Consider the following 1153433-nt stretch of genomic DNA (forward strand, 5'->3'; position numbering starts at 1 on the left):
AAGGAAACATAAGTGGAAATAGAAAACATAAAGTACAACCAGTCAAAAATGAAGAATTAAATAATTGAAATGAAGAACACATTAAAGGGATTCCACAGTAGATTAGATGGAGCAGAGGGTTGAATCAGCAATTTGGAATACAAGGTAGCAGAAAACATTCAATCACAACAGAGAAAAGAAAACAGAATCCAAAAAATGAGGACAGTTTAAGAAGTTTCTGAGACAACGTCAAGTGAATCATCACCTACATTATAGAGTTTGAAAACCTGTTTTAAGACATAAAAGGTCTGTACTTGAAAACTGTAGAAACTGAAGAAAGAAATTAAGGAAGATACAAATAAGTGGTAGCATATACCATGTTCATGGATTGGAAGAATTAGCATCACTAAAATGTCCATATTACTCAAAGCAATCTGTAGATTCAATGCAATTTCTAGTAAAATACCAACGGCATATTTCACTGATCTAGAACATATATTTCAAAAATGTATATGGAACCTAAAAAGGTCTTGAATAACCTCAGCAATCTTGAGAAAGAAGAACAAAGTTGGAGGGATCATAATATCTGATATCAAACTATACAACAAGGCCACTGTTATCAAACCAGTCTGGTACTGGCATAAAAACAGACACATAGATCAATGGAACAAAATAGAGAGCCCAGAAATGAACGCATGTCTTTATGGTCAATTAATATTTGACAAAGGAAGCAAGAGTGTACAATGGAATAAAGACAGTCTCTTCAATTAATGGTGTTGGGAGGACTGGAATGGTACATGAAAAAAAAGAAAACAAAACAAAAGAAAAGATAGAAATGAAACCATACTACCATTTCACACCATACACCAGAATAAACTCAGAAAGATAAAAGACTTAAGTATAAGTTGTGATACCATAATATCCTAGAGGAAAACATAAGCAGTAAAACTTCAGTAATGTCATGTAGAGATATTTTTGCTGATATATCTCCTAAGGCAAGGGAAATAAAGGAAAAAATATACAAATGGGACTACATCAAATTACAAAGTTTCTGCACAGCTAAAGAAACCATCAGCTAAATGAAAAGGGAACCCACTGTATGGGAGACCATATTTGCCAATGATACATCAAATAAGAGTTTAACCTCCAAAATATATGAAGAACTCATATAACTCAACACCAGGAAGACAAATATTCCAATTAAAAAATGAGCAAAGGCCCTGAATAGATACTTTTCCAAGGAGGACATACAGATGGCCCTTAGACATATGAAAAAATGCTCAACATCACTAGCCATCAAAGTGATGTGAGTTAAAACCACAATTACATATCACCTCACACCTGCTAAAATGACAAGCATTAACAAATCAACAAACAAGTGCTGGTGAGGACATAGAGAAAAAGAGACCTTAGTGCACTGTTGGTGGGAATGCAGACTGGTAGCCACTGTGGAACACAGTATGGAACTTCCTCACAAAATTAAAAATGGAACTGCCTTTAGACCCAGAGATTCTACTGCTGGGAATATATCCAAAGAAACCAGAAACACCAATTCAAAAGAATATACGCACACCTATGCTGATAGCAGTATTATTTGCAATAGCTAAGATTTATAAATAGCCTAAGTGCCCATTAATAGATGAATGGATAAATACAATGTGATACATTTTCACAATGTAATACTACACAGCACTGAAAAAGGAATTCTTATCCTTTGAGACAGCAGGGATGGAACTGGAGACTATTATCCTAAGTGAAATAAGCCAGTCAATGAAAGACAAATACCATATGATCTCACTTATAACTGAAATCTAAGGAATAAAATAAACTAATGGGCAAAATAGAATTAGAGGTGTGGGTACATGGAACAGACTGATAGCTATAAGAGAGGAGAGGAGAGGTTGGGACTGCTTGAAACAAGGTGAAAGGAGTAGACAAAGAACATACATGCATCACCCATGGACATGGACTATGGTGTGGGGATTCACTGTTGGAGGAAGGTGCTAGGGAGGAGGAGGGGGAAGACTGGGGCAACTATGATAACATAAGCAATTAAAAGAAAAGAAACAATGACTGAAAACTTCCCTATGAAAGAATGAAGGAAATAGACATACAAGCCCAGGAAGCACACAGAATTCCAAATAAGATGAACCCAAAGAGGCCCGCACCAAGACATCTCATAATTAAAATGTCAAAGATTAAAGACAAAGGAAGAATCTTAAAAGCAGCAAGAGAAGAACAGTTAGTGACCTACAAGGAAGCTCCCATAAGACTCAGCTGATTTCTCAACAGAAACTTTTCACACCAGAGGGATTGGCACAAAATATTCAAAATGATAAAAAGCAAGAGCCTACAAACAAGATTGCTCTATCATTTATAATCAAAGCAAATAGAAAGGGCTTCCTAGACAAGAAAAAGCTAAATGAGTTCATAATCAAGCCAATATTACAAAAAATGTTAAAGAGACTTCTCTAAGAATAAAAAAATAAATAAAATATATGAATAATTGAACGACAATAATTACATACTAATCAATAATTACTTTAAAAGTGAGTATATTAATTGACCCAATTAAAAGATATAGGATTGCTGAACAGATAACCAACCAAACTCTTACTTATGCTGTCTAGAAGAGATGCACTTCAGATTGAAAGGCATACACAGACTAAAATAAAGAGACGGAAAAAGAGATGCAAATTGAAATGAAAAAAAAAAACCTGGAATATTTATATTCCAGCAATATTTATATCAGACAAAATAGACTTTAAAACAAAAGCTATAACAAGAGACAAAATAAAAGGACCCAGCAATTTTGCCCCTGGGTATTTATCTGAAGGAACGCAAAACATTAATTTGAAAATTCACCTGCCTCTGTATGTTCATTGTAGCATTATTTACAATAGCCATGATAAGGAATCAGGCTAAGTGTTCATTGATGGATTGATAGATAAAGAAGCTGGGGCACATGTACACAATGGAATATGACTTGGTTACAAAAAATAATGTTTGTCACTTGTAACAAAATGAATGGACCTAGAGGGTATTGTGTTGAGTGAGATAAATCAGACAGAGAGAGACAAATGCCATATGTCCTTCAGTTACATGTGGAAACTAAAAAACAAAATAAAAGAACAGACGCATAAATACAGAGAAGAGTTTGATGGGTATCAGGAAGCAGGGGGTTGGGGGACTGGGTGAAAAACGGGAAGGGATTAAGATGCGCAAGTTGCCAGTTTTAAAAGGCATGTGGATGTAATGTATAGCATAGGAAATATAGTCAATAACATTGTAATAACGTGTATTGTGTCAGATGCGTACTAGACGTACCAGGGTGATCACTTCATAAATTATATAAGCATCTAACTATTGTGCTGTATGCCTGAAACTAATATACTATTGTATGTCAACTGTAAGTGAAAAATAAAAAAAATATATTTTTAAAAAGAGAGAAAAAGAAATTCAGCACTTAAAAAGCAAATATTTTATGGGTAAATCAAGAAGAGAATAGTTTCGAAAAAGGAGAGAAGTTCTGGATAAAGGATGTCTTTACTCAGAGGTCACCTTTGTTTTATTAAAATTATTAGGAAGTGCTCTATTTTATGTAGAAAACCTATTTTACAGATGAAAATCCCTATCTTTCCTTGATGTGCTTTTTAAGCAATGCTTAGCTTCATTTTGAAATGGTCACTACAGAATCTAATCCCCTGAAACTTGTTATCTATTGTTTTACAGGTTTCCCACCAATCCACTGAATCCCCAAGAAGGTCAAGTGGACACACATTTTCATGAGACGCCAAACCCTTGACGGATCATGAAACCAGGCTCCTGCAGAGGCCATGACATCATTTTCTCCATGCCCCCTGCCCCGGTTTCACAGTTGGCCCTTGTCTTGTTTCTCCTGCGTCTTTCTTCCCTGTCATGCTGCATCCGCGCCTGTTGGGGACCTCCGTGTGCTTTTGCGCCCACTGGGCTCCCGAGACCATCCTGTGGAGAAAGACGTGCATCTGCAGCTTCAGTAGGACCAACGTGTCCACGTGGCATTGGGGCTGCGCTCCTTCTGGAAGCTGTAAGTGACAAGACATTGCCTTGCCTTTTTCAGCTATTAGCAGCTCCACATGCTCTTGGTTTGTGTCCCTTCTTCCACTGTCACAGCTAACAGAGTGGCATCTTCAGTTTCTCACTGGCCCTCCCATCTCCCTCTGTGACTTAGGAGGATCTTTGTGATTGCACTCATGTGATTTTCTTCCCATGGCAGGATCTCTAAGAATCACATCTGCAAAGTGCTTTTGCCATGCGAGGTCACAGTTTAATAGATGGGCATATCTGGGGACATTATTCTGCTTGCACATGGAATCCCAGGTGGAGAGTCTAGGAATCTGCATCCCCATCAGCTGCCAGGTGAGCCTGAGCAAGTAAGGAGGCCTTAGAGGTGGAGAGATGGCATGCTTGTGGTCTCTTTGGCAATAAAATTCCTCCTAAAGTGTAGCAGGTTTCCTAACTACGTGCTTCCATTCAGCTTGGTGAGCCATGATCTATGATCGAACTCCCTTTCCAGAAATATCAATAGACATCACATTTCCATTACTATTCTTGTTCCTTTCCCTATCTCTACCTCTCTAGCTGACCCAGATAATCTGCGACAAAACCCCTGTCCCAAAAGTCTTATGTTAATTACAAAATCACAGACTTTTTTCCAAAAAGAAAAAAAAAAGGTATGGGCTCCAAGGATTTGGACCTGATGCTCGGGAGACCACTTTTCAGCCTACGACAGCATCCGTTTCCCATGAAAATGCACTCCCCTCGTCCCCACATCCCCCAAAGTCTCAACCCATTACATTATCACCTCAGGCCAAGATCACGTCTCCTCACCTTCAGCTCCAGAGTCTCAAAATCACCTAAATCATTGAGTGCAGTACAGGTGAGGCTCTGGGTATGAGCCATTAGACAAGAGGGTCCCCCTCGATCATTTGTCTCTTTCCCTGGTTTTTGCTTCGGTGCGTCTGTGACTCACGTGCCTACTCTCTCCACCTCTGTAAAAGACTGGCCTCCAGAGCACCCACCCTCCCAGCGTGTCTCCTAATTTTAGCATCTTCTGCAATCTGCGTTGGTTTACAATTTCCAATATCATTGAATTATGGTTACTTTTTACTTTACAGCTCCTTTCTCCACTTGCCACTCCCCTCTCACATTTCACCATAAGCACCAGGAAGAAACCCAATGCAGCTGCAAGGCTTTGCGGAAGGTCCCAACAGCCAAACTGCCACGCTCATCACCTACCAGTTCTGCTTCCCACACAACTGCAGGCTCATTCAGGCCAGGACTTTTTTTTCTACAATGCAACAGAGACCTCCTTCCCTTTGGTTTCCAACACCATTTTCCTCATTTCCACCTGCTGCCTGGATAACAGCACCATGAATGTTTGTCTTTCCACTGACATTCTTTTTGTGGTGATGTATGTATTTTGAAAGATAGCACAGCCTTTCTGGACTCTCTTCTTCACTTCCTCCCTCACTACAAAATCCATGTTCCTACCAATAATCTATTCCGGGTATCTAGATATTCCAGCTGGGTCTATCATTTCCGTTTCTTTTTCTACCACCTCTGTCATCTGCCCACGGCCCATTCTGAAGCCTCCACTTTGCATCTTACATATTTGACACAGCCGCATCTCCCTCCCCAGAACCAAAATAGTTTAGTCTCCTTGGGCTGCTACCACATCACCACAGACTCGCTGGCTTCAAACCACAGAGTGTTTCCTCTCTCATCCTGGGGACTAGAAGCCCGAGATGAGTGTCACGGAGCTGACACTGAGGGGTCGGTGAGGCCGCACTTCCTTTGGAGGGACCAGCCCTTGGAGTGTGGCATTTCTTGACTGTGTCCCTTCACTCAGGTGCAGCCTCTCTTCTCATGGCCTTTTCTTCTTCTGCCTGTAAATATAGCTGCCTGCCACCCAGGGACACGCTCAGGACACCTCCAGGTGATAACGTGATTTTATCAACTCTCTAAACCAGAGGTTTGCCTTATGTATTTGACAATTCATAATTTTTTCACAATAGATTTCTAATATTTTAAATACTATTCATACATTTTAACATGAGCTGACAAAATAACAGTAAAATAATAATATTTAAGCTGAGTCCAAAAGTTTGAAATTGTGCCTGTTGTCTTCTGCACCTAATTATTATTTTTAGTGTTTGTCACCTAAAGGAGTATTTGTTAGTTTTTCTCCAATCATTTCTACTGCCCTTGCATTCTCTCACCAAATTCACAAATACTTTTTATCACATATAAGATAACATGATCTTCTTAGAAAGTGGAAACAGTTCGAGAGACTGGCTGGTAGGAGCTGGAAAAGGGCAAAGTGACGAATGTCTAGAAATGATCATCTCAGCTCCAAGACGCATCTGGAATATCCTATCCAGGCACAGCTCAGAGAGCACTGTGTTTCCAGACTCAGGGGCCTTGTGGATTATTACCTGGAGACTCGTCCCCCACATTCCCCGGGTACTGCTGTACCTCTGACTGCTGCGCCTCTGGGGGCTTTTAGTCCTGGGCAGGGAGGAAACATGACAATTATTGTTCATAAACATCAGTGCAAAGTTAGAAAATCTAAGGAATGGTTCTACTCATTGATCTGTAACATTTCTCAAAATAAACTACTTGGAATAAATGCTTGTCTTTCAGTCTGAAACTAGATGTCCACACAAAATAGATCTCTCACCACACTGGGGTACCTTGTGAGCAGAGAGCCATCTGAACTGTGCTGCATCAAAACTTATTGCAGAAACTCTTAAGTGAGTCTTATTTACAAATGTCTATGAAGAAGTACTTTCCACAAAAGCATAGTTTTAATTCTTATAAATCATATTTCTATTCTAAAATTTTGTGACTGCTAATTAAATACACTAAACAGACATTGATTAAAGTTACCTATAAATGGTCTTTATAAAGAAGATGATTTTCATCTACATATCTTATAATTTAATATTTTCAAGTTACATACAGTTCTCAAATTATTTAGTTTTGACTTTGCATATCTTAAGGCTTATTTAATAGATTACAAATCTTAGAAAATAAATCATAGAACTTACTTGTTTAATTATATGGGGGACTCCGGCCCACAAAGTCCCCCGATTCACCACGGATGAAAGAGTCGTTCTAGACACTGTTTGCCTGTTGAGGAAAGGGGAAAGCGAGTCCTTCCAGTGGGGAAGCCCCGAGCCCCCCAATGCTCAATGGCTTTTATTGAGAAGATTACAAGCAGGGGACAGGCAGCAGGAATGTATAGGTGCTCTAATTACATCAGTATCTTAGGTTTACAGAGAACACGTGATGTTTAAAGAAGACAAAGGCAGGAACACACCAAATTGCTTGGGTCTGTGATGAGCAAACATGGTGCCAGGTGGGATTTGGGTCAGGGTCCAGGAATTCTGTAAATTTCTTTCCCAGCCTTGAGCTGGTTATCTGGTATAGGATTAACAGAGCTTGAGGGAGAGACAAAGCCTGCTTCAAGGAGTGTAATTTACTTCCAGACCTGATTTTCCCAAAGGGCCCTCAGAGTTATTACCGGGTCCTGCCTATCGACCGCATTACCCGTGTTCCCGCCAAGTCTTATGGGGCCTCTCCCAGGCCCCAGCTTGCGCGGGACTGCAGTCCCCGATACCACTCAAAGCGGCCCCCTACAAATTAATATCTTTCAGAAGATTTTTATGTATTGAAATAAATAAGTAAAAATCCAGAAGAAAAACAAATGCTAAGGAATAATTTCTATTCAAAAATTTCAAAATTGCATTACATGGAAATAGAATTAGTTCTGAAAAATAGCAGATGAGCAAAATAAAGCTAGAAATTTAAAGGCAAAAATGACTTAAAGGAAAACACAAGTTTTCTCTTATGATTTTTAAGATGATTTGAGAGAAAACAGCTGTTAAGAAACACAAAATGTTAATTATAATGTTTAGTTAAGAAAAACAATTATGAACACAAAAACGGGGGGTAAGATTATAACAGTGTAAATGGAATCATGTGATGTTGGCGTTCAGCAGAACCCATTCTGTCTCACTCAGAGCAATCAGAGGTAAACAGCAACAACTTTCTTCAGAACTTGCAAACATGCAGAATTACAAAACAACGCTGCCCGAGCGCGCCGCTTGCACGGAGGTGGAGGCAGAGGCGCGAGGACAGCCGCGGCTCGGCCGCCCGTCCGCGCTCTTCTTTAGGGTTCCGGAGGCACGAGCCAGCACATCGGGAGACTTCACCAAATGCCACGCGAATTAGCCCATGAAACACGTGAATCCGGCTACGTATTGCCCATGTGGCCCCCGAGTTCCCAAGGAGAAGACAGCATTTCACTTAGGGTGGTAGACGCACCGCTAGCCCGGATCTCCCTAAACCGTAAAGCAACGGCTGCAGGCTGGTGAAGGTCGCAGGGCAAGGAGGTCGCATCCTCCACCCTCCGAACCGCATTTATTTACAGGAAGAGGAGAGTGTCCCCACACAGCACCTCGATTCACCATTGGGCCCTAACTCTCAGAACAGAAGAAGGGGTGCCCATCCCAGCCCTCCTTCCACAGTTTGGAAGACTTGAGAGTTTTTCGTCAAAATACACTAATATAAAGAAGTTAAGGATATTCTTTACCTAACCCTGGTATGTTTTTCGTCACCCTTCCATGTTTTTTAAAAAAGCAAAATAGATGGGGGACACGAGGCGGCATCACCTGCCAAACCTGGGCCGCTCGTTAACGCCGCGCTCCGTCCGTGCTGCGGGCGCCCCTCGCGGCGGCCGCGCGCAGCCCCGTCCAGGTCACAGGGCCTGTCCAGGCAGATGCGCGGCCTCAAGTGCGGAGGACGTTCGAGGGGTTCCCCTGAGCATCCCCTCACCAGAATCTCCTGTTTCAAACGCATCTACTCTCCTCCCTGAGGGGTCATCCCATAAATCAGCAACACATCCAATAAAACAGTTTCCTTTACTTCTAAACGAAACCATACCGTACTGCATTTAATTCCACTAACTGAATTCTCCCGTGCGGCCAGCGAGGAACTAATGCTCTGGGCATAAAAGACTGGGAACGCAGGGCCCGGGCCCCACGGATTTTGTCGTGTGTGGAGCGCATGGATGTGAGAGCAGCTGCCATTGACTCAACACGCGCGGACCTGGCTCCAGCGGTCTGGGGGCCCCGCAGTGCCCCTATCGTGTCCCCAAGTCAAAGGCGAGGTCGCTGAGGAACAGAACCCTTGAACAACTTTTGCAGGGTCATACAGGTAGCGAGCAGCGGAACAGCGTATCAAGCCTACATCGTGCTGCCGCAATGTGCTCTACACAACAGTGTCTGGCGCCTGCTTGTCACTAAATCACTGCCTTTGTTGAAGTTAAAAAAATCTTAGATGCCTTACCAATTCTCCTCCTTCACGGATAGTGTCGGCAGCCTCGTGTCCATTCATTCAACAATGCCTGTATGATGGGTAACACCGAGGGGGACCGAGTGGCCGAGAGCTGTCCATCACTGCGTGGCGCCCCACACTTGAGCAGGAAACAGAGAAAAGCATCCTGGGTCCTGGGAAAATGTGAGTCCTCCTCTGCCCCTGGCGCATCGTCAGGCTCCTGCAGCTGACGCCTCAGAAAAGCACTCAGAGAGGAAGGACTGGGGGACAAAGACGAGCATGTGAAGACATTGGAGATACTGCTGGAAAACGGCATTTTGTTCAGAGAGTGGCTGTGCTTGACATGAGCACAGATGCGTGAGCACCGACAGTGACAAATGGTCCTCCGTGTTAGTTCAGGCAATGAAGCCAACAGGAAAACTCGGAACATTAGGCAAAACTGACTTAACTGAAGCACGTTAATACCCCACCAGGCATGGGCCGACATGCACCACAGCATCAGTTAGCCCCTGGCTTTGCCTGAAATTTTCCTTTCTACCCACTCTTAAGATCCTTTGACATATGGGCCATAAAATTAGAGTAAAATTGGTCTTGACACCCTTGAGGGAGCATGTTTGCCAGCCTGCTGCTTCACTCCTCAGTCCTCCATGGAGAATCCACAAAGACCATGGGAGGCGATGATGATGAAATGTGCAAACCTGGGCTCCTTTCTCTCATCTGCACAACTGGACATTCTTTCCAAGGAAACTTGCAAAGTATATCCACATTTATCTGCCAAGATGGAATTCAAAAGTATTTATTTGTTTATCTCAGTACTTAGCAGTGTGTCTGATACTCAATAAGCTTTGCTAAACAAATGAACCTCCCAAAATACTAATTTTTATTGCTCTATAAAAGAACAATATTTTATTTTAACTTTTCAACCTATTTACAGTGAAACTTAACATAAATTCAGAAAATGAATATTATCTTTATGATGACCCTAAAAAATCCTATGTTTTCTGATTCTTTCAACAAATGTTATATTTTACTTAAAATAACTTCAGTTTTGAGTGCATTTTATGATATTCTAATGTGCTAAAAACCGTAAAAGTCTGGTCCCTCTCATGTAGCCAGAAAGCGAGCGCCCCTTTGTGTCCAGGTGTCCTGTGACCACTGTAGCATATGACCACACATCTGGTGACTTAGAACAATAGAAATTAATTTCTCACAGTTCTAGAGGCTCCAAGTTAAAAATCGAGGTGTCAGCAGGGTCTTGCTCCCTCTGGAGTCTCTGGAGAACCTTGTCTTAAGCTGATTACATCTGCAAAGGCCCCGTTTTCAATGAGGTCCCATTCGCAAGTTCTGAGTGGACATTGGACATCAGCATGAATTTAGGGGGACACCTCTTCAAGCCAGGACACCAGGTAAAGAGAAGGTTTGTGCTTTCAGGTGAGTATTATCATTGTAAGGTCAACAAAGGAGGATCATTTATGGATCATTTTATTTACTTACTAGTAATGAATTTCTTTGCTAACACAGAGAATATACCTGAGCTGGAGAAATTAGATAGGTATAACAGTCTATAGAATAGGCAACAATGGCATTTGATGATAGCTCAGGCTTTATCAAAGGAATGTGTGCATAGCATTGATTTTCAATCAATCACAGCTTTCATTCTATTATATACAACCACTCAATCAAAACTCTACTGCCTGAATAACGCCCAGTGATAACCTTTCTTCAGCAGAATTTGCAGGTGAGCACACCGATCACTAACCATCTCCTCCTGTGATGACTTGCTGTGCCCTTTCTGGTGGGCACACAGCTGTCCCTGCCCAATTCCTCCTCCTGTTTCTCATGCTGCCATTTGGCCTTCTTCCTCCTTTGCCTTCCTTCCAAAGAATCAGATGCATCAGGGGAGAAACAATTTGGGTTATAAGAAGAAAACTTTCCCTTCATATTGTTCTTTGTTTTCACACTCACTACTTTCCTTACACTGGCAATTTCCTGCCTGAGGTGCATTTTCCCCCATGTGTAGAAGGCCCATTTTCTTATTTCATTCTGGCCTCTTCGGGAATATGCGTTGCTCCCCCGGGCCTGTCTGCCCGCGCCAGGAGAGAGTCCTGTCCACCACACTCCGTGCCTTGCTCCTCTTCATTTCTTCCTTCACATCATTAATCCCAACCCAATAACAGAGCTTATTTATAGGCTTATTTGTTTATTGCGCAGAACATAAACTCTGTAAAGGCCATGACTTTGTGTACACAGCTTAGTTGCGTTCCTTGCACCGACAATAACAACAGTGGCCTTGCCCCACAGCACATGCTTAAATTAATGTTTGTTGAGTGATTGAAGGCATAGTATATCTCTGAAAATCCCTTCCTATGCTATCAAATGGCCTAAAAAATTAACATGAAGAAATGCGTGACTTACCATAATGCTCATTCCCTGATGTGTGTCTGATTCCCATAGGTTGCCCAGGATATATTTGCAAGTGACAAGGGCTGTTTTCCTCATGGTGAGTCCAACAGTGCTCACAGATACAATCCATAATATTACTTATTAAGAATCATCCTACAGTCTACTGACAAATTATTTTTAATTTTAGCACATAATCTAACCAAGAAAATACATTTTAGTAATGGTAACCAATTATAATAACTTATCATAATAATTATAATAGCTTTTTAATGCCCTCACATGAATACACAATACCTATGTACACACTTGATGTACTTTTTTCCCATGGCAAAATTTAGCTGAACATGGATTTTAGGGCATCAGTTCATCACACATGTCTGCTATCTCTGAAAATGGAGCCAACTGAGAAAAGACACAAGGAGACATGTGGAGACCAAAATGTCAATCTTGTTCCTGATCAGCTGGTTAGAAAGCATGGGTTTAGATCGACAATCAAATAATTTCTAATACCTCACCCCAGAAGCAAACTGTGTTGTCATCTGTGTCTGTGCTGGCTTTCTGCCGCCCGAAGCCAGCCCACGGGGCTAGGACGAAGGATGGCTCTCTGGTGTGGCGTCTGCTGGACATCTCCAATCTGGCTGATGCCATCCAAAATAAAATGAAATGAAGGAGAAAAGGGAAAGTCGGTATTTTTCACAGTAATAAGATAACACTGCTAAGTCCTTTATGTTCTCATGAACTGTTTTGATGCCTTTTTGTCAAGTAAACACAGTCCTGTTTGCTTTTCTATTTCCTTTTTATTTCTCAGAATGGTGCTTTCCCAACAAACACAGTAATTTCATTTGAAAGGTTTCAGTTTGTGTTTTAATTACTTAAGACCACAAAATGGACTATTGCACATCTAGAAATGGTATAATTTCTCCTTTTAAATTCTTCAAGGCTGTGGTTACTGAACTGGAACATCAAGCTTGGGATGTACCCCAACGCCAAGCACACAGGCCGCTTCTCACAGTAAGTTACATTAGTTCTTCAACTTGATGAAATCATTTGGGAGGGTCTATTTTTTATAGATTTACTTGAAAAAAGCTGCTCTCTAATTAGGTGTTGTTGTTACTGTCACCAATCATAGGGAAATAATTAAGGATTTTTTTCAAGTGGAAAAGAAAATTGTTGGATAAAATAAAAATAAAGCAGCATACATTTTAAGGGAATACGATAACAGTGAACACTGGTCAGGGCCTTCAGACAGAAAAATAAACTTTTATAAGAAAAATGTTAACATCATTATTAACATATTAGAAATATAAAATATAATTTTTACATTTTATAATAAAGATAGTTTGCCATAGTACAAAGTTTTATTATTATTAAGACGTAAGTCCTTTAGAAGACTGGCCTCTACATTTTTTTCATCATATAACTATGATATAAAAATTAATTACATCCCTCTCTATATGTAAGTATTCATATTCTATATCTATATAATGTTATGTATCTAACAAATTATGCAAAAATGGAAATGAAAAAACACAGTCTAAAATAAACACGAGTAGACTTCCAACACTCGGGCTCCGCACCCGTGATAACTCTGCTCAACCCACACGCGCAGCGCCACGGGGCAGCCCGCAGAGGACGCGCCCCCCGCGCACCGAAGCCTCTGCAGGCCGCCCAGCCCTCCACGCTCGCCTTGCGAAAGTGTCGCGTTGCGAGACGGAATCACCTCTCCCTTCCGTCCTCGCACCGGCCCGGAGGGGGCGGATCCTTGACAAACTCTCCGAAGGACCCGAGCCCCCCACCTCAGGCGGGGGCCCGGGGGCTTTTTCCCTCTTGGGACTGAACACGCAGGCCAGGCAGTCGTTGCCACTCCCCGCTTCCCAGCGGCGCCTCGGGCCTTTCCTGCCCTCCCCGGCCGGGGCCTCGGGCCGCCGCGGTCTTCAGGAAGGCGGCGTCCACCGCGTTTTTCCGGGGCTGCGGCAGCCCCTCTGCACCGAGCCCTGCCCCGCGCAGCTGCTCGGAGGGCCGGGTGCCTGCTCGCGCAGGCATCGGGACTGAGGGGCAGGAGCTCAGGCTCAGTCGGTCTGTCTGTCCGCCTTCGACAAATTCTTACTGTGGACCTGGTGCGTGGGAGGGGCCAGGCCGCATCACGAACTGACGACTAAGGCGTGGATGCTGCTCCCCCGAAGAACCACCTCACAGCTGGGGACCCGGCGCCCCGCAGCTGCACGAGGCTCTGACTGGGATGCGGACGGGGGGCCACGGGCAGAGCGGGCACGAGCCCGGCGGGCGGCCGGAGGCGGCGTACCGAGGGCGCCCGTGCAAAGGCCGAGGCTTAAACCGCCGGCCTTTGGAGCTGCGACCTCGCGGGCGCTGGAGGCAGGGAGGCCGGGCTGCGCGCCGCCAGGCCGGCACGGAACCGCGGCTTCTGCTGGACGGAGTTGCGGTGCCGGGAGTGAGGCTGGAGACCAAGGAGTCTGAATGTTGCTTCACATGTCATTTCTTTTCAGTCCTCCTTGTCCACTGTGAAAGCGTAGCCCGTCTGCGGCGAACCTGCTAACGGCACTGCAAGCTCGTGCGCTCGGCCTGCACCGCCACCGCGACTGCCTGTCCCACAAGGGAAGCCGCCGGCCGCGGAGAGCGAGGCCGCGGCCGTGCTGGCAGCTTAAAGCGGAGTTGGAAGAGCACTCGCTCCACGACTGCGGAGCCTTTGGTCCATACTTAGCAGCGCGAGGACGGCTCGAGCCTGAGGAAGAACAGTGAACGCGGGCGCGGTGGGAGGACGCGGTGCGAGGACGCGGTGCGACCGCAGGCCCGGGCGGCCGCGGGGTCCGCCGCCCGCGTGTCCGCTCCCAACGCCGGCACCCCAGGCGGTCTAGCGCTGCTCACACTTGATCACAGAGCAACGCATCCCAAACGGGACTTTTTTGGATCTTTTCCTTTCCTGTCCCCTCTTCTTTAACAGCGCAGACTTAAACATATGCCCCAATTGATTGCCTCTCCTGTCCGTGCCGCCTCAGCGGCGGCCCCGGCCGGCTGGCTGCTCCGAGGCCGTCCCGGGAGCGGCGGCGCCTGCTTAGCTTTCTCGCGGCCAAGGTTTTGCACTTACAAAGCAGTTGTGTTTTCAAATTGGAAAGCCCGTTGATAACTAAAGTTCTATGATTGCAGGAAAAAAGAAGAGAGAGAAGAGCACAAAAAAATCAAACCATGATTTCCACCTCCTGTAACCTCTTCATCTTGGGCCAGAGAACCGTTCTACCAAAAGGCTTTGCAGGCGTCCTCCCGAGACGAGCTGAAGTGCGGATGTGCGCCAGGTAATTACTTTTCCGCACCTGCTTCCTCAGTCTGATTCAGACACCTGCACATGTTTTTATGGAAAATGAAAATTTATGCAGACACAGGGACATGTAAACATCCTCATTCCCAATGAAGGACTTGAACTGAGAAATAAAGCCATTTAATTGTCCTTGGAGATGCCAGGTTCCTGGTCCCCTAAAAGGGGGATGATTCCTCCACGAGGGGGCCCAGTCCCTTCAGAGGGCACCGGAGCCGTGAAAGACCACGAGACACTAGCCCGGGACAGCCTTACACGGAGCAGCCTTGCTGAGCAGTGGTCCCTCCAACCCTCTGCCTGCGGCCCAGGAGAGCGCCCCAGGCTGCGCCAAGCCTCCCAGGAGGGCCCGGGCGGCGGCTTCCTGGGACCCTCCACACACGCTGCTCCTCACTCTGACTCTCCAGCTCTCGGCAAACTCTTCCGACGCCAGGTGGTGCCCACAGAACTGAGGCAGAGATGATTCAGCTCCTCTGAATATTTTCACTCTGGCCCTGAGACACCTGCGATGACCTTCTGAAACCCCAAGGTCGCTGGGCCTTATCCCTAGCTCACAAGGTCATACAGACTTCATTTTCCCTTTCTGTCTCTGAGCCCCTCTCCTACTGGGGGGCCTCTGACTCTCTCCTGCATGTGGGGCTCCTGTGAGCCCAAAATTAGATTTGATTTTGTCTTGTCTATCTGTCTCATGTTGATTTGATTACTGTACCAGTAATCCAGTAGAAGAACCACAAAACCTAGCTTCCTACTGCAAAGGAGGTGAGGTGGCCATGTCCAACCCCTGCCACATCAGAGCAGCTGGCTCCAGGAGAGGTTTCAGCATCTCCTGGTCTGGAAGAGGTTGGGAGGGAAAGGCTCTCCTGGCACCTCTGTATCACCTTGGCCTTCAGGGGTGTCTTGTGTGTTGGTTTTTGCCTTCTGTTAATAGTCTCAATCTAGTAGTTCACACTAAAATATTCTTTTATTTTCTAAAATGAATCTACTGGATTCAAGTCGAAGGGTAAGGAAAGAAGATGCAGAGTCCACATCTTCAGGGACCTTCGAGTCTAGTAGACAGGCTGGCATGAGAGGTGTGGGTCCTGAGTTGGTTAACCTCACTCGTAGGTGAAGTTTTGATTACGAATGTGCCTTTCACCGCGCAGCTAACTGTACCCTCCTGGAGATCAGGACCACAGCCGCGGTCCGGCGCTGCCCTCCCCCCTAGAGCGGCGACTGCCCTCATCATCTTGCCTGCACCCCAAGCCACACCCCCGAGAGCACACGGCCTCTAAGTAGTTCCAGTTATCTCTTTTTTTAAATTGGTTTCAGACAGAGCACGAGAGAGAGAGAGAAATATCAACTTTGTTGCCCTACTTATTGATGCTTTCGTTAGTTGATTCCTGTGTGTGCCCTGACCAGGGATGGAGCCTGCGTCCTTGGCGTAGGGGGATGATGCTCCAACCAACTGTGCTACCTGCCAGGGCTGCTGTTTGTTCTTGGACAAGGCCAGGCAAGTGGCACCCAATCATGCACAGTTCAAAATCTGAGTAAAATGTAAGACGGCCCTCCACATCCGTGAAGTCCCGACAGAGAATAAAAAATATTGTTTCCGTCGGCCAGGCTGGTTGAATCCTCTGACGCAAAACCCCGGTTAGGGTGGGCGACTATATGTTTATATGAAAATGCCACATATAAGTTCAAACTGGTGGTATTTAAGGGTCAACTGGATACTTTTCATCTGAGAAAACAGTAACCTTAGAGAGAAAACCTGAACCGAGTTTGAGTTCATTGCCGGTCAGAGGTACACTCCGGTGCTCAGGGCGGGATCCTTCTGCGGAGGCTGCGGGGGACAGCCCTGAAGTCTCGCGCCCAGGCCCGGCCTCCTTTCTTTGGCCCCCCTGTTTTGTTTCACTTTCTAAACATACCTGTAACTGGTAAATAAAAATGTGTATTTGCATACTAAACCTAGATGCAGCATTGCATTTTAATTCTACTGAGTAATTTTTTTTTTGATAAAGGTAATGGTAAGGGTTTGAGATATTTAATTCAGATATTAAAGGAAAACCACACTATTGTGAGCTGAAAAACATCTAAAAATGTCAGTTTAAAGAACACGTCTTCTAAAGTATATATCCTGAGACCTATTTTCCCAGGGTATCAACAACGCTTTACCAGCGTTGCCTCCACACAGCCTGACAGCACCTCTGCCGATGTGGCGGCGCGCCCGTTTGAACGCGGTGGAAAGAGTTCGGCTGAAAATAACAGTGAGTCCAAGATCACAGCTTCTGTGCCTGGAAAATAAAACCTTTAAAGTCAGGCATTTGGGAGGCTTTCTTTTTCCCAAATGACAAGACCTAGTCATGCAAGTGACACCTTGGGAACACTGTCGGCTGTGAGTGTCCCTCCCGGCGCCCCCGGAGCCGTCTGCACGGCCTCCCACGCAGAGCTCCGCGCCGTAGCTGTCAGTGGACTCCCTCCGCATTCGTCACGCATTTGCACTTCACAGAGCGGTGCTGTCCTGCTGATCATCTTGATTTTCCCTCTGTATCTCCTTCATGTTTGGTAAATACCATTCCTGCTGTAAGCCCACTACTGCTGGCGGCAGCCCTCAGAAGTGAGAGGGAGAGAAAATCCTGCCCTTTCCTTGTTCATGTTTTATCTTCCAAATTAAAGAACATGCTCCTCACTGCTGGTTACGGCTAAGAAGGCAGTCAGCAAATTCTCTCCCCAGAGAACAACTATAAAACTGAGAAAAATTAACAACAATCACCATTCCACTGTGTGGGAATTGACCAAAACATGGGCAGTGGCCTGAAAAGATCTCATGCCTGAGGGACCGCTGGGCCTCATGCGCACAGTAGGGGCTGTGGCATCTCCCCCAGGCAGTCAGCTCGGGGGCTCTGCTGCTGCAGGGGCCACTCGGCTCAGAAAGGGGACAAGGCCTACCTACGCCCAGGGTCACCGTTGGTGACAGTGACAGTCTTCACAATGGGCGAGACAAGGGGCCGATGACTGGATTGTCCTGATACTTGGGTCATAGTTGGGGGCAGCCCTGTTCCTGGATGGGGCGGCCGGCACAGCAGAGACCGGCCTGCGCACGTGCGTCTGGCCTCCCCTGGGACTGTGCACGCACACAGAGGAGACAGGACAGAGCCTGGGGGAGGGCAAGAGCTGGGCATGCTGGGAACAGACTGACCTTGGAACGTGCCCCTTGGCTCACGCACGTACCCACTAGCAGAGGACAGACGCCTTACCGGCTGGAGGCTTTTGAGCTCAGCCTCTGTCCAACCACTGGCTGACAACCAGATGTACAGACATGGGCCACCCCTAGGAGCCAGAATCTAAAATAAGTAGAACAACCTGGCAGAAAAACAGCACAGACTTAGATGGTAAATAAGATAACTGTCAGATACAGAACACTTAACCCAATGACTACAGAATAGAAGTTTTTAAGGGCATATGGGACTTTGTTCAGAATTGACTGTATCCTAGACTTCAAGACATGTCTCAATGCATTTCAAAGAATTAAAATTATATAAAGTATGTTTTCCAACACAACAAAACTAAGTTAGAACTAACAATAGTATGAAACCAAGAAACTCCAAATGTTTGGAATATAAACAGCACTCTTCTAAATAACCCACAGTTCAGAAAAGAAACCACAAAGAAATTAAAAAGCATGGTAAACTAAATTACAATAAAAACACAATAAAAAATTATAAATGAAGATAAACCAGTGATCAAATGAAAATTTAGAATTTTAAAAGCCAGTATCAGAAAATAGAGAAGTTTTCAATAAAGGTAAGATTGCACCTTAAGAAACTAAGAAAAGAGGAGCACTAATAGGAAATAATAAGGAGCAGAAATCAACGAAATAGAACAGAAATAAAATAAGAGACATATAAGTGAAACTACAGGTTGGCTCTATAAAAAGATTTTTAAAAATTGATGAACCATAGTCAAATTGATGAAGAAAAAATAGAGATAAGATGCAAATTTCTGAAGTCAAGTATAAAAGAGGGGCCTCATTGCTGGCCTTACAGAAATTAAAAGGATTTACGGACATATTGAAGCAACTTTATGCAAACAAATGGACAATTTAAAAAAATGGAAAAAGTATTAGAAAGATACAAATGACCACAATTAACTCAAGAAGAAACAGATTATGTATAGACCTATAACAAGTAAAAGAAGTAAAAAACAAGTAAAGGGCCTGATACAGCCAAAACAATTTTGAAAAACAGAACAAAATTGGAGCACTTAACCCAATGTCAAAGCCAGCTAGACGGCTACAGCATAATCAAGACAGTGTGCTGAGTGTGAGGACAGGCGCAGGCGACTGAATCGACCGTCCTCTACATCCACGGTCCATTTACAAGCGACAAAGCCATCGAGGTGCTGCAATGCGGAAAAGAGCTGTCTTTTCAACAAATAGTGTTGAGATAATCAAACATCATATGGAAAAATACTTAACTTTGAACTTCACTTAAAAAAAAACCCCTCTAAATGGATTACAGACATAATGTAAAATGAAACCACACAAGTTCTGGACTAAAACATAAAGAAAATCTCTATAATCTTGAATTAGGCAAAGATAAAGCACTAAGTATAACATATACAATTCTGATAAATTGGAGTTTGTCAAAATTAAATCCTACTTCACTTCAAAAGCCATCATTAAGAAAATGGAAATATAAGCCAAACCCTGGAAAAAATTTTGCAAATCATATATTGATTAATAAGGGACATGTATCCAGAATATATAAAGAACTCTTAGAACAAAATAATAAAACAACCAAATTTAAAATGAGCAAAATCTTTGAATAATTATTTCACAAAGAACATATACAAATGGTGAATAAGCAAATAAAGATGCTCAACATTATTAGTCAACAGGGAAATGCAAATTTTACCCCAGCACATCTATCAGAATGGCAATGATATAAAACTAGACAACACAAAATGTGGGCAAAGATGTGGATAAACTAGAGTCCTCAGGTACTGAGGGTGGCAGTGTAAAATGGTACAATGGCTTTTGGAAACAGTTTGGCAGTTTTTTAAATAGTGAAAATTTGCCATGACCCCCAGGCATGTTACTCCTAAGAATTCACCCATGAGAAACAGAAACATATGTCCACACACAGCTGAGCAAATGAGCGTTCATAGCAGCATTAGTTATTATAGGCCCAAATGTAAACAATCCGAATGTCAATCAACTGACACAAAATGTGATATATTTGTGCAAAGGAACATCGCTCAGCAATAAAAAGAAATTAATTAGTGATACATGTTACATAAGGATGAATTTTGAAAACATTCTGCCAAGTGAAAGGAGCCAGATGCAAACACTAAATATCTTATGTGCCCAGTTATGTAAAATATTGAAGAACTGCAAATTTATAGAGGAAGAGAGATGCGGTGAGATGTGGGGAAGCAGGGACTTACTGCGAATGGCAGGAGAAGAAATTTGTGGGCCGGGGGTAGAAATGTTCTAAAACTGGATTGTTATAATTATTACCCTATAAATTTACCAAAAATAAAAAAGAATATTCTGATAGTATATGCAAATGTGAAAAAGGTGAGTTAGAACATGAATCAATTTAAACCAAAGTCAGTAACAGCAAGAAGTGTTTAGAAAAAGAGTTTGCTTTCACTCTCTCTGTGTTCATCTTGACAAGTTCAAAATGTGGTCCAGAAGCTTTCAACTTCCTTCAATATGCAATTATGGATTTATCAACCATAAACTTACCTAAAACCAAATTGATCCAATTATATTTATGTAAATTAAAAATGTGCTGCTTCTGATAACTGAATCAAAAGTATAGATTCAAAGAACTAATAAACAATGTTCTTGTCTTTTTGGTAATTTACTGATTTCTTTTTTTGGAAACAATGTAGAATATCAAGCCAAACTTTAGTTAGAAATAAAGCTAGCTTACAGACAAGTTCACTGTTCCTTGGATTTTATCTATCCATGCTCTGCATCTCCATGGTACCGAGAACTAGTTGCTGGTTAAAACACACACACACGCACTCACACATGTACAAAAACTAGCATACTGACATCAATCCATTTCCTCACATTGGTAGCAGTCCAGATATTTGATAGATTTTATTCATTTTATGGGATGAATAAAAAAATATAAGTTATTTGAATTGCAATTCAAAGAGACAGACAAAACATAAAATGAATATTTTTTTATTATTAGATCATCAGGATGGGTATGGAAGTGAGTTTTTGTTGTTAAACTTCTAAGTAACCACTCATTTTAAAATAATCTTTGGGAAGCTTACTTGTACACTCAAAAATAGCTCTGTGTTTTGAAAAAAAAAAGTTCTTTTCGCCCAGGTGGAAGGCTCATGGCAATTTAAATTGTGCTAAAATTAACTGGGAATTTTAATACATCTACAGTTGATTTTTTTTATATCTAGTTAGAAAGCCAGTGTTTCTCTAAAATTTATCAAAAGCCTGTCCCAAACCATAGTTAATTATTTTGGAATAATAAGCTTGTCAAGCTGCAGATGGAATAAGTATGAAAATTCAGAATGATTATACAACAGACTAAAAAAGAAACTAAATTTAAAAATATATACCACAGAACCATCACAAAGAGTATTTGAGGACATGAACGTTGGGAAATGCCCTGTCTGGTTTCAGGAACTGTAGCCCAGCCAATAGGTGAGAGGGCCCCAAGGCTGGAACTAATCAAGGAGGCCTTGGGAAAACAGGCCACTGACGGGACAAAACCTGTCTCCCTGGCAGCGGTACAGCCCCTGCTTCCCTCACATCACCCTGCTTGGCCCTGGAGGATGGCTGGTTAGTCAATGACAAGTAAGACCTCTTGACGGAAGGGGCAACCTAAGACAGGCACAGCCACAATGAGCATCAGGGCAAAACTTAGGGGACACAGAGAAAGGGCAAAAAGACCCTCACCCCTCAGCTTTGATATGGCCTGGGCCCTCATTTAATCTGAAAGAAGTCTCCTTTTTTCCTGGCTGCCTTGCCCTCCCCTCACCAGGATCAGGTTTGAAACAATACTGGAGACAGCCCTAAACTAGATCTGGTGGTTCCCAGGGGAAATCAGGCCCAGAAGTAAATTCCTTTAAGTATGTTTTGTTTTCCCCTCAAAAGCTATGATAACCAGCTCATGCTGGGAAGGAAATTTACATTTTTTACAGACCCTGACCCTAAACCCTTTGGCGCTCTTATGTTTACGCTCTCATGTTTACTCGTCTCCTCTTGGACCTATGTAAATGGGTGGGTTCCTGCCATTTGTTTTCCTCAAAACAAATTTATTCTCTGTGAACATTAACATACTGATGTAATGCGATCACATGTACATTCCTATTACCTAGCCCCATTGATAACCCTTTCAATAAAATCCTTTGGACAAAGGGGCTCAGGGCCTTCTCTACTAAAAAGGGAAGAGCCGTCCCCTCTCCTGGAAGACAGAGAAGTGTCTGGTATGATTCAGTTTACTTTCCCCATCTGTGACAACCCCTGGGACCAGCTCTGAGGGATTCAGAGTCCACGCTCCCTCCCTTAGCTGGCCTCCAGACAAGGACCCTCTGATCCAGTGTCCGGCACTCCCACCTCACATGAAGAGATCAGAAGTGAAGTATTCAAAAGACGGATGTGGAGTCCAAGGAAATGAGATGTAAATACTGAGTATGTTTTACTGAGCAAAAGTTCAACATGAACCACAGTTCCAGGGATGCCCGTTTCTTTGACTCATCATAGCAAATTGCAACAGGATGGCTGGTGGCTGCAGTGTCACCTGCACAGCCCAATGCCAGAGACTTAAGCAAAATGAATCATTTATGTTTCATTTCTCTGGCAGATAAATGAATTGTCACCAAATTTACCAGTAATCTGATCAAGAGCCGTAGGGTACATCTATGTGTGTTGCAACATCATTAAGCAGGGAATCCGCTTGTTCTCAGTCACTTGCTGAGGCACTAGAAACATTTAGTAAGAATGCCTTCAAAATGACTTCTTTATCCTTAAAATTAACACAAAACACAAAATGAAACACAAGTAGCACATACTTAATGCCACTGAACTGTACGACTAAAAATGGTTAAAACTGTAAATTACGTGTTTTGTATACTTTGACACGATTTTAGCAATGAAGCAGATGCAGCATCCTGGTGTGCTCTTCACTGAAAAGGAAAGCAGTGCAGAGCCAGCACATGAGGGTTCCCATCAGGCCATCAGGGACACAAGCAGGAGAGGGCCCTTGTCCTGGGGAGTGATTTCAAGTCAGTAGTGTGAAGGTTATTAGAAAGATAGAGGCCCAGGGAGCTAAAACCACTCTGTGGGGAAAGGACATGCTCTTTAATCTATGGTGTTGGAAAAATTGAATATCCATATACAAAAGAATGAAGTTGGACCCTTATCATACACCACATGTGAAAATTATCTCATAGTGGAAGAAAGACTAAGACACAAGATCCAAAACTATAAAAATGTTCAAAGAAAACATAATCAGAAAGCTTAATGAAATTGGATTTGGTGATGATTTCTTGGATGTGACACTGAAAACACAAACAACAATAGACAAATAGACTAGAGAAAGAGCAAAAATAGACAAATATGACTACAAACTTTTAAAAAATTGAACATAAAATAGGAAAGATACAGACTAGGAAAAAAATATTTGCAAATCATAGACCTGTTAAGGAGTTAATATAAAAAAAAACTATGAATATAAGAAACTCCTATAACTTGACAAAAAATCAAGTAACCTGATTTTAAAATGGGCAAGGGACTTGCATTGAAATTTCTCCAAAAATGATATACAAATGGCTAATAAGCATATAAAAAGATGCTTATCATCACTAATCATCAGAAAAATGCAAATCAAAACCACAATGAGATATCACTTCATACCTGTTAAGATGTCCACTATCAAAAAATCAGAAAATTGCAAGTGTTGACGAGGATGTAGAACAATTAGAACACTTGCACACTGTTGGCAAGACTGAAAATTGTGTAGCATTGTAGAAAGCAGTAGGGAAGTTCATCACAATACCAGAGGTAGAACTGCCATGTGATCTGATCCAGCAATCCCCCCGTGGGTATGTGTACAAAAGAATTGGAAGCAGGATCTTGAAGAAATAAACTCTATAACTTTCAGTGTGGTACCTGACACACGAATGCTCATTCATTTCTCCATTCTCCTATGTAACAAACATTCATTCATTCCCTTGATACCTCTGAGCTCCGACAGCATGTCATCTGCGCTCTGGGTTCTGGGCATGGGGAGCCCTGAACCATGTTCATAGAAGAAACAAAGCCTCCCCTCTCCATTTAGCTGCCATGGAGCTGAGGGGGGCCACTCCCCACAGCCACAGGGGTGGGAAGTGATCCAGGTGAGCCAAGCATAATACCCCCTTTGCTAGTGATTGACCTAAGAGAGTGGAGAGGTGACCCAGTTAGGACCAATAATTCCTGGAAATGATAGATCAAGTTTCATAAAAAGATTTCCATTTTCACCAGATTTCCTGAGCTGACGCTGCTAGTGAACATCTTGGCCACCTGAAAAAAGGCCCTATGACGTGTGAGAGAATGAGTCCTACAGAAAGCAGTAACCCATGCCCAGAGGTGTGTCAAGAGACAGGACGTTAGTGATGCCATTCAAGCCATCGAGCCAGTAGAGCCAACTGTAACTGAAGTGCGGTCAAGGCCCGCCTTCCTAATTAAGCGGGGCGATGTATCCTTTAGCTGAAGTTCTTTTCCTCAGGTCACACCACTTGCACCTGGTCCCCAGCCCCCAAAGCCCTCTTTCCTTTGAAGCCTTCAGTCTATGGAAAGGCAGAGGTCACCAAAGGGATTCCACTCTTTTTAACAGATCTCTCAAGGGCTAATATGAGCTCTGGGCACTTTAACATGTGGATCGTCTATTAAAAAACTAATGAATAGCTAATCATTCAAAAACACCACTTGAGTGTGTACAGTGGGCAAGGAGCCAATGTCCAGGTCATACAGCAGAGTGCACCTCCACATCTGGAAAATTTACATTAGCAGGGTAAAAAGAATCAATAGTCTTAGAAGGCCAGCACGAATGGGTGCTAAGAAGCTTGAGAACCCAGCCTCTTTGTTACTATAGGTCTTTCCTTTGAGGATGGAGTTTGTAGTCATGAAATGACTACAGCCGCCTTAAAAACCACTTAGTGATGACCTACAGGCACTGAGGGGCAAACTGGGCAACTCGCAGCCCAGAAGTACACAAGCATATGTGGGTGTTGGGAAACACCGTGTCTGGTTTCAGGAACTGTAACCTCGCTGACAGGCAAGAGGGCCCCAAGGCTGGAACTAATCAAGGAGGCTTTGGGAAAGCTGGCCTCTGAGGAGATGAAACTTGTCCCCCCGACAGGGACACAGCCCCTGCCTGCCTCACATCACCCTGCTGGGTCCTATGATGGTCGCTTGTTGATGACAGGTAAGTTATCTCATGAGGAGAAACAACCTAAGACAGGCATTGGCCAGTATGGGCAGCAGAGAAGGACTTGGGGGACACAGAGAAAGGGCAGAAAGGCCTGTACCCCTCAGCTTGGCTCGGCTTGGACATGGCCGAGTCCTCATTCTATCTGAAATAAGTCTCCTTGTCTTTTGGTGGCCCCCTCTCCCCACCTAGCTCAGGCTCGAAACAATACTGGAGACATCCCTAAACTAGATCTGGTGGTTCCCAGGGAAAATAAGGCCTAATAGTAAATTCTTTAAAGTGTGCTTGTTTTTTTCCCTCAAAAGCTATAGCCATCTCATGCTGGGAAGAAAATTTACATTATTCACAGACCCTGACCCTAAACCCTTTGGTGCTCTTACGTTCACTACACTCTCATGTTTACTAGTCTCCTCTTGGACCCATGTAAATGGGTGAGTTCCCGCCATTTGTTTTCTTCAAAGCATCATCTATTCTCTGTAAACATTAACATACGAATGTAATGAGATACCCTGTGCATTTCTGTTACCTGGCCCCACTGACAACCTTTTCAATGAAAGCCTTTGAACAAAGGGGCTCAGGGCCTCCCCACTGGAGGGAAGAGCCAAGTTCCCTCTCCTGGCAAAGAGAGAAGTGTTTGGGGCAATTCCTGTTTATTCCCCTGTCCGTGACGCCCCTGGGACCTGTTCTGCGGGATTCAGAGTCCCCCGTCCCGTCTCAGCCGGCCCCGGAGAGCAACCCTCAGATCCCGGAGCACTGTGCACCCCGCGCCCCGCAGCGCACTCGTCCTCAAGGCAGTTGTCACCCAGAACAGGGATGAGCAGCGACCTGTGCTGCCCTCCCCCACGCAACAGGAGGGCAAAATCATATTCTATGAAGTACAATCCTTGGAATACAAAAAACCTACCTGGTGTTATAAAAACAATGTACCTCCAATGATTGACTAAACACACACACATCTTCAGAGACTGTACTTCTAAAAGGCTATCAAACATGCAATAAGAAAGGTCTCTTTTTCTTCAGAAAATATTTATTTTTCATTTATTCTTAATGTAAATAATGCAAATACATTGTGGAAAAGCTGTAAAAGATAAACATTGTAAAGACAGTGTGTGGTCACACAAACGAGCTGGGTAGCTGCTGCTCCTGTTCTGGTGACAGTGCTGGGGGGTGGGCAGTTGCAGTAAATGGAACAGCAGGGTCGGCCTGTGTGACCTACACTGACCACCAATGCACCGTAAACATCTGCTGACCTCGGCGTGCAAAGGCGAAGACTCAGGAAGTTATTTAAATAACTCTACAGTATCCCAATCTAAAATATCTAGTGTCCCAACATACAAATGTTTTATAATTTACTTAGCCTATTCCTACTATTATACATTTTATTTTTCCAAATTAAGGTATTACTGAACTGAAAGTGTTTGGTATTTTTTGAGCTTGATTTTATCAAATTGTCCTCCAGAAAAACTGGAACATTTTACACTCCCACCCAGCAGTGAACAGGAAGACTTGCTTCCTCATACCTCTACCAGTATGATTATTTAAAAACCTATTATGAGTAACTTAGGACTAAAAATGATACAAAATAAACATGCCAGTGAATATATATAAATAGTATAAAGTTAATTTTCTTTTTTTAATTTTATTTTAAATCATGTTTATTCTATTACACTTCTCTCAATTTTTCCCCCTTTGCCCTTCTCCGCCCTTCTCACCCAGCCCCCCGCTCCCACAGTCAATTCCCACTCTGTTGTCCATGTCCACGGGTCATTCATACATGTTCTTTATCTAGTCCTTTCTCCTTCTCTCCACCATTGTCCTCCTTCCCCATCCCCTCTAGTCACTTTCAGTCTGCTCCATGTTTCCATGCCTGTGCTTTATTTTATTCATTAGTTTATTTTGTTGAATAGATTGCACTTACAGGTGAGATCATATGGTATTTTTCTTCCACCGACTAGCTTATTTCACTAAACATAATATTCTCCAGTTCCATCCATGTTGTCACAAAAGGTAGGAGTTCCTTCTTTCTTTCTTTTTTAAAATGCAGATTGATTTTATTTATTTTTCTTAAATGTCAAGATCCATTATATAATATTAAAATTTTTAAATCCATTATAAAGTCTCAGCAATTAAAACAACATGACACCACCACAGAAATAATCAAGTAGATCAATGAAATGAAACGAGCATTCTAGAAAGAAATGCAATATATGATTAAATTGATATTTCAAAACAAGGGGTAAAATAAGGCTTATTCAACAAAAAAGATTCATCGCTCACTATTACTTGAAATAAAACAAATATAGAGCCTTATTTCATACATTATACAAAAAATATTCAGGTGAGTTAAAAATCAATATGTAAAATCTAAGGAGTTTTAGGAGAAAATACAAAATAATAGTTTTCTTACCCTGAAGTAACATATTCAAACCCAAAAGCTATAAAGTAAAATATTGATGATATGACTATATATTAAACATTTAAGACTATACAGTAATATACATATACAAAAAGTTAAAGGACAAGGAATAGAATAGGAAAGTATTTGCAACACATCTAAAAAAGGGCTAACAGTTTTGGGGGGGGGTATAGGGCAAAAATTCTACAAACATTTAATCACAAAATGGATAAAGTACACCAAAAAGTCATTTAAAGCTTTTTAAAAATAATAGAAATAGGCAAGAAATATACAATAACAGGTTTAGTTTCAACAAATAATAAAGGAACAATTAAAAATAACACATCATTGTCACAGAGTAATAAGTATTAAAAAATATTGGTAACATCAAGTATTGGTGACTATGAAAAGAACTGCATATTCATAGACTCTTTTTCTTCATCTTAAAGCAGTCTCTTTAGCATATTTTGCAATGCTGGTTTGGTGGAGGTATAGTCTTTTAGCCTTCTTTTCCTGGGAAATGCCTTATTTCGCCTTCCATTTTAATTGAGAGCCTCACTGGGTAGAGAAGTCTTGGTTGCAGGCCTTTGCTTTGCCTTTGCTTTTCATGACTTGCAATATTTCTTGCCATTCCCTTCTGGCTTATAGTGTTTCTGTGCAGAAGTCAGCTGCTAGCCATATTGGGGCTCCCTTATTATGTTACTACCTCTTACTCCCTTGCTTCCTTTAGGATTCTCTGTTTGTCTTTGATATTTGCCATTTTAATGATGATGTGTCTTGGAGTAGACCTCACTGGGTTCCTCTTGAATGGGACCCTCTGTGCTTCCTGGACTTGTGTGACTTTTTCTCCCCTCAAAATAGGGAAGTTTTCCGTCATGACTTTTTCAAACAGGTTCTCTATCCCTTGTTCCTCTTCTCCTTCTGGTATCCCAATTATACGGATATTACTATGTTTCAGCTTGTCCTGCATTTCCCTCAACACCTTTTCATTATTTCTGAGTCTTTTTTCATTTTCTTGCTCTTCCTGGGAGGTTTTTTCTACCTTGTCCTCCAGCTCGCTAATTCAATCCTCTGCATCATCTAGCCTGCTTTTGATACCTTCTACCGTGTTCTTCAATTCAGAAATTGTATTCTTCATTTACTCTTGTCTCTTACTGATAGTTTCTATGTCCTCTTTCATGCTGACATAGTTTGCAGTAAGTTCCTCATAGTTTCCCTGTAATTTTTTGTAATTCCCTCTGAGCTCACTGAGCTCATTGAGCTTCTGTAGAACCATTGTTTTGAAATCAATATATGATAGTTTATTTGCCTCTATTTCATTTTGTTCTCTTTCTGAGGTTCCTCCTTTCCCTTTGACAAGGGTGGGGGGGGTGTTTCTTTGTCTTCCTATTATTTCTGAGGTTCCTCTCTTTTGCTTCTGCTTCTTAAATTGATCTTGATTTCCTGATTTCATGGTGTAAACTTCTATAGTAGAAGACCGCTGTTTTTCTTTCTGGATCTGCCTCTGATGATGTCAGCTGTTGACCATATCTGACCTTAGGCAGTCTGTTCAAGACTTCCAGGAATCTACTGTCTGTAGCTGTCTCCTTCAGTTGTTAATCTAGTCACTCTGCACTAAACTGGCTGGCTTAGACAGCTCCTGGGTAGGGCAGAGTCCCTCCTGGGGAAGGAGTTACTGGGTCCTTTCATGCTGCTTTTTTAGGGAAGTGGTCTGCCTGAGCAAGATGGCTGCTGCCTTTTGGGGGAGGAGTCAGCACCTGGATCCCACTAGCTACTATCTCAGTTCTCTCCCCAAAGCTTCCATCCCCAGTCTCTCTTCAAGTGTCTCTAGACCACTCTGCACCCCCTTAGCGAGGGATCTACTATCTGTGGCTGCCACTCTGCACTCAGCAGGCAGCTTAGAGACACCACAGGGTGGGGCCAAGGTCCTCCTGGAGGCGGGGTTATTGGGTCCTCTCATGCTGCTGCTGCTCAGGGGAGTGGTCTGCCTGAGCAAGATGGCTGTTGTCATCCAGGAGAAGAGTCAGCACCAGGATCCCACCAGCTACTCTCTCTGTTCTCTCCCCAATGTCTCCATCTCCAGTCTCCCCTCAGGCGTCTCTAGCCCACTCGGCCCCTGCCTTTGCCAGAGACCAGGGTAAGTGGCTGCAAATAAATATTTATGCGTTGGCCCTCTAAACTGCTCTTTGCCTCTCCAGCCATCTGTCTCTGGCAGAGAGCAGCCCTGCCACTTTTTGAAGTTGGCTGTTATCTGTGTACTTTTGGGGCTGGTGCTGTATATGGGGGATCCCCGCTTATGGTTTAGACCCCACTCTTCTTAGGGGTATCCAACTGGCTGTTTAAATATTCCTCTGGCGCTGCTGCCTGTGGGCACCCCACCCGCCTTCTCTGGTCTCTACCACACTCTCTACCAGTTAGGTTGTGCTAAAGCTGATTCTTCTGTCTGTCAGAGGTTATAAGGCTCCTTTCTCGCTATTGTTCAGTTATTTGTTCCAGGTGATTTCTCCACACTTTAGTTGTAATTCCAGGTATGTCCTAGGAGGAGGTCAGTGTGACTTACACTCACTCCTCTGCCATCTCGATTCCCTAAAATGTTAATTTTCTATAGAAATAGAATTGAGTTGATTATAAGGTAATAGTTAAATTAATTTTACAGTGATTTATATCCATGTAATTTATTGTTCTAGGAGTAATATCGACTTTCCCCCAAGATTATGTCAAATAAGCCTGCTTTCCATGAATCACAACTGAACACACAATTGTTTACAAGATTAAAGTTTCTCACATATACTATTAGAACATCAATCAGGACTCGTAGATTTTAATGGCTGAAGACTACTTTTTTATTTTTAGAACATAGAAGTTTTATAGAGTTGCCCAAATAAATCAATCTGCAACTTTATGAGCAAAATTCATAGTTAGTTTTAATAGTAGTGGTTTGACATGAAAATGTATAAAGCCTGTTAAAATATAGTACAGTAGAATGAGAAAATCTTCCACACAGTGTGACTCAAGTTTAGTAATGTTGGCGCTCACTTTTAAAAAATTATTTTACATTAACTTTTATTATTTAATTGTAGTAATCTAATCACATTGGACACATGTTTTAATAGAAGTTTATGGATTTAAAAATAAATTATAATATTTATGGACTGTATATTGATTATGGCAGCACTTCCAAAATATGCTTTCTATTGTACAAGATACTCCATTAATTTTTTGTACTTTTGATTAATAACTTCTTTATTCTGAAAAGCAAATGAAAGCCATATTCATACAAACACTGACATTACAAAGTACAGGGAAAAGGAGAAGGGCGAAGGAAGCAAAAACGTTTACAAGTCTTCCTAATACTGTCTCACCAAACAAATCATACCGCTCTGCCCGCATTCAATCACTTACACAATAAACCATGAATAAACTCTTTTCCGGAGGCACGTCACTTTGAGACGTTAAGAGCCAAAAGTAGATTTGGGCGGCTTCACTCTTTTGGCAGGTCCTCTCCGTCATTATAGGCAGTGCTGTTAATAAAAACATATGCTTGTCTGTATAGCATTTTCCAAAACGCAGGGCTGAGCTGGCGGAGGCTGCGGCGCAAGAACCCGCCGCAGCCCCGCGTGCAGCCCCGACTCCCCGCCGCGGGGCCGCGGCTGCCTTCCGGGTCGGGGCCGCTCCTGGGGCGCCTCCGCGGTGAGAGCTGCCCTGCCGGGGCTGTGTCTTCCCGGCCGAATCCTGCCCCCGCCCCCGCGGCCCGCGGCGGGGCCATCCGCGCCCCAGCGGCTGGGCTGTGGCCCCTACACGCGGGTGAAACCATCAGCGATCTGCAGCACCGCCCCCCGCCCCCCTTCTTTGTCCACTTCTCTTACCAGGTCCCGGGGGTTCCCCTCGGTCACTACTGACTGTTTTCAGGGCCGAGGCGGCCTCCTGCCCCAGGGGCGCAGCTGTCTGCCATCGCGGCAGTGCCTGGCGAGCCTCGGGTTGAAGGGTGAGACATGGGACACACGGACTGGGGCTGAGGCGCCAAAGGGGTTCCCCATGCGCTGCGCTTTGGACTTGAGCGCGTGGAGCTGAGATGCCGTTTCTGGTTGAAGGCGGGAGGTCCGCGGCCACCGCGCGGGACACAGCCCCATGAGGCCATCGTCTCGGCAGCCAGGCCAACGCATAAGATGCTCCATGTAACAAGGCTTCTGTGGTCAACTATGGTCAAAACACAGTGTTTATGCGCTCCTTGTTTTAGAGAGAGACGACGTTAGTAAATTAAAAGTTCTGAGAAGTACAAACAAGCATCCTATTTTACCTCATTTTAGTGTATTCCACGCTTTTCAGCTAGAGTGTGTATCGTGTCCCCTCCCCACATCAGGGGTGCTCTCTGTGACGGATGTCACAGATGACAGGCGCTCCGTTCTCTGCCCCCCGCCCCGCCCCGCCCGCCCTGTCCTCGCAGCTGGTGCGCGGCCTACGCCTGCACTGGCCGCGTGGCCGCCCCCAGGACGCGCGCACCCGGCGCTGAGAGCCGCGGGACGAGCGCTGCGGGCGGCGCAGGGTCCGGGTCGCCTCTGCGGCCTCGGGGACACATCCTGTCCTCCCTCAGTTGTCGGCGACGCCGGCAATGGCCTCGTTCTCCATCCTTCCCCACTCCCCATCCGGGTTTTCCGAGCTACTTATTTCTGTTCCTTTTCTGACTTCCGTTTCCTTGGGGAATTGCAGTGATACTAAGAGAAGACCGCCCAGAAACTGCCCGAAGCCTTGAAGAGAACAGAGCCAGTCTTTGCTCAGCTACTCAGCTCACTCATTGTGAAAACAAGGGGTGCTCGCTGTGCGTCGGGACCTGATCTAAATATGGACACATTTGCTCTCCAACAACCTACAGAGCCGTGTGCTCACCCCCTCGGCAGCGCCGACAAGGGCAGCAACTCACCGCTTGCCGCTAGCGGCAGCCCTGGCCTCAGCCACCAGCTCCGGCACCTCCCGTGGGCCCCTTAACCGGTTTGCTCCCCTGCGGCGCTCCAGGGAATGAGCCTGCTCTGAGCGCCCGGGTCGCCAGCTTCACCTGCCCTGGGTGTTCCCCAGGGGCTCGCCTCGCTCGCCGACTCCGCCGTCCAGCCTGGCAAGTCTGGCAACAATCGCAGGCAAGGCTGACGGGTCCTTACGGCAGCTGACAGGTGCCTCGCGCTTAGCTGAGCGTTTACGGGAGGGTCGGAGACAGGAAAGGCACGTGGTGACGGGGCGGCGCCGGCCACGAGGCCAGTGGCTGAGCGCTGGGCGCAGCGTGGATGTTCAGCCGTGTCTGCGCAGGCGGGGAGGAGCGCCAGGAGGAAGGCCAGCGACGGAACTGCAAACCATGGCGCGTCAGGAAGGACAGATGGCCGGCGCTGGCGTGCCATTTAGGAAATGATCTCCCAGTAGGAGAGTAAAATTTAGTTATTGAGAGGATCTGTGGGCTTAATTAGAGTCTCCCGCACGCATGGGGACACCCTGGATCGTCCACCCTTTCATCACAGGGCCACTCACACCCCCAAACAGGGACAATTTAGACTCATTAGCCATTTCACCCACCTGCACAGCCCTGCGTTGGGCCGGGGCAGGCAGGGGCCCCCGGAGACACCCAGACAGACACAGGGAGAAAGTGCTGCGCCACGAGGCAGTGGCCCCCGCTGGGAATCTGATTTTTTCTCATCATCATTATAACAAAACAGTGAGTTAAACTATATTATTTCAAGTAGCTGCTGTGTTCATAATTTTCAACAGTGTTTTTTCAACAGTGTTTTTGAATGACAGTTTCATCAGATTTTAAAATTAGAATTGTATTAGCTTAATAAAAAGGATTGGAAATATTTCTTTTTCCAACCTCTAAAGTAATTATACAGCATGAGAATTATCTTAAAATTTTCAAAAAGAAATTCTAATAAAGTCATCTGGTGCCATGGCTTTTTTTTTTTTTAATCAGTTTAATTTTTTTTCTATAGTAATTTTATTTCAAGAAATTCATGAATCTCTCTTTCCCTCCTTCAGAACCCTATGAAGACTATTTCCTTTTCCTCTGGTATCTAATGTTAAAAAGAAAAACTTAGAAGACAACCTGACAGTACTGTGGCAGGTAGCAGGCCTTTCTTCGTATGCGTTTATCTTCCTGTTTTCCTTATAATGAAAAACTGTTGCTGGACGGTATGGTTTTTTCATTGATTCTATCTTATATACAATATAATGTTTAAAATTCAGAATATACTACAAATATTTCAGCTCTCTACTTGTATTTTTGTTGTTTTGAGAAATGGGAACCTCATTTTTGGAGCCACAGGAAAGAAGTCTTACTCATAACTGTTGTTAAAAACAAGACAACAGGTCAAATATGAAGTCATTTATGGGACACAATTCACAGTAAATTTTACACCAATTAATCAGGGATCACCTGATCAATATTGATGCAGAGGCATCGGGTGAAGATGACTCGGGCCACTGGGGAGAAGTCGGGAGGGGCCCAGGGGGGTGTGCCCAGGAGGCTGTGGGCAGCCGAGGACGGGTCGGCGGAGAAGCTGACGCCTCCAGAGCACATGGGGACAGAGGGGGCCTGGCTCGCGGGCTGGTTCCCGCTCTCTGGCTGCTGAGCTGCCTCTCTCAGGCCCTGGCCCTGGCCCTCAGGCCCTTCTCCCGCGAGGATGCCTGGAGATCGTGCTGCAGCGGCCTGCGCTTCCCAACAGACGGCGCTTTGGATGGGAAGGGACTTGGGGCACAGCCTAGGATGGGCTGGCCTGGCAGAGGGTGGCAGGTTCCTTGGGTGTCCTAGAGGGAACAGGCTCTGAGACAAAAGGCTGCCATTCTTCCCAAAGGGTGTAGCTTTTGTGTCTTACAAGATAACTATAGAAACTAACAGGAAACAGCTAGCACTCAGGTGTTAGAGTTTAGCTTTAATTAATAGGCCTAAGTGAGTAAAGCTGTGACCTGAGAGGCTTAAGTAACTGCTTTTGAATAAAGACCCTTTCCTTTATCACCAAACCTTTGCCTCTGGAATTTTTGCCCAGAGGGCAGCAGCTGCAGGCAGCATGACCCCCAGTGCTGTTCCCTTGCAATACCCTTGAGGTGATCTGCTGTCCCCTCAAGGAAAGTGGCCCTGCCAGAACCAGGCTGATCTTCCATCTGCCTATGACAGTCTTTCACCTGTGTGGCTCCGCAGAGCTCCTAGCTGCTACACTGGATGCTGCTGGACTCATGAGTCATTCAATACAGCCGGTAAGTTCCTTAAACTTCACTCAGTTAAATTTTAATACTAGGCAATTTTTTCAAAGAAAGAAGTTGTTGGAGATCCCACTTATGATTTCTCCTGGGACTAAAGTAACTGCCCATGCCAAGTGTTTGCCTTGTGGGAGGGGCGCGCTGCCTCCCCACACGGACATGCGCACGGTCCCGAGGCGGCGGCAGGCAGTGTGAGCGGTGAGTGAGGGTCATGGCCGGGAGCAGTGGGACCCACGCTGCCCGTCTGGTGAAACTCTTACGGCGCTTTCGAAGGGAGACCTCATGCCATCTTTCCTACTCCGCTCTGTTTAAGTTTGGCCATTATGAGAAAAATATAATGTCAGGCAAGGATTAGACAATTTACACATAAAAACAAAAAGGAGTAAGAGTACACAACTGAAACGGGTTGAAAAATCCAACTGTTTCTGAATTTCAAGTAGTGAGGGAAGGGATTTAAAAATATTTTCAGCCCTGACTGGCGTGGCTCAGTGGACTGAGCACTGGCCTGCAAACCAAAGGGTCGCTGGTCTGATTGCCAGGCAGGGCACAGGCCGGGGTTGCAGGCCAGGTCCCCAGCAGGGGGTGCGTGAGAGGCAACCATGCGTGGATGTTTCTCTCCCTTTCTTCTTCCCTTCCCCTCTCTCTAAAAATAAATAAATAGAATCTTTGAAACAATATTTTTAGAAACAAAGACACAGTAAAGTGTCTCTTTTGATTCAAGGAGAGGTTAGATTAAGGGAGCAGACCTCCTGCTCAGGCCTGAGAGCCACGAGGTAGCCACTGTTAGTCTTACAGAACGAAGGATGAGGCAACAAAACAGACCGCAAGGGGACAGACCGGCGGGAGCGGAGTGGAGGGAACGGCAGAGGAGGGCCGATCAGAGAACATCATCAGCTCAGCTCACTGGGAATGTAACCTGCTGGAAGCAAAAAAATGTAACCAGAAGCCTCCTCAGTTTTCTCAGGGAGTTATATTTTAAAAGAAACCTGGATGCTGGACAGGAAAAAAAAATCTTAAGACTAATGATGAGTTGAAACAACTCTTGGGCTCCAACCTGCGCAAGCCGGGAAAAAAGCTCCGAAACCCACACCGCCCGCAAGGGGACAGACGCAGCAGCGCTGTCTTCTTCGCACGTGGCCCGTCGGCCGCGAACAGGTTGACAGCCTGACTCCAGCCCTCCGACGCAGAGGTGGGGCCTTGGCAGAGCAAATCAAGAAATAAAAACAACAAAAATCAGTGAAAGAAAGAAACAAAGAAAACAAGGCGGTTTCTCCCAGAGAACTGAACAGACGTCCCATCGGAAGACGTTCGCTCCCAGCGCCAGGGCCCGGTGCCGTGGCCGCGCAGGGGACCAGGGCGCCCTTGGAACAGGCTTGGCACTGCAGTCACCCCACGCCTGCTCGGCCCCTGTGCAGGGGAGGTGACCTGCAGGGAGAGGACCCCGACGCCCTGACTCTGCTTTTAACCGCTCGCCAAGGCGAGAGAGGTCCCCGCAGCTCGCGGGCTCGGTCGGGTCGAGAAGGGGGGCGACGGCGTGGCCGGTTTCCCTCGAGGGAAGCTGGCTGAGCCCCCCGTGTGGGGAGAGGGATGAAGGGCCTTCCATGATGAGAAGAGCGGCCGCCGGCAGCACCTGGTTAAATGTGTCACACGGCCCTGCTCCAGCCACAGTTCTGTCACGATGCCACCTTGTCAGCTCTACTTGCGGAGAGGACAGAACGCGAGCAGATGCGATGTGGGCACGTCCAGGGTCAGTGCGCCCAGCCCTCCGCTGCCCACGCTCCTCCCCGGCGGCGACGGCGAGGCCACGTGGCTGGGACACAGGTGTCGCAAGGCAGAGGGAACCTCCCCTGAAGCAGCAAAGAGCAGGGCCCTCCACCCCTTTGCACAGACTGCAACGTGAGGGAACGAAGTGCGCTTTTCATTGCTAAACCTCTGAGATTTGTGAGTTGTTTGTCGCTGCGCTGAGCCCACCTGCACTAGTGTAGAAATTTGTCAGAAGTTCGTGTTCAGAATCCCAAGCAGGCATTCTGTTCCCTTTGTACTAAGAAATGCACTTATTTTTCGGGGAAAGCTACACACAGATCTTAAAATCAATTACGTAAGAACAAGAGACCACACAGTAACAATTCGCTGGTAGCATATGTTTTCTGCCCCCAAAAGGGTGTGAGGGTCACGAGCAGGAACTGCACTGGGGTCCTCCCAGGACACTGTCTGCTGGCAGGATTACACCGCGACGCAGGGGCCAACTGCTGCTCCTCGCGATCCCAAGGACGGAGCCCCGGGAGGGGCGCAGGGGCGCCGCCGCCGCGCACTCAGCAGCAGCCCGCCCGCCGCGGGCGTGGGTGGGCCGCCGGCCCCTGACCGGCCGCGCGTGGAGCGGACCTGCGCGCGCCGCGGACACTCGCTGCTCTGCGCGAGGTTCCGCCTCAGGCCTCCTGGACGGCTTCCTTCTCTGAGGTTTGACAGGTATCTGATCGTTTTTCTCTAATAAGAGATGTATTGTTATGTAAAACTAATACTTTTATATTAACTATATTGTTATGTTTACTTCAAAATAGTCTATTTTAAACACGGGGGAAATTTTTTTCTGAAAGGGCCATTTAAGAAATTTTTAACAGAGAAGATAAGTGCAAAGAAAAAAATCTCATTTCCACAGAAAAGATCAGATCATTTATATAGAAAATGAATATAGTAAGTGGCATCGATAATGTCTGTTAATCAAAATGGCATGCATGTAGAATAAAAATAATGCAAACTTAGCTAATAAAAAGCTATCTGTTTAAAGATAAATAATGTCGAGATTAAACTTAAGCACCAGTCATTATCTAGTGAATTTTTAATAATTTGTTGCTTGCTGTTGCCATGTAGACAAAAGCAATTGGAAGAAGGCTGAATTTTCATGTGGATGCTGTGATTCCAGCCTGGTATGCCAGCGCTCAGTACCATCCCTCATCCTTCAAATGTAAGCACTATTCTAAGAGAATAATATGTATCTTAATTTAGATGAGTAATATTTATAGATATAATAAATTAATAATCTTACTATGAATGATTTACTCCAGAAAACTCAGATATTCAAAGAATACTTCAAACCCGGGCATATTTTATACAGTTTTTCAACCCTAGAAATCTACATACATTACTTTTTCAAGGGTACACTTTCCAGAAAGTCTCACATGAACATGAGCAGTGGAGGCTGATTTCATGTCTACATTCACACCTTGCACCTGGCTGCACTCTGGTTCCGCTTCCTGATAGCTGCCATGTGGCAATATCTTTCCCCGATTCTGACAATGCTGTGGTATTTGGGGCATGGTGCTTAGGCAGGATTAAGTGAAGATAATTATTCTATCTCCATGAATTTACAGCTTAGCATTCCAAGTTGATATGTTAGAGCAGCAATTTTCAATGGGTGCACCACAAGAATTGTTATCACATGTAATATCTGACTATTTAGTCAGGGGCACTGACCTATTTTTCCTCAGCTGTCAAGTGAAAAAAAATGACAACAGCCAATACAACAATAGCTGTCCAGTGTGAATGAGTCAAAATTATACCTATTTTTTTGTCAGACTGGCAAAAAAATATATTTTTTGTTGTGTCACAGAATTTTAGTAGTTTATGGGTGCCATGCCATGAAAAAGGTGAAAAATTACTGTTAGTATATAATCCTCTAAGTTTAATTACATCAATAGTTCCACAATCAAAATTCTTTTATCAAAAGCTAAACTTTTCAATTTTTAAAATATCTTAACTACGTTTTTGTTTTTACATCTTGTACCTCTTCAATTAAAGTTTAAATAAGGGTTTAAACATTATCCTTGGATATTCACTCACAAAATTGAACTGATTATCTGAGGGCAAACAATGGGCAAGTCTCTTATTAGTGCACAGAAATAAAAAAGACCAAGAAGCCCCATTTTCCAACTTAAACATTTGTTGGTGGAATCTTCCATATAAAGCCATAGTTTTTATTTTGGTTATCATGTGGTTTCTTTTACATCTGATTGTCCTGGGTGGTATAAAAGAGCGCATATGAATAACTTCTAAAAAGAAAGAACTTTTGTTCTTTCTTTTGGTTTATTTTTGCTAAATTAACATATTTTAGTAATTTCTTGGTTGAAATTTAAAACGTTCTGTATCTAAATCTTTTGAGAATTCTACTGAGACCTATGTATTCTGTGTAAAGCAAATAATCACAAAGCAGAACTGAAAAATGGATGCAGAGAATGTGATATTTTAACACCATGGTTTTGAAACAGTTACAGACAACGTTGAAGTGGATAAAATGTGCCAGGTCTTAGTAACTAATGTTAACAGTCAAGAGCTCTAAGCTTATTTTATTCACTCCCCCCTGATTTTGAGACTCTGAAGTACTTTAATATCCAATGACCTGATTAGCAGTCCAAGACCGCACAGCTGCTGCTGAAATTCACACGCTAGCTCAGAACCGTGCGTGTCCTGATGTCACGAGCAGAGTCCCCAGGAACATGGTCAAAGCTCTCAAAAGCCAGGTGAGTCTCCCAGAAATGAGTGATGGTCTGGCTGTCCTTAGCCGCCAGCATTCATTAGGTGGTATTAAGCCGAGCACATTTAGTATGTGTGGAAAGAGCCTCTGTTACACAAACACACAATCATTTTCAAGGCACCATTTTACCAATAAAAAGAAAGGGGCATCCATGACGGCCACACTGCCTCAGTGCGAGTAAGCGCGTGCAAGCGCATGCAGCAGGCGGCACAAGGCTCCCAGTCCATTTCGCTCAAGACGACACTGTGACTAGGTTACTCAGATTTAAGAAATCCCCCTGTTAAATATTGGTTTGCCTTTCTGCCTCCCTTCCTCCCCCTCCCCATCCTTCTCCTCCTCCTTCTCCTTTTTGTTAGCAGGCAAAACAAGCACTGGTTGCTTTTGTTTTAACAGTGGCTGTTCAGGAAGCGAGAACAGTTTTTCACCACGAGCAGCAAGCGTAAGCACATTACCTTCCTTTCTGTTTCCTCCTTTCTCAGAGTCCAGCTACCAGCTGTTGCGATGGCCCAAGGGGGGCGGTGAGAGGCCCACCAGGGAGGGCGCACATGTTCAGCTCTGAAAAATCAACTCATCCTTCATTTGAGGAGGAAGGGGAGGGCCCAGGCAAAGGCAGGAAGTCTAAGCCAGGCTATAGTACATGTATTTCCTTCCAGACAGAAAGGTGACTTTATGTCTATACACTTTGCAGTAGCTGGAAATAGTAAAATACCACCTATGGTCTAGGGAACTAACTAATGAAATAAATGGGACTTTTTCTTGAAGAAAAACCTCAGTGCCTATTTAGGCTGGTGTATCCCTGGCCACTCCTGTGAGCCCTGTGAGCCCTGTCCAGGACAGGCATGCCTGGACATCTGAGCAGCGTCAGTCCCAGTCAGGCCACAGGCCGAGTCCTGACCGGCAGCCTCACCGGACCAGCTGCGGGCCGAGGGCACGGCGCACAGCACCTCCTCCAGGCAGCGTGCTTGCCTGCGACATGCGCCTGCTCCCCCCTCTCTCCGTGCAACGGGTGAGGGTAAAGTAAACTAGCGGGAGTGGAAGTATTCTGAAAAGGACAAATCACACGCAAAAAATGCAAGCTTTTAATGCACTTTGTTTTCCCCTACATAAAGAACGAGTCCATTTAGAACCCTATTTAAACACTATCTAGAAATGTGCCTGTTAAGCAGGAGATTCCTAAATACATATTTACATTTCTCCTTGCTACAGCCCTTGCATACATAGGACTATCTGATTTTGTGCGTCTCACACACACTGTGTAATACATGTCTAGATGGCACCAAATCCCTGAATTTTGTTCAGGTGTATGCGTCTGCTTCTAATCATCACGGAGCATTTGATCCAGGAATTTCCAAACTTCGGAACAGATACAGGAGAAACGTGACCGGCACCCAGAGCACCAAGTGCGCTTCCTGCATGGATGCAAAAAAACACACCGGCCAATAGAGTTAAGGTAATTTTTAGGCAGGTGGTTAAAATAAATTAACAAATTTTATATTTACAATAGGAGATAATGCGTAGGAAATCAGGTTTAAGAATTGAAACAACTCTCAAAATTCTACATTTGAACAAATGAAGGTAAGAGTTTAAGATCAACATTGTAAACCCATATAAGTTAAGTGTAGAAGGTGTTGATTTGATACACACATGTCTTGCAACATGATTACCACCATAGCCTTAGCCAGCACCCCCATCATGTCACATAATTACCATTTTTTTGTGTGTGATGAGAATTTAGATCTCCTTGCTCAGCAACTTTCAAGGATATGATACAGTACTGCTGACTGTAATCACCATGCTCTCCGTTAAATCTCCAGAACTTACTCATCTAATGACAAGTTTGTGTCCTTTAACTACCATCTCCTACTTAGAGACATGTCACCTGTTGTGTCCAGGAAAAGTAGCTGACCCGCTAGGGTCCCTGGTGGCATGTGTGTGAGGTTCGGTTATGTGCAATGAGCACTCAAATGATAAATAGAAAAGCAAGTTTTAGAACACTGGTCAAAGCTGAGTCCGCGGAGCCTCGCAGGGGGCGTGAAGCAGCCCCTTGCCCGTGGTGTCGGGAGGAGCCATGGAAGTTATTAGCTCCAGCGTTTCATGTCACTCGGGGCTCAGGCTGTTCCTGACACCTCGCCGCATTATCAGAGTCCAACCTGGGACAGAAATGGATATTTCTTTTTTGAAACACATTGACTTAAAATGTTTGGCCTTAAAAGAATCATCAGGTCCAGTATTTTCCCCTTTAAGAATAGACCAGCAGTATAGCACGTTTGTTAAATGAGGGCAAGTTGACACCGTTGATGGATTTTCTAGCAGGATGCCAATGTGTCATCGTTAGTCACCAGTGTGTGAAGTAAACTTAAAAATAAAAGTATAGATTTATTCACTCACTCTCACATCCATCTTTATGGATTTTTTTTCCCCAAAAAGCTGCCTGAGACGTTCTGGGTAAGCCTTTCTGCTCAAAAATATCACCCCCAATCCTATATTTGTCCATCATGAAACTCTTTTTTAAAAAAATAAAAACAGTGCTGGTCCATCTTTTTTGCTGCCACAGGGAGCCTGCAGAACATACTGGTAGACTGTTCATACTGTGACAGAATTTTAAAGAGTGACAGAGAAGAGAGCAGCTTCCACAGCCCCTGAAACAACACCATTCAATTTCTTTGCCTGGGTTTGGAAGAAGCTTGCTAAAATGCAGCTTTTCCAGGTGGGTAAAACCATTTCTACTAACTCTACGTGATTAGGCAGGAAAGAATAAGGTGTGTAAAATAGCAGCCCAGGAAATAGCCCAGGAAATCGGACCTTGAGAAGCCAGAGGACGCCCGAGGGGTGATTCAGAGGGGAAACAGAAGGCACAACAGCATTAAAAACAACGTTCTTCATTGTTGTGCGTGACGCTGTGGGTTCCCAAGTGGGCGAGCTGGTGATCTGATGCCTTCCATGCTCGGGGGGCAAAGGGAGGCGGGAGGACAGGCACCCTGCACAGTGCGGGTGCAGGGTTACAGCGAGGGGACCTGCGTGGGAGGCTGGCCCTGGGCACCCGCGGCAGGAGCGCATGTCCAAACCTGCCCGCCAGGACCTCGTGCGCCCTCATGGGGCTCGGTCCAGGTGGTCTCAACGTTACCACCTTATCGCCAGGCCCCTGGACGGGCTGCTACTGTGGGTGCGTTTCCCAGACGGGAGGCGGCGAGGGCTTTGCATGGCCCTGGGGCAGCTCGCGGTCAAACTGTGGCCTTGATCTCTTGATTACCTTCTCCAACAAAAGTGAAAGTGAACATTCATCGGCAGCATCAACTGGAACGGTGACTGAGTACCTATTCAGTGCACGGCGCAATAAAGAGAGTAGACAGATAGTCATCAATTTTAAAAATATTATCTCCTGGTATTTTAACCCCACTGATGAAAAATGAAATTAGTGACATTAAAACAGTGAGATGACAACTGCTAACAGCTAGTCTTTAGGGAAAAAAATGTGAGATTAAATAAAATGGTCTTTTCTGAAGACTGAGTTAATTCTGAAATGTTTAAAAGCATCATTCCTGTTATTTCTCACTTAAGCTATTACTCATGCCTGGATCTTTGCAGAGTGGGCAAAAAAATGTAAATTTAGACTTATTTCCTGAAGGGAGCAGAGCATACCACCCTAAGAGATGCCTTTTCGGCATATTGATTATTTTGAGTTGAAATTACTTGAGAAACAGCAGGTTCAAGGAAGACACAGATCCTTCTTTGTCACCTGAAAGCAGGAAAACCCTCCCACAGGAAGGCGCCTCCCTGTGCCGGGAGGAGAGGGGGCGTCCTGGCCGCCAGAGGCGGCAGATGCTGGGCCAGGCAGCCGAGCACACAGCACTTGCTCCTCCCGTGCTAATTGCTGGCCAGGCCCGAGCCCTTTTGTCTTGTCAATTCTTTACATATTTATTGTTTCTTCATCTAAAAGGTAAAAAAGCTGCTTGCTTGGGCAACTTCTTTGACTCTCGTATTCCTGTGGGACTCCTGTAAATACTCGTACAAAATTAAATTTGTTTTTCTCCTGTTAAGCTGTTTTATGAGAATTTAATTTTTTTTCCAGACAAAGAATATGGAAGGGAAGAAGGGGAAATTTTTACACCCTTACATCCCATTTAATTTTGGCAAGTGACTTTTAAAAATCTTAAGAAGGGATCTTGAACTGGACTGGAAATTACTTCATTTTTAAAAAGAAAATGTTTTGTATTAATTAAAGTTCAATATCCAATAGAAGTTCACTTTATTTTGTAGTATTTCTAGATAAAATTTTAGTAGATTACTATCTCTGATAAGGTGTGTTTTTGTCATAGATAAAGAGTGGGGTCATGTGATCGCTATTCCCTTCCGTTCTTCGCCCACGTGCTTTCAGTGCTGGGAAACTCCTCTCTGTCTCCCTGTTTGTTTTCCAGTCCTTCCACGCTTACCCTCACCTGAGACCTGGCCCTAAGCCGGAAATGAAACTTGTCAAAGAAGCTGGTACTCCAGTCCCCTGCGGTCTTCACACAGCTGAGCCTCATGGTAGGGCACTTGGAACTCACGTTTTATCAATTATTGAGTGCAAACATGCTCCTAGGGGATTGAAAAGGCCGCGTTTCTCTTCCTGAGTTGGACTTATTTTCAGACAGCTTCATGTATTGATGCAAAAGGACTTCTCCCTCATTCACTCAGCAACTATTTGTTGAAGTCCTGTTGAGTGTGAGGAACATAAGGCAGAGAAAACTCACGCGTGGTCCCTCCTGCCATCACGGAGCCAAAAGGATCATCTTACCAAGTCCAGCTCCTGATGCATCTCCTCCCCCTCCATCCCCCCCCTGGAGTCCCACTCGGGCTTTGCTGAAACAATCCCCCCAGGCTGACTTGGAAGGGCTCTAAGTCAGAACAACTTCCTTTGATGATTTCTTGCCTCTTTTTTAGACTTTCTGAATTTCAAGACGCACATCTATGAATTGAATTAACACGCTCATGAACCCCCATTTCCCCGGTATGACCAGAGACAGCATTATGTCCCGAGCATGAGGAGTGCGGTGTGACGCTGTGGTTGATACCGCCTGTCTCTCCTTTTGTTGCAGAAGAAAATCTCATTTCTCAGGTCCCTTAGGAGGCTTTCAATTTTCATTTCATGAGAAATTATTATGAAGTATCTTTCAGTTTTTCAAGATGAACTTCAGTTTTCAAATTAACAATTTCCCTTAGAACACTGTGGCTTTGTTAAGATTTTAGGCTGGTTACTTTAAAATAGACCTACTGCTGTCAAAACGCTGCGGTTGGAGGCGAGGAACAGCCTTGAAGTGGGAAGCGTGCATGCTACGGTGACAGCTCCGCAGTTCTTCAATGTTTTTGCTGTAATAATTAAATTGAGACTCAAGCCTACTCTAATCAAGGCATATTTTTATATAACTCACTCAATTGCCTGGGTCCCCAAGGCCTGATTCCAGGGAAGTGAGTGCCTCCTAAGGTGCGATTTAGACAGAAAGCAGGAGTCTCCACTGCACTGCTAATAAATGAAAAGCTTGTCAACTCTCTCCTACATCAAGGCAAAAACACTAGAGAATGGGTCTTAAGCAGTCGGTCCATTAGAACACCTACGCAATGCGCTGGAGAGGAGGCCGGGCCCGGAGCTGGAGCCTTGGGCACGGTGCCGCTCTGCTGGGGGCAGGTCTGCCACCTTAGGTCCGTGCTGGGCCTCACTGAGCGCTGAGTCCTGAATCCATAGAAACAGGCAAGCCATGCCTCTTGTGGATTCTTAAAGTGTAAGCATGAGATAAAAAATGTAAGAACAAAGCAGAATGCCATCCAGTGGTCGGCCCTCAATTATATTTGTTTCTTCACTCCCTCCCTTCCTTGCTGGGGAACCCCGTGTCAGACAACATAGAGCCTGCCCGCCTTGGTCACACCAGGGAGCCATTGTCTCTTCATGAATTAACAAGTGCTGTATGGTGTGGGGGGGCCATTTCCTTTTGGGGTGACCGCCCAAACATCCACTGTGAGTCAATGAGCACTTCACCGTGTGTTGTTGTGCCGCAGTAACTGCGACATTACGCTGCGGTTGTGTATTAGATGGTGGCACTGAATGCTTTAACCCAGTGTGAGATTTACCATCGTTCTCTCTGAGCTGAATTTCCTTATTCCCGCTTCTTCTGCTCTCAGAAACTGCCTCTGGCTTCCCTCAGGTGCCCCATGCAGGCCCCGCCCCCTGCTCTTCATTTCTAAATGCTGGAGTGACCCAGGGCTCGATCTGGGCTCCACTCTCAGCATCGAAATTCAGGACATCTCCTCCTTCTGGACTTGAACTTCCAGGTACATCCCAATAACTCGCACAGATGCTTCCTGCATGCACCTGCTTAGGTGTGTGGAGGAGGAAAGTAATTTTTCCTCTACTGTTCTGAGTCCTTGGCTGAGATCCTTTTAATGAAAATAAATTAATAAGAGAAGAACAAACAGAAGCTTATTAACATGTATACCTTATGAATACATGGGAGAAACCCAGGGAAAAATGTGTACCTCTGGAGGTGGCTTAGATTTTCAGGTTATTTAGTGTCTTCAACAAAGAACAGTAGCTTTGTGGAGAAGTGGCAGGACAAAGGAAAGCAGCCTTAGGGTTCCCAGGGAGGAGACAAAGGCAGGCAGGTACAGTCGGTTACACAGATTCCCCTGGTGACTTCTCGAGGCTGAGAAGGACCTGGAGTTGCCTTGGGAACAACTCTGCCCCCCGACCCCCGGCAGCGAGGAGAGAAGAAACTCCCTTGTGAACGTGTGTCCTACTTTTAGGAAACTAAGATGAGGCCGGAGAGCTTTTCTCACAGCTGCCGCTTCTCAGTTGACTTCTGCTCAAAATAATCCTTACACCAAAGTACCATATTGTGGGGTGGCATAGTTGTCAACTGTTTGGAAAGTCCTACAAAAGAATCCTTGATTTCTCCCCCAAAACTATTCCCTCAGCTCGATGAATAGCTCTACTATTGCTCACTTACTTGGATCAAAAATCTAAAAGCCATCGGGCTTCACTCAGCCTCTCCTTTTTGGCTGCCCCGTCTCCCCACATCCAATCCACTGTTAAAGAACAAAAAGTCAGTGGGCAGCAGAAGGTGGGGGTCTTGTCAGAAAGACGCCTCTGCTTCTCGTAGGGCGCGGAGAGCGCCCATGTGACCGGTTGCCTGTTTGTACTTGCCAAGAAATTGCAGACGGACAGACTGAGATCGCAGTCCTAAAGGAAGCCAGGGATTACGTCTTAGTTCAGTGTCCTGGGCTTCCGCACAAGTGACTCCATTTTGTGGTTTTCTCTTTAACGCTGCCAGCCAGTTCTACCAGGTCCCCTTTCAAAGTGCACCCCACATGTCACACTTCCCAGCACCTGCCTGAACCACACTCCTCTCCACGATCGTCTCTTACGTGGTCCCCGTGCTGGTACCCACCCTCGGGCAGCCCCGACCCAAGCAGCCAGGGCGATCCTTCTGCAGCATGAGCCAGGCCACGCCGCGCTGCTGCCCAGGCTCCGAGGCCCTGCATGGCCTGCCCCTGCCTCTCTAACATCAGGTGCCCCCATCTGAAATTGTTTTATGTGTCTGTTGATCTGAATTTCACACTGGAGGGGAAACTCCTCGAGGCAGAGAGCTCATCTCTCGTTCTCCTCCCTGTCTCCCACTTGGCATATAGTCAGCGCTCAAAAATAGTGCGTTTAGTTAATAAATCCACTCACTCAGTCACCTGAGCTGTAAAACTCCTAGTGATTGTGGACCAAAAAAAAGAGGGCACTATAATAAATCTAAAGGAGCCCTTGCTCATTCTAAAATGCATCTCTACATTTGTCTTTCTCCCTTTGTCCCAAAGGTAACTTTGCGGTCCAGTCTCCCATCTCCTCTCATCTGAGCCATAATCTTCCCATTGATTTTCCCAGTTCGGCTTTTCCCTGTCCCTTGGGGCATGTGTCCTTTTAAAAAAATGTATTTGTTGACAATCTATTAAAGTTCTTAGTTCCTGCTCACAGGGGCGATTTAGTCTAGAAGACTAGAACTGTCTTTGAAACGAAAGGTTTCTTGGATTTGAAATCTAGCCCCCCATACCCACACACACACACTTACTTTTTGTGTCACTTTAGGGAAATAATCTGAAATCTTTGACTCTCAGCTTCATACCTGTATGATAGAGGGGACACCTGTCCTATAGGGTGGTTATGAAGATAAAAATGAGTTGCCATGAGGATCAAAGAAGTTGCTTTCATCATTCAGCATCAACGCAGTGCAAAGCCAACACGCAGTAACATTAGCTATTTTCTTACAGCTGCTGCCACGCGACGTACTTGCATGTTTCCATGATGTCAGTAGTGGCCCTAACTTGCCACGACCACAATGTCGGTCTTAGTGTTCAAGGCTTCTGCCTCTGACTCCTATTTCTTACTCAAATTCTCCTGCAGGGCATCCTTGGTCCTCATCATCCTTGGTTCAGTCCGCCAAGGCCAGGGAAGAGAAAGGTCACCTGCACTGTCCCGTGTTCCCAAGCCTACCCCTGCAGCAGGGGTCGGGGAACCCCTCGGAAGTAGCAGGCATGGGCTGGCAAGAAACTGACGCATCTATTTCACTAGGTAAGGAGCCTGGCAAATTACATCAGGCCTTTGGAAATACAGTATAATTATCTCAGTATAACAATCTTATTTTGAGAAAATGACTATTTGAATTCTGGTAACAGCTTCTCCAATTATTTGTTGCGGCTGTTTTCCCTTATCATTTACTGATGATGCGTTTTGGGAAATGTTGGCTTACCGCCTAGTTTGCTAAACGAGAGCCGGGAGGGTGGTTTAGAACAGGCAGCGTGACCCTGGGCCTGGGTGAGCCGGACGGGGAAGCGTAATGAGAGAGCCCGGTTCCAGGTCACCTCTGGGCTTCCCTGGCACCTCTTTGTCTCCCTAAATATTGCCCCTAAGAATGCCATCTCTACTAAAATTTCAAAAGCTGTGGAATTTCCTTAAAGGGAGACATTCTCGATACTCTCTGCCCCCAGATATTTTCCCCTCCTCCCAACTCCTGTCCCTTGATAAATTTTAAAAAATTCCAGTACTAATCACACGTAAGGACGTAGAATCCATGGTTAGTATGTAAGTTGGTTAATTGGGAGGAATGAGTCCTTGGTACTAGCACCTATTAACCCCCAATGCTCATGGGCTTGTCAGATTTGCCAACAGAAAGCGATGTTCCCTGGAAACCAGGTGGGGGCGGGGGGGGCAGGGTGGCACGTGCGTTTGGTGGTGGGAAGGGGTGGCGGCTCCCAGCGCCCGCAGCACGGAGCCCGTGGAAGCTGTTTCGTGTCCACTGGGTTCCATGAGAAAGACCAGAGAGGGGGAACTAAGGAGAAAAAAGGGAAGACAAGCCTTGGTTCTCAGGTTTAGTTCACTGCAGAAGACTTTTTGAGAAGTGATTTTTTCAAACACCAAATCTCCTTTGTTTGTCACCTAAGAGATGTGTGACTGATCGTATAGGTATCAACATGAAAGGGTTGCCAGGCCGAGAACCAAAGTTTTGTTCCTCAACCAAGACATTTTTTCTGTGAACAATTTGGTGGAGAACCTAATTGTTTGAAATGGGAGACATTCAAGAACCAAGGTTTGACCATAAAAGGAGATAAGAGGGACACACCTGGAACATTTTCAAATGTTTGCGAGCAACCCCTTAACGGTAAAGTCTAAATTACCCCAGATCCCATGAGGGCCGTGCCCTGCGTGGAGCTCAGGGCGGCCTGGCAGATGGTTCATCTCGTCTTCTCCAGACAGTTGGAGTCAGCAATGGCCCAAGCCCCCTCCAGCTCACGGGGCACAACACTTTTATTGTCAACACTTCTTTGTTTTTGCATTTTGAGCTTTTTGTCAAAATTGTAAGAAATTTGCAAATGTGAAAAAAGCCTGCTGGGTTAAAATCAGTACATCTGCTAGCTCCCAGCAGTGAGGTATCTTTGGTGAGCATGACACACACACACCTGGGCCGGGACCCCAAGGAAGCTGGGGCCCGGGGCGGGCACTGAGGAATGCTGGAGCAGCTGGCCGCAGGCAGGGCACCACCCCTCCACGCCCTTCTCAAAAACACAGCAGCAGCTCATTCAATCTCCCTTCCCACCGTCTGCTTCCCGGCAGGTGTTGGAAGGACTGATCTGCAGGTGCAGTCGATCAAGGTCTGACCTCCATACGACCTTCCTGGGATGGTGCTAATCCGCCATCTTGGCCCTCACAGCACAGTTGCACAGAGAGTTACTAAGCAACCGGCAAAAGGAGGAACCGGGTGGCCCTGACCCCCCACCAGCCCGCTCTGTCCCGAGCAGGTGGAAGCTGCCGAGCAGAGCAGCCCCCAAGCCTTCCTTTCCTCTGCGCTGCCTCCTTGTGCTCAAGCGTAAGCTTCACAAACTCTGCCTGGACATTTCTCTGCAGTCCCTTCCGGTTTTCACCATTTCTACGTCGAGGTACCCAAGAACCCCAGTGCCGGCGACGGTTTGCCGCGGCTCTGGCGGCCCTGTGCGTCCCTGCCGCAGAAGGCCGAGCCGGAGGAGCCGAGGCCCAGGGCGCTCCTGGCTGCTGGCGCGGCCCCGCCGGCGCTGTGATCCCACGTCAGCGCGACTGCAGCCTGCCTCTGGCGCCCAGCCCTCTCCTGCGCGCGCAGGTTTTGTTTCCCGGCCAGTGGGTCTTTTTTCTCCAGTGTGGTGGTTTTTCTGGTCTGTGTGGCCCTGAAAGGGTCGCGTCCCCCCCGCGGAAGTTTTCTGCCATTGCTTTGGGGGGGGGGGTGTGCTTCCAGTTGACAGGACTGGTTTCCTGACATTCTGGCTACGGGTCGGACCACGATCTTCAACACTAAAGTAATTAAAAATTCGTTTTCTTACATAATGTGGCCTAACCCAGCATTCTCTTGGGGATCAAGAAAAAAGGCGACTTCGCCCCGCGAGGGCCTCCGGCCCAGCCGCCCGGGCCGCCGCTCCGCTCCGCTCCGCTCCGCTCCGCTCGGGGAGGCCTGCGGGCCGGCGGCGCTCGCGCTCGCCCTCGCGGGAACTCGGTGACGGGTTACCGGGGCTGTGGGTTATGTTTCCTGGGTCTCAACCGGGGTCTGCAACTATGTTTTCAACTCAGAACTGGTACTGAATTTGGCCTAGAGCTGGAGAATGAAATCTGAAAGCTGAATGTTTGGGGGTTTTTGGGGGGCGGGGGGGGAATATATGAATGTGTGTACGTGACACAGGCTTGCTGACGTTATTGTTTCAAATGATTTGACTGTTAGGACCTAGGCGTCTCGGAGACCAGTGAACGTCCAGGGAGCAGAGCGCAGGCCCGGCCGCGCTCTCCGCGCCCCCTCCCCAGAGCGAGGAAGCCCCTCCCTCCGCGGGTCTCTGGCCTGAAGGCCAAGGGCAGGGGAGACCTCGACCAGCAGCTGCCCCGCCCCCTCGTCGCGGCCTCCCGTCAGGTGGCTCCGCCCAGCGCCGCCGCGGCGGGGAGTCCGCGCCTCCGACTCGGGCGCTCCGAGGCCTCTGACTCAGCTCTGCCGGCTCGCGACCCTCGCGTCCGTCCTGGGCGCCCCTCTCCGCTTTCTGCTGTTCGTCAGGCCTCTCAGAGACCGTGGAGTGCCTTCGATGATTGATTATCATTTCACAATGGCTTTGGTGGAATTCTTACAGCGTGCAAAGCTGTGGTCATCTAAGCAAAATCTTAACCTAGTAACAGGCTACCCCAAGTACTTGTCGGAATCCCATGATTCGGGCAGCTTTGAGGGCGTGTGGTTAGATGGCGCGTTGCGAGGGTTCAGGGCCCGACAGGCCCACGGGATTCGTGCAGACGGAAGAATATTCACCGAGCCGTGCGGATGGATGTCTGACCTGCCGTTATTCAAGGGTGGGCGACCCACCCATGCTACAGGCTTCACGTCCCACTGCATGTCACCTGTCCCCTCTGGGTGGCATCCAGGGTGGGCCCTTGCTTTCCCTTGCGGGTCTATGTCTGCGCCCCCCGTGGAAAGCCCCGCCTTCTTAAGTGTTAGAAGGAGCAAAGCCGGCTAGAGGCCAAATTATCAGGGACACAGCATGAGCTGCGCGTGCGAGCGAGTCCCCGTTGTGGGAACCCGTTAATGGACCCAGACTCGGGGCTGTGAGCCCCGGGCCCAAGGCTGCGAGAGCACTGCTTTACCGGCCCGCTCCAGGGCTGCGAGAGGCTGCTTCCCCTGGTTACCCGGACGCCTGGGTGAGGGAGCCGGACCGCCTCCGCTTGCCCTACGAATAGGTACACCTTTAAAATTATCAGCACTAAGCAATTCTTTTGTTCTGAGTTTATTAGTTAAATAAGTTTCTGTTACCCATGTTGCAAAATTGTCAGCAAGAAAAATAACTTGGTATGCTACAATTTTCACAAATAATCTAAAAAGGAACAAGTAAAATAAATGTAAATGAGATTTTAAAAAGTTTCTGGTAGGTTAACTCTTTATCAATAATTATATTGTATGTATAATTAAATGGTTTAATAAATGTCTTTGCTCACTCAAAACTTTAAAAGTTTTGCTAGCTAACTTAAATGATAACCATTCATCGAAAGTCCAGAGCATTTCCAAATAAGATAAAATAATGAGGTATTAATATGGAATATATGTTTATCCTTCTGCTTATTATAGAGAAACTAAAGATATTTAGGTCCAGTAGTAAGCATGTCTTATCCCACATTAAAAAATGTACTATGAGAAATATATTTTTAGAAAATTATTAAATGTATTCATAAATGTATCAATCTGAAGAATAATAATTGCTTACTATTTAGTTCTGACTAGAAATTGAGGTTTCTAAGGATTAAGATTTTTAATTACAATGAAAAGAAACTATATTTTTGGTAATAAAATGTTGAAGGAATGAAGATACATTGGAAGAAAACAAAAGAAAAGTAGTTTTGTCCTGAAGTGGTGATTTCTGAATTAGTGAAGAGGTCAACTAAGAGAAACTAGGAAAGTCATAGGTTTGTGGAAAAGGAATCCTGAGAAAGGAAATTTTATGTAGAGTTTAGTTCTTTTTCACTCTGTTAAAGAGAAAAAGTTGTTTTTCTTTCCTGTGTTTATTCTACTCCAGATAAGCGATTACAGGAAATTTTCTGCCTAGAAAGAACAGATGCTATGTTTTATTAAAATAGTTTTCAGTCATATTGTTTTAATCAGAAGTCTGATGAATTAAAAAAACAATCTAATGAATCTTAAGAACTAAAGTCTTGCTAAACTGTATTTTTATTCGATACCTTTTTATTTTCACTGTAGATAAATAATTTAATGTTTCATAATGATATATGACCTTTTTGGTTAAGTGTTTTTAAAAAATCCCCAGGGTTCAAATTTTCACAGGAGACCTTTTTCTTAACCTGAAAATGGCTTCGGGATGTTTCGAAGGGCCCCTGAAACACCTCAAAAGATCTGATTTCTCTCTTTACAAGGGAGACATTTTGAACTTATTAGGCATATTTGACATGCTTGAATTGCACTGGAAGCTCTGTCAACTAAGAAATTGATGTGTTGTATTTGTATGTATATATTCTTAATATTAAATGAATATAATATATTGTAGATTATATAAAAATTTCCAGGAGTCTACAAAGTTCTGATACAATACTCATTTGTAATTCTTGTTAATGTAAAAGGTTATGTTACAGAAGAGCAAAGTGCTTTGTCAATTGCATTATGATCATATTTATAACCACATCATTTTAGGTTTTGCCATTTACAGACAGTCATTGTTTTACTCTGATGCTTTTTCAAATATGTTTCATCTCCATGGAGAGGATCCATGGAGAGGACTCTGACCTATTTTAAAATACAGGATCCTGAGAATATTCAAATCAAACCTTTAAACTAGATGAAGATTTACAAAACCCCGAGGAATAACTGGATTCATGAACTGCTGGCAAAGAATCAAGACAGACAATATTTAATTAAAGGAGGCGGAATGAACTTGGGATGATTATCATTTTTATAATTTTCTTTGAAATATTGCTAATGTTTAAAATCTTTCTTGTTTTCCAGACATAAGGACTCGTTTTTTCTTAAACTACCTGTGACTTAGAAATGTTTGGTAAATTATACCTTCCTAAGCAACACGGAACCATTTACATTTCTCTCCCTACCTGATTCTTCCAGACATTTATAGACTCTGAATGAGAATTATTATTTCTATGGCAATATGGTTGTTTAAAATCAGTAGAAATCTGTCCTCTTTATAACAGGACACAACTGGGAACTCTGGATGAGGCTTTGACTGCAATGCCCTGTTTGTGGGAGACGTGCCCAGACGCCGGAGGTTGCCAGAGGAAGCGAGATTGACTTTGGCAGCTGATAAATCCTCTTGGAGAAGTGACCCAGGGCCTTCCTTACAGGGCTCACGGCAGCCTTTCCAGGTAAGGAATGGAGGCTGCTTTCCTGGGAGAGAGTAAAGGGAGGGCCTCAAGAACCTGAGGGATTCACCCAATCTGAGAGGCATCACACACAAATGCTGATGGCAGCTACAGGCTGGACTTCTTAGCCTGGGAGGCTAAAGTTCAACGTGGAGACTCCTTATGAGATTCCAACAAAGCAGATTTTAAAAGAGCCTATACGATCAACTGCAGTTCGTGTTGTACTTGTGCAAGTAATGGGCCAATTTATTGAAGCCAGACCTATACAATGAATTAGTCTTAACTTGGCTATTTTTGGTAAAATGGGGGTGATTTTAGAGAGAAAAAGTATATTTTCAATAGAAATTATATACTTGTGGATATAAGATTCCAGTCTTTTGAGTTTTGTTTTGTTTTCTGCTTATAAACTGGACTAGATCCTAAATTCTCCTAGTTTCCTCCAATGTCTGCCTCTGACTCTCCAAACTGTCTCTAATTTTTTTCCCATCCTTAGAATCATTGAGAACTAAAACTGTTTTGCTTTGTTTTTGTTTTTTTGAGCCTTGCAATTATAGACAGCAGCTAGACGACATAATGTAGACTTTGGAGAAAGCATCACAACAGGCTACTTGGTGGAAAGGACTATGATCTGGTGAAACAAGTAGCATCTGGGAACCCACTAAAGGTTACTGTCCTCACTCACCGCCTCCCTACCTTCCAGGGACCCTTAATGGCCTGTCTGCTTCTATGACTTGGTTCTTCCTCTTTAATCTCGTGCACTTTGTCACTTCCAGACTACACTAGTTCCATGTCAGGCTGATGGTCATACAAGGCTGGAAGCCCATCCTGGACAAGGAAGACCCAGGCCGTTACTGCTCTGTGGATCAGAGGGTGAAAGGATTCTATCCCTCCCAAGTATAGGGGAAACATCCCTATCCAGCAGGAAGTAGTCAAGAAGGAGAGACCTCTGACCCTAGTCATTTAAGGATAAGGAGGAGAAAATCTCTCAGGAGGGAAATAAGACGGCGTAGGGACCGCATCCCAGGACGCCAAGGAAGCCAGGGGGGCAGAGGACTGCTGGAGAAGCTGGCCGCAGGCAGGGCACCACCCCTCCACGCTCTTCTCAAAAACACAGCAGCAGCTCATTCAGTCTCCCTTCCAACCGCCTGCTTTCTTGCAGATGTTGAAAGGACCGATCTGCACATGCAGTTGATCAATGTCTGACCTCCATGCGACCTTCCTGGGATGGTGCTAATCCCCCATCTTGGCCCTCACAGCACAGGTGCAGAGAGTTACTAAGCAACCGACGAAAGGAGGAAGCAGGTAGCCCTGACCCCCCACAAGCCCACTTTGTTTCCAGCTCATAAAAGCAGACCAGTCCCGGAGTCTGTTCAGAGGACCTTCCTTTCCTCTGTGCAGGCTCCCTTGTGCTCAAGCATAAGTTTAACAAAGTCTGTCTGGAAATTCCTTTGGGGTTTCCTCTTGATTTCTATCTTGGGGGACCCAAGACTCCTGACACCAGCAGTAAGTATGCGAGCTACATACTTGACTCTGGATGTAGAGTAAAGCTTTGAGCCTTCGTGCGCAAGCCCTGGAAGGTGACACTAGCAAACGCTGAGAACAAGGCTGGTTCTGATCTAATCAGGGTTAGTGGGCCTCCGAGAACACCAGAGCCAAGTGAGCCTTCGTGGACAAAGAGTGAAGCGTGGCTTGCTCGGCTGTAACCACTTACAGGGTAAACAGAACCACTTCAGCGGAGCTGCCTGTGTTGCCCCCAGCTGAGAGCAGGACAGGGCTCTGTGTGCCCCCACGTCCTTCTGTGGGAGTCTAGGGCTGCTGTATCTTTGCTCTTACTTAAAATGGTCAGAGAGACCCTCTGGCCTGAAGTACCGAAGTTTTAATGTCAATATTTACATTTTTTTGCCGCAGAGCAGGATGTAACAGTTCTAACACTCTCAAGGCTCGAAGCACAGTTACACTGAGTGCATAGTGGTTAAAATCCCAGATTCTACAGTTGGATGTGCATGCTCAAGCCCCTGCCCTGCCCCCGAGCTGGGCGACCCCATCTCCACGGACCTCCATTGTGGCGGCCTCTGCCAAGCCCTTTGGTGCGCTTTTGTGTGATGCACCCCGAGCGCAGCAATTGGCTCTTGTTGCCAGCACATGTTACACACACATTATTCTTCACGACTCTTAAGGCTCACAACCAACCTTTTTAGATAGTTACCAGTAAATGCCCTTCTTACAGGAGACACGAGGCGAGAGAAGGTTAAGCTGTTTTTCCGTGGTCACAGCGCTGGAAGGAGGCAGGGGTGGAATCAACCCTGGGTCAGTCTGACTCCTCATAAGACACAAGCCGGCTGGGCTGTAACCCATGTAGTGAGTGGGAGCCACTCAGATGGGTGCTAGGCATTTCAGCAGGGTTTCTGGGAAACTGATTGTCAACAGAGACACCTGGACCACAGAGAACAGAAGAAAACCCAACAAACAAAGCAATTGAAGCCTTGACATACTTTATTAACGTGGGGGTGGGAATAGGCCCCTCAAAGCCTTCAAGTCCACCCACATGCAAGCAGAAGCCCACCCACAGGACCCAGGGGGTGCCTGCGATGGGGATAGACCTGTCACTGCCCTTTAGTAGATGGTGACCTGGCAGCACAGATTAACCCCCATGTCATACATGCAGAGCGGTCACCAGTGGGGTACACACACCATGGTCAGCCTAACACAGGTTAACCAAGCAAGAATTTCACAGCAAGCATTGACCACGGGCTCCTCAAAATACTGAAGTGAATTCATTGGCTCGATACCAAATTCCATAGAAGTTTTGAGTTTGGGGAGATGATGACATTATTGCAGGGCTCAGGTTTTCAGTTGTTGTTTTTTTTTTTAATTAATGTGTGGTTACCTCTTGTGCACCCTCCCTATTGTGGTGGGGGAGCCTGACCCACAACTGACATATATGCCCTGACTGGGAATTGAACCAGCGACCATGTGGGTTCAGGTTTTAAGTCTTGAAAGAAGGAAAAGATTTGGATAAATGGGCAGGAGACTGAAAGGCATCCCAGGAAAAGGGAAGCATGCTGAGGCCCTGGGGGCAGGAAAAAGTGTAACATTCCTAGGGTATGGGAACACAGGAAATAGGAAAAGAAAAAATATTTGAGCAAGTAAGACATACAGTTGCAGAGTGACTCATTTTACAGAGAGCTTTCACAAATGGTCAGTCACTTCTGGACTCTGCAGAGCTCATAGGTGTCAGTATTTCCATTCACAGAGTAAGCTGAGCATTTGAGTAACAGGCACATGGGTGTGTCTGTGCTGTGCTAGCATTAAAAACAGTATTTTAGATTTGTGCATCATGGCTTAAACTGAAAGTTGAAATTCAGCTTAACAGTTACCATTTCCTGGGGAGCATCATGTGCAGGACCTTCTTTGTTACGAATTTGTAATTGATGAGGCTGTTGGGCGTTAAGTCAGGCTAAGCCAGGATTCTGTAATATGATATTAATGGTGACAGTAATTGTTTTTTATTGACATAGTATGTAAGACTGTGCTAAGTGCTTTATAGACATTATTTTCTGTTCACAGGTCCCTGTGTGGCAAGGTTTTTTTCTGGCTTGGGGACAGTAAGCACCATGCCCAAGACCATACAAAATACGAAGTGCCCGAATGAAGGGTCCACCACGAATGCCTCCAAAACCTAAAATCTGAGACTCACACCGTTTATGTTCCAGAGCTCTGCATCCCCTACTCGAGGGGCTCTGTAAGCACCCCCAGCCCTGCTCATTGAATATCGTATCAGTGGTTGCATAAGACATGCTTGCTTCTCTGAATAAGATGCCGTAGTAGCAGAAAAGGGGACTCAGTCAGAGATTAATTTCTAGGGCAAATTGAAGGGCCTGAGTCTCACTTGAAAGCAGATCTAGTTCGGGAAGCGGTGCGGGGGGTCGGGGTCGGGGTGTCAGGTGGTCTTGAGCAAGTCACAAAGGCCTGGAAGGACCGTGCCCAGGGAGGGCCTTTCCAGCACATGGGTGACAGCGCCGGACCGGAGGCGTGAAGGGCAGGGTCCTGAAGAGAGAACTGAAGAGAAGGCCCGGGAGCCTGTGCGGGAGGACAGCGCGGCCAGGCCTTTCCCCACCGAGGGTGCGTGAAAGGAGCAGGGAGCAGGCGAGAGGCGGGAGGCTGGATGCGCTCAGGGGCCGAGAGGAAAAGCAACGGGGAGCAAGGCGACCCTGAGACGTGCTGCCCGCTCGTAGCCGCAGCGCCCGCATGCGACGTGGGGGCCACGGGGAGCACGGCTGCGGTGGGGCGGGCTGGCGGCTGGGAGCCCGGGGAGCGTCACACCCAGCTGTGCCTCTCGTGGGCTGCCTCGTGGCTAATCCCCACTTCCCCGCACTCAGAGCCTGCACGATACTGCAGCACAGCAGCCGGGTTCTTGTGGGGTAGGTGACACGCAGTGTGGACCGTCCGCTCAGTGTAGGGCTCAGAGGAAGTGCCCAAGAAAATATTAACATGATACGAAAATATTTAGAGTCTAATAAGAAGACCGTTTTCGGGGCTTATAGTTTCATGTGGTAATAATTTATCTTAAAATGTAAATTTCTCTGAGCAAGAAGAAAACCACCGGAAATAAAGCAGAGAAGCAAAAAGGCTGCAATCAATATAACATGCTCTCCTCCTCTCAATATTACTAAAATCTCTCTAACCTAGGACTTATGCAGAAACAGCAAATCTCCATGAAGCAGGAGGGCACAAATCGATCCAGAGTGAGGTGGTGCGGCAATGGAAGTGTGGTGATGTGGTGGGGCAGCGTGGTGGTGCAGTGGTGCAGTGGTGCAGTGGTGCGGTGTGACGGTGCAGTGTGACGGTGCAGTGGTGCGGTGTGATGGCGCAGTGATGGAGGTGTGGTGATGCAGTAGTGCAGTGCGGTGGTGCACTGGTGCAGTGTAGTGATGCAGTGGTGCAGTGTGATGGCGCAGTGGTGCAGCTGATGCAGTGCAGTGATGCAGTGTGATAGTGCAGTGATGCAGTGATGGAGGTGCAGTGATGCAGTGATGCAGTGTGATGGTGCGGTGGTGCGGTGGTGCAGGGATAGAAAGTGCGGCGATGCGGCAATGGAGTGTGGTGGTGCAGTGCGGTGATGTGGTGCAGTGTGCTGATGCAGTGACAGTGAGTCATGCAGTTGCGCGGTGAGGACATGCGGCGGTGCAGCAATGCAGTGATTCAGCAAGGTGGGGATGCAATGCAGGAAAGGATACTGAGGTTCTGTGATCACATCTGTCTCCTTCCACTGCATCCTACAGATGCAAACATGTGCAATTTCATTAAAAGTAATCACTGACGTCACTTCAGACGTGTGCAACTTTTAGTGTTACCTCAGGAGACTCTTACCCTGAGTCCCATGCCAGCCACTCAGGTTCTCAGATCCCCTGTCCCTTTAGGATGGGAACTCAAAGAAGAGGCTACTCAGCCCCGGGCTTTTGTTCCATTTCACTCTTCTGGGGCCCCTGCGCATTCCCACGCCACCCCACACGCCGCCCTTGCCTCTCCCCGTCTGCTCCTTGGTGTCAGCCGCAGGTGCCTCTCCGCCACGGGGCCTTGACGCTTTCAGCCCAGTGTCCCTGTGTCCTGGTTCTGCGCCACTGTTGGGTGCCGCAAACGCAGCCCCCCGGGGGAAGGCGCCCGTGGCTGGGAAGCCCGGAGTCGGGGGGGCCTCGCAGGCCGTTCCTGTGCACCCCTCCAGGCAGCGGGACAGCAGTGGTCCTGCTGTTACCCTTTACTCACCCTTCGAGGCTTTTCTCTTCCAGTGGTTCCACAGAATGGAAACAAGAGAAATTCCCAGGAAAAGTCTACTTCACGTCATAGTTACCTTGTGTCGGTCGCCGCCCAGAACACCTCCCTGCCCATCGACTCGCTCACCCCCATGCTTCACAGCCCGGGCTCGCCGGAGCCGGGACTAAATCCCCTCTCCACGCTCCATTTGTTCTGGCTGCGTCCTCACCTTGCCACACATATTCTCCACACTCATAGTCTCCTTTTAGGGCATGTGTCCCATGTCACGACTGGGAATGTCCATTGTTTGAAAATGCACAGGTTGCTTCGGCCGGAGTTCGGGCTCTCTGGACTCCTGTCTGCCGCTCTGCAGCAGGCTCCCCAGCACCAGGTCTGTTTTCATCTTTATTCAGGGGTCTGGGAGGAAGTAGAAAATACCTCACTCTGGACACTGCATGAATGAGCCAGGAGATGAGCTCCTTGGGTGCGTCGCTGTCAGGGAGCCGAGCAGCCCGCTCTCCCGCAGCCCCCGCGCCACTGGGGGCGCTCTGAGGGCATGCCCTGCGGTCAGCGCTGTTCCCAGGGCTCGGCCGCAGTCAGAGGCCTAATCCCCAGAGCGTCCAAGCCGAAGACAGTAGCTGTCTTTGGAGATGGCCTTGGACACTTGACCAGGCAGCAGCTGGTCCTTCCTGACTATAAAGCAACTTTTCTGCAAAAGCAGAAAGAACCAGGCCCATAAGCTGAGCCTGCGGCCACTTTAGCAAAAACCATAACGAACGCATCCCTACATTCACTGCAGTGTTATGTACAACAGCCGAGATATGGAAGCAGCCCAAGTGCCCATCAGTAGACATTGGATAAAGAAGAGGTGATGCCCAGATACAATGAAATATTACTTGCCATAAGATTTCAACTGTGATTGAATATTTTTAAAAACATGGTAACAGTCATCTGTCTAAGAATTTAAGGATTGCTGTCAAGGTTTCTACCTTTTCCCAACATTAGGGTTTCTCCCCAGTGGCTGTGACCGCTGAGGTCGTCAGGGGGACAGAAGCCAGTCAGGTTAGCTCGAACCTGGACACCTAACTAATGACGCCAGCATGTGAGGCAAAGGAAGTAAGCAAGTCCCATTAACACGTGTGTTCAGGCCTCAGCTCAGATTTCTGTGACCTCTCTTGAACACAGACTGAATGCAGATTCTCTAAGTGACCGGGAGTGGCTGATAAGGGGGAGGGTTGTGGGTCTTAGACAAGGAGACGATCCTCTCAGCTGATACCTGATTAGTGTCGAATGGTATCAAGGACCCACTTCACGTCCTTCCCCACCTCCCCACTCCTCCAAAACATTAAGTCCCCTGAAACTTAAAATTCAACTTAGAACTCAAATCTACTGAGATTAAAGTCAGCCATCTGGGCTGAATGGGGGTCTCAAAGACCAAGTTGAATATTAAAATAGAAACATCTAAAGAATTCCTGAGTTTTAAGACTTGATAGAATGAATTATTTGCACTTGACAAAGAGCACCCACCTCTCAGCTTGCCTCTCTAAAAACGGATATTTTAATGGCCTGAGAGATTTTACCGAAATATAAGCTAGATGTAAGTAGGATCAAAGAATCTCTCCCCTCAGAAGGTTAATGTTCTGCTGAAATTAGGTCTAAATTAAGAATTAAACCTAAAACAAGAAAACAACACATATCAAAACATGTCTATCCTGACAACAACTGAAAAATGATAGAGATATGTTCACATTCACACGGGCTCATTCAAAGCACAAAAAACCCTGCGAGCCAGTTTCACGGCCGGAAGGGCGCTGCTGGCAGGCCTTCCATTTCTGAGGCCCAGTGAGCCACAGGCAGCTTCCTGCGAATGGAATTCCTGTCTTCTCTGCATCTTACACGATTCTGGAGGCCACACAATTTCCTGTGAGACCATGTGAACCCTTTGTGCTGGACCCCGCTGCTGTCCCCCTCCCTGTGCCCAGGGTCCCGCCCCCGTCCCCCACCCCCCGGCCTCCACTGGGGAAAAGGAATGCTTGACAGATGCAAAGCAGTCACTCTGTGCACCCTCCAGTGGCACTAGTGGGTGCCCTGAGGGACACCCTGGGAGTCCCTCACTGCGGCTGCTGTTCCCCCATGGCCACAAAATTGCTAATTGTCCCATCTCCATGAAAGCCGATGCGTCCAAACTGCAACTATCCTGATTATAATGAGAATCTTCTTTTAGTGTTTTACAGCTTAGTGTTTTACATTTCTATACAAAATCTAATTTCAAACTTACACTTTAGTGTCCTCGTTACAAAATAAATGGGCTAAAATCCATGGATAGTTACTGTAGAGAGAAACTCAAGTTTGACTTTCTCATGCCCTGTCTGGTATTTTTCCACCTCAACCTAAATTTAAACACATGGGTGATGGTTAATTTTATGTGTCAACTTGGCTGGGTCACAGGGTGCCCAGATATTTGGTCAAACATTATGCTGAGTGTGTCTGTGAGGGTATTTTAGAATGAGATTAACTTCTGAGCAGACCAAGTAAAGCAAATTACTTCCCTTCCATGTGGGTGGGTCCCATCCAAACAGTTGAAGGCTTGAATTGAACATAAAGACTGACCCTCCCCCAAGCAAAGAGAAATCTCTCCTACCAGACTACCTTTGAGCTGGGTCATTGGGTTTCTCCTGCCTTTTGACTCAGCTGAAACATTAGCTCATCCTGGGTCTGTTTGCTGGCCTTTGGCCTTGACCTATACCATTGACTCCTGGTCTTCAAGCCTTCAGACGTGGACAGGAATATACACCATCAGCTCGCCCGGGTCTCCAGCCTGCCATCTCAAGCTGCAGATCTTGGGACTTGTCAGCCTCCATGGTACGTGAGCCAATTTCTTATAATCTCTCTCTCTTTCTCTCTCTCCCTCTCTCTCTCTGTATTTCTCTCTCTCTCTCTCCCCCATCTATCTACCTCCCTGCCTACCTATCTCCTTCCTCTGGAGAATCCAATACACATGGGAGCTCAGTTTGGAAAGTTTTAACCAGTTTAACAAATAAGGATCCCTTTTTTTTTTTTTTTGGAAGCTGCAACCGCTTATCTATGACCTCTCTACTCTGTGATGTGAGGAACTCGTAGCCCGCTGTCTCTAGCCAATGAAGGGAGGTCCCTGTGCATTGTGTCAGGTTCTGGAAGCACAGGCTTGCCTCTAATGCCTTGGGCTATGCACTTGTGGCAGCCCAGCAGAGCTCATGTCTGTTGGTGGAGGTCATCCAGAGGATGTGGCCACTGGCTGACCCGTGGGCTTGGCCAGGGAAGTCAGGGGCTCCTTGCCCCTCCTCTGTCTGTGGAAAGTCCTCTCCGCCCACCGTTCCTGGAGCTGGGGCTGTTTCAAGGACACAGCCTTGAGAGACCACTGGGACTTGTAGCAGAGACCACTGGGACTATACACGTCCCTAAGCCCTGTTAAGGCTGCTATATAACTTGCAAGATTCTGGGGGTGGGAGCAGATTTTGCCTCTTGTGGTGCCCACACAAGCCTCCCCTGCAGGTTCCCTGCGCATCACGCCGGCTGCCTGCCCGTCTGGAGTGGACCGTCTCCCTCTCCCATCTCCCCCTGCCGTCTGTGTGCAGGGGCCGGTTCGTAAACCCCAGTCACCCTGTAAACTTACTTGATTTTACACATTAATGTTCCTCTTAGGACGGGAAGAGCCATCACACCACAGGCTGGTGACGAGAGCTGCAGGGCCTGAGTGTCACGTCAGCTGCCCCCGCTGACCAGCCCTGAGGACTTGGTAAGCCACTGCGCCCGAGCCCCATCTCCTCGCCTGGATGGCAGCGTCCGGAGCCGCCTCCTTCAGAGAATCGGTGTGACGATCCGGTGGCATAGCTCACATAAGAAGCCTGGCCTACAAAAGGAGCAAGAGGAACGTTGGTTCTCTCCTTTCTCCTCAGCACTTTTGGCCAAGCTTGACATAGCTTCCTTGCCTCTAGAGATATTTAATTCATACTTACAGTTATTTTCTAATTAACTTTTAAGAGCATCTTAAGTTTAAAAATTTTAACAAAAGGAAATTTGGCTCATAGGTCGATTTTACAAATGTGATTGTTGTCTCTTGTCAAACAGCACTTCGGTACTAGATACAGATCGGAAAGAACAATGTTGTTTTCTCTTATTCTCTACTTGTCATTAAGAGACATTATGTTTATTGTCCCGATGTGATGCCGATTTCAGTCCGGCACCAAGTTCAGTGCAGACTGTTATAATTTCCTTCATATATAAAGCAATGTGTTGTTAATTACCTGTGTCTTCTCCTTCACCCCTGCTCAGACTTTGTTTGGAATCAGTGTGAATATATTTTCAAAGAGATTACACCTTATGAGGAAAAGGTATAAAAAGAGTTCGTTAAATAGTAAACGTGGGGGACATGACTTTGTAGTCGAGTTTTTGTGCCGCGGGATGGGACCATCGGGGTGCACACCCCCCAGCCACACATATTACAGATTTCTTCTTTTCTCATTTAATGAAATATAACTGTTTTCCTCACAAAATCTAGTAAAGCGATGCTTTACTGTTTCCATCACCATCACGTATTTGATCGGCGCGCACAGCCGCGCCGTCCCCCACGCCTCTCCAGGGGGTGCCGTAGGGTCTCCTCGCCTCTCTGAAGATGGGCCAGACCCGGAGTGCCTATTTTCATTGCTAAAATTCCAACGTTTGCATCCAGGCGTAGGAGGTGGCATTTGGCCCCCCCGCCCCTGGTTGGGGGTAGTAGGCTCTCTGAGCAGGGAGGCCTGTGGCAGAGCCGTCCCGGTCCTTGATAAGTGAGTCACATGCGTAAGCACTGTCCATGGGCGACTCCCAAGCACCTGTGAATTAATCCAAATGCAAATGTTCTGACTTAAACAGAAGTATTCTGATTAATGATGCAAAATTATGTAAATGACCCAATAAGTGCTAGGATGGATTTCTGCAGAAAATGTATTTGTATGGTAAAGTGCTTTCTGTCTGTTTCCATTCATGAGCGAGAGAAGGGGGGGAAATGGGAGGGGTTTCTCTGAATGGTAGTAGCTCCCAACAACTGGTGACAAGGAGGGGGCAAGAGGCATGGCTGTCAGACGTTAGCGGTGTCTGAGGCCGACAGAGCAATTCTCTCATTAATCACACATTTAATTCTCTAAAGCTATTCAGTTTGGTGCAGCCTGCCTTGGACTAGCCCTATGTCCAATAAATGGAAAGAACCTCTGATCTCGATCCTGAAGTGGAGACAACGGAGACGAAGCAAAGCGATTCGAAGCACAGAAGCTCCCTCTTTCACATGAGAAGGAGCCGTGGGTCACACTGGTTGAGCGGACAGCTCCCATGCCGTCTGGGGCTGTGGCTCCTCCTTCTTTCTGTTCTGCCGTCCCGGCCCCATGACCCCAGGAAGGCTGCTGAGGCTCCAGGCATCACCTTTGCATTCCAAGTAAGAAGAGGAAGACTTCCAGGTAAGTCGCCTTTGTGAGCCTCCCCACCAGCCCCACCCACAAACGTCTCACTTATATCCCATCCACCGCTGCTAGGGAGGGCGTGGGAGAGCTAAGAAATGTCAAGTTTTAGTTGTATATATTGTTTTCCCAAATAAAGTAGCTTTCTGTTAGACAGAAGGAAGGAGGAGGGATGCTGGGGAGGTACCTGTCTCTCCCCAGCCTGTGTCCACGCCTCCAGCGTGGAGGACGCAGACAGAAGCTGCAGACAGTGGTGGAGCTCACGGAACAAAGGATGGGGTGTTTCCCGGGGACTCGGGAGGCCGCGGGCTTTCGCCGCTGCTCAGGCGACAGCAGAAGAAATGAGGGCAGGAGAGCTGGCAGGCGCCCCCTTTTCTCAGCCGGAGCGGCGCCCGAGCACCGCGCGCCCGCTCTGCGGGGGGTGCACATTGGCTGCCAGTGTTGGTGTTTTAGGTGCAGCTCACATACACCACCGCATCGTTCAAGTGCACAACACAGTGACTGGGCATTTGTACACCAAGGCAGTCACCCCAATAAGTCCAGTGACCATCTGTCCCCGCGCAGAGTTAGCGCTCTATTACTGACTGTCTTCTGTGGTTGACATGGCATTCCCGTGACTTATTACTTTATAACTGAAAATTTTACTTCTTATTCCTTCTCCTCTTTTACTCTCGCCACACCCCCTCCCTCCTGGCAACCAGCAGCTGGTTCTCCATATCTGGGAGTCTGTTTCTGTTTTGTTTTGTTGTTCATTTGCCTTGTTTATGGATCCCACATATAAGTGAAATCATAGTATTCCTCCTACTCTGTCTCATAATACTTTCTAGGCATATTCACGTTGTCACAAATGATAAGATTTCATTATTTTTATGACTGAGTAATATTCCATTATATACAGGGTGAGGGAAAAGTAGATTTACTGTTGTTTGTATGGAAAATAACACAATAATTCATAAATAATAATGCAGGAACAAACTGTGTTTTGCACACTCACAGCTGTAGACCTACGTTGCCCTGCGTCGCATGCGCTGCATGTTTTCACTCCTCTACGGACAGACACGAAATTGTTCGGCTCTGACACCTGCTAAGCACCATTTCTGGGCAGGGTCAAGGTCGCTGTCCTGCATGACTGGGCCCCCGCTCTGGTTCTGGGCTGCATTTAATCTGCGGCTCAGACAACGCCACAGCCTGGCATTTCAGAAACGCGCCACATCCACCACGTGGCACGGACGGCTCACATCTCAGCCGAGAATTCCGCCGCGCAGGGACCTCGGCCTCCTCTCCTTCGTTTCTCAGCAAGTCCCTTCTGTCAAGGGGACAAACGCGACTGCGTCGCTGCGTGCACTCCCTTCCGCAGTGAGCCTCCTGACTGACGGGGAGACGCTGGGCCCTGGGGAGTCATGGGGAGTCACGAGGAGTCATGGGGAGTCATAGGGAGTGGGCAAGTGCCGTGCTCAAGGAACCAGAGGTGCTGAGAAGACAGAGGGGCAGCCCCTCGCCCTCCCTTGGGTGAACAGGGAGGCTCCCTTTTATATTTAAAAGTGTTACTTTAATACTTAATCTCTGATATCCCCTTTCCCTATAAATACTTGAATCTATGATATGAGAATCCTCAGTGCATGAGTATTTTAGAAATGTGAATCCGGAGGTTATTTTTCCCTCTCCACTTGAGCAGCTCTTCTCAGTTGAGTGGCATGACCCAAGGGAAGGCTCTCTCTCTGTCTGTGGGCTCTGCCACAACGTGTCCCCAAGCCCTGATCTGGGTCCCAAAGACAAGCTTTGGCTTATAGGGGGTCTTTTATAAACACAGCTGCAGCAACGTCTTGCATTTATTTGGTGTTTTTTTCTTTTAGTCGTGACATCTAAGACCTCACTCTATTCATTCGAAAACAGCACCCTGACTCCATTTCGCAACCCTGCTAAATGCAACAAATGCAGGTTGATCAAGTCATTTATTGAAGGTCAAAAATATATAGCTTATAGGATATTCAGATTACCAAGTTTTAAAATAAAGTCAAGGAGCTACAGCAATGTATTACGGTGACACAGTGCAGTAGTCGTGGGCAAGTGCCCTCGAGCCAGATGCCCAGGGGTCATGGGCCAGCTGTGTGACCTGTGCAAGCTACTGCCCTGTCTGCGGCGAGTTTTTCTCTGGAAAATCAGGATGATGATGCACCTTCCTCACTGGGCTTTGCTATCAGGATTCAGTAAATTTATGTGTAGAAGAGTGCCACATTTGCTATTTATTATTAATTTCCACGGAAGACAACAGAGCTCACCGATTTTACTTTTTGCCCCATGTCCCTCTAGAGGTATGGTAGGAAGCAGTGGGTTATAAACTGTGTGGCTTCTTTGGTTGGTCAGCCTTTCAGATTCTGAGGCCTGGGCTCGCCCAGGACCCGCGCAGTGACATGGTCTTCCTCCGTGAACACTCCGGAGGTGAGGAGGCCTCGGAGGCGGGGCTGCTTGGTGGTGAGCAGGCAGGAGAGCCGTGTGGGACAGGGAGGCACCAGCAGGCCACGACCCGCCAATTCTACCCATCATCTCCTGTCCTGCTGTCCTGCAGCTCCTGCGGCTTCAGTGTCACTTCTGATGGCCACACGCTTCTGGGTCTCATGTTTCGTGTGCCAGTGGGCAGAGACCTGACTTGGCACATCAGCACTGTCTGGCAGAGAACCTTCTGTGGGCAGCTCTCAAGCCAGACATCCTTCCGGTTCGCATGCCTGCGCCGCAACAGGTGCAGGTGCCCATCCAGCCGCGGTGGTCAAGGTCCCCAGGCCGTGCCACAGAGGGCGGACGAGAAGAAACCTGTGTATCTGGCAGGTGTCCTGGGATGTCCTTGCTCCCGTATACTGTTAGTAAAAGTTGTTCCTGTTTGTTTTGTTGCCAGTGTGCTTTTTTTCAGCTATTTGCCAATCTGTTCTAATTAAGTTATCTCACTGGGTCAAAACATGAAAGACCCCAGGAGCTGCCATTCTGAAAGGGCTTAATTGGCCTTGAAACGAAGCATAATGTTGATGAAAAGAGGAGCAGCATCAGGAGAGCCTTCCGCTGGACCCTAATTCTGTTAAGAACCCCGGGTGGCTTGCTCAGTCTTCACACCCAGCATCTGAAGGCACAAAATAGACAGTCTAGCCTCTTGGAAATTCATTTTACAATATCTTAACTTGTGCTGCATCCTTAGAAACCAAACCCACAGAGACTGACCCCTCACTGTCCATGCTGCCCTTTGCCAGAGACCGAAAGGACCTCCCCTAGCACGAGGGAGGACACCATGGGTTTGGATGTGTGGCCACAGGAGAACCAAATGAGGAAAGTTTAGATTTTCCAAGGACAGCCAGTCACGGTACAAAAGAGAGGGAGCTCAGCTCCACAGTTCACTGAGCTAAGGAGGGTTTGCCTCCAAATTAGTCAAGATGTAGAGCCACAAGTGCCCGAAACAAATCTGCTTAAAACACAGCTTAAGCAAAATGAGGAATCTAATGGAAGGAAATAGGGTCATCTCATTATAACCAAAGAAACACTTTAGCCACTAAATGAGATGTCCCTGGGAAGCTGGAACCTGGACTTGCAGGCCACCAGGGCATTGAGGTCTGTTTCCTGTCTCTGCTTCTCTTGGCTGCTGGCTCTGCTCTCGCCCTCTGCACGGGGGGAGACGAGGTATCGACCACATCACACAGGCCCCCCTCCACCAGCCCATGCCCGAAACCCACAGAGAGATTCCTGGTTCTGTTGTTCCCCACCAGTCAATGAGCTATAGGCAAATGGCGGCAGGCACTCCTGTCTGGAGCACGGCTCCGTGGTTGGGGAGTTAGAGCTGGAAGAACGTGGCGACCCCCAAGAGGTGGGAGAGAGAAGGCCTGTCCCAGAGAAGGCAGGTGACCTGGTGAAGAGGGCACACTAAGCAGATGAACCACATGTGTGCCCCCAAGTCCAAAAGGAAGGACCGACGTGTCCATGTGAGAACGGCCTGAGTCTGGGTGGGGACAGCGGACTAAGGGAGTAGAAGAATTTGCTCTCTCCTTGCTGCTACACAAACATTTCTTCTTTGAGTTGCCAAGAATGAAAAGATATCACCAACAAAACAATCATGAGAAGTTAATATTAGCAAAAAAATTTTAGTATTTTCCTCTAATCAAATAAAAAAATATTATACTGATACCTATAAACATTCTCATATTACTGTCATTTTAAAATACCAACAAAATATTCAAATCCATACACAACATCGGTCCCTTGCATTTCCCTGGAACCCCTGCCCGGTTACCTGTGAACGCCAGACGCCTGAGCTCATCGCTGTGGCCCCGTCTGAGCAGGGCCTGGCCCCATCTCACCCCGGCCTGGCCCGTCCCAGCCCAGCCCGGCGCCCCTCCTCCAGGGTGAGAATCAGGGAGTGCTTCTTGGTGCGTTTCCTTCTTTGCAAGAAACACAATAGGCCAGTTTAGTCTTTTCTCCAAAGCTTTTTAAAATTTTGGATAGGATTTAATCTTTAAATAAAGTATAGCATAACATTGAAAGAGAAATTGATCTCCAATTTTGAAAAAGATACAGAAAATTCAGATTTTCCATAGTGACCAGTACGTTATAAGCCTAAACAGACAAAAATCCCCGTCTCTTGCATTTTAAATAGGTTTAATCTAACTCAGTTCTCATAAATAGCTGCATTGTTTTTGTTGTTTGGGAACAGGCACAGAGAAAAGAGAAAGAAACATTTTTTTATTATGGTAAAATATACATAACAAAATTTACCATTTTAGCTATTTTAAAGTGCACAGTTAGTTCAGTGGAATTCAGTCTTCATAGTGTGCAACCATCCCACCATCCCTCTCCAGAAAGGGAAAGAAATCTTACATTTAACAAAATCCTATCCTTTACCAAAAGATATCTTTCTAGTACTGCAGTTATTGAGAGGAAATAACAGGTTCCACACCGCCCCCCGCCCTCCCCCCCCCCCATCCTAAGGCCAGCTCCAGCGAGAGCGCCCCCTACTCTTTCCAAAGGGACATTTGGACCAGAGACTGACGTCCTGCTTTTGTTATTTTCAGAAAAGGGGCAGCTGAGGCTATAGAGCTTCAACTTCAAGGTGAACTTGGGGAAACAGTAGGAAATCATTCACAGGGCAGTGCACAGACTCCCCCAGGAATGCAGCACCCCCAAACACACACACACACCAACACCGAAATACCGTTTTTTGTTGACACCTTGGGAGTTTCCTCTAGTGCTTGTTTCTGCAGCTAGACGCGTTCCCCGAGTTCACAAGGGAGCCCCCTTCTCTCCGCCCACCATGGCCCCTTGGCTCTCAGCAGTGACTTAGCTGGGTGGGGCTGAGGTTCCTTGTCCGGTGGGCCGGCCACAGCTTCACTCCTGAAGGGCCAGAGTCCTTGTTGAGTGTGGGCGACACAGACAAGGGAGAACTCGGAGGTGTCCCAATGGGCTCCTGCCCCTCAGAGATTCCGCCCTGCCCCCACGGGGCTGGCAGTGATGACTGGTCGCCTCTCAACACCTACGGCTTCTGTGGGAAGACCAATTCAGTCCTGCATTCTTTCCACAGATTGATTATCTCTTCTACCGATAACCTGGCATGGTTCTATTTTCGCCATGGTGTGTTTGAAAAGTTAATGCTTTCAATATGGAACTGAAACATCCATAATCATGTACTGTTTCCTGAGTATGTTCCAGGATTTTTAGGTTATATCTTTTTTACATCAACTGGGCCATAAATTCCTTAAGGTCTTCTGCCTCTTTATCACCGGGAGAGAGACTTTCATTAACGAATTCTCCTGAGAAGTAGGAAAATCGATGGAATTCTCTTCTGGAATGTAGTGCGTTCAAAGTGCACAATTTTAGGAAGAAAACCCGATACAAATATTTCAACCTCAATTACCTTTGAATTATTCATGCTCGAAACACAGTTTGCTCCCTGGAAGATTTTGCCTGTGTCTTAGCAACCTAAACTGATGGGACCTACTGAATGCAAAGTAATGAAAAAGCACATTATGGCTGGCAAAAATAAATAAATGCTAGATTACCCACTCCAGGTAATAAAAGTTTAGTATTGTCTTCCCCACTGATCCTGCAGCAGGCAGGCAGGCATGAGCAGCGCGGGAACAATGGGCCGGGTGCAGAGCGTCACCAGGGTGGGGGTTTCAGGCGCCTAGCAACGGGCAGAACTACAAGCCCTTGCTTGGCTACTCCCATTTCTTTCTTTTTCTTTTTCTTTCTTTCTTTCTTTCTTTCTTTCTTTCTTTCTTTCTTTCTTTCTTTTTTTTTTTGTCATTTTGACTCAGTTTTTAATTAAATTCATTGGGGTGACATTGGTTAATAAAATTATATAGGTTTCAGGCATACAATTCTGAATATTATATACCTGAAACTCATCTGTATATTGCATTGTGTGTTCACCACCCCAGGTCAAGTCTCCTACCGTCACCATTTACCCCCCTTTACTTTCTTCGCCCTCCCCGACCCCCTGTCCCCTGGCAAGCAGCATGCTGCTGTCTTGTCCACAGTCTTTGTTTTTGGAGAGGACATCCAGGCCCCGGCTGTGTTGCAGCTCCAGGCCCAGAAGAGCAGCGAGGCCAGGCTGAGCGTGCCCACGGCTGACCTCAGGACCCTGCATTGACTCAGGACCCCTGCCTGGCACTAGCCACCAGTCAGTAGAGACCATGACCTTGAGGAAACACACCGGGAAAGCTGATGAATAGTCTGCTGAGGTCGTCCCCTGGGTCCTCAGATAAGAAGAACCCTCAGGATGGAGGACCCAGGCAGCTGTCTCTCAGGAGCACAGCCTCGCCCTTTCCCACCAGGGCCAGGTGGGTGTCTTTCTCCCCCCCACCATCTCTCTGTTTCTCTGTCTGTCTGTTTCTCTCTGTCTCTCTCTCTCTTTCTCTCTCATTCCAAGAATTCCAGGCCAGGTGCCACGTCATTCCAGTGTCTGTGACCACATGCTTATTTGTTCTGGCACCGAGTGGGGACTCGTTATTGTCTCTTCGTTATGATTGTGAGTATGACTGTTTTACACAGGAATGCCAGTGGCGGCAGTGTTGCTAACAGGATGTCACAAAACCTCAAATATGTCTTTGTTTTCATGGGGAAACCGCTTCATTGCTGTCCCCGTGAGTTCTGGGGAAGCTGGCCCCGAGGCACAGGCGGGTGCAGGAGCCGCAATGGGGCAGGTACTGTGCGGGGCGGGGGGCGGGGCTTCTGAACTGCGTGCAGGGGCGACACAGGCCTCACAGACCCCGCAGCGAGCTCCGGGCTGGGAGACCCTCAGAGGGGGTCTGCCCTGAGGCCTGGGGGCCGGCCCTCGCGGCATGGGGCGGGGCACCCCGGCAAGGACGGGAGAGGAGCCAGCGTCTTTGCCCGGAAGGGAGCCGAAGACCGGGCACTGCACCCTCCAGCGCGTTTTCCATTTGAATTTTCCAATTTCCTCAAGTGTGTTTCAGTTTGTGCGGTTGGAGCTCGAAGTATATAGTTTGTATGTTTAATTTTTCTAAGTGAGCTGGTGCCTATTCCTCAGTCGCTTTAATTTGGAGCTGTACAGAGGCATGATCTGTCAGGGCAAACACGCTCTTCGAATGCTACAAATGGCAAATCGCTAAACCGAGTTTTCTGGTGACCTGGACAAGGTAGCAGCGCCTGGAGGACGTCGGCCGGCCGGCAAGCCCCTCCAAGGGTCAACGCTGACTCAGGCGCCCCCTGCACTCGTCCCTCCCCCGGGAGGACACAGGAAGGGCACCGGCAGGTACTTTCCGGTGCAGGAGACAGGCAGACGGGGTAGCAGCGGACCGGTCAGGAAACGGCGCGATTGCACGGGCGCTCGGCGCCTTTTAACACACCCTCCTCTGCAGACGGAGGCTCCATCCCCGTGAAACTGCCAACGGACTTCCTCTCCTCCTCCCTCCTCTTCCTTCCCCTCTGTCTTTCCCCTTTCTGTTCTTTCCTTTCACTTCAGACGCAGACTTTGGAATAAATCTTACTCCTCAGTTTGTGGCAGATAATCATCATTCATTCATGCAAGATACACTTCTTGCCTTAGAAATATTTATTTACTTGTTCATTAATTTTTCATTTATTCAACTCTCCAAAACCCTGCAGACAAGCAAACGCCTAATATGTTTCAAATTCACATCGCATTTGTAGAATATGTCGTTTGCATATCTGTTTGGTTTATGTGAATTTTACCGCAGATCTCATTCTGTTTGTCCAGTTTGGGGCTCACTCAGGGCGGTTTCCCGGGATCTGGCCTCTGCGCCCCCACGCCCTGTCGCAGGGCCTGTGAAGTGCGTTGCAGACGTGCGAGCAGCGTCTCCGGTGACGCAGCCCGAGGCGCCGATGGGCGCGGCACCCGTGCTCCCAACCGGACCGTCCCGCCCACTTCCGGGCTGTGCCGCAGGCTTTTCATTTACCACGTGGGTCACAGCGTGCACCCAAGGCGAGCAAGGAATGCCTTCCAAAAATGGCGATGCCGTTGCACATCAGCCCGATATTTTCAGAGAAAGTTAGCTTTAGTTCTTTTTTAAAACATAACTCTACTTTTGTTAAAAGGAGAAGATTTTTCCCTGTAGAGTGAATTCAGTTTTCACTTAAATCGATGTTAATTCAAATTCACTTTAAATACCTTCCCCTCTTGCGCACGGTTGGGCAGGCCAGAAGCCTCCTCCCCCGAGCAGAAAGCTCTGCCGTCACCCCACACTCAGCAACTCGCCCCCCTTCGCAGCCGCCCCGTCCCTCCGGGCCCTCCGGGCAGCTCCCCCGTTGTGCTTCCCTCCTGGCTCCGAGCTGCGGCCTGTCCCCCACCCCTCCACTCCTGGAAGCCCAGACACCTGATTCGAAGTAGGCGCTTTCCAGAAATTGTCTTCCTTAAACCTCTTTCTCCTCCCAAAAGGCCACTGCCGCACTGATTCCTCAGCAGGGCTGTGCCGCGTCCCTTGCGGTGCGGCCACCGGCCACTGCTGACGCAGGAGTGGGATTCTTGAGCCCGGGACTGAGCTTGGCCAGGTTCTCCCACCTGCTAAAACGGGAAGCTCAGACTAGAAAACACCAAGGGAGAGCCCCACTCAAAAACCCTACACTTTGATTCATTTTAAAATAATGAGTGCCTTCTCTCTATTAAGTCAGTAGTTGTGTTACAAAGGTGTGATGGTTTTTAACTGTCTCCAGTGACTGTCCTCGTCTATGGAGGAAGAAGCATGTGGAGAGCTTAACAGTCTTAAGTTTCCTTAGGGTGCAGCCTTGCGGTTCTCATATTTGGGATCTATCTGGGTCGGATGCTTTGCAGGGATATAAATTATTTCTTATGAAAGATATAAATACCCACATGCTGAACCCTGGGTTCTGTTATAGCAAAGAATAAACAAAAGCATAGAGTGACTGGTGCATTTTTTTCTTCTTACTGTGACCAGAACTCCACTATGAACTAGAGATACATCTTGGTTTACAATTAATGCCCACTGATAGATCGAAGGGGCCATTTTTCCTTCAATGGTTGTCACTTATAAAGACAGAACAAGCCTTCCAAGTGAGGCGGAGTGGGGGACACCCCATGGGCCGTGGAGCAAGGAGGTAAGTGGGGGAGACTGCCTGCCGGGACCACTTCTGTTCTTGCCAAGGAGTGTAAACCAAAGTGTTGAAGCCAGGAACTTGTGCTCTGATGTTGGAAAGAGGCGTGGTTAGGGCCACGCCCCAGGGAGGCCACTGACAACGGCGGGTCTTCGCCCTGAATACTGAATAAGGTGTTCACTGTGATTTTAATAATAAAAACATTTCAGTCTACACTGCCATCACCACAGCCTAGGGCGCAGGGCAGAGACAAGCTGGTTTCCACTGGCCGAGGGCCCTGCGGAGCTGAGCTGCAGCCGGCAGACCCTGGCTTACAGCCCTGCAGGCCCCAGCAAGCCACTCACTTGCAAAGGGGCTGAGAGGCTGCCACTGAGAAACTTCGTGCTCAGTGCTTTGGGGACATGAAGAACCCAGGACTTTTCATTTCCTTAGAATGTTTCTAATCATTTGGGGGTGGGGGGAATAAGTAGAAAAAAGTTAAGTGACAAAATGCATTTAAACATCACAAGAGGAAAATGCATGAACTGTTATAGGTCAACCTAGACATAGAAACATCATCACCTAACACTAATTTTTCCAACACACATGCACATTCATATATGTGCCAGGTTCTCTAAAATGTTCTTTAACACTGAATTATTTTAAGTAGAGTGTAAAATTGCCTTACAGGAAAGTTTGCAATAATGTTGAACAGCAGGAAATCCCAAATGACGTGCCGCCCAGGGGACTCGCTGGGCTGGACTGTGGACATGGTGGGGCCCTTCCCCTCACCTGGCCGGTCTTCCCTGCGCCCCACCCCCCGCCACATCATCCCCGCTCTCCCTCCAGAGGGCTCGCTTGGCTTGGAGGACAGAGGGTGGTCTTCGGGAAGGAATGGGAAGAACAAGCTTTATGTGATATCCCAATGATGACGAAGCATGATGTACAGGCTGCAGCTACTGAGCCGAGTCACCTGGGGCCATCAGGGGACCCCGACCTTTACGCGCCGTAAGAGCAGGAACTCTGGGCGTGCCCTTGGGACCCAGCACCTGCAGGTCACCTGCCACGTGGAAGCCTGGCCCAGTCACCAATACAGTCATTGCTACGGCATCCGTGCGTCTCTATTCTGGAGCTGCCAGAATTACTGTAGTTTCTTACTAGCAGTGTTAGGGATTCTAACTCACATTTGCATAATTAAAATAAAAATTAAAAGACAGACTAGTGCCCTAGCTGAATGAGCGCTGGCCTGCTAAGCAAAGGGTCGCCAGGTTGATTCGCAGTCAGGGCACATGCCTGGGTTGCGGGCCAGGTCCCCAGCAGGGGGCGTGTGAGAGGCAACCACACATTGATACTTCTCTCCCTCTTTCTCCCTCCCTTCCCCTCTCTAAAAATAAATAAATAAAATCTTAAAAAGAAAAAATGAGAGACTAGTTTATCTTTTTTTAATTCATGGGGCATTCTAATATCTCTAATACTAAGATTAGATCCTATTTTATAATTCACACAAAATCATCGCAGAAATGAAGAAAATATACACAAAACTGACTTTTGTTCTCTGTATAAAGTAGTCCACTGGAAGAAAAAATAAATTAAGGGTTACATACATTTCACTAATAACCTAATATTTTTCAATGATAGAGTCACTGAACTTTTCATTACCAAAATAATAAAGGTCATATTGTTGAAATGAATTTCCCAGGAAAGTCTAACTCATGAACAATCCCTTGTTAATATAGAACAGTTATTAAGTGACATTATAGGATTTCTCCATTTTACATGGATATTGGTTTAAATCATATATATAATACTTTTTCAGGAAGGGGGCCTATAGAATTCATTAAGTAATCTTCACAGAATTTTCAAATAGATGTATGATATTTTCTGAAAAGTGTATAGGGATCCACTGTTTTCTTCTCTCAGAAAGGAAACAAAACATACAGAAAGCTGTTTAGAATTCTTCAGTCTGTATTCATTATTTCATGGTTTTGGTTAATTCTTATACTTTCTATTTGAATAAGGATTTATCTTTCAAATTACTTTCACAATAAGCTCCCGAGCAAAGGACTCGAGAGTGTTTTGTTCACTGTCGTGAACGTGAACAGGGAGCAGGGACCCTCGGGAGGGCATTATGGAATTTTGTGCTGTTTTGGTTTTCATTGTTAACTGCATTTGCTTAGCACACACAGAGGTTATCGCCCTATTCTTATAACACTGGTTGTATGATTCTCTGCACACGGAATTCCCTGCTGAATTTGGACAGCAGACAGATCTCAGGTGAGCTCACTTTTGTCCCACGTGCCCTTAAGTGGCAGCATGTTAGGGAGGAGCACGTGAGCGGAGCACAGCTCGTCGCGGGGGGCGGCGAGGCTCCTCGGCCGCTTGGAGCCGGTCCAGGCTCCGTCCTACCAGCCTCGCCGTCGGTTCTGTCAGCGTGGCCCGGGCCCGTGGAACACAGCGACGGGGAAAGGCAAGGCGCAGAGCCACAGGGCCGGTCTAAGCGCTGGTTTTCGTGACTCTCCCAGTGCTGCTGCAACAAACTACCGCACGTGGGTCACAAATTTCTTGTCAGCAGCTCTGGGGGCCAAAGTTCAAAACCAAGATGAGGGCAGGACCGTTTTCCCTCCGAACCTGCGGAGGAGGATCCCCGCCTTGCCTCTTATAGATTCTGATGTTTGCGGCCAACTCTTGACAGAGACGTCACCTCCGCCTCTGACCCTGTCATCTCATGGCCACCTGCTCCCTGGGTGGCTCTCCTCTCCTTATAAGGACACCAGCCATACTGGACTAAGGGCCCACCCTACTCCAGCATGATCTCAACTAATTACATCTACAATGGTCTTTCCACATAAGGTCACGTTATGAAGTACTAGGAGTTAGAATTCCAATATATCTCCCAAGGGGACGTAATTCTACCCATAACACTCATTGGGCTGATTTCCTCTCCTTTCTCCCACAGGGACACGGGAGTTTCCAGCCTCCGTAGCAGAGAGGTGCATCGGACGAAGGCATCCTGGCTGGTAGCATAGGAGCCGAAATTGTTTCTGATGCCTCTGGGCTGGGCATAAAATTCTTAGGTGGTCCCACGAGCCCAGCAGTGGGCTCACCGACGGCAACCAAAGCACCATTCCAGGGGGGACATCCACCGTGGGACGGCTGTGCGTGTGGCGAGCAGGGGGACAGGGACGTTTGGAGGAGACCAGAAGGCTGTTTGGGGTGGAGCCCAGAAAGCGGTATGTTTTTAAGTTTCCCAATGGTTCTCACGTGGCTCATGATCCAGACCGGTCAGTCTAAACCTCCCCTCTCCATCGCTGCCTCTGTAAAGCCCCAGTGACTACATGCCCACAGTCTAGATTTGTGTTGCCTCCTCCATGATTGGTTTCTGGTTTCTTTTTATTCTCCTGCTTCTTCCAAACTGCTACCAAAGGAATCTCTAAAAAAAAAAAAAAAAAAGGGAAGTCATCCCACTTCATTTGTTCCAGGCTCCAGGAGCTCCCTCTTTCACACACAACAGCACTCGCTGCCTTGTAAGGCTTTTTCAAAGGCAGTGTTTTCCCCTCCGCTCCACAGCTCCTCAGCCTTTTGTCTGTAGCTCTTTGCATCACCATGTTTCACTTCATGTTCAACCTTAAGGGAAGAGTTGTTTTTCCTGAACGTAATGAGCTCTCTCATGTCCTTGTGCCTTCTCAAGTGAGGTTTGTTAGATGTGACCTTGGATGGTTTCAGATGGTGGCAGAGCCAAGAATTCCAGCGAGACTCAGCACCCCATTGAATGGCCTTGCCATTCTTTTCTGTGATTCCTGAGAGAACGATGAACATGAGGTTTCAAGGTATGAATTTATTACTTGCTACAGAAAACCCCAGCAGTCAAACCTGGGGCTGCCCTAATGAACAGCGCTAGGGTGTGCCGCTGCGTGCGAGCGTGAGCAGAGCCTCCTCTTTCCCTCAAAGTCCTGAGTCTTGACCCCCGAGAGCTGCCATGTCCAGAGCGCTCCTTTGTGAAAAGAGGACAGTAAACATTAACAAGCGAGTCTGAGTGTTTGTAAAGTGATCAGGAAGAGCGAGGGCTCACACACTCTGAGTTTTCTGTTTCTGTCGCAGCCCACAGGCCGGTGGAGGTCTGTCCCGGCAGCCGGGGCGGCCGCTCCCATCTTTCTGCCTCAGCGTCCTGAGCACGTGGCTTTGATCTCCCTGAGCATCTCAGGGGGACATGGCCGGCAGGTCTGCATCCACACAGGAGGGAGGAGAGGGGAAAGACAGACAGTCGGGAGGAGCTGACTCTGCCCTGAGTGAGCTCAGCTGGGCACCAAGAGCAATGATTTCTGCTTACATCTCACAGGCCACCACATCTGCAGGGGAGTCTGTGAAAAACCTCCCAGAACCATTTCAGCCACTAAGATGGCGCAACCATCTACTGGATGGACAATGGCAAGTGTCTGCCACAGGCAGGCAAGCGGCCGGGACTCAGGGCTCCTCGGGTCACCGCCACAGTCAGACCACACAGAGCAGGCCGGCATGCACAGAGGCACGGGTCCCAGTAACTCCGCCGTCCGCAGCCGGGCAATGCTGGCTCCACGAAGGCCTGTGGCAACGTCCGGAGACGTGTTTGCTTGTCATGACTGGGAGGGGTGCTACCAAGTATCCTAAAATTCACAGGACAGCGCCCACAACAAAGAGTTTTCTGGTCCAAAATGTCAGCAGCGCTAAGGTGAATCCACCATTGCAAACATGGCTCAGCACCTGATTAATCTTATTAGCAAGTCGGCTGTTTTTGAGAAGGAAGCAGTCGAGCAAGAAGGTCAAGAGCAGAAGTACAGAAAGGAGAACCTCTCCTGAGGTTAGAACCATGTCTCAGAATGCATGAGTGTCAGCCCTCAGCCACCCCAGCCCGCTGCCCCTCTAGCCTGGCGCAGGGAGCCCCGCCCACCCTGCGCTGCCTCCGGGAGGCACACCGGGGGTGCACCCCCAGGGCCAGAAGACTGGAGTTCGGTGTCGGTCTGTGAAGTTTTCATATGTGCTAAGGGAAGAGAGTAAGTTAATCTGAAGGCTACAGTATCATAAATTATCAATGTTTCATAAATTCAATTGGTAATGCAGTCCCTTCTTAAAGCATACCTAGCTCTGTTGTCCAGAGTAATTCACTAAAAATGACCATAAATACAAGAAAACCCAAGCATTGTTTTTCCCAAATCAGAAAAAATATCAATGCCTGACATTAAATTCCTACACAAAAAATAAAAATTCCAGAAACAGAAGCCCCATTTTCTTTTTACAAAATTGAGGGGGAAACTCCCTAAGTAAAATAATCCTTCACGGAGGAGTTAAATCCCCAGAGGCTTTAGTTAGGCTGCCGTCAGGCCCTTTCCCCATCCGGGTCTCCTCCGCACCCCCTACCCCCACCCCCACCCCCACCCCCACTCTCCCGTCTTCTGCTGAGCGGGCAGAGCCCTTTGAAACCCCAGGCCCGAGTCTCTCGCGCATCCTAAGTTTCGGATCCTCAGGCTCCAGTCGCCCGGGCCCGCAGTGCGAGCTCCGCGGCTCAGCCTCCGGGGACGCCGGCGATCCCCCCGCGGCAGCGGCCTGCTCCGCAGCTCGCAACTCCTTCCTCCGCCCGGCCCGACCCTGGCAGCTGCCCCGGCGTCTCTGTAGAGCCCGGAACCGGGGGAGGGGGAGCGGATTGGGGGGCAGTCCCGCCGGCAGGCCTCCCCCGACTCCGCCGCACAGCGGACGCCGAGGCCGCCGGGCCGACCCCGGGGACCACCAGTGGCATCGCTGCCGGTCTGTCGGGCACGGTTCGTTCAGAGGAGCTTCGCAGGATCCGCGTGTTCTGATAGGGACTCAGCCGCCCCAATTCTAGGAGAAGCTGGGGAAATGAACGTCGGGGACGGTGCGGTGAAGGGATCCTCGACGTGGGGAGCCAAAGACCAGGACGCGGGGCGGGGGAGGTCCGCGGGCCGCCGCAGGTTAGCTCGGCGGGCGTTCGGAGGGCAGGCTGAGGGCGGCGGAGCACGAGGGGACGGAGAGGAGCCCAGGAAGCCCGCGGAGGTCCGCGTGGATCCCTCACACACGCAGGCTGGGCGCTGGGGGCCACCTGCAGCCCGAGCGGGTGCCCTTCACCCGCGGCGCACGCCCCCCGGCCCCAGGCCTCGGCCCAGCCCGGAGCCTAGGGCGGCCCTGCGTCCTGCAGCCTGGGCCTCCTGTCCCGCCGCTCTGGCAGCCCAGGGATCCTGCCTCCTTCGGGATTTTCTCCCGTCCCGTGGCCCATCCGCTGAGACACCGCCGCAGCCACGGAGCCCCACGGCGGGCGTCCGGATTCGGCAGCGGTCCCTGCGGGGAGAGCCGGCCGGGCTGCCCTCGGCCGCGCGCTCGCCTGGCTTCCCTTCGCCTGCGCAGTGTCCGGGCCTCGGAACCCGAGCCGTTTCGACGGCAGCAGACACCCACGTCTACGGCCGTCCTCGTCTCGGCGACGCCTCCGGTGTTTGATTTGCCTCTGTCTCCCCGGAGGCTCGTCCAGAGAGCCAGGCTGCCCCGCCCCCACCCCGCTCTCCCGCAGGACAAGCACGTCTGCTGCCCTTGGTGGCTTGTCGCCCTTGCCTGCCTGTCTCCCACCGTTCCTGTTGTCTGCGAGCGTAGGCACCCTTTCTTCCTGACTGTGTTTGCTTCTAAAACCCTCTTCTTATGTCAAACTCTGAAGCTTTCTTCTCAGCTTCTTATAGTAAAATTTTCCTCTGCCTAAAAGCGAATCTGATTTTGAGGGCCAGACTGACCTACCCACACAGCTTTTTACCAAATAACTTTAATGAGATTTTCCCAAGAAGATGAAAAACGTCCTGTGGGATTAAGGCCATCATTTTTATTATCTGTGCGTTGGTAAAACACTTTACACCACAGCAATGAACTTGACCTATGACTCCAAGTTCCAAAGCACAATTAAAATGTAACCCAAGTTCAAAATGAGGAGGGGCAGGGCGGCCCTGAGCTTGGGTGCCACTCACAACAGGTAAGCAGGAGCCCGCACTGGCTCGACCCGCTTGCTGGAACCTGCCCGTGCTTGGCGTCCCGAGGCTCTTTGTACTCCCTGTTCTGAGGGAGGGAGGTTTCCTTAGCCCTAAGGAGGCCAGCTGCCCTTCCCACGTGAAATTCTGCCAACACAAAATACACTGCAGTGCGATCAGAGGCCTCTAGCACAGCTTCCCGAATTGCAGGGAGAAAGATGTCCTCAGCCAGCACCACAAGCCTGATCACACCTAAGGCTTCAGGCAGCTTGCCGGGACACCAGGCAGCCCTCTCTGCTCGTCCCGCCTCGGGCACGCGGGTCAGAGATGAAAACGTGGGGGCCCCACCATTCGCCCAGGAGCAGCGGCCTCTGCCCGTGGGAAGGTCTCCCCCGAACGCCACGGCGTCCCAGTGTGTTAACCCGCCCTGCGGCCGTGCTGAGCGGGACCTTGCGGACACCTGTGTGACTCACGGTGCTCCCCCAAGCTGAAGGGTAATGTGGGTTTAGTGGTTCCCTGCCCCACCCATGGGTCCCTCCACTACAGACAACATCGACTCCTTTTCACCCGGGAAATGCCTGCTGGGCCAGACTCCAGGCCTTCATCGGCTGGTGTCAGATAGGGACCCCAGAGCTCAGCCTGCCCCTGGGAGGCCCCCTCTCCACTGCCTTGACACTTAGAGCCTCTCCCCTGTTTGTTTTTAAATTTTAGGATTATTGGGACTAATCTCCTAGTGCCATTTTTTCCCTATCCCTGTCAATCACCATAGAAAGAATCAGCTTTCAGAATGGGGGAGTGAGGACCTCCATGGACCACTCTCTGGCAAAACAACTAAAATTAACAGAAACCTGAAAATTAAAGCCATTGAACAAACTGAAAATTATCTGTGCGAGAGGAACCACTGAACCTCAGTCAGAGAGCGGGGTCTGGGACGTTTTACCCATGTCTGCTTCCATCAGCTCCCCCCACCACCCCAGCTCCGCAGGCTCCCCGACCACGCGGGTGGAATACTCTCGGAGCCCAAAGAAAAGCCTCATTCCCATGGCGTGGCCCAGACGCTGTCCAAACTTCCAGGCACCTCGAAAGTCGCTTTCCCGGGTATGGTGGCTGTTTGACGGAACTCAGAACCCAGCACAGCAGGGAGAGGGACCTACTGGGGACCCTGCAGGTGGCTTAGGCTGAGACAGCAGTTGAGACCAACCTGAGTGTGGCCATGAACTTAAAAGGAGTACAGGGCACTGCAAGAAGCGCAACACACTCCTGGGACCAGAAAGGTGGTCTGCATCGCGCGCCATGTGCAACCGAGGCAGAGGCATCGGGTGAAGATGACTCGGGCCACTGGGGAGAAGTCGGAAGGGGCCCAGGGGGGTGTGCCCAGGAGGCCGTGGGCAGCCGAGGACGGGTCGGCGGAGAAGCTGACGCCTCCAGAGCACATGGGGACAGAGGGGGCCTGGCTCGCGGGCTGGTTCCCGCTCTCTGGCTGCTGAGCTGCCTCTCTCAGGCCCTGGCCCTGGCCCTCAGGCTCTTCTCCTGTGAGGATGCCTGGAGATCGTGCTGCAGCGGCCTGCGCTTCCCAACAGACGGCGCTTTGGATGGGAAGGGACTCGGGGCACAGCCTAGGATGGGCTGGCCTGGCAGAGGGTGGCAGGTTCCTTGGGTGTCATAGAGGGAACAGGCTCTGAGGCAGAAGCCTGCCATTCTTCCCAAAGGGTGTAGTTTTTGTGTCTTCTGTTGTTTTTGTTTGTAAACTAACCCTATAGAAACAAGCTAACTATAGAAACTAACAGGGAAAAGCTAGCACTCAGGTGTCAGAGTTTAGCCTTCGTTGAGAGACCTAAGTGAGTAAAGCTGTGACCTGAGAGGCTTAAGTGACTGCTTTTGAATGAAGACCCTTTCCTTTATCACCAAACCTTTGCCTCTGGAATTTTTGCCCAGAGGGCGGCGGCTGCAGGCAGCGGGACCCCCGGTGCTGTTTGGTGACACAAAGTTGGAAGGAAGGGCTGCTCCCCTGAGGGATTTGCTTTCTCCCCGGGGCAACTTGAGAGGGGAGGGGGCACAGGAGCAAGGCGCTTAAGGAAACTTAAGGGTCCCTTAGGGAGCCAGGCATGAAAATAAATGCAAGAATTTTTTAAAATGTAGCAGAAAGCGCATGCTCTACATCTCAGGGACCGCAGGAGGCACAGGACTGGTTCAGAAAAGTCCATAAACTATAAGCAGCAAGAATGAAACTGAGAACAACAAACAGCCAGCAGTGAAGACTAGCTTTGGGGCAGGGGGTAAGCTGATGCCAGAGTTATCATCATTGATCTAAAATGGCCAGGTTTCAACAAAAAATTCTGAGATGCATAGAGCTCTGGAATTTAATGCACAAGAACTAAAATACAAATTCATCAGGCATTAAAGGGAGCAGAATGGGAGAGACCGCTGATGGGACGGGCTTGTTCTGGGGGTGACGGATGCCCTGAAATTAGCTGATATCAGGCTGCCCCACTGTGACTGTAACAGATAATGACCGCAGAACTGTATATTTTCAGTGGATTAACGTTATAATGATAATATGTGACTTATATCTCAATAAAGGTATTTGAGAACCACCATGGGGAGCCCAGCACCCCGAATCCAACCCACGACTCTACTCGCGCCTTATTTTCCCCCACAGCCCTTCTCTGCCCTCACCGGCAATTCCTCCACTGGCCTCAGGAACTCAAGGCAAGTCCTGAGAAAAGCCTGCTCTACCCCATCCTCTCTCCCGCCTTCACCCCCTGGCCCTGGACCCGCTGTCCCCGAGCACCCGGCCGTCCCCAGGCCCCCTCCCTGCCTCCCGTTCAAGTGCTTGCTGCTTTAACTTACACGTCTCAGGCTTCAGGACATGGAGGTATTTTATGTTACCAATTTTCTTAAGTACTAGACTAAAGGATCTGTAAGCACAGCGTTCACAAGCCTGAAGGCACAACCCACACGCGCGGGGGCCCCACCCAAGCCCCGCTCCATGCGCGTCTCCGCTCAGCCAGCCTCGCGGCGAGGCGCTCTCCCCGATGGCCCACGCGGGACCAGGCTCACCGGCCCGGAGAGGGACTCAGGGCTCACGGGCATGGCACGGCGGTGTCCGCGCGCCTCATGTGCAGTCCAGAGGGCCTCGTCCTGAGCAGCGGCCTCTCAGCCCCAAGGAATCCGAGCGCATGGGGAAGGGCCGGCTCTGAGTGGATGTGGGAATGAAAACAGGGTCCGCTTGTCTGTGTCTCATACTGTCATTGCACCATCTCACTCACAAAATGTGTCTACGCCCTAAAAACTCACTGCTAACTGACGCTTCAGATGGCCTGTTTCCAGAGTGAAACTTCCTTCACCTTCACAATTGTGCCCGCGCGTCCTGGTGGACAGTGCCTGAGGAAGCTCCCGCTCAGAGTCGGGGTGCTCTGGGGGCCTGCCCGGCCGGTGTGCCCCCGCCCCCCGGAAATACACATGGGCGAAGTGACTCGTGGCCGTGTCCTCTGTAAGGGCAAAATACTAGAGGCAGCCTAAATCCACACACGGGAGAGCAATTAAATCAATGATAGTACATCCACATAATGTGATGGAGAGGATCTGATTTCTGTGACATGCTAGTAGGCGGAAAAGCCAACTGCGAAATATTTCCTGTAATAGGCTACCTGTCACATAGGAAAGTGAAGTAAGGAAACACACATGCACCTGTCAAAGGAGCTGAAGAGAGAGGTTCCTGCAGAGCCCGAAAGTTAAGGGTGGAAAAAAGGGAGGCATAGGAATGGGTGTTGATGATTCTCAGAAAACACCTTTGTATGTAGCTGTGCCCCTGAGAACTCTAGCAAGGCTTCGCGCACCACCAAACGTGTAAGGGCTTGTGAACAATTAAAGTCTACGAGGATGGAAGACGGTGAGGGGATTAAGCCGTGTGTGTGTGTGTGTGTGTGTGTGTGTGTGTGTGTGTACACAGACCCAGGCAACCGTGTGGTGACAGTCCTCGGCGGTAGGTGGAGAGGGCAAAGGGGGAAAATGGGGACTAAGAGGCTTTGGGGCCATGTGTGCCCACTGCAGTGGTAGATGCTGTTATATTGAGTTGTACACTTGAAACCTGTGTGGTTTTGTGAACCGATGTCACCCCAATAAATTCAATAAAAAATAAAATAAAGAGTAACAAACCTAAATAAATGAATATCTTAATCACACTGGAGGGGGTGAGAAAGGAAAGAACTAACATAAGAAACTTTGGAAAACAGTATTTCGAGTAGATATGTAAGGCTGTAGACAAAAAGAAGTCTATGCAAGAATTGTGATCTAATTAGTGCTTTTGTTTCTCCCAGCGGTATCCGTTGGCAATTCTGAAACCACTTTGTGTATATACTAGGGTTTAACAAATACATAAGTGTGTGAAATAATGAGAGGCAGGTTCCTCACGGCGGGGGAGCACAGCTGGGGAGCGTGCTCCTCACAAATGAGGCGCAGGATGAAGCCTGGGGGTGGGGCTGGAGCCGGGGGGATCAGCAGGAGGAACGGAACCTCTGCATAGTCTCAAAGGGCTTCCCCCAAGATACTTCTTAATTGCAAAGAAAACTAAGAACTTTACAGTAAAGGAATCTAGCGGACACCACTGTAAACAAGTGAGCAAGGTAGCCATCGAGAAGAAACGCAGATGTTGGGTGCCCCGGGGGTGAGGTGCCGTATTTTATTTTGCTGTGTACAATGCACACCCATGTTTTTGGCCCACGCTTGCAGGAAAATATATTTTGTTTTAATTTTTTAATTCAATTATTTATTTATTTATATCTAGGTACTTGTTTTATGTATTATAAAGGAATTACAGCATTTATTTGTGAACATATTATCGTACAAGGAATTTTATGTAACAGATAATTACACAAGAACAGATACAAGGTACAAGAAATTTTATGTATGTTAACAAATCAGTACCACCCATGTATAATGCACACACTTACTTTTCACTCAATAATTTGGGCAAAAACTGCACATTATACATCACAAAATATGATACTAAGAGTACAGCATCGTTTTTGTGATATTCTTGGCCAAAACTGCCAACCCCAATATAATTAGGAAAAAAACACCAGACAAGCCCAATTTGAGAAACATTCTACAAAACAACTGCCCAATACTCTTCAGAAGTGTCAAGGTCATGAAGGAGAGGAAGGACGGAGCAGCTGCTGAGGAGACCGCAGACCAACGACAGCCAAGCGCCCTGTGTGGCCCGTGCGGGGACTGGGAGAGGGGCTGTGTGGGCCGGCGGTGAGACCGAAGGGGGCCCGCGGCTGTGTGTCTGCCCTGGGCCCGCGGCAGTTTCCCGGTGTGGCTCATTGTGCTTGGGTGACGTGAGGCGTAAACATGAGGGAGTTTGGGGAAGGATAAATAGGAACTTTTATGTAAATAAATGCTTATTTTAAAGTAAATAGTTTAAAAATAATTGCTATTTTTGAAACTTTTTTTCCTTGGGCATCTGTAGGCTAGTTTATCAGTTTTAAAAGCTAATCTCTTCTCTTACATTTTGATTGACATCTGAGCTTAGGAGATTGGGAAATGTAGCTCACCGCCCTGGAAGTGTCCCCTAATTCTATGGGCCGGGGAGGGGTAAGTTGCCTACTGCAGTTAGCAGGGTGCCAGGCCCACCCACTGAGCCCAGACTGTACTAAAACAGTCACGGAACTGGAGAAATTTTGCGAAGAAGAGTCTGGGCACATCCCAGTGTGGACTTGCAGCCACTATCTAAGAAGACACTAGGAAATATGGACAAGAACCTCATACAGGAAGAACTTGGTACAAAGCTTTGGAAATGAATTCCCTACATTCTATCCGCAAAAAATAACTAAGTCAGTTAACTGCGCAAGTCCTTCTCGTTCTAGTCAGAATTACCTGTAAAAACATACAAAATAAAATGCCTTGTGTGCTGGTCCTTATTGCCGCCACCAGCCAACACTCTCTGAAGGCTTAGAGCCGCCGGCTGCAGGGCGGCGGCCGAGAGGACTCGCGCCCCAGGCCGCCGAGGCTGCCCCCTGAGCTCACCGTCTCATGGCGGGCAGAGCGGGGAGGCTGGGAAGCGGAGCGCAAGCTCTCCTCCCAGCGCGGCTGGAAATCCTCCCACTCAGGAGTTTTCATAACCAGCAGTCCGGTTCCCTTTATTATCAGCCCACTTCAATTTCCATCATCCTTTTATCTTTCCATGTAATTATTTTATCTATGAATATTTGATGACAGTCTGCAAGAAATCCATTTTCAAAAGCTCTTTTCAGAATGTGCCTCTGAGTTTAATAATCTGAATGGGCTAAACTTATTTTTAAACTGAGTAGCTCAAAGCCTTGTTATCAGGGATGCTTATTTATTTATTTAGAATCACAGTTTCAGCAAGAAGTCTTTTAAAAGCCCTTCTTCTTTTTTCTGGGCTATAGTAATTGCCCAGAAAAATATCTCTGATTAAATTTGAAAACTAAATTCAAGTTTTAAATAATTTTGGAACTGTATCTTTATTCCTGGCACACATTTTTATTTCATATTTTTATAAAGAATAATCATAAATGCTATATCCTTATGCAGATATAGAGTTTTTTTAGATATAACATTGCTATTGGGTTTGAAAGAGCTTATGTCTACAAAATAAAGAAATTTGGGGAGGGTAAATTTTTCTTTTCATTTCTTTTTATTTTTTTATCCTCACCTGAGGACATTTGTCATTGTTTCTAGGGAGAGAGTAGGGGTAGGGGGAGAGAAATATAGATTTGCTCCTTCTCATATGCGCCCGGACTGGGAATTGAACTTGTGACCTTTATGTCTACCGGATGACCCTCCAACCAACTGAGCCACACCGACCAGGTTTAAATTGTTGTTTTAATAACGTGACATAATGTGACAGTTTTTTTAGGAGACAGTTAGTGAGATAGAGTCAATTGAATTGAGTACGGAGTCCACACTGTAACAAATTCTGAGGCAGGGAAGGGGTAAGGATCATGGGTGGGGATGGGAAGGTGGGGGGTGGAGAAAATTGGGGGCAGGGTCTGAAATCAAAGGCCAATCAGGCTGACTCCTGGGAGCTCTCAGATAACTGGGAAACGCACACAGACCCCTGCGGTAAGAGGCGAACTCCGTGGGTAGGACGGGGACACGGGCATTGCAGCGGATCCCAGTGTCCCTGCGTGCTCCAAGCGGCCTTTCCCTCTTCTTCTCACTGTGTCTGTTGTGAGGCTCCTGAGCCACCACAACTTTCTTACTTCTCCCTCAGGGTCCCACGCCCACGCGCCCCCTCGTTCCAGCTGCACTTCTCTAGGTAATTGCCCATTTTATAGCCCACATCCCACATCAGGCCTTTGTACTTATTTGTTAGCTGTGAGTTGGGAGCTTTACCACATATCCTTACAAAGGATTGCAGAACTACAGGAAAAAGTGAATAAGAAAAAAGAGGACAAAGCAGGAAACAAGAGCAGCATCGTGGGGTCATGTTGAGGAAGTAAATGCTGATGGAGAAGACACAGCTGAGACCGTGGGACCTGAGGGAAGGTCCCCACCATGGGCTGAGAGCTCAGTCACCTGGGGTCACGTTTCTTTCTCTGTGGTCCCAATCTCATCACCTAGCTTTGCAATAAGACATATTTACATCGTCTTAAAACTCTAAGTGCTATTAGATTGGGTTTAACATTTTAGAATTAACTGGTAGACAATCTTCTCAATATTCCATCACGGTCATGTGTCAGGCAGGTGGGGGAGGGGTGGTCACCGGCAAGCTGGGGCTCTGTGGCCACGGGGGGCAATCCATCCCTCAGGACAAGCTCAGTCCTGCTTGCAAGGCCTTCCAGATGAATGAGCGCGGCTCAGATTACCCAGAATCACCTCCTTTAAGTAGAGATCATAGACCTTCATTATAGCTGCAAGATCGCACCTACAACAAAATCCAGGTAGGACTGCAGCCTGGCTCAGGTGGCACATAAGAAATCATCACAGTCCAGCTGTGGCCAGCTTGGCACTGTCCTCGCGCTCCACGCTGATCCGGCCCCGCCCACACCGCCCTCAGCCCTCCCTTCACCGGACGTTGGTCCCCAATGATCCGGAGGCGTGGGGACAGGGTGGGGGGACCCTTAAGCACCTGGAAACCCTCAGACCCCAGGCAGTATCTTCCGTTTTCTCAGACCAAGGAGAGTCAGCCCCACAGTCCATACAGGAGAGGCAGTGGAGATTTAAGCAAAGAAAAGGAGACATTTATTCTACAACCAGATGCATATCCCTGAGGCACGTCCACGCGCACGAGAGGCAGGCCTGCCAGCAAGTCAGAGACACGTTCTCCGCTGAGGCCACAAAGTGGCAGCTGGGCAGCCCCCCGCAGGTGGGGCAGGGAGGCGGACGCAGGGCTGTGCCGTGTGCCTGGCCCGTGGGAGCAGCGTCACCGCATGTTCCATCCAGCCAGCCCTGCACGCAGAGCTGGAGTGAGCGAGCGTGGCCCCTCGGAGCCAGGCCCTGGGCTCGGCCGGAGCGGGTGGGCCGCCGGCAGCTGGGCCTGCAGCAGGGGCAGAGGCCTGGGGCGCCGCCCTGAGAGCTCTGGCTCCCAGAGGACACCCCCGCAGCAGGGAGCCAGGCACTGCCTCCGTCTCGCTGTCGCCCGTGCCCACAGTGGACCCTGGCATTGGTGCCCTCAGAAGGGCACACGCAGAGAGCGGTCACGTGAATGACAGGGCTTGCTCCCTGCAGGTGACAAAGGCCGCCTCCTCCTCGCCCCTGGAAGCCAGCCTTTGACTCCGGCCCGCGTCCTGGCGCTGGAGCTTCAGCCGGCCCGGCTCTGCTCCCAGCCTCAGCCTCCACCGTTCACTCAGGCCTTTTGCACATTTGGTAAAGCGGCGGCACAGGTGGGCCTCCTTCACCTTCACTCAGTCAGCACTCCTGGCTCACCTGCTTCTAGAGATGGGCAGCTTAGCGAGGACACCAGGTCCCTTAGTGCAGGCCAAGTCCCTTCAGCAGGGCCATCGGGGGCCGGAGCCCTGACGACAGGCCACCCAGGCCTGAAACCAGCCGCCGGAGCGAGCTGGGGCGGGCCCAGGGGCAGAGGGGCCCCGCTGGGTTGCGATGGGGGGTCTGTCTGCGTGGGCAGGCCCAGCCTCTCAGGATGCCCAGAGACAACAGCAGCACCACAGCCGAGGCGGCGCACGGGCGGGACCCGCTCCCACAGACAGCCACAGCGGCCCTGGTCCCAGCCCCCAGCCCACTCGGCTCGAGTGCCACCCCAAGGCACTTCCTACTCGCCGAATCGCCCACATCCCCCAACTGCCCAAAGCTGTCATCACCAGCAGCCGACAGAAATGGGAGCCCTCCCTGAGAGGTCAACGCTGCTCCACACACTGCCCTTCTGCCCCGCCTGCTCCATCCCTCCCTGCCCCACGCACTTACAGGAGGGTTTCCATAGGCCGCCCCTGAGCCGCTGCGTCCACTGAACCTGCTCCATAACGAGGAGGACAGGGTCTCTCCCCATTGTTTTAGTTCTTCCATGATCCCCACATAAACCACGAGGGCCTGGGCCAGCTCGTCGGCCCCAGAGCACCAGGGCCCACGTCAGACCAGGCGGGCGATGTGCGCCAGGACGAAGAGGTGCGGTGAATCCACTCTGCCCCCGGCACCCCCCTCGTTCCTCTCGGGCCCATAGTCAGAGCGGGCGGTTCCGGCAGCCCACATGGAATGGGGGCTCCTCCAGCGGCCAGGAGCCCGGGACTCCAGGCTCAGCGAGCCCACACTATTGTAAACTTGGGTGGGAGGGACGGCGGGTCAGCCCCTCCGGAGTCCTTCCCCGGGCGGGGCAGAAGGAGGTTCTCAGTAGTGAGTACCCAAAAGAGCTTACTCTAGCATTATTATTTGTTAACTACTGTATTCTTTTCCACAGGAACAACCATAAACCTGCTTTTGCCCATCATGTATGACCATAAAAGGCATTTCTAGCTGCATCTCAGTTATAAAAACCTCGTGTCCCCTGAACTGTATCTTTTGCTGTCCTTGGCCCACCTAAGACTCAGTGCGGCAGGACAGTCTCTGGCCCACTTCAGCGAGCGAGCGATCCTTTGTCTGTTACTTTTCTATACGTATGACTCTTTTTAATGAAAAGAAAAAGCCACATAGTGAAAAAATAAGTCATTACTTAAATGTTAGTCTTGAGGAACAGAAGGGAACTTTCCAGAATGATAGAACTGTGAGCATCCTGATAGCGATGCTGCCCTCACGAACACCGGCGTTTTCCAGAACCTGCATACACGTCAGACCTGAGCGCTCCCAGCACCGTAAGCGCTTAGCGCTACAGAGCTGCATGCTTACAAATGGTTCACATGACGGATTTTAGCGTATGTTATGTATGTGCAATCCAATTTTAGAAAGATCTGGGCATTTCACTGTATGTAAATGACTTAAAAGATGGATATTTTAAAGTTCCATCCCTGTGTTAATGGACCACCCGCAGAGCGTAAGGAATTCCATTTTAAACGTGCTTCCTCCAAACCATGAGGTCTAAGCTCAGCTTGGGGTTCGGGACTTTCATGCTTTTGGGGTGCACTGTTTCCCCAGCTCCTTCCCTGGGGCACGCCCCGAGGCCCTGGCGTGTGTGCAGTGAGGTGGAGCTTCAGGGAGAGACCCTCGAAGCTGCTGTCACCACTTCTAAGGACGGTGGTGGAGCTGCGGGAGCCCACAGCCATCTCTGCAGGGCCCCCCTCCAGTGATGCTGACGTGAAGGGATGGCCCCCCGCAGGCTGCAGACTGGGCCTGAGAGAAGGGACTGTGGAGCTCTAGACTGACAGGTGCCCGGTGACTGACCACGACTCACTGGAGAGCCTGCTCTCAGAAGGCTCCCCAGAGCAAGGCAGGGGCTGGTGGAGACTTCGAGTTTTTTATTTATCATCTTTAGAGAAAAAAATCCATCTTATTTTTAAAAATCTGTCCAGTGACCATAGAAATGCCTTTGTCCGATGAGCTTGCATCTGAAGGCAATTCTGAGCAGAGCTGAGCTAGATTCGGTCTCCAGGGAGCAGAAGAAAAGGAGAGGGACCCCAGGGTAAACACCTGGCTCTTTGCTTTCTTTGCATTCAGAGCCCCGACGTGTGTTCCAGCGAAGCGTGGATTTCTGCAAGACGTCATTTCTGAGGCCATGTAGCTCACCATCTTTGCCAGTGGTGGTCGCAGCTTAGAGCGGCTCTCTTCTTCTGCCTGCGCGTGGTCACTCAGGCCACTGAAATAGTCCTGGGTGTGCGGTCTGGCCCCGCCCCTGGTCTGTGTGTCCTAAAACTGGCATTCTTCGCTGCTGTTGCATAAAAAGAAAAAAGAAAGAAAATTACTACTGTGGAAGTGTGAACTTGTTCACTAAAAACACAGCAAACATCATCCCTCCCATCTCTTCTGATATGATAGTTTAAATTCACTGGCAAACGTAAGCTCTCAGAAAAATGCAAATTCGAGCAGGACTAAATGTTCAATAGTAAACTATAGAACAACAGGTTTAGATTCAGCATTTAGGACACCTAAAATCAATAAGAGAAAGAACAGGAGAGAACAAAAGTGTCTTAGCAAAACTATATTTGAAAGGAAAGACTGAGTTTTTAATTGACTATGAGTTAATATGATTACATAGTATTACATTTATTTATAACAGCTTTTTCTGTGCAAATTATACAAAATAATCTGGTGTTACAGATGCATTACTTTGCATAATTTACAAGGAAGTTCCTTGTCACACTTCCCTCTGGTTAGATGACAGTTGGAGAATGACATCTATTTTTGGCATTAAATTTATTTTATAAGGAATATAAACAAATAAAAATGCATTCAGAGAGGAACTAGGAACTGAAGTGCCTAAAACCAGGTCACTTAAGGAACTATTACAGGCACGGGCTTCTATGCTGGAACAGAAAAAGACTCTCAGCGATTATGAGAGGACAAATTAGAATCAGTTAACACTGTATTAAGATAAGAGTCAATATGTGGAGATTAAAAGACAAATGTCTGATACGAAAGGTTGCTCAGAGGCAAGAAAGTCCCCTTTAGAGAAGGCATTTAGATGTGCAGAAGACAGTTAAATTATGCTGTCAGAAGGCTATTTTTCCCTTGATATAGAATTTTTATTTTAGGGGTGTAATTTGTTTCCTCACTGATACTGTTTCTCATTACATATCAGCCACTATTCTTTTTACTGTTTTGCTCTATGGAATGCCTTTTTTATCTATATAATTTTAAGATTTTCTCTTCATTTCAGTTTTAATAAACTTGACTATCACGTACCAAAGTGTGTTTTTATTTGTATTCACCCTGATTGGTGTTAATTGAATTTCTTCAGTATGTAATTTTATAGTTTTCATCAAATTAAAAAAAATTTCAGACATTATATAGTCAAATACTTTTTCTGCTGCAATGTCTTCTCATCTCTTTACTCTTCTGAAACTTTAATAACGTGTATGTTATTTCACCACTAGTCATTGAATCTTTGTTGGTTTTCCCACAATATTTTTTTCCTCTCTGGATCCAGCTTCCATGGCTTTCTAATGTCTTGCATTCATGTTAAACTATCTTTATTCCTGTCACATCAGATCGGCACTAAGCCCATCTAGTAAATTTTTTAAATCCTAGGATTTTCTTTTGGTTGCCTTTTATAGTTTTCATCTTTCAGCTGGGGGTCCCTGTACTATTACTCATTGTGCCTATATTTTCCTTTAAATCCTTGAATATATTTGCAATAGCCATTTTAAAGTCCTTTATTTTGAATTCCAAACTCTCTCTCTTTCCTGGGTCTATCCAACTGATTGCTCTGTCTCTTAATTATGGATGCTATTTTCTTGTTTCTGTCATACATAATATTTTTATGTTGAAAGTCTAGATTTTCTTTATTTTAAAGAGTGTTGTGTTTTCTTCTGGAAGGCAGTTCATTAATGGTAGAGCATCTTATTCCTTTTAAGGCTTAGTTTCACACGTTGATGAGGCAGGTGATGAAGTGAGCCGTCGCTCTACTTCGATGCTATTCAATTAAAAATTTCCATAATGATGAAAATTTTTCTATATTTAGTCTTTAATACCATAACCACTAGTCATATGTGGCAATTAAGCATTTAACATTTGGCTAGTGTAACTGAATAACTATTTTCATTTCATCTTAATTAATTGAAATTTGAATAATCACCTGTAGCTATAGACCAGCCTTTTGGAAAGGACGGCTCTGAGGCCTGAGCTGCTCTCCCCGTCAGGCCCAACCTCCCTGTGATCTCAGGTAAGCACCCGGGGGTCGGCCCGAGCTCCTCGCTTGGACTACCCTCAAGCCTCGTGCCTCGTAGCGCAGCAGCGCGTGAGCTCTTCTTCCCTGTTCCACTCCGGGAGCTGCCGTCGGACCAGCCCTTTGGATCTCATGCTACTCACGAACAATTCAGCCAAAGACTGAAGGAGACCCCTATGCAGATTTTTGGAGCTTGTTTTTTGCATAGCTCTCTTCTGTAACCTGTCCCAAAGATTCTAGCTGCCTGAGAATTCCTGAGCTCCAACTTATTTTCTCCTTACTCAGGGACAACCGCTGATCCGCATTTAGGTCCCAGTTCCCAGTGTTGGGCAATGGAATCACTCCAGGTAGAAAGCTGGTGAACATGGGTCTCATCCTGTGTGTCCCCTCACCTTTTGGGACCACAGCCTTACCCTGTCTGTCCTTACGTACCTGCAAACAGTTGCTTCATACATTTTTCTCTATTTTATGATTGTTTACATTGTGAGAATAAGTACTAAATCCATTAGTTCTTCATGATCTGATCCAGAAATAAAAAGGATTCCTTTTTTTCATTTAAATTTGATCTTTTAAATTACATAAACTTTTCAACGATTTTAAAGTTAAAATTATATAACCAGGTACATGCACATAAATGTCACGCAAAATGTCATGCACAAAACAGCAAAGAAAAACAACCTAAATTTCTAGCTATTTTAGTGTCTTTGAGCAATTAAAATTTTAAAATCTGTTTAAAGGATTTCTTTAGAAACATGTTCACTGATATGAAAAATGTTCATGATGTGATATGTGATTTGGTGAATAAAATGGATTACAAAACAGCACATAAAACATGACAGAATTTTGTAAACATATCTGTACCTAGGCATAGAAAAAGTCTTCTAAATATATACATAGGATTACATCTAGAAATTTATACTCTGAAATGTTATCAGTTATTCTTGTTAGAATTATAGGGGCCGGTCTGGTAAGCCCCTTTACTGCACAGCTGAGTGACTCATTCTGAAACACATGTTGTTGCGGGATTTCGTCCTTGTGTGTTCATCGCAGCATGCACTTACCAAAACCCAGATGGCGCTGCTGCACGCCTGAGCCACACAGCACAGCCTAGTGCCCCCTGGGCTGCAAGGCTGCATGGCAGGTCACTGTCCAAAACACCCTGAAATCGAATCGGCACAAGAGAAAATGGCGCCATCGAGAGGCGGTGACGACGAGGTGCATGAGGCAGCTGCCAGAGGGACAGATGCGCTGTTTCACAGCAAGCTTTTCTTCTAAGTAGAAAGAGTGCTTTTTGAAATATTGGGTTGGCCAAAAAGTGCATTTGGTTTTTTCCCAAGATGGCTCTAGTAGCGCTTAGTTGTCTTCAACTTCATTTGAAACAATTTGGTTAGACTGTATTGTGACAGCTGTCATATCAGCATGCGTTTAAAAAAACCTTATCAAAATTAGTGAACTTTTGTGTAGCCATTTTAATATTGAAGATGGAAGAATAAGCAACATTTTTGGCATATTATGTTTTATTATTTCAAGAAAGGTTAAAAACACAACTGAAACACACCAAAAAAGATTTGTGCAGTGTATGGAGAAGGTGCTGTGACTGATTGATTAGTGTACTAAGTGTTCTGTGAAGTTTAGTGCTGGAGATTTCTCACTGGATGATGCCCCACGGTCGGGTAGACCAGCTGAAGTCGACAGTGATCCAATCCAGACATTAACTGAGAACAATGTTCTACCATGCAGGAGATAGCAGACATGCTCAAAATATCCAAATCAATAAAGTTACTGGTGACAATTAAAAAACATGTCTTTCATTTTACAGAAAAAACTAAGTGGACTTTTTGGCCAACAACAAAATGGGTAGCATAGTGAATACATAAAGGAGTAACATAGTCATTCATTATCACTAAGTATCGCGTGCCGTACCTAACTGCAGGCACCGCACCTCTACGCCTGGCAGGCAGTAGGCTTGTTTGCACCAGCATCACCTCACACGCATGCAGAATGTGTTGCACTATGAGGTTACCAGGCTATGACGTCACTGGGTGATAGGCATTCTCAGCTACATTGTAACCTTATGGGACTGCTGTTGTATGTGCGTCCAGCACCGACCAAAGGGTGGTTCTGTGGCACGTGGCTGTAGTCTGTAACGGCTGTCTTTGTGTTCACAGAATTATTTAGACTGTTAGAAGCAAATCTATGGAAACTTTTTCTTAGGAGTTTGTTCTGTGGAAATTGAAACTCTAACTGCTGGGCTCATATTGACCTTGTCCCTGTGAGCTTCCCAGTGCCACACAGACACTTGGCAAGAGTATCACCAGGTTCGGGCAGAAACCGGCTGCTGCTGTCACTCAGGTGGAAGCGGCCTACATGACTGACAGTGGGGGACGAGGTGGAGATGCCACCTCAGACCCCACACTGCTGCACCCTCTTGACTCTCAACTTAAAGCTGAACAGAGGAACTTAACAAGCTCCAAAGAACTACAATCAAAAGAGTCCCTCCTGTGAGTTGAAAAATAAACTGTAATTGCTGTTTACTTTATACAGTACTGAACAGTACATGGAAAGTGTTTGTAAAAATGATAATGTAAATTTCCTCTCATCTAATTCTTTTGGTTGCTGCTGTATTATTTAAAAGAATTCATCATAAATTTCTGCATCACTTAACATCCATTGGTATTGCAGCTTTTATTTAACATCCAACCGTTTTATTGCAAAACTTATGATTGTAACTTAAAAACACAGGTGACAACATGTCCCCTATAAGTAGGAGGAAAAGACATCATTTTGATTATTAGTCACTTGGCAATCTATTCCCACCAGATTCTATGCAGCAAAAAAGAAAATTCACTCATTTTTTCTGTCCACTTTGATGTGATCATTTCCCCAAGCGTTTGCTAAGATGGCTTTAACATCTTTAAAACAGACATTACAATTCTTTGCCTTCTTCCCCAGGCCCCTACTTCCTCCCTACACACACCCACAGCGTGTCTTCCTCTCCCCGCTCCATTGTTTTGGGGTAAATAGTATAATTTGTCTGCAGCTCTTCCCTCCCCGCCCCTGCCACTGCCGGCTCTCCTGGAAAGCGATCAACACCCCGCCCCCCTTACTGAGCGGCGCTTTCCCGGGGCAGCTGACCCGCTCCCGCCGCCCGCCGCCCCCCGCCCCCGCTCCGCCCCGCCTTCCCCAGAAGAGAGGGGGGCGCAGGTTAAGTCCAGACAAAACAGAGGTGCTGCATGGGCCTTTGGGCATGAAGCAAGTAATCTTTTCAATAAACTACTGAGTTATAAAGTGGTTTGTTATGCAGCAAATCTAATCTCTAACAACATCTATTCCTAGGAAGGTATGAGAGGCTACTTAGCCAAAGGATTTCTGAGTAGAGGAAGACAATCACACTGAGCTGTATATCCCTGCGGTTTTGGGTTTTTTTTTTCCTTTTCTTCCCCTGGGGAGTTGCTCTTTTTTGATGTTGGGCTGCTCTCCCCTAATCTCACTGTCTAACAAACAAAACCAAATGATGACCTTCTCCCTTTAGGTTCAAAGGGGACCCCTGTTTAATTCCCACTCGGCTCCTGCACCGCACTCATCCCCCCGGCAGCGGGGCAGATCCCTCCTCCCCACCCCCACCCACCCACTGTGGAGCGCGCCAACCCCACGCAGCGAGCAGCCCCTCCGCCGCCGCACGCGTTCCTGGCACCCCCGGCGCCTGGTGCCCCGCCTGCCAGGCTGGGACCCTCCCACACCCTCACCCTCCTCGCTGACCCTGTGGGTAATCAGTGCCAGCACGTGGCTTAATCAACGCTGAGCAGTTGGTGAGCGGGATGCAGTGCGTTTTCTGGCATGAACAGTACGTTTTGTTTGGTCATTCCATAGCTCTTGTATGAAATGAATATCTAGTCCCTGAAGTCTGTAGTTACAAGCATACAAAATAAAAACAGAGATAAGCAAGAACGGACATAAATGGAGGAGGAAAATTCCAACATTTTGGCAAAGAGAACCACCGGTTTTATGTAAACATCTGAGTGTCCTTTATTTATAGATAAAGATCCAATACATCGATGGATAAGAAGATGATTGGCCAAGAAGAGTTTACGTTTGTGGTCGTCCCCGAACTGTGTCGCCTCCCGTCCCCTTCACTGGACTGTGAGCTCCGGGACAGCCTGGGGTCTCCCACTCAATGCTGTGTGTAGCTACAGTTCCTGCTCATCGGAGTTCCATGACTTGTTTTCCAGGGACCTTTCTAAATGTCATTTAAATTGTGATGTTAATCATATAGTATCATAACTGAACCTTTTTCATCTTCTTTTATCCTCTGATAAAAAATGTTATCACTTATATTAACTGGCTTTGAAATGTAGTGAGAAGGAGGGCAGGACCAACAGAAAAGGCTACAAATTAGGCAAGTAAGAAACAGTTCAAGCACATAATGTTTTAATTCTCTGTGGCCCTTGGTCCCGTGTTCTGTTCTTTCTTTACCCACCTCCAGGTTATTCTGGAGCATTGAATGAAACTTACGTACTTGAGAGAGGGAAAAATTGATAAAATATTGGAAATCAGTGATACAAGTGAAAAACTCAAAGTGCGAAATCTCAGTCAATGAAGAGAGAAACGAAGAATCCTAACATCTCCAAATAATCACAGAACAAGCCTGATGGCCGTGTTCCGTACCCTTGATGATGCAGGGAAAGCCAAACTCACGTTACTCCAGAGGAAGCAGATGGGAGACAGCTGACTGCTCGTCCTGAAGGAGACCTGGTGACTCCTCGGACAGCCTCCGAGGAGAGGTGGGTCCCCAGAGGGGGAGACACCTTTGTCACCATTCCTCGTCAGTTCACCCGCCAAGTTTGAATGAGAAGAATGCGGTGGGCCTCAGGCAGGACTCTCCTTTTTGGAGTTCTTGCCGAGGATGACATGCATGATGGTGTTGGTAACTCTATCAGGTCGGGTCAGTAAGTGTGGAGCCCATTAGGCTATCAGTGTGGCCTGGATGTGCTACCCAACGGAAACACATATTTGTATCCTTATTCATATATAATAAAACCCACCCTAAAGAGTATAGATTTTTAATAAGCCATAAGAAGTGTTTTTATGATCCTTTAAGGATGAGAGTGGTTGTAATTTTCCGTTAGTAGTAATTTTTCAGAAACCATTGGCAAATGGACAGTTTCTGCTCTTTTCGAAAAAGACAAAAAACGCTGCCTGACATAAATCTTATGCTCATAAAGGGAACTTGGGTGGCAAGAAAGGTCACAGCAGCAAGTGGTTTTTCTTCTGTCACCTCCAGGCCACCTCCCCCACTCTGAAGCAAGTGTAGGCGGCAGCTCCTAGAGATCTGGAACCCAGACAGAGGAAGAGGACCTGTGGGGAGGGGCAGAGCTGGTCCGGTTTCGTGGATCTCTAGGTCGTCTACAGATGGGCCACGGGAGTCTCTGGGTCCCGCTGTAAGAAGGCGTCTGTGGATTTACGTGTCCACATTTCCAGGGAGGGCAGCCGTCCGATGAAATCACCAGAGTCTGAAAGAAGTCTCTGACCTTCAGAGAAGTTTAAGAACCCTTGGCATCGGACTTCCCAATACGGGTGATACAATTAGAAGTAAGTGTATTAAATATCCAATTGATTGGGAGACAATGAAGAGAGACTAAATATATCAGAACATGTTAAACTATCCAGAGGAAAGAGCCGGGGTGACAGACAGCTGGCCACCGGCGCCGGGGCCGCCCCGACCCGAGTCGCTCAGGAGCCTGAGCCAGGCCTGCCGTAGCCTTGGGCTGCCGTGAGGGCGTCTGAGGCAGGGACCTCACGAACACCTGTCACAGGCACCATGTCATGTGACTTCTGGAGGCTGCTCTGGATGTGGCCCAGACGCAGCTGGGTCTTCTGTGGGCACAGGGTGTCAGAGCACATCTCAGGGGACCCGACAGAGGCCCAGCTGTCGGTGTGCCTGCCTGTGGGACGAAGGAAACCTGCACTTCAGCCTCTTTCTTCTGTACACGACGCAACCACACTGCTAGCTGAACCCCACCAATGGCTTATCCTTGGGGGCTGCCTAACATTGGCCCACTATTGTCCTAAGTGGGTTACTAATTTGTGATTCATATCAGTCTAAGATGATTACCTGAAGAGATGACTCAGCGGTATTCCCGAGGCTGATTTAAGTGACAGTTTTTTTTTAATTTATTTTTTTGTTCAAATACATTTGTCTCCACCTTCCCACCACCACTTTCCCCTGTCCCCCTCCCCGATCTCCCTCCCTCAATCCTTGCCACTTCAGCTTTGTCCATGAGTCCTTGCTATATGTTCCTTGACTTGACCCTTAACTTCCTTTTCCTCGCCCATCCCTCCCTCCTTCCCTCTTGACTCTGTAGGATTCTTTTTTCTTTCAGTGTTGCTGGTCTTATTTTCCTTGCATCTTTGTTTTGCTCGTTAGGTTCCACTTATAGGTGAGATCAATGGTATTTGTCTTTCGCCCCCTGGCTTATTCCACTTAGCATAATGCTCTCTAGTTCCATCCATGCTGTTGTGAAGTGTAGTAGTTCTTTTTTTCTTTCTGCTGCATAGTATTCCATTGTGTAAATGTATTATAATTTTTTGATCCAATCATCTACTGATGGGCATTTAGGTTGCTTCCAACACTTGGCTATTGTAAATTGTGCTGCTGTGAACATTGGGGTGTATAGGTTCTTTTGAATTGGTGTTTTGGGATTCTTAGGGTATAGTCCCAGCAGGCAAATCACTGGATCAAAAGGCAGTTCCATTGTCAGCTTTTTGAGGAAATTCCACACTGTTTTCCACAGTGGCTGCACCAGTCTGCATTCCCACCAACAGTGTACTAGGGTTCCCTTTTCTCCACAGCCTTGCCAGCACCTGTTGTTGATCTGTTTATGATGGCCATTCTGACCAGTGTGATGTGGTATCTCATTGTGGTTTTAATTTGCATTTCTCTGATGGCTAGTGATGCTGAGCATCCTTTCAAATGTCTCCGGGCCCTCTGTATCTCCTCCTTGGAGAAGTGTCTACCCAGGTCCTTTGCCCATTTTTTGATTGGATCGTTTGTCTTCTTGGAGTGGAGTCGTGTGAGTTCTTTATATATTTTGGAGATCAAACCTCTATCTGATGTATCATTGGCAAATATATTTTCCCACACGGTTGGCTCCCATTTCATTTTGCTGATGTTTTCTTTAGCCGTGCAGAAGCTTCTTATTTTGAGGAGGTCCCACTTGTTTATTCTTTCCTTTATGTCCCTTGCTTTAGGAGATATATCAGTGAAAATGTTGCTGCATGGGTTATCTGAGAGTTTCCTGCCAATGTTCTCCTCTAGGATTTTGATGGTGTTGCAACTTCTTTTTAAGTCCTTTATCCATCTTGAGTTTATTTTTGTGTGTGGTGCAAGTGACAGTTCTGAGCAACAGGATTTTGGTAGCCTGTCCGTGGTGACCCTCTCAAGCCTGTCACCCCTCTCACAAGTGCAAGCTGGAGAGGATGCAAGAGTTCAGTTCACTGAGGAGGACCGGGCAGGACACGCTGTCTTTCCTTTGTCTCATTTCCTCACTTTTAAAATGAGGGTAATTTCAGTAAATACTTCGTAAAGCTATATTATGAGAGACGGTTTTCCATAAACACCCACTTTGTTGGCGAGAGTGGCGTGGCATTTCTCCTACTGCCAGGAGACTGTGACCGCCACCGCCGCCCTACCGTGCCCCTGGGCTGAGCCCGGGTCGAGCCAGCTCCCACAGGGGCGTCACCTCGGGCAGGCGGCAGACAGGTGCCGAGCCAATTCCGGAGCAGATGCTCTAATAAAATGTCTGCCCCGGGTTCCAGAGAGACACCAGGGAAGAAAGCCAAGTTCAGACTTGGAGCTCAAAGCAGCCAGTGACATTCGAGAATGTTTGGTGCAGTGATGGGACAGAAGATGGCACTGGGCCCAATCACAGCGTGTTGGCAGCACCATGTTTGGAAGAAAACGGTCAACATCTCTGCCTTTTGGACAACTTCTCTGTCTTTATGGCAGCCTCTTGTGGCATTGAGTCCATTTTAAAGAGAAGAAATTGAGACATGGGAGCTGTGAAGTTACACGCCGAGAGTTACCAAGCGGGTGAAGCGTGTGCTGGAGCGGAGTCAGAGACTCCTTTCCCTCTCTTTCTCTCTCTCTCTTCTCTCCCTCCCTCTCTCTCTCTCTCTCTCTCTGCTTCTGAGAAACCTGATAGAGGTCACGGGCTCACAGCTGTGTTTGCCGGTGGGCGGTGTTGGGCAGAGGTCACGGGCTCATACTGGCCCTCAGAGCATCTCTGTGGAGAATGGCCTGGGGTGTTACTGGATTCTTGTTGTTATAAGAACAGCCAATGACAGTCACAAGGGGCACTTGACTTATATCACTTCATAAGATATTGAAATGTCTAATTATCATGTTGTACACCTGAAACTAATATAATATTGTATGTCAACTGTCATCGAAAAATAAAGTTTAAAAAATGGTACAACCAAAGAAAACAATATGGCAGAGAATTCCTAGAGTTTTCCTTCCCATCTCCCCCTGGGTTTCAGGGTCATTTAGGGCTATCTGAGCGCAGACTCCAGCAGGCACATTCATGCCTCTGCCCTGCTACACAGCAGCTCTGACCATTCCTGCACCTGTGCCCTCCTCCAGTCTGTTCCCCGAGGCCTGAGCGCATCTTCCTGCCACGCTAGGAAATGCTGGGTTGCCATGGGAAACCCCAAACCAGGGGCTGACAACTCCTCCTGGGGGGAAAACTCAAACAACAATTTCTTCTGTTCTGAGCTTGGGCCAAAGGTCTCCAACCATCACCCAGTGCCCATTTGGTCCTAAGAAAAGAAGGGAATCAAATTGGAATTATTTGGCAGTTTGTCTACTTCTCTGAAGTTTGGGGAAAATGCAAAACAGCTGGCCCTGGAACTTGCTCCCCCAACACTTGCAATTTACTTAGTATTTAGCAGGACTGCCTGAGTTTAGCTTAAAAATTACAATAGGCTGATTTTTCTCACTTCACAAATATATACTCTTTGCCACACCTCTCCTTCTCTCAGTTGTCATGTAAATAAGATTTTATTTTTTCCCCCTAATACAGGTGGTCCTCAATCCATAAGTTGGCTGAGTTTCCCAAGTTTAATTGTAAGTGAGCTGCTGGGAACTCAGAAAACATTGTCTCAAACAGCAATTGAGATAAATGTCAATTAAGTGTCAGGCCAGCAAGATTTAACCCAGAGTGTGACTGTCTGGTCCCTCTTAACATTTCGTGCCACAAAACGGCCCTTCACTTATAATCCCACTTCCTTTGGGAGACGGATCCTCTTTTCCTGGAACATAGGCCTCTCTGGCTTGAGGAAGTGTCAGACAACACTGGGCATCATCATTTGTTATTGTGCACCTTGTGCAAAAATAAATTTCTTTCTGTGTCTATTTAAGGAACAGTACCTCTCCACTTCTGTACAGATTCACCTAAGAGAAAGCCCTGCTTTATGTCAAACAACATTGACACTGGTTTTCAGAATTTATTATCCATTTAACTTACTCCTGAAGACTCTAATTTGGTCTATCCAGAGTGGGATCTGAGAACCTCTTACTATAAACAAACTCTCCAATGAAGTCATTTATTTTAAATAGAGGTATAATTTACAAAGAGGAATAGAATGCACAGATAGTAAGCGTGCGTTTCACACCTACGATCTATGGTTTGACAGTGATGTAACCAACTGCAAACAAGGGACAGAATGTTTCAACTGCTCAGACAGTCCCTGACGCCTTCTCCATTCCCACAGCAGGCGGAGTGGAAGCATGCTCTGATTTCCATCAGCATGCGTTAGTTTTTACTGCTTCAGAACTTCATTCACATAAATACAATACTCCTCTGTGTCACAGTGTTTCTGAGATGCACGTTGTGGCCTCCCCCACTGGTTGTTTCTTTTCTAGCTGAGCAGCATTGTCGCAGGAAAGTATAATAGTGAGTCCTGACTTACTGTCAGTAGGGTCTGCGATTTTAAGTGTAACAACAGTAGGAAACCAGCTTACCACAGGCGAACTGACACAAGCGAGAGTGGTTTGCATAGCACCTCACCAACAGCATAACCAAACTGCGCTCTTTGAGGACCTGCCATCCTACCAACGATGTCATTCTCCAGTTCACGGATGTTTCCAATGTGAGGCTATTATGGATCGGACTACTACGAACATTGGTATCAAGTCTTTTGAGGACTTACATTTTCATTGATCTTGGTTTTTATCCATCAGAGTGAAAGTGACGAGTCATAGATAGATGTGTACCTTTATGTGATCAGCAAGTTCACCAGAACAGCTGCACATAATATGTGTAATGATTCCTTATTGTGGTTTAATTTGCATTTCTGACTAACTTTTTGTGTATTGAATGAATTAGAATTTAATATTCATTTTTTCATATGTATGTCCTGTCTTAGTACCACTCATTAATATATTTTCTTTTCTTTATTGAGTTGATTTAATAGCTTTATTGACATTCAATTGAAGATATAGGTACATGTCCACACCTGGCCCCTTTATTCTGTTCTATTAAACTATTAAAATTTCATACCATGTTGATTACTACAGCTTCATATTAAGTTGTGTAACTGTCATCTTCCAAGACATTTTCAAGATATTTTGGCTACTTTAGATCCTTGTCATTTTCATATAAATTTTGGAATTAACTTGTCTCTATTCTAAAAGTTGTTTTGCTCAGAATTTGATTAGATTGCATTTAATCTATGCTTTGAGCATAGATACCATGTATTAATAATATCACATAATACAACTCATGAATATGATGTATCTTTCTATTTACTTAGGTAACCTTAATTATTCTCAACAATATTTTGTAGTTTTCACCATAAAGGTCTTGAATATGTTGTTAGCTTTATTACTATATATATTATTTTTATGTTACTGGAAGTGATATTTTTCTTTTATTTTCAAATTATTTATTGCTAGTATTTGGAAATATGATTTTGTATTTCAGTCTTGTGCCCCATGACCTTACTCAATATGGTTACTTTAAGTAGGTGTTTTATAAAGTCTATAGCTGTAGGAGGCTGAAGAATGGCCCAAAGATCTCCAGTCATAATCCTCAGAGCCTGTGGATGGTACTTTACACAGTGAAGAGGGAAAGAGACATGACAAATGTAATTAAAGTGGTTCTCCTGGATTATCTAGTCAGGCAATATATACAATCACATGCACCCTTACAGACAGAGGCAGAGGGAAATCACACGGACACGGGGGAGAAGGAATACGAAGGCGGAGCAGAAATTAACATGCAGGTCTTGGAAATGAAGACAAGAGTGATGCAGCCAGAAGCCAAGAAAGGTTGGCAGCTACCAGGAGCCAGAACAGTACGGGCTCCACCCCCCGGGGTGGCCTTGCTGAATCCGACTTCGGCCCAGGCTTCTGCCTGCAGACCTGGGACACAACACATTTCTGTTGTCTTGAGCCATCAAACAGGGGCAATGCGTGACAGCAGGCACAGGACAGAGATTTTTCGTTAGCTCTACTTCTAGATATTGGGTCTTTTATACCATTATAAATGGCATTTTTAATTTCATTTCATTCAAAGTGGTTGTTGACATTGCTGAGAAATATAACTGATATTCTGACTTGTATTTCTTGACTGTGATAAATACTTATTACTTGTAGTAGTTTGTGTATTTTTATAGTTGGTTCTATAGGGTTTTATAAGTACACAAAATATAATCTGAAAATTGGAGTTTTGTTTTTTTTTCCTTTCCAAACTCTGTGCCATTTGTTTTTATTTCTTTTTTCTTTCTTTCTACTTTTTTCTTTTTTTTTTTTTTTTTGATGTGAGGGGGTGGCTACTATTCAGGGCTTCCAGCATAGTGTTTAATAGAAGGAGTGAGAGCAGCTGTCTTTGTCTTGCTCCTGATATTAGGAGGAAAGAGTTTAACGTGTCATCATTCAGTAAAACATTGGCTATCGCTTTTGGTCAGTGACCCTTGTTGGATTGCGGGAGCTCCTTTCAACCTCTAGTAGACTGATAGGTTATTTTTCTTTTTCTTTCATAAATGGACTTGAATTTTGTCAAATTCTTCTTCCACCATTGACAGAATCATATACATTTTCTCCATTGTGTTCAAACAGTGAATTTTGCTGTTTGATCTTTGATTGGCAAACCGAGCTTGCACTGTGGGGATGAATTCCCCTTGATCTTGCTGCACTACATATTGCTAGTTTTAACTCACTAACTTATTAAGGATTTTGCATATATATTCAGCCAGGTGCTGGTCTATCATTTTCTTTCCTTTAATATCTGTGTCGTGTTTTAGCATCGAGGTCCTCAGGAAACACATGGAGATGTATTTCATCCTATTCCATTTTCAGAAAGGATTTATGAAATATTGGTAACATTTCCTCCACCACTGAAGCCATCTGGGTCTGGAGTTTGTTTTAAGAAGATTTTTATTGTAATTATAAGAGATATATAGAGCTATTTATTAGATTTGATATTTTGTTTCCTGTTCATTTGATAGTGTTTTGTTTTTTTTCAAAGACTTGGCCGATTTCATCTAATTTGTTGAATTATTGCATAAAGTTGTTCATGACCTTCTCTTATTGTCCCTTCTGTGTCTACAGTGTGAGCCCCAAGATCACTTCAAGGGCTGCACCTCAGCATTCCTGCCTGTTCCCCGCTTGCAGCGTCTACCCCAGTCTGTGAGGGACAACGGGACACAGAGCAGGTGTGCGCAGGCTCTCTTTGTGGCTGGACTCCCTTAGTATTCTAGTACCCTAATACATCAACCCAGCTGTAGCCATTACAAACGTGTTAAAAGTTCTGCTAGTTTCTTCTGTGGAGCCCCTAATCCCTGTCTTTGGCTGACTTCTCCCCACTGCCCAGATGAGGAAATAATGCGTCCTTGCTCCAAGGAAGGACTTGTCGCTTCCTAGATTTGAATTTATTTAACTCTATTTCTGTCCTCAGCACTCTGATGGGTTTCTTAATCTTTGATTTTGTAGTGTGCAGCTTATTATTAGGGTAGAAGCAATAGTGTCTTGTAACTTTCTACATCCCAACCAGAAAGGAAGTCTCCCCACCTCCTACCCACCCCCACCCCGTCCCACCCCGACCTTGTCCCACCGATTCTGATGTAAGTGCTCAGGATCAGCACTGGGAAAGGCCTTTCCTGGCTGTTCCCAGCAGGGACATAAAGCAACACTGGTCTCCTCTGTGAATTCTTGGCTCCATGCATATTCATACATCTCTTCAGGGAGTGCTTCTTGCTTAGAAAGTTTCAACAAATGCAGGTTGTACTTTCACTACAAAGTAAAATGGGATATTAGGAAGTTTATACCAAAGTCTTCAAATACCAGACTTGAAAAGAACTGCTTTATGGAAATCTTAAGCCCTCATTTCCTCTTTCCCTTGAGAACGAAACTTTAAAATTAGCACTCTTTAGTCTAACTCCTCAGCCATAAAAAGCCTTTCTTTTACTCCATACCAGAACGAACTTTATTCCAGATGGTAATGCCTAAGCCAAGGAAACAGTACTGTTAATGAATTTTAAAATTAAACCAGAGATGTGCTTTGACAGTTGGAACAGGAGAATATAATTCTAGATATGTACTTTTATGGAAGTTTTATTACTTATTTATAACTAGTACTTACTGTGTCAGACTTTTCCATTCTCTAAAGAGAAAAGGAACGCTTTTCTCGATCTTTTTGTGTCCGTGCTGTCTGAACTCTGACAATCTCTGAAGAATTCACATGTTTAATGCCATCTAAAAGATCTTTAATGACATAGCAACATTTTACATTATGGCCACTGTAGTTTAAAATAAGGGCTCAATCCTTTGAGGTCATAATTCACGTCTCTGTTTGAGACACCCAAATTTATATTTTCACTCCCCTTTGTGAGGCGTCCCCTGACGTGCAGGGGGTCCCAGAGGTAGGGGTGAGGCCACCCCGGGGGCCGTGTGTTGGGGCGGCGCACGCCCGTCCTGGTGCCCCTCACACCGGCTCACTGCACTGGGTTTCCTGATTGTGCCGCAGGCACTTGGTAACTAAGATCGAAGTGCTCCCATGAACCAAATATGCCCCAAATGGTGCCAGAGTAAAACGTCCGCCAATACCAGACTTAGCACACTTTCACGACCAGAGTGCCTCAGTTCCCACATAGGACACCCTATCCTCATGAAACCAAGGCACCTAAAACCTGGATGGTCCTCATAACCCAGCCCTATGACCCTGATATTCTAACATCAGAGGTAAAATGGTGTGGAAGCTGTTTCACCTGAGCTCTGGGAAAGCACAACCACATTCGGATCCCTCGCTCGGACTCCGCAGAGGAGGCAGAGGGAGCACCCTCTGCACAGGTGCACTCCCTCTTAGAATGTGCTTTCACCTTTGCTCCCAACTCGATACCATGGATACACGGATCACATTCCTTGTGACTATGATTTTTCTTTTTCTTAGATGTGTTATTATCACTAATGAACTACAGTTAAGGTTACTTTCTTGAGCCTAGGAAACCTTTTGTGTATATCTTTTATGACTATTTATGGTTAAAATAAAAATAATTTGCCCTGGCTGGTGTGGCTCAGTGGATCACTCAGTGGACCACAGGGTTGCTGGTTCGATTCCCAGTGAGGGCACATGCCCAGGTTGCAGGCTGGGTCCCAGGTGGGGGGCATGCAAGAGGCAACCACACATTGATGTTTTTCTCCCTCTCCTTCTCCCTCCCTTCGCTCTTCTCTAAAAATAAATAAAATCTTTTTTTAAAAAAGCATTCAATTAAAATAGATTAAAACAGCAGTTTGAAAAGAAAAGCATCTCACCACTTAGCCAGAGCTGGAGTCTGGCCAGGATCCCACTGTCCATTTTTGAGGTCAATGTCATTGCTTTTGGGTCTCATCTGAAGCAGACTCTTCCCTCCTGATCCCAGAGCAGCTGACTATTATCCTTGGGGCAAGGGTTCCTCATTCCTATCGGCTGGGAAAAGGAAAGGCTCTTGTGATCAATTCCACAGGAAAACAAGGGGTGCCCAGGTGCTGTGTCTTCAAATCTCATTGGCTCTGAGTGAACCACATGCCTGTCCCCAGACCAGCTACTCTGCTCAGAGGATTGGGGTATCCCAGTTTACTGAAGCTAATCAAGCCCCAGCCTAGAGCTTAAAGTGGAGTCAGAGCCACAAACCCCGCGGCCAATGGGAGTGAGTGAAGTCCTCAGGAGAAATCAGGAAGATGAAAGGCAGACAACCCCCAACACCCACTGTGGGCTCCTTGAAGAATGAGTCTACCAGATCACTGAAGCCTCGCCATTTCTGGTGTCTCCATTCCAGCAAACCAAAGGAATCACCAGCAACTTCCCAGGGGAGGGCGGAGAGGCAGGACAGTGGGCAGGAAGCGGCTCAACCCAAAGGCCGTGCTGGGAGGTGGGCAGCGAATCCCTCCTTTCACATCCCATGAACTTATGCTTGATCATCAAGATTTCTTCTACTTAGTCAAAGCGGGATGAAAACAAGAAATGGAAACCTACAAAAGTTTTATATATGATACAGTAAGTCTTCACTCAATGTCATTAATAGGTTCTAAGACTTCAAGCAAAAGGAGGCATAACAAAACGAATGTTACCACAGGCCAGCTGATGTGAACAAGACCTGAGGCCTACAGCATCTTGTCAATGATGTGGTTCGAGGGCCTGCTGTGCTCCTTGAGTCTACACAGCAGTCACTGTCCCAGAGTCATGCCCAAGGCGACCAGGCCCACTCAGGAGGTTCTAGTGGCAGGTCACTCAGTGACGAGCCAGAGCTCACATAGGACAGCCGGGGCCCTGGGTCAAGGCATGTGACAAATACAGCTGTCCCCTCTGCCTACCCTCTCCATCTCTAGTGGAGTTTGTATTCCAAAAGTTACTTTTCTTCTCTTCCAACATGCATTTTGGGATGGAGCCATTTCAGTTTATTCAACATGTTGCAAAATTTTGACACTCAAAGAGTTGAATACCACCTTTCCCAGAAGACCCCCAGCTCCTGCTACTGATCACCCACCCTTTCCCCAGAAGTGCTGGGCTCCACTCACCACCAGGACTAAAGCGGTGTGGCCTCCTGGACACTGGTGCAAACCTGTGTGGTTATGTGGTTTGATCAGGACCTTCAACCATGCTTATTGCAGCTCAGCCATCCAGCTTCTTCAGTGAGGAGTACGTTTACCCACTTGACACTCAGTCAGGAGACTCCGGGCCCCATCGCAGGTACAGCACTGTGGGGGGGTTGGGGACAAGGGAAGTGGCGCACGAAGAGACACGATCCTTACGTCAGGTTACCAAGAGGCCAAGATCTTATACCTACATTAAAATACGATCTCAGAAATATAAAATAAAATCTCAGAAATATAAGATATGGACCTCTGGTCAAGATGGAGGCATAGGTAAGCACAGCTCATCTCCTGGCACAACTACAACAAAAATGACAACTAAAGCACAAAACAACCACACTCAGAATCATCAGAAAATTGAGCTATATGGAAGTCCGACAACCAAGGAATTAAAGAAGTCACATCCACCCAGGCAGGTAGGGGGAAAGAGACGCAGAGATGCGAAGAGGTATCCAGAGACGCGTGGAGACAAGGAGACGTGGAACGGGAGGTCCCCCACCCAGGTGTGGTGGGAAATAAAGCAGAAGGGACACCTCAGGAGTGAGGGATCCCAGCCTCACACCAGACCACCCAGCCCCGGGTTCTAGTGCCAGGAAGGTAAGTCCCCATAACTTCTGGCTGTGAAAAGCAACGGCGGTAGGGGTGGCAGATGAATCTGTGGGACTCTCAGGAGTCTCCACTTAAAAGGCCCACAACAGATTTAAGAATTATGCAGACTCACTCCTCCTGGGTCGAACACCAGGGCAGAAGCTGGAAGGGCTCCAACGGCATACAGGGAGAATCTGAAGTGCCTGCCATCAGGGCGACAAAGCTCCAGAGGCCAGGCAGCAGCACTGTCCTCTTTCTGAGGCCTCTCCCACATAGCTCTACAGAGCAGCAACGCCATATCGGAGACTCCATCAGCCTGGTTCACATGGGCTGCCCGCCCTGGTGATCACATCAGCCTCCGCCCCATCCAACTTACCAGTGCACTTTTCTACAATAGACCACACTGCAAAGACAGGGAGTCAACGCAGCTCTACCTAATACACAGAAACAAACACAAGGAGCCGCCAAAATGAGAAGACAATAAAATATGGCCCTAAGGAAAGAACAGAACAAAACTGTAGAAAAAGAGCTAAACAAACAAAATGGAGATAAGCAATTTATCAGATGTACAGTTCAAAACACTGATGACTGGGATGCTTGGGGAACTCACTGGGTACTTCAATAGTATAAAAAAGACCCAGGCAGAAATGAAGGTTACTAAGTGAAATAAAGAAACATTTACAGGGAACCAACAGTGGACTAGATGAAGCCCAGAATCAAATCAATGACCTGGAACATAAGGAAGAAAAAAAAACATTTGATCAGAACAGCAAGAAGAAAAAAGAATAAAAAGAAAAAAACACGGGTACACTAAGAAGCCTCTGGTACAACTTCAAACGTACAAACATTTGAATCATAGGGGTGCTGGAAAGAGACAAGAAAGAGCAAGAAATTGAAAACTTATTTGAAAAAATAATAAAAGAAAACTTCCTTAATTAGGTGAAGGAAATAGATATACAAGTAGAGGAAACACAGGGAGTCCCAAACAAGATGGACACAAAGATGACCACACCAAGACACATTATAATTAAAATGCCAAAGTTTAAAGATAAAGAGGGAATCTTAAAGCAGCAGGAGAAAAGCAGATAGTTACCCAAAAAGGAATCTCCATAAGACTATCAGCTGATTTCTCAAAAGAAATTTTGCAGGGAAGAAGAGACCGGCAAGAAGTATTCAAAGTGATGAAAAGCAAGGACCTACAACCAAGAGTACTTTATCCAGCAAAGCTATAATTTAGAATTGAAGGAAAAATAAAGTGCTCTCCAGACAAGGTAAAGCTATAAGAGTTCATCATCACCAAGCCATTATCTGAAATGTTAAAGAGACTTATTTAAGAAAAAGAAGATCAAAACTATGAACATTAATTAAAATAGCAATAAATTTGCAACTATCAACAATTGAATCTAAAAAACAAAAAAAAACATATGGGACAGAAACAGAATCATAGATATGGAGCTCATTTGGAGAGATATCAGCTGGGAGGAGGAAGGGGGAGGATGGGGGAATAGGTACAGGGATTAGGAAGTACAAATTGGTAAGTACAGAATAGACAGGGGGATGTTAAGAATCGTATAGAAAATGGAGAAGCCAAAAAACTTACATGCATAACCCATGGCCATGGATGAAGGGGTGGGGACTGCCAGAGGGAATGGAGGTACTGGATGCAAGGGAACAAAATGGGGAAAATTGGGTCAACTTTAATGGCATTAAAGTTGAAAAATAAAAATAAAGTTGAAAAATATATTTTAAAAAATACAAGATATAGTACAATCATAACACATATCAGCATGCATACATACACATTGTGTGGATATATTAAAACCAAGATAATAATCTTTGGTTTTATATACCTAAATGTGATCTAAACAAAATAAAAATCGGATGTGATACAAACTGTCATTGTCTGCAAGTTTCATAACCGTGTATGTATGGAAGCTTCACACTTCGAGATAACTTCTATTTTCAGAATTCATTACATTTCACCTCAAGAACTGTCCATGTCAGACAGTGGACAAGCTTGACAGGCTAAAGTGGGGCCCTAAAGACGAAAACAAAGGAACATCAAGACCTTGACCGTGTGTCTTCCCTGGACGGAGAGGCCGGAGGATACCCGGGGAGTCATTAGGCGGAGCCAAATATGCCCGGAAGGATATGGCATTGGCAATGCGCCAGTATCGGATACGTGGACGTTGCCCTCGTTTCTTTTATAGGATAAAAAACAAACGAACAAAAAAAGAAAAAAAAACACATTCTAATTTGGAAGTTCTGTGGATGTGTAGTGGAAGCTTCCGCGTTAACTTGACAGCCTCTTTGTCTCTCTGCCCTGGAACGTACACGGATCCAGGTGCTCGGCCGAGCGCCACAGGCCGGCCGCACCAGGCCCGCGCCCCGCCCCGCCGCGCTCGTCCCCCGCCGCCCACCCCTCCTGCTCTCAGGGTAACCATGGCAGTAGCTCAAGCACCAGCAACTCGGTAATTTAGGAAAAAATCCAAAACCACGGAAAAGTGGAAAATAATAAAATAAGCCTTCTTATACCCATCACATAAACTCGGCTATGTTTATCATTTTGCAGTATTGACTCTCTCTTGCTCTCTCCCCTCAGTATATACTTTTGATAGTATTCACTTTTTTAAATTATTATTCCATTACGATTGTCCTAATGTTTCCCCTTTTCCCTCCTCCACATACTTTCACCTATTAGATTTTATTTCACTAAATTACTAAAAATTAAAAAGGATCAGAGATTTAATTTTTACTCTTCTCCTTCTTTCGATTCACCCCCGTGACTACGAGCGGCCCTTTTCCCGGAGCAGACCCAGCGCCCGCGCCCTGGCCCGGCCCAGCCCTCGGCCCCTCCGCTGCTCGCGGCCGGGCTGCGGCCTGGCCTTCCTGCGCCCACGTGTCTCGCCGCGGCTCTGCCTTGTGCTGGCCGCGCTCGCCTACCTCCCGGTACAGACTGTGGCCGCGCTCGTTGGACGTCTTGTCCCGGGCTCTGCTGTCCCCTGCCCCTCACCCGGCCCGCGGCGCCTTGCCCCCTTTCAGCCACAGCAGCCCTGTGCCATCTTCCAGGGGACTGTCCACGTCAGACGCCCGCGCCTTGGGCCTGCGGGTAAACTCACACGCAGCAGGTTCAAAACCCTGCTCTGTGAGGCCTCCTGCCTGCGCCAGGCTGCGGTCCCTCCCGGGTTCCCTAAGCGCTCTGACTCGCGCCGGGGGTGGGGGGGGGCGGGGGGGCACTGTGACCGGTGCTTGTCCCACCTGCCCCCTCCATGCCACTATATCCCCCCACTTCGCTGTAGCTGCTGCTCCTACCTATAAATGGAGCACTTAATATTTTCAAATCATCTGACTTCTAACAATTTATGAGAAGTGGAGAGGAAAAAAATGAACACTTCAAAGAAAACACATTAGACCTTATTTCCATTAGTTTTCAGTTTCCCCAGGCGCTCTAATACTGTTTGCTACTCCAGCTTCTGAGAATCTCAAAGCTATTTTCTAAAGTTTTCTGCCGCCTGTAGTGATGGACTTTGACCAACAGCTAATACCAGTGAGTACGGTTTGTGTTGGTAACAAGGAAGATCCCAAAACAAGTCACTAATACGTAATGTCTGATCATTAAATCTCAGCCCAAAGTGAAAAAAGTGAAGTTTAAGGAATAGAAAGCATAGAGCCTGCCAAGTGGGGCCAGCGCGGTGTTTGTTGTTCACACCCTGAAGGTACGTGACACCTTCCTGTAGGTCTGGCCCCAGTCAGCACAGTCTTCTCTTTATCTGAGCTTCTGTTGCTTCCCCTTCAGCCTCCCAGCTTCCGCCCCCAAGAGGCTTAAATCCAGGGCCACCCATGGAAACAGAGTGTAGACACATATTAGCAGAATGGTGTTATCTAGAAAACTATGAAGAATAGCTTCCTTCTGAGGTTTTGTAGCCAATATTTTTTCTACATTTTTTCTGCACATCTACAGGGCATTTCCCCCATTCCCTGTTCTCTAGCCCACAGGTTTGGCTTCTATCCTCCTTCTTATTTCCACATGCTCCTGGGCCATGCCTGTGGAGGTCAAGCCACCACAGCACCCAGCAAGTAACCATGTGGGTACCGCCACACAGTGGGTCTCAGACACTTTCCTATAAGTAAAAACTTTGAGGAGGCATATTCTTTGGCCCAGACACAGCCATCCCTCCCTATCACTGTTCCTCTAGAAACAGCTAATTATTAAACATTTACCCGCTTTCCTGAGCACACACACACCCCTTAATGCCATAGAAGCTCAAGGAATTGCTGATCATGCTCCTTACGGCTCACTGACCCACCTTAAGGCCTCAACGTGCACTCTTGCTGTGCAGGAAGTCACCATGGGCTGTCACGCCCAACCCCGGGGCGCTCTGCCTATGGAGAAGTCTCAGCTGCTCAGTCTGGAGCTGACAGGTGGGCACCGTGATGGGCCTTGACCTTGCCTAGGAAGTGTGTGCCTCTCTCTCTCTGGCAGATTGCCACCCAATAACTGTGTTCCTTAGACATTCTTCACTATGCTGGGAGGCATTGTGATGGGAGCGTCTGGTTCCAGGGCTTGAATTTGCTATGTGTAGGGTCCCAGAACACCTTTTGGGGAGATAGGTTGCCTGACAGCAGCAGCGATCACCAGCCAGCCCCCAAATTCTCACGAGGAAAACGGCTGTACCAGCCCCAGGACTCAGTAAAGGTCAGAGTGTGAGGGAGCCCTATGTTTCTTGTGGTAAACAAAGTCACTGCTCCTTGCCATCAAATTCCAGAAGAGTCCCGAGTGGGCTTGCCCAATCTGCCCCACAATATAGTCAAAGTGCCCCCATAACTGTGTTAGAAATAAAAACAACTAAAGATCCCAGCAGCCCATCCCACCTCAAGCCACACCCTGGAAATTGGGGGCTCAACTAACATTATCAGCACTATGATCATGTTGCAACTTGTGGCTTTGAAAGTACAGTTTCACATTTGCATGGAGAAAAAAAGAGAGAGAACTGTTACAAAATGAAGTCACGCCACTTAACTACCATATGAGAAGGCAATAAATCCATCTCCGAGCACTGCCCTGAGCCGCGGCCCGCATTCAGATTTTGTCTCCCTCAAACCCCAATACTTACTGCCTATTTCCCTTTCATCGCTGTGAGCCATTTGCATTCAAGATGCTGAATCAAGAACCGGGAACATTGGAAAACAGCATTTCGGGTTAACTCAATTAGATTTCACTGGGGAGAAATTGTATCTTGCCCATTGGGTTGAGAGATATTTGGGTTTAATGATTGGTGTCCCTTTATATTTTACACCGAAAGTGTTTAGAGTGAATAACCAGGTGGTTTATTAACAATCTTCAAAGTTTGAAAAATCACATCTAGGCAAGGAGAACAACGTCTTCCTTACTGTGAAGCACCCGTGCCGCATCCTGACTGCTCGTGGTCACTGACCGTGATGACACGCCCTGTCTGTCCGACCGATGTGAGCTGTGGGCTTTCCCTGCATGACTGGGCCGCTTCACTTCTGAGTTCTACACCAGCAAAATTTAGTGTGCTGGGCCAGAAAAGATGCTCTCATTGATTCTGGTGTTAAAGCGAAATAAAATGAGTCCTGTGAGGCAGTAACTTAAAAGATAAAAAGTTTGGATTCTTAAGAATTACAATGAGGAAAAGATGAAACCCCACTACCTCCTAGCTAGCACAAGCCAGAAAACAGGAAGGGGGTTATGCAGTTCTAAAAAGACAGCTGTTCGTAAACCTCAGTCTAACCATGAGATAGGCGTCACACATCAGTGTGAGGTACTCTTCCAACCGTCCAGGTCAGGAAAGATAAAGGAAGACTGAGAGATTGTCACAGACTGGAGGAGACTAAAGAACTAGGGGCAGAAAGAGGGCAGAAGTGGAAAAAAGGAGAAGCTGAGGAGAGTTGAGTTTTGGTTGGTAACACTGCACCATTGCCAAGTTCTCTGTGTTAAGTGACCACGGGTACATGAGGTGCTACCGAGAGCAAGCTGGTGAAGGGTGCTTGAGAACACTCTGTACCATCTCTGCAAGTCTTTTGTAAATATAATGTTATTTTAAAGTACAAAGTTTAAGAAAAAAATATAACCGTTAAGACCTGCCAACACGTTCTCCCAGCAGCTGCAATATTTTGTAAGGCCGCTGAGTTTATTGAAGCTGACACCAACACAGCTGATCCATATTTATGAGGTATTTGTTCCCCCAAGTTAGTCTGCACACTGACGCATACCCAAGGCAGTGATTTTAATTGAATTATGTTTTTAATATCCTTTGTGGACTCCTTACTTAAAACTGTCCATCCTTTTCAGTTTGTCTTATCTAAATCTAATCACATACCACTTCCCGGCCACATTTCTGTATCTATTTCCTGGTGAGGAGCGTTTCCTTCTCCACAAGGTCTCCTTTAAAAGTTGATAGGTACCCCTCTGAGTCACTGGGACCTCAGTCTTACCTAGGCTTCTTGCAAATTTTGAGCATGAATGACACTTGGCGGAAGCTGTGACAGACAGGTGTCCTCTGCCGCCTCTTTGGAGACCAGCCCCTCTCACCCTGCTCCGGGCCGCTGGGAAGAGGCAAGGCTGGGAAGTCTCCCCAAAGCCCTCTCAGGCCTGTTTCCCTGCCCTGGCATGATGTGCTGTGTACAGGAAGCAAAGTAAGTCCAGCGCAACTTCTTAGCCGCGGTTCAACTGCAGCAAGGAATGGCAAAAGAGAAAGCAACGAAAGAGTAGAAGGAAGTTGAGCACGGATCTATCTCAGCCCAATTTTTGAGCCACCAGTGAACTGACTGGGTAGGTTTAGTTTAAGCTTGTGATACCTACTATAAGACCTCAGAATGTTGAGTCTGAACTAGGATCAGAAACATGAGAAATTGAGCAGAGCATCATGACATCTGTACTTTCTAAGGACATCTCCCACAATACCCTTTCCAATGCAAAATGGCCAACACCCAGGCTGAGGGAGTGAGTGGGCCGTGTGTGCGGCTGCGGCTGCAGCTGGGCGCCCCTCGGGCCGGGATGCCTGTCGCCTGGTCTTCCTCAGGCAAGTCCTGCCATGTTCTTCATTTGTCTGCAAAAATTACCCCAAAGAAAATTATTATTATGCTGCAGTGCATTCTCTCTCTTTCTAAGTATATATATTTTTAAAATAGCAAAATGGCTCAACTTATACTCAAAAGCCTCACTTGATTTCTTACAATATCTTTCTTTCTTTCCCATAGTCCCATTTTGCCATCTACTTTTTATTCCCCCCATGACACCCTTCAGTGATTTTAAAAGAATATTTTTTCAGCACTTGTCTCCAAACTGGGAATAATAAACCTACCCAATAAAGTTTGTACGGTACATAGCCAAACTAAATGCAAGTTAGTGGTTATCATTACTGGTGCAAATGGTTTAATTGAATTCCAAACATTTAATTAAAAGAACTCAAACCTGATTTTTCTCTTCCAATTAAGTAGATGTCAGTCTCCAATTGAGAATATTCAGAGCCCAACATCTACTTTGCTTCCCACCATGAATCCCAGGATGTAATTGCAAATTTATTTTTTAGAAGAATAAATGCATGCTAAAAAACAACAAACTAATTCATTAAAAAAAAAAAAAGTAATTTGTAGAAATTGCCATGATGCGGAAAGCAAGTGAGAGCTGACTGTTAAACACAGAAGACACCACAGTCCTGACTGACACAAGAGGAGATCTCCCAGCGAGCACGATCCCAGAGGAGCTGTAGTTCAGGTAAGTGGCCACAGACACCACGGCGGGACCTGAGACAAAGTCAGGAAACCTCTTCATGAACTCTAATTGGAGAAGGAGTGCAGCCTCGCTCTGCCCCTCCCCTGTCCTGAATGACAGGTGGCAGTAGGACCCCCCACGCACAGTTCGACCACCCCCAGGACTGCTCTGTAGGAAGACTTCAGTCCACCTGGAGAAGCAGTGGCCTCAGCGTCGGGACTAGATGGAGAAGCAAAGGAGTCTCCTGGGTGACTCGGGGCAAAGTAAGGTCCTCTGAAGCCGTGGTCCTGCTGCAGGGGAGTCACCTGGTGTGTCCTGGGGCCAGAGGATGGATGAGGCTGGGGATACCCTATAACCCCATCTTGGAGGGCACAGCCTCGGCCTCCTCCACAGCTAAGTACAAGAGGGAGGCTCCTGTCATCAGCACCTACGCTCGGGGACAAGGAGACAGGGCTGCCCGGAAGAAACAGAAGCAGTCAGCCCAGTGCCCAACTATTTGAGGAAAACCACACGTGCAGGGGAGGCCCCAGAGCCAATGAGAAGGAGAACTAAAGGCTGAAGAGCCAGAGTTAATAGAGTAACAGAAGGAAGTATCAAAATGCAATTGATTTGTGTCCTCTGAGAGAGTCAAGACAAATCTCCTTCAAAATCAGAGGGAGAGGCAATAGAAAAATAAGGATTTTTGAAAATTAAATATATGATGGTTGAAATTTTTAAAAATGCAACAGACCAACTGAATAGCAGAACTGACCTAGAGAAAGTTTAAATAGTGAGCTGGAAGATTCTTCTAGAATGCATGCAAAATATGGATAGTATGCATGGGTATTCACATACTCTGTCTTATATATCTACAGAAGAGAGTCAAAAGATACCAAAAATTTCAAAAAAAAAATTACAGAATTTAATTTAATTTTACAATGTAATGGGAAAATCTGGAGATTACAAAACATACCATTTTTTTGCCCCCACCCCAAATAATTTGGATTTGTTTTTAGAAAATGGTATTTCAAGTAGCTTCAGAAAAGCAGACTGTTAAATAGAATCCCATCCAGGTTATAATCTGTCTTTATGTTGAACATAATAAAACATACATCCAATTCTAGCAGCCTTGAAGTAAAATACACACAGAATTAACTAGGGAAAAGGTGTGTGCCTAGTTGGAGCCCAAGGTCTAGGTTTCCTTCTAAATTTGCAGACTATGGCACAAGGTCCAATAGTATCTCTGGAGATCAAAACGTAGACTTTTATCTTCAGTGGATATTAATTGTGAGCCCCTATGTCATGGCCCCACCACTCCAGTGGCAGTGTGTCTCCTCCTCCTGACACCTAAGAACACCTTACCTGCACCTGTTCCCACCCCACTTCTCCTCTTCCCCCTAACTTGTCAAAACCTAACCTTCTGCTTTGACGCCCTTGACTATTCCCTCCATCCCAGGCTTCCCCGACACCAGCCCTAGTTTTCCTCCACTTTGATGGCTACTCTCAACCTTTTCCCAGGATCCTCTTCTTCTGCTTTTCTTTTCTCAATGGTTAGGAAATGCCCGGAGTTCAATCCTCAGTTCTAATCCCTCCAGCCCAGATACTCCCCTGCATCAACTAACACTTCTAGACACGTGACTGCTAAACCTGTGTGAACACAAACACCCAACCACCAGCAACATCATATAGAGACACGTGGTCCTATGGGAAACCGGGGTTGTCTGTTTTCCTTGATAACGTATCTGGAAAAGGTTGACATACAAAGGGGCAAAGTTTGATAAGAGTTTGATCATCTTATCATGATAATCCAAATATTAGGTAGCAAAGAATTTCCTAAAACTCCTGTTGTCATTACTGTTTTACAAAACTTCAGGTAGTTTAGTCTATTAGCACATTGTTTTCCAACACCCTACCCATGTACATCAGTCTATTTTATATTCTGCTTGATAATCTGTATTTTATTCTTTTTTAGAAAGCCAGCAAATATAGACTTGGGATATTATCACAGACTAACATTTTATTAGTATTAGTATTCAAATCACTTGATGAGAAATCAAGTGACTGCAACTATAAGTACTTTGTTATGCAGAACCGGTCCATCTTGGGTTTTATAAACAAAAATAGTATTTAAAAGTAAAATTAAAGCATAACTCAAAAACATAGACTCCAAATCACATGACCATTGGCAGTTACAACACTCAGCACATTAGAATCTCATTCTCAGATCTCTGCCTATCTTTGTGTATTTACCAAATTGTTTTGAAGTTATGTGTCATCCTTGTTCTTTTATAGTTACAACTGTTTCTAATGTATCTTTACCTGCCAGCACCTAGAACAGTCACATAAATACAGTAAATGACACCTCACATGTCATAGAAACATAAATGTTTGTGAAAGAAAACTGAAATGAAAGGCACCAAGCACTTAGCAAAACAACACAGAGTAGTCTGTGAATTCAGATCTACATTGGATCCACTCTGCATTTTCCACTTATGAGAACTGGGGCAAATTATTGTTTTATCAACTAAAAAAATTATGGTGGCAATATGTATATCCTAGAGTTATCATGAACATTAAATAACATGAAATTAGGTAGCATAAAGCCAAATGAAGTAGCATATCATAAACCCAATATTATATGATTTTTTTCTCGGGATAAAATGATCGATGAAACCATAAGCAATGATTTTCAATAATAAATGATGAGGTGAGGAATCTTCCATTTCTTGAAATGTGGTAGAATAGAAACTCTAATAAAATTTCCTGCTACAAAACATCAGGAGGATGGATATATTTTGACAAATATCTTTTTAGAACATATTTGAGCTTCTAAGAATCTAAGAAGACAAAACTGGAGTCAAAATGAAGAGAAAGCCGAATAGAGCGGTGAGTTAGCTCTAAAGCTTTGTCTCCTGGGACACATGACAATAGCAGAAGTGTCAGGTTCAAGTGTTTATTGCCACACAACCACTTAGAGAGAGGCAGACAAAATTTCAGGCACTCAGAATGTTAGGGGCTGGAGATCAGATCTCTACCTAAGTCTCAAGCTCACAATTTCTAGACCTTTCAGGAAAAAAGTGTGTTGCCTGCCAAATGACAGGAAGCTGCTTTCAACATAAGCTCAGGACTGAAGAAATATATCAAAAACCATCTCCACAGTTAATTTAATAATGTTTTAGGACACAAAACAAGTCTCAACAAATTTCTTAAAATTATTTTGTTTGATCAAATGCAGTTAATTTTGCAGTTTGCAACATGAAGAAAAAACAAAAGCTTTTAAAAATCAAAAAATGCATGTGAATAACGTATGGGTCAAAGAAGAAATTAGAATGACAATCAAAATACACCTTTTTTGCTCATATATATCTTGTAAATTAACGTTCTAATTTGCGGCCTCTTTGATCTTATGGTAATATAGAACCTTTAAGATAAACTTATGATATACATTATAGTATATGGCTTCTTTTTTAGTTAGGACTTTATTCATACACATGCCTTTTATGAGAGTAAAAATAAAATAAGTCCTTGGTAAACACAGCTTGCATCCTCACAAAACTACATCAAAATAACAACTAAAATATAGAAAAAAATATTACTGAGAACCATCAGAAATCGAGCAAATGGAAGTCTGACTAGTGCAGAATTAAGGAAACCCCATGTACCCAGACTGGTAGGGTGGTCAGAGACGCGAAATGGGCTGGCCCCACAGGAGGGAAATCTCCTGGAGCAAGGGGTCTCAGCCACACACCAGGCCCCCCAGCCCAGGGTTCCAGTGCCAGGAAGATAAGTCCCCAAAACCTCTGGCTTTAAAAACCAGTGGGGATTGAGTTGGTGGAAGAAACTTCTGGAGCCCCAAGCAGTTCCTCTTAAAGAGCCCACACACAGCCTTAGATTTACTCCCTCTGAGCTTCAGCACCAGGGTAGCAGCTTGAAAGTCACCAGTGGCATACAAGGAAAAACTGAAGTGTCTGGCATCAAGACAAGAGCTGGGGGACGGAAGGGCATACAGAGGCCATTGTCCCTTTTCTGAGCCCTCTCCCCACAGAGCAACAGAGTTGAAGGCTGGTGCCACATCTGAGACTCCATCAACCTGGCTAACACTGTTTGTCTTGCCCTGGAGGTCCCCTGAGACTCTGTCCTACCCAGCCTACAGGCCCATCCAAGCTGTTTTTCCATATGAGTGTCTGGTCTTGGCTCATGTTTCATGGATTCCTAACTCCTCTCAAACACACAACAGCCAGCATGAGTGAGCACCCAGCCCCTTTACCTCTTGCTAAGTAGCCCCAGGCCTGGCACTAGCAGCAACCAGCCTAGATTCACAGCTTGGCTTTGCCTGGGAGTCTCCAAGCTCAGCACAAGTAGCAGGCATCTCAGATTGCTTCATAACTCATGCAGGGTGGCCCTGGGCAGAAAACAGGGTCGGGCTGACCTTGGCCTGCACCACTGTAGAAACCCCAGAGACAGTGCACCCAGTTATACAGACCACAGCAGAATACCACCACCCTGCCCCTACATAGCTGATCCTCCATGGAAGGCGGAGGATGGGACCAGTGGTCAAAGTCAGTCCATACAGCTGACTGGCCCAGATAAATCTTTCCCATTTACCTGCCAACAGCAATCAAGGCTCAACTACAAGAGGAGGGTGTACACAGCCTACATGGAGGGCACACCTCAAGTACCCAGCTTGAGTGATGGGAGGCTGTGCCACTGGACCCTACAGGACACCTGCTACATTAGGCTACACTACCAAAAGAGGGTGTCATAGCAGCTCTGCCTAATACATAGAAACAAACACAGGGAGGCTGCCAAAATGAGGAGACAAAGAAATGTGGCCTAAATGATAGAACAGATCAAAACTCCAGAAACAGAACTAAACAAAATGGAGAAAAGCAATCTATCAGATGCAGAGTTCAAGACACCGGTTATAAGGATACTCAGGGAACTTAGTGAGGACCTCAACAGCATAAAAAAATCCAGACCAGAAATGAAGGATACACTAATTAAAATAAAGAATAACTTACAGGGAAACAACAGTAGAGTGGAAGAAGCTAAGGATTAAATCAGTGATTTGGAACATGAGGAAGCAAAAAACAACCAATCAGAACAATAGGAAGAAAAAACAATCCAAAAAAAAAAAAATGAGAATGGCATAAGCAACCTCTGGGACAACTTCAAGTGTTCCAACATTCACATCATAGGGGTGCTGAAAGGAAAGATAAAGAGCTAGAAATTGGAAAGCTATTTGAAAAAATAATGAAAGAAAACTTTCCTATTTTGGTGAAGGAAATAGACACACAAATCCAGGAAGTACAGAGAGTCCCAAACAAGATGGATGCAAAGAGGCCCACTCCAAGACACATCATAATTAAAATGCTAAAGGTTAAAGATAAAAAGAGATTCTTAAAAGCAACAAGAGAAAAGCAGTAGTTACCTACAAAGGAATTCCCATAAGACTATCAGCTGATTTCTCAAAAGAAACTTTGCAGGCTAGAAGTGATTGGCAAGAAATATTCAAAGTCATGAAAAATAGGGACGTACAGCCAAGATTGCTCTACCCAGCAAAGCTATCATTTAGAATGGAAAGGCAGAAAAAGAGCTTCCCAGACAAGAAAAAGCTAAAGGAGTTCATCATCACCAAACCATTATTAAATTAAATATTAAAGGCACTTATGTAAGAAAAAAAAAACTCAAAACTATGAACAATAATATGGCAATAAATACATAATCTATTAACAACTGAATCTAAAAAACAAACTAAGCAAACAAGAACAGAGAAAGAATCATGAACATGGAGAGCATCTTGCTGGTTACCAGATGGGAGGAGTTGTGGGGGAACAGGGAGTAGAGGTGAGGGGATTAAGAAGTGAAAATAGGTAGTTACAGAATAGCCATGGGGCTGTCAAGTACAGTACAGGAAACGGAGTAGTCAAAGAACTTACACATGACCCAGGGACATGGACAATGGTGTAGGGATTGCCTGAGGGAATGGGGGTACCACGTGGAGAGGGGCAAAGGGGGAAAATTGGGACAACTGTAATAGTATAATCAATAAAATATGATAAAAAATAAAAGAAATAAAACAAGTGAATCTAAAAGATTATTTAAAACATAATACAAATTTCACTTTCCACATGTATAAAGTCCCAGGTACAAAGTAGGTATTCAACAATTGTTAAGTATTTTCATAACAGGTGATGCAATATCATGGCAGAGTAAACTTTACCCTCATTTTTAATCCTTTTATCAAGAATAATACCTTGAAACTAGCATTCTCCATAGCAACCTAAAAACCACCTTTAATTTTTCCTTTGAAAGGTAAAAGAGTCCCTCAGAGAAGGAACAGAAAGATCTGATGCTGTGCTCCAGGTCAAGCCAGTGGAAGCGTCACTGGTGATGCTGAGCGGTCATGGGCCAGTTCATGTCTCCTTCCGAAAATGAAGAAACTATGCAGAACTGCTTGTATGGACTTCAGACATGGCTCCTGCCACTGGGCAAAACAGGATGGTGGTTCCTCAAGAAATTAAAAAGAGATTTGCCATGTAAAGCAGCAAGGCCACATCTGGGACTGTGCAGGGACTCAGGCTGACATCTGCACAGCCGCATATGTTCAGAGCGGCATTATTCACAATAGCCAGGGGGTGGAATCAGCCCAAACACCCATCGCTGGATAAATAAATAAGCACAGTGTGGTTCTTACATACAATGAATATTATTCAGTCTTAAAATGGACGGAAGTTCTGATACCTGCTACAACACATATGTACCTTGAAGTCATCGTGGTCAGTGAAAGGAGCCAGCCCAAATGGGCACGCATTGCTCCATCCCACTTACATGAGTGCTCTTAGGGAGTCAAACCAGTGGAGGCAGCAAGTGGCATGGCAGGAGCCAGGGGCTGGAAAGAGAAGGAAGTGGGAAATGGTTGTGTAATCAGCAGTTTCCACTTTGCCAAATGAAAAGGTTCTGGAGATGGATGGTGACGCTGTTTGCACAACAACGTGAATATACTTAATGCCAATGAGCTATGCCTTTGAGTGGCTAAGATAATACATTTTGTATTATGTATCTTTTATTAAATTTTTTAAAAACAGCTCTTCCCCCTTTAAACCATTCAATCTGCCCAGCCTTGGCTGGTGTCTAGTAGTGTTAGCTCCAGGCTAAGGGAAGATGAGGCTCCTTATTGCCCTAAGAGCTGTTTCCTGTCCCTGCACCCTGGGCTCTGTGAAAACAAGCATATGCATTCCTTTCTAAATACAGCTTAAAGACAGGCCAGTCTGCACCAGGAGTAACAGTGAGCATTCAGATGTCGTGTGCTCCTTCTGCCAAGTAAGGTCTCGTTACATCACAATAGGTTTTCACGACATCATGGCAGAAGCCTTCCTAACAAACTGCGCACTCACTGCATCGATGGCCATTTGTAGAGCAAAGTGTGATCACTCCATGTGTAAGTTCATGGTTTCCTATGAGAAGGGAAATTGTTTTACCCAACATAACTGCCTACAGGGCAATATCACTGTCTATGTGAATGAAATTCACATAGGAAAGGAAATTTTGTTACTCGTGTTATCTTTCCTAACGTTGATTCTTATTTTTTAATTTAACAAGATTTGAAAACATGCTTATGAACGAGTGGGGCCTACTTGAGCCTCTCTAGCTAATACACCCCAACAGCATTTCCAGTCGGTCTCGGGGTAAGCAGGGTGGGTGCTGCTGAGTTGAGGGGTGACAGGTGCTGGGGTGCTTGTCCATGGGAGAGCCAAGGGCACAACACAACTGTACCACTATCTTAAATCATGGACACATGTTTTAAAAATTTTAATTACAGTTTACATTGAATATTATTCTGTATTAGTTTCCATTGTACAGCACAGTGGTTAGAAAACCGTACACTTAACAAAGTGGTTCCCCACCCCAATATTTTGAGTACCTGCCTGGCCTCACACATAGTTATTGCAGTATTATTAACTATATTCCTCATGCACATTTTTCAAAAGCAATCCACCGTTAGCCATTCCAGTTCCTACAAAGAACAAGGGTAGCTTCCCTGAGTAGCAGTAGCGAAGAGCTACATGTCACTGAGCCCTTCCTTCCTGCACAGCACATAGTTCAGTGTTCACCAATTAACTCAAGTGCTCAAATATTTATTGGATAATCAGTATACTCCAGACACTATTCCAGGCACTGGAGAGCAAAGTGTGAATAAAACAAAGTCTTGCTTTCTTGGCAAGTGCATTCTAATCTTGAACATGACATGTGCTTAATAAACTCAGTTTTATAAAAACAAGAAAATTTTAATGGTCCTTCCTCTCTTTGAGAAATCCAGGATCACCTAAATAGAACTCCAGTTATGAGGTATCCCCTTCTCTACACAGCATTCTTTTCCTTTAAAAAAAAAAAAAAAAAAGATTTATTTTCTTTAGAGAGAGGGGAAGTAAGGGAGAAATAGAGGAAGAGAAACACCCATCGCCTGCCTCTCACGCACCCCTGACTGGGGACCTGGCCAGCAGCCCAGGCCCCTGGCCTGACTGGGAAAGGAACGGGAGATCCCTTGGGTCGCAGGCCAGTGCTCAGTCCACCGAGCCACACCAGCCAGGGCTCTACGAAGCATTCTTTACACACACCACAGAACTTGTTTTTTCACTCTATGGTCTCTTTAAGTAGGACGCTATGAAAACGAATGCAATCTCTGTCTCTGTCGATGCATTTCTGACTCCTGCCCAGGAAGACCGCACTCGCGGAGGGCTCTCAGCTGCTGTTCGAGCAGTGCACTTGCTCCCGGGAGCCCCTTTCACCTGTGAACTAACTCAGCCCATGTTCTCCAGGCATGGCATTAAGGGTCTGTCTGCCCAAATGTCCCCAATGTAGGGACTCTTCTGATGAGCCCTAAGCAGCTCTCCTCCACTGGGGCACCACTGACGCTGCTTTATACACTTTTACTTTTTAATATTTCACATTCTAAGTTTTCCTCAAGGGTTTCTTGGGAGATACTGGGGATGGGGGGACATTTTCTGTGACTTTTAAATGCATACCATGAGGGAGAGAGTCTGAGTTTTCTAGCAGTCATTCAGAACTAGTACTGCATCGCTTTACGGTGACAATTCGCGTGGGCTGCTCTCGGGGACATGCTGAAGGCACGTGCACTTGTAAAGGCCTCTTGCTGGATGTGAGCTCCCTGAGCGACCGCTTTCCCTCTTCCAGACCTTTCTTCCCTGTAATTGAAAAAGCATGTTTGAGATTAAAAACATGAAGAGATTTCCAAGATCCTGTGTGCTTTTCAAATTCCACGTAACATAATGCCCTAGGGGGTGATTTTGTGGTGCAGCTCATCTCCCCTCACGACCGAGGCCCGCGTTCCTGCGGAGGCTGCGCTCTCCGGCAGCGCGCGCAGCCACGCAGCCCTGAGGCCGTCGCAGCCGCCTCTCCACCGGCCGCGTCAGGCCCGCGGCGTCGCCCTGTCCGCCGGGCCCGAGGGGGCACCGCGGCCGCAGACCCGAGCAGGGCCGGACTGCTGAGGGTCCGGCGAGGCACCGGAAGGCGGGATTCACACGTAGGCTTCCGTTTCCTTCAAATTTCAAAGAGGAAGTGATGAACTCTGGACGTGAGATCCACAGATCCCAGCGGAGGTGGGCTTCTGGGCTGAAAGACCAGGGCCTCCGCCCGAAGAAGTGAGAAGAAGATGGAGCCGTTTCCGCAGAGGATGAGCGGCCGACCGACCACATCCCAATTCCCTGAGACATTTTTAAAAAGTCAGATTCTTGGGCCTCACTCACTTCTAAACCGAGACTACGAGCCCCCAGCTCTCGCCGAGGCTCCGCATTTCCGGCAGCGGCGCAGGTGAAGCAAACTGCATTTGAGGCCCCGACGCACTGGAGACGAGGGTGAGAAAGACAAGAATCGGACCCTGGCACGTACACGTCCTCGTCCACTTTCCAGCCAATACAAAGCCACCGCGGCTCAAACTTGCGAGTCTCCGGCTCCGTTCGCTGCAGGCAGGGACTGCGAGCCTTGAGCCGGCAAGGGTGGGGGAGGGGATGAATGCGTCACCGGAAACAGCTCGCAGCCCCGCGCGGGGGCGGACCCCGGGTTCACTGCTCTCGTTCTTTGGACGTTGCTTTTAAACAGAATTAAGTCACATCGAGTCACTGGGAAGGAAAAGCTTAGTTTGACATTCAAATCAATAACACTGGAATCTCTAATTAATACGTGTTTAGCACCTGATTCTTTGAGATGCTTCTGCCCACAGGCCGACCCACCCATGGGCCAACCAAATGCATCTAATGGACAAGGTGGAGTGCGTGGACACAGACACATAGGGACACCGAGTTAGCGAGAGCGCCAAAGTGACAGCGAAGGTGAGTTCTGCTGCAGACAGATTTAGGAGAGCAACTGTGGGCTGCTGGTGACAAGATGGCATTGGAAAAACATCGGAGACCTGATGGAGGCCTCTTAGCAGGAGTGGGATTATTGCAGGCAGAAACACCGGGAGAGGCACGCTGCCGGGGCGGGCGGCGGCTGCCGTGCCCCGCAGCTCCGGCCGCGTCCCCGCAGGCGGTGAGCTGTCGGCTCATGTTAAAAGTGTCAGTAGACCAAGTTTCTTACTTCACCTCAAAACAGCGATTCTGTAATATCTCTTCTCAGGAGAAAAAGTATTCATTTTCTCCTTTTTTACCTTCTGTCCACTGTTCTAGGTTATAGCCTCTTTTTTTTTTTTTTTTTTTTTTTTTTACAAAATTTAAGTAATGTCCAGATGGATATTGCAGTTTGAGACATCCGGGAAGGATGAATCACCCACCTGACACAGGCGCCGACTTCTCACAGACGAATCAACCGTACAGCTCACGCCCTGCTCACACGTCCGGACACCCTTTCTCCAGACCCAAAGGACATCCTAAACTCACCCCTTAGTTCTCAGTTCAGACTTTGCCTCCTCTGCGAATCTTCCATCAGCATCGGCTGCCAAAGCACATTCTTTCTACCCTTTGTACAGACACGATCACACTGCTTTGTGATCGTTTTTCTGTCCATTTTTCCACTGAAGTCTAATGGCTAAGGTATGAACTTCTACGGAATTGAGATCTTGACATTAAGAAAAAAATGTGTGCCTAAAATGGCATATGACAGGTATGTAATAACTGCTTGATGAATGAATGAATGAATGAATGAGTGACACCAGAGAGGCTCTGCTGGGCCCGGCTGAGTGGACAGCAGGCTCTTGGCTGCCTCTTCTGTGACCCCCAGTCCCCCTGCCCCGTTCACGTCTGTCTCTCGTTTCAGGCCTAACTCCCTCCAGGCCGTCACCCCTCTGCCCGTAAGTCCTCTCAAGTCTCTCCAATGTTTAAAAACTTGAAATTACAAATGTTCCTGCTTGTGCACCCACTTCCTGAGCCCCCCATTCATGGTTCTTTCCACCTTCTGACAGACCGCATGCCCGTGACATCCTACTTGTCAAATTGTTGCATGAATTTTTTCTTGGCTTCTCTGTTCTAAACGAATGAAACTTTCTTCTAAAAAGCCTCTCCTCCCTGTGCACCTGTGACACTCACCTTGGGCTTCACCGTGGACATGGGCCCCTCACTGCCACCCACCCATTCCCATGTCCCTCAGGACGTCCGGTGCAGCTCAGAGCGCCCTGCTGTGTGCTCCCCGAGTGACAGCCTCTGCCATGGTGATGGGTGCTGCTGACACCCAAATAACCACCCTGCCCCTCAGGTTTAGAGGTGTTTATGTCTGTGCCTATCCATCTGCGTCCTGCCTCCGGTCTTGTACAAGGGGCCACTGAGGGAGCTGGGACACTAAGCTCCTGAGCTATCGCCCAGGTTAAGAGAAAGCGCTGGCGTAGCCTCAGGCCCATGTGCAAATGTAAAATACTGACATGTACAACTCTGAAAGTGTTACCACCTCATTTTGGTTGGGTTCTGTGTGGAGTTGAGAGTCTGAACTAGGAAAAGAGCTCTGTGGGGAGGTCACTTTTGGAAACACTGAGGCAGACTGCTGTCCTTGGTTACTGCCCCGCGATCAGGGTCCTGTGCTCTCAGCAGCTCAGTGGGGACAGGACAGACAGAGAAGGGGCCCTCAGTTTTCTACAGTCTAAACCCTCGTAAGGGATGCAAGCATAGAAAATAGATTTAGGAGACTATCTGAGAGTCAGGGAAGAGCTTCCGGCCACACACAAGATCGAGTCCCCCCTCGGGGCTGGGAAGCAAGGACAGCTTGGACCCTGGGCTTTCAGAAGGGGCCCTACAGCTGTTTCTGGAAAGCGAGGTCAGACAGAGGCCCAGAAAGCTCTAAGCGACCCATGAGCTTATTCCCAAGCGAAGTGCCTGGAGGAGACACAGCCTGTGAAGAGCGGAGCACATGGGCCTCAGAGGCAATCAGGCCCCCATGCCCGTGTGCACATGGGGACGCAGCGTGAGGTCATCTGGGTGCCCCGGGTGGGGGGGCCCTTTAGTAGCGGAGGGTCAGGAAGTGGGGATGACACAGCTGCGGGCTGGAGAAGGGCAGACTGGACCAACGAGGACAGGACCCGGCACCCACCAAGCTCAGGTCTCAGAGCAGCCCCGGGAGGAAGGATCTGCCACCCACAACATGGGAGCACATGAGTAAAATGAAGCTGATTTCTAAAACCAAGGAAGTGCTGGTCTTATACAGACGAGGCCATACACTGAGATAAGCAACTAGCAGCTGATCTCCTCTGAAAGCGCAGTGTGGCCGGGAAGAGAGTATTTTAGGGCACCGTGCTGTCCTTGGGTGTGTACGACAGCTCTGCACTGGGCAGAGCACAGGAGGCGGTCAGCCTGCCTGCATGTGTGTGTGAGAGGCGTGCGTGATGTCTGTGCGGGGCGCGCAGTAGGTGTGTGATGAGGGGTGGGTATGCTGCTTGTACGTGTGTGAGAGGGGTTTGGGGTCTGTGATCGGGGGCAGTCTGTGGGTGTGCTGTGAAGGTGTGTGTGTGAGGGGTGTGTTGTCTGGTGTGAGAGGTGTGTATGGTGTGTGTATGTGAGTGTGAGTGTGCTGGGCTATGTGAAGAGCAAGTGCTTTTGGGCAACTTATTCAAAAGGACAGGTTCAAAGCCTTACCTAAAATTACCTGTCTGTAACAAAACTTTTTTCTGAGGTCCTCAGAACTGATCGTGTGTGAGTATTAGCGTTAGATACAAAACTTGCTCCAGGAACCATTATAATTCAGCAATTTTAAATGAAATACAGCAGTATTTGCAACAGAGGTGTAGAGGAAGCATTTTGCCACATATTTAGAAAGGACCAGCTAATTCATTTTCCCAGAGCAGCCTGCCCAGACGTCCCTCACCTTCAGGAAGACTCCAGACCTGCTCCAAGGATGGAGAACCAGCCTGGGCCCTGCTGCCCCCTCCACCAGGCCGGAAGGCCTGGGCTCCCTGCAGCCTCGCCAGCCGTGTTGTCACTTTCTGTGACATTGCAGAGGGCTGCAGCCTGCCGGGGGAGGTGACAGCTTGACATTTCATTCTCCTTAACTAAGAACCCTCCTCTTCTCTCCCTCCCAGATGTCAGAGCACAGGCGGCAGCATCAAAGCGACTTCTGAGTGTGCGAGTTTTTGGGAAGGTCCTGTCGCCTCAGTGGGGAAAAACCTGCTTGGAAACAGAAAGTCAGGCTTCAACTCACAGGAGCTGAGCTGCAGCCAACCCGCAGGATTTTCGGCGGCTTAGCATCCCCTGAGTCCCCGCCCAGCTCCAGCATTTCAATCCCCACTAAGGGGCAGCCTTAGGGTCGGGTCCGGAGCAAAAGAGGGACTGTGCATGGGGCCGGAACTCGGTTCTGGGCCTCATCCGCTCTCTCCGCTCCTGCACACCCGCCGGGCCATACCGCAGAGCAGGGCCACACCCAGCGGCCCAAGCCCCCCAGGAAGGCTTTCTCTTGCTCCCACCTTTTGCGATTTTAGGAAAAAGCCAGATTCTTTTTATTTTATTTTCTTGAGGATAGGAAAGACTTTACTAACACAATCAAGTTAACCTGACATTTTATAAAACATTACGGCCAACAAGGGTATGAAATACACCTATTTCAAGTACAAATAAAAATATTCTCTAATAAACTACATGGTGGGCCATAAAACAGTAATTTTAAAAGAACAAATCATGGAGCATAATTAATTACACAACAGAACTTTTCAAAGTCATTAACAGAAAGCTATTTGGAAGATCTCCAAATATTTGGTGATTAAACATATTTCCAAAGAGCCCCCATGCTAAAGAACAGGCCCCTGACCAGCATCATTCAGCACCAGGAGAAAATGCCACAACATTGTCAGTAATGAGGTGGAGGAACAACATCCACCTCATGAACTGATGCCCTGAGAAGGACAAACATAAGTTTTGTGGTATTGTCAAAACTTAGGACATCAACTAACCGTAAGAATATATCAGATAAACCCAAACTGAGAAACAGCTACGAAGTAAGAAACCGACTAGTGAAGTGCGTAGGAAAGGCTCAGAACACAGTATACTCTCAATAAATGTTTAAAAATAAAAAAACATTTTTTGTTGGGTGTGAAACATTCCTTTTTAAATCTAGATAGCGTATGGAGTTCCCAGACTCATCTGGGTGCTGTACACATCTGAGCTAGAATGCTGTACATGGCACTTGACAATTTTGTACTCACCTTTGGTTTCAAAGCTCGGGAAAGAGAAGTGAGTGAAAGAACCCTCCACGCAGCCAGACAGAGGCCGGGCCTCCTTTACTGGGGGGTCTGGAGAAATCTTAGTGTCCCTTCTTAATCCTTGTCAGCCTGCACTCAATGTTCTTTGTAAAGGATGAGCGCTGCCCTGGCTGGGCGGCTTGCTGGTTGGAGCATCGTCCCATACACCACAGAGTGTGCATCCTCAGTTCCTGCTCAGGGCACATACCTAGGCTGTAGGTTCAATCCCCTTGTCAGGGCATGTGCGGGAGACAGCAGATTGATGTTTCTCTCTCTCTCTTTCTCTCTAATCGATGGATATGTCCTCAGGTGAGGATTAAATAGAATAAAAGAACAGTGTTCTCCATGTAAGCTTCAATGACACCAAACTTGTCACACTCCACTCTGGGCTGCAGTCTACACACCGGGGTCCCTGGGAGGCATTCCCTGTCTCTCGCTTATTGGGCCACACTCCTCTGCAGTTCTGAAGCCTGATCGTGAACAGCCTTTACAAAGCTGCTGCTTCCAACCCAGAGTCAAGATGTGCAGCCATTCCACTCCCGCCTCTAGACAATGTCATGTGGAAAACATGGCTGAACTCATATGACTTGTCAGAACACAATGCATTCAAATCAGATATTTTGACGTTGGTTTAATCACAGGACTATTTACAAGGGAGGAAGCTGAGTTTAGGAAAGGCAGCAAGGCATGGTACAGACTGGAGCTTAGAACCAGAAGCCTGCCCCAGCCTGGGCCTGCGGGGAAAGGGGTCATCGTGGTCACCTGCCCCAAAGGGGCTGCTGGGGAAGGCCGCCTGTGAGGGGCTACAGTCTTCAGCAGAGACCCGCAGCCAGTATGGCAGGGAGGGACTTGAAGGAATACATGGTCACACTCCTCCCAGCCAACTTTGTTGGTGGCCCCATGACCTAAATAGAACCACAAGCCAGAGGGCCACCCATGTGAGTAAGCCTGCTGGTCATAAGGCAGGGCGCAGAGCTGTGGAGAGCAGAATGCAGACTCGGGTGGAAAGTGACAGCTAGGTTATAAATAGCAGGAAAGGCATAGGCACACTGGCTTGGCTGGGAAGCCTTCGGTTCTGAAGTTTTCAGCATGTAATTGCATCAGCCCTTCTGCCTTTAACCAGGAAGCAGTGTGTATGTGTGCCACCCATTGCTGCGTGACAAATTACCGCTCTCGTCAGCTGCAACAACACTGTCCCTGGGAGTCGGCAGCCTGGGGCAGCCTAGCTGGGTTCTCCGCGAGGCTGCCATCAGGGCGGCGGTCTCACCCGCTGGCGCAGGTCGGGGGGCTGTTGGTGGATTTGCTTCCTTGAAGCTGAAGGACCAAGGGCAGTGGCTCACTGCTGGCTGCACTGGAGATGCTGCAGCTCCCAGAGGTGCCCACAGCTCCTGGCCACGCGGGACCCCAACACCGCCGATCACTTCATCAAGGCTGGAAGCGAGACAGAGTCGCTGAGTGGGCCTGCTATGCAGACAAACTCTTAAACAACACAACGTTAGCAAAGGGGATATCCTTGTGCCTTCCCCACAGTCTCTTGGTTAGGTGGCCAGGAACACCAGGAAGTAGGGATCAGAGAGCGTCACGTGATCTGTCCACTGCACAAAACCCCTCTTTGAGCACATCGGACTGGCGTTTAGTCCTCATTTGCAGGTGGTCTGCCCATCTGTCCTCATGCGGACAGGCCGCCTGGCTCCAAGCCTAACCACACCTGTGGCCCTCGCCCGGGCGCTCTTTGGAAGTGCCTGGGACCCCGGTCTGGCCCCGACCCAAACAGGGCGGTCACCGAGCCTGCCGCCTGTGCGGCCAGTCTTTAAAATGTGATTGTGGCTCTTCACCGTCCCCTGACGGGAAGAGGGGGATAGGAAACAGAGATTTAAACACTAGAAAAGTTGTTTCTAGGCAGTGGGAACAAAGGTTCAGGGGCCGGCTGAGCCCGGAGTAAGCCAAACGCCTTTGGGCGGCAGTCGTCAGGAAGCACAGAGATGGGAGGCGGGAACAGAACGGACACGCGAGGGAGACAGGCGGCCGTGGGGAAGGGCCGGCCCCTGGGGCTGCCTCCGGCCCTGAGCGGTCCGGGTCCGGGCTGCGCGTGTCTTGGCCAGAAGCACTTAATCCTTTCTAGTAAATCTGAGCAAGTTTCTTTTCCTTTACAAGAACAATTTCCAGCATCCCTTCTTTTCTTAGGCTTGATTTTCTTGGTTCTCCCATTTGTCTAACAATTCTACCTACCTGCTTGATTTGATTGTATTTCTAGGTCTTCAACAGCAGAGTTGTTACATTTTGCGTCATACAAACGAAAAAGATTTGGTTCCACATTTTTTGTTGTTTTAGGCCAAATCAGAAAATTATGTAACATGAGCTTGAACTGATGACTGGCTAAGCCCTAGAAACTAGGAGGTAATTGCCTCACTTAGTGAAAGGCTTTACCAAAAATCTCACATCCCTGGATATTGATTTGGTCATGACCTGTAATGCCTTTTGGTGCCCTGAAGTCAGATTTAATATTTAGAAGTTCAGTGCATTGACCACAGAAGAATTAAACACATACAAGTTCATTGATTTATTTCCTATCTCTTCCACCTATTTGTTAAGCATTTCATCATGAAATCATATTCAGGAGATTATGAATGCTCATTCTGTTTATGCTATGTACTATAAATACCTTTATATGATACAACCAATGTCATGCCCTTCATACTAAAAGATAAAACATTACAAAATCCATTTCATATTGCTTCAGACACTGCTCAAAATCAGTCTGCAAGCTGTTGTTAGTGTTTTTCCTCTCTAATTTTCAAGGCATGTTATTCTTTTTTTTTTTAAGATTGATTTTATTTATTTAGTTAGTTATAGACAGAGGGGAAGAGAGGGAGAGAGACATCGATGCACAGTTGCCTGTCACGCTCTCCCTACTGACAACCCAGGCACGTGCCCTGACTGGCAATGGAAGCTGTGACCCTTTGATTTGCAGAGCGGTGCTCCATCCATCGAGCCACACCAGCCAGGGCTCGAGGCATGTAATTATTTTTGCTATTAATTCTTGGGTTTTGTTTACCCATATTACACACCACAGACTGTTTGCCACTCATGTTTCTCCTGGGCTTATTTCCTGCTTTTCATTGAAGGTATAAAGGGACAGATTTGCAACTGTAATAAATGCCATTCAAAATCTACATGGACTAAACACAAGGAAAGGTTTCAGTGTGATGCTACATTAAAATTACAAAAGCTCTAGTTGAAACCTACTATCTTAACTACATGGAATATAGTTAAGAATGGATGCAAATATAACAAAATATAAAAGTTGTTTCTAGGTATACAATCATACATATTATTTTTCCTTCTCTCTGCATTTCCCAATTTTTTATAGTGAGAATGAGTTGTGTTTTATTTCAAAAGATAAGCTTTATTAAACAAGTACAACACATTTATGTGGAGCTGATGAAATTATTATCTCTGCTAGATGGTGTATAAACAGTAGTTTTTGGTAATCAATTGCCATTGAGAGTGCAGATAAAGCACCCTTACGGAATTTGTTATTGTGGGACAAAGTCTTAAAGCAACACAAATTTCCAGTGCGATTTAGTTCAGTTTTTGTCATTGATATCATTGTATCAGTGTTGTCACAGAAGTCCCAACACGCGATGATAACATATTCATAATAATTGTCATAAGACTTAGTTGATTCAAAAGGAAAAGGAATTTTAAGAAATCTTTTATTATACAAACACAGCTCTCATATTAGCAGGCTTAAATAATATAAGAATTTAGTATTAAAAGCTTAATACCTCCCCTGGGTCCCACAGATGAGGAGCGTGGCACATGGGGCTGTCCAGGGACACCTGGCTGTGCTCTCTGGATAGATGAGGTCCCACAGCAGCCCAGTCCCCAGCCAGCACAGCCCTGCAGGCCAAGGGCTCCAGCTCAGGACCGGGAGCAGGGAGAGCTGGCAGAGAGGGAACGGACTGTCCACATTTGGTGTTTTGAGCACCTGGCACGTACTAAGCTTTCCTTGACCCAGAAGAAAATCCTAAATCTAGTTCGTGCCGATTCTCTTCAGACATGGACCTAACCTGAACCTCTTCTATGGTTAGAGTCCATTCTATACCTTTTATAATTCATTGTGTAAAAATTATGTAATTTGCTACTACAGGATTTGAGTCAGCCATTTACATTAAATCATATTATAACATTCATAACATCTCAAGTTAAAGAACATCTTATAAATAATGTTATAAAAATATCAATGCCTGAGTTCAGTAATTCCACTATATTACAACCACCAAGGTGAGCAGCATCCTGGGATAATTCTGCCTTCATTAGGCTTTTTTCTGGCTGAGCTTCACTGCATCAATAGTTTCAATAAACCCAAAAGCTCAACAGGACTAAATGATATTGAGTGTTTTGGACATGTATCACAGGTAAGTTATTGAAAACAAATAGCCAGCCTTAAACCATGAAATTAAGTTCACTCTTCCTTACCCTTTATCATTCAATGCTTTACTCATTGTTACTAGGTGTGATGTGATCATATTAAATCACTTTAATTGTTCACAGAGAAAGGGCCATTAAGATTCTCAATGTGTTTTCTCAAGAGCAAACTCAAGCAGTAGAAAGAGACAAAGCACATCACTGCCGATTCTGCAGTATAAAGTTACTGCCTTCCCTTTGCATAATATGTAAATGATAAAAGATGTTTATTGACTAATAAAAATTTAAAATAAAGGGGATTAATCAAATAAAAATGCCTGCTGCACACTGGGAAATCAATTAGTATTTGCTAAAAAATAAAAGAAGAATGAATAAAATTTCAAGAAGATTATTTCTGGGAGCAAAACGACAGGAGTATTTCAGATATTACGTTCAAAGAAGTTCAAATTTAAGTCATAAAAATGAGCATTTTAAAAGTCTAAATAGTTTCTACCTCCAGCAGTTATTATATTTTTCCCTTTCCAATGTGTTTTATTACTTCTCCTCCACATTAGCTATTAAAATGGTCCATATATGATATTTACTTAAGCATTTTTTTGTCTGGCTCCTCATTAGAATATAAATTTCATGAAGCCACAGAAGTTGCAAGTCTGTTTCACTGATATTTCTCCAGCACCTAGAAAAAATCATAAGTAATCAATAAATATTTGTTTTCTCCTTTTCCTTCTTATCTATCTATCTATCTATCTATCTATATATATGTTTATATATATATACATGTGGCAGATTCCACGGTGCCTCAATCTACTTAGGTTATAATATTATGTGATTCTCAGTTTTGTCATTGAGATTTGACTATTTAAGACTTACTTCATTCACATAGCAAAATGTAAGTTGGAATTTCTCTCTACCCCCTTTTTGCCTGGTAGTAAGTCTCTTGTAATGTTTCCAGACAAGATGAGAGATATATGACTGTGTAATTAGGTAGATACAAGATAATTATCTTATTTGAAGTTTATGCCCACAAAGGCCTGAGTAATCATTTAGTTTCAACTTGGAGAAGGAATTCTAGAATGATAAATTCCAAACCTGCACATGCATGAGAATTAACTGAGGGAGGTTTATGTAAAAACAAAAACAGTGGGGACGAATAATAAGTCATATAAATAATATGTTATATGATAAAAAGAAATAAAGAAACTAAAAAATGGAGGAAAAGAAGCAGGAAAGATGAACTTGAACATTGCTTCTTGTATAGGCCAGGTGTAGGAATTTAAATGTGCTACTAAAGACTTACAAACAAGATAGTAGACTGTTGAACTAAAAACATGGGACCAGGGGCACTAGAAGGAGATAAACATAAAGTTAACCATTAAAAAAAAAAAACCTCCTAAATACCTTAAGTTTAAAAAAAAAGATAAAAATACATTATACAAAGAAACACAGCCAATATACCTTATAAGAAAATATGTGACAGTGTCACTTGTAAAGTGTCTCTTTTCCATGAAATGCTATCTATGCAATGTCATGCCAGCAGCATGACCCTCCCTCACACACATTTGTGTCCAATAACATCACACCAAGGACAAATTATCTTGAATAAATGGCTGATTTCATGACTAAGGCAAGGAAGGCCAAAGATGGGCTTAGGACATCGTAAGGGGTCGAAAAGCAAACAAACTTTTAATGCCATGTCAAAGGGCATAGTGGCTCGTTTGAAGGGGCTCCCGGTGGCTGAAATAATGACAATTAAAACATGAAAAAGGAGAGCAGAGTGTAACACTCACCCATTGGCCACACATGAGTCCATAGCAACACTCACAAAAGCCAGAAAACTCCCAGTGTTTTCACCATTCTGGAGGCTGTCAAACCAATTCCTCAAGTTGAAAATTGGTAATTAATGGGAAAGCAGAAAGCAGTTACTGCGAACTGAATGTCAGGATAACCAGGTGCCCCTGTTAGCAAGGAAAGTCTATTTAGACGAATTCTAGTTAATAAATGTATAAGAAATTGCATCTTTTTTTGAAAATTCTAATGAAATTAATATTAAGAAGAAAATTGATGTTAAAGCCGTTAGGTGATTGGGTGACAGGAAGTAAGTACAGAGCTTGATTCTACAAGGAGTAAAACAAGAAAAAAAAGAGAAACTGAATTCAGCTACTATTTCTAAAGTTAACCCTAATGATAAGCTAGTATAGATACTCTATCAGCATTGCTTGAAATGAAAAACTGGTAGCTTTTAGATTTTCCTAATTAGTGTTGTATCTCCTTTTGTAAATTAAATTAATACGATGTTCTCTTCTGTGATCAGGAACCAAGTAAAATCCCCCATGTACTGTCTTGTTTGGGGGCCACAGCTCATACTTTCCCTATGAAAGCCCAACAGTGAAACGTTGTCTTCAATCTTCTTCACCTTGACAACGGACAAAACTCAGCGCCGGGGCGTGTAGAAAACCTCTACAATTTTTGTAGGCATCAGTTGACGCCGCTTATTGCTTTGTGTAGCAAAGCGCTGTAGCCAATGAACAACCGCTGCGCTTTGCCCGCCAGCAGGGACTGCTTTCCGCTGACGTCTCGAGGGAGGTACAGCCACTTCGTGGCACAAATGCAGTGGGGTAAGAAATTGCCGCCGCACGCAGCCCTGACGGAGGCCCCGCAGAGCAGGCTCCCGCGGCCGGGCTGGGAGAGGGTGACGCGGGATTGAAGACGTTTGGAAAACCAGTTCCCCGGAACGCCTGCCCCCAGCCTCAGTCCAGAGAGCCGCCAGGCGAGTGCGCTCAGACCACCGCGACAAACCTGCGCGCTGGCCCCCGGCCGCGAGCCGCTGGGCCTTCTGATTCACGCTGACACTCCTCTCACGGCCTTCTTTCCGAATTTAGGCTATTGTATGAATTTCCTATACTCTTAAATTAAGTTTGTATTTCTTAGTTCTTCAATTTTAGACAGTCCTGCTCGTCCCCATTAGGTTGCCATGCCAACTGCCTCCCCTTCCTCCTTCCATCTTCCGTCACCTAGATATTAAATCCTATGCTGTCGAGTTTGACATTTATTCCTTCTCTTTACCATACCTAAATCTTTCCTGTTTGATCTATAGGTTTGCAGCAGTCAATTTTATCTGTCACTTTGGCTAGGCCTCATGCGCAGATATTTGATCAAATGCCAGTTTGGATGTCACTGTGAAGGTTTTCTCTACAGAAAAGAGACATTTAAATCAGTAGACTTTGAGTGAAGCAGGTCACTTTCCATAATGTTGGTGGGTCTCACCCAATCAGCAGGAGAGAAAAGAAGGAGGTCCTGCAGGGAAGGGAGTCCGGGACTCCTTGGCCTCACTCCAACCTTGGCTCTTCCCTGGTCTCTCGCTTCCCTGCCTCCCCTGCATACGTGCGACTTGCCAGCCCAGTAGTCATGTGGGCCAGTTCCTTAGAGTCAATATCAGTCTCTCCCTCCCCCCACGTCTTCCTCTCCCTCTGTCGCCCATATTTTATTCAAATTTAGTGTAACTGACCAGTAAGCATGGCAATATTTTTGATACATGGTCTAAGCACAAAGCACATTAAATCAGGCAGAAGAACATCAGTTATCGCTAACACTGGGCCCATTTAAGTCATATTTTTTAGTAAAACATAACCCAAAATAGCAATAAATACAAAGCTTTCAAGAAAATTTCAGGAGTGTGTAAATCACATGTCTACAGTCCAAGTGAAATATAACTGATATCCTGCATCTCCTGTCATGATTCAAGGTCATCGTAACTCCTTCCATATGACAACTGAATGCCTCATTTCACAGTATCATAATAATTCTTCATAATCTGGTTTAATTCCCTCCCCCATTAGCGCTCTTCATAAGCACGAGAACTCCCGTTTGGACTTTATTCAGTAGCTGGTACTGTCGGCGTCCCATTGAGAGAACACCACACGATGAAGGGAGGCCACTTGGGGACCCTGTCCTCTCCACCCTTCCCGCTGCCGCCACAAGAAAGCCGCAGAGGCTCCGGCCAAGGCGGGCCTCGGTCCAGCAGCCCATTCCACTCCGGTCCTGTGCCACATCTGGGGGCGACAGACTAAGGCCCCAAGCACAAGCCCTCTGGAAGGCAGAGTGGGGACGATGATCCAGGGACAAAGACGTTTGGAAAGTCAGGTCTCCAAACAGTGCCCAGCCTTACATTCTTACATTTGCAGCAGTTTTATCTGTTTGGCTAGGCCACATGCGCAGATATTTGGTCAAATACCGGTTTGGATGTCACTGTGAAGGTTTTCCCTACAGAAAAGAAACATTTAAATCAGTAGACTTAGACTGAAGCAGGTAAGAGTGGAGTTTTCATGGTTTCATGAGACAAAGATGAGATGAGTGGCCCAGGGATGGGGAAGGGGGTGACCCAGAAAATCCTCCTGGCCCAGAGAACCCTGGAGAACCAGGGTCCTTGAAGAGACAACAGAGCCCAGGTGCCCATCAGCCACTCAAAGCGACCTTTGCCCTGCATGTGATATTGACTGGCAAGGCAAGCTGGCCTGTGACGCTGGGGCAGATGTAAATGGAACACTTTCTGGTTTGATTTCCCTCTGTCAACAAACAGGCGGCTTTTCCTGCCCCATTAGACAGCTACTGAGAGGAAGTAACAGGCGTCCACAGAGCCTGGGAGCAGACAACTGGCTCGCCCTCTTCTCCAAGTGCGCACAGCAGCACATCTCAGCTCAGGGTCCAGCTCTCAGCACATGGCCCCGCTCTCCACGGACCGCACCATTGTCAAAACCCCGTGAGAGTGAGCCCTGGTGTCCATGGTGAGGGACGGGCTACAGGATGAGGCCTAAGAGCCTATTCAATGTAGCATCTGCACACGGTGTCACCAGAGATGCACTGACTGAGGAGGGAGTGAGAGTGGAAAGAAATCGTCTTTCCCCAGCCAAGGGCCCACACCTTAAAGGTTTAGATAGTCTCCTTTATTTCAGGCGATAAAATTACAGTTTAGAGAGATCAAGAGACATGCAGGTGGTCATACAGAGGCTGGTAGACCTGGCCATCAAACTTTGATCTGTCTGGATTCAAAACCATACTCTCCTCTTACAAAACAGTGTCTCACAAAGCTGCCAGTACCAACTCGTTATTGTTTCAAGTGTTGGAAGGTCTAAGAATTTTAGTCCTCCCTGTGTTCAAAACCCGGAATGCAACCTAGAAAGCAGCAGGAACGACCCGGCATGTGCGGGGACTCAGGCACGGACAGAGGGTCCAACACTGAGGATTAGGGAGGACACGTGCGAGCAGGAGGCGGGTGGGAAGGGGAGGGCGTGACAGGGATTGGTAAGAATGGGCTGGATTATGCTGAGTAACAAATATCCCCCAAACACACAGCCTTGATGCCACTCAGATCTATTTCCTTTCCACACTACAGGTCACCATGAGTCAGTTTGGGTCCCGCTGGCTTCCCAGAAACCAAGTTGATCCAGCAGCCATGACCTTGAAGTATTCAGATCTCCAAGACCAGGGTCACAGGCTCGGCTCCCACAGCCGTTTAAGGATGACCACGCATGCCTAACAGCACATTAAAGTCCTGCAGACACCCCTGACTCCAAGTGTGGGAGGGAGGGGGTGTTGTCCTACTATGTGCCTGCTAGGAGAACCCCTCATGTGTGAAGTGTGTACTGACAGACAATGTAGTCGGTGGTGTGGCTGGTGCCGGGGAACCTCTCTAATCAGCAAGGAGGAGACAGAGCTGAAATCATTCTGTGAACCTGCAGTGCACTCCCTTCCCCACGCAGTGAGCACCTGCTCTCATCTGCACCCAATTCCCTTGTAACAACCAGCACAGCACCTTCAGAGTGAACGAACTCAGCTGTCCCTCTAATTGCTCAGTTAATTACCCTTATCTTTTCTATAAAAGGTAGGGAAATGGAAGAAGGCATGCTTTCAGCCCTGGGTAATTTAGTCTCCAGTCTCCTTACCACAGTTTTCAGCAAACCAAAACTATGATTCCACCTTCTTCTCCGTCAGCCTTGGGGGGAGGTGGTCTTGTTGTACCTAGGTGCTGTTAGCATAGCCACACAGGTGACTGTGCTCGGAGAGGGGAACAGCACCGGGAAGGGGAAGCCTGGCCTCCCTCATGGGCTGGTCTCCCTCACAGGCTGGTCTCACAGACCTAAGGCTCCCCACTGATCCCATGGGGAGATCCTCCAGGTGCACCTCGAAAATGGGAGAGGACCCACTTCAAACCCTAGAGAAGCCCTTTTGAGCTTCAGAACTACGTTCTCCTTCTGCTCGGGGAAGTTCGCCTCTCTCATTGTGTTCCTTTCTCTTCGCACGAAAACCCTACTCTTCACATTTCTTCCAAAAGATGATGTAAAGAAGCCTGATGCATTTGAATCACATACCAGCTCAGTCTCCTTCAACACTATGCAACCGGGGCAACGCTACAGGAGCGGGGATGAAGTCTAGGGAAAATCTTGCCACAGGCCCAGCATATCCCCAAGAAAATAAAGCCATTCGTGAGCCCTATACCAATGGACCATTCCGGGAATGAGGCTCGATGAGTACAGGTGAAGAAACGATGCTACACCTTTCCCTTTCCCTCCACGTGACCACCTCTTTCACCAATTTTGAACACCCACAAACCCTAGGGGCCATCTATGACCCCTGCACACACTTTCTCCTTCTGGGAGAGCTCTTCCTGCCGACCTCTCGTCCGAGACAGCCCGGGGCTGTCTGACCCGTGTTCTGACCGGTTCTGACCCGCAGCCACATCCGTTGTGTCCTGACCCACATCGGGCCCCTCTAGCACCTTCCTGTCTTGGCCATTGTTTATTGGTCTAGCGTTGGACACCTTGCCAAGCTGGACTCATGAAATTGTTCCCCTGGGACCTAGCAATGTAGGGTCCCCTTCTCTGGTGCTGGGAACCACAAGAGGTGACTCTCAGAAGTCATTGCTGCCGTGTTCCCCACCACAGCTGCAAAGCGGGCTTGGTGGGTGAGAACTGAGCAAATCGAGAGGAACGGAAGCCCATGTTGGTGCCAGGACTACTCTGGCGGGGTTCACGCCCCTGATTTCAGATACTCGGAATGTCCAGCTATATTTCAACTCCTCATACAAATATATGAAATAACCACAGGTGCTTATAGCAAATTCATCCATTTGTTTTCAAAGCTTGAGTTGAAATTTAGCATTTGTAACCAAAATGGTTATAACTGTACAAAGACTAAAATGTTAATGTTCCAATGGCCCCACAATACACAATAGTTTGTATGTTTGTGATAAACTTTTAATTGACAGCATACTTTTATAACCGTTCGGCTCTAAGCAAGATGTATGACCATCAAGAAAGAAGTCCTTTCTAGAAAAATGACCTATACAATCTTTTTTCTACATAAACCCTTCACGAGGTAAAAATGATACTGTCACAAATGTTATTGGTGTGACCCTCAGAAAGCTGGAAACTGAGATACTCCAAACTAAATTCTTAAGTTATGCTTTTTTTTTTTTACCCAAAGTTTCTTCTTACCCACTAATTTGTTTCTAAGATGTGCTCTCCTTGTTGGAGGAGCCATACACACACACACACACACACACACACACACACTCTACAGTCACTGCAAAATTGTTTCCAGAAAACAATTTTGCAACTGGTCTGGCCTGTGTAAAATTTGGCTGGGGCTTGTTTCACCCCTGAAAATCTCGTGGGAGAATGTTCTTCAAGGGCAACAGTGGGTGAAGGTGGTACTGGTCCCCGTGAACCACAGGTCATGTATCTGGCCTGGGTGTCCATCAGGAAAGGGCCAGACAGACGGCCATCCTGGCACCAGCCCACGCATGTGACAGCCGCGGAGGCCTGTCACCGCTGCCCACACAGAGGCTTGTGGGTCCTGTCAGGAAGTCCTGCTGCCACAAAAAGTGTGCTTGGTGGTGTTCATAGCTGGGCATCCACCCCCTGTGGCAGGCTATCTGCCCTCCCTGCTCCCCGCATTCTCCGTGAGACCGGCCGCCTTAAAGACAAGCGGAAGCAGAAGCAGGGGTCACTGGGGTGAGTGAGGCTGAGGGGCTTTGATGCAGGTGAAAGGGAGCTGGAATTGTTTCACCTGAATGGAGAGAAAACCTAAGCAGCATAACGCCGCCACCGACAGTGCTCGCGGGGCCGCCAGGTGTGGGTGGCAGGCTCTGGCCGCGCCCGCCGGCTCTGGCTTCGGGTGAGAGTACCCACTGGTCTGAATTGAAGTGACAGACACATCCCCGAGGAACCGACTCAAAGACATTTTATTTAATACAAGCTACTGCATTTTTCTAACCTGACAAAAGTTTTTTCAGGGGGAAAGGAAAGCCAAGTTAAATCAGGCACTGACGTTAGAATGGATTTTCTCCAAAGCAATCTCTCAAACAATTAGGCATATGGAGTGAGACACGGCACTTGGCCTTCTGGCTGGTAGCAGGTAGGACTCGGGTGGAACAGAAGGTTAATGACTTGCATTTTATCGACTTTAGCGAGCAAGGCTTCTCATAATGTTATTGAATGCAAATGAAAATTGGTGCTGTTATAAATCCCTCAGTAGTATGGACGCCTAGGGAATGGAGAGAAGAAAGCATTCCTGTGCACACTTACACACACACACGCACACACACACACACACCCCACTGAACGACAGTTCACAGCTCTGAACAAAGATCATGCTGCTCAGGGCATCCTTACCGATCTGTTCACACTGCACAGGTATCCCAAGTCCCCCATCTCCTGAGGCAGATGGGAGTTGTGTACATTGGGAGTTTGTTTGCTATCCCCAGTGCAATGAACAAAGCATCCCTCACAGCCAGTTGCCTCAAATAACAATTTGGGGAAAGGAAATGATGTTTCAAAAAATACATAGCCTTCCTACAGTGCGCCCCCAGGTGGGGGTGTCCTGAGCATTTAGTCAGACCGAGGGGCTAAGCCCTGACTCAGCTCTTCATCCCTTAAAGAACCTTGGTCTTCTTCTTATGCCTCCTCCCTCCCACCCCAGCAGCATCCAAACTTCCCCCGCTCCAGAAGTTTCCTTCACTTTCCTCCTAGATGTGGTCTCGCACAGCTTACGCACCCTTGACCCGCCCTTGACCCGCTTCTCCCCTGCCTGCCTTTCAAACGGCTCGCAGGTGCATCAGCCCTCCGTTCAGACCCGCGGTTAGCCTCCTCCCACGCTCTGCTCGCATCTCCCACCTGCCCTTCACACACACGCTTTTTATAAGGGTGCAAGGAAAAGACTCAGATATACAGACATCAAAGTTTAAAAACTTACATTTATAAAATAACTAAGTCACAGGGCTGTAATGTCCAGCACAGGGGACACAGTCAACAATATTGTCATAATTTGTATGGTGACAGAACGTAACTACATTTACTGTCGTGATCATTTGTAATGTTTAAAAATACAGAATCATTATGTTGGACACCTAAACTAATATAATATTGTTTGTCAACTATAATTCAATTAAAAATACAAAATACTGGTGAAAGAAACAATATCTTGTTTTATGCTCCAGCATCTAGAACCACCTCCTAATGAAAGTAAGTGGTCAATAATATAAGATGACTTTATCAACGGGTGTCTTGTTCCGGGAATGGTCACATGAAGAAGGGACCCAGGACAGGTCTTGTCACATCTGTTATCCAACAGGGTATGAAGAGTATCCCCTCTCACCCAGAAATGAGCAGCGCCTTCTTTGCCACAGGTCAAAGCAGTAAGTTATATGATCGCCCTACCTGCTTATGAGGATATAATACATAGTCCCAAACAGGATTGAAAATCTTCAGAGAGGGGTATAGTTTAATTTCTGCATTAATTATGAGAAGGAGAGTAAAAGCATGTATAGCTATAAAGCAAATTAAGGAGAAATGGAATAAATTAAAAACAATTGATTAACCTAAAGTCAAGAAATAAAAGAAAAAAGAGCAAAGAACAGATAGAACAAATAGAAAAGAAATAGTAATACATTAGGTAAAAACTCAAATATGTTAGTATTTTATTATATGTAAGTGCTTTACATACTCCAATTAAAAGACTATTAAAAGTGTTTTAACACTATATGCTACTTAAAAGAGAGACACAGAAAATTTGAAAGTAAAAAAACAAACCAGAGATACATTATATAAACACTAACCCCAAAAAGCTGATCTGGACCTAGTAGAATTTAAGAGAAGAAACATTGCTAGATTTGGAACAGAACATTCTCTAAAGACAAAGGGTCAATTCTAAACAAAAATGTACTAATCTGAAATTTATTCACCTAATCCCATGGCCTGACATACATACAAATTCAAACAATAAAACCACAGGAAGTAGAAAAATCCACATTTATAGAGATTTTAACATGAGTCCCTTGATAATTGATTTAAAAAAACAGAATAAATCAGAAGAGACACAGAAATAACCCATGGATCAAAGGAAATTTAGAAAATATTTTGAACTAATGCTAATATAAATAAGTCATAGCAACTGTGGGCTGCAGCTAAGTCCACAGAGATGTTGTGACCTTGAATAAATATTAGCAAAGAGGAAAGACTAAAAATCCCAATGCACTAAAAATTTAACTGAAAAAGCTACAAAATGAATAGCAAATAAAAACAAAGAAGGTACACAAACTGAACTGAATGGAAGTCCTACCACTGCAGAATTAAAGAAGAAACCACATTGAGACTGGTAGAAAGGGCAGAGACACTGAACAGGCTGGTTCCACACCCACATGTGGTAGATAAAAATCAGGAAAGATATCTCAGGAATGAGGGGTACATACCAGGACCCCCCAGCCTCGGGTCTCAGAGCCAAGAAGAAAAGTCTCCATAACTTTGGACTATGAAAACCAGCAGCAACTGAGGCCATGGAAGAAAGAAACTGCTGGACTCCCTGGCAGTTCCTTTCAAAGGGCCTACACACAAACATACTCGGACTCAGTCCGTCTGAGCTCCAGCACTGGGGCAGCAGATCGACAGGCACCAGAGTCATATGGGAAGGAACTGACTTGTGCAGCATAAGGATGGGAGCTGGTGAGCTTTCTCTCTGACAGATGAGCTGGCAGAGGCCATTGTTTCTTTTCTGAGTCCTCCAGCCACAGAGATAGCAGGCAGGTGTCATATCTGAGAGTCCATTAACCTAGTTCACACTATTTGCCCCACCCTGGTGATTCCTTGAGGCACTGCCCCACCCAACTTTCAAGCCCACCCAAGATGTTTCCATGGCTTTACCATGTGACTTGTCTTAGCCCATGCTTCAGATGTTCCTAAATTCTCTCAGACAAGCAGCATCTGTCTTCATACCTCTTGCTAAGTTGCTATAGGCCTGAAACTATTAGCAGATGGCCTTGGTTCACAGCTTGGCCTCTCCTGGGCACCTCCAAGACCAGCACAAGTAGCATCCATTACAGATTGCTTTGTAGCCAATGCTTTGTGACCCGGGACAGAACACAGGTGATGGCTGACCTTAAACATGCCAACAGCAACCAAGGCTCAACTACAACAGGAGGCTGTACTCAGCCCACACAGAAGTCACTTCTTGGGGACCCAGCTTGGGTCATAGAGGAGGCCATACCACTGGACCCTATAGGACACCTATTAAATTAAGCTGCTCTATCAAGCCTGGGAGTCAAAGCAGCTCTATCTAATACATAGAAACACACACAGGGAGGCTGCCAAAATGAGAAGACAAAGAAACACGGCCCAAATGAAGAACAGAACAAAACTTCAGAAAAACAACTAAACAAAATGGAGAAAAGCAATCTATCAGATGCAGAGTTCGAAACACTGGTTATAAGGATGTTCAAGGAACTTAGTGAGGACTTCAACAGCATAAAAAAGATGCAGTTAGAAATGAAGGATACATTAATAAAATAAAGGACGATTTACAGGGAATCAACAGTAGAATAGTTGAAGCCAAGAATCAAATCAGTGATTTGAAACACAATGAAGCAAAAAGCAAGTGATCAGAACAGCATGAAAAAAACAGAATCCAAAAAAATGAGGATAATGTAAGGAGCCTCTAGGATAACTTCAAGAATACCAACATATGCATCACAAGGATGTTGGAAGAAAAAAAAGAGCAAGAAATTGGAAACCTATTTGAAAAAGTAATCAAAGAAAACTTCTTTAACTTGGTGAAGGAAATAGGAATCACAGAGAGTCCCAAACAAGTTGGACCCAAAGAGGCCCTCACCAGGACACATCATGATGAAAATGCCAAAGGTTAAATACAAAGAGAGAATCCTAAAAGCTGGGAGAGAAAAGCAGCTGGTTACCTACAAGGGATCCACCATGAGACTTGACTGATTTCTCAAGAGAAACTTTACAGGCTAGAAGGGATGGCCAAGAAACATTCACAGCGATGAAAAGCAAGGACCTACAACCAAGATTACTCCACTCGGCAAAACTATCATTAAGAATCAAAGGACAGGTACAAAGCTTTCCAGAAAAGAAAAAGTTGGAGTTCCTCACCACCAAACCAGTATTATATGAAATGTTAAAGGGTCTTTTTTGAAAATAATAAGAAGGAGATCAAAAATAAGAACAATAAAATTGCGACAAATACACATCTATCAACAATTGAATCTAAAAAATAAAATAAACTGACAAGCAGCACAGAAACTGAATCATAGATACAAAGTACATTTTTATGGTTGCCAGATAGGAGGTGGGTTGGGGGGATGAGTGAAAAAGGTGAAGGGATTAAGAAGTACAAATTGGTAATTACAGAATAGCCATGGGGATGTAAAGTACAGCACAGGGAATAGAGTAGCCAAAGCACACATATGCCTGACCCACGGACATGGACAATGGCTGGGGACTGCCGGAGGGAGTGGGGAGTCTGGGTGGAGGGGGGCAAAAGGGGAAAATTGGGACAACTGTAAGAACATAAACAATAAAATATAATTTTTAAAAAGAGAAAAGAAGTAAAAGAAAAGCAAATTATACAACAGAGAAAAATGTAAAAGTAATTTTCTTAAAACTAAAAGTGGTTTGAAAAGATTTATAAAATTTTATAAATCCAAGTAAGACTAATCAAGAAAAAAGAGAGGAAACACAAATAATCAATATCAGGAATGAAAATGCTAATCACCAGAGACATATAAGATGTAGGGAGAACATGGTGAGCTCTCCCTTCCAGAATACGGCCACACAACACATGAGACCAGCCCCTACAGGGGATCCTCATTCCCCGGCTCTTTAGCGCAAGCAGGGCTTAATGGCTCATGGACTCAGTTCCAACAGGCAGACTATGGGAAGGGAAAAAGACATCCTACAGTGGAGAAGGCTGGGAGACACCAGTAATTAGTCCGAAATTACAGAAACAGATAATGGATTAACACAGGCCTGTTACTTAACAGAGCTGAGATTCTGAAATCATGCCTATTTATGGAAAACTTTTTTTATTTGTTTGTTTTTCAGATAAATTTGCATTCTACAAAAAAAATCATTTTCTTTGTTTTAATATTTCTACTACTTTGTTCTTCTTTCTCCCCCATTCCCTTATAACCCTACAGAGCTGACATGTACACGATGTCTACAACATTGTGATGGTAGATTAATCACAAAAGGTGCCCCACAAGTGTCCCTGCCATATGCTCACTTCTTTGCAATGCGATTTTTACAGTTTCACCCATCTAGGGCGGGGCTCCATGTATCTTTCTTTTGAGTCTAGACTTGGCCATTACATTGCCTTGGCCAATGGGGCAAAAAGCAAATGCAAGGAGAGACTTGGAACTTTGAGAACGCCACGTAAAAAGTGCCAGCTAGCCTGCTCAAAGGCGGGCGACCACAGGGAGCCGTCTCAGCTGAGACATCCTCTCCCAGACCCACCACCCTCCCAGCCGCCAGGCACGTGGGTGATGCCACCATAGGCCGTCCAGCCCCAGCGTCACCAGCCCAGACTAGCAGAACCGTGGGGCAAGTCCACAGAATCCTGGGAAGTTCAAGTGTTTGTTCTCTTACACCACTCACTTTTGGGATGGATTGTCATGCAACAAAAACTAACTCATATACTCATCTTTTCTGCTAGTCACTCCAAAAAAAAAAATTAATGCTCAGATACCCACTGCCATCACACTTCCAACTCCATAGCAAGAGGTTCCTCACTGCACATCTGCAAGTGGAGTGTACCCAGACTCGGGTCCAGCTGTGACCCTCCGTGCTGACATCGGTCCTCGGGCAGCCCGCGCCTGCCCAGCACTGAGCCCGGCTTCCGCGGGTCTCCCCTGGTCCAGAACCTCTGCTTCTTAGCTTCCAGTTTGTGCCTTTGACTCAGTGCATGACTTAATCCATTTCATTGAATTTTCTAAATATAGCCAGCCCTCCTCCAAGTTCAAAGGTTTGTATCCATGGATTCAACCAACCACGGAGCGGGAATATTTTGGGGGGATGGTATGTTTTTGCTCACCTGTACTACGTCATCAGCCTCCGACGGTTGTGTCTGCACTGAACATGCAGAGGCTTTTTTTCTTGTTGTTATTCCCTAAACAATAGAGTGTAACAACTATTCACACAGTATTTACATTGCATTAGGTATCATAAGGAACCTAGAGATGATCTCACATGTATGGGAAGATGTGCATCGATTGTACACAAATATTATACTACTTCATATAAGGGACCTGGTTTTATAAAACGGTACTGGACGTGGGCATCCACGGGGGGCCTGGCACTGATCCCCATGGATGCCACGGGACAGCTATACCTTCCTGCGCTGAGACTCTGCCGGGGGAAGGACACCAAGAGGAATAAGGTGCAGGTGGTTCGTGAGAAGGCGCAGAATGCAGGGGAGACAAGCACGCCAAGGGGCAAAATCAAGGACGTCTTGCGCCACAGAAAGCGATGGTTAACGGGTCCCTCGGCTCCTCACTGACACGGCCGCCTGGTCGTCTGCGGCTCCCTGGCACCCCAGACACGGGGCCGCTGTTGCTGTGACGCCGCACTTTTGCTTTCTCATCTGCTATGTGTCTCCTGAGCCTCCACCGGTCACTTTCTCCTTGAATCATTAGAGCCACAGACCTGCCTCGGTCCCTGTGTGGACAGAGGCCCGGGGTCTGAGGCTGGTCTGGTCCATGGGCTGGTGTCAGTCAGTCACGGTCCTCCACCCCTCAGCCTCCGTCTGGATTAAGTCAGGTCCTCCCGCCCCTGCCCCAGCCCCCGCCCCTGCCCCCGCCCCTGCCCCAGCCCCCGACCCCGACCCCGCCCCGACCCCGCCCCTGCCCCCGCCCCCGCCCCCGCCCCCGCCCCCGACCCCGACCCTGCCCCTCCTCTGTGGCTGCCCCCACCCAGTGCTGACCCGGCACCACCCATCTGCCTGCAGACCCGGCTCCCTCCGTTCCCGACAGCAGCCCTCTCCCATCAGGTCTCCTCTTGGCTCCACCTGTCACATGGGCTTTGGACCTTGTGTGGCACCCCGCTTGGTGCTCTTGCTAATTTATTCCTCTTTTCCCCGCGTCTGCAGCCTTCCCACTGCTTCCCCTGCGCCCAGTGCCATCACCTGGCTCACCGCTACCCTCCCCGCCACCCACCTGGCTCACCGCTACCCTCGCCGCCACCCACCTGGCTCACCGCCACCCACCTGGCTCACCGCTACCCTCACCGCCACCCACCTGGCTCACCGCTACCCTCACTGTTGAAAGTGTCCAAACCAGAAAACACAAGCCCAAGGGGAGTCAGGACAGGGTAACTGAACCTGTCTGTGTTGGTCAAAATCATGCCCTAGGCTGTGTTTATCAGACCCCACATAATTTTAACTCGTAGGAGAACATTGTGGAGCTTTCTAAACAGTGAGAGGCTGAGCGAGGGCTGTCAACACCCCGATGAACAGTTCCTCCGGAAACATTTGAAGGCGCTCTGGCCTGAGGGAGACCAGGGGCCTGGCTCCCCGCCCCACCGCCGCTGCCCCAGCACCACGGCCCGGCCCTCCTCGGCAGCCCGGTTACGACAGAGGCAGGGAACACGCCGGGACAGCCAACAACCCCCAGCCCGAGCGTGGAAACAACAGAGACCCAGCATCTGATGAAAACCAGGGCTGAGGACTCACAAACAACCTGGGGGGCAGTGAGCCCCTGGGAGACTCCTGCGGCGGCTCCTGTGCCCTGCAAACCCGTCATCGGTCATGCCGCCTCCCTGCAGCCTGGTGAAACCACGCAGTGTGTGCACACACAACAGAGCCGTCCCTGGAGGCGAAACTAATGGCTGCTCCTTACAACGAGAATGTCTGTCCAACAAACGGCAGACAGGGCACCGCAATTCTCCATGAATCACTAGCTAGGGTGCTAGTAAGATCATTACTGGGCTGTATTTAAGGACTCTAATTGTTAAATGTAGTCCAGCTTCCCCTGAAGGCAATTCAGAGCGGCAAGGAAAAAAACGTCAGGGTTAGAAATGACTGATTCGTGCACATTATGAAAAACTTCTGCTGATAGCTGCATACCAGTTTTTCCAGGGCTTTGGTACTGACTACATATGAGGCAACGAGGGGAAAAATGAAATACTGGTAGTGCCGCTGGCAGGCGTGGGGGCTGGGCTGGCCCGCGACGAGGGGTTCGGTGTGAGGCATTCCCCGCAGAGGCCTGGCCTGCCTTCCGGGTCCTGGGCGGCGACTGTCGGCGGCCCCAGGAGTTCCACGAGTCCCTCCGCCTCGTCCCTCTCGGGCCACACACATCTGGTGCTGGCCGAACCTCCTCCGGCTCCACAAGAAACGCTTTGGACGGGCTGACGATGTGGGACTCACAGGGAGGGACAAGCCAGCCCCTCTGTGGCTCCGGACCCGCCACGTCCTCCCCTCTCTGACCGCCCATCCTTCCTTTCTGCAGCGTCGGAGGGGCTGCCTCCCGTTACCATGTGCCGATCCACACCAGACGCACCGGGCGCCCCACCTTTTACCCCAAGGACTCATTAGGGAGATTCCACTGCATAGCACAGGTGACCTGTGAACAATGTCATGGGCAGGGGCACTCACCTGCTGTGGAGTCAGAAATCTGAGTGTAGCTTCTGACTTTCCCGGAACTTAAATAACAGCCTACTGTTGACAGCCCGTCTTAGCCATAGTCAATTAACACATGTTTTGCTTGTTATATGTATTATATACTATATTTTTATACTAAGTAGACAAGAGAAAAAAATGTTAAGAAAATCATAAAGAGAAAATATATTTGCAGTTCTGTATTGTGTTATCAATACTGTAAGTTTAGTCTGTTTAGTATAATACACAGTATTGAAATGAAATGCCTCCTTATATAAAGATTAAAAAAATTTTCACATGTAAGTGGACCTGCGTAGTTCACAGCCGTGTCGTTCAAGGGTTAACTATAGTTTCTCCCTAAAATGACTACTGGTGATATTTTTTATTTCATGGAATCACATATAGTTTCATCTTCTGAGTGTGCTGAAATTCCATTTATATTCTAGATTTTTTTTCTGTTTACCATTGCTGTTACTGCAGTCGGTAGCAACACTCTACTGTCCAAATCAGTTAACATTATTGGCTGACACATAAAGAACGGGATATATTCAGTGTGTACGGCTTGATGAGTTTGGACTCACAGGCAAACGCCCGTGACACCATCAGCACCACCCAGGGGTGGACACTTCCATCACCCTGAATGTTTCCTTGCGTCCCTTTGTTTTCCTTTGCTTGTCTGTTCATTTTGTGATAAGATCACCTAACATGAGATCCATCTCCCTACCACATTTTTAAGGGCACAGTGCAGCAATGCTAGCTGTGGGCACCGTGTGGCCCCGCAGGAACCTAGAACGTGTTCGCCCCGTGCTGGACAGCAGCTCCCCACTCCCCAGCCCAGCAGCCACTATCAGCTTCTGGGCTCCCAGCAGCTGATTACTCCCTCCACCTCGGGTAAGTGGAAGCAGGCGGTGTCTGCCCTCGTTTCTCTCAGCATCACGTCCTCCAGGTTCCTGCTGTTGTCACAAACAGTGGTGTTGTCAGGGGAATGCGAATCGGAACCACAGGGAGGCGTCGCCTCGCACCTGTTAGCACGGCTGCAATAAAAAAACACCACAAAACACTGTTGGCTGGGATGAGACGAAGGTAAAACCCTTGTGCACTGTGGGTAGGACTGTAAATTGGTGCAGCCACTCTGGAAACCAGCATGAAAACTTCTCAGAAAATTAAACTAGAGCTTCCATATATAATCCAGCACTTCCACTTTGGGGCATTATTCAAAAGAACTGAAATTAAGGGCTCGGTGAGTTGGATGCACCCCCATGGTTCCTGCAGCATCATTCACAGTAGCCATGGCATTGAAACAACCTAAATGCACGTCCACAGATGAATGAGTAAAGAAAATGTGATACATTGCACAATGAAGTATTTTTCAGCCTTAAAAAACAAGGAAATCCATTAACATTTGAGCGAACTTTTTGGCCCACATCGTACACACTTTCCACATGCTTTGTCATATTTGCTGTTCGCAAGACTGTGGGACATTACAGGGCCCTGACAACAAACCATATGAATTGGAGCTTTAGAATTTGCAGAATGTTGGAATAAGGTGACACAAGGTGACAAAATGTGAGGAGCAGCATGGAACCGGGAAATCTCATGTCATCGTTCTGTGGCTGTCCCGCTTGGAGGGAGCACAAGGAATGTTGAGAGGTGGGGGACGTGCTGAGGCTGCACAGCGGCCTGAAGGGTCGGCGTGGCGGGCTCTGGGAACACACAGAGGGGAAGCTTAACCCAGGGGTTAAGAGGCGCCGCATACCCTGCCGCGTTAGGCATTTGTTTGAACAGCACATGGATTTATAAAAGTCTCCCAGCCTCACAGGAGCCTACTTGGTTGGAGTCACTATGATCAGTCGGCCTCCCCACGGGGCCAAAATTACTTAGCACAAAATTAGTTTCTCTAGTGAGGCGCTTCAAATCTGAAAACATAGGTGTCAGATCTTCTTTGCTGTGCAGGGAAGACGGATAGTGACCAGAACGGCTGTTGTTCGAACAGCAGCGGCAGCGGCAGCGGGAGAGGTGCAACGTGCTCACAGGCCATGTCAGCTGTTTGCCTTTAGTATAAATGCCCTCCCTTCAAACCGCCCTCACCAGGAGAAATCCTCTTAGAATTTAAATTGCTTTCTCTTGCCAAATATATAACTTCTCTCCTTCTCTCAACAAAAATGATGTGTTTTCCTAGATTGCAAAGCATTCTATTATCTTAGGGGGAAAACGTCTTTGAAAGGAGCAGAGCGAAGATGCCATCACGCATCAGTGAGGAAAGAGTTCCCGGCTTGGGGCTTTGAGGCACATGTGGCAGGACAGCCGCAGGGGAAGGGGAAACAGCATATTCTGGGGGGCAGGGGGCTAAGCTAGAAACTAGAAACGGGTAAGCATTTTTCTGGGCTCAAAAGTGGTTACAGATTCTTGGACTCCTCATCCTCCCTCTTTAGTACACTCATTGACAATAGGATGGGCGCTGCACTAGAGCCAGGTTACGGTCCCACCCAAGCAGGCCACCTTGACAGTAGAAGCTTCCTCTTCATCGGTGGCATACTTCTGGGGGGAGGGGGGATGTTGATTCTTGTACTCTGTTTCAGAAAGTTATAATATGAGTAAAGCTCTTTCCAACATTGATGATTTATCTGAGAGCTTCTGAACTCCAAATTCTAGAGGCCTTTTTCTTTCTTTTTAATTTGTTTTGAGATACCAGATGTTTGTGCATTACCACAATTAAAATTCAAATCATCTTCATTAGTTTCCATTGACATTTCAAAGTTCTCGTTCTCGGGTGCAACTCTTGAGTGTTTTTATAATTTTCTCATTTCAAATGCAAGTAATAGGAATTGAGTTTAACACTTGAAAATGGAAACATGTTACCTGTGAGCTTTCTTTAAAGAATAAAACTACAGCCCTGGTCAATGTGGCTCAGCTGGTTGGAGTGTTGTCCTGTAACCGAAATGTTGTGGGTTCAGTTCTTGGTGAGCGCACACACTCAGGTTGTGGGTTCAGTGTCCAGTCTGGGCACGTGCAATGACCCATCTGGATGCATATGGGAGGCAACCAATCGATGCTTCTCTCTCGCATTGATGTTTCTTTCTCTTCCTTCTTCTCTCTGAAAAGCAATGAAATAAAAGTCCTTGGGTGAGGAAACAAAATAAAAAAAGAATAAAACTATATATATAGAACTGCAGTCTTTGAAAATAATGTGCTCTCTTGTTCTTGGAACATACATGATTGATTTGAAGTTAGATACCTAAAGAGACACATGTAGACTAAAGGGAGATACTAAGGTCTAAATTAATGTTCTTCCAGCTGGATCTAGATGCTTATTGGGGAGACATTTGCACAAAACTCATGCCATTTTAAATTGATAGAATTTGTGAGAGCCCAAGCCACTCATGATTACTATTTCCGTATCTCACACTTCTCACCGGATGTTTGCAGTTTCAGGACATTAAGCCGCCTCTAAGACAAGATAACGGAAACTCAGTCCTTATGCAGGCCCGCAAGTGATTAAACTGAACCAGTAACTGGACTTTTGTCTTAATCGGCTGGCATGACCCAGCCGCCTCGTCGCCCCGAGCCTCCCAGGTGGCTCCCTGGGGAGTCAGTGCCGTTTCTCCCCCTGTGACAGTGGAAGCCTCCCTTGTTCTGCTGTCTTTAGCCACAGCTACAGAGATGGAGTGCGGGCCTCACCAAAGGGAGGGGGCTTAGTGGGCAGATGCAGCTCCGGAAGCCGGGGAAGTAGCATGTATTAACTAGGGCCAGTTACTTGGAATATGACACCAAGCCACAGTTCCTTTGAGAATAGAAACCACAACTCACTTTGGTTTCATACCCACTGCATGTAAGTATTCAAAGCCTGTTTACAGAATTGAGTGAACAAATGAATGACTAAACAGATGAACAAATGAATTAATCAATTACTTTCCCTTAACATTGGCGAATTACCCTGAGCCTTCAAAGGGGAAGGGATAAGACAGGCTAGGAAGGCTGGGAACCTGTTCTGTATTGGACATTAACTACATGCTCATTCACATACATTACTTCATAAGGTTCAAAGATGTCCCGTGACAGTGACCAAGGGCACAGGGCTAGTACATGGTGCAGTTGCATTTTTCATTCTATCTTGCATGAAAGCCTATGATCTTACCCACATCCCAACACCTCCTGCTCCATACCCAGCTTACAATGCATGGGAACGAGGAGAAAACAGGAGCTGGAAGTCTCTTTCCTCTGCCGAACCCAGGCTTGTCTCTCATCCTAAACTTGGGAGGTTGCATTTAGGAGGACACAGGATTAAACACTTTTAATACGACTTGGGGAAGTCCATAATCATGGGGGAGGAAGGGCAGGCTCACGGTGTTCTAAGGGATGGGGGAGAACGACCACAACACTCGGTAAGTATTCAGTCCTGCAGGACTGTTCTGCACCTTTGTGGCTCATAGTGCAGCAACGCTGCCTGCATTCAGCGAGTCAGTCAGCAAGGCCAGCAGTCAAGGCCTGAGCCAAATTCAGGAAATGACCCTTATTCACCTTGGACCTGGGTCCGGTCACTGTATGTACTCCTTAGCATGAAAGTCACACCCTTGTTAGCACCAGAGCCTCGCGTCCTGATCACTGTGACATGTCTCCTCCTCATGTCAGCTAATAATCTACAAACAAAAGAGAGTCTTAAATGAGAGTCTTAGGGCAGGCTAGTGCCCCTTGGCTTGCCTGTGCTTGCACTTCGGAGAATCCTAGGAGACCTCAAATTGTAGGCAACAGTTATGCATGGGGTGGGGTCGAGAGCGGGATTGGTTTTGTTTTGTCTTGTTTTGTTTTTTGGCCTTTTTGGCAAACACTTCTCCAACAATTATTAGTTTCTAAAATGGATCAAAACTGGAAAGGTTAGAGTTTCCTGGGAGAAAAAAATATTCCTTGCAGTTTTAGATTTCTACTCTATCTTATATTTCTCTTCCTCTGATGGTACCATTTGTGTTCCTGTTTATATGTTATGATTGGATAAAGTATAGCTTTGCTATGAACTCCCAACAGTGCGGATGCAGATCAGTAAATCAATGTGTTCAAGTCGAAGCAGTAGAGACACTGCCAGGGGCCGAGTGGGGATGCTGGCGGCTCTCACCACCCTGCTCACACAGAGGACAAAGGGACGCCAACCGCTTCTTAAAGGAAGGCCGAGTCTATGCAAGGCAGGCCACCCTGAAGGTGCCAAGGTCACTGTTGTTGAGGAAGCCGTTCCTATCTTGGTGCAAACACAAGGAGAGCAGCGGTACATGACAACGGCACAGAGCATATGGCACAGCCCTGCAGCCACGTGACAGCGGGGGAACACGCGGAGGTCATCTTCCTTCCGCACACACTTCCCCCAAGCACATCCTTTCACACATCAACTACCTGCACTCGGCGACGTCCCTGGGAATCATTAGTACTTGTTATTACTCTGCTCACATGGACTAGTGTGTTATGTGATTCCTATATGCAAATTGGCACAATAGACTCTGCTATACCCATGAACTCAACATGGCACATTGCTTCAAGAGCATAGCCTACAAGATTCCCAGGATAGACACTGAGTCACAGTCTAAGAGTTTCAACAGGGGCATTAACTTGTGTTGTGTCAAACAGCTGAATGTTAATGATGCCCGAGGTAGATAGGGACATGACAAGCATGGATTAGCAGTTGCTCACCCTGCCAGGCATCTGAAGCTAATGTTATATATGTTGCATACACAAACTACAGGGAAAATAGACAAGGTTTGTTAAAATTCCACTAAGCCTAGATTGTGGATCTTCACAACCTTGTCAAACCCTTGGGTATTCTCAACTGAGTGGTCCCATTGCACAACCTTCCTAGATTCTAATGCTAAAGTGAACAAGAATTAAAATTAGTGACCTGTGCTACTTTGTACACAGAGCTGTCACTACTCACTCATAAATCACAGATGAGCTATAAAATCCATTAATTATTCAAGATGCTAATGAGGCAAGAAGGAGATTTGACCCTACATGTACCACTTAGTTTTACCTAAGTTTGTGGCTAGAGATTCAGCCCTGGGCAGCCATGGGTGACCTTTATGCTGGTGCACACCTGGGGCCTGGGCAGGAAAGAGCTAATATCTCATTCCAATAAGCCATGTCAGGGTAGGGTAACAGCTGTATTTTACACAATTCACAGTCAGTCATATTTAGAACCAGGCCTCAAATTTGGTTCTCCTCACTAGAACGTCCTGCCTTCTCTGTTAAAGGCAGAACAAAAACACCATCAAGACAATTTAGGCCTCTTTTGTCTACCCCACAGAATGTCGCATGGTGTTAAGGGCTTGGTACTAGTTTGCAGAGTTAGAGTAATACATAAATATCTTTATTTTTGATAATAAATAGTTTTTAATAGCCTCAGCAATCTTGAGAAAAAAGAAAAATGTGGAGATCATGCTACAAGATATCCAACTAACTACAAAGCTACAATAATCAAAACCCTATAGCACTGGCATAAGAACAGACACATAGATCAATGAAAGAGAATAGAAATAAACCATGCTTATATAATCAATTAATCTAAGACAAGGAGGTAAGAACACACAATAGGGTAAAGGCAGTCTATTCAATAAGTGGTGCTCGAAAACTGGACAGATACCTGCAAAAATGAAACTAGACCACCTTCTTACACTATATACAAGAATAAACTCAAGATGGGTTAAAGACTTAAATGCAAGGCCCAAAATCATAAAACCCCTAAAAGAAAATATAATCAGTAAACTCTCTAATATTGCTTTTAGTAATATTTCTTTCTAATATATTTCCTTGGGCAAGGGACACAAAAGAAAATATAAACAAATGGGACTACATCAAACTAAAAAGGTTTTATAAGCAAAAGAAGCCACCAACAAAATGAAAAGACAACCTACTGAATGAGAGAAGATGTTCACTAATGATGCATACAATAAGGAGTTAATACCCAAAATTTGTAAGAACTCATACAACTTAACACCAAAAACCCCCCAAACAATTCAATTAAAAAATAGGCAGAGGACCTGAATAGACAGTTCTTCAAAGAGGACATATAGAAGTCAGGTAGACATATGAAAAGATGCTGAACATCACTAATCATCAGAGAAATGTGAACTAAAACCACAGTGAGATACCACCTCACACCTGTAAGAATGACTATTATCAGTAAATCAACGAACAACAACTGTTGGTGAGGTTGTGGAGAAGAGGCAAAACTTGTGCACTGTTGGTAGGAATGCAGACTAGTGCAGCCACTGTGCAAAACAGTGTGGAGGTTCCTCAAAAAATTAGGAGCTGCCTTAAGACCCAGCAATACAACTTGTGGGGATCTACTGGAGAAACCCAAAACACTAATTTTGAAGAGAGATATGCACCCCTTTGTTCAAAGCAGCATTATTTACAATAGCCAAGACACAGAAGCAATCCAACTGCCCATCAATAGACTAGTGGATAAAGAAGAGGTTACATATACATACACACATATACCTACATACACAGTGGAATATTACTTGGCCATTAAATATGAAATCTTGCCATTTACAACAGTAAGGAGGGACCTAGTGGGTATTATGCTAAGTGAAATAAGTCAGAGAAATACAAATACTATATGATTTCACTTATATGTGGAACCTAAAGAACAAAAATGAATAAGCAAAACAGAAAAGCTCATGGACACAGAGATCGGTCTGATGATTACCTGATGAGAGGCGGGGCATGAGGATGAGTGAAAGAGAAAAAGGGTTTAAGTAAAAATTGGCAGTTATAAAACAGTAATGGGGATGTAGGATGCAGAATAGGGACTGTCGTTAATAATTTGTAATAACAATGTATGGTATCAACTGGGATATCAGGGGGAATATCAGGGGGAATATTTTCTAAATTAAGCGATTGTCTAACCACTATACTGTATACCTGAAATTTGTATAAAATTATATTAAATGTCAACTATAATTAAAAATGAAAATATTGGTTTGTATCAGTAGAAAAAATAAGGCAATAATAAAATCTATATACCATGATACATACAAATGTTTACACACACATATATACATAAAAAACATTCTATGCATGTATAAACATACATATACATACGAGGTCTGTCCAGAGGTATCCAGCCATGTAACATGAGAAATCAAGACATTTATAGACAAAGATACAGGATACAAGAAACATTGTACATAGGACAATGATACCTCAGTCCCCTTCAGCGTAGGCATCTTGGAACCACACATGGTTCTTCCAGTTGCCAGCAGTTGCCCCATCATATTTTCCTGAATCTCATTGAGGGTCTGAAATCTCTTCCTTTTCAAAGGTGATTTTAGTTTTGGGCTGTAGGAGGGCTGAGTCACCTGGGTGATATGATATTTTGCCAAAAAACTCTTCATGAGACGTGATGCCTGAGCAGGTGTGTTGTTGTGATAAACCTGACAGTCACCAGTTGCCCAGAGCAACAGACTTTTGAATCATCCAAATAGTTTCTGTGAAGGTATGTTCAAGCTTAATGCAAAATTTGACACATATTTATTGTTCCATTCACTCACTCATTTCTAATGTAATGGCCACATAGTACACACGCTAACCCAATGCTCCCCCTGACTAGTACAGTGAAGTCTTCCTTGTTCTCATACGCACATTTCAGTCCACTCTCCTTGGCTGCCAGAATTCAACAATGTCATGCAAACCATTCTTGTTATATTAACAATGGCTGGACTTTTTCTGGATAGACCTCATATATAGACACATATATTTATTTTTCACAAGAGAAGATACATTATAAATACTATCTTAGGTGATTTTTTCCTTTAGTGATATCATAAAAATCAGCTAGTTTAAGAAATATATTTATTAAACATACTTACTAATATGTTGCATGAAATAATATGAAACAGATTTCTTCAGCGGGAATTCTTCCTGACCTTTAGAAAACCGAAGTCTCCAGCATGACCAGAGGTGGGCGCTGTGGGCCAAGCGACCACTCCCACCGTGATCCCCGCCCCCACTCCTGCCTGGGACGGCAGGACCCTACGACCACCCTTGGCTGCCCACTAGTGGTCAGCTTCAGCTGGAGGCCAAGGTTTCTCCTGAGTAAAACAAGGACACATCCTTGAAAACCTTCTAGATGGAACCTGAGAGCCGTTCAAAGCAGCATCTTCAGGCTGCGGGCCACAACCATTTAGCAGATTGTGAAATCAGTTTCCATTTTAAATGAATATAGTAGAAGAGAAAGAAATAGAAAAACACCAAGTAAAGGCAGGTATTGGATTATGAAACTCTGCTTTCAGTTATGTGTCTACATGTTTGCTTAGATTACAAAGTAAAATAAATGCAAATTTTAAAAACTGAGAACTGATAGGAGGGTTTAGAACAGCAGAATTCCGAAGTTCCCCTGGAATCCCCTTGAAGAAGGAGAAAAAGAAGGCAGTGGAGAAGGAGGAAGAGGAAGAGGAAGAGAAGAAGAAGAGGAGAAGGAAGGAAAGGAAAGGAAAAGGAAGAGGGGGGGAAAAAGGAAGTGGGAGTTTAGCACACCCCACCCCACCCCCAGAGTCCATGGTCCCTCTGACAGTGCAGGGCTCCAACCAGTGCGACAGGAACCTGTCCCCACCCCCCGGGTCTTCTTACTCTATGGTTCTGTTTGCCTGCTGCCAACTAAGAACTGTGGTGCTCAATGCCAAAGTTCATTAAAAAGGAAAGGAATGATTTATTCAAAAGTTATACAGGTTTAGAGTAATGGGGGTATGTCGCTGTTAAATCGCAAAGTCCCCTTAAAACATCCACAAACACACACACACACAGTCCTGCCTCCCGTTGCCAAACCAGGCCAGTGAGGATGCTATCTCAGCAAAAGAAAACAGGAGCCCGTAGCTCAGCTAGACTCCTGTTCTTAGTCCAAAACCGCATCCCCACGGTGGGCCGGGGATCCTTGTGCATCTTTTCAAACCGCTGGCCAAGAGAGAGCTCTGCCCAGCTGCTGCAACCGCTCTCCTGCGTCTTTCTGAGCCGCATGGTCAAGGGAGGCCTCCCTCGGCCCCAGCTGTGCAGTTAAGCCCCAGCATGTCTGCCGTGCCAGGTTTCAATCCCTGCACAGATCTCCCTCCGTAGCCCCACTCTGGTTTCTTACGCCTTTCTCGGCTGCCATTGTTAGCCCAGACAAGGGGTCCCACGATGCAGAAGCCACCCTCGCAGGCACAGGAAGCCCCTCTGGCTACATGGCCCAGGGGTCGGAGTCCTGCCCACTTCCCTGGCTCCCAGCGTATGCCCACCTTTTCATGTTATTAAAACGCTGGCCCAGTTCTTCGGATATGCAAATCAGCTCTCACAGGCCTGCTCTGCTTCCCTGGACCCCCAGCGAGAGCTATGGGGCTCTCCCATTCTGGGGCCTCTCCAGCTCAGCTCCCTGTTACAGTAGCTGCCCCGCACTGTTAGAGCAGCAAGCCTCAGACATTCTTCACTGCCTGCTGCTGGGTTCTTACGGGAAAAATGAAATGTGTGCAGCCTGACTTATTTTAATCATAAAACTGGGCATGTTTCTGGAATAATGAATCTTCTGATTAAAGACTGCAAAGTTCAAAGGCTCATCTGGCTGCAGGAAATAAAACAATTTGGAATTAAAGATGACAGAGCTGAAGCAGCTGAAACGTGACATGACAAACTGCCGTGCCAGCACCAGCCTCTCACCTCCCGGGGAGGTGGCTACCGGCCGGCCCGCCCGGTGTGGGAGCCACTACCCTGCCCTCGCCCAGTGTCCGCAAATTCAGGACACAGTAAAGTTTCTGTGTGCCTTTTTTGACAGTTAACAACTTCACTGAACAAGGCGCAATGATGTCCAGAGCCAACTGGAAGCAAATGAACTCCTCTCGCTCACTAACATAAGCCGCCTTCGTCAGCGTGGCCACAAACAGGTAGGTTTGATTTGTTGGCTGGAAAGTTCACTTTGGGAATTAATATGAGAGCTCTAAGTATACGTCCTTCAAAATGGTCCATTTCTTGTGAATATCATGAAAAATTATGTGTCTGTTTAACTTAAGATCTATCTCTTTTGCAAAGCCTCCCTTTTATTTCCAAGAGTAATAACACATATTCTAAACCATAATGAGGCATGTAAATGTACATTACACTGGACTGTTCGTTATTGAATATGTGACAATTTTTTTGACCTGGCTCATTATGCATAAGGACAGTGTTTTTGAATCATAATCCCCCGACTATAGAGGGTAATACTGAGCACAAACTGGTCTCTCAACAAATGTCGACGGAACAGTAAAGCAGAAGGAAACCAACACACATCGAATGATAATTACGTGCAGAACCTCGACACGCATGGTATCATGTGAGGCCCATAGATGCCATGATAGCAGGGACAACTGTTCTTATTTACAAATGAAGAAACTGAGCTCAGGAATATCCAATGATTCGTTGAAGCATCCTCCTAGGTCTCCAGAATGTGGAGACCTCTTCACTGCATCACAGTGCCAGATGTGAGCCTCTTCCCTGGCAGATAACCACAGTGCACTTTGCTCCTGAGCCAAGGGAGAACCTCAGAATTCTCAACACAGGGCTCAGCAGCTTCAACCGGTTGATCAACAGATGGATCGCTGTTCATTCAGGAGAAGCTGAAAACAGATTGCAATCTATGCAGGTCAGCAAAGAGTCTCCATGAAGCTTTCCAAGTCAGACATTATACTTCCTACCCATTCCCTTTAAGGAGTCTTAGTATAATAAAACTTTTTAGAATGAAACTTTCAAATAAATTTAAAACAGTTTTATTATTTTTTACTATAATAAATTAGAAAAGGCAAAATGCTAGTTGAAGAAGGAAGCTTCAAGCTGTCATGTTACCGAAAGAGTCCAGAGCCAGAGGTGCTGTCCCCACCCCCTGTCCCCACTCCCTCACCCCGCCGCCCCCCCAGGCTGCTCTCCTCAACTGTCTCTGCTCCACGGTCTTCTCTGGCTTTACCGTGGAGCTGTCCTGTCTCACATGGCAGCACAGTCCGCACCTGGGTCTTGAGCACGTGAAGGTTTGGCTCATTCCAGCTGCCATGTGCTGTGAGTATAAAGCACTCTCCGGATTTTGAAGATGTAGCATGAAGAAGAGAGGGTGAAGTATCTCGTTAATAATGCTTTATGTTGCTCTCATGTTGACACTATATTTTGGATATAATTAAGTTAGATAAAATATAGTGTTAAATTAGTTTCATCTCTTTCTTTTTACTTTTTTGCAATGTTACTAGAAAATTTAAACACACATGTAGCTCATGTCTGAAGATTGGTTATGTAGTTCTATTGGACGGCGCCGCAGCTTTGGTTTCCCTGCTCGCCTCACGCAGGGGCTTCCCTCTCCATTTTCAAGGCTGAGCTGCTCATCTTCCTTAGCGCCGACCCCCGGCCGCAGCCTTGCCTCTGCCTTCATGGTGGGGCAGCTTTGCCTTCGCCCTCAGTCCACTGCAGCCTCCCCTGCAACAGCTCTGCTGCGCCTGCTGTTGCCAGGAAACCACAGAGCTCTCTCAGCTGGATTTCAGTTCTAGCCAAACCCATCAAATTCCAGCAGGATTAGTTCCTTAAGACTTCTTTTAGAGATGCAAGCAAGTGATTGAATTTAGAGTGGGAAAGTGGGAAGATAAAGCCTTTCTCCTTTGACTTGGGGCGCACCTTCTGTGGCAGGGCATTCAGGCGGCTCCGAGAATTTTACCAGTTGCTGATTGACAAAGTGTAGGTGACCCTTACTGACAACAGCTTGTCAAGTGTCACAGCGTGAGCAGGGGCAGCAGAGTGGAGCGGCTGAGGCCTCCAGGCCCTGTGCTTGCTGTTCCCCGAGCCTGCGATGCTTTTTCCCCGCCTCACTCCCGCACTTCCCTCTGCTCCTCAGGGCCAGCCCTTCTGCCTTGCCCCCGGCAGACCTTCTGAGGTTAAAGCAGACATGCAGTCCCAGGAGATGACCACGGGCCACATGGGGCACCCATTCCCTTAGAGGACTAGACTGAGCCTGCCACACCACGGCCTCAGGCGTGGCTGTCCTGCAGAGGGTCGGTTGCCTGAAGCAACTCAGATGTTCATCTGGCCGTGAAAGAGCTGCCCAGGCTTAAAGATGCCCGCCCTACAGGAGCCAACAGCACTTGCAATACCTTCTTTGGGGTACTTTGCTGAGCCCCCAAAACCAACACACCAGTTAAGCCTCACGGACTCAGAGAAGCCCAGAGCATGGCACCTCCACTGGACTCGGAGAGTCTGTCTGCAGAACCTCCTAGTTCAGATGCAATTTACCAAGGCGATATCTTTTGTATCATAAGCAAGCTGCTGAATAACGTAGTAGGTGTTTTTAGCACGTCAGTTCACCGAAGAAACAGACCTGACAGTGAGGCTGAAGCGCAGGCTCTGCCCGAGCAGGAGGTCAGGCCAGTCCCCACCATCCGCTGCACCGCGGGTCAGCCACTCGCCCCTCGGCCCCCTCGCCCCGCTTTACTTCTGCGCACAGCACGCTCCTCGTGTGCTGACTGGTGAGTTTGTTTGCTGCTTGGCGTCCCCCAACATTAGCTCCATTGCAGCAGGGAAGTCACCTGGTGTTTCCCTGCAGTACCCAGCATCTAGAGGAACATCTGCACTCAAGAAACATTTGTCAAACGAATACATAACATCCGTACCCACAATTCCGTGCAGGGAAGAAACCCAGGCTATTATCGGCAGTCCCACTGACAGGCAATGGGCAGGTGCGTCAGCGATCTGCCAGCACACCCCGCAGCTCCTTGGAGACCCCATCCCCAAACACCAGGGTCTACAGAAAGGAATCCAGCTTTTCAGGGGATCTGGGCAGCAGTCGGGGCTTGGTTACAGAGCAGGGATTAGTGGCCTAGCTTCTACACTTCAAACGGGAAACTAACATCAGCACGCGAAAACAGCTTAAAGTAGGGACCTAGCTCCGGGGACCCAAGACTAGCAGCCTCCAACGGGCATGTGGCCAAGACAGCCTCATCGCTGGATGGCTGAACCCCTGCCAGAGGCCTCGGCACAACCGGACCGCCGCACCTCCACCGGCATTGCCCCAGCAGTCCCGAAAGCTGCTCACAGACATTATTTAGAAAAGGGTTATTGCTTGGGAAATCCCAGGCTAAACACCTTTGTTCATTAAAAGGCATTACTGAGAACTAGCCTTGTAGATATGAGAGAGAGAACACAAAACACAGCGCTTTTCAAACTTCTCGAGCAGTAGAACCCAGCCTTTACCGAGCACCTCACTGTATGTTGGAACACTTTCCATAAACTCACTTCATACTATTTGGCAGAAAGTTGCATATGCTACTCCCCAAATGAAGGAACAGGAACTAAGAGCTGAGAGCAAAATTAATATACTCAATGCGATTTTGAGTGTATAGCTATAAAAATATATTGTTTTAGTTTTAAAAGTCTTTTTCTCACATAGACAGACAGTTTGTGTTTTTAAACATCTAACTAGCAGACCCTGTGTCCAAGCCCTGGTCGTGGCCACAGAAATGAGCCTTGTAAGTAAGTCTTCAAATGCCAAGGAGCACAAATACTCATAAAACAGAAGCTACTTACACATCTTCAAACACTAACAACTAGCCTAACCCACCTCTGATAATAGACAATCTAAGAAGGTAGCAATTTTATGTTTGTTCAGGTACCCAATGGAACCTTCTTTTCCTCAAGTGTAGCAAAAACAAAGAGACAAAAAACAAATTTGGCGATCACTCCGACTGTGACCCAGACTATGACCCAGATTGGCACTGGCTTGCGGAGGAGCAGCCGGGCCGCCAACGGCCACTTGCGCTGGCACCTCCTGGCCCTGGCCTGACACACCACGGGCCTGTGCTGGGGGTCTGCTTTGAACCTCCGACACCTGGGAACCTTGCAGACTCTTTCTAGGGCTCCCACACGAAGGGAGAAGCTCGCAGCGGCGTCTAGATCGACCCAAGTAATGCTGCCCTATCACTGTGGCCGCGCACGCTGCTGTCCAACAGCCAAATGAAGCCAAAGACCATCCTTCTAAATAGAGAGAAAGAACTCTTCATCACTTGCCACATAAGCTATGCTAATAGCAAGTCAAGAATCTCACATTTTGACTAACTGTGTGAACAAAAGGTTGTGTCCAACATTAATATTCATCTCTGCGAAATACTGACATGTTTATGCTTCCTGTAGTTCTTTACTCTTCATGACAAGCAATTTATTATGCACAAAAGAATTTTAAATGTGTACTTCTGGAAGGATAGTCATCCATTTTTTACAATGAATGACCAAGGAAGCATCTGAATTCCAATTGTCCTTTCAACAAGCTTCTCTGCCCAGCCCCTGGCTACAGACTCCGGTGCCAACAGAATCTCCTCCCACCCCCAGGTCTGGAGGTGAGGGGGGTACTTAAAAACTTGGCTTGCCCTGCAGCTTTTTGACAGCCAGATTACATCTTAGGCTCAACATGAATCGTAAAACATTTTAAATCCTCTGTCTCAAAGTTGCCTTTTAAAAAAATAATAAATCATGGATTGATTGATAGAAAGCAGAGAACATGGTTGAAGTCATTCTAAAAGCAGAAATATTTTGCTTCTCTTATAAGCTGCCATCTCATTCTTAAGTTTACAAAAGTGAAGCCCTCAGGATCCAGAAGTAGTGTTTTCAATGTGCATGTGTGGTAACAACAGGAGAAACAAATGCCCGGGCCGACCTGAGTCGGCAGTGTCGCTGGCACCCCGACTCCCAGGGACGCCATCGCTGTGCTGCTGCCTGGCTACCCTGCCCCGGAAGTGTGTGCTCTCCCACCTCCAGTTTTGTATTTGTCACAATGAAACATCAGGCCCTTTCATCGAGACGGCCCCCCATTTAGCAGCCTGTGCTGTGGAAGGAGGTGTGAAATGCTGAGAAACACTCCACCAGGTGCCAGCGCCTGATGCTCCGCGGTGATCCCAGAGGTTCCATAGTGACACCCAAGGCTCCCCGGTGACCTGATGCTGGTAGGGAGGGAAAGGGATCCTGGGTGTGCGTGTGACCTGGATCAGGTGCCCCACACCTGGGAGGCTCTGCGTGCCCACAGTCCTGGTCCCCCATGCCAGGTGCTCAGACTGCCCCATTCCAGAAGAACCATAATAGAGTGTACGTTCTTTGTAAAGACCATTCGGAATTAAGTGAAACCAGCTCGAGGTAGCTTAAGTCATAAAGGTTTTGTGATGAGAAAAGGTGGGCATTTCACAGAACTGTTAGGCAAGACAGGTGGTAAACCAAGGCAGGGAGGAGGAGGGAGACATGTCTCACCCGTTGACTCAGCAATCCCGAGCTGGGTCCATCAGAGTGGCGGGTGTCCCAACGTCCCAAGCAGGGACAGTGCAGGAGGAGCGGGGTCCCAAAACTCTTCTGGGAAAGGGAGCTTCTGTAGCAATTTCACTAAGACAAAGAGCCTTTATTAGCTGCAAAAGAAAGCCTTTGTGGCTGTACATTATTCCCAAGGTTTAGAAGGGGAGAAGGAGGGACACCCAGAAGTTGACTAAAGTATATAATCCCTGAACCCCAATAGTCAGTGCAGTTGGATTAGCCTGGTGCCCACCTGTAGCCTCAACTGAAGTGCAAAGAACAAACGTACCAACAATTTTCTTTCCTCCGTACGTGGGGCACTCAGACCCGCCAGGTGGCTGCTTGCAGCCTTGTGTTCATGTGTGTTTCATAGATAAACTTGTTTTCTCATTCCCACTATACATGTGCTCTCTCTTGAATTCATCTATGCGAGCAAGACAAGAACCGAGGCAGGGAGCCCCCTGACTCGGGTCTCCCCAGTAACAGAACCCCAGAGGAGAACTGCTGCTGGTCCTCAGGAAGGTGCTGGAACCGGAGCCAGAACCAGCCATGCTCTGAGGCCTGTGTCTGGGTTGCCGGCCCGTTGCTTTGCTGCCTGTGTTGGTAGCTGAGGCTCTTCTGCTTCACCGCAGTCCCTGGGGTGCAGCGGTCACCCCACGTCTCTGTAGAAGTGGACTCGATGGCCCTCATTCCAGGTTCCAAATTCTGAGAAAGAACTGAAGTGACTCACCCAGGACCCAAACTGCATCCGGGGAACTGGGCCAGGAGACGCAGGAAAGCTCCCGGAGCCGGTCCTGCGCGTCGGGGAACACGGGCACTGTCCCCAGAAGGCGGGCGGCCCCCCGTCCCGGGCTCCACCAGCCATCACGGAGTGATCACTTAAACACAGTTTTGGCGTCAGCTGTATTAATTCAAAGAATCTTCTATTATCTTGAGAAATATGCCTACTCTAAAACACCATCATTTAATTTACACTGTGCACATGCCACTGACACAAAGGCTATTTACTATTTGTCACACTTTTTAGGAGAGAAACGCAGTAGAAGGTCGACGGGAAAACTGGCTTCATTAAGTGTCTGCACACGCTCACGCCCACAAGCACACGCTGTTGCCCAGGGTGCGGGCCACGCTCCTGGAGGCCACGGCGGCCCCCACAGGTGGGACACGGGTGTCCAGGGGCGAAGGGGAAGAAGGGGCCCTGCTTAGATTGTTCCCAGGGACCCACTTACGGAATTGGCACCTCCCATCCCCGCAAATCGGTCTCTGGGTTTAGAGGCCCTGCTTCTGAAAGGGGGCACTTCTGCAGGGGACCCAGCCCGCGCTCCGTGAGCTGTCACCTATGGCTGCCCCCCCCCAGGCACTTTGGGTCCCTGGTGCTGGGGGAGAGCAGCAGGCAGGGGCAGGTGCAGGGCAGGGCCGCCGCTGTGCCACCAGACAGGGGACAGACAGGTCCACGCCCAGCACCCACGTGGGCTCCTCTAGGCTCTCTCTTGCCTCATTTTGGGAGTAAATAGAAGAGACCAAGACCCTGAGACCAAGCATAGCGGCCCGTGCCCCAGATACTCTTCTCCGGGGCTTTGGCTGGAGGCCGCGGGTCCCTGGGGAGCTGCTACCGCGTTCACATGGAGAAGGGGTTCTGGGCCGCGCCAGGGGGACCCTGCTGGGCTCTGGACTGAAATTCTGTCCTTCCCGTCACTCCGGCCAAACGTGGGCGTTTTCCCTCGTTATTTTTATTCTGCCACACCACGACATCACACCTGTCAGCACCATGTTCACACGTGGGAAATCCAGCCCCTGGCAGAGCCTCCTCTGCCGAGGCCGTTCCCCGCCTGGACGCCTGCAGCGCCGGCGCTGCCCTTCTGCTCAGCGCCCTGCCTTCGGCGATGGCGCGGACGCAGGGCCCAGGTCCCCCTTCGGAGCAGGACCTCGCTCCCTGCCCGCGGCGGCGCTGCCAGGACTGCCCCCGCCCCAGGCTCCCGTCCCTCCGGTTCTCCCGACGACGGAGGGGGTGCGGACCCAGGCCTCGCCCCGGCGCCCAGCCGCTCCGAAGGGAACTGCGCACGGCCCGAGGCCTCCCTGTGGGCTCTGGGGCAGCCTCGTGCCCACTGCTGTCCGGCGCTCCCCGCCCCTCCCGTCCCCTCGCGTCCACCCCTGACCTGACGCCCTGCCCCCGCCTCTCTCTGAGCCTGATCCCGGCCCGGCGGCCCGAAGCGCCCCTGCCCTGCGCCAGCCGAGCGCGCCCCAGGCGGGCAGGACCCTGCGCCTAGGTGTCCGCGGCCCAGGCGCACCTGCCCGTCCGGCGTCCCAGGGGAACCGGGGACACCGTCCGAGCTCCCCCTTTGCCTCTGGGGTGGTGACATGAGTCTGGGGAGCCGAGAAGTGACTGGACGGGAGGAGAGCGGAAGATACTCAAGCGCGGGAGAGGCCGGCAGACCCAGGCCTTAGGAAAGCTGGCTTTGGCCCGAGCAGATCGGCTCCCTGGACGCAACCAGCAGCGGGACGTGCGCAGGGCTTTCCGCCACGGCGCGGGCGGAGCCGGCTTCTCCCAGGGCCCGCGGCCTCGAGCCAGCCCCGCTCCCAAACCGGCGCCTGGGCCCTTAGCGACCTGGCAGGGACTCCGGTCATTCATTTTTGCACCTACCACTTCTGTTCCGTTACTTGACATTTTCTTAGTTGGGGTTGAGTTTATTTTTTGTTTTTTGTTTTCTTATTTTGTTTTTTTTTTTAACAGAAAAACTCCCATTAAGAATGAGCAAAACAAGGTAGAAATTTGTTTCTCTCTCCCATGGAAAGCGTCCTGAGGGAGGCCCCGGGCTGGTGCGGCAGCCCCGCGAGGCCACCAGCGGCTGCGCGCCCCAGCCGGCCCCGGCCCCGGCCCCACGCCCGCGCATGTCCGCCCGCCATCCTCCGGAGCGCTCTGCGGTCCAGGACCATAGGTGGCCCTCCTGCCATCGCGGGCCCCTCGAAGCCAACAGAAGGAGGTGACAACACACGTGGGTCTGCCTCCTGACAGGAGTCCCCGTCTTCTGCTCCCACCGCGCCAGACAGAACCCAGGCCGCTGCCACACTGCCCAGCGGGGGTGGCAGTAGAGCGTCTTTGCCAGCTGGGCCTGCCCCGGGGAAGCCAGGCTTGAGCTGCGCTGCAGGACAGGAGCAGTGGGCGCCGGGCAGAAAGTCACCAATCGCCACCACAGGGACCTGCCCAGAGCACTCTCCTCTGGACGCAGCCCCAGACTCCTGGCGGCCGGCTTCTGTTGCTGCTCACCAGCTGTCCTGACATGAATTAACCCCGCACGCCTTATCCACGTGCAAAGGAAGATCAGACCAGGCCATTCAGCCCCCACCTGCTGATCTCCTTAAATTCCCTTCACTCCTCAGAACTGATTTCCAAAATCCACCCTCCGCACACTTTACACACGCAGCTCTCCGAAGACCTCGCTCCCCGGCCACAGGTGCACCTCCTGTGCCCACCTTCCCGGTCCCCACTTGCCTCAAGGCGGGGATCCCGCCGAGTCCCTCACGCACTGTCCTCTGAGGGCAGCTCGTGCTTCCCACCCTGAGATTTCTTTCTTTGCCACTGACCAAGAACTCATTCATTCTTGTTCCATCCCTTCTCTCTCTCCTCTCTCTCTCTCTCTGCGATTCTAATCAAACGTTTACATCCTTAGAAAGCCGGGTGAAGCCCCACCATCTCAGGGGTGCACAGCCTGGAATTCGTCCCCCCGACCAGCTGTGATTCATCGGAAGGTGCAGCCTCCTTGTTTCTCACAGTGAGTTAATGCTCATCCTTTACCTGCTCAGGTCTTCTCTCTCCTCTAATGAGGCCATCCTGACGTGGTGCTTAGCCTTTCCATTCCTTAGGGTTCCCGTGAAGCTGAAAGGGTATGTTGAAGCCCCGCGCTGCCCCTTCCATGTCCCCTGCATCCTTCAGAGCACCCCAGGGCACGGCCAATCTTGGCGGCCTCCCCAAGGCTCCCAGGCTACTCAGAGTACACATGTGATGACCACGCTGGCCGGGTCGCCTCTGACCAAGTCTTACTTTGCACGCCCTTAAACTTTACTTACAATGTCATTCCGTTCTCCCCAAAATGCTGTGAGGCATGAAAATCTGGCAGTATCCTTTTCTGGGTGACATGGGGTAGCCAGGTTTTTAGTATTTTAACTTCTTTTTTCATACCATTTCAGTATCTTTTGTGCCAAAGCAGAAAATAGTCTCATGCGAGGCATATAACTTTCATGGCTATAAAAATTGTCAAAGTACTTTCCAGGCAGGACCTTCTGCTGTACATGTATCTCTCCATTGTGATGCTTAGCCCAGAAGTCTCTTGGGGCAAGAAGAGGAGATATGATGTTTGATGCCAGCAGCTCCAAAGACACTTCCACGGATGCAGGACCTTAAACTGATGCCCTTGGAAATGTCCACCAGACAAAGCAGAGTGAGGAGCCAGAGCGCAGTCAGTTCTGGGCACATCTGCAGTACCAGCGTCCTCCAAGGCGTCCGGCTGCTCCCCTGGACCCTGCTCACGCAGCCTCTGCAGTGGGGCTGGGGGGTACTCGGGATTAGACCAGGCAGTTCGGGTCCAGTCTTCATCCCTAAACTCACTTCACGCAGCTCCTGAGAGGTGCTATCCAAAACGGTCCCCTGGCGCTTCCTGTACAAGTACAGATGGTTTTGACCACAATTCCTTTGCAGGATTCACCTTCCCTTGGCTTAAATTACTTATCTACAAATGATTGAGCTTGTCATAGCTCTTCCTGAGCCTGAGCAAGGGGAGGAAAATTTACCAAGTGTTTCAGCTCCACAATCTCAGTTTAAAAAATATATATTTTGTGTGCCACTCTTTACTTACATTGTGTGAATCTGAAAATATTTTATTTCCTTCAAATGAGGAGAAAGAATATGAAACTAATTTTCTAGATATTGTATCCTTCATTTAAAAAAAAAAAGATGAGCCTCTAGAAATGGCTGATAAAAGATGATGCTCTAACAGCTTGAATTGTCTGGATGATTTGGCAAATGTCACAGAAAGTAATAGGCAACTTTGGAATAAGGTAACAAATTGATGATCCCTGTCAGATTAGAGAACAGATCTTTATCAATAAGTAAATGCCAAAGCATTTCAATGAACGCGTTTTATAAACAGTGATGGAGCGAGCTGTAGCCCTGACCCCACACTCACAGGCGGACCTGGAGAGACGACACTTTCTATCAGTTGGAGCAGGAACAAAAATCGAGTCGTGCTGATGTACTGGGAATAAAACCCATGTCACTGGTAAACACTACTGTTTACTAGAGCTTGTGAAACAGGTGCCGGAGGCCGGGAAAGCCGCCTCCCCCATCTCCAGGGGAGGACACCAAGGAGAGGGACATGGACTAAGAGCTGCTCTGGGGCTGACACACCGTGTGGGCATCACAGCAGGACTGAGCCTGCCACCTGGCTCCTGGCCAGGCTGCTGTCCTGGGAAGGGCGTGGCCCTGCATGTGCCAGGCCAGGACACTCACCCGCTGCACTGTCAGAAACGCACCTGGCCCGGCGCCCTGTCTCACCTACCGGACGATGGACAGAAAGCTGTGGGGACAATGTAGTCGAAAGCTGCAGGACAGTTATGCTTTTCTAGTTTTCACACACACGTGAAAGCAGTGTAAGAGCCTGCCGTGTGGCACTTACAAGCAGGAAGTCTCTAGAAACCGGTCCTCCTGGCCCCCCTGGGGCAAGGCTAGGCCCCGGAGCCGGCACAGACGTGCCCCCGCCTCCGCAGGCACCGCCCGGTTGCTCAGCAGGCGATGTCCTCAGACAGCCGTTGCCTGCGTTCTGCTCGGTGTCCTTGCGCAGGGCCGCTGATTCGGCCGTACAGCACCTTCTATTTCCTATTCATCTCGTAAAGGACAATGTATGCCGTAAAGGAATGGTCTCTGAGCCAATATTATTTCTTTGCAAAGAGAATAAAATTCAAATAAAACATTTATGATAGTTTTTAAAAGTATGTGTCCATTGGATGTTTGTGAAGATATCCAAGTCAATGTGAAAGCATATGGAATTACACATATGTAATGACAAAGCAAAAGTTCAAGTAACAGAATATGAAGGATAAGCTTAATTTTAAAAGTAGTTTTAACACTGAATTTTCACATTTAAAAATGTGTGTGGTAACTCTACTTCTCTAAGAAAAGGCTCTTTGCTCTTTTAACGAACAAATATTTAGCATTAAGCTAGCTGTTTTTATTACTATTAAAATCGCCCAGCAAGTATTGACTTAACCAGAGGCTAGACTTCTCTTGTATCATCTTCCAAAGGTCCCACCTTTGGCAAGTACCACAGTGGACCCCACAAAAGTAACAAGTGTCAGCTCGATGAGCCCCTGGAGATGGCTGATAAAAGGCGCTGCTCTAACAGCTTGAATTGTCTGAATGATTGGGCAAATGTCACAGAAACTAACAGGCAACTTTGGAATGAGGTAACAAATGGATGATTGCTGTCAGATTAGAGCACAGATCTTTAACAGTTTCAAAGGATTTGCTGAAGCTGTCAGAGCCTAACCACTATAAATAATAGATCTAATCAATTCATACCTTATTTGACAAAATTAAAGCTTCTTGAGAAGTTCAAAACATTTTCTGTTTGAGAAATCTTATTTCAGAGTTTCTCATTTATAAGGGAAAGTTGAAGAGGCCCTCTCAGGAAATCATCACTGGGGTATTTAACATGGTCGGCATTAGCATCACAAACCGTACATGGTCAAAGTTATGACTTCCAATTAGTGACTGTGAGGCCGAGGGCATTGCTCATTCTCTCTAGGTCTAATCTCATCGTCTGTTCAAGGCTGCACACTCCCCAAGGCTGCCCAAATTCGGAGTGAACAAACTGGAAAGTGCATAGCGTGTGGCATGGGGTGCGGATCTCGATATACAGGCCTCCCTTGCTGTCAAGCTCCTAATAGCATGAAGGCAGCTCAGGGGGTTCAGAGCCATGGACTGGCTGGTTCATGATGCTTCTAAAGGAGCGTCTGGCATGCTGGGAGTGCTCAGCAAATGTTTGCTTATAGTAGGACTGATTTTTGAGGGAAAGCAGTTACTCAAGTCTATGGTTTTTACATCCTAATATGTTTTCTCTCCTATTAAACATAGAAGGGGCCACCACTACTGGTCCCATGAACATTTAAAAAGTAATAAAGAAATATTATGAACAACTGTATACTCACAAGTGTGATAGCCTCATTAAAATGGATCAATTCCTTGAAAGATGCAATCTTCCAAAACTCACACAGGAGAAATAGATAACGTAAGTTTGACCTATAGCTGTTAAAGAAATTGAGTTGATAATTAGAAAGCTTCCAGAAAAGAAAGCATCAGGCCCAGATAGTTTCCCTGGTGATTTCTACCAAATATTCTAGGAAACAATAACAATTCTCTACAATCTCTTTCAGAAAACAAAAGCAGAAGGAACACATTTTATATTCATTCTATGAGACCAGCATCACCCTGATATCAAAACCAGGTAAGGACATTACAGGAAAGTAAAAAAACAAATTAATATCTCTCATGAACATAGATGCAAATTCCCTCAACAAAATATTAGCAAAATGAATCCAACAATGTATAAAAAGACTGTGACCAAGTGGTAGTTATTCTGGTATGTAAGTCTGGTTCAACATTTAAATATCAATTAATCAATCATATCAACTGGCTAAAGAAGAAAATTTATATTAACATGATATTAAAAACAGAAAAAGCATTTGGCAAAACTCAACACTAATCTATGCTAAAAACTCTCAGAGAACTAGGAATAGAGGTGAATTTTCCCAACTTGATAAAGATAAAGCATATCTCCAAAAACCTACAGCTAACGTCATACTTAATGCAGAGAAACTAGATATTTTCCCCTAAGATCAGGAACAAGGCATCAATTCCCCTTCTCACTACTTCTATTCAAATTGTACTGTAAGACCTAACTAATGGAATAAGGAAAATAAATAAAACATGTACAGATTAGGAAGACATGATACTGTCATTGTTTCCAGATGATACAGTTGTCTGTGTAGAAAAATCCAAAAGAATCAATAACAACAAAAAAAATTCCTGTAACAAGTAAGTGATTATAATGAGGTTGCAGAATACAAAATTAAAATACAAAAATAAACCACCTTTTATGTATTGGCAATGAAAAATTGGTTTCAAAATTACAAATAAAAATGCCACTTATGTCAGCACCAAAGAAATGAAATATTTAGGCATAAATATAGCAAAATATATATAAGATCTATATAAAGAGCAGATAACTTAAATACAGGGAGGACCTTTGAAAAATTTTCCTGAATTTTTAGGGGCTGTTATCCTTACATCCACTTTTTAGAGCCCCATCCATGCAAGTCTGTATCTTTAAGGACATCACTCTCTGTTAATAATGACATTGTGACTATCTTTTAAGGACAGATCCATGAACACTGAGGAGATAGTGTCATACTTCTTATGGGAATCCTAGATTATCCACATGTAAAATATTCTCCGCAGGTGCTGTCATTGTTCTCTCTGGGGAGCGCCCTCATTTGCCCGTTTGTCTGTTCCTGCAGCCAGTCTCCAAGCCATGGGACTTGAGACAAACGGGTTGACCTCCCTGAGCCTGGTTGCCTTTATTCAATGGGGATATTAGTTATACCTATCTCACTGATTTATACTGAGACTTAAATAAGATAATCAATCTGAAGCTCTCAACTTAGTACCTTGCACATTATAAACATTAGCTGTTCTTGTTTTGTTTTTCTACCTAATTTTCAAAGCAAAAAGGGAGAAAGGAAAAGAGAAAAGAAAGACAGACTGTCATCCACTTATCCCAGTCTGCTGTCACATGGAAGTCCCTGGCAGAGCTCCCTCTCCGCAGCTGGACTGACATACATCCATGCTACCCGAAGGACCATCGGCCAAGATGAAGTCTAGAAAAACAAACATTGAAGGTGAAAGTAAACAGAAGTCAGACAAAGTGCATGGGCCTTGTCAAAATTACATTTAATTGGTACTTGCCAGGGCAGGTAAACCAAAAGAAGTCGAAGGAGAAAGGAAGAAGAACAAAGAAGGAAAGAAGGAACATTCAAACTCAAAAGTAAGAAGTAAATGACAGATAACATCTTGAATACAGATAATTCTAAAGAATACACTTTAAAAAACTGTTAAACCAGTTCAGAAAGATTGCAGAATGTAAGATCAATATACAAAAATCAATTCTATTTATATACAACAGCATTAAAGACCAAAAAATGAAATTAAGGAAAAGTCCATTTACGATAGTATTTAAAAGAATAAAATATTGAGAAACAAAAAGAAATACAAGACTTTTATACTGGAAGCTACAAAACATCAGTGATAGGATTTAAAGTAGACCCAAGTGCTGGCCAGGTAGCTCAGCTGGTTAGAGCACTGTCCCAACACACCAAGGTTTTGGGTTCAATCCTCTGTCAGGCACATAAGCATAAATAAGTGGAGCCCTGTCCAGGTGGCTCTGTTGGTTGAAACATTGTCCTCCTCACTGAAAGGTTACGGGTTCAGATCCCTGTCAGGCACATATGGGAGGTAATCAATTGATGTTCCTCTCTCTCCCCATCTCTCAATTCAGTAAACATATCCTCAGCTGACGATTAAAAAAAAAAAGAGTGTAACAGCAAATCAATGTTTCTCTCTCTCGCTCTCAAATTAATACATATTTTTTTAATGTAAAGAAAGAATTTAAAGTAGACCTAAATAAATGAAATTCTATATTCATAGATTGGGAGATTTAACATTTTAAAAATACTCTTTAAACTGATCTACAGATTTAATACAACCCCTGTCAAAAGTTCAGCTTGCTTTTTTGCATAAATTGACAAACTGATCCTAAAGTCATCTCAATATGCAAAGTACTTCAGTATCCAAAACAATCTTGAAAAAGAATAAAGTGGGAAGACTCACATTTCCTGATCCCAAACCTGACTGCAAGGCCACGTGGTGCTGGCGTAAGGGCCAATGTATTCTATTCTATAGGATAGAACAGAGGCCAAAAATACTGACCTTTGGCAAGGGTGCCAGGACACTTTAATGGGGGAAATCACACTTTTCAACAAATGATACTGGGATATATACATGCAAAAGAATGAAGTGGACTCCTACTACATACCATATACAAAAACTAACTCAAAACATGTATATGTACATGAAAAACTAGACCTACAAAACCCTTAAAAAAGAACATAGGCATAAATCTTCGTGACTGTGGATTAAGCACTGATTTCCTAGATATGACATCCAGAGCACAAGTGACAAAAAAAGATAAATTGGACAGTGTCAAAAAAAATTTGTTTGCTTTAAATGATACCACCGTGAAAAAAAGTGAAAATGCAATGGACAGAATGAGATATTTTCAAATCTTTTATCAGATAAGGAGCTTGTATCCACACTTTATTTTTTTAGAAAGACAAAAACTTGTAACTCAATCATAAAAAGACAAATGATCCAATTTTAAAGTGGGCAAAGGACTTGAATAGATATTTCTCTAAAGAAGACATACAAATGACCAATAAGCACATGAAAAATGCTCAACATCTTTGGCTATTAAGGAAATGCAAATAGAAACTATAATGAGATAACACTTCACACCCACAAGGAGAGTTTTAATCAAAAAGACCAATAATAAGCAATGTTGGGAAGGATGTGGAGAAATTGGAACCCTCACGCATGCTTGTGGGTTATAAAATTATAAAATTAGACAGTTACTCAAAGCACAGAATTATCATGTGATCAGCAATTCAACTCTGTAGTGGCTACTCTGAAGCAAATGACCCAAGACCCCCATCTTTGAGAATACGTCTCAAATCAAAGGAATGATTGTGAATTCTGCCACTGAAATGCCACAGGGTGCTTTTACACACATGAGCACATCACACCTGACAAAGTCCTTCTAGGTTCTACAGAGGCAAACCCTCCTTTAAATCCTTATCAATGTTACCACCGGCATTAGTTCTAGGTGGTGCTGGTGGTGTTTGCCTGCTCAGTACATTGAAATACTTTATGCCCTCTTATAGAATCAGTGTAAACTCATGCTCATGGAACAAGATTTGATGTTGAATTTTGGCATTTTAAATAATCATAGGTTTACTTTGGTAGTATTGCCTTGGTCTGGCACACGGCTTTCCAACATTGAAGTTGAATCCCGGCATAGGCACAACCTTAGTGAGTCCACTGAAGGGGGTCTCTGAGCTTGGACCCACGCTACCCTGCTGCACCATCCACCCCCACCCCCTGCCCCGTCTAACTTCCGACATATTTGCTGGACTCCATTCTGGGTAGTTCCCTCTGCCTGTTCCCTGCCCTTCCCTTCTCACCTCTCCCCTCCCCTCCCTTCCCTTCCCTTCTCTTTCTCTCTTTGCAGCCCTCTTCTTACTCTAATCAAAATCCTACCCTGATGCTACAGATTGCCCCATTTAATCTTCCCAATTGCCCATGTAATGAAGGTTTTATAATCCCAGGGAAACAAGGGGCAGAAATACCAGGCAGATACAAGTCGTAACAGGTAGAGCTGGGACTCAGACCGAGGACTGCAGAGCCAGCTCTGTACCTGATCCCACAGGCCAGAGTCCTGCCTCTGTTAAGGTCACTAGTTTCTGGACCTGCTCTTCTAATTTGACTGGGAATCTGGGGGCAGTGGGTGGGGTGGATAGAGCATCGCCCTATTGTTCCCTGTACCTTGACAGTCCTTGGTGCGGTGTCTGGCACACGGCAGTGCTCAGCTCACATTCCTGGGATTAAATGATAATAGCGTCCATATGGGAATTACAACCAGCTTTAGGATGATGCTTCACATCTGTCCAGAAATGTCTTGTGGCAAAAAGACTAGGCTGCAACAATGTGCTATTCACCTGCTCCTTATTACCTGGAACCATCTGCCATATTACAATCAGCCATTCCTGTCCCTCACACACCTGTGGAAAGAAGCTATAGCTCAGTCTGATCATTGGATAAAGATAGCGTGATCATTATAGTAATTTGTATCATTATCATCATTATAAATATCTATATTCTAAATGTTTTATACATAGTTTCATACGTACAACAAAGCTATTCAGTATGTGCTATTATCTGCATTTTAAAGATAAGAGAAAACCTGTCCCAAGTCACAGAGCCTGGAGGAGGACCCAATCCATCCCAGCTGTCTCAGCATCGCCCATGATTCTGCCCCTGGAACCAGGTTTGGCGCCTCCCTTGGGACAGAAGGTGAGCAGGTCCAGCAAATGCCCCCTCTCTCCCTGAGATCTCCTCAAGGTCTGAGGAGAAACCCCCCAGAGCTCCTCAGCCCCCAAAACGCTCTGTATGAACAACCATTATTTCTCTGTAAACAGAAAATATTTTGTTTTCTTAGTGCTTTTCCCTTTCGTGGCTGTCCTTGACACGTCCATAAAACTGCTAGCAGCACGCCGATCAGATCGATTCCACTTGCAAGCGCGGACTCACAGCTGCTTTTCTGTACTGTGAACCCGAAGCGCAGGCCGCCTGCTGGTCGCGGGTGGGCTGTGGACTCGGCAGTCGGCGGCCGGGGCTGGATTCATTGGCCTCTCCGCCCTAAGGAGTTCATCGCGTAGTGTCCTGTTGGGCAGCTGTCATGTCTCCTTGTCTTGTGTCATCCAAACAGTAAAAGCGTCTATTTACTGGTGACGAGAAACGTCCCTGGGTCATTCCGAAGTCCTCATCGGCAATTCCCCTTACAACGCTGAGAATCGTCGGGTGTCAATGTCAGCAAAAACATAACAACCCTGCGCCGTTTGAGGCCCACCCAGTGCCTCGCCTCTTTCTTCCCTCTCTCCTCCCGCTTATCCTCCGTGTTCGCCCGCCCAGAGCGGCGCGGCCTCGTCCCACCTTAGCGCGCAGCCTGCCAGGCTCCCCGCCCGCTGGGGAGGAGCTGGAGGCGGCTCTCGGGGGCGCTGCTTCTGCGTTTTCCCACCAGGATTGAAAGGACAGACTCCACGGATGTGAAAGGAAAGCATTTTGCGAAGAACATCTAATAGGTGTATTTACAAAGTAGTTCCCAGGATGACCCTTAGAGGGGAGATAGTCCCAGGCGTTACATCTGCAATGTGAATCCTCTGGCCTTTTCATTAATGTCTTTAATAAATAGTCTGACTTAATTTTTGCTGCTTAATTAAGTGGAAAAACGTTCTGTCCATTCTAAGCTTTGCCTAATCAATTTTAAGTAATGTTTATGTAAATTGGAAAATCTTATTTAAGCAATCAATATTATAACAAGGATGATTCTTAAAGGAAGGGGGAAAGAGCCCAGGAGCATGGCCGGTGCTTTTTTGTCAGTTTCTCTGTTTCTTTCAGGATTCTGCAAGGGAGCATCGTTTGTATTTTTGGCCCAGCTTGCATTTCCTTGGTAACGAGGATCCTGCACACAGAAGACCGCGGCTCGTTAAGGCTTGGGAACCGCAGGCTGCTGGCGCAGCCTCCGCGAGTGTGCCTGAATGCTGTCCTCCCTGATAAGGAAACACAGGAAACAAGGAGTGATTGCCAGGAACCGTGTTCGCCATTGATGTCCTGTCCTTCTGAATTTTCAGTGTTCCCCTTCACTCTCTGTTCCAAATATTTCAGTCATTTCTGACTAAAGGCAATAAACCTAAATAAACAGGTGAGTGTGGGACACGGCAGAAGCCCAGTATCCAGAGAGAGCTGCTGCTCCGTTTATTTTCAGCCTGCAAACTCGGGGGATGGTCTCCTCCAAGACTAGGCTAAGGTGGAGGTGCAGCCCCTGCTTGGCCCGAGCCTCCTCACGTCACAGCTGCGCTCAACGCCCTGGCTCCGCACTCTGGTCCGGGACCACCTACCTCCGACTGACAGCCATTCATTCACACCCTCGGGCCACTGGCAGGTTGGACCCTGCAGAGCTAACCGAGCAGGTGCGTCTAGGCCAAGGTTTTACAGGCTGGTGTTTACAGGGGAAGTTAGTCTTTAACCCTGGAGCACAAAGCAACCGATGACGTGCCATCCCAAAGGTGGCATTTCCGCCATGAATAATAATAATAACTCACATTTATCTGATTTTCAAAGCCATATGAATATATATATATATCATACTCATGCATATATAGAAAATATTTGAGGTCTGTCCAGAAGGTATCCAGCCATGCAATATGAAAAACAGAGACATTTATTGAAGAAGATATAAGATACAAGAAACATTGTACATAGGACAATGACGCCTCAGTCCCCTTCAAAGCAGGTGTCTTGGGACCTCGCACAGTTCTCCCAACTGCAGTATGATGTTCCTTCTGTTTTGGTAGCAGAAGCCACTGAACAAATTTTACCACAACATGTTTCATGCCAAGATCCTGCACCAAATCTCAGACACAGTAGTTTTTGGAATCCCCAGATCAGCCGCCAGTCCTCGCGCTGCCAGTCGCTGCTCTTTGTTGGTGGCAGCCTGTACACAGTCAGCGTCCTCGGGGTTCTGCTTGTTGCAGGCCTCCCAGAACGTTATTTGCGCTGCACTCGTTGCATTGTCCCCAGAAGCCTTCGGAATCATCCGGAGAGCTTCCACGGAGCAATGTTTAAGGTTAATACACACTTTGATGCAGATTCGTTGTTCTACTTGCTCGTCCATTTTGAATGTGACAGCCACACAGTGCGCATGCTCACTCAATAGTGTCTACTGCCCCCACCAACTAGTACAGTGAAGTCGTCATTGTTCATGCATGTGCATTCCAGTCCCTTCTCCTTGGCTGTCGGGTTATGTCACTGTTGTGCAAACCATTCTTGTTAACAGTGGCTGGACTTTTTCCAGACTATATATGTACTCGTGTGTGTGTACATATACATAAATAAATACACACACACACACACACACACACACACACACACATATATATAATCTTATCTCATTGCAGTGCAAAATGATGGTAATAGTAATAGAGCAGTTGCAGTCCCGTTTTAACTAAGGGCAATACTGAGGTTTTCTTGAGGGAGGTCAACCACATTTTCCAGGACATGGGACTGACACTTTGGCCAACCAGGCCCAGGTCAGTGCCGTCCCCATTCCCCCAGCAATGAAGCCGCCCGTGCCCCCAGTGCCTCCCGGACCTCCCGAGCCGCAGCAGCTCAGTGTGCCCGTCACCCAGGACGCCCGCAGTCCTGGCAGCCGAGCAGGAGGCGGGGCGCTGAGCCTGCCGCGCCGGGGGTGTCCACACCTCCCGGGACCCAGCCCCGGAGGAGGAGCAACTTCTCTGATGTTCCATTGACATCCCTCAATTAAATCCCCTACTCTGAGCATTTTTCACCAAATTTCTTAAGGAGGTAGATTCTTAAGGTTTCAAAATGTTACATTCTAAACGTCCATTTAATTCATATCATCCTTTAACATTACAGTGAGAAGCGCGGTATGAGAAATGAAGCAGTTACTTACCACCTCTCCCAGCCAACGGAGGGGACCGCAGAGCCCGGGGAGAACCAGGAGGGAACCCCGACTTACACCTCACAATCCCACAGGCGAGGGTCAAAGAGGCAAGAAATCACAATCGAAGTCCCTAAACCTCCAAGGAAACAAATTTGATGGTGAAACAACTGATAGTAAATGTGTAGCCCCTACCACCACTGTTAACAGAATTATTGGATACAAAATAGAAAATGATGTGTGAAAAATAATTAAAATAAAAATGGAAAAATGAACAAGGGAGGCTATCAAAAATAAGTAAGCAGATATAAAAATAATTAAACATAACTACTGGAAATAAAAAATATAACCTTAGAAATTAAAGTCTCAGTGGATGGGCTAAAAAGTATGTTAGGCACAGACAAAGAAAGAATGAGGAACTAGTGGATGAGAAGGTAGACCTGAAATAATTACTTAAATTGAAGATTGGAGAGACAGTAGACAGGCAAGGTGCAAGGACAGAGCAGTAGCCCCTGATGAGACACAGGAGCAGAACCAAGGCCTGGACAAGCGATTGACCTGAGGGAGCAGTGGGTGACTAAGCACGGATGGAGGTGGTCCCATGTGGAAGGCGCCTCAGCTCCCGGCCAGGGGGGCTTTCCAGAGCGGTGAGGACCAAGGAAAACGCAAAAGGTGAGGAAGAGGACTGAGCAGACTCCGGCAAAGGGACACAGAGGAAATTTCCATATCTCCTGAGTGTCTCTCGCTAGGCAACTTGCTTAGCATGCATTGCACTGACATCCCTTTCTCCTCTGTCCCCTCAAATGCTCAGGATCAGACAAGCTGTCTGTTCTCCCAAACCACCTGTTGGTTGTTCCAGCTTCTTGAGGGTAAAATGCACGTTCATCTCTTGTCTGCTTGGCCACGGGACAGTGCCCAGAATTCTCTAGGTCCCCAGCAAACACTGCCTTGATAAGTCCACGCGCCCCACAGGCTACAGTTCCTGCATTTGGATGGGCCCTGCATGCTCAGGTAAGTACCCCAGCAGTGTCGTGCTCAGCGTCTTTCCGATGCCATCACCTTGTTTGATGTAGCCCAAACTGCGAAGATGGTTACTTGTTTCTCCTCAGTAAGAAGAGCCTCCCGGGACCTGATCCATACAAGTTCACATACATGCCTGACTGACAGCCTCTAATAAAAGCCTGTGAAAATAGGCTTCAGAAGCTTGGCGAAAACAAGCTCGCAGACCTCAGCCAACTAGCTGAAAGGCGGTACGGAATTGCTTTATTGTTTTACTGTCCAAGGAGTCCTGTGTTGACGTGAATTCGGACAAGGTTAACAAAAGACTCATCGGCCCCTCAATAACTCAGGAGTCGTCATTCAGACAAATGTGCAATGGTAGCTTTAAAGTTTTAAAATGTGTGTACGTATATTCTACATAAATTTCAAATTGTTAAGTGAGAGAAAATACTCTGATGTAATTCCCGTTCCATTTAATTCAGAGTCCAAGAAAAATTAACCTTTCTGAGATGTTTTATTCTTACTCAGCCAGTAGCCCAACCTTCACTTTTCCCTCGAAGATTGGCCTTTAGTTATTTTCCTTTGTACTTTTAAAAGACAGAGTTTAAAGGAAAAAAAAAAAACTCTAAGTGGGTTATATTTTGTTAATTCATTTACATTGATCATTTATATTCTTAACATCGCATATGTCATCATAAAGCTAATTTCCACTTTGGTGTTTCCAGAAAAAGAGTTTTGTTGTTGATAATAACTGCTAATCATCTTTAATCATAGAAATGAAGCACAGACAGACATATTTAGACAATTATTACATTACATAGTAGAAATAAGTTTTCAAGTCTAATTATTTAGCTTTGTGACAAAATTAATTACACTTGAGGGGAATTCCAGCTTTTCTGTATGTGATAGATCGCTTGCAGGAATGCACCATTACAGGCTCAAACATATTGGGAGTGATAAAACACTGATGGTGTCCACATCAGCAAGTTTTCAGAAGAAGCATTACAGCTGCCTGTTCAAATCAATCACCCAGCAAAGGCTCGCTCCCGGCCCGGCCTGCACTTCCGGCGGGAGGCGCCCGCTGGGGCTCTGGAGCAAACAGCCTCCCATCATTCACTCTGTGAAAGGCCTCACCTTCTGCAGCACAAGGACAGGCTCCGTCAGGATCTCAACTTGCTACTATCTGACCTATACACTTTTTGGAGGTGAACTGAGTCTGTTTCTTCCTCTAACTCTGGAGAAAACAACCCTTCTGTCTGGTCAGACTTGCAGTGTGTGTGGGCCCTGAGTTCTCACTTCCCTACCAGGGACCTCTCCATTTCCTCTATTTTTTCTTCTCTCTAGAGATTGATTTCACTCCACCAGATTTAAACATCGCAAGTTACCTTCGTCCTAAAGCAAATTCCCTTCTGTCTTGACCACTTACTCTTCCAGCTGCTGCCGTCTCATCTCTTTGAGACAGAATCACTGTTGTGTCTGTTTTCAACACTCTATCTTCATTTGCTCATCTCCCCAAATTCACCCTCTTCCATCTGTCTGCCCCCGTCCCGACAAATAAATTCCAGTCCCCTCTCCTTGGGTATTGCCCTTAGTTATTCCTGACAAACAAATAAAATCTTAAAAAAGAAAAAAACGAACAATGCCAGATAAAATATAGAACACACACTTAAGTTTGAATTTCAGATAAACAACAAATTTTAGTGTATGTTGGCACAATGTTTAGATATATTTACACTAAGAATTTAAAATTACTGTGTGTGCTGTATTTATTTGTCGAAATTGATAACCCTAACTAAAGTCCATTGACTGACTCATTCATTCATTCATTCATAAATGTATTTGAGTGCAAACTTTGGGCCACTCTCTGTTCCAGCCACTAGGGCTCAACAGGTAACACAGCATGACCCCTCACCCAGCTCTCAGTCCCTATAAAAACAAACCGAGGGGCCTGTGGACTCTGGCGACTGCACTGCCTGAGGAGTGGTCCCCACACACCGCTCTGCACATATGTCCCCCGTCAAATGCAGGGATGAAAAGGAGCCACATAATGAGCGGACAAGCTCAGGGGTGGCCTATGAGGCAGACTTACAAACTCAGAGACCAGAGTAACCACACAGGAGGGTCTGAGATTAAAACTTTCTAACCAAAAGCAAGTCCTGGCCTGTAGTTGTGTCCTCGGTCAGTGTCTTCCCTGACAAAGGCCAATCTTTACCTTAACTGAGCTTGTCCAAGGTCTTTTTGCATCTACGATAACACGCCTTGGGAATGTCAAGGTAACTTCCCTTTTTCCAGACCCCTCTGGGCACAAACTGAGACCACAAATCCTCATTGTTGTTGTTATCGTGTTAATTGTTGACTGTTAACTATACTTTACCCACAAACGTGAAAGAAGTACAGGTCTCCACTTCACTCTTACCCAGTCGCAGAGGTTTCCCCGCTCTGCCCCCTCCCATCTCCCTAATCTATCCCCAGTGAGTTTCCTGTAACCCCCTCATGTCTCCTCCTTTGATTCTAATGTATAAAATAAGGTGCAAAATTGCCATTTTCCAGAGTATTTTCTCAAGCCATTGAGGTTTTTGCTTCCCAGCAATTGCTATCAGTTTGGAGAAAATAAACCCATAAAAATTCTTACAGGTTTGGGTGTTTCTTATTTTTGACAAATGGTATACAGTTGGTCAGCTCTGGAATAGTTGCTGTCTTCTTGTTAAAATATTCTTTTGTTAAGAGAACAAGATAGTCACACCAAAATGTTTACAGTGATTGTCATTGGGCTTAGGAGTTTGAATTATTTTTTCTACTTTTATATATTTTCCACATTTTCTAAATGAGTCCATATTACTTATAAACCAGTATGAATTGTTCCATAAACTCAAATTGTCAGTTACTTTTAAAATTAATTTTCAATTAATGATTCAAGCGTTGAACTGTAGCACCAGCAGGAAGCCCATGAGCTCCCTCTGAGATGCCCCTTCCTTCCAGAACTGCAGCGCTTCCCAGTCCCCAGGAAGGGGGAGGGGAACGTGGCGTTCCCATCCCCCAAGCGGGCCAGGCCCCGCCCCCGGGGTTTCCTCGCAGCCTCCCGAAGGCTCCTTCCCAGAATTCTGGGCGCAGGGCGGGATCCCAGCCGTGACTGGGCGGGGCCTGCACCTCCCCCCACGAGGCCCACCCACTCCTTTACTGTGAAAATGACCCGATGGACTCCCAGCTCAGCAGCACTTGGGGCTTCCCATTGCCACCCAGCCGCCTCCCAGGACCGTCTCCAGGGAGGTTTGAAATGGCCAGCGCTCCCACCCCCGAGGCGCCCACCAGGGACTCCTGGGGACCGACACCCACGCTGAGAACCGGCAGGTCCCTCCAGAGGCCCCCCAGGACTTTCCGGCTCTTTGTTCAGTGCGGGGGGTGGGGGGGGGGGTGCAAATTTAACTTTTAAAAGAGTATCCCACTTCATCTATAGAGGATACATAATAATAACAAAATGTGACCAAACAAATGGACTGGGGCGAGGGGGGGACCCAGATGCTGTTATTCCAAACAACAACCTCATCCCCCGGGTCCCTCGGTTGTGGGTCCTTTGCCCGCCGCCCTTGGAATTATGGCTCTGAATGGTAGAGTTTGGTGAAAAGGAAAGAAACTACTCAAAAGTTATACAGGTTTGATTAATGGCTAAATGTCGCTCTTAAACCTCAAAATCCCCTTAAAACAACCACCAGCTCACACACCATCCTGCCTTCCCCCCTTTGCCCAGTCAGGCCTGTCAGGGGGACCGTCCTTCCGAAGGAAAAGAACAGAGTCCGGGGCTCGGCGCGGCAGGCCTCTCGCGGGTCTCAGCACCCTCCGCTGCGCCGCCTCTATCTCCTGCTCTTGATCCATAACCATGTGGCACCTATCATGGCCCGCGAGCAAGAGTCCTCTCTCCTTCTTTCCTCCCAGGTGGTCTTCACACTGTTCCCCAGAGTCTGGGCCCCTTTGTCTCTCCTGCAGGCCCCCATCTCTCCTCTTCCCTGTTACATTCTGCATTAAGTCTTTCAAACCTTCCTGATTAGCCTTGGTGATGTGCAAAATAACCCTCTTTGCATAGGAGGAATGAAGCTGTCCTGGTATTGACATGCAAAATGACTCTCCAGGCTCCCATCCCCCCTAGCGGCCTGCCCTGGGGTGGGGAGAATATATTTTTCTTGCACACCCCAATCTCTGGATCCTGGCTGTGCCCTGTTAGAAAAACATGTAGGTCAGACCCAGACCCACCATTCACCGATGGACAGGACGCGGGTTTCACAAGCCTCGAGTCAGGTAAAGCCTGCCTTTTACTACCTTATCTTGTTAGGTGACTCATAGGGTGACATCACCCACCTGGGCTAACCTTAAAAATTAGAAATAAAGCTGAATGAACCAAGGTAATGTGTCATGACTCACACATTTTGCTGAAAACTTCTAATTTTTTAAATAATATTTTATTTCATAAAATATTGGTATTGATGTCATCTTTTTGCCTAAGCAATAACCATCTATATATGATTTTTAAAAATAGTGATTGCCTTAATCCGAATTTTCTTCATGAGCAAAACCAGTAAAAAGATTTTTCAATTCATATATCACAGTCCACAACTAACATTTGTACTCGAGTGTGTCAAAATGATAAAATAAGCTCAAACCTCACAGGGCCTAAGTCGCAGGATTTTAGTAAAAATAATCGATGAGGATACTTTCATTTCCCAATGGAGGGAAGTGAGACCCCCATGAGGCAAAGACACAAAATCCCGTGACCGGCTTGTCCTCCGGTCTCCCACACGCAGGCTGGTAGCTCCCCCTGCCAGACCCGGGCGCTCAACCCACAGCCAGGCGCCTCGCTCACAGGGGTCCCTGGAGCCAGGGGGGCCCCCCTCAACTCCCTGAAAGGCAGGCTGTCGGACACCCTGCTCCCTAGGGGACTGCGAAGTGGATGCCATGTACTCCGAGTGTCACTTACGATGGGGTCACTTACATACTAGTAGACTAACAACCTGTTTGAAAATAAGGAATTGGGAAATTAATTATTTCCAAAGTCATGCAGGTAGCTTTGAATCCAACAGAAATTATCAAATTCCCACAAGAGCGAATGCCTTCTCTTTCAGCGGAGCCGCTGCTAAATCCTGTGCCTCAGGGCATGAAAATACAGTGAACACATCAAAACACAAGGAAGGTTTTTATTCTATGTTGTTGCAGAAATGTGATTTTGCCACATCATTTAAAGGCAGAGGGGGAAAAAAAGCTGCCAAGGGGACAGGGAAAACCTTGGAATTTTCAACCAAAACGAATTCCTTGGGGCTGCAGGGAAAGGCGTGGGCGCGCGGACAAAACGCGAGGCCGGCCGGAGTGTCCCCACTTCCCGAGCCCCAGTTTCCATGGCCGTGTATTTACTCCCACTTCTCTCGCTGCCATGGACCCCCTCGGGCTTCCCGGACCACCATCGCCTTCGCCGCCCTCTTGGGTGGTCTTTATTCCGTAGTTTTCCCAGTTGGTGGACGGTTTCCCAGGCTGAGACGAAGTCCGCGCCCGTCCAGGCGGTCGGGAAGCTGAGCTGGCCTCCGCACCGAGAAAAGCCCGCCGCGCACCCCGGCACCCCGCGGGGCAGGAGCAGCGGGAGCCGCGGGCTCCCCGGGGCACGCCCCTCAGCTGGGCTCCGCCTACAGGTCTGACACCCGCCCGCCGCACCTCCGGGCTACTGGACCCCTCCAGCCCCGCACCCGAGAGGAGGGAAAGCCACGAGCCCTCCGAGCCTATCTGCCAGCCGAGGCCCCTTCTCTGCTGCTGAGGAGCCTCTCCCGCCCCCACCTACACCGGTCGATTCCCTGTTCTAAGTGTGTATCCGCCTCCTTGGTCACTTCAGTGTCATCAGTCCCTGTTGATGGACGTGGGCCAGGCTCGCTCCCGCGGTCCCAGCTCTCCGCCCAGCCACCCTCCGCGGAGCCCTGCCCGGCGCTGCGCGGAGCGGCCGCAGGGCCCCCGCCGCCTGCAGTCCTGGCCTTTCCGCAGGCGGCACATCGATTTCACTTGGTTATGTAACGTCTCCTATGAGAGCTTTGGAATTTTTGCTTCATTTATTAGCTGCTTCGCTGTGTTTTCTTCAGCTCCCGTTTCAGCCTCCAGCCCCTTCTCGAAATAGAAACTAGAGTCCTAGTTTCTTGTCTCAATTCTCAACTACTCTGAGTGAAACAATGATTTTCCATTTTCTCATATAAAAATAAGAGATACTTATGTTACCAAAGAAATGGGCCCGTGGGGGCGGGGGCCCAGATGCTATTACTGAAACGACCCCCGCCCCCATCCCCGGGTCCCTCCGTTGTGGGTCCTTTGCCCGCCGCCCTTGGAATTATGGCTCTGAATGGTAGAGTTTGGTGAAAAGGAAAGAAACTATTTACTCAAAAGTTATACAGGTTTGATTAATGGCTAAATGTCGCTCTTAAACCTCAAAATCCCCTTAAAACAACCACCAGCTCACACACAGTCCTGCCTTCCCCCCTTTGCCCAGTCAGGCCTGTCAGGGGGACCGTCCAGAAGGAAAAGAACAGAAGTCCGGGGCTCGGCGCGGCAGGCCTCTCGCGGGTCTCAGCACCCTCCGCTGCGCCGCCTCTATCTCCCACTCTTAATCCATAACCATGTGGCACCTATCATGGCCCGCGAGCAAGAGTCCTTTCTCCTTCTTTCTTCCCACGTGGTCTTCACACTGTTCCCCAGAGTCTGGGCCCCTTTGTCTCTCCTGCAGGCCCCCATCTCTCCTCTTCCCTGTTACATTCTGCATTAAGTCTTTCAAACCTTCCTGATTAGCCTTGGTGATGTGCAAAATAACCCTCTTTGCATAGGAGGAATGAAGCTGTCCTGGTATTGACATGCAAAATGACTCTCAAGGCTCCCATCCCCCCTGGTGGCCTGCCCTGGGGTGTGGAGAATATATTTTTCTTGGACACCCCAATCTCTGGACCCCATTACAAATACCCCTTGGGGGGGCCCTGGCTGTGCCCCGTTATGCTTAAAATTTCTTCCAGCTCTAACAGTCTATAGTTTTTTTACTCATTAAAAATAGTCTAAGGTTTTTTTACTCATTAAAAATTCGATGTGTTCTTTTGAGTTTTATTGTTGTTGACACCAGGTCAGGGAGGAAGCATAAATAAGTCAGAAGGTCCTTGAGACCCTTCCCCAACCTAGTCCATGGAAGGGGTCACTCCAGGAGGGGATCAAGGGGGTGTCGCTGGGATGGTCCCTCCGCTCCTGAGGCCTTTGCTGTTAAGCTGTGAGCATCAGTCTTTTTTCCCCTTCAGCGCTTGGGAGACAATGATATAAACACTGTCAGTACTTACTGGAAGCAAAGAGCTTCCTAAAAATCCATCTTCAAAGCTTACAATTTTCAAGCAATAAGAAGCAATTCCTTTACCTCCAAAGGGCATCAGTCTCCTGTCTTTTTAAATAACGGGAAAGGTGCAACCTGTCACATGGCAAGCCAGCAACCCGCCCCGATGAAGAAGAAAAATGAAATGGTCAACAGTTTCAGGTTGCAATTTGGAAAGAGAGGGAAGATCTGCTAACCCTGGCGTGTTCCTCATTTTCTGCTTGAGGGAAAAATAAAGGGTATTTATGAGAACTGTCCTCTGTTATTACAGTGCCATGACTGCCTCGGCCCTTCTGGAGTGTTTTATATGTTAACTTTTCCCTAATGCCATTTTCCTGCCTGCGCTCTGTGATAAATCCTCACCAGCGTCCTGCTCTCACAGCCTCGCGGAGCGGGCTGTTCTGGCCTTGACCCCGTCCCTCACCCGGATCGGGACACCCGTTACCCCACGCCAGGCCAATCGGCATTCCCCACCCACAAGCTATTACCTGTTTGTGTCCTCGCAACCACGCCTGTCTGTTTAGAGAATTCTGCGGGAGTCTACCTGCCAGGAGCTCCGGGGGCGGAGGTTAGGACTGCGGGCGGGGGTGGGGGGTTGCCTGGTGTCCGTCAGAGGAGTTCGATGAAGCCACGGTCGGCTCCAGGGGACTCGCAGGGCAGCCCCACGCGGCCTTTGGACCCGTGGCGCCCCGCACAGATGCCCGCTAAGCGCGGGTTGCGGGCCTGCTCCTGCTGGCTGTGGAGAAGCCCTGCTTCAGAGCCAGCCCGCGTCCAATGGCGGCGATACCTATGCAAACGAGGACTTCGGAGGGAAAAAAGTAAGCAGCCTGCATGGAGCCCCGGCTCTGCTTCTGGCCGGTCGCCCTCTGCCGCCTGAGGCGGGCGGGCAGGAGGAGAGTGAGCCGGCACGGCAGGGTTTCTCGGGACACCCGCCCCGTCGGAAGGGAGCCAGGCCCAGGCGCCCCGGAGCTCCAGCCGCTGCCGCCCCTCCTGCGAAATGCGCACGAACATTTGGAACTAGTTTTCCACGATGTGACACTCCCACGCATTCTCTCGTTCACACACCCCCTGCCAGGTGCTGGCTGAGGCTTGGGAAACACGTGTGATTAATCACTGCTCGGGGACCCGCCTACCCGGCAGCCCCGCGAGACCGCGTGCTTGCTACTCGCTGCCAGGTTCTGAGCTGCGCTTAGTCGGGGCAGGGACGTCCAGGGGAGGCAGACAGGACCGAGCGCGAGAGGCGGGCGGGCTGCGTCCGCCCCCACGCCCGGGGAACACGGGCGGAGTCGAGGCCGTGGGTGTTGGCTGTTGTTCACGCATGCGGTGGAATAACGTGGTTTACTCCCGCAGCCCTGACCGCCCTGTGTGCCTGGCGCTGCTTGTGTCCCAGTGGATAAAAGCGTCCTCACCGGAAGGTTTTACACTCCCGTGGATATTGGCTCAGAGGGCAGCCCAGGCAGCTGCTGGGCCCCACCCCCGTGGCGTGTGTCTGCGCAGGTGCGAAGCAAGGTTGTCCCGTGATCACAGACAAGGTTGGACAAGACAGGAGACACAGGAGTACGGAAGGCAGCCTGTCACACGACCTTGCTGAACACCTTGGCCAAGTCCTCTCGCTGGGTCTGCCGCAGGGAGGGCAGGCGAAGGTGCGAAAGCTCTGTTTGCCTGAACCCACAGGGGGACCCTAGTCACCAGACCGCAAGCGGGGCGCAGGGGTCTGCCACGGGATTCTTAGAGGCTGTGGAACCTGAGTTCCCAGAACATTATCCAAAGAGGCAAACCCTGTGCTTGAAGCCCCGGCGGTTGCAAAGGACCCAGGCAGAGAGAGTGACCATGAGCTGCACCATGAAGTGCCCAGAGGACACAGCCCCTGCCCGGCCTTAGTGGCCAGTGGCCTGAGAAGTGTTCCTGGGAGAGGTGATGCCTCAGACAGATTTTTTAGAAGAATAAAATGCAATGAATAAGTACAAAAAAGCCAAGCAAAAGCAAACAAGTAGAACCAGAGAGGGTGTCCCAGCCCACAGCCAGGGTAGGGGGTCAGCGGTGGGGGCAGGTCGGAGTCTGAGAAAGCTCAGAGGAGGTCTGATGACAGCCACCTGGAGGAAGGAGGCCACGCCAGACATGTGGGCAGGGCCCCTGGGCAGCCAGGCGGGCCCTGCAAGCCGGCTCCCTGCACAGCTCGAGGATGGTTTAAACAATGAGCTCGCTAAACTGCAACATGCGGCCTGAGCACAGGAGCACGGGAAACGGAAGGGCCTTCGGGCCTCATGATCCGGGAGGAAAGGCAGAGAACAGAATCGCGGCTCTCCCAGGAGGAACCCAGAGAGAGTGACAGCAAAGCACACTGTGCTGCCCCTGCGGCCACAGCGCCTGGGAACCGCCTCCTGGTGCCGGCCTCGGAAGCTCGGCCCTGAGGTGGCCGTTCGGAGGCCTGAGCGTGTGTCGAAATCACCTGGAAAATTGTTACGTTGCTGGCCCTACGCAGAGTTTCTGACTCATGAGGTCAGGAGTGAGGCCCCAAAATTTACACCTGGACTAAGCCCCAGGCAGCTCAGACACTGCTGGCCCGGGAACAGGACTTGGAGACCTTTGTCCCCAGGGAAGCGAGGACGTGGTCCAACAGAGACGGTGAGGCTGCGCTGCATGCACGGAAGAGCAGGAAACGGCGAACATCCTGGCCTGTGGCTGGAGGAGACAGGCTGTGTCCCGACCACGTGAGTGAGTGCAGAATGTAAGACACAGAGCAGGCGAGAGAGCCTCTGGCGCTGCCTTGGTGAATGATCACCCAGTCACCTCCAGTGTGGTCGCCAAGCCCAAGGCAGAGCCCTCTGGGCACGTGGCTCCCAGTGGCCTGCGCCTTTCCTCCCAATTCTCCATCCTGCCCCCTCCCTGCTCCGCAAACCATAACAGCCCTGAGGACCAACCAACCAGCCTTCCTGCTCAACGAAAAGGAATCTAAAAAGCCCTTCCGTGGAGCCAAAGCAAGGCTAGGAATTTTCAAGAGGGATTTTAACAAGGAAATAAAATTGTAAAAGTAAAGAAACAAAAGCATTCTCAAGCACACAGTTCTCATTTCATCTAAAAATAAAATTAAAAGGCCCAAACAAAGGTTAGCATGACCGGTACCGTGTTATACGGAGTGCAAGGTGTCCTCCGCTAAAGTGCATGCCTGCCCACAGAAACGACGGAAGCCCTGCACCCGCCGCTCAGAGCACAGCCTGATCTGGAAAGCGGGTCTTTCTAGCTGCAGTCCAGTTACGGTGAGGCCATTAGAGGGGGCCCCAACCTGCCGGGACTGGCAGCCCACCCTTAAGTAGATGCGCATACTAAGGAGGAGGCACACATTCCAACAGACACAGCCTATACGGGCCAGGGCACTCACATCAAATTTATTGGTAAATCCCTACCCAGAACTCCAACACTGTAGCCCCTGCTGGGGGTGGTCATGGCAGCAAAGGAAGGGCCGCACAAGAGGGTGGAAAACGTCTGAGCAGCAGGTGTGGGGCAGCCCGGGCCATGGGACTGGGAGGCGGGCCATGTGGCCCAGGACAGAGGGACCCGCTGGTGGTCTCACCCCGTCACCGCTGACTCAGCTCACACTCCATCCTTTCTGGTTGCAAAAGAAAACCTCGTGAGTTCTTAAAGGAAATTGTTGGCATCTTCCTTCAGGAGAGAAGTGTCCTGATTTCCATCCCACGCCCAGAGCGGCTGGGTGCCCACAGCGGCTCCGAGTCACTGATCCGCGCACCCCGTGGCCTCAGCATCCCTCCACAAGGGGGCGGTTTTGGCTTCTGCTTCTGCGCAAGGGAGGAGGGCTTCCTGGGGCTTCGTGTACCTGACCCCTCACTCTGCCGTCAGGGGACACACCGTAGTCACAGCATGGGGACCGCTGGCTGCCAAATCGTGGGGAGCAGGAGAACCCCAGCAGCTTGGGCACTGCCAGCCCCTAGCCCAGCCTCTAGAGTAACCAACAGCCGGGCGCGCCTGCGGTTGTCCCAGGAAAGGCACGTCAGTCCCCAGGTTAAACGGCAACAGTCAAATGCAACTCAAGAGAAAAATCCCCAGGCCAGTACTTTTGTGGTAATAGGGGTACGATAGCCTCATGGTGACCCCTGGGCTTCTCAGGTGGGCCCACTGTTGCCGGTGCTTTTTCTCTCCTGAAACTGAATGGTGTCGTTGAATGAGGGCCTCTCCAGGGGATTTGGCGCAGGTGTGAGCACGAAATCACCTCATCCTAGCCCTGCTGGCCTTATCTTAGGGTTCATCCCGACCCACTGTGGCATCAGGGTGACGATATGACCCCGGCAGGACTTCCGGATACCGCAGCACAGCTCCAGACGTAAGTGTGTCTCTTGGCTGTTAAAGTAAACCCAGTACCTCGCTTGGGACGCAGCCCCCCAGGTGGAGGCTGTCCCGCAGACGCCCCGCCCACCAGGGACGCCCAGAACGTGCACCCGCGCCTGTCCCCCTCCCTTTGTCTCCCAAGCGGGCAGGCTGGACTTGCTGATGTGAGTGACAACTTACCCAGTAATGACTGTGCAGCAAGCTTTGTAATAAGCACTGTCCACCCATTATCTTTCTGCATCTCACAACAACCTGGCCATTGTAAGAATACCTCTTGGGGCAGGTGGGTATTATTACCTCCACTTCACAGAGACAAGATGTGTAAACAGTGACTCATTGACTGAGGTCCCAGAGCTGGCAAGTGATGACTCAACCCCTGCGCAAGCGGCCTAACCGCTGCGCATTCTGCCCCCGACCACCAGCAGAACGGTGGCCTCCGTGGCTGCCAACCGCCTCAGCGAGCAGCCCCAGTGAGTCTGGTTGGGGGCTGGCCTTTAGCTGCTGGCACGGCCCCCACCAACCCACCCTCAGACGGTTTCACTTACAATCACATGTGTGGTTCCGGAAGGTTATGAGTTTAACCTCATCATTTAAATAAAATGAGGCGCCGGCGAGGTTTGGAAACCACATTTTCAACAGGGTCACCAGCCCAGGGACAGGCCACTAGTAAAAGCGCGCTCATGGATTCCTTCTTTCCTCGGGGACTGCGGGGCTCACACTGTCTCGGGCATCCGGGATCAGTAGAAGGAAAACACAGTCCGTCCCCAGGGCTCCTCATATGGACGCTGAGTGAGGAAGTGGTCCCCACAGGCCAGTGTGGCCAGCGCTGAGAGCAAGCAAACGGGATGCGACAGGCCAGTGGCCAAGCCCAGGCCCCGTGGAGAATGTCCGGAAGCCACGTCCCATCCGTGAGGGCAGAGGTCACAGTCCCTCCGCGTTGCATCGTCACGTGGCTAATGGGTCATGCAGTTTCCCAGAGAGGACAGGGCTCCCTTTCACTGCTTACAGAGAACTAGAGACACCCGGTTGTGGTTCTCAGGGCTTTGGCTGAGATTTTTGGCCAACTTGGGAAATTTTTTCATGTGATAGGCTTGGGGTAAATACACTCAGAAGACCCTTTGGGGGCACTGGTGGGAGTCATGCTGTCACCTCACCGGGAGGAGCTGGTCCCTCCATCCCCACGTCTCTCGGGATGCCTCTGCCCGCTGGCCAGCACCTTGATGACACTAACCCGTGGCCACAGCAAGGAGATCGTAGCTCACGAGGGGGATGGAAACGTGAGCAGGCGATCAGGAAATCTGTGTGTTCCTGAAAATGTAACTGAAATGTCTAAATGGCAGAGAAAGCCTTTGGGATTTTTGTCAGGGCCCCTCCGGTGGATTTGTCTCCCAGAACCAGGGAAAGGTTCCAAGCCAGGTTTTCTCAGGAACCGAGTTTACATTTTTCTGGGATTTCAGGCCAGGCTCCAGCTGTGCAGGGACTTCTCGTGAAAGCTTAGGGCCTGTGGGAGGACACAGGGTCCTGGCGGGCCCAGCGGCGTTGAGGAGCGCCGGCCAAGCGCAGCCCCAGGTGCGTGACCGAGACTACGTCACTGTATCCTCAGGCACACTCCGGCCGGGAGCCCATGCCCCCATTACAGGTAGGACACTGATGCCCCCATGGAGTGACTTGCTGAGCCCTATAGCTCACAAGTGGCAGAGCTGTGCCTTGCCCAAACATGGAAGTTTCCAGAGAAAGGCCTCCTGAGGCCAAAGCATCGTCAGCGCTGTGCTGGGCAGCCTGGAGGGAGCCTCCTTGAGCTAACACCCAGGCCTCCCCGGCTCTGCAGGCGCCAGGGGAGCTGCCCAAAGCGAGGCAGCTGCGGGCGAAGCCTGAAATGGAGGGAGCGGAGGACTTACCCTCCCCGGGCGTCCCACCTGCGGCAGCAGCTGCGCGCGCACCCAGCTCCCGTACACAAGGGACCCTTCAGCGCATAGCAGCCTGGCTCGGACCGACGGGAAGCTCAGGGCTGGTGGGCTCCTGGTGGCACCATGTGGCTGCGGTCCCTGCTGCTCTGCCTTCCCCTGGCTCTGGCCCTGGCCCTGAATGGCCCGCGGGAGCCCGAGGGACCCGAAGATGCTGGCGAGCTGCACTGTGGGCCCCGGGGCCTCCGCCTCACCACACCCCCCCCCCGGTCCGGGGACCCCTGCCGCCCCGCCGGCCTGGGGTAAGTCCGATGAGGCCCCCGCTGAACCGGCAGGGGCTCCTCGCTGCTGCCACCTAAAACCAGCCTCCAGCTTCCTGTCCTACCACTGCCCCCTGTTGGCAAACTGCAACTTCTCTATAGACCTGTCACTTGCCACCTCACTCCTGAACTGGGCTCCCTCTGGCTCCTCTCCCTCCTTGGCGGTTGCCCCTTGGGGTTGTCCTTTCCCTGCACCGTGGTGACCCTCCCCGCCCCCCAGATAAAGCCGGGCTGCTGCACAGGCTGCACAACGACTCTGGCTGCGGCGTCCGGGTGACAGAGGGTGCAGGCGGCTCCGTGGTGGCGGAGGCGTCCTACAGCGGCTGCTTCGTCACTGAGTGGGTGAGTACGACCCAGGCCCCAGGGACGCTGAGCCCCCCTGCCCTCCCAGGCTGACCCAGGGCCTGTCTCCCCAGGACTCCAACCACATCATGCTAGTCGGAGTCGAAGGCATGGCCGGAGCCGGGCACGGGACGGCGGTGGAGGCCAGGCTGCTCAAGTGTCCCACGGCTCACCCAGGTGCGTGCCAGTCGCTCCACGCGCTCTGTGCAGTGACACTGACAATGGATGGTCTGCCACCGCTCCCCGCACATGCGCCCTTAGGATAACGCCCACCTGAGCGAGCTCGGCGTGGGGCCCTCCCGAACCCTACCAGGGCCGGAGCGCTGCCGCTGCCCCTAGCAGTGAGCTTAGCCCAGGGCCAGGCCTCCTGGGGCTCGAAGAGGGTCAGGGAGGCACAGAGGCTCCCAGGAGGACTTGGCCTGGGGGGCCAGCTGAGTGCAGTCGCCCCTAGGGCGGGGGAGGGGGCGCTACTTGACCACCTGGCTGGGGAATCAGCCAGCACCCCAGCGTCCGCAGGCCTTGCCTCCAGACCTGGGAGCCCCAGTTAGAACAGACTCAGATATGTAATTCATTCTGCTCACGCCTCTTTGTTACTCAAAACATAGCTCAGGGGAAATGTGGGGACTGGGCCCCACTCCGAGCTGCTGTCCCAGAGACTGCGGGGGTCCCGCGGGCTGGTGGAGACTGCTGGGGGGGGCCTTCCCTGGGAAGAAAGCGAGGAGCCCTGCTTCTCCTGGCCTCGTTACAGTCTGTCTTTTCTTCAAAAAGGACTAATTTCAGGGGCTCCTACAAGGTGACTTAATTAATATTTGCTTAACTTCCTGGGACTTAATCTAGTGTATAATATGGACCTTTCTACTAATCTAGTGTATAATATGGACCTTTCTACTCCAACGGTCTAGATATTTATGGGACTTTTCATGCTTTGTAACGAAATCTCTTGTAAAGCCCAAGCTTTGTTACCTGAGTGGCTCTCCTCTTCAAACCCAGCCCCGAGTGCTCCAGGTGCTGACGTGTGTGACGCTGTCCCTGCGTGGGGCAGACTGCCGTGCGTGCCTTCACCCACCACCCAGGGGGGCTGCCAGCGGCTGGGCTGCTGCTACAGCTCCACTGGGAACTCCTGTTACTACGGAAACACAGGTGAGTGCGGCTTCCTTGATACCAGCTCAAGAAAAGTGCCCATTACCTGCCACTGAAGCTGGAGGAGGGCTAGTCACGCCCCAACCCGCCAACCGCAGAAGGCAGGTACTAAAGACGACCAATGGCCATGCCCCCTGGTGCCCCAGGCCCTTAGTGACAGAGCTTTCTACAGCTTCTACTGTCTGAGCTCCTAGAACATAGCTCCTAACATAGAGCTGTAACACTTCGTGGCCTCAGGAAGCTAAGTCCAGGTGCAAGACGCTACCTCCCACTCCAGCAGCATCCGGAGAGCCCTACTCCAAAGGCTGCATGCTCTCTCTCCCAAACCACGCTCTAAGGTTTTCTAATGCAAACAACCCTCGCTGAGTGACCACTGGCCGCTCTCGGTTCTAAGCTCTGAAAATACCTGATCAGTAACACCAAGCAGGTGCCGCTGCCCCCGTTGCAGATGAAGCTGCAGCCAGGAGGTCCCACACTTTCCTGAGGCCCCACAGTAAGTGACAGAGGCAAGAGTCAAACCTGGGGGCTGACCCAGGGTCCCACTAAAGCTCCGGGCAGCTGAACTGGCAGGGAGGTCGCAGCTGGGGACGCCCCCTTCTCGGGGTGGTCAGCACGGCTGAGTCACTAGGCTTCCATCTAGCTGCTCTGCAGCAGAGAGGGCCTGCCTCCAGCCCGCCCCTCCTGCCCCCCTCCAGGGGGAGGAGAACCGGAGGCAGGCTTCTCTTACCGCACTGCCCAGACCAAACAGGGCCCGCCTGAGAGGGGCCCCATTGGAAGACTCCAAGCCCCTTCCCATTCTTTGTCCTCAAGTAAGGTGACGCAACTACGCCCCAGTTGGCCAAGGGCCCCTGCCCCCGGCAATGACAGGGCAGCATTGCTGAGAGCTGGGTCAAAGCAGGCCCTGAGGGAAGTGGCTTGGGCCAGCAAGAGTGACAGGCCTCCTTTCCGTCCCGCCCCCCCCCAGATCGCCGGAGGCCAGGCACTGTATGAAAAACGAGCTGGTGGCAGCCAGGGACGTGAGGATGTGGAGCCAAGGTTGGATCACCCGTGACAGCACCTTCAGGTAAGGTTGTGCTAACCTGCCCCTGCCTGGCTAGATGGACATCTCTCCCTGCGCAGGGTAGTAGCCCGGAGGTCAGCCCCAGACCCGCAGGATGCTTCCTCGTCGCGAGATCCTGTCTGCCGCCTCCACCGTCCAGCCTTGCTGGCCACGGCTCCTGGGGTCTGCCTGTATCGCCGGCCCCAGCCTGGCCTGAGCCCCTAACCCACCTGTGTTCTTCCTCGCTTACTTCACTTTCTGACCTCTCTTCTACCTCCATTGTCCGTGCTGCAGCAAAAGGGGTCCCTTTAAAACCCCAGGCTGGTCAGTCTGCTGCAATGCAAGCTCGGGCTGACAACGAGGGAGCTTTAGCTTAACATCAGGGTGTGGCCTGTGGGACCCTTCCCCAGCCTGACCGCCTCCAACGTTCTGGGTCCCACCCTCTCCTCCAGCCTGGATCGCCCTTTCTGTAGTCTTCAGAGGACCTTGGGCTCCTCTGTGCGTCGCTCTGTGTCAGCTGCTCTGTCCCCCTGTGCCTCAGTCCTGGCACTTCATCTTCCTTCACGACCCATCCCCAGGAGACGGTCCCTGACAGCCTCCTGTACAAGAAAGCACCCGTTTCTCACAGGCCCATGTCTATCGGGTGTTTCTTATGCCTTCCACTCCTACCCACTGATCCCCTTTACCTGTTGGGTTCCCCAACTAAAGCAGAGCCAAGGCCGGGAAGCGTGCCCATGGTATTCACAAAGCTGTCCAGGCATGGCACCACATCGCCCCCCAGCACCCCCAGGACAGCAGCGTGGCCCGCCCACACGAGCTGGCCAGCGGCCTGGTTCTCTGCAGGGTCCGCGTCAGCTGCACCTACGCCGCGGGCAGCCACGCCCTCCCGCTTGCCGTGCAGGTGCTCCTCGTCCCGGCGCCCCGCCCTCAGACCCAGCCTGGACCCCTCACCCCGGAACTTCAGATTGCCAAAGGTAAGGCCCTCCGGGCCGGAGCGGCGGGCCCGCAGTCTGAGTCCGGCCGCTCCTCCGCACTCCGGGCCGGAAGGCCCTGCCTGGGTCACAAGGCACTTGCTGGAGGAGTCAGTGTGGGCGGTAGTCGGTCTCAGGCAACCTGGAGCCCCCAGCTCCGTGTCGTTTCAGCTCAGTTTGGCCCCTTGCAGATAAAAACTACAGCGCCTACTACGGCGCGGGACACTACCCCGTGCTGAAGTTCCTGCGGGAGCCCATTCCCGTGGAGGTCTCCATCCGCCACAGGACCGACGCCGACCTCGGGCTGCGGCTGCGCCAGCGCTGGGCCACGCCCAGCCCGGGCCCCCTGCGCCGGCCCCAGTGGGCCCTGCTCGTGGGCGGTGAGTGCTCCTCCGGGCTCTGGGGGCGGAGCCCCTCAGGGAAGCGCGCCTGACGGTGGTGTCTTTGCCAGACGCCCCTACGCTGGAGACGACTACCGGACCCAGCTGATCCCTGTGCAGGCAGCCGCGGGCCTGCCCTTCCCTGCCCACCACCAGCGCTTCAGCATCTCCACCTTCAGCTTCGTGGACTCGGGGGCCAGGCGCGCGCTCAGGGGACCGGTATGACGCCTCCTTCCGTGCTCTGCAGCAGGGCTGGGAGCCCCCCAGCTCATGTGTCTCCCCGTCAGGCCGCTCTCGGCCAAGGCTGGCCTTGAACGCTGGCTGTCGGGATTGCCTCAGCAACCCTGTTACCAGCGATGCGAGTGACGTTTGTGAACTAGACCTGGTTCTCCAGTGCCACAGTGACACAGGCTTGGGCTACTGAGACTTTCTGACTCGCTCTTGGCGCCTTCTTGTCGGGGATGTGGCGTGGTTTCAGCCTCTCCTCCCGATGAGGCGCTACAGCGGGACCTCGCCTCTCTTGCCTCCCAGGTGCACCTGCACTGCAGCGTGTCTGTCTGCCAGCCTGCGGGCGCGCCGTCCTGGGTGACCTGTCCCGTTGTCAGGAGTGAGTATCCGAGCTGTCTGCACGAGAGCCCCAGAGCTAACCCTGCACTCTGTGTGCAGAGGACTCAAACTAGAGACCAACGTATCGATGAGGCTTCACAAAGTGCTCACTTCATGATGCAGTAGAGCAGAAAGATGCTCTACTTTGGGGGCTCCAGAACCCCAAGCCTTTGAAATATAAGCTGGAAACCCTTGAGTAACTCTCAGCCATAGCTTTCTCCTGTGGATTTTAATTAAGTCAGGAGTCAGACTGGTTCATAGACTCCATATGGCCCAATTAAAAAAAAAAAAATCTGTCTGGCTAGCTCACAAACGTAGACTTCTCCAGCTGCTTGGAAGCAGGCCTGAGTGCGCCGCCTGAGGATCTGCAGGTGGACACGACTGAAGGCTTAGGCCGTGGGCTCCAGCTGGTGAGGCCCCTCCCACTTACCTGCCCACCCCCAAATTACTTAGATTCATGGCCCCTGAAGCTTTGAGTCCCTACTAGCACAAAAAGATTTTTAAAACTTAATGTAGTATTTTTCAAAACTATTATTACTATCAAGTATTGAACATTTAACTCCACTGATGTATAATCTGTATACTTCCAGAGAGCTAAACAAACTCAGGTTAACTTTTCCAAGGTCCTCTAACTGGCAAAAGACTTGGGATTCAAACAAAGCTCTACTGTTAACTGATTCCCAGTTTCCTTTCATCACAGGGAAGGGTCTCGGTATTAACCAGCTACTAAGTGCTGCTTAAGAAAGGACAGTAGTTCTAGGACAGTCCGCCCTCATGGTCTGTGTTTCCAAATGCTGGGGAAATGGAGGGAATGGCTCAGCAGGACAAATTTGAGCAAGATAGGCATTAACATACTAATATGAAGTTTAACACATACTAAGGTCTAACACACACATACAAGTTTTCTTAAGGTGATGTACACATTGAGGAACCTGGCCTTGTATTGGACCCTCACTTCCTAACCCTCATAACTCCATGAGCAAAAACCTAACCAACCCCTAGCTCTCATCTCTAACAGGAAGAAGAAGCTCTGACATCGACTTTCACAACAGTCCTGCCAGCATTTCTAGCAAGGGCCCCATGATTCTGCTCCAGGCCACTCAGGACACTTCAGAAAAGCTTCATAAGGACTCAGGTGAGTAGAAGACTTAATAGATACCTGAACCACTAGTCAAACCAAAATTCCTTTCTCACACCTGTTGCCTCTCCCTTACGTGATCAGTGTGCATCCCCAAAGAAGGGGACTGGCTCGTTTTTCTGACAGCTGAAGACTGCTGGTCTTTGCCAGGATGTGCTCATCATGCTAACCTCTCTCTCATCCACCAGGTTCTCCTGTAGCCTCCCGAGCTCTATGGGTGGCAGGCCTCTCTGGGACCTTAATTGTTGGAGTCCTGTTAGTGTCCTGCCTGGCTATCAAGAAATGGAGATGAGTTACTCAGACCAAATGTGTCAATAAAACTAGATGCCACTAGCAGCCTGTGCCCAACTCCTCATTTGAAAGGCTGGTAGCTTGAGGCTAGCTGTTTACCTTAGCTCTTTACCTGTCTGTCATTGACACCTTGTCTTTTCAACTTGTGGAAGGGAGCAATTTACCAAGAATAGAATAAAAACCATGATATCCTATTTTTGTGCTTCAGCCCTATCTTCTGATGTAACAACATTTCAGTAGAATTTCATAGTTAGTTGACAACTCAGGGTATAGAAGAACTAAATATCTCAGACCAAGCAGAGAATTTTATAAGTTCAATAGGTGTGTACACAGAAGTCTCCCACAAGATCAATCAGACTAATGCAGCACTAGTCTAGAGCCCAGGCTAAGCCTTCTAGGCCACCGTCTCTCCAACTTGGTGTGCGTCGGAATCGAGGGAGGGCGCATGGAAACCGGTGTCTGGCCTTGCCCTGGAGTTCCTGATTAGTGCAGCTGGGGTGAGGCTTAAGAACTTGCATTTCTAACCATTTCTCAGGTGATACTGATCTTCCTGCTCCAAAGTCACACTTTGAAAACCAGCGTCTCCAACATTGACTAAGAGGAGCTATTTGTTCTTGGGTTGGTTAACTGGAGGTGGCTTGATAAGAGGCTCAGGTCTGACCCAGAACCGAGGAACTTCCTAGTTTAGTAGTTCTTAAGCATAGAAGTATAGGGGGAGGCTTCTCACAGTGAGACTCCTGCCGCAGAACCACCTGGTAACCAATGCCGTGGGTCAGACCGAGGGTGATCTCTGCTGTCTCACCCAGGAGCTCTGCAAGCAGCCCTCGTAGACAGGGTCTCCCCACTCGTCTGCAGGAGGGAACCTTTGCTTGCTTGACATTTCAGCCAATTGTAAGGTGTTAGTCTTAGCTTTTACCTGGCTCCTTTGTGGTCAAGCCAACCCCACTTTAAACTGCTAAGCGGGACTAAGTATTAGCTTACTCGGCAGGGACACCACATGCTGCTTAGGGGACAAACTATCCCATGCTGAAACCCTTGTGTCGCATGAAGACCTAACAAGGTGGGTCCTCATCCCCAGTTTCTAGGATCCGAGGCAGGGGTCAAACTACTTACTCTCTCAAGCGAATCAAGGGCATCAGCCCTGCCCTTAAAACTGACGATGAGCCAGTGCCGCCTGGTGCGGTAACGGGGGCACTGGACCAGGAGCTCCTCGTCCAGAGCGCGGGCCTCCAAGTCCATGTTCTGCAGATGCTCTGCTCTTCAGGGGGCCGCTCTGCCGTGGTGCAGGTCCAGGCTGCCTGCCGCGTGGGGGCTGCAGCTGGGCTCGCTGTCTGGATGTGAAGGGCTGTCCCTGCCGACTGCCTTTGTCGGTGCTGAAGGGCAAGTGTTTCAAAGGGGAGGAGCAGTGGCTTTTGATTGCGGCAAAGGCAGTGGTTAACCTCGTCCTCTAGCAGCTTCGGCATAACATTGATTCACCTTAGCAATCCTGAACAGATAAAACATCTTAATATTTTAGATATGTTAGATTAAATACAATTTAATATAGCTGCTTTAGGTTTTTGGTTTGTTTTTTTTTTAATATCCAGTATGTATCAATGGCAAATCTCAATTTTCAGGTTAAATAGTAACTAGCAATACTACATCTTTAGGTTTTATAAGATTTGAAGTTGAAAAAGATTCACAAACCTGAATTTTTCCAAAGTTTTTTAGTAGCTAAGCCAAATACCTGTTTTAAAATTAGAATGTTTTGTGCTCGCCACATTTTAAGCATCTGTTGCCGCATCTGGCTGGAACGCACTCCAGCGTGACCGAAGTCGGTTAGTTCAAATATGCACTGGGCACGGCATGTGGCCAGGATTATATTGTGTACTGGGAGCAAAGCCCAGGAAAGCGGCCCCAGCCACTGAGGCAGGCAGATGTCAGGCCATGGACAGCAAGGGAACTGCCCAGTCACGTCGTCTCCTTTCTGTGAAAAACCAAGTGCACCTATCTGGTCACAAGCTCCAGGCTTACCCTCCAAACAAGCAAGTGTGCAGGGTCCTCTAAATGAAGCTGATCTGAAAACCCAGCTACCTTGGTTTCCCACAGACTAGGGCAGGCTGTTCCCGCAGAAGTCCAGCATTTAGGTGACTTGCTCAGTGGCACCTTGTCTATTTTTTTCTCCCAGGGGAGGGTGGTAACACCTGTACAAAATCTGGACCCAACTTAGGGGAAAAAATCCTAGTGCTTCAGCCTTGGTTTAGAACCTGCCGGGTTCTCTCTGGTGGGGCTTCTCAGGCTGATTATAGTCACGTCCTGTGAACCTCTGACGGGACCTAGAGACTTATTCCCCAAACGCATTTGACCACGGAACCCCTCTTCAGAGAGCCTTATGGGAGCAACGTTCTGCAGAACACGCCTCTGTAGCTGGAGCGTTCTGGAACCCCTGTTGGAACCTGGCCTGCTCGAGTAGGACGAAGGGCCACTTCAGGGAGGAGTCGTGGCGGTGCGCCCGCGAATCGAGGCTCCCGGCCGAAGCTGCCCCGTTGGAGTCAATCCCTGCTCTGACATGGAACATCGGCTGGGATCTCCAACTTGAGTAGCTCTCTGGAATGCCCGCCCACTTCGCTAGGCCGGAAACCTCGCTGTCACAGGGGCCCTGCCTCCAGCCACTCTCCTCCTTGGCGTTGGTCTGACTGGAGCCACGCCCCGAGAGCTGCTGCACATGACCCGCGTCGCCACCCAGCCCTTTCCTCCCTCCCCCGTGTCCTCCTAACTTAATGAAACTGATTGCTGCTTAACTCTACCCTTTGCCTAAAAGATTGTTTAAATCCAGTGGGAATAATATAATTCTTGCATGTGTTGGGGTTTTTGTGGATAAAATTGCTAATTTTATTTATTTGTGAGCCTGCACTCATTCATCTTGTGTTCATGGGGTACCATGGCCTCCTCCTCCAGCGTGGAGAAGAGCCCTCTAGGCTTCCTGCTGGCAGTGTGCAGCTTCCCTTCACATCTTCCCTTTCTCGGGGTGGACGCTAGGTCCTGTCTCTCGGGTCACGGGCCAGCTTGAGCAGCACGTACCGTTTTGTGTCACTTTGAGAAACAACGCATGCGCCTAACGTTGAGAGCTCGCATGTCTGAGCATCCTCCCCAACCCCCGCCGCCCACCTCAGCCAGTTGTTTACTCAGGAACAACCCAGAGGCGAGGAGAGCCTGCCCGCTGTCAAAGGGATTGCCCTGTTGACTGTGGTGTTCAGTGTTGGAGTTTGTCATTTGATTTCTGGTCCTTTGTCAAGTGTCTTGTCCTTGGATATTTTGTATCCTTTTGACTTAGAATATTCTCTATCACCATTCTAAGTATTCCCAGGGTTTTTATTTGTATGTGATTGATGGGAAAATCTTGGGAATCTATGGCTTTCAACTTGAGCAAAATTCTTATTTCTGGTTTACCCTCTTCCACCTTGTTTTCTGGAATTCTTCTTTGGCTGTTAAATGACCTAGTTAGTGCTTTTATTTTCACCTTTGTATATCTTTGTGTTTCTACTTTTTCAAAGTCTTGCTCTTTTTAAAAAAAATATTTCAATCATAATTTTAAATTTTGTTCTTTTTATATACTGTTATTTAGATGCACTGTCAGAAGGATGAGAATAACTAGAGTTTTCACTTCCTTATGGGGTTTATGTATGATGTACGTAAGACAAAATACATAAAATAGAACACAATGAAATGAACATGCAGACCTGCCTCCAGCCTAGAATTAAAGCATCACTAAAGCTCCCAGAGAACTTTTTGCTAACCCCTCCCCTGACTAATTTCCAGGTGAAATGATCTTAAATTGACTCTTTACTTCCTTGATTTTTCTTTAGTTTCAGCACATGACTTGCTGAGTCTTGTAGAAATATTGTATGACTTCTCATTGAAACGCAAATCTTGCTTATCCTGCATTTTCCTCTCAGACTTTTTTTCTTTATTGCTAGTATTCTTCAATTATCACTCCTGTCCATTCACAAGAGAGATAAAAAAGCCACTTGGAAGGAAGTTCTATGTGGATGTGGAACTCATCAGCTCTAATTTTGGACCATGAATTATCAATGTTCATATTTCTCCCCCATTTCAATGGAGCTACTTGTTCAAAGTAACACTGGAAGAGTATATGCCTAACACCAAATTCTGTCTTCTGAGGGGACCTAACACCCCTGAGTCCCAAGAATCTCTGGCCCCTGATCAGCCCATCCACTGCCAGAATGAAAGGGTAAACCTCCTGACCATCTGACAAAGTGATAAGGGCAAGATGACTTAAGAGGAGCAGCCTAGCCAGAGACCCTTCCCAGGTTAACTGTTAATCATTGCTTATCTGCTTCTGTAGCCCGTTTTCACATCCCTTCCCCCGCCTGGGGTAGCACATCAATCTCCCACCTGAATGCTAATCCCTTCCCCCACCTGGGAAGCCCATCCATTTCCCGCCGGGATGCTAGGGCTTATAAACCCCTGTCTAACCCCGATTCGGGGCTCAGAATTTGGAGACTGCCTCCTCTGAGCCCGCACGTGTGAATAAAGGCTTACTCCGTTCCCTGAATCGTGTCTTGAGTCTGGCTTTCCATAACAAAGGGAGTCAGATGTTTAACAACTTCAGATGGCTGTTTTATTGTGTTACTGAGTCAGCATATGAGGTATCCTGATGTGGTATGCACGTGCTGAATATACACATATTTAAATACTTGTCTAACCACCACCTTGATCAAAGATGGGACACGGGCAGCACCCCCAGAATCCCAGCCAGCAGTTCCACAAAGTGAGGCCCATTCTGAGTTCTGAAACTGTAGATCAGTTTTACTTGTTCTTGAACGTGTTTCAAATGGAATAATGCATACTCTACTGTGCTTGGACTCTTTGATCTAGTGTCTGAGATTTGTTCTTCCTGTTATGTTCTAAGTTACATTAAAAATATTAGTTTATCAGTTCTCATAGAGATGGGCACTTGAGTTTCCAGTTGAGGGCCATCAGTAACAAAGTTGCTACAAACACTGTAGCCAGCCTCCTTGCTAGCACACGCGCCCTGTGGAATCTCGCACTGAATAAGTCTGGCCCTGTGACAACAGAACACATCAAAAGTGGTGATGTGCCTGGGCCCACATACACAAGACTGCGCAGCAGCCGCCTCGGCCCTCAGGCCACTCGCTCCACAGAAGCCGCTGTTGTGCCACCATAAGAAGCTAAAGCCGCCCTGTGAAGACGGCCTGAGGCCCCGGACAGCAGCTGTGGGGCCTCCTTGGGGGCAGGCCCTCCAGTCCCAGCCCCCACCTCACTGCAGCCAGAGGAAAGGCCCTGCAGTAGCACCTGTTGAATTCCTGCTCTACCACAACCATGAGGAAAATGGGGATTGTTGCCATAAGCCACTACGTTTGGGATAATTTTTTAATTAAATATTAATATCTTAAATTATGTAGAAAACAAACAGTGGCATTAAAAACCATTGTTATAATAATGCTAGCTTTTATAACTTCCCATGCAATTCACCTTTATTGAGCTCTTTATTTTTCCATGTGGCTTTGAGTCACTGTCTAAAGTCCTTTCATTTCACCCTGCAGAATGCCCTGGAGCATATCTTGCAGATCTAATGGTAACAAACTCTCTCAGTTTTTGTTTATCTAGGAATGTCTAAATTTTTCCCTCACTTTTGAAGGACAGCGTTTTGCACTTTGAATGTATCTGGCCACTGCCTCCTGGCCTCTACAGTTTTGATGAGAAATCTGCTGATTATCTTAAGAATCCTTTATATGTGATGAGTTGCTTCTCTCTTGCTGCCTTCAATATCTCTTTGTCTCTGACTTTTGACAGTTTGATTATAATGTGTCTTAGTGTGAGTTTCTTTGATTCATTCTACTTAGAATTCATTGAGCTTCTTGGATGTTTATACCGATGTCTTTCATCAAATTTGAGAAGTTTTCAGCCAAATATTCTCTGCCCCTTTGTCTCACTCTTCTCCTTCTGGAATTCCCACAATGAGTATGTTGGTTCACTTGAATTCCCACAAGTCCCTCAGACTTTTTATTTTTCTTCATTCTTTTCTGTTCCTTATTTTCAATAATTATTGTCCTGTCTTTAGTTTTGTTTCTTCTTCTACCTGCTCTAATCTCCCCTAGAATTTCTTTTGTAATAAAAAGTGCCAGCCCCTGATAACCCCATCTTCACTGGAATATTCAGACCAGGACACTAGCCATGACTATTAGCAAAATATTTAATCTCTACAGACTCAACTTTATCACTTACTAATTAATAACTAAATTAAATTTATCTTTGTGTCTTTAAATTTTTGGCTCTTACATTCTTCTAGGTTTCTATCTCTTGATAATTCCATTTTGTTCATACAGGTTGCCTTGTGTCCCCTTGTTCCCATCTTACAGGCAAGTGGTAGGACCTGAATTCAGACCCAGGAGGTCTGGTTCAATCCCAAAGACTTAACCATTGCTCCTTCTTGCCCTGGCAATGGATTCCTCCTTAGTTCACCTCTGTGATACACGTCAACCTCTGACTTCCTGATTAGCTTGTTACCTAAGAGGATATAAGCCCCAGGGGGCAAGAGACCCAACCAGATGACAGGAGTTGAAGTGACATTAGGAAACCTGCAGACTTCAGATTTCTTATTAAAACACCTGCAAATCCTTTCTCCCCTTAGGTAAAAGTATTTGACAAAGTACTAGGCATAAAAATACCACAAAAGAAAAATCACTAGAATAATATTTTCAAAGCTCATTTGTGTCTTAGCAGTATCACTACCTCACCCGCTTTTATGGAAGAACACTGTTCCATTGTTCCAGTCTGTGTCTCCATTTACCAGTCGATGAGCACCTGAGTCACACACATCTTTTGTCTATTGAGAATAATGTCGCCACGTGCATTAGAGAGTATGATATTCTGTGGATGCGCTTTTATTTCTCATGGGTAAATATCTAGGAGTAGAATCGCTGGGTCATAAAGTAACTCTATGTTTAACATTTTGAGGAAATTTGTTACCATTTTCCAAAGCAGCAGCGCCATTTCACAACCCTATGAACAATGTCTGAGGGTCTCCGTTTCTCCATAGCTTCATGAAAACTTGCATAGTATTCTTATACGGTCCTTTGCATCTCTGTGGTGTCCACTGTAACTTCTCCTCTTTCATATCTGACTTTTTAAAATCTTTTCTCTTATTTTCTTAGTGATTCTAGCCTGAAGTTTGTCAATTTCATTAATCTTTTCAAAGAACCAGCTCTTTGTTGCATTAACTTTCTCTTTTGTCTTTGTATCTCTATTTTGTTTAATTCTCAAGTTTTTATTGTTTCTTTCCTTCTACTGACTTTGGGCTTCATTTATCCTTCTTTTGTTAATTCTTGAAGGTGAAATGTTAGGGTGTTTATTTGAGGTTTTTTCTTGTTTCTTGAAACAAGCTTGTAAACAACCTTATCACTGCTTCTGCTGCATCCCATGGATTTTGATATGTCATATTGTCGTTATTTGTTTCTCTGTATATTTTGATCTCTCCTGTTATTTCTTCTTTAAGCCAGTCATTCGCTAGTAGCATGTTGTTTAATCTCCATGTATTTGTGGGTTTTCCTGCCATCTTTTTGCAGGTGATTTCCAATTTTGAAGCACAGTAGTCAGAGAACATGCTTGGTATTATTACAGTCTTCTTAAATGTGCTGAGGCTAATTTGTATCCCAACACATAGACTATACTTGACAATATCCCATGCACCCTAGAAAAGAATGTATATAATCTGGTGTTCTGGGGTGAAAGTCTGTAAATGTAGATTATGTCCACTTGGTCTAATGTGTCATTTAAAGCCAATACTTCCTTATTGATTTTGTTTTGGTTATCTATCATTGCTGCCAATGGGGTATTTAGGTCTGCTACTGTAATTGTGTTTTTGTCATTTTCTCCCTTTAGTTCTGTTAGTAGGTACTGTGTACATTTTGGTGCACCCTGGCTGTGTGTATCTATATTGGTGAGTGTTACGTTTTCTTGATGTATTGTCCACTTTGTCGTTATAAAATGTTCATCTTTGTCTCTTGTTACCCTTTTATCTTGAAATCTGTTTGGTCAGATATAAGTATGGCTATTCTCATTTTTCTCTGGATGCCACTTTCCACGCCTTCACTTTGAGTCTAAGTTTCACTTTGTATTTTTGTCCCATATTGCAAAGTACCACTTATAAACAATTTTTAAATTAAAAAAATACAAGACAATAAAAGGGAACATAATCCTACCAATAAAAATGCTAAAGGATATGACCAAATTAGAAATAAGTATTCTAAGAATATAGGGGAAAAAAACGCAAAGTAAAAGAGGAGAGTTCCCATCCCCCATGCCAGTCCCTGCTCCTGCAGTAACTGAGCTCAAGAGCATATTGCACGTCAGTCCAGACACAAGCCAGCGTTGAGGTCCTTCTGGTTACACAAAAGTGACCCCCTCCTCAGCTCTCCTGTGCACCGTGTTGCTGCTGTATTCTTCCACATGGATATGTTGTCTGCCTCTCGTCCAGAGGCCTGTGTCTCCAAGGGACAAGGATGGGTCATCTCAGGATGATCAGAATGCCCATCCTTGCCCAGGCTGGTGTGGTTCAGTTGGTTGGGCATCATCCCCCAAAGCAAAAGATCACCAATTTGACTCCCAGTCAGGGCACATGCCTGGGTTGCAGGTTCAGTCCTGGTTGAGAGATGCATGAGAGGCAACCCATCTATGTCTCTCTCAAATGGATGCTCCTCTCCTTCTCTTTCTCCCTCCTTTGCCCTCTCTCTATAACTAAATGAAGTTTTAAGAACGCTCATCCTTAACATGAAATAAATATTAGAATCAAGAGCAGTTAATGTCTCCCTTTGTGTCCTCCCACGGGACCTACAGGAAAAATCATTTTTACAAGGTGACTTTCATTTGACCCTGGTGGGAAAAAGCAGCACCCGTCAGCTTTGGGGCAGAGCTCCCTGAGGCAGATCCTGGGGGTGGGGGGGCGCTGGGCGGGGTCCTGGTGCTCTGTGAGCCTGTGTCATGTCTGCGGAAGGCGCTGCATCGGGCTCCCTGCTGGTGGCGAAGCTCTGGCGCTGCGTCCTGTCTCCTTTGATGGTTCGTGCATGGGGGCTCGTCACCCAGGGTGCCACAGACAAGTGACAGGAAAGCTGAGAGCCCACCCGTAATGAAGGCTGGGGGAAGCCCTCTGCCAGAGGCACACTGGAATTCGATGAGTCAATCCTTTTGCAGTTACCCCGCAGACAAGGTTAACTCAACCCGTCGGAGTGGCCACGGACCCCGGAGCCCTGGGACACCGTCGGGTGACTCAGGGCCCTTGGTCTGGGGCCGTGGGCTCCATGTTCTGTGCTTCCTGTGAACGCGTCCTCCCCCTCACTCACCCTACTGTTTGCATTACAAGAATCCTAAACTGTCATTTTAGCCATTCACAAAAATCTCTGGTGCCTCAGGAACCGTCTTCTTTTGGCCACAAAAGAAAAAGAAAACACAGAAACTAACCATTGAAATACGACGGCACAACAAAATTGCTTTCCCACCGGAGGTCTGCTGGACAAGTACACTGGAATATATGAACGCAAGAGCGGACAGAGCACAAAGGCAGGGTTATTTAAATATTATGATTGCAATAAATATTCATTTCATGTTAATGATGCCCTGGATAAAATTTTTCAAAAAACACAATGAGATGCAGAATTAATTAGAGTCTATCCGGATGGACCAAGGGAAAAGTTATTCTATGAAACAGATGGTATGAAAAGGAAAAGATTAATGTGTGCATTTTAACCCTGGAAATAGATGTTTAGAAGGCATAAAAAATAGTTTCCATTTTTTAGCACAGACGGCATCCATTCACAGTGTAAGTTATTTGCATGGGCTGTTTTACTGCTCCCAATAACCTATAAAGTGGGTAATATTATTAACTGCATCTTAAAGATTTCTGAGTTTGGTAAAGTTGAGGTCCCATCGCAGAGCATGGTGTATACAGCAGCTTTGCCATAAATATTTCCTGAGTGGAAGTGGCTGCGTGTGGCGGCCCCACGCGCCGGGCGGCCGCGCGCCGCCCTCCGCTGGTCCTGAGTCCGGGAGGCACGGGGAGCAGGCGCACCCGGGGTCCGGGACACGCCCGCCCGGCCTGCAGAGCTCGCGGCTGGCGTTCTGCTCCGTGGCTGTGCAGCTTCTCCGGCGCCCGGAAGCGATCGGAGCGCCTGCGAATCCTCGGCACTCCAAGTTGGCCCGTTAATTTTTCTGATTTCAAAGATTTCCTGACCGCATGCCTTTCTCCCTGTGGCGCCCCCTCCACGCTTCCCCACCCGAGTGCCCCGCTTTATTTTCTCCACTTTACTCTGGAAATAGTGTCACAACGTGCCGTTTAACAGCCCTTGGCTCCAGGACTCTCTAGAACTAAACCTGCAACACCCACCCAAATAAGCAAAATACACAAGCTCTCCGGGGCGCCCTCCCACCCTCCTCCCGACAGAACCGTCTTTCATCAGGTATCAGGCCTGTGTGTTCAGGTGAGGCCCAGCCGGCCCGCTCCAGGAGGGGCCTCTTGGGTCTACGGGGAATCCCATCCCCTGCTCACAGCCGTTCTGCCCTGAAAGGTGTCCACCCCGCTCTGAGGCTGGAGAATTCCTGAAAGAATTTGGAACAGTCTCCTCACTCCTGAGGGGGCTGCAGGGGTTAGCCCTTCTTCCTCCAGGCGTTTTGTGTGTCTGTGACTTTGGATACCACAGGTGCCGTTTAAAGGTGGTACCTGTCCTGACAGAGTGAGAACTTGCAAAGCTTCTTGGATTCCTGTTGACGTCTTTGAGCCACCTGATCAACCCACCTCCGGACTTCTCGTCATGGGCAGTAATCAGCTCCCTTGTAATGTAAGCCAAGGACCCCGACAGATACCACAGCTCTTAAATATATAGACACAGAGACAAAACCGCAAAACTCGTTGAGTAGCATAGTATGCTGCCATCCCATAGATTAAAATAAGCATAGGAAAGCAAAGTCTTACTTGTCTCCCAAAGGTCTCTTCTGAGATTGTCATGGGGGCCGACTGAGGTTCGTTTGGTTTCACACCCACCAGGTGCTTTCCTTGACAACACTGATCGACACGTTCCCTCATGGAAGCAAAAGTGGCATTTATCATTCGAAGGCGTTTTCTCACACACCCTTGGTCTGGCCTGTGTGAGGGTGGCTCTGAGGGTTGGAACCCCCGGCCTGGGGAGCAGTTGCTGAGGTCACTGTGACACAGGGCAGAGGCGAGGAAGAGGGTCGATGATGCACCCGGCTGGGGGGGGGGCTTGGAAGGGCGGGAGAGGGCCGGAGCCTGGAGGGAAAGCGTGAACAAGGTCAGAGACACGCGACAAACGGCCAAGGTGTCCAGCACGTGCCAGGGCGCATGCTGAAGTCACCCGTCCATGTACAGGGAGGAAGTGGTGGAGCAGCGCAGAGTTGGAATAAAACCATTTATACCCATGAATTTATTAGGCAAAAAAAGGCAGAAATGATGATGGATTTCACTTTTCACTCTATATGTCAGTATAGTGTTTGAATTATTCATAGCACCTCCGTGCATTATTTATAATGTTTAATGAAAATAGAAATCATATTCTGCCTTCTATAACTATATAAAAGTAGACATTGAACATTTTAGAAAACACATGAAGTAATAAAATAACAAACATTAACCTTGCAAATGTGCTCTTCAAACTTCTTCAATATATGTTGCTCCTTTTACCAAAATAGAATTATACTTTTTGTCCTTGTGTTTCATTATTTATTTTTTGACAATTGTGTTGGTTTTAAAAATATTCTTGCAAGTTCTCTGACATCCCTGCCTTTAAGAGGCGGGGCCTGTTCCTCTCCCTGAATGTGGACGGGTCTTGGTGACCGGCCCCGTGTATCCCAGGGGTGACAGGATGCCCCGGCTGGTCCCCAGGGGGCATGAGAGAGTGAATGTGCCCCAGGGGACACCAGCCCTGCCTTACAGTCTTCTGGGGACACCCCAGATATTTGCGGAGCAAGGACATGCCATCTCTGTTGTGTTGTGCCTGAACCCCAACCTACAGGAACGGTGGCAGGTGACAAATGATTAACCTCTGTTTTAAGTGTCGGGGGAGGCTGTGCAGCAACAGATAGCAAATGCACCCATGTCACGGGCATCTTTCTGTGTATACGTCTGTGTGATCATTAAACAGTGTGGGAAGCCAACCTCAGCCACTGCGGCCAGGCATCAACTTGGGGTAATTAACGGTGGCCACAGGAAGGCCTGAGGCAACTGGGAGTTAGCTGCACCCCCAACAAATGAAAGCAGGACTCAGACCGGGCACACACACACACACACACACACACACGCTCACACATGCACACACACATGCCCATAAACACATTTATACACTCACACACATGCACTCATACCCACACACATTCACACACACATATAATGGGGTAAAAACTTTATACTATTCTGGCTTCCCATGAAATAGAATAAGAATAAGTTGTACTAACAAATGGATAAAAAGAACTCACACCTTGACAGTCTCTTTGTAAGCTGGTTCCTTCCTGCTTGTACGAGAAATGTCATGACCTCGCCTGCAGGTGACGCAGGTCACCAGTTGGCTGCGATGAGCGCCGGGACGCTCATATTGAAGACCCACGTGGGGCCAGCAAGGACGCTGCCTGCCAGTCCACAGCCCCTCCCCCTGGTCTCTTGGGTCTCCTTGTCCAGCCCCCTCCTTAGAAAGCCCCTTCCTCCACTAAGAGGGGGAGATGGGCTTTGAGACAAGCATCCTCATCTTCCAGGCAGCCAGCAGCTGGAAATAAACCACTTTCCTTTAAGTCAGCACCTGCCTCTTGAGTTTTGGCTTTGGAAGCAGCAGGCAGCCGGACCCGCTTTTGGTTACATACACACTCACACTCACTCACTCACACCCACACATTTGCACTCTCTCACACACGCACACACATAAACCCACTCACACTCACACTCATACCCACACATAGGAGAGCACAAAACCAGTCAGGCTGCGAGTGCTGTCAGCGAAGTGGAAACCCATTGTGTCTTTTACCATCCTGCACAAAAGCTTCAGCGAGGGAGCACAGAACATTCTAGAATCAGTTTGCTAGGGCAACCAGGCAACCAGTCAGATCCAGTAAGACACTGTTGAAAGACCAACTGAAGTCAGAATGGCCCCTGGATTTGGAGGATCAAGCCCCAGGGGTCACCTCTACAGGTATGGACCTCAGGCTTCACTAAATTCTCATATTTTCCTCAGGGCAAGTGAGGGGATATTTCCAATAGTTTATATGCAACCCACGATCTTAAGTCTCAGTGATTTCACCAATGGGGAGCCGCCCGGACAATCATTAAGAGTAGTTACGACGTCTGTGGTTTAGGAAGAGAAGGGGACTGACTAGAGGGAGGGCCAGGCATGGGGGTCCCCTCCACAGAGGCATTGGCCGCCCTCAGGCACGACTCCGGGAAGACAGTTCAGGTCCAGAAAAGAAAAATCCAGCTCCAGTTGTTGAACTGAGGAAGAAAATCAGACCCAAATGTGACCCATTTATCTTCTTTACAGGACTGAGACCAATTTACATAAATATTCCCCAGTTTAAAACAAAGGAACGACAAGGCAGCTTGCACCGCTGAGGAACAAAGGCCTGGGAAGGCACGTGGGTTCCGGCAGGTGGGCCTGGTGCTGGGAGATAAGTCCCGCCGGGCGCCCCAGCCCAGCCGAGTGCTGAGCGCTCGGGGGAAAGTGTGTCGTTCGTTGCCCTGTTTGCAACGGCTCCATGTTTAAACTCATATCTCCTGAGGACAGGAGAGAGCAAGAAGAATTCTATCAATGCCAAATGAGTGTTAGCCAGATGGACAGACAGACAGGGGCAGGGCCCACTTCCCTGGCTGTCTCAATGCGGGTTCGACCAGAGCTAGTAGCCACCAGACAGAGAAGGACCCAGCGGCTGCAGGCCACAAGCCTGTCACAGCGCGCTCACAGCCGGAGGTGAGCCCCGGTCTTCCGCCCCGGACGCCACGCCACGCCACCTGTCGCCCTGCTTCCTGCCTCCTCACCGGCGCAGCGCGGCCGCACACAGGGGCTCTGCGAGGAACGAGATGCTCGTCACACTGACTGGGCCCCCAGGGAGTCCTAGGGTGACACATAATTGAAATTATGTGTCACGTGTCTCAGCTCTCATACAAACTATAAGCCTGTCCCCTCCCCTCAGCAAATGGACAGGATGCAGCCTCTTCAGTTCATGTTGCCTGCGAAACCCCGGAGCCGCCTCAATGAGCCTCCTGACTTACTTGACAAATCCAGGCACAAATGTAGATAGATAGATAGATAGATAGATAGATAGATAGATAGATAGAAGCTTTATGTTAATCATGGGTGGGGGGATAATTCTGTCCAAAAGATAACTCATTTATTTATTTGGGGATTCACTTTGGGGCTGACTCATGAAGGTAAATCACTCCACTGCAGTCCTATTTAAAATTAGACTTTATACTGGCTTATGGTCCAGGATTGGGGACCTCATGATCAAAGGCTTTTCCCCAGAACCTTCTGGAAGAGCATAGGTGTCAGAAGGGCTGTCCATTCCTCCTCACCTTGTCAGTCTTGCTTTAGGGTTTTCTGCAATCCTCCGTGAGCATACAGGTGGCTTTAATGTTATTTTCCACTTGAGAATCATGCTCCGTAATTTTTTTTTAAACCAGGGCGACTTGCACACAGGCACTGTGACACCAACAGTCCATTTGGTCACCACAGGCTACTATGTAACTAACGGGACACTGTCTAGAGTGGGTGACAGGGACCAAGGACAAAGCGGCCTCGGCAATGTCATCACTGCTCAGAACTGCTATGTTTCAGGCTTATGAATTGTATATTTCCAGAACTTTCCAGTTAATATTTCTGGACTGTGGTTGACCAGATAACTGAAACCAGGGAACGTGAAACCGCAGAGAAGCAGGGACTATTGTATTTGGGTGGGAAGGTGACATTTAACAGGAAACAGCTGCCCCACGTTACTCATTTAGGGGCAAACAGCAGCAGACAGGGTTTACAGTAACCACTGGTGCAGCCCCAGCAAGTGAGCGGCCCCGGGAAAGTTCGATTAGGCTTGAAGCAGAAAACTAATTTAGTCAGAGGTTTATTTTTGCTCCCATTGAAAGTCAACAATGATAGGGTTTGTTTTGTTTATTTTTTTATAAAGTTCCAGAAAGGAAATTAACACATGAAATTTCCTCAGAAACCAGCTGTGTGACCTGAGACAGTAGCATTTCATGACTCTGTTTCCTCACCTTTAAAATGACAAGATAGAACTGTGCTTCCTGAATCTTCTCCCCGCCCAGGAATGCTGTCGTTACTTCTAGGGACACACGATGCTCGTCTCTGTAACATGTTTTACAGCTTGTGTTAAAGCTGCCCCGTTTTAGGAAGAGTGATTAGAGAGCAGGGGGCAGGGTCCCGCTCACTCTGGCTACATTAAGGGCTTTATTGCCAGGCATGGAGTAAGGAAAAGAATGTCCTGTGGATCCAGGAACAGGAGCTGAAATGCAAAATCCAACCAGGCCTCAGGCCCAGGTGCTCCCCTCCCTCCCCCTCCCCTTCCCTCCCTCTCCCCCCCACTCCCCTCCATCCTGCTGCCCCTCCCTCCTTCGCTCCCCCCTCCCACTCCCCTCCCTCCCTCCCTCCCCTCTCCCACTCCCCTTCCTCCTGCTGCCCCTCCTTCCCTGGCTGTGAGTAGCCACAGGACTTGGCTCTTCGGAGCAGGCCCACCCCACTCGCACTCCGTCCACTGTCAGCAGCTTGCATTCCCTGCTGACCCCTACCAGGACTCCTGTCCCCACATAGCCGCCGCCTGCACTTGGCTCCTAGTGGCCACATGGTCCATGAGTCGTGAATTCATGCTCCGCTCCCATAGCCAATGAGGGAGATAAATATGACCGCAGTCAGGCTTCACAAATCATTTGACCGGCTGTGCTTGGGGGCAGGTAATTCCCGCCCCTGGTCCAACCAGCTGTTGGTGAGCGGCAAGGCTGTACGAAGCAAGCCATGGCCACCTAAGTGTGGGCGGGCAGATGCCCCCAGCACGGGCCAGCCGTGGATTGTGTAACCCTGTCTTGTCTGGTAGAGTAGCTACTAGCCACATGCAGGATTTAAATTCAAAGTAACTGAAGTAAAATAAACTAAGAATTCCACCTCCACATTTACACTGGCTGCATTCCAGGGCCCAGGAGCCACGGGTGACAAGCAGCTGTCACATCTGACGGCACAGATAGAGGACAACCTGCCATCGCAGGCGTTTCTGTGGCCAGGCGTGGCCTCCACACACCAGGCCTCTCTTGTTACTAAGCAGAACAGGCAACGGCAACAATCCTTATAGCCTCAAAGTCTACCTGGTCCTTTAGGTGCCTAGAGTCTATGGAGAAATATGACAGGCAAAAATTTCCGAATTCCACACATACTGGTTAAGGGTCATGGGGCCCCAAAGGGACACACCATCAGCTGTCACCTTCTCAAACAGGCAGAGGCTATTTTCTTGTCAGTCATTTTAGATCAGCAAAAAGTTCTAAAGTACACAGAGGGGATTAGAATTTGTTTTTAATTAATTTGTCCCTATTACAGAACCCACAAGCAGAGTTAGGCTGTGAGTTTTGGTGCCTCTCCCCACAGGGGTCCCCTCATCTGCTGTGTCAGGGCAACTCTCAAAACGTCGTCTGGAAGCGCTGTGCACACCTTCAAAGCACGGTGTCTAGTCCTGGAAAAATGAGAAGCAGAACAGATTGGAGCCCTGTGCCCTCTCCTGTCAACGTAAGAAACGTTCAAACCTGCAGCTCATTTTTAGGAATTGATTGAGGCAAACTGATGGCATTTGCTGGGAATCAAAACCTCAAGGAGCTGAGAAAATGCTCCGGAAAATGGCAGTTTAGCAGCACCCTGCTTTATACAATACAATCAAGAGAAGACGCAAGTGACTACATTAACGATAGATTAGGGAGGCGGGAGGAAGCAAAGGGGAGACTTCTGGGTGGGGATATACAAGGTAAAATGGTGGACACACACTTCTTCTAAACAGGTGGGTACAGCACAGTTAACAGCCAACAGTCAACAATTAACAGGGTAGCCATGACAACGAGAGGGTTTGTCCCCTCCCCAGGCCCATGCCTGTGCTTTGAGGGGTCCGGGAGAGGCAATCTGACACTCCAAAGACATGTTATCGCAGACGCAAGAAGACAGTAGACAGGCTCCGTTCAGGTAAAGACTGACTTTTCCAGGGAAGATTCCGGCCTAGGACACGGCTGCCGCCACGACCTGCCTTTGGTTAGGAAGTTTTCCTCTCAGACCCTCCAAGTGGTCACTTCCAGTCTCAGAGTTTGTAAGGCCACCTCACAGGCCTCCCTGGGGCTCCTCAGGTTTAGTACGTGGACAACCTTTTTTGCCCACGTGTCTTTATTCTTATTTTATGGCCAAAAAAGAACCAGAGGTGCTATTACTGACCCTCCTCAGGAGGCAGCAGTGGCCAGGGAAGGGGCAGCGGGGCTTTCACCTGCCCCTCGCCCCGGGGCCGCCTCACCCGCCCGCCGCCCCCAGCTGCCGCCGCAGCCCCTACCCCAGGGTCCCTGCGTCCTGCTCCGACACTGGTTTGCTTCAGGCAGAATTGAGGCGGTGCCTGCAGTTTGCAGATCAGGGCTGTGGCTGAAACAACTTCGTTTCTCTCCTCTCAGCGGTGTGTTCATTCTGTGTGTTTGGTTTAGTTTGAGCAGTTTGTCTCCCTCTCTTTCTGCCGTAAGATATGTTTCAATCACTCCCTGCCACGCAGCCCCCAACCCCACCTCCAGCCGCCCCCCCCCCCGCCCCGTGCTTGGCAGGCAGCCTCAGGTAAAAAAAGTGGTCATAACTGCTGGACACAGGTGGTCTTGGGGTCGCCTCTTGACTCCAGAAGTGCAGGTGTCACTTTTCTGCGACTGATAGAGGGACACACAGTGAGCAGAAGGACAAGAGACCTGCTAGCCCAGACCTGCCCGAAGCCCTAGCCACCGGCCAGCATGGAGGACCTGCCGAAGGGCTGCGTGGCAGCTGTAGGCAGCAGACAGGGCGGGGGCCGGGGGGCTGGGACAGAGGAGGAGTGGGGAGAGGAGGAGGGTGGGGCAGGGCAGGGGGCGGGGAGAGGAAGGGGAGAGGGAAGTGAGGAGAGAGGCTCATTAAAGCGCCACCTCGGGAACTTCTGGGCTCATTTGTGCGTAATACCCTCCCTGGGAAACAGTCAATACACTTCCTTGTGCTTGAAGGAGTCTAATTTAGGTTTATTTCCCTCACAGCCAAAGGAATCTTCATTATGTCCACATCCTGAACCCAATTAATGGCAGGAAAGAAAATTGGCTGGTAATTTACTTTACACTAATTTGTAAGTCGCTCATGGCTTAGCATCCCATCCATTCACTTCAAGGGTGACTCGGGCTTCGAAAGGGCACTGCGGGTGGCTTGCCCTCTTCCTCTCATACTCCGTCTGCACTTCCTGCTTTTTTATTTTCCCCACTCTCTCTTTTTTATTAAGTTTATATTTTATAGCAGCAATGTTACTGTAGGTAGTTAACTAGTCATTAATAAAGAGGGAGGCACAGGGAATGAGACATGGAGCTTAATAAACCGGGGGCGTGAGCCTGTTCGCTTCCCCAGGAAGCACCAGCCTCACATCCCAGGGGGATTAACCACCCCCCTCCCCCAGTAAAAGATTATCTGAGGGACACAGGAGGAGGTGCTGGTCCCCGGAGGCCTGTCAGTCTAACTAGAGGATGAACCCATCAGAAAGCCTGCGAAGCTTGGGAAGTTGATTGGTTATGTTGAATATCTCCTGATTATAGCACCACGGGAACAAAGAAGCTCGCTCTTTCTCTCCCTCCCTTTCTCTCTCTCGACCACACTCGCCCACTGGTTCACAGGTTCTGTCACCTGGGAGCGCGGGGCCGTGCAGGTCCAGCAGCTCCGGGGGGGCTGGGCTGGCACCACAGGCTCCAGAAGAGTAAGACGTACTACGAAGCAGAAACTCTGGACGCCAGCTTTTGTTTCAACCTTGCTGAGGACATGGCTGGACCTTTCCCACGATGGGACAGCCACAGTTGGGCACTGGAAACCCAGGGGGCAGCTTCTGTTTCCCCCAGAATAACCCGGACACATCATGTCCCACGCAAGGGTCCTCGAAGTGCCTTCGTCGCCATCCCATGGAAGAGTCTGATTTCCACCGACAATGGTTTAATGTTTTGTAGAAAAATTGAGCAGAAAATACAGTTACCCTATTACAATTAGTGAGGGGGACCAAAGTGTACCACCCCAAAGCACGACTTTTGGAATATTGACTTTAAGCTGATCATTTAGAAACAAAATAGAAACAACCATTGACCCTCCCCCTGACCTGCCAAAAGGAATGCGGAGAGAAAACCCTGATTGAAGGAAGGCAGCGCCCGTGGCATTGACACGGAGAAGGCCTGTCTGCGCGGCTGGGCGGGGATGGCAGGGCAGGCGGCGCTGCTGAGGGCAGAGGAAGGCGGGGCCGTGGGGGGCGCTTAGGAACCACCCAGGGCCCTGGGAGGAGCTCCAGGTCTCGGGGGCGGGGCTGTGTTGCCCGGGTAACCACGCCTGTGCCTTGGGGATGCTTGTCCCCAGCGTGGAGGTCCTGCTCCTGGTGGCCGCTGTCCACCCCTCCTGCTGAGGGGCCATCTTTGGCGCCGCCTGAGAGGCCTGCGGGGTTTCCAGCGTCCCTTTTCACAGGATTTTGGTTCGGTTCCTTGTAGTCTGGCCCCGAGTGGGGGCAACTAGCTTCACATGGGGACTAGGGCATGGGAGGCGCAGTTGATGGAGGGACGTGGGAGTCTCCCCACCAGCCGCGATGGCGGCAGGCGGAGGCACGCGCAGGCTAGCAAGATAATTGGAGAGAGGCAGGAGCCTTCTGCTGACTTCTGGCACCAGATGAGGGTGGGACCCGGAGGAGGCAGGCACGCGAGCAGAAGTCAGAGGGTAATGGAGGTGGTGCTAGATCAAAAGAGGCCTGTCAGTCCAGTCTGGGGAGAGAAGGGATTGGTTGGGAGGTGGACCCACCCAAACCATGAGAAAGCACCTGGTCCGTCCCCACCTGAGAGGATATGGACCCCAGGGGACACAGAATCACGCTCTTGGCCACCTGGAGAAGGCCCGGGCCAGGGCATTCACAGGACCTTGCAACCCCAGAAGCCGTGTGGCCACTGGCAGTGGTGGCCCCACACGGGGGGACCGGAGGGAGCCTGACGCTGGACAGCAGCCACGAGCAAGCTAAGCTACCTGGATGCCCGCTCGGCAGCCGCCGGCGGGTCCCAAAGGCAGCCCTTTAAATAGGCAGGAGCTCTGGGTTCCGCGTTTTACATGGCTTGGCTGAGGACTGTGGGGCTGTACCCGGCTTCCCCGAAGAAACAGCGAGGACGCAGAGCCGTTTGTTCTCCCAGACCATGCAGTATCGGAACAGAACCCTCTTTCCTGCCTCCGCAGCCCGCGGCCTGCAAGTTCGCCTTTGGTGGTGGTGAGTGGTGACAACATCAAAACGTAAGCTGAGGGTTCAGACCAGGAGAAATCTAGCAGAGCTGTTTGTTGGACACCCTTGTGTCCCCTTGTTTGGGGGGGCGGGGGGGCGGCATCAAGAGTGTGTTTGCCACATGCTTGCTCCTTCGCGTCTACCTGTGAATTGCTGGCCTTCCCTTTGGAGTCCCGAGCCCTGCCCCCACCCTTAGTCCAGGATGGCTCCTAAGACTCAACTGTCCAGTGCGTCCTGGCGTCGCATCCTTGTGTCTCCCCAACATGTGCATCCATGATAAATTTTGGGCTGTTTCTCCTGTTAACCGATCTCATGATAATTTGATCATTAGCCTGTCCAGAAGAACTTGGAAATGTGGAGGGAAAGTCATTTTTGACCTCTACACCCCTGATATTAACATCTTGCATCACTGTGGTACATTTATTACAAGTGATGAGCCAGCAGGCACAGGCTATGGGTTTTGACAAATGCAAGCTGCTCCCCTCCGTCGTTACCGTATCGTGCGGAGTGATCGGTTCTGCTGGCCGGAGAATCCTGTGCTCTGTGTGTTCCTCTCTCCCACACCCAACTTCTGGCAACTAGTACTCTTTTTACCGTCTCCATAGTTTTGCCTTTTCTGTCATGGAGTGTGAATCATACAACATGTAGTCTTTTCCAACTGGCTTTTTTTCATGTAGTAATTTGCACTCAGGGCCCCTCCAGGCTTTCCCAGGCCTTGTAACAGAGCAAAGCGCCTGCTGTCTCTGGGGCCTTAGGCTGCCAGCTCCTGCTTCGGGCATGCTAATTAACTGGAGGAATTTTGCTGGAGGCTTGAGTTTTTGCAGAACAGCCTCTCGCCAGAGAGTGCTTCCCCCACCCCAAAGAGGTGGGAAATACGCACAAAACAATGACTGTTTATCAAAGATCGGCACTACAGGGGTCTCCAGACTAGGCATGGTCGGCAGGGCTCAGGGGTCAAAGGACCTCCTAAAAGGAAAGGGATTTAGAGTTTCTCATGTTTTCTTGGATCCCTTTTGAAGACCTGGGACCTGGCTGTCCACAGTCCCCGCCTGCCTCTTGCCTCCGCTCTCCTCGCTTCCCTTGGCACATAAGACCCCTGAGTTTTGAGCCTCCTTAAGGTGGGTTTGAGAATCGGTTCTCCGGCTACGGGGGCTTCTCGATCAATAACCCTTCCTTTCTCCATTCTCTGATCTATTGAATAAAGTCCTTTCTTTTGAACCATTGGGCACATGAATCATGTCCCTGGAACAGCTTGATGGCTCATTTCTTTTTAGCATTGAATAATATTCTATTGTCTGATATTCCAGTTTGTTTATCCATTCACCAACTGAAGGACGTCTTGGTAGCTTCCCATTATGGGTAAAACATCTATTGCTTGTATGACCTTTTCTGTTATGTCCTTCCAGTCCTATTGTGAAAGCCGTTTCTCATTTTCCAAAAGCCGTTCAGGTATCCTCTTCCTGATGACGCCTCCCAACACCCCCAGACGCCGTAAATCACCCCACACTTCTCTCCCAGCACCACCGCGTTGGCAGGTAGCTCCCTTCTCTCTGTAGCATTCACTGTGAGCTCTTCCAGGATGTCTCGCTTTCTACTGAGTTACTTACCCTCCCTTTGCCTCAGTTTCCTTGTCTGAAAAAGGAAATAATAGGATTATTGTGAGAATGAAATAAGAATGTACATAGTTAGAAATATTTATATTTAGAACAGTACCTGGCACACAGTATATACCATATACATTTTAGCTATTATTTTTTATTAACACCAATCTCTGTATCCAAAGCAACTAGCATGTAAATGTTACAAAACAAATAATTTTAAATCCATAATTTCCTCATGGTGTTGGTAGATATGTGACTGAATGTGATTTCAAATTAAAAATAACACTAACTCTCAGAATCTGAGCATCTATCATCGTGGGCTTTCTCCCGTTGCTGCTCACCCCGCCCAGCGACCCGCGGAAACCGAGCTGAGCTTCTGTGAGGCCTGGGAAGGTGGGGGGCCGGGCGGGGGCGGGGGAGGGGTGCTGACGAGGCCAAGCAGCCCACAGGGATTGGGCCTTTGCAACTTTCTAGGTCCTGCAACTGCACTTCCCACTCCTCGGACTCGATCCATCCCTGAGGAACTGACATAAACTCTAACCCACAAACTCTCAGGGCTCCCGCGAGTACCTAGAACATCAGCGTGTGAGTCTTCCACGAACTCTGATGGCCCAGGGGAGGAAGAGGGTCGAATCCCTTGACCAGCGGGGAAGATGACCGCGTCAGTTCCCCACACTCGCGCGGCCTGCGCCACTTGCGAAGGCAGCAGAGAGCGCCGGCGGCCCGGTGCCTCCTCCGCCCGTTCAGCAGGCCTCCCGCGCCTTCAGATAATCCCGCTGTCCCTCGTTTTCCTTTATGAAATGGGGATAGGGACACACCTCCTTCTCAGGGTGGTCGTGGGGTCAACAAGGAGGCGCTTGGCAGCAGCAGACAGCCTGTCCCCAGCTCCCTTGTCCAGGCCCGCGGCCCCGCAGGAGGGGCCTGAGGCCACGGGCCGGCTCCGCCGCGGAGCCCCCGCTGCCAAGGCCTCCTGGTTCCCATGGATCCGCCGCCTCGCTCACCGCCACCCCGCCTCCTGCTCACACATGACCAGCTTCTTAAACGTGGAGCCAAACATTAAAATGTTTTAAAAATGAAATTCCTTTGGGCCACAACAGCACTGAGACTTAACTACTTTATACATGACCTTTGATCCCTCAGTTGTGACTGTCCTTCCGCTACCCTCTCCCCAGATCAGAGGACTACGCTTAATTATCTCGTCTTGCTAAGCTATTAAATATGCATTTGCTAAAGTCATTTCCCTTCCCCTCTCACCTTTCCTGGAGATTGTGTCCTAATTGCTGATTTGCTCCCCTTCATCAGAGCGAGGTTAGCCTGCGAGCCTTGTGCTTTGCCCGCGCGCGCGCAGCCGGGGGCCCTGCGAGGACTGCGAGCCCGGGTGCCCGCCGCGCCCCGCCCCTCCCCCACAGCCGAGACCGGGCGGCAACCCAGGGCCAAGCTGTACCCTGGGTCCAAACAAGCCCCTTGGGAACTAAACAACCCGCGTCCTAGCCGGGCTCCCTGAAGGGGGAGACCCGGGTGAAGTCCGCCCGGGCCGCAGTTTGCAGGACGGCGGGACAGGCCGGCGCAGGGGCAGGGGCGAGGGCCCGAGGGCAGAAACAGGGAAGGAAAGAGAGGCAGCGCAGCGCGCGCTGCCGCGCCCGGTCCCTGGCCTCAGCGGGCGGGGGCCCCAGGCACAGCAGCAGTCCCGCCCTCGCAGGTGCTCTTCCCACACGGGTGCTCCATCCACGACGGCAGGTCCTCCGCGGACCGCGGGTGCTCCGTGCGCAGCAGGTGCTGCACCCACGCAGCTGCTTCACTCAGGGCAGGAGCACCTCCCATCACTCACGGAGGCGCTCCACCTGCCGCAGGTGGTCCGCCCACAGCAGGCGCTCCTTTTGCCTCCGTGCTCTGCCTACGCGGCCCGGGACCGTCAGGGCGCTGCCCCGAGGCAGCTGCTCCGCCTGCGACAGATTCTGAGGCACCTCCTGATACGCGGCCCTGACCTGGTCTCCCCAGGGGCAGTCCGAGCAGATTTGGCCCCGCGTGCCGGGTGCCTATCAATCAAGGGCGACCTTGCCGGACGGACGTGGAGCGCAAGGATCCCTGGGGTGTCCCTGCCATAAACTTGGCATGGGTACCCTCAGTCCTTTAATTTTCTACTTCCCATCTCATTTCACAAACCTCGCAACCCTCTCTCAAGTCCTACATGCGATGCTCCTGTTTCCAACCGAAGGGCGGACGGATAATTGAAGAGGTTCCCAGCGCCGCTTCTTGACGCTCCGGGGGCTGTCGCTTACGACAGAGGACGCCGCGCCGCTCTCCGCAGCGACCTGAAGCCGCGCCCGAAGCCAGCAGTGCGCGCCGAGGAGCGCCGAGTGCGGGGGCGCGGGCGCCCGGGGACGCGGCGGCGCGACGTCCCGGTCGCGAGGCCCGCAGGGTTCCCGGGAGCCACACCCGCCGCGGCGCAGTCGCGGGCGGCCGAGTGCGCCGCAGGGCGCTCCGCACAGGGCAGGGGGCTTCGCAAAAACCGTTCCTTCCGAAACAACCGTGCCCTGCCGGGATGTGACCCTTACGGAGCATCTGTGTCTCCTTCCAGCCCAGCAAGAGTCGAGTCAACACCTAAGTGTGCCAAGCCGCGGAGGGCGGGAGCGGACACGCACGCCTGCCGCGTGCAGCGAGCCGCGCGTTAAAGGGCAGGCGGGGTCACCCTCAGCAGGCGGGCAGCGCAGAGAGGCAGCGTGTCTTCGGGTTCGAAGGACCGAACTCGCTCAGGGTGGTCACAGCCAGACCTTGGCGGGAACCGGCTCTCGCCATCGGAGGTGAGAGAACAACGCCGCAGGCCCCTGACGGGGCGCAACCCCGACCACGGGAGCGCGGGCCCCTCGCTGCGGGCCCTGCAGGCGCCGGGCTCTGGGCCTTGTCCTTGGCGACGTCGCGTTCTCGGGTGTTTTCAGGAACAGAGCACGACGGGGAGGCACAGTCACCTGGAAAGAGTCCATCAAAGCCTTAAAAAACAAACCTTCATCATTTCTGAGGACAGGCCTTGTGATATTTTTCTGTGGCATTTCTAATGCAAAACAATGGAAATTTAGACATAGCTGATATCCCCGATGGCAAGGTGGAGAAGGACAGGACATGCCCACGAAGGGCACGTGGGGTCTGCAGTGTGCGCGGGAGACACGGTCCTGGGAGCAGACAGGGACCAGAATGGCGCTGGCGAGGCCAGTCTGCCTTAGGCGCATGGAAGGCAAAGACGAGACAGGCGCTGAGAGAGGAGCACACGCGGTCAAGGCATTAAGAGACAGAGGCGTCCTGGCCGGAAAGCTCAGCCGGTTAGAACATGTTCTGATTCAGCAAGGTTGTGGGTTTGATCCCGGGTCAGGGCACACACAAGAATCAAACAATGAATGCATAAATACCATATTTTGCCAAGTATAATGAGCCCTTTTTTGCCCAAATTTTTGAGGGAAAAATAAGGATGTGCATCATGCATAGGTATAATAATGGGTATAATAATCCCATGTATAATGCACACAAAAACATGGGTGCTTATACATGGCAAAATATGCGAGTGGAACAACAAATCAATCTTTCCACTTTCCTTCCTTCCTCCTTTGTTTTTCTTTCCTCTCTTTCTCTCTAATCAATAAATAAAATAATAAATTTAAAGAAACAAAGCCAATTTAGAGGCTACAGCACCACATTGACAAGAATATGCCGAAGGCACATCTGTAGCAGTGAGGGATTTAGCAGCAAGCTCTGGAGATATTTGGCTGCAGCTCAATAAAAATGATTAAAGAAAAGAAAAGAAAGTCATGATTTTACTCTCCTCCAATAATGACTGAGAAGTTAACCTTTGCCGTTCTGGAACTGAATACCTTGTTAGAAGTTCAGGCTGAGCTGGACAATAATAGGAAAAAAAGATTGGGGAGAGAGGTGGGGAAGAGAGGGACGGATGCTCTGGACAGCGTAGGTTCGCTGCCGCAGCTGAAACAATCTCAGCATGACTGAGTTCCACCAGAATTTGACCCAGGGTGCTCAGTTGTTGTGTCTTACAATAAAGAGCCCCCAAATCTTCAGCCTGCCAACATGCATAGGAAGTGACCCATTCCCTTCTCAAAGTTCACCAAGGGGATTAAAACAAATTTACAAGTAAGTAATATGCTTTGTCATTGACTTGGGAACAGGAGGTGGAAGGCAAATGCAAGTCCCATGGAAGACACATTCCAGCTGAGGAAAACAAGAAGATCTAGAAGTTATCAGCTTCCAGTAAGCTAATTAAAATTATAAATGAACAGAAAAGACTGTAAACTTGCTCTTAAGTGCTGAACAGAAGTGTGACCTTGAGGCATATGCAATTTATTACATTGCGAAGACTGCTGCAGGGAGATCGGAAACTCTCATTACAGTTAGACTGCAGCGTTTTCAACTGAAACAACTAAAGCACCACAGGGCATCCAACGCAGGGGATTCACCCCCTGCCTGGAGCATGGGCGCAGACTATTACAGGTGGGTACAGGCTAGTATTTGCTGAGCATTGTTCCAGAAGCAGAGCAATGCCGGGGGCTGTGTCATTTAATTGCCATGACATGCAATGCGGTTAGACACTGTGATCCTCATTTTACAGAAGAAGAAGTGGATTTCAGAGGGCTGGGAAATGTTTGTGCTCAGTTTTGTTCTCTTGGTGTGCGTGGTGTGGAGCCTGGTCTTGGGCTACCAAAGGCACCCCGTCCCTGTCTGCTGGCTGCAGGATGACGAGTGCGGTAGCAAGTAAGGTGGCGGCGCTTGGGCCCGCCGAGGCTGCCTGACGCCCACCCCTCAAGGGCTCTGCTCTGCTGCCGGTTGCCAACGGGACTGTGCGATACTGTTTGGAATGAGAGTTTCCTGACCCGCCCCTCCAGCAGCCGCCAAGAGAAGGAAGCGCAGGCACCAGTACCCTCATTGGTGTGCTGGTGGCCAGTCCAACGGGATGTCATTGGTGTGCTGGTGGCCAGTCCAACGGGATGTCTACCGGCACCATCCAAACACCGCGGAGAAAGTGGGTGGAACTGGCGTGTAGCCCTTCCCTCATTTCCCAAACCAAAAACTGGCCTCCATATTCAAGACAGGCTACAAAAATGATTAGGGAAAATGTACATTAACAAATTAGCTGCAAACAACCCATCCTTATGAATAAATTAAACTCCAAAGTATCCAACAACAAGACAGTCATGTAGTGTTTAAGGGCAAAAAAGAAAAGAAAAATAAATCATATTTATAGGACGCAGAAATGAAATCTCCTCAGAAAAGTTTCAAAATATAAACTGAGAAAAAATAAAATCGGCATTTTGCAACACAGGAGATGCTGCCGCAGTCACCAGCCCGGGGAAGCCCTCTCCCACTTCCTCTGGCATTGCTCCTTCCGTTCGGCGGTCACCTTCAGTCCCCTTGGTGTGACGGGATGGCACGGTGGTTCTGTTGGGAGCAGGACGAGCTGGTGCAAACTCGAGGCGGCATCAAACACAAAGGGCAGGAGCGAGAGAGAGAGTCCCTACTACTCTGCACTTACCTCCCCCCATCCCTGTCCTCCCTATCCTCCCCCTACCCCTCCTCCCCCCACCCCCCCAGCTCTTCCGCCATCAGGGGTCCCCAGGGAGGCGCCGCCCGCAGCCCAGGGCCAGCAGAAGCTTCCTATCCTAGGTAGGTTCGCCGCCGCGGCTGAAACAATCTCAGCATGACTGAGTTCCACCAGAATTCGACCCAGAGCGCACAGTTGTGTCTTACAATAAAATTCCCCCAAATCCACAGCCTGAGTCAGATTAAACCAAGACCCATCCAAGTGGATGCTGTGCAAGAAAGCCAGACAACCAAAGTCAACCGAAAAAACACCTCTCTGAGCAGACATTTACTGAACAGCGGCCACTTACTGAAGGTTTCTAGGCACTGCTGAGTAAGCGCAGAAGAAGGCAGCGCTGCCTTCATGGTTCTGCCACCTCATACAAATCAAACGCAGAGATTTGGGGTTTTTAATGTTTTGGGAAGGGATATTTTAAAATCCATGCAAACTGCAGTGAGGAGAAACTTCATTTTGGGTGATATGGTAGGTGAGCCATCCTGACCATCCTTCCAAGGAAAAAAAAGGAATAAAAATATGAAATAAAACATGAAAGTAAACTTCCCTTTAAATCAATATTTTTATTAAAGTGGCACAGGCCACTTTAATAAAAATGTGCCAACAATTAAATCATTGAATCAGCACAAAGTGAGCACATTTGCATGGCAACCACCCAGCTCAACAAAGGTGGCCCAGCTTGCATTTCAAGAGCCAGCAGTGTCCCCTCAGCGACCACCCCGCTTCCCTCAAGTAGGCCTGAGACCACCGGCTGCTACTCCTGCCTGACTGGGACCAGGCAGCATCCACCGCGTTGGGGTCTGGCTCCTTCCACTCAGTCACGGGGCTCATCCAGGTTGTTGCATGTGCAGTAGTCCATCCATTTTCGTTGTTGTTTATACTCTGTTGTGTGCCTATAAATATTTACTGAATGGTCAAAGGACATTTTCTTGCAGTGTTTAGCTATTATGGCTAATGCTTATATTATAAATATTATATATAAGTCATCTATATAACATGTATGGGGATCCCCAAAAACCCAGAGTTACCTTCTGGAGGGGAGGCTGCTCTTAGCAGGCTTCCCCACTAGGCAAGTGTTCTAGGAACCCATCTGTATCAGTGGACCAGCTGGTGTTGTTGTGAGAAGCTGCATTTGGCTGCAGTGATTTTTTTTTGAAGACTCTTTCATGATGGGTGATTTACAAGCACATCTACCTACACCATGCTGAGTGTTCCACAATTTTTGACCCAAAACAGCATGATCCCCGTGCCCCACCCTCCCTATTCACCCTTCTTGCCCAGGGTGACACTTTTTTTTTATTTCCCCAGATGAAAAAAGTCCTCAGAGGCAAATACTTTGCTGATGTGGGAGAGGTGTAACAAAAAACATCAGAAGCACCAAAGGCATCAAAATCAATGAGTTTAAAAACTGTTTTGAGCAGCAGAAAACATGTCTCAGTAGGTGTATTGCATCAAATAGAGACTCTTTGAAGGTCACTGAAGTTTAAATGTGTAAGAATACACAATTTTTAATAAATAAATCCTCTTTTTTGGGGACCTCCCTCGTGTGTGTGTGTAAAACTGGGTGCACACATGTGCAGTGGGCATATTCCTAATAATGGAATTTCTGGTTCAAAAGATTTGCATATAATTGCCTTGAGTAGATGTCACCACACAGAAAAATCAACTTGTAAAACACTCTTGATGATTTGGCAAGAAAGAAAGGAATAGTCGGGGAACAAAGAGACCTTCCTTCTTCCTTCCTCCTTCCTTCTTCCTTCCTCTTTCTCTCCATCCCATGTAACCTTCGTTCATAATTCAGCCTAACGCCCACCAGGCGGGCACCCTGGGGAGGAGGGGGCCGCAGTAGCACCCACTGTGCGTGTGGAAATCCCAGAGGCATGTAGAGGCCACGTCACGGGATAGGAGGGTGAACGGGGTGGCCCAGCCCAAAGATGGCTGCCGAGGAGTGAGGAAGGTGACCAGGCTGGTGGCCATAGCAACTAGACACGGAGTAGCTGCAGAGGCAGGAGTGGGGATGTTGGTGCCTGAGGAGGGCGACTGAGTGGAGGAAGCTGTGGCCACCAGAAACTGGTTGCAAAGAGGCAGCATTGATCCGATGGCTAAATTCATCCATGATAAAGGGATCTGGGATTCTACCTACTGGAGGAGGAATCACACACCGAGGGGGAGCCACTAGGATGAATGGTGTTGGACTGGAGCTGGAGACATGGGTGTGGATTCGTGGTTTTCAGCACATAGAAATAAATATAGACACAGGGGCATGCGTGTGTTTGTAAAATACATACACTCCCTGGGTTCCGCCACCGTGAGTGGGTGCACGGTCCTGCTTCTTCCTTTTCAACCTGGATGCCTTTTATTTCATTTTCTTGCTGAGCTTCCCTGGGTGTCTAATATAAAGTCAAATAGAATTGTAAAGAGCAGATATTTGGATTTGTTCTTGACATTGGGAAAAAGCATTTGTGTTTTCACCATTAGTTATGATGTTAGTTGGTTGGTTTTTTTTTTTAGAACTGTTGTCAGGTCGAGAAAATTTCTATTTGTTTGTTGAGGGTGTGTATGTTTTATCATGAAAGGGTATTGGGTTTTGTTAAATCCTTTTTCTGCTCTGTTGAGATGATCATGCACTTTTTGTGCTTTCCTTTTCAAATAAAGTCCCATTTTCAGTCTGTTTCCTCTCTGTGATTTATTTCAGTGGCTTTTGTTGCTATTTCTTAAAGTTCACATCTTTCTTATGCAGCCTCTCGGCCTCCCAGTCCCATCTCACACACTTGTCATCTCGGACACTGTTGTTAGATTATCGTGTCTCTGCTGCTCTTCGCTTTCTATTGCTATCACAGCGAATTACTGCAAAGTTGGCATCTTAAAACAACACTCATTTATTATCTCACAGCCCTGCACTCAGAAGCGGGGCCGTGTGGCAGCTCACTCCGTGTCTGTGCCTCACAAGGTTGAGCTCAAGGTTGGCAGGACTGCAGTCCCGTCCGGAGGCACTGGGGACAAGCTCATTCTGGTCTCTGGCAGAAGTCAGTCCCACGCAGCTGCAGGACAGAGGTCCCTGTCCTCTCAGGCTATCAGCCGGGGTCATTCTCAGCATCCAGAGGCACCTGCATTCTCTGTCCTCTCTCCTTTCCTCCATCTTCAAAGCCAGTAACAGGGGGTCGAGTTCTTGTCACAGTTTTACATCCTGAGGAAATTCCTTCACGTGCTCCTTTCCTGGACTCAGGCAGTTTCCCCGGGAGCTTGTCCGTCACCACCCAGCTCCAGACTGGAGGCGACCCTGCACATCCGCGGAGCCCTCCGGCTCGCTCCCGTCTCCAGCCTGCTCGCTGGCTCTCCGGTTTTCTTCCCACAGACGTTCGCTGCCGGGGCCTCCCCGGCTCCTGGCAATGTTCGGCCACTTAGGCAAGGTGGTCCTGATGTTGTTTCAAGCAAAAACAATCAACCAGAATGAACTTAAATAACTGATTTTATATAGTAAGGATTAAATATTAAAAATTTAAATTCTTACAGAGAATTCACTGACACCAAAGACTACATTCTTGAATATCAGTTTGAGAAATACCGATCTACTGGAAGAAATCCAGAATCATCACTCAGATTGACACCGTGTCCTGCCTACAGAAGCTATATTGGCACCATGGCCACCAGCAGCTTGAGATGGGTCCTCATTCGGAGACGAGGTCTTCACAGAGGAAATGGGATTAAAACGAGGTCACTAGGGTCGGCCTTGCTTAATTCCACACAACCACTGCCCTTATAGATGGGAGACATGTGGACAAACACACACACGGGGAAAACGCCATTGGAGTGGCGCTGTCACTGTGCAGGACACCAAGGGAGGGACAGCCATGGGCAGGTTCTCCCTCACCGCTCCAAGGAGAGATGTGATTCCATGCTCCTCACCTCTAGAAATGAAACAATGAGTTTCATTTTGTGGTACTTGGTCACCAAAAATAATATGGATAAACTAGGAATTCAACATGCTCCTAATTAACAAACCATAAAGATGTCAATTTTCTACAAATTAATTGCTAGTTAAAAAAATAACTAAAATCCCAATGGAAAATTTTGGAACTTGAGAAAATGATTTAAAGTGCTATCTGAAAAGATTTAAAGTACTAGAGAAGCTTAGAGTCTGGGGAAAAAAAGAATAAATAATGCCAGCAGCTTATTCTATTACATATCAAAGCATTTTAAACTTTGTGAGTAAAATATGGTTCCAAGGTAGGATTTGTTCAGACATTTCTCATTGTAACAGAAAACTGGTCCAGCCAGCCCAAACAGCAAGGAAGCGGTTATTGTTTTATGTAAATGAGAGAGGATGGCCAGCTTTGGTGACGGCGTGTCTGGAAGTTCGTGACGACGTCAGGACGACAGCTGTTTTCTCGGGGGCTCTCCGTCCGGCTCTACCGCTCCCTTAGCGTCTCTCACTGCAGCAAAATGACTATCCGAACCGCCAGCACTGAATGCTTGTCATTCACATCCAGCGAGACGAGGCGGTTTCGCATCACGTCCCATATCCATCAGAGAAGAGCCCCACGCTTGCTTCTGGTAGACCATGCTGTTGCCCACCTACCCCAGCAACCATCACAAGGTCAAGGACATGGTCATTTCATTGCTGACCTTTGAGCTACATAAAAGTGCTGTTCTTGTACAAGTATCATTGGAACCATAATGAAAGGAACTTGAAATAGTGGGGAAGAAAGAAAGTTTGATGGCATTTACCAGTAGAACGACCTTTAAAGAAACATTTTTGATAACAAATTAAATTACTTCAACAGATTGAGGACAACTCACATTTTTTTTTGTCCATCTTGTCAGCTGTGGTATGTGTTGCTCAAGAATCTGTCCATTTCTATTTATAAAAACTCTTCGTTGTCAAATTGATTGCCATATATTGTTCATTATCCTTTAAATATCTGTCATCTCTTTAATGGTAAGCCCTTATCTTCTTTTTAACTCCTGATATTCTTAAATCATGCTTTCTCTTTCTTTTTTTAGTGTTCAAACAGTATTGTTATGGATTTATCACCTTTTTTATTTCTCCCAAAAAACTATCTTTGGCTTTGACAATTTTATCTATTTTTAATTTGTCTGTTTTATTTTATTGATTTTAGCTCACATCTTTCTTCTTTCCTTGCTACTTGAGTTTAATGTCCATTTTATTAAAAAAAATTCTAATTTGTATATATAAAAACCTACACAATTGATTTTAAACCGTTTTGTTTTACTAATGCAAACATGGTAGGCTATAAATTTGCTTGTACATACTGCTTTAGCTATATCCCATAAATGTTGATATGTTGAATTTTAAGTATCATTTTGAAATATTTTCTATGTTTTTTTTCCTTTTAAAAGTTCTTATTTCAAGTGGCAAATGGTGGGGGTGGGGCAGGGTTAATGATAATAACAAACATAAGAATGTGGCAAAGTTCTTGTAATCCCAGATCCTGGTCTCTGGTTCCTAACTGGCTTTCGGTCTTTAAAGCTTATAGCAAGGAGGTTATCTACCCCATCTCCACGCCTTCCTTCCCATGCAGACCTTTAACCACGGCCTTGTCGCTTCCTTTTTTTCATAAGTCCCTTTATCTGATACTACAGCCAAAGGCAAAATGCAAAAGCAAGTGGTTGATAATTAAATTATTTGTGAAACTTGAACCTCAATGCCTCCCTTGCACTGGTAAGTTGATACTCCTTTCCATTTTTGGCACTGTCTCATAAAAGCCATGTGAAACTTGTAATAAACAAGCATGAAATTCCCATGGGCTATAAATATAAATTCTAAATATCCTCTTTTACAACCACACACAATAAAGTAGAAGCAAAATAAACTGTCAGATTTACCAAGAAAATAATTTGCTTAATGAAGCAATGATTCAGAAGTTAAGGCACTGAGTTTTATAAGTATAAATACAGTGAACTAAAAAAATATATTTTTCCTTTGTCCTAGAAAATCTTTAGGTTTTTAGAAATTCTGATTATCTCCTGCAAAATTTCATGTTGTTCCTTTGGGAATGTTATTAATATAAAGTCCCTTATGTTGAATGGCTTTCGAGTTCTTAACATTTGCATAAACTTTGATCCTCAGGAATTCTGCCTTTAGGTGTCAGATAAAGTAATCCAGTTGGGACCAGGTTAAATGAATTCATCAGAACAGGGTAAATAATTTACCAGCGGAGTGCTGCGGGGGTACCAGTGCTGGGGCTGAACCCCAGGCCGCCTGCGTCCCGGGCTAGTGCGCATCACTGTCAACAGTCACAGCTCTTAGGGCCTCAGGATCACCGGGGGTTTCCGTGAACTGTAGACTTCGAACCACTTCTCTCAAAATCCTGCGGGTATTGATTTAAAATGCAGCTTTCCTGGCATTATGGGACTTCCCGCAGTGGAATATTTGCGGTATGGCCGAGAAACCTGTGTTACTTACCCATTTCCAGATGATGTTATGCCCCTGTGCCGAGAACAGGTTTTCTGGGGATACCAGGAAACTGCGACAGCCTCTACTTAGATACTCCCAAAGGAAGCTCTTCGCCCACCAAGTTGCCCCGCCAACAGCAGGGCAGAAGTTTGAAAAGGCATTTGGAAAGCTGAGCAAAATCCCTCTTTTTCTGACTTCTAACAAGAGGTTCTAACTTCTTGGAACAAAACAGAAAATGTTTGTTTTTTTCTCCCCTGACATCTTTGGAACTTGTATTTTTTTAATTTGATGAGCAATCTACGCTTTCATTCAAGCAATTAATTACACCATTCTCCTTAGTGGAGAAAATGGAAGTGAATACTAAGAAAGTTTTGTTCTCCTTCTGTGACCTGTGGACAGTATGCTCTGTTCCCTAAGCTTTGAAGCTACTTTTTCGTTATCACTCATTTTTTATTGTTAAGTATTTCAGAGTATAAATAGCAAGCGAGAAACCACGCGATGACTCCTGTATCAGACCCAGGCCTCAGCGCCCCCTCCGCCGTCCCCCGCGCGGCCTGCAATCCCGGTGTCCAGCACCGGCCTGGGCCTCGCCCCTGCTCTGCCTGGCGGCAGGCCCTCGTGCTTCTGCTGCCCAGGGTGACCACGCCCTTGGCCTGGCACCTGAGCCATTCCCTCCTCCCCCGCCTGGTGCACCCAGGCTGCCCGGCAGCACCCGAAGGGTCCCGGCTCCTTGCCCAGCTTTCGGACGGGGTCCACCTGCCCACTGCGAGGTTTGGGTCTGGCGTCAGGGGAGGGGTGTCCTGCCGGGGGACCCCGATGGCTCAGTCCAGCAGGGGAGGCACACTCGATCTGACTCAGGGTGAACTCTGACCTGGGAAACAGGAGATGGCAGGGAAGGGATAGATTTGCCCGCTGTCCCATCTGCCTCCCCGGACGAGTTCTAGGCACCCTTCTCTCGCAGAACATCTTGAGAAGCCTGAGCGCACACGGGGGACTTCGCGCAGACAGCGCGCCCTGAGCGCGCCTCGCCCGTAGCCCTGGTCTCGGGCCGCTGCTCGCCGCTGGCCCCGCCTCGCCTCGGGCAGGGCCGGGAGGCCTGGCCGGTCCACAGGGAATCCTCCCTTCTACGTCCAGAATGCAATGCAAACCGTTTATTTTTGTGTGTGGAGCACTCTGCCTGAGCTCATGCTAAACTTAGCCTTCCTGACATTTTTATATGCAGTTTCATGCTTTATACTCTTCAAACAGACGGGTAAGAGTCTCTATCAGTGTCCCCACTGGTGAATATAACTGCTTAGGTCTTTGTTTTTCTTCTCTTTGTATATAAATAAAAGATGAATGAATTGACAATCATCTCCCATGGATTTTCAAAATATTTCATAATATCTTGCCAAGACTTCTGCTCTATTTAAATTTACTTTTTGTAGGAGGGAGGACTTTAGCTTGGTCATAATATTAAAAGCTTTAATAGATATCTCTAATTTTTCTCTATGCCAATAAAGTGTCACCATTTTAAGCCCATCTTTTACTTTGATTTTTGACATTATGTCGGCCTATATCTGTGTCTATATTTCTAAATTTATATATAAAATATTAGGCCTACCTAATTTTAATACATTTTGGACATTGAGTTCAAAATTGCAGGCAATTCAAATTACAGCATGCAATAACTTTCCGATTTAGTGCTTTTAAAACTTCATGAACTCTCCCGTTTCTGCCTCTGTGTTGGTACAGTACCGTTCTGTTAGGAGCCTTACACCTTGTAATACTTAGTGGTGTCAACCAGGTCTATAAAAAGGAAGTTCTTTCTCCACAAACCAATATTCAAAGGCCCATTTAGTGATGCTTAGTGCAAGTGGAGTGCACATACACTAAGTTCACAGATTTCTTGAAAGAAAATAAACAGGCTTGGTGCTGTGTGCAGAGGACTGGGACACATTACAGGTCTGTGGAAGTCGATGACAGGGAAGCCAGCTCAGTGCTCTCTGCCATGGAAACAGCACTAACACACGAAGGCGCAGGGTTCCGAGGCCCCGAAAACCTTCCCTCAGCTGACGGCGTCCAGAATCCTTGGGAAGAGAATACGAACCCAGTCACCCTAATCATGGCGACCACTCCAACGGGCACCGCACATTTGTGGGTGCAGTCAAGTAACCTATAAAGAATTATGAAAACCTATGAAATAGCCTGTAGAACTCCAGAAAGAAATAAGGCAGATACTAAAATGAAATGTCACGATGAACTTCCCCCGCTGCTTCGGACTAAAACTGGTGCTTGGCTTCGTTGATGCGAAGCGCGGTGCGTTCTGCAGGCCTCGTGGTGCCGGGATCGAGCCTGTCCCCCGCCCCATCGCAGAGGCGGAGCGTGGCTGAGCACCGACGGTGTCCAGCAGCGCTTCGCTAAGTAGCTGCTTTCCCGCGTCCCTCTGGCTAGATGAAAAAGAGCCTCCTCTCTGTCAAACCATTCTGGCCGTAATAGGAAAAAGATTTGAAAAGAGACCAGATTTCTCTCAGAAAGCTCCACTCTCGCGAGCCGGCGCCTGCCTTCTGCCCCACGCCCAGCCCGCCCAGCCCGGACCGCGCCGGCCTCGGCCTCCGCCGCCTCGGCCTCTCGGGGCCCAGAAGGCGGCGGTGCGGCCGCGCGGGGCGCGTGGGGCGTTGGTGCCGCTGCCCCGAGCGCCGCCGCCCCGAGCGCCGCGAGTTTGCAGGCCTAGGGCTCTCGGGGTGTGGGGCTGCGGTTCGGCCCTCCCGCAAGCCGCGGGCTTAAATACTGTAATTTGGATGGGACAGGTGAGAGCTCGTGCCCTTGACACACGCGGGCTCCCAGTATTTACGGAGACTCAACATCCCGGGTGCCACGCGCGCACTGGCGCGAGGGTCGCGCGCTCCTTACCCAGCTTCTGTCGCCCCTCCGCGCTCTGGGCACCAGGGAGCCCAGCCTCTGCCCGACGCAGCCGACGGGGATGAGCGAACCTGGCGAGTGGCGACCCCTCAGCCTTTTTCCTGTCAAGCTTCTGTGGACTCCATGTTTGGGTAAATGTAACAAGCACTTTTTTTTAAGATGTCATTTACTGTGTCTACAGGAGATGAGGCGTTTGCCACAGTGACAGCCCCCCAAAGACCTTTCCGACATGAGGGTCATATGGTAAAGTCACCCAGAAAACTGGAGCTGAAGAAATAGGAACATTTCCCAGTAAAGCAAAATAGTGAAAAATGTGTAATTTTCATAGCTGTGCTTTTATAATGAAGCAGAAAGTATTTTCATTACAATATAACTTTTAAGTGAGTTTTTTGTGGGGCTCAGAACAAGCTCCTCTGCGCATAAAGAAAAGAAAGACTCAGTGCAAAAGTGTGTGCCGTTTGGTGCATTTGGAGACCGTCAATGTCAGCTACGATTCTAATTTTACTTCATGCAGCAGGATCAAAAGATGTTTTGGGAGCAGGGTAGGGGGTGCAGAGATGAAGTGAAAACGGCAAAAAGTGCCTGTGTTGAAGCGGAAATATGGAAACAGTATAATATCTTTTGTAAATGTTTGACTACTTATATAATACATTTTAAAGAGGTCACATTATTTTTCAGGGAGATTACATTTCTTGAGTTTGAGCCACAATGTTTGAGGATCATGTGTGATTTTGTGGGATAATTATTGCGGTGGATACAAAGAAGCCCCTCCTCCCTTTACAGCCTTGAGAACAGAACCCCGCGGTGCCCCCTCCGACGGCCTGGCCGACGCGGCTCCGGGGACTGCCCTCCTGCTTCCTCCAACACTGACGCCCTGTCCGCGGGGCCAGGGAGTTCCCTCTCTTTCCCCCGGGCACTGTCACCTCCCAGGGCTCAAAGCCAGAGCCACCAGTCCAAAGAGGCTACAACTGCCTACAAAATCCAGGGGACAACTGGGAATTTCTTTGCTCACCTCTCAATTGTACTGTTTCCTGTCAACTCTGACCTTGGCATTATAAATTGAAGACCCAAATCTATCAGATTTTATGTCATAAAAAATTATCGATTCCTTTCCACTGTATGCTTCCTCTGCAGCGTCCCTTGACAAAGGGGAACGCGCTCTTTGATGTGTAATGGCACAGACCTGGTTTATTTTACTCGGCCTCCTCAGAATGTAAGATCACTTACCCGAGCAGGATCAGAAATTCCTGGGGTGGCCAAATTGCTTTCTTCTCCCCAATAAAAAAGATAGCAAACGATAAATGCAAAATCCAGGCACTAGCTCTGATGTTGTGCCAATTGGCTGAGAATTGACAGATGGCACCCAGCACAGTCCTTGGCACACAGCCCAGTCCTCGGCACACAGCAAACATCGAGCAGCACTTCAGTGTTCAATGTGCCGCTCACTAGCTATCTCGGAAAATGGACCCCTGTTCTTCCAGGAAAAGGAATTTTTCCTGAGCTCTCGAAACTGAGAGCTGTATAAATACTGAACAATTGGGGAAATAGTTAGTTTTCTGTCATTCACGGTTTTCAAGAACTCTGGATGACCCCAAACAGGGAGAGGACAGGGCAGGGGAGGTGATACCTGGTAACGCTGAGATCCCAACATCACGAATGCAGCGAGCCTGCCCGGGGGGTGGGGCAAGGAGCCTGACCAGGCCGACGGCTGGACAGGCCGGCTGGTCCTGATCCCCTCCCCATTAAATGCTCGCCGTTTTAGGATGCATCCCAGTCACAGAGAAAGAAAAGGGTGAGCAAGTTATTTAAATAGTTTAATCAGAGCAGTTTTACAATTCTAAAATTAACAAGCAGACTTGTAATAAAAGAGCTCCAACATTTGCAAAATGACTTTGCTCCCACTCTGAATCTGCCTTCCTATTTGTAAAGACAAGCATTACATTTAAAAGGACTCAAAATGGAGTGATTGATTTTATCATCTGTGTTTTCTGATGCAACTGATGAACTCCCTGAATGGATATTGCTTCAGCATCGGTATTAAAAAATGGCTGGACGAGAAGTCCTTACTCAACAGCTGGTCACACAGGTGGCAGAACAAAGAGAAAAGCCCAGGACGGCATCAGGCCCCCGTGGGCCAGGCTGTTGGTGGGCGGCGCTGGCTCCGGACCCATGTGGCACCCTGGTCAGCGCTTTGCCTACAGAAAGATCAGGATGGACATTCTCCCACGGGGACCGGCTTGCTTTGAAGGTTTCCTCTGTTTGCTTAAACTTGCATAATAGACATGCAATGAGTTATTTCTTTTGAAAGTGTTTTTTGCAGTCCTTTGTTTCATACAAAGATTTCATAGAGTTGCAGGGTTGCATCGGAGCGTCACCAAAATGAGCGCAGGAGCAGGTGGGGAGGGTGTGAGTGAATTCAGCGGATGAGAAGAGCCCCTCGTCCTGAGACAGGCCACCTGTCCCTTTAAAAAGTGCACAAACTGCTTTTCTTACCCCTCCCCCACCAAAGAAAAAGGTATGGGGAAAAAATTCACAAAATCAACCTAAGAAAAAAAAGTGGACCTAAAGAAAATAAAGGTGTTTTTCATGCACGCATCTTCTGCATAGCTCAACCCACACATAGTTAAGGCACTATTTCCCTTCAAAGCGGCGCCCGGCACTCGGCGGTGGACACGCGACCCCCGGAGTCCCTTCCAGGATGGAGAAATGCAGAGGCCGAAGGGCATGGCCGCTCCTCTGTGGCCCTCCCGCCTACCGAGACGCCGGGCATCTCAGAAGGACGTCCGTCCGACTTATGACTGAGTGTCCAGAATGGCTTTCCTTCCAGAGTTCCTATGTTGTCTGCATATGAGTTCAGATTACTCTTTAGTCTTTATTCTCAATGAAAACACACAAGGTGGGGGGAAGCCCAGTCGGTCTTCAGAAACACAGCTTCACTGCTCCCAGAAAGCATGACAGCTGGCATGTCGCACAATCAGCAGGATGTTTGTGAGAGACGGAGAGCATCAGAGAGACCAGAGAGGAATCAGAGAGTTGGAGAGGGAGGGCGCGACCGAGGAGCGGGTATTCGGGCTTCGGAGGTGACCTGGGTCTGAGTTAATTCAGCTGGTCTTCATACTGTTTCCGGAAGCAGTCCCCTGCTGGGAAAAACTCCCAGCATCTTTCTTGATACATCTTCCAGACATAAGATTCCTGTAAAAGTAAAGATAATGCATTAATTTCATGTGTTTCCCCAGAATCTGTGTGTTCCCACCAAATATAAGACAGGAACTCACACTGGTTATTACAGGTATCACATAGCCACACGCATGCACACAGGTGTCGCCGGAGAGGCCCAAGTTCACTTAGGTAGTTCCTAACTGTTCCAGACCTCACTTGCTTCTAGTAATAAGCAAATAATCTTCACCCTGTCCATAATGTAATAATGAAAACCCCATTTGTGGTACATGATCCCAACGGTTCTTTTAAAAATATATGAATCCTTCAAATCAAATCATTAACAAGTAGAAGTGAATTTTGTGGAGAATTTCAAATAGTACCCACATCAAAATCACAACTAAACTACAGAACCACCATCATTCAGGACTGCCTGACATCTAGCTGAAGGGAAGTCCTGCAACTGGGGGCTTAGAGATGAAGCCACAAGGAGACTGGTAGGAGGCGCAGAGAGCAGAACAGGCTGGTCCCACACCCACGTAGGGCAGATAAAAATCAAGAGGAATATCTGGGCTGCAGAGGTCCCCCTGCGGAGCAAGGGGTCCCAGACCCACACCAGACCCTCAGCCCGGGGTTCCAGTGCCAGGAAGAGGAGTCTCTACAACATCGAGCTATAAAAACCAGTGGGGATGGATCCTGACCCAGTACTCATCTGGTGAGAACATCATCCCGATGTGCCAAGGTTGTAGGATCGATCCTCAGTCAGGGCACATACAAGAAGCAACCAATGAATGCTTAAGTAGAATACAAATGATGTTTCTCACTTCCTCTCCCTCTCTCTAAAATCAGTTAAAACAAAACACAAAACAAAAAACAGTGTGGACTGAGGCTGAGGGAGAGGGAGGCTTCTGGAGTCCCAGGCAATTCCTCTTCAAGGGCCTGTGCACAGACTTAATGCAGACTCACTCCCTCCGAACTCCAGCGCTGCGGCAGCAGCTGCAAGGGCGCCAGAGACATGTGAGGGGGAACTGATGTGTCTGGCGCCAAGGCGAGAGCAGGAGGTAGCGTTCTCCCAGACAGAGTGCCGGCAGGGGCCATCGTTCCTTTGATGTTCACTCCCAGCCACAAAAGCCAGCAGGCGGTGCCATATCTGAGACTCCATCAACCAGGCTCACACTGTTTACCTCACCCTGGTGATTCCCTGAGACTGTGCCCCACCCAACTTTTGGTCCCACCCAAACTGTTTCCAGGGGCTTTCCATACAAATGGCTTGTCGCAGCTCATGCTTCAGATTTTCCAGAAATCTCCTGAACAAGCAGCATCTGGCCTCAGTGTGCCCTGTACTCTTCTTAGCGGCCTCAGGCCTGGTGCTAGCAGCAGCTGGCCTTGGTTCACTGCTTGGTCTCTCCTGGGCACCTCCATGACCAGTGAAAATAACAGCCACCTGCAGACCACACTGTAGTTCATGCCCAGCAGCCCCGAGCAGGGAACGGGGAGGCCCAGAGCCAGCATACCAGGTGGACAGCTTCAGACCACATCGAAGCACCACCTAACCACCTCCACAAGTTACACTCAAGGGCAGACTCAGCGGGCACCAGAGCCCCAGTGAAGTAACTCCTGCTCTGTGGGATCAGCGCCTGCTCAGCTGGTCCTCCACAGTGGCGGGAGGTCGGTGGACACAACCAGTCCTTGCAGCTAATTGGCCTGGGGGTAAATCCCTCCCATTGACCAACAGCAGTAAAGGTTAAACTATGAGAGGAGGGTGTAGAAAGCGCACATAGGGGGTGTGCACCTCCAGGGCCCAGCTTGGGTGATCAGGGAGACTGTATTACTGGACCCTACAGAACACATTACATAAGGCCACTCTACCAAGCCAGGGGGACATAGAAGCTCTACCCAATGCACAGAAACAAACACAGAGAGGTGGCCAAAATGAGGAGACAAAGAAACACATCCCGAATGAAAGAACACAACAAAACTACAGAAGAAGAACTAAACAAAAGGGAGACAAGCACTCTACTAGATGCAGAGTTCAAACCACTGGTTTAAGGATTCTCAGTGAACTTAGAGACCAGAGGAACTTAGAACTTCAACAAAGAGATAGGAAATATAAAAACAGAGATAAAAAACATAAAAAAGAGCCAGTCAGAAATTAAGAATACATGAACTGAAATGAAGAATACATTACAGGAAATCAACAGTAGAGCAGATGAAGCAGAGGATCAAATCAGAGATTTGGAAGATAAGGAAGCAGAAAACACCCAATCAGAACAGCAAAAAGAAAAAAGAATCAAAAAAAAAAAAAAAAGTGAGGATAGTGTAAGGAGTCTTTGGGACAACTTCAAGCATACCAACATTTGCATCATGGAGATGCCAGAAGCAGGAGAGAGCAAGAAATTGAAAACCTATTTGAAAAAATAATGACAGAAAACTTCCCTAACTTTGTGAAGTAAACAGGCAAGTCCAGGAAGCACAGAGTCCCAAATAAAATAAACCCAAAGAGGCCCACACCAAGACATAGCAAAGAGAGAATCTTAAAAGCAGCAAGAGAAAAGTAATTAGTTATCTACAGGGAGCTACTATAAAACTGTCAGCTAATTTCGTAACAGAAATTGGCAAGCCAGAAGGAATGGTAAGAAATACTCAAAATAATGAAAAACAGGGATGTGCATACAGCCAGGATTGCTCTACTCAGCAAAGCTATCATTTAGAATCACAGGACAGACAAAGAGCTTCCCAGACAAGAAGCAGCTAAATGAGTTCACCACTGCCAAACCAGTATTATACAAAATATTAAAGAGTCTTCTTTAAGACGGAAAAAAAGAAAATAAAAATATGAACAATAAAATGGCAATAAATGCAATTGAATCTAAAAAACAAAATGAACAAACAAGCAAAACAGAAACAGACTCCACAGATATAGAGAACATTTTGACAGTTGCCAGATGACAGGGGGCTGTGGGGCGTGGGTGAAAAAGGTGAAGGGATCAAGAAGTACCAACTGGTGGTTACAGAATCGCCAAGGGAATGCGAAGTGCAGCCTCGGCTATGCAGTAAATAAGATTCTAGTAACTATGGATGGTGTCCAATGGGGGTGAGACAAGGTATGCAATGTCTAACCTCTGGGGTGTACACCTGAAAATAATGTCATACTGTATGTCAACTACAATTGAAAAATTAAAATAAACCAAAAATAAAAGAATTTCAAAAAGGTTAAGGAATATATTACACATTTACTATGCAATTATTTTTAACTGACCATAACACTGTGGTTTGATGTTCAACTGAAATCATCTTTTATCGGATTAAGAAATCAAGGACAATATAATGATCAAAACCCAAACTTAACATTTTCAGCTAATAAAAGTTTATTTTTATGTGAACTTTTACTTTTCTACAATGATACGCTTTGCACACTCACCCAGGATAACAGGGATTTTATATTAAGATGTCATGACTAAAATCTGAAAGTAGTTCCCTGTCTTAATGTTTAATGGACTCATCTTGTTCCAAAGCGCAGGGCTTCCCTTTTCATCATTTCTTTCCAGATGTGCTCACAGTTTACCTACCTGTCCTGTGTGCTCGGTTTCATCTTTGTTTATGAGATACATCAGAAAAAACCTGCAGAGACAGAGAGGCCGATCAGAAGGGACTGCGTGGACCTACTGACGTAAACAGACCACCGTGGGCCGGCTGTTCACGCCGGCACGAGAGAAAGGAATGGGTCAAAAGTGCGAAATGAAAACATGCCATGAGGATACAGAGCTTGACCTTCTTTAAAAATATGTTTTCAAAGGAGCAACACTGTGTGCACAGAGACAGTCACACCCCGGGGGCCACCGGGCGGGCGGGTGGCCCAGCCCCCCTGAGCGTGTCCACGGGTACTCCCAGGGCAGGAACCACAACCCCATCTGCAAAACTGAGGGTTCAAAGTGTGAACAGAAGTGCCAGTGTCACACCACTGTGCCTTCCAGGGCCACTGTTTTGGCTACTCTGCCTCTCCTCTGCTTGATGTTAAAATTGGGTCAGATACTGACTAAAGGCAATATTTTACCAAATTTCAGTTAGAGCCAGCCCTGAGTAACAGCCCAGTTTCCACTTTTTTTTTTTTTTAAAGCAACATTCAATGTTTCTGATGGTGCGGAGGAGATCTGTGGGTGCTCAGAGAGAGGGAGGCCCCCTCTCTCAGAAGCAGCTGGTGGTTCCTATGGCAACGGGCAACAACAGGCAAAGGCTAGCTGCGGCTCTCCCGCTCTCCGGCTCTCCCAGGGCTCGGCTCTCCTCCTGCTCTTCCTGCCTGCCCTCCAGGCCCTGTTCTAGAAGGAAACATTCCCAGGACAGACTGCGGCTCCCTCCCCTCAGTGCACCTTCTCCTGAGGGAGGAGGGCCCTGCAGCAGGCAGGGGGGTCCAGGGGGCGTGGGGAGAGGCTGAGGGCTGGCGGGCACACTCACAGGTAATTGGCCAAGTTGTGCTCCTGTAAGGTGTGGGTTTCAAAGCCATGTGGCACCGTGTCGAAGTAATCATTGCCTATCCCGCAGATGAAGCATTTGGTCTAGAAGACAAGGAAATACGGAAATGTCAGTGTTCAGAAAGTAGAACAAGAGGACCCCACCCACCACCAGGGCAGCGGCTCTGTTCACTCCGCACATTCAAAGGTCCGCATGGCAGGAGCCAGGCGCGGGCCCATCACCCATCCACACCTCTGCGCCACATGGCACCTGGCCGTGGGCTTAGCCACACAGGTATGCAGGGGCCAGCAGCAGGCAGCGAGCGGGTGCGGGAGCGCACGGGCTGCTGGCCGAAGGGCAGTGCGCGCATTTCCTTATCATCTCCAGCCACGGTGGGAGCGCTGCATCCGGGAACACGCCTGCTCATGATGCTGAGACAGGTTAGCTGGGCAGGACTATATGTGTGCTCCTCCGAATGTGCGAACCTGGTACCCACCTGGACCACGTCTGATGACAGTGGGAAGGGACACACGACCTCCCTCGGGGACGGCGCCAGTCACTGACTCCGAGCAAACTGCCACGTGCCAGGCACTGTGCCGGGCGCACGGTTCACCAGCGGACACGCGTGAGGATACCTTCCAACGCCAGGAATGGGGCGCCCGCTCCTTCTGCCCCACCCCGTCCTAACCACGCCCCCGACACGTGGCCTGCAGAGTGGTGCTGGTGGGGCCTGCCCCTGCCGCCTTCCCCACAGAGCCCGAGGACAGTGGGCCTGGCGTCCAGGGGAGGGGGAGGGCCCTGCGCCAGCGCAGGGTGTTCTACGCCTTGTCCTCACGTGGCTGCAGAGACTCACGTCCCCTGCACCCTGGACACTCCTTCATGGCCCTGGAGGCCGAGCCAGGCCGCCCGGGACCGCAGGGCCTGTAACTGGAGACTAAGATCGCTTACGGAGTTCCCTGTGGCGGCCCGGCCTTCACCCCGCCAGGGGCCACGGTGCCGCTCTCCCCTGCCCTGCGCTGCTCTGTGTGGCCTCGCTCTTACTCGGTGTCCCTGAGCTGCACCCTCAGGGCTCATCCTGGGAACAAGGGCTCGCCCCTGCTTGCTCCACACTCTTCATCCTTTGCGCCTTGCCGGTCGCTACGGCTTCCCCCACCAGCTCCTTAGGGCACTTCTTAGCAGAAACCTCCCTTCCCCCACCTTGAAAATGCTGCTGACCGCTGTCCCACCCCTGGCCTTGCTGCTTGCCAGTTCACTCCCAGGGTTTTAGGCTGCAGCTACCTGTTAAAAGAGCATCAGCCCAACCACGGCACCGCCCTGCCGCACCCTCCCCTCCTCCCCACAGGGCAGTTCCATGGTGAACACCTCCGGGTCAGCGGGCCTCGCCCTCCCTGGCCCATCACCCAGTGTAATACTTCATCCAGAGCCACCTAAGCTTCCAAGAAAAAAGTCCTCACATCAACCTCCCTACCACCCGAGGCTTGGCACACACCCCCTCCGGTGGTGACATTCTCACAGACCCCCGCCCCCTCCCCTCCGTGGACGGGGCCCTGGTGATGTGCTCAGTGGCACAGCGGGGAGGGAGGCTGCCCAGGGGGCCTGCTCTCTCCCTCAGAGCCAGAGCTCTGCGACTTCGGAACTCGGCCTGGGGTCCCTTCCTGCCGGACCCCTCTGATCACCCGCGGGGGCGTGAGACCCCTGCTCTCAGGGCTTCCTCCCGCAAGGGTCCCCACGCCGCTGAGCGGTCCCGTCACTCTCTGTCAGTGAAGCCCACAGCTCTGAACGGACGGTCTTCCGCCCCGAGGGGTGGACGGCGCCCATGGTGTCGGCGTGGACCCAGGGCCCCGGCAGCAGCCCAGCACACCGCTCAGCCGGGTCTGCGGCCAGAGGACAGCAGCCCCAGGAGGCTGCACAGCTCTCCCTGCCCCCCCCCACCCCGCACTCGCGGAGGCCATGACAAATGCAGCGGGAACGGGCTGCTCACATCCCCAAGCAAGTCACAAACAGGGACTGACCTCCATGTCTTCTTTCACTTGCTCCTGTTGGTCTCTTAGTTCTCCAAACGCATCAATGATTAAACCTGGCGTTAAATGAAGAAACGATTTAATCTCTATCAACCAGATAATCATAATTACATTCACAAACCCTGCCAAGGAAGGGAAATGTGCAGCCACGCCAGGCAACGCTCAGAAGTTGGGGGCGCCGTGCGCACGCCCGTGCTCCCACCAGGCCCAGGCGCTCTCTGGAGCGGACATGCCTGCAGTTACGCCAGCCTTCCCTGAAAGGGGTTACAAATGAGGCCACAGGCAGGAGAAACCTTCAGCTACCTGGGCAAATGCAGATCGTGCTACAACCGAGTTCATGCTGAGAAATGGCGGCTGAGATTTGAGCTGGAAAGCAGAGAGCTCCACTAACATGATTTTCATGTGGGAATGTGGAAATCCAGCACAACCACATTAACTGGAGGAATTTGCCTCCGATCATTTTTTCCCGAGTGCCTGATAAACAAACCCTGCAGACCCCAGCCGCCTCTCCGGGGACGCTGGCTGCACATTTTCCTCCAAGTGTTTATGGCTTTGCCCTCAAATGCAGCAGATTATTGTTACACCCAGTACCAGCGTGAAGAGTGGATTATGAGTCCTTTAGGCCATTCAAGTACTTTACTAAAAAAAGTATCACTTTATGCCTGTAGAACTTAGAGATAATACCACATTTATCGACAACTAATTCAAGCCAGGATAAAGGAGTGAGCAGACAAAGGCGACAAGCGTTTTCTGAGAGAGAAAGCGCCCCGCTCTGTGGCACCTTGGGTCGGGTGGTTCTTGGTTGTTCGTGAGGGCTCTGGGCCCTGCGTCCCCTAACACCTCTCAGCTGGGCCAGGGGCCAGGCACTTAGGCCCGTTAGGGCTCATTTCCCTCGAATGTGAGTAACGCTGCCGCCCCCAGGGCTCCCCAAATGGACACCATTTTTTAAAAAGCTTTTCAACAGCCTGCAGTTCAGACATTGCTACAACTTTGTCTGATAGACCCCGCAGAGGTTAACCCCACCAGAGCTGCAACGCCATTGGCGTGGAAGCCACGTGTCACTGGGACCACCTTCCCCAGGACCCCGAGGGACCCCACGCTTCTGTTCCTTCCTCCACAGATGTCCGGGGAGAGATGCCGAGAGGAAAAGCTTTATTTGGCTCTCCCACAAAACACCTGACATTCTTACCCTCCCTTTGTGGTTGGGGAGGCTGTGTGGCTCAAATTCTAGCTCTTCTTGTGCCTGCGAGGAGCTGTTACCTTGTATTATGGCCAGGAGGATGACAATTACAAAGAAGAAGAAGGTGATGTCGAAGATGATCCGATAGATCTCATACTCATCGCCCGCCGGGTCTTCAATCTCGTCGCCGATGCCCCCTCCTGCTCGCACGCCAACGTACATGTGGAACATGTAGCACTGCGGAGAGAAACGTCACGTCCCGAGGAGCATGCCTCCCTTCCACACTCCTCAGCCTCGGGGATCTGTGGCTCCGGCCCCTCACTCCGGGGGCCGGGGGGCAGGCGGCGTCCGGCTCTGGCTCCCTGCTTGTGTCAGTGCCTGCAACCGTGATGTGAACGCTCTGCTCTCCTGGGAACAAACGCTGCTCGCCCCCGCCACACCCGCGGACCATGAGAAATGCCTCACTAGCATCCAGCACGAGGCGATCCTTTAACATCACATCAAGAAATGCAGAACTACATTTAATTGCACTGCTCAATCTTTCTGAGCATAACAGGCATAGCAAAGGGAACGTAGGAACCCAATATATAACAAGAAAAACTAGAAATAGCTAGAAAAACCAGACTCAAGAGCATGAACCCTCCCCTCATCTATCTTATATGAATATGCTGAAATACTTTTCTACCTTAGTACCTAGAATAAAGAGGACAGGCAGAGGAAGCAGCAGCTCACCGAGTGAGCCCTGACGCATGACAGCATCCCATGATAAGCAGGGGTGCAGGTGCCCACAGCTGGATAAAGGGGCCAGAAAGTGCTTTGGGGAGGGTTTCCCAGCCCTCCCCAAATACTGTCCGTATTTTGAGCTGGGAAATTCCACGCCGTGGGTTCTGTCCTGTGCACTGCGGAGCGTGTTGGAAGGCTCTCGGGACTCTTCCCCCCGGATGCCGACAGGACGGCACCCAGCAGCCAGCCGAAGCGAGGCCGGATACGGCCACGGGGTCCCCTGGGGCAAACCATGCTGGGCTGAGCGCGCTGGCTTGAGCGCCCCGTTTCTGCCGGCTCAGGACAAGCCCGCCCCCTCTGGCTCGGCTGCCCCGCAGCCACATGCCGCCGTCCGCACTCCCTGCTCCAGGATCCCAGCATCGCCGCCTGCTGGACCCTCGCCTCCCCGCGCTCCACGTCTTTCTGACTCCAGACCCTCACTGGCATGTTCCCCTCTGCCTGCAGTATCTTTATTGATTCTTATCCAACTCCTACTCGCCCTTTAGGCCCTCAATCGATAATCCTTCCATGAAGCCCCGAGACTGTTCCAGACACTGATTTACCCAACGATGCCGCCCACCTATTTTCAAGGGAGTGACCTGCTGTCACGGTGACCAAGGGGCGAAGGCCTGAAGCGGCTTCCCTGCTGAGAGCCGCCCCCATCCCCGGCCCCTTCTCTGTCTCTGGCCCTCCCGCCTCGGCCTCCGTGGCCCCGGCTCCTCGTGTGAACCCGGCCCCAGGACTGGGCTGTCTTGGTCTTTTTCCTTTTAGCACCTTCCACTGGGAAGTTTCCAGTTTCATGCTCAACTAACATTTCTGTGCCAATTGCTTAAAAAAGTTTTTCCTTCCACCTTGGTTTCTTTCCTGAATTCCAGACTTGTATGTCCCACTCACTTGTTTGACGCTTTTCTACCTCACGCCACTAGAACTGGCTCCTTTACAACACGAATGACTTTGGTTACCGCGGGAACGTCAGCGCCAAAGGCAGTGCACAGCATGTGACCGGCCCGCAGGGGCCACTGCAGGACGGAAACAGGGAACAGGCCTCGTGGGCTCGGGTGGCCTTAAAAAGCCAAATGTGGGCCAGAGTTGGCAGCAAGGGGACACCAAGATGCTCTGAGTTCAGCTACATAGTGACACGTGCGGAAAAGTCCAAGTGCCTGGGACTAATGAGCATAATCAATGAAGATTATGTCACTCAGAGAAGAGGCCTGTCAGTTAGGTACACAGCAAACAGTGAGAGTCGTGGGGCAGCTCTGCCCCTGCCCCCTGCCCCCCGCCCCCCGCCCCCTAAGCTGAGCTGGACAGGGTCCCTCCCACAGGGAGCCAGATGGCCGGCCCTCTGGAGACACCGGCGAGGCCGACGGTGCCTTGACCTGACTCCACAGCCGGGTCCCGTGGAGACCTGAACACCCAGATTCCCTGTAATGCCCACAGCGTCAGACTCTGGAAGTAGCCACCTTAAAAAGAACTAAGCATTAATTTATGAGACCTGCAGCTCTAAAACAGCGCTTGAAGCGATGAGCAGGGAGCCTGCTGGGGGAGGAGTCTCGCCCTCCTCACTGGACGCTCTTGTGCAGCGCTGAGGCTGCTGTCACCGGACATGCGTATTACTGAGGAAAATGGGGGTGGCGCACTTTCTTCAAACCCATCTTCAGAGGAATTAACTGGGGCCACAGGAGGCAGGCGGCATCGTTGTGGCGGCGGCCTGGCCTTTACTTCAGTGACTAACAGCGGCCGCTTTCCCAGCTGCCAGCTCTGCTGTGCTCACAGTCGCTCTTGGGCAGGGGACGCAGTTCGGGCAACCCGCCCGGCCCTGGCCTAGCCCAGCTCAAGCCCCACTGGGCTCCCAGGTCTCTGCATGGACGCCCACGGTGGCCTGGGACGTCCCAGCTTGCCAGGCCCTGACTGGCTGACGTGTGTGTGACTGAGACCATGCAGCTGATCCCTCCTGCTAATTCCTGACCAGGACCTGGGGTTATGATTTGGCTTCCCACGTGGAGCTCTTCCGTAGGGCGGAGGATGCGTGGGCCTGTGGCAGGGACTCTTAGCGAGCAGAGTGCTGGCATTCTGACGCCTGCGTCCAACTCTGAGGAGCCTGGTTAATGTGAGTCCATCCTCAAGAGAATGAGTCACTTTTTGTTTCTGATGTAGAAGTGAAGAAGAAACCAGGGGCTGAGGCTAAACTGCTAAAGCAAATGTGCGATCTTTGCAGATCTCTGTCTGCCCCTCGCCTCACCTGGCCACTGCCCATGCCCCTGCACACCTTCACCCTGTGGCGGTTCTAAGGGCTTCAAGGGAGGAACCTCACTGTGTTTCAGCAATAGGCTGATGGCCGGGCTGAAAAGCGAAGTACTGCCTCGTGGATTTGGTTACTGAGGCTCAATAAAACACTAGTGTTCAGGGAATGAATGCACAGCTCGCCTGGGGGTTCTGGGGCCGACACCCCGACCCGCTCTCTGCAGCCTGGGCCTCCCAGAGCTGCAGGGAGGAGGCTGCCTGGGGCGTGCGGCTGGGTGGGCAACGCCCCCACCCTCCCCCCATGGGGCTGCCGCCCCAGCCACCTGGTTAGCATTCAGGTCTGAAAATGGAAACTTCCAACCACCTTTCTCTTCCCAGAATCAATGTAAACCTGGTAAAAAAAAAAAAAGGGAAAAAAAGGCGGCGGGGAGGGGACCAGGGAGACGTAGTTCTGAGGAGCAGAAATGAACACCTTGTCCACAGAGTGCGGTAAAGAGGCAAAGAGGGGGCTAGTGCCACACAGACCGGGCAGCCGTTGTTCTTCGGGTTCACGGGCTCACAGCCTCCCCACGAAGCCCCTCCTGCGCTGCGGGGGTCGGGGTGTGGGGACTGATATCCCTGCTGCCTAGAGGGCACAGGAGGGCGGCCAGTGTCTGCTAACGGTCGGTGAAGATCTTTATAAGACCTTACACCTTAGGAAAAAAGAGAGAAGAGACACAGAGGCTGAGAGGGTAGGCGAGAATGAAGTGGAGAGACCGACCGTTTGCTGGACGGCAGCGTCAGCGAAGTGACTGCGAACAACTGCCCGGGGACCGTGCGTCCTGCCTCAGCCACCGGGAAGCTGCTCCCAAAACATGCAGGTCTGGGGGTCCTCCTGGCGGCGTCCGGTTCCGGGGGCGTGGGTGGACTTAAGCGCTGCCCTGGTGGCTCCTCTGGGCCTCCAGGGGGAGGCCCCCGCTTTCGAGGTGGACGCCCTCACCCAGGCCGACTCAGCCTTCCTGGCTCTCTAGCTACAATATACTTTTGCCTTAGGTTTTAGAACTTTAGATTATTTTTCACTCTCTTCTCCTACCATCCTCCAGATAGCTTTAAATTCCATCAGAATACTGTCGGTTTAATTAGATTCCCAGGCTCAAAACACCATGATCCTAAGTAACTAAATAAGTAAGGAAAGAAAGAAATGAAAATGTGAGTCACCGAGTCTGCAAAACTGGGGCGACTGCGCCACCTGCTGTAAGGCATGAAGCACTGCAGGGTCACTCCGTCCCTGCAGAAACCTGCAACGTCCCTTCAGACCCCGAGAACAGCCCAAAACAGCCACAATGGAAACTCAGGGTGCTGTGGATACAACGTGAAGTGAGTGAGGAGAGCCCAGCTCAGTGAGTGCTCCGGGCTTCACCTGCAAGAGACAATGCGAGGAGACCGGCTCAAAGCCAGGGTTTGCTTTTCCAGAACTGAATTAAAGAAATGACACCTGCCGCTGGCCTCCGATTTCTGAGCACAACCAAAAGCGACCCGTAATAGCTCAAACACGGCTGGCTTTTCAATACCTCACTGAACAGGCATTAGTAGGAGGCAAAATAAATACATAAATAAGTAGGGGATGCTGGATCAAGACTACTTTACCTGGCGAGCCTGGCATTTAAAATGGGTGGAAAAACAAAGAGCTTCCCAGAGAGGAAAAGCTACAGGAGTCCATCACTACCAAACCAGCCTTGCAAGAAATGTCAAATGGGCTTCTTTAAGAAGAAGAAAAAAAGAACAAAAAGGGAGCATCGATACGTAAAATAAAATGGCAATAAATAGGCATCTATCAATAATCACTTTATGTAAATGAATTAAAGACTCCAATCAAACAAGATGCAGATATAAGCCTACAAGAACATCACTTCAGAACAAAAGATACACACAGACTGAAAGTAAAGAGATGGAGAAAGATATTTCATGGAAATGGAAATTGGAAAAAAAAAGCTGGGTAGCAAACTTGTTTCAGACAAAATAGACTTTAAAACAAAGGCTATAATAAGAGACAAAGGAAGACATTTCGTAATGATAAGGGCTTCAATCCAACAAGAGGATATAACCCTTGGAAACACGGATGCACCCAACATAGGGGCACCTAAAGATAAAGCAAATAGCCCTGACCAGGTTGCTCAGTTGGTTGGAGTGTTACCCTGTACAACAAATGGTCGCAGGCTGGGTTCCCGGTCAGGGCAGATGCCTAGGCTACAGGTTCAATCCCCTACTGGGGAGCACACAGAAGGCAATGAATTGATGTTTCTCGCTCTCTCTCTTTCTTTTCCCCCACCCTTTCCTCTCTAAAAATCAATAAACATATCCTCGGGTGAGGATTAGAAAAAAGATATGAAGCAAACATCAATGGACATAAGGGAGAAATCGACAGTAGCAAGGAACTTTACCACCCCATTGACTTAAATGGACAGTCCTTCCAGACAGAACGTCAACAAGGAAAGAACAGCCTTTAAGGACCCACTAGATCAGATGGATTTAACTGTTATCTTCCGAGGATTTCAGCCCAAAGCAGCAGAATGTACATTCTTTTCAAGTGCACATGGAGTATTTTTCAAGATACGCCACATGTTAGGCCCAGAGCAAGTCTCAATGAGTGTAAGAATATTGAGATCACATCACTCAAGCATCTTTTCTGACCACATGATATGAAGCTAAAAATCAATTACAAGAAAGAAAACTGAAAAACACACAAATAACATAGGGGCTAAAAAATTTGTTACTAAACAATGAGGGGGTTAACAATGAGATCAAAGAAGAAATCAAAAGATAGCTCGAAATAAATGAAGATGAAACGTAACCACCTCAGATTTATGGGACACAACGAATGCATTCCTAATAGGAACATTCATAGCAATATGGGCCTACCTCAAGACGCAAGAAAACTCTGTGATAAACAGTATTACATTACACCTAAAGGGACTAGGAAAAAACAACAACAACAAAGCCCCCAGTGAAGAGAAGTAAGGAACAATACAGGTCGGAGTGGAAATAAACAAAAGAGAGTCTAAAAAAGCAATGCAAAAAAGATCAATAAAACCAAGAGCTGGCTCTTTGTAAAAAGAAGATGGATAAACCTTTAACCAGATTCATGAAGAAAGAGAGGGGGCCTAAATTAATAAAATCAGAAATGGAAAGAGAATAACTGACATCACAGAAATACAAAGAATTTTAAGAAAATACTATGAACAACTATATGCCAATAAATTGAACGATCGGGAAGAAATAAACAAATTCCTAGAAACATACAATCTTCCAAAACTGAATCAAGAATAAAACCCGAACAGACCAATCACAACCAAGGAAACCAAACCAGTAATAAAAAAAACTTCCAACGAAGAGTGTGGGACCAGATGGCTTCACAGATGAACTTTACCATTCAAAAAAGAACTATCTCCTATTCTTCTCAAACTATTCCAAAAAAGTTCAAGAGGAGGAAAGACTCCTAAACTCATTTTATGAAGCCAGCCTTATACTAATTCCCAAACCAGATAAAGACTTACAGAGACAGAAAATTATGGGCCAACATCCCTGATGAACATAGATGCCAAAATCCTCAACAACGTAATAGCAAACTGAATTCTGCAACACATTAAAAAGATCACACACCATGATCAAGTGGGATTTATTTCTAGGATGCAAGGATGGTACAATATCCACACATCAGTTAATGTATACTACACATAAACAATAAAATGAAGGATAAAAATCATATGATCATATCAACAGATGTAGTAAAAGCATTAAAAAAATACAGCACCCATTTGCGATAAAAATTCTCAGCAAAATAGGAATAGAAGGAGCACACCTCAACATAATAAAGGCATGGTACATCATATTCAATTAACTAATCTACCTCAACATAATACAGGCCTGGTACATCATACTCAATGAACTAATCCACAATGAACATCATATTCAACAGGAAAAAAAGAAAAAAAAGCGACCCCTTTAAGACCAGGAATAAGAAAGGGATGTCCACTCTCACCACTCTTATTCAACACAGTACTGGAAGTTCTAGTCATAGCAATCAGGCAAGAGGAAGAATAAAAGGCATCTGGATTGAAAAGGAAGAAGTGAAACTTCCATTATTTGCAGATGACATGATACTTTATACAGAGAACCCCAAAGATTACTCTAAAAAATACCAGAACTAATAAATGAATTCAGTAAAGTAGCAGGATACTAAACAAATATTTAGAAATTAGCTGCATTTTTCCACACCAATAATGAACTATCAGAAAGGGAAACTAAGAAAACAACCTCATTTATAATTGCATCTAAAAATAAAATAAAATACCTTGGAAATAACTTAATTAAGAATATAAAAGACCGGTACTCAAAAAATAAGACACTTAAGAAAGAAATTGGAGAAGATACAAATAAATGGAAGCATATATAATTCTCTTGGATAAGAATAAGTAACATTGTTAAAATGTCCATAACCCCCAAAGCAAGCTATAAATTCAATGCAATTTCTACTAAAATACCAACTGTGTTTTTTATAGAACTAAAACAAAAGTTCCAAAAATTTATATGGAACCTCAAAAGACACCAAACAGCCACCACAACCTTGAGAAAGAAGAACAAAGTGGGAGGTATCACACTACCTGATGTCAGACTATCCTATAAGGCCACTGAAATCAAAACAGCCGGGTACTGACATAAAAACAGACTCATAAATCAGTGGAACAGAATAGAGAGCCCAAGAATAAAGCCAAGCTTGTATGGTTGACTAATACATGGCATGGTTGGCAAGAATATATAATTGGATAAAGACAGCTTACTCAATAAATGATATTGGGAAAATTGGACAAATACATGCAGAAAATGGAACAAGACCACCTTCTTATACCATATACAAGAATTAAAAGTGGATTAAATACTTAAATGTAAGACTTGAAACCATAAAACTCATAGAAAAAAACATAGTCAATAAATTCTCTGAGATTACTCTTAGTAACTTTTTTTTTCTGATACATTCCCTTGGGCAAAGGGAAAAATAAGAAAAAATAAACAAACAGGAAAAAAATAAATGTATTTTGGGACTACAGCAAACTAAAAAGTTTTGCACTGCAAAGGAAACCATCAGCAACGAAAAGACAATCTACTGAACAGGAGATGTTCACCAGTGATACATCCAGTGATAAGGGTTTAGTATCCAAAATATACAAAGAACTTATACAACTCAACACCAAAATAACAAACAATCCAATTAAAAAATGGGCAAAGGACCTCCAAAGAGGACATATAGATCGCTAACAGACATATGAAAAGATGCTCAACATCACTAATCATCAGAGATGCAAATTAAAACCTCACACCTGTCAGAATAGCCATCATCAATAAATCAACGAACAACAAGTGCTGGCGAGGATGTGGAGAAAAGGGAAACCTGGTGCACCTTTGGTGGGAATGCGAACTGTGCAGTCGCTGTGGAAAATAGTGTGGAGTTTCCTCAAAAAATGGAACTGTCTTACGAGCCAGCAATTCCACTTTTGGGTAGTATCTGAAGAAACCCGGAACAGCAATCAGAAAGAACACATGCACCCTTAGTTCACTGCATTATTTGCAACAGCCAAGATATGGAAGCAACGCAAATGCCCAGCATTAGACAAGTAAAAAACAGGTAGTGGGTATGTATGTAATATATGTATATATACTATACACACACACACTGAAATATCATCATGGATGGGCCCAGAGAGAATTATGGTGAATGAAATAAGACAGAGGAAGACAAATGTCGTATAATTTCACTTACATATGGAATCTAAAGAGCAAATTAAAAGAACTAAAACAGAAACAGAGCTGTAGATACAGAGAACAGAGTGAGGGTTGCCAAGGGCAGAGGCGAGGGGGCCGCGGGACTGTGTGAAAAAGGTGAAGGGGTTAAGAAGTAAAACAGACAGTTACAGAACAGTCATGGGGATGTACCGTAGGCCGCAGGGGATGCAGTCAGTAATGTTGTGAGTGGCTGTGGGCCGCGTGGGTACTGAGAATACTGGGGAAACACTGTGAAGTACACGATCACCTACCTATCTAACCACTACGCGCAACGCCGGAAAGTAATACAAAGTAATACCGAAGATAAACTGTAATTGAAAAAAACCACCCAACAAAAACGGGGTGGTTGGACCTGCCCCTGCCAGGGTGAACCCAGGCCCTGCGGCCTCGGACGCCTCGCTCTGAGGACAGTCGGCTGCGTGCAGAGCGGTGACCTCCCAGTGCACAGCTGCAAAGAGCCAGCAGCTGCACTGCGGCTAACGCCTCGCGCCCGAGTTTTCTTGCTTTAGAGGGACATCTAAGCTGCACACTGACGATGCCTCCACAGCGTCTGTCGTGACTTGTGGCGGTGTCAACGCCCACACAGAGCTGGGGAGCAGCAGCTCGCCCCCAAAGACAGCCACCCTCCGACAGCATAAACGCTGGGCCCACGCTCCCCTGCCCTCTGCCGGGGCCCCGGGAGCCGTCCTCTCCCCGCCCTCATGCCGCAGGGCCCTGGCCCAGCCGGCCAGGGCAGGCGGCCGTCTTCCCGGCCCACCTCTGGCTCCCTAACACGTGCGTTCTCCCCACGACGAAATCAGTGGAAACCGAGGACAACACACGGACAACAGAGTCAGATACGACTGCCGACGTCGGGAAGGGACCTGGGTCCCACAGGCGTTGCCCCGTGGTGGGTGGGGCCGAAGGCCACAGACCGTGGCGACCGCCCCCCCCCCGCCCCCGCCACCGGCCCCCAGTGGAAGTCACCTTGACATCCTGCCTGCCTCGAGCAAGTCACCAAGCACCACCCAGTCCAGTGACCTCGGCACGACTTTCTGATCGAGGCTCGTAGCCGGTGAAGTTAGAGCCATTAGGTTCTCCTGCAGTTGCGTGGGGGCGAGGGCGGGGGGCGCTGCAGGCGCGACTGCGCGACAGCCTCGTTTGCTGCGCCGACTGTCCCCGCTGCCCCGCACCTTCGGGTCACGGTAGACCAACAGGGCGCAGTAAAGGCAGGTCATGAAAGGGAGATGAAGGGCCGGTCACCGTGCCGCACCCCCCCAACACACCGCCAGGGCCTGGACGGGGCGGGCAGGTTGGGGAAGACGCAGGGAGGGGTGGTGAGTGAGCAGGGGCTCCGGAAGAGGTCCCCACTAGGGAGACAAGCCGTCGCTCTCCCAGCTCCAGGGTCTCACCCCCGTAGGGACCCTTGTTAACAGTTTCTTATGTTTCCTTCCAGAAACACTGTATGCAATTTCAGCATATCCACTATACACACAGCATGCAGCCCGTGTGTGTCCATGACCTCACACAGGTAGGGTGCTACGCCACACTGTTCCCGGCCTGGCTTCTTTTCTCCCCACTCAAATATAATGTGCATGTTTGTCTTACTTTAAAATAGCCACATGCTCTTCCATTCTAGGGACGTGAAATGACTGAGTCAACCAGGAATCTATTATAATGTGTGACAGCCACTCCCATCCGTGAACACAGAGGTGTATTTGTGAATAAACATTTAGGTCAATTATGAGCAGTGGAGCTGACAGGTGAACAGGTTAAGTCCACCTAAAAATTTGATAGATGATGCAAGGTTTCTCTTAAAAATGTTCATTTAAATTCCCAACAAATATTCATGAAAGGGCTAGGTTCTTCCATCAATTCAACAACCCTGAGTATTAACAAACTTGAATATTTACAAACTTGACAGGTGAAAGTGGCGACTGTTTGGATTTTCATTTCTTTAATTGCTGCGAAGGCTGAGCACCTTTGCATAGTAATAAGCTGACTGAATTTACGTACTGTAAGTTGTCTAGTCATAGATTTTCTTCCTTTTTCAAATGGCTCATTCATTTCTCACTGATGGGACAGGAGCTCTGTAAATTGAGGACACCAGCCCTCTGCTCCAGTGTTGCCTATATTCTTCATAGTTTGCCATTTGTCTGAGATGTTGCTTACAGTTGTTCCTTTTGAAAGTAATTTCTGATACTTTCATGAGTCCTAAGGTTTTATGTCATGCTCCAAAAGGCCTTTCCCCATTTAAAAATTACTATTATTGTAATTATCTCAAAGGTCAAATTATGTTCTTTTATTGTTTCCTTTTTTTCTTTGCATTCTAGTGTTTCAGAATTTATTTTGATTTAAAGAGCTAAGTTGATCCATTTTTACCAATTTCCCCCAAGTGGTGTGTCTATGGTACCAATATGATTGGGTTATTTTTCATTTCACCATCATCTCTCTAATTTCCTTGTGTATCTGAATCTATTTCTAGACTCTGTTTTGTTCCATTGATCTGTGATTCTCTGGTACAAAAACTGTGTTAACGACTAGTCTTTATAATGTTAGTTCTCTCATTGCCCTTTTGGGATTTTTTTGTTTGTTTGTTTGTTTGTTGTAGAGGAACTTTAGCATCATTAAGTCAGTCTCGGCACTAGCAGCACCAACCCCGATTACGCAGGCTTCTCGCCTGGGAGCTCAGCGAAGGCATCTCCGCTCCCACCTGGAAGCGTGGACTCAGCCGAATTTGCCTCCCAATCTCAGATCTCACCTGCGGTCCGTTCTGACTTGCGAACATCAGAGCGGCAGATTAGACAACAGTGATAAAGCAACATGAAAACTTTAACATCTGCTGATTTTCAGACCGAGGCTGGGAAGGTAACTTAAGCCATGATACTGAATGTAAAAGCAAAAACTAATAGTTCTATTAAAATACATATTTTTGGACTTCACTAATGTCAGTTAAAGTTGGTAAGATGAACAAGTAACTAAAGCATCAAAATGTTCTCTTGGGAAATAACCTCACCTGCTGCCCTGGAACATACGAGCACAAGGGTCACATAGACCCTCCCCCACCCCGGCCGCCGCCATCACACTGCGCTCAGGAATCCACCGCCACCTGGCTGCACAGGCGGATGTGCAAAACCGGCAGAAACTGTCCTTCACGTTTCGTGAAAAGTAAAAATTGTGTATTTACTTTCGACCCTGACTGTTAAAGAAGAACTACACAGACTACTCAGACTGAGGACCTGGTGCACTTTTTTATCCTACGAGACCACACAGTACGAACTTACCGTGAGCATATCGTCACATTTCATGTCTGGTGTATCACCATCTTCACTTTTATTGTAGAATTTTCGGAAAAAATTGAATGCCACAACGGTGTACAGGTACACAACAACAGCTAACAAGCCGACGGTTAACACAAGCTGGAAAGCAACGGGACATTGGAAGCGCGTTAGAAACAGGACACACGCGACGCCTGCGTGGGAGGGGCGGCTCAGCCCAGACCTGGACTCCGACCAGAGGCGAGTGGGCCCAGGGGCGGAGCCTTTCCCGCCCCCGGGGGCTTGTTCTTATCAAGTTGTCAGGCTGTTTTATGTAAAGCTGGATGGCTGGGTTGGCTAATAAATACATGCTAACATGGAATAGAAGTAAACTCTGATACAATTCCCTATCTAAATTGATATTCAATAATATTAATAAGCAGTTAAAATGTTCATTTTTCTATCCTCTAAATATTTGACAGTAGATACTACATTAAGCTCTTTTTATAAGGTCTATTCCCTTTAAATAATTTACATTCCTAATTAAAACTATCTCATTTATTTCATGAAAGATGGATTAGAAATTTTTTTCTTTTAATTATATCCTAAAACTAAATAGAAATGTGAATTGCTTCTAACATCCGGAAACACACACTATTAATAATGTATAATATAAATATTAGAAAATAAAACTGGAAAGTCTTGCTTTAATATAAAGCAATACTCACAGTCAAAGACACTTTAATAGCTGATAAGCAGCACTACTATGAAGACAAATCTTCCCACTGGGTAATTAAATGTCACAGTTTAAAGTCTCCTTCCAACTCCATGTAATCTTTAATTCCACACTACACTCTTATAGAATAGGTGTGTGTTGAAAACGCGACTTTCACCAAGTTGTGAAAATGTACGTATGGGTGTATCAGAAATTCTAAACACAGTGAAGTGAATTATTTTTTATGTCTACTTCCTCAGATAGCAACACACCCTTGTGTTCCTAACTGTGGTGGCATTTATTAAGTCTTTTAAAAATCGAATCATAATTATCTGGATAAAACATATTATCTCAATAAGGGTTTAAGTTATACCTATAAATTAAGTACAAAGCCACTGTAAAATTTCTGCATATTTACCTGTAGGGACTATTAAGTTGTATATATTTCTGCAAATGAAAAATTGATTCTTCAAAAAATCAAGCAGTAGTCACAACAAAAGTTTAGAAATTAATTTGAAGTAGTGCCAGAACTTTGGGGCGACACACACCACAGATTCAGCATCTCTAGTTCTTCAAATACGCTAGAGCTCAAAATCAACTGACGGACTGACGAGTCAGCGTCGTGCTGTCTCTCACTGGCACCAGGTGCCACGCACGTCATACTCAGCGTCGGAAACTGAAGTAACAGATGTAGGAACAGTGGGCTGAAATTTAGGAAACTGGAGATCCTGATCATGTGAAGTTACCGTGGATACTCCAAGATTTTTGGAGGAGCACTGATTTAAAAATATGCTGGATTACAGTATTCTGGACAAGAAGGATTCAGTGAATCTAAGTAACACGGAATGTGTTACCTCCCAGTAGACACCTGATAAGTGGATAATGAATCAATAAATGCATGCTTCCACAATAAGTTAATTAATAATAAGTGTTAACATTACACTTGGGTTCCACTGGAACATAAGCTGGCTTTCTGGAAGTAAGCCACTTCCCCTCCAAGTAGTTTGACCTCGTCCAGTTTGAAACATTACTATTTTGTTGGGGTTTTTTTTGTCCAATTTAAAAGTGGAGAAAAGATCCCATGAGTATCTAGTTTTAATTAATGTAATTAAGTTAGGAATATAGCATCCGTGTTCCCTAACACAACCAGCGCATCAGGATACGGCACTGCATCTGGGAGCCCCACGTTATCATGGGAAAAACGCCTGATTAGGAACAAAGTAACTCTTCTGAGAGCTTAACATGTGCCAGAGTCTGTATTAGTACCTCCACATTCACGTTTTTAATTTTCAGAAAAACCCTGTAGGAGTCTTACCATGTTCATTTTACACAATAAGGGAGTTGAGATTAAAAATGTTAAATAAACCCTAGCTGGTGTGGCTCAGGGAGTTGAGTGCTGGCCTGTGAACCAAAGTGCTGCCGGTTCAATGCCCAGTCGGGGCACATGCCTCGGTTGCAGGCCAGGTTCCCAATAGGGGGCACACGAGAGGCAACCACACGTTGATGTTCCTCTCTCCCTCTCTTTCTCCCCCTTTCCCCTCTTTCTAAAAATAAATAAGTAAAATCTTTTTTAAAAAGTTAAATTTATTCAGAGTCACACAGCAAGTTGATCACTGAGACTCGAATGCAGGTCTAGGTGATGCCGAAACTATCAATCCTCCTGGTTTACAAAGGAAACAGTACAGAGCTTCCGTTCAAAATAATCTTTAAAACTATACATCATCAATTCCATGAGGTCTGGTTTTATTTTTGTTGGCATATTGTTGCCTTTCAGTTTTGCAGGATAAAAAAATTAAGTTCTTACCTGCTTGCCATTGTGAGTTACTGATGACAAGATGGTTCTCAATGTCTTGAACCCCATAGCAATGTCGAGAAGGTGAGCAGCAAAAAAAAAGTTGTTGTAGTGCCCAAGAATGGACATGGTCATGTACCAGGCAAGGTAGAGGAAGGACTGCGGAGACAAGACGGCACAAGAGCGTCAGAACGCAGAAGGCAGACAGCACCAAAGCTTCTGGAACTGCGTTCTGCCGCAATTGGCCTTCGCTTCGCCGTCTCCGACCACACACTTACAGAACCCTCATGATAGGGTCAGGCTCCCCTTTCACTCAGGGAACTGCTTCCACTATGAGAGAAGAAACCAGCTGCACGGCACCTCATTAACAGGTGGCAGTTCCTCGGGTTTGAGCTCTCAGGTCAGGTAAGATCCCCGGGCTCATGGCTCGGTGGGGGCCGGTGGAAGTGGGAGAAGTGGGGGGCGTCACAGATTTTAGGAGAACGGGACTCACATTCACTACACGAGTCAATGCTAAAAGGAGAGTGAGACTGGAAGACAAAAGCAGCTGTGCGAGGGAGAAAGCGGCAGGCAGAACACAGGAGGTGGGCACCCTCCTGATCCGCGGCGGCGGGGGGGGGGGCGCTGGTGAGGGAGCTGAGGGGGTCAGAGGAGGTGGCTGACACCTGAGGGCGAACATTCCTGGTTGACCTATTCAGCCAAATCTCACCATTCTCTCCAATGACCAGCCAGCAAATGGGGACAAGAAACTCATAGTATCAATGATTCAAACTGAAAATTCTAAGGGTCAAAACTGTAACAGTGCGTAACAAGCTAGCGCGGGGTTGGGTAGGCGGGGCATGGCCAGCAGCTTTTTCACTTTGCTCGCGTATGTACTTGGGCCCTATGTTTATTTCATAGGCTCTGAGGCTCTTTGATAAATGAAGGATCAACATACTTATTCAACTTGGGAGAAACTAAAATTTATCGCAATTAAAGTTTCTAAGTTTTTAATGTTTTTAGAACTTTTTTTTTCACATCTACAAAACGTGATGTATGCCATGGCCTACTGAAACCCAAGTGAAAAGACACATAAATCTGCAGCTCAGTTCTATTCTTGTATAAATATATCCTTGTTTTAATCTTTCAGCTACGGAAAGAAATGGAACAAGAGAAGGGCTTAGTCATGTATTTCCATGGTCTTTCCCAGCCAGGCTCTGTGTTAAACAAGCCAGTTTTGAACACCTTGAGTGAGTGACGTCTTCCCATCTGCAGGCGCCCGGCAGCCGCAGCAGTCAGGGCGCCTGTGCTTTGCGGGAGAGGGGCTTACGTTGTCAGTGAAGACGACCCCGAGCTTCCACATCTGATACTTCACGTCGATGGAGTTCAGCCTGGAACGAAAGAGGAGGAGAAGCTGCAGGAATGCACATGAAGCAGACCCCTGACCTGTGAGGAAGGGCGCCGTCCCAGGACAAGATTCCCTCCCACGTCTGGGGAGCGGGGAGCCCTGCAGACAGTGTGTCCCTGTGGGAGGGCTCTCCGAAAAGAAACAAAACATCGCCACCCCTGTCGTCTTTTATTTAAGAAACGTCCTTTTTCATCTTTTTATTTTCCTACATTAAATATAAGGTCAACTCACGTTGCACATGACAGTTACACCTGGAAACTGTCCTACGTTAGCTAGCGTGTGCATCCCAAGTTTCTTCACCGACTTGCATTCCAACAGACTTTTTACTTCAACTAATAAACAGCTGCACAAACATCCAGTTATTTTACAACTGTACTGATTTTGCCAGTGAAAGGGCCTTTTCATTTTGGTGTTGTTTCCTTTTGTGTTCAGAAACCTCACCTTCGCAGAGACTGCGCAGGAAGGAACTGACCTTTCCCCTCGTCCCTACAGCACCTCACTGTGTCCCCAGGGGTTTCCCACCTTCAGGGGGTGTGTGTATCTGCCTCTTTCACTAATCTGTGAGCTCCCCAATACCAAACACATCATTTCACACACTGAAAATCTCAATGAACACATGAAAGGAATAACTTTTAACATAATTATTCACGCCTTTTACAGATTAAAATGCACATATGAAAACATTTTAATTTTCATTTTTTTTAGAAGTTGCCAAATTGATTTACGGGCAGTATTCTAGGTAATACATATGATAGATGATACAATAGACTATAAAATAATATTGATATTATTTTTCTAAAGGGCTTCTCTAAACTGTTTTAGTCTTTACTTCTTTAATCATTTACTTTACTGAGGCTAATTTTAAATTGTAAGTGCTAGAATAATCAGTTGCTAATCACAGCTGACCCCTTAGGACTTTTCTCCCAATGGTTAAGGTTTAATTTACTTTAGCCTAAGATTTTTTATTGTAAGAAAAGTAACTTGTCATTGAACTATAATTAGTTTTATTATTAAATAACATTTTAAAATTTCCTTCAATATTTATAACGGGTTTTAATATAAGTACAGCTTTTACTAAGTTAAAAAGGAGGAGGTGATAAAAAAATAAACAGTAGGGCAATTAGCATGAGAACATGCCTATTCTCCGTGGAAGTGGCCTAAACCAAAGAAAGGTTTCTATCAGGATGTTTGAATTCCCTGTGGGAGATTTGTGCTTTAATTTAAAAACTATCCTTATGGTTAGTTATTGTCCGATCCGTACCATATATTAGGGTGACAAGTTTGCTCTCAACATCACTAAGCAGCATATTCTCTCCAAGGTGCACAGTGACACTGTGACACGGGTGTGGCTGTGGGGCTGTTTGGGTGGGAATGGGGTGGCCAAGCTGGGCCATCAGGGTACGGCTGTCCCTGGACCGCAGGGCAGGGTCTGGGAAAAGCTGTCAGCCAGAAGCTGAGGAGTTTTGCTAGATGGTTTTCAGACAGGAGCCCCCTCTCACTCCATGAAGACACAGAGTGCGGAGCCGGCCAGCTCTGTGGCAGCTGCAGCCACTCTACGTGCCAGAGGCGAGCTGGCCAGCTGCTCAGGTGTGTACACATCAAGCCCCACGATTCGCTTCATAAACGATGCACACACAAAGAGATACAGGGATCTTCCCATATCCAATCGTTCATGTTAAAATAATGTTCACATGGAACCAGATGATCTTTTAAAACTTGATCTTTTTAAACATTTTTATAAGAGAACAATACACATAAATATTTTCCTGGCAGTGTACATCATTCACTAGATCTTTATGCTTCTCATTTTATTATCTGTATGTAAAGGTGTTAATAAACACAATGTTAATTTCTTGGTTCTTTGCAAGGGTCAAACATTTGCTGTGTAAAACAGTGGAAAATCCCACTAATTTAGAATTACTTGTTCACAGTAAAAAACAATCTAAACTTTCCTTTGACTTTGTTTCCAAACTTATTTTCTAGAGTCACAAATATGACTATGGAAAACACATAATTCAGTAAAATTACTTAATTCTATGTTGCTTATGAGGGATCTACATGTTAGTAGGAAGGCCTACCTAGTCAAGGACTGCCACAGTTCCTGTTTTCGGTGACATTCTAACACAGAGGCCCTAGCTCCTAAGGACTGTCTCCTATTTCACCTCAGACACAGTGACAGTCTTTGAGTACTAGATTTGTTTTCTTTAAGTAAGTACCCAGGAAATATTTTGGATCTAAATTCAGTTTCTGTCAGATATTTGCCTGTCTAACTACTTTTTAACAGGGTGCACATTATTTGAATGACCCAAGTAGCTCTAACAACTTCCCAGAAAAATAAAAAAATATATGACCAATGAGATAGGTTGACCAAAACTTTTTTATATGCTAGCTAAGATATTTATCTAAGACAAAATAATATTGCTCTATACAACCCTAAATATCTATCCTTTCAAAATAATTATCGCATCCCCAACTAACTGAGACCATAAACACAGATAAGAAAGGCTCACATGGTTTTTAAGGGAAGGTGACTATGAGGATTCTCCTAAGTCATTAAGTGTTACAATAAGAAATTATATTTTTAAAAGCATGTATGCTTTACATTTATTCTAGTTGCTTAAATTAGCTACACACACACACACGCACACGCGCGCCTGTCTGGAAAAAGTCCAGGAAATGTTAATATAACGAGAACAGTTTGTGCAACATCATGTAACCTGGCAGCTAAGGAGAGTGGACTGGAATGTGCATGCGTGAACGATGACGACTTCACTGTACTGGTCTGTGGGGGTCGTAGACGCTGTTGAGTGAGCATGTGAACTGTGTGGCCAAAGCATTCAAAATGACTAGACAAGTAGAGTTACGAATATGCATCAAATTTTGCTTTAAGCTTGAACATTCCTCCACAGAAATTATTCAGATGATTCAGAAGGCTGCAGCTATGGGCAGCTATTGGTTGGCAGTTTCACCACAACATGCCCACTCATGCATCACGTCTCATGCAGTTTTTTTGCAAAACATCAAGTCACCCAGGTGACTCAGCCCCCCTGCAGCCCAGATTTGGTGCCTTCTTGGAGACTTCTGGCTTTCCCCAGAACTAAAATCACTTTCGAAAGGGAAGAGATTTCAGACTATTGATGAGATTCAGGAAAATATGACAGGGCAGCTGATGGTGATTGGGAAAACTTTGTGAGGTCCCACTGTGCCTACTTTGAAGGGGGCTGAGGTACCATTGTCCTATGTACACTGTTTCTTGTATATTGTAGCTTCAATAAACACCTCTATTTTTCATAGTACATGGATGGATACTCTCTGGACAGACCTCGTATATGTGTGTTTGTGTATAAATCAATCTCACGAGTTCAATTCAACAGGTTGACATCTTTCTAGTATATTATTATTTCATGCAAGCACTATATTGAAAGTCTCTAATTTTCAAGTAAACTTTCCAAATAATAATACAGCAGCGTATTTCTGACATACAAAGTCTTTGCTATTTAAATAAAATACAATAATAATAAAATGAACTTTGAACATTTCTATTAAAAGGGCTATATAGTTCTCTTTTTAAAATCTTATGAAAATTAACTTCTTTTCAAACAAGTATCAGCATATTTAGTTGTATATTGCATTTTTGCATACGTTTTACTTTAATTCAAGTGGCATTTAAGGATCGAAAAGGCAAATTCAATTAAAAACTTTTTTTTTTGGTTTATGTAAATAACAAAAAAGGCATCTCCAAAAATTCGTAGAAAAGAACCCAGTCATTCCACAGCTCAAAGCAGCCAGAGCGGACGGGCCCTATGTCCACCCCGCACGCCTTTCGCCTCTCCAATCCTCTGACCCTGAGAAGGAAACCAAGGCTCTGGCCAGTTCAGACTGCAGAGCGTTTCCCCTTCCGCTGGGGACCGAGCAGGGAGACACTCACACGGCCGACAGGGAGCTGTCTTTCTTCGGTTTCTTCTTCTCCCGGGCGTCACTGAAGTCCAGAGCCGCTTTGTCCATGCCGAGCAACTCACTGATCCTGTCCCTACCATAAAACTCTCCGTATTTATCCATCACCTAGGAGGCAGAAAGAAAGCAAGACTCAACCATTAAGGAAGCACATCTATGTCTGTGCATACAAACATCTAATTATTTTTTGGTTACTATATATTTGTCTTATTTTGAAGTCCGCTTAAAAATCTAGTTTATGGCTGTACCTACTGAGGAGGTAAGATCCACACAAGCATGACCTACGAAGAAAGAACATACCTGCTGAGAAGCGCTCCCGGTGGCTAACTGAGCTCAAAGTAAAAAACAGACACTGGCGGCCATTTCTGCACGGGAGCCTCTCGCGCAAACTGCACCTCAGGGAGAAAGATGCCTGCAACCGCCTCTGCACAGCGAGCCCGCCCGCCTGCACTGCGCTTCTGCCCGCGGAGCCAGCCCTTAGAGAGGGGCCCAGGGAATCTTGGTTCAATCAATAGAGCCGACTCTCCCCGTCCAATCGCAGCTGCGAAGCCATAACACCATCAGCTTAACTGACCCATCGGAGAGGCTCCATTCTGACCAATCAGGACAGTGCCTTTTGGGCCAATCAAACTGGGAGAATTTGGAGTCCTCATTTGCATGAAGACGGGCCAATCAGGGACCAGGAGTGGAGAGTTCTGTCGGTACACGCCAGCTCTCTTCTGGCTCAGAGGCCGTGTTTTCCCTTCCCACCGGAGGCTGAAGACCCTGTTTCGCCAGCTGGAGCTGAAACACCCAAGATGACACCTCGAAGGCACCTGTGCGGAGCAGAGCGCAGCAAAGCCTCTAGCAGGGGCGGGGCCTCGCCCGGGGATGCCTCCAGCCACAGCCCTGCAGTCCTCGCAGTCCCGCTGCATCACAGCTCAGTCTTTTGCCTTGAATGAGGTTGGCTCCTTCCCCGCACCCCAAAGCGAAGATCCCTGCCAGCGCCGAACTGGTGCCATAGACCCCCTGCTGGCGTGCGACCGCCCCCCTGCTCCAGGTCTCAGCGAACTCACAGCGTTGGGACTAAAACCTACCCGAAGAGCAAGTTTCCCACTCAGGGCGGAAGGCACGTGAGAGGACGAGGGTGGGCCGAAGTGAGTGGGCGAAGAAGCGGGAGAAATTTGGTAGAGACATCTACCAGATTTGTACCGCGCGCCAGGAGCTATGCTAAAAGCTTTGACATGCTTTCCCTCATGCGATTGCCACAATATGTAAATTTTGTGTTATCAGCATCCTATTCTGCCGATAAAGAAATGTATAACACACCAAAGGATGCCCAGCTTGGGACGAGGGGACATCAGGGAGCCCGGGGCAGAGCCAGGCTCCCAGAAGTGACCGCCCGCACAGACGGCGCTGGCTCCAGAGCGGGCGGCTCCAGTGCGGGCGCCACCCCGCTCCACTTCCCGTCCTCACACTGTGGGGCCGCAGCGGTTCTTCAGCAAGACCTGGCCATGGAGCCCCGTCATCGTCCTCTGGTCCTCAGTTTAATTCTCCCCTAGTGTAGATTCTGTGTGTGTCATTAGAATCAATTTGTAGCAACCTCTCGCTTCTCTGTCACGTTTGCCTGGCTTTACCTGTGTATCCTGTTTTCAGTTCAGCTCTTAGACATCCCAAACAGTGACAATGGGAGGAAGCAGGAAAAGTAACCAAGGGCAGGAGGAAAGAGAATTGGAAGCAAAAGTGGGCAGGAAAGAAGGAACAAGCATACAGGGAAACACAGCAAATGAGAACAAGGGCAAAGGGGAGGGGAATTAAGACTAGAGTGAATGAAAGAAAAATATGTAGATGAAAAGAAAGGATTAGCAGAAATAAAAATTGGCCTTTTCTGAATGTGCACAATGAGGTAAATGAGAAGAAAACATAAAAAGCCTAGGAGCATAGATTATTTAGGTTCATTGAAACAATGTGTTTTGCATTATTCTTATGGCACTAAACAGGCTGATCTGAGGGGGTCCTCTGTGGAATGTGTTGTCACCCTAGTCCCCGGGGCATACACTATGGACCATGGCAGGAATGCCATGAACAGTCTGAGCTGCAATTACAATTTATCCATTTATTTGACTCTAAATATATAGTTTCCTTCAGAGAAACTCTAATCATGTAGAAACTTCTGTTAACTAATTTTCTATTTACAGTTACTTTAAAATTATTCTTTCAAAGCCTAAGAAGTTGTTCAGTGTTACTCAGAATGCTAGGTAACAAGAGATAAAAACTTGTGCCAAAATAAAAACCAACAGACATACCTCTTCTTTCATGTAGAAAGTCTTGTTACTAAAATAAAAAGTCAATGTGCTCAATAATGTACTTGATTTACACTCAAGTGCAAGCTCTGTTTGTGGCCTCAGATTGGTTACAAAACGTATGTGGCTGCCTGTCACCGACCAATGCGTGAGTAGCACAGATCTGATCTGGTGGAATCAGAGGGGAGCCACTCTTTCCAACCGGTTCCTGTGGCCAGCCCCGCTGACTGTGCCCATGGAACTCAGCCCTCATGGCACCAGGGTGGGGGGGGTCGGTTTGGCTCAAGGGGAGTAGAGGCTTGAAAGCAGGGGGCCGCAGTCCTTTCTACTGTGCAGGCGCTGGTCCTCAACACCACTTCATTGAAGAGGTGATCTACATTAAAGTCCTGTGGTAGGAAGGGAGGGGACGACCCTTGACCCTAAAGGTCAGAGCTCTGAGCAATTGTGTTTGTTTTGTTGTTTTGTAATCCTCACCCCAGGCTATGTCTACTGATTTTTGAGAGAGAGGAAGGGTGGGGGGCAGGGCAGAGAAAGAAACATTGATGTGAGAGAGAAACATCAATCCGTTGCCTCCTGTACATCCCCAACCAAGGATCGATCTTGCAACGCAGGCATGCACCCTGACTGGAAATCAAGCCCACAGCCTTTAGGTGTACAGGACAACGCTCCAACCTACTGGCCCACCCAGCCAGGGCTGTCTCAGTGTCTTCCTAACACCCTGTGGAGCAGTGTGCATCAGAAGAATAAAACTTCACAAAAATGAGATCTTCAGCGTTCATATGCAGTTCCTTGTTGCCAGGCAACAACTTCTTCAGTGTAAAAGGGATTCTGCCTGGTGATTTATCAGCCGTCTTCATGCAAATGGCCTTCAGTTTGCTAGGTTCCCCAAGCTATCTCAGGAAAACTCCAACCAGTTTTTGTGGCTGTGGGTGCTGCGCACCGCTCAATTGCCTGAGTCGGAGCATAGGCAATGCAGCGAGCCTTATTTACTCTGTAGCTGTAGACTAGGGGATCCTTGTGTGCAAGTGCTTAACTTCTCATTCAACTCTCCTGCACTGTGAAATGACACTGACTGGCGGAAGGTGCACCCCAGGGTCTCATTCGGCGCATGAGCCGCATTAATTCAAATCAGCCTTGCACTTCAGGGGGAAAAAATAAACTTACTCCTTCTAAGAAGCATTACCTTTCTTTTAACAAATTTGTCCCAGTAGTTGTTGGGAAATGACCTAAAAGATATAAAGGCATAGATGTAAAGAGTATCATTTTAAGAAATGATAACATATTGTTTGGAATATACAACATATTTAACATAATATGAAAACACATTCTTCCTTTTACGAAAATTAGAATAAATTTGTTTTCCATCCACTTTATCCTGTAATTTTTCTACATCACTGGTGTATTGAATATCATTTTAAATAGTACTATATAAATACAGGGATGGGCAAAAGTAGGTTTACAGTTGTAATACAAATACATAATACAATAATAGAAATACAATAATAAATAATAATACAAGAATAAACTCTATTTTGTGTTCTCACAAGGGTACACCTACTTTTGCTCACCCTGTATGTACATGTAACTCACAAAAATGCTCTAGGCTAATATTTAACGGGAGAAGAACATGAATATATTTATTAATAAGCCAGTTTTGTTTTTTAAGTTACAATGTGTCAATTGTCAATATATAGACTGCTTTGTCAAGTGTCTTTAAAGTATCCAAAAATCTGTCATTGTTTTCCTATGAAGTGAAAAAAATCCCATTTGCACCAGTTGTCCTCAAGAAAACTTGGATCGTGGAACCATAGCCTGACGCTGGCACCCTGACTAATACAGAGCTTGCTGAAAGGGACAGACTTGATTTGATATAGTGTTAACAGCTAGTTGCTAAACAAACACGGAGCATTTAGAGCCAAAATTTACTCTATCATCCACAAACAAATCACCCCCATTTGAAAACCTGGAACTTACTGGAAACGATAACTTTTTAAAAATAAGCAAAACTAATCACAATAAAAAGAAGCTATTTCCCTCTTGAGTACTGTAAACTACTCCAAAAATACTGCACCATTAACACTTTTAATGGTGGGAAATTATACTTTGTGATGGATTCGTGCCTGGCACAGCAACCAGGAGCTTGGATTGTCATCTTCCAAGGCTAAATAATCAGTGCACAGAAGAGTGTGTTTCCTGTCTTCTGTTGTACACATCATAATGCTTAGCTAGTTTTGTGCCAGGTTGCTTGATGGCACCAACTGGAAGTTTATAATGTAGATACATTAAAAGTGTGAAATTCAATTTCTTTGCTTTTATTGCCACACCTCATACCCTAATGAATAATTTTTGCTTCTTCTGTGCTCCAGGAGGAAACAACTCTGCGCTACAGGCTCCGAGTCCCGGCTGCGCCCTGTGCCCTAGGCTGCGCCCTGTGCCCCAGGCTGCGCCCTGTGCCCCAGCTGCGCCCTGCTCTGAACACTGAGTGATGGAGGCAAAGTTGCACTGGGGCTGTGGGAACACACTCCAAGTCCCTTCTGATTAAGGGATTCAGAACACAGATGGCAAAAACTGATGGCCTCCATCAAGAGGCTGACAGCGCTGAGCGCTTTGATTTTCTTGGCTGAATATATACCCATTAATCAACCCTGCTAAATTTCCAACAGAGCCACAGGAAACTCCAGCCAAGTATTTCATGTTTTGGAATCTGTGAGCACTGCAATGTCTCATATATTCTTTACTTACTGTGTGTTGATTACGAGTCTATCCCACTGGCCTTTAATATCATCTTCTGAAGGCTGTTCTGTAATATACAGCCCATCAAATTCCAATTTTCGAGCTACTTCCTTTTCACGCTTAAAAATAACCAGCGGGACCTACATTTGAAAAATAAACATTAAGTCAGTTTAAATTTACTGGCATTGCCTGTGGTCACTACTGCTGCAAAAAAGCTTTTGGGAAGAAATACTTCCCATTTTACTTCCAGGGAAGTAAAAATTGAATGAAAATGCATTAGCTATATTTTAGGCAGAAAGAAGCATCTAGAGGTTTTGGAAAAACAGGAGTTAGAAGGAATATTATATATATGCATGTGATTTTACACACATAGTTCATAGGTAATTGCACTAATGAAGTCACTTTTAAATATTAAAGGGAAAAAGATTAGGCAAAACTGTTTTTCTTTGGCGTATTATCAATACATACAAGAGATTGCAGCAGAATTGAGTGCAATAAAATATAACAGTGTTACTAAGGTTCCAGAGTGCCTGCTTTTAAAAAATGCTGTTTCCTTTGAGGAATCTCTTTTATACGCCCTTGTTCAGCATGCCCACATGCTAATTTGAAATAAATTTTAATTTTAACATCAGGAAAAGTCTTTGTCTGTTTTTCAAGATGTCTCCAGAACATACTCCCTTTTCATATGTGCAGACTTTACACAAGAAAGATGCAGACATTCTGGAAGCACCCCAGAATATCCCCCATAAAACGAGGGGAGAAGAGAAGTAGAGAGGAGTTTCTGAAGAGACTTTATGGTCTGGTCTTCTACGCTGGGCCCTGGTTTTTCAGAAGTTCTAGAAGCTGCACAGCAGAGGCAGGGTCAGTGAAGAGAGGCACTGCAGTGAAGATGTGTCTGGCTATGAAAAGGTGAAGAGGTTCCAGAGGAAGCGGGCAACCCTGCGCCCTCAGACACCCTTCCGAGCACCATTCACCAAATGATATCGCCCCCTGGAGAGGTTCTGGGAGCAGCTGCATTGCTTTCTCGGGAAGTGAGACAAAATAGAAAGCGTTTCTGCCCAGGATGGCCCCGGATGCATCCCTAATATCAGAACAACCAATGTGACTGCTAGGTTTGAACGATGTATTTCTGTAGCTCCTAATACATGGGAGCACTGTGAGGAGACACAGTGAGTGGGCCACTCCTGTGGAGTCAAGTTGTAGGTAAACAATTACCAATGTAAGCTACAGTCACACCGCCCAAGGCCACCCCACTTCCCAAGGCGGCCCGCAGCCAGTGCCTGTCCGTGTGGAGTCCACAAAGCCAGGCCCCACTGTTGTCATGGCACCAGAGCGAAGCCTGTGCCTGCCCTGTGTGTCTGCCCTGTACCTCCGTTTCCCTCTGCGGCCCCCAGCTCCTTTCTGTTGTCCCCCAGGGGCTGATTTTTGGAACATTCCCAAAGAAACTCCGTGCATGTAAGTTCCACCTCAGAACCCGCTCCCCCAGAGGTCCAGCCTGCAGCAGACGTGCGCGCACAGACCGACCATGGGGCCGCCTCCTGCTGTCTTACTTTCAGGCAGTAGTAGCCGATGATGCAGAAAAAGGAGATGACGGTGTGCAGCACGGCCAGGATGCGCAGGGTGGGCTCCATGTAGCCGCTGCTCTCCTCCAGGACGTAGTGCACGGCTGCAGCGCTGTCTGGGCCGCCCTCAGGGCTGCCCTCAGGGCTGCTGTCCAGGACGCTGACTCTGGCGTTTTCACTTGCACTACGAGCGGGGAGCTCCTTTCCTTCAACCACAGAAGAAGTGGACACCTGATTCAAACCATTTAAAGTGCAGTCAGTTCGCTTCCTCTACAATAACAGTGCAAACAAGAAACAACGGAAACCCAGCCTTATCCGACTTAGCTGGACAGGAAGCCCTGGCACAACAAAGGTGCGGCTCTCCCATCCCAGTGGCAAATAACGGGCCCACCTGGGCCCTGCCTCTAACTGACCAAGAGTTAGGGAGATGGGCGCACGAGGGACAAATGAGGTGGCTGAGCCGCCTTCTCAGCGACCAAAGGAAGTGAATGTAGCACACTGAGCCAGATGGGTCAGGGCACTGCAGGCCACCCCTGCCCCTGGGACGCTCATGGGGTGGGGAGGGACGCACCTGCCCTGCTTCACGGTCAGGGGCAGGCCTGAGCTTTCGGTTCCTCTTCCATCAAAATACATTTTAGAATAGGTTTAGATGTGCCTGCTAGTGGGTCGTGAAATCTTTATATTCAATTTGGTAGCATCGTACTAGTCGTTAAAAGACTAAGATGTACGTACCTTATAAAAAAGCAAGATGAAATTGATTGCAAACGCGACAAATAAGGCTAACATTCTCATGTTGTAAAAGTTGCGAGCAAAATAGTTCTGAGGGTGAAAAAAATAAAAGGTCACTGAATCAAGAGCCTTGAAACTTGCAGACAATCAGACGAAGCATTCATTCATTACCCAAAACTACTTCCTGGGCATCTAGTGTGTATCGAGCACCATTCTTGACACTGTGAACGTAACACTGAATTAGAAAACCTGGGCCCCCACAGAGGAGACAAATGATAAAGAGGCACCCCCACAGATAAAACATAGCTCCAGGGAATGCTGAACGCCACGAGAAGAACCGCCAGGCCAGGGCTTGGGAGGCGTCCGACCCACACAGGTGGTCCGGGAAGGCTCATCTGTGGCAGCCCTTGAGCCGAGGCCTGAATGCCACAGGGCGCAAGTCAAGTGAACAATCGGGGAGGCGGGGCAGGCGGTGGGTCAGGGAGCACAAGCACGCAGGGCCAAGTCCTGCGCTCAGGGTGATCCTGGGTGCCTGCCTGCGAGGCAGGGGACTGTGGGCGAGGCCGGGGTCAGAGGGCGGCGAGGTGGAGCTTCGCGGGCCTCTGCTGGGGCCTGTGCCATCTGCGGCCTCGCGGGGGACTTGCAGGGGCCACTTAACCGCATTGTAGCACCTCCTCCCCGCCTGCGAAGTGCGGGTAGCGCACCTAGAGAGGAGCGGAGTCTGCGGAGGGGGCTGGGGGAGAGCGCAGTGTTTGTTCTCACAGCGAGTGGGATGTCCGCCGGGCACCCCACGCACGTGCCAGGGGCTCTGCGTCATCGGCCACAGCACAGGGACAACACCTCTCATGGCCTCTCCGGGCTCACATGCCATGTTGGTAGTGTCATTTCCCACACATGACAGCCTTTACTGCCACAGCTGACTGGACCAAGTGGGCCACCAACCCAAACTGGGTCAGTCACCTCAGTTCACCCTGGAAGGTGGAACTGGGCCAGAGAGGCTGAGTTAGTCACCTTGGTTGTCTGAGCTGGGAGGTGACAGAGTTCTGAGACACAGGGCCTGGGGAGGCCTGAGGTGACCGTGGCAAACTCGTGAGCAGAGAAAGTCACAGTGCAGAGAGCAAGCCTGCGACCCTTGAGGCAGAGAGACGCTTCCCACGCTGTGGCTGAGCACAGTCCTCGGGCAGCACGCAGCCCACGGAACCTCCTGGCGCACTCCGCCTGCCCTTGCCAGCGGCACGGCCGCCACCACAGCCCCGGCACCAGCAGTCACGCGGGGCTGCCTCGAGTGCGCCGGGCTCGGTGCCCTCTGCGTCCCCCCATACAGAGCAAGTGCAAGGCAGCTAAGAAAACCTAGTTAAAACTATCAATTAAATACATATAGCTGCATAAATTATATAAAATATGTCATATATGTGTATACATAAGCAGTTAAATATTTAATTGCTGGGTCGGTCCACTCCCCTCACAGGTGAAGTTCTAAAGTACAGTGAGTTTCTTAACTGTGTATTTTTTATTTCCAAAGGCTATAAAACACCAAATATGATTTAGCCTTTCCAATGGCTTTATCATAAGGAGGGCTGTTCTTAATTTCCAGGTCTGATTTTATTGGTCAGTACCTCTTGTAGGTTTATTCTACACACTTATCCAAAATTTCCTGCTCTAAAAATCATGTATAATACAGGGTGGGGCAAAAGTGGTTTATAGTTGTGAGTGGGCAAAACATGGAGTTTGTTCTTGTATTATTTATTAATTATTGTATTATCTTCCATACAAACTGCAAACCTACTTTGCTCTACTTTGAATTATACATATACACATACCAATGGCCTTTCAAATTAATTTTTTATGAATTCCATCCTCAATGAATATGAATAGAGATAGAATAGAGATAGAGAAGTACAACTTCTTTCTTTGTTTCTCAAATATAAGTGTATTTTATGAACTGGGGAGCATTTCTGAAAAATGTGTAGGACACTACAGAAAGACCTATCGTCTCTCTCTTCTCTCATTTTTTAAACTTATTTCTGTTTAAAGAATCATTTTGCCTAGACCTTCTCATTATCAGTGCAGAGTTGTCCCACTGCATTAATATTTTTATAACTGAACTTTTAATAAAAGGGCGATGTCCCGGAAATACTGAGTAGCCCACTCAGGAACAGCAGGCCGAACAGTTACGCCCTGAGGCCTCTGGGCCGTGCTGGACGGTGTGACGGAGCCTCCGCCGCCCTGCAGTGGGCCTCGCAGTGCGTGCCCAGGTTTGTCCTAAAGTCCCTGGCGGGCTCTGGATGCAGGCACTCAGCCAGGGGTTTCGGGCTACCTGACTGTGCACAGAGGCCGTGGGTTTGACCACAGCGAGCAAACTGAGCGAACTTGCTGGGCTGACTCGGTTCCCTGATTACCACTCAAGGGTAATGGATATTTGCTGAGCCTAAGTTATCCCATCCCACAGTGCATCATATTCATTCCAAAATGGCTTACTAGAAGCTTCTGTTGATAAGCTATGATTTTCTTCCAGAACGCCGACTCGGGAGCCTCTGGCTCTCCATATCTGTGTGTGTGGATCGACCGGAGCTTCTGCCTGCCCTTCTCGTCCTTTGCCTTTTCCTCTTTCTCTCCATCCTCTCCACTGTGAATACACAAATGACCATAAGCCATCCAGGAAGGAAAGGACAAACAGGTTGTGTGCCAAAACAGACAAAGGAACAATATTTAAATCATAGTGTCACTGTTGAAAACTTTCTCTTCCAATGAGCACTCGGAATTTCAGAATTGAGGGTTGGCCTCCTGCAGATGGATAATTCTGTGAAGTTCAAGTCTAAAGGGTATTTCAGAGGCTGGAAGTGTCTTTGTATCTAAACATAGCACATTTCCTTCCAATTGTGCTATAAAACATTGCACTGAAAAGACAATAGCAATGAAAACTTCCAACATACCTTACTTTTAAAATATGATTTTAATGGTCAACCTTTAAAACTGACTAGCCTTTAGGACTTAACATCGAAGACAGATGCATTTGGCTGTACACATGTATAAAGGGTGTTAGTATACTAATTATTCAGACAATAGTGAAATTAGACACACTAAAATTTGATACCCTAAACCCCTTTAGCTGCAAAATATCAGTCCTCCCTGAAAGTGTATTTATGTATATGTGTACTTGTGTATTCAAAACCCACGTATATATCATTCACACTTAACCACTTCTGTGTGTGGTTTATCTAACAGTGTTTTTAACATTAAATGATTGCACAGAAAATGACGGTTTGCCCTGTCACATGTCTGCATCCCGCAATGATCATCTACTTGGCTATGCTCACAGCTGGCCCAACAGTGCAGATCCGTGACAATAAGCAGTGCCGACTGCAAGACACGGACAGAGAAAACAGAGTGGGGAAAAAATAAAGCGCCGTGTGCACTTACTGGCACCATCAGGAACGGGGACAGGGCTGCTCGTGAGGCTGCTGCAGCCCGCTTTCAGGTTGTGAGGAATGAGTGTGCCCTGCCCGCCTTCTCTCTTCAGGTCCAAGCCAAATATGACTGAGATTACAAGTCGGATTTTCCCAATTTTTAAAACTGTGCATGTAAAATCATTTAAACTTGGGAGAAGGTGTATCAGCTGAAACAACCGGCTGCTGCTGGGAGGAAGGGGTCCCCCTCTGCCACTCCCCTCCAGCTCCCCGGGGCCTCTGGCTGTGCTCCCAGCTGTGCCCCAGGTGCTGATGGAAGGGAGGGTCCGGAGGCCCACGCCAGACCTCTGAGTCAGCATCTCTGCTGCAGGCCCAGGGATCGGTGGGTTTTGTGCATATGGCCCTGGGACTAGCTCTGAGGGACACACTCCCCAAGGACACTCAGCAACAGCCTTCAGAAAGTGTGTCTCTGCCTGCCTTTCTGAGGACAGAGTCACACGCACAGTAAGTGTTAAATGAGAACCGAGCCCCCCACAGCCGGCCGGCTGTGAGCATCGCAGGGAACCACTGCGGGACAGACACACGGTCGGATGGGACCGGAGGACAAGGCGGCCCAGAGCCCGCGCCAGCAGCGCCCACACTAATTCCTCCAGCACTGGAGTCCTCATGCTGAGCCTGTCCCCAGAGACAACAGAAGGCTTATAATCTGTCCCCCAAAGAGTGAGTACAAGGGACAAAAGAAAGTACCAGAAACCACACGTACTCAGCTTTTTCAGGTTCTGATTTGTTTTCTTCTTTTTCTTCCTTGTCCTCCTCTTTCACCTCCTGTTCCTTGAAAGTCAATGGGGAAAAGAAAACCAGGTCACACATCACCTGTGGACGTGTTTAGGGGTCCCCGTGCCCAGGTGCCCTCTATGTGGCCTAGCGCCCCAGGCTCCCCCTGAGCTACCTCCCACGGCAGTAGGTGCGACTCCCCAGGCGCCTTTGCCCTCCCACTCATTGAGGAAACGCTGCCCTCACCTCATTCACCTGCTCACATCTCACTCAACCCTTCAAGGCCACCTAAGCCCCACTTCTTGGGTCTCCTCTAACTGCTGCCCAAACTACACGGGCCTCCCATGCTCCACGAACATGACCTCTACTGTCTACGGCTTATGCCAGTTAACTTAATAGTTGTCTAGTTTCGTCATGTTTGCTTTCTCTAATAACGCTTTCGGGCATTTTGAAAGCACTGGACACAGCCTCCATTTCTCTTGGTTCCCTTGGGTACCCAGGGTCAGGCACGCAGCAAACACTCATAAAATGCCTGGGGGTGGGATGCCCATTTCCTTTCCCACTGTCACTTGGGTGAGGACCTGCCTTCACACTTAGTAGTTTAAGATAATTCAATAACTTGTAGAGAATCTTCAAAGGCTGGCCCTGCTGAAAAAAGCCAGGCAATCCTCTGTGGAGACTCAGGTCCCACGGGGAGCTTACCACATGGGCCCCAGGGCCAAGAGCCACTGTGGCTCTGAAGCAACTCACCTGAAGCTTTTCTGGCACCTCGGGAAGGGGCACAGGGTTGCTCATGAGGTCGCTGAGGCCCGCATTCGGATTGTGAGGAATGAGTTTGTACTGCCCTCCTTCTCTCTTCAGGTCCAAGCCAAATATGTCTGAGAGAAGGTCACTTTCCTCTGTCAGCTCCTTCAGGTCTGCAAGGTCCTCCGAAGGCAGGGCAGCCTCCAGGGGCCTCCTCTCGGCTTCTTCCCCGTCGCCCCTCACCTCGTCCTGCGTGGGGTCTGGCATGTTTGCTAGGAGCTCTGCCACTCGCATCTTCTTGGCCCCTTCCACCAGGCTGCCCCCCAGGAGCAGACTGCCCACAACGCGGGAGAAGCCGCGGAGCACGCTGGCCACGAAGTGGGCGAGGCTCGTCAGGACGCCCCAGTAGGAGGAGAAGAGGGCCGCGACCATGTCCCTCAGTGTCATCTTCTTCACCTTCTTCATCTGCTTCTTCAGGCTCTTCAGGCTGAGCATGCGCAGGAGGGTCAGGAGGTTGTACCTGAGGGCCAGCAGGGCTGCCTGGACGGTCAGGATGGAGAAGAAGCCCATCCCCGGGGCCTGCTCCTCCGGCCGCTCCTTCTCGCTCTCTTCTTTGCTGGCTGACCGCTCGTTCAGGTCCGACTCTGAGATCTGAGCCGCCAGCTGCATCTCAAATATGGTGTCCTCGCAGAAGTTCACGAAGAGCTCCATCTTCTCCTTCTCGCCACCCTCGTTGACCACGTCGAAAATGAACTGCCTTTTGGACTCCTTGACCTGGGGCTTCTCCCACTGAGTCCGGCTGGACTCGCTGATCTCGAAGTAAACCCTCTCGATGCGCTTGGCACTGCCCATGATCTCGATGCGGCCCAGGAAGGGCTGGAAGTAATTGAGCACGCTGTCCGCCAGTTCCAGGAAGGTCTGCAGCCGTGTGTCATTGGGCATGTGCTCTGAGAGGTTGGTCAGCAGGACGGCGACGTTGAAGCTGATGTCCTTCGCAGGTTCATGGAACCGTTTGACAAATTCCTCATAGTCCAGGGTTTCATTTTCATCTGTTTCCGCACAGGACAGAAGGAACTCGGTTTCTGATGGCGTGTAGTGCTTATGGCTTTCCATGGCTTTGTGGAAATCCCTCTTGGAAATGACCCCCTTGCCATCAGGGTCGTATTCCTTAAATGTATCAGAAGATGTCAGGTCCTTCAGTTTTAAGAACATGTTGAAGAATTTGAGAATCATCTCCACGTTGTTGGAAGACTCCACGAGCATGTCGACCATCTGCTTGCCGATGGTTCCGTTGACAACGTTACCTGGTGGCAGAGAATGGCACGTGATCAGAAGGAGCGCTCCTGGTAAAACCAGTGTTTGCAGCAAAAACAGCCACACAGGCCTATGTGACCCCTGATTCAAGGGCGGTGCCTGTTCATCTGCGTGAAGTCTCAGGGAAATTTAGGGAATTACTGTGATTGCGGAAACACATGCAAACCGTATTTACAAAGTAATTAGACTAACACACATAGAGTCTGTGAACCAAAGGTGGCTTTTACCCTCAAACTGGTCAAAAAAAAAAAACCCAGATGTTTTAGGATAAAGAAAATGAGCAAACATTTATATCCTAGCACCATACACCGAAATCCAGTCTCATGCTAATAATAAAAATGAGCATTTACACAGAACTTAAGGGCTGAAAAATTGTTTGTCATAGATGACACCTGGGTTAACATTCACGTGTCTATAAGGCAGGCACCTTTCATTCACTCTGATGTTACTATTGAGGCAACTGAGGCTTAGCACAGTAAATTAATGTCCCCAAACAGGTCCCCAGAGAGTAAGCTGCATGCCCCTCTGATGTGAGAGGCAAAGCCCCTGCCTGCACCTCTTCACGGCCCAGAACATCCACAGTGAGGAAGTGGCAGGTGGCTGGGAGGCTCCAGAAGGTTAGATCTTACCCTAAGTTACAGAGCCGTGGAACCAAGTGAGCCATGTAACACAGAAGACTACAGGAGAAGGCTGCGCAGCGAGAAGTCTCAGCGCCCCAGAGAGGGGCGACCACCGTGGCCTGCAAGCCGCACAGGGCAGCACCCAGGCCCGGCACCTGCCAGCCAGCCGCCCGGACGACCGCTTGGCCTCTCTCCCCTGCGGGTCCACCCTCGTGCAAAAGCAAGGCGGTGCTATCAGACCCAAAACCTGGTATTTAGGTGAAAAAAGCACTTAAACCAGGAGCTGGCACATTCTAAGAGGCTTACTTGAAGTTGTCGGGGCTACGGTTGCCGCTGCTGTCCTGGTTATTGTTCTTACTTGGACGGACATTTGAATGGAAGGGCGAGGGACCCTGTGCTGGGGCAGTAAGGCAGCCGCTGCCCACAGGGCTCGCGCGAGCGCTCCTCTGCGAGTCCGGGCCCAGCGCCGCCGCACAGGGCGGGGCTGCCCCCGCAGCCAGAGCCCCACGTTAGGGCAGGGCGGGCCACAGCAAGGCACACATCTTTTCAGTTGCTGTGGCCGTGTTCGTAAGCTCCCACTGAACCTCCACTTCAGTCTGCCTCACAGAGGAAACGGAACTGGGAGGAGGCCTCGGCCGAGGCTCTGGCGCCAGGCCGTGGGAGAGCAGGGAGGCGCGCGCGGTGCGGCAGCCGGGGCCAAGCCTGAGTCAGGGCCACTACTGCCTGATTCAGAGCGAAGTGCGGCAGCAAAGAAAAGAGGGAGAAAAACCGAGAGAGGCTTGCGGAGGGGAGGGCGGGGCTGCCCCCGTGGGCGCAGCGCCCTGGACCCGGGGACTCCCGCCCTCCGCTCAGCGCAGCAACCGCAGGCTGCAGTTCGCCCACGTGTCTGTCTGCACCGCACCCCCCGATGACGAACAGCACCTTTCCCTGCCTCCTGCGGAGCGCGGCCTCTTTAGGGTAGCACCCCGAAAAGAAAAGTGGTGCTGTGAATGCTACAGTTTTCATTCCAGATACTAAACTGGGACACATAGGGCATCCCTTTTCTAAAGACTAACTTGAGAAAAGATAATAAAGCCCCCAGTAAATCCAGGCAGCTGTCGCATCTCAGTGGGCAAGTTTGATTCTTTGCAGCCTGCTGACATGTGGATCCTTGAAAAAAATAAAGGCAACTTGGATATGTATAAATAAAGATTTACACATAAATGAAAATGGAAGTCAAAACTACCTTCTAACATGGACAGCAACATGACCACCATATCCTTCTGAAGGTCCATGAGTTCTTTCAAAAGCTCAATTTGACTGGAATCCTGAAAATATTAACATATCGCATTTGAGACAGAATGGGGAAACTCCGCGAACGTCAGCCTTCCCGTGGAGAGCACTGCTCTGCCGTAGTAGCCGCTCCGCAGCGACAGAGGAAAAGCCAGGTGTGAGCATGTCGCTTATTAAAAATATGACCTCAGCACTAGAGCATTTACAGGTGATGCCACCCCCGTCCACTGAAGTGGTCACGTGCCCAGCGGCAGGCCCCACAGGAGCGCGGGGGCGGGGCGGGGTGGGGCGGGCTGCGGCCGTGGCCGGCAGGACGCAGGGCGTCTCTCTGCACGTGAGACTCCTCTGTTACCTGGAAAGTCTGTACGGCCCTTGTTTTTTCTTCTTTCTAACGTGTTATACAAAGATGATGTATGTTTTGTAAAAGTTAATTTATCCAGGAAAAAAAGACATATAAAAGATATAAGATATGAGATAAACTTACATAGTCAAACCAAAAATGTACAAGTGATACCTACACTCATAGTGTACAATGTATCTTACTTATCAATTGTATTAAGCTTTCTGATACTTCTGTTAAAATGTTCTGGTTTTTTTCACCATGAATACATTACTTAACATAGATACGCCGCGTCTGAACACCACTGAGCTCGGATCCAGGGCCTGGAGGTGCGGGGCGCGCTTACATCTATGTTACAACCCCACAGGGTGTGCCGCCCAGGAAGCTACGTTTCTGTGTTGCTGGAAGAACAAGACGTTTTCCTTCTAAACAGCTGTGACCTTGACGATGTCCCCAAAACTGAGTGGCAGTGAGTGGGCACCAGATGTCAAAAAGCGTGGAAATGCATCTGAATGAGAACTGTCTTGTGAGCACAGAGCCGGACGGTGACAGGGTTCCCTCGGACCCGACTCCCGTGGGGCCTCTCCTCCAGGTCGGCCTCTAGAGGCGTGGGTAGCACTGACCCAGCGCCGCCAGCCTGAGGCCGCGCCCCGGGACGGCCGAGCCTGCTCCAAAGGCCTGTCAGAGAAAGCTCACGGCTGCCAAAAATCTGCTGCTTGTGCAGCCAGCACCAGAGAACAGGGCTGTCCCTCGGGCTCTGTGGCGGATGGGAACCCAGCTTCTGCAACTGCCGTCGAGGTGGCTCAGCTGGCCCAGCCCCACTCCCAGGGGCCGACCCTGGGAAACTTCACACTCCCTGCCGCACGGGCCCCTGCCCCCCCCCACTCTCCCCTTACTGTAAGTACACATCCCAGGGGAGCTGAGCTTACACGGGTTGTCCGTCCTGACCACTTCAATCAGCCCAGTTTGCTGGTCTCTGATGCTTTGCTCCTGCTGCAGGGCGGGTGCGGGTGTGAGGGGCCCCACTCAGCAGAGGAAAGGAGACTTGGCGTCGGGGGACACAGTGGGTGCGCCCACTCAGAGGACATGTGAGGGGCAATGTTCTCACTTTGGACCCAGCATTCTTCCCTCCACCTGACACCTGGCAGTGCCCATGCCCTGACCGATTCATCAGCTCTCAGGACACCCGGCAAAACTCACCGCTGCAAAGGAACACATTACTCAGGACTTACTGTAAGAATGTTTCTATTTGTGTGTCTCTTAGCTTCAAATGAAATAGATGCAGGGGTGAGAAAACCATGCTGATATTTTCAATATGCGTTCTCAAATTAACATTAAAATGCGGTGGACAATCTTATCTTTGTAGCGATTTTTTTCTCTTTGGCTTTCACGAAGTTAAATTTCCGACTAGTAAGTGAAAGCCATTGATTGAGAACAGCTGCTTATTTAGACCCTGAAAGAAAATCCTGCCCCTTCAACAAGGGACTTGCAGCACATCTAAAATCTTCCCCCCGCTCCTGTCGTCTGAAGGGAGGAGGGCCTTCCAGGAGTGATCACGGGGGAGCAAGTCTTATGAAGGGACTAAACGTAAAATGGGACTAAACTCCTTTATGTCCCTATATATTCAAGTCTCTAAGATCTTTTGTTCTCAAATTTGAATAACCTCTATACTCAGCTTGCATGAAATTATTTTAAGACATTTTCTGTAATGGAGAATGAAAAGTGTAGGGAAGCCATCTAAGAAAGGCTACATTCAAACAGAGGCAGCGTGCTTGGTTCGCCCAGGATCGCCGCGTCCGCGTCGTGGCTCAGGGCGGCGGAAGGCGGCGGCCCTACCTGCGACAGCTTCATCTGCATGTGGGCGAACACGTGGAGGAAGCCCACGACAGCGTCCCAGAGCCTGCTGTGGGCCAGGCTCTGCTGGTTGCCGGTGCAGGGGCCCTGCGGGGAAACACAGCGACAGCGTCACTCCTGAGAGCCCCGTGCTGACGGGGGCTTCCCAACACTAGGGGACAGCAGCGTATCTAATCACCAACAAGTCACCTGAAAAGAGAACCCGAAACGAGGGAAAGACGAGCAGTGAAAAGGGAACAGTTCCCTCAGGAGATACTCACACTCTCCTTCAAAATGTTTAATATAATAAATCCCAAAGAGTTTCTCAAGGATTTTCATGTTGTTTCAGTATAAATCATAAAACACTGACAAAAATGGTGAATGATTTCACTTTTGTCTGGCTCTGGGTTCTCCTATTTAGAGAAGGGGAGAGCTGCTCGGTCACGTCGGTCAGCGTGTGTCTCCTTGTCTGGGAAGAACCTGAGTCACGTGTGGAACGAGGTCAGCACTTCTCTCTATGGCACGGTGGCCCTTGCGAAGCTCAGGCACAGAGAGATGGTGCTCGTCAGTGCGTTCTTCGCGGCACAGCTGCTCTGCCAGCCACACGCCCATGGGCAGCCCAAAAGATTGACAGCTAGTATGGGTGGAAACAGGGGTTCTGTGACAAAGCTGACACCGTCAGCATCAGAAAGTAGCCTCACAGGGGATCCCATCGTAAATCTCTGACTGGGCAGGTCCTGGCGCGGAGTCACGCCCCAGGCCGGGGATTTCTTTGGTAAAAGGCTCCTCTTCCCCTCAGGCCAGCCCGTCCATTGTCCATTCTTGGGTCCAGGTGAACACACCTTTGAAAGGCCAGGAGGGGTCCTCTTTCCAGACGCCTCTGAGGCTCAACAGCCCAGAATCTTCGCTGCCCTGCAACCCAACCCCTGCCTCTCTTTCTCCCACCTCCATGCGCTCTTCCTCCCCTTCCCTCCTTAATTCCAAATGCATTAAAACCCCTGCAAAACCGGTATTCTCCAGAGCATGAGACCAAGCTCCTGAGCCGACGTCGTCTGTTTTCTTCAAATAAACTCATAAAATTTTCCTACAGGTTTGGATGTTTCTTACGTCAACATTAGTTATTAGCTTGACAAACCCAGAGCCTGAGACAATCCATGGGAACCTGACTGTGCCCTCCAGGCTTCCGCCCCCGCCCTGAGGTCACGAGCAGTGGAGGCCACGATGCAGTGGGCACAGGGTTTGCATGCAGACAACTTCTAGTTTTACTTTTCAAGAAAATTGTATACCTCTAAGTTTTGTAAACATATCCACATCAACCAGAAAAATAAGTAACAGGGATTTCATTTTTTTTAAAAAGCAGATATACAAGAGAGTTCTTAATTTTCAATTTATTCATTCCTTTATACAAATGACTCATATTAAGTTTGAATTAGAGAGAGCGTTAAGACTTCAGAGATTGCTCTAGAAACAGTGACTGGAAGAGGTGACAGCACGGCTGAGATGCTGACGTTGGAACCTGTTGGAACCTGGAACTCTGCCGCGGCCTGCAGCTGGGCCAAAGGGCCAGCAAATGGGGACCCAGCAGGTCCCCCTCCCCAAGGCTAGAGGGGCTGAGGCTGCCGGGGCAGAAGCTGGAGAGAGGCCTCGGGCAGGTCCCCCTCCCCGCCACCCCCTGCCCTGTAGGGGGCAGGCTGCTTCTCCGGACCCGGTCTGCGGACAGAGGAGGCTGCGCAAGACCAAGCTGGGTGTGTAAGGTCTGTTATGAGACTGTGTAAAAGACACAGTTACAAAAAAAAGATGTTTCTTTTCTGAGCTACCTGGAAAGGAGGGAGCAACCTGGCCCAAACATTGCCCCAGAGGACTGCCTGAAAGGATGATGCAATTCCAAGGCAGACTGGCACCAGATGCGGAGTCTGTGGAAAGATCTGAAACTGTGTCTGAAGAGAGGCATTTCCAGGCCCTGGACGCACTCAGGGGCAGGTCCGGGAGGTCCTGACTTTCAGGTCCCTGGAGAGAGACATCCCTTCCCACAGGTACCACCCAGGAAGCCTGAGGCTGACCCTGGGTCAGGGAGGAGGGGCAGCCCAGGTCACCCTGCTGCCCCCCACTCCCCAGGTCAGCCTGACCTCGGCGGGCTTCACAGTGGACAAGAGTAGAGTGACCGTGACACTGACTACCCCTGCAGTGAGACTCCGCTGGTGACAAAGTGACAGAGACTGGTAAAGACAGAGCCCGCAGGGCAATCTGAGGAGCGAGTGCTGAGGAGGAATCAGGCTGCTGGGACCTCAAGGGCGTGCACTCAGCCCACCCGGTGGGCCCGGCCGTGGTGCCTTCACCGTGACTGCTGGCCCATCTGGCTGTGAGGGAGGCTCTGGCTGCAGAGCCACGGACCTCCACAGCTTCCCTGTGGTTCACGGTCCAGGTGGCACCGGGTCACTGAGTGCAGTCCAGCGACCGGGTGCGTCTGGCTACACAGATGTTGGTGTTGGGGGAGCTGGGTGAATTGTATATGGAAGCTCTTTGTACTGTCTTTGCAACTTTTCTGGAGAGCCAAAATTATTCCAAAATAAGTTTTCATTAAAATATGTACTTCAGAAATGATTAATTTATATAAAATATCTTATAAACAAGGAATGAAAAGTTAAAAAATAAATGAGCCATAATAAGCCATATTCCTTTACCTGCTATCTCTTGCATGTTCATACAAACAAGTTAAAATAATTTTGCGTATAGTGAAACATTAATGGATGCTTGTAGTTTTATATAAATTCAGGAATCTGACTTATGTTAGGAATTAAGAAAGCCCACGCTTAATAGGCATTCAAGTCTCATTTATTATCTAGAAACCATTTTCCTGTTTCTGTAAAATTCGCTGACTTGATAGTGTCATCAGTTGATCTTACTAAATCAGGACAATTCACACTGAATGTGAATAATATGTTTCTAGACAGAGATGAGAATATTAAGGCAATAATGCACGCCAGGGGCGATAAGGAAACAGGAACAGGAGTGAACTGAAACTGATTTAAAATTCACTGTGATCTGGCCTAAAGAAAAATTATTAGAATTATCCTGTGTGGCTTTTCCGTCTTGTAATGCTGAAACTGGGATCCTGTTCTCTGCCCAGGGAGAGAACAGAACAAGCGAGCCGCCTGCGAGGCAGGACCACGGTCCACCTGCCCTCCCTCCCCGTGCGGAGCTCTTCCTCAGTCCGTCGCCCGGTAGTGCCCGAACCTGTGCCACCTCCAGGACACGGTCCGCTATTTTTACGTAACTCCCCCCAACAAGGTTATGTTTAGTCTAAGGAAGCAATCTGTAAACCGCGTCCTCCTGTTTAGGACTGGCACATGGCATTGCAACCCTGCGGCTCCCCGATCCAGAGTGCTACTGTCCGTGCAGACAGAAGACAGAAGGGAAAGAAGACGGGCTGGCCTTCCAGGAAACCGCAAAGTTCTGCTGCTTGGAAAAAAACACAATTTTATAAAATCTTTTCAAAATCTCTAGGTTAAGACAAATTTGGCCTGAAGAGAATATGAAATAAACCAATGTTTAAAATAGAATTTTCCCTCTAATATATCATACATGATTATGTTACATAATTACACACACATATATATACACACACACACTAAGGTGAGGTTATTAACTACTAGTCTCTTTGTCACAAAGTTTCTGTGAAAATTCCTCCCCGCTTTTACTGGAATACTATAAGGGTGGGACTAATGCCCGCCCACTCGCAACACTCGCTGAGAGTGCGCTGCACACAGCAGGCCCTGGGCAGGCCAGCACCCTCACTGTGGTTCCTGCCGCCAAGGAGTGAACGATGTCTCAGCCTGCCAAAGGGCAAAGCAAGTTCATACCGTATAAACTCACATCTCAGCCTAGTCTTGTTACTCAGCCTGATCTGGCTAAGCGTCTACAGACGAGGCCCATCAGAAATGGGACGGTGGCGGAGGAATACCTGCGGCATGCTGCAATTTTCCATGGAATTCCAGGCTAACCAGCTGACTCTTTTTCTTTCCTTCTCTCTTGAAATAGCAGAAATGTGTAAATGTTTACCTGAATATACTCGGTGAGCGTGTTAAAGACTTGTTTGGCCACTTGAATGGCTTTGGAGAAATTCCGCTGTCCTTGCTCGTCAATGACATCTTTCCCAGAATAATACCAGTAGAAATCACTGATAGACTCCTGCAAGAGAGAAGCAGAGGGTGAAGGCATGTCCTGAAGCCATCGCTGGCCTGTCTGGTTCGGGAATCTATAACAGGGAATCATTTCACAAAGCAATTTGGAAGTGAATAAAAACACCTGTGACATTTTCCTAAAAATGCAATATGGCAGTGTCCTCCCGAGATAGAGTTAACAACTGGAGAGGAGCAGCAGAAATCTTAGCTTTATGACCTTCTATCTCTGATGATCTTGAACTTCACAAACATAAGGACTCATAAGATTAATTCATATTTATCCCTTGAGCAGTTAGATGTTTACTACATCAGCACAGAAATTAGGCCGATCATGGAGTGATATTTTTTGGGTCACAGACTGGCTTCCTATCCCTCCAGCAAAGCTCCTGACATGTCCCTGGTGAGAACTCAGCATGTCTCGCGTCTGTAACCGCCCCTGGGCACACTGGCTGGACTGCTGGTAAATACTGACAACTGTAAGCAAACATCTAAGTAAGATCAGTCTCTCTAGGCAGGATATTTTCAAGAATAACTTATATTCGGAAGGAATGTTAGTTAGCTAAATGAATAACACAATTTAGCCTCGTGTGCAAACTACATTTGGGTTTTGAGACATGTAAAAAAATCACAAATATGTTTTTACCAACTCTTCTTAATGTACACATATGCTTCAAAAATAGATGCTTTCCCCCATTAAGCTTTAAGTAAAAAAGTGTTGTGCTTTTATACACTTAAAGGTTTAGGGAAAAACTGGAAGTCTGTGTGGATTTTCCAAGTATGATACTGACCTCTCCTGTAAATAAGATGAGAAGTAAAAGTTTCAATGCACAGGCTCTCCTCGTTGAGGAGGCTTCCACCTTCAGAACATGTAAATATGTTCTTATAAACATGTAAACAAGTCACTAAAATAGAGAGTTTTTTAACTGACTGAGTTTTAAGCTGAATTGTGAAATTAATTCAAATATTAGGACAGCTGAAGAGATCTAACATGAGGTTATTAAATGTAAGTATATACGTAGTTGGAAAACCTTTCTTTCCCATTCCTGAGAATGTTTTGAATATTCTTCCCCCTTTTATCTATCCACTACAGAAAAAGCACAGCATGTAAGTGCTTTACAAAATGAAAATAAAATTTTAAATGCCAACAAGCTACAATATGTAGAGGGAAAGATAGCACTTATAGACAGAAAATGATGAGCAAAGTAGAGCCAACATCAGAGACAGAGAGACAAAGGGCCCATTTCTCCTGAAGGCTGATCAAAGGCGAAACATCCAACTAGTCATAAACCAAAACACATCACGACATGTCACCTTAACGTATTAATCCACCATGTTATTTTGGCTAAGCAACCCCTTTAATTTGTCGCTTTCGCATGCGGCAGGATACCTGAACCCTCAGCAGGTAGTCCACGGTGGAGATGATGATGTTGACAGTGGTATTGTTGCCAGTCTGGGTTCTCAGATAATTCTGAAAATCTATATAAGACCAAAAGATACCATTAAAGCTCATTCCAAAGTTTAAAGTGACTTGTTATTTGAATAACTCTAAAAGCAAATGATGTCTCCAGCAAAATCATTGTGGCTAAGAGCAGTTTTAACATGAAATAGTTCGTGTTTTCCATAAAAAGTGAGTGGCCACCCCATAAGCGTGTCTGGGTGCCCACAGAGCAGACACTGTCACTTTTTGTCCGAGAGGTGGCTGACACGGTTCCTGACTCCTCCCTCTAGAGCCCTGGGCCGGGACTGGGAAAGGGCCCCCCTTGTAGCAGGCAACAACTACACTACTCCGTCACCCTTTCTTCCTCAGGACTGTGCTCAGTAACTCGGTAACTGAGTGGAACTCCCCACCTCGCTCCCACCCGCCTGGACGCAGCAGCCAGTGCAGAGCTGGGTCCATCAACAGTGGGCGGAAGCACTTATACGTGGGGATCCGTGGGTGCCTTCCCCAGGTACAGGGAAGGGGCACAAGGGGACAGAGCTATGTATTTCTCTACAGAGACCTCTCCAATCTGCATCTTTTTCACCTGCGACCCGTCTACTCCAACCTAGGAGCAACTGATGGGAGTTAGTGAAATGGCTACAAAGGGCTTTGAAGCAGCAGTGCAACATGTAAAATGTCACAGGGCCAGGGCCCGCACACACAGCGCGATGCTCAGGGGCTGGCCGCTGGTTCCGGGGAGGAGCCTGCCTGGGAACTGACCGGCCTCTGTCATCACTGGCTTCAAACATGTATTCCTGGTACCATCATCCAGCCTCAGGTCTCACAAACCTGAGTTGTGTCCCTCACAAAGCAGTTGCAGGAAGCGGAAGAGGTCACAGGTGAACTCGTCATCCTGAAGAACCTTTTCTCCTGCAGGAAAGTCCAGACGTTATCAACCACCTGAGCGAGTGTGCCCCGCCCTGGCCCCACCTCCACCACACTTGCAGGTGGGTCTAGCATCGTTCTGAACGGAAGCAGTCACAGGTCAGGGCCGCTCCTCTATCTGAAGCTCATATGACCATGCGCTTGGCAGATAGATGCACATTTTCTTTGTCAGAAAAGAATATTTGAATCTCAACACTCAGATTTCTCTCTGTCAAAAGTAGCAGCATGGGTTTGGCAACATTTTAGAAGCAACCTGAAGATTTAAACATTTTTCTTTCTTTCTTCTTTTTTAAAAATAGATGTGTACAGAAATGATTTCTGCGTCTAGCACATATGTTCACGTTAAAGCCGCGTACTCTGCAGCATTAAAGACTAAGTGTATTTGTGGGGCAAGGGACACCGCCGAAAGGCTCAGATATTCTGCCTCTGTTCCAACTTAAATGTATTTCTATCGCAAGCTACTCTGAAAGCAAAGACACAAAAAACAAACAAACAAAAACCAGCACCACACAAATGCAAGTTGATTTTAAAAACAAAAAGTGTCAGTGAAAAAAATGTTCAACATATGAGCATATGCTCTGGAATCTAAATTAGTTTAGAAAGCAAAATGACAAAAAAAATGTTGTTTGGCAAGTGAGTGAATGTACTTATGTATTTAAAAATAATAATATTAATAAATTCTCAGACTGGAAATACTTTGGGTTAAAAAAGAACATGATGCGATGACCACGTGTTCACTTCAACTGAAAGTGGGAACAACAGCAATGACAGAGCTGATGGACTTACCAGTCTGCAGTCTGTGACTTTCAAAGTGACAGGCTTCATGTAATGGAAGGGTTAGGAAGCAAAACCATTTTTGAAAACTAATATAAACATTTAAAAAAGTACATGATGTCACTGTACTGGTTTCCCTGTGAGCCTGTAAAATACAATCTTGGGTGACCAGACTAAAGTCACCAGGTCCACAGACCAGCCCTGTGGCAAGTCCACATGTTAAACGCACCATGTCTTGAATCTCATTACATGGCTGATAAGCCCATTCCTTGGTGTTTAGTTCATGATCGGATACGGAAAGGAGACCAGTCTGGGCCTATAAACTGAACTCTTCATCAATAATACTTAGCATCATTTCATGAGCTGTTTTAATCAGAAGAGTCTTTAAAATGATCCTTAAGTCAAAATATCAGTAGTTACTTACATGAGCTTTATTGATTCTCGTGAGCCCATCTAAAATGTTTTTCCCCCCAAAATCAAATCGATAAACCACGTACATATTTTCAATGTTCATATATTTCATGTGGAATGAGTAACCCTTGATAGAAAGTACTCAGAACAGTTACCACTGAAATAAAGACCACGAAGTCTACCTGTGGACCTGAAAATGCCCAGCACACTGCCCACTGATTTGTAACATAAGGTTTAGTCACTGCTGGCAGGCATAGTGTTTTCTCAACTGTGTACACACACCAGTGACCTCACTCTCATGAGGATGTGCTGCACGCAGCAGATGATCTGGGGCAGGAGGCGGAAGCCTCCATTCCAGCCAGGCGAACCAGGTGCAAAGGGGTATGACTGCGCAAGGCACACGTTTGCATCTGGTTAAAATGCTGCCACCGCCCATGCTGCAGGAAGGAGGGCAGCTGGAGAGGGATGACGGCTTTATGTCTGCAGGAGGCACAGGAGAGCAGCCCACGTGGTAACAGGTGCAACACAAAGTTCACTGGACAACGGAAACTGAGATTAACAACAAGTAATGAGACGGAGTAAAATGGACTTGAAAGTGCTCTTACTTTCTTAATTTGTGTGTGTGATAGCTGCATGAGTGCCAAAAGTAACTATTATGAAGAGCTTTCCTTTGCCTTTGTTTTAATTGCAAGGGGTTTAGAATTTCTAATACCATAATAAAGGGAGAGCTATTGCAGTGTCACTGCTGATGACGAGTTGGTTCTTTGTGCCTTAGTTTTCTCATCTACAAAATGAGGATATTGTGTACGGTCCACTTCACTGGCTCTCCATCACCTACGTGACCATTTTCACACATTGTGGGAAGCTCGGTATTAGTAACAGTGGCAGTAACACTACATAAAGGAACAGCATTCCTACATGATAAATATAGTTTCTTGAACATATTTAGTAAATGTGTTTGTATTTTCAAAAAGCCATCTTAATTTTACTGAACCAAGATAGTCTCAAAAATATAAATTTTCACTTTGAAATAATGTTAGGTAGACCTTATTTATTCAAGCTGCCACTAAATATTAATTCCTACTTTTGAGATCTAATAAAGTTAACATTTTTAAAAACCACTGTTCTATTCACAAATTGGTTTACTCCACTAAAAGTACACAATTATTTAGTTAGAATATTCACAGTCACAGATCAAAGTTTATGGCCTTATATCCAGACAAAGCTTGGTTTAATTGTTATTAACTGTTAAAAATTAATTACCAGTAGTTGTTAATAAAATAAATGCAGTAAGTAAAAAGACCACCTAGTGTGCCTATACATAGAATGAGGGCAAACAGAGTTGCGAGGAGTGCAGTCCTAGCAGCTACAGGTCCTTCCACGGCGATGTCTCCAGCACCGCAAAGCCGAACGCGAGGCTGCTCACATCAGGAACCCCTCACGGCCGTGGGGGAAAGAATTCTGGGGACTGACCTTTAGGAGACTGAACTATCTACTTTGTACCATGCAATACTGAAGAATCACCAAGAGCAAGAGTTTTCAATAGTGACAAGTCAGGTGTTCAATTCCATGTGGGTGGTTTCAATGTCACTGCTTAAATGGCTTACGCATGGCTGCTCAATGATGTCACGACTCATCTAACAAACAAGGGCTCGCAGCCAGCATGTAGGTAGTGGCTATGCTGTGCTAGGCACAGTGCTAGGTACATTTTCTCATCGTTTCATTTCAGGGGCACAATCATCCATAGGGATATGAATCCCATTTTGCGGTTTAGTAAACACCTGAGAAATTTAGGAGCTTGACTAATGTCCCACAGCTTTTAACCTTTGATCAAGCGTCTGAACCCAATAAACTTGAACAAACATTCATCAAGTGTCTCCTCTACGCTGAGTACCTGGTGAGGTGCTGGGGATGACCGACTAACGGACATCATCCCTAATCTCAAGAAGTCGCCAGTCTAAAGCGGGGATGAGCAGCAGCGGCCACTTAATATTGCAAAGTCTCCCAGAACCCACTAGGCCATAGTTTCTAAACTTCGCCAAGGTCTCCTCCTTCAGTAACCAGGGAGATCTTTGGCTAACGGCCTTTGACCACACACTGGATGCTACTTAACGAGTGAGTTTCTGCTTGCTTTCATCAATTTTAGGACCCAAGGAAAACATTTTCGCGAAGTGTGGCTTTGGAAACGTCAATGGACTGTTCTGAGCCTTTGTTTACCGTATGGGGATTAACAATCCTAACCTCCTTACTTGCAGGGCTGTTGGGAGAATCACATTGGTTCAAAAAAGCACAACTGCTTTGAAATATGCAAAGCTGAACAGGAATAAATGTAAGGTTCAAGAAAACTAGATTTCTAGATATAGCAGTTCCATGGGCTGTGGATATGATACATTATCCATACAGTCTACTAAGTGCAGATATATAAATTAAGGCAACAACCCAACACCAGTGCATGAAGCAAACCCCTATTTCGAATCCCAAGAAGTAAAAACAAAAGTGACCGCTTTGTGAAATAGATTAGGTGCGTCCCGTGGCTAAGATTCAAGTACAGGGTGGCTGTGGGGCGAATATCCCTTTGTTTTCAAATGCGACTTGCAGGTTCTTTTTCCTGTCACCTTCTCTTGCTGCCTCTCAGCGCTCGGGACTCCAGCTGAAACCCCGATTGTCCTCCCTGCGTCCCACACACCAGCCTCCCTGCTGGCCCGACCTTCAGACTCGGGCAGCGCCGCGCGGGCGCAGGGGGAGCAGCCCGCCGCCTGCCGCCGCCTGCCGACGCCTGCACCGGGCCCGCGGAAAGCACGCTCGCGGGAACCCCCTGCAGCCTGGCAGCCGCCTGACCTCGGCTACGCGCGGCCCCGAGGCAGCCACCGGCCCCTCACGGCAGGGCCCAGCTCGCGCGGGTCTCAAGCCTCGCGGAGAAGCCGGGAGCCTGCGGGGCGAGCAGCCACCCCCGCAGGCGCGCGCCGGACCCGGGCTGTCAGTCAGGAGCCGAATTCCCGGGCGCGCTCACCCCGCGCGCACGGCCGCCTCAGCGCGCCGTACGCTCGAACGGCCGCCCGCCGCTTCAGGAGGCGCGCGCAGATGCCCGGGGCACAGGAGGCCGTCGCGGCCTCCCACCGGCCACTCACCTGTTCCCGACCCCTGGGCACAGCCCTCCCTCTCCACCGGCCGCCTGGGCCCGTGTGAGCCGCCCCGCGCCCCAGCCGCCAGCCCGCGGCTCGGCTCCCGCGCACGCACACCGCGGGCGCCGCGCTGAGGCCGTTCGTCCCCAAGCCTGTCCACAAAGTCCTGCGCCCTGAGGAGCCCCCGCGCCCGGACGGCGCCGGGCGCATCGCGGCCACTCACACCGACGCGCGCTCGCGTTTCCTCCAGCAGACGGTCGCCCGCAGGAAGGGCAGGCGGCGGCGGCGGCGGCGGCGGCGAGGCCCCTGAGAGCCAGGCCACTAAGCGGGGCAGCCCCGGGACAGCGACAGCCTCGGCGGGCCGAGGCCCCTGAGAGCCAGGCCACTAAGCGGGCGGGGCAGCCCCGGGACAGCGACAGCCTCGGCGGGCCGGCCCCCACAGGCTGCCAGGCATCCTCGGGGGCGGGTCAGGGAAACCGAACGCCCTGTGCTTCAACTCTCCCTACAGACACACCAGGCAGAGCCGATGGAGGCTCGGGAGGGCTAACTGGTAGTTCATGTTTTCTGTCCACTTTATGTAAACCAAGCCATGTCTGAGGAATCAGGTCGGCCTCACAATTCAGTTTGCTCCGAAGGCCACGGCCGGGGCAAAGCGAGCGCCGCGAAGTGGGCCGCCTCCGTCGGCCGGAGCCTGGGAGGAGGCGGCGGCCGTTCGGCTCCTCCTGATTTACCGTAGCGAGGCGGTTAAGGGGCTCAGAGGAAAAACAAACTAAAACCCCAGGATGGAATGAAATTTTAACTATCCATACAGGGGTTTTTTTTTGCTTTGAATGTCATTATATGTTAAAAGAAAACACATATAACTAAAAAGCATACAGAGAAGACATGATCGCATCACAGGTCTACACATCCATGAAACACTTGCTGGAAAAAATGTGGGTGTCTGTTGTTGTTATTTAAAGACAAGTGGGTGTTCCAGGCTTCCGTAGAAATGTGGACATTTAGTTAAGGAGGGATGAGGACCCTGGGCCAACATGACAGTGACAGCAATAGAAAAAGGAATATATACCAACAGTCTGAAATCTTTGGGTACAAACCTGTAAGAAACAAATTTCCTACTGGAATCTCAATACCACATTAGGAATATTATTTGTCACCACAGAAAGTTCAACAGTGGTTTTAAAACTTCCACAATGACTGCAAGAACTGGCAACAGATTGGGGCCTTCGAAGGGAGCAATGGACAACAGGGAATGGGACAAAACAACGCCACCCAAACCAGAACACGGGGCAACGGGTGGGCAAGGGGCTTGGGCGGCAGGATGGGGAGGTACACGTGTGAGGCAGGACGCCCGCATTTCAGCCCCGGGCCTGCGGGGCCCGGGACAGGCCGTGGGACCTGTGTGCCTCCGTCTCATCCTCATCAGTAAAGAGGACGACACCTCACTGGAGGGGTGTGGGTGGGGACCGGGGAGTCTGTGTGCTTAAGTTAGGGTCCCTTTATCCTCACGAGGGAGACACCACCTCGTGGAGACAGATCAGACGGGAAGCTTCGGCTCTGAGAGTCTACGTTCTCAGCGGGGTGGGGCGGGGGGCTCGAGCTGGAGCGACCCCGTGGGCGCCAAGCTTGGACGTCCCAGGCTTTGCTGTGTATGATTCCAAAGCAAGGATTGACCTGCCCTCTCCAAGGGGGCTACAAGCATTCCTTAACCTTTGTAGTAGCTTTAAAAAATGGCTGTGTAACTCATTTTAAAAATATGCCAAAACACAGAGCCACTTTAGCTGTTCTTAATCAATCTGGAAACAGGTGTCACCTCTTCCCTTCTTTATTTCCATGTAAGTCTTTTAGAGAATATTTGAGATTTCAGTACCATCTTTGTTACTATATGAATTTGGAGACTACATATTCCTACCATTCTGGTGTTCTCTGAATTTGGTCTCAAGAATAAAAATTAGTTTTTATGTTAAGAATGTTTTTGACAAGTACTGTTCTCAAAAGACTAAAGAAAACCCGTCGCTCTCAGTGCGTGGAAGGGACCCAGCAGGGCCCCTGGGCAGCAGGGGGCTCTAGCCGAGCCCACCCTCGTGCCCGCTGATTTCCGGTGCTCCCGCAGACTAGCCATAAAGCCACAGTATGTCCCAGACAGAAACGCCACGGGAGTCACTGCGCACACCCAGGTTCACTCAGTTTCACAACAGTCGCGAACACTGGGTCTGCCAGGATCATTTAAACGAAGGAAACAGAACAGAACACATCCAAAAACATAATTTAAATGCTTGTTGCTCTTTCATGTCTAATATTTTAATAATTGAGTATCCTCATAGGAAAAGGAATAAAAAGAAAACCTTAGTACATACATTTAAAAAAATAACAGGATGCATAATGGTAGAAATTATATAATCTACTTGTTAAAATGGTCTATGAAAAGAAAAAGGCACAAAAACTATCACTACCAAGACTATACACAAAGCCAGCAACAAATCAAGAGCAAAGAAATAAAAGGCAGCTCATTTTTAATAGTTACCAGGCTCATGAGTGATGACTGAGGAAGGAAAGTACATTTATAGTAGTTGAAAGAAAAGGAAATGGGGAAAAAGAAAAGTTGAGATGTTGGTTTGGTTTTGCTGTTTGTAAGGAAATAAAATAGAAAACGTGTTAATCAGTTTGGGCAGTTATTCTGGGCGTGTGTTGAAACAACATGGACGAGTCAAAGCAGCCCCACATTGGGAGATGTAGGCATTCTCATGTCAGAGTGGCTGCTCCCACCCAGTTTCTGATCAGGGATCCCAAACGCTGTTCCCATCCAGCTCTGGCTGACAATGGATAGGAGACCCAGGAAATTAAGCCTGGGGGGCCACCAGTACCTCATGCGAGCTGATAGGAACAATGACTAAGGGTGATTCCTGAAACTGTGTTCAGAGCCTACAGAACATTAGGGAATAACTTCAAGGAAAATTGAAATATTTCTAATTCCAAAACAAGAAAGTCAGACTGCACAAGAATTCATTCATTTTTAGGCACTTTACACTGGAAAATGCCCCAGACCTCAGTGACAGAGGCAGGCCCTCAGGCCAGGCGTTGTGACTATTGTCACAAACACAAAGCAGTTTTTCCTTGGCACTCAAGAAACCTACGCAAGTTGCTGCTGGTGACTTTTCTTGAAGGTAGATAACACAATTAAGTTACAGTATGACTAATACTTGGTGATGAAACATACAGATTCAACTGCCAAGCAGAAAGTAAAATCAGACCAAGAACTATATAGTACCAGCAGCAGCTCTAGAATATGTCTAAATGAGAGTTTTTAAAATATAGTAAGAAATAGGCACTAATACTTTTTCCTATTATGAGAACAAAAATAGATTGGTTAATTATTATTTCAGGAAGGCAAGCAGACTACAAATGGCAGATGAGAGGAGATTTATTTTTTGCAGCAAGATTAGTATTATAGAAGACTCAGTGTATATATTGATAACTCCAAACCAGACCAAAGACAGATAAACACATAGAGCCTCACTAAAACTAATTAAAAAATAAAACACAAAAGATTAAAAACAAATTAAAAATAGTGATTTTTTTCTTAATAAATATTAAAATGAATGTACAACAATAGTTATTTTTGCTTTAACTACACTGTGTGCTAATTTTTCTGGTTTATACACACATCTAATTATAGAGGAAAAAAAACTCAAGAATACATGAGTCATTTCTGTGCACGTGTAAATTGTCTGAACAAATACTACTCTTGAGTGTCTTTCCTCAAAGAGCTGGGCCTGTGAAGATGGCTGGCTCCATGAGCTACAGGGTCACTGTGCTAAGGGACGGGGTGGCAGGGCTGGGGGTTGGGGTAGCGGCCCAGGCAGGAGAGCCTGTTTGTTGACGCCCATTCTCTAACCTGGAACAGCCATGCACTTCCTCATTTTGTGGGTAACTCTAATAAGGGTCTTTTTCTGCTCCCCAGCCAGGTGGAGGCCACGACGGGAGACAGGGAACAGTAAGAGGGGACGACCTTGTGGAAGGTTGGGTTGGGTGTGACCTGTGAGTGTCCAATTAGGGGCTTTAAACGAGTTACATAAGCACCCTGTCCACTAAAAGACAGCCTTGCACCTCTCTGTGCTGACAAGATGCTGGATGGCTGACCCATGTCAGGAAAGCAGGGACACAGGTAACCCTTTTAATTTAAGTAATCAATACCTGATCCTTCCTCTGTCACCATTCCAAGTCCTTCAGCTTTGTTCTGTCGCTCAAATGCATTTAGGTCGAGGACACTACAATAACAGGAAGAAACACACTCAGAGGATCCTAGAAAATCTTTCTTCACAAGAACCAATGTCTACAAACTGGGTATCTTGAAATGTAAACCAAATGTTAACGCATACTGGAAACATGCCCCGGTCCAGTGCCTACCAGCCAAGGTTCCTGGTGCCCTGGGGATTGGTCTCTCCCCAGGCCTAGGCTGACGTGACTCCCGTGAAAGTCAAGCATGAGCCACTGGTGGGCTCCTACTCTGGGCGCACATTAGGAAGGTGGCAGACATACTTAAATACAATTCTAATAACCTTGTTTTTCCAGGTGGAATAGGTTATTACGTTAAGTGTCTATCAGGTCCTTAGTCAACTGCTGTCTGAATGATTTTAAGTGCCATAAACATAGAAAGTAATTACCATAAATTAGTTGATTAAGGACCATTTATTTAGGAAAAATGAGAAATGGTCCACAAGCTCCCAAATAAAATTAAATAGAATTTCCTTTTTTCTCTTTTAAAAATCACACACCACTCATGTACAAATATGCAGAGTTCACATTAATTCTCCAAGGTCCCTATCTAAGCACAGGGGAGATTCTTCCAACACATTATCAACATTGAGTAATTTAGTAATTAAGATATTACTAATACCTAACAATAAGACAGGAAATAAGACAGTTAACTTTTGCCCCCCTTTAAAGTATGTTTAATCACTAAAAGTCCTTCTGTGTATAATTATTGTCCACAGTGTAAGACAAACACTGCGAAAGACAGCGCTGCGGAGCCAGTGCGGAAACTGCGCGCACTCACCTGCAGGACTGCATCAGGCCAGCGAGGCTCTGGAAGAAACCCACATCCTTCTTCTCCTTGAGGTAGTCGAGCATTTTCTGCAGCAAATAGAAACCACAAGGCCACTGAGTGCAACTCGTTATTGGTAAGTAGAGAAACAACAAAAACACATCTATTCTGAAATAAAGACAAACTAATATTCAATGCGTACACATTACCAATGTCATCTTTTTCCGTAAAACGGTGACAGCATATCCCAGCCAGAGAGTGGCCCAGGTCTACGTGCAGCACATGAACATGGCTTGGAACAGGGTGGTGCTCTACACAAACACCAGAAGCACCATAAATATCCGTGAGAATAACTCTTCATTCTCTTCTCATCACTATTTAAGTGTCTGAAGATTCAGGCACTTTTATTTCACTGGGAAGAAGGTCTGTCTGGTTGCTAGTCACAGATTCCATACAAAAGTGAGTTCCTTAAACCACGGCCATCCAAGGGCTGTAACTACCATGTGCTGATGGTACAGACAGAAGTTTGGTTTCTGTTAGCATAGTCTCTACCGAGGAGTTATTTGACTATTGTATTTTTCTCCTCTGTACTCAGAATGATGTCCAGGTTCTGTGGTTAAACATAAATGTAAAAAAAGCTAAAGGAATGCATGGAGTGAATATCGTTAGCTCATTTGATGCTCATTGTTGTGCATGAAAATGGAACAGCTTTTTTTAAATTTTTTTTAAAATTTATTTTTACAGAAGCGAAGGACGGGATAAAGAGAGGGAGAGAAACATCAATGTGTGGCTGCACCTTGTGTGCCCCCTACTGGGGACCTGACCTGCAACCCAGCCATGTGCCCTACACTGGGAATCGAACCAGCAACCCTTTTGATTAGCAAGCCAGCACTCAGTCCACTGAGCCACATCAACTAGGGCTGCAACAGCTTTTTAAAAGGTGGTGTAATGTGTTGGAGGTTTCAAATAAGTACATACACCATGAAAAGTTCACAGAAGGCATGCCAAGCTTCTAAAAAAATAAAGTACTGATCTCCAAATTTTGATTATGGAATAATTCCTATGATTAGGCTGTCTAAACAGGGCTCAGCTAAATAGTCACAATTTTGGTAATAAATATTCAAAATAGTCAAAAAATTTCTGAAAAATTTTTTTCAGAAATCAGACTCAAAGGTAATATAAAATTAAATGCGTTAAGGCTGCATACACACATACATATGAATATGTACACATTATCTACCTATACACATATATGTATATACACATATAACTATATATATGCGCATATACATATGCACACATAATATATACATACATATACACCTATACACACACACGTATATATACATATATAACTGCAGGCACACATGTATATAGACACATATATATGATATATGCATTATATATGTATATACATACACATATATACCTATATACACCTATATACACATGCACACATATATGTATATGTAATCATATGTACCTATTGTATACATATATATATGCATATATAGAAATATGCATATGCCTACCCATGTATATGTATACAAATACCCACAGAGATCCACAAAACACATAGCCATTTGGGGAAGGTGGTGATAAGTTACTGGTCTATTAAAACATGAAGCACTCATTAGTCATTGGTCTTTTAAAACAAAACAAATATGGCTTTGAGGGTCAAAGGGAGGTGACAGAATATCACCTTTTTTTTAGAGAAAAAGAGCAAAGATCTATGTAAACAATAAGTATATAGACTGCCAGAAGTAGGCTTACAGTTGTGAATATATGAAACACAGTTTATTTTTGTATTATTTAATTACTGTATTTTTTCCATATGATGTCTCAAGGTTCCTTTCAGCTGTAAGAATATCTGGATATGTGTATTATACAATTAAGTTATTTTCAAGTAAAACACAATGCAAGAGAAATTATTTGACAGATATTGTGAAGAGATTAGGTAGATTTTCTTTATTTTTCCTTTTTAAAAACTTATACAGGTTTTTACTATGGAAATAAAAAAAAAAAGGACATCTATAAATTAGATGGGGAAAAAAATCTTTGTTTTCCCTGCCTTCTAACTGAAACATCCCTTTCAACTAGTAACCTAAGCACTGCACAGGAGGGCCAGTGGCTACTGTCATGTCACTGACCTTTTGTACCAGGAAACTGTACCGAGCACGGTACAGTCACTACAGCTATTTGAAAATAGACTGATCACTTGTCCTCCATGTTTATTAGACCAAGGTCTAAATATTTTACTTAATGAACTCATAAAGAAACACACTGTTATCAAAAACCTGTTTTATAACATTTGATAACTGCATTTCAGTACATTTGGCTTCTGTAAGTCTGTGCAATTTGACTTTGTGCATTTACAAACATCGCACAGATGGAGTTTGGAGGCCTCACTGAAGTGGTAGAGGCATTAAAAAGAAAGGGCTGAGGGCTGGGGATGGGGTGACGTCTGTGTTCTCGCCTGGTCCTAAAATGCAATGATTACATTTACAGAGCAAAGTATACAATTTGAGAAAAACGTACAGATGAGTTTTTCAGCTATGCTGCATTGCTACTTAACCTGGTCCCAACTTCACCAAATTTTCTCTGCTTCACTTTTCTTAGGCTCCAGGATCTTCTAGCAGCACATTCAGGCCCTTTCCCATGGTAGCAATTCCGAGATTCGCAGCAACCCACAGTCAGCATGCTAAGGCTTCTGTTAGCCTTTCTTTCCTTCTACGGGGGGAGCCCTTTACCTGCCTCACAGAAATTTACCCAAAAAAGAGTGGTTCTTAGTTCCATGCTCATGAACCATTCTTTCTCATACAGAAGCCAAAATATGAAAGGGAGATTTTAGCTTTAGAATAACATGATCTGTTACTTAAACTATGTTGTTTTGCTGTTTTTCAATTGGCACAAGAATTTTTATCTGAGTTTAGGACTACACTGTAGCCACGTGGATGGCAGCCCCCAGGTGTGTGGCACACAACCTGAGACAGCCTGTTTCTGACAGTTGTTTTAAGTCACCCGAGTACTCTCATTTTACCAAACTCCCAGACCTTGGCCTTCAGACGGCATCCTTCGTCGCCCTGGTTGAAGTTATTAAAACCCCAGCCCAAACCTTTAAACAGAGCATAGTTCAAAACTTGGTTGCAAAGTTATTTTTCTCATTTCTTAGGAGACTAGAAGTATCTACAACTAATATAATTCTTGACAGTGCATTCTGCTTATGTGTTCACCTACAACAGGCTTCGTATCAATACATAATGAAGTCCAGAGGATCACCTGTCAGGAGCTGTAACCTGACCCACCACATGCCCCGCTAGGCCTGGGTAAGAATCGCCTTTTCACTAGGAAGCGCCCCAGCTGGCGGCTTTGGCAGGGTCCCTGGAGTGAGCATTGCGGGTGATGATGACATGCACGTGACTTAAGACTCTGAAGAGAGCTGGTGCCCAAGCGGGGCGTTTAGTGTGCCTAGAAGATATTTGGATGTGGGACAAGGTGATCATAAAGTAAAGACATATTTCACATAGAAAATGAGACAGCCTGCAATTAATAGTGCTTTTAGGATACTCAAGTAGCTCAACAGGAGGGCTACCTGCCCCATTGCTTGAAAAGTGCATTATACGAGTGGCTTAAAGACTTTACCTGCTGTACTGTGGAGTTGCCGCCATTCAGGATAGCAATTCCAAGTTTCAAAGTAGCAGCTACCATCGGTCCCGTTTCACCTTTAAAATACAAAAAACAGTGTTCCTTACATCATTTTACCTGCCACATTAGCCTCTTCTACCTCAAAATGTGCACTTTTAAAATTATTACCACCCCTACAAATCTCTATTTTGGTAGAGGGGGACAGACTTACATATCAAAAAATATTTTAAAGGTAATAATGCATATTTTGCCATCAATGTTTTACCAAATGTTGGGTAATATAGACAGAACTAAAACTATATGAGGACAAAAAATTATGAAAAAACAATTGATTTTGAAATACTGAGACCGAAAAATTATTAAAATTCGAAACTATGCTTATTGAAATTAATATAAGCCACTTAAAATTTTCCTTATGGAAAACTTCTCTCCTTGCTCCCTGAACATTATGTTTGAGCAACTTTCATTATTTTCATGTCCTCACTTTTACCTTAATATGTCGTAGCCTTGCTTTGTTAGGATGACTAGTCCCAATCTGAAGTTATTCAAATGATAATGGCAAAATTTTAAATCCAACTAGTTGACTATCATTTAGTGTATATTTTCTTTCATGTTATTCACCTATACTTATCTTAGAAAAATAGAAATAATCCCCATATTTACAGAGTGTGCCAGCATTAATTTCCCATTCTGTCACAAATTATAGCAAAAAGGTTTTCAAAAAGAAGATACTATTAATGTAAGAAAAACCATCCTGAAATGGCTAGCTACTGAAAAATGTATGTCAATATTACTTTAATTGTTAAAAAGGGCTCGCTTTAAAGGTCTACACATTTCTATCAAGGGTCTGCAAACCGTGGTCTGCAGGCCAAACCCAGCTTGTCATGGGTTTTCATAAAGTTTTATTAAAACACAGCCACTCCATCTGCTTCCACAGTGTCCGTAGCTGCCCACCCACTGCTGTGACAGAGGCCCCGCAGCCAGGAAGCTGAGAGCATTCCCCTGGCCTTTCCCAGGAAACGCCTGCGTACCTGGCTCACGCAAGCAGCTCGCTGGAGTTGGGTCACAATAGAATTTCCAACACTTCTTAAGCAGAAATAAAATAGATCTTTCAAAAAGACTGCAACAAGAGTCAAGGTTTCCCTGAGCAAAGGCAGGCTCGGGTCGGGTCCATCACTGACCTGGGCGTGACCCAGAAACGCGGGCACAGACGGGGTCAGTGGGCTCGACTGTGGGGTGCTGCGCAGGGAGGCGGTGCTGCCACACCGCCCGGGGGCTCACCTTTGCTGGCGCTGATGGTCTGCAGCACCATCTCGGCAGCGCCGCGCTCATGCAGCCGGGCCTGCTGGTATAGGAGCTTCTGCTTCTCCATCTCCTTCTCCTGAACACAAACCCCAACCATTTATGTTGTGGGCGTCGGTTAGCAAGTAGCTTCTCTAAACCACACTGTTAGTCATCTCCTCATGTACGGGCTCTATGGCAACATCATGGACCATTTCAACACCAACACTGCTATTACACAGATGTTCACATGTTCGACTCTTGGTTTTATGTCAACTGGTTTACCAGGAATGGATTGTCTCAATTTTAATGATTTGATCAGTCCAAAGCCTGTACCATAGTTTTGAAGTAGCTGTACTTCATCATTGAAACTTGCACTTTCTGAATTATACATTTGTGCATGTTTGTCACATTTTGAATAATCTCCCATGTCATGGCCATAACTTGATACTGCTCAGCAAATGGCTCGAGTTGCAAGGTATCACTGAGTGACAGAAAAATGTTAACTGAGACGTGTTGGAGTTTAAGCAAAATTGAAAGCTGATATGGGTAAAAAGTAGGCTTCAACAAAGCAGCAGACTTATGAGAGAGATCTCCCCGGTGCCCCCCAAAGAATAAAGAAGCCGTGTGCCTTTATATTTTGTATTCTCTGGTGGCAACAAACAATACTGCATGGTGCTGCTGGGCAATGGCTGGAGTTTGCTCTGTTCCACTCAAGCTACCACTGAAAACATAAAGAAGGAAATAAAGAGAAAATATAAAGGCACAGCGAGTGCAAGACCGGAAGGATCGTCACTTGAGCTGTCCAGCTCACTGGAGAACCGAGACGGGACTAAGCAGTACAAGTTGCAGAATGAGAGTTGCATAGAGCCCGGTAACAGCGAGCCCGTCGGTGGCGTGGTAGGGAAGCTTGGTCAATGGGACATGAAACGCTCAGTTAGTATCATGTCCGTCAACACAAAGGCCAAAACATGTGACCTCAGAGCAGGAGGAGCTGCAGCAGAGGGACCGCTTTGCTGCCATAAACTTTCCATCAAAGAACGGCAAAGAGACACTGGAAGATGGAAGAGGTTTAAAAAATGAAGGCTTGCTGGTTACAGAATATGAAAAATAAATAAACTCAAAGGAGGGGGAAAAAATGGGCTCAAACAAATGAAAAAAGAAACCTTTAAACCAAAAGCAACCGACACAGACATCAATGCTGTTACCAGAGAGTTCTCGCCGATGCTGGCAAAATTGTTTCTTAAATCTTTGATAATATCGTGCTGCGAAAACAAAATCGATCAGGGTTTTTTTCACACTATAGTTAGAGTTCCTGCGGTTAAATTTTTATTTTTTCTTAAATTATGTGATAGGCCTAAATGGAAGCAGAGAAAAGAAAAAAAAAGGAAGCTTTGCTTTGTGGTAGCCATGCTGACATCTAAAAGGTTTGCCTTCATGTTTAAACCTCTTCCTGTGAAGTCAAAAACAGAACAGAAACAAAACCACACAGACACACAAAACCATATTGTCATCGCAACACAGTTTCAGAAAAACTGAAAGAAGACCCTTCCGTCTGCCCTTGAGGGGTTGTTTAAAATCGGTGAGCAACATTTGATTCTTCCTTTTAGACCCAACAAACTTTCATTGTCTGCCCACTGCCAGAGCTAGTCACAGAATTTTGCTTTCCAGCTTCACCAGCTCCTTTGTGAGAGAGGGTCTCAGTGAGACAGTGATAAGAAATTATTGGCCCCGGAAGTGCCCTGTCATATCCATCAATGACAGAAGCAAGGGGGTAAGAAAGATCAATTCTTTCTAGACCCAAAAGAACATCAAGATAGTCATCAAGACATCCAAGGAAATGGCAGCACACCATATAGTCTTGAGGGGAAAAGGAACAAAAACCACAATAACCTTTGCCATTTCTGCTAAGTAGGAACAGCAGCTCAAAGACCTGCCGGAGCACTGCATGTGGTGCACTCTGAGGCCCCTGTGTCCTTTCAGTAATTTAAGTCACGTGGGGCGGATGGATGACAGGAGGATCAAGAAATAGACAGGATGTCAAACTGTCTTCTTTAAAAAATAAAATTTCCAGGGCAAAGAGCACTCTCATCTACAGCACCTAAACTTCTATAATAATTGTTTCAGAAATAATGGAGACATTCATTTGAAAGAAATGTTGAACCAAAAAAGATGCAGTGATCTAGAGTTAGGAAGGGCCGTCCGCTAGGAGGCGGTGTTGGGCCGGCCCCACGGAAGCCTGTCTGCAGCTGACTGGGCTGGGCCTCCCTCCCCAGGGTCCTCGCCGTCCCCCTTTCAGGTGCTTTGCCCTTTGAGGACTGCTTCTCAGGGTGTGATTTAACCTCATCCTCGGAAATTCTACCACGACATAAAAAAATGAAACCTTGGCAGCTGCTCCAGAAGTTTTCAGATAATAAACAGATGGATTAAGTGGAAAGAAAAAAAGCACTTTCATTTCAAATGTACCACAGACTTGCTTTTTTAAGCAGATTGAAACAGATCTTTTAAAACTATCTCACTAAAGGATATTGCACTTCAAAAAACCTTTTTAACAGTAAGGTTCCCCACTCCAGATTCTGTTTAAAACTGCCAAGGGGTCTTAAATTAACATTATTCCTTCAACCCATGTTTAGTCTTTGAGTTATTCCAAGGTTACAAAGAAAGGTTAGGGCGGGGAAGGAAAAGAGCAGCCCCACAGTCTGAATTTTCCTTTAGGCAAACAGCTCTGATTGCCCAGAGTCACCAAGAAGTATCACTGTTTTCCTAACAAGATTGCTGTGAGTCTTTTCAAGGTCAAGAGTAGTCATAAATCAGACCATGATCAAATCACAGGGGTTAAATGGAAGTATTCAACATCATGACGTGCCTTCAGTATAACTCAAGTTTCTCATAAAATTGCAAATGTTCTTACATATGGCCTAAACGTGCCTCACACTTTTAGCATTTGATGGAGGGGAAAGCTCAAAGGCCTAAAAAAAAATTCATTTGGTTCTTCAACAACTTGCCTTATATGAGAAAAAAATATTGAAACAAAAAGAATAAATTACATCTGTTCCCTGATACTTGGTGGAGAAAATAATTTACCCTCACAATGGAGATGAGCAGGCATTTTCACCAGGGCAGCCGGTGACGGCAAAACAATTCCCACTGCTCCCGAGGGACCCTCCTCATGCACGCGTGCACCAAGGCTGGGCCACAAATCAGACTCTGCCTCACGCTGCTTTTTTTTCTTTGCGTTTCCAATCGTACGGCAACTGCTGAAAACACTTCCACAATGTTTTCGTCTTAAACTGAATGTGGAAGTGAGTTATAACGTCGGTGAATTTCCTAGAGCTGAACTTGTTTTAAAAATATTTCCCATAATTTAACATTATAAATATTTCCCAATACTTAATGTTACAAGTCAACATTAAATATTCTTATCTGGCATCTTAACTCTAGTCATAACCTACAAGGTGATGTTGACCCTCAATATTATAAGGAAAAAAGACTGAAATATACGTGATTCCATTGGATAACTCTGAGGACAAAATGAAAGGCAGTGAGGTGGCACCAATACTTTGGTTTGTGACACAAATGGGCCAGCTATGACTAAGGAAAACAAACGTGTAGGTAAGAGGCGCATTCTGCACTTCAGTTCATTTTGTTCCTATCCCAGCTTCTGGAACTATAGGTTGGCTCCATTCATATAGAGTGCACTCACGGTGCTAACAAGACATTTCCAAAATTATAATGTTGTTTCATAATAAATGGTTCCCTAAGTTTTTACATTTTAAACTTAATTTTTTTTCAATTAAATGAACAAATCTGAAATGCCCTGGGCGTGAAGCAGCTGGGGGACAGTGGCCACAGCTGTTTTGTTTGTTGTTCATCTGTTTGTTTGTACCTCACCAGCACACACACACGGTACATCCAGCACAGGTCCCTGCACATGATAAATGTTCCCCCAAACGTAAATGAATGGCAGAACTAAATGATGTGGTATCATGTAGTATGCATAGTTAATCTGAAATTTTACAAATGTGAAAAATGTATCTAGTTTCATTTCAGTACATGGTCAAAGAGGTCTAGCATTATACACATAAAAACAAATAATTCTCAAATTGTAATTTTTAGATGATTTCATTTTTTCCTACACTTTTCATTATTACCTATTCTGTCTGTGACTGAAATATCAAATAGCATATCATCTTCCAGATTCTATTTCTCAATAGGATAAGCATAGTTGCTAATGTTCTTTTAAAGTAAAAAAAGAAAAAGTGTGGTTTTCACAAAGTTTGTTTAAAAGCCTATCAAAGTTTTACTAATATATGCCCAGAATCAACAATAACTCTAAATCAGAGAACTAACGTTCGATTAATGTTTCAATGTGCTGTGCACTGTGACTTCACAGCTTACTTTTCCCTGTATCATGTGTACTTGCCTTTTGGCTGGATTCGACATGTTTAAAACATTAATACTGTGCCAAAGCAGTAACACCCAGCTGAGTGGGAGCAATCTTCTGTTCCACGGTCCAGAGCGAATTCCTCCTACCTCTCAAGAAGCTCCATTAACAAACATTAACGTCAGAGGCTATCAAAACAGCAAAGTTAAATGGACTTGTCGTCAGAGGAAATGTGGTTCATTCTGAGCACAGCACTGACTGGAAGCCGCCTCTGCTTACCTGTCTGTTTTTTTGTGAGCTGTCAGAGCGCTGGAGACAGCCTTGAACACAGCCTTGAACACGGAAAGAAAGGGCTCTACAGTCCCACTCGTGTGTCCTAACAAAGGACAGTGTTGGGGAGGAAGGGGCCTGACAACCCTCAGCGTGTGGAAGGATGTTTCGGTCATGATGGTGCCAGAAAGAAGCGTGTGGGAAAGGAAAGGTTGGAATTAAGTTCACCAAAGATGAATCGTAACAGCTCATTGTTTGGGCTCTGAGGGCTCTCAACACGAGTAGTTCCAGTGTCTGTTATTCTAGTTTTCAAGAATGATTCTTAACCCTGCCCCAGATCCACCTGCGACACAGCTGAACTCCAGGCAGTGACAGTCTCAGATTCCCTGCCAGGGCCGCTGCCCAGCAAGGGAGGGGCTTCTCCAGAGACTGTCCTAAGGGTACGCAGTCCCTCCAGCCCCAGACCCTTGGCACTCGTCCAACACCAAGCCCTGCTCGGATGAACTTTACTATATAAATTCTCAAATAATTACTTTTCCTGAACGGCTAAGGACTTTTTCATTGTATCACACATTGTCCTCTTTGCAAAGATCTTCAAAAAAAGGCTTCAGGAATTTGTTTCTCCCAAACAAGGAGACTGTCTTTCTTTTACCAACATAGTGATCTGTTAAATGTCTGTGATTGTAAGTTGGCTCCTGAAATCCTGGAGGGAGCGAGTGGGGCGGCCGCCATGACCTGGCAGACAACAGCATGGTTTCTGGGTCAGGCTCATTCCCGCACGGCTCCGCTTCATGGCGCTAAACCCTCCGTTCCTTGACGATTGTGCCCCTTCATCTGACTGTATGATGTAGAATTGTGTGATAATTACAAATCCCAAATTAGGAAAAGGTAGAGATTCATATATATGTACAAATGATAGACCTCATTTTCCATCAAACATTTTTATTGTGACATTCCTATTCTACAAAAACATAGGATTTATTTTTCTTTCTTGCTGCTCCACCAAAGAACAGAAGAAAACTAATGGAAATGCATTTGCTTCTAGCGGTATTTATGCATTTAGAAAAATTATGAAATTTCTCTGAAAATGAAAAGAACTTACTTTTTAACAGCAAATCAGAACATTTTAAAGGCAGTTATGACCTCTGTTAATATCTAATTCAAAGCTTTTCATTCAAAGTAGAAAAGGTGAGGTACAGGGTACTTCAGTGTGACCTGCTGCTGAAGGTCACCGAGTCGCCCTCAGAGGAGAACGCAGCCTCCTGCCTGCGGGGTGCTGTGCTCACCACCCTGCGGATGTTTCTCTGCAACTTCAGTCCTTGTATGAAAGTGAAATTGATTGAATACAACAACAATGGCAGGTGTGTGTAGAGCTAGTTGTGCTAGGCCATGTTTTGAGTGCCTCATGTGCATTAAGTAATTTAACCCTTATTACAATCCTCTGAAGTATAATTAGCCCCATTTTACAGATAAGAAAATTGAGGCTTAAGATCTCATAGGTGGTGGAGTTGGGCTTCAACAACAGGTGGTCCATCTGCCTGTCCTCAGATGACCCTGCATCCCATTCACCGTACATACTATGGTCAAGCATGAGCTTCCATTAGGATTATTTTAAAAACAAAAGCACATTAAGTCAAATTATTGTGTATATCAAAAATGCACAATTGCATGTTTAAATGTATGTCTGCTACAGAGTTTGTATTTAGGTCCACAACACTCACATGCACAAATTATCATTATATTACAGAGGGCGTGCTTTCTGGGAACTTACCTTCTACCAGGACCTGTCCTCCAGCCCTCCCCCCGTCACCAAGCCTAGGCTGTGCCTTGCTTCTGAGCCAGACAGCCCTGGAAATGATTCAAAGCATCACCGTGGCTATGGAAGTTGGTTGCTACCACACTGCCACTTGCTAGGAAGCCCCTGTGCTGAGGCACATGGAGGGATGACAGTTCCCGGACACTCTGCAGGCTGGACCCAACCTAGGGCTTCCCCAGGGGTTGCATGGAAAGGCTGGTTACTATCAGCAGGAAGTGTGAAGACATTAACTCCCTGTGACCTGTGACAGACAAGAGGTGGGTCAGACCAGCAGACAAAGTGCTCAGCCTCTGTTCCCAGAAGGCACTGATCCAGGGGCACGTGGCCTCCCTGGGAACCGACACACCTGAGCCACTGCGGACCGCTGAGTGGCCTCCGGTTAGCTCAGGTGTGCGAGCTTGTGTCTGCTCTCTGTTGCCCTCCCTGTGCGGGTCTCTTCCTCTCGCTCACACTTCCCCGGGATGGTGCTGCCCCTGCCCCAGCAAAGTGCTAGCACACAGGCTCCCCACTCTGTTTCTGAGGGAACCTGGCTGTGACATGGGGGCTTGACTTGAGAGTGGCAATTCCACTATACAAAATCAACACATGGTGGTCAGACTGCAGCAACAGGCACGCGCATTCGAGAACACTGGCCACCAAAATGCCTGCCCCCTGTCCCCACAGAACTTCTGCAGTAGAGACTAAAAAACTGTAAATTCTCTTGAGAAAATAAATAATTTTTCAGTATTTTATGTACATACCTACATCTTTAATTTGTTTATATTCAAGGCTATCCTTTTCTAAGACTCGAGAAGCCTTCTAATTCAGATTGCTGTGTCCCATGAAAGGAACACTATAAACCCATTCCAGGATTGATTTATGTAGCTGTTAGAACTGGCTTACAGCCAGTTCATTCCTGCAGAATTTACAAAAAAAAAAAATCTTATTCAGAATTAGACAGATCATTGGCGGGGCCAGATGCAAGTGCTACTATCACTGGGAAGAGAGCTACAGAGTGTCGGTCCGTAAGAAGTCTGGACCTGCCTCGGTTCTTCCACCCTTAACAGTGCACACGCAGGAATGTGAGCTGGGTTCCTTGGCAGGAATGGTGTCATTTTAGTTCATGCTTGAGGCCCACTGGGGAGAGCACATAATTTAGCCTCCTAAGATGTCATCACTGAATGTCAACTCTGCCGCAGACATGTTTAGTATTTAAGACACAAGAAATGTCTTTAATCAATAGTACAGAGTAATAGGCCCCTAGGGACTCATCAAAAACTCCTCACTGATTAGAGATCGGGCATCTGCCAAAGATGTGGAACTGGCCTAACATTCGAGCAACATGTTCTCAAGGGCAAGTCCATTCCCTGTCCCTCTGGTTCACACAAGCTCCACTGTCATTAACTTCAGCTCTTCAGTAAGTAACAAATCTATCTTAATGTTTCACAGAAATGCTTTCCCTGCACTATCACTTAATTGCATTCACTCAGATCTTAGAGCAGAGCAGTAGAAGTAACCATCTGAAGGACGTTTCTGTATGTTTTGCAAAATCATAGTTTAAAAATATACCAAAGCTCTCAGATGATCTTGGTGAGCAAAACCCAACATGCCCAGAAGCATTAAGTTATTTGACTTGAATCGTTATTATTAGTATATTATTTATTATTATTTGCTTTGGTTAATAAAACATTCCAAGATAAAGCATTCAACTGCAGTAATTAACATTTCTGGTAATTGCCAAAATATTTCTTTCCTTTCAAATAATTTTGACCTCTTTATAGAATTTAACTGACTTTTTAAAATAATTTTAATATTGAAGTAGACTCAATTCTAAAAAGGTTATATATAATAATGAACTAAATATGCAATCAATTGTTAAATGAGTAGCTGCGGGAAAAGTATTGTAGATGAAGCAGGGGATGAAACCATCAAGTTCAATTGGGCAGGTTTAACAGGATCACACAAGTAAAGAGCACGTGACGGCAGAAGGTAAGAGCCAGTAAATCTTTGGCATTTTAGTCCCCACCCTGTCTTCTGTGTTTCTTGAGCTTTACTTTATTCTTCGTGGAATTTCCCTTATAATGACACATTTTTTAAATCTCAAATTATTTTTGTAATTCTAGCTCAAAATGTACTTTTAGCAAATTTTACAAGTGCTTAGCTAGCCAAAACATTAAGAGGTAGGAATAATCATCAAGATCTTCCCTAGAATGAAATCCTGAACTCAAGGTTGAAATTGTGGAATATGATCTCCAATTACTAGCTGTAGATATCACTAACACAGTGGAAGAGCAGACTTGTTTCCAATGTCACCAGGAATGCCACTTATCACGTCTGTTTTTCAAGTGACGAGGCTGGTATAAGAAAACATCGAGAGGCACAGGCCAGAGGCTGCCCTGCGAAGTCCCCAGGGAAGAGCTCACCGCCTGCAGGGCGGGACTCCTCCACCCAGCACGGTGTGCTACTCAATTCCAAATTATGAACTACTGAAACTGTAAGAAGAATAAGCCTGTGTTAAGGATAGGATACTGGAAAGACCAATTGTACTGGGGCTAGAAGCTTGTAGAAAGATCGCAAGACCTTATGTTACAAAAGAACCTGTGATGTTGGGTCTAACAAAAAGGTAAATGTCACAGAAACCGAAACTCAGACCCGGACAAATACACACACATGTACAGTTTACCTTGCTGCGCTGGGATCCTGTGGCCTTAGGAAGGATGAGGACAGAAGCAAAATAGCAATAAACAATTGCTCTGAAGACCACAAGTGGTTACACTTCAGAAACTATTATTTGCTGCTCACAGCTCATTCTAATTTACCTCAGTTTCTTATCAATAAAGATGGATTGAGAACAGAATACACATATATTAGACATGATTACAGTGCCACACAGGAAGTTACCCTGAGGGCATTTTTCACAGCCAGCAATAGTCATTGGTTTTTCTGAAATTCGTTAGTTTTCGTACTTCTCACACAGTGACTTCAGTGTAGCAGAGACGCCCATGTCAAACTGTCCCTGAAAGAGCCACTGTGCGTCTGATCCTCAACGACCCTGTTTTGCGGGCCCACTGCAGTTAGAGACTGACCGCTGGGTCCTAACGTGCTTCCAGACTTCTGGCTCGAAGTCCAGATGAGTTAACCAATAGCAAAAGTAAAAAGAATCTACTCTGTTCCCTTCCACATAATTTCTTTTTTTGAAACTCTAAAAACAAAAAATAAATAAGGAGAGTGGTAGTTAACAACACCTAGTTTTTCTCATTAAAAAGCAAAAGTCTAGTCTAAGAAAGGGGGGAAAATAACGTTTCCTTTCTTTCTGGCTAGATAACATTGAGCAATTCACATTATGCAGATATTTAAGGCTGAAAGGTTTGAGAACATAACCATAAGCTAGAAGGGGTCCTAGGAAGACCGTGCCCCCAGCTCATGCAAGCAGGCCGGCCATGCGCACCGGCCGCAGGTGTGCAGGGAATGAGTGACCTACTGGGCAGGAGTCACAGGAGGCCAAACATTTAAGATTCAATTCAGAAAAAATATCAAACGAAGACTTCAATTAAAAACTTGATGTCACGTTGCTCTTCAGTGAGTATTTTCCTCACGTGTCTATCGGAAAGTTTGGACACAGCCTCTCCCGACATGGGGCAATGTGAAGCCTTCCTGTCTCAGGGCTCCGCAGGGGCACTCATTCTGGACACACAGGCGCACTGGAGTGTTTAATTAGCCTGTCTTCCCTGGGGGTAACTGCAGCACAGGCCAGGGCTCAGGCCGGCCCCCAGCTTCTGACATGCAGTTCCTTGACACAACAAGCTGCGATTAAGCCATGAAGCAAGAAACATAAACGTCAGTTATGAGCTATGGAACAATGCTTCCAAGGAGAAAAAGGCAAATCTAGAAAGATCCATCTTACTTCAAAGCTCTTCACTTCCTCTTCACCATCATCATCTTCTTCATCATGACAACTCTGATGCATAGAGAAATTGAAAAAGTTAACAGGGTTAGAATGCGGTGAGGTACAAAGTACAAAAGAATTTAGCACAAAATACCAAAGCATTTGCATTAATTTGTCATCAGCATTGTTTATATATATGTAATATATTAGGTGCAGTAACCTTAGATTATATCGATGAGTTCACGACCTAAAAGAAAATTTTACCGGGCCTTTACAAAATTACAATGCTAACTATCAACTTCATACATCTTCTTATAGAGACACTTACAAGGCCAATATTATACTACACATACTGCTTATTCATGTGTTTGCCTTGCTCAAACCAAAATGCAAGTTTTAAAGATGAGCATCATTGTTTCTTCATGAACATGCTGCCATTACAATGCATAAGTACTCGCAATAACTATGAATGAAAACTAAGAGAAAGCAGTGTCCAATAATGAAAGTAAATCTTGTCATCACTTTTTAAGTTCATTCTTTATTATATTTTGTCCAAAGGAAAAAAGTGAAAATGTAACTGCTCATAATGGTCTTTTATACAAAAATCATATAACTGACTTTTATTATGTTATTTTTCCCAAAGTAAGGTGGGCGTTGTGCTCATCTGTGTGCATGTTTGTATCTATTTCCTGCAGCCACAGCAGTTTGGGGTGGAGCAGACTTCAGGGCACACGGCGCCTGGTTCAATTCATGCTGTCCCCAGACCTTAGCTGTTCAGCGCAGGGCACATTCCTGGTGTCCTCATGTTTAAGGGGGGGGAATAAGAAAAGAACACCCAAGTCTTGAGTGGATCATAGAATTAGTATATGTAAATTGTTGCCACTTCAGAGCAAGTGTCTGAAAAAATAATAAGCGTTTAATAAATCTCAACTACTACTATCAATGCGGTTTGGAATTAGAAGGATGATGTGACCAAAGGAAGCTGGTAGTTAACCAAGACCCATGGCAGGAAAACACCTGTAGTTCTTCAAAGTAGATCATTCCAGCTGCTCTAAGGATTTCTTATGGTTGGTAATCGCTCAGTGTGCCAGGGCAGTAACAGAGGCACAGGTGACATTTAAGTTACAAATCAGAAAAAGACTTTACTTCAATGATCCACAGTGCTTTGATTATGGGACAAAGCTGGGACGGGAAGGAAGGGACAGATGTGATCCCTCCACTCCTCACTGACAAAATCTAAAGGTCTGTCACGTTCATTCACTCAACCACTACATCCTGAGCATCACCCTTACACACAGAATAACATGAATGTGCACACAGTTTGCAAAGGGGAAACTAAAAGAGCATAGACCTGTGACAGTTACATTATGTGGAACGGTGTCAAATAGCAAGTTTCACAAGAAAGACCAGTGTTACTTATTTCTTCAGAGGACCAGAAAGTTTCCACTGTACATAAATGTCACGCTGCTCCCAAGTCATGCATTATCCAGGAATTTTGAAACCAAGAACCCATGAGAACTTTAGCACCACCTATCTGGAAGGCAAGCCTGTGGTCCTCCATAAATACTGTGCATCTGATGTGGAGAAAACGGTACTTGGGCTCATTTGGTCCTTAAAATGACCTTTGCCTTGCTTCCCTCCACCTGTGTTAGTAATCAGGAGTGAAAACATAGGCGCTTGATTGGGTAACAGGTGTGCTTACTTTTTAAGCAAGTGTTTAAGCAGGTTATACTACTACTATAAAATGTCTCTTTGGGATACAAAGTTTTAAATTTTCTCAAGTACATTATCTTCTATGTAAGTTTTATTACTTTCAGGGACACTGGGGAGGAACAAGGATTGAGATGAAGAATATATTCAGAAAAATCATGATTTGATATTCTTTTAAGCTATAAAATTAATATATGTTTGCTTTTGTATAAAGGAATTTAGAGCTCTAGCTGATATTTTTTACAAAGAGTTATTTCGAAACAAAATATTTTAAACTTAAAAGTAATTTCCTGAGAAAATTGAGATCTGCCTCTGATAAGGTTAAAATTTGTGATTTTTTAAAAAAACCTCGTCAAATTCATCAAACCCATGGAGTAACTTTTAGTGATTGGCAGGAGAGTGCTGGGACCACTCGAAAATTATAGCAGATCTCAAGCAAGATTTTAATGTGCTGGTCAGAAACAGAAGGATTTACAGGCAACGGCATAGGCATACACTTTTTAATAGCAAAGTGCATCCATATAATATATATGGTAATGCTAGGAGTTCTATCAGGCAGTTCTGACATACAGGATTTAGCTAACTGGGTTAAAATGATAAATTTTAGGCCAGGATAGAATGATTCTATATGCTGGTAGCAGGGATGGGGAGGGAAGTGAGTAAAACCCATACACATAGGGGCAGAATCATGGAATAGGGAATTTAGGAGGAAAAGCTAAGAGAAAACTAAAATAGAGGATACTTCAGACCATTCAAGTATCCAGATCAAAGTAGGGCAACCTGGTCAGAACCAATGTATTTCATGGATCCTTAAGTCGCCTTTCTGACCGTGTGACTCCTCAGGAGATGGACGAAGCAGAACCAGGAACTTTGAGTGTGGATTTCAATCTGCTAAGAGCTTATGGGTGGCAGAGGAGGGAATCTCAGAGGAAAGCAACCCTGGCCCTTTGTAATTTTAACCAACAAGGAATGAACCCCTGGGCATCAATGTGCATCTTAGATATTGTGACAGGTTAGTAAGAGGAGGAGGAGGAAGAGGAAAGATTTTCTCAGCCAGAAACTCATTGTGTGTTTAATTTATGATGGTGTCATTCTAGATCCTTCTACATGGCTATCTTGTTTAAATCGGTAAAACTATTACATTAGGATGAAACAGCTTCAACAACTGAGGAGGGATGAGGGGCAATATAGATTCACTCTGACAGCCACCAAAGAGAACACATGATTTTTTAAGTCCAAATGTTACCAAGCCAAGAGGAATGAAAATTAAGACTGCAATGATACCACTTTATACCCATTTGGTTGGCCAAAATTAATAAATTGTAAAATATCAAAGATTGGAGAAGATGGAGATCAACAGACCTCTGGCCATTGCTGGTAGAAAAGGAATTTAAGGCAATAACTTGGGAAAACAGCTTGGCATTTTTTCTGAGTTGAACATTCATTCGTCCTATGGGCTGTGACTGTGTAAAAATGGGAGACAGGAACAAGAATGGGCATTTCAAGCCGTCTGCATGTTAGCAAACACACAGATGTAGCAGAAAAGGTGGCCATCTGCGCAGATGCAGGCAGTCTGTGCAGCTGCACAGAATTGTCACAGGCGGCACAGGACGTCCACAGGACTCTCACCAAGCAACAGTAGGAGAGCCAGGAAATACTGGAAGATTACATACAGCATCTGCCCCTTTACGTGTTAAAAACAACTAAAATTATATATATATATATGTGTGTGTGTGTGTATATATATATATGCAGTATGTGTATATGTAATATATGTGTATTAATAAATACATACAGCAAATGAAAACTTTACCAAAGGAAAGCAAGGGCACCCGGAACCTAACATTCAGGATGATGGTTTCCCTGAGCAGGGACATAGGGGTTCATGAGGGAACCATAAGTTTACATGCAAGTCATTGTCAAGGTTTTTGCTTTTCTTGTCAATAGTGACTTCATGGGTATTTCGCAGAATGTCATGTAAAATAATGTATTATTTCTACCTTATTAAAAATGACTGAGAAAATAAAATGAGACCAATGATAGACCTGTGATGGGCGTATCATGAATTGGAGCCATGATCAACCTGACTCTGTGCTCCTCCACCTAAAACTGGAAGAGAAGCCTAACTGAAGTCAACAGTGGCTTCAAAGGTTCCACGATGCTGAAGGAGGACAGGAAGACAGAGGCTCTTGAACTGAGTTCAAGGTTCAAGACCCAATGCACAAATAATCATGCAAATACAACATGACTGTTGGTAAACTCTGAGAAACAACGCAGTCCATTGGCATCTCACATTGCTGGGCACTGATTTTCTAGATGAACACAGACGTCCAGACACTGCATTCTGAGTCCGACATTGACCACCAGGCCTGGCACCTTACAAAAACATGGGAAGCACACTCATCACATCTGCAGTTAGCATAAATGGGCAGAGGTATCCGACACTGGATGATGAAACTGACCTTAAAAATGTTCTGGCCTTGGGCAATGGTCTGACACTATTAAAGAAATGGTGTCATACACTTAAGTTAAAAAGTACATCAACTCTCAAAATACAGCTATACCCAGTGAAACTCACCAGAAATTCATAAATGACATAGATTGATAGGCAAGCACAAAAGGAAGAAATCTCACGATCTAGGTGACAAAAAGAAATTACTGAATTCTTATAATTTTACAATTGAATATAACGTATAGTATCCTAAGGCAGAACAGCGAGGACACAGTCTAACATGCATGTACAGGTAACTCACTGCCAGCATCCTGTGTTTATTCATTTGTGGATGGCACACGGCAGGGCAAGTGGAGGCAGTGTGGCTTCCTCACTCAGGTGTCTGGGTAATCAAGGGAAGCAGTTTCTCACAACCTTGAAGGAGCCTGATAAAATAGTGTTCTCACAGGCTTGGGACTGGGTCCAAGAATGGTTTCCATAACATGAAGTGGCCTCGCATTTGCAGAATCACACTATGTTAGGTAGTATTTTGGCCTTTTGTCAGCTTTGTCGCCAGTACTTAAAGAGGTAGGGGCTTCTCACTGGGTGCACAGGCACACAGCTTGCAGCTTGCAGCGTGCATGGCTCGTCCACCCGTGAATAAAGGCACGTCAAGCATCCCCATGCTCCACACATTTTCTTCCGTCTCCCCAAGTCCAGAGTGGACCTGCTAGGCCTTGACCAACTGCAACACAACTAGCGTAGTTGGCAGGATTCTTACAGTATGGATATGGAGGCGTCCCCGGGGTCTCCTACGGGAAGCCTTGATGGGTGGCCTGCCACTGGGAGGTAGCACCCAGTGGCAAGCCTCCTAGCATCATGGGCCCCACCCAGGAAGTGGCCCGATGTCAGTGGCACACCTGACACTGTGAAGAAAGCCCTACAGGAGGTTGGGGAGATGCTGGAGAGGCCCAGCACCTGTGCAGCCACGGGGGCTGTGGGCTGGGTGTTTCTTTCAGCTTTGTGAGCTGAGACAGGAACTGTGCTTCGTGATGTAATGAAACTATACAAACTCCAAGGATGAGAGGAAGCCCTAGAAGCCAGAATTGGTGCCCTGTGAGGGACAGAACAACGATGCCAAATCCAGTCTCCTGCCACAGCAAGTAAGCTGGAGTCAGAGGAAGATGACATTGTGCAGAACCACGTTCCTGGAAGGCCCGCCCCATAGTAGTACAGAAGATGAAGTCCCAACAATTTATGGTGCCTAGGGAACATCTCACAGGTCCTGTGCATACAGAAGAGTATACCACTTGCCGGCCCCACACACAGGCCAAAGTGATCAACCTTGCAAATCAGTTTCGCCAGTGACCTGGGGATTCCTTAGCTGCGTGGCTCTTGTGCCTGTGGGATTTAGGGGTGGACAGTATCATGTGTACTGATACTGAGATGGAAAAGTTAGTGTCCATCACAACACACCCCTCCCTGCACCAGCGGCTGCAGAATAGCCAGAGGCACGGTAGGGGGCAGGGCTCACATTCTTTGATGGAGTGGGTAATGGCGGCTATCCATACTCTCTGGGCAAATGCCGGTGATGTATCAAACATGGTGAGCAAATGGCAGTCCTTTACAGACAATGTGCAAATCCTACGGGAGTTGGACACGCTCCAGGCCATGTTCAATCTGTACACAGGGCCATGCTGATGAATGTTTCTCGGCTGGAATGCAGGATCTTGTGCTCCAGCATGCTCCCCTCACCCCCAACTCCTTGGCTCTCTGATGGCAATTCTCGCGCTGTATGTCGATCGTGGTATAAATGCCGTCATGACAATGGTGGCCGGTTTGGGAGAAGTGTGGAGTCTTGCCGCCAAGAAAATGCTGTTCATCTGGTTTCTCAGACTCCCACTGTTCCTTGGTTGAGCAGTGCCTTGTGCAGAGACCAGAACGCAGATATGGTCACATCTTTAAGGCGCTGGAGCTTATCGCACCAAGATTGACAGAAAGCTGAATATGTACCTGTTAGAGCTCTGGAAACAGTTGCAAGCTGGCCAACTACTTCCTGAGGCCCTAGAAGAAACTGGTGCGGAAATTTTGGGGGTGCACCCAGAGCGCTCCAAGAACCCCGTGCAGTCCAGCTGGAAGATCATCTGGCCACACCAACCCCCAGGGATACAGGAGGAGATATCCTTTGGACTTTTGGCTAGGGGAGAGGCCAATGGCCCCATCTGCAGGGGAAGGGCAGGACCAGAGGCCGCATGTTGAACTGTCTATTCACTGATTCCCTGCAAATGTTCAGCAAGTGTTGGCTATTGTGGACACAGGAGCCGGATGTACCCTCATACATGGAAACCCTGAGAAATGTCTCAGGTCTGAGGTCTCTGTTGATGGTTATGGGGGACAAAGTGTGAGGGTGAGGGTGAAGGTTGTACAGCTCTCTCTGGGTATCAGACATTTGCCCCCCTGTGAATACACAGTCTCTGTGTCCCCCATTCCTGAGTCTATCCTGGGTATTGACATACTCTGGGCCCATGGCTACACACGACTGCAGGAGAGTTTCACCTGCGGGTGCAAGTGGTGAAGGCCATTCTGCGGGGACACGCTGACCATCCCCTGTGCAGTCGCTGCTCCGACAGGTGATGCTGGTGAAGCAATACCAGTTGCCCAGGGCACATGAGGAAATTACTGCCACTATAGGAGACTTGGAGAAGGTGGAAGTAGGGCTGGTCACAGTCCTGTTAACTCTTCCATGTGGCCAGTAAAAAAGCCAGATGGCACATGGAAAATGAGAGTTGATTACCAGGAACTCAGTAAGGTCATTCCTCCACTGAATGTGCGGTCCCCTCTGTGATGGACTTGACAGACCAACTAGTGAGCTGGGAACTTACCACTTCGTAGCTGACTTAGCAAATGCCTTCTTCTCCATTGCCCTTGCTCCGGAGAACCAAGATCAGTTTGCCTTCACCTGGGACGGCCGACAGTGGACCTTTACAGGGCTCCCTCAAGGGTACTCACACAGCCTGACCGTCTGTCCCGGGCTTGTGGCAGAGGTCCTGGCAAGGTGGCCACGGCCTCCAGAAGTGCGCCTGTCCCATCGCATTGATGATGTTCTACTAACCAGCGATTCTCTTGCAGAACCAGAGAAAGCAGTGCCATACGTGCTGCCCCACCCAAAGTCACGTGGCTGGGCTGTCAGCGAACCCAAGCTGCATGGGCCTGGATTGCCTGTCGAATACTTGGGGGTTGTCTGGTCTGGTAAGGCAAAAGTCATCCCTGGTGACAGCAGTGACAGATAAAATTCAGGCATATCTGACCCCTACCGCTGTGAAACAGCTTGAGACATTTGGGGGCCTGTTGGGGTACTGGAGCGCCTTCGCGCCACATTTGGTCATCCATCCCTTGCATGCTCCGGTGAAAAAGGGAGAAAACTGAGACTAGACCCCCGACCTCAGAACAAGCGTTCCAAGGAGCAAAATGCATCGTTAAGAGCACCCAGGCCTTACATGCTCTGGATCCTGCTAGACCTCATTAGCTAGGTGTGCATGTGGCACAGGAAGGGTTTGGATGGGGTTTGTGGCAACGATCAGAAAGGCTACGTCAACCCTTGGGTGTCTGGTCCCAACTATGGAAGGGACAAAGGTATAGTCCTCCTTGATTGAAAAACAGCTGGCTGCAGTCTACACTGCCCTGTTGGCCATGGAGGCTATAACAGGAACTGCCCCCATGACAGGACCACATATCCTGTTGTAGGGTGGGTCCAGGACTGGGTGGCCAAGCCTTGTAGTGGGATGGCTCAGATGCCCATGTTGGCTAAGTGGAGGGCTTATCTGCAACAAAGGTGTACTCTGTCTACTAGCCCTTTACAGGCTGAGCTTTAGGAAGTGCTAGGTACAGTTACTTACGTAGATGAGTAATCTGTTCCTGTTCCTACAGAAGAAATGGAAACTAGCCCCTTCCATTAAAGGCAGGCACCTATTCCCTCAGATGCCTGATACACTGATGGGTCCAGTAGGGGTCAGCCTGCCATGTGGACAGCTGCAGCCATTCAATGAGACAGACATGATCTGGTTTGACACTGGCATGGGCCAGAGTAGCCAGTGGGCGGAGCTCCAAGCTGTGTGGCTTGTGGCTACTAACGAGGCACCACCCCTGACTATCTGCACAGAAGCTAATGCTATGGATTTCCACATGACATACAAACAACTGGATGGTTATGCACAGGCCACTGTGGGGACAGGCTTTGTGGCAAAGGTTATGGGAGTCAGGGCACCAGAAACAACTCACTGTATGTCATGTGACTGGGCATGCACTCTAGCTTCCCTTGGGAATGATGAAGCTGACACTATTCAAGGTCTAGTGGCTGGAAATGGTACCTGCCAGTCCCTCAGGAAAGGAAGTAGCTCATTGGCTGCACTGTCGCCTCTTACAGGTGGGACAGAAGACTATGTGATCTGCTCTCAAAACTTGAGGGTTACCTGTCACCTTAGCAGAGGTACAAGAAGCTTGTGAGGCCTGTGTTGTCTGCTCACGGGAGCATCCTGGAGGCCTGTGGTAACTGCTGGGCAGGTGGCGCGGGGACGGGTGCTGCTGACCCGGTGGCAGGTGGATGTCTTCGGGCCCCTCCCCAGTTCAGAGGGATGTAAGTGTGTTGGGCATGGCCACGGGACTCCCAGCTACCTATCCTGCACTGCACCCAGATCAGAAAGTGGTCATAGCTGCCCTTGAATGGTGATGTGCTGCTTATGGGTGGCCCTTAGTCATTGAAAGTGATCAGGGGACGCATTTTACTGGGGCTTTGGTACGACAATGGGCTTGTGACCTGCAGATTGACTGGAAATTTCAGGAGACCTATCATCCCTGAGCTGCTGGGATGAGTGAACAGTACAATGGTCTCTTAAAGCAGGGCCTGTGAGCTGCAGCTGCCACCCCCATTCTGAGGGGGTGGACAAAATTCTTATGGACCGTCCTCCAGACTCTAAATGAGAGGAGCTGGGGGAGGGGTGGCCAGCCCCAGTGGAAGCCCTGCTCCACTGGGCTGCAGCCCCCTTCAGCTGCAGATGCAGGCTGAGGATGCTCTGCTGAAACCAGGCATGGGGAAGCAGGGAAATACTCTCTTGCTACACCTGAAGGCCTGGAGTGAGGGCAAAGAGCCACTTGGACGTGGCCTTTGGAAATCAAAGCCCCCCACACGCATTGAGTGGCTCTTGTTGTCCCTTGGGGACAAAGGGTAGAGAGCAACTTGCAAATAGTGCCCCAGGTGATTGGGACCTGGCCCCCAATCTTGAAGGTGACATATCCAGGGCCAGCTGACCACGAAATGCTGCTCCATGGCCCCTTTGTGATTTCCCTCTGGCCTATCATGAGTCCTCCCATTATTGCATGCAGATGCTGAGCCCCGTGCTAAGGCACGGGAGGTGGTCTTCATGCCCAGGGAGGCCCACTCTGCCGGCCCGTTCTGTCAGCTGACCAGAGGTTCACCTACATATCACCTGAGGGCCATGACTTGCCCTTGCTGGTGCCTATAACTATCTGTCCACCCCTGGGGTGCAGAGCAGCACCTCAGTGGACTAGGTTCACGTCTCTGCCTCTGTGGCTGACCAGTTGGTGTGCAGGCCTGCGCCCAAATGCCCTGAGCATGTCCACCGGCCTCCCATGGCATGTCTCTCCAGCTTCTGTCTTAAGTCAGACTTGGTGCCAGAACCAGTGGAACAGCGGATATCCCTTGGGGAACGCCACCTGGACTGACATGTACACTGGGGCAGAGCAGCAGCATGACCGGCCCTGGCTGCTAAGTGGCTGCTCCATATGAGATGACTTGGGGCTGCTCACGGCTGAGGCCGTGGAGCTGGCTGGACCAGCTCCCTTCTACATTGAGAACCCAGAAGTACAAGCCTAGGTGGCTGGACTCCACCAGGCCTGTCAGACTCGGACTCTGAAGCATTTCTGGGAGGCATGGAATGGTGCATGGGCTGCAGTTCCCATGGGAGCCCTCTGGGAGTGCAGCTCACATGGGTGGCCTCACCTGCCCAGAAATTGGACTGGCCACTGCACCCGGGGATGGCCCCACTTGCCTGCTCAAGTTCAGAAAACTCTTGTAAGCCACCAACAAATTGGGAAGTGTTTAAAGCACGATACCAGGTAAAGCATACTGCCTGGTGGTTTTATCCATTTGCTGTTTTTTCTCTTCAAGCTGCTTCCACAGTCACTTAAACTGAGATAACTGCTTTGGCTTTGCACACTGCCCATGCGTTGAATGCAAGACCAGTCTGGCATTCCTTAAGCCTGTTACTTGAGGAAGTGTATCAACTGAGAAAAGTAGCCTTGCAAAATCGTATGGCCTTAGATATGCTCACTTCATCCCAAGGTGGAGTGTGTGCCTCAGTAGGAGCTGAATGCTGTGTACATGCTCCTGATGTCCACCACAATGTGAGTCAAGCTTTATAGGCCTTGGTCTCCGAAACCCATGACATTGAATGCCCGACAGGCAGTCCTTTGTGGGAATGGTGTGCATCCTTAACCACCAAATGGCAGTGGGGTTTGGCTGTCTTGGGCAGCAATGCCTGTGTCTTGCTTGCCTGTTGCTGTAGCCTGTATTGCTTTTGTGGGTTATGGGTGCAGCCTCTGCCCTTCTCGCCAAGGGACCGTCGCGGAAGACACCCTCACATAGATCGTGTGGTGAGGAACCCAGAAAGGGGGACTGTAGGGTAAATGGAGGCAGTCTGGCTTCCTCACTCAGGTATCTGAGTTACCAAGGGAAACAGTTTCTCACAACCTTGAAGGGGCCTGATAAAGTATTGTTCTCACAGCCTTGAGTCTGGGTCCAATAACGGTTCCCATAACAGGAAGTGGGCTCGCATGCACAGAATGATGCTTTGTTAGGTAATATTTTGGCCTTTTGTTGGCTTTGCTTGTCTCCAGTACCTAAGGAGGCAGGGGTTTCTCACTGGGCGCACAGGCACGCAGCTTGCAGCACGCGTGAATAAAGACATGTCAAGCATCCTCACAGCTCCACACATTTTCTTCTATTTCCCAGAGTCCAGTGTGGACCTGCCAGGCCTTGACCAGCTGCAACACGCACACATTGAGACATTCATTATGCACGTGCAGAGTAAAATGAACTAAGGATGAAAGCTTGGCATTCCTGGGACATATTTAACACTAAAATGAATAAGATTATTTAGAAAGTAAAAATAGCAGTCTCCAACCATAGACGTTCACACCACAAAGTCAGGAGATCAAGACAGATCAACTTAAGAATCACAAGCAAAAGAGAAGAGTCTCACAAATAATGGGAAGACAAAGAAATATGCCCCACTCGAAGGGAAAGGAGTAATCCCCACAAAGAGAACTAAATGAAATAGAGGCAACTAAACTATCAGATACTGAGTTCCAAACAACGGTTCTAAGGAAGCTCAATGAGCTCAGTGAGCTCAGAGAGAATTACAAAAAACTCCAGGGAAACGACGAGGAACTTACTGCAAACTCTATCAGCATGAAAAAGGACATAGAAACTATCACTAAGAGACAAGAGGAAATGAAGAATACAATTTCTGAATTGAAGAACACAGTATAAGGAATCAAAAGCAGGCTCGATGAAACAGAGGAACAGATCAGCGAGCTGGAGGACAAGGTAGAAAAAAGCTCCCAGAGAGAGCAAGAAAATGAAAAAAAGACTCAAAAAGAATGAAGAGGCATTAGGGAAATGCAGGACAACCTGAAATGTAATAATATCTGTATAATAGGGATACCAGAAGGAGAAGAGGATGAGAAAGGGACAGAGAACCTGTTTGAAAAAGTCATGATGGAAAACTTCCCTCATTGGAGATGAGAAAAACTCACACACGTCCAGGAAGCACAGAGGGTCCCAATCAAGAGGAACCCAATGAGGCCCACTCCAAGACACATCATCTTTAAAATGGCAAATATCAAAGACAAACAGAGAATCCTAAAGCAAGTAAGAGAGAAAGAGGTAGTAACATATAAGGGAGCCCCAACACAGCTAGCAGCTGATTTCTCAACAGAAACACTGCAAGCCAGAAGGGACTGGCAAGAAATATTTCAAGTCATGAGAAGCAAAGTCCTGCAGCCAAGACTGCTCTGCCCAGCAAGGCTCTCAATTAAAATGGAAGGTGAAATAAGGAGTTTCCCAGGCAAAAGAAGGCTAAAAGACTACACCTCCACCAAACCAGCACTGCAAAATATGCTAAAGGGACTGCTTTAAGATGAAGAAAAAGTTTCTATGAATACTAGTTCCTTTCAGAGTTGCCAATACTTGATATTACCAATATTTTTAATACATATTAATCTGATTGTGACAATGATGTTATTTTAATTGTTCTTTTACTATTTGTTGAAACTAAACCTGTTTTAGTATATTTCTTGCCTATTTCTATTATTTAAAAAAAGCTTTAAATGACTTTTTGGTATTCTTTATCCATTTATTGATTAAAGGTTTGTAGAACTTTTTTCCCTAAAAAAAAATAAACAGGAAAAAACCTATTAACCATGTTTTAGATGTGTCGCAAATACTCTTCTATTCTATTCCTTGTCATTTAACTTCTTTTACATGTATATTACTATAGAGTTAAATGTTTAATATAGTCATATTGTCAATACTTACTTTATAACTTCTGGGTTTGAATATTTTACTTCAGGTCATGAAAAATATTAGTTCTATTTTCTTCTAAAACTCCTTAGATTCTACATACTGATTTTTAACTCACCTGAATATTTCTTGTATAATATGTGAAATAGGGCTCTATAGTTGTTTTATTTCAAGTAATAGTGGTCCATGCACCTTATTTGTTGAATAAGCCTTATTTTCCCCATTGATTTGAAATATCAACTTAACCATATATTGTTAGACAGATATATACGTTTGTCTCTAGAATGCTCATTATATTTCATTGATCTACTTGATTATTTCTGTGCTGATGTCATGTTGGTTTAATTGCTGAGACTTTATAATGGTTTTAATTTTTTTTAATATTTTATAATTAACTCTGACATCTGAAAAATAAATAAAATCAATCTGCATTTAAAAAAGAAAGAGAGAGATGGAACTCCTTCCTTTTGTGACGACATGGATGGAACTGGAGAATATTATGCTAAGTGAAATAAGCCAGTTGATGAAAGACAAATACCATATGATCTCACCTATAAGTGGACTCTATTCAACAAAATAAACTAACAAACAAAATAAACTACAGGCACAGAAACAGGGAGCAGACTGAAAGTGACCAGAGGGGATGGAGAAAGAGGACAATGGTGGAAAGAAGGGGAAGGGACTAGACAATGAACATGTATGAATGACCTATAGACATGGACAACAGAGTGCAAACTGACTGTGGGAGCAGGGGGTGGGGGTGGGATGGGTTGAGGGAGGTAAAGGGGTATGGATTGAAACAACTGTAATAGAATAAACATTATTTATAAGTAAAAAAAAAATTTTTTTAATGATTATTTAACCATGAAGGGAAACATGATGGAAAAACAAGGGCCTCACCACATATTTGACTGCCTAGCAACAGAGATTAGATTCAGCTTTAGGGCCCAGCGGAGCAAACAGGGAGGCAGGCTGCTCTGCAGTGACAAAGCCGGTGAGCCCTTCAGTTCAGCCCACCACCAGGCCAAGGCATCTGCCCGTCTGCCATCTAGGACGCCTTGGTCGTCTCCCAACACAGCTCCCTCTTCCTGAGTCTTCATTTTTCTGGCTGCAGCCTGCGCTCCAGCCCCAGCCACGCCCCTCGGTTCTCTGCGGGACCCTGCCCAAGCCCTCTTCTGATGACAACCTCCGACCTTCTCTGATCTGCATCTGGTCCCGAGAGCTGCTGGGAAGACAGCACTGCTGCCTAAGCCCGCCTTCTGCATCGCTGGTGCCTGTTTTAGTACAGGGTCTGGCAGAAGTAATGCCTGCTTGAGTATGCTTGGTAGGGTAATAATATGGATGCAATAATATTTAGTTTTAATTTGAACATTTCACCTAAAATTTCACATGGTATGCTTGAGTGTGATATTGTTACATTACAGAATTACATGCTTATGATTTTGTAATAAAACATTTTGTAAGAAAAGACCCTGTAGCTTTTGGTCAGAACTCCATGCCAACCTCCTGCACAAGGAGGAAGCATCTTCCTCTTAATCTTTTAATCCAGTGTCATTTAAAACTATGGATTTCAACCCATTAATTGGCTGTAAAGTCTATTTAATAAGTTATGATCTCAAGCATTTTTAACAAATATTTTATTGGGAAGAGAGGGAGAATGGGAGAGAAACATCGATGTGTGAGAAAAACACCGATCAGTTGCCTCTCACACACCCCCGACCAGGGACTGGCCCACAACTAAGGCCATGTGCCCTGACCAGGAATCGAACCCATGAGCTTTCAGTTTGCAGGACAATGCCCAACCAACTGAGTAAGACCAGTCAGGGCTCACTCATTTTTAAAAATTTAAATAGAATAGAAAATATCAAACTGTACTACTCAGAGGAATGGTATAATTTCATGAACATTTTCTTTCCAAGTATTTTTATGTTTCTATAAAAATGATGGAAATGTATTTCTTACTATGGGTTATGGTTTAAAAGGGCAGTTTTCTACCAGTGAACCACAAGGATTTTTAAAACACAGAATACCTATTTAGTCAGGGACACTGACCTCTTTTCCCTTGGATTGTCAAATTAAAAAAAAAAAAAAACAAGACAACAGACCACAGAACAGCTGCCCTGTATAAGTGAATCAAAATTATACTTAGTTTTTTTTTTTTGTCATATCAACAAAAAATGTACTTTTGGTACGCTGCAGAATTTTGGCAATTAGTTTGTGTGTGCCATGAGATGAAAGAGATCGAAAATGCAGCTTTAAAATAACGCTGGACAACTGCCCGGGCCAACTCACACTCTGTAACCTGCCCCGCCCCCGCCCCACCCACTCGAAGCCACACTCCACAAGTTAGCCCCTCGCCCATTCTACTGGGTTCTTCCCACCAGGACAGAAGCAGGTTCGAATATCTCTTAAAAAAGTAAACAAATAGCAAACAAAATAATCTCCCTTCACCTCCCATTCTGTCTTTCTCCTCCTCCATTTTCTCAGGAATGTCTCTGCAAGTCCCTCCCATGTGAAACTGCATTTCCCCCCCGCCCCGCACACACACCAGTGTCCTCTCTAGTCCTGCCGCCTGTGCCTCCCGCAGTCATGTGGTGAACAGGTACTCGGCCCTCACTGTCCAGTGCTCAGAAGGCAACCACACTGACTGCACACGTGGCCACTGGCCCCTGCACATCCTCACACTACGGAGTCTCTCCTGTTTTTACGGGCTCCTCTCTCTCTCCACCCCTTAAGCACCACATCCTCAGAGGATGGGCCACCAGCTTCCTCTCTGCTTGTGCACCTGCTGCCACCATGACCATGGCGGCAGTTACCCCACAATGTGGATGGAGCCCAGGTGTGTACATGTCAGCCTTCCCTGAGATACTGAACGCCAGACATGAACATCGCATCGCATCTGCGACCTCTCCCCCCAGCCATTGCACACGACTACTGCGCGCACCACAGAACCTGTCATCCTTGCACTGCAGGCCTGCGCCCTCCCACTCCTCCCCACTCAGCGCGAGGCACCGCCAGCGCCCCAGCTGCCAGGCCCAAGGCCTGCAAGAACCGGCTCCTCCTCCAGACCCGTCCCCAAGGCCAGCTCCCACGCGAGGCTGGTGCCACACACACACACAGTGAGCACCAGCTGCCACCATTGCTGCCCGGTCAAGTCATCCTTCCCCATCGAGGGCTTTCTTAAACCTCAGGCTAAGCAGAGCTCTCTACAGGCTGTGCAACCTGTTCCTCCACCACCACACGCACCAGACCTTCTGTGATCATCTGTTCAAGTGTTCACTTTCCCATCAGACAATAAATTCCAAGAAGACAGGGTGTGTACCCTTCTTTCTTATTCACCATGTTATCTCCAGCACCTTGCTGCCCAGGGAACATTTGTTGAATGAATGGATGTTTGAAAAGTTAGTAAGCTCCCCATAAATGTTAAAAGAGGAAACAATGATCACCTGTCAAGGAAGGGAGAACAGACTTACGGGACAGGTGGAAAGTTGAGATGAACACACCTGAGGTGTCTGAGGTCCAGGGCATTTTGTTTTAATCCAGAAATGCATACATTCTTATCCTCTGTCAGATAAACTAATTTCACTTTATTAAACTTTAAAATTAAGACTCATATTTATTTACCTTTGCCATAATATCTGCATAAGCCATGTATAAAAAATCTTCCTCCAGTTTGCTAGGAAAAACAAGAAAAAAAACATTGTTTTTAAGTAGAAGACTGGTCATGTGCAAAATTACCATTACATAAAATATCCAATTTTTTTTAACAAGTATACCTTTTTAAAATGAAATGAACACAGAACTTAGGCAAAGTAACCATCTAACAATATTGTACGATTAGAAAGCAAAGATCTCAGACCTTAAACAGTGGCCCCACCTTACCTTCTAGAAGAGACCCGCGTGTCTCACAGAGAATGATTTACACACAAATGCAATAACTTTCATTTTCTTGAAACTACAAAACTTGAAACAAGCACATTTAAATGAGGTAGGGGTTTTTGACAGAAGTGACATTTGACCCTTGATGGAAAGACTCCCCAAATTATGCTATAAAATCGTAACTATTTTTAAAAATTAAGAAAAGTTTAAGTGTTTATTACCCTCTTTTTAAGAAGTATGGAAACCATTAAATTATGAAGAAAGGTTTCCATAAAAAAATAACTCATTGCAAAGTTATTTTAGCAGTTTTAAACTTCAGCCATCAGAAAAATCCACTTATGAGAAATAGCTCATTACCTGACAATGCCAGACAGAGTTGCTCTAGGCTTAGGGATGAGATGACTTTGTTAGTCAGGAAATAATGAGAGAGAGAAACCGTGAGAGAAGGAGGGGTCGCACTGGTCGGGGGAGAAACGCATGCCATCGTGGCATGTGCTGAGGCCAAAGGTCTGCTCGGAGCTCTGAGGAGACTCTGGAGACATGGGCTGATAACTAATCACCTCCCAGCTTCCGCAGAGAACGAGGGGCAGCCTGGGCAGGGAGGCTTTCCTCCCTGGGTGGGGAGGCAGAGGCAGGCTTCAGCTTCTGAAACATCTCGTCTGAGAGCCCGTCTACGCAGGGCCCTGCAGGAGCAGAGGTCGGCCCATTTTGGTTCCTGGGCCCCTGAGCGTGTTTCTCATGTAACCCACAGAGGTCTGGCCCTTGTGGCTTTGGTGAAGTCACGTGAACGAGACCGGAGAAGCCAAGGACAATGGAGGATGCCCTAAAACAGACCCCACAGAAGGAGCCTGTTTTAGGCTCCTTTGAGGAGACAGCCTCCCTGCTCCCGGAGGTTCCCTAAGACCTCCTGAACAGTGGCAACAATCCTTGGTCACTACCGGTATCCACACATGTTCAGTCCTAAAATTTGCTTTCAGCCCTTTGTTTTGTTTATAAAGGTTGTGATAAAGAGAAAAATCATTGTTAGAAGATTCAGAATCAAGTAATGAGCAAGTTACAAAACTGTTCAGAGAAACTGGAGTAGGTATTAAAGCTTGAAATAGAATGGACATGGGTCCCCAGGTGCATGCCAGACCCGTCCCATCTTTGGATGAGGCTCTCTCCTAACAAGACCAGATGGCACAGAGACACGAAGATGTGACACACAGACTCCCGCACGGCTCCTTCGCGCCTCTCCCCTGGATCACACGGACCCTCTTCCTGACCATACCATTTCTCAGTCAGGGCCGTGCGGCTGAACAGCAGGATCAGCTGATGCAGAGGGTCGACTCTCTTAGTCCCTTCCTCCTCCTCCGGAGGTTCCGCTCCGGGCTTCTGCAAGAGTCACATTCAAACACTCACATTTCAATGAAATGTCTCATCGAATCCAGGGCAAACAGGTCAGCAAGGAACAAGGAGTAAAAGAAACCTTTCTCTTCTTCTGAGGTAGTGTGTGTGCGCGTGCACACAGACGCATGACAGGGTATGTGGTGTCTGTGTGTGAATGTGTGCACGTGTGTATGAGCTTCTGAGTGCAATTGTGCATATGTCAATGTGTGTGCATGTGTGCACATGTGATATGTGAGTGTGCATGTGATTGTATGGCAGTGTGTGTTTGTGATAGTTACTTTTTTCTCACTTTGTTACTTTTAAGACTTAAAAAATAAGCTACTTTTAGGACTTAAAAAATGTGTACCATCAGGAAAATTATTAACCGTTTTCACTGACTGTTGGATTAATACTGACTTTTTGTTCAATGACAATGAATTTTACATCTTCATTAACTTATTCATATCATTTTGATTCTACGTAAGTTATGCTCTTTTCCAGCTTTAAGGTTCAGTGTTGCAGGAACTGGGTAAATTTCTACAATATATCCAATATTCTACAATTGTTTTTATTATTTTTTTTACTTTTTTTAATTATTTTTTGTTTTGTTTTGATTTGTTTTCTTTCTTTTTAAATACATTTGTCTCTGTCTATTGTTTATTTTTTATCGTATTTTTTCCATTAACATTTATCGCCTTACACCCTCTTCTACCTCCACCGCACCCCTCCTCCGCCAATCACCACACTGTGGTCCAGGCCCTGACTCTTTTTCTGTTTTGGTTGATCCTTCCACCCCCATCCCCCCACCAGGGCTGTCAGCCTGCCCTCTCTCTGAGTCTCTCTATTTTGCTTGTTAGTTCAGTTTGTTCATTAGATTCCACATATGAGTAAAGTCATGTGGTACTTGTCTTTCTCTGACTGGCTCCGTGACATTTAGCACAATGTTCTCCAGGTCCATCCAGTCGCAAAGGGTAAAAATTTCTTCTTTTTTACAACTGAGTAATATTCCATTGCATGTATATACTATATTTGTTTTATCTACTCATCTACTGATGGACACTAGGGTTGCTTCCAAATCTTGGCTATTGTAAATAATGCTGCAGTGAACATAGGCGTGGATATATTCTTTTAAATTAGCATTTTATGATTCTTCAGATAAATTCCCAAAAGTAGAATAGCTAGGTCAAAAGGCAAGTTCCATTTTTAATTTTTTTATGTGTCTCCATACTGCCTTCCACAGTGGCTGCACAGTCTGCATTCCCGCCAATGTGGAGGGTTCCTCTTTCTCCACATCCTCGTCAGCCCTTGCTATTTGTTGATTTATTGATGATGGCCATTCTGACAAATGTGAGGTGATATCTCATTGCGGTTTTAATCTGCAATTCTCTTGATGATTAGTGACACTGAGCATCTTTTCATATGTCTATTGGCCATCATATGTCCTCTTTGGAGAAGTATCTATTCAGGTCTTTCGGCAGTTTTTTAATTGGACCGTTTTTTCAGTGTTGAGTTTTCTAAGTTTTTTTTTCTTTATAAACGTTGGATATTAATCCCTTATCAGATGTATTGGTGAATATGTTCTCCCATTCAGTGCGTTGCCTTCATTTTGTTGATGGTGTCCTTTGCAAAAACTTTTTAGTTTAATGTAGCCCCATTTATTTTTTTCTTTTGTTTCCCTTGCCTGAGGAGATATATCAGAAAAAGTATTGCTATGAGAAATATCGAAGATTTTACTGCCTATGTTTTCTGCCAGGATTTTTATAGTTTTGAATCTAACCTTTAAGTCTGTAATCTACTCAAATTTATTTTTGCATGTGGTGGAAGAAGGTGGTCTAGTTTCATTTTTCTGCATGTGTATGTCCAATTTTCCCAACACCGTTTCTTGAATAAACTCTCTTTAGCCTGTTGTATGTGATTGCCTCCTCAATCAAATATTGACTATAAACGGGTGATTTTATTTCTGGGATACCTATTCTGTTACATTGATCTGTGTGTCTGTTTTTATGCCAGTACCACATTGTTTTGATTACTATGGCTTTTGCTTGTTGGAAGTTTTTAAATTACGACTTCAGTTTCACTAGGTACAATCTATCTATTCAGATTCCCTGATTCTTCCTGAGTTAGTTTTAGAAGATTGTGTGTTTCTGGGAATTTATCCATTTTGTTCAGGTTGTCCAATCTGTTGGCATGTAGTTGTTCATATTTTCTTACAATACTTTGTATTTCTTTGGGGTCAGATGTTACTTATCCTCTTCCCTTTCTGATTTTATTTGTTTGGGTCCTCTCTTTTTTTCTTGAAGAGTCTGGTTAATAGTTTGTCAATCTTGTTTATCTTTTCAAAGAACCACCTCTAGGATTCATTGATGTTTTGTATTGTTTTTTCAGACTCGATTTCTTTCTGCTCTAATCTTTATTTCCTTCCTTCTACTCTGGATTATGTTCTTCTTTTTCCAGTCTCTTTAAGTGTAAAGTTATATTGTTTATTTAAGAATTTTCCTCCTTCTTGAGATAGGCCTGTTAATACTATGAATTTCCCTCTTAGGATTGCTTTCCCTGTGTCCCGAAGATTTTGGATTATTGTGTTTTCATTTTCATTTACTTCACAGAATCTTTTGATTTCTTCCTTCTGATCTCATTGCTAATGCATTCATTTTTAAAAACAACATATTACTTAGCTTCCATGTCTTTTGTATTTTTCCATTTTCTTTTTGTAATTGATTTCTAGGTTCATAGCACTGTGGCAAGAGAAGACACTTGATATTATTTCAATCCTCTTAAACTTATTGAGACTTGTTTTGTGTCCCAACATGTGGTCTATCCTAGAAAATGTTCAGTGTGCACTTGAAAAGAATGTATATTCTGCTGCTTTGGGGTAAAATGCTCTGAAGATATGAATTAAATCCATTTGGTCTAGTGTGTCATTTAAGGCTGCAGTCTCTTTGCGGATTTTTTGTCTGGAAGATCCATCCATTGAACACAATGGGATGTTAAAATCCCCTACTCTGACTGTATTTCTGTCAGTTTGTCCCTTTATAACCATCAAAATTTGCTTCACATACTTAGGTGCTCCTATGTTGGGTGCATAAATGTTTACATAGGTCTTATCTTCCTGTTGGATTGATCCATTTAGCATAATATAGGGTCCCTTTCTGTCTCTTGCTATTGCCTTGGTTTTAAAGTCTATTTTGTCTGATATAAATATTGCTACCCCAACTTTACTTTTCTTTTGCATTTGTACGAAATAGGTTTTTCCATCTCCTTACTTTTAGTCTGTGTGTATCTTTCATTCTAAGGTGGGTCTCATGAAGACAGCACATATATAGGTCTTGTTTTCTTATCCATTCTACTACCCTATGTGTTTTGATTTGAGTATTTAATCCATTTTCATTTAAAGTGATTACTGATAGAAATGTATGTATTGCCATTTTACTTTTTAACTGTTTTTATTCTGGTTTATTTTTTTCCCCTTCTTGTTCTGAGAGGAAGTCTTTTAACATTTTTTGCCGTATTTGTTTGGTGGTAACAAATTCCTTTAATTTTTTTTTGTCTGGGAAGTTCTTTATTTCTCTCTTAATTTTCAGTGATGGCCTTGCTAGATAAAGTAGACTTGGCTGTAGACCATTACTCTTCATCACTTTGAATATTTCACACCACTCCCTTCTGGCCTGAAATGTTTCTGTTGCATAATCAGCTGACAGTCTTACAGGAGCTCCCTTGTAGGTAACTAATTGTTTTTGTCTTGCAAAATTGTTTTGTCTTGCTTTTAAGATTCTCTCCTTATCTTTAATTTTTGCCATTTTAATTATGATGTATCTTGGCATGGGCCTCTTTGGGTCCATCTTGTTTTGTATTCTCTGGGCTTCCTCTTTTTTGTCTCTTTTTCCTTCACCAGATTAGGGAAGTTTTCGTTCATTATTTATTCAAATAGGTTCTTGATCTCTTGCTCTTTCTTCTTCCAGTTTCCTATGATGCAGATATTGTTAAGCTTCATGTTGTCCCAAAGGTACCCTCATTTTTTAAAAATTTTTTCTTTTTGCTGCTCTGATTGCGTGTTTTTTCCTATCCTGTTTTCTAAGTCAAGGATTCAATCCTCTGCTTCATCCAACTTACTGTTTATCCTTCTACTGTATTATTTATCTCAGATATTGCATTCATTTCTCATTACTCTCTTTTTTTTGGTTTTTATGTCTTTTTCATGCTGTTGAGTATCCTTATAATCACTATTTTGAACTCTGTATCTGATAAATTGCTTGCCTCCATTTCATTTAGCTCTTCTTCTGGAGACTTGTTCTTCATTTGGGGCCTCTTTGTCCTCCCATTTTGGCTGCCTCTTTTGTTTGTTTCTATGTACTAGTTAGATCAAAAAAGACTCTGATAGAGACCTATGCCAAGCGCTGCCTGTGACTGGCCCTGGGCAACCTCTTTGAAGCTACCAATGATCCACAGCTTGTGGCTTCCTCTGCTGGGCCTGGATGTATGCAGACCGAATCCAGTGTGCACCAAGAACAGCTTTTCACCAGCATGGATCTGGGGGAGGATTAGAAAAAGTCTCAAAGCACCCAGAGATCTGCCTCTACCTGCAGGCTGTCTGTGAGGCTTAATCACTGAATTAGCCTCTGGCTGTACTCCTTGGCAAAGCTTCAGAGGGCGGGGCTATTGCTTACCCCTAGGCTCATGCCACATGGAGGGGAATGTTCTGCCTAAAAAAGATGGCTTCCGCAGTATGGGGAATGACTGAAAACAGGGATCCTGGCAGTTTACCCTTCAGCTCTCTCCCCAGAGCCACCATCCCCAGACTCTCTTCACAAGGCTCTAGTCCACTCTGCCCTCCCTCCACCAGAGCCCAGGGTAAGTGGCTGCAAATGGAGTTTTGTGTGTTGGCCCTTTAAGAGGGTATCGGTATCTCCGGGTGTCTCTCCCTGGACGGAAACCCCAGTGCTTTTCACAGCTGGGTGTTATCTGGGTTCCTTTCTAGGCTCTGGTGCTGTAGGCTGGGGAGCCCAACTTGGGGTTTAGACTCCACACTTCTCAGGGGGAACCCCCCAAGCCACTGAAATATCCCTCCAGCACTTCAGCTGCTGCCTGTGGGAGCCAGCCAGCCCTCTCACACCTCCTCTGGATGCATGATGTGTTTCTTCCATAAATCCTTGGTTATTAGGCTTCTCTCCAGCTAGTGTTCAGTTGGTTATTCAGGATAATATTTCTATCATTTAGCTGTAATTCTAGTTTGGTCCTGGGAGGAGATTAGTGTAGCTTCCACCAACTCGGCCACCATCTTTGATCTCCTACCATTGTTTTAATAATAAAGACACCTAAATTCAATTAAGATTTTAGGGGGCAATCAGGATTCAGCTTTTATGATTTGAATTAGTTTATCTATTATATTCTCCTAATAATTTATTACTTAAAGAAATAACTTTTAGGCAAGATGTCTTTAACCTGGGAATCGTGATGCCTCTAACTAGTCTGCAAAGTCCTGCAGGACGGCCTCCTTGTAACTTGTCCTGAGGAGACAGTTTTGATCAGATTTGTAAACAGGCCCACAACCTAGACAAAATTAAGACCCCCCAAAATCAGTGCTCCCCAAGCACCCACTCATTGTTGTGCCTGACAAAACCCTCCTTGTCTTTGATGGCATCGGCATGACTCCTGTCCTGCTTGTGCCAGTCTATCATTTTCAGCTCTGCCTAGCTTTGTAAAATAGCCACTTTTCATTTGCTTTCATTAACCTTCAACTTATTTTTGGTGAATAACTTCGTTTTGGTTCGGCCATTATAACTTTATCCTGGTTCTGAGGTGTTTAAAGGTGCTTTGAGGGTAACTTTAAGAGAATAACAAAATCAAAGTCTAATCAATAATTCATTTTAAATTCAAAATTCTCCCATAAACACTGAAAGCATCAACAATCAAGAATAAAGTTTCCTAAAACCAATCCACTGTGATGAGATTTTCTCTTCAATATTACATGTAATGGTTCACACCATTAGACCCAAAACACTTTCATTTTATAAGCCTATTAAAGACATACTGCTAAATCTTCTATTAGTTTATCTTCAAAGTAATGTTCTTCTGTTTCAATCCAGGACTTTTCGTATCCCTGAAGGAAGAGATTGACGGCCCGATGCCTAAAAGATAAGCACAATTTCAAACACACTGTTGGTTTTTTAAAATAAATTTAAAAAGTATTAAGTGATGCGTTAGCACTAAATTTCTGTGCACTAAAAATAAAAATAAACTTCCTACAGTTGATTGGAGAGGCATTCTTTGTAGGGGACAGAGTGAGGTTTCTGAGACCACACACTGATATAGGATTTAAATCCTGGCTTCACCACTTTCAAGCTTCGTAACATTGGTCAAGTTACCTAACTTTGCCAACTTTCATTTTTCTAGTTTATAAATCTAGGATAACCTCATATGCACTTGAGCTTTGTGGGACTTAAAACGAGATAAAAATATAAAGCACACTGGATAGATGCTCATGAAATGGTAGCTATTATGACATGAAGTGGCTTTGGGTAAACAAGGTAATAACTCTCAGCAGAACTACTCAGTACATGAGCCAACATCAGATACCAGTCTCGAGGATTACAAACTGGATGTGCCAGGGGAACTGCCTGTGGACGCCTATCCACAGGTTCAGTCCTGGAACAGCAATGAGAAACAGGTGCCCAAGAAATGGAATAGCAGAGACTAAAGCATCAGTAAACCCATCGCAAAGTTATGAAGAGATGTAGATAGGATTCCAATAAAAGAAAGAGAATAAGAATGGATGGAGTAAGGGAATCCCAAGGGAATATCGAAAGTGCTAGAATGAGACGATGCCATGGCAGGACGGGAAGCTGAGCTTCACGACCCAAGTGGCAGGCTGAGGGGCCCAGGGGCCGCAGTTAGGGCTCCGAAGGGCCTTGGGAAGGGGACAGGGGAACTGGCGCCGGAAGCCTCCATGAACTCTTGTAGCTGGGAGAGGCATGCGGAGGGGGCCCGACCTCACCGGCACATCAGAGCCACGGCGGGGCCTTCAAACAATGCCCCGTGCGGCCCTCCGAAGCCCCGATTCAGTGGCCAGGGCCCGGCTATTTCTCACAGGCAGGCTGGCGCCTTTGCTGCCTGCACTAGGTCTGAGAAGCACTGGAATAAGGGATGCCAGTTTGAAAATGGCATGTCAGAGAGGGTGGGACAGCTGACTCTGTGACAGCACAGAGGCCAGCTCAGAGCCCGCTGACACCAACCTGAGAGGAGGTGGTGAGAAGTGCGTGAGGAGGTGGCCTCGAAGGGAGGGTGAGGCAACCAGTTCAGGGAAACCATGATGAGACCTGGAGAACAGCTGCAATGGAGTCACCAGAGAAGAATGTCCCATGTGACTAAATGGTGACACAGTGTCTGAGGCAGAGAATTTAGGAGCAGCTCACAGTTTTACACTCAGTGTGAGGAGATGGAAAAGAGGCTGGGGGTCTTGGTGACAGGAAGGTGTGATGTTTTGTGTTTTTAAACTCCCTGCCTTATATCATTCATTCATTCACTTACTGAATGTCAGCATTCTAGGTGCTGAGGGTATAAAACTGGGCAAAACTCTAAAGACTCGCAAATCTGAGTGAGACAGACAAGCAGCTTCTGTACGTAAAAGTCACTTAACAGTTGCATCACTGAGAATAATAACCAAGAAAAACAGAGTCATTACACAGAAGAGCCAATACGTCTCCTTTATTCTTCTCCTGCACTATCGTACTTACATACCATCGCTTACTAGGAAACATAACTTCAACATGTTACAAGCATTAAACAGCTCTGACCTTGGCAGGTTGTAGAGAGGGGCCATCCGGAAGCAGGCCACCACCGCTCTCTTCCGCTGCTTCGAGAGCAGCTTGTGCCAAACGGCCTTCTTCGATCTCTGGGGGTGCTCCACCTGTGGGTCACAGACAGGCGTGTAAGCCCCAGACGCGCCGCCACAGCGTGAAGTGAACGGCTATGGCTTTTAGCTAAAAACTTTTGCAGTTTAAAGTCCAAAGCACCTTAAAACTATGGAAAAGCCCACGTCCTAAAAGTTACCTAATGCTAAATTTGAAATAATTTGAAATGTTACTTTTTTTTTAGCAAAAATATATTTTCCCAATAATGTGTACTAGAAGTGATGTCATCACTGAGATCAAGATACATAAAACCTTTCTATAAAAATATCAGTTTGCATCCTTTTCAGAATTTGGTTATGGTTCTAAAATGTATTTTCTGCCTATACAAAAAATTAACCCATTTTTATTTATGTACCGATTTTAACTAATTTTATAAGAGTCACAGTAATAACATACATAGAGGCAGTTGAAGAAAATTCTAATGAAAATTCTACGGTTCCTTAATATAATAAGGTAGCAATAAGATGACCAGGCTTCGTGAACACATTACTGGGAGTGAGTAAAAGGATGTAACTTTGCAAAAATGTTAAAATACATAACTATTTTGTTAGATAGGGACGAATACGAATTTAAAAGCTGTAGTAAATGATGCAAGCAAGCTATTTATTTAGCTAATGGTGTTTGGAACTCCAAGAGAAAAAAAGAGATTAATTATAAGTATTAAAGAGAAAAGTCCCAACATGTAATTCTAAATTAATTAGTAATTGCTAGGCAATTTAACACTTTACTTCCCAGACTGTAATATCTCCAACGCATGCACGTAGATTTCTGGAAGAAATAAAAATGTTATGTTAGCTGAAAAAAATTAAACTAAATTTATTATCCTTTGCAGTAAAGGGTCAAAACATGACTGTAATAATGCTTAAAGAAAATCTTAAGAATATTTGGACTCTAGTGGTTTAGGAATTTTAAGAAAGCAACATAAGTAATTTGACACCACTTGTTCCTGTGACCCTCTTCCTCCACAGCATCAATGAACACTTTTTGACAGTTATCCACTTCAATTTTCTTCTCAATGACCACACTAAGTGAAACAAAACATTGTTGAAACTTAGCAGAAAACCAAGGGTAGCGTTGTTCAACTAGACCTAACACATATCAATTTAAAATTCCATTTTGAAATCTAAGACTGTAAATGGTAACTTAGGAGACTATGGCATTCTACTCAACATGGGTGACAGTCAACAAACTTGATTAAAAGCTTCTGCATTGTAGGGAAAGTAGCTGCCCTGGCCAGGTAGCTCAGTTAGTTAGAGCATTGTCCCAATATGCCAAGGCTGGGGGTTCAATCCCTGGTCAGGGCACATACAAGAATCAACCAAAGAATTTATCAATGAGTGGAACAACAAATTGATGTTTCCCTCTCTCTCTCACATCAGTCAATAAAAATATATTTTAAAAGAAAATATAAAAATATATTTAAAAAAATACAGTAGTGAACATGATAGAAAAGGTCTCTGCCATCATGAAGTTTGCCACTTGGCGTAGTATTTTATTGCACAAGAAAAGACCTTAAATAGTGAGTTTTCCTATATATCAAGTAGTTAGGTGTCAGTAGAATCTGTGATCCAAAGACAGACACCGAATGCCTGGGTGTGCTGATGAGCCTGGCTAGAGTTTGCATTGGGAAGTTCTAAGCAGGCAGCTTACTCTTGTGAGTAGAATTACCAAATGCACGACACAAATACACATTCGCAAAGGGTGCTGACACTGAAGATACACTAAATCAAGTATTTCCTGTGCAGCCACTGTTCTTGCACTGAGTTCAGCAAGTGAAAGTACTCTTTGCAAACTCAGTCATAAGTTAACATTAGAATAGAGGGACTAAAGGCATGAAATCTCCACATAGGTAGCTTCTACTTTCCTGTCCTTTGAAAATTGATGATTTCTTTTTACTCTTAACATGTGAATAACACTGTCCTTGACTAAAACCTGACTCCCTTAGCTTCTTCTAGATAATTTCTACTTCTCCTTTGAGATTTACACGGGGATCACCTACCCCACAGCTAGATAAAGCCTAGGCCCTTTTGCATCCACTTTAGCACATTCTGTACCCGAGCATGCTGTCTCATCACACGTGTATCTACTGAGGTGTCCACGTTCTCTCCTATAGCTCCAGCGACTGAAGTACCGGGGCTGTGTCCAGCCCAGTGTCTGACGAGCGTGATGCCTCCGTGAGACAGTGCCCTCGAATGGGGCTGCGCCCTCCAGTGGGGCACATTCGCAGAATGAATGGCAGCACAATGAAATCAATCTCACTGCTTCACACATGGCATCGTTCATTATGATTGGATATATTTATGAAAATATAACATCCAAATAAAATAGAACAATTAGATCTCAATATGCTTCATTTAATGTATCTAAAATTCATTCAAGCAAATCCAGATGAGTGCGTGAAAACCAGGAGGAATCAAAAACATACGATAAAGCAATGATGCCAGAAGGGGGCCTCTGGCAGCTGTTTAATTAACATTTAATAATCTTCCTCAGTATGTACATGGCTCTAGAAATACAACTCGGACCTTACGTGCACTTCAAACTCTATTACCTCAGATCCTGCTGTCTGCTGATGGATGATAACTTGTATTTATTTGATGTTTCGAGAAAATATTATGAAGATAGGGAAATGTTAAATCTCCCATATTATATTTTTACATTATATTACTCATACTATGGTGTTACATAGTGAAAACATGTCCGTCATCATATGGTGTGTGAATCCCTGAGTTCTTTCTCACCCAGTGTGGTGACAAAGCGTATGGCATTGGAGTTACTCAGCTGGCTAGGACAGGGGCAAGAGATCATCAGAGAACACGTATCAGGAATCAAAGAAAAATGTGTACCATTGCAATGCTACTATGTTCTGCAAAGCATCAGGTGACAAAATTCCTGCGATGACAGGGCACTTTACTATTTTATGTGCCACGTCAGGCTATCACACAGCCTGTCACACAGGCCCAGTGACAGATGACACTGGTTCACTGCATGATTCTGTGGAATTGACCTCATGAGAAATAAATAAAGAGACTGTCTCTGTGTCACAAATATTTTACTTATACCACAGGGTCCCTTATACAAAAATATAAGTCACCAAGTGATAATGTTTAAGATACTAATGGTTTGGAATTCTTGAGCAAAGTTCATGAATGGGAAACTCAGACACACAGTGAGCCTTATAGTTCAAAACAGGATGCAGCTGAAAATTACATAAAAACACTACTCTCAGATGGTTTTAATATCAATGCATTGTTCTTTAAATGTAGTTTCTTGCTGATCTTGGAGAAAATTAGCTCAAAAAGATCTCTAATAAAAGGAAAAACTTAAACATGAGACAAAAATTTAAATATCAAACCAGTAAAAGATAGTATCTCAATGTTGTTATGAGTGGTAATGAAAAAATGACACAGCATAAAACATTTGAAATCAGGTGGAACTCCTGAAATTTTTGGTAGAATGACTTAAAATTAAGTATATAAAACTAGTTATCTGTATAATTTTGGAAATATTTTGAATAAAATAACAAAAGCCTTGATCTCTCCAAATATATTGTCTACATATTGGTACAAAAATTATAAGCTTAGAAATTGTACATAGTAGGTATTAAGTACTCCTGAGTCATCCATTCTTTATCATGAATATGCTGAACATGTAACTTTTTGGCCCATGGTTAACAATTCCACACATATCCTCTTTTAAAACACGTTTTTGCTGAGTTGGGCAAATATGGTTGAATCAACACAAAATCTAACCTGTTCGAGGTGGAAGAGCACGTTGGCTATGTCCAGGACTCTCTCCACTGTCTTCTCGGGGTCTGAGCTGTCTTCAGTCCTATTAGGTAAGTCTTTGTAAAGCGCCATCTGCCATCTAATAGCAGGGTCCTCCAGCTGCAGGACCAAAAAAAAAATTTCAGAAAAGACAAGGCTGCGATGTAAAGAGGGGAAGACCCGTCCTGGAGGAGGGCATCTGCGATTGCACCTGAGCGCAGCACAGCAGCAAAATGCTTTACAGAGATCAAGACAGAAGAGGGATTTGTACTCAGGAAATTCATCATCTAGTGTGAAGACCAACATTAAACAAATGCTTACAACTGGGATGAGGGCCACTGAAAAGAAACATAGGATATCACGAGGCTTAACCCGATCTCTTGGTGGTTGGGAAGATTTCCCCAAACAAGTGAAGTTTCAACTAGGATTTAAGGGTGAGTTGGAGATAGTCAGGAAAAGGAAAAACACAAAGTTCTTTCATTTTTCTCTCCTCCTTTCCCAGTCAAACCTTGAAAGATGTACAACATTTACTTTTATAGACAATGATACAGGATCACAATTATCTATAAATACAGGGACAAGGGAGCTCAGTCTCACTGAAACAAAAATATCAATTAATATAACCCATGGAGAGGTGTACAATCATATTCTTATAGTTTACACATTCTTTTTCTTCATACTGTCAAGTTCCCTGAGTGGAAGGTATAACTGAATCCTGTAAGTCTCTAACAAAGATTATCGTAAGTCGTAGAGCTGGCAAAAACAAGCATCTTTACAGGGATAAAGCACATCGCTCCAAAGAAATAACACAGAATAACTCCGCCATTAGGAACAGCAAAGCAATCCCTAGTCCCCCTCCCCTTTAGGGTCTCCATTAAAAATGGGAGCCTGAGGCGATGGAGCAGAAGTGAGTGGATAACATCGAACCCTCGCGGCTCCCACCTGGGACAGCCTAATCTGAAGTGTCAAAAAACAGCTGGCACCTGGCGACGCGTGCCGAAGCGGGGCTCCGAGCCCTGGACGACTTATAAATGCCATTTGTCCTACGGTGAGACAAAGTGTTTTTCTCCATGTGCTTTTTTCATCTGAGGACTGTACTGGTATATTTAGATTTTAGTAAGCACCCTTGCTCATATTTGGCAAAGTAAGTGCAGTCTTTATCTTCTCTAATATAAAATTATTCTCCCTGTCCCCAGAACTACCATTTCTACAATTTCAAGACAATGTAGTCAGAAAGGAGCTAGGAACAAAAGCTTCATTTTTTGTAAGTTTGTTTGTTTCCCTAATACGTGCCTAGCCCCCACTGTCAAAAAGCATACAATGAAATGTCAAAAATAATGTGGATACATTACCTCTTCATAGTCAGGTCTCATTCATTGGGAGGAGAACTATTAATTACAAACACATTTCCTTCCCTATTCTCCTCTCTTCCTGACCCCCAGCATACAGCACAGATTGTCTGAAGAACTCCTACCAGTAACCTCTAGAATATAACGGAAGGACCTCCTTCTGTGAACCCAAACATAACCTTTGTACGGGGCATTTCCTGAAAGCAGCATAAAGCCCGACATGCCGTGCCTATACTCGGCAGTGCTCGGCCTGAGCCACAGTCCTCAGAGTGTGGTCTCAAGTCCCTCAGGTCCTGAGGACCTTTCAGGGGAACGCGATCCCCTCTGACACTCATGTGTGTAACCTAAACTCAGCCTTTGAGGTTCGGCTGAAGGCTTCATGAACATCTTTCAAATGTTCAGACGCTTTTGGTGTCTGGAAAGAGGGCATGTTCTGGTGGGAGTTAATCTTCTAGTCTGGGCAGGTTCTCACCAAACACGTGCCTGAGCTCACATCCACATGCAGGTGAAATTTGCTCTAAATGAACATTTGTGGTTGTAAATATTCTAATGGTATGTCTCACCTTTATTGCATTATATTCCAAAGTGTTAAAAGTAAAAGAATATGACTTGAATCTTTGGAAAGAAATATTTTAATACCCAGAAAGACATACATTATATTGTAGTCACTACTTTATGATGTTTGGACACTTTCATAATCAAAAGGATTCCTCAGAAGGAGCACATGCATAGAAGCAAAGAGGCTGAGTGAAAAGGATAAACTGCTAGACTCCTTACATAGCAGGCTCTGTAAACACATGGATGATGTATCCATTAGGATCAAAAAATTTCCAAATAACAGTCCACGCTTACTTGAGTACAAAAACCACTTCCAACACTTTGGTTTTTAACCCACTTTAAAAAGTAGGTGTTACTGTGGTTTCCATTCATGTTTTCTTCTAAATGTACACTTGCTTTTCTAGGTAATTCAATTATCCCTATTATAGCAATTCTTAACATCTATGTACTAAGGACTCAAATACAGTACACATATGTAATTTCTGAGCCCTAGATGTCTAATTTCAAATTCTTATAGACACCTGTTTCCACCTCCCCAAGGTCCTCAAATTCAGTCAGGTGAAGGAAATTTCCAACCTTTCTGTCAACTAATGACATGTTATTTTCAAGGATTGACAGTCTCTGATGAGCTGCTTTAAAAACTCCTTTGTTACCTTGAGAGCCCTTAATACAAAAGGATTTTCAAGTAGGTTAATAACTGATTAAAATTTTATATTTCAGTACCTGAACTGTTAAATCAAGAGCACTGTTGTGAAGAGAGACTGACCAGCGCACAGAGGCTGCATGTGCTTTAGAGTGAGCGGGCTTACCTTGCCTTGTAAGTGGATATTGCTGCGGATTATGTCCCGGACTTCATCCTCGGTGTCTTTCTGTCAAGAAAGAAACATCACCCAGGGGCCTGACCGCGCATCGCCAGAAACCACGCAGGCCCCGTTCAAAATAGTGTGTCTAAACACTATCTCTAGGGATTCGAACGCATGCCACAAAGTTGGGGGTGTCTTTCAGGTTATTTCTTGCTACTGCCCTGCCTTGAAATAACCCACTTGAACTCCACAGCAAGTGTGTTAAGGCTCAGTGGAACTGCGTCTCCAGTTCACAGCAAGGGTTGGGTGGGGAGAAGCATGTTCCTTGGGGTTCAAACCGAACTCAGTCCCCCGGTGAAACGTCCGCAAAGTAATTTAGCACTTAAAACACGCCCTGCGTGCAGTGCCAAGGAGCAACCCTCCAAGTCAGGCGTCAGCCAGCAGGGCCGCGCCTCCGCAGCCGCCCACCAGCCTCCGCTCAGAAACAGAGGGCGCCGCGGGGCCCCGGGGCAGGGAGAGCGTGGCCCCCCACCGCCATAAACAGAGCACGGCCCCGCGCGTTTCTGAAAATTTGTGCCCTCATAAGCGCCACTACGAGGATACAGAGCAGGCCAAAAGAAACCCGGGGGACTTCACTCGGGGCGCTTGCAAAGAGGGGCTGCGGACCACCCCTCGCACGGGGACACCGCCCTCCCTAGCTCTGAGCGCTCCGCTCATCAGCGGAGTCTTTTCCGTTTTATGTGAGTCCTAGGGCCCGCGCAGGGCACACTTAGCAGAGCGTTTACGGCGGGGCGCTGGCACAGACACAGGCCTGCGCAAGCCCGGGGTCTGCGGCCGGGCCGCCCGCCCTGCGGGCGCACCTACCATGCTCAGCCGCGTCTTGGCCAGAGCGATGAGCTCCTGGTCGCCGGGCGCGCAGATGTTCAGCCCGACCGGCAGCAGCCGCTTCAGGGCAGCCACGATGAGCGAGGTCTGTACGGAGTAGCGGTCTCCCTTCCGCCGCATCTTCTTCCGCTCCTGGTCGGACACCGCGGCCTGCGGACGGGACAGGGTTGGGGTCTGCCTGCATCTCCCCCACAACTGTGAATGTTTCTAGTTTGACTGTGGTTTCGTCTTCCACATTCTCTGCTGGTCCCTGTTTCTGAAAATCCTACTGAAAACTCTTTTTCTCTTTCCTTTTTAGCAACTTTGCTGATTTTAAGTCCTATTCTCAGATTCCCAGTCACTACAATTCACTAGTGTGCATTTCTTTTTAATCTTAGAAGGAAAATACACATTGTTATTCTAGAGAAGCTTATGGATAAATGAAAACTCCATGGTAATTTTAGATAGTATATGTTTTATAATTCTCAATACTTAAGAAAAATTAAGAATGAGTGTATTTTTGTTCTGACAAATGCCTGCTTGGCTTGCACACACGTATCATACACGAAACTATTATAAACTATATTTCCCTTCTACGCAGTCCATAGGCCTGTCTCCTCAGGGCCCTAACCCTAACCTGGTGCAAACAGACAGGGGACACTGATCGGTGATGAGGAAACATCTGGGAATATCTCTGGGTGGCCTCTTCTCAACCGTGAAGAGCCATGCCTGCTCGGGGGCCTCTCACGCTTGTGTTGAAGGTTCTGTTCGTGCCACAGGGTCATCTCAAATGTCAGAGTCTAATCTTCACTGGGCAGTGAGTACTCTTCCCATTAAGGGGTTATGTTCTAATGTCAAAATTAAAATAATTGTCCCCTAGCCACTTCCTTGTGCATATCGAATTTCTTTGTAGCCATAAATCAAGCATTGAAGAAATTTTCATAGAATGACATTTAATAGTTTTGGGCTACTGAGAAAAAAGCTGAAGAGGATATAATATACAAATAGTTTGCTTTCTCTAAAAGAAAGGAAAATATATCACAACAGGATGTTGAAAGTTTCCCCCATAAATAGGGAAACAATGGAATCATCTTACAGTAATGGCGGCTTATATATTATGTTGTGTTAACTACATATTTCAATATATCATTACATATATAGTGTATACCCCCTTAGTAAAACAATGCAACAGCTTAGTGTATTTGACTCTACTCTGTGAACTAGAAACATTATTTCTGGGGGGAAAAAGGGTATTGCATTTATGTAATATAAAATTTCAAGAACATAAGCAGGCAAAATACAAAAAATAAATAAAAATAAGAGGCAAAGCATAACCACAAATTTCTAAGTTTTTCATCATTATCTGCTTTCCATTTTGTCTTGGAGTGTTAGCAGTCATAAAGTAAAAAGACTAAAAGGTGTGAGAATATTTGGGGAGAAAAACATTAAAATGGAGAGGCTCCCATTCACTACTTTGCTTCCCCCCCCCGAAAATAGGAGTAAACTTTACAATTAGCCGGTGTGTACAGATGCCCCCACAGAGCCCCCAGGGTGTGCAGTGCGCAAGCTTCGCTGGGAGCAGCAGCAGATGAGAGGGGGCAGGGGCAGAGGACTCAGTAGAACACACAGACGCCACCTCCCAAGATCTGTGATCCGTTCGTGAGTATGACAGTACCTTGTCATCCCCCAAAGCAAACTCCGGCCTCCCCTGCCCTCTCTGCAGGTCGCGTTACCGCTGGCCTGCACGGACACGGCGGGAAAAGCCACTGACAGCTTCCAGGTCAAACACTGTGAATGCGCAGCGTCCACACAGCGTCTCCTGGGGGCGCGTCTCCCCCATTGCAGCTCAGGCCGCTGGCCCCAGGGACAGAAAGTTACCCTCTTTCACAGGTGTTGCAGAGCACAGTCACATGAAGCAAGGAGAAACGTCCCAGGTGTGCAAAGCTTCACATCTGGTTACTGTGTCATTGTGTCAAACACATGGCATTTCAAGCTCCGAACAAGACTAGAGATGGAGAGGGGTGCCCGTGTACGGTGCTGGGGGTCGCCCACGAGGCTGCCCGATGGCAGGTCCCCCGGGGTTCAGTAAGGGGCCCCTCCCACACAGCTCTCTTCCCATCACTTGCAGAATTGAGGGGGCTGACTTCCTTGGCCAGAGGCCACATGATTGCACATCGTGGGCCATTTGGCGGCATACTTCCTGTGCTACCCACATGACATACTCATTTTTGTATTTAGCGATAATTCAGTAACAAAGGCATACATTTTAAAGTGTTCTGAGAGGAAGTTCCTCCCTTTCCCAATGCACGTGACGCAGAAAACACAAATCTAGGAGCCTGCTTCCCATCTTCTAGGTGGGAACCCAGAATTCAACCATGTGCTTCTTCAATGGTGCAGCCAGCTTTTGGGGGGCTATTTCACCCACATGATGCACATACGTTTACTCTTGATGAACACAGTGCCCCACCGCCAACCAGCGGTTTTGTTTTCCACAATGTCAGTTACCGGCAGTGAGCCATGGTCTAAAAATATTAAATAGAAAATTCTACAAATAAACAACTCAAGAGATATCTTGAGAGAGGGGGAGACGACCTCATTAACTTTTATTATGATATGCTCTTATAACTGTTCCGTTGTATTACTGTTGTTGTTAATCTTTACTGTGCCTAATTTATAAATTAAACTTTATCGTATGTTTGAACAGGGTCAGGCACTCTCCATGGTTTCAATCATCCACAGGGGTCTTGGAAGGCACCCCCTGCAGGTAAGGGGGGTGGCTGTATATGATATTGACTAGTCACATGTATAGTATCCTGATTGGCTATTTTGCAAGTGTGTGTATTAAGCAAGTCTTTCTATTCTGACACTTGACTCCCTGGGGCCTTGCTGGTCCTCACCTGCCCGTCCCAGGGCAGTCGGTTCCTACAGCTAGAAACTTACTTGCCTGCAAGCGTGCCTTTCATGTTCGAACCAACCAAGCCAGCGTCCATATCCCCCAGTCACTTCCTCGGCCTGGGCCTGACCTACCTGCCCTGAGGAACGGGGCCAGGTGCCAGCCAGCCAGCGTCAGCTGCTGTGAACCAGAGCCCTGAAAGCCCTGACGCGGCCTCACTCTGCCTCACCCTCACCCGGGCCTTCCCCAGAAACCACAGCAAAGGCTCTTGCGCAGGTTTCTCCTCCCCCACGCCCACACCGCTCCAGCCCGCCCCGGGCTTGCCCACACACCCCACCGCGCACTGACTGCTTCCAGGGCGCTGTGAGGACAGCCGTCCCCCGACAGTCGGTTCTGTGCGTGTCACACCACATGTGAATAGTTCGAGTCCTGGGCACCCTTGAAACTGTGTGTTCAGTAAACATTACCTGATCTATCAAATTCCAGTTATAAACCATCAACAACCTAAAGACCAGCTGATTCAAGTTGTGTTCAGATGATTTTTAGCACCGTGACAGTGTGTGTAAATACCTTTGACATCTTTGACTTGGTGTCAGTAATCAGGAAAGACATGTTGTTGATTTCATTCTGGACGACAAAGTTCTGCTCTTCTCTTTTGAAATTCTGAGGAGTTACAAAGGAAACTTCAGTTAAAAGCACATAACTAACAAGTCCATGTGATCAGAGGTGACGCAGGTCCCAGAGATGAATATTCATCTGCTATGTAAGGTTTACCAAGAAAGGGACCAAGGATTTGTTGAATATCCAATGGAGGCTGGACAGGGCCAGCAGTTCTGGGAACTTGATATAAATACACGTTTCAAAGGTAGGAAAACTAAGGTTCAGAAAAGGTTTGTAACACAGGCACACATCCACCACCGGTGGAATGAAAGCGTAAACCAGCGGAGCGGGGAAGTGCACAGCCCGCCTCCAGGGATGGGCGCGGGCCGCCGAGGGCCGTGCACTAGGACGGACCTTCCGTCCTGTTGCTGGTTTACTTGCTTTTTCAGTTCCATGACCTGCTCTCACTCCCTGTCAACCTAGGGACACAGGAACACTGGCAACGGGAAGTGCCAGGTCTGGCACAAATAGAGCCCCTTTTTATTAAAAACTCATAAGTATGTCATTCTGTAACAGGACAATGCCACACTCAAGCACAGCGTAGGGCATCTTATGTGAAATGTTCCAATTAAAGCTATAAATGACTACACCCATACTATTACCCTGCCCACCACACTCAAGCAGGCCCTGCTTCTGCGGGCCTCGCATTTGGGCGGTGGAAATGGAGGAAACACCAAACGAGGGCAGAAATAATCAGAGTTTTACAGAGAGGCCAACGATCTAACCAGAGGCCTTCCTTTATGAGGTGAGCAAAACTCACGTTAAAAATTCCATAGTGAGCATTTAAATATGTTAGTGAATGATGAGTAACAAAAGACTCTTTGTGGACAGCAGTGAAATGGGTAAGCCTTGATTTCCATTTGGGTATATATTCTGCTTTCACTATCAGCAATAATAGAGCTGCTCATATAGCCTCAGATTTAAATATCGGGGGATACATATACGTCCCATATTAAGTGGTTTGTGTTTAAATATACCCATAAGATTTAAAAGCACATATTCAAATTTTTTTCTTATTCTTGAAAGTATCCTTAGACAGTCATCTAAAAACCCACTGATCGCAATAAATTCTGTTGTTCCAAAACTTCGCCTTACATACAAACTTGAAGAAGTTTCTTTGGTTTGTGATTGATAAAGTTGAAAATTCTCAGTTCTTCAAGGAAAAATATGCAGCTTTCGGTTTTCTTAAGTGATTTATCCTGGGCTCTGGATTTCCAAACTTCCTCTAGAAGTTCCTGAATGGTCTAATGCATCTCCTTAACAGGAGTTACTTGGGGTAGGAAATCATTGACTTTGTTTAGAGGAACATAATTTCTTGTGACATCACAGACAATAAAGGTTCATGTGAAGATAAAAATTCACATGTTAATAAAGCTACTGTTTTCACATATTATTTCTGTGTGATGGTATTTTTAAAGTACATTTTTATACACATTTTGGTATTAAGTTTAACAGACTCCTCAAGGTAGTCAACAAATAATACTTATATACTAAATATTAAGTATAAAATTTTTTTTAAAAATAGTGCATTTGCAAAGTAATCTGATTTGTATAATAATCTGATTAAATATACTAGGAAGACACCTCAGAGGATGAAACTGAGGTTGCAGAGTTTATTTTTACTTTCTCAGAGTCTCCCATTTACAAAGTACTATAAAATTATAATTGATTCAAAATTGCACAAATTTTAAAATAATTTGGGACAATAATAAATGCTCACCCATATTCCGCTAGTTATTAAAAATTATAGAACAAGATAAAGTTTTTAGGGTTAAAATCATTTTCAGATTTGAACACAGATCATTCTACTTGCACCACACGAAGCAGCGAACATTCATTAACGATGCACTTTATATGTTCTACTACAGGGATCCCCAGCAAGAGTTTTATTTTATTCTAACACGTGAATAAAACAAAATTCCTACAAAAATGAAAGTGTGTGATGACAAAAGAAGTGTGAAGCCATGACGCAGTGTGTCCTGTGTAAACGCGAGTCTGTGCTGGCATCTCTGGAACCCAGGCCGGGCGTTCCCGGGGGAGACGCCCAGCGCTGGCGTCCCGGGTCCACATCGCCCCGAGATGCAAGGCAAACATGACCCGTGCATGGGCATAATTACAACTCCCTCTGATTTTTTGAAGATAAATGACAAAACTCAAAAGAAGTTTTATATTGCCTCAAACTCCCCTGGGGAACCTCCTATTGCCTCTCCACACCATTAAGTGACACCCGGAAGACAAATCTGAGAACACTAAGGGGTGGGACAATTGGCTAGTAATCTAGACAACTGGCTAATAAAATGTAGGCGCTGCCCACATTTTCCTACTCACGTGTGATTTTGACCAGTAGATAAACACTTCGGCCACCATGCGGAAAAGGTCCTCGGCTTCCGGGGTAGGCTCTTTGAGCCACTTCGCCCTGGACGACAAAATAAATACAGTGGTCGCTCAGTTACAACCTAAAGTAAAAAAAAAAAGAAGAAGGAAACAAAGAAAAAGACCCTCTCAAAGTTGAATCTGAAACCAGGGAGTGTAGGGTCGCAGCTTCCTACAGAGCACACGGGGCCTATGTCCACAGCTATAACATTTACAAGAATTTAAACAGCAGAACTGTCAAACTGCTGACTTTTACCTGCAAAACAAAGACTATTCCCAGATGTGTTTCTGACGGCAATTTAAGATGCTCCATGGGGGGAAGTGGGAACATATCTAGAAATGTTTGGTTATGTTATGGATGGCATCATGAACAAGCTCATCGCTAAGTAGTCAGTGAAGGAAGCCATTCATTCGGGACATGCAAACCCAACAAGGTCATGACGGGATTTGAGAAATTAATCACTTTCGAACGTTATACCTGTTATTGTCCACAAATCTAATCAGGAGAGGGTAGAAGGCATACAGGTCCCTGGCCAGCGTAGTGAATTCATCCAGGATAAGAAGTTCAGCCTCGGACATGTCCCCCCTGGCCTCGGCTTTCAGATGGTCTTCCTCAGAAACCACCATGGCTGCCTTTTTCTTCAGTTTCTCCATTAATGGCAAGAAATGAGTTTTCAGCAGCTGTGGTTTCACTTTATTTATTATAGGCTGGGAAAACACTGAAGAGAGATGTTACTGTTGCACTCTGTGTACACATTTTCAAGAGGGTAGAATGTAATTACGATCAATCGAAGCGCAACTGCAGCCTCACTCCCAGCCCCCCCGCCCCCCCCCGCGGTCCGCCCCCCCCACCGCCGCATAGCACAGCTGCCTCAGAGTGGCTCTTCCAAAAGTGGTTACTGAATTGAATGTGAAGTTCTTCCTTGTTTTTACAAAAGGGTAAATGGCTGATTTAGAATAGAAAAAAAAATATTAATTCCCTATGAAATCAATTCTTTTCACACACAAAAAGGAAAATCCCCCAAATGGAAAGGTTCCCTGGCCATTCCTTAAAGAGGTGCTCACCTCTCAGTAATCATTCCAGACTATGTACCATTCCCTCACTGAACGGCCCACCCCATCCCTGTGCGAGAGCTGGGTTACACGCGTCACTTACTGCTCATTTATTTAAGGGTAGGTGTACTTGTAAGCAAGCGTTTTAGACTTGCGTAGCAAGGGAACACATACATATTGTAAAAATGCATAAAAGAGAAATGTTAAAATTAATCATGATCATCCTACCTAAATTAGTAAGACATTCATGTATTTCTCTGGAGGTTTTATAAATAAATAATTTCACAAATATATATTTATATGCATTTTTAATTCATAAAGATACTCTTCTTTTCATCCTTCATGATATCGTGGGCATTTTCCAACTCACAAAACACTGTTGACACCTTACAGCTGAAAGCTATCCTGTGGTCTCCTATAGGATGTGTCCACTGAGTTAACCACGCTCCAGTGCTGGGCGTTTAATTGCTTCCATAAGTTCTTTATAAACATGGGATATTAACCCTTTAATATCATTAAACATTAGCAACTATGTTCTCCCATTCAGTGGGCTGACTTTCATTTTGTTGATGGTTTCCTTCGCTGTGCAAAAACTCTTTAGTTTGATGTAGTCCCATTTGTTTATTTTTTTCTTCTGTTTTCCTTGCCTGAGGAGATATTTCAGATAAAATATTGTTATGAGCAATATTCTAGATTTTACTGCCTATGTGTTCTTCTAGGATTTTTATGGTTTGGGGTCTAACATTTAAATCTTTAATCCATTTTGAATTTATTTGTATGTGTGGCATAAGAAAGTGATCTATTTCATTTTTCTGCATGTATCTGTATAATTTTCCCAACACAATTTACTGAATAAACTCTCTTTAGCTCATTGAATGTGCTTGCTTCCTCTGTTGAATACCAAAGGTATGGGTTTATTTCTGGGCTCTCTATTCTGTTCCATTGATCTATGTGTCTGTTTTTACGCCAGTACCATGCTGTTTTGATTACTAGGCCTTATACACCAAAAAACAAACAAACAAACAAAATCCAATTACAAAAATGGGCAAAGGACCTGAATAGACACTTCTCTAAGAGGACACACAGATGGCCAATAGACATATGAAAAGATGCTCAACATCACTAACCATGAGAGAGATGCAAATTAAAACCACCATGAGATATCACCTCACATGTTTCAGAATGGCTACCATCAATAAATCAACAAACTGCTGGTGAGGATGTGGAGAAAGTGGAACTTGGCACTCTTGGTGGGAAGGCAGACTGGTGCAGCCACTGTGGAAAGCAGTATGTAGATACCTCAAAAAATTAAAAATGGAACTGCCTTATGACCAATACCACTTCTGGGAAAATAAAGAAACTCAAAACATTAATGCAGAAGAACATAAGCACCCTATGTTCATTGCAGCATTATAAACAATTGTCAAAATACGGAAGCGGCCCAAGTGTCCATCAGTAGATGAGTAGATAAAACAACTATGAGACATTTACAGAATGGAATTCTGCTTGGCCATAAAAACGAAGAAAATTTTACCTTTGTGACAGTATGGATGGGCTGGAGAACATAACGCTAGGTGAAATAACCCAGTCAGGGGAAGACAAATGCCGTATGATTTCATTCATATGTGGACTCTAATGAGCAAACTGAACTAACAAGAAAAATACAGGCAGACTCGTAGACGGAGAGCAGGCTGACAGCCCTGGGGATGGGGAGATGGCGCAAAAAGGAAAAAGCACTCGTGGGCAGGGACAACGGTCTGGCCACTGTGGGGGAGGGGTTATTAGGGTGGTAAATGGTAATGGGAGAAACAATTAAAAAAACCTTAAGAAAAAGAAAAGAATCATGCATACAATGTCAGCACAAAAAACAAAAATAAACTCCTCTCACGTACTCCACATAAACAGGGCAACGGCACGCGGACGGCAAGGCGAGCGCCCCCCACCGCCCTCCCCACCCCGCGAGGTGAAAAGCTGCAGGTACGAGGCAAGGCACTCGACGTCTGACATGCGCCTCTTCAGGAACAGCACGGCAGAACCAGGAACACTTCTTAGCACAGAATAAAATATTAATAAAGACTAAGATAGAAAAAGTCTCGTCTTCTGTATTTCAAACCTCTCGGGGAACCAGGCAGCCCTCAGGGGACGCCCTCCTCACCTGCCAGCCGCTTCATCCAGGCGCCCTCGTCGATCCCCAGGTTGTTGTAGATGATCTTCAGTATGTTCCCCAGCAGCGTGTTCATGTGCTCCGCGTCCAGCGCCGTGCAGCAGGCCTCCGCCCGCCCCGGGTGGCTCTCGGGCCCGTGCTCCCACCAGCGCGACATGTAGCTGCACAGCAGGGGCAGGATGACTTCCATCACGTGCGGCATCTGCGTGTAGCGGATCCCAGACTCGGCCAGCTCCACGATCTCCTCCATGAGCTTCTCCAAAGACGGTATGTTTGGACAAACGTCTTCCACGCTCGCTGGCAAGTTGAGGGCTAGAGGGACACGCACGGAATAAATGGTGTTCACCGAAAGAAGAGGCACAGACAACCACTTCATGTGCCCACACGCCTCACCTGGGCCCTTGTCCTTTCTTGTACCTGCCGCGCCGACCTTCCCCTCTTTTTCCACGTTCCTACCCTACCCCCCATCCCTTAAGATCAGCAAATGACCACCCCCGTACCTCAGGGCAGACAAGAATCTCAGCGTCTCTGCCCACAAGCCCTCTGTCTGCTCCCACATTCACATCCTTTCAGAGGAAGCAGTTTGGGGGCCCCACGCGGGGTCCCAGCTGCGCTCCAGAGCCCCCGCCTGCCCTACAGTGGGGACTCGTGGGGCGCGTCACGCGCAGCCCTGCCCTCTGTCAGCTCCACCCGGCCCCCCGCCGCCCCCCGCCGATGACAAGCCCCCCGGCCGCCCCCCGCCGCATCTCTCCTGGGCCGTCCACTCTGCAGTCGCTCCTCCCACGGGGCCGCCGGCCCCCCGCGTACATTCCCAGGCGCTGGCCTCGCCCCCTCGCCCCAAACCCCTCTCTCCTCGCTCCCCCCCTTCGCTCTGTCACGACTCTTTGGAGCTGTTGACGCCCTTCACTCACTCTTTTCTCTCTGCCGAACTTCCACATGTGTTTTCCGTGGGACCTGTCTTTAGCTCTCCCCCTGTTGGGCTTATATGTGCACTGAGGCAACTGTGGCCGGTCCTAGGGACCCCCGCTGTGCGCTAGCAACCCCCAAAGCCAAGGTCCTGTGTGTGTGTGTGTGTGTGTGTGTCCGGTCCTAGGGACCCCCGCTGTGCGCTAGCAACCCCGAAAGCCACAGAGGGGGGGTGTGTGTGTGTGTGTGTGTGTGTGTGTGCGGTGTAGGGAGGTCGCTGTGCGGTAGCAAGCCCGGAAAGCGAGTGTGTGTGTGTGTGTGGGTGTGTGTGTGTGTGTGTGTGTGTGTGTGTGTGTCTGTCTAATACGAATGTCTCAAAAGCAGCTAGACCACTACGGCTCTAAGTGTACACTCGACTTCCTCCGCTCTGACCGGCTCTTGGGCGTGTACTCTGTGGGGGACGTTACCCAATCAGTCCCCCAGGGCGGAAGCCTGGAGAAAGTCTAGGCCGCGACCTCCGACGCCTCCGCAGAGCGGGCCGCCCCAGGGCCTCTCCTAAGCAGCTCGCTCCAGTCACGAGGCCCAGGGCCGTCTCTGCCGCTGCCGCGGAGCCGGCACCACACTTCCGACTCCGGCCGCGGAGGGTCCTCGCTCCGGTCGCACCCTGCGGAAAGCCGGCAAGCCCCACTCCTTCCCCAACCGGGGGCGCCCACCTCACTTCTGCCGGCTTTCCACTCTTGTCCCACCTCCTGCTCCTTTCCCTCCTGAAAGCGACCTCCACCTCCGAGAGCCAGAGGCCGCCCTTGCGGCGCCCGGTTCCGGTGCCCGGACTCCAGCGCCCCCTGTGGCAGCTCTGCGGCGCCTCTCCGGCGGCTCGGCCCGCGCTGCCTTGTGTGTCCCCGCACTGTTCACTCTGGATTCTGTCACCTGTATTCATTCGGCCTCCCTCCCTCCACTGCCCCTAAAAGTCCCCGAGGAAAAGAACCAAGTCTCAGGCATCTTTGTGTCATGTGTCTCCCATCTACCACAGCGTAAATCAAAATATTTGTGCAATGACTGAAAAAAGGAATAGAAGGGAATCATTAAATTCAATTCCTCTACTTGTTATGCAAATACCCTGTGATTCCTTATCTATAATGAATGTACAAATTGGCTTCATTTTTGATTCATAGCTAAACTATTAATGAATCAAAAATCGTAAATAAGACAACTTAGTAAGACATGTTTACACAGATGATTAATACAAAATCAACCAAAATTTACTATTTACGAATACATTGTGGAAATTTTGTAGAAAAACATTGCTAAATCACATTTAACATAGTTTTAACTTCCTATGTTATATGAAATTAGAATTATAAAATAGACAAATTAAATAATGAATATTCGCAGTTTTAGGAGTCTGTCTTTGATGAAATACACTATCCCATCTGTGTGGCCAGCCGCTGCCCGAAAATACAAGTTACACAGAGAGACCCTCTCAGCAGGCAGCTGCGTGAGTGCGACCGGCAGGAGGTTCTTGTCTTAGGAAGCCAACCGGCCCCCAAAAGAACTGGCCTAAGAGGGCACTTGTGTGATGGCCAGGTTTCGAAATGCGGGACACCCGTAACAGTGTCAACAATGAAAACTGTTTTAAGAAAAGGCTGATTAAAGGACTAATTTGCTTCTGCATTAATAACTACTTGTTATATAACTCAGTTCAAGTCCTAGTACATAACTCTAATAGGTTCCCAAAGGTTAATTCTTGAAATCACTGGTAATGGTTCTTGAAGCTTTTTGGCTAGAACAGTGAAAAAATTGGATGTATCTGCCTAGAAAATTATCAGATTTTCCAGGATGGAAAGTGATGTGATGCATATAGATAGGTACTATACACACAGACAAAAATATTGCAAGGATACACATACTAGGGTCAGGTGCAAATTAAAGTCAGTGATTAAATGTTTTAGATTTATGTTTTTAAGTTTTGTAAATGATAAAACTTGGAAAAATTATTAGGAAAAAATCTCACATAGAATAAAAGTCTCCCAATGTAGACATATCTGGGGAACAAAGAAAAGTGAAGAGTACAAATGCATAAGTGTAATAAATACGAATGTCATACCTTTACCTATGAGAGAGAACTGTATCAGAAATCCTATTGACCTACTATTTCATATCTGCTGATCATTTTTTCTTATCCTTAAGAGTGCTGATATGTCTGTGGCTCATTAAGTTAGAAGAAATTAAACTAATTTTCTTTCAGAAACACTACAGGAATAGTATACAGCACTCCAAAAATTCTAAATAACAGCACTTAAGAACAAAGCACATTGAGGGACCATCAACTGAAATGGCCCGTTAAAAACCACTGCAGGAAGAGGCACTGTTTGTCATGAGGCTTTAGCTGCGCATCCCAAACACTGCACACGTGTCTGCATACCTGCTCTTTCCCGTGAAGACTTGGTATTGTAGATGGAGTAGCTATTATGTTTGTCAAGATGAGTTTCCAGAAACGCCACAGGGAAGGCGCCCGCGAAGGCCGCCAGACACTCCCCCAGCGCAGAGCGCTGCCTGCAGGCAGAAGGTGATGGTGGTTTTCAGTCTCCCAAAAAGCCCAAAGTACATTAAAACTGGTGAGTTTAACCTCAGAGGGACAATAATAATGCAACTAATAGTATTAATCCCCAAACACAATTTCTTATTGTAAATCATCATGTATTTTCAACAGCAAAGTCCCTGCCATTCAAAAAAAGTTCAATTATCTCTTGGCTCAAACAAACAGTGCAAATCAAGATAACAAGAAAAACCCTGTAAATCCTCCACAAGCTTGGACACTTCTTTCTTTTTTCCCTTTCTCTTTAAACATAATGACTTAGGACGAATTCTTGCTATATGAATAAATAGATTAATAGAAATTTTAAAACAAAGTACAAAGTGATATAACTTTCTGAACATTTTACTGTATGTAATGAATATCAGGTACCTATGAAACATTAAGACATACAAACACTAAAGCTAATTATACTTGGAACTGATTCATTGTTCTCCAGGGCAGGAGGGGCCTGAGGAATCAGGCTGCGGCCGGGCCCCACCACCAGGGAACTCCCTCCCTCGGTCACCAGCCGAGCCCAGGGCCGCACTGGTGCGCAATGTGCTTATTAAACAGGGAACAGGATGAGCATCATGTAGTGTGGACTCCTTAAATGATTTTATATAAATATACTTTAAAGTCAATAAAATGAATATAATTAAGATTATATAGTTCTCTTGGGCAGTTTTAAATTTCTCACTGAAAAAATCTAATATTTAAATTAACAATGTTTGATTATCTGTTTTAATCTTTTTAAAAATTAGGTATTTAGTCAGCTAGGAGAAAATGTTCCTTCACAGAATGGCGCTGAGTAAAATAGAGTCCAAATCAAAGATTTAATAACACTGCATTATTAAAAATAATTTAGGAATCAAGGAATTACACAGATCATAGGTTTTGATTTGGAGAGACCTGAGACCCTATCTTATCCCTAGCACTCACACCACTGTAGAAAAATTGCTTACTTTTTCTAACTTTTGCTTTCGTTAACTAAAAATAGGGATGCAGAATGGCAAATTTTAAGAATTTAATAGGTGACAATGTTTTATGTATGATTTCAAGATCAGTAATTTAGTCCCTTACATCTGATTGGATTAGTCCATTCATTAACAATTCATGTCAATTAATTAACTTTAAATTTTTGAATCAATTAGTAATTCTCAGACTAACTCTGATCATTTGTGTTGGTAATCTAGAAATAGCAATTTTTTTTAGATGGCTTGTACTAAAATTACTTAATTTTTCTTAGCATAGTGTTACTTTTTCATTTTTTAAAAAATGAAAAAATGAAAATGAGATTGTACTCATCTCCAAAATTTTATTTTTATATTCTCCCCAGGTCATTTTATAATTGCAAGCTACACACACATTGGCAGATTCCTCCATAAGTCTCATAACACTCAAGTTTAAATTTTATATTATAATCTTCAGCATAATTGCTTTACATTTTTTCCCCATAGCTCAGCTGTTTTTTATTATATCAACTCAAATGTATCTTAAAGATTGTCTAACTAGTCCCAAAAAATTCAATACACTAATTTGGTTTAGTTAATAACTAAGGAAAATGTTATAAAGTGAAGACTCGTTATAACACCTGAAACAGCTATTAAGGCAACGTGAAATATAAAATCTTACCTTTCTACATAAATACTTTTGCTTGTCCCCAAAGCATACAAGCTGGCCAGAATTCTGTAACAGGACACCTGTACATCTTCCACTAAAGAGAGAGGGAATCTCACATGAAAAGAAACCTCTTGTTATTTATACATTGCCCTAAGAAAGTTTAGGTTAAAAACAAAATCCCATATTAAAGGCACACTAATATTTTAACATTTGAAAGAAGCAATGACAAACAATATGTAGAATGAAATGTAAAAAGTTTCCTTCAAACCAAGTTATTTTCTTTCAGGAGTTCAAAGTGTTCTAAAGACTTGTGCTGTGACTATGCAGAACATTATCAGGAAGAGTCCCTTTATAATTTTCCTCCAGGTATAAGAATAAAAGATTTCTTCAAGAAGAAATCACACACAAAAGTATCTGGGAGGACAGGGGATTTGACTCTCGTTCCAAAAGCACAAAGACGGTGTCTTTTCGGTGGAGCCCCAGGGGCCGAGCACGAGGAGCCAGAGCACAGGGTGCGTCAGCTATTCCCGAAGTGGCCCGATGTTCATGGGGTCAGTCCATCCCTTCGGTAGTTTTTGAAGCTCAAGAATCATACAATATCTGGTACATGATCTATGACCCGGTAAGAGCTGTTCAGGGGCACGGAACTCTAAGAACCTTGAATTTCTAATCCCAACTCTGCTACCAGTTCCTGGAGAAAACACCACAACTCAATGGGGAAACCATCAGTTTCTCCCCCAGACCCTCCTCCCTGTCCACGCTCACTGCGAGCCGCGTGCCTGCTGGCTCCGTCAAAGTGTGCAGCCAGTGCTGCGGCACCACCGAGGAACTCAGCCAGTGTTACCCACAGCCGCTGTCACCCAACCCCTCCAGCCGAGTCCCGGGGCTGGGTCCGCAGCCAGGACTGCCTGACAAGGACTCACATCCTCCCTCGAGTGAGGGCAGGCCCTGCGGTATTTTTTTTCACATAACTTTGGGCTTCCCGTGGATATTTTTAATAACTACAGCATTCCAGCCCAAAACAGCTGGTGAGGTCCCCAGGGAAAAGAGACTGACACCTATTTTCAGAGGCTGTCTGGGCCACCCGAGTCGGGCAGTGACTGGCATACACGCTGTGTCCCAGCAGCCTTCGCGTCCATGGGCGGTGCAGCCCGTGGGAGCTACTGCATCGACTCAGCGACGCTGAGAACATTGTACGCTGCCCATCCCATGGTCAAAGCGTGTTAGAAAGTGGCCATGAAAAAAACCCACAGAAATAGTCACCTTTGGACTTTGTGCTTGGACAGCGTGGAGGAGGCTGTCCAGGACTCAGTGACCCACCCCTGTAAGAACGGTCCCTGTAACTCACACATCAGCCTAGGACACTGTGCAAACCAGCACGTCAGTGTCTCAGCAGCATCTGAGTAGCCCAGACGTGGCTTCCACAGCGTCTGGTTGCGCCACTCGGGTACCAAGGCTGTAGGAGACAGACTCACGTACCTATCAGGTCTTCTCCAAACTGGTGCTGGCCAATGTGCTCAAACAGCGAGGACAGCACGGGCAGCAGCGCCACCGTGGTGTAGTTGATGATCTGGGTGACACCCCTGGGCTGGTGGCGGGTGTGGGTGAACTGGCCCTGCTTCAGGTTCTCGAGCGTCTGCTCCAGGTCCTCAGCAGCGCTGTCCAGGAACGCCCTGAGCGCGCTCTTCACGCTCTCCAGTCCCGTCTTCATGACCGTCCTGGGAGGAATGGGGCGCGGCGGCAGGTGAGCCACAGGCCGCGGCCACTTGGCTTCCTGCACAGCACCCACTCCGCCTGCCAGCTTTTAAATCCACTCTCAAATACTTTTTCAACGCACTGAGGGTTCGGCCATGCTGCTCTGTGAGTTCACGACTGCCCCTAAGTTCCTTCGCAGCCAACTCGACCAGAACCTGGGAGCAAAGGGCAGGGCCACCGCCTTCTGGGTCCCACCAGCAGAAACTTTGAGGGCACTTACTTTATAACTGGCCAAACCCAGCTTCTGAGGCAGTTACTGCAAACCCAGCAGAAATGGGAATGTTCCCCAAGGCAATGGCTGTGAAAGGAACATTTATTGGCAATGGGGTGCAGCTACCTTGAGCTTTGAGGGCAGCGATCGGCCTTTCCTTGATTGGCCTCTGAAGGCCGAACGTTAAACACTCTACTGCCACTGCTTCTGGCAAAAACTGAAGACATGTAATGCCATCTTCTTTCTTCGTTTATCATACCAAACACCACAAATAAAACTTTAAACACTAAAAATGGATAACCAAAAGTATTGTGGAACACTCTCTGTTACACAACATTCAGAAACTTTTATTTAGATTTATTCTTGGTAGTAATTGAATTTAATGCTGTGGCTTAGAGGCTGGATCGGTCATGCTCGGTGGACTGATTCTGCCTTCGGTGCACATATGGGATTTGCGGGTATGTTGCCCGTGGGGCGGAGCAGAAAGAGCTCAGACTTGGGGCTGCTCTACCTCCACACTCACTTGCAAACTTAAGCTTCATTTGACTCGTCTGTAAACTGGGAACAAACCCTCATGTTTCCTATAAAACTAAACATTATTGCAGGCACGGAGCCTGGCATCACACCGCGCACTAACGTGACCTCTAAGGCTGTAAATTTCTACCTCACAGGACGTGTTCCCAGGTAAGTCCCCACTTACATACCAAGCTGCTAGAGGAACTATTTGAAATTTAAGTAACAAAGGCTGTAAATTTCTACCTCACAGGACGTGTTCCCAGGTAAGTCCCCACTTACATACCAAGCTGCTAGAGGAACTATTTGAAATTTAAGTAACAACTTACATATGATCATAAAAATAATAAAATGTCATTGCATTAGTAATTTACAAAAGATTTTCTTTCCACCTAAAGCCCTTCTTACAACTCCAGAGTAGTCAAGACAGTAGGTCCATTTTAATATTCTCTGATGTCATTACTACACTCACTGATTTAGATAAAAATATATCCATGTACCTTGCATCCAAAGTCTGGCCCAAAATATGAAGACAGTTGACAATTGATGTTGCATCATTTCCTAGAGAGGAAAAAAAAATGTTGTGTAAATTGCCCTGAGAATGTGTCGATGTTCTTCTATTAATATCTGTGTTTCAAAAATTAGTCCACAGAACAAATGAGTAATACTAACTCAATTAAAAAGATGTTTGATAATCAAGTTTACAATCATGCAGTTTCCTGCTCTGGGTGGTTATGCGAATATACGCAGGGCAGCGGTGAAGCAGGCTGGGTCACGGAGCCGACACACTCAGGAAGCGTCCAAAGCAATGCACCGGGGCGAGAAGTTCAACCCAGCTCCTCTCGTGCACCCCTCCACATTCCAGCTCATCTTCGCTTTGAATCACGCTGCGTGGCAGCTTTCTAAGTCAGCTCACCGCCTTTATGGAAGCGGTGAGCTGGAAGTTTAACCAATTTAATTCCATTTTAATTACCCCAGTGTCTCTGCTTTCTAATTGCATTCAACTGCATTCAGATGAATTGATTTGCCTGAATGTTATTGGTTTTTGGTGAAAAAGCAGCACCGAGCAATCACATAAAAAAGCATCAGAAGCCAGAAAAGTTCATTTCTGCTCTCATGAGGTATTTAAAATGGGGCTGACTCTTCCTGAAAGTTGAAATTCACTCATTTTGATTGGCAGGAATATGAATTATACAATTACTATATATGATTTTTGATTGACAGAAATGTGAATTATATAGTTACTATATATATACAGAAAAGCAAGTTCCAAGTTACAAAATTATTGACTGCTCACCATGTAGTCTGACATTATGACTTCTTCAGTCTATATACAAGGTGTATGTGTGTGTGTGTGTGTGTGTGTGTGTGTGTTCATTATATAGCATCATCATTTCCTGGGGCCTAAGGTTAACAACTCCTACTTGAATGTACATTTTTAATACATTGGGATATGTTATATTCTTTACACAAAAAGTACCCTAATATGAATGAAACACACACGGACATTAATAATTGCTTTAGAGAGCCAGCAGGCCAGCTTTGTGACGTGATACGAATAAGGAAAACGGCAGTCGTTGCTGAGACCTCAAGTTCTCCCAGGACAGGCCCATCAGCTTGTGCTTTGCATCTCAGAATTCCCGGCGATAGTAAAGGCAAAGCCGGCAGAAGGGCAGGATTTGTTACGTCCCAGCTCTGGTGGTAATCACAGGGCTTGTACGGCAGTCCCTGAAAGCGTTACTCATTTAATTATCCATTCACTCGACAAACGTTAAATACCAGGCACTCTCAAACTTCAAGTAAAAAGCAAAAACAGTTCTTAAGCTACTTGCATTTTAATGAGGAATATGAGAGCAAACAATAAAAAACTAATATGTAGCATCAGGCCACAGTAAAAACATACGGCAGGAAATAGGGATTAGAGCAGCAGGAGAGTACAGGCGAGAGGTCAGGAGAGTGTCAGAGGAGCAGAGCTGTGAGCCTGAACGGGGGAGGGCCCCGCCACGCACGCAGCTGGGAGAGGGACCACGCACAGAGGCTCTGGCGCAGGAGGGGCGCCCGGGGCTCCAGGCGAAGGTGTCAACAAGGCAGCTGGCGTGAGGACTCAGGGAAGAGGTGACGCGCGAGGGGGCAGGTGGGAGGCCAGGCCCCAGAGCCTGACTACGAGGGCAACAACTCTGGGTAATTTTTTTTAGTGCAGCATAAAGACATTCTTAGCTTTTGAACAGACTGGCATCTGGCTGACACTGGATGACGTCCCAACGTGCAAAGCTGGAAGGGCAGGAGCGGACCTTAGTTAGGAAGCGGCTGAGGCGGGGTCAGAGGGCTGATGGAGGTGAACTTGGATCAGCCTGGCAGCAGGGAAGACATTAAGAGCAAGCTTTTCAGTGTTTCCTTATGGATTAAATGGGGGCGAGAGGGGCGGGAGACGAGAATAACGGCCGGCGGTTTCGGTGCGTAGCTGCGGGAATGGGGCTCAACAACGCGCAGAGGCCGGAGGGGAACAGCCTGGGAGGGGTGGGGTCGTGTCCTCTGCGGCCCATAGGTTATCTCCACGGAGACGTGAGGCAAGCGATCGATAGAAAAATCTGCAGTGCAGAGATCCGGTGGGAGCTGCAAACGTGGGCACCTTGCACATATAGATAGCTTTTAAAGTCATGGGCCTACATGAAATCGGCCAGTGTGAGCAAGTGTATATATAACCGAAAAGAGGCCCAGGGCCTGGGATGCCTGGAGGAGAAAAGGTGAGGATGGCGCACCACAGAAGAGGGGGAGGGAAGGCCCGTGAGGGAGGGTTCATGGGCATCGCGGCGGGGGAGGCTCGGGCAGCTGCCACTGACCGCCGGGCAGAGAGGGGCCCAGCGCCTCTGACTCGAGCTCCTGCCCCTGCTTTCCGCCAGGGCCCGTGGGGCGGGGCTTCTGTTTGCTCCGGTCCCCGAGGCGGCCCTGCACCTAGGAGGCTGCTGGGCGAACCTCAGGCACCAGATCAAACACAGGGGCAGACGAGATCTGTGCGTGGGATGAAAATGCGTCTGGTGAGCGTCAGGTTTCTGTGACAGTGGAAGCCCCACACTGTAGGCTCCGTGAACCCGCCCATCTCGGTGCCCTCCAAGCTGGACACCAAACACCTCTAAGTGGATCTCAGTGTCAATATGGCACACAAGGACGTTAAGGAACGCAGAAAAGACATTCATCGAATTTTCAGCCTTTTATGGTGCAGACCGAGTGCCAGTACCTATTGACTATGTAGACAGCTAAACAATGGTTAGTCTTGAAGAACTAAAGCACGTAGGGAGGCTTTTAAATGAAGAACCATCTCAATCCCACCCTTCTCGAGGCAACCCAGGTCACTGTAATCAGAAGCGTCATCAAGTAAGAGCAGGGAGAGTAGTGAAAAAGGGAAACAAAATGCTAAAATTTTGAAGTGACGGCTATATTTTAATGTATTAACTATATGTAATTGCTTAACTGCTCTAAGTAGTGTAAAAAAAAACCACACACACAAAGTTTGATAGTTTTAAACTCACACTTTCTCAAGGTCCAAACTATTAACTTCCCTTGTCTTCAAACACAGCTAAAGACCCAGGGAAATGGCGGCGGATCGAGCGCCCGTCTGACGTGGCGCCTGCGTTTGGCCTCGCGGGAGTGGCTGAGCGTGAGCGGCACTTCCAGTCGCCCCGCATCTCACCGCGCAGATGGCGCGCAGGGCACCGACGCTCATGAAACAGTGCCACTCTCGAAATAAAAGAAATGGCGTTAAAGCGGCCAGAGTATCCTTTTGCATTTTAATCCCAATTGGCTTGTGGTTCGCAGTGGCTTGAACACAAGGTCTCTGACACTCCGGGGTCTGCGCTGCCACCCAGCCCGGGCCGCCCAGTGCAGCGCGGTTCTGCCGCTGGCCCGCTGCAGTCGCCAGCGCGGCCCGCTCCCCAGGGAGGGCAGGCACAGGCCACGCCGACGTTCCGCCTTCTTCCCCACGTCTTCTGCGTGGCTCCGGGCACAGTATTTCACGACATTCTCTTCTCTGACTAATGATTAATCTTGGCAGAACCCCTATTAATAGCATAAAATAAAGTCGGGCTGGAATATTACTTCTCTCAAAATGATGCGGGCACTGAGAGACTTGACGTATGCCAGTGACTTTTTATCACCTCCAGACTCTGTGATATTGGTAGAAATAAAATTACCAATTCCCTAACTTTGGGAGATGTTTCGGTTAAACTGAAAACATATTTCTGATAATTACACATTTAATCATTGGCCCCAGTCAGGAAAGTCTATCATAGGAATACGTTCAAATGAAAGAAGTATCTGTATCGCTCTAATACTATCTTCGAACATTATTTTCATTACCGTGTCTGAATCTGATATTTCTGACCAAACCCACCTCTCCACAAGAAGTGGGTTACTTTTTATAAAGCATATGAAACAAGTCCAGGAAACTCTTCTCTTTGCCATGTATACTGTCACAAACTACAGAACGTCCGAGTTAAAGACCTCGGGGCCCTATCCCCCGGGGCCCCACAATGGTCCCAGCAGCAGATGCGCCCAATGGAACGTGGCATCCTCAGAAAGGGGGAAGCCACCGCACGTGTGCTCCGTCCCGAGGGCCTTCCTACTTTAATGGCTGTCCTTTCAGCCCACGTGCCCCACAACAGTAAACAACACTAGCACAGTGTGAGCATTTTTAGGGGAGATACAAGCGTACCCTGACTCTCCATCTCTCCTGACCTAAGATCGCGGTCCTCACGCAATGCGTGTGTGGGTTTTAGGAGCAGATACTGAAGGAGCAACATCCATTTAACCTGCTAATTTTTTAATCAAGGAGAGAGTCCAACTGGTAGAGGTCACTATATTACTTTATTTGCTGTTAAAACTCTTTCAAAAATAACATTAAGATTTATGTACCAGCTTAAGTTGTACATACTTAGGAGAAAGAAAAACAAATAGTTAACAAGAACTAGTGTTTCCTTTCAACACATAATTCTCATCTTGTTCAATATTCTGCAGCTAATTCTAGAGCTGAATTACTGACGTGACATGTTGACTTCTAGGGTCATTTTAGGTCAAATCAAAAGAAATACTGGAGCATTATACTTATTATATTACAAAATGCTTGCTTTTCTCCAGGCACTCCAAGAAGTCTCTGTTATTAAATTTGGAACTTCTCCAGTAACTCTGGGGACTGTCTGGACAATTTACTAATATGATTTAAAAAAAAAAAAAACTCACCTGAAGCTGGAAAGGTAGAAAAGGCCCCCAAATGGTAACTGTTCTCAGTGTCCGTCTTCTCACCTTTCTCCTCAGACGGAAAAGACCAGGGCTGCTGAGTCTAATTCCCTTGCTGGATTACTCGCTAATTACAGGCCATTCTGGGTCAATGAAAGGGCCCTGTTTGTTTTCACGGGCTACTTAAGGATCTTAAACATCATTCTCATAAATTGTAAGGTAAGTGGATATTATATTTTTCTTAATAATCACAAGCAAAAAAATGTTGAGTTCGGATTATTCATGAATGTAAGAAGATTTCACACTGGGAGCACATTTCTCCTTGTAGACACCTGCCCATTTGTCTGCGAGATAAGTGCAGGCTTCCTGAAGGCAGGCCCTGGCTGGGTCATTCATTCAGTCATCAGAGATTTGTAAAACGCCTACTATGTGTCAGACCCCCTGCTAGGCACTGAGGACACAGCAATGAGCCCTCAGAGGGCTGAGCGATCTGTGCCAGAGAGCGACCGCGCTCTGGCCGCAGCGTCAGGGACAGGACGGGCAGGGCAGGGGTGCTGAGCGTCCTGACAGCAGGACCAACGTCGGGGGCATGGGAGGTGACCCAAGAGAGGAGTGTGTACGTTGAACCCTGAAGGGAGAGCAGTGCCCTCCGTGGTGAGGGTGAGGGGTTGGCAAGGGGACCGCGCCTGCAGGGTCCCTGCGGCAGTGGCAGTGGCAGTGTGTGCAGGGGCCCGGGGCAGGGAGGGAATCACCTCGGCCCAGGAGCAGAGAGAGGCCCCCGCGGCGAGCCCAGTGAGCAAGAACTGCCTCGGAAATGCGGGTGGAGGCCCCCAGGGGACAGGCCGTGAAACGCTCCTGCCGCGGACGGAGAACTCTGATCTCCATCCTAAAGCAATGGGAAGCCACTGACCACTGACCATGCAGGACGCGACGTGAGCCTGTGCCCTGGGGAAGACAGGGCCGGGCGGGGCCCGTGCAGAAAGCTCGGCCAGGGCGCTCAGGGCGCAGGCGGGGCGGCCGAGGCTGGCCTGGCGGGGGCGGGGCAGCGCTCCGACCAGGAAAGCCTTCCTCCGTCCCCACCGCCTGCGAGAGCGCCTTGCACGGGGCGGACGTGCACTGAAGCCTCGCTGCGTGAGCGCACAGAGCGAAGGTCAGCGAGGCCTCGGATGTGGTTTCATAGGTGAAACCACGCGCTTAAGAAGCGCGGCCCTGCATACGCCGTGCCCCTGGCACTGCCCCTGCGCGGCCTCCCGACCCCCGACGCTGCCGCCTCTGAGGATGATGAAGGGAAAGGCTCCACGGCTGGCATACGAGGGTTTGTGTAGGTCCTCGCTGCCTTGAAGCCAGGAATCGGAGCTCCACTTGGCGAGGGTGGGGGGCGTGGGGAGTTGAAAGCCCTGGTTCCTCAGTGGACAATGGGACCTGGAAGCGGGAGACCGGCGTCCCTCCTGCTGGGCCCTGCCTGGTCCGGACTGACTCCCCACAGGCCAAGAGCGCGGGGGCTGACAATCACTAGCGGGCACTTCAGAGTTCAGGAGACAAGCCTATATATAAACTAAATGCTGTTTTCTCCATTATTTTTCCCATCAAGTATTTTAATGGAAATACAAGAACTACACATATATGGCTTGTCCCTTTTTAAACTTTACTTTTTTCTAATATCAAAGAATTGGATTAAACACCTCAAAAGGACTATCTGAGGCACAGGAACACTACAAATCCCTTCAATTATCAGAGAATGTGCTTCAAAGGCCAGGAAATATTTAGATAACTTACACGCACAAATGGATTAAGTCCAAGTTTTGAGATTCCTCACTTTATCGATGAGAAACATCTTCCAACTACAGGTGAGGCTTGGAGATATAACTACAATTTGGCATCCAACTTGGACAAACAGTCCAACTAGCTCACCACCGCAGGCCCCACCCGGACAAGGGCTCTACTCCCTGGTGTGTTATAAAGCTCCTCTTGGTCGCATGGCACTTTCCTAATACGTCTCAGGTCACTGTCCCTCTTTCTCCCCTTTACCTTTGCCCGCGGACTCCAAGCCGGAGGATTTCTTTGCTCACCTCCCTTTCCGTCGTCTAGGAACACCTGACAGGTGACGGCTCACATGGCACTTTAACGTACACTGCCCAACATTAGACTGAAACACGCAATAGAGCTCTAAGATTAATGGACGTTATTTTAACCCAGTTCAAAAATTAAAATAAAAAAGGTTCAGAGACTTAAGTCCCTTGTCCACACCATTCAATCGGTTTAGTTATACCTGTAGGACTTGGCGTCCAGGATCTCCGATTCAAGGCCACACCCTTCTCTCCAGAACACCAGGCGAGTGTCTGAAGCCAGGTTATAACTGCATCATCTCAAGTTCACGTGTCTTAGATGTAAAGATTCTGATAATTGGACATGTCCGTATTAGAGTATGTTTGATTAATAAAGGCCTCTTGAAATGTTATTTTACAGGAAAATCCCAAAGCAAATTTGAAATAATAGTAACAGACACTAGAATAATATAAAGAATTCACAAAAATATGATGTTGAAGAAAAGGTAGATGATAGCTCTCCATTAAGTTCCTGTTAAATGTTTTAAAAATAGTATTTAAATGCTAAAGGATTTAAAAGGCAATGCCTAAAAGGAATATCAAAATTACAGAGATGGAATGAATGTTAAAGCCTAATTCTCTCTCCAGATAGGTATCACGAGTTATATATTCACAAGGAGAAAAAAAGAAAGTTAAAGAACAGTCAGAATTAATCCATGGCAATGGACGTCTCCATAGAGTTCCTTTTTTGAGGGTTATAAAATGAGGAAAGGTACAAGGGAGGCCTCGGGAATCCTAGAAGCAGCCTCTGTCTTGGCCTGAGCAAATGGGTATCGACAGGTGTAGCGTTTCCTCGTGCTATGGCACCAGACTGCCCTTTAGATTTGTGCATTTTGCTGCATGTATGGAATACCTCAAACTCTATTAAAAGGAAATTATAGAGAGATATAAAACAGGAAACCAAGAGTTTCCAATAGGTAAGAAGTTAGGAGCAGCACAAAAGAAGTATTACACCCATTAATAAGAATGCAGAAAGTGTAGCTGAGAAACAGGGTCCTGTTGAGCAGCACGTGAGGCCACACTCTCTATGGACCAGCGGAGACGCTGGGACCCACTGTTGTGATGAGAAGGCTGAGACTCTTCCTGACCACTCTGCCCCAACCTTTTCATAGAGATTTTCTATATTGAAGAGAAGTGGACAAAAGTCAGTGAACTCTAAATTATTCAGAAGATAATTTCCAGCCATGACCAGTTTGTCTTAGCTGGGCTCGGTATCGTCCCACAAACTGAAAGGTCGCTGGTTTGATTCCCGGTCAGGGCTCAGGCGTGGTACCCAGGTACCCAGGTCCCCGGTGGGGGCCACGTGACAGACAGCTGATCCATGTTTCTCTCCCTCTCTTTCCCTCCCTTCACCTCTCTCTAAAAAGAAATAAAATCTTTAAAAAAGAAAACAATTTCCACATTGATTTTTGATAACTGAAACATTAATGCAAAAACTCAGTTTATAGGAAATGTAACATTTAATTACTAAACTTAAGAGCACCAAATATTGGATATAATAATATTGGAAACCAAATACATCAATTATATTTAGACACTATCATTTCTCAAAAAAATGTACCGTTGAGAACTTACAGGTTATTTGTTCTGTGTGTGTGCACATGCGTATTTGTACGGATATATATGTGAACAGATATGGATACACACACACACACACACACACACATATTCCTTGCTTCACTCATTGTGCTTGCATAGAACTGACTTCACCCTTAGTTTTTCCTGTAAATGGAATTAAACTTACAACATCTTTTTTGGTACACCCAATGTTTTCCTACTGGAATTACTGTAACACTGTCTCCAAACCTACCGAGTACAGGGCTAACGCCTGCTCTGTCAGCTCTAACAGCGGACGCAGGAGGGTCCCACATGCCCTGCCGGGGGCTGCAGAGTCCCACAGCCCCCGGCAGGGCTGGCCACCCATGGCCCACAGGAGCAGGCGCTCAGGGCGTGGCTTCAGCCACATGAATGCAGATGCCAACACACAATGGCTATGGGTGAGCGGTTCTGGGGTCACTTTTGTAGCTGAAGTCCTCGGCCTCACTGTCTCTACTTGGAAGCTCCAAAATCTGAAATGCAGCCGACGTGCAAATCCGCGGTCAAGGGCATTCACTGCAAGCGCAGTCACATGTTTCCATTTGTAAAAGCTTGGCGTTTAATCTATCAGGGATAACCCAACACAAATTCCAGGTCCCCGTTTGCCTGTGCCCTTGGAAATAAAATACAGCAGAAGCTGCCTTTTCCAATCATTTGCTCTTCGATAGTGCAATGTTTGGATTTCCAAAGGTGCTTTGGACGAACATAAAAAGGTCCCGTCCTTAGTTTCACCACAGGTACAGCTGCTTACACACCAGTGGGGGGACCTGTGTCGGCCAAGGACGGGCACATGCAATGGCACACGGGCGCTCATGCAACGACACACGTGCGCTCATGCAATGGCACACGACACAGTGCAAACGGCAAAGGAAACCAGGTGGGGCCATGCCGGGGTCTGTTCAAAGGTCTCCTTACCAAACAGTGAAATCCTATGCCTGACAAGAACTCCAAGTTTGCAGAACAGGCTGAAGACATAAGAAAAACAAAAGAGGAAGGGGGAAGGGAAAGGGAAGGTAGAAAAGACAGGGAAATTAAAATAAAATAAAAAAAGAAGAAGAAAAAAGAAAAATAAACAGCTGATATATGAGCCGGAAAAAGCAACATGATGTCACGCAGAAAGTATCAATTCTCTGAGCAGAATGTGAAGTAAAGGTACTAAAGAAAGAGTCTTTCAGTGCATATCTTTAACAAACATGGTTAAAAAGCACATATTATAAGTAAAGAAACCAAAAAAAAAGAAACAACTGAAAGCAAAGCTAATATAAAAGCAATCTCTATGAACCCCATGAGAATACATTCAATAGCTGTAACTACTGAAAAACCACAAAGAAAAGATTTAATTCTATTTGTCCAAATATACTACTGAAATTCTAGAATTTGTTGTTTTTATGGACATCATTTAACGATAGAAATATGGTGCTTCGGGCATGAAATGTTACATTGGGTTTTAATGCTTCAGCATTTGAAATTTCCTTCCTCCCACCCCGGCCGGTGCCCCTGACACAGCCATGGCTGGGGCCCTGGAGCCTGCGGGGTGGGGCCAGGACCGAGTGCCTGGCCACGCTCGGAGGACAGTGGCACGGGGGGCTCTCAGCGCTACGGCGTGAGTGGAGCACGTCAACCTCTCACCTTCCGTCGCGCCCTTCCTGGGCCCTCATGTCCTCTCTTGGGTCCACAACGGGAGGACACAAACAGGGTGGCCTCCATTCGACAAGATGGCACTGAGGCACCGTGGCTCTCAGGCCAGACCCCAGAGCCTGGGCAATGTCCTGTCTCGTTACCCGGGGCGCAGTCTGGAGGGTTCCTCACAGGCCCCTCTTCTCAGGAGCACCCCGCGCTCCCTTCCGCGCCACACTGCCTCCGGCCGGCCCCTCGGCACTCAGCTCAGGACACGTGTGTGCCAGGAAGCCCTTGCGAACATCACCCCCAGAGCTCCCCTGTCATTCCCAAACCAGGCTGAAAGAGGTCCTGCCCAGCCTCTGCCGAGCCTCTGCCATCACCTGCACCCTCCCACATCACAGTTGGCATTACCTTCCCATCTACCTACACCGTGTGGACTCTCAGAGAGCATCGTCTCTGCACAGCCGGGCGGGCCCAAGCGCCCACCTCGAACGTGGGCCTGAGCGGCACGCCCCCACTCCGCCTGACTGCCCAGGCACACAGGACAGACAGACTGTGCCCCGGGACACGGGAAGGCCACCGCTTGTGATAGGATGGCCGAAAGGAGACGGAGAAAGCCCTCTTTGCAATGCTGACCTCTTCTACGGAAGTTCTGGCCATCCTCTCTCACGTCAATAACAATGTGCAAAAAGGCGCTGATGGAAACGAGTCACACAGGGCGCGGTGCAGCTCTTCCAAGAACAGCTCACCGACACGTGTCTGAGTGCAGGTGAGGTCTTGGGGAATCTCCTCAGTGCTTCAGGTTTTTAAAACGACCATCTACTCTACTAGGCAAATGATTATAATGACATTAGCCCCCCTGAGCCGCATCACTTGAACAAAAAAGACAGTAAAACAAGAGCACCTTCCTGCGGGTGCCCTCACCCACCGAGCTCCACGCGGACCGACCCCACCAGGGTCCGCCCTGGTGGCAGGGACCGCATGCCTCCTAGAAGCGCACCTGTTGGGGTCCCTGCGTTCCAGCCTGCCTGTGGGGGGCCTTTACCTCTCGCCAGTAGGCACTGCCTGGCATCGAGGTGAAACCGTCGGAGATGAAGCTGAATTCACGGGGCAGGCACTGCGTTTCACCCCATTAACCGCGCGGAGGCTACAGTCTGTGTGTGAACAGAGCTGCTCCATGGTTACATTTAACGTCCGAGCGCCTGTCAGAGAAAAGCGACTTCCACAACATCAGCTGTTGCTAAGAGTAACCGATGGGCCACCGGCTAGAGAGACCAGCGTTGGGAAGGCTGGATCCTGCTGCGCTGTCCGCCTTCCAAGCCTGAGCTCGTACAGGCTGCACGGTTCGACATCAGGGGCTCGGGCCCATGGTTTCTTCAGAACTACGTCTGTGACGCTGTGGTCCCTTTCCACACATCCCCGTGACCAGCGTGCCGACGGTTCGCAGGCCGGGATGCTTCTGTGGCACCAGCGCCGGCTCCGCGCCATGCGCGGCCTCCTCACTGCCCCCCCGTGGGCAGCCCCCTCCGAGCTCTCCGGACCCCAACAGGCAAGTCCCGTGCGCCCCTCCTGGAGAGCGCGCCACAGCGCCATCACTGCATCTCAACCCTGCGGCACCCTGGCTTCCGTCCCCTCCTCCCCGCTGTCCTCCGCGCTCTTCAGAGCCCCGCTTCCCCACCCCCCACCCCGGAGTAATTCTGCGCATTTGGAAATTAAAACCTTTTTGCTTCTCCCTCCATTTTCCTTCAGTTTCATCTGCTCTCAGAGCCTCGAGCATTTCATGGGTAAAGATAATCCCCGAATAAGTCATTTCTCGCCCTGCTCTCTCCACAGCACCAAGCGCGCAGCCCCCGCCTCCTGCGGGACAGCCTCAGCGGGCCACCGTCCGGCCAGCAAGCCCCACCCCGTTCAGCCTCTCCTTCTCGAAAGGGGCTCTTCTGAAACTTCCTGGGGGAGCCAGTGACACAGGAGTGTCCAGCAGCCCAGCCTCGGGACTGAGGCTTGCCAGGCCCCGCTGGTCCTTCTCCGGGTCCCCACCTCCAGCCTCCCTCACCTGCACGGCCCCTCCACACCCAGCACCTGATAAGTCCCACTTTCTGTCCTCACACCTACACACTGAGCACCACGTGGATGCAGCCGGTCCCCCGTACTTCTGGGGTCACTACCGTTAGGGACCGTGCGGTCGCACATCCCAGAGCGAGGACGGCATCTGACCCCCGGCAGGCACTCAGGAGCATCTGTGCACTGAGGCCGAGGGGCGCCCGCACCCCAGCACCCCTCCTGCCGATCCCACTGTTCTACCAGCAGCACTTTCTGATCATTCTCCTCAGTGAAAAGTGTCAGTGGCTTCTTAGTACTAATGAATGAAGTGAAGAAATTAATTAAAAAATTAAAAAGGAGAAGGAAGATGCCTTATTCCGGCAGTTAATATCAGCGACAAACATTCCGTAATGAATCTACAGAAACTGTATTTCCCCCAAATCACCACAGCTGTGCTGCTGTTGGAATTTATTCTGTGAGGGGTCCGGTCAGTGATGGAAGGTGAGTCAGGCCGAAAATTAAATGGAGCAACAAAACACGATACAGCAGGTGGGAGAGGTGCAACGTGTACGATTCTCATTGTGTTTTTTCTATGCCTTCTGACTGTATTTTCTCTTCATTTATGTCACTGAGTGGCATCTCAATGACCGATGCCCTCTGGGGACAAACTTCCTGTCACAAAGGCTGATGGGCCCAGGGAGGACAGGGACGCTCGGTGGTGGCCCTGGTGCCTGAGGTCGGTGGGAAGTGGGTGCCCTGGGCACTCTCTCCACCCCCCAGCACCCACCCAGGGAGCGCCGGCCCCGGGCTGGAGGGGGGCCCTTTGAGGTGAGCGAGACGCCCTTCGGATGGTTCCCCGTTATTGTAACTACAACGAGTTCTACCAGCTTCACAGGAAGGTTATTATTTGATGAAGTTTGGGGACGTTTTAATGTTGCTGCAATCCTGTATCACATGACCAGCCACATATTAGTTGGAAGATAGACCATGTATCTGAGTAAAGAGATGAGGTTAAAATTCCACTCCAGTCCTCATTCCCAATGTCATGTAGGCAGGAATCTTGTTTTTCACCCTCTGGTGTTTGGCCCCACCTCACTTGTCCAATAGGCTGACACCACCCTGCCCTCAGCATATCGTCAATGTCCAGGCTGGGAAAGCCCAGGTCTGGTTTATGTAGGTGACTCGCTTTCACAGAAAAGTTTTTCAGGTGCGAGCTGAGAGCCCGGCACGGACCCGCACATGTAGCGGTGCTGAGGGAGGCCTGTCCCATCACTGATTCTCTCGTGTACAAGCTCTGGTAGAATTCTGAGGAATCAGGCTTCAAATCGCCAGGAGAACCACAAGCAAACCTAGGAAGGACACTTAGACCTAACTGGAAATGAGAACACGTTGCTAACGCTAACACGCCATCTTGTGTATGGGGGAGGGGAATTTTTACTTCAATGTCTTCCAAGAGTGGAAATTATTTGTTTTAAATATTTAAAATTATAATTTCTGTAAATGGGATTTCACCCTCCTCAAAATCAAGGCTGGCAAAAATATGAGATTCGACAGGATTTTAATAAATCAATGTGAGAAGCACCGTCTCTCACACATCCCAACACAGGGCCCCTCACCAGCCTCCACCTGTGAATTTGTGTTGGGGGTTTTATTCCTTCCACTCCTCAAAGATAAGGAATCTCAGCAGCAAAAGTAAGGAACCTCAGTGCCTAGATCGCGTAGGTCAACCTGCGATTGGTCCTCGTCAGAGCCTGGTTCCGAGAGGGCGGCCAGGGCGGCGGCGGCCCCAGCGCAGCCCCGCCAGGCCCCCAGGGCCCCTCCCCAGGGCAAGTGCGCACAGACAGCAGCCTTCGCGTTGCAGCCATTTACCTTGTCACCATTTCTTTCTCCTTGTTTGAGGCGTGTCCTCCGGAGCAGAGTGGTCTGCTCGCTGCAGACAGGAAGTACAAACGATGGTTTTTGAAATACTGATCAATTAAAGGCAGAACCACCTGTGAGGAAGGAAAAGCAGACAGGTGTGCACAGTGGAATTTTGGGGGATGAGCGAGCGCGGAGGCTCCGGGGCAGGCAGAGGCCTGTCCGCATGCAGCAGGGCCCCGGTGCCCACAGCCGAGCTGGACCATCCCCGAGGCTGGCTCGCAAACCTTGCCCTGCTACTGCCGCTCCCTGTGCTCTATGTGTGGGGGGGGCGGGGGAGGGATTGCGGGATGTAATTATGGGGGAAACACTAAATTTTTAGCTGTTTGAAATTATTTTTAATATTTTATCAAAATGAGAAAGTCTTAATAATTTCATACACTGCAGTTCAGTGTGAGGACAGCAACTGACCTCTGTCATGTAATTCACCCTGTAAGGACTCTCTGTACAGTAGGTGCCACCACCCCTTCTCTGCAGGTGGAAAACTGAGATGTAAAACTGAGATGTAAAAACACGTGACTTACTCAGAGGTCGCACAGCCGCTCGCCCAGCTCCACCGTGCCCTTACTGGGCCGCCCTCAAAGCCCACGTGCCATTTCCCACGCGGGCTCTGCGGGCCTTTGGGTGAACCCCCCGCCCACTCGCACCACCAGGCCGTGCCCACGCCACTCCCTCTGGCTGCAAGGCCCTCCCCACGCGCCCATGGCAGGCCGCCCCCTGCCCCCCCGCCCCCCGCAGACCTCACTCCAGGGTCTCCAGCGTCAGACGTGCCTTTGCTCACTCCTCCACTGACAGCCTCCCTACCCTCTCTCTCGTAACACCATCTGCTGCTTTACACTTTCCCTGAGCGACTTGGGATTAGTTCTCTCCCTAAGAGTCCACAAGGTACGAGAGAACCAGAACCGTCTCCTCGTCCTTCTCCCACGGCAGCCCTCTCTGGCCTCTGGGGCACCCACTGCCGGTCACCAGTGCCGTGGGCCTTGCTGGGCACACAGCAACCAGTAGACAAACAGTGGTTGAACGAGCAAACAAAAAAAGTAGGAATAATTGGTGTTACCAGTATCTAGACTCAAGTCTATCCAACTGCATTTTTCCCCACAATGTAGTACAGCATATTTATCTATTAAAGGAATGTGTAAGTTTTGGGATCTTCCTACGAAGTCATGACATTGTCTGAACGTAGTGACTGGCACATCATGGGCACTCAGTAACTATGTGAATGAATGAATCACAGACTTAGTGGAAATGAAGCCACATTAGGCGTCTGCAAACAAAATCACTAGGGTGCTGCGCACGTGGGCAATGTGATACCAGGATGTATTTTTAGATGTGATTAGAGGCCATGAGTTCAGCATTCCTGGCACCTGGGTATCCAGTCCCCATGGAAACAGTGACTGGGCATGCACGGCTCAGAATAAAGTTAAGATGCTTCCCACGGACTTTGAGTGCTACACTGAGTGCAAGAAAAGACCAGAGAAATCTCCCTCACAGTAAGGGCCACAATTCTAACAACATAGACCAGAAGCCAAATATAAGTCAATCAAAATAATAAACCATTTTTCAAATGATTTCTAATAAGTACTTTGCAAAGTACTTTGAAAGTAAATTGGCAGAAATCATGAGGTCTTTAGGTTAATGCAACAACACACTGTCCAAAGGAAAGCATCTAAGGCCCTCTGTGGTGGGGACAGGGACACCCCAGGACACCATCTGACGCCTTGCAGCCCAGGCATGGTATGAACTCTAGGTCAACAAACCAAAAGGCAAGTTTGCAACCAACCTGGCACCCGCCCCAGCCAGCTGAGAGAGCCACCCGTGCTCCGGGCAGGTGGCAAACTCCTGTTGAACTGCACTCAACGGGACGGATGCCGGTGAGGGACGCACTCCACGTCCCAGCACCTGGCTGCCTCCGCACCTCAGCGTGCCTGCCACAGGGCGAGGGGGACCAGGCCCCATGGCAAAGGCGCTTCTGCAAAGGCCCTTATATCGTGCACCCATTCAGCAATTAGCTAGTGTTTTTCCTCTTCACGAAAGAGATGCTCATCTAAAAATCTTAGTCACAACAACATTCAGCTATTAAGAAATAGCTATTTTCCTTCCGTTACATGATACAGTCAGGAAAAGGGGACACTGAGCCGGGCCTCCTGCAGAGCCACGTCACCTGCAGGCCGAGGCAGGGAGGGCAGGGCGAGCTGCGGGGGCAAACCACCCACAGGGGTCATGCAGCAGCCGGTGCCCCCAAGGCCAGCGCGGGAGAAGCCACACAGACAGACAAGCGCGTTCCGACAGCAGGCAGAGAGCTGTGGGGTGTTCTGCAAGCAAACGCTGGAGCAAAAACAAGAAGGGCTGTATACTGTACTTTAGCGAAGAACTTGATTTCTTGTTCATAAGGGAAATGCTGTCCTTTGCTTCTGCTGCCGCCATCTGCAGACAGGAGAGAGTTTTCAGGAACACATTGCACTTCAGAATTAGCAGATACTCACCTCGCATGGGAAGTTAAGAACACACGGCTCAGTGTGCCACCCCACCAAGCTGAACGTGAACAGCCAACCAAAAACACAGAGGCTAACTTGGGCAGTGAAATAAATGAAAAAGGATTTCACCAATAGCCAAATTCGAGTTAAGGAGCTGCTGCACGGAGCCCAGGTGCGAGGTTATGAGCACTCACACTCACTCCCTGGCTCAGCTCCAGGTCTCACTGGCACACGGCTGTGGGGGCGGGGGATGAAGGGGGCGGGAACCGAATTCAGGGAAAATGCCCGACTCAGCAGGACAGCCCGCAGCGGGGCTGACGGCAGCCAGTGGGAGCTGAGCTGCTTTCTTCAGCAAAGCAAAACGCCCAAGTTCTCCGCAGGGTTCGGAAACAACTGCGAGATTCAGAGCAGTTGGCCTCGGCGCGGCATCTGGCTTAGAAGGCGGCCTTCCCCCTCCTTCGTGCGCGCAGGGGAGGCCTTGCACGCACACACACGAGAGGTAACGCTAGGCCGTGACAACCCCGAGGACGGGCAGCGCGCACTGGGAGCTACGCAGCCCGAGTCAAGGCTCCAGTGAAATCTGTGAGCAAGGCTCCGTAGTTTCAAGAATCAACCCGACTTTCTGAAAAAAGTTCTTTTACAAATAGAAATCAAACAATTAGAGATGCACATTATTAAATCTTAGATGTACATTCAGGATAATTTTTAGGGAATTTTGATAATATTTGTAACATCACAACAATGTTCTTCCCATGAATACGTTTTTTAAAAAACAATGGCTTTTAAGGCTTGCTAATTCCATTTTTGTTGTCACTTTTGCACTAAATATCTCTCAAGCATGTCACACAAAATGGCTGGATCCATATAAGGGACTCTCTCATACAACATCTGTCAAGACAGAATTTTGTACCTAGTTAAATATGCTACTATTTCAATGAATTAAATAGGAAATATCTTTCTTTCATTATACATTTTAGCAAAAATGCACATGTGCAAATGTGAAAAAGATCTGGAGAGAACGTGATCTCTGATAAAATACAAAAATCAGGAGGCCGCATGCGCACATTGCTCCTGTCGCCACCAGCCTGTGTGTAAGGACGAGTACACCACAGCTGCGTGGCGCGGCGGGGACCACACAGTGACAGAGAGGGAAGGCGCTGCGCAAGTTCTACCTGCAGTAACAAGGGAAAACGGAAACCAGGGAAGGTGCGGCCGCCCGGGCCCCACCGCTCCTCAGACAGTTCTCTCTCGGCGCCGCGCGGCACGGTTTCCCCGGCACGGCCTCCGGAAAAGGTCCATGGAACGTCAGCGCTGGGCAAAGCTTGTTTTGTTTTCTTCATGAGTCTAGCCTCACCTTCTCCCCGTGGAGGGAAAGCAGTGTGCAGAGCGGGCGAACCTGCTGTGTCACGTGCTGCTCACCACTCTCCACCCCACCCAAACGCCGTCCTGGTCGCTTACTCAGACGCTTGTGTACAACGACAGTAAGACAAAACACAGTCCCCCTTCAGCCTTCCGTATCTGCTCTCCATGCAGGGAGAGGTAAAGAACCACCACCAACTCTCCAAAGGCTCACTGCCCTGCCCCTGCTCCCTCACTTGACAAAGACTGGCTCTCAGGGCGGCTATGACATCAGATACTTTTAAATGTGGAGGAGGCATTTTAATACTTAACTTTGTGCAAAGCAGCTTCAAACATTCACCACAGCCTCCTTTGTGTTCTTTGGTTAAATTTCATTAACTCAGACTGGTTTGGCTACTAGTCAGAATGACTCATATTTTTTTTTAAAAAAAAATCATTGTTTAAATTACAAAGAGATTACATACTATAATTCAGCTTCAATAAATAACTTGTTTGAAAAATGGTTAATAAGAAAAATACAACCTTTGGACTATAGATAGGTTGAAAGACAGGGAGGTTCTTGAATAGAATAATCAAAAAAGGTGAAGAGATTAATAAGCATAAATTATCCGTCTTAGGAATCGCCGCAGGGATGCAGAGCTCGGCCCAGGGACTGCAGTCGGTGGTGCACCGCAGTGACCACGCTGCACCGGGTGCCAGGCGGGCCCTGGACTTCTCAGGGGATCACTTCACAAGTTACCCAAGTGTCTAACCACTGTGGTGTCCTCCTGGGACAGAATGTGGTATGCCAGCTGCATCAAATATTTTAATATTTTTAAAAAATAATTTAAAAAAGAGACTAATGATCAACTGGAAAACCTGTAGTCACACTTAGAATACGGGAGGCCGGAAACAAGAAAACAGCAGAGCACACGTCTGTACGATCGCTAATCTGACGCTGAGCCCCAAACCATGGCTGCTCCGGACACAGGGCCAGTGTCCCGGTGAGGAGGGGCTGACGGCGTGCTTGTTGCTGGGGATCTAGGGCTGTGGGTGCTGAGGAAACGTGTTGAAAACAGGAAGAATGAGGGTGAAAAAACAGAAACAAAACCTCAGGAGTGGAAAAGAAAACTTAAAAATCACTGGTAGAAGAGCACCCATTTTCCAGAAGGACCGAGTCCCTTCACAGCCGCAGCCGCAGGTGGCCTGGTGGGAGAGGACCAAGGACTAGGGCCGTAACCCCACTGCGTGCTGACGGGAGTCAGGGAACGAGAGGAGTGAGTGGCAGCTGCTGGTGAAATGTTCTGAATCTAAGATTTAAAATGAGGATTTCTTCTGAACGCAGGTGTCGCGAGGCCAGATGGACAGAAGTGCTTCGTTCATCCGGGAGGGTAACACACTGGCCTGCGCTGCAGGGCCTCTGCTGCAGACACGCGTGCCCACCCCGGCTGCACCTCGCAAGGCCCTGGCGCTGTCTAGGAATCGCAGGAATCCACTGAGTTTTTGGTTTGCTTTAAGGGCAGGACACTTGATTTCATAAGGAAAGGTGTAACTGTACCTTAAGCTATGATGTCTGTCCAGCATATCTTTCAAAGTGAAAAATCAATGCCAACCAAGTTTACAATAGAATTATGTCAGATTTTTTAGGCTCTCAAATACAGCCATCCCTCCAACACGTCTGCCCACTGAATGCTGGGCCGGGGTCGGCACCAGGCTGGGTGGAAAGCATTCACGCCACCTGCGCACAGGCCGCAGCGGGGCCGCGCTGCCTTGCACCTGACATGGGAACACTAATAGTGGCCGGGCTGAGGTGGCCTAAGGCACCCACCAAACTCCAGGATGTACTGATGGGCCTCGTCCACGTAGCGGATGAGCTGCTGCAGGAAGCTGTAGGCGAAGCGCTTCTCGATGGACGGCGTGTCCAAGTCCAGGTCCTTGAAGCCCCTGGAAGAGTGAACGCGCTGTGGCAAGGACTGCCTACGAGGGCTGTTAGGAGGGGTGTGTGTGTGTGTGTGTGTGTGTGTGTGTGTGTGTACATATAGCCAGCAAAATTTTATATGTGTTACATACACAAAGTTAGGAGATTATCTTGTGTTCTGTACCTAAAGGCAAAAATGAGATTTACCTTAGAAGGAACATTGAATACTTTGCTATAAAACTGTACCTAATAATTCTATTACTATGCCGTAAAATGCTGCCTTTTCAAAACTAGAGTGCTGCTGTTGCCTGGATTTTGCCTGGATGGTGGGTAGGGATTTAACACAGGCAGTACTCCAACCTGCTTTCAGGATCTTGGCAAACAGCTGAGGGTGCTGTGCTTCTGACGCGTGTGACTGCGCGCAGCAAACAGCCGCCCTCCCCGGGGTGCCCCACCCATGGCCCACGGGCTACATGCGGCTCAGGATGGCTATGAACACAGCCCGACACAAAATCGTAAATTTACTTAAAACTTCACGAGATTTTTTTGTGTGTGATTACATGTCAAATGTATTTAATAGATGGCCCAAGACAACTCTTCTACCTGTGTGGCCCAGAGACGCCAAAAGTTTGGACACCACTTTAGACGGCCACCTGCCTCAGGTTGCCATGTTTTCGGCCTTCCGGAACCTAGGGGGTGTTTAAATACTGAGTCTGGGGGAAGAACGCGCCACTGCAGCAGGGGCGCTCCTACCTGGACACGGCGTAGCCGTTGATCTGCAGAAACTTGAGGATGTCCTGAGCCTTCTCCCTGTCCTTAGCTTTCTCCTTGGCCGTCAGCGTGTCGTAAGGCACCAGCAGGGGGTGGTTGCCCCCTCCTAAGAGGATGTCCAGACGAGATCTCACGATAGCATAACAGGACGAGGCCACACAGCTTGGGGAGCTGCTTATTGCTCAGGCCTCTTCCCACTCCATGCCACTACGCCCCAGGAGGGCTGTGCACATGCCTTCGAGGGGGCTGTCAGGCCCTGAGCACGCAGGCACCCGTGAGAGCCAGTGCCTGATGCATCCACAGACACACAGGGAGGCGAGGCCGGGCTGGCCCACGCAAACGGCAGCTGAGTGTGGTGCTGGCAAAAAGCCACTAAGCCACGCCCTGCTGGCCCCTACAATCGTGGCAGGCTTCCACGGACGTGCTTCGTTCCCACCCCATGCAGAGAATACAAAATCGAGTCTCACATAGTTTTAGAAAATAGTACCTTTGGACTCCAGTTCCATTTTCTTTTTCTTTGCCCATATATTATGGTAGTTTTCAGCCATCATTTCTGCCATAGCCTTAAATGAACAAATTATTTAGCAACTAAGTTACGCCTTAATAAGTAGAAAAGGGGACCTTTGTTTTCCAATATGTAATATAAAAACACGCTTTATGTTAATACATCATGGACTGTCAGTGCTAAAATACAGCCAGAACATAATCAAACGCAATGGGTGCACTCGGCATCTGCGCCCCAGAAACTGCAGCACTCGTGAAGTGACGCAGGAGGCAGCGCAGGTGACTTGATGGGGACGGTTGTCATTATTTATGTTTAACGGCACATGTTTTATTAATTTAATAATGAAACCAAATGAGCTACAGACTTCAACCAAAAAAAATATTTACAAGTTATTATTTTAATTCCCAAAGCTTTAAAAGGTCACCTAAACCTTATTAACACTGACGGCAAAAAACATCAGATGAATCTAGATCCGTGATGTTAACCCTTTGTCATCTCATGCACACATAAACTAATCACTAAAACTCTGTGGCACACGAAAAAATACATTTTTTGCCTATCTGAACACAAAAAAAAAATAGGTATAATTTTGATTAATTCACAATTGTTTTGTTGGTTATTGTCATTTTTTTATTTGACAATCTAAGGAAAAGAGGTCAGTGCCCCTGACTTCAAAGTCATGTACTGCACGTTTTAAACATTCTTGCGGCAGACCAGTTAAAGATTGCTTGTCTAGACGGCCATCTGTCCCAAAGTAGGTGAGACGGTGGACGAGCCACATGAACCTTTCTGTGGACCTTTGAGTTTTGAGAAGGTGACTTCTAAGATCTTTTCCACCTTTGATTTTAAAGTTTACTTGGTCATTTTAATACATTCATAGGGGAGCAACTTAACAATGTATAGATATTTTTCTTGGTAGTACTTATTTCTCATGATAATACTAACAATTCTAATACAGTTATTTGATCGTTGTATTGGCCTACTAACTTATGTTCCATGGCAAAAAATTTTTTCTTTCACTCGAATCAGCCATTTCACAGCCATTCCTCAGTGACATGGGAGAGAGAAAACCATGGACAGAGCAACTGTTAATTTTTTGAGGAAACTCCCCACTGTTTTCCACAGTGGCTGCACAGTCTGCATTCCCACCGATAGTGCGACAGGGTTCCCTTTCCCCCACCTCCTCACCAGCACTTGTTGTTTGGGGATTTATTGATGATGGCCATTCTGACAGGTGTGAGGTGATATCTCACTGTGATTTTCATTTGCATCTCTCTGATGATTAGTGACACTGAGCATCTTTTCATAAGTCTAATCAGTAATATAGTAATAACTATGTATGGTAATAGGTAGGTACTAGAAATTTGGGGCAATCATTTTGTAAAGTATATAATTGTCTAACCACTATGCTGTATACCTGAAATTAATGCAAAATAATACTGAATGTAAATTATAATTTAAAAATAAAATTTAAAATAATAATTTTAAAAAAAGCACGCATGAAGCAAGCACAATGCCATCAGTTTCCATGGATAAACAACTAGGAACTCATATTCTTTAATGAGCACCAAGATTTTCCCTGAGTGGTGCATCATTAGTGACCAATTTATCTTCTTCTCATTTAATGATATGAAAATATTAAAGAGCTTTAATTTCATGGATAGTATCTTCAAAGAAAATACGTTAGCTGGAAGAAACATCGTAGAAAAAGTTGTGTCAATTTTTACAGCATGAAAAAGCTGGGATACGTAATCTATAAATTCCACGCACCCAGCGAATGACGACCACACTCAAACAATTCATGCTGCAAAATGTGTGCAGGGAGTGCCACAGTGCGCTTTTAAAAAAAGGAACTTGCGGGATGTTTTAAAGAGCTGCCAGCACTTACATGCAGGTCTCGGGACAGCGTGACGTTGCTCATGTCGATGGCCCGGGGGCTGTACCCGTGGGCAGCGTCTATGGAAACCTAGACAATCGGGGGAGCGGCACCTCGTTAAACTCCTGTGGGAAGAGATCTTAGAGACATTGCAGGGATGCAAGGCAAACGCACCTCCAGCCACACACCTCCTCAGGCAGAGCTGGCGAGCAACTGCGCCAACTGATTTCACAGCCTATGTGGCAGATTAAATTATATTGAGTGTCTGACAAGTATTTACAACTGCTAGTAAATACTTGCAAGTAATGATTCCCAACATCTCAGGGGCTGCCAACCCCAAAGGCTAATAACCAGAATTCAACAAATTGTGCAATGATTCTAAGATTCTACAACACTTCCTTAATCAATAATTCATTGTATTCTTGAGTTTCTTAAAAATTCTAATTGGCTGCAATGAGCTTACTCTTCCTCACATTAACAGTAATTAGTCAAAGAGGTCAATATTTACAAGTGTCTTTATGGGCTAAATGTTAAGCTAAAATATAACCAACGTTTTCCTTTTGAAAGTGTAACATATAGTACTTTTCTTAGGTGTCCACATCCATATCTACTTTAAATATCTAACTTATCAACCATTTCTTAATAAACCAGAAACCAGCTGACCTAGCCTAACACTGCCCTTCTGCACTCGACTCACATCTTCAGCTCTTCACTGCCATCTCCATTGGGTGTCCATTCTATAGCTGTATTAATTTTCTATTGTCACTGTAAGAGGTCACAGCAAATTTAGTGGATTAAAGCATCACACGGTTGTTAGACGTTTGGCACAGGCCTCCACAGGCTAAAATCAAGGCGTCGGCAGGCTGTGCTCCCCTCCAGAGGTTTGATGGAGGAAGGCTCTCCCTCCCTGCCTTCCCCGCCGTGGAAAGGTCGCCCGTGCATCTCGACTCTACTGCCTGAGCTCTCGCTGCTCCCTGAGAGCCAACCTTCAGCTCTCCCTGCAAAGGATGAGGAAACCCTAAGATAGCTGGCGGGGAGGCCGTGGACACGCCCCACAGCCTTCATTGGGGGCCGTCCAGACTCGGCCCGGGCCCCTCTTCACGGCCTGGCCGCACGGGAACCGCACAGCCTGATGGTCACCCAGTGCCTCCACCGAGGCTCACTGGGGCTTTTACAGAAGAAACAAACATGGCTTTCCCCCTCTAAACTTCATATTACTCTTCAGATTTTTCAAATTGTTTTAAAAAACCCAGTAATTCAATAAAAGGTCAAAATGACCTCACAGCAACGCGTGCAGCGGCGTCCCCGCCGCCGGGCCTCACCTGGCTGGTCTGGGAGACGCGCCGCGTGCGACTGTGCAGCGCCATGCTGTCGCCCTCCCGCGTCCGCTCGATCCGCCAGCCCCAGGCCAGCATCGTCTTCAAGGACTCTTTGATTGGCCAGCGGTAGATTTCTTTTTCCTGGAGACCCAAAGGAGGAGAAGACAACAGGGGTGGAAAATACTAGGAATCCAAATGAAAATAAATAATACAGGGTCTGGCAGAAGTAACACCTGCTTGCATGTGGTTGGTAAGGTAATGATATGGGTACAATCATTTATAGCTTTCACTTGAACATTTTGCTGAAAATGTCCTATGGTGTGCTTGACTGTGATATCGTTATGCTGCAGAATGACATACTTATGATTTTGTAATAGAAGATTTTGTAATAAAAAGACGCATTACTGGTGCCAGACCCTGTATTTAATGCTTCGCTGTGAAATAGACTACCTTCATTTTTTTAAAAAATTCACTTACAGGTTCATTCATAAAAGAGGGAAGTAAAAATTCTGAAAAGCAGAGCGTGAGCCGAGCCCCATTTGACAGACACGGCTCACAGGGATCCCTGCTTATTATGGCCTGGAGGCGAATGTCCTTTCGTCGCCCAGCTCCTGGCACTGTAGGCGGAAACCGGAAGGAGGGACACGCTTGGGGAAAAGTGCGAAATCACAGCAGGTGAGCGAAGGCTCTTGTACCATCGGAATAAAGAGAGACGCAACTCCCCTCCTCCAGCACCAAGCTTCCAGCACCAAGCTCAAAATCCTTTCATTCCATTTCTCAAGACACTGACTTCTCTCAAAACGAAGGTATAGGAAAACTTATAAATAGTAATATTAAAATATTACTTCACTGTCCCTCATAAAGGAACTCTTAAAAATAATAAGAATATTTTCTACAGTCCTTAAAAATACAGGAGAGAAATCAAAATTTAAAAAGAACCAAAAATATTAAGTAGAGGAGAAAAAAACCAATTAAATACAAATAGAAAATTGGAATATAGACAAAAAGGAACCTTTGAATAAAGGTTAAAAATAGCATACATAAAGTAAAAAAGAGATTTTAATAAGAAATTACATAACAAAGAAAAAAGTGAAAAAGTTATAACTATATAAACTTAAAACTCTCACCTTTTCAGATAATAGTTTATATGGCTTCATTAATGGTTGAACTTTAGATGAGTCTGAATATGTTTCCCCATAAATCCATCCATTGGCCAACTAAAAAAAAAAACAAACATGAAAGTTGTTTTGTATGTGTTAATGTCAGAGAGTGTTGGTGTGCATGTGTTTATGGGCTAAATGTTAAGCTAAAATATAACCAACTTTTTGCTTTTAAAAGTATAACATATAGTATTTTAAGAGTGTGCTTGATAAAATAAATCTAAAATGAACCAAGATAAAGATTAAGGTTTGACTTTTATCCAGGGTAAGTTAATAAACAAATCTCCTAGCCAACACTAGTTTGAGTAATCATCACCTGGAACAAGTCTTTTTATCCAGAGAGTAGAAGCACCCAGTTGTCCTTAAACCGACGGATCTGAGGCTGAGTCAGGGAGGGGCGGCCCAGGTTGCATGGCCCCCCTGACCCTCCCCTGACTCCTCCTGGGCGGGACCCCAGCTCCGGCATGTGTGGGAGAGAGGGCCACAGGAGCGGTGTTTCATTTGAAGCGTCCTGAATAACGCTACCTGTTTTGCCCACTGCTATATCCACACCGCTTGACACATTTGCTCCCCACGACTTTGTCCAATTTCGCCTCTGCCTGTGGCACCCGGGTGACTGGCGGGCACAACCCGGTAGGGCCTCTGTCACCCTGGTCGCCACTCCCCCTCGACTAACTCACTAGCTAGAAGAGTGTGTAAAACAGACACTTAACTCTTACCGCCTTCCCTAGTAAGTCATTAAATTACTCCGTGAAGAGCCACGGGTTTATAAAACAGAAAGGGGGCTGTTAGGGGCGGAGGACAGGGCGGCGGGGGCCAGGGCGGGATCTGAGGACAGCGGGCGCCGCCGAGCCGCTGGGTAACAAACGTCCTCTGGCACGTCCGCCACTGGACTGTCACCTCTCCCCACCACTACACGCTCATTTTAGCCTCTGCGCCCCCTCGGCTCAGCTTCCCATCCCAGCCAGCGCCTCTCAGGTGCAACGAGGCTCAACTTGAGTGTGACTATTCGGCACAGCGTTTCCTTCAGAAAAGTCTCATCATGTCCCAGGTCGCACCTGCTGGGTCCTCTCATCCAGGCTGGCTTTTGGGGTTTTTTGACAACACAAAGCAAGCATGTCATCCTGCCATGTAATCTAGTCTCAGTGACCAGCATATCTATTTGGTAATAAGAAATGCAACAAAAGAGTTAAGGGCGTGAACGATCACTAAAGTCCTATTAGTAAATTTCAAAATTTTATCTAATATAAAATTACACATAAAGTTAAAGGTTCTTTAAAAGATTTCTGGACCCAGATTCACTACTTTTTTCCTGAAGCCCCCGATGATTATTATTTTTTATTCCCACAAACAATGTGTGTTTAGAAATTCTATCTATGACAACAAATTTTTTAAAATTTAAAACTGCACTTTTTATGAATATTTGTGTTCGTGTGTGTATCATATGTGTACCAGTGGCAGAGCTAGCTAAATGTCACATTAGCAAGTCATAATTAGATGTTCTTCCCTCATCTAAATAAAGCTCTCACTTCAACAGAGAAAACTGCCCTGGTCAGAACTGCCAGGCAGTGGGCACCAGCCTCCCTTGGGGCCGACTCAGGTGGCCCTGGCGTTACCTTGTCCATGGACCATCTGTCATGGGAGTGTTCAGCATATTTGTTAATGAAGTATTCCAGCTTCTCAGGAATTGTGATACTGTGAGAGAAAGAGAGAGAAAAGGCTTGGTTTTCACAGGACTACAGAAACACGCACATTAATAATTTACTTACAGCTTCTGATTTCTTAAATCTCATTCAATGCATAGCTGTTAAAAAACTGTTTTAACAAAGTATTACTTTCCCATATGATAGGAACAATATAAGAAAAGTCAAGCAGGTGAGGTTCTATCTGCTTATTATATGCTAATTTGTACTTTATAATGTCTTATCATGAGTTATATAAAATAAAATTATACATGGTATAAATAAAAATAATTAAAATGTATTGGAAGATGAGGACAATCAAGACATGGTTAAAGATCTGCTTCTCCCCCACACTCATTTTTTGAAGTCATTTTTCTTTTTTGACTTAAGTCTCTTCTGCAACAACTCTACATGCTGAAATCTGACCTGTTACATTATTTAAGTGTACTAAAATTTTAACTTAATTTTATACAACTGGTAATGTGTTAATGGTTTTAATTATTAATGGTCTATACATGCTGTTCTAATTGTTACTAATATAGACTATAGGCAAAGGTAACTAACTCATGCTTCATAATTTTATAACATTTATTCTTGATTCCTTTTATGTTTAAATAAGTATTTAATCTCCTGAATAGATGCTGAGTGTATACAATTGATGACCAATTCTGATGGTAATTGTAAGACTTGCAAATATCAAATATATCTATGAGTGAACAATATATAGAATTTCATTCTTTACCAAATATGATCTATTAATGCAATTAATTTGAGAATAGAATTCGAACTAAAATCTAGTAATGAGATGGTTCACTGTTCTTTTCCACAAATGTTATCAGTCAGTAACTGAACTAGAGGATATATATATATACCTAAGAAACAATATAGAAAAATCACAGAAACATAGGAAGTATTGAGTTTACTGTTAAAAGCTAGTCTATTAAGAGTCCCCAAAGGAGAAGCCTAAGTAAATTAATACACATGCTCAACACCTAATTAGATTTAATTAATCAAAACTGTGATATTGTCCTGATGTTATTTTAAAATCCTGGATTATATTGTATGTTAGTGAACCACAAACTTACCCATGTAGGAATGTGAACATGTGGTTTTGGTTTCCTTACTTGGGAAGAACTACAAAGGAATAAGCACCTAAGCCCAGCACTGGGGTGGAGCCTTTCCTCATGGGACTGTCCTCAAACACCAAACACGCAAATTTAAGGCATCATCAAGCTGATGGAACACCACTGGGTTGGAAGTGACCTGGGTGTGGGGGCTAAATCAGCTGGTGGGCGGCCCTGACACCTGACCTTTAAACCCCAAAGCAAGTTCAAAGGGTGACTATGAAGGGAGGACCCTGTTGGTACTAATCTCACCGAGTGACCACAGCATCGATAAGGTTAACGTGGCCTGAAGAGGCAGCTTTCCTTGCAAACAGGAAACCATGGTCCCACTTAAAGACAGTAACAGCCACAAAAGTGCTGCGACCCCACACACCTGAGGAACCCAGGCATCCTATCTGCTGAACAATGTACGCAACTGAGCATGCAGACGACGGTTCCCCACGTTAAGTGACCTTTCCTCGGCAGTGAGGGTTGTCACACTGCATTCCAACTGCACACTAACTTTCCCACGGGTGTTCTCATTTGATACTCCCGTGACCTCAAGCCGGGCCTTGCACGCCGACCATCAGGGGCAGCCCTAGGCCTCGCTGCGTGAAGGGATGCAAAGCGACAGCTCACAGGGGATGCGCTGCGCTGCGCTCCTGCCCGGGGCCCCCGCGTCCAAGGTGCTACGCAGAAGCAGGCTGAAATTGCAATGGACATTTCAGGTCAATTTTCAACTAACAATATGACTGATGTCATGTTCTTTCTTGATTCTCATTACTAGGGCTTTCCCCTGTGGTGTTAAACAGAGAACCCTGATTCTACTAAGCATGTCCAAAAGGCACATCTCTTCCATTTCTGATAATCAGGATGTTCGTCATTGTCACTACCATTTCATCAAGGAAAGGGATCCCCAGTGAAAGATACCAATTCAAAGGGGGCACGGGTGAGAGAAAGTTCACTTTAGTACCTTAGTCAATTTCAGACTTCACACATCATTTACAATAAAAAGCTGCTGCAATAGAAAGAGTCCATACTTTGAGGTTTCAACAGGCTGCGGGTTAAAGTTGCCTTCGGCGTCCATGGAGGACTGCTTTTCCATCATGCTGACGTAGTTTGACTCCATGTAGTCTGGAGGCAAAGCCCCGGCCACAGCACTCAGGCAAGGCAGGGCCAGTTTGAAAAGTTCTTGCTCATATTTCTGGGAAGAAGTGGAGGACCAAAAGACAAAGGTATGTCACTATTTAGTCAAAGCTGTCGACATGATCTCTGTGGTGGATAAAATATCGCAGGGAAAAGTCTGAATCCCTCTGCCCACCGCACCCTCCCCACCCAGTAGCTGAACTCGTGGCAGATCCTGCCTCCGGAAAATGGAACATTCAGCTTGAAACCCCACAGACACAGAAGAAGCTGACAGTTTCATGCTGTAGCTGCAGACCAAGAAGGAACAAATCTGTGCTTCTCTCAAAACTTATTTTTCAATATTTGAGATGATGTAGCCTGGGATATTCTAAGTGTGTTACAAAGTGTGTAACATGGTGGTACAACATGACCATAATGTCCGCCAACGGGGACTGTACTTCCTAGTTATGGGTTACTTATTGTTGCATCACGTTGTGAATACCATCGTGAAAACACCTGTAGGGAAACATTCCGGGAGTGAGAAGCTGAACTGTCCTGTGTTACAAAGCATAACAATGAAATTCTGAGCTGGGAAGGCAGTGTTACAGAAAATGTGCATAATCAAAATTTCTGGGAAGAGGCATTCGTATATTAATCACATCATTCCTTAAATTTGTATTTAGAGATTTTTTTAATCAAAAATAATCATCTAAAATTCAATTAACCATTCAATTTTAAATTAATGTTGTAAATTCTTTTAAAAATATCTTCTACATATGATTTTTAAAATTACTCTGTCTACCAAAGACAATTCAGCAAGAAAAAGTATCATGAAGTCACTATTAAATGAAGGCACAGATGAACTATCCCCTAGTCGGAAGCGAACTCCGGTTACCCAGCCCCGGTCATCCAGTAACGTCTATGCGGGAAGTCCAAAGGACCGTGATTAACAATCTAAGCACAATCGCACGCAGCATGATGTCCTCATCTTGTCCGACGTGCAACCACGCAGTCACTGAAAGGGCGTGGACTCTTGCTTGTAAATACAGGCCCTGGGAACACGGGAAGCGGCGCTGGGTGGAGGGGCTCACATCTCCCCAGCAGCGAAGCGGGCAAGTCAGTGAGCCCCCGGACAGTACCCGTGGGAGACTTAGCATGTTATATTTTCATACTTGATATGGTTTGTTCAGGTTTTGTAAGACTGGGGAGGTGACTAGGGGGAGTTTAGAAACAAAATAAGTCCAAATACATCAGAAACTTATCGACCTATGTGCGTAATTTTCTAAAATGCTTAGTCGCCTTAAATTCAGAAAGTGTTATGATCACCAGAAACATGTTACCACAGCCATTATGAAAAAAGTCAATATGAACTGCATTGTCAACATTTGCTATAAATGCAGAAAAGAAAAATTATTAGAAAATAAAATTATGAGTTTTAATAAGTCTTATCAAGAACTTACGCCTTTAATTATTTTTTATCATACAAATAAACCCACAAAATATTAAATTACCTTTTGAGACAAAGCATCAAAAATTCCCCAGAACAATTTTCTTGATAAATGAAGTTCTTCTTCTGAGGCAGCTCCAAAGTTTCCCCACCCTCCAGGCAGACAGTAGTATTTCCAGCACCTTTCATAGTGATTTGTCAGCAGCTATGTGGGAAAACAATTACAAAAGCAATAAGCTAAAGCACCTTTTACTTTTCCATTTCTTCCCATGTGGCATTCTACTACTATTTAATAAGGTGAACTGAAACGGAACTGCTCGATGCACATGGATTCTTTGGGAGAAAGCTCCTACCACACGTTTCACATCTCTTTGAAACTTAACACTGATCACAGTCTGAAAATCGGATGCCCCATTTTACAAATAACTTACCTTGCACAATCTTCACGAGTCTGTTTGGTTTTCAGCGTGTCTCTGTGTTTTACTTTAGTGGCTCTCACCCAGTTTTATGAACTGTTACCCCCTGAACTCCATGCACATGATGAAGGGCTTAATGCCAGGGTGACCTGAAGCACAAGCGTCCCCAGGACATGGGACCTAAAATGTACCCTCTAAAGGAACTATACCCCTGGACATTTGAGCTTCCTCTCTGCCGACCCTAATCACACACTTTATGATTTGACATCTCAGTAAACTCCCAAAGCTGCCCAGTTCAATAGTTTCTTCATCTAAATATATTTCTTTGGTGGTTACAGATGCAATTTGTAATCCTACTGAGTGTCTGTTTTCCTATAATTTTTTTGTTTAAAACTAAACTGGAAATTCAAAGACAAGATACTGAATCTTTCAATTATTTGGTAGCTCTTGGGATAATTTATTCTTGATCTGTAAACTAACAAATATTCACAACTAGTTGCCAAGTTAATAAAATAATGTTTATGAATCAACTACAGGTTTTTGGATTCTCCTTTCTATATCTAAGGAGGGAAATAAATTAGTAAGGATTACTTGTTAAAAAGATAACTACATCTCTTGGAAAAGAAATATTTCTTTTAGTTTGGTTTCTCAGTTACAAAACACACAAATTTAGAACTCTCAAATGATAAAACACTGAGATCTAATTTCCTTAGATTGTAAAGAGGTATAATGTGAAAGAGTTTTATCACATAAAGTGATACCGTATCTTTTTTTCAGGGATCTTCTAGCTCATTGATATCAAGAAAATTTTGCAGGACAAGAGCAACCCTAGATTAAAAAAAACAAGATTAAAATGGGATTTCAGCAAGGATATAATTTACTTTACATAATTTGTCCATCTATCTAAATTTATTAAACCAAAATCAATTTTCATAGGGGTTGTTTTTGCTAAATATCTAAGCATGCTCAGCATAACAGCAGCTCAAAAACTGGGCACATTTGTATCTCAAAGCTCATTTTTGCAGCACGTTACTGGGTGTCCAGAGGAAGATGAAGTTCACTAGACAGCAGTGCTGTGCTGTGCTGTGTGGTCACCTGTGAAGTGACCGCACACAGCCATGGCCTCCACTCATAGACCACGCCATCAGTCTGCATCTGGTGTCTGAATCCTGAGTCTGGACTCGGCTGTTGGACAACAGGAGGTACCCCCGGGGCAGTAGGACAGCATGACACATGGTCACTCAGGAGCAGAGTGACAAAGCAGAGAGAATGTCAGCGAATTCCCCCCTACCCCTCGAGGCAACTGGAACTGCATGTACAGAAAGGCTACCTTTGAGCTTTATCAGATCATATTTGGAAACTGTTGTTAGATCGCTAACTTAGGAAACGCTGTTTTTAGAGCCTGCTCCTCATCCCTTGAGGTTGCTAATTGTCGAGGCCAGGCCTGTCACCATGTTTTCCAGCCTGAGAATTTCTTGGCTTTTCTTTTTCTTGTGGCCCATTTGTTCCCACTGATTCCCATTTTGACTGACTTACAGAAAATCAATCTTAGAATTTCTATGGTTTATTATTGTCTATTTATTTTAGGTTGATGCACACATACCTATACTTACACACCCATTTCAACAACTGGAAGAAATTTGCCAACATCAAACATCAAACATGATGTATCTGAGAGATGTACATGTTGTAACAGGAAACAAAGTCAGAAGACCCAGTAATCAAATAGCTACAAACGCCTCCTATCCTTACCTTAAGAGGCATCTTTGCGTGTTCATTTAATAACGGGACGTCAAACACTAATCTTCTGAGCAAGTGCTGCATCATGGAAGGTCTCAGTTGGCTGGTGGAACAAAACTGATTTCAATAATGGAGTTAACATGTCTAAACTAAGTGGACAATTCATTGGACTAAGTTGAATACGCCAAGAACTGTACGTATCTCTCTCTTCAGAGAACGTTAATTTCAGGTGTTCATCCAAAGATTAACCAACAGTCACACAATTCTATCAGGGGCTCCATTTGCCCCTCATCTCCACCCCTGGATCAGAAGACCTGTCTTTATTTGCTACAGGAGATGTGTCTCTTCCGCTCACTCCCTTCTTAACACACACGACCCGGAGCTCACGGTCTCCATTAACTCGGCAAATGCATCTTCCCTCACTCCTGTGGGTGGGAGGGTCTCCAGTGACAAGACTGGAAGCAGAGAGTGAAGGGGAAGATGACTAACACACAGGGCACATCCCGTGTCCAGCAACACTGATGCCTTCACCCCATTCAGTATGTAGAAAAATATCTGTGAGATAACATTTTGATTCCATTTTACAGAATTTTGGGGTCAGGGAGTGACAGTACTTATCTCCTAGTCTCTCACCTCCTTCAGCCCCATCTGGCTGTGAGGGAAATCCTTCCCTTCACCATACACTCCTGGGCAGCAAGCCTTCCCTCCCACAGCTCCTGTCCAGTCAGAAAGGAGCTCCGTCCTCACTAGGGCCCCCAGAGAGTGTCCCTTTCACGGTCAGCATGTCAGAGGGAGGAAATGTGTTCCTGGTTCTCTCAGGAAGACACATGAAGACGTCAACCTACAGAAAGCGGTTTCCCCAGCTGGCGGAAAGAGTCGGCCTTCATCACTGCCACACAGAAGTAACGCTTCCACATTATACTGTATTATTACTTATATTTAATAGGATCTCTTCTTTTTCTATCCTGGAGGAGGATTTTAAACCTCATACAGTCAAAAGGGGAGGATCCATTAATCTGACACTGAAGTGGCCAGGGATGCCTCTCAGTCACCTCACCCACCAACACCCAGGAGAGCACAGTTGGTCCAGCGCCACATCCGGGGGCTGGGGGGACACTCCTGAGCTGACTCACACGTCAGTACAGAGGACTTCCTAAAAGAAATTAAGTTTTGTATGGAAATTGTTTCCAAAATTCCTAACAATCTGTCAAGGGCCACAAAGAAATCCTCTTCCTTAAACAGGAGGAGGCTTGGGGTAGGGTTGGCGCCCACTCACCCGCAAATTGACAGCAAGCAAACTTCAATGGAGTCCCGCTGGGCCCTGGTCAGCGAGCAGCCCTTAGACAGCCTGTACACAGTGTGGAGCAGCGAGTCGATGAGCGAAGCATGGTGCTCGGTGCCAGCGAAGAGCGGGGCGCACCTCCTCAGCAAAGGCAGCACGGCTGTGCAGAGGTAGCGGTTCAGGGCCAAGGCCATGTCCGTAGCACTCAAGGCAGCCTGGGAGGCAGTTGGAGAGAAACAACAGAAAGTCGTTTGCCTTTGGGGAGCAACATCTTTGACATGTTCTATTTCACCATCTAGAAAATGACAAAAATATGAAACATGGAAATCTATTCTTCAGTTGTACCTTTAAATGTGGTTCACGTATTTTTACCAATAAAAGCAGTCAACTTTCAACTGCTTATCAGTAATAAAAATAAAGTGATTATTTCCTCAAAGAGCACAAGAGCCAAGAGGTGCTTATTCTACAACAAAATATAAATAGTAGGAGAAATGAAAGATAAAGACAGTAATGATATCAAAGGATATGAATACTCTACTAGAGGAAGAAAAGAGTTTATCCTCAGAATGTACCTCATATTAATAAACTCTGAAGTCTATTTATGAATACTATTGATATTGATATTTCTGCTCATGTCTGTCAGCATCATTAATCAAGGGCTCTTTGTCTACTGTTATTATCTCTATTATTTAGGTCCAGAATTTCATGGGAACATACCCAAAGAAAAAATTTAAGTTTCATGTTTATGACTAGTCTCATCTCATGGTTTTAACAAAAGAGCTATTGCCAACTAAAAACCTATTTCCCCCTGCAATCAAAAAGACTCATTTAGCTGAGAACAAAATAAGGTACTATTAAGACTACTAGACAATATTTAGAGCTACAACTTATTCCATAGTCTTTCAAACAAAACATTCACACTGATAATGGCAGATTCTCGATGTGGGCCACTGGGTACTCAGGACAGATTTTAATCCATCTGTACTTAACATTCATTTGTTAATGAATGCTACTGTAATGAAATACAGAAGAATGCTACTGTAATTACATCACTCAATGTCTGTCAAACCTTAATACTCTAACTGCTTTATTGAGAAGAATAGTTGTTTAGGTCAACCCAGAGGTTATCAGGAGCCATTGGGGCCTCCCAAATCAGGTTTATGTGAATTTCTTCCTGTATTCCATTGCACCTGATCAGAATTCTTATCTCATTCTTCAGGCTGTAGTCTCCTCCACTGGTCAACGAATTCCTTGAGGAAAGAGTCTATTTTATTTTCTGTTTACCCATTGTTTGCCTAAAAATGTAATAGGTATTCAATAAACATTTGGTGACAATAAATAAATGAATAAATACATCTATGAAAAAAGTATCACAAGCCAGAAACTGAAGAGTCAAAAGTCAAGGAAGCCAGCAGCTCACATCATTACCGTGTCTAAGGAAGCGGCGGCCCGGAGATCTGGCAGAAAGCCAACCTCTAGGAGATGGAGGAGAAAATCTTGAACCTCAATTCCATAGACCCTGTCAAGGAACAAAACCATGGCTGCCTTGTGATCTGGGCAAAACCCCGCAGACATGTCAGGCTCCACCACATTCCCATCTAAAAGAGAGAAGGCGACACGCTGCAGTCAGTGGCCCTGCCATCCCGGAGGCAGTTACCGACAGCTGCTTTCCAGCCTCCCCGCATTTTCAGTCAAGCTCTCTGTCGGATGGTTTTCTGTTATTCTACTGAACAAGCAAATGCTGCGAACTTGCTGAGGACATGTGATGGTGCAATTTAAATCCGAGGTCATTTAAACACGATTTGCATGTCCATTTGTTAACTACATATGTGATAAGGACATAGCATTATGCTAGATACTGAGAAGGGAACAAAAGGTATTCTAAATCCACATTGTGAAGTTAGGAGTTAAATCTATGAAAAGTTAAAATGTAAAGTAAGGTTTTGACTCTTTTCAAGAATAGGAGCATCTTTTATACATTAATAAAACTCATAATCCACTATGTGATAATCATGGCAAATTTACATATTTATAGGATAATTACAAAATGATGAAACAACTCTATGAAACCAGTTTGACTTTCAAATGAATTTTGTTTCATGGCCATAATTATAGTAGAATCAACAACATTTAAAACATGTTTGAGCCCTGACTGGTGTGGCTCAGTGGATTGAATGCCAGCCTGTGAACCGAAAGGTTGCCGGTTCGATTCCCAGTAGGGGCATGTGCCTGGGTTTCCTGCTAGGTCCCCAGCTGGGGGCGTGTGAGAGGCAATCGATCGATGTATCTGTCACACATCAATGTTTCTTTCTCTCTTCCTCTCTCCTTTCCTCTTTCTCTAAAAATAAATCAATAAAATCTTTTTTTAAAAAAAACATATTTGAGAGCCATATTATTTTCTCTATCAACAACCAGTGTTGATGCCTATATAAATTACTATACCCCTTATTACAAGTCCATAGATTCATAAGTTGGGGACCATTCATATGAGGAATTATGGGACTGTGCGTCAATTTAAGTATTGGGACAGTGTGTTTCCTGTTTGGCCATGTGATAATTATGCCAAATGCTGCTCGTAACTCTCCAGAGGTTCCACAAAGAACACCACAGACTCTTTACTAATGACGCAACCTTGAACAAAGAAGGACTCAAATAAAGGTGATACATGACCATAATCATTCCAAAACAAACTTTTTGTTTTCATTCATAGTCAATGAATGAATTTGATATTTTCATCATGAAAATAAGCAAATAACAATGTTTTAAAGGAAATGAGATTAAAAATTAAAAACTAATGTTTTTCACCTATTAATTGGCAAATTTAAATGTAAACCAACTAAAATTGGATTTAAAATCCAAACAAAACTGATTCAACCTAGTGTTAAATCAGTGCACTAAAATTTTCTCTTGTATTTATTGATTTGAGAGAGAGACGGGGGGAGAGAGAGAGAAAAACAACGATTTGTTGTTCGACTTATTCATACATTCATTGGTTGATTCTTGTATGTGCCCTGACCCAGGATCAAACCCACAACCTTGGCGCATCAGGACGACACTCTAACCAACTGAGCTACCCAGCCAGGACTTAAAATTTTCCATTAAAAGCCTATATGAAATTCTAGCTCAAGTCTCCTAAAAATCGACACAAAATTTAAATGTATCAGATTCTATTATTTTAACATATAGCTGAGCTTAAGAAAATGGTGAGCAACTCACTGACCCTAAGGTAAGTTTGTGTTTTAAACACTCATCCTTTTAAGGAATGTGATGACTGCATCCACCTGGGACCCTGAACTCCCTGATGTGCTACAGAGGCTGCAGTCTATTCGCCATCTCCTCAAGCCCCTGAAGACAACAAAGCCCACAGACGGCCTCCTCTCAGACATCTCGTCTGTGAACTGGACTGAGGACGCCAGGGCACTGGCTTTACCCTTGGGGTCTGCAGGGTTCTTGTGTCAGAATTAACTGCCTCGGACTTTGTCTGACCTGCCTGCACCCAGAACTGTGGGAGCGAAGTCTCCTGTGTGCTCCTGAGACAGCTGCTTGCCTTCAAGGTTTCTGAACCCCTCCCTCTTCCACTGTTACTCTGGGCCACACTCCTGTTCTAGAAGTGTGATAAAATGTTTGAGGAAGGCCCTTAGCTAATATCAAGTAGAGGTACTGATCTTTAGATAGGAGGCTGACTTTATTAAACATGCTTTTGAGTTAAAGTTGGAAAACTAATCCCAAGCAGTTTCCACACCAAAAAAATGGCATGTTGGATAAGGACAATAAGCATTGGGGTCAAGCAGAAGAAAATTATTTTAAAAACATTTTCTCCTCGGTCTTGAAAAAAGAACTTCTTTCAACATACTGGCAATTTTTAAATCTCTAAGCCCAAAGCTATGATCGCCATTTTGGGGGTGGGGCAGGGAACAATAAAAAAGTGACTATGAAAACTATCAGACAGAATGAGTTAAGGAATTGTGGTCAAGAAAGACAGGCAACTCTGGGCCCAAAGAATAGCAGCAGGGAAATCAGGTGCAACAGCTGAAGGGCTTCTTTCCTAATTGGAAATACAGCTGTTTAAATGCAATGAGACTAGGAAATATTTTACAAAATTATGCACTTTATGGTTCTTTTCTTGTTTTAAAGAAAGTTAAGTAGTGTCCCCAGGCAGCAGGGAGGGAGATTCTGAGCACCGGTGACATATGTCATCCAACATCCTACTGACCTACAAAGAGCAGGCCTCACCTTTGGCTACTGTGGGCATCGGGAAGGCGATGCTGATCACTCCTACCAAGTCGCCCAATGGGATGAGGGATCTCAAAATGGATCTGATCCTGATGGCTTCTCCCTTACCAGCATGAATCAACTACAGGAAGAAAAACAAAGGAACATTAGAATCACTTCGCAAAATGAATGTTAGAGTTCTATCTACAAGTTGAAGCTTGGGTATCTGAGTCTAAAATGATTTTCTGTTAAGCAAATATATAAAGGTAGATAGACCTCGCTCAAAAACTGTTTTCAGGCTTACAGACAGATATTTACTTGCCTACACACTTTTCATTGACATCAACATACACTGAGTTACATACTATGGTCTAGGTCAGCTGGTCGACCCGTCAAAATAGTAGTTTCTATCCTCTTTGAGGTACTGAAAAAATATTGAGATTCTAAAAAGTCTATTAATGCTTATCTCACCAAAATTACATGCAGATACCTATCCACAACATGAGTAATAATGCAAAGGAATTCATTATCTTTAGGCCATGGACATATACTAATATTTATGATTGATTTAGCTTTTCTTGCTTTGTAATGAAAATATAATTGCATATCCATCTATAAGCCCACCCTGATTTCTCCCAAGGATGGGTTCACAATATGGAGGTAAATGGAGATCATGAATCTAACAGGTCTTTGAGACCATCACTGGCTAATGAAATACCTATGAAGACACAGCTCTGAGAGAGCAAAGGACCTGGGCCAGCCCCCAGGACAGACCACAGGCCTCAGAGCCAGGCAGGTGTCTGTGTCCCTCAGCACAGGGTGTGAAACACAAGCACAAGTTCTGACACACAGGGGTCCTCAGATGACAGCTACTAAGACTAATAAACATCAGAAGTGCCAAGGTGAGTCCCTTGTTAAGTCACTTAGATCTCTCCGCCATAATATGACAAGACAAGAGACTTCCATTTGTTAGCGTACTTCCTTCCTTGGTTCCTTTGATCTTTTACTTACAGGGGTGTCCAACCTTTTGGCGTCTCTGGGCCACACTGGAAGAAGAAGAGTTGTTTTGGGCCATACATTAAATATACAAACACTAACAAAAACTGATGAGCACAAAAAAAAAAAAAAAAAGGTTTTTCTTAAATTTACAATTTTGTGTCGGGCCACATTCACAGCTATTCTGGGCCCCGGGTTGGACACCCTGCCAGGCAAAGAACAAATATTGTGATGATAAAGGTATTTCTCTATAATCACTTCCAGAATAAAGATTTTTGAAAGTCTATTTATATGATTAAAATCACATCAACAGCAAGTGAAGTTTTTATAAAAATCAGGAATTAGGTTTTCTAATATTCTGACATTTCTCCATCCTGTGATTCCTCTCCATTCACAACAACAAATTATATCCAGAAAGCAGGAAAGTTTTAACCAATGGGTGTGAGAGACACTGCCCCCGCTCAGGAAAATCCCAGAAAACAAAAATCCCACAGATGCTCAGGGTGGGAGACAGTGTGACCTGTAAACGCCAGCCGCCCACTCACTGCGTGGACCAGCCTGGAAGTGAGTTCATCTTCCGCCCCACGTAACCAAACCCCACCTCGCTTCCCACGAGCAGGCAACGAGGCTAATGCTACGGGCCCTGGCAAGCATTTTTTAAATGAATATAATAGAATGAAACAGCATAGATGGAAAAATAAAGATGACAATGTCAGGACGTATTTCAGAGTAAAAGTTAAGTATTGATTCATGAAACTTTAATTTCATCTTGGTCAGAAAGGCCAGAAAACACTAATTGATCTAGGCTGAATAGCTCTCTCCCCCGCAACCCACCCGACGCACTTCCCCACACTAGGGCCCCGCACAGAGCAGCTCCCTCATGCGGACTAAATGCTGTACAGCAAGAAAAGGATTCAACAGAAGCGGCCTTTTCTGCGTATGCTGAAATAGGAGAGGGCGATAGGTAGAGAAAACGCGTTCTCTTCTTCTCCCAGGGCCGGAGGCCAGTCGAGCTCCAGAGAGCGGTCGGGAACTGACCGTTCTACTGACGGCCTGCGCTCAAATCCCACTGCTAATTTTTACAACCAGCAAGACCTTTCCAGCTACACTCACTCTCATTCGGCAATTAGGCTGCCCTGTGACCTTTCAAGAGCACGAAGAGCCATGCCTGGCGCTGCGGGGACCCCTCTCCCTCTGCTGTCTCCCCACAGAGGAGCAGGGGGCTGCTTGGCCCTGGGCACTTACGTGCATTTCAGGGGCACAGCGCCCCAGCAGGTCAATCAAGGCCGCGTAAAAGGTCATGATGGCATTCCCCATGTGGACAGTGTCGTCCTCCTCTTCTGTGTCACTTTCGCGGATCATCCCAAAGAAACAGAAGGCAAATCAAACAGGGATAACAGAACCATGCTCCTGGTTTACCGCGTATCCTCAGGGGACAGGACCACCAGGTAATTCACTCTGATGCTTTTCGTGTGTGTGTTTAATTTACAGCTGGACGTTTTAAAGCAAAATGACAGTTTGTTGAAGACCCAATTTGAGATTCTATCAACAAGAACACACTTGTGGGAACCTGAATACGAAGGTCCTTTCAAAAGGGAAAAAGAGGAATTGCCAATGTGATGAGTGTGCTCATTTGTAGCAGCAGCTTATTAACAAAGAAAATAGTTGACGGAAGGATTTGGTAAGTTTGGAACACTTTTGTGAACAGATACATTTAGAGAAAAGGTGACAAAAGTCTGTCCTAGAAGGTCACATATGAAAGGCATCCAGTGCAGTGTTTTCCCCAGAGCAAGCCCTGCACAAATGTGACTCCACTCACTCGGCTCTTACCCACCAACCCACTCCCAGCAGCCCTCCCAGTCTGGAGCCCTGGACTGGAGTGGACAGAACACCTGGGTCCAGGCTACACGTCAGCAGGGTTCGCAGGGCCACTTGGAAGTTTGGAACTTTGCCTCCAATAGGCCCTGTTATTTCTCTACCAATAGTGCCAGCAGTGGGGATATATGACTCCCTAGCAGGATGGTCACCTCCCAGGTTTAAAAAGTAGGAGCAACATGCCTGGAACGACCTATGTCCATGGATGAAACAAAGCACTAACAACCCACACTGTGGACACACGTAAGGGGTTATCGTCTCCCCTCTGTCACCAAGGCTTGAGCCGAGTGTTTCACTCCGAACACCAGGCCACGCCCATCCCTGGACTAAGGCCCCCAACTCTCCTGCTGGCGGTCTCTTCCTCTTTTATGACTGTCTGAACGCATTCTAACTGGCCTCCCGTGAAGCCCTACTGCCATCACCTGGAAGAACCAGATTTTTCAGAGTCCCAGGGAAAAGTCACTAAGTACAATTAGGTCCCACAACCTAATTCCTCTACTAAAGCCAGCCTCCCGCAGGTCCCCTCTGTGCACCCAGCCTGTTCCAGCAGCAAATCCCACCCACTCTTCCACATCCAATATCCTTGACTTTCAAGGGGAGATATCATGAGTTATGTTGCAATTAACGGAATGCAAATTCCATGTTGTACAGTTTCAAGTCAAGCAGCACAATTTACTCCCAAGAGTGTGTGTATTAGACCTACGGGGCTCTGCTGGACCCGCTGGTTGGTGACGGGCCATCTCGAGAAGGGTCCTCAGCTATTTTGATGGCCTCTTCCACGGCCGCCAGAAGACCGTTCCCGCCCTCCCCCCGCAGAGCGGGGCCGAAGCACTCGGGCCTCCGGATGAGCAGCCGCACCACGACATTCGCGTTCTCCTCCACGCTCTCCCCTGGGTAAGCACACACCGTGGGCCACACGGACGTCATGTTAATTCATTTACATTTAGAGAAAAATAACTAAAACCAATGAGCACGGTGGTAAAGCCAAAACTAAACTCAGGTTACCAGTTTTTCATGCACAAGACAGTCATTTTCTGTTCTTGCACTTAAAATTTTCAAAGCAAAGTATTATTCGAAGCCATAGTCCTAGGCATTATTAGAATCCAATTACAAAAATGTATCTGAATATACGTTCCAAACTTTTTTATTCTAATAATGATGTATAGCATCACTATCAAAACAAATATTGTAAAATAAACTGTTAACTGTAAAAAATGATTATAAAATACTCAATTTCTTTCCTAATATTTACTTCTTCCTTCATGACAGTACCGGGTTAGATCATTATTTTGATAACTATTTTTATGCAGTTGTACCAATGACCGAAGAGGACCCCACGGCAGCCAGTCCTACCGTTACAGAAGACAGCGAATCGGAGGAAGTCCAGGTACCGCTCCCCTTCGACGGGGTTCCACCCAATGTCCGGGTACCCCCTGGACACCAGCATCTGGCAGCTCTGCAGTCCACAGCCTGCCAGGTATCGCACGACCTACGGGCAGGGCGAGGAGCAGAAGCGTGACCCCTCGGGTGACAAGTCAGAAGCTTATGCTAGACGTGGCAAGTGGTGCCGCCCAAGGGTGGTTTGTAACAAATACAGCTTTGAAAGTTCTTTTTACTCGCATGACAAGCCACATGAACTCCCTTTAGAAAAAACTTACATTTAGAAATATTCAAAAACCGTAACAAAGTGCTACCCTAAAAATATGTATGAATAAACTTCATGAAAGAAAAATATTCCTAAATTTTTATCATTTAATTTGTGAATTTTACCTACAAAAATAAATCACAATATTTGATAAGTTTCTGAAATGTCTAATGATATGTAGCCCATCCGAGATAGTAAAGATCTAAGACACAAAGAATGTTTAAAGCGAATTACATCCAAAATGACATATCAGTTTAATGGGAAAGACAGGAGTGTGTGAGAAGAGCCACAGAGAGACAGAAAACTCGGCTGGAGTCCAGCGGCCTCGGGTTCACATCTGACCTGCGTCATTTACTGCACTGTTCTGAGCAAGTTCCTTAACTTTTTAAGATAGTTTTGCTGTCTATAAAATGTGTGATAATACCACCTACTTTCAGTATTGTTGAATTGAACACATCAAAATTTCTGCTTAGCTTTGCCTTTTTAAAAATTTTAATTCTATTTTTTCCCATTACCACTTACACGCCCCCACCCACCACAACCACCACGTTGCTGTCCATGTCCATGAGTCAGCTTTCTGTTTTTGCTTAATTGTTTTTGTATGAATGTTGATGCTTGACAATATTTCATAACTGATCCAGTTTTAAAAGAAACCCCTAAAGTAGGCATTATCAATGGGAGTAGATTGTTAGATCAACTTATTAAAGAAATTAAGTTACACGTGGCTCAAGCTAAAGCCATTTTGAAAAGAAGTAACACAGCTAAAAATGTCTTATATCATTTCTCTCAAGGTATAATTCATGCGCAATAAACTCATCCATTTGAAGTGTCAGCTCAACGAGCATTGAGGGGCCCACACATCCGTGCCCGTCACCGCCCTCCTGACACGGCTCAGCCTGGACAGCCTGCCTCTGGTCACAGCGCACTGGCTGGCACATTGCACAACACATAGGCACGCAGCCATCCAGCAGGTGCTTGCTGCACCTGGCTGTTTTCATGCAGACTGAGGGCCCTGAGAGCCAGCTGTGTCGCGGCACAGGTCGGCCCCTCGCTCCTGGTTACCGCCCTGCAGCGCCCCCTACCTGTGACACACCCAGGTTTCACCACCCGCCCATCGGCTGACGGGCATTTGCGTAGTCTCTAGTATGGGGCTAGGAAGCAAAGCTGTCCTCAAGCGTCACAAACACATCTGCACGTGCACACGTGCCTGCAAACACCTAGGAGCGGAACAAGGCCTCTGCCTTTTCTCCTCCCCACAGCTGCAGACGATGCTCCAGTTGCTCTACATCCTCCGCAGCATTTGCTCCATCACCTTTTCAATATTAGCCATGGTAAGCAGGGTGTGGATAAAAGGATTCTAAATTACACATCAGAGAGAATTCCTCTGAGGTTGGTGGGAGTGGCGCATCAGGAGGGTCTGAGAGATTCACCTTTTCACGCCTCCGATCGCTGTGCACTGAGCACCCACCCAGGGCCAACGCTGTCCTCACAGATGGGGACAGAGCAGGGGACGGCACAGAAGGAAAGCCCCAACTCACAGCTGGCTGAACTTACGGTGGAAAATGTTTTTTTAACTACATAAATACATAGATTTTAGTAAACTAAATTTATTTTAAAATGTAAATATAATTTTAAACTATATTGTTTTAAGTATAAATGAAATGAAAACATATTTTGTGTATATGATGGAAAACATATGCTTCTGACCATAGATCATAAAGCCGTAAAGAGGACAGGAAGAGCTTAAGGAAACGGAAGAGGTTTCAGTTCACAATAAACAGCGTGAACACGAAAAAGCTGAGGGGAGGTGATGACTGGAAGGCCGTCTGCAGGAAGCCACGGGGACCACTGGCAGTGGAGGGAGCAGCGAGCACCAAGGGCCTGAGGCAGGAGCTGCCTGGCACCTTCCCCGACAGCAGCGGTCGGTGTGCTGGGGCAGAAAGAGAGAGGTCAGCAGCTGGGGGTGAAGCAAGGCCAGTGCGCAGGTTTGCTCACTGGCGGCCGCTGCAGGGCCTTTCGTTTTTGCTGAAAAGTGAAGCAGAAAGTCTTAGAAGAGCTCTTCTGGGCAGGAGAGTAATATGGCTCTGTAAGAGTATCTGGCTGCCACTTGGGGAGCAAAGGAGGACCTGGGCCTGGAAGACGACTTTGAGTGCACCTGCAATTAAAATATGGGGGAAATGTATCTACTTTCTGGCAACACGTATGTGGCTTTCGTATGCTTAAGAGTGCATGGCTTTAGTATATCACTGATGCCTTAAACTGTAATATATAAACTCCTGTATAATATAAAGTGTATGTATAATAAAATGTATGTATGATAAAAATGACATTTTACTTTTGCTTTATATATGTATTTTTAACTTTATTTTCCACTTACAGTTTGCATTCAACACCCTTTTGTATTAGTTTCAATTGTACAGCTTAGCAGATAGACACCCATACAGGTTACAAAGTGTCCCTCAGGTAATTCAAGTGCCCACCTGGCACCATGGACAGGCATCACGGTGTTGTTAACTACGTTTCCAATGCTTCACCTCACAGCCCTTGACTGTTTTGTCGCTATCAATTAGTACTTAGTCCTATAACCTTTGTTTATCTGCCCTCCAACCCGCCCCCTGTCATCTCTCTTTGGCCTCCATCAGTCTGTTGTAGCTATAAGGCTGTTTCTGTTTTATTTATTCACTTATTTTTTGTTCTTCAGAGTCCACACAGAAGTGAAATCACATGGTTTGTCTTTCTCTGTCTGGCTTATTTCACTTAGCGTAATACCCTCTCGGACCATCAATGTTATCACAAATGATGAGATTTTATTCCTTTTATAGCAAAATAACATTCCATTGTATATATGTACCACTGCTTTTTTTATACACTTGTATGTTGATGGACATCTGGGTTGTTCCCATATTTTGGCTTTTGTAAATAATGCTGCAGTGAACATGGGGTGGATATATTTTTTTGAATTAGTGTTTTGGGTTTCTTTGCATATATACCCAGTTCAGAAACACTTGGTCTTAAGGCAGTTCCATTTTTAATTTTTTAAGGACTCTTCCATACTGTTCTCCGTACTGTTCTCCACAGTGGCCGCACCAGGGTACATTCCCACCAACAGCACACTAGGGTTCCCTTTTCTCCACATCCTCGCCAGTACTTGTTGTTTAATTTATCAATGATAGCTTTTCTGAAAGGTATGAGGTAATATCTAATTGTGATTTCGATTTACATTCCTTTGATGATTAGTTATGTTGAGCATCTTTGTATATGTCTACTGGCCAACTGTATGTCCTTTTTGGAGAAGAGTCTCATCTCTTCAGGTCTTCTGCCCACTTTTTAATTGGATTGTTTGTTTTGCTGATGTCGCACTGCCTGAGTTCTTTATAAATTTTGGATATTAACCAAAACATCTGATGGGATGCTTCAATGACAGATACCTTCTATCTGCTGATTCTGTTGACTGTTTTCCTTGCTGTGGAAAAGCTTTTTAGTTTGATGTAGTCCAATTTGTTTATTTTTTTTATTTTGTTTACCTTACCCGAGGAAAGATGTCAAAAATATTAAGAGAAATGTCCAAATAAAATACTGCCTAGGTTTTCTTCGAATAGTTTTATGAATTCAAGGCTTATATTTAAGTCTAAATCGATTTTAAGTTTCTTTTTTTTTTTTTTAGGTAGTTGGAAATTCTGTGATCCTCGCTTTCTCATTCTTTTTCTTCATCTTCTTAAAGCAGTCCCTTTAACATATCTTATAGTGCTGGTTTGGTGGAGGTGTATTCTTTAAGATTCCTTTGTCTGGGAAACTATTTACTTCGCTTTCCATTTTAATTGAGAGCCTTGCTGAGTAGAGTAGTCTTGGCTATAGAACCTTTCTTTTCAGTACTTGGGATATTTCTTACCATTCCCTTCTGGCTTGTAGTGTTTCTGTTGAGAAGTCAGCTGCTAGCCATATCGGGGCTCCCTTGTAATGTTACTACCTGTTTCTCCCTTGCTGCCTTTAGGATTCTCTCTTTGTCTTTGATGTTTGTCATTTTAATGATGATGTGTCTTGGAGTGGGCTTCATTGGGTTCCTCTTGAATGGGACCCTCTTTGCTTCCTGGACTTGTGCGACTTTTTTCCTCCTCCAATTAGGGAAGTTTTCCATCATGACCTTTTCACACAGGTTCTCTATCCCTTGTTCCTCTTCTCCTTCCTGGTATACCTATTATACGGATGTTATTACATTTCACGTTGTCCTGCATTTCTCTTAATGCCTCTTCATTTTTTTTTTTTTAGTCTTTTTTCATTTTCTTGCTCTTTCTGGGAGCTTTTTTCTACCTTGTCTTCCAACTCACTGATTCAGTCCTCTGCCTCATCTAGCCTGCTTTTGATTCCTTCTACTGTGTTTTTCAATTCAGAAATTGTATTCTTCACTTCCTCTTGTCTCTTAGTGATAGTTTCTATGTCTTTTTTCATGCTGATATAGTTTGCAATAAGTTCCTCATAGTTTCCCTGTAACTTTTGGTAATTCACTTTGAGCTCAGTGAGCTCACTGAGCTTCCTTAGGATCATTGTTTAGAACTCAATATCTGATAGTTTACATGCCTCTATTTCATTTAGTTCTACTTCTGGGGATTCCTCCTTTCCCTTTGCTGGGGGAGGTGGTGTTTCTTTTTCTTCCCATTATTTGTGAGACTCTTCTTCTTTGCTTCTCCTTCTTAAATTGATCTGTCTCAACTTCCTGACTTTGTGGTGTGAACTTCTCTCGTAGGAGACCGCTTTTTTTCTTTCTTTCTTTCTTTCTGGATCTGCCTCTGATGATGTCAGCTGTTGACCCCTTCTGACCTTAGGCAGTCTTTAAGGGACTTCCAGGAATCTACTGTCTGTGTCTGTCTCCTCCAGTTGTTAATCTAGTCACCCTGCCCTCAGCAGTCATGGTGGGGCAGAGTCCCTCCTGTGGGTGGGGCTATTGTGTCCTTTCACGCTGCTGCCACTCAGGGGAGTAGTCTTCCTGAGCAAGATGACTGCTGCCATATAGAGGAGGAGTCAGCACCAGGGTCCCCCCAGACACTCCCTCAGTTCTCTCCCTAACACCTCCATCGCTAGACTTGCATAAAGCATCCCTAGACCGTTCTGTGTCCCCTTTAGCCAGGGATCGACTATCTGTGACTACCGCTCTGTACTCAGCACCTGGGCCTGCACACTACCGGGCCAGACTGAGCCTCCTGGGGGCGGGGTTATTGTGCCCCTTCACGCTGCTGCAGCTTTGGGGGAGTGGTCTCTGTCTGAGCAAGATGGCAGCTGCAGAATGGGGCGTGAGTCAGCACCCGGACCCCGCCGTCCACTTTCTCAGTTCTTTTCCCCAAGGGTCCTTCTCCAGTCTCTCCTCATGCAGCTCCAGCCCAGGAGCTGCCCCTGCCTCCACCAGAGCCCACGGTAAGTGGCTGCCACTACAAATTTTTGCGCTGGCCCTTTAAATGGCTCTTTGCGTCTCCAGCTGCCTGTCTCAGGTAGAGAGCACACTGAAGCTTTTCACAGCTGGCTGTTATCTGTGTACATTTTGGGGTCCGGTGCTACAGGCTGGAGATCCCTGCTTACGGTTTAGACCCCGCTCTTCTGAGGGTGATCCAACTGGCTGCTTCAATATACCTCTTGCATTGCCGCCTGTGGGCGCCCCACCTGCCTTCTTGAGCCTCTACTATGCTTCTTACCAGTTAGGTTGTGCTAAAGCTGATTCCTCAGCTTTAACATCAATGTCTGTCTGAGGTTTTAAGGCTCCTCTCTTGCTATTGTTCAGTTGTTTTCCAGGTGATTTCTCCACAGTTTAGTTGTAATTCCAGATTGGTCCTAGGACTTCCACTCACTTCTCCGCCATTTTGAAGTCTCCTCCTTAAGTTTATTCTTGTATGTGGTGTAAGAAGGGGGCCTAGTTTCATTTTTTTGCATGTTATCTGTCCAATTTTCCCAACAACACTATTGAATAGACTGTCTTTACCCCACTGTATGCTCATGCCTCCTTTGTCATAATGTTAACTGATCATGTAGGCATAGATTTATTTCTAGGCTCTCTACTCTGTTTCATTGATTTGTCTGTTTTTATGCTGGTACCATGCTATCTTGATTATAATAGCCTTGTAGTACAATTTTATATCAGGTAGTGTGATACCTCCAACTTTGTTCTTCTTTCTCAAGATTGCTATGGCTATTTGGGGTCTTTTGTTTCCATACATATTTTTGGATTATTTGTTCTAGTTCTGCGAAAAATGCCATTGGTATTTTGATAGGAATTATGCTGGATTGGTTTGAGTATATGGACATTTTAATGAGGTTAATTATTCCTATCATAAATATGTAGTATGAAATTGCGTTTACTGGTATCTCCTTTGATTTCTTTCTTCAATGTCTTACAATTTTCCAAGTACAGGCCTTTTTCTTCCTTGGGTTAAATTTATTCTGAGGTATTTTATTGTTTTCATACAATGGCAAATGGGACTGTTTTTTTAGTTTCCCTTTCTGATAGTTCATTACTAGTGTATAAAAATGCAATTGATTTCTGAGCATTGATTTTGTATTCTGCTACTTTACTGCATTCATTCATTAGGTTTAAAAGTTTTTTGGTGGAATCTTTAAGGTTTCCTAAGTATGATATCATGTCATCTGTGGATAATGACAGTTTTACTTCCTCCTTTCCAATTTGGATGCATTTTCTTCTTCTTCCTGTCTAATTGCTGTGGCTACAACTTTCAGTACTGTGTTGAATACGACTGGTGAAATTGGACATCCCTGTCTTGTTCCTGATCTTAGGGGAACTGCTTTTAGTTTTGCCCTGTTGATTATAATGTTAGCTATAGGTCTGTCATACATGGGCTTTATTATGTTGTGGTTTGTGCCCTCTATTTCCACTTTGCTGAAAGTTTTTATCATAACTTGGTGCTAGATTTTGTCAAATGCTTTTCCTGCACCTATTAATATGATCACATGATTTTAATCCTTTATTTTGTTTATGTGGTATATTAGTTGATTTATGGACATTGTGCCAACCTTGCATTCCAGGACTAAACTCACTTGACCATGGTGTATGATCTTTTTAATGTATTACTGGATCCAGTTTGCTAACATTTCGTTGACAATTTTTACATCTATATTCATCAGGGTACTGGCCTATAATTTTCTCTCTTTGTAGTGTTTTTGTCTGGTTTTGGAATCAGGATAATGTTGGCCTCATAAAATGAGCTTAGGAGTCTTCCTTCCTCTTGAATTTTTTGGAAAAGTTTGAAAAGACTAGGTATTAGTTCTTCTTTGAATGTTTGGTAAAACTCACCTATGAAGCCATCCAGTCTTGGGTTATTCTTGACAGCTTTTTTTATTACTGCTTCAATTCTGTTGGTTGTATATGATCTATTCAGATTTTGTTTTTCTTGATTCAGTCATAGGAGCTTATATGTTTCTCGAAGTTTATCCATTTCTTACAGGTCGTCCAATTTGCTGATATGTAATTGTTTGTAGTATTTTCTTAAAATCTTTTGTATTTCTGTAGTGTCGGTTGTTACTTATTCTACTTCACATCTGACTTTACTTATTTGGGCTCTCTCTCTCTTTTCCTTGATGAGTCTAGTTAAAGGTTTATCAATCTTACCTTTCCAGAGAACCAGCTCTAGGTTTCATTGATCTTTTGTATTTTTTAGACTCTATTTTGTTTATTTCTGCTCTAACCTTTGGGCTTCTACTCACTTTGGGCTTGCTCATTGTTTTTTTACTAGTTGCTTTAGGTGTAAGATAAGATTGTTTACTTGATATTTTTCTTGTTTCTTGAGATAGGCTTGTATTGTTATGAATTTCCCTTTTAAAACTGCTTTGGCTGTGTACCATAGATTTGCTGGATTTTTGTGTTTTCATTTTCATTTGTCTCAAGGTATCTTTTGATGTCTTCCTTGATCTCAATTTTAACCTATTTAATAAAATGTTGTCTAGCCTCCATGTATTTGAGTGTTTTTCTGTTTTATTTCTGTAATTGATTTCTAGTTTCATACCACTATGGTCAAAAAAGATGCCTGAAATGATTCCAAACTCCATAAATTTACTGAGGTTTGTTTTATGATTTAACATGTGGTATATCCTGGAAAATACTCCATGTGTCCATAATAAAATTGTATATCCTGCAGTTTTAGAGTGTAAGGCTCTTAAAATATCAATTAACACCAACTAGTCTAATATGTCATTTAAGGCCATTGTTTCCTTGTTGATTTTTTTTCTGGAAGATCTATCCATTGATGTCAAAAGGTTGTTAAAGTCCCCTACTGTGTCTTTATTACTATTGGTCTCTCCTTTTGTGTCCATCAAGATTTGCTTTATATATTATGTTTATGTGCTCCTATGTTGGGTGCATAAATGTTTACGAGGGTTATTTCCTCTTGTTGAATTGATCCCTTTATCATTATGTAATATCCTTCTTTGTTTCTTATTATAGCCTTTGTTTTAAAGTCTATTTTGTACAGTACAAGTATTGCTACCCTGGCTTTTTTGTTTTGTTTCCATTTGCATGAAATAATTTTTCCCACCTCTTAACTTTCAGTCTGTGTGTATCTTTTGTTCTGAGGTGGATCTCTTGTAGACAGCATGTATACAGGTCTTGTCTTATTAACCATTAGCTACCCTATGTATTCTGACTGGAACATTTAATCCATCTACATTTAAAGTGATTATTGATAGTTATGTATTTATTAACACTTTATTCTTTATGTTCCTCTTTTTTCTTTCTTCTTAAAGAAGTCCATTTCCTGTAATACCTGTTTGTTGGTGAAAAACTCTTCTAGCTTTTTCTTGTCTCAGGAGTTATTTCTCCTTTACTTCTCAGTTATAGTTTTGCTTGGTGGAGTAGTCTTGGTTGTAGGTCTTTGCTTTTTATCACTTTGAATATTTTGGGTTTATCTCTTCTGGCCTAAAATGTTTCTTCTGAGAAATTAGATTACAGTCTTATGGGAACTCTCTTGTAAGGTAACTGTCTTTTTCTTGCTGTACTTGCGATTCTCTCTTTGTCTTTAACCTTCACCATTCTAATTATGATGGCTCCTGGTTTGGACCCCTTTGAGTTCATTTTATTTGGGACTCTCTGCACTTCCTGGGCTTGCCTGCCTTTTTCCTTCATCAGGTTAGGGAAGTTTTCAGTCATTATTTCTTCAAATAGGTTCTTGATCACTCAGGCAGTCTCCCCCTCTTCCGGTACCCCTATGGAGCAGAGGCTATTACACCTGATGTTGTCCCAGAGGGCCCTAGACTACCCTCATTTTTAAAAATGCTTTCTTTTTGCTGCTCTACTTGGGTGTCTTCTGCTACCTTTTTCTCGAAACTGCTGATTCAATCCTCTACTTCAACAAACCTGCTGTTTATTCTTCCTAGTGTATTCTTCATTTCAGTTATTGTAGTCTTCATTTCTGATTGATTCCTTTTTGTGGTTTCTATACCCTTTAATATGCTTACTCTCTCTTTAACTTCTCACTGAGCATATCCATTCTTTCCTTAAATTCCTTGAGCATCCTTATAACCACTGTTTTAAACTCTGACAGTTCGCTCGCCACTATTGCATTTAGCTTTTTCTGGGGATTTCTCCTGTTCTTTCTTTTGGGGCTTGTTTCTTTGTCTCCCCATTTGAGCAGCCTCTCTGTATTTATTTCTCTGTATAAGGCAGATCTGTATTCTCCCAGTTTTGGTATGGTGGCCTCAAGCAGTAGGTCTCTTGTGGGGCTCAGTGACATAGTCTCTGGTCACTAGAGCCATGTGCTCCAGGGTGTCCCTTGTGTGGGTGATGTGAGGCCTCCTACTGCAGTTGAGTCTTAATCGCTGTTGTCCTGTCCATGGGAGGGGGCTGACCCTCAGGCTGGCTGACAATGAGGGTGGATCCTGACCACAGTGAACAAGCTGTTACATGGGCAATGACCCCATGAAACAAAGACTGTCCCAGCAGAGTCTGGTGACTTCCGGGATCTTTCTTTGCGTGTTCCACTTGTGGAGCTAAGTGAGTCGTGCTCTGGTGTAGTCACAACCCCACAACCAGGTGTGTTGGTTCCAGGGCCTCTTGGGAGAGACTGGTACACATCAATGTCAGACGCTGCCTGTAACCAACCAAGTGATCCAGTTTGTGGCTACCTCTGCTGGGCCTGGGTGTGTGTGGGAAGGTCCAAGATGCACACCAAGGCCAGCTTCCACCAGCACCAAGCCCAGCTACAGGTCAGCAAAAGGCCGAGGCACCCCAAGATTCACCTCAGCCTGCCTTCCCCCATCAGCTGTTAGGCTCAGTCACTGAAAGAGCTTCTGGCAGTAGGCAGATGGCATGAGGTAGGCTCTCCATGGGTCATCAGGTAGGGGTGCGTGGTGTTCGGCAGGTTGATAAGAGATTCAAATTTGGCACCAGTGCTGGGTCCGAGGCTGCTCAGCAAGTCTCAGGGTGCACCAAGGCCAGCTGCGACCTGCCTGGGACCCGTGGACCCATGGTGGGGCAGAGTCTCAGGGCATCGTCAGGATGTGGTCAGCAGAGTTCATCAGGCCAAAAGAGACCAGGTTTTAGCCGTGTGGAGGGCGAGTGTCACACAGGAAAGCAGGTGCAGCTACAGTGCACCGGGCGAAATGGCCCTTCCCCTCCAGCCCCATGCCTCGGCCTCGGAGAGCGTAAAAAACTGGAAACTGCGTAACTGCAGCAAGGGTGACAGAAGGTACCATGGAAGGACAAAACCACACAGAAATACAGTAAAGTTGATGAACTTTTCAGAGAAAAATGCATGTGGTTAAGAGGAAATAACTTACCTCAAATTTCTTCTTTATAACTAATAATATATGTTGCACTTATATATAATTAGAGTAACATAATTACAACAATAAAGTTATATTTACGTAATCCTGAGAAACAGCGTGAGCAAGCACGCCTCACAGCAGCGCCGCGGCAGGGAGGTGCCTTACCTTTTCCAGGTCTGGCTCGCGAAGCGCCAGGGCCAGTTCATTGTTGTCCATCACCGAGGCTGCGGCCACGTCCAGCGGGGTCGACCCTCTCATAGCCGGTGAGGCTGTTAACCCAGACGAAGGGGGAACAAAACCTGGATCATACTGCAACCACGCACTTCGTGCAAAACACGCTTTCACTTAAAACTTAATTTCTAGTGCAGCACACATTGCACTCTACTCTGAGTCAATTTACATTATACTGCAACACATATATTCTTTTTACCACAGAAATTAAATGAAAATCAAACATTTACTTACCTAGACCAACACTGCTATTTTCCAGTAAGTAACTGAGATGGTCAAACATAGCTTTCTGATTCTGCCGACTTATACGACAGAAGTAACAGAGGAAACGGCAACAGTTGGCCACCATCTTGGGAAAAGTGATCTCCTAGGTAAAGAGCATTGAATTAGCTGTGAAAGCAAACCGTCTGCATCGAATGCAGTTCAGAAGCCCAGGTCCCAGTCACGCTGCCAACCGTGTGCCCCCATCTGCAGGGCCTCAGACACCGAAGAGCTGCACGTTCCCTTGCCTGGGGCTCTTCCACGGTTTATACGTCCCACCGCCAAGACCTCAAGCCACAAAAATCAAGCTGGCATTAATTCCAAAACCTCATTACCGTCAGTGGCTTGATCTGGAATCAATCTATAGCCCTGAACTGAAGGAGGCATGAGCCTGGCTCGGGGGCCAGGTGGAGTCACCGCGATTCCTGACTGAGCTGCGCCTCCTTGTGAGCTCACGCAGTCTCCCCCACTCCCGTTGTGTAGAACTGGAGTGAGACAGGCAGCAACACTCCACTTTACGTAAGAAAAGGGTCTGTCACTGCGACAGTCTGTGAAAAACACCCAGGGTGATGCTGGGGCCATAGCTTCTCATCCCCGGTGCTGCTTCTGCTGCTGCGGCCTTTACCGTCCTAGGTGCTCCCAGCCTCCCTGACTTGCTTGCGACTTCTCCGCTCTAAGGGGCACCCTGCCCAGAAGCCTGGCCCTGTCTCAGACGTGTCCCCGAGAGCCAGACCTTGTTCCAGGATCCCCAGACAATGCCAGGAGTCCTTCTTTAACGAGTGTTTAAGAAATACATTTCTTAGTTTGTCTAACTGGTAGATTGAACATAAGAATTATAGACTCATTTCTATATTTTGAAAAATACATTGTAAAATTTTTAAAAATACTGAGATGTGTTTTGCAAATCAGAGGTTATGAAATTATACCAACTTCAATGAAGGTATCTGTTATATTTCTCTATTCATTTGGTTTTAAAGAGCTTCATTTTAAATTTTAATCCCTTAATAGTTCACAGTCTTTCAACAAATACGCCAGAGGATCACCCTCAAGTCTCAGCCTGGATCGGGACTTTAGCGAGACCACCTGCCACCAAGGGGAGCGGCTGGGTCTGAAGGACATGTCTGTGTGGTGGATGATTTATAATTCCAAATTTTAAAAAAGCAGTACAGTATTAACTTTCCAACTTTCTAAACATCCCCAAATGACAATAGGTTAGGACACAACAAATTGCCCAGCTTAGGATAAAAATTGTTGCAGATATTAAAGGAAAAAATGCTGGCAGCATATCCAACTCTCACTCTGTAAGGTTTTGTTTGTTTTTCAAAAGGTGTCTCTCCAAACATTCCTCCTGGGAGGATTTAAGAAACGCAGGTCGCGAAGCGGCTGTAATAGCGGCGCCCCGGGAACCGGAGGCCCCCTCACCTTGGACTCCCCACCGCCCAGGACGTTCACCATGACCTCCATCACCGTCTCGTGCATCCCCAGCGCCCTCATGAGGTTCGGGTGCTGGTAAAACACTTTATTATTCATGATGTCCCTGCAAAGAAACACAGGTATGGAGGGAAGCACAGGTCAGAGCACAATTTCGATGACAATTAACCTGATCAGCGGGTTAGAAATAATGACTGGCATACATGGAAAAGTAAGAGCAGTCACAGTTAGGCCACGAAAGCTAGTAAGTACAATTCATTGAGTTGTCCTCAAAAATATTGGTAGCCTACCAAAAAGAGTATGTAAGTTGCATAAGCTTCTTGTTTACATGAAATGCACTACATGCAGTTTTGGACACATAGCTCCTAATTTAATATATATCCAAGCATGTTCAACCTTCTTTTGCATAAAAATGAATCAGTTTTCACATTCACAGGAATATTCCTATATAAGTTATTGATAAATAAGAATATTTGCTTTTCCTACATGCTATGTTGGTGCTGTGTTCAGTATTTGTATGTTTAATGATAGTAGCATTCTTTCCTGTTACATTTATGTTATTCTGGTGAAATGTTTTTAAAAGATACACATTCTCCAAGGGAAACTGAATACACATGAAGCCCAGGCACAAGCCGTCTACCTCATGAAACCAGACGTTCAGTCTAAAGCAACAGCAGCAGTGGGGCCTGGGCTGTTTCTTCTCAGTATCACTGCCTTGCCTCATGTTACAGTATGCGTTTAAAGGGACGCGTAAGGATCTTAATGTTTATCACTGCACATGAAGAGCTATTAATTTTTAACATGAATAAAATCAAAGCTAGAGCTTTTTCTTTCCTGTCAGAACTCGAGCCCAGAAACGAGGTGCTGTTGCGGGAAAACGTAACCTGTGCCTACGACTCGGGTCCCACGTTGGGGTTACCCATTCAGTGAGTCAGGCGCCAACGTTTTGTAACTCAGGCTGCACGGAGGACAGAGAATCACAGAATTCTCCTATGATTTTTTTCTCTTCCATTATTTTTTAGTTTTAGTTTTTCTCTTTTAATTTAGTTGTCTTGGTTTCATAGAGAGAGCCTTAAGACAGCACAACTCAGAAAAACGAGCGCTCAGGACTAGCTCAGGCCTGGTCAGCTTCACACAACGGCAAATGTGGCCATGACAGGGCCCACCCCTCCTGTCTCAGCACGTGTTCAACCAGAGGCCTCGGCTCTCACACCCCCGGCACAGCTGCGGCTCCGTCCTCGTCAATTCAAACCCTTCGCACGACCTAACTTTGAAAGATACTTCACTGAGAATCTCGTTCACCTTTGTTTTAGGTAAATTAAATGGATGTATAATTCTACCACCCAGCACACAGGCAGTCACTTATAAAAAGTGCCCTTTTGGGGGATATTTCTAATTTCACAAAAAGAAGCATTTTATGTTCATTTAAGAATGAGAGTGCTTTCCAGTTCCTCAAATTCCTCCTTTCCATTGGCTAATTAAGATTACTTATTATGAGAAACCTCCTCAGGTTTGACATGAGGCATTAAAAGAAAAAGACTGATGCTCATACAACCATAAATTAAGACTGTAAAATCCGCCTCTGTTGTTCAGGCTTTTCTGTGCTCCCTCTTTGTCCAGTTAGTATATTTATTTTTTGTGTACAAACATTATAACCACTTTGGAATATAATCTTCCATTTTATTTTCATGATTTCAAATAGTCAATAGATCCACAGGCAATATATAGCATTGTTTTATGAAAATTTAAAATGTACATAAATGATATCATACAATCCAAATCTTTCTGTACTTTCTCTTCCTCACAATTATTTTTTTTATTTTTGTCAAAGAAAAAAAAACTATTCTCTATTTTTAGGGTTTTTTTTTTTTTAAAGAATCAACCGGAGGTTTCTTTAATCCTTTTCATTATTTTTTCCTTCTATTTTATCCATGTCGGTAGTCATCCTCATTATCTCCTCTCCTCTTTTATCGGATATTTATAGAGCTAGAGCAGCTTTTCTTGGTCTAAATATTTGTCTCCTGCATCACTTGTCAACATTTTACATTGAAGATTTCTTTTTTTAAAAAAAATGTTATTTACTTACTTTTAAAGAGAGAATAAGGGAGGAAGAAAGAGAGGGAGAGGAACATCGACGTGTGGGAGAAACGTCAACTGCTTGCCTCTCACAGGTGCACCAACCAGGACTGAGCCCGCAACCCAGGCCTGCGCCCTGACCAGGGGTCAAAATGGTGACCTTTTGCTTTGTGGGACGACATTCAACCAACTGAGCCACACTGGTCAGGGCTACATTCCAGATTTTTACATGCTTCCGTTTAAGTGAGTTTCTTGGGAACATCATATAGCTTAATTTAAGGTTTCATTTTTATCTGGTATGTTAGTTCCCTCCTATTTTCATATCCCCAAGTTATGCAAATGGTCGATTGCTCAGATGTCTGCATGTACGCACCAGTAACATACTCTCTAAAACTGTCTCCCATTCTTTCTCTCTGAATTCCATTTTTTCTTCAATATACAGCCATTAAAGGTCTTTCAATGAGGGGTAGCAAGTAAACATTCTGAAATATCTTTGTTTCTCTCTCGATCCTAAATGTGGGGTATGCACTGTAATCTCCAAATCTGCACAAAGTGCAGGCTCACTGTGTTGGCTTCCCAGCTGGGTAACCATCATATACTGAGTCATGTTGTCCAGCTCTGCCTTGGAGAGCTCTGAATATTGTTTCTTTGTAAGCATTCTGGCTTTCCCCTCAATTTTCTTCTAAAATAGTCGATTTAATGTTGGTTTTATGCTACATTATATCCAGCTGTGGACGTGGAACTATTGGTGCTTCAGGAACCTGTGAATGCCCATCCTTCATCAATTCTGAAAAACTCAAGCCAGAGGCTCTTCAAACACTCCCCTACGTGGCTCGCGATTGTCTGTTTCCTAGTCTCCCCACGAGCACAGGCGGGCCCCCCTCCAGCCATCCTGCGCATCTCGTCTTTCCATCTCCCAGTGCTGCATGACTAATTTCCTCAGAGCTGTGATCTAATTTATTCATTTTCTCTTCTGCTACATCTTATCTGTAATTAACTGTTTTTTGATGTCAGTTATCACATTTTTCATAAGTTCTATTTAGATTTTTTCCAAATGTTCCTGGACTTTCTACACATCTTACTGTCAGAGATTCCACTTATTCTTTTGTGTCCAGCATCTTTAAGCTCTGCTTCCAGCAGGCTATTATCAGAAGTTCTTGGGGGAGGTGCTCTGACTCCACAGCTCACTGTATCTGCAGACTCTTATTTACAGTGAATTGCTTCCTACATGCTTTGCAGGCTTTGGTTGTGGGCTAATCTTTTGTAGTATTTAGGTTTTTCTTGCAAGGTGTCAGAGTAACTTGAGCTGAGAAAGCATAGCACCAGGCCACTTTTTATGTTAACTTCCCAGCTTGGGGATCCTCAGACTATGCATAAGGCATAAACATTAGCCCACAAATGCACTGGAAGCACAGCCTTTGATGCTGAATTCCCCAGTTCCTCGCTCTCTTCTAAGGGCCCAGTGGACACAGAGAAACCTTATTAATTTCTGCTGGTGAGTATGTGTCTCCCCATGGATTTTAATGTGCTTTTATTCACCTGTACTTTTGTATATGATCACACATTACTGAGTAATTAACGAAGAAACACAGTCTAAGATGTTGGCTGTGTATCGTAGCCATCTTAGCACCTAGTTGTAACATTAGACATGTTTCATTAGTGAGCAACTTCCCTACTTAGTGTCAAGACATAATCCCTAGAAAAACCACAATCTAATTTAATGACCATGCAAGCTAAAAAATCTATTTTTATTCATGTGCCTATTGTTCTAGTATTGGGATAAACAATGAGAAAGAACAGACATGCAAGACAAAAGGTTGTAACAATTAAATTTACCCCAGTCCCCGAATCATAAGCTTCTCTTCCTCCCTGCCCATCCTCACGCTCAGCAGCGAGCGGATCTGCCCGAGCGAGGCCAGCAGGCTGATGGTGTCCTCCACCGACACTGCGCTGATGGTGTAGGTCTTGGGCAGGGCCCGCGCCAGCCCCCCGACGCCGTCGTATTGCCGGTGCAGCAGCACGAACATGGCCCGCACCAGCTCGGGGTCCTCGATGACGGACTCCTGAGCCCACCGCACCATGGTCTCAGAAATCAGCTGCTGGAGAGTAGCTGCGGCGCCACGGCCGGTGGTTTTCAGAAACAAAAATAACGAGAGAAGACTAGTTAGTTGGGCATCCCAGCTGCACATCTCGCAGTCCCAACTCGTATTTATATTTGCACCAGAAAGTTTAGGGGTACTATGAAGAAAATAAACTTCATGTAAACATTTATAAATATTGATGTGTGTGTGTATATATCAATAAAGATGAGTTATAGAGATGAGAGAATAAAATACACAAACTAGTCTTATTATTAATGGATTTTAGTTATTCCAACATTGCAGCCACTTATTCAAAACTACTGTTGGCAATCCATACAATGATCGATATGAGCTATCCTATTTTACTTTTATTTTATTCATGCCATTATTTTCCTCCCAGAAGATCTGATATCACATACCCTTATGAAGGTCAGTCATGGGCCTTCAAGGAGCCATTTACCCAACTGTCTCCTCATTCAAGTCATTTTCAGTAGTGACCTCATGTGACTTTATTTACATTTAAATTTGGATCCCCAATAGTCACTTAAAACATCTTCAAAAGGATTTGACTGTAAAACTGTACTAAAGTGCAAAGTCATTTCATATATAGAAGATTACTTGCTAGGTAGTGTGTAATGTAGTACACTTAAAACAACAGGTTCATTTTCCACACCTGGTAAAATAAATACTACAATTACCAAAGCTAAGTAGGGTTGAAATAAGCAATTTAAACATAATGAGGTACTTCCTTCCTATCATTAATAATGCACTGGCTGATTTTCAAAATCAAAAGCTGTTCAACCTGCTTAAACCTAGTTAAGAAAATAGATTTAAGGAAAAACAAAAACTAACAACTTTAACCACTTATAAAATGCAGATAAATTACTAATACACTTCCACATTTCTCAAAACCATGCTGTCATTTTAATAGCTCAAGATCATAAACTTAATAACAACAAAGTGATTATAAGAAATGCTGAACCCTGGTTTTGAAGAAGACCTGACTCAAATTTGGTGGTGACACTAAAGGACAAATTTAGCAGTAATGGTATAAATAAAACACTTCCTCAGTAAGTTAGAAAAAGCCCCACAGTCTCAGGAGTTCACTTTCTTCCTTTCAGCACAGCCTCTGAAAGGGAGTCTCCGGGCGGTGAGGATGGCGCGTCCAGTGAAAGGAACACGCCCCAGCCAGGAAAGCATCCACTTCAGAAAAGACCTCAGAACCAGCACATAGTTACGGATGATATCTATGTGCACTTCAAGAAAAGGTTTAAGGTGATGTAAGAATACTTGTAAATCAACTGCAGAGTATTCAGATACGAAGACTAAACTACCCCGCTTGGCTTTCTCCTAATAATCTCCCACCAAACACCTGAAGTCCCCCTGCTGGGCAGCCCGTCCACCCTCACAAAGCTGCTTTCTCTCCAGGTTCCCGGCAACCCCCTCGGACGCTGCTGCACACTCCCTGCGCCACCGGCGCCCGCTCGGGAACCAGGCTCCGGGAGGCTGCAAATCAGCCCCTCACTGGCTCGTCACGCAGGACCCAACAGGCCACAGGACAAGCAAGGCCGGCGGCGGAGGCCCTGCCAGTGGCCCTTCGCATGCTTACAGGACTTGTCGGGGTCGCTCGCCGCCGGCTTCTCAGCCTGCCTCTTCTTCAGGTATGTCACCTTCTCCACCAGCGACAGCAGGCGCCCTCTGATGGTTAAGTCGCCGTTCCCATCTGGAGAGCCATCGTCATCCAGCTCAATTCCTAGGAGGAGAGAAAAAAGGAAAGGAAAAAATATTGAAAAAGAACATGTAGAAGACATGGGTCTCAGGCTTTGCCACCTTCTCCACTCACAGGTGAAGCGACGCCTCTTCTGTGACCTTGGAGGACACTGAGCGAGAGCTCAAGGGGGCGCCCTCAGTGACAGGCACACGCTGCTGTGCCTGCTCCCTCCTCCTCCTTCCCTGCTCCTGTGGGCTTGGGGCCAGGGGTGGCCGGTCCAAACTACAAACCGAGCAGAGGACAGAAGCTCTGTCTCTGGAGACAAGGTCCCTTCCGCTCCTTGTGCCCACGCGGGCCAGTGTCTCTGACCTCGGGCGCTGTCTGCCTACACCTGAGGCTCTGCCTCCATAAGTGTCAGCATTTGTCAAGCTGAGGTGCAGGGAGGGAGAACAAGCCAAATCAGGTGCCCTAGAGCAGGGGACGCTTTATGTCTGAAGCAATAGTTCTGCCATTTTACAGCACCCCGTTATCCACACGATTTACGGCTGAACTTTATGGCGGTCATTCAGTGGTTCTTCATTCATGAGCTGAATTAATGTGGAAGGCAGTGCTTTTACTCTCTTTTAAAATAAAACTAATACCATGGATGCTGCATGTATCAGTTAAGAAGTGGTTAGCTCATTTTCGCCCACTGGGACACAGACGTTATCCGCACTCTGCGTACAGAGAGAAGGGACATACACCCAGAACACCCAGTCAACTCCACTTTTAAAGTTCTCCAAATGAAAGGGGTGGAGGATTCCCTTAATAGACTTGGGCTACTAACATATAATTCATGTAGGATTTCCTTAGACATTAAGTTCATGAGACACGCTGGCTGTCCTTGGCCAGTTCTAAAAAGTGGCTCTGTGGTCTGTTTAAAGACAGCTGCTTGTGAACAAATTTCTTGAGACTCAGTCAGCCTAACACTTGGCTCTCTGTCCAAAGCACCTGGTGACAATTCCTCACCATGCCCACCCCCGAAGCCCCACCACTGAGGGAAAGAGGGGAGAGAAAGAGAGAATTTGTCATCATCTGCTCCGTCTGATAGCCTTTCTCTCCTCTCTATCCCTCCTGACTTCCCACATAGGGTCCCTTAACGATTTTACTGTAAAAAGTATTCTTAGAGGACCCATAACAGGCATCATGCATCTTTGTGAACCTTTCACATACAGATTCACGTCTGCACCAGGACGTGTGCAGAGCTGTAAGTCACAAAGACCTTACCACAATGCGCCATCAGGTCTTCATGGAAATCCAAGAGCTGGTCTCGGATTTCCGCGGGACACGGGCATTCACTTTTGTCATCCTTAAAATGAAGGAGCATATTGATCTGAAAGTTTAGAACCAGGAAGAGAAGGAACAAGTATGAGAGAACAGTGGATTCAGGAATGACCCAGCAAAGATCGTGAAAACCAAAAACGTTCAAGACCTATTTTGGAGTATTCCTATATTGTTGCCCAACAGATGAAAAATCATTATCTATCACTCAGATCAAAAAACGCCACAAAATAAATCAAGCCATTCAAAGCTTAATGTGCTGCAAAATAGTCACATAATTTCCTTCTCCTCACCACTCCACAATGTCTTAAACCCTTGTATACTGAGAGTTCTTAAATCAACTAAGAGCTAAATGTTATTTAAAATATTTTATTCTGCATCTCCTACATTTCCATTTCTCTACTTCATTTATACACTTTATTGAATATTTATAAGAACTTTTTTTGAAAAAGATACAGCAGTAAAGAAGAAGGGAAAACCTAATCATAATAAAAAAATATTACAATAGATAACTAGGCATTTGTTCACAATTCACTTAAAAAAACTGCAAGAAACTTTCTTCCATTTTTTAAAATTTTAGACACAATATTAAATTTATCAATGAAGAAAATAAAGGTATGTTGATATTCTGTAATTTTCCTGTAGAAAACAATTGTATGTTTTCTTTTTAGAGTCTTTCATGTGAATTTTTCTATACTTTTATTTTGAGATAACTGTAGGTTCAACTGTAGGTATTGTAAGAAACAATAGGAAGAGATCCCATGTACCATTTGCCCAGTTTGCCCGAGCAATGGCAGCGTCTTGAGAAACAGCAACACAGTGTCACAAACAGGGTATCACAGTGACACAGTCAACACGCAGAACAAGCCCATCACCTCCAGGGACCCCCCGCTCCCCTGTTGTATCTGCTCCGTCTCTCCTGTGCGCTCCTCGCCCAGTTCCTGCCAACCTCTAGCCTGCTCTCCATTTCTGTATTGTTGCCCTGTCAAGCATGTTACAAAAATGGAAACATCGCAAGCATGTACGTATTCCCGTGTGACCCTCCGCATGTCTTCAGGGTCTAGAGTGATGTCGCATCCCTGATATTGGTAATCCGTGTCTTCCTCTCTCTTTTCCTTTGTCAGTCTTGTTAGAGGTTTGTTGTTGTTGTTGTTGTTTACAACATTTTAAGTAATCAGCTTTAGGATTCATTGATTTTTTTCAATTGTCCTGTTTTGAGTTTTGTTAATTTCTTCTTTCTTATTACCTTCCTTATGGTTGCTTTGGGTTGATTTTGCTCTTCTAAATTCTTGAGATGGCAGCTTAGATTACGGATTTGAATGTTTTCCTCTTTTTAAGTGCACTTTCTCTCTCAGCACTACTTTAGCCTTTTTCACAAATTTTGATATGTGGTATTTTCATTTACTTTTAGTTCAATGTAGTTTTTAATTTCCCTTGAGATTTCCTCCTTGAACAATGGAAATTTTAGAAATGTTGTTTAGTTTCCAAGTTTTTAGAGATTTTACCTGTTATCTCTGCTACTGATTTCTAATTTGATTTCACTGTAGTAAGAAAAAACATTCTGTATGAAAAAGATCCTAATTTAAATTTGTTGAGGTGGTTTTATGGCCTTGGATATAGTCCATCTTTGTGTTTCATGGGTGTTTGAAAAAAATGTGTATTCTGTTGTTGGGTAGAGTATTTCACAATATTCAAAGATCCTGTTAGCTGATCATAGCACTGCATTCTGCATGTTCTTGCTTATTTCTGTCTAGTTTTATCAATTATTATGAGAGGGGTGTTGAAGTCTCTGACCGTAACTGTGTATTTGTCTATTTCTCCTTTCAGTCCTATGTTGACCTCACATGTTTTCCATCTCTGTTGTTTAGTGCATATACATTATCATTGTGTAATGTTTCATCTGTCTCTGGTGATTTTCTTTGCTCTGCTATAGACAATCTTACTTCCTTCTGACTAATTTTTCATACTATTATCTTTCTTCATCCTTTGACTTTCAACCTATCTCATTATGTTTGAAGTGAGTTTCTTATAGACAGCATAGAGTTAGGCCAAGCTTTTAAAATTCACTCTGCCAATCTCTTTTAATTGGTACATTTGATTATTTGTATTCATGGATCTATTAATAACTGAAGTCTCCTACTTTAGCTGTTTCATGTGTGTTCTAATTTATTTTTTCTCAATTTGCTGTGGGTTCTGGGACAAATTTTAGGATCCCATTCTGAATTATCCGTGGTATTTTTTCATGTATTTCTTTTCAGAACTTCTTTAGTGATGGCTCTGGAAGTTACATTATACACACATGATCTACGACAGTCTGCTGGTATCAACATGTCACCAGTTTGGTGAAGTGCGGAAACCTTACCTCCTTTATGTTCCTTATTCCACTTCATTTAAAATACAATTGACTTAAAATAATTGGCCCTTGAATGATGTGGGGATCAGTGGTACCAACCCCTCTCACAGCTGAAAACCCATGTGCAACTCACATCAACCCTCCGCACACGTGGGTTCCCAACTGCAGACTGAAAGTACAGGAGACCCCAGAACAACATGGGTTTGAACTGCACAGATCCACTTACACACGAATTTTTTTTTTAGAGACACAAAGGAGAAGGATAATGCATTGTATTTACTTGTATCTTAACCCTGTTTGTTGTTTTTTTTTCTTTCTGCCAAAATTTCATTCTTTTGCCTTTAAATTCTTTCTGTTTAAAGAACACCCTTTAGGCATTCTTTCAGGGTGGTCAGCTACAGTCAAATTTTCACAGGGTTCCTGCCTCCATTTGACAAGGTCTTGATTTCTTTCCCTGTCATTTCTGGGGATATTTCTCTGGGCATAGAATTCTGGGCTGACAGTTTGTTTTCTTTCAGCTCTTGAAAAATACGCCCCTTTCTTCTGGCCTCCACGTTTTCTAAGCAGAGATCCAGCCACTCAAATTACTTTTCTCCTAAAGGTATCATTTCTTTCTCACTACTTTCAAGATTTTTTCCTTTGTCTCTGGTTTTCAGAAGTTTCACTACGATATGCCTTGGTTTAGATTTCTGTGGGTCTCCTGTTTGGAGTTTACCCAGCTTCTTGAATCTCTTTCTGTATATCTTTTGTCACATTTGAGAAGTTTTCAACCGTGAGTTTTCCAAGCATTTCTTCAGCTCACCCTTTGTCTCTCAGCCCTGGGACTTCAGGCCTCCCTGTTACGTTGATGTTGCTCCCTGAGGCATCTTTGATTTCTTTCAGTCCATTTTCTTCTTTTCAGGACCATAATTTCTTCTGTTCTTTCTTCAATTCAATGATTCTTTCCTCTGTCTCCCCATTTGCTGTGAAGTCCATCTACTGAGGGTTTTTAAGTTCTGATATTACTTTCATTTCTAAAATTTCCATTTGGTTCTTTCTAGCCTCTATTTATTTGCAGAGACTTCTTTTCATTTTGAAGCAGTTTTATAATGGCTGCTTTAAATGGTTTGTGAGATAATTTTAACATCTTTGTCATCTCAGAGTTGAGGTCTATTACTTATAGTTTTCATTCAAGTTTTTTCTGGTTCTTGGTATGATGAGTGATCTTCAGGGGAAACCTGGACATTCTGGCACTGTGTTATGGGACTTTGGGCCTTATTTAAACATCCTGAGATTATGTGGCTCAAGAAGAGCGTTGGGTGCTTCGTCACTGCCAGGTGGGAGTGGAAGCCCATCCCCCACTTGGCCTGCCTGGACCCACGAAGGAGGGGGGACCTGCGCCCACGGCAAGGCTGGGTGTCCCAGTGCCTCTCACGCACTCACGCAGCCCTGGCTGGTGCCTCTGCTTCTGGGGCCTCTGCTGACACCGTGGGGGGCCTTGGGACGGAGCACCTGTCCCCCTCCCCCAGGAGAGGCTGGAAGGCTGGGACCCTCACGCCACAATGCTGCTGGGGTGGGGGCTGGGCTCCAGGGCTTGCTGTGGCATTCGGCTGGAGGCATGCAGTTAACAGCTAAGCGTTTTCTGTCTTCCTAGAAACAGTTTCCCTGGTTTCACGCCACACAGAAGGCTTTCTTGGGGGGCTTTCCTTGTCTAGGCTACCGGCATTCTGGGTGCCTGGCTTCTTAGCGCCAAGTGTGGGACAGTCTAAGGCAAAACGAAAGCCCAGGAGCTCTCCGCCAGGTTGTTCCTCCAGTTCTGAGCCCTGTACCCAGTCCCCTTTCCTCCCTCTGTCTTTCAGAGGCCTGCCGTGCTCTCTGTAACCCCGGGGTGACGGCTGTCCTGCGCAGGCAGAACAGCGAAGGCACACCTACCGCACCCCTCCAGAGGCAGCAGCCTCACACGCGGAGTGGCCGGGGAGCAGCTGGGCTTGTCCTCTGCTCAGCAAATGGTGTTTACAGCATAAGCCACACTCTGTCCCTCCCCTCAAAGAAATTACATTTTGCTGAGAAAAGTAAATTCTGCAGCTAGTCCCTAAACACTGGCATCTTGAATCTGGGGGGAAACGGTAAGAGTAAGATACTGAAGACACCATTGAACTTCTCACACTATGAGTCCCCTTCTGAGGAAGATTCCAGAAAACCCAGGTCCCCAGACTCGCTCACTGTTTGGTTCAGGTACATGTCTGTGGTTCTGCTGTACCCTCGGGAGACCTGTGTTTGGAGCTAAACAGGAGGAAAAACCACAAACGGGGGAGCAATCATCCAGCAAGAATGGTGGCCGTGACATTTGGTTCTTCTTCCAGGGATGGACCAAAGAGAAGGTGTCTTCTTTGTAAAGTATAAAAATGTCTAACCACTATGCTATACACCTGAAACTAATGTAAAATAATATTGAATGTCAGCTGTAAATGAACAGTAAGGAAATAAACACATATTTAAAATAAGGAGTGTTGAGCACTGCATCCTAGGAGTCAAGGGTCCCTGTCGGCAGTGGGACTGGGCCGGCCACGGCCACCCACCGGCGGCTGCACACCATGCCGTCGGCAGACCCCAGGACGCAGCGCACTGGCCTCCTCGGCGAGGCCACTGTACACCTCACTGCGTCTAGTAAGTCCCTTACTTGTTCAAACTAGCCAAGTGGATTCACTGGTGAAACTAAGAACACTGACTACGCCAACCTGGCCAGTTTAAAGAGAACAGGGGAAAATGCACTGCGACTTATAATTGTGCAGCGCATGCATCCTGAATGAGCGACAAGCCAAAGCGAAAAGGAAGAATTTTCCACTCATCCTTGTACCTGTTCCTGAGGTGGGGACCTGAATTCCTTTGTCTTCCTGGCTGTGAGCGCGGCCGACATGTTTAAGGCTTGCATAACTTCATTATAGCGGAAGCGCTGGTTGTCTTGCAGCTTAGCGACAAAGTCATCCGAAAAGGCCACAATGGCTTCTATCCGGTGTCGGACCTGGCAGTCGCAGAGGTACTGAAGGAGCAGGCACATCTAAGAAGACAATTAAAAAGACACGAAATCTGAATCTTGAAATAGTTTATGGGTAGCTAATCAAAATCCGGGCCGAGGTGCCCAGCTGCCAACTCTGCTCCCTTACAAACAGAAGCCTGGTTTGGGGCAGCAGGTCCCTTGGAACGAGACGGAACCCACCTAGGCCACAATGGCAAAGGCAGGCCCCGGTGGGGGGCACTCCCCGGGCTGGCCCCTCCGCAGCCATCGTGCTGAGGTTAGTGAGGGAGGTAAGAAGTCCGCCTGTGGTCTCCTGGGAAAGACTCTCCATCATTAACGACAGGCTGGAACACTCTGTTCTCAAAGTGAGAGTTACCGGGTCACGGCGCACTCACTGGAGAAAGAGGGGTTACACCCTTAGGATGAAAACCACGGACTAGGCAGCACAGTAGGACCCTGCGTTCTGGGTTCGAATGGCACCATTGAGTTCTACCAGTTCTAGGGCTGTCTACCTCTGGACTTTGCACATAGTTAATTTAGTGGTTTTATGGCATAGTCCCTAAATGGCTAACTGGATATTCTCTTACAGGAAGCTGAAAGGGTTTTTACCTGTATAGTAAGGCCTTAGAGACATGCCAACCAGAAAATGTTATGCCCGAGTTTAGGAAAACATTTAAATACACTAATACCAATTGTGATTCAATACAAGGCACTATTAAAAAAGCCTTTAAAACGCTTGATGTCACCATTCATGAAAGCCATTTCTGTCAATGGTGGCTCTAAAGTAGCCCTGCTCTATGCCCCCTCCTTGGTATGAGTGCCAGCCCTCGGCCTGGGCCTGCGTGACAGCCTCCTGACCCCGTCTGCCCTGGACCAGCCGGTCTCTCCCTCTTCCCTGTTTTACTCATGGCTGCTGCACTGTGATTTCAGGATGAAATTTTCTTCCTGAAACTCTTCATAGGTTTTAATTGCACTTAGACTAAAATTCATAATCCATCACGTGGCTCCCATCAATGTGACCCGCCCTCGGCCTGTCCCACCCTCTCTCCTCGGCCACGGCTGAAGCCACACGGCCTCTTCCTGCTCAGGGCTTGCGGTGCCGCAGGCTCTGCGTGCAGAGCTCCTTGCCCACACACACACACACTAGTTGGACCTCAGCCAGAGGCCTCCCCTGTCTCTCTCACAGCCTCCTATTAACCCTTCCTACCCTTCTCGTCACCCATCCTATTCCCTCAGGCCGGGTCACTAGCATAGGCAGCAGCAAGGTATTTGACAGAAGTGCGTCAGCAAGTGTCTGGTTCCCTGCAGGACCACGCTTCTGGAAGGCGGGGCTCCCCTCTGCCTCCCCCAGCACAAGCACCTGGCTCAGCGGGAGGCCTGCCTGCGGGATGGAGAGGGAAGCAGCGCGCCAGCGACGCACACGCCCAGGTGGTCCCAGTAGACCAAAGGGGCTGAAGAAAGGTGCTCAGACAGCTTGAGCACAAAGACAGGCCATGCCTGCGCTTCCTCAGGAACACACACAGAAAGTGACACCTGGCTGCAGGACAAGTGCCCTGAGGTTGGCAAGATGCGGGAGGGGTAGGAAAGGGTCCAAATCCCTTGGATTTCAGGCATTCCAACAACACATGGGGAGATGCATGTGCAGAAACCAAAGGAGAGGCACGCGGAATGGGGACGGGCCTGGAGCAAGGAGAAGAGCTGGCAGACAGAAGCCCGTGTCCTTGGCCTTCAGACAGACACATGCATACACTCAGACACACAACTGTATGCACACAGAAATATACACACACGTGCATGCATGTGCGCATAAACACACATGCACAAAATATACTCACATAAACATACACAACCACACATATCCATACACACATGCACACAATACAGACACAAATATGTGTATACATACCCCATACACAACTATACACACACAGAAATGTACATGTACACACATACACATAACTATCCACACAAATACATATACACAAATGGACACACACATACACATACATAACACAACTGCAGACACATGCAAAGATATACACACACAAATATACAGATACACAATGCACAACTATACACATACACCCAAAATATACATATACACACAACTATACAGATACACATACACACATAAACACATCTGTACAAATATACATACACACAGTGATAGGCCAGACTATCAGACATGTATAGCAGACAGGTCTGTATCTGGCCAAGAAAACCACTTTGGTAAATATACTACATTTATCTTTTATTACCTATAATAAATTGACTCAATTGGAAAGTTCATTAAATCCATTCCAAATAATAAGAAAATCAGATTCATGGGTCCCAAAACACAACTGGACATCAGTTAGCTTTCCAGTCAACTACACGACACAGGAACACACACACAAAGAACGGCCTCGGTGCCGCGGCCTTCTGCAGCCCTGCGCCCCCCGCCCCTCCCCGCGCCGCTCGCCCGCGGCTCCCCCCTCACCTGCAGCTTCACGGGCTCAGGCAGCTTCATCTGCAGCAGCCCCTCTGCTGCATCTCCACGTGCACCCTCGAGCCTGGCGTCATCGGTGCGGGGCTCCACGGGTGGCGCCTGCTGCTCTTCCTCCGGGACGGCCTCCTTGAACACCCGGGGCTCTATCAGTTGCAGGATGTGCTTCAGGTCCTCGCCTTGGAAGATACCCATGGTGAGCAGCGTGTAGAAGAGCTTGATAAGTGGCACGAAGAGGAACTCGGTGGTGCCTCCTACAGGGTCCCGCGCCCGCAGCCCGCCCTCCCGCACAGCCTCAGTCAGCATCTGCATCGTCTTGGCCTTGAGTGTGTCCAGTGGGAACTCGGGGCTGTCCTGGTAGCAGTCGTGGTTGAGGCTCACGAAGCTGGGCGAGGAGAAGCGCATGCGCGGCCGCAGCGAGGTGCTGAGGCCAATGCCGGGCAGCCCGTGTTCCTTGTGCTCGTCCGGAAAGAGCGTGATGCTCTTGGTCTCGTCGGTCATAGGCACGATGAACTCGTTGTTCATCATGAGCCGGGCGGTGGCATAGGCGCTCAGGTGGATGTCGATGAGCAGGTCGTAGTAGCCAGTGCGCAGCAGGCCGGGCATGTACTTGCTCTCAATGGCGTAGAGCAGCTGCGCCTCGTCCACGTGGCTGCAGAGCGCATGCGCCACGCGGTGGTTGCCCAGGGCGCACACAGCCGAGTAGAGCCGCAGGGTGTGCGAGTGGAAGCGCAGCAGCTCCTCCTGCTCCGTCAGCTCCAGGATGTCCACGGACCTGCGGGGAGGGGCACCCTCAGTCACGGGGGAGCCTGGGAGCTCACGCACACACGCTCTCTCCGGCTCCCCGCCCTCTCCCGTGGCGTGCGAATGGCAGCATAGATCGCTTAATAAGCAGTGCTACGCGTTTTACGAGAGTTCTTCTATACAGAATTTTATGTTGAAAATTTCCACCCACTCCTGCCTGTACCCTCGTCATCGTCCATGCTCCCGAGGTCGGGGCACCTCTCAGATACTTGGGTCTCAGCCTGCACCTGGGGACCCCCTCCGTTCAGAATGTGAGCACTCCTTGAAAACCCCAAGTCTCATTTCCAACTGGCTCACTGGTTTCCAGCACCCAGAAAACTCGGCCTTAGATTCAGGAGTCTGCACCCTTTTCTCAGGCCTGTGAGCTATCCGCCTAAGCAGCCAGAGCAGGAAACTGGACTGATTCCCCGGACACAGCCTCCCTTCGGCCGACCTCCCTCACAGACCGCACGCATGCCGCCTGCTCTCCACCAGGTGTGCCGCCCCCGGCCCCGGAAACACACACTACAGTGACATTGTCACTGAGGAAAGCTCCTGCTGGGAAACGGAGTTCACACCCGCTCCTAATTCAGGTCATTTTGCTTCTGCCACAAACCATGACCTTTCAACACATAAAACATCAAAAATAGGGCCAGAATATGCCTAAAGTCTTTCCTTTGAGAATAGAGTCCATTTTAAGAACTCCTTTAGAGGAGCCACGGCTCCTTTAGAAAGGGGTCCTTGGCGAGGCTGCCACAGAAGCTCATCAGAATGGGGCTGCCACACACTCGTTCACCAACATCAGCTCGTTCCCAGAACCCAGCCGGGGACTCAGGAGGTACCGAGCAGTCACCATTTGGTGCTCGGCTTTGTCAGACCCCAGCCACTCCATTATCCTGCCCATACCCAGCCACTGTGTTGGGGTGCCTGGGTCACAGGCATTAACATGAAAAGCCACCGTGGCTCTATGGTGCAGTTGGTCCAGACGCCACCTCCCAACTCTCAGAATTGGAAGCTTCCTGCACTAAAATCTGAAAGCAAACGATTACCCACCACACAACCGCGGGACCCGCTGCCAGCACCCGATTCTTGGAGAGGTACCGATGAGCAGCCCCGCCTGCAAAGCATGGTGGACAACGACCTCCAGGTCTTAGCCGGACTTCGACCCCCGGGGAGACAGTCCCCCGCCTTGCAGCCGGGAGGAAGGTCAAATGCACAGATGTGTTCACTGCAGCAACACCGACTGCCTGCACTGCAGGCTCTTCCTGAAGGACACGGTGTCTCCCTCACGACACGCCAGAAACGTGGAAGGACTACAAGTCTCCCTGTTGCTGCCGCTCCTGACCCATGCCCCACCCATTTCTCGCACGGCGATTCCCTTTGAACACACCTCTTCCTTCCAGACCACACTCTAAGGGGAGGGTCAGGTCTGCTGCTCACCCCGTGTTGTATCCAGGGCAGGAACACCACGGGCACTCACGCACGTGTGTGCAATGCAGGAGAGAATTCTGCAGGATTTGTAGTCTGCATCTCATAATTTCAACTCACAACAGGGCAAACCAAGGCACACACCTCAACTAATTTCGTTTGTCTTCCCTTGTAGTAATATTCATACTTTAATGGATTATGGCTTTAAGTGGAGGACCGCAAAAGAAATGACGCGTTATGTTATCTGCTGTGAGGACGATGGCACACACATAATGCAGCACCTGCTTAGGCCAGGCTGTGGGTTACGCTGCCGTCGGTGGACACTCCCCGCCCGCTTCCCTGAGGCTGGGTAACCCTATCTGCTCCACTTCCTTGGGGCCTGACTAAATGACCGGCTGTGCCCACAAAACCCAAGCGGACCCAACGCCTGCAGCGGGCGCCGAGAAAACTCTTAGAGGCCTGCAGTGTCTGCTGGTCCTCCTGGACAGCCACCCTCGGCCATGCAAATGACCCGTCCCGGATCGGGGCTGCCCGCCAGCTGGCTCTCAGGGTCAGAAGTAGCCAGGGCCACGCTACAGTCCACCCCCAGTCTGGGCAGAGCTGCAGGGGACCCAGGACCCGTGCAACACGAGCAAGGGATGCTTATTTGCAGCCACTGAGGTTTAGGGGTGATCACTGCATAAAAGCTGACTGATGCAACTTCCTGTACTCCTTCAAGTCCCCAGGGGATGACTCAGTATCACTCTTCTTCACTCAGTACTACAGCGTGTCAGTTACACACCAAGCACCGTGCACGGGTGACAGCAGGTGGCCCAAACAGACACGACTCCTGTCCGCAGGGGGCTTGCTGTCCGGCGGAGACGTGAAAACAGAGGGCTCACGCACATCTCCTGTGACCCCAAATTCTAAAATGGTAACTACTTGCCATGCTACAATTGTTTGGGGTATGAGAAAAAGATTCTGCGCACAGCTAGTTGGCATTTATTTCCCTTTTGGAATTTGAATTTGAAACTCATCAGATCTTCCTTTGGCTTCCAGGAAGCCCGAGGCCAGCGTGGAACCGGACCCGACCAGCCACACAGAGCAGTGTTTAGTGACTGCCTGCCGAGCCCCGGCTTTGCCGCTCCCGCTTTGTTCTCTGCAACCTCATCCCCGGGGCACTTTCTTAGGCATTTGCATTGTATACATTTTAGGAAACTGACTCAAATGCTTTGGGCGTAGGAAGAGTTTAAATTATCCATTCCCTTGTCACCAGTAATTAATATAAATCATCCACAAATTTGTCACAGGTAATTCATATGAATTCTAAGTTACTCCGACAGGAGCATATGTTGGGTGTCTGACTGTGGCATGCCCACATATTAATTAGTATCCTAAAATTCTCCGCTTAGTAGAGAGATAATATTTCCCCTCACAAAGAAAAATTCCTTCCCAAATGTTATCTTTCTTTTGGTTGCCGAGTAATTCTTTTTAAACCAGATGCTAATTTCCAATAAACGTTTTCTTGCATAAAATAAGAATGAAATTAAAATAAAATTCAGTCATCTAAAGAGAACATTGTAAATGACACATATTTCTAACTATTTCACTTAAAATAGGTAAATATTTAACATACACATACATCTACCTGCCTAGATTTTCCTTTGGGTTTCTTTTAAAATATCTTTGATATAATTTACATATGATAAAATTTATGTATATACAATATATAATTCCCCGGTTTTAGTATATTCACGGATTTGTGCCACCAGAACCACAGCCTGTGTTCCAAGCACTGTCCTCGCCCCACGAGAAATGCGGCGCCCGCGGGCGGCCAGCCCCAGGCCCCCAGCCCTGAGCAGCCATCACTCTTCCTTCCGGCCACAGAGCCGCAGTCATGGCTTTTCAATGAAATGGAATCCTGCAAATATGCAGCCTTAGTGAATGGCTTCTTTAATTTGATAAAATATTTTAAGCTTCGCCTATTTTAGAGCATGTATTACTTCATCCCCTTGTATTTTTGCCGAATAGCACCGTCTGGAGAGACCACACTGTACTTCCTGATGCCCCCGTTGCCGGGCGTTTGGGCTGCCCCCCTCTTCGGCTGCTGTGACTCAGGCTGCTCTGAATGTGGGCGCACGGCCTTTGGTGCCGTGCGGCCGTATCTTCATTTCTCCAGGGTACATACTCGTTGTGAGTGAAACGGATGGGTCATATGGCACGTCGACATTTAACTTTTTGAGAAACTGACAAGCTGTTTCCCAAGACACACACTGAATTTTAAAGCTATTAAAATTTCTTTTAAATGCCAAGCATGTCTAAATATGCACAATGGGCCTATCTCCTGCCGCTGTTCTAAGAGTGAAGACTTCAAATACAAGAACAGCAAATGTTCATCTTTGCATTTTCCATGCAGTGTTTCCACTCTGTGACTGCACTTTTTGACGGTATTTTGGGAGGCCAGTCTTGGCCCAAAACGCAGCACCTTCTTATCACGAGGCTGCTGAAATGAACCCTCGCAGCCTCAAGGGCTATCGCACAGGAAGCTGCGACTCACGAAGCCGCCGGTGCGTGCAGGCCGCGCTCCGTGTCACCACAATCGCTGTCTAGAGCGCAGGTCCACCTGCTCCCAAAGCTCTCAGCCTATTTTCAGTTTTCTTTCATTCATGTCACACCGTCAAACAGAGGGTTAAACTGCCTTCTGTGATTCCGTCTCTAACACCCTGCAGTTGTACGACACCGTTTCACTCCCGAAGCCCCGAGTCAGCCTGCGGGGCGCCCCCAAGACCTTCCTTGCTGCTGCCATGAAAAAGCAAGGGAGCAGAAAGGAACAGTGCCCTCCCAGGCTGCCTCTTCTACAGCGGCATCATCGCTATTTCAGGAACATGGTTGGGAAAATGATGGAAACTTGGAACATGTAAAATAATGCCTCTGTTGGACACAAGAAATAAGGTCTTTTTAAACCTCACTGTGTGTCCCCGGCGCCCCCCCCCCCCCCCGGAGCCCCTGGGACGGTGCCAGAGCACCGGCGGACCTGTTCTCCTCGGGGATGTGCAGGGACATGAACTGCAGCGGGTCCACGCACTGCACCAGCCAGCCCTGGCGCTCGCTGATCCGGGACACGTCCACCTTCAGGAACTGGTTGGGCATTCGGCTCCACAGGACGTGCGACAGGAACTGCACGTGGAGGCGCGGGGGGCACTGAGGCACAGGGTTTCTGTGCTCGCTCTTGAAGAGTCCCGCCGAGAGGGGCATCACGTTCTAGGACAGGAAGCAGACGAAGGCCGTTAGGACACTCCCTGAGGTACCGGCGACTAGAATTCTGCAGAACAGGCCATACACTTAGGACCTGCTGCATGTCGGCTGAAGTCAATACAAGAAACACAGGAAATAAGTCTGAAACTCCTGAAAGGAGAAAATATGAGGGACAGAAATGCCTCGCAGTCCAGGGCAGACACCGGTGTGGGGAGGTGACTGCCACACCCTCGCTGGCCCTGGAGAAGGCGGGTGCAGCCAAGGGCCCCCACACCGCTCAGACTGGCCCCCCAGGCTGCTGGCAGTGCCACCTTCCTGGAACCAGGTCTCCTGCTTGTGGCTGCATTAGCATCTGTTCCGTGTACGCACTAAGCATTTCTGTTAACCCTTGATTCTTCCTTCGCCGAGAGTCCCTGACTCCAATTCATCAACAAGTGTCAGTTCAATTCTCTGTCAAATTCTGTTAACTTCTCCTCTCGAACACCCTCCCCTCTATCACTGCGCCCCCCCCACCCCCGTCCTCTCCCGCGTACACGGCATCACGTTGTTGACCTGCGCTGCTACCGCCGGCCCTCCCGCTGGGAGCGCCGAGGCCTCTCCCCGGTCAGCACTGACGTTCTTCCCCCAACGCTTGATCACGCTCAGTCTCCCGCCTCACATTTCTGGGGGGCGGCCCTGCACGTAACAGGAGCCGGTTTCGCAGCACGGCCTGCCCACGCGGCCTGGGGCGCTCCTGTGCGCGCTCACCCCCAGCCACATCAGAAGGCGCCTCTGGCACGGCGCACTGCGTGCCTCAGCGCGGCACTTTCACGCGTGCGTATCTCTGCCTTCTGTCGCCCCGCCCCCTGTCAGTGTCCCCAGGTCTCCTGTGCAGCAGTTAAGGACCAACCAAACGTCCCCTCTTCCTGAAGCTTTTCCTGACCCACCCCACGCAACGTAGCTGTTCTTTCACTGATGTCCCCAGAGAACCCGTCCACACCTGCGCCCCGCGCATCCCCAAGGAAGCCCCGCCTCAGCTCTGTGAGCCCGGCCGCCAGCTCGCCTGCAGTTCCATGATTACCAAGCTGTATGTAATTTTGCATTTGTGTTCTGTATAAGCCAAGTTTTACTGACAATTATATTTATGATGAATGAAGAGGATGAATTTTTAATTACATTCTCCTAATGACCTGAAATAGACTATAGAATTTTTAAACATGGCTAACTTTCTTTTACAAAACAGTTTATAGGGTTAATAGCAGTACTAATAAAATACTGAATTCATTTAAGAAGTAAATGTTATTCCCTAACAGAACACAATCCACATATAATACCAAGAGTGAGTCTTTCTTACCTTTATCCTTCCCAACTCAAACTGAAAAACGTTGGGACTTGTAGCTTGTGCAAAAACCGCAGGGAACAACTTGGTACTTGGCTCCACCTTAAAGAAACCAATGAATTTAATAATAAATTCACTGTAAAGGAAGGAACAGAAAGAAAACGCTGTCTTCACAACAACTAAGGAATACTTCACAAAAGGGAACCGGAGATGTGTCCTTTCTCTCACGCGATACTGTCTTCCAATAGTTGCTAGGAGCCTTTCGCTTCTTTACTACACAAGCACTTACGGAGGGAAGGACTCGGCGCCCCAGAGGGCACACGGCACAGCTCATACTCAAGCAGAAGTAGAACACCTAATTAACTCGTTTCTGTTTTCATTTCTTTCTAGTTTATTTTTTGATCTTACAAAATGCATTCTCCTCTAATGGGTAGCAAGGCTTCCCTGCAGAGAGGCAGACCGCGCCCACCGGTACCTGGTAGTAGGTGCTCAGCTCCTTGCCGTTGGCCGTGAAGGTGAGCAGCCCGCTGGCGGCGTCCACCACGCAGCCGATCTCCAGCCCGTTGTTGTTGCGTCCCTGCCCGGGGCTCATGCTCTCGCCCGCACACACCATGTAGCAGTTGCTGCGTTTGATGCTGAATTTCAAAAAACATTTTGATCTTTGTACGACCACGTGGGTAACAGAAAGCATGTGTATCTTGCAAACTAAACCTAAATTATGCTGCGCAAGCAACAAGCTCATGCTGTGATGGGAGAGGTGCACATGGGCCCGAGTCTGTGACTCCGAGCAGAACTTCACCGGCGCCAGGGGGCGCTCTGAATCAGGTCTTACGCGTCCCTAAGTCCACGCCTAATGGAGACAGGTCAACAAGCTGGAACCAGGTAAGAACTGACCTGCACCTTCCCTCCAAAAACTCAAACCAAACTGGGCCTTTTTCTGAAGTTCAAAAAAGTTTATTTAATAATCATCCAAATTTGTAATTTTCGTTCTCACAGGTTTTGTTGTTTTTTAACCACTGTTCTGAGGTGAGAAGCATTCATTTTTAAACACTATCAGAGTCCTTAGGAAAATTCTGTCATGAGCCATCAGTCATTCAATATCTTTACAATTTGGCTGAAAACATATCCGTTCATGGACAATTCCCAGTGATCTCTTATGAGAGACAGACTGAGCTACAATATGCACAAAATCAGTAGTATTAAACACAAACCCCACCTGAGTTCTACCCTCACCAAAACCTTCACCAAAGATGGTAACAAAACTTAAGTTATTTGTGCTTTGTCTGCCACTATACAGTAGCTATATTAATGAGATCGGCAAAAAATAAAAAATAAAAAAAAATGTCAAAGGCAGGCAAAGAACAAGAAGATGAGATACTGTCAGTTTCTGAATAATCAAAAGTCAACTGTGTTTCTTTGCACCACTTACGTAAGAGTCAACAGCCCTCATCTAGACTGTTCCTACACCAAAATCATCTATTTGGTCGCTTGTCACTAGATGGAGTTATTTCCTTATGTTGTCGCCTTCTCCGGTTAGCAAACACATCCCCCCCAGGGCAGCCCTGGAGACAGGAGGCTCGGGGCCCCGCACTGCCGTGAAGCGCCCTCGCTGGACCTTTCTGCCAGGCCCACTGACTCAGGGTCTAAGCTCCAGTGTCTCAGGTGTCGAACCCTGAAGGCAGGAGAGCGAGCTTCTAGTCACCAAAAATGAGGAGCGGAGATAAAAGAAAAGCCACGTATGGAGGACTATTTCTACGAGACCTGTCACAGCGGATCAGAGAGGATGCACGGGCACAAAAGGTAGATGCAAGTGGTCAGATCTTCTCTTGGCTAGTTCTGCAAGGAAGATAGCCTTCTTCACTTTTTTGAAGGTTTGGTTTGAGTTTGTTTTACAAATGAGAAAGGATGGCACAGAAAGTGTAACTGACTTACCCAAAGCCACACAGCAAGTCAATGGCCAAGCTGAGGAAAGAACCCACTGCTCCTCAGTCCAAGTTCAAATGTGTCCACCTGGTCTACACCACGAGCCCCTCACATCTCCGACTGTCTCCCCACCACAAACCAGCTCCCACCATACGTATCGGACCATGTGCTAACTGCCTCATGTTCACCCGTCCACAGCCCCAGCCCGAAGGCTGAGGATCGTAACCCAGTGTTAGTCTCGTACAAGGCCACCTGAAGAACACAGGATTGTTACCCAGAAAGAAGCACTGCTCTCACTTTAGAATGGTTCTCACTTTAAATATACTCAGATTCCTCACTGGCTTGCATGAGCAACAGAAAGAGTGCTGATATTAAGGTTTTGATTATATTGCTCTTATAAGTAGAAATATTACCCTGGGCATGAAATCCAAGACAAAAAATTCCTGGGTGTATCAACATTTTCATCCGATGCCATTGGCAAGAAATGGAGAACAACCAACCTTTCGTGCACTTTTCCTTTTTCGTCTCCGAGAGTAACGGTTACTGTGCGAACTCGGTCCAAGTCGAAGCATGTGTCGTACTGGTGGAAGTCAGATGTGATCCAGCCCACCCAGACGCTGGCCGGTTCTTGTCCAGGGAAGATTCTCACTGAGTAATAGTACTGTCAAGACAGCAAAACTAGGCGTTGGCAAGGAAAATGAAATGAAACTTCAACCTGCAATGTCTTTGAATTGCCAAAGACTATATTTATTTTAAATCATCGAGCCTAATTAAAATGCTATTGGCACCAAGGACTAACACTGCAAAATAAGAGTTTTAAAACAGAGATCCTGAATTAAACTAGAAATAGTAGGAAAAAGAGAAAAGACTATGTGAGCAAACATGGTAAATGATTTGATACTTTTATAGTCCCAAGTGTGTATGCGTGTGTTGTGAGCACACATGTATCATGCATGCCATATGTGTGTGTACATATACAGTATAGCTATGTAATGAAATCACCAACTGTTAGGCAGGTACACTTCAAACTCTGCCAGTGTGCACAGCACGCTGATCTATGCCAGAGAGTCACACCTGCCATCTACCTGTGAATGCACTTCACCTATCCTGGCGCAAATGTGCAATATAGTCACATCTTAAAATCACCTTAACTATCTATTTTTTTTCCATTTCCCATTGCCACAAGTTGTTCTGAAAATTTCAAATGACAGGCAGCAAAATTTGATCTCTAAAAAAAATAAGTGATCTTCTTTTAGACATACTACAAAGATGAAAGAATTTATAGTACTTGGAAAAACGAAGTCACAAATTCAAATTTTGCCAAGAAACAAGATGGCAGAATCAGGACTGCAGGCATCAGCAAGGACGCTTCTCCTAAAACAGCTCCCTGACTGCACATACACACATTTTCCACCTTTTAGTCCCCCCAAATAAGCAATTATTTTGAAAACAAGCTTGCTAACTATGACGGCTCCCAGTGGGCTTTCTGAAACACAGGCACACCGAGAGACCAACGAAGCACAGGGCCCGGGCCGCGCCCTCGTACCGTGGACGTCTGCATCAGGTAGTCGTAGTCGTCCCGGTCATCCGCGAGGACGTCTTCAGTGAGCCGCGCGGAGTGGCTTGTGCTGTAATCTGGCTTTGTTTTCCTAAGCAGAAATCTGAAAATATTACAGGACTGAGAATCAGCAACAGTGAACGTTCTGCCCACTTCAAACATGAGCACACAGTCAGTTTAGTGGAGTGATTCTCAACCAGGGTGATTTTACTCCCCAGAGGACTCTGGCAACATCTGGACATATTTTTGGTTGTCACAACGTGGGGATGAGGCCCAAGTGAGTGCCACTGGCATCTAGTGGGGGAGGCCAGGGACGTTGCTAAACATCTTTGAAAGCAGATGGCAGGCTCTCACAACAAAGATTATCCAGCCCAGAGCACGCTGAGGTGGAGAAACCCAGATTCAGTGCAACAAAAAGTGATAGAACAATCTGCTTTCTTGTCTGCAGAAAATACTATTTACAGAGACTATTCTTAAGTTCAACAAGAATGTAAATATAGACATCTTAAAAACTAACTCTTGGGAGAAAATACTTGTCAACCACATATCTGATAAGGGATTAATATCCAGTATATATAAAGAACTCTTAAAACTCAACAACAAAAAACAAAAATGCCAACCCAAAAATGGGCCAAGAATTTGGAAAAAAAAATTTCTCCAAAGATGATCTACAAATGGCCAATAAGAATATGAAAAGATGTTCACTATCACTAATCATCAGGGAAATGCAAATCAAAACCATAATGAGACATCTCACTTCACACCTTATAACTCCTACAAAAAAAAAAAACGAAAGTAACAAGAGTTCACAACAATGTAAATAAATTTGGACCCTCGTACAGTGTGGTAAGATCATAAAATGGTACGACAGCTATGGAAAACAACATGAAGGTTCCTTACAAACTTAAAAATAGAATTACCGTTAATCCCACTTCCAGGTATATATCCAAAACAATTGAAAGTCGGGTCTTGACAAAGTATTTTTATACCCATGTTGATAACAGCACTGTTTGTAATAGCCAAGAGATGGAATCGAGCCAAATATCCATCTATCAATGAATGGATGAGTGGATAAAAAGAAGCGTCCTGTATATGCAATGGCATATGGCTCGGCTTTACAAAGAAAAGAAGTTCTGACACAAGCTGCAGCCTGGATGAACTGTGAGGACGTTGCGCTAAAGCTCATAAGCCAGTCGCAAAGACAAAGGCTGTATGACTCCACTTAAAAGAGGTGCCAGAGCAGGAAAGCTCACAGAGACCGAAAGCAGAGCAGTGGTCCCAAGAGCCTGCAGGGGCTGGAGAGAAGAGGATTTCAGTTTTGCAAGATGAAACTACCGCAAAGGTGTGTTTCACAACAAAGGGAACACGCTCAGGACTGCTGCTCACTTAACTGCGCTGCACACTCCAAGTTTTAAGTCCACTTACAAGTGGTGAAAATGATACATTTTCTTATGTGGGTGTTTTTTTTTACAGTAATGCATGGAAAAATGCATAAAAATGTAACTCGGGATATATTACATCTGTGGTAACAAATCAGATGACAGACAGGTTGCTTCACTGTCCCCAGTAGGGGACGTGTGTATGAAGAAGGGCAAAGGGAAAGGAAAGGCTGGGGTGGGAAATCCCAGACCCCCGCGGTCCCCCGCCCCACCCAACAGGCACACACGGAAACCACTGTGCACAGATCAGCAACCTTTGCTTCAGACGAGAGGGCTTCTCCTGCGCGTAATCTTTGTGGTTATTAAACTCTGGTTTTGGAGCTTCTTTGTCTTTGTCAGCGCGATCGGGTACCAGGTGGCCATGTGCTGTTTTCATCAGAACCTCAAAGTCGGAGTCCGCGTCGTAATCCTCCAAGTCGCTCTTGGGCCCGAAGAGGCCGGCCCCCGGCAGCGCCCCGGCCGCTGGCCTGGAGAAGACCTCCGCACACTCGATGGGCATGCTCAGGCGGTAGAACATGATGTCGGTGCTGCTGTTCTGGGCGCCAAATGACTTCTGCGTGACCTTTAGACACGGGGAGCTGTCCACGGTGCCGTCTATCCTGGTCACCTAGCAAACAAAGAAGTGATGGTTCAATTCCAGCCATCACTGCCGGCTCAGTGGTCCTAAAGACCACTCACGGCACATCTCAGTGCCCCAAACACAGCCAACGCAGCGGGATTTTGTCAGTGAGACAACTGCACAGGGTGAGCACTGTGTTAGACACACTCGTAGCTCTGCTTCTAACTCAGAAGACAGCCTGAGAAATTCATGTTATAACTGTACACATTCAAACAGAGCCTGACACCACCTACACAGAATGAGAATTAATAAGTAAGCATCAGTCTCATCAGCTACTCATCAAGTAGTTAAAATCAAGGCTGATGACCCAATTCTTAGATTCCACTACTATATAACACATCGGCGCCACCATTTTCAGTAAGTGACAATAATTGTTCAATACGAACGCCCATGTGCAAAGATATTGCACTCCTGGTTTTTGGCACTGGTCTGATATTTAATGAAAAAGCAAACCTCAATATGTTCATGGTTTGATGGAACTTGGAGAAACTGAGGAAGCCGCTTGCTTAGCCACATGGTAATGTCTCTGTTCGTATTAACGGCAAATGGTTCATAGCCCTCTTGTAAGCCACAGATGGTGAAATACTTCAAGGTGCTCACGTCCTTGCCGAAGTTCATCCTTCCCACCTGAGCCACCCCAAGGCTGCATACAGGTATGAATCCTAGAAGAAAGAAGAATCCAAATGTTCAGTATGTGACCCTGTCAGTACAGAATGACCAAAAGTATCACTGCAGAATTGCTATCATTTTGAGAGAGGTCCCTACAGTGAAGACAGCAACAGAGTAAAGAGAGAACCAACATTAAGTACTAGTTGTAAGGTCAGAAGAGCAGTATTTGATCTTAGCATCATAATTTACTAACTGCGACCCCCGGACAAGTCCCTCTTCAACCTGGACTTCTGTGAAAGGAGATAAATGCTAAGCAGCCCCACAGTCCTCCAGGACCCCAGGGGACACAGTCACAGAAGGAGCACCGCGTCCCGCAGCCCTGGCTCCGGGGCGCACAGCCCCACTGCAGAGGGGAAGTGAGAAACATAAGAGCCCACGCGGCGGCTCTCCCGTCCGGCTAACCTGAGCGACACAAACCCCCAACTCAGAATTCTTTACACAACACTCAAAGGAAAAAGGACTGGAAGAAACATTTGAAAGGTTTTCATCCACTCATAGCTGCTTTTGACTTTAGAAGAGAATTCTGCTCTTTATTAAAATTTATTTGTTTTTTATTTATTGATTTGAGAGAGAGAGAGGAAGGGGCAGGGGAGAGAGAAAAAAAAACAACACATGCATTTGTTGTTCCAGTTATTTTCACTGGTTGCTTCTTGCATGTGCCCTGACCAGGGATGGAACTTGCAACCTTGGCATGTAGGGATGATGCTCTACCCAACTGCACTGTGTGGCCAGGGCTGAGAATTCTACCCTTTTTTTCCTGGGCCATACTAGATCTAAGCATGGAAAAAAATATATACATAAATAATTATTTTGATAGAGTTGTTAAAATTCTACTGAAGCTAATCCATTTGTCTCTTTTCTTTCCATGTAGCAATCTTTGTAGCTTAATGCAGTCTGACCTAAACAAGACAGGAAATCAAAGAGTGAGTTAAAGGAAACAAGATACTAAATCAAAAGCAATAGCAAAAAAGCAATAGGGGAGAAACAAATAATACATTTCATAAGCTAATCTAATGTGTGACAGGGTTAGTAAATCTTTCCACTATTGAATAAGAGAGGAAAATTTACCAATTCTGTTCATTGTTTTGTTTCATTTTTAATCAACTGTCTTTGGCAAAAGAACAAGATGGTAATTTTGGTGGAGGGTGTTTATGTCCCCTTCATTTCTTTCTATAATATTTTATACAAAAGTTCAAGTGCTCAGCACAATAAACAAGGTCAGTATTGGAATGCAGGCTACAAATCTGAGAACCTAATGTGCAGATCAAAAAGCAGTGGCTGCTAAGAACAGGCTAACAATTTTCTACCATGGTGATTCTTACTCCTTCCCTTGTTGACATTAGTGGCAATAAAAGCAATATATAACCTTCAAAATAGCACAAGACAACAGAAATTACAGCTGAGAATTCATAATGATTTCGCCCGTTTTGTAATGTGAGTGGAAATAGACGGCTGCACAGCACTGCCGCCTCCAGGGCACAGGACGCAGGGCGCACCCAGTTCTGTTCCAGGAGGAGTGAACGATGAGCTTCTAGTTACGTTTTAGAAATGGCAGCTGTGTCTGCAGCTGTGCCAGCTCCTGAAGGGGTAACCAAGGAAAGTTGTTTTAAATACTTGCCCCCAAGGAGTCAGAGAAAAGGGCTGGATAAATATAATATGTATGTGTGTATATATTTTACATACAGAATTTCTTTCATCCATCTTACCACATGGCTCTTTAGCCTGCTTTAATAGACACATATGGCTGAGCTGTCTGTCTTTTTGGCAGTAAAAAGGAGTTATGAGCGTGATAAGGAACACAGGGCGCAGACAGAGAGACAGGTGTCAGAGCCATTTGAAAATAGAGCAATTGCAAAGCTTTTTTAGCATGTGGGCAATCACAAGATATCCCTGTGCCAGAAAATCTGCTGGTCCTAAACTGTGTATCTTCAAACTCGTTCCTGGCAGGCCCCCCACCGGAGTTGCGCCCAGGGAAGGCCCACCGAGTTTCTTCTTATTTAGGAAGCCGTGCAGGGTTACTGAGGGGGAAGGGAAAACCCACAGGCGTGGATCGGCTCCCCCCACGGCAGAACACGCACGACCATGACTGACCCTACAAAGTTAAAAGCTATGGCCAGGGCTCCATAAACCTGAGACCCTGCCTCACAGGCTGAGAGGCCACTTTCCCCACACGTCCAACAATGCGAACTACACAGCTTCCAGGCAAGTCACCAGAATGCTCTGCTAACTCTACAACAGACCTATCGGTACAAGTTTCAAGTCCTTTTTTAAATTTAATCATCATTTGATTTTACACTTAAAATCAAACAGAGTGGTGCGTGTGACTTTGTCACCAGACTCACCACAGAGCCCACGGGCGCGGTCACAGCCGCGGTGACTGGCCTGTGCGACGCGCTGCAGCGTGAGCATCGACCATGCACTGAGGGAGCACAGGGGGTGCTCCCCCCGCATCACTGTCACGTCCTCCTGAGAGGACCTGTGGTGTCAGCCAAACAACTCACCACGGCACCTCGAGATTTTCACTCCCAAAGAAGGAAAGCACGGTATGCAAACATTTTAAATAACAACCAGTTAAAAAAATAAAATCTCTGGCCATACCCATAATATGTGTATGACGGTGGAGAGACAGGTTAACACAGAAAAAGTCTCTCCCCCCACCCACGGCACTGCTCCTAAATACAACGCACCAGAGCACCGATTGAGGGGTGTCTTAAAATCCAAGACTGTATATATTCGAAGAATAGAATAAACCCAAAAGTCATTCTAAAAAAATGCTTTAGCTCATTTTGAAATAATAGTGATATAGTATTTTATTAAATAATCTTGCGTCTATGCTGTAAACAGCAATTTTCAACCTTTTTCATCTCCTGGCACACACAAACTAATTACTAAAATTCTGCGGCACAAGAAAAAATATATTTTTTTCCGATCTGACCAAAAAAAAAATAGGTACAATTTTGATTAATTCGCACCAGACGGCTATTGTTGTGTTGGCTGTTGTCATTTTTTAGTTTGACAATCTAAGGGAAAAGAGGTCAGCGCCCCTGACTAAAAAGTCAGGTGCTGCTTGTTGTAAAACTCCGTGTGGCAGGTCGGTTGAAAACCGCTGCTCTAGCCACACAGTCCAACAGAACCTCCCGGGAGGCCGTACGTGTGCTACACCTGTGCTGTCCACCAGGGGCACCACTAGCCAGAGCTCCCCACTGAGCCTTCCAAAACCCGCACGCAGCAAGCACCACTCAGAAAGTCAATTTTTAACTTCATTCGATTTAAATGAACGTAAATTAAAATGACCTCCTGTGGCCAGGGGCCCCTCTGGAAGCGTCTGCTTCACTAAGGGCCTGCAGCTGCACAGCCCTACCAGGCCCTCGCAGGTGCACGGGCAGCTGCCTGCTCCCAGCACTGTGCTCACGTCCACTTTCTGCACTTCTTTATTTTCGAACTTCTCCACTGATCAGAAGTTATACAAGTGCTGACGCCCCTGGGCTACCGAGTCCTGCATGAAGACAGGACAATGTTTTATTCACCTCTGTCATCTCAGCATCCAGCGGAGGGCCTGAACGAGGAGGTTCTCCTTATCTTCTTATGAAATGAATGAACAGAAAGAAGCTATGCTAGCTCAGAGGGAAGGTCTGAATAAAAATTTAACATTTGTGGAAAATGATGGTTTTCGCTGCCATTTACCTTCTTATTGACGTTCATAAAAGCCATCTCAGCCTTACTGAAACCCTGGCTAAGTAGTGTAGATGGTGCTTCTGCTAAAGTGACTTCAAGGGTGTGGCATCAAATAAGCCATGCAGGCAGTGTGGGACTCTCAGTGGCAGCCCCTCTACCCTCCCCTCATACAAAAGTAGCAGTCATATGGCATCAGAGCAAAGCGCCTCCCTGTGCCGCGAGCCTGAACGCGCTCACCGTCGCCGACGTCGAAGTCCTTGAACGCCAGTTCTGAGCCTGAGTCGTCGAGCAGGATTTCGCCGTTCAGCGTGAACATCATGGTGTGCTCCGTCATGTCGACCATACAGCCCACGACGTCGCCAGCTTGCCAGGGGCGCCCATAGTGCTCATTGCCCTGGTGCCACCGCTGGGCCTGGGACAGAAGGGTCATTTGCCACCCAGGAAGCCAGCAGGACAGACCCCGCCCACCACCTGCAGGACTCCCCGCAGCCCCTCCTCCCGGTAACGAGGGCGACAGCGGGGAGCCCCCCAGCCAGTGCATGTCCACTGCGGGGCCCTGGACACGGGGTGTCTGGGAATCCTGAGGCCCTAATAGCAACACTGTATGCACCGACTCGGGAAAAACCCAAATGCTATTTCATGATTTTGAGAGTCTGTCATTTTAAAAATCTACTCCACACACTTTCTATTAAAAGAAAAACTCTTTGACTTTAAAAATGTATTCATCTCCCTACTGTGAATGCTTCCCTGGACATGGGTGGTTTTTCTCTACTCCCCAAAATATGAAGAATTATGAGCAGAGAATCCAGCTGGGAATTTATCATTGAATGACATTCTAATTTTCATCCATTTCAAAATAAAACTGCACTCCTTGGAACCAATGGCACTGATACTTAACAAAACAGAAATTTAGAAGCATTTCAATATACAAGATGGGGCAAAAGTAGGTTTACAGTTGCAAAACAGAGTTTATTCTTGCATTATAATTTATTCATTATTGTATTATTTTCCATAGGAACTGTAAACCTACTGTTTCCCCAGCCTCTATGATAAAACAAAAGGTTCAAATCAAACCTAAAAATGTTCCTAATATGTTTGCTGAAATAGAAAGCTAAAGATTGAATATACATACTAATATTGTTAGATAAACACAGGTGAGATCTCATATACTTAAAACATAAAACATAAAACGGTTTGATAAATAATATTTCTACTGATCTATAGGTACAGAATTAGTTCTATTGATTCATTTCCCAGTGAAGTCTTTTAACCTTCCCCTTACGCATGAAGTTCACTGTGAGCTGATGCATAATGTAACACGGTCACCAAGCAAAACAATATGATTCATCTGGACTACACAGTAGTTTTTTAAAAATTTATTTAACCAAATTAGGTATTGAAAGGTGTTAAATTTTCCGACCTGAAATAAAAACCAGGGTTCAGGAAGCATGATGTTCCAGAACAAAGTGGGTGGGCTGTCCTGGAAGACACAATACTAACTTCTGGCCTGGAAATGCTTTCCCGCACAAGCGTACTGAACACCCACAGTCAAGTCTCCATGTGATGGCTTATTTATTCTAACTTCCTTTGTTCAATTAGATTTTCCCCCTCATATGAAAAGGAATACAAAGCCACAAAAGAAAAATCAAAGAATACAGATAAAAGAATAAAATATCTATAACTTTATCACCCAAAAAAAGACTATTACTATTCTATTGCAGCTATGTTCATATATATACACATTTTTAATGTTTAAATAATGTATACAAATAAAAATAATAAACATTTATATGATGTTTAAGTAAATGATAAAATAAGCACCTGACCAGCTTCCCCACAGCTTAAGGAATGAAAATCACTAACAATGTTGAAAATCAAAACTTTTTGTGATTGCAAACCACAATGCACTAGCTGTTCTTATAGTTATTAAGTGTGTCTACCATCACGAATTATCTGTCACTCAAGGATAAATTTCCTCCAGGGAACTACTGTGTCAAACTGTATGCATTTTTAATTAGCACATGTATTTGTAATACTTTTGATAGACATGGGTGATTCATGTTTTTGATAGTGATTTTACTGTATTTGTGGGGTAGAGAAAAATGTTTTTTAAACTACAAGGACAAAAAATTCCCTAGGAACTACGTTCCCAAGTTCGCGCTCCGGAGAGCGCTGCGGTCACTGTCCTACCAGGGAGATTCCGGGGAAAGCCCGCACGCGGCAGGAGGCCCCCCTCCACGCGGCCAGGGGCGGGCCGGCGGGCGCTCACCTTGAAGCCGTCGAAAGCAAAGGCGTGCTCGTCGGAGCCCAGCTCCTGGTCAGGCTGGCAGCCCGGCCGGCTCCAGCCAACTCGCATGTCCCCGGCCGTCACAGCCTCGAACTCGAAGTACCACCTCCCGGCCTTCACGGCGTAGGTCTTCTCGGCGCGGAAGATCCGGAACCGCTCGCCGGTGCCGCTGCACACTTCGGCCCGGCCCGCTGCGGGGAAGGGGCTCTGCTGACCACCGCGGGCGGGGGCCCGGCGCGCGGGGCGGGCGCCGTACCGGCCTCGGGGAATCCCACCCGCAGCGACGCCTAGCGGCTCCCTGGCTCCCAGAGGGGTCCCACTGCACAGGGCGGCTCACGGGCGCGGCCGGCCACTGCGGGCCAGCGCGCAGGGCACAGGGCTCGCGCGGGAGGCGGGGAAGGCGACGCCGCTGCCCTTCAGCAGGGAGCCCTCCTCCCGCAGGACAGACCCGCCCGCCCCTGGGCGGTGAAGGCGAGAGGGCAGGAGGCACAGACAGAGCCGCTGCAGGAGCGGCTGAAACTGCTCCGCGGAAGAAAGGAACGGGCACGTGTGGGTGCGAGAGAAAAGCGAAGACTTGCCAGGCAATGCGGGGCAGGGGAAGCTGCGAACAGCACAGAAGGGTCACCGTCGCAAACTCCCAACCGCCCATCTTCGCTATAATGTGCCACACACACACATTGTGTTTAAGATATTCGGGGAAAAAGTAAAAGGGCCAAGTCTAACATCAGAGTCAGTGTGATTGGTACAAAGGGAAAAAATATCTGTGACACGTGTGGATTGAGAGTGGACACTGGATTAAGGGTAAATACACAGGTATTGATTGGGGATGCACACGTATTGGGAGTGGACACACAGGGACTGAGAGTGGACGCGCAGGGACTGAGTGGGTGCACGTGGGTTGACAATGGACCCACGTGGGTTGAAAGTAAATGCATGTGAATCGATTGTGGAGGCACATGGACTGGTGCATGCGGACTGAGAGCGAACACAGGGGGACCGAGAGTAAACACAGGGGGACTGAGACTGGAAGCACTAGATTGAGAGCCAGGAAGGGGACACCTCAGGCCATGGAACCTGAAGCCAGGGTGGCCCTGAGCGTGGAAAGCCCTGGAAGTGACGGCATGGGGACAGGGTCCACTGAACTGACATCTCCAAGGATGCAGTCAGCTCAGCAAGGGTCTGGGTTAGATAAAGAGAAGGAAACTGAAGCGATTTAACCAAAGCCACACAGCTAACAAGTGGCAGAACCCGGGGGGCGACAGCCTGTGCCCTTCACACGCTGCCTCCGCAGCTGCACAGCGATGGGAGATGCTGGTTGAAGGTTAGCTCTCACCTACCAGCCTTTCCAGAGAATGACCTTATAAATAATAAAAGTTTAAAAACAGCTGAACCACTAGATGCATATGATCTAATCAGAACTACACAAAATCTAGATAAGCTCTGAAGGTCCGCAGTAAACACACAGCTAGGCCATCTTTAACAACTTAAGATTAGATTGAAGTGAAGACAATGGACTCAGAGGTCTAGCACATACTAGGAGCTACTATAGTGAAATGACCGATTATTGCTTTTTGATGACGTGTGGTGATTACAGGCTGCACAGTGGAGCTGTATCTGCTGATAAACCTTTCAACACCTGCGTTATGTTTCTGGGTAAGCGATGCATTGTTTTTCCACCTTTTCCCCACAACACATGTAAACACACACATACACGCAAACACCTGACCAGCCAGTGTACTCCAAGCTGCTCTCATTCAGCAGCAGCAATAGCGTCAAACTCAAAATGCCACCTACTGCACAGACACTTGGGAATTCCTTTTCAGAAAGGAAAAAAGCTTTTGTGTCATTACCTTTATGTCAACATTTGAAAATAAAATCATACACTATACTTTAATGTGAACTAACAGAAAAAAAACACCCCGTTTTCTCAGTGTGAACATTCCGGTTTTCAGGATTGTAAGGTGCTGAAACACTCACAGACGCATGCTCCCTTCTCACGTTTCCAGGGCATCGCCTCCACCCACAGGCACACGAGGCGCAGGGGCTCGAGGGAAGCCAGCGGCTCTCACACTGGCTTAAGTCTAACATGCTGGAAGGCCAACTCAGTATAAAAATATAACAATGTCTTTAAAAGCGCACTGCAAACTTCTCTTGGTAGTAAGAGTTACCACTAATGCTCTCCTCTACTACCAGCAATGAGGACGAGGGGGTTCCATGGGAAATGCGTGGCAACGAGAGGTAACAATGCAGAACGCCTTAGCCCCAGTGTTTCTTCCTGCCACTAGTGAGGCTCAGTCTGGACTTGGAATGGAAGTGTCTCCACAGCCTTCATTACACCTCTCTCCACGTCTGTGTGTCTTGTGGCTCATACCCTGCCTCTCCCATGTCTATTTAGGGGAGGTTACAGCCATGGTTTAAGAAGCAGCAGGTTACCATTCTGTTTCTTGATAAAATATTAATAATAAATGGAAACCTGGATCCAGAGAAGTTATAAGAACAGATCCAGATAATCTCAAACCAGTTTCTCAGAGTCCCCTGTAGCACTGAGCAGCGGGGCACAAAGCAGGTGCCGGCTGGATGGAAGAACAAAACCTGTCCCGAGCCCGGACGCAGGCGCTCAGGCACGCAGCTGATGGCGGCACCACCGTCCCCAAAGCGAGCAGCTCTTCAGCTTTGCTGGATGTTAAACACTCTACATCCATATATGTTTGGTAGGCAATTCTAGGTCATGTGTGTTACACAAATGATTTTGATCTTGTTATGAAGAATAGAATCAAAATTGACATTAAAAAAATGAAGTCAGATGCATTCCTAATGCATTTTATCAAGGCTGTTGCTACTCAAAGGAGAAGAAATTCAGGAATTATGTCTTCAACAAACTACCTCAAGATTAAGGATAAGGTATGAATAATGCTGGGTTCCCAGGTCCCCGGGGCGCTGGCACAGAGAGGGCGCCAACGACTGATCCCTTAGGGCCTACCTCCTATACAAGCACTGCGCTGAAAACCACACATTTAAAAGACACTGGCCACTAGAGGGCAGGCAAGATCTAATCATGCACTAAAATTTTAAATTATTTCTAGTAAGGTATGAAGGGAGGCTCTTCTCTTTAAAATTTCATACATATCCAAAATCCTTTAGGTGTATTTATAAAAGTAAAAATTATTGATATTAACCAGTCATGCTTTCAACCTCCTTGTATTATTTCTAATTAAGTAATTCCAACTTTGATAAAACCTTATAATGAAGAAAAATTATTTTCAAATGTTTAAAGTAGTATTCAGAACAAGACTTCAAAAATAGCACAATTCAAATACTGAGTTCATATTCATCTTGGCATAGGTAGCATTTTTCTAATAGAAAATAAATTATAACCTGGATTAATAACATAGAATTAGATTCAGTTGTAGGAAAAAAATTATGCTCTTAACTTTTTTAATGTCAGCAAAAGCAGTACAGTCAATTATAAGGTAATGTTTTTAATCTCATCCTAGTGATCACTAGACTTACTTTATTCGATAAAATCTCTCACATCTATCCTTAATTTCCATTTTCATCACCCTTACGAAAATCACAATTTTGCAACCCAAGCTTTTTTTCATTTCCATTTTCATGAAATAGCTTCTATCACTTTACTTTCAGTCTACATGTACCTTTCAATCTGAAGTGAGTCTCTTTTAGACAGCAGGTGTAAAGAAGTTGTTTTCTTCTTCATTCAGCCACCCTGTGTCTTTTGATAGAAGCATTTAATCCATTTACACTTAAATTGTTGACATATATTATTTATTGCCATTTTATTCATAATTTTGATATTTTTTTCTTTTTCTTCTTGAAGAAGTCCCTTTAACATTTCATGTAATACTGGTTTGGTGGTGATGAACACTTCTAGCTTTTTGTCTTGGAAGCTCTTTATCTGTCCTTTGATTCTAAATGATAGCCTTGATGGGTGGAGCAATCTTGGTTGCAGGTCCTTCCTTTACATCACTTTGAAAATTTCATGCCAGTCCCTTCTGGCCTGTTAAGTTCCTACTGAGAAACCATCTGACAGTCTTATGGGAGCTCCTTTGTAGATAACTGTCTTTCTCTTGCTGCTTTTAAGATTCTCTCTGTCTTTAACATTTGCCATTTTAACTATGGGACTCTCTGCACTTCCTCGGCTTCTCTATTTCCTTGGCCAAAAATACGGATGCTTTTTATCGTTTTTTCAAAAAGGTTTTCAATTCCTTGCTCTCTCTCTTCTCCTTCTGGCACCCCCATGATGCAAATGTTGTCATACTTGAAGTTGTCCCAGAGGCCACTTAAACTATCCTTTCTTTTTTGGGGGGGTGGTTCTTTTTGATGTTCTGACTGGGTATTTTCTGCTACCTTATCTTTTAAATCACTGATCTGATGCTCTGCTTCATCTTCTCTACTATTGATTCCTTCTAATGTATTCTTTATTTCTGACTGGTCCTTGGGAGGTTTTCTATCTCCATTTTTGGGTCCTTTCTCTTTGCTGGAGTTCTCGCAGAGTTCATCTATGCTTCCCCTAAGTTCATTGAGCATCCTTATAACCGGTGTTTTGAACTCTGCACCTAGTAGGTTGCTTGTCTCCATTTTGTTTAGATCTCTTTTTGGTGTTATGATCTGCTCTTTCATTTGGGACATGTTTCTTTGTTTCCTCATTTTGGCTGACTCCCTTTGTTCACTTCTATGTATTAGGTAGAGCTACTATGTCTTTTTGTCATGGTAGAGTGGCCTTATGTAGTAGGTTCCCTGTGGGGCCCAGTGGCACAGCCTCTCTGGTCACCTGTGCTGGGTGCTCCATGTGGGCTGTGTGAACCCCCCTGCTGTAGTTGGCCCTTGACTGCTGTTGGCATGTCAATGGGAGGGGCTCACCCCCAGGCCAATCAGCTGGAGGACTGGCCACAAGCATGGTGGCAGATCAGCTGTGTAGGGGCTGCACCCAGGGAGTAGAACTTACTTTAGCGGGGCTCAGGTACCTGCTGAGTCTTTCCCTTGAGTGTGTCACTCATGGAGGTGGTTGGGTGGTGCTTCAACATGGTCAGAGGCTGTCCACCAGGTGTGCTGTCTCTGGGGACTCCCAGAAGGTGCAGGCCATGTTCAGGTGCTGCTTGTGCCCTGCCTAGGACCACCGGTAGGAGCTACAAAGTGATCTGCAGATGGCTGCTGCTTGTCCTGGGTTTGGAGGTGCCCAGGAGAGGCCTAGCTGCAAATCGAGTCTGCCTGCCATGAGTGCCAGGCTGGGAGCTGCTTAGTAAGAGGTTCTGGGCACACTGAGGCAAGGTGCTGCTTCTTTGGGGTTTTTTAGTGTTTGAGAGATTTTAGGAAAGGCCACAGCATGAGCCAAGACAGGGTGTTTGTATGGAAAAGCCACTGTAACAATTGGGGTGGGCCTGCCAACTGGGTGGTGCATGGTCTCAGAATCACCAGGGTGGGTGAACAGCGTAGCCAGGCCGATAGAGATTCAGATATGGTCCTATAATGAAACACACAGTCTCTGCCAATTTTAAAATATGAATATTAATACTATAAAGATAATAAACAAAAACCTCATTTAAAATGGAGTTGGGAAGGCCTGTGGAGGGGTCACTCATGCCCTACCGGTCACCACCCAGCAGGAAGTCGTCTACCATCACCGACAGGGAAACATCCTTCTACCCTGCTACTCCAGCAGGAAAAAGGAGCCTCTTCTCACCTGACAACCACTCAGCCAGCGAAAAGGCACTACCCTTAGAACTTCCCAGTTTCCTCCAATGGTCTCCCTGTTCACAACCTCTGACTGCCCCCCTTTCTCTATAAAAGAACACCCTTCTCCCTTGCTCTTTGGATTTGTGGGTGGTTCATCATTAGACCACATGTCCTGAACTGCAACTCTTTGTCATTCCCAAACAAATCCTGGGAAATATCTGGTCTATTTGTTAAGGTCAACAACACCAGCTTATACTGCAGGAACAAAATATTAATAAGGTGATCGTTTTAAACCATATTCTTAAAAAGTATTATTAAAGGGAAATGTATTCTTCATAAAACCTTTCAAAGTCCATTTATTTAACATATATTTATTGAGTGCCTATTCTAATGTGTTTTCCTTAAAGCAAACTATTGTACTAATTAATATTACCTACATGAATGAGTGTAAATAGGGAAGGGTTACAAAACACCAGCTCCCACTACGATTTACTCCCACAAACAGCTAAAGCCAGCTCTTCTGAAGGACGTCAGGTGGACTGAGGGTAGGGGGCGAGGTCAGAATTAGAGAGTTAAAGGTGCACCTTAGACTCTTCCCCTGCAGGGTCACTGTGGGCCTGAGCCACTCTGCCAAGAGACGGGTCCGATCTTTCAGGAAAAAGTGCCCGGGCCCGCACACTGCATACAAAATCCCACTCAAAAGGACCCTGTCTGGTCCGCTCCCCCTTACTCATTTATTTGGCTTTGGAAACCATGCATGGTTCTGCAAGCAGAGGGGACACGTAGCAGCTGAAATACCGTGGTCCTGGTCCGGCGCCTCCAGGCTGTAGCCGTACCCCAGCAGCGTGCGCACGGCCTCGCGCAGACTGTCCTTGTTGGATTTCTTGGTTCTGTCGTCGAGAAGGGTGTAGGGCACAAGACGAGGGTTCCTTCTGTTCTTTACGTCCTATGGGAAGGAAAAAGGGGCGGTCACTGAGGTGACACCAACCATGTTTAGAAATGAGACAGTAACTACAACATAATTAACATCAATAAAAAATACATCCTTGGATGAGGAGTAAAAAAATACTACAAAATATAGAGCCCCTGAGGGTAAACACTGCCCCTTCCCCATTCCCATTGTCTTCTCAGGCTACAGAAGTTACTGAAACACTATCAATACAAAAGATTTAATCAAATGAATGGCTGCATCAGTTTAAAGCAAGGCCACTCCACAAGAACAAAAATGAAAAATAACTGTGGCAGTAACAAAAGCCAGCTTGAAGGATGTCTTTAACCATCTGCCAAATGCCATGGTCACAAACAATGGGCTAATGTAGAAAACATATGCTTTCCTTGCACAGTTGACTGACAAGCCTTGGTTTCAAGGAGAGACAAGTTAGTACCAGTCACAGCGATTTTGACTCGACAGTCGACATAGGGCTCCTGTCCCTTCTTAACAGAAAACACACTGTGTTACAGAAGGTCATTCTATGACTTCCACTGCCTTTGAAAATATGCACTAAGTTTACCCTATCAACCAGTGAAACTCGGTAACTCCAGAAGTATAGACTTAACTACAAAATTATTATAAAAGAGGCTGCCAGTTCAAAATGCGGTTAACGTGGCGTTAACAAGGACAGCAAGCAGACTGCCTCGCTGTCCGGGAAAAGGACACCTCTTCCTGAGCAAGGACGACGGATGCCTCTGCCCTCGGGCTGCAGGCCTTCAGGCCCTAGCGCTGAAGAAATAGCTTCTTTCCACTCACTCACTGCGGCTCTGTGCCACGTCCCAAATTGCCAGAAGCACACTCAGTTCCAATTTACCTGGGCATGGAGGGGACCGGGGAGGCCGGAGGGTTGGCAAACCTCCCCAACAAGACAAGCCACGCGGTGCAGAGGGTTTGCCCCGGTGGGCAGGAGTGAGGAGGGCTGCTCCCACTCTGCTTCCGGCTCTTCAGTGGCATGCGCTAAATACCTCGCCCCAACGCAGGAGCACCTGTAACACCCGGGCACACTGCTCCAAAGCCCCGCAGGATAAAGAAGCCGTGTAAGCACTTGCAGCTTCCAGACAGGACCCTGCACCCCTCCTTTTCAACACAGCTTCACCCCCACGCTTCTATACAGAAGCTTGGCAACCTGTCCTGACTTCTGCTCTGGCAGGTGGCGTTGGAGACCTGGCTGGTAATAGCCGCCCCCAGGGCCCCACACACGCGTGTGTCTGAGCTCAGCTGTGCTCTAGAGACAGAGAGGAGGTAGTAAGTCACCCGCTCTCGAGGAGTCACCATCTGAAGGAGGCCAAGTCAGTGAGAGGGTGACGCAAAAGCTGGCAGCACTGCAGGACCCCCCACAGCGTGTGCACAACCTGTGCCCAATGTGGAGGGTGACGGGGAGGGAGCTGGGAGAGGGGAGAAGAAAGCATGCAAGTGAGGGCTTGGGCCTCTCAGACAGAGTCTATGATTTTATAAGGCGGAGGGACCACATGTCCAGGAATGAGCACCTTGGGGCGGCGGCTACAGGGAGTCCTGGCCTGTGTGCGGAGCCGCGGGGTCATCAAGGCGGGTAGAGCCCCACTTGCTTATAAGGTCAGGTTCTCCCTGTCTCTCCTCTCTCTCATCTCTCTATCTCCCCCCTTCCCTCCCTCCCTCTCTCTCACACACACACATACACTCCCTGCTTATACTGACTCAGTGTTGACATTCTTATGAGATACAACTACTAATTCAACATGAAAATACCCTACCATTTCATGAAGTAAAACAAGGCTATTCGACTCCTCTTTAGCTCTCCAAGGGACAGATGTCAGTGGCTTAGAAGGATCAAAAGCACATTTCTGAAGTATCACTCAGACCGCATCCTGAACCACAGCCTAAGTGTATAAGAAGTAAAACCCACTCCATTCTGAAAAATCTTGGCCAAGGCCGCCTGCCACACCCTGGCCAGAGGCCCTGTCACACATGGAAGTGAGGGACGCTGGCTCTGGAGCCGCAGGCGGGCTCCCCACCTGCCCCGCACCTGCGGGCTCTGCAGCACTGGGGGACCTGCTCCCCCAGGCCCCCTGCACACCCGGTGCGTCCTGCGCACCCACCCTTCATGGGCTGCGGGAGTCACAGCAGAAAACACCTGTGGGCTTCAGGCACGGGCGCCTGATACTGAGAGAGGGCGGATGTATTGCATTTGTTAGGTGCCAGGCACTGTTGTGACTTAAATAATTGACTCAAGAGGAAAACAGAGACACAGGGAATTGAATTTAAATGGCCTGCCCAACAAAGGTCACACAGTTCCTCAGAGGCAAGGCTAAAATGTGCTCTTAACCTCCACTATCCGCCACCACGCACGCTCCACGCCAGCTAGCGACTCCCCAGTGTCCCCGGTCAGAGAGACCCATGACTGTGAAATCCAGAAACTTCTGAAACTCAGTTTTACCAAGTTTAACAAACACTCGTTTGGTGGCAAAACATGCTCTGAATGGATGCAAGGCTGCTTTCGTCGGTCTTGGCATTGTCCTGCCTGCGGGGGCGAACGGGTGAGCCCCTGGCCTGCTGACCTGCCAGGGAAGATGCGAGGCACCTCACGCCACGGCTCCAAGGGCGGGAACGCTGGACTCTGAAAGCCACGTGGCCTGGGGGCTGCCACTAGAGGGTCATGGACCTCTTCTACTATTAGTTTACTTCACTCTCTCCTATTCCAAAAGTTTCTCCTAAAATACAGTCTCAGTGAGAGACATGCCTCAAAGGCACATTATAAATCACTGTTCTGATAACAGCCACTGTGCACCTCACTTAATACGCAGGGTTGTGGTCATTGGACAACCTTGGGCCCAGCAGTAAATGGGCGCTTCAGTGTATCTGTGCACTAAGGTGTTTGTATGAATTTTAAACCATCATTACTTCATCTCTCCTGTCATAAATTATGCTACTTACCCCTCAGTGACCCTCAGCCCGCATCTGCAGCGCCAAGTCCCCACGCACCTGCTGGATGCCGTAGGTCCAGCCCTGCCGGATCCGGTCCCGGGCCCATACGTTATGAGCATTTTCTGCCAACTTGTCCACCATCGCTTCCTGAGACGGGGTGAGTTTGATGAAGCTCAGGTCCATTGGGGCAGGCTTGTATCCACTTGTCAGCTGGTAACTACGGAGAAAAGCAAAACTCATGTAACTGGCCTTTCCAGAAAAGTCAAGGTTTAAAGATCGCTGTAGTACCCTTTGCACGATCCCATCTATTTCCAGGTGTTCCATAAACCACAGGGGAAGCCCCTGGTAACACACCAATCGGCAGGCCTGGACCCCCCCACCCCCACACTTAATCCAACGACTCGTTAGGAGGAAAGAGCACACCTTCCTTCTGGTTTTATTTTTTCACCAATAAAACAGAAATAAGACAATTCACATATCTCTCAAAGCTGAGAAGAAATTATCATTGCTTGTGTTCCTAATAGCAGAGGTTTTTGTGTAGTATAAATCAAATTTTTGGTTATCTATCAGAACACTTGTTGGATTTCTCAACCAAAGTTCTCAAGTTTCAACTTTTAAATGTTATTTTAATGTCATGTGATTTAATAAAGCTGTGCATCCTTTCAGATACTAGCTACTCATTATCCTATAGGAAAATTCTAATGCATTTAAAGTTTACTTCCCTACTGTCCTTCCTATGTACATCATCGAGGAAGCCCTCAGGAAGAGAGACTACGAAATCCATAACCACCCAAAACGTCACAAAAGCCTAGGCTCTTCCGGGACTCTTACCAGAGGCAATTTCCACACTCTGAGCTAGAGAGAATAGGTAATAAATGAGTATAATTTTTAATCTTTCGGAACAAATATAAAACTGAAAGTGGAAAATTTTCAACACAGCACAACACTTGGGCAACAGCACTGCCCTGCTCCGCGCAGATTCACGGCTGTGCGCTGAGCTGCCCCTGAGGCTGGTGCACGGCCCACAGGCAGCCGCTCCCCCTCCTGCTCCATCACGCTGCCTCCCCTACAGGCACCTGGCCTTGAGGTCCCGATCTGTCCTGATCCTCTCTCCTAAGCGCCGTTGTACTGACATCTGCGTGTGGCACACAGCAGCTTTCAAGCTACAGTGTTTGAGAGAATTAACTCTGTTTACCAAGTTAAGATAGATACACACCTGCTCATCTCAAAGATTATCCTTTGGCACAAAAAGGCAATTCACCAGATAAGTGTGCTAAATTAAAAAAATAAACGGCCTGGCTCCGTCTGCTCCACGCAGTCCAGTCTTCAGCAGGAATCCTGCCGGGTCGCGTTTGTGACCCCCCACCTCCGACGTCGGAGCCTCCTGGTCCAGCCCTGGTTTTCTTTGACATAGTTCAGTCATGACAGCTAAGTCAGATGACAGTCCCCAAGGATCCAGTGTTCCCTCCCCATCAGGCAAGTGCCCCAAACATCCGTAGCACCCCAGGAGGAGGATGGGGTAAACCTTCAGTTCCAATCCAGCAGCAAATGCTCACTCAGCGGCAGGAGGTTTCAGACCCTGCCCTAGGAAGTAACTGTCAAATAACACAAACCCAACATCCACGTCTTTATAGAATTATGCTCTGATGGGGAAGCAGACAGTAAACAAAGTAAATGTAAAATAAAATGCTAGACGATGGAATTTCTATGGGGACAAATCAAGTAGAAACGGGGGCCAGGGAGGAAGCACACCTTTCGAGGGGAGTGGAGGAAGGCCACTTCGAGAAGACGACATTTGAATCAACACTAGAGGTAACATCAGACACAAAGCATTATTTTAATTGAGTTTGCACTGAATAGACTAGGGTTAAGTTTCTATGACCAAACTGCACTCTGGCTGCAAGGCTTGGGATTAAATATGCAACTGAGCCCCATCGGTGAAAATGAAGAACATGACATGTTAGCACACATTGAAACTTGTGATCTGTGAAAGTTACTCACCATACATAAAAAATGTATAAACTCGTTCTTTTTTCCTTCATAATGACAGCGCTTCATCATTACAGAAACAAACCCCACTGTATTTGTGACAGTGTTTTCACTTGGTGAGTATTTACAGAGCTGGACCTTGCACGTGTGTTTATGTCCATATAAACAGCCTCACGTTCAGCACCATCTCAGCATTTGTTTCAGAAAGTCATTCAAATGTAATGTACTTCTGTGCACCGTGAACGTCATTCCTAGCCTCTTCTCTGTCCCACTGTGCCTGAGAGCCCCTCAGCCCTCCGCTGCCAGTGCCCACCGGCGCGTCACAGCACCGGGGGAGACGGCGGGGTGAGGGGCCTCCGCGCAGCTGCGGACGCCCCTCTGACGGTGCTAACCGGCATTTTCATGGCTCGGCCTGGCCGCTTATTTCTCAGCAGTACACACAGCAACCAGTTTCTGACCCACTAGGTTCTGTGCTGACTTAATAATAGGTAAATGCTAAAGACAGACATTTCCTAGTGTTAACCCATCCTTTCATTACTGGAAAAAACTCAGCTTCATCATAATACAGTTCCTTAGAAAAGCTTTTTGGGGGTGGTGTGTGTTATGTACGTGTGTAGATATTAAACTATTAATTCAATTCCTTTAACAGTGCGCACTCTATTTTACATTTTCCTTCCTTCTTCTTGGGTCAGTTTTGATATTATACTAAACAGCTGTCCATATCATTTAACTTTAGAAAATTTTGGCATAAATTTATTGTATTTTTCTACCTCTCCTGAAAATGTTCCAAAACTGCTAGATGAAGTCTTGTCAGAGGTTTTTTTTCTTGCTTATTCCATGCTTTCTTCAAGTATTGCTTTATATATGCAACCCACATTTTCATATAAAGTCTATTTTCCATTTGTGTGTTTTTAAATTTTCATGATGATACATTCGACCCATAAGCTATTTAGAACTATGTTTTAAATTCCTAAATATGTCATGCTCTAAATGATTTTTTGATTTATGCTATTATTCCTTGTGATTCAGTGAATATGATTATTATGATATCGAAGTCCTCAAGTCCTAAAAAATGTTAAATTTTATAAATATTCTATGTGTGCAGTGTTCTATTTATGTCTAGCTTTTAATTTGTAGGGGTTTAAATTCTATTTATCTTTGTTAATATTTGTTACACATATCAGTTTCTGAGAGTTGTGTCATAAACTCACTAAAACTGTACATTTTTAATTTATTTTTAAAAGTATTAATATTTTGCTTTTTTGATTTCTGAAACTGTTTTTTGGTACACATATAAGTAGAGCATAATGCTTTCTTATCTTTATACAGTGTGATCTTCTTTTCTTAATTTTACTTTAAGAACTATTTTGCCTTTTGAAAAGGTTTCTCCCTGAGTAATATCGCTTGGTACCTCATGTTCTCATTATCCCAGCCTTTCTATGTTCTTAATTTGTGGATGCACCAGCTATAGCTGGGTTTTACCTCTGTGAGGTGTGTCCAACAGAAGTTATCTTTTTTAATCCAATCAGACAATCTCTGTATCTTACCTGAATAATTTAATCCATTTACATTTGTTGTGATTAATGATATATTTAGATTTACATATGTCAGGATATTTTTATTTTAAAAAACAGCTATTCTTGATACATACAAAAGACTATGCCTTAAAGCATAATAAAATGAACTCCATTCATCCATCACCACGTTGAGAATCAGAGAGCAGCTAACAGCACTGTATCGATCTGTGTGCTTTTCCACCTCATACCCCGTGGGATACGTTTTCATCCACCCTTGACATTATTTTAGGTTCATCTACGTTCTCATTTATAATAATAATTCATCACACCCAACTTAATTCATCTTCCTACTGAATAACATCCCTCTCACTCCCTCTGACCTCTCCCTTACTTTTATATTACTACAATAATATTGCTAGGAATAATAGCTTTCATGTTTGCTGGTATGGAATATCTCTAGGAGTAAAACTGCTGGGTAACAACGTAAAAATATTTAATTTCACACAATGAGGCCAAACTGTTTTAAAAATCGTTGTAAAATCACTCCACACTTTTAGGCTTGTGCTGATCTGCACTTATATTAATACTTTGAAATGTGAAGTTTTCATGGAAGATTTAGATATAGTATACGCTGTCAGCAGGTATGAGTAGTTCCCATTTAAAAGCCTCACCTTTCCCATTTTCCCCACCTATTCTCAAATAATGAACAGTTCTGAGAGTGACACAAAGAAAAAGGATCAGTAAACAAATAATGAAGAGACCTTAATTCCCCAATGAGGCTGGCTTACTGCAAACCCTGTGCCCCATCTATCGATCTGTCTCAGACTTAGAGGTCAGAATTGAGATAGTTGTCCTAGGGACATATATTAAACTATTTCAACAGGAAAAAAAAAGCCAGACTTTTTCTGACAAAGGATAATTCCGTTTGAGATGATTGTTTTGACAATACAAAATTGGTTTTATGGAAGATAAATGCTATAAATTGAGTAAGGTAAATTCTGACCCAAGAATTTTGTTTGTGATATTTTTAAATCATTTATTTTTAGAGCAGTTTTAAGTTAACAGTAAAATCAAGAGGAAGATACAGAGATATCTCACTACCTCCCCCTGCCTCCACATATACACTGCCCCCCTGTTATCAACATTCCCACCACAGCGGGGTGTCCATGTTACAACTGATGAGCCCATTGGATGACTGACACATATCATCCAAAGAAGATGGGTTTTTTTATGGCTCATTCTTAGTGTTGCACATTCCAGGGGTTTGGGCAAACATACTCAACATTGTAGTATCATACGAGGTATTTTCACTGCCCTGAAAACCCTCTGTTCCCCGCCCATTCATCCCTCTATTCCCGCAAATGGGCAACCAAAGCACTTTCTAACATCTCCATGGTTTTGCCTTCTCAGAATTTCATACAGTTGGATTTATACAGTATGTTACCTTTTCAGATTGTCTTCTTTGCCCCAAGATTTTGGTAGGAAACACACACACACACACACCACATGTTAAAAATAACTGATTATATATATTATGCTGGCAAAGCTAATTTGAAACTACCATTTCATTTTCTTTTCCCTATAGACATCATGTTAAACAAGGTATCTTTAAGTCAAAGAGTAATAGCTACAACTACCAGTTTTTTTCAACCTTAATAATGCCCGTATTATATACTTTCCAAAAAACTGAGTGAGTGACTTTAATGAGAAGATAAGGAATTCTTTTTCAGGTAAGGTACTAATTTTTTTGCCTTTTTATAACTAAACAAGACACTAGTGAGTTGTTACATGTAGATTGTAACACATGACTTTTGATGATAAACCACTATAAAATTTTGGTTCACTGAACTGAATTTTTTTAAACAACAAAATTATTTACATGAATAAAGAATGCAAATGACCTTGCAACTTTCCTTTCTATTAATAAATAATATTTATCCATAGATATACACTATAATTAAAAAAGAACAGCTGTACTCTAATATCTTTTAATACTGATTTTTATAAAAAAATTAAGTTATGTTTCTTTGAACACTTGTATACCAAAAGTAATTATAATAATTCAGAAGAAATTAATAAAAATTTAGTGACTATATCACAGAGAAAAAAATTGAAAAACAAAAAATTAAAAACTCAATTTAGATATATACTGCGTTACACAGAAGTATGATGAAGTAATCAGTCAAAATATATTTTAATCAGGTAATATTCCTGGGGTAAATAGATTAAAAATACAATTGAAAGACAAAGTGATATATAATCTTCTATTATTAACAGGCTTACATGTAGTTTTTAAATAGATAGTATCTATTCACTATGTATCTGCTTTCATTTGATACACTAAAATTAGCATAAAATGTCATGTAAAAATATAAATTGAGAACTATGTCATAAAATACCTTCCTCTAGAATTAATTAAGCAAAAAAAAAAAAATAGAACTTAAAAACGTGAAACTTTTTTTTCTACGATTTTTTTAGTGGGCACCTTAGTGAAAACGTGGGTGGAACTAGAGAAGCTGCTCGACGTGGCAGCGCAGAGGGGCTCGGCGGCGGGGCGCGAGGGGCGGGGCACGGGGAAGATCGCCCGCAGCCGGGCGCCTGAACCGGGTATCACGGGAGTATCCCCAACCCCCAGGCAAGGCGGTGGCAGTGGGAATAGCCCCCCTACTCCCTTCTGGTGCCTGACTGGGGGTGGGGCCAGGGGAAAGCAGGCACCTGCACCGCAGGGCAGGATGGCGGAGGGGTGGGGGCTGGACCAGAGAGGCCTGTCCGACTAACCCGTGGAAAAGACGGGTTGGAAGGAGGCGCACCCTCCCGGAATGCGTGGACGTTGGGGAAGTTAACTGGTCATCCTGAGAAAGCAGCTGGTCCACCCACACCCCGAACTAACACAAACCCAGGGGAAGGACGGACTGCGCCTTTGCCCACCTAGCGCCCTTGTGGCCCGAGACGCCGCACGGCCAGTGGCTGCGCCGGCTCCACACGCAGCCTCCAGGGGGGCGCCTGAGCCGGACAGCAGCTGGGAACAGCTAAGCTACCTCAGTCACCGCCTAGAAGCCACCTCGGGCTCCAAAGATGGCCCTTTAAAGATGGAGCAAGGATCCTGCGAGCTGCCTTTTGTTTTGCTCTTACTGGGGATGCCTGGGTTTTGTCTGGGTTTTGCAGAGGAAATGAGCTTTGAGACGGGGAGTCCCCATTGTTCCTGACTGTTCAGCATTCACATAAAAACCTCTTTCCTGTCTCACCAGCCTCTGCGTCCGGAGTTTGCCTTTTGGTGGGGCCGGGCAGCCGGACCCCACTTTGGTTCTGTAACATGGAAAACACGATTCGATTTTGATTTTATGTTTTTGGGGAGGAACTGGGTCAGTGACAGAGACTAACAGGTGGCTACTGTGTTTTTATCTCCATGATATCATTTAACACATTTCCAGGCCTGCTATATACAATGTATGAACCTCAGTAAAGTAGTTCCAATTCTTAAGTTAAAATAAAAAAAAAAAACAGGAACAGGAAACAGCTTTTATGTATTACATATATATTCATTTAGCACCTAAAACTCCTGTCTGAGGCAGGTATTTTTAGGGCCTGTGCACAGAGCGGAGAGCAAAGGCGTGCGGACATTGAACAGGCATTAAGAGGTGGCCCCGACTTCACAGCAGGCAAAGCCAACGCCACAGTGCTCACGGCCTCCGTCCTCACACGTCCAATGGGGGTAATGATACTGTGGACAGCCAGGGCCGTGCCAACGCCGACCAGCTCGGCGGGGGACGGGGGTGCTGCGTGGTGGCCTTACAAGTTCACAGGCCGCAGGTAAACACATAGGATGGTCTGAAGCTGAAATTTTCTAAGTAAAAGCAGGCCATGGCAGCTGTCACATCCTCAGCGGGTATTTCTCCCTGACAAAGGTCAGCCTGTACCTTAACGGAGCCCGTCTGTCGTCTTTCTGCGTCTAAGGCAACGTGCCTTTGGACTGTCAAGGTAACTCCCCCTCTTCCAGACCTCTCCCAACACGACCACCACACCAGAGCTGAGAGCACAAACCCCCTCATTCCCATTGTTACCACGTTAATTGTTGACTGTGAACTGTCCTCTACCCACCTGTATAAAAGTAGGTGTCTGTCATTTGACTTTTTGTCCAATCCCAGAAGTTCCCCACTTTGCTTCCTTCCGCCTCCCTAAACTATCACCAGTGATTTCATGTAACCCCCTTCACCTTCTCCTTTCATTGTAATGTATAAAATAAGGTGCAAAACTCCCATTTTTAGGAGCATTTCCCAATCTGTGTAGACCTTCCTTCCCAGCAACTGTCATCAGTTTGGCTCAAATAAATTCATAAAAATTCTCTCCAGGTTTAAATATTCCTTATGTTGACAATACCAAAAGCATAACTATTCCTAAAATACAGGGTCTGGTAGAAGGAAGGCCTGCTTTTGTGTGGTTCATAGGGTGAAAATATGGGTGTAATAATTTATAGTTTCAATTTGAACATTTCACCTAAAATGTCATATGGTGTGCTTCAGTGTGACGTTGTTATATTATAGAATGACATGCTTATGATTTTGTAGTAAAAGATTTTGTAACAAAAAGGGGTGTTATTTGCGCCAGACCCTGTATATTTTCTTTGCAAAACCAAATAAACTTATATTTTTGTAGAAAGTAGAAAAACACACCACATCAATTGGAAATAAGGCATGTGTATGTTTATCACACACACACAGGGAAAATAACAGCCTTTTCATAACACACTGCCACATACTTTCTGAGCTTCGCTTCCTGTCTGTCCACAACGCGGAGACATGATGGTGCTCCTCGTGTAGCACAGCACGTTTCTACTCTGAGCCCAAGAGTGTGGCTGAGTGTAAGCAACGCGCCTAGGCCTCCGTCACAAGTTACTTGGGCACGCTAAGTCGATGCATGGACTACTGAAGACCGTTAAATGTTCAACTTACTTCTTGGGGAGCTTCATCTTTTTCACCTTTTCTTCAGCATGTTCATCTGATATACCCACATGACATCCTAATGCCAACAGAGTCCTGGAAAACAAACCAGAGAAAAGCACAATTCCACCTTGTGTCCTGCCTAATCCAGCGCACAAGGGCGGGAGGAAATAAGAGATAACAGTCTACCCAAAAGCAGAGCACAGTTCTTTTGCATGTGTGCTTTTTTGAAGAACACTTCTTTATAAACTATTTACTTTTGAGTAATGAGTAAAACATTGGAAATTTAAATGTCACCAAAGGGAATGTACTGAAAAGCCCCCTCCGGTCCCTTCCCTCTAGCCTCGTCTCCCCCAAAAGCACTGACAGCTGCCACCAATTCTTCTGCTTAGCGCACGTGCACATACGAAGGGAGACGTGTGCGGGCGCGCGTGTGCATGCTGTTTATTTTTCCTTTTACACAACAGGTATGTGCAAGAGACAGTTCTCTGCAATCCGTTACCTTGACTTTACAATATAACTTTGACATACTGTCCTTTCCTATACAGCTGGTTTATTTTTCAACGGCGTGAGTGTTCCATTAGCTGGATGTGCCATGATGTTGTTACCCGATTCTCTGCTGTCAGTCTTTCGTTATTACAGACAATGCTGCCAGAAGTGGCCTCAGACATTTAATACGTGCACGGGGTCCTTCATCTGTAGGGCGCATTCCTAGACACAGTGTTGCTGGGTCACAAGGTACATGCACTTTAAAGTTTAACCAGTCCTGGAAAGTCTTGACAGAGATGACTGATGTTCCCACCAGCAACGTATGACATGCCCTTTGTCAATAGATTAAAAAGGTATCTCACCATAGTTTTAATTTGCATTTTTCCTAATGTTTGTGCATTTGAGCACCTTTCTCATGGGTTTAAAAGATATTCGTATTTTATTCTTCCCGTGAAAATACTTTTTGTTCACTTCTGTACTAGATTTCATTTTCATAATTGCTCTTCAAATGCCTGAGAAGTAACTTGCAACTATTTTTCTTTCCTCTGTCACTTGTCTTTTTACGGTTTCAGGCGGGGAACAAGGGCAGCCTAGGCTGAGGGGGTGCAGCCTGACACTCCTTACTCCTCACAAAACCGAAACACAAACAGGATAAAAGTATCATTTCAGACGTAACATGAGCACACATCAGGACAGCCGACCGGTCAGAACAAATCCAGTCCACAGGCCGTCATGGACAGACAGGACATATGAAATGTTACCGTCTTTCCACATACATTTTCTGAATTTTTCTATATTCATATTTAAAATTATTTTCCTCCCTTTAATTCACGCCAACTCACTCTCTCATCTGCAACAATAGCAGCAAACTTCAGGGGGATGGACGACAAACACACACCCCACAGTGGCTTTTCTCAAAGTGCCCCTCGGGCAGATGGCCCGGGTGCTCGCTGAACAGAAGACGCTGACTGGGGTTAACGGAGTTTGGGGAATAAATGGATTCCCTCGCATTTGAGAGAGTCACAGTACCCAAAACTCCAGTAGCAAAAATAACATCTTATTCAGTTATTTTAACTCAGTATCTCTTAAATATATGAGAACAGTGCTTCTCAAACTATAACAAAGGACCAATTTTATTTTTTAATTTCCAGTCCATCATGATCTGATTTTCTGATAAAATACAGTAAAATTGTTAGAGAAAATTAATCTTTCAAAATAAATAGGCCTTCATTTTGAAATACAAGCCTACATTTTATATGTTATTAGGTTCAATGGACATAAAGTCACTCCCTTAAGTTGGTATAACAGCTCCTAACACTTTTTAACCTCTTTAATTATGTCACCTCAAATCGGTAACAATTCGTGACTGAGCAGGTCCCAGCTCTGAGCGGCACTTTATCAAGTCACCAAACCCTCACATGCCACAGGGCGGAGCACATTCGTGGAACGCTCCCCAGAAAATGCCTGTGTGGAGCGTCAGACACAGCGGCGAGGCCGAAGTCTAATTCCCACCGCCCTGACCCTGTCCCCGCGCGCATCAGGGAAAGACTGAGCGCGACGAAAACCGCTCCGCCGCTGACCGAGGAAGCGCAGGCGCCTGACTCCTTTCAGGGCGCCAATGCGGGGCGCGGGGAGAAGTTCAGAAACTCACTTCAGGGTCTCCAGCGACATCTGTAGGTTGTAATTGCGTTCCTGCTCGGGCAGCTGGGAGAACTCCACCAGGCACGGGTGCTGCCTCTTGTTGTCGTCTCTGACCTGCAGCAGGGCGGAGAGCGGCACGGAGTCCGCAGGTCAGGCACGGGCAGAGGCCACCCCAGCACGCGGTGCGCAGTGGGGGCGGCGCCGCGCGGGCCGCCCGCTGCCCCAGCCCCCTGGCACAGCCCCGCCGGAGGTCGGCGCTAGAACCCCGGGCGCCACCTGGGCTCTTCGGGTGGCGCTGCTGCTGGCGCTGTGTCCGCCCTGCTCTGCCCTGACACCCACACGCTCGCGCCCTGAGCAACGGCCACAGTTTGCTGAAATTGTACCCTCGCTGGGTTGGTCCCCACCTGCTAAGGGACGGTCCTCGATCCTTCCGTATGCGACTGTCGTCCGTGCCCCTGCACGGACGGTAAAACCAGAGGACCGCGGGTTCGGCCTGTCCTGCTCTCGGAAGCAGCCCCAGCACTGAGCGCGCGCCCAGCACGCGGTTCACGCACAGCCCGTTCTCTGCGCCGACACAGAGTCTGTGTCGAAAGGGCTTAGCGACACACACTTTTAGGTGTTTAGAGTCGCACTGCTTCGGGCCCCGACGTGTCTCCTGGCCGCCCGGTCAGCAGTGAAGGCTCCGCGAGGCCTCCCGGCCCTTCCTTCCCCCGCCAGACGCTCCTCCCGGCTGGCACAGCCCCGCCTGCCTCAGCCAGGCTGGTTTGCACCCTGAGAGTTTTCATATTAACCCTTGAAAGTGTATGTTAGAAATCAGGCTAGATTCAAGATTTTCGCAGTGAACTCATGAGAAAGCTGCCCTGTGTCACTGCGCTAGTAACCAGACTTTCATCTTCTCAGAGACCCGAGTGGCCTCACAGCGGTGTGGCTCTTGGGTGGCAGGCGCATGCTGCCCGGGAATGAGCAGTCCGACTCCCTGGGGACAGTCGCCAGGTTCTATAAATGCCACAGGAAAGCATGCAAACACGGGCAAAACTTTTTAAAAGTCTTTGGGTTCCCCACGTTAAAAAGGACATATTTATTCTTTTCTTTCTGGTGACTGGTACAAATGAACAGGATTTACAGAAAGGATACATTATACACTTATTTAAATGTGTACCTCTGGACATGGAACCTAAAGTTACAAAATTTAACTCTGAATTCCAAACACGGATGTGAAAACGAACATGCCCCGGTCCTGAGATAATCCAGCCATTCAAGTGATTCCCACCCCGTCCCCCGCGTCCTCCCTGGAGTCCACGCCAGAGCCAGGGACCTGCCGGTCTCCTCCCTGCCTCCCCTCAGCCCCCACGGGAACACCCGCCGGCACCGCTCTCAGCCCCGGGGCAGGCACCCCCCCATCTCACCTGGGCCACCTTCGTCCCCACCCCACAGCTGAGCTCCTTTCCAATGCACAGAGGACGCACGCCATGCACGCCTCCTCCCCCTCCATTCTTCAGTGCTCCTCACCCCCTACAGACTGAACCCTGTCCTGCCACAAGCCCTTTGTGTACCTGGACAGACCTCTCACCTGCGTCCTCTGTCCCAGGAGCACCTCTGTTGTCTTCTGGCCGAGCTCCTGGGACGTCACCACAGTGCCCTAACCCCTGGCCAGTCACACATGCAAGTGCCCTGCTCCCTGACTGCAGAGAACTGATTGACTCATCCTGAGGGCCTCAGCAAAGATTCACCTCCTCCTGGAAGCCTTCTCTGACTTCCCAGGAGAGACCTAAGTATCTCCTCTCCACTTTGTCTGCATCCCTGCTAAGTACTCAGCCTGGGACTGTTTGCATGCCTATCATTCAACTAAACTAGAAGCTCCTACAAGGCAGACTGACTCAAAGTCAGGGGGTTTTGGAGGTGTTTTGGGGTTTTTTTTTTTTTGAGACTCCAGCACCAAACCAAGGCCAGGCAAACAGTAGGCATATAATCAATGTTAAAGGATGAGGGGAATGCCGGGCACGATCTGCCGCCGTGCCCCACAAACCAGAGCTCCAGCAGGATGCTCCTGGGAAGGAGGCCCACAGACATCAGAGGACAGGCGTCCTCCGCAAAAACAAAAGCAAAAACCAAAATATTCAGCTCACTGGGACATTTAAATTACTCCGAAGCTAATCATACTTGAGTCCTTCAGTTAAAATGTTACCAAATGCTCGGTATCAGCCTAAAAACAGGGTGTGTCTATGTTTAGAATCACAGAGGCCATGAGGGCAGGGCTCACGACCACTTCTCAGAAAGGAGTCTTCTGGAAGCCCATGAGGACGAGGGACACAGGGAAACTGTTAGATGAAAGGATACGGGCCCTCCTCACATGTGAACCTGAGAAGCTCTCAACTTTGGGATCTTGTGACGGGATCCCTGGGCTGGGCCTTCCCCCCACAGCCGCTGCAGCAGGGCGGGTGCCCCAGGCTCACAGACCGAGGCTGCTGTGATCTGCCTCAGGCCAGAGAAGGGACAGCTGGGGACAGCTGGGGACCGCTGTATCAAGGACAGCTCTGAGGAACTGTACCCCCTGCAGGATCAGAAACTGAGAGGTGGCTCTGAGCACAGCCGCGGGAGGAGGTGTGGGCGGAACTGAGGTTCACTGGAAGAACAGCCATTAGCGCTGGCCCAGTAGCTCACGTAGTTGGTCCACCGTCCAGATACCATGAGGTTGGGGGTTCGATCCCCAGTCAGGGCACATACAAGAACTGACCGATGAATGTGTAAATAAGTGGAACAACAAATCGTCTCTCTCCCTCTCTCTCAAATCTATAAAAAACCACTGTAAGAAATCATTATAAAAGAACAGACGCTTATGAGAACATGCATAAATTTCAAAACTATGTACCGGGCCATACTGCCAGCCAAGCTCAATTTTGTTCATAACCCAGAGCTCATGGATATTCTCTGCCAGCTTTTCTCGGATCCTCTCCAGGTGGGGAGGCAACACAATCTAAAATTGAAGAAAAGGAAAAGGAAAAGAAAGCACATAAGAAAAATATACAATAAAACATCACTAATTGCCCTCACTGTAACTGGACTACAACTGTCTCATACACCATTAAAATGTAATAATATAACTAGGTTCTAAACAATCTAGTATAACCTAGTTATAAAAATGTAACTAGTTATCTAAACATTCTTTATAGATAAATTTTGGGACCCTTTCTATGGGTGGGGTGGCAACTTAGGTTCCCAATGTATGAACCAAGGTTAAGCAGAAGGAAAGCAGAGCTTGGTGGGCCAGCCCCATCAAGAAGGGGTGGGCCGCCCACTGGCACGCGTGTTATTTAAGAGGAATCGTGCAAAGTCCTTGTTCCAACACGGCCACATCGCAGACCGGACCGGGGGCCCGGTCCACTCAGCAGACAGACACGACTCCCTGGCATGAGCATCTGATCAAGTGACTTCTATCTTCTCTTCACTCTGTTATTTTTAGTGGTTTCCAAACACAGTCCTCAAGGGGTAAAACTTACATGCTCCCATTATAAAGAGGAAGTTTAGTGACTTTTCCATAAGGAGCATAAAATGATTTTCAAGGTTAGGTGTTGCGTCACCCACAACTGCTCCCTCAACAAACAGCAGCGAGGGCCCAGGATGTGCATGGAGGGCGGATCCTGCGGGAGCGGGCTCTCCGACCGCCTCTCCCTGGCGCAGGCGGGGCTGCCCAGGCGTCAGGACATCCTCGGTGTGTGACCCTGATACCCACTTGTCCGTCCCAGCCCACGCTCCTCCTCCCACTCGGTCACCACTGAACTTTGGCAGCACCGCGTGTAGCCTGCCACCTCGCAGCAACACCACACAAACTGAATTTCAGCCACTAAAAAGGTTTGTGAGTTGTTTTAACACAGAATGTAAAAAGCCACTGAGAGAGACGAAAAAGAAAAAAGGATTCAAGGAGCTAAATGAGTGATTCCAAAAAGCTGAAGCTTCTGAGGTCTGGTATGAATTCTAGTTCATACTTTAAAAGCAATGCCTTTAATCTTGAAAAACTAATAAGCTTTGAATATCTAACCAACCCCCTCGAAGTTATTTTGCCATCAAAATAAAGCAACATTTAGTTTGCTGTCAATGTCAGGACTTTCTCACATCAATAAAGCAGAAAGGCAACAATAGTGGCTAACATTTCTATAACACAATAATGGCTAATGTTGTGCTAACAGGTTACTTACTAGCTTGATTAGACAGGCTCTTAGCATCCCCATCAGCCAAATGAGTAACTCACTCTGTGCCCCGAGGAGGCACCTGATCCCAGGCATTTTGACTGTAAGCCCATGAGCTCAGCTCTACCCAAGGTCAGGCTCACTTCAAAAACGTGAGTGCACGTAGCTGGGAGAAATGAAAGCTCCACGCCTACACCATGTAAAAAGCACTCTCTAGAGTTCTTACGTGTTCCCATTACTGTGTTAGGAAGCTGGCATAGTGCCTTAGGACCACTCACAGAGAATAAAACAGTAGAATAGAAAATAGGTAAGATGGCACGGCAAAGGGGAGTGTCCTTCTGGGAGACTTGTTCCAGTCACACCTATCGACTGCATCACAGAGGCGGCGGCCATACCTGGCTGGTGTCCACGGGGACCGGCGTGAAGGCAGCCTGCGTCAGGGGCACGGTGGGGCCCAGCAGGTCCCGCGTGTAAGTCCTCTCTTGCTTGTACTCTCGGCTGTGCTCCACTTTCAACTTCTCCTTCGGCAGGACGGCTTCGTAGCAAGGAGCGTAGCCAGGGGGAGGAAGGAATTTAAACTCTCCGTGTCTCCCCCCAAGCAGAAAGCGTACCCTGAAAAGGACATGTCGGTGTCAGTTAGGTCTCAGGGCGCACAGAAGATTCACAATCTACAAAGCACGAGGAACGAACTGTTAGCACAAAATTGACTTAATCTGAAGCCACGTTTTTTCCACTAAGTATCATCATCGTGCTGGCCCCTTCCAGTCCAAGAGCCTCTAATCATACGAGGCAAATGGGACCAAAGGAGAAAAGCTGACTGAACTGGGGCCACGGATCAGCAGGCGCACATCCCACACTGGAGCAGCAATGAAAGCACAGGCGTCACACCAAGTCCCCGGGGACGAAAGTCCTGTCCACAGGCCTCGGCCATGTGATGCCTCCGGGTGCCTGAATATCACCAGAGAAGGAGCAGACGTAGTCTAAGCCTCTGCACATCTCAGGCCTGGGCGAGGTCACATCCCAGGGTCCTGTCGCGCAGTGATTTGAAAGGGACTCAAATGGCATTTCCACTGCTGCAGAAAAAGGTAACCTTACTTCTTAAGCTTATTCATCCACCAAAACCTTACTAAAGTCTTTTATATATCATACTCATTTAATGAAAATAATTTAATCTGCGTCCTACTGAATAATCCTTTTTGAAACAGCTAAATGCTGATTTCTTGGGCTCTCAGCTTACAAAAATAAATCCAAATTTTCATCTTCTTTGTAATTCTTTTTCTAATTTGTGTTTCAGTTCCAGGCCAAAAAATACAGTCAAATAAATAAAATAAAAAGCAAAAAACAAAAAATGGGAAAAAGCAAAAACTTTAAACCACACCAGAAGCTTATAGAAAAAAACTTCTATAAACACACAAGAAAAGGTCACTGGTGTATGGATAGCTAATATTTTATCACCACTCTGTCCCTTCCGTATGGAGCTTCTGTAACTAGCGATTACTCCTCCGGGTAGAATCCAACAAAACGAGCAGCCAGAATAGATGGCTGGTCCATCATGGGAAGCGAGCGTCCTCGCTAAGCAGGTACAGACACACAGGTGTTAACACAATAGGTCACCGGGGCCCTTCCCACAGTGGACCAACGTCTGTAAAGTTCTCTCTGCAACACTCAGAAGAATTATCGTTTTAATTTCTCTTTCCATCTGATAATAGCAAAAAAGCGAAGGGTTAGGTGAAACCACTGAGTCGGCTGATCACAGGCAGGTAATTCACAGGTGTACCAGCTGGAGGTTAACACAGAGAGCAGCGGTCTTGACCAAAAACAAGACCACATTTAGTTTCTGTAGAAATGAGGGGCTTTGGGGTGTGGAAATGTGATGAAAAGGAAACTAATAAAACTAAACAGAAAAAAATAAGCAGTATCTTTTACAGAGTGTTGTTCATTTCCCCTTATTAAATAAAAAAGTGAACTTACATGAACTTGAGATATTTCAGGACACTGGGAGGAGGGGCGAGCGGGGGGATGGAAATGTGGACGAGGCCCCCAGCCTCCCGAGATCCCCCCTGGGGTGAACCCTGCCCCTGCCTGTAAGGAACAGGCAGGTGCCCTGGGGACAGCCGGGGGAGTGACAGGGAAGCAGGGTGATGGCAGTGCGGTGACCGGGGAGCACAGGCAAGACGGGGAACAGACCAAAAACACAGAAATACTAACTTTATTCCCGCAGAGAAACTGACGACGGGAAAGAAGAGGCCATCAATGTTGAAATTCTCAAACATGCCTTGAACAGGCTGTCCATTGATTCGGAATGAGATGCTTGGGGCGCTCAGGTCTAAACAGCAGCTGATGACATCATCCGTCCGCAGCAGGTGCTGGTTTGGGGAGCTCACCGTGCTCGCGATGCAACCTTCAGGAAAACACGAAGGAGGGAAGTTGTGTTTATCTTAGAGAACCATCCTCAGGTCTGAGCGGGCAGTGACCAATCCGTGCACAACACTAAAACAGAAGCTGGAATACATACGGATGTTTCAGGTTAAGTCCTTTGTCAAAAAGATGCCGCCTGCTTTTTCAGACGCCGTGCTTTATTATAAAATGGCCCTTCTGATATGCAGAAACTTCTGCACATAGACAGATGGCACTTTATGCAAAAATTATCTTAGAGCTCATAATACAGTGATGTCAGAGGGAAATCCAGGGGAAGACTGAGTTCAAACAGCTGCTTTACCAGCTACCCCTTGTGGGGCCGTCAGCACTGACTTAGCGTCGCTAAACCTGGTTTTCTCTGAACCAAAGGCCATCACCCTGTGGGGTCTTAGACACAGCAGGTGGTGCATGTCAGTCCTTTTTTAAACTACTAGATTTCCTCTGTTTCATAAAATAAAAATACACAAGAGTAATGAAAGCAGAAAACATGACTGTTCACTCATACGTTGTTTGCTAGACACAAATACATGCCAACTGGTTTGCTGTTTCACCATTTACTTCACGTAAGATCTTGGTCGGCTTCTCAAGCACAGCAGCACACGGCCTGAGGCATGAAAACGGTAGCTGGTCGGCACCGGCGGTGCTGCGCACCAGCCCAGCCCACTCCTGACGCCCTCGGAGCTGCTCTGCAGACGGGACCCCGGGTGCACGGGGAGCCCAGGAGGCGAGGCTCTCCCACACACTCGCCCACACACACACACAGAGCTTCTCCACTTGAGCAAAGACAAACATACATTTCATGATACAAGCCTTGCATTCCTAATGACACCCTTTAAACTTCTGGCATGTTTTACTCCCAGCATGTTTAAAATGCTAGCAATAGAGCAGGCCTAGTTTTAAAATGTGTGCATTTTTAGCTTACTGATATTCACACCTGCAAGCAATAAAATCGCCATCAAGTAATTCTTCCAGAATTCCCTGAATATCATAAAGACAACTTTTTAAAAAATTACATGAAAGCAATGCAGCTCTCAGAAAACAGTCCATATATACACATCTGTGTATGTGTGTATGTGCGTTTATGTACATATATACATATGACTCATTTTTTATACATACTCAACTATGAAAGCTGAGAGTTGGTAGCTGGTGAAATGAACTATACATTTACTTTTAAGCAGTTCCACATTTCTGAAACAAAGTGTCACATGACTATAGACGGATTCCTCACAATACAGGTTACAAATCACAGATTCTTGAGGTTGAATTATCTACCAGGAGGTGGAACTTAGTCTATTTTTTCCAATTATTTCCCAGGGACTGTATTTGATTCTTTTTCATGTGGGAAGCTAAAGCTCCACAAACACCAATTAAAGTAAGTCGGAAACAAGTTAAGTTTTTTGCAGTTGCTTCATAAATCAAAATGGCATTTTAAATACGAAAGTCCAGCCTTATCTAAAATTTTGCTTTCCATGGTTTCAGTTCAACATGGTCCACCAGGGTCTGAAAACAACAAATGGAAAATTCCAGAAGTAAACAATAAGTTTCAAACTGCATGCTGCTCTGAGCACCGTGATGGGATCCCGAGCTGCCCGCTCCCCCCACGGGACGGGAGTCGTCCCCCGTCCGCGGGTCCGGCTGCCCGCGCTCCCTGCCGGCGGACGCATGGCCGCCCTCGCGACGACTGTGGGGCCATCGCAGTGCTCGCCGGCTGGGTCAGGGCCCCGAGGCGCACGGGCGGCGGTGCTGGTGATCCGGACACGCCGAGGGAAGCCGTCACGGGCTTCCTTCAGGTGAAAAGGCTTGTTTGTATAGCAAAGGTTTTAGAACATACAGGCGTTTAGTACAATCCACACTTTCAGGCATCCACTGGGGGTCGTGGAACACATCCCCGGCAGATGGGGGGGGGGTTGCTGTACATTGTTCATAAGCAATGCAATCCTTTGAAAATGCACTATAACTTTTCTTTTTTCCCCCAGTGAAATTTTGCTTTTTACTTTACACTGTCATTCATCATTTCAACGTTCAAATTCTGAATAATAAATGTATCCGATATAAGCCGCATCAGCAGCTTTCAGAAACGGACAGCAAGGCAAAGCCTCCCTCCAAACGCGGGGAAAGAGAGGGGACAGCACTCACCTGCCCAGAGATGCAGACCATCAAAGCCGTAGGAAAAGAGGTCATCTCCCACGCCGTTGCCGCCCCACTCCTCGCCCCCGCCAGGGTAGGGCGAGTACCCCTCTGTGGAGGCCCAGCCCACGCGCAGGTGAGTGGCTTCGGCTGTCACGAAGGGCTCCGTGTGGTCCACCGTCAGCTCATAGTACCACTTCTTGTACTGGGCGGACCCTTCACTGATGCCCAGGAAAATGTTGGGCCTCATGCTTGAGAGAGACAGAAACGCACGTGAGGAAACCCGTGCAGGCTTCCCTCTGGTGAGTTCTGCACCTCACTCTTCTGAACATCAGTGCTGCTCTTCCGAGATACCAAAGGCGTGTTCCCTAAGCACGACACAGTGACCAAGACAGTCACGGGGATGCGGCATGGCAGCCGGCCACGCAGAGAACGCACAAGGAGCAGCCTCTGCTTCCTGGGTCCCTGGCCACGGCACTCAAGGGACTAATGCTATTTTTTCTCAATTGCCCTTGAGCATACTTCATTCCATTAACCCTGGTTATGGAGAGACACTCAGTATAGTCTGCCCTTAGAATCAATGGAGTTATTGATCCAGGACATGAAGATGTCTTTGTAAGCTAGGCTTCATGTCAGGGTATGAGGGCGAAGCAGGTCACGTTGTTACTGAAGGAGCAAGGCGACTGAGCGGCTGGTTGTTCTCCCTGCCTCCACATGAACACAGGCGTTTCTAGTTAGCTGTATGCAATTGGATTTCAGAAGGGGACTTGCACCTTGTGTCAACGCTAGGGATCACCAAGGTCTCAGGAAACTCCCCGCATGGACAGCAGCCCTGTTCTATAGAGCAGTGGCCCCCAACCTTTCCGGCATCAGGGGCCAGTTTTGTAGAAGGTGGGGGAAGGGAACAGGAGGCAGAGCTCAGGAGCTTGGCAGGCTCTGGTTCCTAACCGGTCCGCGGCCCGGGGGTTGGGGAGCCCAGCTGCAGAGAACCAGGAAGGACGTCTCCAATCAATCCTGTTTTAATAGCACAATATAAAAGTGCACACCAAATCCCCACATTTTTGTTTAAAACCATGAAGTAATCAGTATTCCCTGGACAGCCGCTAGGTGCAGGGCATCACAGGCATTACTGTATCACAGAGTGTTTTCTTCACTATGAGCTGTATTTTTATCATTATTACTATTATCATCTTGTACAAGGCAGGCAGCATGGCATGCACTCAGTCTCTGGAGCGAGACCCTGGGCTCTGGGCCCAGGTCCCAAACTTCAACCTGTAAAACGTGGAGAGCAGCACCCAGAGAAAACACGGGACAGGGCAGGGCGCCCGCAGAGCCTGCCACACGGGCTGCGCCCCGTCCTCCCTGTTTCCCACCTTGGAAGCTGGGTCCACCTGAAAATGTAGTTTCATTGGCTGGTTATTTGTGCAACTTACTATCTTTTGGACATTCTAATTCAATATTTTGATTATATGTGGAGAGCACTTCAAAGTTCTTATCAAAGGGCAGTGTTTTTAGTCACAGTTCAAGATGTAAAACAGAATTCTGTCCAACTAGATCTTCCATGGCTGTCCCTCTGCTCCTGAACATCAGTTAGAGTCCAGCTACACAACAATGTGAGACAGAAGCTCTGATGCATCTGCCTGGGACAAACGCATATTTGCTTGGTTCCTCTATTTTTAATAGAAAATAGAAAAAATTCTTCTTTGTAGAAAAAAGTTCTTATACTATTAACTAGGGGAATAGATTTTTAAAACACTGATAAAACAAATAGAGCACCCGATGTCTCCGCTACAGAACCAGCGTGTGAATTCCTCAGTCAGGCCACCCATCTGTGACACTGCCCCTCGGAACTGACCTGCTGACGTGGTTCACAAGGCGCGTCTGCAGCAGCAGGTCCCGTCCAGGAAGGAGGTTGTCGCAGATGAGGTGCTGGTTGGAGCGGACAGCCACCCCGTGGCAAACGCAGAGAGAACACAGAACGTCCAGGACCTGAGGGGAGAGATGACCGCCAGCTGAGTCCAGTTCGCCCTCCAGAGCCAAGGACCGGCAGCACCGGGCACAGACGCAAGTGCGCCCGCCAGTTCCCTCTGACGCAGCCCCTTCACCACGCAGCACCGCGGCCCCTTACTTAACAGCTGCCCTTCGCCCTCTAGCTGAGGACAGCCACTCTCCCACCGACACCAAGAACAAACACTAGGCGCTATCGCCTGATGACAATGAGGAGGAAGAGCTCTCATGAAACATCTGACGCACTTTTTAAAAGTTATCTCATTTTAAAAATACACTCAAAGTTACATCAGAATCCACTTACGGCATGACCAGGTTCACGCACCTTGTGATTTCTTCCGTGCTTGTCTAAAAGTGAAATGATGGATTTAATGTGCCCTTCTTTGATAATATTTAGAGCTTCTGGACTTTCTACTAACACGCAGTGCAAGACTTCCAGAATACCTAAACATTAAAAAGAGAGAGAAAGGGGGAGGGGAAATACGCGGTCAGCTTGTCTACAATGATCGATTGCCTTCCCTCTGCTCACATCTCTCAGTTTGAAGCACAAGGCCGGGTAAAAGCAGGTTTACAGTTGCGAGTGTGCAAAACAGAGAGTTTATCCTTGTATGATCATTTGTTAATTACTGTATTATTTGCAGTACGAACAACTGCAATCCTTCGTCTGCCCCACCCTGTCTAAATCCCCTGTGCTCCGCGTGCAGGTCACATGGCACTCTGACAGGGGCAGGCTGTGTCTGCGTGGGGGCTGATGACCGCAGACGAGGCAACCACGGTTGTCTGGTGAGGACAAGGCGAAGACACCACACAGCTCAGCCAGCAGGCAGTCCTGCCAGGGAAGGCAAGAGAGGGAGCAGCGCCCGGGGCGCCTCAGAGAGCAAGCTTGCAGCCCTCTCCCAAGTTCGGGGCTGAGTCGGGTCTTGGATGGAGGGCGCACCTGGTGTTCTCTGTACTGAGGAGTTGGGATGGTTTTTTGGTTTCTTTTTCTTTTTTTAGATTCCACGTGTAAGTAAGATCACATCTTTCTCTGGGATGAGGTTTACAGCAAGGTGACTATAGTTAATAATACTCGACTGTATATTTGAAAATTGCTGAGAGTAGATCTGAGAAGTTGTCATCACAAAGAAAAACTGTAATTGTGTGTGGTGCTGGATGTTAACCGGACCCACTGTGGTGCTCATTCCACAACAGACACAAATATCAAATTACATTGTGCACCTGACAGTAAACATAATGTTACATGTCAATTACATCAATTTAAAAAAGAAATGAGAATGGGAACATAACAATAAAAAGGAAATTCAACTAATTAAAAGATTATTTTGCTTCGATCTGTGCAAATAACTTTTTAAACCTGGAAAAAAGGAAACACTTTTAGAAACTCTCATCACAAAGCAGGATGCAATGTCTGTTTCTATTTACTCTGCATTAAATCTCAATACTTCATCAGTTCTTACACCCAGTCACGCCTCATAATGCCGACAGCAAATGAACACTCCCTACCTGTCTTCTATTGTGTGGACAATTCTGCATCAGCCTAATCTTACATCTTACATTCCACCTAAGTTACATGAACTTATTTTCATTTCACAAATTTGGAATAAACGTGAATGAAACCTAGCCCTTCCTCCACACGCGGCACACACATCGCGGCACTAAGCGCCTGGGCTGCCCGCCGCCTGGGGCTGGTCACTGAGCAGGCAACCTGCGCCTTGCTGAGGGGGAGGGGCAAGAACTGAGGCTGACACCTCCAGGCCAGTTTTAAATGGCACATCCGAACTGTTTTCCGGACACTCACCCAGAATGTCTCCAAGTACCTCTAACCTATTTCTCCAAAACTTAACACATAACCTTTTTCTGTACATATACACATAAAATGTTTTCTCTGGTCCATCATCCACCCACATCTTCAAGCTAAAAGCCTCAGGTTATCTTTGAATCCTCTTCCACGTTCTCATTTTCCCTAATCTCATCACTGAATTTCATTAAATCCGTGTCCTGATTCATTGGCTAAATTCATTTCATTGACTAGCCTGCGGTTCCTTCCTGACTCTTACCTCTCCTCCCTCCTAATCCATCCTCCAGGCTAGAGGCAGTTAATACTCTAACGGGGCAATTTTCAACCAGTGTGCCAGAAGAACTTTCAAAACTATTTACTCACGGCCCTGTCCTCTTTTCCCTTAGATTGTGAAATAAAAAAATGACAACAGCCAACACAACAATAGCCATCTGGTGTGAATTAATCAAAATTACACCTGTTTTTTTTCCTCAGAAAAAAAATTTTTTTGGCGTGCTGCAGAATTGTAATAACTACTTAATGTATGCCATGAGATGAAAAAGGTTTAAAACCTTTTCATCTGCCCTGAAAACATACATTTAATCGATGTCAATCCCTGGGTAAAATCTTCAGCAGCTTCCCTGACCTCTGACCCCTGGCAGGGCATCTCAGCCCCTCACTCCACGGTCTGACCTCAACAGCCTCGGCTCCGACCCCCTTGCCTGCCTGCCCCCCACCCCGCCCCGCACCCCGCCCAAGAGCCACTGATTGGTTCTTTCACTTAGAGGGGAACCGCGCACGTTCACCAAGCGCCAGCCAGGCCATTCCCGCCCGTGGTCTCCTTGCCGCCTCCCACCGCTGCACGGGCCACTGGCAACCTTAAACACACTCCCTCTTCTAACGCTGCAAACCTGGAGCACCTTTCAAAGGCAGGACGTCGCCTCATGGGTTCGTCTACACCAACGCCCTGGGATGAACTATTCCTTTTCTGTGGTATCTGTCACATTCTCTTAAAATCACTTACTTTCACTCAATCTCCCATTGGACTATGAGCCCCTGAAAGCAAGGACTTGTTTAATTTTAACTAATATAAAACTGAGTGTGCGGCATGTAATTCATGTGCTACTTAGCTCTTTGCCTAAAACTGTTATGGCTGTAACTCTGAATTATTTCTATCCTCAGGAGGAAGAAAAATCTCTGAGGATGTAACAAATGTCTGGAAATAATGTCACCGAGAGCGACCTAGGACTGCAATGGCCGAGAAGGCTCTGCACTGTGTTTTCTGCAATCAAGGGCAGTGGCCCAGTTGGCTTTCCATTGCTTTGTTTGCTACTTGGCTTCCGAAAGTGGGGCCGCCTCTGGGATCAAAGGTGACTGCTGTTTTCTCCTCGTGGTTCATGCACAGGGCAGTCCAAGGTTGGACAAAGTTGGCAGAGAGCTGGAAACAGGCCTCCCAGCAGAAGCACAATGTTTGGTCTGCCTTTGCCCACCCGAAGATTCCAGCCTAAGGACGCGGCCCCACACCCAGGGGGCACGAGGCCCCTGGCGGCTCTTGGGCGCTGGAGAGGAGGCGCAAGTACCATCTGGCCGGCGCCGCTCGGGCAGAGCCGGCCGAGTGGGGTGCGCACCCTGCCCCAGGATCTCGCAGGAAGCAAACACAATCACTGGCTTAGAAGGCACACAATTCAGACAAGCCCAGAACGCCAAGGTGGGTGTGGGTTTAGATGAAGCTACTCGCAGAGCATGGCGGGGGCGCGGGGGCATCCGGCTTCGACCCGATCGCCAGTGGGAGTACGGCCTCCGCGGACGCGTCACGTGGCAACCTGGGCCTAAGGTGTCCACCCAGGGGCTCCTGGGTGCGAACCAGAGCACCCCCGAGGGGCAGAACGCGGAACTGCCCATCACTGCAGGGTCACAGCGTTAAGTCAGAGAAGCCAGGAATTCCAATTACTCAAAACACAGGTTTCTTTTCACCCCTGCCTCGGAGTTAAAATTTGTCACTTTTTGGTCAGATCTTATTATTCGTATCCCCAAGGCTCATGGAAGGCAAATAGAGATACAATCTGTATTTAGCTCTGGGTAATTAAACCTAAACAAAGTGTCAGAAAGGTAACAAGACTGGGGAAATGCCTGGGAGTGGCAGAGAGAAACGAAAGCACAGGACACGAGAGAAGCCGCGGCTCCCGGGGCGTCAAGGCTGCAGCGCTGGGGCCGCCGGGGCGTGATCCCGCACACGGCTGTCGCACGCCTCGTCCTGCACGGGTTACGCGCGTGGACTCGAGCCCAGGAGGTGAGTCAGAGTCCGGGCAGGTTTCAGGCAAGTGCCCTGCCCTCCCCGCACTCCAGCGTCCCCGCTTCTGGAGTGAGGATGGAGCTGCGGGCACTGGGCTGCTGCAGAGCCACGTGCGTCAGCAGGGCGGGGCCGAGTAGCGCACATAGCACCTGCTGTTGCTTCGTGACTGTGACAAAATACAAAAGGCAAGTGAAGTGAAATAAAAAGGAGCAACAGGGAAACAGTAGCAATATGTTTATTTTTAAACACAAATTAAAAATTAAAAGAGAAGCTAGGAAAGCATGGAATACACATGACTGATCAGACAGAAAAATCAGAAAAAAATACTGATTCATCAGTATGAAAAACTGAATTCGAGGTTAGTTATAATAATTTGTTAAGTTGGTAAATGCAAGACAAAGTTGTCAGTCTGTTAGGCCTTGTGCTGGAAATGAGTGAAATGGTTAAAAGAGTAACTATGGAAAACAATTGTAAAATTAATCAAGTATATGTCACAAAGGACTAAGTAGGAGACCGTTGAATTTTTCATTTCAAGGACCACAGCCTGGAAGTGCGACTTGCCACTACCCCCACACTGGCTCTTAGACAAACCTTCTGGGAGAGAGTAACCCAGTAACTCTCTCCATTCGGAAAGGAAAGCTCTGTTTCCGCGGGCTTCCCTTGGGGGGACATGTTTTCCCACTTTCACGCTGCTGGAAGAACACATCAGAACACAGGGAGCCCTCCAAATGCAGACGCTCCCCCCACCGTCCTCTTTTCTTTCCTGCTACAACTTAATGCTTTGCTGAGACACAGAGGAGGGCTATGGAGCTAGGACGACTTTTCCAGCACCATTCAAAAATTAGTGATTTGGACAAAGGTCTTAACTATCCATTAAATCAGTAACCTTTACGTGCTAATGCATTATTTCAAACCTTTAGAGTGAACGTCTCTGAAAAATGTATTGCTTCCCTCTCTTCTTAATTGACCCATCAGCATTGAACATAATTTACATGACTCGGGGTCGCTGCTAAACGCCAGTCACGGGACTGCGTGGCAGATGAGGCTGCGGCGGGCATGGGTGGGCGGCCACGATGTGGGGTGACAGGGTCCAGCGGGTACGAACGCCAACAGCTCTCGTGAAGAAAGTCTCCTTAAAAGTCTGCAGAGCCGTGCTGACCCCGACCGGGTGCCCCTCCTGAGGCTGTGCAGCCGCCCCGGGCACGCTGTCGCTGGCCCCACAAAACTGAAAGCGTGGAATCAGCAGCTAAGTTGCCTTCTGCATGGGCATCTCCCAGGAAACTGTCTCCTTCCCTGTTGTCACTAGTGTTGCGTGAATTGCTGGTCCCTCAAAGAGGTCACTGAGGCTTCTGCATCGCTGGTGGTGGTTTTGTACAGGGACTGCGGGCTCTCAGACTCTGAGTCCATCACTCACAACTGAGCAGACGCAAAAGAGGAACTCCCTGCACGCAAGATCCCGGGACATGTTACCCCACAAGCTGCGAGCTCTTCCATTTGAAAAATGGTGAATTTACGCCCTGCCAGGTTTGGCGGCGAGGGCTTTGGAAGCACACCACGCTTCCAGGGGCCAAAAGCAGTACTGCACGTGGGCACAAAGCTTCGGCAGTTCAGGACCACCCTCAGACACCTTCTGCCGCTGCTCCCCAGAGGGAACGACATCCATGGCACCTACTGAGAGTGGGAGGAATTGGCAGGCACCCTGAAGAAGACCACTGCCATCATGAAAAACACTGGGGAGCACACTACACAAAAAAAAGACTCGAAAAGCCTGAGGCCCCTGACCGGCTGGCGGCCGAGTGGGCTGTCCCCGGGGAACACGCAGCCGGAGGGAGTCCTCGAGCCCCGTCACCCGTGTTTGCTCATGCAGACCTCCTGCCTCTTGCGTTAACTTCAGCCCAGAGGCAGCCACACATGCACCTGGGACTGTCTACCTCACCTTTTGCCCTCAAGAAATTCACTGTGGCTGTTCTTAGACCCCAATCAGGTCCTCTGCTAAAACTGTGCGCTCACTCGGGAACCTGGTCAACTTTGGGTGATGCAGAAAGTGGAAATCTGTCCCGCTGCCCTTTCTGAGCCTCTCTGTCACCTAACAAGACAAACAGCTGGGCAGCAGACCTGCCAGAGCCCGGCTCTGACTCGGATCCTCGCCACTAGGGGGCGCTGCCCAACTCCAACGTGTTCTGACCACAGTGGCACGGCAGCTGACCCCCTGCACACCGCTAGGACAGAGGCTGCGGACTACAGACACCTCAGTCCTTGCGCCAGGCCGATATGGCCAAGGCCTGTGCCCTGCGGTTCCCAGAATTCCCCGACGAACACAGGCTCGTTCCCCAGGGGGCGCCCACCTGCCTGCCGGCACGGCCTCCCGGGCCCTCACCTCCCAGATGAACTTGCGCTTTGGCGCTCTGCTCGGGTCCGCTCCTGGTGGAACCCTGATGAGGGTAAGCTGTTTCACAGACACATCCCTGTGCTGACCTTTGCAAGTCCTCATCAGACTTCTATTCAAGTTTGCACAAATTCAGTTTGATTTTTGTCCAATGACCTTTTCCGAAGGAAATTTAGAGCTCACCAAGTGCCCGGCTCTGCCCCGCTGCTCAGATGGAGACTCAGAGAGACCGTGACGTGGCCACAGACGGACACACCAAGAGAGGGCGCATCAGTCCCCGGGGAGACAGAAAAGGTGGCGCCCTCAGCAAACAGCTATTGCCACTGAAATAAATGTATGTGTGCATGTGGTAATCTACAAGTAATATAGGAATAGATTATGTATCGCATAATTTACAGGGTGGAGGAGAAGTAGGCTTATAGTTCATATGGAAAATAGTAATTAATAAATACAAGAATAAACTTCCACGTATGCACAACTGTAAACCTGCTCTTGACCCACCTTGTATATATAAATGTATATATTTATGCATATATGTGCATATCATTATTGTTACTCTCTCTAAAAAATAAACAGCATTCTTTTTCCTCTGGGAAAAAAGCAGCTAATATAATAACTACAGTAGAGAAAAATGTTTAGTGAAAAATATTTTTGCCTGACATAAGGGGCCTGGCTTTTCATCTTGGCTGTGACAAGTTCTAGCATCTCAATGCAGGCACTTAAACGTCCCATGCCTCGATTTCTGTCCACTGAGGTGAGAACGTCAGGCCAAGCACCCTCTGAGGCCTCCCCGCTCGACGCTTGCTGTTCTTCCTGAGGGAGCACAGGGACCCCTTCTCAAGCAGAAGTGTCTCCGACCAACGGCTGGACGGGGGAAGGATGACAGCAAACGGCGGCTGACGCCTCTGTGTGCAGCTGTGCCTGTAACTCCTGAACGCGAGGCTGTGGGCGCCGGGCCCCGCACAGCTGAGCTTAACGGCACACGGCTCTGCCCTCTCCTCCTCGCTGCCTTCTTTTCCTCTGAGCGTTTTTCTAAGTGAAGCTGCGGACAGGTCAGCATTAACACTCCTCCCTGAGGGTCTCTCTGCTCCTCCCTCCCTCCCTCCACACACCCCTGGGGTCAGGGAAAGGACCGGCACACTCCTCTGCATCAATTGGAGGTTGCCCGCAGTTCACATTTTGACCCAAGAGTGTATCCTCTTTTGCCGTCGCTGCCAAAACCATGTTGCCACTCACTTGATCACTTCTTCCAAGTAGTTACTCAGTTTTCTCCCCATTCAATATATTGTCGCCACATTCATAGTGTGATACCCTGGAAATCCTCATTTTATAAGCCTTGTATTTTTTTAATCAACAGTATCCTCCTCTACACTATTTCTGCCACCGCACAATCCAGCAACATCTTAGAACTCAGTTCCTCCTAAGTCTTAAAACTCTAACATTTCACTCTGTAACTTAAAATAACCCTCTTTACCACAACTATCAGTTCTTCTCTCTCTTCATTCAATTCCAACAAACCGGCCCCTAAGTGTGTCTCTATCATGCGAAAGTCATGAAATTACTTCTTTATTGATAAGCATTGTCTTAAGTGAATTCAAACATTCATTCATTTGTTCGTTCATTCATCCATTTCACAAATACGATAAGCACTTTCTAGCTGCCAGACGGTAGACAGAGAATACGAAGAAGAATGAAATCTTGCCCCTGTCTTCAAGTTCACTGTTAGTGTAGCCGATTAACAGAAAAACCGCCACCACAAGGGGCAGCGGCACTGCAGGAGGGCGGCTGATGAAACGCCCTGCGACCAGCAGAGGCGCAGCAGGTGTGGCCGAGCTGCCGCTGAGGCCGGGGCGGCAAGGCAGCAGGAGGCCCGGGAACGCCTGGGGGTCTCCACAGCGCCACAACAAGACGATGTGCCTGGCAGAGGCAGACGGTCAGATTTGTTGCCTGTGACCATTTTACTATGACACAGACTGTTTATTTAATTTATTGAATTCCTATAAAATAAAACACTGTGCTATATGATTTAGAAAATTAATTTTATCTAAATCTTTCTAAATAATCATTTGAACACAAGTTAAAAATGGGAATTCCAAATCAACCTTTTTGTTTGTACTTAGGAGTAATTGATTTGAGGAAGAGCAGGGATGTGGCCTTATGGGGCTTTCAGAACATCACTATTTTTATTTCCATTTTTTTAAAGATTCTTATTTATTATTTATTTTTTAGAGAGAGGGGAAGAGACAGAGAGAGGGAGAGAAACATCAATGTGTGGTTGCCTCTCATGCACCACCTAATGAGGACCTAGCCTGCAACCCAGGCCTGTGCCCCGACTGGGACTCGAACCGGTGACTCTTTGGTTCGCAGGCCAGCACTCAGTCCACTGAGCCACACCAACCAGGGCTGAACTTCACTCTTTTAAATGTAAATGAATGAGATACTGTCAGATTGTTTTTCAGAAATAACTAATAAAAATACAGGTATTATTATAAGTAAACTAACCTAGTAAAAGAAAAACATATTTCACTGAACCTCAGAATGTGTTTCAATGTCTTAAAGGACATAAAACAGAAGAAAACAGGAATTATGTAACATACAAGGAGATAACTGGAAAACGTACCCGAAGAAGCTTCTAGTCTTTCCAGTCGGCTGATCAGCCAGTCGAGGGAGCCAGAAAACTGTGCACAGTTTTTGCGATTTCCTCTAATGAGAGCCGCTGCAAAAGAAAAGACAGATTTCACATTTAGACGATTTTTCCAGTTCCAAACACAACAAGCTAATAGTAGCTCTAAAATGTTGGATCAAGAACAAAATGCCGCTACTTCATATCTAAAACATAAACAAATACACACACAAATTGGAGGCATTACAAAGAGAACTGCCGGGTATGAACAGGGAAGGAAACATCAAACCTGAGTGCTCACTGGAAGAGATTATTCAGAGGCGGTTGCAGTTCACAGCGGCAGTATAATGAGGGGAAAAGGAGAACCCAGTGTTCTGGGAGTTCCCTCGCCTGGGACCTCAAACTCACTGTTTTTAATTAGCCGTGAGACCTAATTGAAAGAGCTCAGCTCCTCGCCCACGTAATGGAGACGTTAAGGGCACCTCAGTTTTCCTGAAAACGAAACGCAGAACGCGGGGGAGACCTGCAGTGGTAGCAGGCGCACAGCGCCGAGTGGGGGGGAGCAGGGCGGGGCGACGGCAAGGGGACCGCACGGGGACACTCTGGGACAGGGCAGGAGGCTGCGCGCGGCAGCAGGTCTGGCAACCTTTGCTCCTGTGTCTCTCCTCCCCACGCAGAGGTTCCCCTGCACATCCTCTGCGAGCCGCAGCCACGCCACCTAGTCTAACTGCGGGCAACCTCCAGTCTTCTGTGCCTCTTTGACAAAGAACCCATTTTTTATGAAGTTATGTGACCTTGATGACCTCTTTCAATTCAACTTGTAGACTCAATGGAAAACTTTCAGTGTTTCAAATCATTCAATTCTTTCAAAATAAATCTAAATATTTTGCGTAAATTATACTCTTACACCCAGATGATCGTTCGTAAACATGCAGCCTGTTTTAAAGGGTGGGCGGTGCCATTTCCCGGGAGAAAAGGGGCGGCTGTAAGAACCGCCTCTCCTTAGCCCTGGCAAGCTCTGCAGCGGTCGGAGCTGACCTCGCACGGCCGGCCCGTTTGCCTCCTTGTTGGAGCCCAGCAAAGGAGACCCTGCAGTCCCGGGGTGCCCCTGGACCCCAGCACTCCCGCCCTTGCCTTTCCTCTTTCCCCCAGCAGCTGCTGTCTGCCTGGGAAGCAAACCTGGCAGGACAGGCAGAGGCAGCGCCCCCAACGAGAGCGGCGCCGGTGCCGGTGCGGGGACCCGTGTCCAGGGCGAGGCGTCCTGGAGCGGAAGGAGCCCTGTGTGCTCTGCGGGACCTGGGATCTGTAAGAATATCTGCTCCTGCCTTAGGACGGCAGCCTCTAGGGAACATGTATGGTGAAGTTTTTCAATCTTTATACAGTCTCTTTGGTTTAAAATTTAACTCTCCATTTTACCTCTGGTTTTTAAAATTAAAGATATTAAATATCTTCTAGATGTCAAATATTACCGATGAGTCAAATTTAAAAATGTAAGAATAAACCTTTTTAATAAACCATGGTGTATTTAAGAAAACAGTACGGTGAGCCACAGAGAAAACATGATTAAATACTGCACACAGAAATGACAGACCATGTCCTCTGAGAACAATGTAATGAAACTAAAAATTAGTAAAAATAATAGTAAAAAATTTAAAAAGCAGAAACAAAAATGAAATGAATACCACAATCATAGGCTGCCTCATAAATATCGAAAATAGGAATGCTACCTAAAATGCCAAAGACAGATAGTCAAACTATACTCAGGGAAAAATTAACTAAGCAATTTAACTGCTAAGTAACAGAGTGAAAAATGTTCACCCTGTTAAAAGGAAAAACATTCCTTTTAAAATATAGGAAATTACCAACAAATAAATATAAATAAAATAGGAAAAACAAAGCAATAAAAGTATAAATTAATGCATTAGAAACAGAAGTGATCTATGCATAAGAGTGGGATTGATCTGTATACCCAAGTACTTTTAAAAATATAAGCTAAATACCAATCAAGAAGAAAAGAGAAAAAGGACAAAGTTTATAAAAAAGAAATTATAAACATGGCCCCTTTATACATCTCTGTACTCAAAGTTTTGAACATTTAGGAGGAAAAAATGGCCTTCAAATATACAATATATATTTTTCCACCAAAACTGACCAAAATGAGACAATCTAAAAGATAATATACCATGAATAATATTGAGGAGTATGTCAAAGACCAAAAACTCTTCTCACAGGTCTGAGAAATAAGTGGTTTCTGAACTGAAGCCCTCCAGGGCAAAGAAGCTAGGGCGAGGCCCCCACTCTCTGCACCCAGCAGTGCAGCTGGGATAGGAATGCCTGGCACTTGTGCACAGAGGAAACCAGAGGAACACTTTCAAATATAAATCCAAAAATCATGCAAGATCAGTATTTACAAATCATATTCAGAGGCAGATTAGCAACATTAGGTCAAGCAGGGGTTTGTTCCTCCAATGAGACAGAAATGTATTAGGAAATCTGTTAATCTCTTGATGAACTCTAAAATGTACACAAGATCTGTCTGGAAAAAGTCCAGCCACTGTTAATGGAACAAGAACATTTGCGCAACATCCATGTAACCTGGCAGCCAAGGAGAACAGACTGGACTGCACATGCGTGAACAATGACAACTTCACTGTAGTAGTCAGTGGGGTCCGTAGACACCATTGAGTGAGCATGTGTATTGTGTGGCTGTCACATTCAAAATGACTGAATGAGTAGAGCTACAAATCTTCATCAAATTTTGCTTTAAGCGTGAATATTCCTCCGTGGAGACTATTTGGATGATCAGAAGGACACAGCTATGGGCAACTGGATTTTTGGCAGCTTCATCACAACAACATACCTGCTCATGCATCACCTCTTGTGCAGGGTTTTTTTTGTGAAACATTAAATCACCCAGGTGACTCAGCCCCGCCTCAGCCCAGATTTGGTGCCTTGTGACTTCTGGCTTTTCCCAAAAGTCAAATCACCTTTGAAAGGGAAGAAATTTCAGACCACCGATGAGATTCAGGGAAATATGACAGAGTAGCAATGGCAATTGGGAGAACTGTGTGAGGTTCCAACGCACCTACTCTGAAGGGGACTGAGGCATCATTGTCCTATGTACAATGTTTCTTGTATCTTTATCTTCTTCAATAAATGTCTGTTTTTGTATGGCATGGCTGGATATCTTATGGACAGAACTTGTATATTCATAACAAAAAATTAACTCCGTGAAACAGAACCCCTGCTGCAATCATGCAGGTACGTGCCTGTGGGCCTGCGCACAGGGCGCTTCACAGATAATGAGCTGCTGTGTGAGGACGACGCTTCAGCAAGTTAGTGAGAACCAATCCGTTCAGCGAGTGTCTAAGGTAATGGGAAGTATAACCAAAAAACAAGGCAGTTCATCACAACACTGTTTCTAACAGCAAAACGCTGGGACAACCTGAGTGGGGACCGGGGGAGTCCACAGCTGGGCGGCCACACCCACCAGACTGAGGGCCCCCAGACCCCACTGAGCACAGCCGGCCACAGTGGAGATGGTAGTGAACGCAGCACTGTGAATGAAAGCAGGCAGCGCAATTCCATTTTTGTGAAATAAGTGTATACGCTCAATAGAAGTATATGCAGAGCATGGAGAAATTGTTTTTTAGGACACTTCTCAGAGAATGTGAGCTGCCTTTGTGGAAATAAACCCCGTTAAGTGCCTGGGACAGAAACGACACTTTGAGGAACAGGGATGAGGGTGGGGCTGCTGTCCCTTTGGTGAAAGGGGAAACTTGTGCCCTGACCGGCATGGCTCAGAGTGCTGGGTCCTGCAGACCAGCAAAAGGTCGCCGGTTTAACTCCCAGGCAGGGCACAGGGCTAGGCAGCAGGCCAGGTCTTCAGTTGAGGACATGCAAGAGGCAAGCAATTGATGATTCTCTGGAACATCAATGTTCCTCTCCCTCTCTTTCTTCCTCCCTTCCCTTATCTCTAAAAATAAATAAAATCTTAAAAAAAAAAAAGAGGAATAAAGGGGAAATTTCTTATTCCAAACAGAGCTAGGAGGAAAAAAGGGTCATACACAATAAGAACATCAGTTCGCATGGACCTGTGATGAGGACATGTTCTGTGACCTCAGAGAAGCAGCGGAGGACAGTGAAAAGCTATGCGGGTGAGAGCAGGTAACCCCCAGAATGCACAGACCCCAGACCAACTGTGGTCAGAGGTCTCAGAGCGCCACTCATCCCCCGGGCACGCAAGACATTGCTGTGACGGCGCAAGGCACAGGACAAGCTCCGGATAAAAGTCCTTTCCTTCCTCAGCGCAGGGCCAGCATGCTAAACCCCAGAATACTCTTCAAGTGCTGGCTGACTGGCCTTAGAGATAGCTAAGAGCTGCCAGCCGCATGCCTCACCATGTGTCCTCATTGCGGAAATGCTGAGGCAAATGCAGGCGAGAGCTGCAGTCGCCTGTCACAGGCACAGGGACTTGCGTCCCTCTGGGGAAGGTCAGCTCTCAGCCACTGTCCAGCCCTCAGGGATGACAGCCCCCAGGCCCAGGGTGTGCGACCTTCTTTCCTCTCTGCCCACGGAGGAGGAGGAGGAGGATGAGGAGAAGGAGGAGGAGGAGTTAGGCAGAAACCATGGTGGTCCCTGTCACAGAGGGGAGACACTGGAGCTGGCACCTTGATTCCGCAGCCTGAGCCCAGGCCTGGAGCTTGGCCGCCCCATGCCCTCCTCCTGTGTGAGCCCCCCTCTCAGGGAGCTCAGAGGGTGGGCAGGGGTCCTGGTAGTGCAGAAGCAGATGAAGAAAGCAGCTGTCTCACAGACTGGTTATGAAATAAATCTCCATTAAAAAACATTAATGCCTTTGTCATTTCAAAGACAAGATTATTACCAAGGTGGAGGAAAAAATAACATGTCTTCTTTATAAAAATGCGCTTCCAGGATTTCCTGGTGAACAAGCCAGAAGATACCTGTGCATGCAAACACAGAACATCAGCTGATCCGAGCGTGTCCACAGCCAGTGCCCATCTCTGTCACCTCTGGACCTCACTGCCCCTCCCCATCCCTCCCCGCCCAGGCCTTCACGTCCAGGAAACCTGCCTGCTGATGACCTGGAACAGCTGGACACGCCAAACCCTCTGTGGCTCTCCCCCTGCTCAGTCTTCGAGGATGCGGTAACCGGGAACTTCTGGCACACTTAGACGGACAGCAATGTGCCCTGTTTGCGTTCCCACCCCAGTCCTCACACACCACGTGCTGCAGGCCATTGGCCAGGGCCTGCTCTGAGGCACCTTCGAGGGGCAGCCGGCCTGCAGCTCCTGCAGCTCCTTCAGCCACCGCAAGGCCTGGCTGCGGGGCGAGCTGCGCGGCGGTGGCCACGCCACCCTCCAGCCCCCAGCATGGGGTCGCAGCTCCTGCATCCTCCAGGGACGGCGCGCACATCCCAAATCCAAAGCACGCATCTGCCACTCTACCCGAGTGCACAGTAAGTGTGCTCCCATCCAACTTTACAACTGTGACAGATTATCACCCCCGCATCCTCCCTTTTCACCACACCAACTAAACCTGCAGAAAAAGAAAAAGAAGCTGCCTTGTCCACGCATCACCCCAGAGGTTGTCTCCCTGGCTGGAAGAATTGGCAGGAGGCTTTCCAAATTTGGCGTTAATGGTATTTGAACTGAGCTTTTGATGGATGGGTGAAGGACGGGGTGACAGAAACGCCTAATTGAACTCCAAATATTGATGTTTATCTGAGACTCCCAGACACAGCTGCCCTTCTTACTATTACACTGACTTCAATAACATCAGATGGTCCCTATGTCAACTAAAGAGGTCATTCATTTACCATTTTCTAATCATGAAATCAGTGTTCACTAAATAGAAAAGAAAATCAAGAGTACTCAAAAGAGCATTTAAACAACAAAATCTCTCACCATTCTCTTCACCAGAAACAACCACCATTAAAACTGCCCTGTGTGTCACGTGCACTGAATAGAAATAGTCTCTTTTTTCACTGCACTGGAATTAATGCATTAGCTTTCCTTTCATCATCACGGTCCATCACTACGTATGTATAACTACTTCTTTCAATTATAAAAGTTACACATGTAAATAAATTAACACAGAGAGAGCCAAAGACTGGTCTCTTAAGAAACAGACACCTAGAAATTGCCAATGAATATTCAAGAATGTACCTTTCTCTACATACTGGAATGGTATGCAGTTGGACTGTCCTCAGGGCTGGACAGTGAGCATACAGTGAGAAACTTGCTTCTTTTTCATTTAACACCACATCCTAGATTGTCATACCAAAAAATCGTCAAACCAGCCTGTTTCATACAACTTTCCAAATGATATATTCATCTCAATTTTCAGTGATAACACAGTATTACACCATATAGGTGTACTATTACTTATGTAACCAATCTCCTGCTGATAGAAAAAGTTTTCAATTTTTTATTCATAAACTATTTTACAGTAGATATCTTTGTCAGCCGTGCAATACATCTCTAGAATATGTTTCTTAAAGTGGAATTTCTGAGAGTAAAAGGACATATACATTTAAAGTTTCATGTGTATTGCCGACAGAGGGTTGTGTGTTTTTGTAATACAGCGATTCACACTCCTCCCGAGAGCGTATCACCCAGCATTTCCTCGGTGATGGGATATTATCAGTTTCATCTGTGCTAATGTAATAAGTAAAATAGGACTCTTGTTTAATTTGCATTTCTTTATTTTTGCCACATTGAGAACCTTTTCTTATTTTGTTTATTGTTCTTTGAACTGCTTATCTCCATGCTTTGCCTGTTTTCCTATTAGATGGTATTTCCTTTTCTTATGGATTTATGGAAACTCTGTTGTACAAAAACTGGGCTTTTATCTTTCATATAGATTGTCCATTTTACCAGGTTTCCATCTGTTTTTTATTTTGTAACGATGGCATTGTAAGTGTTCATTTCCTGTAGTCAAATTTATCTTCTGCTATTAATCACTTAGTAATGCAATTCAAGAATCACTTGCATCAAAATGGTGAGGCAGTGAAGTGTGTGCATGACACTGTGGCTGGCTCTTGTCACTGTGCCGTCTGTCACAGCCACGTGTCCCTTGCTGCACAGATTGGGGCATCTCCCAAGCTGCTCTCAGCCGGTTGGTGCTGAGAGGATGAAGTTTCCCTTCACACCTGGGTGCACTGGACACCAAATACATGTCCTCCCAACATACACAGTCTGTGACACGGGACGCACCGCGGGAGGCTGTGCGAGGAACAAAGAGGCAAGACACTTGGGAAAAACAGACAAAAGGGAGAAGGAAGCTTCCTGGAGAGATATTATAACTTACATATGGGGGATTAACAAAAACCTTCTCGGGAGGAGCCATGGGAAAATATAAGTATTAAGAGAGAGTGTGTGTGTTTGTGCAGTATGTCGTTTCATAAAACAGTTTAAAAGCTGCAAAGCAGTTGTGTGCCTGAAATCGCTGTGTTCTCAGTGACAAGCCTGGTCATTTTACTGTTACCTTCTTTAAACATGTATTAGAAGATTCTAATTATGTCAGCTTTATAATTTTTCTAATCTTCACCCGCAGATATGTGTATTGATTTTAGAGAGCGAGCAGTGGGGGTAAGTGGGGAGAGAGACAGAGAAACATCCATCAGTCACCTCCTGCACGTGTCCTGACCCGGGACCAGACCCGGGACCATTTGCTGTAAGGGACCACACTCCAATCAACGCAGTCACCCGGCCAAGGCTAATTGTGTCAATTTTAGGTAACAGCGCCCTCGAATCCTTTCTCAAACAAAAGGGATATAAATAATTAAGGGAAAATATGTATATTTAAGAAATATATACTTTGTATATTCGTACACTTTAATATAAACACGTGCACTCTACATTGAAGTGACCCGAGGGGCTCGAGGAGTCTGAACAGTCCTGGATCAGAGGAAAGGACGAGAAGGGCCCATGGAAAGGTGGGAGGCAGAGCAAGTGAGGCCACAGGTGAAGCAGCAGACCCAGACCAGGCGAGGGGCCGCAGGGTCCCAAGGCCAGGAAAAAAGGGCATGTGCCAGGTAGGCGTGCAACAGAGTCAACGAGAGTCTGCGCGGAAGTGAGGGAGGACCCCTGAAAGTCTGCAGTGAAGGCTGGTGGAGAGGAGTGGAGCTCAGGTCAGCCAGAAACCCAACAGCACCTGGCGATCAATGAGAGCTCCAGTGTTTGCAGGTCAAGTGTTTACCGCGCGGCGCCGGACGGGAAGGACACAGGTGTACAGAGAATGGGTGGGAGGATAGGACACTCCTGCCTGGGGGACTATGAAGTAAACCGCATTTCCTCCATTTGCCGCAGGAGCCACGAGCCAGCGATTACCTGCCATAATCGCAACACTAGGCTTCTACCTGCTCATGCAGAACATTTCTGGTTACATCCAACCTTTCCAAGAGGAGCTGCTTCCCTAAGACATATTTAAAAGACAAAAACAGCAAAAATAGAAGCTGGAGAAGAAGGTTGTATACTATGCTAAAGAGTAGGAGGTAACAAAGATATCCCCAAAATGGGCATAATGGTAAGAAACAGGCTTCGCTAAGCACCTGACATACATCACCACACTGAGGCCGCCCAGCAACCTTATGAGGAAGGTCACTATTCCCATTTTACAGAGAGTGCCTATGATAGTAACCGGTGTCACTCGCTGCGCGCGGGCGGTTGGACTCTAGGTCTTACACGAACTCCTGGAATCGCACTGGTATTTCCTCCAACTTGCAGATGAGGACCCTGAACACCGATTTAACCTCCTGTCAAAGTGAAACCCTGACTAGCAAGGAGAAGGATCGTTTTGTCAGAGGCTGTTGCCTGAGAATCAAAGATGAAACATGTTTTCAAAGAAAAGACAGAATGGCAGAGTGGCAGGTCCCCGCTGTGAGGGGACGTGACCGCGTGGCCGCGCCCCCTCTGCTACGGAAGTCTAACCTCGCTGGGAATCTCTTCCGCGTGGGAAGTGGGCCCCTCGGCCTGGGCTGCCTTCTCTGAGACTCGCACCCCGTTTCCGCAGCGGGTCAGAGCCGGCGACGCCGGTCTGAGAAGCCGCCAGCCTCCTGCCAGCAGGAGCGGCTCAGGAAGGACCCCGACACAGTCCCGGAGAGAGAGGGGGCAACAGCACGGCCCCTCCTAAGAGAGACTTCCCAGAAGCAGCCCTGTCACCCCTCCACGGCCGAGGACACCGCCAGCATGGGGAGCTGACGGCAGCCGCTCAGTCCATCCAGGGATGCCGGCGCTGGGCCGCGGACCCCTCAGAGGCCAGAGCAGACGGAGCCGGGTCTGGGAGCTGCGACGGACACTGCGTCCCACTCCCCGTCAGCGCCAACGTGCAAGCCACAGGCCCCTCTGCTGCCGGAAGCAGGAAGCAGGCCGAGAGCTGGAGGAGCGGCAGCCGAGAGTGGCCAAGCGCGGGAGCCGGCTGACGGGCCGAGCCCGGGCTGAGGGCCGAGTGAGGGCCGAGTGTGGCCGGAACAGGCCGAGTGTGGCCGAGTGAGGGCCGAGTGTGGCCGGAACAGGCCGAGTGCAGGTCGAGACAGCCCGAGAGAGGGGCGAGTGCGACCGACACAGAGCTGAGCGTGGGCTGACACCGGGCAGAGAGGACTGAGAGCAGGTATCCATCAGTGCACCTACAGCCACAGCCGTTTGAACAGGTAAGTCACTTAGGAGTCACATTCTAGCCATGTTTCCATCCACAATCAAACCAGAAAACAATTTATGAGAAGAACTGATGTGAAACAGAGATTAAATGCATACTATATACACGTATCTTCCACGACAGTGTTCTCTCTGCACAAACCCCTTTCTGCCCCCAAACACACGTGGAAGAGGCTCCTCTTTACCTAAAGCAAATAGTTTTTCACAAGAATCTGGGGTTGTGACAGCACGTGCAGCGGTTGGCTGTCCTTTTCACACTGTCCTGTGAGAACAGCAGCTCGTAGAATTGGTACCAAAACTGACAGAGCTCTGGCTATGTCCATTGCTGTGAGAAAGGAACTGTCCATCTTTATCCTAACTCCTGGCTAATTCTCTGGCTTGCAAGGGGTCCAATCTCGCAGCCACCACACTTCCTGACACAAGAGGGCAGAGGCCACAGCAAGCGTCCAGACCAAACAGGACGCAGACCCGCGGCTGCGCAGAGCCACCGGGAGTGCAGCGCCCACCACGGCCAGTGCCGCCGGGTGTCTGCCAAGCACGCCTAGGACTGCAAAGGCACATCCCGGACTGGCAGAGGGGCCAACTGGGAGGTCCCTGAAGAGGTGGGATGTGGGCGTCCCAGGGGCTTTGTGGGGCTCACTTCAGATTCAAAAGAACATTTAATGCTTCTCTCCCACCCTCCTGGCCCCTACAAACTCCACCCTGCCCTTTAGCCACAGGCAAAGCTGCAGCTCTGGCCACGATGGCACCCTGAGATGGACTGAAACGCTAAACACCACAGGACTCGGTGCAGCTGAGGTACCAACTGACAGTCTCAATGGAAAGCAAGTCACAAAAACGCTGGAAGGTTCTGTGATCAGCTGAAATCAACAAAGCAGTTGCCTTGAAACCCAGTCACCCTCCTTACCCAGCAATTCATACAGAGAATTAAGGATTGACTTCCAGGATGCGCCGGCTTCTCTCCCAGCGACGTCGGCAAAGTGGGCCGCGCTGCTGTAGACGTGCAGCCTGTCCACGCACTGCAGCACGAGGCTGATCACCCCCTGCGGGCCAGAATGCAGCATCGTCAGAGACAGTGGGTCTGCACACACAAACAAAAGGGCTGGCTGAAGGTACGACTCTCAATCATTAAGAAAATGAGATGGTTATTGGAAAACAAGAAGTAGCACACCTGCATGTGAAACAAAATGGTCCCACAGTAACTGAAGTAAATGGTTTCTAAGTTCTGACTGCTACTCTCAAACAGAAGCAGAAAACAATGTAAAAATACCGATTTCATACTCATATTTGCAAAATTTAATAAGAGACTAGTGACTCAGTCATAACAGCATTCCACTGTGAGTAAAGGGGTTCTCAGTATGCCACCCAAATCCAGCACTTTGGCATAGCATTAACTGGAGCCAAAGGCAACTAAGTAAAAAAAAGGCAGATACAAGAAAAATCCCCTGCACTTCCTTGTCCTTGTACCAGGACGGGCAGGCCAGCGCTTCATCTGAGAGACAAGGTCGACACCTCAGCCCTGACACTGCACAGTCATCGAACAGCCTTTACTCACTGCTCTTACCCTCCAATAGTTTCCCCCAGATAGTTACCTTCCCACAATGTGCTGCCCCTAGAAGCTCAATTCCCTTTCCTTTGTATTTGTGTGTCTTCTCTATTGGCTCACTTTTCTATGTGAGCCCAAGTTCTAATCACCCCTTTGCATTAGTCATCACTGGGGCCTGCAGGGGAGGGGGTGGCTGTGTGTGTGTCTGTCCTATGCTAATAAACTTCCATCTGTTCTCTAGTAAATCTGTCCTCAGTGCATCAATCTGCAGGACCCGAGCCACTGAACTCATGACTAGCAGAGGAAAATATTTTTCTCCCTCTCCTCTGTGAGCAGATCCTTACTCTCAGGAGTGGCATCGGCATCATCATCACCAATTTGATATAAAATTGAAGACCTTATAGTTAAAGGAAAGCTCATGAAAATCTATCTTCAAATCAAATAAAAATTTCACTAAGATCTGTCTAAATTTGAAATTATGTTTTTATTGCTAGATGAATATTGTGAAAATGAGGCAAAGCATATGAAAGGGAGAGCTATAAAAAAATGACTAATCAAATTAATTTATTTCACACCAAGAATTTAAGAGACACCATGGACCTAAGAATGTTTCTAGTCCCCATCCAGATTGTCTTATGTGAGAATTTTTTTTAAAAAAAGAAAAATTAATACAAATCAATCACTCAAATGTTCACACCCCAAGACTTCGTTTCGATTTGCTAGACGTCAAGTAGATGCAGTACACCCTAAGTATTTGGCGTACTCAGAGGGAAAAGATCCCAGTAAACCGCTGCCTGCTGTTGGTTTCGGTTCACGTTGACGTTTCCTGTGCTTTCAGGTCACCGTGGTCTCTGCATGGGCCAATTCTTTGTACACACTAAAAAGGCCTTAAAAATTAATGTCAGTTTCAGAGACTTCTCATGGAAACTTACAAACAGCTTTAAAACTAGAAGAACATAGACTTAGGGATCACAGGAACTCAGCAATGCCCTCTACCCTTTCTTAGATTTCTACTCAGAGAAATTCACTGGTCCACGTGCAGGGGCAGTAGAATGAAGGGGTGGCTGGCCCAGCTGGCGACTTCCCCTCAGCTCAGATGACCTCCCACTCAAACGCTGGAGCAGACCATCTGAAGGGTGACGCTGCCCTCAGGCCTATACCAAGCAGCCCTTCTGTTATCCTGCCGTAATGGACAGCACTTGAGCCCTTTGGGGCAGCAGATGTTTCGTGACATTAAACCAGGCACAGAAACTTAACCTAAGCAAAAGGAAGGAGTGGGGCCACTGTGTCCAGGCTGGGGCTCTGCCCCTGGGCAACCCCTCTCCCACGGCTTCCGTCCCCAACACTAGCTCCCGGTGCTCCCACAGCAACTCCGAGGAACCCAAAGGAGCTGCTGCACAGTTAGAACCCTCGCGCCTTCCAGACCTGCAGGCGCTTACCCGCGCAAGAGCCCGCTGCATGCGACGACTGGGAAGCAAGAACAGTGGGCACGTGCACACTCGGTGTGAAAGGAGGGCCGAGGGGACTGTGGAAGACCGTGTCCCCTGGGGGGCCTGGCATGCTCGCTACCTGCTGACGGGCACGGCAGAGCTGTAGGCTCTCCAGACCTGGGACCCAGGCCTGCTCTCCCAGGAGGCCACAGAGCCGTGAGGCGCTGTAGAAGCTCACCTCCTCCTGGAAGAGGTTCTGCCGGTTCTTCAAGGCCCTCAGTCTGTTCTGCTTGTCCTCGTGGTCCAGGTGCTCGTCAGGTGGGTGCAGGTAGCCGATCAGGTCCCGCAGGCTTAGGCTGACAGACTCGATGGGCAAGTCCCCGGGGGCAGCCCTCGCCTTCCTGCTGAGAGCGTCCAGGCCCCTGAAAGCAACAGCATCCGTCTCTCTAGGCAGAGACCCGCAAGCTCACGCACCACTGTAGGTGACAGACGGCTTAAAGCTTTGCTCCCTCCCGACACCACTGTGGAAGGGACACACAAGAGCAGTTCTGGATCCCCTCAAGCGACAATTTTTTCAAATGAGAAACCATGTATTCTTTTATGCATACACACTGTTATAGTAAAAACGCCAGAATCAAGAGGAATCTGTCTAGAGAAAAACCTGAAGGGCTCGGACAACCACTGCCTGCAAATCCAAGGGTCTAAATATTGAGAAACCATCCAATTTTCCTTATAAAACACTGCGTTCTTTACGGTTGAAGATGCAACTTCCCAGATTGATACTTCTGACATTTTCTTCTGTTTTGTTTTGTTTGGGGACAAGGAACTGTTAACTGTTCCGTTAATATTCACTGCCTTTCTTTTTAATTTCTGCCTGTTTAAAAACATTTTAATGATGTTCACTCACAAAATTCACTTATTAATCAGGAAACAATATAGTAAATGCTATTCTTTTACCTGAAAGAATTGTAACAGATAAATAACATGAACTTATTTTTATAAACACAGGCAAAACAAGCATGTATTTTATGTTAATAACTTTAAAAGACTTTAACCAGACTTAAAACACACACAAAAAAGAAATTATATCATGTTGCATTTTCTAACCTTTGAAGAAAAACATTAGTGGCATGTAAGTAAATGTGTTAATTTGTTGAGCTTTATAAGATTCTAAATTTTAAAATTCAAAGCTTTGAATGTTTCTGTAAAGAACTTCAATCATTTATAAATAAAAATTACTACAAAATAAAAAGTCTATTGAAAAATAATCGACACCAAAAAGAATGAGAGAATGTTTATATTATACTTGATATAGTAATACTTATATTAGTTATGACAAAAGGTAACACATAAAAATATACTTCCATTCCTGCTCTCTGTATCAGCAAAAATGTATGGCAATACTTTATTCCAAGGAAATGTCTCTGGCTGATTATCTGACTAGAATGGAAATCACATTTTAGAAAACAATAAAAGCCTTATAAATGAGAATTCACTCATCTTCAAACTCTACAATGCTAAAAATCATTATTTAAAATGTATCACTGTTTACACAAAGTTACTAATAATTTTGGAATATTTGACTTCAGCCTCATAAATAATACAAATAGTAAATGCATGATTATTCTAAAATTCCAAAGCATTTACATAAATGACATTCGCCTATTATTCCATACTGTTATCATGTCCCTATGAGTTTTCTATGCCCCAAAAGCAATGGAAATGACTTTGCAGAAGAAATTATATCTCTCCTTTTAAAATGAAAATTCATACACAACGAAAATAATTCTGTTCTAAACATTTTATTCTATTAACTCATAACTATATTTGAATCATAAATATATTTATGTATAACATAGCCAAACTCAAGTCTCATCATAATGAACTGAACGAACTCACAAGGGATTCAAATATAACATCTACACTTGCAGACCTAAAGAGAAACAACAGTAAATGCCAGTTTCTAAGTCATTATCTAGAGCCTCCCTGCTATTAGAGACATACCCACTCTGTTACTTTCTTGGAGAAGCCTCTTACCAGACAAATGCTATCTAAGCCTCCAAAATTATTAATCATGCTATGTTCTAGAACCTCTAAACAAAACGTGGGTTATTGAGGAAACTGTTATTAAAATAAGCAATTTAAAATTCTTTTCCAAACCAATAGATTAGGAAAATATTTGCAATTTATATATGATGACAGAATATTTAAGTCTAACAACACAAGCTCACAGTAACCTAATAAAGTATTAACAAATAATAGGGTAAATCACAAGAAAAATGAAAAAATTTAGTCAGCAAATATGGAATATACCCATTTTCGCAATTCTCACATAAATGCAAACTTAAACAACAGCTCTAAGTATAAATATATCTGTGTACACACACACACACACACACAAAATTTTCCATCAAACTGATGAAGTTTAAAGAGATACATGATATTCAGCACAGGCCACAGTTTATATTGGTATAACATTACCAGAAACACTTTGTCCACATGCGTGAGCTGGTTTGTAGATATGCAATTTTTCCATTATTAGGGGGGTAAACTTAGTCATTACAAGATTCACTGAGTGTTTCAATACAGTTCAAAAATCACAAAGTATTACCCTTAGGGCACAAGGCAAGTAAATAGGCCCAGCATAAGGGTGTGTCACAGAATGCTCCTGACCTTTAGCTCCTGACAACAAGTGGCAGTAGCAATTTCTAAAAGCTCATTTCTTTTTAGAAGTTCATTTCAAAGGAGGCATAAAGTCACCTAACTGGCACTTTCTAATGTGTTCTGCTGAACTTGCAAACTGTGTGAGACTTAATCACAAGAGTATATTTTAAAATTCTTTATTTGTAAATCCAATAATAAAACTGAGGTAGAATGTCAAACAGCCGCCAGAACAAAGGAAAACGCACCTTATAAACCTGCTGAAGAGGAAGCCCGAGCTGCGGATGACCCGTGCTGTCCGCGACTCCTCGTGCTGCGACCGGGACAGGCTGATGCCGTCATCCATGTGGCCCTCGTGGTGCATGATGGCCTGCGAGGAAGCAGGGGTGGCCCCGTCACACCCAGCATCTCCTCTCCAAACAGCGGAAGGAGATGCGCACTTCCAAGGTGACAGCAACAAACAGAAGCAAGACAGGGGAAGGGCACTGGAAAACTGTTGTGTATAAGGTTAAACGATTCGCGCAGGTCCCTCGACAACCTAGCCATTCAATATGTTCATTCGGTTACTGTTTTAAAGAATGGATCAGTTATTATACTGAGCTGATTAAAACAAACACCAGTGTTTTCAAATTTCATGTTCAGTAACTGACCCACATCTAATGAACTCTGATCGAAGCTATGAAGGAAATCATTCAGGGATACCACATACACAATAGTTTTGAACACAGACTAGCTAATTAGTAAGTGTTCAGCAATGTTTCCAAGGCAACTAAGTTCTTTTAAAAATGCATTTTTATTTTATTAGTTCTCTGTTAAGTATTTTGTTTTTAAACTTAGGAAAATATAACATGAGGAGAGATAATGTGCAAAAATCTCCAGTGAAGAGCTGAATGACTGTCACAAAGTGAACACTGTGGACACAACACTCAGAGCAAGGAAGAGAATGCTGCAGCACGTTCCACTCTCCCTAGAGCTCCCGGCTTCCTACCCCTCTCCTCGCAATGGCCCCCACTTTCTGACCTTTAGAAGCAACCGTCAGCATGCACCATACACTAGGCTCCGTTTGTGCCCAGCTTCCTTCACTCAACACTCACAGCAAGAGAGCTGAGACGTCTGACCAGGTGTGCTGAATTAAAATTAGGAAGGACTAAAATTACAGACTAGCTAGAAGGCAATACAACATGGGACGTCTCATACCTGAGCAGCGAGAGACAGAGAGAACTGTATTCAAAGGCAATTATGGAGCCTTAAATGCCTCAGTGGCAAAGGGGAAAAAAAATGACTAAAATGAAAAAAAACATATTCTTGATTTTAAGACTAAAAAAGAAAAAGTTGAAAAGGAAATTAATGAAGATAAAAATAGGATTTAATAAACTATAAATCAAATAAAATGTTAGAAAGGATTTTTAAAGCCCAAAATTTGATTCCTTAGGAAGAGAGCAACCTCTCACAAATCAGGCTAAAAATGAAAGAGAACAAAAGCAAAAACAGAGAATAAGATATAAAATACAAAAGACACTACTTTTATAAAATTATAATAAACACTGTGTGGACTTCCATGGGGACAAAATACAATAAAGAATAAAAATACATGTAACTGAGTGTCCCACAGAAATGAGATGGTTTCCTAGCAAATCAAGACTCATTGAAAGGAGTCCTCCCACCTAAGTAGAACATCTGATGAGACCAGTTTATTTGAAAGAGATTGCAAAGGAAATTGAAGATCTACTGTTTCAAGGACCCTAGGACTAGATGGTTTCACAAGTGAGTTCCAATAAACCTTGAAAGAGCAGAGATTTTGAATGGGTTTCTTAACCGGAAGTCAGCAAACTGTAACGTATTGCCTGTTTTTGTAAAGGCTGTAAGCTAAAAATGGTTTTTACATTTAAATGGTTGGAAAACCAAGAAAATGTCATGACACATGAAAATTGTATGAAATTCAAATTTCAGTATCAATAAACAAAGATTAATTTCACCTGTAAATATATGTAATCATTCTAAATAAAATATGAATAGAATCTAGTAATATTTCAAAAGAATAATAAACTATGGCCAGATAGGGTTTAGTCCATGAATTTAAGGATTCTTGAATATCATGATGTCTATTAACTTATTTATCAACAAATTAAAGGACACCAAAACATTTTAATCTCCCTTTAATTGATAAAATAAAGCACTAATTCCTAATTTTTAAAAAAATCTACATAAAGTAGGCATAGCAAGAAACTACTAAAATATATAAGCTTCCTCAGTTGTCCATAGGACACAAGGTTTGACTTCTATGAAACAGGTGAAAATCCACGAGGAAACACGCTGATATGAACAACCAGAATCAATGAAAAGACAGCAAGCTGAGATAAAAAGTAAGCTGGGGAGATCATGGAACACTACAAAAAAGCCCAGATTTCAAAGGTACTACACAAACTAAAAGCACAGAACAGTACCAACAGAAACAAAATGAGTAATTTGGCACACACTTGGGAAGCAAAACGCAGAGACAAGGAAAGAAAGATGAGAATTCTGAAAGGGAAGAAGACCAGCGTGGGGAAGGGGCACCCACCATGTTCTGAGGGAGAAACTAGCGGAAGGGAAAAAAAACAGACCAAAGATGTATTTGAACAATTCTCCTCTCAGTTTTCAAAAGACCTAAGTGTACTGATTAAAAACCTAGGGTGACACATGCATTTAAAATGTATCACAGTATAAAAGTTACATATTCTAAACCCCCCAGTATGTTCTATGCATCACTCTGCAAACAATAAATTTATATTTCTTGAGCAAAATATGAATATTCACATTAAGTGGGACATATAAGAGCTATGGATAGTGATTCAGGTATTTTTTTAACTAACCAAGTTTTTATTCATATGAAACGACAACAGAAAAATAGTTTCAAACATGTAAAGGTTGGCAGAGATAGCACCAACATGCTTTTCTTTTTATTTATTATCCTAAACCGAGGACATTTTCTCATTGTTGAAAGAGAGAGAGAGAGAAAGACATCGAAGTGAGAGAAAAACAAATCGGTTGCCTTCTTGAACACACTCTGACCTAGGATCAAACCCTCAACCTAGGTGTGTGCCCTGACAGGGAATTGAACCTGTGAACTTTCAATCTACAGGACGATGCTCCAACCAAGGGAGCCACACAGGCCAGGGCAACAGGCTTTCCTTGGAAATTCAATTATTTGAAGACCTTAGCTAACTGGGAGAGCTGGCTAATTAGGGATCTAGACTGGGAAGTTCCGGTACCTCAGGACTGCACTGAGGTCCCCCCACAAAGACTGAGTACGTAGACAGCTCTAGAAGTAGCTGAATACAGATCAATTTACAGGAAAGGCTTTAACTAGATTCTCTCTTCTACAGCCTAGAAAGTCTGTTTCCCATGTTCCTTCACCAACTTAAACAAGACTGCTCAGCCTCTCAGCACCCATGTGAAATTTTTCTAAAAGGCAAGCTCTCTGTCGGCCCACAATGGAGAAGGCAGGTCCCGTGGTGGCTTTGACCCACGGTTAAGGGAGAAACAGTGAGAAACAGTAAGAACCTGGCGTTGCTGCCACGGACTGAAGAGTGAGATGAGGAGAGGAATCTGGTCTGTGGGGGTCAGGAGACTGGGGACCACAGGACGTGACACTCAGCCACACAGGGTCCCCGTGGCTGGGACAAGGGAGACCGAGGTAGAGGGACCGGAGAAGAAGAGGCTGTGTGAGCCCTGCCCCGGGAGTACTGGCGGCTGACCCAGGCGGGGACCGGCGGGCACAGGGAACTGACGCGAGGTTCACTGGGAAGGTGGGACTGCCCAGGCTCGGGGCTTCATGCGATTCAGCAGAATGAAATGAGGGAATCGTGGGAGCCTGGTACTTAGTTTCCATGCAACATATTTAAAAGACATATTAGAGTTTGGTTTAAAATGTTCGTATTTACAGTAAAAAAAAAAAAAACATTTTATTTGCAACTATTTAAACGTATAATTAAAAGTATATTATAGGGTATGTGATTTTAAAAATTCATTAAAGGGGTACATGAGCAGAAAAAAGGTAAAAGATGATTAAGTCTTTTTTTTTTTTTTTTTTGCATTTAAGTATTGTTGAATGGGGAAATAATCCCTGAAGAGTATCTAGTGATTATTCTGACTGAAATTCATTTCTAGCTTTTAAAAAATGTGCCTACATGTTACCACTTATATCTGTATTTCTCCCATAACCATATATCATATTTCAAACCTTTAATAAAAGCTGTAAGGGAAATGTGATATTAGACAAGAGTGCTTAATAAAGTGATATCTGAGAAAAAACCTTTTCCTTTGTTTACTCTTTCAGTTCTTTATGATTTGTGAACTCTATTTTGAACACTTACCTTTCTGGTAAATATTAATGTTTAACAGCGTGGAATGCAGTACGGAAAATCCAATAAAATCACTGTCAATACAGTAAAATAAAAAGCCCAGCAACAGAACTCAGCTCCAGCCCCACCAGTGACAACAGCATTTGTCCTTGAGGGGCAGTGACCTGGGGGAGATGTGGGGGCAGAAGACATTTCCAAAATACGTAGCTTTGAATTTTCCAGAGCCCACAGAGCTCTGGAAAATTTTTAAAGCTTTACCTTTTTAAAAAAGGTAAAATTATTTTAAATAATATACTTGATTTGACCTAATATATCTAAAATATTATTATTTCAACATATAATAAATATACAGACTTGTTAATGGGATGCTTTAAATTCTCTTTTTTTTCATTCTTTGTCTTCAACATTAAGAGTGTATTTTATACTTACATTTTATCTTGTTTTGGATACCGATCTATCATTGAAAACACTTGTTTCAGAATTCATGTCATTTACATAGTTGGAAAAGCATCTTCACATGCCTAAGTTGTTCCAAATGTGCATAAAAGTTTTCTAATAACTTACTCAAGTATAAATTTTCAAATTTAAATTAATTAAAATTAAACAAAACTAAAAATTCAGTACCTGTAGTGTTAGCCACATTCAAGCACAAAATAGCCACATGTGGATAACAGCAACTGATTTACACAGCACAGCCCTGGACCTAATTCCAAGTTTATGGGAATCGTAAGGACCCTAGGCAATGGGGACAAAATGGGCAAACACACCTGGAACATGGAGCAGTCTGTCACTGGCCTGGACTCAGTGGCATGGGACAAACGAAGGGAGGAACTATTCTAGATTAAAAGAGACTGAGGAGGCATAAAAATAAATACATGTATAAACCTTGATTGGATCTTGATTTAAAATAAGCTAAAAAAGACATTCTTGGAACAACAGAAATACGAACATGAACAGGACATTAGGTGATGTAATAGAATTATCATTATTAAGTATACGAGTGGTATTGTAGGGGTGTGTGTAGATGTGTGCATACATATACATACAACATACACATACACATACAGAGAGAGAGAGAGAAAACGAAGGAGAGACAGGTGCAAGGAAAGAAAGTAACTACTGCAACTATTCATTGTTGAATCTAATTCAAGGATACATGGATGTCTACTGATTAGTCTTCCAATTTTTTGCATGTTTGAAATCTTTCAAAATAAAGTATTTAGAAAAAAGATAAACATCGGCTAAATCTGATAGAAGATCCATGGCCAAATACCATATCAAAATGAAAATTTGCTTGGAAGCCCAATCAGATTCTCTTGCCACAATTTGGACCCTAGCTATTCACCTTCCAGATGCTAATGCCACATGTGTGGTCCCAAACTCTGCAATGCCCACACAACTGGAGACCAAGCAAACAGGTGCAGGTGGGGCCTCATCCACTCAACTGTTGCTACACTCTTGAAAATACATGTTTTCATTCAAGAAATACTGACTGCTCATCCACTCTCGTCCAGAGGCTGTGCTAGATGTTGAGGACACAGAAATAAAAGCTGAGATTCATGTGCCCACAGTCTAGCAAGAGAGGCAGATTATAAGTAAGTCACGATTATATACCTTTGTCGTGCCTTTTCCTTTTTGTCCCTCCTCCTCGACAGTGAACTAACTGAACTTCCCTTAACTCTCAGCTCTCTGGTTCCTGAAGACCTTAAAAAACAGCTTCAGCTCTTCAGATCCCAACACGGAACAATAGGACAATAGTCAGAGACATTTTGCCGAGTGAAAGAAGTGACATACCAAAGGGAGTGTGTGCATGGTTTCATTTGCATGAAGTTCTCCATCAGGGGAAACTAACCTATGGTGGGAAACGTCAAGAAAACAGGTGGCCCTGTGGAAGAGAGGGCAGAGATAACCCGGGAAGGCATGCTGGGCAATTTTCTGGGCAATAAGGAAATGTTCCATGCTATGATGTGTACGGGTCACACAAATGTGTCCACTTGTCAAACTGCACAGTTAATTTTTTTTGCATTTCAGTACATGTAAATTTTACCTGTAAAATTTGACCACAAGTAATGGTAATAACCCAGTGGGATGGGGTCTGTGGGAGAGGTGTCCCAGGATCTGATCCAACACTCTGAGGATGCTGAGGGATGCATTTATGCCCAACCCTATCAGAGCAGAAGCAGCCTCGAGCTCCGTTAAAATCGGCACTGGTCGCTCCAAACAGATAGCTAACCCTGAACGGCCTACGCTGGAATCTGTGTATGTTATGAGTAATAAGTCTATTAAAAATAAGTTTTGGTCCCATTGCAGAATTCCTTTCCAAGGTCTCACAGGTGTAGAAATAACATTTGTCTTGTTATTTGGTTCTGTGCACTGTGTTACATGATGGTGTAAAAATATGAAATGTGAACAGTTTAGTACTATGTACTTCCCCCAAGGGAACTCACAAACTAGGAGACACAGACATGTAGTCTAATAAATAAAACAGCACAGAGACTGTATATAAAATTTAACGAGGTATATACAAATATTATGAGACCACAAAGGAAGGTAGGTATAGGGGATGAGCTGAGAGTCAGGGAGAACTTCTAGGATCAATTTTTAACTTCATCTCTGGAGGATAGATAGGAAGTGGGTGGAGAAAATAAAGTTTAAATGGTATTTGAAACAGAGAAAACAGTGTATGCACAGGCACAGATGTATAAAAGTTATGTTTTGTTTGTTTGTTTTTGAGAGACTGCAAGGGATGTGCTGAGTCATGCTAGAGAAACCGGAAGACACCTAAGAATTAGCCAAAGGGCAAAGAACAGGGCAGGGAGGAGGCGAGAGGCAGACTGGAACTGTCACATCACAACCAAAAACATGGCCTTACAGAAAACATTTATCTGTAAAGACGTATGCACCACTGTGTTCACTGCAGCATTATTCACGGTGGCCAAGACATGGAGGCAACTGAAGTGTCCTTCGATAGAGGACTGGATAAAGAAGAGGTGGTGCATAAATACTCTGGAATACTACTCAGCCATAAGAAAAGATGAAATACTGCCACTTGTGACAACATGGATGGGTCTTGAGAATATCATGCTAAGCAAAAAAAGACAGAAAAAGTCAAGAACCATATGATTTCAATCATATGTGAGTTATAAAACTAAAAACAACAAATGAACAAACAAGACAAACAAAAACTCAGACACAGACAACAGTATGGTGGTTACCAGAGAGAAGGGTGGTGAGGGGGTTGTGAAGGGTAAAGGATGTCAAATGTATGGTGACAGAAGGAGATCTGACTTTGGGTGGTGAACACACCATGCAATATATAGGACATGTATCATAGAATTGTATACCTGAAACCTATATGATCTTACTAACCCATGTCACCCCAATAAATTTAGTAAAAAAGGAAAAAAAGAATATGGAAAGTGTGGTATAAGTTGTCTATTTATAAACATCAAAAATGATTAATCATTGATTTAAATCTGAAGTATAACAGTTATTTGCAAAGCTAGGCTCAAATAAAATTTATTTAATAAAACTATTAATTTCTATCTCCAAGAAATATAGTGTGGCCCTGTACGCAAAGAAAAGTCAGCACAGGACTTGGAAGTGAGAAGGCATGTGAGATGTACATTCTAGCAACACAGTCCGGCCGCAGCACGGAGGACGCAGTGGAGGAGGGAGACTAAGCAGGAATCCAGAAAGAAGTGTATTTCTGCACTTCACGTCTAAGTCAGAGACGTGACGTCCAGCCACGCTCGCCTCACACAACCAGCGCTTATCGTGGTGGACCTGACGGTTGGCGTGTCAGTAAGGAGCCCAGCTGGCTACCTGCCTCTGCCCTGTGTTTGGGTTCTGCAGGCCTGCGAGGCTCCTGCCGCACAGGGCACTCCTCTGCCATCTCACCTTACGCTGCGTCGCCCCCATTCGCACAGACTTCACGTCCACGGCCTGGTAGGTCAGCCACAGACCCGTGTTCACGTGCTGTATGTAGCAGACCGAGTCTCCGTACTTTATCTCAGAGGTCCCCATGCCGTCAACTTCTTTTCTCACCCCTGCGTCCAACTTTTCCTAAGGAGAGAGGAAAAAGAGACACGCAAGACTTTTTAAGTCAGTATAAAGTACTGCTTTATACTGAAAGAACTTGGCCCTATTGTAAGTATGTTCCTTTAAAACTTCAGCCCTCTGAAGTCCCATGAAATAATGGTTGACTATTTTATTCTAGCAGTTCAACCTCTACTGAAGAGTCAAGTAGAAAACTGTAAGTAACATATCCTTGAACTATTCACTGATAAAAAATTATTTTGCCATAACATCAAATTTTACATTGCTCAATGGCAAACTCCAAACCAGAGATCTTAAAATGAGTAGTTCCAGCTTCATATTCTTCCCAGTTAATTTTTTTCTTTATTGGTATTTAAGAACATAGGTTTGTGGGACAGAAAATCCAAGTTTGAGTCCAATCTCTGCCTCTGTGACTTAGGACAAGTTAATTACAACTTTTTAAGCCTCTGTTTTCTCTCCTGTAAATAAAACCAACAAAAGTATCTCCCCCACAGTATAAGAAAAATGAGATAATCTGTGGAAAGTTTTCAGCACAGTGTCTGGGATAAAGTAAACACTTAATTTTTAATGATTTTGACCATGAAAATGATGGCAGTGATGATTATGTTAACAAGGATGTTAACTGTTGACAATGATTTCTTTAGAACTATTCAAGACTACTGTAACTCAGCTTCCAGTACAGCAATTCCAGCTCAGACTCGCTCCGAAAGAGCCACTGGGCTGAACTCCCTCTGCCATGAAGCAATCGATGTTCTGGTATCAGCTAAATGTTTCTTTCAGATTGCTATATTAAAAAAAAAAGTTATTCTCACCCAAGGACCCTTCCCATTGCTTTAGAGAGAAAGGAAGAGGGGGATGAAGGGAGGAAAAGAATGGGGGGGGGGGGATGACAGGGACATCGATTGGTTGTCTTCTTGTACTTCTTGTATGTGCCCTGACCGGGAATCAGACTCGCGACACTTCGGTCCATGGGCGATGCTACAACCCGCGGAGCCCCACCGGTCAGGGCTCACATCCCTGTATTTTAATGCTTCCTCATTCAACATGGTCCCTTTTAATTTCCCTCCTGTGCTTCATCCTGACCTTCAGCAATTCACTGTCTTGAAGTTCTACACAGTCCTTAAAATAACAGGGAAAAAAAAAATCCAATATTCTTTTTGTTGCAATACTTCTTTTAGTGGTTTCTTATTCTCCTTGGCCAAATTTTCCTTGTTAAATTTACTTTAAGTTTCTTCTATGACTTTGGTTATTTGACTGTTGTCTGAAATTAGTAGTAGTCATATAATATTTTAACTATTACTGATCCTGTATAAGCTATAGTACATAATACTGTAACTATACTAATTTTGTATTAGCTCTACTACATCTAAATTAGGGGACTTTAGGCATTACCTTTTAAATTTTATCTTTCTTTTCAGTAAAATTCATGTCTGTCATACAAAAAGGAAAATTTAAGTAAAAAATTCTGTCATTTGAACACGCTAGTAGTAATAACTCAATTATTATAACCTTTCATCAGCAACTGAAAATTAAAATGAGTGACAATTCTTAAGGTCAAGGCTGTATAAGAAAATGAATACAATTATAAATTAAGTTGATTTAACCATTATGCAAATAATTTGAAACACTATTTCAAGTATCTGCAACACAAAAGAGAATAAAGCATTCCAATTGCATTTTATCAAACAAGATGAACAATTAATCTATTTATATCAACCCCCATCAATAGGAAAATTAAATCCTGTGGGAAAATATAACAATGTCATCTCCTCAGATTCTAACTTTTCCCCCTCTTTATCCAAGGAAATCAGTTGTAGTCTGTTTACAGCTTGTGGATTGTGTGTTGAAGGGTCACAATTACTAACTGTAAAGTTATGCTTTATTTGTTGTTTACTGAAGTGGTTCACATCGCTGTGAATTAGAAGTTTTAATTGTGAAACTTGGTGAAGGCTGACTCTCGAGTCAGGAAAGAATTGCTAAAGCGACATTAAAGAAAAAGTACAGTTATTTGCTGTGTGAAGGACAAAAGCCACCTTTCTTTTATTGCTTGAAATTGTTTGTGGCTCAGGCTCAGGAGAAATTCAGGTGAAAATAACCCAGACCTCTGAACAAGCACAAGAACAAGTATAACATGAATCAGGAATGGGACGCTTGGCGAGACACCGAACAGAAGCTGCGTCGGAGTCACTAAAACTAAGTGTCCCAAATGGACAAGCCACGTCCTGACGCAAACTCTGCATCAGCTATACTATATCTAAACTAGGGGCCGACAATTTCGGAATCGCCTTTTTAATTTTCTTTCGAGAATCCTGGCTTCGGGAAATGATGTAATAGTTTAGCTGGATTAATCCCCATAGATAATTACAAATTAAAAAAAAAAAGAAAGAAACTCTTCAAATCTATCTGAAAGCCCTTGAGAGGGACACACTGGAGAGTGGTCCTCTCCCTAACGACCAACAGCACCCAGGATTCATGAAACACTGCCTTTGGCCTCAGGCCACCTGGCCAACGGCCACAGCCCAGGCAGAGGAAAGCTGTGCCTCACTGAACAAGAGAATCAGAGGACACACGGTCCCAGGCAGCCTGAACGTCAGATAAGCTAAGTCACAGAAGGAGCCACAGAACCTGCTTACAAAGGTCCCCCAATTCTTGTGGACCACTGACCCGCACGTCCTCAAGGGAGGGCCAGCACAAAGACAGAAGGGGAGAGCGCTGCGCAGAGGCGTAAGCAACGGCCACCGCAGGGGGAGGGCGCGGGGCTTCCCTGGCAGGGCTGCCTGCTGCCCACCCAAGTCGCCAGCCAGAAAGCAGCCTCACCACAGGCAGCCTCCACAGCACAGTGCTCCCAGCGTGCAGTGCACCGTCCAAACAAGAGGCAGTGAAGAAACAAGACCGATCTACACTAACCTTTAAACAAAGTGGCCTGTGCCAAAGAAAAAAATAAGCAATAGAAACTGACACAAAGAAGGCCCTCACAAGCAGTAGGCTAAGGCTTTAAAACAACTATTATAAATATAAAGTACGTACAGGGACATAAAGAAAAATACGCATAATGAATAAACATATGAGGAATCTCAGTTGACAAATATAAAAAGTGACATGTAATGAAAAAGTGAAAACATCAATTGAAACATAAAATTAATTAAATCAGTTGAATATCAGATTGCAATTATAGACTGGGTCGATCAAGTTGAAAGTAAATAAAGAGAAGTTTTCCAATCTCATTTTGCCATTAAATAGAAACTTCCCACAAGAAACTGTGTAAAATGTAATTCCTGTACCTCCTGCACTTAATCAAGGATATGTGGGGATCCTCTGTGTTACTGAGGGTTCGCTGACATGCATAATGTTTAACATTAATGCTCTAACTGTCCACCCTGTAATAATAATCATGAGAGCCACAAAAATCCTCAAAGAGAAAGTACATTTTTTTGACAGTCTACAGTTGTTAAAAAGACTTCAACTTTCATTGTTAAGAATCGTATTTAGGTATCTATTTTCTCTTTTGCTTCATGTATACTCACAGCAGGTTGTATTTCAACCACCAGAGAAATGCTGGCACTTTATTGAAATTGTTTTTCAAATGCCTGTTTCCTACCTGACTAGGAATCATACATTTGGTTGTCTTCAGCCCAGTGGGCTTAAACAGTACCTGAAAATACTAATTCTCAATAAAGATGTGTTAAATGAATGTTTGGAAAGAAATCACATACCCCTTCTAATTTTCCATTAAAAAAAAATGTTTATAAACTACCCAAGCACTCAAATAATTCTACTCATGAATGATTGGGAAATATAATCTTCAAGTGAATATCAAAATGGTGCCAAAAGTAAAAAAGATCAGTCTGAAATATATTAAGTGATATTTTGTCATTAGACATACCGAAACTGGTGCATTATAAGCCAAAACCACTTCTGAACTGTCCTTATTAAGAGACATAAAAGCTATTGGGTATACCAACCTAGATTCACTAATAAATTTAAACTAGTCTTGTAGGATTATGTTCTTATTCTGTGAACCGGAGAGTTCAAAGAGATTCTTCTAGCATTAATTGAAATCATCCTTAAATCTACTCAAATTATTCTGTCAAGTTGCTGATAGGATGGAAATAAAAAAGGCCTTTCTCCTTAGATGTTGGAATCTTTGTTTTTCTAATAGCCAGTTCTCCTTAAGACTAACAATGGTTCAAGTTAGAAAAGGTGAAGGTCAATGAAAAAGTTTTATTTTTCATTGGATGCCACACTGAAGCACAGAACAGTTGGTCACTGTGAAATATGCCACACGGTCAGAGAAATTACTTCCCATCCATGGAGGAGTTGCTAAATATATAAATACAGCTCTATCTCTGGCGTTCAGAAGTCTTCTAGGAAACTGATGGATGGGCCTGCGGAGAGAAGGAATTTGAAGGTTTCTTGTGCTGGGAGGGTCTTTGTAGCAGTGAAACGTGTCAAAGAGCTTCAGAGAAACCCCCCAGCACCCTACACAATCCTCCCTCTGAGTGTGGGCCGGGCCTGTGATTAGGTTACGTCATATGGCAAAGGAGAAGAAATCGCGCAGATGTAATTAAGGTTCCCAATCAGTGGCCTTTGAGCAAATCAAATGGGAGGTTATCCTGGGAGAGGGAGGCTCGGTGAGCCCTTTGGAGGTGGGGGGGTTTCCCCAGGGCTTGGGGACCACACACAGCCAGTGCCAGTGGCCCTCCATCCTGGCCCTGGTCTGCCTTTCCGCACCCCGCACCCTGCGCCTGACACCACAGGCTCGTGATCTCATAAAGCCAGGCCATGAGCGGGAGGGGGCGGGGGAGAGGGAGGCAGAGAGATTGGCTTGTTCTACTCACTTATGCACTCATCCATGGATTCTTGTGTGCACCCTGACTGGGGGTTGAATCCGCAACCATGGCAGATGACGTTCTAACCAACTGAGCTACCCGGCCCGAGGCCCCTTAGTATCTCTTAATACCTGGTATTGGCTCTGCTTCTCTTGTCGACCTCTGGCTGCTACACCTCATCTTCACCAATGGGGGTTTCCGTGAGCTCTCTTGTTTTCTGTCATTGGAAAGGTCGGCATGAAAACTACCACTGATTTTGCATTATCTTCTGTAAAACCACAGTTGGCTTCATTTTCTATCATGCTAGCAGCACTCCTTGAGAGTTACTGCAAAAAAATCTCTTTTGAATTTAATCCTGATTAAATAAAAATTCATCTCTAATGATAACTTTGTATAATTATTTTGGTAGAAAAAAATACATGCTCTTCATTTTGTTTTTATTTTTTAGATATTTAATTAATCACTAAACAACTCAAGCGGGTGCTCACCAGATCACAGGTATGCCACACATCTTTCCTATCTGCTGTTTTTATTGTAAAATCTTTAATTTTATTATTAAAGAGGGCTTCAGTTTTAGTACTTAGTTTCAAAGTCTGGGTCTTATCTTATCATACCTTATCTAACTCAGTTTCCTCATCTCCGCAGTTAAGATTAAAAATAGTATCTAAGCATCATAGGGTTGAACTAGAGTTAAATGAAATAATATAGGTAAGGTACTTATACATTATTTGGCCCATACGTTAACCATTACTCTTATTTTCATTGAATTTTGTAAAGCATCTAAAACATTTTTTGAATCAAGAATAAAAATCCCAAACAAAAATAACATACTAAAAACTATGTCCTAAAAATGGTTTTGTTCTTTCTATTTTTGCACTTGCTCCCTAACCTGTGATCTCATTGGCAGCCTTCCCTGAGCCTGGCGTTCCATCCTTCCAGCAGCAGCGGCTGCTTCCACGGTGCCGGGAGAGGGAGACCGGGAGGAAACCGCCCGGACGCGAGGGTTCCAGGGGCACTTTAAGCTAAAAAATTATATCTTGGAGGAAGTATAATACACATGTCACTGGCAAGATCTACCTTATGGTTAAAGCTGACATTTCAACACACTTGAAAGTGAGGGTTGAGAATTCTAGGAGCAGAGAAAGTGAAGAACAGCCTAAGAAAACCTACACAAATCAAGCTGAATTCTCCACTAAGTAAAATGTCTTCTTTGAGAGGGCAAATATAATAATTTTCAAATTATCGCCACTGCACACCTTAAAATTCCACAATGCTGTGCATCAATTAAATCTCAATAAAGCTGGAAAAATAAAGAGGACCGACATAGGTTATATTATAATCAATGTTCTTCTTTGCTCTGCTTATTCTGAATACATGTAGTTGTCAACAACTGTTGATTCTTCTGTCAAATCCTGAATTTCAGATGGGCTACTGAGAGCTTCTGTTGCTGTCTAAGACATCCCAGTGACAGCCGAGGGAGACGCTCCCACATCAACTAGTAGAATAGGTTTGTAAAGCCGTTCTCACTTATCATTTTAAATTTAAAAAATCACAATGATTTGTAAAATTTCAAAAATATACTAGCAAAGAATTCTCACACAGTTATAGGTAAAGGGAAACCCATGTAAATACAAGGGTTCACAATAGATGATTTTTCACTTCAGAATTTCCAAAACCATGTATCCATACACCCAAGATAAAAATTAGTATTTTCAACTGATGTAGAAAAGTGTAGTCTTTCATCAGTAATGAAAACTTGATTTGCAACACAGTAATTATGTCAATCAATAGTCATTTATTAATTGCATGCTGAATATCTACCTAAAATCAAAGAAATATGTTACACTGAAAAAGCCTTTGCCTTCCATCCCTGGCTGGTGTGGCTCAACGGACTAAGCACCAGCTTGTGAACCAAAGGGTCACTTATTCGAATCCCAGGCAGGGCACATGCCTGGGTTGCGGGCCAGGTCCCCGGTAGGGGGTGCACAAGAGGCAACCACACATGGATGTTTCTCCCCCTCTCTTTCCCCCTCCCCTCCCCTCTCTCTAAAAGTAAATAAAATCTTTTTAAAAAAGATACACAAATATTTCAAATAACCTGAAATACAGTATAAAGCACCTGGTGAAAGTCACATACAGGGGAGACATCTAAAGTCACTGCTTTGGGAGCAGAGTGTCAAGTGTAGGAACATATTGTTCACATTCATTTGCTTATATAAGCCACATGCATTCAGACAAATGACAAGAAGCAGTTTCTAGAAAGTGCTTATTGTGGTAATATTGGGTTGGCAAAATACGGTTTTCTTTATAAAAGACAATTTTCATTTTCACCAGTAACTTTACTGACTTGCCTATTTTGAGTATGTCAGCTATCTCTCGCCTGGTATAATGTTAATTATTCTCAATTAATGTCTCAATTTGATTGCTGTCAACTTCAACTGGTCTACCCGCCCGTGGAGCATCATCCGGCAAGAAATCTCCAGCATGAAGCTTCGCTAACCATTTTTGACACATCCCATCATTCACAGCACGTTCTCCATACACTGCACAAATCTTCTCTTCTTCTTTTTTTGTTTCAGTTGCATTTTTACCTTTCTTGAAATAATAAAGCATAATATGCTGAAAATGTTGTATATTTTCTTCCATCTTCAATATAAAAATGGCTACACAAAAATTCACCAATTTTAGTAAGTTTTTTTTTTAAATGCACACTGGTATGAAAGCTGTCACAATACAATCTAACAAAACTGTTTTAAATGAAGTTAAAGACAACAAAGCACTATTGGAGCTCTCTTATGGAAAAACCAAATGAAATTTTTGGCCCTCCCAGTAAGTTGCATTCACCAGCACACTATAAACATTGCAATATGCCTGGAAAACTAGGTCAGTTACCTTTACTAGGAAATTAACCTAAAACCCATAGTCTAGAAAATAAGATACAATTGCTTTTTATCTATCAAAATTAGCAAAGATTTTTAAGAATTATCTGTTGATGTAGGTAAAAAGAATCATAAGCTTTCACACACGGCTGCACAAAATGAAAACCGGCACCAAGTGCTGAAGGGCGCTTTGTCTGAGTGCGTCCGTTCGCTGGACCGTGACTGTCACCGACCAGGTGGCCCACGCCAGGCTGTGGCCTGCAGATGCTGCCACCTGCGAGCCTGTAGAATCAACACCTTATAAACCTCATATTTCTTAACCAAACTGTCCAACTTGTAAAAAGGAGGCATAAGCAATATACAGAAGTATGTGGAGACAAAAGTGTCCAATTTATGAGTATAAAATTCAAAACTCACTAAACAAACAGGAGTGGCTAAATAACTCGTGATAAATCTATATAACAGAATGTTGAATTACTGTCGAAATTCTATTAAACAAGGCATATAGTAGTATATTAAGTAAAAAGTATATACAACATAGTATATAATTTGCCCTATTTTATTTCATATCAAATCTGTAAATATTTGCTAAAAAGTAAAATACATACACACATTTAGAAACACAATTGTTTATAAATGATGGATTGTACATTATTTTAATTTCCTCTTACCACATTTTTGTATTCCTTTTTTATAATGTTCTATAGTGACTATGTGTTAAATATGTAATAAGCAAATAATTTTAGAAAGAAATTATAGAAAGATTTACTGTCTCTACCTCCTGGGAAAAACTTTAATTATATAACTGGCCACCATTTTAAAATTAGAATTCTACTGTGATTTTAAAGTTACAGTGTTTTCTTGGCCTTCAGCTGCACCTTGGCTTGTCTCACCACGGTACCACGTGCAGTTATGACTGGGAGTTAAATAAACAGGGTGCTCGGCAGTGAGCTGGTGACAACCCGTGCAGGACAGTTGTTCCTCAGACACGAGTGCCAGGCAGGGGCCGGCCACAGAGGGGCTGAAGGGCTCGTTAAAAGGGGGCGCCGGGAACCCGCTCTCGGTGCCCTGACATTACACAGTGGCCTGAGTCCAGCAACAGCCAAAGTTCTCCAAGTGCATTTGAGGAGAAGAATTTTTCAAAGGCTATTGTGTTGGGCAAGAACTTTCATTAACAGCTTTTGAAAATATTCATAGTTTTTTTGTGCTGGCTGGTGTGGCTCAGTGGACTGAGTGCCAGCCTATGAACTAAACGGTCGCTGGTTCAATTCCCAGCCAGGGCACAGGCCTGGGTTGCAGTCCAGGTCCCCAATGTAGGGGGAGGTGCAAGAGACAACCCACACATTGCTGTTTCCCTCCCTCTTTCCCCTTCCTTCCCCTCTCTAAAAATAATAAATAAAAAAATCTGAAAAAAATATTCATAGTTTTTTTTTTTAGTCAGTAGGTCCCGTTCTAGGAATCTACCCTTAAAAAATAAATTAAAAACATGCACAAAACTTATGTCCAAGAATGTCAGTGCAGTGGTTGTTTTTTCTTAATTGATTTTTTTACCAAAAAATATGGCTCTTTTAACAGGCAAATAATCCAGAGATTGACTTTTTTAATGTTAAGCAAGTATTTTCTCCGCACCTATATTCCCAAACACCTTCTATTTTGATCTTTCTGAAGTATTCAAAACAAAAAGGTAAGAGCAGTCTTTCCCTATCGATCATCTATCTAGTCATATACAAACACACACAGAGACTTACTTAAAACAATAACGTTCTGTAATTACAACTTGCTTTTTTTTACTCAACAGTATTCTGATGGGTATATTTCCAGATCAATATATTCTGATAGCTAATACCACTTAGCTATAAACTATATTTGTTAAATACTCAACTCTTTCCCATGGCAAACGATAAAGTTAACTTGCTCAGCCTTTATTTTATTTCTGTAAAATAGAAAAAATAGATTGCTAGATTAATGGTTGTATATACGGCAGAAAGTTTCAAAATCTGTCCACGTATTTTTCCTCTTCTGCATTTCCTTCTCCGTTGGAAAACCTCAGGCCCTTTTGGCCAGAGGCAGCCACTTTCTTCCTGGAGAGTTATAATTGTTACGGAAAAAAGGAAATAGAAAGAGGGTGTCAGTACTCAGCGTCCTCCGGCAAAATCAGGATTTTTGGAGACCAGGGGAATATGATCATTACAGAAATGATGAAAAAGAAAGGTGAACTCAGTATTCCCCTTCCCCGGCACTAGCAGGAAGTGGGGCCCACGGTTAGACAGCGGGACGGGCCTGTGGAGCCAGCGCAGGGTGGGGCGGCCCTTCAGCTGCGTGAGGCCTGGTGAGGCGCGGGGCGAACTGCGGCTCCGGCGGCCCCCGACGGCCTGGGCTCCCCGAGCCACAAGCCCACCCAGGATTCCGGCCGCACCTGCGTGTTTGAACCCAGAGCAGCCAGGTGGTTTGGGGCACAGACAAGCTTGTGTCCGCGGGCTATCCCAGCCCGGTGACTGAACAAAGGACTCGTCCTGCCCCGGCTTTCCCTCCGGGAAAGCGGGCCAGGAGCCTCAGCAGGATCCCTGACCGCAGCGCTCAGCTCTGCTGGCGGACCTCCCACACCACAGACTGGAAACCGCCACTGGCTCCAGAGAGCCAAGCCGTGGGTGGGGGAGGCGGGCCCCCCGCCTCCCAGTGGCCACGACCAGCCCCCTGCCCGGTCCTCTGCCCCCAGATTCCCCAGCGGGTGAGCGTCACTGAGCGGCAGGGCCCCAGCACCGCCCAGCTCTCCAGGCCCCCGATGGTGTGGAATATGCGCGTTGACGACAGGACCTGCCGCACGTTACTTTCATCTCCTACATGTTACCTTACGTATTGACTGTCTGTCGTGAACGGGAAAGACCTGACTGGTGTCCCCGACTCCTAGGCCTGCTGGTGTTTTTCTTCTTGCGCCTCCTGCAGGCTCTGCTGCGTGGACGTTAATACCCGTCACTGCATTTGGAGTGCAGCGCGCCCTGCAACGCCGAGGTGCCTTTTCTTTGTCTCACCTGATCCTGCCTTCCCAATAGTAAGATAAGACTGCTTTCTTCCTTTCTTTCCTTTTTTTTTTATTTTTATTTTTTTTCCTCACCGGAGGATATTTCCATTGATTTTAGAGAAAGAGTGGAACTGTAAGGGGAAGAGAAACATTGATTGGTGGCCTCCCATGTGCACCCCAACTGGGGACTGAACACAACGTAGGCATGTGCCTGAGCAGGAATCTAACGCACAACCTTGTGGTGTAGGGACAACACTCCAACCAGCTGAGCCACCCGGCCAAAGCCAGAGTCCTTTCTCTCTGTGTGTGCTGTCCTGCTACTGATCCGCGGTGTTTCACTTACGACCTCTACAAAGAAAGCTGTTCACGTGGGTCTCAGTGCCAGCATAGTTTATACTTCATGAGCCAACATGAAATTTTCATTGTAAATTGCAATTTTAGCCCATTTATATGCATTGATGGGGCAAATACACCGGACCTTCGCTCCGCCGGGATCTCGGTTTTCCCCAGCAGTTCCCTATGTGGGCCCTGTCTCCGCTGACCACAGCCTCCGGCCGCAGGTGTCCTGAACTCCTCACCAACCCTCGCCCCCTTCTCCTGAGGCTGGACAGCGTCCGATGGCACAGCAGTATTTTCCTCTTTCTCCCACCAACATCCACCTCTCCCGCCACCTTATTTTGGTAAAGTTTATTAGCCTTTAGGGTTTGCCTTTTCACTGGTAGATACCTTACGATTGCATTACTTGATTTTTCAGTTTTAAGAAAATAGTCTTTGCTTCTAGCAGTTTCACAGGGGCAATCGGAGCACTTACTATACCTGTCACTTCTTTCTCCTCCAATTTTTGATAGGAAGATTTTGCCTCTCATAATGCTGTGTCTTGAAAATCTTTCCTAGAGCCTTTACCTAATGTGCCTGTTCAGGGCTTGTGCTTCTGGGACGTGACTGTGAAAAACTGCATTTGCTAGGATGCCGATCATGTCCTCCAGTTGGGCTAATGTTCCACCATAAAGCTGTGTGTCACTTGAATAGGTACCTGTTTTCTACATGGAGAGAGCTTCCTCCATCAGACAACTGACTGCTCTGTGGTGGGCTGAACCCTGTTCCTTTGGAGCTACGGTGCTATCAGTGGGTAAACTCACAGGTCCCCACCCTTCAGCTTAGTTAGACCCCAATGACACCGAGTTTGTTGACAATGGTTCCTTCCAACTAGAGAGGAGAGGCAATTCCATCCCCAGCACGGCCCATCCGACGCCCACCCAGGTACGCTGCAGAGCAGCCCTGTGCTTCCCATGGCAAATACTGCATGCGGATCCTGTCTAAGACTTCCCACTGCAGTGGCCAGCTCTCTCTCTCTCTGTCACCATAGAAAACAGGGACCTACACTGGCTGTCTCTCCAAGAGATCCCTGCCATCTGTGTGTTCCAGAGCAGGAGCCCCGAGAGATGGCACCCCCGGTTCCCACAGCCCAGGTCTTTTCAGAGCTGCTCCGGCCTCCCCCAAAATTACCTTTACCTACAACAGGGGATAAAGCATAGTACCTCTGAGACCAAAGCTGACCCGTAAATGCCATTCCTGTCATAACGTCCAATCTCACTAGCTTCATTAAATTAAGGAGAGAAATATACAACTACGAGAATAAAATGAATGCAATCCACGCTTGGCATTTGTCAGCTGAACCTGTGACTTTCAGCTGTTGCTGACGCAGTGCACTGTCGTGAGAAGAGGGGTCCAGAGTGGACATGCACATGCGCCTTCAAGAGGAGGCCCCGCACGCACAACCACAGCAGCACGAGCTCTGTGCCCGTCGGCCCCGGCAGAGCCAGGTCACAGAAGGGAGCCGCACAGACTAGGCGAGACACCTGGGCAGGTGTCAGAGGTGGAGGAAGTGGGTTTTACCAGAGAGGAATGGATGGAGAGAGAAACTGGGAATTTAGAAATGCATGTCAACCACGCTCTCGTCAATCCTTTTTACACTTCTAACATCAAAGGAAACGGGTTAGGTTTATGTACAGGAAATCTGACATTACATTTCACATCTCACCTTGGAAGATCGGAAGGTAAATGCTGTTGACTTCACATCAGCTTTTTCTTTGTCCACCAGTAGAAGGTTTTTGTCTTCCATGAGGCTCAAGTACTTTCCCGTTGTGACATGGCGTAGTCGGAAAGGCTGGCCCCATCTTATGTGGCTTCCGCTCCACCTGGCAAAACAGGTCAGACTTGATCGCACGGCAGCCACAGAGCAGGTGAAATGCACGTGTCAGCAGCAAGCACAGGCGCTCTGCCTATGCCGCCTTATTTAATGTCCTCAAAAACCTTATGATGTTCGTGGTATTAATTCCAGTTCACAAGTAACAAGATGGTAATTCCAAATGACTACACAACGTTCAATGTTATGCAACGAACAGCAAATTGAAGTGAAATTTAACTCTGCATCCCCTGGCTTTAAATGCGATACCACCTGCACTCTACTCACTAGTGACAGACTCAGAAATTGTAAGTTTAAATGTGACTTTAGAATTTACTAGTTAAAAACTTCTGTTGGATTTGCACAGACTTGAAAAATAGTGGTATAGTCAATGCCTAATCATGATTAATTGGAATTCATATATTAGAATTCATATAAACTGAAGTTTATTTTTACTTGAAAAAATAAACAGATTCCTATGCTTTAAATTTAACACTGAAAAACAATTATCCATTAAAAACCAATGAACAGAAAAGACAAACCAAGAAAATGAGAACTATGAAAAGATCAAAAGGAAAAATATATAATAAACAGAAAATATAAACTAAGTTTACAGAAAAAAAGATAAAAGGCAAAGCTGTGATCATTATGATCCGCTTTTAAAAATAGTGGCTTTAAGATAGGGTGGAAAAGAAAAATCAAGTTATAAGCCACTCCCGCTTCACCCAGGGCTGTGTGGACCGGCAGCCGCACGAGTCTGGGCCACGGGCTTGCTGTGCAGCAGAGCGGAACAGCTTCTGACGCACAGGACTTTCAGGGAATGCAGTACCTTGCAAAGCAAGGACAGCCTCTTATCATTGATAAGAAACATGTTGACAATCAAATAATTTTTTAAAAAACTAAGAATAAGTGAGTAGAAAAAAATTACCATGCATATAAAATCACAGGAGACAGATGGCAATGTCAGTGTTAGACAGCTTGAGGCGAAGCATAAAGGAAATACTGCCAGGTGCTTTACAAAGAGGAAAGGTAAGTTCTAAAAGCAATGTGCGCAATGATCACTATATAATGCATCAAATAAATAAAAAGTAAAGATATGGAGGATTTCAATGTGATTTTATCAATTAATAAATTTGTTTTACTATAGAGTCATTAAAAACTACTGTAGTCTACAAATTGAGAGTTTGTTGGGTTTTTTTGTTTTTGTTGGGGTTTTTTTTTGCAAAACTTTCTATTTTAGTGAACTATAAGTCATTTTCATGCTGTGTTCCTAAACCAGTTTTTGAACTTGTGATACTAGCACTGAACATCGACAGTACCACAATATTGTAGTAAGTTCATCTGTACATGAATTTGTGCATAGAGACAATTACTTTGGACAAGTCCCCCAACTAAATTAGTAACCATGTACCAATACTGGTTAACCATGTACCAATGCAGGGCTGCAATAAACCCTGATAATAACTCCATGTGATCTTAAAAATAAAATTAAAGTTTGTTTTACCACAAGAGCTTGTTAAGGCATTTTGAGTCAGATAATAAATACGCTTTATTAATTCCCTTCTTCTAAAATGAAAGTGTGTTCTTTGCAAATGCTATGAAAAACATAATTATTTTTAATATTCATTTTCATGATTTGAAGAAGCATTTGAATACGTTTTTTCCAAACAATGGCCCAATCATCATAGCAAACAATGTCATTTTCAAAATAGTCAAAAATTTGAGCAAACCCAGGCTTTTCACCAGAATTTTAGAGGGCATTTTGCATACAGTGCTCAAAGCCATTTCACAGGCCTCTCGCAAGTCACTGGGGGAATCCTGTGAGAATAGAACGGGTTTGGCCACTTGCTGGCAAAACACTGTGAGGTTTAGGCACATTTTCTTCAGCTTATGGCACTCCGACTGCCTGGCCTCCTTTGCCCAGGGCCCAAAAGGAAAGAGGGCAAGCCCAGGAGAACTAAGCAGGAAGAAAATACTACTTAGTAAAAACTGAACATTGTAGCAGTAACGTAGTTATAAACAACAATTTCCTATGGTCACATAGAAAGCATAATTACTTCAAATCACCTCAAAGGAATGAGGGGCACCGGTCATTCTTTCTGATATGTCAACCTTTGATTTCGCTTATTCATAATGTAAGAAAGCAGAATTTGAAGTATACATAATGCATATTTTTAATTGCAATGATCATTCCCATTACAGAAACTAGTATATATCCTATTTACAAAGTTCTTACGACTTTGCATTGGGGTAAAATAGTAGACTAGGTCTCCTATTACATTTAACTCCTAATATTAAAACTTTATTAAAATGTTCATGATACTGACAAACTTTGGACAGCATTAAATTTATTTGTATAAGTGTGCAATTATAACAAATATATAGTTTAGGGCTTCATTAAAGAAAAAAATATAGACCATCCCAAATATTATAGCATAACTAATGACCTTTGGAAATCAAGTTCTATAATAAACATAAACAAGATTTTGACTATCATTTCCTAAGGATAAAAAAACTGAGGGGTTAAATTAAATACAATCTAATTTGTACATCTACAATAAACCCAAAGTAGTTAAAAGATTCAGCAGAATCTGAAAAAAAAAATCTTTAAAATATTGACACATTACCTGTGAGCCTCCTGCTTTCCCACTGTAGGCAGGAAGGCACAATGGCACCAACGGACCTCACAGCGTAGAACAGAAAGGCAGACTTTCACCTTTTAAATGGCTGCCAAGCCACCCGCTCTGCCTTCTGCCGCCACATCCCCTGCTGTCCCTGGTCACCTGGGTTCTGGGAGGCGGTCGGTGCGGACAGAAACTCTGTTGTGATGTACCCCACCACCCGGCTGGCCAGGAGGCCCTGGCCTGCCCTGTCTACGTAGCAGATGTTCCATTCAAAGCTCAAACCGACATCACTTTCTGTTTCCAACGTCACACATTAGGCCACAGATAAGAAATGGAGAGGTGCGCAGAATAATCAGATTTCTGTAATTACACTTCATCAACAATATTGTGAACAATAAAAGTGAAGACCTTCCAGGTGTTCAGGAGCCCTCATCCTTCCTTCTTTTTTTTTTTTAATCTAAAAACTGACAGATTTCTGATCAGGATGGCTGCATAGGTAAACACAGCTCCCCTCCTCACACGACCACACCAAAAATAGAACTAAATTATAGAACAACTATCACTCAGAACCATCAGAAGCTGAGTTGAATGGAAGTCTTGACAACTACACAATTAAAGAAACCACATCCATCCAGACTGGTAGGAGATGTGGAGATAGAGGACAGGCCAGTTCCACATCCACATGCAGTGGATAAAAATTCAGGAGGGATATCTTGGGACCAAGGAGTCCCAGCCCCATACCAGGCCCCCAGCCCAGGTTTTAGTGCCAGGAAGACAAGTCCTGGCTGCAAAAACCAGTGGGGACTGAGTTATGGAAGGAACTTCTGGAGCCCCAAGCAGTTCCTCTTAAAGAACCCACACATGGACTTGCTCCCTCTGAGCTCTAGCACCAGGGTGGCAGCTTGAAGGTCATCAGTAACATACAGGGAGGAACTGAAGTGTCTGGCATCAAGGCAAGAGCTGGGGACAGCTTTCCCTCTGACAGAAAGGTAGGCAGAGACAACTGTCCCTTTTCTGAACCCTCCCCCAAACAGAGCCACAGAGCTGGCAGTCGGTGCCATATCTGAGACTCCACCACATGGCGAACACTGTTTGCCCAGCCCTGGAGATCCCAAGTCCCCATCCCAGCCAACAATGACCCACACAAGCTGTTCACAGAAGCTTTTCCTTATGAATGGCTGCTCCTGACTCATGCTTCACAACTTACTAAATGCTCTCAAACAAGCAACAGCGGCCTCAGTGGGCCCCAGCCCTTATACCCCTTGCGAAGTGGCCCCAGCCCTGTCGCTAGCCGCGGCCAACCGAGGTTCCCAGCTTGGCTTCACCTGGGCACCTCCCAGCCCAGCACATGTAGCGGCCGTCTCAGATCGCTTCCTAGCCCAGGCAGGGTGGCCCAGACAAAACACAGGTTGGGGCTGACCGTGGTCTGTATCACCCAGGAAATCTCAGAGCCAGTTGTCCACTGGGTGCCCAGGAAACCTTGTCAGAGCACCACCATCCTGCCCCTGCACAGGTGATCCTCCATGGAGGGCTGAGGTTGGTGGTCAGTGGTCACCACCGGTCCTTGCAGCTGACTGGGCTGGGTAAATCCCTCCCATTGACCTTCCAACAGCAACCAAGCCCCAAATACATGAGGAGGGTGTACTCTGCCCACGCAAAGGGCACACCTCACATATCCAGCTTGAGTGATAGGGGAGACTGTGCCATTGGACCCTACAGGACACCTACTATATTAGGCCACACTATCAAGGCAGGGAGCCATAGCAGCTCTACCTAATACATAGAAACAAACACAAGGAGGCTGCCAAAATGATGATACAATGTAACATGGCCCAAATGAAAGAATGGATCAAAATGCCAGAAAAAGAACTAAACAAAAGGGATATAAGCAACCTATCAGTTGCAGAGTTCAAAACACTGGTTATAAGGATGCTCAAAGAACTTAGTAAAGACTTCAACAGCATAAAAAAGATCTACTCAGAAACAAAGTATTCACTAATTGAAATAAAGAACAATTTACAGGCAAACAACAGTAGAATGGATGAAGCCAAGAATCAAATAAAAGATTTGGAACATAAAGGAGCAAAATACAAGTAATCAGAACAACAAGAAGAAAAAAGAATCCAAAAAAACTAGGATTGTGTAAGCAGCCTCTGGGACAACTTCAAATATTCCAACATTCACATCATAGGGGTGCCAGAGGGAGAAGAGAAAGAGCAAGAAATCGGAAGTCTATTGGAAAAAATAATGAAAGAAAACTCCCTAATTTGGTGAAGGAAATAGACATGCAAGTCCAGGAGGCACAGAGAATCCCAAATAAGATGGATGCAAAGAGGCCCACTCCAAGATACATCATAATTAAAATGCCAAAGGTTAAAGACAAAGAGAGAATCTTCAAAGCAGAAAGAGAAAAGAAGTTAGTTACTTAAAGGGGAGTTCCCATAAGACTGTCAGCTGATTTCTAAAAGACATTTTGCAAGCTAGAAGGGATTGGCAAGAAACATTTATGGTCATGAAAAACAGGGACATGTAGCCAAGATTGTTCTACCCACCAAAGACATCATTTAGAATCAAAAGGCAGATAAAGAGCTTCCCAGATAAGAAAAAAATAAAGGAGTTCAGCATCACTACACCATTATTATATGAAATATCAAAGGGACTTATTTAAGAAAAAGATCAAAACTATCTTCAAAATAATAAAATGGCAGTAAATACATATCTATTAATAATTGAATCTAAAGAACAAACTAAGCAAACAAGAAGAACAGAGACAGAATCATAGACATGGAGAGCGTTTTGATGGTTGCCAGATGGAAGGGGAGTGTGGGGGATGGGTGAGGACGAGAGGGGAGTAAGAAGTACAACCAGGTAGAAACAGGACAGCCACGGGGAGGTAGTACAGCATGTGAAATGGAGCAGCCAAGGAACTTACTCACATGACCCAGGGACAGGAACAACGGTGGGGGGCTGCCTGAGGGGGCGGGGGCTTTTGGGTAGATGAGGGCAAAGGGGGAAAATTGGGACAACTATAATACCATAATCATTAAAATATAGTTAAAAACAAAAATAAGTAAAAACTGAGACAGATTCTGGACCTCATTTGCTCAAGAAAATTTCATTCCTTCAAGCACATGATCATGAACAGTGAGTGTATCTATAAATTTAAAAAATCTGGATTTTCTTCTTAAGGAAACAGACATCTAAACTTCACTTTTGTTGACTATGTCTTCTCTAATTATTGTAATGCACAAGGTATACATTTTTGTATACAAAATATACATTTTTATAATATACAAGGTAAAGGAAATGCATCTATATACTTACAACCCCTTTCCCTAAACTCTAAATTATGAAGCACATAAAAACTAGGAGTTTTTTTTCTTTCGCTTTATAAGTCCATCTCTTCTTTTCCATCTCATTAAGACATGTATTTCCAATAAAATTTTATCTTTAAGCTCAACATTTATCAGAAGTTTTAATATTAGGTGTATTTGATCAACTATTTATATAGGAGAAATGTTATGTCAATTAATAATTAACAGGGTTAAGATTGAAGAACTTTAAGTTATAAATATATGTCATAGGAAATATAAAAAATAAATTTAATTTATATACATATTTTTGTTACATAGAAGTATGAGTGAGCGGAAAAAGTTTTACAATAATAAGCATGACTGGTATAAAGTTATGTCATGAGAGACTGACATGAATATATTTTAATGAGAAAGAAGAGTAATATATAATATTTAATATTAAAGAAGACCACGCCAAAGTATTTTTAAATACATAAAATGGGATTAAATCACAGCAATACTTAGAGTCAGTGGTATGCTTTTAAAAGAATGATGTAACCATTTTAAAATGTCGCTACTTGTAATATATTGTAAGTTATATTCTGTGCATCTATTTAAAGTGATTCAAAAAGCCCTACATCAAACCTTACCATGTTCAAGGACATACAGTTATTCAAAATTATTGTCTGGGATTATAAGCAAAAACAACTGAAGAGCACTAAACTACATGAATCATCATTAAATAAGCATAAACCTCAAAATTACATCTACAAAGATAGCTATTCTATATTAAGATTTTTCCTTACACCCATCCATGGAGTCTATAATCCTAAGTCAATAATTTCTTTAAAGTATAATATAATGGAGAACAAATACATTGAAAACGGACTACTTTTTACATAAAGAACTGAACCTTATAATCATTTTAAAATCTATTTTAATTCTATTAAACATAGTTCAAAAGTGACACTTTTATTATCAATATTGCATTTATTTAAAGTAACTAAAAGTCAATCTCTGAACAGCTTTTTGAAATCACCAGATAAAAATACACACACATATATAAATTCCTATTTCTCCAATGAATACACCGTGACTTTGTATTACCACCCACATTGCTGACTCGGCTGTTATTTATAAGCAAGCACAGAAACTGCCAGTAATGATCCAGTGCTCTGGTTCATGTTCACCTTTCCTCCATTTTACATGTGCTTTTAGAGGTTCAATCCAGAGCCTGCCAGACCTGAAATGCACAACAGGCTTGTGTCTCCAAACCTCACGCCACTCTGTCGCAACAGCATTTTGTGTCTGGAGATGCGTTACAAAAACCAACAATGCTAAAGACAAAAGCAGGTTACCTACCACCTGGTGAACTGAGGTTCATAAAAGATGAATAACCGGGGTGGCGGGGAGAGGATCCCTCCACCCTCGGGCTCCCTCTGCTGGTCCATGGCGGCCGTGAGCATGGCCATCTCACACAGAGCCCAGTCAAAGGCGCTAGAAACGTCTCACACACTCAGGCTGCACTCAGACGCTCTACTCACGCGACTCGCAGCGTCTCTAGTCTCCACAGGGACCGTGCGTGCACGGACACGGCGCCGCCTTCGTAATGAACAGTCCTGCCAGAAAAAAAAAGGCCAACTTTAACATATGTCATTCTTGGACTCTACTTTTGAAGCTAATTAAAAAAAGAGATAAACAAATGGGGAGCCTCTGGATAAACACTTAAAAGTCATACTTTTTGGAGGAGACAATAGAGCAGAAAATAAAAATAACCCGAAACATTGAGAGTGGTCGACATAAGTCTGCCCTAAATAACCCTTTGACGTGAACATGTCCCCTGTCATTCTCTCCTCCAGCCCCATCCGTTCCCTCTCCAGCTCCCCCGCCCCCTCCGCCACACCCAGGGAAGAGCACACTCAGCTTCCTCACTCAAACCAAGTCCATAAAAGTACTCAGCTATGACTTTAGGTATAAAAATGTTATTATTTAAACACATTCATATAATTATTTGCAGGCCTAAATTTTGTTTTAGGTACTTAAAACATTTTAAAGAAATATGAGAAAGCATTTTTAATATTTTAATATAACAATCTGAAAAAATGATAAAAGATAGAAAAGTATAACCATCACCAGAAATATAAACAATCACACACACACAAAAAAACCTTTATTTGAATGTTCATCACACACATTTCAAATTCCAAAGCCCTCCTAATAGCCACTTGTTAGTGATGCAAAATAATTATTCACGTTATCCAAACCGACCTCGGTGCCAGCCATGGGGCGTCTAAGGAAACCAGAGCCTCTGCAGCCCTGTGTCCGCCGCGCGTCCTCACTGTCCACTGCTCTACCAGACCTCCCGCCTTCACGCAACCCTGTGCTGTCAACACAACTGGCCGGCTGTATCTTCCACTCCGGCTCCCCTCCTCTCAGAGCCCCAATCCCACCTACAGACTCACTGAAGCAGATGCCGCCAAGACCATCAGTGACCCTCATTCCCAAACCCAACGGGCCTTTGTGTTTTAACACTGGAAACCCCTCCTGTCATGACAGGTTTTCTAATACCAGTCCTGCCTGCTTCTCTTTTTACCTACTCAGAGGTTCCTTCTCATCCTGTTCTTATTGCGGAACTGCCCACGCATACAGCAAAGTAGAGAGAACATTACGATAACCCCCACATAGCTGGCACGTCACTTCAACAATGACCAACATAGGGCCAATCCTGTGTGACCCAGAACCTCTGGTGACCCCTCCCCATACAACCAGAAACTATGTATATAATTTGTTTTCATGAAATATCCATTCAGTGATCCAATTTTCCCAGTCATCTCAAAAATGTCTTCTTTTCTTTTGCTTTTTCAAATCGAGATTCAAACAAGATGCACAAATTGTTTAGATGTCATAAATTTCTTCTAGTCTAGAACAGTACTCACTTCCTTTCATTTTTCCTTCCTGAGATCAACTTGTTGAAAAAATTCAGTATCACCTATCCTGGAGCACTTTCTTCACTCTGGACTGTGCTGATGACCTGCTCGCAGGGCGTTCAACATGAACCTCTAAATTGGCGGTTGGATCTATAAGTCTAGAAGCTTGTTCAAGCTGAAGTCTGATTTTTGGACAAATTCAGAAATTGGTGACTGGTACTTCTTGTTCCTTCACCTCAGGAGGTAAAACGACTACTTGCCTACCTTTTTGTGTTAAAACTGATCAGGAGGTTCAGGAACTCCTGACCTGTCCCTTACAACCTGAGAGTTCTAGCTGTGCCGACGGCCAGTGTCTACAGCAGTGACTTGCAGCTGTGGCTGTGAGTACAGTCACGTAGACAGCTTTTAGAAATCCCCGTGCCATGCCCCCGTCATGACCAAGTCTGGGGTCAGGGCTGGTGACCGAGCGCCGGCGAGCTGGGGCGCAGAGCCGGGTGTGAAAACCGTGGTCTGTCGGGGTCTAGCACACCCGGTGCTGTTCTCTGCTGTGCACTGAAGGACAGTCACCACATCCCTGGTCTCCACCACCACATGCCAGCAGACGTCATCCCCCTCCCCCAGTCCAGTTGTGACAACCAAAAACATTTCCAGACATTACCAAATGTCTCCTGGGGGACAAAGTCACCCTCAGTGTCAAGTGCTGCTGTAGAGATTCTCGGTCTTCAGTGAGGGGAAGACTCACCCTGCAGTTTCCAGTTTAGTGGAACTGAGAGTGGCCCACACATTGGTATTTCTAGCAAGTTCCCCAGTGATGCTGACGCAGTGGTTACGCGGGGCTAGAACCACCATTTCATTAGGGTGGTGATTCTTGGCATTGGTTGCATGTTAGAATCAGCTGGAAAACCCTAACATCGCCAATGCACAGGCAATTCATCAACCAATTAAACCAGGATCTCTGGGTATATACTTGAAAAATAATGAATGACAAAGTATAGATGCGATCTTAGTACGTGTGTGTACATATAAAAATAGATATACACAAATATAGATTTTTAAGTCAATCAGAACTTTAATAAATATCTTGTCCTTGGCCATAAAGAAAACTTTATCAGATTATTTATTTATATATTTATTTAATTATCCTAACCTGAGGACATTTTTTCATCGATGTGAGGGAGAAGCATCGATTGGGAAGAGAGAGAAGTATCGATTTGTTGCCTCTCATATACCCCTAGACTAGGGCTCTAACCCACAACCTAGGTATGTTCCCTGACCAGGAATCAAACCCTCAACCCTCCGATTATGGGATGACATTCCAATCAAAAGAGCCACACCAGCCAGGGCTATCAGATTCTTTTAAAAGTAAGGATTTTGCCCTGGCTGGTGTGGCTCAGTGGACTGAGTTCCAGCCTATGAACTAAATGGTCGCTGGTTCGATTCCCAGTCAGGGCACATGCCTGGGTTATGGGCCAGGTCCCCGGTAGAGGGAGTGTGAGAGGCAACCACACACTGATGTTTACCTCTCTCCCCCCTTCTCTTCTCCTCTCTCTAAAAACAAACAAATAAAATCTTTTAAAAAAAGTAAAGATATTTACTCATCACATTTCCTGTTCATAATCAATAACATTTGGGAATACTAAAAAGATAAAAAAATAACTACTTGGAAAATTAAGAAACTCTCCTAAATGATTCATAGGTCAGAGAGGAAATAGAAATTAGACTCTGTGTAGAATACAATAAAGAGAAGAACACTTCATAACCATCCATGATTCACAGGGCAACTCTGAAAAGTTTTAGTCTGCAATCCCTTAATTATTAAAGAAGAAATAATGGAAACAGAGGAACTAAAGAACTGCCTAAAGAAATTAAATAGAGGACAAAATGCACCGAGAGAAAATAAAAAGATGAGATTCTCAGATGTGTTAAGTAAGATAAATAAGATACAGGAATGCAAATGACATATGCTTTTCTGTACAAAAATAAATCATTATAAATCTATCACATATATATGGGTGTGTATGTAGACATGCAGATATATCATATATATGAGGGTGGAGAAAGTTGTTGCATCAAGACCACCAAGCTATTAATATTTATTACATGGGGAAAGGTATGTATGGATTAAGCTTGAAAACAGAATAAAAAGGATCCTAAGATACAAAGAGCATAAACACATATTTATGTAAAATTGTATATATTATACATAATAAAGTATAAGGACAATTACTCAAATGTTTTACTCACTTTCATAACTTTTCCTTTATTGATTGAATCTAACAATGTTCTATTATTTATAAGTAGAAATTTAATAATATTTTTAATTTAGGAGGGAATATTTAAAACCAAAAATACAAAGGTAAAAGTTGGATCCCCCTTCCTACCTGAAATACTCTTGAATATTTGTCCCCAAAGGTACTTCTGCCTTTAATCATTTCTCTTGGCCATTTTTAAACTGCCTCCCTGGCAGGGGCAGGGTGCCCAATGACCAAGCACCACTCCCGTTGGGACAGGGGACCCTCTATCACGCAGGGTCCCCGAGCAAATCCGTGGCAACGCAGAGGGATGTCAACGGCCGACTCGTCGTGGCTTCACGGGCTACATCAGACTGGAAACGGGCCTCACAGGGTCACGATCCTGAGATACAACTCTTGGTCCATCCCCATGGCACGAAGGGCTTCCAGGCTCACGCAGGAATTGGCCCAGCTGGAGGGTACCCCTTTCCCAGGAAGGGACTGTCCGTTTTCCCTGCCTCCTGTCTCCAGTGTGAAATCAGAGTCCAGGAAAAACAACAGTTTAAAGACCAACTAGTTTACCAAATGGTCTTAGAAACCAAATTTAAACTCACACAACTAAACCATCATCTTCACTGTAAGTGCCCTTACGAACAGGACAACTAAGAAGGAAGACAGTGTCTCTAAGAAATTAGACAGACACTTGGCACCAGCGGCTCCAAGCTCATTATCCCCGGAGACTCAAACACAATTGGCAGAAAAGATGCCAAATTCAAGGGCAGGCCAGTGGATGTGAAGGCACACGGGCACCCACACCGCTCTCCATTTACTGGAGATTGTTTCTGACAAACCAGACAACAAGAAAAAGAAAATGTGCTAAAATAACTAGGCATTCATATTATTTGTAATAAAAAATTTGTAAAGTATCTCCTAGCTCATAAGTCAGAAAAAGTCTAAGTCACTGTAATTTCACCAAAAGGAGTTTTACAAAGATGCACACCTAAGAACCAACAGCACGTGCCTTGTTCAATGGCACCTTGACAATCCCAGGCTGGGGGCTCTAATTTACCTCCACGTAACACATCGTCCCCCATACAATATACCTCATTAAGGAGCTCCTATTTCAAGCTGATCACATAAAGCGGCCTGAAGAGGCCCCTTCCGGTTAGTCTTTTGACAAGTACAATTCTTCCTATTATGTCATCAACTCCACTCTTCATGAGTATTAACAGTATTGTCCATTGAAATAAAAGCAGTGAGTTATTTTTGTATTTTTGATCACAAAATACAATGTAAGTCTTATTCCAGTTGTCAAACCACTTATTTCTCAGTATAAAGAGGCCCCTTGACAGCCAGGACAGTTCATCCTCAGAACCTGCAGCCTAGAAAAAACCAGCATTAGCAGACTAATAAAAGCACAAGCCCTGACAAGTGCTTCACAGCCGACTGTTTGCCAGATATCGGCACAGATTTATGAGAGAAGTTGACACAATTCCAATCTGTGGACCTTAGCGCAGAATCATGAAACAAGGTATAATAAAAGATCCGATGCTGGAAAGGGTCCCTCTATCCACAGGGACCTCTCTACCTTGCATGTGAAGCCACAGGGCACCTTCGCTGGAGGACATCACAGGTGTGAGCCCGTATTTTGCAGGGACAGAAAAGGTACTAAGTCACTCTCACAGTTGATGGTCACTACTTTCCTGAAGACATCAGTCACTTCCTCATATGGGCTTGGGCAAAGTGACTTAACTTCTGCGCCCCTTGTTCCTCACAGGTGAATGAAGCCCATTTCCACTGGGTTCCGGTAAGGGAGGATGGAGGACGTAGCCCAGGGACCTCCTGGGAGAGCCTGACAGGGCAAATGTTGGCTCTGCAGGTCCATGATGATGATGGTGGGGGTGTTATGTTCCATCTTTCCAGACCAGAAGTTAAGGACAGATGTTGTTTGTTGAACTGAACTGTCAGTAGTATCATATACTCATTTATCATCAAAGGTACAATAAGTGGCAACATACAAAAATGCTTGGGACAACGAAATTAGGAAATGAAGCCATAAATGAGACCACCTCTTCGTGAGCCTCTTCTTAGGGTGCTGGCCCGGTGCCGGCATGTTGTCAGCCATGATTTGCACACTCCTTTTGCTTCTGGCAGTTCTATGTAACAAATCAAGTGATTATTTTCCTTATCTCTGTAGTCTTAAAGTTCACGTACAAATCATGCAATGACGGAGGCTGACAAGTCCCCATATCTGCAGGTGGCAAGCTCAAGGCCCAGGAGAACTGGCAGGGACAGGTGCAATCCAAAGAGTGACACCAGGTTCCAGACACAAAAAAGCCGACGTTTCAGTTCCAGTCCAAAGGCAACAACCAACGTCTTGGCACAAAGGCAGTGAGGTCGGAGGAGCCCCGTGTGATTCGCAGAAAAGTCAGCTGTTCGGTCCATCTGGCCTTCAACTGGTGAAACGAGGCCCACCCACATCAGGAAGGGCAACCGGCTCTACTCAGCCTATCAATGTCAATGACAAATATATCCAAAAACACCCTCACAAAAATACCCAAAATAATGTTTGATCAAGTATCTGGGTACCCCAAAATCCAAACAAGTTGACACACAAAATTAAACATTACAATAAGTAATCTTTAGGAAGTCCAATTTATCTAGCTTGAATCATATTTCTAAATATGGAATTATAGTCACATTGTTATTCATTATTTTTTTCCTCCCAAGATAATTATAGATATATTCAACATATTCAGAGCACTTAGCTCATCCCCAAAATACTTCAGTTTGATGAATGAAATATAAGAAACACAAACATTTTATATCTAAATTACAAAAAGAACTATAAGGCATTTTCAATCTGTGTTTCTTCAACATAAGGAAGCATAAAGGAGTATATGAGCTTGGACCCAAAAATTTCAGAATTATCTTCTGGGGGGCAGGCCCCTTGCAGTAAAGGCTTCCCTGCTAGCTGAGTGTGCTAGGAACCCATGTGTATCAGTGTACCAGCTGGTGTGGTTGTGAGAGGCTGCGTTTGGCTTCAGTGATTTTTTTTTTTTTTTTGAGGACTCTTTCAATGCATTTGCCCATTTCATGATGGGTGATTTACGAGCGCACCTGCCCACACTGTGCTGAGTGTTCAGCAGTTTTTGACCAAAAAGAGCATAATCCCCGTGCCCTACCCTCCCTATTTACCGAATCTTGCCCCAAGAGACTTTTTTTTGTTTGTTTGTTTCCCTGGATGAAGAAAGTCCTCAAAGGGAAACACTTTACTGCTGTGGAAGAGGTGAAACAAACAATGGCAGCACTAAAAGGCATCAAAATCGACAAGTTCAAAAACTGTTCTGAGCACTGGAAAAAGAGTCTTGATAGGTGTATTACGTCAAATGAAGAGCACTTCGAAGGTGACTAAAGTTTAAACATGTAAGAATAAACACCCAATTTTTTATAAATAAATTCCAGGCTTTTTGGGTCCCCCCCCCCATATTATTTTAAAACAGAACAGATGGTAGGCCGAGCACTGCCACAGTGCCGTGGACTCCACCTTTTCCCGTTTCCCATTTTCCATGCGACTTAATGCAACGAAGGGCACTGCGACCAGGGTCCAGCTTCTCCTGCATTTTTGTCCTGAGAGGGGCTAGAATATGTACCAAAAGCTGAACACCAAAATAGAGCACAACAATAAGAAAAGGTCTCTTAGCCAGTCACATCAAATTTTGATAACGAATCAATTATACAACTTGAAAATAGAAAGGAGTAGCTTACCAGCCTCTGAAGATTGCCTTGTTAATTCAAATGCTTGTGACATGTTAATGTAGAATTCAGGAGGGACAAAAGTAGCTTTATCATATTGCATTATTTTAGTTACTGTAATGCAGGGTTGTAACATAATATCAAAATCATTCATTTTTCCTAACTTAATGTTTAATGAGTACATCATGGATGACAGAATTCAACGCCCCTTTGAAAATGTTTTTAAACTTAAAATCAGTGTTTTTTGGAAATCTCAATGAAATAGATAATAAAAGCCATAATTGCTATCTGCAGAACTATCACTATTTTTTATCTCAAAAGAAATGTTTGGCTTCAATATATGTGGCACATGTGATTACTTTTCTTTTTTGTACATATAAGGTTATTAATTAAAATACCACTGAACATTCACAAAACCCATCACAGCAGCAGGCTAAAGAATAAAAACCATAATATCCTATCAGGAAATACAAAAGCATTCAATAACATCCGACATCCATCCGTGATAAAGTTAGTAAACTGGGAATGGAGGGAACTTCCTCAACTTGAGGGAGATTATCTACAGAAACGCTGCCGTTCACACAATCCTTCACAGTGAGAGCCTAGGGCTTCCCCTCTAAGACGGGCCGGTCCATTCCGGGCTCACCCCGCTTCAGGGGTCTCGAGCCCCCTCCTAACGTCCCTGTTCTCTGCTGGGTCCTGTACTGCCGTTTTGATCACGTCCATTGTGACCCCCAGTGCCTCTGCTCCCCTCCCCAGCCCCGCAGCCAGTGCCGTCCCCTGGACAGAAGGGGCTGGGGCTCCCGCGGGGGCTCAGGGGCCTCCCCCGGCTGCGGCCTGACGGCAGGGGCTCCCCGCAGAGAAGGCTCTTGGCCAGGGCCTGAGGCTCCCCTCCCAGCCCTTCTCTCCGCACGCCGGGGGGTCCGCTGATGCAGCCGGCCGTTCTCCGCCCTCAGGAGCCAGCAAAATGACGCACCCGGGGACCTCACGCCCTTCTGAGTCAGCCAGGGGGTCCTCAGTGCAGGGTCCCGCCTGGCCCGGCCCTGCTCGAAGGGCAGGAGGACACGCACGCTCCTACGACCTAACTTGTGAAAGGACGGTGATGGCGCTCCCAGATGAACACCCGCTTTTCCTGAACACGGTGCTACTGAGACCCAACTGACTGTCGGTCCTCCGTGGAGGGCTGCGCTCAGGGACTTCCAAACCGGGCGCTCGCCCACATCCCTCCAACACGCAAGGCCCCAGTGAGCCTCCGGGGAATCAAGTTCAAGGGGCCGAAACGCAGTCCCAGGGCTGGAGGGTCATTCAGGGTGCCATGCCGAGAGTTCCTGCCTACACACTTCACCGTAGAGTTTCTGCTCCTGCCACCGCCCTCCATGCCGGTGCCCAGCGGGGCCGCAGGCAGGGGCCCCAGCAGCCGCGGGAGCCTGCTGGTGTCGGACCCAGACCGGGACAGCCTGCCGAGCGGGGCAGCGCAGCGCTGCGCGCTCTCACGGGGCGGAGCTTGCGACCGCGTTGCTCTTGGAGTTGCCGCCCAGGCAAAGAGGTGTGTTTGGGGTGACACACCTGTATAAAATGCCAAGGAGCTGCCTGGATTAAAACCGTTAATGTCCTTCTATCCACTTGATATGAAGAGACTCATGTACACAGGACTAGGCAGAGAAGGCCACTTCCACTTTTCACTCCTTACACAATACGATACAACCACAGAGGCATTTGGAAATTAAAAATAAGAGAAAACTCTTATTTTTTTTTTCCAAAAGGAGTTGCTTATATCTAGGTTAAGTTAAATAACCTAAATGTGGACAAGTAGAAATGGTCTTGAATTTCACTGAGAATATGGAGAGATTTCTTTTATTAATGTCAATTTTAAATCCACTGTCTCTTTTTCAATGCACTCACTTTAAGTGCATCAAGTACCTCAGTTGTCTTTCATTTTTACTGAGATTCCTGTGAATATTTCCAATCCTTTGCCTTCAAACTTGCGGCGCATTCCAGCCCGGTCACCCCCGGAGAGTGTGGCACCCGGCCAAGTCCCACTGCCAGGAGGACGGCCGGAGCCAGGGCCAGGGCCTCTGCTCCGGGGGGAGGCAAGTGTGGGGAGGCGAGGGAATCTCCCTCAAGGCAGAAGAGGCAAAGAAGAGGAAATCGCTCTCCTTGACATCCAGTCGGCAAATCCATCCCACTCCCAGGCCCAGGCCGAAAGGCAGGAAGGGGCGCGGGCGGGCACCGGGCGGTCAAGGACGAAGAGAAGCCTGTGCGCTGAGGCCGCCCTGGGCCGCCCTGGCGCTTCCTCCTGGGCAGGGCCTGAGCGCACCCGGTCCCACAGGGCTGTCAGGCATCCACCCGGCCGCGTGCCCAGACACAGGCCATGCGCCTCCCTCAGCCGGGCTGAGACACTGAATTCATTAATCAAACCCATCTCATGCCTTATCAATTATTCACAAGTAAAGCTCATTAAATCATCATAATATTAAAAGGGGCACAGAGGCAAAATACATTTTCCTGCATCCATGTGGCAGGGCTCCTGCCTGCTGAGTCACATTCTCGAAAGCAATTGTAGCATTTATTCCCAGACTTTGCCGGAAACTGTGCCTTAACTGCCCTGCGTTTGAAAGTTACAAACAGAGCAAGTCCGTGCCTAGCGTAATGCCTGGAGAGCTGCGGAGGGGAACCAGCCCCCACTTCTGTCCCCCCACCCCCCACCGCTCGCCCTCTCTCAAACACACCTGCAGACGTGAACACTCTCCATTTCCTCCTCTCGTCACTTTTCTCTGTAGCTCTTACCAGCACCCACTGCATCTTGTCCGTATCACCTGTGTGCATTTATGAACAAGCACATTTGTGTTTGTGTTGTCGCCTGTCTCCTCTAGAATGTAAACTCCTCGAGGAGGGGAATCATCTTTGTATGTGCTACTATAACCCCTGAACCCAGAACAAGCTAGTCGTGTCGCCATTTTTTACTGAATGAACAAAACTACTTATGAGCTATATGGCAAAATCTGTTTTAACACAAATAATGCATCTCAAAAAATGTTCCCCTAATACTGGTTTCCGAATCACAGGTCTTGAATAGCAACTCTGAATAATATTCCCCTAATTTATTCATTTTAAAATTTATTAAAAGTATGGCATCCTTAATTCGGAGGGTGCATGTTTAATCCCTGAGCATGTGTGCACATTTCATTAGTCACATAACAATGGACGGAAATAATAAGACACAATCCAGAGACAGAATGTAGAACAGAATAGATTCCCATGTAAAATATTTCACCCTTGATGTAAAAACTGATAATCGAATCCCAAGTCTCCTGGATGAAAGCTTATTTATCTTTTTTCTTTTTCAATTACAGCCGACATACAATGCTATATTAGTGTCAGGTGTATAGCATAGTGATTAACAGCAATATCATTTAAGAAGTGATCTCCCTGATTATTCAAGTACCCACCTGGCACTGTCCATAGCTATTACAATATTATTGACTGTCTTTCTTTGCTGTACTTTACATCCCTGCGACTATTCTGTAACCATCAATTTGTGCTTCTTACTTCCTCCCCCTTTTCCGCCCCTTCCCCTCTGGCAGCCAACAGTTTGTCGGGTTATTTCTGAAGCAATAATGAACGCACTGCGTGGCCCCTGGCAGACCCCAGAACCCGCGTCTCCCTAACCTGCCCGCTCTCACTGCCCGAGGAGGGAAGGACTGAAAACCTGCAATTCGACAGCCAGCACCCGTCGCGTCTCTCCCTTCCGCCTCACTGCTCGCTTCTGCAGGTCACGTCTGCACTGCTTTTGCTGTTGTCTGGACAATTGTGCACCAGTAATGTTACAGCCATAGGTCTCCCTGGGGAAACCTCAAGAAACTTAAAACAAAACCAGTGCTGTATTTCAGGAGCATGTCAGAACTTAACCCATGAAAGGAACGTGAGCAGGGAGCGTAGGGAAAAATGCTATTTTGTAGGTGTCACTTTCCAATCTAATGCCATTTAATTAAATGACATATATGCTCTTCATTGTAACAGTGTTTACTGGTCTCATGACAAAGCAAAGGGAATCACGTACACACAGACCCAACGTGAAGAGGAAGTTGGAGACATCTGCCGGTACGGAACCTGCCGTCGAAGTGCAGCTTCAATTGCCACAATTATAACTGTGTATCTTCAATAACTGTCAGTGGAATGGGGCCCGGGCAGCTTGACGGACCATTTAGGAACACAGCAGTCATGGCAACGTGTCCCTAAAGGACTCAGGTGTCACTCTGGCTGTCTCCTTAACCAGTCCACCACTGCTTACAGCAAACCTGATTCGACTTCAGTATTTCACTTCAACAACAGGGCACATTCGCAAGGAGAGTCAGATCACATCACAGCAAGGAGCGATGAGGAAAAAGAAATTTTACACATTTCCGTGGAACTGGTCCAGCTCACAAAACACTGTCCAAAGTCAAATTGTTTGTTCTTTTTTAAAATAAATAGAACACATGTTTTAGTTTGGCTTCATGTCCCCACTGACAGGCTCCTATAACTTATCGGGCGGCACTGTCCCTCTCCCGCCAGTTCAAGGGCCACCGGTACATTGGGGTGAGGCCAGAGGGAGCCAGAGACATCTCCACGCGATGACAGTGACAAGATTTGAAATAATAAAGTGTTCTATAAATGTAAAAATAAAGGAGTTATTTTTATCATTATATGCAAATAATGGCTCGATCTCACCATGTAATCAAGACAAGTACAACTCCACTTTCTGAAGAACATCCGTGGGCGCCTGCTGCCCACTTCTGACATCTCCGCCTCCAGGCATGATCTGAGGGCCATGCTGGTCTAATTTCACCCGTGCAAACATGCTGTACAAAGGGGCACAGGGAGGGGTTCTTACTGATGCCACCACCCGGGATGAGCTGTGACACATCGACCTCAATGTGACACAGAAATTATCAACATCGAATCAAGAACAATATTGGGGAGACAGGCTTCAACGTGGATGTGATGGGAAAGTCGGTCCAGGACAATATTAAATGTCTGAAATCCCCCTGGTTTTCTCTGCAGTCACAGCCAGCTGTCTGCAGGGCAGGGGGGAGTGCGCGCGGGACAAGGCCGGTTCAGGGACATGCCTGGTGACACACGGACGCTCGGAGCCCCGGACAGGGGGACCGCTGCGGTCCCTGCCAGCAAGCTCAGGCGAGGAGTCTGGGATCTGATACCGAATATCCTGATTTGAAAATAAAAACATCCAACTATTAAAACAAAACTGCTCATCCGTCCCTGGCCCCAGCCCCGGAGCATGAATGAAGGGAGCCCTGGCTTGGCACAAAAGGACCCGAGGTCTGCTTGCACGTAGCCAGCGCCTCTCCCTCCGACTCTGCTCTCCGAGGTGGCCACCCGCATGCCCGGGGCCCCTGCAATTTTCCCACATCTCACTAAAGGCTGCTCTTATGTCTAAATAGTAACATCAACAATAAAAAAATGTGTTGGCCTTGTCATAAGCATCAAGCACGTTGCAGGCACGGTCTCACTGAATGTTCACAACACCCATGTGAAGCAGTGGCTGCTGTGTATCTGTCTGCTCTTTACAGAGAAGAAAAGGGTGCCGACGTAAGTTAAGTCACCCGCACACGTTGCACAAGTAGCCGTGGACTTCACTAGAAGCCTCCACGTGTCTGCAGAACAAGAGCAGGTCAGGACCATGCGGTCCACGGCCTCCCTGAGCAGGCCCCGGGCCGCGGCGCGGCCGCGCTGCCCTGTCTGCGCGCACCACCACGGCCTGTCCGGCACCGACGCCCGCCTCTGCCTCCGCCGACCACCGCCCGTCACTCGGAGCCCTGCTGACTTCTTGCCTCCCACGTCCTGCCATCAGCATCGTCCAAGACCCTTCCTTCACCATCCCCCCTCCGCTTGGACCACCCGAGGCTTTGCAGGCTTTTTAAAGTAGCACCAGATTGACACGCTCACCTCCCAAACTCAGCTCCTCCCTCCCATCCCCCACGCTCCCAGTGCACCTGAGATCAAGGCCCAGGCCCCGCTTTGTCTCAGTCCAAGGCTCAAACGTTCCTGCGCGACGCCCCACAGACCCTCTGCGCTCGCCACCGGCCACAGCGCCCTTCGTCCCCACCCCGCCCGCCTCTTCACTGTGTCATCGGCTGCACTGGACCTGGCGTGTCTCCCGCAGCCCGCACTTCGCGCATCCCCGCACCTGGCTGTCCACCGTCCCGCTCCAGGCTCCTCTGCTCCCGGGCCGCTCACGTGGATGACAGCACTGGCCCCCTCCCATCGGTCTCCCTGATTCAGAGCCTTCCCACCTCTGCCAGGAGCCCCTCGCGCCCCGAGGGCTGCGCTTTTAAACAGGGTCTGACCGCCCGGGGGCAGGGCAGATTGCGGAGTGGGGGGGTGGGGGGGCAGGGCTGTTCCCTGCCTGGCTCCTGCCTCCGGCCAGTCCTCCCCTCATTACGTGAGAACCACGGTGGTTCCCAGAACTTGGCCACCCCTTTCTTTGCGTCTTTGGCTCATTCTTCCGTCTGGAATCAGTTTCTCAAACCATCTGCCTTCTGAATTGTCAACACCATCGGCACTGGCTTCCTAACCTGCTAAAAGCAGCATTTTCAGTTCAGAGAATCTTCCAGACTCTGCGTTTCACGCTTCACTGGAAGCCTTGCCCATGTAGGGGCAAAGGTGAGACAAGCGTCCAGACCACAGAGACCTTTCCCAGGTGAGCAGCCAGGTAACGACTACTGGCTTCCTAAATGGTCCCTGTATGTTTCTTTAAATTACAAAAAGAAATATGTATGAAACAGTAGTTACCTAAACGTGTACGTTAACGCTTTGAGAAACATCCCCAAAACTTAAACACATGCAATGCATCGTCCACACAGTGCCTTGTCACAGCGACCTCTTATGTACGTGTTAAATCACCATGTTCATCCACAAGTTCACGAGGCAAAGCAGAGCATTCAAATCATCCGAAACACTTACCTGCTTTTGCATTAATTGTGCACTTTCCCCAATGACCCAGACTACATTGATCTTGGCCTAATGCCAAATACTAACATGAGAGAGGTGCTATAATCATGTAAAATATTAGGAAAGTGGTCAATTCTATTACCTTTGGCAGTAAGGTGGAGGTAAGAGAAAAAGGTCCTAAACTTCCGTACAATTTGAGAACTTGGATCTTGAATCTGAACACAAGGCTAAATGTTCTAGAAAGAGAATTAATCAGAACTAATGAACATCTACTGAAGCTTTAAGTATTTTGTTTAACGTGTTCACTTCTCCAGCTTGGTTTATTGAATTCCATGCTTCTTAGCATGTTTTAACTTTTTTCAGCAACTCTACTGATAGATAATAAAAAATTTAACGTGAGAAAGAAGTTCTAAGCTGGCCAACAGATGAGTCACTGCAGGGGACAGATGACATTAGTGGGCCACTTCCTATCATGCTAATGGCCTGAACAGACAAACCCGTGGTTTAGAAATGGTACCAAGGCGAGGAACGGCGAGGCCCGGCGGTGCCGGGCTCACCACCCACCTCCGCTGCTCTTCCCCGTGCTCTCCCGAGGGGACAGTGAGGCACTCGTCCATGTGTCCGTGCAGCAGCCTGAGGACGTCCCCACCGATCAGATAGCCTGTGAGGGTTGAAACGCAGTCACACGTGAACTGTCATGGTGGCCGGAGCCATCGCCAAGCCCCACCCTCCGTTTTCACGGACAGAGAGACAGGCGTCAGCGAGGCTTCAGGTCCTGGCCCAAGCTCAGGCGTGATGGGGGCGCCTGCCTGCGGCCTCTTGGCCCCGAGTCCCAGAGCCCCAGTCAGTGACATTCCCCCTGGAAAGACCACCTCGACCCCCTGAACCTACTCCCTCGGCAAGGCGCAGAGCCCAGCCGGCACAGGTGACCGTAATCGGAACAAACGCTGATGCAGGGGCACTGCTGCGACCCAGCTCCGAGCCACCTGGAAGGCGGGAAGTCTTTTTTTTAAATCTTCAATATACACTTTTATTTAATTAATTAATGTAGTGTATTGTTTGCTCTATTACCATTGTCCCAATTTCCTTTCCCCCCTCCCCCCAACCCGCCCCTCTCACCCAGGCAGCTCCCTCTCCCTGGTCCCTGGCCCTGAGTCATTCAGACGCGTGCTTTCATTAATCGGACCAATCCGTTACGTTTCCTTCCACCATTTCCTCCCCCCGCCCCCCCCCCCCCGACAGTTGTCAGTCTGTTCCCTGTTTCCATGTCTCTGGTGCTCTTTCTCTCATTAGTTTATTTTGTTCATTAGATTTCAGTTACAGGTGAGATCACACAGTATTTGTCTTTCGCCAACTGGCTTATTTCACTGAGCCTAATGGTCTCCAGGTCCCTCCAGCCGTGCAAAGGGCAGCAGGAGCGCCCCCTTCCCTCCAGCCGTGCAAAGGGCAGCGGGAGCGCCCCCTTCCCTCCAGCCGTGCAAAGGGCAGCGGGAGCGCCCCCTTCCCTCCAGCCGTGCAAAGGGCAGCGGGAGCGCCCCCTTCCCTCCAGCCGTGCAAAGGGCAGCGGGAGCGCCCCCATCCCTCCAGCCCTGCAAAGGGCAGCGGGAGCGCCCCCATCCCTCCAGCCCTGCAAAGGGCAGCGGGAGCGCCCCCTTCCCTCCAGCCCTGCAAAGGGCAGCGGGAGCGCCCCCATCCCTCCAGCCCTGCAAAGGGCAGCGGGAGCGCCCCCTTCCCTCCAGCCCTGCAAAGGGCAGCGGGAGCGCCCCCATCCCTCCAGCCCTGCAAAGGGCAGCAGGAGCGCCCCCTTCCTCCAGCTGCGCGGTAGCCGGCTGCGCGGGACATTCTGACTGGAGCCTCCCTGGCACCGCCCTGGGCCAAAACTTTGGAAGGGGTAACCCCTGGAAAGCTACATACAAAACACACCCCAATAAAGCTAACAGTAGCATAAAAATAAGGAAAGGTGAGTCTTAACAGAAACTTCCCTTTTAAATAGCAGTTGGCACGGGAGTCGGAAATGTCAGCACCCACGTTGGGAAAGCTCTCCCTCCCAGCGGCTCACTGCCGCACTCCGGGCAGGACCCTCAGCCCTGCGTCGGGACAGACCCGCCGAGCGGCGCGGAGGCCTTACCTTGGGCCGCCTCACTTCCCGAGCTGATCGGGGCCACGCTCCAGAGAGTCTGCTGGAAGGCCGCGTCCACGTGGAAGCTGCCGCCGCCGTAGGACAAGTGCTGCGCGGGAGGAAGCAAGCGAGACGTCACTGCGGCCCCGGGCGCTGTCCGCGCGCCTCCGCCCCCTCCAACCGGGGCAGGCGCCCGGAGCTGCGAGCCCCGACCGACCGCCGCCCAGAAACGAAGGGACCAGCAGAAAACAGCTGGAGTTTCTTTTTGACTTTGGGTGTTTTCTACCTTCATTCTAGGAGTTGTAACTTAAGCCACTGATTAGAAAACACACAAATGAATAAACTAAAATAAATCTATTCATTAAAAGAGACTATTTGGTTTTAAGGCTTACTGATGGGAAAAGCCGTACAGCTAGTGCGTACTTACCATTGAAATTATAAGTTTTTCTACGTATCACACTGTGCTTTCTTTTGACGGTGAAGTAGGGGAAATCTACAGGACCCATGTCCTAGTTTTACCGGGCCCTCTAAGAACTTTATCTGCAATTTGACACAATAGCCATTAGATGGCGATGTTTCCTAATAGGTACCTAAAACCTGACCATTTCACCAAAATTGATACATTACAAATTTCAGATTTTCCTCCTTAAAAATGAAAATGTATTAAAACAGCGCTTTTAATATCTTTGAGAGCCATAATATATGAGTGCTCAAATGATAAATAAAGAACAACAAAATTATGTAACCACTCTAGAACTTTGCAGCCAAATGCCTCAATTATTTTACTGATCTCCCCCAGGCTGCCTCTAGAAGTTCGGACAAACATGGAACAACCTGGGCTCTTGGGGTCCACTCAGAGAACACCCCCAATATTCCTGCCATGTATCTGTGGCGTTTTCCAATGCTGATCACAGCCGAAGCTTTCAAAGACTTGACTATCCCTGAACTTTTCCAGAAACCGGACCCCCAGTGGATGCAGAGCATCGCAGCCTGGTGCTGCGGAACCATGAACTCCGCGGGCCTCGCGATACCCCAGGGGCCTCTTCCACCTAAAGGTGCTATTCTCAAGTCACCAGCAAAACAGGTGTTGTACAATCTTTTTCTTCAAAAAAAAAAAAAAACCAAAAAATTTTTTGATATCCATGCTGTTATCTTACCAATAATTTTTCCAATCAATATGACTAAAGTTTACCTGCTGATTGAGCAGACTTAGCGATAACCTGCTTTGACCGACCCGCTCCTCTCAGCAGCTACCTGCCTTTTTGCCACCTCAGTCTGCCCTGTACAAGCCCAGCTGAGACTCCATGATTGTTCAAATTCTTTACTTACAAATAGATCCTATGCTTCTGCTTCCACAAACAAGAAGCTATCATCACATAATGTAATTTTTCTCTCTCAATCCTGTGAGCTGCCTGATACAGGCTCGCAGTCTAACGATGTTATTCAACAAACAAGGATGTAAAGAAACCAAAGCCTTTAAAGTTGAAGTAGCATAAACCTAAAGAAATATTTTACGTTGTTCCACAAATATACCTATTTTAATGACCTGAGCCAAAATAACTGTGCTCATGCATGCACACACACAGACACACACACACACAGACACACACAGAAAGAAAACTTTCTATAAAACCGTATGGCTCTCACCAGACCATGAGCAGGTGGTCCAAAACATCAACACCTAAATCTTTAGTTTTGAAATCAAGTGGAAGCTCATGCCATATTATGATAAATAAATCAATAAATGATAATTTGTTCATTTGTCATGGTTCATTGAACACAGTATGTACACAGCATTGGGCTAAATATCAATAGAACACCCTCCCCGCCCCAGGGGTGCTTGGAATCTAGAAGGGAAAGCAATATGCACAAAATGCTACAAGCCAGTACTAAAGAACAGCATGTGAATTGTAATCCAAGTTCTACAGGAATTGCAAAAAAAAAAAAACCACTTTAGCCAGCCTAACTGGGAGCGGCCCCGCGCTGGGGGTGGAGGGCAGGCAGCATTTCCACAGGTGAGATGGGAGTTCACGGGGCTGAGGCCCGGGGGGCTGGGGGCACCGACCCGGGCCGCACATTGACGTACTTAGATATGTTGTCTCCAAATATATCCATACATAGGTCGGATTTGGGTGTGTGTAGTAATAATGTTAACTTGCTAAGTGTAAATATTTAAAACATATCAAAATTGTTGTAAACCACTTTGCAGATTTGCATTTTCAGTTCACCAGAAACCTTGTCATTGGCAGTGGCCGGGGCCTCGCTGGCCCTCTGAGAGGCTCAGACAAGGGGACCAGTGTGACAAAGAGAAGGTGAACCCAAAGAGCAGAGATACAGGGACAACAGGGCAGCGGAGAGTGGCCGTGGGCTTATGGCAGGTGCTGACAGAAGGTGAGAGAGACGGCCTGCCAACAAGGTGGTGGCAGATCGAGGGCCCTACACTGTAGACAGAGAAAAAATGATAAATGTGAGAGAACCGTAAAATCGTGAATATTTCAGACTGTGGGAGAAAGTCCGAAAGTGTCCTTAAGAACGTATTACACCATAAAAATTCTAAACAATGTTGACTCTTCTCAAGAGAACATTCTCAAGAGGCATAGCGATTTGAAATGCTTCTATTTACGCTTAAACAGCAAAGGGAACTCTGAGTCAGACCAAGGTCATTAGGCCTGTAGTATTAAATATTCAAAATGCAGGCACGGGCAACAAAAGCAAAAATAAATAAATGGGATTACATCAAACTAAAAAGCTTTTGAACAGCAAAGGGAACCGTCAACAAAATGAAAAGCCAACCAACTGAACGGGAGAAGATATTTGCAAATCATACATTCCATAAGGGACTTGTATTCAAAAACATTAAAGCACTCCATACAACTCAATAGTAAAAATAGTAATAATAAAAATGATGATGATAATCCAATTAAAAATTGATTAAAAAACCACCTAAATACACATTTTTCAAAGAAGATATACAAATGGCCAACGAGTTACATGAAAAAATGTTCAACATCACTCATCATCAGGGAAATGCAAATCAAAACCATAATAGGATATCACCTCACATCTTTCAAAACTGCTATTATCAATAAATCAACACAAGTGTTGGCAAGGGTGTGGAGAAAAGGGAACCCCAGTGCACTGTTGGTGGGAAAACAGTATGGAGTTACCTCAAAAATTTAAAAACAGAGCTGCTGTAGGATCCAGCAATTCTACTTGTGGGTATTTATCCAAAGAAAACAAAAACACTAATTCAAAGAAATATGTGCACCACATACACTGCCTCCTTGTTTACAGAAAGCCGTTAAAGCAACAGCAAATGGCTCCAAAGGAATTATTTTTCCTCTTGGATACTGCTGAAAAGAGAATAAAGGCCTCATTTCATATTAGAATATGAAACGGTAAGATGAGAAAAGACATGACTTGGGTGAGTGGTTTGCACCCACCTCTGGTGAGAAGGCTCTCTCCTCCTGGGTAACTGGGTGCCCAGTCTGAGTGCAGACGCAGCAGAGGGCGCAGGAGCAGAGGCGCTGCCTGGGCCCGGCCCGCCCAGCCCCCCTCCCCTAGGCCCAGCGCCGCCCCCGGGCAGGGCCCCTTGCCAGGCCCTCCCAAAAGTCCAGTCTGCGCGGCACCCGACAGCCTGGTTCCCTGAGAGCAGCAAGATCGCACTTAGATCGTTGGACCATCACTGTCAGTGAAGGAAAACTAGATCAAAATTCAAGACAAACTAACAACCGAAAAGTTAAAAAATCAAAGGCTGAAAATGTTTGCTTTTAGTACTCAGTTTAAACTAATTTACTTATTTTTAACCACATCAGCACCTTCTCAGAGCACGAACCTCGCTTTCACCCGCAGACCTTCATTTAAAATCAGTTCCGGGGCTCTTCGCTCCTTCCTTCCCGACTCTGTTTTCTTTTGCCTGAATGTCTGCAGTTTCCTCAAACATTCTTAACGGGCATAAATCTCCCATGTAAATAATAACCACAACTCACTAAGCAATTATTAATACTTGCGCTGTTCACGGAGCTAAGCGTCTTCTTTGGTCTAAAGCATTTAATCCTCTTTACCTCCCTGGGAGCTAGGCCCGTGAGGACCCCCACGCAGATGAGAAGCCGAGGGTCCCAGCAGGTCCCGCCCAGGCCGGGCTCACCCGAGCCGGGGGGAGGGGGGTTGTGAGTGTGCGGGGTTCTGAGGGGTGGCAGGGGACACGGTGGACGAGCCCACCCGGCGCAACAGCACCACGCGCTGTTTCTGACATGTCTCGCTCACCACCCGCTGTGATGTCATGGAAATTTTACACACTTTTTTTTATGTGTTCACTTACTTTTCAACCTTAAAATAAAAATAACACTGTTAGTTCACTGCTGCTCGGCCCGCGGTGGCAGAGTAGTCTGAAGGCAGAGGGGCCTCGGGTCGCAGCCCCCACTGAAGGCCGCCTGCGCCCCACGGCTCGGGCCGCCAGATGCACTGCACCAACCACTGAGCTGTTCACCCACAAACTCTTAAACAACACGGAAGTAAGGCCGATGGAAAATAAGTAGTTTATAAATAATAGGAACGTGTTATGCTGGCATCTTTCACCCTTCCACTGATTTCAATCTGCAAACTGCTGCACACGATTCTTCTTTAGCAAAACCACAATTCACTAAATAGGTTTAATTAAGTATACACTGGCTTCACCACAAAATTAAAGGTACTTCCAATGATTAAACATAAACTTTCTTCACTCTCCCATTTCCAGCCCCTACCCTTTGAAACAAAGCAATGTCAATGGCTGACTTCCACTTTTTAAGACGTTGTCTATTTCTCCTTTCTTAACATGGCAAGTGTTTCTCACGTAAGACGGCTTTCGCCACTGTCCCCAATCAGCAATCACAGCCTCACTAACACAGCCCACACACCGGCTGCAGAACGGGGTCCGCGAATTCCCGGTTCCCGGCGAGCCTGCGTGGAGCGCTTCAAGGACACGGCTGCGAGCAGGCACCAGCCCTGTCAGGCAGCAGGGAGCACGCCGTCGAGGGCGCGCCGGACGCCAGTTTAAATGGGCCAGGTGAGCGGCACTTCCACGCGCCACCTGCCCGCCCTACGTGGGGAGTCGCTCTATCTCATCAAATGGAGACACACGCTTGTTTCCATGCAACATTCCTGGATAATCTGCAACCTAAACTTGAAAGAGGGAGTGTCACCGGCCTGTCATCTGTCTTCTCACCAAGTCCGCGCCCCTTCCCGCACTTACCAAGTACCTTTCAGAGGACACGCTCACTAGGATGAGGTCGTCACCAACGCGCACCTTCTCCCCTTCCGACCGCTGCTTGGAGGCGGGGTGGATGGTCCACCAGCAGGCCTCACCTGCGAGAGGGTGAGCAACACAGAGAGGTGCTGAGTTTAAGGCCCCTGCGCCTGGCTGGCGACTCCAAAATACAGAGGGAAATAAAGCAGGTCTGCAGAGCCAGCCTCCTTGAAAGAAGACTGTCCTGTCCGCACCACCTTCAGGAATTTGAAACTTAAGGCGACGCAATCTCTCAGATCATGAAAATCAAAGGAAGTCGGACAAATTAGATTAGGGTAAGATGTATGGAAATGCGAAGTGTGTCACAGAACTGGTTGTGGCATTTGGGGAAGACTGGTGCCCCCCCAGACCCCCAAGAATGGCTTTAAAATGATATTTATTTATGCTCACATAAGGCCAAATCCACCAGTCATGCCCACCTGACTTCATTTTTCACAAAGCCACATGTCAGTACACTGTTCGTGTTGCTCTGTAATGACATCTAGTTTTTGCCAGCTGATTTTCAAAAGGACTTGGGGTTTTGTGATGTGACGTGGTAGCAATTTGAAGAACTCAGTGCTTGCTGGGGGGGCTGATTTAAATGGGCCCAACTGTTACCATCTGCACTTTATCTCCTGTGCCTTATTTTATCTTGTTTTAAAATGTGTTTGTTTCTATTAATGTAAGGGTAAAAGAGAACCGCATTATAGACGGATACATGATAAAAATATGTGAGTATAATCAAGTACTTTCGTCTAGAACCAGCCTTGCATAAGCCTCATGAACCACACACCCATTCACCACCCTTCACTGCTATCACCTAAGACATAAATTAGCACACAACTCTTCAGTTTGTTCACAGTTCCTTCTAGAACACAAACATAAGTTCTATCCAAAAATGAGAATGTTTTCAGTGCTATGTTATCTAATAATTTGCATTCTCTCCCTTTGCCCGGCTTTATTATTTTTCCATACCCTGATTTTTTTCTTCTGATTCCCCAATGCCAGAGTGTAAGTCCACACTAGCAGGGGCCTTACATGTTTTGCTCACCGGGTCTTCAAACCCCAGATACTACCATTTTTGTTTTTAATGCTCTGGCCCTCGGTATAAATTCATTTTGCATAAATGAGTAAGTGAATCAGCAAACACTATTTCTTGGCATGCTCAGAGGTAATGTGCAAACTGTGGTCTCAGTTGCTCTTCTTACACAAACCCCAGTCTTACTTGGATATCACCTTGCAGATTCCTTATCCTCACTCACTCGCATTTTTAGAGTGTAGGGAGTTTTTCATTTGTTCACTCAAACAGTTACACAGCACCCCTTGCCCATCCATCACTGCCTTCGGAGCAGGGAGACACCAGCAAACAAGGAGGAAACTATCGCCTGCCTGCGAGTCGGGTCCCGGCCCGGCAAGCAGCAAACGTAGGTCCAATAAACAACCCCGCAGCCCAGAAGCAGCAGAGGGCTCGGGGAAAGGTGGCCCAAGGGGACTTGATGCAGGAGAGGCGCTGGGCTGCCCCGTTGTTTTGATACTTTGTAGTCACCTCAACGTGTGGGACAACTTTTGAAAGAGAGACCCAAAGGTTTCTTTTTCATGTAACTGTGTTCCACAGTAAATTAACTACAGTGAGAAGACTTCAAAAAGCTAGCAAAAATATAGAGAAATGACTGAGCCTACAAAAAAAGGAATAGAAATAATACTACATTTCTCTTTTTGGTGCCTGGGAATCTTGGAATTTCGTGTAAAAGGCAATGCGTTGGTCTACTAAAAAATTAAGTTGGCAAACACAGCTTCATTTTTATCCACCTGTAGTCTGAAGAATTTGGACAAGGGGAAAGTGTTTTAAAAAGAAGAGTGGGTGTGAGGGATGGCTGGGTCCTGCCCACATAACGGACAACTTAATAAGAGTTGGGCAATTTCCTTCCATTCGTTGTTCTCCTTGGACTTTTATTTATTTATAATTCTAAGAGTCATTCATGCTCATTGTAAAAGATAAAACATTGTAAAAGATTGTACAGAGCTGTATAAAGTGTAAAGTCAGAGCACTGAGAACAGAAACAAAGCTTATCTTTTCCTATCTTGATTCTCTAAGGAAAAAAAAGTGTTAATATATACATTGTTTTCAAAAGTATGTAAATTTTGTCACATCTGTTTGGATATAGCGCAAACAGCCTTGTGTTTGAATGCTGACGGTATGTCATATTCTCAGACTTAAAAATATTTTAAGATGGAAGTCGATAGATAAAGCTACGCAGCAATACTTCGTACACTAACAAGTGCGCATCAGTACAGCCGACAGCCCGTGAGGCAGGTAGTAAGTGCTGCTTTTTCTATCAAGTCCATCAGAAGACCCAGGTTTGAAGTTTGGTTTGAACACCCAGAGAATCCTGTGGAAACAGCTGAGCGAGGGGAACAGCACACATGTCCTCCCTGCGCCAAGCCTCCCCCAGACAATCAGCGTTGCTCTGACTCCATCCGCAAGGACAGCCACCGTGTCGCCTGACTTCCCACCCGGCTTGATCGCGGGCGTGGCTCACCTGTCGTGTCCTCCTGCAGGCCGACGTCAAAGGCCAGTTTGTCCCTGGAAGACCGGGAGGTGGACAGGCAGCACAGGTACTGAAGGACACAGAATCGGGGCATCACTACACACTCACGGTCCCACCTGGGTACTTCTGACAGACTCTGTACCAGCCTGTCTCTGCACGTCGGCCCCCCACCGCATCTGCGCGAAGCAGATTTTCGTGGGGCAGGGAGCACGCGCACTCCCGGGAGCCGTGGGGAGAGAGAACGCGCAGGAGGTGCGGGCACCTGCAGGCCCTCGCTCCAGGGACGCAAGCAGACGCAGGACTGGCCTGCCAGGAACTGGGGGCCTGTTCGCTCTGTCTCCCAGCCGCGCTCCCACCTGTGAAGCAGAAACGCCTGACACTCGCACGGCGCGGGCGCGGGCGCAGACGGGCGCTGCCTCCCTGGGGAGCTTCACCGTGGCCATGGCCTTTCCGGTACCTTCAATCCCAGAAGTCATCTGTGCAACATCATCAACTCCCTGAAGGTGTTCCTAACTGTATTCCTGAACATCCAGCTCAGGTGAGTTTCCAGGCCACCTCCTCTACCCCTGCCCTGGCCTCACAGGTCTTGTCAAGTGTGACAGTAATGAGGGGGCAGTGATGAGTGTGCAGGAGCCGAGGACACACCACTGTCTGCGCCCCACGCGTGCGCCAGCAGGGAGGGGCCCACAAGCTGAACGGAGCTGCGCGCACTCCCAGGCTCACCGGGCAGTTCCTCCTGCGCAAGAGGGCCGCTGCTCGGGGGTGGCGATGGGGTGGGGATGGGGGTGGGGTGGGAGGGGGTCTGCGAGTGAGACATGGCGGGGGTGGGTGCCCCAGGCTAAAGGGAAGCTGGCCTGATCCTGTCCCCCGGCTGTGAAGCACTGGCTCCCAGGGTCTAGAAGAGACAGCCCGGGCCCCACACACCCTCAGCCAGCAGAGGAGCGGGAGTCTGACTATGGGCTTTGAGCTAAACTACTGAATGTCTAAATTTATGTGAGACAAAGTAACGATTTTACAATAGTGGCTTCCCAGGCAGAAACACAAAGGGATCCCTGTGAAAGGCTTCTGTAACATTTCTCGGTCACATGACAGCCCTGGGCACTGTCACTATTAACGCACGTTCCCTCCGCCTCTACTGCCCACAGCCCCAGGGAGACAGACACTGTAATTACTCCACTACCTGTTGGTTTTGCTCCATGAGGGCAGGGGCTCGGGTCTAGTCCCTGCTACACCCAGCACCTAGGACAGCGCCCAGCACACAGCAGGTGCTAAGTGGCGCTTCCTCAGTGAATGGATGGAGTCTTCAGTTACAATTAGAGGCCTGAGGAGGGGTCAGCGGGCACCCAGGGCTGGACAGCCTGTGGGGAGTGAGCCTGAGCCCAGGCAGTTCGCGTCTGCTCAGAAAGTGAACACAGAGCACTTTCTGAAACAGACCCTCACACTCAGTATTTCATGCCGTTGGTGTTTCGATTCAGATGGAATTCTTTCCACAAGGTTCTAATGTGTAATTGCTATGTACAAGCAGGGTTTTTGTTATTTTCTTTTTGTTTGAGAGAAAGTGAGAGAGAGCGCGCAGCAGGGCGGAAGAGAGGAGAAAATAGCGTCTTTATTGTTTCACTTACTGATGCGCTCCTTGGTTGCATATTGTGCATGCCCTGACCGGGGATCAAACCCGCAGCCGCGGTGGATTGGGACAGTGCTCCAACCAACTGAGCTACCCAGCCAGGGCCACAAGCAATTTGCTTCTATCTGCTTCTCTTGTATCCAGCCATTTTATTAAAGCGTTTTCCTTTATTTTATTTCATGCCTTGCTATGTGCCAAGATTTCCACACTACGTGAGATATCCTATTCTTGTTCTTCTTCATTTGTTTTTATTTTCCCAAGAATGGCTTCAGTGTTTAGTATGATACTGGCTATTAATCTAGCAGTGATATTTCCTTTATCATTGAGGAAATAATGATCAGTGCTATTTTTCATTAGAAATGGATGTGAATTTTATTAAAACCTTTTCAGCACCTGTTAAGATGATCATATTTTTCCTTACTTGAGCTATTTATGTGATGTTGCACACTAAAAAAAAAAAAAATTCTAAGTCCTCATTAAATTCATATTTATACTTTTCCTGTACTTTTGTATTTTATTAACCAGGTATGTCACATCAATATTCATGTGGAGATGGACAGGTTCTGGGGGGGGGGGGGTTTGGTTTGTTTGTTTTTCTGATTATTGGAATTGAGGCTATGCTTAGTCTTCTGCTCTGAAATAGTTTAGATATTTTGAGAATTACCTTCTATTTAAAAGAATCAATTATATTATACTTCCAGATACTGGACTATCATGTAGTCACTAAAATCAGGTTGAGAGAGAATTTAAATAACATGGGTAATACTTGGGCTGAGATAATATATGTAAAAAAAAATCAGGATATAAATTTGGTTATGCAGTAAGATCTCAGTTATGTTAAAAAAATTAGGGACAGAAAGATTGAAAATTTTGAAAAGTCTTCAACTGTCTTATTAGTGTGATCATGAAAAATCATTTCCTCTGTAATTTCCAAATCTTATAGAATAAATATGTATTGTTTGTATAATTTTAAAAAGGTTTTAAAATGGAATGAAGCTGTTACATGGGTCACGTGCTTTGTAATACACGTACATGCAATACTAGGAGAGTGCAGCGGAGCCTGAGAGGTGCCGGCCCCCCCCACCAGCCCCGGGCGGCCCGGGGAAAGGCGGGGAGGGCAGGGCGGAGAACAGCAGGTCGGGAGGGACAGGAAGTTCGTGGGAAATTGACAGCGGCTCTCAGGGGCCGATTTTTAATATTATCTTTCAGTAAAAATACTTTAATTCTTTCATAAACAAGTTGTTTAAAACAATGTGAAAAATGAGACCTTCTTATTTCACTCTTCACCCTTCTCCGAAAACTATCAAAAGCGAGACACTAACAGCGGGGGCCACGCAGTGACGGGCTCAGCTAACTCGCACCTCCTCGCCAGAAGCTCCGCGGGCGCGGCACCTGGCCGGCCGGCCGGCCGCGCGCGCGCCCGCGCGCGCTCACCGTGCCGCGCGCGCGCCCCCGCCGCCGCGCCCCGCCCACCGCCCAGCGCGCGCCCCCGCCAGCCCGCGCGCGCCCCCGCCAGCCCGCGCGCGCGCGCGCTCACCATGCCGCTGTAGGAGTGCCGCAGCAGAATGGCGTGGCCGTACAGGAGCGTCCGGTGACCGCCGCCTTGAGCCGTCTGGGGAGGAAGGAGAAAGGGTCATCAGGAAAAGAAAAGCCAAAGCAGCAAACTTAACTAAGTCGACAAAAAGTCCCAAGGAGGCGTTCCGAGCGATCAGAGACAGCGAAGCGCTGTGTGAAGATCCCTGAAGCGACCCAGTCAAGCTGCGCGCGGGCGGCCTCGCTCTGGAAGGAGGAGCCGATTCCAGCACACACTCGGCGTGCCAGGGGCTCACCGAGTCCGGCCCTGGGCTGCCTGCACCCCGCCCTGCACGGTGGTCCGCACCGGGGGGGGGTCGCCGTCGCCGTGTGGAGAGCAGGAAGTCTCGACCCTCAGACCCTCCCGCGCGGGGCACTGACCGCACCCACCCTCTCGGCCCTGACGCGCCAGGGGCCTTCCTGCCGCTGTCTCAGGGCGCGAGGTCGCGCCCGGTGGTCTTTTCTACGTTACCACCTGCGCTTTAAAACGCAGGTTCCAGGCTACCTCCTGCAGAAAGCCGCCTCCGACCGCCCTCGGCGCCCACGGCGCCGGCCCGATCGCTTGGCACCATAAGCACCTTTCCGTTCCGGGCCAGACTGTGAGCTCCGGCACAGGCGCCCGGGCTCGCCGCTCAAAGCTCCACAGGCCTTGGGCGCCTGAGACACTGAGGTGCCCGCCGCCCAGGCCGGGGAGGCCTCTGCGCCACGGCGTCGTGGCTGCCAGGTCCAGGTGTTCGGAGAGAGGAAGGGACCTGGACGGCAGGGCGGGTCGCAGAACCCGAACACGATCCATAAACTGGGAACAGGTAGGAGCGCAGGAGGCGCAGAAAGGAGCCCGGGGAGCCTGCGCTTCCTTCCCAAGGGGGAGGGGGCCTCTAGGGTCTCCAGGAAGAGACCGGAGAGGCTGGCTCCTTCGCGGGCCTTAGGAAGTGCACGATCAGCACCAGCATGCCTGTTCCTACTAAAAATGTACCCCTCCCAACTGTTCCCAATAATTTCTTAAAATAACTTTGTTTCCATGTTATGCTTGAAAGACCTCAGAATCGTTCTTAAAAGAGATAGTAAAAGTTGTTAAAATGATAAGAAAACCATCTTTTAGAACAAAAGGAAAATCACTTTTTCATGTACTGAGAGAAAAGGGGGTAACTCTGCTTTCTGAAATCACACCCCTCCTCTAGTGGGGCCCTCTTAGGGGTGCCTTCATTTCCTGTGATACACCTGCGTCATCGCGGCCAAGAACAATGTTCTTTCCCTTCTCTGATTTACATACTTTGAGAGGAGCTTAACTTTTCCTATGAGAAAAAAGCTCCAAAACTATGAAACCCAGCTGAACTTTCCTACCATTTGACAGTCAGAGCAGTCAAAACAAGGTTTTTAAAATGAAGATTTAACCAAAAAAATTAAGCGCTCCTTTCACTCCAGAGTTTTGCCCACGCGCTTCATGTTTATATGAACATATGTATAAACATTAAAACGGGTTAAAGTAAGAGGAGATATTTTAGTGTATAAATTTTCTTCCAACTATAGATTTTACACAATTAGACAATTATAGATTTCAACTAGAGATTTCCTTACCACTTAAATGCTAATTATGCCAGATTTAGTTTTAATAGAACTCGTAAAACTATTCCACACTAAATTGCTACTAATTGTGTCACTGTTGCCACAAAGCGATGCAATCTCTGTCAGATGGGCTACGGCACTCTTCTAACTTGTCATTTAAATATTAATCTAATTAACTCTGTTTCCCAAAAAATAAAATGTGGAATTTCTGCTCTTGAGCTGGCTGGGTTAACACAATTCGTTCAATAAACATTTATCAAAAGAATTGTGTGGGGGGTTGAATCCAAAGGGGGTCCTTTCCTGTGTTTTTTGATTTCATACTGTGTCAATTTTCTTGTTACATGTGACCAGTCCTCACTGTAACTTAAGTGAAGAAATACAGGGTGGGGCAAAAGTATGAAACTCCCAGTTGATTCTTGTAGTATATTTATTAATTATTATATTACTTTCCATAAGAAAACTGTAAACCTACTCTTGCCGCACTCTGTGATGATGGGCTTCCTCTGATGCACGGAACTGCTAGCACTTTATGAGGACGGTTGCCACTTCTGGCGTGACTCCTTCAAGGTCCATGGCACCCTGTCTCAGGTGGGCCAGGGCCGCCCCCCCACGCGCCCTCAGCGAGGAGACACCCCCCGCTGCTGGGTGGCAGCCGCAGCCAAGGCAGGGCGATTCTATCCTCTGGAACAGGGCCCTTCTTCCCTGGAGCCGCCCGTGCCCAACCCTGTAAGCACGCGGTGGCGGGACCGCACTGGCCTTTGGGACACCAGCTGGGACTGACTAGGTAAGAGTTGGTCAGGCCAATGGGGCAGCAAGCCTAAGGCCAGCCTATCTTCCAGGTCACACTTGGGGAAAAAAGTCTTGGTGGTTTTGGAAGTGAACATGGTCACTGTTCCTTGGAATCTAAAACATGAGCAAAGTAAGCAGTGCTTTCAATTGCACCAATAAAAAGGAGAATTAGGAAATTGTTTTAAACAACACAAGTAAGCCTTCAGTTAACAGTAATGCCATCGGGACCTAAGTCCCTCTAACTCCGCAGTAAATATTACAAAAGAAATGCTCTTTCCTATTCATTCAGAAAAGATGGCTGCATCTCCTGCATGAGAGGATGGGACCTGAGGCTGAGAGTCTCGTGGATGATAAGCTCTCCGTCTGTCTCTTTGCCTCATTCATTCATTCAACAATTACATGCTGGATCCCATGTAATTTCATTCAAACTATTTGTGCACTATCAGCAAAGAAAATGAAAGTTTGAGCACTATTTCTTTATCTACTTCTAATGCCTCCAACCCTGTAATAGGTTATCAGGCCCTCTTAGTAGAAGTATTACCCATTTACACACCATTACGTTTAGACATGTGACTTGGTCCTACCTGCCCCTGAGAAGGCAACGTCAGTCCCCCAGCCCCAGCCGCCCTCCAGCAACCGGCTGAGCCTGTGGTGTCCTCAGGGGGCTGCCGCCAGTCCTGCAGGCCCGGCCGCAGAGCCAGGACCCCGATGTCGGCCTCGCTGGACTGCTGTGGTCCCGTACAGGGTGGACATCTACACTGGGGGTCTACGTTAAGGGGTCATTGCTCTCTTGGGGGGAAATGACATCATCTACCGTTTTCAAACTCCTCCCTCTAAATATTTCTGGTATTGCAGAGTCAAGCATCATTTAATAAAAGGTAAAATTTGACTTTTTGAAAATAGCAGTTAGAAATTGTTTTGAGATCTGTAGGTGGGTTTGGTCCCACTTGCAAGATGACTGAGAGGGTTAGTGTCATGCAATAGTCTAAAAAAAAAAAAAAAACAAACCCATGAACTGTAAGTGGATGTAAAAGTCCAGAATACAGTCAAACAAAACCTAAGCAACATGTCACCTGTATTCTAACCAACTTCGCCTCAAGTGTTCCACAAACCACTTCAATTCCAGTTCAGTGTTATCAGGCATCCCTCCGCCGCTAGCTGTCCAGGATGCAGCCAGAACAGCCCAGACAGTGGACCCATATTGTGAGAGCAGCGGTTGTGATGTAAACGCTTCTACGTTTGCGTTGATCCGGAATCATGCGCAGTCACAGGGCATAATTTACTCACGTCATCCTTCTCTATCGGGAGGGAGGTAAGTCGACCACTGCAGCTCCATTTAGACTTTACTCTCATAAGCTTAAAATGTAGTAGCCAAAGAATAATAACAAATAAAGCCAGAATAGTACTGACTAAAATCAACAGAAGAGGTTTATAAACACATGACAATTATGGTTCTGTATTTCTGTTGTCTTGAAGATTTTTTGGCTCTGTGCTTTTTAAATACATGTTTGTACTATATATTTGCATATTGACATCTCTAGTATCACATTAACTTTCTAGCTATAACATCCACATATTTTAAGGTTTTCTGTTTTTCTAATCCATTTTTTCTGTACAAAAATGCTGTGTTAATCAATGTAAGATATTTCTCATAATTCCAGGCCCTTATTATTAGAGAGATTTTTTTAAAAATCAATTAGACTCTACAGGCAAACTTCTCTGTGTCCTCCGACTGCTAGCACATAGCATGCCGTCTGAAAGGTGTAAGGATGAAGTCTTCCGAGGAGCTCACTACGCCCGGTAAAACTGAACTGCGTCGCCAAAACTGAAAACAACAGACAGCACGGAGGGGGTTGTCTCCGAGCACTGCTCTCGTGGCGCTCCGATCTGAAGTTTACCTTCAAATATCCGTGCTGAGTCACACTTGGGTAATGTTGGTTCAGGGAGAAAACAGAAAAGTATCTCCCTGTGTAAGTCTGCCTGCCCCCGGGAGAGACGTTCCCATGCAGACGCGAGTAGCGCGGCCCGTCAGGAGCGGCACCGGACTCCTGGGCCTGGCATTCGGGCCCCCTGGGTCCCTGACAGTGGGGACACTCCAAATGCCCGGCCACCTTTACCAGCGAATCACAGCAGATTCCCAGGATGAGTCTAATAATTAATGAGAAACCGGCCTTCAGGGCAAAGTAACGGTGTGCGACGAGCCAGCTGGACAGCCCCGGGGCCGGCAGCGCTTCCGCGGCCGCGCATCCTAAGCAGGTCTCCTGCGGGTGCCGGCCGGGCCTGGGCAGGACTGACAGCAGCGGGCCCGGGCTCGCGCCACAAGGGCGCGTCTGTCCAGTCCTAGCAGGCCAAACACCGCCTGTCCAGGTACGAAAGCCAAAGCAAATCATGACGGAAAGGAGAACGCTAAAGAAAATTTAGCATCCTTTTCCTTTTAAGTGGTTTAAATTCTTATAATTGAGTGCATAGACCCTCCACTTAGTCACACTCGAACCTTTCCAGAGGCTCCACGCAGGTGTGAATATCCACCATTAGCTCTGGCCTTGCAGTAAAAGGAACCAGAGCCTAATTACATTGTGCCAGGAATACGGCTGGTTTGAATGAAGTCTGTCTCGTCTCTCTGTCTCCTCCGCATTGATCTCTGTGTGAATCTGCTATCTTGAAAGAGCCTAAAATCTTTCCGGCTCTTGAAAGAGCCTGAAAATGTGTTTCCGGCAACTGCTGGTCCACCCTCCTCCCCGGGGTGAGGGATGGGGACAGGGCAAGACCCCTGAGCGAGGACAGTAAATGCAGACTTAGCACAAAGACTGAATTTTTTCAAACTCAATTCCATTAGTTATTTATCAGTACGTGCAAGAAGAGGACGTATTCATGTGTTGCTGCTGTTGGTAACAGTTTCCCAACTGAAATCCTTGTTTCACAGTATGTCTAAGCGTTATTGTCTGTTCCTCCCAATATAACAATAATATTTTCTGCTGAAGAATAATAGCTGGAGTCATTTGAAATTGGGAAAATGTTTTGTGTCCTTGTTGAGAGATGCTGCAAACCATGGCCCTGCCACCCTGTCCAAACCGCCTGCCCATCACTGTCAGAGCAGACGCCCAGCTGCCTGCGCCCTCGGGACTCCAACGGGGGAGTGACAGACCCCGCCCGGCAGCCCACGCCCACGGAAGCTACCGGCTTCCTTCTCTTCCAAGCAACCTCTTAACTCTACACCAGAATTTTTATTTAATACTCTTCAGTGTTGGTGTCTTTCGAAATTTTAAAAATTACATCAAGACTTTATTAACTGAATACATTTCTCTATACATTGTTTCTTGAATTTTAGGATCAAAAATTAAATGTTGTGAATGTTCTATGAGAAAAGTAGTAGGTACGTAAAACTGAAACAAAAACTTTCTTTTTTTTGTCCCAAATAATGACATCCTGCTCCTCCTCTTCCACTGTATTTCCTTCAATGACATGATCACATGTTTTACTCTTTTCTCCTGTCTCCTTTCTACTTTTCTAAGTGGTTGAAAATTAAAAAGGGGTTACAGTATTTTCACTTCTGCTGGAGTAAGTAATTCTCTAGTAGCTTCTTGGTTCCTCTTCTAATTTCCCAGGGTACAAACATTCTACTGTATTCACGCAAAGATGCTTCAACACAAGTCAATATAATCCCCATGGTAAAAATGCTAAATGGAGAGATATGAAGAAAAGTGTTTTCATGAGAAAATTCTTAACGTTGGCTACAGACACAGACGACAGTGTGGTGATGACCAGAGGGAAGGGGGGTTGGGGGAGGGGGGGGGGGGCAAAGGGGGGTTAATGGTGACGGAAGGAGACTTGCCCTGGGGGGGGGGTGAACTTACAGGACACCAAGCATGTATTACAGAATTGTATACCTGAAGCCTATATAATTTTATTAATGTCACCCCAATAAATTAAATAAAATTAAAAATACACTTAATATGTTACAATATGACACAAAGATGTCAAATGCTGTTTAAGTTGACAAATCTAAAAGTGCGGTTGATTCATTTAAATCTAAAAGTTCCGAAGTTTGCTTTAATTTCTAAAACTTTAAAATGTGAAGTGCCATGAATTCAAAAATTAAACCAAACTTAAAATGTACAAAGCATAACATATAGAGAGCTGATGATCCAATGTCTTACCTTCATCATGAATTTCTGTAGGGACATAGAAAAAGAGAGAAAATATTAAATACAGTGTATTTCAAAGACTTATTTTAAAATATCTCTTACTTATAAAGATTTCTAAATGGAGGTATGTGAACAATAAACATACAAAAACACGTTCACTGTGTTGTCACAACAAAACAATATCAACTACAGGCTAGTAAAAGCTGGAGCAAACACATATTACGTTTTACATGAGTTCTTCCTTTTTCTGTGAGAACATGCTGCTCTACTTTAATGCGTGATTCAATTTACAGCATATCTAAACACACAAAAAAACCCAAAGATAAAATCTTAAAATTATACTCTTAAAATTTTTTAAACTTTTCATTTAATCTTTTGCATAAAAATGGAGTAATAAAAACAGCAACACGACTTACTTTAGTAAAAGCGGTGGATTAAAAGCAAGGCAGATCATAACTAACGTGCCGTGATGAAAGGAACCTTGAGCAGTTCCCCTAGACACTACAGGTGCGGGACATGTGTTCAAAAAATATCACAGAAACTTTTCTCTTGAAATAACACAGCTTGTTCTCATGATTTATAATAGCTCTTTCTTCTTCTACAAAATATAACATGTGCATGTATATTCCTTCATTTTTCTTTAGGTCTGTAAAGTTTCTTTGACCTATCCCAAGAGACCTACACAGACGACAAAGGGCTAAGAAGAAAACACATCACTTTCCCAAACTTAGGACTAAGTTTAGTTGTCACAAGCATCTAAGTCCTAGAGAGAAAAGATGGAAGACACACGTGCCCACACCAGTTTTACAGAAAACAGCAAGTGTCCTGCCCTAGACATGGGTAAATGCCATAGCTGGTTCCCTGGAACCTAAACACACAGTGGTGTGTATGTGACTCAGTGGCAATTCTACTGTGACTGATTTTTTCATTTTTTATATTCTAATTTTAAGAAAAAATTGTAAATAACCATTTCATCTTAAGCTTAGAAAATACAGGCTGCTTAGTTACACACCTATAACTGATATCAGTGGTAAACGATGTCAGGGAGTTACTGTCCAAGTTGAAACTGAGCAACCACATGCCCATACATGATCGCTAGTGATGTAAATATTTCTAAATGAAGAATCAGGAAAAATCATTTTAGCCCTTAATGCAAAGAAAATCAGAACTCCAAAATTTTGCTACACAGCATGGTTTATAGCAGATGTTTTCTTCTTGAGATTAAACTGATCCAGGTTTTGGAGATTTTTTTTTTTTCAGAAATGTTCTCAGTCTGACTTTGCCTGTTATCCAGGCTGAATTACTTGAGAATTATACTAAGTAGAAAAAAGGATGTGGACTTGCTGAGAATGGGAAAGTCTAAGGCGTATGCGACTGTAGGCAGAGCACAGCATAGGTGACAGTAAAACAATGACTTAGAGAAATTAGCAAAGACTCAGATCTCCTTCTATGCAAGGAGATAAAATAGCAGATGTAAAAGACACACATTATTTCCAAAAGATAATCAAGAACATGAAAGGTTATTTGTGGCATTACTTTTTATATGAACTACCTATTAGCCTAAGTGCTAGGTATGAACAAAGTTCTAACATTGCGAGATTCTCAAAAGATGTCATTCAAGGGCAAGAAAGCAAGGTACATTGAAACTAAGAGGATAAATATATTATTTTAATCTCAATGTAAATAGTGTATGGGTATGATAAAAGGTAACAGAAAAAAAATCCTTTAAAAACTTGATGACATGATTTAAAAAAAAACAAAAAACCCATGCATAAAGTTCAATGTTGAAGAAAATAGCCTCTAGGCACAAAGAATATCATGTTTATGCTCACAGTAAGTGTAATAAAGGAATTAATTATTTTATTTCCCTCGTGAACATTTCATTAGATAAGAGCTAGCATTTCAGGGCCCAGACACAGAACGGATGACCCTGAAGACGCCAGAGACTGAAAAGACAGGCGGAGCCCAGGCCCGGAGCAGGCTCCGACGCCGCTGTCTGCCTCAGAAGAACTCGGAGAGGCTGACCCATTTACACAGAAACACAAAAGGGAACTTGCTTTTCAGGGGAAAACTGCAAATGGTAGTAACTCAGTGTCCCAGTTTAGTTGAGTCACTGAGGAAGCGACAGGTCAGATGAAGCCTTAGAAGTGACCCAGAGTTGCCGGCATAATCCCCAATAGGCAACATCAGCATGAAAACCAGAAAGAGGCGAGCTTCATGCCTTAACTCAAGCAAGGAGGCCCTGGGAGCCTGGTGAACGACAAAAAGACGCACGTGTCACGGGACCTGGTGGACCCAAAGGACCTCAGGCACCGCCTTAGTGCAGGCAGGTGACGATGAGTAGAAATATCAAAGAGCAATACTTTATTCTGAAACTTGTAACCAAATATTAGACATTAATGATATTCCACCTGCTACTGCCACAAAGAAAGAAACAGTGGCTCAGGTGTTGTGAAAAGCTCCTCCACTGTAATTATGCCTTTCAGTTCAATCCTGAAATTTTTTAACTGCTCCTTCAGTGCCGTGAAATGCCAAGTCATTAAAAACATTAATACTCTGTATATGGATTTGTCTTGGAAGAATTTTTATGGGTCAGTTTTAGGATAAAAATAAGCATAAGAGTTATGATGGTTAAGTCAGGGTCACACGCAGTGGGAACGTTAGCGCTGCGTTTAGAGTGAAGGTGTGATGTGAAATTAGAATGAAGGTCAGGGTGCGCTTGCGAGCGCAGGTGAAAGTGAGGGTGCGGATCAGGTGACTCTGAGAGCAGGACGCCAATTAGGGGCGGCGCGTCGCGGGGGAGGGAGGCCCACAGTCAGGTTCATTGTGAGGTTCAGAAACACACCCAGCAAAAAGGGGACACGTGGCCCAGCGGAGGGTTTGGTGAGGACACGGGTGTGGTTTGGAGAAGTGGTAAATGAACCTTTCCTGACACAGCTTCTCAAAAATTATTTTAAAAAAGAAATTAGCAACAAAGCAACAAAACATACATTTGGGGACCATGGGACACAGGGATCAAACATGACAACTGAAGAGGCTGCCTGGGCAAGGTCCCAGCTCAGGGGCCCTGGCACCGAACTCCCAACCTCGCACCCCAGAAGCCCGCCAACCTGCAGCCTCTTTTGTCATCTTTCTCTCCACGTACGACGATGCCAGCATTTCCCTTAATCTTCCCGCTGAGGGCCTCTCCTGGTAAGTGGGGACGCCTGTTAAACTTCATTATGTTGAGAAAAGGACCAAAGGCCTGTGTTTGTTGGTGGCTATTTTAAATTAACAGTGATTGATGATGCTCCCAACCAATTTTAGAGGACAAAAGAAATTTAAGACCAAGAATTTCAAGTTCCAAGCATGTATCAATGTATCCTATCCAACATATACCTGGATGTGCATTTGTGGAATGCCTCATCTATTTCTATTACGGTAAAAATACCCCAGGTACATGCTTAATTTTCTAGGGCTCCCCACTGAAAATATCCAAGACTGCACTGTAGACAGACATGTTGGTGGCAGCCCTGAGGCTTCTAGAAGGAGCTGGGCCAGAGGCCCCTGAGCAAGCACCCGCGCGTGTAATGACAGCCGCAGCAACGCCCCCCACCGCTCACACTCAACGACCAGCACCGCGCACGGGTAGTCTTTTTTGAGAAAAAAAGTCTAATTTGTTTTTTTAGAGACAGAGAGGAAAAACATTGATTTTTTTGTTGTTGTTGTTCCACTTACTGATGCATTCATTGGTTTCTTCTTGGATGTGCCCTGACTGGGGATCAAACCCACAACCTTGGTGTGTCAGGACAATGCTAAGCTCCCTGGCCAGGCCTAGAAAGAATTCACAATGTTTTGGGGCCAGATTGGTAGCAACTGTTGTCTTTTCTAAGCCGTCAACAACTCTAAGTAGACAGTGTTTAACTAGGCAGTCTTGTCTCTGGAGTGTAATAATTATCTGTGATTGATGATGCTCCCCTTTTTTTAAAGGATGATGCTCATCCTTTTTTAAAGGATGAAGGAAAAAGCATATCTGATAAGCTACTATAAATCCTCAGACTTATCCACGTGACACACGTTTATCAATCGCTGAGCTGCATAAATGTCTAAAAATATGAATAAGGGCACTCCCTAGGGTTTTCTTCTGTCCCCATTTTCTCTCAAGACAGAATTCCTCTAAATCAGAAAGAGCAAACTGACCCCTACAGAGGATATGTGGGTAATAGTGATCGGCGGATGCTCAGATCACCGCCTACATGTAAAAAAAAAGCCTCTGTATCAGGATATAGAAGATTCTAGTGTATATTTTTAAACCGTTTCAAACACGAATGAACCTTAATAACACAAAAGCACCTCACAGAACTCACATAATAGTTGCATGTGAAAATGGATTATTTTTTAAAATTACTTCTGAGTTACACACATTTGTAAGGATTTTGTATTTTAACAATTCCAACAGCAGCAACGTAATTTTAAAGAGAGTAAGTAAATGTGCGAGAGACATCATTCGGTCCATCGACAATGCTTCATGCACCACGATCTCATGTCCCTCGGCTGAGCCCAGCCCTCCCCTGACCTGCGAGCCCAGGCCCACGTTAGAAGCCAGCACCACAGGTCAGGTGAACCAAAGGGCTGCGGGCACCGGGACACGGAAACGACAGCTAACCGCCTCTGCATCCCCAACTCACGAATGGCATTCCCTCCAGGGGGTGAAGGGCAGCCTTTGATCACACAACAGGCTCCTGATTAAACACTGAGCCTCAAGGTGTTCGAAGAGACACGGGGCGGGGCCGGGGGGTGCAGAAAAAGAGAGAAAGGTTCATTAAGATGGATTGACTGAATGTTGATGAAGTTATCCAGAATTGTGCTATCAGAAAATTTATAAAGAAGCCATCTTAATTTCCATCGGTAGTTAGGTTGTGTAAGGCTCCTAAAAGTAATCATCTAGGGCTGTTAAATGCACTCTGGACAGCAAACGTAACAGGGTGTTAAAATAGGACCCTGTCTCAGATCCAAGGGATAGCGAATACTGTCACATCCCAAACCACACTGGGAGACCAGCCAAACAGGGAGCTGAGGGGCTGGCTGAGGAACCACCAGCCGCCCGGCCGCCCGGCCACCCCGCCGCCCCAGCTCCCGTGGTCCGAAGAGGTCAAGAGCAGAGAGGGTTTCCTACAGGCAGGTGTTGACAGGCCGTGCCCCGCTTCCTTCCCCAGCCTGCCGGCCCCTTCAGCCCCTCCAGACGAGCAAGCAGGCAGGGCTGGGAGAGATGGTGTCCCTGGGAGCTGGGACACCGCAACTGGTGTCCGTCACGCCTCAGACGGAGCAGCAGGACACCGGCTGCAGTGGCCCATGACGCAGGGTGGAGGGACCAGGCAGCGAGTGCGCAGAGCCCACCTGGCAGGTCCTCAGCGCCGCCTGGACACCAGGCACCAGCAAGTGGTCACCGTGGACCCTCGAGAGGGTGCGCTGGCTGCAGCAAGGCAACTGCAGGCCAAAGATTTCTGGTGCTGGGAGCTCACAAATGTCCTCACAAAACACCACACTGAGAAAGTCAGCTTTAAACACCTGACAAGCCAGGCAAGTGACACTCACGTCACTTCCCCTGCTCCCAAGGGCCCTGGGAGGGGCGCGGCTCGGGCAAGTAGCAGGGGTGCAGGGAGGGGGGCAGGGAAAGCCGCTCTGCACCCCCCGCCTGCAGGCCTCCTGCCTGGAGAGGCCTGGGCTACAGGACAAGTTAACCTGAGTTGAATTCAGGTTCTCCTGACGCACAGGGTTGGGCAATTTAATCACCGAGATGAGACCGTGACTGGAAATGACTGGCGGCATCTCGCTGCCTACAGGACAGACCACAGGACCCGCGCTGAGCAACCCAGGGGGCAGAGGAGCCCCCCAACCCCGCCCGCCCCGCCGCCACAACGGAGGGAAGTAGGCATGGGCACGCTGTTCCCTGTTCCCCTCCAGTGTAGAGACAGGTAACCAACGCCTCTGTCGCCCCCTCTCCTGGCTCCCGAGCAGAGGAAGCAGAGCACAGCAGCAGCCCAGCTTGACAACATCACGCAGTCTGTCCCCCCGCTGGTCCCCAAACCTAGCCTCCCAGTCTTTCCTTGTGATACGGATAACCTCCTTCCCTTCTCAAGATAGTACAAATACATACAGCAGCCTTTTTCTATTTTACGTGGAAAAACATAAGCGCTAAGGTTTTATGTTTTAATTTTCCCCAATTCAGATGAAACAAACCCAAAACATATAAGGTTCTAACTAGAGACCTATTTGTATTTCTTCATTACAACACAGAAGTTATTTTTAAAACTAATAGGACGAGCCACACCAGGAATCCACACAAAAAAATGAGAGGCAACAGCAGACGTGCACGCGTTTAGATCTCAATTTCTTTGAAAATCCATGGAAGCACATGCCCGTTTTTTCACATCAACTTTCTGTAGAAAGAAAAAAGCCAAAATAAACAACAAGCAGGCAAATATGGACAATGTTTCGGTTACTGTCCCTGGAACAAACTGAAAGCGTGGTCCCCGCTCCCAAATCCGCATCTGGTTCTAAAGGGTGAGGGACACTGTTCAAGCTTTTAATTAGTGATGTTTAATCTCCTGGGGAAAAAGTCTCAATTAATTAGTAATCAGAACTTCAAAAGGCATTAGGCTGGAAATGCACCAGGTGCAGGAAATAACAATAATCCAATATAGGCAAAAGCAAACGTGAATATTTATGTAATTCTCAAAGCTAACAGGCCTCCTGATTTAGGAACCACTATTTTCCTCTGAGAATCTATTTAATAAAAAGGCCAATTTAGAAATACAACATCTAACTACAAATTTCTTGTGAAATAAAAGTGACGTGTCCCTTGCCCCAGCCTTCATATTGTAGCACTCCGCACTCGAAGGCGCGTGGTGGCACGCAGCTACGGTCTCCGCCCCCGGCAAGTAAGCAACTAGGCATCAAATGCAACATGCAGAGTGACTGCTTTCAAAATGCTGTGAGATGATATAAAAATACCAACTGAAACATACAGCGGACTTGTACATCGGGTTCAGTGGGATTCTTAGAGCCATGGCTTCTTCAGTAATTATTTAGTCCTCAGAAAAATGTTCTACGTCTACCCCCAACCTTTGAATCTAAAAACACACAATTGTAATTTAAGAAAGAACACTTTACTAAATGGAAAAGCCTGGTTTTCTCTACACATTTTTAATATATTTAGCTGTTGTATAAAGTTCAAGTCCTTATTTTAAATACTGACCTAGTAGAGTGATGAATCTGTATCTTTAGATATTGGGGCAAAGCAAAGAAATTTAGAATTTAGTCATGCCTAATGGAGTGCAGTTATCATTCACTTTTTTACTTTCAAAAGGACAAATTCTTATATTTATTATTTACTCTCCCTCCAACCAAAAAAAAAAATCTCAAGGAAATATGAAATAATTTCCTTCTCATATGTATCAGGAAAACAGGATATGCCATGCTTTCAGAAATTTCAATGATGAACAAAGACATGGTACTATCCCATCATTTTTACTTCTAAATAGTAAACATTCACTCACACATACACACACACACTGCATCAGTGCAAAAATAAACACACACACAAACACACTGCATCAGTGCAAAAATAAAGTGTTGGGCGATTTTTCTAGAAGAAAGAGAACTTATAATCAAGACTCACTTTACTAATATTAGTAATAGACTCTAATGATCTGTATTACAAAAGACAAAACAATTTCTTAAATAGCAAGAAAGTAGCAATAATATAACAAACACAATATCCAAATGCCCCCAAAGAAGACTTAGGAACAGTATATACTGGGCAAATTCTGGGCTAAACAGGCCAGACAAAAAATGGTCCACAGAATGAGAAGACCAACTAACATGCAATGAAGCTGTAATTATGCATAAGTGATACTGAGTGATTTGATGACACATCTGTTATGAAAATGTTAACAAGAATCAGTGAATCAAATGCCTGCAAACAGCGAAAAGGATAATGATTTACATGGAGCTAATTGAGGAAGGGAAATACCATATAAAATCCACAATCAACTTGACCAATTTTAGAGTTCAAATAATTACCAAATCCATAAAGTATCTAATACAAATGCACATTTATTCCAATAATTTATTATCTGACTATGTGGGTTTTTAAAAATATTTTTTAAAAAATATGGGGGAAAAAGCCCACATAGTTAGATTCATCAGAGAAAATGTTTTAACATCTGTAGAAAATTTAAATATTTTATATTAGATTGAAAAAAGGGCAACATCATTTTTCAAAATAAAAATTCCATTAAGAAAAACAAATTAATATTCTTTTAAATCCTAATTTGATTTAGCACAGAAAACATAAGACTATAATACAAAAGTAAGTCTAAATTGTATCATCACATGAAAGGTGAAAGATTCATATGACACCTCTGTTTTTGTATTCATATTTTAATTAATGAATTTAGGGCACATAAACATGACGTGTTCCAGAACCTGAAAGAAAAAAAGAGTTTGGTTGCTGCTTCCAACTTGCCTATTAAAGCTACAGGACACGGAGTAAGTAGTTACTCCTTGCCAGGCGTAAGCGAAACACTTCCCGTGTCATCTCACTGTCTGAGTTTTACAAGTGAGGAAACAAATGACATGTAAAGACATTACAAATCTTTCACAACAAAAAGAAGGCTACACAGCTCCCAAATCATGGAGCTTGACCTTGATATTTGATCTCAAATTTCAAAGCCCCCTTCTCTCCCAAGCCACCTCTATGTATACAAAATCCAAGACACATCATCCCTTTTCTCTTTTGTTTCATATTTTTAGTCTACATTTAATTTGGTGTTGCTCAGCAGCCTATTTTATGGTAAGTGCCTCCTAATGCAATGTGTTATCATCAAAATAAGAGAATGGAAAATGCACCTAGGGACTCATAATACCAAAGATGTTATATTGCTTCACTGTTCAGAGAGCACGTCTAGTATTTCGCATAGATACATTTCCGCATAATTACATAACAACAATAAAACATCCATCATGAATATAAAGTTTTTAATATCAAGGCATACACAAGTAATTAAAATATTTAATGCATGCCTACCATCCAGTATCCTGCTGTTAAACTTTAAAAATAAATTAAAGAAAAAACACTCTATCCTATAAATAATTCTCCACTGCACATCTTTATAGCTTGCTAAAATTTTGCTAAGTAAACAAACTCAACAAATCAGCACTGGATCTGAAGGCTACCCTCATGCCCTCCGCCAAGGCAACCAGATCCATCACCATTAATTAGTTTTTCCTCCTTGGATTTTAGAAATATAAACTATACTCTCTTTTTATTAAGCTTCTTTACCTGACATCACATTTGTAAGATCCACTGTGTTCTCACACAGCACTAATTAATTCATCTTCCCTCCTTCTTCCATCATATAAGCATATTGCAATTCATTTATCCACTCAACAGGTGAGCATTTCAGTTGTTTCCTGCTTGGGACTATTACAAATAATTCCCTAGGGCACATTCTTGTACATATCCTTTGGAGGATACATAAATATATTTCTATTGGATGTATACCAGGAGTGGAATTACTTGGTAATGGATGTATAAATATTTAGCTACCGTAGATACGGCCGAAGGGATTTCCAAAGTGGCGGCATAAATTCATACTCCCATCAGCATCCTGCCTTCCTGGTGTTACTAACCTTTTTAGTTACAGCTCCTCTGGCGAGGGCGTGGTTCCCTACCACAGTCCTCCTGTGCACTTCTCTGACGAGTGCTAGGATAACACACCGTTTCGTACACTTTTAGCTACTTCAGTATCTGCTACTGTGAAGGATTTTGTTCAAGTCTTTAATCCAGTTTTTTCTATTAGGTTGCCTATCTTTTTTCTTACTGGTTTATTAGAATTGTTCCTATTTTTCAAGTATCCTACTCCCAATCTGTCTTTTCAGTCTCTTACTGGTAACTCCAATGAAAGACATTATTAATTATAGTACAATGTATCCATCTTTTCCTAAATACTTGGTGCTTTTTTCTCAGGAAGAGATGTTCCTACATGATTTTCTAGGAAATGTATTATCCCAGCATTCACCGGAGAGCCAGAACCTACGTGGTATTGACTCTTTCCTTCCTTGCATCTAGTGACTCAACCAACCTCGCAGCTTTACCCGGCGGTCCCTTCCCCGCTGGGCTGCGCGCCTCCTGCATCAGAAACCACCACGTCACCCATGTGTGGACCCACTTATGAACGCTAATCTATTCTGGCCTTTTTTTCTACATCTCTGCTAATACCTTACTCTCTTGATTATTATAACATCAAGATAAGTCTTGGAATCTGGTAGTCAAAGGCCTCAGCTGTGTTCTTTTCTTCAATATCATATTTGCTAACATTGACCCTCTTACTTTCCTATAATGTTTAGAATCAACTTACAAATTTTCATACCCAACACAAAGAACCCCTGCTGAGACTCTGACCGACTCCACACAGGCCTGCAGGTCAGTTTGCAGAGCAGCCACCCCATAACCCTCTGCCCTCCAATCTGGGAACAGGGCACGTTCCTCCTTTTTCTTTCTCGGTCTTCTTTGATTTTTGTTACACTAAGGTACCATTGTGCTAACATGAGTTCATTTAGAAATTTTTATTTTGTAATTGCTTTTTGCTTATGCACACAAGTATAACTGATAATTTGCATTGAGCAGCAATTTTGCTAAATTCACTTATTAATTCTGATACTGGTCACTTTCGCCACATTTATGGTCACTGAGCTGAAGTAATTCAGGATTTCAAAGATCAACTGTTGTTTCTATGAGATTAAAGAAGTTTCCTTGCATTACAAATGTATTAGTTTTATAATGTTTTATTTTTAAAAATGTTTTAAAGTATCTCTTAAAATACATCATTTCCCTTTTTTTCTCTTAATATAGTGAGAGACATTAATTGGCTTTGTAACTACATATTAAGGAGGTTTGAACCCCCAGTTGGTTGTAATGTTCTATGAGTCTGAATGTCCATAGGTTTGATCTGCTGGTGATTTGCAGAGGATTCTGCATCGATGACCCTGGTGGATATGAGTCTGTGACTTTTTTCTTGCAAAGTCTTTGTCATGGTTTAGGATCAGGGTTATGTTGGCCTCATAAAATTAGGTGAGAGTGTTCTGAAAGACTGGTATTATTGTTTCCTTAAGTAATTGGTTGAATTAATCAGTGAGGGTGTTTTTTTTTGTGATAATGATTTTACTTACCAATTCAACATCTCTAATAGATAATAAGACAGTTCGAATTTCCCACTTATTGTATGAGGGTTTGTAAATTATATTTTTCTAAAAATAATAAACTCCATATAATAACAAAGCTAAAATTGTATTGTCTAGGACATTTTAAATTCATTGGAATAAAGTTATTCAATATAGTCTCTATTTTCTAATTGTCTAAAAGTTCTTCAATGATTTCCTCTTTTTCACTCCTAATATAGTTTATTTTATATTCTCTCCTGTTCATCTTGTTCAGCCTTTTACAGGGTCATCAATTTTATTAGTCTTTTCAAAGAACCAACTATTAATGTCATTCAACAAGGAATTAAAAGAAATGCACATTATGCTCGTCTGTGGAACAGCGGCGCTGAGGTGCGCCAATCACACCGTAAGCAGCACGCGTGGAGCAGACGGCTTGGCGGGGCGGGCAGGGCCCGGCGTGCACCGGGGGCCCACGGCAGGGGCGCTGGGCCACACGACTCGCACGTGGGTTTTCCTTCTTTTTCTCTATTTCTATTTTCTCTTCATTTTATATATTTTAAAATTACAGAGTTAAGAATTCACTGGACCTCGAACTGACATATCTACCTAAATGCTTCCAGAAGGAAGTGATTTAAAAATGGAAAATACAGAGTATTAAATTAGGACAAACAGATGTTATTAATGTTGGGGAAATTATAGGTAAGAAAAAAAAGCACCTCTCTATGCAATAGAGAATGTGATTTGTACTTTAAAATACATGAGATCACAAAGGGTTTTTTGGGGGGGGCAGGGGGAACACCATAAATATAATTAAGTAAATGAAGTCATAAAAGTAAGTCTGGTAATTCACTGAATTACACCTTATTCCAGTTTCCTGGCTTTATTCTGAGTTTGGTATTAATCAGACAAAACCCTTACAGTTTTTGGATTTATCAAACAATGAAACTGAACTACACAATACCGTAAATTAATTAGGTACACCTCTCAGGGTAGGTGGATCAATATTAACCTAAAAATAAAGAGCCAAAGAAAGCTTGGCAATCTCCCACACTGACAGATGTGACTTAACTCAAGGAAAGCATTTAGAGTTTTCATTCAGGAGTTTAAATTTTTTTTTTTCAGTGTCACATTCTTTTTTTTATTTATTTATTTTTTCAGATACATTTGTCTCTGCCTACCCCCCACCATTTTCCTTGCCCCTCCCTCGCTCCCTCCCTCAACTCTTACCCTTTGGTTTTGTCCATGAGTCCTTGCTATATGTTCCTTGACTTTTAAATTTTTTCTTTTAAAATTTAAACTCGATAGTAGAAAAGTAAGATCTACTGTTTCCTAAATTATTCCTATTTTAAAATAGGAACAGTTCCTGTAACACTTTTTAAATTGCCCTCTGAATTTGTCCCAATCCTCAGGAACATACATACACTTTCTAACTTAAAATCACCAATACCTCCTTTCTCTAAGCAGTAACATGCCTAAATGGCTCCTGCACAAACTTCAGTGTCGATGAATTGAGATGGATGAGTAGTTAGCAAACAGCACAATGGTTCTCGTCCGCATAAGCTCCATCAGAATTCATGTTTGATTATGCACAACAAGTAAATTTACTTGGGGAAAAAAGTCAAAAAGAGAATGGGCAATTTGTGAGGGGAGAAAAAAGCAATGAGGTGGAACTAGTCCTATTAAATATTAAAACATTTCTAAAATACAGTGACTAATCAGTGCTATTCGGGCACAATCACAGATTGCACGTATGAAACTCTTTAGCTTTACCAGAGCAACATCTGGCAATGTCCACGCTATATGTATAGCTGGAGAGGCATGAGGGTAAGTAAGGCGGGAACCACCGCCATGGGTTGAGGTGGGGCTATGGCTTTGCTGTTGGAAAGAAATTGGCTCAAGTCTAATCTTAAATAAACTCTAGATGGACCTACAAGGAACAATAATAAACTCCATATAATAATAGGGTCAAATAAATTCCAGATCTATTTCCTATTATAAGTGATGGGTGAAAAGGGGAAGAATATAATCTTATTTTATTTTTATTTTTTATCATCACCTGAGGACATGCTTATTGATTTTAGAGAGAAAGGGAGGGAGAGAGAGAGGGAGAGAAACATTGATGTGAGAGAAACATGGATCAGGTGCCTCGACCGGGGACCGTCCTCCTTTGCTTCCCGCCTGGGGATAAACGCACAACCGAGGCACGTCCCTCAACCAGGAATCCAATGGGACAACACTCCAGCCTCCTGAGCCACTCCAGCCTCCTGAGCCACAACGGCCAGTGTAGGAGAGCAATTTTCACAGGACAGTCCCACACAATCCCAATCAAATCCCACAAGCTATCTCAAGGATATTGACAAAGTGCTTCTAACTTTACGCAGGAAGGCAGATGATCCAGAAAAGCCAGCACAGCGTGGATGGAGAGGAGGGAAGGGGGAGACCCACACCGCCCTCCATCATGACTCACTGCAAAGCTTCACAACCAAGACACTTAGCATCAGAGAAAAAAGAGACAACTAGGTCAATGGAGCAGAACAGAGCCCAGAAAAAGACACAAATGCAGCCAGCTGATCTCTGGCAAAGGAGTAAAAGCAACTCAATGGGAAAAATAGTTTTTGTCACCAAATGGTGCTGGAACTGAACCTCCGCATGCAAAGAATATGAATCTAGACACAGATCTCACCCCTTCCAAGAATTAACTCAAAATGGATTGATTACAGCTTAAAGGAACACACAAAAATATAAAACTCCTACAAGATAACACAGGGTAAAATCTAGGTGACCTTGGGTTGGTGATGACTTTTTAGATACAGTGCCAAAAGGATGATCCAGGAAAGAAAAATTAGTAAGTTAGGATTTATTAAAATCAACCCATCTGCTCTGTGAAAGGCGCCATTTGTCAGCGATAAGAGGAGACGCAACTGGGAGAAAAGCTTAGAGCGCACACACCAGATAAGGTGTAGGCGCCTGGGAAACCCAGGTGCTCTCAATACTCAGCAACAGGAAAATAGCCTGATTTAAAGCTCGGCAGCACACTGAAAAGGCACACGCCAAAGGAGATACGCAGATGGCAAATGAACATCTGGAAAGATGCTCCACAACATATGTCATCAGCGAAATGCAAAGTAAAACAACAGTAAGATGCCACCACGCCTCTATCAGAATGGCTAAATTCCAAAAGGTGACACCACCGAACACAGATGAGGGTACAGAACAACAGGGACTCTCACTCACTACTGAGGAGAACGTAACAGGGTGCAGCCACTTTGGAAGACAGTTTGGCAGCCCCACAAAAATAAACATCCTCTTAACAAATGACCCAGCAATCAACACTCTGGGGTGTTTACCCACAAGAGGCAAAAGCTTCTATCTTCATGAAAACCTGCCCACAAGTGTACAGCTGCTTAATTAATAACTGGCACAGCTTGGAAGCAACCAAGATGTCCTTCAGTAGGTGAATGGACAAACAAACTGCTGGCCATCCAGAAGATGGAATATTAGTAATAAAAAGAAATCAGCTATCAAGCTAGGAAAAGACATAGAGAAACCTTAAATACATACTGCCATTCGAGAGAAGCCAGTCTCAAAAGGCTATAGACTATGTGACTCTAACTGTACGACATTCTGGACCAAAAGCTATGGAAACAGTGGATGTTCAAAACTATTGCAATAGTAGCAGAAACAGGACTTTTAGAACCTTTTAGACCCTTCATTTTTGGTTTATAAACTCTATCTTACAGTCCCTCAGGCTGGCGAACATTTATTGGCTGTCCGCTCACACGCGCACACTGTCCTGGTGTCACTGGGCCAGCAAGTGACCCGGACTCAAAGTCCTGCCCTCATGCAGAGGACCCTCTCCTGGGACAGGCGGTCTATTAAGCACATAAGAATAAAAATAAAAACAGAAATGCATGTCAGAAGGTACTAAGTGCTTTGGAGAAAACTCAAGCATGGTAAGAAAGAGCTCTCGTGAGGGATAGGGAGTAGCACTTGAAAAAGGCGGGTAGAGAAGCATGCTCTCAGGTTAGACTGCAAGGTTTTAAGAAGATAAAGTTGAACTGTAAGAGAATAAAATTTAAAGATGGCTGTCTCAATAAATTATGAATCTCTATCACTGGTGCATTCAGGAATAGTTTGTCACATAAATCTACCATCTGACTCATTTACTTTCAGATATTTATACTTAAAAATATTAATTGTAAACACAAAAAATATCTGAAGATGTCTAAATTGAATGACACTAATCAAATAAAATAATCTATCCATTCAAGATTCATAATCTAAAACAGGCGTAACTGCGCCAGGTGATCAAATTACATTTGATTAAATTGGCCTCCTTATTGAGTTTCATGCTGGATTCTCTGGAAAACACAGCATTCGGACATACAGAAATGCATCGTACCACAGCTTCAGAGTAGAAAGTGGTCCTTTTAGAAACAGAAAGGCAGTAACTGGAAGATGGATATTTCAACCACAGATGAAGGTCCACATTCACGTACTGGTAGATGAATAGCGTTGCTCAGTGATTATTTTTAGCTACAAGCCCTGTAGGAGATTATCACCATATCTACCTTTTAAATCATGCACCAATTTCCCGACAAAGGGCAGGTACACAGTTCCATGCAGAGAGCCTTCGGCCCCGATGCTGACTAACGACCCTGTCAAGTTAGTAAATGTATTAACTGATCAGCAGCAGAGCCCCATTCCCAAAGCAGCGCTCCCGGTGTTCCAGCTCTGCAGGGGCGCTCCTGACCGCAGGAAGCCGGAGCAGCCTCGGCAGGAATGTTAAGCAACAACAGCTATTTGAGAATTGAGGCTTCAGTATGAATAACAAGTATCATCACAGTATCCACACATGAACACACTAACCTCTAACAGTCTGGACCCGCGGAGGACACCACCCTTCTGGGACGGGTTGTATACTTTTGTGGGGGGCGGAAGCTGGATGAGTAATTAGAGCTCCCTGCTCTGCACTCTCACTGAACTACCCAAGCACGTTTCACCCCCATTACAACTATTCACTCGCCTTTTCTGTTCACGATGACAGGGCTAGGCAAGGACGTGTTCTTATCCACCTCTGTGTCTCCAGCTCAGGATTCACTACAGAACACAGCCCCTGGTTAGCAATGCCACAGGCACACGCCAGGTGAGAGAAGAAGGGACAAGACTTTCCATTTCCCAGCTCTGGAGACACCTGAGCATAGACTCGGATGGCTTTCCCTAGATAAGGAGTTAGCTTGCTAGACCTAGATTGGCACAAGAACCTGGAGGATCCTAAATCTGAATAGATATTTTCACTAAGGCATAAGGATGTTAACTGTGTTTGCTTTGTATCACAGCAAACAGTGTTAGAAATTATCCAACATTCATTTACACATATGAACATCTTCTTCTTCTTCAAAAAAGAACCTGCTTTTGTGGAGGTGCCCTGTCCTCTCCCTCCCCAAGCTCTGCATCGGTGTGGGGACCCAGCTCCCACGCCAGGAAGCAACCCAGGCGTGGGTACGTGACGGTGCACACGCGGGGAAATCGACCAGGGGAATTCTGGAGAAGGCTCCTTTCTCTCAAAGACAAAAGGAAGACAGTCAGCTCCTTTTCATGCCTACGGATGGTATTAATTTGGATTTCGTCCCTGAAATGGCAGGAGCCACGTCGTCATATGAGTGAGAACCCAGCCAACAGTGAGGACAGCAGAGCAGAGGCGGAGAGGAGGGGGCCGCACACCAGTCACACTGGGGGCCGCGCCCTCTGGGCTTGCTGTGTCCTCGCTTGTTTAAGTCCTATGTGATTAAGTTGTGAAAGACGGCACAACAGTCTGTCATATGGTGCCATTGTGTAAAACGGAGACAGGATAGTAAGAAGCAAGGAAAATTCCTGGGCACGTGGGATGGGGAAACAGACAAGAAAACACTGAGACAAGAAAACTAAACAAGGCCATACAGCTTGAGCAACTTAGAGCCAGCAGGTGAATCACAGGACCTTATCTCCCCTAACACTTGAGAGCAAATGGTCGGTCCCTCTCCTCCCCAACCAGAGGGCGCAGACCTCCCTGGCCATGAACCACATGTGTCAGGGGACAAGAGGAATGTTAATGCCAATGGCCAACAGAGAGAGAGCCGCGGAACGAAGCGGGGCGCCTGGGAGAAGCTGCCTGACCCCCCGGGCAGCTCCCCCTCCGGAGAGAAGCAGCCCGTCTGCGCTCCCCCTGGGAAGGTCCCCTCCCAAGTTCCCACGTGTCCCCTCGAGCAGCCTGCTCCTGAAAGCCCAAGGGGAGGGGGATGTTAGGGTGTGAACCTGAGCCCCGCTCAGGCCGATGGCCTCTGAGAGTAATGGAAGCGCAATTATAATCCAGCCCCTGTCTCTGCTTTTTGGCTGAGGGGCAACAGGCAGCAGGAGGCCTGGACTCGGGGCCCTCCAGTTTCAAAACTCCTCTTATGGATAATGTTCTAGAAGAATACAAACCGATCTTTCAGCTGTGGCTATCACTGGAGAAAGGAAGATTATGAGGAAAGTATTTTCCATTTATGCTCTCCTATATTGTTGTTATGAGAACAAAAGGTTGAAATGGTTCTTGAATTTAAACTAAAATTTAAATACATTTTTATATTGGATGCATGGTAGTCACTACTTTTAACAATCTCATTAATCAAACAAATAAAGACTGAATAATTGATTGATTGACTGAAATAGAGCCCCTACATATCCCAGGCAGGCATATTGCTGAAACACCAGTGAAAACAGTGAGTGTGGTACTGTTTTTCTTCACTAAACAACAGCCCTTTCAGTCTTTGGTCTGGTCTTTTCAGAGGCAGATAATCTACTGCCCTGACGGCATTTCAAAGCGTAGTCATGATTTTACACACCAACTGCCTAACTCTGTATTTTATGGGAGACCTGGGGTGCGCAGAGCAGGAACATATTGAAAATAGATGAGCAACATCAGGCTTTTATTTAATACATGTCACTCTCCTCCGGTGACTCGTTCACCGCGGTCTCGGGGGCTTGCTTTCAATGACGTTCAGGACGGACACAATCTACTCACACAAACCCCGAACCAGGTCTGTCAGGCTTCCTCTTTCCGCCCCACTACCCAAGTTTGCTCCACTGAAGGGAAAACAAATGGAAAACAATCAATAGAAACTCAACCGGGGGATTCAACATTAGCTCTTCGAATTCTGGGTCCCGGGCCTGTCCGCCCAGGAGCTTGAACAAGTGAGTCTTTCAGATGCAGCACCCTGGACATACGCCAAAACACCAGAAAAATTAGGGTAGGACACAAACATTCAGGTCCACTTTTGGAACTACCAATAAATACTAAAAACTCTTCAGAAAATAGTCTTTCAAATGCAAAATGTGTGTGACTGTATAAATTGTATATAGAAGATAGGCTGAAATTAGTATCAATTAGTTTACAGAAAAACCAGGCTTCTGTCAAACCAAGTACACTTTTCAGTCGTTATTCAACTAGATTTCTCTGATTTTTATTGCACCTTTCAATAACATCTTACTGAAACTCTACTTCTACAAGTAATGAGCCAATTAGTGGCACCCAAAGCCGCGTGGTCCTGAGCCCTGAACCTGTACAATTGCCTGCCGCTGGTTTTCGAGATGGAGGACAGGCACGAGTCATGACTGTGACCTAGAAATGGCCAGGGGACCGGGCTCCCCAAGAGCCAGGAAGACACGCAGTTCTGCCGTGACCCTGATTCTGGCCCAGTGAGACTGATTTAGATTTCTGACTTCAAGACCTTGTAAGATAGTAAATTTTAAGCACTGCCCTGGCCAGTGTGGCTCAGTTGGTTGGAACGTCATCCTATAGATCCAAAAAGGCATGGGCTTGATTTCCAGTCAGGGCACACACCCAGGTTGCAGGTTCGATCCCCAATGGGGGCACATAGGAGAAGGAAACTGATCAATGTTTCTTTCACATCGATGTTTCTCTGTTTCTCTCTCTTGCTCTAAAATCAATGAAAAAAAAAATGTCCTTGGGTGAGCCAAAACTAAAATAAAATAAATTTCACGCAGGCAGCTTTCTGTGGCTATGTCCTCGGCCGTCTCCCCGGGCACCGCCCTGTCCTCCCGCAGACAAGTAAGTGTTGGTTTAATTTTAGGTGTTTTTCTTGCTTCAAGGTATAATACTCTAACAAGAGACAAAAGTCCAGTGGGCACAGGCCAAAGTTAAGAAGAACAGGCACTACAATTCTCTCAGAAACAACTAAAACAAAGACAGAAAGGATGGTCGATGCTATAATTTAAAATGAACTCTACCAAATAGAATATTCACATAAGCCACTCAATATACTCATGACACTACACAAAAGCAATGCCTTTTCAACAAAAAGTAATTATTAAAAGTACCATTTGAAAAGTAAGAAATTTCAATAAACTTCATGGACCCCGAAACCAAAGTTCTTTCCCCTCCCCTGTCACTTCATGCCTGCCCTCCGACGACGCGGACCCTGGAATCCTGAAATTACAGTAGACAGTCACAAAAATAAAGTGCAGGAAGTCTCCGCCGGAAACGGCTGTGAACTGAAATAAACAGCCAGGCGCGGTGTCACCTAAACTTTCGGAGGAGATCGCACGCAAATAAGCGAATGCTATCGTTCACTCCATGTTTTCACATCGTTCTGCCTCCGGTTAACCGGCGGAGCCTGGGCCGGAGCTGGGGGAGGACGGCCGGCCTGCCAAGGCCACCGGGACGGAGGCTGCCGAGGCCAGGGAGCGGGGGCGGAGCTGGGGACGGTCGGCCAGGGGACCATGCTGGGGACCATGCCAGTGCGTGGTACGGAAAGACGAGTGACACAACAAGAGCCCCTGTGAAATGTAGGCGACGTATCCCATATCCGCCATCATTTAATAATCACCAAACGCGCCAGTGAAGACGCACCTTCCCAACGCGCACGCGTGCAGAGCTGGTGTTTTGAAAACAGTTTACACCTCCGAGCCCTGCTGGGCAGCCCTGCGCTCCCTCTGCAGCGGGCAAGTAAATCTGAAGGGTGACACGAGACAGCAGAGGTGGATGCAGAAGCTGACAAGTCACCCAGAGCAACGTAAACCCCGGAGGACAGGAGGAGTAACAAGCACAAAAAGGTGCACGCAAAGAGGCCACGCGAGGAAGGCACGCGCGGCCCCAGCACCCCTTCCTCCCTCCCGCTGGGCGTGAGCCGCTGCCCAGGACCGCAAAGGCTCCAGGAGCAGCTGCGAAGGCGAAGATGCACAGGCCTTGGCCTATTCGACACTGAGGCGCTTTGAACAAGAATAAAAGCTAAACGGTGTTCAATGCAATTGTACATATCAGATCTGGATCTCTGTCTTAAAACACTTTCTCTTAAAGTTATTTTTGAAAAATCCTTTCAGATAAAATCCTTCAGAATGCTTTTTGTGCCACAAAATTTTAATTATTTTAGTAACAGTCACAAAAAGCAACTCTACGGGATTAAAATCATACATTAGATAATATTTTTCCTACTTCATCTTCCCATCTTCTTTTGTTCAATAATTTGTATCAATAATTTTCTTGATTGCTTTAGCACAAATGATGATGGGAATCTCCTGCTGGGTTTCCTGCAGCTTAATGAAAACCAAGCATTTATTCAGTGGGACCCGAGAATATGAGCAAAATGATACTTAACCACAAAAAGGCACGGTCTAGATAAAAATGTTGTCCTTATCATCGTCACATGTGTCCGTACTGCTGTGCGCACATGACAGCCTTCGGGATGGCACCAGTATCAGTGTTAATTTACTCAATTACAGTAGGAATTCAGAGAGATCTATTTTAAAAAACTAAAAAGGTTTCATAAACAAGCTGCTTATGAAAGAGCGAGGGAAGCAATTGTAATTTTTTCAATTACATTTGACATTCAATATTACATTAGTTGCGTTGTACTAGCATAGGGGTTAGACATGTACGTAAGTCAGTTCCCATCTGGCACCAGGCATGTTATTATAACATTACTGACTATGTTCTCTGTGTTGTACTTTACATCCCATCACTATTTTTAACAGCCGATTTGTACTTCTTAATCCCTTCACCTTTTCGCCGAGTCCCTTAGATGCCCTCCCATCTGGGAACCTGTAAGAATGTTTTGGATACACTGTTAACTTACAAGGAAAGAAACGATTTCATGAAAATTGGCATCACCCTGCTGACACATTTCATTCCAGTAAAAGCGGGTCTTTAAGCAAATCCACAGCGTACAATTCACTAACCTGGAGGTGGCTACTTAATTGAAAAAGGACTTGCCAGAGACTCCCGTCTGGAATTCGAAGGAGGGGCCCCAGAAGCAAGGGCACAGACACCTGCAGAGTCACAGACACGCTACACCCGCTGGCCACATGCCATCACACACGCTCTTCAGCCTTGTGCACTTTTCTAATTAAGATGGCTGCACGGGGACAAATATCCGTCACCCTGGTAAACAGCTGTGGCGCCCGCCCCTCTGCCTGGCCGCCCCGCCCCTTCGGGATGCCCCCCATCACTCAGGCAACCCTGAAATCTCTCTGGGACCGTGCATCTAGCACATTGCTGACTGAGATCCTCTCTCAACAATTGATGCTTGTGCCTATCTGTTAAATATTTTGAGTATCATTTCTGGGTGTAATCAAAATTTCTCTGCAGCCTAAAAGAGAGTCTCCCCCTAAAACCTACTATGCCTTTGAGCGATTTGACACTGGACCGTCCCTGAAGGTTAGCAGCCTGAAAGTGAAACTCAGCTCAATGAAATCCATTCTTTTTCTGTAGCCGCTTTCTCTCCATTTCCATTTTCCGATAGGTGTCTCGGGGGAGCTACGCTGGGGTCCCTAGAACGGCGCCCGCCTGTCACGGGCCGCACCGCCTTCCCTCTGACAGGTGGGCCACAGCGCCACATAAAGCTGTGTTAATAAAAATATGGGGGAGGGGCGCAGAAAGACTTACTAATATATTTACAGCATAAATTTTAAAACAATATTTCTGACACTTCTTATATAGACAGAAAATTCAGAGCTAATCCAACTCCACGACTTTGGGGAGATAAAACATCTTTTCAAAAGTTCAAATTTAGAAAAATCTGCTTAGCAATATCAAACTTAAATTTATAGCAATTTAGTCATAAGTTGGTATCTACAAAGATAAGTGAAATGACAATATACACTTCCCTAGCTGCTCTGCAAAAGAAAAATGATTTTTTTTTCGTAAAGACAGTTTTGACTATCAAAGCTAATATGCATGAGTCATGTTTAAAAAGCAGGACAGGTTATTCCAGGTAAAATCAAACAGTTGAATTGAGAAATATTTCACTCCTCTTTAAGCTTACACCAAAAGCTTTACATTAAAGATTAAATTTTTAAACTTTATATAGTTCAATATAGTAATTTCAAACTTTGTTCTAACCAAAATAAATTTGGAAAATTAAAATCCACATAACACAGTAGGATCTTTTGTAAAATAAGCTTTTAGTCTCATATTAAATGGAAATCACTAAGATTTCTCTTCCATAATAAGTAGTATACTATAAAATTTTTAAATTAGTTTAGAATTAATCCACAAATCAATTAAAGTCCTAAGCTGTATGACAATAAAATTTTTTTTACGTAGAAGACTAGAGAAAATACATTACGTCATAATCGCTCGTTTTGTGATGTAAAGTGTGCTAGTATTTTTAAATCTCTTCACTTATCAACATCTGAACAATGATTAACAACAACAGCAACACACAGACCAATCATAGCAAATAAAAAAAGTTCAGTTTCATGCCTGGAAATAGTATAATTTATTAAACCATACCCTGCAGTAACTATAGCTTCCCCCCCGAAAAAAGAAAAGGAAACAAAAGTCTGACCATTCATCCTTCTGCTTAATTTTAAACTTTAAAGAATCAGCTAAGAATGAGTAGTAACCCAGAAATTAGTCATAGCAAGCCACAGCATGGGAAATAGTTTAAGTTACTAAATTATCTTTCAAAGAACTTTGTCTGCACTAAGACACAGAATAAGAATTTCAATTTGCAGAAGAAAATAATGAGCTGTTTGGAAAATTACAGTAGACTAAAGCTGTATCATCATAATTTCATTACTTAAAATATATGACTGCCAGGCCCTGACCAGGTAGCTCAGCTGGTTAGAGCATCGTCCCGATGCACCAGGGCTGTGGGTTCAATCCATGGTCAGGGCACATACAAGACTCAACCAATGAATGCATAAATACGTGGAACAACAAACCAATGCCTGCCTGCCTGTCTGTCTGTCTGTCTCTCTGTCCCCTCTCTCTCTATAAAAAAATCAAACGATAAATACTTAACAAAATAAAAATAAAATAAAACATATGAGAGCCCTGAAATTTTAGATGCCATAAAGAAGATTAGAACATGTTACATGGTTAGAAGCTTTCGAGAATGAAATAAAGATTAAATACAAATAGCCATGCCTAAAGCAGTTAGTTAAGATAGTAACAATCACAGGTCTGAAGATATAAGCAATGCACAAAAGCTCAAAGAATAACACTGTTTTACACTAAAGAAAATAAGAATGCAGATAAATGACATGGATCCCCTTGAGGTTAGATTTTTAATCAAAGCTCTTTAAGACATCACAGGTCTGCTATATCAAGCAGAAAGTCAGACTCAAGAGAATCACAAGTAAAAGGCAAGACTTATTTCAGCAAAAAGAAAATCTTCAATATCTGTGAAATAAATCATTCATAGAGTAGCAGAGTTCTTTAAAATACTTCACAAATAAGTACATAAATTAAGTACTTGCCCCTTCTGACTTCTCCACCGTGTTCGCCAGCATCTCCTGCAGGGCTCGGACGGAGAGAGACTGTTCCAGCACAAAGGTGCAGATGGAGAGGTCGGGGGGGACATTCTGTGTGGAAAGAGGGAAAGCCACCATCATCATCACCATCATCACCAACACCACCATCGCCATCATCACAACCGCCACCACCATCACCGCCATCCCCAGCACCCCCAACAAGAACACTGTCACCACCATCACCACCACCATCCCCGCCATCCCCAGCACCCCCAACAAGAACACTGTCACCACCATCACCACCACCATCACCACCATCCCCAACACCCCCAACAAGAACACTGTCACCACCATCACCAACACCATCACCAATACCACCACCATCACCACCATCCCCAACACCCCCAACAAGAACGCTGTCACCACCATCACCAACACCATCACCACCACCACCACCATCACCACCATCCCCAACACCCCCAACAAGAACACTGTCACCATCATCAACACCATCCCCAATACCACACCCATTACCATCATCACCATCAAACCATTATCAACATCATCACCACCACAATCACCACCACCATCACTGACACCCTCAACACCACCATCACCACCACCACCATCTTCATCACCATCACCATCATCATCAAGCATCCAGACCCAATTTATCTTACGATATTTCAGTTTCTTTCATATAAAGAGTACTTGCAAATTCTCTAATATGAGCTCCCAAATCATCCCATATACATTGTCTATACTGCTCACACGTGATCCATTTTTAATTTATGCATAACAATAAGCTGCTGTTTTAGGGCTAATCTGGTAGACACTGCACTCAGAGCTTTAGCAATAACCCCTACGGTCACCCACGGTAAGGATTATCATCCTCATTGTGGGGACAAGAAAACAGAGAAGGTAGGTTACTTTTCCAAAGTCACAATTACGGAATTTTTCAAGCCAGGATTAAGTAACCACATTTCTCTACCTCTCAAGCATTCATTTCTCACCTTTGAACCAGTCAGCTGATAAAATATGAAAAAGGACAGAAAAGTGCTTGCCCCAAATTAATGTTGAAGTTAAATATAAAATTGAATTGATATAAAATACTCATTTACACGGGCTTTTCCTATCCACAAAGGTAAAAATTACTTCGCTTCACTCAAGTGAGATACATTTGGCCTCAAACTTGGGATGTGGTCATTTGGCTTCTGTTCTGTATGTTTGTGTTGCTTTACTTCCCCATTCCCTCTTCTTCCCTTACCTTTCCATCCCTTAAATCTCCACTCCCATCAGTAACTCCACAAATGCTGAAAATCCCAAAAGGTAAGTACCAAGGAGTGAAGGAGACCAGATGAGAATTAACTGGCAAGTTAGAGAGAACTCAGTCCATGGGGATCAAATACATCAGTCCTTGTATCTGCTTTGGCTTTGGATAAGCGGGACCTAGTAAGCAACCAACTGAGTAGGGAAGATGCTCAAAGGCATATTTGAATAGTAGAAGAACGTTATAAATATGCTAAACACAAAATTCAAGCAAGAGTGTGTCTTCATAAAAAAAGCATTAGGAGGATAAATTTGAGAACCTGATTCAATGCATCAAAATGATAATTTGTAATGTTTATGTATGTATTCAACTGAAACACTGCCATTAGAATGATTCTTATCTGCAAAAAATGATGCTTTACAGTTTCCAGGGAAGATTAAGTACCAGGGTTCCAATATTAAAATAAAAATTATGGATGAAAGAAGCTTATAATCAGGCTACTAAGCTTCCTCACCCCCTACACACCTTCCTGGAGCCCAAGTTCTGTTTAGTGTTGTGTTGTGTTGTTTTGCTTTGAATGAACTTCCCTCCTCTGGACTCCCGTGTCCTTCCACCACATCTTCTGGGCTCCCAGCCCGATCTCTCTCCATCTCTCCTCGGACGGTCTCATGAAAGGAGCCCCTCAAACCCAGGCACACCCGCTGCATCTACGCTCCGCAGCCAGCTCAGTCAGCCAGACTGAGAAGGGCTTTCCTTCCAAAATCCTCAGATAAATGAGTGGAAGGCAGGAAAGGGACTCTCTTCTATAATGAAATTTAGAATAAATTCCTTTGAATTTAATTTTCTCAGTTCTAACTACACTAATTATAATTTGTCAGATCAAGACAAATGCTCCTGGGGAAAAAATTGTTATGGATCTATTTATTTCATTCATTACCAAATTCTGTGAAGTCAACCAATTCTCTAAAAACAACGGCCTTGATTTGTGGCATTTGCCCATGTCTGTGGTATAAATACACCAATGATTGCTATTTTCAAAGTGTCCAAACCTGTAACAGTTGGCTCTTGGGAGTGCAGGGGAGCCGGGTCCAGCTCACCCCCGGGCTGATTTCAGACCAGCGCTCACTGATGCCTTGAGGATCAGCAGAGGGTACAGTGTGGCAGTCAGGAGCTTGGAGCCCACAAGCAGGTCTCCTAACAAAGAAGCCTGGCCTTACTACAACGAGGTGTTAACATTTCTAATCTTTGGTTTCCCTCCCTGAGAAAAGGAGATAACAATTATACCATCTTTCCAGGGTTGTTGTAAAAATAAAGGAGGTAATGTAACAGCTAATCAGTGTCCAGTATGTAACAAAGATGCAACACAAGTGAGCCACACTTATTAGCTGGTTTCGTGAGTCTCCATTTGTGGCATTTTTAAGGCACTACTCACTTCTCAGAATTGATTCTTAAGGAGATTCTCTGTTGGGAGAAACAGTGTTTGAGACCACAAATCACTAATTATGCACCTCTTCATAACACCCAAATGTTCTAGTATTTTCAAGAAAAGGCACTTTCTGGAAACATTTACAAGTTTACAGACTGGGCGCATTTATATTGTTTCATGCAAAACTTTGATCGAAAGATTAAAGTCAGGGTCTCTATAATTTCTTACATTTATTTTAAAGATCCCTGAAAACCGCGTTGATCTGAAATGAATCCTGCCAAGCTAATTTCATTTTGCCTGGGAGTGACATGCCTGTCACGGGTGTTTCCCCAGCCCGTGGGTTTAGCGGGAATAAAGGGGCAGAAAACACCAAAGGCAATTCTGCCTCTTAGAGGAACAGTTTGACCCCGCAACCCGTCTGCTCCTGACGCCTCTTCGTCACTCCGTCTCTCCGCTCCCGCAGGCCCTCAGAACACGCACGCCAGGGAAAAGCTGAGGCAGTAAGGCAATACCGCGTACTCCTTTCCGGAAAACTTGAAACAATACAGACTGAAATGCCTTACTGTTATCTGTTTGCTTTGCTCTAAGGAAAAACGGTCTGGTTACTTAAAGCAATAGAATCATTACTGTAAGTTGTTACCTTTTAAAGTCAACTACTAAAAGCATTCCTTAATTTAGGTGCATATTTCTTCAAATAGCTGTGAGGTTTTTATAGTACACCATACCACAGCATTTACGTGAAGTCTTTCTTTGTTACCACCTCCCCAAAATAAAGTTGAATCAGTGGAAAATAAAGGGTTGCATTCATTGATCAAAGAACAACTAAACGGCCCTGAAATGGAAACCAGAATGAGCCTAACACCAGGCACAACAGATAAGGAACAACATCCTGTAAACCTCTGTAGCGGGAGCTCAGTTTCAAAAGCATTTGCAATCATCATCTCTTCCTTCACCTTCATTTTTTTTACCCCTGTATTGCTACTGAGAACTCAATTTTTAGAGCTTCAGTTTGAAAGAGTCCCGCTTCCCCTCACAGAGAGTGTGCTCCCCACCACAGGGCCCCCCGTGTGGCCTGCTGTTCAGCAGGGGGATGTTCAACAGGCCGCGCCAGAACATCACACCGGGGGCCACACCACAGCATGACACGTGGCAGGGGACATCCATTTCTCACGCAGAATTAAATCACAGAAACCGCTCAGCCTACCTGAGCTGCTATCTGGGCTACCCAGAATATACCCAATGCGGCAGGCAGGTGTTAATACTCCTTTCTATATACGGTATCGATTTTATCAGAATCTATAATGTGATCTGTTACCCCAGGCAAAGGTATCAAACCTTAAGCTTTGTGTACCTTTTCTTCATTTTTAAAATGCAAACTGGTCACGGCCTCCTCTGCTTGACAACCGTGATCTGAGCACAAGGGGGGAAATCCTCATGAGTAACTGCAACGCAGCATCTGGCTTTGTGTCCACGGGAATGTAGGTCTGCAGCTGAGGTTTCCATCCAGCCATTTGGCTTGCACGGATGTATCAGCCTAACTCACTTAAAAACCTACCAAAAACTGCCATTACCCCACCACGTGGACGACACAGCCGCAGTGTGACACCTCTCCCGTCCCTATGCACCAACCGCAGGCAGAGGCTCCGGGCTCCCACGCGCCGCCACCGCGCCGCCACTTCCTCCTGCCCCGCATGCGCGCCTGCGGGTGGCAGCTCCGGGGACCGGCTCCTGTGCCCAAGCCACACATACATAAAAATCGTATGTGAAAACATTTTCCTTGTTGAAAATTCAAACAGTACTGAAAATTTGAAAATTCTCTTTCCAAACTAATTACATGTGAACCTTAACACGGCGGGGGGCGGGGGGGAAGGGGTCAAAAACCTGCACGTTAAGTTTGACTCCCCCAAAATTTAACTATGAATCACCTACTGCTTACTGAAGCCTCACGGTGATATAAAAGCCTCGTTATTAATACATTTTCTATGTTATCTGTATTATATACTGTATTCTCACAATAAAGTAAGCTAGAGAAAAGGCTGTTAACAATCATTAGGAACAGAAAATACATTCACAGTAAATACATTCATTGATACCGTAAGTTTACACCATCTGTTTACAATTGAAGAAAACCTGTGTGTAAGCGACCCCGGCCCCGGCCGTGCAGGGTCAGCTGTGCACTCGCTCCCCGCCACACCCCCTCACCCCCTGACCTCCGTCCGCATGGCCATCTGGCCGGCGATGAGCTTTGGGAGGTGCCTCCTTCAGGCCTCTTTCTCTGCATTCACAGACCTGTGGGCTCGTCCGGAAGGGTACCGATTGGACTGTCCCGTTAGTGGGCACACTTTGTACAAGGTGCAATTTTTTAAAATTTACTGACATGCGTTAGAGGTCATTGTCTGTTAGTAGATCTGTATCCTGTCCATCCTTCATGACCGCTGGAGAATCTAAATGTGCCACATCCCCCCTGAAAACTCTTCAAGTTTCCTGCCATGCAACTCTGTATTCTGCTAGACACCCCCCACAACTTCCAGCACCCTAACACAGCGACCTACAGAAGGAAGTGCTCCAGGTTTGAGGGGCTGACCTCAAACTATCATACCATCCACTTTGGGAAAATGAAGCAAATGTGCACATAGGGACAGAGGCAGTTTCAGCCCTAATGACAGATCTCTGTGTTTTTGCTTTAGTAACCTAGCTTTCTACTAAGAAGACAAGCTAATGTTCCCTTTTATACTGCCTTTTTTTTTTCAATTACTATTGATATACATTATATTAGTTCAGGTGTACAGCATAGTGATTAGACATTTATACAATTTACAAAGTGATCACCTTGAAAAGTCTAGTACCACCTGGCACCACACTTATTTCCGCGTTATCGACTGTTTCCCTGCGCTCTACCTGTCTCTCTGTGTGACTATCTTATAACTAGTAACGTGTAATTCTTAATCCTTTCAACTTTGCACCCATCCTTCAACCCCCTCCCTCTCATCTGGCAACCATCAATTTATCCTCTGTATTTACGAGTTTGTTTCTATTTCGTCTGTCCATTTATTTTATTTATCAGGTTCTATATATAAATGAAATCATATGGTATATGTCTTTCTCTGTTCCACTTCTGAGTATTCATCTGAAGAAATGTGCACCCCCGTGTTCACTGCCGCATTATGTACAACAGCCAAGGTACGGGAGCAGCCCAAGTGCCCATCAGTGGGTGAGTGGATAAAGAAGCTGCGGTGCATTTACACAATGGACTTCAACTTGGCCATGAAAAAGACTAATATCTTATTGTTTGGAACAACATGGATGGACCTCGAGGGTATTAGGCTGAGTGTGAAAAGTCAGACACCTTCCTATAGCGCTCCAAATAACCTTTGGGGTAATACAGAGATAGCTCAAAATAGTATTTTGAAAATTAACAAGGTATTGAGTCTGGATAGTTTGACCCCATACAGAAATGGGCAGGTCACTGTGCCAGAGGACATGGGACGCAGGCTCAGTGCACAACCAGCCAAGGGATCTCAGGTGAACCAGTCTGGGCTTCCCCATCTCTGAAATGGCAAAATACTTTATCACACTTTGAGGTTCAAATGAAAAAACAATGCCCTGTAAGCTGGGAAACACCATTAGCATATAATTTTGTCTGCCTAGTGTAAGACAAGCCTGCCTCAGGTGGGAAGCTCAGGGCCACAGAGACAAGCTGAGAGCAAAGCTGCTCCTCCATCAGGAACCGGGAAGATCGCACTTCAGAGGGCGCAGGCGGTCTCAGGTCAGGGCAGGCTCGTTTCTGCTCAGCCGCCCTCTGCTCCATGGCCTCCGGCACTGCACTGCGACCACAGAAGGTCAACTTCTCCTAAGGCACAGGAATACCAAATTGCATCTTCTCCAAAAGATCAAGGTGGCGTTGTTTTAAGCTGCCAACTAGAAACATGAACCAGGCAAAATTTTACCTACCAGACGGGAAATGTTTAGAGTGTTTACATATTCTCCCATCCCAATAAAATTATGGTGTATCCACTGACTTATATGGAATGCTACGGAGAGGCAATCTCAGGCAGGATATAAGGAAAATCTTAGTTCACTTTTTCCTCTTCATATTTCTTTGAATCTCCAGTGACTACAGTTCTCCATGGTCCCAGGCTGGAAGTGTGGCCGTTACCCCACCCTCACACTCTCCGTGGGGTGCACTGTGCTGGGTAGATTTTCTGCTCATGTACCTTTTCTCTTCACCTCACTCTGCACCAAAGGTCAACATGATACTGCCTTAGAGAATGAATGAATTCTTCCAGATCAACTTCATAGAAGACAAGCTAAATGCAATCACAACAGATGAAACTGGCACGTCTGCACTTCCCCAGGTGTAAAGCCTTTGAAGCTCGTGGGACAGTCTCCAGTCATTCTGCTTGGCATTCTGGACACGCAGGTCCAGGTGCAGCAGGCTATCTTAGCAGGTTTAAGTGGCTGGTAATTAGCAGTACGCCCCCACTACAAGTGGCCACAGCTGTGCCAATTTAGCAGTTAATTATGAAAACCCTAGTGAGTTAAAGTTTCACACAATTCCCTCAGTGTTTATTTTGCTATCGTCTGTAATACAATGTCCTTTCAACAAAACATTAAGTAGATCTAAAAGCTACCTAACTTTTTTACGATTATTTGCCCATTCAGGTGACTCGGACATGTCGGTACCAGTCTAGAGGTGCGACGGTCCGTCACCCCACCCGGTGTGGCATCTCCCGTTCTCAGGTCACAGCAGGAGTACCGTCCCAGGTCCAGTCTACTCACACCCATCTTGCCAACGAGCCATCGGCGGGGAGAACACAATTATGTAGTATTTTGAAAGCAAAACACTCAAAGAGAAACAAGAGAGACTTCTGCTATGAACTAAATGTCAAGATAGTATGCAGATATCTTTTTTTTTAATTTAATGTTGACACTATTACAGGTATCCCCATTTTCCCCCCCATGCCTGCCTCCACCCAGCCCCCCCCAACTTCCCTCTGGCCCTCACCACACTGTAGTCTGTGTCTATGGGTGATGCAAATATCGTTCTTTGGCCAATCCCTTCCCGTTCTTTCATCCAGCCCCTTGTCCTCCCGCCCCCCTCCCCTCTAACAGCTGTCAGTCTGTTCCATGTGTCCATGCTTCTGTTTCTATGTTGTTCATCAGTTTATTTTGTACCCTAAATTCCACCTGTAAGTTTAATCGTATGGTGTTTGTCTTTCTCTGACTGGCTAATATGCTGATATCTTAAAAGTAATACATGCTACCAATGGTTTATCGGATGTACCTCCTGCTTCTAAACACTGCTAAGTCAAACCCGTTGATCAGTCACAAGCTCAACCAAATCTTACCCAACCAACTCTCCAGAATCAAAGTAAGAGCCTGCTTAATTTATATGCAAAACACATAATGGCTAGCATATAAGTATATTGCAAAAATGTTCTAGGAAAATGAACTTCAAGTTCACATATCTACTGTTAAAAAGCTAGGGGGTCTACCATTAAATTCAGAGCCTAGAGCTCTCTGTGGAACCACACAGGTGAGCAGATAACCAAACCAGGTCAGATTATGTGGACGGAGATACTGGCACCGCTGCTGCAGAGCAGGAAAGCACAAAGCACTTTGAAGCAAAGTTTCACTCTGAAAGAGATTTCTTTAAGAGTTAGCAAAATCCATGTAAGTTCATTAGGTATATAGTAACAACACTGCCCTGATAGCAAGTGTACAATGACTCTAAGGCAACGGTAATGGCTGTCAGGGCACGTGGCATGCCAGCCTTTCCCCGCAGAGAGGCCGCGACCCACAGGCAGCAGCCGGCCCAGCAGAGCCTCCGGTGAACGCTCCTGAGGGTCGCCCACGCTGTCTCCGCGGCTCTTTGTGAAAAAAAGGTTTTACGTAGACTCTATTCATAGGTGCATTGCCTGGAAGCATTTGGTACAAAAATAATTTTTACAGTAACTGGGTCAACCTAATCACCTGCCACGTGACCTTCGCCACAATAACTATAGTCCCTTGTCTCGTATTCTGCTTAGAGAAGCAGGAACAATTCACACAAAGTTGTGGATGAGAGCAACCACCAGATTTGGACTTACCTAAAGCTCCACATAAAGTCAAAAGGAGAAGGAAAACGTGAAAACAAGAATTAAGGCTTTGGAATCAATTTATGTAGGCATTCAGATGATATCTTGAAACTCAATTATATAGAAGAGTGCAAATTTATTGAGGCAAAACCATACATAGACCAACAATATAACTATATAAGAGTTTCATCCTATGAAAATATGCTGATAATTTCATCTAAATTAATTTTTTAAATTTAGAGAAAGGGGAAGGAGGAGAGGAAGAGAGGGAAAGAAACACTGATGTGAGAGAGAAACATCAATCGGTTGCCTCTCGCAGCACCTCAACTGGGGACAAATCCCATACCCCAGGCACATGCCCTGACCTCAGTTGAGCTGCCATCTTTTAAATCTGTGGGGCAATGCCCAACCCACTGAGCCACATCAGTCAGGGCATTATCTAAATTAACTTAAAATGGCCAGAGCTAAATCACCTACTCAGTATCTCTCTGAAAAAAAATCACTGGAATAGAGTCAGCAGCGTCACCTGGGACTTCAAGTCTGGAATTCCAAGTAGACTCAGAGAGAGACATTCAACACCCTGGAATTCTTACCAAAAACTCTGCTAGAATGGAATTTCTACACAATTTCAAAAATGTAAAACAAAAAACATGCAACACAATTATGTAAATAATAATGGTTAAACCACTTTTTTCAAATATGTATTTATTTATTTACAGGGGATGGGAAGGGAAGGAGAAAGGGAAGAGAAACAGAGGTGAGAGAGAAACATCAACCAGTCACCCTTTGTATGCGCCCCGACCAGGGACTGCACCCACAACCTAGACATGTGCCCTGACCGGGAATCAAACCCATGACCTTTTGGTTTGCAGGACAACACCCAACCAACTGAGCCACATTGGCCAGGGCTATATGACTTTTTAAGTGCCCTCCATGAGCTATGTTCCAATTTTCATCAGCCCCCTACAAAATATCATCCCCACGTTAGAAATGGGTAAATGGCAAGTCGGAAAATTAAATAACTTGATCTAAACCAGAAACTATTAACAGGCACATCTGCTTAACCTAAAGCCATACCATATTGCCTCCCACTGCCTTTTCTTTCCTTTCGATTCCTAGTCCACTGGAGCTAATACTCATGACTGATAAGCTAAACCTAAATGAGAAGTGTACATGCTCTAAAACTGCTCACACAGAGAATCACAGAAATAAATCCCTCAAGTTCCATGACTTTGGCTTACGGGACATTTTAGAAGCTCATAACCTGGTATGAGTCCCTCTGGGTATCTGCTACCTGGAGCAGAAGTGTAATTAGACGCTGAAATAACCCTGCTACCTGTGGGGATGCTGGAATGTGGTCTTTCCCTTGCTGCCTACAGAGGAGAGTCACTACTTCAGCACAATGTTGGGAAACGTCCCGTCTGGTTTCAGGAACTGCAGCCTCGCCAACAGGCGAGAGGGTCCCAAGGCTGGAGCTAAGCAAGGAGGCCTTGGAAAAATAGGCCACCGAGGAGACAAAACCTGATCTCACATCACCCTGCTTGGCCCTGGAAGGTGGCTGGTTTGTCAATGACGGGTAAGATCCCTCGATGGCAGGAGCAACCTAAGACAGGCGCAGCCACCTGGGCATCAGGGAAGAACTTGGGGGACACGGAGAAAGGGCACAAAGACCCTCACCCCTTGGCTTTGATACGGCTGGAGTCCTCATTCTGTCTGCAAGAAGTCCCCTTATCCCTTGGCAGCTCTCATCCCCCACCTGGCTCAGGTGTGAAACAACACTGGAGACAGCCCTAAACTGGATCAGGCAATTCCCGGGGTAAATCAGGCCTAGAAGTAAATTATTTGAAGCACACTTTGTTTTTTCCTCAAAAGCTATGATAACCAGCTCATGCTGGGAAGGAAATTTACATTATTCACAGACCCTGACCCTAAACCCTTCGGTGCTCTTATGTTTACGCTCTCATGTTTACTCATCTCCTCTCGGACCCATGTAAATCGGTGCGTTCCTGCCATTTGTTTTCTTCAAAACATCATCTATTCTCTGTAAACATTAACATACTGATGTAATGAGATTACCTGTACATTCCTACTACCTAGCCCCACTGATAACCCTTTCAATAAAAGCCTTTGGACACTGGCTTGGGGCATTCTCCCCTAGAGGGAAGTGCTACCCCTGTCCCTGGCAGACAGAAGTGTCTGGAATGTGTTATTTTGTTTCCCCCACCCATGACGATCCCAGGACAGGTTCTGCGAGACCAGAGTCCAAGCTCCCTCCTCAGTGGAAGATGCAATAGCTTCTAGTTTAAGAATCTGGATGAGAGAGGTATATACGGAAATTAGAATACTAAGTCAGGGTAGGTACTTGAAATTGTGAGACCCAGAGAGGTAATATGGCACTGAAACTGAAGATACACTTGTGAGACTCACACTGATACAACAAGGGGTGGTCTGGGCCTGCTACAGAAGCCCGTTAATCCACAGCAGTGAAACACAGCTGAGTAACAGAGCACACGCCCAGCCTCGTTTAAAGAAAAGGCACACTCAGCTGGTGTTCTAGTAAAACATGCATTCAGTTTGTGTTATGACTAAACACACTACTCTGTGTTCTAACAGAGCAAGCACTGAGTCTTTAACACAACACACAATCAGCATGTGTTCTAAGAGCATACGCATTCAGTCTGCCTTCTAACAGAACACTCAGTCTGTGTTCTAACAGAAGACAGTCTGTATTCTAACAGAAGACACATACAATCTGTGTTCTATCGAAACATGCACTGAGCCTGTGTTCTGTCGGAACACACACGCTGTCTGTCTTCTTACAGAACAAGCACTCACTCTATGTCCTAAGAGAACTCACATTCAGTCTGTGTTCTAGCAGAACACACACTTAACCTGTGCTCTAACACAATGCACACTCAGTCTGTGTTCTAAGAGAACATGCACTAAGCTTGTGTTCTAACTAAACACACTACTCTGTGTTCTAACAGAGCAAGCACTAGTCTTCACTCTAACACAACACACAATCATTACTGTTGTGTTCTAAGAGCATACACACTCAGCCTGAGTTCTAACACAACACACACTCAGTCTGTGTTCTAGCAGAGAAAGCACTGAGCCTCTACTCTAACACAACACACAATCACGTGTTCTAACAGAGCACATACTCAGTCTGTCATCTAACAGAACACACTCTCAGCCTGTGTTCTTACAGAACACACATTTAGTCCGTGTTGTAACAGAACGCGTATTCAGCCTGTGTTCTAACAGAATGTACACCCAGTCCATGTTCTAAAAGAACGCGCGCTCAGTCTGCGTTCTAACAGAGCATGCGCTCAGCCTGTGTTCTAGCACAATTCCCACTCAGTCTGGTTCTAACACAGTGCACCCTCAGTCTGTTGTAACAGATATGCACACAGCCTGTTTCCAACGGAACATGCACTTGGTTTGTTTCTAAAGGAGCTCTCACTGACTCTTTGCTGCAACGTACACTTTGGCCCCGCAGGGGCTGTGGGTAACCGTAATCAAAGGGTATTTAGGGAGAGGACTGTCAGCTGGTTACATGATGAAGTCGAGCCACAGTGTGACACCTTTTATGTTCAAAGATCAATTCAGAAAAGAGGATAATATTTATGATCTATATTTTTAAAGGAAATTAGGGGACTTTCCCTTTTGTCCAAGGGAGGGGGTTGGCCAATACTCTAAGAAGCCAGCTGGATAAAATGGATTAAAAAAATAACCTTTTGGAGCTATGGGACCGAATCAAAGGCATTAAAAAGTATGACAAATATTAATGCCTGAAAACTGCTGAACCTCAGGAAGAACGGGGCGGGTGTGTGGCATCCTTCCCACGCTGCTGCCCCCTGCAGGGCGGCGGGCTGCGGGGGGGCGGGGGGGGGGTACCAGCTGTGCTGCCTCCCGGAAGGAGCAGGGCCCAGGCCAAGGCACTGTCCATGACAGTGGCACCTTCCAGGGAGTCCCAACGGCTCTCGTCGCCCGCCTGGGCACCTTCCCCAGGGAGGCCGACGCACACTGAGTCCTCCCTTCCTGCCCCATGCTCCGGGCGGGCCCTACGGCAGCGCGGACCAGGAGAGACACAGGCGACCCCGCGGCGGGACGGTGGGCAGGTTCCAAACGTCTGAGCTTCGCCTGCCTCCTCTGCCCCCACACAGGGCCTTCCACAGAGGGCAGGGCCCGCCGGCTCCGGCCACGAGCGCAGCCTCCGGGCGAGCGCGGCCTGCGCAGGAGCAGCGCAGAAACGGCCGCCGCTGGGGCGCCGCGGAAAATGAAAAACCTCAGGGCAGCCGCAGTCCCATCGGTGTCGGTGTCGGTGCCGCGCATCCCGGAGGAGAAGCTGCACAGATTTCGCCCCCGCAAGCCACCAGTCAAAGACAAAGCAAACAAAAACGGCAACAACAACCTTCAAGGGGAAATATCAGAAATCGGAGTTCCTACAATATTGTATCTAAAAAGTCTAGTTTTAACAAAAATTAAAGCACAGGCAAAAATGCAAGCAAAAACCAGGAAAGTGTAGCCAATACTAAGGGAAAATACTGTGGAGAAAAACTGTCCCTCGGTGTCTCAGGTGGTGGCGTCAGTAGACAAAGGCTTCCAAACAGCCTTTGAACATATAATATTGAGGATAAAGAACTAAAGGAAACCATGCTTTAAGAAATAAAGGAAAGTATGATAATGAATCAACAAATGGGAATTCTCAATAAGCATACATGAATTAAATAAAGAGAACCAAATGGAAATTCTGTATATTAGTACAGTAACTCAAATAATAAATATATTAGAGGGGCTCAGCAGAAGATTGGAGATGAAAAGGGGGAAGAAATCAGTGAACTTAAATGCCAATCAACAGAAATTGTTCCCTTTGACATACACAGAGAAAAATCATGGGAAAAAAATTAACAGACACTCAGAACCCTGTGGGACAACATCAAGTTTATACGTAACATGAATCCCAGAGAAAGAGAGAAGAACAAGGACAGAAAATATTGTTAAAAGAAATAATGGTTGATAACTCCCAAATTTTAATAAATAACATTAGTTTACACACCCAAGAAGCACAACAAGCCCCAAGTGGGATAAATAAAAAGAGGTGTCAAAATGACACGCTAACCGTTTTACTCAAAAGAAAAATAACAAAGGAACAACAAAAGCACATAACACACATAAAATGGTAACTGTAAGTCCACTGTTTCAAAAAGACAATGTCATTCAGAGAGGGGAGAATATCAGCCTTAAAAAAGGAAAGAAACTTTACTATTAGTGACATCAATGAACTTGGCATATATTAAGTGAAATATGTTGCACTAAGACAAATACGGTGTGATCTCACATACATGTGGAAGCTAAAACAGTCAGACTCACAGAGGCAGAGAGGAGAGTGGTTGTTGCCAGGGCTCGGGGAAGGGAAACGGGGAAGGGAAACAGGGAAAAGCTGATCCAGGGATACACAATTTCAGTTATGCAAAACACATAACTCTGCAAGTTCTAGTGTACAGCATAGTAGTTATAGTTAATAATTCTGCACTGTATACTTGAAATGTGCTGAGAGAACTGATCTTCAGTGTTCTCACCATAGAAAAGTAACCGAGCAACTATGGGAAGCGATGGCTATGTTAATTAGCTTGATTGCGGTCATTTTACAACAAATACATATACCAAACAATCACACTTTGTACCTTAAATTCACAGAATTTTTATTTTTCAATTATAACCTAAATAAAGCTGAAAGGAAAACCGTTGTCTAAAAAAAATGAAGGCCAAGCCCTGGGCCAGTGTGGTTCAGTTGGTTGGGCATCATCCCAAAAACGGGAAGGTCGCAGATTCGATTCCCGGTCAGGGCACATGCCTGGGCTGCGGGTTCAGTCCCCTGTCGGGACACATGCAGGAGGCAACCGATCCCCATTTCTCTCTCACATCAATGCTTCTCTCCTTCTTTCTCCCTCCCTTCCCCTCTCTCTGGATGTAGGGTAAATGGAGGCAATCTGGCTTCTTCACCCAGGTGTCTGAGGAACTAAGATGAGCAGTATTCTCATAGCCTTGAGACTGGGCTCAGTAAGTATTCCCATAGCCTTGCGTGGGCTCGCGTGCGAAGAATCTCACTGTGTTATACAACCTTCTGGCCCTCCTGCCGGCTTTGTCCATTTTTCCAGTATACAAGGGAGATGATTTTTCCCCCTATTTTTCCATTATTTCAAGATCCTCCACTGCAAAAAATTAAACACACTCGTACACACCCATTCCATTCACCTATAGGTCCACCATAACTTTATAGAAGTTATTTGATGATAAATTACTTCTATTTGATGTTATTTGAAGTTATTTGATGATAAAGCTTCTATTTGGCAAATACTGCAGTATAAGTCAACGTCTGATGACAGTTTGATTCTAATAGAGATACTTAATAATGAAATCACCCATGAAAATAACCGCCCATGTACTTCCCACAAGCTAACCTGAGCTTCCATCAGCTTCACCCCCATGAAGCACAGCTGGCGTTCACCCCAATGGGGCTAAGAGAACGGAGGCTTCAGGGAGTCTCTGCTGCCCACGGAGTGGCATCCGGTTAGGCTGGCCTCGCCTGCTCCACTTCCCCTGCGAGCACCAGGCAATGAAGACAAGCGGGCAGCACGCAGTGGACTGCACCGGGGACCTCAGCAAAGCCTCCTCCTCTGCCCCACGCACCTGGTCTTAAAGCACCAAACTGCTCCAACTTCTTTCAGTTCACGCTATACCCGTTGCATCATCCATCTTAAGCGGCTCACACGAAATTGACATATGCTCATTAAAATGAACAATGTATATGGCATAGTATACTCAATATGGTTTTCTAGTATTATTTTAGCTAGTTCGGTGATGATAAGAATAAATTTTTTCTCAAAGAAATATGACATTTGGTGTTCTACTATGAAAGAAGGCAGAGTAAGAAGCTTCTAAATATTTTTCAGGGACATTGCAAATCATGATATTCACACTGCATGTTCTTAAGTGTCGTGTAAACTGTATTTAGTTTTGAGAGTAACAGTTCTCAGGATCTGTATAAACATGCAGGAACAGGATGGACTCCAGGATTAAAGTCCTAAGTGTTTCAGGAACCCTGATGCTGACAAAATGCTAACAAATATGGCAAACAGGGGCGAAATCCAAAAGAGCTTAATAAATAAGATAAATGACTAAGTTCAAAAGGGAAAAAAAAATGTACAAAAGGCCTGTCCAGAAAGTATCCATCCATGTAATATAAAAAATAGAGACATTTATTGAGCAAGATACAAGAAACACTGTACATAGGATAAGGATGCCTCAGTCCCCTTCAAAGTAGGCACCCTGGGACCTCACAGTTTAAATCACCCTCAGCTGCCCTGCCATATTTTCCTGAATCTCATGGACAGTCTGAAATCTCTTCCCTTTCAAAGGTGATTTTAATGTTGGGGAAATCCAGTAGTCACAGGGCACCGAATCTGGGCTGAAGAGGGGCTGAGTCACCTGGATGATCTCATGTTTTGCCAAAAAACTCTGCATGAGACATGATGCACGAGCGGGCACACGGTCCCAATGAAGCTGCCAATCACCACTTTCCCACAGCCGCGGCCGTTTTCGTTGTATCGTATCTCTCAACCAACGAAGTACATTGAGGTAGTATCACTTATTAATTGTTTGGCCTGGAGGGGCACAGTCATGATGGACAACACCTTCCCAATCAAAAAACACAGTTAAGATTGTCTTGATCTTGCTGCAACTTTGCCACACCTTCTTCAGGCGTGGAGAACCAGGCGACTTCCACTGGGATGACGGCCTTCACTTTCGGCCATAGCTATAGAACCACAGTTCATCTCCGGTTACGACCTTCTTTTTTTTTTTATTTTAATTTTTATTTTTTTAAATCATGTTTGTTCTATTACAGTTGTCTCAATTTTTCCTCCCTTTGCCCTCCTCCACCCATCCCATCCCTCCCCCAGAGTCAATTCCCACTCTGTTGTTCATGTCCATAGGTCATTCATACACATTCTTTGTTTAGTCCCTTCCCCATCCCCTCTGGTCACTTTCAGTCTGCTCCATGTTTCCATGCCTATGGTTTATTTTGTTCATTAATTTATTTTGTTGAATAGATTCCACTTACAGGTGAGATCATAGGGTATTCGTCTTTCACCGACTGGCTTATTTCACTTAGCATAATATTCTCCAGTTCCATACATGTTGTCGCAAAATGTAGAATTTCCTTCTTTATTTCTTCCTTTCTTCCTTTCTTTTTAATGCAGATTGATTTTATTTTTTAATGTCAAAGTCGATTATAAAACAATAAAAAATTTAAATCCATTATACAGTCTCAGCATGACACCAGCACAGAAATAATCAAGTAGATCAATGAAATAAAATGAGCATTCTAGAAACAGATGTATATATCTGTCTAAAAATGTATATATATTATTAAATTGATATTTCAAATCAATGGGGAAAATAAGGCTTATTCAACAAATAAGGTGCATGGACCACTATTACTTGAAATAAAACAAATATAAATCCCTATTTCACACATCATACAAGAAATATTCAGGTAAGTTAAAAATCAATATGTAAAATCTAAGGAGTTTTAGGAGAAAATACAAAATAATATTTTTCTTACCCTGAAGTAAAATATTAAAAACCAGAAGCTATAAAGTAAAATATTGACAATACAACTATATTAAACATTTAGGACTATATAGTAATATATATATTAAGAAAGTTAAACAACAAGTAATAGAATAGGAAAGTATTTGCAACACATCTAAAAAAAGGTTAATAGGGAGCTTTTTTGGATTTTTTTTTAAGGGAAATACTTCTACAAACATTTAGTCAAAAAATTGACAAAGAATACCAAAAAGTCATTTAAAGCATTTTAAAAATAATAGAAATAGGCAAGAAATATGCAGAAACAGGTTTAGTTTCAACAAATAATAAGGTAACAATTAAAATAACACATCATTGTCACGATCAGATTAATAAGTATTAAAAATATTGGTAATATCAAGTATTGGTGACTGTGAAAGGAACTAGGTATTCATAGAAACTTTTTCTTCATCTTAAAGCATTCCTTTTAGCATATCTTGTAATGCTGGTTTGGTGGAGGTGTATTCTTTCAGCCTTCTTTTGTCTGGGAAACTCCTTACTTTGCCTTCCATTTTAATTGAGAGCCTTGCTGGGCAGAGCAGTCTTGGCTACAGGACTTTGCTTTTCATGATTTGGAATATTTCTTGCCATTCCCTTCTGGCTTGTAGTGTTTCTGTGGAGAAGTGAGCTGCTAGCCTTACCAGGGTTCCCTTATATGTTACTACCTCTTTCTCCCTTGATTCCTTTAGGATTCTGTGTTTGTCTTTGGTATTTCCATTTTAATTATGATGTGTCTTGGAGTGGGCCTCATTGGGTTCCTCTTGAATAGGACCCTCTGTGCTTCCTGGACTTGCGTGACTTTTTTTCTCCTCCAATTAGGGACGTTTTCCATCATGACTTTTCAAAAAAGGTTCTCTATCCCTTCCTCCTCTTCTTCTCCTTCTGGTACCCCTAGTATATGGATATTATTATGTTTCAGGTTGTCCTGCATTTCCCTAAATGTCTCTTCATTCTTTCTGAGTCTTTTTTCATTTTGTTGCTCTTTCTGGGAGCTTTTATCTACCTTATTTTCCAGCTCACTGATTTGATCCTCTGCTTCATCTAGCCTGCTTTTGATTCCTTCTACTGTATTCTTCAATTCAGAGACTGTATTCTTCATTTCCTCTTGTCTCTTATTGATAGTTTCTAAGTCCTTTTTTATGCTGACATAGTTTGCAATAAGTTCCTCATAGTTTCCCTGTAGTTTTTGGTAATTCTCTCTGAGCTCACTGAGCTCATTGAACTTCCTTAGAACTGTTGTTTTGAACTCAATATCTAATAGTTTACTTGCCTCTATTTCATTTAGTTCTCTTTCTGGGGGTTCCTCCTTTCCCTTTCATTGGAGGGCATTTCTTTGTCTTCCCATCATTTATGAGACTCTTCTTTTTTGCTTCTGCTTCTTAAGTTGATCTGTCTTGATTTCCTGACTTTGTGGTGTGAACTTCTATGGTAGGAGACCACTGCTTTTTCTTTCTGGATCTGCCTCTGATGATGTCAGATGTTGACCCCGTCTGACCTTAGGCAGTCTGTTTGAGACCTCCAGGAATCTACTGCCTGTGGCTGTTTCCGTCAGTTGTTAATCTAGTCACTCTGCACTCAGCAGTCAGGCTTAGACACCATAGGGCGGGGACGAGTCCATGCTGGGGGCAGGGTTGTTGGGTCATCTAATGCTGCTGTTGCTCAGGGGAGTGGTCTGCCTGAGCAAGATGGCTGTTGCTGTATGGGGGAGGAGTCAGCACCAGGATCCCATTGGCTACTGTCTCAGTTCTCTCCCCAAAGCCTCCTTCTCCAGTCTCTCCTCAGGTGCCTCCAACCCACTCTACCCTCACCTTTGCCAGAGGCCAGGGTAAGTGACTTCAAAAAAAAAATTTATGCGTTGGCCCTTTAAATGGCTCTTTGCATCTCCAGCCACCTGTCTCTGGCAGAGAGCAACCCTGCCGCTTTTCACAGCTGGCTGTTATCTGTATGCTTTTTGGGCTGGTGCTGTAGGCTGGAGATCCCTGCTTATGGTTTAGAGCCCGCTATTCTCAGGGGGATCCAGCTGGCCGTTTAAATATCCCTCTGGCACTGCCGCCCGTGGGCGCCCCACCTGCCTTCTCAAGTCTCTACTGCACTCCTTACCAGTGAGGTTGTGCTAAAGCTGATTCTTCTGTCTGTCCAAGGTTATAAGGCTCCTCTTTCACTACTGTTCAGTTGTTTGTTCCAGGTGATTTCTCCACAATTTATTTGTAATTCCAGATTGGTCCTGGGAGGAGGTGAGTATGACTTCCATTCACTCCTCTGCCATCTTGGTCCTCTCTGGTTATGACCTTCTTGAGGATATCTGGTCCATTGGTAGTAGTTGGAATCAAGTCATTAGCAACTGCAACATGATATTCCATCTGCTCAGGTAGCAGAAGCCATGGAACCAATTTTGCCATGACACATTTCACGCCAAGATTCTGCGTCAAAATCTCGGACACAGTAGTTTTTGGAATCCCCAGATCAGCTTCTAGTTTTCACACTGTCAGTCATTGACTTTGTTGATTGCAGCCTGTACATGTTCAACATTCTCAGGTTCTCTGCTTGTTGCATGCCTTCCAGAATGTGGATCACTTTCAACAGATTCTCGACCATCTTCAAAGTGTGTGTGGCACACTTTTATTTACACTGCACTCATTGCATCGTCCCTGAAGGCCTCCTAAATCATCCAAATAGTTTCTGTGAAGGAACATTCAAGCTTTCACAACACAAAATTTGACGTAGATTCATTGTTCTACACACTCAGTAATTCTGATGCGATGGTCACATAATACACATGCTCACTCAGCGACATCTACTGCCCCCACTGACTAGTACAGGGAAATCGTCATTGTGCACACATGCACATTCCAGTCCTCTCTCCGTGGCTGCCTGGTTACATCAAGGTCGGTGCAAACTGTTCTCGTTATATTAACAATGGCTGGAATTTTTCTGGACAGACCTCAATAGAGGCTAAAATTGTACTAATCATATTCATAATAGTAAATTCAGAATTATTATGGAAGTTCTACTTCTGTTCCATGTGACTTTCTCACCTTGAGACTATGAAAATCCAGACCAGCATTCCTTGCTGCTTTTCAGATTAACACCTGTAAAGTCATTACTGAGTCAACGGCTTCCTCCAAGCTCAGGGTAGTTTATCATGTTGCAGTTAAAAAGAACTGGGTTAGAATTCTGCCCCTGTTATGCAATTGCTGTGTGGTCTTGGATAAATCACCTAAAGTCTCTAATTTTCAGCTTCTTCCTAATGATGTAAAGAATAAGTGAAAGAATGTACACATGATAGCTAGCCATCTCCACAACACTTGTGCCTATATAAAGCAGTAATGTGGTCATTCTGAAGCTTTTAAGGTAGAAAAAATATTGGCTAGATTCCACTAAAGTAGACAAACTATTATAATATCTTATGTAGGGAACATATAATACGGAAAATAAATGGACTATGACTCATCAAGGTATTGCTGTTTTCTTAGGTACAAAAGTTACTCAAATGCTGAGGTATAAGCATGCATCTTGTAATGGTTAAAATTATCTTTCAACTGATTATTTGTATCATAATGAGTCATCACATTAAGGCAGAATGGATAGAGGAGAAATGACGTTCTAGAACTTGGCCCAAATTTTAGTCTTGATTTTACCACTTAAGGGCTAACTTTTAAGTTACATAACTTCAATGCCCTAATTACCTCAAGAAGAGACACTCAGAGGGATAAAATCATTTCTAACATAGATTCAAGTTCATTTGCTAAACAACATCTGTCATGACCACCCTGCGTGGTCAGGCCACAAGCTGCTAATGCAGTTTTTATAACAAAAACAATTTAAATCATGGAAACAAAAACACACTCAAAAAAGTCAAAGCATTGGGGGAAGACTGTTTATCTCACTAAAGGCTGAATAATTATTTTAAGTGTTAATTGTATAAAGTGTAACTAAGAGAACAGTGTTGAATAATTATTCTCCATTTTCATTAACTTTAAGAAATCTATTTAAATGTCTTCAAATGTTTGGATGCACATAAAGAAACTTGGTTTTATAAAAAAGTTAAATAATGGGATATTTAATAGACTCTTCATGCACGAATATTTTAAAATAACATTAGATTACTATCATTGTTAAGTCATTGACTATTCTAAGGGTTAAAAATCATAGAATCATGGGATGTATGCATAACAGGTGCACGAATTACACTCACTACCTTTAGCTCACACAAAGTATAATTAAAATTTTCTAATAGGACATAACACTTCATTGAGCTGATTTTTAGCACAGTAAACAGATGATCAGATAATTATTAAAGTGGCATGAATCCTATCAGCTACTGTATGATTACTCAACGGCCCAGTCTTAGTAAATACTTTCTCTTCTCAGTTTAATTGTGAGTATAGTCTCCTTACCTACATGCTTGCTCTTTTGCATATTTGTGCAGCATCAGTAAAACAGCTGCTAAGAGAAAAATTGTCATGTATTGCTCACATTTTCTCTAGATTATGGCCTAAATTTGCAGATTAGACCCCAACCAACATTTTTTAGGCCATTACAGTTTTACTGAAAAAGTATCATATATTCAAAAGAATGTATGTAAAGAAATGCATATTTTAAATAAAATGAACACTCACAAATCCACCAAGCAGGTAAAAAATTACATTATAAGTAATTCTGAAAGCCCCTGTGTTCTTCCACCATATAACATTCCTTCTTTTTCTTTATACATTTATCACAAATTTCTGTATATCTATATAGTACCATTTAAATGTGCTGGGTTTTGCCCTTTATATGATTATAAACATAAAGTCTTTAATTTCTTTTTTGTGGTACAATACTGCATTTTTGAAATTCATCTGTGTTAATCTGAATGCCTATATTTCATTCATTTTTATCACTATAGAGCGGCTATTTTCAACTGGGGTGCTGCAAGAATGTTCAAAACATGCCACTATTTAGTCAGGGGCACTGACCTCTTTTCCCTTAGATTGTCAAATAAAAAAATGACAACAGCCAACATGACAATAGCTGTCTGGAGCCAATGCCCTGTCTTGAACCATAAATATATAGATCATATAATTATTAGGGCTCCATCTTATTGGTCCCATCACTTAATAAAGTTGCATCTGATTGGTTAATTCTTGGTATCAGAAATCCTTATATACAAGTATAGGCATCTGATTTTTAAAAGTCACTTTGGAGCAAAAAGGGTACGTAATTATTGTTTTTATTTTTTGTAAATTAATCAAAATTATACCTTTTTTTGGTCAGATCAACAAAAAATATATTTTTGTTGTGCCACAGCACTTCAGCAATTAGTTTATGTGTGCCATAAGATGAAAATGGTTGAAAATCACTGCTACTGAGTCATTTAGGATAACTGTAATTCAGTGCATTTAGGTAGTCTGTTACTGTTTTGATTTTTTCTTATTAATAATATGACAACAAATATTCTTATACATGTTTCCTTGTCCCAAAAACTCACTAAGATATGTACCTAAGAGTGAAAACCCTATGTTATGCATATTTTCAAGTTTACTAAATAATTACTATTTTCCAGTATACACTCCTCCATATTCTCACCAACAATACTGTCAAACTGTTGAATACTTTACCGTGCCTTTAATTTTTATTTTCCCAATTAATAATGAGGCTCACAGTGTTTTCCTGTTACAATGGTCCATTTGTATTTCCTCTTTTGTGAACTGTTGATTCGTGTGTACCCCTCATTTCTTCTCTTTGGTTGTTTGTCATTCTTATATTGGTAGACAAGGTACACTCCATATTGGAGGCTTTTAGGTCTTAAATTTTATGATTTGGTATGCAACAAGGCAAATAATAAAATTCGGTTTTCCTTTGACAGTATATACTTTTTGCATGTTGGTAAAATCCATTTTCATAAAGTACATGGCCCTGTAATGGTTATATCTATCTATAAGAATAATATGCATACAAATAAATACCAAGAGAAAACATTCATCCCTTTGATTTTGAACACTTGACCCAACTTCCGACATCTGGAAATGAAAGAGGCATAAGGAAGCGGCCCAGGAGCTTGGCGCACAGGCCCACCTACTCGCAGGCGGCCTCTGACCCAGCAGCCCCCGGGGCCAAGCTCACACCCCTCTGGGCCCTGGGCTTACAGAGGAATCAGAGTGGGGTCTCTCCGTCCCTAACAGCAGCTCACATCTGTGTTGCCTTCTCTGTATTTTCAGTGGACTTCGCAAGGCTTAATATGATGCTCAAAACAACCCTAATGGGTGGGGGAAGGGAACAATTACTGCCACTTCAGAACTAAGGAAGCAAGGAGATGAAGGGCCTTGCCCAAAACAGGACAAGCGTGGCAGCGACTCCAGGGTCCTGCCCGTGGTGCGGGATGCTTCTCAGTATCACGCTGCCTTCCAAGTAAGGAATAAAGGCTGCCAAGGTTTTTAAAGTCTGACTCATCCACGCAGTCAGCCTGTACCTGCTGCTTATAAAGGGATTACGCTGTGCTCAGAAGGAATTCTGGCGTGGAGCGAGGCCCGTGGCAGGCGCTGGGGCGGAATCAGAGCCAGGCACCCATCCGCTCCTGCTAAGTCACGGCTTTCTCTAAACAGCTCTCTCACCCTCCGCAGGAGCTTCTCACAAACTACGGCTGTGGTGGTGGGACTGTTGAATTACCCAATAACCAGCAATACAGGGTTGGACAAAAGAAGTGTGGATCTGGCCTGTGAGTCCGCATTCTCCAGCCACACGGGAACCCTGTACAGCAGAGCATGTTCTGCACGCACAACACTCGAGCCCCACCTCACCTCCTGAGAACCGGAGGAAAGCTCCCGATCTGGTCTGATTGCAAAGACTATTTTAATTTATGTGATTGGCAGGAAAAGGTAAGGAACAGGTACATGTGCACATTTAATATCACAAATGCTTAAAACAGTCAGCTTTTCTTTTAAAATGAAATTTAAATGGAAAACCACAGAACCACTTTCATAAGATTACATATACAGTTTTTAATTATTAATGAATTAAACTCTTTAGAACTTTCATACAGTGATACTGACATTAATTAGGGGTACAAAGGAGATTCACACTGTAGCTTTGAATTTTGTACCAGTAAATATATCACCTATTTAAAAAATACAATTCAAAACTCCTATGCCTTATATCATATTTAATTCTATAAAGATTAAAAACGTAAGATTTTATGGCAGTACTAGAAGAAAACACTGTCATATATTTTTTTAATTATGGGGTATGAGAGACCTTTCTGAAGACCTCTCTAAAGGTAGAAATATGAAAAACAAAATTGATAGATTTTATTAAATACATTTTTAAAACTTGAATATAACAAAAACACTATAACTAAAGTAATATGTTAACAGGAAAACTGGAAATTTTTATACACATATAACAATGTGTGTGCGTGTGTGTATATAAATGGTCAGCCTTATCAGTAATCAAAGGAGTACAGTTTTTCCAAAAACAGAGACCTCTGGCCTTTCAAATTAGCAGGCTTCTTCTTATTTAAAATCAAAATGCAGCGGTGAGTAGGAAATGGAAACACGAATGCTCATAAACCCAGCTCACAGGACTGCCTGCTACCTGCAGGGGACGCGGCAGCAAGTGCCAGAAGCCCTGAAAAGTGTGTACCTTATTCTAACCATCCACTCCAAGGAAATGACTGAAGAGTGCCCGGAGATAGCTGTATGTGGACGCTCACTGCAGCGGTGTTTATGAGAGCAAACACAAAAAAAACAGCCAAACAAACAAACAAAAAACCCTGAAAACACACACCTAAATTGCCTAAATGATGGAGCTGGGATGTTAGCTACCGGCCTTCTGCCCGCAAAGCCTGGGCCCGGCTCGGTTTCCACCCCGTCTGCCGGCCTGGCAGCCCGGCTCTCCTGCCCCTCCTGCCCCTCCCGCGGCCGCCACCGCTGCAGGGCGAGGGTGGGGGCGGGGCGGGGGGGGCGGGGCGTTCGGAGGGAGACCCCTGGCTGACCGACCGATCCCTGGAAGCGGGAACACTGGTTGGCAGGACAACCAATCCACCCTCGCGAGGCCGGTGAGACCTGCGTTCTCGGCCTCCCCGGGGCCTTCACTGAACGGAGGCGCTGGGCCCAAGGCTCGGGCCAAGGCTCGGGCCGCTCCCCGGCTCCCCGGCCGCGCTCTGGGCCGCAGCGGCGGGCTCCCACGTCACCGGAAAACGGCAGGTTAGGCAAGGGACGGCGAGCCTATCCAAGTTTCTGATTTTTTTTTAACTGGTTTGTATTAGTCTGACAGCTGGTAGCTTATGAATGAGTAAAATAACAGAAAATCTTCCGAATGGAAGCTTGAGGCTTAATAGTTTCAAAGACGCACAAATGCTCCTCCGCTTACGATGAGGTTGCAGCCCCAAGAAACCCACCAAGAGCTGAAAATACCGTTAAGTCAAAAATACAGTTAATACCCCTGAGCCAGCGGACATCCTGGCGCGGCTAAGCCCACCTTACGCTTTCTCAGAACACAATATCCAAAAAACGCTGGCCCGCCACACCCGGTAGAGTCCCCCTGGTGACCCGGGAGACGGCGTGGCTGCGGGGAGCAGGCGCTCGCCCCGCCGACGGGCATCGCGAGAAAGTATCGACCGGCCAGTCCCTGACGCAGGAAAGACCAAAATCCAAACTCCCCTCCGCTGAATGTGTCCCGCTTGTGCACCCCTGGAAAGGAGAAAAATCTGAAGTCGAACCATTTTTAAGTAGAGAACCATCTGTATTATCAATTATCGTATCACTAAGAATTTCACACATTAAATAAAACATATTGCAATAACATATTTACCACATTCACGTTCCAACTAAATTAGGTCTTTGTTAGAATGGCAGGAGCCAGTTTGCTGTTTGTTCCGCAAGAGCCGCTTCGAAGGCTGTGAGAGCAGTGCCGCCACCAGGCAACCGACTCCAGTCTGGAGACGGCTGGGCCGTGCAGGCGGGGCCGCCGGTCCTCGCGGGTGCATTTTACCTCTTGGCAAACTATCTCTCCGAAGTAGTAACTAGGCTGCTTTTGTCCTTTGTCACTGAGAAGTTACAAAAGCCATCAGACTCTGCTGTTTAATAAAGCCCAGGGGAAATCCTAAATAAGAGAAATTTTAGTTGTAACAGGAAGCCCTCTTTTTAATAAAGAGACAACTTAACTTTTTAAACACATACCAATTATTTGGAAAGCTCTGGAATTATTAGGATTACACATTCTTTCAAACGTTAAATGTTGACATCCTCTCTACCATCCATATTCAATGGAGTTCCTTCAATATGCTCATCACAGCTTTTCCGCCTTCGATACTTTAACAAATAGTAGCCAAAACAATATGGGTAACTCTCATGAAAACTGAAGATGCTACACGTTCTAATAATAAATATTTGCAACATGAAGTTCTACAGAGAAGAGAAGAGTATATCCAACTGATGAAGATCTCAGGTACAAATAAGGTAGAGAACAGCACAGGTATCTTTTTCAGTCTCTGAGTAGAATTTTAAGTATGTGATTATAATTTTTTTAAACCTGTTAATTATGTGATCCAGTTTCTTAGTGTTTAAAGAGTATACGGCAACTGGTCACTACGAAGGGAACATACAGTGAAATCAAAGCCATGTGCCACAAACACATTTCCTGTCTCATCGGCAGCACACCCACTCCCTCCCCTTGGAGAACAGAAGTGCTTGTGCGTTCAGCCCTGCGACCACTGCGCCAGGTCTACTTCTCCACCGAACCCACGTCAATTACACTAAGACACTTACAGTGCCTCGCTCACCCCTCAGGCTGACTGGCAGGAATGCGACAGGGCCCCCGCCGCCCCGACGCTCTCAGCAGCGAGGGGGCCAGCTGGGGCGATGGGACGCCTGCAGGCATCGTTGACTCTCCACTGTCCTCGTCCCCATAAACAACGCTCTGATGACAGCTGCAGGGTGCCACCAGGGAAAGCAGGAGAGAAGCGCTCTGCCTGCCTCGGCACTGGGACCTCACTTCGTTTTGTGAATTGCCAGCAAGTCGTGACAGTCAGCAAACATACATGATCCCTGGAAAGTGCAGGGAACAGGGCTTTACCAAACACTTGAGGAACAAGGGTGCTCCCCATCTTTAGAATTAGGAGTTCAGGCAAACACCAAAAGTAGCACACACCTACATGTCAATTGGACCTCAAACAGCCATGTGAATAGACTTTGGTTTTCAACCATTTCATCTCATGGCACACATAAAATAATACTCAAATTCTGCGTCACACTATAAAATAAACTTTTGGCCAAACTGACAAAAAAGTAGCTAAAATTTTGATTCATTCACACTGAATGGCCATTGTTGTGTTGGCTGCTGTCATTGTTTTATTTGACAGTCTAATGGAAAAGAGGTCAGTGTCCCTGACTAAATAATCAGGTATTGCATGCTGTAAAACTTCTTGCAGCATACTGGTTGAAAGTGGCTGGCATAGACTAATGAACTGCAAAAAATCAGATGACTATAACAGTAATCAAAGAGGAAAGCCCAGGCCAGTGTGGCTCAGTTGGTTGGAGCATCATCCCATTGGACCAAAAAGTTGCAGGTTTGATCCCTGGTGAGGGGACACACCCAGGTTGCAGATTCAATTCCCAGTCAGGGCATGTACAGGAGACAACCAGTCAATGTCTGTCTGTCTACCTGTCTGTCTTTCTCTCCTTTCCTCTCTAAGAACAATAAAAAATGTCCTCAGGTGAGGGAGAAAAAAAGGAAAAACATTAACAAATTAACCAGATTCCCAGCCAGGCAGAGAACTCCACTAGGAGTTCCTAACTCTGTTATTTACAACTTAAACCCCCTTAACCAAAACAACAGGGACGAGATCTCTCAAACGTTCCCTGTCCTCTATCACCTGTTGCATCTGCGCAGTAAGCCTCCCATCATAGTCTGTCCCTGTGTCGTAGCCACGGCAAGGGAAGTGCCACTGTGAGTGAGGATGCTGGCCTTCACGTGGGTCCCCAGAGTCTGGAGCAGCACTGCCTCTCCTCCACCGGGCAGGGGGACACGTGGGCCAGCCACGTTCTTCAAAGTGAGAAACAGAACCAAGGGGCGGCATCTCTGGTAAAATGATCTTCCAAACATCCTTCCAGCTGAAACCCCGCCTGAGCCCTCCATCCCAGCAACGGGACACGCCCTTGACCCAGGGCCCAGAGCCCCTGGCGCAATAAAAACCCCTGAGTTGGGTTCACAGTGTAATGGCACCACATGTGCTGTGAAAACATTCAGGCCCTTGCGGGACCTAAAACATTCACGGCCCATGATGAAAACTGGAACACAGGTCAAAGTATAACCCTTTTTCCTGGTAAACAGCGTGACTGCAGTCAGGGAGGCCCTCCTTCAGTCCAACCAGCCCTGTGTTTGACTTTGAACTAATGGGGTGAGACAGTGTCCCAGGGCCCAGAAGGGACACAGCACAAGGTCGTCACAGTGCTGACAATTTCTCCTGAGAGAAGGTGTGTGTTCAAAGACCCCCATGCTAATTGTCGTATTTTGTATCATTCCTTTGCTTTATTATTAACCCTCTATAACTCAAATCTTATGACTTTTTTCATCTATACTCAAGTACAGCAAGTTCCATCGCTAGCTCCTTTCTCTCCCGCAGGTGGTCACCTTCTGGGAGCCACGGTGGGGTATAAACTCTCCAATCAATAGTAAGTCTTAATTCCACCAGTAGAATAAAGAGGAGGAAATAGAGAAACCCATAGCCTTTTAAATATTTAAGCTAAGGCTGCGTTTAGAGCAAAACCTATGTAGATATATGCATTAAAAACAGAACTCCAAAAATTGTACTAAGTGTTCATGATTTTAACCAAGAAAAAATACTTTGAGAACATTTATATAAATGTTGACTTGCTTATCAGAGTCACATATGACACAAAAACAAGATAGTAATTAATCTTGCAAAAACATAGAAAACTAAACCCCATTCTGCCCATCATGTTGTGGCCGTGTCTCTGGGGGCAAGTGGGAGCCCCAGAGCAAACAGAATCCAGGGAACGAAGCCAAGATTAGGAATGCTGGTTAACCAAAACGAGCAGAAGACCCTGAAGACAAAACCAAAAATGACAGTGTCTTCCAGTCACATGCCACATCTCTAAAGCCTAGAGCAACGGTTCTTGATTTTGCGGGGAGAAGTGGGGGCTTCTTTTGGTCACAGAACATTGTTAATCTGATGAGAAAGGCATATATTCCCAATCGTCAATGTCACCTCAAAGGATTGTGGGTCCTCACAGGCCATCCTTGGATGATCAGAGTCCCCACAGGAAACCACACACCCCTGACAACAGAAGCCCCGTCAACCTCGTCTTCTTGTCTTCCCAGGCCAGCTCCATGCACTGTCTTGCATCTGGATGTGGCAGAGCTGATCAATGAGAATGTGCGCAGGGTCAAGTGATGAACGAACAATCAGCGTACAGAATAACTAGGCTGGTTAAGGAAATGGTGCCACTTGCTCCTGAAGGTAGTAATGACTCAAATTCATCAGTGTTTTCCTCCTAATATATAAAAAATATATAAAGAGCCCAGGCCATTTGCTCAGTTGGTTGGAGTGTCGTCCCACACACCAAAAGGTTGAGGGTTTGATTCCTGGTTGCAGCACATATGGGAGGCAACAGATTGATCTCTCTCTCAAAAAAAAAAAAAAAAAACAAACAATAAATATATCCTTGGATGAGGATTAAAAAAATACATACATATACATAAAAAGCTTAAAGTTCTATAAGCAGCCAATTACTAAAGCTATACTTGAATGATCCCCTTATATTATGAATACTCCTTCAAAGTGAAATTCTCAGTGTGAACTCCGAAACACTATTTAAAAACTTAGAAACTTCCAAATTTTAGATATTGTGGATATTTAAGGGTGGCTACATTGCTTCAAACTTATTCTGAATCAAGCCATCACTTTATACTCCTAATTGATGTGATTCTACTGAAAATACTTTTAAACCGTTTGAAATAGTTATTCTTCCTGAGTTTTAGAAGTGTGCCAAGTCTTTAAGTCTAACACCCATCATTACCTACCTTTTGTAGGAAGGCAATTATACAAATGGCAGGAGGTGATTTTAACTTCCGTGGAAGTCATTACTCTGTGTCAAACACGCGGAAGAACTTAGGCTGTATCAGTCCCCGCAGTTTGTTGGGGTAGAGAACAGAGATTACCCCCAGGCCCTCCAACTATTTAAATCTATGGATTAGCCTGAGGGCTTTCTCTTCTTTTATTCTCATCCCTCTTTTTCTTTACAAATCAATCATCTCCCTTTCAAAGAGTTTCTTTTTCTGGGATAGAGTTTTCTATTAATTTCATTTTTCTTTCTTCTCCCACATAGGCAACATGATTATAATTATATCTTTGCTTTCACCATTTATATTTTTGACAACTGTTTCATTTCTTTTACATTCCTGACTTTTTCCAAATACATTCATCTGTTAAATAATTTCCAAAAGTATTATTTTTTGTATTCTTCATGTACTTTCCAACTTCTGCAGAGACACAATATAGTTACCATTAAATTCAACTGTACACAGTGTTTACATTTTAGTCCCCTGTGGCTTTTTACATTATTCAACTCACAGGGCATTTGTCCAGTATATTAGATAATAAGGATTCGGAGAGAGCTGTTGATATTCTTAGAAGCTTAAAAAAAAAAAAAGGCAAAGCTGCCTTCCTTGCTGAGTCATTCTCCTCTGATTTAGCTCTGAATGTTTCAAGAGCTTGACCTGGGCCCTTTTCTCCCACTACAGAACCTGCCAGGTGACTCTCGGAATCCATGCTCTTGGGCAGCAGCATCGTTTAACCCAGCGGCTCTGTCTTCATCCTCAAGAATGAAAGGCCCAGGGGCTGATGAACTCTGTGGCAATCACGGCCCTAACCCCATGGCTCTGGACATTGCGTAGCACATAGCAGGTACTCAATAAAGCGTTTATTGAGAGAATGAATATAAAGAATCTACTTAAACATAAACTAAACTCTATGAACTACATGGCATTTTTTCCCCTTGTTAAAGAAAGTTATCATATACTAAAAGAGCTCAATCAAACTTATTAATTTTAGACAATTTTTGTTAGAATTTTAGCCAGTAAGGAAAATTAAAATATTACATTGCATTGTTTAAAATTTCTAGAAGTTACATTGCATCCAAATCTTACATGATATTCATTATACCTTCTAAACTGTTGTAGTTTCAATAATTACTGGCCATGCAGATACCCCACACCTCAGTGTCTCCACGTCACCTCAAACAGCGTAGTTCACACTCTGCCGCAGCCCACTATGGCTTTCTCTCCAAATGTTCTGGACTCCTTCTCTTTTGCACCAGCACAGATCAGACTTTTCATCACATTATACTTAAGATGACAGTGAGCCCTGCACACTGTGGCTCAGTGGATTGAGTGCCAGCCTGAAAACCAAAGGGTCACCAGTTCAGTTCCCAGTCAGGATACATGCCTGGGTTATGGGCCAGGCCCCCAGTAGGGGGCGCATGAGAGACAACCACACATTGATGTTTCTCTTCCTCTCTTCCTTCTCCCCTCTAAAAATAAACAAAACATTTAAAAAATAAATCATCAAAAATTGGTGAATTAAAAAAAAAAAGATGACAATGACACTCAACTTTCTCCTGGCTTTTTCACTCTGATTTGGTTCCAAACTCTGTAAGTCTAGTTTCTAAAACAACATTTTATTTAGGGCCCTCCCCTGTGCAAAAAAAAAAACAAAACCCTCAATAATAATTCACTATCTCATCTCACAAAGACTTCGTGCTCCAGGTTAAACAATGCTTCCTGAAATTTCCAACACATAACTCAATGGTTTCAACCTGCGGGTTGGGGTCTAGGGGTTATAAGGAGGAAGCCATGGAAGGACCATACATTCCAGAAGCACTGAGTAATGTGTCTACCTTGAAAATGTATGTATGTGTATGCATGTGTGTGTATATACCCACAAACACATCTATGTATAATTGCATATACTATTTTAAATTAATCAAAATATTGTATTTAAATATGTAGTAATGTTTCTGAATTCACAGTAGTCATGTTCCATTTTTTCAATAGATACCAAATATATAACGACTATAATGCTTAAGTCTTATAAGTTTTTGATGTTAAAAGGGCCTCCGCATCTTAAGCAGCTCTATTTCATTAATGAATTTATAATACAGAGTCTCTGTTGCCATGCCATGTGCATCCCACTCCAAGCAACACCAACGCACGCTGCCTTTAGGAAGCTCACTTAAAAAAGTAGGCTTTTCTGATCATCAATCCATTATACACTTTAAACATCAACAGCCCATCAATTTTATCAAACTAAGGTAAATAATTTTTATATTTTAACACAATTCACTCTTCTCTTTCCTCACAAAATGTTAAGACAGTATTAAAGATATTCCTAAAAGTCTCTGTGCTTTTTACTCTGACAGGTCTGTAAATTGCTAATACTATTCTTATTAGCACTGATGGAAAATTACTTGAGAGTATCTCTAAACCAAAAACGGACAAAAGCTTTTAAACATGAAATGCAAACTTTAGTGGGCAAGGCTCATCATTCCTCGTGATTAGATACGCAAAGGGAGCCATCATCACACCATGTGTCAACATTGATTTGAACCTATGTAACTTACTGTTTATCAATTTACTACTAACTTCATGCTATTCATTTCAATAACAATGGGAGACACTGAATGCAAGCAGTCAACTCCTGGAGTAGGTAATACAAAAATATAATATATTCAACAGGTATAAAAAGTCAATATTTTTAAAAACATATCTCAAAAGCTGATTCCATTCAAAACCCTTTGAAAAGTGTTTAACTATCCTTAGAAAAGTGACTTAAATAAACTTTAAAAATGCATCTCACATAGCAGGTGAGCTCTGCATTTGTGAGAAGTGAGCCTATTACTAGATTTCTGTGTCTGCCCAAAGAGAACTCACATCCACTGCGGCTCTGTCCCTTCTGCAGGGCTGGCCTACCCACTGCGTGGCTGTAACAAATGTGCTTTCTGTAGAGCCGTGGTTACTAAACTCCCCAAAACAACCCCACTTATTTTCTGGATTCGACTTAGGCATCACTTTCCCCAAAACCCTACAGTGGAGTGAGGGGATCTCCCTGTAGGTCCCCTCAGCCTCTTGCACTGGGCCCTAGATGCACTCCTGACGCGTAAATAAATGGTTACTTCCTGTCTCCTCACCACACATGAAAACTCAACAGCAGGGGTCATGTACTCATCACCCCTTCACCCTAGAGGCTAAAACTTACTAAATGCTCAATAAATATTTGATGAATTAATTAAGTCACACCTCAAAAATTCACAGAACACAAATTAAGGGTGGGGGGGATCTTCTTTCTAACGAAAACCAGAACATTTTCAAACTATCCCAGACAAGCATTGTTACCTCTGAAACTGTAGTATCTACAACACCATTTATAGGTTATCTTGACTCCTAATTAGCTTAAAGAGAAACTCTTTTGTAGATCCATTCAATATTTTTTTAGAAATCTATTCACATTTAATTTTCTGTGACAGTGAAAAACAACTGATCAACATCCTAAATGATAATAAAAGAAATAATAATAAACAGTAAAAAACACTGGTTGCCTTTACAAAGGACACTGCTCAAAGCACTGTCTACTTATTTCATGTAATCACTGGGATGCTGCCGGTCCATAAGGACAGTGACCTCCCCCACGCCGTAGCTGGAAACACTGAGAAACGGGCACTATGCTAATAATGGGGCATGGCCATGTATCTTCCAAGTGTCACATGAGTGTGCATGCCATTTCGGTATTTTTAATGCTAGTACGTTGATTCTCTTTGCCAAACAAGGCAAATGCAAAAATGTAGTCTGTTTTTATGGGATCTATTTATAGAATCTATTTTCTATTATCTTTAGCCTTTTATTGTCCTCTAAAAATTTTTTTGATAGATATAATGTCAGCAAACGGAGACGACACACAAAAGATTACACAGTTCTGAAACATTATGTTCCGGTTAACACATCCTAAAATGTGGTCTCCCTTTTCAAAATATCAGCCTAACACTGACAATGCACACTCAGTAATGAGGGTACCATTCTGTACAAATCACCAACAGCTTTTGCATATGTTTGTGTACAACCAGTTTGTCACAATTTCTGTTATTATATATGTATTTGCCCAAAGGATATACAGTTTTTTTTTTTAAAGGTTTTATTTTATTTATTTTTTAGAGTGAGGGGAAGTGAGGGAGAAAGAGAGGGAAAGAAACATCAGTGCGTGGTTGCCTCTCATGCACCCCCTACTGGGAACCTGGCCTGCAACCCAGGCATGTGCCCTGACTGGGAATCAAACCGGCGACCCTTTGGTTCACAGGCCAGCACTCAATCCACTGTGCCACAGCAGTGAGGTCAAGAATACACTCTTTTTGATTCTGCTTCTCCCTCTTGTCTATCAATACAACTGACATTTTCACCAAAGGTCTTGTACATCCTTTGTTACCTTTGGTTCCATACGTCTTATTGTTTCTGGTGTTATTGTGAATAATGTTTTTCTAATAAAGTTTCATTGCAAGAATACAGGAATGTTATGTATATTAATCCTATCATCCCAGCAAATTTGCTGAATGACCTTCTCAGTCCCAGCACTTAACCTGCAGATTCCCATGGACGCTCTCAGTAGACCATTGTCCACACGCATGGACAGGGTGTGATCTTTCACAGCCTAGCCCCAGCATTGCCACAAACCACCTCTACGACTCTGAGCAAGTCACTAGGATTCACTTTGTTCCTTTTCTGTTCTGTCCTGCCCTTGACTCAGTGCAGTTCCTTTGCTTGTGCCCTTCTAAATGGCAGTTTCAGCCCACGTCACAGAAGCACACACTAAGGACATGACAGATCTACCAGCTCCCTGTAGTCAGATCGGACCGTTAGCTCTGAGCAAGTGGCTGTAAGAGAGATGGCACCTGCCTCCCTGGGACCAAAGCATCAAAAATGGAAGCTAGTTCTTCGAACTCTTTTCTTCCCCGGCCACAGTCATGAAAGCCACTCCGGGCGTGGAGCATCAGTCCAGGAGTTGCTGAGTGACCGACCGGAGCACAGCCCCCAACCAGCGCTGGGCCTGTTGCACATACGTGAATATAGAAAGCCGCTGAGATGGCGGGGGGGGTTCAGATTTCCTCTTGTAAAAGCATAACTTTGCCTATCCTGATGAACCCAGGATGGCAAATCAGTTTCACTCCAGGTGCAACTGATTGGTAGCAGCTACCTGGAGCAGTGTATTTTAAAATATTGAGAGGCTAAGTCTGGGAAAATTAGAAAGGAATGCCAAGCACACTCAACACCTCCGTAAGTATGGGAGACAGGCTGTATCCTGATCATACATCTTACGCAGATTGAGAATCATGAACCAAAAGGTGGGTTGTGGACGTGTGTTCCTAGTGGCTTGAATGGTGACGGCAAACTGTAGCCGGTCCTGCTCCCAGCTGCCCTCTCGTCCTTGACCACCCTGCCTTCCTCTCACTCCTGTGTTCCTGTGCACGAAGCTGACCTTCTTGTCCCAGCACCACACCCTGAATGATAATAATTTCCAATAAAGCAACTTCCACTGCAGGCTTTTAAGGCATAACCTTGAAAAATGTAAATCTAAGATGATAAAAAATTATTATTCACAACATCAAAACTCCCCAGATTAATTCCTTGAGTGTTTACTGTTTGTTTTAAAAACAAACAAATTTCTGGCTACAAATCAAGCATCATTTTCCATAGCTATATTCTAATGAGAAACCTAGAAATACAAAATAGTATGAAAGTACTGCAATAAACAGCCATGTTTCAACACCCATCTAAAACATAAATTACTGCGCACACGGTGAAGCCAACTAGGTATCCAGGCCGACTCCATTCTGCACGTTCCCCTGGAGAATTAGTCACCGTTCTGCTGAACTTAGTGCTTTACTATTCAAGTGCATTTTTTCAGAATATTACTACCTATTTCTATATTCTAATATCAATCCCACAAGTGTTCATACTGTAATATGATATAAATGGCATCATACTGTGTATGTCCATCTGTATTTTGATTTATTTTTGCTCAATATTACATTCTTAGAATGTATTCTTTTTGATATGTGTGGTTATAATTTTGCTGTGTGCAGTATAACATTGTTGGAATGTATTACAATTATCAATTTTCCCACTGAAAATATTTAAGATCTTTAGTTTGTATGTTTCTAAAATAGACTTTATTTTTTAGAACAGTTTTAGGTTCATAGCAAAATGGAGCCAAAAGTATAGAGAGTTTCTGAATATCCACCCCCTAACCACCGCCCCCCCGCGACACACACACACACACACACATAGCATCCTCACACCAGCTGGGACACGTGTCACAGTCAGTGAACCTACACTGACACATTCAATCACCCAAAGCCCATCCTTCACATTAGATCCCCCAGCCTTGCCCATTCTGGGAGCTCTGACAAGCCTATTACAGGTACCCTCCATTCCAGAGCCACAGAGTATTTTCACCACCTTAAAAGTCCTCTGTGCTCTACCTGTACATCCCTCCCTCCCCCCAAACCCCGGAAACCACTGATCCTTTTACTGTCTCCACAGTTTTGCCTTTTCCAAAATGTCCTATAGTTAAAATCATATACTATGGAACCTTTTCAGGTTGGTTTCTTTCTCTTAGTACTGCATTTAAGCTTCCCTCATGCCTTTTGGGGGCTTAGTAGTGCATTTCTTTTTAGCGCTGCATAATATCCCACGGCCTGGAGGAACCTGGGTCTATTCATCCATCACCTGCTGAAGGGCACCTTGGCTGCTTCCAGGTTTGCGGGACTATCAGTAAAGCTGCCGTGAACATCTGCACGCATTTTGCATGCATCTGAATTAAATACTTGGTTCCCACCGACAAAGCTCTCCTCGCTGGCCCTTCTGATTCTGAACGAGCCTGGCCTCGCCCTAGCACCATCCTTGTTCTCACCTTCGGCCCATCCTGGCCGCCTTTGAGTTCGGGGGGTGGCCCTCTCGCTACTCTCCCGTCTGGCACGGCACCCGAGCACACTCCCCACAGCCCAGCCTCCACACTGGCTTCAGGGCCCAGCCCTGGCCCAGCTCCTCTCTGAAAGCCCTCCGGCCGCCCACCTCCGAGGGGACGTGCCCTCCCCTTCCTTTGAGGCAGACCTTCCTGTGAGCACTGAATGATCTACTGCTGGGTTTGATTACGTCACATCGTGTACTGTCCTCTGGCTGTTTCATGTTCCTCTCCACTGTCAGCTTTTTTTTAACTTTTCAAGAAAGATTTTTAGTAGTAAAATCCATGTTAAACACTTTATAAGGAATGCTGCCTGATCAATAATTTAATTTAAATAAAATAGGAATATAAAGTTCTTTATTATTTAACTGTAAAACAATATTTCTGTAAGAATAGGGTTAAGGTGGCAAAAATGTGAGCATTTTATTCTGCATCAACTTTGTCAACAGTTATTTATAGATTTAAATTATTTTTCAGTAAAGCATGTGAGCCTTTCAATTATGTATGCACATACTAACCAAAATTTTTCCTTTACATAAAGTAGTAAATTGATTATAACTGAAAATGCAGTTTACCAAGACTGTTTTCAATCTATACAGGATTAATATAGTCACAAATGTGAATTTTATTCCAGTAACAAGAAAGTCATTAAATTAATTCCTTGAAGCACAAATACTGTACAGTGTTTAGAAAGTAAAATGAGACTTTAAAAAAGCCAAATGAATTGGTTAACTGTCAAACTAGATACATCAATATTAATTACGTAATGTCCAAAGAAGGAAAATCAGTTAAAATCAACCAACATTTATTGACCATCTACTTCCTTCAAAAACATCATGCACCTGAGATGCACGATGGACGTGACACTGTCTCTGCCTGCAGGTGGTTCCATGACATTATTTCACTATAAGAGCAAAAACTAAGCATAAAGGGACACATGATTCTGCACCAAGAAGTGCTGTGTAGAAGTTCATTTTGCTCAACAGAGAAATGGAGGGAAGGAGAGAGAGGGAGGGTAGGGGGGAGGAGTAAGGGAGGGGAAGCAAAAGCTGGGGAGGCGCAGCCGCTTTTGCAGGGAGGAGGGGGACGCAAAGAAATGCAGAGGGTGAGCAGAGGGCCTTCATCCAGAGGCGCAGGGACAGCTGCCTCAAGCGCGAGCCAGCCTTCCTCAGGGAAGGCGGCGCAAGGTGCTCCGGAGGAGAGAACAGAGCGCACCCAGCGCGTGTGTCTTGCAGTGAAGCCAAGCAGCTGGACCGTTCACACCTCCAGGGAAGCTTCCTCCTGTCCTAATGTACAGTCAGTAAGTGATGACAAAGGTCTGCTTCTCGCCCAAGCTCCAGGCAGGCACCCCTGAACCCTCTTCTTGACTAGGCCTCCACCTCAGTTTGTAAAAGTTACAGACTCAACACCCATGCCTTTGGCCGTCCTCTCCCCGTCACATTAGGAGACACGAACAACCACGCACAGAGTTCCTAACAGTTCGAGGCCACATCCCTGGGGTGACCCCAGGCCCCCAGGAGTGCCCGTCTGGGAAAGCTGGAGGCCACCGGGGAACTGAGTGTCCACCCAGCACCGGTGACCGGCCCCTGGCCACCCTTTCTTAGATCATTTCCTAAAGAGACCTTACAATCGCGAATCCTTATCTGTCCCTTTGAGACGTGCCTGTGCCTCCCACAACTCAGGAGTGTCTTTCTCAAGGACTTGAAATCCATCTTTTGAAATGTCATCAGGAAGGGTGGGACCTCTGTCCTTCAGCATCGTGAGAGGATAAGTCCTAAGTTCTGTGGCTGCCACTGGCCTAGCCCCACTCACAGGGCCCGACCCTGGCTAACCTCGCACTCCCCGGCACTGCGGGGCCCCTGCTCCCCCCAGCCCCTCGCTCCACCTGTAACACCCAGTCACCTGAGTACAAATCACACTGGAGTTCACGTCACTCTGGACTCTCTTCCCCGCTGCAGATGAAAATCTGTCCTGGACACTTTAATCAGCGTTCAGCTTTGTTTGTCTTTGTGAGCAGAACACGAAACAATGCCACCCACTGCTCCCCGGCTTTCAGCAGCTCTCTGTCCCTTCCTAGTTCACCTGTGCTGGTTCCCCTGCAGGGGAGGGCCCGCCCCGCCCCGCCCCGCCCCGCCCCGCCCCGCCCGTGGCGGGACGCCTGGGTTTCCCCATTGACAGGCAAGTGCTTGTCCAGGTCCTTTGTTCCCCTCCTCCTTACAAAACGCTTCCATCCCCATCACAATCTTGTTTATCCCTGCGATTTTATTCATTTTTTCTCCCAAACACATTCATTGGCTTATTAATGACCACCTGTTGAGGGGGCTCCCGCCCTCCAGCCCACAGGCAGGCCTGCTGGGGCTGCCCGGCTTCTCCTTTAGGAATGTAACATTTCCACGCGTTCCGCACGGACAGACACACTCTGCCGCCTGGCCCACTGCCCGATTCTGCACAGCCCACCAGCTAGATGTGGCTGTTAGACTTTAATGGGTAAAGAAAAATCAAATGAAAAAATAAAATTTTATGACACATAAAGCCACAAATTCAAAGTTCAGTGTCCATAAATACCATTTTGGGGAACACAGCCATGCTCACTGGTCTGCCTACTGTCTGGCTGTTTTCACAGCGATGTCAACATCAGATTTGAATAGTTATAACAGAAAACATATGTCCCAGAGAGCCTGAAGTATTTGCTGTTTGGCTCTTTACAGGAGGAGTGTGCCCACCCTGTGCAGGCTACTCTGTGCTGTGGCAGCGGCAGCGTGCACTTCAGCGATGGTTAATCCCGCCCTCAGCTTGGGAAGCAAGGGGGGCGGGGGGCAGGTAGCCCCACCACACTGCTCGGGGACCAGGCACCACTCGGGGACCAGGCACCACTCGGTTCAGTCTGAGCACCGGTCTGGCGGTGTCTCCTCCCCATGCGCCTGGCCCTGGACCTGCTCTCTACTGTCACAGTAAATACCCCAGAGTCAAAGTCACAACTGCTCTTCCGCCAACGCCCTCCCCGCTGCCTGTGCCTTCAGGACTTACCCGTGAGGACTACCTCTCCCAGAACGCAGCGGGCCCTCACCGGCCAAGCCTCGGGACCCCCAGGCCACTGACGACAGGGGCCCTCTGAGGGGCTGGGACAGAGCGGCGGGAAGTACCCGGACACCTGTGGCTCACTGTGCCTGCCAGAGGAAGGCCGGTGACGTGGATTCGCACATCTGCCAGCCCTTCCATGGTGTGTCAGGGAAACCTGGTGAATTCCAGGCAGATCTTTCTCCCTCTGGCTCCATCTACCTGACAATCAGATTTCAGGTCACATTGTTTTTTAGTCTTCAATTCCAGTGTTTTAAGTTTTCACTTCATGTCAAGGAACTATAATGGGAAATCCAAAGCTCATCTTTCACAACAATGAGAATTCTTTTAATCTTTAAAACAGTCCAAGAACGAGTCTTCAGCACACACGACAATGGACCGAAGCTGTTTCATGCTGGTACTCCACAACACACTCTCTACTTGGGAGATTTCCATTGTGCCATCCTTGCCCTATTGTATCACCACCCTGTCCTGACCACAGAGCAGCATCAGTCAGGTTTAAACTCTGAGAAGAGTTATTTCCACACAACATAGAAAGTACAATTTAACAACACAGTTCCACTCTGGCCAGTAGTGGAACAATCCTGTCAAGAATCGTTAGACGTCTTCTTATGATGCTTGTCTTCGACCAGAGGGTTAGGCATGCAATCACTGACTCTTCACCCACTGCGGACTCACTCATCGTTGGGGCATTTCCTTTCTGCCACACCTAGCACCCACTTTCTCTTCAAACTTTGGCAAAGAAGTAATTACAGTAACTAAAGCACAAGGATCTGGGGAAACAAATATGGCTATTGATCATTAATGGGGGGTTTTCCCAGTCACATTGGTCTTTCCTTTTCCTCCCTATTGCTCCCAGCAAAAATTCTTTAAAAGTCACAATAAAGTAACCAAAACAGCAAAAACAGTAATATTTATGTTTTATTACGTAAATTAATTTTTAGGGGAAACATACTGAGAAACAAGTATCTGCTGCTTAAAATGTTTCATAAAACGTATTATAAAAGTGGCTCTTATCACCCAGCATTTATCTTACACTGACGTTATTATTATTCAAGAATTCTCACTTGAGTAAGAAGGGCAGTTCATCTGGAATGTCACAACTATTATGCATCATTAATATCCTAATGCATTATTTACAGTGGTGAATAATGCCCTGCAATGAGAAGTCACCGGAGATGAAATATTGCTCTATCATGTTCCATTATGGGAGAAAATACTTTTAATTAAAGTTATGCCACAGAAGCTGGAGAAACGGGAAGAGCTGAGACGCTGCTCTGGCCTGGGCTCCCCTTCCTGCTGGGAAGCCTGACGAAACCAAGCCTTGGTTCGCACACGCGGTGGACAGCGACTGTCCTGGACATACGGACTCACTGCAGCATTGGGCTGAAACGAATCCGAAGACCCTCCCACTTGCCCTGCCCTGTGTGTGCAAAGAGTTACACCAGAGAAGTATTCTTGCAGCATTTGGGTCATTCAACAAGAGTCCTCTTGTTTTCAACGAATTGTTCTTTTCAAGGAAACCACATTATGATGATTGGCAAATGATCTGCCTATGACTCACTGGTCCCCTTCTAACTTAATGCAGGCTTGACTGTGAGTGTGTGTACGTGCACTGGGTGTCATTCCATATGTGTGCGTGTTCCCACTGAGCTACATGCATGAAGGCTGCTCATACTCTGACCCTACAACCAGATTTCTCTCGTAAATCCATTTTTTGCAGGAATTTTTCCATGGACTCTTGGGATTCTTAAACATATAATCAAATCACCTGCAACTGGGGATAGTTTACCTCTTCATATTCAAACTAAGTCTCCACATCTAATTACATCTGCTCTGACCTCCAACACATCCGTGAACGGTAGAGACACCCAATACCCTTGGTTAAGTGATGTCTAATTCTAACCAGTCATGTTCCCTATAAATATGTGCTGAGTTTTGAACTAACATGTATGTGTGTGTGTGTGCACGCACATAAAATAATGTTAAAAAACTAACCTTCAATTCCTATTTTATTATTTGTTTGAAACAAAGACATTTGGAATTTTGTCAGGTGACTTGTCTTTGTCATCAGGGGTGTCCAAATCATTTTTCCTCCTTAGCTCTATTAATGTGAAACAATGTATCAGTGGAGTTTTTGATATTGAGCCACTCTTGGACTTCTGAAATAAACCACACTTAGTCATCATGTATGTTTTATGTTTTAATGCAACATTGGCTTTCAGATTTCTGTACCAATAGTCTTAAGTGAAATTGATCTATAATTTTCCAAAGTAATTTTTTAATATTTTGTAATCCATTTTATACTCATTTGATGAAATTAAATTTGAGAGTTCTCTTCTTTTGCTATTCTTTGATATAATTAGAGTAGCCTTGTTAACTAGGAGTTATCTAACTCTTCTCAAGAAATTCTTTTACTACTTTATTTATTTTCTGATAATCACTCTATTTAGACTTTCTGCAGTAAACTTATTTTCTCTGAAAAGTGATTCATTTCATGAAGATTTTCAAATCCACTTGCATGTAATTGAGCAAAAGTTCCCTTAAAATTTAATTTCCTCTGTTTTGATCATTATCCCTCTCCTGCCTTTATATAAATTCAAATATTTGAATATTTGTCTTTTCTCCCTTTTTTTTTGATTAATTAGTGGCTTGACTATTGATTTTTTCCCAAAGAAAAAATTTAATTAATTTATTTCATTTTTATCTTTATTAATTCCATACTGATGCTTTTTTTTGTTTCCTTTTTGTTCTTTTTCTAGTTTTTTACCTGGCTGTTTAATTAATTTCTTTTTATTTTTATCTTCACCCAAGAACATGCTTATTGACTTCAGATAGAGGGGTAGAGAGGGAAAGAGAGAGAATGAGAAACATTGATTGTTTGCCTCCCTCATGCGCCCTGACTCGGGACTGAACCCACAGCCCACGCATGTGCCCTGATGGGGAATCAAACCGGCGACCTTTCGGTTTACAGGATGACGCTCCAACTGACTGAGCCACACCGGCCAGGGCTAATTAATTTCTTTTTAAATTTTTATTAACATATCCATTTAATGAAAAAAATTTTACTCTGAAAACTTCCTTAGTTATATCCCACATATTCTAGAAGATTAGGTATTCAGTTTAACTATGTTCAAGAAATTCTTCAATTTTATTTGATATTTCTCATTTAATCCAACATTTATGTAAAAGTGTTTTTTCTTTTTTTTATTTCAGCTAGAAGAAACTCTTGTGTCTGTCGGGCCTTTTTTTGAAAAACTGATTTCTAGTTTTAGTCCATTATAGTCGGGTATGTAGTATTGCTTCTCTCTGGAATTTCCTGAGGTTTTCTTTGTGGCCTAAAATGTGGTCAACATTATTTAATGTTGTCTATGAAGCTTTGAAAATGTACAGCTTCCTTCAGGTTTTAACAGAGGTCCACCTCATCGACCTTTTATGCTAAATATTCCCCTTATTTTTTCCAGTTGAAATGCATTATTTCTCCTATTACGAATGTAAGGCACACATGAGAGAGAGAGCTGAGTAAGGGCAGGACTTCGTTAATGGGCAGCGACAGCACCCTTGTGAGTGGGGCGGCGGGGGCGTGGTCCCCGCCCTCAGGCCAGGACAGCGGTCAGTGCTGCTTCTGTAGCTGTTCCCCTGGTGTTTGTTTAGATCTACCAGCTCCACCTGCCCCCAGCTGGGCCCTGACCCTTCTCCATCCCTCACCCCACCAGCCCTGCTCAGTCTGAACCTGATCCCCAGCCACCGCTCCACAGGCAGGGCTTTGTCTAGAGGAAGCCTCACTTGGTTACTTACGACAGCCCACAGGCAAGGCTGCTCCAGGAACAGCCATCGCACCGCGCTCCCCGGCCTCCCCGATATTTCTGGCTGCTCTTTTATGTTGGCCCCACACGCTTCAGTGAGTACTTGCTACTGGGGTTCTTCTCTCCACTTCCTCCTTGACACGTGCTAATACCATACATGGGCTCTCTTATCACCTAGTTGGTTTCATGTACTATATTTCTGTGAGTTTGGGGTTTGTCATCCTTATAGCTCTGTTTTTATGTGGAGATTCAGAGATTAAAAACTATCCCACCCTAACAACTTCTTGTTTCTCCTTAAACTCTGAATGGTAATAAGGTGGGTCAGAGCTTCCAGTCACAGAGGCAGAGGAGGTAAACTCCGTGCTCACCTCCCCCCACAATCACATCAGAATTACAGCTGAACTACAGAACTCTGAGGACCCCCTGAATTCTAGCTGGACAGAGTCCTACAGCTCAGGATGTACAGAAGCCACGTCAAGATTGGCAGGAGGGGCAGACACATGAACCGGGCTGGTCCCACGCCCACGTGAGGCAGTTAAAAATTGGGAGGGATAACTTGACTACAAAGGTGCCCCCTGAGGAGTGAGGGGTCCCAGCCCAACACCAGGCTCCCCAGCTCAGAGCACCAGTGCCGGGAAGAGCCCCCACATCTGGCTGTGAAAACCGCTGGGGTTCCGTCCCACCGGGAGAGAGGAGGGCTGCGGGAATCCCGGGCGCTTCTCCTAAAGGGCCAACACACACACACTTGCTGATGGCACTCACCTAGGGCTCCCGCAGAGGACAGCAACTGGGGGTGTCAGAGACCTGCCGGGGGGTGTGTGGCTTCAGAGCAAAGGCTAAAGGGACAGCAGCCACCATCCCTGGGTTGAGCCACCCCTCACATGGCCAAATCAGAATCTGCAGTAGCCTGTGAGCACTACTCAGTCTGCCCTGGCAATTCCCTGAGACCCTGCCTCGTCCAGCTCACAAACAGCTCAGGGCTCTTTTGGTGGCGGAGCCGTACAGACGCTGGCCAACAGTGGTAGGCCTCAAGGCCTACCTTTCCCTAAGTGGTCACAGGCCTGGTACTGGTGACAGCCGGCTTCGGTTCACAGCACCGCCCCGCTCGCATACCTCCAGGTCTAACGCAGGCAGCTGTAAACTGCAGATCACTCTGTAGGTCCTACCAGGTAGCCCTGGGCTGGGCACGGGCAGTGGCTGATTTTGGCCTGCAGGGCAGCCCCTCCAAAGAGGCTCCAGAATCAGGAGACCCAGTGGCTGGCTTCAGACCACAGCAGAGAACCACACAATTAGCTCCTCAAGTGGCACATCCAAAGGACAGTCCTGGCAGGCACCAGAGACCACAGGGTCAAAAATTTGCTCCATGTGGTCACCCCTGTAGAGCAGATTGTATGTTGTCATTGCGACCAGTTACTATCCCACCCGTTGTTGAGCCAACAACAGTCAAGGTTCAACGACAGCAGGAAGGCTCACACACCCAACAAAAGGGACACCCCTGGAGCACCTGACTCAGATGACCAGGGAGGCTGTGCCACTAGACCCCGCAGGACACCTACTACGTAAGGTGACCCTACCAGGACTGGAAGATGTAGCAGCTCTGCCTAATGCATAGAAACAAGCACAGGGAGGCAGCCAAAATAAGGAGACAAAGAAACATTTCCCAAATAAAAGAACAGGAGAAATCTCCAGAAAAAGAGCTAAATGAAATGGAGGCAAGAAATTTATCAGGTGCAGGTTCAATACAATGGCTATAAGGATATTCAAGGAACTTAGGAGAAGAATAGGTGAACTCAGTGAGAACTTAAACAGAAAGACAGTAAGTATTAAAAAAGGACACAGAAATCATAAAAAGAAAATTCCTAAATGAAGAATATACTAGAAGGAATCAATAGCAGATTAAAAGAAACAGAGAACTGAATCAGTGATTTTGGAAGACAAGGTAGTAGAAAACACCCAATCAGAACAGCAAAAAGATAAAAGAATTTTAAAAAATGAAGATAGTTTAGGGATCTTCTGGGACAACATGAAGTATACCAACATTCACATCACTGGGGTTCCAAAAGGAGAAAAGAGAGAGCAAGGGATTGGGAACCTAGTTGAAAAAACAATGACAGAAAACTTCACTAATTTGATGAAGGAAAAACAAATACAAATCCAGGAAGTACAGGGAATCCCAAACAAGAAAAACACAAAGAGGCCCTCACCAAGACATAGCATAATTAAAATGGCAAATGTTAAAGAATCTTAAAAGCAGCAAAAGAAAAGTAGTTAGTTACCTACAGGGGAGCTCCTATAAGACTGTAAGCTAATTTTTCAATGGAAACTTTGCAATCCAGAAGAGATTGGCAAGAAATAGTCAAAGTGATAAAAACCAATGACTTACAACCAAGATTACTCTACCCAGCAAGCCTATCATTAAAGATTGAAGGAGGGATAAAAGAGTTTCCCAGAGAAGAAAAAACTAAAGGAATTCATCACCACCAAATTAGTATTACAAGAAATGCTACAGGGGCTTCTTTCAGAAAAAGAAAAAAATATATATAAATATGAATAATAAAATGACAATAACGATGTGCCTATCAGTAATGACTTTTAATGTAAATGGACTGAATGCTTCAATCAAGAGACATAGAGTGTCTGAATGGATAAGAAAATAAGACCCATACATACGTTATCTAAAAGAGACTCACTTTAGATCAAAAGACTGAAAGCGAAGGAATAAAAAAAGCTATTTCACACAAATGGAAATGGGAGGAAAAAAAAAACTGGAGTAGCATCAATTTTATCAGACAAAACAGACTTTAAAACAAAGGCTGTGAAAAGAGACAAAAAAAAAAAAAAAGGACACTACATAACAGTAAAGAGAGCAATCCAACCTGAGAATACAACCCTTGTAAATGTTTCTGCACCCAACACAGGAGCACCTAAGTGTGTCAAGCAAATATCCATGACCATCAAAGAAGAGATTGACAGTAATACAGTCATAGTCATTTAACACACAATTGACGTAAACGGATAGATCTTCCAGGCAGAAAGTCAACGAGAAAAACAGCAGCCTTAAATGATACACTAGACCAGATAGGTCTGATTGATATTTTCCGAACACTTCACTCCAAAGCAGTAGAATATACACCCCTTTCAAGTGCACATAGAACCTGTATTATTTACAATAGCCAAGATAAGGAGGCAACCTAAGTGGTCATCAATGGATGATTGAATAAAGAAGATGTGATGAATATATGCAATGGAATATTACTCAGCCTTAAAAAAGGGTGAAATACTACCATCTGTGACAGCATGAATGGACCTAGAGGGTATTGTGCTAAGTGAAATAAGCCAGTCAGAGAAAGACAAATACCACAGATTTTACTTATATGTGGAATTTAAAGAATAAAATAAACAAACAAAATGGAAACACTCATAGATGCAGAGAAAAAAAACTGATGGCTGCTAGATAAGAAGGGGTTTAGGGGCTGGGTGAAAACGGTGAATGGATTAAGTACAGATTAGTAGTCACAGAATAGTCCCAGGGATATACAGTACATCACAGGGAATACAGTAAGTAATACTGTAACGATATGTATGGTACTGGGTGGGCACTGAACTTACTAAGGGAGTTGCTTCATGAATTATATAAATGCTAACCATTATGCTATATACCTGTAGCTAATACAAAATACTAAGTATTAACTATGATTGAAAAAATTTTAAATAATAAAAGAAATACCGAAGGTAGGTCTGTCTGATCCTGACTGCTTCCTAAGAGCAAAAGCCCAACTTCTCAATTCTAAAATACAGAAACAAAAAAGAAAGCCCATTCATATAAAGAGCACACAATAGATATGTGTAAGGATGAATTATGAGTTGCAGAATATCTATGTTGGAATTTTGAACCATTCTCTTTCAGACTGAAATCAGCCTGAATAAATAACCTTGGAGCATGAGTGAGCCTTCTGAAAAGTCCTGCTTCTGATTAAAGATTCTTTAGCTTGAGGTGTTCCTGGGACCATTTCCAGGAACACATACATAATTTACAGGGACTGACTACTCACTGCCAACAATAATTCTCTTCTCCCAACCTTTACAATAAATGCAGTAGGTGCCAAATTGAGGGAGAAAAGGGATATCTCTGATTTTTCTCCCAATAAAAGTCAAATCCAGGCTTATGTATTTTAAACATGAACTGAAATCTAGGATTACTCCTTGTTATTATACAAAATTAAGTCTATCTTATAACTGGCCTAAGATAGTGGTTCCCTTTCAAGCTTAACAATCTACTAAATTTTAAATTACTAGTTCAAAGCACTCTGCTTCGTTCTGAAAAACAAGAAAATAAATGAGCTATGCTCTGGTCCTTGGAATTCAGAAGCCAGTTTATGCATCTGAGAGTACGCACACACATTTTTCTGGAAGAGTAGGCGGAGTGGCTATTATACAGAATTAAGCCCACTGGCAATACAGTAGAAGTGTACACAAAGCCCTACAAACACCGAGAGAACTCAGGGCATTTGAGTAACAGCAACCCAGAAGAGGGACTGTGTGAGACAGGCTTTAAGGGACAAAAGCAGTTGAGCAGCAGAGGCCAGGATGCACATGCGCCAGGGAGAACAGAGGCAAATGGAGATGTGGGAAAAACTGACACCTTCAGGGAATCTGAGGAGGACAGGAAAGGGCACTTACATTGTAAAAACTTCAAATAAACAATTCAGATAGTTTAACTGAACGTCAATTGCTCAGCAATTTCTATACTTCATCCTACACGCACATTTTCAGATAAACCAGAAAAGAATAAGATAGGATGACAACAACGAAAATGGTTAAAATGGTCAGTTCATGCGCGTCATCGGCATCACTAGACAGTCAACCACCGCGAGAGAGTCCGCTGGCCCTGCCAGGAGCTGAGCAGCTGACACGCTTCCTGCCCGGCTTCGGCGTCCTGACCACCACAGGACGGCGCGTGTTCGTCCTCCGCAGTGGAAACCAGCTGTCAGGTCATGGGAGCAAGGGGCAGCCACTGGGGCAGAGTTCAATGTCATGTGGAAACTAAAACCAGCTAAGGGGCCTGCCTAGTTCCAGCCAGTGTAGAATATCACCCACCATGGGGAAGAGTCAAATAGTAAAGCACTCAACATTTTCTTTTCAAGAATATTTTTTTTACCTATATGCTCCTCAAGGAAAAGTTCACTGATAGGCCATGGAATAAGAAGAATATTTTCACAACTGACACTTATCACAGCAGTTTTTGCAAGAAGAATGCTCAGCACTTATCAAATTAAACATAAATCTAATCAGGGCTACAAAACACATCATGTTTTCCCACCCACTATTACACTACAGTAAGGTTACTTTGCATGAAATTATGACGACGAATACACCGTGTGTACCCGTTGCTCAGTACTATGTCACAGAATGAGCAAAGCAGGTGTGGCAGGAAGAAAAGGCTCAGGGACTAGGCTCCGTGGGAGGAGCCGCTGCTCACCAGGCTGCTCCCAGTCACAGGAGGCGTCTCCAGCTGCACACCCGCCCTCTCCTCGTGTTCTGTCTCCCGTCTGGGCAGAGGACACGGCAGCCATAGCTACGCGCACACTCCCGGGGACAGGTAAATGAGATCGTGCATGCCACAGGACTTTAAACAAGAAAGTGCGGCACAGAAGATTAAACTGACTGTTTCCCGGTTGATTTCCTGTCCCCCCCCACCTCTGTGCCCTCTTGTTCTCTCCCAGGGGTGTCCAACCAGCGGCCCGCGGGCCGCATGCAGCCCAGGGTAGCTGTGAGGGCAGCCCAACAAAAAATCGTAAATTTACTTAAAACATTATGAGGATTTTTTGTGACTATGTGTTGCGATGTATTTAGTGTGTGGCCTGAGACAACACCTCTTCCAGCGTGGCCCAGAGACGCCAAAAGGTCGGACTCCCCTGTAACACAACCTGACCTGTCAGCACCTCTGAGGCCCCAAAGCGCGCCCCATGCACCCATTCCCCACCAGCCTTGCCTCTGGCCTGAGGGCCTGCACTGCTGCAGGCGCCGCCCCGCTGGCCTCGCTGCCCCTGGGGCTCTCGGCCCCTCCCGACCGCACGACAGCCGCAGCAACCAGGGCACATTCAACCCAAACACACCACTCCTGCTTCCAATAGCCTCCCTTCCTTCGAGGGAGACATTCGCCTCCACCCCTGCCAGGCAGGCCCTCCGTGGCAGGCCGCGTCGAGACCGCCCCTGCCAGGCAGCTGCGCCTTGAGCCCTGGGCAAGCACAGTCCTAACTGGGGGCCCTTCGATCACCTGGTTCCTCTTTCCAGAACGGTCAAGAACTTAGTGCTGCTCTCTCCCTTGTTTCATTCCTTTCTGTCCCACCGCCACCCGCGGGCCTTCCTGTCACCCCCTCTGTGACGGGGTGCATCCTGGCCTCAGCACTCGCACCCTGTTACTCTGCTTTCCTTGGGGCCCTTAGTTCCAAAATCACATCAGTTATTTACTTGTTTACTTGTCTGCTGGAATATAACATCCCGGGGCAAGGACTTTTCCATTCTCGTGAGCAATTACATCTGCGTTACCAGCAAAGAGCAGGGGCTCAATTAAAATCTGCCTGAGGAATAGAAAACACATCTGTCAAGCCCACTTCAGTGTACGTGTCCCCAGAAAACAGCAGCGTGCCCATCAGGAACTCCAGCACCACGAGCAACTCGGAGTGTGGGGACGGCCGCAAAGGCTCGACGCACCTTGGAATTGGAGGTGGACTCCAGGAAACAGAGTCTGTTGCCAAATCCTTCAGCTGCCAGACACAGCTTCTGCTGCTCCTTGTGGGCGGCCGCCGTGCATTGCAGCACCACCTCGTCGTCCTGCGGGGACAAGAGGGGACACCGTGAGATTGACAGACAGGACCAAGTCTGAACCAGATCTACAAGACACACTGGTGCATTTCAAAATGTAAAAGAGAAAAATGTAAGCACAATCGCACCCCCCCTCGGCCCCCCCGCGAAAAAGCACTACAGAATCGAGTCCTAGAGCGCTTTTCCTTGTAAAAAAGAAAAGCAACCGGGGGCCAGGGGAGCAGCTGCTGCCATCCGAGGCAACCAGCCGCTTTCTCACCATCCAGGCTGATCCCCAGGGGCAGCCTGCGCGTGAAATACAGACTTCCACATCACCACCCTTCACAGTCTCAACCAGCAAAGCACCAAGGAATTCTCTCACGTACTCCTAGGACATTAAGAATCATCAAGAATGGAACAGTACATAGGCAGTACATAGGTCATTCCAGAAGTAACACAGGAACACAGGTCAGTAACAGGCCTTCTGGGTTTGAAGGGGCCAGAAAAGTCATCTTTGCTACCACAGTGGCACTGATCGTAACTGAAAGGATCCTGGTTGCTAACAGATGTACAGAGGGCACTGGCCAGGTGGCACAGTGGGTTGGAGCATCATCCCTACACCAAAAGGTTGAGGGTTCAATCCTGGCCAGAGCACAGATCTAGTCTGTAGGTTCGATCCCCAGTCAGGACATGTATGGGAGGCAACCCATCAATGCTGCTCTCTCACATCCATGTTTCTCTGTCTCTTCCTCTCTCTCTAAAATCAATATACATATCCTCGGGTGAGGATTAAAAAAATTTACAGAGTGATGATGTGTTAGCTCAGTCCTCTGAAATCTGATTTCCGATCAGTTACTTAATTCTGCAGGATTACAGGAAAACCTTAGCGGGCTAGACAGTGAGTGGTGGCAGTACTGGCAGCCAGACCCAGAGAAGGGACGCTGGGGTCGGCAGCAGCCCGACTCCCATCCTCAGGTCTGCCATGAGCAGGCCAGGCGGCCCAGCCAGCAGAGAACCTCCACACCGTGAGGTGACACAATGCACCCTACACAGCGACTGACGTGCCCAGAACACTCAGCGGACAGGTGATTCCACTATCATTTTTTTTAACAAAGCGTCTCGGTTTAACAGATTCTAAGTTGCAAAATCCTAAAAAGTCTAATGATTTCTATTTTGACATTTCAACTATATTTTCAATTTCAAGAAGCAGGACACTTAACAGAGTAGAAAAAGGACAACTCTATTCACTGAGCCTTTGATTAGAATCAGGGGAAGGGCACGTGTAAGGGCACCCCAGACGCCCTCACCGAGGCTGCAGAACGGAGGTACGCAGCTGTGATAAGTACTTGCAAGCAGAAAGCAAGCCTCTTGGTTAACCCAAAGAATATATCAATTGGAAAAGTGCAGCTCTGATTTGCATTTAAAACCCCTATCGTGCATTTGCTTTATTTCCGGCCGTACCTGACAGCGAGCTTACAGCACCAGTCACAGGCGAAGACCAATCTCTCCGTAATTACCTCCCAACTCTCCCGCCAGGTGCTCAGTCATTTCCAGTGAACATTCCATTGTTGTTTAAAAAGCCATTTACTTTAAAAATTGCATTATTTTCATATGATCAGTACATCTGAATATTATTTCATGTTCAGCGTGGATGTAATAAAAAGTAACGAGGTCGTCTGTCGCCGCTGGAAACAGAGCTGATTGCGCCGCCAGCCAGGGCCTCACCAGGGCCCCGCCTCCTCCCCGTCTCACTTATTGGGAACCAAGTGCACACACTACACTCCCGGGTAACACGGTGCCTTTGGATGCTGGAGGCTAGCTAAATGCATTTAGTAAATACTTACATTAATGTACTAATTAAAGACATTGTGAGAATGAGAATAAGAGACTACAGCAAGGTACAGGGATGAGGAGTCAGCGCTGCTCAGGAAGCCTGGAGCACAGCGACGGCGCCATATCCACCCCGAAACGGCGTGTAGGCCAGTCCTGCATTAGTTCACGCAGGCCTCACCCAGCCCTGGAACACAGAGATCGCCCCACCTGCAGGTGAGGAACTGGCCACTCACAGGAGGCAGCCCACATTTCCTTCCAGGCACTGACCATCAACCCAGTTACCCATTGGGTTGGCAAAAAAATTTGGTGGTGTGTTTTTTTTTGGTTTTTGCCTAAGACGGTTGTAGTAGCACTTAGTTGTCTTTAACTTCATTCAAAACAATTTGGTTAGAGCCCCGGCTGCTGTGGCTCACTGGATTGAGTGCTGGCCTGTGAACCAAAGGGTCACAAGTTTGATTTCTAGTCAGAGCACATGCCTGGGTTGCAGGCCAGGTCCCCAGTAGGGGGTGCACAAGAGGCAACCACACATTGATGTTTCTCTCCCTCCCTTTCCCTTCCCCTCTCTCTAAAAACAAATAAATAAAATTCTCTAAACTAAAAAAGAACAATTTTGTTAGATTGTTTTGTGACAGCTGTCATAGCAGCATACATTTAAAAAAGTTATCAAATTGGTGAATTTTTGTGTAGCCATTTTAATATTAAAGATGGAAGAAAATACACACTTTTGGCATATTACACTTTATTATTTCAAGAAAGGTAAAAACACAACTGAAACACAAAAAAAGATTTGGACAGTGTATGTAGAAGGTGTTGTGACTGCTTGAACGTGTCAAAAGTGGTTCGCAAAGTTTTATGCTGGAGATTTCTCACTGGACGATGCTCCATGGACAGTTAGACTAGCTGAAGTAGATAGTGATCAAATCGAGATATTAATTGCAAACAATCAGCATGCTGCCACACGAGCGACAGCTGACATGCTCAAAATATCCAAATCAATGAAATTATTGGTGAAAATGAAAAATGTGTCTTACATTTTACAGAAAAACACATACTGACTTATTGACCAACCCAACAGATCTAAAAGTCCTCAGCCCTGTGCTGCTTTGAGAGACAGGCTGGGAGGGTTTTTACTGCATCTGTCACCTGGAAAACCACTTCTCCATCGTTAACATGCATCCCACCACCTGGGTTTGTGTTGAAATGCAGATCCGGACTCTGTGGGTCCTGGGTGGGGTGATTCTGCACTTCCAACAGGTGCTCAGTATGAGGGAGCAGGACAGGGCCAGAGAGCATGGGGACCCTAGGCGAGGTGACAATCATCTTTATGAGAGTTTGGAGCAAATAACGGAGTGAGACTTGAAATAAGCCTGTGGACCTCAGACAGAACCAGCAACGAGAGCATGTGGAGATGCTCAGATACCGGTGCACACCAACCATGTGAGGGAAAGAACAAGTGAGATAACATGCTGAACTCCCCTACTCAGTGAATAAACCAACTCCCTCATGCGACGTTTCCCTCAGCCTGTGCCTCGGTGCTGTGACAGGTGCCTGGCCGGGGTTCCAGGGAGAGAGGCCATGGCCTCCACTTGATCATAATTTCCTGATGGAACCCAGCCTGGCGTCCTTACAGGGTCTCCCAGCTTATCTGGGAGCTGTTTATACTGAACTTCCAGTGAGCAAAGGGTTCTTTTTTCACAGAAAGGAAAACATACTGACCATCGATGGACCAAACCCCCATTCACAAAAACCTGCCCATTCCTTTCATTAACTCCCCGTTCATCTCACAGCACAATTCTTCTCCAGAACCACGGTGTCTGAGAGCCTTCGGACCATGTATTTGAGAACTTTTGATAAGTAGCTTTACTTCTTATTCTAACCCATGTGTAGTAAACCTGGTATTGTCAGCATACACAAGTGAGCATAAGGGTATAAACTCGATAAACACAGACACAAAGACACACGGGCACACATGCAGAACCTGTCCTCCGTTCCAAGAACAAGAACAAAGGCTAAACGCTGCCAATGCTGATGGGCCCAGCGGCCAGCAGGACGCAGCAAGGGCACAGGCCAAGTTTGCCTTCTTGGGTCGTGAGGTCTCCTCTGAATTAGTCTTTGCTACCTGGCCCTGAGGCCCAGACTCCTCTCATTTCTTGTCTTCGCATTTCAGTGGCGTGTGCCCTGGCTGTGCCCAAAGGCATGAATGCACCTGATGAGCATCCTAACTGTCCTACCCACAAACACCAAAGTGCGTTTACATACTGATCCTTTCGTACACTTTGCTTTTGAGTTTCTAGTTCCCCATGTTCTAGTACCAACAACAACAAATTTTGATTCAACTCACAAGAAATTATATTCCATAACCAAAATGGTAAAAATGAATTTTGCTTATGTTCTATTATTTTTTAAAATCTCCAAGGCTGTTAACTAACTAACCATGAATGGCTAGCACCGGGGTGTCCAACCCGCAGCCTGTAGGCCGCACACCGCCCAGGGTAGCTATGAATGTGGCCCAATGCAAAATTGTAAATTTATTTAAAACCTTTTTTTGCTCATCAGTTGTCATTAGTGTTTGTGTATTTAATGTGTGGCCCAAGACAACTCTTCTTGCAGTATGGCCCAGAGATGCTAAAAGTATAGCATCTTGCTGTTCCTAGAAACACTTGAACCATTCCCTATTTTAAAAAATAGAGAAACAATAAAATAAAATTTGAAGAAACAAAATCACTAAACTTTCTTCATGCAAATTCTGAACAAATCAATACATTATGAAAAAGAAGTATTTTAGGAGAAACTTCATGAGCCATTAGCTCAACGGCAGCACAGAAACAGGAGCGACACGCAGCTCGCGCTCACCGAGGCCTCCAGACTCTGCCCCATCGACGCCTTTCACAGCGACCACCCTCACCATCCACCGCCCCCATCTCTCACCGGACATCTTCCCAACCACAGAGGAGTTCCTGCGCCACATGCCCCTCCCAGTGGCCCTGCACCTGAGGCTGCACCGTCAACCCGACTGTACTGCTTCCAGGCTTACAACTTTTTAATGGCTTCTCACTGCTCTAAGGAAAAAGACCCCAAAAACCCTTTAGCCTGCAAGGCCCTGCACCGCATGGTTGGGTGTCGGCCAGCCTCCCCTCGGTCCCCTGCTCCTCCGGGCCTGCTGCCCCTGCCACCGGACCCGCTCCCTCCGATTAGGACACAGCCACCTTTCACATGCCCACTCAAGCATCCTCTCCAAAGGGGAGCCCTCTCGATCCGCCAGGCTACCTCAGTGCATTTGCTTTGTGCTCCGCAGTGCACTCAGTAAATGATTATTCCTAACCCACTTTACACTCGCTCATAAATCTGAGCTGCCCTGCTGAGAAACGGAGCCACTCTTTAGAACTGTCAAGGTAAGAGCCCATTTACTTCATGATCAAAGCTGCTCCTGTGGGATCCCATTGAGGGATTTCTTGGTTACACGCAGCCAGGACACAGGGGAACGTGGGGAGAAAGTGACTGGCCCTGTCTAGTGCACTGACGACAGGTTTTGATGCATCATAAGTGTCCGTAGCATCAACATAAAGCTCAACTGAGCCCCTGGGAGAAAGGCAGTCCAGTCCCTTGTTTCTTCCCATTTCCACATAAACATAACAAAACTCCAATTACATGTCTTTCCATATACAAGCTAAGCAAACTGTACCCTTGAGAAGTCAAGAAATGCTTTTAGTAACTCTGGTCATTAAAAAGTCCCTCACATCACACCAGGCACTTCACTCAGACTTTGTCTTATGCTTGTCTTTAAAAACGTTTGTCCAGGTTTGGACTTTACGCAACGGGTCGGGTCCCCCAGTCGTGTCCTGATCACTTTTCCACTTTGGCCCCGACTCAAAAGTCCACCATATGTACTGTATCCTACGGCTGTCTGTTGAGCAGATCAGATTAAACTCTATGGAAACCAGATGTGTAAAGAATATAAATGCTATAGTTAAAACCTCAGGCAATCACATCACCAGCCCATCTGGACCACTGCAGGTAGAAAATGCTCCGTAAATATATGTTGGGTTGAATTCCTTTTGTTTAATGCTCCTGTATTCTCCGGGTGGCCAGACAACCCTTTAGAGCAGGTGCCTATTATTTAGGGGTCGGGGGAGGGGAGGCCGCGCACGCACTGCATTTCAGGCAGCCCTGCAGCAAGCAGGTAAGAGGGGACTTCCGTAGCAACAGTGCCAGGCCTGCTGCAATAGGGAGACGTGGAATGTAACTATCAAACAACAACCTCAACAGCTTCTTTCACACATTCATCATTTAAGAAATATGTACTGAGGATATCATACATGCTAGGAAACCTTCTCAGCATCAGAGATAAATCACTGAATAAATCAAAGGTCCTGAACTCACTACTAGGCTTACACTCTGGAACAAAAAACATGATAAATTAGTAAATTATGTTAGGACTGGAAAGTTCTATGAAGAAAAATGGAACCACATGAGAAGGGTCAGGAGTGCCGCTGGGGTGCCGAGGCTGAAGTTCTGGACAGTTGGCCCACGGAGGGGAGACATCTGAGCAAAGACCTGAGGCAGGGAGGGGCCCGCCATGTGGCTGTCTGCGGGGGGAGGGCGGTTGGCAAAGGAGGTGGGAGGAGACCCGGCCTATTCAAGAAATGCAGGCCGTCACCGCAGCTGGAGCAGAGGTGGCCAGGGGTGTGCAGGCCAGCAGGCTGGAGACCACGAGGCGCAGTATTGTGAGGGGCCTTGAGCCCAGGGCAAGAACTTGGGTCTCCTTGAGGGATCAGGGAGCCACCAGGTCCTGTACAAACGCAGCCCACAGGGAGCTGAGGAAGAAACAGGAAAGCCTCGTGGGGGCGGCCACAGCCCTTCGGGGGATATGATGCCGACTAGGGCCAGGGTGGGGGCCGTGGGGAGAAGTGATCAAGCTCTGGATGTTTTGCATTTATTGAGTCCTCCTATGTTCCAGGGACTGTGATAAGGGGTCAAAATATCTCATGTAGTCCATCATCGCTTCTAACTTCTTGGCCATATGGCCAAATAAAATGTTATCTATATGATTTGTTTTTTCTTACAGCAAATATGTAGTATCAGAGCAAACAAGTTGAGACAATTAAAAAAAAAGAAGCCCTTATTTTCATTCTTGTATGAAGTCTGTATTTATTCACTTAAAAAACATAGGCAGCTCTCAATTTGCACACTAGGATGGGACCATACAAATGACTGTGCAAAGCAAACTTTGAGAAAATTGTGTTTGATTGTTCTGTGACCTTCAAAACTTTCTGTCCAAACATTTAAAAATTTTGCTTAGTGTTGGTCATAAAAATACAGAAGACATGAAAAAACATTTCTCCAAAGAAGACTTATAGATGGCCAATACATATATGAAAAGATGACCAACATCGCTAGTCATCAGGGAAATGCAAATCAAAACCACAATGAGGTATCACCTCACACCTGTCAGAATGGCTATCATCAATAAGTCAACAAATGACAGGTGCTAGCAAGGATGTGGAGAAAGGGGACCCTCGTGCACTGTTAGTGGGAATGCAGACTGTGCAGGCACTGTGGAAAGCAGTACAGGGGTTCCTCAAAAAACTAAAAATAGATAAACCACATGACCCAGCAATTTCACTTTTGGCTATTTATCCAAAGAAAACAAAAACTAATTCAAAAAGACGTATGCGCCCCTATGTTCATTGCAGCATTATTTACAATAACCAAAATATGGAGGCAACCTAGGTGTCCACTGACAGACAGATAAAGAAAATGTGGTACATATATGTAATGGAGTATTACACAGCATTGAAAAAAAATGAAATTCTGCCATTTGCGACAGCACAGATGGACCTCGAGGGTATTATGCTAAGTGAAATAAAGACAGAGAAAGACAGATATCATATCATCTCAGTTATATGTGAAATCTAAAAAATATCAAAATGAACAAACAAAACAAAAACAGACTCAGAACAGACACCGAAGGGATAGTTACCAGAGGAAGGGAGTGGGGGGAAGGGAGAAAAAGAAAGGGGAAACATAGTCAATAATATTGTGATAAGTTGGTATGGTAACAGATGATTACTAGAATTAGTAGAGTGATCAGATTTTCAGGTATTAAAATGTTGAATTCATTTATTTTATACCTGAAACTAATATGACTAACATAATATTATACATACAAACTCTACTTAAGATAAAACAAATTTTAAGTAAACAGAAACAAAAAAAGGAAAAGATTTGTTTCATATGCTATAATGCAAAACATTAGAAATGTTGAGAATTTTATAAAAGAATTTGACAATGAAGTTGAAAATACCCATGCCCTGCAACCTGACAATTCCATTCCTAAATAAATCTAGCAAGGAAAATCTTTTTTATTCGCATAAGAAAGTGCGTCACAGCATCAAAGTTGTGAGTGAGAAAATGGCGCCAATCATGGCATCCAGCAAAGGAGGCCCAAAGATTAAAACAATCGGCAGCAAGACTGATGAGCAAGGTGTTCAACTGCAAGGACTGACCGACACGGCCCTTCAGGACTCACAGTGCCCAGTCACCACAAGCAGAAGAGCTCTCCTTGTGAGCCACCCCCAGGATCCAAGCAGAGCTGGACACCAGTAAAAATGGTCACAAGTTTTGGAAAAAGGAACCATGACATCAAATTCTACTAAAGTCATCAAGTGGCTGGTTAGGGTCTCTTGGCTCTAAGATCCATTAGGCTTTGCAATAAAACCAAAGGCTCTAGAAAAATAAGGACTCTAGTTTCTCACACTTAGAACAAGCAGGTATGTGGCAGACGCAGGAGCAGGGGAGGGACCGGTGAACCAACACTGCAGAAGCTCCGGGAAATCTACTCTTCGTAATATTTTTATTTGCAGTGATACGATCCTGTTTAGACTGGAGCCTGACTGCCCATCCCTGAGCTCCTCACCAATAAATGGATCACATGTCCTTCAAGGTCCCTTCTTGTGCTCACATTTTGTGCTTCTGTGGAAGTGGCAGAGAGATGGGGAGAGACAGAAACGCATTCCTGTCTTGCAGAATTTGAAAGAGAAATCAGTGTATTTTACCTTTTACGGTTTTACTAAGCCTATTGCTGCCCTTTTTTTTAAAAGAGAAAACTAGATATTTCGTTAGTATCCTTGACTATTCATACTATGTATGTGGTTTTATCCAAGTTGATACTAATACTTTTTTTTCTTATAAAATAATACAATTACAGAAGTAATCTGTTGCTCTTGCTGTGACCATTAAGCAAAAATATAAATATGCAACAGCACGTGAGAGTCCGTGGGCTGCAAGGACACGGCACCAGGGTGTCCCGGTTATGTCGGCTGGAGGCCCCCCTGGGCAGAAACGCCCCAACATCAGGGACCAAGACGGCGCCCTGGCGCCTCACTGCCAAGCCGCAGTGGCTCTCGAAACGCGGGCAGAGGCCGGGCGTCCCTTCCACTGCGCCCGCACACCCGCAAACACTTCCCCAGTGCCTGCCATCTCCAGTTTAGGAGAAATACACCTTCTGTCAGAAGGAACTCCACCCTTTCCATCTTTAGTACACGAACCCAGGAAGCCCGTCAGTGCGGCCCGAGTTCCCCCACGGCGAGCTCCACCCAAACCCTCGGGCGTTGGCGACGTCTCTCCGCCGCCACCCGCAGGCCGCACTCCAGCTCACAGGAGGCGCCACCGCTCTGACTTCACTGTTCAGCTTCCTGCCGACTGTGACTTAGCGAAAATTAGAGCTGGAAACGTCTGCCGAGGCCTCCGTGCCTTCTTCCTTAACGCCACAGAAACGAGCAGGAACCTAAAACGCGGTACAGGCAAGCCTTTACCTTATAAATAGCCACTAGCAATTACCACATTTTAATAGGTCGATATGCGCCTCGGGATTCATGCCAAACGTGAATCTTTCATCACCGGCCCCCAATGCTGCCATCCCCATTCTGCCTCATCTCCGTAAGCGCTGCCGGTCAAGTCATTAAAACCAGGCGTGCAGTGGTCACCACGTCCTTCTGCGAACCACGCGCGCGCCTGCCTGCCGCGGCCCTCCCCGGCCACCCCGGCCCCGGGCCTCGGGCCCTGCGCGACCTCCTTTCTCTACCGACACCAGCCCCGCTCTCGTCCCTCCCCGCCCTGCCCTTCCGGCCACACGCGTGCCCTTTCCACTCGTGGAAGGCAGGGAGCCCTCTCTGCCTTCAGGCCTTTGCTGACTTTTCCCTTGGCCGGAATGCTCCCCCTCAGACGGCGGCTGAGCCGGCTCCTCCCCTTTGTGAGGCTCCCGTCAGCTGAGTCACCGTCACCGTCACCGAGCACCGTGTATGGCGCAGAGCGCGGGACGCGGCCGGACAGGCGCGGAGCTGTGGGCAAGGATGGGCCCTGCACTCGGAGAGTGAGCTGCACTGCTGTCCTGGACGCCTTCCGGGAGAAGAAGGAGGCCTTGTGAGAGCTGGGTCCCGGGGGGGGGCGGAGGGGGCGTGTCTAGGGGGGTAACCTGGTAAGTGGGGGGGCGGCGCCCGCCCTCAGCGCCGCGCCGTCCCGCACGGGCCAAGGCCGCGGACCAGGGCCCGGCTGCAGAGGCGCGACCCTCCCCGACGCTGACTCGGAAACCCTGAGGCTTCTCTCGTCAAACTGGTTCAGTGGAGTGGCTGCAGGTAAAGTGCACGCAGTTACCGGCAGCTGATGGAACTGCGTGAAGAAAAACAAAACCGAACAAAAACCAACCATCGAACATAAGAAAATGTGTTTGAATGGAGGAGCAGCCGGCAGTGCGAGGTGAGAAAGAAGGTTGGATGTATTATTAGTAAGTCATTAACATTTACTCAGCAGTTAAAAAGGGGGGCATCTAAAGGAGGCTGCTGGGGGGACTCCAGAGGGAAGGCAGGGAGGCCGAGACCAGCGCGGACGGAGGGGGCCTGGCTGACTTCCACTTCCCAGGTTCACCAGCACTAGCATAAACCTGCGTTTCAGAGCTACTGTAGGAATAAGGAATGTCTTCCCATCCTCCACATTCTCTGGAACTCTTTAAAATGCTCGAGAAAAACAAAGCTGTCGGCCTAGAAGTATGCAGAGCCCCTTCCCCTTGATCAGCGCCTCCCATGGTTCCACGATACCCTGACACCCAGGAGGGCTAGTGAGCAGGGGCAGAGGGGCCGCAAGACTGGGGGGTCAGGGCTCAGTCAGTCCAGGGGGCAGGCAGGGCGGAGCGGCCTTGCCAGAAATCCCGCCGACGCTGGCCTGCTGCCACATCCACCACACAGGGGGCTCCCCTAAAAAGCCGGCCGCCACCTACCAGAGCTGCTGAATCACTAAAGGAAAGCTGGAGACATGCACCACACACGCTGGCGGATAGAGGGACAGCACAGGCCGTCGAACACCGGAAATAACCGATGGCAGACAACCCTGTGACGGGCCCAGACGAAGGCACCCACGAAATCCATGTCAGAGTCATAACAGGACCCATCCCACCCGTTCACTAGGGAAATTTCACTTAAAAATGTGTGAAATCAGCTACAACTTAGCAATGGAAACTATATTTTATCATAAACCATAAACAAAGAAATTGGGTTTCCTAGAAACCATGAGGTAAAGAAAATTTCTTTGTTCATAGGTTATAAATCCTTGACAGTATATTTCAGAAATATTTTAACAGCTGTGATTTTAAAAAGTTGGAATTAAAAAAAAAAAAGAAATCAAAGAGCCTAAAATGGCTTGGATAATATATATGAGGTAATAAATATATGAAAATTACACATTTAATTTGACCTTTCTCATAAGAAAATTGGCATGCAAGAAAATTTTCTTTCTCATAAGAAAATTCAGACATTCCTACTCAGTGTTTGTTTCATGTAAGAGAGCAACTAAGGTTGACAGACACATTCGCCAACAGTGACATCAACAGAAATGAACCTGCGTCTCTTCCACTTAGAAAACAGCATGCTTAAAATCCACACCTCTGCTCCCAGCTGGAAGTGATGTGAGTTTCCTGACAGGCACTGAAGATAGCCTCACCTATAAAGATTTCTGTTAAAATTCACCTTATATACATGCTGAATGTAAGAATGTTACTCTGACTTGCTCACATCCACATGTCAAATACAACCAAAGAAACAATTACTAAGGAAAATGAGTGCCCCTTTTTGCACAGAAAGCACTGAAATCAAAAATGGAGCTACATGGAGCGATTTAGCTCTCCATGTGTCCCTGTCACCTGGCTGAGGCTCAGGTGGAAAGCGTTAAGACACCAAAGAACTGTCAGGTGGGCAGACACCCTAGAAATGATTCTGCAATTTCACCAGAGTGGAACCTATTGTACAAACTGTATTTGAGATAGTATCTGCCTACAAGAAATTAAATATATTTATTTAACTACTCTGAAATAGTATCTCTGCAGAGCAGATGAGACCCATATATAAGCATAAATATAATACATATTTTGCATAATATATTGGTTGTGAATGATGCGTATTTTAGAATTTCTAAGCCCTCCTCCTCCTCTCGGAAGAATGGAGAAAACCACAGTGAGCGAGCGGTGGGGCTTCTCGAAGCTCCACACCAGCCTCGGAGTGTGTAAGCCACATCAAAGCCATGAAGAGAACACAACCGATCATCCGAGCATTTAAGGAAGGACATGGAAAGACTATGTTTTAAGGAAGAATACTGAAAAGAAAAGATAAAGAAGGAATTTTAGAGGCAATTTTCAGGAGCTGAATCTGTAAATCCAAAACCCTTAATTTCAGACACTTGAGGACACTAGGCTTTCTTGTATTTTATACATTTCTCTCTCTCTCTCTCTCTCTCTCTCTCTCACACACACACACACACACACATACTCTCTCACTATTTTTTTAGGTGCTACATTTACAATTCTATGACCTCTAGTAAGTGTGTGTGTGTGTGTGTGTGTGTGTGTGTTTTCTGTATTGCACAACACAAAGACAAATTTCTAAGACTAATTAAAAAAAAAATAACAGGCAGATGTACAGTGCATACCACCCATAGGAGAATAAACACCAAAGAGTTTTCAGCACAACACAGAGCATGGAATAATAATATTATTCATGGAAGCAATTTTAATCTTGATTCTGTTTTGATATGTATCTCCCTACCTGCATGTTTATGCAAAGGTTTCCTAGCTCAAGACATGTAAACATAACACTTATCTATGGATTAATAGATTTGCTTTTGAAAAACATGGTGAAATGCTGGTTTGCAATTTCGGCCTCCAATTTATTCCTGTAATTGGCAAACCTAGCAAACTCTGGTTTTGCTCATTTTAAATGCAATTCTTTAATTAAAATGGAGATTACCATTCAGAGTCCCAGGCACCAAAATTTCCATATTTTTATAGGCTTTCAGTAAATCACCTCACTTTTCTTGCAAACAGGAAACATTTCAGCTGCAGGCTTTCCTCTGACCTGCAGTGAATCAATGAACCAGCAGTTTATACCTGAGTGTCAAACTATTTCCTAGAAGAGTCAGGTTGTGCATTTGCACTCTAGAAAGTGAATACAAGCAAATAGCAAAGTTCAGATCTGTTATTTTCTCTCAGATTACAAGAATATTATGAAGACCAACAAAAGGTTAACTTGTACATGAAACAAAATCATAATAACAAGTTTCAGGAACAGGTTCTGAAAAGCTTAGTGTTTAACTCACGAGGGCCAGTTTACGAGGGGTCAAATGTAACCAGTGGGCAACATAAAAGCGGGACACACAGCACCTGGAACAGAAATTGTGTGGCTGTGCATAAAGGAGCCCCCTGGAGCCCAGACGGAAACCCCTGTGGGAAACCCCAATTAAGTGGAAAAAGCACTAGTGTTGGACCAGACTCACTGTTTGAATCGAGCTCTCCTTTTACTGGTCCCAGAGATTGTAGGTATTTTCATCTATGAAGTGAAGGAAACAGCTACCCTTTAGGGTTGTCGTGAGGGATTCCTCAAGAATGCAGTGTTTACAAAGTGCCCAGGAAAGGGTGCCCAGAACCTAAAAGACTATAATAGCTGTGATGCATCATTGCTATTTTTGTAAGGATTAAATCCATTCATTCAAGATCTAGGGCCATTAACAGGACAGAGAGGTCCTCACGCTCAGGAAAGAGACAGATAAGAAGCAAATGAATAGCTATCAAAGCTCCCATCACACAGCGATGAGTCAGGAATACAGAAGAGGGTTGAAGCACAGGGCGTCATGAAGGGGCTACAGCTCAGGGAGGTCACAGTCTGCCCGAGGAGGGCACACTGAGAGAGGCCGAGGAAGGAGGGAGTGAGCGCGTCCTGGGCGGAGGGTAGGCAGGGCCGTGCGGAAGGGACAGCAGCGCTGGGCCCGGAGGCCTTGAGGGCTCCGAGAGGGACTCCAGGACTCTGTGCAAGAGTTACGGGGCACGAGGGTTTGAGCAGAAGGGCGGCAGGACTCGCTTCTGCTCTGGCTGCCAGGCTGGGAGCGCAAATACTACGGGAGAGGCTATTGCGGCAGCCGAGGCAAAGACGCCGGCTGTGGCTTCCGTTAGGGTGCTCGCTGCCCGTGGAAGTGTTGGGAGGTGGTCAGACTCTGGATATAGTTTAAAGGAAGCGTGGGCAGGATTTGCTGGGGTGGGTGGAGACAAAGAAGGAAGAAGAATGATTCCAAGGTTTTAGGTCCGAACACGGGGGCACCGTGTACTGAAATGGGGAACACTGCGGGGAGCAGTGTGTGTTGGGGGAGGGTGGTCAAGCTCAGACATCAGGTTTGTGATGGCGTCATCCAAATGAGATGTCAAGTAGCAGCTGGAAACGAGAGTCGAATTCAGGGAGATGGCACGGCGGCGCTAGCCAGCGGCCCCCAGCAGTGCACCGACGAGGGCACGATGACAGGAAGGGGCCGGAGGGCTTTCAGACGAGAGGGGGGCTCCGGAAGCAAACCCTGGACCCTGGCGCAGTGAAGTGGTGACAAAGGAGAAACCAGGCCCCGCTGAGGGACGAGAGGCCTAGAAGCACCACCACACTTGGCAACTCGGTGTTCGCTGGGGCCTCTTCAGGCGTCGCGCCAGGGGAGTGGTGGAGGCGGCCGCGGCGGAGGGGACTTGAGAAAGCCCCCGCGGAGAGGAAGGGCGGGGCCACGGACAAGGGAAGCCAGCAGCTGGAGGGGGCGGGGCGGGGGGCGGCCGAAGAGCCTGGGGCTTCCGAGATGCGACAGGCCCGGTTCGGGGCAGTACGGGGAGGCGATTGGACAGTCAAAACTCCCCTCGCAGGGAGGCGGGTGGGGGGGGCGGTTAATGGGACAGATGGAGACAGATAGGCACAGATATAGATACAGATTTATAAGACCGATACCGTTGGAGAAATGGTATGAACAAAGCTGTCTGGGGCACAGAATGATGGGACTTGGTATTTGAAATGGCTACCCAGGGAAGCCGCTCTGATAAGATGACATCTGTCTGAATAAAGTGAGGGAGCAAGGCATGAAGATGTGTGGGAAGAGGCTTCATAAAGATATTCTTGTTAAGTATGAGAAATGTATTATCCCATGGCTATATGCTGATGGCAATAATTCCGCAAAGGCCCAGTAAGGGGAAAAGGCTTGTGGTGCAGGGAGAGATGGGGTAGGTCCAGCTCCACCTGCGGCCTGGGGAGGGGCGCAAAGGTGGGGCTCCTGGGAGGCGGGCTGATTCAGCGGGAGGGGGAGGCGGGTTCTCTTCCAACTGCTCGTGTTCTGGGCGGGGGGCGGGGGGGGGGGCGCGGGTGTGGGGGAGCAGCAGCAAGGTTGCCCACTGGGAGTCTACGAGGAAAAGGGCGTGTGGGGAACACGAAGCAGCAAGCTGCCTAAGCAATGGAGGGGGGCTGGGAGCCAGCACCCACCTGAGGGGAGACGTCCGAGACATCAGGTAATACACTTTCAAATGAGAGAATAGCATCCAGAGGGGAAAGGGCCGTGCTGGCTGATTGCAATGGAGTGTTTATGCAGAGCAGCTCTCTGGCGGGGGGATCGGGGTGCTGAGGGAGCAGGGAGAATTCTGGGGGAGCAGGCCACACAGGGAGGGGCGTCCCTAACTGTGCTTTGTCTCTCCACCCTTTCAGGTAACAGACTCCTGTGGAGCACTTCCCCATCTGCTGTCCAGTTTAACTCATCCCAGAACTACTGAGGCAAAATGATCTTCCACACCAAGTATACATTTCTCTGTGATCTCGAGGTGGACGGGTGCTCTGCTGGTGGACGGGTGATCCACGAGAGTGGGTCAAGTCTTGCTCTGCTGCACCTGTGCCTAGCTGAGCACCAAACCTGAAAGGAATAGATGTTTGACAGATGTTTGCTTGATGAGTGGGTTAACTAATTAATAAAAAGGTGCAAATAAAAGTCAATAAACTCCTGCCCTCACTCAGTGGCTCAACTGGCTCGAGCTTCGTCCCAGTTCACCAATACTCGGTTACAGGTTCAATCCCTGATCAAGGCACATATAGGAGGCAGCCAATCAATGTTTCTTTCTCACATAGATGTTTCTCTCTCTCTCTCTCCCCTCCAAAAGCAGTAAGTATATCCTCAGGTGAGAATTTTAAAAAATTAATAAAACTCTAACCGACATGAGATAAAATAATAAGCCTCTCACTTTCTAGCTGGTTAATTTTGGAATAATCCACTTCAATGACACTCAATTATCTCATTCATTAAAGAGAAAAAAACAAAAACAAAAAAACCTGCCCTTGTCCAGGCGGGACAACTCAGTTGGTTAGACTGCTGTTCCAATACACTAAGGTTGTGGGTTCAACCCCCTTTCGGGGCCCATCAAGAATCAACCAATGAATGCATAAATAAGTGGAACAACAAATTGATGTTTCTCCCTCTCTCTAATCAATAAAATATATATATATATATATAACTACCCTTCTTATAAGATCTAGTTAAATAAAATACATGAAGCCGTTTGTAAAGTGAAGTACCATGTGCATGTTGATTATTACTAACATCCACGTGACTGGTAGCTTGAACTAGCAATAGAGGTCATGAGCAAGGTCATGGCAGTTTCAGCACCATGGCAACCTGAACAACGGTGACAGCTGGTCATCCATGAACACCTGCACTGGGTAAATACTATCCATGAGAGACAGACAGTGGCATTAAGCAAAAGCAAGCTTACAGGAAAATGGAAAAAGGCATTCGCTATGAGTAATGCAAAAACCACATTTGGTTTGGACAAAAAAATTACTAGCCATTCAGAAGTACTAATTCAAATTTCATCTAGATCAGCGATTTTCAACCTTTTTCATCTCACAGCACACATTAACTAATTACTAAAATTCTACAGCACACCAAAATATATATTTTTTTGCCTATCTGACAATAAAAAATAGGTATAATTTTGACTTATTCATGCTGGACAGCTATTGTTGTGTTGCTGTTGTCATTTTTTTATTTGACCATCTAAGGGAAAAGAGGCCAGTGCCCCTGACTGAATAGTCAGGTATTGCATGTTTTAAACATTCTTGCAGCACGCCCGTTGCAAATCACTGATCTAGATGGAAACTGCACTGGAAACTCCACTGGTTCCTAATAGTCTATCAAGTTGCTCAATTTATCAACTTTTTTAATCTTTAGATTTAAAAATTCATGTAAGAGGACATTCAACATCTAGCTAATTTGTATATCTTTAAAAATCCAAACTGAATTTTTAAAAAATCTCTCAGCCCTATTTTCTTAGTCTCTTTATCAAGAAAGCGGGTTCATTTCTTCATTGTGTTATTTGCCTCTCAGAGCCAATGTACATTTACACCGAAACATTCTCTTCTAGCAATCGGAGGGTATGGGGTATACAGTACAATTAAAAGCTAAATGCCCTACGAACAAAGAGAAAAGTAATTTCCCACCTGAGACTCAGGACAATTACTTATGAAGGAAAACAAAAACCAAGAAAATATACCCACAGTTCATTTGAAGAGGTTAGCAAAAAAAAAAAAAAAGGTTTCAAATACTTGCTGAAACACAACCCAAAGTGGTATCTCCCTGTTGAAGTAAATGGATTTTCCCAAACTTTGTATTTCTTAATGACTCTGCAGAAGCCCACAAGCATCATGTTTTATTCCTGAGATTTCACATTAGGGAAACCTCCGCCTCTCCATATTGTTAGTTACAGTAAACTTTTCAACGTGGAGACCCAGCTAAGACAGCCCTCTGAGTTTCCAGGTTTTCTTCCAGCAAAACAAGCAGCAGGTCTCTTGTCAAAACAAGCCCCTCCTGTCCCCTGCCAGAGCTTCTATCCACCTTCCTCCAGGGACCTGACCACCCTGTGGTGGGGCCTTTGTTCTACAAAATGTCCCTGACTTGCCTACAGTGGCCAGCGAGGGGCCCCTATTACGTGTTGCCTGCGCCGCCTACCCAATCAGCTTTGGAAAGAGGAATGACACTTCGACCCACCAGCTCCTTGTGGGTCCACCCCACCGGGTGGGCTTCTGTTCCAATGTTCCCTTCACCCTGGGGCTACCTTCACCACCTGCTCTGTTAGAAGTGACCGCGACAGGAGGCTTTGCAGTGACCAGGCAGGAGCGAGGAGGGGGCACACCCAAAACGAAAGTCTGTGCCATTTAAAGTAAAGGAAATGACAGGAAAAGTGGAGCTGTAGCTGAAAGGCTGATTTTAAAGAAACAATTTTTTTCAGGATCTCAAATGCTTCCTCTTCCTGGACTTATTTAATAGTCTGGAGGGCTGTTTTCCCTTTTTCTAAAGCAATCTCAGAAAAACTAGGAAAGAAAATTGTTCTTAAACTATTTATGATAAACTATGAATTATTTAAAGATTTTGTTTTATATAAAGTGTGTCCCCGGGGGGTTAAAGCGAAGCTCCTCTGGGCCCTGGGCCATCACTTACGCTCAGACAGAACTGGACGTTCTGCTCTGACTGGCAGACAACACACTGCACCTACAGCGAGTATTAACGGATGAGAGTCATTTAAATTGAAGCTTGGACCTGAAGAACTTCCTAACAAGTTACGTTAAAAAGTGATGTTACTCCTAAGGAACACATACATTTAAAATAAAGTACAGCATAAGACCACCCAGCTAGGAATAACAAGACTAATGGTGACTGGTGTGTGCAGACACTAAGTCCTACCATGTGACAGGCACAGAAACAAGTGAGCATTAGCCAGAAATCCACCTAATGGAAACCCTATAGAAAATCACCTGAAGAGGGTCCATCAATAGCTAACAAAGAATTACTGAAGGAGATGAGAGAAAAATAAAAGGCCATCTAAATGCCAAAAATGATCATTTACATCAAACTTCTCTTCCCGAAAGAACAAAAAATTCTGTTCAGCTGATGGAGTTTTAGCTTGTACAAGGAGGAATTCTGAGAAGGATAAAGCAATCCATGAACCTCTAAGAACAGCCTGAATTCCAATTTGGCAACGTGTTCTCACAGTAAAATTAAACCTTTGGGGGATGAAGACAAATTGGAGCCCGGCAGCAAACACCAACTTGCAGCGTTGCTGGGAAACAGGAATCGTCTCTGGCACTGTGTCTAGGCCACGCGCCCCTAACTGCAAGGTGGCGCCTCATCAGCCTCCCCTCTCCTTTCCCAGCGGCTTCCCGCCCTCCTCCATCAAGGACCTATCCTACCGACCACGCTGTTATAAGGATCAGTTCCGCACCGCTTACCCCAAACACCCTGTGGATGACGCAGTAAATGGAAGTGTGTTCAGTGTTGAAGCATCACTTCCTGTTACCCCAGCACTCAAAACTTTCTCTCCCCATCCACATTTTCTCATGTGCTATGGTCTGAATGTTTGTGTCCCCAAAATTCACCTGTGCATGCTCAAGGCAATGGCGTCAGGAGGGAGAGGCTCAGCAAGGCAATTAGTCATGAAGGTGGAGGCCCCAAGAACGGGATTAGTCCTTAATGAAAGAGGTTACACAGAGGTCAGAGCTAGCCCCTTCATCCAGAAGAAGAAACCACAGGAAGTCTGTGTCCCAGGAAAGGGCCCTCACCCTACTTTGCCCGCACCCTGATCTCTGACTCCTAGCGTCCAGAACACCGAGAAGTAAATGTCTTTGGCGTGTACGTCAGTCTGCAGTACTGCATGTTACAGCAACCCGGACAGAGTGAGACAGCACGGAGGGCACAGAAGCTGCTCCTAACATCAGTGGATGAGAAACCGGCTGCAAGGCGGGCGGGAGGGCCTGGGGAGGAGAAAGGCTGGTCCACGCGCGCCTGCCTGCCCAGGCCACGGCTGCCAGCACAAGCCTCGCAGCCGGTCAGGCCCACGGCTGGCTGTGGGTCCCTCTGACGCCACACACACACGTCCCTCCACTGGGGAACCTGAGAAAGCATTTGCCGTCTCCTTAACACTGCGCTGGGCTACGCGCTGGGCTACGGAGAGATTAATAAGTTTCAGCCTCAGGGGGATCCAAGTGCAGGAAAGGCAGGACACTTGTTTCCTCAGGCCGGCCCCACCCGGGTGCTGATGCTGGGCTCCACACGGCGGATTCCTCTACAGCCGGCAACCTCTCACTGAGTTTGCTGAGAGTGCTTTACAAAGCATTTACTGCTTCAGCCACCTCTGTTCAGCAACACATTCAACTAGCTTAAAAAACAAACAGGGAAAAACAGATACCAAAAAGTGACAAAAATGTATAGTTCTTTGATTTTCTTTTTACATAAGGCTGCTTAGAAACAAAGTAATTCAATCAGCAACATAACAAATCTCATAATCCTCACTCATCATGCTAAAACCATCCTTTTCTTAAAAATATCACAGATTTAACTTTATACAAGGAAAAGCAAGTAAACTTCAAAGTACAACTAGTTGTAATTTTAGGAGCTCATTTAAAAAAATAAAAACATCCCAGTGTACAGGTGACTTCTACAAAGCAACTACGAGAGGCAAGACTAAACCAACATTTGATAAAAAGTTAAACTTATTTTTTTTTAAACTGGACACCTCTCTCCTTCCAATGACAATTCCTTAAAACATCTCCATTTGGAAAAAATTAATATAATTTTGAGACGTGATTATTTGTTTCAAGTGATTATTGAGGGTTGCTTTTGCCTTTTTTTCTAAAGCTGTTTGCTGTAAAATGATTTGATGATGAGTCTAAAACTAGTACAATTGTGATATGAAGAGAGATTTAAGTCAGCTTTCTCTTTTAAATAAATCAAATACCATAGATAACAGCAGAAACATTCATTTTGAAATAAATTCAACCTATCACTAAGGTTACATTTTCACCCTCTTCACTGATACTAGCCAAAACTAAGGTTTGGTTTTTTATAATTCAGTTTTTTCCAGAATAAATACAATACAGTTGTTTTCCATGATTAATCTTAGCTATTTTTTCAGGGCAATGAAATAGTTCCACGCTGTGTTCACGTTAAAACGAAGAGCACACACGCTGACGGCGAGCGAGGCGCAGCGGCGCCAGGAGGCTGCGGGCAGCGCTCGGGGGGGCAGGGCGGCGAGGCCGGGCTCCTGCGCGAAGCCAGCGCTGCGGGGCCGGTGTCTGCGGGGAGGCGGCGTGGGAGGGCCCCGGTGGGAGGGCTCCTGCGCCTGCCACCCGCTCCAGCCCCGCTGGGGCGCAGGGCAAAGTCAGCACGAAGCCCTTGAGTTCTATCATTTCACTGTGTTCTGAGCAGCCCACGGCTCCGAAGGCGCTCGCTAACCGGCTTAAATGCCCCCTGCCCGCCGCAGGCAGCCATCGAGGCCCACGTGGCTGGGGCGCCAGGACGAGCTGATTCCACGCCCTCAGGAAGCCCTGGGGCCCGCGTCCACTCGGCACCTGGCACACAGGCCTCCATCCGAAGCCGTCCCGCGGGGGCCGTTAGCAGACGGACCTCACTGCGCTGCGCAGCGACCGCCCACCTCCCTCAGGCGTAAACGTCCGTCACGAACGCGTCCGTTATTTTCTATTTATTAATAGATGGGCACTTAAGGAGTTTCCATCTCTACTCCCTCAACAGACTAAGTAAACAAAGCATCACTGTCCTCCGTCTAGGATTGTGCAACCCCAGCGCGTGTCAGCTGAGTGGGGTTCACAGCTGTGTCACCCGGGAAGGCCGCCACTGAGACCCCACTCCACTCTGCAGACAGTGCATTTGTCAGGGAAGTGAAGGAAGTGACGATTCCAGTGGTTGGCACGGCTCCTGGACACTGGCAAAAGGGACACGTGTTCGCTACCGCTATGCTCTTCTTCTATTTCCTCCAGGTCACCGAAGGCTTCCAGCTCAGGCCCTGCACCAAACCGCATTCGCCCAGCACACCATGCGGCATGCATCGCCCCCCCCCCCCCTTCCAGGCGCCAACTCCAGATGCAGGAATCCCAGCCTCCTGCACGGTCCTGTCACTTTAAGGAGCACACATTTCAGTCATCGCTTCTTGTCTACACTGCAAAGTAGCGATTCAGGTTTAAACACTCTTAAGTGGCTATCACAATGGGACGCAAGTTGGAGTGTAAAGATTCAGCAAGTTACCTCTCGAAGTGTAGACCCAGACACTGCTGTCTGAGCGAAGCTGCTGAGGCCCAAGGTGTTTTTCTAAATCAACAGAATTACATCACAGTCAAGAAGACAATGTCTTCAAAAGCACAATGGGTGGCCACACCATCTGTGATAAAAGATATGTAAGCAATGCCACTGAAAAAACAGAGAAAAGGCTTAAGGGACGTAGGAAGGAAACAAAAGCACCCGGGCCCAGTGGGTCACATTTTTATTTTATTTTTTGAATCCTCCCCTGAGGACATGTTTATTGATTTTAGAGAGAGAGGAAGGGAGAGGGAGAAACATCGATTGGTTGCCTCCCTACACACTCCCCGATCAGGGACCAAACCTGCAACCTGGGTATGCACCCTGAGTGGGGAGCAAATCCGCCACCTTTAGTTTGCGGAACGACAGTCCAAAGAACTGGGCCACTCAGCCAGGGCCAAGGTCACGCTTTTAAATTCCAGAAATCAGTGACAGGTAAGACACGTGGCAATTTATCACAAACTCCAAAGATTTCAGCCTTGTTTCCACCAATGTGCAGTGTCCCCACCAAACCACAGAACTATTCCTGAAATCCAGCAATCCCCGTGTCCTCATCCTAAGGGAATAACGTTTTGTTAGATTCCAGACACCGTTGACACCAGAAGGGAGCCCTTTCTCCACTCCTGGTTTCCATTAGGAAGAGTCCCCAACCCTGACCCCTTTCTGTCCCTCTACCCCCCCCCACCCCAGGAGGTGGCAGGACCTAACCGACTGGAAAACTTGGGCACAGGTCAGCCCACCTGGCTCAGCTCTGCCCTTCCTTCCCCTTAGGAACCGACTGCCCCCAGGGAGTGCGGGTCACTGTACTGTAGCAAGTATGACGTCTCCTCGCTCATCTGCTGTGCTCTTTTGTTCCCCAAGTTCTTCAGAACCTAGACAAGAAATCGGATGCTGCGGACCGGGTCTGCTCAGAGAGACCAAAACACCAACACTACGCGAGAAGATGCAAAATCTAAGCCTCCTGGTTAAATAACAGAACAAACGCACGTCCTGAAATAATTAGGACCTTTGGAAACACAGCATAGTGGTTAAAGGTGAAAAATCTAAAACTAGGACACAACGTTTGAATCCTTCCAAGACAACCATGAAACTGTTGGCAGGTTTCTTAGCCTCCCTATGCCTCAGTTTCCTCACCTGTAAAATGAGGTTAACAACAATAACTTACGATTAGTGACATATGTAAAAACCTTAGAACAATACCTGGATATACTAAGCTAAATATATGTTAGCTATTACAAATACTACCATTTCTCTTCTTCTTAGTATCACTATTTTGCTCCACACAAGAGAAGACTTTAAAAACATACCCATCCATGGTAGGTTAGATTCCACCTTACAAGTTCAGCTCTGCAATGGGACCTCAAGAATAACAAACTGACTATACTGAAAATATTTTAGGAAAATGAATCAAGTTAGCCCACAGTGGACACTATCACCCGAAAAGACAGTTTTGCCTCACAACAAAGAAGAGGAAATTCTGTAATGCACACCATTCGGCAAACATGGGCTCACACACACAGGCACTCACAGGAACACACAAGCACATGCGTGCACACACAAGACCGCTGTGCTGCTGCCTTTCCTTCCCACGTCACTAACTGCTCCCTGCCAGCTCCAAGCCTGATGAGCCTGTCTGCCAATGAACTGACGGCGGCACAGGGCCGCATCCTTCGTAGACAGCAGAAGAGAAGCCATGTGGCCTTGGCTCCGGGCTTCCCGTGGCCCAGGGGACGTTATGTCTCTCCCTCTATCATTTACCTTAAAAGAACCAGGAGGAGAAAAGCAGGTTTTGGTTGGACTCACGAGGCTACATTTTAACTGACCAAATATGCTGACAGCTAAAGCACCAACTCCAGGAATAAAGCCAGCTTGTCAGAGACCCTCCATCTTTTTGGTGACTACAGCTGGCTTTCTGCCTCCACCCAGCGTTTTCCAGGAACACAGTGCCTCTGTGCTTATTGCAGAGCCCAGCACAGGATGGTGGCTGGCTTGGGTGAACTGCCAGCTCTAGTTTTGGGGGCATATGTTGTCCTTAGGGGTCAACGTGCTCTGGCAGCAAGACCAGGCCCACTGCCCAGATGGCAGCTCAGTTTTGGAAAAGCACCGTGTGCGCAGGGCAGCTCAGGACCAGCCTACTCTCGGGCTTACCCTTAAAACGACGACAGGAAGAAGAAACACAAGTTTGAAGTGGAATGTGCAGTTGCTACTGGACTTCTGGGAAAATTTCCCCAAATCTAAAAGCAGAGTTCATGTCCACTACACCACAGGTGTGGTCAGAGACTCACTGGGGACTGAGCACCTGGAGGAAGAAGAAAGACACTCCTGTCCAGATAATGAAACCCGAGGGAAGAGACAGCAAGAAGGTCCACCCCAGCTGCCAAAGAGAAGGGGTTCAGGGCACGTCTGAAGGGCCTCCCCCATGTCAGGGCCTTCTCAGGCCTGTTTCTTATGCACCGACACACCCACTGGCCCAAGCCTCCGTGGGGATGCGTTCTGAGAGATGCCGCAGCAGGCCACAGTGACACAAATGCAGAGTCCCCAGGAGAGAGCAGGGACTGGCCTCCTGGAGCATCTCCTCTCCATAGGACCAGCCCACGGACACTCGCAAGCACTCTAGTCTGCTCTGGAGGAAGCTCCTCCTCACATTTGAAACATTTGTCTTACTTAAAAAGAGAGATAGAGAGAGAGAGAGAGAGCAGGGTCCATTGCACATTATAAAATGGAAAATGCCAATACCACAGTCCCTGAGGGACCAGGCTGAAAGGGCTGGGGCTGACCTCTGAGGTGCACGAGGAGAACCCTGTCCACACTGACCTCCACCAGAGAAAGGTCACTTCACGAAGCCACCTGACCCAGAGACGGAGCATCTGCTTCTTCTTAAGTCACAAAGATGCTTTATCTGTGCTTGAACCAAGAAATAGGGAAGCAACCAGCTACTAATTCTACTTCTGAATATAGTGGCAATAAAGCAAACACTAAAGAACGTTCTTCATGGAAAATCAGTAGTATATACATACAACTACATCAAATACAGTTGTTATTAGCAAAATGGTTGAGAAGTCCTGAAAATCATTCTCCTTCTTACACACTTCAGAAACTAAAGGTCTAAACAAGCAGAATGAGGCTGCCCTGGCTGACGTGACTCGGTGGGCTGCGCGCCAGCCTGCACGCGACCTCGATTCCCAGTCCGGGCACGCACCTGGGCTGTGGGCCAGGTCCCCAGCTGGGGGTGTGCGAGAAGCAACACATTAGTGTTGCACACTGATGTTTCTCTCCCTCTCTTTCTCCCTCCTTCGCCCTCTCTAAAAATAAATAAATAAAATCTTTAAAAATAAAAATAAGCAGAATGAGGTTTACCTGTTATGGGGTTTCTTCAAATCAATGTCTTTGTTTGTCTTTCACTAATCAAAGTAACAGATAACATATCAACATTTTCCAGAAAACAATGGACTTTGAAGGTCAATGTGTGAGATACTTTAGCTACCGACTTGCAAGGCAAGCAGACGTGTCTCTCGTGTTAATATGAAAGAGCCACACAGCTTTGACTCGCTGGACTCCACAAAACAGAGAGACAGCTCTGTCCTCCGAAGGGGTTCCCAGACACTCCTTGATGATGTTCGCCTGACTGCGCCTCAGCTGGGAAGAGTCTACTCTGAGAAGCTACCGTGGGGATCAAAGATAAAGGCACAAAGGGCCTCACACAGTGTGGGACACAGGAGGTATTCAACAATCTATACATAATCAATCACACACACTGTGAAGGCAACACATGAGCACAGTTGCTGCGACCTGTGCACCGACGGGCAGCAGCCCTGCCCCTGCGCCCGAGCACAGTGCCCGCTACGCGACACGCTCTCAGAAGACAGCTGTTGAGTAAATGAGAAAAGGAGGCTCCGCGGTTGCTTAAGTTTGTACAGCTGTAGGTAATGGAACCTAAGTGGCAGCTGGACCTGTCACCCTGTCCTCAGATTGATGGCAATCCCCTGCTCTGATGCTAGTCTTTGGTGACATCTGGTGTGACAACCATGGAGGGAGGTGTTACCCTCCCATTTATACATGAGGACACCGAGGCTGAGAGATGACATTAAGGTCCTATTCTGGCCCCACATAGCCATGTGCCTTGAGGGAGACAGCCCACTCCAAGGTTTTACTGTGTTAGCAATTATTCCAAGAATGGTTATCTGCGCAAACTCTGGTCAGCCAGACATCAGAGGTGTGCTTTGAGGAAACGGGTCAAGGAGCAATGTTCCTTTCAACTAGGAAAGAGCCACAAGAAGAAACGGTCTTTTCTCCTTCTCTGGACACTGTCATGGGTGGCGTGACACCTGGGAGCTCGGTCCTGAGTTCAAGGATGGAACAACACTGCGTGCACGGAGCAGGGAGACGGACAGGCCGAACCAGCCATCTCTGGAGCTCCAGCTCTGACTTGAGCTGACAAACTCCCTTTGGCACAAGGTTTTTGGAAAGAAGAGTCATTTACTTGCAGCCCAAAGCACTGAGCACGGTCTCCTTCCTGAAGTTGGAGCAAAGCACCTCCAGGCTCAGGCCTGTGCGCGCCCGGCCTGCGCTCCTGGCCACGGCCTCCACGGGGCCTGGCGAGACCAGCCGGAGCCCAGCCACAGCCGGGGGGTGGGGGGGATGCGGGGGCCAGGAGAGAGCACGGCCGGGACAGCCCCTCTGAGAGTGTGCGTCACGTAGTGTCATCCTCAGACTCGACCACTCAGGTGCCAAATTCCCTGGTGAGCTGCCTCCCACAAAAGGCTAGCCTTTAGAGAAGCTGAAAACAGTTTTTTAAACAAGTAGTCAATTGTATCAAAGCCTTGATTGGCAGAGTCTGGCAGAAAGAAAATGAGAAGCTGAAGCCTGGGACGTCTTGGGTCAGTGAGTGGCTCTCCTCCCCTAGCCCGCATTTCCTCAGCACAGAACACCTATTCTGAGAAGCTAACGTGAGAGAGCAGGCATTCAATAATCGATACGTAATTACAGTCAGTGACACGCTGACTCTCACACTAGCACTAGGGGAGAGTCTGTGAGCACAGAGACGGTTGCGTGGTTTCCCGTAAATCTGCGGTCGTCATCGCAGGTCTGCAAGGCCCTCCTCATGTTTAGCCACCATCAACGTGAAAAATAGTCTTAATAATCTACAATCTTACTTATCCTCCCAGAAATGACAGGGAATTATTAAACCCTATTGACATTTCCTAAATGGAAGTGGCAAAGATGAAAAATGAACGTGCAACAAAAGCATCCAGCCGATTTTTACGCAGCTTAGAAACGTTCATAGGGCCGCTGCCCTGCACATCAAGATGCAGACTGCACGGACCACGATGTTATTAGTCACTAAGTGATTTTAAATTTTGCCATCAATCGCCTTGTGCCCGTTACCCATTATGTCACATCTGAAAGCCACAGCGGTGAGCCCTGTGAAACAAAGGCGGCAGCAGGGCCTCCCCATGCAGACACCAAGTCCTCAGCACTAGGCTCTGCCCCTCCCGGCAGACGCAGAGGCCTCTGGAGGGGAGGGAACTGGCAGGCCCTGTCCCTGAAAGCGCAGGACACTGCCACCTGCTCTGCGCTGTGCTACCTGGCACCTCAGAGGGGCGCACCCCTCAGAGGGGCACACATAGCCTCGCAGCAGCCACCCTGCAGGCGCCGCGTGGGCTCTTACCAGCTGCAGGCAGGCCGGCAGCTCTCTGCGGTCCTGAGACCCGTGAGCGGCTGTTGCCCCACCTGACAGAGGAGGAAACGGAGGCACAGGGGGTGACCGCCCAGGGCTGGGCGGCCGGTACGCGGTGTGCAGCCAGGGTGCAAAGTCAGGTTGACCGTCGGTCACCAGGACCTCCACTCTTAACCACCACCCCTCACCCTTGGTAAGAACTAGCTGACACCCAAAATCAGATGTTCCCAAGTGTTCCCATGGTTACTTCCCATCCCTTTTCTTAAAAAGTAAGTAAATAAGTCTTTTAGACTCAACAGCAAGACAACAAGTAGATCAACTAGTCCCCCAAAGCCTGAGTCACCAAGAGGGAAAAGGTTATGACAATAATGTCACCAGGAACAAGCTCTGCACAGAGCCCAAGGGCCTGAAAGGAAGCCAAGTAAATGTCCGTGTCAGAGCTGTGACTAATGCAGGAGCCACCCGGCTCCCTTCTGGGGGCCGTTCTCTGCCCCGATGCTCAGGGAGACCCTGGGGACGCCACCCCAGAGAAGGCACTGCCTTGGGCAGAGGCCCCAGCAGCCGTGCTCCCTCAGCCCTGCACCCACTGTGTGCGACCCCGCGTCCCAGGAGAGACTGCGTCCAGGGCTGGGGCTTCAGGGCCCCTGGAGGAGCCGGAGGGAGATGGGGCGCGGGGCCGGGGGCAGCTTCGCCCTCACCGGCAGCGATTACACTTGTGTGCAGGCACAGGTCGCACCATCCGCTGAGCACGGGCTACCCAGGCCCTAGAGCTAATGCTCCAAACTGCACTATCTACACAACGTATTGAATACGTTCAATTTTTGAAAGATACAATCAATTGAATACCCAACATGAGGCTTAGCATCTTCATTTCCCTAGTTTTATCTTAGGTTCCCGAAATATTTTATTTTTATTGATCTTTTTGAAATAAAAGCAGAGAAGTTTTTGTTTTAAAAATGCATATTCAAGACTAAGTATTGAAAACAACATACTACTAAAACAGGTATGAAGGCAGAGATTGAATCCATAGAGATTCAGATGTTATTTGGAACCTAAACTTAATCTATGACCAGAAGGAGTCTTCAAAAATCAGAACTGAAGTCAAGTTGAAGGGCAAGAGTTCCTAATACATGATCTTATTTTTTCATTTCCTATGTTGTCACAGGATTTACATTTAGAAAAATATAACATGTTCTTCCCTTAAACACTTTTAATTTGTATTTCTCTGAACTGCAAAAGTTGACTTAGGAGCTTGCACGGACGAGTGCGGGTGCCAGCGTGACCGCGCGCCGCGCGAGTGCCCCCACCGGCTGGGACTCCTCCGACCCTGTGACCCAACGCAGCCTTTGCAACGTGGTACGGGAATAAAACAGAACATGTTTTTAAAACGTTCCACAAACAATCTGTAAAATTCAGTCTATATTTCTACTAAAATGTGACTCCATTAAAGTATAAAATCTTGGCCACATGGGACTATGGTAAACAGCATCAACCACCCACCCATCCTGTTTGTTGTTAGAAACTAACGGGGGAGCTCTTCAGTCCCCGCGGGGCGCACCTGTGCTGACGCACGAGCTGAGCTGAACGGCTTACCCATGTCATCCTCCGTGAGACCCGTGTTAAAGATGGGGATACAGTAATTTCCCACAGTTGCAGGACTGGGAGACCCATATCTACTGGTCTTCAAAACCTGGTTTGTTTTCCTTCTTCATTTGTGTGTGAATACAGTAAAAGTGTTTCACTAGGTTTATAATGATTACTATAGAACCAAAACACCCAGTTAGAAGAATACAGAGAAATCAATTCAGTAATAAGGGGAATTATAGAGGCATAAATACATAAGAAAAATATTTCATAGACCTCAGAAGTACAAATAAATAAGAATTCTCACTTAGAGCATCCAGATATGTTTTAGGAAAGAATGATGATAATATGCCCCTGAAAACAAGGTGTAATAACTAGAGTCAGCACAGTGCTAACTAGTACTTAAGGGGATTAGAACATGCAAATTAACATACGAGACTGTGAAATACATGTTGGTTCTCTGTACCGAATTTCCTTCTGACTCGCAGGCTTACAGATCACCAAAATTAACTATGGGGTTGGGGTGACCTAGGCCTTGGCTATGTCATTTTCCAAATAGGGAATCTAGCATATATTCTCTATTGGCTTTTGATTTAATCACCTGAAAAGGATTTAAAATGACAACAACATGGAAATTTCAAAGAAAAAAGAAGGTCAGTACCACATGCTGTTTGTCTAATCTTCTAACTCCTAGTTAAATTTTTACATAATAAATGCAAAAAGAACTGGAGGATATTGTAAAACTTACATAGATATATTTATCTATATAAATCTTTGTGTGCATGTGTGTGTGCACGCATACCTTAATCATTCTAGGAGAGAGCAACTAAAAAGCAGTAAAGGGTTCACAAATACAGGATTAACGACTCGACACACAGTGGAACCTAAAACGAGGTTAAGGAAGGTGCGTTGGGAAGAGCCAGCTGGATGGTAAGAGACGAGACGCTCGCTGCATTTTAATTACAACACCGCGCTGTCAGAGAGATGCAGCACTGACTTGTGCCTGACTAGCACACCAGTCGCACCCCAGACGCTGAAGGTTGGTGAACGGGAGGCATTACCCTTTCATGTGCACTTTTACAAGGAGAAAGCAGTATTTCATTGAGATCTTGCTAATGTTACAGATATTCCTCCTGGAAAATTTTTTCAAATAATTCTGGGGGAAAAAAAATTTCAAGGCTGCTTTACCCTAGGATTCCTGACTCAATTTTTGGGCCAAATGAAGGCAAAACAAGTGTCAGAATTCAGTTGCCCAGCCCGGTTCACAGCCCAGAGCAAAGCTGACCCACGTCTCCTGCCCTGCCTGCCTGGCTCCCTCTCATGGAGGAACAGGCCTTGGGCCACTTCCTTCTTCTGCTCAGGAACTGCAAACCCTTGTAAAATTTCTAATGTCCATCTCACATAATGTCTGATGCATATGTGCTTCAAGATGGAAACATCTCACATTCCTAGATGCATATGTGCTTCAAGATGGAAACTCTCACATAGATTGTATAAACATAATCAATGAACATTTTTATATTTTAAATTCATCTGGAAGGACAAATTAATGAGAAAGCAAAAAAGATACTGGGAAAAGTACTAAAGTTATGCTACTGTATATTAAAATGTAATATAAAGTTATAGAAATTAAATAAATATTAAAAGCTTATAATTTTGTGCATATACATTAAAGCAGCTAAAATCAATGAGCTAAAAACGGTTGGAATGACTGGCTAACCAACAACTTGGAAAAAATAAAGCTGTACCCATGATTTGCCAGAATAAATTTCAGACAGATTAAAGATTTAAGTCCTAAAAATGGGGAAAACATATTTTTGATAGATAGGAAGATGTAAATATACATGACTACACAGAAATATAGAAGTTCTGCACCATATATCCAGTTAAAGGTGAACTGCAGCCGTGGCCGGGTTGCTCAGCTGGTTGGAGCGTCATCCTGTACACCAAAAAGGTTGCAGGTTCGATCCCTGGTCAGGGCACATACAGTAGACAACCGATGAATGTTTCTCTTTCTCTCCTTTCCTCTATCTCTAAAATCAATAAATATATCCTCAGGTGAGGATTAAAACGTATCTGTAATTAAAAAATAAAATTAAAAAAGATTTTTTTACATGAACTGTAGCCCTGGCTGGGTAGCTCAGTTGGTTGGAGCATTAGCCTGATAACACCAAGGTCACAGGTTCAATCCCCGGTCAGGGTGCATACAAGAGTCTGCCAATGAATGCATAAATGAGTGGAACAACAAACTGATATTTCTCTTTCTCTCTCACATCAATAATTTTTTAAAAATTTACTTTCAAAAAAGATGAGCTGCAAACTGGGAAAAGCAGCCACATACAATCACTGAGGGTAAATGCCGCTCTCACAAAACAGCTCTCACACACGGAGCAGAGGCGGCGCCGCCCACGGCGGCCCGTGGCTCAGCCAAGGACAGAGCTCAGTGTCACCATTAAAATACAAAGCTGCCCAAATAAGCAAGGAAGTTTCTGTTTCTGTTCTTACCCATCAGGCTGCCCAGCAAAAAGGTTCTCCCGAGCAGCAGGGGCCGACGCCTCACTGAGCCCGGATGGGCACGCGCAGCAGCGCTGCCTTTCTGGCAAAATGTCTCAAAAGACTTTAAAATGTGCACCTTTGGTCCAGCAATGCTATTTCTAGGAATGTTTCTTAAGAAAATAATTTAATAAGTTCATAAAAGTACATGTAAAAGAATATTCCCTATAACATTATTTATAATGGTTTGTAGTGTATAAACACGCTGGGAACAATCAAATGTTCATTAATAGGAAGGTGAATACAATAAAATAGCATATAGCTTTAAAATGCTGGTGGATAACTGGTTTTATTAATGTCCAGAAAACGGTTCACAGTGCTGTATGTAGAGAATAAAAATAAGCACAGCAGTATTTATCTGTGGATTATGGGATAGGAGTTGTTAACTTCTTCTGAATGTATTGTCAATTAGTATTTTCTGAATGTTTTTTCAAAGAGCATTCTTTGTAAACAACAAAACTAACAAAAACACAACAAGAAACAGTCAAAAAGGACCAGGTCTGTAGGTTTTTTAATGCTAAGTCACCTGCCAAACAGATTTAAGATGGCATTACCATAAAATTTACAGATATCTTTATTGCTCTGCAAATCTGACTTCAAATATCTTGTTTCCCTATTTAGTTGCCCTCATCTAGTTAACTTGGTTTGTTTCAATCACCCATTTTTTACCAAGTATTTAAAGGTGACACTTCCTTCAAGTGGGTACCCTATTTAACAACTGTCCTCATGAGTAATAAATCATGCTGGTTGGAGAGAAACTAGAGGGTATGTGTTGCTAAGAATAATCCCTAAACACACACTGCGGTTACTCACTACACACTGAAAGCACTTTGGTATTCAAAGAAATCAAGTCTGGCATTGCTGATGTTCCTTCACAGCAGGGCAACCACGGTTCAGAAGCCTGTCTAATAGGTGAGTGATAGAGTAGTGATTCAGTGCTGGTTTAAGAACTGGTTGGGGGTGGCAGGGGGAGAAAGTCCTGGACTTGGCGTGGGGAGTTTTCATCCCAGCTGGACCACGTACCAGCAAACCTATCTCTCGGCTTCATGTCCTCCCCTGAAAAAAAAATTAACTCTGAAAAATGTCAGAGCAGAGTTCAAGGTGTAAATGCAAAACTGCCCCGCTAAAAAGGATGCGTCAAAAAGTGTAACTAGTTCCTACAAGCCTTAGCCCCTCGACCACCAGAGTGAATTCACTAGTTGTACACACAGTCAGATACGGGCGCTGGCACTGCCCTCAAGACCGGGGCCATGAGGAGCCTAGAACTGGGCGTCTCTGGGCCCGTTCCTACACCCTGTTCCAACAGGGAAGAAGTGTGCACATCTGTCCCAATCGGTCTCCATCTGGGGACGCCATCCGATGGCTTCAGCCACCCCCAGGGCCACAGCTGCCAGTGAATGGAGGGCTGACCAGGCCAGGCCCAGCAGTGGGTAGACTTCGCGCTGGAATGACAGTGCACTCACTCATCCCCATCTGCCCTCCTGTAATTTCCAACAGAAATATCCATGACAACACAAAAAGGCTGCAGATGCATAACAGCTGGAAATAAAGAAAACCAATTAAGCAGTTTTTAGCCTCTGAGGAATTATCCCCAACTCTGACCCTCAGGGCCCAGTGCAGGACTGCTGACCCCAGGAGCCTGCTTGGGAAGCGGGGGGGCGGTTCCCTCCACCCACACACCACCCTGTGGAGACGCCCACCGACTGCTGCACCCAGGACCACAGGCTGTCGGGGGCTGACAGGCCTCAGGACACAGAGTCAGCAGAAGACAGTGGTGGAGACACAAAACAGACAGGAGAGGCAACAGAAAACGCTGGCTCAACCCACGATCCTCCCCAGAGCCACACGTGTCAGACACTAGGAGCGAGTTGGCGAATTGCCGGGAGTGGGCACAGTGTCTGACTGCTGACCTGGGGCGGCGTTTCAGGAGCATCAGGAGCTACGAGACCATGGGCAAAAGGTGACCCTTTATTTCAGGGGTGGGCACACAGGGGCCATGGTACCTAAGAAAAGTCTCTGACCTGACACAGCGAATCCCCAGAATTTCAGAAGGAAAATGTACTCTCTGAAATGTGATGCAGCCGTGTTAAAAATCGCCGTTACAAAGAGGTTATTCATAGAGAAACACCAATGATAAAAGTGAAGAAAAGCAAGACATGCATGATGGAAGATGATTTCACACTTATTTTTAAAAATAAAAGGAAAAAAGAACAGACACATGACTGACACACAGAAGAAGAATGAAATAAAGCATATTCAATATTAACAGCGGTTTACCTCTGGGTAGCAAGATTACAAGTAGTTTCTATTTTCTCCTGTACTTATTTTTGTGTTTTCCCAATCTGCTACATGTTACATTTCTAATACAAAATATCATTCTGAATGAAGATAAAGAGAAGTACAATCTTCCTTAAATCTTAAGGATGTATCAGGCATGTTTGATTCACTAGGACTCATACTCCCCAAAGGGAAAAAATATATAAGCTGATTTTACACTATAGCAAAATTAGAGTATCAGCACGAAGCTTGAATATATTACAAACATGTATGCATATATAATATGTAATTTCTAAAGATTTGTCATTTATCATATAAAATAACATTTTAAGATGACAGCATTTTCAAAAATCATGTCCATCCATCAAAACGCTCCACGTATCTAAGGCGTCACAGGAAGCACGTCTCGTCAGCACGTCTGCTTCAGCCACGCATCCCTCAAGGGTCTTCCCAAGGAGTCCCATCACGTAGGCACCTCTGCTCCCTCTCTGACGCGGCGGCGCACGGAGCGCTTCGGCGGAGGACCACACGCCACACCTGCCGGAACAGAAGGACGCCCCTCGGCGGCTGGTGTGCGGACACGTGAAACTGACGCTCCACGCACCGTGGCCGCCCCATAAAGGCGCCACCTGCTCCTGTCGTGGGCTCGGCGGTCGCCAGAGATAACTCAGAAATGACCAGCTTCTCCACACACGCCTTGACCCGCCGAGACGAAGCTCACCCCCAAAGGCCCGCTGGCTGCGACCGGGAGGACGGACCCACACGTGTGGGCGTCGCCCGCAACTTTTGTGCCCGCCCGCCCCGCCCCGCCGCCGCGAACCTCAGAGCCGCCCGGCTCCGCCGCCGCCGCCGCTGCGCAGCAGCCCCACGCGCGGGCCCTGCCTGACCGAGTGCTCCCAGATATAAACTGTTCCCAGACTGGCCCATAATTTCAGTGCCATTCTAATTAAAATTCTAACGGTGTATTTCATGGACCCTCATGAGCTGATTCTATGACAATGAAAGGTACCCATAACAGTAACATGTTACAAGTAAAGAGCGAGGGAGAGGACTTATTATGAAGACTTGTTATAAAGCCACTGTGCCGATGAGGTAATGGCACAGCATCGGAACACCCTGGAAGGATCCGACGAGGCCCATACGTGTACGGAACCTTGAAGTACGTCAGAGCTGACAAATAACTGAGGTAAAAATACACAATAAATCATTATTAATATGGAAAAAAAAAACTTCCAAAGGGAATTCCCCATGAACTCAATAACTGTGAAAAGCAAAACCTAGAAACTTTTGAAAAAAAGACAGTAGAAAAATTTGATGTTATGACCACAGGATAAAAAGCACTTCTTAAATAAAAGAGCACAAACCATAAAATAGGCTAGAAATTCTGACTTTATTTATAAATCCAGTTTATCAAAAGACACCATAATGTTAAAAGTCATGCCAAAGACTGGGAGAAAACATTTAGCATACAGAAGAAAAATCTTTATATCCTCTGTATAAAATGAACCAAGGACAACAACCCAGCGGTAAGTGGGCAAAGAATATAAATAGGATATTCTCAGAAGCAGGAATCCAAATGTTCAATAAATATACAAAATACTAATAATCAGCAAAGTAAAAATTTAAAACTTTGAGATAATGTTGTTGCACCACTCTGACTGGCCAAAACAATAAATGAATGAACTGGCTCTGATGATACCAACCACTGGCAAAGATGTGGAGAGTCGAGGCCTCCCTGCTCTGCGAGGGGGGAATAACTCGCACAGCCCTCGGGACAGCAGTTTGTCACCAACTGCAAAAGCTGGGCCCGCACGTGGCGATGCCCAGGGCGGGCTTACGGCTGAGCGGACCTCGGCACACGTGCCCAGGGAGAGTGAACCGGAATGCTCACCGGGGCGGGGCCTCAAGTTGGGGGCAAAATACCACCCTGAAAACAGTATAAACGTCCAAATACAGAGAACAGACAAGGTGTCTGCAGTATGTGGATGCCTGGACGGCTGAGAAAAATGCCTGCGGGTGGAGGCGTTAGGTGGAGGAAGGGGGGGAGGCGTTAGGTGGAGGAGGGGGGGAGAGGAGGAAAGGAGAAGGGGGAGGAGGGGGGGGGAGTGGAGGGGAGGGGGAGGGGAGTGGGGGAGGAGGAGGAGGGGGCGTGGAGGAGGTGGAGGGGCTCCTTCCGTGAGGCCTGCGGCTGCAGAGCAGGGAGGGGAACGGCGTTTTGCGCTTTATGTCCTTTCTCAATCAAAGCTTTAGAACAAAGATGAATCTGAAGACAGAAAACGTGAGTTTGCACCTCAGTAAAGAAAATTTTCACCAAGAAAACCGATCTTCACCCGGACCTTAAAAAGGAACAGATATAATTTGCTCAAAGTGAGAGGAAGGGACGCATGGCCCAGATTCTGCCAAAGGCTGACACCCGCCCCCCACCCGGCCGCGACCCTAGAGGACAGCATCAGGTCCCTGAGGGCAGAGGAGGGTGTGCTGTCCTTTCTCACGGACACTGCTACCCACGTGCTGCCGAGTTCCCTTAAGACCGGTTCACTGTGGAAAGGACGAGCTCTTTGACACACAAAACATTACCAGCATGACTGTCAGACAATCAGAAATTAGATTCCTCAAAACATCATTATCCAGCTTTCCTTTTTTCCCCCAAAGATTTCATCTCTCTTCTAATGCATTGTATTTGCCACTGCCATCATTTTAGCTTTGTCACATCATCTGTGATCTGACCTGGAATGTTCTAGCATCTCTGCAGATACTGCAACAATTTAAATATGTTTCTTGAATGAAGTATATAAATTCAGTCTCTAGTAATCACAAGAAATGTTTTTAAAAAATGTGATATTTACCAAGGACCCCCATTATTCAACCCATTTCTATATAAAATGTAAAAAATACATAATAGAGTATTAGTAAATGTTTAGCTCAATGCTAAAGGCCCTTTTCCAGTAACACACAGGAATGAAACTACTGGGACACTGCTCGAGTGCAGATGTTTGAGCCGCAGTTTCGAACCATGGGAGTTTGGATTAAGTAACTACTAAATTCTGTTATCACACTAAAATTCTGATTTCATAAAATATCACTATCCTTGTCCTAGTAGAAAGGACTATAGAGGAGTAGTTAGAGGGCAGAGTCTGAAGCTCTGCCACTTACCAGCGAGGGGCTGGCCTTGGCCGTGTCCCTTCCCTCTCCACGGCTCAGCGTCCTCATCTGTCAGACCAGGACACTAAGACAGTGCACTGGGTATTACTGTTTCTATTATAGTCAACAAGCCTACAGAGTTTTCATGAACAGTCACACAAGATGCAAAGTTGGCAGACACTTTCATGAAAATCTTTGCAACCCCTAGAAATGTTTCCCTTATTCATTCATTTTAGCACTCTCCAAATGGAAAAGGTTTAAAAATTATTTCCAATTAAAAATATCTTTAATTTATTTACGACACAAACTTGAGTTGCCTGCTCCTACAAACGTCTGAATTTCTGCGGAACGTTCTGGGCCCCACAGGCTTCCACAGCAGTTCTCCACCGGGGCACCCACCCCTTGCAGCTGGAGGTGGAGGCAGCTATGGACGTTCAGCAGGAAGAGGACAGCGTCCCACCATGGACGTGAGAAACCCCAACAGCAAACTGTCAGACCCAGAATGTCATGAGCACCAAAGTGGAGAAACCCTGATATCACCCACTTACGATCTTCCCTCTCCACTACCGGTAAAAATATTGTTGAAATTAAATTTTCACAGCTTTATAAGGGGCACAAGAAACCACTTTGGAGGTGGTGTAAATGTTCTATAAACTGCTTATGGTGATAGACCATGGTATAAAAATTTGTCAAAACTTATAGAACTGTACATTTCAAATGGATGCATTTAATTGTACATAATATATACCTCAATAAAGTTCTCAAATAAAGGAAAAGAAGTAACAACCTGTACTTAAGGAACTGTTATATAAAATTTGATCCAAATATTTGAGGTAACCTAAGGGAGATATGGGTAAAATATTTTAAAACAGTAAAAACAATGAATAATTTTTAATAGTAAGCAAGAGCTCATGTAAAAGTCTAGAAGTGATATTAATAAATTAAATTTATCTAAATACTTTAAGCTTAGAAGGCTTTTTACTAATTTTCTTACTATCACAATATCAAAAATATTAATTTGTTTTTAAAGCCAAAATATTTTTCTCCATATACTCAAACCCGAGGAGACAAATCATGAACTGTAACCTGGATGCCACATGTAATGGATTCACTACTGGGTTAGAGAGAATAATGGTTCTAATCTAACTAGTAATCAGAATTTTGTAGAAAATCTATTAAATTATTAGTGTATATGAAAAATTTTGAAAGGCACAAAGTATATTATAAAAATATAAGGAGGAAATATTAGAAATTATAAACAAAGATAAGCACAATTCCATGTGTAATTTCACTCAGGTTACCCAACTCAAAATTTTTTTTTTACTTTGCCTTGTCTGGATATATTTATTTAATATGGTTAAAATACAAGTAAAAATGATTTTTTTTTTATTTAAAAGCCTACCAAAAGTACATTTCACTAAGCATCTTAGATGGTGGCATCTTCAGTTCTTCCTTCAAGCTGCCATTTGGACGCCTGTCGCTAACACTGTTCAGCATCCGACCTTCACATGTGAAAAAGGATGGCACAGCTACGCTGCGTTCAAGGTCAGCCTGAAAGTGGACAACGCACAGACTCCCTTCTGTAGCCAAGGCTTTAAACACCTGCCAGATGAGAGGCACTGTTCAACGATTGGCTATTTGAAGACTGAAATTACGTTTTATAACCCTGTTCCCAAAGGGCTGCTTTTGTTTCCTCATTCTCAGTCTTGACCCAACGGTAAGCAGTACAGCAAGCAGCAGCCGGGTGCCCGCACTGTCCCCATGCTACACCAGCCCCTAATGTGCCTTCTCTCATGTGTCCTCACGTCCACACGAGGAGTGGGCACTGTAGCGTCCTTTTACTGGTGAGGGGACACATGTAAAGAAGTCAAATAGCTAACTGAAGACGAGGTAATTACTGACGCAGGCTTGGGACCGGAACGCAGTTCCTGTCTGGTGCCAAATCTAGCGTTGGTGATCAATGTCCCGCACAGTGTTACCAAACAAACGCACGTGTGCACAGGGCAGACAAGCGCCTCCTCCCCTGGGGGCGCAGAGGAAGCCCCGAAGGAGTCTTCCCAAGTTCTCACACTGATTCTGAGGGCCAGAATGATTTCATTTTTATTTTAAATTAAATTAGTTTTACTAATTGAAAAGTTTTTTTGTATTTTCCAAATTTAACACAATGAGCATGTTCAACTTTTATAGTAAAAGTAAACTTACTGGAAAAATAATAAAATGTGTTTATGCGCATGAACTGAACTGCCGGAGCAGGGAGGAACTGCAGCCGAACTACTCCCGCCCAGCCTCAGACGCATCCCTGTTAGTCAGGAAAAGCTTCACCTGGGGACAAGGTGATGTGTGGGAACTGGCAGCTAAAACTGCTTCAGACTCCTGCCTCTGCTTGTCAGACTCCGGAGGAACAGGGTGCTCAGTCACCCTGCTCTCCAGCAAGCCAGTTCTGTGGTCGGTTCGCTGTCCCCGAGTCAGCACAGAAGTCGCCTGTGGGCAGGGTCAGGCCTGACGTCTTCACTCCCGCCTCGCAGCTGCCTGCCTGAGGCCACCGGCCCTGCTGGTGCCTTTCTAGCTGGGCCAACCATGTCATTCTCCCGACTTGCTGTCAGCACCAGCTGTTCGGAGCCCCTCTCCTGCACAGCAAGTAACTCAGGGGCTGGACCAGTAGCACCTGGAGGGCTGTGTCCCGTTCTTGGAGAGCACCCAATGGGTTCAACCAGGGGCTCAGGGGTAACTCAGTCGTGAATGACCTTGACTCTGCGTCTGGTGAACTGTGACAGCCACCACACCACTTTGCTTGTGCATATTCCCAATCCAGGGCCCTCCTACCCACGCCTGCCCGTGTCCAGGATAAGAAAAAGAAAAAGGGATCAGTAATAATAAAATCATATCTGTAGGCTGCTAGCAATTAAATCAGGTCAAGAAAAGAAGAAATTAAATGCATTATGCAAAGGAATTATTTGAGAATGCAGAAGAAACACGTTTCCAAGCACAATTTCTTTTCAAGTGCTCCAATCAATGGCAAGTGCTCAGAAGGATCCAAATGGCTCTGCGTCCTCAAAGTTATGAAGAGGCAGCATTAAAGGTGGAATGGCAGTTGTGAGACAGAGTTTGACTCAAGACAAAGACAACCTTCTCTACATGAGAAGTTTTTACTAAACGACTACAAATGCAGTGAGAACAAAATGACAGATGTATGTTTTTGTTGACTTTGGTCAAAGTCCTGATGTGTATGATTTTTTAGTGTTTTATAATATATTTATACTTCTTTGTAAGGACTTGTCAGCTTCGACATTGGTAGAAAACATGCATCTTGCTTGCAGGAAGTTCTCAGAGATTTTGAAAAATAACAAATGTGAGTTATGTAAAAATGAGATTCAACTACATCTGCAATTTACAACAGCTTCATCCTGAAAAAGCAATACTCAGTGTCTAGAGCTGGAGAGCAAGGGCACTGATCCACAGAGGACACACAACTCTCTGAATTAATCATGTTATTCAGTTAACATCATCGTTGGGACAAATTAGAAGTCACTCAAAAACATTCAAAATATTTTTAAAAAGCAGAGAAAGGTAATTCTCAGAAAAAGTCCAAACAGGTATCATCTTACAGATTTTGGATTTAGCAAAATACTGAACAATGTTTGATTTATCTATGCCATTTGTTTGCGTTCTAAATAACACCAAATAATTTAACTATAATATCCACAATACTATTATAGAAAGGACATTTAAGTTGAGTAAAATAAAAGTCAAAAAATGGCTTTTAGTAAGTTATATTTTCAATTACAAGTCTCCACCTTCCTCCCTTGAATTTGAGGATGCCTGATTCTCCCATGGTCTTTGGCTCCAGATGAAGGCACCGTCTAAAGGCTAATTGATCAGCCTGCTATTTGAATGTGCAATTTGTTGTATTAGTGAGCTCAGAAAATTTAAAATTTACTAGCAAATGCATTAAATGCCCTCTGACGTGGTTGTGTTGAGCACAGAGCATGGGCTTAAGTCTTAGCTCTGCCCCTCAGAGCCACCAGGCCTGGGACAAGTGACCACTCCTCCGAGCTTCACCTCTTCGTGCTAAACAATTTCCAGAAACTCCCATTCTGCCTATTTCCCTGCAGTGTTGGGAAGAGGCTGTGGTTAATCAGGAACTTACACACACAACACCCGTTACTCTCACTTACTGGCGCCGACCCAAACAGGTAGCAAATATTGCTCAGGAAGTAACGATAACAAGGGCAAAGACAGAAACGCCTGTCACCTACTTCTTTGTCAAAATTGCTCACTAGTCACCCTGGCTGGTGTGGCTCAGTGGATTGAGCACCGGCCTGTGAACCACACATCACTGGTTTGATTCCCAGTGTGGCATACATGCCTGAGTTGCAGGCCAGGTCCCTAGCAGGGGGCGAATGAGATGCAACCATGAGTTGATGTTTCTCTCTCTCTCTTCCCCTTTCTAAAAATAAGTAAATAAAATCTTTTCATAAAAGCTCACTAGTCATTTAATTTAAATTGAGATTTTTTTTTCACATAAAACGGTATTTGTCAGCAGGAATAATAAATGCTCATTGTTTGTCAAAAATCAAAAATTTTTTAAATTTTCTCTTCATCATTTAGAGCTGATTTGTCTCCAGGCTGCACTGCGGCCCCTTCTCCAGCCCAATCAGAACACAAACTGGTGACACGGGCCACCCTACGGCAAAAAAATGTTTCACAGCCAATGTCCCTTTTCGTGTTAAGACCAGTGAACAGCTCCATTCCATAAAATCTCAGGCAGTCAAGGTTCAAGGCAATCCCTATGAAAATCCTATTGGTATCCTTCGCAGAAAGAATTCATATGGAATCTCAAGGGACCCCCCAACAGCCAAAACAATCCTGAAAAGTAACACCAAAGTTGGAAGCCTTACACTTCCAGATTTCAGAACATAAAACAATGCAAAGCAATCAAGATGGTGTGGTCCTGGCATAAAGATGGGTATATAAAGGCCAACTGAACAGAAGAGAGTCCAGGAAAAGCCTCTGAGCACATGGCCAAATCACTGTCAACAAGAGTGTCCCACGTTCACCACAGGGAACGGACAGTCTCTTCACAAACAGCCCTGCGAAAACTGAACATCCACGTGCAAAAGAACAAAGTTGAACCCTTACCCTATACCACATACAAAATTAACAAAATGGATTAAAGATCTACACCTAAGACCTAAAACTAAAAACAACTCCTAGAAGAAAACACAAAAGGAAAGTTTCAAGACACGGGATTTGGCAATGATTCTTGGATATGACACCAAAAGACAGGCAACAGAATTAAAAACAGGTACACTGGATTATATCAAACTTGTGCACATCAAAGGAAACAATCAACAGAGTGAAAGGCAACCTTTTCAAATAAATCATATGCCAGTTCAGGGGTTAATATCAGACTATATAAGAAACTTCTAAAAATCAACAACATAAAAAAAATTACCCAATTTAAAAATGGGCAAAGGACTTGAATAGACAACGCTCAAAAGAAGACCTGAAAATTGTCCACAAGCATAGGAAAAAATGTGCAACATCACTAATCACAAGAGAAATGCAAATCCACACCGCGGTGCACCACCACCGTTCGCTCGACCTCCATGGAAAGAACACACGGGGACAGCTGCTCCTGAGGCCAGAGCGGGATGGGCCCCCTCGCGCTCAGTCGCTGGGAGTGGCCCGTTGTACAGCCACTACAGAAAACAGTGCAGAGGCTCTTCAGCAAGACAAAAATGGAACTTGCATATGATCCAGCAATCCCACTTCTGGGTCTTCATCCAAAAGAATTCAAGAGGCTTTTGAAGAGGTATTTGCAGCATTAGTCACAACACACAAGGAGGAAGCAACCTGGGTGTTCATCAGCAGATGAATGACTAAAGGAAACGTGATATGTACATAAAATAAGAAATTATGCAGCTTGAAAAAAGATGATCCTGTCACAGGAGGGCATTATGGTAAGTGAAGTGAGCCCGTCACAAAATGACAAATACTGGGTGATTCCACTTACATGAGATATCTAACGTCCTCAAAACCACAGAAACAGAGAGTAGGTGGTGCTTGCCGAGGGCCAGAGGGAGGGAGGAGGGAGAGTTAGTGTTTACGGGTAGAGAGTTGCAGTTTGGCATTTGAGAAAGTCCTGCACACTTGTTGGGCACCAATGTGAATACAGTGAGCACTGCTGAACTGTACACTTAGAAATGATAACGGTGAAAATGCTCATGTTATGTTTATCATAATAAAAAAGAAAAAGAAAACAAGACAAATTAAAAACCCTGTTTTAAAAAATCTCAGGCAGTCAATAGTGACACTACAAGATAACGCTCCGACACAAGTCTCCCCAGATAAAGCCACCGAAGACTCCATTTTACATGATACAGTGACACATGCTAACATTTACTGAACATACATAAACGGCCCTGTGCTAGGACCTTTGCGTGCATTTTCTCACTTAACCACCCAATCGCTGGGTCAGAACTAGGGCCTTCCTTTCACGCAGGACCCTGAGACCCGGGGAGGTCCCACAGGAGCTCGGTGCCCGCGGTAGGAGGAGGGAACCCGCTGACTGAACAGCAGCACACAGCCCGACAGCAGCGCGGAGCTTCAGAAAAGGACCGAGGAGCGTTCCCGCCGGTTTCCCACTTTGGTGCCAGGGAGCCTGTCATACCCGACCCAGAGGCGGGGCCCCTCACTCCTCTTCCTTCCTTTCTGGCCCCCATTTATAAATAAATGCTCGGAAACCGCCCTGGGCAGGCCTATCTGCAGCAGACACACTCGGTCACCGACCTCGCGCCCGGGAATTACAGCGGGCGGGTCGGCGCCACTAGCAGCCGCAGCCAAGCGCTCCGTGCCCGCGCTGCTGTGCAGGGCCTGGGTGGTGCCAGGTGTCCTCAGGGATGTGGGCAAAGGGCAGCGTCAGTGATGGGAGTGGCCGGGTGGGGGCCTCGGTTCTGGAGCTGACCCCAGGCCTACGGGCCCTCGGCAGGCTGCGCGTGCTAGGCCCTTCTATCCCAGGAGCAATCCCGCCAGGAGGAGCGCGTGGCGTTGGTTCCTGCACGGGGCTGCACGCGCTGCTGCAACTCCGACCCGCATGGGAGAGAGGCGGGAAAGGACCCAGGCTTGCCGGTTGAACTCGGCCGGGCAGGTGGCCCGAAGGCCACAGTGAGAGATGGTCTTAGGAGGGAGGACCCTGACCCGCCTTTCAGGGTCCCGCTCCCTCGCGGGTCCCGGACACGCCGCAGCGGGGCGGGGGTGGGGGGCGGCGCTGTCCCAGCTGGGTCCCCGGAGCCTCCGTGGGGTGCGCGCCACAGCCTGTGAGCTCTGCCGCCATTTGAAACAAATACGTCCAGATGCTGAACGCTCACTGCAGGCTTCAGTGACACCACCACAGAGTAAAGCAAGTAATTATTTTTTGAAAAGCTTTCCTTCTGTTTCCAACAGCAAATCAAGAAGATGGGATTTCTGGGGACACGAGGGAAAGAAAAGGCTGTACTTCACGCACAGAGATGTGGCCTGTTCTGCAAAAGGGTCTTAGCTGTGCCTGCTGCCACATGAAAAGGAACAGCCAGCATGATCCCCCAGAATCCATCTTTCAATCTTGGTAACCAAAGTTGAAAAGAGGCCCACGTAGATCAAAGCATCTAGCCGAAAACGAGGGTTGCTGACACCGTAAAAGTCAAAAACGCAAAGCAACTCCAATACTCAGGTCCACATGTTGGACATGGTCCAGTTAAATGGAAACCAGATGCCACAGTCCGACGTGGAGACCAGACTTCTCACCGTTATACAAAGGATCCCGTAGGGCCATGTGTTTGTTCTTACAGCACAACCGTTTGTTATCAAAGAGGCAAACGTAACCACAATGCCGGGCTAAAGCACTGCTAAATACCCGATCGGTGCCAATGGGGAGACCTTGCCAAGAAACTGCACACAGAGAAAAAGAGATGTTTTCCTAATTCACAACCACAAACCTGCAAGACAGGATCCCACCTCTCATGAATTAGGATGATCCTTTACCCCCGAGAGGGCTTTGATTTGAAGGGGGAAGCACCTCCCAGGGCGTTGGTCCGAGAAGTGTTGGAGCTGCGACCCTCAGGCCCCTGAAACCTGAGGCCAGAGACAGGCTGTGTCAGTGCGATCCTGGCAGTGAAACACCCTTTCACCAGGCGCCCAAGGGTTTCCAAGTGCAGAAACTCAGTTGCTGTCAGGAGACAGCAACAGAGCTGCCCGGAGCTGCCTTCTGGCTGCGGGGCCAGAGCAGCAGAGGCGGCGGTGGGAGGCTCTGCTCCCTTGGTTCGCAGGAGCCTTGGAGTCCCATGTTGTCTACGCAAGTCTGGCCGCCCCAGAGGGACACCCCAGAGCGGCTGGGAACTCCCACTCGCTTCCCGCTGAGCGTCCGCAGCCATGCCATCCCCTGCCCTCCCACCCAGGCAGGAGGTGCTGGCGGAAGGTGTCTCATCGTCCGTGGAGCTGCACCCTCACTGCGCATGGCAGACAGAGATGCAGGACTTTGCTTCTGGTCCCTGCGCTGACAGCAGGAGGGCAGAGAAGGTGACCCCTCTCTCAGGCCCGAGGGGCGCACCTGCACTGCCGGGGCTATAAGAGGGCTCTGCAGGAAGGAGCGCATGAGTCTGCGTGGGCGCTGCCCCAAGTCCCACAGGCCAGCAGGCCAGGGGACGGCCCTCCTCCGAGTGGCAGGTGGCTCACCCGCAAGCAAGCCCTCGGATGTGTCAAGGCACTGATCCCATTCATGACCTCATCACCTTCCAACACCTGCCTCCTGACACTGTCACAGTGGGGTCAGGGGTCAACATAAGAACATACACGCTTTGTGGACACGGTCTACCACAGAGCAGAAAACCCAAATAAATTTGGAAAAGCATGTCAAAATCTAAATACGTTCTGCTGATCACACCTGTAGTATAACAGCGATGCTCTGGGTTATTTGTATAGACTTCTTCAGGTGCACTCAGACTGCAGAAGGTTCTCTACACTTCTAACAAAAAGATATAAAGACTGAAAAACGACAAAGAAATCTATCATACTAGAAAAATAGAAGCATTATCATATAGTAAACATTAATAATGTCCAAAAACAAGGCTGATCATCCCACATCATTATAGACCACCATTGTACCTCAAATGGCACTTCAGTAATAGATGAATTGTTATCTAATTTTTAAATTAAAGCAGACTATGTGTTATTTTTGTCGAAGTCTATACACTCTGCCAAGAACCTTCAAGTCATATAGCTATGCCTATTATTTAACAGAAAATAAATTATCTAAGCTTCTGAAGAAAAAAAAAATTCTTGATTAAACTAATGGTTCCTGAAAAGAAGACCTTTTATTTTAAATTATATTCCTTAATTTGAGAAAATTTGAATCATCCAGAGTGGGTAAGGCTGGGTCAGCATCTTCCCATCTCAACTGGGAGTGAAGGCAGGAGCCACGTGGCTCCCCGAGGCTGCGGAGATGAACCTCTCCTCAGTCGTCCCCTCCCTCCCCATTTGTAGCCAACGTCCCTCCTCACAGCCGACTCTGGGAACATGGGCCTTTCTGAGAAAGGAGGGGACCCCCAGAGGCCCTGATGCTCTGCCACCCGACTCCCAGCACATCCCTTCAAAGGACAAGACACAAGAACAAGAACTCCCAGAGGGGACAGTCACAGAGGCAGACTGCTCCAGCAACAAATGACGTGGAAAGCACTGTGTCATAAATCCTGATCAATGCAATGTCAAGACCTTACAGTGTTTGGAACCTCCTTCCCTAAGTAGCTGGGGTTTCCAAGTTCTAGTCACTGGCTCACCCAGAAACTGATATGCAACCTGCAGCTACGCCTTCCAGTGTCAGATAAACTCAAACGGAGTGTGGAGAACCTGACTCCTGCCGGCCGCCCGCATTTACGGAAAAGCCACTCCCATCCCTTCCACCGTCTCAGATCAGTGGCGTTATAGCAAAGGTAAGTCTCTAAATGGAGCAAAGGATGAGACATGGTACCATGTTAAGGTTTGGAAAGGGCACTGAGAAGTCACCAAGTCACCGCGTTTCTCCATTAGCCTAAATCCGAACTGTAGCATTTCACCTTCTTTCTAAGAGTCCTCACAACCGATTTCTGCGTACTGTCTTTATCTTTACTATCTGGAAACTCTCTCCTCCTGACCTGAATGTGTCACACTGACATCTGAAGGCACCTTCCTTCATTGTTACTCAGTGGCATCCATACCCACATCTCCCCTCACCGGCCACAGCGAGGTCGTGCTGGTTTCCCGACCAGGGCCCCCAGAGGACTGCGGTTCTCCGCCCAGCTCACCTCTGGTGCCGCCGGCCCCGCAAAGCGCACGCCTCTCCGCCACCCCCTTTCCTGCTTCCCGTCCTCCTCCTCAAACTCGTCCTGGCTTGGGTCCTTTTCAGAGCCTCCTCTTCCTCCTCCACAGAACTCTGAGCCGGGCTCACTCTCAGGTTCCACTAACAAATGCGGCAAATGGATGCAAAGACAGTTCTGTGTGCAGGGGATTAAGAAGCTGGGGTGACACCGTTTTGAAAAACAGAAGGATTATTGGTGACAAAGTTGTCGTCAAATCTGTAATTCCTGCAACAGCCGACATGCTACGTGGTGACTGGTCCAGGAGGACTAGACGAGGATCTTGCCAGCAAAGAGCAGCCACCGCGTCCCCAGAGCAGGCGCAGGTGGGTGGACGGCGGCCTGGTTGACCCACTAATGTCTTCACTCTCCTTCTACACCAGTTAAAGGGGAGATCCGGAAAGACAAAGGTGAGCTAATTCGCTGCAAACTCCACCACATCAGATCCCTTCTGAGGACCCTGTGGCGGAGTCTCACTGGATTTAGAGTAAAATCCACAGCCCACTGGCTGGTCTGCAAGGCCTACCCGTTTGGTCCCTGCCTCCCTTTCAAATCATCCTGGGTCCACCCTGGCCAGTGTGGCACAGTTGGTTGGAATGCTGTCCTCAGTCGAAAAGCTGCAGGTTCCATTCCCCGTTGGGGCACATGCCTGGGTTGCAGGTTCCATCCCTGGTCCAGGTGTGTGAGATCTGCATCATTGTTTCTCTTTCTTTCCCTCCCTTCTTCTCTCTCTAAAAGCAATGAAAAGATGTCCTCAGGTGAGGATAAAAAAAATTTTTTTAATTTAAATCTTCCTGGATCTAACCTCTGGGTTTTTTGAAATTGCCTATGTCCCCACAGCAGAGGAGTATACATCAAATCACGGAAGAACATATACAAAGGAGAGAGTGAGAAAAGGGAACCGGACACGGCAGTTTCCAGGGGAGGGGGGAGGGGTCACAGGGTCAGGAAGATGCCCAGGGCGCTGCGTTTCGATCACGCATGTAACCTACAAGAATGTGGGTTCTTTTGTATGAACAAAATGTTTCCTGATTAATGAGAAATGTCAGACCCAGGGTGCAGTGCCACAGTGCGGCTGCCTGAGGCGGGACAGCCGCCCACCCACCCGCTCCCGCTCTGGGGACGGCGGTGGCTGCTCTTTGCTGGCAAGATCCTGGTCTAGTCCTCCTGGACCAGTCACCACGTTAGCAAGTCAGCTGTTACAGGAATTACAGATTTGAGTGCAACTATGTCACCACGAATTCTCCTCTATTTCAAAAGGAATTCATCTTGTTTCTTAGCCGTTTGCACACATACCCTCCTTGCATTCAAGAGCATTTATCCGATTTGCAGCTCCCTCCAGCAGCCACTGTGCGGCGCTCATGGTCCGAGGACACTGAGGGCAGTGGGTTTGAGAGACAGACTGCGGCAGCGCGCGGGGGCGGGGGCGGGGGTTTAAGAGGGGCCACCAGGGAGAGGAAAATAAGCTACAGGAATGAAACAGGGAGCCCCTCTGCAGAAAGCCACGCCCCTCAGGGCGCTGAGGGCGGGGCGTGCAGCCAGACAGCACCTTCCTGCGAACTACCCAGGCCCAGGGCAAGGACGCTGAATTTCACAGCACTCCCATGGGACCGTGATGCCCGCCGAACTGAGCTCGCGCCTTGTGGACACTCCACCACCAGAGTGGGGGTGCTGCCCCTGGCCACCCTCGGGGGCTGCCTGAGAGTCCAGTGCAGTTTCCAGGGTCCCTTTACTTAGTTTTGGTTCAGTCACTCTCCGCCTGTGGGCCCCGAGTGTGGGCAACTCACTTCATAGAGGGACTAGGACATAGGAGGCGCAGAGCCCACCATAGGACCATGGAAGTCCCCTCTCCTGAAACCAGATGGAAGCGGGGAAGTTCTTACACTGAGCACTCGGCAAGACTAGCAAGATAGTTGGAGAGAAGGAAAGAGCCCTCCTACCCCCTTCCAGTACCAGAGTGGGGTGGGACTAGGCGGAGGCAGGCACGTGCACAATGGAAGTTAAAATCGCACAGGGGGAGGTACTGAACCAAAGAGGCCTGCCAGTCTAGCATGGGGAGAGAGGGGATGGGTTGGGAGAGGAACCCAAGGAAAGTGCATGCAAAGTTTAGGAAGTTGATTGGTCATTCTGAGAAAGTGCCTGGTCCATCACACACCCCAAATTAATAAACCCGGGGAACAAAGAAATCACTTCCTCTGGCTCGCAGCTGGGAACCTGCACTTGGATGGTGTACTGGCCTGTCCTGTCCATAAGCCACGTGACTTTAGCAGTCAGGTGGCCCATGGCCTCCAGGAGGGAGTCTCTCGCTCTTGCCAACGTGGTGGAGCATTCGCCAGTGCATCTGTGTGCTCTCCAGCCAGGGCACGCGGGACCTTGTGGCCATAGTAGCTGCGTGGCCAATGGCAGCTCCAGCTCCACACACAGCCCCCAGGAGGGAGCCTGAAGCTGCAAAGCAGCTGGGAACAAGCTAAGGTACCTGGATGGCCACTTAGTAGCTGCATCAAGCTCCAAAGGATGGTAATTTAAAATGGAGCAGAAATTCTGGGCACTGCCTTTTGTTTTGGTTTTGCTGAGGGCAGCTGGGTTCTGCAGAAATGAGCTTTGAGACAGGGAGCTCCTCGTTCTCCCAGATCGTTCAGCATCCAAATACAAACTGCTTTCCTTTCTCACCAGCCTCTGCCTCTAGAGTTTGCCTTTTGTTGGCGGTGGGCAGCTGAACCCCATTTTTGTTTGGTAACAGGCTGGCAGGGCTTGAATGCTTTGTACCACAGAGTTTCCAGCTGAGGAGTACCAGAGCCAGCCATGGGAACGTGTCCTGCTGTCCCCAGCCTGCCACATCACCCCAACCAGACATCTGACATGCCCTGGGCAGTTCTGGCAGCTGCTGTCTGTCTCTCGGGCGAGGCCAGATGTCCAGAGCTCCGGGGCTCCCAGCCGGAGTTCACATCTTGGCTCCGCAGCTTGCCAACAAGCCTGACCTTGAGTAAAGGACTTAAGTGGGAACAACCACTGGAAGCTCTGGGGGCTGCTGTGAGGATGAGATGGGACAATGCCTGCGAGCACCTAGAGCAGGGGCTGCAGCTGCTCAGTGAGGCGGCAGTAGCCATGGCTGTTACTGCTGTTGAGATTATCTGGGCTGACCAGAAAGACAAAACAAACAAAGAGGAGCTGCTCTGACCAATCAAACGTCAAGAAAGTCTCAGAGGGACACAAAGACAGTGTGTATTACAGACCAAGGACCCGGAGGGTCTGCGCCACAGAGCAATCTAAAGGGAAGCCAAGGCCAAACGAGAGGACACTGAACTGGAGGCCACACCGAGCAGCCACCCGGAACCGCTGAAAGGAGCAGCCGAACGGACAAAGGCTAGCCCGTGAGTCCTCCGCCACCACGGGTCCCTGGGCGGAGCGCACCCCTCCTCCTCGCCCCCAGCCCCACAAGAGCCTCACCGCGCAGACCTGAGGACTGAAAAGCAGCCCTCCCCCATCAGGCCATGGTCCCAGGCTCCCTCTCAACCAGCCCTCACCCCTAGGAATCCTGAACTGCCCTTACGTGTGACTGTGGCCCCTCACGGAAGGCAAGGATGTGGCTCAGTACATTGGATTCCCATAAACAACATGCCCAGGAGTCAAGGCCTATGGTCCACAGTGGTCAGAAAGCCAGTGCCACTTTGGCGCCTTGCTCTGTCCTCAGGTGCACAGAGGGCACGCTGCCCCTCTTCAGTCTTTGCTTCCTCTCAGCCACTGAAGCGGAGATCAGTCCCAGCGCAGAGCTCTGCAAGGACCCTGGGGACCGCGAGGCCCAGACTGTTCCCCATGTCCCTGCATCTAGTCCCAGAGCCCAGCCAGTGGCACACTGCTGAGTAGCAGGCATTCGGGTCCTGGGTCCATACACAGAATGGAGCCCTAATGACACAGCTGTGCAGATGGGACTTTCCCTGAGCGACCCCACCCCTTCCAGCCAGTGTTTTCACCTGCAGGACAAGAGGAATCATCCACCGCAGAGATAGAAATAAACGGTTTATTTGTAATAAACGGTGTGATGTCCCATCACACATGGACATCAGAAGACATATGCAAGACTGTTCATAGTAGCTACTGGTTTTAAAAGGAAGAAAAGAAACAATCAATGACCATCCATAATAGTTTGTATAAATAATTCAGAGCTGACCCTGAACAACACAGGTTTGAACTGCATCTGTCCACCTATGTGCAGATTTTTTTCAATAAATACTGTAAACGTATTTTCTCTGCCTTATGACTTTCTTAATAACATTTTCTTTTATCTGGCTTACTTTATTATAAGAATACAGTATGTAACATATAACATACAAAACTGACTGTTATCAGTAAGGCTTATGGTCAACAGAGTAGTTGGGATTCACCGTTTCCAATAAACATCAGCCGTTCCCCTCTGCTTCCTCCTCCTCCCGGTTTTGGGGGGCAATTCAAGGGCTGCTGAAGGCACTCCTGGTCTCCTGAACTTACAAAACTTCTGGAAGGCCACAGAATCTAATACCAGCTTCTCTATTTTATTCTAAATCTTCAAGCTTGCCTATAAAAAAATAATGAGAAAGGCTGAGTTAAACCAATATGATAACCTTATCGGGACAGAGCAGTTTTACTGAATCTTTGTCCCACAAGCTCTCTCAGTCAGTCTATTCAAAACATGTCTGAAGATGAGTGAAAGCAACCAGAAGTCCTCGTGCTATTTCTGTGCCTCTGTGACCTGTCACAGAGCAGACACTCTTGAAAAATAAGAACAAGGATTGCCCCAAAGGATACCAAACTTAATACGACTGTTATAGTTCAGGCAAAACAGGGACAGGCCAATTTAACAGAATAGGGTGCTCAGAAATGTACATATTGCACAGGTGGCAACGGGCAAAGACAACCCATTCAACAGGTGCTAGGAAATAGTTCATACATACCTTGAAAAGTAATGCTATATGTTTACCCACACAATATACTACACATTAGTGAAAACTGATGGCTATTAAGAACTTAAAGGCTGAAAAGTAAAACTTTGATATTTTTTGAGAAAAAAAAATTTAAATCTCTGATGATCTTGGAAGAGAGAAAACCAAACACAGAAAAGTCCTAACTACAAAGAAAAATAATAGACAAATTCTCCTACTATAAGAATCGAGACTGCCTGTTCACCATAGAAATCCACAGGAAGTGGAAAAGACAAGCCACTAATTAGAGGAAGAAAGATGTTCAAGGGGACATGTCACTGACAAAGAATTTGCATCTTGAATACACAAAGAAAATAAGAAAGATGACAACTGAAGAAACAAATGAGAAATATTTCCAGAAGAAGAAAGATAAATAGACAATAACCATATGAAAAGACACTGAAGACATTGGGAATCAGAGAAAAGCTAATTAAAACCACAGTGAGATTTTATTACATCCCTGGTATTGGCAAAAATTAGTGTATGACAATATCAAGTATGGTGAAGAGCCAGAACAGGTGAGCGTGTACACTGGGAATCTCTAGGGGCCTGCCTGGCATTGTCTTATGTTAGAGTGTACATTTGTTACTCTGGAAAAAATTTTTTCTATATGTAAACATTTTATACACATTTCTTTGAAAACTCTGGAAAACAATTTGGCATTAACTCGTGAGTAAGAGCATGCCACACCCTACAACCTGGTGACACCTCTCCTAGGTATCATACTCTCACATGTGGCTATCAGAAGACATATGCAAGACTGTTCATAGTAGCTACTGGTTTTAAAAGGAAAAAAAGAAAGAATTAATGACCACCCATGAGAGTTTGTGTAAGTAATTCAGAGCTGACCCTGAACAACACAGGTTTGAACTGCATCTGTCCACCTATGCGCAGATTTTTTTCAATAAATACTGTAAACGTATTTTCTCTGCCTTATGACTTTCTTAATAACATTTTCTTTTATATGGCTTTACTGTAAGAATACAATATGTAACATATAACATACAAAACTGTTATCAGTAAGGGTTATGGTCAACAGTAAACTATTACAAGTTTGGGAGACATCAAAAGTTATACATGGATTTTCCACTCTGTGGAGGTGGCACTACTAGCCCTGTGTCAACCAAAGATTAGTTGTACTAATATATGTTTACAAAATAGAACACTATTCATCATGAAAATATATGATCTATACCTACCAGCATCAGAGTGGATCAAACAGAAACATACTTTTAAGTGAAAATAACAAGGGGCAACAGAATACATACATAGCATTAATATCATTTTTAAAATTCACAAACAAGCAAGTAATACACTCAAATGTAATTTTTTAAAAAAACAGGAAAGCAAGATAATCAGAAAAAAATTTCAGGATCAGGATGCCTGCTTGGGAAATAGGAATTCTGACCGCTTACCAAGGCTGGTGACGCTCCTTACGTGGTGACCGGAAGAGGGCGCTCCCGCATTTTTAACTGATTGCTAACTTTTATACTTTACATATCTGGAACAGTTTTAAATACCTAATACTGAATAATTTTGAAAAGAATTTTAAGATCAAATTTGCGGCATTGTATCATGTCCTAAAATCACAGAGCAATTCCAAACCAGAGACCTGGGCCAAGGTAACCCCAGCAAGACAGCAGGGAAACACTCACCGCCACCAAGGCTGGAGGCAGCTCCACGCCTTCCAGGGGTGACAAGCAGATGCCTTTCAGAAGAACTGTGTAACAGACTCTAAAGACTATCTTTTCATTTACAAAAGACCTAGCTATTCTACCTGTGAAAGCGCTGCTAGTCCCAGTATGTATCAAGATACTCATCCTTCCATCGTAACTAAACACATATCTGTGCCCACTATTAACCTGTTTCAGATTCAGTTTTCTTAAAATACTGTATGTTCTTGAACCCTCTGCTATGCTTCCGCACAAACTTAAAGAACACCTTCACCAGACACACAGCAGTAAAATGCAAATAACGGATTTGCTACCAACTGTACCAAATAGTGTCACTATTTTCAGTGGGACCCCAAGCAAAAAGTTGACACCTGCAGTGTTCAAGATTTTTACTTTTTTAAAAAACACATAGTTCTCAAGGCACAGAAGGGCTGACATTTTAAGCACAAATTCAGGAAAGCTGAAGGAAATAATGAAGTTCATGCATTACTATAAGGAAGCTTGTGATATTAAAGTTTGATGCTTTGTTGTTTTTTTTTTTAAGTAGTAAAGCTTCCAAGTCTCAAAACAAAGGATTTACTCATTTCAATTTTCAGTGCAACTAAGTAACAGAACCCAATAATCATGATTCGGCCAATTTCTGTGATTTGCATAGGAAGAGAACCATAAATGTTTATATACAATATAATTTACATTAACTGTCAATTATAATTAGACAAAATTATATGAGAAAATTTTACAATGTGAATATAAGCGAAATAACATTTGCCATTTGTCCAACAGAAAATTATAATAATTTAAAAATAACTTTCCAACCTGTCATACCTACAACGTGCCTAAAGCTGACCGTGTGAAGGTTACGGAGAACCCTAGCAGAACCACTGTGGGCCTTCCCAGCCCCAGGTGCAGACGTGGGGGCGGGGGGCGGGGCGGGGAGCTGGCGGCGGGGTGGGCAAGGCCCCACCACAGCGCCCTCTGTCTGTCAGTGAGGGCCCTTCCAGGTGAGCTCGGAACCAGCAGAGGCAGCCTGGTTGCGACTGTTATTAACAGGGCCCTCCCTCTACTTGGACTCAGAGATGTCTTTAGCTTCAAAGTCATTCGAAATTACAGCTGTCCCTGGGTACCCACCAAGGACTGGCTCCAGGAGCCCCTTCGGATACGACGGTCCCTCAGCTGGCCTCTGTATGCATAACTGGGAACCCGCAATATGGAGGCTGGCTGTATACATAAGATGCGCCTTGGCGTTAAGAACGGTGTTTTACACTCCAAAAGACTTCACACCAACGGTTCAAGTATCTCTACTGAAAGCACTACCACAAGACCACTTTTCAAACCTATTACAGTTGCACAATGCACAGGCATGCAAGGGTATATAAGGATGTCGGCATAACAGACACACCGGCAGAAAAAAAATCACACATGGATTATGGGCAGACTCTAAAATAACACTAGATGTTCTAAAGGCCAAAAATAAATAAACGAACATGAAACACTTACAAAAGACTGGCACCTGTAATAGTAGGCTCCAGAGACACCACTGTTGCTATTTTAAAGATCTACCATAAGAAGGAATCATTTCTGAAATATAAAGAACTCAAACACAACAGCATATATAATCAAGGTATTCTAAGGGGAAACTATTTAGACTAACTGCAATGTATAGAGATTATATGATACATAATATATTATAAAATATAATGCAAATGAGAACATTTTTAAAATAAACAGGAATATGAGCCTTCAAATTATAAAATTTGCATATTTAATTGCTATGAATAAGCAAGATTCATTTGGAAGTCATATATTATTAACAAGACTAAGGCTTTGAAATCATAAAGGCTGACTCATGATAATATCCTTAAAATCTGGAGAAAACTACTCCTTAAGCCATGCTGGAAACAGAAAATCTTATTAACATAGTGTTTTTTAACCTTCGTTGACCAACTTCCCCGGAGTCAGTGACTTGTTTCTCAAATGCGGAACTGACCCCCTGGATCACCTTTCCCTCGCTAGGAACTGGAATACTTGGCAAACGCTCCTAATCCTGATCCTGTGTCACTGGTGGGGTATTCCCAGCAGCAGGGTCCCCAAGGGCCACAGCGTGAAATTATTCCTAAATACTGAGCATGAGTTCATTGTCTCCCCCACACTCTGCCGACTGCTATTTGAAAAAGCAATAGGTGTATCAGAAATAGCATGAGGCTGGTAAATTTCAGACTAGGTCTAAGAAAAAAATAAAGAACTATCAGCCATAAGAAAAGATGAAATGCTGCCATTTGCCAACAACATGGACGGATCTTGAGAATATCAAACTAAGTTAAGTAAGTTGTACAGAAAAAGTCAAGAACCATGTGATTCCACTCATATGTGGAATATAAAACTGAAAGCAACAAATGAACAAACAAGACAAACAAACAAACTCATAGACACAGACAACAGTATGGTGGCGACCAGAGGGAAGGGGGTAAGAGAGTAGGAAACGGTAAAGGGGGAAAATGATGATGGAAGGAGACTTGACTTTGGGTGGTGAGCACATAATGCAATATACAGATGGTGTATTTATTACAGAATTGCACACAAAACCTATATAATTTTATTAACCAATGAACAATAAATTAATAAAAATAAAGAACTAAATAGATCAGTGCAACTCCCTGTCCTGAGTACTCTCGCAGGTGAGGGGCAGACCTCAAATGGGGCAGTGGGGTCAGCGACGGCTGAGGCTGGTGGCGGGGGAGCTGCAGCGGCGGGGGCGGGGCGGGGGGAGGGGGGTGCGGTGCGGGCAGTGCGGGAGGAACGTGCGAAAGTGCAAAAGGTCGACATCGAGAGAGAGAGTTCCTTTCTGCTTAGGTGCATTTGAAATCCAAGTCCAAGAGAAATGAAGCCTCGTTTAGAAGACAGTGCCTCCAGACGATGCTAAGAACCAAAAAAGTAACCAGATCACAAAGGGTGTTGCAGGCCGGGAGGATGATTATAAGAACACATGGGTTGTTTAGAACTGTTTAACATCGCCACTCATCTGAGGACAGATTACAACTCAAAATGCTTGAGGAAACAGTGAGCCGCACTGATTTATTATAAATGCACCATTCTCTAACCTCATTAAATAACTTGGGTTTAAATATTAAACTAATTGAATGAAGAAAAATGAATACTGCAATCAAGCACCCTTGGAACTATCTCCTTTATTTTAAATAAAACGAACTATGCTAGTCTTTTATCATGAAGGTCAAACTCCCTTTTCTAATGTCTGCCCAATTCTCTAAAGCCCACGGCGCCACCGGGTCGTGCGTGAGACCTCCCAGTGGGCACGCCGAGACAGGCACGCTCTGCGGCCCGGCCGCCCAGGGGCAGAGCTGAAGACGCCGAGAAAGAGGCCGGTCCGCCGCCCCAGCCGCTGTCGCCTGCAGCCCTTGTCAGCTCCCGGTCGGCTGGCTTCTCTTAGTCGTTGCCACGTGCGGTTACCGGCTGCCCCCGTCGCGGGGAGCAGACTGCGCGCAAGCTCTGTCCTTACACCCTCCGCCACTGCAACCCGGGCAGATGTGCCCTGTTCTATCGTGTCCTTGTTTTACAAATGAGAAAATTAAGCTTGGAGAGATTTACTGATTTACCCCAGGCACACAGCTAATTAGCAACAGAACCAGGCCCCAAACCAACGGCCTTCAGTCCCAAACCCCAGCGGAAGCAATGAGCCCAGCACCGCACCGCCCTCCCCCGCCCCCCCCCCCCCCCCCCAGGCTGCATGGCGCTTCCTTTCGCGTCACAGCCACACCTCGGCCCCTCTGGATGCACAGAGAGCTATGTGAGAGTATCGAGCTGAAACCGTAGCCTCTGTAGCAAGGCACCAGCTTCGATTCATCTTGCAGAGCCTCCTTTTCCTCATCTGAAAAGTCAGGTCAGTGGTGCTAGTAGTAATCTCAACAACCCTAACAGTTTCCATGAGGATTAAATGGACCACGTGATCGCCCCCCCGCCCCGGGTGCAACAGCCAGCAGGCTTCTGGCATCTGATACCCCAAGCAGCTGAATGCAGCGAAGGACCTTCCCCGGGATGTAAGGCCGCCACCGCTGTGCACGCCGCCTGGCGTAATGCGAACGGTGGCCAAGGGCTACGTCTGGCTTCCCCGGACCCTCCTTGGGGCCCCAAGGCACATTCAGACCCAGAGGGCGCCACGGTTCCTCGTGCTGGGACATTCTGGGCACAGCGAGTCCTCAAAGAAGATAAATCAATAAACCTGGTTTATCTGGAAGCTCTAGGACAAAAGAAAACTTGGTAAATTTCTGAAAATATTTTTCTTGTGTTCTGCATCTCTTTTTACTCCTAATAAAAATACTCTATTCTGTCACTGGCTTTATGAGAATGTTCTATCCATTGGAACCCTGGCTTTCCTCTTCTAAGAAAACCAAAATAGGGATTTAAGACGAAAGACATCAGCTTTTAAATTACCTCTTTTGTATGCTCTGCACACTGGCCTATGAGCTAGGTGACATTAATTTTCTGACCTCAGCTCTGACCTCTTCAGTACTGCTGCTCACAGGTGGTAACACATTTGCACATTGTTTCCTTGAAGGAAACCAGGTGAAGGGTGGGAAGCTGGCCGTGTGCGCCCCTGCCTGGAGAACGTAATGAGGTCCACCTCCCGCAGCAAACAAAAGTCAGCATCTAGTGAATGAGCCGACTGATTAAATTCTTCTTTTATGAGCAAACATTAAGAATGTAGTTAAAGAGAATAAGATCTCCCTAAGCAGAAAGAATTAACCAGTGATCTAATTATGCTCCAATAGCAGCAGTAAGAATGGAGACCATTTCAGCTGAGACCACTCTGCTGAACCTGCTACCTGTTCTCTAAGGTCTGCTAAGGGCTCAGCCCAGCCGACCGGGTACACAGCAGACTGTCTGACGGGTCTGCAGACAGAGCCCAGGCCCAGGAAAGGCTGCATGGATTCACCCCCTGGGCGCAAAGCAGAGAAGCCCAGAGGCAGGAGCAGTGTTGTTCGAGCGACAGGCCCACTGACATGTGCACAGAGCTCCGTGTCCTCCACCCCCAGAGCAACAAGGATGGACAGGTGGCCCCACTGCCGCCTGTGTCCAAGCCACTGCACAGCACAGCGAAGCTCTGCTGAAAGCGGGTTCCGAACAATAAATCCCAGAAGAGTATCAGAGATTTTTGCTTGTCCCTCAAAAATACCTGATAATATTTTGATAGCTCAGTGGGTAATAGCCAACATATCAAAAGGCGGATACTAGGACCCTGAGCTGTGAAGGTTTCTGTGCATCATAGGAAAATGAGTGTAAGGAGATGAGAAGGAAGGAAATGAGTCTAAAGAGATGAGAAGGAAAAGAGTAAAGGGAGGCGAGATGGAGTAAGTGACCCAGGTGTTCACGTCAGTCCTGTCCTGGCTCTGGAGGTGCCTCCACAGGACTGGCTCATCAGCGAGCTGGGACAGAGTGGTCGGCAGGGTTAAAGATGAGCAAGTCCTCTGCCCCTGTAAACACTGTTCTCTGCTCACTTCATGCCGGAGTCCCTATGGCGACGGCCATTTTAAAGCAGAATATTCTCAGAGAAGTCCCTCCCTCTACCAAAACCGATGCCCTTCCAGAACCTCCATGGAATCCTAGAATGGCTTGGGACATGACTGGAATCGCTGGTGCCGTACGTGCACTTCCTCTTCTTCCTCCTCCTCCTCTTCTTCCTTCCACTCCTGCATCTCCACCTATGCACTCACCCACACCCCCCCCACACACACACACCCCTATGACGGTCCCCAGAGCCACTTCTAAGTGCAGGGAGCTTGATCAGCTATGTCTTCATGCAGCTCCACTACTCTCAGCACCTGACCAGGGGCCGTAAGCACCTCCTCAACACTTTTTTGAGAGCTTTTCTAGATCCACAGGATAACGGCCTCTTTTGTTTCCTAATTTCCTTCTTCTATCCTTACAAAGTGCTCTAAGAAATACTTACTGTAAAGATTTAAAAATGCAGTCTTATTATGAGGGTGGGATGAAATGAAATATATACTTGGAGTAACCGCAAGGTTGTTTCTATTGAGTCACATCTCAAAATCAGTCTCCTGGTCTCCTCAGCCATTGGCGTCCACCAGACCATCTGCAAAGCCAGTGAGAGTCAATGCTCTCAGCACTGTGACAGTTCAGGTCCTCCTTTGAACCCTGCACCACCCCCACTCCCCGCCCTCCGCCCCGCCGCACCCAGCCCTGCCTCCCGCCCCTCCTGCCCCGCTCCCTCTCCCAGCAGCGTGCACTCGCTTCCTGGGTGTTGAAGACTCGCCCGATCTGTCCAGGGCTGGCTCCTCTGCACCACCTGCGACTGGCTGCAGCAGCACAGCCGCAAACCAGGGTCACCGGGCCAACCCACCCCCAGTGCCCTCCCTGTCACCCCAGTGCATGTCGGTCCCGTTCCCCTCGCTGCTGGTTTTTCTTCCTCAACACAACACCGCTGCCCACCATCCTCCTGTTTATGTATTTATTTTTATTGTCAGAATCCCTCCATCTTCCAAGGGAGTTTCAGGGCGGCACGCACTGGTCTGTTCTGTTCACCGCTGAACCCCCAGCACCTAAATAATGACTTCACACAGTAAATGCTCAACAAACAAATAATGGGACGGGGAAAAATAATGTCCAAACCATAGCTAAATCCTCAACAGCTCATTTTAGAGGACGTTTTTAGACACGAAGTTTCATGTTCAGTCTAACATTTCCTAAGTGGCGGGGGTTTAAGCGGAACTCATTCCCAGACTCGTCGCTCGGGAGCACATCGCTTACATCACACCGACCTCAGCCCAGACGGGCACTGGCTTCCAGGGCTCCGGCAGACCTGCTTCCTCATTTTTTGCTTAAAATATTTCAACTATGCAGCGCATTTAGATATATGAAAGTAAAATCTCAGTCACACTTATTTTTAAAACCCAGCAAGAAGTTAGAGGTATATTTTATCTGGTAAAGAGCAATCACACACAACAGCCCATCCGTGTCATAAACCAAGACAAAAGAAAACGATCTCTTGCTGTTTGGGGGAAAGTAAATCAGAATCCAATTAGACGGCATTTAGAAAGCGACGACTACATGTTCATACCCACTGCAATTTAATAACGATTTACTATTTTACGGAATCACGGAATCTCAGTCTATCACTATCGACAGAAAAAAGAAACCACCATGGCATATCAAAGATACTCAGAGTTTCATATTTCTATTATGGAAGACACAGAAATGAAAAAAAATCACAGACTAAAATATCACAAACAAAACATTTAATCAACTATTCTTTCTGGCTGACTAAAAAAAAAGAATAAAACAAAGAAAACCCAAATTGTTTCCAGTGTCATGGGCCACGAGGGAGGAAGGAGTCGCACGGCCTCAAGCCAATGCCCTCGGCTGCCGCAGGCCAAGCGCTGGGCTGCGCGGCTCCAGCCGTAGCCCCCGCCACTGACGGCAGGCAGCCGGCCGCTCTGCGCCCGGGCACACAAAATTAGCAAAAACAGGTCAATGAAATCTTAACATTTTAAATCACCCACCCTTAAATTTTCCCTAAAACTGTTATTGGAGTACCATGAGGTGCGCCTTTTTTCACCTCCGTCTTCGGGAGGCACCGACGAGCCCCCCCCTTGGACAGCCGGAAGAGAGGTGACACAGAGGAGCAGAAGCCTTGGAATCCTGCCCTGTGACAGTCGGTCACTTAAGAAAGATCAGACTCTTCTCAGCAGGGGCAGAAGAGGACAGACAGCGCCAACCACTGCTTATAACCCTGGATAACGACCCACAGGGAAAACAAGACATCAAAAATGCCCGGACAAAGTTTCTCAGCCTGCGGAGGATCAAACCGCGTTTCTCAAAGCCCCGCCCCCAACACAACACTGACCAGTCAACAGCCAGGAATCCCAGAAAAACACTCCTGGACAGAGGGGACTAACAGCGAGCCCCCCCACCTGCTCGGCGCCCGGCCAGGTCCGCAGACGCCACGCCGGACCCACACAGCGTTAGCAGGTGATCTGAGGGGCAGGCCTTTCCTGAGACACACTATGACGGCCACAGCTTCCAGCCCTGACCCCCAGCACGAAGCTCCTGAGATCACAATCCCAATTCATCAAGTTTCCTTTTGACCGGCTGGGTGGAAAAGAAAGAACTATTGTTGTTTGGTTTTTTGTTTTAAAAGAAAAAGGTCAGCCTGTGCCTTGAATCACAGCTTTCAACTCCGGGTTCCTTAAAAGGACAGCGACATCGCAGAAGCGCGCTCAGGCCCGAACTACTACGGACAGCCTCCACCGCTCCCTCTCTGCCTTGGGCAAGAACGAGGGCACTGTCACATTCATCAAGTGGAAAACTGACCCAAAAAACCAAAATTGTTTCCAATGGCCTCACCAGCAGGCCCAGGTCTATTACTCAGCAAACTGCCCTGCCTGGGGACACAGTGTCTGCCGAACAGCCGTTGTTCCTCTAAGAAAAGCTGGACCCGTCTGTCTGATGTAAGGACCATGGCCCCCAGCATGTGTGGAACACTCTCAAGCACCAGGATATCCTGAGCGCTCGCATGTCATTCTGGTGCCTTCTTACTTGATGGGAACAGTCACACTTCTCTCCTCCATTCTCCAGGCTGAGAATCCACCCCTGAAATCTCCAAGTGAATAAGCTCCGGAAGCTGCCAGCAGGATTTGCTGGAAACGCCCTGCAGATGCTTGCAGTCTGCTCATCAAATATTCAGCAGAGCTCAGCTCTGCAAACCGAGCCAGGAAGCCCGGTTGCTGCCCTTTGGGACCACCCTCAGGTGCCAACTGTGAATGGCCCAGCCACAGTGAAGAGGCTGGTTTTGTTTATTTATTGGTTGTTTCCTTATTTTGTTTGAACCCAAACAAAAACAGTTAGCTTCACCTCTTGTAATTTCATGCCAACCACACACTCTAGTGACTATGGATTTTCTAGTTAAGTGTTGTTCAGGGATTGACCCTAAAACCCGGAAGCTAATGAGTATGCCCTTAGGTTATCTTCTCACCTCTGAAACCAGCAAATGCTCTGAGCTCACAGGCACCTTCTGCTCTGCAGTGCAATTTGTAACTAGGACTGCAAATGCTCGATTGTCCCCAATTGCCAACAAGAAATCTAGCTGTTCCAGAGAATTATTTTGTTGTCTTAAATACTCATTCTATGACTCAATGACGTAAGACACCCAATGAAAAAATACATGTTAATTTTACCTTGTTTTTCAACAGTTAATTCTGTGATGTTCATGCATTTTAAAACACAGAGCCAATTATACTTAGAGTTTCACACTAAAAAATTTTTCCAAATAATTTTAAAATCTGGGCTCCAGCCCCAAGAGACTTCGGTCTAAATTTCATTGTAAACAGTAGCAAATCGTAAATTTCAAAAGGACCATCTGGGTATAACAATGGTTCCTACACATCACAAAACTCCATGCCTCCCTGGCTCCCCTTTCTGCCTCCAAACACATCCACGCAGAAACTGCCTTATCACTGGTGTTATTCAATATTATTTTCACAAGGCTGCTCAGGAATGTGTCAGAAGAGCAGGTAGGAAACACCAAGGCGCTCTGGATGCGGGGACTGAGCCGTCCTTACAAAGCCAAGTTCCCAGGCTGAGCTCTGGTGGGACCAACCCCCGAGAACACAGGCTGACAGCAGCCGCAGAGGATGCCCACCCCATGGGGGTGGGGCTGATCCTCCCCACAGGTAAAGCAACAAGTGCAGGAACACTGGGACTGTATTAAACAACGTTGAGCCGTGTGGGCACAGCCAGTTCACATTTTACCCCAATCTGAGGAAGACAGGGTTCAATTGTTGACAATGTCAAAATGCGTAACGCACAAATCTGTTTCTACAGTGCTTTCAGATGAAGCACGTCTGAAACGAAGAGATTTAGATCCATTTTAAGATTTTTCAGCTCTGTTAGGTCAGCAGGAATTTGCACATGAATTTGTTAATGATACTGACAATTTTTTCCCCTGAAAATATTTCTACGTCACTGATCTTCAACCATCCTGCCTTCATGTCACTGTTCTGCCTTCCCCACCAGCACGCTCATTCCAGGAATGAAAAACAATATGAACAATAAGCAAAGAAAAAACAGGAAGAGGCATGGACACAGACAACATTATGGTGATTGCCAGAGTGGGGGGAGGGAGAAGAGGGTAAAGGGGGGATAAATGGTGATAGAAGGAGATTTGGTTTAGGGTGTTGAATACACAATACAATATATATGTGATGTATTATAGAATTGTACCACTGAAACCTATATAATTTTATTAACCAATGTCACCCCAATAAATGCAATAAATAAATAAATACAGTAGGAGTCCTGATATCACTAACACTGCAAGTAATTATCTGAAATATATCCCTACATGGGGCCAGAATATTCCATAATTTTACATACCTCACACAGGCACATGAGATATGGAAAGGAACTAGACACAGCCCCACTGAACCTGGAAAATAACACAAAGGGGTAGATTGGTTTTTGAGCATTCTCACAGAAAGTAGCAGAAACAAAATTGTAGGCACAGATACACGCACGGTTGACTTGGGAGCGCTCTGGTCCGGAATGGCCTGTAGCTGTAAACACAACTAAAGAAAAAGCCCTTGTGGGCCACCCCTGGGCCACTCGCTGTCACAGCCCTGCTGTCCCCACCTACACAGCACTCACCATGCTCCAACAGGTCCCTGTTCTTTTATTTGTCAGTTGCCTGTCTCTGCTACCTCACCCCGCCTCCCTCGCAGCACACCCCAAAACGCTTGTCGTGTTCACACTAGAACCCAAGAGCCTGGAATTATCCTTTGATGAACAAATGAACAACATGGAGCCCCAGGGCCACAGCAAAGCTCCAGCCCTGCTGCTGGGAATATTTTCAACATCAACAAATCCGGCTCTCAGGTCGTGAGCTTGTCATTGCGAGCTTGTCGTCATGAGCTTGCCAAATTTGAGGCAGGAGTCTGACCGACGGAAGGACACTCAGGACATTATATTTCTTATCCTGTGAAAGGCAGAGGTGGACTCCCACCCCCACTTCCTCCCAAGTCAGTGACCTGGATGAGCCCCATCCCTTAGCTCTCTCCCTCCAAGTTCACCTGTGCACAAAATTAGGTTCACATCCGGCGGGGCAGCAGGCCACTTATACCGTAGTCTAGAACGCTCACATGGGAATCACATCTTTCTGTAAGCTAACACACTGAGGAGCTACAGAAACACAGTGGCATTTAAGAGACCCTGAGGATTAACAAAACATCCAAAGCTCCTTCACTACCTCGGAAGACAGCCCTGAGCTCACCACTGCCCAGGGAGCAGGAGAAGCACCAAAAGCATACTGCCCCTCTTCCACCTGCAGACACCTTACCGTCCCTCAGTGTCACTGGAGGGCGCATGGTGTACTTCAAGGATGGCCAAAAACCTGGCAGAGAGGCTCCCTTCTCCCCCCTGCAGACATCCCTATCAAATCCTGGACTCTTCTCTCCAATGCCTTCTCTACAAGAATGTTCCCACTGGATGAGCCTGTCAGGACTCATCTCATGAGGACGTTTATTTTTTTCAAAGGAAGTTTCTAACATTCAGTGAGAACTATGCGATGCACCCGCCACCGAACTTTACCAACCCAAAGCCAGTCTGGCTTTCTTTATCTCTCTGCTCTGTCCTTCTCCCAAGTTGTTGTAAGAAAATTGGGATTTACCACTTATTCTCTAAATACTTTAGTGGGTGCCCCTAAAAGGTACGGATGCCCCTTTATAACTACATCCACAGTACTGTCACCACTCCCGTCCAAAACCGGGAGTGATTCCTCACTTCGCTGTTCACATCTGTCCCAGGCAGCAGCCCAGGGCCCCCAGACCATCGTCCCCATCGCGTTCAGTCCTGCCCTCTCTCTGACACTTTTCTGATCACTTATCTTTTTAAGTTTTTTTATTTTTTTCATCTTTATTGAGGTACAGTTGACAAATAAAATGGTAAGGTATTTAAAGAGTACAATATCATGATTTGATGTGTCTACATCGTGAAAAGACCCCCCCATCGAGTTGACTGGCACCCCGATCGCTCTTCACGACCGCACCCCCGTCCAGCCCACACCCCTCACCCTCCCTGAGTTAACCTAACTGCTCTCATCGCCACCGAACATAACACGCCGACTACGTCTGTCCATGTTCTCCTACTAGAAACAAGCTCTGTGAGGCAAGAATTCCTGTCTATTCAGTGTTTGGACTCTGGCTTCTGGAACGAGCTGCCCAGCAGAACTCTTCGTGGTGACAAAGTGTTCTGGTTCCTGAAGCCCAACAGGGAACCACGAGCCACATGTGGGTCCTGAGCACAGGAAATGGGGCTCATGCCTCTGAGAAACCCATTTAAGATGTGTGTTTAGTCCTAATTCATTTACATTTAAATGTCATATGCAGAGTGCAGAATAAATCCTGACACATACTAGATGTTAACAACAAATGTTTGTTGCACAAATGAACAAGCCTATTTGCAATCTTTTTATAGTGGAAAAGAATGGGGATTTTGGAACCAATAGTCTGTTATTTGAAACCTGGAATCACTGTATCACCAGCACCTAACCAATGTTTACCTTAGAAAAAGAATCTCATTAACAACTGTATTTGCATGTATCTATGAATAGGTGAAGGAACAAACATCTGAAAAGAAGCTTCAAGTCACCCAAGACTCCTAGTATGCAGAGAAAGAGATATTCTCGTGGATGTTCACATGCAAACAGAGCTAACAAATCGCATATGTTGCATCAAATTCAATCCACACAGACAGCATTCTTGGAGTCAAGATCTTTTTAAAAACTACTATATTGATCGGTAAACTAGAAAAATAAAACTCCAGGTTATATAATGATAAACTAATTCCTTTAGCTAGATTTAAACTTGTTGTCAACTCTGTATACATTTCTCCTTTTTTCCCAAAATTTTGTTAACAGTGAGGACAGGTGGGTCTGACACAGCGTGAAAGCTATGAAAATCCAAACTGGAACTGAAATTATTTGGGGTCATTATTAGAAAAGAGTACTTTCAAATTCATCTTGCTTATAATAAGAAGTTGAGTCCTAATCAAATAAATATAATCACAACTTCATCTGATCACACATGATTTTCAGATGCCTAAATGATTCCTTTCACCCACAGTATTTGCATACATAGTTCACAGTTCACACAAAAGATCTCTAATTTATAAATATCAGAATCTCCTAATATGGCAGTCCATTCAATATACAACTTACCTGCATTTCATGTATGACACATCTATTAAGCAAGTTTAAATGACACGACTTCTTAAATGCCTGTAGATGAGAAAACAACCACAGTGGGAAACAAACTTACTGAACAAAATGACACCATGGGTCCAACATCCAAGAATGTGAACAAGCCCCTGTTGAACTTTATTATGTTTCTATGTGTACAAATAATTGATAATAAAATTATAGATTATAACAGTTCAGAATTAATTTACAAAGAACAATTTTTTGACCAATTTCCAGAATCAATTCTTAGTTTTTGTTTTGCTTTTCTTTATTGTCTGTTGAGAGGGGGAATCCAAGTTTAAGCCAATCACCTTGAGCTTGTCAAGTCTCACCTTCCCAGAAAAGAACTATAAAGACAAATGAGAAGCTGTCAGCAAACATTAGTAAAATGGACAACTCCACTCCCCACGGGTGGGTAGCCATTCGGTCACTTGGGGCTGCACTCAAACACCCCTTCCATCAAAAACAAACAAAAAAAAATTACAGAAAATGGTTTCGACTGCAAAACAAGGACTCAGAGATCAGAAAAAATAAATAAATCTCAGGAGAGCAAAAAACAAATAAGAAGAAAATGTAATCGAAGACTAGTAACATTGTTGAACTATACTGATACTTTTGAAACACATTTGGTCTAAAAGCTGAGAATCTAAATAAATAATAAAATATAAAAACTGGCAAGCTTTTGTTTCCAAACATATTATTAATTTGTACATTCTAGATCATAAGGAAATAATATGAATACAGATAAGCTTATTTTATAAATTGAACTGCTTTATGCCGGTATTAAGGTGTGTATCCTTAGACTTCAGTGTTAAGACAATTAATCCAACAATTCCACTGTTTCTACAGTGTGTATTTGTTAAGTACTGACTGTCAGAGGCTGCCGGAATCATACGAGATTATTCTATTAACACGCCTATCACCCCATTAGTAAGTCATGGCCTCAAATAGTCAATCTGGAGGGAAAAATAAAACCAATACCCACATAGGAAGCAATTAACAAATAATATAAGATGACATGACACAGAATTGAGTTTCCAATTGCACATTAATAACTTCACAGGATTCTGTTTTCTTTGGGGAGGATTTCAGCAAGGAGATGCCCCCTGATACAGTCAAAAGACAGCTCAGGGCCCTGGCCAGGTAGCTCAGTTGGTCGGAGCGTCCTTCCAATATGTCAAGGTTACAAGTTCAACCCCCGGTCAGGGCACATCTAAGAATCAATCAAAATGCATAACTAAGTGAAACAAGAAATAGATGTTTCTCTCTCTTTCTCTCTCTCTCTCTCTTTCTCTCCCCCCCCCCGCCCCCTTCCTTTCTCTCTCTAAAAATCAGCAATTTTTTTAAAAAGCTGGAATTTCTATGTTTTGTTTCTTCGTAAGACTGGAAATTTCCCAGAGGATCAATCTACCATAAACCCTTCGCCTCCCTCTGAATGACAGCCCCTGCGGAGCACACGTTTAAACAAGTACTTAATGAAGTGAGTCACAAGTGCCATAAAATTATGTGTATTTCTCATCAAAGCAACAATAGAAGCCTCTATCCTCATACATTTAATAGGCCGGTCCTGCCCCTCCCCCACCGTTCCCTCCTTGGGCCCATCCCCACACATCACACAGCGTCCTGGACCAGGACGTTCTCTCCCAAGTCACAGCACATCTGCAAAAATGGCTTACTCCTAATACCAGCTACCAGCTGGCTCTTCCCATAAACTCTCAGAGACCTTTAGCCTCAGCTCTGGGTACACAGAGTTAAATATATATTCATTCATTCATTTACTCATTCATTGATTTGCAATCACTTATCATAAATACTCTATACTGAGCAGGATACAACACAGTAAGGGGATGAAAATGAATGTGATTCTTGCTCCAAAAGAGCTCATATCCTGTTAGTTCAAGTGTTAATCAAATTAGGCCAAGAATATTTTGAACAAAAGACTAAAAGCTAAAGGTGAAGAAGCTAACACTGAGGCATTCTTAGAAACAGGAGGAAAAGAAAATGGGAGAAAAAGGAAAATAAGGCTGATAATATCTAAAATATATGTCTTAAGAGAAAAACATCACTAATTTCCTCCTCAAAAGTCAGAGAAAACAAGTGGGTGAGAAGGATGATCCATGGAAGTGGGCACTTCTCAGATTGTTTCATGTAAAATCTCCAGGAGGCGAGTGTAATATATTACCCATGCTTTCTGTTATGGGGGTAAAACATACATGATGTAAAATTTACCATTAACCATTTTTAGTGTACAATTCACAACACAATGTAACGATCACCACCATCCATTCCAGAACATTCTGACCATGGATTTTGTTGAGAATAGCACCAATGTGAGGTCCCAAAGGACGCTCTGGAGAAATGGGTGGCCTGGCAGTCAGGGCCTGCGCAGGGCTGTGCAGGGCGCGGGGCCCAGGGCCAGGGCAGACGTCTTCACCCAGGAGGGGCTACATGTCTACACAGACACCTGAGGGTGGGGAGTCAGCCCGAAAACGGCGGCTGAGCAGAATGAGGGGGGGCCCACACCAGGGCCATGCGCACGGACCGTTCTAGATCATCCCAGTTGACCGAGCACCGCTTGCAGGGCCATTGCATGCGTTCCGGAATCACTTAGAAAGAAGCCGTAGGAACAGCCAGGCGAGCATCCACAGTACTTAGGGGAAAGTACGTTCCCTCTCAACACACACCTCGGAACATTCACCTTCATTGCCGCCAAGCCATCTTCTCCTCCCCCTGAATAAAATTCCAAGTTGAACCTAATTTCCTGCCTCTAGTTTATATATGTTGTGTGATAAAAGTTGCCAGTTTCACTTCTCTTTTATCCGGGAGCTTAATATAAGGAAAAAAAGAGGTGACTGTCACCAAAGTAAATCCCCAAAAACCTAAAAATACAACTGACCCTGGTAGCGTTGGCAATTAGTAGAAGCAGCAGAAAAGTTTGTTCATTTGTTGCTTTCAGTTGGGTTTTTTTCTTTGCCTTTTTAAAAAATTGTTTCATTGACTTTATTGGAGTGACATTAGTTAATAAAATTACATAGGTTTCAGGTGTACAATTCTGTAACACATCATCTGTATACTGCATTGTGTGTTCACCGCCCAAAGTCAAATCTCCTTGTATCACTATATATTTACCCCTTACTATCCTCCCTCTCTCTTTCCCTCTGGTAACCACCATACTTTTATCTGTCTATGAGTTTTGTTTGTTTGTCTTGTTTCTTCATTTGTTGCTTTCAGTTCTATATTCCACATATGAGTGAAATCATATGGTTCTTAACCTATTCCATCTGACTTATTTTGCTTATTTAGCACAATATTCTCAAGATCCATCTTGTTGTTGCAAATGGCAGCATTTCATCTTTTCTTAGGGCTGATTGGATGCCACTGTATACATGCACCACACCTTCCTTATCCGATCATCCACTGAGGGACGCGTCATTTGTCTCCAACATCTTGGCCACCATGAAGAATGCTGCAATGAACACCGGTGTGCAATATCTTTACAAATGTTTTCAGATTTGGAAGGTAGATACCCAGAAGAGGGATTAGTGGGCCATATGGTATCTCTATTCTCAACTTTTTGAGGAACCGCCATACTGTTTTCCACAGTGGCAGTACCAGTTTACAGGCAACTCATAGACACAAGCAACAGTATGGTGGTTGCTGGAGGGAAAGGGGGTGGGAGGGAGGTAGTAAAACATAAAGGGGTCAAATATATGGTGCCAGAATATTTGACTCTGTGTGGTGAACACATAATGCAATATACAAATGATGTGTTATAGTAGTACACTTAAAACATATAATTTTATTAACTAATGTCACCCCAATAAATTTAATTTTTTAAAAAACTTTTAAGCGATAGAAGAGCATGAACAGAGATGAAGTCCTTCCTCGATCCCCCAGTTAGAGGTCACCCTCGTCTCTGTTCGTGACAAGCGTGGCAGCTTGCTACACAGGGTCTTACACAAACGTTAAAATCCCACTTCATTCTTAAAACCAGTGGGACAAGAACATAAGGAAAAACATCTACAAGTGCAATATATTTTACACCCATGACATCACTAAAGTCTATATCATCTAGAGTTAGGAGGAAGGTCCGAATCCACACAGGTCATCACTGAATTCTGGTGTTTTAATCTTACATTATTTTCAGAAAGCTGGGTAAGCAGTTTAGGAGTGTTTTATGACAAACAAAACCTGAAAATAAGCTGCAACTGACTTTCTTTCGCCAAGGGATCTCCAAGAAAGCTGGGGCGGGGGGTAGGGGGCAGGAGGGAGCTCATGAAATTGCTGCAGACCTCAAAGAACTCAGAGCCCCACCAGCAATAGCGTGTTCCCGGGTCTCAGAAAAGCAATGAAGCAGTCACTTATCCCTGGGTGGGCGCTCTTACTCCATTTTTTAAAGTAACAATGAAGCCACGACCCCCACTCCGAGAGTCAGAAATGCAGAGCTAAAATGGGGAGAAGCCCAGAATCGTGTCTGCGTAGAAAGTGGCACAATCCACAACCACAGCTCCTGCGGCTGCTCCCGGCAGGGTACGACGGAGAGCGGTTATCTCCCCGGCACTCCTCCCTGCTCAGAGCCCTCTCCCAGGCCACAGCTTCCTTTCCTACCTGCCTTCCTCTTAAATCACATTTATCATTTATCATGAAGCTGCTTCCCAAGATCGTCCACTCCGAGTCTACCGGCCTTCAGAACAGAAATTTTTTAAAGTAATAAGAACCAACCCCAAAATTTTTTTAAAATGTCACATTACTTTCATCTGTTATTTCCAGGATCAAAAAAATACCCTTTGCCCAAAGGTAAAACAGTATCCCTGCTGTGGAAGACGGCTTCTTTAGTTCCAATACAAACACAGCCTTGGGTGATTTAAATGAAAAATATATAACAACTCACAGAAGCATCATCTAAATTAATGATGTTCATTTCCTACCTGTGACCTAAAAAATGGTTTTGTAGACTATCTGCAAACTTATTGAAAAAACCAAAAGGCACTTACTGAGTTGTGTTGTGTAACCTTCAACAACTATGAGAAGCAACGCTCTGCACACACGTCTCTCAGACTGCCGAGGGCTGTTCCACGCTGGCCGGCTTGCTATTATGGTGCGTTCATTCTCACAAAGGTGCCGCATCAGGGCACCAGAATCATTTCATGGAAATATAACATCACCTAAACTATAAGAATAATGATGAGCAATATAGGCCCATCCTTTTTTTTTTTTTATTACATTTCAATTAAAGAATTTTGGGGGAAGATGCTGTCTCCTTTGACATCTCCCACTAACTTGCTTCTTTTCTCCTACACATCCTGTCTCCATTAATAATGTCATCATTTAGCCAACCGCCAACACCAGGACCTTTAACCCAAGGGTCCCCAATCCCCCAGGCCATGGACCAGTACCAGTCTGTGGCCTGTTAGAAACTAGTCTGCACAGCAGGAGGTGAGCAGCAGACCCCCTCAGCTCCACCTCCGGTATCCCCAACCCCATACGTGGAAAAATTTTCTTCCACGAGACTGGTCCCTGGTGCCAAAAAAGGTTGGGGACCACTGCTTAAACCCGCTCCTAATTCATTCCTTTCCCTCCCCCACATTCTCCCAGGCCATCTGCCCCTGTCCAATCTTGCTCCAGGGGATCTGTCACATCTATCTGCTCTCATCCAGAGCTCCACTCCCTGTCACCCACAAACCACCCTCATTATTGTCTGCATTTCCTGTCTCTACAAACACCGCAACTCACCTTTTACAACACCAGTGTTTTCCAGCACCCAGTACAGTGACTCTCATAAACATCCTCACTCAACATCTGCAGGATCAACGGCCACGTCATGTCCCGCTGCTTAAACACGTGACTCCGCACTGAGCCCACCCCCTGCCCCCGAAGGGCACCGACCAGCAGGGCCCTGCCAGGCTCCACCAGCAGTCAGCTTGACGTCAACATTGCACACAACAATAATGGCCACGCACTGAGCTGAACATCACACACTATGAAACGTTCTCCTGTACGCACAGCCTCACTGGGCAGGTGTTCATGCGGAAATACAGAATGAGTACAAGTGGCAACATTTGAACTTAGGTGCTTCTCACTGACACCCACACTCACATCACTAGCTAGCTTAGAGCTTGTCTATAGCAGAAAACACCAATCAGTGTGTTATTTCTAAATAACATTTAGCAGTAACCATTCAGAGAGCATTTTGAGAGGCACCTTATGCATCACAGGAAGTCATTTTCTTTAGAAGCAGAACACCAAATGTTCGGGTGGCTGCCTCTGATGCCCTCTGACGTGTCCCTCACCAGAGCCAGCTATCTCCCGGTTTTTAAGTCATGATGTCTTTCAGAAGAAGCTGTGGTCTCCAGACAGTTCTGTCAATTGCAGGATTTCATCTGAATACTAATGTCTTGACACAAAGCTTAAAATTAAAAATGAGGCACAGTATAATCCTAATGCAAAATTAAATAGCCCTGAAAACTACTTTCCTGACAGCACCATTATTATTCCTAGATCTAAAATTAATCAAAAGTAGCCTTGGCTGGTGTGGCTCAGTGGATTGAGTGCTGGCCCATGAACGGAAAGGTCACCATTTTGATTCCCAGTCAGGGCACATGCCTGGGTTGCATGTCAGGTGTGTTGAGAGGCAACTGATCGATTTACTGATATCTCTCACACATTGATGTTTCTCTCCCTCTCTTTCTCCCTCTCTTCCCCTCTCTCTAAAAATAAATTAAAAATTTAGAACAGGAAGCAATTAAAATTAATAAAAAGTAAAAATCAAGATGAAAATTAATGAACCCAACCTACTTTCTCCTGTGATTCCTGTTTATTGTTAAATCTCACCTTCTAAATCATGACCCTGAGATCCTAAGGAAGTAAAACTAAAACCAGTGAGTAAACCCTTGCCCCTTGTGATAGCAAATTAGAAATCTCTTCTTCCCGCACCACCTAAAGCTACCTAAGCAGCTCCCTAATCATCCAAAGGAAAATTAAAGCCTTTGAAACCAAAATCTGAGGATTTTCTATTAAGTCCTCTAGATATAAAATCTAGAATGATTTCCAGAACACCACTGCATTTTCAGATTCTCCAAATGTATGGTTGAAAACCTAGCTTATATTCTACCTGAGGTCTTTGTTGTGGAGATGATGCTTTTTTAAACAATCAAATGAACAAACAAATCTTCCAACGGCTAATCTAAGAAAAATGCCTGCCACACCTCTATTCGGGGCTTTCCACAGGCCAGAAGTGCGCTAAGCCCTGGGAACACAGGGATGGAAGGCCCCGTCGCGGCCCTGCCTGGAGGCTGGCTTTCCCAGCACCTCCCATCCTACTGCCTTGCTCTGTCAGTCATGTTCCAGTTTGAGGGCAAGACCACAGTCCTCCATGAATGCAAACGTTCTCTTTCTTTGAATGCTTTTCATTTTCAACATTTCAAGAAGCTGGTACAGCATCAGAGACCTAGCAATGAGCAAGAGCACAGGCCGAGAAGTCAGACAGATCTTGTTCAAGTTCCACCTCCACTACGTACCTTTATATGTCCTTGGGAAAGTTAGCAGATGTCTCTAAGCCTTAGAAAGGAGGAGGAACAAAGGAAAATAAAGATACAGGGCTTTACTCATCACAAGGCTGTCATGAGTAAGAACGTACAGAGAATGCTCAGCACACAGTGAGCCCTCAGTGGATGGCGCCTGCTGACATGGCAGCACTAACAGTAGTTTTGAAGCGCCGAGCTCTCAGAATGTTTACATAACACAACCCCCACTGACGAGCTTCCTTGGGTGGAAAACAGGCCTGCATGTGAGTCAGGTGACAATCCCTTGCATTGGAAAATTACTGTTGGCTATTGTCCCCACCTAAAAATTCCCAGAGGGGCACCATCTCAAGATATCACTGCAGGGGCCTGGGTTTCACTTCACTTGAAAAAAGATAACGGGATCATCGAAGGCAGTAATGAAACATCTTTTCTTTTTTTAATCCTGCCTTGAGGACATATTCACTGATTCCAGACAGAGAGGATGAGAAAGAGAGAGAGAGAGGGAACACCATCAGTCAGTTGCCTCTCACACATGCCTCGAACAGGGACCAAACCTGCAACCCAGGCAGGTGCCCTGATCAGGAATTAAACTCACAGCCTTTCGGAGCACAAGACAACACTCCAACCCACTGAAGCACACAGCTAGGGAAGTTATGCAACAGCTTGATGCTCCAATTAAATCAATGCAGAAGTCAAAATAAAAGGTAACACAATCTACCGTGGTGGTCTATGGATGGCAATGTGCGGGACAGGGGGTGGGCCTTCCTTACATTGCACAGAGAACAGGAAACCCCTCGTCTGCTCTTCGGGATGTCTAACAGCATTTCTCTTCCCCTCCCAGTCAGGAGGCTGCCTGCGTTGTTTTACTTTGTTTATGGCCTTCATTGACAAGTATGTTTTGGGAACCTAACTGCTAAATCTCACCAAAACATTCTACAAACCAACTGACCAGATTAAGTACTTCTCACAACCCAACCTAGCTCCTCTAAATTTTTAATTTTCAAATATTTCAAAGACACAGGCAGGCACAGGAAACAATGTAAGTGGCAAGTCACAGTCTCTCTGCAGCCAAAGTGCCCCACCTACCCCAGGCGCCAGTGCCGCCTCCGTCTCTGCAGCACCGGCTCCCAGCACAGTGGGCCCTCTGACATCACAGTGCCGCGAGCAGGGCCTCTTCCTTGACTGGGGCCCCAGAAAGAGAAAGCAACCTGGAACAAGGTACCGCTGGGGCCAGCAGTGACACAAACATGTGAGAACTCGAAAATGCACAACACTTTGGATAAAACACTGGATTTCCCACGCTGAAAAATGAGGGTCAAAGGCAATTCTACCTACATCTTAAAGGGTAGAGAATTCCAGTCACAACAAAAACAGCAACTACTACCACTAAATACCTACTGTGTGCCAGACACTCTCATTCTCGTCCTCTCACATCTTTGTGACAATCCTACAAAGTGGGTACAACTATCACATGTTTACAAGGAAACGGAGGCTCAGAGTGACTTGTCCAAGACCACCCAGCCAGAGCCAGGGCCCACACACAAGCAGGGCGGTCTTCAGAACCCACGGCCTCTCCACCGATCCGTGTCGCCTTTTCTAGTAAGTATCTGCTACAACAATCACACCAACAGTTGTCCACATGCCAACTTTGATGAGAAACGACATCCCCCAAAAAAGGAAATTAGAGAGAAGCTATTTTTTGTTATGTATTTATCCCACCATCTGATTTCTGTTAGACCCTGTGCTAATAAACACTTCCACGGCCTGTCATTCCCACTGCGACATCTGTGACATGACTTGTGGTGAGGCCCAGGTCAGGAGAGAGCCACCGCACTCGATCAGATCCTGAAATGACCCAGCCGCAGGGCTTGCTGACTACACTTCGGTCTGGCCTAAATGAAGCCAGATCGGGAGCCACGAAGAGGTCAAGGCCGAGTCAAGGGGAGCCGTGGAAGTCTTTCTAGGAAGACGCCATCAGAATCGGTCAACATGACTTGCCTGGTGATTATCCCAACGTAATAAGCCTTTGCCACAACTGCCTGTGCGTCTGGGCTTTGCTGTGCACGGTTGGAACGGACTTGCCTGCAGCCATAGTGCTGCAGGGCGCTGTGGCTCTCACTTCAGAAGACGCTCAGGGCATGGAGTGCGTGTCAGACGTACCATAAGGACAATGGGCAAGCAGTTAAGAAATGGCTCCACTTATCAAGGGGCTAATTTCACATCATGTGCTCAGGAGGCTGGAGCAACTTCTTAGTGCAAAGTGATTCTCTAGGAAATTGTCCTAAAAATCTCGAGACTGCTAACAAAAAATCTTGAGACCCCTAACAAATTCAAACTGTTGAAGATGCATGTGGGTCGTCATTTGAGGGGGTGAGGGGCGCTGGGTTCGTGAGGGGCTGAAGTTCAACAAAAAGGTGGAATCAAGAAGACCCTAAATAACAGAGTGTGTGTGTGTGACTCATGGGACATCGTGGTGGTTACCACAGCCTCTTCCTGTCACGGAGCCGGGGAGATTCTCACCTTCAGCAAGATCGACAAGTGCTCACTCTCATTACTGAGCTAACCTAACCGCTTCTGAAAGTTCTTTTATATTTCAAACAAGAAGACTTCTAGGTCCCTCTCATGAAAATATATAATTCAGCATGGTATGCTTGATCTTTTCTGGAGAGTAACTTATTTTTACACATTTTACCTAAAGAAGGGTTTCCTAGGATTTCGAATCTGTATTTTCAAGTTGTCTGGTTGACCCCGAAGACTTCCTTGGTTTGGCACTGGCCGCCTCCACCCCAGGATAAAAGGGCATCCACAGCCCCCAAACCTCAGAGCCGGCATAAAATTAAGGGCAAATTTAGATTTTTGAAAGGTCTTATGTTTGACATTAAACTAATTATAAATGGCTGATCATTCTTGACTTTAAGTGGGGAAAAACTCCAAACTACAATTTCTTTTTTTCAGGTTCAACAGGATGATGAATCTGTACTTTAAAATTCAGATTTAAAACACTAGAATAGATTATGGTAATACATAAAATAAATTCTGGAACTAGATTTACACATTCTCCAAGTGAAAGAGAACCCGGCAGGATGACAGCTCAAAAAGACCCACCTCCCAGCGGGAGGAAGAAGTACTTTGACTAGTGGCCAGAAATTGGAAACGATGAATTTTAAAAGGACTTGAGTTGTCGCAGTTGAACTAGTTGGGGAGGAGAGCTAGCGATTCAGCCAAGCGGTGCAGGAAGAGCCGCGCGTCCCAAGCCGTGGGAGCGGTCCCTCCGGCAACGCCGCCGCCCGCCGGCCTCGGAAGGCTCCGGGCAGGCCTGGCAGCGGGCCCTGGAGCTGCTCCGCACCCCCACCCCGCGACCCTCCTCCCCGCTCCTCCCAGGGCAACCGCTCAGCCTCCTCCAAGTTCGGTATCTCGTCCTTCAGATTCTGGCATTTTCTTCCGATGGCTTACTTAGGCCGACAGACACCGCCGCCCCGCGCCGCGCCCCCGCCGGCGCTGAACTGAAACAGGGTTGAAGCAGTGGACCCGGTCCCGGGGCCTCCGCCGGCCCCCACGCCTCGCCCGACTCCCTCCCTGTGCCTCCTGGTCACCATCAAGTGGACTTTCCGACCACGGGGAGCACAGGCGTAAGGGGAGTCTGCTCCTCGCATGACCTGTCCCCTAAAAGCCACTGATTTTCAACGCTGACTACACACTGTAATAACTTGGAGGAAGTTTTAAAAATCCCAATACTGAGGCCACTTCCCAGACCCATTAATTCAGACGCTGGGGGTGGGGTCACTGGTACGCTGGTGAAAACGCTGGAGTGGCTCTTTAGGAAAAAATACGTACATATACATATAATCTATTATAAATATCACTGATACAAAGGATATGTAGCCTGCATCTTACAAATGACAATAAAATACACAATACTCTATTACAGAATGTTCTGTAGCCCATTCATTCTAGATAATGCTTTTCGGTTATTCTTGCTTGTTCATTTGGTTTTTGGACTCCGGAGTCTTAGTTAATCTACAGCTGCAATTCAACTATGATTTCGCAAAATCAGACCGTAAATGAATGCTTGGTGACTGTCCAAATTCAGCCATTGACTCCGGAATGTAATTCCAACATAAACGCTGGCCAATATTTTTGTTTATATTGACAGATTAAAATGAACATAAAACAATTTAAAATAAAAATAGTGGAATCAATGAAGGGAGATTTTAAATCATGCTTGGACATGTCCCTAAATTCCCAAACACAGCCACCTGATGTTTTCCACTCCTAAAAAGAAGGCTTTTAAAGAAAAGTCGACAATTATGCTTTCATTATACCAAAGACACCACACATCACATGGATGCTAATCTTCACCATCCCTCTTAAACCGGCATGTCTGTGTCTTGGTAAAATTCACTCTAACATCCTTATTAATTCTGACGTGACCCGGTTGGCTGAGACTCCGAAGCCTTGAGCGCAATCTTGGTTTAGTTACTCCACCGCAAGGGGCGGCTGGAAGAGCAACCCTTTCAGCTTCAGTAATGATAGATCTTGACAGTCAGAAACCCCTACATTTATAAATACAGCCATGCATGTCATTTCTCCTTTAAAACTTCTATTTTCGGGCTAGCAACCATCAGTTTCCCAGCGTTTCCCATGTTTTCCTTTGACAGCCTTCCCCGGAACAGCCATAGGGACAGGGGCCGCAGGGGCTCACGTGGAGGCGGGTCTAGACCCTGCCTCACGGAAAGGGAGCCGCAGGCCGTGGCTGGCCCGCCCAGGCGGGACAGGAGGAGGGGGACAACACACGGATACAGGCAAGAGAGTCTCAGAGCAGAGGTGCAGTAAACAGAACAAAGCAGGACGCCCAGCGATTCCGCTCCTGGGACCCACCAGAGAAACCCTTGCAGTGGCACCGGGACAGGGGTACGGGAAAGAAGCGCTGGTGAGGACACGTAACAGAGTATCAATGTGCACAAAGATGAATGTGCTCAGCGGTGGAGAGCTTGTGTGACTCAGCAATAAAATGCTGGCTAAAAAAAGACTAGTCCCCAAAGTGTCACTTTTTAAGTTCAAAACTAAGGACTATACTGGGATAGTATAGAACCATGGTTAGGGAAAGGTGCACAGGTGATACAAGCAAGGAAATGATAAACACAAAATTCAGAAGGGTGGAATAGAGGGCACCCAAGGTTCAGCTCTCAGACCAGATGCACGGTTTGCGAGTCTTCACTTTACTGCTAGGCTTCAATAGGCAGACAGCACGAGGGATATGCTGGGGTCTTGAGAGGCACAGGGAGGGAGTTGGGCGAAGGGTAGGGGCCAGTGGAGGTCCCGGGACCGGGTCCACTGCTTCAGGGTCTTCTATTAACCACGGAAGATCATTTTAAATCTGTCCTGCAAACGATCCAGCACAAATGGTTATTCTCCTCAGCACAAATCCAAAAAACAGCCTATCACGTCCTTTAAATGGAGGGGAAAAAAGCTTTTGATAAAAATCCAACCACCATTCATATTTTTAAAAATTCTTCCCAAACAAGGAATAAGAGAATTTCCTTTACCTGACAAGGAGACTCTACCACAAACCTACAGCAAACATCTAAATTAATGATGAAACATTAGAAATCGCCCTAAAAGTCAGGAATGAGACAAGGACACCCAGCAACACTTTATTCACCATGGTGCTAGAAGTTCTAGAAGGTGCCATCAGACAAAAGAAAGAAAGAAACGCGTGCACTCTGTCAGTGGCCCTCCCTCCACACACGGGAGACACCCATGAGACCCTGCAGTGCAGGAGGTTTGGTAAGGGGGGAACTTAGAAAACTAAAGAGGAAAGCTCAGAAATATGATCTGAGCCAGTGGTTTACACACTGTGTTCCACAAAACTGCTTCAGGGTTCCATGAACATTGGATCCTGACTTCTTAGAAGATTTCAAACTTACTATAACTCTCATTAACGAAGCATATATATCCAAATGCATACCGTACTCAGGTGCTCACCAACCTCTTTGTGTTCAGCTTTTGAACAAACTTCACATAAATGCAAACATCACCTCAGACTTGCACGTAGCTCTCTGCACACAGTAGGCCCCATTCCATCACCAGGCGCAGCCTGCCAGCCAGCAGTTCCACTCCATCAAAGCCCCCCACTTACGGAGCAGAGCATCCCAGGGATGTGAAGTCAGGTGAAACTTAGTGCATTCTACTCGTCATTCATAAAACTGAACATAAATAGAAATGTTTTTCAAGTGCAGCACCTGAGTTACAGCTAGGGATTATTGAGACAAAGGAAGCCATCAGACATCAAGCCTGCAGACAAGAGGAGTGGGTGGCGGTCAGTGTCGGGGGACAGACGTGCTGGCTGCCTAACAGGCTCTGTGTGCAGGGATTCCCTCTTGGTTTCCTGTCACTTCCCCTCCTCCCTGCTTTGTATCACGGAAGATTATCACCTCACTTCTGCACACTCAACATTTTCAGAATGGATTTATTGAGATATAATTCATTTACCACACAACTCACCCATTAAAGTGTACAATGGAGTGGTTTATAGTCCATCAACCATTGCAACCCATTTCAGAGCATTTTCATCACCCAGAAAAGAAGCCCTGCACCCTTCGTGGTCAACCCCCGTCTTCCCATCACCCTCAGCCCCTGGCAGCCACTAAGTCATTTCTGTCTACCAGTGTGCCTGTCCGGGACACTTCTATCAGTGGAATCACACAGTATGTGGTCTTTTGTGTCTGCCTTCTTTCACTCAGTATGACGTTTTCAAGGTTCATCCACACTGCAGCATATATCCATACTTTGTTCCTTTTTCCAACCCAATAATATTCCATTGTGTGGATAGGCCACATTTTGTTTACCCATCCATCCATTAGCTGACGGATGTTTGGGCTGTTCCTACCTTTGGGGTTTTATGAATAATGGTGCTATAGAAGTTTGTTTGTTTTTTTTTGTGGGCATGGGTTTTATTTTCTCTTGGCTATATATGTAGTAGTGGAATTGCTGGGTCATATAATAACTCTGTGTTTAACATTTTAAAGGATGTCAGACTGTTTTCCAAACCAGCCTCACCACCTCCCATTGTTACAGCAGTGTGTAAGGGCTACAATGTCTTCGCATCCTCACCAACACCGGGTTTTTTATTGTATCATCCTAGTGGGTACGAAATAGTATGTCCTTGTGGTCTTGACTGGCACTGCTTTAATCACTAACAATGTCGAGTATCTTCGCATGTGCTTATCAGCTATTGCACGTTCAACTTTCATATGCCTTTAAGAGAGGAGACCTCCAGATTACGAATTTTAACACACTGAAGACTGTCAATGTGCTAACATGTTCTTACCTTGGATTCTGTAATGAGTAAATTTTATAAATCTACACTTGTAAAATAAATCCTATTTTTTTATATTGCAGTTTCATAAACAACTTCATGTTACCTTAAGAAAAAAAATTATGAAACCACTTATCTAATCTCATTTGTTTTTTCCACATACAAGAAAGCAAGCCCAGACACTCTAAAAGATGAAAATAGACTGGGCTGGAGAAATATTAATAATAATAGTCTCATGTCCCCCAGACTACAGCTCTTTCTAGCAGAATTAGATAAACAAGGACAGTAACAGCATTAATAAAAACACCATATCATACGTTCTATAATATACCAAGCACAGAAGTGGTAAAACTAGAAAGCAAAGCAAATACATGCATAGCACAAAATCGGGCAGGGGCGATCTTGGAAGGCCCCGTGTGTCATGTTCCATGGCGCTGACCAAGTCCCCTTTGGGGCCGTGATTAAAGGGGGCTCACTCCTGAATTATTTATTTGCTGGTAGATGTTGCATGGGCTTTCTATTCCACAATAAAAGTTTAAAACAATTTATTGCTCATGAAAACACAGTAATCAGGTGAAAGACTTTGCTTTACAAAAGATATTGCTTAAAACCTATCCAACACTGACAACTAAACGGAGATAGTTATCTTCCTTTGATCCTTCAAATTATTTGAATAGACCCCACATTGTACATCTTAATTTATCATAAACAGATGCATTGCTTTCAAGGAAAACCCGTTCCTCTGAGTGTGCCTTTGTATACACCACTTGCTGTTAAAAATTACGTGAATCTCAAGATCACAAAATCCTTAACATTCACGTCAACTGTAAAGGAAGCACAACCCCAGGGTCACACCTGTTCTCCATACCCACCAAGGAGAGAGGAGCAGCAGAAAGGACGTCTCTCGTAGCAACCAAGAGCCCTCATGCTGCAATGCTGAGCGGCGGGGCGCCGGCTCCCTGGTCAGCTGTTTCAGAGCGGGGACCAGGATGTGAGACTGGCCGGAGCGAGGGAAGCCCCACTCCCGCTGACGGGACTCCCAACGCAGACAAAGAACTTTGTGAAGGGAAGTAAAATGAATGGTTACAGCGCTGGCCAAGGGCGCACGCAGGTTAGCCTGCCTGCTGATTCTTGAAGTGGAGTAAAATTTCACAAGGTCCCTAACACAGGCCAGGCACACTGCAGTCGAGCCCACTGGCTGGATGGAGCCAGAACACTCTCTTCAGCGTCCTTTGAACCATGAATTTATAACCCTTAATGCACTAAGAACCAGAACTTTTCTTCCATGCTGCAGGGTAGCAGAACAGGCACACCGTCTGCCTCCCCCAGACTTCTTCCCCCCACACATGCTGCCCTGGAAGGAGCCAAAGGTCGGAGCTCACATCCAAAAGAGGCATCACCGCAACGACGCCCAGCCCACCTGGGACCTGCCGGTTGCAGGCTGCGGGCGTGCACCTCTGGGCATGCTGGGAGTCCCTACAGCCACCTGGAGGGGCGAGCCGAGCAGGGCAGGGGCAGGAGGGTCTGAGCTGGCCCTTTAACAAGGCAGCAGGCCGCAGCCCCCCAGACCAGGCCGGGGCGATGCCAGGAAAGGCTGATGGGATTTCTTTCACAGTGAGAATAAGCTGAGGTTATTGAGTCCCTCACTCACTCTGCCCCCACCCGTATTTCCGTAAGAACCTCTGTATTACGGTGACATCACACTCTCAGTGCCTCACACAGCATTGATAAAATCCAACTGGCAGGCTGAGGGTTTGACCAGGTGCAGGGGCTGGGAGGTGGGCGGCTATGGGCACACACAGGAAGCCACCTGCACACCCTACGTGCACGGCCGGCTCTGAGCTCTCTGCCTCACATTTGCAGCCCAAAAGACTGTGCTCAGCATGGAAAGATGCTCTAGAGGAATCAACAGAGAATGCAGGGAAGTGAAGGCACAGGTCCAACTTGAGGGCCCTACTGAGCCATCGATCAAAACTTGACGTAAAACACAAGCAGTAAGAAGACCCGGAGGAGGTTGCAGAAAATTCTGTATACATAAGCCAGAGAAGCAACGAGAAACCTCTGCTCCCCATAAAATCCTATTATAGGCCCTTCTTTACTTGCCTCACAGTGTTACGACGTAAGATCACTAAAAAGTGGTGCTGCACCATCCTCGGCTGCTGTTGCTAAGATTTCACAAGATACCCGAAAATAAACTAAATGTAACAAGTAACCTTAAGCAGACATTGAAAGCATGAGTCACCTGCCAAGAGAGCTGGTGCACTAAACCTGCAAACAGCTTACTGGTTAACAAAAAATTATCTACATTTTTTTGCTTTCTGGACATTGCCTCCACTTCAAGTTCCTGGCATGGTTCTGCTCCATTATTTCAATTTTTCCTGTTGCAGAGGGACACCGGAGAGCAGGGCAAAGAGTTCCGAGCCATAGTATCTGGGTTTGAATCCAATCCCTGCCTCATAATAGCTCTATGACTCAGTTTCCCCATCTGTCAACAGGGATGATAATAACCACCATCACCGACTGTTCTGAGGACTGAAGAAGTTAATCAATGCAGAGTACTCACAGAAGGCCCTGGCACTGCCTACAGCTGCTTATTACTATATCGTTATTATGGAATCAAAAAAATAAGGACAGTTCCTTTCACCACTTGCTTTGAAAGAAGTATTAAATTCTCTTTTACCCTGCTTTTATATATATATATATATATATATATATATATATATATATATAAATTAACGAGGGCTTCAGACAAAGCGGTTAAAAAATTACTAAAGCGCAAATACCAGTTGTTGCCCTTCCCGAAGGCAGAGCATACAGCAGGTGGACAAGAGAGCTGGCCAGGCCAGGGGCAGCACGGGCCGCTGGAGCAGCATTCTGAGCAGGAACTTCCTAGGCCTCACCCCCAACGGTGTCCCCGGAGCAGTTCAATGCGGGCTCAGTCCCATCAGTGGCTGAATCACACAGAAGCCGTTCCAGTGCGACTGGGGCTTCTTTGAACCCGAGGAGAGGCCTCTACCAACACGAACAGAAGCACCAACGGCCCACAGGGCACGCTGCCTTTCCCGGCTAAGGGGTGCCCACCACACAGGAGATCCGGCATGCTTGCCCCCTAAGAGGAAATCCAGCCCAAACGTGCATATTAAGAGGTTCTCACACACACCGCTCTCCGCACTCTCTTCTTGTGCCTAAATTATAATAAAGACACGCTGAATGGGTGGGAATATTAGACGTCTCAACGTCCATAAGAGAGTCCAACACTACCTCCTGTTTCAACTGGTTGCAAAAAAGAATTGAAGTCTTTATCAGACCTGATAAATTATTTACTAACCCCTCTCAAGTCTCAAGTAAGGAAAGTAGTCTGGGAACATGTTCTACACCAAGCGGTGTAAACTGTCCGACGACCTCGTCACAGCAGGGCCTGTGCCTTTTCTACTTCTCCCCTTGGTGAGAAATAATTCTGGCCCGCATCTCCACTCCCCCTGCTCCCCGGGGTTCCGCTCGCATTCCTGGTAGTACCGTCCGCAGGGCTGTGTGGCCGCCAAACCCTACAACCCTTTGTCCTGCCACCGGCCCGCTGTCTCCCAGCCCAGTTCCCCCACCCCCATCTCCCAGCCTAAGTCCCTAAGCCCTCATCACATCTCTCCCTGGTGTACACCCCCATTCCCTGTCTCCTCTTCCTTCCCTCCACTTGCCTGACAAAACCACAACTGGTAACAGCCAGTTGTCCGCTACCCGACACTAAGCCAAGTGGGACCAGGGGAATCCAGGGGCATTTTCCCTGTTCAGTCCCCCAGCATGCTAGGCTATGTCATTTTTCTTTTCCTCTCTCCTTACAACTCCAGCATCTTCTCAATCCTCACTCTCAGTGGAAGAGCATGCCTTCTATGTCACCCAGTAAACATAAACCACCAGAAAATTGCACAAGCTCCTCCCACCACATTCACTAACTGCACCCATTAGTTAGAAGTCTCTGTCTTCTCCCCTGACTACATGCATGCCATCTCAGCTGACTAAGGCCTACTTTTCCTAGAAACACAAAGTTCTGTCCCTTCCTTTCTTCTAATCAAGGATATTACTGTCCTCTCTCCTGCATTATCCATGGACCTTTCTTCAATTGGATCCTTCACATTAGCATACTCATGTTATTATTATTATTGCTACTATTATATTTAATACCCACTTCACCCATTTTTTCTACTCCCCCCACCACCGCTAGCAACTACCAACTTATACTATGTACCTGTGAGCTTGGCTTTTGAATTTTTTCTTTAAATAATTTTTTTATTTTTCAATTACAGTTGACATACAATATTATACTACTACTTTCAGCAGTACAAACCAGTAGTTATATATTGTATAACTTATGAAGTGATCACCCCAATGACCCCATAACTATTCTGTAACTAGTAATGGGTACTTCCTAATCCCTTCCCCTTTTTCACCCTTCCCCCAATGCCCCTTCTACCTGCAAACAACCATCAAAATGTTCTGTCTCTGTAAGTCTGTTTCTGTCATTCTTGTTCATTTAGTTTGTTTTTTAGGTTCCATGGATAAGTGAAATCATATGACTATTGTCTTTGTCTGACTGATTTCACTCGACACAATACCCTCTAGGTCTATCCACGTTGTTGCAGATGGTAAGATTTCATTCTTTTGTATGGCTGAGTCATGTTCCATTGTATACATGCACCACTTCTTTATCTATTCATGCACTGATGAGCACTTAGGCTGCTTCCATACCTTGGCTATTGTAAATAATGTTGCAATGAATGTAGGAATGTATGTCTTTTTGATTTTGTGTCTTGGGTTTCTTCAGATAAATACTGAGATGTGGAATTGCCGTGTACTTCTTTGTCTTTTATTATATAGCCCTTGTTCTAAAGTCTATTTTGTCTGGTGTAAGTATTGCTATCTCAGCTTTTTATTTATCTGTTCATTTCCATTTTCATGAAATATCTTTTTCCACTCCTTCACTTTCAGTCTGAAAGGGTCTTGTTCCGTTACCCATTCAGACACCATACGTCTTTTGATTGAAGCATTTAATCCATTTGCATTAAAGTAATTATTGATATATATGTATTTGTCACCATTTAATTATTCATATTTTTAACCTTTGGTTTTTCTTCTTAAAGAAAACCCTTTAAAATTTCATATAATACTTGTTTGGTGGTGATGAATTCCTTTAGCTTTTTCTTGTCTGGGGAGCTCTTTATCTGTCCTTAGACTCTAAATGATAGCTTTGCTAGGTAAGGTAATCTTGGTTGTAGTTCCCTGCTTTTCATCGCTTTGAGTATTTTGTGCCAATCCCTTCTGGTCTGCAAAGTTTCTGTTGGGAAGTCAACTGATAGTCTTATATGAGCTCCCTTGAAGGTAACTAACTGCTTTTCTCTTGATGCTTTTAAGAGTCCGTCTTTGTCTTTAATCTTTGGCATTTTAATTATGATGTCTCTTTGGGTGATTGTCTTTGTGTTCAGCTTGTTTGGGAATCTCTGCATTTCCTGGACTTGTATGTCTATTTCCTTCACCAGGTTAGGAAAATTTCCTGTCATTAGTTTTCACATTGTTTTTCAGTTCCTTGCTCTCTGGTCCTTCTAGCATCCCCATAATGTGAATGTGGGTATGCTTGAAGTTGTCCCAGAGGCTCCTTATGTTAGCCTCACTTTTTTAGATGCTTTTCTTCTTTTTGCTGTTCTGATTGGATGTTTTCTGCCTCCTTATCTTCCAAAACACTAATTTGATCCTTTGCTTCATCTGTTCTACTGTTGATTCCCTGTAATGTATTCTTCATTTCAGTTAGTGTATTCTTGATTGCTGACTGGTCCTTCTTTATGTTTTATACCTCCAGTTTTATGTTTCCTATCTCTTTGTTGAAGTTTTAAGATAATCTACTCTTCTCCTAAATTCACTGAGCATCCTTATAACTAGAGTATAGAACTGTGCGTCAGTTAGATTCTCTCCATGTTGTTTAGTTCTTTTTCTGGAGTTTTGTTCTCTTTCATTCCGGACATGTTTCTTTGTCTCCTCATTTTGTCTGCCTTCCTGTGTTTGTTTCTATGTACTAGGTAGAGCTGCTACATCTCCTGGACTTGGTAGAGTGGCTTTTTGTAGTAGGTGTCCTGTAGGGTCCAGTGACACAGCCTCCCTGTCATCTGAACTGGGTGCCCCAGGTGCGCCTCCTATGTGGGCTGTATGCACCCTCCTGCTGTAGCTCAGCCTTGACTGCCGTTGGCACCTCGATGGAAGGGATTTACCCCCAGGCTGTGAGGACTCACCTAGTGTTACTGATTGTTGGAAGAAGACCACCGTTCCTCCTCTTGGGGACCCTGTACAGACTGCTTGAGTTTCTACATCACACGGTGGGAGAATGTCACTCAAATATTGTGACCAAGCCAAGGGCAAGGGAGAAGCACAACATATTTTCTGATGTTGCCTCAGAAGTCACACACCGTCACTTCCACAACACCCCAGTGGTTGCACAGATTACCTGAGTTAGTGTATGAAGGGAATACACAGGATGTGAACACCAGGAGACAGGGGTTACTAGGGGTCATCTCAAAGGCTAGCTACCATCCTGTCAAAAGAATTTTTAATCTCTGATACTGTGTGTTTCATCTAACAGTTTCATTTTTATGGTTTCCACCTCCCTCCTGAAATTCCTTATCACTTCATGCTATTATTTACCTTTCCCACTTCGACCCTTCAATATATTAATTGGAGTTATTTTCAATGACCCTTTCCAATAGTTCCTATATCTAGACCATCTATTTGGGTTTTTTTTCTTCTTATACCACGACATGGATCTTTTCCTCTCCCCCACTCTTGCTCTTTTGTTTATCTGATATTCTTTTTATTTAGTGCCAAACTCTGTTTAATAGAATAGAAATAAATAATATTTACAGCTAGAAATGAGCATGTCTCTTCTTCAATCAGGCCATTAGGGTGGGAAATTGAGTCAATCTAGTCTATAGTTAAACTGGGTTTGGGGTTTTGTTTTGTTGTGTTTAATTCTCACCTGAGGATATGTTTATTGATTTTAGAGAGAGAGGAAGGAAGAGAGAGGAACATTGTTCAATTTCCTCCCACATGTGTCCTATCTGGAAATTGAACCCTTAACTTAGGTATGTGCCTCAACCAGGAATCAAACCCAGAACCTTTTGGGAGTACAGGAAAACAGCACTCCAACCAACCAAGCCACCTGGCTGGGGCTAGGTTTTCTTGCTCTTATAGTCTCCTTCAATGATTCACAGATTTCAGATTCCTCCAGGGAAGAACTCTCATTGCCTGGTGCTTAGAAGCGGCCCAGGGTGCCTTTTCTCAGTGTCCCTGCTTCACCTTCACTTTCAGCAGACCCTGCAACTCTGCCAGAGGCCATGTTTCTCTGTGATCCTGCCTTTCCCCACCTTGTATAAAGCTGTTGCTTTTTACTCAGAATAAAACTCAGGGTGGGAACAGGAGAGCTACTCATTTCTATCACTCCAGCCTGTGTATGTGTCAGTATTTCTCTCCCATCTACCAGTGATAAACTAAACTAGTTTAAATTTCTGTTATACCCTGTACCTGAAAAAACTGTTTACATTAGTAATTTGAGGCTTATGATCATGCTATCATTCTCAGAGGTTAACATTCGCTTCTGTAAGATCCTTGATCACAATCCAGTATCACCTCAACCTACTATCAGCTGAAGAGGTGATTTTTAGCAGGTAAGGAAACCTTCAGACATGGATGCAGATCTGACATCTGAAAGAGAGAAGGAAGAAAGAAGGATTAGGGAAGAGAGTCTCAGACTGAAGTGCAGCTCTGAGCAAGCCTTGGCAAGGATAATGGGCGTTTGCGGAAGGGAGAGCAAAGACCACCCATCAGAAGAGTCCCATGAGGGGCAGGAGGGCCCAGATGGGTCCCTCCGCCAGCCTCTGTCATTGGGTGGGACCAGCTCAGGAGGAGAGTGGCTTCAGCTAAACTCTGCAGCAGATCTGAAGGTCCAACCGCTGAAAGATGTCACTTCTTTTTTTTAACCATTTACTTTATTTTGTACATTAGGGAAAGTGACATTTTGAAAATGGATATTTTCATTTTTAAGTAGCAAAGGTCTCCCCTTCTTGCCCATGCTAAATTAAAACAAAAATAGGCACCAAAAGAAAAAGGAAGATTCCTTTAATTATACGTTTACTTTGCTTTTTCCAAAGGACCTTCATTTGAAAAATTGTGTCTAAACTAATTTTTTCATTGAGTTTGATAATTTTCTAAATGCACTTGAGAAGCTAAGCGCAGAAACATGTTGCAAATACTTTTCCGTCATCCCTTAATATATCTGTTTTCAGTCTACAGTTAAATTTTAATCCTTCCAAAATGAATCAGAGCTACCAAATAATGCACTATAATCCCTCACAACCAGCCCACCTCTGCGCCTGGTGACAGCCACCTTCAAAACACCTTCCCAACATCAACCAAGCAGACAGCACAGCTAAGGTACTAACTGGCTCGGTGACCTACAGAGTCTTCTGGGCCTTTTATTCAAAATTCCTAGTTTTTCATCTTTCTGGAAAACACCAAGCAAATATCCTTCTCTTCAAAATACAAAGGGTGCCCTGGCTGGGTAGCTAATTTGGCTGGAGTGTTGTCCCAATATGACGCGAAGGTTGCGGGTTCAGTCCCTAGTCAGGGCACAGATAAGAATCAATCAATGAACACATAAATAAGTGGAACAACAAATCAATGCTTCCCTCTCTCTTCCTCTCTCTCCCCAACCCCCTTTCAACTCTCTCTAAAATCAATAAATTAAAAAAATCTTTTTAATGCACAGGTTAACATCACAGCCAGTAGGGAGAGGCATTCCTTCCTACAATTAGTTTCCACCATGGTTTTCTCTCACTCTCACAACTCAGTACTGCTGGTTTTCTCAAATTTGAAAATCCCCTGGTTTCCTTACTCCACTTCTAAAAACTCACCTGTTGCGTGAACAGAAGCCACTGTCATAATTCAACATGTGTGTATTCCAAAATTAGAACCATCAGGGAATAGAACGGGCTACCTCAGAAGACGCTGAGCATGGCGGGCACAGAGATGGACGCGGAAATGCCCACACCCTAATCCTCGGGGCCTGTGGCTACGCTGCCTTGTTTGGCGAGGGCAATTCAGGTTGCACAGGGAATCAAGGTTGCTATCCAGCTGAACTTAAAATAAAGAAATCACCTTGGATTACCTGGGAGGTCTCAATGCTGTCACAAGGGGCCTTTGAAAGTGGAGCAGGAAGCAAAAGATGTGAGAGTCAGAGCGGGGGGGCCGTGAGAAAGGCTCGGCGGCCTCTGCGGCTGAGGCGCGCAGGGGCCTGGCGGCGGGAGCCGCCCGAGGGGCCGGGGCCGCCGGAAAACGGGTCCTCCGCCGGCGCCCGCAGAAAGGCACGCAGCCCTGCCGCACCGCGTCCCCGGCCCCGCGAGGCCCAGCGCAGCGTCTGAGCTACAAACCTGTAAAGTGATAGGTTTGTGAGGTTTTTAAGCCGCTAAATGTGCGGAAACAGGAAACCAGGGCCGAACGCTCGCGTTCCCGCCCGGACTCTAGCAGACGCTGAAGGGTGGGCTGCGCTGAGGCGGCCCTGAGGCAGGCGGTCGACGCAGCGCCTCAGCTCGGAGGCTGCAAGCAAGCGCGTCTCCTAATCTCAGGACATGAGGTAGTGGACAGGTTCGTGGCAAACTGTGCCAAAGCGGACGATGAACCAGGCCCAGCCCCCACTGTCCCTCGCGGTGACTGCACGGCGCCCGCGCGGCAGGCGCTGCTGCCATTGCCACGAGGCTGCCCAAGGCGGGAACAGAAAACACTCTGTCCTTGGATCAAAGGGGCAACTATGGCCCGTAAAATAGACCAAGGCGGTGGCACGCAGCGCTTTAAAGCGGTGAGGGGCAAAGTCAACAGAGGGATCTACACCAGCACTGATAAGTAATAACAACAGAATCGAGTATCAGAGAGAGGGCATTAATGAATTCCTGAGTTTCTTGGTCCAGGTATGTATGCGGGGAGCGGGGGTATGCGCACCCACTGGGTCACAACGCAAAATGGAGTTCTCCCTGTGGGTCAGAGCCCACGAAGTCTGAGAGCCACTGTCCTGGAGGGAGGGGACAGGGGCACAGCCCTGGCGCGAGCAGCCCACACACAAGTCTCAGCGCAGTGCTGGCTGCATCGTACATGGGAGCTGTGACTGTGACATTAGGAAACTTCAAGGAAAATACGACTGTCTTTTCATCGCGGAGTCTGTGGAAACCTATGTTAGCCCTAAAATACCCAAGGTTTTCATTTTTTTAAATTTAAAGAGGAAACGTGTTAACTTCCAATAGTAATTACTTGAGAAAGTGATGGCAAATTTCCAAACAGCTTAAACTTGACCACAATCACAAAAATTGGTGCTTCTGCAACACCTAACAAAAATCAGGCAGCACGCCCACAGGGACATTAGCTGGCTGCCTCTCCTGTCGTTTAATTAGGATCACGGGATTTGCTGAATAAATATTTATCCATCCTACATGTGCCATCATTTTGCACACGTTACCCTTTGTCTTTCATCTTTTGAAAAGAAAATGTTGTATTCTGTTGTCTTTACTTCTTTAGAAATCAGTTTTCCATTTTTTTAAAAAAATTATTTATTTATTTTTAGAGATAGGGAAAAGGAGGGAGAAAGTGAGGAGAGAACTATCAATGTGCTATATGTTGCCTCTCATGCACCCCCCACTGGGGATCTGGCCCACAACCTGGGCATGTGCCCTGACTGGGAATCGAACCAACAACCTTTTGGTTCGCAGGTCTGTGCTCAGTCCATTGAGCCACACCAGCCAGGGTCCATTTTCCATTTCATCTCAGCACACAGGGTACAGGAAGGGCCTTCCCTACTGAAGTGACCCTTGCCTCAGAACCCCTTCCCTCCCACGGGAACATTCCCCTCAGCACCCACCCCAGTTTCCTGGAAGCTAAAATTAACCAACCCTCCATTTCCGCGGCTCTGAGAAGCCCACCATCCATGCCTCCAAAGTGCTGGTAAAAATACTATAGCCAGGGGCTCCCCAGGCCTCCCTGCAGGGTTGACTGCAACCACCCAACAGGACATTCAAGAAACAGCCACTGGCTAGTCTGCCCATTAGTGACCCATCACCCATTATACCTCCTCCAATAGTGCACTCCCTTTTCCTCCACACGAACACCAGAGAGCCTCCACCATGGACACCATGTCTGAATCTGTGTTTCCTGCAGCCATGGCGACCTGCTAATGTTCTAGGGTCACCCGCCATGCTATCAGAGAGAACCCATCACAGACTCGGGCGGTTACTGCCTCCCTTTCTCACAGAACATGCATCTGATTACCAACTAGAATCTCATCTGAGACCACTACCCAGGCCCAACTGAAAGTCTGTGGGGCTCAGTTCTCTATCTCCTGGGCCCCTTTTCCTACAGTTCCTCAATGACTAATGAGCAGGTCAGGAATCTCCACCACAAATTCTGGAAAAATCTGAGGAAGTAATTTATCCAGATCAGAAAACCAGCTCATCTTACTTATTCTGGACTTCAGGTCCATTACTAGTACATGTTTACAGCCTTCTCCTTCACAAAGAAGACAAAGCAACACCAGAGCTGAGCACTCTCTCCACCTGCAGTTACTCCTAGGCCGAGTAAGCAAATGTGCATAAAACGCCAGCCACAGTGCTTGGCATGAAGCTGGTACTCAGAAATATTTGCTTCTTTCTTTTTCCTATTTCTCCAGGAGCTGAAGTATTCCTTTTTCGTTTTCTTCCTTAACCTAAATGTAACCCAAAAAAAGATGATGTGTGTTGGTTTGTCTGCGTCCTGCAAACTGCCTAAGCCTCACCTCTCTGGGATGTTCATCCCTGCAGTCACCACCCTGACAAGTGGGCACCATGCCCTCTCCACACCACCTGAATGCATTAGAGTGGTCTTGCTAACCTAAATCAGTGTACGTGCACACACACACTCTTACACTCGGACACACACTAACACACACTTGCACATTCACACTGATACACACATACTTACGTACAATGGCCCACATAACACACAGACACCTACTAACATGCTCACACTGATACACACTCAGGCAAACTAACATACCCACACATACTCACACTCAGGCACACATACTCACTCACACTCACACACTAACATACACACACTCACACACAATGAAGTTTGAGCCCAGCTGCAGTTCTAACAGAAGAAGGATCCCCCCTCCCTCCCTGCCTGCAGAGCGCCCTCCTCTCTAGGAAGGTCATCTTCTGGGCCACACCCCAGAGCCTCAGAAGGAATGTTCATGACAAGGAGGGGAGTGCCACGCAGCCTTCCAGTTTGCCTGGCAATCGGAGTGGGGGACGGGGCACAGCCACTGGGAATTCCACCTTGGAAAGCTCTGCCCCCATTAGCCATTACACAGCGCAGAGAGCCAGGCGGATCAGGGAAAAACAACAGCAACAGTAATATGAAGCCATACGAAGCTCCACAAAGACAATTCTCCCTAAACACACCGGAGAGGGTGGCTCTGCTACTGTTTCCATGTTACCAATGAGGAAACAGGGGCTCGGTGAGCTTCAGAGACTTGCAGAAGGTCCCTGAGTCGCTTGGTGTCAGGGCCAAAGCCACAGCAAGCTCAGACCCACCTGGCGCTGGCCCTGCAGCACACTGCACACTCTGTGTCTTCTCAGACTCACGGCAGCTCTGCATTCTAAACATGGGTCAGATGCTCTCTCCAACACAAACCTGAGTGGGGCCTACGTCACTGGAATGTGTTCTGATGCGTTCCAGTGCATTCCCGGCCCCTGGGACTTCCAAGGCACTTTGTGAGGGGGTATTCAAGTAACATAATCATCAGAGTGACATTGATCAGGCTTTTCCTCTGTGTCCAGCAATGTGACACAGCCATAAATAAATTACCTCCTTAATCCTCCCAATGCCCTATGATGAAAAGCTATTAAACCACTTTATAGACAAGGAAGCTGAGGGTCAAAGAAACCGATACATTTGCTAAAGGATATAAAGTGAACGGGGCAGAGGGGAGTCAAAACCAAGAAGCCTGTCCCCAGAGACCATGAAACCAGACTGGAGGCTGCCCCACCCCAGTTCTCAGGGCCGGTACCTGGGTATCGGCCCGCAGCAGAGCAAGGCTCTGTCCTTTAGTAAAAAACGATGGAATAAAGAAGTGACTTATCACTGAATAACATACATGTGTGAGCTACATCCAAAACTGTAAACGAAGTGACCTCAGATGGCATCAGGGAAGAGATGTGGCTTCCCCGGAACGACTGCAGGGACCCAGGTGGGCTGGGCACCCCAGGCCTCCCTCCACCGCTGACAGCCCACCTTCCAGCCTGGCCTCCATGGCTAACACAGGAGCGCCCTGTTCATGGAGGTCGACCGAGCTTCCCCCGCTGATCAGTCAGACAGACTGATCATTCCCAGAGAGAGGGACCTGCCAGGCCCAGATGGCCATCTGCCCCTGCCCCTGCAGGTCTGTCTCTGAACACCTAGAGCCCTGCCCGCCGTCACCAGCCCAACATTTGGGCGGGCGCTCACTCAGGAGCAGCGAGGTGAGTGCACTCACGGGCACTGGCTCCAATAGGAGGCCCGGCTGTGGTGGGCCAGGTGCCACCTGAGCTGAGCACCCTAGGCCTGTTCAGCGGCACAGACGGAGTTCTGGACACCTCAGGTGAAGGCAGCAGCAGGCTGGGTGTATTCGGAGGCCCCCCTCTGTGCTTCGCTGGTAACCATCTTCAACTTGCTGCAGAAATCCAAAAATACCCGATGTAGATAGAGAATCCCAGAAAAGAGGATCCTCCACCCGACCTGTCTGTCCTCCACTGCGACCATACCTGCCTTCCTCATGACACACCCTGGCTTCTCCTCTGTGATGCTGAGCTCCTCGACTAGGGGTACAGGTCGGAGCCCGAGGTCAGCAGCAAAGGTCCTTTGGGAGCTGAGCCTGAACTGCCCTCCACTGCCTGTTGCCCCAGCCTGTCCATCTGCTGCGCAGTCCTGCTCACTCTTCCCTGAAATCCTCTCAGAGTGTCACCTCTCCACTAGCACATCTGCCACTCCTTCTCCCTCCTCCTTCGTCATCTTCTCTATTTGCGAAGCAGCTATTTACCCTTCAGAGCATAGGTTCCCAAGACCCAGGCCTTCCTCAGCAGGTACATGGCCAGCCATTCTTCACAGCCCGGGGATTCAGACTGCACTGGGCCACAGTCCCCCCACTTTGTCGGCTTCCCCCACTGGCCCAGAACCTCCTGGAGGGCAGGCTCAGTGTCCCAGCCAGCTGTCCCTTTCCAAGGCCTGGCCACACTCTGTGACACAGAACAGGTCCCCAGTGAAGAAAGGACATGAACAAACCTCAAACCCATCTCTTGGCTGCCCAAGTGACAACAGCCCGTGCGAGGTGGGTGAGTTTGGGGGGGGTCACTCAGCTGCCATACCTTCTCCCGCACCAGGAGAGTAATCCTGTCTACACTCCTTTCTCTGCACAAAGAATGCTGCAAAATCACTCTGAAAGAACATTCATTCCTAAATAGCAGTTAACCAGATTCTGACATCATAATTTCAGATTTAGGATCACCTGAAATCATCTTTTGACCCTATTAAGTTTTCCTCATGGTTTTCCCTTCTTTTCTTGTTGGTCTACACATTCTTTCATTTTCCAGCTATTGGTGAGAAAACACAACAAATGTGTTGTTCAAAGAAAGGCACCTAATGATCCACTAATGACCAAACAGGGCAATTCATTTATATAAACATCCCATCCAATCTTCCCATCTAACATAAGCATGACTGAAAAAAATGAGCAAAGATTCAGAATCTAAGTTAGCCTCGCAGCTTTGAGAAGTAAAGTCTCTCACCGAGGAAGCACTAAGGCCTGTCCCCCTGAGGCGCAGACTCCTTCATGCCGCTTTGGGGGTTTCATCACATTTTCCACGGGAAAAGGAACCTTGTCCTAGGAGGTAATTACCACAGAATCAGCTTCATTGTCAAGAAGGAGAACACTTTTTCCCTCACAAGAAAAAATTTCTATCACATTTAAAAAAAAAAAAAAACACTCTCCGCTTTTCCATCCCACATGAGTAAAATCATATGATATCATAGAAAGGCACATGTGAAACCTATATGACCCTATTAACCAATGTAACCACAATAAATTTAATAAAATAAAAATTAAAAATAGCCCTGGCCAGGTGGCTCAGCTGGTTGGAGCATCGTCCCATGCACCAAAAGGTTGCAGCCTTGATCCTCGGTCAGGGCACATGCCTAGGTTGTGGGTTTGATCTCCAGTCGGGGTGCATACAGGAGGCAACAAATCGATATTTCTCTTGCACAGCCATGTTTCTCTCTCCCCAACTCCCTCTCTCTCTAACATCAACAAACAAATCCTCAGGTGAGTATTAAAAAATTAAAAATAAATTAAGAATTAAATTTAAACAAGGCACTTCCCACTGTTTTTAATCACCTTGACTACTCCTTTGTGTTGGAGTCACGCTGAGTTGGGGGTTCTTAAGGGTTCCCAGGAGTCAGCCTTTGCTGTGGGGGCCACCATGTGCCACTCTCTCTGAGACCTGGAGAGGCGGGGACACCTCCGCCTCTGTCAGAGAACCTGCCTGTCCCTGCAGGATGGCCACTTGGCCCAGAGCTGCTGGTGCCCCTGGGCAGCCACTGAGGTACGCACCTTGAGCACTCGGAAGAGGAAAACGACAGCCTCGTGCCACTCTCTCCAGACTATGGACTGACCCTCCTCCCCTGGTCTCCCCCTTGGAAACTGGATCCCCAGTCCTGCCCACAGGGGACAGCCTTACTCCTTCCCGCTTCCTGGACCACCTTCACCACACACTGGCCCACAGTGAAGCCCAGATTCAGTCACTGCATCCTGCTCGCGATGTCCTGTCACCCACATTTACACAAGTAATCCTCCCGACAGCCCCCCAAGGCAAGCACCATCCCCACTTTACAGAATAAGAAGCGGCCAAGGCTCAGAGCGGCTGGGCGAGCCGCCCAAGGCCACCGTGGGAGTCAGGGCTGGGACGGAACCCGGGAGGCCAGGCAGCGGGGCCCCGGGGCCTGGTGCTTCCTGTCTCGGCTAGACAGCCCTCGCCCTGTTATCTTCCTCAACTGGCATCTCTCAGAGCAGTAACATTCTGTTCACTCAGCTCCCTCCCCCAAGAGGAGGGTTTCTGAAAGAATCTCCCAGAGTGCCATGGGTGAAGGAGCAGCAGATTTTTAATCTAAACATTTACAAGCTTCTGACGGCACTGGTGCAGACTCAAGCCCGGCACACTCCTACCTCCTCCAACACGAACAACACGAAGTCAGTGGCACTTGCCACTGGCGAGGGTGTCGCTTCTAGTTCATCACTTTCTAAATCTTTCATGTGGCGGAACAGCTTGCTAATCTTTTTATGTAAAATGTCATCTGTAGTGGCTAAAATTTTAGAGTAAAGAGTCTATATTCAAATTTAATAGTTTTTGTTAAATAAGAAAATATGAACAAAGAAAAAAGAATTGCTGGCATTGAGGCCTGTGTCAGGGCCCCGGTCCCTTTGACTTTTCTCCTCTCTCCACAGCCCCAAGAAATGTCCAACCAAAAAGAATTGCTTCTTTGCCCCTGTACAACTTGATGTAAATTTGTATCAGTTGAATTATTATTTTTCCCAGGAACATCTGCACTTTTTAAATACTCTCATTTGTGAAATAAAAGCCTCTGCTTCCTTTATAAAGGACAGCGGGCTGGCCATGCGGTGGCCCGGCCAGCTGAGAGGAGGCAGCAGCGTGCCTGCCCCGAGGGGGCCCCGACCGGCACCAGGCGAAGGCCTCTGGTCTCCCTCCGCCTCCCTGCCGTTCCCGCAGCCCAGGGCCCCCGCCGCGCCCTTCATTTCCCTTACTTCATAAAGAACGTCAGGTGATAGATTTAGGAAGTATTTATTCTCACGTGATCTTTAAAAATAATGCACTCAGACATGCTGAGATAAACGTGGCTGAAATTCATCTTTACCCCCCACCCCAAGGGGGCGTTCGCCTGAATCCCACGTTCTGGCTCCTGGGATTCCCTTGCCTACAAAATCCCGGCCCTTCGCTCCCGTTCCCCGCCAGGGGCCGCGTGCCCGTCTCCTGTGTCGCGGCAGCTCGCTTCCCTCCCCAGCACGGACGAGGGGCGCTGCGAGCTCGGGATCCCTGACTTCCGGGCGCGGCGCGTCCTCATCCGCCACCGCGCAGAGCCCTGGGACGGGCCAGCAAGGTCCTACCGTCTAGCAGAGGGGACGTGTGTCCCTTTCCGGGCTGGCAGAACCTGAGCGGCAGAAGCCGCCAGCACCTCGAGGGCAGGTCTGCCGGGGCCCCTGCACAGAGCTGGGTCTGGGAGGCAGGAAGCGCACGCGGGTGGGAATGCACATCCCGCCGCCGCAGGGAGGGTGCACACAGCCCTCGTAAGAGTCTGAGACCATATTTACATAACACTGGGTCTGCAAGTAGGGCATTAGGGATGGAAAACCAACAACCAAGATACAGGGTGAAGAAAAATCCACCAGTTCAACACAAGAGTAACAGCAAATTACACAATGAAACATAAACTAAACACAAGCGGAAAACTCGGGTGTTATTTTAAAATTCAGTTCCTTGTCACAACGGAAGCATGGTCCCAGAGGCTGACATTCCAACAGAGAGAAAGTCAGATAAACGTGGGTCCCCAGAAGCAGAAAACTTTAATTATTACTATATGTAGGCTGGAAAGGTAAGCCTTTCTATTGGGAGGGGTGGGGATGGAACACGAAGTCATTAAATTTACCTGGAAGTGGTGAGCTGTTGACCTTTTTTCAATGTCGTTTAAACAGAAGAGGTGGATTGGCGTTCTCCCAGCCTAAGGCACAGGCTGAACAAATAACTTTACGTGGAAAGTTGGACAAATTTTAGGGCAGAATCAGTAAAGGGTAGAGATAACAGGGTAAGAATTGAGTGATAGGGGCTCCCCTTACTCCGCTCTCTGAGCAAATTATCTCATTTAATCCTCCTGACCACCCGCGGAGCCCCCGCCCCACCCCCCACGGACTGAACCACCAACTAGGTGACTATCTGACAGCTGCTGGGTGACGCGGGGCAGCTCACCATACAGTGAGTCGCATGCTGTCGTCCGGGGTTCCAGGCCCGAAGACGCCCACACACACTACATCTGGCCCAGGAGCCGGAGCTCGCCCGGGGCAGAATCGAGGCAGGAGCCAGCCAGGCGAGTGGGACCTCAAACTCACGAGCTTTCTGTCCCGCCCCACCACTGCCGTGCCCCCTCGGGCCCGCCCTGCCCAGCTCCCAAGCAGGCCCTGACAGGAGGGGCAAAAGTGAGCAGAAACTAATGAGAGTACTGGGACAGCAGGGTCTTCTCCTTGCTGTTTCCCAGTTCCACTTCCTACCCTGAGCGCGCTGCATGCTCAGGACTTTAAACTTCCGCTGTCCCACAAACCCAGGTGGCAGGCCACAACCCTGGAGCAGCGGCGCTGCCCATGACCTCTCGACTCACCCTCCGCCCTGCACAGAAGACAGCAGGAAGTTGGGGGGTCGGGAGAGGAATGGAGTGAACTGCAATCCTCCCTCTCAGGAACTCACTCACAACTTCCTCTCCGCCCCCCACTGCTCTGGGAGAGAGAGAGGACAGCGAAACACAGCACTTGGCGTAGGCTAGCCCTACAAGGAGGGCGCGAATGTCTTCCAGCCCCGCTTCCCTGCCCGCACCAGCCAACAGAGCGGTGTCAGGATCCAGCCACACAGACGTCACAGATGGAGTGTGGGTTCCGCACCCTCTCCGCACCTCACTCGGGCGCGAGTGCTCCGGAGGCGGACTTGGCGGCAAAAGGGGACAGTGGCCCAGGCCCAAGGGCTGCAAGTTGGAGATGTCGATAAAGTCATTTAAGTGTCTGGTCTCCATAAAGGGAGATGACAATTTTCACCTCGGGAGGCCTCGTGAACATCGGATGACAAATGGAAGTACCTTGAGCAAAGCAAAGGGCACATGGCACAGGTAGGCAAACGTCACTGCTGCTGAACCAACACTTGGCTAAAATTAATCAAACAGGAAGCTGGTCTCCCCCCAGGAGGCTGCAGACCCCTGCCGCAAGGGAGGCAGGAAGCTGTGACCGCTGAGTGAGGAAGGACAGGAGCTCACCTGGGAAGGGAGGAGCTAGGCCCCTGCCCACCTGGCCCGGAGGAAGTTCCAAAGTGTGGCGCCCAGGCCAGCAGCACAGCATCACCTGGGGACTTGTTACAAATGCAGGTTCTCAGGCCACACCCAATCAGAACCTCTGGGGGTGGACCCACATCTGTGGTTAACATGCCCTTAGGGGCTTCAGGAGCACAGAATTTTAAGTTGGGGGATCTATGGTCCTACAAGGAAATTTAATACAGAACACAGCATGGGCCGCCATCTCTACCGCTGGAAAGCCAGGCTCAGCAAAGGGCTGCAGCTGCCCCGTGTGACCGTGACCACGCTCCGCAGCCGGTACACTGAGCTGAGCCGGGTCACAGGCTCAGTGGCCGTGGCTGGACAGCTAGGATGCCACTGTCAGCCTAAAACTGAAAGGCCTTTGAAAGAGAGAGGCAACCAGCATTATTTCAGATCAAGCATTGGTTCAGGCAGAAGCCCAAACACTGCTCTGGTTTGGAGACAAAGGCGAGGGGCACCGAAGAGACAGGGAAGGGGAGCGATGACGTCGACAGAAGGAAGGAGGCAGTGCTGCCGGTGCAGATAACACAGCGATGCCGATTCTAAACAGGGGACTGAATACTCAGCCCGGGAGTCATCAGCCCAACAGTCACAGTGCCGACTACCTCGGGGCGAGGGAATGGAGGGGCACGGGCTGCTTAGGCCCAGCCGGGCAGTTGCTCACCCAGGGTTAATGTTGGGAGGTTTGAGGCCCAAGACGTGCCAGGCGGCTCCTCAGGGAGGGCAGCGCCGGTTCCTCCTTAAAGTGGCTCGTTCCTATCACCTTGTCACAGCACTTAAAGCACGAAGCCCTCGCAGAGGTGATCTTCCCTGGAAAGGCTCAGGAGCCGGGTCAGCCAGCACCCGGCTTTCTCCGTTTACCCTCCTGCCCGAGCGCAGACTTTCCAGGTGTCCCGGGCACCGGTTTGCAGCCCTGCCCAGCGCAGGGTGGTGCCGGCCAGAGCCCCTTCTGCAGAACCGCAGGCTCGGTGGGTCAGCGGCTGGAGGATGTGCAGCACAGGTGGGCAGGTATGGCTTTTGGATTTTCCAAAGCACACAGACATCATAGACAAAAATCAATGCAAAAAAAAGAAATCTTCCTTTCAGGGCAATTTGTCTCCAAATAACTCTATGCCTAAATTTAACCACAGGTTCTTTCCCTGCTTAAAAAATTGTGTATTTTCCAATTTTAAATAATATAAATTAGAGGAGCACATGGCACTTCCCTCTGCATTTCTTTACAATCCTCTGCAGATCTGTAACTATTCCTAAATGAAAGTTTATAGAGAGAGAGAGAGCAGTCAGGTTCCCCCTGGTTATTCTCCCCCCACCCCCCACCTCCCACACACACACACACAGGCAGGAGGTCACAGCCCACATTTTTGTGATTTCAGAATTTAGCCCACTGCTCGGGCCTGTGTAAAACAGAGGCATCGCCAGAGTCTCCAGCTCGGGGACACCCAGTGCTGGGAGGGCCACACACTGAGTGTGCACAGAAGGCGCAGGTGGGGCCTGGCCGCGAGGGGGCAGAGGGGCCGGCAGTGCCAGAGGTTCCCGGAGACCTGCCCCGAGGTCCCACTCCTGCAAGGCCTGGGGACAGGCCCTGCCCATCCTGGGTGCCTAGGTGGGTAGCTCCCCAGCCAACTCCTGGCCTCGCTCAGCCCCTCCCTCTCTCCCTCGGCCCCTGGGGGAGAAGGCCTGTCTCTGGCTCACAGAGCAGACCCAGGGAAACAGGCCCAGCGCAGCCCAGCCCCAGTCTCTCTGGGAGGAGCCTGGGCTGGCTGCTGGCCCTGGCCCGAGGGAGGGGCTGTGTGTTAATCCCAGAAATCCAATTAGCAGGCCTGCAGGCCAGCTGACTAGGACAGACCTCCAGCCAGGCCCCTATTAGGGAACCAGTGACATTCTGACCTCCCTGAGGTCCTGGTCACTGTTTGTCCCTCAGTGTGCTCAGAACCCAGACAGGAAAAATGACTACCGGGTGGCTGGGACCGGCCCCCGCCGTGTGCGGTCTACCACGCAGAGCCCCAGCCCTGCCCCGCCCCCGCCCCCACCCGGGGGCCAGTGAGCTAACTCTAAATCAGCACCGGTACCTAAAGGAGCCCTGGAGGGTCTCATTATCTGGGAAAAGCGGGAGACACTGTCCAAAGAATATTCTAGGACTGAGCTCCCCGTTACACAAACTGGGTCTCTGTGGACAGCTTCTAAAGAGCCCCCAGGCCAATCAAGAAGTTTAGCGCAAACAGAGCCCTGGTCAGAATTAGAGAAGCTGCGAGCTCAAGGCTGAAACTGGCCAGGGAGGAAGGGCAGGCCGCGAAGGCGTGGAGGCTTTTCCGTGAGGATTCCAGACACTCCAGCAAGACTGGGGACAGGGAGCTGGGCCCTGAGAGCCTCCGGGGACCTGGGGGCGCAGGCAGGGCAGGGGCTGGGGAGGGCCCCCTGGGCAGAGCAGGACTGCCAGGCACTGTACGGAGGAGGGAACCCTAAGGGCAGTGTCTTCCACCCCAGTCCCCACAGCCCTTAGCCCAGGACCGCTCCAGGGCCTGGGGTAGCATCAGGTGGAAGTGCTGGGTCCCCGGCTCAGAGCCGGCCGGGCAGACATTGGGCACCGGTCACCTTTCACACGGCACAGCATATTTATAAGCATCTCAGAAAAACCAGAGTTGCAGGAGTGAGATCGTACAATGTTTTCAATCAACAGGAACGTAAGTGAGGTCCCCAGTGCAGCCCCCGTGACCTCTGAGTAAAGACGCGGACGCAGGCGGCGTCACTGGCATCCTGAAGTCGGTTCGCAATGTGCGGGTCTGTTTTATTTTAGAAAACCTAACAATGTTTGTAAGACACCTGGCTGGGCCACTCCCGACTTCGTCCTCCCACCCTATTTTTCCCACAGGGCCCTGGATTCCCTAACCTACATTAATGTCCCGTGCCGGGGAAGGGACACGGCACAGGCACCGCCGCGAGAACCCATTTCCCCAGGGACTCGTTGGTACCTGGGTCCTGACGTGTCTCCTGAACCTCCCAACAGCCCCTTCTCTCCCGCAAATGCGGAGAACGTCAGCCTCCTGCTCCCCGCGCCCGCCCTGCTCCTCTGCGTGGACAGCAGCGCCACCCACCGGCCAGGGACCCGGCCCCTTCCCTCGCACAGCCCACGCGGAGCCTGCCGGACACCCCGCGGCTCTGGGCCCTGGCACGTTTCCAACTGCTGCCACCCTGGGAGCCACAGGAGGTCCCATCTGAGGAGCAGCGGGCACGCGGTCTCCCTGCGGCCCCACCTGGCCTCGCCCCTGCCTGGTCACCCCCTTCTCTCACCACAGCGACCAGGTGACTCCTTTCAAAACAAAAAGGAACAAGTTACCCTCTGCTCAGAGCTCCGCAGTGCTGCCCTAGTCACCACCAGCGGGAAGCCTCCAGGGCCCTGCCCCCCGCCCCCACACCCCCTTTCCTACCTCCCTGTCCTCCTGGAACCCTCCAGGCCCCCAGCCAGGCCTTCCCAATGGCCCTCCCTCTGGACTAATTCCCTGCCTTCTCCTAGTTTGCGCAAAAGGCATTAAAAGCCCCGCCTTGATGACCGTTTAAATCATCCTAGTCCCCTCCTTCAGCCCCTTTATCCTGTTCTGATTTTTCCTCATCGTACCTTCTAACACACCATGCGACTCACTTCATGCTCAGTTTTGACATCTCCCTCACCACATGAGGACAGAGTGTGTCCGTCACCGAGGACGGTGTCGGGGACGCAGCAGGTGCTCAGCAAACACCGCGTGCCGTGCGGAAGGCAGGCGGCCAGCTCGGCACTCTGCGGCCCCTCCCCCGCCACGCTGCCAGAGCCAGGGTCCAGGTCAGGCAGGGGACGCCCCGGAGCAGAGCCCGGCCCTTACTTGGGATCCATTGGCAAGGCTCCAGAAGGCCCCTCCACACTGAAATTTGACCCCAGTCCGCCAGCCAGAGAGCCCAAAATGCTCTGCATTGCCATCAGGCGTGGACCAGCGCCCCCAGGAGGCGGGAACCGGGTGAGACACTCACAGCCAGTGTGACCCAGGCACAAACCCCGCCCAGGACTGTAAACACACAGAGGGCCGGCCATGCGGTCATGCACAAGTGCGGGCGCAGCGACGACAGTTCTCAGTGAAGGGGAGACTGCACTCCCCCCGAGGTCGTCAGGTTCCAGCAGGGAGGAAGGGGCGCAGGCACCGCAGCCCCTGGGCCCAAACCTGCAGTGAAGGTGCGCACACCCTGACGTCTCCGCAGAGGGGCCTCCAGAATCTGCCAGGCAGAGGAGGAACACCGGAAACAGCACCTGCAAAGCCACCACGTGGCACAAGGCCCGGCACTTTGGAACAGCGAGCCCATAAGCACACTGGGCTGCGACATTACAGGGGACAGGGGCTGGGGCAGAGGGGGTGCCGCTGAGCCAGGGCGCAGCTTTGTCTGTTGGGGGGAGCAGCAGGGGGTGCACAGGTGACAGAGGGGCCCGGGACAGGAGCGGGTGCTGGAGGAGGAGCCCTTCCAGACACAGCCCTCACGGCAGGGCTGAGCGAAGGGTCTGCTGAGAAGCCAGGGGGGCTCCAAGTGGGATCCGAGCCCAAGGCTCTGTGAGGACGAGTCCCCCCGCACCACTGAGGAAGAGCCAACGGCGTGTGGGGAAGGTGCAGTCCTTGGCGGAAGGAGACAGCAAGGCCCAGAGCAGGGAGGACCTGGGACAGCTGCTGATGACTGAGATACGTCCCCGAGCACCAGATGCAACACCAGAGGGACACAGCAAATGCCCACAGCAGGCACCGTCCAGGGATGACAGATTGTTTGTTCCCTCAGATCCCCCCACAAACAAGGGTAGGAGGCGGATGGAGACAGGAGGACCCCTTCCTAACCCCGGTGAAAACTGATGGGGGCGGATGGGACGGATCCGCGCGGAGATAGAGTTAGGGCCACAACGGGTTAAGAACCCAGGATGATGAAGACCAGGAAAGGCCTGGGTGACCTCAGAGGGACAACCAGAACAAACTCAGCCAGAGTCCAATGGGCTGTGCTAAGCGCAGGCCTACACCTGGCCCGCAAGTTGAGTGGAGTGGGTGCTCAGGAAATCATGGGGGGGGGGGGGGGGGGGAGTGTGGAGCCAGGTGGGTGGAGTCTCAGACGTGGCGCCTGCCTGCCTGTTCTGTGGGTGCAGGGCTCAGCAAAGGAGCAACAGATTCTGCCAGCCCCACTGCCTGGGAGAAAGCTGCTCCTCCAGTTCTAGTCCTGATGCCAGACAATTCAGTTCTTCCTTGTATGTCCCTGGTGCCTTTCAAGCTGCTGCCCCAGCGATGGAGCTCAGAGTCAGCGAGTCCGAGTGCGTGGACGGGCCCTTTGAGAGGAACACGTGGGTCTCCAGAAGCCTCCGTCTCCCGCAGCCTCAATCCCTGCTGGTTTTCACAGACAGAAGTTATGAGGACTTCCTTCCCAGCAGTGAAATGCGGGGCTGGGGGGCCTGGTGTGGGACTGGGATTGTCCTTCCCGATTTTTATCCACTGCCCGTGAGTGTGGGACAAGCTGGGTTCTACCTCTGCACCCCTCCTGCCAGTCTTGATGTGGCTGCTTCTTTAAATCCTTGGTTGTACGGCTTCTGTTCAGCCGCATTTCATTGGTTCTCAATGATGGCTGTTCTGCAGTTTAGATGTAACTGACCTGGCTGTGGGAGGAGGCAAGTACCAGGTTCACCTACGCCGCCATCTTGACTGAAAAGCACCTGCCTGCCTGGCCTGCAGAGCTTCCCTCAGCCCCACCCTGCGACGCCCTGGCCCCTTACATAGTATTCCCCTTGATATCTTCGGTACCCACCTTGCACCGTACATAGTTATCACACGATTATCGGTTACATTCCCTAGGGTTTCCTCACATCCCCATGACCGTTCTGTAACTGCTGATGCCTATTTCTTAATGCCTTCACCTTTTTCACCCAGTCCCCCGAACTCTCTTCCCCCTGGCAGCCACCAGTCAGCTCTCGGTATCCATTAGTCTGTTTCAATTTTGTTTGTTCATTTATTTTATTTAGATTCCATGTATTAGTGAAATAATACGGTATTTGTCCATCTTTCTCTGACTTATTTCAGCATAATACTCTCTAGGTCCACCCATGCTGTCACAAGCAGACTTCACGCTTTTTATGAACGAGCAGTATTCCCTTGTGCAAATGTAGCACAGGTTTTCATCCACTCATCTGCTGATGGACACTTGGGCTGCTTCCATATCTAGGCCATTGTAAATAACACTGCAAGGAACGTAGGAGTGCATATAGTCTTTCGAATTAACGTTTTAGGTTTCTTATGATAAACACCCAGAAGTAGAATTGCTGGTCACAAGGCAGTTCCATTTTTAACTTTTTGGGGAAACTCCATACTGCTCTCCACAGTGGCTGCTCCAGTCTGCATTCCCACCCACAGTGCACGAGGGCTCCCTTTTCTCCACATCCTCGCCAACAGTTGTTTGTTGATTTATTGATGCTGTCCATTCTGACAGGTGTGAGGTGATAGCTCATTCTGGTTTTAATTTGCCTCTCTCTGATGATTAGTGACGTTGAGCATCTTTTCACATGTCTATTGGTCATCTACAGATGTCCTCCTTCGAGAAATATCTATTCAGGTCCTGTGTCCTCTTAACTGGATTCTTGGTTTTTTGGTGTTGAGTTTTATACCCTCTTTATAAATTTTGGATATTAACCCCTTGTCAGACATATCATTGGCGAATATGTTCTCCCATTGAGTAGGCTGTCTTTTCATCTTGTTTCCCTTGCTGTGCAAAAACTTTTAAGTTTGATGTACTCGCATTTGTTTATTTTTTCTTTTGTTCCCCTTGCCGGAGGAGATCTAGGTTTGTACTTTTTTAACTAATAAAAAATAGTGGCGGGAACCTGGCAGGTGGTTTCCCCAGGGGCACCAAAGGCGGAGTCTAAGAGGACAAAATGGCTGGAGCCGAGCCCCTGGGCTGTTGCCTTGTGAGTGGGACTTGGGATTCGTGCCGGCCACGCCTCCACAGACAGCAGGGCCACCGGGGGGGGGGGGGGGCAGGACAGGCCCCCAGGGGAAGCTTCTGAACAGAGGAAGGAAGCAGCGCTGTGCAGCTCTCGAGTCAGCGGCGCCTCGGTCGGCTCAGGAAGACCTCTGCCCAGTCCAAGCCGGGCAGAGAATCAGCCTGGCATGCGGGCAGCGCTGGGGCCCAGGCAGGCGGCGAAAGGGCCAACCGGGGCTCAGAGCGGGCGGCCAGGGAAGGCAGCGGCGGGCGGCACCCTACAGGAGGAGGCATCTTCTGGGCTCGGGGGCGGAAACCAGGATGACTTCTGCAGCAGGACCCACGGGGCCGTGCACAACGGTGAGGACCAGCGGCCGTGGATACCCCCAGGATCCCACGCACACAAGGCCTCTCCTGCACCAGCCCCTCTCCACTCCGCCCTTCCAGAGCGGGAACTTCTCCGAGGCCCAGATGCAGGCCCGGGCTCAGGGTGTTCTGTACGGGGGGGGGGGGGGGGAATTCATGCTTTTACCTCGTTTACTTCTCAGCTTTTCCATTTTCTTTTTTCTAAAATTTCATACCACCTTCCCACCCTAATTATTTAGTAAGCTTGAAAAGCTCCAAACTTGTCCCACTAGGAACTGCAGAAAAGTGAAAAATAATCCATTTCTAACCCAAGTTGTTAGCGAGGGCAGGTGGAGGGCCCCAGAGAAAGGCACAGGGGAGGAGGGGCGCTCCAGCCTAGGGACCAGGGCCGACAGGGACATCAGAGGCAAACTGCGCGCACAGCGCGTGACACACGGGCCAGTCGCCTGGGCTCTGCTTCCAAGTGGCTGCTGTCAGTGGAGAAAGTTACAAAAGCCGACGACTTTGCCTCAGTTTCCATATTTGTAAAATGGAAAAAATAAGAGCGCTCACTTTACAATATTCTAGAAGAAAACAGAAAATACTTAGAAGAGTGACTGGCACTGAATACCCACTTCTTCCTTCCTCCCTCCCCAAATAATGCCTAAGTATTTGTTTCGAAATGCAATGTTTTCTAGAGCAAAAGAAGGTAAATACAGACCCAGCACAAGATATGTGGCGCTAAACAGTTTCCTGTACGGAGCAAGAAAACAAATGGGGGGTAAAAGAGACCATCAGAGCCATGGCCGTTTTTTTCAAATACAAAAATGGTAATACGTACAATTTGATAAAGAAGATGCTGAAGGAAATTCAAGTCATGACCCCGTATATTTACCTGAAATACAAATATATACCCACTAAACCCCTGACACACAGGGCCCTTGGATGTGGGGGTAGCCACCTGCCAAGAGCACACGGGGGGGAAGCTTGGTTCCTCCCCGTCCGGGTCTCCATCCCATGTGACAGTTGCAAACGTCACTGGGCTGACATACACGGAATAGGACACTTGATTTGAAAAAAACCAAACCCCACAGCAGTGAAATGAAGTCTCTTACTTAAGCCCAGGTCCACCCTGCCAAAAAAAAATAAAGTTGCTTTAATTGTATTATAAAAGATATTTTCCTTTTGCCTTATGTTTTTCGAACTCTTACACCAGAGGGTGGTGTCCTGAGGAACAGAAACAGATATTAAGCAGAAATGAGCATGAACAGGAACAGGGGCCCAGAAGCCATGTCTGCAAACCACGGTTCTTCCTCACTTAACCTGCCTTAAGCAGCTAGTAAGTTTCAGCGGTCCTCCAATAACGGAGAGCCACTCTGTCATCTGGGGCTCACGTCCTCATTAGAAATGGATACGCAGGAATGGAGAGCCACATGGGGCAGCCTGCTGGAGTCCTCGGCGCAAACAGCTCAGTCTCTTCCCCTTTTACCTCCAGGCCTTAAATCTCAGCCCCTCTGCAGTTTCGTGCTGATGGAAAAGGTCAGTCTGGCAGCTCGAAGAATTCCACTGTTTGTTTATCTACCTAAGGGCAGGGTTTGGACGCTTTACTGCCCTGGAATACTTGAATATGAGCCATCCAGAAGTTGAGAGAGAAAAGAAAATATATACTCAAGCTAAAATCTATCCAATGTTAAGAAGGCCAGTGGTCAACCCCAATTTTAGAAAGGTTTTGGACAAACAGGCTTGACTAAAATAGACCTAAAGCACAGCTTCCACGGGGGACTCACTCCCACAGCTGACGGTGGCTGCCCTCCAGTCCCACCCCGCACTCCCCACCCGCAGGGAGGGCTTTCCGGGGCACCCCTGGAGGCGAGGGGCAGGGCGGTGCCCCCAGAGGCAAGGTCACAGCAGACAAGTCCAACCGTGCTGGCGAGCAGTTGGTTCTCTTCTGGAACTTTCTTTTGTTCAAGTAGCAAATTTCAGTCAATTTAATTTTATCATCAAGTATTTTTGAAATTTGTTTTCTGACAGACTGCAGATGCTAGAATGACCAGCATACACGTCAATACTACTCCCAGATCCCATCCCTGGGCTCAGAAATGCCACCCTAGACCATGGCAGGCGTGGCGTCTCCCCCGTGGGCCAAGATGGCGCAGGGGGGAGCTCTTACACTGAGCATGCCCGAGGCTGGAAAAGTGAATGGACAGGACCCGAGAGCGCCAAGAGCGTGAAGACAGCTGGATAGAAAACAGGCCCTCCCCTCTGTGCCCTTGGCAGAAAGAGGGGATGGTCTGTGAGACGGGAGTCCACCCTCCTCCCAGGTTGCACACGCCGGAACAGACCGCTTCCCTCTCGCACCAGCACCTGCCCCACGAGTCTGGCTTCGGTGGCCGCAGGCAGCCGAACCTCTGACTTGTTCAGTTACAGAGAGAAAAGATACCCATGGACATTCTCTTGCCAAAAGGCAAAGCTGCTCAGGGAAATTAAAACTGAAAACAACGTGGCCCACAGGACTTTAAATTTCAGGCCTTGTCTCCCACATGGTGCCGTAAAGAGGCCGTTCTCACAGGAGCCATGAACTATGAGTGTTCATTTCTGGTTAAAAACAAACAAACAAACAAACAAAAAAACGGAGAAGAAGTTCACAACGTAGAAAGGGCAGGGAACAAATGGCAATGTCTCAAGTACAATGTCAAGAGAGAAGAGTTCCATGTGACTTAATCCCAAACATAACAAGTGCAGGGAGAGACTTCCCAGGCCAGCAAGTGGGCAGCAAAGGGCACGCTTTCTTCAGTGGAAAGTATTTGAAACAGGGCATTGCTAGTGTCACAGACGCATGTCCCTTCTGGTGAAGGACGAGACTGTCAAACCCAGAGTTTATCCCTCCTTCCCAATAAGTCCATGAAAACACAAAATAACTTTCATGAACCCAAGCACCAAGGACCATTTGTAAGTCTAATTCTTCTGTGACCGTTTGTAAGCCTAATTCTTGGACTTACACACAGTAATTTATTTGAAGACTCGGACCTCTGCATGAAACCCCCCCCCCACCACACCCCCCACCTCAGCCCCACCTGCACTGTCCAGGTCAAGGTCAGCCCAGTGTCACTCCTGTACATCTGACTGACAGCCTTCTCTCTTTGCTGAATCCTCTTGCCCGAGCGGTGCCCAGGCCAGGCGACCCCAAGCAGTACCGATGCCTGTTACATGCCATCTCGCTTTCTGGTTGGTCCCCTTCCCACGCAACTTCTCCCCAGCAGGGTGCCCTGTGGCGATGGCTGGTCGTTAACACCTCCAGAGCCTGTCTGGTCCCCGTTGCCATTACCGCGCAGGGCGCACTGCAGCTTACCCAGCAGGCGAGCGTTCCTCCTCGTGAGACAGCGGCCCCAGCAGTCCAGCTATCAGCTATAAAACCACCCCTTTAGTTTGCAGAGCGCTTTTCAGCTGCAGAGTGATTTCAGGCAGGGTCCCTGTAAAATGTTAACTTTTCCTACATGTATGGGAAGGTGGTTTCCCTCCTCATAGCTTCTGGATACCGCTGCTGCAAGAACACTGCCTAGCCCCAGGCAAGGACGCGGTCCACACTTACGTGTTTATAGTGCTCAGTTGACCAAATTCTAGAAATATGCACTGTCCAAATACACAATTTCAAGTCTGACTACAACTGCAGTGCCTAAATATACAACTGAAGCCAACGCTTCCCTTAGCAAGACAAAATTATTAAATACATAAATTCTTAGCTGCCCTTGATGTGCCCTCTGTATCTTATTGTCTCTAAAACTTGAAGGAAAAAGCTTGCTACTTAAGCCATGTGCTTAGCACCAAGCAAGGCACCCGGGGGTACTCGATATGCAACACGTTAGTTATCTGCTATTATGTTTGGAAACACAAAACAAATGACACACTTGTAAAACTACAGGATGCCTATAAAAATGAAGTCACTCTCTCAATCAGTATTTATTGAGCACGTTCACCGGCCTTGTCTGCATGTTTGTGTCCCACAAAATTTATGTTAAGTCCTCACCCTCGAAGGCAATGGTGTAAGGAGGTGGAGGCTTTGGGAGCGGAATGGGTCACAAGGGCAGAGCCCCCATGAATGGGCTCCACGCCCTTATGAAGGAGTCCCCGAGAGTCCTCTCAACCTTTCCGCCCAGTGGGGACATGGCGAGTGGATGGCCATCTGTGAACCAGGGAGCCCTCACCTGTCACCGAATCTGCTGGTGCCTTGACCTTGGCTTCCAGCTGCCAGAACCATGAGGAACAACATCTGGTGCTCATAAGCCCCAGGGAGCAGTGTTCTGTTACAGCAGCTAGAGCAGGCAAAGACCTTCATATTCAGGGACCGCTGTCAAGAAAGAGCAACCTGGCAGGTCAGGGACACGGAAAATACTTGAAAAGCTGCGTATGAGCATTCAGAGGGGAGGGCACTGCTCAGGGGCTACCTGGAACCATGGAACCAGTATGAGGTGACAATTATTTGCTTTAACAACAGAATTTTCCACAGGGGCCCCTATATGTAGCAAATTTCCCCCTAAGCACTTAAGCTGTATGTTGGTTTTCTTTTTTCATCTGATTCACCATTTCAGGAACACGCTGTCTGTAAAGCCAGGCGCTGCCACGTGTAGGCAGAGGTGGAAATGGAGGAACCACAGAAGGGGCTGCCCAGCTCCCCGCGCCACAGCCCCCCGATCCGAGGCTGCGCAGCTGCCTTCCCCCCTCCAACCAATCCCCTCCGCGGTCACCGCTCAAGGTTCACAAATCCGCCCTCCATCCCTGCTTCCTCATTGCTTCTGCGTCCCACCCTGCACTGCCCCTACTCCGGGGTAACACGTGCCCTGGGTTGTTAAGGTGACCTGTGTGCTGTCGTGTGAGAAGAACCATCCACAAACCATCTCACTTACAGGGCTATCGTCACAATCAATTTCTGTCAACAACAGCATCCATCGTCCCTCCGGTCACTGGGACTCCATGCCTGCCGACACCCTGGCTGCTCCTGATCCTCCAGCTCCTCAGCACTGTCCCTCCTGCACCCCCTGACCCCAACTCTCGCCCCACCTCCGCCCACTCCCGTGTCCCAGCGAAGCCAAGTGCTGTGTCCCGCGAGCTGACACTGCTCCCCAGCGAACCAGCCCAGCGTCGGCCTGGACGCCCCCGCAGTGTCTGCAGCCGGTGCATCTCAGAGCTGCCCTCAGTCTCCCACATCCTTCATCTCCTCCCGGCTGACGGCCCAGGCGGCTCCGGATCAGGGAAAACCATCTTCTTCTTTTAACATCCTGAAATTTGTGTACAACTCTCAGCTCTTCCCTCCAGAACAGCATCATCGTGGACTCCAGAGGTCCAGCCCCGGCTCCCCACACACAGCAGTCAAGAGCTTCCCATCTAGGCCACTCTCCCTCCTCAGCGATCATCAGAGTTCAAAGCGGAGCTGTCCGACACGGGAGCCACGAGCTTCACGTGGCAACGCCGGTTCAAAGTCAGTCCAATGAAATAAAACTGTAAATGCAGTTCCTCAGCAGCACAAGCCTCATTCCAAGCCCTTCCTAGCCACATGCGGCAGCGGCTGCAGTGCTGGATCGAGCAGATGTGACATGCCCCTCGTCACAGACGGTTACAGGCAGCACCACCCCCGAGCACTGACACACACCGGACGCAGCCATTCCGGCCACCGTCCAGCGAGGTCCTGCAAGCAGACATGCGAGGCCAGGGAGACTCATCCCGGAAATGCTGGGAAGGAAGCGAGGGCTGAGCTAGGTTTTGGAATCATGACTTCACTATCTTACACCTGAACAGTGTTTTGCACGCACCAAGAATTTCTATATGTATTTTAAATAACATGATTTCAAATGGGGTAACATTCATAAGGCAGATGGCACACGCAGAGACACGCGGGAGAAAACGCAAAGCCTGAGAAGTCGGCAGACGTCCTCTGTCAAGAACAGTGTTCTTTAATTTGAAGAACTTACAAGGTTTCAAAAAGGCCATTTTGAGCCTAAGGATATTTCAACTTGCTTTTTTATTCCTCTCTCTGGCCTGACCACCACCCCACATTGCTGCCAGGCAACACCAGCCGGTTACTAACTAGGTATGGACCCAGGCTACGTCCCAACAGTGCATCTACTCTTCAGAGACTCCTTCCTAGGAAACCAGAATGACAAGGTCATTCCACTCATGTTCATGTCAAATCGAGGCCCGAGAGGGCTAAGAAAAACAGGACCATATAAAAGAACATACGGAGATCAAAACTACACTCCCCTCCATTTGTACCCATCCTCGTCTCCCACGTTACCTGCAGCCGTCACCGCAGCCAAGAACCCGGCGCTGGCGCCGCGCCTGCTGCTCCCCAGCGCCTCTGATTCAGCGATGCTCTGGCCACTGGCGACCACACTGGGCAGCCAGGTCTGGAACGTAAAGGGCAGGTGGCCTCGGAGGACGGCCGAGCAGGAGGCCAGATTCCGTGGTGGCTTATGAGTTGAAGAACAGGTCTTAGAAGAGGAGTCCCTGGTGTGCCCACATTGTCAAGTCCCTTCCACCAGGGAGTTGGGAAGGCGCCTTCTTCGGCGACCTAGTTCCTCCAGGAGCCCAAGCCCACCACAAGGGCACGTTTCCAGAGCCCAGAAACAACCTACCTGAGGATGAAGGGCAGACAACAGCAGCTGCTCATTGCTTTTCTAGGTTTTCACAGCGTCCCCAAATAGGTAATGGGGCAGAGTTGATCTCAGATGTCTTTCCATTCAGTCCATTCACCAACCCACATTTTCACTGTCAATATCTATTAGGATCTTCCTCCAGAACAATAGCACTCCCTCACCAACCAAAACTCTTTAACCCATAAAAATATTGCCCTAGTTGGTGTGGCTCAGTGGATTGAGCATCAGCCTGCAAACCAAAGGGTTGCCAGTTCGATTCCCAGTGTAGGGCACATGCCTGGGTTGCTGGCCAGGTCCCCAGCAGGGGGTACGCAAGAGGCAACTACACATTGATGTTTCTCTCCCTGTCTTTCTCCCCCACTTCCCTTCTATAAAAATAAAATAAATTTAAAAATCTTTTTTAAAAAATCATGTGAATATTTTTTCCAAAAATAAATGCATAGGCTCAAACACACGTCCCTCATCTGTGATTAACCAGTTATTCCAATGGAGTAATGCCCACGTGTGACATGGCTCCCCAGTTGACCTGCTGTCACGGTGACACGGTGACTGTTACCCTTTAGGTTCCATCACCAACCTTCCTTCTTAAAGCTGAAGCTTCCTCTGAAACATTGCGCCAAGTAAAAAGCTGCCTCTGTGAGCTTTCTGCAATGGAAAACGTTCACATTTGAACGTCAAACCGCAGGCTGCACTTCGCTGGGACACCAGAGAGCAGAGCCCACCGCCATTTCCAGCCAGGGGCGCAAAGCCTCCGACCTGCCAAGCAGGCTGCCCAGAACCCCTGTCACGATGCCCCGTTTCTACTCTCGGTCACTGCTGCAAAACTCACAGAGTGGCTTACAACCACGCACGCGTTCTCTCTGACCGTTCTGGAGGTGGGAGATCTGGGACGTGCTGAGGGCCACCCGCCTTCTCGGGGCTCAGAGGTTATTACACTGGCTCCAGGCCTCTTCTCCGTCTTCAAAGCCGGCACCGCAGCGTCTTCAAACCTCTCTCTGGCCTCTGCTTCCATTGTCACAACTTCCCCGACTCTGACCGCCTGTCTCCCTCTTATGAGGACCTGCTACGTACATTGGATCCACCCAAATAATCCAGAATAATCTTCCCATCTCGAGAGCCTTAGTTTAATCACACCTGCAAAGCCCTCTGGCATGTGCGGTGGCAGTCACAGGTTTCTTAGGTTTATTAGCACATGTGTACAGGGAGGAAATGCTATTCCTCTGTCTACCATACCAACCCTATGAACTCATCTCTGCAGGCTACCTGATTAACAGTAGCCTTCGGAAGTACCAGGGATGAATTAAAATTTCATCACATGTAATCTCACCAACCAAAGCTGTGTATTTGCATCATGTCCTTCAACATCAGTTAAGGAATATGAATTTTCTCCTTTTTCTTAATAAGATAACATGTGATTATCACTTTCTATAACTACTGTGGATTTCACTGTCCTTCAGGGGATTTTTGTGATAAAATGAGAGGTCATACATAAACTTGACTGTCTTATTTTTTTAAAGACAGAGGCTTTTGGTTTCTTCTTACTGATTCGCTACCACTTAGTGATAAATCTGAACTAGTACTAGACTGAAGGAAAATTCTTTCCAACAATAACTGTATTCAAAAGGAATGAAACAGTACATGGAAAGAAGTGGGTATTCTTTTTGCACCACTATCCTATTTGAAAATGCATCTAAATATCTGATTAAAGAAATGGGAAGAAAAGGCTCTGCTTATTCTGACACACGCCCACCGAGTGGTAGCTGCCTTCAGTTATATCTGAGAAAAACCGGTCTGAGCTCCGCTGCGGGATGAGGCCCCTGCCGGGGACGGGGGCACCGGGGCAGGCGGGGTGGGCAGGTGAGCAGAGGCCTGCGTGGTCTGCGGTCCTCCCGGGGGAGCCTTGGCGGGTGGGAGGGGCAAATGCTAAGGAGCCACCAGCTTTTAATCCAAGAACGGCAATTCGGCTTCATGGGGACCACACAAATTGGCTTGGCTATTTATGAGCAAAAAAGATGTTTCCTGTTATAATGGAAACTCAATCCAAAAAGTTATTTTGGCTTTATAAATAATACAAACACTTCACTAACATTCAAAAAAATGCTGTCTCTCAGAATACGGTCCTGTGACCTCTTTGAAGAGCAGGACATTATAAGCCATACCGTCTCCTGCTCACGTGACAGCTTAATCTGAACGTGTCTACATTCTATGGGAAAAACACTCCCCACCACAGAAATGGGATAGAAAGAATCACCTTGATGGGTAGAAAACTTACGTTAGCCCTTAAATATTTTCTGCGACAACATAAAACCAATGCAGGCTAATATGTAAGTCCCTAGTTTAATCCTCTGTCCAGTAATGGAACCTAGAGCATGGGAGAAAAATAAACCACTGATTAGCAATTTTAGGAAAGTTGGGCGCAACACCAATGCACACACCTGCACACCTGCTGAAGAGCCTGTGAGCAGGGCCCACACTTGCACGGAAAGTGCGTGGAGGAAAATGCAGGGCAAGAACCGTGCCTCCGTCCTGACCAGGCACTGAGAGGGGGGCCCCCAGGGCGGGCGGTGGCCAGGAGAACCTCGCCAACCATCTGCATTCTGCCCCAGTACCCAAGGCCACCAATCCATCGCTGCATCCACGCCAGGCCCACGCGGCCGGCACGTCCCTGCGAGGAGCGACTTGGGACGGGAGGAGGAGGAACTTCGGGGCACATCACGCCTTCCCTCTGTTCACATCAATTTCCAGCGCTCTCTGAAAGACAGAGATGCAAATGCAGCCAGGGTTCCATTTCTAAATTTGAAGGTGTTACGGGGCCACCAGACACCAAACTGGTGGCACACACACCAAGCCTGTGAGCCAGCACGCACAGAGAAGTCATGGCAGGGGCTGCTTCTTTCTAGAGTGGTCTAGAGTGTTTCCTCTGCCCTAAGTCATGAGGAGAATTCTGAGATGAAAACCACGTAAAGGAGACCCCACATTTCTATTAAGACTTATTTTAAAAACACACCCAAGTAGGAGGAATATGGGCAGAAGCCCAGGATGGCCCTCCAAATGTGGAGACAGACAGCCATCTGTCAACATCTAGATCTTAGAACATGGGGAGACCCAGCAGGTTCCCCTAGTTTTTGACAAAATGCGTGAATGCATCTCCTGCTTCCTGGCCTCTCTCTGGGTGGTCCTGGCGCACCCAGTTGGTCCCTGGAGTCGATCTCCATCCACAGGTGGTTCTCGAAGAGGGAACCCTTCCATGCGGCACCTCGCACAGGTGTGCTTCACTTGAACAAAAACATTTCCCGTTTTTATCCTGACTTTGCTAGAGTATAAAATCAGGTGACCCATCATGGGTAGGTAACCAGATGAGCAAAAATGAAAAAGCAGCAGCAAAGGAAAGGTCAAAGCTCTCAGGGGAGCAGAGAGTGGCGTTGTCACAGGCAGCACCCTCGATGTAGAGAAGAATGCCTGTGCCACGAGGGGCCTGGCACCGTAACTTGGGAGCTGCGGGCGGACTTGCACACAATCACTCCTCCCGGCTCAGTGCTAAGGTGCCATTGTCATCACGGCTGCCTAATCAGGAAGCATCGCTCTTACTGCGCACAGCCGAGCTGGTTCCAGCAGCAGCCAAGTGAAGGCCCTGCATCCGCACACACGCAAAGCACAACACTGCCTGCAACCTCTCTTCCCAAAGCCCCAGCCGCCCGCCAGCCGCTCACCGCCCCGTGCAGGGTACCAGGGACACTGCAAGGAATAAATGCCCCAGCTGGGCTGGCTCACGACATGCTCACCCTCCCGTGGGCTCAGCACCGCTCATTCCTTTCCCACTAAGACACCCGAGCAAGGTCAAGGGCACAGGCAAGGACAGAGGGAAGGACGGATGCAGAACACAGGAGAGTTCAAGAAAGATTTGGTCGCTAAGATGCAAAGTGCTGTGGAAGCTGGGCTCCTCAAAATTCTACATGGAAGCCCTAACTGCCAGCACCCCAGAACGGGGCTGTATTTGGGAGTGGAATCTTTAAAGAGGATGTTACAGTGCTAGATCACCAGGGTGGCCTCAGGCAAACCGGACTGGGGTCCTTGTAAGAAAAGGACACACACACACACACACCCCCCGAGTGACAACCACGTGAGGACACAGGGCCGTCTACACACCGAGGAGAGAGGCCTGTGGGAAATTCAGACCTCTCGACACCTTGATCTTGAGCTTCTGGCCCCCGGAACTGTGAGGAAATGGGCATGCTCTGTAAGCCACCCTGTCTGCGGCGCTTTGCTATGGCGCCGTGAGCTGACTGACAGAGGAAGGCACAGGGCATGTCCGAGACCCACACGTCGGAGGCTGCCACTTTCTACAAAGGTGTCCCCCAGGGTCTCGCCCCTCAAGTCCCCAATCCTCATATTGTCCCCCAACTGAGCTGAGGTACCGGAGTCTTTCACCCCAAAAGCTGCCGGTGCGGATATGAGGAAAGCGACCTGATCTCACACCCAAGCACGCTGTGCCCCCACAGCCGCTGGGCCCCCCCGCAGCTCGGTCTCCTCCCCCTCAGGCTTGCCAGCACCCCCTCAGCTGCTGGGACCAGCAGACAGAAAACCAACAGTTACTGAACAACCTACACATTTTATCTGATGGGGTAGATTTTATTTCAGGCAAAAGGGAAGGGACTCGGAGAGGTTAAAGTAATTTTTCCAACAGTGGAACCAGGAAATCAACCCAGATATTCCTGATTCCAAAGCCCTTATTTTTCTCAACAAGCCACAGTCTCTTCCCTGCAGCTGAGATGGCCAAGTGTTTTTAAAAAATAGTTCTATTAGGGAAAAAAGTCACAGAAAATACTATCCTAATGTCCCTAGAGATCAATTTTAAATTGGTATTAATTAGAGACCGTCTACTATGTAAGCCTGTAGAGAAACTAAAATTTCACTTCAAATTTTACAAATCACGCTGAAAATGAACATAAATGACAATAATACCCTTGAATAGTTTTTAATGAAAGACAGTGAACTGCCTTCTTTAAAACATGGAGCAGTGAGTATAAAGGGCAGCGTGAGGCTGTGCGTTCCTGTCCTTGTCCAGCACTGGGGTGCAGCGCTGGCGACCAGGCACCGCGGTCCCTGAGGGCCGCCCGCCCACAGGCCCCTTCCGGCCCCTGCCTGGCAGCGGCGCAATCAGCCATAAGGTTCGCCTCATAATGAGCCCCGATCAGCTCGTAATTTAATTTTCTTCCCTGAGAGCTCAGAAGGGAAGAGCAGGAAATGCCTAGCTCAGCCTTTAAGCCGTAACCCTGGGACTGGCAACTGGGGACAGCGGGCCACGAGGACGCCCGAGCCACCGATTTCTGCCTCTGCTCCCGGAGGAAAGCAGGCTGGCCCGCGTGCTCCGGACGGGCCGGACGCCACCCCCTCAACCCCCCCCCAAAACCCCAACGCCACACACACGCACCGGCCTCGCTGCAACAGCTGCGCGCGACCCAAGACGCGGCCGCGGGAGCTGCTGTAGAGCCACCGCTCCCGCACCCCTGGCCCTGGGGTTCCCAGCCTTCGGGGCCTGGTTGTGCTCCTACTGCTGGTTCCATTAGAGGGGACAGCAGAAGGCAGGGCAGTAAAAGAGGCGCCGACCAAAGCAGAGTGGCCAGCTTTATGTGCACGGACTTGATTTGGGACAAGCAGGAGGAGGTAACCATGGGCATCGCGGGACGATGGGACGGGCGCTGCAACAGCGTCCTGGCCACGGTGAGCGCGTGGCTGTGCGTGAGGTTCTCCGAGGGGAGGCTGTGGACGGGCTCCCGGGCGTGGCTCACGGTGGCGGGAGAACCGTGGGAGGCCGAAGGAACCCAGGCGACAGGGAACGCGCGCGGTCCGACGCGGCTCGCCGCGGGGCCCCCGCACAGAGCTGTGCCGCAAGCGCAGGTGCACGCGCGACTTGCGGCCCACGTGGGCCACCGCCCCACACCTATGGCGGACGGTCAAGCGGGCCGCTGGGAGGGAGGGCCCGGGGTAGCCCCTGGAAGCCCCCCAGACAGCGCGGCGGAGCCGGTGGGCCGGCGACGTGGGCGCAGGGGGCTTCACGTAAACCCCAGCCGGACCGCTCGCTCCCGCAGCGGGATGGCAAAGTCCAGCTCGCCCGTTCCGTGTTGTGGTTTATGGAAGGGAAAACCTGCGCATGTCTGTAAGCCGCGCACCAGACCCTCCTTTCCACAGACAGACAGACACACTGCCTCCCAAACTCACGCTCATCCCCACGTGCCATCCGTGAGCAACCCACACACTGACACACAGAGGAGGGGCGGCGGCGCAGGGCCGCCGCCTCTGGGCCCCGTCAGGCGACACGCGCGGCCCTCCGCGGTTGGGGTTGTTTTTAATCTTGGATGAGGGCGGACTCCGGTCTGGGCACAGCCTGGGCGGCCCGCCGGCCAAGCCGGATCCTGGCATGGTGGCGTCGGGCTGCCGGCTCTCCAGCCGCCGTCGCCTGAACACAAGCAGCTCATCGGGAAACTCTACCTGGTTGTGAGAAACCGTGTCAGTAACTAGCTCCAAGCACGGACCTAATGCACAGAGCATCCTGGCTGAATGGTCCTCCTACTCCCCAAGCCCCCAAACAAATTAATGCTGAAAAGTAACTTCTGAATGGGACTTGTGCAAAAACGGACGCCTCCGGCATGCGGACTGTCCTTGCCCTGCGGGACGGGCTACAAGTCGTTACAAACATTCACAAAAAATAAAACATGCAAATGGTTATAGAAGGGAAGTCATCTGGCAAACTGTTAATGTATCCAGTCTTTGTTTCATGAACAGCTAGACATTATTTAAGCTTTTGTGATTTCTCCAGTGTTTTATAAGGACAGCAAGGAGATGCAAGAATTCATGTCACCTGACACTGCAGGTGTGGATGGAAGTGTTTATTTCACTTGTAAACTGTGCCACTTCTAAACTTTCCCTGTTAAATTCCTCAGGTAATGACCTGTAGCGGCAGCAGGGTCCCACTTGTCACTCTCCGCGAAGGAGGAACCCGGAGGCATGAGGGACGCTGGGCCCACACCTCTGCTCACGCGAGCACCTGATGGTCACCTGATGGGCCCCGGGACCGGTGGCCAGCAACCCTGGGGGGCAACTCTCTCCTTGGTGTGACACATTACAGTTTTCTTTTCCTAACTGAAGGGACACAGTGAAGGGTTATCAACGGGCAGTGCGCGGCAGCACCGCCAAGGAGCTAACACAGAGGTAAGCAGGCAAAGCCAGCTTCCACTTCACTTCCCGGCCACGGGAATGCGTGGTGCCGGGTGCACTGGCGCAGAGATGAGCTGCGGGGTGTGCCCTGCCCGCGCTTCACTTAAAACGGAGGTTACAATGATATAATACTTGGTGTGATATAACATGACACACACGTGCACACAGGATCTCGGGAGGCGCGAACGCGTTACCACACAAAAACTGCTTACAAAAGCTGGCCCCGACTCAGTGCCCAATAACGTTAGCTTATCGGCACCTGATCAGAGCGAACCAAGAGTCCAGCTGGTGGCCTCCCCGACACGGTCGGTGTGTAGGCAGGACGCCAGCGTCACCCCTGAAGAACTCTTTGCCCCACGTGTCTCTCTCCGTCAAAAGTTCACAGAGATCCCAGAGCCGCTCCTTCCCCCTCATGACAGTCCTCCTGGCCCAGCCGTGCCTGGTGGGGCCTCCCTTTAAAAGGGCCAGAGGGTTCAAGGGTGGCAGCCGGGCAAGGGCCAGTGGCCCCGGGGGAGATACTGCGACCTTTCAGGAGTGGGGAGGCTCTGTGTCCTTAGCCCCCAGACGGCTGCCTCCCATGGACACACACGGGGAAAGCCCCAGGGAAGCGCAGGTTTCCAGGCAAGAGGGTCACTGGGGTGCAACACCATGAAATGTGCGTGGTGTGCAACATATGTGATATGTTTATGACACACATAAATCCATCAAGAAATTTCTAAATTGTCATGAGGAATTTTATTTAGTAACTAACTACAAACTATATATATATATATATACATACACCGTTGTGTGGATGTGTGTGGGTGTGTATGTAGGCACGTGTATGGTGTATAAACAGGTGGGGACACGCATATGCATAAAGGCAGGGACATCCCATGGGCGCAGGTTGTCCCTTTAGGACCTGCAGTGCCCCTAAAGTGTGGGCCTCGGGGGCTAACACTGTTTCCCACAAACTTGATTCCCACATTTTATACCCTTTTTCAAAAACATAGAAAAATTCTGGTGCAGGAAGGGTGAAAAGCCCTGAATACACAGAATTATGAAACAAAAATGTTCCCAAAATTTTGCTTAGAGCCCCTAGTTATAAAGCCACCAGCAGGAAACCTCATCCAAGTAGGCTCAGGTCTCGAGTCTCTGCCCATAACACAGAGCAACCCCCACGCACACTTCGTTGTGTGGATGTGGCTCCCACACACATGGGATCAGCCTGACGCCCCCTCCAGGGAGGCCACACAACCGCACCTGCCCGTTCACGCTCTGCCTTGGACACACAGCAGCTCAGACCTAGGGCCTCACCGCCCTCCCTGCCCCGGGCATCGGCCCTTCCCTGGGCAGCCCTCTGCGCGTCGGCGATACAGCCACGGTCACAGCCACGGTCACAGCCACAGAGACAGAAAAGCGCAGGTCACCACGGAGGGGCTGCTTCCCCCGCCTGCAGTGCCCAGGCCCAGACCCGGGTGACACGGGCCAAGAAGGCGGCCGCCTGGGGGCAACAGGGGTCCCAAATGACATGACCCTTGAATGCACGTGATGGGCTGGTGTGTCTAAGGAGGGAGAGGCGGGGACAAGGGCAGGCCACCTGAAACGAGTTATGTACCGCGTCAGCAGCAGGTGACCTTGGACAAATGAGTGACCTCAGGGGAAACGGAGCCCGAGGTCCCCAGGGTTGACAGCAGCCTCCGGCTGTCCCTGCCACCACCGTGGCTTCTTCCCAAGACCGTCGGCATCTTCCCACCCCCGCAGCTGTCACAGTAGAAGGCAGTGCTGCCCAGGGGCAGAGAACACAAGCACCAAGGAGCATTTTAAGTTTTCTTGTAGCCACATTAAAGAAATGTAAACAAAGGTGAAATTAATTTTAACCGTATTTTTATATGTCTAATATGTCCAAAGTATTTCCATATTTCGACATGGAATCAATATGGAAGAAGTATTAAGATATTTTGCGTTGTTTGCCATGCCACGTCTTTAAAACCTGGTGCGTAGTTCACACTCAGGGCACCTCATTCAACGCACCATGTTTCCGATGTTCAAGAGCACGTGTGCGAGGGCTTCCACATGGACACAAGTCACTCTGAGCAATTACTACACCACACACAGACCATGGCACTACCTGGCTCTGTGTCTCCCTTCTCTCATGGACGCTCTCGGTGGCCCCTGCCCACGCTCACCAGCAGCTTGTTCCCCGTGGCTGTGGATGAACCTCCCCATGGATGAACCATGCTGGCTCAAAGGTGGGTCCCCCGAAAGTAGGAGCCACACCTGTATTCTCAACACCGATCACAGACGAGACATTCAATAAATGTTTGTTAACTAGTCAGTCTACTAAGTACACCAGAATGAAATCCAAATCCCTCACGGCCACCTTCAGGTTTTGTCTGTAACTCTCCTGCCCCCCTCTTTGTAAACCCTCGACGGAAGACCCCAGCATCCGCTCCAGGTGCGGGGGATGATGGTAGCAAAGGCCACGCGGGCTACATCTTCCCGGAGCACTAATTACACTAAATACTCCTATATTAAGATGCTCCAAGACCTACAGCAAGAGAGGGCTAAAACCCCGGCCAGCTGTTCAGACTACATACCAGGCCCCAAACACACTTTGTGCCTACAGCCAGCAGCTCCAAAACGACCCCAAGCCCAGGCACACGCTGCCCCGCTGCTGGCTGGCGCAGTGGCGGACACTCTGGAGAGCCCGGATGCCTGGAGCCCCCTGGCCAGGCCTCGCACCGCCTCCGCGCCTCTGCAGCAGGGCTCCCTCCGCGCTCTCTGCGCGCACCTCCCCTGCCACGAGGCCCAGCCTCGCGGGGCTGGGGTGGGGGGTGGGGGGAGCCGAATTTCCTAACCTCCTCCCGGCCTCAGGAGCAGCACTGTTCCCCCCCTCGAACACTAGGGGGGAAGCCAGGTGCCAGCTTGCCCTCTGCTCCCACACACAGCGCACGGTCCCTGAGAGCCGGGACTGTGCGTCCCACTCAGTCTGGTTCCCTGCAGTGATTGGCTGCCCACGGATGAGAAACAACGCGCGGCCCCTTCAGGGCCCCACGTGAGAGGAAGGCGTAGGACGTGCAAACAAAAGGGTTACGCGCAAACCACACAAACCGCCTCCCAGTGGCGGCTGTAGACAGCGTGCGGCTCTTAACAGTGGGGGGCGAGTTTAGAATCAGTAATGTGGCGAGCAATGGAGCACGTTTAAAATTTAAGGTGAGGAGAATAAGGAAAAATGTTTATTCACATCACACCATACTCTACGTTGCACTTTCAAGTGTAAGTTTTTAATTAAAACTTCCTATTAAAAGCAATGGTTAAGGGAAAAAACAGTATTAAGTGAAAAATAACAACTTTGAGAAATGGCCTAATACAAAAATTAGCTCAGGAAAATAACTTTGAAAGTAAAACATCATAAAAAAAAGTCCGAACTCTTGCTCACACTATTTAGAAGGGAAAAAAATAGACTTTACCAAAATATTGAAGGAAAATATTCGCTCCTGATTAAGTCACTTAGGTTTTTAAAACTTATAAAAGGCAACATCATCAAGGATTTTTCTTGGGAAATATTTCTCTCTTAAGTGAAATGGTACTTTAGTAAACATTGCTGATTTTTGGACTATTTTCAGCCATCTGGATGACAGGCATTAAAAATTAAGTTCGGTACAAAAGTCCATGCTGTACCCATCATACAAGCTATAAATGTCCCATTTCCTGGACCTACTTTGAAAAGTACACTTATTCTAGACACAAATAATTATAACAATTATTAAATCCCTTAAAAAGTAAATTTATGAATCAAGTTGCATAAGAAAATTACTCTTTAAAACCACTCCCTTTCAATTCTTTTGCCAAACATCTGAGCGCTTTCCTTTATTCTTCTCCTGCTTTCTCGTAATCACAAAATACAGCCAAATTATCAGTAAACAATACATAACTGGGATAAGCTGCAATTTATCACGTGGATTTTTTCTAGCACCTAGAACACAGTCGCCAAAACTCCTTGAGAGCAACTTGTAAAGAGCAGACTTTAATTCCACTTTTAAAATCGCAGCAGCCGGAGAGCACAGTGACCTGAAGGGCCGGTGTTCCTGCCCAGCATCACGCTTCTTCCACTTGAAGCTGTTTTGAGAAAAAGACAGTTTTCCTGGAGTTGCTACAATTGTGCCAAACTTTAAGAGGCATAAGAGACTCTGCCCCAGTACCGCATCTCTGTTGCATGTATTTTTTTCTCAAAATGCTCACCTATGAGCAGGTTGGAGGAAAATGTCAGTTAAAGGTGCAGTGCAGGGAGAGTCTGAGAACAGAGACAGAAGCCTCATTTTATACATCAAAAGCCAGAGAACAGTCATTAAAATCACTTAAGCTCCAAGTAAAAATGGATGAAAAGGCTGAAGGTCACTGGACTAACGTAGAGTGCAAACATAACTTTAATATGTCCTGGGAGCCAAAACACTGGTGTGACTCGCTGTATTGCAATGTTTGCTTTACTGCGGCATCTCCCAGGTGTGCCCGCACATGGGTTCACCAGCTGACTGGACAAAGCAAAAGAGACCTGTGAGCTAGCAGAAATGTCAGAAAAAATATCCAGATCGAAGCACAAAGAGCAAAGAGAGTGAAAGCAGAGAACTGAAAGGTGACACAGCGAGAAGGAGCAGCGGGCGCACGCACGACCCGCTCGAGTCCCAAGGGGAGGAAAGGGGGAGGGAGAGGCAGGAGCGATGCTTAAAGCAACACTCGCCAAGAACATTTCAAAACAGACGAAAAACACCACGCCACAAACTCAAGATACTTTTCAAATTCCAAACAGGACTGAAAATGTCACCTAAGAAAATTATACAAAATAGTAAGACTTAGAGCTGACCTTTCCAATGGGAACACTGGAAGCCAGAAGCGCGGAAAGAAAAACCACCACCAACTGCCAATTCTCTCTAGGACAAGGAGAAACACAGGTGTTTGCAAACAAAACTGAGAATTTACTGCTAGTAAACCCATGATAAAAGAAATCCCAAGGGAGTTCTTCAGCCAGCAGAAGAATCCCAGGTATCAGCATGTTAATTCAGAAAGGCAGTCATGAGAGGTACTTGGTGGTGTAGTAAACAGGAAAATCTAAATGAATATTGACTGTTAAAAGAACAGTAACGCTGCCTTGTGAAGTTTAAATATATAGGGAGAATCAAAATCCATGACCACAACAGCACAAAAAGCAGGAGCAGGTAAATGAAGTTAAATGTTATGAGATCCCGGCATTGTCCAGAAAAATGTAAAAGTAGAGTACAAATTACAATCTCTGGTGCAAACACTGAAAGAGTAAATAGAACATATAACTCACAAGTTAATAGAGGCCTGCTAATAAATACTTCATTAATCTAAAAAAGGACAAAAATAAAGAGGTAGAAAGAGTTTATGGGACAAAAACTAAGAAAATTGACTTAAACCCATATCTTTGTAAGTGGCATGTACACAGGATAAGGCTCCTAATAGCAAGCAGAGTTCAGGAGCTTAAAACAACAACGACAAAGCAAACCTCTCAGCAAATGACAGCGAACAACACACTTGATAAAATTCTTTAAGGCTTCCCCAAAATTGAGACAAAGGATCAAAGATCTGCTGTCACATCTTGTTGCCCGCGTTTGCTGAGGTCCGGCCAATGCAACGAGGCAAGAAAAGATATGACAACTGGAAAGCAAAAAATAAAATGCTCATTTCGCACTGAAGACATGATTGGGTAGAAACAAAATTAAAAGAATCTTTAGATAAACTTCTCAAATTAAGGAGCGAACTCAGCAAGGTCGCTGAATACAAGGAGAATACATAAAGTCAAGTATATTTTATATTATAGGAAACAATTTTAAGTGATACATATCTAGCAATGACTATGATCAATGAAAATGTATGAAACCTCTCATAAAAAACTAAGCATAATTACTAAGTATAAAAACTAAGAGAAATGTTAAGAATACCCAAATATCAATAGAAGGATGACTCAGGATCATAGATTGGAAGACGGTTTTGTGAAGATGTCAGTTCTTCTGAAATTGATCTATAGGTTCAATGTCATCTCACTAAAAAGTTCCAGCAGTGTTACTTTGTTGACATTTATAACTCATTCCAAACTCTAAACTGAGATGAAAAAAGCCAACGATGGCAAAATTTTTTGAAGAATTAAAGCAAAATTAGGGAACAAACACCAAGATATAACAGGACATTATAAAACTAGAGTCATTAGAAATTGCAGGATTGGAGCAGAAAAGCCAGTACATCAATGAAATAAAGCAGAGTCCAGAAGCAGGCGACCACATCTCCTGTTACCTGATTAATGCAAAGGTGCCACAGCAATGCAATGGGCAAGTGGACACCCACGGGAGAGCTGGGGGGACTGATTCATACCACAAACTACAGACATCAGAATCAATTCTAGATAAATCATAGACCTAAATGTCAACGTTAAATAATAAAAGCTCTAGGAAATAGCAGGGAGAATATCTTCATGGTCTATGGGTAGGCAGTGATTTCTTAAACATAATGCAAAAAGCACAAACCATGAATAAAAATGATAAATTGAAATTCATTAAAATGATAAACTGCTGGGTGACAAGCACAAAATGCAACTAAAAGAGTAAAAATGTAAGTGTTGGAGAACATATTTTCAATAGACATAGTATCTGACAAAAGGCGCCTATGTAGAATATATTAAAACTCTCAACAAATTCATAAGAAAACACAACTTTATTGTAAAAACAGGTTAACACTTGAGAAAAGGAACTTCATGAGAATAAATCCAAACATGCATTAAAGGTATGAAAAGGTAATCAATATCAGGAGTCATCACAAAATGCAAATTAACATCACAATGGAATGCACCACAATGATGAATTTTTCTAGGAATAACATTTACTAAGCACAGTGGTGGAAGCGTTAATTGTACAGCCACTTTAGAAAACTGTTTAGAAAGCTAAGCATGTGTACACTCCAATCAGCAATCTCACTCGTGGGTGCAACCCCAACAAAAATCTGCACATACCCATGTTCAGGTGATCGTCCAGCATCTGAGAATACCAGCTTTATTCCTAATACTAACTTTATCCATAACAGTAAAAACTGGAAACATCCCAATGTTTATCAACAGAACAGCTAAATCAACTGCGATTCAAAACAAGGCCAATAATGAACCACCGTTCGATACAACAACATGGACGCATCTCACAGACAGGATGCTAAGCAAAGAAGCCAGACACGAAAGAGCATGTCCATGTGATCCTATTTACATAATGTGCAAACACAGGCAAAACTAATATGTTTTGTAAGAAGTCAGAGGGGTGGCTGCCTTAGGAGAAGCAAGTAACTCTCAGGCGGGGTGCGCAGGAGTCTTTGGGGTGCACACACAACCTGCATGCGGATGGGGGGGTGGTCATGTGGGTGTGCTCACACTGCAAAACTGCATCGAGCTGAACACTTAAGATCTACATACTTTACTAGGTGCATGTTATATTTGACACTTAAATTTCAAAAGTCTTTTTCCATTTAAGAAAAATTTAACAGGAAAATAAGTCTATGAAAGGCAAATAAATCAGTCTTAGGAATAGTTGCTCGTTGGCAAGAACTATATCTTACACATTCCACTGTGTCCATGGAGTCAACGAAAATGCCTTGTATATAGTTGGTATTTAGAAATGCTAAGAACATCACAATAATATATACTTACATGCACTTTCTATTACGAATAATAGATAACGACACAAACATGCGCGCTCTCAGCCAGCGCTTGCTCATCCCCATGGATCCCCCTTGGATAAAATGGGGAAGCACGGCCTGGATGATTGCGGGTAACGCAGAGGGGTGCACAGACCTAGGAGGGAAGCTCAGGTCGGCCATCGGGGCCTAGCCTCAGCTCTTCTCTGTTTAGGAGACTTACAAGTGACTCCACGGAAACTATTTTAAAACACACATGAAGAAGGAAGCTTTCAGATAAGCCCACACAGCCCACAAATACCTGACATACAGGAAGTAATGAGCACCTCTTGCTGGCTGTAGGAACACACATAGATACTTGAGGTCCCACCTACTAATACTCATAACATCACCATTCAGTGAAAACATCAGCTTCATAAATGGTCACCCCAACAGTTACAGTATTTGGAATGATCTGGTGCAAAGATAGAGCCAATAGCATTAAAAAAAGTGAATGCCAAAAACATATGGATTCAGTAACCAAAGAGAAACCAAGCCATAGCCTCCCACAATTTACAGTGGCCCTTCTCCTCTCCACCTCATGCACATGGAAAATGGATATGCTCTTAGCATTTCGGTTTATGGCATAAAGAAACTTATCAAAACACTTCCTCTGCCCATAAAAACAGGCTGAATTTTTCTAACCTTAAAAATAGACTCCACTTATCCACAATACAGGGCCCCTTCTTGGGTAGACATATTCTGCTAAATCACGTGGAGTCCTTGAGTCCTGAGGGTCTGAACAAGAAGCAAAGATCCGCAAGTCCTTCCCCTTCACTGATTTCCCAGACTCTGTTCTGGTCAGGTTTTAGTTCATGCCGTTATTCGCGGCAGGGGCAGCAGTACCATCTCTGTTAATGCTGAGATTTTAAAGTCCTCCCTAAGTCACTGGGGCTGTCCACACACGCGCCCCTCTCACGAGGCTGGGCTTCAGTCCACCCGTCTGCAGAGGGAACACTGTGTCAGCTGCCAAGTCACCACTGCCTCTCTCGGCTGACATTCAGGTCCCGCTTTAGGCCTTTCCAGAGCAGTATTTTTGTTTGTGATAATTTATACCACGTTTCTTGTTCTGCCAATCATGTGAATTTGGCAAAATGTTCCGCAGGACAGAAACTAGAGAATGCTCCACCAGCAGGAGGCGTGGCCACCTCTTACCCCTTTCCCTAATGAAAATGTTAGGGGCTGGCCCCCCTCTTCCACTTTGCACTGAGTGTTCCCACACTCCCCACCTCAGCTCCCGCGGCCACAGGCGAAGGGCTGGTAGAGTCCCAGCGGCAGACGGGAAGGGGCCTCGAGGTCACTTGGTCCAACCCATCTTTTTCCCCATGTGGATTCCCAAATCTTCTTTACATTTGTATAAGAGCGATGCCATTTCCTGAGAAAGCAGCAGGCACTGGGTAGGGAGGTTTGGTTAAGTCTGGCACATGGAAAGGTACAATCTTCAACTGTGAAGGCCTCATTACACCTAGCGAACGCTGCCCACCACAAGCACAGCTGGGCAAGACCAAGGGGACACACGACAGGTCTGACCACTACCTAATGCACTACCGGCTGAAGGAAGTTCTTAGAAAGTTAGAGAGGGCATATATTTGATTGAAATTTGGCATATACACAGATATAGGTATACGTTATATATCTATACACACTTGGCAAAGTAAGATGGTCTGTATCTAATTTGATATAGGTAAAAGATGAGAACATTTTTATCTTAACTCTGTATGTGATGCATGATGAGCACATGGTGTGACAAGTTTTGAGCACATCCTATAACACGCATCACCTCCAAGCTGCCTCCTTTTAAGAAAGCGTTGTGGCCGCGATTGAGGGCCCTGAAGAGATTCAGACGCAGTCTCTGTTGTTCAGTGCAGACATCTGTTGAAAGCTCGTCCTTGTATGTCACTGATGTTAAGTGTGAAATGACTTAGGATTTGCACACATAGATATTGTTAACGCATACAGTTAATGCTTAGATTTTAAAAAAACAAGGCTTTGCAAACTATAAATTGTAATGCAGTATAATGCCAATTACATAAAAATATAATTTGTATGGAAAGTAAAATATCTCAGAAAATGTACATTGCTTAATCCTCTTAAAAAAAATAGTAAAATTTGTTTAGCCAGCTAAGCTGTTTATCATGGTGGGAGAACCAAAGGCAGTTGCTATCAGCAGAATCATTCTGTTTCCTAAGATATTTCAGCATGTTCCCCTGATGTGGCCCGTCTGGAGGCTGTTCTAACATAATCCAAGGCTGTCCATGTGCTAAACATTATTTTTAAATACCTATATAAGCCCCGCGATCTTCTTGAGTCAGTAGCTCTGAAAAGGGAAACTCACCAATACGAAGCTCCCTCTCGTCCTGAGACACGCCTGCTTCCAGCCTGATGGGGTCACCTAATCCCCCGCGCCAGGGGCGTCCAAGCTGGACACGCCCAGCCTGGGACCGATGAAACTCTCACTTTAGTTGCTTACCCAAAGGTCCCCAGCAGAAAATGAAATTATGCCAAACTAACCTAAAACCAAATGAAAACACTGTGCTCTCAAATTAGGTAAAGCAGTAAGTAATTGCATATCTGCAAGAAGAGAGGCTGCGTGGCTGTGGGCCCAATTATGAAAGCAGGCGGGGGGGAGGGGCATGTGGCCTGGGTCCCACCCACTCCTCCTCCTCCTCCTCCTCCTCCTCCTCCTCCTCCTCCTCCTCCTCCTCTTCAGCATAACTTAGACTGTGGCCTCTCCATCCGAAGAAAAGGAAAGAATCGAGAACGTTCCTGCAGCCGAGCTTCCCCTCAGGCTACCCCCTGCCCTGCTCCTCTGCCACCTGAGGGTGAGGTCATCCAGCGCCCACCTCTGCTTCCTGCTACAGTGTGGCTTCTGCTGTTCTGGGCCCCTCCAGGGCCCAGCGGCCTCAGGCACCCCTTTGGTAGGCGCCCCAAAGCTGCCTGCTCATGGTGCCCTCCCCAGGGCCTTCGCGTCTGCCGTCCTCCCTCTACGTGTCTGAGTCCAAATTCCCCCTTTTTCATAAGGACACTATTGGATTGGGGCCCCCCTAGTGATCATATTCTAACTGGACGACCTCTGTAAAGACCTATCTCCAAATAAGATCACAGGCCAAGGGACTGAGGGCCCGACATATTTGTGGAGGTGGGGGACAAAGTCAGTCCATGACACACCCAGAATCAGCATGTCCATCACCAATGTGCCGCCTCCCCCTAAACTTCCTTTGTGCCGCGTTTCTTCAGCTCTCCCGAGCTCATCTTAGCCCTTCTCCTCCCCTCACGCCCAGCCAGGTCCCACCTGCCATCAGCTCTCTTCAGCGCCCCCTGGCCCCCGCAACCACAGGGGCTGGGCGGGGGACAGCCTGCGCCAGCCTCGTCCCCGTCTGCCCGCGGTGCCTCAGCGCCGGTCTCTCAGCTCTCCATCCCCATTTATCTCATATGCCGCTGCCACATTAATCTTCCTAACAGCCAGCTCTGACCCATTTCCCTCTCTAAAGAGGGGAAAAAAGAAAGAATTAACTCCAAAGGCCCCTCTTAACTTACGAGTTAAGTCTAAGTTTCGGGCCCTGGCGGCCTCAAGGCTCCCAGCCGCAGCCGACACCCCGCGAAGCCCCCTTCCAGGCACAGCACCCCTCCCCCCGCCTCCTGCTGTCAGTCAGGGTCGTGCCAAGAAAAGAGGCGGCCCTGTCAGAGTCTGTCCCTGAAAGGCGTTTAATGAAGAGACCAAGGGCAGGCAGGGGAAGTGACAGGGCCCAACAAGAGGGACAGACGTCTAGTGACCAGCAACAGGGGGACGCTGTTACCAGCCTTCTACCTGAGGGACACAGGGACGAAACAGCGTCCCCAGGGCCCGGAGAGAACAGGACTCCCTGAACGTGCAGCTGGGCAGCAAAGAGTGGACCGGGCGTCAGGGAAGGGAACCGAGACGCCCACGCGGCCTCTACGCCCCTCCCATCCACCCGGGCCCTGTCCGTCCACCTCCTCCGCCATCTTACCAAAATCCTGCTGCCTTCAAAACCCAGATTAGTGATCGTAAAGATGTTTTCAGAAAGGTAAAAGCAGGACTCAAATATAAAATGACATGTGTCTAAGGCTGTATGAATTCACAGCGAATGAAGGAACCACTGTGAGGTCACAGCAGGTTCAAAGGACGCCCAGAGCACAGACAAACGCATGAGACCACCGGGAAAGCGGAGCTGCGCTGCTCGTGGGCACGTGGCTGCTCAAATGCACAGCTGCCTTCCGCCCGGCGCACCTCCACTTTCTAGGGTCAGCAATCGCTGCCGTTGGCTTTCTACAGCGGACAGGGAAAACACAGCTCCAAGACAAATGAAAGGCAGGTGACCCGAATGAGCAGGTGAGGTAGACAGGCACCTGCCGTCCTTTTTTCATTGGCCATGTTTACGGTCTTTCACGACTTTTTCTCACTACTGGAAGGATGAAGGGAAGAAAAAGTCTCTTACGCTCCTCACCACCGCTTGCCCACTCACGGCCGTTGAGCACGCCCCTTCGCCTCTCCGCACTCGGTCCCCTGGTCTGCAGAGAAGTGAGTGCCTCATGCACTACATGCACTTCCCCAGGAGCCCCGGGGAGTGGGGCTGTCCCGTCGGAGGTAAGCGAATGGCGGCCGCGACACGAGGTCCTTTCATCTGACTTCTCTATAAAATCACAGAATTACGCCTGAAGTTCTGTTTCAGTCTGGAAATTCTTGGCTGTAGATGCCGCCGCCTCCATGAAGCCTTGGGCAATCACCATCACCAGACAGGGTCCCTCCTTCCCCAGCATCCTCTGCTATGACAGCAGCCCACCCCTCACGTCCACTCTGCAGTCGATGCGATAGACTCCTAGATACACAGGAGCCTCAGCACCCAGCACGGTGCTTGGCACACAGTAAGTAGTCAACCAATATTTCAAAACAAGCTAAAAGATGGAGCAAAACTACAGTGAGACACCGCCTCACACCTGTCAGAATGGCTATTTCCAAAAAGACAAATGGTAAGAGCTGGCAAGGGTATGGAGAAAAGGGAACCCTCCTGCACAGTTGGTGTGAATGTAAATTGGTGAAGCCACTATGAGAAATAGTATGAAGGTTCCTCAAAACACTAATAAATATGTGATCCAGCACTTCCACTTCTGGGTTTTTATCTGAATGAAACAAAAACACTAACTCAGAAAGACATATGCACCCCATGTTCACTGCAGCATTACTTACAATAGCCAAGATGTGGAAACAACTTAGTGTCCCTGGATGGGTGGACAGATGAAGAAAACGTGTTCTGTAAAATGGAATATTACTCGGCGATTAAAAAGGATGACATCTTACAATCTGCAACAATGTGGCTGTACTTGGAGGGCATTACATTAAGTAAGTCAGAGACAAACGCCATACAATCTCCTATGATTTTGCTTATATGTGGGATCTAAAAACAATACCAAGCTCACAGATACAAAGGACAGATGGGTGGTTGCCAGAGGTCAGGGTGGGTCACAGGCAAAATGAGTGAAGGGCATCGAAAGGTAGAAACTTCCGGTTACAAGATAAGTCAGCTCGGGGGCTGCGACGTACAGCACAGGGACTGTGGTTGGTGACACTGTCTCGTGTATTTGAAAGTTGCTAGGAGAGTAGATCCTAAAAGGTCTCATCACAAGAAAAAAAAAACTTTAGGTCTGGTGATGGATGTTAACCGGACTCATTGCAGCGATTCTTTTTACAATATATACAAATATCAAAACATTGTGTTGCATACCTGACATTAAAATATCACATATGTCAATTACATCTCAAATAAACAGATACACACACAAGACTGAAGCCGTCCCACGGGGGGGGAGACAAGGCGGGCGCTGCAGCTGGCGGGGCGACCGCGGCTCACCCCTCTCCCCGGCGCTCCGTGTCTGACGTCGGCCGGCCAATCTGCAGGCGTCCCTCAGGGATGCTGCTCTCTGTGGCGGTGGCCTGGACTCCGTGCTGACACTCTGTCCTCAGACGACAGCCCCTGTGCTGTCACAAAGCGGCGGCGGCGAAACTGGATGCCTCAAGCCTCCCTGACAGCCATCCGTCAGCAGCAATTCCTCTCCGCCTTTCGCGTGTCTCTGAGTCAGGAAGAAACCTCTGCCCACGTGTCACTGAACCTACAAGCAGAGCTTGTAAGCGGATCATAGTTCCCAACCGTGGGCACTCTCCGTGAAGACTAATCACGTCAGCGCATCCAGGACCAAAGGGGACAAGAGGGGACGGTCTGCGACAAGGAGAGCGGGAAGAGGGCAGCAAGGGTTACCTCCAGGGAGAGTGTGCGCGTCTTTCTGCCAGGTGCCCCATCACCCTCCAACCCTGTCCTTCTCTGCCCTGCAGGCTCGTCACTGTGTGAGTCTCTGAAGCACATTCTTTAAAGTGCTGACTGATCCTGGCTGGTGGCTTGGTTGGTTGGAGCGTCATCCTGTGCATGAAAAGTTTGGAGGTTTGATCCCTGGTGAAAAAAAAGGTACCCAGTTTGGGCATCCTGAATTAAGATAACCTAGCAAACTTCGCACACAACTGCCCTATTCCGTGTTTATCGTCTAAAATACGGTCTCACAGACTCAGGTCCTGAGGGCCTGCCCCGCGGCAGACGCCCTGCGGCAGAGGCTCTGAGCGTCATGCGACTTGGCCAGCTGTGTTCCCACATGGAGAGGCGTGGCTCCCAGTTTTCCTCCTGCTTTAAAATACGTTGGTCTCTAGGGACCTGTCTGTCCTCCAGAGCCACCCAGCTGGGTCTGAAGCCACAGCCCCACTGGCTGCGCCTACAAACGTTGGGGCCAGGACGGGACCTCTCAGCACCCACCTCTGAGGGGCTTTGTGAGGATCCCATGAGCAAGTGCACGTGAAAGACGTAGCGCAGACCTACTGCTCAGCACATGTAAGTGAACCTACAGGAACTAAAGTCACCAACAGGTGGCCCATAACTGCGTGACACAGCTCTGGGCCGAGCCTCCGGAGGGAAGGTCGCCCCTCAGGGCGGCCCTCATACCTCGGGCAGGAGGAGGGCTTCTGGCAGCTCCGGGGCTGCTCGGAGGCGCCCGCGCCTGCCCCAGACAACCTGGAAGGCCACGTGGACACCAGTTCCCTGGTTCAGCTGTGCCTCTGGCCTGGCCATCCCGAAACGGATCCCTCCCAGCCTGCCCACCACTGGACACTGGCACCTACTCTGTGCAAAACCAAACCAAATCCCCAAGGCCTGGCGGCGGCCACAGAAACCAGGAGTCCCCTGCTACCCAGCAACTATTCTCATACAACTTCACTGTAGGGTCAAAACTTGGTAAAAAATGCATAAATAAATATGGGGTACAAGAGTTCTTTTGTGTGTGTGTCCAAAATTTCATCATGAAAATTTATTTGAATGTGAAGTAAACACAAACTCCAGTGAAATCTAAAAGAAGTTAAATCATAATTCCTTTTATTCTGATAACCAGAAACCCATTGTGGAAAATAAGTGGGCAAAGCTTTTTTTTTTTTTTTCACTTTTATTTATTGATTTTAGAGGGAAAGGAAGAAGCAGGAGATGGGGACAGAAAGAGAGACAGACCGACATCAATTCGTTGTTCCACTCATTTATGCGTTCGTTGGCTGATTCTTGCATGTGCCCTGACCAGAATAAATCCCACAACCGTGGCGCATCGGGACGACTCTCTCACCAGCTGAGCTTCCCAGCCAAGGTTGAGCACAGCTTTTAACAGCTATAAACTCAGTGTGACATGTAGTACCTATTTTAACAGTGTCCCAACTTACTCAACACTAAGGATTTGATTTTTCCTGTAATTCATCCTTTTCCTTTTCTGGTTTTATTTTTTTTTCCCCTGGCCTCTCAAAATATCTTTCACTTTGTATCTCTGGTTATGTATTAAATATGAGTAAAATTCATGGGTTTATGTGAATACTGTGAGTCAGATTATAAATTTGGACAGAAATAAAACAACTAAAATTTCCATCAGCAGCAGAAAAAATAAGCAAAAAGGTTTTTAAATCACAAACTTTTTAAGTAAAGGAAAAAAAAAGAAGTGTTAGCCCTGGCCCCAGTAGCTCAGGTGGTTGGAATGTCATCCTGATGCACCAAGGTTGTGGGTTCAATCCCCAGTCAGGGCACAAATAATAATCAACCAATGAATGCATCAATAAGTAAAAAACAAATCTCTCTCTCTCTCTCTCTCTCTCTCTCTCTCTCTCTCTCTCTCTCAGAAAAAAAAGGTATTAGCATGATGGAACATAGAGTTGCTCTTCCTGCCACGGTGATGGGGATGTGAACTGTGTACCTTGCTGGACCACCACGTACATTTCCCCTGCACACTGAAAACTGTGTGCCCAAGGGCAAGTGTGTACGCACCGTGCCTACCGGGCACCTCCTGCCTCAACCCTCCTCTGGTCCAGCAAGGGCCCGCCAGCCTCTGAGCTCCTCCAGCACTTTCTGCTGCTCCACACCCGTGGCCTGGCTCCCAGCTGGAGCAGAGGTTTTTTTCAGGTAAACTGGTGAATACTGACCACCACAGAACGGCAGTAGGTAGCTGTGCACAGGCAGCCAGGGCGGTCCCACAGAGCAGAGGTGTTGGCAGCCCTGCCCGCTCCGGCCCTCGGCGTGGAGGCGTGCTGTGCTCTGCTCATGAGCCCACAGGCAGTCCTGCTCCTCTGGGCACACCACAGGCATGACAAGGAGAGCTTCATATTTCTGCATCTTTGCAGAAACCTCACTACGGAACTTTGATTGGCCCCCAGAACCGGGAAACATGCCTTCCCTCTGGGCTTGGAGTTCAACTGTCATGTTTTCAGAAACTCCAGCAATGTGGGCACGTCTTCATCAGCCCAAGTGATGGCAAAGTCTGGAGAGGCACCTCAACGCTAAGGCCACGGGCAGGACCACGGACAAGGCCACTGCAAGTTCAGTTCCTGGGCCTGACTCACTCCAAGGTCAAGGAGTCATTGCCCTCGTTCTTCGAAACGGTCTGGGTCTGGCTGACCCGGGGGCTCTGCACACATGAACAAGCTCCGAGAGAAAAGCCCCTACCTCACCTTTGCCGAAAGAGTTTTCACAGGACCTGCCACCCCCAAGTCACGGCCACCTCTGGGCAAGTCCCCATCCCAGCCTTCTTCCCATGGACAACAAAGGCGGAGGAGAGAGGATAAACATGTGCCACAGCAGCCCCCGTGTGGCCCGGGCCTCGTGGCCACAGGTCCACGTCTCGGCAGAAATGCCAGTTCTGACTGGAGCCCCAACACTCCGACTCACTTAATCCTTCACAGACTGCCTCTCCCTCCTCCACTCTCTTGCCTGGGTGACTGTGACTGACGTCTGTCCTCAAGTCCCCTCCGAAGCCTGAGAGGGTGTCCTCCCCACGGCCCAGGAGCCGCTGCTACCCCCGGACTGGGCCCCCACATGCCGCCTCTGCCTCCTCTCAAAGTCGGACCCCACCTCCTCGTCTGCCTCCAGGAGGGACCTCACTTCCACTCTCCTGCCCCCGCTTCCCTCATCAGACTCCTTCTTTCTCCATTTGAACACCATCAAGTGACCTTCACAGCTGCCGGGGGGAGGACAGAGGGACGACTCTCCGGCCTGCCTTCCATTAGCCATGAGACTGCTCTCGAGCCTGACCTGTAGTCAACACTGTGCTGAGTATCATGGGAAACTAATGCTCCTGACACGGTCCCAGCCTCCATCGGGAGTGAGGGACCAAAGTCGGGACCACAAGTGAGTGATGACGTGTGGATACTGGGCAGTTCAAGACGCAGTCGGAGGACAGGAAACCGAGACCCCAGGAGGGGTCCGAACCTCCGTGCAGGACGGGGCTCGGGTCGGATATCAAACCCCAGACGGTGGACGGTCAGGAGCCAAGTCACAGAGTAACGCTGATGTGACAGGACGCGGGAACTGAGGCACGGTGGCGTGAACACGGGGTTTTAGGAGGATGACAGCAGCAGCAGAACCCAAGGTGGGGGAAGGGGGAGGACAGAGATCACACCTGGGCTAGCGCGCCAAGGAGAACAGGGCAGAAGGTGACGGCCCATGAGACCCAGGGGGCAACAGAGCCAAACTAGTCTCTGAGCACCAACCACAGGTCAGGCACTGAGGTGGGCCTTTCACATAAATTCTGTCACATGATCTTCAAAACCCCTTGGAGACGGCCAACAGCACCTTTATGTTATAATGGAAATTTAAAATGTTTCTTGACTCCAGAAAGCTGCGTGCTGGTGGGTGCTGGTCACAGGCTCAAAACTTCTACAGTTCACGATCGCGCTGGGGCTGCTGAGCCAGAGCCCCTGGCCACAGAGCCTCTGTGAGCGAGGGCCACGTGAGCTCAGGGCAGCGTGTCCAGAGGCGGGAGCAGGTCCCACGGAGGCCGTGGGGGGCTGGAAATGAGGGGTCAGGCTGCCAGATCTACAGTGGTTCTTCTCCAGAAAGGAAGAGCTTTGGGGAAGTCCTCGCCATCTCTGGCGCTGAGAGCTCCAGGAAGTCGCTGCGAGGCGTTTCACACTCTCGTACTCCGCAGATCCCAGACTCCACGGCCCGAATAAGCTCACGAAGGCAGCAGAGGCAGAACAGGAAATAGGACAGGATGTTTGGGGACAGCCCAGACTTGGAGTGGATGGAGTAAAAAGAACCCCAAATAAGCGTGATCAGAAATGTACAAAAATAACTCAGACTGCACTGTGTCTCCAAAGCCAAAGAGAGGAACTTCACAGAGCGGGGCGAGGTTAGTGGAGTTTGAGGATCTAAAGGAGAAGGGTGGAGAAGAGCACTCAGGTTCGGAGGAGGAGGTTCCTGGTCACCCCACTACAGCGGCTTTAACAGGAAAGGGAAGCTACATAAGGATTTCAAAGAGAGGTGGGGGGCTGGGGGGCCATGGGTAGAAACCACACCTGGAGCAGGAGGCAGCTGAATGAGGCACCAAAGGAATTTGAAGACGGGAGACATCAGCACACTCCCAGGTCCACCGGAAGGGACAAGGGAGAGGCGGGCCGAGGAGGCGCGGACCAAGCCAGGCTCCTGTCCCGGGATCCAGGACACACGAGGGACTGCCACTCTGGGAGGGCGGAAAGAAGTCTCCTCACCAGGGGCTGAAGGACATGAGGGTGGATGTGGCCAGTGCGCCCTGTGAAGGTGAAGATGAGGTCAAACGAGACAAGTGGGCTCGAATCCACCCCGTGAGGGAGAAAGAACAGTGAGCTGTAAAGCACTTTACTGACAGACCTTCAGAGATTTCCACATACTCTGATTACTCTATATTGCTGCACCCCCAAAAGTCATATGTGGAAACCCTAACTGCCAATGGGGGCAGTGTCACTTAGAGGTGATTAAGTCATGAGGGTAGGACCCCCATGAATGGGATCAGCGCCCTTCCGTGTTGAAACACAAAATGGTGATTTCTCCCAGCCCTGTGCGGGCACACCAAGGCTGCCACCCGCAAACCAGGAGGAGGCCGTCGTCCCACGCGGGCCCTGCCGGCACCTGGATCTGAGACCCCGCCTCCGCCCCCCCCCCCCCCCCCGCCGCCCCGCACCCCCGCCACCACCCAATTTTCAGAAGGGTGAGAAATGCACGTTTGCCGTTAGAGCCCGCCAGGCGGGGGCGCTCTGATACAGCGCAGCACCCGGTCCTTGCAGCGCGTGGAGCCTTGGCTTCCCAATCGGCAAAATGACGGGGAGGGCACCAGGGCTGGGCTGGGGGCCTGTTCCGAGGTCTCCTCCTGCCCTGACATCCTCGCGTTTCCACGTGTGCTTCCCCCTCACCGCTCACTGCTCCGTGCCAGCTTCTGAACCCTTCCTTCGCAGTCACGACGACAGCGGCCGCCCCTCCCGATGGGATGCCGCTGTGACACCGCTTCGGGCCATGCCGCCCGAAGGGGTCCCGCCAGTGCTCTTCGAATCATTCGGTAATGGAGCCCGCGCGGGGCCGGAGGCCCGCAAGGCGGCCGCCCTGCCTCCTGCGGCCCCCAGCTGCCTGCACAGGCCCCGCGGCCCAGCAGTCGCCCTTGCTTTCCGGGCACCACGGCCCTGGTGAAAACACTTAGATGCAGCCAAAGGACGAGGACGAGGGAATGCCGAGTAAATCGGTGTCCACGTGTTTTTTTAGATCCTGCCTTTCCAGCCACTATGAACACGCCAATTTCCAGGTTAAAAAAAAAAAAAGGTCTGATGACATAAGTGTAGGTGGGCTTCCCATCAGTCCCTTGAAAAAATGCCACAGGGCCTACCTATCTCGAGCTCCTTGCGCTCCATTGTCAAGGGAGCGAAGGGCACATTCCCACTGCTCACGCAGAGCTGTCGCTTGTCCTCTGTGACATTCCCACATCCTGTTTGCTGAAAACCTGAAACATGCCAGAGCCGCTGATAACACAGCCGCTCCCCACCCCCCGGGGAAGGACACTGGTCAGGGATCTGAGCTGCCGTCTCGGTTCTGCACCGCTGAGCACTGACCCTGTACGATGAGCCATCCTGTGCCTTCACCACCGGGGATGAGTGCTCCGGCCCCATCTATCCAGGCCTGTGCTTCGGCCTCTGCACTTTTGACTGCTGCTATTAATTGCTGAACACTTTCTAAGATGCTTCCTATCACCATCGAGCAAGATGCATAAGCACTGAGAAGAATGTGCTGTCAGACAGCTAATCCTGCAGAGGAAAGCTAAACAGCATTCCCTCGGGAGCAGGATGGACTCTGCAGCCAAGACTGTTTTACATCTCAATCTGCACATAAATACCAACTACAGATCGGCAAGCCCAGAGAGTGACTCAACTGCGCCTACACAAGCGAAGGAAAGGCCCCGCACTCGGGAAAACCAGCCCTCGACCAAGGTCACTTTACATCATGCTTTTCTTAAAGTCAAGGAATTCCTTCTATACACTTCATTAAGGTTGCTTGGGGGAAAAGGAGGCGTGTAACTAAAAATATCCATGTTTTTAAACAGCACATCACAGTCCATTGCTACATTGCTTCCAAATCATGGGTGTGTTTGGATGTGACAGTAAACAAACCCATTATGAGCTGAGGGCATATTTCACGATGGCATTCTTCTAAGTGTCCCGGCACATCCAGAGTGTAGCGAGCTTGCTCTCCATTTCCCTCAAAGATAAACACAGCAGAGTGCGCGCCGCCCGCTAAGGGGGCCGTGGACTCCAAGATGAGCATTCTTCTGCATAACCACGTCAGAGTATCAGCCAACTCAGACCACATACTGGAAAAGAGATGGCGCACGGGCTAAACACAGACAAAACTCCCCTTCACAAAGAAACAATTCACAGCAATGCACGGAACTCATGCGCACAGCCATTAACAATGCTCATGGGACGCTGGCGTCCCCAGAGTCTGCGGCAGGCGGCAGTGCCGGCCCCAGCGCTAATGGCGGTTGGGGGTGGGGCGTGGACTCCTGTGGCACCCATCCGGCATCATCACAGGCCTCAGGTCCGACACTGCGCGGCTGGCCGAGCACCTGCTGAAGCCACTGCCCACGGACAAGCTGATGGAGGCCTGGCCCTTCCTCACGGTGGCGTCCCACCTGCTGCCCTTCTTCCACTGCCTGGGGGCCCCAGTGTTTGCGCCCATCAAGGCGGACATACCTGGCAACCTTACAACAATCAAAGCTGAGTCTGACGCCGACCCCGCCCAGTTCTAGGCCCTGCGGAACACCCTGGAGGCGGAGGATGAACCGTACGGAGCAGAGTCGCCCAAAATAGGGGCCATATCGGCGCTGATGTGGCTGAAAAGAGGCTTGCGTTTCATCTAGTCTTTCTCCAGAGCATCTGTGTGGGAAGTGGGGCAAGAATCGCCCAGCCTCATCTGTGTCAAGACCACCAAGGCCTCGGAGCTGGCTGGGGAGAGGCCCCAGGGCCGGGCCTGCAGATCCTCCAGGCGGCGCTGTGCGCGGCACCCTGGGAGCCCGACCTCCTGGACGTGTGCCCCACGGGCCAGGACCTGAGGAGGGGGAGTGCCTGGTGAGGTCTGCCTGTGCTGGTCACCGCATGGCCACCGCTGACGTCACCTACGAGCTGTACACCAAGACGAACGCCAGCCCAAGCGCACGGCGTAGGGCGCCCAGCGGCGGGCACCCCGGCCGCCCACCGCCTGCGCGCAAGCAGCCGCTCGCAACAGCAGACAAACCCGAATCACCGGGAACGAGCCGGCGGCCGCCCGGGCCCGCGCTCCCCACAGCGGCCCAGAGTCTGGCCGGGTCTGCGGGGGCCAGCCCTGGTTTTCTAAAAGTCGTTTTTGGGATCTATCCTAATGGAGCAATAAATAGCAATCCTACTTCAGAATCACTTTTGAGCTTCACAACAGCACAGACCTACTGTACCTTCCTGTCAGTGTGGTGAAAGTCAATTAATGTTGCTAATAAATCAGGGCCTAGGGTTCTTTGACTTGTTCCCCTACGCAGAGTGTAACTCTGGGGGAGCCCTGTCATGCACCTCACTGTGAAAGTGTGTGTCCTAAGAGCCTGGACCAATGATGTCCCAGGCATTTTAAGGACCACAAGGAGTTTGATTTGAAATTACACAGGACCCCACTGTGGGATAAACAGAAAACAAAACAAACGCAAACTGGTGAGCGCTGGCCTGTGGCTGCACAGCCGGACCTGGAAACGCGGGCCCCTGCATCTCCTCGCGCCTCCCCCTCCCCACCCCCCGCAGCTTTCACAGCTGAAAGGAACCAGCAGGCCTTTGGTGGCCCTGACCAAGGGGGCTTTATTTCAAGGCTGTCAGGCACAAATAACTGATCAGAGATGACTGAATTTGCCTTCTTCTGCATAATTATTTTCTTCAGGGGGAGCTTGTCCAACCTAAGAAACCACCTACCATGTGCATTCCCTCCCAGGGAGACCCGGGAACCGGCCTCACTGCCTTCACCATCTTCCTGGCACTAAAATGAGCTGTGTTTTTTAAAGTGTTGGGGTGAATGGAGTGACCCCCAAAGAACTGATGTGTGTTAAAAACCTAGTGAGAAACAACGGGTGATATTTCTGCATAAACTAAATAAATCGTAATAAATAAATCTCTATTTTGGAATTTTAAAAAATAACAATGATCATGGGCCAAAATGCCCCCGTGAGCTGCAGTGCCCGAGTAAAATCCAAGATCACACTGAAGACACTCTAATCAGAACACAGGAAATGTCTGTCCACAGTTACTGTCCCTCAATGATTAACTGTTGGATTTTCTTTTTTTAAGTGCCATAGCTTCATCCATAATCTATAGCTATTTTATCTAATGTACACATTGTTGATACTCCCTGGACAATCTGCTTAAAAATAAAAGAAAGGAAAGAACTCATACAGACCAGACTGCATGCAACAGAGGAACAAATGCCCCAGAAAAAAGAGAGAATTTCCTGTAGGAACTACCTTCTCTCCCTCACTAGTCCGTGCACATTTCTGAACCACTAACACTCTCCGATGGAGGGAATGCGGCTAGAGGGAGCAGGGCAGGGCAGAGAGCCTGGAAGAGGGTTTGAGAATTTCCATATTAAAAGCGTAAAATGTAGAGGAAAGGCCTGTTTTCCTTTTAGATGTGGATGCTACACCCAAAAAAATCCCCTCCTCCCCTGCGCTGCCTTGCTCAAGGTCATTTATCATCAGCACAACCACCTACCGCGCTTTATTAAAAGAACAGCCCCAGCCCGGGGCTGCCAGATCTCCACCGGCACCCACTTATCGGAGGTGTCGGTGTGGCTGACAGGCAGCTGTCTGGGCGCACAGACTCGGCATTGCTTTATATGTGCAGACCCCTTCAGCAGCGCGTGACCTCGGTGCCCATTAAGTATTCTGATAACACCACCTCCCCGAGCTTGGCTGAACATTGAAGGCTGCAGGAAGCCCTTGAGTGCGTGGGGCCTCCCAAATATTCTAGCTAACTTTGACCCTATGGAGCTTGGGGGAAATGATTTTAAAAATTATACAGTAACTAAATATTTTGCCATTTGAACAAAAGACTTCATAGTTTTAAGAAACATCTTTTCACGTGTCTTTTAATATTTCATAAAAACCTTACAGTTTTCCACTAAATAAAATGTATTACTAGTAGGCTTAAAATCCTCCCCCCGACAACATTTTAGCGAACAGGGTCTTTCCAGCTAAGTCTTGGGCCAGCACTGCTTCCAAACGCATATGTAACAGTGTGTAACACACAGCCATGAGGTCAAATCGTTGGCCTTCTGATGTGTACTCTGGATTCCAAAACCTTTCCAAAGGCTTTTCCCCGCTTAATGCAAAAATGAGTGCCAAATAAAAAAGAAGAAGAAGAGGAAAACACAGTTGCTTACAATGTTCTTGGACAAATGTGCTGTTTTCAGTTGCTTAGCACCCAAATCCATCAAGACTATTTTCACACCTAAAAGTTACCTTACAGCTAATGTTTCAAAAATCTAAATATCTCTATGACTTCCTGCGATTGTGAAGGTGACTGGAACTGGGAGTTGACATCTTTTTCTCCGTGAAGGAAAGAAGTGGCAGCAAAAGATGCGGTCCTGGAAGGGCTTGGGAGAGCCCTGTCGGGGAAAAAACCTTCAGAGAGGAGGACGGAGCGGAGGGAAAGGCTGAGCAAATGCTAACTAGGTTATTCTCTGCACCGAGGGAGAGGCTGTGGGTCCCCGCTGAGGCGAGCAGCGCCTCCGCCTGCCAGGGGAGACTCTGCAGCGAGCCGGAGCGGCGAGGACGGAGCGGTGCCAAGAGGCACTTACTGAGGAAACACGGTCCTAGCGCTGAGCCCACCTTTCCCGGCTGCTACCGATGTGAAAATTCCGGGCAGCCCCCTGCCCTTGTGCGCGCGCGCGCGCGCGCGCACAGACACACACACACACACGCGCACACACACGCGCGCACACACTGCTGCGCTCGGCATCGGAAAGCAGTATTTAGGAAACGACACGTCCGCGAGGCCCCCGCCTCCGCAGACACAGGCTTCCCGGCCCCTGCACGTTCCGCAAGCAGTTAAGAGCACAGCGGTCACAGCACCACGGTCCAGCTTGGGACCGCGGTGACCGCGCAGGCGACCCTGTCCCCTTGCAGCTCCTGTACTGGGGGAAACCTCGGGCAACGTCCTGCACCCTTCCCGGCGGTCGCGGCGCTCGCTGCGCCAAGAGGGCGAATCCCGACTGTGCGAGAGCGCGGGGCCAGCCCGACAGCCCAAGACCTCTGGCCCCGCGCCCACGGCCGCACGGCTCGCCAGTCCCCCGGCTGCGCGTAAGGTCCCAGTTCGCCGACCGGTCCACCCAGACCAGATCCCTCCGGCTCCCCGGCGTGGCTGCTCCGCGACGCCGTCCTCGGTGCCCGAGACCGAGCCCGTGCGCCCCCGCCCGCCGCGCTCGGTGCCTCGCTGTCCACACGCGCGGACACGCAGGCTGCCTCTCTCGCTCAGCACGCACACCTGCACCGACGGGAAGGCCTCTCCCCCGCCTGCGCCCCCAACGTAGGCCCCCATCCAGTCCCCCCTGGGGCTGCCCGTCGTTCTTCCCGGGAGATACGCGCGGTGCGCTTACAGTCCGCAAGAACTGGATCTCGTCCTCGCCCTCGCCCGCATCGGCCATGGCTCCCGCCTGCTGGCCCGGCGCCCCTCGCACTGCCCCGGCTGATGCTCCTGCTGCCGCTGCGGCCGCCGCTGCCCACAGCCGGGTGGAGGGACCGGGCGCCGGGTGCGGAGCGCGGGCGGCCCCGCTGCACCACGGAGGCGGAGGCGGCGGCGGCAGCGGCGGCGGCGGCGGCGGGCGGGGCCTCCCTTCGCTGCACGGAGGGGGACGCGGGGATCCGCACCCGGCGCTCCCGCAGCGGCGAATGCTCGGCTGCCTCCCCAGTCGGAGAGTGCGCTGGGCCGGAGGCGGGTTGGCGCGCGGGGGCGGAGCGGGGGCGGCGGGAGAGCCGGCCCCTTGGTGGCAGGTGATCCGCAGCCGCTCCCCGTCGCCCGAGCCCCAGCGCCGCGTACTGGCAGCTCCGGGTATCGGGCCGGGACGCACTGGCGCGCGCAGCTCTACCTGCGCCTGTGGAGCCCAGGCCATGCACCTGCCCCTGGGCCCTCAGACCCCGCCCGAGCTCGGTGTCTGTCTTCCTGAAGGGGTTGCGACAGGAACTGTCACAACAGGGCGGGGTCCACGCGACAGTCTTTCATCTGGTGCACGGAGCGGCTAATCTCCAAGTTAAGGTTACCTAACACAGATTTTTACACTTGCATTGCCTCTACTCCCTGTCCACGTAATAATGCTTCAGCATCTAGGTTCTTGGGGGGCATGTTTTCAGAGATTAACCGCACAGCGAGCATGGTGCACGGACCGCCAACAAATCACTCAGCACACACCTCGGGAGGGCCCGTGCCCGGCACTGCGGGGCGCGGCCGACTCGAGCGGAGGTGCAGACCGCAGTTCAACAAGCAATTGCAATGAAGGATGGGATAATACCTGTACCTGTGACTCGCTGGCCAGCTCTCAACTCGAACTCTGGAACCCATTGTCCCCACTCTAAAGCCAGTTCTTCCTGAAGAAATTCGAGCCTTCCACCACAGATTTCAACGCGGAGCTCTCTCAATCCTGCCTGCCACGGCCTCCAAATTACCGTTGAACGAACAGCCTTGACTAGGACGAGGCAGGTCCGAGATAACTGACAAGAAAACACTCATCTCTTCTTTCTAGAACACAGCTGTTTCATTAAAATACAGAAAAATAAGTATACACAAAGTGAAGGTTCCACTGTCGGTCCTCCCAAGATGCAGAAACTGGAAAATGAAGGAGTTTACCTACTTAAGCATTTTGCAGCATCTAATTAGTTATTGAAATCTACCAGTAAGTTCTATGCAGTTTTCATTTCATTTTCACCTTTCATTAACTTTACACTGACTGAGCTCGTTTGCGTATTTCCTGTAGCATAAACACCGGGAAGCAGGAGTTTGTGAATACCCTCCCTTCTGGTAAGACTCAGGCCTCCTCTGTGCCCTCTCACACTGGTCATGTGACCTGAGTCCTTGAACCACAGTCCTGTACCCACGTTCCTTGAGCCTATGACTAACCTGCTCTTAAACCACTGTAACTTGACTCGTTACCCCAGGCACCTCTGAAGGGCACTCACAGGAGACCCACTGCTCCACAGATGGTGACTGTTTTCTGAAACTGGCTCATAACTTATGTTAAATAATTTGATCTTTCAAACTTGGGGCATATCAAATTGACCTTTTCAAGTATTTTTTGCAGAGCTATTCATAGTTTCTTATTTAAAACAAACACAAATTCTATGTGGGAGTTATTCCCTTCTACCCGTATGGTAGGTAAAATATTATAAAAATCTAAGTCACCCGTTTTTCATTTTGGCATTTTTAACTAGGCTGTAAATTTTTCTAATGAGTTATATTTATTATTTCTTTAATTCTCTCAGTGTAAGTGATACACTGCTAAATGGCCTAGGTATTCAATGACTATTATTCCCCATATACAGTCTGACAGCAAATAGACTTAGAGCAAAGGAAGTTTATAAAATATACCATTATGTGTTCCTTAAAACACAAAAATAATACACTATGAGGTTTATAGATCTCTAATCTGTACTAAAAGTATAAAAATATTTGAGAAGGATATGTAATACTTGTTTTTATTATTTCTGTCGCTGTTGACCTCTTTAGAGGAAGGAAGGGACAGAAAGAAACATCAGTTTGTAGTTCCCCTCATCTACGCATCAGCTGGTTGATTTTTGTATGTGCCCTGACCCACGATCAAATCTGCAGCCACCACCTCAGTGCATCAGGAGGACGCTCTGCACAACTGAGCTAATGCGCCAGGCCCGTAAACATTTGTTTGTAGAAGTGTTACCAAACCCAAGGAGCTCACTCAAGGGTTCACTGCTCAGGGTGCTCTGTGCCCCAACACGTGTTTGTCACAAGGTAGTTTTATTTACTTGCAGCAGGCAAAGAAGACGGGATTAGCACCCAAAGCTCTGTCTCTGGAAGGGAGCATAACCATTGCTTATATACACTGTTTGGTGAATTGTATGAGGTGGGGTGGGGGGGGTGGAAACCTAGAATTTATTTATAAAAAATTGTGCACTTACTCTTACATGTTTAAACTTCAGTCGCCTTCAAAGTCCTCTCCATTTGATGCAATATACCTCTCGAGACCTTTTTTTCCACCGCTCAAAACGGCTTTTGAACTTGTCAATTCTGATGACTTTCAGAGCTTCTACCATTTTTTGTTTCACCTCTTCCACATAGACAAAACATTTCCCTTTGCAAACTTTTTTTCATGCTGGGAAACAAACAAAAAAAAGTTGTTAGGGGTGAGTTTGGGGGTCATGCCATTTTTTATCAGAAACTGGTGAAGACTCAGTGAGGTGCAGGCAGGTACACTTGTAAATCACCCATTGTGAAATGGGCAAATGCACAGCAAGAGGCTTCAAAAAAAGGTCTCTGAGGTGGAACGCAGCCTCTCACAACAGCGCCAGCTGGTACACTGATGCAGATGGGTTCCTAGAACACTTACCTAGCAGGAGAAGCCTGTGCTAACTACAAGGGACCCGCCCTCCACAAGGTAATTCTGGTTTTGGGGGTTCCCCTTTGTATGTATCCTGTTTACAACTGCACAGGCAAAATACTTTGCTACATTTTAACATCTAGCAAGAATAGCACTGAGTAAGAACCACCCAGACGATGTGAACCTTGTCCTATCTGACAAGAGAAAACTGGAGCAAACGTAGCCACTGGTTTAATTTGTGGTGAGTATATGGATGTAATATTATTTTTGGTACTCTGATATTTTTGACATAGTTTATAAAAGTTGAGATAATTTTTATAAGAAAACTACTAAAGCTACTACAAGCTATGGAAATGTTTTACTTGCACATTTTTTAAATTTAGCTGTTTGGGGTATTTTAGTTTATGTATGATTTTCTGGTTTTTTCTGGTGAACAACTGTAGTAGGGAAAATTGTTTTGACTGGAAAGAACATAGAATGATAGGATGAGAACTAACTCAGTTTTAAATATAATTTAATTGAGAAAAATATAATTTAGGTACAGTTTAAAGTTTATGTTCAATGTCTAATTCCTATTGTAGGCATAAGCTATAAAGGATTAGCAAGTATGCGTTTTCGCAGCCACAAAACTATAGTTCATAAAATAGAAAATATATTTTATTTACTTAGAAGTTTCATCAGTATCCAATACTTGATATCTGTTGGGTTTGCAATGTTTATTAAAATGTTTCTTTTTGTTAAAATACATATTACATATAATAGTTTGCTTTTTGCTACTGAAATTTGTCATCTTAATATTGCTTTATTGGAATAGTTATATTCAATAAACATTTGTTTCGCATAACACTCTATTTTAAGATGTTATTAATCATAATATAAAATAGTTTAGTGGATGATAGTTCCATATTTTTAGTCCAAATTTGGGAAGTGTTTTTTCTTTATCACCAATTTCATATCCTGCAAGGGAGGGAAAGAATCATTTTTTTCCTTGTATTGAATTTATTAAGGTGACACTTGTTAACAAAATTATACAGTTTCAGGCGCACAGTCCCACAGGACATACCTGCCCACTGGGCTGTGTGTTCACCCCTGGTCGGGTCTCCTTCCCTCACTGGGACCGTTTTTTTCATTAGAATGTCCCTACTGTCATCTAACCCCGAATGGGCCCGCACGGCCCACTGCTCACTCAGCAGGGCTCTCGAAATCCTTACACAAGAGAAAATTAAGACCAGTTTAAGACTTTTCACGCTGAGCCACAATGCACTAGACCGGCCGGCGGCGCCTGTGAGCCCCCGAAGATGCTTCCTGGGGGCCGCGCAGGGACTCGGCTGGGACCCTCATTGCCCCTGGTGCAGACAAGGCCTGCGGAGCTGCCACTGGGTCCTCACAAAGTCGGGGCTCAAGAGGCCCTAACGGCTCAAGATTTAACTCGTTCCTCGCCAACTCAGTTTTCAGCTTCACTACCTCTAGGGGAGGTTTAATAGCTTTTCTTCTTACTCCATTTCAGAATCTAACAAACCAAAATTTTAGAAAATCCTCGTTTTATTTACATCTTTATTACATATATTCTAAAATACTGCTGCCCTGATGTGCTCCCAAACTAGAAATAAACGCCAGGAGCCCCTGGGCACCGACCCCGCGCTGGCCCTGCCGCTGGGACCTGCATCTGAGCTGGGGCCTGGAAACGCGGCCAGACCCGGGGCGGGGCGGGGGGTGGGGGGGGCGGGGGGCGGTGGCACCGAGGCCGCCGGCAAAGGCTTCCTCCCCGAGCGTCGATTGTGCTCCGGGCACTGGGTTCTGCTTCTATTCGTCCCCACCCACGGCCAGGTCAGAGGAAAGGAAGCCGGGCTCAGGGAAGGGAAGGGATTTGCCCGAGGTTACGGCCGAGCCTGGTGGTGCGGGAGCTGAGCCGGAGCCGTCGCTGTCTCCTGTGCCGCCCCTCCCCCAGGCCAGCGCGGGGCGCGAGAAGAATCTAGACTAGCGGGAACTAAAAACGGCTCTGGCGGCCCCAGGAGCTTTGCTCCTGGTGTCAAGCCAGCCCGCGGGGTCCTGCCAGGTCTGGGAACGCCAGTGAGCTCCCGAGAAGGAGGCAGGGCTCGCTCTGCGCCGGGAGCTGCGGTCCACGTCCTCCTCTGGTTTGGCTTCTTAGGGGAACGCAGATTGTCAAGACCTGAAAGTTACTCACCAGTATCCTATGAGTTCCCTAAAGTGATCCAAAAGTAATGAAGCCCCAACTCTAATTAGCATCCTGGTGTCCAGGGTGAGGACCGCGCCACACGTGAATGATGAAGGCGAACGCGATCCGGCTCTTGGGATCAGCAGGGCCCTTGACACCGGGAAAGGGTGAGCCCCGTAGCCGGGAAGGTGGCCGCCGACCCCCTTCTCCACCGCAAGAGGTGTTCCCGGGCAGGCACGCGCGCCCAGAGCCGTCCGAGCCCGGCCCGGCGGCCTCGGTGACCTCACTGTGTGGTCAGGCAGCCCTAGGGCAGAGCTTTCTCCTGGTCTGTTTCTGTTGTACCACGTGCCAGGCCCAGACCTGATCAGTCACCCTCTCTGATCCCTCCCTATCATGGACTGAATGTTTGTGTCACAGGCCCCCAAATGCACGCAGTGAGGCCCTAACCCCGGTGGGATGGGACGCGGAGGAGGGGCCTGTGGGCGGTAGTCAGGGTCGGACGTCAGGGAGGCATCAGCGCCCCGTAGGAAGAGGAAGGGAAATGGCCACCGGAGCGCGCGGCCCGCCGGCGGCTGCCTGCGAGACCGGAGAGGAGGCCCCAGGGTGACGCCTAGGGGCGCACTGTTGTCCTGGGCCGCCCGCCGCCGGGACTGCGAGAAGCAACCGTCTGGCGTGTAAGTCGCTCAGTTCACGGGATTTCCTTACCGCGGCCAGAGCTGACCAAGACACCCACCGTCACCCCCCAGCCTCAGGGTCTCTCCTGGGTAGAAAGCAGTCTGCCTGACTCTTGTCCTATGTTGCTAACTTTGTAACTGATTTTACCACCGAATTATATCCCTGACTTTGTAACTAATATTTCTGGATTCTGTCCTTTCCCACAGTGAGTTACGTTTCAGATGCCCTCCAGAATAACCTCCTAAAACGACATTTCCATCTTGTTACTTTCCTACCCGGTAACCACAGGCGCCACTGAAGAATGGCTCCCAGACACCTGCCAGCACTTTTTCAGTATTTATTGCAAGTGTTCCCCAAACAAAGCTCCTCAGATACAATGTGGGCATTAATCAACCGTCCCTTTTCTTTTGCTATTTCTTCTGCCATCTAGGGCCACAAAATCCCGTTAAAATCTGTTCCCGTTTCCAGGTCCGGGGCTTTGAAGCCCCCACCCCCAGAGGGTCGAGGCCTCCCGCGGACCCCAGCCCTCCGTCCTCCACGCCGCCCTCCGGCGGGCGCCGCGGCCCCGTCCCCCTGCACCCCGCCCCTCCCGGCTGTAATTCAGGGCCTCCGCTCTCCGTGGGTGTCCACCGCTGGGCCCTGCCGCCGCTTTGCACACGACTTCCCACTTCCGTGTCCTTTTTAAGAAAATTTAACTTTGAAACACCATCCTTTTTCCTGTCACTCCTCCCACATGGCAGTCATTCCTTAATCGCAAGGCACGAACCACCTCAATGTGCTTGCAACACGTAAGTAACCCTGAAACCTTTGTGAACTTCGGGTCTGTCCCAAAAAGAACCGATCTCTCTAATGTTGTCCAGGTTTTCATATAACATAGGACATCGAAATCCCTTTAACTCACTCTTCTTTCATCCATTGATCCAGCAAATATTTATTGAGCACGTACTAGGAGCCAGGTATCATCCTAGTGAAGACGGCACAGGCCTGTGCTTGTGGGGCTTATTCTAGGGGAAGAGCAGACTTACACAAATATATGTGCCAGGCGCATCCAGTGCTGTGAAGAAGCACAAGGCAGGACGAGGGGTTAAGTCCAACAGAAGGGACCGTTTTGCAGGTTAGCTGGACAGGGACAGGGACAGCGTCTCTGATGAAGTCCCACAGCAGCAGTGACCTGAATCGGGGAGGGGGGGATGAGCCTGCCGCCGTCCGCGTGCACAGGGACTGGTGCGTGCAGACGCACAGAGGCGAGCCACATGGTCCATGGACAGCACGACAGGCGGTGTGGTGAGGGAGCAGAGGGGCGGGAGGCGGGCACAGCCCGAGGGGGCACACCATCGCGTTGCTCAGGAAGAGGGTCTCGTGTGCTCAGTCTGGTTAAACCAGGCCGGCTGGCCATCCAGTTTCACGTCTAACCCGACTCTCCACACTCAAAGTCCTGGGTATTAGGAATCTTCCCCCGAGTAAAAGTTCTCTCTATCCGTCGGAGTTTGCTAGGCGGTCCAGCCTGGTAGGGTATAGTTACAGGTGCTCTGCCCAGGAGCCCTGCCTTCCACCGGCCTTGCTGTTGACTTGGCAAATGGCTAAAGCACAGAGACTCCCACTCTCTGTCGTGTCCCGGAAACAGGCAGGGAGCGGTCAGAGTGTGGGCTTTGAAGTCACACAATCTCAGTCCCAGTGCCTTCTCACCACTTACTGGGAGCTTACTTAATTGTCCACACTGTTTCCCCACGTGCAAGACGAGGATGATAATAATAATACCTCACAACCCTGCCGTGAATGTCAAATGAGATAGTGAATATGCCTTGCAGAGTGTGGTGCCTGGAATATGAGCATGTGCGTAGGTGAGTGGAATAACAAAGTGATGTTTCTCTCTCTCTCTCTCTCTCTCTCTCTCTCTCTCTCTCGTTCTCTCTAAAATCAATAAAACAAAACAAAAACTACAAATATAACAGAAGATGGTAAGACAGCCCTCCTGTGTTTTGGCCTCAGCTCATGCACCAGAGCCAGAGTCAGCAGAGTGAGCGACAGAGACCTGATCATTCCAGGGAGACATTCTAGAATACCTGTGGAGGGATTGCAAGATGGAGCTGGAAGCTGATTTTGAAGCCCTTCGTCCTTGAGGGTATAAAAGGACAGAGGTGGAAGTGGTTGAGAGAGATGGTTTCTTTGGGGAGAGTTGGAGCACTGTCCCCTTCCTGGACCGTCCCTCCCAGCCCGGGGGAGGGGAGGAGTGTTGCCCCCTCACCTGAAGCCCTCAGAACCTGCAGGGAGACTACTCTGAAGCCCAGTGGAGACGCGTATCTGACTCTCGCCCAAGAAAGGCAAACCTGAGGGGCTGGCCCTGGGGACATGGCCACACGGAGCGGCTGCGTCCACAGACCATGGACAGAGGTGTCCGCGGGGCTTCCTGCCAGGGTGGGACAGCCCCACACACAGGCTGTAGTCTGGAGGATCGAAGCTGGGGTAAGGAGGCATCCCTGCAACTAGGGAGCTGAAGGAGGTGCTCTGCAAACCCCAGAAACCACGCTGAGAGAAAGGCTCTCCTCCAAGGATCTGCCAGAGGCAAGTAACTTAACTCCATGCTTCCTTCCGTGACCCCTCCAACCCTGCAGGGCGAAGCCGCAGGCCGCTGTGTGCAAAGGGAGGCGGAAAGAGCAAAGCCAGAGGGGAGCTCCCCCAGGGCCCCAGTGGGCGGCTCAGCCAGATGGTCCTACCTCCAGCACAGGGGAGACCTTTCGTGTGGAGCTAAAATCATGGCTGTGAAACTGGGCCCAACATTCCAGTATTGAACCAAGACTATTCTTGTGACTAAAAGTGACAAGACGTAAATTATGGGCCTGAGATTTCGTTCTTCGAACAAGGCAAAACACAGGCCCAAGGTGGTTTTAAAGGGACAGCAACAGACAAGAACAAAGCTATTTTTTGCATCTTCTTATTCAACTGTGGCCTTTCAGTGAAACAGTTGCACAAAGATGCTCAACACACAGGCTTTGGGAAGCACAGAGTGCGACAGGGAAAAGGGGTGTAAAGTAATGACAACGCAAAGCGCTAAAATTGGAGCTACGACTGTGGGACGTGGCATGGAGGAAGGACAAGGTAAGCGGAAGGCGTCAGACCTTTGCAGATGTCGAGGTAGTGTTGCCCAGAAAGCCCAGGATGTCCAATTAAACTTGAATTTCAGACACACGGCGAACGGATGTCTCGGTGTTGGTGTGTCCCGGGAATATCTTCATCTGCTAGTTCTGGTAAGCTGTGTTCCTGGGCCGGCCCAGGGAATCTTACCGAGGGAATCTGCCCTCCTCATTGCTCTTGCTTTCCCTGGACTTCTTCGTGGTTTTGCAGACACACCTGGTCACACCTGAACTGCCACATACCTGCCACTCACCTGGTGTTACTTGTAACTCCCTCACAGAGAAACTGGGAGGACTCCAGTGCGGCCGTCTCAGTAGCAGGTCTGTGCTGTGACTTCTGAGTGTTTCTCTCCAATACCAGCTGCCACACCTAAGCTCTGGGTTTATATCCAACCAAGTGCCCTGCCCCTCCTTGGCCATGGGCAGCAGGCAGTCAAACCTGAAGTCTTCCGAGCGGAACTGACAGCTCCCAAGTTCTTCTCCAAACCCCTCCCTCTTTTATTTTTTATCTTCACATGAGGACATGCTTATTGATTTTAGAGGGAGGGGAAGAGGGGGAGAGAGAGACAGAGAAACATCGATGTGAAAGAGAAACATCAATTGGTTGCCTCTCAAAAGCACCCTGACTGGGGATTGAACCTTCAACCTCGGCATGTGCTCTGCCTGGAATTGAACCCAAGACCTTTCAGGTTGCAGGACAATGCTCCAACGAAGCCACACCGGCCAGGCAACCCTCTTTTCCTTGAGTCTTCCCCCTGCTCAGGGATTGGTGCTCAGTCAATTAGGCCGAAGATCTAGGCTGCTTCCGTGGTCCGTCTGTCTTTCCTCACTTCCCACATCAGATCCATTGGCAAATCCCTCCTCTAAGTATCTTCCAGCTGAGGCAGCCCTAACTCTGCCCCCACTGACACCCTGGTCCACGCCTGCAGCCTCTGTCCACGCCTGCAGCCTCTGTCCATGCCTGCAGCCTCTGTCCACGCCAGCATCCTGGTCCACGCCTGCAGCCTCTGTCCACACCTCCAGCCTCTGTCCACACCAGCATCCTGGTCCACGCCTGCAGCCTCTGTCCACGCCTGCAACCTCTGTCCACACCTCCAGCCTCTGTCCACGCCAGCATCCCGGTCCACGCCTGCAGCCTCTGTCCACGCCAGCATCCCGGTCCACGCCTGCAGCCTCTGTCCACACCAGCATCCCGGTCCACGCCTCCGGCCTCCGTCCACACCAGCATCCCGGCCCACGCCTGCGGCCTCCGTCCACACCAGCATCCCGGCCCACGCCTGCGGCCTCCGTCCGCACCAGCATCCCGGCCCACGCCTGCGGCCTCCGTCCGCGCCAGCATCCCGGCCCACGCCTGCGGCCTCCGTCCACACCAGCATCCCGGCCCACGCCTCCAGCCTCTGTCCACGCCAGCATCCCGGCCCACGCCTGCAGCCTCTGTCCACGCCAGCATCCCGGCCCACGCCTCCAGCCTCTGTCCACACCAGCATCCCGGCCCACGCCTCCAGCCTCTGTCCACGCCAGCATCCTGGTCCACGCCTGCAGCCTCTGTCCACGCCAGCATCCTGGTCCACGCCTGCAGCCTCTGTCCACACCAGCATCCTGGTCCACGCCTGCAGCCTCTGTCCACACCTCCAGCCTCTGTCCACGCCAGCATCCCGGCCCACGCCTGCAGCCTCTGTCCACACCAGCATCCCGGCCCACACCTCCAGCCTCTGTCCACACCAGCATCCTGGTCCACGCCTGCAGCCTCCGTCCACGCCTGCAACCTCTGTCCACACCTCCAGCCTCTGTCCACGCCAGCATCCCGGTCCACGCCTGCAGCCTCTGTCCACGCCAGCATCCTGGCCCACGCCTGCAGCCTCTGTCCACGCCAGCATCCTGGTCCACGCCTGCAGCCTCTGTCCACGCCAGCATCCTGGTCCACGCCTGCAGCCTCTGTCCACACCAGCATCCTGGTCCACGCCTGCAGCCTCTGTCCACACCTCCAGCCTCTGTCCACGCCAGCATCCTGGTCCACGCCTGCAGCCTCTGTCCACGCCAGCATCCCGGTCCACGCCTGCGGCCTCCGTCCGCGCCAGCATCCCGGTCCACGCCTGCAGCCTCCGTCCACGCCAGCATCCCGGTCCACGCCTGCGGCCTCTGTCCGCACCAGCATCCTGGTCCACGCCTCCGGCCTCTGTCCACTTCAGCAGCCTCTCCCAACTCCCGTGTTGCCCACTCCAGTCCACCCTGCAGCGGGGGCGGGGGGGGTGCACAAACGCCCCTTGTCCCGCATTCGCCATCCCTGTCCCCGTCACCCACACCCCCTCTGCTGGCTGCGCGGCCTCCTCTCGCCCTCAGCTAGGCCACGTCGCCCAGGTCGCACCCTTATTGTCCTCAAGCCACTGTCCTGATTGGGGGGGGGGGGGGGGGGGGGGGGGGTCATGTTTATCAGCCCGAAGACACCTTATTATTCTTTTCATAAATACGTGACTGGTCATTTTCCGTAGCATCCACACTGAAACCTGTAAATAACCAAAACTTGTGGATACATATGACTCGGATTCTTTTTCCTTACTTAGATCTGGTTTATTCCTCCCAAGTAAAACCACACAGAGCTGTTCAACGGAGATGCATGGGGTGAAGGACAGATAAGCAGAGAGGGTTTTAAATGTCTCCATCCTGCAGGGCTCATTTAAAATCAGATTACTGTGTCTACCTAGAAAGTAGACACAGTTTCCTTAATATATTTCATTAAAGACATTTCATCCATTTCAATTTTCCTTTATGAACTTTGCTTTAGTTTTCTCATTTTTCTTACTTTCAGCATTTCTTCATATGTCTCCTAGAAACTGTCCCACTTTCATTCCTATAAGACTCTCATTTATATTTCATGTTCTAGAAAGTATTTTGCTTAGTCAATTACTTTTCATGTTACATTGTTCTTTTTCCACATACAGAAAGGACTGTTTTGTTTTTAATGAAGTATACATAAAAATGTCCAGTTTTCTTGCTCTGGCTCCATTTTTATTTATTTTTCAGTTTCTACTATTTGGTTTGTGTGTCCTTAAAATGCACTTTAATTATTTACTCACCAATCTTAACCTGTTTAATATAAGCCTGTTATTTAGGGACCAGGGACCCCACCCTCAGCGGGCGTCACTTAACCCCAGACACATGCTGGGCCCCCTTCCACCTCCCCCAAACCAGCCTGAGCCTTGGGCGCTTGGGCCGCGGGCACCGGGGCGCTGCAGGCCGGGCGGCTGAGCCAACAGACAGGTGTTTCTCTGTTTCTCACGGCTCTGGGGGCTGGGAGTGCGGATCAAAGCCCCGGCAGATTCGGCATCCTCACTGCGCCTGTCCCTCCCGGGGAACAAGGAATGAGGGGTTCTCTGCGGTCTCCTCTTACAAGGGCGCTAATCCCTCGTGTGCCTGGGACGGCCCACATCCACGAGGGCTCTACCCTCGAGCCCCGCCCCAACGCCGCCCACTGACAGCGTTTCCTCGTAGGCGGTCTGAAGGGAACAGCGTTCGGTCGGTGCAGAGCCTGCGACCGACGCCCTCAGCAGCCCCGGCCTCCCAGTCCAGAGCGAGTCGCCAGTCACCGAGGTTCCGGGCCTTGCTGCCCCTTTGACCCCGCTCTTCAGTCCCGCCCTGAGCCCTCGTCTCTTTCCACCCTGAGCTTGTGACCTACCCTCGCAGGCTCCCCGCGGCCCGGGAGCTGGGCTCCAGCCTCCAGCTGGCAGGCAGAATGTGGCAGGCTGTCCCCTCCCTCTGCTTCCAGCGGCCGCCGGCCCGGCTCACTGCCCCGCGTCCCCTGTTAGGCCCCGCGGTGTCTTGCTGTCCGAGCTACGCCTCCCCAGCCTCTGCTCAGCCCTGGCCCTGACCCGTGACGTGCCACCTCTGGCCAGACTCCCGTGACCTTGCAGAGCAGAGCTGCCACCAGCCGGGACCACGCACCCCTGGCCTGCCCATTTGAGATTTTAAAAAACCTTCTTTCTTCAGGCAACTGTAGTTTGGGGGCCTCTGTGTCACAGAAACTTGAGCTGGACCCTAACTTGCACTCTACATGGGTCCGAAATCAGAATAAAACCCAGGGGTGTGCAGAGCCATTTCTGTGGAGAGAGAAACCAGGACAAAGAGAAAGGGCCTCAAGACTCAAGAGCAGGAAATAGAGGCGTCCGGTAAATTTAAAAAATGACAGGGCGGCAACAGTGAGGACAGCACAGACGCAACTAGACGTTGTGCCCAGAAAACAAGAACCGGGGCCTATGCAAAACGAATCATGAGAAAACAAGAGTTCTCAAAAATTCAAAGTGTCGGCTGAAATGAAAGCTTCAACAGAAGTGTTTAAGGGGCGACGGAGGGGCTTTCCTGGAAGTGGAACGAAAGACAGAGATGGAGGAGAGCCCTGGGGCCTCAGTCTAGGAGCCGTCGCGTCCGGCTCCTGGGCGTTTCTTTGTAACAGAGAAAAGAAAGGGGCAAATTATCAAACAGCACGGAACTGAAGCCTCTAAGGAGAGCTGGCGATGGCCGGGGTGCTTGCTCACGCTGCTGGGGCGCGACCTGGGCTTCTGGGAGAAGCGGGTGCAGAAGCGCAGGCCTGGGGACAGAGGGTGCCAGGAAAACCAGGGGCCAGCAGGCGCCAAGCAGGGCCCCCGGCAGACTGCCATGGCATCCTTACTGGGCAGCATCGTCAGCGTGGGGCGAGGACAGGGCCTGGCCCCAGGGTCCTCATCTAGTTTCCACAGTTGGAACAGGCAGAGGCAAGTCAGCGGGTCCACCAGGACCCCCAAAGGCCAGCACGTTGCTGGGAGCCACCTACTTCGCCGCACTCAGAGCCCCGCAGGCCCCAGGGGCTGGCACGAGGTAGGGCGCTGATTGAAAGGGGGAACGAACGAGCCTCTGAGCAAACCAGTGCCTCTCCTGGAATGGGGTCAGGGAGCCGTGGGGGCCGCTGGAGGGTCAAGGACGGTTGTGCTCTCCTGTTCAGCAGGCAAGTGGGAAGGACAGATGGGGGATGGGGGGCAAGCACAGGGGACAAAGTGGCACCTCGAGGGTAACCACACCCAGCAGTGCAGCTCAGAGGCGCAGCGGCGGGGCCAGCAGCCCTGGCTCATTAGGTCAGGGAGTAATCATGGTGAACTTGCATGGCCCACCCGGACCGGCAGAAAGTCCCACCGGGAGCCGGTGCAGACCAGGCGCTGGAGAGAGCCTGTCGCCAGGCGCCCGCGGGGAGGGAAACGGCCCGGACTGTCCGCCAGCCTGGTAAGAACACGGGTGCTGAGCGCTGTGTGACAGCAATCAGGGCTCTGCAGACAGAGCCAGGCGGCCTCCACCGGAGAACCTGACAATGAGGACAACAGCCTTTTAGAAAAGAGCTAGTACCCTGCAGAAAATCTCTGCATTTTCAAAACACATTATTAAAAACACAAGACATGTAAGAGGTACATCAAAAACCGAAAGGTCGTGTTCTCCGACAAACATCCTCCATGCTCCGGAGGCACAATGTTTTTCCTGAAAGACCAAAGCAGGGGGAGGAGGAGGAGGAAGAAAAGTGGGGAGGAAGGGTGGGAGGGTTTATTGCTAGGCACTCATTTAGGTTAATTGACTCTTCTTTCAGCATGTAAATTTCACTGAGATAAAAATTAACTTAGTAATGAAACCAGCCACCATTTCTTGAGAATTTTTCACAAAATAAGCATGAATGCTGGAAACATATTCTCTCTCAAATTAGCTTAAAGGTGTGGAACATGCTGAGTTTGGATTATACTCAAAATCCAACAGGAAACTATTGGAAAGTTTTTTGGTTTTTTTAATATTGTATGTATGTATGTATTTTTAGAGGGAGGGGAAGAGAGGGAGAAAGAGAGAGAGAGAAACATTGATGTGTGGTTGCATCTCATGCACCCCTACTGGGGACCTGGCCTGCAACCCAAGTGTGTGCCCTGACTGGGAATCGAACCTGCAACCCTTTGGTTTGCAGGCCTGCACTCAATCCACTGAGCCACATTAGCCAGGGACTGTTGGAAAGTTTTAAGCAAGGCTATCACGTGATTTGATTTTTTTGTGTAATGAACATATTTTTCTTATTTTTTATTTTTAAATTTCTTTAAATGATGGTTGACTATTTAAAGCAAAACTAGTAACAATACATTGAGGAGTTTATAACATGTTATAATATTTTGTAAAATGTTTGACAATAACACAATGAATGGGAGGGGAAATGGAAGTATACAGTTATAAGATTCTGTCCCTATGCATGAAAGTAGTATGATATTCTTTCAAGGTTGAACTGTGGTAAGTTAGAGATATTTTTTTCAATCCTAGAGCAACTACAATAAATTAATTAATAAATATAGCTAATAAGCGAAAAAGGAAAACAATAATACATAAAATATATAAAATAAAAATAATGAATCAAAAACAGGCAAAAAAAGAAAAAAACAGAAACAAAGAAAAATGGGACAAACAAAACAAATTGCAAAATGCTGATTTAAACCCAAACTTATCTCTAATTATGTTAAATGTAAACGGTCTGAACTTTTCAACTAAGGGCAAGATTGTCAGACTGGATTAAAAAATCCCCTCTTCTCTACTCGCTTCTCTCCCTCTCCCACCCTTCCTCTCCCCCCTTCTCCCCCCTCTGTCGCCCTGTCTCTCTCCCTCCTCCCCCCTCCTTTGCCCACACTCTTCTTCCTGCTCCTTCGACATCTTCATATGTCACCTTCTCTCTGTTTTTCCAAGATCCCCTCTTTTTATTTCTTTGAAGCCAACTAAGAAAACTCCACATTCTTCTCACTTTCTCAAAATAAGCAATTTAATTCTTCTTAAAAAACCTTTATTATCCCGATGGGGCTCCTGAGCCCTCCCCCCCATGACCCAAGGTGGCTCCCTAATAAGAACCCCATTGCCGTCGCTGGACCGTCCCAACGTCCAGCTGTTTTTCTTCCTACTACATCTGCATCACTGAGCATCTGTAAATGTAGGGAAAAAATTGTGCCAAAGAGTAAAACTCCTTCTAATAAGCTGAAAATGTATTATCTTTCTTGACCATCATCATTATAAGTTCACTTTCCACACACCTTGGGAGTTCATGACATGCCCTTTGACTACCAAGTAAATAAGGAAGCATCAATATTAACCTTAAATATCGCACTGTATTAATTTCTAAGGGCTACCATACCAAATTACTCAAAACTAAGTGTCTCAAACAACAGAAGTGCGTTGTCTCACACTTCAGGAGGCTGGAAGTCAGGAGTCAAGGTGTCGGCATGGCCATGCTCTCTCTAAAGGCTCTAGGGAGGACCCATCCTGCTTTTTCCAGGTCCTGGTGGCTCCTGGGGGCTCCTGGTGGTTCCTGGTGGCTCCTGGTATCCCTTGGCTTGTGATAGCATAGCTCCAGTCCCTGCCTCTCTTCACGCGGTCTTCACACGGCCCTCCCCTCTGAGTGTGTCTCTATCTCCTCTTCCCACAAAGACACCAGTCATGGGATAGGGGACCCACCCTGAACCCAGAGTGGCTCCATTCTGAGATCGCTAACTCCTTACCTCTGCAAAGATGTATTTCCTAATAAGGTCACATTCTGAGGTTCTGGGTGGACATGAATTTTGGGGGGATGCTACACAACCCACTAAACCCCCATCCTGAAACTTATAGTCAGATTCAGCAACTTTACACGAGTTATCCTTTAAAATTCCTAAAATTTTCAGCAGTTTATGTCACATTTCTCATTTGCTCATTCATTCAACAAGCGTTGATTGCACAGTTTACCAATTTGCTGGACACAGTGGATTAAGGTCTTTTACTACGCTCAGGTATCATTGTTATCCTGAGTTCTTCATCCCGATTTTGTCTCTCTCCCTTCCAGATGGAGTTGTCTGCCAGGAAGGGAATTTCTTCCAGGCTGAAGTTATTCTCACACTTTCATCCTTCAATTAAAACAATAGTAAAGTGCACTGACATTTTGTTCCTAGAGGCTGTGGAATAATATTTTTATGGTTGCTCAGGCAACTACAGACGCAGGAGGACAGGAGCAGAAGGGCCACGGTCAGGAGCGGGAGGTGGGTCACCTTGCTGTGGCGTGCTGGCATGGGTCCTCAGGGGACCGGGACAGGCGTCCAGCTACCGCCCTGAAAATGGCCCGCATCCCTGGTCTGAGTCACCGTCCTGTGACTGGAGAACGTGGACAGATTATTTTCTTAAGAAACTAGTGATAAACTAAAGGACGTAGGAATTAAGAACTAGTTCTAAAAAAGAAATGTTTACAGAGGGTAAGACGTCAGCATGTGAAGGGCTATTGTGGGTTGAACACCATTTGCAGACAGCGGGCCCTGCACTGCCAAGTTCATGGTCACGGGTGTGCTGTCCAGGACTTGTTTTGCCAATGGTACCAGATCCTGGGACAAAACTATGTTTATGAAACATAACTCTACCAATAATTTCTCAGTTTCTACTGTGGACCCACTATGTGCACAGCATGGAGCCAGGTGCTTTGAAAATACTAATAATAAATAAATAGACAAAGACCTGCCCTACTGCAAAGGTATAATGCAAATGAGACAAAGGAACTCACATCCACGTGACCCACACCTTTTACCCCTCAGTATCAGAAAAAGGTAGTTGTGGGAAGGAAGGAAAATCCCAAATCCTGTTGAAGTTCAGCACGTCTTAACGGCGGAGGCTGTGGGCTGGGCTTCCTGTGAACCTGGATTTGAACTCCAACTTTCACTCACTCATCATGTATCCCTGCAGGTCACCTGGACTGACTGACCCTGTTTCTTCAACAACAAACATGGAGGGAAATTCTTACCTCATGAGGCTGTTGCAAGAATTAAAAGAGAGGATGTACAATAAGCACCGCTAGCATGTCTGGTATATCACTGGTACTCAGTAGGTGGCAATTGTCACTATGGTACTGCCATCACTGATAGACTCTGTCTCACCTTTATCATAACCTGGGCCATAAGCACAGGTGCAGTGCGGTGCCAGGAACACCGAGAGGCCACGGACGCTAGCTTTGAAAGCCCAGGCCTCCTGGCAGGCCACAGGGCCCAAGGGACACTGGAGCCTTGGTGACAGAGCAGGCACAACAGCCTGGCCATCACGGCCAGGAACAGCCTGGACACCCAGTCATCAGCTGGGACCTATCCGATGGGGTGCCTGGCTCCCAGGACTTACTAGGTTCCTGTGACTGTGCCAAACACCCAGCCAGAGGGCGGAGGCCCTGGCCGACGTGGGGTCAGCCAGAACCTTCTCCGCAGAGCTTTCCATACTGGGAGAGAAAGTGGTGAGCCCAGGACGGGGTGGTCCTTGGAAGCCGCGGGCTCCCTGGGGCCGGGTGTCACTGGGACCCCACACAGTTTGGGACCTCACTCTGAGTCCCGTCGGAGGAGGACAGAGCGGTTCATGCCTCCCTAGTCCCGGGTGGGTGGGTTGGGGGGCAGAAGCTGTGTCGGACCTCAGAGCGATGGTGCAAGGCCCAGGGTGACCAGGGTCCAGGGGTGACCGACAACACTGTGCGGGGAGCTCGCCCTGCTGTCCTCGGCCACTGTCCCTGTGACACAGAAAAACCAACCTGGGGGAAGGAGAAGTGGTTTCACCCTCTTTGGGTTAGTCACTCAGTTATAATTACTTTTAAGATAGTGTTCTATTTATATACCGAAGAGCTGAATATGGAGCTGGGAGACTCTACGCACATTCAAAAATATTCCACGTGCACTAAAATAAAATGAAAATTATAAAATAAAGCCAGACCAGGCCACTTTAGCTTCCAGATTATCATATCTAGAAAGCAGACAATGGTAACATTTAAATGTCCTTATGTCACCATCAGAAACAGAGAAAAATGTTTCCTTTTGTCAGTCTCTTTAAAAAAACACACATACCAACTGAAATCTAAGTATATGAAGTGATTTTTGAACATAAATAACTACTTTTTGCAAGTGTGGTCCAACTGGTGATAAAGACAACTAAAACCAAACTAGTTTTGTTCAGTTTCCAGTGAGAAGAAGCAACTACTGTCCAGCAACAGGAAACTCAAAATTCAAAGGGCTCAGAAATGAGCAGGTGCCCACCTGGGTGAGCTGCGGCGGTCGGCACCAAAATAAGACCGTGGTCAGGTGACCTAGGCAGGGCCTCTAGCCGATCCAATGGTCAGATGAGGGTGTGAATAATTTTCTCTCCTACTTTACAGGATGGTTGTGATATTCCGTGAGAAATCTTTTTGAAAATAATTTTAAATGCTATCTGACAGAGTCAGAAAATGCGTTCCTTAGTATGCTGTGAGTGCGTCACCATCCTTTTGTAGTCATTTCATATCTCCATTGCACAGTTCAGACAGGCACAGTTGTTTTCTGACTCTAGATGACACCATTTTAAGAAATATTAACAACAAATGCCATCACTTGAGCCACAATGTAGGGCACATGGAGGGGGTCTGGCTCCCTCACCCAGATGTGTGGGTAACCGGAGGGAGCAGCTCCTCACAACCTTGGAGGAGTCTGATAAAGCAGTGTCCCCACAGCCTTGAGCCCGGGTCTCACGGCCTTGAACCTGGAAGCAATAAACTGCCCTGTAGCCTTGAGTAGGCTCGCATGGGCAGCTCGTGATAGTTACTTCACTTTCGGGCCTGTTGTCTGCTTTGTTTGGGGCTAGTATTTAAGGGATAGGAGCTTTGGACAGGGTCAAGCGGGCACTGACTTGGACACAGGCTTGTGGCCTGTGTGACTCCCTCCACAAGGGGTTGTGGACTGTGCGATTTCCCCGGACTGGGCTCGTGCCTGTGTGACTCTCCAGAATAAAGCCATGTCAGGCATCCCGAAGGCTCCACGCATCTTCTGTCTACCCGAGCCCCGGGCGGACCTGTCCAGCCTAGACAGCCTGCAGCACACGCGGCCCCGCTGCTTGCGCGCTGAGAAGATTCCCAGGCTGTGGCCTCGCTGCTGTGTGTGAAGCACTTTCCATCTGTGCCTTTAGCTCTTTGCCTGTTGGGTTCCTCATCTCTGCAAGTGTTGGCTGGGCCAGGCTGTTCTGTCCAGCCCTGCTGCCTGCACACAGGACAAGTGAGGGAGGTGGGTATAATCGCAGCCCTGGGGCGTTTCCACCTCCCTGGTTACAGTCCCCAGAGGGTCAGACTGAGCTCCCGTGTATCTTGCTTACCTACTCTGCACAGACAACTTGGCTTTGGGTAACTGGATTTTAATGCCGTGTCAAAGGGCCTCTGCGGCTGCGCCTGCAAAGGCTGCTGGTGCAGGAAGTGAAATGGACGGCAAAGGGGGCGGGGAGCGGGGAAGGCACTGGCCGCTGGAGCAAGAACAGGCCACCCCTCCGCCTCGACGACTGGGTGCGGCCCCTTCGCCCCCTGCTGCCCACACGGAGCCTGCAGACAGGAGGCGATGGAGAGAGGAAGAAGACGAGAAGGGGACACGCCGTGAGGTCCTCCAACACTTGCTCTGGTTCCATGTCATTTCCTGTGAAGCTGTATTTTTCGCTCCATTGCTTAAGCCTGTGGCGATGTGGAGGTCAAGCAGGAATTCAAGGGGGCACTCCAGTGCGCCTTGTCCCTCCTCCTCCCGGCACCCAGGAAGAGCCAGCCCTCTTCAAAGAGCAAGCCCCGCCGCGGAGGGGCCAGTGTCTAGGTCAGCCCTGTCCCCAAAGAGAAGCTAAAATCATAGAAAGATGCTGCAGAGGCGCGCGACAAAATGGACTGTCAGAAGAAATTCAAGTATTTCCAGAGCAATTCATATTTGCACCATAATCTACCATTTTCCTGAATGTTTAGTCCTTCTGTCTTATATCAAACCGCTTACTGAGACAGTTGTTGCCTTCACACTACTGTGTTTGGCTCTTAAGAAAGTTATGAAGATTAACAATACCTGGCCACATAGATTCTTTATAGCAATGACCTAAAGTGAGCACAATTAATTACATAATGCTTCCCAAGTACAGGCGCTGCATACAAACTTGTTTCATTAGCACCAGTAATTATTGCGTTCTATGTCTTAAATACATCCAAAACCCACGTAACTCTTCGTATTCTGCTTCAATCATAAGTTAAATTGCCATGAGGATTCCAAGCATTAAGAACTATTTAAAGAAAATTTCAGTGCTTTTTTTCCTTTATATACTCAAAGCATAGTTTTTAATACACTTAAAATTCACCATTCCACCTGTTCATAATATTGAGAGCATGCAGAGAATATGGAAAGGAAGAATTAACTTGGACTATAAAACAGCTTAAAAATGAGATGACCTTCCAAAGAGTGAGTGGAAAGGCCATTTACACAGCAAACAATTATGGTTTGGCAAGAAGGATAGCCTATCAAAGCCAGATAGCTGAACACCTAGCAGACTTGAGTTTCTCTATGTGGTTGTATGTGTGTATGTGTGTGCATGGGTGCATAAAATTTACTCATCCATTCACTGGATCAATGTTGATTGAGCACCTTGTTCATATCAGACCCTGGGTAATCGAATAATAAACCAGGCAAACCCCTGTCTTCGTAAACTTACATGCAGAAAATAAAAATGAGCAAATGCACAAATCCACTACTTATTTGTATACAGACTCAAAGGCATCTGTGTCCACATACACATGTATTCTATTAAAATATTTACTTCCCATCTGCAGCGCTATCTTAGGAGTGCAATAATTGCAGTGTACAACCCCCCATTGTTTCCTGCCCACGGCCTCTCCCCACAGGCGTGGGGGGCGGGGAGGGGGGCCTGGCGAATGCCGAACCTTAAATCAAAACCCAGAAGAACAGCTCCACTGTGCGGGCCCGAGGTAAACCAACGCAACAATCAGAAGTGAACGCCTCGCTTCAGAGTCAAAAGGTGAGCAAATGAGACCCGCTGGACCACTGCTCTTGCCTCCCCAGGCCCAGCCACTAGAGGGCAGAAGAGACACAAATGGAACACACCCAAAATAGTACAGCAAATGGGAAAAGTTAGCTATCGGTTAAGCAGAATTTTTGACAAATTCTGGAATATGGAAAATGTGTTGAATACTTTAACAGAAAAAAAGAGACTGGAGGAGCTACACCGCGAGAAAGAAACCCGACCGAGGCTCCAACTCCAGTTGATGGGGGCGAAGTGACGTCACCCACGTGGCCCGGCCGCTGTGCCTCCTCAAAGGTGAACAATGAGACAGCTGTGCACAAGCAGGAGTGGCTGTGAGGGCGCTCTGACACCCCCTGAAGAAGCTCGAGCAGCCCCGTGGGACAAAACCCTGCAAACGACCGCGCACGAGAAGAGGAGGAGCGCTCCCTGGGCCCGCCCCAGGCCAGGCCGGCACTGCCCCGTGCGCGGGGGAGCTCCCTCACCTGGAGGGGGGCCGAGGGACCAGCCTCCGGGCCTTCAGCGCACAGCACGGAGGGCCCACTTGGCGCTCACCCTGCCCAGGCCAGCAAAGCCGAGGTGGACGCAGAATGCGCAGGCACAGAGTAAAGGCAGAGGCAGCCGCACAGTGGAGCGACAGGTTCCCGGGCCCTGCTCTGGGGATGACCCCAGCAGCTTTTGCCACTGAACCAGGGAAAGGCCAGCACGGCCGCTGCAGACGCCCTGCAGATTTCACCAGCATGGGGTCACGGCTATTCACCGTCACTGCTGCCTGCTGCCTGAGGGCCGTGGCGCCTCCTCCCTCCCAGCTCCCCCCCACCCAGTGTAGGACACCCGCGCGGACCCTGCAGCGGACCCCACCGCTGTGGGGCCTCAGGCTGCCCCTCCAGCGGGGCACTTACTTGCTGACACCAGCCTCCATTGCAATGTGCGTAGGCACAGGCCCCTTCGAGATGCCACCTCTGTCACCGGCTGCCAGTGCCCTGTGCACACCCCGGGGAGACCATGCAGCCACGGGAGGGCGCGTCAGCGGCCAGGACCCCTGCCGCTGCCGTGAGCCCAGATCTGCCCTCTCCTCTGTCACTGGCCTGAACCGCTGGGCTTGCGGGCAGCCAGCCCCTCCAGCTGCCCACTAGCGTGTCCCCAGCCCAACCCCAGCCTCCACTGCTGCGCACCCACAGTGAGAACCTTCAGACACGGTTGTTCATGGTGACGTCCAGAGCCCTTGAAGCTGTCGGGGCACCCACAGCTGGCCCCAGCCCGAGGTGCTGGCCCTGCCCCCCACTGCCATGTGACCCGCCCAAGCTCCCCGCAGGCCCACGCAGCTGGCCCCCACGGCCCAGTGCACCCGCATCCCTGGCTCCCGCCGCGACGGCTGCTGCCCTGGTCCTGGCTGCTGGAGGGCCCCTCAGCCCCTCAGCCCCTGCAGATGCCGCACAGGCGCGCACTCGTGCGCCTGAGCCTGCGCCGCGGGAACCGGGGTCCAGCACCTTCCAGCGTGACCCCACTGGCATGTGAAGGTCTTTTTATTTTTTTTCTGAAGTCAGTCAGTAAAGTCTGGAAAGGTGGCTGATTCTTGAAATGGACAACTCCTGCACAAGGCTACAGGGATCACAAAGAATCAGAACCCAGAAAGTGACCCAAAAGAACTGGAGATCCAGAAATTGGCAACAAAAATTCAAAATAATAGTTCTAATAATGCTCAGATAAACAATTTAATGAAATCACAAAACAGTACAAGAAGAAAATGAGAAACTCAACAAAGAAAGAGGAAACATTTAAAAAAAGAATTAACCAAATTTTGGAGCTGCTTTCACATATTCCCAGCGAGGGCTCTCGTGGGCAGGCGGCATCTGCGCAACAGGACCAGGAACAGTGAGCAAACTCTTCTCGTCCTTTAACACATCGGAAATATTTCTCCCAATTCCCTTTGTGACCAAAGAAATGCATTTAAGAGCCATCTGGCGGAGGTGAGGGAGTGTAATCTGTGGCTCCAGCCTCAGAGTCATTAATTGTTCAAGAGGTACTTGCTGGATGTGTTCTGCATGCTGCTCACTGTGGTGAGTGCTTGGGACACACCTGTGAACAAACAGACCAAACTTGCAGCCTCAACCTGCTAAGGGGAGACAGTTACAAACAAGCATGATCATTAAGAGACTTAGCAAATGTTATACATCAGCACACTGTGTACACTCATTTGTTCATTCATTAATCACCTTGCAGCTATCCACTGAGCAGGCCATGGAGTCGAGTTCTGGGTGGACAACATGCCACCTGCCCCTCAGAGCCAGACTGACCGGCAATCTCTGCAGGGAACGCTGTGTCTGTGGCTCATATTCTAGCACTAGCATTTATAATAAAAAAAAAAGGCAAGAAATAAGGATTTGGACTAATGAAAAGACTAAGAATTAGGTAGGTTCAGTTACTGGAACCTCAACTGTAAGATAAATGAGAATCTCTATAAATCTTATTAATAACATTAAAAATAGGATGAAAAAATCACAGGGTGTTACTTGAAGCATCTTATATAATTTCAGATCTACTTTTCAGATATGTATCAATTAGAAAACAACAACAAGTTAGAACTCCCAAAAGTTTGACAAAAATCACTAGATTCTAAAAGTGTTATGAATATTTAGCACTTCAAAGGCAACAACTTTTTTATGCTTTTTATTTTAGAATATTACTGATATACAGACAGAAGGCATAGCCACAAAATTACATGTAAGAGTTCACGTATATCAAAATAGTGGGAAATAATCTTTTGCATACAGATTTAATTCAATGTTTCTGAAAAAGAATGGAAGGTAGTTTCTGAGCTGCAGAGAGAGAGACGTGAAGAAACTACTGAGAGGCTAAAAGAGGGGCCTGCATTCTGAAGCCAGCCACTTAGACGCTCTCCTGAATACCACTCAGAACCCTTGGTTTTCAATGTCTAGTCTTTGAATTCTACCCAATTTCTATTCTTAAAAGAATTAAATAAACAGGGAGTCAGGATAACATGGAAACAGCAGTAGGGACTGGGAAGCGGACTCCTCCATGCGGCTAGTGGGGACAGGAAGGAGCGGGGTGTGATTTGTCAATCCATCTGCTCTGTGCTGTTGCGTTTGGCACACGAGGGAGTTGTGCAGATGATCTCTGAGGAGAGGACTGTGAAACACAGCGTGCACTTTCCCAGCCGCACCGGGAAGTGGAGCACAGGGCGTTGAATGCAGTGGGAGGCTGTCACCCGGCTGCCCCTTCTGTGGTCCGACAGAACAAACTTGTATAAACTTAACAACGGGGTCTAGATGCCAGAGGCTGGCCCCTGGGACGATACACACAAGGTTCATATTTGTTCCCCTTGACTCCCCACCCGCTGGACAGCCGTGTGCTGGGTACCTCCCGCGTGCCAGGCCCTGGCTGAGGGCCTGGGAAGCAGACGAAGAAGGTGGACTCCTCTTCAAGCAGCACAGTCCCGTGGAGGAATTCCAACAGTGGGACATGGGCGGCAGGTGTGGCCCCGGCCCCCAGACCTCCGTAGCTCTGCAAACAGGACCCACAGGACTCTGTCCTAAGAGAAGAATCTCCTGCCGGCAAATGGTGACGCACACCTCTCTCTGCAGTCATGATCTGGAAAGGTCAACACTTGCCTGCAGAGCAGAAGGCAGCTCTACATCCACGAAAGAAGCAAAAAAGAATTGAAGGTGCAAAGGCACCATTCGTTACCTGGAGGAAGCCATCGGGCCCCCCTGGGCTCTAGTGATTCTCTACTGGGACATAGTCTCCCCACTCTGGGTCCAGGGAGGGTGGGTGCCGTTTCGTCTGCGGAGGACAATTACAAGGCCCTTATTCAAGCCGTTCTCTCTCTACCTCCCTCGGTCTCTGTATTTCTCTGTCTCCCTGTCTCTGTCTCTCTGACGCTCTCTCTCCTTCTGTCTGTCTCTTTCTGTCCTTGTCTCTCTCTGTGTCTCTCTGTGTCTGTCTGTCTCTCTGTCTCTGTCTCTGTCTCTGCCTCTGCTTCTCTATCTCTCCATCTCTCTGTCTGTCTCAGTCTCCCTCCCTCCCACCTCAGCCACACCATCTCTGAGAAGACGGAAGGGAAACCTGTGTCTGCTCCCCAGACACCCACTGGGACCCAGTGACCAGTGGATAGGGGAGCTCTGCTGACATCTGATGCCAAAGAGCAGCAGAGCGGCCACGGCTCAGCGTCTCCCGGCTGCGGGAGAACATGAAACATTAATGAGGAGAGCAGGCTGCCTGCACTTCCTCTGACCTCAGCCCAACAAAAGGCTCAGCGCCTGCCAAAAAAAAAAAAGGGCAAAAAAGGAGGGTGCGAGGCCCAGGCGATGCAGAAAGCCATCAGAACTACGGGACACTAGGCACAAACAGCCTGAAAGTTCCTGCAGTGGCAGACAGGGAGGTGGTGGCCAAGTGTCAGTGACGAGTAGCTAACATGGTGACTCGGGGGCAGTCTTGATTCAGACTGTCTCTCTGATGGGGTGTGACCACAGGACCAGGATGAGGGACCCCTGGCTCACAAAGTAATGAGGACTGGCCAAGGGTGACACATGGCAGAGAAACCCAGCTACATTTCTCTGAAAGAAACACGTGGGAGTGGGGAGAGGAAGAAGCCAACCAGAGCCACCGCGGCCTGGACCCACTGGAGCCAGACACCTGGTCTCCTCGACACCCCTGGAGAAACTGCAGATGCAGCGAGGCTGGCGCCCTGCGCCGTGGCCACCTGGCAGCCGGGCAGGCTGTGAAGACCATGGCCACATGCCTGGCCTGGCTGAATCAACAGTTCTGAGGCATCTGGGCCCAAGGCACAGCACCCACACCAGCTAAGGGGCTCACAAGTGGCATAGTGAGGACAAAGCTCTTCTTGATTTCAGTCAAGAGGGCAGAGCAGATAAATGCTGAGTCCACCCACTCACATCAAAGAACCACATCAAAGTTACTACCAAACTATAGAACAGCCATCCTTCAGAACCTGCTGAAATCTAGCTGAATAGAAGTCCTGTAACTAAGGATATATAGAAGCCACACCGAGACCAGTAGGAGGGGTAGACTCGGGATGGGTTGATCCCACACTCTCATGTAGTGGATAAAAACTGGAAAGGATATTTCAGCTGTGGAGGTCCCCCCTGAGGAATGAGGGGTCCAGGCCCCACAATAGGGGCCCCAGCCCAGGGCTCCAGTGCCAGGAAGAGAAGTTCTCATAAGTTCTGGCTGTAAAAACCAGCAGGGACTGTGGCTGAGTGAGACAGAGGTTTCTAGAGTTCCAAGCATTTCTCTTAAAAGGTCTGTGCACAGGATCACTCAGACTCACTGCTGCTTGAAAGGTGCCAGGGACATATGGGAAGAAATTGAATTGTCCAGCAAGGGCCGGAGGCACAGTTTTCTCCCAGATGGAAGGCCCGGCAGAGGCTGTTGTCGCTTCAATGAGACCTCCCCTCAGAGAATGGGCAGGCAGGTGCCATATCTGAGTCTCCTTCAACCTGGCCAACATTGTTCACCCCACCTTGGGGATTCCCTGCGATCCACGCCACCCAAACTGAGGGTCTGCCCAAGCTGTTTCCAGTACTTTTCCATACAAATGGCCTGTCTTGGCTCATGCTGCTGACTCTCTTAAAAATCTCTCAGAGGCACAACCTCTGGCTCTGGTGTGCTCCATGACTCTCCCTAAGTGCCACCAGGGCTGGCATTAGTGGCAGCTGCCTTTGTTTCCCCGTTTGGACTCTCCTGGGCACCTCTAAAGCCAGCAAGTAGCAGCTATCTGCAGATTGCTTTGTAGCTCATGCCAGATGGCCTCAGGCAGAACACAGGCAGTGGCTGACCTTGGCCTGCACTTCCTGGGAGACCCTAGAACAAGAGCACCCAGTGGAGCTCTACAGGCCACATTGAAGCACCACCACCTCACCACCTCCAAGCAACACACTCAAGACACAAACTCAGTGGGCGCCAGAGCCCCACTGAAGGAAGTCTGGCTCTGTGGAGGGGGCAGCATAGCTGATCCTCCCCTATGGTCACAGCCAGTCATTGAAACTGATTGACCAGAGGATAAATCCCTCCCTTTAACATGCCAATAGCAATCAAGGCTCAACTACAAGAAGAAAGTATACACAGCCCACACAGGAGACACACCTAGTGTCCAGATTGCATAATCAGGGGGGCTGTGCCACTGGACCCCACAGGACTCCTACTGCATTAGGCCACTCTACCAAGCCTGGGAATGTAGCAGCCCTACCTAATACACAGAAATAAACACCTGGAGGCTGCCAAAGTGAGGAGACAAAGAAACATGTCCAAAATGAAAGAACAGAGCAGAATTCCAAAAAATGATCTAAACAGAATGGAAACAAGCAATCTACTAGATGCAGAGCTCAAAATACTGGTTATAAAGACCCTCAAAGAATTTTGGGGAAGAGTAATGAGCTTAGTGAGAACTTCAACAAAGAGATAAGAAACATAAAAATGGAGACAGAAAATGAAAAAGAACCAGTCAGAATTCAATTTCACATTAATTGAAATGAAGAATACATTATAGGGAGTCAACAGTAGAGTAGGTGAGGCTGAGAATCAAATGAGAGATTTGGAATATGAAGAAGCAGAAGACACCCAATCAGAATAGCAAGAAGAAAAAAGAATCCAAAAAAATGAGGGTAGCGTAAGGAGCTTCTGAGATAACCTCAAGCGTACCAACATTAACATCATAGAAGGACTGGAAGGAGAAAAGAGAGAGCAAGAAATCGAAAACCTGTTTGAAAAATAATGACAGAAAACATCCCTAACTTGGTGAAGGAAAAGGTATACAAGTCCAAGAAGCACAGAGTGTCCCAAACAAGATGAACCAAAAGAGCCCCACACAAAGACACCTAATTAAAATGCAAAAGATTAAAGACAAAAAGAAAATCTTAAAAACAGAAAGAAAAAAGCAGTTAGTTACCTACAAGAGAGCTCCCATAAGACTGTCAGCTGATTTCTCAAAAGAAACTTTGCAGGCCAGAAGAGATTGGCAAGAAATATTCAAAGTCATGAAAAGCAGGGACCTACAACCAAGATTACTCTACCCATCAACACTATCATTTAGAATCAAAGGACATATAAAAAGCTTCCCAGACAAGAAAAAGCTAAAGATGTTCATCACTGCCAAACCAGTATTCTATGAAATTTTAAAGAATTTTCTTTTAAAAAAAGAAATAAAAAGATTAAAAATATGAAAAATAAAATGGCAATAAATATATACATATGTAAATAACTGAATCTAAAAAACAAAACAAACAAGCAAGCAAAATAGAAATAAACTCATAGATACAGAAAACATTTTGACAATTGCCAAATAGGAGGGGAGTTAGGGGAATGGGTGAAAAAGGTGAAGGGATCAATAAGTACAAATTGTCCATTACAGAATAATCAGGGGGATGTAAAGTACAGCATAAGGAATATAGTCAATAATATGCTAATAGGTATGTATGGTGTCAGATGGGATGAGATTTATTAGGACGATCACATACTGTTATGTAATGTATAATCAATGACGTGTACACCTGAAACTAATATAGTAAGATATTGCAACCATAATTGAAAAATAAAAAATGATTCAAACTTTAAAAAAGGAAACTAAGAAAACAATAACATTCACAATTGCTTCAAGAAGAATAAAATATCTAGGATTAAATTTAACCATACATGTGTAACACACTGAGGAAAGAATTTAAAGAAGATACAAATAAGTGGAAGCATATACTGTGTTTATGATTAAAAAGATTTAACACCATTAAAATGTCCATGATACCCAAAGCAATTTATAGATTCAATGCAATTCCTATCAAGATACCAATGGTATTTTTCACAAACTAGAACAAATAGTCCAAAATTTTATATGGAACCACAAAAGACCCTGAAGAGCAGCAACAATTTTAAGAAAGAAGAACAATGTTGCAGGAATCATGTTACGTGATATCAAACTATACCACAAAACCATAGTAATCAAAACAGCATGGTACTGGTATTTAAAAAAGACACATAGATCAATGGAACAGAATGGAGAGCCCAGAAATAAACCCACACCTTTATAGTCAATTAATATTTGACAAAGGAGGCTAAAAACATACAATGAGGTAAAGAAAGTTTAGTCAATAAATCGGGTTGGGAATATTGGACAGATATGTGCAAAAAAATGAAGCTAGACCACCCTTTTACACCACACACAAGAATAAATGCAAAATTTATTAAAGACTTAAATGTTAGACTCGAAACCATAAAAATCCTAGAATAATGCATAGGCTGTAAAATCTCAGACAATTACCTTAGGAATATTTTTGCCAATATATATCCTCAGGCAAGGAAAACAAATGAAAAAAATTAAACAAATGAGACTATGTTGAACTAAATTTTTTGCACAGCAAAGGAAAAATCCACAAAACAAAAAGGCAACACACAGAATGGGAGAACATATTCACTGATACATCTGATAAGGTGTTAATAACCAAAATTTATAAAGAACTTATAAAACTCAACACCAAAACCCCCCCAGCAATCCAATTAAAAAATGGGCAAATGACCTGAATCGACACTTCTCCAAAGAGGACATACAGATGAACAATAGACAACTGAAAAAATCCTCTACATCATTAATCATCAGAGAAATGCAAATTAAAACCACAATGAGATACCACCTCACATCTGTCAGAATGGCTACCATCAATAAGTCAACAAAAAAGTCCCGGCAAGGATGTGGAGGAAAGGGAACCCTCATGCGCTGTTGGTGGGATGGCAGACTGGTGCAGCCCCTGTGGAGAGCAGTGTGGAGTTACCTCAAAAAACTAAAAGTGGGTCTGCCTTATGACCCAGTGATTCGACTTCTGGGAATTTATCTGAAGAAACACTAATTTGAAAGAATATATGCACCACTACGTTCATTGCAGTTATTCACGATTTCCAAGATTTGGAAACAACCCGTGTCCATGAGCATACGAGTGGATGAAACAACTATGGGATATTTACACAATGGAATACTACTCAGCCATAAAAAGAAACTAAATTTTACCCTTTGCGACAGCACGGATGGACGTGGAGAACATTATGCTAAGTGACATACGCCAGTCAGAAAAAGACAAACGCCATATTTCTCACTTATATATAGAGTCTAATAAACAAGATGAACTCACAAGCAAAATAGAGACAGACTCATAGAGAGAGAGAGATGACAGCTGTCTAGGGGGTGGGAGGAGGGATTGAGCAACAAAAAAGAGAGAGAGGGGAAAAGTTCATGGACACAGCTAACAGCCTGGTGATTGCCAGGGTGGGAGTGAGGGGGGAGGGGAGGAGGGTGTGAGGGAGCGTAAATGCTGGCGGACAGGGGCGTGGCTTTGGGTGGAGAGCACACAGTGCAGTGTGCAGGCGATGTGCTGTGATGTTGCGCACCGGAAACCTGTCTAATTTTGTTAACCAGTGTCACCTCAATAAATTCAATAAAAAGAAAAAAAGAAGCTCACTTCAGATCAAAAGGCACACACAGGCTGAAAGTAAAGAGAAGGAAAAAGGTATTTCATGAAAACGGAAAGAAACAAAAAAGCAAGGGTAGCAATATTTATATCAGAAAATATAGACTTTAAAACAAAGGTTATAACAGGAAACAAGAAAGGATCCAGCAATTCCACTTCTGGGTATTTATTCGAAGAAACCTAAAACACTTTAAAAAGATTACATCCATATGTTCACTGCAGCATTATTTACAATAGCCAAAATACAGAAGCAACCCAAGTGTCCACAAACAGGTGAATAGATAAAGAAGCAGTGCATGTTTACAGTGCGAAATGACTTCATCATAAAAAAACAGCGAACCTTGCTGTCTGCAACAACATGGGTGAGCCTCCCGGCATTATGCTGAGTTAAATACGTCAGAAAGAGAAAGACAAATATTGCATGATTTCACTTATATGCAGAATCTAAAAATAATAATAATAATAAATGAACAAGCAGAATAGCAACAGAGGCATAGAATCAGAGAACAGATTGAGGGCTGCCTGGTGGGAGGTGGGGTTTGGGGAGCTGAGTGTGAAAGGTAAAGGGGTTTAGAAGTAGAAATTGGTAGTTACAGAAGTCACAGAGATGTAAAATACAGCATAGAGAATATAATCAATAATATTGTACTAACTATGTTTGGTGCCAGGTGGGTACTAGACTTTATCAGGGTGATCTCTCCCTGAGTTATATCATGTGTAACCAGAGGTCGCACACCTGAGACAAATGAGGGGCTGGCAAAAGTAGGCTTACAGTTGTTCGTATGGAAAATAATACAATAATTAATAATTAATAACACAAGAATAAACTGTGTTTCATTTATTCACAGACCTATTTTTGCTCACCCTTGTATAATATTGTGTGTCAATGGTAATTGGGGAGAAAAAATATTTAAAAAACAAAAGCTCTTTTCCACCAGTCAAGTTTTGTAGGCATGGACTGGGTGATGTGGCCTTGTGTGGTCTGTACTTTACACCTGTTTTTAAAATCCTGCTTTGGGAATTTAGTGCTGAATTTACAGTGCTCTTTTCAAAGATTGTTTTTAGAAAAGCTTTACATTCTCAGCAAAACTGAGGGAAGACACAGAGATCCCCGTAGACTCCCAACCTCCCGTCCAGCCTGCCCTGCGTTCAGCGTCCCCACAGAAGGGATGCCTGTGGCGATCAGGGAACCCACCCCGCCAGGGCGCCCTGCGCGTGGTTTGCGTGAGGGCTTGCTCCGGGCAGTGCGTTTATGGCGCTTTTCGAGGCTGTTAATTTCAGGGGTGCTGTTTCCTTCCTCTTCCCTGGCTGTGAGTTTGGGGAACACTGGACCATTCTAGCAAGTTCTGTGGGCGAAAGGCGACCCCAAGGTCAGGGAACACAGCGCACCCGGCCCTATCCCCTTCTCGTGGCCCGGCGTCCTGAGTGACCCGCACATCATCACCTCAGGCTCCCGGGGAAGTGAGGACACACTGTCAGGAAGGCCACAGCCCGGGAAGGACCACTGCAGAGGTGCTGCCTCAGGGCCTGGTGACAGGAGCTGTTCCCTCATTGTCGGCTTTGCCAAAGCTCGTGAGCGCGGCCCTGTCAGCAGGAGGGGGTGACAAACAACACAGAGCAGGGTGACACCCCGAGATAGGCCGGGCGCCTTCGGTCTCCATTCCAGGCAGCCGGCCACAGGGTCACCTAACTGGCGTGACCGGCCTGGCCAGAGACAGCCATGAGGAAGCAAGGACACAGGGTCACAGATGCTGTCTGACTGCTGGACTCAGAGTAGCTTGCACTGCAAACCGCGTCCTGGCAGACTTTATCATCCATCATGATGAACGATGGGTGCCTCACCCACTGCACCCCAAACACACGCACCACAGCCCCTCGAGGCGGGTGCAGCCCCACCAGCCTCCTCCTGGGCTGGCCTGATCACCCCAGAGCCTGTGGCTCCCTGCTCCTACAAGACAGAACTGTGGCCAGGGACCCTGGCTCGGCCACATGCACCAGACTCGTTCCCGGCTGTCAGGGCAAGGCCATGTGGCCCCTGAGGTCTGCTCACCTGATCATCCAGTTCTGCCTCGCCCCCGCAAGCCCATCCCTGTCACACCCCCTACTGCGTGCTGCTCCCCACTCCTCCCAGCCCCCAACCCCATCGGCTGGGGAAGCCATAGACTGGTCCAAAACTCCTCCTTACCTCCACACTCCTCTCTGAAGGGTCCTTTGGCCTCAACTCCTATAAGCGCCCTGATTACTTGCATTCTCTCGAATGGAGGCTGAATTAACAATCTCAAAAGACGTCTGAGACCCGTGACAAAAGGGGCCTGTCACCCCAGCCCCGGGGCTCTCTGTTCTGTTTTGTTTTCACCATGGCACTTACAATTGTGGGAAAGGATGTTGTGTGTGTGCTTCACCCAGGGATGAAAGCTCCCCGAAGGCTTGTACCTCACTCATGGCCCGGCCCCAGGGCTGGGGGCCGTGGTAGGTGCTCACTGACTGTATACTGGGCTGCACGGATGCAGCAGCTGGCGGCAGAGCCACCGGGCGTCACAGAAGCACATGGAGGGGCGGGGCACTACAGAACCCAGGACCAGACGGCAAGCGTGGTGGGAAGGAGGCTCAGGGAAGGACCAGGGAAGCCAGACGGCGGCAACTTCGGTGTGAAGGTGGCCTTTTAAACCTACACATGTCACTTCGCACTCAAGTGTTTCAGCCTGGAAGCCAGAGTCAGGTCAAAAGGAGTGTCACCGTTCAACAGGGCAGCACCTCTCCCAGTCCAACCCTCTCAATTTATAGATGAGGAAAATCCAGATTTTCCACATTTGGTTAAATTGATTTTCCTACGAATCTGTAGCCTTTTGGTGGCAGAGCCAATTCTATAGCTAAGGAAAAATCTGCCTCCATTACTGTCATTGCTTCTCCCAAGAAAATGACACTTGTGAAATAACCTCCGAAGTCCTGAGGAAGTGAGGGAAGCAGAGGGGCATACGGTGCCGGGGAAGCCCTCGGCCTGGCCACCAGCACCAACCGCCCTGGGCAGGAGTCCGCTCAGCCTGCTCTGGAGAGGCCTCCCCACCGCGAAAGCAGACACTCGATCGTCTGCACTGATTCAGTGAATCTGCTGGAAGAGGCCCTGAGAGCGATGCTTGTTACAGTGCGTCCACTGCGGCGCCAGCGCCTGAGCGCGCACCTGGCAGTCGGGTCGCCCTTGCGCATGCAGCTCCACCTGCAGGGGGAGGCTCCCTGCCCTCGGCCGCTCATGGCGCTGAAGGTCAGAGCTTTGCCTCGATGTTCAACAGAAGGCCTAGTTTTTACTTCTACAGTCTCTGTACCTAAATAGTCCTGCCTTTATTTTAAAACCAGTTTTATTGATATAGTATTCACATATCTTAAAATTCACCCATTTAAAGTGCATAATTCAGCCCTGGCCAGGTGGCTCAGTTGGTGGGAACATCGTCCCATACACCAAAAGGCTGAGGGCTCGACCCCCAGTCAGGGCACCTGCCTAGGTTGCAGGTTTGGTCCCTGGTTGAGGTGCATAAGGAAGGCAAACGATTGATGTTTCTCTCTCTCATCTCTCCCCACCCCCTCTCTGAAATCAATAAAAATATCCTCAGGTGAGGATTAAAACAATTTTTAAATGTACCGTTCAATGGCTTTTAGTCTATTGGCAGACTTGTTCGATATTAGAACACCCCCACACCTAGGGATGGAGCGCTGTGCCCACTAGTCGTCATTGTCTCCCCTCCTCCACCCCCACAGCCTCCAGCAGCCGCTGATCTGCTTCCTGTCTCCACAGATTTCCAGATTCTAGACTCTCACAGGCACAGAATCATGTGGCACCTGGACTCTGACCAGCTTCTGCCACGGAGCATGATGTTGTCACGGACCATCATGCTGAGCATGTAGCAGGACTTCATTCCTTTTTGGCCAAATAATATTCCGCTGTGTGGGTTTATTTATTCTGTTTGTCCTTCTGTCTGCTGATGGACGTTCCACATTTTAGTTACCATGAATAACACTGCTGTGAACGTTTGTGTACAAGTTTTTCTATAGACATTTTGAAATTTCCCTTGTGCCTATGCCTCGGAGTGAAATTGTGTTTAATCATTTGAAGAACTGCCAGATTGTTTTCCAAAGCAGCTGAAGAACCTATTTTTCAAGATATGTTTTTTGGATTTTTTTTCATAAACATTGTTATGACAACTGACTATCCATTTGTAGAAAAGAAAAAAATAAAGCTCCAAGGTGAAATAATAATAAAAATAAATAAATAAAATCTCCAAACTGAAAACCCTACAAGGGATCGAGTAGGTTCTAAAATTAAACTACTGAAGAAAAATGCAGACGAATATTTTTATCATCTCCAAGTAGAAAAGTAATCTTGGTGCAAAAAGCAGAAAGGCGGGGGTGGGGGAGAGTACAACTGACAACAGCCCTGAATGGCAAAACCAGATGAAATTTAAAAAAAATTAAGAGACAACCAGCAAACTAGGACAATGTCACTATTGTATGTGGTAACCTGAAGGTTTACATCCATAATTAGAAAGTTCTTTCCGGCTTATCCAATGCCGCGCCTGACTCCCACAGCCCCGTGCTCTAACAGGGCCCCAGAAGGTGCTTCAGGTCTTTGAACACCAACGTTGTCATCCTCCGCGTGGCCACCGTAACAAGGTGACAAAAGTAAGACTTGGGCTTACACAGCAGAAATGTGTTTTCTCAGCTCTGGAGGCTGAAGACCCGGCTCAGGGCGCCAGCAGGGCTGGGTCCCGGCGAGGCCCCCGTCTGAGCCCTCCCACCGGGGGTCCGAGCTTCACCATGTGAATCTTGGGGAGACGCCAAGGTTTGGTCCCTAACAAGCGTTGAGCTGGACTCTGTGCCGCAGTCGTTTACTGAAATGGTTGCTGTCCTTCCTTGGTCCTTCCCTGGGCAATGGGTGTGCCACGTGTGTGGGTCACGCTGTTGTAGGTCCCTCATCCATAGGACAGAGCTCTCCTTTCAATGAGGAGGTTTCGGGTTCGAGATGCGGTCAGGTCCGGGCACTGGCGGGGACAGGGACTTTTCCCTGGGATGACTTCTTCGGATGGTACAAGCGAGGGCGTCCTTGTCTCTTGCCCGTCTCCTTTCTCCCAGGACAGTGTGTCTGGGAACCGCCTCCTTCACTCTCTTAGTCCCCCTAAGTCAACAAACTCTCCCCTATCCAGCCCTATGTGCAGGTCTCCTTGTCACAGACTCTGAGAACACAGGGACATGGGCACTGGGACATTTTAGCGAATCATGAAGTTTCCCGGGGCACGGTCTCTTCCTGCGTCGATCGAAGCTGCACAGCCCCTGCTTTCCCCGCTGTGACCCTCACTGGATGGGGGCCACCCGCACAGGGAGGGCGTGACAGCGCGGAGGCTGTCTGTCCCCACCCTCCCGGCGGCACAGCCCAGACCCCTCCTCCAGGGCGGTGCGTGTCTGCTCCACCGCAGGGCTTCGTGGGAAGGAGACCCGGAATATTTTGATGCAGAAACTCCCCGCTTTTACTGACCCGCCTCCCTGTGGACAAGGACGATATTCACTCCCAGGCCTCTTTAGACAGGCTCGCCCGTCTCCCCGCCCTTCGAGAAGGCGTGCACGTTACGCCGTCCCTCCCTGACCATAGCACGCCCTGCCCGCTGCCCAGTCCAGACCAGAGACCCAGCAAATGCCTCCGCTGCCGAGAGCTGGTGGGTGGGGCGGGGCGCTGGAGACCGGGACGGGGAGCGGGGGCAGGGGCTGGAGCCTCGCCGCAGGGCAGGAGAGCCAGCCAGCCCTTACCCTCAGCCACCGCGACGGCAACGCCACCGAGTATCGCTTGGTGAGTGATAAAGCTGCAGCCCCATCAACAGCAAACACGCCATCGTCACTTTCCTTGCTGCCCAGAATCACAAAAAATAATCACATGCCCACACATGTGTATTTTTAGCTTCGTATCTCAAAGCACTTGGCAAGCTGAAAATTCAGGCACCAGCCACCTGCAAGGGCCATCTTGTCACCCCCAGATGGCAGCCCCTCGGAGACGGCAGAGGGTCAGCAGCACAGGGCCAGGCACGGCGGAGCCGGGCCGCACCTGGAGACAAGTGGCAGGGCAGGGAGGCGGCAGGTGGGTTCCAGGCTGCCAGGCAGAAGGAGCTGAAGGTCGAAACGGGGCGGCAAAGCGGGCTCCGTGGTCCCATCTCTCTCTCCTGAAGGGCTCTGGATTCTTTCTTGACCCCAAGTGCCCGAAACCTGCAACAGAAGACTGCCAGATCCAGGAAACAGGAAATACGATATTTTAAAGAAACACACATCCCAGTCGTCCTGTGCAGAGTCATCTGTGCCCAGGTGGTCAGGGGGCTGGGGCTTAGACAACAGGACCCATGGAAACACACAGTTTCCATGTCCAGAGTCCAATGTGCAATTTAAAGATTGTGACCAAATGTGGCAGCAGGTGGTCATCATATGCTTACCAGTATTACAGTTGTTTGGAGAAACTGCCTTCGCTGGATTTCAATAGGATGCTATGGCTGTGACAATCTAGAAGTTCAGATTTACTCAGACAAATCAGAATTTAAGTCAGAATGACATTTTAGATCTTTCACTTCAATCTCACGGGCTTGGGGCCTAGAGACAGTATGAGCGAAAGGTAGAGTCAGACACTATATCACCATCAACTTACACCACACACAAGAATAAATTCAAAATGGATTAAAGGCTTAAATGTAAGTCAACAAACCATAAATATCCTAGAAGAAGATGTAGGCAGTAAAATTTCAGACATATCTCACAGCAATATTTTTGCTGATATATCTCCTCTGGCAGGGGAAACAAAAAAATAAACAATGGGACTACATCAAACTAAAAAGCTTTTGCACAGCAAAAGAAACCATCGCAAAATGAAAACTCAACTCATTGAATGGAAGAACATATTTGTAAATGGTATATCTGATAATGGGTTAATATCCAAAACTTAGAAAGAAGTAATACAACTCAATACCAAAAAAAACAAACAACCCAATTAAAAAATGGGCAAAAGACCTGAATAGACACTTCTCCAAAGAGGACATGCAGGTCACCAATAGACATATTGAACATCACTAGTCATCAGAAAAATGCAAATTAAAACCACAATGAAATATCACCTCATACCTGTCAGAATGACTATTCCCAATAAATCAACAAACAAGTGTTGATGAGAATGTGGAGAAAAGGGAACCCTTGTGCACTGTTAGTGGGAATGCAGACTGGTGCAGCTACTGTGGAAACCAGTATGGAGTTCTCTCAAAAAATTAAAAATGGAACTGCCTTCTAATCCAGCAATCCCACTTCTAGGAATATAACCAAAGAAACCTAAAATACTAATTCAAAAGACTATGTGCGCCCCTATGGTGACTGCAACATTATTTACAATAGCCAAGACCTGGAAACAGCCCAAAGTGTCCATAAGTAGATGAGTGGATAAAAATAATCTATGGTACATTTACACAATGAAATACTATTCTGCTGTTAAAAAAGAAGGAAATCTTACCTTTTGCAACAGCACAGATGGACCTGGAAGTTATGATAAGTGAAATAAGCCAGTCAGAGAAAGACAAATACCATACAATCTCACTTATATGTGGATCTAATGAACAAAATAAACTGATGAGCAAGATAGAAACAGAGTTGTGGACACATGGAACAGACTGACAGCTGTCAGAGAGGAGACAGTTGGGGGTCCGGGTGGAAGGAGATGAAGGGATTAAGCAAAAGAACATATAGCTGTATATTTTATACATATATGTAATAGGTATATTATATATAACAGTGTGGTGACAGCCAAATCGAAGGAGGGGCCGGGGGTAGGTGGAGGTGGGCGAAGGGGGATCCATGGGGATGGAAAGAGACTTTGCTTTGGCGTTGGGCACACAACGCAGTGTGCAGATGGTGTTTTGTTAAGTGGTACATTTGATACCTGTGTGGTTTTGTGAATCAATATTGCCCAATAAATTCAATTTTAAAATAAATAAAATACAGGACAGTACAAAATAATCCAGGAACAAACACAAATGCTACGTCTGAGGTCTGCCCAGAAGGTATCCAGCCATGTAATATGAAAAATAGGACATTTATTGAAGGAGATACAAGATACAAGAAACATTGTACATAGGACAACAACGCCTTAGTCCCCTTCAAAGTAGGCACCTTGGGACCTCACACAGTTCTCCCAATCACCATCAGCTGCCCATCGTATTTTCCAGAATCTCATCAATGATATGAAATCTCTTCCCTTTCAAAGGTGGGTTTGATTTTAAGAAAAGTCAGAAGTCGCAGGATGCTGAATCTGAGCTGAGGTGGGGCTGAGTCACCTGGGTGATTTGATGTTTCGCTAAAAAACTCTGCACAACACAAGATGCATGTGTGGGCACATTGTGATGAAGCTGCCAATCACCAGTTGCCCATGGCTGCAGCCTTGTGAATCATCTAAATAGTTCCTGCAGAGCAATGTTCAAGCTTAATGCAAAAATTTTTTGAACATGACGGCCACACAGGACACATGCTAAAAATCGTCTACCACCCCCACTGACTAGTACAGTGAAGTAGTCATTGTTCATACATGCTCATTCCAGTCCACTCTCCTTGGCTGCCAGGCTACATGAATGTTGTGCAAACCACTCTCATTATAGTAACAATGGTTGGACTTTTTCCAGACGGACCTTTTCTTATACTTTGCCCCTGTCTTCCCTCCTTCCCTCCCTTTTTCTCTCTTTCCTCCTTCAGACATATTATTATATTTCTTCTTTGACTTTTACAAAGTTGGGTAAATATACCCCTCTTGAAACAGGATGGATACTAAAATTATCAAATTATTTTCATCACCATTTTGATTTTTATTAAATATTACACTAAAAACACTAGAACAACAGTAAAGAAAAGAAAGTGTTCATAATCAGCTGTCTTTTTCCTCGTTTCTTTCCAATTCTTGTTCATAAAAGTGAATTTATGGCATGGAAAATGTTCTGTTATACCTACAATTTTTCTCTTCTGATTTTTTGCTTAATTTTGAATTGCAAGCCTTTTAAATTGAATTTATTGGGGTAACATTGGTTAATAAAACCATACAGGTCTCAAGTGCACAGTTCAATAAAACATCATCTGCAGACGGCATCATACACACATCACCCAAAGCAATGTCTATTTTTGGCTCCATTTATCCCTGCTTTGCTCACCTCTAACTCCTCCAACCCCCTTTTCCTCTGGCTAACACCACACTGTTGTCTGTGTCTGTTTCACATATATTTATATATTTTTTCTTAATTCCTTCACGTTTTTCATCCAGTCCCTCAAACCCCCTCCCCTCTGACAGCTGTCAGTTTATGTATCTATGTTTCTGTTTCTACTGTGTTTGTTAAATTATTTTGTTGATTATAGTCCCCATGTAAGTGAAATCATATGGTACTTGTTATTCTCACACTGGCTTATTTCACTTAGCATAATAATCTCCAGGTCCATTCATGCTGTTGCAATAGGTAAGATTCCCTTCTTTTTATGGCTGAGTAGTATTTCCTTGTGTAAATGTACCACAGCTCTCTTATCCACTCATCTCCTGATGGACACTTGGGTTGCTTCCAAATCTAGGCTGTGGTAAATAACATTGCAGTGAACACAGGGGTGCACATATTCTTTCAAATTAGTGTTTTGGGTTTCTTCAGATGTATTCCAGAAGGGGGATCACTGGTTCCATTTTTAATTTTTTGAGGGAACTCCATACTGCTTTCCACAGTGGTTTCACCAGTCTGCATTCCCATCAACAGTGCAAAAGGGTTCCCCTTTTCTCCACATCCTCGCCAGTACTTACTGTTTGTTGACTTACTGATGATGGCCATTCTGACAGGTGTGAGGTGATAGCTCATTGTGGTTTTAATTTGCATTTCTCTGATGAGTAGTGATTTTGAGTATTTTTTCATATGTCTATTGGCCACCTACATGTCCTTTTTGGAGAAGTGTCCTTTGCCCATTTTTTAATTGGACTGTTTGTCTTCGTGGTGTTGAGTTATATAAGTTCTTTTTATATATTGGAAAATCAGCCCCTTATCAGATGTGTCATTGGTGCATATGTTCTCCCATTCAGTGGTTCTCTCATTCATTTTGTTGATGCTTTCCTTTGCAGTACACAAGCTTTTTAGCTTTTTTAAATTTATTGATTTTAGAGAGAGAGGGGAAGGGTAATAAAGGGGGAGATAGACATCAATTTGTTGTTCCATTTACATGTAGTCATTGGTTGATTCTAGTGTGTGCTTTAACTGGGGATTGAACCCACAACCTTGGCATATTGGGACAATTGGGACAGCACTCCAACCAAATGAGCTATCCTGGCAGGGCCAAAGCTTTTTAGTTTGATGTAGTCCCGTTGCCTTATTTTTTACTTTGCTTCACTTGCCCAAGGAGATATATTGGCAAAAATATTGCTATGAGCGATGTCTTAAGATTTTACTACCTGTTTTTTTCTAGGATTTTCATGCTTTCGCTACTTACACTTAAGTATTTTATCCATTTGAGTTAATTCTTTTGTATGGTGTAAGAAGGTGGTCTAGTTTCATTTTTTTGCATGTACCTGTCCAGTTTTCTCAACACCACTTATTGAAGAGACTGTTTTTACTCCATTATATGTTCTTGCCTCCTTTGTCAGATATTAATTGACCATAAAGGTTTGGGATTGTCTCTGAGCCTTCTGTTTTTTTCCCCATTGATCTATATGCCTGTTCTTATGCAAGTACCAGACTGCTCTGATTACAGTGGCCTTGTTGTATAGTTTGATATCAAGTAGCATGATTCCTCCAACTTTTTTCTTCTTTCTCAAGGTTGCTGAGGCTATTCAGAGTTTTTTATGGTTCCAAATAAATTTTTGAAATATTTGTTTTAGATCTTGAGATATGCCATTGGTTTTTTTAATAGGAATTATGGTGAATCTAGAGGTAGCTTTGGGTAGTATGGACATTTTAATGATGCTAATTCCTCCAATCCATGAACATGGTATATGCTTCCACTTATTTGTGTCTTCCTCAATTTCTTTCTCCAGTATCCTATAATTTTCTGAGAACAGGCCTTTTACCCCTTGGTTAAATCCATTCCTAGGTCCTTTTTTGCTGCAATAGTAAAACGATTGTTTTCTTAATTGCTATTGCTGATAGTTCATTAATGATGTATAAACATGCCACCAGTTTCTGAATATTAATTTTGTATCCTCCTACTTTACTGAATTCATTTGTCAGTTCTAGTAGTTTTTTGGTGGAATCTTTAGGGTTTTATCTATGTACAGTATCATGTCATCTGCAAATAAAGACAGTTTTACTTCTTCTCTTCCAATTTGAATGCCTTTTATTTCTTCTGCTTGTCTGATTGCCATGGCAAGGACTTCAATACTATGTTGAATAAGAGTGGTGAAAGTGGACATCACTGTCTTGTTCTTGATCTTGGGGGAATCACTTATAGTTTTTGCCCAGTGAGAATGATGTTGGCTGTGGGTTTGTCATAAAAGACCTTTATTATGTTGAGGGATGATCCCTCTATTTCCACTTAGCTGAGAGTTTTTATCATAAATGGGTGCTGAGTTTTATCAAATGCTTTTTCTGCATCTATTGATATAATCATGTGATTTTTATTCTTCATTTTATTTATATGATATGTCACATTTATTAATTTGCAAATATTGTACCTACCTTGGATTCCCGAAATAAATCCCACTTGATCATGGTGTATCATTCTTTTTAATGTATTGCTGGATCCTGTTTGCTAATATTTTGTTGAGGATTTTAACATTTTTGCTTGTCAGGAATATTGGCCTATAATTTCCTTTCTTTGTAATATGTTTATGTGGTTTGGAATTAGAATAATGCTGGTCTTGAAAAAAGGTTGGAAGACTTCCATCCTCTAGAATTTTCTGGAATAACTTGAGAAGGGTAAGTGTTAAATCTTTGAATGATTGGTAAAATTCACCTGTGAAGCCGTTCAGTCCAGGGCTTTTGTTTTCTGGGAGTTTTGTCATTACTACTTTGATTTCACTAGTTGTGATTGGTCTATTCATTTTTTCTGATTCTTCCCTACTCAGTTTTGGAAGATTGTATATTTCTATGAATTTATACATTTTGCCCAGGTTGTCCAATTTGTTGGCATATAGTAGTTCATAGTATTGTCTTGCAATTCTTTGTATTTCTTTGGTGTCAAATGTTAGTTCTCCTCTTTCTGATTTTATGCATTTGGGTCCTCTCTCTTAGTTTTTCTTGGTGAATCTGGTTAAAGATTTGTTCATGTTATTTATCTTTTCAAAGAATCACTTCTTGGTCACATTGATATTTTGTATTGTTTTCTTAGCCTCTATGTCATTTATTTTCACTCTTATTTTTATTATTTCCTTCCTTTTACTTACTTAGGGGTTTATTTGTTGTTCTTTTTCTAGTTCTTTTAGGTATAGGGTTAGATTGTTTGAGATTTCTCTTGCTTCTTGAGATAGGCCTGTAATGCTATGAATTCCTTCTGAGGACTCTTTCACTGTCCCATAGATTTTGGGTTATTGTGTGTTCATTTTAATTTCCTTCTTGTTCCCATTAACCCATTTATTGTTTAATAGCACATTATTTAGTCTTCATGTTTGTGTGTGTGTGTGTGTTAGTTTTTTTCTTGTAATTGATCTCTAGTTTCATACCATTATGGTCAGAAAAGATTTTTGATATGATTTCAATCTTTTTAAATGTGTTGAGACTTGTTTTGGGCCCTAACATGTGGTCTATCCTAGAAACTGTTCCATGTGCACTTGAAAAGAATGTATATTCTGCTGCTCTGAAGATATCAATTAAATCCATCTGATCTAGTGTGTCAAGGAGGCTGCTGCGTCCTTGTTTCCTGTCTGGAAGATCTATCCATTGATATCAATGTGATGTTAACATGCCCAACTATTGTATTACTGTTAATCTCTCCCTTTACATCCGTCGGCATTTGCTTTATGTATTTAGGTGCTCATATGTTGGGTGCTTAAAAGTTTCCAAGGGCTATATCCTTTTGTTGGATTGTCCTTCTTTGTCTCTTGCTATAGCCTTTATTTTGAAGTCTGTTTTGTCTGATGTAAGTATTGCTACCACAGCTTTTTTTTTTTTCATTCCCATTTGCTTGGAATATTCCTTTATTTCTTCACTTTCAGTCTGTGGGCATCTATCGCTCTGAGCTGGGCCCCTTGCAGACAGCATATATGTGGGTCATGTTTTCCTATCCTTTCAGCTACCCTATACCTTTTTATTGGAGCTTTAATCCATTTACATTTAAAGTTATTATTGATAGGTATATATTGCCATTTTATTATTTTTTTAATTTTTTTAAAGAGAGGGAGGGAGAGAGCGAAACAAACAGGGACAGTGGCAACCGTCCCTGTGTCACTCTTGGTTGTGGTGAGAAGGATCTGCAAACCGTGAAGATCTTAGACACAAAGCGCCACTGTCATCTCTACGGCGCCAACGCCGACGTGCACAGGCGCCACTGTCTGCCTCCCCAGAAGCCACCCCTGCCCCTGGCGCCCAGCCCCACGGCGTTCAGGTGGCAGCGGGCTCTGTGTCTGCGTCAGGACTGCAACCCAGCCGGTCTGCAGCTCTGGTGGGATCATCCCTTCCTCAGCGCCGTAAGCACTGGTCCGACTCAGCCGGGAGAGCCCTGCCCAGGACAGAGAAGGCGCTGCGCTCTGCTCGGCCCAGCCTCCGGCGCCCTCTGACCCCCGACGGGACCCGGCGCCCGCGCCCTCTGGCTGCCTACGGGGAAGCCAGGAGCTGCAGGGCGCTGAGCCCGTCCACGTGGCGGAACCGGGCTTAGACCGCCGCTGGGATGGTCCCCTGCCCAACAATTTGCCTCTAGGAAATCAAATAGTCTTCCGCCTCCACACATGAAGGTGAGAAACGGCACTGAAGCGCTGGAAACCGAGTTATGCCTGGCAAGGCTGTCCGCTGCCTTTGCTGCCACCCACTATGCCTTGTCGTGGTTCACTCTTTTTTAAATTTAGATTAATTGACATTTAACATTTCAGGTGTACAACATAATCACTCCATTTTTGCATATATTGGGAAATGATCGCCACAGTAAGGCTGGTTAACATCTGTCACCACACAGAAGATGTTTTCCTATGATGAGAAAAAAAAATTTTTTTTCTGCAAAGAGCTTCACTGTTTCCACTTGGCCGCAGACCCGGGAGAGGCTCCGGGTGGGTCCAAGGCCGCCCGTGGCTGTGGAGAGAGGCTTGGGCAGAAGGCAGGCCCCAGGGGCGCAGAGCGGCCGCTCAAAGTTCTCGGGGCTCCGCAGGCTCCCAGTCGTGCCCGAGAAAGAGCCTTCCGAAGAGACACTGGCCCGGCCCAGCCTGCGGGCTGCCAGCCTCGCAGGGAGTCGCGTGTCGCCCACCCTCATGCCGCGTTTCACCTGCTCGTCCAGGAAGCCGCCCTGCCCGAAGTCAGCGCTGAGGGCGCGCGCAGGCGGGACCCAGGGCCCGCGGATCCCCAGGGCCTGGCTCAGGGTCTCCTTCGGGACCGCGGCGGCCTCCACGCACCGGGAGCGTCACCGGCTCGTCGCGGGACAGCCCCTGCACGGCCCGGAACACAGGCGCGGCCTCCTCTCTGGCCTGGCGCTGGATGCTGGCCCCCTCGCGCCCTCCTCGGCCGACGCGCAGGAGTGGCGCCCGCCCTCCAGGCCACAGCGTCGTGGTAGAAACAGAGGCCCAGGAGAGGTGGGCGTGGGGGGCCCGCGGACACAGGCACCCCCAGCGGACAGGCCTGCCCCCTGGGGAATAACCTGGGGGCTCGTGGTTGCCCAGCAACAAGGACTTAGAGTCAAAAAAAGGCATTGGCAGGTCTCAGAGGCCAAGAATGGCTGAGACGGTTCTGCAGGTGGGGGCTGGCCGAGAGGCTGGAGGTGGTCGGAGCCTGGGAGAAGGGGCGCCCCTGGGTCTGTTTTGTCCACACACCGCTCGCGGTCGAGGGACACCCGGGGGCCCGGCCAGGGCACTGCCTGACGGGAACCTTAAAGTTTTCCGTTTTAGCGACTTTCAAGCCTGCAGGACGGTAGTGGTCGCTGCAGTTGCCACGCTGTACATTGCCTCCCAGGACGCCCTTTGCAGCTGGAACGTCATACTTTTTTATTCACACATTTGGCCCACTCTCCACTCCCACCCCTGGCAACCACCATCTGTTCTCCGTATGCTGAGCTCGGCTTTTTGTTGGTTTTGTTGTTTACTTGTTTGAGGGGAGTGTTTTGTTCTGAGATTTCACATATGAGATCATACAGTATTTGTCTCTATCTGACTAATTTCACTAAACATAACGCCCTCTAGATCCATTCATGTTGTCACAAATAGCAAGGTTTTTTTCTTTTTTATAGCCAACTAATATTTCATTGTATATGTGCACCACATCTTCTTTATCCATTCATCTATCAAGAGACACCTGGGTTGCTCCATATCTTGGCTATTATAGGCAGTGCTGCAATGAACATGGGAAAGCAGGTATCTTTTCAGTGAATGGTTTCATTTTCTTTAGATAAAGACCCAGAAGTGGACTTGGTAGATAATATCTATTTTTAATTTTTTAATCCTTGCCCAAGGACATGCTTATTGATTTTAGAGAGAGAGGAAGGGAGGGAAAGAGAGAGGGAGAGAAACATCAATCAGTTGCCTCCCCTACCCGCCCCTGACAGGGAAGGAAACCCGCAGCCTAGGCACGTGCACTGCTTGAGAATCAAGCCTGTGACCTTTCCATTTACTGGTCAGCGCTCCAGCCAACTAAACTACACCAATCAGGGCTGTATTTTTAATTTTTTCAGGAGCTTCCATACAGTTTTGCATAGTGGCTGCACCAGTGTACATTCCCACCATGTGGTTCATTCTTAAAATTACAATACTTAATAAAGCTCTCAGATAAAAGCAACATCCTAATGAATGTAGAAGTGGCCACAGGAAAATAAAATTAAAATAAGAGAAAGATGAGGTGAGGTGTAACGCCGGTAGGAAGGACAGGCCTTGGGCCAGGAGCCCCACCTCGCGGGCACTGGGATGCGCCAACAGGGAAGGGTGCTGGGCTCGGGGCTGCGGGCCGCGTTGGGTGGGGAGTAAGGGCCTGGGGCTGAAGGAGGAACTCGGAGGGGTGTTTGTTACTGCCTCCCTGTGTCTGGGCGACGCCCGTGCTTCCCCCAAAAGCAGCTCTTATTCCCGTGACGAGGCTAGACATTTTGTCTTTGTTGTCATGAAAGTTATCAATTTAGCCTTTTGTTTAATTTTGCGCCTCAAGTGCGTGCAAGTGAGCCAAGGACAATCCTTGGCCCAGATACGTGACCGTCGTCGGTCCTTACATAACCCCTTCTGTGTTCATTAGTCCTTTTATTGCACAGCGAGCACCGCTACGCCTCATCCAGGAGTCAGAAGTTGACCGACCGTGCACAGCGGCCAGCGCGCTCCTCTGCTACCATTCCCTGCTTGCCTCCTATAGGAAGTGAGCGCTTTGAATGATCATTCTTATCCTTTTTCTTTTTTGTTTTATCATATGTATTCATGTCTAACCAACATACCATTTAATTTTGCTCATTACTGAGCCTTGCATAGCTAAGATTCACCCAAATTGTCACATGTGGCTGGAGATAAAACTATTTTCACTGTGATGTGACCTTTCACTGCGTGGTTATTACACAATTATTTATTCTCTTGTTTAAGGATTGGGCTGCTTTCATTTTTTTATTACATTGAACAGGAGTTCAAGGAACAGTCTAAAATTTGTGTCCTGATACACAACCGCTAAAGATTCTGTTGGGTGTTTACCCAGAAATGAAGTTGCAAACTTATAAAGGTTCAAATGGACAGGATAATGCTAAACTATTTTCCTGAGCGGCCGTGGAACTTTAATTCCCACATACATGAGATCCCAATGCCATTTTATCTCCAATACCTGGCTTTGTCAAACTGCTTAGTGTTTATAACCACATGCACATAATGGTGCCTAACTGTGCACATGCTATACGAATCTCTAGGCTTAACATCTTCTATGCATTTATTGCTACTCGTGATTCATTTTAGGTGAAATACAGTTTTGGTTTTTGCTCATTTTTCAATATTAGGATTTTCCCTATTGATATGTAGTAATTATTCCTCTTGAGTAGGCTTATTGGTTATAATTGTGGTGCAAATACTCTCTTCTTTGCACTTCTTGTAAGACTATATTATTTTCAGAAACAAATATATTCTCCGTACACATTAAGAAAGACTTCAGCATTTGGTATTGTCAGTTTTTGGATTTTGGCCATTTTAATAAATGTGTAGTAGTATCTCATCATTGTTTTATTTTGTAATTTCCTAATGACTAATAGGCTTCAGCATCACTTCATATGCTTATTGGCCATCTCTCTATCTTCTTTGGTGAGGTGTCTGTTCAGATATTTTGCTCATTTTTTAAGTTTGGTTGGTTGTTTTCTCATTGTGGAGATTTAAGTTTTCTTTGTATATTTTGGATATGAGTCATCTGTCAGATATGTGTTTTGCAAATATTTTCTCCCAGTCTGTGGCTTGTCTTTTCATTCCCTTAACTGTGTCTTTTACAGTACAGAAGTTTTAAATGTTAATAAAGTCTAACATCGATATTTTTTCTTCTGTGGATCATGCTCTTGGTGTTCCTAAACACTCATTGCCAAACACAAGGTCACTATATTTTTCCTATGCTTTCTTCTTGAACTTTTTTAGTTTTGCTTTTTGCATTTTGGTCCAACACGTGTTCTGAGTTAATCTATGGAAAGCTGTGCTGTCTGTCTGGGTTCTTTTTCTGTGTGTGTAGATAGATACACCTCTGTTCCAGCAACACATGTTGAGAAGAATATCCTTTCTCCATTGTGGTGTGTTTGTTCCTTTGTTACAGGTCGGTTGACTCTATTTGTGTGGGTCTGTTTCTGGGCTCTGTTCTGTTCTATTGATCTAGTTGTCTCTTCTGCCCCCAGTTCTACACTGTCCTAATTATTGCAGTTCTATAGCAAGTCATGAAGTCGGGTGGGGTTAGCCTTCCCATTTTGTTTTTTTAGGGGGGACTGTGTTGGTTATTCTGGGTCTTTTGCCTTTTCATATAAACTTTAGAATCAATTCATCAATATCTGCAAAATAACTTGCTGAGATTTTGGTTATGATTGCATGTCATCTATAGATCAATTTGGGAAAAAACCTGACATCTTAATATCAAGTCTCCTCATCCATGAATATGAAAAAAATCTCTCCAGTTAATTGTTTTAAATTTTAATTTATTGATTTGAAAGAGAGAGCGAGAGAGAGAGGAAGGGGGGAGGGATGAAGGGAGAGAGAGAAACATCGACTTACTGTTGACCTTATTTATGCATTCATTGGTTGATTCTTGTATGTGCCCTGACTGGAGGTTGAATCCTCAACCTTGACATATTAGGATGATGCTCCAACTGAGCTTCCTGGTCAGGACTTTTTTAATTTTTAGTTTTTGCCTTGAACAAAAGGAATAGAGCATAAAGTGGTAAGAAATAGCTGCTGAGGAGGTGACTCAGGAGGATGGAACCCAAATCCCTTCTTTTCATATACAGTTGAGGAAAATACCCTCCAAAAAGGGAAGAGGCCTAGGTGACAGTAAGTAAACAGAGACAAGGACCTTTTTTGATACTTATAAAGCATTTACTATGTAAGTAGGATTACTTAAGCCTTAAAACAAAAGCTCTCTGCTTACAGAGCTGGGTTCACTTAAACAGTTGTCTTTTTGAAGTACATGAACTACGAATATAAATCTAAGGTCTCCTTTTAAAAAGAGATAAAATAAAAGTATCACTTACTTATCATTAGCTAGGCCAGCGATACATGACTGCATTTGGCTAAAATCTAATTTATCTTAGCAAATGAGGGCGTCGTTGTCACTGCCAAAATGAGCTAGGAAATGAGGCAGTTTTTTGCTATATTTGGGTCAAAATAAAGTTTGATCTCAATTTTCTAGGTCATTTAGGTAAAAGTTGGCCCTGGGTATACAAAACTCAGTAACCACTTCACTTCCCGTTGTCTGTGGTAGAGGATAGTCCCACCCTGGCGTTTCTCTGAAGGACACAGAAGCACAGCCGGCCCCGCGTTAGCACTGATGGTGAATGCTGGGTTTTAACCGTTCCCTCATTCATTCGCTCCGTCGTCAGGGCTGGAGAGCGCACCGTGTCCAGGTGCTGCTCCAGGCACAGAGAGATGTGTTGTGAAGAAAAATGGGGCAAAGAAGGGAGGCAGAGGCTGCAAGTCTGTTTTACATGGTGCCCAGGTGACGGGAATGCATGTGCCTAAAGGATAAGGGGGAGCCAGGTGTTTCCAGGTAGAGAGAGCCAAGCGCCTCCCTGGGTTTCTGGCCACAGGGACGCCAGCTGCAAAGGCTGTAGGAGGGGGCGCGGAGGAGACTGAGTTGGGGTGGGCGCTGGGAGCAGCAGACCACGGAGCGAGGCCTTGCCGGGCCCACCTGGCGACCTCGTTTCCATTTCCCAGGCCCCTTGGCTGCCTTCACCCGTGCACCCAATGAAACGAGGGGCCGCAGGTCAGTTAGGAGGCTGTCATGTGGTCCAGGGAGGGACGCCTGTTACTGGAGGTGGAGACGTGAGAAGAGTTGGAGTCGGGGGTATTTTGAGAGTGGAGACGACAGGGTTTGCAGGTGGTGTGCGTGCGATGAGGACATCCAGGCCCGCAGGAGGGTCTTCGAGATGAGGCGGGAGAGTGAGAGGATTTTTCTGGTCTAGCAGAGACCTGAGAGGACAGGAGACTAAGGACGAAGGCCTCCCAAGGGCCCCCTCCCACAGTCTCTGGACCCCAGCTTGGAAAAGGACCACATGCTCTGGGACGGTGCTGCATCCAAGTCCCTGTGGTGGACTGAGAAATGGCTCCGCAAACCATTCGTGGCAAACCCTGGAACCTGTCCTGGAGCCTTGCCTGGAAACAGCACCTCTGCAGATGAGGTTAAGGACCTTGAGGAGTTAGCCCTAGTTTATCTCGGTGGCCCACAAATGCCACAGGTATCCTTCCAACGAGAGAGAGAAGATCAGACAGAAGAGAGGAGACACAGAGGAGCAGGTGACACGGCAGAGGGAGAGGGCGAGCGCTGCTGCCTCAAAGCCAAGGAATGTCAGGGAGGCCAGGAGCCGCCAGCCGAGGAAGCGGCAGGGAGGACCCTCCCCCAGAGCCTCCAGAGGAAGTGGAGCCCTGGCTGCAAGAGCTCTGAGAGAGTCACTGCCTTGTCTGAAGACAGCAGGTGTGTGTTCACACATCACAGCAGCCAGAGGAAACTAATGCAGGTTTTCTGGGGAGGATATGTCACAACGCCCAAGAGCTCTCGAATGATCTTCAAAGTGGTGGCCCTTCGTCACATCCCACCTTGTGCCCCCAAAATGCATGACTGAGATTGAATTACTCAAAATACCGATTAGTGGGACTTGGAACTAAATCCAAATCTAATTTTTAAAAAGAAGGCTAAGTGCCTTTTCCTGCACCTCATTAGGGAACAACCCCATCGCTGCAGCATCCAGAGGTGCCACAAACAGGCTGCAGTCACCAGCATGCTCCTGCCAGCCTGTCCTCGTCCTGCCCTCGTCCTGCCACCTGGTCATTCACGCTGTCTGCACGGCTGCTGCGGTCCCAGACAGAAACCCCAGGTCCGGGGAAGTCGGAGGGCAGGGCTTGTTTGTGGAGCTCCTGCGGGCACACACGTCCAGCGTGTCCCTCTCGTCTTGGGCCCGCTGGCTCTTCCCTCTCCAGTCCTAGGGCGTTGGGAGGGGTTCTGGGAGTTGGGTGCTCGTGCTGTGATGCAAAGTCTGTGCGAAACCTTCCTCGTTCCTGAGTCACCACTCTCCCATCCCCACCCCTCCCCCACGATTTTTAAGTATTAATACATTCTCACAGAACTTGCAATTAGATTAGTTCTTTTGGTTTCCTCCTCTGCTGTGCCTTGCTGTCCAGGGACCAACGGCACCCTGATCTTTTGGAGTCTGATCTGGCAGGCAGTGGGGCCCACTGAATCTAGAACCGCCCACACCTACCCCACGGCCCTTCTCTTTCAGGTATTTTCCTTAGAACGTCGATCTGCCTGGACCTAAAGCCGACCACTGCCACAGCCGCATCAACTGCAGGTCAAAATCTCTTTCCCATATTAAATCCTTTGAGCCAAGTGATCCCTCACCGCCCCCTCCACACACACTTCTATCTATCTGGCTTTTTCCTGATATAAAATAATCATGAACTCTAACCCCCTTTCCCTCTCTGGAGCTCTTTCTAGATCCTGTTATGAGATAGAAAACATACTCATGTATATTCATTGAGAGAAATTTTGCTCCATCCCTACCAAGTGATATAAAGAAGTAATGGCCACTTGAACTGATGTGCTTTTCCTTCTCTAAGTGCAAAGCTCCCAAGTAATATGGGAAATCAACGTGGGCTGAGAGAATGGGGCGTGACAGCCCGTGAGCTGCAGCCCCGTGCCCTCGACCCTGGGGCCACGAAGGGCGCAGGGGCAGCCCCACAGCTGAAGCAGAGAGCAGAGCACCCTTCACCCTGATTTGCAACAAACACTGTTTGCATCGTCACCCAGTGGGTTTGGCTGGGGTTCGGGGGCGAGGGCAGGGGTGTGCATTGTAATCTGGTTTCACTGAAAATTCTGAGCAGAATATTAGGCACCCCTGTTCACCAGAGCTCCGCCCACCCTTAGGGACCTCATCCTCCCAGGCCAGTGATCTGACCTCCATCGCCTCCTCAAACACTGCCACGAATGCTCTTGTTGCGCTTGAAGATGTTCAAGTATCTCTCTCTTTGCACCGACTCCTGGCTTTCAGTGCCCCCCCCTTCCACCAGAATGACGGAGACTTTAAAGGGTCTTATTTTTAGTGTGGGCCTGACAAAATCCAGGAAAGCAAAGAACTCCATTGGGCGAAGCTGGGAGACATGGAATGACACTGGGAAAAGAAATCGCTCCTGTGGTCACTGCGAGCTCCTCCCCGTCAGGGAGCAGCTGGACAGGCAGCAAGGCCTCCCGCCTTGTCACCCATGGGGCAGCTGGCAGGGCCCATGGTGCCCCTGAGCCCGAGGGAGGGAGTGGGAAGAATGGAAGGAGAACGTGAGTGGGGAGGAAGTCCTGAGTCCCCAGGAGGCGTTGCACACAGGACAGATGAACCATGGTAGAGTAATATGCTTCATAACGTGCCAGAGGGTTCCTGATGAGGAATTTCTCCCCTTCTGAAACTTGGACCCCTGGGGCTGCAGGAAGGGTCCCAGCAGCAAAGTCCTGAGCAGAGCAGGACTGTCCTGTGTCCTAATCACACAGCGACACCGGTACCCCTCTGCCGCCCCCATGTGAGAGGAACATGGGCTGCAAACAGCAGAGAGTAAAGGAACTCTCCCTGCAACCCTCACGGCTCCTCTGTGAACCTAGTGTTATTGCAAATTAGTCAACTTAGTTAAAAAGGCAGAAGTGTCCTTCCACTGCTTAGACCCCAGCCCCTGGGTCCTCAAGAGGCCTGGTGGTGGCCTCCGTGGTCCTGTGTGGCCCCCTTCCCCTCCTGTGCCTCTCCCCTCCTCTCCCACCCTCGGACTCACCCCCGTCTGCGCAGACCTGCCTCCTCACTGCTCCTGCCATCGCAGGGCCTCGTCGCGCAGGTCCCCCACCTGCAGACCCGCACTTCGCGTGGCTGGCCCCGTGCTCCCTCTGGGCCTCTGCCCAAGTGCCACCCACACATACACCTGCACCCCCATCGCTAGCCCTCTGAGTCCCTAGACTCTGCTTTGTCTGTCATACATTACGTTACATTTTTACATTTTAAAATTTGTTCAGTGTCTGTCTTCTCCACGTGAATGAGAGCCCCATTAAAGAAGAAAGTCTGTTCTCCTTCTTTGCCGCGTCCAGAGCCTACAGGCTGCCTGAGGAGAGGTGCTCCACAGATATGTGGACTAGTAAGTGAGAAAATGGAAACGTATGGAAAAATAAAGTGCCAGGGATGGCCTTAATTCTGAAGAAGAGGAAGTTTGGGCTGGAGGTGGCAATCTTGCCCTATACGCTATCAATACATTAGCAAACTGCAGTGATTAAAACATAATGTTATAACCTCCCATTCAGCATCTGTCAGGAAGATCCCCCTGAAAGACATTTCAACCAAAGCAAGGCAGTAAACCAAGCAAAACAAATGCAGAGGAAGACATGGTCATGACTCAAGACAGAGGCGGAGAAAGCCATGCATGGGACACAGGACACAGGAGACTCAGAGGAAGAGGCGGTGGTCCCAGAGTCGCGGTATCTGGAGGTCGCAGGAGGAGAGCGGGCGGCCCCCACATGGGCAGCATCTTCTGGAGGGATTCTCTCAGGAGATCCAATGACAGAATGACTATTGTGGGCAAATGCCTTAAGAGGAGATTTACACAATTGTTTGTGAAATGTGAGCCTGGATTCCTGAAGAACAAAAAGCTCTTAAACAATGGTTAACTGCAAGGAAAAATTTTATAGGAAAAACAAGCAGACATGTTTCCTACATGGCTCAACTCTAAGCAGCAACGTGGTCATAACATAGCAACACTGAACGCTGACCTAACCAAATTATTATGAGAGAGCAGGAGACGTGCAGGTGTAGACATCTGATGACCCACATCCAGCCCTGCTAGGACCACATATCCGATGTCCTTCACAAGGCATCTTCAAAGATTTATCTGTTACTACTCCCTCATTTCAGTTCTGTTTTTATACAAAGTGCTGGTGATTCTCATGAGTGGTCGAGAGTTGACTAGTTTTGCCCACACATTTAGCCAAAGTCCTCGTTGACCATTCTTGTCACACTGCACTTCTAATTCCGGGCTTACTTGGCTTCTCACTGCAGCAGATTCATTAGCATTTCTTCCAGGACAGGTCTGTGGGTGATGAACTCTTCACCAGTGTGTGTCTGAAAGTGTCCCCCATTCCTGAGTGAGATTTGTCATTAGATTCCTAGAGAGCAGTTATTTCACCTCAGCACTGCTTTCTGGCCCCATCGGTTGCTCACAAACATCGGTTTCCAGTACCTCATCCTTTCCCCCCGTAGCCTCTGAAATTGTTCTTTTTCCTCAGTGCTTTGCAGTCCCACTACGATGTGTCTAGGGATGGGTTTATTTGTATTTCTCTCTTTAGAGGCCTGGTATACATTTTCAATATGAGGATCTGAGGGTTTGAGGATTCACATCTTTTTGCAACTCAGGGAATTCCTCTCTAATATTGATTCTGCTACTCTCTACTTCTCCGACTCCCCCGGGCATTACTGGAGATTCTCTAGCTGCATAGTGTCAATGTCTCTGTATCTGTAAGTTGTTCTCTAGGTCACTTTCTTTTTTTTAAAGATTTTTATTTTTAGAGAGAGGAGAAGAGAGGAAGAAAGAGAAAAATCGATGTGAGGGGAAAACATTGATTGGTTGCCTCTCACATGCGCCCTCACCAGGGACCAAACCCACAACCCAGGCATGTGTCCTGACCAGGACTTAAACTAGTGACCTTTTGCTTTGCAAGACTACACCCAACCGACTGAACCACACCTGTCAGGGCTGGGTCACTTCCTTGATACTATCTTCCAACTCATAAATTTTCTCCTATTGTATTGTTACCAGTAGTCTGGAGCACCAGGAAGTCTCCCTGATTGACCAAGATGGCAGTGGAGGAGATTATTAGACTGAGCATGCAATGAGCTAGAAATATTAATTGGATAGAGAAAAAGCCCTCTTCTCCCCTTCAAGTACCAGATTGGTATGGGACCAGGGGAAGGCAGGCATATCTGCCATAGAAGTCAAAACTGTGACGGGGGAGATGCCAAAGGGGCCTGGCAATCTAGCCTGGGGACAGAGGGACTGGTTGGGAGGTTGACCACCCAATGTGTACAAAAGTTTGGGAAGCTGACTGGTCATTTTGAGAAAGCACCCGGTCCATGCCACACCCAAGTTAATATAATCCCAGGGGAACAAAGAAGAAACTCTCTTTTGCTCGTGGCTCACTTGCTTGTGATCTGCATTCACGCAGTGCATTCGCCTAAGGCCACGTGGCCCGTGGCCTCCAAGAGACAGCTTCTCTCCCCCCTACCTGGTGATGCACTGGCAAGTGCATTCACACACTCTCTTGCCTGGGAGGGTGTGACTATGTGACCCCAGCAGCCGCGTGGCCCACGGCTGTGCAGGCTCTGCACGAAGGCTCCAGGAGGGAGCCTGAAATGAACAGCAGCTGGGAACAAGCTATGCTACCTAGATGGGGACTGTGACCAATTAGCAGCCACCTATGGGTTCCAAAGGACTGCACTTTAAATTGGAGCAGGAACTCTGGATGCTGACTTTTGTCTTGGTCTCGCTGAGGATGGCTGGACTCTCTTCATGGCAGAAGCAGGAGATGGACTTTGACACAAGAGGCCACCCTTCTCCCACATCGTGCAGCCCCTGAATAAACCTCTTCCCTTTTTCACCAGCATCTGCCTCACGAGTCTGGCTTTTGTGGTGACAGGCAGCCAAACCTCTTTTATTGTTCAATTACAGTATCCAGTCTAGCATTTACCCTGTTTATGTTTTATTTCAATAATCTATTTTTCCATAATTTATAGTTAGTGATTTATTATTATGTTTTATCATCTGCAGTTCATTTTTTGCTACTCTCACCTTTGCTCACCACACTCTGGGGTGCCTGATAGTGTGAAAATTTCTAGAATATGCCAAGCCGCTCCCCCCATTTCTTCACTCCCACACTCCGCCTGTGCTTGGCTGGCTCCAGCTCTTCCTTCAGTCTTGGGGCCCGGAGGCTCCTTCCTCAGAGACACCTCCCTTCCTGTCTTTGAAATTCCAGAGCACCTCCCCTGGTTTAGGTCCTTCATAGCGTTGATCACAGTGTTGTGTGTTTTCTTCCTCGTCTGTCTCTTCCTCTAGAATGAAAGTTCCAGGGCCGCAGGGATCACGCCAGCTTGTGCACAGCTGCACTCTCAGTTCCGAGCACCAGAGATGCCCCTCCCCCCACACAAAAATTGCTGAATGAGTCAATTACTCCATGTTTGGCCTCTTGGCCCCTGGTGCCGCTGACAGCAGGCCTCCCTGTCCTGAATGTGGAGATAGGAAGTTAGGTCTTCAGAAAACTCGGGACACTGATTCGTAAAATGATCTCTCTGCTCGTCCACTTCTTTCTCATGAGGTGCCCTGTCTGCATCTCTCCCCGATGGGTGATGGGTCCCATGCCGAGGCGGCAGGGCAGGCCGGAAGCAGGGCCCGGCCCTCCTGGACGCAGGGGATCTGCCTGCAGGCGCTTCCTGTGTCCAACTTACTCATCCTGGAATCGGAGTTAAGAATTCTCCAGGGGGGCCTGCGTTCGGCAGCCACCGGAGATCCTAACTGCCGGAGTTGGACCCACAGGGAAAAAAATGACGCCACTTCTGGAGCCCAGAGCTGCTTGTCCTTGAGCATTTCTGCCACTGAATTCCCTCGTCAGAGCTCAGCGCGGAGCCACCTTCCAGGTCAGTCTGGAGTGACACGGCCAGGACACTGCGCAGCTAACCAAACACGTCAGAAGAAGCAGCTCTGGGTGAGGAGGAGTCAGGCCATTGAGCCAGGACGGCGGATCGCACACGTGGCCACGTGACGGCGCGCCGCTGGCACGTGACACGAAGCCTCCGCGCGGCGGCTGGCCGCTCCCGCAGGGGAACAGGCGGCGTTTCCCACCGCAGACCGCCCACAAGCCTGAAGACCCGCGCTGCGGGCGGGGTGCGCTCGGAGGGCGCTGCCTCAGGGAAGGCCCGTGAGGAATGCTAACGCTACGAAAGTTGCTGCCCTGCTCTTTCTCTTTTTCCTGCCTGCTATTTGGTGGCGTACTCCTGCAGTTGTTTGTTCTGGAACTCAGACCGATCTCCAGGACTGCGTGAAATCCGGACCCCGGCCTGGGGGCCTCCGCCTGCTGAGCGTGGCTAGACTGGTTCCCAGGGGCCTTGGACGCAGGGCCGGGGCGCAGCTCAGCGCCGACGTTTTGCCTGCGGGGGTCGGGTCGGGGTCGGGGAGGGTGGTTCTGCCGCTCTGACTGCGGCAGCTTCCGAGGGGGGGAGGCTGCCTGGCTTCCGGTGAACTCAGTGTCCGGAATCATGGCTGAGTCCTCCGTCTACAAGTAGGGCTTTTGGGTCACTGATTACACGTTCGGGGACGTGGGCGCCACGCTGACCCCTTGTAGCCACGGCGGCTGCTTCCCCGTGTGGGCAGTGTCAGCCCCTCCGTTCCCACACCGAGGCCTCTCCCGGAAACAGCGACCCTTGACTCCAGAGGGTCAGGAGGCGGTGGGCCCCTCCCAAGCGGTGAGGGAGGGACGGGGGAGACGTGTGGGGTTTTGTGCTGAGAACGGGCATTAGGGTCCCTGGATGTTTCCTTGAGAAACGGAAAATGGCTGGAAACTGCTCCAGATCAGCCCCCACATGCCGCCTGGGATAACAGCTGCCTGTGGGCGAGCAGCCTCTCTCCGAGGGCCGAGCAGAGTGGACCTTCCGAGTCCCGTGGCGTAGGTGCGTGGTCACACATTTGTTCAATAGCCACGTAACCCCTTCCCAGGTACATGTCACACGCGAAGGGGCAGGAGGCCTGGCTTGGCTTCCCAAAGGCCTTCCTGTGTGGGGACTTGGGGTGACGTGCCACATGGCATGGAAGCAACCGGCAACGGAGAGGAAGGAGGAGGAAGCAGCAAGGAGGGTGGGACAGCTGCTAGTCAGCCGCCCCGAGTCTTGCAGCGGCTGCGAATTCCCATCCGTTAGGTGGCAGCTCTTCAGGCACCACCGGGGGCCCCACTCTCTCTCTCTTCCATGTTCAACGATGTTAGGACTTTGCTCATGGCCCCATGAGTATGTGGATTCTTACCGCGATGCAACAGAGCATGAAAGGCGGAGCGCCCTCGGGGTTTTAGAAGTGGGGATTACTCTCCCACCCCACCGCAGCCCCAGCCATCTGCAGGTCTCCCTGCCGAAGCCCACCAGCTCCTCATGAGTGGGATCCTGGTCAGCAGCGCCGCCCGCCCCGCACCCCACACCATGCCTCCTTCCCCTCCTGCCCTGTCTGTGGTGTCTGCTCTCATTAGCGCTAGCCACCAAAACTCTCCGTTCTTCTAAGTGTGGTACGTTGCATTCCCTCACCCCCTGGAAGTTAGGGGTGAGCAAGCGTCTTGTCTTGGCAATGACTTGGGACAGTCACATGTGACCATTTTGTATGGAAGCTTTATGACCCTGTGCTCAGTATAACTTTAATGAGGATTCTTGTCTCCTTGTTTCAATGTCAACACGGAGCGTCACTGGCCCAGTTCCCAGGTGATCGCCCAAGAAAGACCCATTTGCAGCTGATACCCCAGGGCTGTCACCACGGTATTACAGCCTACCCTGACGCATGTCCCTTTACATGCATCTCAGCCCCTTCTCACTGCTTACTTCCTATCTCAATCCAGGCACCAGGAGACCTTCACTTTTCATTCATTTGGGCAACAGACTCTTACTTTCCCCTAAGGATTTTTCTATTTCTGTTCTTTCCTGTTCCTCTTTCCTGTGAGTGGCGATCCTCTCTATTGCCAAGAATGCACCTTTTCCTTCTGCTTCCTGTGCTAGAGGCAGTGGCGGCTTCTTAGCAGAATCCGCCTCCCTCCCCACTGGTGTTGGGTACCCACCTGCCTGGGGACTGCCCGTCCTACTGGCACAGTTCTGATGCCACTGCAGGCAAGTGGGGAGCTCCCACGCCGCCTCCTGGCAAGGACGGCAGCTCCCGGTGGATTCTGGGCCATCACCAGCAGGCTGCAGGCTGCTCAGAGGTGAACGGCAAACACCAGGCTTTGCACAACAGCTCAGAGCTGCACGAACACCGGTAAGAAAGCAGCCCTTACTATCACAGCTGGATGTCAGCTGAGCATCATTTTCTGTGAGCAAGCAGAGAGGTTGGAGCAAAAGAATCCATCTGGTTTTTTAAATCTGCACGTATGTGTGTGGACATGAAAGAGCATCCCTCCCAGACTAGCTAAAGGATAGGAAATCCCTGATTAGGGAGATAGAATTATTTTGCATCTGTCAAGCACTGTGTTTCTAAAGTTCTAAATCCATATGCTCACAGTTGTTAAATATGTGTGGACACTCACAAACCCATCTCCTCTGAGCAAGGGCGTGATGACAGGTTTCCGTCTTTCCCAGGCACAGCAGGCTGAGGCAGGGGACACCCTTCCTGGGCTCAGCTGTTCCAAGGACATACTCTGTGCTAGCACTGGCTGAACCACCCTGTTCCTTTTATAGAAAGCTGAAGATCCCTGTTCTCTTTCTTCCCCACAAAAACACAGCAAGTAATTTTTCTCTACCGCTTGCCACAGCTGGAGCTTCAAGACTGCCCTGCGCTGGCTGACACTTTGAAGTTCATTCCTCGGAGCCACAGAATGCCTCTCCCTGAGGCACTCCACAGGTGGCAATGCCAGCAGCTAAATTTCCCAGGCAGAACAGATACAGCTGCCATTTGAGAATAAAAAAATAAATAAATAAATAAAAACACTGGTGTTCCTTAGAGGCAAGAAGTGACGCTGTCTTACTGCTTTGGAATCCAGGAAGAAAATGAAATGCAGGCCTGTCTGCCTCATGCCAGCTGTGTAGTGGCCGAGCAGGTGGCTGGGCACGTATTGGGCTGTGAAGGGTGCCAAGACACCCTCCTCTCTGTCCCTCCCCCACAGTCAAACTGCTCATGATGCTGCAACAGTAGGCAAACAGCTAGCGGGGTCCTACCACTTGCCACCCACAGGCATTAACTCCAGAGACAGAGTCTGCTAGAAAGGAAAAAGGAATTTATCTATTTACCTAAACATATACACAGCAGATTCTTGATGACCGCCCCCCACCCCTGAGAGGAGCACACAGGTGGCTGGCCAGTGCTGCGGATTCACATGCAGGGGATGGGCGTGGGGCTTGTCGCCTGGCCACTGCCTCCCAGGACCTGCCTCCTGGGACCTCCTTCCCCATCTGCTGCCCCTTTCTTACCAGCCTAGCGCTCTGCACCGCAGTGCTCCCAGTCAGGCCCCAAGGACTCAGGGAGGGATGCAGGGCCTGTCCCCACGCCCCAAGCCACGCTCGGGCTGTACCAAACAACCCAGCACTGGCATAAGCTGCGGGTGGGCAGCAGCCGCCACGGCTCCCCACCTGGGGAAGGGGCGTGGGCCTTGGTGGCCCAAGCCTCCCTGAGCCCACCACGAAGCCACTCCCACTCCCCTCCTACCCAAAACCTGCGCTCCCTGAGAGGCAGGTCCTGGAGCGCTCGGGCAGGGGCCCTGGAGATCCCCCCGGCTGAGCCCCTCACGCAGGAACCTCAGCCCACAGCCAAGGACCCACAGCCAGGGGGTGGGGGAGCAAAGCGCACGCTTTCGCACACACTCCGTATTTAAAGAGCCCTCCCATAATTCCTTGCGTCGAGGAAGTAGATGGGGGTATGTCCCTCCCATCCAATCACCTTTCTAGTTTTTAGCACCAGCCCTATGCGCCACTTTTTTGGTTGCATCACGCAGGCGCGGTCCCTGTCGCCGGAGCAAAGCACGCATGTGGCATCCTCAGCACCTCACCCCGCGTGTTTCTAGGGGGGTTTCCCCCCATGGTACAAGATGAGCAGAATAACCAGAGTTCCAGCACTTTGCTTTCTGTTTTTTTAGTTCACTGATGCAGTTTCTCATTAGGAATCAGTATGGTTCCAACACATCATATACCCAGAGCACCCAATTCATTAAAATGAAATAATATCCAAATTAGCTAAATGGGAGAAAAGTGGTTAATACCAATACACTCACAGAGGGCTGACTTCTATTTCTGGCAGCATGGCAGATTAGATTAACTGAGAACACTCCCACCTGGAACGAAGTATAATCAACATCCTTTCAAATGTATAACTGAACATGCAAAAAAGGAAAATCCCAGGGACAAAGCCTGAAATGAAACCAAACAGCGTAAGTTTGGACTGTCCTAATGGATTTTGCTGGACTTGACAGCCGACACACTAGCATTCGAACAGCCGTGTGAGGCCAGGAAATAAAGCTCTGACCCGAGGTAGAAAGGTGGGTTTCTCAGTTAGAGTCAGGGCCTTAAAGGCTGACAGCCTCAGCATATGTGGATTAAGAATAACATCCACCCTCTCCTGGCTCAGTGGGTTGGGTGTCATCCCACAAAGCAAAAGGTCGCCGGTTCAATTCATCAGAGCATGTTCCTGGGTTGTGGGCCTGGTCTGGGCACCAGCGAGAGGGAACTGATAGAGAGGTTTCTCTTTCACACTGATGTTTCCCTCCCTCTGTTTCCCCCTCCCTTCCCCTCTCTATAAATTAAAATAATAATGCCCACCCACCTTTGCTGGTACAGCTCAGTTGGCTGGAGTGCCATCCCTACTGAAAGGTCACAAATTGGATGCCCAGTCCGGGAACGGATGGGAGGCAATCAATCAATGTTTCTCTCCCACATCGATGTTTCTCTCTCTCCCCCCTTACTCTCTCACTAAAAACAATGAAAAAAAAAAATAACATACATCCATCAGCAAAGACATGTGACAAGACAGCTCTCTGGTCTCCTGTGCTCTGAGTCTTTAAAATCATTCTTATCCTGAGAGCTCCAGCCGGGTTCCGTTTCCCCCAACGTTTGCGGTTCGGATCTGTGCTGTCCTGTGGCCTAAGGATGCCTTTGTGGAGTCACATAAAAAGCCACCCCAGCTGATAGCACCCTGGTGTGCTGGAAAGAAACCTCTCGAGGGGCCGACCACAGGTCTCCCACAGAAAGAACTCAACTAGGCAGGTTCTCGGAATCCATAACGGCGTGATGCATGGGAAAACTCCAGGACCAGACCCGCATGCACATAGCCAGATCACTTGAACCTCCGAGATTTCAAATGACTGGCCAAGGTCATATGCTTTGTAGTGGTTGACCAGACCAGAGCGCAGGTCTTGTGAGTTGCTTGCAATTTTTTTCCTTCCAGTCATCTGCCTTTTTCTCATATGAAGTTGGGTGTCTCTTGAAGACCTAAGGGAAACCCAGGCCTGTCTTTAAAATCAACACCCCAACATTGAAAATTAGCCCTTTGACTCCCAAATAAGCAAGTGGATTCTGCTCCTATGGTTCCTCAAGTTCACAGGTATTCTCACCTCTATTCTAGACAGACCTGATAAAATAGGTTTAAAAATGTACAACTTAGCTCTCAAATAGTCTGCTGATTAGAACATCCTTTTGGAAAGCAATTTGATTAAACATGCCAGTGGTTTTCAGTGTAAGGCTCCTGTGAGTAATCCACACTTTGCACATTCTCAGGGGCATGAAGAAAGGGTTAGGGTGCAATTATGCTCATACTTTTGTAACCTACAATGGTGAAAAATTAGGAGTCTCATGTTCCACAAGGAGGAATGGGTATATATATGACAGAGTTAGAATAGATTGATATATATAGACTTTCAAAAAATCTTTAGACACTTTGATATAAAACTGAGTGGGGAAAAAAGACAAAAATATAATGTATAAACCACAATGGGATATCACTTCACATCCATTAGGATAGCTATTATTTAAAAACCCTGAAAGTAACAAAATGTTGGTGAGGATGTGGAGAAACTCAAACCCTTAAGCAGTGGTAGGAATATAAAATGGTGCAGCCACTCTGGAAAATGGTGTGGTGGTTCCTCAAAAAATTAAATTTAGAATTCTCCTATGATTCAGCAATTCCACTTCTGGGCAGAGACCCAAAAGAGATGAGAACAGGAACACCAACAGATATCTGCACGCCCACATTCAGAGCAGCATTGTGCACAAAAGCCCAAAGGTGGAAACAGCCCAAAACGAACGAATAAACAAAATATGGTCTAATCCATGCCGAGGATTATCCCACCATAAAAAGGAAGAAAATTTTTGGCGCACACTACAACATGAACTTGAGGACATTATGCTAAGTAAAGTGAACCAGTCGCAAATACTATATGACTCCAGTGATACGACATGCCTAGGAGTTAAATTCATAGAGACAGGAAGTACAGTGGTGGCCGCCAGAGGCGGAGGGGGCGGGGAGTCAGTGTGAAAGGCACAGAGCATCAGGGGTGGGAGACGAGGCGCGGCGTGAAGACAGGTGGCAGAGCAGGCTGTGCAGGGCCAGAGCCCTTGGTACCACAGAGCTGTGCACTTAAAAATGACTCGAACGGCAAATGGTTGTATTTTACCATGATAAAAAATGAACGCTATATACATGGATATATACATACATGTTTTATTTTTTTATACTATATATTTTATTTACTACACTTGCCCATATACATATACATGTATATATGTATATATGTATAGTAATGTATGCCATATATAAAAGATATGTGGTAAGCAGGTTGGTAGGTGTAAAAACCAAGAATCAGGCTGGTTTTTTTTCCCATCACTGCTATAACAAATTACCTCAGCCACTTAAAACCACACACATTTATTCTCTCACACTTCTGGGGGTCGGAAATCAGAATCATGGCATCGAAACAAGGTGTCAGCAGGGCTGCGCTCTCCCCGGCTGCTCCAGAGAAGACGCCCCTTCCTTGCTTTCTGTGGCTCCGTGCCTGGTGGCCTTCTGTCTGCCGGGCTGCACCCCTTGCTTCTGTGGCACCTCACCTTCCTCTTCTAAGCACACCTGTGACTACATTTAGTCCCCATGGGACGGCCCAGAATAATCTCCTCAGCCCAGGGTTATCTACATCATCAGATCTCTGGCCACATACGGTGATATCCACAGGTCTGGGACTCAGAGCCGGGGCCAAAAGTCCTCGGTGCCACTGCTCAGTTTACACATAGGTGGTGCACAGAAGGAAAGGAGAGGGAAAGGCACTGGAAGGAGCTGTAATGAAATAGTCATAGCAGCTTAATGTGGGTTTAGAATCAAGAATTGTTTTCTTTTGTATATTTTCAAATAGTTTACAAGCTTTTCACAATGAACAAGGTTTATAACAAAAAATGCCATTTATTTTTAAGTGGGCTTTTTCAATGCAAACACAGCTTAAAGTATAGGAGCCCCGTGGGACAGGCTTCACAAAGCCACCCATCATGTCTGGGAGGATTCTCCTGGTGACCAGGGTAATCCATTTGTAAGATCCAATCCTGCAAGAGGAATGATCATAACTGAAGAACCAAAATATGTTGATCACTCACTACTTTAAGGAATGAACACAGAGAAAATCAAGACAACATTCATGCAGAGAAAGGTTACTATACAAAAATGTGATGCTGCGGTCACGATAGGCCACTGACAAGACCAGAGTCACCCCCCTCCTCAGGCAGGCCCTGCTCTGCACCCCGCCCGCCCCTGCAGGGATGCAGCTCCTCTGCCGAACTTCAGGCTCGCCAGCTGGGCCCCCCGTCCTTGCACACCCCTGTGCCACTGGCACTCACTGGGCTCACACACACCATCCACAAGTGAGGCACATTTGATGTAGTGTCACATTCGTTTTCTGGTAAAACATGGAGAAGAGCTGAGAAAGTTAAACATCTCCCCAGGGTCCTCAGTTTGGGAAGATTCTGTTGGGAAGCCAGGCGCAGTGCTGAGTGTCTTCTGCAACAGATTCAAGTTCCCGCAGCATCTGCGAGGTGAGGCCGCTTTCCAGGTGGACAGACTGCAGCTTGGAGGTCATGTTGGTGGCCCCACATCTCTGGGCTGGTGATTGCTGGAGGCGTGGGAGGGGAAGGAGGTGGTCTTGAAGCAAGACAGAAAGCACCCTGCCTGAGCGCACCGGCCCCCAGGGGGAGGAGGCCTGCCACCCGTGGTGCACAGGCGTGCACCCCCGGGCTGACTCTGGATCCACACACCCCAACATAGCTGCTCTCTTCAAACACTTTGAAGTTTCAAAGCTCACAAAGAAAGGGGAAGACGTGCCAATGTCCTATGATCTCATTCAGGAGATTACACCTATCGCCTGAGATGTGATGGCTCCAAAGCAGCATGTGTCCCCAAAATGAGTTACGTGAGTTCGGAGGAAGGGCCAGCACACAAACCACAGGACGACGCGCAAGTTCATCACAGACAGGACCTGGCGGTTACGGGCGCCTGAGGGCTCCCTGCCTTAACGAGGCAAGCCAGGGTCCTTCTCCAGGCAGTACTCAGCCTAAATACCCTCCAACGACCAAACAAATAAATGGTTTCAAGGGATGTGGATGCTTTTAAATATCTGATACTGTGAAATTAATGTACCAACACTCAGAAAACAAATTTATAGGAAAGAAAGAGAACAAAGAAGGGAGTCATGACACAGAGCAATGGCAGGGAGACAAGTTGCATCCTCCAGCCTCTACGGAGCAGCCTGTGCAAGGACTGGCTTCTCTTTGGGAGGCGGGTGTTTCCCGTCAATGCTCCTGGGAAGCGCAGCCTGGGGACATGCAGGGGCGGTGCTGGGTACTCCTGTTCCCCAAAGGCCACGGGAGGCAAGGGGGAGGGAAGCTTGACAGCTGCTCTTGCGCGTGTTCATGAAGCAACGCTGAAGTGCATTTATGCTCATGGCTGGTCACAGACTGCCCTCTAACATCCAGGACAGGGCTTGCACGCACATGCGTGCGCGCACACCCCCCCCCCCCCGCCCCCCATTGCACCGGTTCTGGCAGAGTTCTGAGTGATGTTCAGAAACAGCTCTGTCGCTAGGGCATCGTTCCAGGGTCTTCAGAAGCGGCACACAGCATACTTGTTCCAACCCAGGTTAAAGAGGAGAAATGGAGCCACACTCGCTTGATGGCGTGTAAAACCGGAGGTGGTGGGGGCAAAGCAGCAGGTCGCAGCTCCCGCGTCCCCGCTGGGCGGCACTCAGCAGCGGCGGTGAGGCCTGGGGAGAGGGGCCTGTGAAAACGTGGGTGGTAGCTTTCCTCAAAATCACACAGGGAGACCAGGCGCAGCTGCCTCTGCTTGCAAACCCACAGTGGAGGATGTCCAGGACTTGAATGACACCGGGTAACATGACGAAGCTCAAGCTACTCTCCACAAGACCCCGGAACCTGCTCCGTGTTATCACGTTAACAATGCCCTAGAATGGGATGGGGCCCAAGGCATGTTTGACGAGTGAGAGTATAAATGGATGAACCAAGTTAACACACCAATGCCTGTCATAGCACACATTTCTCCTCTTGGGGACCGCAGCCATCATGAGGCAGAGGTGACCGGCTCAGCCAGCATTTCCTCTCCCACATACCATGGGCACTGTTTGAACTCGGCAAGAGAAGCTAAAAGGGTGGTTGTAAATGCTCTTCCCCCATCACCGCAAGTCTTAGTAGGGTCTGATAGCAAGGTAGGGCTCTAGCTTGCTAGGGCCCGATACCAAATCACAAAATCCTAGATTTCCAGACTTCCACCTGAGAGAAGTAATAAAAATGGCCCGCATGCACAAGGTGGAAGCGATGGGCAAGGCCGCCCCCACCACCGGAAGAGGCGCTCACAGCGTTTTCCCTGCAGAAGGCAGGCTTTATGGAGCTGGTAGGAAGACATCCGTGTGAAGCCCTCCCCACCCCCACTGCAGGGCGGTCACGGCTCCAGGACTCTGCCCCTGCGCCCGCCCCCGAGCACACCCATGAATGCCTGCTGCTCACCTCGCCAAACCCCTTGTAAAGCCTGTTCCCACTCCTCACCACGCACAGCCTTCTCCGGCCCCTCCAACCCTACACGCTGGGTAAAAATTTAAACGTGGTACTCAAAACCAAGCCTCTCTTTTCACTTAGTAAAACCCCACAACTGCTCGGCTTTCCTAGGTCAGGTGCTCCTGCTCTGCTGCCGTGGAGCCGGGCCTCCCTCCAGGCCGCTGCACGGAAGGGCTCAGCCACACCCAGCCACTCGGGGGCCAGGGACTCAGCTGGCAGCCCGGATGACGTCCGTTTGGTGACCACACTGCCCCAGCATCTCCTCACCCACCCTGTGAACCGTCTTTCCCACAGCACCGTCTCCAAGATCACCGTGTCAGGTGCTGCTCGCCTGGCCCGTAGAACGGCAGAAGATGCTCTCATCTGGCTTCACAGGGGAGAAATAACGTAACTGTACTCTGGTTAAAGGAGGGGGATCTCTCTCATCCTACTTGGGTGCCCAACCTTCAAATCCAGGCAGTGGCGCGGCAGATGTGCTTCACACAGAGGACGTGCTGACTTTTAATGGGTCCCAGAAGATTCGGGGCTGCGGGAACCCTGCAAGGGCCTTGCCTCACCAGCTGCTTCCCGGCAGGTCCGGAGGCCGCTCACTGAGCAGGGGACATGCTGCGGGGGCTCAGGGGCGTCCCAGCTTCTGGCAGGGGCGGCTCAGCTCTGACTGTGCCTGAAGAGGCTCGGCAGCCCTGGCTGGTTTGTATTTGGGGGGGTTGTTTTCACTTTTTTACTGATATGATTGGCACATAACATTGTGAGAGTTTACGGTGTTGCTGTGATACATTTCTATATTGCAGAATGATTACAGTAGCGTTAGCTAACATCTTCGCCTCAGTTATTTATTGTAGCTCTTTTGTGTTAACAGTTAAGATTTAGTCTCTTAGCAACTTTGAAGCTCACAATATAGAATTACTGACTTTAATTAAATACTTTGTTGTGCATTAGATCTCCAGAACTTATCTATCTTCTAGTTGTACGTTTGTGCCCTGAAACCACATCTCGACTCCCCGGCCGCGGCCCCTGGGAACCATTATCCCACTGTTTCTACAAGCTCAGCGCCACATGATCTTACAGGGCCGCCATCGCAGGCGCAGTCCGTCGTTGACCGAAACATCGTTATGCAGCACATGACTGGATTTGAAGGTTGTCCTTTCTCACGGAAGAATGTTCCAAAGCCCAGAATAACATACCTGCTGGGGAGCAGAAGGCAAGTCCTCCGGGTAAGTGTCCCGGGAGACTGAGTCCCATTCTCAGTGTGGCATGAGTTCAATGCACCAAAAGAACAGTTTCTTCACTTGAAGGATAAGCAGTGCCTGAGAAGGCGTCAGCCTGCAAGCAGACATGACTGTACCCCAGAGGCACAGGGCCGTCCTTTCCTGTTTGTCCCCCTTTCCCCTCCAATGTGCCTGCATGCACACTCGATGTCGCTGCTCAGGCAGACATGCTGGCTTCGTCATGACAGGGGCATGTGACACAGGGGGCAGCTTCTCCTTCCCAGTCCCAACGTCAAACAGGGCAGTGACCGCACAGGGCACCTGTCATATGCACTGCAGTCATTGCCACATGCATTTCCCCATGTCTTTTCACCTCCACTAAGCTCTCATTCCCTTCCCATGAGGACCTACTGTGCGCAAAGCAGTACAGAAGCTGTGGCTCACTCAGCACTTTCTGTGTGCCTGATCCAAGCTACCCGCCGTACGTGCATCGCCTCGCCCACGTGATGGGACCTGGCACCACTGCCCTGTCTTACAGGTGAGAAAACAACGTGGGAGGCTTCACCGATTCACCTCCATCACACAGGGAGTAGGTGGCAAAGCTGAAATCTGAATCCCAGTGTATCTGACTCCAAAGCCTGTGTTCTTATCCACTTCCCCGGCAGTGACAGAGAACAAGTCAGTGTGCTATTCCTGAAACATACCAGTCCAGCCCTGGCTGGTGGGGCTCAGTGGATTGAGTGCTGGCCTGGGAACCAAACGGTCACTGGTTCAATTCCTAGTCAGGGCACATGGTTGGGTTGCAGGCCAGGTCCCCAGTTTGGGGGGTGTGAGAGGCAACCACACATTGATGTTTCTCCCTCTCTTTCTCACTCCCTTCTCTAAAATAAATAAAATCTTTAAGAAAAAGAACCCCACAAAACGAGCCTGGAGTTAGGACAGTGCTGAAAAGCAACCACTGAGGGGGGCTGAGCTGCTCCCCTGTCCAACTCTGCCCAGGACACCACACGCGGCACACACCACGCTAGCAGAGAGCCTGTCAATCCCAGAGAAAAATGGGAAGAGCTTACCCGCCCTTAACAGCCACTCTCTCCCCCACCTCCTCCTTCCCCTCAGGGCTAAGAAATACGGAACTACGAGAAGACAAAGTGCTTAGAGAACTGGCTGTATTTGACCACACTCGCACAAACGGCTGGAGCCCGACAAGCCAGCGGCTGCAGCCTGCTGCTTGCCAAAGGGGCCCTGCCGCCCTCTGAACGAGCCTTTAGAAGACGAGGTCTCCCCGAAGCAGAGCCGTTATCCTTTCTTCCCTGTCAGAGTCTACTGTGGTGACCGCTGGATTCAACCGCACTGTTTCTCCTCACAGTGTCCTTTTGCCACTGCGTCACAAGCTCTTTTCAACTGAACTTCAGCCTTTTTTCTAAGAGCGAGAGTAAAAAAAGTGTCCTTCTAGGCCCAACGTAAAAATGAAAGCAGCATGGCGAATGCTTTGAAATGCACAAGACCTCCATCTCCAGCGTGTCCCTGGGATCCAGCCACCGGCCATGGCCGGATCTCCGCCCGCTGCCCGCCATGGGCCTGACAAACCGCGGCTGGTCTGCCAGGGGCCAAGGAGGGCCCCGCCCTCAGGGTTCACCGGGCAGTTTTACAAAGCACAAAGCAGCACAGGCCCTGCCCAGCTGCAGACAGGCTTGCGTGCTGCTGTTTTTTTAAGGCACTCTGGACTACATTTCCCTGAGGATCAAGTACAGCAGCGGCCCCCAACCTTTTTGGGGGGGCCGCCCTGATGTATAGAAAAGGTAAAAACCAAGGAGTTAGTCTGTATCATATCCCAAAATGGGTCCAAGCCACTTCTCGACCTTGGCCACAGACATGTTCTTCCTCAGAGCGTAATCCTCAACCTGGAAAAGATGAAAAGCAACTTATTAAACCAAAATGATACAGCTCTTTGAACTGAAGTTTCCACAGGAGTTGCCTGGAAACATTAAGTACCTTCCATTTCTTGTCTTATTAGCAACCTACTGAGTTAAATAGAGGTGGACACTTGTCTATTCACCAGGTTGTCTGTTCTCTGAGCAGGAAAGCAACATGTGGTAAATACCTGAATCTTGGAAGCCAGCTGAGGTGTGAGCCTGTGCATGTGCATGGCCAGGCATGTATGCGTGTGCGAGTGTGTAGGTGTGTGTGGTCTGCGTGTAAACGAGAGGGCCCGAATCAGGGCCATGGGTTGAAACTGAATGAAGGCCTTTGCTGAGATAAATTTGTTCACACTCTCCCTCATGTCTGATTCTCATTCACATGTGAGATACAATAGGTTCCGCAGTTCCATTTAAAACAAGACAGGAAGCCAGATAAGTGAAATGGAGAAGTTACCTGATCCTTGGAAATCTTCCCCACAGCAAAATACTTGGAGTTCACGTTGGAGAAGTAGAGGCCGCACACGGCGGAAGCCGGTGCCATCGCCAGCGACTCCGTTAACCGAATACCTGGAGAGCCACACAGAGCACCGCGAGTGGGCACAGGGCCTCGCAGCCGGCAGGCACCCAGTCCGCCTGATTAGGCAAAGGGGGCGCCCCCGCTGGTACCTGTGTTCCGCTCAATGTCCGCGAGCCTCCACATGGTGAGTTTCTCGGTGTGGTCGGGCTGGCTGGGGTAGCCGGGCGCCGGGCGGATGCCCCTGAAGCGCAGCCTCCGCAGGTCGGTGACGTCCAGCTGTTCCTCGACGCTGTAGGCCCACAGTTCTCGGCGGACCCTCTCGTGCAGCTCCTCTGCAAAGGCCTGGGGCCCGGGACGGGGGGTCAGGCAGAGGCCAGACCCTGGCATCAGCGCTGCCTGCACCCCTCGATCAGACCCCACCAGGCAGCACCCTTTGCCGGAACTGGGTGGGGGACGTCCGGCAGGAGGGCACGGGCGGACTCCTGACTCCTGTGTTGTACTGTTAGCGGCTCTGCCGGCTAAGTTTTGGCCTCACCCTGGGCTCTGAAGTATATCGAATGACCCAAGGATTCTAAGCCTTTTAACATCTACATTTCCTTGAAGATCTCCCTGTGGCCAGAGATGGAAGCCAGCACCGTTCCAGCTGCTTGTTCCTCCACTGTTGGCCTCGGGAAAGGGGAGAGGGCCCCCCACCCCCGCCCGGCCCTCCCCACTCCCTGCAAATGAAGAGGAGGCACCTACAAAGGACACCTCCATTAGAAAATGAGCTCTGAAACACCTGGTTTTAATTTTTCAGGCTCCTCAGGAAAACAACACAATGAAGCCAAGGTTCTAAGGGTGACTTCCAACTGCAGCACCACTAAAGGTGATGTGGGAGAACAATCTGAGAACACACAACTAGAACTAGATTAAAGCCAGCCTCATCTGAGCCTCGCAGCTGCCCAGCGCTCTGGCACCGTCCTGGGCTCCACGGGGCCCTGTCCTCAGAGCCCTGCGGCATCACCTCTGCCAGCCGGTCCCCCAGCGCCTTGGCCATGATGCTGCTGTAGTCGTCACACTGCTCCTCGTAGGCCCGGCTCAGCTCCTCCACCCCGAAGCAGGCGACAGCAAACAGGCCCAGGTAGTCCCGGAGGCCCGAGTGCAGCGGGGCAACGAAGTCCGAGAGGCAGAGGTGCGGCTCTGGGCCGGCGGAGTCCTTCTCGGCCTGCAAGTCCAAGGGGATGGGGGAGGGGCCGTGAGCACGGGTGGGGCGGCACCTACAGCGGACGGCAGCAGACTCTCCCCAGAGGAACACAGGCTTCACGCGGGGATGTCCGTCTGTCCTGCGCACCCTGCTACCCCACCACTTAGCACGGTGCAGAGTGTTCCTCAAAGATTTGTTGAATGAACAAATGAAATGAGATTTTAAAATATGACATGACACATGTAGTCAAGAAACCAGTGAATGTGCCCCTTCACCACGGACCAAACGTTTATTGAAGGCCACACGCACCGCACTAGGAGCTGGAGGCCTGAACATTTATGTAAAAAATATTCAAAATCAACATTATATCCTACACTTATGCTCAGAAGGTGTCCACCAAATATGAGCCTCTGCTTTGCACGAAGGAGTTCAGCACGCTGCCCGGTCAGCCGCGCAGGGGCCGGGACTGCTGCGGAGGGCGTGGGCGGGGCGGGGGGGGGGGCAGCAGCGTTCAGGAGACCCTGGGCCAGCCTGACTCCAAACAAGGAGCTCAGCAGGATTAGCTTCCTCCTTTGACTTGAATCAAAATGCGACTCTCCCACCAGGCCGGGTGCCTCTGCCCTTTTTCATTTTCAGCTGATGACTGACTCTTCCCTGCCACTGAACTGACAAATAAGTCCTTAATATTTCACGATCAGTAATTTTACTGGGTATATACACAGCTAATAACTAGTATTTGTTGAGTGTGCTTACTACATGCCAGGCACACAACACCATCGGCTCCACATTGCAGATGAGAAATCTGCGGCAGCCAGAGCTTGATTAACCAGCTCAGGCCAGAGGGTGGCAGGCCCGGGGTCTGATACCACCTCCAACGCTCCTGACCGCTACACAGCACTGCTTAGCGCTGATCAGTTAACAAACAAGGGGCCGACCCAGAAGCTTAGAAACAGTGTGCTCGCAGGGGCTGTGAACAAGCGGAGAGCCAACACTGGGCAGAGATGGCACAGGTACGGCATTTGACGACATGTGGAGACGTCACGGAGCCCAGACCAGCCACGCGGGCAGGGGCCGCCCCAGATGTGCTCTGCCATCGGTCAGTGGCTCTGTGCCAAAGAGGGAGACACAAAACTTCCAGGCACAGGGACGGCCAAGCCAGACTGCACGACCACACTCCAGAGGGGCTGGGTCTGAGCTACTCAGCACAGACTCCCAGGGCAGGAAGTCGCTGCAGCCAGAACTGTCCAGAAATACCTATCTGAGTAGGTAACAGATGCATGTTGACGAGTCATACATAAAATGTCCTAACACAGTCCACCATAGACTGCCTGGATACAAATGGTTCTGGACATAAAAAGAGCTCAGAGGACACGGGACCTGAAGGATGAAAAACTGGACCAGGACAGGCCTCTGACCCGTGTTCCACTTGAAAAAGAAGAGCCAACAGCTCCCTAGAGGGGAGGGGCTGGGGCCAAATGGGAGACCGACCCCGCCTGTGTTCGCAGTGTCTGAGGCCGAGGGCAGACTGACGATGTGGCCACCCTTGCTCACCATGCTTGGTGCTGTTCGATGTCCTCAACTTAAGAATCTCTTCAGATGTTGTTAAGAGTAAAAATATTTGTCATTATGAATGATATTGTGGTTATGATTAAAAGCAACACTATCACTTCTAAAGGACTAAAATGGTAGTGAAACTGCAAGAATTTACTGCAACCCTTAGTAATAACTCTGGTGAATTCTGGTTCCAATTCTTGATTAAGACAATTTTTTTTTTTATAGCAGCTAGAGGGACGTGCCTACAGTATCCGCACTTTGGAAGGTGGGGGCACATGAGAGGAGGCCGCGTGGAGATGAGCCTGTTCTCCCGATGCCACAGGAGCCGGTGCTGTGGCAGAACAGCCACGGGAGTGAGGACGGGCGGGGCTCTCCCCTCCAGGCCGTGGACTCAGCACACTCTCCACCACCTTCGTTTTCTCCTCTGCAGAACAGGCACGTACGCTGCCCGAGAACAAGGCTGTGTGGGAATTAAACAAGATGGTCCATCCAGGGCCCTGCAGGACCCGGCACCTGGTGCACATTCAGCGAAGCTTTGCTCCCGCCTGTCTCCCCTTGAAGAGAAAGTCACCAGCCCGTCTCAACGACATGTGTACAAGCTGCTGCGCGTGACCACAGAGGCGGCAGCAGGCTTCGCACCCACGGCCTGACTCATCGGCGGACCCTGCACTCCAGCCTTCTCTCCATGTCCTCACGGAGGCCTCGGGCTCAGGCCTGGGGTTGGTCATTTGGGGTGAGGTGGGGCAGAGCTGTCGTTCATACAAAACTCAGATGTACTTAATTCTCATTTACGTTCTTTCAGTGCTTACACCGACAGCAGAAGCCCCTTGCGCGCGGCCCGGCCCTGCATACCTGTTGCCTCAGCCCATAAAAGGTGGCTACGGGCTGCGTAGCCCGGGGGTCGGAGCCCGCTGCGTACAGGTGGATGTCGTCCTGGACGCTCTGCGCCGGCCAGAACCCAACCACGCCCCTGGCCTGCAGCTTCTTCTCTCTAATCAGGGCTCTCAGCATGTTCTGGGCATCCTCATAGACTTTTCTGGCCTCTTCGCCTATTAGGAAAATACTGTAAGAATTCACTTAAAGATGTCAGTAACGAGCGAACGCTTCCTTAAATCCACCACCCTCCAGTCATTTTCTCACCCCTCTTTCCCCCCGAGAGGCTTTCTCAGCGCTTGTGTCACACAACCCAGGGTGGAGCAGTGGGCGGTGCCCAGTCTGTCTCCCCAGCACACGCTGCTTCGCCCCCCCTTTAGTGAGGGCAGAGCGCCAAACCTGTGGCTCCCAAAGCAGTCTGCCACCGGGGCGGGGGGGAGGCGCAGAGCAGGCCGAGCCCTTGCACACCACTGCCCCTCGCACACACACGGCCCCCAACCTCACAGGGATCCCTGTGGACGAGCAGCAGGTTGGGGAGCCTTCAGAGGCCTTGGCGATGCACTTGGAAGGCAGCCTGGCCCCTAGGGCCCCCTCCCCCAGGTTTCCAGCTCTGCATGTGACCCTGAGCTGCCCCCCCCTCGGTAAGGGCCCGGCGGAGTCTTTAGTCCTCTGTGAAGGGTGTGGTCTGCCCGGCGTTTTCTTGGCCACTCCAGTGCTCGCCTGTGGTCACTCAGGAGCAGGTCAGGAGGAGAACCTCCCTCCGCCTGCTGCAGCCCTGGCTCTCAGAGCCGCTGGGCCACATGGCAGGGCCCCTCCGGGAAGCGGGCAGGGCTGGTTCCTCAGGCCCCTCTTAGCCCTCGACCTGCCCTCCTCTCTCCCAGGCCCCTCCATCCGGCTCTGCTCTGTTACCAAATCCTCTGAAGGCCTCAGCGTTTGAGCCCTTGTTCCTGGGGGTGGGCTGGACTCACCCACTTCGCCAGCTTATCTCCCCAAATGCCCCTTCCCCACCAAGGCACCGGGCGCAAAGGACGACTTGCAGTCTGTACGTCAGCACGTCTGTGCCCTCATACCGTCTCCCCTGCCGTAATGTCCTTTCCGTCAACACCGCCTCCCGGCCCCAGTCCCAGCCTCAGTAGCCCTCACTTAATCTTCAAAAATCAGCCCAAACACCATCTCCTCCAAGAAGCCTCCCCTGTCCTCCCAGGCCGAAGTCGACCTCATTTTCTTGTGTCCACAGAAACCTCGGTGCCCCTTCACTGTGGCTGCACCAACCAGCCAGGTGCCGGGGGCAGGAATGACACTGTCTTCTCCGTTGTAGCCCCAGTGCCCGGCGCAGAGCCCGGCATGAAACTGATGTCAAACATTTACTAAAGAATGGGTACACAAACTGTCAAATTTAGTGGATAAATAAGAACCGTTAAAGAGCTGAGAAGATAAAACAGTATCTTATGTTATATGATAATAAACTGTATCCTGCATAATCCAAACCACTGCACACTATCTATTCTCATCTTTGAAGTCCCAGAACTGTGTGTCCCTATCAGAGAAGGAAGGAGGAAGCCCCGAACTAACCTACGGTCTTGTCGTTAAATATCTTGGGAAAGCCTCGGTTCGGGTACTTGCCCCGGAGCTGCCACACATCAAAGAAAGGCTTCCAGTCAATGTAGTCCACCAGCTTCTGCAGGTCATAGTCTTCAAAGACCCGAGTCCCGAGAAACATGGGCGCCACTGCAGGAGAGAGGTACCGATGCCGACACCGGGCGGGCCTGGGCCGAGCGCCCGTGCGCGGCCTGCCTGCCCCGCGCCTCCCGGCCGGCCCTCTCCCGCGCGGCCGGCACCCATGCTGCGCCTCCGTGCTGCCACCCGTAGGAGTGGTTTCACAAAGAGGAGAACTTTAAATTGTCATGGAGAATGAGTCATTCCACAGTCAAACTTAAATAAAACCGTTCTCCCATGTAGCCATAGACTACATCGCCTTGGAAACCTCCCTCAACCCCTCCACCCCCACCCTGCCCAAGAAAAAAGAGAGACTTGGGATAATCTTCACATGCACAAATGAGAACAACACTGCAATAAAGAGCACTGTAGAGAGACATGAATATAAAGTTTAAAGATGTCAAACAATAGTTTATACCACCTACTGCTCCGTATGCACATAGCCTCCCTGGACACCAAGAGCAGCGATACTGTCCCCCACCCTCAGGCCTGTGGGGGGGTCAGGCCAAGGTCCAAAGTGCCAGCTCCACTGCCACTTCCCAGCCCTCCTATCCTCAGTTTCCTGCCCGGTAAACAGGGGTCAGAAGGAGTGTGTTTCCCCTTCTAGGGGAACAGGAGTCTCAGGAGTGTGTTCCTCTCACTGGACAGTGAAAGTAAGAGGTGAAAGTACAGGGCAAGCACGGGGAGCTTCTTAACTCTCGCTGGAATCTACCTTTCCATACATGTTCACAGTAACTCTTTCCCGTTTACTTCTGGTCATCTTTTTCCTATTTAAGATGAGCCTTCTTTGTCTGGTAACTAAAAGGAAACTACAGACAGTCTCCCAGGAAAGTTTCCTTTTGCCTGGAAAGGCAGGGGGGCTGTCCGGCCACACATCGGTCTTGCGTAAGCTTGTCTTCCAGAGTTTCTACTCTGTTGGAGGTTTAACCACCACATAACTTGAGAAGAGGCCCCCCTCCCCCCTTTCACTGACTCCCTGCAGCGACCCTACGACCGTGCTGCCCTCGCAAACGTGTCTGAAGACGGGACCTCCAGGCCAGTGGCCTCGGGCATGAGAGGTGAACAGAAAACAGTAGTTTGAACCAGATGGTGATTTCTGGTTTTCAAAGATTTACGCATATTATTTCATCCTCACATTTCCACACGGTAACTCCTTTTTTTACCCATCAGAAGATGCTCAAGATCACACAATGACACAGAGCCAGGAGCCACTTTGGGACCAAAACCAGGATTCCAACTCCCCCTAAACCTCTCTCAGCTCAGCACTTCCAATTTCATTCTCTCAGCTCTGCTGAGCATGGGCAATGGAAGCTGATTTGAGGTGGTACCTTGAAAATATGGATTTAATTAACATAACCCCTGTTCATCTGTCTCGGTTTTGCATTTATATCTCATGACTCTCTATGTCAAAGCACCTTACACACTTTATTCCCTCGTGAACACCCACTTAACGCAAGAAAGGTGGCTAGGAATACAAAAGGAAGGAAACCAAATAAAGGAAATTAAGAGAGAATGAGAAAGAGTGGACAAGAAACAGGAGAGCCTGCTTTGCTGAAGTGTTTAAAGGTCTGCTCAACGCGAGGGCGTTTCCCATTCCAGAGCATCCCGCCGGCGCCTGGGCCTGCCTGGGACGCACGCCAGTGCCGCGACGGGGCCACCAGGCAGGCCTGCAGAGCCTGCTTCGCTCGCGCGCAGCACGGAGGACGGGGCCCAGGGCTCAGAAGGCGGATCAGAGGCAGAGTCCTGCCACCTTCCAAGCTCTTACCCCACACGGCAGCGGGGGTCACAGCACACTCGTTAGAGTTGTGTCCAGGGCTTGGAGCCGCTCCGGGTCCCCTCTGAACAGCGTTTGGGGCTCCACACAGGGGACCCGTGCGCTTGTATTTCCCGTCATCACTATCACTCATCATCATACTGGACACAATTAAGGGTCTCTAACTGCCTGTTCGATTCTGTACCCAAGTGAACGCAGATGGCCCTTCAGCCCCCAGCTGCCACCTGCAGCCTTTCCCTACGCAGCCGCCAACAGACCTGGGGGAGGCTCGGACAGCCAGTCAATATGGAAACTGTTTTTTCTAGCTTGACTCAAGGTTAAGTATCTTCTCTCCTATGAAAAAAAAAAGTTATTTAGTCAGAGACTCTTAGGTTTTCAGCTGCTACTACAAAAATGTGTCCAAGAAAGCCAGTATATAAGTTTTGCAAGAAAACTCTTTTATTAACGAGAATTCATATCCTGAAATACTCTTCCTTTTCCATCGAATATGGCTTCACATTAGTACTAGAACATTAGAGAGTAAAGATTCAATAAACACCTACTAAATATTGATACATAAATAGGAGGTGGGCCTGCAGTGTCTACAGCCTGTACTTTGTAACAGCCAGGGGGCGGGCAGCTAATGGGCCTGCTGTCCACAGCCCAGAGGACCAGAAGGCAGAACTGAGAACTACGACACCATAGACTGCGGGCTCCCCCAAGGGGAGGGGAAGCCGACCAGTGTCTGGGGGGAGCCAACAGCTCCGAAACACCCGTTTTCTTCATGGTGCTTGTTATCCCACTTTGACCTGCCTCGCCAATCCCCCAAATGCACCCCCATACAACACTCAGTAGGAAGATAACCAGAAAGAAATACAAGCCCAATGACTTCTAAGGAGTAGTTATGCCTACTCCCCACGGGTCCTTGAAGGCCCCCGGGAGAAGGACAGGACACACTGCCGTGCACGGTCAGTGCTGGGCAGTCAGGGAGAGAGGCTCACAATAGTTCTAACGTCTTCGTTCTCTTCCACTGTCTCCTCAAGAACAGACAAGGATCTGCGGTGTCCTCTCTGCACTGTTTCAGTTCCTATCTCCCTGCTGGCTATGAGCTCATGTTTTATTCATTCCCATAACTCAGGCATCTAGCACGGCACCTAACACCTACTGCGTACTACCCAATTCATGTTTGGAGGAATAAAAAAATTAATTTTAATATAACCAAGAATTATTGGAAACTCAGACACTGAAGAACTCTGACTTGAACTAGAAAATAGGACTTCTCTAAAATGTTTCGGAACCTTTGTCCTTCTCAAAACAGTGAAGTCACATTAAAAACCGTAGGGTCGTTTTATTACCCAAACAAGCGGTGACTGTTTTTGTTTCTTTACCTTGAGAGACTCATAGTGGTCCTGTCTAATATCTTCATACTCTTCTGTGATCTCCTCGAAGTACTCGTCTTTTTGATTCTCATCTAATAATTGAGAACACTGAAAACACAAGATAGAAGTCAGTAATAGCTACAGTGCAGCAAAGGAGGTGAAATGTGCAACACTGGTTGGTTCTAGTGACACCTTCTTCAGGAAGCTTTCCTGTGTTTCCTCTCCCTTCACCTGCCTGGCGGTGCAATAAAGGGTTAACTCGCTAGGAGGTTCGGATCTTACACATTCCAAAACAAACAAACAAACAACAACAAAAACGGGCCCCTGCAACACCCTGTCTGATAAGAGTGCCTGCAACCCAACCCTGAGCCTTGGTCCACACCAGACACATTACGCTAACATGTGATGTGCGTGCGGGGGCACCTGGCTCATGCTGCACCTGCCTGGCCCGGGACGGGGTGCCCAGGTGACTGATGCCAGTAAAAGCCTGAACGCCAGGGTTCAGGGGAGCCTCCCTGGTTGTCACTGCCTGTACCTGCTGTTGTGTACCACTAGGGACAGAGTTAAGGTCCTTATGACCCCATGGGGAGAGGACATGGGGAAACTCGTGCCTGGTCTTTCCTGGATTCTACTCTAGGCATCTTTTGCCCTTGCTAACTTTAATCTGTATCCTCTCACAGTAATAAACCAGGACTGTGGGTATAACAGTGTTTTAAGTTCAGTGAGTCCTTCTAGCAAGTTAAGAAAAGTGAGGGTGGTCTTGGGGACTCACAACACGCTAACTGGGCAGCTGGTTAGTGTTTCGAAGATGCTCTGTTCATCTCTCCATCCCTGCGCTTATCACAGGCTTGGCATCTGCCGTGTTTGTACCTCCCCTCCTAGAGGACAAACCCTCTGAGGTGGACTGTGGCCCTGTTCACAGCTCAGTGCCTGGCATGTGCAAGGTGCATCCTCCTAAGTGTTTGCTGAAGGAAGGAGGCTGATCTTCACAGTCAGCCCTGAGCTTCTGCTAAAATAAGAATGGAAACCAGTCATCTGAGAAATGCGAGGCTACTCAGTAAATTGTGAAACTGGGATCAGCTGAATACTCTTCATGGCGATGATTACCAAGTTGGTAGAAGGGCTACCACAAAAACTCCAAGTAAATTTATTTAAAAAGGGAGAAATTACTGCTACTGATCACATCAGTTCAAAAACCACAACACTCCCATCTCTGGATCTTCCAGCGGAATTTCCTAACAGTCAAAACAGCAAGAAATTCGACAGCATCACCTGAAGTGGAGGAAGTGAGGCTGGATGATGGCTAGAGGGACCCCAGCTTTAATGCCCAGAATTCTCCATGATCTTGCTAAGTATCTCTACCAACAATCTGACTGCCTCTGAGTTAGTATAAAACTGTATTGCTTTATCAAGGAACATCCCATAATCAGATGAGGCCTTGGTGGCAAGCCTAAAAATGGGCTCTCAAACGGTATGCACCGCCCCGAGTACTTGCCCGCCTCGCATGAGCCCCCCTCGGTGAAGTCCTCATGCCCCAGCAGAGCTAAAAGACAGTAGGAACGGCGCTTCTGCTCCCAAGCCGCCCCCACGTACGCATGTGTTCTGCCCGATTTTAAACTCTGAGAAAGCAAAACCCTAACCTCTGAAGAACCTGACGGTGCCGGACATGGGTCCTGGGTGGAAGCACCCACGGCTAGCAGTCGGTGGGCACCGCCACACCCCTGCAGAGCCCCTGTTCCCAGAGCACAGTGACAAGCTCCACCCTGTCCAGTCTGGTTTGTCCATGGAAACAAGTTCATGGCCAATTACATGGGAAAGAAAGGGGCATCCTCAGGTCTAAACATCCAACTGTTACGTGTGCCACGTTTTGGAATCTTTCAAGTGCACGAGACAGTGACTCAGAGTGTGGGCCTGTGCCACACTCACTGCACTTGGATCAAGAAACTGAACTGACAGTCACCCTGAACAGCTACACCACTGATCCTGACACATGTCACTAGCCATTACTGATTCCTCATCAGACTTATGTTTGAGTAATTTCAAAAGGTGGACGCACTGCCCTGGCCGGTGTTGCTCAGGTGGTTGGAGTGTTGTCCCATGAACCGAAGGGTCCCCGATCGGGGCACATGCCTGGGTTGCGGGTTTCATCCCAGATCAGGGCATGAGCAAGAGGGGGGATTGATGTTTCTCTCTCTCTCCCCCCTACTCTCCTTCTTCTCTCTCTAAAAGCAACAAAAAGGTGCCCTTGGGTGAGGCGGGAAAAAGGGGGCCGCTTCTTGTAGCCCAGGGGAAGGGCTGAGCACCGTGGGCGTCTTGCTGGCCCAAAGAGCGAGGAGCACAGGCGCCCACGCGCTGGCCCCTGCGGCTCTCAGGCCGGCCACCCACTTTAGCTCTTCAAGGTGGTGAAGGAGTCTGTCCTCCACACGGAAACAAGGGGCCGACTCCTTCCCGCTGAAGGCCCTCCCCTAATGTAGGGGTGGTGGTGTCACTGCACTCAAGACAGGTCCAGAGCGTGGCCTGCAAATGGAAAATGGTTGGCCTAGAGCAAGACCAACTGCATCAAACCCCAGACCTGCCTCCTGACGGATGTGCAGCCTCAAGGAGTTACTAACTTCTTCATCCCTGTTTCCTTATCTCTAAAAAATAGACAGTGAAGGTATCTACTTCATGAGGGTCCAAGTAGGAACCCATGCAAAACGTTTAGCACAGTGCCTGGCACACTGCAAGTTTTTAGTAATCTTAGCAAGTCTAACTTTGCTTTCATATCAGTCAATTCACAGATCTGAAAGAACTCCTTTGGAAAATAGCTCAGTAAACGTGGCCGCCGAGTCCGACTGTGAGCTCACCCCGCACCTTGGCAACTCCCTTCGCCTGCGAGGCGTGGAGGCTGGACCAGACAAGCGGTGTGTGACTCGAGCTCCTGCGCTGAGAACTGGGGCAGGATGAAGGGTGGCGGGGCGGCTCTTGCCGGTGCCACACCGAGTTTCCGGGTGAGAACAAGGCTCCTGGGGCTAAAACAAACTTGGAGACTGTTGGACACACGGTCACGCAGCCACCTTCCTGCTCTCCGAGCCTGTCATTTAGTGAAAACAATAAAAGCTGCCACAAGAGAGGGTTTTAGGCTTCACGGATGGAGACAAGGAGGAAACAACACTGAGGTGAGTTGCTGATTGCATTCACTAAGAAAAGAACCTACTACTCTGGGTTCTGAACATCTAGTGAATGTCATTCTTTTTTTTTTTTTACATTAACAAAAAATTATTATTTGAGAGAGAAGAGAAGGGAGGGAGATAGAAAGAGATGGAAGTACCGATCAGAGACAGAAACATCAAGAGGCAGATGTTGCCGTCTGCCTCTGGCACACACCCTGGTGAGGCAGAGCACAGAGCCCACAGCCCCGGCGTGTGCCCTCCTCGGGAACCGAACCGGCGACCTTTGGGTGGCAGGACAACGCCTGACCAACTGAGCCAGGGCAGATGAATGTTTTTCCGTCTTAGGTAGGGTCATCTGGCTCATTCCAGGTTAAATGTTTTTTGATCTGGAAACAGGACATTTAAAAAATCCTACATTCCTCTAGCTCAGGCGGGGAGCTAGGGAAGCATCCGTCCCTGTCTATAAATGTCTCTCAGTGGCTGAGAGCGCTGTCTCTGGGTTGAAGTCCAAGCCAGCGGTGTCTTGGTCCCACCATTCCTGCTGCTCAGACCAGCGCTCTTGCTGCCATTCAGGTGGTGGACTCTGAAAGCCCAGTGCACACTCAGTGCCCCCCTTCCAGCGACTCACACGATGGCAGGGACACCATCAGAAGGCACAGGCCATTTTTTTCACATTTTTAATACAACTGGACAAAAATAAACGGACCTTAGGCGATACCCCGGACTCCCACGGCTCTCTGTCCTCCCCCCGATCATGCCGAGCAAGGTGAGGCCCCATACTCACCACCACCACGCTCTTGGACGCGTCCAGGACGTGGATCACGGGCGCACTGTACTTCGGGGCGATTTTAACTGCTGTGTGGGTTCTGAAAATGGAGGCCAGAAGAAAACACATCCATGAGTGCTGATGGCTCCCGCTCAACCCTCGCTCAGAGCTGTCAGAGGTACTGTGTTTCCACAGTGCTTTCCAGAGAAAGATTCAAGGTACTTACATATATTGGACTTCAAAATTCCCTTGTAAAACAAGGATGACTTTCTCCCACCCTGAGATGGGGGAGGACAGGGCGTTGGCCCGAAGTCTGTGGCAAAGACGAGAGACTCTGCCCTCGGCCCTCTGCAGCGGGCGGGGCACAAGCCTGCGGCCTCCTGAGCATGAGCTGCCTCGCTCAACCACCCAGTCCAGGCAATGACACTGCAGCGTCAGGAAGGGCACGTTGAGTATCCTCCTCCAAATAAGCTGGGGTACCAGCCAGGGCCCCTGGGGCACCGGGCACCAGGCAGGACGCCACTCCCTGCTGTTGCACCCTGTCCCTGGGAGTCGCCACCATGCCCTGGCCCAGCCCCACCTTGTACTTGTAGAAGGAACCTCAGGCCCCAAGGAAATTCAACAGCAAATACCATAGAGAGGCAAAAGCAACAAAAATATTTCATAGCAACACTGGCTCAGCCCAAACCCCTATCCCTGACCTTGAAAATGTTAGTGCTGGCAAAGATCCTTTAACCCTTTAAATTACCTAAGTGCAAAACAAACTGCCCTGATTAAGGATGTTTATAGCAACAACAGAAGCCACACATGTGCTATTTCACTTACTGCATAACACAGTAACATGAGAACTGACAAGGCATCACCCTCCCTACCAGGGTGAAACCAGGGCCCGAAGCCCCCCTTCGGTGCTGGCGGCCACGGCCCCCACCGGCACACAGCGCTTGCCACCGCCTCTCCTTCCTTCGGCCCTAAAGCAGCAGCCCTCTGCCCCCGTTTTGTGTTCTTCCCCTCAACTAAACACAGGCATGTTGTGTTCTTCCCCTCAACTAAAATATATTTGCATTTGCAACAATGTCCAGAATATGTGAGAAAAAAACAAAGAACAACCTGTTTGCCATAATTCTATTTTTTAAATAAACTGACATTAGCCCTGGGTGGTGTGACTGAGCGCCAGCTGGCAAACAGAAAGGTCGCTTGTTCGATCCCCCGTCAGGGCACAAGCCTGGATTGCTGCCAGGTCCCCAGTGGGGGACACGCAAGAGGCAACCACACATCGTTGTTTCTCTCCCTCTCTCTAAAAAGTAAATAAATATTTAAAAAACAAAAACAAAAACCAAATACTACCATACTCAATCAGCCCCACCCAACCACGCTCACGTGTGTTTCTGAAGAGTCAGCGAGGACCCCAGGAGGCACACGTGGCAGCGCCAGCACTGGCCGCGGGGAGGGGCGAGGTGGCGCCAAGGGGGCAGGGGGAGACCAGACTTTACTTTCACTCCCCTACACTGTTTGACATGTTCTGCTAAGTGTGGATCCTTCAGGTGATTTTTGAAAACCGAGAGGGAGTTAAAAGTGCAGTGCATGTGAGTGTTTTTCTTAGGCTTCTCAGAGAAGACTCTAAAAATTCCTTCTAAACAAGGCAGAGAAAGCTACTCCCTGACCCCTTGGTATGCACATCTCCGTACATACACAGGAAGCGAAGGACTGAAGTCCCAGCCACAAGAACTGGGCTACCCTGGCAGGTTCCAGCCTGAGGAGGTGACTGCAGGGGGCGGGGCTGGGGACGGAGCCGCAGGCCCCAGGCCAAGGTCCTGGAGCAGCCAAAGAACCCCCTGCCTTCTGAGGACGTTTGGTGCCCACTGTGCGCTCGGGGACCCAAGGCTCTTGTGTATCCCACGAAGGGGAAGGTGTTCAAACAGCAGGGAAAGTTATGAGAAAGAAACTGCTTCCAGTTTCAAAATAGAGGACAAGTCAGACTCCACTTGCTTCCCCTTCTTCAGAAGGTCAGCTCCTGAACATACAAATAGACGTCGGCAGAAATTCTGCAGGAAGTTCCTCCAGAAACATTGTCTTAAGCCTGATGTACTTAGATGATATTTCTCTTAACGAGAACCAGTATGACTTTAAAATTTAAAATCAACACAATTAATATTTATTACACATCCAAGGGTTCTCAGCGCAGCTCTGGCCATCCTCTCTGATGGTCCTCTGGGCAAGAGCACTGAGAGGCAACTGATGGGCCCCACTGTTTGAGTGAGAGTATAAATCAAAAGCAAAGTGCTGCTTTCCAACGTAAAACTGACGCAGCTAGATGAGCACAGGCACGAGATCCGAGCCTGCTCAGGCAGCGAGAGTGCTCTTGGTTTCCTGGTACAATAATAAGGCATCGATTCCACTTTCTCCTAGGCTCCCATTTGTGCAGGCCTGTCCAGCTGGACGAAGACACCTCTCTGAAGCCTGAAAAAACACCGAACGCTGGCCTCTCCCCGCTCCCGCCCCCGCCCCCGCCCCCCAGGAGCACAGGGCAATGCTGAGGCTGAGCGGCACCCGCCCCGCCCCTGCGCAGCCTCTCATGCACACGGGCCCCGCCCCTGCACCGCCTCTCATCCACACGTTAGACGGAGGTCTTCATCTCCTGTACTTGCCACGAGGGCACGACAGTGCTAACCTCGGAAAATCACCTTTAAACTCTGAAAAAGAACAGGTACTCCAAACATTTATTTCAGGTCATATCCTATCCCAAAGCTAAGTTAGTGTTTCGTATAAATGCAGCATGACCAAAACTTCAAATGCGATGAGAAAAATGAGAGAAAGGGAAAATAAAGATGGGAAATTAAGATGCAATCAGGGTAAAATTAGCATATAAAATTCATTCCATGAAACCCAGTGCACAGGCCTGAGCACTAAGCTGCCCTACAGTCAACTCAAAGGAAAATCACATCAGTTCTGAGTCAGCACCTTACTTCCTAACAATTTTTAAAAAATCAGAAAATTACCTCTAGCTTTGAGCAATGTGATGTCCTGTTGAATTATTATTCACAAAAAAATAGAATAAATGAAAAAGACATTTTACAACCGTTGGCTTTAAAATGGTTAAAAGCTGAGCGCTGACCGCCAGGCTCACACCCCTGAGAAGCTAACAGGGCCAGGTTTCCACCAAGTCCTTTCTACTTTGTGATACCAAAACCGCCGGCCACACACACAGAACATTCAGTTTTCTATTCTCTCACAGCTACAGATTAAACGGGGACATTCCAAGTGTATTTCCACCGCAAGTCTGTATAACCTCTTGACCTCTCCAAGGGCCTGTCCAATAGACAGCCTTAAGCCTCCTTCCAAGTGTCTCAGGTAGACGACTCTAATTCTGTGATGCTACCACGGGCCACCGAGGGTGGAAAAGCCACGGTGGCCCAGTGGTGTCACGGCCCCTCAGGGGTCTGCCCTCATGACAACCTGGATGTCCTGAGCTGCCATCTGCTCAAATGCAGCCAGCAGAGGAAAGCCCTGGAGCGCAGCCGAGTCTCAGCAGGCCTGCAGCGGGGGACACCCAGGCCCCAGAGGGCGTCTGAGGCATCCAGGCTCCGCAAAGCTCTCTGGCACAGCGGCCTCTGCTACTGGGTAGGTTTCTACACAGATGCAAGAACCTCTAACCATGAAGGAGGAGACTGATAAATCAGACTTCACAAACATTAAGAATTTTTGTTATCCAAAAATACCACTAAGACAGCAAAAGGCAAGCCATATCAGAAGAATCTATTTGTAAAATATATTTTGTATAAAGAGCTTGTACACAGTATTAATAAAGAATACATACGAATCAATAAAAAAGGCAGACTACCCAATTTAAAAAAAGACTTAAAAAGCATACTCAAATGGTTAAAAAAAGGTCAAAGACATGAAAAATCATCATCAGTCAGCAGAGAAATACAAATGAAAATCATGTCAAGATACATACACAGAAAAATGGGTAAAATGGAAAGCGATGGGGAATAGCTGAAAATCTCATGACTGCTGGTGGGAACTGCAGGTTGACAGAATCGCTTTGGGAAACCGCCTGGCAAGCTCTACCGCAGATGACCATATGTGTACCTCACGAGCCAGCAAGTTGGCTTCAGGACAGAGATACAGACATAGCAACATTCTGTGTAATAGGCCCAAACTGTAAAAACCAAGCAATGTCCGACAGTAGCACGGATAAGAAATGAGACGTAGTATATTATACAATGGACCATTAAACCACAGCAGGAGAGGATAACTATTGTAACAACAAGTTTGGGCCTCAGGCAGGCACAGAAGGGTGCATGCAGCGGGGGACAAGGCTGGGGTGCAGGCAAAACCAGCTGATGGTGACAGAGATAGAACAGTGGTTACTGCCATTGGAAAGGAACCCTGTGAAGTTCCTGATGCCATTAATGTCCTATTTCTTGATCTGGGCGTGTTACAGGGGTGGCTTCATTTTTGTACAAATCAATCAAGCTATGCACCTATGATGTACGTATGTCCTTTCTGCATGACTGTTAGACTTCAGTGAAAGTGCTCACTTAAATGCAAGGGCTTGATGAAGTGACACTTCAGGGCTGAGACACCCACTGTCACAACTTCTGAATGGAGTCAGGCCTGGGAATCTACAACGAAGCTCTCGAAGGCTGCGGCCGAGTCTGTTTTCCAAAGGCGAAGCGAGCCCCGCAGTGGAGAGAGGGGCGGTCCCTGGAAGCACTGAGGCCAGCTTTTGTTTCCCAGTAACGTTCCAGAAACTGCAACGGGCATGGGAGGAAACAGAACCAGAGAGGACAGAGCTCTTGGGCCAAAACACTACAGAGCTGGAAGAAACCTGGGGGTCCTGGGTCCCAGCTCTCTGTCCTTGGGTAGGGACACAGTCACTGGCCCCCAGATGATGAGAACAGGCCTTCACAACAGCATGAAGAGCTAGTGTGTGATTTCTGATCTGATATACCAGCTCAGAGCTGTTAAGAGGCATTTATGGCTAATTTTTGCCTATAATGTATCTTGAGAGGTTACTCGTTGCTTCTGAATGTTTTTTAAAAACCTCTTTAATCTGGTGACTCTCGCTTGGTAAGAGAGATGAAAGAATGGACTATTTGGAAATGTTCCAATTTGCACAAGTAATGTGGTTTGCTGACCTGAACTTCTGAGTGGGACCCTACCATACAAAATGTCCTTATGTTGGAAGAAATCAGCATCACATTTACATAATTCATAATGCATTTCATCACATTTGCTCACTTACTCTATTTTATAACCGTGGTTTTATAAGATAGTTCATTCTGACAGTAGTCTGCAGATTCTCTCACCACTCTCTTTACTAAGCTAGTAAGTATTCCCACCACCATCAACGGTTACCCAAGACCGTGCTTGCTGAAACCCCCACCGTCTGTGGTCGGTCACACCCCTGGGGAACAACGTCCCCGGCGTCCTAGTGAAGAAGTCCTTCGTGGAAAAGCAAACCCTGTTTTCTGCTGTGAGCAACAGCCACACTACTGAGTCCTCAAGTATGAAAGCAGTTACTGGATAAATGACATATAACACTCTGACTCTCATGAAAATGATCCCTTCAGATTATAAATGTTAATCTGGCAAGGCCATGGATCCCAGTTTTTGGTCAAACACCAATCTTGATGATTCTGTGAGGATATTTTTAGATGTGATTCACATTAACATCAGTAGGTTCTGGACAAAGCAGACCACCTTCCACAACGTGTGCCGGCTCTGTCCACTCCGTTAAGGACGGGACAAGAAAAAACTGAGGTGCCCCGAGGAAGGACGTCTGCCCCTCAGACAGCACCGCCTTGCCAGCTCCAGCCTGGTCCCCAGCTGCCCACCTGCCCCGAAGACTCCATGCTCAGCAGCTCCCATAAGCCCACGAGCCAATTCTAAAATTGGTCCCTCTCTGTGCTTGCGTCTCCGTCTCTGTCTCTGTCTCTGTCTCTCTCGTTTCTCTGGAGAACCCTGACTAATGCAATGGCTCGACATACATGCCTCTAGTGTGAAAGGAACTCTGCGGTATCTCCTGCCAAACCTTGACTGCATGCTTTGTGGGACTGTCAAGTTCAACGCTCCACTGGGCATTACTCCCTGACAAAGGGAACGTATGGAGCATAATGAAAATGGCATGAAAAGCCTAATACACGAAGATGGTCTGTTAAGGTACGTAACCCTCCGTCTTCTCAGATCGCCTGCCTGCCATCTGAATAAAGCGCCCATAAAGATTCAATCAAAAAAAAAAAAAAAAAAGCCTAATACACATAATAATCAATACATTTCTCATCAAATATTGTTATGATCATGACCCCAGGAAAAATCTGACAAACTGAGCAATGATCATGTGACCAAATCCGAACTATCTCCTAAATTGTCTAAGCCAAAGCTTCATCTTTTCAAAAACACCATCTCAAAGTGAGCGTTTGGTTCCTTCTCGCTTTCGGTCGCCACTATCACAAGGCTGGATTTTCATCAAGGGAACCTGTAATTATTCCATCAGATGCCGGCTTCAAGACAGAGAGTGGCTCAAGTTCATGTCATGTCTTTGTGCCAAAAACACAGCTTCTCCACTTAGTTTGATTTGGAGAGGACTAAGTATTCGTTATAAATCTCAGGAGCTGAATGGCCAGTGGGAGGGCTGAGGAAGGGGCTGTTTCAGCGGGGACCCCAAAGGCCTCCCAGAGTGCCCCAAGAGCGCTCCTCCTGCCCAGGGGAAGGCAGGGGAGTGCGCGTGCTTGTATGCGAGAGGCCAATGCACTGAGAAGTGTAAGGAACAACCCCTGGCCTGAGCACGGCCCTCAGACACCAGCACTCCCGCGACACAAAGTGAAGCACGAACTCGTGAGCATGACTCACCGCGAGGTAGTTGCCCCTCCAATCAGCAGCGGGACCTTTATACCTAATCTCTCCATTTCCTTGGCAACAAATATCATTTCATCCAGTGAAGGAGTGATGAGACCTGAGAGGCCAATGATATCTATTGTTTAAAAAAAGAAAAAAAGGACAAATTAGAAGGAGGATGACAGAAAAGGAAGAAAGTATGAAGAGTCATTTAAAAAACTTTTGTAATAAAGACCATAAGATATAATATGAATTCCCAATTTCTAATTCTAAGAAAGCTTTTCTGACTGGGGGTTTTAATTTATTATTTGCTTTTGTCAGTAAATATGATTTGTAACTTAAAGTTGCAATACTAGACTTGCCATGGTTTTGGTAAGTCATGCAATAGAATAAATGTTTAGTTAGGTCCCACACTTGAATGTGTCACAATGTGTCAAGAAACATAAACACGACACACAGAAAAAAGCCTAATACAACTTCATTCTCTCATAAGAAAGCCGTCTCCACTCCCATCTTCAGGGCGGGACAGCAGCTTCGCGCCCCATTCACCTCTGCAACCTCCACTACGAACGGCACTGAAAGCAGCCCCGCGCGGAGCTGGCCCTCCGCTGCCTGCCTGCCCCCACGCCTTCCCGCCTGTGCTGGGGCGCACCAGTCACCCACGGGCAGGCGCTGCGGAGATGCCCGCAGGCTCCCTTGCTCCGTACCTGCTTTGTGGTCAAGAGCCGCTTTCAGTATCTTATCGCAGGGAGTCATGACTCCTAAGTCAATAACTCTGAGGTACAGAAATGGGACATGAGAAAATTAAGGAGAACAGATTAGAGACAGGGCTGAAATGAACATTTTTATTTAGCCATCAAATACTGCTCTGATGTAAACTGGAATCGCACTGAAATGCTCACTAAATACTAAGTACAACTACCATTTACTGAGTACCTAACCATATGCCAGGCACTATGCTAAGCTTTTATAAGCAGCTTTATTGATATATAACTCACAAAGCAGATTAGTCATCCGTTTAAAGTATACAGTTCAATAGCTTTTCACATATTAAGAATATACAATATGTAATTTGTCCTTTTAACCATTTTTAAGTATACAATTCAGTGGCAAATCCTGACCCCGCTGGCCCTGGGAACTCTGGCTGAGGGACAGGACCTGAAGCCCGGGAGGAAAGCCTGGGTCCCGCCCGCCCGGCTGGGACGCCACGCCTCCCACTTCCTCTGTCATCTACCACAGCTGCCTGCCACCCTACATCTCCACGGCCCTGGGTGTCCCCTCTTTACTCTGAGCTATACCCCATGTCTGTTTCCTGTAGGCCTTTGCTTACAGTCTTCTATTTTGCAACCTGAGAGATTAAAGAGAATAAAAATATTACAGAAAAATGTTAATTTTATAATCATATTTCTAAAGTGCTTATTTATAATAGAGTTGTAAACACGAGCATTTAATTTGGGCTTCCAATTCAGAAAAGAAATGCAAGCCGCACTAAATGTGTGAGGGAAAACATCCTACTATTTAAGAATACATACAATTTAGAAAATAAATATTATAATAAAGTCCCTTTTACTCTGCAGAAGAAATGGTGGTTTCCAGGGGCTGGAGAGTGGGGAAAATGGCGAGATGATGTTCACGGGTTACAAACCTCCAATTAGATAAGTTCTGGAGATGAATACACAGCGTGTGAATACGGTTAACAATGCTACACTATGTACTTGAAAGTGTTAAGGCAGTAAATCTTCAGGGTCCTCACCACAAAAAGAAATAAGTTTGGTGACGTGATGGAGGTGTTAGCTAACGCTGTGGTGTTAATCACGTCGCAATAGGTAAGTGTATCAAATCAGCACCTTGTTCACCTTAACTTACGCAATGTACGTCAATTATATCTCAGAAACACTGGAGAACTATATGTTATATATTTTATACATACACATACCTACAGACACACGATATCAAGTTGAAAGCCTCTGAGTAGGAGAGGTTGAACCAGTGCACCCTTGACTTAGTCATTTTCCTCACTCAGCTGAACACTGGAACACGATGATATAGTTTAAAAGTATTTCATTCTTGGCTATATATTGCATAATTTTTTTTTAACCCATACTAGGCAGTTATATTAAGAACCACTGGTTAAAATATAAACATGGCTCATTATTTGTATCAGCAAATCCACAGTTTTTAAAGTACTAGATGTATGGTATCTAATTTTAAAATTTCTCTTACTATATTCTACTTTTTCTTACAGAATTAAATAGTGTGCATTATCTGTTAAATGGGAAAGCCCACATTTATCTTTACACAATTATTATTAAAGTGTATCTAAAATCTACTTTCAGGTAATCAAATATTTGATCAATAATATTTAAAAATATCCTAGCCCTGTCCACGTGGCTCAGTTGGTTGGAGCACTGTCCTGTGCACCAGAAGGCTGCAGGTTCAATCCCCAGTCAGGTCACATCCTAGGTTGCGGGTTTGATCCCTGGTTGGGGCAAGAATGGGAGGCAAACGATCGATGTTTCTTCCTTCCTTCCTCTCTCTCTAAAATCAATAAACATATCCTCGAGTGTGGATTAAAAAAATATTTAAAATTACTTCTTAAGAGGAATTGAACTAGAATATTAATATTAATATTAGACATTATGGTTAAAGTTGTTTAACTTTATAATGGGATAAACATTGGAAAGTAAATTGACATAGCAGAGTCTCGACTTTTTGAAATTAGAAGCCCTGAGGATGGCCTGCCACTTGCTAGCTGTGCGTGTGACCATGAAGAAATCACTGAACTTCACTGAGCCTTGTTTTTTTCATCTGTTAAATGAGAAATACAATAATTGAGGCAGGCAGAGCAGAATCAAAATCATTAAAATTTTTTTTTTAAAAAAGGATGAAAGAAAAGGAAAAGAAAAAGATCAGGAAAAGACAAAACTTAGTTCTATAAAAGCACTATAGTTCTGGTTGGTGTGGCTCAGTTGGGCATCATCCCATAGAGTGAAAGGCTGTGGGTTAGATTCCAGGTCAGGGCCCATGCACGGGTTACTGTTCAGTCCCTAGTTGGGGTGCGTACAAGGGGCAACCAATTGGTGTTTCTCTCTCACACAGATGTTTCTCTCCCTCTTTCTCCCTCTCCTCCCCCTCTCTCTAAATATAAATAAATAAATAAAAATCTTAAAAAAAAAAAAAAAAAAAAAAAGCCCTATAGAGCCCTGGCCAGTGTGGCTCAGTTGGTTGGAACACTGTCCCATAACCAGAGTTGTGGGTTCAATTCCAGGTCAGGGCACATGCCTAGGTTGCCAGTTCAATCTGTGGTCTAGGTACACGCAATCCCTGGTCTGGGCACATATGATACCCAGTCTAGGTGCACACAGGAGGTAACCAATTAATGCTTCTCTTCTGCATCAATGTTTCTCTCTCTTTCCCTTCCCCTCTCTCTAAAAACAATAAAAAAAAAAGTCTGTGGGTGAGGATTAAAGAAAGAAAAGCACTATATAAATTGTGAAGTGGTAAACAAATGTTAGTAGTAACAGATTATAGGTGGATACATTCTTATATATCTATTCAAATTCTGAAAATCTACTGAATTATAAACAATTGCATAAACAAGGTCGGAGATGCCAACACAAAAGAGCTGCTTCACACGACTTAGCCCTCAAAACTTTGGAAAATAAAAATAGCAAAATACCCTCTGGACTGGGCCTAAAAGCATCCTTGTTTCCAAACAAACTGCAAGTGTGTCAAAAAACAGGTATTATGACTACTGGACTGATGATTACTGGACTGAAAATTAAAACCTTGTTTAGAATAATATCACTATGTTACCTGCACCAATGGAAATGTCTTCCTTCTATTGATGTCATCATTCCCCTTTCCTTTCTCATAAGTACCCTTTGCCTTTGTCTCCTAATCGGAATATTATCTGGGCTTCTGCCTGAATCAGTGCCTCCTAAATAGCTACTTTTTTAATCTCAATAAATGCTTGTTGAATCTCACTTTGAAGCCCTTTATATTTTTAGGTTAACAGCATCATAGTCACTATTGTATCATCTCCATGAGAAATGTATTTTCTGTCTAGACAGCACTATCACTTTTAGTCCTCTTTATATTTTTCCACACACAAAGAAAAAAATTTTTGTATCATTTCATGAGATTCACTGCATCAGTGACAAAGAACCAGGAACAAGAAGAGTGCATTAGGACTTGGTACTGGATGGTTAACTAGCTCACTCACTAGCTGAGTGATTCACCCAGGCAGCCGAAGTGGATTTAACTACATCATGCGCGTCTCCAGAGCAAATGTCCACTAGTTGACGCTACAACATCAAACTCACCCAAGTCAGGAGTCCATTGTCACAACACGCAAGACCCAAAGGCGTGTCTGACCTGACAGAAAAGTTTGCACATACACTTGTGTCTTTGTACAAGGAACAATTAAAGTTTCATCTGCAGATGCTTCTCTAGTTAGACTCACTGGCAGAGACAAGCAGACCTTCGATGTGCAGGTCAGAGGAGCTGGCTGGGCGGGGAAAGCCCAGGCGAGTGAGCGGGCTTTCCCCGCTGCAGCCTCTCTGGAGGAACTGCTGCTCTCCTGGGCCTCTGAAAATATCTGCACTGGCGGAAAAATACTCCTACTATGATTCTCTCAGCTACTTATCCATTTTTTCAAGACAAAAATTGATAAACACAGGACAACAATATCTCAAGAATGCTTTATGAAGTTTACCTACAAGTCACCTTTTCAACAGTTCTTATCCCATTACCACAGTCAAATATGTACCTGGCTATTTAACCTGATAAATAGTAAGCTTCTTGAATGCACAATATCAGTACAATGGATGGCACAGAGCAGATAACCTACAAACGTTTTTAATTAGTCGAACTGAATTTTAACTAATTGTGATAAAAGCAAATCAAAGTCAACAACATCGAATTTAAAAAGAGACAAAGAAGAAATGTCTTATAGATTTTAGGGAGCAAACACTATATCCCAATACTTATTCTATAGGCAAAATCTTATTATAACAACCCCTACTAAATATATTGTCTCTCCAATATATTTATCTTTTTAAAAAAATAATAAATACATTCCAAGGAATAGTCCTTATTTCCAGGACCGGGAGAGAACGCTATGTCTTGACAGTTAGTAGGCAGGCGAACACATACACTTGTGAAGACAGAGGGAATAGGTGCCATCCAGAACTGGCTCCATAACCCCCAGTCTCCCAGAGAGCTTCTTAGTTGCACTTAATCACCCTTGAACGCAGAGTGCAGAGACACGTTGAGAGCAGACAGGGGGCTTTACGGGCAGTTTTCACCTGGCAGCGGGAGAGAAATCTAAGGGGCACAGCTGCAGTGGAAGTGAGTCTCTCTCCTCTACAGAAAACACAGCACATTGGAAAGCAGGCTATGGCTCAAAAAAACTGTTGGTTGGATGTCAACCAAAAAAGACATTAAGTAGTTCATTAGACTTTGGATTATAAAGAATATGTTGAAATTGGAGCAAAACATACACTTACTAAAAGGTCATCAACTCTCATAAGGAAATAACTTTGTGCTGAATATTTATTTGTTATAGTGAGATATGTCAGAAATGGATTATACTTGTACACATTCTAAAAATCTAGTTTCGTCATTGCCAAGAAGCATGCATGGTCCTGTTCTAAGCGGAGAAAAGAGAAAATTGTACAGTTAAAGCCTCCTTATCAAATTCTATGTAGACAGTGTCATTAAGATCTCCACTCTGAAGTACGGCAGCTCATTGAGAACAAGAAATTATGCTGCGTCCCTCTAGCCACGGGTAGGAGCCCAGTGTGCTGGCTACTAGAGACTCTGGCTTAGGGTCAATTCTCAGGAAGCCTCTTGGGAGACTTCAAGATGGTGGAGAGTGAATGGAAGTCACACTGAACTCCTCCCAGGGCCAATCTGGAATTACAACTAAATTGTGGAAAAATCACCTGGAACAAACAACTGAACAATAGTGAGAGAGGAGTCTTATATCTTCAGACAGAGAGAAGAATCAGCTTTAGCGCAACCTAACTGGTAAGGAGTGAGATAGAGACTGGAGAAGGTGGGTGGGGTGCCCATGGGCAGCAGCAGCAGAGGGATATTGAAATGGCCAGTTGGATCCCCCTGAGAAGAGCGGGGTCTAAACCGTAAGTGGGAGTCCCCAGCCTACAGCACCAGCCCAAAAAGTACACAGATAACAACCAGCTGTGGAAAGCGGCAGGATTGCTCTCTGCCTTAGATAGGTAGCTAGAGATGCAAAGAGCCTTTTAAAAGGCAAACACATAAATTTTTATTTGTAGCCACTTACCCTGGTCTCTGGCAAAGGCAGGGGCAGAGTGGGCTAGAGATGCCTGAGGAGAGACGGGGAAAGGAGGCTTAGGGGAGAGAACTGAAAAAGCAGCTGGTGGGATTCCAGTGCTGACTCATCCCCCATACAGCAGCTGCCATCTTGCTCAGGCAGACGACTCCCCTGAGCGACAGCAGCATGAGAGGACACAAAAGCCCCGCTCCCAGGAGGGACTCTGCCCTGGCCCAGTGGTGCTAAAGCCTGACTGCTGAGTACAGAGTGGCAGGCACAAGTAGTAGATCCCTGGCTAAAGGGGGCTCAGAGTGGACTAGGGGCACTTGAGGAGGGACTGGAGACAAAGGCCCTGGGGAGAGAATGGAGATGGTAGCTGGTGGGATCCCAGTGCTGACTCATCCCCCATACAGCAGCTGCCATCTTGCTCAGGCAGACCACTCCCCTGAGCTGCAGCACTATGAGAGGACCCAATAACCCTGCCCCCAGGAGGGACTCTGCCCTGCCCTGTGGTGCCTAAACCTGACTGCTGAGTGCAGAGTGACTAGATTAACAACTGAAGGAGATAGCCACAGACAGTAGATTCGCTGAAGTCTCGAACACACTGCCTAAGGTCAGAGAGGGTCAACGTCTGGCATCATCAGAGGCAGATCCAGAAAGAAAAAACAGCAGTCTCCTACCATAGAAGTTCACACCACAAAGTCAGGAAATCAAGACAGATCAACTTAAGAATCAGAAGCAAAAGAGAAGAGTCTCACAAATAATGGGAAGATAAAGAAACACCTCCCAGTCAAAGGGAAAGGAGGAATCCCTAGAAAGAGAACTAAATGAAATAGAGGCAAGTAAACTATCAGATACTGAGTTCAAAACAATGTTCTAAGGAAGCTCAATGAGCTCAGTGAGCTCATAGAGAATTACCAAAAACTACAGGGAAACTACGAGGAACTTACTGCAAACTAAATCAGCATGAAAAAGGACTTAGAAATTATCACTAAGAGACAAGAAGAAATGAAGAATACAATTTCTGAATTGAAGAACACAGTAGAAGGAATCAAAAGCAGGCTAGATGAACCAGAGGAACGAATCAGCGAGCTGGAGGATAAGGTAGGAAAAAAGCTCCCAGAAAGAGCAAAAAATGAAAAGACTCAAAAAGAATGAACAGGAATTTAGGGATATGCAGGACAACCTGAAACATAATAATATCCACATAAGAGGGATACCAGAAGGAGAAGAGGAGGAGGAAGGGATAGAGAACCTGTTTGAAACAGTAATGATGGAAAACTTCCCTCATTGGAGGACAGAAAAAATCACACACGTCCAGGAAGCACAGAGGGTCCCATTCAAGAGCAACCTAATGAGGCCCATTCCAAACACATCATCATTGAAATGGCAAATATCAAAGAGAAAGAGAGAATACTAAAGGCAGCAAGGGAAAAACAGGTAGTAACATAGACAGGAGCCTCGGTATAGCCAGCATCTGACTTCTCAACAGAAACACCACAAGCCTCAAGGGAATGGCAGGACACATTCCAAGTCATGAAAAGCAAAGGCCTTGCAACCAAGGCTGCTCTAACCCAGCAAGGCTCTCAATGAAAACGGGAAGTGAAATAAGGAGTTTCCCAGACAAAAGAAGGCTAAAAGAATTCACCTCCACCAAACCAGCATTGCAAGATGTGCTAAAGGGATAAGAAGATGAAGAAAAAGAGTCTATGAGTACACAGTTCCTTTCACAGTCACCAATACTTGATATTACCAATATTTTTAATACTTATTAATCTGATTGTGACAATGATGTGTTATTTCGTTACTTTATTATTTGTTGAAACTTACCTATTTCTGTATATTTCTTGCCTATCTCTATTATTTTTAAAAAGCTTTAAATGACTTTTTGGTATTCTTTATCCATTTTTTGATTGTTCATAGAATTTTTTCCCTAAAAAAACCTATTAACCCTTTTATAGATGTGTTGCAAATACTTTCATATTCTATTGTCCTTTAAGTTTTTTTATATGTATATTACTGTATAGTCTTAAATGTTTAATATAGTCATATTGTCAATATATTACTTTATAGCTTCTGGGTTTGAATATTTTATTTCAGGGTAAGAAATAGATTAGTTTGTATTTTCTCCTAAAACTCCTTAGATTTTACATACTGATTTTTAACTTACCTGAATTTTCTTATATAATGTGTGAAATAAGGCTCTATGTTTGTTTTATTTCAAGTAATAGTGGTCCATGCACTTTATTTGTTGAATAAGCCTTATTTTCCCCATTGATTTGAAATATCAGTTTAATCATGTATTACTACATTGTTAGATATATACGTTTGTTTCTACAATGATCATTTTATTTCATTGATTTACTTGATTATTTCTGTATTGGTGTCATGTTTTAATTTCTGAGACTTTATAACAGATTTAAATTTTTTAATATTTTATAATGGATTTTGACACTTAAAAAAAAGAGAAACTATTTGAAGAAATAATTACTGAAAACTACTCAGCTCTAACAAAGATGAAAATTTTATGCCTTGCCACAGTGTGGATACACCTGGAGAACATTAGGTAAGTGAAATAAGCCAGTCAGACAATCAGAGAAAGACAAATACCATATGATTCACTCATATATGGAATCTAATGAACCAACTGAACTAACAAGCAAAACAGAGAGAGAGTCATAGGTAGAGAGCAGGCTGACAGCCCTGAGGGGAAGGTTATCGGGTACAGGGGCTGAGCAAAAACGAAAAAGGGCACATGGACTTAAGCAAGGGTATCATGATTGCTGGGTGGGGAGCAGGAGGATAAGGGGGATACGTGGTAATGGAAAAAAATACAATAAAAATTTGATTAAGGAAAAAAACAAGAAGACTCTTGGTTGTTTTGACCCTGCTTGAATAGTTTCTTTTCTTTTTGTCCTTATTGAAATTACAACAAATTAAATAATTACTATCTTATTTCAGTTGAAAGGGTGTGTTCAATGTAAAAAATTTGAAAGCACAATAAGAAAAAACCTAAAAATAGCCTCTAATATCCACTGTCATCCCCTTCCACCCACTAAAGAATTATCCTGGTAATACTTTCAATTTTAAATAAGCGGTTGGAAGCAGCGAGACTTCACTTACCTGAAATTATTGCAGCTGAGAACTACTCCAACTATGTTCTTGCCTATGTCGTGCACGTCGCCCTTCACAGTGGCCAACACGATGGTGCCGTGGTAAGGGTCCTACAGGGGGAGAGGTGCCAACTGGACCCTGCTCCAAGTGCTCTAGAGCAGATCCCCTGGCTCTCTACGCCAGCCTGGCTGGCGTTGGCCCAGGAAGCAAGTTAGTGCAACCAAGACAACCTCCAGGACAGACCCAGAGCCCAGACCATGGGCTTCGCAGGTGGGAAGCTGTGCACCTGAGTAGCTCAAAGGTGGCTTACCTGTGTGTTGGCCTAGGGAGTTTCTGCCAAGATCATGGGTTCCACCACCTTAAAGCGCAGCTTAGGTTCAAATACAAAACAGTCCCATAGCCGACATCCTTAACCCCAAACACTGTGTGACAATTTTTAGAGTTGACAGTGAGGAGGGAGGACGAGCCGGCGAGTGGCACATGTCCCATCAGAATCTGAACCCCACAGCTGCCCGGTGTGCGGGGGGGCGGGGCATTTAATTATCTCCTTGCACCTTCAACAGTGTTGTTCCATGCACCACTGGCACCCCTCCCTCAAAAACAAAGGCACGCAAGGCAAGCAGGATTGTTATAAACACTAAGTTTGCCTGAGCCATTCACAAACTCACATCACTTTAAGAACTCAGATCTGAGGGGCAAAGTGGATGAGCTTCACCAAGAGCTAAGCTCAGTGTGTCCCAAGGTGGTGCAGCCACAGAATCAGGCCGAGTCCACCAGTAGTGCCAGGACGTGGCCCATATCCAGGGGATATTCAGTGAACAGGTTTCCAAAACCCAGCCTCACTCAGTCGCTCAAGGGCAGGTCTTTATAGCCACAGTGTCTACTGCAGTACCTGGCCCAGAGCAGGAGCTCTGTAAATGGTCAATAGACGAATGAATGAACAAATGAACTGATTTTGTCTTGAAATCACAGGCTTTGTTTGAAAAATTATGTTCTTATTAAAAGCTTCATAAAGCCACAGTCAAAGGAAAATCCCACGGTATTCTGACACTTGGTAAAAGAGCTCAGTTCCCTGTTTTACCTTCAACGACAAACACAGCCAGGCCCCACAGTCCCTATCCCTCCCCAGTAACAGGCATTAAAGCCAGTCCCTCACAGGAACCACAGGCCTGGACAAATGACTTGCCTCTTCCTCCAATGTGCCAGAGAGCACTTTAGCTTCTTCTCTTTCTTTTTCCATGAAGGGAATAAGGTGGCCAACAGCCTTTTTCATGACCCGCGCTGACTTTATAACCTGGGAAGACACAGAGTCAGGCATCTTTATCAGATCACCTGAATGGCTGCTGACACCCACTTGGGAAGTTTCAGCATGAATTCGGGATGCACGCTTCGACCTCCGTCAGTCAGCCTCGCTGGAGCCCACTTTCAACAGTGGGCAGGTAAAGACTGAGTTCCTGAGGGGAGAGCCAGTGACCATCACAGAAGGAAAACCAGCTAGCGATCAGCTGTGGCCATTTCTGTCCTCTGAACTTTGCACATTGTCTTTTTTCACCGGCAAGGCCCTCCATTGTTCTCCAAGCTTCAAGCTTCTCCACCAAGAGCCGCTTCTTGGCCTTCTCTCCTCATTCCCCATCGTATTCCCCAGCATTGTAACTCACTTTTGATTAAGGTTTATGCTGAGTGAGAACAGAGAACAGGGCCTTTTACAAAACCAATCAGTGTATGCTAACATTCATAGGTGGAAGTGTGGTAAGAAGCAGAGTATTTGCACAGGGTCAGAGTTTCTCCCTACAAGTAAATTTCCAGTGAAGAAACCCTGCAGATGCCATTAACCAAGTGATCCAAATTAATGTCACCAGTAATGGGACAGCAACATCATGGGCCTCCTGACACAACCCCTGGAGAAGGACACCGCACCACTCTGTTATTTTTGCCCAGGTGAGAAAACGTCAGGCACACTCAAATTGAGGGACTGTCTATATAACAACTATACTGGACTCTTCAAAAGTCACAGTCACAAGAGGAACTGACAGAGAAGGCAGCATGAAAGGAAAGCGGGATCCTGCAACCAAAAGGAAACAGCAATAGAAAAACTGGCGAGATTTCATTATGGTCTTTATTTGACAGAACTAACCGACATTAACTTCCTGGTTCTGATAACTGTACTATGGTCAAGTAAAAATGTTAACATTGGGGAAAAAGTTGGGTGAAGGATATAAAGGCACTTTTTAAATTACATTTGCAATTTGTCTGTGAGTCTAAAGTTAACACAAAAGTGAAAAGTTAAAAATAACTCAACATCATGAAAATCCAGGACCGAGGAACTTGCCCAGATTGGAGGAGACTATGCAGATGGGACAAGGAAAGGTCCTCATCCTGAGTGACTGCGGGAGCGTGACAGCGGTGAGGCACACGTATTAAATGACCAAACCGTGTCCTGTTCATGTGTGCAGGTTAGTGTGTGTTAATCATAAAACAATAAACCTGTTTAAAAAAAGGATTGAATGCTATGAAGGAAAATGGGCAATTCACAGTAAGGAACAAGTGATTTAAAAAAAAAAGAAAAAGGCATTTTAGCTCCTGTAGCCACCCCCCACGAGCCCCGCAATCCAGAAGGCTCAGCAAGCATTTGTGCTTAATGGCTGCTGTAAGCTGAAATGAGTTCTGGTTTTACTCAAAACATATTTAATGTGTATCACTATTTAAAATGGTAATATCTTTGTCAAAATACGCATCCTAAAAAATGAATTTGGTTGGTCAAATCCAATGTTACTAATATTAACTTTACATTAACCTTGGGTTTTATTTTAATGTGGAGGGAGAAGTGGTATACAAGGTAAGACATGGAGATTAGAAGTTTAGAATGTCCAGATGACCTCTAGCCTCCACATTTAGAGAAAAATTGAGCAGAACTCAATGCCCGTGAGCCCCTTTCAAAATTAAAACCTGAGAAATATATCCAAACACTATTTATTAAAAGGCAAAGGCTTTTCCTTTCCATTGTGAAAATCCACCTCCCTCCTCCATCTATTGCCAACCTGAGGTAGAAACATTTTTCCAGCTCCAAAAAGATCACCGACAACTTTCATGCCATTCATCAGAGGTCCTTCAATTATATTCAGAGGTCGGGGATATTTTTCCTGGTTTAACCTGGCTTCCTCAGTATCCTCAATAATATGTTTTTCAATGCCCTACAAAAAAAAGGGGAGGAAAAATCACATAAAACAGTGGCTTAAGTCTAGGCAGCCCATAAAGAATGGATCATGGAAACGCTTAAGAGTACAGATTTGGGATCAGACTGCATGGCTCAAATCCTGGTTTCTGTCACCAGTTCAGGGGACTCATTAAGCCTCAGTTTCCTCAATTACAATATCACACAGTACCTGACTTGTATGGTTTCACTGAGGATTAAACTAGACACCTTTGTGAAGTGCTTGGGGGCTTTACTGGTACAAAGTACACACTTAATAAAAGCTAGGAGAGAAAGGGGATTAATAAATTCAAATTTGTAATAAAATACGCTTTTTATCCTAGTGGTTGAAGAGATTTTACATTAATAAATATCTCCTATGAAATCAGCATTTCTCACTGCAGTGTTAGGGGCTGCGGAGGAAAGACAGCAGGCAGCACGCGTAGGTGACGCTCACACCCAGAGCCTCCACCAACTGGTCCAGCCTTCAGTGGTCAAGCCCCACCCTCCAGCGTCCCTAGCGCAAGGATCCTTGGCTGTGGCTGACTAGTTCCACAGCCTGAAATATGTGAATCTCAAGAAGTCAAAAGTTAAAATTCTAGAGCCAACCAACCCCCTCAAAAAAACCCTCTGAAATTATCCAGATTCACAAACGAGGAAACTAAAGCCCAGGAGATTATCTTGCCTAATATTACAGTTATCAGCAGAAGAGCCAGGACTTGCTTTTTGATTGAATCACAGCAACTAGGTCTAGGACAGCACTTTTCAGCCTTGGCAATACTGACATTTTGGGAGGAATGATTCTTTGCCATGCAGGCCGGCCCGGTGCACCGTAGGGCATTTAGCAGTACTCCTGGCCACTGGATCCAGTAACACTTCCCACCCCAGGTGTGACAACCTACAATGTCCCTGGACACTGTCAGATATGCCCAAGGTGGGGGACGAGTTAGGGAGGGGTGGCCTAGGGAGTCTCCTTTGCCGTCCGCACTTCCCCCGCAGCAGCCACATCAGAAAAGGGCAGGGCCCGAGCTCCCAGCTCCCAGGGGCACAGGGCCCACAGCTCACCTTCACAAGGGCATACTCCAGGCGCTCCTCCACGGGGCCGCGCCTCCACTCATCCGTCTGGAGGACCTTCTTCCCGCCTTTGCCGTGAGTCTTAAATAAAATTAGGACAGAGAGACGAACGTGACAGTTCCTTACTGGGCAGCAAAAACTATGCCTTATCCTTCTTTTATATTTCTAGCCCTAGTAAGTAGCTTATCCAGAATGAATTTAGATCTCCATATGTTTAAGGGAAGCAGAAATCTTTTAGGATTTGAACTTTCAGTAGAGGGACAGAACAAGGTTCCATTTATTTTCTTTCCTTCTTTCCTAAAAGGCAACTTAAGACAAAGGATTTCCAGGATGGTCCGAGACGTTCTACCCCCCATCTGATGAGCTTGCAGGGCTCCCAACGAGGAGCACCACTACCCCCAGGCGAGTGCAGAGGGGCTGTGACAACGCTGAGTCAACGGGCGCTGCCGGGGCCTCGCCGTGTCGCAGGGGAGGTGGAAAGGCCAGCTGCGAGGGAGAGCGCGTGCCGGGGCTGAAGGAGCAGGCGATACACTACACCAGGGACTCCGAGGAAGGAGTGACCATCACAGACTGGGGTGAAGAGAGACCATGAAGAAGCCGACAACTTCAGCAAAGGGACAAAAGCACAATGATCACAGCACATAGGCGAACGGGCAGTATTACCTAATTTGTTTTCTCCTCACTGGCGACCCCAGTTGCCCAAACCATAAACCTAAATATCTTTCTTGAATATCCATCCATCGCTCACGTTTAAGGCATCACCCAGTCCTCCTCAGCATTCTCTCCACCTGCTTCCACTTTCACAGTCCAAGCCACTAACTAGTTCCTGCAGTCCAGACGCTCCCTGGTTTCCACGCCGTCTGCATGGCAGCGAGAGGGACCTTCCAGAATGCAAATCTGGTCAGACTGCCCACCTGTGAAGAAACCCCCTGGAAGGCCCCCCTGGCTTTCTCCTGCAGCTTTATCGGCTGCCCCTCCCTGCAAGCTTAGCTACCCCGAACACGCCGGTTCCTTACACTCTCCATCATCTCTCCACCTCCAGGCCTACGCATCTGTGCATCTGACACACGTGATTCAGCACTCGCTGCATTACCAGGCCCCAGCTGGCTGCAGACACAAGCCCCCAGGCAGGAACCACCAGCACCGCCCCCCAACACCAGACTCAGCCTGGCCAGTCCCACTCAGCCGCAGGTCTCACCGACCTCCTCCACCTTCAGGGCTGTGTCTCTCCTACGTGTTTGCGCAGCGCCCGGTCCATTCTGTCAGGGCACGTACCACCTGCCCTACACCTGCCTCGCCACACTTCTTGCAAGGCTCACAAAACTGGGCTCTGCAGGGGCACATCCCTCTGACGACTGAAATCCTCCAAGTTCAGTAAAACGCATAGCACAAAACAAGAGTTCAGCCAGTATTCGCTGAATGATACAATGCTTAATAAAAATGTATGTTCCTGGAGCAATATTTGTATAGGATAGTAGAGGCCAAGTCACATAGTGCCAGAAATCCAAGCTACAAAATTTGGGTTTAACCTTCTAGGCAATTGTGGGGTCAGGGGTCGGGAGACAAGACAACTCAAAGTTCTAAAGCTGCAGAATTACTTTCAAAGAAGTATTTTCAGGAGAGCCCCAGAGGAGGAGAATGACTTAACAGTCCACGGCAAAGGCCTGGACTACAGCGCTGGTAACGGGAAGGGAAAACAGGACTAACACGAAGGCATTAAAGTTACAGACAATGCGCCAGGGAAGGAAGGCGGTGTCAAGAGCCCCAGAAGTCAGGGCTGGGGCAGTTAGCGGAAACAATGACGATACAAGGGCCTTCTCACATATCGAAAGACCAATGCCTCTCTTACATAACAAGACATCTAAAGAGGATGGTAATTAAAAAAATTATTTGCAACACTATTCACAATAACCAAGACATGCATGTGTCCATTGATAGACAAATGAATAACGAAATACAGTACATGGAATGTTACTCAGCCATAAGGAAAAACCCTGCCATTTGTAACAACATGGATGGACTCTGAGGGCATCACCCTAAATGAAATGAGGCCAATAAAGAAAGACAACTACTGCATGATCTCACTTACATGGGGAACCCAAAACAATGAATTCCTCAATATGGACTGTTGCTTGCCAGAGGCGGGGGGTGGGGAGGAGGAAATGACTGCCGGTCCAAAAGCACGGTCCCGATGACGCAAAGCAGAGCACGGTGACTAATCGATAAGGCTGTGCCGAATGTTTGGAAGTTAAGAGAGGAGATCTTCAAAGATCTCATCACATGAAAAACAAGTCTGTAAGTATGTACAGTGAAAACTGTTAACAAGACTCACGGTGATCATTTCACAATATATACAAATATCAAGTCATGTTATACACCTGAAAGTAATGTAATGTCATATGTCAATTACAGCTCAGTTTAAAAAAACTAAAAATATCACACAAAATTGCAAGATTCATAGGATATATATTCTGGCCTTTATTGAAAGGGAAAACTACAAAACTAGAGCTTTGTGGCATGGACTGAAGGAAGAAGAAGAAAAAGGGAAGACCCACCGCTCACGTTCATATCGCTCGACACGTGTAAGCCCCGTTTGTTCTGTCAACCACGCACCGCTGATTCCTGCCCGTGGGAAGAGTCTGAGAGGTGAAAACAGGGCAGAGTGTTCCAAACACTCTTGGAAACAGGACCTGGTGTATTCACAAAAAAATTCAGTCTGCAGCACACATGGGGCACAGAGGGGGCAAAACACGTGTTTATTAACGGGGCAAATGAGGACACGGTGAGAGGGCTGTGTGAAGATTCCACCAAAGTGCTAGCACTGCAGAGAATGAAAGGGACCCCACTTGATGGGCGTACTCTAGAAAACCAATACTTAAGGGGACAGAGTACCATTTAAAAGCACCTATTTCAAAAGGACATTTTCCAGAACTGGAATACAAGCCACTGCAAGTTTCACACACTGTTAGATCAGACAGCAGGTGCACTGGAAGTTCATCACATAGGAAGCTACCAAGCAAACCAACCAACCAGTGAGCATGGCCGTCTGGCTACTCCTTGTATCTGCCGCTACTGCTCTTGACTAGCTTCTGCCTCGCAGAGTCCCCATGATGACCTGTGTTTTGTTTCTGGTATCCAACCAGACCAGCATCCAGGGGAGGGAACTGCTCAAGAGGAAGCCAGAGAAGAACGAGAGCTTCGGAGGCAATGGGCGGATCTAGGTCGGATCAAAGAGAAGACCTTTTTTCCAGAAAAGTATCAAGAATATTCTCACAATCCAAGGTCACTTAAGAACCATCCCATTCAGAGCAAGAGATCTTTCCAGTCTTTGGCCAAAGGGGTCATGACCTCTACTAGGGTGCCACTTAATGAAGGAACTCCCTGTGAGTGATATATTACCATGACCTTTATACACCAAAACATATACTCACCACAGGTCAGTCTACATCAAATTAGGGGAATTATTTCTCAACACACTCATTTATTCTCCAAAAATGGCATTAGAGTTCAGGCCTCTTTCCACCATTTTCAATAATGTATCAGACAGGAACTGGTACAGATCTTATCATTTAATAACAAGAGGCAATCATTCTCTTATAATGAAAAAAAATTCTCCATCCCTTATTTTCCTCATAGTATTCCTGCTTTTCATGCTCCATCTGCACTCAGTGTATCTTGGGAGTTATTAAAGTATACCTGTTTTGATATTAATTCCCTTAATGGTAACAGAGATCACATTGAATAGCCTACTTGACAATGCCTTGTAATAAGTCCTTGTGGTTACATTATGAGGGAGGCAATTTCTTATTTGACGATTGTTAAGCTCTTGGAATTGCTATTAAGATTGCTCTCGATTGCACTGTGCCCCAGGGGCAGAACCTCTTGGCGGCCCAGCACCTTGTGCAGAAACAAAGACTTGTAAACAAATGCTAACCATGAACACAGACCACAAAGAATGACTGACATAGACTACAAAGCCAACAAAATCTTAATTGTGAAGAGTCTTACAAATGAGAAGCCCAATTTTCCTAAGTGGGAACACTATGTCATCTGGACCTCAGAGAGAGAGAAGAAAGTGCACGTCATTTTGTGGGTTAATTAAGATCGTTCTAGTACACCTTCACGACTGGAGAGGCTGTGATGCCCTTTTGGTCTTCGACATAACTCTTAGTGATTAATAAAGGGTCGCCCACCAGGTGGAAGACAGGCTAAGACAAAAACTGAATAGTGTTTCACAGTCATGTCTTGATGTTCGAATAGTAAAGGGTTAAGCACTTTATCTACACGAGCAAAAGCAGCCATGAAAATGGAAAAAGAAATGGAGCAACTGTTTCTCATGGAATAAGCTGAAGCCGAGCATGGTTATATTTGCAACGATCGAGACCAGAGACATTCCATCTTGGGTCCACATGAGAAATATTATTAAGGAGCTGAGCAGAGGTTCATGTATTCATGTGTTGGGAACCATCCTGCCTGGTTTCAGGAACTGTAGCTTCGCCAACAGGCGAGAGGGCCCCAAGGCTGGAAGTAAGAAAGGAGGCCTGGGGAAAATAGGCCACTGAAGAGACAAAACCAGTCCCCTTGGCAGGTGCACAGCCCCTGCCTCCCTCACATCACCCTGCTTGGCCCCAGAGGGTGTCTGGTTAGTCAATGATGGGTAAGACCCCTTGATGGCAGGAGCAACCTAAGACAGTCCTAGTGGCATAGGGGCCATCAGGGAAGGACTTGGGGGATAGAGAGGAGGGGCATGAGACCCTCACCCCTCGGCTTTGTCATGGCCAGAGTCCTCATTCTATCTGAAAGAAGTCTCCTTAGCTCTTGGCTGCTCTGCTCCGCCCACTTGGCTCAGACTTCAAACAATACTAGAGGCAGCCCTCGACTGGATTGGGTGGTTCCCAGCGGAAATCAGGGAAATCAGGCCTAGAAGTAAATTCCTTGAGGCAGGCTTTGTTTTTCCCTCAAAGCTATGATAACGAGCTTGCGCTGGGAAGGAAATTTACACTATTCACAGACCCTGACCTCAACCATTTGGCACTCCTATGTTTATTCGTCTTGGACCCATGCAAATGGGTGTGTTCCTGCTCTTTGTCTTCTTCAAACATCACCTATACTCTGTAAACATTAACATGCCGATGTAATGAGATTACCTGTACATTCCTACTACCTAGCCCCCATGGATAACCCTTTCAATAAAAGCCATTGGACACAGGGGTTCGGGGTATTCTCCACTAGAGGGAGTCGCCACCCCCTTTCCCTGGCAGACTGAGAAAGTGCCTGGAAGGGCTTATTTTTATTTCCCCATCTGTGACGACCGAGAGCAGCTCTGCGAGACAGAGTCTGCCTCCACCTCATTCACGCAGAGTCGTCTGAACTGCAATCAGGTTTGCTGAGCGGAAGGCTAACACAAGCAGTCTCAGAAATCTAAAGCGTGCTACCATCAGGCTGGCATATCAAGGACGGATTTCATCCTACATTGTCCTACCCTTCTTACAGAACAAATGAATGCTCTCCAGTGGAGGAGGAAAGACTTGATTTTAACATGGAAGACATTAACAAAGGTGGCAATATGCATAAAAGCATTTTACCACTTTCCCAGCCTGTAGGAGAAAAATGTCTTCCTTTGTCATCACTTTCTGAAGTAAATCTAAAAGTAAGTTTTTTTGAGGTAAAGATCTCATCTTTCCTTAAACTGAATTCTAGGAAGCAGCACCCATGATAGACATTTAATGTACCTCGGACTGTCCAACACATAATAAGTCAGAGACAAGAAACTGATTTTTAGAGTAACTACAATTATTCTCACATCTACTGAATAAATGTGTACACACCTCAAGCCCTGAACTACAGAACCCTAATACAGACAGAGGACATCCTAACATAAACAGGTGTACAAATGTAAACATGTGGGAACCAGGTAATTCCAGCCACATGAGAAAATCCAAAAGAGCCAATTTAAAGTGTGAGGTAGAAAAATATCCAATAAAATGGAAAGATGTTCCTAGTATGCCACTAAATAGGTTACTAAGCAAGCAACTAAAGTATAGTTCTATTTCTGTAAAAAATGTTAGAGAGTGTGTGTGTGTGTGTGTATGTGTGTGTATGTGCGTGTGCGTGTGTGCGCGCGCGCATGTGTGGACATACCTATGAGTACACATTTTGGAAAAAAAAAAAAGAACCATGACAACAAAGTTATAACAAATTCTCAACAATATCTGACTTTGGGTAGTAGGATTATGGTGCTTTTTATTTCCTTCTTTTGTTTATCTGTATTTTGTAAATTTTCTAGAATTGTGTTACTTTGATATGAAAAAATTAATTTTATACTTTAAAATAATTTGAAACATAAATCCAGACCACTGAGCAGCCTACACAGGGCCCACCTGTCCTCCCTGGCCCTCACTAGGACCCCTCCCCTGGAGCTCTCCGTACAAATCTCCACCTGTCAGAAGGGTGATCAGATCCCTGCTTCTAGTCTACAACGAAAGTCTAAAGACCACACACAAGCAACAAATTCAAAGACAGGAAAGTCACCCGTCGCAACACCTTCTCTCTACCTGGGCGTAATGCAAGAGCTTCTCGGTGGCCTCAGGGTCCTTGTTCCAGATGAGGTCTTCACAGAGCTGGAGGAGCTCCTTGTGGATGTCATCGTACACAGGGAGGTTTCCAGCGTTCACGATCCCCATGTCCATACCACACTAAGGGAGACACGAAGCACAGTGAGAATTCCCAGTCCCACGCCGAATCCGGGGTTGACAAACTCCCTCTGGAAAGGGCCAGACAAAAAATACTTTAGGCCACGGTCTCTGTTGCCATGACTCAGCCTTGCTGCCGTCGCATAAAAACGCCACCGACAATACACGAGTGGCTGTGGCTTTGCTCCAGTAAGATTTTATTCTCAGAAACTGGCAGCAGGCCAGAGTTGGTCTGCAGGTTTACAAGCCCTTGCCCTGGATAAAAACTGACTTCCAGGGAAACAGGTGTTCCACCCTACCTTGATTGCATGGTAAAGGAAAACCCCATGCATTGCTTCTCGAATGGCATCCATTCCTCGGAAGGAGAAGGACAAGTTGGAGAGACCGCCACTTATTTTGGCTCCAGGTAATGTTTCCTAGCAAAAAAAAAAATGTAAAAAGTGAAAAGATTCCCCTATTTTGCCAAAAGCAGCAATCATATCCCCTAAGCTTTACGTATAAAAGTAGAAAGTAAAAGGTTCAAGTTCAAGGTTCCCATCACACCTTATGTCAATGTCCAGCACCTATGTGGAACTGCTGGCTGAAGCACAGGCTCCCCCAGTGGGAGGCGGCTTCCGTTATCTGCTGGGACCCAACCACCCCGCTTCGGGCCACACGCTACAGAGGCACTTGTGCCTGTGTGCTCAGGCCGCACACACAGGGATGTTCACAGCAGCGCTGCTCACAATGTCCAAAAACTGGCACCAACCAAATGACTGTCAACAGCTCAACAGCTGACTGTGGAACAGTTACACAATGGAATGTTATACATTAATAAGGTACAGCTATACACTGATCCATCTTTAAAACGAAGCTGGACAAGGAAAAATCTTAGATTTAAGCTCAGAAACAGGAAAAACTGTAACTCTGTATACAGCTGATTCTCATTACTTGCGGCGATTACGTGCTCTCATGTCACCGCAAACACTGACTCAGGGAACGCTGAAAACCACTGCTCCTGAGGACACACAGGGCTAGATTCCTTTGCACCTCTGGTCCCAAAATGTTCAGGAACTGGTCAGTATATAACCTTGTTTTATGTGTGTTTCCATTTCAGGACATCTGTTTACTGTGTATCATCGATTCACCAGCTGTGAGCTCACTGGCAAGAGCATTACGCCTTGCGTCTAAACAAAGCTGCTCTACACCCACGTTTTCTCCACAAGGTACCTGCCAGCTCCCCGCTCTCAGGAGCAAAGACAACATTGCAGCCCTGCACCTGGGGCCACTGTCAGAGGGGAGCCTGTCCCCAAGAAGAAGCTCAAAAATTGACAAATATGAACAAAATCGCCCGTGCAAAGGATGCTTGTTTACAGAACAAGCGCTGAAACAAGAACCAGACTGTGTGTCCTGGTTGACGTCATCGGGAAAAGGTGGTTTGGGCCACTCTGCATAAGGAGATGTCTGGAAAGAACTGCAAAGGCCCCATGAGTACTGATTTGGGGTCACACATACAATTTAGTGTGTAAGTGAATGTGCAAATATAGAATCCATGGCTAATTCAGATTCACTATATAAATACAAATGATAAAAGTTACAAAGAAAAAGCAACAGAACTCAGGATAAAGGTGCAATCAGAAAGAGACAGAGGCCTTAGCCACGCTCTACTCAGGACCTAAGTGAGAGCTATTATGTGCTTTATAATAAATCCTTATACTCCATTTTTATATATTCTGCAGTGTGTGTTATATTTCACAGTTTAAATTAACATATAAGACAAGTAATAAAGGGCCTGAAATTTCAGAAAACCAACTTACTACCTAACAACAAGAATGTCAACATTCCCATCCAATAAATATTTGTATATATATGATAGTTTAAATTATGCACTGGAGCCATGTGGGCAATTTGACAGTGTCTTGAGTAGAAGAGAGAAAATACCCATACTTACTTTAATGACCTTTGTTGCATTGATAAAATTAACAGCATACAAGTTGTGTTCTTCCATCCCAGTACCAATGGTTAGGATGTTAGGGTCAAATATGATGTCATTTGGATTAAAGCCCAGTTTTTTCACAAGCAGATGGTAGGCCCGGGTGCACACTGTGATTTTCATGTCTGTTTCTGTCGCCTGGAAAAAGGAAGAGTTGATTGTAATATAAGTAGAAAAATAGTGTTATCTACAAAAACAGAGGCACATTGGTACTTCAGCACCAACACTTGGATTTTATAAAAATCCAAATGCCAAGCAGCTTCTCAACATTTATCAAATTATCTCAGAGGAGGAATTGGTTTAAAGTCCCTCTGTGTTTTCACCAGCACAACAGCTACACTGCTTCTGTAAAAATCAAATCTTACATGCACATATATGGCATATTGATAAATAGGTTTCTAAAAAATACACACGTGACACTCAAACACCACTGAAGGACAGATGAGAAAAAGCGCCCCTCCTCCCTCGGCCGGCCTGCGGGGCTCTGAGCCACCACCCGGCCACGCTGCCAGCGCTCTCGTACCTTCCTGCAGGAATACCCATGTGGCTTCAGGGATATGTATGTGTTCTCCACCTCCACAGCTGGTTATCAGCACGGATGGGCACTAGGTCATATGTATAAATCGCACTAGTATGGCTCTTCAAAATGGCGACCCCACGAAGAAGAGCTCTCACGGCAGCAAGGCTCAAACCCTCCCCCCGACCACCAACCCGGTCGCTTTCCGTCCTCCTTAGACTCAGGGCCTGGTAAATCTCCCATGTCATTTCCTGTTGTGTGACCCTCACTTTCTCCACTCTCCTCCGCTGCTCCTTAGATGTCCCTGGATGAATGACAGAGAAGGAAGGAGACAGAGATAGACAGATGAGGAGGCATGCTAACTGCACACTGCGCTGTGGCTCCGGCCAGACAACCGAACACAAGGCCTGGATCTGGGGACCAAGGGCAGCTCCTGTGCCTCAGATCCCTCCCACCTCTGAGCGAAACCCAGGCACGTCGTTTCCTACACACAAAGCAGTTACGACAAAGTCCCTCTGGTAGAGAGAGCCCAAGAACAGCACACTCAGCCATGCAACCTACAAAGGAGGCTCCTGAAATGCAAAAATACGTCAGATTTTCACAAAGTTCAGAGCGTCAGAGGAGGCAATGTGAGAATCAGCCCCCAGGTTCCGGTTAATTACTTTCAGCAAGGTAAAAATAAAGGGAAAACTGAGAACTATTGCCTTCAGTTCCCTAGAACCATTTATAACACTATGGTGCATACCATAGTGGAAAACACAACATATTCAACTGCAAAACAGTATCAATTTATCTAAATTCAAGGAAAAGGCTGGTTATAAAATAAAAATCTAAAAAAATCACTACTGAAGGAAAAATATATTTAAAAAAATACCAAGCCAGTCACAACAACAACACGACACAAATATCTAGGGATGATCTTGAGCTTTCCTATTTAAGTAAAAGTCTAAAACCTGATTAAATAGTAATTGGATTTGTCCAATTACTTAAATAGTATATTCCTGAATGACAAATCTCAATAGTGCAAAGATACCAATTCCTTATTCTTTTCTAGGTTACAATTAATTAAACTTTAATCAGTATCTCAATAAGGCTTTATTTTTCCATAAACTGAAAACTTATTTTCAAATAATTTTAACACAGGCAAATGTGTTGAATATAATGGATGAATTTATAGAATAATATTGATTATTCTTTTATATAATTTACACATGTGCAAACAAAAAATATATTCTATTATTATGTGATAAATATATCTCTAGGAAACCTTATCAAAAACTGTCATATGACAATAATCATTTCAGTTAGTAAAGGAAAATTACATCTAGAGTAGTTGTAAAGTTATTCTTTCCACAGAAACTTCAACAATAAAGGTGCTTTGTATTTTGTTATTTAGAGTTAAAAATAACAGTCAATCAAAATAACATCAACAAAAAACATAGAAATGACTCCTATTTGCCTTTAATCCAGAATTCTCAAGGCCAGCCCCTCTGTCATATCTGGCTTTGACCTTGCAGTTTGTTTGTAACATGGATCATAAATATAAACCAAAGACCACAACCAGATACTAAAACAGAGAGAATGTGACTGCTCTGCTTTGTTTAGTCATGACAGGGGTTTTCATTTCAAAGAGCTGCTTTCTCCTTATCACCAGTGGTATCACAGAAGCAAAGCAAATCACCAGGAGATCTCAATGGAGAGAAGACAGGCCTTTATACCAAAGTATCCACAGTTAGTTTCGGAACTTTGCAAGTATGTGAATTTTTTGCTTTGGTCAATACAATTTTCAGTATCGCAATTCTATATTGAGCATGTATGTCTACAAACATAGGGAAATTATTTTAATTAGAAAAAGGAGTCTTTAAAAATGCATCTTTAATTCCATCTTACTCTAACAATTGTCTTATTTACAGCAGTTTGCTCTGGTCTTTATCAAATGTAGTTAAATATAGTCATATATACAGTGTCTAATTTTTGGTTCTGTATTTTTAATTTAGATTTGTAAACACTGTCATGCTTGCTCCATAATCTGCGTAATTACTATGTTTACTTACTATTCCAAGAGAGTAATGTAACTTAAGTAACCAATTTCCCTTGAGTTGGACATTTAGGTGGTTGTATCTTCAATAAAGATGCTGAGAAAACTTTGCATAGGTAGCATTCTTATGCTGCTAAATCGTTTTATTGAAACAGTTTCCCAGAAACGAGATCATTAGTTTCCAGGACACAATGTGGTTCTCTCCTGGCAGGCGCTACAGAGCCGTGCACAGCAGTGCCCAGGGCAGACCCCGCCCCACAGGGAGACAGCTTCCTGTGGGCACTGCGGCGCCAGCACTGAGCCTGGGCACTTCGAAGTCTGCCATCACTGGCTGAGGAAGGATGAAACATTACTCTAATATCACTCTAATCTGCATTTCTTTCATAACTGGCAAGTTAAAAGATTTCCCCTACATTGTTACTGGTGGTCACATTCCAATCTAAATGGGGACAGCCTGTTCTCCGACAAGATCCAGCAGCAGCAGGGCCAACAGACAGAGCATGGGGACAACCCAGGTGGGGACACTTTGCACCAGTCTCCAGCTAGGCTACTTCTCCTCCTCCGGGACATCTGACCTTGGCTGACCGCGGACAGGGCAACAGCTACCCCAGGTGGTGGCTGTGAGGACTAAATGAGATGAACTGCTGATGGTTTTGACCAAAGTTTACATGAGAGTCACTTCCAAGGCTTTAAAATTACTGAGGCCACCTCTCACCCCAGACAAAAGGAGCTGAAAATCAGGTCCAGAGGATGTGCGTGTTTTTTAAAAACACAGGCAGGGCCCTCCTTTCCCTGGGGGAGAGTTTCTGCTTTACACTCAGCTCAAGCGGGCAGATCCCCAAGCACACACCAGCCCTCCCTTTCAGAGCTGACCTCGCACCCTGCTGCGCTGAGAAAACACCCATCAGACAGACCCCCACCAGCTCCCGGCCTGCCTGCCTGCCATCTGTGCTCTCGCCTGCTGCCCGCCAGCCTTCTCTCCAGCATCGTGGGCAAACCGCCTCCTTCCACTCGCACACGCCGACTGCTTGCCCCCTCAGCTCACAAGGGCAGGGACCTAGCAAATGCCCCTCTTCTCTGTCAGATCACCCCCAGCAGCTTACAGAAGTCTTGTCCCATCATCTGTCACACACACCCCCCCCCCTTCCTTTCTTAACCATCTCTGGTTTCTACCCTATTTCTCTCTTCTACTTTACAGTAAAACCCAAAAAAGTTGATTGCACCTGCTGGCTCCAATTCTCCTATCCTCTCTTGAACCCACTCCAATTAAGCTTTCATCTCCTTGGAAACAGGACAGCAAGAGCATTCACTACCCCATTTCTAAATCCAGTGGTAAATTCTTGGCTACATCTACCAGATCTACCCACAACTCTTTAAAATAACTCACTGAGCCCCTCTAGAAGCTTGTTCTTCACTCACAAGACAAGTGAATCCTCCCGTCTGGTCCCTCTCCTACGCCATGGGTTGCTCCTCTCAACCCCCAGGACAGAGCACAGGGGCTCACACACTTCCTCAGTCCAAGGGCCCCTTCTCTGGAGCCACTCGTTTGCTGAGCTGTCACCCTTCTTTAAGTACCACCCACATACAGATCATGCCAAAGGAAGGGAATTATATCTTCAGGCCAGACTGTGCCCATGAAAGCCAGAATCAGCTGCACAGCTGCACACCCCACATGCCATCATAAACAGGGTCCACCCTTACCACCCCCACCTGCTTCTCTCAGCCTTCCATCCTTTCCACTGCTCTGGCCAAAGACCCCTGAAATTATCCCTGACTCCTCTTGCACAACCCACAGCCGATGGTACAAACAAATCCCACTGGCTCTGCCTTAAAATATATCTAGAAACAGACAAGCAGAGCAAATGCCAGAATAGAAAAATAGAAGGGAAAAGAAAAGTGGGCAAAACATCTAATACTTGCATAATATGCATGCCAAAGGGGGGGTAAAACAATTCAAAGGAACTTCCTCCAACTGTGGCAGTAAGTTTCCTGACTGAAAGGGCTGACTGAGTGCCCAGCACCACGGATGGCTCATCATCGTAAGATTTTAGGACACTGTGGACATAGAACATCCAAGAAGCATCCAGAAAATGCAAAAATAAATAGGTTTCCCCAAAAGAGTCAAGGGTTACCATGGCACTAGACTTCTTACCAATACCGTTACTGTAGGTGACTAGATGCTAATGAAAGAGGGGAGCAAAGGAAATAAGACATAATTAAGCACAGTCAACTAGGAGGCTCACGCCTGCTCGCTTCCCTAGGAAGGTGCAGCTTCATGCCCTCCTCAGTGAACCACGAGCCCGCTCCCCACAGATCACGGGGGAGGGACGGACCAACCAAGGGGAGGGGGAGCACATGCACAGTAGGAGCGGAGACGGTGACCGCAGGGACCTGATAGTCTAGCCTGGGGAAAGGATCGAAGTGCATAAGAGACACAATGTTGAAAGATGTGGGGAACGGATTGGTTAGGGGGTGGATCCATCAGAAACCTGAGAAAACTTAGCAAGTTGATTGGTTAGTTTGAAAGGCTCCTTGTCCTTCCCAAGCCCAAGATAATCATCTTAACAAAGAGCTTGCCCCTTCTCTCCCCAACCCCTGCACCACACACTCACCCCACTCATTCCTGAGTTCTCTCTCCATAGTAACCATGTGGCCCCTGCAGCTGGCCACATGGACTTCAAGCTGGCTCCCAGTACAGCAGCACAGCAATGGATCGCAGCTGGGAACACCACGAAGCTACCTGAACGGGGACTGAGGTACTTGTGCAGGACCAATGGCAAGAATCTTTGGACACTGGCCTTTGTTTCGGTCTTGATGAAGACAAAGCTGGACTTTTTCCATGGCAGGATGGATGAAAATAGGACATCAGGTAACCAAGGGCAGCCCTCTATTTCCACCCAAATAAATCTTACCACCAGACCAGTGTCCCATGTGTGGGCCTCCCAAAATGCTTTTCTTGTAACCCCGTGAAAGAGCCTCACTTCCACCAGCAGCAATACTAGTGGAAACTAGAGGGAAATAAATCAATGCTTTCAAAACACAGGGAATGATTTCAAGCTTTATGCCTATACCCATACAATTGTCAATTAAGGATAAAAGCAGAATAAAGCCATTTTCAGACAGGTAAGGTTTCAAAAATATCTAATATCTACTGTCATCTTTTTTTTTTTTTGCAAGATGCTACCAGAGGATACACAAATGAGATTACACCAGGAAAGAGGAAATTATGAGACCTAGAAACCTAAGAGAGAGGCAAGAGAAATCGCCAGGGTGCTGACCGGCATCTTACGGTGACAGCCGTGCAGCCAGCCTACTGAGCAAACTTTCCAGATTGTGTCAGAAAACGAGGAAATTCTTCAAGAAATTAATATGACAGTCTACTGCATGTGTTTGGATACACTGGCTATTGGGAACTTACATAACCAGGGGACAGTTTAAAGATGAAGTATATAAGAAACAAAGCAAACAAAAAAGCATTAACTGAGTGGAAAACAAGTAGAGAGCAGGAAAGAGAATCGCAGTGTCTCAGCTTTTACACTGCTTAACAATATAAGCCCCTCAAATAGTTTTAAAAGTATTGGGAGGGTTGTGGTGTGGGATAAAAATAAAAATGTGTAGAGCGGAGGTAGAGAGTGGTGAAAAACCCAGACCCTTAACCATTATAGGAAAGCAACGAATAGTAACTTAAAATGGAATTTGAAGATAAGGAGGTAAATGCTATATGCGGCAGCTAGAAAAGCTGAAAGTGGTTGCCTCTGGGGAATCTGGTGGGCTGGGGTTTCTGTTTTTCATAAAAAGACTTATTGGACATTTGTCTTTCTAACTATCTGCATATACATTTTGGTAAAAATAAAACTATTTTTATAAAAAGAACTATTTTTATAGAAAGATAAAGAACTGCTGATCAACAGAGAAAGAAGCACTAGGAAAATCACTACCAGACTGCAACTCTTATCTGATTAACTTTTTTCCCCAAACCCCGTACCTACCCTTTCTTCTCCTCAAAGAAAGGTTGGCTTGAGATGAAATGTTAAGAAGGTTTGAGGGTACATGATCCACTGTCTTCTCAGATCACCAGCATCTAAATAAAGTGCCCATAAAATTTCAATCAAGTCTCTATTTACTGGTTATGGTGGTGACAGGCAGCATGATCACCGCCTTTTCCAGTTTCACCGCTCCATTAGGCAACTCTGCCAAGCCTAGGAGACGTAGCAACTCTACCTAATGCACAGAAACAAACACCAGGAGGCTGCCAAAAGGAGAAGACAAAGGAACATGGCTCAAATGAAAGAACAGAATAAAAATCCAGAAAAAGAAGTAAACAAAATGGAGACAAGCAATCTACTAGATGCAGAGTTCAAAACACGGGTTATAAGGATGCTCAATGAACTTAGTGAGAACATCAACAGCATAAAAAAGACCCAGTCAGAAACAGATACACTAATTAAAATAAAGAACAATTTACATAGAATCAACAGTAGAGAGGATGAAGCCAAGAACTGAATCAGCAACCTGGAGAATAAGGGAGCAAAAAACAACCAATCAGTACAGCAAGAAGAAGAAAAGAATCCAAAAAATTGAGGACAATCTAAGGAGACTTCAAGCATACCAACATTCACATCATGGGGGTGCTAGAAGGAAAAGAGAGAGAGCAAGAAACTGGAAACCTATTTGAAAAAAATGACAGAAAATTTCTCTAACCTGGTGAAGGAAATAGGCATACAAATCCAGGAAGCACAGAGTCCCAAACAAGATGAATCCAAAAGGCCCACATTATAACTAAAATGCCAAAGATTAAATACAAAGATAGAACCTTAAAAGCAGCAAGAGAAAAGCAGTTAGTTACCTGCAAGGGAGCTCCCATAAGACTATCAGCTGATTTCTCAAAAGAAACTGCAGGCTAGAAGGGATTGGCAAGAAATTCAAAGTGACGAAAAGCAAGGACCTACAACCAAGATTACTCTACCTGGCAAAGCTATCATTCAGAATCAAAGGACACGTAAAGAGTTTCTCAGACAATAAAAAGATGAAGGGGGTTGCCGCCACCAAATCAGTATTATATGAAATGTTAAAGGGTCTTCTTTAAGAAGAAAAATAACATAAAAAAATATGAATAATAAAGTGGCAATAAATACATATTTATCAAGAATTGACTCCAAAAAACAAAATAAACAAACAAGCAGAACAGAGACAGAATCATAGATACAGAAAACATTTTGATGGTTGCCAAATGGGAGGGAATCAGTGAGATGCACAAAAAAAGTGAAGGGATTGAGAAGTATCAATGCAAATAGGTAGTTACAGAATAGTCAAGGTGATGTAAAGTACAGGATAGGGAACAGAGTCACCAAAGAACACATATGCATGACCCATGGACATGGACAATGATGTGGGGACTGCCTGAGGGAGTCGGGGGAGGCTGAGTGGAGGGGGGCTAAGGGGGAAAAATTGGGCCAACTATAATATAGCATGAACAATAAAATATTTTAAAAATTAAAAATTAAGATTGTGATTTCATTCAATAATACAAAGTAAAACATGCATATGCTGGAATGTAAGACAACCATAATAGATAGAGTTACAATCTGTAGAGTAAATCCGTATTTGCTAAGGTAGATAGATGCCAATATTTTGAGTGGGAGGTAAGGATTATAGGATCACATAATCTCATTTATGCAAAATTTTCAACTTGCTAGAAACTCTTCTGCTCTTTTCCTAAATGCCACATGGCTTGCTTATTTTATTCAGGTTTTCAAATATTTCTTTCTCAGGGGGAAATATTTTCTTCTCAGAGGGAAATACTTTACAAGACCACCTTTTCTAAAATAGCCTACCCTTCCCCTGGAATCTTTCTCCAGCCATTCAGCACAGACCCTGCTGAGTGAGACCTCACTGCCTACGCTTGAATCACAGCACTTGTGTGACAACAGTGAGTCAGGCAACATCTCTGTGCTTTGGAATATAAAAATATTAAGTATACATACACAGCATTTTTATTTTGGGAAGAAAATTCTGATGTTACGTGTATAGTGTACCTACTTGGTCAAAGCGAAGATTCAAATATATGTTCTTTATCAACATTATCTCTTTCTTATAGTCTTCTTATTTGGACTTTTCTCAAGATTAAAATACACCTTTTGTTCAAAAACAGTAACATTTTTGGTTCAAAAACAATTTAATTTTTAAAATACAAAAAAAAATAGAAAAGAAAAAGGACATATAATCACACCACCTGTCAAAATAAGAAGTGAATATGTCCCCATCTGAGACCATCCCTACCCTCCAGTTAACAACTACAAATATTTTTCTCTACTTATACAGACACACACATATAAACCCTTTTTACTGAAAACCTAGATCATTTCACTTGTTTTCTCATTCAATATATTGTAGACATGTTTCATCACCTCATTCTTAACTGCTGCACAGTATTTATTCTATCGAAACATCTCCCTATTAATGGACATTTAGAGTACTCTCAATTTTTTGCTACCACGATGCTACAATGAATGTGAACACATACCCTTACATACTCTATCTATTTATTACAAGATTCCCAGGAGGGGCTGAATCATAGCACATGGATTTTAAATGTTGTTTTAAACTAAATATTGAACAGATACAAAAATATTTGTAAAAGTAATGTGAAGTATAAAACAATAATACAATAATCATGACACGCCAGCTGAACTGTCACTGGGTTTGAGGCTTCCCGCTGCCCCTTCCTGAGTCCATGGCAGAGACATGAGAGTTGCCATTAATCAATCTTTTGCTTTTTTAAAAATTTAATAAAAGTATCTAATTTGATATTGTTTCATTTGTACACAATGTCGTATCTACCCATAGGTTTACTGGTTATTTGTATTTTTTCTTCTATAAATTAGCGAATCAAAACAGAACCATGACTTTTGCCATACAAAAGTTTTACAATTTTCTTTTATCCTCACCCAAGGACATTTTCTCATTGCTTTTAGAGAGAGGGAGGAAGGGAGGGAGGGAAACATCAATGTGAGAGAGAAACATCGATTGGTGTCCTCCCATATGCGCCCAGAGTGGGGATTGAACCTACAACCTAGGTTATGTGCCCTGACTGAATCAGACAGACAAGCTCTGTTACAGGATGACACTGCAGCTAGCTACACCGGCCAGGGCCAAAGTTTTCCATTTTTATATAGAGAGCTTTATCAGTTTTCTTTCTGCCTTCCCAAGTTTAGAATATTTTCCCATACATTCTTTAAAACTTTGTTTTATACATTTAAATCTTTAATTGATACAGACTTTATTTTAGTATATGGCAGGAAACAGGGCTCTAACTTTATATTCTTCCAAACCCATAGTTAGTTGTTCTAATAGCATTTACTGAATAATTCCTCTCTCAACTGAAGTAAAGACTTTACTACGTATCAAATTTCATATACAGACACAAGTATGTGTGGATATATGGCATTATGGTACACACACACACAAGTGGCTGTTTTGGACTCAGCTCTTCTCTACCGGTTTGTTTAGCCTGGGAGCTTGGTCAAAATAAACTGCTCACCTGTCCTTCCTCATCAAAAGCCATGACGACCACGGCTGCACCAAACTTCTTGATCCTCCTGGCTTTCTCCAGGAAGTCCTCCTCCCCCTCTTTCAGACTGATGCTGTTGACGATGCACTTGCCCTGGCAGCACTTCAGGCCGGCTTCAATCACAGCGAAATTGGAAGAATCAATGCACAAGGGCACCTGTGATCACAAGGGCAGAAAAATCACAGAAAGATGACAAGTCACCACCAATTCCCATCCAAAGACCCTCAAACAGTGCCCATTTCTTTTATAGGGAAATAAACAAATGATAGTGTCACAGAGATAGGACTTTAATGTACTTGTCTTAAAGCCCAAAATACTTGATGTTATTCCAGTCTTACAAGACACCGCATGAAGGGCCTGAAATTTCTAACTCAAAGATCACGGCCAGACATCAGAATGGAATCCCAGAGGTCAGCTCCCTGGCTTCAGTATTTTTTCATACTCACAAGTGCCTCCACTGTGAGGCTAACCCCTCACTTGGATTCCCATATCCCTGATCTGACTCTGGATTAAGGTGTGGTCTCATGCCCTTGGGAATAGCCCTCCAGCCAAGTTATTCAAATTCAATCTTCCCTTTGGAAAATCAAGTTCCTAACTGGAAAAAAAAAAAAGTAGATGTACTATCCAAAACATGCATATCACTAAAATAAAGGAGAGAATCGGAATGCGCGGTGAGGACAGGTTCATTGCTCCCCATGCATTCACGCCCCTTATTCCAGGAAAGGCAAAAGAGCTTCAAAGAAGGACTAGGACAGCGGACCATTCAATAAACAGTTAAGTGACAACATGTTATCATTGGGACAATGGCTAGGCAAGCCAGTCCCTGGCTCCCCTGAACTTACAAAGTCAAATGATTAAACAAGGAATAACATAAAGTGTGAAAAATGCTAGAGCACAGGCCGCCATGAAAACATATGTATGACACAGGCGACAAGGGAAGAGAGATTCAGGAAAAGGGTCCCAGGGCAGAGGGCTCTTCCTTAAGGAGAATGAAACAGAACAAGGGACCCATGCATTCAGCTCTTTCCTGGCATGCTAGTAAGGACAGGTGTGCTAGGAAAAGGGTCAAATACAATGACAGTAACAGGCCAGTGTTTTAAAGCGCTGGCTGGCAGTCTGGTGCCCAGACCTTGCTGGTCATGTTCTCATAGCTACGCCATTGTTCACACTTTGGTCCCAAATAAATTTTAGTAGTAGGTCAAAATCAGAAAAGATTAAGAAAGTAAAATCACTGTAGCAATCAGACTCTAATCAACAATGCCTTAAGTTCCTTGGGATCCTTCCCAAGTTAACAAACTCACTTCACAACTGAGACAAAGCAAATGTGACGATTCCCATTTCAGAGGTGAGACAGTACGCTTAAGTCTGCAGATGAGAAATGGGCTCTGTGTAAAGTAGCTTCACGGGGTAGTCTGATCGTAAATTCCTACCTGAGCAGGTTGTGGTGGGTAATCACACCCCAAGCTTATAACTTCTTTAGTAAAAGCTTTATCTTGGCCTTAAGCAAACCCTGTGCATCTAAGTTAACACATCTTTGAAACAACCCCCTTTAAGAGCACATAACCCTGTTAACTATCCTGTAATCCAATCCCCAACCTGCTTTCTCCTGCCTCCATTTAATCATCTTCTATTCCCTCCTTATATTGAAATGCAGAAAAGAAACTGCAAACTGTTATTCTCTGGAGCATTTGAGACCTTGCTCCCCAGTGTAAGACTCAGTTTAGCTCAAGTAAAGTCATAAAAACTCTACAGTTTGGACACTCTTACATTGTTCCTACACAGACAGATCACTGGCTGCCTTGGCCTAGGACACAAGGCGAGTCTTCTGACTCTGGCACAGCCCTCTTCCTACTACTCAGCTCATAAACAACTGCTCTGACTTTGAACAAGTCATTTAATTTTTCTGCTCCCTATATTATCAAAATATTTAATCCCAAAGGAATGCTAAAGCTTCTTTTTTAATTAAGAGAAAGGGAGGAAGGGGGACATGGAGAGAGAAATCAATCTGCTGTTCCACTTACATATGCATTCATGCCCTGACCAGGGATGGAACCCACAACCTTGGCGAATCAGGACAACGCTCTAACCAACTGAGCTTTGTGGCCAGGGCCATTGCAAGGCTTCTAAATGAGGAATTTTAAGACAAAAATGAAGGCTAGGTTAATGTAATTAACTGCTTACTACAAAGACTTCCAACTTAAGCATTTGCTGAAACCTCATAAGAAAACTGACAGCCCTATTCTCTTAAGGCACCAGCGATGGGCGACTCAAATGCTGGGCAATTTTTCGTTTCAGGTAATATATAATAAGCTTAACAATCAGTGAATGCAAAAAGTATTGTTTCAGGAACTGAAGGTATGACCCACCTTGACTTCAGGAGACCATAAACAGTTCCACCTTGGTGCCTCGGAGGACTGCAGGCCATCAGGATGGAACCTGAGCCACCGTGCTCCAGCGTGGGATGCCCACAGCGCAGGACACAGATAAAGACTGCCACCCAGGGCACAGATGGAGGAATGCTGCAGCTTTTATCGATTAACTTTTCCCCTGAGTTCCAGTCCCCTTACCTATACTCTTCTCCATATAAAAAGGATCAGTTTAAAATGGAATGTAAGGTGGTCTGTTAGGGTACAAACTTGCCGTCTTCTCAGATCGCTGGCATCTGAATAGAGCGCCCATAAAGATTCAATCCCTGTCACTGCTTGTTGGATCTGGTAGGTGATGGGGAGCATGAATGTTGGCTTTTCTGGTTTCTCTAGAAAGTTTCTTTTAAAAAAGAACTTGAAAAATCATTCCTCATCTCAAATTCAATGGTAGAAAAATGAAGTGAGATTTTTAAAGTTTTTAGAACCCATCTAAAATTTTTTACAAGACTGCCCTGATAAGTGTGGCTCTGTTGGTTGGGCATTGTTCCACAAAACAAGAGGTCACCAGTTTGATTCCCAATCAGGGCACATGCCTTGGCTGCGAGTTTGGTGCCAGTCAGGGTGTATATGAGTGGCAACTGATCGAAGTTTCTCTCCCTCCCTTCCTCCCTCCCTTTGCCACTTTATAAAAATAAATAAATAAAATTTAATAAAAATAAAAAATTGTTTAAAGACACAAAAATTAATTTTCAACTGTTAAAGAACGAATGTAAAAGCTGACCTAATACCCTGATTTAATCTTGTTTTGTGACTTTGTTTTACTGTGACAAACCTAAAAAGGTCTCTGCTTCCTATGATAAGGAAGAATTAGCTGAGTTGCCTTATCTACTGTAGGAATGGAAGTAATGATTTTGTTGGAAGGGTAAGAATAGCCTTCAGAGACATGAAAAGTGGGTTCCTAGTCTATCCAGACATCAGAGAAAGCTCTAACAATTCTTGTGACCAATTCCAGAAGCCTTGGGGCGAGCCAAGCTGAAGTCACATCTCGCTGAGAAGTCTGGTTTTTATCATAAGGCTGACATAAATAAGAAAACTGACAATCAAAAACCACTGTGCTTTTGACATAGTTTAAACAGAAAACCAGTGTATGAGATGACAGATCAATGGGAAAAACGAAAAAGTTAAATGAATGACAGAATGAGAGACATAAATTCCTTTGATGAATAAAAATTCTGTACAACCTTGGCAATGTCCGGCTCAGAAGCAATGAGGTTGCAAAACCTGGTCATCGCAGTTGGGCCGTCTAGCATGCCGTCATCCATGTTGATATCCAGCACCTGGGCCCCCATTTCCACCTGCTCTTTGGCAACACCCAGTGCTTCCTGAGGAAAGAATGCAAGAGATAGCAACATGAGTGCACGGCGGGGCAAGACAGGCTAAGAAGTAATCCCTTGCCGTCCCCACAGTCCTTTCGAATAACACTCAGCCTCCCGGACTCTGAGCCTGCTCTCCTCCTGTCCATCACCGTAGGTTAACCGTAAACCTCTCTTCTCCCATCACATCACTTCACTACTCAGAATCCAGCAAGGCCACTTTCCTGCCTTAAAGAACATGCACTGCTCAGCCTGGAGTCCGGGCCCCCTGTGCCTTGGCCTAACTTCGTACCTCCCCCGGCCAAGTCTGCCTCCACCTCTGTGTCACAGGCCATGCCGTCCTCTCTGGGGGAAATACAAGCCCCTTCCCATCTACACTGTTTAAGACCTAGTTCAAGCCCCGTCTCTAAGAAAAGTCCTTGGAGAAACCATCCAAAACGTATATAGCTCCTCCATGTTTGCCAAAATGTGCAGAGCATTTGTTGCAGGCTGTTGATAGAAGTTACATGACATATGAGTTAAATGTCAGCCAGTTTTTATATTGGAAGGCTTTTCAAATCCTTTAACATAATATAATATACTGTAAATCTCCAAGAACAGAATGAACTTGCAGCATTTCCCATTACAATCATTTAAGGGATGACTTGTAGAATCAGCGTTCCAGAGAATACTCTTTGGGACACACTGCTTATTCCACAATGTTCTGCTGCCTCTAAACCTCTGTAACAATTATAACCATTATCACACAGTTTACTACATTACCATTTCCTTGTGATTTCATAAGTTATTAGCTTATTCCTCAAAGCAGACTTTAAGTATTCAGAAATTTAAAGGTCTTATGTGTTTCCCACTCTTTGAACAGTGTTGGGCAAAATAACACACTCAACAATGCTTTCTAACTGATTGATTCAACAGACAACTTAATTTTTTAAGTCTTCACTATATACTTCATAGTGTGATAATTTTTTTGTTGGCCAAAATAAACCAAACAGAAATGTTTAGCAATCGCTGTGATAGAATAGGCATGAGACCCTTTGGCATATGCCACACAGAAAAAGGCCATTCATAATGACCCAAGGTTACACAGAGCAAAAGGATCACAATAAAATCTAGCATATCGATTAATAAAACAAAGGATAAAAAAAAATGTGATCTTATCAATAGATGCAGAAAAACCACTTGCTAAGACAAAATGTCCATTTATGATTAAAACACTTAATAAAACAGGTATAGAAGGAAAGTCCCTCAACATAACAAAGGCCATACGTGACAAACCCTCAGCCAATATCATACTCAACGCTCAAACGCTGAAACCTTTTCCTCTAAAATCAGGAACGAGACGGGGATGCCCACTCTCACCACTCTTACTCAGCAGAGCTCTGGGAGTCCTAGCCAGGGGCAATCAGGCAAGAAAAAGAAATAAAAGGCATCCAAATTGAAAATGAAGAAGTAAAAGGAAAAGTAGCATTTTTGCAGATGACATGATCCTGTATATAGAAAACCATAAAGACGCCACCCAAAAAAAACTATTAGAAACAATAAACAAATATAGTAAAGTTATAGGATACAAAATCAACGTACAAAAATCCACTGCTTTCCTATGTACTAACAATAAAACTTCAGAAAAAGAAATGAAAAACCAATCCCTTTTGCAATTGCAATGAAAAAAATAAAATACCTAGGAATAAACTTAAAGGATGTGAATGACCTATATACTGAAAAATACAAAGCATTCTTAAAAGAGATTAAAAAAGACACAATGAAGTGGAAAGATAGCCCATGTTCATGGATTGGAAGAATCAAAATAGTTAAAATGGCCATATTACCCAAAGCAATATATATAGATTTAATCAAAATTCCTATGCTATTTTTAAAAAGAAATAGAACAAAAAAGTATCAGATTTGTATGGAACCACAAAAGACCCTGAATAGCCAAAGGAATCCTGAGGAAAAAGAACAAATCCAGATAACTCAAGCTACGTGATTTCAAATTATACTACAGAGCTACGATAATCAAAACAGCATGGTATTGGCAGAAAAGCAGACACACAGACCAATGGAACAGAACTGAGAACCAACAAGTAAAACCACATTTATATAGGCAAATAACTTTTGACAAAGGAGCCAAAACCACACAATGGAGAAAAGAAAGCCTCTTCAATAAATGGTGCTGGGAAAATTGAAAAGCCATACAAAAAAGAATGGAACTAGATTTCATTTTGTCCCCATGTACAAAAATCAATTCAAAATGGATCAAAATCCTAAATATAAGATCTGAAACAATACATCAAAGAAAACACAAGTACTAGACTTATGGACTTTGGTCTTAGAGAACACTTTATGAATTTGACCCCAAAGGCAAGGGAAGTAAAGGCAAAATTAAAAAAATTAAATTAATGGGACTGTATCAAATTAAAAAGCTTTTGCACAGCAAAAGAAATCAGCAACAAAACAAAAAGGCAACCAACCAAATGGGAGACATTTGCAAATAACATCCCCAACAAGGGGTTAATAGTCAAAATATATAAAGAACTCACACAACTTAACACCAAACAACCAAACAGTCCAATTAAAAAATAAGTAGAGCACCTAAACATACACCTCTCCCAAGAAGACATACAAATGGCCAACAAATATATGAAAAGATGTTCAACTTCACTAACTATTAGAAAAATGCAAATCAAAACTACAGTGAGATACCACCTCACGCCTGTTAGAATGGCTATCATCAACAAAATAGGTAATAACAAGTGTTGGAGCGGTTGTGGAGAGAAAGGAACCCTCATTCGCTGCTGGTGAAAATGTAGACTGGTACCGCCACTATGGAAAATGTATGGCGGTTCCTCGAAAACTAAAGAATAGAGTTACCGTATGACCCAGCAATCCTCCTTCTGGGTATCTACTTGAAAGTATTTATTTGCAAAGATACATGCACCACTATGTTCATTGCAGCATTATTCGTGGTGGCCAAGACATGGAGACAACAAAAGTGTCCTTTGAGAGAGGACTGGATGAAGAAGATATGGTGCATATATACTATGGAATACTACTCAGCCATAAGAAAAGAAGAAATACTGCCATTTGTGACAACATGAATGGACTCTGAGAATATTATGCTAAGCAAAATAAGCCAGAAAAAGCTAAGAACCATATGTTTCATTCATATGTGTGATATAAAACTGAAATTCATAGACACAGATAACAGTGTGGTTGCCAGAGGGAAGGGGGTGAAGGAGCAGTACAGGGTAAAGAGGGCCCAACATACGGTGACAGAACCCATTTGACTTGAGGTGGTGGGCACACAATGCAGTGTACAGATGATATACCACAGAAATGTACACTTGAGGCCTGTATGATCCTATTAATCAATGTCACCCCAATAAGTTTAATAATAAATAAATAAATAAAAAGCATATCGAAAAAATGTTTTGAGTATCAGCAACATATTAAATTCAGGAAAGAATAAAAAGATGTATGAGTCACAATCTCTGTTCTTGAAGGCCATACATCTTGTTCAGGGCACATGACACAGTCATACAGAAAGCTACTGGCACTGCCATAGCATGTGAATCACATGCCAAGACTGCCTGGACACCCAGCAGGGTGAGGTCTCGGTGGGCTGAGGTGGGGAAAGCTCCCTGAGGGAGAGTTGTCAGTTGGGACCTGGGAGATAGATTGGAGGATGCAGAGGGAAGATGCCAAGCAACCTGGTTAGACCAGAGGTCAAATGACCTGGAAAAAAGAGATGACAATACCCATCTTTTCTATTTCATTGGAGTCCAGCCTTCCCAAATTAGCTCAGAGAAAGCAATTTCTTAAAGATGGGCAAATTGAGCAAAAAGACAGGACTGGAAGTTTTCTCAGGCCAACGTTCTTTGATCCTCAATAGATCACCAATTCATAGGGAACTGCAAGGAAATGGGACCCACTCCCACCTCCCCCTCCTGTGTCATCCAGGCAGAGAGAGGAGAGTGGTTAAGGGTTAGGCTGGACAGACTTGGGGTCCATAATTACTTGCTGTGAAACAACAGTCTTCAATTGCGCATCTATGAAATGAGGATGGTAACAGTACTTACAAGTCAGTCAAGATTAAATGAGTAATGAGGCAAAGCACTTAGCACAGTGACTGGCATAGAGTCAGACCGTATTAAACAACAGATATTACTCCCATCTGTTTGCTTCTTCCTAAAATGCCCTCTGCTTTCTGTATCAAACCTATCAAGACTGAGAGCTAAAAGGGACACCACAGAATGGTCATAAAATCAAAATGTAAACAAACACTGTCAACTGAAGAACATTATACACTATGAAGGGTCACTAGGGTTCAGAAGGGAACAAATAAAACTCCCGGAACGTACAGGCGACTGATCAGGAGGGGAAAGAAGTTTGGTGCCTAAGTGGAGCGGACTGAATATCGGCCTCCAGAGTCTGGATTTTCCCCTAGATGCAAAAACGCTACCTGTGAAAGCTTCCAAACCAAACTGGGAAGGAGCGTGACAGCAGCACACGTGGCGGGGAGCAGCAGCGGGACGGGAGGGAGAGGACTGACCGGAACCGTCAGGGACCAGGCGCCCAGGCCCCACCTGTGTGCTCCAGAGGGAGGCCACCATGGAGTGATCAGTGGGCCCAGAAAGGGTTATAAACGGGCCCTTTCTGATTAAAACAAAGTCCACTTTGATAGTGGTTTCTGGAAGACCGATTTCCTAAAGGTTGCAAAACCTTCAAGTGAGAGAAGTTTGATGATAAAATAAATCATCATTAAAGACCAGACCAAACTCCTCCATTTTTAACTTCATATTTGCGGATGAAAAAAACTTTTTTCCAGAGGTTTAGGGTGGGTTCTATACAGATTATATTCTGCTCATCCACAGGAGGATGGAGCTTAGAAACACACTGGCTAAATGATCGCTGAACTTCCCATGGAAGGGCCTATTCTTTCTTTTGTGTTTGTGTATTTATTTCAGTCTACAGCTAACAGAATCAATACCACATTAGTCACTGCTTCATGTGGTCATCAGGACCTGGAATTTTCTTGGCTTTCCCCTTCCCCAGAAGGGTATGTGAGAAGCCAAAATGAAGAGCATTCTCAAATTTTAAACACTACTTCCCAATTAACAGAAATAGCTAGAACCCAGATCCCTCCCATCTCCTCCCCCTTCATAACCCAAATGCAGTACTTTTTGACAAACAATGACATGAGCAGCTTGAATTTTTCAAAGCTGCATTCTCCCACCAGCCCAGCCCGCTGCAAACATACACTACAGTTCTCACACTTGCCAGCAGCTCTACTAATGACTGATCAAAGGCTATCAGAAGAACTGTTTGGTTTACATGCTAACCAAAAAAAAAAAGAAAAAAAGGCAGATGCCTCAAGGGTTGTATTAAGATGCTCACTTCATAGTCTCCTGCCATGATGAGTTTAGCAAACTTCCGGGATCCTGCCACGTTACAGCGTTCTCCGATGTTAACAAAGTTGGTATAGGGTCCAATCCTGAAGGGCTCTAGACCTTAAAAGGAGAAGCACTTTGAAAAATTTCTGAAAATGCACATGGTGACATGACACAGATGGAATGCAAATGTTTTCCAAAGCAAGTGAAGAAATTTCTGTGCCACAGCCCATCTGATGAGACAGGAGATGTGATGTGGGAACAGGACCAGCACCTTCTTCCCTAAGGAAATTAAAACAACATGCAATATAAAGTATCACTACAGAAAAGGCCTTTAACTGCTTTGTTCTACACATCGTATTTAACGTGTCGGGAGAGGGAATCTCGCTGGGTGGTTACTGGCAGGCTCTGCAGATAGTGAGCCTCAGGCTCAAGCCCTTCCCAGCCATCTCAGTGAACAACTCAGGCGAATTCTCACAGCCTCTCAGCTGATAAAAGAGACAGTAATAGTATCTGTCCCATAATGTTACTGTAAAAATGAGACTAGATACGTTAACAAACATAAAATTAGTACCAGTAATCACAGATGTTACTACAAGAAAATGGCTTTTGAGTCCTTTGCCAAGGCACTGGTTGAGGAAGAGACAGAGACAAAGGAGGAAAATAATGAGTAATTGTTCACCAGCTGGGAAGACTATTTCTTCCCACTTTGGGCTTGTGATTTCACTTTCCAATGATAAGAACTGTGAACTAAAAAGGAGCCACAGGTTAACCCAACAAGTTCAGGGGAGGCCTGTGTGGTGGCCTTACAAACTCAGAGACCACAGGTGACCACAAAGGAGGGTCTGAAATGAAAACTTCTTAACCAAAAGCAGGTCATGGCAGTCGGTCAAGTCCTAGGCCGGGATCTTTCCTGATAAAGGTCAATCTTTACCTTCACTGAGCCTGTCTACTGTCTTTTTGTATCTACGGATAACATACCTCTGGAATCCCGTTTGTCCGACCCCTCAGGGCTCAATCTCTCACCAGGGGGCAAGGCCACGGAATCTGCCATTGTTATTCTGTCCCCCCAACGCCCCCCACCCTGCATCCCGTCCCTACGTGCTACAAATGTTAATTGTTAACTGTCCTATACCCGCCAATGTAAAGAAGTATCTGTCTCTTCATTTTACTCTTTATCCAGTCCCACACATTTCCCTGCTTTGCTTTCTCCTGTCTCCCTAGTCGATCACCAGTGGATTTGATGTAACCCTCCTTATGCCTCCTCCTTTGGTTGTAATGTATAAAATAAGGTATAAAACTGCCATTCTCTGAAGCATAATCTCAACCTATTGAGATGCTGCTTCCCAGCAACTGCTGTTGGTTTGGCTCAGATAAACCCACAAAAACGCTTACAGGCTTGGACGTTTCTCACGCTGACATGGCCCCTGCCAGCCCCGGGCAGGCCCTTGCGACCCACGGGGCAGGCACAAGTCTAAGTGTTGAAGAGGCCAGAAGCATTCCACACAAAGCACTTCTGATCGACTATGAAGGCAAAGTTGCTGATCTAAAAACCACATTTTTCACAAGTATGCAATGTATAAAAGAACAATTTAAAAGAGTATGTTTGTCATTCTTTTAAGATTTGATTAAAGGCCCAGACCAGTATGGCTCCGTTGGTTGGGCGTTGTCCTACAAAGCAAAGGGTCCCCGGTTCGATCCCCAAAAGGGACACATACGATAGGCAACCAATCAATGTTTCTCTCCCTCTCTTTCTCTCTCCCTTCCCTTCTAAAAATAAATCAATAAAATCTTTAAAAGATCTAATTAAAGATGATTTGTAAAGCAATTTAGAGATAGCATAAATTCAAATCAGAATAAAAGGGTTCTTTCATTCTTACACACATAAATTCTTTTTAAAAAATCGTATCTAAATGGTTCTCTTCTTGTTTCAACTTTGGTAAAGACTGACAACTTTAATTGTTACCACTTGGATGAAGTCAATTAATAGCTGTAAAATCTAAAGATGAAATAAACTATGCTACCACCCTCTCCCTGACAAAAGCCACTCTGGGGGGCACCACAGAACCGAGCCCCAGAGCGCTCCCGGGGCCTGCCTCTGGGCAGCATGTTCTGAGAAGGTGGGTGTTGCCATTGCTGCACTCGTCTTTCATTTCACTCTTCTTTGAAGAACATAAAGAATAAAACTATCTCCATTTAGAGAAATGTTAAATTCTACATTATCAGGGTATATAATTCCCCGTGTGTACAATCTGCAGGTTCGCTAGGAATCTATTTAAATATATATATATATACACACACATTTATTTATTTATTTTTTTTGCTTAAAGATACTATATAAGAATATGTCATTAAAGTATTGTGGAGAAAATTTAAAGTTGTTTTCTAACAGTTGGCATAATGAACTATTTTTACCAATGTTCCTTAGCTGAACATCAAAGCTCATTCTGAAAAAGGAGGCTGCCTACCTCATAGGATTGCTGAGGACAAACTGGAAAAATAAATAGCACAACTCTTTGAAAAGTCTTGAATACATGACAAATGTGAGACCATGACAATAGTTTAGAAACAAACAAGATCTTCTAGGAAGCGGCTGTGGTTACTACAAAATATTGAACCTTGGCAGTTTGAAATTTTCAGTAACTACCATATTTTCCTGTGTATACTGCTCATTTTTTGGCCAAATTTTTGAGGGGAAAATAAGGATGTGCATTATAGATAGTTGTAACAATTACATACCATGGAGATAATAATCCCAGGTATAACGCACATAAAAACGTGGGTGCGCATTTTACATGGGATCACATTATACATGGCAAAATATGGGATAATAGCAAATCTGGCAATGAGAATTGTTAGGCTGTGGACAAGGGTAAGTTTTCAAAGTGCTGCACATTTAGAAACGGGACCATGTGATTTCTAACCCTAAACAAGGGCACCTGGGAGAATCACCTGCCTTCATTCACACTTCCCTGTAAGTTAATGTCACCCCTAGAAAAACAAAGGATTCTTCACTAGAATTCACTCAAGTGCCAAGAAAAATATATACTCTTCTTTGATGTAATAAACAAGTGGTTGGCACAAACATCACTACCACTTAAGACAAATATACTAAATTAATCTACAAATGGTTTCTGAAATCCTACAAACCATGTATTGATGACTTACCCGACAACAACATATGCCTTTCATAAACAGTGGCAGGTGGAACGCGAGGCTTATAGTTTTTCACAGCTTTAGCAATTTCCCTGAGTTAAAAAAGAAAACAGTATATCCATTAATTCTGAATAAAATAAAATTAACCTAATTTCCCGCTATGAAATTCAGTCTAACACAATGATGCACATACTTATATACCTAGTTCCAAATGTGCAGCAACAATTACACCTTCTGGTTTTCTCAGCAATGCAGAAAATGAATGCCTAAACCTAGCTTTCCTGTCCCTGCCCATTCTGCTGTGTGCGACTGAGCCAGTTTCTGCGTTCACTCCGATGCGTGAACCCAGAGGTGGGAAATCATTTGCATAAATGCAAACAGCACATCTCCTCTTCCTGTTCCCAGACCCACAGATATCTTTTACTTCACCAAATCCACACATGAGGTACGTCCTTGCTGTTCATTCAAGTAGTTTCAAAGAAAAGTCTTCTTCATCGAGAAGGAGGTACAAACAAGGGAAAAGATCCCAGGAATGAAGGAAATTAAATCTTTTAGATCTGTTTTTTCCAAGCATAGCATGCACAGAGTAGGGAGGATGTACAGAAATACATCATTAAAACTCCAAAATAAGTACTCCTAAAAATGTGTTTAAATTATTCATACTCTCTTTAACCTTGTCAGCTTTAATGGATTATGTCTTTAATTAACCTGGAAAACTCTAGCTATTTATATAATATTATATAATATATATAGACATGCACACACATACACAGATTGATAGACAAGGAGACATATATATCTACGTATATATTTATATTAACACACACTTAATTTTAGAACTTTTTAAAAACAGAGAACCTTAAAAATAAAGAGATCCAAAGATAAGCTATATTCAACAATTGATATCTTTCAGAGATTATTTAAAAGATGTTTAAAAAATGACATAGACCCAATAGAATGTATCACAGAAGTCAACAAAAGTAGTGAAATAGTAGGTAATTCAACACAGGGAATATACTATACACAAGAAAACAGACTCAGAATAGACTCAGGCTCAGTGAGATAACTAGCTCAAAATATGACCACCTGTCACTGCAGGGAAAAAACCAAACACACAGTCTTAAATGTTTTATTCTACTGAATTCCAGTCCTCTCCCAAGCCACAAAATCCCAAGGGCTTACACAGCTTCACCAGGCTCAGGTTTCACACTCCCTTCCTCCTGCCCCATTTGGCGACCTGGATTAGCCAACTGTGCACTGCGCAGGCAGGGACACTTGTCCTGACCTCACGTGTGTGTGGTCTTACCACCTTTTCCTTCATGACAGGATCTAATGGAGGCACGCCCCTGCCCATAGGAAACATGAGCTGTCCCTTCAGGAGCCTTCATATGTCAGTCAGGTACTTAAGGGTGGAATGTTTCTATACCTGGAGTTTGCTTTACAATAGTCTAAGGCAGCTATTTTCAACCCATGTGCCACAGCAGGCACACTGGTGCACTGTTAAAAAATTCATTTTTAAAACGTGCAATACCTGGCTATTTAGTCAGGGGTGCTGACCTCTTTTCCCTTAGATTGTCAAATTAAAGATGACAACAGCCAACAGAACAATAGCCATCCAGTGTGAATGAATCAAAATTATACCTATTTTTTGTCAGATCAGCCAAAAATACATTTTTTGGTGTGCCGCAGAATTTCAGTAATTAGTTTACATGTGCCATGAGATGAAAAAGGCTGAAAATCACTAGTCTAAGGAGGAATAAGTTGGAGAGTAAGTTAAATAAGAATAGCAAATGTGGAAAATTATGAAAACTATGAGATAGGCACATGAGCATTCATTTTATTTTTGGGATTTTTATAATATAAAGGTATAGGTTGCTAGGGCTGCCATAACGAAATACCACAGATTGAATACAGTCGCTTAAATAGCAGAAATTTGTTTCTCCAAGTCCTGGAGGCTGCAAGTCTGAGATGAAGGTGTCAGCAGGGCTGGTTTCCTCTAAGGCCTCTCTCCGGGGCTTGTTTGCTCCCTGTGCCTTCACATGGTTCCCTCCTCTGTTTGTGTCTCTGTCTTGTCCACTCTTCTTACAAGGGTGCCGGTTGTACTGGATTAGCGGCTATTCACATGGCGTCATCTTACCTTATTACTTCTTTAAAGTCCCCATTTCAGATACAGTCCATTTGGAGGACTTGGAGTAAGCACTTGAAAATATGAATTTGGGGAGGACGCAATCCATCCCCGTAACAAAAGGTAAAACATTCGAAGTAATGATTACCTGATGTGATCTGGTGTCGTGCCGCAGCATCCACCAACGATGTTGACCAAACCATCCATAGCAAAGTCCTGCACTTAGGAAAAGAAAGTTCCAGTGAGTCCAACTGAATTCTAAACTCACCACTACCTGTTCAGCAGAAAAAAATCCTACATTTCCTGAATCAGTAATTTTATATTAAAAAGAGAGCTAAACACACTTTATATACAATTCTTTTAATGCCCCCACTATAACATTAGCACAGTTCAGGTACTATGAAATCCTTTACACCATTTAAAATGAAATAAGAGCCCAACCAGTGTGGCTCAGTGGGTTGGATGTCATCCTGCAAACCCAAAGTTCGCCAGTTCAATTTCTGGTGAGGTCACATGCCTGGGTTGCAGGCCAGGTCCCTGGCTGGGGGCGTGCCAGAGGCAACGGATTAATGTTTCTCTCACACACTGATATTTCTCTCCCTCTCTTTCTCCCTCCCTTCTCCTTTTTCTAAAAATAAATAAGTAAAATATTTTTAAAAATTAAAAACAATAAAATATACTATAATAAGATATTTGTTTGTTTATTTGATCATAGTCAAGACTTTAGCCCATATGCTGAGCTGAATAAATATGAACTGGATAGTGCATTTTTAAATAATGCAGTTTTTACATGTAAATCCATTAAAATTTTTAAAGAATTAAAAATTCAGTTCCTCAGTCACAATAACCACGTATCAACTGCTCCCATAACCAACCCCACGTGGGCCCAGAGTTCAACCCTAAGCTAGCTTGAAGGACAAGAAAGGAAGTCAAGCAACGGAGAAGTCTAAACACTGAAAAGGGCATCTATATATGGTATTAAAATTATAAGGAGTAAGTCAGAAATCGTTTAGGAGAGAAGGTCAGTGAGCCAGAGCCACACATTCAAGCAATGAGGATGACAGACTTGGGGACTAGCAATGAGCAGGGACAGTGGGCAGCACAGACAGCAGGTGGATGGGAGAGGAGGAGAACGGGGGAGGTGACAGTGAGGAACAAGGAGCTTGGGAGCCAGGGAGCGGGGCACCATGTGAGAGGGCTGCGGGACGGCCAGGTTCCAATTAATTTCAGCTGGACCTCACTGGGAGCTTTCCGACAGCCACCCGTACCGGCTGGGGAACAAGATACCAACAGCTAGCCTTTCCCTCTACCTCCGCCATCTTAAATCAGCCTAACTCAACTTTTATTCATTATATACACACTGGAATTCATTTAGGAAAAAATTTTGCTCCTAAATAGTCTAAATCTAAAATGTCATTTCTCTATCTCTTAAGAACCAAGTGACAGAGGGCTCCTGACCTTTAAGTGCATGGCCATCACATGTGGAGTTTCATCATAGTCACCGAAGGTATTGGGAAGACCTAAGAAAGTACATTGCAACCATCACTGGAAACGACTTTAACAAACAGACACAGTAGAGTGATACCTTGGTACTCGTCGGTTTGTTCCGGAACTCGTGACGAGTGCCAAACCAACAAGTACCAAGCAAGTGACACGTGATGAAGCATTTTCTCTTGTGGGGCAGTGCCGTGACGCATACAAGTTCCAGCATGGAACATGAGTCCCAAGCAAGCGCCGAGCACTGAGACTTTTTTTTTCTCGTCAAAATGCAACAAGTACAGGGTTTGACAAGTTCTGAATCTGACGAGTGCCAAGGTATGACTGCGTTTGTAATGGCTTTATGTTCAAAAGTTAGGAAATTATATATTTACCAACTAATGCTATATTATAATTACATACTTGCAAAAACAAATAATTGTTAATATTAAACACAGTATATAGAGACACCACACTAAAAGAGAAGGCATAGACGAACATCCACTATTTCTTTTCCATTTGAAAGAAAAGCGTCACTGCTATATGAGACAGAAGCTCTCATTCCTCTCTCCTGCCCATAAATAAAATTCATCATTGCCCGCTAGTTGGGGTGTGGTTGGGGGAATACTGTACCCCTCAAACTAGTAGTACCTGATACACAATTAAAAATACCAAACACAACGAATCGTCTCTCAAATAAATTTTCCCAAGTTAAGGCTTTAGTATCTAAATATCCAATTTCCTATTTTATTTCTTATCCCCTTCCAGTTATCTTGCTCCACGTGGGAAATAAAATTTATTGTGCGATAAAATGTATATACTTGGAGGAAAAAAGCAGGGAAATGATTTTTAGCCCTAAGTAGCTAAATAGTGCTCAAAAATATTCACCAGGAACTCTGGTTAACCCAGCATGAATTACCACTATTTACTTGGATAGTTTGAGAATTATCTACAACTCTCTTGGTAATTTTTATATATGGTAAACTAGAAGTCCTAACTTCTAGAAAGGAAAAAGGTAACAAGGCACAAGTCCCCTGCCTGCTCTTAGTGAAGAGAGTGAAGGAGAGGGCTCCCCCCACGTTCTCTGCACGCAGTTTGGCCACCGTCCACATGGTCGGTGAGCAGTGTCGCCAGAAGGCTCTGGGCAGTTGTGTGACTAGGCTTCTTTCCTCCAAGTTCTGTCCCATTCTGAAGCTTAGAAGCTGAGCCAAACTGTGCCTTCAAGTCTAAAGGGAAACAGTGTGTCTAGACCCAAATGTTCTCCATTTAGAGAATTCCTACTGAGTGTTAACTACACACCATGACCTATAAAACAAACCCTTTTATCAAGACCTGTTACCCTATCCATCCATGTCTTCCGTACTTGGATTTCCCCATGAGCAGCGCCCTCAAAATACACACCTGCATTGGGATAGCACAGGACAAAGGCTGTTGTACATTTCCCAACTGTTTCAATAAAAGGTCTCATTTCAGCTGCACCCAGGGCACAGTTTAATCCAATGCTGGAAAAACAGAAAGATTAGGAGCATCCTCTTTTATTCAAAATATTTACGCATATAAAGAGTTATAATAAAAGAATGTATCTAAAACCAAGCAGGTAATAAATCTCCTGACAAAGCACTTTTCTGCAGCTACAGTCAAAGCCTTGTCACTCAAGGACCCTGCAGCACCGAGTACCACTGCGGCCCACGTCTCCCATATCAGACGGTCTCGTGGCTAACGGTCCCTGCCCAGGGATGTGACTCCTGAAGTGAGTTCCCAGTCTGGTAACAGCATACTGTGAAACAGAGGCGCCTGCGAACCACCCCTGCCAACTAACATCTGATTTGAAAGCAACCCTTAGGAGGAGGAAAAAGAAAAAATCTTGGAGGTAGAAGGAACATCAATGGCATGTGGAAGCCACTCTGGGAGGCTAGACAACCGAGACTTGGTCCTTACTCCACAACTGACCTGCAAGGTGGCCCAGGACTCAAAATCTGTCCTCTTATAAGTGAAGCTGCCTTCTTTCCCTACAAAACCAAGGGGCTGTCTGTCTGGCAGATGAAACTGACTCATATAAAACAGATCAAGGCAGAGCTGCTGTGTCTGAAGAGTGGAGGCCTGAGACCCTCTAAAACCTGTCTCCACAGGGGCCCCCGAGGCCTGTGGGAAAGCAGGAATCAACCATGAAGCTGCTGGACTCTGTCATCTCTTTTTTTATACAGGGCAGAGCAAAAGTTGGTTTACAGTTGTTTGTATGGAAAATACTACAATAATTAATGAATAATAACAAGAATAAACTGTGTTTCACATACTTACAACTTATTATTTATTTATTGTAGTATTCTCCATACAAACAACTATAACCTACTCTTGTCCCACCCTATATATATTTTTTTCTTTTACTAAAATTCTTAAGTGCAATGTGGTAGGAAAGAGAAAAAAGAAAATGAAGGAGAAATGTTCAAAATGTTTGAGAGAAGACAAAAAAATTTAGAATAAGCTACATAAAGTGTGTCTTCAGAGAACCCTACCCATTCCTATCTTGAGTTTTTCTGTTAAATGTTTACTGGATCCCTACTATGTGCCAAGGACTCTATCAAGCACTAGAGAAATACATTTCACTAAGAGACTGTTCTAAAAAAGCTCATAAGCTGTTAAGGAGCCAATCACAACCCAGTTCAATGCAGTTATTTTCTTAATTATCAGGCCTGATCAGTAGAGTAATAATGCACCCTATATTACAGCAGTCTTCATAAAATCACATTACCACACTAACTCAACGGGAAGATCTTCCCTGAAATTATAAACATAAACATGTGAGGAAAAAACCGTCACATAACTGATGAAATGTGGTACAACAGAGTGGCTAAGAGCAAGCCCCTGTCCCTCGTCCCCTATTTACTGATATTGAGCAAGTCACAACCCCTGAGTCTCAGTTCCCTTGTCACTAAAATGGGGCAGTACCTTCCCTCAAGAGTTGTTGGCAGAATTAAAAGAAATAACTCTCAAAAAGCACTCAGAACCAAGGCTGGTATACAGCAAACTCTCGATATATGTCTATTACTGCTGTTTCTCTGGCAAGGACTATAATACTACTAAACAGTGCTCAGAGAGGAACATCAACTTGGGCTGGTGGGAGAAGGCAGGTTCCCTAAAGAGGACCCTTGAGATGAGTCTTAAAGGCTAACAGGGAGCTGAGGGGGTCGGGGGGAGAGGGAGAGGGTGTGTGCGAGAGAAAGGGGGAGAGAGAGAGAGGGACAGAAGAAAGAATACATAGCATGTTTATGGAGAAGGCAGAGGTGAAAAACAGCATATACTCTTAGAGCTTCCATTTCATTCACATTTTGGTAAGAAAACATGGGGAGATATGTTAAAATAGAATGAAAAAATCAGGTTAATTTTAACGATCAAAATACCAAGCTTTAAAATTCCCATCTTATTCCAAGCTGGACTGCTTCTGGCTATTCCATATATAGGGAATGAGAAAACTGTGTAAAGCATGGCAAAAAATCTAAGCACTGACAACAGGTTCCAAATCTTATCACCGCACCAACAAGCACAGTCTTAATCTCTAAGGGGGCCACTGAGAGACAAAAAGCCAGCCATCTGGCTGGCCCAGGACGGGTGAGAGCTGCCCCGCCCCTCAAACCGACCCACTTAGGCAGGGGTCTCCTACCCTCAGGGGTTTCCTGAGGGGAGAGTCCGAATGCACACCCAGGACAGCCAGCATCCCACGCAGGTGGGACGGTGCAAATATGCAGAGGCAACCCCTCCTCAAGTCACACTCCAAAGCCACCAGGGAAGATCCCCAAATAGGGACAGAGTCAAGGAAAGAATGATGACTCACCAGAGTGGGTCAGCGTGAGACACACTGATGACAAACGCCTCTCCTGTCTGTCCAGAAAGCGTCCGCCCACTTTTATCAACAATTGTCCCTGAAATCTGAATTAACAAAGTAAACTCAGTCAACAAGATAGACTCAAGTTAACAGTTCAGTCACAAAGACAAAATAAAGTGAGCAAGTTGGCTTTCTGTGTCCTCGTACAGGGACAGGAGCTGCGGGGCTCAAAGGCAGCGTTTCCTACAACAGTCAAACAGAAAACGCCAAGTGAGGAGGGGGCTGGTGAGCCACAGACGCCAGGAAAAGGGAAAGCCACAAAGGCCAAAGCCACGGCCAGAACAGCTTAGGGTTCCCACATCCAGTCTCACGAGAGACGGCTTCCCCACGCACCTCGGGCTAGCCTGGCCACCTGCTGTGACGCAGCCCCAGCATCGATTCTGTTCTCTCCTCACCAAACAACGTTAGGACTCTCAAGTGCGTCCGCCACTGAGTTCCTAAACTGGCAATTTTGCTGTCTTCAGCGCTGGATATTTACAGTCAGCACGCAAGGCCACCCCTCTTGGGCCCTCAGGAGAGTGAGCCCCAAGCCTCCAGCTTCAGGAACGCAATTCAACCAGGCCCCTTTGCTCCTACCAACCACTTCTAGATTCGTTTTCTTTGTCTAGAGGTGGTGGTAGGAGGGAGGTGAACAAAAAATATTAAAGTGGGTGGTTCCTGAAAGATACTCTCTATAGTTCTATGCAAGAAAAAAAAAAAACCTACCCTCAAAATGACAGTATTAATAAAAAACAAAAATCAACATTTTAGAACTTACAAATATAGGCCGGGGAGCATACGTCTCTTCAAAAAGGTCCTGGAGTGCAAACAAGGCTGCCTGTCAGGGAAAAAAAAGGACATCATGTTTATCTCAGAGACTGTGTCCAAGATCAGTCTAACTGGCTGATCTGAATCCTGGCTTTTCTAAGACCTCTCTCTTTTAAAAGAAAAAGATTTTATTTATTTATTTCTAGAGAAAGGAGAAGGGAGGGAGAAAGAGAGAGCAAGAAACATCGATGTAAGAGGGAAACATCGATCAGTTGCTTCTTGTACGCACCCTAACTGTGACCAAGCCCGCAACCCAGGCATGTGCTCTGGCCAGGGATCGAACTGGCGACCTTTTACTTTGTGGGACAACACCAAACCAGTCAGGGCCTAAGACTTGTTCAGGTAAGATCCACATTGTGTTCTCTGGGAAGAAGAAGAAATGTGTCCTATCTATGACGCACAACACAGCACCCGTCCCAAGATCATACTGTCACACTAAGAAAACAAATGCTGACTGAGAGTTCACCTAGGGATCAGGATTCCTCGGAGGAGGAGCCAATGAGAACTACTCAACCAAAACTGAAATTAGAACGTGTCTGCCTTCCACGCCCTCCTATATCCGTGGCAGGGAAGGAATCAGCAGTGTGTGTCATTTCAGAAAAGAGTGTGGGCTCGGAGTGGGACACAGAGACACAAATCCCATGTTACTGTGCCCTGAGCAAGCTTTGTTAAGTTCCAGGCAACACAGTCTCTTTCTTTTTATCATTATATTTCTTGACTCTAAGATGCGCATATTTTCATAATTAATTTTCTGAAATCAGAAGGTAACCTGTAATTGATGCGTGCCCCCTCCACTGGAAAAATATCTGAATTTCTCTTTTTAGAAGTAGACAAATTGATCCTGAAGATCTTACAGAAAATAAACATGAAAAGAGTAGCCAGGAAAGTTCTGGGGAAAAAAGAAGGGGAGTTTAATGAAAAACCTGCCAGCCTACCAGTTCCTCAAACACACTGTAATTATAATGCTATATATAACATGACATGATACTGTCCTGTAAACAGCAGGATGGCCGTGTGGCATCAGCAGACAGATTATTAGAACAGATTAGACCAGATGCAATCCTGAATTTAGATGATGTGGGTGAGAGTCCACATGATTCCTCTCATCAGAAAATAAAAGAATGTCTAATAGATGGTGTTAGGAAAATTAGGTAACCTTAGAGAAAAAGAGTAGTTAGATTTTTATCCTATTTCTTACTCCAAAATAAATTCCAGAAACACAGTGAGGGAAACCAGCCCCTCAATAATCAAAAGAATGTGATGTAACATATTCTAAAACCTAAAAACTACACTAACAAAATATCTCCATACTGCTTTACCTCATTATTATATACCACGCTTATTTCTAATCTAAACAATATTGTGACTCTTTTCAATATTATTTAGATTAGGATCTCATTTCTGGGTCTCATTTCAGGTATACTCTCTATTATATTTGTTAGCACTCTTATTTTCAAAATGTATTCTTGAGTTGCTTTTCAAATTATAAGATTTGTTTACTAGAGATTCACAAATAATTTCTAGACAGGTTTATAGGGAAAACCATATGAGTGAAATGTTAAGCATGAGATAGAATAGTCATCCAAGTTTCTGGCTGGTAGTCATTCCCCTAATTCTTTATCAATGCAAGTATTTTAGTGTAAAAATATGTCTAAAAGTTATGGGCGGTGGTTGACCTTGGCCTGTACCACCCAGGAGGTGCCAGAGCCAGCGCACCTACTGGACAGCTTCCAACCACGCCGAAGCACCACCCAACCACCACCACAGGTAACACACATGAGGGGTGGACCAGGTAGGCCCCTGAGCCCCGCTGAAGTCCTCCTCTGTGGGGCCAGCCCTGCACAGGTCCTCCACAGCCTGTCCTCACAGCCAGTCGGCCTGCGGGTAAATCCCTTCCACCAATGTGCCAACAGCAGTGAAACCTCAACGATAACGGGAGGGTACACACAGTCCCCATGGGAGTGCACCTGAAGCACCTAGCTCAGGTGACCAGGGAGGCTGTGCCCCTGGGCCCCACAGGACACCTACTATATAAGGCCACTCTACCAAGACTGGGAGACATAGCAGCTCTACCTAATACACAGAAACAAACACAGGAAGGCAGCCAGAGTGAGGAGACAAATACACATGTGCCAAATGACAGAACACAACAAAACTCCAAAGAAATAACTAAACAAAATGAAGACAAGCAATCCATTAGATCCAGAGTTCAATGAAGTTAGGGGAGGAGCACATGAACTCTGTGAGAACTTCAACAAAGAGAAATCAAAAAAGCCAAACCAAAACATAAAAAGAACCAGTCAGAAATGAAGAATATGTGAACTGAAATGAAGAATACATTACAGGGAATCAACAGCAGAATAGATGAAACTGAGGATCAAGTCAACAATTTGGAAGATGAGGAAGCAGAAAATACTCAAACAGAACACCAAAAAGAAAAAAGAATCCAAAAAAGTAAGGGTAACATAAAGATCCTCTGAGGTAATAGCAATTATACAAACATTTGCATCATTGGGGTACCAGAAAGAGAGAGACAGCAAAGGATTTAGAATCAATGTGAAAAAATAATGACGAAAACCTCCCCAGCTTGCCATGGAAACAGACACACAAGCCCAGGAAGCGCAGACAGTCCCAAACAAGATGGACCCAGAGGTCCACACCAGGACACATCATAACTCAAAAGCCCAAGAAAAGGACAAAGAGGGAATCTTAAAAGCCTCAAGAGAAAAGCAATTAGGTACCTACACGGAAGCGACTGTCAGCTGATTTCTCAACAGAAACTTTGCAGGCCAGAAGGGACTGGCAAGAAGTATTCAAAGTCATGAAAGGCAAGGACCTATGTCCAAGATTACTCTGCCCAGCAAAGTTACCATTTAGAATAAAAAAACAAATAAATATCTTCTCAGACGAGAAAAAGCTAAGTTTATCACCTCCAAACTAGTATTACAAGAAATGTTAAATGACTTCTTCAAGAAGGGGAAAAAATATTAAAAATATGAATAAAATGGCAATAATAATATATCTACCAATGATTTCTTTAAATGCAAATGGATTAAATGCTCCAATCAAAAGACACATGGAAGATAAATGAATAACAAAACAAGACCCTTACATATGCTATCTACAGGAAACACTTCTATTCAAAAGACACACACAGACTGAAAGTAAAGGAATAGCAAAAGATATTTCATGACAATGGAAATAAAAAAAATAACAAAAGCTCCAGTAGCAATACTTATACCAGACAAAATAGACTTTAAAACAAAGGCTGTAACAAGAGACAAAGAAGGATCCAGCAATTCCCCTTCTGGGTATTTTCTGAAGAAACCCGAAACACTAAATTGAAAACAACATGCATCCATATGTTCACTGTAGCACTACTGACAATAGCCAAGATATGGAAGCAACCTAACTGTCTATCAACTGATGGACAGATAAAGAACAAGTGGTGCAGCAATGGAATGTGACTCCTCCATAAAAAGAATGAAATCATGCCATCTGTAAAAACAGGACGAACCTAGAGGGTGAAATAAGTCAGAGAGAGAAGGGCAAATGTCCAATGATTTCACTTATATGTAGACTCTAAAAAACAGAATAGCCCTGGCTGCTGTGGCTCAGTGAACTGGGCGCCGGCCTGTGAACTGGAAAGTCACAGGTTCAATTCCCAGTCAGGGGACATGCCTGAGTTGTGGGCCAGGCCTCTAGTTGGGGACATGTGAGCGGCAGCCAATTGATCTTGCACATGTTTCTCTCCATCTTTCTCCTTCCCTTCCTCTATCTCTAAAAAAATAAAGAAAATCTTTATTTTCTTTATTTCTTTGAATAAGAACAAAATAAATAAACAAGCAGAATTAAGACAGACTCACAGACACAAAGAACATTTTGATGGTTGCCAGATTGGAGGGAGGTTGGGGGATGGGTGAAAAAGGTGAAGATTAAGAAGTACAAATTGGTAGTTACAGAATAGTCATTATAAAAAGAATTCTGAATCTGTGGTCTTATTTCATAACAAACATTTGATGAAAAGTGAAGTACTAAGAATAAAAAGAGACCATTTTTTATCCTTGGAACAGCAAGTGCCCTTGCAAATATAATTCCCTGCCACCAGAAAAGCCAGAATCCATAAACCAAACCATACAAAATTAAATTCTGTTGCACCATTTAAAAACTAAATCAAACAAAGAAAAAAACACCACAGCTGTGTCACCATCACCACCACACAGGAAGTCAAGTCAAACACCAAACTGGAGACTACATTTGCTAGTCATCACTGACAAGGATGATTTCCTTAGGGAAAGACTCAGAAAAAGACCGTAAGTCCAACAGAAATAAAGCATAAGACACAAATCACAGGAGAAAAAATACATATGGCTGTAAAGCTTTGAAAAGATCTTCTATTTGCCCTGGCCAGGTGGCTGTTTGTTGGAGTGTCGTCCCGTACACCAAAAAAAGGTTGCGGATTCGATCCCTGTTCCGGGCATGTACAGAAGGCAGCCAATCGATGTTTCTCTCACACAAATTGATGTTTCCTCCTCTCTCTCTCTATCTCTTCCCCCCCCCCGCCACTCCCCCCTAAAATCAATAAATATATCCTCAGGCGAGGATTTTAAAAAAAGATGCTCTATTTCATTTGTAGTCAGAAAAATACATATAAAAACTACAATAAGAAAGCACTTTTCGGGGGGTTGGCAGAGACAAATGTATTTGAAAAAATAAATTAAAATAAAATTAAAAAAAAAAAAGAGCACTTTTCACCTATCAAATTGGAAAAGACCAAAAAGTGCAACACTAGATGGTGTCAGCAAGGCGTGATGAGACCAGCGTGCTATGCACTGGCTGCTGACCGGGGTTTGAATGAGCACATCTTGAAGGAGGCTAATTTAACACTAAAGATCAGAATTAACAATGAATAAATCCTTTTACCTGGCAATTTTACTTGTGGAACTTTATTATTTAGATACATTGTGCAAAAAATCATATGTATAAATTGCAGGTCACCAGATGGAAAACAGTTGTGGGGATAGTGGAAAAGGCAAAGGGATTAAAGAAGTACAAACTGGCAGCTACAGAACAGTCACAGGGACGTAAAGTGCAGCACAGGGAACAGGGTCAACAACACTGAAATAACCACGTAAGGAGCCAGGGGGGTGTGAGATTTATTAAAGGGGTCCCTTTGTAAGTTACATAAGCGTCTAATCACTGTGTTGTGTTGTACCCCTGAAACTCATAATGTGTGTCAACTGTGACTGAAAATTAAACAAGCAAACAAATACAAAAGACCATAGAAGGGCATCTCCTTTGTACTCCACATACTTACTTGCCTTTGCACGCACACACACACACACACCCCCGCCCCCCTTGCTGACACCTACGCACACTCTCTCACACACTCATACACACCCGCCCCCCTTGCTGACACCTACGTACACTCTCTCACACACACACACACACCCCCCCCCCGACACTCTCTCACACACTCACACACACCCGCCCCCCTTGCTGACACCTACATACATACACACACACACACACACACACACACACACCCGCCCCCCTTGCTGACACCTGCCCTGGACCCCACATCAGAACTTCCACGTTGGTGACAGTTGTCCCCGGCAACAGGAGATGGAAGGATATTACTTTTCACTGCATACATTTATGTATAATTTAAATTTAGAACCATGAGTATACATTTATTACCTATGCATATACAAAAACACATGGTATCTATACATGAAGATATATACTTTCATAATTAAAAAAAAACTTTTGTAAAAGTTAAAAAGATAACCTTTCAAGTTTTTTTTTTCCATTCTACTGGCCTCAGTTAAGAGCCGAGAATACAATGCACTAGAGGAATTTCACTTAACTTCAGTAATGGCCAGTGTTGCCTTCTCACCACACAGGGGATCCATCACAGCTCCCCAACCCCAGGCCTGCGCCTCTCCTTCCCTTAACTCACCTTGGCATTGGCCGTATCAAAAATAGTTTCGATGAGCAAGATATCCACCCCGCCGTCGAGAAGCCCTCGGGCCTGCTCTTTGTACGCATCAACGAGCTCATCAAAAGCTGCAAAAAACAAATGCCATCCAGTACCTCAGTCATCAATACCGTCTGAATGGCCAGGATATGCTCAGTTCAGGCCTGGCACTTGTGGACTACACAAGCTTGTTATAATGCACAATTGAAGGGCAATGCCACCTTTCATTTTGAAACCAAATACAGAAATGTGGGAGTGATGGGAGTTAAACCAGTAAACTGAACACATCTGCCCCTAAACACATGCATGAAGCCGGCACTTCCCATGTGAGGGTGGGGGGCAGAGTGAGTGAAAGGGAAGCTCAGGGCTTCCCTAGCCCTGTACCGACTACAGAGATCGTTAGGACACACCACCCTTTCCAGGGACAGTTTTAATGAACTCCCAGGGACGGGTGTGAGGAGGAACGACAGACGCCTCAGGGCGAGCCACACCCCCTCGCTCCCCCTGGGAAAAGGCCGCAGCAGTTCCCTGGGTTTGGCTCCCGCCCTCTGACACCAACTCTGCCAGAGGAAAAAACCTGCCTGACAGGCAATTTCTGTCTGAAGAAAAGTGTTCAATCATTCCTGGGTGAAATTTTTGTAGAAACCTGCTGAGTTTTCTATTTCCATCTGAGGAGTCATCCCTCTCCCCATTTCACTTTTCAGACAAAAGAGAAAATGCTCAGGTACTCAGCAGAGAGGCCTGAAGAGCACATTACAGGAGCCTCCTCTTACACGGCGCAGGGACACGGAGGGTCAGGACCTCACGGTCATGCCTGGGCCACGGGAGCATCAGAATGAGCACGGAGTGTTCTAGGCCTGGGGACAAAGTGTGGGATCACTGCACGTTCTGTGACAAAAACCTACAAATCACAGCTTCCTGAACTTGTCATCTACACAAAATCCATTGCAATACATAGTGTTATTACTATTCAGCTCTGAAAGTTCAATCGTTTTTTATAGTTTAATGCTTAAGAAACTGACCTACATTTCTAGATTTTTTGTAAAATCTCAATGCAAGTGTGCTTATATATTAGTTTATAATATTTATAATACTAGTATGTTTATATAGTTTGGACTGCTTTATGATAAATAAAACGGAGCTCTAAGGTGTTATTCTCTAACAGACAAAGGCCTGGTGGCCACAGTTTCTCAACTTGTCAGTTTAAAACTTTATTTTGATTGGTTTTACTTCCACAGCTGATTTAAAAAAAAAAAAAGAAAAGAAAAGAAAAGAAAAAACACTAAGGCAACACCATGTATATTTGCAAGCAAGCTAAAAAGAAAAAGAACCAAAAAACCAGCTACCTTTTTTTAAGATGCATTCTATGTTCCAGGGACTGTTGTAAGCCCTTATGTGGACTATGTCACAATAACCCTGAGACAGAGCCCATTATTGGCCCCATTTTACAGACTCAGAGGTTACTGAAACACAGTAGGACTTGCTCACCATCATTGCTTATATGTGATGAATACTCACTGATGTTCCTGTAATCTGGTCTTTCCACAGACGGGGACACAGAGAGGGTCTTATTAGTTGGACCCAGAGCTCCTGCCACAAACCTCTTAATCCCTTTGGAAAAGAGAAGCAAGAGTGAAATCTCTGAATAGCTCAAGGATTTTGCTGTGAATCATTAAGTTCCCTAGGCTATAGGTCTACAATCCCTTGTCCAAAACTTTGAAATCCAAAGGTGTAAAAGTCCAAACATTTTTATTTCATTTGACCACAAAACTTGACCTCTCCTGAACAAGAGGCTTATTTATAGTCTTTCTCCCATTTAGAGGGACAGTTTACTATAAATATGTTTTTGATTATGGGGCTGTTCTGGATCCCACTGGAGAAATTATGAAATAGAGGGCATGCGCAAATATTATTGCCAAACCAATCCCAAAGCTCCGAATTCTCACATGCCTGGCTTCCAAGGGTTTCAGTAAGTAATCCTTTTCTATCACCATAGCTACATTTGGACAAATTCTCTCCATATTCTTGAAGGTCTTGAACTTAACACAGGTTCTGCAAAAGCTCCTTACAGTAGCATTCAACAGGTTGCAGGCCCAAAGAGTCCTTATCTTCTCCAAAGCTGAACAATAATGTGGGAATAAGAAAAATGTCTTTCTCTTTCCCCGCTTTTACTGGCTGAACATCCTCTGACCTGCAACTCTGCTGGGGAAATAGTCTACATGTTTCCATGGATTTAAACATTCTCTCTCAGAAACAGAGTTCCTTTCCGTTCAAGGCCAGCACTCAATCCACTGAGCCACACCAGCCAGGGCAGAAACAAAGTTCCTATAAATTGATCCATCTTCATTCATTAGTATGCTGTGTCTAACTTCCTAACCATTTTCTTTCATCTTTCCTGTTGGCAGTAATTTCACATTTTCAAATCTTAAAGAACTCTACATATTTCTTCTATTCCTTCCCTTCCTTCAAAGCCTCCTCACCAGCTGCTGCCCAAGTGTTCTTGCGGCAGCCAGCCAGGAGGGTAGTTATTTTGGGGAGCCACTTTTCATGTTCCTGCAAGTCTGAATCTACCAACACACTCTTTTGTGTGCTACACAGAGCCTTCAAGGACATTAGCAGTACGAAGTGGAAAACATTCCAAAGACAGTATATCTTGACCTAGACAAACCAACCACAGGGATTAGAAAAGCTTTAAAGTGTAAGGTCAAATACTTGAATAACCCAAGTGACCAAAACAGCCTGTTGTTGCCTTAATAACCTTATGGTGTGCTTCCAAAGGGAGGAAAGTCATTTTAGCTGTAATGTACAAGGAGCCATGGTCCCAGTAGGAAAGTAAACACAGAACAAACCCTGAGCCCAAGGCCCATGGGGACAGTCAATCCAGAAAGACAGTGAATGCTTGACTGTGAAATTGCAGAGAAGTAACCTACAAATAAGTTCAACACGGTGTCGGCAGGGTTGCTGGAAAGCCAACGATTATTAAAGGAAAAAGTGCAATAAGGACAGCATATTCAAACTGAAAATGTCCAAGAATCATATTTGTAAAAAAGGGAGAGCCCTGACCCATGTGGCTCAGTTGGTCACTGTCCTGCAAACTGAAAGGCCACTAGTTCAATTCCCAGTCAGGGCACATGCCAGGGTTACAGGCCAGATCCCCAGTTGGGATGCATGCGAGAACAACCCATTAATGTTTCTCTTCCTCTCTTTCTCCCTCCCTTCCCCTCTAAGTTAAAAAAAAAAAAAAAAAAAAAAAAAAACAATTGGGAGAAAGACATTCCTTACCTGTCTGGAGAGTTATCTCCTCAGCTGCTTTTCTGGCCACTCCCGCAGAGCACTTGTTCATCTGGTAGACCTAACACAGAGCTACAAATGTTAGCTCATCCTTCGTTTCCTCCACATGTTAAATAGGAACCCATGACCTTCTAAAACCCACTGTCATTCCATTAGGAATTGGAAAGCAAATTAATCTGAGGTCTGATTGAAATCTTGGCCCAGAAGGCCTACCAGCTGCCCCAGCCTAAACAGGGTTAGGAAAGGCAAAAGTCTTAGGAACTGCTTATAGGTTCTTCCCCAAAACCATAAGCAAGGTGACAGAAGAACAATCTCTGGACATCTGGCATGTCAGAGAATACGCTGATGGAGTTAAGTGTTCTGAGAGTTAGATAAAATAATAGTTATGGAAACAGCACAGGCTTTACAAGACCAGCTTTGTCACTGCCAGCCAGGCAGTTCCCATGGCAACTTCTTCAGGCCCTGACTTCCTTCACCAAACAATGGCTGTAATCAAAGATTCTGAACTTTCTATAGATTATTAACCTCTTGACATTTGGTAAAGGCCCACGCACCCACTCACTAGGAAATAAAAGCAAGTATGCACTCACACACAAAGTCCTGCCTACAATTTAAAGAGGTTCAAAGGCCTCCTGAAGGGCTTCCACAAGCAGAGCTAGGAAGTCCCAGACTTGTGATCTTCAAGATTCTACCTGATTAAAAGACTCTCTGCCTTGGATTCTCATATCTATATATTAAGAAACTATAATATCCTAAAATAGGTGTGTATCAAACTATGGCTCCCAGGGCAAATCTAGCCTGCTTTCAATTTTGTACATAAAGTTTTATTAGAACACAATCAAGCCCATCTTTTACACATCTTCTAAGACTGCTTTTGTGCTACAAAGACAGAGCTGAGTGGTTGCAACAGAGACTGTATGTAGTCACTAAAGCTCAAAATATTTACTATCTGGTCCTTTACAGAAAAAGTTTGCCAACTCCTACTCTAAAATAATACAAAAATAACTGCAGTACACAAAAGGCGCATGATCTCATGATTACACTTAGACAAGGAACTAGAACAGTCAAACTCAGAGACTGAGAGTAGGATGGTGGGTGCCAGGGCCTGGGACGGGGAATGGGGTGAGTGTTTAATGGGGACAGAGTTTCAGTTCTGCAAAATGAAAAGAGTTCTGTGGATGAATGTTGGTGATGGCGTCACCAACTGAATGTACTTAATGTGACTAAACTTACACTTAAAAATGGTTGGGATGGTAAATTTTATGTTACATGATTTAGCCAGAATTTTTTTTGTAAAAGGAAACCAAATCTGCTATGCAATACTAAAGAAGGCCTCACAAAACAGTACATACAGCAATCATTATGTCTTTATCAACAGTCACTGCATAATAAGCGTCATTTCTATTTGATGATTACTTGCCCATAAAAGCCAGATGGAAAATAAATGGGCTACTATATTAATAAGCAGAAAAGAGTCAAACCATTTTCCTGACTGAGCACAAACAAGAGATAACCAGGCATTCGCTTCAGGTGGTCTTCTCACTACCAGAAAGTACTGTGGTAAATGCTCGTGAATCTCTTAGTTAAGAGGGGGAATGCAAGTCTTACCACGTGTTCCAGGCCGTAGTCAGCTTGGGCGACGTTAGTGCTGCTGAAAGTGTTTGTTTCGATGATGTCTGCCCCAGCCAGCAAGTATTCCTGCCACAAGACAGCAACGTCAATGCTGAGTTTAGAACCCCTCTCCCCCAACAATCAATACGCCTTTTTATCATCATCACCACTAAACAGCCTCTGGCCGCTCACTAAGCATACAGCACTGCGCTGGAGGCTAGACATACAAACAGATTGAAGACTTTCATAGGAAGGCACAGGATGTAAATAAATAATAGCGCTTGACTTCAGACAAGTTGACACACTAAGTTCCGTGAATTGAGTCAAATTCCCTAAACGCAGTGTCCTCATCTGAAAGTATTAAAAGCCTACTTCACAGGATGGCTATATGATGACACATGATAAAAAGTGTCTGGCACAGGATGGGCAGACAACACACGTCAGGTCCCCCCCACCCCCGCCTTCCCACGGCGTCACTACAGTCAGATCCCCACAGAGAACGCCACTGTCTTTGGACCTCAGTGCTGACCACACTGGTCCGTCCACATCTTAGTCCCTCTGCAGCAGGCCCGCACCCTCATCAGAACCTCGAGGACCCAGTGCCCTCCTGTTTCCCCTATTTAAAACCTTTCTTCTCAGCTTCAACCTGAGGAGCACTCTGGAATCTCTCAGCCTCCTAGCTTTTCCCATAGTGAGTGAACCCAATCCCTCCTCGCTGATAAAACTGTTCACAGAAGAGCTGGGCAATGAAAACCAAGACTTACACATTTACAAGTCACAAACTTCCTTAACATCCATCTGTGAAAGAACAGCTAAATAAACTATAACATATCCATTTTATTACATGCCATGTGGTAGCTAAAAAACATTGTGTATTTCTACATATACTAACACAAAATGCTCTACGAAGTATTGCTGAATAGAAAAACAAGGTTGACTGATAAGTAAAGTATGACATCATCTGTATATATACACACATATATATAAAACGTACTGTGAATTTTCTAGATATGTATGTATACACATACACATACATATCTAGATACATACATACATAGGTGTATACACACATACACTTATATAAATGCGTAACAAAATCATCCAGAAAGATGTATGTCAACTAACATAAGTGGTTATCTTGGTAAAAAAAAATAGAACTCTGGAGTAGTTTTAAAGGGAGTTTATTCTTACCTATGGGTTTTGTTTTATGAGAACAAATTAATTAAAATTTAATTTTTCAAACAAGAGCAAGAAAAATTTCTTAATGCCTAGGAATAAGGAGATTAGTTAAGTAACTAATGATGTATACATAGAATAGATTAATATAAAATTATTAAAACCATTTTCCAGAATGTTTAATGCTCATGGTATATAAGTGAAACATGCAAATTTTAGAACAGGATGGAGTAATAGAACCCCAATTTAATTTTTAAAATCCAAGTATAGAAAACTAGATTGAAATATAAAATAAAATATGTGAATGGTAGTTTCTCTTGGTATTGACATTACAAGTGGTTTTTATTTTCTTTTATGCTTTTCTATATTATCTAGCTAGACCTGTTCTTTTAAACAGTGAACGCATACTGTCTTTATAATTAGAGAAAAAATACTTCTAAATTCCCACCTATGTGAAAATTTCCGTAACAGAGAGTTACAAGGCGCTGCCTCCCCTCCACCTTTCCTAGGTCACTGCTCCACTCATGGGCTCTGCATGGGACACCTCCACTCCAATCCTATTCTCGTGGATTTAATAAAGGTGTGATTTGGGACAAGCTACTTAATTCCTCTGCTCCTCAGTTTTCTCCTGAAGAAAGCTGTCAATATTAAAGGAGGACCTTCGAGAAGGCCCTTAGAGAGGCTAACATGTTTCCAATACGGTTTCATGTTGGTGTCAGTCTGTGTCGCCTCGGGAACGCCCGAGGCCCTCACCCGGGCCCCCTGTGGCTGTGGCAGCCAGTGCACCGCAGCACAGCCGCCAGGGGGCGCCTGTGCAAAGCCAGACTTACAGTTCACCAGTCCTGGGTGATGCGGGCACTGCTGGGGCGGCACAGCAAGGCGGGACGGGGTAGGAGTACGCGAGCAAGGGAGCCCACGTGAACCTGGAGTTCGGCCTTTACTGAGGTTTCCCAAGTTTGCTCTTTATTGGCAAATTTAAAACGTAAGAGTGGGAATTAGGGTGCAGAAAGGGCAAGGCGCTGTCACTCAGCCGTCCACTTTCTACGTCGCCCAGGGCTTTCTTAACGGGGAACTTCATGGGCGGAAGTGGCCTGGTTCCTTACCCAGTTGTTTACCTAGCAGCTGTGTCATACACCTGCCAAAGTGCTTCTGTGAGGTAAATGTCTTTGAAATAGATGTCTCTGCAATCAAAAGCTCAATGTCACGCACTTACACTACACATACAACTTAGAAATTCCATGAACTACAGTGTCAGAGGACCTAATCTACAGTCATTAATTCCACTAGAAATAACTAAGTGTGAAAATAACCCAGCCTTTTTCCATTCTTAACAAGACACGGTCTCTACATTCAAAGACTCCAGTCAGTGAATATTTTCCCAGGAATGAGATAGTTAGGTACATCTTCCTGTATTACGGCCATTTTTGCTTCATGTACCTATCTTGGGAATCGTGTTGCTCTATCTAGATACCTGTCTAATACACAGGACAAGATTCATTCCTTCAACAAATGCTTACTGAGTACTTACTACATGCAAGATACTGTTCTAGGCAGTAGCTATTCAGGGCTGAAAAACAGGGATAAATTGCTATCCTTAGGAACTTAGACTTTAGTGACAACCCACAAGGACAAAGCCACATGGCATGGTGTTCGTGTGCCTCACCAACTCTATTGGAAGAACTGAGTTTTGTAACCACCCCAAGCAGTTCATACCCATGATGACAGTCCCAGCCTCAACACACTGCGATTTTTATGAAATTTGACTACATACTCTCAAGGCCTAGCAGAAAAACTGAATTACCATTCTTTCTGCAGAACCAAACTTTTTCAAAGACCAATTTGAAATCTTCCAGTATCTACAATTCCTCTTACAACCAAAGGAAAGGTATTCTTTTATTTTCTTCAAAGGAAAACCATTCTGCATCTTACTTAGAACAAAGTTTTGACCACCCAGTAAAATGATCCCTCCAACTCAATGAATCATTTTACCACTCAGTGATTTGTTTAGGTAATTTTCTCCCCACCGGGAATAGTCTGAATCACTTATAATAACAAGAGGGCTCCAGAAAATAAAACTTTCTCACTTAAATGATAAATAAGCTTTGTCCTTCTAATTGCATCCAGGCCAGGGAAACAGATTAAATCACCTCACTATCTCTTCTAGTCATAATTCTATGAAACTTCTACGATCACCTATGAAACAACTTAAGTTCTATGTTTATTTCAAAACTTAAAAAGTACAGCAACACCCAGTTACTTACTTCTGATCTCCTTATGTTGGCTAACCATTTTTACTGGAGATAAAACAACAGAATGAAAGAACACAGGATTTTGGGTCAGAAAACCTCTGTCCCATCAGGCAAGTTATTTAACCTCTGTGATCCTCAGTTTCCAAATCTAAAAAATGAGAATAACAACTACCTTTTGTTGTATTTCATCAGGCTGTTTTGGTGACTTAAGTTATAGTATCTGTGAAAACCCTAATTTGCCCAGGATTTTGTGGGTTCTGTCACTGGAGCTGAAATACCTCCAGGGCAAGAAAGCCTACCCTCCTCACGTCCTTACCCTGAATGCTCGCCACAGCGCATGGCTTTTACTCCAAAGCCTGCATCCTGAGCAAACCCCCTCTTCCCTCTGTACCCTCCAGAGCACTCTGCAGTGTCCTGCCCTCAACACACGAAATGGCACGAAGAATGACAGACTGAAAATACGAGCAAGCACCTGGTGACACTTTACCTTATGGATTTGATAAATGACATCAGGTTGAGTTATACTTAGAATGTCATTGTTGCCTTTCAGTGGCCTGGTGTGATCCTTAAACTCCTGACCTCGGAAGCCTTCTTCACTCAGCTTGTGCCGCTGGATCATGGTTCCCATCCCTCCATCCAGCACCATGATCCTCTCCTGCAGAACGGCTTCGATCTCATCCTGCACGGTTTTCTTCATGCCTGCTTTAAAGAAAGTGAACAGCTGACTTTAAAAAATGAAAGGGGGAAATGATATGTGCAGAGGGAGTTTAGAGTAATTTATATCCATTCACAATAGGGAGTTAATAGGGCTCATAAAAGATATGCTCATGGCTCTGTGTTAGAAAAATGCTGCGCAAAAACGTTTTCACTAAGGCCGTGGCTGGTATGGCTCAGTGGTTTGAGTGCCAGACTACAAAGCAAAGAGTCACCAGTTCGATTCCCCATCAGGGCACATGCCTGGGTTGCCCTGATATTTCTCTCCCTCTTTCTCCCTCCCTTCCCCTCTCTGTAAAAATAAATAAAATATTTTTTAAAAAAGTTATTACAACGCCAAGATTTTACACCTCAGTCACCAGTGAAGCACTGCGCAGTGGGGAGGCGGGCTGCAGGTGCTGCGCCAGGGAGGAGGGACGGGCAGCCAGGCTGCGGAGCTGCCTTCAGGGCTGCCTCTGCCTGTTAATTCTGTGCACGTGCTCCCCTCATAGGGATATTTCACCTGGGTAATTGAAAATGATCGATCTATTTAACTGTTAACTTTGACAGACTTCTCCACCTACTGCCAGAACTAATAGCCTCACACCGGGCTTTACTCCCCTCTTCTCCGTCTATAAAATAGTAACTGGCCGACACCCTGGAACATCTCAAGTCTATGTCCTTAACTTCTCACTCCCAGCCCTGAGAAGCTCCCATGCCTCTCCTTCCAATCCTATTTCCAATTTCCAAGAACTACCGGAAAGCCACAGCGCTAAGCTGCTTGGAGTCATAGAAAATTCCTAATATGAAGCCTCTTATTACCTTTCCTTGGCAACCCTCCATACTTCCCACATCTGCTATTCCAAACCTCTGCTTTCTCTTAGCACCAAATCCTTCTCATCCTTTTCACTCAACAGGTGATTTTACCTAAGCCTGTACAAAGAAGTTTACTGTCCGGAGCTCCTTAGCCTCACCCTCTCCACCTCAAAATCCTCTTGAAGCTTGGTTCACTCTGTTTTCTTCTCTCTGTACCTAAGGAAGAAGAGCACTTGGTCCCCACCACCCCAATACCTCCCACTGCCCATCCCCCCTTGACACCTACACCTCAACACCCCCCAATTCTTGTCATCTTGATGTGGCTTCCTCCTCTACCACTCTACCGAAATTACTTTCTAAAATCACCAATGACCTTTGAAGTATCAAAACACTTGGCCCCAATCTTAGACCCAGATTTCAAACTGGCCACCTGATATTGCCACCTAGAATACACACCTGTCCCTCAATCTAATGACATCATTCTTCCCAGAAGCTTGACCTGAAAACCTCAGTATTCTGACTCCTTACCCTCCCTGACAACCAACAGCTACTTAGATCTTAAACCTACAGATTCCACACCGTCCACCCACTTACAACCCAGCCACCACCAATCCGCTAAGCTTCAGTTGACATCCATGAGAACTAGTAGTAATAATACCTCACAGAGTTGTTTTTCAGGTTAAGTGAGATCTCAGATGGGAACAATCAAGTGTCCCACAAAGAGGTAAGAGACTAGCACCTCACCACTGTGCCTGGTCACCCTTTCAGTCTATCTCATACACGACTGCCAGGTTAATCTTCCTAAATCAGTTACTTCTCTGCTCAAACACCCCCAACAATTGCCTACTGCCTGTCAAAGTTAATCCAGGGTACTCAAAACACATCACAATGACACCAGTCCGCCTTGTCAACATTTCATCTGTGCTCCCTGAAAGGGGGGCAAGGCTCGAGTCAAAGGGAGCTGGCTGTAAGCTGCCTGAGCTCCTTGGAGGAAAAGATTGTCTAGACCAACTCATCCCTGTCCCTAGCAACACCAAGGACAGTACCTGGCACCTAAGTGTTCAACGAGTATTTCCTGAATGGAGATGGCAAAAAACTGAGGGATGACGCGGAAGAAGAGGTCATTTAAAACCCAAACCAGAAATGTGTGAATATCTGCAAGCTCCCATTGGGTACAAAGGTACAACTCTGCCCTGCCTTACGGCCCAGTCTCATGCACACAAAACAGGAACAGAGGCTACATGGTGGCCACAGGGCTGTTCTAAATTACTCCAAGCCCGTTTCAGGAAGGTTGCTCCAGTAACACGCACAGCGAATCTGCAAGTACCTAGGTGCTTTCACAAAGGGCAGTACGTTCCTTTCACAGTTCACTGCTCTTTTCCAAACCACCTCACGGGCTCATTCTATCTATTGGGCTTAACAGGTGAGAGAAAATACTTCTGAAAAAGGTACAAGGACCCAATGATCTGACCAGTAGTACTTCAAGTACCAAAGGAAAAGCTCGCTTCTTAGGATATGTGAAGAAAAGGTAAGGTGTAATGAGCCATGTGGAACAGACAAACGGTGGGCATCAGGCAGCAGTCCCATCATTTCAGGCTAAAGTCAACAGAGCAAAATCAGGTGTGGCATTAATGTGGACACTCCACGATGTGACTGCCACAATGTGAGCGTGATATGACTAAGTTAATGGTGAGAGGGTAAGAGAAACCAAAAATCTGGGCTCGAATCCCGGCTCCCATAAGTAGCTCTGGGGTTTTAGATAAGACTTCATGTTTCTTCAAAACGAGGGAATCAATCCTGCCTTTGTCATAGGAACTGTGGTAATAAAATAAGACGATCTGCGTGACGGGGCACTTCAGATGTTAAGAGCTGCACCTTCCAATCACACAAGTCATGAAATGAGACAAATACACTTAACTGCTTCTGAGTATGTCATTACCATCACACAGCTACGAAGTAGAGCTAAGACTGAAACTCTAAAGATTGCGTTCTACAAACTATTAGGTTGGCCAAAAAGTCTGTTCCGTTGTTTTCCGTAAAATAAAAAACACGTTTTTCATTTTCACCAATAACTTTATTGATTTGGATATTTTGAGTATGTCAGCTATCTCCCACTTTGGCTTCCAGTGGGGAAGAGGCCAGGGCTGCTGCTAAACATATTCCAATGCATATGACAGCCCCACAGCAAAGAATTATTTGACCAAAATGTCAACAGTACCAAGAAACTTCTCAAACCACTTTTGTCGTGTTTGGTCACAGCACCTTCTCCATACACTGTACAAATCTTTTTTTGCATTTCAGTTGCATTTTTACCTTTCTTGAAATAATATAGTGTAATATGCCAAAAATGTTGCCTATCTTCTTCCATCTTCACTATTAAAATGGCTCCACAAAAATTCACCAATTTTGATTTTTTTAAATGTACACTGATATGACAGCTGTCACAATACAATCTAACAAAATTGTTTCAAGTGAATTTAAAGACAACTCATCTAGCTTACACCTAGAAGATTTCATGTAAATTGACCACTTTGAGCCGTACTTAGCCCAACTTAAATCAAACACAACTACCAATTTAAACTAGGATAAAACATAAGCACTTCTAGAGCCATCATAAGGAAAAAAACCAAACAAACTTTTTTGGCCAACCCAATACAAAGTCCAGTGGGCCATGAAAAAACATCACAAAAACCTGCAAGCTCTGGGTCCTATTCATATTAGAGCTGGGGCACGGGGCAGGAATGGCATGTCTCAAAATGTGGAAATGAACATCAGTCTGGCAGAAAGAAGGCAATACTCAGTGAAAACAATAAAATCCAGTTTCAAATGGGGAATTAAAAAAAAAGATTAAAAACTTTAACCTATATACCCAACTGAATTCTTCTTAAAAGAATATAGCCCTGGCTGGTGTGGCTCAGTGAACTCAATGCCAGCCTGAGAACCGAAAGCTCTCTCGCTCAATTCCCAGTCAGGGCACACGCCTGGGTTGCAGGCCTGGTTCCCAGTTGATAGTGCGCAAGAGGCAACTAATCAATGTTTCTCTCTCTCTCTCTTTCTCCCTCCTTTCCCCTCTCTAAAAATAAATAAATATTAAAAAAAAAAAAAAGATATAGCTGCAATCCGCCCTGAAATGAAGTGATTCATCAGACTGATCAGAGAAAAGGGTGTGAATTTGGAGTGAATAGGTCATATATTTGTAATTTAATTTAAAAAGTATCTAAACCTTCTAGGGAGAAACAATGCAATATTTTCCACAATGAAGTATGTCCTTTGGCATCAGCAAAGTGGCCAATCATATTAGTTACATTTCTTTGTCCTTTTACCTCCTGCACTGAGCAAGTGCACACGTTAGACAGGAAGGGGAAACTGGCATATGGAACGCCACGCCTTCCCCCATCCTAGTCTACCTCGCTGCTATTAGTTTGGCATTTTCTACTCACTGCAAATCTGACAGTGGAGTGTGACTCTGCTCCTCGTAATTTTTATAAAAAGTCTAAGCATTTTCTCTTGGGGCTCTCACTGTATTTAGTTTTCAATCAGAAATATAAACTGTTCTCAGACTTTAAGACAGTTCACTGTTTACCATTAAAAAAACAAAAAAATTTAAAAAAAACAAAAAAACCCTGTCCCCATACATACAAATTCTAATATCTTGTTAAGAGTCATCATATATGTAAGAGATCAAAGTTTTTTTTTAGACAAAACATCAGATTTTTAAGAGAAAGTTGACAAACTTATTCTCTCACTTATGTGGAAGACTAAAAGCCCATAAAGAGCTAAACTAACCTTGAAAAAATAGGAAGAGGTTACTTGACCCACCAAATACTATATGATGAACCCATATTATAAAATAAGGAATGTATAGATGTAGAAAACCTTTATTACTTAGAATAAAGACTTCTTAAGACTCAAGAAGCTCAACTTATAATGTTAAAAAAAAAAAGATGAATTTGATTACACACAAACTAAGACTTTCTATTAAATGAAATTCACCACAGTGGATAAAAAAGTTGTTGAACATAAAATACAATGGAATATGGCTCGGCCATAGAAAAGAATGAAACCATACCATTTTCAACAGTACAGATGAACCATGAGGATATTGTGCTAAGTGAAATAAGTCAATCAGAGAAAGTCAAATGCCAGATGATTTCACTTATATGTGGAATTTAAAAAACAAAATAAATGAACAAAACAGAAACAGACTCATATATACAGAAGTCAGATTGATGGTTTCCAGGTGGGAAGCGGGATTAGGGGACTGGATAAAAAGGCAAAGAGATTAAGAAGTACAAATTGGTAGTTATAAAATAGTCATGGGGATATAAAATAGAGCATAGGAGATTTAGTCAGTAATATTGTAATAACTAAGTATGGTGCCAGGTGGGTACTGGAAATATTGGGGGGACACTTTATAAAGAATATCAGGGGTCCCAACCTCCGGGCCTGATAGGAACCAGGCCACTCAGCAGGAGGTGAGCTTGAATGTAATGCGCTTGAATCATCCTGAAACCAACTGCTGCACCCCAGTTCGTGGAAAAATTGTCTTCCATGAAACCGGTTCCTGGTGCCAAACAGGTTGGAGACCACTGATAGTATATGAGTATCTAACCACTATGCTGTGCATCTGAAATTAATACAAAATAATACTGAGTGTAAACTGTAATTAAAAAATAAAATTAAAAAATTTTTCAAAAAGAAACCACGAACAAAAGTGATAGATTATGGATTAGAGAAACATTTTGCAATGTCTAAAACTGAAAAGGACTAATATTTATAATGTACAAGGAACTCCTGCAAATCAATAAGAAATCAAATAGAAAAGTGGGCAAGAGAGATGAACAGGCAAGTGAAGGGAGGGGAAAACAATTAACAACCAAGGAGTAAATGAAGTGATACTCAACTCGGATAAGAGAAATGTGAATTAAAGCAGCACAATAACAATTTACATCCAATTTCCAGATGGACAATAATTAGAAGACTGGATAATGCCAAAGAAAATCTGACCCCTCCAGTGTGCCCGCTGGAACACAGACAGAGCTGTTCTGGAGAGCAGCCTGGCAGGACTCGGCAGAAGGAAGCGTGCAGAAAACCCAGCAATCTCACCCTGGGTGTACTTCCCAAACTCTCACAGACCCACAGAGACTACGTAGGAGGGTAATTGTTGGGATGGCAAGTTGAAGACAACCTTGGTCGGGACATGGCAAAATGAACGGGATGGATGCTCCTGTGAAATAACACGCAGTGGTAACCAGAGAGACCCCTACGCTGCCATGTTATAAGGCTGGAATACTGAGTGAAAAAGTCAGAAATGGTTAACTACCATACTATTTACATAAATTAAAAATACATATATACACACACTAGAGTACAGAGAAACATACAAATACATGGACATATTTGAAACAGGCTACCTATGGAATAGAAAATAGAGATAAAAGGGAAACCGAACAAAACAAATATAAATGGAAATTGCATGGAGAGAATATAAAACTCCTCTGCACCTGAGGTCCTTAAAAGGCCCACTGCTTCTACGTTACCCCATATTCTTACTTATCCTTTAGCATAAGATGTGTTGGCTCAAATTAATGGTCTCTGCTCTCAGCCTCAGCCTCCGCGTTACCCTCCAGGGACTTCAAGCGCGCGACCCCACAGAACCCCGCACGAGTCAGCCAGGGCCGGCAGCCATCCAAACGATCCTCTTCCGGGAAGAACCACCCAAACCCAATTTATCAGTACTCCGTCCATTAAGTCCAGAACATTGTGAATGTCTTAGAGCAGACTCCTCTGACGTCTTTTCCGTTAAGACTACGTTGCTATTTAGTCTCGCAGTCACCCACTGAGCTCAGGCATTCCCACCAAAGCACCTGTTTCCTTTCTAATGAAACGGAGAAGGGAAAGCCGTAAGTCCCAAATAAGAGGCAGTATTCAACTGCTACATGGTACCCTACGAGAGGGACAGGCCTTACTTTGCAGCAGCAGGGGTTAAAGCGTTTCCCCGTCCCAGTCCTATTAGCGGCAGGACGGCACGGCCGTCCCGCCGATGAGGGCACTACTGCTCTGTCCCCCTGGCAGATCCTCGTTTCTGCGTTTCCCACCTGGCACCTACATTTCAGTGGGTGTATCTGTGCACAGCGTCGAACCAGGACGATCTCTGAGACCCGCAGCTGTACTTTCCTTGAAGCGGAAGTCACACTCAGTACTAACTCGTGTTTTTCTCAGTGCTGACCCCAAAGCCCACGAAGTCAGTCACTTGGGGTCCCTCGTCCCCATCCCCACCTGCTGAGCGCCCGCTAATCTGTTCTAACCAGCGATTCCGCGCAGCTGGAATCCGAAGAACGACTCAGACCCAGGAGTGCAAAATAAACACTCACTCTTGTTTAAACAGGCCTCTGGGTTTCCTTACCTGTCCTCAGCACCTGAACTCTCTTTGGCTGAGCACAGTAGGTGCTCAGTAACTACCTACTGAATGAGAACGGTCAAGTCAGGCAAAGCTGCCATCTGAAGTCGGCTGTCAAGCCGCCAAGTTCTTCCTCGGACGTTAGGAGTGTGTTCCCCCAGCAAGAAAAGAAGTGTGTGTTCAGGATATGGGGGTTGGTTTGCCCGGGGAGGAAGAGATGCCGGCGGGCAGGGACAGGCGTGCGGGCGGGCAGGGAGGGGGTGCCGGGGGCAAGGAAACGGTGCCAGCGGAGAGGGATGGGGTGGCTGCGAGGAAGGGAGCGGCGAGACACGTGGGCACTCCGACGGCTCCGGGAGCCCACAGGCGCCGCCCGTCTGCCCGCGAGAAGCTTGCGGGGCGTATCGGGGGTGGGAGCACCACCCGGCATCCGGGAGCCCACAGCACACGTCAGAAAGCACCGCGCCCGGGGCAGGCCCGAGTGTTACCCAAGGACATGCGCTCTTGCTGCGGTGGTGACATGCCGCCGGGTCTGCAGCTCCTCCTCAGGCGCGGGGCGCAGCGGGGAAGTCTCCACAGGGGACGGCAGAGAGCAGCGCTGGCCAGCGCTGGGCAGGCCGCAGAGTGGACAACAGGACCGCGCAGGAAACCACGTGGCTCAAGGCCGAGCCAGGTCCTCTGTCCAAGCGCGTAGGACACCTCAGTACACAGATAGATTCCGCCGCAACAGAGCCTCCGCGCGGAGCTCCCGCCCTGGGGCTGTGATTGGTCTCTGCGAGGTCTTCGCGGCCTTATTGGCTATCGGTCTCAACCAATCGCCCGAGGCTCGCCCCAGGGTTCTCTGGGAGATGTAGTCGACAGAGGGGTTGGCGGGGGGGGAAAAAAAGAGGTCCTGCCCTCGCGAGGCTTCGCTGATCTCCGCGCCCCGGCCCCGGAGGGGCGGCCACATGGCCGCAGCTCGTGTCAGCCATGGTGGAAGCCGACGCTGACCGAGGACGGCGTGTGCTGCAGAGCAGAAGGCCAGGCGGTAGTCGCGGCGCGGTATTTCCTGTGGCCGGGTGAGATGCGTGTTAACGGCCACAAACTGACAGGAAACGTTTATTGAGCTCTTGCTGTGTGTGGGCCTTGGAATGCAAAGACCCCCACCTCTGTCTACAAGGAATTCAGGACCTAGATGAGACTAATAATTGAGCAGAAAACTAGATAAAAGCCTGCATGCAGGGTGCCACGGCAGCTGCAGGACCCGAGGTGTAGGGGGAAGCCTCCGAGAAGAAGCTGGGTCTAAAGCAGCGATTTTCAACCCTTTTCATGTCATGGCACACATAAACTAATTCCTAAAATTCTGTGGCACACTCCAAAATACATATTTTTTCTGATCTGACAAAAACAGGTGTAATTTTTATTCGTTCACACTAGATAGCTATTGTCGTGTTGGTTGTTATCATTTTTTTTTATTTGAAAATCTAAGGGAAAAGAGGACAGCGTCCCCTGACTATTAAATAGTCAAGTATCGCATGTTGTAAAAATCCTCCTGGCCCACGAGAGGCCAAGCTGTGGTCTGAAAGGAGAGTGTGTGCCAAGCAAGGCCATTCCAGGTGGGAGAAGGGTACACGTGGCACTTGAGAGAGTTTGAAAATACAGGACAGCACGGAGGCTGAGCGTCGTAAATGGGAGGAAAAACAAACGAATCTGGAAAAAAATGAAATTGGGACCAAATTAAGTATAACTTTCCAAGCCATTCTTATTCTGCATGTAATTATATCTCAGTATCTTACTCTACAAAATTAGTAATAATACTGTGAATAGCATTCTTACCAAAAATGGTCATACCTGGGGGGTGGGGATTAAGGGAGCAGAGTAAGCAGGGGGAGAAAATAAACCAACGGTGAAGGAGGAATGGGGCGCCCCTTAATAACCCGAATATTTTTAAGGGCTGGTTTTTAAATTCTCACCTGTCTCACAAAGTTTTTTGATTTGTCTCTTGAAAAATAATCTTTCAGGCAGCTAGTAATTTACTATCCCCTATCCTGGCCGAAATTCTAGGAACTTTCAGCAAGTGAACAGAAGTTTACTTTCTTGGCTAAAAGTGACCAAATCCAGTATTTTCTTGATCATAAAAGAGTAACAAGATTAAAGGAACAAACGGGCAGTGGATTCCTACATACTACACAAATTCACAACTTAAATGAGTCCCCAAAATACTGTAACAGGTTGAATCGTGTCCCCTAAAAAGGTAAGTTGAAGTCCTAAATCCCAGTACTTCCAATGTAAACTTAATTGGAAATAAGGTTATTGCAGATAGAATTAGTTAAGATGAGGTCCTACAGGAGTAGAGTGGACCTTTAGTCCAATATGACTGGTATTCTTAAAAGAAAAGGAGAGAGAGGAAGAAAACAACCATGAGACAGGAAAGGCAGAGACTGGCGTGATGCACCTACAAACCAAGGAACTCACATTTTGCCAGCAAACATCAGAAGCTAGAAGAGACAAGGAAGGATTCTCCCCTGTGGGTTTCAGAGGGAACGTGGCCCTGCGGACCCCTTGGATTTGGACTTGGAGTTTCCAAAACTGTGAGACAATACGTTTTTGTTGTTTTAGGCCACCCATGTTGTGGTACCGTGTTGTAGTAGCCCTAGGAAATAATACAAATACATCCGTAGAGGGGGTGGGAACACTGAAACAAAGCTTCCTTTCTCTCTGTCCGTAGGAGAGTCTTCTGTCCTATTTTGCGAGCCCCTCCCACTCCCACCTTCATCCTCACCCTCATTCCGCTCATCCCACGCAAACCCATTGTGAAGAGATAAGACTTTATACAACTGCTTGGTGGTTTGCGGCTTCTCTTCCATTGGTTTTTGTCTTCACTGATCTATGAACCTCACTATCCAGCTCTCACTGTGGCCAGTAGTAAATTGGCATTCGAGCTTTACACGCTGTTCTGTGGGCTTGGTAATGGGTGTTAAACCCATTAGGGTTGCTTTTGTATCCTGCTAGTCGGGGTCCTAAGAATATTAACTGAGCCAGTTCTGGAACAAGGTATTGCTACTTCTGGGGCCTGTCAGGGCGACCACTGGCTTTGCCACAAAGGTGAGCCTACCACCTCCTTTTCTAAAACCCTTTCATAATCTCAAGATTTAGACCCACCCACCCAAAGTCACATTGTGATTACCCATGTGAGTTGAGTTTATTGAGTCTGTGAGATACAGACTCAACCCCAAGTACAAGGTGGTAAAATTGAATGTAAAGGAACTTTGCAGTTATTTTGTCACCAATAGCTCCCAGAGGCCTTGCTCGCCCTTCTGCACCAAGAGAATTACTCTCTCTCTCTGTAGGACATGACACCTGGAAGGGTCAGTTTGGCTCAAATTGTGCCACCTGCTCCACTGACTCCAAAAGCATTCCTGCTTTTTAAAATTCATTTGAGAGGGAGAGAGGGAGAAACATTGATTTGTTGTTCCACGTATTTATGCACTCATTGGTTGATTCTGGTATGTGTCCTGACTGGGGGCAGGGCGTCCAACCCATAACCTTGACGTCTGGAGAGACACTCTAACCGCCCGAGCACTGGCCAGGGCCCTGAAGCATTCTTGATTATCAAAAGATCATTCATCTTTTACCTGGTCGCCAGCACCTGAACATAGACATCACTTGACTGGAATGAAATGCAAAAATGGGTTTCCCTAATTACACAAGAGTACCAGGTATCACATATTGAACACTAAATGTCTTATTGCAATCTCTTATTTAACCTTCATTTTATAAAACAGGATTTGTGTATTTGTCCATATTTCAGAGGCAGAAATTAAGCAAGAAGAAAGTCATTCCAGGGCTCGCACGACCTGAGAGCAGCGGAGGGGGGACCCCGACAGCCCCTTCCCAGGGCCTAACACAGCAAGTTGTGGGTTAAACAAACGCTTAATTACAAATACTAAAAGTACCAGCATTCAGGAGACAATATTTGTGGATTTAATTGCAAAGATTATTTTTAAACTTTTTTAGAAAATCTGAAGTGTGGAGGATGTTGCTTTTGGTGTTTTTTTTTTAAATTTGTTTTTCAGTTTTTCCTAAGAATACAGTAAAATATTTCTGTTTAATAAAAAGGAATAAACAGGTACTTAATCAACTTCAGATGGTGAACTGAGGGCCAAACTTGCCAACTGCTAACTTATCTCACTTTAATAAATGAGGTGTAACAAGGGGAAAATGATCTGGCAAACAGTTTTTGAGGTCTTGTCTTTGAATTCTGCAAATTTATATCATGAACATGGAAGCAAATCAAATAATTTTTAAATTGAAAATTACTCACTGAGAACAAACTCTTTTCTACAAAAAGAAGTCAATGTTCAATGCTTATTTTTAATGCTTTCGTTCATCACTTGAAACTGTGGGGCGGGGGCGGTTTCAGAGCCTGTCACTCCAAGATGCGCTTCTGTGGTGCGCAGTTGTTTTCTTTCTGCTCCTCATATATGTCAGGACAAACTTCTATTTACCAAATGTCTGTTCTTCTCATCCTGAAATGACCCTTGGAAGCCCCCCAGGTAGCTCCTCTGGTCCCTGGCTCAGGCTGTCCTACACGCCCACGTTCCCTGTCTGCCTCTGAGCCTCTCATGCTGGTGGGGCCTCTGACGCTCTCCTGTATGGGCGTTTCCCGTGCCTGTGCATTAAATTGGATCATTTTCTCTTGCTGATCTGTCTCAGGCATGCTTGATTATTAGACCAGCCAGAAGAATCCTGAGGGCAAAAGAAAGTTTGCTCCTCCCCACAAAACTAAGTTAGTATTTTGCTTTTGTTTTCCTTTAAAGGGCACATTTTAAAATAAAGATGATTTAAAAGAATTAAGTGAAGTAGCCAATATTGTTTTCTGGCCCTGCTTGGAAGGGAATCTCCAATTAAATAATCAAGTTGAAGCCTGGAATTTCTGTAGTATTTGGAACACACTTTAAAGTCATTAAAAGATAAGAGTTTGTGGTATATTGGCAGTTGTTGAAATCCTATGACTTGCTGGAGTATTTATTTAACAAATACTTATCGATACTGTCATGTGCCTATCACTGGAGCTAAAATAACGAGACAGACAGAACCAGGTCCTGCAGCCTGGCGGGCAGAACAAACAAAAGAAAGGTCAGGGCCATGGAGGAGGAGGATCTCTGCAAGCTCATGCTGCTGTTACTTGAGTTTTACTGATGAAAAACGGAAAGGAAAAGTTGGCTGGCCACCTCAGTCAGGTGGCTCACTTGGTTGGAGCATCATCCCATACACAAAAAGCCGCGGGTTTGAGCCCCAGTCAAGGCACATTCCTTGGATGCGGGGTCAGTCCCCGGTGGCGGTGTGTACGGAAGGCAACCGATGGACCTTTCTCTCTCACATCAATGTTTCTCTCTCTCCGTCCCTTCCCTCTTTCCTCTCTCTCTCAAACCAATAAACATATGCTTGGGTGAGAATTAAAAAAAAATGTTGGCTGGTCAGAATGCAGTGGTTATTTACAGGTGATTGATCACAGCGAGTTAGAGATTTCTTTATTCCTACTCCACTCCCACTGCTTCACTTCACTGACCCGGAAGAAAAGCACACAAAAGAAGTTAAACAGCTTGCCCGAGGTCCCGCTTCCAACTGCTGGGTCTCAAACCTGGGAACGCTGGAGCTGGAGCGAACGTTCCCGCAGCGAGCACTCAGCGGCTCCCCCCTCGGAGCAGTTGATGAAAGAGCCTTTCCCCTGAGTAACTGAACACCTGACCCCTTGTAGTTCCACCCTCACTCAGGCTCCCTGCCTCCCTGAATGATGCAATGAGATGTGCAGCTTACTCCTTTAGTAAATGCGGGTGCATATGTGTACTAAACTCTGCTGTTTGGGAGCAATTAAATAAAAATCATGTATAAAAATGAGCAATTTTGTTAACTTTGTTAGACATACTAATCAAACTTTTTCAAAACATTCAATGAAAGAGTATTCTGAAAATTATTTAGCCATCATGTATAGATTTTATTTATTTATTTTTGCTTACATGAAGTAGAACATACTAAATATTTTATAAAATAAAATAGAATAACTTCAAGATTATAACTGGAATAGTTTGTTTGTTTGGACAGGTATGTTTTAAATACCTTCTTGTATAATAGGCACCAAATCTAAAAGAAATGTAAAAAATTAGCACATATTTTATCTAGAGAAACTTCAACGCAGCGGTTGCTTGCGTTGTTACTGCACAGCCACGTGGGGCTCTGCTATCTCCACCTCCCATGAACTCCAGAGCCAGAGGTTTGGTGGAAAAGGAAAAGGAGACTTTTATTTAAAGGCTATACAATTGTGGAAGAATAACAGACTTCTGCCTCAAAGCCCCTTCCTTTTAATGCCCCCAAAGACAAATAATTCCTTCACCTCTTGCCTGCTCAGTTCAAGGATGTGCCTGGAATCCCTTCTCCCTTTTAAAAACACCATCCTTTGGGAAATACAGGTGGCTTAGCTGGTTGCCAGTGGCAGTGCAGCTCCAGGCTCCTTTGGAGTCGGTGTGCGCCCGCGTCCCGGCGGCATGCTGCCAGATCCTCCGGCTGCTGCCCGCCCACCCGCCCCGACTTGCACCCCCGTCTCACCGGCCATGGGCTGGCCAGTGAGTCCGTGCACCTCGCCAGACAGGATAGTGCAGGGCAGTTGCCAGCACTGTTGCTGCTCTTCCTGCAGGGAGGGGCTCGTAGCCTGGCCACACGGTTTCCAGGACCTGTGGGTCCCCGACCCCCGACAAGGCTAGTGAGGGAGAGAAAAGAGAGCGAGCTCCTGCATGGGCTCCATTTTAAATCTTTTGCCCCCAAATCCTATGTACCATGGAGTGTCCACCTCGTTAGTCAATCAAGGCTAACATCTATCGCAGGCATCAGCCCACGCTCACAGCGGCTCTGCCGCCCCTCCCATCACCACGATCTGCAGGAAGGTAGGGGGCTCTCTAGACACGCAGGGCCGGGCACAGCATCTCTGCCCAGCCGGGCATCACATGCAGTTCATTTACCGTCACCTGGGGGTATGGCACACCAGTCTGTGGCTTCAATCCGCTGCCTTGGGGTTTCTTTCCTGAGACCCCTCCCCCTTCTCGGCGGAAGGCAGGCTCTTCACCATCTCGGGGTTCCCTCCCCCATTCCGGGGAGCACAGCCTCTCATCCCCATCCGGGTTTCCGACTCCCCAGCGACCTGGCCAGACCCCCGTTACAGTCCCACAAAGCACTGGCGTTCTGGCCGGGGCTGCTTTGGTTGGTCAGCGGTGCTCTTCCAATCCGCTTTGCACCAGAGAGTGGTTGAAAGGAACTGTGTAATACATGATGTAACGGGGCACAGCCAGGACCCCCCACAAGGGTATTTGTAACAGGGTTCAGAAAATGGGGTATCCAAGAAAAAATATATTCTCCCCACCCAGGGCAGGCCGCCATGAGGGAATAGGAGCCTTGAGCAGGGCCATTGAGAGTCATTTGGCAAGTCAGTAACAGGACAGCTTCATTCCTCTTATGCAAAGAGGGTTATTTTGCACATCACCAAGGCTAATCAAGAAGGTTTGAAAGACTTAATGCAGAATGTAACAGGGAAGAGGAGAGATGGGGGCCTGCAGGAGAGACAAAGGGGCCCAGACTCTGGGGAACAGTGTGAAGACCACGTGGGAGGAAAGAAGGAGAAAGGACTCTTGCTCGTGGGCCATGATAGGTGCCACATGGTTATGGATTAAGAGTGGGAGATAGAGGCGGCGCAGCGGAGGGTGCTGAGACCCGCGAGAGGCCTGCCGCGCCGAGCCCCGGACTCTGTTCTTTTCCTTCTGGACGGTCCCCCTGACAGGCCTGACTGGGCAAAGGGGGGAAGGCAGGACGGTGTGTGAGCTGGTGGTTGTTTTAAGGGGATTTTGAGGTTTAAGAGCGACATTTAGCCATTAATCAAACCTGTATAACTGTGGGGTATTGAATAAATAGTTCCTTTCCTTTTCACCAAACTGCCATTCAGAGCCATAATTCCAAGGGTGGCGGGCAAAGGACCTACAACCGAGGGATCCCGGGGAAGGGGGGGTCGTTTTTTGGGTAATAGCATCTGGGCCCCCTCTCTCCCCCACGGGTCCATTTGTTCAGTAACAATGTGATTTGTTTCAATACACGACAAGAAGCCATTCGGATGATTCGTATTGTTGATGCTCTGATTCCCCATCTCTGACCTCCTTCATGGGCAGTGCATTTTTTGGCAATAATCAAGGATGGAAAAAGGAGGTCAGAAAATGAGACCTGGCTTCACTGCCACCCCACTACTTTATAAGCTACATATCTGATTTCAGAATGTCCCAACAAGGGTCAACATGCCACAGGTCAACTTTAGCAGAACAATGAATAAGATGGGGAAAGATAGAAAGTTTAGGGTGGGAGTATGGTGCCTTCGTTAAGCATTCCCCCAAAGAAGTAACATTTCAGACTGCCTCTTTGTCTGGTGTCCTGGAGATTTTTACACCCCAGGTCAACGCACCTTTTTGTAAGATTTAGAATGGGTGGAGAGTGGGCTTTTCTTTTGAAAAGCGGAAGAAGGAATCCTATACAAGTGAAGTGACAAAGGAAACCCCATGATAACAGGAAGGAGCACATGGAAGTGGAAGATCTAGAAACGCATTAAAAGCATACATTTCTACGGAGCACCTGCACATCATTCCCGTGCGCAGGTGCTCTTGCTGGAAGGCCACTCCTCGAAGTCACGCATCAGCTTGAATCCCTTCCCTCCACTCTCCAGCCAGGCACTGGCCAGATGATTCCCACCTTTTCTCATTCCTGTGGGTGCTACTCAATAACACTCAAACTCACACAAACGTGCACCACTGTCCTTTCAGTGTTTACTACCTGCCACGTGTGCGTCCTGTGCTAAAGGACGCAGGGGTGAGACACATCCCCGCCCCAGGTGACCTGGGACACAGGAGAGGCTGAGCAGCAAAGCAGCAACCTTGGGCAGGGTGTGGGGTGCTCAAAGCAGGGGCAGGAACCAGCTGCACAGATAGAGGAGATTAAGCCTGTGAAGGGGGTGCTGGGAGGGAAGGCCTCACAAAGGAGGGGCAGACTCAGAGAAGGGTGACCACCCCAATATCTGAAACATGAGAAAGGCCAGGAAGAAAGGGTGACATTTTGGGAATAACACTGCTGCTTGAGTGTAAAATGCCGGTGGGAACCGTGGCCAGAGAGAAGGCAGGCTCCCCGCTGGCACTCCCTGACACAAAGGCCTTGATTTCCTCCCGTTTATTGGCGGCTCCCCTTAGTCACAGCAGAGAACAGGCCCGAGAGCAGGGAGGGTTTCAGTTGCCTGGAGCAGTGCTGCTCAGCCTGACCCCCACACCTTCTGCACCTTCGACTGCTTTGGGGGAGGACTGCTAACAGGTGGCAGTGCCCTCTCACCCCTGCAGCTACCAAAGACTGATCGGAGTGGTCAGAGTGGTTGGGGGTGGGTCATCAGGAATTTTTAAAATAGATTTTATTTCTTTCAAGGGGGGTGGGGGAAGCAAGGGAGGGGAAACACCAATGTGTGGTTGCCTCTCGCGCGCCCCCAACTGGGGAGCTGGCCTGCAACCCAGGCATGTGCCCTGATTGGGAATGAAACGGATGATCCTTTGGTTCGCAGGCCAGCACTCAATCCACTGAGCCACACCAGCCAGGGCTCACTGGGCATCCTTGGTGAAGCTGATGTGCCTCTCCGGTTGAGACACGGGCGTGGGACATGCTGGGGAAACCCAGTGTGGGAAGCAAATACTCCTGGCAATGCTGCAGGGAGAGGCCATGCGGATGCCAGGGCAGCGCAAAGGCTGTGAGGCTCACAGGGGCCCCCAGAAGGTACGCCGCCCACGGGGAAGGTGGTTCTGACGAGGGCGGCCATTCTTGGTTTTTGCCAGGGGCCACTCAGGCGGTCTCAAAATAATACCATCAAATGCAGACCGTAATACCATTTTATAGTTTATACCAAGTATTCAAAAGTTCTTTTTTCCCTCTACAACTACTACAGGAGTGGGCAAAAGTAGGTTTACAGTTGTGAATAGGGGAGTCTGTTCTTGTAATATTACCATGTTATTTATTTGTGTAAATAATGAAGGCCAACCATTTGAGCATTTATGAGATCGTACCTAAGGGAGCTGTGCACCGTTTCATTCTTTTGAGTTAACTGTTACTGTTATAATCATAACCTTTTTTCCATACAAGTAACTGTAACCTTCCTTTTGCCCACCACTCTATTTACATAGAGAGCTTTCTCCATCTCTGGTAGCTGACCTTGCAGAAACACGTTGCGTGTTCATCTGCACATCTGCCACTTTGGCTTCTTGGAAGCCCCAGCCATGCACAAGGACTGGCGGGTGCAGCGTGCAGCTCGCCCGAGCATTTCACGTGCCCTCCGGGAAGCCTGTCCCACTAAGGGGCCGACAGGGAAAGACTTCCAGGCTCTGGGGAGCCTTGGCGAGGCCTTCTGACAAGCCTCAACACCTCAGCTCCCACCTTCAGAGGAATGATGTCTGTCAGTTCAGTGTTGTTATTAATTAATGAATCCAAAAGGGAAGAAAAATCCTGCCTCCTCTGTGCCCCCACTTGAACTGCAAAAGCACCTCGGACGAGCAGTGCGGCCACAGCGCAGGCTGTGGGGCACGTGAGAAAGCTCGCGGACAGCTGGGCACACTCAACGCCTTCTTATCAGATAACCCAGGGAAACTGGGTGAATTTGTCAGCTTGGTAACAATTAGCAGCTTCTTAAAATACAAGTTTCTGATGTGATGTCATTTAGATTTGTTTCCTTTCACTTCAAGGCTGCAGAGAACTCAGGCCCAGCTTCTTATTTCACGAGCACACAGGAACTGGGGACATGGCAGGGAAGGCGACCAAGTCACTGCCAGGCATTTCTACGTGGCCTACTAGACGGCGCCAGCATTTGCCTGGCCATTCGTGTCCTGTAGCCTGTCCAGTGACAGCTTCTCTAATTCTTTCACACTTTTGATTACTAATGAGCCTTCCCTTTACTTCTAATCCAGTGGTTTTCAACTGAGGGTTACTAGAATTCTCCTTGGAGCTTTAAAATAATACAAGTATCCAGGTCTTAACTCAGACCTCCACAACGTAAAATTTGGATTAGGGCTGCGTACATACACATTTTTAAAATACCTGTTGGGGATCACGGAGTGGTCTCCTAGGTTAAAAAGTCCTTCCTAGGCCATTCTTTCCTGACCCATTCATTGCCCGCCTCTAGCTCACTCAGCCTTAACTCCTCGGCTGCAACTCACCCTCTACCCAATAAGCCAGTCTCTATCCAATGTTTTAAAGAAGGCAAATACTAACCCAAATGAGAGTTTTAAAATATGATGGATATTTTAGGCAAGGAAGTTTGTGGTTAACCAAAGACACTGGTTTTCCTTTGAAAAAATAGGCATGGATTCTTTTTCTTTTACAAATTGTTTAATTGATAATTCAGCTTCGGAAATAAAAATAACTTCTAAAATGAGAGTATAAACATGTTTATTAAGTGTTTTTCAGAGTTAATCTTTCTTCATTTATTAGCAGATAGTACTGGTCTATTCTTTTGCCTGAACATTGTAAAGAAATTAAAATTTTAGATAGAGGAGCTACTGTACCCATCCCAAAACACTGCAAGTCCCCCTAGTGGCCTCAAAGGCAGAACGACTTCCCAGTTTTTCCTTAATGTCTATGGCTGGAATATAGCACCTGCGTGAAGTAAAACAAGGAGTCAGGTTTCCTTTAAACATCACCCAAAGTGTTTGGCATTAAACATAAGGACTTGGGTATTTCAGGAATTTTCTAACTATCAAATACTTTATAAAAATGAAGCAAATTAAATGAAATTTATAAAGGCTGAAAGTTTTAAATGGGCCAATGTAGTATAAGTATAAAGTTACCAGTTATGAATGGAAAATATCACATTTCCAGCTGTTGGTGGAAATCCATAAAAATCTGAGAAAACAGACTGTGAGTAACAGGCACATTGCTGCTTTTCTAGTAACACTTGACTTGCTGTTTGCAACTGTTTTTGTTTGTTTATAATCCATTTCCTGATCATTAAGGACTCAGATATAAACAGAATTCCTGCTTTATTCTCTACAAGCTGTCAACAAGACAGAAAACAGAGAGAGGGGAGTCACAGCATATGGCAGCTCAAGCATTAGAACAAACGAACATTCAGGAGATCAGACGATGCTGGGAGCATGTGTGGCGTCCTCTGTAACGGGCTTCCGGTGTGGACGCAGCGCTCATAGGGTCGGCACCCAAACACCGCGGTGACCGCACACCGAGTGCTGGCAACAGCGTCTAGTCATTCCTACTGCACAAAATGAATTCGCCCAAAACGTGTAAAGGGTCTGCAATTCAAGAATTTATCTCTACTGCTGCAAAGAATAAGTCCTTCCGTACTAACTCCTTCTCCTGACCTGGTAAGAAAACCGAAGGCATAAAGTTCGGCCTGGTGAGTGACGAGGGTGCTGGTTTCTGACTCATCTCCTGTTATGAACTGTTACTACAGACACCTGTGTATTTCAAACAGCGCACTTGTCTGCAGTCATTCTTGAGAACCTATACTAACAAGCTCTAGGAAAAGCACAGAAACCTGAAATCACTGCTTCATTCTAAAATACTCGTTTCACCTTACGATCCCACCTTCCTCTCTGGCAATCAGACTGACTGCTGTGTTATCTGAGGTCTCTACTTTGGAGGATAAATAAGGCATTGAAATCTATCTGGACTGCATAGTTCTAAACAATGAAGAATTGACTATAATCTCTATGTAAAAATGTTTAAGTACTAAAGATATTTTGGGTAGTCTGGTTCTATTCCCTGGAAGTTCCATCTCACAATATGAAATTCAGCTAAAGAGACAATAGTACCATTTATACTTAAATATTGCTAATCTTTGGATAAGCAAGAAAATAAAACACTGATACTCCAAGCATATTTCCCTAGTGATAATCACATAAGCATATTAGATACAAGAATATTTTTAAAGGTATCATTTACCAATTTTTTTCCTGGTCTTAAATCTTGTATTTTGGAATTTCCCATCTTGTACTTTTTTTGTCCCTAGATCCTCCTAATTTTATACTACTCAAGTAATTTACTTTATCAAAGAAAAAAACCCGCTATTTCCTTGCATGTAGCTAACAATGCGGAAATGAAGAAACCTATTTATGAAGCACACTGAATCCTAAGCCGTAGAAACTGAATTTCAGCCTGTAACATTGCTGGCCGTAACTGAGCTGTAAAACCTTTCCCTTCACTTAACAAGGATTGATAGTTTTCCACTGCGTGGGGCGGGTCCGGGGGCGGGTCCGGGGGCGGGTCCGGGGGCGGGGCGGGGGCGGGTCCGGGGGCGGGGCGGGCGCGGGCGCGGGCGCGGGTCCGGGCGGGCAGCGTCGGCTCACAGGTCGCTCTCGCCGTAGAGCGCAGAGGAGAAGGCGGCGTAGTCCAGCGCGCCAGGCACGGCGCCCGGGCCCTTGTAGGCGGGCATGCGGCTCAGGCAGTACTGCGCCTGGTCCGGGGGCAGCTCGCGCCGCAGCTCCTCCGCCAGGATGTAGGGCTGCAAGAGACGGGGGGTGCCGGTCAGTCGCGGGAAGCCGGCAGCGGCGTGCGGCGGCGGCGTCAGGCGCGGAAAGCTCTGCGGGCCGCCAGCCCGACCGGCTTCCTCACCCCGAGCCGCCGCGGGGGGCGAACACTGGGACCCGGCCCCCGCGGCGCCTTGTCACCCTACGAGCCCTGTCGGCGTCTGACCTGTGTGACCTGTCGTCAGAAAAGGGAGGCGTTTCCTGCTCGGCTTACTAAAACGCGAGGAGCAGGCTGCAATGGAGAAAACCTCCCTCTAGAGTAAAACTGGCATTCAAAAATGGACTCTTTTTTAAATGTCACACGTCCAACAGGAAATAGGATAATTCTGGTAAAACAGACTGGCTGGTAAGTGTCACAATAAATGAATAGCAAACGTCATAGTGTAATTTATAGAAGGGTTTGGGGGGCTTCCATGAGCCATGGCTTGCCTCCTAGGCCAGGTGGACTCTCCTCCACCTCCTCCCCATGATAAAGGATTCATCCTAAAATAAACATGGCTGTTTTCATGACATTTTACCTTCTCTGATGGGGTACGGGAGTAGCATGGCCCTGCTAATGTGTTTTATCACCTCCCTTCCTTCTCTTCCCACCCAAAACACCAAAAGGTAACAGAATCACATACCCCCAACTAAATTTACAGCCACGGAGATGTTTTTCGTGTCTGGGATGATACAAGAATTCTGGACTTGCCATGAAAAGCTTGCCAATTTTTTTTTTTTAACCACTGGACAGCTCCAATGTGTGGACAAAAAGTTAGGGTCATTGATCCTTAAGAAAAGGTCCCAGGTCCCTACCATCTGAATTGTGCTGTTCCTTAGCAGCCTTATCTAAGAACTCAGAATGCAAAATGGGGTGGAACCAGTAAAACACACCAAAAAAACTAAAATACACACTCTTGGTTCCTCCCATAAACTCACTGAAGCCCAAGATCAAATTTCGGGAGAATGTGTTTTTCTGGTCTGGGCAAACCACTGCTCTTTCCCTGCTGCTTTCCGAGTTCAGTGCTGCTGCCGTACAACACGCCCTGGTGTCAATGGGTTTTCCTCGCAGTGCTGTTTCTGTGTGTACTGGAAGGATGCCGTGGGCGGGAGCAAACACAGAAGAAAACGTGTCTGTGCAGACCTTATCGGACGCCAGGATGCGGAAGGAGGCGATGACCTGCTCAGCCGTGTCCGTGTCGGCCGTCTCTCTGGTCATGAAGTCGATGAAGGACTGGAAGGTGACAGTGCCCTGTCCGTTGGGATCCACCAGGGTCATGATGCGGGCAAATTCGGCCTCGCCCTGCGGCAAGGTTGCAAAGGAACGTTTACTTCAACAGCACCCAGTGGTGGGCAGAGCCACTCTTCCCTACTGCCTGCAAGTGCCTTTCTGTGTGAAAACTTAAGTATTCCTGCATCCCCCTCAGTCTTTGGAACAATTCCCAGGGTGACCTAGGTTCTCTATCTGCCAATGACTGTAACAGCTGTGGCTTCAAGCCAGAAGCTCCTGAATATCAGACTTCCTTTCGCCCTGGGACCCACAGTCCTTCAGGCCTGAACATAAGAAGAGAAATTCAGGGAGAGTTGGGCCCTTTCTAGACAACTGAGAAGAGTAACATGCTAAATAGAGGACAGTTAAGAAGATGGTTCTCATGATGTATTTTCAAGGTCCGAGAGGCAGCTCATGTTAAAAATATACATTAGTGGATAACAGAGAAGAGAGGTGAGTGGCACCATCGCTGCCCACAGGGAAATGTAAGACTTTCTTAGTGATGTATTACTAAAACCCTCTAAAATATTAGAGGAAACACCACTTAAAAATATCAGGATACTATAAGCCACTGAGTGTATACTTTAAATGGGTGAATTGTATAGTATGTGAATTATATCTCAATAAAGCTGTTAAAAATCAGGAAAGGTTATGTTCTCTCCTTTCACTGAAAAATATCTGACTGCCCTGGCCAGGTAACTCAGAGCATTGTCCTGATACACCAAGTTACAGGTTCAGTCCCCAGTCAGGGCATATATAAGAATCAACCAATGAATGTATCAATAAGTGGAACAATGAATCAATGTTTCTCTTTCTCTCCCTCCCTGCCTCCCTTCTTCTCTCCTTCTAAAATCAATTTTAAAAATCTGATCAATTACTGAATAAAAATACATGTTCTAGTTCTGTGAAATTACTTTATAGTGTAGCAGTCAACTTTGAAAAATACTATCCTACTCAATGACAATAGATCAATCCCAAATGTGCTACTGTCCTTTATGGCAGTCACCTCCTATAATAAATCCAAGCTCAATAAAATATCAAACCTTTGTGAAATTTCCACTTCTGCCTTACCAAATCATAGCCCATGGAAATCAAGCAAGCTCTGAAATCCTCGTGATCCATCAGGCCATTCTTCCTCTGCCAACAAATATAAACAGAGAAACTGAGACTTAGAGGCAAATGAACAACTCTACTTCATCCACGGGAGAAAACCCAGTAAGAAAGGGGACACCTGGAGCTTTGCCCAGAGACTGTGAAAGTCACCACTGACTGTCAGGAAGACTGGAGCCAACACAGAGATGTTACCAAATGATTTCTCAAAAAGGGAGAAGGGAGGTAGACAACAGACTGAAAAGCAAAAAGACCACACATTCAAGAAAGTGAAAGAAGGAAGTGCCCAGTGTCGTGGAAAATGATCTAGTCAGGAGCTGACAACTGCCACCCACTTACCACAGAGCACACCCCCACCACTCTCAGGCCCTGGCCGGGACGGCGTGGACCTGTCCGTGAGGCAGACTGGGACTTAGCCCCGATCCTGTGAGGGTCTACACAGCACAGCTCACAGAGGGGCCAGGGGACAACCTTCCCAGTGGTGCGAAGGCCGGGCAGGACACATGGTGTCCCAGGCTCTAGTGACACAGGTGTCCACCCAAGCCCTAGGGGTGCTGTGGAACACAGGCTGCGTTGAAGGTGTCCTTGAGGGTTCTCAGAGGACAGCTAAGGTGCAAGCACCAATATAAAACTAAAGATAAGAAAACACTTTAATTGGCCAAGCCGGTAATAAGTAGAGGTCATTTTCTGGGATTTTCATGGTCCCAAAAGCTCACATTAGAGGTTCTTTTTTCTGTGAATGTTCTCGCACCTCTGTGATCGGCCCTCAGTCACCCCTGCCTCTCTCTGCAGCATCTCCAAAGCGGTGCCTCCCGCTGTGGACAGGCCTCCCTCCCTCTCACCACCGGCTCCCTCAGGATTCCTGCTCCAGCTCTCCTCCCTCCTCTCAGCGGGGTCGTTCCCTGCGATCTGGGCCTTCTCTCTCCTCGCTCTCTAGACCTTCCCTTGCCAGAGATGACCATGCGGTTTCAGCCTGAAGTCCAGAATGGGATGCCTCACTGTGCAGGGCACCTCCAATACAGAAGCACCCCTTTTCTTATGTTCTCAAGGCTCAGAATTTTCAGTTAATTTTTAATCTTTCCCTTAGCTTCCTGTCATTAAATTGTCAGATTTCTGTGATAACTGACCTGTCTGTTCTCTTCTCCTCATTCCCAACACTCTCTCCCTCAGCCCAGAAGTTCACATTCCTCCGCCCTCACATCTGACCCTCTGCCCCCTTTCTCTCCCCTCCCCGACCCCTGCAGCCCCACTCACCCACAGCTGCCAGGGGCATTTTTCCGAAGCCAGCTCCTTCATACCTACCATACCTCCTCTACAGCCCTAGCAGCATGGCTGCAGGCCCCAGCCATGGATCTGCTATTCCCGTCTCCCCTTTTTAATGAGAAGAGGAAACGAAGTGGATTGTGTCCTTGACACCGCTCCCCATGACTTCCAGCAAGCTGTTTCCCTCTAAGACACATACGGTTAACGTTTAATTCAAATGAATGTTCAAACTTGGAAGGTTCTGCACTGGCCTTTTTTGGACCTTTGTTGCAAAGGACAGTCTCCTTATCTTGGATTCAAGTAAAGATGTCTTTATCTGTGACGTGGCCCAAATGAGCGAGGCCTGTCCAACAAGCCCAGGTGGGTTTGTGCAGGAACAAGGGCCAACTATTTCCCTCCATGGAAACCTGAATGTCAATGAATGACGTCAGGGCAGCACTAGAGCATTTCCACACAAAGAAGCCGAAACCAGGCCAACTTCCGTCTCCAAATCCACATGTAATTCTTTACTTAGGCCTCAGCTCCCTGATCAGAAGTCTGCTGTCTGGGATCTTTAATGGGCCTGCATTTGGCTGGCCCAGCCCACAGGCATCTTAAGAACCATTTAGTGATATTTGTAAATCACTAACAGGGTCTGAAACAAAGTAATGACATATCCTTTTTTCAGATCTTTAACAAATTGAATGTGGCCTTCATGATAAGCAAACTGGGAATTTTCTTATAAATAATTGGTTTTACTCAATACTGAAATGAAAATACACAACTTTTCATAAATGATCACCATTTTGTTGGTGCATTTTCCTTAAAACATTTCAAGAGTCGATTTTGTTAATTAAATAGGAAAACTAAGTTTTATATGGCACAAGAACAGGTTGTATTTCTATCATGTACTTTACCTAAATAGTTACTTAGGAAAACTACCTCAGAGGTTTGGGTTAAGTGACCTAAATCCAACAACCACATTTTTTTAAGGGCAAATGTTCTCTTAGAACAAATCTAGCTTTGCTGCCAAGTACAAAGGGATTTACTGAGTCACCTGCACACAACCGTACACAATCCTAGACGTCTGTCGCCTGGGCAACAGCAGAGCTTAGCACACTTCCCTGCGGTGGTTATTTTCCTGTGGCGTTGATCATCCTCTGTCCCGCTAACCTTCCTAGGGCGTTATGGCTTAAATAACAGTATGAGTATTATCTTAAACATATGAGAATGTCCCCAGGACAGCCCTTCAAAGAACTCGAGGGGAGGTACCCGGTCAAAGTGGTTGAAGGAGGCTCTGAACTCGTTCATCTGCTCCTGGGTGATGCCCTTAGCGTCCCGCGTCAGGATCTGCGTCTCCACCTCGTTGATGGTTCTGGCGATGGTCGTCAGCAGCAGCTCCCATCCAACACGAATGTGCTGCCAGGGAAAGGAATGATCAGCAACAGGGGCTGCCAGCACGTCACTCTTGGCCAAAGGGAGGTAAGGAGGCCTACTACAGCCTTTCCTACATTGGTTTACTCCACTTTTTGCAAGACCCTGCAGTGGGAAATACTCAAAAGCAAGGCCAGGTTCTAACAGTGACAATTGACACCTTGTAAACAAAATACACAATGCTCAGTGTCTTTGTCACTAGAAATATCTTTTCATTTCCAAAGTAGCAGGAGGGGCCTTGATTATCCCCACTGGCTCCTCGGGAGAGCAAACTGGGTCAAACCGATAGACATGTAACTTCCGGTTGTCTCTCTGAAGCCATGCAATGAGTTCCCATTGTGATGATGTTGCAGATGATACAAATACATAGTGCTTCTTAAATAGCTCACAAGCCTTTTCACAAGTGGTGATGGAAAGATCCCTACCTTCCACACCTGCAGAACTTAACAGGGCCAAACGAGACAGGTGTGGGAGAAAACACCGTGAGTGAGATGGTCACAGTAAGGAACAGCAGCGCAAGGGTGTGTGGTGCCTGTACCTCCATGGTGTAGTTCGTGTGTCTGTTGTCGAAGACCAGGGCCTCCTGGATGAGCTGGTGGTCTCCCTCAAGCTTGTCGATATTGTTCTTGTAGTTGATGATGTTGTGCTCGTATTGCTTCAGCTGATTCATCTGGTCCTCCAGGGACGCTGTGATCTGGATGGAACTCCGGGCGATCTCCTGACGCAAAGCACAGGGCAGACACAGGTGAGCGGGAGTCAACAAGCCACTCTGCTGAGGATGCTATGCCAGCAGCAGCCAACAGGGCTTTGCTTTCTCAGATGAAGTGAGAAACAGGAAAGTGCCACAGAACAAAACTAGCTCTAGTTCTGGTCCATCTAGAAAACGAGAGAAATATCAACTAGGATCAAGAAAAACAAAGCAAGAGGGGTAATAAAAGGGTCGCTCCAGCCTTGGTGCAGAGGAGGAGGCTCCCGGCCACCGGGTCCCGGGATCAGCTGTACCAGCAACTGCCGCACAGGTCCGGACGGTGGCCCACGAGGGGAAAGAATTCCTTCCAGCGTCCAATGTTCTCCCCTCAGAAGAAAGTTAACACTTTATCACCAAAAGGGAGATTGGGAGAAACAGAAGGGGGCCACCCCATGTCCCCTGGCTGCTCCTGGTGAGAAAATGAACCCAGGAATCAGTGTTGCTCAAAGACCACTCTTCCTTCCTTAAAGTTCTGAAAGTGCAGTGTTTGTGACTCTTCACGTGTCCTTCCTCCTCAGGGCAGATGGTTTACAATCCAGGTCCTACAGACATTAAAACTGAGAAAAAGCCCCATCATCATTTTTAATGACAGAATGAACGGGTGGGCAGCAAGAACCACCTCGCCCCCTTAAGTGGGCCGCCCACTGCAGGGCCCATGGGCACAGCGGCTGCCGAAGCCGGGGGCCAACCAGAGCTACGGCACTAGAGGCACCACGGCCGTGTCAGCTCGGGTACTGACCTCCAAGTCAGGAAAACTCTCGGAGGGCACCAACCTACCTCCATCTTGTTCTGGATCCAGGGCCCGATGGCATTGGCCTGAGCGGCAAACTGGCGCCGCAGGCGCTCATTGGCGTGCTGGCGGGCCAGCTCCTCCTGCAGGGACTGATCCCGGATAGGCACGAGCTGCTTCACCTGTCAGGGCCCAAGGGCAAAGGGGTCAGAGGCCAGCTTTGGTCCAATGGGGAGACCAGGGGGTGAATAAATGGTCCAAAGGGTGGGAATGGCAGGTGAGGGGGAGGGGAAGGCGAGGAGGGGGTGGAGAAGGTAAGGAGAGGAAGGAGTGTGGGAGTCCCAACTCTAGGACTAAAGGGAGAGTCCATTCTAGCTCTGACTGCCCCTCAGGGCCACCCAGTATCTGCTTAAGGCTGGATAGGTGTGTGTTAGGGACAGCGGGCTGGGTGCATCTGCATCAGGGACACTGACATTCCTCTCAGTTGCAGCTCTCAGCCCACGGGACAGGCACAGGGTACAGAGGATTTGTGAACTTTAATGAGGGAAAACTGGCATCTTTAGTTTCACTGCCTCTAACTGAAAGTTAGCAGTTCCCTGGACATGAACATGGGCAGCAAGTCCACAGTTGGGTTTGGCAACACTGTGACTGCATCACAACAGAAACCCCAGGCAGTCTCGTGCAGCGTCAGCGATCGCCTGCCTCTCGAAACGCCGCGGCTTCCGCAGCCTTAGACCTGCCCTCAGACCTCGGTTTCAATGTGTTAGCAAGAAGCACATGCATGACTACATCCCAGCTTTAAAACATATTTTCATGACTATATTTTAATGTAATTTCTTTCTGTTGTAACCTTTAAGTATCTATTTTAATTTACAAATGTTATTATCAGGAGGGATCCACAGACTTCCCCAGGCTGCAAAAGGGTCCAGGACGCAAAAGCCAAGGACCCTGGCTCCGTCCTGTGGGATGCTGGCGCATGGGAAGGGACCGCGCCCACCTGCCCCTGCGTCTCCGTTCCACTTGTGCCCTGAGATGTGCACTTTAATGCTGTCCTCTGTTCTCTTTGAATTAACACACAAGAGCTACTTCAGAAGTTTTTTTTGTGTCTTCTGCAAAACAGCTGCTGAAGACATTATTCAACTTCCCTTTTACAGAAATCCTTGTGGCTAATTTGCTTTATAACAGGGAGTGAAGAAAAGTTCATCTCACTCAAAGTCATGGTATTTCCCTTTTTTCAAGGTATCTGCTTAGCTGAACGCGTCCCCCTTCACTTGGCCGTCAGAAGACCAGGGCTGAGTGTGGCGCTCCAGGATGCGGTGGCTCAGCACCGCCCCTGCCCAGGCCTGGCTCCCCCTTTGCGTTGTTTCTAGGCACACAGGCACTGCGTGCGCGTTTCCACAGCCGCTGGGGCTCACTCCTTCACGACTGGGTGAGCGCGTGAGGTGACTGTGCTGCAATCTTAACATGAAAATGAATCTTTCTTAAGGATGAAACAAAAGGCTCCAATGAGCTCATTTTCACTATCACTGAATTTTTTTTAATCCTCTCCTGAGGACATTTTTTCATTGCTTTTAGAGAGGAAGGGAGAGTAAAACATTGATGTGAGAGAGAAGTATCCACTGGTCACCTCCTGCACATGCACGGCCCAGGGCGATTGGCCCCTGGACTGAGAGTCACATGCACCTGAGCCTGGACTGGGGACTGAACCTGCAACCCAGGTATGTACACTGACTGGGAATCGAACCCACAACCTTTTGGATACGGGATGAGGTTCCAACCAACCGGGCCACACTGACCAGGGCTATCACTGAATTTGAGGGCCGTTTCCCACAATTTAAAAGGCAGCAAGTTAGGAAGAGTAATTTCATTCCCCAGACATAGTTTTCTAAGCAAGTCTTCTGAATTGAAAATGCACACACATTTGGGACATGTTTATACCATGTTCTAAAAATTCTTTAATGAAGCACTACAGGCAAGATGATGCTACCAAATTTTTAGCTGGGATTTAAAAATGGTTTCCCTTATGGTATCAGTATCATAACCTTTACAGATTTTGCCAACATTTAAAAGATTTTCCCAAAGAAAAATCATCTCTACTTTCCTCACAAACCACAGATATTGCTGAATGGAATCTAAGAATTTAACATATTTTGTCTGTGAAATTTAGGGTAAATGATGCAAACTCAGGCAGTCACCTCCCCCTCCTCCCCTGGGGGTTTTTACACTGCCCTCAGGCTTGGCTTCATGAAGGCCCCGCCCCCACGCCCCGGCCCCGCCCCCACGCCCAGGCCCTGCCACCCACCTTCTCCCACTTGGTCCGGAGCTCGTCCATGGTGACGGTGCTGTAGGGGTTGCTGGAGCTGATCCTGATGCTGTAGCTCTGGATCACCTTCTCCACCTCGTTCTGGATGGCCATGATGGACTGCCGCTCGCCGTCCGCCTCCGGCAGCGTGGCCTTGAACTGCTCGTGGGCGGTGATCAAGCTCTAACCAGGGACAGGAGGAGGGGAACCGATCTTACTTATGTGAACCTCACAGTCTCCCACGTTCCCCTTCCGCACATGTAGAAATGCCTTTGGAACTGCAAAAACCTCCGGAGGAAAACAAGTTCTGGATGTTTCAGAAAAGCTATTTTGTGCACAACAGTCAAGTTCCTTGAAATGGAACAAAAGATATCATGACTATTTAATTGATGGCTATAAATACAAAGTCTTCAAAAAACAATGTTGTCTTTAAAAAAAAAATCATATTTGCTTTCATTATTTTCAATCCCCAGCTATTGTTTGGGCCTTACTCTCCACTGAGGAAAACTTAACTTCGCTGCCCTTTCTAATGACAGTTTTACCTTGCAAGTCCAACAAAATAACCCAGCGTTTGCTGGCTTTAGACCACCTAAAGACCACCAGGAAGTATATCCCTTACTAAAACAAAACAAAACAAAACTCTGTGAAGACCAAATCTTCCTCTTAAGGTTTCATAAAACTTCCATCTAAAAACCGACCCCTTGGCGCTGACCTGTGAGACAGCAGCCCCCTCAGTTCAGCTGCCCGCAGACGGCACGTGGACCACCTTCCAGTGCAAAGTAACATTCGCTTCAGGCGCTGCCACAGCCCAGCTGCCAGCACTTTGCGTTAAACCAAGACACAGCTTCCGGCATTGAGTGTGGCTCCCCGGCATCTTAGAAGTCTCACTGACTCCAAACGTAAATGAGTTTAGGTTGCTAATCTCTAACAGAGTGACCGCCAGACACACCATCACAGCCTCTTCCACAAGGCAAATGCAATGTTCAATAAAGTAACTTCTTCCCCCTTCCACCCAGGTGCAAACCCTTCTAGAATGTCTCTTGGCAAGGAGAAGTGGGTTCAAATCCCAATCTTCAGTGTCTCCTTTATACTTGGATTGTTTTGATGACCTATCTATTTTACAGAAAAGAGAATTTTAAAGTATTTTATTTTTATATTCTATTACACATCAAAATCACCACACAATGGTCCTTAAACATATTGGGTCCTAGCTATTGGAGAGGGACTCTCCCTGCAGACACTGCCACTTGGCAGTCTGGTTTACAGCTTTAAATCCAGAAGAACGAAGAAGATTTGTATTGTGGGAGGCAGAAGATACTGATCTGTGGTTTGATTCTTTACAATCTGGCAAAACTCAGCAGATTTTAGTAAACAGTAATGTGCACAAACTCTGCGTCATAGTTAACTCACTAGCAAGGAAACTCATAACTTCCCATGAATAACATCAAGAGCATTCATGTCTATTTTACTCAATTATCCCACTTTTTTTGTTAAAGAACAGATCCTTTTAGATATAGTCACCACCATCTGATTGATGTTCATTTGGTTAGTTTGGCAGGAAAGAGTGGAATGCACATTTTAAAGTTAAAGCTCAAAGGGTGACGTGAGGGTGCTAACCACATTTTTCTCAGCAAAAAAAGAAACAAACTGCTAAAGGTTGGACCGGGAGGACTGGCCCACCTGGATCTCCTCGATGCTGTGCACGATGAACATGTCCTGCAGGTCCTCCATGGCGCCTTCCATCCAGTTGTTGAAAGGAGCAGCTCTCTTGGCAAACTCCAGGTGAAGCTGGTCAATGGTTTCTAGCAACTTCTCAGTTCTCTGAAGATTAAACAGAAGCAAACGTAATCATAGATCAAACAATAACAACTTCTCTGAATATGTAAATAGGCATCCCAGAGCCACACACTACCACCTGACATTTTGTCACTCGCGATGTTCTCTTCATCAACATGTTTATACACAAGATCAACCCCTGTTCCAACAGCCCTGCCGGAGTCTGAAGGGTCTTCTCACTCAAAGAAGGACCTGATACTATTGGAAGTAGCCTGGTTTTGAAAGGACTTACAGGGATCTGCTAGGTAGCAGCTAGGAATGGGTGGTCAGAGGGGAAATAAAGCAGGGCGCTCACCATTACAATCTAACCAAGAATTTAATACAAGAGGCTCGAAGCAAAAGGAACACCATGTCTCACCAGCTGACGCAACAGTGCTGAGCTCAGTTTGATAAGACTGTCGGGTGTCCTGAGCATGACAAGCAAAACAGCACAGAAGGCAGGGAGAGTCCCTGAGCCTGTGCTGAGAAAAGGGGCTTTTGTAATCATCTTACTGAGATTGCCCAGTGTCCTGAATGTCACAAGCCGGAATCCTACAGGAAGGGGAGGTAGACCTTGAGATTCTGGGCTGGGAAAGGGACCTTCTGTTACAATTTCACTAAGACAAAGAGCCTTTCCTAGCTGAGAGAGAAAGCCTTTGTAGCTGTACATTATTTCCACGGGGGAAGGAGGCGCTCCTAGAAGCCAGCTGACCTATATAACTCCTGACCCCAATAGTCGGCATCCTTAGATTAGCCAAGTACCCACCTGTAGCCTCAGCTCAAGTGTATAGAACAAGTTCACTATCTTACTAACAAACTAACTAACAACTTTCTTTCCTCTAAAGGAAAAGGGGCATTCAGACCAGCCGGGTGCCTGTTTACAGTGTTGTGTTTGTGTTTCATAAATAAACTTGTTATCTCATTTCCACTATACGTGTTGTCTCTCGCTTGAATTCATCTCTTGAGGCGAGACAAGAACCAAGGTGGGGAGCCCCCTGACTCGGGTCTCTCTCCCCATCCATAGCAGATCCACTACCTGTCACCTTTCTGAAAACTGAGAAGCCACAGAGGGTACATAGTAACCTGCTTTTTAAGTTAGAGGAGGTGACTCCCTAACCACGCCGGGTAACAGAAAAGTCAGGGCGGCTTCCTCGCTTTCGTCAGCACTGAGCAGAGAAGATGCCTTTTTGCAAAAGCCACTCACCTCATGAAGACAGGAGGAACTACAGGTTAATGTTCCCCAGTCCTCATTTGGCATTTAACACAGATTTCTTCTTTGCTTTTCAGGCAAATGAAAGTGCAAGCTTCCAGCAGAGCATAGCACCACTTGTTTCGTGTGGCGGAGAGGGTGGCGAGCAGACAAGGAAAGCACCGGTATCTACATGTCTTCCTAACTACATTCATTTTTTCCTCCTGTTCTAAAATATATGAACTGTGTCTGTTACATGCCTGGTCCTTCCTCTCTCTTGACATTTCCTTCTTCAGGTGGACATGTAACAGCCACCTGGCGTCTAGGAAGCATGATATCATGTCTTTTAAAATTTCCCCAGAGTCAGGGTGAAAAGACTCAGAAAAGTGGTAACTGTTGCTTTCCTTCACATCATCTGAGTCTTCACGGGAAAGATAATTAGACACAGTCACCCCTCCTTATCTGCGGTTTCACTATCTGTGGCTTCACCCATCCATGGTCAAACGCTGTCCAAAAACGCTCCATTTCCCAAACCTTGGACGCCCTCTGCTCCGACAGCCAAACACTGTCATCACCATGGCTCAATGACCCAGGATCAACGGAAGGCGGTGACCCTCCTTTGGAAGGGCATCTTTCCAGAAGGTCGGAGTAGCCTAACCTACGCCACTTAGTGCCCTTTATCCCCTCATACAGGTGCTGTGTCATCTCACACGAGCACAAGACAGTGAGGACAGGACAGTAAGATATTTTGAGAGAGAGAGACCACATTCACATAACTTTTATTACAGTATATTGTTAAAGTCCTGTTATTGTTGTTGTTAATCTATTACTGTGCCTAATTGATAAATTAAGCCTTATCATGGGTATGTATGGATAGGAAAAAACATACATAGAGGGCACAGTGCTGTCTGCAGTTCCATGCCTCCACCATGGTACCCGAGGACCAGAGAGGACTGCAGTTCAGCGAAACACGAGCCACTCCCTGCTGTTCACCCCCGTCTGAAACTTGAGTAAAGCCAATTCATCCCGACTCTTTTCATATCATTTCTTACATCAACATTTGTTGCCATTTCCCTTTGCACATCTCCAGTTAAGTTCTTCCCGAACTTGACTCAATCACAGCCCAGTTTACTCTTACACAAAGACCTCTGGAAATTCACTGTAACTACTACCAGATACAAAATTGGCTTGTATCGTAATCTCATTATCCCTGGATTTTTTAAATTCAAAAATACATGCCCTGGCTGGTGTGGCTCAGTTGACTGAGTGACAACCTGAGAACTAAAGGATCGCCAGTTCAATTCCCAGTCAGGGCACATGTCTGGGTTGCAGGCCAGGTCCCCAGTAGGGGGTGTACAAGAGGCAACCACACATTGATGTTTCTCTCCCTCTCTTTCTCCCCCTTCTCCCCTCTCTCTAAAAATAAATAAATAAAATCTTTTTTAAAAAGTACAGTGCACTGCTACATGGATAAATTATAGTACAAAGATTCCAACTTCCTATTTGCCTCTTTTTTCTACTTTTCATACTCTCTTTAAAGGCTCCTTTCACTGGATAATCTGTTTTATACATGAAATGCCACAGAAAAACAAAAAATTAATAACAGGCACTTAAGTAAAAAGCCTCTATTAAAAGGTTTCGCATCACCCTGGCCAGGTAGCTGAGTTGGTTAAAGCATCTTCCTGATACTCCAAGGTTGTGGGTTTGATCCTCGGTCAGGGCACGTACAAGAATCAACCAATGAATGCATGAATAAGTAGAACAACAAACCTATGTCTCTTTCTCTCTAAAACCAGTAAAATTTTTTTTAAGAAAAGGTTTCCTGTCATCGGGGGCTCTGCGACCTCACCTCCAGGGCCTCTCTCCTTTTCTGCGTCAGTGTGCCCAGCCTGTCCCACTGGTCACAGATCTTCTGGCAGCGATCGTTGACATTCACAGCGTCATGATAATCCAGCTCACTGTCAGAAGTGAAAATAAAGATTAGCTTTCCCAGATGATGTCAGGAAAGATGAACATGGGTCCAAATAAACGGGGGTGGGGTGGGGGGTTGTGTGTGTGTGTGTGTGTATCTTTTTTTAAAGATGTGATAGAACTGGCAGGTGTTTCAGCATTTTGTTAACCATCGCCACTGCAAACATGATCACTATTCTGATAGATTATGAGAAAAATTAGCAAAGCTTTGCTGGTCAAAAGGTTTGTACACAGCAATGCTGTCTTTCTGATGCTTCAGGCTGATTATTCTCCCTCTGATTTCGTGGCCAGGCCCCCAGAGAGCATTATTTTTAAGGGGCAGTGTCCCCAAAAGGGAAGCCACCTATCCAACCTAAGGCTAGCCCTGTGGCCGTGCTGAAGCTGCAGCGACTGGAATGCCAAAATGCGTCTAAGGGGGAGGTGTCAAGGGGGGGCCGATGTGTCCTTGGCGCCTCTGAAGAGCACTGGGCCTCACTTGTCACAACAAGAGGAGCATCCTGTCCTGAAGGGACAATGGGGACTCTAGCACTGGAGGGACGCCTAACGCCTGGCAGGACAGAGCCCTTCCTTTTGTGGACAAAGAGATTCCAACTTGTCTTAGGCCCCTCATGTGACAGCGAGAACAAGATTCCTCACTAAGTGATTCCTCTTCCTCACCAGCCCGTCCAAGCTTCCTAACAGGCGCTTTGGGGGGCGAAGTGATTTGAACCCACTACTCAGCAAATTCCCAACTAGAAGGTCAGTCTGGTATCCTCAGGGATAAAAAAGACCAAATGCTGTACAGAATTTAAACACCTTCTAGTTAAAATCACAGCGAGATGCACAGAGATTTAAAGACACCTTCAGGAGACTTTTCCTCCAAAGCAGACCGGACAGGAGCACCTTCTCCTACCACTTCCATTCCTGGAGTTCTTAACAAACCTTAATGGTGTTAATAAGACCTTAGATTCAGGCAACATCTGTTCCTTACTTGTTTTTTCTTCCCCCTCTTAAATCAGCTTAACCAGTCCTTACTGACTGTCACTGTTTCTATTACTGGATAAAGGAGGTACGAACGGCTGTGGTCCTCGAGTTCTTCCACTGGCTAAGAAGCTCCCGGTCGCCGAATTAAAGCTCGTTCGGTTCTTACGAGCAGCTTTCTACACACATGTACATGTCACTGACTGAGAGGAACTAAAATCCTTGTGCTTATTTTTATAATAACCAAAACATATCAGCACTTTGTACAGGCTTGAATGCAAAGTAAAAAGGCTACAAAATGCTGACATTAAAGAGAAGAAAGACTTCAAAGCAAAACCCAGGAACCCTACTGTTGTGTGATGGAGATGCCAATGCTTGGGGCGTACGGTTATTTTTGGGGGAACATTCGCCCTCTTACCTCCTACGTGTTAGTGCTACACAAAGCTGCTGTCAAGGAGTCAGGGCCTGCACAGTGGGGCACGCTATTTATATGCACCCTGGGAACTGCCCACACAGGTTGAGTTATTATTTTAGGGAAGTTAAAAGGGAGGGTCATTCATAACATTAAGAGGAGCCCGGGTTTAAATTCTGTATGTGGTTCCTCTCTTAAACTGTAAGAGACTGGCATTGGATATGCCTGGAATCATCACAGTAATTAAAAATTACTACTTAAATCTTATGGGCAGCACTTAAGACCATTTCGAATTACTCATGAGAGCTACTGTAGATCATTGACTGGCTTGAGTTTCTTTCACCCCCATGTCACTTGTGAGTGTCCAGGGGCAGCTGGACATCCAGCTGCAGGAGGCGGGAGAAGTCAGAGCGCAGCGCACGGGCAGATGTGGCAACCAGCGCACTCGCGAAGAGGTTGTTTGGGCTAAAAATAGGATACTCTTGAAATAGGCCGTATCTGTCAATGAAGGAGTCTGCTCTCCTCCAGGGTGAGGAGCATGGGAATTCTAAAATGTAACATTACATAAACATTTATGTTGACATTATGTGACAGGTTCTAAACATTTGCGAACTTATCAGTGATTATGAGGAAGGGAAAGGAGTAGGCACGAAAGTTTGCATTTATCAAAAGGGGACAAGGGTCTTTAGAGAAATTTGGAAACACTGTGGGGCAGCCTCTCCCGGGGGACAGCCACGGCCGCGGGCCGCACCCTGCACCGAGCGGCTCTCATAGACAGCGAAGTGGGGCTGCCCTGTCTCCTCCTTGAGAGCTGAGGCACCATTTCTGCTTCGGTTTCTGGACGTGCAGCGTGGTCGCCGCCTGCACCCAGGCCTGTGGGCCCCCCGGTCTGAGCTGCGCTCCGGGCCTCCCTGCAGTGCCCTGTGCTCCTGCAGGGGACTGTCTGTGCTGGGCCAGGGTGCTGCAGGACGGGGCACACGGGGCCCCCGCCCCCCCCACCAAAAATCCAAAGCTGATTGGTTCATCCATTTAAAAGAAGAGGACAAATCCCATCCCAGACTCCTCCAGGTTGGCCCTCCCAAAATTCCGCATGGGAAAGGAAGGCCAGGCCGGGGAGCCTTCCACTGTCCACGCCCGCAGGTGTCCACAGCTGCACGTACTTGAGCTCCTGCGCAATGGCCGCGATCTGCTCCACACGGTCCTGATGCGCCGCCAGGTCGCTCTCAAAGGCCTCGTGCTTCCGCAGCAGGGCCCGCACCTCGGTCAGCGACGCCGACTCGTAATCCTTCTGCAGCAATATCTGTTCTTTGCCTGCAAAGGTTGTCACAAGAGTAAGAACAGGCCGATGTCACATGGCAGCGTCTCTGTGCCTGCAGCATTCTCAGTGATCGTGAACACAGAGAACAGGGGCAGAGAGCCGGGCCGAACACGTGCGGCAGCGTCACACCCGGATTCAGGCGTCACTCCGTGAAGGATGAAAGCCCACGTCTCCAAATAAAGGGGAGGCCAGCCGGCCACACCCTAGTACCAAACATGTCTCGTTCGTGACCCTGGTAACAGAGATGTGATCTTCCAGGGCACCCACAGTGACATTAGTAATTATTAGCTCACAGTCACTGGGACCGTCAGGCAACCCACTCAGATGCTGTCTGCCTACCCACAGGCTCAACTCTCACCCTAATTCTTTCTGTTTGAAAGCTTTACTTTCTGCAGTAAATGTAGTCTGTGGGCTTTCTTCCTAATAAATTAGACAGTTTCTCTCTGAACTTCCACCTATTTCCCCACAAATATTTCTTAAATCGATCAATGGGGTTATAACTGGACCCACATTCTTTCCCTGGCTGATGCCCTTTAAGAACTTGATTCTTTAAAGCTAGAAACAGAAAGCAAATGATCCCACATTTAACAATGACAGCCGAGCACTATTGTGTGCCAGAGACTGACTTAAATGCTTCATAAATATGAACTCGTTACATCTTCCTCCAACCCTGTGGTGGGGGGGGGAGTGGGCGGGGGGTGCCTGTCATTCCCACTGTGAGGCGGACACTGAGGCACCGAGAGGCGAACACTCTCCCCGAAGGCACAGAGCTGACAGGTGGCACGGCTGGGGCTCCAGGTTGGGGCCTGTAAGCGTCTTGAGGGCAATCCCGACAGTCCCACTCTGAGGAGGCTCATGGGGGCCCCAGATGGGGGCACCTCCTGCTCTGCAGCGGGACAGGGTCTAGCTCAGCCAACGGCAGCCCGCAGGGGACGGCAGGACAGCAGTGTGCGGCTGCGGGAGCAGGGCTGGGCAGAGCTGAGAGCGGAGGCGAGCCGGGGTGCCGCGAGGATGCCGAGACCAGACCGCGGTGCCTGCCTTCTTCCTTTCCAGGCAGACTTTCTAAGTGGGAAATGATGCTGCTCTGGGGCATGTAATAAATACCCTATCGGCAGAAGCCAGGCTGTCTGACCCACAGTTAGGAAATGAATAGATACTTGTAGAAACAAGTAAAAAAACTGGGGCAGACAGGAGATCAGGCCCTAGGTAGGCAAGTGTGGGAAGAATGCATTTTGACAGATTCCTTATCTGCCTGATGAGAAGGTAAGAGGTTTAGTACAAGAGAGCAGAGTGGAGAGAGGCGAGGACCCCCACCTGCAGGGCCCCCACCATCAGGACAGTTGGTAATTGCACCCGTGGCTCTGTCCTGTTGCCCCCCCGCTCCCACCCTGCCAGCCAGGTCACTCACCGTAGGCCCAGGTCTCGTGCGTGGACGCCTTCTGCCGGAACTTCTCGGCCAGGTGCTCCACACGCTCCAGCCTCCGGATCTCATTCAGCAGCCACTCCTCGTAGCCCTTCTCCGCCTGCTCCAGCCTCTGCCAGGCCCCGGCGATGTCCTGGAGGCGGGGACAGGCCAGGCCTGGGGTCACTCACACCTGACCTCTCAGGCGTACCTGTGAACCGCTCCGATGCTCGGTGGGCAGCGTCATCCTGTGTTCTTTCCATTCCCTCACCTCCCCGGACATAACCATTCAAATGTTCTAGCTTTTAAATGTCCACTTATCATTGGGGCCTTTTAAAACTAATATAGCTGTTCTCAGGAGCGACCAAATGCCTGATACTCCTCCAGATGTGGACAGAGGCTAACAGCGCTTTACTTTTCTGGCCAGAAGACGAGGACACCTCAAAGTGACTCCATTCACCACTGTGACTCAGTGACTGGGCTCAGCCAGCCAGCCGGCCGTCAGTGGTTTCCTAGACGCCACACACGAGCTGGGTGTGAGCCAGACTTTATGAAAGATGGGTGACCTGTCTAGCCCCTGTGGCCCTGCAGCCTTCACACTGGCTGTGGAGGAAGACAATCAATAATTAAACACACTTGTTTCGGACAGCGAAGTGCAATGACAGGATCAGGTGGTGCCGAGAGCCCATGGGGCAGGGTCCCTCGGGCAGGTTACTTGGAGAAGACCCCTCCCATTTGGGGGGTGGCGTCTGAGCTGAGACGTCACAACAGGAAAGCCAGTTTTGTGCAGACGTGGGGCCCCAGGAACCAGCAGAAGGCCTGGGGGACAAGCTCATGTGGCAGGCAAGCGGCAGAGCGGCCAGGTGGGGAGGGGCCGAGCAGGTTGGGACTGGAGGCCAGGAGGCTGAGTCTGTGTCTTTTTCTAAACACTTTGGGAAGTCCTTGGACGGATCAGAGAAGGACGAGACACACTCCGACTCACACTTCAGGAAGATGGGGGTGGCTGCTGTTGAGAAGCAGGAATTTTAGGGGCAAAAGAAAAAGAAGAGGCTGTGAGAGGGTGAGCACGGGGTCCAAGGAGTGAGGCCCGTGGCCTGGCCTGAGGGGGAGGTGGGAAGTGCAGAGACAGGGGCAGATTTAAGACGGGATCTGGAAGCGGAGCCACCAGAACTGGCTGAGGGACTGGTTGCAAAGGAGTGACGGAAAGCAGGGGTCCGTAATGACACCAGGGCCTGGGGCTTCGGTTCCTTAGAGGTGCCACCCACTAAGGTTTGAGATGCTTTTGAGACATCCAAGCAGGTCCATGAACCTGGAACTTGGGAGCAGTCCAAGCTGAAGACTGAAATCTGGGTGCACAGGCATCTGGGTGGCCATCAGAGCCACGGGCCTGGGTGCAATCACCCGGGGGCGTAAGGACAGAGAAGGTGGCCAGCAGAAGCCAGGAACCTCTGTGCACAGACCAGACAGAGGAGACCAGGCTTGGAGCAGTGAAGGAAGGACCCCTTGGTGAGGCAGGAAGGAAACAGTAAGTTCAAGGGCAGGAGTTTCAGGAAGGAGGCGATGGCGAACAGGCTACCAGCTACAGAGGACAGGAAGTAAAGTGACTTGATCCGGTCATCAACCTGGATGCTGCTGGGGAGTCTCAGGGGAGGGGACAGAGGCCAGGTTACCACAGGGTGAAAGGCAGAAAGGGTAGAGGAGGGAGGGGCGGGCGGCTATTAAGGGCTCTTTCCGGATGTTCTGCTGGGAAGGGCAGCCGAGAAACAGGACGCTCCCCGGGGCTGGCGGAGGCCTGCCGTTTTGTTCGGCAGGTTCTAGAGGACTCGGTGCCAATGCCAGGGATCCGGTAGAGAGATGGACTGAAGATGGAAAGAAAGGTAAGTGGACTGGGGAGGGGACAGCAGGGAACAGAGGCCACTTGTCCTGGGTGCTGGTAGGCCCGGTAGGGACACTGGGCCCAGCACGCGGCAGGGGGAGTGGACGGGGTGTCATCAGGGTTTGTTAAAGGCTGTTGTCTGGTGGCAGGGGGTGAGGGGCAGCACGGACCACCCAGTGCAGAGGGCAGGCTGCACTGCACAACGGTCAGGGGGCGGGGAGGGGGAGACACCGAGAATGAAGTGGCTGCAGGGCCAGAGCTCTGCTCCTGGACCGAGACCCGTCGGCGGCCCCGGGAGGAGGCCCGGGCTACTCACCGACACCATCTTGCCCTCCGAGGGCATGAAGGCGGGCCGGTTGCTGATCCGCAGCTTGGTCTGCAGCGTGTTGAAGTTGATCTCCAGCTGGCACTTCTCCTGCACCTTCGGGGGCTTGTGCTTGCGGCGGTAGTCCCGGAAGTCCTCCAACTTCTTCTGCATGGCCTGCATGGTCTTCTCGGGCGTCCGGTTCTCCAGCCAGGGGATCGTGCGGCGGATCCATTCCAAAAGCTACGCCCAAAACACGTAAATGCTGCTAAACCCTGCAGACTGCCCCCCCACCCCCGCACCGTGAAAAAGACCTCACAAGCAGGGATGGACTAATTCAATGTTCCTACAACTGCAGAAGTACGATGCCCGCTGAAGGCTCCTCTGTGCGTGGATGGATGGGCCAGTGTCCCACCCACGGCCACAGCGATCCCCCAGCGACACCACACACCAGGCGAAAACTCAGGGTCAGCACGAGTCATGTCTTACAAATGTGGGACATTTACAGAAAACTCGGGGACCAGACATTAGCAGACAAATGCTGGATGGAGCTTTTAAATGAAATAAATAAATAAATAAACAACCGAAAATAAAAAATCACCTGACACAGCGAAATGTAGTATAATAAAATCAGAGAAGGAGTGGGTTTAACATAAGCTCCAATCTAATGAATTTATTTACTAGACAAATGTATTGTAAGTCTGGGACTGACTCAATGCCAAAGTATATTTTAGTTTGATATTTAGTGAAGTCCTGAGGACAAGGTACATTCTCCTGAATTACTACCAAAGTCTTAGAAAGGACCCCCTGAAAAGCCGTGAATAATTTACACTTAAGATCACTTTGAGAATGTCAGCAGACAACAAAGATTAGTTAAAGTGGCACTGTGCCCACAGCCTGCAGGCCTGTGGAGGAAACGGCGGGACATCGTCACTGAGGCTTGCCGTCCACGGGTCCCAGTCGGGCTTCAGCCCCGAGTGCATCATGGGCATCGGACAACAGGCCAGACTGACTCCACCGCCGCAGGGAGAACACAGGGACTCAGCAGCAGGTTGGAGTAACTGGAACACGCGTCCTGGTGCTTTTCCCAGAACAGCCTGCACATCGGCTACAAGCAGTCAGGGCAAAGGTCCCTTGGTGTGTGGCCTGCGTGATGGTGACCGAGTTCCATCTACAGGGGCTCTGGTGTGGGCCTCACCTCGGTCCAGACCCTAGGTGACAAGGCTGCTGAGTTACGACTGATGCTGACACAAGAATGAGAGAGCACGTGGCGAGCACTGTTCTAACGGAGCACCTGGCTGCCGCGCACCAGGAAGCTCCTGTGCAGACACTGGGACGAAGGGTTCTGACTCCCACGTGCTGCCCCCTAGGGATTTATACTCGAGGCTGAGCCGCGTCTAGCACAGCTGGGTGTGCTCCGCGGAGCTGGGTCTCCGTGGACCGGGCCTCTGAACAAGGAGCGCAGCCGCTGAGATGTCAGAACCAGGAAGAAGTCACATAGTGTGGTGGCGCCTCGGGGAACGCGGCCCTGGAGGTGCCCAGCAGACAGTGACGCCACACTCTGCTCTCAAACATGCAAACTGCCTCTGCGCTCGGGGCTGGCTGCAAAGCCCACCGGGGTTCCCTCGGGGCCAGTAATTATGTTGCTACAGGTGAACCATCTCCGAGTTCAACTGTATTTTCCTACTTTTATTCCTCCTGAGATGAAAAATGTAGAGTAAACAACACTGACAACCCATGTCCACCCTCTCGCCTCGCCCTCCGGGCGGGGACGGACAGGATGAGGGTCGCCGTTCGTTTCCTTTACCTCACTCGCTAGCCTCTCATATTCTTCCATCAGCCTCTCATTCTCTTGATTCACAGCAAGAACCTTACATATCCTGTTAGCCGCTGTCTCGGCCTGTAAAACACAAGAGGTAAACACGACAGCTCTGTCGACAGGACATGCACACACAAAACTGAGCGTGGTAGGCATGAGGGGGCCGCGGGGGGTGGCGGGCTGTACGTGGTGCAGATTCGGGTTAGGGTGGAAAAGACTGAGGGCATGAATCACTTCACACCTTTTGTACAGTTTTCACACAGACTTACACGGCAGGCTGAATATACTGTAGGGAACAATGGGGAGATAACATTAGTCTAAACACAAGCTTTGTAAAACATTAAGCAAGTTAGTAACAGAAATATATGGGCCGAGGGAACTAGAATCTCAGGCTCCTGAACGTGTGCCCACCTGAGCACACTACTGGCCTCAGGACTATGGGGTGAGAACTCTCTAAATAATCTTAAATAAATAGCCTTTGAGAATAAAAGCAAAAGTGACTGGGTCCTGAACATAGGTGGTTGCACGGAGTTCACAGACGGCCTCTCCTGAAACGAATGTGCAGAACTTGGGAGATGGAGTCCTTCCCCGGAGCTGAACTTGCTTTGAGACTTGGTTTAACCAACGCGAGACGCTGGTGAGATAAGAACTACCACCGTTCTGTGGAGGAAAACTTGGGCCCGAACGGGCAAAGCGCCTCGAGCCAGGGTCACGGAATGACTCAGGAAGGGCCGCGTGCCCGCCGGCCTTCCAGGCCTACAGCCTGTCCCAAAGCCTCGCCTCTGACGCCCTGTATGGGCTGACGTCCAGGTAGCCTCGCGTGCTGACGATGGTCTTAAAGAGAGCAGAGGAGTACCACAGCTTTTGTCCACCCCAGTCTACGAGGGTTCTCCAAGGAGAGATCCGTGAAGGGGCCAGAGGCAGAAACAGATAAATATGGGGGAAAAATACATTTACCCACCATATCCACCCCTCAGGCTGTTTGTCTTAAGGAATGTGAATTTTTTTGAGGTTCTAACACTGTAATCCTTTCCCCATTTTAGTTAAAAAGGGGTTAGATTAGTCTTTAAAGATGCTGGAACCAACCCTGGAGCACTGAAGGCAGCTTCCAGGGACCAGGGCACTGGGAAGCACTCGCTCTCGTTGGCGGATGTCCCTTTTACTGCACCTTTTGTTCCTAAAGTACAATGTTTCCCACAACTTACTAATAAAATAATATCATAGAAGGAAGGAGGGATGAAAACACTTCGGGAACTGTCTAAAGTTAAAGCTGTTAAAAAAAAAAAAAAGAGTATTCACAGTTTGGAACTTGCCATATTAGGTCACCACGAAACACTGAGAAAGATTCCAAGGTAAGATGTGAAGCGCACACGCACGCACACACACAACTGACGCCCATGCGGGGGGCAGCACAGCCCCGACGGACGCGTGGTGGGTACCTGCTCCGCGCCCGCGAAAGCATGGTAGAAACAGGACACGTACGTCATGATGGCCCTTTCGTCCGGTTTGGGGGTGTTCACAATGTCTGAGGGAGGGAAAAACAGCACAGAAAACACACACACACACGAAGAGCAGAAACCAGGGTGAACAAGGGAGGGACAAGTTGGTTTGCACCGATCGATTTTTGTGTCTCTTGGGCCCACAATCCCAAACCTCAGACAGGTGGTTCGTGAACAGAGTGATTTAAACCAGCGTTTCTCACATCATCACATAGAGGCCTCTTCTCCTCCCTCCCCGACGGGCTGTTGCAAGTGCCCTCCGGGCACTGCCACAGGAGCCGTGGGCGCGACTCCGGGTCAGGGCTCGGGGCCACTTCCCACTGGCTCCTGGAGCCCACGCCCCCCTGGCCGCACCAGGTCGCCCGCGCGTCCCTTTGCGAGATGCGGGGAACAGCAGCCGAGCGCTGAGCTCCATCTCTCCAGCCGCTGCCCCGCCGCACCCACAGCCGTCCGCGCTCTGCTCTGCGGCGGGCTGCTGGCACGGGGATGGCGGCCCCCGGAGGAGCACGGCTGGGGCGGCCTCTGCGCACACTTACCACGCCACTTACAGAGGCCGCCCGGAGCGGCCAGGCATCACGCGAGAAGGATGTGCACGGCTCGCGCACGCTACGACCCTTGCTACCATCTGCCTTGGCTGCCGAATTCACCAACAGGAAGAGAGAAACAGAACCGGGTGACACACATCCTTCCTCCTCCCACTCAGCAAAGCTGTTTTTGCTGAACCGCTTTTTCACTTTACACGGAGCTCAGTCACGGGACAGAATGAAATTAAAGAGAAGACACTTTGTAATTCCCTAAAGTGAAACCTAGTCTTTGGGTTTCCAGAGGATATTAATAGAAAGGACGTGGGGCTGTGCAACAGTGCGGAATCTTCTGGAAAACAAACATGAACGGTATACTGGTGCACAGACAGAAAGTAAGTTTCAAAGAAAACTAGACGAAAAAAACACCTAACTGCCTCCTCAGAACCTGATGGGTCTCCTTACTCAGGGGAGAGGAAGGAAGAGGAAAAACAAAGGAAAAGAAATGAAGGCACACAGAGGCTGAGCAGGGACGTGCATTTGACGCCCTCACCTCCGTGCACCAGTGAGAGCGTGGTGGTGACAGGGGACACGAGTCGCGACGGCTTGCCCGGCAGGTCCGGCCGGGCTCGCTGAGTCTGTGTGGAGAACGCAAGGCAACGGCTGCAATGTGTGGACACTGGCCGGCTCCCGCTGGCCACCTCGGAAGAGCCGGAGCGATGGACCCTCTCTGCCGCCCCACACGTTCATGCAGGGCGAGCTGTGGCTCAAACCCAAGAAGTCACCCTGCCAGCCCTTCCTCTGTGTGCTTCTGAGAACTGACAACAGAAACCAAGGGACTGCCAAAGAGAAGGGCACGCCAGCCGGGAGCCTACGTCCACGGCCAGACGTGGACCTGGCTCCACAGGACGCACACTGCAACGGTCCCAGAGACGTCTGTCGTTGGGCGTGTGGCGGCCCGGGGTCAGCGAAGGCCCTCTGCAAGCCCACGCAGGGCAGGCACACCTGCACCTCTCAGCCGTGCGCCCACCTCAAAAGAGGTCTCTGGAGGCGAACAGGACAACGAGCTTCACAAGCTTTTCAAACATGAGGACAGGATGAGGAGGCACTTCTCCAGTTTTTACCACATGTTACAGTTTCAATTAGCCACGAGAAAACTCCCACCTGGGGGCCACGTCAACAGCAGCAGGTGGGGCCAGTGACCCGAGAAGAGGAGCCAGGCACAGCATGACAATAAAAGGTGGCAGGAATAAGACACGTTACTGTGATGCTGTGCTGACATGATTCCGCACGTCAGCAGCAAAGACATGAAGGCTAAGGTGGGGGTGCCTGCTGGGTCTGTGGGTACGTCCCAGCATCCCCACACCCCGGTCAGTAAGAAGATTCTTATGAGAAAATACTCTACAAAGGAATTAGCAGAGTTTGTGAGACTTTCTCTAAGCCATTCAAGAGGAGAGATGAAGAAGAGCAGTGGAAGACTGGGCTGTGCCACGGGGCAGCGGGAGGCCCATCAAGAGCAAAGGATCCGCGGAGCAGACACGTGCCCTGACCAAGGCCCAGGGACCAGGGAAATCCGAAGCACCGGGCGCGACAGAGCTCCTGGCGCCCTGTCTGCAGGAGACCAGGGAGGCGAGGGTGAGCCACACGGCGAGTGCCCGTGGAGAACCAGGTTGGTCCTCGCTCTACTCTCTTAGCCATTAACTCAGAGTAAACTCTGGGCAGTTGTTTACCGTACGGCAAGGTCGAGGGAGAGACCACGCAATCACAAGCTTAGCGGGGACAGACGAAGAAAAAGGGACAGGAGCTTGTCTCGGCTGCTTGTTTATGGTTTTATCAACTTTCTCCCTCTAAAGAGTTGTGGAGAAACCATGCGTAGAATTCGGAAGGGTGTGTTCAAGCGTCAGTATCAATGATACAGGTGTTTGATGAATGGTTAAATTAATAAATAGGTAAAGTTAGAATCCTAATTGAAAGATCAATGTTATGTCCCCCAAAAGATATGATGAAGTCCTATCCCCAGTTCCTGTGAACGTGACCTTACCTGCTGGTGTGCAGGTTAAGACGAAGTCATGCTGGAGCAGGGAGGGCTCTAAACCCACTGTGGCAAGTGTCCTTACAAGAGGAGGGAAGGACACACAGCGGGAAGATGGCCACGTGAAGGCAGAGCCCAAGCGAAGCCACCACAAGCCAGGTGAGGCCTGGGGCTTCATGAAGCTGTAAGAAGCCAGGAGGGATCTTCTCCCTGAGGCTTTTGGGGGGACCGCGGTCCTGCCAACCCCTCAGTTTTGACTAGAGCTTACAGGACTATAAGAGAATAAATTTCTGTTGTTTTAAGCCACCCAGTTTGTGGTAATTTGGTACAGCTGCCATAACGCAATCACCAACAATGAGGAGGAACAAAAAATGGACTATTGACTATAATAAAATTCTTTGCTTTTCCCAACAATGCAATTAGTGAAAGCAATGGACCATTCGGGAATTACATTCACAACAAACAGTGATAGAAGTTCCCAGACGTTAGGACCCCACCTTACACATCTCATCACGCGCTGAGGCACCCAGGGTCCTGTTCACAGTGACTGCCCAGTCAGATCTGCTGAGTGTTGAGTGAGCCGTGAGTGAGTGGCATGAATGGATGATCTCCAGGTCAGTGCTTTAGATGGAGCACTATAGGAACAGCCCACCGATCCTTCCCATGCGAAGGGCACCAAAGGCATTTGAAACTATTCCCCGCAGGAGTGATGCTAAACTGCAAAGTATTTAGAAGTTCTTTCAGCTCTAACTAAATAAAATTTAACTTAGATCAATAAAAGGAAAATGTGAAAGTTTGAGAGGTACAATCTACATTTTGCTTCCATACCTTCTAGTTGGAAGGAAGGGCTTTTTCCTTGTAGAGTCTTAAGCACTTCACAAGGTTTATTTACGAAAGTTGTCTCAATGTGGTAAGGAAATTTAGGTTGTTAAAAAATTAAAACATGAACTTTTTCTTTGAAAATCACAACGTAAAGCATCCTGTTTCTTTGCCAAAGCTGAACCTTCTACCAAATCGTTCATCATAGTGTTGCTGGCTTGTGTGTGTGTGTGTATGTGTATGTGTGCAGGGTTTTTAGAAATAATTGATGAACAAGCTATACATGAAACCCTCCAATACCCCCGGAGGAATCCTAAGCACTTCCGACGCAGCCTGGCTGTAAAGCTTTGCCAAGCCTGTGTGTGGCCACTGCGTGGAGCCCACAGAGTTTCTAAGAGTCAGTAACACAGTTCACCTCACCTTCAGCATCCAACATTTTGGGAATATCCAGATGCTTCTCGGCAATTTCCATGGCCAGGTTAATATTTCCTATTGGGTCATCCTGCATGAAAAACAGCACTGTCAGTTTTTTAAAATGTATTTTTGAAACAGACATATGAATGTTTTCTATATACCTCACTTTGGGGAAGAAAGCTTCCCTTCCACACAAAACTGTAAGAGTATAAATTATTTTTCTTCTTAGCTCTTTCCAATCACTTCAAACATTTAGAAGAACATAAAAAATGATATAAAATCCACATGATCCATGCACCATGTAATTCATAGAATGGGAGCAAAGGTTCAAGAGAACAAAGGCTTTGCAGGTGTGAGGAATATAGCTGGGCAGGATCTGGAAGGTGATTGTGGACAGGATCTGGACCTGGATCTGGAAGGTGATTGTGGAGAATCAGCCAACACCTTTGTTTTAAATGTATGAGAGCAAAGGCATAAAGAGAAGGAGACACACTGCCAGGTGAAGGCCAGGCCACCGGTGAATGTCACTAGGTGGTTCAGCAAGCAAAGTCATGTTTCTGCATGTTAAAGGTGAGAATTACAAAAACTTGAAAATTAAAATGGTGAAGAAAGTTTTCTTAAGATTACATTTCTCTTACACTGTATAAATGAGTTAAATATACAGGGTCCGGCAGAAGTAAGGCCTGCTTGAGTGTGGTGCTAGGGTAACAATGTGGGTATAATAATTTAAAGTTTTGATTTGAACATTTCACCTAAAATGTCCTATTGTGTGCTTGAGTGTGATATTGTTATGTTACAGAATTACATGCTTCTGATTTTTGTAATAAAAGATTTTATAATAAAAAAGGGGTATTGTTTGTGCCAGACCTTGTATAAAATGCAACAAAATAAATTTAACTGAAGGTGTAGAAGTGAAATACTGAAAAGCTAAAAGACAATATTTCTTGTTTTGACCCATTAAAGAGATTGACTGCTATGAACTGGGGTCAGGGAAGGGGTTGTAGAAAAGAAAAAACAAAACGAAAAGCAGTGTTAGTGCAGGAATGGCTCTGATGAATTTTACCATCAGAGCCATTCAAACACATTAGACACTGCAATGCTTTGCGATGAGCACATTCATTTTAATGTGGTTAAACACTTCAAACGCGCGGGCTTCAAAAATAGTCACAACCTTCAAGGAAGAAGCCAAAGTAAGCTTCCTGCCTCGCGGAGCATCTCGTTATTTGAGGCAGAAAACGATTCAACTCGACATTGTTAGACAGAGCCCAAGAGCACTTCAGAGAGAGCAGCCACGCCGCCCACGGAGCCCCACCTGGACCCTGTGCACAAATGCCCACAAAGCCAGGGCGCTGAGTACAAGTTTCCTTATTTTTGTTTTTAATATATAACGAAAACTTCAGCACTAAAAGTGCAGAGGAGTGATTCTGAGCCTGTGTGAAAGTCATCTCCTTTAGCCTGTAACTCACAGAGATGAGGTGTGGCAATTAAGTGCTTTCTTGGCACAGCGCTGGCCATGTGACCGTGGGCAGATTACTGAGTTCCTCACTTTCATCATCTGCAAAACTGGGAGAATAACAGTGCCTAGCTCACAGGTGCAATGCATTATATTTTGCTGTGCATTAAAAAGATTGAATGAATATGTGTACTATACATATAATACTTATTAATATGCATTAATATTAACGTACATATATGTATAAACAATGTTATATACCACACACGTTAATACATGCACATATATATCATAAACGTTCATGTATTTATTTACAACAGTGTCTTTTCTAGAGCTATATAAGCATTAGCTGCTCTTAATAATCATTTTTTTACCTATCATAGATGGCCAATTAGCACATGTCTGTTCACCTTTTGTAATAAAAACTGACAATTATAAACTTCTAGTGAAACTAGGTCTATCTGTCTAGTATAGTCCTCTCATTTTGCAAATGAAATAAAGATTAATTGAAAAATTTATACATTGTCTGTATGAAACATTCCAAAAGCGCAGGGATAGAACACACACTTTGAAAAGCTGAGAAACTCCGGTGGCTGCATTCCCTTAGGCCACCTTCTTGCATGACAGAGCTGTGGCACCAGGCTCAGCAGGGGGTGGCGGGCAGGCAACAGCTAACATGCAGGGACGGCCAGGGCACTGCCAACGACCATGCACGCCACGCAGGTGAGGGCAGCATGCAGCGTGATGCGAGGGGCCAGCCAGGCACACCAGCGACCGAGGCCTGGGCGTGACAGCCATGTGGGGCACCGTGGGGGTGGGGGCGGGCCAGGCCCTCGGGCCTAGGTCCTCAGGTGGTGCTGTTACTTCCAGGGCAGCGAGACTGTCCGCTGCAGGCAGATGGGCGTGGATTTCTTTTTTCCAGCACAGACTACATTTTTACACTCCTTTCAAAGGAAGAGTTCAAAGGCTATTTGAATCTTAAGCATGCTAAAGTTTAAGCTTAAAGGGAGAATTAAAATTCCCTAAGTTGAGTTTTCTGAAGCAAGCAAAGCCTCCCCCTCCAAAAATCCTCAAACTTCTTTTCTGAGGCTAGGACTAACAGCGAGATAATTAAGAAATGTCCCTCGTGTGACAAGTTAATCAATTCTGAGTAGATTATTCTGCAACTCAGTCCTTCAAAAAAGGCAAAGGGACTTGAGCAAGGAGGCTGGGAGGGTTTGAATTGCTCCTCCCTCAAATATATGCTTCACTTCTCATATTTGCAGTCTAGGAATGTAGCATCTCTAACAAACACGCATAAAGCCTCACAGTAAAAGTCAAGCCCAAACAGCAGTCGCTCAATTTGGGCCAAGGCGTGACTGGCTTGGGGCTGTCTGCCCTCAGGGTGAGAGGAGAGCCTTCCTGCTGCCCTGCCCGAGTCTGGAGGGCCTGGCCCGGGCTGCCTGCAGGCCCAGGGCTCGGTGCTGATGTGCTCGTTCCGGGGCCACATGCTGGGGGCGGGCGACAGGACAGCGAGCCCGACGACCTTGTTCAGCTTTGAGTAGTCAATGAGGTCGGGCCGGTGCCGGTGGATGAGCGCGCAGAGTCCCAGGCCATCCTTCCAGCTGCGCCGCGTCGGGGGAGCGGGACAGAAGTTAACGCCGAGGAAGCCGCAGGTCTGCACTGCTCAGACGGCGGCCTCGCGGCGCCTAACTGCTTTTCGTCTGACTTCATGCACAAAAGGCCCCTGGACCTTCCGCCCTACCCGCCCGGCGGCCTTGTTCCCCCTCCTTGAACACCTGTCTTCTTCCGGGGTCACCAAGGACTGCTACCCCCTTGGTGTCCACTTCCCATCTTCAACTTCAGGCCCTCCCACGCCTGGGCCTCCTCCCAGTCACCCCACCGTCGAGTTCAGCGCTGGGAGCACTGGCAGGGCCCAGAGGGAAGACGTCTCTTGGCAGCTGTCCTGCTGTCCTCTGTCACTGCCCCTCCAGTCCCGCGAGCCCCCTCCCCCTCCAGTCTCCCTTCTGGACCCAGGGCCGGCCCACTCGCCGTGCACAAGGATGCCGACCCTGAGACGCCCAGCGAGTCGTTCCTCCGAGACTTCTCACACCCCCAAGGGCCCCGCTTAGCGCCCAGGTAGCCGCTGTCTTTCCTCATAGTGTAATTTATTTTTAAAAGGCAAAGACATGTAGGTTCGTAAGGGACTCAGCAGAGAGAATGTGGGTTCAGTCTGCTTCCCCCAGACACCCACAGCCACGGGAGGCCAGGGGTGACCAGCGCGTCACCTGACAGCTGGGGTAGGCGCCTGCTCCTCAAAGGAGGTGGTGGTGCCAGGAGCTGGGGACCACACTGCTGGTGCCTGGGCCAGCGCTCTCGGCCAGAGGAAGAGGAGCAAGGGGCGCGGGAGGCAGGCCGAGGGCTCTAACACTGGCCCTGGCCGCTCCTTCCACAGAGAGCGTCCGGCTCAGGGCCTGGCGCCTGGCAGCCTCTCTGATAGGATTTGTGGACCCGGAGGAACCCCCCCCTGTTTTCATGGGTCTCATGCCTGTTCTCCATCTCTCTCCATTTACTTTCCATTTACTTTCAGGCTGACCCGCCACAGAGAAGGTGAGAACTAAACCACTCACACGTAACCACCACAGACGATCTATCTGAGAAAGGAGACCAAAGCAAGGAGCAAAATTGTGGTCTCGGACTGTATCTAGATTTCCTCTGTTCAGTTTTCTAGAGTTTTTCGAACACAATTTTCCTGTTTCTCCTGAATTCCAGCCCACAAAGCTGATCTAAGGCAGAGGGAACAGGGTGGGCGAGACTCTGTCCTCGGACCTCAGGCTCTGTCTGCTGAGGTCTCTCCTCCCACCAAGGAGTGATCCCTGTTGCCATCTCCCAGTGCGAGGTGAGCGCCCGGGAAGGTGGCTTCCTACACCCTCATCTTCTGAAGACCCAGTCTGGCGCCACGTAAAACTCACTGTAAGCACGGAGCTATTTCACCAGGATCCCTCACTCTAACCACGTCTTCCCCAAGAAACCCTAAGCATCGGAACTCCGATAGCTGCCGTCCTGTTACAAACACAAAGTCCTCTCAGGCAGGAGGAGGAAAAACTAGTGTACGTGCACACTGTCCCGGCCCCTGGGAGCCCAGCAAGAGCAGAGGCTGGGCACTCACCTGGTGTGGAAGTTCTGAATGTTCACGTTTCTGTAGGGAGCCGTCTTCCTCTGGCACCACAGCAACAGGCCTTCTTTGGCAGAGGTTTCTGGAACGACAGCCAAGAGCAGGGTCCACAGGGACATGCTCACCACTTCCTTCGCCCAAGGTCGGCCACCCGACCATGCGGCCTGCGCCTCCGGCGCCTTCTCTTCTCCTAGTTTCTGCGGGAGGATGGCAGCTGGAGCCCTGCGCCCAGCGACTGACCAACTTCTGATGACACTTAGGGACTCAAAAAGGAGTCACTGCAGGTGCGACTACCGGTTATGACATAAAACACATGAAACTTACCTTTTATATGAAAATAATAAAATGTATATAGTTTATGACTTAACTAACCTGTCATTCACTTCATTTATAATTTATATTCTTAAGTAAAGGGAATCCACAGAGGCTGCTATGTCTAAAATGTATACCCTTACCCAGAGGTTTTATAATAAAGACTTTGATTGGTAAATGTGAGTTTCGATCAAGTCGGCGCCCTGCCCCAGCCCCAGCCCCGGGGCACCACGAAGCTGGGCTGCGGGCGCCGCGGCCTGAGGTAGAGCCGGCACTGTGGTCCCGGCCGCCACACCCCCCCAGAGGCCACACCTCTGCAGGTTGCTCCACCACAGACCAGTGAGGGCGGGTACCTTCCTGCGGCACGCGGGACTCCTCTGAGAGCAGCTCAGGCTTCAGGACCCCCCACTGGCCTGCGGACAGCCCTGCAGGATGGGGCTCTTCACCCCCAAGCCCTCCCGCCCCCTTCTCCAGTGCAGGCGGCAGGCAAGGGCTTCGGCCTGAAGGCTCTCTCTGCCGCCGCCTGCTCTCCCACTCTGTCCTCCGCAGACATGTCCCCCGGCAAACCCCAGGCACTTCTGTGTGGACTGCATGTTTGTGTCCCCTCAGTCCGTATTTGGGGCTCTAACCACGATGTGGTGGTTTTAGAGATGCGGCCTTCGGGAGGCAATAGGGTTAGATGAGGTCATGAAGGTGCGGCCCTCACGATGGGATAAGTGGCCTTCTAAGAAGTGAAATCAGAGTGCTCGCATGTGCATGAACACTGTCTGTCTGTCTGTCTGTCTGTCTGCCATGTGAGGTCACGGCACAAAGGCAGCCATCTACAGGCCTGCAGAAGGCCTTCAGCAGAACCTGACTGTGCTAGCACCTGTCTTCAGCACCTGCATTTTCGAGGTTGGAGGTCAGCCTCCAGAACCGTCAGGAAATAAATTTCTGCTGTGTAAGCCGCTCCGTCTAGCGCCACCTTAGCGTTTGCCTCTGGGGGCCCACAGTTACGTACACCAAACAGCCTCTCAAAGCCACTTCCAGGGCCCAGGATTCTACCTGTGGTTAGGGTCCAATAGTTTAGAAAGTTCCTGTAAACATGTAGACTCTCTGGTCTTTCATTTTATAGGGGCTTGAGGTTGATTTTTTCAAATCAAAATAAGTATTCCATAATTATTTATCTAAATTGTCCTTCTAGTTCAGACTTTTCTTTGACCCATAATCCAGATGAAATAAACACACTCCCAAAGTTTCATGTGTTATATGAATAATTTGAATGATTCCTGTTCATGTCTCTTGCCTAGCAAATCCTTGTTAAGGAAAAAGATGAAGACTTTATTAATATATGAACTGGTACAGGTGCTAGAATGCGAAACTCCATACCTAGCTGTTTTGATGTCTATAGCTGCCTGCCTTTGGGTTTTGCCTAATGCCATTAGTAAGAAAAAACACACCAGGAGAAAATAAAACTATTTTTATAGTTTAAATGGAAATTATGTTAGAAAGGGACACAGATGGAAAGCAGATCAAGAAAACCTTGTAACTGCTACTGAAGTTTAGACTCACATGTCAGTGAGCTCCACCCGATTTCTTTCTGTCTGACGGCTCTGAACACTCTCAGGTCCTGAATGTGGAAGAAAGTGCTCTCCCTGTCTAACTGGCAGCTCCATTCAAAGCTGACTCTCGCCCAAGTCCACTTCCAGGCTTTCAGCAAAGATCAGCAAACCTGTGCCAAGTGTGTCCCTGCCCGTGGGCCACCTCGCTCCCCACAGGTGCAGGCGAAACCTGAAACATGGCCGTGTGGTGCACACACGTCCACAAACAAAACCCCGACCGCGGGTGTGAACGCGTGCTATAAATAGGTAGTGTCATTTGTCACTCCATCGTGAGTATGACGCACCAGGAACCCCCTGTACCTACATCTGACTGACCCCGCCAACTGATATGTTAATCTCGCGTTTGTTTCTTGGAGGAGACCCACCATTCTGTTAAAGGAGACTGGCTCCTCAAAAACCTCAGCTGCAACAACATCTTTCTCTATATAACATACATCATTAAAACACGGTAAGATGATTGCATTGTAGGTGTACAGAAATTAATTGAGGTTGTTAAGAAATGACTTCATAAAGTAAAAAGAATAAAAGTATAAGTTAGGAAACTAACATCATCTACTGTGTTGGACACTGAAAGACATCTGGTTCAAGTGACTTAGGCACTTCGCTAACATTATCACTTTTGAATGTTTAATTTCAGGAGCTTCTGAAAGGCAGGTTAATATATCTGTTTATGGTAATCTTTCACAAAATACTGTAGTTTGATTAATTTTATTAGTAATAATTTGGGGGGAACCCTCTAACAAATAATACCATTCACAGCTACACCTGAAACAGAATTCAGTTTTAAAATCATATCACCACAATTTGAAATACATAACCAATCAGAAAAAACCTGAGATTAAGTCTACCTCTGTAAAAAAAGATTTGCCACTCTAGAAAATGCAATAGAATGAACAAGATAAAAAATAGCATTTGCTCTTTAAAGTTGGTTCAACTGTTTAAGTATTTAAATTTAGAAGTATATACAATTTATAAAACTATTATAAGTTACTCTTTTTTAATAAAGCAGGAACTTTTAATAAACATCTTATTATTTTCATTAGCATGCAAGGAGTGTATGTTAATAAAAGTACATTGTCTGAAGTTTTCCAATTCAAACTATTTATTAATTCAAGCTAGCTGAGCCTGAATTATCGAGGCTTTAATATCCTCGCATCTTTGATTTTTAGGGGACAGAAGTGGAGTTTCAGAAATGATCTAAATGCACCAGAAACTCCTTAAAGGCAAGTACTGTAGGCCTCCTGTAAACAGTAGGCAGCAAATTGCTGGTTTTTAATATTTGTTGGTGGTTAGTAACTAAAATCATTTAAAAAGACCAGAGTCAGAGTTGTACTCGGTTCTAGGCAGAATTACAAACGATGGCCCCCACCTGCCCCTTCCAGGCACCTGGTTACCTGCTGGGGACAAAGTCGGGGGAGGCCGACTGGACAACGCAAACCCCCTTTAAGTATGTTCGGATATACATTTTGTGACTTGAGAGCTTAATAGGCAATATTCTAATTTTAAGAAGGTCAAGTTCACCATTTTCGACAGTGCTTAAGGCATCAAAACATCTAGGGGTACAGTGGACGTAAGACTAAAGATTTTTACCTTCAGTTTTAACACCAAGAACTGGGACTCTTGGTGTTTCAAGGAAGAAAAGAAGGAGGAAGAGCAAATGAACAAACTTGGATTTCAATTAATCATTTTTTGCACCGGAAAAACAGTGTTTCACTGTAAATCTAAAGAATTGTTATACTTGTGAACATACTAGTATAATAAGAATAAGCTAAAAAAATTTCACTGAAAAAGCGACTTCTATACTGACCATGCGCTTGTCTCTTCCAAAGTGATTCCACCCATGACTGAGACAGCAGGGCCAGGGTCTTCCCCGCCCAAACATAAAGCTTGTGAGAAACCAGTTTACAGAGCTTTCATTCAATCATGTAAGCGAGCGTTCAATTTTATAAAGCCATGTTGTTCAAATTTTAAATTGTAAGCTCAGTTTACAAGTCACTCTGCATCTCGTAATACAGTCAGATTTTTAACCATGTCTCTTACCTTCAACTGAGATGTCCTGTATAGCGAAGCGGAGGATGATGGTCCAGATCATGCCCAGCGTCATCTTCACGTTGCCGTCGACAATCTCTTTAGGGAAGAAAACCAACAACAGATCAGTGTGAAGAAAACGTAGTCAGTACATAACATTTTCCTGTAAGTTATGTTTTCCATACATTTTAACTTCAGAGTTACTGGAAAAAATATATATAGAAAGACCAGTTTTATGTTTTCATAAGTGTCGCAGTGTGTCTAGTTATAAATACAATATTCATAACCAAATGTTTCCTGTTTAAATGAATTTCTGAGTTAATAACAAGCACAAATCTTACATATGCATAATCACTGAAAACAACACATGAGCTCCTCAAGTTTAAAGACTAAATGAGCTACGGTTCTAAATTTAGTCATGCCCCCTCGTCCTCGGGGGATACATTCCAAGACCCCCAGCGGACGCCTGAAGCTGAGGACGGTCCTCAGCCTTGTACACGCCGCGTTATTCCCACACCTATACACCCGTTCCCTAACGGAAGCACTTGCGGCTCCTCTTTGGCACGTCCGAATTGCCAACGTCGCTGCTCCCTGCTCTGGGGCCGTGATTAAGAAACGAACGGTGACTTGAACACAAGCACCGCGGTATCGCCACAGTGGATCTGATATCTGTGGGGCTACTAAGTGACTAACTGGCAAGGGGCACCAACAGCGTGGAGACAAGGGGCGAAGCGATGATTCACTTCCCAGGATGGAGAGGGACAGGCCAAGATTTGATCACACTACTCAGAACGGTAAACAACTTAAAAACTTACGCATTATTTCCAGAATTCTCCACTTCATATTTTTGGCTTATGGTTGACTATGGGTAACCGAAACCACGGGAAGCAAAATGGCTGAACTGGGGGGACCAAGTACGGAGAACACAGGCTCATCGTCACCCTGGCCCTCCCTCCCGCCCCCAGCTGGCAGGTCCACGGGCGGCGTGTGTAACGGCAGGCAGGGGCTCCCGATCTCCCACAGAGAAGGGAGACGCCCCCTTCCCTCCCAGGCACGAGTTCTCACTGGGAGTCGATGGGACGTATTCATTCTTCCTCACTCCCACCGCAGGTTTGGAGTGGATGGCATTCTATTTGGCTGTTCTTTTCAAATAGTCCTGGAGCCTGGCCTGCCTTGCACGGCACCGCCTGTTCTCATCTGTCTGTGCCCAGAGCCAGCGGACAGCCTGGCCCCCGGGGCACCCGGGCGGGCCCACAGCCACCGTGACCCCGTGCGGCGTCAGCCCCGCCCCCATCACAGCTCACCTTCGGCCCCGATGGACACCAGTTTCACGCCTTTGCTGGCTATGTAATCCAAGGCTTTGTTGACATTGGCAATTTTGTGGAATCGCATTTTTCCTCGGTCAGGTTTGGGCAGCCTTTCCCCTGTCAGGTGAAAACAGGTCAGTGTAGAAAGAGAAGGCAACCCCCACCCCACCCCGATGGGGAACTGAAGTGCCAAAGTTCAGAGTCCTGCTCTCCTCGTGTGGAAGTGGGTGTCTGTTTCTGGTGTGCCCCTGGTTTCTGAGTCACAGCACAGGGGGAACATTCACCAAAAGTGCCTGAGAGCAAACGGACCGGTGGGGAGCCACACTACTACAGCTGCTCGCTTCTCAGATCTGCTGAGTGTCCAGCTGGGCCTATGAGCCAACTGCAAAGGAGTGAAGAGGGAAGCCGTTGGTGTCCCGGAGCACCTGGGGCTGCTAACTCGCTGTCCGAGGAGGGCAGGGCAGCCTGGTTCAAGTCTCAGAGGCGGCAGCCAGGGCTCCACCCAGACACCTGATTGTGGATCAGGCAGACTTGCCATTACCCTTCCCAGTCACGCCTCCGCAGAGGCGATCCATTCTCCAGTCCAAAGCCTAAACCAGCCGACTGAATGACATTCAGGGCAAAGCACAGCCCCGAGTCCGGCCGACGCGCACCCGGGACTTCTGCTTGACAGGCAGGCTCTGGAATACACACAGGCTGGACTAGGAGTGCAGAGGGCGGCACGCTGGGTCGTCACGTAAGTGCCATTTTTGCTCTTATTTTGTTTCAAAGGGGGGTGAGATAGGAACACTACCTTAATATGCCAAATCTAAACAGAATACACTCCCTTTTTAAACAGAAAAATAACTCTCAGCAGACGGCTCTTTGAGAGGCTTTCTTTTCCAATAACACCACGTTCTTGCCCAGCGGGTTCAAGGGAACTTGGGAGCAGCATGTGTGCCTAGAGGTCAGTCTGCTGCTCACAGGCACGAGGGCAGGGCGGGTGTGGCCCCGAAGAGATGCTTCCCACCAACCTGAGATGACTTCCAACAGCAGCATGAGCTTCAGGCCGTTCCTGAAGTCCTCCTCGATGTTCTCGATCTGGGTGCCAGCTTTCCTGAGGTGGGAGTTACACCAGGCAGTGAACGTCTGCAAGAGAGAGCACCTGGCTCAGCAGGGCCTGCCGGGCGGACCCTCCACGGGGCCACACGCTGCGCCTCACACCTTCGGGGGCGTCTAAGGGGCTGGAGCTTCTTGGGCCATCAAACAGAATGCAATGGAAAGAAGGATGTGGGGCCCAAGGCTAAGATTTTAGCAAAATTTCCTCTTTAGAGACAAAAACCTTGTATTTTGTATATCAACCAGAGGACATTTTGCCTTCAGTTTGAAAAGGTACCACGTTCACACCTATGCCTTCACCTTCTGAAAACTCTTCCTGTGTGTGCAACAAAAATAAACTTGCCTGCAAAATGGATGAACAAATAATGTATAAAGACTATCTTACTTCAGAGCAGAGGGTGGGTGGTATTGTGTAGCAGACAGGGGAAGAGAGGAGGGGCCTATCACCACTAATTACCTAGGAGCTGTCCCGGAGAAACAACAGTCTTAAACTAGTTAACTAGTCAATTAAACAAATTCGCGGTATCATCAATCTTCAAAAAAACCCAAAAAACAGTAGCAGTGGTGATAATAACCTCCTCCCGGCTCAGACCCGGGTTTCAAAGACGGTCAGACACAGGGCCGCCCCGGAAGGGCTCACGGTCTGGTCACACGAGCGAGCTTCCAGGCAACCTTCAGAGGGAGACAGGCTGCACGTGAGGCGGCACCCAAAGGCATTCTGTTTATTTTTCAAGCTTCTTTGAACTTGGCTTCCACTTGTGCACTATTTCCTGCCAAAACCAGATTAGAAACACTCTTGGCAGCTGCTGGCTCTGAATGTGAACTGTCCCCATCTCTCAACAGCTGCCGGGCTCAAGAACAAAGTGCCCGCGTGTTACACCAGGCGGAGACACACGAGTAAGCTGCATTATACACGGGAAAGCGAGCCACTCAGAAATAGACCGTCCCAAGGAAGATTACCAACAGTTTCCATAAAGATGATTTTCCTGGGTAATAAAGAGGATTTTCAAATCTGACTGACAGTCACTTATTGCAAGAAATGTGACGGCATTAAATTCTAGGGCAAAAAGAAAATATAGGCATTTTCTTGGATTTGCAACAAATTTTCCCCTGACAACCTAAACTGATAACTACTTTTCCTAAAACATATGTAAATTTTAGTCAAGTCTAAACAGAAGAGGCACTCTAAGCCATATATTCCAGTTCTGTACCCAACCCAGGAGGAAGGCACTAGCCCCATGGAGCTATTTAAATGTAAGTTAAAATTAGAGGAAACTACAGTGTTAGCTCCTGGGCTGCACAAGCCACCTTCTGAGAGCTCAAAGCCACACGTGGCTCGTGGCTGCTGTGTTGGGCGGCGCAGATGCAAACCACCCCCAGCATCACGGGAAATTCTTTTCAACAGCACTACCCTTCGTAAACAAGTTCTGTTCTGTGAAGCTGTGATTATTACAGAAGTCTATAATTTATTTACACAAATATGAATTCTATGTGTCTGCTTTTCAAATAGGTAATGCATTTCCTTAGTTCAAAATTCTAGTGGCACGAAAGGCTCAGAGGGGCAGCCTCCCAGCACCCTTGCTCAGGGGACAGGTGTCAGCGCCCAGGAGCAACCCCCATCCCTTCAACACAGCCCTGGAGTGCACAGCATTCCACATCGGTGGAATCGTTTCTTCTTATGGCAGAAGAATATTCCACTGCGGGATGTATACCATGCTTTATGCAACTTCATGTAACTAGCTCCCTGCGGACAGATGCTGAGGGTGTTTGCAGATAATTAAGTTCTTTCACTAAAAAACTTTGCAAGCTCCAAACACCGCAAGGAAAACCCTTTAAAGGTGGTGTTTCCTAATGAATAATGCTGTGACTAATCACATACCTAGCTTTCCGGAAAGGCACAAGAGAACAGCAGGTTGAGTTTTTCAAGTGGCATTGGAAGAAAATATGATATAAAATATTTATACAATTGTTTTTATTTAGATTCTACTTAAAATGGGCAAATATTGCTGGTGTAAATTACCTTACCTTGTTACCATGTTAAGTCCCTTTGTGATAAAAGTATCAGAAGCGCTTCTGGACCACCACAAGCTGCTCATGAAATCAGTGCAAGCTTCCTGACCCTGCTCTGGAATCTTGTAAATTCTGTCTTATGCTACCTTTCTATAGGTCTACATACCATAAAGGTAAATTGCCAAAAGCAATTTCAGCTGTGCAATCCAGAAAACAGATTTAACCATAAAGTCAATTTTTGAGTTAAGTCTAATGAAGTATCCCTATCTTTTAACAATTTTTAATTTTTCTATTATATTTGATACAATATCTTTTTAGTTTCAGATGTATAACATAGTGATTAGACCTTTATAGACCTCACAAAGTGATCACCCCAATAAATCTAGTACCCATCTGACACCGTACAGTCATTACAATATTACTGACTATATTCCCTATGCTGTACTTTACATCCCGGTGACTATTTTTGTAATTACCAACTTGCACATCTTAATTCCTTCCCCTTTTCACCCTTCCCCCAGCCCCCTCCTGTCTGGCAGCCATCAGTTTGCTTTCTGCATCTGAGTTTGTTTCTGTTATTTGTTCATTTATTTTGTCTTTTAGATTCCACATATAAGTGAAATCATACAGCATTTATCTTTGTCTGACTTATCTCACTCAACACAATACCCTTTAGGTCCACCCATGTTGCTGCAGGTGGCAAGATTTTGTTTTTTTCTCCTTATCCTCCCCTGAGGACATGTTTTCACTGATTTCAGAGAGGTAGGGAGAGAGAGAGAGAGAGAAACACTGATATGAGAGGGAAACATCAATTGGCTGCCTCCTGTATGCACCTGAATCAGGACTTGAACCTACAACCTAGGCATGTGCCCTGACTAGGAATTGAACCGGTAACCGTTTGGGGCACAAAACGATGCTCTAACCATATGAGCCAAGTGGCCGGCCCAAAATTTTATTCTTTCTTATGTCTGAGTCTTATTCTATTGTATCTATGTATACCACTTCATCTTTATCATTAATCTGTTGGTGGGCACTTAAGCTGTTTCTGTATCTTGGTTCTTGTAAATAACACTCCAATGAACACAGGGTGTTTACATTCTCTCACATTAGTAATTTGGGTTCCTTTTCAGATAAACACTCAGAAGTGGAATCGCTGGGGCTTTGTCCCTTGTTACAGCCTTTGTTTTAAAGTCCGTTTTGTCTGGTGTAAGTATTGCTACCCCGGCATGTTTCTTGTTTCAGTTTTCATGAAATGTCTTTCTCCGTCCCTTTACTTTCACTGGGTGTGTTTTTCGATCTGAAGTGAGCCTTGTAGGCAGCATATGTGTGGGTCTTATTTTCATATTCATTCAGCCACCCTCTGTCTTTTGATGGGAGCATTTAATCCATTTACATTTAAAGTAATTGTTGATATGCTGTCACTGTCTTTCTATTATTTATATTTTTTAACTTTTTTCCTTCTTTTAAAGAAGTCCCCTTAACGTTTCTTATAATACGGCTTTGATGGTTATAAGCACCTGCAGCTGTTTCTTGTCTGGGATGCCTGGTGTGGGGCTGGGACGCTTGCCCCTTGGGCAGCTCCGCAGCTGAGAGATGCCTCCTGATTTCTAACCCTTGCACGTGGGCATGGGGCCGGCCCATTCCACGCCTCTGCCCCTCTGGCCAGTCTGGATGTTGTTTCTTCTGAAAATCCTTAGGTGTAGGGCCTCTGTTGAGCTAGACTTCAGGTGGTACGCAGTGATGGTTGTTCCGTAGGGTAGCGGTAACTCCGACGTGGCCGTGGGGGGATTCGAGAAGGGCGTGTACCTGGACTGCCATCGGGACTGGAAGCGAGTGTCCCTACCTTTGGTGACCACCCCTCAGAGCCAATCAGTGGCGCCTCAACAACTTAAAAGTGAAAAGGACCCCAACGGCTGGGTGATAACAGCTCACGAAGAGGTCAGTGCCGTCTCCGTATCATTTCATTCTATTTAGTTTCAAATCCCACAGCCTACGGTGACTGTTCCTACCATTTCCCATTGTCCTGGGTTTCCATGAAAAGCCTGAATATGTAGAGGACTTAAAAACAACACCACAGCACAGCAACCAAACCCCACCCGTTTTACTTGAAGGTTTCCGTGTGGATTTTCTTGCTCTCTGAGAGCAACAGGCCTCTCTAAGGTCTGTGGGAACCAACCCCTGGAACACTAAGATGGACAGACGTCCCGGCTCCTTGGTTCCAACGAGATTATAAGGGCTGTGCCTTCCTAAGAGAAATGGTGTCTATGAACTGGACACAGACCATCCAGGAAAGAGGCCAAGCCTCCCAGCCCACGGCTAACTCGGAAGCTGCCGTGTCACCTCTGCCCTCAGCCCTTCCTGCACCGCCCTCCCTCGGGCAGAGTGGCCTTCCCCCCGCAACTCCGCGCCTCGCCTCCTAGTGCAGGGAACTGCGAAGAGAGGCCACATAAGCACCTGCTTGTGGAAAGGAAACGCAGATGCTTCCAGGCCTCGTTCCCTTACAAAGAAGCTCCTGACAAGGCTAAGGGGCAGTGCCAAGTCACCACCGAGCGAAGGTGGACAGCAGTGGGAGTCCCGGCCTCCCTGCGCGTGCCCCGCGGACACGGGCGCAGACCTCGGCCTCTTCCCCACACGTGAGGGGTGACAACCCCGGAGTCACGGGCCGGGCCGGGCAGGCCTGCAGGCGTGGACTGGCCCCTTTCATGTTGATTGAAAGCTCTTTCAATCAAAATGAGTAATATCAGTGATTATTTATATCACTTACAAAGTACACTCACATAACGCAAGTCCACATCTTCACCTGGATGAGTTTATCGCCTGGGTACATAAATAAAGACAAAAAAAACCAACGTTGAGTCTGACACAACTGTGGATATGAGCACATTTCATGTGACTACTCATTATCACTGCTTTTAGATAAGTCTTGCAGGGCTGGCTTCTGAAAGTATAGATGTTCAACTTATTTTGTCACTTTTTCCAAACAAAAAATTTGGAAACACAACATTTGTAAACCTCCTTTATACTTTTTAAACCACCTTTTATTTTGATAATAATTAGAAAAATCCTAATTTCAGATCACACTTCCTGAAATGGAGACTCACCCCAGTCTTGGGGCTTTTTTGAATGAAACAGAACAGGGTCTGTCGAGGGCCGGGGCACTGGGCAGAGCCTGCCGCACGAAGCTGGCAGTGGCAGGCTGATGGTTCCGCTCCTAAACGTACTGATCATAAAATGGCATCGTCTGTCAGGCCCGAGGGTTTGGGGCGGCGCCACAGTGTTCTAGGATTTTGGGTTTTCATGTCATTTACTTTCCTCGGTGAGTAAAGGTGTCGCGAGGTGCGAGGTGCCAGTTCCAGGCCTCGCACCCTCTGGGGTGGGACAGCCAAGTCCCAGGAAACGGGCCGTGGTCCCTGAGAGGGCGCCTGGGAAACAGGCAAAGTCCGGTCCAGCGGCAGGTGTGGCTCAGAACTCAGGTTCTATTTCTGACTCTGACACCGTGCAATTATTTGCCCTTTGTGTCCTGCTGTGTCCTCAGCTATAAAAGAGGAGTAATAATTGTCACAATCCACTAACTGTATGACAGTTCAAAGGCTTATCGGGGGAGAAGAAATCTAAGTGCCACGGGTCCACACAGCCACTACTCCGTTCAGTTCATTTTCTAAGGGCGCGCCATTGTTTCCGTTCACAGTGGTCAAGCCAGTAGTGTTCCCTTTTCCACCTCACAAATTCCCGACTTGCAAAGTTTCCTTCTAATTGCTTTCTGGCTCTTTCTACGTATTTGAAAAGTAAGAGGCTCTAGAAAGCTTCACACTGGTGTAAAATCTCAGGGGGAGGTGGGGGAGGGGGGCCAGGGCTGCTTCTCTGAAGTAACTCTGATTTCAGCTCTGGCATTTAAGGGAGAGCAGGTGCCGGCAGGCGCTGGGTCACTACCAAGCGTCACGGCCGGAAACACCCGACCCGCCATCACAGGAGGACCTGCCCTGGGTCCCTGCAAATGCCACACGGACCCCCAGGAAGGACTTGCTCCAGAGGCACATCAGAAATCAGCAGCACAACCTAAATGTAAATATTCAGACTCAATCTTCCTTTAAAGACATGTAAAGTGTTTCTGCTTGTGTCACACTAAGATCAGGAAAGTTCCCTGGACCCAGGGCCACTCAGAGTGGTGGCCGACCCCCCAGCACAGCGACCACTGGATAATCCTGTGGATTTGAAAGATTCCAAAACTTCAAGGCTGACAAGTGTCCCTTCAACTACTCACACAGCGTTTAAGAAATGGACTCAGAGTGAGCTGTACGTAAGTAGGAGAGCGTTACTTCTAAGGATCCTGCACGCGTTACCATCAATTACCAGGTGTCCTGGAGTCCCCTGGGGCCCCTCTGTTCTCAGAACTTGCATAAGCAAGCATCTCACTGCACAGTGAGCAGCGCTTTTACTCTCCGCCCACAGACCTCTGCTTAGTCTCCCAGATCCTGTAGATACCGTGGCAGGCGACGTGCTCAGTTTGGCAATCCCTCACGATCAGCCGCCCTAAAACTCGAAGCCTGGCTCTGTGACCGGCTCAGTGACCGGCTCAGTGACCGGCTCTGTGACCAGCTCAGTCACTGCTGTGGGAAGTCAGCCCACCTCTCCCCCGTCTCATCTCTTCGCCTGAGGGCTGCACCATTAACCTAATTCAACTAGAAGTCTGACGAATTATAGGAGACTGGAAAATATTTCACAAATACAAATGCTTTAGAATCACAGGAGAGCAGCAGTCAGTGATGGCAATTCAGAGAAACTCAAGGTGCTTTGGGTTGAAACTGCAATGGAATTAGGTCGTTGCAGAGGAAAAACAGAAGCCAGCTAGTCGTGCCTGAAGTTCTCTGAGCACAGGAGATATTCCATCTCCAAGAAGCAAGCACACACAGCTCAGCACACTCGCAGACCGCGGCCATGCCCAGACAGAAAGGGATTCGAGCACCCAGAAGGATGTCAGGTCTGATTTAGCAAAGTGCTCAGTCTCTCTTCAAAGGACAAAGAACAGCATAAGCATATCTCAACTTCCTCAAGGGACAAGGTTACAGAATGTTAGTTTTTGCTGAGGGGGATAAAAATAATATTTGCCCCCCCAAAATGCATTATTTTTCCTAAGGGACAATTAATATAAAGGGTTACATTTGAATCAGGACTTGGAGAGCAGAGCAGGTACAAAGAGCCTTAAAATTAGCTCGTGTAAAAAGACAAACCCCATTGCAGTCCACGGCAAATGGAAGGCCCACACTGTTTTCCCAGGCTTTGTTTGCCTGCGAGCTTATGAGTCAGATATTAAAGAACCAATCAAACACAGCCTCCTCTAATCCTGCCTTCTCTACCCTGTGTCACCCAAAGAACTCAGCACCCAGCAGGTGCACTTCAATTCACATATGCAGAACGAGCGCCTATTCAACTTTTCAATGCTTCAATTTTAAACTGTGATAATTCCAATCATAAGTTAACTGAAACCTCAACAGTACCAAAATATTGCTTTTTACTTGGGTCCCAGGGAAACTCACAAATACTAAATGTAATTACTCAAAGACAAAGTAAGAAAGAGAGAGGCAGCCTTTTCCCATTGATTCACCCTAACAACTTCTGCTTATACAGGAGTTCAGATCTCTTTCTACCAGTGTTAGAATGCCGAACAATCTCAAATTAAGGATATGAAAGCCACAGACATGACCTGCCACCAGGGCAGTGACACACGGAGAGGCAGGGATTTTGTTTTCTTCTTCTGTTCTTGACGGTGCCTGGAACACGGCGGCACTCAGTGACTTTTCGTTAAATAGCATCTTGTTCATCAGACTTTCTGGGACAGATCAGAGAGAATGTCAATCAGATTTTTTAAATGGGAAAAAAAAAAAGACTGAGGAGCTAAAAATCTGCATCTGCTCATTATGCTGTCAAACTTAACTACAGAATCCTTAAATGTTAAAAAAGGACTCTCTGTAATCTTGCAAAAAAAAAAAAAAAAAAAAGGCACAACCTTGTAAAAAGTAAAAGGCAACCTCCCTGCTGGGGTATCTAAAAATAGCATCAGTCTAATGGATGAGACTTCAGGAGGGCAGGCTGGAGACAGCTCTCTCGGGACTTGAGGAGAGTGCCCTCCAGGTCTGGTTTTACTCAGAAATCCTAAGCCATGAATTTTAGGCTCTGCTCGTCAGGCTCACAGACCGACTTCATCTAGGCCCTGAGCTGCTTGGAAAACATAAAGAAAGGTGATAAAATTCCAAGGCTGCCTAATGGGGGGAAAAGGCTTTTCAGAGTTTTTAACAAAGCCAAACGTACCCCAGACTAATCTGGTTTAAGGAGTAACCTCTACTATGTAGCATCTCCCCCTTAACTTCCAGAAAGGATGGAACAGATCAACACCATGGAATTTGAAAGGGAAACCGGCTAATAAGGCTCCTTGATATCGGGGGAAATCTGAGGGTTCGTGGGAAACACACGCCTTGTCTCGAGCACCCTGCTGTGCTGCCCCACACCCACAAGCTATCGACCCGGCCGCACTGCAAAGCGGACTAGGCGTGTGCTCTGCCCAGTGCGGGGGACGGCCCGCCGCCTCCTGCAGAGGGGTCTGCCTCCACGGACGTCGCTCCCTGGTCCCACCAAGAGACGTACCTGTCGTCTGGATTTCTTTTCAGCTGCTATGACACCTCTCCAGGCTGTTGCTAATTAGTTAACATCTTTAACCCATGTTCATTTTTATATTTGTATGTCACGATTTTACCTTTCATAATTGTCTTTCAATGCACTGTTTTAGTCTTTTTTTCCAAAAAATAGGTCAAGAATCTAGTAAGCTAAAATACTCACTACTATTCTGATCTAATTTTGATTTTGAGGAAGACAAATAGTATCTAATACACAAGAATGGTACACTGAACTAAGTGAAGTCTCTCATTCGCTAACCTTAAATTACAGTACGCTCCCTTCATCCTGTGGAAATGACAGCTATCTTTGGTCTCTCCTTACTGCTTTCCTTTTCCATGTCAAATCCAACACATGTCCCCATGTTCCCTCTTATACCGATCGCCATAAATAATACTGCGTTTGGGTTGAATTATTTAGCACTTTTCTCTGTTTCATGAAGATCTTACATTTATCTAAAGCTAATGTATTTCCATCTGTTAATTTCCTCCCTGCTCAAGAAAATATCCTACAAACACATTATTACCACTTCCAGGAGTCCTTATTACTCATCCCCTTAACTCTTATTTTTCAGCAGCAATTACTCATCCCTAAATTTCCATCATCCTCAGGGTAGAGTTAGGGGGCACAGGAAGGACATGGGACATTTCTCTGAGCCACTGGTGTCCCGTGCTGGTTTGCAATCCTGGCTATCTCTGCGTTAATTCCAAAGGGTCTTTTAAAATTCTTGAAACAAAATTTTAATCAAAAAAAGATAATAGCATTCTCTCTTCTAAAGAACAATTAATGATCTTGATGAAACTCCCCATTTTAACTGTAAAATGGGAAAAAAAGAGTTAACATTAGAGAAGTGCAGATTCTTGCCAAACTACTTTAGGGTTGGAAGCATATGTTAAACTAGCCAATCAAGTATTTTAAGAATGAAAGTTGAAGTCAATTTTGCTCTGAAAGGTAAGGGGAAAAAGTGGTAAGCACAAGAACCACACAGAAGCTACTGGAGCCTGGTCATCGGGCCTCAAAGAAACCGTGCGGCCAGGCGCCCAACTGGGCCACCGGCTGCCATTCCGTGCGTCACGCCTGCCTCCCCGACGCAGGCAACGTGCGTGGGGCACTCCTGGGAGGACCTGCTGGTAAGCAAGCGTTTAAGGCTCCCAACAAACAGCCGTGTATACGACTGATCCTGAGCCGTGCTTCCCAAAATAACTTGTTCCCTTGGAGTCGGGGTAATTACGTGCACGACGTGGCTCTGTGACAGGCAGGCCCAACTGCTGCTCGGCTTTAGGCGACGGCAACATTTACTGGACTGCCATCATTCTCTTCTCGCGGCTGAGTTCACGCTCTCAGAAGAGCACACCGGTTCCCCCCGTCCATCCTGGCAAATGGGGAAGCAGCCTGTACGACTCAGATGGCGAAGTCAGCGTTCTTGAATTCAAGTTCACCATTCCGTTCCTATTCTCAGGGGCCTAAATAAATGGCTGCCTCCACAGAGGGATTAAGCATTCATTGACAACAAAGCAGCCCTCTGCGGCACACTACCTTTCTGCATCGGTGTTTTGGACCAGAGCACAATCCTTTGTCAGCTCCCAGGCAGGTGCATCACTACAAATGGGAGAGGCTCTGGGTAGCAGCGGGGTTTGTACAAACAGGGAAGTTGGGCCTTTCCAGAGTCCCCGCCTGCTCCGCACTGGAGGGAACCGAGGGCTCACGCTGAGTAGAGGGCGTTCATAAAAATATATAATAAAGTGTTCATGTCCTGAGCCATTTCAGACAACTATATATTAGAACATAAAACCCATAAATATTTGCGTCTATTGAATAGGTTACAGCATAAAGTGATCTGGTAGGCAACGTGGCAAAACATTAACATGAGTTTCCTCTAGGTTGTGACTTAACGTGTTCACATCTGTATTTTCTTTAGTGAACACTTATGTAATTATTTAAAAATGTATCTTTAAGTAGTAACTGGAACGTGTATACAGTCTGTGAGCCCAGGTTCTTTGCTCTTCCCTGGTCACCTGTAACTCTGTCACCTAGCTTCACTTCATTGATTTGCCTTATCTCTACTTGAAAAAGAAAAAGAACCCAAACTGGCTAGGACCCAGCAACCCTAGATTTGAGTTAATGACTATTTCAACATCACGTTTGAAAGCCCTGATGTCGAAGGCACACATGGGGCACCCTGTGGGCCGCAGAGCAGAGGTCCCCTGCGGTCCTGCACCCCCAGGCCCAGACCTGCCACCCACCAGGGTTTCCTTAAAGGACTCTAAGGGTGACAGCCCCACCTGTGTCTCATTATGGAAACAGGGGACATTTTTGCATCTGACATGACTTTATCTCACAGTAAATATATCTACCACCCCTTCACTCCCAGGGTTTCAAGAGTCTGAACATGGAAGTACTTTTGTTTTTTTTACAAAAGATTTACACTGTCAGATGAACAAACCTAGAGATCTGACTGTGGTTCAGATTCTTAAATAATGTTTAACTCTTAGTTTCTGAGATGTACGAAATAAGCACCCTAACGCCTAGCACACACTAATATCAAATTGCCTGATGTGTGAGCCTATTCACCATTTAGAAAACCGCACAGATAGCAGATGAAACGCCAGGAGCGTGACAGCAGCATGTGTCAGAGGGGAGCCTGGCCCACGGAGGCCCCGGCAGACCTGCGGCCCTGCTTCCCCCGGGACACACGGCTCCCCGCCACAGCAGGCTGCAAGGCTTGGTCCTCTCGCGGGGTGTCCAGCCTTTTGGTGTTTCTGAGCCACGCTGGGGGAAGAGTTGTCTTGGGCCACACATTGAATGCACTGTGACACATAAGCACAAGAAAAGCTCATAATGTTTTAAGTAAATTTACAGTTTTGTGTTGGGCCGCATTCACATCCATCCTGAGCCGCACGCGGCCCGCAGGCTGCAGGTGGGACATGCCTGTAAGTCTAAAGGATTCATGAACTGAAAGTCAGAAATTACCAGAATCTGGTATAAATTTTTCAAAGCATTAGAAGTTGTATTTTACAATGTTTGCATCTTTTAAGGTTCAGAAACAGGCCAGGAAGCGCATTACTGTCCTGTATATATTATCAGTTGCCGGGCCTCGTGTTACTTCGACCTTCTCTGAGGTTGCCTGGAGCATCTCCTCAGCACACAGTGGCCACAGAGCTTGTGGTCTCCACTGGCTCATTGCTGAGAGTCAGAGGGGGCCATTCCTAATGACCGCAGGACAACAGCCTCCAGTGGGGCTGCCCTGGCACACCTGGACGCAGGGCTCCTCTGGCCCGAAATCGGCCCCTCCCCAGCACCCCCCTCACGAGGCACAAAGGCCCGCAGCAGTGAGCAGCACGCTGAACACAAACATGCACCATGGCATCTCAATAAAGCCAGGGCATGACATCAAATTACATAAAAATAAAATTAAATTAGAATTTTAAAAAGTAAATTAATAAAACAAAATAAATGGAGTCTTTGTATGGAATGAGGTGCCCCCCTCACTTCCAAGGCTGCCCGAGAAATCCCCATCTAAGCGGACGAGGGCCTGATCTGTGTCTAAATAAATTCCCCGGAAGCCGTCTTGGCAAGACCACCCCTAAAAATACCCTTTCCTCAAGAACACTCTGAATGTCTGCCTTGCCTTCCTTCCAGCTGTGCTCTGGGGGTGGGGAGGAGATTGAGATGCTCAAGTACCAAATTCGGCATCCTCAGACATGGCTCCCGCCTCCGGCCTCCAGCTCCCCACTCACAGCAGTAAAAGCAACGGTCCCAGGAGTGAAGAGAGGGCCAGACCGACAGACCTGAGGGAGGCCACAGGGTCAGTTAATCAGACCAGTTTGCAGCAGGAGCAGAGAATACATCCCGTCGGCACTGACTTCACACGTGGGCACAGGCGGTGGTTAACCATCCACGTGTACAGGAGGTTAAAGGCTCCACTTCTGCTTTCTTAGACAGAAGTGCTTTCTTAGCAGAATTCTTCTTCTCTTGTGCCTGAAACCTGGGAATAATAGGGTTACTGTCTTAGAAAGGTCACCTTTAAAATATTGGTGAACCCTGGGAAGGTAGGTTTTGGAAATCTAGTTTTTAGGAGGACACAATTACAGTGTCAAAAACAGGCAAAATCATTTGGAGGATGTGGGGGTTAGGGCAGGTGTTCGGGTGAACGGGGAAGACTGGACAGCCAGAAGGAGTAAAGGGATGGGGGGTGTGGGGTGGAGAGAGGGGGGCTCCAAACAGGAAGGCAACAGTCAGCCAACTCTGCAGTTTTGCTTCATGATGATTTCTTTCAAGATTTCATTTAGAGAGTAAAGTATTTGTGGAATACAAAACCTCTCTTTTCCTTTTAGAATCAGATGTCCCTGGTAATCATTTCATTACACATACATATATCAAAACATGTTGTACGCTTTAATTATATGCAGTTTTTATTTGTCAATTACACCACACTAAAGCTGAAACCAAGGGGGACTGGACATCCCTTATTCATGAAACTGGGGATTTCTTTGGCCAGTGGGTTCGGAGGGATCTACCGTATTCTCCATCCTCTCTGTTTTCATGTATGTTTGAAGTTTTCCATAATAAGAAGTTGAATACATAAAAGAAAGGCAGGATTTCCGGATGCACGGGAGTCCTTGGTACTGTCATTTGACAGCTTGTTAGAGCAAATCTCCGCAGGGCGCAGTCTCAGAGAGCTTCCCTGTCCACTGAGACTCCGGGCCCAAGGAGGACAGCTCTGCTCTTCTAATCTCTACTGATCCCTTGCTTCTGGAAGTCTCATCTTCTAGTTCCAAAACGGAGTGTGACCCAAATACTTAGGCATCCTGAGCTCCAGCTTCTTTTGGAACTGAGTCTGGCAGACCAGCAGTTAATTCCAAAGATGGCCTGTCCTATACCCCACGGCTGGGGAGGGCTAGTTGGCTTCTGCTGTGGTCCCTTCCTCCTACTTTACTATTTCTGTTGGACAAAGCCACTGCTAGAGCCTGACATACAGCAAAACTGTGGCCGGAAGCACGTACCACCCCTCAGAATGCAGTCTCCTCTCTCATCAGACGTTCCCAGTTGTGCCAGTTGGAAATTAAAACTTCTCTCTCTCCCTCTCTCTCCCTCTCACATATGCACGCGCGCCCCCTCCCAAAGGCAGTGAAAAGTTAGGAATGCTGAATTCCAAGCTTGTGCTCTGGGTTGTTGGTTACAAATCTGAGCAGAAAGCAACAAAAACGGATAAGTTTGGTGGTTAAAAGCTCTGCCATTTGTAAACCAAACTATGCACTAGAGTAATTAGCATCTCTACATTTTATAAAATTTCAATTGTGAAACAGAACTGTATCTTCATAGTTTAGACAGAATTCTGTGTGTGCTTTTTAGCTACCACTTCCCTACCCTCAGCCACCTGTGGGCAAGTTATTTAACTTCCTAGGCAAAAAGTGAGCATAACAGTCCTCATCTCTCAGGGTTGTTTCGAAAATCTAATAAAATGGTAACTATGGTCAAAACAGTGCCCACAGAAGAGCTGGGACAGTAGGAACACTGTATCAAATCGCCTCCCCCTCTTTTTTTAACCTACTGGCAAAAATCCATATATTAACATAGCACTTTTACTGTATTATTGGTATTCTTTTTGTTTTGGGGTTACACTGAAAATATTTTAAAACATCCTTTTGTGCCAAAATTTAACATAAAAGTTCTAAGTATGCAAAAGAAATAATCAGCCACTTTCTATTTCATACAATCTCATACAATAGAAATTTTATAGTTTGCAAAATGTAAAATACATGATTTGCACTTTTCCGACTACTATGGTCCCCCACATCTCAGTTCACCCTGTCACCCCTAAAACTGCTTGTTTCAAAATAGAAAAATATTCCTTCTCTGGGATAATGCGTGCCTGTCCTCTACACTTTCCCGAATGATACTCTCCAACACCCAAAATACTGGTAACAGTTTGTTAAGCCTTAAAACACTTAAATAAAACAACAATTTATTTTCTTTAATTTTATAAATGATAAAATAGAAAAAGGAAACCTATCTTGGGGTTAAATTCTCCCTTTCTCATGTTAAGATGAAACAAATCCATCTTTTTTCAGTAATCCTTACCAATTTTCAAATAGTCTTGCTCAGTAAAGCTATCAACAACCATTCCCATTGCAGAGGGATTTACGTCATAGACTTGAGCACACCCTAAAAAATTTCTTGCAGCTTTTCACTTCCTGTGCATGCATAACTTATCTCACAAGCTAAAACACACCCCATTCCACAGTGCCAAGTCTCTGGGCTTCTGTCCCGGCAAGTAAACCAATTCAAATACCACATTCGCACCGACTGGTGAAGTTCCAACAAAATACCAAGGTAAGATTTCTCCAAGAAGAAAATCAAAGCCATCTCGCCAGCTCGATGGTGCCAAGTTGTGCGGCGCGTGCGTGTTTTCAGAGGAGCAACGCCGCTGCCCCCTCCAGGAGTCCTCAGCTGTGGCGCCGCTGCGCCTCCAGGTTTCCCCTCCCCACAGCTTCCTGTCGCTCCCATACCTGCATCTCCAGCCTCGACCTTTCTCCTTGATATTTCCACTGATTATCAAGCCTTCAATCTAAACCTAACTCACCCCCTCATGTTTTCCAATGAATAGGGAAGGCATTAAAGATAAGGCTATAAATGAGTAGAACTCAGTTTTATGGCTTGTTCTTGTATGGGACTGGTCAAGGACCTTGGATGTAGCTGCATCATAATGATAACAGCCTTTATCAGGTTGAACCTTAAAAAAAATACAATTTTTGGATAAAAAAAAATTGTATCAAGAATTTCATATGGTTCAATCTAATACATATAAAGTATCTCAAAATCCTAACACAGAGCAATGAAATTATCTACATTCTAGTAATTATTCATATCCTGTTTGAATATAATGACATGACTTAAAGACTCCTTAGGACTTTAGAAGACAGGATTTCTTAATTTGCAATAGCAATTATAATTGTCTGTATAAGACTCAAACATAGCTCATGTTAAACATTGTTTTCATTCCCCCCCCAAAAAAATCTCATAGTCACCTATGTTTTGTCCTCACAATCACTAAAAAATGAGTTTTTTCCAAGATAGCATGCCTTTTCATTAATGAAAAATTTCTATAGTAAGAATGTGTTTTCAATGTATAATAACTTCTAAGAACTATGACTAACACACTTACTCCCTAGCAAAAACAAACAAACAAAACAGGACAGCTCAAAGCGCCGCTCACTTGTAAGTCTTGGGTTTGACACCTATCAATACTCAGACCAGTTCTGCTCCAGGACACACATCTTCAGAATCACCTGCATCCCTTCCGCATTTCCCAGTTCCACTACTCGGAAGCATAACATCTCTTCCAAAATTTTTGTTTTATCATGCTTTATATACAAAAACACAAAATTTAAATTTTTAATTATCTGAATCAGAAGTGAATTTGTAGTTTTCTTTATTAAGTGGGTAAAGATTTTTAATCTGGAAAAGAAGTCATTTAAATCAAATTTAGGTTACCAAAACCTTGTTCATTAACATGGTCATACATTTTATTATAATTTAAATAACAATGCATATATAATTTTTTTGAATTCCCAAATCTCTAAGTTCTAAATTATTTTATTTTTAAATTAAACCTAAATATTTTAATTGCACTAAATTTTTTTCAGAAGTGCATTCCACAAATGCGAGTGCAGACTGAGCAGGCCCAGTATGGGCCCAGGGGCAACAGGACAGATGGCCTCCCAGAGGGGAACCTGAGGAGGAGGAGGGGCTGTGGAGGGAGAGGAGGAGCTGTGGATGGGGAGGAGGGACTGCAGGGGGGAGGAGGGACTGCAGGGGGGAGGAGCTGCAGAGGGGGAGGGGCTGCAGAGGGGGAGGGCTGGCTCAGAAAGCACGTGTAGAAGAGTGGATGTGCAGGCCTGGCCTTGCCTCCACTGTAAGAGGCCAGACCCGCCCCTGAAGCAATAGGAATCAGAGAGGGACTTGAGGCTGGAAGCACTGTGGCCAGGTTTGTGTTTTACAAAGATCACGCTCGCCAGCATCATGGACAAAAGCCTGCAGACGAGCATGGTCTGCGAAGTCCAGGCAGGACGTGCAAAGAGCCTGTGGCTCTAAAGCGCAGAGTAGAAGGGCAGAGTCCAGAGGACGTCCAGGGTTGTGCTCCTCAGGAGGTAGAGAAGGAGGCCTCAGGATGGCATTCAGGTTCCTGGCTGAGCGCCAGACAGGAAAACGTCTCCATTCACCTGGGCAGGGAGCCATCCCTGTCGGAGGGGCTGAGGAACCATCTCCCTTCTCAGCAGCCTGCTTCCGGGGGGCACCCCTCTGACCTCTAGCCCTTGAACTCACTGAAAGCTCCCTCCCTGTCCCTGGCGCCCAGCAGCCCCATAATATTTGCCTATCGGATGAATGAAAAAATGGACAGTCATGCTGTGCTCCTTTAGATTTTGCTCTTTAAAAGGTAAAATCACCTTTAGTTTCTGATCTAGAAAACTGTGGGGAGGGAAGGAGTGGGTGCGAGTAATGTACATTCCCCGGCTTCTTTACAAAGACCAATTTCTTGCCCTCAAGATTTTCCTTCCTTTGGAATGTGTTGCGCACAGTAGCTAGCTCACTTTACCCTCATCTCTGCTTTCTGCTCTTTCTGGAAGAACCAGTACTGTTCCCAGGGAAACGGTGGTACAGTCCAGACTGTCCTCCAACGTATTCCGTGTCAACTCCTCTGCTCATCACAGCAGCTCCCACCCACTCCAGATCCACGTTTCTGTAGGTGTCCCCAGCTGCACCACTGCAGCGCCTCCCGACAGCTTCTGAAGCTGCATTCATCTCGTTTCCAGCTAAAGGTTTTATTCCTCCCCCTACCCCACACCCAAGGAACGTTTTATTTGGCGTTGGCGTTTCCTCCCTGGTGAACATGGCTGAGGGGTAGGGCAGCCCCTTAAGAGAGAACAGAAAGACAAAGGGCAACTTTCTGTCTTAGAACTCCTGCACCTGCCTGCCCACAGCAGACCACCGGCCCTGTGGGGGCAGCGGTTTCTCAGGGCTCATCCTGGATTCTGCCTTTACCCACCTGCCCATTAACAACTTCCACTGGACATCGAAGGCTACCGGACCCCTGCCCTCTGTCACATGGTGGCCGTGTGGGCACGTGATACGCCCCTCAGCACTGCAGCTCCCTGCCCCGCACCTGACGTCACGTCCCGTACGTGCTTAGCTCTCCTTCCAAACACCATCCCCGGGTGCACATACAGGCACTGCTCACGAGCCATTCGCTACTTGTCAACACCACTGTCTTGAGCTTTAACTCCAGGGGCTGTAAGGGTGAGATCGTGTCTGCTGAACTGGATTTATACCACGGCCTGCCCTGGAATAACACGGGCTTGTTTAATGCTTTTATAATCCCTCCTGATCACTCTCAAATTGATGCCATCCTCACTGCTGCCTCCACAACCTCTAACCTGTTTGCTAGGGGCCCTCACCTACCCCAATCTCTTATGCAAGTAATACCCTGCGTGAACGTGGCTCTTCCTAGCTGAAATCTCTGATCGGCTTGGAGAGTGAAGCCCACACCCACCCCGGCATCCCAGGGCCCGATTCTGGCCCAGCTGCCTACCCAGTTTTTCGGCTAAACTTGAAGCTGCATCTTTAGCCTCAGGGGAGCCTGTCTTTGCACGGCCTCCATCCCTCCATCACACCTGGAGCAACAGATGCAGGGGATTCCTGCATCCCAGACGCAGGGGAATCCCTCATCTCTTTGGGTGGGTGAGGGGGTCCCGTGAAAAAATGGACGTGAGGGTGCTATGAGAAAGCTAAAGGGCTACTTAAACACACTATTGTTATGACATCACACTTATCACATACACACCCTCAGAAAACCCCACCAGAGGCTGTTCACGCTACCTCTGTAGCTAGGAATGCCCCGTTTCGCTTTCCTCCCCACCCAGCTAATACTGTTATTACTCAAATTAAGACCCGCTCCAGTTCTATTTCCTTATAAAGCTGTTATATCATTCTCACCCACAATGACTTTCCTTATTTGACCTTTATATAACAAGCATCTGCAACTTAATATAAAATAAGTTCTTATGTTCTTTCTAAGTGTCTGAATGTGTAAATACTATCCTCAAAAGCACGTCAAGGGGGAAGCGGTTTAACAGGCACCGAGTCTCCGTGTGCGGTGACGGAAGAGTCTGCGGGACGCCCGTGAGGGGCGCAGGATGATGTGAATGCGCGAAGGTCGCTGAGTTGTACACTAAAATGGTAAATTTTATGTTACGTATATTTGTCCACAATAAAAAAAAAGCACATCAAAGTCATGCAGGAACACATTGTATGCGTCATTGCCCTCACAAGCCCAGATACGGTCCCGAGTACTATCATACCGCCCGGTGAAATGAACTGTATTTGCTGCACAGGATAATAATAATATTTGAACCTTTACAAATCATTTTGCAGTGTATAAAGCTGCTTCATCATAAACTAGCTTAACCATTTGATCCTGCTAAACTGTCACAGGTACCACTTACCTTTATTTTCTAGAGGGACACACAGAAACTTGAAAGGTTTAGTGACGATTACGGCCAGAGAGCACCAGGCTGAGCTGAGCGTCATCTGGGTCTCACGAATCCAAGAAATTTTCACAAGCTTGTCATCCACTGTTCACCGTGTTAGAACCGTTCGTGCCTTTTCTCTCAGAAAAGTCATGCGTGGACATAATTCCTTGTGCAGGCAGGGGGAGGGCCCTTCACCTTGGCCTCCAAGCCGCAGCAGCTCTGGATGGGCTCTCCCAGGGTGACTCTGGGGCTCTCAGCTCTCTGTTTAATCGCAACCCCGTAGGCAGCTGCTCCCACATACGTGTCCTTCCATGTGCCTGACCCCATTTTACAACATTTTAGCCTGGATGACAGGACTGGAGGAGGTGCTCCCCAGTGAATGGTGAATTAGACTATCTGAACTGCGACTATGCAGAACTTCACTTTCTTCAGGAATGATTGAAGCCAATCGGACCTCAGTGTGGAACAAATGAAGGACTTTCATGCTTCCTACGACTGGCAGAGACGCTTATCCATCACCTAGCCATACACAGATTAAGAATGTCAGGCCTCTTTCTGCTTCGAAACATGAGCCACTTCCTTAAAAGGTCTGCGCAGGCCTCGCAGTGAGGCGGACAGTTCCCTGTGCTTGGGGAGATAGCACACATATTCAGCATTGCTGTCCTGACAAGTCACCTCCTGATTAGGCTTCAGTGGAATTAGGAGCTGAATGTGTTCCTTAGTTCCAGGGCAGGCCTGCTTCTAAACACTGAAGCTCTAGGAGTTTCTAAAGTCCCCTGAAAAGAGCCTAATTTACGTGAATACAAATATTCCTGCTCGTTTAGTAAACAGCCCTGAGAGAGAAGGGGAGCACTTGAAAACGCCTGTGCCTCTTCATGCCAAATACAACAACGTCTGAATTGCCCCCTTTTAGAAAAAGCACTAAACTTCCTCAAAAAATTGAAAATAAGTGCCACATGATCCAGAAATTACACCTCTGGGTTTGAAACCAAAACAATGAAAGCAAGGCCACAAAGAGACACTTGCGCAGCCATGCTCACCGCAGCACTATGCCCAGCAGCTGAAGCAGGGGAGCAACCCAATGCCATCGGCAGACGCACAGATAAACGGACCTGTGGAATATTAGTCAGCCCTAAAAAGGAAGGAAATTCTAACACGTGCTACCGCACAAATGAACTGTAAAAACATTACGCTCCGTAAAGGAAGACAGTCACAAAAGGCTAAATACTACATGATTCCACTTCTGAGGCAGCTAGAGGAGTTAAATTCACAGAAAGTACAATGGTGGTTGCCAGGGGCTGGGAGAGGGGAGAATGGGAAGCTGTTGTTTAATGGGTACAAGAGTTGAGTTGAGCAAGACAAAAAGTTCTGGAGACGGCAACGCAACAAAGTGAATGTCCTTAACACTACTGAACTTAGAAATGGTTAATACGGTAAATTTTGTTCTATGATTTTACCACAGCTTTTTAAAAAATCTCTCTTTTTTTAAAAAAAGCACTACATTTTTACTAAGTCCTTCTGTAGCAAGGATTGCCAGAGCATAGGAGACTCTGAACTGTGGCTATAATTAGGCACCATGTCCGCCACAACGCTGCAGACGTCACTGTGTGCTCCCTGCATCTGTTGACAGATCTCATACCCAGCATATCACTGAAATGGCAAGTGTGGAGAAGGTGGCCCACAATAGAAACAATGGCATTTTCTCCTCTCCCTGTTCCAACGGTGTGTCTCATAGGACGCAAATAGAGGCCACAGCTCTGGCCGCACTGACCTCACAGCTCAGGATTATTGCACGGACTTGAGTGGTTCCGCACCAAAAGTGGAAACGGTATCTTCAGAGTTATTCAGGTCTGTGTCCTAATGTAGCGTTTTGTTTTGTTTTCCCCAGTGTCTACACTCAACCTATCTAAGAACAAAAATAAATTCTCATTTTAAACTTTTTAGCATTATCTTGAACTAGGATCAGGAAGTATAATTGGTTTCTAATAATATACCTCACATGCTATATACAATTATAATATTCTCACTGGAAACAAAACCCTAAAAAAATTACAAAGACATTATACCCACAAATATTGTGAATATATTTAAAAATTAAATGTATTAGAAGACATATGTCCGTGTGGTCTGTGGAAGTCAACATTAGCTCTATTCTGCTATTGTACACAGTACTTTAAAAAATCAACAGAAGCCACTGTGATTAGACTGTTACTTCCAAAAATTATGAGATGACTATTTGTCCAATTCCTTAGCTATTTTACTGTTCTTTCTAATGAAAAAAAAAAGCAATCTTTGAAACAAAGATTTAGTTTTTTTATTCCATAAAAAATCTAATAATGAAAATTGTGAGAAAAATTTTTAAAAAGATATACTCAATGCTAAAAATTAGTTATTTTTTAACTTCTTGCTGATTGGTGACACATCAGCTAGTCCAGATGACACATAAGTAACCCTTCGGCCAGGCGTTTGCCTCACAGTAAGTCAATAAATGTGGTAGAAGATTTGAAATTTTATTTTCCTTTGTAGACTCAACTTCTACTTATCACTCCCATTCTCTTGTTTCCAAGAAGGTAGGGATGGTTGGAAGTCTTAGGAAACTAAGGTGGGAAGTGAAATGTAGCTAAATTGGAGCTTTAAAATAATATTTTTAAAAAAATGGTATTTTGAGAGAGGGTAGAAAACAAAAGAGAAACCCTGATATAAAAATAACCCTTGGATATTTGATAATTATCCCAACGTGGGCCCTCTCTTCTTCCAGTTAACATTTTGCTGGGAGGGAAGTATGGGATGCGCTTTCCAACCATATACTAACACACTATCGCAGGATCACCCACAATGGCGGCTACACACAGCACTTCCCGTGCGCACCAAAGGTTATCCTCTTAAAAGCAGGACCTAAGAAGGGAATCCACTTTGCCCCACCCCCCAATAGGGGAAGCACGGGCACCCTGCTTTACCACGGCGTGGTGTCCTGAGGCTGGGTGAGCAGGTCTGTGTTGGCAGGCCTGACCCAGCCAAGCTCCTGCCAGTCAATCAGGGGGTGGATTTATCCTCCTGGTGAGATCCCTGCTGGTTCCAGCCAAGGGGATCAGGAAGAAACCCCGAAGAGTGCAATGTTCCACTGGGCCCCAGAGAGTGCCAACCAGGATGGCATGGAGCTTTTAGGGCTGGCTCAGTCCCTCGTCCTGTGCACTTACCTCAGTGACCCATAAATAGAGTGTGGATAATCATTACTTTATCGTGAATGTCCAGTGTTCACACGACATTCCCTCTAAGGAGCCTGAGACAGTTAAGAAATGGGCTTCAATGACTCGGGCAGCGCCGCGCACACCACGCAGCCAGGAGAGTGCAACTCTGCGGCCAAGGTCACAGACTCGGGCGACTCAGGGTCTGGTCAGACGCGAGTCAAAGGAGAAACACTGAACACTGTTCGGCTTGTGCTCTCGCGGCAGGCGCGCCCGCGCGCACACGGGCCCTCGCTTCACGCCTGTCGCGGACCTGCTCCCCTCTCTAAGCGGCGCGGGGCTGCGAGGATCCGGGACAGCACGACACCTCCCGCTCGTCGCCGCGGCCGGCGACAGACACGGGGGGGACACGGGCATGCGGGGGGACAAGAACACGCGGGGACACGAACACGCACGCCCTCTGACCTTCCGCTGCTGCTTCTCCCAGGCGGGGTCCAGCAGCAGGTCGCGGTCCCACTCCTCCTCCTGGATCATGTACTCGTCATCGTCGTACACGTAGTTGTACTGCACGCCGGGCTCGACCTGGTTCATGATGCTGGGTGTCGGGGGCTGGACGGCGGACTCGGACTGACAAGAAGACAGCGGGAGAGGCGGAGACGCGGAGACGCGGCGGGCGCGGGCGCGGGCGGAGACGCGGCTCCTCTGGGCGGCGGGCCGGGCGCTGGGTCGCGGAGAAGCACCAGCTCGGGTGGCGAGCGACTCCGCTCCGCTTAATACCTGCGCTCCGTCACGTGGCCGCGCACCCCGCCCCCGCCACGCCCGTTCACGCCCTGGCCACGCCCACGCCGCTCGGAGCAGGAGCCGGTGGGCGAGGGTACAGGGGCTCCCGGCGACTGCGGGACCTCGGTCCCGCCGTTGCCCCGCCCCCTCGGAGGCGATCTGAGTCCCCACCCCGCCCGCCCGCTCCCTCCGGCTCCGACAGCTGGACTCGTGGGCGCCGGGGTGAGTACCCCATGCATCGGTGTACACGGGCCAGGAGGGACCCCCATAGCCTGGGTCCCTGACCAACCCCCAACGTGTCCATGTTTTTCGTGCATCGTTTGCACATTCACGGTTTCCATATAGTTGCACATATTTAGTGGCTATCACACAAAACACATACACCCCTAAAAAAGTAACGCTGAAGAGCTACAGAATCCTATTTCTTCTCCCCCTCACCTACATCCTCACCTGGGGAAATCAAGGCAAGGAACTCGGACCAACCATATTGAAAAATCAGGAACCAAAACCATGACAGGAAGTGTCAGCTCTCACCTGCCCGTCATAAATTTAAAAGAACTGACAATGAAGGACGAGCAGCTTCGTGTTATGTGTCCACCTCATCCTGATGTGTCGCACTTAAGCCTTTTCATCTCGATAGGGCTGGCTAGCGCTCCCCCATCAATTATGCCTCTGAAGGGACCGAGATAAGGTTCCCTGAGACGAGCAGTTTGACAATTTTTATCGTATTTATCACGCACCTACTGTAACCTAAACATTGCATCATTTGTTGACATGTTTCGAGCTGAAAGTGTGCCTGGATTTATCATTGTTCCTTAGAAATTTTATATCACTTAGTTTTATTTTTTTCAAGCTTTCTGCAAAAAGACTTTGGCAAATTAGCAAATACATTGCATTAACATTTTTAAAAAGCATACTCACTAGACTGTGAACTTCACAAGGAAAGGGATTTTGACTTGCTTACAGATGTAATGGCCAGCCATTAGAAGTGTGCCTGTTTCATACTGGGTGCTCAAATACTTGTTGAAGGAATAAGTATCCTTGGAAACGGTGACTGGGCTAATTTGCTTGGATTTAAAGTTAAAATTTGAAGTTTATATTTTGGATTGAAATCATACTCTCTGAACAAGTTTATCAGTCAATTTTGACTATTAGAAACTGGATCATCAATTATAAAATGTGTTCATCTTAGTCATGAAAATAAACTGTGGAAAATTCAGGTTTCAGATGAAATGTGGAAAAAAGCACCAGATGTACCATCCTACATAAAACAACTAAAATGTGGGGGAAAAAATAAATGAAACAAAGATTTTCAGGACATTGGTCAACCGGCAAAGAAGGATGATGATCGTTGAGAGGCAGATAATGAACCACTGCATTGGCCCCAGCTTATCCCCTGGAAAAGGTTTTCTGAGACGCAATACAATAAAGGACCACTGTGGCCAGAGTTTGCAAGACCAATTACAGAAGAGGAAAGAGCTGCAAAAAGTGAACCCTGGAGACTGGCAAGGGGACTCGCTATAGCCAGCGAATACAGATCAGTGAGTACAGGGGAGAGGGGTATCTGAGAGCACCCAAACTTCCAGGAAAAAAAGTTTTTTATTTTAATTTTTTCATTCAATTGTTTATTTATTTATATGTGGATACTTGTTTTTTTATAAAAGGTATATTTTGCATAAGATATTGCTTTCTAGAGTTACACTTTTAATGCATAAGCATAAATAAACTAATTAAAACATTTATATAGATACAGAATTAGTACTACTCATGTATAATGTGCATCCTTATTTTTCCCTCAAAAATGTGGGCTGAAAAGTGCACAGCAAAGTACAGTATTACTGTATCACATATTTCAAGATGTTAGAGGAAAGACTGAACATGCTAAGTAGGAACATGGAAGTTATTCTTTAAAAACCCAAATTGAATATCTAGAGCTGAAAAGTACATCCGAGATTAAAAACATACTGAATGGGCTTCACTACAGGAGAGACAGTGAGGAAGAAAAGATGGGTGAACTTAAAGATACCGCAATAGAAACAACCCAATATGAAACACACAGAGGGAAAAAAATGGCTTTAAAACTAAGCCGGGGTCAGTGAGCTGTGGGAAAACTTCAAGCAGCCTGTAATCTGTGTAATTGGAGTCCCTGAAGTGGTAGGATACAAAAAAACAGGAAAAAATATTTGCAGGAATAACAGCTAAATTCAAGAAATATTGATAGAAGTGAGGAGACTTCTACTTCTGGCCGAGATAGAGTAATGGAGACTGGGATCACCTTTCCTTCTGAAACGATACTCCCCCCTCCACCACCCGCCCCCCCCCCCCCCGCCAAAAAAAAAAAAAAGAGAGAAAGCATGCGAAACTGGTTTTCCATACACTGGGCATCAGGCTGCAAAGGACAGGAATCCTGAGAGAAGGAAACAAAGGAAGAGAATCCTATAGCTGCCTCCATTTACAGCCTTGAGAGCCGCCAAGGGCCAGGGCGTTGCCCTGGAGTCTGGAGGACACCCTGAGCTGAGGCGAGGAAGCTGAGTCTCTGAAGAAGGCGGCAGCTGGTATTCACAGGACAGAGTACCAAGAGAGGGCCACACAGAGAGAGCACTGGAGGTCTCCATTGTCCCCCGAGTGTTCAGCAGAGCACTACTGATCCGTCATGCCTGTGAGGAAACTACCCAGGTCCAACGGCAGAACCATCGAAAGGATTAGAGGGAGGACAGCCAGGTGTTTACACCAGGCGGTGGGTGCCGGCCCAGGTCACAGTCTGCAGCACTCACATCCCAGAGTGCTCGGCAGGGTGTGTAGGGACATCTAGCCGCAGCCCTGCGGCTCTCATCTTGTACAGTTTGGGATACCCACTACCCTTGGTACACCGCACAGTACTTAGTATAAGTGTAACTAACATTTATGGAACACTTAATTTGTTCCAGGCATGATGGAGAATATTTTGAATGTTACCTAATTTAATATCAAAAAACCTTACGTATGAAGGGAGTATAAGCCTCCCCATTCACACGTAAGGAGCCTGGCGTGGAGAGGTGAGGTAACTTGACCAAGGTCATGTGACTAATAGGTGGTAAGATCAGAACTTGGACCCAGGACTGTTGTTAACTGTAGCTGGGGAATTAGGGGCCTGGGTTGAGATCAACTCCTGAGTGACAGAGCCACGATTAGAGGCCATGTCTTCATTTCTGGGGGTTCCTCTTTAGGGCTTCTTCTAGGTCACCGGCCCAAACTCTCAGCCAGCTGCTTTCTCACCTCAAACTCGTGAAAAATGGCGTGACTCGAGATTCTCAGTCACTGTCCATTCTCCAAATATCCTTGTCGTGCACGAGACCCCATAGAACCGGCTGGGGACGCTCACACCCTGCTGGCTTCCTTCCTCCGCTGCGTTACTAGTCAGGCCTTCAGCCAGCTTTCCTTGGGTCCTCCAGTCCCCTTTCCAAGTTCCACTGCGCAATTCTTGTCCCACCAGAAACTTTAACTTTCAGAACTACTGGTTGTTTAAGGAACAATAACTAACATTGTGAACTGTTCTTTTTCTGAATATGTTTACTTTGGCCATTTTTATGTGCATTAACAATTTTTAGATTCATAGAAATTTAAGAGCTTTTAGATATTATCTAGTCCAACTCCCAACATTATATGAATTGCTGAAAAACACCATTAAAATTTTTTAAAAAAATTGCTTGCTCGCATTATTTCTAGACTGATGATATGGCTAGTATGACCCTGAAAATAATTTTCCAGTTCCAGAAGCCTCACTACTTCAAAAGTGACTCATCTGGAGGTAGATTTATTGGAAATATTAAGTTTCAGAGATCCTCACATGCATGACACTTTCAAAAACTGTACCAAATTTAGAATTCACGATTGTGCTTTCTGTTTTCTTAGATGAGGCCCAGAAATTGAGAAATGGGCAGGGCAGGTCCCTGAATGAACTCACCCTGTTTTTGGTAGATGTGGTGTAACTTCTATCCATAGCAGCCCCATCTCCTGGAGCTCCAGAGTAAACATCTAATCTGATTCCACACAGTTGACTTCCAGGTATTTTAAGACAATCAACAATACACAGAACATTCTCTTCCATCATCTTGAGACATTTGTTCTCCAGATTCTTTATCATAATCGCATCTATTAAAGGCTCCGTGTGTGATAAACACCGTGGCAATCACTTTACATAAATTATTTCCCTGAATCCGCACAGCCACCTAGGAGGGAGAAGGTATGGCTCCCGCTTTACAAACAAGGAAACTGAGATTTGAAGAGGTTATAGAACCCATCTAGGGTCACACAGCTCAAATATGCAGTGGGTTGTTACAAAACCCATATATTCAACAGGTATGTCACATTATCTTCTTAATTATTTTTTTGGACACACTTCTGGATGTTTCTATATAATCTTTCTAAATGTGTTTTCAATGCAGTCTTTTTGGAAAGGATATGATACTGCCTATCAAGAATTGTAAATTGACCTTTTGACCGAGAGATTCCGTTTCAATGAATCCACCCTACAGATATGGACAAGCGTGCACGCAGAGGAGGCTGATGAAGGAAGTTACAGAACATCTCTAAGCTTTCATGTTGGTTTAGAAATGAAAAGCAAGTTGCAAAAGTGATATCTTTTGTGGAAGAAAATTACATGGCTCTAAAATGTTTGTATTTAGACAAACAGCGATCCATAGGGAATGGAGGGATGGAAAGATGGGGGAACCTGAACTATTTATCTCACATGGTTTTGTGCTATTTGTTTTTTCCAGTCAGTGCATGTTACCTTTATGGTAAATAATAGCCTCTATCACCCCAGCGGTGTTCTCACCAGGTCGAGAACAATACATCATCAAGAACTGAAATCTCATCTATTAATCCAGTTTCACTTTGCATTCAATTTTCTGTCCGCCTACAGTACAGCTGGCTTCCATTGGACTTGACGTCGGTGAGAACACCTCGATTCACACAGAACTGGAAAGCAGCGTGGGTAAATAAGAGATAAAATTCAATCCCATTATTGTTACTAATTGTGAAGAACAGACTTAAAACAACATGAAATCCATGGCATTTTCAACATTCATTCATGCATCTGCCCACTGATCTCTTTCCTATTAAGGATGCTCACAGTTTTCCTGAGTTGTCCCCAGGCTCAGAGTCCCTTAAGAAAGGAACAAAGCACAGGTAGGTAGGTGGCCTGCCTATTGAACGGTGCTTGAGGGTATTTCAATTTGTTTGTTATAAGTGTGCATTTGAAAATGTCATACTTTTCTTTAACCCTGAAAACAATTAGTGTTGACAGATTCTTGTGAAAGCTTTCAGAATTTTTGTATACATATTCAAACATGCATAAGTATTATTTTATAGAGACAGAACTAAACTATATAAATTGGTGCGCCACTTCTTTTTTTAAATGTAACATTGTATATTGGATATCTTTCTATATCACTGCATGCAGACCATTCTTCCTAAAGGCAGCATTTTCTCATTAATGTTGATTTAACTTCCTGACCATCAATCCTTGTGTGTTTGTGGGTGGGGTAAGGGTGAAGGAGTGGGAGCAGGGGAGAGAAGGGAAGGGCATGCATCCTCCTGAATTGCAGAAGGCAAGGAATGTTGGGGGCCCATCTGCTCAAAAATCACGTCCCCCATATTCTACTGACTGGGGAGCTGCTCAGATTGATAGACAGCTCCTTTAGGGTGTCGACATTGGTTCTGTGAGTGACCATCACATCACATCCAGATGTTCTGCAACCCCCTGGATGGCAGCAGCCTGTCTGGCGTTCCTGATGGCACTCCCATCTGTTCAGCCCACCAGGTTCTACCCTCAAGTCCTGGCTGCTCCACACCCTGGTTTTTTCATCCATCTCTGGCATCTACCTCAGTGCTTTGCTCTTGTTCTGGGACTGCCTCTAGATAGTCTTCCTTCCATCTGACTCTACTTTCCCTAATGTTGGTTTTGCCAAATGTGACTCTCCAAGGAAGAGGCCCTCTTCCTGCCAGAATCGCCCTTCAGGTTCCACTCAAGCCAGGACAGCCCAGGAGAGCGTTCTCGAAACCTGTGGGGGTTGGGAGGTTGAGCTACATGTAGGATTACATTTGCCCCATCATAGTCTTTCATCCGGGCAATGTCTGGGATGGACTTGGTGAATTGGAGTTTGGGTAGTGAGGTTTAAGTTGTTCTTTTCGGAAACTTAAGGCTTGAGTGGGTGGCATGTAGGATGACAGATGCTAAAGGACAGAGCACAGTGCTAGACGCGAAGGAGGAGGTGAGAAAGTTGGGTGAGGGCTTCACACACTTCGCGATTTTGACTGAAACTTGGGTGGTGGCTGAAATCATTCCTTACAAACTTCTTCTTTTATAAAGTCGAGCTTTTTAAAAAATTGATTTTAGAGAGAGAGGAAGGAGGGAGGAGAGAGAGAAACATAGATTTGCTGTTCCATGTATTGATGCATTCGTTGGTTGATTGTTGCATGTGCCCTGACAGGAGACCGAGCCCACAACCTTGGCGTGTTGGGCCAATGCTCCAACCAGCTGAGCCTCCAGGCCAGGGCTCAAGTCTTATTTTTGAATGACCCACCTCCCTGTGCTCTGTCAATTTGGGAATATTTCATGTAACAGAAGAGGAATTTCTACAGTGTTCTCTGAATCAGCTGTGGCTTAGCCAAATAATGTGGACAAAACAGGTCAAAAAGTTCACTTCTTAATTCAGCAAATGACTGTTGAGCGTGTTCCCAGTACCAAGGACCATGGTAGGTGCTGGTGATAGAGGGAAATAAACAATTCTCACCTTTAAGGAGCTCCCCTACTGCAAGGGGGAGAAGGACACAAGTGAAGGCTCAGTACACAATGTAGTAGCTGTACTGGAGGTGTGTACAAATGTGTGGGTGTGCAGGAGGGCGGGGCTCAGGCCTAATTAGATGAGACAGGGCAGGCTTTTCAGAGGAGGTGGGGTTTGAGCTGAAATGTTAAAGATGAATTTTCCAGGTACATAAGCAGGGGTCTGTTTAGGGAGAAGGAGAAACACCTACCAAGGCAACAGGCCTGCTAGAGCCCTGAACCTGAGATTCTAATGCGAGGTGGCAGGATGGGCAGAGCAGGACATAAGGCTGAACACAGGGGCACACGGGCTGGGGCAAGCCCTGAGGAAGGGCCAGTGTACCACCGGGGGCAGTCCAGGTTTGCTCAGGAGGAGGAGCCGCTGGAGAACTCACTCAGGGATTCCTCATTGGGTTATGGTAGAAGACCATTCCAGCAGCAAAGGATAAGGTGGGAGCTAGGACAGTGACAATGAGGGTGGAGCGGCGGGCTGTAAGAGACATTTGGAAAGTAGAAGAAATATTTTAATTGATTGGACGGAAGCAGAAGGTAGATCAAACAATCTAGGTTTTCCTCCTCGTTCTTGACTTGGTGGTCAGTGAGTAGAATAGAGGAAAATCAGTAGGGAATATGGGGAAGGTGTGGGGAACATGGTGAATTCAGTCCGGGACATGTTTAGTAGTCACACCTATTTTGCGATCTGGAGCACAGGAGAGAGATCTGATTGGAAGGAGAGATTTGGGAAGATTGCTCATTGAAAACATGCTGCTCAGATACAAAATAAATATTCAGAAGTAGGTTGGATTTTTATGCACCAATAATGAAGTATCAGAAATTAAAACTAAGAAAACAATCCCATTTACATTTGTATAAAAAAGAAAACACAAAACCCACCTAGGAGTAAATTTAACCAAGGAGGTAAAAGACCTGTCCTTGGAAAAATGTAAGACACTGAAGAAAGAAATTAAAGAAGATACAAATAAATGGAAGCTTATGGGAAGAATTAACATTATTAAAATGTCCTTACTATCCAACAAAATCTATAGATTCAGCCCTATCCCTGTCAAAATAGCATGTGTTTTTCACAGAACCAGAACAAATAATCCAAAAATTTAAATGGAACCCAAAAGACCCTGAAGAGCCTCAGCAATCTTGAGAAAAAACAAACAAACAAACAAAACCAAAATTGGAAGTAACACACAAAATTGGAGGTATCACTCCACCTGACATCAAACTATACTACAAGGCCATAGGAATCAAAACAGCATGGGACTGGCATAAAAACAGACACACAGATCAATGGAACAGAATAGAGAGCCCAGGAAAAAAAACTCACACCTATATGATGAATTAATACATGACAAAGGAAGCAAGAACACACAATGGGGCGAAAACAGTTTATTCAACAACTAGTGCTCAGAAAGTTGGACAGATATATACAAAAAAAGACTGCTTTTATACACCATTTACAAAAATAACATGGATTCATTACTTAAATATAAGATTCAGAAACATAAAACTTCTAGAAAAAAAATAGGCGGTTAAACTTCGGACATTTCTCTTAGCAATATTTTTGCCAATATGCATCCTCAGACAAGGAAAACAAAAGAAAAAGTAAACAAATGGGAGTACCATATTTTGCCATGCATAATGCATACCCACATTTTTGACCCAAACTTTCAGGAAAAAAAATCTGTCATTTTAATTTTTTAATTCAATTTTTCATTTATTTATATTTAGATACTTGTTTTTTATATTATAAAGAAATTTTAGCATATATTTTTAACCTATTATGGTACAAGAAATTTTATGTAACAAATAATTTAAAACACAAGAACAGATACAAGGTATTTCAGGCACTGCCCATGTATAATGTGCATCCTTATTTTTTCCTCAAAAATTTGGCAAAAAAAGTATGCATTATACATGGCAAAATATGGTACATCAAACTAAAAAGATTTTGCACAGCAAATGAAGCCATCAACAAGACAAAAAGACAACCTACTTAATGGAAGAATATATTCATCAATGATATACCCAATATGGGTTAATATCCAAAATGTATAAAGAACTCATACAACTTAAGACCCTAAAAAACAAACAACCCCATTAAAAAATGAACAGAGAACCTGAATAGACGCTGCTCCAAAGAGGACACACAGATGTACAATAGACACATGAAAAGATGGTTGTCACTTATCATCAGGGAGATGCAAATTAAAATCACAATGAGATATCACCTGTCAGGATGGCTAACATCAGTATATCAACAAACAACAAGTGCTGGTGAGGATGTGGAGAAAAGGGAACCCTTGTGCATCGTTGATGGGAATGCAGACTGGTACAGCCACTGTGATACACAGTATGGAGGTTTCTCAAAAATTTAAAAATGGCACTGCCTCGTGACCCAGTAATTCCACTTCCGGGTATATATCTGAACACCAATTCAAAAGAATATATGCACCCCCATGTTCACTGCAGCATTATGTACAACAGCCAAGACGTGGAAGCAGCCCAAGTGTCCATCAGTGGATGAGTGGATAAAGAAGATGCGGTGCATATATGCAATGGAATATTACTTGGTCATATAAAATAATGAAATCTTATCATTTGTAACAACATGGGTGGACCTAGAGGTTATTATGCTAAGTGAAATAATCAGAGAAGGACAAATACTGCATGATTTCACTTAAATGTAGAATCTGAAGAACAAAATAAAATTGAAATAGACTCATAAATACAGAGAACAGACTGATGGTTGCCAGAGGGAAAAGGGTTGGGGGGAAGGATGAAAAGGCAAAGAGATTAAGGAGTACACATTGGTAGTTACAAAATAGTCACGGGGTTGTAAAGTACAGCATGGATGGACCATCACCAATACTGTATTTATTATGTGCGGTGTCAGGTAGGTACTGGAAATATCAGGGGGAACACTTTGTAGAGTATATAATTGTCTAACCACTATGCTGTACACTTGAAACTAATACAAAATAATACATAATGTAAATTGTAATTGAAAAATAAAAAAAAGAAAACACGTTGCTCAGGTGTGTTTATATGGATGAGGTTCTGTTGCCAACAGAGAGCCAAGGAGAACAAACTTTCCTTAGTGGAGGTTCAAATAGCTATTGTTAGTTTGAATTTAAACAGGATATACAAATTTATGGAACATACTAAAAGGCTCGTTGCTTCTCTGTGGCAGACAGTCTACAATTTCTCTGTTTCGGCCCCAGAAGCCGCACCATCTGTGAGTGCCTGGGGTGGGGGTGGGGGGGTAGGGGGACACAATACGGAAAACACTCTGTCCCAAACCTTGGGGCTGTGGGAAGGGGAAAACATTCTTCCCCAAGAATTTCTAAATATAAACTGGCTCTCCTGGGAGTTTGGCCTGACAGCCCCAAATCACACTTCTAAAAATTTCAGACCAACAGTTTAGTTTTAAATGGTCATCAGTAGGATTGGTGAACTTGAAGACTTAGAAAGAGAAATCATTAACATATAAAGAAGGAAAAAGAAAGAATTTAAAAAGGAAGAGCAGAATATCAGTGGGTCGTGGGACATCCAGCAACTAATCCCTCAAGAAGAGGGCTGAGGAGAGGGAACAGAAAAAACATTTGAAGAGATGATGGCCGAAAGTTTTCTGAATTTGACAAAATGTGTAAGATTATAGATCCAAGGTACTCAGTGAATCGGAAGCACAAGAAACATGAAGAAAACCACGTCAAATTGCTCAAAATCAATGATTAAGAGAAAATTTTAAAAGTAGGCATGGAAAGAAAACATGTTTTACACAGAGGAGAAAAACGGTTATAAACAGGTCAGGATTACAGCAGAATTCTCGCTGGAAGCAACGTGAGGCAAAGACAACAGGGAACATCTTAAAGTGTTAAAAGAACATTGTAAACTTAGAATTCTATACCCAGTGAAGCTATAGTTAAAAACAAAGGCAAGTACTTTTTTTCATAAAAGTTGGAGGACTTTATTACCAGCAAGAAAGTTTAAAAGAAATCCTTCAAGCAGAGGAAAAGGATAGCAGGTGGGCTTAGCCATTCAAAGAGGTATGCCGCGGTGTCTCACTGTTGTTTTAATGTGCAATTCCCTGCTGACCTGGCAGGTAGAACATCTTTGATGCTTATTTGCCACTCTTTATTTTGTTTCTTGAGGTGTCTGTTCAAATCTTGTGCCCATTTTAAAAATCAGATTGTTTATTCTCTTACTGTTTAATGTAAATATTGTGGATACCAGTCTTTTATCAGGTATTCCATCAAATATTTTCTCCCAGGCAGTGGCTTGTGTTTTCTTTCTCATAATAGTGTCTTTAACAGAAGTTTTTTTTAAAAAAAATTTAATGAAATGCAACGTCATTTTTTTCCATGGATTATGCTTTCACCAAGCCCAAGTTCACCTAGATTTTCTCTGTTTGTTTCTAGGAATTTTATAGTTTTTCATTTTACATTTAGGTCTATGACAGTGTTTTATCTTTTTATTAATACCCTCCGTAATTCCCCATATTAATGGTTGCATTGGTGGTTATTTTCCATTTTGCACTATAAATTACACTCTGAAAATTAGGTATTCCTGTATTGCACTTTGTTTTCATGTTTTATTTCTGTAGGTACTTCTTCAATAATGATTTCTTTGTGTGTGTGTTTTTTTTATCCTTACCCAAGAATTTTTTTTTTCATTGTTTTTTAGAGAGAGAGAGAATGGGAGAGGAAAAAAACATTGATGAGAGAGAGAAGCATTAATTGGTTGCCTCCTCTATGTGCCCAGACTGGGGATTGTACACGTCCTGACCAGGGACTAACCCTGCAACCTAGGTATGCGCCCTGACCGGAAATTACACCTGCACCCCTTCAGTTGTGAGGCTGCACTCCAACCAACTGAGCCACACTGGCCACAACTATAATGATCCTTTTATAACGTCTGTATTGCTTGGACTCATGCAGTAACTTCTTTAATCATGAGCATATTATGCAATTAGTAATAATCAAAGATTCCTTGTTTACAAATGAGGAATGCTTGTAATTCAGGCCCTAAAAAGAAATTAGCTCAATATGTATTTAACTCAACATGTATTACCCGCCCCAAGTGAAGCCGCACAGGTGAGGAGCCGTGAAGACTCTGAAGGGTCCCCATGACGGAACATTCCGAGAAAGCGTGGTGTCCTGAATGGGCTGGGGTATCTTGCTCCTCATGAAGCCACGCTCGCCCTTTGCGGCCTAACGCGTATGGCGACAGGTGGAGATGCTACAAATAGCCTTGGCCTCAGGATGGAAAAAATGATAAGCCAGGGCCAAGGCTTTCAAAGTGACTTAGTGACAGGAATGCAAGGGGCAAACCTGAGGGTACAGGGGTGTAGTGCAGGCTCGCAGGGGACCTGTGAGTGCCAGAGCCCCGGCGCCTCCCGCTCTCACGCCAGCCCTCAGACAGGGACAGTCAACCACAACCTCCGAGTCCGTGTGGGAAGACCCACCAGCTTGTCATCAACAACAAACCCCCTCAGTCCTTGTCAATTCGCCAAACTGAGCCACTACAAACTGCCTGTTCCCTGAGACAGTTGGGCCGCTGGCTCTTGTGTTTTGAAGCTGCTGGAGGGGGAGCGGCTGAGCTCACCTGTCAGCTGTGTCGTGTTACCTGGAGGGTGGGGAGAGGGCCACAGAGGGATTTAGGAGCTCTGGTTTTTAATCCCAGCTCCACCTGTCTACTCATTGAACACTTGGCATTTTGATTTCTTCATCTTTAAAATTGGGGTATGAGCTGGCTTTACTGGGAAGGTGACTGTGAGTAATTAACTGATGAAATAGGCCACTTGGTGCTCTGTAAATTGTTCTGTGGATGAGTAGAGTTACACATGAACTCCAGGCCTCCCTCTCTGAGACTATGGGCCCAGTGACCCCGAGATCACTTCCCTTCCAAAATCCGAAAGCCATGCACAGTCCTTGTAGGCCATCAGGTGGCGCTGCTCAGGCCTGAGCATGGTACACACCCCCGAGGGCTTGCGAAAACACAGATGGGACCCAAGACTGGGCCTTCCTAACAAGGTCCGGATGGTTGGACAGACGACGGTCTTGCTGCTCTCCAGGGGACCTTCTCCCTGAGAACAGCAGCAGTTGAGAAACTCTGGCCAAAGGAGAGCGGTGAGCAAAATCTAGGCACATAGTCCGGGCCACTTGCAGGGCACACAGCCTGCAGCCCCTCGGAGGGGCTCACACTCAGTTAAATGCGCTACTGTCACCAGCCACTCAAAATTCTTCATTTTTTAACAGGAGGGCCTGTGTTTTCATTTTGCTTTGGACCCCGTAAATTATGTACCCGTTCCTGGTCCTTGTCTAGGTTTTACAAATAAACTTTGGGTAATGAGCAAATGTCATTTTGGAAAGGCACCTTGCGAACTACTAAGAACATGTAAGCTGCTCTATACCCAAAGAAACAGGCTTATTTAAAATTATTCTTTTATTACAGGCGTTTTTCCATCCCGCTAATCCACCCAGAAGAGGCTGGTGTGCAAGCCCTCAGCCAAGACAGAGTGGCCTGAGGTCCCGTCTCATCCGTCCTTCTCTGCTCCCTCCCTCTTCTCCCCACCTCAAGGTTCTAGCAACGATGTCTGTGTTTCCAAGATGAATTCTTCCAGGAGAAAACAGTATTATTGTATAAATATACATATTTTTGTGGATGGAGGATTCTCCCTTTGAATGATAGCATTCAAGAACAGTCTGCCGGGCCTCTCTCCAACTGGGCTGCGTTATTATCTTAGCCCTAAAAGGAAAGATCCTTTAAGGGCTCAGCCTGAAAGTGTGGCTCAAGCGAGACTGACCACGTGGGCGAGCTGACTGTGAGCGGAGTCAAGGCCAGGGAAGCAAAATGAAGACACCCACTTCCTTTTTTAGGACGGGATTTCCTACACTGGCCTACCTCTTGACTTGTTTTCCTTTCAGTCAGAGCTAATAAAAGCACTTGAGTTTTATATAGTCCTGTAGTTGTGCGTGTCAACAGTGTAAGGAAGTATAAAGCCAAAACCCGCTTATTTTGCTACCCAGGGGTTAACTGGCATTAAATTGGTAGAAATAGAAAGTTTAAAGAAGTTTTTCCAGGAGGACAAAAAGAAAGGCGGGTGGGAGGAAAGAGCCATTGCCTAGCCCTGGCCAGGAGGCCCAGTTGGTTGGAGCGTCATCTCCTGCACCAAAAGGCTGCAGGTTTGATTCCTGGTCAGAGCGTGTATGGAAGGCAACTGATCAATGTTTCACTCTTCTCTCTCTCTCTTTCCCCCTTCCTTTCCCTCTGAAATCAATAAACATATTCTTGGATGAGGATTAAAAAAAGAAAGTTTTAAGAAAGAGCCATTGCCTAGATTAAGATTTTATCAGACTGACTGAGAAAGAGTCTTGCTCTCAAAGTGGTAGCCGGGGACACGAGGACGTGCTAAGAATGGAGCGATGTGACCAGTGTCTGAGTGTTTGTCTTAGTAAAGAGTGACGGGGATGATGAGATGTTAGCAGACCAAAGATGAAGGAACTAGTTCGCTTCCATCTAACTTGGAGAAGCTACTCTGAAAATATCAGGAAATATAACCCTCCTTTCCTCTGAAGGGTCAGGTACCCACAGCCCCACTGTTTGAGCACAGGGAGACTGTGCACTTAGAAGAAGGGTCTCACCCCCTCAGGGAACTCTGCAGCCATAACCCAGAAAATTGCCGTCCTCATCGTATAAATCTGATGCACATCGGGCGCCCTGAAGTGAATCGCACAACTCACACAGCCTTTCCACGGAGCCCCTCTCCAAGGAGCCAAGGCCACAGGGGCTTTGGCAGACCTATTAGCTACCCTTTCCTTGAGGGTAATGGCTACAGATCATTGTCGAGAATTTTTTTTTTTATTTTGTAAAGTATATTTTATTGATTGTACTATTACAGTTGTCCCACTTTTTTCTCCCCTTTATTCCCCTTCACCCTGCACCCCCCTCCCACTGGCATTCCCACCACCCATTCCTTCATGTGCATGGGTCGTATTTATAAGTTCTTTGGCTTCTCCATTTCCTATACTATTCTTGACCTCCCCCTGTCTATTTTGTACCTCCATTTATGCCTCTTATTCCCTGTACCTTTTCCCTCATTCTCCCCTCCCCCTCCCCATGGATAACCCTCCATGTGATCTCCATTTCTGTGATTCTATTCCTGTTCTAGTTGTTTGCCTAGTTTTGGGGGATTTTTTTTTTTTTAGGTTCATTGGTTGAATGTTCTGAATTTGTTGTCATTTTACCGTTCATAGTTTTGATATTTTTCTTAGATAAGTTCCTTTAACATTTCATATAATAAGGGCTTGGTGATAATGAACTCACTTAACTTGACCTTATCTGGGAAGCACTTTATCTGCCCTTCCATTCTAAATGATAGCTTTGCTGAGTAGAGTAATCTTGAATGGAGATCCTTACCTTTCACGACCTTGAATACTTCTCTCCAGCCCCTTCTTGACTGCAAGGTTTCTTTTGAGAAATCAGCTGATAGTCTTATGGGAACTCCTTTGTAGGTAACTGTCTCCTTTTCTCATGCTGCTTTTAAGATTCTCTCCTTATCTTTAATCTTGGGTAACGTAATGATGATGTGCCTTGGTGTGTGCTCCCTTGGGTCCAACTTCTTTGGGACTCTCTGAGCTTCCTAGATCTCCTGGAAGTATATCTCCTTCACCAGATCAGGGAAGTTCTCCTTCATTATTTTTTCAAATAAGTTTTCAATTTCTTGCTCTTCCTCTTCTCCTTCTGGCACCCCTATGATTCAGATGTTGGATCATTTAAAGTTGTCCCAAAGGTTCCTAAGCCTCTGCTCATTTTTTTGAATTCTAGTTTCTTCATTCTGTTCTGGTTGAATGTTTATTTCTTCTTTCTGCTCCAAATTGTTGATTTGAGTCCCAGTTTCCTTTCCTTCACTGTTGGTTCCCTGTGAATTTTTCTTTAGTTCACTTTGTATAGCCTTCATTTTTTTCCTCCATTTTGCAACCATACTCAACCATTTCTGTGAGAATCCTGATTACCAGTGTTTTCTGCCTCTGACTGATTGGCTATCTCTTCATTGCTTAGTTGTATTTTTTTTTCTGCAGTTTTGATCTGTTCTTTCATTTGGGCGATATTTCTTTGTCTCAGTACCCCTGTTACATTTAAGTGCAGAGCCTTAGCTGTTCTCTAGGGCAGGGCAACCCAGGTCGCTGTGCTGTGTTGCTGTCTGTGGGGGACAGGTTTGAGAGGGAACAGTGCCACTTGCTTGGCTCTTGGCTGACTTTCCATTGCTACCCACAAGCAAATTGGGCCCTTCTGGTGCTGATTCCCAGGTGGGTGGGTTTGTGTATATTCTAGGACCCCGTGGGTCTCTCCAACAAACTCCCCTGTGAGGCTGGGAGTTTCTCCCACCACCGCATCCCCCACAGGTTTTTACCTCCAGAGGTTTTGAGCTAGCTTTCCCCGCGCTGTAACCCTGGGATGCGCGGTCTGTCTCGCTCCCCAGCTGTTCCTCCCTGTTTATCCACATGCAAATGTGGGACTGCCCAGTCCACCAGCCACCGCCTCACCCACCCAGTTCTCCAGCAGCTGCCTTGCCACATGTCCTCTCTACCCTGGCTGCTCGTCTCCGCCCCTCCTACCAGTCTGGATGAATATTTCTTCTTTAACTCCTTGGTTGTCAGACTTCCATACAGTTCGATTTTCTGGCAGTGTTGGTTGTTTTTTGTTTTTAAATTTGTCGTTGTCCCTCTTTTGGTTGTGCAAGGAGGCCAAGTGTATCTACCTATGCCTCCATCTTGGCAGGAAGTCAAGAATTAACTTTTATTACATACTGACCTTGGCATGGCTGTGGAGTGAGGACTCAGAAGTACATGCAATTGCTATTAGTCATTGTTCTTCCCCAGATGATGGTGGCACCCTACCCACTGCCTGTGGAAGGAGCTAATCCATCCCATACAGACGGACCAGCCCAAAGAGCAGCGCCATCACATCACATCATGTCCCCAACTGACACCTTCCAGTAGTTTCCACTGCTCACCTAATCAACCCTCACCTCTTCCCCCTGGCCCGCAGGACTGCCCCCACAGAGGGGCTGCAGTTTGCTTTAACTCATAGCACCACGCAGAACCCAAGGCTCACTGGGTCTGCTCTCGTGCTTTCCCATGTTTTGCATTTGGCCCTGCAATTCATTCCACGTTCCTGCACTTCCAACATTTGATTTTTTCTTTCAGGGCCCAGATTCAGGATTGGTTCCAGTACTTCGGAACCACCGGGAAGCCTGGCCCGATCTTCTCCAGTCCAGCATAGTTCATCCTGCCATTGTACACATCTCTCCTGATGCTTACCTTTCTTGGTCTGATTGTACAGAGAGACGTGTTGTTGCCTTATTTTAATAATCATATTTTGCCAAAGATGATCCGTTCTCTAAAGGGTGGAAACCATTAAGTTCGTCCTTGTCTCTCCTGGGTGAGTGGCGGGGGGGCCTCTGTCAGTTGGCTATTTGCCAACTTCTTCAGAGGCAGGAGGCTCTTCTGCAGAATGCCAGGCTCTCTGGGAAGACCATGATGTGGTCGTGCACTAATCAGCGCTCCACAGACACTGACCAAGCGCCTGCACAGCACTGGCCACCATACCTACTGATACATTCAGTTCCCTTGTCAAAACCAAGACAACTTGACTAAAGGGAAGGATGGGCCTATTCCATAGATGCAGTACAAAACTCTAACAATCAATATGAACATAAAAAGGCAAACCAAAAATCTATCAAAGTATAGTTTCCTGCTAAATTTTTATTTACTTTGGCCAAGTTATTTTTTTCCTTTTTCTTTTTATTTATTGATTTTTAGAAAGAGAGGAAAAGGGAGAAAGAGTGAGAGAGAGAGAAACATCAATTTGTCGTTCCACTTATTTACGCACTCATGGGTTGATTCTTGCATGTGCCCTGACTGGGGATTCAAACCTGCAACTTTCACATATTGGGACAATGTCCTAACCAATTGAACTACCTGGCCAGGGCTCAAGTTCTTAACTTTAAAAAATATATGTGGACAAAATAATTAAAGTTTGAAACAGTCACACTTCTTTGAGTTTACCAGGCAGACACCTAAGCTAGCACGAGGAGCAAGCGAGTGCTTGCAGGAGCACAGGGCGCAGCACTTCCAAAGGTGGGTCCTGCATGATGCTTGTGGGGAACGTAACACACTCTCCAGAATAAGGGGCCCAAAACCAGAAGCCAGACCACAATGCCATCAAACCAAGTCAGGAGAGGATTAAAATCTGCATCAGTACGCCCATCCCTGGGATAAGATGTACCATCCAAAGCAAAGTGGTATTACCTTGGCTCCAGCAAGGAGCTGCCTTTGTTCTGCAGCCCAGGGATCACTGAGCACGCCTCTCAGCCCTGAAACGTTGTGCGTGCTGGACACTCACATGGCAGTGCTCGTGCCAGAGCTGCACGGACTGCGGGAGGGAAACCTGGCCACAAGCGTCGACTCTGAATCCGCCTGTGCCCCAGCAGCTTCGACCCTGCCCCGTCAGAACGGGGTATGGCTCTCCCCTCAAGGCCCTTAAGCTGAAGCAGGAGCTGGACTTAGAGGCAGGGCTCTGCACATGGCCACGCGGCGGCTGGGACAACCTGCCGCCCTGCCGCCCAGGGAACTCACAGCCGTGCTCCTGCCACAACACCGTGCCGCCTTCAGATCGACGCCACATCTGCACGTACCGAAGGGACTGAAACAAGAATCCTAACCCTAAAATCGCATTGGTTAGACGGATCACATCTTAATTGGCTACTTAGTGACTAAATAAAGTTCTAATTTATTAACCTCTTCGATACCAATGATAATTGATATCCAAAAACATGTCTTCCTTATGCAAGTCATTATAATGATGTTTTCAAATATCAGGAAACCAAATTGCTGTCCAATTGTGTCACCTGCTGATTTTATGCTGCTTTTCCACCCAGACCCAAAGGCTACTGGAGGAATGGCGACTCCCTCCCCGCCATCTATCCCTGTGCCAACCAGCTAAGCCAAAGGGAGAAGAGCAATATTTTGCACACAGCTTTTCAGATGATTATCTCATCCTAATGTGCTGCTGGACTTGAGATGAAAATTATAATGCTACATTTCCATGTGAAAGAACTGCTAATGAATAGTTTTGTTCTGTTTTCAGAAACAGACATCAAAATTCTGGCTGTAACATTGACGAAGGGAAGGAAAGCGAAAAAAGAAGCCCATAAAATGAAGCATGAAGGACGGTTCTCCACCAACATCACCATCCACAGTCCTTTATTCGTCAGCGGACCAGAAAGTGTATCATCCAAACTGGATGCATCTGCAAGTGGAAGAAGGGCGGCTGTTCATGGCTATGGTGGCGACAATACCTATGAACTGAGCACTGCTTATATGCAGGGACTATATTACATGTTGGGGATATAAAGAGGCTGAAAATGTAATTTTTTTTAAAAGCCTAAATTTTAGGTGGTGAGAGAAAATATTTACAACAAAGGAACATACCATGAGGCAGCTAAACCAGGTGCGTTGCCCCTGAGAAGGTGATTATTACAGGCCGGGAAAGGTTTCCCTGCAGATGTCTAACCGGGCCGCACTTCTAAGTCATCCAGATCCCTAAGCCTTACAGATCTGCGGACACGGCTCCGTTGCTCCTCCCAACTGCCAGGAGAGGCGGGCGAGGCAGATGCTGCCTTTTTGCCTCACAGGTGAAACAGCAGACAGGAGATGGACTTCCCGGCTAACCTCCCTGCTGCTGAAGGGTTGGGGGGAGAAGAGACGCCAGGTGCCCTGATGCAGGGTCGGGCCCTCCATTACAGAGGTCACTGTGGAGGAGGGCCACATGGTCCCCCCAGTTCCGAGGACAACAGTGAAGTGTTGTGAACAAACTGTAACTGGGTTTGTATAGAAGACAACTCTAATACATGTGGGAGATAATATTAAAACCCCAGTTTAGGTAAGGGTGAAATTATGAAGAGTCTTGAATGCCAGGCAAAAATTATTACCATATTTTGCCATGTAAAATGTGCAGTTGTTTCCCAAATTTTTAAGGGAAAAATAAGGATGTGCATTATACTTGGGTATAATACTGGGTATAATTATCCTGTGTGTAATGTGCACAAAACATGGCTGTCCATTATACATGCGAGCGCATTATACACGGCAAGACAGGGTAAATGTGGGCCAAGGACAAGATGTGTGTAAAGTCACAGCTGTAGATCAGGAAGACACTGGTAACAGGCCAGCTGTTGTACATCACTGTGGGGTGCTGTGCTGTAGGTGGGGTGAAGAAGGCAGGTCTTGAAGTGGGAAGGGCTGTGCGACCCACCAGAAGTGGAGGGAGGAGGGGGTGAGCCGTGTTATTGTAAGAGTGGAATACTTCTAACAAAAATAGGGAAGCTCAGGAGGAGGGCTTCTTAACAGCATGTCTCGGAAGCCTTTCCGCACCACAGCGTGCAGGCGTACCGCACTCTTTTGCATTATTGCATGGTATTCCATGGCATAGTTGTAACAAAGTCTCTTAATTCAGTCTTGATCTCACTCACCCTTTTGTCAACATTTACACTTTCAACTATAAATGAAAATCTTGTATTTGTGAGTCTTCACCTTACAAATAAATAACCAGAGGAAAACGTTAGTTTGGTAACTAGATTCTTCTGGGCCATCGCACATTTGGCATGAAAACAGCATATCAAAAGGCATCTGTAAACTCTGACTCAGTAAGTCAAATTTTCACTCAAAGAACATTCATTGAGCAATGGTGCTGTGGGCTTGACCTCAAGGACTTTAGTGTCAAAAAGAGGAAATACACATGCAACAAATGGAATGTAGAAAAAGAAGGAAAAACCACACTGGAGGCCCAAGCGAAATCCTAGGGGAACATTGAAGGTGGAGGCGTCGATTCGAAACGCAGGAGTTTCATTGTGAGTGACCTTGCGGATCAGGACTTGATTTGTTTTGTCCTCCATATCTGATCTGTACATGGTAGTTGAACCACTAAGAAAACGCATATTGATTATGTGATCTCAAGAATAGAACACGAAAGCTCATGTCTGCGAAGCACGTACCCAACACTGACGCAACGCGGGGTTGGACCAAATGAGGCAAAGCAGGTTGGAAAGAGACAATGTCGTTTGCTTGGTCACATATTTGTTTATATTCCAGTAGCACTCTAACAGGAAAGCTGTGAATAATGTTTACTAATTCCATAAATACAAGAAAGCTCTTATTAATTTTATATGTGTAATTATATACATGAGAATTATTTTCTAATTAACCATAAGTATCAAATAATCTAGTAAATTATGTTGGCAATTACATACTAATTGTGAATGTATGTTTATAGTGCACTATACATATTACTAATTATGTTAGAACATCACTTCACTGTAGAAGCGTCATTGCTGTGGCTGCTCTAGGCTCCTTTGACCCTTCTTCCTCTTTTTCTCCCCTGCCACCTGCCCCCCCATTCTCCATTGCTTTCTTCAACTAAAATATAATAAGTATTTGAGTTCCATGATCTCCATTACTTATGATAATTTTTACAGATAAAAGAATATATTCCCTTAGGTTTGGGAATTCGTTGTAGTCTGTCTCTTATTATTAATCTTAAAAAACAAAAAAAAAAAAAAGACAAAAACCTTTCATCTTCTTTCTTTGACTGGTGATTTTTTTTTTCTTTCCTCAGTCTTTCCTTTTTCCAGAACCAAATTGCAGGTGAAAGTCAGTTTTACCTGGTGTCTAGATATGGCTCCAGTTGGAATCCGGGAAGGGCTGCAGGAGAACTGGCAGCGGAGGGGTCCGGGGTCCGGTCTGACCACCAGTGTTGTTCCGTGGTCAGGCCATGGAGGTAAGAAGGCGGGCCGGGGCTCACACCGGAGCCAGGAACGGGTTGGACTCAGTAACTTACACGGACCGACCTTCTCCCCGTCCGCCTGCGGTATGGATGGGGGAGCCAAGAGCTGGAGCAGTGGCCCCTGGGCTGGAGGGGGCTCTAACCCCCCGGGCAGCTTTCTGCCCTGGAATTATAGACGTGTCTGAAAGGAAGAACCGGGGAGTTAGGGAGTGTTAGAATGGGGAACAGAGGGGGACCCGCTACAGTCCACGGGGGGTAAACACTCCTGGCTCCTATCCCTGGTCCCCTCCCCTGCAGTATTTTTGTCCTGGATCCTGAAGGTGGTCTCTGGCGGTTCAAGGCCCCACACCTGAAGGACAGGGGCCAGGGAAAGCCATGCTGTCTCCCACCCCACCTCACCCCACCCCACACAGGCAGCCGCCTGCTCCTCACACTTCCATGCACACATTTTTTACAGGTGAAACAAACTAAAAGCAAACATTAAGCCATCTTAAGGAAAAAATAAGGCACAAAAAGAAATGTGCAGCTGGAAAATGTGAGTGGAACATGAAAGGGGATGAGGCATGAGAACCAGCCACGAGTTGTACCCTGGACACCCTCCACAGCTCAGAACGTGGGACAAGAGTAACAACATCGAGTGATCAGCGGCCTCTGTTTTCAGATATTTTGACCCACAGCCTGTCTTCAGGACGATGGCTCAGTTCATCCACATGGCCCTGTCCCTCTTCTTTGCAGAGGACCAGCAGAGAGGTTCCAAGGGAGTCATAAGGTTCCCAGGGTCCAGAGACCAAGAGCAGGACATTTTCATCTAAATCGATGGGAGATGCTGTGGATGGAGGGGTGGGCAAAGGGAGGAGGAACCCTGAATTCCACATGCAGAGTTGAGTACCAGGATGGACACCAGACTAGAGGAGCGGGAATCGGGGACAGAGCTGAGCTGCTGGAACCAGTCACGTGTCCTGGGAAAGCAGCTGAGGCTCACACAGGAGGGAGGCCGATTCAAGAGTCTGCCCCAGCTGCAGGTCTCCGGTGCGTGGCACAGGCCAGTCAGTTGCCATATCTTGGTGCTCAGGGGGTGGCTAGTGAGGGGTGGGGGACATTCAGGGGGACCCGGACCTCAGGCCCTTCTTCCTGCTGTGCCCCATCATCTGTCTCTGGAGCTGCTGCCCTCCCCAGAGCTGGGAGGCAGCTCCCCCAGCTTCTGCCCAGCAGCAGAGTCACCAGCTCCCAAACAAAACACATACCCTCCCTCCATATTACATGTTTTCTTTTGTGTGTTGTTTTGTTGTTGTTTCTAGGCACAAAGTAATCTCTCAGTGTATGTAAGGTAAAAATGAGTGAAGCGTTTTTCTCAAGCCAACCCCACTCTGCGACATGCCTGCCACGCACTTCCTGAGCCTCTCAGGTAACTGTGTCGCTGGCGGTGCTTCTGGATGCTGAGAACAGCAAGTCACGACAGCTGGAGATGGGACAAAGAGCATGTGTTCCTCTGATATGACAAAAAGAATGTGAAGGCCGCACAATGATGACAGCTCTGCTATCCACCGGCCATGTCCTTGGCCCTCACGGTCGCAATATGGCTGCCTCTGCTCCAGGCATTGCAGGCAAGAGGGAGGGCAAGGGGTGACACCAGCATGTCTGTCCCTTCCATCTGCTCCTTTTGTAAGGAAGCAAATGCTTTCTCAGAAACAGCTCTCACCCCCTTCCCCTCAGGCCTCATTGGAGGTGCGTGGTCACTGCTGACTGCAAAGAAGACCAGGAGAGCAAATCTCTGTTTGCTTGCCTGTGTGTTTGTTTTCCCCAGTTTCTGCAGTAGGAGGCAGACCAGGGAAAGGGGCACTGGGAGTGGCTGTTGAGCCCAGGAGCTTCCCTGCAGCGTGCCAAGGCACAGGTCACTGTGCAGAAATAGTCTCTCGGGGCAGCTCGGGCTGGCTGCTTCTGGCCCCAGGCCCTCCCCCAGTTCACTTCGTGTGCCTCACTTCCTGGTCTCAGGAACCCTTTATACTCTCAAAAATAGACGAACCATAAAGAGTTTTTATTTATCTGGCTTCTATCTATCAATATTAACCATATGAGACATTAAAACTGAGAAACTTGACTACTCGTGTGTAAAAATAACAATGAGGAACCCATTACATGTGAATATAGATTTCAAAGAATATATTTTTATGAAACATAACCCCATTTTTCAAAGAAATCAGTGCATACAGCAGACTTGGAATTTTTCCAATCTCTTAATTACACACCTTGCTAGAAGAAAGCTGGGCTCACCTCTGCTCCTGCAATCTGCCGTTGTCCCGCAGGATGCCGCACTGGGGAAACCCAACTGTACAGTCATGACAGGATGAGAGTGGAAAAGAGAAGCAACGTCTTAGTTTTCTTATAAAATATAATTATTATAAAAATAGCTGCGAGCTTGCATACCCCTGGAAGGGCCTCGGGCCCACCTTGAGAACCGGCGCAGGACGGAGCTGATCACTGGCTGGGAAGCTCTGAGCGGCCACCAGAGTGTCTACCGTGGTCCGGTGTCCAACTTTGAGCTTTGCTTTTTATTTGCGTAACTAAGTGGCCAATTCACGTCTTAGTCCTGGAACTAGAAAATGGTCTTCCCCACAGTTATATACAAGTCTTCATGGTTTACTGAACTCAGAACTACCAGCACTTTGAAAACATGGACTCATTTGGGGTTTCCTTTTATGCATTTGGATGTCAAAGGTCATAGGTCTTTTCAGTCATGGCTCAAACAGATGGCACCCCTCCCCCCTCCTTCATAGGAGGCTCTGCCAGAAGGAAGCCTCCGTCCCCAGCTCCTGCACAGGGATAGAAGAGGCTGGTGGCTGGCTGGGTCTGAGCCACAGGCGGGTGGAGGAAGGGGCGTCCACTCCCACCGTTGGCCTCCCACTCCAGGCTGTGAGGCCGTTTGTCTTTGCACGGCCCTGTGTGCAGGGATTATGGAAGACACAGTTGATGACATCCAAAGTCACTCTCTAAATCTTAGGATCAAACCTAAGACTCTCCGTCAACTGTTGTCAACGTTTAATTATACCAACCTCACTCTCATTATATGATTCAAGCTCTTAACTCTTCTATCAGCACTGTGAGCAAGTTCACAGGGCAACACTGGGGAGGGGCCAGGACTCCGGGCATCTCCCACTGCCACCTTCCCTAACGGCTCTTGAGCTTAATTCTGAAGTGTCAGGACATTGTCGGCAAATTGCAGGAAAAGCTGGACAGCCCCCACTCAGCCTCCAAGGTCCTGGTCAGGCTTTCTGAAGAGGTGTTGGGGTTCGCCGGTAGGGTACAGAATCGCCCAGAACTCCCTCAAACTCTATGTGACGGTCCCTTCCCCCAACCCCTTGGAGGCAAAGTTCTCCTGGCCCCACCCGGGTTGCAAAGCACTGGTCTAGGTTGTTAGGAAAGAGCTTTATTAAATTTAAATTTAGCATGTGAAGCTGTGGATAACCCTATCTCTGTTTCTGAGAAACAGCTGTTTACTATTCTAACACTGCAGACGCCTGGCAACGACCGAAGCAGGACTGGCAGCCTGGGCTCAGGACGCTTCTGAGCAGCTGCTCTGCCAGGGACCCCCGTCTTGAGCCCCGCCTGCTCAGTTTGGTGCTCAAGTTAGGAGGGGTGCACGACCTCGAACTTCGCAGGACCACGAAGGGCAGTTGGAACCTATTTTTGATGATCCTGGGGGATTATTTAGAAAGGAAATTCCGTAAAGTCCACGTAGCTCTCAAAAAGTATTTTGTTCCACTGCTTGCTTTCTTTGTCACTCTGGTTCTATTTCTGCTTTTCCCTCTTGACGTTTATGGGTCTGGAACTGAAGAGCAATGAAAGGAAGCCATTGTCCGAGGGAGATGTTCCTGCCTGGGGAGCCGCGGAAACCCACTGGTGGCCGGCGTTTCAGGTGAAGCCACAGGACGGCCGGGTCAGCGGTGTTCCTGCTAATCCGAGGGGGCGTTCTTATTTTCCTGTCACTTCCTTTAGGGAAAGTGTGATGTGGCTCACAGCTGCCCAGGCATCGTGGCCGAATTTGTCGCTGAACACTGAGAAACTTTTGCCCACACTTCCTTTTTGAAATCTTTGCTGCAGGCAGAGCCCTCTGATTAGACCCTCTGCTTCTGAGTCACGTGGGCAGTACGTGACTCTCGGTGTCGGACTGGGGGCGCTGGACAGTGGGGCAAAGGGTCACGGTATCTCGGCAAGCGACATTATAGACATGCCATGCCGCGTGACCCACAGCTAAAATGAGCCTCCGGGGGCTGGAGGGAATGGAAAGTGATGACGCGAGGTGCCGGAGAGGCAGATACTGCGACCTCAGATGACACCCCCAGCCAGTACTATACACGCTGAATGGACCGGGCTGAATGCTATGACGGCACTGTGCACAGAGAAGGTAATGAAGTCCTATGCTGCTCCCTGCTTGAAGTGTCCTGTCTGATGAGCCTACTTGTTATGGAGAAAATAAAATAAAGCTCAGAGACTTCATCAATATTTGATGTTGGACATGTGCTCTGCAAGAGAATGCTGTTTATGCATCTAAAGAGTGATTATTTTTTTAGCAAAATTTGAACAAACCCATCTCTTCGGTGGTCGTCTTTGACATTTTTCTCCAGCAGGCTACACACCAGCCGACAAACACCAGTACAGTCCTTACCATGGCCAAGGCAGTTGGCTCAGATGAGACCAAGTAAACAAAGATGAAACAGACATGGAATCCGCTAGCTACCAGGGGAGGGTGTATATTAATACTTAAAGAGTTATTCCACATGTACACATTAGATACAATTTATACAGGTGAATGTCACAGAGAATGGCCACAGTATCTCCCATTGGGTAGGATATATGTAAATGAATGAATCGGATACATGTGAGAGGGTCGTTTTTATGGAAGATGCACAAGAATATGCTTCTAGAATCTTTACCCCTGGAATTTTGGAAACCAGGGAAAGATTCCAGAACCTTCCTTTTAATAAATAGCTTGTATAACAAAAGTAACAGTGAACAATTATGCTTAAAAAATTAATCAACACTATTTGTAAGTTTATGTATAGCTTCTATCACTGAAGGAATCATATCTTTATCAGATGACTTTGTAACATAAGCACACAGTCCCCTTTTTCCACAATAAATTTTACAGGATGGCGAAAAGGACGCGCAGCTCACTGTCTGGCCATCTGTAGCTCCATGGTTCATGGTCCACACTATCCCCCAGCCTCACCCTGAGGCTGAGGAAGGAGGGTAAAGTGCCAAATTCACTGAGAAAGGCCACGCAGAGGGATTCCCTTTGCTTTGAAAACAGGGCAGCGCATCACAATGGGAAGGTTCTCGAGTGTAAGGTCTCTCCGGCAGAACTTCGGAGTTTCAATTCTGTAAGAAATACTGGTGTTGTAGAACCAAATATTTTTTACATTTTGAACCTTTTAAAATACAGGTATTATTTAAAATCTAAATACTGTTCATTTATAAGCTTTTAATTAAACCGACTCCATTAAAATTAAATTTAAACAGCTATTTCTAATAATAATGGGATGAGGACTTGGTGGAGAAGGCAAGCATGAAATCCAAAACATTTTTTGTGTTTTTTTAGAAAAACAGTGCATCAAAGTGGAACTTCTCTAGGAGTTTGATGTAAAGACACAAAAGCAAATTTGAAATATATCCTCTAAGAGTCCTAATATTTTTTAAAAAAGACAAGCTTACCAGCAAATGACTAACATGCTTTCTCTAATTTACACCTTGGTGGTACCCTGAGGGAGACTGTCTCCCACTAAAGGCCAGCAGCACCCCTGGGAGAGCTCAGCATCGCTTGGGATTGGACCTCAGCATCACGGGGTGGAACCGCAACCCAGGCCACCTGCTGTCCTGCCTGCCTGCCTGAGAGTAGGCTTCTGCCAGGGGCTGCCTGCCCCCCACAGCAGTGCATTGACCTGTGAGGCTGCGCAGGCCCCTGCACTCACCCCCCACCCCAACCCACCCCCAGACTCACTGGGTGGTCCCAGAGATTCCACTTCCCTCCCTCTGTAACCCTGGAGGCACAGGCGTGTGCTTAACCTCTCCTCCTCCTGTGCCTCGGCCACTGCAGAATCCTTGCTGCGTGGGACTGAGTCTGCTGTCAACCAGTCCTGTCGCCTACCTGACAATCCCCAGCTGCCTGTCCTTGCTCTAGTGTGAGTGTCTGTTGGAAATCAGACCTTCAGGGGAGGAAAGGAAGAGAGGGAGAGGGGAGAGAGGGCGGGAAGGAGGGGGAGACAGGCACAGGGATGGGGGAGATGGAAATGGAGAGGGGACGAGTTTCCCTCTCATCTTCCTCTTCATTCCATCCCCTCTGCCCCTTCCACGCTGGCGCTGGTCCCTGGCGTTGAATGTGGAGAAAGGAGGAATAGGAAGACCCTCATCTTGTCACCTATGTCCTGCCACTGCATCTCCCTCTCTTCCCCGCCACCTCTTCCCCTTGGTGTGTCTCTGGTGAGAAGAAGGAGAAAATGGGAAAAGATCAACCCCAAGAGGGTTGGGTCCAGTGCTGTCCCACATGGCTCCTGAGCCGCTGGACCACACTATGACCCTTACCCCTCAAAGGGGCCCCCCTTCTCCCTGCCCTGTCTGCTCTCGTCCCCTCCACTCCCCCTCTCCTGCCACAGCCCTGTCCTCCAGGACTCCCGGTCCTTGTCCCAACTCCTTTGCAGCCTCCAAGGCTCAGTAACTTCTGTCCTACACTATGGGATCCTTGCTGGTGACATAGACTTGAGAGGTTTTTAAAATATTTTTATTTTTAAAAAAATCCTTACCTGAGGATATGTTTATTGATTTGAGAGAAAGAGGGAGGAAAAGAGAAAGAAAAACATTGAGCGGTTGCCTCCCGTATGTGCCCCAACCGGAGATCAAACCCGCAACCCTGTGCTGTATGGGATGATGCGCCACCCAGCTGAGCCACCTGGCCAGGGCTCCAGAGGTTCTTAATCCAGTTCCAGGACAGTAGCATTGGAGACAGTCTTGACAGCACAGTAGGGACTCTGTTCAAGTGGGGCTTGCTCTCCTGTCCATGATGCCTACAGGATGAGGTGCGGGTCTCGCTATGACCCATGGGTCTGTGAGAGCCCAGCCCCATTCTGCCCTCCGCTGTTTCGGTGCCGCTCCTCACACTCCAGCCGCCACACTGCCGCTATTTCCGCTCCCGCGCTTCCTCTCGGCTGGAATGATTTCCTTTTGCCTGCTACCTGTTTGTTCCTCATTCTTCCAGGAGCAGCTGAGTGTCCCCTCGGTGGCTCTCCGGGACTGCTCTTCCCTTTCCCTCCAGGCAGACTCTGTGTCTCCCTAACATGATTTCCACACTTGAGAAGTGTGCACATCTGTCACATCATATGAAAATTTCTGTTTATGCTATGCTCTCCTCCGTGCACAATATGTATCCAGGGGGAGTTTTTGGAAGGTCAAGGAGCATTTCTGACCCATCTTTAACTCCCAAAGAACTAGCATGTAGTAAACTTGTGTGTGTGATGAGCAGAGTTCAATGATAGCTTGTTTATTAGGTCTACAATGTAGGTGTACTGTGGAGTGAATAGAATTTTATATTTACCACCTGCTGGGAACTATTGTAGACACCAGATATAGAGCCATAAAAATGACAGACAGTCAAGGTACCTACAGTCATGGACACCACATGGTGGGGGACAGGCAAATAAGCAAGCAAACAAATAAATGAATACATTCACATCAGAGAGTCTTAGGTTCTGTGGATGAAATACTACAGGGCAATGTGACAGAGTGGCCAGGTAACATTTTTTTCTGGAGTGGTCAAGGAAGGCCATTCTGATGAATTATTAGTAACACTTGCTCTGAGATTTGCTCAGGAGGAAACAGTGAAGGCCTGAGAGGTAGAACGTTCTAGACAGGGAAGAGCAATTTCCCAGCCCGTCGCATGAATGAACATGTCAAGTTTGAGAAACTGAGAAGCTAGTGCTCCTGGAAAAACATGAGAGAGGCAGTAGGTGATAGGGACTGAATCGTGTCTCTAAAATTCTCATTGAATCCCTAAGTCCCAATGTGATGGTATCTGGAGGTAAGGCCGATGGGGGATGACTAGATTTAGAAGAGGTTATGCGAGTGGGGCCCGCATGCTGAGATTAGTGCCCTTGTAAGAAGTGACATCAGTGAACCTGTGTGTTTTGTCTCTCTGTCATGGCAGGAAAGTAGCCACCTGAGAGCCAGGGCTCACTCAGCCTTTATTTGGTGGCTAAGCTTTCCTGGAAGACCTGGGGCTTGGTGCTGCCCATCAGCTGTGACATCTTGGTTCACCTCTCTCTCAGTGTGGCATTTCACCCTCCAGGGCCTCTCCATGTGGTCCCTCTTTTTGGCAGAATAGTCTGGACTTCCTTACAGTATGGCTGCTGGGTCCCAACAAAACAAACTACCAGGCTCAGCATCATTGCCTTTTACTCCATCGGTCAAAGCAAGTCCCAGAGCCAACACTGATTCAAGGAGAGGAAAACAGACCCCACCTCCTGTTGCCAGGAACGTGCACCGATGGGAGAAGCTATTAGAGGGGAAACTCCCCTTTGGGTCCAACCCATCCTCTGCATCCCCCCTCTCCATCCCCTCCTCTTGGATCTTGCAGAATTATGAACATCTCTAGTCAGGACTCAGGAACTCACTTGAATCTCTTTTGATACAGGTTTTGTTCTGGCTTTGACCCATGTCATACTAAAGGGTCCCCACATTGTTCCTTATACCCAAAGCTTGAACTCTATTATGTGTGTGGTCACTAAATCTTTTTCGTGCTGCTGTTGAGTTAAAATGACTGTAGCTGTTAATGGCTTATATTTATTAAACCCATTCTCTGTACCAACCAAGTCTTGGTACAGAGGGTTACTCAGATGGTCAAAGGTAATATAATCCCTTTTGAGTTGACTTTGTATATGGTATAAGATAGTGATTCCATCTTGTTCTTTTGCAGGTTATCTGCCCAGTTTTCCTGGCATCACTCATTGAAGAGATGATCTTTTCCCCATTGTATAGTGTCAGTGCCTTTGTCATGACTTAATTGGCTGCCGGATTATTTCTGGCCTCCGTATCCTGTCCCACTGATATGTGTGTGTTTTTGACAATGCCATACTATTGCCAGTCTCTTTAGTGTTAGTCATCCTGTTGGACATGTAGAAAAATCTCATTATGGCTTTGACAGCTTATAATTGATGCTGAGAACATAGCCATATGTTGATTAGACATTCAGATACTGTCTTTTTGAAGTGACTGTTAAAAAGAGCCCATTTTTCTACTGGGATGTTTGTCTTTTTTTTTTTTTTTTCTTTCTTTTTGATTGAAAGCAACTCCTTAACTCTCCTGGATATGAGTCATTAGTTAAATAGACATGTTGCAATTATTTTCTCTAGTCCCTGGCTTGTCTTTGCACTGTCTTACAGGTGTTTTTTATCAACTTGTTTTTACCTATCCCTCCTCCCAGGTGGCCCAGCTGCTGATCTCCACTTTCCAGCGGGTTGCCCCGTTTCTCCTGGGCCCTCCCTCCTGCTGCCCGGTGCCTGCGCCCTTGCCTTCAGGACACTGTCGCTTGCTGGCTGCGCTGAATGCCATCAGAGTTCAGCGCACCTGTTCCTGTCCTTTCCGGGCCTGCGCCATCACAGTGGGCAGATCTGGTTCCAAGTTCTGGCACCTTCCACTCTTCTCAGACTCCCTGCAGTTAACTAGCTGTGCCCAATCATGTTCTGAAAATAAGTTCAGGATGTCCAAACAATTGACTTATAAGTGAACTTTTGAACCCATGACTTTGTACACTGGGAGCCCTAGTTTTATTTCTTTCTCTGTTAGTCACCAAGGATCAAAGTACCTCTTCTTGCCAAAGGGAACTGAAACATTAAGACCATGAGGTGGATCACCAAGACGCTGCTGCCATTCAGTACCAGCCCACCAATCCACGGGAGAAATTACATTATATGAAAAGTCTTAAGCCAAACTGAGAAATTCAACAAATAATTGTTAAATGTGTGATATGTGTCAGTCAGTATTCCAAACACTACAGAAGTAACACATAAAAAAAAAGTCATGCATACATGGCACATAGGTCCTAGATGGAGATACAGATAGCAAACCAGCTAAGTAAGACAGACATCTAGCATGTCAGATAGCAAGCTAGGAGAGGGGAGGCAGGAGTGTCAGGACAAGGGTAATGGATCGGCAGTTCTACACGTGATTTCCAGGTAGGGACTCACCAAAAAAGTGATATTTGAACAAAGACCTGAGAAGCAGATGGAGATACAGGAGGGAAGAGCATTTAAGACAAAGTAAACAGCAACTAAAAAGGCCCTGATGTGGAAGTGTGTCTCTTGTGTTAGAAAAATGGTGAGCAGAAAAGAGACAATGTGGCTGGAGTTGAGAGAGGAAGGCAAAGAGAAGAGATCAAAAAGGTACAAGGGGGTAAGGCCTTCTAGGTCATTGACCTACGTATAATATGTCCTAGGACTATACTAATTTGGGATAGTGATGCTGAGGCCAAGTTCACCTTTGTGTAGACAAGGCAGATGGTTGTAATTTGGTAGTTGTTAAGAGTATCTTGCTGCAGCCCTGAGGGGAAAAGAAAGAACAACCATGAGATAGGAAGGGCCAGAACCACACCTGGACCAGAAATTTGGCTGGTGGGGGAGGGGAGCACTGAGTCCACAGAGACAAGAAGATTTGGGAAAAGGCCAGGATGTGGGAGGCTCAGCAGAGCCTGGCTGGCTCTGTAGAGAATTAATAAATAGGAAAAGAGGCTGAGATCATATTAAGAGATCTCACTGGTACACAGTTCATTGTTCAAAGAACAACTTCTCTTCAGTGTCTGCCTGCTTTGGGTCATTTCTAATACAGTAAGTTATTGCTTTTTATATTTTGTGACGATTTTATGATTTTTATCTACAAGAAAATTAGTCCATCCTTGCTACTATACCAGGACTAGAAGTGAGACTTCTTTTATTATTATTATTTTTTTAATCCTTTCCCAAGGATATGAACATTGAATTTTAGAGAAAGAGTAAGGAAGAGAGAGAAAGAGATCCATGTCAGAGAGAAACAGCAATAGGGCCTCCTTCCATATGTGCCCCAACTGAAGGTGGAACCTGCAACCATTGGGTATACAGGACCACGCTCCAGCCAACAGAGCCACCCAGCTAGGGCTATTAAAATTTTTTATTTCAGGAGGTTGTCTATAGTCTTCAGCAACTCTCTCTTGCTTTATATGTGTTTTTAAAATTCTCTTCTTGGCTGGTAAATAGTTCTCTTTAGGTAAGATGCATTTTTCTTTGTTGGCTCATGGGGGCTCTGGCCTGGTGTGGGGTTGCCCAGGTGGGTAGCTACTCTTTATGTGAGGAAAGCCACTGCCCCTCCCATGGGCTGGCAATGTGGAGGCCAGCAGGGGAACAGCTGTGTTCATGATCAGAGACAATGTCTTTCTGTTCACACTGTCGTCTTACTTTCCTAGCCTCCGGAGTGGTGAAGCCTTGTTATGCTTTGCATTAGTAAGCATTGCTATGTAACGATATTACAGCAAACCTAGAGGTTCAAAACAACGCACGTTTATTATCTCACAGTTTCTGTGGGTCAGGCCCCCAGTCTTCTGCTTCAGCATCTCACAAACCTGCAATCAAATTGTCAGCTGGGGTGGCAGCATACCTGCATCTAGGCTCACATGGTTGTTGGCAGCATTCAGTTCTTCGTGGGCTGCTGGACTGAGGGTTGTCATTTGGAAGCAGTCCTTTGTTCCTTGTCCCGTGGGCCTTCCCAACAGCCTCTTGTTCCCCAAAGCCAGCAAGGAAAAGAGACTCCTAGTGAGACTGATGTTGCATCGTGTCACCTCTGCCATATTCTATTGGTTGGAAGTGAGTCACAGGTCCTGTGCCCACAAAAGGGAAGGTGCTGGATAAAGGCATGGACACAGTCCAGTGGCTGTGGGGACCACTCTACAGTCTATCTGCCACTAGCTTCTTCTTGGCATTGGGACCAGGAAGACTGGACACACTCAGGCATTTGAAGGCAACCAACCAGAGGAGAGGCATAGATTCCAGCAGGACATGCTTTACCAAGAAGCCTCCAGTCCACAGTCTTCACACAGAGCTTCCTGGTGCTCTTACCCCAATGCCTGTTCCTGGCCCCATAACTCTCTGGGGCCAGGGACAGGCAAACCTCACCCAGCGCCAAGGGCCTGCCTCCCTAGCTGCTGCTGTGACTGTTGGTCCAGGTAAGGCAGAGGCAGTCAAGCCACAAGGGAGCCTCATGAGCAGGGCACGTGCCCAGAATCTTCTGCTGTGCACCTTTTTAAATAGCAGCCTAAATGTTTGGAAAGGATTTAAATACAGGGGTGAGCAAAAGTAGGTTTACAGTTGTTTCTATGGGAAATAATACAATAATTAATAAATAACACAAGAATAAACTCTGTTTTGTATACTCACAACTATAGGCCTACTTTTGACAACCCCTGTAAATTATTATATGCACACACTATAGTACCCTCGAATTATGTAGCTATTAACAGAGAGCTTAGCATGGAAAAATATTCCGGAGGGAAACAGTTTTAAAAACAGTAGATATTTCAAACATGATTCTTTTAAAATATATGTGTATACATGTGTATAAATGTTAAAAGTGGTTATCTCTAGGTGGTAAAGATGAGTGATTTATATTTCTTCCTTTAACTTAGCTATATCAAAAGTATAATGAGACATATTACTTTGCTTTTAAAGGATCAAGCTTTAGAAGTTTTTGCTTATTTTTATTTTAGAGCATAATCTATTTGAGGCTGAGGCCTGTGATATTTCTGTATTTCTAGCCCCCAACATAACTCCCTTGGACAAATTAGGCTCTTAATAAATGCCTTTGAACAAACACATGAATTTCAGAAGATTTAAAACTAATATTAAGATATTATGTGGAAGTATTCAAATAATACAAATTTCTATGCATGGTTACACACAAAACAAAAACAGAATCTCCCAACCCTGCACTCTACTTCTTAGGAGAAGCTCCACACCGCCTTCCCCACTGTGGTCCGCAGTGTAGGAGGCAAGGGCCCAGTGAAGGGTAGCTTAAACAAATGACATTCACAGATAATCTGACATTGAATTTTAATCTGTAGTTTCAACTGTCTTACCTGATACGACTTTGCAAAAGAGTACTAATAGGTAGAAAAATTGATGGAGTCATCAATAATCTTCCGAATTTGGACCACCATTGTAGGAGTTGGTAATGAGCATTTAACTGATTTTGAGCTTTAGGATGGAGGGGAGTAAAACTCAGGGGCCAAATAAGTAACTCGTATAATGTCGGGAATTTACTATAAATAATTCCTTGCTATTTTCACTTCATCCAAAATAAACTGTTACTCACCAGGAGTGAGTGGGTAAGAGATTTTTTCCCCCCAAAATACTAAATGGTGATATGTCATGATGTTTATGTTGTTCTGTCAATGTTGCACTTCAAAGCTTTCTTCTTCTTTTTCTTCTTCTTTTTTTTTAAGGATAATGAGGCAAGTATGATTTGAATCCTATTTACGAAGGGGAATTTTGAGGCACAGAAAGAGGCCAAAGAAATTTTATAGATAATTTGGAAAGTGGCCCATCAAATAATAGGTATTAATGTTTTTGATGAATCTATCTGTGTTAAGTGGGACTGAGATCATTTTTACCTCTTCCTTACCAGTTTCCTGATCTTAAAAGAAAAAAAAACCCCAAGGAATAACTAATTAGATAATTGGTTTTTTTCTCTATTTTTTTCCGGAGAGTCTAATATTTTATGATGATTAGCTCAGATCTTCTTTTTTAGTCTACTCTTTGCTCAAAAAATGCGTTGGGATCCAAGAGAGCTCTTCTAATGACAGACTTTTCTGACGTCAGCTGAGTAACAAAGTTACCCGCCAACATCATACTGTGGTGCATGTCCTCATGTTGGGTTTTCCCCTACAAGTGCAGCTTAAGCCTCCATCCCAACTAGGTTCAGGTTGCTGCTGCACCTTCCCCCATTTATCATCCTACAGCAAACGCAGAGATTGACGTGTGCTGGACGCTGTGCTGAGTCCCGGCTGGAGGGTGGAGGGAGGAAAGGAAAACTGAGCAGAGACAGCCCAGCTGCCTGCTCCTCGTCTGTGCCCAGAAGGTTTCCATCTCTCTTTCATTCTGGAGCACACTCAGAGCTTTTGTTTTTGTTAAACTCTTCCAACAAGTCTCAGCTGGGAGCCCTACCCCGAGTCCCACCGCACCAGGCTTTGCATGGTCTGCCTCTGAAGTCAGAGCCCTAGAAGGTGAATCAGCAAGTGGCCTACTCACCTCCTCTCTCTCTTTTCTTGCCCTTTGATCTCCTTTTCTCTTTGTTGAAATTCATTTTGTCTTTGAAAAGATCAAAATTCACTTTGACTCTTCCACCAGTAAGAGTACACATAAACGAACACGAGGCTACGTCTCTGTATTCTAGGACTGAATACACACACACAGACAGAAGACATTCAGGAAGTATTGTTTGTAGATTGGTTTCCAGATATTCTTAAAAAATTCTCTTCTGATATCAAATGAAAACACTCTTGACAAAATAAGAAAACAGAAAACACAAGAAGTATAGAGAAGAAAACAGAAATTAGTCTTATTTTTCAGTTAATATTTGCATACATTTCTTTTAAGATCTTATTCTATGCATATATGGTTGCATAAAAATGTATATGTTTACTGAATAGGAATAATTTGAGATACACATTTTTGTATCTCTTTTTATTTGGCATAGTGTTGTGATACTTTCCAATAGAATTAAATATTCTTATATGTTATTTTTAAAGTCTGCCCTTGAATTACTTTCAGATGTTTCTCTTCATTTATTAATAATTGATATGATTTACTAATGATTAATATAATGTATAAATTAATAAACCAATAATTATATGGGCATTCCTAAAATCTGAAAATTCTAACCCTACACTTTGAATTTTTTAACTACTAAAATTAAATTAAAAAAATAAACATATGGAATAGCTAATATTGCTATAGATACTAAGGTAAACAAAAATGTCATATATTTTATTTTATTTGATGGAGAGCAGTGTTGCTATGCATCATGAATACCAAAATGCAGCTAAAAATAACAACTATAGTTGAGTAAGTCTGAAGAAGATGTTCTAAGAACAGATGAGGAAACATGATAGCAAATTCCTCTGCAGTTTGCAAATAGACTTGCGTGCTCTGTTGGAAAGTCTGGGTCTCCTGTTCAAGTATGGAATAACATCCAAGTTAATTTCAATCCTATCTTTGTGGATTAGCGGTTAGGGAAGTGGTCAGAATCAGTCATATAAGTATAGCAACTCTACATGCATATTTCTAAGATGATTACAGCAGTATATAAAGAAAAAAATTTTGGAGAAGAATTTATTGTTTATTAAGAGGCTCAGAAATTTATTTGTCTTAATAAAAGCAATAAATCATATATCTTACTTTCTTAAGAGATATGTACTCTGACCAGATCCACAGGAAGCTGAACATTCAGGAAAAGGTTTCTCAAGGACTTGCCTTTAGTAGAAAAAGTATCCAAAAAAGATTAAAGAACCATTTGAGTGATCTGAACAATTTACTACCATTTATCTGAGACTCAGATTTTTCTTCCTTAAAAAATGATAAAAGTAATACATGCTCATTACAAAAATAATAAACAATATTTAAGTCTATAAAGTAAAAATATACTGTGCCTCGCTTTCCAAGCCTCTTCCATGCTGTAACCACATGTTAAAAATTTGGTGTGTATTAAGAAGTACAAGTTGGCTGTTACAGAATAGTCATGGGGATGTAAAGTACAGCATAGAGAATCTAGTCAACGATGTTCTAATAACTATGTATGGTGTCAGATAGGTATGAGATTTATTGGGGTGATCCCTTAGTTATGTACTGTCTAATCACTGGGGTATACACCTGAAGCAAATATAATATTGGATGTCAACTGTAATTGAAAAATAAAAAATGATTAAAAATTTGGTGTGTATCCTTCTATATATTTTCCTATAAGCATTTTCTAATAAATTATTAATAAAATTTATATTTCTAATAAAAATAAGATCAAAGTTCATATATTGCTCTACAACTTGCTTTTTTACACTTATGAATATTCTTTCCAACTTCAGTATTATATTAATATTTCATGGTACGCGATACCTTCATTTATTTAACACTTCCTGTTACCAAAGGACATTTAGATTGACTCCAGTTTTTCACCATCTAAAATCTGCAACTAGCACATAGGTACATATATCCTCATGTGTATGTATTAGGTTTCTTTAGGATAGCTTTTTAAAAATGAAATTGCTGAGTAAAAGGGTATATGTATTTTAAATTTATGTAAGTAGCACCAAACTGCCCTCCGAAAACATGCCATGTGATGCTTCCCCAACCAGCACACCTGCAGCAGCCTTGGATATCATGTGTCTTTTTATATTCCAAGCTGAGCAGTGAAAATGGAATCTTACTGAAACTTCCTAATCTATAAAATGAAGAATTGGATTGTGTAGTCTCTCAAGGACACTGTGGAATTGTGTGGAACATAACTGCTTTACCTAAAGACATATATGTCTTTATTATATGGTATGATAACGAACTTTTCTGGGTCCTTCTTCACCCCGCTGGAAAACAGTCCTGAGTGTCTGCTGAGCATTCCAGAGGGGTTGGGATCAGTTAGAGATATGAGACCTGTCAATCTCATCTGAGGTGAAGAAAGACAAATGTTGCTATTTTCAGCAATTTTAAATAAAGGGGAGAAAGCATAGTACAAAAAAAAAAAAAACAACAAAAAACTGAAAAACAAACCCAAAAAGCTTAACATATGTTATCCTTCAATACTTCAGGGACAAAAGCTCAGTATTTAAAATCTAGCATTTGACAGGGACTCTGTAACTATTGATAATAATTATAGTGATGAAACTACCTCAGCAAATGTCTTCCTTCTGCTTAAATTTTGGGTATGTAGGTGTTATGCTAATGCTAAAAAAACTTTCAGTTAGCCTCAGGGGAAAAAAAGGTTATGACAGAGCGATGGAAAATCTATCAGGGAAGGTGCGTTTGATTGACATGCCCTTCTGGCCTCAGCACTCAGTTATTCTGTTATTGCCTTTTCGGTGCTGTCTGGAAGCACCTCCTAGGTTGAATGCTCTAGCGAGCTTCCCCTACGCTAACTCCTTAATTACATTTGTTTGATGCATTTCTTCCTGGTAGCTCTTTTTATTTCATAAACCCTGTGTGCAGCTTAAAAACCTCTAGCTTTTAAACTTTCATTCAAATATACTATGAGAACAGAAGATTTGATTTCTAAATGGCATTTGTAGGGAAATTTATTAAAATGTTAAACACAACCCCAGTGTCAACTTTTCCTGGTCTCTGCCACCAGCCTTGCTGCTTTGACCTGACCTCAACTCCAGCCAGAGGTGCCACCCTCAACTGCCCTCCCTGCTTTACAGAAGAGTGGCTCAGACCTGACCTTGATCTCCAGCTGCCACCTCCTTCCTGCCTGTTCCTCCTAGCACAGCCCATGTCCCAGTCACATCAGGCCTGCTGTTCCCGAACACTGCTCGTGTCGCCGCCGTGCCTTTTCACTGGCCAGCTACTGCCTGGAGCGACTTGTCTCCTAGTATGTCACCCCCCATTTGTTTCTATTCAATCTTTCAAGACATAGCGCAAATGTTCTCTGGGATGATGAACTCCCCAGGAGCTGACCCCTTGTGCCCTCTGGTACCTGCCTTGTTAACCGAACGGCAGAGGTGATTTTAAATGGCTGCCTTTTAACTGGACTGTGCTGAAACTTCTTTCTGGCTAGATAGAGGCCCTGGGGTCAGTCACATTGACATGGTTTATCAAAGTGCCAGGCATACTGTGGAGAAGTAGTTAATTCTCATTGAATAGGAACAGCAAACTTGATATTACTTGGAAACTCATTTTATTGGTGATATTGGCATAAGTTTCAACAAAGCATTGTCAAATAAATTACACTTAGAAAGTATGCAGACTACGAACAAGTAATGATTGGGGCACAGCGATCCCAAACTCCTTATTATTGGAAGAAGAGGGTATGAGAAAGATTTCATTCAGTGATATTTATAGTCTTGGGTATAGTTCTTGTATAATAGCCATGGCCCCTAAAAATTCTGAGATTTTTTGCGATGTTCGGAAGCACATTCAATGAAAATGTAAGACTAACAATGTATGTGAAGTACAATAGGACTCACATTGCTAGTGTCCACCCAGTTAATTTTTTAAAGTATACTATCATCCTTCTAACTTCAAAATGTTTACATAATTTGGACCTGACCAGTGTTGGAGTTTTTAATGGGATTGATTTCCCGTTTACCTTTCTGATAGTCTGAAATAGTAACTGCAGTTTATATATCACCCTTTCATCCAAAGCCTTAAATTTTTTTTAATGTCTGCAATTCTACTTGTAACTTAAAATGTTTACCAGCATAAGGACTTTGAAAGAAAGGTCCTCTGAGATTTACAATGAGAAGTTACACAATATCTCATAAGCGTATTAAACAAAGTGAATTCATTCCACCACTTCTTCTGTTGTAGAAACCTGACTCCCAGAACTGAATGTCTTCTTCAAAGGATGCTCTTTGTACCAGGCTAAACAAAAGCCTTTAAAATAGCATAACCCAAATGTGCATTGATATTTAAATTGTTACTGATATTTATTTTTAATAAGCTATATGGTTTTTCATGGAGAAAAATGTTAACTATATTAAAGTTTATATTTTAGTCTGATTTAAAATGAAAAAATGACATGTAAAATTGTTTGGTATGTAACGATAAATTAGAAAAAGATCTTTGATTATTATTGTGTAAAACTATCAAACTATAGTTTTTAAGTTTATATTTGAAAGTATGAATTTATATTAACTGTAGTTATATTAATTATATATAAGTGTACTTTGAAAATCCATCATTCCACATAATAAAATCATAACTCTGCTTATCACTGTGGAATGTTGGGTTGGTGGAGACTTCCAGAAATAGACTACTAAGTTAATGAGTATGAACATATTTTGAGTTCCTGATGCATATTTCCAAATTGCTTATGAAAGGGTGACACTTTATAGTATCATTAGTAATTCACGAAAATGTGAATTAAAATCTGCTTTTTTCTAGGACTAAATGATACTTTTTTTAGATTTGCTAGTTGAATAGGTATAAGGTACATTATTCTAATCTACATTTGTTTGGTTTCTAACAGAGTTGAACATTTTCCTATACATTTAACAGTTGTATTTTATATGTGTGAATCATTTGGTTATTTTTTTGGCTCTTTATCTATTGAAATGTTAAGTGTTTTTCTCATTATTATGAGACATGTATTATTTGCATGCATATATACATATATATCATTCTTTTGTCTTCTATATTTGTTGCTTTTCACTATTGTCTTTTAAGTTTGTTTATACATGATTTAAAAAGGCAGAAGATATTGTACTTGAATTTGTGGTTTATACATACTTAGAGCTGCTGATCTTTTCCTCAATAATTTTTTTTGAGACTTCTCCCCCAAATGGATAAATATGCAATTCAATTATTTCCTGTTTTTTTCCTACTATTTTAGTTCTTGTATACTATTTAGCATTTTGATTATGATGAAACTTGATGTCGACTCCTCTTGCTTCTTGTGTGGGTGTTTATTCAGTTTCCTGGACCTATCAATTCACTATTTTTCTTTCAATATTTTCTGTCTGCCCTTCTTTTGGGGACTCCAATTGCAAACATTAGTACACATGAAGTTGCCCCATGGCTTCATGATGCCTTGTTCATTTTTAAAAGTCCTCTTTTCTCTGGAAAGTTTGTTGCTGTGCCTTCCAGTTTACTGATCTTTTCCTCTGTGACAGCTACTTAGCCATCAAGCCATGCAGTTTATTTTTCATCTCATACACTGTAGTTTTCTCTTTAGTAGTTCAATGTGAGCCTTTTAAAAAAATTCTGTCTTTATTAACTTTTGAATATATAGTGTATAGAACAATTGTTTACTGCCCTTATCTGTTGATTCTAAAATCTGTATTAGTTCTGGTTCTGTTTCAACTGACATTTTTTCTTATGATATTTTGTATTTAATTCCATCTTTGCATGTCTTCTGACTTTTCATTGGATGCTGGGCATTGTGAAGTTCACCTTGTGGGTGTTGGATATTTCTGTATTCCTTCAGACACTGTTGAATTTTGCTCTGGAGTGTGGTTAGGTCACTTGGAGAGTTTTATCTTTCTTATCCTGCTGTTGAGATGTGGCAGGGACTGGACTGCGCTGGGTCAGGGCCAGTTAGTTCCCTTCTGACTCCAACCTTGTGTGAACGCAGGTGTTGTCCCCTCTAAACTCTGCAGCCAGTTCCTTCCTTAGCTTTAGGTAGTTTCCTCACAAGCACGCCTGCCTAGTCCTCCAGGGGGGACACTCTGCAGATCCTCAGAGCTGTCCTTCTTTTGTTCTCTGTCCTGCTACTCTGGCCACCCTGTTCTTCTGGGCTCTTAGCTCCGTTTCCTCAACTCAGAGTGGCTGCTGTGTTCCGCTGGGTTTCCTCTCCTTGGCCCAAGGTCAGGAGACTCTGACAGGTGCTAATGGACCTCGTGTCTCTCTGGGATCACTGGAAAACTTAGTTGCCTGATGAGGTGTCCTGAAAACCATTGTTTCATATATTTTGTCCATTTTTTTATTGTTTCCAGTAGCGGTGTAAACATGCTCTCTGCTACTCCATTCTAGTTAGAACTGTAATTTCTGTATTCTGGAATCCATTCTTGAGTATAGATTAAGGTGAATATCTATTTTGATTTTTTTAAAATTCCATTCCAATTACTTACCCCAATGTTGATTAGTAGATATTTTCTTCCCTGATTGTTTTCTATATTTACCTTGTACTATGTTAAATACTCATATATATTGGGGTCTGTTTCTGGATTAGCTCTTTGAGTTGGGTGCTATTTTTGCTCCAGAGCTATACTCTTTTACTTGTAGTTGCTTTGTCATTTATTTTTAATATCTGATGTTAATCTCCCCTATTATATATTTTCCATTGTGTCCAAGAATTTTTAAAATGTATTCTACTTGTTCTTTTATATCCATTTAAGAAACACTTTGTCAAATTAAACCATTCTGGGATTTTTTAAGGACTCGATTAAATAAATTAACCGGGGATATTTTATACATTTTTAATTCCATCCAGGAGTATATATATCTATCAATCTTCTCCACTCATTCAGATCTTTCATTTTAATTTTCCATAAGGTTTTACACTTTCTCCACAAAGAATTTATCAATTTAAGTTCTCTCTCAAGTCCTTTGTGTGTGTAGTGGAAATTGGACTTTATCTTGTGTTTTCCCCCAATTACAGATAAAATGTTATTGATGCCCATAAATGTATACGTGTCTGTGTGTGTATTTGCACCTCTCTAGTTTCCTGTAATTCACACTATATGCAATTGTTTTTTAGGACTGAATCCTTGGCTTTCCTAGGTATATGATCATGTGACTAGGAAATAATGGTATTTTTGTCTCTTTCATTTGTATACTTAAATAACCCACATAAAACTAGACTTGCCTACTGAGTCTTTAAGGTAGCTACAGCACATAGTTATACAAGAAGCATTAGTCTGGCTCCCAAATAGAACTTAAAATAAGTTGAATTCTTCATACAAGTCTTTTAAGAATACCAAAGGGAGAATCCAAATGTCACACAAAGCAAAAGCTTTTATTTTTTTCTATCTACTCTCTATTTGTCTAATATTGCACACAGCTTTCTCTGCCCTAAGTTCTTCTGCAAATCCTGCTCACACAGAGCCAAGTCCTGCGCCATCTCTCCCCTGCCCCCCCACCCCCACAAAGACTTTCCTGGATCTTCTGCTCATTCTTTGCCATTGTATTCCTATTAGTAGTGTCTTGCTGGCTTTCCCAGTTCTCTACTTCATCGTTACGCTAATCAACACAAAATCCTCCCCAGCAGCAAATATTCAACAGAAATTAACTTAGAATGAGGTGGATGGGGAAGGGATTCAGGCTACTCACACCTACAATTTAGTGTATTCATTAAACAAATGACTTTGAATGAGTCTCATTAGCTAAGAAAATCTGAACATTTTAGTCATTTGGTTCTCTAAATAACACTTAAAAACATTATTTGTATTGCATTTTATAATATATGGAAGACTTAATGATCCAATGTTTACATAGTTGTACACTGTTTTCAAATTTTAAAAGTCTGAAAACTACATTCCCATAAGGTCTCTGGGACACTGCTGGGGGCACTGGGGATCAGGAAATGCTTGGGTGTCACCTGCTGGCTCCCAAAGGCAATGCAGGCATTCGCTCAGGCAGATTTCCAAATTGCTCCCTACCAGTTATTTCAAAATAACCAGAAAGATAGTTGTAGTTTTGGGTGATAATCTTAGCATAGGTAGCTATATATGAATAAAGGAAGGGAGCAAAAAGAATCAGACATTATTAAGTTTAATCAAGGAGGGAGCATAAGCCTGCCTCACTAGAAAGTTATAGCTTCACAGTTCCCCCGGGGCAACCTCCACCCTTAGGACCTAATCCCCTTAAGCGGGCAGGAGGAGGATTACTGCAGGGTGTGGTAAGCACACTGCAACAGAAGCCAGGAGGTGCTCACACTTTGAGGCACTAGGAACTAAGTAGGAACTAAAATGGGGACCCTAACACGTGGAGTTAGCCTGGGAAAAGGATCAGATAAGGAACACAGAACCACCTGGTCTAGAAAATAGATTGGTTAGGGGGAGGATCCAACGCAAGCCTATGAGTGATTGGGAAGTTGATTGGTTTGAAAGGGTGCCTGGCCCTTCCCAAGCCCAAGATAATATAACCCAAGCTTGACAAAGCACTTGCTTTCACTCTCTTTCTCTAACACACATCTGCCCTGTTTGCTTGTCCCCTCTCTGTGTAGCAGCCATGCGGCCTTAGCAGCTCTCTGGAGCTCTCAGCTTGGGCCTGGGCACAGCCTGGGGAGACATGGACAGAACCCACGGTGCAGAATGTCCAGACACTGGCCCTGTTCCTGGGCCTGATGAAGACAAGGCGGAACTTTCCCCATGGTGGAGCAGTTGGGAGATGAGACATTGGGAACCTGGGGGCAGGCTTCTATTTATTTTGTCACCACCCAAATAAACCTTACCACACCTTATCCTCCTACATGTGGTCTCCAGGAATGCTCTCCTAGTGACTCTGTGAAAGAACTCCCTTTCTACCAGCAACAATAAGACCACAAATGACTTTGAGACACGATATGGAGAAACAGCTACTTGATTTCTCAATCACTGAACTCATCATGTAATTGTCAGCATTTGACTAAAACGTAGATTTCATATTGAAATTAGATCCCTAATTATATGCTCTCATCAATAGATATATTTTAAGTAGGTGGTATGCCATCAGTTGGCATACATGGTGCAAATAACCTATTGATAATACAATTTTGAAGTTTCTGAGTAATTTATTTTTATAATCATTAGAATAACTCAGTTATCCTGTAAGAATGCTACTTTCATTCATTTGCATTCTGATAAACATTTCTTGAACAGGAAAGATACAGTTCAGCCAATTAATACTGTTAGCCACACCCCGGGCACTCTACTTTGTAGTAGGCTTCAGCAGTGAGCATGAGAAGGCCCTGTCTTTAACACCACCCTTGGACAACGCTGTTTGAATGCTCTGAGGATTTGTGGGTGGTACTGCTCTGGGCCCTGCTGCCATGCACAGGGAGGATTTGAAGGCAGAAGTACCTCCAACTCAATGAACTTGTCACACTGCTTTCAGACTGCATGAACATAATAGGGTTTTGCTTAATGAAGTATTATTTCTAAGTAGTTTCAAACATGTCATTTCTTGTTTTCTTTTGTTTTCCAATTTATGATTCTGGATGTACTCATGAGTTAGTGTAGTATTCTCAACAATTGGATGTGGTTGCTGAGAGTCATTTAACAATTTATATGACTTATTTGTAAACAATTCATATGAGACTTATTTGTATAGAGGTAGATATAGTTGTAACATGAAAGGTAATACTGATTCTTTACGTGGGCAACTAGTTGGACACTGAATAGTAAACTTGTGAATAATTTCTTTTTATGAAAATATTTAAGAAGGTAATAATAGTTACAAAGTTTTTTAAACTTTAGCTTTATTTAATTTTATTTAAAATTTATGTGTATTTTGGCTTCTAGGAAAATAAGTCTTTTGAAAATAAGTGAAAATAAATATAATGTATTAAATTTTTACTTAATTTATATTTTATGAGAATATATTTAAATTTATATATTTTGAATATTTTATTTTTTAGTCTTTTTTGATAATTTTTCAATAGAATACTATTTGTGAAATCTGTATTAAACAACATAATTGGTATTTTTCCTAAAAGGAAGGCAAAAGCCACATATTTAGGAAATGTATTAGCTCTTTATGTCTTTATTACTTATCCAAAATCAGCAGCCAATGAATATTTTACCCAGATGGAAACAGTAGTAAAGTATTGTCATCTTTCACATTTGCTGTCTTTCATCCGTATGAAAACATTTTTATTTTGTCACCATAAATGTTTACGTGTCAAAGTTGGCGGTTATAACATTTCCTAGTGAATGGTGTATTAGGTTGATTTATAATTTTTAAATATTTAGACCGACAGTAGGTAAGTTTCCGTTTGTGCTCCTACTTGGGTCCGCGAATCTTGGGCAGGCTTCATGCAGACAGTCGTCTAGTGAGGGGACACAAGACAGAAACAGGTAAGCAGATCAGATCATTGCAGGTTGTGTTAAGTGCTGTGAAGAAAGTACAAGCGTGGAATTTGTGATGGGCAGAAAGGAGCCTGTGGTGGGTGGAGAAAAGTCCCGTCTGGGATGATCGTTTCCTTTAATGCTTCTCATTCAGGTCTCAGCCTGAATGTTCTCTCCTCAGAGTCCTTCTCCAACCACTCAAACAAGTGACGCCCTCCCTCCATCACCCCCAGACTACGGCTTTGTTACTATCACCACAGCACTTACCACACTGCCCGGTGGGATAAAAGTTCCACAGGAGTAGCACCCGCCACCACAGGCCTCGCGCGGCACAAAGCGCACATGGGATGGATCAGAGCATCTGTCCTCGGGATTAAAATGGGGTGGGGTGCGGGAGGGAGCCTAGCCTTTAAAAACAACTCAAACCGCTCCTACACATTTGCTTTTAGGCGTAGAGTCCTTGCCACGAACAGTGATCGACGTGAGGACTGGGATCCGCCCCTCCGCCCTCTGAGGTTCCCATCGGGGAGGAGCATGTGGTTAAAACGCCACCGGGGAAACAACGCCCATCCTTACGTCAAGAAATACGTACCAGTTATAGCTAAAATTATGGGTTCAAAAATGCAAAATAGCAAAATCTATGAAAAGGATTATTAGACAGGCTCACAGAGCCACACCTGCTCTGCAACTGATATTTTAAATTCGATTAACAACGAGAAAGTAAGTTTGCTCTGGTCCTAGATTGAATGGAGTCAAACAGGGAGACGGGTATGGAATCACAAAACAAGGAGGTGGTCATCAGAAAACAATCAAGAACACATCCAGAGAATTCTTTTAAAATGAAGAAAAAAATATAATTCAAGATCATGGTGTATTTTTTAAACCAAAACTTTAAAAAAGAATATTTTTGAATCTCTGGCTTGCTTTCTTCTGGCTTAGAAACTATATCGTTTCTTAGTTTACTTCTAAAGTAAAATTCCGTGTGGCACCAAATTCCATCGGAACTGAGGTAGAAAGGATTCAACCAAATGCCAGGAGGGCGTTTCTTTTTATTTTCACTTTGATAAAGCTTTTAAAAATACACTGAAGATATGTTTATCGCAAACAAGCAAATATGTCTCACGGATAAAACACGCCTACTACTACTTCTTACTACTTCCATTTCTCCCAAAACTAATTGCTTCCGTGCAGGTAACAGTCCCGTGACACATTAGAAGGACGACATAGATACCAGAACCTTAAAAATCCTGTTCTTTTCTGCAAGACGCAGACAAGGAGGTTTGGGGTTTGGGCTGTTGCGCGCACACAGCACCGCGCCGGGGGAGGCCGTGCGCCGCCAGGCGGGGCCTCCCGGCGCTTTAACCGGGTGACGCTGGGGCAGCGAAACTGGGGGGGCCACGGAAACTGCCTGTCCTGGCTGGGGCGACAGTACACCGACACAGTCTGTTGAAACTCACCGAACTGTCAGGCTGAAGTAGGTAAATTAATTCGTAAATTATATATCAACAGGGTACATTTACAAGAAAAGAAACCTCAGTGGTGCACAGCGGAGGCGTGACGGCAGGGCCAGAGCGGCGACACTTGCGCCTCACACGGGCGCCCCCAGAGACCGGAATCTTCGACGGCGACCGGCCGCCAACGGCCGCCCCGCCCGCGGAGGGCGGCACCGCGTCCAAGTCCGGCGCACAAAGGCGGGGCCTGGGCGCACGGAGGCGGAGCCATCGTTTCGCTTCGCCCACAAGCTTGTACTTTTTCTCTCGCCGTAGTGCCCGCACCGGAAGCTGCCCCGGGGCGTGCTCTAGGTTTCCGGGCGAGAGCCGGTCTGGGCTCCCATGTGGACCGGGCGTGAGGAGTTGGCGTTCTAAGTCCTGCCCAAGTCGCGCACCGGTGAGCAGGGGCTGTGGGTCGGTGGTGGACCGCGGCAGGGTACCGCGCCCGCCGGCTTTCAGGTCTGCGGAGCCGGGCTGAGGGAGCCGCGGGCACGGCCCGGGGGCTGTGGTAACGAGATGATCCTGTGGCTTTGGTGGGGGCACCTGCGGGGTCCGCGCGTCCGGCGCAGTCAGTTCGTGTCCGCCAGGGCTCTGGTGCGGCCCAAAGCTGCTTGTGCGTGAGGCATTTGCCGCTTGCTCGTAAGCGGGGGGTAGCCTGACCAGCAGTTTCTCCATGTGTTTTCTAGCCCGAGTTTCAGAAATCCGCCAGCGGAAAGATGACGTCCTTAGCCCAGCAGCTCCAGCGACTCGCCCTCCCTCAGACTGACCCCAGCCTCTTATCTAGAGATGAAGTTGCCTCTCTGTTGTTTGACCCCAAGGAAGCGGCCACCATCGACCGGGACACCGCCTTTGCCATCGGTGAGAGTCCCTTTATTTAGGAAGCTCTGTGAAGCGTTTTCTGGGTGGTGGTGTATTTTCTTGTTTTCTGCTATGACCTGCCCGCTCCCTTAGCAGTTTCTGACTTGCGGACTGACGCTGTTAGGGAGAGAATGACAGCCGAGCGCTGCATGCCTGGCGTGTGTAAGTGGCAGCATCTGCATTTCGCAGACGAGGCAGCGAGCCTGCGGAGGTCGTCAAATGATGAGACTGCGGTGCGCAGCGGGGAGGACCAGCCGCAGGCGCCCGGGAAGCGGGCGCTCTCTCCGGGGGGCTGACCTAGCTGTTGTAGGGGATACTCACAAACACCAAAAGTACGGCCCTGCCTGGGAGCACTTGTTCCTCCCAGTCCGTGTAATGCTATTCTCTAACTGAATGTTAGAACTCTGTTTTGGGGGCTGTGTTACAGATTATACATGCTAAAAGAGCTCAGATTTTTTTTTTAAGGGGGTGAGTAAAACTGTAAAAGAGGGGTGAGAAGAGTTTTCTTGCAAAGAGTTGTCAAATAAACTGGCCTTTTCCTAGGATGCACTGGCCTGGAAGAGCTGCTTGGCATTGATCCTTCCTTCGAGCAGTTTGAAGCCCCGCTGTTCAGCCAGCTGGCGAAAACCTTGGAGCGCAGCGTTCAGACCAAAGCGGTGAACAAGCAGCTGGATGAAAACATTTCATTATTCCTTATTCACTTGTCACCTTACTTCCTGCTGAAGCCAGCACAGAAGTGTCTGGAGTGGTTGATCCACAGGTAGCAAATGGACTTAGAGAAATAATTATGGGTTAACAACTTTGATCTTTAAAAAAAATTAAGTAATGATAGCATTTATCAATGTAAAGCTGAAAAATTAGGTAAGTAAGAGATTAACGTGACGTCTGGAGATGGGGAAAGGAGCACGATGACAGTGAGAAGGCTGTGCGCGTCTGCTGCTGAACTCGCGTTTGTTCAGAGTGAAGCACAGGACTGCTGGTGGCCTTGAGGTCCAGCCTCGTTAGTTCTAAGGCCTGCACGTCACTTTGCTGTTACCAGTTGTTACTGCATATTTGGGGCAGAGGGAGTTACTAAACTTTTTTGTTGCTAGAATAACAAAATCAGTGGTTTGGGAAGAGGGGACTAGTATCCTCTAAAATCCTGCCCTTGGTTAAAGGTGTATGCAGACTATTCCTCATTAAATGTAATCTTTTATTTTTATTATAAGGATATCATTACACCATTGTAATAGTGAAACATTGGAAAAGCATAAGGGAATATGTAAACTGTGGAACGTCACAATATATGGCTTTATATCATGAAGTTAAAATTCAAGTTCTGTTTGTAGTGATAAGAGATTTAGACATACTGTTTCATGAAAAAGGGAGATTATACAATAATAGGTGGAGAATGATACTACTTATGTTCCAAAACTGGGGAAGAAAAATGGGGTCAGAGATTGAGAGAAAAATAAGTATTGAACTGATAGGTAGAATGGAAGTGGAGTTTGGATAGTCGGGGTAATTTTTGTCTCTTTTTTTTTTTTTACCATGAAAATAATAGGTATGGTATTTAGGGAATTGAATACTTTTTAATAAAAGTACTTATGAAAAGACCTATATATTTTTTGAAGTTTCCAAAAGAGGAATCTGCCAGGGCCTGGAGTAGCTACACTGCAGCACACCCAGATAAACCCTCTGTAAACCCCTCGATCTGGCGCCGCTTTTCCGTCTCCTCTCCTTTACCGGGTGAGGCTGATCACGCTCTCTCTTCCTTCTTTCTTTCCATGAGAACTTACAAAACATATTCCCTACTCTCCTATTTGGCCCCTTTTCATTTCTCCAAAATTTAAAAGTAGATTCTTATTTCAGACATTCAGATAATACAAAAAACAAGTTTAGCCAAAAAGAAAAGGTGTATGCCAAGTTTGCAGCTTGTAGGGCTGCCTGAAGTACTTGAGGAAAGCTTAGTGGACAAAGGAACATCTTGCCTGGTATAAAGTCACATATAAGAAGTAAGAAAAGGCAGAATGGTGGGACGTGCTGGGAACAATACAGGTAAAAGGAGGGGAGAGTGTAGAGAGGAACGAGGGACCACTTGGCTGGGGGAATTAGGAAAGCACCTTTGAAGAGGCGGCGTTTGAGCTAGGTGTTGAAGGCTAGAAAGGACTTAATGTATGCGACAGAATTAATAAATCTGTCCATTTTTTATTAGGATGGAGGGACCAATGCAAAGTTTTGAAGTTCGTGGACAAATTATATAGGGTTGTAATTTGATAATTTCTTTTTTATTCAAACAAAGTAATGTGGTTATCTGTTTAATTAGTCTTTTGGTTTTAGAATTACGATAATTTAGGAAGCTTGGAAGGTGAACTTGGGAGCATGAGGAAGAGCTGAGCGGTGCTGCCTGTGGGCCAGGTGCTTCTTGGTGGCTTTGACTACAGTGATCCCACAGTTATGTCAATGTGATAACAGGTTCAGACAAAGGTGAAAGTCAGCGGGAAATAAATTTTGATATCAAATATTAAAAACATTACTGCATAAGAATTGGCAGTACCCTGTTGAGTATTTTAATACAGAATAGATGGATTAATGTTTAACTGCTCTATCCTATAGTTATGTGACTGTTCTTACTGATATTCTAAGTAGTTTTAGCTCATTTATAATATGATTTGGACATGTAAGGAAATACTGTTACTTTTTTTCCGTAAAATAAAAGACACATTTTTCCTTTCCACCAATAACGTCATTGATTTGGATATTTTGACTGTGTTGGCCATCTCCCATTATTGGCCAAAATAGTGGGTAGAGGCCAGGGGTGCTGCTAAATGTCTTCCAGTGCATAAGACAGCCCCACAGCAAAGAATTATTTGGCCAAAATATACAGAGAAACTTTGCAGACCACTTTTGACACATTTGATCAGTGACAGCACCTTGTCCATACACTGCACAAATCTTTTTTTGTGTTTCAGTTGCGTTTTTACCTTTCTTGAAATAAGAAAGCATAATATTCTAACAACTTTGCATATTTTCTTCTATCTTCAATATTGAAATGGCTGCACAAAAATTCACCAATTTTGATGTTTTTTAAGAAATGCGTGCTGATATGATAGCTGTCAGTACAGTCTAACAAAATTGTTCGGAATGAAGGTAAAGATAACTAAGCGCTACTAGAGCCATAGTACCAAAAAAAAGTAGCAGATTTTTCGTACAGCCCAGTGTATGCTTATAAATTTTGTGTCAGTTTGCATTGTTTGCTTTTTTTCCCCAGGTTCCACATCCATCTTTATAATCAAGATAGCCTTATTGCTTGTGTTCTACCATACCATGAGACAAGAATATTCGTGCGGGTTATACAGCTTCTGAAAATTAATAATTCAAAGCACAAATGGTTCTGGTTGTTGCCAGTTAAGGTATGATTGTTGAATGACACATATCTGTGATCATTACAGATCTTGATTAAGAGATGTAGTTTGGAAAAAATTAAGTCAGTGCTTCTGAGAGTAGTTCCGAGTGTTACCTCCATCACTTTTATTTCCTGACTTCCAGTTCACCTTGTTGTGGATAACAGCTGGCTTTTATTTTATACCCGGTAATCAAGCTAGGCAATTTACCTATATTATCTAGGGTTTTCATCACAGAACTCCATTTTTTCAGATGAGGACAGGATCAGAGAATTAAATTACTTGATAGAGTTTACATAATTGTAAACTTGGAGTTGGGGTTTGAATTCAAATCCGATTTTAAAGCTTACGTCTTTCCACTATTTTATACTGTGTGGTATTTTAAATTTTGGAATTAAAGAGCTTTAAAAATGGAGGTAAAGAAAAGCGGGAAATACTTAACAAAAATTAAAAGGATAAGGAAAACTTGAGGGGCTTTAAGAAATTATTAAAGCTGTAAAGAAGATACCAGGAATTAATTTACAGGTGAATTAAAAGATGACTGCATTTATAGATGGGTTTGACTAAGATCAGGTAGCATGATTTTGTAGTACAACTGACTTGCCATTATCACTTTGCAAGATACCACAGAGGAGAATAGATGTATGTTAGGAATTTTACTAAATTTTGGGTGTAGCTATTCCAGCTCGGAGGAAGGCAGATGCGGACAAAAGTAGGCTAACAGATGCAGATGTATTGACTGGGCAGAGTCAGCTGTGTGAGTTATGACAGTGAGGTCAGTGATCTGAATTATTAATAAGAAAAGGATGGGCATTTTTTAAGGAGGAGAATTTAAGAGTTTGAATGAAAAGCACTTGAACTGAAGAATGTCCAACAAGAAAAAGCCAACCTATGATGAAGCTTCTTACCAAGCTGTTCGACATTCACGCTGCTAACAGGAAGGTCATTTTCCCCCTAGCCTGCTCATGGGACCTGCTGCTCTCTAGTCATATTCGTTTCAGGTCTTCAGACCCCACTCACCTGTTAAAGTTTACTTCCCTTTCTCCTTAGCACTGATGCATACCAGGCACATTGTTAGGTGGTGGGAATAGCAGTGTAAGGCGGCCATGTCCTTAGAGGTACTTACTACGAGAGTAACTGTAAAGCAGTGATGAAACCATACCAACATTGGCTCAAAAACCAAAGCTGGCCAGTAGGGTTACTAAGAATTTAGGATTCAGATTTAGGTAGATCAAGATGCCACATGTGGTAGATAGATAGGCATTTTTTGCCGAGTGCCCCTACCTTCATTGCTGACATTGTCTTCTGAATTTCTAAGGTTTGCCCAGTTTTAGGTGTTCACCTTGTCTCTGCCACCAGTTGTCAGGAGAGACTGTATTTTGTATTTATGAATAGCAGCAACGTAGAGCTGTTGCTACAGTGGGTCCTTTAAAAGTAACGGCCTGTCGGTGACTGTGCTTTCTGTTTCTGACAGCAATCTGGAGTGCCCTTAGCTAGGGGGACCTTGATTACCCACTGCTACAAAGATCTGGGATTCATGGATTTCATTTGTAGCCTGGTAACAAAATCTGTGAAGGTGAGTGGTGCGTTGTTTTGTGAAGGTATAATTCTGTTAGAATGTGGCTTGCTCTGAATGGAGAAAATGCACAAGGCCTTCCCTGGTAATGGTGGCCCCGGGAGAGGTTGGTGGCGCTGGGGGAGGGTGGTACCTTTGGTCAAGTGAACGGTTCAGGAGCATGAGCGGTGGGATCAGTCTTTGATTTCCAAAGGAGTTTTTCTGTTGTACAAAAATGAGTCAGTGCTTACCAGATTCTTTCTGCAGTGATTGTTTAAACAGTTAAAAGAGACAGTCTAAGGATGTCCGAGGATTGTTCATTCAGTCTTGCTATATTTAATTTAACCATTGAATTTGTGTATTATTAATGTTGCAAATGGTAAAAATTAAAATGTCAGCCTGAGGTCATTGAAAAGAACTGTAAATATTTTTATACTTATATTAATTGGCCTTTCACTCTTAAATTTGTCTTGCTTGTGCTTTTCTTCCAGGTTTTTGCTGAGTATCCTGGGAGTTCAGCTCAGCTGAGGGTTCTCTTAACTTTCTATGCTTCTACCATTGTGTCTTCTTTGGTGGCTGCTGAGGATGTATCGGACAATGTGGTGGCTAAGCTATTTCCATATGTCCAAAAGGTTGGCTCTGCTCAAGTGTATGGTAGATGATTTTGTACTTGACGGAATGTCCTTGCTTTTAAAAATTTAACTTAGACAAATGTTCTACAATGGACAGTTTATTTCAGATGGTTGATTTAATTTTTAGGTAAAAAAAACAAACAAACAACTTTTTCCATCTTAAAAACGTACCAGAGTACGATCTTAATTAGAGTTTCTTAAAGAATAAATGGTGGTTGTTTGACCCTGCCATTGCCTCCCAGGTATATATATTTTGTTCTTTTTTGGGTCATAAAATGACAAAAATCTAGTCTCTCAGTTCTGGAGGCCAGAAGTCTGCAGTCAGGGTGCCGGCAGGGGTGGTCCTGTGGCCTCTGAGGGAGAATTCTGGGCCCCTCTCCCAGCTGCCCTTGGCGCTGCCTGCCTCATGGCAGCCAGCTCCGGTTTCTGCCTGTCCTCACGCACAGCCTCGCCCCCAGACCTCCTGGGAAGGCAGGTGGGCTAGAGGGTCTTTGTGGCATAGGCCCTTGTCACTATTTTTGTGCCGACATCTGCATTTCAGTGCTTCTCCCAGTTGTCTTGGTGCCTGCCACCGTCCCACATCCTGCTCTCGCATCTCACCAGTGTGCCAGGGTCATCGACATCACTGGGACACTGTTTCTGATTGAGGCCTCCCCCCGGGGGGGGGGTGGGCGTTTGCATATAAAAGATGAGCTTGTTGGCTTCTGTTAGGGTGTGTGGCAAGGGAGTGGGGGACCCCTGAAGTCCTGCCTCTCGTCCGAGAGACTTGTCTCTTCTCTGTGTCCACTCAGGAAAGGGGGTCAGCATCTCGGTTTTTACTTCTGAGGAGTGTTCATTAGGTAGTATTACTCTCTAATTGATGGTATTTCTAATTGTCAAGGTAAAATAACACTTTAAGTAGAGTAAAATATATTTTATTTTTTCGTATATTTAAAAAAATATTTAGGGATTGAAATCATCCTTACCCGATTACAGAGCTGCAACATATATGATAATATGTCAGATTTCTGTGAAAGTGACAATGGAAGATACTGTCGTCAACTCACTGGCTTCACAGATCATCAAAACATTGACTAAAACTCCCTCTCTGATCAAGGATGGATTGGGCTGCTTGATAGTGCTCCTGCAGAGACAGAAGCCAGAGAGTCTTGGAAAAAAGTACGTACAGTTGAATTGAGAAATGATAATTAAAGGTGAAGGAAATGATTTTGAATAATTTTTTGAAGATAAATTGCCATTCATTGTGTAACTTGTCAGCACCTTATGTACTTGTTTCTTCAAAGGCCCTTTCCTCACTTGTGTAATGTTCCTGACCTTATTACCATTCTTCATGGGATTTCTGAAACATACGACATCAGCCCTCTTCTGCGTTACATGCTTCCCCATCTGGTTGTCTCCCTCATTAATCATGTTACAGGTATGTGGTTTTATATTTTGTGTCCAAAAATTTGCTTTCTATCATTTGATTCTTTTAAAATAGGAACCACACTCATGTTTACATCTCAGATATATAAAGTTTTTTCTAGCCAGTTGTTTTTGTATAACTGTTTTATTTTTCTTCTGTGAGAAACCTTTAGGGGGAAGGGCAGGTCAGTTGGAGAGAATCCTTGATATGCTTAGAATTCAATTGTTTAAAAAATGTGTTTTTAATCTCTACAAGAAAGGCTAAGGAATTACTTTAAAACAATTGAAATATATTACTGAATAAAACTTACACTTCTCATTTGATTGATATATTAATCAATTAATTGATTTTTTAGAGAGAGAGACATTGATTTGTTGTTCCACTATGCATTCCTTGGTTGCTTTTATGGGCCCTGGCTAGGGATTGAACCTGCAAGCTTGGTGTATAGGGACAATGATCTACCCAACCGAACTACTTGACCAGGGCTCCCCTTTTTATTTAGATATTTAATGGATTTTAGTGATTTCATTTACAATAAATATTCATTTGCTAACAAAAGAGGTTTTCTCCCTTGAGTCACTGAAAATATAAGACCAAGAAAATCTCATGCATAAAAATCCAAAGTGTTTTTTAAACCCAAAATTAATTAGAGAGTATTGACTTGTATTACATATATTTTATCCTTCAATAAATACAGAAAGATAGGGGAGAACTACTTGGTCCTATTGCTGTTTGGACTAAAAAAGGCATCTCTAAATATATGTCAGTGTGTTAGAAAAAAAGGTTCGCTTAACCAAGTCTTCGTTTAAATGTATTTCAGAAACATGACTAGAGTAAATGGAAGTTCACTCCTCCTCCTCCGAGGCTGACAAGTAATGCTGTCCCTGGCTTGGAAGGCAGGGCCAGGTTCTGGGTCACAGTTACCAGGGAGTCCGAAGGAGAGGGTGGCAGCTCTCGGTTCAGGGAGGCAGTATTGGGATGAACGTCTAGCCGGTTCCCAGTGTTACAGCTGTCCCCCCTTTGGCTTTCCGCAGTTCAGTTATTTGTGGTCAACGGCAATCTGAAAATATTACCTGGAAAATTCCAGAAATAAATAATTTATAAGTTTTAAACTGTGAGTGGTTTTGAGTAGCTCAATGAGCTCGTGCTCTGTCCCTCTTCAGACCTGGTTCGTCCCTTTGCCCAGGGCCTGCGCGCTGTGAACGCTGACCCGCCTGTTCGTCCCTTAGGAACTCCTGGGTTATCAGGTCAGCTGTCTTGGCGGCACAGTGCTAGTGTCCAAGTTGCTGTCACCTCCTTCAGCAACGCTTGGAAGTATAGGAGCAGTGACGCCAGGGACTCAGACTTAATAGGGCCTGTTGTCATCTTACTTCATCACAGAAGGAAAATTGAGTACAGGACAAAGACATTTTGACAGAGACCGCGTTTACATAACTTATTACTGTCTATCATTATAATCGTTTTATTTTATTATTATTGATCTCTTTCTGTGCCTAACGTACAAGTTAGACTTATGGGTATGTATGCATTAGGAAAAAGCACAGAATACACAGCGTTCAGTACGATCCAAGGTTTCAGGAACCCACTGATTGCTCTTGGGATGCAATCCCCATGGATGGGGGGCAGTTGTAAGTTACAAAGATCTCAGTCCAGGTCCCAGCATCAGCCACTGTTAATGGGACCTGGGGAAACTTTCATTAGTGAGGTAGGCATGATCATACTGGTTTTTAAAAATACAGAGAATTTCAAGTAAAGGATAAATTAGGATAATATATGCAAAAATGCTTTGAAAAATGACTAGGTGAAATACACTTTTGAAAATACTGTTTTTGAAAAAAAGTAGGTTTTAGTGTATGTGTTTTAAAGTTACTCCTATAGGAAAGTTTTCTACTATAAGTAAATTTAATAACGTAAGCATGCAAAAACCATTTCCCCAGTCAGTTTTAATTTGTTGTATATACTCAGGAGAAGAAACTGAAGGGAACGAGGGTCAAATCTACAGGAAGCACTTGGAAGCTATCCTTACACATATATCACTGGAGAACAACTTGGACCATTTGTTGGCTAGGTAAGTGGTTACTTTTAACATGCTTTTGTTTTGTAATTTTGTGGCTTAATATACTATTTAGGGTTTTTCAGTGTCTTTTATAATGTCTTTCTTGCTTTGTCCATGTCAGTTCACTAATTAAAAGTACTTAGTTCAGTAATTGTGACAATAGGAAAAGTAATTCTCTTGCTTGTCTTTAGCACTTATACATGGTCATGGATAGTTCATAATTAAGCTGAATTGGGTTATAGCTACATGTAATTTGTGACTATTTAATTTCCTAACAATAAGTGGTCCAATGTGCCTGAAACAATACCTTACAGTTGGTGTTCAGTAAATACCAACTAGAAGCTTCGTCCTGAGGATTGGCATGAAATGAAGATTATTTATTCCTTTTTCTGTAAAAATAGTTCGTTCTCCCATTTTCTTTTCTTGCTTAAAAGGCAGCTTGATACGGTGCGGAGAAGGTAGGCACTGCCGTTAGGTGTGGACTCGAACCTGCCCCTGCCATTTCCCAGGGAGTGGAGCAGGACGTTCTGCAGCCTGGTGGCCTGGATCTGGGTTTGCCACCGTGTGGCATTGGGCGGGTGCCTGTATGCTGGCGTGTCACCTTTCGTGCCTCTTGCTCTGAGGCATGGCTTGTAAACAAAAAGGGCGTATACACTTGAAGTGGTTGAGAACGTGGGCTCTGGAATCAGCTGGGGCTAAAGTCCCTGCTCGTCTTGGTGTGGCACAGTAGGGCCCACTGGTGCGGCCGGGGTTTCTGGTCTCCTTTGACCTCGGGCAGTTATAAGACTTCTTTCTCCTTTATTTTTTTTAAGATTTTATGTATTTTTAGAGAGAAGGGAAAGGAGAAAGAGATAGAGACACACATACACACACAGACACACACACATTGATGTGCGAGAGAAACACCATTCAGGTTGCCTCTCCTACACCCCCAACCCGGGAGGAACCCGCAACCCAGGCATATGCCCTGACCAGGAATTGAATCAGTGACCTTTTGGTTGGCAGGACAACACCCAACACACTGAGCCACGCCAGTCAGGGTTAGATTATAAGACTTTTTAGCCCTAGTGTTGAATCTGTAAAATGAGTATTATTTTCTACCTTGGGGTTGGGGGGGTGGGGCGTTTAGAGAGAGATAATGTTCCTAAACCACCTAGAACATGATAACTCTCATGTCTGTTGATACTGGTTTTGTTTTGCAGCCTTCTTTTTGAAGAATACATTTCATACAATTCACAGGAAGAAATCGATTCTAATAAAGTATCTTTGCTTAATGAACAGTTTCTTCCACTTATCAGACTTTTAGAAAGCAAGTAAGTGTGTGTTTGTGCCTCTTGTTTTATAAATGTGTACCTCTTGTTTTAATTTAATATAGTAAATTAATTGTAAAGAGACTGTCCTTTTTTTTCCCCGCCTTCAGGAAAGGACAAGTATAAGATTTAAATGTATTTGAAATATAAGAGAACTTAAGGGTTGTGTGGGAACTGTGGAGAGTATAAGTTTTTTACAGATTTCTTGTTGTTGTTCTTGTTGTAATAGTCATAGTAACTTGATTGATATCACTTGATTTTACATATTACATTGGTTAAAATATTAGCCTAAATCTCAGTAATTTTAAAAATTTTTTCATGTCTTTCATGCATGTAGGATGTGTGTGGTTAATAACTTTGTATAATTTTCTGTATGAATTAATTTCATCCCAGGTATCCCAGAACGTTAGATGTTGTCTTAGAGGAACACCTAAAGCACATTACAGACCTAAAAAAACAAGAGCTTTTTCACCAATTTATCTCTCTCTCTACAAGTGGAGGAAAGTATCAGGTAAGTTTTCCTTCAGAAGATTTATGACAATTCGTAGTCTATTTGTGTGGTTACTTGAAGAACTCTAGAAGGCAGTTTTTGCTACATCACTCCTCTCTTTGGAGTGTGTGTTTTGTTTTTAATTTTTTAAAAATTGATTTTAGGGAAAGAAAGGAGTGAGGGCGAGAGGGAGAAAGAAACATCTATTTGTTGTTCCACTCATGTATGCACTCATTGGTTGATTTTTGTATGAGCCCTGATCTGAGAGAGAACCCACAGCGGTGGCACATTGGAATGATGTTCTAACCAGCTGCGCTACCGTGCCGGGGCTCTTTGGCAGGTTTTATGAAGAGATGAGATTTTACACAGTTTTGCCTAGTTATCTGAGGTGAGGCCATAAGGCAGGGATTGGATGCCTAGAGAAAGCTACAGGAACTTAAATAATTGTGAGTATGGTACTTATTCCAGAAAAACTGTCATTTGGAAATTCTTTCTGTAACGTTCATTAGCAGTCACCGAAAGATGGTCTCACTCAGGTTGGCAGTGTCCTCCTCTTTCTCCTCTGTCTTCACCTTCCAGTGTAGTGTCGCCAGTAATGGGTGGCTGTTTTAAGTCATTGATCAGGGAAAAAGGAGGTGGATTTTTATTTCAGGATCATGTTAGAACTTCAGAAATTTTCTGATGATTCACCTTTAGTCTTTATACTAGAAGTTAGACATCTAAGCAGTTCTTATAATTAGCCTTGAAAATAAATATAATGAAGAGAAATATGATTGTTGGTTTTTTTCTTTCATAGTGAGACTTTATTTTCAATGACATTCCGTTTCCAAATCTTATCCTGGTATATAGATTTCCTTAGTTTAGTTAGGTAAGTAAGTAGGTTGTTACTAATTTGAGTGTCACTATCATACCCTTTAGAGGAACTGCATTCTGTTTTTCTAAAAATTAAGTTTCAGTAAGGTGCTAATACAGTGATTTACCTCAAGTGCTTTTCACTTTGGAATCATGTCTATGAAGTATACAAAAATACTTTATCAAATTACTAAATTAAACCTACCTATAGACACAAGTGTATAGGAAATCGCAGTAGAAACAGTACAATTTTTTTCATCTACCTCATACCATGTCCTGGAGACAGAGATTTTGCTTTACTTTATGGTTTCTGAAACTTGACAGTTGTTACTGAATGTGTTTGGCTGTTTGAGGTGTTTTTCTGTGGTTTTTATTCTTGATCATATGCTGCTCAAATTTAGTGGTGAAATCATTTGGTAATTGTGATGAATCCTATAGTTTTTAGCAGATTCCGATACCTCTTTGATGCTCAGTCTGAATCACCCACTTGCACCTGTGAGACTTCTGGCCGTTAATCATCTGAAAAATGTCATGACAACATCAAAGGTTTGTGTCAGATAGTTTTCATTTGTGATGTTTTTATCCTTATGAGGAACAGGATAACCCCAGAGCGAGGACCTGGAATTAGCCCCTGGAACCGATACGGTGTCATTACGGAGACCAGCTGAGTAAGGCAGATGAGCACCCGGGACAGGGACCCGCAGCGGCTGTGCTCCGGCCACCGCTGGGCACCGTGCGTGCCCTCCTAACCGCTGCATTTGTATTCCCACACTGCAGGCCAGTAGTCCAGCGCCAGCTCGGTATTTCTCAAATTGGAATTTGTAGATCAATTTACAGAGGTTCTCAAATTATCTGAGTGTTTTTCAGTTTTGAAATCTGCTTTTGATTGTCTTAGGTTTACCATGACCGTGTTTGGGGGCATCAGAACGCCAGCTTTTGGAGTGCTTTCCACGTCAGCCCTGCAATTGTATTTGTGTCTAAAGTTCCAGTGGTTCCAAAAAGCGAGCGTGGAGGCCCCTGTGATCTGCACATGCTGCCTTTATACCAAGAGAATATTTTACAAAGACTTCGCAGTCTCAGATAGCATGTTATTTACCTAACTTTAGTTATTCAAACGGTATCTTCACAATTTTTTCTCTTTTGGCTTACCAATGATGTTATTTCCTTAAAATTTTTTTTTAACTTCTTTTAAATGGACTAATTGTTTTTACATAGTCTTCAAATCATGAGTTTGAAGTGCTAATTGTATATACATTTTACTGTAGTTACTACGATTAAAATAGAATGTTCATCTATTATATAATATTTAAAACTGTCTTTTATATTTCTGCACATTTGAAAAATTTCTGGAGTAGAGAAAAGTGGTGGTAGTTATACTTTCCCATAGTGCATGGTAGTATAAACATGCTGAATTCTAGAACTGATGTCATGCACTTAGAACTAAGTCATATTACAAGTTGAATTTAATTTCAGCTAATCATCGTGACTACATTAAAATCATTTGAGTTTTACTAATTTTGTAGTTTTTAAAAATATGTGAATTATAAATTTTTAATGTTTTGGTATTCTATATGTATAAAGAGTTATACTTAATTTTAAAATTGCTATCTAAATAATAACGTAGATCTGTGAAAATATTTCCTTAAAAATGGTTGATCTATGTATGATTTCTTTCACAAACTGCTCATCAGTTTATCTTACTGATTTGTTGGCTAATTACACTCACTGAATACCGGTCTTTGTTGTAGTGGGAAGGTTTCTGGAATCCCCTGATAGTCCTGCAGCTGTGCTCATCCTTCCTCCCTGTGCACCCTCCCCCTCCAGCCTTGGCGTTCAGTTAGTTTCTCAGCGAAGGGCACTGTGCACGTCCAGTGCACAGGCTATAATGCTGTAGGTTCTCTTCTAGGGTTTCTGATTGGGATATTTGGGTACTTAGTAGCTACTTTCTTGAGAAAATTTTGGTGGCATTTGATACATAGAACTTTGACTTCAGTTTTGTGAATTTTAGGGATTTTTAGTTTTATCTCCCAACAGAATGACCTGTTGTTTTTCTTTAGCACCTGCAGGTAGGGATATTTTCAGGTTGATTAGAAGTCTTACCGTTCTGTTACTGTGAGAGATTATATGCTTTATTTTCTTTTTTATTATTAGCTGTATTTTATAGATGAGAGTAGTGAGACCATGAAAGGTTCAGTAACCTCCCTAAGGACACATCACTACTAAGCGGTAGAGCTGGGGTTGAAACCTGTGCACTCTCACTATCTGGGTGCTCTCATTTTAATGTGATCAACTCCTTAATAGAAAAATAACATTTAGACTGTACATACTGTATTTTCAGTGGAAACTGTAAGAGGTTTGTGCTGGACAATGACTCATCTAAAGGAAAAAGGCCCTTCAGAGAATATCTAGATCAGTGCAGGTGTGCAGAGAGGGTTTGGGCTTCCATTCAGGGCAGAGCCTGGGTTCCTTGGCTGGTGTTCTGAGTGCTGTTCACAAAACCAAACTTCCTTTTTAGTGTGAAGTCATACAGTGTTTTAGCAACAACTAAATATTTTTTTCTCTTGCTCAGGAGAGTATTGACGAGTCTTTCATAAAAGAAGCTATCTTAACCCGATTAGGCGATGATAGTATAGATGTTGTTTTGTCGGCCGTAAGTGCTTTTGAGGTGAGTGAATATGCTGTTCATTGACATGCACGTTTTATGGTAAATATTTTCTTGCCCTTCTCATGTGATTCTCTGCTCTAGGCAGGAATATTTTTGAAAATTATTCTTCCATTGGAAATTTGATCTCTTGGGAGCACAGACATCTGTAAGCTTGGTTGAAAAAGCTCATGAGAGTAATTAGATTGCGCAGTGGAACACACATGGAAATTCTTCAGAAAGGAAAAGGATTTTGTGAATTTTACCTTGGAGTCATGGAAAATTGGCTCATGAATGCCACTTTTAAGAAATTGCTCTCTTGAAACTTTTAAATCATACTAGGATTCCTGGAAGATAAATTCTTTATAATTCATTATTTTTTTCAAGTTCCTTTAAGAAGTACTGTATGTATTTAAGCAAGTAAAAATTCACTCAGGACATTTCTTTCCTCTCTAGATTTTCAAGAGACATTTTACATCAGAAGTGACCATTTTAAATCTTCTGAATCTCTTTCAAAGAGCAGAACTTTCAAAAAATAGGGCATGGTATGTATTCATTTCTCCTCATACTATTTTGAGTTGGATGTGTTTGTTGATTTTAGAGGTTTGGGGGAGGATATCAATGTGAAAGAGAAACATCAATCAGTTACCTACCATATGCATCCTGACTAGGGATTGAACCTGCAGCCCTTTGGTTAATGGGGTGATGCTCCAAGCTCCAACCAACTGAGCCACCTGGCCAGGGCTGATTATTTTACTTTGGGCACCTAAGCTTTTTGCATGGAAAAATGACTAACAGGTTTTTGTGTCTATCATATCTAATTCTTAGCGCAAAGCATGTGTTCAGATATTTTTTGAACTTAATGAGTGAATTTTTTATTTCTAGTGGAGTTAAGATACATGGTGCGATACGTTTTTATGTTATAGTTAACCTAATGTAATTTCTAAAAAAAGCATTTAGCTGAATTAGCAGTCCCAAATAATTCCTTTATTAGCATGGATTTTAAGTGTCTGAAAAATGTGTTTGGTGAGGAGACTGGGATTAATGTCAATTGAGGTGGAACAATGTAGTGATGATTTCTTGCTGAATTGAAGTCCCTAACGTGTCCCCAAACCAAATGCGCTTCTTTATCTTTTAGGTACAAGGTACTTGAATTGGCAACAGACATAATAGTTACAGAAGAGGTGCTGAGTGGAAATGATGAGTTGGCCAATCAGGTAGTGGTGCACCTGCTTCCCTTCATGGTCATTGACAGCGATGACCTGGAGTCTCCCGAGATGAAAATTGCTCTTTATTTATCCAAATCAGGACTTTGTTCTCTGCATCCTGTGCTAAGAGGCTGGAAAGAAGGTAAGAAATTCAGTTGCATTTTAGGAAAAATGAACAGGTAACATTTCAAAAAAAAAGTACCGTTAAAAATTGTCCATACTTGCTGTTTGAAAGCATGTGTTTGTTATACATGCCAAAATTTAAACATTTTTCATTGGCATATAATAATGAGAAAAATATATGAGAAATAAACTGACCCATAGACAAATTCAGAATTAGATGAAAGGAAAAATATACAATCAGAAACTAACCCACAAATTCAGATATACAATGAGATAAATATACAATGAGAAAGAAATACAGATAAAATATACAGTGATGAAGAAACTGACAAATTCAGAATTAGATAAAAAGAAAAATAAAAATCAGGTCTTCATGGGAAACTTGTAAAATTTTTGCTTAAATTCCTTACTGTATGTGATTCTTTAGGTAAGTGTTGGTGACATAGGGCCCTGTGTTTAATCTTTTTCTTTTTCTTCTTTTTTTTTTTTTTTTTTACAGCTCTTGAAAATGTCATTAAAAGTACAAAGTCAGGGAAACTAATTGGTGTAGCAAATCAGAAGATGATTGAGTTGTTGGCTGACAATATAAAATCAGGGGACCCTTCTTCAATGTTAAAGATGGTAGGGATGCTGTTAACGCTCAGCCCCAGATTCCTTACATTAACATTCTCGGCATCTGCTTTAGTAGAATCGTCATCGTCGTCTTCTTTTTCTTTTAATTTTTTAATTAATAACTTGCATTCTTGAGAATTTTCTTTTGCTTTAAACATGAATAGTGTTGTACTATATGTTCTACAGATTGTTCAGATCCTTAACATTTTATATAATTTATTTCATTGTGGTTTCATTGGACCAGTAAGAATAATATGTACTTTTTTACCTTTTCCCCCATCTCACTGAAAATATTAAAGTTATATTTTTGTTAAAATAGCAAAATGTCCAAAGGAGGAGAAAATTATTTTTTGCTGTAGTAAATATACCTTTATAACGGTATTAGGTTTCTGATTGAAAAACATTTATCCAATTGGCAGATACAGTTATGTTCATTATAATTTTTGAAATTACTGATACATCAGTGCTTACCTATCTTTTTAAAGCTTTATTTTTGTCATATCACTTTAAATGTAAAACACATAATATCTCCTGAGGCCTGAAGTGTAGGGAAAACTGGCGCCAGCCAAGACTTACCAGTAACGGACAGTGCTTGTTTTCCCAGGTGGAAGATTTGGTCAGCGTCATGGAGAAGGAGCCCTTCAGCCTGAAGCAGAAGGTGACTTCCCACGTGGTCATGGCCGTGCTGGTCTCATGCTGCTCATCCTTGAAAGAAACTCACTTTCCATTTGCAATGAGAGTCTTCAGTTCGTTGCAGAAAAAAATAAAGAAGCTCGAAAGTGTCATTACTGCGGTGGTAAGGAGCATGCCGTCCCTGGAAAGGCGGTGATGTGCAAAGCGGCGGCCTGGTCGGGGGTCCGGGCAGAGTGGGCCGTCGGAGGCCGCAGGGCGGGAGTCAATCTGGGGTGACTGTGAAGATCCTTTTGCAGAATTTCCTTTTGCAGAAAATAATCAAATTACAGAATTTCAGGGTGGCGGTGCTTTGTGTCTGTATCATCTTCCTTGGGATTAGTCATCCCAGGTGTGCCTAACTGCTTTTCACGGTGAAGAATTCACCAGGTGCTTGAACAAAATATTCCTTCATGCTCTTAATTACTAAAAATAGATCTGTATTCTTTTAAAATTACGTTGGAATTGGGTCTCATCAGCCTACTGCTGTCTCTGACAGAGTTACCAAGTTATTAGTATCCCATTTTGAGGTAATACGATTATTCCTTTTAATATCTGTCATATATAATAGTGTTTTGTTTTGATTTGTCCTCCAAACATCAGAGGGCTCCTCATAGGATGCGTTATACGAATCACATCCTTTTCATGTTTACATATACCCTCAAGATTTTATAAGTTTTGGTCGTGGCCATAGATAACTAAAGTTATGTAAACTTTAAAGGAATACTTCTTTGTATTTTAAAAAGTAGCCCAGAGAGGCCCTTTTTAACTTTTTTTAACTTTTTTAACTTCTTTTGTAAAAGTGTGAAACCTGAGCTGTATTCGCTCCCAGTGTTAAAAGTGTGGACAAGTGGAGTGTGTTCTGTATACACAGATACAGATGGCTCTGTAGTGCTTATATTTAAGCCCCTCTCTGAGAGCCACGAGCACCTTCCTGGCTCTGGCAGCACACGGAGCCCAGAGCTCCCTCACTGAGGACAGTGTCTGGCGCGTCTGGCTTTGGCCTGGCTTTCTTCCCAGTTATGACTCTGCACGTGCCTGTACGCAGTTCTCTTTGTCATTGTCCTGCACCTTTTCTCATACTTCCTTTTGGCATTTGCAGTATAATTTCTAAATACCTTAACATTCTGCTACTTGTTTAATCATCTGTGAGTTTGGGGATTATAATATACCTTCTTCAGATTAGCAGTAAAATTGTGAAATGAGAAAAGTCTTGTTAAGGATCTCTTAGAAACCCAACTCCTTCTGTTTAGAAAGGTACCATTTGGTACACACAATTTATATGAATAATGTTTGTTTTTAGGGGTGGCGTTTTAAGAAAGCATAAAAATGAAGCCTTGGTTACACCTTTCTTGTGAGTGGTGTTAGATCTCTTTAAAACTCTGATTAAAGTTACTAATTCTCTCACCTAAATGCGCATACAGACAGAGTTTTGCTTATTACCCCGTCATACGCATCGTTGCAGTCCACCTGTGTAACCCGTTCTGACAACTGCTTTGAGCCTGTGCCTTCTTGTTTCCGTGCTGTTTCAGGAGCTGCCCCCGGAGTGGCTTTCTGAGCTGATGGTGGACCGGGGGTTACCAGCGCAGCTGTGGGCGCATTACATACAGCAGGTCAGCGCCGCCCAGCGGATAGCCGTGGAGGACTCGGTGTTACTCATATTTTCGCTGAAAAACTTTATTTATGCAGTAAAGGCTCCTAAATCTTTTCCTAAAGGTAGGACAAGGTGTGAATGTTTTGAATGGGATATCCTGAAAACTGAGCTTTTGGCTCCACGACTATTTTTTTGTTGAGTAAAAAGTCCCAGCAGAGTGTTCACAGGAGTCATGCTTGTCTCTCTGGTCACGTCCGCGCAGATGGGGTGTGGTGGGACCCTGACCAGCTGGCCTCAGACGGCAGAGACTACCTGCGCCTGCTCATCGGGCTCTTCGAGATCGTCCTCTGTGGGGCTGACACCGCTCACTTCCGGGTGCTGATGAAGCTGTTCCTCAAGGTGTGGGCCCTCTTTTGCAGGCATGCTCTTCCCCTCAAGGTGTCATAGGCTATTTTAGTCATGACAGTCTTGAATGAGAATGAAAGTAGGCTTTTAAACAGTAAGGAGCATATGATGATCAACATAGGCCCTGTAAAGCAGCGCAGTGATCCTGACTCCTATCACTAGGGGTGACAGGAGACTAGCATTGCCACGTGCCTCCTTATGCATTAGGCCTGTTCACATGTTGGCTCGTAACAGCCCAGTCTACTTGGGTGCTTAATAGCATTACCAGTGAGAAACGGATGTTCAGAGAGGTGATTTAGCCTATGCAGAGTCACTCAGCTAAGAAACTTCATCACAGTACCAGCGACATCCATGCTACCAGGTCAGTTCTTCGTTCTTGTCTGACCTGCCTTCTCAGCAGCTGTGACACAGTTGACATTGTTCACTCTATCTTTGAGGGGCTTCCTTAACGAGGCATCCCTAGCATCACTCTTGTCTCGGTGTTATGCTTAGTGTCTTCATTTTGTTTGTTAAAGGTGTTCACGTGCAAAGTTAGAGCAAGTCCTCTGGATATTAGTCCTCTGAATTCATTTACATTCTTGCCAGTTTGCTAAAATACCAAGTGTAGAAAATGTGTAAGTGACAGGCAAAGCAAAATATTTAATCAGATATTTGTTTTCTATAATCATACACTATTATATTTAGTAAATGTTAAATGTCACTGTTTTTGTTTTTTTTAAATTTAGGTACATCTAGAAGATGTTTTTCAGTTATTCAGGTTCTTTTCTGTGTTATGGACCTACGGTTCTAGTCTTTCAAATCCGCTGAACTGCAGTGTCAAGTCAGTGCTCCAGACTCAGGCCTTGTATGTGGGCTGCGCGGTGCTGTCCTCCCAGAGGCCGCAGTGGAGAGCCAGCCTGGCCTCCACGTCTTCTCCAGGTACTGCGCCGGGCGTTGCACGTGCTGTCGGACCAGCTCGTACGGCTTTCTGTGTGTGGTTCATGTGGGTTGTAGCCTGGAAAATTTCTTTTTTGTAGTTTTTGAAATAGAGCATGTGCATGCTCGCCCCCATATACGTTATACCTGTTTACTTCTAAGTATTGCTTTTAAGTTATATATGTCAGTTGCAAAATCTCACTCCAAACCAGAATAATATAATTCTTACTACTTATACTGTGGGTCTCCACTCAGACAGCCCTCCTGGATTTATTTCTTTTATCATGTGTAAGTCATTTTCAGGTTAGGCACTTACTATGAAACCCCCCAAAATAAAATTTATATTTTTGATAAAGGGAAATTTCAAGTTTTGTGAAAGAAGCAGAATTTCATCAAGTTGATGAGTATGTTATTGAAAGGGGGCGTACCTACTTCCAAAGCTCTTGACAACTGGGAGGGCCTGGCCAAGGTAGACCCTTAGCGACTGAGGGTGAGAGAGTTGATGAGGATGATGGATGTCATCAGTACTTGAGACTGGGGTGATTTTAATCAGAGGAATGAGTGGCTCTTGGGAAATTTGGAGATGTTCTTGATTATTTTTTAATTCCAAAATTGCTATTTAAAAATGTTTTGTGAAAGCAGAGTGAATGATCATAAACTTTTCACAGAATAATTTCTCTATGTCTTATTAGCTCCTTGGCAGAGCACATAATTATAGTTGTATCCAAAATTTTATCAGCTATAAGGTAAAGTAGATATATAAATTCAAGTTTTACTTACAAAATAAAATCCTAAGAATGTATTTATTTCTCCACTACTTACTATAAAATTGCAGCCCCTGTTTTAGGTAGATTTACTTTTAAGAAAGTTAAAAAAAGTTTTTAATGAGAACTTCCTGTATATTTTTTAACTTTAATTTTTCACTTAATATGTTATAAACATTGGTCTATATTAATAAATAGCCCTGGCCAGTGTGGCTGAGTTGGTTGGAATGTTGTCCCATAAACCAAAAGATCACAGGTTTGATTTCTGGTCAGGGCACATAACCTAAGTTGCAGGTTCGATCCCTGGTCAGAGCGCGTATGAGAGGCAGCTGATCAGTGTTTCTCTTCCTCTCTCTCTCCCTCCCGTCCTCTCTCTAAAATCAACGGGCATGTCCTCAGGTGAAGATTTTTAAAAAATAATCATAATGTTAAAATTCTTTCAACATCCTGTTTTAAAAAAATAAATATAGAAATATAGAAACATCTTTTTAAAAATGTCTGCATGGTGTTTCATCTTATGGAAATAGCATAATTTATTGAAATGTTTGTTTCCTGTTAGAGGTGTGAGTTTTCAAAAAGGTGAATGTATTTTATTTTGAGGTCAAAACTCTTTTGATTTTCTGTCAGGTCTGCAATGTCTGTTGCCTTTTGGCATCAAAGGGAGCAGCCCCTGAGGGATGTGTTTCTTTGTCCATCGGTAGCCAGGCCGATGGACTACGGTTTGCCTGTGGCGCTGCTGCAGGCCAGGCTCCTGCCTGTCCCTCCTGCCTTGTCCTCTGTCACTTCCCCCTCCCTAAAGTGCCCCTGCACTTCTGCTGCCTGGACATGTCACAGGACTCCATTGAAAACAGGAAAGGTGCACCTTGTTCTGTCTGGAAGCTCAGGGACCATACCCCAGAATCCCTGCGGGCCTCGGGGAGAAGGGCTCTTAGTCACTGAACCTGTCCACAGTGCGCTTCTAGCCCAGCCTCGGCCATGAGGGGCCTGGGAGGTGTTGGCTGGCGTTTGTCCCAGTTTAACATGTTATGCTGTTCAAAAGAAAGATGTTGCTGATTATAATAACAGAATATCATATGTATGAAGTAAGTTTTTTGGCAGTGGCTTGGGAATCTAACTACAATTATTACTTTGTGTGTAGATATGTATTCTGGCTCAGTCTTGCATAAATGATTAGATCTTAACATCCTTTGTCAGATGGAGGCTGCCTTTGATTTTTATGCCTGATTAATATAGTAAATTTATTTGCATGTTTAAAAGCAAAAACGTATTTTTAAATTTTATGTAAAATATGCTATTTTAAATCTAAATAATATTAGAATGAGGTCACACAGATTTTAAAAATGAAAGATGTTCCTAAAAGCTGATTACTTAATATAGCTTTGACTTATCTTAAGTTCCAGTACCTTATTGGAATATGGTAGCCATAGTACTTATACAGTTAACCTTTGAAGAACACAGGGCTAAGTTAGGGGCACCAACCCCCATGCAGTCAGGAAAACCTTCTGTTGACCAGCAGCCTTGCCAATAACAATTAGTGCATATTTTGTATGTTTTATATATTATGTACTGTATCCTTATAATAAAGTAAGCTAGAGAAAAGAATATATTAAGAAAATCATAAGGAAGGGAAAATCTATAGTATTTACTGAAAAAAGTCCATATTATATACTTAAAGTGGACCCATGCAGTTCAGAGCAGCGTTCAAGCAGGAGCCTATAAGTAAGGGATGAGGTTCGAGTACTTAAAATTTGTTTTTGCATTTGGATGTTTCAGGAAGCTCTACTCTGCTGCACAGGGAGGTTCCCTCCGCCAAAACTTTCCAGGTGTTTGTTTCTGACTTTATTTTATAATTTAATGTTTCAGAGACCAGGAATAATTTCCAGCTTTCATATTGGCCTCAGAAAAGTTTAAAGCTGTCAAGCTGTTTTTTAGCATTTTAGAGTGGAAAATGTAGAACAGATCACTTCAAAAAAAATAAAAACCCACGTAATGTGTTTCAGTACAAAGTGTGAAATAACTAGATAGCATACAAGGAAATAGATACTTCTTATCCCAGAGACAGCTTTTCGAGAACACCCCAATCCAGCTGATCTCACAGATGCATTCTACTAGATCTTCAGTGCTCTCGAGTTGAGCAGACCATAGAATGAAGGGAAGCTTCCAGATTCTTTGTCTAAAAACCAGCATAATGTTGAAAATTGACACTGACAGAGAAAACAAAACAATAACCCAGGGTTTAATAATGCAAAAAATCCTAAGTATTTGCAAATTGAATTCAGCAGTCTGTTGTTTTAAAAATCGAGCATTTGCCCAAATAGAGTTCACTTCAACAATACAGAATTGGTTCAAAATAACATAATAGGGCGTATCAATATTGAAGGAGAAAACTCGTCATGGTCCAAAGATCTGAAACGGCATTAGATAAAAATCGGTAATTATTTCTAGTTAAGTGATGGCAAAGTCTGAGTAAATGATGAAAATACTTGTCAAATCAAAAGCCGACATTTTCACTGCATAGCTAGGAAAGCAAAAACAAAAGTAACAGTGTTAAGTTGTTCACTGTTACTTAACCTAGCTCTGGAAGTACTAATTGGCAGAAAAGTTTCAGTTAAAGCTGACACCACAGATCTGTGGGCTTCTTGGGTGGATTATTCAGTAGGATATCTGGCCAGCTGTTTGGAAACATTTGAAAAGTTTGGCTCAAGCCTCATCCCTGCAAAGAAAATTTCACAGAAAAAAAATTTAGCTCTGTTTTAGCAAAGATCATGGAGTACCTGTCATCTCTAAATATACAAATTGATACCTTTAAACTAATTTAGAGTGGGGAGTGCCTTTCCAAGCAACATACAAAAGTAGGAGAGAAGATGGACTAAAATTTCTGCCTTGAAGCAAAGTCACAATAAACATCAATGCAGGACAAAATCTTTGCACGCACGATGTACAAGTGGTTAACTTCCTCCCTATGCACGTGCAAGGGTGTATGTGCCAGGGCGTTTGCAGTTTTAATGGCAAAAGTCTATAAACCACCTACACTTCCTCCAGTTGGGTACTAGTTTTAAAAATACAGAAAATCAGTGGAGACCCGTACAACTTGAAAAGAATGCTTTAATTTAGTTTTGTGTGGCATACACTGCCAGCATATTTTGAGACATGACAGGAGTTTCTGCAGAAGGGTGTATCTATACTGTCCTCTTATTTGTGCTTTTCCAAAAGGATTTACCAGCGTATATCTGGCGCTTTTCTAGAGAGTAAACAAATAGACAGTGAGTGGTCTTTGGAGAGGGAGTTCAAGTTGGGAGTAAAACTTGTCATCAAGTTTTGGGTACTGTTTAAATTTTGTACTGTTTCCATTTTTTAAATTGATACTTAAATATTTTTCCTTTGGTTTCAGTGGTGGCGTCTCTACTGCTTAACCTGGGAAGCCCCATAAAGGAGGTCCGGAGGGCGGCTGTTCACTGTCTGCAGGCCCTCAGCGGAGTGGCATCCCCGTTCCACATGGTGATAGAGCACGTGGTGCCCAAAACAGAGGAAGTCACCTCAGACGCCACCTACATCCTTCAGGTACCTCCCAGCGTGGAGGGTCGTGTGTATACACAGGAGTGGTTTCCTCCTTTCTTGACTTGTGCTTTTCAGGGATTGTGATTGCATTCATCCTCTGAATTTAGAAACTGATAGGTCAATATCTGCACATCTTCGTCCCCAATTTTAAAAGGCAGCTGCTGGTAGACCAGTGTTCGGTTTTAGAGAGGAAGCCAACTGAGGGGGACCAATGTCCATGCCTATTAAAGTTTCAAGGGGAAATAAAGAGTGACCCTCCATAATTAGTACATATAACCTTTAGGGTTGCTTAACTCTTTTTTTATCTTTTTTTATCTTTTTTATTTTCTTTTTTGGTACGCTAGGATTTGGCTACTTTATTTGAGGAACTGCAGAGAGAAAAGAAACTGAAATCTTATCAGAAGTTGTCTGAAACTTTGAAGAACCTGCTTTATTGTGTATCTAGTTGCCCGTCTTATGTTGCCAAAGATCTGATGAAAGTGCTCCAGGGAGTTGACAGTGAGGTGAGTGCAGTGTTGGGGGGCCGCGCTCCGTGGGGTGTCACTGCGGGCCATCGAAACCGCTGCTGTACGGGCAGGGCACAGGCAAAGGCGCATAGGTGCACTCAGTGAAACTTTCCTTACTAATTTGGGAGAGGAAGCGTTGCGGTGGAGGAGGAGAGATAGGAAACAAAAGGCAAATATTGGTGAGTTTCTTTCCATTTTAAAGTTGTGTGTTATCTTTGTCTAATCACTGACCTGATTTTAAATGGCCTTTAAAATCACATGGGGAAAAACATGAAAGCTGTGCCTCGGAAAAACTGCAGGGCTGCATCGGTTCTGGTGAAAATCCTCCACGAGGCAATTGGACATACGATGGGGAACCTAAAAAAACCCTGTAATTATCTTCTGGAGGGTGGGCCCTTGTGGTAGAGGCTTCTCCCACTAGGTGAGTGTTCTAGGAACCTATCTGGATCGGTGTACAAGCAGGCATCATTGTGAGAGGCTGATTCAGCTTCAGTGAAATTTTTTTAGAGACTCAGTGCATTTGCCCATTTCACGATGGGTAATTTACAAGCACACCTGCCCACACTGTGCTGAGTGTTCAGCAGTTTTTGAACAAAAACACCATAACCCCCATGCCCCACTGTCTCTATTGACCTGATCTTGCCCTGAGTGACTTTGTTTTGTTTCCCCACTTTGGGGGAAATGGTTTGCCAATGTGGAAGAGGTGAAACAAAAAATGGCAGAGGCACTATGAAGGCATCAAAATTGATGAGTTCAAAAACTGTTCAGAGCAGTGGAAAAAAGGTCTTGATAGGTGTATTGCATCAAATGAAGAGTGCTTTAAAGATGATCGAAGTTGAAACATGTAAGAGTAAATACCCAATTTCTTATAAGTAAATTTCATTTTGGGGGGGATGTCCCCCCTCAAAGACTCTGCACATTTCAAAACCATTTGCTCACTTTTTAAATGTATGTGGTTGCATACTTTTTGGGAAGAGATCCATAGCTTTCATTGCATTGTCAGGGAAACCTGTGGTACAGAGAGAGGTTATGAGAGTCTAGTTCATGTGACAGCTGTGCTGGGGACAGGGGACGACTTGCTGGTCCTGGTGTCCACCTGCCTGTGTGCCTCACCAGCCTCAGTCTGACTATACCGTGGAGATTTACTGACATGGGTACAATGGGGTGGAAACCATTTGGTTGAATTCTCCTGGTGGGAGCAAACAGATGGCATTTCTTAGCTCTGTGTCATTCCTGCTCTAGTTTAAGAATCGACCATCTTGGCCCTGACCGGGGTGGCTCATGGATGGAGTGCTGGTCTGCGAACCTAGGGGTCGCAAGGTTGATTCCCAGTCAGGGCACATGCCTAGTTTGCAGGCCAGGCTCCCAGTAGGGGGCGCTCGAGAGGCAATCACACCACGATGTTTCACTCCTTTCTTTGTCCTCCTTCCCCTCTCTCTAAAAATAAATAAGTACAATATTTTTAAAAAAAGAAGAAAAAAAAAAAAGGAATTGACCATCCTGTTCCGTGAAGGACCAAGTAGTAAATAATTTAGGCTCTTCAGGCCATACAATCTGTGGCGGCTGCTCAGCTCTGCCTTGCAAGGTGGTAGCAGCAGAGACAGCAGGTAACAAACAGGCCTGGCTGTGTGTCAGGAAGCAAGCTGTACAAAGCAGACGTCCTCTGGCTCTGGCCCACGAGCCACATTTTGCTGGCACCTGATTTAGTTATTAAAGGCTGCATACATACACTAATTATATCAAGTTGGAAACATTGTTTGGGAAAGTATGCAATGTTTTAGAAAAAGCTAAAATTTATAGCTTTTCAAAAGCTAAAATTTTTGTAGTCCATACCTTCAGTTTAGTTTGTATTTCCTGTTTTCAAAAGGTCTTGGGACACTTGACAGATTTCTCCATTCATCTCTGAAGGGTTTAGAGCTTTTGACCATTACAGATAAAACTGTCAGAAGGTACCTGAGTGCTCAGTTGGATTAATAGTCATCTGACGTCCAAGAGCTCTTCATTGTTGGGGTTTTTTTTTTCCTCCAGGTTAAGCTCCCAGTCTTCTAACATAATTTCTTTGGAGGTCTTTGTTAAAGCAAGTAAAAGCATGTCGGTGTAATAACTATTTACTAATAACTTCTCTACGCTTCAGATGGTGCTTTCTCAGCTATTGCCTGTGGTTGAACAACTGTTGGAAAAGATCGAGAAGCAGCCCACAGCTGTCTCGAAAGATGAAGCCACTGTTTTGCATCTCGCTCTGGGGAAATACAATGAATATTCAGCTTCTCTTTTGCATAAGGACCCAAAGAGTTTGGATATATTTATAAAAGCCATGCATACAACAAAGGAACTTTTTTCAGGAATGCCCACCGTTCAGATTACAGCCTTAGAAAAGGTCAGTGATTTCTTTCAGAAACCTAAAGCATATGCAAGCTTGAAAAAATGTGTAATGTTTTACTTGGAGAAGATGAAGTGGACTGGACATGTGTTAGAGGAATTTGATTTATTTGACCCATTTTGCAAGACTGAATGATGTACGTGGGTCATTAAGAAGTATTGCATTTTAACTGATAAAATTGGGAACAGTTTTACATTGTGAGAGAATGATAAAAGATTGTTTTTGGAAATCAGGTTTGTTCATTGAGCTCAATGGCCTTTTTTCTACTCCCTCTAGATTACAAAGCCATTTTTTGCAGCTATATCAGATGAAAAAGTTCAGCAGAAGCTTTTGCGCATGTTGTTTGACTTATTAGTGAACTGTAAAAATACACATTGTGCTCAGACTATTAGCAGTGTTTTTAAAGGGGTAAGTTGCAACGGTTTGTAATTTATTAATGTTTGTTTTCTTCAAAGTAACACCATGTTTAACTATCCTCCATTGTACAATATTTTTAGAAAGGCAAATGTAACCATTAACAAAATCACAGAAAATGTGGTTGTAGAGAAGTGCTAAATCAAAATGAGAAGTCTTCATCTATATTTTTAGTGCATGAACTATTCCTGGTTTTAATCAGTTAGGGGGTGTGTGTGAGTTTGGAATTTCCTTGGGTTAGGGGATCTGCCTGTTTGGGGCAGGGGTGGGAATGCACAGGGCTGGTGTCAGCTGGTCCCAGCTTGCTGTGCCTGCCTCCGGGGGTTGTCTAATGGTGCATGCACAATGGCTCTGAGCGCCTGCTTGTTGGTCTGAATGTACCCCGAAACCTAGCTGCACATTAGAATAGCCACCTAGTTCTGTTCTGTTGTGTTTTCAAGGGAAACATTACAAAAAGGTAAAAATATTGTTCAGCAGGGTTTTAACATTATTTATTTAGATTTCTTAGATAAATTAAGTGAAACAAATGAAGGCACAGAGCAGTGCGTATCATATGCTCCTGTGTTTTTGTTTTTTAAATCTTTATCCATCTGTCCACAAAGGTAAAATTTCCAAATGAACACATAAGAAGTTTTCAGTGGTGCTTGCCTTTGGGGATCGGCCTGGGCTCTGGAGTTGTAGGGAGGCATAAGAACGAACGTAGATGTTTCAGTGCATCTCTTCTCATCAGTGTTCACTGCTCTAATTTTATCCCGTGAGTTACATCATTACCATTTTTTCTTTTTATTTTAGATTTCTGTTAATGCAGAACAAGTTAGAATAGAACTGGAGCCACCGGAGAAGACTAAGTCCCTGGGCACGATTCAGCAAACGAGGAGGCAGAAAATGCAGCAGAAGTAAGGCTGCGACTGCAGGGGGGCTTGCGGCCCGGGCCAGGCGTGTTGAGAAACCGCTGATTCTTCCATACCCATCAATTTGGCCTAGCCAGTTGCATCTCTTTCTTAGCACTGATGGTAACTGTTTTTCCAACTTGTTGTTATATCTGTTTCCCAGAAAATCACAAGACCTAGAATCTGTTCAGGAAGTTGGAGGTTCTTACTGGCAAAGAGTGACCCTCATCCTAGAATTGCTGCAGCACAAAAAGAAGCTCAAAAACCCTCAGGTCCTGATACCGACGCTCTTCAGCCTGCTGTCAAGGTAGTGACCCCGCCTGTGGTCGAGGAGAAAGGGCCTTCTAAGTCCTCCTTATCTCATTTCATTTAACGTTCCTTTTCTTGCTTCACTGGTCTATAAAATTAAGAGCTGTCGTTGAAGATTAAAAGAATGGTTTTAGGTGCCCATTGCCAGTGCCCCAAACTGACTTGTCCTGTGCTGTGTGGTAAATAACCACTCACTCACCTTATGGCCTCCTTCCCTTCTTAACTTTATTTATTTATGTATTTTTAGTTTTTATTTTATTAAGTTTTTAGGAGTGACAGTGGCTAGTAAGATCATACAGGCGATACATGATCTGTATATTCAGTTGTGTGCCCACCACCCAAAGTTAAATCCTCGTATGTCACCATGTATTTGGCCCTTGTTACTGCTTCACCACCCCCCTTCTCTCTGGTTACCACCATGCCGTTGTCTGTGTGTATGATTTTCAGTTTAAAATCTCACATAAGAGTGAAATTATATGACTCTTCACTTTTTCTGACTTATTTTTATTAGCATAATATTCTCAGGGTCCCTCTGTTGTTGCAAATGGCAGTTTTCATCTTTTTATGGCTTCTTAACTTTCAACACCAGGTCCCTGGAGCAGCTTTGCTTACATTTGAAGATACAGAGTGACATCCACTGTGGTTTTTTAGGTGTAAATTATTGGATAGATTAGCCATAATGTGTGCCATTGAATTGTGGATGTGTTCTTTCATCTGAAAAGCAAAGTGATTCTGAGTCCAAATAGTTGATGGAAAGTGCAGTCGAGAGAAGAGGTAATCTGATATGAGCACCTGCCTGTATGAGAAAGAAGTTAGAGTTAGAAACCTTCCCTCTTGTGTATAGACTTGATGGTTAATGTTGATATTTTAGTCATCCCTTAATATATGTTCTAGACAGGGGTCATTGGTATGTCACTGACATCGTACAACTTTCACATCCCCTCGTTTCTCTTCTGGGGTCCTGCAGGTGTTTAGAGCCTCTGCCACCAGAGCAGGGAAACATGGAATACACCAAACAGTTAATTCTCAGTTGTTTGCTCAACATCTGCCAAAAACTCTCTCCAGATGGCGGGAGAATACCAAAAGGTGCGTGTGGGCTTGGGTGCTTTGTTGGAGGGGAAGGGTGGGAGAGCTGTCCACGTTGGGTAGAACTGTGCCTGCCACTTAGAGGTTGTTCACTTCTCCCCACTGTAGACATTCTAGATGAGGAGAAGTTCAATGTGGAATTGATCGTTCAGTGCATCCGCGTTTCAGAGATGCCTCAGACCCATCACCACGCCCTTTTACTTCTGGGGACTGTGGCCGGAATATTTCCCGTAAGTACAAGTGGCGAAGGGTGTCAGCAGATACGTCTGCCTCCTGTGGACGTGCAGGGGTGGTCCCTGGTTTGAGTGCAGTGGACTCGGGGATCTTAGAGTGCTGGTGGGCTCTCAGCCCTGCTCTCACCAGCTGGGGTGGATTTTGCTAGGCTTCAGTTCCTCTGCGTGAAGTGGGAATAACAGTAACCTTCCTCACAGGGTGACCGTGAGGACACGACTGGACGGTGTAGTCAGCACCGAGCGCAGTCCAGCCCCTGACACTGATCAGTGGTGGGGTCAGTGTTGGAAACAACAACTGTCCCCACCAGTCCCCGGAAAGCTCTCAACCAATGACTTAAAATTAATTTGCTTATGACCTATGTCAGTTAAAGAAATCATGTCCCTTATAGAAGCACATGATTTAAAGGATTTTGGAGAGACTGAAATTTCACAGGGGAGATTTATGTCAGGCTCTTAACCTGGGGCTCCCTGTGAGTGTGAGGGGGTCTTTTGATCTGCTGAAATCATGGGCAAGGTTTTTGTGCATGGGATTTTTTTTCCCCAGGAAAGAAAGTCAGTAGCTCTCAAGAGGACTTGATAATCCAGAAATGGTTAAGAATCATGGATATTTTTTATTGCAGTATAGTTTGTGCCATAAAATTCACCCATTTAAAGTGTACACTTCAGTGGTTTTACTCTCTTCACAAAGTTGTATCACCATCATAATCATCTGGTTCCAAAACAGTTGCGTGCCCCGTTAGCACGCACTCCCTGTTCTCTCGCCATCACCGTTGTCTGTGAATGGAATCATAGAACATGTAGCCATCTTTGTGTCTGACTTCTTTCACGTAGGTAGCGTGGTGTTTTCAAGAGTCAGTGGTGTTGAAGCTTGAATCAGTGTTCCTCTTGATGGCTAAATATTTCATTTGTGTGTATATGAAGGGTATTGAAGCTGTTTCCACTTTTTGGCTGTTATGGTAAAATTATGCTGCCGAGGACCTTTATAAATGAGATTTGTGTGAACATGTTTTCCATTCTTTTTGGAGTGGAATTTGCTAATTTTAACTTTCTGAGAAACTTCCAGCCTATTTTCCAAAGCAGCCGTACCGTTCTGCGCCCAGCAGCAGTGTGTGAGGGTTCTCGTTTCCCACACCCTCACTGTTCCATGTTGTTGTCCCTCTGTCTCGTTACAGCCATCCCCGTGTGTGTGCAGGGGAGCCTGTGGGTCTTGCATTTCCCTGATGACTAATGTGTTGAGCATCTTTTCTTGGGCTTATTGACTACTGTTTGCTTATCTTAGGGAAAATCTTTGCAAATCCTTTGCCCATTTTAAAACTGTGTTGTTTCTCATTGCTGAGTTATAATGAATCATTGATATTTGATGTGTTTAAAATAGAAAATGTTGACAGATGTATTTTCTTTCAGGATAAAGTTCTGCACAATATTATGTCCATTTTTACATTCATGGGAGCCAACGTCATGCGTCTAGATGATACTTATAGTTTTCAAGTTATTAATAAGACAGTGAAAATGGTTATTCCAGCACTTATTCAGGTAAGCTGTCTTTATTCCGTCATTAGTATTACTTTTAAAATTTTACATAGTATGAAATTCAAGCAGCAGTAAATGAATGACATTTAAAAGCCTTCCTGAAATGCTTAGATATTTGTGCCTCTTAAATTTTAGGTAGTGAAGTTAAGAAGTAATCTTGGATATAATGTTTTTTCCAAGAATATAAATAAACATGCATTCTACAAGGGTGTAGCTACGAAAGTGTCTTGACATTATTCTGACAAAGTGAATTTACATTTACTGTGTATTTCAGGACATTGCATCATTTTGATAATACCCTTGTGTAGGTCGATGAAGATAGGAAGTTTTAGAGCTACAATGGCAAAGTTGTTAATATGCAATTCAACAGACATTAACCCAGCACTCTCTGAGAGCTAAGCACTCAAAGAGATGAGTGAGACGTAGTCTCTGCCAGTAAGGAGTGGACAATTTGAAACTAAAAAGTGGCCTCGGAGATGAAAGAGGTTGGTCATCTACTTGAGTTTTTTGTTTATCTCCATTGTTGTTGGTCTTTTGTTACTGATTGACCATTCCAGGGATGACCATATTCGGCACTGTCTCCTTTTGATCTTGGTATTAGATTGGTATCCGCCATGTCTTAACATGTTAGCGAGTTAGGACACATTTATATAAAAAAAGAAAAATAACTGCCTTGATGTCATATATGCTGGTAGAATAGATGAGTGCTGAAGAGTGCAGACTAGCGGCCAGGCTGACCCCAGAGCTATGGAAGAAACAAAGTGTGAAGTGGGGGTGGATGCAGGAAGGGTCAGGTTTGCACGGTGACGGCAGAGCCGTCAGTGGCGCAAGCAGAGGCACAGTCCTGGAACGTGCCCAGGGTATGGAGCGTGGAACATAGCTGACTTGGTGGAGAGCAGCGAACCAAGACGGGGAAGGGGCCCTGGCTTACACACCCGTCTTTGTAGTCACTGAACAGCTCTGTTTTGAACACCAATACCAGAGTAGAATGGATTGAACTTTATTCTGAAAGAAGCAGGGAGCTGTGGGCCTTTCTGTGCTCTCTTTTCTCAGTTGTCCCCATTCTCCTTGAGTACAACACAAATCTGGCTTCATTTTTGCAGCTTCTCAGACGTCCAGAGAGCAGACTTGCTCTCAGTGCCTGGTATTAGGTGTTTGCCATTTAGTGCTTCCTGTTAGCTCTTTACATCGTGTCTTATTTCTGATGAGCCTCCTTTGGGGAAGGGCTCACATCCTACACTTTGTGTTCCCCTCAGGGCCAAATCCTGCCTGGGACAAAATTTATAGTCTGACTGTTTACCGATCGGTCTTTGATTATGCAAATTCTTTTGATAACTTTGGGCACACATGAAGGCCTGTCCTATCCACTTAAAGCCTGTTTTGTGGGAGGGTTACTTGTTTCTGCTCACTGACCCTGCTTGCCACTCCGCAGTCTGATGGTGGAGACTCTGTAGAAGTTACAAGAAACGTGGAAGACATCGTGGTGAAAATCATGAATGTGTTTGTGGACGCGCTGCCCCACGTCCCAGAGCACAGGCGCCTTCCCGTCCTTGTTCAGCTCGTTGACACACTTGGTGCAGAAAGGTTCCTCTGGGTCCTCCTCGTCTTACTGTTTGAGCAGTATGTCACTAAAACAGTGCTGGCGGCTGCCTGTGGAGAAAAGGTCAGAATGTAGGGTTGGGGGTAAGAAAGAAATGATGATGTTTCACACAAACCTTATGGTATTTTCCAGCTTAAATAGGTCTGGCAGTGGTTAATGTGCATTATTTCACAGTGCTTGCTCAGAACCACTTTTAAAGATGCCTTTGTCATTCTTTAAAATTGTTTACAGAGCCCATGACTCTGAATTCCACAGTAGCAGCAGACATCTCCTGAGAGTGGTTTCACTTTTCTAGAAGCAGGTCTGGTATCCTGCTGGGTGGTTCTGCTTTAAGCCTGACAGAGTGCAGCTGTAAAGTGATTAAACTTGAAACTTGAAAGTGACTTTGAAGGCATTTCATGAGGAAAGGGAGGCGTGTCAGATTGCTGAAAAGACACCGTGGTTGCTTTGAGGAGCCCTGTCGGGATAGACGAGGATAGAGCTTAGGGGTCAGGCCTGTTTTTAGGTGACGTCACAGGTCTAGACCTGCTCTTAATAAAGCAGTATGTGCACTTGCTGCTATCCTGGCATTATGCCCATGTAATTCTCATAAATTGGCTTTTTTGTAAGGAGCGCAGTAGCTCATTCCTCTGGTGATACTTGTGACTGTAGGCAGTGACTTCGTGTGCTAAGAAATATTTTTAAGACATTTCCCTCATCCGTACTTACTAGTGGACAAATTTGATAGGTTCAGTGTTATTACCTATGTCTCTTCTTTACACAGGACGCTATTTTAGAAGCAGACACTGAATTTTGGATTTTAGTCTGTTGTGAATTCAGTGTCCAGCATCAGATACAGAGCTTGATGAATGTCCTCCAGTACTTGACAAAGCTGCCAGAGGAAAAAGAAGGTGAGCCTAAATGCACAGCAGTTACCTTGGGGCCTGAAAGCTTGGGGGTGCAGACTCCGAGACCCCGCAGGTGATACTTAGAACCCAGACAGCGCCTCGAGGAGGGATTTTTTAAAGTGCGTTAGTGACTTTCATTTGGGCATATGATTGTGTACCTTCTCAAATCTTTACAGAAAGAAAGGGTATTGTATTTAGTAGGATTTCTGCCGACCATTCTTCTCCAGCTCTGTGCCTCTGCACTGATGTGTTGGCTGAGGAGTGTTACCAGTGTCTAGGATGAATTAGGGTAAAATGACAGCAGATTACCAGGGCCTTATTAGCTGTACCTTAGCTTCCCATTAAAATATCTCTGAAGACATTTACAAGAAGAAAAGCAAATAGTTACAATAGCAGTGGTAACTAAATATTAAACTTTTACTGTGTATAGGTATCTCAAAGAAAATTTGCAGCACCAATGACATTGGCTTGATGCGTTGCATGCTAGTTCTCTGTTCTTCAGAGCAGAGCAGTGAGGTACATTCCAAAAAAGGGTCTAAGGACTCTGTGAGGACTGTTTTCTGTGTGGCCAGCCCTTGGCCCTGTCTTCCCTGCTTGGCCAGCAGTGACTTGCCTCATCTCAGTCAGCTCAGGGACGTTGGAAGGCGGCTAGAGAACTATGTGTGGTGGTGATGTGCGAAGGAAGGAGTCTTCAGATTGAGTCTCCCCAGAACAGTGGTTTTTAAGTAGCCCACCCTGGACTCTAACCATTGCACCCTAGCCGTTTTTTTAATCCTCACCTGAGGATGTGTTTATTGGATTTAGAGAGAGAGGAAGTCAGGGAGAGACAGACACTGAGTGGTTCCCTCCCATAGGTGCCCCAACTGGAGATCGAACCTGCAACTCCAGCGTACAGGGTAGTGCTCTAACCAGTTGAGTCACCCAGCCAGGGCCCAACCATTTTATATAAAACCCGTTTGAACATGGGATCCTACAAAGCATTAGGACATCTTCAGCCTTTTAGAGTTAAATGTTAAAGATTTCAGTCTGTTGTGGGCAACGAAGTAAATGCCCCAAGGCTTCAGAAATTGAGTGTGGAGTCAACAGTTAAAGACTCCTTTTATAATACTTCTGTCTTCCATTTGCTTGCCTCAGTTGTCCTCACTTTTTGTTTATTTCTTTTGGTATTTATATTCATGTCTTTCAGTAATTTAGAAGAGAGAAAACTGAGTGTAATAGATTAATAAGTATCTTTCTGGAAATTACGTCCCATTCATCTGTATCTGTACTAACGATTCAGATCAAAGATGAGTGTGGTCACTTGTTTTGTTGCTCTTTTTCAGAAACCACTCCCAAAGCCATGTCTAATAAGAGCGCATCAGAAGAGGAAATGCTTCCAGTTTTTAACGTGGACACTCACACCAGCAAGCAGCTGCGGCATTTTAAATTCTTGTCAGTGTCCTTTATGTCCCAGCTTATGGCCTCCAGTCATTTTATCAGAAAGGTGATGTGTTTTTTAGATATGTTTGTGATACAATGCTTTGGCTTTTTCTAAGGGAATAGTGCTTTAAACTAGTAAAAAGAGCTTGGCAATTAACATGAGGAATGCCTTTTAAGATAATAGAAAAAATAGTACAGTTCACCATGAAAAAATGTTTGGCATGATCCGCTAAGGTTGTGTTTACAGAAGCTTGATAACTCAGTACTTCTGTCCTTGAGTGGTGGACACCCCATAGAAATGCAGGACCTTGCACCAGGAGACGTCACGGAATGTTCTTGGGAGTCCAGAACTGGCACATCCGAGTGTCCCTCAATAACAGACTGATGAAATGTTGCCATAAAGGGACACATATAGGTGAACCTGAGTGAGATGCCACCTGATGACCCTTATAAACACAATATTGAGGGGGAAAAAGGCAGACACAAAACAATGCATCCTGTGATTCTAGTTCAAAAACAGCGAAACAACTCGGGTTTTAGAGGTAATGATCATGTTTGTGTGGGGAGGAAGGGGTTCTGCGATGCTGTGACATGCTGCTCCTCACCTGAAACAGTGAACTCTGTATGTAGGACTCGTGTGCCTTCCTGTTTGTGTGTTAAACTTCAAACAACGAGTGAAAGAAGGAGACGCAGAAACAAAACGAAGGAACAAAGAAACAGCGAGAGGAAGAAGGATCATGGCCCGGAGCACAGAGCAGTTTCACGGAGATGTCCACATTGTGTATCTGCTGTCACCGCTGGAGCAGAGCCAGAGAGGAAACTGAGCACTGAGATGGTCACGGGAAACGGTTCCAGGCAGCCAATGCCTGCTCGTGATTTAACAGCGTTGCAAGGTGGATGGAACTCCTTGGCCAGAGAGAGCCATCGGCCCCTGTCGTTGCGTTGAGCCTCACGATCGGCGTCAGCGGGGTGACTGGTCCAGTATGGGGCAGGGATGCCCTCTGTCATTGTTGCTTTTTGGCAAAAGAAGAAGTGTAAGAATCAGAAAAAAATTAAAATACTTACGGAACTGATAGTTCGGCAAGCTTGCTGGATGGGCTGTAGACGCTGCTCCGTACGGCAGGCTTGCCAAGGACGGGGTCGGGTGGGTCAGTGGGCCTGAACATGGCCTGGGCACACCGGTGTGCATGCAAGAAATGTTATGTGCATCACAAAGCAGTGGGGAGAGAGACCCAGCCAACAACCACAGCTGGCACGATTTACTATCCACATGGGAAAAAAGGATCTCACACTGTAAATAAAGGACAGTTTTATGCAAATTAAAAACTTCAGTGTGAAGATGAATATTTAGAACTTTGAGAAGAAAATCGGGGAATATCATTGTGACCAGAGAGTGGAGAAGAATTTCTTAAAAACCGACTCAACAGAAAGCCACCATAAACGAAATGAAAGCTACGGACTAAGGGAAGATTGCTATGTATAAATCCTGAAGCATCAGTTTCCTTTAGAACAACTACAAAGACTGCATTCACTCTGGAGGAATCACATATGGCCAGTAAATTGCATGAAAAAACCATCTCCCTGGTAGGAAGGACAGTGTAGGTTAAACAAGATGCGACTGTGACATCCTCTTCATAGCAGGAGGCGGTGAGGCTGTGGGGACACAGGTGTTTCTGTGCACAGGGCTGGGTGCTGAGTTGTGAAAATGTGGCTGGGTCCTGCCGTGTGGAAGGCGCCTAGTTCCCTTTCTCAGGTGTATGCTCTGCAAAACCTCGTCTGAACGCTCAAGGAGACAAAAACACTCCTGTGCAGCATTGTTACTAAAAGAAAAAAAATGGACATAAACTAAATGTCTGCCAACAGCTGAATGAATAAGTAAGTTGTGTATACAGAGGATACTGCATGCAATTAAAACGAGTGAACAAGAGCAGCCTAAGTCATGTATATAGGTCTCAGAAATCCAGTGTTGCCAGAAGGGCGTATCACTGACAGCAGATTCAGGTTGGAGGGGAGAGTAGGGTTAGGGAGCAGTACATAGGGAACCACACCTGTGTCCATAATAGGTCATCCTAAAGTTGGGTAAGAGCTCAAGAAAGATTGGCATTTTGTAATTAGTAGGTATCAATAAGTGATTATTGTTGATTCCTGTATTTTTCTGAATCTTGGTAGTGCTTTACAGATATTACAAACATCTATAGGATATAATTAATGGGATGTAATTAAAATAAAGGGAGATAGAGTTATTTCACATGATGGCGAGATCTGAACCTGATTGAATTGTAATGTCAGAAAACAGTTGCTGTGGGAAGTGTGAATTGAATAGTCTTAGAGGTTTCGTTGTGCCCACTCAAATGATTTTCTGTTACCAGCTTCCATACTGTCATAATGATGCTTTCTTTAAAAATTAGGTAGTTGAAAGTGGTGGCCCTCAAGTTTTAAAAGGCCTTGAGCAGAGGTATGTTACTTTTCCTATTTCAATTTTTATTTGGAAATAATTTCAAACTTTTGTCAAAAAGCTAGAAGAATAGCTCCACAGACTCAGGAGCCTCCTGTGTTTCAGGTTGCTGGAAGCAGTCCTCAGCTACATCAACTCTGTTGCACAGTCTGCGGAGAAGAACACAGACCAGCTCACTGGGAAGTTCTGGCGAGCACTCCTTAGCAAAGCTTACGACATGCTAGACAAGGTGGGTCTTGCTTCTCCACATCTTCTGTGCTTTGTTGCTGTTTTTATTGTCTGTGAAATGATTTAACATAGTTTTAAGAATAAACTTAGAAATGGCTTCTCTTGATATAATGCAGCTCAGATTTTTCTTGCAAAAGAATCTCTTGATGACCAGAAATAAATTTGTTGGAAGGACAGTTGTTTCCCTGTCGAGCATGTGAGCACGTGCCTCATACAGACATGCTTTGAGTGTTCAGTCATGTAATACAATGTAATGCTCCACTTCGTGCAAGTAGAATAAGAGAGAAGGGCCTGCTAGGGAGAGTCTGGTGTCTGGGAAGTGTCGCTGGCCTCAGCACAAGGGCCACGACTCAGAGTCAGCCTGAATACTTGGCCACATGGCATTGAGCAGTTCACTTAGTCTGAGCATCAGTTCTTTTTGTTGTCTGTTTGTTTCAATAAACATGATTAGTAATGCCTGCCTGAAAGGTTAGTGTAAGAATTAAAGAAGAAAATGTGTTTGAAAATGCCTGACACCAAGAAGGTATGCAGTGAACAGAAGTCTATCTTAATTTAATTGAGGCGATCTTCCCTTTTTCCTAATTTCTGTCATTGTTAAATGTGACACTGCTCTCTAGGTCAACGCCTTGCTGCCCACAGAAACATTCATTCCTGTGATTAGAGGGCTGCTGGACAACCCGCTGCCGTCTGTCCGCCGGAAAGCAATGGATCTGTTGAACAACAAGCTACAGCAGAAAGTGTCCTGGAAGAAGAAAACTGTAAGTGAAGGCTGAGCGTCAGACCCATTCGCCATTCTGCGCTCTGTCAGAGAGCTGCATGAACCCCCCTCTTAAGCTTCTCCATGGTACAATCTAAATAAATAGATTGTTCCTTGAATATAGTGCTGTAATACGAATGTTTTCAAATGGGATAGAATTTCTAATAGGAGTGTGTGTATATGTGTTATAAGAGCTCTTAGAGTGGAATTCCAGCCCTAATGGAGTTTTTGCTTAATATAGGCATACTGTGCCTTAGTTGGCTCTAGAATAGCTCTCATGCACCCTTCCTCCAAACCAGTGGGCATTTTATAGGAATCAGAAACTGGCTGAGAACATATGCATTGGCTTAGTGGTCAGCCCGTCAGGTGGAGAAGGGTCCTGATTTGTAACCCAGTGGCCCAGGGCCTCTCGGCCTGACCTCCACTTAGGCGGCATCCAGCAGTAGCAGTGGAAAGTGGACTAACAGTGTTTTTGTAGCTTTAATTATTTGGGCTTTTTGCTGTCCTCTCCAGGTTTACCATTTCCTACAACTGGTTCCAGTCCTTTTGGCCATTGTGCAGCGTAGAAAAAAGGGGGCAGAAGAGCAAGCAGTAAACAGACAGACAGCTTTGTTTACCCTAAAGCTTTTGTGCAAGAATTTTGGTGCAGAAAACCCAGAGCCTTTCGTCCCAGTGCTGAACACTGCGGTGAAACTGATCGCCCCAGAAAAGAAGGACGAGAAGAACGTCTTGGGCAGTGCCCTGCTGTGCGTGGCAGAGGTGGCCTCCACCCTGGGGGCCCTGGCCATTCCCCAGCTCCCCAGGTATGTGGGGCCCTCACACAGGGGTTCTGGTACCAACTGGAAGAGAACCCCTGAGTGACTTTTTTGCCCCTAAGTAAAGTTGTGTAAAATGAGATTAGCTAAAGGATGGATCTTCAGACTGAAAATCAGTGTTACCGTTTCTTGTCCCCCAGCTTTTGCTCGCCTTTGACCAGCTATAATTCGGGAGCAGTAGGTGACGCTCTTCTGGGGGGCCATCGAGTCGGACACAAGCCCCTGCCTCTCTCTGGGGCCCTGGCAGTGTCTGGCCGTGCAGCCTTGCAGGTCACTTAGCTCTGCTCTCTGTGAATCCGAGGCAGTCCTGCCTTGTGGGATAACGCGGGGCAGAGCTCGGAAGGCTCTTTGCACAGCGCCTGACACAGAGCAAGGGCTGGGTCAGTACTGCTGGCGCTGGGAGAAGGTGGACGACGCTTTGTCGGCTCTGACAACACACAGTGATGTCACGGGTCACTAGGGTTGGATTATTTTAGTAACAACTTGTACTCCATTCTCCATTCTGTTCCTGCTCAAAGTTGCTCTAAAACTTGTTTTTTGTTTCTAGCCTGATGCCTTCGTTGCTGACAACAATGAAAAACACCAGTGAACTGGTCTCCGGTGAGGTCTATCTGCTCAGTGCTCTAGCAGCCCTGCAGAAGGTGGTGGAGACTCTCCCCCACTTCATCAGCCCCTACCTGGAAGGTGTTCTGTCACAGGTGAGCCACCATGACCATAGTGTGCTCTTTGGGATAACAGGGGAAAGGGGAAAATTATAAACTTAATGGTTTTATTTGTTCTTTAAGTTTTTAGTTTCTGTTCATCATGAAGACTCTTTATTTCTGAAAAGAAGTGCTTGTTATTCCTAAATGTGTGCTTTTTTTTCTCTTCCACTTCATCATTCCTCCTGCTTAATCCTGACATTGATTTGACATCACTTTGTGAGGAGGCCTGTCTCTTTTGTGATTTTGCAGAATGTATTTTACAATTTTTCTCCTGTGAGATCTTTGGGGATAAGCAGGCAGAGCTGCCTATGTTACTTCTTGTAGAAACTGGTGAAACTGGCCACGTGTGTTTCCAGTGCTGGAAGGTGTCTGCTTCAGCACAGGAGCTACTTGCAGATACAACAGACAAGTGTCGTTTTCAGGAGAAAGTGCCTGAGCATGGCCCCTCACGCTGTTCTGTTGATCACTTGCCATTCATGAGGTTGGGAGCCTTCACTGCCTGTTGCGAACGGCTTAACTAATCCGCAGGTGCTGCCGCCAGTGCTTGGAATTTACAGAAAGGAACTCTACCTGTGGGGAGCTTTCTAGATCTGTTAGCAGGGAAGAACTTGACTCTGCACGTAATCTCTGGATCCCTGTCTTCTGAGAACATCAGGGCCTAGGTGCTCCTTGTCCTTGCACCATTTATACCTCCCTCCACCCCTGACTCCAGCTGGGAAAGTAGCATCTATCCGTCTTCACCTACAGACGTTTAGGGTTGGCTTGGAAAGGAACCCTCTGTGAGCTTACGCGCACTGAGCTCTTCCTGGTCACTAGCGTTTGGGTTGACTTCTGGTCACCACTGTGACCAGAGTTCTGTGAGTGTGTCCGACGGTCTCCCCAAGCACCCATAGAGGCCTTGATCGCTATTTTCATATTTGCACAGGTGATTCATTTGGAGAAAGTCACGAGTGAAATGGGTGCAGCCTCCCAGGCTAATGTCCGTCTCACGTCTCTTAAAAAGACACTGGCCACCACTTTGTCACCGCGCGTCCTGCTACCAGCCATCAACAAAACATACAAGCAAATCCTGAAGCACTGGCAGGTTAGAGTCCATTGGGTATTAGGCTTTGGGAAAGGAGGATCTGGTACTGAAATCTGCACTTTCACTCAGTGAACTCCGGGATCACTAAACTGGTGGACCTCTCTGCTATGTTACTGCAGAACTACGTGGGCCCATTTATGAGCATCTTGCAGGAGCACATTGGGGTCATGAAGAAGGAAGAGCTTGCCTCCCACCAGTCTCAGCTCACCGCGTTTTTCTTGGAGGCCTTAGACTTCCGGGCACAGCACCCTGAGGTCAGCTTATTTCCTCTCCTCCAAATCCTAAACTTATCTGCTAAGAGCCAGAGGAGAATTAGCTATGTGACCAACATTACTCAGAACTCTGCCTAATAAATCAGCTCTTTTTTTTTTTTTTCTTTTCCCAGAATGATCTGGAAGAAGTTGGAAAAATAGAAAGTTACATCATTGACTGTCTGGTAGCTATGGTTGTGAAACTTTCTGAAGTCACATTCAGGCCCCTGTTCTTCAAAGTAAGCTCCCTTCCTCCACATGTCCTTTGCACTCACATGAGTAACAAGATAAGCAGAATAAAATCCTGTTGCTTTATCTTCTTAGCTGTTTGATTGGGCTAAGACAGAGGATGGCCCAAAGGACAGACTGTTGACATTTTACAACTTGGCGGATTGCATTGCTGACAAACTGAAAGGGCTCTTTACTCTGTTTGCTGGCCACTTAGTGAAGCCTTTCGCTGACACCTTGAACCAGGTGAACATCTCCAAAACAGGTTGGTAGCTGACTCCCATGCAGTTGACACCTTGCTCTGTGGGTCTGACACAAGGCCCAGGAAGTACAGTGAGTGTAAGGGGGGTGCAGGTTCCATTTTGTAGTTGGCTGTCAGGCCCTCAGTGGCGATGGGCCCTGAAGTCACTGACTTGCTGAGAGAAAGCAGAAAGCGGGCATTACTCTGGGTTATCTCCGGTGCCTTCAGAACATTAGACTAAGATGGCTTCATCGATGCTAGTAAGCCACTTCCTTGACACCAGTCGTTTAAATTGCCAGACTAAGTGATTAACAGCCGAGCCTGAGGCTGAGCTCTAAAGAAGGGGTCGCTCCTCTGAGGGACTGTCCACTCTCTGTTCTGCTTTCATCCTCAGCCTGCCCCCTGGTTCAGTTGAAACACTGGAGGTTGAGTTGTGAAATTCTTACACTCCTTTTTTTTTTTATTTTTACTGTCTCCCATCTTACAGATGAAGCGTTTTTTGACTCTGAAAATGACCCTGAAAAGTGCTGCTTGTTATTACAGTTTATTTTGAACTGTTTATATAAAATCTTCCTTTTTGACACCCAGCATTTCTTAAGTAAAGAGAGAGCAGAAGCCTTGATGATGCCCCTGGTGGATCAGGTAACCAAATAATCTGCGGGGTTATTCCCCACTTGCCTCTTCATCCCCCCACCCCCCGCCACCAGGTTTTTGTTTCTTATTTTACAAAAAATTTATTTCAAAATTGATTTCTCATTTTCTGTGGATTTACTCTTGAATTTTTTTAAATGAAAGGCGGAACATAAGGTATAACAGTTAAGTTTTTAATTTTTTAAAAACTGGTTTCATCGAGAATGCTGGGGGGCGAAGAACAGCCCCCAGACTTTCCACTGATGGGAGGGGCTGCTGAGGGCTCTGCGGGTCCCTGTGAGCTGCGCTTCCTGGAGAGATAGCACTTGGTTTTTGAGTCTATTAGTGTCATGAAGGATAGTGGAATGTCATTGATACTTTGGGTGTCTTTCAAACAGAAGTGAGCCCTGCTGCTCAGAGTCCCTTTCTCACCCTTAACAGCTGGGAAACAGGCTGGGAGGAGAAGAGAAGTTCCAGGAACGGGTGGCAAAGCACCTGGTTCCGTGCATTGCCCAATTCTCAGTGGCCATGGCCGACGACTCTCTTTGGAAACCACTGAACTACCAGATTCTGCTGAAGACGAGAGACTCCTCACCCAAGGTCAGCAGCTGTGGGTGACCAGCACCGGTGCCCAAATAGCCATGACACTGTCACAGGTGCATGGCCGTGGTAACTAGTGGGACAAATTCAGCTACTTGTCTTCTAGGACCAGAGGTCAGGCTGTGGTTGACAGAAGTTTGCACTTGAGATTTTGGATTTTACTTCCAGGTTATCTGTAAACAACAGCAGCCCTCCCCTGTCTCCCTCCACCCCTCGCCCCCACCCCCGGCCGGTGTCTGTGACATCAGCACTCAGAGACTTTCTGAGTGTGGGCTTTGAAACCTCGAAAAGACTTAAGGTGATTCCTTGTGCTTTTTAAGCACCTCTGGAGTGTTGCCGTGCTCCCCGAGATGAGTGCTTGGAGCTCGTTCCCTGACACCCCTCTGAGTGAGAGCAGTGCCTTGTCTCTGCTGTGCCTCAGCTCAGGGTCCTGCGCAGCAACCGGCGGGGGGCGGTGGTGCTGACACCCACTGACGTGGGGAGACCAGTGGAGGTTTGGAGGATCAGCATTCCACACTGAAGAGCCATTTCTTAAACTAGTTGTCTTACTGGAACCTCAGTGGAGAAGTCAGACCAAAGCAGAATTTAATATTTATTTATTAGGAAATAATGAGAACAATGAGGCTATTTTGGTGAACCCCCGAATTTTATAAGTTTTTACAAAGTTGCATTAAATATATTTTGTTTTGATTACACAATATCAAGAAAATTCTGATTGAACATAAGTAGTTACAGGTGTTTTTTAAATGACCCACTTTACTGTATCCAAATATTCTTTAAATTATCCAAAGTCAGAGGACTAGCCCAACTTTTGTTACTATGTGGCTCACTAACACAACCGAATAGCTGTTTGTGCTCCTTGTCACCGTCAAGTCCTGAGAAACTCCCAGACTTTATGTGACACAAGGCGTGTATTTTTCATTAGTGCTGAGGTAAGGGCATGGCCTGAGCTGCTGACAGGGCCCCTCACACAACCACAGGGGACCACAGTCAGGGCTCTGGGGTGGGCCCTCCTGATGTGGCTGGGGATACTGTCCTGCTGGCTTGGTGTCAGGCGTCAGCCAGGCCAGCTGGTGCACTTGAGGGCAGTTGACTTGGATGACATGTTTGAGTTTGTATGTGGCATTTTCTTTTTTTTTTTTTTTTTTTTTAAGAAAAATGTTATCAAAAGCTTTCATGTTAAAGGCTTGCATGCGGGAACATATAGTTCACGTTGCCTGTATTGCAGTCAGCTCCAAACTGTTAAGTAAACTGCTATCCTAAGATGAATGTTGGGTGGACATAAACTGAAATAAATGCTTGTGAAATTACAGTTAGTTTAAAAAGAGCTTGTCTCAAGTTCTATATTAAGGTAATAAATAAAGCAAGCCGCTTACGTCAACCTTCACCTTGCTGTCTCCTTCAGGTCCGATTTGCTGCCCTAATCGCTGTGCTAGCACTGGCTGAAGCACTGAAGGAGAATTACATTGTCTTGCTACCAGAATCCATTCCTTTCTTAGCTGAACTGATGGAAGGTAATTCCCAAATTGTTCAGAAATAATTACAGTGGAATTCTGTGAAAGTGTGCCCAGTGATAATGCAAATGGGGGTGAGCATGTTTAGTCCTTGGCTCGGAGCCTCTGCCAGCTCCCCAGCCCCCACTGCAGACATGGGGGCAGAGTTCCTGTTGTGAGTAGTGTTGGGGGAACGTATTAGGTATGACCTTCTTTACTTTTTCTTCCCCTCGTATGTGAACGTTTTGGTCTGTAGGTGTAGGGTTCTTATATCAAAATGTCTCGGGTCGTTAAGGCTGCATAGAACAACTTTGTGGTAACAACGAGCGGCGCTCGCTCGGTGCTCTGCGCAGATACTTCCACTGTCCTCAGCACGGGTCTATGCCAGTACCCGTTTTATAAAGAAAAGAACTAGCAGCTTTAAGGGGATTAAGTAATTTGACAAACTAAAAGTGAGTGTGACAGTTGGAACTGGGTGGCGGTCCGGGCATGTGTGGCATGAACGTGGGCACAGAAGGCGCCGAGCGACAGTGCAGCCCGAGAAGTGGCAGTAGGTCCGACGGAATGAAGCAGGGCGATGGAGGCACTTAGGCCACTGCGTTCATACTCGTGATTCACTGCTTGTCTGAACAAAGTACGTTCACCTTTGTTTCTTAAACCTGGAGTGCGTCATTGCCAGTACTTGGGAACTTTTATTCTGGTACCTCTGTTTTCAGTCTCTTACTCAGCTTCCAGGTCTAAGACAGGAGGAACATGGAAGCTTCACGGTGCCTTCTGTTTCTTGATGTGCTTCCCTTCTGTCTTCTGACTGAGTGCCTCAGGTGGAAGACGTGTGGAACTAGGCTCTTGATAATGAGGCAGGAGGACTGACTCATTTTAACTCTGATTTTTCAGATGAATGTGAAGAAGTGGAACGTCAATGCCAAAAGACCGTTCAGCAGCTGGAAGCTGTCCTGGGAGAGCCGCTCCAGAGTTACTTCTGAAACTTTGGTTTCTTGGTGTTTCATACTCTGTTCAGAGTTTGGATTTATATTTTATAAAATATTTTTATTTTAGGGTGTTGGGTATCATGTTACTTTTGGTGCCTTAACATCTATGCAAACTTCACAAAATTTCTGCTTGGTTTGTGCTTCCATTCAGCCCCTCCCAACATCTGTATGGAATTGCAGAGAGAGTAAATGACACATGGTGGTTTCATATAGACGGCTCGTGACTGGTGGTATCATTACAGGCATGTTTGAGCTCAGCACCCAAAGCTATCAGTACCTCCCTTAGACTATGAAGTCTTAACTCTTCTGTGAAGCAATGGCTTGTGCATGTGGTATCCACGTCAGAGATTTCACTCAAAGTATTGAATTTCCTTTACTTCAAGAAAGTGAACTACTGAGCATTCAACAAGGATGCTTGTGAAAGTAAAGCCGTTCGGATTTTTACTTTCCGTTCTGGGGAGATAGCACTTCAGCCTTGCCTTTTCTGTGGGCCCGTGGAGGACAGTAGCTCTGAGATGTTTTGTCGACTCAGGACCAGGCTCCTTTATCCTTCAGTCTGTGCTGGTGCCTGAGACTGGGCTGCCTAGGGAGCTTTGCCTTGGGCAAGGATGCAAAAGATAGGACTCTAAAAATGACTTGAGCAGCAGCACTCTCAGCCTGCCACTAGGCAGAGGTGAGTGGAAAAGTGTTTCGAGTGCCTTCTGTCACCCCGCACCCACCTCTGCCTCCAGCCTCCCTTCCAGCCCTGCAGTAGGTAGTGCCCCACCCAGCTGGCCAGCTGTGCAGGTGAAGACTCGACACCGGGACAGTGGGAGGACCAGCGGCTTCTGAGCATCCTCCCGTCAGAGTGGCCCTGAGGTCAGCAGGGCTGCCAGCCCTGTGTCACAGCTAAAGAAACTGAAGCTCCTCAAGGAGGAATGTGCCAGAGGTGCCCAACCTGGGTGTGTCATTCTCCGTGCCCAGGAGCGAGAGTGCCACAGAGAGGAGGCCCCAGGCCTCTGGTGCAGTGATGGCGGGAAGGAGCCCCTTGTCCCAGATCCCAACACTGTTGTGGTCCCCGTGGTGGCTCCCCACCAGCCCCCTGCCTGGACTTGTCCCCACCCAAACATGACTCTTCTCCCTCCTCCATCAGGACCGTATTGTCTCGCTAGGGACCATCAGGGCTGAGGCAGTGGGGACGTGACAAATTCATTCCTTCGTGCCACGCTCTCAGGAACAACCACGGAGGACCTGGGACTGGGAGGGCCAGCACTGTTCCAGGGCACCAGACAGGCAAGACACCAAGTGCACACGGTGACAACAATTTTAGGAAACGGTGGAAGGAGGGATGGTTCGATTGTGTTTCTGTCATAGGATTTAGACAAAAGAGATTTCCTCCTGCCTCTTCCACTACCATCTAAAGACCCCTGCTGGGCTACATCATGTACATTTATTGAAACCCTTTAGCTGTAAAATGGGCCGATGCCCACCCACCCACATTGTTATGTTGTCTGTTCTCAGTAAAGAAGTGGTTCATATGCGAGGGAGGTTGCACAGAATATACCTAGGGCTTATGACATTGACAACCTGATGTACGGATGTGGTGGGACAGGAACTAGCAGGGAGGAAATGAAAAGTTGCTCCTGGTGTTGAGAGAACCAGAAATATGAAAGTGCTTGATTCATGCTGCAGATGGTATTGGAGGAGATTACAGTATTTCCCTGGAGATAGGACTTTGCTGCAGTAAGTACCGGCTTTGGACGTGAAATCAATGCCATCAGCCTGGGAGAGGACATGAGGGCCCAATCCCTGGGCTGCTGTCCAGGAAGAGATTTATTTGAAACCAAGGTTGACGCAGCAATGGTACCAGCGTCTGAAAGTGGCCCTGGGCGCTGCTCTGGTCTGAGCTCACTGAAACTCAGTGACATAGGGACAGCTGACGGCATGTGGCCTCAGCTCAGCCAGGTCCAGTGACATAAAACAAGCACCCCAGGCAGGGCAGACAGGGCACACCCCCTGCCACTCCCCCGTCAGCCCTGGGCTAACAGCTCTCTGGCCCCAGAGTCACAGTCACTCCAAAGGCTTTTCTGCCAGTCAGGAGAGTAGGCCCTACAAACACCACAGGGGCCCCGACAGCAGCTGTTCTTTGTGGGGCTTTGCAGCAGCGCCAGAACCATCAGCAAGCAAAGGGACACTGGGGCCTGATAGTCCACTGTTTTGGTCATTCCTGCTTCCTGTGCATGCTCACACGGCACAGAGCTCATGAAACAGATACTCCGCAGAGTGGTTTTCTTTGGGTTTTCTCAACAAAGCGCACACTCCTTCTTAGTTTTCATAATTTCATCTTTGAAAGGAGAACCTGCCCCTCCTCAGAACTGCATTTTGATATGCTGGTTTTCCTGACAGGAGGCATTTCCCAGGAAGAAGCAGTGCTTCTCTGTGGGCAGCCATATCTGCCTCTCATCATTCCAAAGCATCTGCTTTCTCGGTCCTAGGGAGACTGGCCAGAAACCGAACATCACTTTGTCTCTGATGTTACTGAAACAGTGGGGGGCATCCTACTATTCACTGCTTACCGGGCAAAACTCCAGAGACAGAGTTCAGTTGAAAAGGAATCTTTTATTTAACAAAGCCCTGGTTGGTGTGGCTCTATGGGTTGAGTGCCAGACTGCGAACCAAAAGGCCGCCAATTTGATTCCCAGTCAGAGCATGACATGCCTGGGTTGTGGGCCAGGTTCCCAGCTGGGATCATGTGAGAAGCAACGGATCAACATCTCTTGCACTGATGTTTCTCTTTCTCACTCCCCTGCTCTCTAAAAATAATAAAGTCTTTTAAAAAAAAAAACAAACCCCAAAAGCCAAAACAGCCATGTAATTTGAAATAATGTCAAGTTTCTGCCTAAAATATCTGGGTAACAAAAATAAAGGGCAAGAAAAAGAGAATGTCATCAAAAAACAGCTACTTAAAATGTGTGTCAGTACAAGTACTACATAGCTTCAAGAACAAAATAAAAATCTGTTTACAGTGCTGACTGCTATTATCACCAACGTCTTTGGGGATAATGGCAACTTTCAACCTGAAAGCCTCGCTCCTGGAAGACACCCCAAGAAAAACCACCCTGTAACCCTCTGCCAGCTCAGTTCAGACCTGCACCAGGGACTGTTTCCCACTCAAAAATACTATAAATGTAGGTGGTGACCAGTTGCTGTCCACCTTCAGGCATCCTGTGGGGAGTCTGCCGCCAGGCCACTGCTCACAGGCTGCACTGGCCACCATTGGCAGGCCCCCTGATGGAGAGGACTAAACCAAATGACTTTGCTTTCCAGCATGTTCGTTTCAAAAGTCCTCTCCCAGAATCTGATGTGTGCCTAAAGCCAGAGGGACTGTCTGGCTTTCCCACCAATGAGAGCCAGAGACGGCCTCGTTTGCCTTTGCCTCTCTTCCAGCCACTCTGTTTTAGCGAGGAGGCACAGTCTCCAGTCAGGCATGCCCAGTTTAAACCCCGCCCCCATTTCAGCAGGGGTATACCTTCCTCACTCCCACCTGCCCACAATCCTGGCCTTGACACTGTCCCTGGGGACCTAGTGGGAACCTGGAGTAAAAATGAACTCCAGGGGGCTGGTCTGGCAGCAGGGCAGGAAGTCAGCAGATTCACGAGGGCTGCACATACCACCGCCTTCCCCCCATCCCAGGCCGGTTGCCCCCAGCCCACAGCATCTGAGCTGCCCCTACATGATGGACTCAATTCCTGGTCCCCAAGTAAATGAGCAAGAACTCATGGAGCCAAGATCATCAGGGCTGTTCCAGCCCCAGGACGGGAATACCCCGGCCCCGCTGGAGGCAACACCAGGCAGGTGCACGGGAGCTGAGGTGTCTACAGCCCCGTGGATCGGCGGGCCCCCACAGCTCAAGGGCTGGCCTGGGGAGGACGGGGCAGGACCTGCGCCCCCGAGAGGCAACTCACAGGGCAGCACCTGCATCTCTGAACCAAAACCTGACCCGCAAGTTTTGAGCGAAAATATTGGTTTCACTCATGAAATTATGTATTTGCAATGTCCTAAAGACGCTGAAGAAATCATATGTATTTACAGGTTAATGAAACAGTTCTATTCTGAAATCAGAGAAGAGTCCCTTGTCCTGAACTCATTCACCACCTGTGTACAGCCTGCTCCTCTGTGGCCCTCAAGGTGCCTGGGTCTTGGGGGCGGGGCTGCAAAGCCCATCATCGCGGTGCTGCACAGGGCTGGGATATAGGGGAAGATGACAGCACTGTGTTTTGGAAGATACTAAGAGCCATGAAGGAACCAGACTTTGGTGATGAGACTTGGGAGTGATAGGGGCAACACTTGTTTCATACTGTGGCCCACACCAGAGGGTGCGCTCGCAGGTGCTGGGGGTCAGAGAGCTGAGGGGGTGCATCGGGCCGTGCTCCACCCCACAGGCTCTGGGAGGCCCTATGCCCTGCTCCTGGGGTGCTGGCTGAATCCGCTCCTTAGCAGACAACTCCCTCCTGTGTCCCTGCCAAAGCCACCCCTGGCTTCCTGGGACCCCCAAACTCTTGGACGCTGGTCCCTGCATCCCGCTGCAACTAGTCACTTTAGCCCCCATCGCTGGCCTGGGGCAGTTGCCAGGACACCTCTATGACCTCTCGTACCACTGTGACCTGTCTCAGTTCTATGACCTGTGGCTACCTGGTACCAATCAGTGCAGGCTGGGACCTCCGCATGGACACCCCAGCAGGGTTAGGGAAGGGCTCCCCAAGATCTTGTCATATTGAAACTAGGACTTGGCTGTGGAGACAGAGCAGGCCCCATGGAGAACCGGGGAAGCCACCGCCACAGCAACAGCAAGTGCCCCAGGGCTGGCACAGCCAGGCCGGCCGGGTGTGGGGCAGGCTGCCAGGGAGACAGAGGGCCCTCGGGTGGGTCGAATGTGCTCTCACAACCAGGAAGGCTTGGGGGCGCGAGAACCGCCTCATCCATTTTCGACTTTGGAAGAGCCCACTCGATTTGGCATTGGAATCGTCGGTGAGATGTGTCTGGAGGACACAGGGAGGGTTTAGACAGATGAAGACGGTGAGTCCTGTGCTTCAGGCACAGAGACCTGGGCACGCGGCCCGGCGGCAGGAGACGTGAAGACCAGGGAGCGGGGCAAGGTCCCCCCAGAGGCCCGTGAGTGACGAGACAGGGCGGGGAGAGAGGAGACCCTCTGTGAAGACGGGAGGGCAGGGGAGAGACGACCCTCCATGGAGGGTGCTGGATGGGAGGTGGGGGACCCTCCATGGAGGGTGCTGGATGGGGGGTTTAGGACCTTCCATGGAGGGTGCTGGGGGGATGGGAACCCTCCATGAAGGGTGCTGGGTGCGGAGATAGAGGATCCTCCATGGAGGGTGCTGGGGGGGGGGTGGGGGACCCTCCATGGAGGGTGCTGGGTGGGGGGATAGGGGACCCTCCATGGAGGGTGCTGGGTGGGGGGATAGAGGACCCTCCATAGAGGGTGCTGGATGGGGAGATAGAGGACCCTCCATGGAGGGTGCTGGGTGGGGGGATAGAGGACCCTCCATGGAGGGTGGTGGGTGGGGGAATAGGGGACCCTCCATGGAGGGTGGAGGGCACGTGGATAGGGGACCCTCCATGGAGGGTGTTGAGTGGGGGGATAGAGGACCCTCCATGGAGGGTGCTGGGTGGGGGGATAGGGGACCCTCCATGGAGGGTGCTGGGGGGGATGGGAACCCTCCATGGAGGGTGCTGGGTGGGGGGATAGGGGACCCTCCATGGAGGGTGCTGGGCGGGGGGATAGGGGACCCTCCATGGAGGGTGCTGGGCGGGGGGATAGGGGACCCTCCATGGAGGGTGCTGGGCGGGGGGATAGGGGACCCTCCATGGAGGGTGCTGGGCGGGGGGATAGGGGACCCTCCATGGAGGGTGCTGGGCGGGGGGATAGGGGACCCTCCATGGAGGGTGCAGGGCGGGGGGATAGGGGACCCTCCATGGAGGGTGCAGGGCGGGGGCCTAGGGGACCCTCCATGGAGGGTGCAGGGCAGGGGGCCTAGGGGACCCTCCATGGAGGGTGCAGAGCAGGGGGCCTAGGGGACCCTCCATGGAGGGTGCAGGGCAGGGGGCCTAGGGGACCCTCCATGGAGGGTGCAGGGCAGGGGGCCTAGGGGACCCTCCATGGAGGGTTCAGGGCAGGGGGCATAGGGGATCCTCTGTTGAGGGGTCAGGGCAGGGGGCCTAGGGGACCCTCCATGGAGGGTGCAGGGCAGGGGGCATAGGGGACCCTCCATGGAGGGTTCAGGGCAGGGGGCATAGGGGACCCTCTGTTGAGGGGTCAGGGCAGGGGGCATAGGGGACCCTCTGTTGAGGGGTCAGGGCAGGGGGCATAGGGGACCCTCTGTTGAGGGGTCAGGGCAGGGGGCATAGGGGACCCTCCATGGAGGGTGCAGGGCAGGGGGCATAGGGGACCCTCCTTGTAGGAGGCAGGATCGGGATGGGAGGGGACCCTCCATGATCGGGTTGGCTAGGGATGACAGGGGATGAGGGACAGGTCACAGGGTAGGGTACCCTGCCATGGAGGTCCCCGGCCCTCTCTGTGCTGCCCCCTGCAGGGAGGTGCCCCTGTTTCATGCTCTGCCCTCCCCTTGTCCCCTGTGCCCACTGCTCTGACCCTGCCTTTGTCCCCTGTCCCCCTGCTCTGCTGCGTCCCGCTCTTCCGCGCCCCCTGTCCTGCTTCCTCTATGGAGGGCTCCTCTCCCCCTGCCCGCCCTTCTCCACAGACGGTCTCCTCTTCCCGTGCCTGTCCCCTCACTCCCAGGCCTCTGCCGGGCGGCCGCCCCGCTCTGCTGCCTTCATCTCTCCTGTCCCCTGGCTGCGCGTCCACTCTCTGTGCCTGAGCACACCTCACCCTCTTCATCGGCGCGGTTTCCTTCCGGCGCGCCACCTGGGCCTCGGAAACACGCACCGGCTGACTCTTCAGTCGGGGCACTGACCCTGTTCCCTTACGTTGTCCAGTGGAAAAATGACGCCCTGGGGTCTAGCAGGAGCCCAAACACATGTCTTTCTGGGTCGGCGGGCCATTTCAGAACTTACCAAATGTAGCGATCGATTCCTAAGAAATATCTAAGGAAAGAGGAGAGAGGGAGAAAAAGGAGACATGCGAGCAAAACAGAAAGGAAAAACAGGAAAGGGAACAATGAGGCCGCCCTGCAGAGAGACATGTGCCCCTGAGTCCATCGTCTGGCGGTGCGTGTTTCAAAAGTGCTCGCAGCGGCCGGCGTGGCGCGGCCCCCCGGTTGGAAACCGCGGTCTAAATCCTACTGACTCTCGAGGCACAACTCTCCTGTCATTTCGAATGTCAAATCACAGAGTGAGCTCCAGAGGGGAAGGGGGTGGGGAGGAGAGAAGAGGGAATAGGGTCAATGAATGAGGGAGGAGGAGGCCCGGGCGGTGAACACACACCGTACCAATGGGGCATCAGTCTGCCGAGCTCCGGAAAATTGCAAATATACTCTCTTATTAACTGGCGTCACCCGAAGAACCTCAGCTGGAAATAGAAACCGTGGGGGCCTTGGAGGGTGCTTAGATCATTAGGGTAAACCCTCACGAAGGGGATGCATACCCTTTTAAAAGATACCCCGTCCAAGACATAAGGGGGCATCGCTTTGTGAGTCATATAAAGGTCTAACCGTTGTGCTCTAGACCTGAAATGAATATCGAATGTCAACTCTAATTGAAAAAGTTAGAAAAATTATTAGAACATGAAAATAAATAAAATGAAAGGAACGAAATTTAAAATGTATATATAAAATATACCATCTTGGGCTGTGTATAATGTGCACCCGATTTGCTGTCCCATACTTTCTGCAAAAAAAATTCCTTTTTTTATTTCGTAATTGAATTTTTCAATCTTCTACTTAGACACTTGGTTTTTGTAATATAAAGGAATTTAGCATTTATTATTAAAGACTTTATGGTACGAGGAATTTCACATAACAAATCATTACACAACCCAAGATCGCATACAAGATGTTTCAGGTACGAAACACGTACAATGTGCGTCCATAGTTTTCCTCAAAAATCGTGTTCAAAATGTGTGCATTACACATGGAAAAACACAGGAAGGCAGAGGGATACTTAACAAAAATAGATCAGATCACGTCATGCTCGTGTCTGAAAGCCCTGCTGGCTCCGGCAGGACTCGGCTGTGCAGACGGACTCGCTGCTGGGGTGGACTCACTCTGCTCCGAGAGCGGTGGCCAGGTTCTCCCTCCGGCTGCCTGTGGCCCTGTGCTGCTGGCATCTGGCCGTGGTGCGGGTAGAACTGTCCTTCCCTGAGCATGTGCTAGCATTCAGTTTGGCTGGTCACTCCTAGTGTAGAAGTAGGTACACACATACAAAACGTTTTTGAAGTCTTAACGGTTCTCAAAGCATTTTCGACCCACCCAAGAAACCTTCCTGCGCCCCTGCCCCTCATCCTCCCAGCTCTGGGGGCGGAAGGCCGACACGGTGCTGCCCGAGCAGACGGTGGACATGCGTGTGGTCGGACGCCTGAACGGAACTGCAGCTCTCTCAGGGAGGAAACGGACAGAGGCATCTGCTGGGCTCAGACACACACGAGGGGACTCAACCCTTCATGACACGGGGACGAGATCACAGCAGCCCGACCACACCGTGCTTTCGATCCATCCCCACATCCCAGGGGACCCGTGAAGCACCTGTCACAGGAAGCAGCTCCCTGCCCTTGACAATCCATGCACCCCCCACGCAGCCTTGAGCTCGCCGACTCATCTCAGACTGCTGTTCCTGGACACCGTGAGTCCCCGCACGTGGCCGGCCTGCCTCAGCATTTCAATGCCGCTCCGACCAGGGAAGCCAGGCCTGGCTGCCCTGCACATCGCTCAAACATGATGACCACATCTGCGTCCTAGGGGTACCAGCAAAGTCAGGGAGAGCCATTTACCGAGAGCTTATGAAACGACGGAATGACTGAAAACTTCTCTGACCGGCGGTCAAAAAAGAGACGCACACATCCAGGAAGCCTAGAGAGTGACAATCAGGACGAACCCAAAAAGGCCCACACCACCACACATCGTCGTTAAAATGGAAATGTCAGAAGACAAAGATCCTTAAGAGGAGCTAAAGAAAGACACTAAGTTACACACAAGGGAGCCCTCAGGAGAACATAAGCTTTTTTGGCAACAAAAATATTTCGCACCAGAAGACATTGGAGGAAGATGTTCAAGGTGAAAGAAAGCAAGGACCTAGAAACCAAGACCGCTGTCCTAGGCAGGCCATCCGTTAGAACTGAAGGAAGTCTGACCGGATGGCTCCGTTGGTCGGGAGGTAGTCCCGGGGCACTGGGGTTGCGGGATGAAACCACTCGGGGAACATCCAACAGTCAACCAATGCTTGTGCAGGGGGATCGAATAACGAGTCCGAGTTTCTCTCTCCCTCTCTTTCTCCCTTTTCTCTCTCCAAAATCAATGCACTGACATTAAAAAAAAAAAAAATGGAAGACATAAAGAGCTTCCCAGATAAGAAAAAAGACAAAGGAGTGTGTTACCAAAAAATCACTATTACAAGAGCCTTTAAAAGGCCTTTTTCATGACAGAACAAAAGAAGGGAAAAAAAAACAAACAACAGAGGAACATAGTTGAACAATTAAATGACAATGAATACGTGCTTACCAATAATCAAGGTAAATGTCTTAGGAGCTCCAATCAAAAGACATGATGCCTGAATGGATAAGAAAACAAGAATCATTCCCTGGCTGGCGTAGCTCAGCATAGCGAGCCCCAGCCTGCGAACCAAAGGGTCACCCTTTCAATTCCTAGTGAGGGCAAGGGACTGGGTTGCTGCAGGCCAGTCCCCACTAGGAGGCGTGGGAGAGGCAACCACACATTGCTATTTCTCTCCCTCTCTTCCTTCCGCCCTCCCTTACCCTTTCTCTAGACAAAATTAAATAAAATCTTAAAAAAGAAGAAGTATGCAATCTAGAGTTTCAACACAATTCCTATCAAGGTACCAAAGGCTGATTTCACAGAACGACAACAACTATTCCAAAAGTTTTTATGGAGCCATTGAGGATCCACAATAGCCACAGCAATCCTGAGAAAGAAGGACAAAGTTGGAGGAATCATAGCACCTGAGATCAAACTATAGATCAAGGCCATAGGAATCCAAACAGCATAGTCCTGGCATCACAACGGACATATAGATCAATGGATCGGAATAGAGAGCTCAGAAATAAAACCCCGCGTTCATGGTCAATTAATATTTGACAAAGGAAACATGAGCATAATGAAGGAAAGACAGTCTTTTCAAGAAATGGCGTTGAAACCTGGTTTGACACGTGCAGAGAAATGAAACTCTACCACCTTCTTATACCATACGTGAGAAGACACTCAGCACAAATTAAAGACAAATATTACACTCAAGACCATAAGAAATGCAGAAGAAACCATAGGCAGGAAAATCTTGGACATTTCTCACAGCAATTATTTTTTTAAAGTGTGTGTCCTTGGGGAAAGGAAAGAAATAAACCAACGGGACTACATCAACCTGAAACCGTTTTGCAGAACAATGGAAACCATCAACAAAATGAAAACACAATCCACTGAACAGGAGAACGTATTCGCCAATGATACATCGGATAAGGGGTTAACATCCAAAATTAGAACTGAAAACATGACACCAAGATGAAAAGAAAAACAACATTAAATAATCACAAAGGACACGAATAGACATCTCTGACAAGAGGACACACACATGGCCAGTAGACATGTGAAAAGATGCTCAAAGTCATATCATCTCACATCTGTCGGAATGGCCATCATCTGGAACCAGCAGAGAACAAGTGCCGATGAGGATGTAGACAAAGGGGAACCCTCGACTCCCGTTGGTGGGAATGGAGACTGGCAAAGCCACTGTGGAAAGCAGTGTGGAGATACCTCACAAAATTAAACATGGATCGGCATTTGGACCCAACGGTTCCATTCCTGGGAACGTATCTGCAGAAACCAGAAACACTGTTGTGAATGAATATATGCGCCCCTTTGTTGAGGGCAGCCTTGTTGACAATAGCCTAGATGTGGAAGTCGCCCGAGCGCCCATCCCTCCATGACTGGATCACACAACTACGGGACATTCACACAGTGGAACACTGCCCTGCAGGAAGAAGGCAGAAAGTCTCACGCTTTGTGACGGCGTGGACGGAGCTGGTAAGCATTATGCTGAGTGAAATGAGCCAGTCAGAGGACAAGAGACAAGTACCGTATGATTCCACTTACACGTAGAATCTAACGAACAGACTACAGTAGCAAACAGAAGAGAAATAGACTGAGATAGTGAGACAGAATGACAGTTGTCCGAGGGGAGGGAGGTTGGGGGTGGGTGAAACAGGTGAAGGGATTCAGCAAAGAAAAACCTCAGAGACACAGACAACAGGATGGTGATTCCAGAGGGAAAGGGGTGGGGGAGAGGAGGGTAAAGGGGCTATAAATGGTGACGGCAGGAGACTGGACTTGGGGGCCGACACACAGCACAATAGATAGGAGAGGTCTGATAGAACGGTACACCCGGAACGTGTATCATTTTACGAACCAATGTCACCGCATAGACTCAATGGAAAAAGATGGGCGTTGTGACAGATGCTGCCCCCGGGACAGACCTTGAAGACGTTACACTCAGCACAACAGGCCAGTTACCACAAGACACATGTTGTGTGACTCCACCCGCAGGATGTCCCTGGAGCTGTGGACCTCGTAAGACAGAAGGTGAGAGGGCGGGTACCCGGTGGGCTGGGGACAGCGTTGGGAACGATGTGGTGACAGCAACAAAACGGTAGGAACGGTCTCAACACCACGCAACTGTGCATTGGAACACAGTCCATAGGGTGAATTTTATCGTGTGGATTTTACTGTGAGAAAACCAGCCAAAGGGGAACAGAAGGGTGGGTCTGGCAAGCAGAACTGCGGTGGCCATGCCGGGCTCCCTGCACCCCTGCTGTCACGAGGCCCCTGGACACAGGAGACGGGAGGAGCTGGCGCCACGGCCCGCTGAGCGGCCTCGGACGCGCCTGGCTCCCTGCCGCCCCCTCACAGGCCTGCTGAGAGGGGCGAAGGCGCCTTGTGTGAGGAGCCGGCCTC

General features: G+C 46.4%; 5 protein-coding genes across 6 annotated transcripts; 2 read left to right on the forward strand and 3 right to left on the reverse strand.

Annotated features, from left to right (window-relative positions):
- Positions 1-201913: 201913 nt before the first annotated feature.
- ZP4 (zona pellucida glycoprotein 4) lies at positions 201914-208041 on the forward strand. The gene is given in 14 exon segments (XM_054584755.1): positions 201914-202082; positions 202328-202449; positions 202524-202626; positions 203440-203589; positions 204285-204403; positions 204554-204580; positions 204582-204652; positions 205472-205602; positions 205791-205983; positions 206051-206198; positions 206511-206586; positions 207604-207720; positions 207912-208006; positions 208009-208041. Coding segments are annotated over 14 exon segments (1554 nt in total).
- A 38897-nt stretch (positions 208042-246938) lies between these two features.
- RYR2 (ryanodine receptor 2) lies at positions 246939-805874 on the reverse strand. Its single transcript, XM_054584705.1, has 103 exons — positions 805806-805874; positions 657510-657629; positions 606479-606583; positions 582545-582559; positions 576001-576075; positions 572831-572909; positions 570258-570370; positions 565034-565133; positions 563470-563566; positions 548585-548659; positions 540980-541136; positions 528053-528217; positions 520058-520179; positions 517387-517570; positions 515080-515215; positions 504496-504591; positions 495745-495863; positions 495268-495401; positions 493422-493663; positions 491073-491265; positions 489260-489476; positions 487550-487654; positions 484691-484794; positions 482563-482646; positions 474165-474324; positions 471014-471161; positions 464507-464715; positions 462475-462649; positions 458347-458555; positions 457529-457881; positions 455824-455938; positions 454778-454938; positions 452830-452989; positions 452370-452456; positions 450816-451042; positions 445586-446366; positions 442948-443148; positions 437705-437810; positions 436337-436480; positions 434483-434756; positions 430562-430676; positions 429113-429245; positions 428813-428916; positions 417601-417736; positions 416951-417137; positions 415618-415720; positions 413398-413518; positions 410593-410762; positions 409159-409379; positions 407895-407985; positions 405791-405931; positions 404195-404358; positions 401986-402064; positions 400337-400426; positions 399213-399350; positions 397903-397980; positions 395997-396072; positions 395492-395615; positions 394649-394764; positions 391368-391432; positions 388961-389082; positions 384347-384396; positions 375002-375062; positions 373502-373740; positions 372035-372116; positions 370250-370380; positions 366913-367233; positions 364183-364423; positions 363660-363747; positions 361242-361334; positions 357779-357949; positions 356921-356980; positions 354190-354324; positions 350321-350433; positions 348559-348655; positions 342433-342536; positions 340908-340959; positions 324562-324615; positions 314209-314308; positions 312925-313004; positions 309295-309371; positions 308433-308506; positions 299836-299916; positions 298954-299042; positions 297445-297573; positions 293389-293493; positions 291166-291247; positions 288013-289310; positions 287252-287319; positions 285560-285707; positions 283085-283171; positions 282341-282583; positions 280800-280930; positions 279241-279283; positions 275750-275883; positions 271744-271804; positions 270447-270593; positions 267955-268089; positions 255952-256108; positions 254683-254747; positions 252674-252774; positions 251791-251842; positions 246939-248257 (listed from the first exon to the last, which is right to left on the reverse strand). Exons 1-103 carry the CDS (start codon positions 805851-805853, stop codon positions 248162-248164), a joined length of 14844 nt encoding a protein of 4947 aa, XP_054440680.1. The 5' UTR covers positions 805854-805874; the 3' UTR covers positions 246939-248161.
- A 70175-nt stretch (positions 805875-876049) lies between these two features.
- MTR (5-methyltetrahydrofolate-homocysteine methyltransferase) lies at positions 876050-972503 on the reverse strand. Of its 2 annotated transcripts, none has more exons than XM_054584724.1 (33): positions 972270-972503; positions 964363-964574; positions 960448-960537; positions 958831-958900; positions 957067-957159; positions 955531-955637; positions 949519-949578; positions 948711-948805; positions 946283-946383; positions 944864-944925; positions 943554-943621; positions 941293-941372; positions 938132-938244; positions 932606-932746; positions 928969-929154; positions 918832-919011; positions 917201-917317; positions 916764-916904; positions 910201-910290; positions 908984-909136; positions 907132-907239; positions 905955-906055; positions 897241-897308; positions 896549-896669; positions 889712-889793; positions 885785-885883; positions 884675-884750; positions 882500-882655; positions 880907-881103; positions 878321-878521; positions 877467-877659; positions 877255-877367; positions 876050-876782 (listed from the first exon to the last, which is right to left on the reverse strand). In XM_054584724.1, exons 1-33 carry the CDS (start codon positions 972301-972303, stop codon positions 876696-876698), a joined length of 3795 nt encoding a protein of 1264 aa, XP_054440699.1. In that variant the 5' UTR covers positions 972304-972503; the 3' UTR covers positions 876050-876695. The 2 variants fall into 2 exon arrangements, with proteins under 2 accessions (XP_054440699.1, XP_054440691.1); XM_054584716.1 differs by having other exon boundaries at positions 964363-964577.
- Positions 972504-985125: 12622 nt separating this feature from the next.
- ACTN2 (actinin alpha 2) lies at positions 985126-1046645 on the reverse strand. Its single transcript, XM_054584730.1, has 21 exons — positions 1046330-1046645; positions 1023390-1023504; positions 1022374-1022493; positions 1021082-1021168; positions 1017123-1017210; positions 1015500-1015578; positions 1012528-1012609; positions 1008676-1008761; positions 1007225-1007317; positions 1005430-1005660; positions 1003244-1003391; positions 1001678-1001828; positions 999024-999132; positions 995851-995991; positions 994171-994353; positions 991916-992050; positions 990929-991108; positions 990229-990375; positions 987676-987741; positions 986479-986637; positions 985126-985330 (listed from the first exon to the last, which is right to left on the reverse strand). The coding sequence occupies exons 1-21, from the start codon at positions 1046453-1046455 to the stop codon at positions 985172-985174; spliced, it is 2685 nt and encodes an 894-aa protein (XP_054440705.1). The 5' UTR covers positions 1046456-1046645; the 3' UTR covers positions 985126-985171.
- Positions 1046646-1094853: 48208 nt separating this feature from the next.
- Positions 1094854-1141352, forward strand: HEATR1 (HEAT repeat containing 1). The gene is made up of 45 exons (XM_054584736.1): positions 1094854-1094946; positions 1095236-1095407; positions 1095951-1096167; positions 1098658-1098799; positions 1100265-1100366; positions 1100837-1100977; positions 1101924-1102135; positions 1102261-1102394; positions 1104348-1104450; positions 1105641-1105751; positions 1106142-1106259; positions 1107529-1107636; positions 1109660-1109755; positions 1110188-1110276; positions 1110870-1111081; positions 1111562-1111683; positions 1112279-1112470; positions 1113876-1114059; positions 1114200-1114336; positions 1115068-1115260; positions 1119413-1119582; positions 1119924-1120082; positions 1122220-1122462; positions 1122742-1122873; positions 1123672-1123775; positions 1123933-1124076; positions 1125046-1125164; positions 1125273-1125394; positions 1126802-1126930; positions 1128360-1128590; positions 1129291-1129417; positions 1130737-1130897; positions 1133242-1133288; positions 1133394-1133517; positions 1134134-1134274; positions 1134787-1135076; positions 1135636-1135786; positions 1136718-1136876; positions 1136996-1137130; positions 1137262-1137366; positions 1137452-1137620; positions 1138084-1138238; positions 1138668-1138826; positions 1140232-1140340; positions 1141214-1141352. The coding sequence occupies exons 2-45, from the start codon at positions 1095266-1095268 to the stop codon at positions 1141300-1141302; spliced, it is 6429 nt and encodes a 2142-aa protein (XP_054440711.1). The 5' UTR covers positions 1094854-1094946; positions 1095236-1095265; the 3' UTR covers positions 1141303-1141352.
- Positions 1141353-1153433: the final 12081 nt, after the last annotated feature.

The sequence above is a fragment of the Pteronotus mesoamericanus genome, unplaced genomic scaffold (genome assembly GCF_021234165.1).
Source record: "Pteronotus mesoamericanus isolate MK-2021 breed Mesoamerican mustached bat unplaced genomic scaffold, CSHL_Meso_final contig_120, whole genome shotgun sequence".
Lineage (NCBI taxonomy): Eukaryota > Metazoa > Chordata > Mammalia > Chiroptera > Mormoopidae > Pteronotus > Pteronotus mesoamericanus.

What these genes read in the sequence shown, in the direction of transcription:
- RYR2 (XM_054584705.1), bottom strand. Translation starts at nt 805,853, where the DNA reads ATGGCCGATGCGGGCGAGGGCGAGGACGAGATCCAGTTCTTGCGGACT. An exon ending in ACGCAAAGATGCCTCTTAAG is followed by an intron (nt 405,932 to 407,894) that starts GTAAGGATAGGA and finishes TTTCCCACATAG; the next exon opens with CTGCTGACAAATCACTATGA. An exon ending in TGCAGATGAAGCTGTCGCAG is followed by an intron (nt 291,248 to 293,388) that starts GTAGGGCCGCCG and finishes TAATATTTTCAG; the next exon opens with GATTCCAGTCAAATTGAGCT.
- MTR (XM_054584716.1), bottom strand. Translation starts at nt 972,303, where the DNA reads ATGTCACCACCGCAGCAAGAGCGCATGTCCTTGG. An exon ending in TCATTTATCAAATCCATAAG is followed by an intron (nt 960,538 to 964,362) that starts GTAAAGTGTCAC and finishes GTCTTGTGGCAG; the next exon opens with GAATACTTGCTGGCTGGGGC. An exon ending in CTGGCACATTGGAGGAAGAG is followed by an intron (nt 906,056 to 907,131) that starts GCAAGTCATTTG and finishes CTCCCCCTGTAG; the next exon opens with GACCCTTACCACGGCACCAT.
- ACTN2 (XM_054584730.1), bottom strand. Translation starts at nt 1,046,455, where the DNA reads ATGAACCAGGTCGAGCCCGGCGTGCAGTACAACTACGTGTACGACGAT. An exon ending in ATGAGAGGCTAGCGAGTGAG is followed by an intron (nt 1,005,661 to 1,007,224) that starts GTAAAGGAAACG and finishes TTTTGGGCGTAG; the next exon opens with CTTTTGGAATGGATCCGCCG. An exon ending in CGGAGGGCAAGATGGTGTCG is followed by an intron (nt 1,003,392 to 1,005,429) that starts GTGAGTAGCCCG and finishes CCCCGCCTCCAG; the next exon opens with GACATCGCCGGGGCCTGGCA.
- HEATR1 (XM_054584736.1), top strand. Translation starts at nt 1,095,266, where the DNA reads ATGACGTCCTTAGCCCAGCAGCTCCAGCGACTCGCCCTCCCTCAGACT. An exon ending in GCTAAGAGGCTGGAAAGAAG is followed by an intron (nt 1,111,082 to 1,111,561) that starts GTAAGAAATTCA and finishes TTTTTTTTACAG; the next exon opens with CTCTTGAAAATGTCATTAAA. An exon ending in GCCATTCCCCAGCTCCCCAG is followed by an intron (nt 1,135,077 to 1,135,635) that starts GTATGTGGGGCC and finishes TTTTGTTTCTAG; the next exon opens with CCTGATGCCTTCGTTGCTGA.